At 43.4% G+C, this 1,119,406-nt stretch overlaps 3 protein-coding genes, 2 long non-coding RNA genes, 1 other non-coding gene and 1 pseudogene across 15 annotated transcripts; 4 read left to right on the forward strand and 3 right to left on the reverse strand.

Annotated features, from left to right (window-relative positions):
* Positions 1–444,708: 444,708 nt before the first annotated feature.
* On the reverse strand, positions 444,709–927,167 carry SEMA5A (semaphorin 5A). 10 transcript variants are annotated; one of them, XM_086675888.1, is made up of 25 exons: positions 926,682–927,167; positions 814,032–814,110; positions 795,109–795,178; positions 755,128–755,323; positions 707,727–707,826; positions 691,578–691,623; positions 623,687–623,749; positions 613,189–613,287; positions 611,303–611,516; positions 593,008–593,293; positions 589,847–589,982; positions 582,554–582,758; positions 551,311–551,518; positions 533,106–533,223; positions 522,180–522,361; positions 515,593–515,736; positions 505,658–505,675; positions 505,277–505,424; positions 467,575–467,800; positions 464,092–464,310; positions 456,231–456,401; positions 454,555–454,710; positions 453,085–453,132; positions 448,503–448,714; positions 444,709–445,834 (listed from the first exon to the last, which is right to left on the reverse strand). In XM_086675888.1, exons 4-25 carry the CDS (start codon positions 755,246–755,248, stop codon positions 445,715–445,717), a joined length of 3,240 nt encoding a protein of 1,079 aa, XP_086532014.1. In that variant the 5' UTR covers positions 755,249–755,323; positions 795,109–795,178; positions 814,032–814,110; positions 926,682–927,167; the 3' UTR covers positions 444,709–445,714. The 10 variants fall into 10 exon arrangements, with proteins under 10 accessions (XP_086532014.1, XP_086532037.1, XP_086532045.1 ...); XM_086675911.1 differs by lacking the exon at positions 926,682–927,167 and adding an exon at positions 926,415–926,654; XM_086675919.1 differs by lacking the exon at positions 926,682–927,167 and adding an exon at positions 907,137–907,317.
* Positions 927,168–929,744: 2,577 nt separating this feature from the next.
* Positions 929,745–940,774, forward strand: LOC147584006 (uncharacterized). Its single transcript, XR_015240440.1, has 3 exons — positions 929,745–931,179; positions 938,426–938,478; positions 938,600–940,774. It is a non-coding gene; the product is annotated as an uncharacterized LOC147584006 (long non-coding RNA).
* LOC112861898 (small nucleolar RNA SNORD123) lies at positions 930,046–930,116 on the forward strand. The gene has a single exon (XR_003223772.1). It is a non-coding gene; the product is annotated as a small nucleolar RNA SNORD123 (small nucleolar RNA).
* Positions 940,775–941,728: 954 nt separating the features above from the next.
* Positions 941,729–941,831, reverse strand: LOC147584007 (signal recognition particle RNA; annotated as a pseudogene).
* Positions 941,832–955,944: 14,113 nt separating this feature from the next.
* Positions 955,945–976,084, forward strand: LOC147584008 (uncharacterized; the record flags this gene model as incomplete). Its single annotated transcript, XM_086715754.1, has 5 exons — positions 955,945–956,197; positions 972,581–972,793; positions 973,622–973,752; positions 974,155–974,265; positions 975,974–976,084. Coding segments are annotated over 5 exons (819 nt in total), but the record flags the coding sequence as incomplete, so codon positions are not given.
* A 14,499-nt stretch (positions 976,085–990,583) lies between these two features.
* LOC147584009 (uncharacterized) lies at positions 990,584–1,001,792 on the forward strand. The gene is made up of 3 exons (XR_015255085.1): positions 990,584–990,673; positions 999,823–999,888; positions 1,000,878–1,001,792. It is a non-coding gene; the product is annotated as an uncharacterized LOC147584009 (long non-coding RNA).
* Positions 1,001,793–1,004,773: 2,981 nt separating this feature from the next.
* TAS2R1 (taste 2 receptor member 1) lies at positions 1,004,774–1,005,670 on the reverse strand. The gene has a single exon (XM_025925002.2). It carries the CDS (start codon positions 1,005,668–1,005,670, stop codon positions 1,004,774–1,004,776), a length of 897 nt encoding a protein of 298 aa, XP_025780787.2.
* Positions 1,005,671–1,119,406: the final 113,736 nt, after the last annotated feature.

The following is a 1,119,406-nucleotide window of genomic DNA, read 5'->3' on the forward strand; positions in this document are numbered from 1 at the left end:
ATTTGCGCTCCCCTGGCAACCCCAGGGCCCTTCCTAGGCAATATCTGATGGTCAACCCCACCGGACAGTGAAGTCCCATCCTGACCATTTGAACCAGCTGGGGGGCTTTTAATATTGCATCGAAAGCAAGAGAGAAAAAGTAAAAGTTTTTTTTTTTTTTTTCCTTTTTTTGAGAATGATGTTCCGGGAACAGAAATACAGCAATTTGGGGAGACCAGTTAGCAAATGAACCTCAAGCTCTACCATTGATCATTTCTGACCTGTAGAATCAAGTCTTTGTTAGAAAGCTGGCAGATGGAGTTCTTGAATTATGATTTACTTAAGCTAAGACCTAAAAGAAATTTTTAAAGGCATGGAAGCTAATAGCTCATGTATTGACCTATAGGGTACTGGATCGATGGAATTCACAGCAAATTCACACTGAGCTTGCAAAAGCACATTGTACTAAACAAGATTCATCCATCTCAATGTCTTGTTTTAAAATTTTTCATCTCAGGGCTCCTGGGCAGCTCAATTGGTTAAACGTCCGACTCTTGGTTTCAGCTCAGGTCCTGGTCTCCCGATTGCATGAGTTCGAACCCCACATAGGGCTCTTTGCAGACAGCGCAGATCCTGCTTGGGATTCTCTCTCTGTCTCCCTCTCTCGGTCCCTTCCCCACTCATACTGTCTCTGTCTCTCTCTCAAATAAATAAACTTAAAAATTTTTTTTTAAATAAAAAAATAAAATGTTTCATCTCTTGGGGTGGCGCCTGGGTGGCTCACCTGGTTAAGTGTCCAGTTCTTGATTCTGACTCAGGTCCCAGGGTCATGGGATCAAGCCCTGTGTTGGGCTCAGTGTGGAGCATGGTGAAGCATGCTTGGAATTCTCTCTCTCTCTCCCCCTCTCCCCAGCTCGTGGCCTCTCTCTCTCCAAAAATATTTTTTTCATCTCTCATCATTCAGGTGGCCTTTAATGAATAGCCTGAAATGACTTGGAGGCATAGAGATTGTAAATAATTAAAAAATATAAAAATAAAAAAAACCTAGCTCTTTCCAAAGCTTTATTATAACTACTTATTTCTGACTGTTTAAAATAGATCATCTTGGTCATGCTAACTCTGAGTAAATTCATTAATTCATTTCAAGAATAAAAAAAAGTCTAGGAGCACCTGGGTGGCTCAGTCGGTTGAGCGTCCGACTTTGGCTCAGGTCATGACCTCGAGGTCCATGAGTTCGAGCCCCACGTCAGGCTCCGTGCTGACAGCTCGGAGCCTGGAGCCTGCTTTGGATCCTGTGTCTCCCTCTCTCTCTGCCCCTCCCCCACTCGTGCTCTGTCTCTCTCTCCTTCAAAAATAAATAAACATTAACAAAAATTTTTAAAAAAGAACAAAAAAAAATCTGGAAGACAGTATCACTGCTACTGAGCAGATTGCTTATCATGCTTTTTAAAGATGGAAGAACACCGGACTAATAAATAACCAGCCACTAATACATTTCATGTTGTTTTGTTAAAAATTCGATTTTATTTGAGTAACTATTTGAAATCAGGAGATAACCAGCCACTGATAACATTTCGTGTTGTTTTGTTAAAAATTCGATTTTATTTGAGTAACTATTTGAAATCAAGAGATAACCAGCCAGTGATACATTTCGTGTTGTTTTGTTAAAAATTCGATTTTATTTGAGTAACTATTTGAAATCAAAGGTAAGAAGAGGATTTTGATGGAGATATTGGAAATTAAAGCATAATACTCATTTATTATTTCTATAAATGATCTCCCTTTTTCTTTGAAGTAATGGTGAAGAAGGACACAGTCATTGACAATCCTTTACAGTTTCAATAATCCTTTACAACCTCCAGAGGCTATTTAGGAGGGCCAGTTCAGATTTAAGTGTGTAAACAATACATTTTTAATAGTCTTCGATTGGGACTGTGACAATTAGGATGCAGTCAACGGCAGGCAACACGAACCCCAACAAACGGTGGCTGAATCCTAAGGATATGTTGTTTATCTCTCCAAAAGCTAAAGACAGATGGTCCCTATGGTATTAACTCTTCCACAGTGGTAGGACTGTCACTGGTGGTCAGCATCTCCATGATTCTTTGGTTCTCCCTGTCATGATTCCAAGATGGCTGCCATGAAGCTAAGCATGATTTCTCATGTGGACATGTGTGGCAGGAAGCAGCATGGTTGGGTGCTAAGAGATTCTGCTGGTGACTAGGATGGAACGTGAGGCTCCCTGGCCTCTGTGGTTCTTGGCCAGCCAGCCAGGAAGGCATGGGAAAACATGGTGTCCACCATTCCTACAATGTGTGCATATGGAGACTTCTGCAAGGAAGCGTGGTCTGGAAAACATTGAGCACACCACTATAGTGTGAATGGAATCAGCAAGTAGATCCCCAGGACTGTTAAAATAAACATGTTTCATGATTCCCTCTTTCTTCTCTGCTCTGCCTCCTGTTGGTAGGTCCTACTCCATCACCCTCAGAGTATACAATCCTTTTGAAGGATGTTTGATGAATTTTTTCTGTCTCCAATATTTCCTGCTTTTAATGCTTGTTGCAGAAGCTTGGATATTACATGGATGAGGTCTCCCGTCACAGAGGCTGCATTTCCACCCACCTACTCAGGTCAGGGGAGGCCACTAGAGGCGTGGCTCTGGGTGTGCAAAGGCCAGGTGGCAGGATTAACCAGCCCTGAATTGGGACAACAGATTAGATGCATCATTTGGGAGGAGAAAATGCTAAAGTTCCTCTTGACTGAGGAAATTGATTTTCAGTGCTCCACAACCCTTTTTTAGGACTTCATTACCTCTTTCCAAGATAATTGTCACAGACTCTTCACCAGTCAGTCTCACCCATCCTTCCTGCCTTCACAGGATATTGCAAACATCTACTGAAATAACATAAGACCGATGATTATCAGATACCTTAAATGTCCTCCCATGTCTACAAGATTAAATCGAACCTCCTTTTCTGGCAGCGATATGCTTTTCCACTCTCTGGCTCCAACATGCGATTTCAGCCTTAGCTCCCATCACACTCCAGACCAGCTGGTCTCACCATCCCCTTCCTGTCACCTGTCATTGTCCATCTGTTCCTCCGTCCTGGTTCCTGGAATGACAGCCACCGTGGCCGGATGGAAAAAATCCTTCCCGTCACATCGCAAGTGGGAAACTTCCCTTTTTTCTAGGTCCAACATGCATTTTCATTTTCAGAGAATAGAATCCTAATTCTGGTTTGGGAAATGCTCAACCCCATCCCTCTACCATTTGGATCATGATTGATCGTGGTGAAGCCATTACCCTGCCAACAGGCAGTGTGGGGCCCAAGGCGGACTTGGGGACTCTCCCAAGGGTCTGTTCAGCAGGTGACACCAGGGACAAACTGTGCTCCCCCACGGAGGTGAATCGCCCCAGTGGCAGGCACCCCAATGTGACTGTTGATTTTCCTTTCACTGCGGCTGAGCCCAGCCCCTGGCCGCCTCCAGGCTCACCACCTTTCTGGGCTGGCGGTTTATTCTGTGAGCTGCCTCCCCCTCCACCCGTACAGCAGCTTGTCTTTGTCACATTTATTAGCCAGAGTGGCTTTTCGTTTCATGTAAGCGAAGGCTCTGATCCCCTGTCTCCAGGCGAGTTCTCGGGGAACTTTCTTTACTGTTCTGGACAGACATGCCTTCCCACTCTGCATGATTTGTGTGTGGCTCCTTCCACTTCCTCATTGTGGCCCTCATTTGTGCACTTTATTCTCGTTTTCTGGCAAGGATGTGATCGGTGTGCGTCTGTCAGAGACGGAAGCCACATCTCAGTCACTTCTGATCCACAGCAGCTGGTCACCACCATCGCTGCTCCGGAGCTCCCGGCAGAGGGATGAACACGGACAGCTTTTGCCAAGACTCGTGCTTTGATACATTTCCTCACGAGCTCATTTATTTCCTGAAAGCGCGGTGCCTTCACGAAGTACACACGTCAGTACGTCCATGGCTGCTGCGATGGATTACCACAAACTTTGTGGCTTAGAACAACACACAATAGAGCGCTGAGGTCACGAGTCAGAAATCAGCCTCACTGGGCTAAAAGAAATGTGCCAGGAAGGCTGGTGTCTTCTAGAAGCTCGAGGGGAAAATCATTTCCCTGAATCCTCAGCTTCCGTGGCTGTATTCTCTGTTGCCCGACCCCTTCTTCACCTCACTCCAACCTCTTGCTCGGTCACTAAGTCTCCTTCTTTCTATTCTGACCTATTAGTCTATTAGTCTCCCTTTGACAAGGAGCCTTGTGGTTGTGTTGGACCCACCCGACAATCCGAACTAATCTCCATATCTCAAGATCTTTCACTTCATCCAACCTGCCAGGCTCCTTTTAACATGCAAGTTCATCTTCACAAGTTCAGAGATGAACAGGACCTAGTGATCTTTGGGGACCAACATTCAGCTACCCCATGTGGAGGAGTAGGGCCAGAGGGATTCAGGGGAGGAGACGGAGTCTGGGATCCAGGGAAACACAGACAGAAACAAAAATCAGGCCCCTAGAGCCTGCCACACACACTTCCACTTGCACTCCTTTGACAATAGCTTGGTATCATTGTCATGGCATCCCCATAAAGTGAGTGCTGTCACTATTATTATTTTACAGATGTCAAAACTCAGTCCCGAAGAGTGTAAGTTGCCTGAGACCGTGGAGCCAGCACTCCACATGGCTTCAATCTCTGAAGACTTCTTCTCTGAAGAGTTTTCAGTACTTGTCCTGCTGTTCTGCAAATTATCAAATTTTCTGTCAACAAGGTGAGGCCCCTTGTGAGCAGAGAGCCTGTTATTTATTTTGTAATCCTGTTTCCTAACCCACGTGTACCCATTCATATTGTAAGAAGCGGTTTTCATGTTACTGGCAGGAAGACCACCCATTCTGTCCCCAACAATGGGTTCCCAACCACCCCGTTGTGCAGAAGTCAGATATTAAGGCTGGGGTTATTGCCACCATCTTGGACCATGAGGCTTAGAACCAAACCCTTGGGCTACAAGGCATCAAACATGAAAGAACATGATGGCAAAGTGCTCTACCAGCCCGGGATCACCTGTTGTAGGGCATTTATATGTGAGAGAAATTGCTGTCTTTTTAAAACCATTTAATTTGGGTTCTGTCTCCCCAGAGGAGGAGCCTTATCCTCACTGTAATGGAGGATAGGTTAAAAGAGGTGGGTGGGTGATTGAAGGAAATAGGAACTAAGCTGCGAGGTGTTTTTTCGTCATCTGGGAGAGTTCTTATTTTAATGGACTACCGATAATATTTTCACGATGGGCTCAGAATCAGAGCTTGATGAGATGATTCAGGGACGAAGACTTTGGGACCACTTTAGAAGAGGGGTGGTCACATTGGTCACGGAACTGAGGTGCTGGTGCCATAGTACAAGTGAGAGACATGAGGACCGGGGCCCCCACGGCGTTCATGTGGAGAGAGGACACGGTCCAGAACCCAGTAATTTCTGAGGTAGAAACCCAGGACTGAGAGAGGTAAAGGAGAAAGGACAGTCAGCTGTGAAGATGATGTTCACACTGTGGTCAGGAGCCGCCTAGGGTTCCGCAGTGTAGGGATGAGTGACAGGCGTTGGGCAGGCTCTTTTTCTCTCTGTGGGGGCTGTTTGACTGAACCGTGTCCCCTCAAATCCTTCTGTTGAATACCTCAGAATGTGACTCGATTTGGAGATGGAAGCTTTCAAGAGGCCATTGAGGTAAAAAGAGGTCACTAGAGTAGACCCAGACTCAATTTGGCGTCCTCGTAAGAGGACATTAGGAGGCAGACACACAAAGAAAGACGAGCATGAGAGGACTCATTTAACTGCAGGTGGAGGAGAGAGGCTTCAGAAGAAGCCAGCCTTGCCCACACCGGGATCTCGCTCAGATTTCCTGCAACCAGACTGTTGAGGATATAAATGCCTGTTGTTTGAGCCACCCTGTCTCCGATCCTCTGTTACGACAGCCCTAGAGCTACACATTGAATGTTTGTGTCCTCCCCCAAAATTCGTATGTTGAAACCAAATATCCACTGTACTGTTATTTGGAGGTGAGGCCTTTGGGAGGTGATCAGACCATGAATAGGATTAATGCCCTTATAAACAGACCCCAGAGAGCACCCTTGCCTGTCTGCCATGGCAGGACACAGTGAAAAGATAAGCCATCCCTGAACCAGGAGTCAAGTCTTCACCAGACACCGAATCTGCGGACCCCTTGACCTTGGACTTCCAGGCTCCAGAACTGTAACAAGTAAATGTCTGTTGTTTACGAGCCACTAGTCTATGGCATTTTGGTACAGCAGCCCAGGCAGATTAAGGGGCCCAACTAATGAATGCAGGGGCATAGTGTGTCCTTTAGAGAAACTCAGTCAAACCCCAATCGTCCCATTGGCCGAACTGGATGACATTGCAGAGACAGTTTGGGGAAGGTCACTGAAAAGACACAAACTCTGATGGATCTGTGAGCTGGCCCCGGGCACTGGGAGGCTCTTCGTCCCCCGCCCCTAGCTCTGGAATGTGGGTTCCGCTTGCCTTTCCTGCGCCCGGAGGCTGCTCCAAGTTCACAGCCCTGAGATAATGATGTGGCCTTGAGAACACCTCCCTGCACAGCATACGTGACTGAATCCAGTTAAGATCTCTTCATAAATGTTTGGAGCTTGGGGCTGCCCAAGATAAGCCTCAAATATCAGTTCCCTTTGCTTATTAAACTGTTGCCTGCCATCCTGGAGGGTCTGTTTCTGTCTTATGTGTCTCCCTGCCCTTTGAGTACAGGGTCCAACTTCAGATTACACCTGGGAAGCCCCCAAGGAACTTGGAAACCAACAGATGAAGACAGACAACATAGCTCAGTGGTCACTGAGACACAAGGATTTCCCCCGGGTCATGACAAGTGTCCCTGGTTCAGGAACCCAAGGATTTCCAAAACCTTGGTCAGGGCCGGTTCACATTTGGTTTGGGCTTGGCCTGCAGGTAAAATTCCCATAGCTTGTGGGTCTGTACAGGCTTGATGACCAGCAAGTATAAAATACTTTTGTGTGTGTCTTCGTGTATCTCGAAAATAATAATAATCGACAATGCTTGTGATGGAACACAAGTGAAAGAGGCATTGCTCAAAACTGCAATCTATATGAAGTGAGCTTTTAAAATTCATTTTTTAAATGAATTTTTAAGATGTGTGTGCATAACTGTATAAGACTGTATTTTAAGTTCTCTGCAATGTAGTCCGATTAAGTGGTCTCATGTTACAAGGTCATGAAGGATGTTGTCACATATGTGCATAGCCAAGTTATCTTGAGGTTTTTGTTCTTTTTTTTTTTCCCTTTCTTTTTTTTTTTTTCTCTCCTTAGGGAGGAGACTCCATAACAATCCTTTGCTCCTTTCATGAGTTCATATGAAAGGATGTAAAGCCATGCTTCCTTAGGCACCATTCTTCCAACAAGGTGGTTGGGGACAGTGTGAATAAGCATGCATTCCAAGTGGTGAGTTACAGTTAGCACGTCCAGGGACAGGCACTTCTCTCCTGTTTCATTGACTATTGGGTAGGAAGCACCAGGAAGGAGCAGGGTCTGAATGTGTGTCCTGATCCCAGAAACATCTAGAGGGACTTATTAGGCCTGAGTCCCTTAAGGTTTCCATTTATAGCAATGCAATACAAAGAAATACCCATTCTCTTGACGATAATACTGACAAACATAAAATAGGCAACCTCTCAAGTTCTCCCTGGAGTAGCAGAGCACGTCTCCAGACCTTGCTTGTAGGGTGTCTTGTGGTAAGTGACTTAGGCAAATACGCCCAACATCTGGTCCCTTTCTTCCCATTATAGCCTCACGTCTGTCTGTGAAAACCAGTGTCATAAGCTTGCCAGACATTGGTGGATAAAACAATGGGGAATAAAGCAAAGGGTTCTGCAAAATATCAGCTATAAAGTTTTCAGTGCGGACCCTGTGTCAGACAGCATTCCGGGCACTCTCCATGTGCATTATTTTCATCAGCCAAGTGAGTATGAGTAGATCCATTTTACAGATGGAGACATGATGACATAATTGGCAAAGGCACATTCTAAGTCAATATGCGCCCCCCCATATGTCACAGCATCTAAGTGAGAATGGGGTGTTGGGGAATTAAGTGGCTAGTAGATATTGGGCCATCATGATCGAATCATATGTGAATATGTATTTAATCTTCTCTCTACCAGACTTGGGTCCCATTTTGAATGACAATTTACCACTTCCCTCTGCACACGTGGTAGGAGCTCAAGGGACCCAGAGAAGGCCAAGCCATATTTAAGGATGAATGATTGTGTGAGTTTTCAATTCTCCTAACACCTCTCCTGAGAAGATTGCCTTATACAGCAACATCTACCATGGAATGAGTCAAAATCTCTTTGCTCTTCTGTCTTGCACTGATTTACTCTTGTTTTCTTGACTCCCGTCCACAGTTGGCTGCTCTGTCTCCTTTATTCCAAGGCACCTGCCTTCCCGTCCTGACTTAACACTTGTGATAGTATTTGGGAAAGAGGGTGTCCCCTGTGTACTTTCAAGCCCGAAAGTTGTCTGCAGAATCTTGGGCATCTGTTCCATGACCAGTCTCAACCCTCTTTGAAAGATGGCCAACACCATCTTTGTGACACAGGTCATGCAATCTTCAGAGCTCAGTCTCCCTTGTGTGATGTGATCTCTTGAAATCAGACATGGACGCTCCCTGACCTTCCAGGGGGGCACACATCAGGCCCCACGGAACTCTTTTTGCTTGTAAGAGTAGCAGGTATGACCCATTTGGGGCCCGTGTCCAGAGGGTCATTGGGTGGTAAAACAGAAATGTTTTGGGGCGCCTGGGTGGCGCAGTCGGTTAAGCGTCCGGCTTCAGCCAGGTCACGATCTCGCGGTCCGGGAGTTCGAGCCCCGCGTCGGGCTCTGGGCTGATGGCTCGGAGCCTGGAGCCTGTTTCCGATTCTGTGTCTCCCTCTCTCTCTGCCCCTCCCCCGTTCATGCTCTGTCTCTCTCTGTCCCAAAAATAAAAAAATAAAAAAAAAAAAAAAAAACGTTGAAAAAAAAAAAAAAAAAACCAGAAATGTTTTCTATGGGCAAGAGAACTCACCATGGCGAAACGAAACAAAACAAAACAGAGCCTCTCCCCAAGAGTCCCATGATGGCCCACCCGCCCAAGATGAGGACTTGTCAGTAGACAAAGCAGTGTCTTCTTCCTTCACTTCCAGATCCTACCCCATGGACCTTCTGGACACAAACCAGCAGCAGCAGCCCCTGAAAAAGTAGCATGTGTCTGTCACAAGGAGCAATGCTAACCTTAGAAACTAAAATCGAGTGGTGTCCGTTCAAGATTCAGCATTAAGCTTGCTTACTGCCAACTTACTGATCTTCCGATGAAGAGGGTGTGTTTCTACCAACCATCTTTGCCAAATGTTACTGGAAAATACAGAACGTTGTCAGGCTAAAGAGACTAAATAATGCCAAGAGGTGATAATAACTTACCTTTTAGACACAAAAGACTGAAATCAACCCAAGTGCTAATTAGGGATGGATTTTCCTGAGTTCTGTTATATACAAGCAGGTGAATTATGTACACACTGTATCATCGTGGAAGCCACTTGCTGGAGGAGCCCACAGGGGGTGGAGGGGTGGTCACACAGTTACCCTAGAGAAGCCTGATGACTGAATCACATAGCTAGAACATTTGCAGGGGTAGAATCTCTTCCCGTTTGTGAAATATGTTATTTGTCACAGTCGTGCAGCTTTTCCTTTCAATGCACTTCAGGGATCACATTTGTTCTTTGGAATGTCCAGCTCATTTAGAGGCCCCTTGCCTCCTGTGCATGTAGCCTCAAAGGGCTGTGTCCCTGTGGCTTGGTTCAGTCCAAATGCTATTAGCCATCCTTTTTTTAATTCCTTATTTCCCCTGCCCCTTTTCTTAAGTGCTCCTACAGTTTAGCATCCTTAAGCAACCAGGTTAATGAGGCACTTTGCTCCTGCAGATTACTTGGGTTGTAAGGAGAAGTTCTCTCACCTCCATGGGGTTAATACCCCCCGTCGGCTTTCATATTAGGGTAGGAAATGTAGGGTTGAGGGCGGAGATCTGCCTCTGCTAGATCTAGAGGGAGCACTAAAGCAACTGGCGAGGACTTCTTTGTTTTGGTTCTGTGTTTCTTCAAAGGAGATCTGGCCCATGCCTGTGTGAGCTCCCAAGCTCCCTTAAATCCTGCTGGGGCATCCTGGGGTCAGGGCAGGCCTCAGGAGCCATGACCTTAGCAGTGCACAGGGCCCCACAGATTCTGTAGCTGGCTCTGCCTGCAGTCCAGATCTAGGCAACCTCCCGAACCTTAGAGTGAGTCCTAATCATTTCTTCCACCCTGACTTTGTACGAATCTTCGAGTTTCTCAGTGGCTTTCCCTCTGGAACTCATTTCTTGCTTTCTCAGGATTTCCATTTCCTTTGGGTGGCATGAGCTGGGAAGTTTGTACTCAGAATAATCTCAATTTTTTTTTATTTTATTTTTTTTTTTTACGTTTGTTCATTTTTGAGAGACAGAGAGAGACAGAGTGCAAGCAGGGAAGGGGCAGAGAGAGGGAGACGCAGAATCTGAAACAGGCTCCAGGCTCTGAGCCGCTAGCACAGAGCCCGATGCAGGGCCTGAACTCATGAACCGTGAGATCATGACCTGAGCTGAAGTCGGATGCCCAACCGACTGAGCCACCCAGGCGCCCCTCATTGTCTACTTCACTAGTCTACTTCAGCTCCAGTAATGGGTCCTTCATTTATAGTGATTAATTTTTAATGCTGAAGATTAATATAAGAACCTGTTTAAACACTTGCCAGGAGCTAAGAAAAATAATTTAAAATAATTGATCCAAAAGCCTGCAGAGACACACACATCAGAGCCAGATCAGGCAGACATTCAGCCACTGATCTGAGGTGTGGCTCCGTCCTGAACACGTGGGGTGGATCATCACCGTGAGACGTGCTTCAAAGGGCAATAAAATACTGCGCCCAGAAGTCTGTTACATTCGGATGCTGCGGAGGTCACTGGTGTCTTACCTTAAAATTTCCAGTTACCTGGTTAACTATGTTTTACCTGTGCAGAGTACATTTTTTTTTTTTTTTTTTTTGAAGAGTGAGATAGAACTACATGGCCAAGATACAGGACTATTTTATTTTATTTTATTTTCTAATGTTTTTATTTATTTTAGAGAGACAGAGAGAGACAGAGACACAGAATCTGAAGGAGCTTCAGGCTCCGAGCTGTCAGCACAGAGCCCGATGCGGGGCTCGAACTCATGAACTGTGAGATCGTGACTTGACCCGAAGTCGGACGCTTAACTGACTGAGCCACCCAGGCGCCCCCAGGACTATTTTAGAAAAGAACAAGGCAGAAGTGTGTGGAGTTTGATTTTATGTTTGTAACAATTTTGAAAAGAAAAAAAGTCACATAGATTTGTAGTGGCAGGAAATATTGTTCTGAATGGAGACATTAGAAACCCAAGTGGTGGTTAGTTTTATGAAGAGATTTAATTTGGAGTTTTTATTCATTATAGTTTTTTGAGCTATTTGGACTTGCAATTGTCAGCACAGATAACATTTTTATTAACATCAATATGGCTACTTAATGTATGCATCCAGGTCAAGGTTATGCTGATATAGCCCCGACATTTCCAGGGCTTCATATCACAGAAGTATACTTCTCAATCCCAGAACATATTCCCTGTGGGTTGGCAAGCGGTCTCGGCCCTCATCACGGAAATCCCACTATGCAGACCATGTGACCCTGTCAGCCTGGTGGCAGAAGGAGAAAGCAGAGACTGGGATCAAGACGGACTCTTTGCTACGTAGCCAGGAAGAAGTGAGGAAGCACGACCCTCCTGCTCAACTTTCATTGGCCAGTGCTCCTTCCAAGACCCTACCCAATGCAAGGAGGCCTGAGAATTATAAATGTCCTTGAAATAACCTCCACCTTTAAAGACATCGCTATGTCAGATACATAGATATTGTCTCTGAGACTACAACAGATGGCATAAAAATGTTTCCTAGGAGGGGTGCCTGGGTGGCTCAGTCAGTTAAGCATCTGACTTCAGCTCAGGTCACGACCTTATGGTTTATGGGTTCGAGCCCCACATAGGGCTCTGTACTGACAGCTCGGAGCCTGGAGCCTGCTTCGGATTCTGTGTCTCTCTCTCTCTCTGCCCCTCCCCTGCTAGTGCTCTGTCTCTCTCAAAAATAAATAAAAACATTTAAAAAATTCCTTAAAAATGTTTCCCAGGAGCGCCTCTGAGAGCTGGCCTTTGCTGCTTATGGCTATGCAAGTGTTTCAGGTTCTATGTCCTGTTTACCTATTTCAGTGAGGATATCTCCATCTCATGTATGACTCCTCATGGCTACAAAACAGCTGCCACCTCTCTTGGGATCACATTCTTACGCTACGACATTAAAAGGTAGGATGAAAAGATATTTACTTACAATTCCCTACCTGCATATTAATAGAGGTTAGGTTCAACTGTATGCATCTAAAAACTAAATTTCATACTGGCTTAATACACAGGAAAGAATTTATCAGGTTGTTGGGAGCAGGGATGTTCTTACAGTTGTATGATTCTACCAAAGTCTAAGATTTCTTCCATTATTATGCTCTGTTAGCCCTAAGGGGTTGCCCTCGATTGCACAGTCCATATGCTGGTTACTTGAGTAGTTACATTGCCTTTCATACAAGCAGGGAGAAGAAAAGAGACTGATAAGAAAGAACCTGGTCTGTATGTGCTGTCTTTTGAGGGAGATTCCCAGGAGTTTCAACCATCTTCTTTGTTTATTTAGCATTTTCCAGAACCCTGTGATATCATCCTATCTAGCTGGAAATACATTTATAGAACTACATACTACCATAATGTTTATGCAAGCTGCTTAAAAGTATTATTTCTATTTCCAATTGTCAAACATTAACCTGGCCTTTAACTAGACAATTGTTGTGATATTTAGTGAAGCTGATTTCAGAATTGTACCTCTGTGTTTCTGTAGGACTTATTTTTTTTAATTTTTTTTAATGTTTATTTTTAAGAGAGAGAGACAGAGGGCAAGCAGGGGAGGGGCAGAAAGAGAGGGAGACACAGAATCCGAACCAGGCTCCAGGCTCTAACCTGTCAGCACGGAGCATGATGTGGGGCTCGAACTCACAAACCATGAGATCATGACCTGAACCGAAGTCGGTTGCTCAACCGACTGAGCCACCTGGGCACCGAATGTTCCTGCAGGACTTCCAATACTAACACTTACCAACAAGTACAGCTTTCAAAATAGAAATTCTCAAGATTTTCTGTCTTTACTCAACGGAAGACCATGGGGGAGGGGAAGGGGGAAAAAAGTTACAGAGAGAGAGGGAGGCAAACCATAAGAGACTCTTAAGGACCAAGAACAAACTGAGGGTTGATGGGGAGTGGGGGAGAGGGGAAAGTGGGTGATGGGCACTGAGGAGGGCACTTGTTGGGATGAGCACTGGGTGTTGTATGGAAACCAATTTGACAATAATTACATTTAAAAAATTCTCAAGATTTTAAATGATGAAGAATATACAAATTAACTTAGTTTTTTTTTTTTTTGTTTTTGTTTGTTTGTTTTTTTTTGGCCAACAAAGGTCTATCTATATCTAAAGCTCTGCCAGATGCTGCAAACAGAAGAAAATCTTAATGCCACGTAGAGTGATTTCACTGAAGGTCACATTATGTCCTTTGTGTATCGAGTCCTACATGCTGCTCTCAGTATCATATTAAATGGTAATAATGAGATACTAGCTCATAATGTACTCAATAATAACAGTAGTCTTCACAGAAGATGAAGTGGGTTAAATAAATGGCTCTGGTAATGTTTAAAGAAATCCTATATACAGCCAAAGCAGTTAAGTCTGGAAATTTCTGATAATCAAATCGCAGTCATATCAACCAAACGTTTACTGAGTATTCTGAAGACAGCATCCATATACAGATAACAAATGCCAACGGTATAAAAGCTCCAGCTCATTGACTTCATGTCTCCAGTAACCTCTATTTTTTTTTTTTTTTAAGCTTCCAATGTCAAGGGAGTTGGAATCAGCCTTCCAAGATATGTCGAAGATACTTGCTTTTCTCCCGGACTTTTCACCTGATTCCACTGAGGAGCAAAGGAGGTAGAGAAATGAAACCCTGACAGATGTCTGACGTTATGTGCGCACTCATTTTTAAAAATTTGAGCCGAATTACATCTAGTGATTGATTGGCCCAGGGGTCCTGGATCATAATGATTTTCCAGCCATGCATTTCTAACAGGATCAGGACAATTTTTTTTCATGTTCGCTTTCAGAACAAAATGACACATAACAGAGAATGACTTAACCTATGGAGTGAAAGTGTCCCCATTAGGTTTTATTTTCAATCATGAAAAAAAAAATTGAAATTTAATGTAGCTCACTCACCCCAGATGTTTCTTTTCCAGCGGTTTGCACTGAATAGAATTTAGACACTTTAGAGGGCAGTTGAATGTGAGGATGCTCATGAGCTCAACTTGAAAAACTAATGATATATTTTTTTAAGTTTACTTAGTTATTTTGAGAGAAAGGGTGAGTGGGGGGAGGGGCAGAGACAGGGAGAAAGAAAGAGAGAACCTCACGCAGGCTTCACGCTGTCAGTGCAGAGCCCGATGAGGGGCTCGATCTCACCAACCCGCGAGATCATGACCTGAGCCAAAATCAAGAGTCGGACGCTTAAGGGACTGAGCCACCCAGGCGCCCCGAGAAACTAATGATTATCAGTTGGAGTAAGAGACGCTTATCAGCAGACTTCAGTGGCTGATACCCACGGGACTGGGCTCCATGAGCACAGGAGGATGCTGCAAGCAGAAAGCCGTCATTCTGAAAGTCCCACGAAAGCAGCAGTAAGCAGCAGTGGGCCGCTGACGGCCATCGGTAGCGGCTCATCGGTTGTTCTCCATTGGTAGCTACGCCGTTGGTCGTCTGTGCAGTGGACGTCCCAGACAGGACCACTGCATGCTAATTAATTGTAGTATCCCCGAAGTGGGACAAAGAGAACTCATCTGTCTCCTCGTAATGACGTGGCTCAGAAGCACTAATGGGACAGAAGTTTGGGGCCATCACTGCCCGGACCCCGTGGACTGAACGCAGGAAGGGGTGTCTCGCACAGCATGCATATGCCAGAGTAGGGACCCTCAGCTCAGGTCTCTCTGAGAGCGCGTGTTATTGGGCATGGCCGTGTGTCAAGGCCACACGGCCGTGATGTAGATGGTGAAAATAACCGGGGCCCCAGACGGGCATAGTCACAGCCAACTTACTATGAATCATGAGAAAATGCAAATGATAAAGTCCTGCAATTGAACTTTATAGATAATAAAACTTTATGCATCAAAAGACTGTCATTTTTTTTTTAATTTCAGAGAGAGAGAGAACACAAGCAGGGGAGGGGCAGAGAGAGGGAGAGACAGAGAGAGAGAGAGAGAGAGAGAGAGAGGAGAGCAGGCCCAGCACAGAGCGTGAGGTGGGGCTCAGTCCCATCACGTTGGGATCATGACCTGAGCAGATATCAAGAATCCAGAGCTCAACTGACTGAGCCACCCAGGCCCCTGCCCCGCAAAAAGCTGTAATTTAAAAATATGTCTATTTGGGGCACCTGGGTGGCTCATGTGGTTTGGCAACTGACTTTCGCTCAGGCCGTGATCTCACGGTTCATGGGTTCAAGCCCTGCGTCCTGCTCTGTGCTGACAGCTCGGAGCCCGGAGCCTGCTTCCGATTCTGTGTCTCCTCCTCTGTCTGCCCCTCCCCCGCTCATGCTCTGTCTCTCTCTGTCTCTCAAAAATAAATAAACATTAAAAAAATTTAATAAAATATGGCTATTTTACATTGAAGCCAGTTAAGGGACAGAAAAAGAGAATGAGCAAAGATTCTTAGTGTTGCCAGGGACTGGGTGTCCCTTGGATTCCTTCAATGGAAGAAGGTTAGGCTATGCGGTGGGGGGTTAGCGGTGGTGGTGATCCTAAGAACATAGGAGGAACCAGGAAACCTTGATGTCATGCCCAGACCCTTCAGAAAGCCTCCACAACGGTGCACCAACAGCTTCCCCGCGACACTGGCCAGTTGTGCAGACAGAACGCAGAGCACTGAGGAACGTGGTTCGTGTATCACCGCGGCCTCAGTCCCTTCTTACAATCCAGCAGGGGCTCCCTTCTACCTGGAACAGAAGACACAGGACCTGCGTGATCTCAGTCGCCTGGAATCCTCTTCATGCCCTGGGCATGCACACTTTCTCCACCTGGCCACCCCACCACCTTCCAGCGAAGTTCCCTGCGCTGGAAACGTCCTCCCGAGTCAGCCCGAGGCCCCACCCTCGGTCCCCGGTTCGCGGATCTCCTCCTCCGGGATCCTGGCTACTCTGCGAAACCCTCCTTTCCCCGCGTTGTCACCATCCACGGTTCATGCCTAGCACACCTCTCGTCTTAGAATCTAGAATCTCGTCCTAGAGTTACCAGTAAGATTTTTCTTTTCCGTGAACCCGACCCTGTGTAATGCGACAGTGCGGGCACAACGTGAAGGAAAACACCAAACAAAACAAAGACGAGAGCCGCGGGGGAAGGAGCAGGACGGCAGGCGGGTGTCATGCTGTCGGTGATACAGCAGGACGGCAGGACTCTGCAGAAGGATGTGCCTTTAGCTGATGGGAGGGAATGAGGCTCGTTCGGGGCCTAACAGCTGCTTCTGGTGAGTGGCATCTGGGTAGATCGCTAAAGTGCAAAGCATAAAGTGAACGATGTTATCAGAAGTAATAGTTCTGCAGTAATTAAGAGGGAAAGGCCGTAACAGCCTTTCCGTCCCACGAAGCCTAGATTTAATAAAAACCTGCGTGCGCACAGTAACCGTCAGGCTTTACGGTTATGCATTTATAGCCACTGAAAACATTATCGAGTAATTTCCCACAGAAAACAACTTTGTTTCTATGGGCCTGAAATGCTCTTCAAACCCCTTTCAAGCCACTGTTTTTATCATTTTATTTGTGTAACTTTTTCTTCCGCCGTCATTTCACATTTACGGAAACATTTCAAGATTAGTGCAGGGAACTTGTGTAAACTCTACTCAGCATGCAGAAATTGTTTCCTTTGCCCCATTTGCTTTCCCTCTCTCTTATCGTCTCTCTCGCATATATACACACATACATCTAGGTCTTTTGGAACCCTTTGGGAGTGATGTGGGGACATTCTATATTCCCTTCTTGAACACCTCTGCTCGTCCTGATTCCCGGCCTGGCAGAGTCATCCAGACCTGATTCCTGAAGGGCCCTGGCCATGCACAGTACCCCCTGGCTGGACCCCCTGGTCCTTCCATGGACCTTTGTCACAGTCCGTGAGAGTACTAATCAATACCCGAGATGATCAGCAGTCCAGACAGCCTCCTCCCTCCCTCCTCATGTGGTAGGGACCCACCTTCTGCTTCACAGCCAGGACATGCCCCAGAGAGCACGGTGCGACTCCCTCTCTGCCACATGATTCAGAGGCAAGGGAGTCTCAAAGTGCCCAAGAAACAGACTCAACCCCAGCTCAATGGGCTTTTTCTTTTTAATGTTTATTTATTTATTTTTTTGACAGAGAGAGAGCGAGCATGAGCAAGGGAAGGGCAGAGGAAGAGGGAGACACAGAATCCGAAGCAGGTTCCAGGCTCTGAGCTGTCAGCACAGAGTCCCATGCGGGGCTCGAATCAACAAACCATGAGATCATGACCTGAGTCGAAGTGGGCACTTAACCAACTGAGTCACCCAGGTGTCCCTCAATGGACTTGTATTTTACGTCCCCTGGTGAAATCAATTATTCCCTTTGGACTTAAGACCTCTAGACCAGCAGAACCTCAAATGCTAGCAAATGAGGCAGATAAGCCAACAGGGACTTCAGAGTAAGGAGCACCCGTTTCTATATAAGGTAGAATAACAAATGTCAGGATGTGCTGGTGCATGACGGCAATGAAACGCTCAGAGCACTGGACCCAAGAGAAAGGCACAGCTCTGAGTCGCAAAAGCCCCATGTCAAGCAGTGATTAAAATGAGTGGCTGCCCTTTCTAGACAGAGGGATCAATACTAATGAGTGTAAGACTTGCCTTCCAGGGGGGAAACAAATGCAGCAGACGGCTTCCAGACGACTACGCGGAACTGCGAAGGGCCCACGTGTGGGGTCGGCTGCATTCGTTGTCATGCTTACACCCCGGAGGCCATCTTTAGAGCCGCACGTGAACAAAGTCAATCTGGAAACCCAGTGAATAGACCACAGGGAAGTTTAAAAGATTAGAGTTCTGTCGTTTCTAATTTTTAATCCCTCCGTTCACTTTCTACTTAGGCAGAGTGGCCAAAAATGATCAAAAGTTCAGTAACAACGGTACTTTCTGAATTAAAAATGAGTAGAGCTTTATTGTCTTACAAAGACAAAGTATCGGGGAGCGTAATAGCGTGAACCAGTAGGCCTGAGAAAGAGGTGTGGAAATGTATGTGATGTAGGCCATACGCCCAGGGGTCTTGAGAATTGCTACTTTTTTCATTGAATTTTTATGTATATAATTGTAGATTTGCATATGGTTGACAGAAGCAATACATAAATATCCCGGGAACCCTTGGCTTAGTTCCTCCCACTGGAGGAAACTGTCACAACCAAGATACTAAAAAAAATAATTTTTTAAGGTTTATTTATTTTTGAGAGAGAGACAGAGTGTGAATGGGGGAAAGGAAAAGAGAGACAGCGACATAGAGTCTGAAGCTGGCTCCAAGCCTGACGCAGGACCCGAACTCACGGACTGTGAGATCGTGACCTGAGCCGACGTTGGACGCTTAACCGACTGAGCCACCCAGGAGCCCCATCAACACTGATATAAATCACTGTTCTTATTTGGATCTCCTCAATTTTATATGTACTCGTGTGTGTGTGCGTGTTCATTTTATTTCTATACAATTTAATCACGTGTGTAATTTGTACTTCATTCTGAACGGTTCCATCATCCTGAGGACCTCTCAGGTTGTCCTTAGCAACCCCCGCTCTGCCATCCCTCACCTGTGGCAATCACTGATCTATTTTCTGCTTCTAGAAGTTTGCCAGTTCAAAAATTGAACCTTGAGGGCAGCATGTTAAGTGAAATAAGCCAGTCAGAGAAAGACAAATACTGTCTGATTCCACTTCTGTGAGGTCTCTGCAGTAGTCAGGTTCACAGAAACAGAAAACAAAATGGTGGTTGGCAGAAGCTGAGGCAGGGGAAATTCACAGCCATTGTTTAATGGGTATAAAATTTCAGTTTTGCAAGATGAAAATGTTCTGGAGGCTGGGTGCACGATAGCTTGAGTGTCCTCAACATTACACTTAGAAATGGTTAACATGGTAAGTTTATGTTATGTGGATTTTTTTTTTTACCATGATTTAAAAAAAAAAAATAAAGAAGAAAATGATCAGTTAGCATACTTGTGTGGGTCTATTCCTGTGTTGTCTATGCAGCTCCGTTGACCTACGGGTCTTCCCCCCCCACCAGGGACATACTGGTGATCACTATCTATGCAATAAGTCTTCAAATCATGGAGATTGATTCATCCCACTTTATTCTTTGTTGAGATGGTTTCAAGTATTCCATCGTTTGAAATTGGGAAAAATAGAGACACAGGTCTTTACTTTTTATAGTCACACGACAGCCACACTGTTTTCCTTTGATTGCTCTGTGTGCATTAGCAGAACCTCACGTGCATGAGACATTCAGGAAATACCGTGTACATTTTTCTCATGCTTCACATCCTCTGCGGGGAGCACGTCGTACTCACTGAGCTGTCCCGGTGGGGAGGACCCTCAATGTTTGCTTTCTGTGGAGGGCAACGGTCGCTGCAGAGGCGAAGCTATGTGTTTGACCTCTGTCTCCACACAACGGCCAGTTGACAAGTTAGGCTTGACTATTTCCAAGTGATCTCTCCCGTCTTAGGGCAAAGATAACAGCTCTACTCACAATGGCCAAGATACGGAAGCCACTGAAGTGTCTCAAATGGTGGATGGGTCAAGACAATGTGGAATGTAGGTAATGAGATAATAGTCAGCCTCAAAAACGAAGAAAATCCTGCCATTTGTGACAACGTGGACAGACCCGGAGGTCTGGCACAACGTGCTGAGTGAGGTAAGCCAGACTAAAAAAGAAATTCTGCAAGGTGTCACTCGTATGTGGAATCTAAGGCAAAGTCTAACACATAGAAACAGAGACTATAAAAGTGGTCGCTAGAAGGTGTGGCTGGGGGAATTAGGGAGACGTTGGCAAAAGAGCATATGTATTTTCAGTTTTCAGATGCATAAGATCAGAAAATCTAAGGCAAAACTTGGGGCCTGTAGTTGATGCCGCTGTATTATATAACCGAAATTTCCTAAAGAACGTAAATGTTCTCACACACTGCACGGTAAATATGCGAGGTGACGAGGGTGTCAATGAACTTGGGCGGGATTCTTGCACGATGTATACGTATATATAATCATCATGTGTGCACTTTAAATATCTTGCAATTTTATTTGGCAATTATGCCACAATAAAGTCGAAAAGAGAAACCCAGAAATGGGAATTACACCAGAGGGCAATTGTAAATTAGTCCCTATGCTGGTGGAGGGGTGAGGCTTTCTATTTTCTTTTAATGTTTGTTTATTTATTTATTTTTATTTGGAGTGAGAGAGAGAGAGAGAGAGACAGATCAACAGACAAAGGGCAAGTGGGGGAAGGGCAGAGAGCGAGGGAGACATAGAATACAAAACAGGCTTCAGGCTCTGAGCTGTCAACACAGAGCCCGACGCGGGGCTCAGACTCACAAATCATGAGATCATGACCTGAGCCAAAGTTAGACACTGGGCCAAATGAGCCACCCAGGTGCCCCTAGGCTTTCTATTTTGTAAAAGTTACATTTAGGGGCACCTGGGTGGCTTAGTTGGTTAAGTGTCTGACCCTTGATTTTGGTTCAGGTCATGATCTCACGGTTCATGAGATCCAGCCCCCGTGTCCGGCTCTGACCTGACAGTGTGGAGCCTGCTTGGGATTCTCTCTGTCCCTTCCCTGCTCGCTCGCTCTCAAAATAAATAAATAAACGTTAAAAAAAATAAATAACAGTTACATTCAGACATAGGCGTGAAAATTGCCTGGGTGGGGACACGAGTAAGTTACTTTTAAAGTAACCTTATTCTGGGGCGCCTGGGTGGCGCAGTCGGTTAAGCGTCCGACTTCAGCCAGGTCACGATCTCGCACTCCGTGAGTTCGAGCCCCGCGTCGGGCTCTGGGCTGATGGCTCGGAGCCTGGAGCCTGTTTCCGATTCTGTGTCTCCCTCTCTCTCTGCCCCTTCCCCGTTCATGCTCTGTCTCTCTCTGTCCCAAAAATAAATAACGTTGAAAAAAAAATTAAAAAAAAAAAAATAAATAAAAAAAAATAAAGTAACCTTATTCTCTGACTGAAGCCATCCCCTCGCTGCTTCCTGAAACTTGGAGGGTAGGTGACCCCATCTCCATTTTAGGAATTCCTTGCCCTCCAGGATTTTCACCCTGTTTTGTTTTTTTTTTCCCTCCAAAGTAAATAAATAAAAGCTAACACTTACCTTGGGTTTTCATATCAGTGTCCTGTCTTGTTTCCATCTGGGTCCCGCCCAGCGGCTGATACGGAAAGATGGCCAACAAATCCAATGACTGAGTGAACAGGAACCGAACAAATCCAAGATGAGAAACAGGAAAAAAAGATAAGGGTTCAGAATATATGTTTTCTGAGATTTCAGACTTTTCAAAAAAGAGAGCAGAGCAGTAATCTGTGCTGATTGGTAAAAGCAGTCCTCAGTTTTCACTGAAACCTTGGAGCGACCACAACCTTCCCCATACTCACTGTCCTCATCAAAAAACACAAACAGCTTATCGTTTGGTCTAAGGGAAATACAGATCTATATTTTTACATGGAAAGTATAAAAAGCTCACTCTCATATTACTACTATTAATTGAAAGGTTCCTAAGCTTGAGACTGAGACCACTAACGTCTCTTTCGTGAGTAAAATATACACTTATTTCATTAGTAACTGAGCATATTTTATGTTCTAGGCACTGTTTCCGGCCCTAGACATAGAGCAGTAACCAAACAGATAAAAATTCCTGCAAGCACGACACTTGCCTTGCCAGGTTATGTGCAGGAGTTAAAACCAAAGAGAGATATAAACATGAAATACCTTGTATTGGGGGTTGTAGCTATAAAGAGGAAAATTAAATTGGGAAAGGGATAGGATTGCGTGTGTTTGGGTCGGAGGATAAAACCCAAAGAACAGGCCAGGAAGGTATGACTTGAGAAGTCGGCACTGGAGCAAAGACTTGAAGGAGGAGAGGGAATGATGTGTAAGTGTCAGGAGGAAGATTCTTCCAGAGGCAGGGAGCGGCCAGGGCCAGGACCATGAATTGGAAGTGCATCCAGCTCAGTGAAGCGATGTCGCTGAGGGCTCCAAGGTGAAGTGGTCCTCAGATGCCATTGTCAGGCCTTATTTTTATTCAGATCGAGGTAGAGACCATTGGTGGGTCTTAGTTTTGGGGAATAGACCACAGGGAGGAGGAACCGAAGAAGAGACACCAATCAGCCCAAAAAGGTGTGGCAATAATCCAATGACAGATGCTGGTGGCTTGGGCCAGGATGGAAGCAGTGGAGACAGCGGTAGGTGGTCAGGTTCTCAATCCATTTGGAAGCTAGGGCTGGCAGGAGTGGATAACAGTTTGGGTGCTACAGCTGAGAAAAATCTGAGTGTTTAGGATGGCACCAAGTGTTCGGGATGCTCGAGCCCCTGGAAGAGTGGCATTCACAGGTATGGGAGGGCTAGAGCGAGGCAGGTTGTCTGAGGAAGACTGAGACTTCCATTTTGAACGTTTTATGCCTCAGCCATCCAGGAGAGGAGCCAAGCAAGTGGGTAGACTTGCAAATCTGGGGCTAAGGGGAGAGATCCCAGTTGGATATATGACCTTGGGAATCCTCAGAACATGCTGTAGGTGATACAGACTGTATTTTCCATGACTTTATTACAAGGCTGCCATGAATGATGACATAGGCCTCCGTAAAGAGAGGGTAGCAAGTTAGAAAGAAATATGATGTGTGTGGGAGATATATTACATCTTCCCGGATCGCCTTGACTCCAACTCAGAATTTGATTCCGTACCATGTAACATCCACACAATTCACTTTATGAGCCTTTGCGATGGAAATACATTTCTTTGAGGTGGATGTCGTGTGTGAAAGGCGAAGTGTGCCTCTGTATCATTTGGGCCAGAATATACTCCCCAGTAAGACTTAAAAGTCCCAGACTTCTGCTTCCACGTTTCCAAACTTCTCCGCCAAACTGCCCCTTTCCTTCCATCCATCGGGATACACGTGGATAGGAGGAAAAGACAAGGAAGAGTCAGTTGGATAACTTGCCCACCACTTCCGGATGAAGACCAAACACGGAACTGCACAACCATCCATCAAGCACCATATTTCCTGTGAGAGGAGTGGAGGTAAGTTAATAAACGTGGGATGGACCTTCTCTCTCCTTTCCCATCCTCTCCCCTGTAACACCTCTTTCATCTGCTCAGTGAGTCCTAAAGTCACTCGGCAGATCATCCAAGGACTTGAGCTGAAATTCGTGTCAGATAAGGTAGTGCTAGCTGTGGTAACAGGTAGTCCCCACACTTCAGCCATCAAATGATAAATAGTCTTTGAAGTTGGAGGTGGGAGTTTATGGATGCAGGCTGATTGAGGCTCTGAGTCTTAATTATGTGGTTTCTAAGACCCCACTGGACACTGTCATCCAACTAGGGGTTGAGAAAGAGAACACAGAGAGAACAGGCTGCTTTCAAACATCTCAGCCTGAACAGGATATATTCCCTTGATGAGAACTTTTGACATAGTTCTTCCAACAGCAGAGAGCATCCAAAGGTGGGGAGTAAGGGATGCTGAAGACATGGGGGGTAAAAGGACAGAACCCACCAGTGTACTGAGATGAAGAAGGTGGACAGGAGGTGAGCCAGCCAGGCCGCCATCTTGTCTGGGCGTTCTTATTCCAGGCATAGGATTTGTAAACTGTCATTCATTCCTTCACTGTGATCCCATTCACAAGGAAGTAGAGTATGTTTCCTGCATTTGAGGGTTTGGAGAAAGTACAGGGCAAGCGTCACAACTCAATGAAATAAATGTTGGCGTGGGGGTGGCTGGAAGGTTTGGCTGTGAAGCTGACTTTTCCACAGAACTTCCAAGTCTGTTTTCTGACTGCAAAGCATACTCAGAAGAAAAAGAGAGGTACAAATAAGAACGTGTTCTTTCTTCTATCTGTATAACTGGAAAATTGTTCCTATATTATCAAATTAGATTTCATTCCCCAAGCGACTAAGGGTTGGTCACAAGCAGACATTGAGGGCAACATTGAGCCTGGAAATGATTTTGAAAAGGCAACCAGAAGGTGCATGTGGATGAAATTCTGGTGATTAAAAGCAGTTGTTTCTTTTAGATTTTTATATTTGTTTTCCTTGGATTTTCCATTTCCAATTAGCTTTATTGCATTTGATGGAATTATTAAATATTGTCTGATTCTTCTGATGTCCCAGCTTTCTTCCTTCTGGACTGTACAGACTGTTGTTTGTTTGTTTTTTAATGTGTATTTATTTTTTAGAGAGAGACAGAGACAGAGACAGATAATGCAAGAGAGGGAGGGGCAGAGAGAAAGGGAGACAGAATCAGAAGGAGGATCCAGGCTCTAAGCTGTCAGCACAGAGCCCGATGCAGGGCTTGAACTCACGAGCCATGAGATCATGACCCGAGCCGAAGTCAGGTGCTCAACCGACTGAGCCACCCAGGTGTCCCTGGACCATACAGTCTTTTAAAGAGAATGAAGTGGGATATCTTCATGTTTTCTTATTACTACAATCCATGGGAAGTTTGTTGTATGCAGAAATTGTTTTATAGATATGATGAATTTTACTGTTTTGGTAGGGTTTTTTTCTGTCTATTTAGAAAAAGGAGAGCTACTTTTATTTGATTTTAAAACCAATTTAATGAGACAGAGAGGTTGCCTTTAAACCAGCATTGGAAATATCTAAAGTTCGTGATAAACAGGCGAACTTCTCACCCCAAACCTTTAGAATCAAATAATCAGGGCTTAGAGTCCCAGCATCTATAGTTTAAAAGAATGTTTTCACCAGGTTTCCAGGAATTTCAAGCACACAGTGAAGTTGAAAACTACTCGAAACCCATGGGAATGACTGCAATTTTTAAAGTTCAGGGCACGTTTTCAGGAAATCTGAGAAGCAAGTGTGTTATCTTTGCTAGCATAAGGAACTGCATATGGCACTCATAAGTAGTAGGATTCACCACACAAGAACCTGCACCAGGATGTTACCAAGAGCTTAGTTCATTATTGTCCCAAGAGCCAAGATGTCTTTTAGCAGTTGAATGAATAAGCTAGTATATCTGTACAAGGGGATGTTATCCAGCACCAAAGAGAAATAAGCCAGTAAGCCATGAGGAACATGGGGGGAATGCATATCACTAACTCAAAGAAGCCAGTATGAAAAGGCTACATATCACATGATTCCAGCTATATGGCATTCTGGAAAAGGCAAAACCATGGAGACAGTAAAAATGCCAGTGGTTTGCCAGAGGTTGGGGGTGGGGACTAGGGATGAATAGTCATACCCAAGAGGATTCTGAGGCCAGTGAAGCTACTCCATCTGCTATCATAATGATGGGGATGTGCCATTATACATTTGTCCAAACCCATGGAATGTACGAGAGTGGATTCTAATAAACCATGGACTCTGGGTGATTATGATGTGTCGATGTAGGTTCATCAGTTGTAACAAATGTACCCACTCTGGTGTGGGCTGCTGGTAATGGGGGTTGCTGTGCATGTGTGAGGGCAGTGGGCATGTGGGAAATTTCTGCGCCTTCCTCTCAATTTTGCTGTGAACCTAAATGATCCAGTAATCGCACTACTGGGTACTTACCCCCAAAATACAAAAACATGAATTCAAAGGGATACATGCATCGTTATGTTATAGCAGCATTATTTACAATAGCCAAATCTTGGAAGCAGCCCACGTGCCCATTGACAGATGAGTGGATAGAAGAATGCAACCTAGTTAAGGTGTACAGAAGGCTTGCCCTTCACTGGGTGTTCTTCTCTGGCCGCCCAGCAGGGAGCAGACTTCGGTCTCATTTCCACATCCCTGTCTTGCTCACGGAGCCTTCTCAGACCCTAATGATCACAACCATCCAAGATCTTTCATTGGCATCCAACTACTATTGGCCTGATATAAATGGGGATGACTGTGTATTTGCAGGCAGTCGGCGGTTTATGCAGAAGTGGATACTGTACACACATTTATAAGGTGCTATTATCTCCTCGAGCACCAGGAGCAGCCTCCCCCAAACGCCTAGATAAATCCGCAAGCATTCATTTCCACAGCTGAAGTTGAACATGTTCCAGGCTATGCTCTGGGACTAAATAAAGACTCCTGTCTGCCTGTGGAAAAGGCCTGGTGAGTTGGATAAAGCAGCTCAGAGCAAATAAAATTGGGGGGGGAAAGCACTACTCTGTAAAGAGAACAGATTCACAAATTGAACACTTAAAAAGGAACCCAGAATGCTGCCCTGCTGGGCATTATAGAGGAAGAATTTTAGGAAGACTAAACCATTCTCTTAAGAAAATAGCAATACTTAGATGCTGTAGGTTAAGCCCTTACAGTTTTTGGGTTTTTTTGGTTTGGTTTTTCTTTTCTTTTTAGGATGCCAGTGCCTGACTTAAGCTTTGTTGCCTAATGCAACCATTTCAAAGAAGGCTGTCCCCAATAAACACACCGCCAGCCACACGCTAGATAGAGAGCCAGGCTGCCTCTGCCACTGGGGTGACGGTTTTAGAGATTTTAGATGATTTTAATAACTGACCATTTGGACTGCTTGCTTTTTTCTCTTCCTGCACATTACATCCCCGCCCTTATATTTTCTTTAAAAAAATTTTTTTAATGTTTTATTTTGTATTTGAGAGAAAGAGAGACAGAGGACAAGCAGGGGAGGGGCAGAGAGATGTAGACAGAATCCGAAGCAGGCTCCAGGCTCTGAGCTGTCAGCACAGAGCCCCACGGGGCTCCAACTCATGAACCATGAGATCGTGACCTGAGCCGAAGTCAGACACTTAACTGACTGAGCCCCCCAGGCTCCCCTCCGCTCTTATGCTCTCAATTCACGAATAAAGATTGAGCCTGTGAGAGCCTTGGCCCCAACTCTAGACCCTAATATTAAGCAGAACCCCAGACCCACCCTCCTTTCTACCTGTGACCTCACTATGTGGCCCCAAGGATACCAGATAATTTCCAGGTCTGGTAAGTGATAAACGTTTATTTTTTGCAAAGTTTCCTGCTGGTCGTTGCCGAGGGCAACTTGCAATCATAACGGGAACCACGGGGGCTGGTCCAACCACAACACTGCTTACTGATAGGCTGAGACCAGCACACAACCAATGGTTGCAGAAAAAACTAAAAAGCATAGAAAAAATGAGACTCGATTTCTCCCTCTTCGGTAATTGTAACAGAATAAGAATAATGTGACCTCCAAATGGTGATTTAGCAGTTACACTGAAAGATAAAGATGAAAAAAGTCCAAAATAGCAGTGAGACAGGGCTCCCTAAATGCTACATTCTTCCTAGCTGCTGTCCAGATTAGCAAGCAAACGGTACCCTTATCGTTAGGGATGCTTTCGTAATCTCTGTGAACTCTGAACTGATGAAACAACTCTACAGAACGAAGCATAGTCCTGTCCTTATTTAATGAATAGCGTGCTCTCTTTCTCCTTATCTCTTCAAGGGAATCGTGTATAATTTTATACCTCTCCGTTCACACACGGAGATTCCAGTGTGCAGTCCCCAGATCAACGTCACTACGCGGGAACTTGTCCCAAAGGCAAACTCTGTGCCTTTGCCCCAGGCCATTTGAATGAGAAGCTCAGGAGAGTCTCTCAGCCATCTGTGTTCATAAGCCCCTGGGTGTTGCGGATACCTGCTCAAGGCCAAGAAGCATGGCCCTGCATCATGTCCATTTTCCGCTTTCAAGTCTTTCTGAAGATTATGTAAGAAGAGAGATAATCATAGAACAGGACTGGATGCATTATAATTCACACTTCTAAGGATTGTTTGTTTGTTTGTTTGTTTGTTTTGCTAATTTGTCTGGAATTATAAAGCCCTGGGCCACATTGACGCCTTCTTCACTCCAGGAATATTAGTACTTGCACAGTCATGCCCTGGGAATCTCAAGGCAAAAAGAAACCATGTACGAAGAGCAAGGCGGAGTAGTTCATTGACAATCGTCACGTTGCCACGAAATGAGATGATTTTAGAGGGCTTTTCTCTGGGGATCACGTCTCCACTGAGAAGTAGGGCACAAGAGAGATCATGTTTAATACAACACAGGATAAAGGATGAACTCACAGATCGGAGCCCTCTGTTTGGCCGGACTAGGATTGGAGAGTGGCTGGTGGACTAATGTTTCTCATGGTGACATTATATATATGTATATTCACTACACTCTTCCTTGTTTAGTAACTTTAATTATTTCCCCCTTAATTTCCTACCTGTCAAGGGTCTGATATTTCTAGGGATTTTCCTCCCTTCTCCCCTCCCCCCATCATGTTTCAGTTTATTTCAAAATGTATAAAATATATAAAAATATATTTCAGTTTATTTAAGAATTTTTCAAAAGGACGTTTTTTGCACGTTGTGAGAGCAGTTCAGTTGAACGTCCTTTTAGAACGGAGATGTGGTTCATGTATCGCAAAGTTGCCCTTCCAGTGCGTACCATTCGGTGCCAGCGTCACCACCACGTAACTGCAGAATGGATTTCCTTCTCGTTCTTTCCTGAGAATCAGGAGGCTCTTCTTTAGAGTCCTCGTGGGAGAGCCTCAGAGAGTCAAGTGAAGCCGGGTCCACCCCCAAAGCACGTGGGTGTCGCTTCACTGGAAGCAGTGAGTTAATGTGAAAAGCACAGTAGAATCGCTTAGATAATAACCCGAGTTATACTTGGCCTCTTGTTTCCTGTACTTGAGTGTAGAAATTCCAGGAACGTTTTGTCAACTGCTCGGCATGATGTTTCGGTCTTCTTTTGGTACAGAGCTTCGGAGAGTCAGAGAAATGCTAAACTCAGCTTCGCGGAAACAAGAGGAAAGATGAAGAGACCCCCCCACGCTTGCCACCTTCTTCCAGATGTTGGTTATTAACTAGCTCTTATCAGACAAGAAGGCCACCAAGAAGGCACGTGGGGAAGGGAACTACCCTGAGGCCACAAGATCTGAGTCTGCAGCAGGGGAAGGGAGACAGATTGCATCTCTCCACTTCCTGACCCCCTCCCCCCCACCCTGCACGGCCCACATCCTTCTGGAACACAGAGCTGCAGATCCCTGTGAACCCCGGCTTCCCTCTCTTGGAGTTAAGACCCTGCCAAGTCTCATCTGACCAAATGGCTGTGAGCTTTGATCCTGCTTAATTGATTCGGGACCTCTTCTCTGAATCCAGATGAGGCAACGTCTCGGGGGAGCCCTACACCCAAAGTCCAGACTTCTGAAAGTTCCCCCAGTCCTCCTGGAGGCCGGGCGGCCAGACTCTGTCCGAGGCGTCCACCTGAGAAACTGAAGCAGGGGGGAGATCCGTTTTGATAAAACACAGAGCGAGGGGGTGTGGATGTCAGTATAAACGAATATAGAGAGATACAAACCATGGCCGGCCTCACCATCTGGTCTCAGAGGATAAGTAAGAGTAATTGCTTCAAGCTGTGTGATCAATCCACCAAGCTGCAAGGTCACCCCGGACATCAAAGAGGGCCAGGGCTTCTGAGGGAAGGCCAGGACATTCCGCATCCAAACCCTTTTTCCAAAACCACACGGAGTGCCTGACTGCTGCTGCCTTAGAGACATCCGAACCACGGGATCATGTCCTGTGCTTCTCTCGTGAGGGAACAGCAGACTGGGCTTGCTAATCTGCACAGCTCAGAGACCCCAAGGCCACCCCTGGGTCCCTAGTCCTTCTACACACACACACACACACACACACACACACACACACACACACAGAGTAACTATGTGAGGAGGTAGATATATTAATGAGTTTAACTGTAGTGTGTTTCACTGTGTATATGTGTACCAAACTATCATGCTGTACCTCTTAAATATACATAATTCTGATTTTAAAATTTTATTACACATTTATAAACACATTATATATATTTAAATATATGCAATTTTTAATAGATTTAAAATGAGTCCAAAATGATGATCTCTTTGGCATCCCAAGTGACTTCAGAATATTTTTATTGGAACAAAGTAGCTTTTCCATAGGGCTGGTCTCATTTAATGTGTGTGCTATGAGCATTGTAAAATAATTTATTTTGGAATATTTTTCTCTGTCCTGTGCCGTTTTGAATTTGCCACCTCAGGGGCTTTCAATCTGATTTGTTTCTTAAGTTTTAAAATCCACTAAAATTGAGGAAATAACAAAACCTTTTTGCGGAGGAAGATTATTGACAAATTAATCTCAGAGACTCCATTGAAGGCCTCTATTAAAAGCTTGAGGGCACTGGAGAAATTCACTCATATACTGAACATCAGAAATACCCCAGCAGGTCGGACTGATGGTCCAGCCAGCCAGGAGTGTGCCCATGTTGGACACCAGGATGGAAAGTCTGCGTCCCTATGCAACATATTACGGGGACGTCATGGCATTTCAACGCAATTCCCGAAAATGTTATTTTGATTTTCTGCTGAAGTTTAATTAATTGAACTGACAATAACTATATTACAAAAGAAAGGAGTTCTTTGGAAAACTGAAATTTTAATGGGGAATTTTATTAAATACATCATCTTGATTTGCAACCTTATTATGAAATTTTAAAAATTCATATTCTACATTTGGATTGTCCATATGTTTCTTTAATAAGCTGCAATAAAAATAGAATTTAAAAGGAATGCAGCATCCCATCACTTTTATCTTTTACTTAATTAAACTTTCCTGGCTTGTTAAATCATATAATTCCAATCATACTGATCCCGGCGTGGGTGGTTTTTAAATTTTTTTTTTCATTTGTTGAGCCCCGTTGTCTTTTTAATACATTTTTTTTTTTGTTAATTGTTGAAAACTATTTAAGTGCTGCGTTTCATTCTAGTTTTATTTTATATACTTTCTTATTGTTTTATGACCAGCAGAAAGCTTAATTTATTGATATTGGTAGGGAAGTTTTATACCGGCAAAATAGAAGAGTGTAATTTAAATTGAAGGCAAAATATAAACATAACCATTCTAGACATCTAAGTGAGGAGGCACTATAATTACACCAATCTTTGGTCAATCTTGACCACCAGTGGGTGAAGTCAAGGAGATAAAGCCATCATCACAATTCAGAAAACCTGACTCCTATCCATGGACATAACCCCCACCCAGAACAGAAGTAGGTAACCCTTTCCTGGAATTTATACTTGCCAGTAATATTCCCTGGATAAACAATGGAATTACTCTAGGTGGTTCTACTTTTCAGAATTTTTTCAGAACTTTAACTTCTATTCTTGGTTATGGTGTGGGTGTGTGTGCGTGGGTACATGCAGGGATGAAATTCTTTGGGTTTAGGAAATGCACTTTCTTATGTAGGTATATACAGAGATTTGCCTGGCTCTATGTTTATGAACTGCAGAGGCTGAGGTTAAGTGGCTGCTTATAAATACTGTCCTAGTTGTCTTTAACCTGAACTGGAAATTCAAAAAGCTTATAAAAACACCAAGGTGACGAAGTGTCCCCAGAGTGAACGCCCCTTGCTTAGATTTCAGCAAAACTGCAATATGCCTCTTCCAAGTTGAATTTGTGCTTTAAGAAAAAGAACAACAGTAGTGCTGAGAAATTCTACTCGGCCCAGGAGGCTAGTGATGGGATACAGATCGCACCTCTCCAAGGCATCAGTTTGATTCAATCCAGAGTGGCAGTTTCTCGGGACATCTGCTGTCTGATTGCCTTTTGTGGCCAGCAAATGAGGGAACCCAGATGTCCTTAGTTGAATAGAGATCCCTCATTTAAAAAGCCCCTAGTGCTTGGATGTCCCTCTATTCCCAAAATTCAGGTGCAAACGGACTGCAGATTGACTGCGAATCGCTGAGAACCCTGTCTCCCCCCAGAAACAACGTGTCCGGTGGTGGACGTGCTGGCCTAGAGGCTCCTCACGTGACTGGGTGGGAGACACGCCTCACCTGTGAATGGCCCATGTCCTGGCTCGGTGGAGGTGAAGCGCATCATTCCTGCCCTGCTGGAGAGCAGATGAGTAGGAATCTGGGGGAAAACCGTCTCCGTTTTTATTTACTGTAGCTCTGTCAATCCAGACACACACGAGTGTTCTTTGGTGTTCTTCCAAAGAAATGCTTTCTCCTGAAACTGTCTTCAGTGGTCTCATCCAGTGAAGGAGATTACTTTGTGTTCACCTGTGTCAAGGCTATCAAGTCCCTCTTCCTAACAAAATGGGGTTCAGATGCCAAGACCAATGATGCTATCCATATGCACTAGAAGGTTATGCCAGGACTTAGGACTCACAGTTACTGATGCTTTCCCGGGAGGGCAGCACAGGCTCTCAGGCAGGTCTGGAGTAGGGTGAGGAAGCAGGAAAGGTAGTGGCCTTGGGGTGAACAGTGGTTATGGGGTGGGACAGGGCAGCTGAGTCTCGTGTGTTTGAACTTCCTGGCCAGCCCAGCGTGGGTGTCATGGGTTTCTCGTCCGTTTACCGACGATTTGGCGCAAGAGGGAAAGCAAGAGGGTGGAGCTTGAAAGCTTTCAGCAAACAACTGAGTCAGAAGTTTAGGATGATGGATATTAAAAGGCATCTAGTCTAGTTCTACTTTTTCTTTCCTAAAAAGTAGATTTTAGGGGTGCCTGGGTGGCTCATTCAGTTAAGCACCTCACTCTTGATTTTGTCTCAGGTCACGATCTCACAGTGTGTGGATCGAGCCCCGCGGCTGGGCTTTGTGTGGCAGGTGCAGAGCCTGCTTGGGAATCTGTCCCTCCCTCTCCCTCTCTCTCTCTGCCCCTCCCCTGCTCTTTCTCTCTCTAAATAAATACAAACACAATTTTGTTAAAAAGTAGATTTTACCACCATCATCTTGGAAAGCAATGACTCAGTCATAGCCACCCATATCGACATCCCCAGCAAGTAGTCTAGAACCTATAAATATGAGGAATGTTATTGATTGGGGCTGGGCTGGCAAACATAACTATTCTGATAGGAATAGTAATGTGAAAAATTCCAAGAACTTCAATCCGTAAAAGCCTATATTCTTATCCCTGCAATGCAGGTGCAAGGGCCCTGAGGGACGTTCTGGAAAAGGTCCCAAGAAAGGACGGACCTTCTGGGTGCCTGTGGTTATCAACTAAGTATAGAAGGGGATATTTAACACTGATATTACTTTGACATTTTGGCTACATATAGTATACTCGATTTATAAAGGTAATAGAGGCTTGTTCACAGGAATGCGTAAGTAGTTTGCGGACATTTTTCATACATTTTCATATTAAAGTTTGGGTGAAGAAATCCCTGGTTTTTTTAAAAAAGGGGGTGTTTGGGGCACCCAGATAGCTTGGTCGGTTAAGAGTCCAACTCTTTTTTAAAAAAAAATTGTTAACGTTTATTCATTTTTTGAGAGACAGAGACAGGGGGGGGGGAGGGGCAGTGAGAGGGAGACACGGAATCCGAAGCAGGCTCCAGGCTCTGACCTGTCAGCACAGAGACGGACACGGGGCTCGAACTCACTGATTGTGAGATCACGACCTGAGCTGAAGTCGGATACTTAACTGACTGAGCCACCCAGATGCCCCAAGAGTCCAATAATTCTTACAAAGTTGATTGGTAACTTTGTAAACATTGGGAACTCCCCACCACAATGTACCCCCTAAACCCTTCTCCCCCAAATCATGTATATTCAACAATTTTAGCTGTTATTTGTTAGTTTTTTTTGTTTTGTTTTGTTTTGGTGTTTATTTCCAGGTCACTAAGAATTATGCTTATATCCTTGCTCTATTTATCCTTTGGTTTTCAACCCAATCTGCCGACGCACCCTGTGACAGAAGCGATGGGCTCTCCTGCACACATCCTCACGCTGACCTTGCCTTTCCTACATATACATATTCTCCTTGCTTTAATCTTTCAAATACGTTCGTGTCATAATTTTGCTTAGGTCGATATTTATTAGTACTTCCGTCACATTAGATGCCTGCTCTTCATTGGTTTTTGTATAGTACATTTCAATTATTTTTTTCTTCTTGCATATGATTTCATTTTCATCTCTCCCTTATGTGTTTATCACTTTTCTACCCCAGACTCTTCTTCCCTTGTATAAATCTGTGTTGCTATGTTCCAAGCCACTATCAACTTCATGCTCCGAGCCCTCTGACCGGCTCCCGATCATCTGGACTGCTTCCTCTCTAGGTGTGCTGCCCAGGCCCCCGTCCTGGGACCCCCTTCCCCTCCCCCTAATGATGGACACCCTATTCCCTGAACTTCCTTGTCCATTCTTCCTATTTTCTTGGATTTTGTAGAGCATGTTTTCTAGTAGCTTCCTGGGACAAGGTGCAAGGGGCATGAAACCTTTGAGAACCTGCCTGTCTGAAGTGTCTCGATTCCTCTCTTGCACTTGACACACAGTTTCCCTTGCTGCAGAAATCGAAGATGCTAAGACTGTTTCCTCAGAACCTGGAAAGCATTCTTTTCTGTACCTTTTAAGGGGTTTTCGCTTAATTCTTTACAAAACCAAAGCAAAACAATGCTGTTTTCCTCTTTGTTGAAGCTTGTTGAGCTTCTCTTCGTTCTATCCCAGTTCTGAAAATTCACAATGTCATCCCTGGTATGGTTCTATTTTCGGCTATTGTGCTTTGCAAGCCATAGTGCGTTGAAATTGAGAAACTCTCATCTTTCAAGTCTGCACAGTTTTTTCTTAGTCGTCTTACTGATAGTTCTCGCCTGTTTTCTCTGTTCCTTCAGCCATCTTTAACTGAAAATCTAAAATTCTGTTTCACTCCTGATAATGTCTTTAGATCTAATTTGGGGATACCTTTAGAACTGGCCAGTGTATCTTAACTATGGTATAATATTGCACTGCATAAATATGTCTTATTTAATAATACATTAACAGACATTCAGACTGTTTCTCTTGTGAGTTTTTGGAAGCAGTGCTGCGGTGAATATTTTTGTGAGTCTGCTCTTGGGCTCATGTGCGGTTTCTGGAGTGTAGACCACCGCTGGGGTACAGAAAACACACATTTAAACGAGACGCCATGACTGTTTGGCTCCATGGCAGCTCCAATTTATAGCCCTACTTGCATTTCCTGACACCTCATCAATGCCAGATATTGTCGAACCTCTGAAATGTTGCCAAAATGATGGGTGAGACATTGTTTCTCAACTGAATTTGTGTGTATTCAATACCCTTCAAAGTTGGAGATCTTTCTATCCATCAGACATGCAAGTTTCCTCATGTATGAATTGCCTATCCATTTGCCCATGAGCTCTCAATGAAATTAAATTTCTGGATATGACAAAACGCATACCTCAAAATATGAAAACAGAACCAAATCTGAACTGCACAGGAAACACATGATTTGTGCATGATGGCATTTTGCAATTAACCGGAAATATCTGGATTCCAGTGATACGCTTAAATAAAATGTGTTCATAAAAATTTCTATGTCACTTAATTATTTCAAAGAGAGAATGCTTTCCTGTTTTAAAATTAAAATGGCAGGGGCGCCTGGGTGGCGCAGTCGGTTAAGCGTCCGACTTCAGCCAGGTCACGATCTCGCGGTCCGGGAGTTTGAGCCCCGCGTCAGGCTCTGGGCTGATGGCTCAGAGCCTGGAGCCTGTTTCCGATTCTGTGTCTCCCTTTCTCTCTGCCCCTCCCCCGTTCATGCTCTGTCTCTCTCTGTCCCAAAAATAAATAAATGTTGAAAAAAAAAATTTTTTTTAAATAAATAAATAAATAAAATTAAAATGGCAAATGAGTCATCACATTGATTTACTTTTTACATGTTCATCTATTGACCATGTCTCCATCCTGCATGGGATATTGTTAACGAGTCTTGTTAGCAAGCTAATTTATTTTGAAAGTTATAAGCATAAATATATATGAAAAATTTTCTATCTTCAAAGGAGAAAAGAAAAATTCATAATAATCTCCCACCTAGGAAAATCAGTATTAATGTTTCATAGATATTTTCGTTACTCTTTAGGTAAATATAAGCATCTTATGTTTTAAATATGAATATTTGTACAGACCAGCGTGCCACAGTTTCCGCTCAATATAACAGGATGAAAACTTTTTCTACCCTGTCAAACATTATTTTGCAACAGCAATTTAAATGGCTGTAGAGTGTTCCATTATGTGGATGTGGGGCAATTTCTTTAAATAGTCCCTCACTTTGTTGTACACGTGTCTCACATTTGGATCACCACTCTCAGAAGCATGAAATAAAGACAGAAGTCATATCCTCATTCCTTACTGGAAAAACTACAGAACAATGGTAAAAGTCCCTCATGAGTGCCTAGTCTAGAATATTTTTTCATTCTTACTTTCTTCTATAATAGTCTCTGAATACCATTTTTATTTCCCATTCTCAAATTATTACAAAACTTTTATGCCTTATTTTTCAAGGATGACACATACATGCACACACACACACACACACACACACACACACACACACATTTTCCTGGTCCTTTGGCTGAAGGATTAATATCCTAGTCAATGGGATCAAGTTTGGTGTCACAAGATGCTCAAGACCTCTGGATGCTTTGTTTGGCCAATTTTGTGATCAATCAAGAACATGTTAATCTAGCTTGGTTTCCTTGCATAGTGATTTCAAAAAAAAAATTAATATCAATACTAATGTTCAATTGCATGAGATGGTGTCTTCATGAGTAATCCTTTGAACTTATCACCCCATCACGGGGATTTCATATTGGCCCCTGGCTTACATGATTCAAGCGTCACATAGAGGGGGTAAGGAAATTAAACGTCGTTTCACAGTGAGGTGTCGAGATTATCACTGTAAACCCCCAGTGTCATAGTTTGCTGAATCTAAAATGAGTATTTTCTCACATTTAACATTGCAAAATTAAGGTGATCCTACAACCAATTGTATCTTAATATGGTTATTGGCAATTTTGCTTTCTTGGTGCTACATAAAATAACAGCATATCTCGTACTTTATGGCTTCTTACATTCTTTGACTAACAGTCTATAGATAATGCAGTAAGTACCCTTTGGCATGGTTCCCAATGATCCCCACCTCCTGGTAGCCATACACCATGTAGCCCAGTGCCCTTGAGCCGGGGCTGGACTGAGTATATATAACACCGCCGAAGCTATTGGATCTCACTTCCAAAATTAGGTTATAAGGATTATGAACTTTGTCTTGCTGGCACTCTGGTTGCTCGTGCATGGTCGTGTTGATGGAGAGGACAGCCTGAAGAAGACCTGAGTGGCCTCTGGCCTGAATACATCAACAGCCTGAAGACAGTAGTAGCTTTGGAGGATGGCTGCATCTCTCAAATTAGAAATATCTAAATACCCACCAATGGTTGAATGGCTATAAAAATTTTGATGTTATATACAACAGCATACCCCACATCAATGGAAATGATAGAATTAATTCCATGGAAGACAACATGGGTGCATCTCACAGATGTGATGCCGAGTGAAAAAAAGCCAGATATGAAAGAGCACACATGGACTGTTGAAGCAAGTTGGCAAAGCAAATCCATGGTGTTAGAAGCTGGGATAATCATTAACTCAGAGAGTCGAAAGGGGTTAAGAATGGAAATTTGCATAAAGAGTTTGTTCTGATGCTGGCAATATCATATTTCTTGATCTGCCTGGCAGTTTTAGGGTTGTGTTTATTTTGTGATAATTCAGAAACCTGAACATTTATTATTTGTGTAAATTTTTCTACATTTTTTTTTTCCCTTTGTGTCTTTCTTATCACTGTGGAAAAAAAGAGAGAGCTGAATGTCATGCACCAATTCTTACATATTTTGGACCAAAACAGACAAAGTTCTATAGGGTCCATTGACCAGAACTTGTCTCAAGTCCCCATCTAATTGCATGAGGCTAAGGATTTTGGCCTTGAGTGTGCTCCACATAGAAAGAACTGGAAGTCATCAAACTGTAGTAATGTCTCCTCTATTAAGCTACTTTCTAAGGTCACGTGTCTGTTAAATGGCAGAGCCAGCATTTAAACCCAGGCATTTGGACTCTGGAATTTGGGAACCTAACATGCGGTGGACCACCTAAGAGGAAAAGTAGCTTGTTAAAAACTTATGTCACAGACACAGTACTCAAATCCAGGTGTCCCCATTCCATTCTAGTGCCCCTTCTACCTAGACTTTTTTTTTTCTGACTTTTATTAATCAATTCATGTAATACACATAAACACTTTTTTAGGAAACTGTTGTCTAGCAGATACTGTGTACCAGTCTTGGAGATTCACAATGTTTAGGAAAAGTCCCTCCCTGAAGGATTCTATGGCTGAGAAGGACACATGGATACTAAAAGGAATTAAATTAAATGTGACACACATTTACTTGGGCCAACAGCTCCTAGAAACTGGACTAAAAAGTAGGGATTCAGCTATGGACAAGACATGAAGTATGTCCTCAAGAATCACCATTTTATGGAAGAGATAGAAAATGGAAAATAGAGGAAGAAGAAGAAGAAGAAGAAGAAGAAGAAGAAGAAGAAGAAGACAGTAGAGAAAGGGAAGAAGGAGAAGGAGAGAAGGAAAAGAAAAGAGAAGAAGAGAGAAGAGAAGAGAAGAGAAAAGGAAAGGAAAGAAAAAAGAAAAGAAAAGAAAAGAAAAGAAAAGAAAAGAAAAGAAAAGAAAAGAAAAGAAAAGAAAAAAGAAAAAAGAAAAAGGCAAGCTGGGCTCATTGCAATATAATATTAAACATGTAAATTGCAAAACGCTGGGTGAACCAAGCTGGCCAACTAGGGCTTCAGAGAGAAGCTAAGACTTTTTTTCTGGACTGATAAATATGAAAAAAAAAATTGTAGGGAAGATAGGGGCACAAATGCCAAGAAGAAAATGCCATCTGTGAAAAATGCATGATGTGATCGAGACTGCTTGGCTCGGCGTGAAGTGCAGGGGTGGCCAGTGCGAGGGGATCTCAGCATGAAGGACATAAGGTTTTACAAACTAGAGGGCAGTCAGTAGTTAGGGGTAAGTGGAATTATCATGGACTTAGATTATGGTCAAGAGATAATTCAGAAACACAGTCTATTGTTGGAGTGAAAGAGGGAGGGACTCAGGGATCATGGCTGTGGAGCCTGTTTTGGACTTAGTCTAAGTGGCCTGTGGAACATTTCAGAGGAGAGTCCATTATGACTCAGCTGTGGAGTAGTTTGTATATTTCTTGCATCCTTCTCTCTCTGTATTATCAAATTCTCTTCACTCTTTAATTTGTATCTACATAGAAGAGAAATTCAAGCAGAGATGTTTTTACAATACCCCCAAACTAAACAACCACTAAACAGACCTTATTGATGCTGAATGCTGCCCCTGAGACATTACTGTGAAATTAATTTGTAGAGGTTGAAAGGGAACTTGCCATTTTATTAAATTTCTTTCATATCTATCTTCAAATACAGGGTGAGACTTTTTTCTTGTTTGGTGTGGTCATTTGTCAACATTAAAACCTGTAAAACAGGACCACCAAATTGATTTACCAGCTTTTCTGTTTGTTTTTACCTTTGTGTTTTAACAGCATAATTGAGATATAATTTACATGTGCTATACAATTCACTCGTTTAAAATATACAATGAAATGTTTCAATGCATTCACAGTGTTGTGTAACCATCACTAACATCTAACTTTAGAATATTTCAATAACCTGAAAGAAGCCTTGTACTCATTAGCAGTCTACCAGGTTCTCTTAATATTTCATTCAAATTGTACTCATTACTGTAATCACTTGTCCCATTATTAAAACATGTATTTTAAGAACAATGAAATAAGATATCATTCATTAATTCTATTAGTATAGGTTCTAGATTCACTAGTAAAAACTCATTAAAAATCAATGATCCAAACAAATAATAAAATGAAAGACATAAATGCTAGCATACTGATAATTACATTAAAAGTAAATTATCTAGGGGCACCTGGATGGCTCAGTCACTTAAGTGTCTGACTCTTGATTTCAGCTCAGGTCACAATCTCATGGTTCCTGAGTTTGAGCCCCACATCAGGCTCTGCGCTTGCAGTGCGGGCTCTGTTTGGGATTCTCTGTCTGCCCCTCTCTATGCCCTCTGCTCTTTCTCTCTCTTTCTCTCAAAACCAAATAAACTTTTTAAAGTAAATTATCTATACACACAGAAATTGTCAGAATGAATTGAACAAATGACCCAATTGTATGATTTCTATAAGAAGCTCACTTCAAATAGAAAGATCCATGTAAGAAAAAGAGAAAAAGATTTTTTTAAATGTTATACAAAAACAGATCAAACAAAAGCTGAAGTTCAGACTCATTAGACTTTAGAGAAAAAATATTCCAAGAAGGAAAGGACATTCCATGACAATGAAAGTGCTCTTCATTGAGAAGATCTAACCATACTAAAGGGTATGCACCAAACAACAGAGATATAAAACACACAAAGGAAAAACTAACAGAAATGAAAGAAGAAATAGATGAACTCACAATTATGTTTGTGCACATGAATAACTCTCCTCTCTGTAACTGATGTATGTAACTATCATACTGAATATCAGAAAGTATACAGAAGAACTAACACCAGCACCAACAAATGGGATAAAACTGATATTTATAGAACCCTCCAATTAACATAAGCAGAACACATATCTCTTCCATGTGCCCAAGGGATAGTCACCAAGATATGCTTTATTTTGGGTCATAAAACAAATCTAAATGGGTTTTAATATTAGAAAACATAAAAATATGTTCTCTAACCATAATGAGATTCTCTAACCATAATGTGTACCAGAAAGATGAGAGGAAAACCAGCAGATGCTCGAAAAGTAAACAACATGCATCTAATTATCTCTGTGCCAAAGAGGAGGTCTCCAAGAAAATTTGAAAAGCATATTGAACTGAATGAAGATGAAAATACAAAATATCCCAATATGTGTAAAACAAATTTAGTTGTGCTAAATGGGAAAACTAATGCCCGTGGACATGGAGAGGTGTCTGAAGTTGGTGACCTATCTTACTAGAAAAAAAGATTGTGAACAAAATAAGCCAAAAGTAAGACGGAAGTGAGTAAAAAATAAGAACAGAAATCAATGAAAGTGAAAACAGAGAAATGGAGAGAAATCAGTGAACCAAAACCAGACCTTTCAAAGGATCAGTAAAACTGATAACATGGCTAGCAGAACTGACAAGGAAAGAGAGAGAGCACCTAAGTTACAAACACTTGGAATGAAGAGGGACTATCACTCCTAATCTCACAGACTTTAAAAAGATACCAAGATAATACTATAAACAGCTCTATGTGCACGAATTAGATAACTGAAACAAGATGGACCAATCCCACGAGCAGCACAAACTACCCAAGCTCACCCAAAAGAGAACAGATTATCTGAATAGTCCTCTGTTAATATAACAAAAATTTAATTAGTGGTTAAAAACCTTTTTTAAAAAAAGAAGAAATTATCAGGTTAGATGATTTCACTGGTAGAGCCTACCAAACTTTAGGGAAGGAATAACACTTCTATGTAATCTTTTCCTGAAAATAGAAACACACACACACACACACACACACACACACACACACACGCACATTTCCAAAATTATTTTTTGAGTAAAGTATTTTCCTGATACCAAAACCAGGAAAAGACATTACTTTATTAAAAAGAAGTAAAATTATAGACAATATACCTCAAGAACATACACATAAAAATCTTCAACAAAATATTAGCAAACAAAATCTAAATCTATTGTCTATCTATCTATCTATCTAATCTAAAACTTGTTGGCACCAAGTAGGGGTTTATTCCTGAGACAAAGGTTAGGCCAATATTTACAAAAATACTCAATATAATTTACCATATTAATAGTCTAAAAGAGAAATACCACATGACCATATGAGTTGATGGAGAAAAAGTATTTGGCAAACTACAATATCTATTCATGATAAAAAAAAAAAATCTCAGCAACAATCTAGAAGCGAAAGAGAATTTGCTCACCCTGATAAAGAGCATCCACAAAAAACTGGCAGCTTATATCACATGCATGTTTTAGGGTGTAGGTGACAAGGAAAAAGCTCTGGATGGTCAACACTGGATACATTTGGCAGAAAGGAAGAAAGAAAGAAAGAAGCAAAGAAAGAAAGAAAGAAAGAAAGAAAGAAAGAGAAAGAAACTTCAAATTGTAACCCCAAGTACAAAATAAATATTCATGAGTCCATACTAATATGAATAATTGAATAAATAAGTTAGAGACAAGAGACCGATTTTATGTGCAGAAGAATGCCAAATAATTTATATAGATTCTCCACCCTCAAGAAGAGAGAACATAAACTCCATTCCTTACATATGGGCTGTGTTCAGTGACTTCCTGCCAAAGAGTACATTATGGGAAGTGAAGAGTAGAGTTACTTTACCGAGGAGAAACCTAAAAACATGATCTCCAACAGTGATCAAGGTCAAAATCAACAGTGATAAGTCATATTGGTAATATGCGCCCATGTTGATATGATGGCATAAAAATGACACTCAGCCTCTATGGTTTTCCTCCCCCAAATCCATAACCCCAGTTTAATCGTTAGAAGAACACCAGAAACATTCAATCACAGGGACATTCTATAAAATACTTCACCAATACTCTTCGAAGTGGTCAAAGTCATCAAAATCAAGGAAAATCTGAGAAACTTTTATAGCCAAGCAAAGCCTTAGGAGAAGCAGCAACTAAGTGTACTGTCCGGGGTGGGATTCAAGAACAAAGTAGAAGGGCATTAGGTTAAAAACTAAAAAAATCTAAATAAAAGATAGGCTTTAACTAAAAATAAAATATCAATATTGATTAATTAATCACAACAAACGGTACTTATTTAAGGTATTAATAATAGGGGAACTGGAACTGGCTGCAGGATATATGGGAGCTCTCTGTAATAGCTTCTCAAACTTCCGGTAAACAGAAAGCTGTTCCCCAAACTAAAGCTGACTTAAAAATCAATTAATGCATTTTATGAGAATAAAATATCTTGTATGCTTAAAAATAATTTGACAAAATCCAACACCCATTTATGATAAAACCTCTCAGCAAAATTGGAACAGAAGAGAACTTTCTCAACCTGATAAAGGGCATATATAAAAAACCCTACAACTACCATTACATTTAGTAATCAAATATTGAATGCCTTCTCACCACCACGACCAGCCACAAGACAAAATAGAGTTCTCCTATTACACATAAACAACAACAACAAAAAATGGACCAGAGATTTGAATAGACATTTCACAAAATAATCCATATGGATGGTCAATAAACACATTAAAAAATTATCAACTCCATTTGTCATCAGGGAAGCCTAAACTAAATCCATAATTTGATATAATCTCACACCCCAAAATGGCCACCAAGAAAGCTAACCTTTAAAAGACTTCCGACACCAAATGTTGGTGAGGATTTGGGACGGCTGGGATTCTCATGCAATGCCGGGAAAAATGCAATGTGGTGCCATCACTCTGAAGTGTTCTGACATAGAACACATTCTGACAGTTTCTTTAAAAGCCAAACACATACCTTTTCTATGACCCAGAGTTCTACTCCTATTTATTTATTCAAGATAAATAAAAAACAGGTTCACAAAAAGACTTGTCCGAGAATGCCCAGAGCAGCTTAATTTATAATAGCTGAAAACTGGAAAACATCCCTGGCGTCCTTCAGTAGATGAATGGTCAAACAAACGTGGGCATATTCATTCGTACAGTGAAACACCACTCTACAATAAACAGGAACAAATGTGTGAGACATGCAAAACAAGGATGAGTCACAAAAACACTCTGGGCACAAAGCCTAACACACAATAGAATATATAGTTTCATTCCATTTACATGAAATTATACACAAGCCAGACCAATCTTGGTAAACAAATTCGAACAACGGTTGCCAAACTGAGTGAAGGAGGACTGAATATTCTCTGGGGTGGAGGAAGGGTTGGGGAACTTACCCTGGTAAGATTAATACTTCATATTTTGATAGGGGTTGGGATTACAAGTGTATACAGTTGGGAAAACTCATCAATTGTACACTTCTTATCTGTGCCTTTCATGGTGTATATAATTTGCATAGATCCTGTAAACGTTTCAATCGGATTAATGGCTACATACGTAAGCATTTAAAAGATTGTGTGCTGATGTCTGCAACTTACTTTGAGGTGCTTCAGAAAACAGATTAAGTGATGAATATACAGAGACGGGTTTGTGGACATGTGAGAAAGCAAGTAGAATAAAATGTTAATGGTAAAATCTAGGTGGTGGCTACTTGGGTATTCATCGTAAATGTCTTTCAGTTTTCTGCGTTTTGAAAAAATTCTTAATAAACTCCTGAGAAAATTACAATTCTTTACACAATGTCATTTTCCCACCCAAACAGAAAATAGGCTGATGCAGAAGTCACTTTAAATCAGCTCACTCCATCTTAATAAGGTCACCGAGCTCATTGTTTGTCATTTTATAATTCTGTATTTTAGATTCATAACTTTCCTTATTTCTCCACACTGCCACAAGCCAACAATGAAACGTGTGCTCTTAACGATTCTGATATCCCAAGACACTTCAGGCTAGTAAACTGAATTGTCTAGAAGGCACCTGAGTGGCTCTGTCGGTTAAGCATCTGACTTCAGCTCAGGTCATGATGTCACGGTTCCAGCCCTGCATCAGGCTCTGTGCTGACAGCTCAGACCCTGGAGCCTGCTTCACATTCTATGTCTCCCTCTCTTTCTCCTCCCCTCCCCCACTCATTCTCATCCTCTCTCTCTGTCAACAATAAACACTCAAAAAATTATATATATAAAAAAAGAAGGCTCTTTTCATTGACTGACCTGTCTTTGTGTGCAATGTGCATATGGGATTAGAACACACACACATCAATAATCTACCACGAGGAGATACATTTGATCATGGCCGCAAGGGGAGCAAAGATGTTTACAAGGTCTGCTCCCAGCATGTTCCTCATTCACTGTAGGGTCTAGTAACAGGGGTCTCCCTCTCAGGGTCATGTTAACCCTGGCCCCACACAGACGCTCTAACCTGACAGGGTTAGCGGAATTAATCCGCATTTCTGATTTTCTGAGCACGGCCTCAGGAGGCGCATTTGCGTGGGCCCCGAGTAGCTGGGTTTTGGCTTATTTCTAGGAAATGCAATGCTGTGGACAATAGCACCATTTGCCACTCAGCTGTGTGTCCGTCGACCTAACAACTGCTGTGAAGCGGTCTCAGTCCTGCCGAGAGCAGTGAGGCTGTAAGGAAAAAGAAATCAATTTAAAGCAATCAAAAAAGTCTACGCTTTTCCCAACGTTGTTATAACAGAGTATTGGCGACCGAATGGTTTCAACCACAGAAATTTATTTTCCCAACGTTCTGGAGGCTGGAAGGCCGCGATCGAGGTGTTTGTGGGTTGGTTTCTTCTGAGGCCTCTCTCCTTGGCTGTCTCCTCCTTGTGTGTGCGCATCGTCTTTCCTCTGTGCGTGTCTGTGTCCAAATCCTCTCTTCTTATGAAATCACCAATCACAGTGGATTAGGGCCAGTCCTCATGACCTCACTTGAACGTAATCATCTCTTTAAAGACACGATCTCCAGGGGCGCCTGGGTGGCGCAGTCGGTTGGGCGTCCGACTTCAGCCAGGTCACGATCTCGCGGTCCGTGAGTTCGAGCCCCGCGTCGGGCTCTGGGCTGATGGCTCAGAGCCTGGAGCCTGTTTCCGATTCTGTGTCTCCCTCTCTCTCTGCCCCTCTCCCGTTCACGCTCTGTCTCTCTCTGTCCCAAAAATAAATAAAACGTTGAAAAAAAAAATAAAGACACGATCTCCAAGAGCAGTTGCGTTCTCAGGTCCCAGCGATTAAGACTTCAATACCTGAATGGGGTGGGGGGTAGAGAGACACAGATCCACCCATAAAAAACAAAGTCCCTTTTCTCAAAATACTTGAAACTTTTGAGACAAGAATGTGTCACTTTGATGAACAGTACAGTGCCCGGGAAGCGGTCTCGCCGGCCATAGGTTATGCTCCCCCAGGAACACAGACGACTGCCCCAGGGCCCTTGCTGGTTGCATAGCTTGTTGGTTTCGGATCTATTTTTCTCTTGCCCTACGTGTCACAGGGCGCCAACAACAGGTTCTGTTGCCCGGGTTGCCTTGTCGTCTGGCTTCCCTTTCAGTTTGACCGATGGAAGGCACTGCCGGGAGACTGAAGAAGAGAAGAAATGGAGACCCCAGAGTATTTCTGTCCTCCCCCAACCCCGTTTTTGCCCCAGGTCATGCTTCCAGTCCTGGCCGCATCCGCCTTACTGCTCTAGATCCTACTGGAAGCCCTTAGCACCATGGTTCCGAATTCGGCTGGGCTGCTCAACTCTAGTGTTCCAGCTCATCAAGGTGTCCCTTGCTTTGGGTTACTGCCAACGCTACCTCTTCCCGTGGCCTCAATTTAATGGCAGTTAAATTGCCACACGTAAATATATGCCTGTGGACCTTTCCATCACCTAAGCGACGAATCCTGTTTTAAAACTCCCTGAATTTAGAATAACCGGAGTGTTTCTTGCTCAACAGCCTGGGCAGTGGCTCGAACACTCTATCAAACACTCACTCACTAATCAGGTGGAGGTCAGGGTCAGTGGAATTTGGGGACTTAGTGTGCAGGGAGCCGTAGGGTATACGAGAGCCGGGTTTGATTATCTCTTGCTATTAGAACATCCCGTTAAAACTCAATGGCTTAAAATACGATCACGTACAGATGGTTCTGCAGTGTGGGCGGGGCTTAGAGGGGAGAACCGTTCTCTGGTTTTCATGGTGTCACCTGGGTGGTTCGACTGGTCTCTAGTATTTACTCCCAAGAGGGTCTTATTCACGTGGCCAGCAAGTTGGTTCTGGCTTTTGGCTTCTGATACTGGTGGGGACTTGTTTTTCCTCTGTGTGCCTCTCTCTCCCTACTGAACACAGTATGGCCATCCTGGGGAAAGCGGAAGTCTGACCTGGTAGCTGGCTTGCCCAGGAGCAGGAGAGTGAAAGTTGCGAGACACTCTTAATGCCTACGCGTGCAAGTCCCAAAACCTCACTCTGCCGTGTTCTGTTGTTGAGAGCCCTCAACAACAGGGCAGGGCAGGTTCCCAGGGAAGGGAAAAAACTCCCACCCTTTGAGGAGACGAGAAACTTGCAAAAGAACATATAGGAGGGGAGACAGCATTGTGGCCCCTTTAATGCCATCTGCCACGTCGGGGAAGTCAGGCTTTAATACATTAATATATTTGCCATGCTCGGGTCGCCTGGGTGGCTCAGTCAGTTAGACATCTGACTCTTGATTTCAGCTCAGGTCATGAGCTCACCATTCATGAGTTTGGGGCTCTGAGCTGGCAGCATGGAGGCTGCTTCGAATTCTCTCTCTGTCTCTCTCTGTCTCTCTGCCCCTCCCCTGCTTGCACTCTCTCAAGATAAATAAATAAACATAGAAATATATATATGTAATATATTATATATATAATATAAATGTAATATATATAATATAAACATACAGAGCTGCAGACAAGCTGGTTAAACCAGGATACCAACAATTATTCTCCGGCTATAATTCTCCCGAGGCACATGAGCCTTCTTCTCACCTCCCCTCTCCTCCAACACCCCACTTGCTGGGCTCAGCAACACTTGGTCTCCACCTTTAAAAGTAGACATAGTTGCATCTTTGTTTCACCTTAACTTGTAAATGTCATGGTAACTAGGACGTCTCAGCCCCGGGCTTTCTGTCTTCCCTCATCCTTCCATTACATTCTCTACTAGTTTTTGCTGCAGGCCGACAATATTGCCCTTTGGTGACTCATGCCTCAGCCGTCTTTCTAATCAGGAGGGGTTATGTCTTCCTAATATGTAACCGCTCATTGAATCCTAGGTCAGGCCAGGGGGCGGCGGGGGGAAGTGGTGTCCGAGTTCCCGAAAGGACACGGGTTATGTGGCATCACGTGCATTCTAGAGGGCATTGAGCCTCTAATGGTGAAGAGCGAGTGGCCCGCCCCACCACCAGCTCCTGAGCACCTGCCCCCCCCCCCCCACACCGAAGCAATAAAGACGTCAACCACCAAATGAGAGAGGGAGAGAGGGAGATGGTTATTCAATTAGAATAGCCTTGCAAATTGGCCCCGAATTTCCCCAGGCTTCTAAACTTCCAAGAAGCTCAACTATACTCTTAAGATCATTATCAACACCATTTATTTCTCCTCTTTCACTTGGTAAAGGGAAGAAGCAGTGCCTGCCAACGGCTGAACTCCCTACAATATTCCCCACAATTCACCTCGGGCTTGTTACACATGTGAAATCGTGAAATCGTGTGCAAATGAAAAGAGTCAAGATTTCTTGTGTCTCTTAAGAAAGACCACCCACAATGGGTGGAAGGTTTTAGAAATGGTGAACACGCACCATGGAGACAACACTTTTTCTTATTCTATAGTTTTCGCTTCTTCTTTGTAGCCAGTCTTTGCCCCATCGTGAAACTGGTGATCTGGTGTTTTCACTTTGCCTGCCTTCTCATTGTTAAAGGAAAAAGAAGTGAGAGGAAAGAGGACCTGGAAAGCAATCTTTATTACGTTGGCGAGCCAATCTGGCTACTTTACACATGCACACAAATGCACACACAAAGACACACAAGCATATATGCATGCATCTGTTTTCCTTTGCTCTCCTCTTTCAAAGAGTATTATTTTTTTTTAATGTTTGTTCGTTTTTGAGACAGAAAGAGACAGAGCATGAGCAGGGGAGGGCAGAGAAAGAGGGAGCCACAGAATCCAGAGCAGGCTCCAGGCTCTGCGCTGTCAGCACAGAGTCCGATGCGGTGCTCGAACCCACCAACCATGAGATCATGACCTGAGCCGAAGTTGGACGCTTAACCAACTGAGCCACCCAGGTGCCTTCCCTGCTTCTTTCAAAGTTTAAATACCTTTGGTTATCCAATTTGTGTGCCTGGAGCCTCAGGTACATACACTGGGATGGGAGGAAGGGAGACTGGGGTTCACACACTTGACAGTGTGCATTAGGCAGAATCGCTGATCACCCTGGGGAAGAGAGACTGAGAATAGCGTGGCTTAAGCAGCGGGACACAGACCGCTAGCATTTCAGAAGGGAAGGCAGGGAATTGGGCTAACGGACTGAGCTTCCCCTGGAGACAAAGCAGCAAAGTGGGGTGACCCCTAACTCCCCCTCTGAGAGGATGAGAATCCAGCGTTCACTTTGGGGGCCCTTGAACGGAGGCATGCAGAGATGGTTCCCCCAAATCCACAGTGCCTGGAAGAGAAGAGAAGGGAGAGAGTGACAGTTAGCGGAGCAAAGAACCTGGGCAGCTCAGTGGGTTGAGTGCCCTAACTGGCCTCAGGTCATGATCTCGAGGTTTGTTAGTTTGAGCCCCACATCGGGCTCACTGCTGCCAGAGCCCGCTGTGGATCCTCTGTCCCCCTCTCTCTGCCTCTCCCCACCTTGTACTCTCCCAGAAAGAAATATATATATTTTTTACATATAAATATATACAATATAATAAATATATAAATAATATATATTATATATAATATAAATATAATAATACCAAAATAAATAATATAATAAAATAATATAAATATATATATATTTTTAAGAAGCAAGAACAGACAAGATACTGCAGGTGCCTATGAGGTGGCAGAGGTGAGGCTGCGGGACAGCAGGGGTCCCCAGGGAGGGGCAGGGCTGGGGCTTGTGGGGGGGGGGGGGTGCTGCCTGCAGCATCCACACAAAAGGATCAACTCTGCAGCCTGAGACAGAAACTGCTGGGGCTTGGGCAGCAGAGGTTGTAAATAATTACAAAATAGCAGCCTTCGTAGAGACATTGTGATAAAACATATCAGGGAGTGCTTACAAATCCTCAGAGTTGGTATCTGTTGTTTTGGAAATTGCTGCAAAAGTGCAAAGGGAATACACACAGGCTTACAAAGAGAAATGAAATTTGAATATCGTCACATTTTATGGTAAAAAAAACATTACATTCATATGAAGCTTTACATTAATCTATTATTAATGAGGAAGATCATTTTAAAATTAATTGCCATGTTATCTGATACAGTAATTGACCACCAAAACGGCTGTTTTGTAATGTGTACAAATCATGGATCCACTTTTGAGCTCTTGTATTATATCCACAGGTTATAGGAAATGCAAGAGGGGACATTAAAACAGCGTCATGAACATTTACCTTTAAAACTACATCAGTCAACACAAGAACTTGTACACGGATGTTTATGGCAGCTTTATTCACAACTGCCAAGACTTAGAAGTAACCAAGAGGTCCTTCAGCAGGAGAATCGATAAATGAGCTGCGGTTCATCCAGATGGTAGAATGTAGACGCTAAAAAGAAATGAGCTATCAACCCCTGAACAACATGGAGGAGACTTAAACGCATACTACTAAGAGGAGCCTTGAATGCATATTCCAGTGTGAAAAGGCCTCTCATTGTATGATTTCAGCTATATGACATTCTGGGAAAGGAAAAACTATAGTTACAGTAAGAAGGTCAGTGGTTTCCAGGGGTTTGGGGGAGAAACAGGTAAACAGTTGGAGCACAGAAAATGTGGGACAGCGAAACAATTCTGTATGATACTGTCATGGCGGATACATGTCATTATACATTTGTCCAGACCCATAGAAAATACAATAATGAGCCCTATTGTTACGTATGGACTTTGAGTGATTATGATGTGTCAGTGCAGGTTCACTGATGGTGATAAATGCACCCCTCTGGTGGGTGACGTTGGGGGCAGGGAAGCTGTGCACGTGCGGGGTCTGGGGGTATACGGGAACATCCTGCTGAATTTTACTGTGAACCTAAAACTGATACAATATATAATGTCTATTTAAAGAAATACATATCAAAACAATTACATTCAAGCATGCAGCTCATCTATATGAGGAATTAAATATTTTTAGAAACATTATAAGAATCGACACCTTTACATGTAGGAAAATGTATACTTCAACAAAATTTAGCAGAAATGTATCCCAGTGTTGCCACAGCGTATACATCGTGCTCTTCATTACAAAGGGTAAAGATTCTACTCAAAATTAAAATGTATCAGAAATTACTTGTGATCTTACTCTTGCCAAGAGCAAGTGATGTGGCTTTTGATCTCATCAATAGAAGATGAAGTTGCCGTGGGCTCACGTTTCAGTGATTTAGGATGTGAATTTTCAGACAAGTGAGTCATAGAAATCCTATGCTCAATCAAGATATCACATTAATGAGGTATTATTATTACTTATTATATAAAATTATTACACTGGGAGAGTTTTTGCGATTTATGAGTTTGGGTCGTTACTCATGTATAAAATTACCCATATTGTATTCCACTAATAATGTAATATTTCTAAATAAAAAGGGTCTATTTCTTAGTACTTTTAACTTGACTTCTTTATCTGCTTCCTGAACAGTGGCCCACATTTTCATTTTCGCGTGAGCCCCACAAACTATGTAGCTGGTTCTGTTTATAGGGGTCCTAAATCCACAGAATATATGTATTTGCTTATCTCAAATGTATTTTATTTTCCTTTAGGAGGCACTTTTAAGCTTCTCAGCTTTCCTCACATTACTAATAACTTCTAATATTCTCTTTCAGATTAATTACTCAGCATCGATTGCAGAAGCTTGTAGAATAAACACGCCTAATGATTTGTAAACTTCCCCCAGCCTTCTGTGTGCTTTACTGTCTCTAATGGAAACTGTCACCATTTAATTTACTGGTTCATGTTTGTGACCATTTCTCTCTCGCGGTGAATACAAGAGCTCGAAGCCCATCACCCTGACGTGAGGGTGGCCTAATTCCCAGTTTAAAGGTGAACTTGTAGAGGGGTGGTGCTGGGTCATCCCTAGGACTGGCTCTTGGGCTCCCCAATTGGGTTTTCCTCTGGAGTCTGTGGGCCCAAAACCTGAGAATTTCTCTAAATGCCACTTTGATGTTAGCTCTTCTCTGGCCTGCAACGGATGCTAGTTAGGTGCCTTCTAATTCACAGCAGGCCTCCGCCATTTTTAGAACACGCCATTGTCCCTTCTGATTGTGAGAGACCCCGCCACAGGCTGGTTCAGCAACATGGCTCTTTTAGGGGACTCAGGAAGAAAGCATATGGATAGGGTTCCACAACCAACCTTCCCGGGTGTGGGTTAATACAAAGTCTGATTAATTGCGGTTGTTATTATTTTAAGAGAAGGGAATAGATGCTTTGCTATACGGTTTAGGGATTTCTTGAATGAGTGGCCATCTTGGAATCTAAAGTGCACTCTTGGGGGAGGAAGAGGGGTGGTACTAAGAGTGGCTTGAGGGGGACACCTGGGCATCTCAGTCGGTGGGGCGTCGAACTCTTGATTTCAGCTCAGGTCATGATCTCAAGGTTTGTGGGTTCGAGCCCCACATCAGACTCTGCAGGGCAGGGCCTGCTGGGGATTCTCTCTCTCTCTCTCCCTGCCCCTCCTGTGCTTTCTCGTGAGGGATCTGAGTGTCTCCATAATCTCTCACTCATTCCCAACCACGGTCCTGAAAAAATAAACCTGCAATAGAAGGCACAGGATGTTTTCAGATGAGCATCCCTGGCCCATGCAGTAGTCCTTCCATGCAGACTACTGTCCTAAGCCCCTTGTATACAGAAATTCTAGAACAGTCCTGGGGAAGAGGACTGGCAGGAAGGTTGGGGGCAGATGGTGTTATTCCGCACAAGTATGGCTCCCTGGTGTTCTGTGATGTGGAAGGTTCTGGGGCCAGGCCTGGGGGGAGCAGACTGGCACCTCCTCCACCGTCCAACAGAGACGGAGGTCTCGACAGGATCATGCAATGTTTGCTCAGCATGAGGCTGGTCTTCCTCCCAGACATGATTTGGCAATCGGCTCACAGTTTTCTGTATTTTCCAAAGACATAACTGCCACTCTTTTCTTTGCACTGGATGATTAACTTCAGATATTTAGCTAAGAAGTGCCAATGCCTTTCCTTTGACTACACACCGTGCATAATTTATTTGTAACAAATCTCTCATATCATCTCTTATTATCTTGCTTGGCTTTGATTTATGACATAAGATGTACAACGGTATCTTCTACTCAACTCTCTAAGCTGATGACAGTCTCCCCATTTAGTAATAATGTTAAGTCTTGGTTTCTTAAGAGAAAGTTTATTAAATGTGATCTAAACAAACGGGGATTGCTGGGCGATCCATTTTCTTCCTGTCGAGAGAGCGGAACAACCGTTTCTTCAGCATTCTGCCTCCAGGTAAAGGAGTTACGCCTCTGATTGGTCAGTTTGGGAGAGTAACTGCGCATGCTCAACCTCTCCTCCCCACCCCTTCTTTGTCTTGAGAACAGGCCAGCGGGGCTCACCCAGCCCGATGCTGATAATAGATGGCAACATCTGTTTAATTCTGGAATTTAGCAAGCGCTCACATAAGCAATGTCCTCCGATTCAGCCCCTATTGATAATGCAGCTTATAATTTACCCACTATGTTGAACTTCTAAATAATAAAAAAAATTCTCAACTTGTTCATGTAGGGGAGACACGTAGAGGGATGCTATTTGTGGGCCAGCCCAACGAGGGTTTTTTGGCTAATGAAGGCAGTCAAACCCCACCCCCCATTGCTGCTGAACTCTATAATTATCTCTTGAGTCAAGATTAATTTGACCTCCAATTGCTTAGTGTTCCTCAGGATTGTTTACATGGGAAATATGATTTACCTATATCTCGAGAAATCCCTGAGGATGCTTCTAAGGCTAGTTAAATTTCTAGGCAATTCTGGGCAATTCAGTTGTGATGAATGTGCTCGTGTTGGCTGTGCAGCCTCTGGGTCTTTCCCGCCGTCGGGGTTTCCGGCAGAAATTTACGATGAAGACCGCTATTTGTGGACTGGTGATTTCTGGGTTCAAGTGTGTGTGGTGACCCATACATCACCCCTACAGGGACACGCTCTGCTACTTGGAGATTGCCATTATCGTATTCTGTTCATCCCAGGATTTCAGAATTAATCCGTGCCTCATCTAAATGCAAAATAGGAGATAGGACTGCAAATGAGCAGGAAGCCAAGAGGGAAAAAAAAAAAAAAAAAACCAAAAACCCACAGCGACCCTAAGAAAGGATGGGTTATGGAGATAAGCTTTTGATAAATTGTAGAGCAGTCTCAGCAGTAACGTCACGATTAATGAATCACTTGCTGCCGTCCTGTTACTTTGTTTTTACTCTGAAAATGCGGTCCATACATTGCCAGTGAGACAGATCCTAAAGTTGGCATGGATGGAGCATTCAGAAGGTGCTCTTAGATTTTGGGGACTCGTGGGTGTAGAAAAACTCACCTCTGGAACTGACGCAAATAGAGATGGACACTTGAGGGAGCTCAGCAAGCGATAGGCAGAAGAAATTTCCCAGAGGCGATTTTCACTTCTGCTGATGAAACTAGGGTGTCTTTTAATCCAGCCAGGAGCACAAGGCGGTTTTTAAAATCTATGGCATTCTTGCATTCATTCCCCAATGACGTGTCACTGACTACCACAACGTTACCATGACTTATCCGGACCCTCTGGTCAGCGTCTCCCCGGATGAGGATGAAGATGCCTGTTTGCCTGCACTCTTATCTGGAGGCCTGACCCGGGAAGAGTCCTTGCCCGTCTCGTTCAGGTCAGAAGGGTGCATCTCCGTGGACCGTATGAGTGAGGACTCTGGCTTCCTAAGTTGAAGGGAGGCTGCCCCAGTTTCTTTTCCACAGGGCCCTTTCCATGGGGAGTCAAGACACCGCAGTTTGCACCTTTAACAACGGAAAGATGGTTTCTATTTCCTCACACGATCTCCAGTCCTTTTTTCAAGCACATTCATCAGATTAAGTCAGAATCACTCAAGGTCATCTCCCTTTGGCTTACCTCAAAAAATCAGCTAATCTGTGATCTTAATCATCCGCAAAATCCCACCACTTCTGCCCTAAGGTGTGACTTACACAAGCGACTTAAATCTATTTGTTTTGCCAAATCGCACAGTCTAATCAAAGAAGAGACATCCATCACGTTCGTCATATTCTGTTGGTCAAAACCATGCCACTGTTTCTGCCACACTCAAGGGAAGGGAATTATCCAAGGGCATGAATCCTTGAGTGTCACCTAAGAATATATCTGCCGCAATTCTTTTTTTTTTTTAAGTTTATTTATTTATTTTGGGAAAGAAAGAGAGAGAGAGAGCAAGAACAGGGGAGGGGCAGAGAGATAGAGGGAGAAATAGAATCCTAAACAGGCTCCAAGCTGTCAGAAGAGCCTGATGAGGGGCTCAGACTCATGAATCATGAGATCATGACTTATGCTAAACCAAGAGTCGGATCCTTAACTGACTGAACCGCCGTATCTGTCACAGTTCTCGATAGTTTACCGTATTTGTTATCTAGTGAATTCAATACATTTTAGAAAAAGAAAATTATGGTCTTCTCAGATGTACCCCGTCAATTCCAGAGAAATGGGGATTTGACTACAGGACACTTTTACTGATTATCTGGACAAATAAATACTGCTGAAGTTTTCCTGGATTAGTGGACATATATCCCTCCAGAGAGTTATTTTCTTCCAACCTGTTTCTGCTCACCAAATAACCTTGGAATTTATATTTTTGGCCTCCTGAATCAATGTCCCTAGCAAAGGGAGGTGTTCTGAGAAAACTAATAATACTACTGGCCTTAATCCTGTTGTAAATGACTAAAGCGACACTGGTTTCTCTCCATCTTGAAAGTTTGTTGGGATACTCACTCCCTCCTTCTTGGTCAGCTGGGGTAAGCCAACATTTTTTTTTTTTTTCCCACGGAAACCTTATGAGGTGGGTTTGTTGTGTGGCCCTGCCTGGAGTGGCCCATGGGCTCTCCTCTTCAGCATCTCTCTGTCCCCACTACTCCCTCGTGCATTAACACTACCTTTGTTTTTTTCTGTCAACACAGATGCTAAATCCATATTCTTCCGTTAGGGTAAGGGTCTCCCAACATGGCCTTTTAGCAACGGAAACATCTCCTGTCGTAGAACTGTTTCTAGGCTTTGATAAAGGAGATCAATCAGCATAAAGGCAGACACCCCCAAAGGAGGAGGAAAGTGACTGGGTCTGGCTTGAGAGCTACATATTATTAAGACACCAGTGGACTAATTTCTTCCACCCGGCTCTGTTGTTCCCCTAAGAACAAGGGTGCCCGCCCCACCCCAGAGTTGCCACCCTTGTGAGTCATGGTAGCCTTTACTTGTGAGGTTTGGAAATGCTCCAAATGCTTCTCCGTTCATTCCATGGAGAAGCTCCTTCTAGAATTCATGACAATTTCAGGTTTGGTGGAAAGGGCTCAGTCTCTACATCCTGCACAGGGCACTGGTTGACTAGCAAGAGCCTGGTTCCAGCTTTTTTGACCCAGAAGTCTTGGTTCCTGCCCCACCTACCCACATCTTTCTCTGGCCTAAGATTTGTGAGTGAGAAATGGAAATCATTTTAATGCCAATTCACCAGCTCCATTTCACCTTGGCCTCTGAGAGCCCAGCCCCAGCAACTTCATCAGTAGTAAACTACATAACTTTCCTATCCAGTCCTATCTCCATTCCTCAGGGTGGGAAAAGCTCTGGAAACCAGGCCTGCCTGATATGTCAGATAGGACCTTTCCTTCTCCAATCCATGGGCTTCAGTCTGCGGGTAAAATTTCTGTCATCCTTTCCCCTCTCATCTTCTCCTTTTAGTCATACTAATTAAATTTCCCTTGTGTTGAAGATAAATCTCTCTAGCCATAGTTCTCGTTTAGGATTTCTTCCTTCCCTCATCGAGGGAAATACTTCCGATGGTACCCAATGCAGGAGGAACAGGCATTAAGCAGGATTCTTTCAAAAGTTTTTTTTTTTTTAAAGACTTTAAGAATATCATGAAGGTGTTCACTGACTTTTGCACTTCATCGATGTTGCTAAGATATCGTATTAAAATATCAAACATCCTGCAATATGCCATACCGACAATTGATGTCTTTCTGAATGCATAGGATTCTTAACATCTATGTTCATTTACAATGAAAAAAGAAATTTCATTTTCTAAGACTAGATGAGATAAACAGTCAAAACCAAAACACCAGGAACAAATTTCTATAAAGCTAGGATTTTCTAAGAGTTTTGAGATAAAACTAAGATCTCCCCACGACAGAATGCCCAACTCAAATAATGCAATATTGATTTCAATCAAGATAACTGTTTGAAGGTCAAAGGGAAAAGTAGGCACAGAGCTACCTCTGGAAAGTATTATTTTCTCATTTTATTAAATGACATGAGAGAATGTCTTAGCCCATCCATCACAAAAAATTTGGAAATTCTCCCTCTGCACTCAATCACAGTTAAATGAAAACTACACGAAACAAAGGGAAGAGCCAAATTCAATGACTGCTTATATTGAAATATTCACTTCCATAATATTCCCTTCCAGAATACTCACTTCTGGATGCTTACAAAAGAAAGAAAGAAAGAAAGAAAGAAAGAAAGAAAGAAAGAAAGAAAGAAGAAAGAAAGAAAAGGAAGGAAGAAAGAAAGATGGAAAGAAAGACAGAAAGAGAGAAAGCACGATTGGCCCAAGTTCAGGAGACTTCCAGGAAAACACCATCACGCACTCTCACTGCGCAGGAGCTCTTCAGCGACTCTTGGGACACTAATCCTGAGGCACTAGTTCCCCAAATAGGTTGTGTTTGGGTGTAGTTTTAATTTACTCTCACCTCACTTAGCATGAGAATTGAAATGCCACATATCTCTAAGTAATCATCTGAATTCAGGCTTTATTTTATGCTTTGGAATCTGACGGTTAAAGCATTCTCTGGTGCAGAAGATTCTGTGATTGCTGTCGTCTGGCAGAGGAGTCCATAATCAACCAAGTAATGTGCCATGTTCAAGGAAGCATGAATGCCAGCTCAGAACAGAAGAATTTATTATATGGAGCAAAGAGTGAGCCTCTGTCTGCCAGAAGCTTCTGGTGAATTTTGTCCTTCAGACTCTGTTTTTGACAATTAATTTTTGACAATAAATATGTATTGGGCTCCCATTATTAAATGTCTGCTACATTTCTACTGTGTTAATGGCTCCAAAGGGAATATAAGATACATTGATAAGACATACATAATGGTAATTGCAAAAATAATCCCAGAGATGGTGTAATAATGGCCACCTCTCTTCATTACTTTCCTTCTAGGTGTTAGGAACTCTTCTGGGTTCTTTCCAAATTATTGGGGAAACTGCAAGTTGGGTAATACCAGCCTTCTTTTAAAAATAAGAAAAGCAAGGCTCAGAGGAAACTTACCCAAATCTTCATGCATGATGTATGAACAAGAACGCATTTCATTGTATTAATTACTATGATGATATTATCGACAGGTAGTTGGTATGAGTTATTAAGGCAAGTGGGATTATCTGATAATGAGAAGAGAATTTGGTGAGTCAGAATCAGAATGGAAAGATAGATTTGAATAAACTGGTTCATTTATTTATTTATTTTTTTTTCAGGCTGAAATGGAATAGTGTCATTCTTGGGAGAATGTTTATCTGGCCATGGTCTTGGTAGGGAACATAGGTTACTTCTATCTGCTAGACAAACTGCTTTCCACTGAACCGGATAAGAATGGACAATTTTTATGTCTGTGAGTATGTTTTTTTTCTTTGTTTTAGGACACTTTCACTTTTTGGAATTAATGATTAAAAAGAAAAAAAAAAAAAAAAAAACGAAGATACAACCAACGGCAGAGCTCACTGTAGGTCATTTGCCAAAAGTCTAAGAGTGAACAAGGGAGTCATACTCCTTACACGTGACTTTCCTCAACTATAGAGAAGGGAAAATAATAGCTAATATATAATATGGGAAAATGAATAAGGTAATAAATGTACAGTACCACTGAGGTATATAGAAAGATAGATTTAGTAAATATTACCTTTAGAAGGGAAAATAAGTCTCTGGCTAATTGCCTTCAAATTCAGTCATCAAAATAAAAGTCCTTGGGTAGTTTCTTAATTCATCTTCCTGGCAAGAACCGTATCTAAAATAATTCCACCAATACCTCTAAGATTGGTCACACTTTGTAGCCAGCTTTTCATCCTGTTCAAGTTTCAGCAAATACAGACTTCTCTAGAAATGTCTAGTATTGAAGAGTTTTGCTCTCAGTGGTGCTGTTTATCATCAACAAGTTTAATATTATTCACTCTTAGGAGTTCCTGGCAAGTAATACATCACACACACACAGTTAAAACATGAAAAAGAACGAAGGCTTTTTAAGAGTTTTAGGGACCCAAGCAAAATGTAAACCTGTTTCCTACTGGAGTCTTTTCAGATTAGAAATAATTATCGGTGCCTTTTGGAAAAAAGCAGAATAAGGTTGCAGCATTCTGGTATCTCTTTCTACTCTTGCCTTCAAGGTGAAAGTGACGAGCGCTGTAAATAAAACTTTGGATCTTGGTTAATGGTTCTGGGAAAGAAAGCTTTGGTGCTGATCCAGACAGTTCTCAGTCAAATTTCTTTCTCATTAGGCAGGCACAATATCCCACTTGAATAGAATTAAATTCAGAGAGAAATTGGTCTTTCAGTTTTGCAGAGGAACAAACTCCAACTTAATGCCATGATGTTGATAATTTACAAGATGACATTTTTGTGGAAGCTTTTATTAACAACTTTTTAACGACAGCTTTGGCAAACAATCCTTAAATCCAGCAGAGCCCTCTAACTGATGGATTAGAATATTTTGTTACTTTGCAAAAAAAAAAAAAAAAAAAAAAAAAAGAAAACAACTTTAATAGCTGTTGGAATATTCTGTACCAATTCCATTGAAACTAGGAAGTACCATGCCCCCTACCCCATCACACCTCCCCCCATCTCACCAAGAAAACAGAAACAGAGTAGTCATTCTCAACTTCAAACTTGCATATGCCATATGATTGGGGAACTTTTCTGTATGTTTGTTTTCTTCCATGAAGAATCCAAAATGTTAAGAATTGGGTAAAGAAAACCCATAAAGAAAGGACGTATTATAACTGATAGGATTGAAAAGTGTAGACGAGTTCTGCTTCTAGATGATTCTGGATTTTTCTGAGCTCCTAAAGATTTAGCTACCAGCTTATACAGCCCAGAATCTTATCACATGTACATGTTAGGATTATGCTCTGAAACCAAACAGAGCAAAATCTCAAAGAGTGGACAAAAAGATTCCTAGAAGAATATTGTTGACTCTTGGTTTAGATCAGTAGTCAAGCTATTGAAAAACCAGCCTCTTCACTGTGTACTAGAATCCAGGAGGTATGAAGTCCTGGTCTCAACACACCTAATTTTTATTTTATAAAATGAGACCAGCCTCAAAGATGCTTTGTACTTTTATAGCATCACAGTGGAAAAATGTGCATGACTCTAGTGAGCTATTCAATCCAACACATGCTTGTTCAACATCTGCTACATAAAAGGCTGGACAACATAAGATGAAAACATTTCTGCTGCCTTCTAAAGCTTGTAGCACAGTGGACTCTGTTGCAAACTGTCATTGGAAACCTTAGTCATTTTCTCAACTGCTACTCTTAGAATACATTAGCGTTTCAGCTTATCACTACGTTAAAATAAATTACTTTCTCAACTTTCTTTCCGTGTATGTTACATTAACAAGCGAACTTTAAGAGGGTTGTTAACGTAAATTAACCAGATATCATAGCCAGGTTAGACATTATATATATGTGATTGAAAATTTAGGATTTATCACATCCCTCCACTGTTGGGGGGCTACTAAATAACCAAAATACTAAATAATTTGCATCTAGGAGACCACATGCTAGAGCAGGCAAATAAGAAAGATAATAAAACTATAAGCCTATAGATAAAGATCCCTGCACAATATGACTTCACAAAGGTAATCTGCTCTCTGATGGGAGGTGAGGACACCAATTATACAAGTCAAACCTACACCTCGGAGAAGAACCTGGAATCTGAGAAGCAGACCCAGAGTGTGTCTGCAATATTCTTGCAAGAAGGAATGAATCTCTTTTCCCTTCGTCCGTGGGCTATTCCAGAAATGTCACAGTTAATGCACATGAGTGGAGGTCAGCTCTTGTCCAACCAGATGAGCTCTGTTCCCTGTGCTACTGTAAGAGGGTGCTGCCCTCCTGCCCACATGAAGCTTGGAGAGCAGCTGGAGAAAGGAAGAAGTATGCGAAACCTCTAAGATATAAATGACTATAAGGATAATTTTGTTTCTTAAAAAAGAAAGACCAGTAATACAACATTACATTTTTTTTTTAAGAAATATGTCTAGGCATTGTGTTGGTTGTCAATGACTTAATAAAATGGGAATGGAATAAAGTCCCTTCCAATGCTGACATTCTGCAGCTTGAAGATGAACTGGGTGCATTCAAACACAAATGTTTATAAACCGACACTTGTAGAAGTCATTGGTTCCGTGTCTTCCCTTCTGCAAAATTTCTCTCTCTGTCCAGTTCCTCGGAGAGACTGGGAAATCAGAACTCATCTGTCTCCAGAGGAGGACGTTTTCTCTACATTCTGTAAAGCTGCTGAACCACAACGGACTCCCAACTGGGTGAATAGTCGATAATCAATAAATCGATAATCAAATGGATGCTCTGGATGGTTAAATGACTGACATGATTCGTGGCAGTTTTAAAGCGGGCTGACTTCACCAGGTGTTCCTCCAATATATGCAATATTTTTGTAATTGTAAGATCATAGAAAAGGTCCAGTAAGAGCCTCTATACTGTGTACTGCTTTCTCCAGGCAGGTGAAACTCGGGAGGCAGCCTTCCCTGCCGCTCTCCTGAGGTTCCTTGCAGCATTCCACCTTAAGAGTTTGCAGAGAGCAGACATTCCAGGAATCCATGCGAATGCTGATGGAAGAAAAAGAAGCTTCAGTCCTTAGCTCCTTAAGCAATGTAATTTGGAAGTTGATAAGATCAAAATGGAGGTTAAGAGTAAGCCAGATATGGAAAGGCACAGTTATATGCAGTCTGGAAACTGTCCACAACTTTCGTTTTTTTGTTTTGTTTTGTTTTGTTTCTGAACGTTTCTTTGTTCTAATTAAAGTCATCAGTTTGGGGGCACCTGGGTGGCTCAGTGGGTTGAGCGTCGGACTTCAGCTCAGGTCATGATCTCATGGTTCTTGAATTTGGATCTGTGCTGAGAGCTCAGAGCCTGGAGCCTGCTTCAGATTCTGTGTCTCCTTCTCTCTCTGCCCCTCCCCTGCTCATTCTCTCTCTCTCTTTCTCTCTCTCTCAAAAATAAATAAACATTTTTTAAAAAGTCTATTTGAATTGCTGAATAGAAATAATCTAATTCTTTTTCCTTATATAATTTTATTTATTTATTTATTTATTTATTTGAGAGAGAGAGGGGAGGGGAGAGCAAAGAGAGGGAGAGAGAGAATCCCAAGCATGCTCCACAATGTCAATGCAAAGCCCTATGAGGGTCTCGAACTCACAAACCATGAGATCATGACCTGAGCGGAAATCAAGAGTCGAACGCTTAACTGACTGAGCCATTCAGCCGCCCTGAAATAGTCTAATTCTAAACCTATTTTTTAAAATAAAATTTTATTTTATTTTTATTTTTTTACCGTTTATTTATTTTTGAGATACAGAGCGTGAGTGGGGGAGGGACAGAGAGAGAGGGAGACACAGAATCCGAAGCAGGTTCCAGGCTCCGAGCTGTCAGCACAGAGCCCGATGCAGGGCTCAAACCCACAAACCACGAGATCATGACCCGAGCTGAAGTCGGACGCTTCACCGACTGCGCCACCCAGGCGCCCCGAAATAAGTTTGTACTTTAAAATAGAATTCGAGGGGCGCCTGGGTGGCGCAGTCGGTGAAGCGTCCGACTTCAGCCAGGTCACGATCTCGCGGTCTAGGAGTTCGAGCCCCGCGTCGGGCTCTGGGCTGATGGCTCAGAGGCTGGAGCCTGTTTCCGATTCTGTGTCTCCCTCTCTCTCTGCCCCTCCCCCGTTCATGCTCTGTCTCTCTCTGTCCCAAAAATAAATAAACGTTGAAAAAAAAAAATTGAAAAAAATAAAATAGAATTCGATTTACAGAAAATTTGTGGAGATAGCGGAGTTCCCATATACACCATACCCAGTTTCTCCTGTTAATATCTTACATTAGTAATGTACGCTTATCACCATTAATCAGTATTGATCATTTTATATGAGCTAAAGTCCATTTTGACCTAATGTCCTTTTTTCTGGTCCAGGATACCACAGTACATTTGTTTGTCCTTTCTCTTCAGGCTCTTCTTGGCTGTGACAATGCCTCAGTCATTTCTATCAAGTCATATCTACGGGGCATACTGATAACTTTACTATGTACTACCACTGTAGATGTGAATCCTGATCGCCTCCCTGAAGTCGTGTTTGTTAGTTCTATATGGTAAAGTTACTCCTCTCCCATTTCCACACTATACTCTTTGAAAGGAGGTCACTATACGCAATCCTCACTCTGGAAGTGGGGAGTTAGGCCATTACCTCCTTGAGCGGCGACATAAATTACTTGACATTTTTCTGAAAGGAAATTTATCTATTATCCGAATATTTTTTTCTTATACGTTGATTTGTATCAGTATGGCCTCATGGATATTTAGTTTACATTTTGGGTTACAATGTAATACTTCTTAATGAATTGTGTTGCTTGAATCTTTCCATTTTTACCAGTTGGGAGTCATGTCGGCTGCCTCCTGTGTCTCTGATACGTTCTCATCACTGGGGGCTTTTTCAAGGACTTCCTTCCTTACTGGCATTATCACATGCTCCAGGGTTATCCAGAATCAGAAAGTTTTCAAGTATCCCTTATTCTTTTTACTGAAGAATGATAGTGGAAAGCAAGATCTGGTTGATCAACCAGTAGATATGGTAATGGTGTCACATTTTGTAACCTGTAGGGACAGTATTTACATGCCTGACTCCACTAATTCCCAACATGATGAAGGGCATCGCCGCTTCATCCCACCTATCAGGGAGATTGTATCACACATTTGTACACAATGGATACTTTTGTCACTGTCTACATTCTCTCCTGGATCTCCTGACCTCCTAAGGGAGTTTTTATAATTTTTTTAATGTTTATTTATTACTGAGAGGCAGAGAGAGACAGAGCATGAGCAGGGGAGGGGCAGAGAGAGGGGGAGACACAGAATGGGAAGCAGGCTCCAGGCTCTGAGCTGTCCGCACAGAGCCCGATGTGGGGCTCGAACTCACAAACGCGAGATCATGACCTGAGCTGAAGTCGGACGCTTAACCGACTGAGCCACCCAGGCGCGCCTTCTAAGGGACTTTTTAAAAACTGATGTACATTAAGGTTACTCTGTGCTAGAACATTCTGACTTTTGACAAATGCAGAGTGTCATGTATCCACCATTAAAATATAACAGGAGAACTGTTCACAGTACTAAAGTCCCTTGGGCTTCACCTAATCAACCCTTCCCCAGCCCCAAACTCCTGGCAACCACCGATCCATTTACCATATGATCTAGAACGTCATATAATAGAATGATATAGTATATAGCTATTTCAAAAGAGCCGTTTTTTTTTTTGTTTGCAATATGCATAAGACACACCACAGCATTGCATGGAGTGGAAGCTCATTCTTTTAAATCACTGGATACTATTCCATTGGTTTTTTTTGTACCACATTCTGTTTATCCATTTATCTGATGAAGGACATCTTGGTTTCTTCCATTTGGGGGCACTTATGAATAAAGCTACTATGAATATTAATGTGCCTGTTTCGTGAGGACATAAACTTTCAAAAAATTTAGGTAAATACCTGACAGATCATATGACATGATTATGCTTAGTTTTGTAAGAAACTAGCAAACTGTCTCCCAAAATGGCAGCACCGTGTTGCCTTCTAACCAGAAATTGATGAGATTTCCTGTTTCTCTTTATTCTTGCCAATAATTGGTATTGTGGGTTTTTTTTTTTAACTTCAGCCATTATAATAGGTATATAGCACTATCTCACTATTGTTTTAGCTTGCATTTCCCTAATGACAAATGATGTTAGCATCTTTTCATATGATTATTAAGATCTGTTTACTTCTTTTTTTTTAATTGTTTTTAACGTTTATTTATTTTTGAGACAGAGAGAGACAGAGCATGAACGGGGGGAGGGGCAGAGAGAGAGGGAGACACAGAATCCGAAGCAGGCTCCAGGCCATCAGCCCAGAGCCAGACGCGGGGCCGGGGCTCGAACTCACGGACCGCAAGATCATGACCTGAGTTGAAGTCGGACGCTTAACCGACTGAGCCACCCAGGCGCCCCAAGATCAGTTTACTTCTTTGGTAAGGTGTCTGTTCATGGTTTTGCTATATTTGGTTGGGTTAGTTGTTCTCTTGTTGAATTTTAGGAGTTCTTTATATATTTGAGGTGCAAATCTTTTTCTCATGTATGATTGTTATGAATATGTTTTTCACAGTCTCTAGATTGTTGTTTTATTCCTAACAGTGATTTTCCGAGAGAAATTTTGAACTCTAGTACTTTCAACATATCAAATTCATCTTTCATAGTTGGTGTTTTAGTGTCGTATCTAAAAATTCATCACCAAAACCAAGGTGGACCTAGAATTTCTCCTATATTTTCTTCTAGAAGTTTTATAGCTTTGTATTTTACTTTTTGGTCTTTGGTCCACCATGAGCTAATTTTTGTGTAAAGGGTAGTTTGTTTGCTTGTTTGTTGCATGTGTTAGTTGAAAAGATGATCTTTTCCCCCATTAAATTGCTTTTATGCCTTTGTCAAAAAGCAATTGACTATTTTTGTGGGATCTATTTCTGGGCCTTAATTTATTCCTTTGATCTACGTCTATTCTTTTTTTTTTTTTTTTTTTTTTTTTTTAAATTTTTTTTTTTCAACGTTTATTTATTTTTTTTGGGACAGAGAGAGACAGAGCATGAACGGGGGAGGGGCAGAGAGAGAGGGAGACACAGAATCGGAAACAGGCTCCAGGCTCTGAGCCATCAGCCCAGAGCCTGACGCGGGGCTCGAACTCCCAGACCGCGAGATCGTGACCTGGCTGAAGTCGGACGCTTAACCGACTGCGCCACCCAGGCGCCCCTACGTCTATTCTTTATACTACTGTGCTATCTTGACTACTGTAGGTTTACAATACGTCTTAAAATAGGATAGTGTGTGGCCTCCAGTATTTTGCTTTCAATATCTTTTTGGCTATTCTAGGTCTTTTACCCTTCCTTATAAAGTTTTAGAAGTAGCCAATATATACAATATATACAAAACAGCTTTCTGGGAGTTCATCTGGCATTACATTGAATCTATAGCTTAGGCTGGAAACAATTGCCATCTTCACAATATCAAATATTTTCACCTGTGAAGATAATATATATCTCCATTTATTTAGATCTTCTTTCATTTATTTTATTGGTGTTTCCTAGATTTTAGTGTACAGATTATGTACATATTTTGTTAGAATTATGTCTAAGTAGAGACATGTGGGTAGCTCAGTTGGTTAAGCATCTGACTCTTGTTTTTGGCTCGGGTAATTATCTCGTGGCTCCATGAGTTTGAGCCCCAGGTCAGACTCTGCACTGGCAGCACGGATCCGGCTTGGGATTCTCCCTCTCCCTCTCTTCCCCTCCCCCGTTTGTGCTGTCTCTGTCTCTCTCAAAATAAATAAACCTAAAAAAATTTTTTTAAAGAATTATGTCTAAGTATTTGTTTTCTTGGAAACTTACAAGTGCTACTACTTTTTTAAAATTTCAGATTCTAGTTATTAATTGCTGGAAATCAATCGGCTTTTGTATATTGGATTTATATCCTGTGACCTTGCTACACTCACTTTTTAGTTCCAGGTTTCTTTTTCTTTCTTTTCTTTTTTCTTTTTTTGGTAGATTTTTTTCGGATCTCATTGCCAGTCTTAGAGGGATATATCCAGTTTCTCATAATTAAGTATGATATTGTCCATTTTTTAAGTTATTCTTTATCTAGTTGAAGACATTCCTCTTTAGTCTAAATTTGCTGATGGTTGCTATAACAAGTGAGTATTGTTCTTTATTATTTGCTGAATAAAATTTGTTAATACTTTTGAGGACCATTTTATCCATATTCATGAGAGATATTATTTGGCAGTTTTCTTTTTTCATAATGTCTTTTTTCATAATGTCTTTTTTCATAATGTCTTCATCCAATTTCGTTATTAGAGTAACGCTGTACTTAGTGAGCTAGAAAGTGTTCTGCCTGCTTCTATTTTTTTTTTTTTTTTGGAAGAAATTGCGCAGGATTGGTATTATTTTGCCAATTCTAAAGCCAAAAGCACTTGTCTGAGCTACTTTACTAGAAACCGTTGATGAGATGTATTAGATTTGTTTTCAGTGATACCGGATTCATAATGTATAAGAGTCACTCTAGGTTCTCATTTTCTGAAAGGATTTGAGGTTATTAAGAGGAGAAAAGCAACTTCACATTCTCCCCTGGATTTTAGGAATGTGTTTATTTCAGGGAAAACTTACAGGGATTAGTCTACTCCACATTCTGTAGTTCGGCACAGGAAGCAGGAAGTGAGGATAAGTGCTTAGCTAATACGTACTTCATACCTGAAAGGCAACAGTGAGCAGGTAGGTGTGTCACAGTCTCTTGGGTCAAAACGGAGTGGCCTTTCATCCTGACGTACCCAGTACGGGCTTATTTTGCCTAATGTCCAACTTGTCCAATTTTGGCTTTGCCTTGGATTTTTCTTCTCTCTCTTTTTTTTTAAAGTGTTGTTAGTAGTTCTATGACAGTAAGTTGGGGTGTTTGAACCAGACTTCCACAATGTACATCCAGAGCATCCTTTGGCCATCATCCAAACGCCTCAATAAACTTATTTGTCCTACAGTGACACTAAACATTTTTAAGACACAAGTCCTATAGGTGTTCCTTGTTTTTATTAAAACCTAATGAGAGGGGTGCCTGGGTGGCTCAGTCAGTTAAGCCCCTGACTGCAGCTCAGGTCATGATCTCACGGTTTGTGGGTTCAAGCCCCATCTCAGAGCCTGGAGTCTGCCTCAGATTCTGTGTCTCCCTCTCTCTCTCTGCCCCTCCCCCACTCATGCTCTCTCTCTCAAAAATAAATAAATATTAAAAAAAAATTTTAAACCTAATTGGAAATATTTGATCAACTATTCAATTAAATAGTGGATCCAAAAAGAACCATAAACTTTTATTTTTTTTTTATTTTCTTTTAAGTTTTTATTTAAGTTTCAGTTAACATACAGTCTTATGTTAGTTTCAAGTGTACGATATAGTGATTCAACAACTCATCCATCACTCAGTGCTCATCACATGTGCCCTCCTTCATCCCCGTCACCTATGTCACCCACCCCTCCCCCAACCTCCCCTCTGATAACCATCAGTGTGTTCTCTATAGTTGAGAGTCTGTTTCTTGGTTTGTCTCTCTCTTTTCTTCCCCTATGATATTTTGAAAAAAAAACATAAGCTTTTAAAGCTGTGAGTGAGTTCCAGTTGGGCGGGGGCGGGGGGGGGGTGGAGGCAGCTTGCATTCAGAAAACATTTATCCCCACAAAAATAAGAGAAAAGCTAAAACATACAATAGGAATTCAAGTGTCCATAGCTTAATGTTTATGTTCTTAATCACACCTTGGAATATCTCACCTTGTGGGAAGAATCTTTTGGTGGTGTTCCCATTTTTAATTTGATATATTTATCCTTTGTGTCACAACGGCACAATATTAAAATACCAGTGAATTTTCAGTGTCAAGACTTGACAAAACTTTCCAAAGAATCATAAAGACTAAACCTAGAACTCTGGAGAACTGAAGAAGCTATCAGTACATGGAAAATATTTACACATTTCACCTTAAAATATCTTAGTGTTGGGAATATTCTCCATTTAATGGACTAGGCTTTCAGATGAACAGGTATGATAACACTTAGAGAAATCATATTTTCTCTATTATAAGCTTTATGGTCTATAGAAAAGAGTCAATTAAAGTCGTCAACGATTTCAAAATTATTAACCACAATGTGGAATTGCAATTTCCAAGTTTCAATTTGGAAAATTAAAACTGATATGATTATGTTGATAAAACGTGCTTTCTCTTCCTCTCATATTCTAATTAAGTGCTCTTGCTATTGTCAGCAACAAACAAGTAATCTCATCAAATGGATCAGTTCTTCTCCTATTTCTCCGAAGCGACTTCTTCAGAAAATAAAACCCCAAATCACTGACATTATCTAATTGGCCCTGTTAATGACATCTATCTACTGCTTCGTCTCCTACCACTTATTTGCTCACTTTGCCCCACGTGTATTTTCTATTTCCTGAAATCCAACATGGCCTCCCATGTCCCGGTGCCTTCACACCTGCCCCCTACCCGATTGCTCCTCTGCCCTGCTCCACCCAGCTAACTCCCACTCGTCCTTCGTGAGTCAACTAATGTCGCTTTCCTCATTTCCCCGCATCTGAATTCCTTCAGACCATTATTGATTCTGATAAATTTTTCTAGTTTTAGTTCACAAAATTTATTCCCATCTTAGTTAATACATCGTGTGACTACGTGTTTCACATATTTTGCTTTTAGATCGAAAGTTCTACCGCGGCGCAAGAAGGAGTGAGAGGAGAGGCCACGCCAGCCTTGTTGACTGAATGCTTGAGAAGACCTGGATGGGATTGCAGTCTCAGCAGTGTTCCCTGGGAAAGGAAACTCTTTTTGGCGCTGTTAGAAGCACCGGCTCGTCAAAACCATGGGGAGGCTTCTACTTTCTGTTGGTTTCATCACTTCCTCTAAGGCCTTTCATCAGCCCCTCCAGAAGCTGATAGAATCCCGAATCTAAATTGGGAAAGTGTGACTGTTGACTGAACACCTAACCTACCTTCCAGACAATACGGATTGTATTCTCAATTTTGCTTTTAATTTCCTCTGTGGTCCTGAGCAAAGCAGTAGGTATTTCCAAATGCAAGTTCGTGTCTTTGGCAAACTGCTGCCTTAGCTCCCTGGGGAAATAAAATATTATAATGTGTCTCAGATTTTTTAAAATGGTATTGAAAGGCTGAGCAATTACTTTCTAATGATGTAATATTGATCATAATGTGGCTACCTTATTGACCCAATGACATATCAATTATTGATGGAAATTGTCTGTAAAATTCCGATTCAATTAAACATAGCCGTCATCCCCTCATGGGAAGGTTGCGTTCATCCTCAGGACTGTTCCCTGCTAACCAGTTTGAATATCCTGCCCCGTGCTGCTCGGTGAGTAGGTTGCTTTATAACTGAAAACCAGCCAGAGGATGATAGGCTTGATTCTAGCAGAAAGTAAACCACCCACTCTGATGCCTCACCAGATCTTTCCTAGGATGTGACAGGCACTGTAAAACATCGAACGCTTAAGTGACTTCTTCCAACTACTTCGAAGAAAAACAAAAACTTGGCTGAAGATACACCTTGTGTTTCCCCAAGCTCCTGTAGGCACACAGTTCTTCTAGAATTGATAGAATATCGTGACCTAGCAAAATTGTATGCTAAGGACATTCAAATTGGATAAAGCAGGGTACCTGATTTTATTTGTATTGTCTCATGGATTCAAGTTTGTTAACAGAAAATACAATGCCAGAAAACCATTGGTGTAATAAAAGAAAACAGGAAAGTTAAAGATATTATGGGTGTATAACCAAATTCATGGTAAAAAAAAATATAATGTTCTCTTGACAGGAACTCTCTCATGCACCATGCAATTGACTTATTTCAATGTACAGAAAAGTCATATATTTTCCTCAAATCATGTTAAACACCGGCTGGCAGACTTCTTGAAGGTAATCAGGCTTTGCTAACAGTCTCTTCAAAGCGGTTTCAGAGTTCATTAACACTCTTCCCAATGTTCTTTCTGCTTTTACTCCCTGCTGGCCACACTGCCACCCCCACTTGTTGGGAGAACTTGCCTTTTCACAGCACTTCCTTTGTTTGTACCCACATCTGTACCAGTGACCCACTTTTGTGTCACAAACCGCCCCAAATTCTCATCATTCATAATCTTGTCGTCTCTGGTGGTCAGGAATTCAGGGGCAACTTGGTAGGGAACTTCTCCGCCTTGAAGTCTCTTGCGAGGCCCCAGCCAGGTGCCAGCTGGGGGTTGAAGTTGTCTGAAGGTGTGACTGGGGCCGGAGATCCATCTCTTTCGAGATGTGTCCCTTACACCGCTATGAAATAGCTGTGCGCTACTGGCCAGGGACCTCCTTGGCTTGAGTGTCCTTCCAGAACACCATCTGGTTTCCCCCAGAGCGAGTGCTTTAAGATGGCAAGCAGTGTAAAAGGCTTCACTGCCTCCATAGAGCTTACGGATCACTCGGGGATGGCTGTGAGGCCCGCTGGGCATGGGCCGTGGGAAGGCATGAGGACCACACGAAAGGCCTGAAGAACACGTGTGATTTTCTTTGGCTGCAGGTTGTGCTTCTAGAAGTTCAGAAGAGTTCCGCCCAAGAAGGAGCAGGTGGTGGGAACAAACCTGCATGGGGCGGGGCAGGGGGGGATGGGGGCTCTGTCGCTCAGAGGAGTGTGGTCAGATCTGCAGTTTGTGGGTGACTGACTCTGCTGTGGAAACAAGGGGTGATCCACCGTCACGTGACTGGGTTGAGATGGGTGTTTTCGTGCACCTGTGTTTCTTAGTTTTGTTTGTTTGTCTGTTTGTTTTTTAATGTGAAATCTGAACTTCTTAGAAAATCAGATTTGTACTTCGGAATCATTTCAAATTTATAGAAAAGTTATAAAGACCATACAGAGTGCCAGTATAAGTTTCACCCCATCTTCCCTAACGTTAACATCCTATACAATCGGGGCACATTCGCCACAACTAAAGAATTAACTAGCAGGGTGCATTACTATTCATTACTAGTCGGACTTTATTTGGATCTCACCAATTTTTTCACTCATGTCTTTTTCCTGTTCCAGGATTTAATCCAGAAAACCGCATTATATACCACATTATATACGGATAGTCTAGTTTTGTTTTGTTTTTTTTTTAATGTTTCTGTTTTTTTTTAACGTTTATTTATTTTTGAGACAGAGAGAGACAGAGCATGAACGGGGGAGGGTCAGAGAGAGAGGGAGACACAGAATCCGAAACAGGCTCCAGGCTCTGAGCCGTCAGCACAGAGCCCGACGCGGGGCTCGAACTCACATACCGCGAGATCGTGACCTGAGCCGAAGTCAGACGCTGAACCGACTGAGCCACCCAGGCGCCCCTGTTTATTTATGTTTGAAAGAGAGAAAGACAGAGCGTGATCGGGGAAGGGGCAGAGAGAGAGGGAGACCCAAAATCCGATGCAAGCTCCAGGCTCCGAGCTGTCAGCACAGAGCCCGACGCCGGGCTCGAACTCATGAAACGTGAGATCATGACCCAAGCCCGAGTCAGAGGCTTAACAGACTTAGCCACGCAGGAGCCCCAGAGACCGTATACGGTTTTGAAGTGTAGTATCCAAACCTGCCTGGAGGAGACCCGAATTGTCACTCTTACTCACGTGTAGGCGGAGGAGAAGGGTAATGACTGATCAGAAATCGCTCCAGATGTAAGCACTCCGAGGTCTGAAACAGCCCTCATAGATTCTTCCCAAGTTCTCGTTCTTTCTCTCTCTCACTTCCTTTGTTAACACCTTCCTAATCCATTCCTGAGGAAATTTGGTAGAGATGAAAGGAAGAGCTTTGTGCTGTTGTTGTTGTTGTTGTTGTTTAATAAAAACGCAAACGAAGAAAAGTAAAGCCAGGGTTAAGCCCTGGTATAAAGTTAACACACAAACACAGTTGGTGAAAGGTGGGTTGAGAATATTATTCTTAGCAGCTTAAACAGAGCAGGAAATGGGAGCTGTTTTATAAAGGCCCTAAACTAAGAAAGAAAGATAGTTTACATAACAGAAACATGTCTCCTTCTGGTACGTAAGGTTCCTGCGACCCTTTTCTCCCAAGGGCTCCAAGTAGTGACTAAAGTGCTCAGGGAGATCTCCGCAGGTAATCCTGTTGAGTGCCCGTCTCAGCCTGTCTCTAGCCACTGTAGAGGCTATACAGGCCCTTCTGGTTCTTACGACCGCAAGAGGACGAAGGTTTATTACTTTCAAGTCCTGGAAATTGCACAACACACCTGGGGCCCCATGCAGTGAGCTCATGGCAGGGGTGGGGGGGTGGGGGGGAGGAGGGCCTGGGGTTCTGCTTTTCTGGAGGGTTGCGGGTGGGGGCCTAGGGTTTCGTGGGCTTGCTCTTCATTAGCGAATTTAAAACTTAATGGGGAGTTCAAAGTGGAGGGAAGACAAAGGATGAGTGGCCCACAGGGTCATTTGTCAAAATTAACCACGATGCCTGAGACAAAGGAGCCTGATATGGGAGGCCTGGCTCTTTATCCAGGCCTGCAGCTGGCGGTGTTTATTCCAGACAGCCCTCTTTGAAGTGGGTGTCTTGACAGTCAAAAGTTTAAGTCAAGCCCTTGAGTTGCTTTACCTAAAAGGAAACTCCAGCGGTCAGGATTTACACTACAAACAGCTGACACGATTCCTCTGACTCTTTCTTCCGTACCCTTTCTTCCAGGATAAAGGCACAGGGCAGTTCCGTGTATGGGGCACAGACAAGGGTCTAGTCAATGCGTTAGAGACTCAAAGCTCTGGTTGTCTGAGAGAACCGGGGTTCCCCCTCAGATCTCTTCAGACGAGAGGTGTGCCAGCCCCTGGGACAAGCTGCACAGGCCACTTCATATCTCTGAGTCTCGGTCCACTCATCTGTTGAGGGTAACAGTAGCTACCTTCCGGGGTGGCTCAGCAAGTTTGCATCCCATGCGTGCTGTGTTCTGTATTTCTCTGTGGCAGCCCTTGTCGGCGAGGCGGTGGCGGGGAGGGTCTTCACGGTCATGATGATGAGGGGTATCTCCGTTTTGTAGACTCGCGCGGGGCAATGAGGTCAAGGTGATTTTCTCCGGTACCCAGTGGAGAGCAGATAGTCGATGTTGTCCTTTTAATTTCGGGCCTCTTTATAGTTACTTGAGCTTGAAATGGCCTGGGCATCTTCTTTGGGAAGTGAGGAAGCCCAGGCAGGGGAGGTGCCCATCCTCCGTGGTGGACAGGCAGGGACACGCCCATGCGTCCAAAATCTCAGGGAGCCACTGTCCTGCTGGAAGTCAATAGCTGCCCCTACTTATCTTCACTCTTAGGGTGCTATTAAATTACGATCAAGTTTCAGGTATTTCCTTAAGCCTCAAAAATAAGTTAGCCATTGTATTAATCATTTTTATTTGCCCATGTGAAACATGCTCAAAATTTCAACAGTTTACAAGGGTCATGGGTCTGCAGGTAAGCTGTGGTTACACCGATCTGGGCTCGGTTCGGCTGTGTCGTGTGCTCCCAACTTCCAGAACGTTTCGGGTATGCTTTCCCTGTCTCCATTCTGCAACACAGGTGGAATGGGGCAGGGGCTGCCGTAGCAGACACAGGTGGACAAAAGCCAAGTCAAACTTCTCGGGTGTGTTCAAAGCCTCATCCAGTCAGATTCACTAATGCCTCCTTGGCTTCTGTAAGCCACATTGGCCAAGCCTACCATCGGTTGGGTGGAGAAGTACACTCCACCACAGAGAAAGGCACGGCTGTGTTACCTCCGCAAATAATTCTACTGTGATGGGACAGTAGAGAATAGAGACACCAGGGAATCTGCCACGTCAGAGTATGGTTACGAGGTTGGATTCTGAATGACCGCTGTGATCAATGAGCAGTGAGCAGGAATCTGGGATTCTTTGTCTATAAGCTCCAAACTCATCTGAAGCATTCTCTCTTTTATCAGTTAGACGGGGGTCCTCCAGCATATGTACTGTGCCTGGTTTCCTCAAATCATCAACCATTTCACAGTAGTGTTACCCTTTTCAGTGTATTGGATTTCATCTTTTCAATTTAATTTTCTGTGGCTTGTTTCTGATGTGGCCTGTACGTGTCTGGGTGTACAAGTATACACACGTATTGGGGGGTTGGTGAGATGGTGTTGGGCAGCTACCTGACCTTCTGCTGAAGTAGGTACTAATAACATGATTCTCACATTTTAAGGACCCGCTCAGTTTAAACCATCGGCAACCCACGGGTAGTGAAAAATCACCAGTGGATTTTGAAGCACCACCAAAACACAGATTAATGACCCAACCCTGTTCTCATGACCTGGAGCAAAGATGTACTACAGAACAATTATCAGGGGTAAAAAATGGAGAAGAAATGACCACTTGACTCGGTTCTAAAACACATCAGATGCTAGTAAGCATAGAGTTGTCCCTATAATATAATCTATGATAGTCTCTAGGTTAAAGGAATGAATACATTTCCTCCATATCTACTTCTCCATATTATATTTTAGATTATATTTTACCCAATAGACTGGCTTTCTAAATCCATTTACAGGAGTTTCCATTTACAACCTATTTCCCCACCTCAGTTCTATAAAAAGCCCTACTTTACCAGGGCATCCATAGGCATGATCACTCCTTAAAAATGTTACACATATTTGGGAAATCACTAAAACAAATTATTTGTTGTGAGTTTAGTCAGAAGATTCCATCAACTTCTGAAGGGCAGTCACCTATATTCTCCGGACCCAAGACTCTTTTCTTTGGGATGCACCTTGGGAGATAGTTTTCTGTAGAGTAACAAGGGAAAGGCTTCTTTGAGGTACATGACTTTACCCCCCCCCCACCCCCACTCATATACAGCTGAGGTGGTGACTAATCTCTAGTGAGGCTTCCTGTTGGGAAAGCAATGGATGCCCGGGCCTCGCGCGACTGACAGGGTCCACCCCACTTGCATGAGTATCTTATGGACGGAACTTCATTAGTGAGCAACAGTGTAGGGGAGAGGGAAGGAGCCTAGAACAGGATCCTCAACCACGGCCCATAGCCAGCAGGCGTGGTTCAGGTGGGTTCCCCAGGGGAAGGTTTACCCCTTCACCTGCATTGCATTTGCTTCTGCTCCCAACAGACCTTGAAAGCCTCGTCGCTGAGCCTTACCTTTCTAGATTCGGCCACTGCCTCTTATAAACACAGTTACTTTGCAGACAGAATAGAAGCCCATGTTCCCCTCTGTACTTAAATTCTCCTTTCTGCTGTGTGCTTGAGCCCAAACAGTGAAAGATCTCATGGTGCAATTGTCTCAAAGTCAGACAACCAGGTAGAGTGAGGACGATTCTCTTGATCTCTACGAAATGAGCTATCACCATAGATGAAAGCCACAGGAAATGCTTAATTGAACAAGATGAAGGTAGGTTAGGTAGAACATTCTACGCAGGAAACAGGGGTCGCACAGGTAGCTGGCGGACAAGGAAGGACAGCAAACAACCCGTTCCCCAGCAGGCGGTACCGTGCTTGGCCCAGCCTCAGTGGTCTGTTTTTACATAAACGATAAATACAAAACACTGAAAATTTTCCAGCAGAAGCCTCAGGCTTAGTCTGATGAATTTCATGGGTAGTGAAAGAATTCTGAGTAAAATTTCTAGGCCAAGTGTGAGGTGGTTTGCTAAAGAGTGCTATTGAGGGGCGCCTGGGTGGCGCAGTCGGTTAAGTGTCCGACTTCAGCCAGGTCACAATCTCGCGGTCCGTGGGTTCGAGCCCCACGTCGGGCTCTGGGCTGATGGCTCGGAGCCTGGAGCCTGTTTCCGATTCTGTGTCTCCCTCTCTCTCTGCCCTTCCCCCGTTCATGCTCTGTCTCTCTCTGTCCCAAAAATAAATAAAAAACGTTGAAAAAAAAATTTATAAAGAAAAAAAAAAAAAAAAAGAGTGCTATTGATCTTGATAAACTGTAATGTTCTAAAAAGGCAGGAAGGTATGGACAACAAGATCATGTCCCAGGTAATCAAGGCATGCAGAGACTGTCACAAAACTGGCAAATCGTGACACTTGGATGTGGATATGAAAACCCAGGCAATCTTCTGACTTTAGTAATCATAAACTGACAAGCAGTTAAAGTAAGAGAAAACTTGACTCAATTAGGATTTTGACATGACTCAGAAACGTTCAAAAGCAACAGTTGCAAAAATAGCTGCACAAGAAATCACAGCCTTGGAAAAACAAGCCAATGTTTAAAACATACGTGTAGTACATTGAAATTCAAACCATAATTCGGAATCTTAATGGAAAAGTATTTGTACGTGTGTTTCACCATCTGGAGAGTCATCCTGATCCCAATGGCCCCCATCACGCCCTCTGCTGGTAACCACTTTATACAGCGTCCGCTGTCTTGATTCTTCAGATCGCTGTCATTATAATGGTAATCGCCATAAAATAATGTATGCTCTATGCTGATATATTTATATATTCTTATGTATTTATATCACATTCTCTACCTCTAACATAAACAGTTTCTCACATGGGATGAGGAAGAGAGAGAGAGATACAAAATGTGTGTATAATTTACAGCATTTTGAACATCCCCTCAGTGCACTTGAATACACACACCAAATAAATTATGAATTACACTTCAGATTGACTCTAATCTTTCTCAAATTGGGAATTTTACATGGAGCAAAACAAGTATCATTACTGTTCTGAGACGAGTATCAAGTTACACAAAAGCTGCAGCCTTCCTGCTTGATGAAAATTAAAAAAATAAATACATATAAATACATATATATGTATATGTATATATATATAATACATATATATAACAAATATATATAATATGTACATATTATAATATGTACATATAATACACAATATGTATTATAATATGTACATATATATTATAATATGTACATTATATTATATGTACAAATATATATGTAATATGTACATATTATATAATACACATATATAACAAATATATATATGTACATATAATATGTACATATATATATATATATATATATATATATATATATAACAAATCTAGGTTAGGGAATCTAAACACACAAATTCAATATGAAATTCAAATTCAAATTTAAGTACCCCACATGATCATGTGTGTTTTTTTCTTCTTCTTCTCTTGAACTGCTGTGATGCATTTTGCAGAAATTCAGGGTTGCTGGTACCTCCATAAAAATAGTTGCCAACAATTATACCCCCACCAGCCAACACTATCGTGGAGTAATGAAAATGTCAGACAGGAACTTCCAACACGTTCTGGGTGAAAGCACACGGAATCCATTTGTTGCTTGGTCCCACTTCCTGTCTCAGAGGTAGAGGTGATGGAACTGGTGTCTGTGCTTCTGTGCATGTCACACTTCTGTGTCGGGGTTGGCCTCCTGCCCAGCAGCCGCCTTGTGGGTGTGATCCCAGCCCCGGCAGGCTGTGACACCCTCCTGCCAGTCTCTTGTTTTACCATTGTGTGAATCCTTACTGTTTCGGCTCTGTAATCTTATAATTTATAAAAGGCCATTGTGGTGTGGATTATTTCCAACGGTTAGGGTAGGACCCGAGACTTTTTAACAAATTTCACTGTGGTTGGGTATTCTCCATCCCTCTGAATGATGTTTTTAATAAATAAGACCAGTGTTAGAGAACAGCCAGACCCTTCCCTGAGGGCATGGCGGGGGGTGGGGGTCAGGGAAGAAAGAAGGGACACGTGAAATTACCAGGACACAATTTTTCCCCTTTGGAAGTCTATCTAGAAGCTAGCTCTACGCAGTCTCTTGAACGTTATGAGGAAAAACAGATGAATTCAGTTCATAAATTGGTCTAAAAGGCCATCTTCTAACCAGACTGAAAAAGGAGTTGGGCTTCCTTCTTGGTCTTACAATTGTGGAAAGTGGAACCATGCTTTTGGTCAGCATGTCCACTTGGGAGACACTTCTATTTAAAAAAAATGTATTTATTTATTTATTGAGAGAGAGAGAGAGAGCTGCGGAGAGGGAGAGAGAGAGAGGGAGACACAGAATCTGAAGCAGGCTCCACACCGTTTGCGCAGAGCCCGATGCGGGGCTCGAACTCACAAACTGTGAGATCCTGACCTGAACTGAAACCAAGAGTCATATGCTTAACCAGTTGAGCCACCCAGGTGCCCCTCCTCTTGGCAGATACTTCTTATGGTCACACATTTTTTTTTTTGATGAGGTCACCGGCCATTTGGGACTGACTGCTCTGTTGCTCCCGCCCTGCCAACAGGGCTGTGAATCAGAAGGACCGGAGGTTTCTTTGGATAATTTGGACTTTAACACAATTGGGAAAATGGCCTCTTCATTTGGTTGTATTGTCCTCTGATGCTGCTAACACTAACACTTGATATAATTCTTAATGAGAACATTTGGTACAGCAATTATTAACAATCTTTGGTCAGAGTTGACATTGAGATCAAGTAAGAGGAAACAGAGAACCAATAGTAATTAGGGTCCATGTCAAATGCCACTAATCCAAAAGGAACAAACAATGAATTAAGTAAGAGATTTTAATCTAAGAAGGTGCAAAAGACCTGTCCCAAACTGTAGAATTTAAAAAAAAAAAAAAAAAAAAAAAAAAAAAAAAAAAGGAAGAAGGAAGGAAGGAAGGCAGGAAAGAGGGGGAAAAGACCCTTTATAAGCCTTAGAGACCATCAGGTCACAAGGTTTATAGGTTTATTGTACAACCATGAACTCCTGACTTCAGTTATTTGGAGATTTTGTAAAAACTTAACTGTACTTTAATCTTTCCTAAGCAGAATATTTCCTATCTGTTTTCATTTCAACACAAAGCAATATTGTCTCTGTTGCCATAGTATTTAATTTGAGTGGGTGGTTTCATAAATCCATTAAGATTACAGGGGAAGGGAATCAATTTGGTTATTTTCTTCTTTGGGAAATTATAGCACACTGCAGTCATAATGAGATGCTCAGCCTTGAGTGGTCCTTACTCTCTATCCTGAGGGGCCAGCATTTTTTGAGAACTGTTTGCTTTATCTCACCATCCAGAAAAGGCTACCCTTAAATGACTCCCAGAGGGAGAAGGCATTAGTTCTAAGGAAAGGAAGTGTAACTTGTTCAGGGAAGGGAGATTTCAATTTGTAGGTGTGTTAGGATATAGTGGGAAATCAGTGGGCATGCTATTGACATTTTGGGAGGTACATTCTTCACGGCAGATTACTGTCACTCATGTTGTAGGACTTTTAGTAAACCTATCCCCCTTTCTAAAATTGCACATTGTGTCCCATTCAGGCATTATAACAACCAAAATACTTCTGCATATTTCCATATATCCCACAGAGGACCAGTATGAACCGTGCTTGGGATTAAGCTTCTTGGTAGGACCAGGCCATGTAGATCTTTTGACCATGTTGGTTTAGAACCTCTGGGAGAGGCATCTGAAGCCATGGGCTACATGATGTTTTATTTCAAATGGTCTCTCCAGGTTCTTGCTCAATGTGTTTGGGTCAGCACAGGCCGTAATAAAGGTGTGGGGCCAACCATAGACTACTCATTCTCAGTGAGGCCAAAATGGCACTTGGGAATATCTTGAGGGTGTCCATAAACAATGGTGAGAATGCCTAACTTTAATGGTTGTCACCTAACTTTGAACTTCAAGGGAAAAACATTGTCCCATGGGGAACCTGAATAGACTCTGGTTGGCCCCAGAGGGCTTAGTAAGCAGGTGCACCTAAGACAAGGCCTTTTGGTTGAAATGCTTAAGGAGATAATCCCTTCTTCCCCAACTCACACCATGGGGGAGCTCAGCAATGCTCGTGACTGGGTGGGAAATTCTGCCTAATTCAGGAGTTCAGTATTAGAAGGCCCATTTTGCCATCCCAGCGAAGACATATTCTCCAGCAGCTCCTAACCCTGCCCTGTCCAGCAGCACGCTGACTGCATAGATAGTTGTACACAATTACTGTTAGTCCATAAACTAACTGGGCTCAGTCTCCACCCCTGCAAGAGTCCTCTTTGGTGGGAAAGGCTGCAGGGTTGGGGCGTGATCTCAAAGCTCCACCGGTCTCTGTGCTTATTATAGATTCACATTCTCTAATCCACGTGAACAATCGCGTATACTGTGTCATTCAATTAACCTAAAATGTACTCCAAAACTCTTGGGTTTTGAGGGCTAGCAAAACTCCTAGAAATGTTCCGGGGAACATTGCAGCTTCACAGAGGAAGGAATTAAACTAATGTCATTACGTAGGAAAGCATGAGAGTTTGCACAGAGAATGCCAATGGTTTCATATTAAATTGTTTCCTTATAAAAGTGATTTCAAAGACTACAGATAACATCTGACATGAGACATAAAAGACAGTTACAATGTGAGTTAAATATAAAAAGTCATGAGTTTATATTGCTTTATTTGTGTCCTTATATACCAGGTACACGGAAGGACCAAATCACGTTTTGGGAGAATAGCTGTGGAATTTGGTAATAAAGAGTTTTGTTTCACTGAATTGTTTGAAGCTATTCTGAGACAACTTTGGCTATAGTATTATCAACTTTACCTGTGATCCAGCTAAGAAGAATGACGCCCCATTTGATGGCAGGATATGTATTTTCTGGAAGGCGGTCACACAGCTGGACAGTTGGTTTGGTCTGGGGCTGCTAGAGGGATAGGGATTAGTGTATGCCTAAATTGGCCTTGGAACAGATGTAAGGGACACTTTCAATCAATTGTCACCAATTTCCCACTTGCCCATATTGTCTTGGCCATATTAACAATAAGAGTATAAATATTCACAGGGGTTCTTGGCTGGCTCAGTTGGGAGAGTATGTGGCTCTTGATCTTACGGTCCTGAGTCTAAGTTCCATGTTGGGTGTAGAGATTACGATAAATGAATCTACATGTATGTATATACAGAGATTCATAGTATTAGCTTTCATAATCAGTCAGCATACAGTATTTCCTCTTCCTACTGATATTAGTAGTTACTATTATAGACTAGCAATTGTGAAACACAATTCAAAGGGTTTGCTTTCTAATCTACAGAAGAATAGTTTAAAAAAAGAATCCAGAGTAAAATTTCCAAGCCTCAGTTACAGCAATGTTTATAGCAGCATTATTGACAATAGCCAAATTATGGCAGCTCCTAATGAGAGCTTAAATGTCCATCAACCAATGGATAAAGAAGAGATGGCCAGTGGAATATTAGTCGGTGGTGAAAAAGGATGGAATTCTGCCATTTGCATCCATATGGATGGAACTGGAGTGTATTATGCTAAGCAAAATAAGTCAGAGAAAGACAAATATATGATTTCACTCATATGAGGAATTTAAAAAACACAACAGATGAACCTAGAGGAAGGGAAGGAATAATAAGATAAACAAGAGAGGGAGGCAAACTATAAGCGACTCTTAAATACAGAGAACAAACTGAAGGTTGCTGGAGGGGTGTTGGGAGGGGGGATGGGTAAATGGGTGATGGACATTATGGAGGGCACTTGTTGGGATGAGCACTGGGTATTATATGTAAGTGATGAATCAGTAAATTCTACTTGGGAAACCATTATTACACTATATATTAACTAACTTGACTTTAAATAAAATTTTAAAAATGTTTTCTCATGTTGTCTCATAGCCTAATCCTCCAGAATCCCACCAAGGATGGGATCTAGTGATCACTCTACACGACTGCTCTGAAACTTACACTTCCTGTTGATCAAAGTCACCCAGATCTAAGAGGCATCATCTTCCCTGGCATGGAAAGACAAACCCCAAGTGGTCCGTGTAGACTTCTAGGTTCTGGGCCAAGACAAGGGCCCTGAGGGTTTAGTGCCATTGGAGTTTTGAGATGATGAGAGTGTGTTCCCAAAACAAAGACCTTTTTCTCACCATCCTCCAGGTGGTGCATTCTTTAACCTTTGCCTTGGAAAAAAAATGAAAGCATGGTATTTCCGGTCTTCACAAAGAACAAGCTTCATGGGGCTCAGGGTGGGTGAGCCATCCCGAGGGGAAGCTTATGAAAATCCCTTTAAGACAAGAAAATGCTAGTGAGGATTGCTCATTTCAGATGTGCACAAATCCTTTATGAAATGGAAAAGACACAGAGAGTTTTTGCTAATGTATACAAATTAACACAAGGAGAAAATCATTTTGGATGTATGCCCCATTTAATCATGGTGCCTTGTCTTAGTCTGCTCAGGGTAACCATAACAGAATCCCACAGACTGGGAAGTTTAGACAACAGAAATTCATTTTCTTTCAATTCTGGAGTCTGGAATTCCAGGATCTAGGTGCCAGCAGGCCTGGTTTGCCTAGTTTTCTCTTCTTGCCATGTCCTCATGTGGCCCTTCCTCTGTGAGCACACACTCCTGGTGTCTCTTCCTTCTCTTATAATGACATTAGTCCTTACTGGCCTGGCCCTTAGTTCCTATTTAGCCTTAATGACACCTCTAATGGCTCTATTTCCAAATACAGTCAGGTTGGGGATTGGGTTTCAACCTATGAATTTAGGGGGGGGGCACAATTCAGTCCATAATACCCCTCATGCCAAGGCCTTTCTGCTTGTGCGATATGATGGGCTCACACTGAGCTGTGTCAGGCTGTGGGATTCACTCTCATTCATGCTCATGTAGGAACATTATGCCAAGTAGCAGATTAACAAGCTTGTATTTTTCTATCAGCCTCAGATGATCTGAGTTGTATAGGGGTTGACAGGAAATGTAATAAAACAAGATAGAGAAATAAATTCCAAGAATAATTCTGAGCAAGTTAGTCATGTCATAGCACGTGGGTCAGAGCCTGGTATTAACAGGGCTCTGAAATTGGAATCGCATATGGATCAATGAACTTCTCAGAGATGCCAATTCTGGTGCATGTGTCCAGAAGGCAGCACAGATGGAAGCCGTCCTTCTCAGAAACACCTCTCAGAGCAACTGAGTTAGTGGAAGCTGATCCGTCACACTACCTTAATAAAAACCAGAGGTATACGCCCTTGAAATGATAGATTAGTAACATCATATCTTTCTTCGGTTGAAAATTCCACTGGATCGTTCACAATGGAACAAATCTGTCAGATAGACAAACATGGTATCCAGCTGTCTCTTTGTCTCTAGTTCTGAGTTCCAGTGGGACTTCGGGGTCAACCTGGCATCTCTCAGGGCTTAGTTCTACGCTGGATACGAGACAGGTTGCACGTAATATGGTAGACTGTCCACATGCTCCGTTACTCCCCATCACCTCGTCCTTTACCATCACGGAGGGTTCAGGCCCTCGGGTCCCTCTACCCTTCTCTGCAAGCCCTTGCTGGATTCATTTCCTTCCCCCTGGCTCTTGTCCTTTGGCGGTGTCCACCTGACAAACTCCAACCTTGGAGGAGCCCCTTTCTCTCTTGGCACATGGACTGCTGAGCACTCTGAGAAACGGATTGATCTATATGGGATCCCGATTTCAGAGCCTCCTTAGTCCCAGGATCTGACCCGTGGAGCTAAATGTGCCCATGACTTAAACTTGTTTCGACATACACTTGCAATTTTCTTCCTCATCTCAGGCTATTACCTTCCTAGTCAGTCCTTGTACAACTCAGGTGATCTGAGACCAATAGACAAATACAAGCTTGTTAACCTACTGCTCCTCATAATGTTCCTCCAGAAGCACAAATTAGACAGAATCCTACAGCCTGGTCCAGGCTTCCCCTCACTTCCAGTGTGGGAACATCATATTGCACAGTCAGAAAGACTTGGCAGGATGGGCCGCCATTAAATGAACTCACATTAAAAATGATGCCTACTGTTTTGTCTGTAGAAATGAATAAAAGTCCTCTGATTTTTTTTTCAATCTCACAAAGGATTTGTACACATGCAAAACAAGCAATTCAGCTTCAAGTTGTCTTTCTTTAAAAAAAATAATTAATGTTTATTTATTTTTGAGAGAGAGAGAAAGCATGAGCAGGAGAGAGACAGAGCGAGAAGGAGACACAGAATCCAAAGCAGGCTCCAGGCTCCGAGCTGGCAACACAGAGCCTGATGCAGGGCTCGAACCCACGAACTGTGAGATCATGACCTGAGCCGACATCCAAGGCTTAACTGCCTGAGCCACCCAGGGGCCCCTGAGTTATCTTTCTTTAAAGAGGTGTTCCATAAGGAAACCCCTAACCCCTGAGATGCCCCCCACTATGCTTACTCACCAACTCCATCACCACCACTGCATATAACCTACTCTGCATAGCTGTTCAGTTTCTCTCTTCTCCTTCACAGGGAATCTATGCCCAAACATTTCCAATATCATCAAATCCTTGACGCCTCTGTTCCCCTCACTCTCGGCCCACAGAGAAAGCAGAAACCATCCAAAGTGAACACGTGCAGTTGCCCTTTCCCCAACCTTGCCTGTGTGTCTCCCTTCAGTTACATAGATCATGCGTGTCTCCTGCCCTCTACAACCAATCCCTCCTTTGGGACTAGAGCCCATAATTGGTCCAGACTTATTTAACTTTAAAACTTCCTAATAATGCTATTAGAGTAAATGATTAGTACTTGAACAGCAGGATGAGAGATGCATACTTTTTGAGAATTTGGGTATGTTTTGGCAAATGGCGTACAGGTAATTCAGTTTAGCCCACACTGGCTGTGTCCTTATATGCTCCCTAATTCACTACGCGTGTTGCAATTACAAAAAAAAATTGCCTACTCAATAAGGAGGAACTGATCTCTCATTGTTTAGAATTTGTAACAGTTTACCAGGGGTTCACTTTTTCCAAGGACTTATTGACCTTCATTGACTTTTTCTCTTCTGCCTTTTACAATCTTTGCCTCCTCTCCTCTCCTAGAACACTTTCTTAAAGTTCCACACTGGCAACGATAAGAGGTTGAAGCATATTAGAAACCAGACATTAACAATTATTCTGCGTTAATTATGTTCCAGGCATTGTGCTTAGTGTTTTTATTCTATTATCTTATCAATATCGTAATAACGAGCATAGCTGAAATTTTTCCTCTTATCAGGTTTCCCCAGTGTGCGTATAATGGCCCCCATACTGACCACTACTTGCTTTTCCAAGTTAATTTATACTAAATCTCCTTTTGTCTCGTGAATGAACAAGTCAATGTTAAGAATGGTACCGACGTTCACGTGTCACGGCCAGCCAGCATCTATTTTCTTGTCATCCTTGGTATGACTCATCTCACTGGCCAAATTAAAAATCTCCATGCGATTTCTGTGAACGTTATAGTCATTCAATACAACTTCTTCTTCTTCTTCTTCTTCTTCTTCTTCTTCTTCTTCTTTTTTTTGATGGGACCAAATAGGCAATGTGGTGTCTAAGGTTTACATAAATGTATCTATAGAACAGACCAGGCTGCCCTGTTGTGGAATCTTAGTGTTGCTCCAGAAACTGTGCCCCCTTGGGGAACACTGGGGTATGGCACTTTCCTAAAACCCAGCAGATGCTCTGCTCTGGGCGGTCTGCTGGTAGGCGTGGACACAGACCTCCAGCTCTGAGTACAACCAGAACTTTCTTTATTGGTTTGCAATACTCTGGGCCTTGGGGCGCCTGCGTGGCTCAGTCGCTTAAGTGCCTGACTCCTGACTTCGGCTCAGGTCGTGATCTCCCGCTTGGTGGGATAGAGCTCTGCCTCAGGGAGTGCGCTGACAGCATGGAGCCTGCTTGGGATTCTCTCTCTCCCTCTGCCTCTCTCTCTCCCTCCCTCTCTCTCAAAATAAATAAACATTTTTAAGAGATACACTGGGCCCTGACTGGCTAATAGGAGAGCAGACATACCAAAGGGTGACCGAAATCTTTGTAGATAGCATGAGTTTTGCCGCTTGCAGAGTTAACAGTCAAGATCCCGTCACCTGGGCAGTTCCTTCTTTCCCGGGGCCGGGTGTGGCCTTGGAGAAGGCCAGTCTCCTTCTGCCTTGGCTGTGGCTGCAGCACCTCGCCTTGCAAATGTGTCCCCAGAACTGGGGTGGGAAGGGAATTAGCAGGGATCTCAGCTGTGGGAATGGCTGTCCAGGCCCTGAGTTTTAGTAACAGGGAGAAAGTCGCCCAGGGTGGGACATGTGTCTTGACTCCCGTGGTTCAGTCCCTGAGTCCGTCTGAACCCACTTCTCTGGACCCTGAGGTGCCCACAGCCTCCAAGGACCCTGGCCTACACTGTCCCCAGCCCGCAGTGTCCCCGGCCTGTAGTGTCCCAGTCCCCAGCCCTTCTGGTTCTCAGCCCGTCAGCCCTGCAGGGGGAGCTCCCTCCTTGAAGGTAGAAGCTTTGGGAAAAGGTCAAGAGCTCAGCCAGGCCCTGCGCCACCTCAGGCTCTCAGGGCTTTGTCTCTGCTGTGTCCTTTCAAAGAGCACACACTTCACCTAATTAATTTTTAATATTGCAACCTTACCTACTGCCATTTCAATAAAGGAACATGGCCAAACAACCTTTACAGGTAATAACTTTATCAGATAAAGTTGACTCATTTTCCTGTAAAGTTCAATTGTCAAATTCTATTGCAGCTCAAGGTTTTAAAATAGATTTTTTAATGGCCTCCTAGTTGTTTTTCCCTCTTACCTTGTGGAAAACTGCCTTGCGTGGAAAGGAAAGTTCCAGAAGAACTTCCCCACGTGAGGTGATTACACAGCAGCAAGGGTCTGACCCTTCCATGTGCCAGGCCTGGCGCTAACCCCTGAGCCTCTGAATGGAAGAACGTGAAAGTGGAAGGTGTTAACCTCACACCGAGATAACCATCACCGTCTGGAAATTGTGTATTAGAAATTACAATGACTGGTGCTTATGGTGTTCATTTCTATAACCATATAAAAGGAGGAAACCCTCCAGTCCCAACCAATGTTGTTTATTCAGACCTAATACACCGAAACACTTCAAATTTGGAAATAATTGCATCGATGTAATCATTCTGTAAATATTTTTTTGAACACCTGCCTTGTGTAGTGGCACATCTTTGGGCAGTAGGGTAGTTTATCCTTGACCCACAGGATCACAGGTTCCAAAACATTCTTGGCCCCAGTGGGAACCAGCTCAGCCCTACAAGACTAATGGCAAGACCCTCACCCCCTCCTTACATCATGTGTCTGAAGTCAAACTCAGGTGCTCCTACCAGCCCCCATCTGCCAATTGTGTCGTCATTTCCTCTCTCAGTGTTAGGATTTCACATATGACCAGGATTTTCCTTCATGGGAGATCAACTGTTCAGCTTTTCCCTCCACTCCTGCTCTCTATATCTAGAGAATTCTTCATGTTCTCTCTTCCTTCTGTAATTTCGGCCCCTCCCATCACTCCAACACTTACCCTGCTACCAGGGTCATTGCAGGGACCCTTTAACTAGCCCCACCTCATCCTTATTCCTCCAGCTCTCCACCCTGCCCACGCCCACCCCTCTCCCCTTACTTCTTAATTCAGTCCATCCAACGTGCTGCAGTCCACTCGATCCCCTTTGATCATCAGGTTTAACGTCAACAGATTTAGGACCATTTACAACATGGCACCAGCACTTATTTTTATCTTCCTTCCCTCACTCTTCCTTCCACCAAACCTCTGCTTCAGGCTCATTGATGAATCTGTGGCCCTTACAATATGCCAGGTGTTTCAGTCTGTTCTCTAGACTTTGGTGCCTTTCTCCTCCCATTATTTTTACACTTAATCTTGTTCACACTTCAGAAGTTTGTCCATCTTGAATAACCTTTATTTTCCAGCCCTCCATTGTCGTCCTCTTCTAACCTCTACATGATTGTCTGCCTCATTAACGGGCCTTTTCAGTCATGCCCCTGTGTTTTTGTAGCTTCTGTAGAACTGCAGAGGAGATTCCTGCATCACTGTGTGGTCTCAGACTGTCCTGTTTCCATCCAGGGCTGTGAAACTTAGTCTCCTCTCATCATCATCACTGATTTATGCTGCTTCATTAGCTTAGCATACATTTATTAGGCATTTATTGTGGGATAGTCACTCTGCTAGGTACTGGAGTTAAGAGTAAACACAGCAGATGCCCTGGTCCCAGGACACTCACAATGTAGTAACGACCACTCATATAAAAATAGGGTACAACTCAGTGAGGAAACAATTTAGCCAGGTGCTGTGGGTCTGGCTTGGGTCTGATACATCTACGTTTAAATCTCTGAGCAGAGATCATTTATTATTTCTACCTCACTTAGTATCTGTGCGCCGGTCCTTCCTCTGTAAGGTGAAATTAACAATACCTCTATTATAGGAAGGTTGTGAGGACGAATGTGATAATCTTAGCCCAGCACCTGGCATTGTGTACAAACACAACAGCCGGTCCAGATTGTTACTATAACTCAGCCCGGGCACCAGGGAAACTGTCTGGGAGGGAGGCAGGGGATGTTTCCCACATGACGATGGAGCCATTAGGGCAACAGGGTAAGATTTGAAGAATTAAGTACGCAGCTTTTCTCCATTGCAATTCTGAAAAAAAAATGTTGCTTGATGGAAGGATTTGATATAAAATATAAGAAAGAAAAACTGATGAATCAAAATTCAATTTCCGAACATTCATTATGCTGGGGCATCTGGGTGGCTCAGTTGGTTGAGTGTCTGACTCTTGATTTTGGCTCAGGTCATGATCTTAGTTTCGTGAGAGCTCTGACAGCGCAGAGCCTGCTTGGGATTCTCTCTCTCTCTCTCTCTCTCTCTCTCTCTGCCCTCCTCCACTTGCACTCTCTCTGTCTCTCTCAAAATAAATAAATAAACTTAAAAAAAAAAGAAGGGAATTTTCCAAATCTCTGTGAAACTCCCCTTAGAAATATTAAGGAGTAAACTTGGATAATCCAATATACAGAACTTCCCTCTAGTTTGAAAACATACTGTTCTTCCCTCTTATGAGAGTAGAAGTCAAAGAGAAGTCTATGGTTCTCTGGTCAAGGAGTTGTAGAAAAGAGAGGGAGAGAAAGGGGTATCAATTCTGTTTCTCTCACACCTGGAAAGACCAGGCAGGGAAGCCCCTCCTCCAGTGCTACATAATATGTGCGTCGAATATCCTGTATCCTAGATCCTGGACTTCTGTAAGACAGAGAAATGGCAGGGCCGGGGGGGGGGGGGGGGGGCGGGCAGCCCTCAGAGAATGAGCACTTTCTGTCTGAACTAATTAATGAACTAATTAAGTTGTTGATAAGATGAAGATTTAAGCCTTTTGGTCACAGATTAAGTCTTTTGGGTATGAGGCTTAACGGGACCACAGAGTACGCTATGGACAAAGAAAAATTAACATTTTTTGGCACATATTTTTCTTACCGGAATTTGTACCGTCACTCCACGGGCAGACAGAGGTGAAAAATAGCATGATGCGTATGGGAAAACCATCAAGCGCAGGAGTGAGGCTGGTTGCATCATCTCACACGGTCAAGTCAAATGTGTAAATCCTTAAGCGGCGACAAGAAGAGATTTACTGAGAATATGTGCTTTGGGCACCCGAATGCTGTGCTGAGTTGTATTTATGTTTATTTTACAACTTCTGTTGGCAATCCTAAAGTAAGAAAATAGGTTCCCGTGTCATCCTATCATGATTTGTCTCTTTTCTAATATTTTGCTTGATATTTTGTTTCTAGCCTGATGTATTTGAAGGCCAAGAGCACACTCATGCACCATTTGAGGGGAACACAAGTTATAAGAAGGAAAGAGATAATTGTTCCCAAAGTTGAAGCCCTACCTCACACCACACATAAAATGAATCAAAGACCTAAATGGAAAATCTAAAACTATAAAACCCCTAGCAAAAGTATAACAGTAAATAGTTGTGACCTTACACCAGGCAGTCTTAGATATTACATCAAACCCACAAGAAACAAGAGAAAAAAAATAGCTAAGTTAGACTTCATCAAAATTAAAAAACTTTGTGCTACAAATGACACCATTAAGAAAGTGAACAAACAATACGAAGAATGGGAGAATTAATTGCAAAACATATATCTATCTAATAAGGACTTGTACACAGAATATATAAAGAGCTCTTACAACTCAATAAAAGAGGCAAATGACTCATGTATACATAGGCAAATGATCTACATAGTTATTTCTTCAAGGAATTTATACAAATGGCCAATAAGCACATGAAAAAATGTTCGATGTTATTGGTCAACCAAGAAATATGACCAAAATCACAATTAAGTATTCTATCACTCCCACTTGGATGCAGCAACACAAAACAAAACAACACAGATAATATCGAGTATTGATGAGGATGTGGAAAAACTGGGATTTTCCTACAAGGCTGGTGGAAATGTAAAATGTTGAAGCTACTCAGGGATATAGTCTGGAAGTTCCTCAAAAACATAAATAGAGTTACCATATGACCCAAAGTTTCACTTCTAAATACATACCCAAGAGAAATAAAATATATGTTCACACAAAAATTTGTACGTGTAAGTTAACAGCAGGATTATTTAGAAGTGCCAAGAAATGGAAGAAACCCAAATGCCCATCAAGTGCTAAGTGTAAAACTCAAATGTGGTAAATTCATAGAAAAGAATATCTTTCTGCAATAAAAAGAAATGAAGTCCTATGTATCTTCCAGCATGGATGAACTTTGAAAACATGCGAAGTGAAAAAATCCATAAGGCACAAGACACAATGCTCACCCTATGATTTTCATGCCTGTAGCATGATGACCATTTCAGCCACAATCGATGATCAAATGGCATTATCGGTTTAGTTTTTACTTAACTGTGAGAACAAAGTACTACAGCAGACAAGATAAAGACTGCATTTGAATGCAGAGTGTGCAGATGGAAATAAAGAGGCAATGAAAGAAAGTCAAATTTTTCTCAGGACAATTGATCCTTTCTTAATTTAATTTAAAACAATGCCTACAGCTATGCTGATTTCTTATTATTCTGAATTTGAAACTCTCTCTTCCTCTAAATTTATCTTTGTGGATAAAACCTATAATTACTGGTTTTAATCCAAAAGCAATTGGGTCATACATTTTCATGAAAATCAAAGCAGAGTAAAATGACCACATTACAAAAATCTCTAATAGACAGGCGCAAGCTATCTTTTCTAAACTTTAGATATGAAGAAAAGGAACTTAGTGCAGGCATAAATGTTCATATTTCCATGGACACCAGTCCACAAAACCTATTTGTCTAAATCAAATTGAATGATGGGCATGAGAGGTGTTCTTAATAAGCAGGCACAGAGTGAATTGAATTATCTATTCTGGATTTCCCATGAATATTTCTCATGGTATGTGGTCATGTCACCTTTATAGAGGTTAATAAAAAATTAAAGGGCTGGCCTCTGAAGCGTGAATCAGAGCAAAAGTCAGGTGCAGCAAGAAAATAATTCTGGGCAACTCAGGACACAGCAACTCCAAAGAAACGTTACTGGATTCTCAAGAGTGCATTCGCGTGGTGCACGTTTTATATTTGGCTTTCCCTAGCGTGAGCCCTTGGAAAGATACAAGCCACTCCGTCAACCTAGTGTCTCAGGTCCCCACGTTGAACAGTGGGCACAACTTCCCCAAGAGAACGTTCTCCAGCTCCTGGGACTGTCGGCATCCATTACCATGTCTTGGTGCCACACTTAGAAGGGGAAAGAAGGTGGCTGACATTGGCCTCCTTAAAATACCTGAAAAATGGGGCGCCTGGGTGGCTCAGTCAGTTAAGCGTCCGACTTCAGCTCAGGTCACAATCTCACGGTCCGTGAGTTCGAGCCACGCGACCGGCTCTGGGCTGATGCCTCGGAGCCTGGAGCCTGCTTCCGGTTCTGTGTCTTCCTCTCTCTCTGCCCCTCCCCCATTCATGCTCTGTCTCTCTCTGTCTCAAAAATAAATAAACGTTAAAAAAAATTTTTTTTAAATAAATAAATAATACCTGAAAAGTAACCACTTTTTGGGCTCATTTTGTAATTAAAGTCCCCCCACTTCTACCAAATTTACCCCAAATGGCAAATACATAAACTCCGTTTCTTTCTGCTTCTTCATTACAAACATTATTTTTTAAAAATGTTTCTTTCAAAACCTCAACAATCTTTTCTCTAGTTTTCTGCAATCTTGCATCCATAATAAGTAGTTACTCCGTGTTCCACTCTTACACATTTTCTTGGGTCTGAATCATCCCTCCCTATGCCCTTGAAATGACTTCCTTTCTTTCATTTTTCCTCTTTTATTTCCCAGGTCTTAAGTTGCCTTTACCTTCTGATTCTTAACTCTGAACGGCCTCAATGGGAACCATATTGTGACAGTTAATGTGTTGACCTGGCGGGGCCCTGGTGCCCAGATTTTTGGCCCAACAGTAAGTATTGTGGATGTTTCTGTGAAGTTTTTTGTTTTTGTTTTTGTTTCGTGATACTAACATTTGAATCACTGGACTTTGAGTAGAGTAGGTTACTCTCAGTGAAGTGGTGGGCTTTGTCAAATCAGTTGAACAATTTAAGAGAACAAAGACTAACTTTCCCAGCCAAGAAGGAATTCTATTAATATAAGGCCTTTGGAATGGACCTGAAACTTTTTTCGGAGTCTCCGACCTGCAGGCTTGCCAAATATATTTTGGACTCTCCATGACAGAGTGAGCCAATTCCTAGAATAAATCTATCTACTATCTATCTATCTATCTATCTATCTATCATCTAACTATCTATTCATCTATCTATCTACCCATCCTGTTTCTCTGGGAAATCCTGACGAATACACGTATGTATTGTGTTTTCCTCCCTGTTTATCCTGTCTCTACCTCCTTCAACATCTCTGAGCCTTTAATGCCTCACTTTCTCTCGGAGCCTGGGAAATGCCGTCTCCCTGGGAGGCTGCAGAAACCAGGCCACACGTTCACTATTCCTGCCCAGGAACCTGCTTCTCCCTGCTGTTTTTCATGACACCTGCCCATCTCTAGCTTGACTCCTTCTCCTGCGCTTCCCTCTCCACTTCTGCCCCCTGGGATCTATGTTCTTTATCTATTCCACTCCCCAGGTACTGTCCCTGGTGCGGGGCACATGGAGTTCAGTTCATTCTGGTCGGTACTAATTTAGGTCCACCTGAAACCAGCCCAGGTAGGTATTTGCTGTGAGCTCTTCCACTTTGCTTGCGTCCTGCTTGCTTAGGGGTTAGTGCCAGCTACCTCCTGCTTCATAAGTCACTCATTGGGTCCTCATGCTCCTCCCGCATGACACTGTTCTGAAAAAGTCACGCTGCACGAGTGCTTTCCCAACCTGTTTCTCCAGCGTGTCCTTGGTGGTGGGCTGTGAGGGCCCTGGTGCTCCTCTGTTTCCACGTGGAAGCGTATAAAATGACACTTCCGTGCTCTGCTTTGCAGCAAGTTATATTTTACACACTTCCCAGCCAAATCCCACGGTGATCCTGGACCTGCTCATTCTTCCCGGCCTGAGCCTTTTCTACAGCCACGATCTCAGCACTGGGGCGGGTGAGGCTTTCAGGCATCGATAACGGAACCCCCACTGACATTTCCCCAGTTTGGGATCCTAATTATCCCCGAAGCCTCCCCCCTAGTATTGGTTTCTTTGCAGACACACAAATCTCAGCTCAGATACCTTGTGCCCAGGAATAAGATTCATGGTAATTAGGTTCTTAGGGATTAATTAATCCAACTGATAATTCTTGGAAGCTGGCCTCGTGTTTGTCTGCAAACTCCCCAGCCCGTGCCAGGAAACGTTTCCCTGCTGCTTCCCAGCCCTTCCTGTTTCCTGCACGTTTGGGAGACAATCCGACGCACAAAGGGCAGCGTCCACTTTCTTCTCTGTTTGCTCTCCGTGCTCCGTGTTTTACCGTCCGGCATCGACGCTTCTTCCTGGCACCCTCACCATTCCCTGCTCCAGTTGGCATAGCCATCCCCGTGGTCGATGCTGGGGAGAGGGTCTCTCGGTGTGTGGCTCCAAATGTCACAGCCGTGTTCTCTATGTCGTCACCAGCTCCGCAGAGCCTCCCAGCAGCCTCCACGGCACACAATCACCTGGCAGCTGGGGACCGCAAGGGACCGAAGCGACAGCATCTGAAGGATATTTCAAAACGAAGACGCCAAAACATGATTCTGAGGGGGAGCCTTCTCTCTCTGAGCGAGAGGCTGTTGTCCTGGGGGGCAGCGGTGGGCCGGGGCTGACCAATGACAGCTCAGCGCTGATTGTTCAATATCCAAGAGGTTGGCAAGCTGGCTGTGACGTCACAGACCTCAGGTCCTATCCACCCAAGCCTTAGATGGGGTCATCAGCTGTAGCAACCGCCCCCACCCAAACACACACTGTTGTGATCACATGGTCTGAAAGCCCGTTTACTGGCGTAGCTGCCTTAGCTGAGTGACTGTGACCACCCCGGGGGCAGAAATCCCATTTTCTTTGCCTTTAAATGTGCACAGCCTTACTCTATGTCTGCATCTCACACACCCTCATTAAGTGTTTCATCAAAAGCAGGGCGCCTGGGTGGCTCGGTTGGTTGAGCATCCGACTCTTGGTTTCGGCTCAGGTCACAATCTCACGGTTCGTGGGTTTGAGCCCCGTGTCGGGCTCTGTGCTGACAGCGTGGAGCCTGCTCGGGATTCTCTCTCTCCCTCTCTCTCTCTGCCCCCACCTCTCTCAGAATAAATAAATTAAAAAAAAATCTCATCGATGAAGAAGCATATAAAAACATAAAAGAGAAAAAAGAGAGGGGCAACGGAGCCCCTCATGCTGGGAAACAAGGAAAGACTGAGGAAATTCCAAGGGCACCTGTGAGCCCCAGCAACCCTAATGCAGGGAGAGCAATGGCTACTTCATCAGGAAAGAGGAGGAGAAACCTCCTGCAGGTTGGAAGAACCCAGCCCGTCTCTGCAACCAGGGAGGGCCAGACTTCACCCAGTTTCAAGCTTCTCGCAGGAGAAGAAATTGTGGGCTAAGTGAGGTTCATCTTAATCTGTCTGAAGTTGCTTTTATATCAGTTACACATGTTTAATTTAAGTGAGTCGGCCACCTTAAATTTCTTAACATCTGCAAGCAAAATGTATCATCAACAGGCCCATTTTGTTAAATGTAACCGGTTGCAAATTGATCGCAACTTTCAACTGTCTGGCCACGTGCTCCTAGGTATTGACCACATCTTGTTGGGCAGGTCTACCTGTGCCATTACGTGTAGCCTGAGTGCACGATGGCCGGGGCTGGCCCGGGGTAGAGTGGTATCCTATCTGTGTAACTCTTTATCCCCCAGAAGTTTCCTAGTTTTGTCTACGACCGCATCCTCCTTGGCTTACCACCTCTTGCCCTATCTGTACACCTGCTGTGCTGGGCTCCATTCCCTCTACAGGCTCTTAACTTTCATGGCCTGCCTCCCCCCTCCGCCCCCCCACCGCACACATGCTCCGACTGGCTTGCTGATAGCTGGTATTCAGATGATCAATGCAAATTCTAGAAAAATTGGCACAACTATCTCCATTCAGTAGATGATAAAACTGAGGGAAAGACTCACCTCACTACCTATAGCTAGTCAGCGACAAAACCGGAAATGTTACTTTTAATCCTTCTACTCTGACACCTGTTTGTCGCCAGGTGCCTGCACGTCTCTCCATCCGGGCTACTAAACTCGAACCTTGCAGGACAAAGTCCCTCTCTCTCGACGCCGAGTGGATGGCAAGAGAATCATTACTTCTTCAAAGTGACGCAAAACCCGTATGCCTACATTGCTCAAGACCAGCCTTTGAAATAAATGAATTATAATTGTCTCTGTCTTTCTGGTCTGGAATGGCCAAAGACCATGAGACGATTTTGTGAGAATATTTTTAAAAATCAGATATATCGGTATTTGTTATTCATCTTATGAAGGATTCCCTGTGGCTTCTCTCCAGCTCTTACAGCTGTCTTTAACTGGATTGTGTATTTGGAACTAAATTATCATTGAGCAACGAGTTAGACTGATTATGATTTTTCACAACTGCATCTGAACAAAAATCAATTTGTACTCCACTGACTATGGATGCGTACAAATGAATGGAGTCCAACCAGGGCCAGCCTAAGGCTGGGACCTCCTATTGGCAGAGTCCCACCTGCTTTTTGGGGTTGTATATTTTCTGCAAAGACCAAGGGATTTGGAGGTATAATCTGTGGTTCAAAACAAAAATTTACATTAATGCATAGATTTGGGGATAGAAGATCTAAATCTTCTTTTTTTTTTAAATTTTTTTTTAACATTTATTTATTTTTGAGACAGAGAGAGACAGAGCGTGAACGGGGGAGGGGCAGAGAGAGAGGGAGACACAGAATCGGAAACAGGCTCCGGGTTCCGAGCCATCAGCCCAGAGTCTGACGCGGGGCTGGAACTCACGGACCGCGAGATCGTGACCTGGCTGAAGTCGGACGCTCAACCGACTGCACCACCCAGGCGCCCCGAAGATCTAAATCTTCTAAATAAATGGTAAACTCAAATAGGCACACACATACAGTCTCGTGTACATAAACTTCAGGCGCACAGCCTCCCCCCGCCACCCCGCCCCGACACACACACAGCCTCTCAGCTGGGTGCTTACACACGTATTCACATGCATAAACCCCATGCTGTTACACTGTGAAGGAACACTAAATTACAGTTATTATGAGAAACTAAAAAGAATACTAACGGCAATCCTCAAGTAGGACAACAATACTAAAACAGGCCAAAACTGAGTTCAGTGGGACCTCTCTGCCCTGGCTTTAATCCTAGTGGACATGAACTTGGCAGGCCCAAGTTCATCTGGGAAGCTCTCACATTTATCTATAAGCCCCTCTGAAGACAAAACATAAATATGCCCTTTCCCTGCTTGTCCCTTTACCACAAATCTACATTTCACGTTAGAAAATAATCTGCCTTAATGGCTTCTCATGGGAGATATCTCTAGATTTATGCATTTATTGAGAGAGTAGGTCAAATGGAAATTTAATCTAATACACATTTAAGTGGAAAGAATAAGAACAGGCACATTCATTATTTCTATTTATCTCCAAACCAGCTAGGCTGATGTTATTTTGAGATCTCTACAACTGAAGGTTTTTAAAAATATGAGTATGAAGTAAAATGGGGCTTGCATCATAATTTAATGTTCCTGCTAATGTGCTCCTTGATTCTAATCTACTATAAATTCATTGCAATTAAGTGGTGGAATTATGTAATGTGATTTTGCCTGTCTCAATCCATTATCATTTGTCCACAAGAAGCTGTCTGGCAAATACCAAGAATGTATATCACTGACGGGCAAATAGATTTCCTTTCTCAGCGAAGTGTAATATGTCATTTAAATTCATTATCTGGGAATGTAAGATCACATTAAATATATAGAAAATAGTCTTCCTGGTCAGAAGCAGCTGAATTTTCCCTCTCAAAATATGTCGAATCCCTACCACAATAACACTTTCTTTATCTTGAAAAGCAGAAAAAAGGTTCCAGTTTTATCAGATTCACCCCCTTGTATTGGTTAGACCCTAGTGTGTGTCCTCCATTTGTCCACAAATCTCTAGAATTGAAACCAAGAAAGCAGACCACGCTGTTCCCTCTTTGTATCACATCAGGCTGGACTTTGGGCCCCTTTCTCCTGCCCCTCTCTTTGCCATGAGCACCAACATCCCAGAGACCATTAAACCCCAATACCTTACCAGTACTGAAAGCAGGTAAGTCAGCTCTTCAACATACCAGACTTCCATTCAGGCTACTTCTCTTCAGTTCTAGAATGCTCACGTGGAAAGAGACTTTTACAAAATCTGTCCACGGTCTTATTTACCACAGAAGAACACGAGACCAAGAATCGGTAAAAGACTCGCTCCTGTGTGGAAACACAGCAGTGTTGAGAATTTAGCATAATTTTCTTTCTTGGGCCTCCTCTTTATGGCTTAACTGACCAGCACATTCTACCTGTCCTTTGCCATTGTCCCTGCTGAATAGATAATCAGCGCAAACCTTTCCACCTGAGGGCTGCCTACCTTGGGGAAGACCTCTGTGATCTCAGAGCATGGTGACCAGTGGCACAGGGGACCTCTCGGCAGCCAGGGCTTGGGGCTGACCTTCCCCACGACGCCCCGGACTCAGCTCGCTCTGTCGTCTGCCCACCTGGAGCGGTTCCCATGCCTTGTTGGCCAGTCACCGTCCCCAGTGACACCCCCAAAGGGACACTCACACAAGCGTCTTGCTGAGGCCCCTGCTCACAACTGCAGGCTTACATCCATCTTTTGCAAACCAAGGCTTCTCAAAGGAACCCCTTCAAAACTCTCCACAACTAAACAAATGAGAGACACAGGCACAACAGGCTCTCATTCCATTTCTTCACTCAGAGAATAATTATTGAGCAACTGCTGTATGCCGGGACTGGATTAGGCTCTGGGGATGGGCATGGTGGTGAACGGGGCAGACAACAGTCCTGCTGTCATAGGGCATGGAGGCAGCAGGTCACAAACTAGTCATTAAATAACAAAGAGTATAATTGCAGGGGTTGTACGTTTCTGGAGGAAACCGTCAAGGTGAGGAAGAAAGACTCACGGAGAAGACCCTGCATTTGGTGGAAATTTCTCCAACTCCAGCCACTCTCACTTTTGCTGATGAATCTCCTACCACAGTGGCCTCCATTGAGAACCTCAAATCCCCAAGGTCACGGCTGCCGGAGGGCTTTTGCTCTGTTTCTCATTTCCACAGTGCTCCCCAGAAATCTCAAGGTCAGTTCTTCCTAATTTGGTTCTCAGGTTCCACGTGATCTCCTCAGAGAGCTGGGCCTCTGCTTCTCCACCCAAGTGCCCCTTGAGATTGAATCTTGATAGCTTCTACTCCCAGCTTCTGTCAAGATGTTTTAAAAAATTAACTACTATTTGGGGCACCTGGTGGCTCAGTCTGTTGTGCAGCAGACTCTCGATTTCAGCTCAGGTCATGATCTCTTGGTTGGTGAGAGAGAGAGAGCCCCATGTGGGGCTCTGTGCTGACAGTGTGAAACCTGCTTGCGATTCTCTCTCTCCCTCTCTCTCTCTGCTCCTCCCCATCTCTCTCTCTCTCAAAATAAATAAATAAACATTAAAAAATGAACTTTTATCTATTTCCAGTTTAAACTAGGATTTCAGCTAAGTTTGGATTAAAGATACTGAGATCTTATAATTTATTTTTGGACCACTAAGAACCATTAAAGAAACAGGGTGATGTTGTTATCCGGTCACATTGAAGGGGAGCAGAGCCTACAACCCAGCCACTCTCCTAAGTAGATACCCTGGCAGACTTTGTACCCATGCACAGGACTCACGCACAAGTTCATATGGGCACTGGGGAGGCAAAACCAAACAAAAATGGCAAATGACCTAAATTATCAGTCAAGTAGAAAAAAAACTTAGCATTTATTTCTTCATGTACAAAATTCTGTAGAGGAGTTGGTTAAGGGTAGCTATACACATCAACGTGAATAATGTCACAAATGCAGTACAGAACGAATAAAGCAAATCCCAAAAGAATATGTGTGTAAAATTCAAAAACCTTCAAAACATTGTATTTAGCTATATAAACCTACACAGATACATATTTTATGTGACTACCATGTACTGAAAATTAAACAGCAACAAAAAGACACACACACACACACACACACACACACACACACACGCACACACATAAAATTCAGGATGATGGCTCCCTCTGGAGGCAGGAAGCTGGATAAGATTGGGGAGGTATACAGAGAGGGCACATGTTCCATATTGTGTCGTGCGGATGGTATGTGAGCCTGTGCTGTGTTATTGCATTATTTGCATATGTAATTTATAGAAATTATTTTTATTTAGGAAATATTTCACAATGAAAATGGGAACTGGAAAAAGAGAAACCGGTATAAGAGCTTTGAGAATACAAAATGCTGAGTTAACCCTTAAATTTGTGTAGCTAGATAAGGATCTACAGAGACTGCATGTATCAGCTCTCATAACAAAATACATTAAATCTCTAGCTTCTCTATATCTGGTCTTTGGTTCATGTTGTTAATTAATTAATTTTTAAAAACTTATTTTATTATTTTTTTTAAATCCTGTTTTTATTGTAACTTTTCGGTGTAAAAGCAATATTTTCTTTTAAATTGGGGTATCTTTGACATAGAATACTTTATTAGCTTCAGGGGTAGAACATGATTCATTATTTGTACACATTGTGATCTGATCACCTCAGTAGGTCTAATTAACATCTGTCACCACAGAGAGTTAAACATTTTTTTCTTGTGTTGAGACCTTGTAAGATTTACTCCCATAGCAACTTTGAAATATGCAATAGAGTATAATCAACTCTAGTCACCATACTGTACATTATACTGCCATGACTTAGTTATAACTGGAAGTTTGTACCTTCACCCACTTCACCCACCCTGTTACCCCCTTGCCTCTGGAAACCACCTTGTTTGCTGTATCTCTGATTCTTTATTAGAATTTTTAAGTTTTAGATCATATGATAGTTATCATTCTTTGTCTTATTTCACATAGCATAATGTCCTCAAGGCCCATCCATGTTGTTATAAATGGCAAATTCCATTAGCTTATGGCTGAATAACATTCCATTAAATATATACACTATATTTTCTTTATCCTTCATCCATGTATCTTCTTATTAATGTTGAAATTCTTTCTATATCTATTACCAAAAAGGTGAAGAAATTGCCTGTAATATTGTAGTGTTAGTTTTAGTATTTTTTAAAAGTTTACTGATTTATTTTTAGAGAGGAGAGAAAGCAGGGGAGGGGTAGAGACAGAGAGAGAGAGAGAGAGAGAGAGAGAGAGAGAGAGAGAGAGAGAGAATCCAAAGCAGGCTCTGCACTGTGGACACAGATCCCAATGTGGGGCTCCAACCCCTGAATTGGGAGATCCAGACTGAGCCAAAAGCAAGAGTAGGAGGCTTAACTGACTGAGCCATCCAGGCACCCCTTGTTTCAGTATTTCTAAAAACTGTTGTGAAGACTAGAACCGTTGACTTGTAACATCAAGGTTATGGTGCAATTTTGCAAAAACCTTTATCACAGAAAAGTGTACTTGTTCTCTTAAATGTATAAACTGCTTTGCTTTTGAGTTCATTTTGATCACCAACCTTCTAATTAAGTGGAGAGAATGGTTTCTCCACTCTAGTTAAAATGAATTCAATTAGCATATTAACAGGCTTTCATATCTTTCAAAAATTTAGTTTTCAGAAATAAATAACTGGCTATATCAGATTACCTGCAAAGTGAGTGCTAACTCTTGATCCTCTAGAGCTCATATCCAATATTTTCATGTTTATGTACTAGATTAGTTTCTTCTTGCCACCCCTCATTGGATGTAGGCATCACAAGAGGAAGCTTCTCCTACAACAAACTCTTCAAATAGCATCTAGCACCTGATAAACACCAGAATGAAAATCTCTTCAGTGATTTTCTAGGCACTGGGAATATCTCAAGGGAGTCAAGTAAAACCCAAGTCTGTGCTTGTCAAACACAGAGATTTAAAAAAAAAACATTATCGATGCTGAAGTTTCAATGAATTCCCTGGTTCCTCTTGACCTTCCCCCTATGAGTAAAGGATGACGTTTCTGATATTCTTCATCTGAAGAACTGTAATTTTTCTATTAACTTCTTTTTTTTTAGTTTATTTATTTATTTATTTTGAGAGAGAAAGACAGAGACAGAGAGAGAGAGGGCGAAAGAGACTTCCAAGCAGACCCAACACTATCAGCAAGGAGCCCTACACGGGGCTTGGACTCATGAACTGTGAGATCATGACCTGAGCAGAAACCAAGAGTCAGCTTCCCAACTGACAGAGCCACCCACACACCCCAATAACCACTAACTTTCTAAAGGGTCAATGACCATTATCACTGAGGCCAAATATCAAGCAGTATATTTTTATAGATGTTGCTACAGTGAGCCTACCCTCCTCACAAGTTATCTTATCAATATTTTCCCATACATTTCTACTGATTTTCCTTGTGTGAATGCTTTCTGATTCTTTGTTACCAGGTTTAGAGGGGTCAGCACTAGCTCTTGAGTCACACCCGCGCTTGGAAGGTCTACCTTGCTTAGCCCCCAGTTCAGACGCTAACCCAATGAATGACCCGTGAGAGCTTTGAGAGAAAGAAGCAGAAGCTACCAGGGGTAAGAGAAATCACAAAGGACTCCCACAAAGGACATTAAAATAAATCAAAATAGACATTCCAAAATGATTTTGGCAGACAAAATGGAAGGAGTTGCCATGGCTGAGCACAGCAGCTGGCCCTGGGGCTTTGAAGTCACTGAACAGGTAAACGAGCAGAAGGCAGATGGAAATTGTCACTACAGAAAGGGCTGAGCTATTAAAATGGCAAGTTTAGAAGGGTCCGGGATAAGAAAGCAGATATTGGATAGACAGTCATAAAACTGGCTAATGTCTACAATATGATAAGTTTGGACACATGTGTACACCATTACCACAATCAAGGTAATAAATGTATCATGGGTCTATGCATGTGTCCAATCTCTCCAAAATGTCTACATTAACTACGTGCACATTTTTTTTGTATTCAACTGTATACCCCAAAGAAGCTGTGCAAAAGAGATTTGGATAAAAAGAAACTTCTTTACAATGAAAAAGACTCTACATTAATTATCATCCTCTTTTCCCATTCATCAAGAATGAAGGCAGGTTCGTCAAGAGTGACAGCATAGAGAGAAGGGAAGACTATGAGAGTCTTAATAACAAAGAGCTGAATTGAATATACTAATTGTTAAAGGTTAAATCGTTTCCCCTTAAATTTATATTTTGAAGTCTTAAACTTTAGTACCTCAGAATGTGATCTTATTTGGTATAGCATCTTTCCAGAATCAAGTTAAAATGAAGTCATTAGGACAGGCCCTAATCTAGAAATTGTTCCTTAGAAGAAGGGGAAAGTTGGGGCACCTGGGTGGCTCAGTCCGTTAAGAGCTAGACATCAGCTCAGGTCATGATCTTGTTGTGCCTGGGTTCGAGCCTCACATCAGGCTCTGTGCTGATAGCTCAGAGCCTGGAGCTTTCTTTGGATTCTGTGTCTCCCTCTCCCTCTGCCCCTCCCCTGCTTGTGCTCTGTCTCTCTCTCTCTCTCAAAAATAAAAATAGACATTAAACATTTTTTTTTAAAAAGAAGAAGGGGAAAGTTGATACAGGGAGAACCCCAGGTGAACAAGACAATGAACATCTGCTAGCCAGGGAGAGAGAGGCCTGGAATAGATCCCTCACTTGCAACCCTCAGAAGGAATCTCTTCTGCCCAAATCTTACATTTAGACCTCTAGTCTCCAAAACTGTGAGACAAGAAAATTATATTGTTTAAATCACTCGGTTGACAGTAGTACCTCAAAAACTAATACACCAGTAATATTTTTTGCAGAAAGAACTTTGCTTCATAAAATTACACTTGTATAGGTTGTGATTTAAAGGGGCTATAATGAATTTTGAAGTACTTACCAAGTTCACATTGTGATCATTCTCTAAATACTCACACCTAGCAAATTAGGAGGCTTGCAATTTTGAACTGGTATTTCAAATTTTTTTTTTCTGGATTATGTTGTTACAATCCCCCCAAATGAAATACTTTGGTATAGACCTAACAAAATATGTATAAGATCTCTGTGAGGAAAACTACAAAACTCCGAGGCAAGAAATCAAAGGAGAGTTAAATAAATGCAGAGATAGTCCATGTTAATGGATAGAGCTCATGCTCACGCTCAGTATTGTCAAGATATGACGACTTGATCTATAGATTCAGGGTAATACCAATCCAAATATTGGCAACAAATGGGTATTCTTGACAAATGGATTCTAAGGTTTATATGGAGAGGCAAAAGACTCAGAATAGATAATATAATGTTGAAGGAGAAGAACAGATTTGGAGAATTGACACTACTCAATTTGGAGAATTGACACTACTCAATTTCAAGACTTACTATAGAGCTACAATAATCAAGACACGTGATATTGGTGAAAGAATAGACAGATAGATTCCTGGAACAGAATAGAGAACCGAGAAATAGACCCAGGCAAATGTTGTCAGCTTGTCTTTGACAAAGGAAAACTAACTCAAAAGAGATCACAGTCTTAAATGTGATGCAAAAGAATAAAACTCCCAGAAGAGCACATAGGGTATGACATAGATTACCTTGAGTATGGCAAAGACTTTATAGGTACAACACCAAAGGCACGAGCCATGAAAAACTTACTTGGTAATCTGGACTTCATTAAAATTAAAAATAACGTCAAGAAAATGAGAAGATAAGCCACATTTAGGAAAAAAAAACCACTGGCAAAAGACGTATCTGATAAAAGGCTGCTGTCCAAAATATACAAAGAACTCCTAAAACTCCATAATAAGAAAAAAAATCAATGAAAAAATGGGCCAAAGATCTTAACAAACACTTCACCAAAGAAACAGAAGGCAAATAAGCATTTGAAAAACTGCTCCACCTTCTATGTCATCAGTGAAGTGAAAAATAAAACAAAAAGATGCTACCACACACCTATTAGAATGGCCCAAATCCAGGGGCGCCTGGGCGGCTCAGTAGGTTGAGCGTCTGACTTTGGCTCAGGTCATGATCTCACAGCTTGTGAGTTCGAGCCCCACGTCAGGCTCTGCGCTGACAGCTTGGAGCCTGGAGCCTGCTTCAGATTCTGTGCCTCCCCCTCTCTCTGCCCCAACCCACTCGCATTCTGTCTCTGTCTCTGTCAAAAATAAATAAACATTAGAAAAAAAAAGAATGGCCCAAATCCAGAACACTGACGGCACCAAATGCTGGTGAGGATGTGGAACAACAGGAACTCTCATTCGCTATTGGTGGACATGCAAAATGGTACCGTAACTTTGGAAAACATTTTGAAAGTTTCTTAAAAAAACCACACATACTCTTATATGATTCAGAAATCACGCTTCTTGGTATTTACCCAAAGGACTTGAAAACTTGTGTCCACACACACATACCTATACTTGGATGTTTATAGTAGCTTTATTCGTAATTGCCCAATTCGGAAGTAACCAAGATGTCCTTCAGTAGGTGAGTGGATAAATACACTGTAACTCGTCCAAACAATGGAATATAAGTCAGCGCTAAAAAGAAATGGGTCATGAAAAGACAGAAAGAAACCTGAAATGCATGGTATTATGTGAGAGAAGGCAATCAGAAAAGGCTACTTCGTGTATGATTCCAACTATATGACATTCTGGAAAAGTTAAAACTATGGTGACAGGAAAGATATCAGTGGTTGCCAGGAGTTGGAGGGGGTGGGAAGGACGTATAAGGAGAGCACAGAGGATTTTCAGGACAGTGAAAATGCTCTGTGTGTTACCATCACAGTAGATACATGTCACTATACATTTGTCCAAACTCATGAAAACACGACACCAGGAGTGAACCACAACGTAAACTATGGGCTTTGATTGACTATGATGTATTAGTGTAAATTCATCAATTTATAACAAATGCACTTCTCTGGGGGAGAATGAGGGGGTTTATGCATTTGTGAGAGGGAAGGGCATAGGGGAAATCTGCACATATTCTCCCCACTTTTTCTGTGAAACTTACGCTGATCCAAAAGAGTAAATTCTTAACAAAAAAATGCACTGAGAGGCTTGCTAAATTGTTTGTCAATAAGAGTAAAACTGAATGGAATCACAGAAATTGTTTCCGAGTTGTGTTTTCAGTTCTTGTGACATTTGAAAAATACCATATTTCATATTTTGCCCTTTGTAACTTGCAATATTATGGTCAGTACGGAGGTTATTCATGGTCATGGCCATCAAATTGGATGTCTATGAGAATTCCCTTATTTTACAGCTGGCATCTGTTTCTTCCATCTCTACAGTCTTGTTTGACAGAAATCTCTAATAGCGTTGGTTTCATCCATCTCTTGAACGCTTACTTGTGCAAAAGGTTTTGTATACTTCCGTTGCTAATTTCTGCTTCACTCTTGCCATTTCAATGTCTAGGGAAAGCAGTTTGAACTCCTGCTTTTCAGGATGAAATGTAAAACCTGAATCTGCCAGAATCCCCACAGGTCCTCTGACAACAACCCAGTATACTTCTGTTTTGTGCAACTTTTATGTCTGACATATGTCGCCCACGCGTTAAAATACATAATGTAGGTATAGCAGCGGTCCTGAACCTGATATGTGGATTTTCATGCTGTGTTACTGCTACCCTTTGTGTGTTTCAAAATCTATAACACACAAGCCTAATTTTATTTGTCAGTAGCTACTAATTGTTTGCATTCTACTGTCTATGCCTATAATTAATTATTTGTTTCAATAAAGCATAAATATCCTAAAGGTAGTCACTTATATACAGAGACATTCTACATATTATTCAATCACTTTAGCACTGGGAATGGCTATTAATACATTGAAGTGACTAAATGGAAATATACTTTTATAGTAATTGGGGTTAATGTAAGATAGCATTAGATGCAAAGAACAAACATGCTTAATGTAGTCCTACTTAAACAAATATGTGTGAATTTGCCTAGAAATATATTAATAGAGTGAATCTATTGGAAATGGAATTGGGGTGGTCTTTTCTACCTCTTTATGGTGTTCTGAATTAAGGAAGACATACCAAATCTACCATATACTATTTAGGGAACTCAACACCTAGAAGTTTTGCAGGGAAATCAGCCCAAGAGAACAATCTCTGTTCTGCTAGGTTTTGAGAATTGTGATCTTTAGGATTCTTGCAACAGCTTCCTGGGGTTATATAGTGTTCCTAGGTTTCTTTTTCTAGACATAAATGGTCTTCTTCAAAGAGATTTTTAGCTCAAGCATTTCAATAAATTTACTACAGCCATTTGAAAGCAAGTAAAACTCTTGAAAAGAGATCAACCTGCTGGAGTAGAGATGCCAGCCACAGAAGTCTAAACAGCGTTAGAACCTGCTCTTAACTACCACTACTTGTGAATTGTATTCCCTCACCTAGCACAGAGCAGCTCTCAGCGTAGATCCACACGTTTTATTTTATATTTGAGTCACGTGAGTGTTCTATAAACTTCGTATCCTACTTAACACCGTGCTGTCCGGTCGGCTGGAGCTATCCAACAGCACTGCGCTTTGGCTCAGGGTCTCCAGCTCTGCAGAACACTCTCCTTGCTCTGCTCTTACTTTGTGGTCACACCTGCCGGGAGGTAACAACCTGATTCTAGCCCCAGGGCCTCCTGAAAATCCTTTTATTATTCTGAGCCTCAGTGTCTATATTTGCACGATAGCACAACTATTGGATGGTAGTACAGCTACGCCTTCCTAACACAACTGTATTCATTAGATGCGTAATTCCCCTTTAAAGGTGAACATCTAAAGCCCTGAATGGAAATCTGCCTGATTCACTTGCAGAGCTGGGACTGAAGCCTCGCCCTCCTTCTCCTAACCAAGGGGGTTTTGTAGCCTGCCATCTTGGCCCCTGACTTCTTGTGGAATATTTGGTACACAGCATAGTTGGTATTCCTTAAGGTGTTACGGAACCAGGCTGGAATGCTGGCGGAAAAACCAAGCGGCACTGGGAGATCTTGGTGGATCGGAGATTTATTTAACACCGGCAGGCTCAGAGGAGACCATTTCTCCAAAGATCTGAGCCCCGAATGGGGGGGGGGGGTAATTTATAATTGCCAGTTTCCATATCTATGAGGGGTTTCACGCTCATGGCAAACAGGACGAGAAGAACCCGAAGAGGGGTCTCCAACCTAGAGACCAGAGCTTGTTTTAGTCCCGCTGGCCATCTTATGGTGTAAAACTTTATTCATTTTCCCAGCAAGGGTTCTATTCATGTTTTATAAAATGTTGGCGACAGATTTGATTGAGTCTCCTTAAGAGCAGGTATAAGAATCGGACGATGAATCCTACTCAGACAGACTGCCCCCTTCCCCATGACACAATGAGCCAGACACTTGGATAGAGTTTTCTCCCGTTCTGTCTACATGTAAGCAGAGCAATTTTTACTGAAAGAAAACAGTGGCCACTTAGAACACAAGACGCGCTAGCTGCGACTTTCCGACAGTGTGAATAAATAAATGCCTCCTACTTTCATGGCAGTGATGATGTTATAGGTCATTTCAGTAATCCATGCATTTATGAATCTTCCATTCTTTATACTAATGAAATTCATGACTTTGCTTGATTTGCGTGGCCTTGCAGATGTTCCCACGCGCATTGGCTCTTGATTATCCTAAATTTCTTTGGCTTTTGCTATCAGTCGCAAAACGCAGTGCGTTATCTTGTATTATTCTATCATTGATATGCATGGTTTGCCAGTTGACTTCTGTCTGAGTCTTGTCACTGAAACGACACCAAAAATCTCTTCAGAAGCTTAAAGAGTCTAGAAGAACATTACTGTCTTCCACTGGTAAAAGCTTCTAAGCAAACCATCACCAATCTCACCATCTCACCTCGGTCACCCTTGAGGAGGATCGGGAAAAGCAGCCTGAATTTTCTTTATTGTAGTTCTTGTTCAGAAAATTCTTGGATTGATGCTAATAGAAGGCAACGAGCTCTTAGCAGGAGAAAATAAAGGATTGTTTCAGATCAGGTCACATAATATTCTGGGATAGGCTGAAACTATAATTAAGCCTAGATTTGCTGTTGGGCGGTGGGGGTGGAAATCGGCCCAATTTGGGCTTGTTTTGTTTTGTTTTCCTTTATCAATACCGGTGACCAAGATTGACTTCCTTTTTCTTTCAGCTTGACCCAAGTTAGGTGTGATTTTTCCTGATTCCAGGTCTGACTTCCGTTTTCCTAAAGCATTTACATTCAAAGACTTGCAGTTGCGAATTATTTCTCTGATTCTTTGAGATGTAAACCTTTTTTTAAAGTCTTCTGCCAGTTTTGCAATGCAGGAAAGCCTTTCTCAAGGACCTGGGACTGAAAGGGCGGGCCTACGCCAGCCGACTCCATCTTGTTCTGTGTCCTTCACCTTGACCACACCTCCTCCCCTTGAGTAACCCCCCCTCACCTGCCTAACAGGACTCGGACCCTTCCCCAGGACCCTTCCCCAGCCAATCGGCTGAGGCCATAGCCATTACCTCACCAACTGCCCCCAGGCCCCAATAAAACCTTTGTCCTTTTGAAACTCGCTCTTTCCCTGGTATCTCACCGCTGCGTCGGTGCAGGTAGGGGATTGAGCTCGAGCTAGCTCGAATAAAGGCTCTTTGCTTTTGCATCGGACTCGGCTCCCTAGTGGTCTTTGGGGATCACGAATTCTGGGCATAACAGGACCAGATCCTTGAAACATAGTTCTGAAGGATCATGCCCCAGACCCCTGTCTCACAGCCTCTGTGAGAGGGGAGGAGCCTAATTTAGGCAGGCTCCTAGTCCCAAGTTGTCAAATTACCTCCTCTAGAAGATAGAAGGAAGTCTCCATTTTGTTGGGTGCTTTGGAACATTTCCCAGTTTCCCCCTCTCCCACCCTTCCCAGAGACAACAGCCCTCATGAACCCGGGCACTGTTTCCGGTGTCACTGGGAAAGAGGAGAAAGAGAGGCAGTCTGCAGACCAAGGTGACAGGGATGGGTCCTGAGCAATGTCCACACCCTGCTGGGTCAGAAGAGAGGGACCCACTGCCCTGGCAGAGGGCAGGCTCCAAGGTGGTGCCTCCCCCGCTGGCGTCCCTCTCTTGTCTGCTGTTCTCCAAGGACCCTTTGAGTTGAGAGATGCATTGGGAGGCTGTCCTTGCTGGAACAGCACCACCTAAAAACCTGCCCTGAGTCTGGGGCCTCGGGGTCCCCGTAGGGTCTAAGCAACCCCAATTCTTTACAGGGGAGCCCAGTGTCTCTGAAACAAACAAACGAACAAACAACAACAACAACAACAACAAAACAGCTCCTGTGAAGGTGTAGCTGGCTTCCTGTTGATTTGAATTTGGGCCAGTTGATTAATTAGGGACCAATGTTGAGATATTGTTCCTGGATTGACATCCAGTCGGGGATACTCTGCCTTTTAGAATGGATCTGAGGATGGGCCCAGATCCACAAAGTTCAGTTTAATATGTATCCTTATGTCCACCTTTGGATAATTCAAAACAATGGACAGTCTGCACTTTGCCTGGAGGCAGAACCCTAGGGGAGGCCAAGTGCCATCCCACATTTGTCCCACGGGGTGAGTTCTGGGAGGACCAGGCCGGGACCAGTTCCCCTTATGATCCCGGGCTGTACTTCCTGCCCCTAGGCCTCTGTTCATCAGTCCCAAGGGTCATCCTGGAGTCCTGGCCCGAGGGAGACAGCTCCTGTGTTGACAACACTGTGGCTTCCTCCTTCACTGATCTATTTCCAAGGCCTTAACATTCATCTATCAAGTCCTTTGAAGTTCATCCACCGCAGGCATTGGTGTGAGTCACAAGACACAACAGAAACACTTGAACAAAATTCTGTGTTTACAGCAGGATTTCCTGTTCTGTCCTCGGGATAAGCAGGGAAAGAAAAGAACTCTCACTTCCTCCGCTTTGTTGCCTCCACCGACCCCACAGTGGGCATCTCTCACTTGTCTCCCCTCAACTCCATGGGACAATCTCTGCCCCAGTGAGAGTTTTCTGGTGTCAGTTGATGAGGTTTTTGGGGTGACAGTGGGGTTCGAAGGGCCTAGAGCTGACAGCCAAGAAAGAATTCTAGAAGACATCTTTGGTGCAAAAAGGTGATTTTATTGAAGCAAGGGAACAGGACCTATGGGCAGGAAGAGCTGCCCCGGGACCATGAGGAGAGACTGGTTTTATAATATGGAGCTGGGGGGAGGTAAAGTCCAGGGGAAGTTTCCAGTGAGATTTTCATATGCTAAGGAAGACTCCCAGGATACTGGAGGCCTAGCTATTGTCAAATTTGGGTTGTTTGCCCTCTAGCAAAGCATTAGCATTAAGACATAGGGAGTTCCTGGAGAAATGTTTTACTCTGCCGGCCTCAAGTATCTACCAATGGGTTGCAGGTTATAAGGAAATTTCCTTTTATCTGCCATTTCCTTCTGCCTTTGTTCCCATATCACTATGGAGGGGTAATGGAGACTTAGGTCCTACAGGTCTATGATCTCAATCAGTTAACCATTTGTTTTTCCCCTTTCCTTTGCTTTGGGGCAGCCAGGAGTGCAGAGGAATATCACATACATCCCACCTGGGGGTGGGGAGTGAGTGTTTGCAGCCTGTCAGCTTGCCTTATGCTCCCTCGTCACCAGTGCTGTGCTCCCACTCAGGTTAACTCACGCAAAGGGGAAATTTGTTATGACTCAGGGTGGCTGTGTAATCAGTTTTCAGAAGGTCCAGAGCCAGAGAACACAGGCATCCTGGGAAATGAGACACATGGACAATACCTTCGGGGTGCAGAGTTTCCAATATTTTATCCTTGATTCTCTCTCCCAGCCAAGATTCAAGTTACAAAAGAGAGAGATTCTGATGGGCGTAGTGTGGGTCACATGCTAGTTCCCTTGATGGGGCCAGGAGTCAGGGAGAAGGCAGTTCGATAGATATTCTCATTGTATATGGTTTGGGGGAAGTGGGGTTATCAGTTCTTCCCGATTTGTCTTAAAATTATCTCCTTTTATTCCTAAAAGCCCTATATCCTAAGAAAGCTTTCAGTTTCATGAAAAGTGGAGAAAGTCGTCCACCCTAAGGAGGGCTTAGGAAGACTGAGGCATTATTACAGAAGGCAGGGTGAACGTGCACTGCCATGGCAGAATAAATTAGGTGTTTTTATTAGACATATGGACAACCTTGGGCAAACCAAAAATGGCGAGTATTGACATCAACCCTTTTCAGTTTCAGTTTGAGTTTCTAGATTCTACTGGGCCACTAGAGTAGGAAATATGGGAGAGAATGAAAGCTCTAATATGAGGATTTGGTTTTCCGTCCTTGTCTAGGAAGCCTGGAGTCCTTTTAAAGGAAGGGATTCATTAATTACATGGGAATGTCACGGCACTGTTATGGCCTCTTCCCTGGGATCTTTCACTATGATGTTTTTTCTGATTCCAAAACCAATGTTCTTCTGAAGCATGGGTTTGGGAAGGCAGGATGTACAAGTGGCATGTTGACCACATTATTCTGCCAGTGAATTCTAGCTATACAAGTTCTAGTTGAGCATTTATTCAATATAAAATTTTAAATAATTTTAAGTATTTTTTAAATAAGTTGACTTTTAAAATAAATCACTTTTCAGTCCGGATATTCCCATGCCTCTGCACAGATGGCCGAGCTCTAGACCTCACCTCTGGGGGTGTGTGGTTGAGTGGCCCAGGTCACGGAAGCAATGTCTCCTGGGGTCAGTTAACTTTGCTTCTCTCCGCAGCCACGGCCTGCACCTCCCACTCCCCGCAAACCTCCCTCCACTAAGTCTCCAGGAGTCCAGAGGAAAGAGTTTCCACGGGTCGCTGAAAATCTGCCACCTCTCCTGGGGACTTTATAGAACTCTCATTCTCCTTAGCGTAGTCTGTGAATGTGGACCGCTCCATACGTCCGTTGCATAATTAAGTGTATTTCTACACCATGATTGATAGGTGACCAATGTTGAACGCTTCATCGACTCCACGTTTCATCCGAGCCCATTTCACGTGTATCTCCTATTTCATTAGAAATTTATATTCTAATAGGTACAATTGCAATAGCCACATTGGGGATACTTAAATACCTGAGCGCTGTTTTCATGAAGCCACATTTTTAAAAGCCACCTCTATGGTTTGTTTTTTTTTTTCCTTTTTCAAGTTTTAACTTAAATTCCAGTTAGTTAGCATATGGTGTAATATTAGTTTCAAATGTGAAATTTAGTGATTCGTCCCTTACGTACAACAGCAAGGGCTCATCATAACAAGTGCATTCCCTAACACCCACCACCCATCTAGCCCATCCCCCACCCACTTCTCTCCATCAACCTTCAGTTTGTTCTCTATCTTTAAGAGTCTGTTTTCTGGTTCGCCCCTCTCTTTTCTCTTCCCCTTTTGTTCACCTGTTTTGTTTCTTAAATTCCACATGGGAACGAAATCATATGGTGTTTGTCTTTCTCTGACTGACTTATTTCACCTAGCATAGTACCCTCCAGGTCCATCCACGTATATAAATTATGTATAGTATATATATCCACGTATCATAATTATATAAATTATCTTGCTCCAGGAAGATTTTGGAACGTAAGAACGGAAACATCCTTAGCGATTCCTTTTAGGCTTACGGGAATTCATTCATTTTTAGCTGAGTTCAGATGCTTCTTCGTTGTTGATGAAAATATTTACATTTTTCAATCCTAAAGACAGGCACATTCCACATTTGTAGGGGATGTCCCACTTTATATCATCTTCTGCATCAACAAAATTAACCAGCGGTTCCCATCATTCAGCATTCGAGGCGCATCTCATGGACAACCTCTTGCAATAGAAATGGTTGAAGTTGGGGTTTTCGGAGACGATTGTCCCAACTTTTGTCTTGGGAGAAAACGATGGTCTTCTCTATGTGTCTTCCCAAGGAACTGAGGCAGAAGCTACAGCCATCGCTCTGCCCGAACGGCAAGTGGGTAGAGCCGGCCTGATGATGAGCTGTAGCACGGAGGACGTACTCTTTTCTTTGCATTTTAGCGAACAAAGATTCATAACACAGTAAGAGTGTACAGATCCAGCAATTAGCCAGCACGTTTCTGGGAGGCAGGTAGGTGCTCACGATATTACTTGGTACCAGGGAGATACAACAAACATGTGGGACACGGTGCTTCGTGTTATGGGAGGAATGTTGTCCACCCCAAAAGAAATCGAAGCCCTGAACCCCAGAACCTTATTTGGAATGTGACCTTATTTGGAAGCCGGATCCTTTCCATTGTAATCACGATGAGGTTTTTAGGGTGGGCCCTAATACAATACGACTGGTGTCCTTATAAGCAGAGGGAAACTCACTCACACACACACACACACACACACACACACACACACACACCTGGGATGACAGGTGGCAGGGATTAGGTCTGATAAAGCTACAAGCTAAGGACATTAGCAGTACCCACCAGCACCTAAAAGAAGTCAAGGAAAGATTCTTCCCTACAGGTTTCAGAGGGAGTGTGGTCCTGCTGACATCTCGATTTTGGATGTCTAGCTTCAAGAACTGTAAGACAATAAGCTTCTCTCATTTAGGGCATTCGGCAGCCCTAGGAATCTAATACACCTCCTCCTCAAAAACCACCATTACGCAGAGATTTGTCGGCCACCAGCTCCTTACTAGACACCGGGCTTATTTCCAGGGATGCAAACGCAAACACAATGTGGCAGATTTCTTGGAGAAGAGTGTATATGCTAACTATGTGGGTGTTTTGGCACAGCTAAATGATATGATAGCAGATGGAACCCCTAAAAGGCAGCCTTGATTTCCTGCGGTGGTAGTACACTGTAAAATAACGACTGAATCGTAAACCTCTTCAGACTGCAGGATATTTCAAAAAGATGCAGATTGATAACGATAAGTCCTAACAATGGAATGTTATGCAAACCGTAGTTTCAGCTCCCATATTTATTAAGGAACCATTTCTGGAGGCGGGTAAATTGAGGGTGGGGATCCTAAATCATTGCTTCTGTCCCTGCTCCCCTGTAATCTCCTGTAGGTCTCCAAAGGAGAGAAATCTTCTGTGAACTTTACTGCTGTCTGGTCTCAAGTCTATATTTCTTGGTGGTAATTGTTCTTGAGTTTTGCATAGCAGCTTTGTGAAATGACTCCTTTTTTAGTCAAAAGTGCAATGTGTTTGATCTTAGGAAGGCATTAGTGGTAACTGGTAAATCAGGATGTCTGCATTTAAAATTATGTTAAAGACAAGAGCATTTCCTATTCTCTGAGGCTTTTTAAAATTCCAACTATCAGTATGTTTAATTGGAAAGAGAATCTGAGGATAAATCAAACAGCGTAAAGCTTAAGAGATTCTGGCACTATTAAGAGTACAGCTTGAAAATTATTGCATGGATTCTTTTGTTTTTTTTAAATTTCCCAGTGATGCTATGATACGTAGTTCACAATGAATCAGTCTTTGTACCATATGCTCTCATTACTTAATATTAACATCTGCCCTGGGGTCCTGTAAACTAACCATAAAATTTCCTTAAGGAATAAGAAAGGTTAGCCAGTTTTTCTTACCTCATTTTATGCAAATGAATTAAATGAAAAATGCTGAAAAAAATTAGGAAGGATATCTAATCAACTTCTATGTCATTCACTGAGCAAATTAAAATTTAAAAATTAGAGATACTCTGTAACTACAGGGCACTGAACTACCTTCTTTCCTTCGTTCCTTCCTTCCTTCCTTCGTTCCCTCCTTCATTTTTCCCTTCCTTTCTTCCTCTCTCTGTCTCCTGCATTCTTTCTTTCACAGTCAGATCTAGAAAAGCTCAAAGAAGGAATGAGATATTATCCTCTTACACTCCTCTATTATAAAAGAGAAATATCAGGCCCAGAATAAAGTGACTTTTTATGATTATAAAAACAGTATATATATTTAAACTGACAGTGTCATTTTTAAATACGCTCTGAGATTTATTTGGGGTCACCCATGACATGCAGTATACTCAAATTTAAGAATGTGACATATAATTTTCTAGAGACCTATAATAGAAGAAAATGTATTCTGAGAATTCTGCAGGAAAACTAAATTGCGGCTAAATGCATACTTTCATGTTTATAGTTAAAGCTATACTTTAAAAAAAAAACAACAAATTGTGAGGCACCTGGGTGGCTCAGTCAGTTGAGTGTCCGACTTCAGCTCAGGTCATGATCTCACAGCTCAAGATTTCTAGCCTCGTGATTTTGGGCCCCGCCTCGGGCTCTGTGCTGATGGCTCAGAGCCTGGAGCCTGTTTCCGATTCTGTGTCTCCCTCTCTCTTTGCCCCTTCCCCGCTCACGCTCTCTCTCTGTCTCTGTCCCTGTCTTTCAAAACTAAATAAACATTAAAAAATAAAAATAAATAAATAATAAATAAATAAGTAAAAATGCAAATTGTATTTAATGTTGACCAGATAGTGTCAAATCAGTGGCATCATTATAGCCAACTCCTACACAAAATCCTGGGGAGTTTATGATGTCTGCACAAGGCAGAGCTCCCCAGTGGGCAGGGGGAAGCTGTCAAGCTACATTTACCAAAAAAGGGTGATAACATTGCCCTGCCCCATAACTCCATTGTCAAACACCATCTGACCCAAGCACAAGGACTGGTTCCATTAAATTCTGGTTCCCTGTGGCATCTGACGATGGTGGCCTTCTCAGGGACTGATGTCACAGGAGTCATTTAAATTCTCACTTTTTCAATATGTGATGAGGGTACAATATCAATTTGTTACCAACTTCTATCAGAGCATATGCAGAACTCAGCAGCTTCTGCTTGTTTGTTCCTAGTCCCGAACATGACTTTTCAAGCTCAGAGCAAGTTTCACATTTTGCAGAAACACAGAGGAGGGGCCACGACCCTTAACCTTCTAGGTCTACTGTTCAGCATGACTCCTGGCAACATTATTGGATCATTACATGCTCCTTTGGAGTAACTACAAAATCAATTTAAAAGGTTTCAGCAGCATTTAACTTATGTAAAATATTTTTTGGTATCGCTAATATATAACATTGACATGTATCAAATGTTATAGATGTTTTGAAGCATTCTTCTTGGCTTTGAGTTGTTTTATCTGTTTGATAAACCACCGAACTAAATGAGATACATATCAGATGTGAAAAGAAGACAAGAAAGAAGAATTGGGATCCTAGACAAAACAAAAGCATTTAACTTCATAAAAAATATACAATATGCTTACCTAGTAATTGGAAATGAACATCAGAGCAGTGTTTAAATAATGTATTTGCTAGTTTACCACAATAATGTAGAGGTCAATAATTATTTTGGAGGATTTCTGTTATTAATATGATCCCTTAAAACCTCTTGCTAGGAAACAATAGTGTTCGTTATGAAATTAAATAACTATGTAATTGTTGCTGGCTAAAACCAGTCTGAATTCATTGCACCTATAATTAAAGGAAATATTTCTTTTTTGGTTTGTTTGCAGCTTTTATTTAAGTGATAGTTAACATACAGTGTAATATTCGTTTTTAGGATTAGAATTTAGGGATTCATCAATTACATACAACACCAAGTGCTCATCCCTAAATGTGCCCTCCTGAATGCCCATCACCCATTTAGCCCATCCTCCCCACCCGCTCCCCCTCCAGCAGCCCTCAGTTTGTTCTCTGTATCTAAAAGTCTCTTATGGTTTGCCTCCCCCTCTCTTTTCTTTTTCGTTCCCCTGGGTTCATCTGTTTTGTTTCTTAGATTCCACATATGAGTGAAATCATATGGTATTTGTTTTTCTCTGACTGATTTAATTTTGCTTAGCATAATACACTCGAACTCCATCCAAACTGTTGTAAATGGCAAGATTTCATTCTTTTTATAGCAGAGTAATATTCCATTATATATGGAATATATATATACACGCATATATACATATACATGCGCATGTATATATATATATATGTATATATATATATATGTGTGTATATATATATATATATGAGAGAGAGAGAAAGAGAGATACAGATGATGTGGTATACATATAAACCACATCATCTTTATCCATTCATCAGTCTATGGACATTTGGGCTCTTTCCCTAATTTGGCTATTGTGGACAATGCTGCTGTAAATATCGGGTGCATGTGCCCCTTCAAATCAATATTTTTGTACCTTTGGGTAAATACCTAGTAGTGCAATTGCTGGGTCATAAAGGGAAATATTTCTAAGGAGATTCTGATTCATTAGTGTTAATTTTTATCTTAAACTATAGTCTTAAATAGATTGGCATGAATGAATATAGACAGTATTAATGAACATATGTTAAAGTGTACTCTCCAGTAAGTTACCTAACATCTATTAATATGTAAAATGGGGGTGAATAACTGTGAGGGGTAAATGAGTCAATATGCTGGAGCAGTACTGGTTAGTATTGCTACTGACCAAAGTGTGTGTGTGTGTGTGTGTGTGTGTGTGTGTGCGCGCGCGCGCAGGTGTTCCATAAATAGGTCTGCACGCTAATTTTCACTTATTAACATACCATATGCATTTCCTCATCACTGCTACCTATGACCCTTCTGTTAATATCTTTGCGCAGAAATATTTTAAATTTGTCCAAAGCGGATTCTTAGATTTAGCTTCCCAAACAAAATTACTGGACCAAAAAACATATATATATGAAAAAAAATTAGGCACCTAACCATGTTGCCCCATCACATTAAAATTTTTTGTAACCATATATATGCATTTCTCCTCTCCTTCACTGTGGTGAATATTATCTTAATTTTAACATTTCCTCTGTTTCTAAGTAGAACTCTCATTTTAATTTTCAGACGTTGAGTATTTTCTCATCCATTTCGTAATTGCTGTATTATTTAGATGAATTTAATTCGGTCTTGGAAACATTGTGCTTTCTCAGCGTTGAGACAAAGGAAAATAATGAGTTGATCATGGAGGCACAGCTAATACACCTTCTAGGTCTGGATGTGGCTTAGGTCGAGTGTGCAGCGATTGGCCAATGTGGGTGAAGGGGCTGACCTGAGGGCACCTGCTCTCTCACGTCCCCTCCATCAGTGCATCCACACTGGGGTCAATGCCACTGACAGCTCTTTGATTGGGTGGTGGCCCACAGCTCTTTGATTGGCCCACAGTTTCTCTAGGGAGATAGCTACCTCATATTTACCTTAATTGAGTCTGTCTGGTGCCCATTCAAGTCCCAAGAAGTTGGACAAGAGGACAGACAAGCTTAAATGGACAAGACATGTGTGTGGCCGGAGGTGGTCATCAGGTTACAAAATGACTGGACTTTGGCGGGTTCTCCTGAATGAAGCAGGAGTTCTGGGAAGCCACCGAATAGAGTTGTGGGAATAAAGACCACCTAATGAGAAGAAACAAGGGGTCCTTATTCAGAGCTCCCTGGAGCAAGGGAGTCCTCACCCTCATTTGTATTTGGCAGGGATGTTTTGTTGTTGCTGTTTGTTTGTTTGTTTTTATATAAATTGGACTTCATTGAAGTTAAACACTTCTGTGCATCAAAGGATATAATCAACAGAGTGAAATGGCAATCCACAGATTTTGGAGAAAACGTTTACAAATTATATACACACTCGACAACAACAAAATGACCCAGATTTAAAAAAGGGCAAAGCACTTAAATAGATGTTTCTCCAAAGAAGATCTACAAATAACCACTCAACACATGATTTTATACGGCAAATAGGCAAGGTTGCCTGGATTGGAGGCTGAAGCTGGAGAAGGGCTAACCAGAAGCTGGTCATCCTGTGTGATTGGTGCTGGGTACGCGTTTGGCTTCCTGTGGTTGGTCCAAAGTTGGAAGTGGGACAAAAATCAGGGAGGCCGTCCTCTATTCATCAAGTCCTGGCCACTTGGAATCTAATATTGCAGGGGTTATTATTTGTCTTCCGGGATAATTACTAGCAATGGTGGGCTGGCTTCCTGGGCTGGTTCCACACGTAATGGGTGGGTTTCCTGGGTCGGTTACAAGAGTTTATGGCTCAGAGTTCTATCTCTATACATGGTCTGGCTACACAGCCATTCAGTCTCATTCAGTGCCTTCAGTCCCTGAGCATGAAGTCAGTGGAGACTCCACAAGGCACAGGATTGGGGTCGAGCACGTATGTCAGACCCTGCGGGTGTCATCACTTTGTCTCCTGTTTGAAATGACTTCTCCACACAATGTTTTGGGTTCATCACACTGATAAGCTGAGATCCCAGAGCTTCTCTCTCTCTCTAGCTTGGAAACCCGGCCCTGGAGAAGTAAATATGTCTCTGAGGAGAGATCTGTTTATTCAAATGCTGAATCTATTGACAGATTGAAAGGAAGGCACACAAATATTCTCTCCTTCCTTTGAGGAGTTTACTGATCATGTTTTCATTCACAACAACAAAATCTCAGTTCTCAGCGGAGCAGGCTCACCTCATTTCTAGCAAAATGAAATGAGTTGGTTTGTTAGTGCCGATTTACATTCCCCCACATCACCTGAGTTCTTAATCCCATTACATATGTGATTAAGTGATTTTCCTCCAGACTGCGGAAAGAGTAGATCATGGCTCATCTCGTGGGTTCTCGTACCAATGTGCTTTGTCTCTATCACGGATGCTGAAGCCGACAAGTGTGGCATTCTGACAAAATGTTTGACCCCATTCTTGACGGTGCTCATTACTGGCTTGTTTTGTCTGGGTTTCTGTGAGCTGTGCCTGGACAGAAGGCATTGAAACGCGGCTGAAGTTTGTGAGCCTGTGCAGTGCAATCTGGCAGTGACCTAACGTTGACACCTCTGGGCCGGGATCCTGCTTTCAGGAATGTGATCAAAAAGAACATGCCAGCTGCGTGCATTCCAGACTCCTATCAAACACTACGTATGCGTTGCTGAATAATTTTCACAGTCTCGACTCAACTGCATGATGGTTTGGAGTCTACACTGCCATCCTCCCTAGGACACAGTGTCTGTAAGTGTAACATCCACATGCCAGTTTGTGTAATTTGTGTGCAATGTGTGTTTTCTGAGGCTCAAGGCAATAGTCACGGTATTTGGGATGTGGCTAAATGAGATGTATTGATATCTTCCTCTGGGAAACCATCCAAAGTCACATTTCACATTTTCCCCTTAGATATATTGTTGGAAATTCATTGATCTGCGATATGTATGCCAATTTTCAGTCTCTTTCCAAGGACTTTTCCCTGATCAGAATATTAATCTATTGAATAACTTCAGCAAGGAACCGGCTCCAAGAGGTGACATGAGAGGTGAAGCAAGAGGGCAAGAAACCTCATGGAAGAGACTCACATGGGGCAGGACCCAGTCTACATGCTTGGGGACCAGAGTGAGCAAAAGAAAAGGCATGAAATGAGTGCAAAGGTATTCTATAAAAATCAACGGGCAGGGGCGCCTGGGTGGCGCAGTCGGTTAAGCGTCCGACTTCAGCCAGGTCACGATCTCGCGGTCCATGAGTTCGAGCCCTGCGTCGGGCTCTGGGCTGATGGCTCAGAGCCTGGAGCCTGTTTCTGATTCTGTGTCTCCCTCTCTCTCTGCCCCTCGCCCGTTCATGCTCTGTCTCTCTCTGTCCTAAAAATAAATAAACGTTGAGAAAAAAAAAAGTAAAAAAAAAAAAAAATCAACGGGCAGATAGAAATTTTCTGTGATGAAATCAATCATCAGGGCAAATGAGCAGAACTGAGTATTCCATTCATGTGATTCATTCAGACGTCAAATATCACCCATGTGTTGGGCACATCTGGGCACTGTGAGGGATACACAGAAAAGACACACTAGCTGATTACAAAGAAAGTGCAAAGTTTTAAGGGGGGGAAGGAGAAACTTGGGTCCAAACCTTCTCTAAAAGCCAAGTTAAAAAAGTTGGAGAATGGGTCGCAAGGCTTGTTTTAGGAGTCACCGAGTCAAGAATCCTACAAGGTCCTGGGAGAGGTGACATTTGAGACAGATCTTGAAGATGAGGTGAATTTCAGTGGACAGGATAGGAGGAAGGGAACAGCCAGCATTCGAAAGACAAGGAATGGAATGAGCAGACACCGAGTCAGAAAAGTGAAAGCTGGTGGAGATCGCCACGTTGTAGGTTATACGTAGGGTGCGGGTACAGGAAGATTCTCACCTGTCAAACATTTAGGTGGCACCAAAATTAGAATATTCCCACAGGACAGCTTTCATACCGCAACTGAAGCCATGCTATTTTTTTTTTTTTATCCCAATCCTTACTATTTGACCTTTATATTTTACACTCTTTTTGTAGTGGTCAAAACTTTGTACGTCGAAATGCACATCTTAACTTCGCAGATTGGTAAATGCATCTGCCCTGATACAGAACATTTCTGTCTTCTTAGAACTCTCCCTCCTGTTCTCTCTCAGTCAACCCCACCAGGGGCAACCACCATTCTTACTTTTTCATCTTAGATTAGTTCTGTATGACTGTAATCATATAGTGTGGACATTTCGTGACTTGCATGTTTCACTCAACATTTGTCTGTGAGATACGTGTGCGTGTGGTTTTGTGTACCAGAAGTGTTGTTTTCAAGGACTCAGTAACAATTCATTGAATTACTAAGCCCTCCTGCTGATGGGTGTTAGCGTTGTTCTCAGTTTGGGGGGGTATTATAAGTAATGCTGACGGGTATTCCTATACAAGGCACTCTGCAGAATATTCTCCAAATATTAGTATAAAGAGTGCGAGATTCGTTCATGTTTTTGTGTGTATCTGTATCAGTTCATTTTTATCGATGAGTAGTGTGGAATTGTATAGAACACTACAACATTTTTAAATAAATTAATTTATTAATTTATTTTTGAGCGCGCGCACACGAGAGAGAGAGAGAGAGAGAGAGAGAGAGAGAGAGAATGCATCAGTGGGGGAAGGGGAGAGAGAGGGAGAGAGACACCCCAATCTGGCTCCGCACTGTCGTCACAGAACCCGATGCGGGGCTCGATCTCACGAAACATGAGACCATGACCTGAGCCGAAATCAAGAGTCAGACGCTTAACTGACTGAGCCACCCAGGTGCCCCAATATACCACAGCTTTTTAATCCCCTTATCAGTTGATGGACATTAGAGTTATTTCTGGTTGTTGTCTATAAAGATTGCAAATGTACATATACACATGTAATGCGGCTACCTGCTTTCATTTCTCCCAGGTAAATGTTGAAGAGCAAAGTGTTTGGATCTCACACACATGTTTAACTTTGTAAGAAACTTCCAAACGGTTCGCCACACTGGCCATGTCACTGGGCATTGCCACCAGCAATGCCCAAGAGTTCTAGTTGTTCCTTATCTTCACCAACACATGGAGTAGATCAATTCTAATTGTTCTTATTCTAATATTAGAGGTGGATTGTGCTACCTTATCGTGGTTTTAGTTTCTGTTTTCCCACAACTAATGATGCTGAGCACCTTTCAATATGCTTGTTGGCCATTCTCATCTCAAATATCTCGCCTGTTTTGTAGCAATTGAGTTGGTTGTTTATCTTCTGATATATTTTTTAAGTTTTTTTTAATGTTTATTTATTTTTTAGAGACAGAGAGAGACAGACCATGAGCAGGGGAGGGGCAGAGAGAGAAGGAGACACAGAGTCCGAAGCAGGCTCCAGGCTGTGAGCTGTCAGCACAGAGCCCGACATGGGGTTCGAACCCACGAACCGTGAGACCATGTCCTGAGCTGAAGTCAGACCCTTAACCGACTGAGCCACCCAGGCGCCCCTCTTCTGATTTTTGAGTAATGAAAATTCCTTCAGTGTATTCCTTCTGGATACAAGTTTTTTACCTCTTATGTGCTTCACGTATTTTCCTCCTAAACTCTGGCTGGTCTTTCTTTACGTAAAAGTAACTTACCAAGTGCAGAAGGGATTAGTTTTGACCAACGACAGTTTGTCTTCTAAAAAATGTTTATAATTGGTGCTTTTTGTAGACTTTCTAAGAAACTTTTGCCTAGTCCCGTGTGGCAAAGACATTCTTTTATGTTCTCTTTAAAATGTTTTTACTTTTTGGGGCGCCGGGGTGGCTCAGTCGGTTAAGCGTCTGACTTCAGCCAGGTCACAATCTCGCGGTCCGGGAGTTCGAGCCCCGCGTCAGGCTCTGGGCTGATGGCTCGGAGCCTGGAGCCTGTTTCCGATTCTGTGTCTCCCTCTCTCTCCGCCCCTCCCCCGTTCATGCTCTGTCTCTCTCTGTCTCAAAAATAAATAAACGTTAAAAAAAAATTTTTTTTTAATAAAATGTTTTTACTTTTTAGCTCTTACGTTTAAGTATCTGATCCATCTTGAGTTAGTTTTCATACATATATCATGTGAGGTAAATTTTGTCCGTATAGATACAGCAGTGCCTCCTTTATTTGTGGGGGATGTGTTTCAGGACCCCCAGTGAATGCCTGAAACCATGGTTAGTACTAAATGCTAGATAGATAGATGATAGATCGATAGGTCGATCGATCGATAGAATGTTTTCTTCCTTATATATAATATCAATGACAAAGTTTAATTTACACATTAGGCACACTAAGAGATAATCAACAATATCTAAAAATAGAACAGTTATAACAAATATAATAAACGTCTTGTGGATGCAGCCTCTCTCTCTCTCTCTCTCTCTCTCTCTCTCTCTGAAAAAATCTTACCATGCTGTCCTCCCTTCTTTTGGTGATGATGTGAGATGATCAAGTGCCCATGTGATGAGATGTAGCGGGGCGAGTGACACAGGCGCGGTGACGTGGCGTCAGGCTACTGGTGACCTTCTGACGGTACATCAGAAGTAGCTGCATCTGTCCCCGGGAGGCGGTTGACTGCAGGGACTTGAAGCAGCAGAAAGCGAAATTCTGAACAAGGCAGGATTCCCTAGGCCACTTTTTTCATACCGCTTGTTAAGAAAACTTACCTTTTCCCCTTGAATATCTTTGAAACCTTTGGTCACAAACGACTGTCATACCAAGTGTGGATCTAGTTGCAGACGCTCGGTTTCTTCAACCTTTTTTATGATCCTTTCGCCTCCATAGGATTTTCACTGTTTCCTTCATCAGAGCCGCTCAGAATATGTCTCTTTCAATGATGAACGCTTTAAAACCTTTGCTCGGTGTCTCCGTTCATTTATGATTGACTTCTCGGGTTCTCGATTTCTCTAAACGAACATATTCAGGTGGAATACAGACCTAAGTCGGTAGCCCTGAAGTTAACTTTTATAGATAATAGAATTTATTAATTATTTATCTGCCACTTTGAACGGTGTGAGAGCGTATTATCTCTTGAGTTTGCTTTTTCTAAAATTAAGGAGTTCTTTGGCTCAGCATTTCTTACTGTTTTCTCAGGCCGTTCATCGGTTTTAGTGTATAAACTCCAGAAAAAGTGCCCGGTGGCCCGGCCAGTACGTTGGAGTCAGGGACAAAATAGTGCTTGGGGCCGTGAGGAGGAGGGCGGTGTCATTGCAGATAACCTAAAAAGCCTATCTGAGATCTGGATTGACCTCTGGTGGAAAACATTTTAGAACGAGACACGAGTGCTCAGGAAGAGACCTTGAGAAGGTCATCAACAGAGAGAGGCATCTTTTTGATGGTTAAGTTTATGTGTCCATTTGGAGAGTGTTTTGGGATGAGATCACCATATAAATAGGTGAACTTTGGAGAAAGAAGATTGTTCTCCATAACCTAATAATCTCAGGTCTTTCTCACTCAGCTGCAGGCCTGACTAGGACAAAAAAAGCAAGCTCCAGACTTTAACTGCACCATGGGCTCTCCTGGGTGTCTAGTCTGCCAACCTACACTTCAGATTGTGTGTGTGTGTGTGTGCGCGCGCGTGCGTGAGTCCTAGAGTAAATATGGTTGTCTGGAGAACCCTGACTAATATATAACTTCCTAGATCTCCCTTCAAAGAAGGGTTTGCTGCCTCGCTGCAAAGACTGGACGTGGCAGAATGAGCTAGAGTCAGATCCTTCAGAACCCACCTCGGCTACAGGCAGCAACCTCACTCTGTGTCTGTCTTTGTGGGTAGTATCCCTGGAGAGACTGAACGGGGCAGGCGTATACTGGCCCACCATCTTGGCCTGACGCACACTACTTGTGCCAGAACTCCTCACCAGGTTGACCGAGGCTTTGTTGATCCCTTTGTACCCAATCCCGCTACTTCTCCATTCCGGTCGTCGGTGTCAACCTGTAATTCTGATTTATAACTGAAACCTCAACCAAGCTCCTCATTCTGAAGAAATCAAACTAAGACAGAAACATAAATGTGCCGCATGGAGTTTTCAAGTGGGACATTCAGTGAAATCCCCTTACTTCATTCATCTGTAACAACTTCACCACCAGCTCTTGCCACTAGTGCTTTGGGCAAATGACCTGTTCTTTTGAGGGAGGGGGCAGCTGCATCCTGTCTTTGACACGGGAATATGAATTGTATCTGTGGGCTTTAAGCCACCTTCCATGCTATTAGCTTTGACTCACTGACCAGCCAGGCTGCCAGACAGCCTCTCTGGGGCTGTGTCGTAAACTGTGCTGTAGATGTGGATTTCATTTGGAGTCATCATGGCCCTTTCACCACTTTGACTTAAAATGCATGTTTTCTGGGACGCCTGGGTGGCACAGTCGGTTAAGCGTCTGACTTCAGCCAGGTCACGATCTCGCGGTCCGGGAGTTCGAGCCCCACATAGGGCTCTGGGCTGATGGCTCAGAGCCTGGAGCCTGAATCCGATTCTGTGTCTCCCTCTCTCTCTGCCCCTCCCCTGTTCATGCTCTGTCTCTCTCTGTCCCAAAAATAAATAAACGTTGAAAAAAAATTTTTTTTAAAAATGCATGTTTTCTAAGATTGTCTAAGTGTCTAAGAACAAACGAACCAATGAGAGACAAGGCATCAGTTTTCCTGTCAATGATTCACTGAATGATGGCAAAATGGCTCTTGGATCATGATGCTGGATAGTTACCTTCTTTGTAATACACCCTTGTATCAGCCTGAACATGGACCATAGTGGAGAGGGAAAAAAAGTCACGAGTAAGGCCAGCTTTGCTTGTGAAGATAGACCCAAGGTGTCATCGTCTTGTGAGGTGCACATCTCTCCCCATGTTGCAATGATTTCATCACCATCTGCCCATCTGATTTCCCTGCCCCCCTCCCCCTAACACTTGAGTTCGACAGGTACTTGATGGGCCCCATTCTGGGAAACACCATTTCAAGTGGTGCTCCCACACCCCTCACCCTATACTCCCCATCAAAGGGGAGGGGAGGCCAATGATAAGTCATGGTTGACAAAGGAATCAGAAACTTAAGGCTCCTATATGAGCATAGCAAGTTTCAAAAACACATTCTATGACAACTTTAACAAAGGAAATTTAATGCCAACTAGAGAATTAGTCCCAACCTTGAAGAACTTCCTCCTAGGTTTGTTTTTATATTATATTGTTTTATTTTAATTCCCAAACCATTGATTGGGCAGCTCAAAAGAATTTCATTTTTGCTATTTTGGTGATGGGCTCTGAACAAAAGTTTGGATTAATTTCTGAAGGCATCTCTTTTGGAGTGCTATGAGAGGAAGATCATAAAGAAATCACTTATCTTTGGATACAATGGGAATTCAAGGAGCATCATTGCCCAATACACTGGGCATCATTGGAGAGTATTTATTCGAGGCCCAGACTATAAACTCAAACGTCTGATTTGGGGGATCCAATAATTACGTTTCATTAGTTATTGAAAGGGCTAAGCCTCAGTGACAACCTGGATGTAAATAAAATATAAACAGGAGACATGAGGGACCCATTTTCCTGAACCCAATCCACTGCCCAAGACGTCCATTTTTTTGAAAAACAACAGAGGTTACATTTTTAAAGATTTAAGGCGGCAAGAAAAATGAAGAATAAATCACAATTTTGTGGCTCGGGAACTGTGAGGGGATAAAGCATTCTTGGATTTATAATTACAACCACATTCTCATATTTATTTCCATAGGTTAACGCTGGGTCCTGGAAATCATGACTTTTCACTCTCTTTTTAGTACTGCAGGGTGTGTGCTAACATCTTTCACATTTTCACAGCTACTAATGACCTGCAGCGTATCTAATGTTTAGAGCAAATATATTTAATGATGCTGTAATGCACAGTGAGCCCCTGGTCTTCTTGTTTATAAATATTCATTTCCTCTCATTGTTCTTCAGGTTTGCTACCACAGGGCCAGAATACAGACAGTTGGTTTTCCAGTAATGAGGGGGCCATCGATGCCTTTAGCCTGTGCCTGTGGGGGAACGGAAATTGAAGGGTGGGAGCTATCCTTTCCTTTCACGGAAAATCTTTCTCATCTAAAGTTATGATGCATGAAGAAATGGGTCTGGTGTTCTACATGATGAGGACGCTCATGATGAGGTAACAGGCAGCCCTGACACTCCTACTAAACTGTATTACCTACTAGAAGGTATGTGTCATTTTCAAATCAGCACTAACATTTGTATAAGGCTCTGCATCTGTGGTAGATAATTATGTGTCATTTTGACGGGGCTTAGGGATGCCCAGATAGCTAGTGAAATATTCTTTCTGGGGCGTGTCTGTGAGGGGGTTTCAGGAGGAGATCAGCATTTGAATCAGCAGGCTGAGTACAGATCACCCTCACCAATGTGGGTGGGCATCTTCCGATCCGTTGAGAGCCTGATGGAAAAAATGGTGGGCAGAACAGTGACTCCACTCTCTCTGTTGAGCTAGGAAGGCCATCTTCTCCTGCCCCCGGACATCAGTGTTCTTGGTTCTTCAGCCTTCGACCTCTGATCAGGACTTACGTCATCCGCCCCCCTGATTCTCAGGCCTACGGGCTCTGATTGAATGTCACGTTGTTGGTTCCCCTGGTGCTCGGGCCTTTGGACTTGAACTGAATGACACTACCAGCTTCTTGCTCATTCTCCAGCTTACACATGGCACAGGGTGGGACTTCTCAGCCTCTATGACCATGTTAACCATTCCTATAATAAAGTGCCTCCCATATGTGTGCATGTAAATATATATATATTTTAATATGTATGTTAATATATACTTATATATGTAATTTGTTTTGTTTCTGTGGAATCCTTAACACAGTGTCTCACACCTTTTCTTACGTACCTGGCCTCCTTTGACTCCAGGGGCCGACACGGAGCGGTCTCATTATTATCCCAACATTTAGGGGAGGAAATAGATCAGAGAACTTGGGAGCCTGTCCAAAGGAACGCAGGACCTCTGACTTCATGTGTGAAAACGCCCTCAACAGGCTTGGGAAAAGTTCCTTCTCCCACTGCTGTGACCAGCCCAGGCCAATAGCAAGCCATTGCTACCTTCCTCAGGGCAACGTTGTGGGGATGCAGGGTTTCTGCACCAGGACCTCCAGCATCAGCCCTCAGGGTCTAGATAGAAGAGATGGTGACTCAGAAAGATAGGGTTTTAAGGAAATCACTACAGTTATTCACAATGAATTAACGCCCTTGTTTTTCACTGCAAAGTTTTTATTTTGTTTATCACGGTTTCATTTTTATAAGGATATCAGTGGATGATTAGCATGTGTTTCCTTTCCCTACTGAAATAAATACCACTGTTTGAAATTTTATTTTGTAATGAATAGTAACACATGAACTTGGATTTTTGCTATTACTTGTTAGAGCCTAATTTTCTTGTGATATCAAGGAAGATTTGAAAACCTCAGTAGAACTAATTTTGACTGGCTGTACTTGTCTATGGAAACTTCCTGGCTTATCTGTTCCTGCTCTGTTTACTCACCATCCCTATTGTATTATTTTTCCTGGAGAATACTATTTGCCATGTAACCTGATACTTCGTCCTGTGCCTGAAGGGTAACACCAGATCTCACACAGAGAGAAAGACAGAGACAGAGACAGAGACAGAGTTGAAATTGTTCTGTATGCCACGGACCCACATCTCCATTTCACCATGTATCAATTTTATTCCCATCTGCCCGGGTTTTGAGCCACCCCACCCAGTGTACCAAAGTTCAATAACTTCATGTAATCCATTTCTTTCCAGACCTTATTTGCTTCTTGAATATATATATATATATATATATATATATATATATATCTTATTTATTTTGAGAGAGAGAGAGCATGAGTGAGGGAGGAGAGAGAGAGAGAGAGAGAGAGAGAGAGAAAGAGAGAGAGAGGAAGAGAATCCCAAGCAGGCACCACACCCTCAGCACAGAGCCCTATGCGGGGCTCTATCCCAAGAACCGTGAGATCAGGACCTGAGCCAAAATAAAAAGTTGGACACTTAACTGACTAAGTCACCCAGGGGCCCCTGCCTCTTGGATATATCTAGTCCTTATGATAGTCATTGACTAACATACTTCTTTTTAATTAAAAATGAGTGAGGTAGGTAGAATGAAGCCCCCCTCCGCCTTAAAGATCTCCATGTCAAAATGTCCAGAATTGGTGAGTATGTTATGTTACCTGGCAAAAGAAAATTAAGGTCACAAGTGAAATAATGTTGCTAATAAGCTGATCTTAAAATAGGGCAATTCTCCTGGATCATCTTAGTGGATGCAGTGTAATCACACAGGCCTTTGAAAGCGGAAGAAGAAGGCAGAACATGCATTGGAGACGTGGGACAGTGGAAGGGAGGTGGGGAAAGCGACAGGACATGCCATCGCCGGCTTTGGAGGTGGAGGAAAGGAGCTCCAAGACTAGGATGCGAACAGCCTGGAAAAGCCTGGAAGAGCCTGGAAGAATGACGAAGTGGGTTCTCTCTTGGAACCTCCAGGAAGAAACCATCCCAACTGACACCTTGATGTTCATTCAGTGAAACCCGCTGCAAACCTTTGACCTCCAAAATAGTAAGAAAATACATTTAACTTGTTTTCTGCTCCCCGGTCTGTGGTCATTTACTGGAGGAGCCATAGGAAACTAACCCAACGAGGAAGCTAAAAGCACACGGAGATGGGGCCATTCATGTTTCAACCAGAGCTTTCCAGTCCTGGGTTGGCATTGCTGCCTGTGAGTCTGTCCCGGGGAGACAGCAAGGGTACCGAGTCCGTGGGCACATGGGTTTGGGCACAGGTGCGCGTCATGGGAACATGTGAGCAAAAGCCTTCAAATTAACCTGATCTTTTCTTAAAATGATATATAGTCCTTCTGTCTGTGTGTTTGTATGTGTTTGTGCATGGGTGCATGTTCTGAAATTTCGTTTTGGCATCCGTGTATGTTTATAATAAACCAGGAGCCTAAAAGCCGAGAGTGCAGATGCTCTGAGATACCTTGTCTGGGCATTCCTGAGTGGCTCCCTCTTTGCCGGGCCAGCCCATCAATTCACAGTGGATTTATCAGGCACATGAGGACAAAATCTGTAGTGTACTTTCTTCTTAGCTTTAAGGAATTGTTTTGTTTTGGGTTTTGGGGTGTGTGTGTGTGTGTGTGTGTGTGTGTGTTTTTGGTTTCTGTTTTTTCCTGTATAACCACACACAGAGCTACAGACACAACTTCAGGCTCCTTTTCTGTGTTTCCCTCTTCATAAACAACAACAACAACAAACCCACATATTTAAATAGAAAGCCTGAAGAAATTTACCAAGTCAATGTAATCATCTTTGCAACATAAAATATGTGATAAATCAACTGTTTCTTCAAGCGATAAACGCATATGATTACGTAGAGAGAGCGGTAATTCCCTGACTTTTAAATCATTATGTTGAATTAAACCAGTGGGAAATATCTCCTGCCATATCTCCTGCCATAGTGCACTCTGTTTATAGTTTCACAGAAATTTAGCATTTTTTTATGTTTGTTTAAAATAATTATTCTTGAAGTGCTCCATACGCGTTCCATGTTCTGGAAACACTGCCTGTGTTTGTGTTGTTTTTAGTGAGCACGACAAGGACAGCATGCTGCTGTTGCCTACCTTGTATCCTTTATTTATTTTTTTTAAGTTTATTTATTTTGAGAGAGAGAGAGAGAGAGAGAGAGAGAGACAAAGGCAGAGAGAGGGAGAGAGAGAATCCCAAGCAGACTCTGCACTGGCAGCTCAGAGCCCGACATGGGGCTTGAACTGACCAACCATAAGATCATGATCTGAGTAGAAACCAAGATTTGGGCACTTGATCAACTGAACCACCCAGCTACCCAACACAGTATCCTTTATTGAGCTAAGAAAGTGTGAATGAGTCATATGATACTATACTTATGAATATTAATGAAAAGACAACACGATTGGTGACACCAATTTTTTTGAAATCTTTCAGAAACAAGTTTCGTCCTTAAACACTTGCTAGTATTCTTATGAAAATTAGTGAGAAACGTGTATAACCCCTTCACAGCAGATCGTAGTTCTGTGTGGACATTTTTTATAATAGTAACTTACTGGGATGTTGAGTTTTATTTTTATCATATACAAATGAGTGAATTCATTTTTCAGATATCCATACGATCAGTGACATAAAGGAAATAAATGTATTGAGGATTTTAGAAATTTGTATGTTGTGGGGAATAAGCTTAGGAATTCCCTGAGCTTGCACTAATGGGGGTTAACAAGGCATAAAGAAATAGAAAGCCACAGGATGTACTCATCCAAGATTAGGTAAAACAGATTAGGTAAATGGGGAAAAGGCCCCCAGTATAAGACAAAGGTATAGGAATAGGAAATCTCAGAATGGAAGCATCCAAGATGAGGTAAACAAGATTAGGTATTCAGGGCAGAAGTGCCCCCCAACTTAGTACAATAGCAGAAAGTTGCTTTCACAGGAAGGAAGGACCAAAATAGGTAAACGGGAAAACAGGGCTATAGGCTGCAGCAGCGTGAAGTTGCCCCAAAAGCAGCTAATTAGCAAAAGAATGGTGCCTTGTTGACCCTGAGGTAGCATGCTCTATCTTTCTTGTCCCCTAGAGCAGTTCAGGTAAATAGAGGTGGTGCCTCATGTTTGCTGTAAACAGCCTTCCACCCAGCACCAGAACCTTATTTTGTATTGACCCAAGCCCCTAACACCGCATGTCCCCCAAACCCCCTTTTCCCTGTGCCCATGAGTTAATGTTCATGGTTTCATTGTCTCTGTGCATGCCCAGCATGCTTGTAAGCCTTCTGATCCTAATAAAAACGGAGCAAGGACCCTTACTCGGGGCCCTCGTCTCCACCTGGACATTAGCCTCCCTCGCATTTCAATCCTGCATCCCACTCTCTTGCTGGACAAGAGAGAACTCCAGACCCAGAGTCTACAACAATATGTTACTAGACTTTATGGACTGAGTTGTGTCCCCACCTCCACTGCACCCCATGTGTTGAAGTCATAACTCCTTCAATCCTCAGACCGTTTGGGGGATTAGGGGCTTTAAAGAGACAATTGGGTTAGGTGAGGCCATGAGGGTGGGTCCTAACCCGATATGAATCTCTTCTTAAAAAAGAGATTAGGACACAGCCACTCACAGAGGAAGACAACACGAGGAGGGAGAAGGTGGTCATCTACGTGCCTCCTGGAGAGGCCTCAGAGGAAAGAACTCTGTGGACACCTCCATCTCAGAGTGCCAGCCTCTGTAATTCCGAGAAAACACAGTTCTGTCGTTCAGATCTCCCAGTCTGTAGTGCTTTGCGAGGGCAGCCCTGGGACACTAACTCACTGGATCTGGCCCTCAAACACCAGCACCTGAGCTTCTCCAAAGGAAGCAGAGGATGAAATTTACAGTCTCAATAACTACCGTTTCTTCCAAGCAGTTTGCTAAGAACATTGGCAGCATAGACAATGATTTTGCAACCTGCATATTAAATTGTATCCCAAAACATTTTTAGAATTTTTAACTTACCTGTTCATATTTCGATTAATAGACCCTTGAAATGGAGTCCCTGGGTGGCTCCAGCTGTTTAAGCATCCAACTCTTGATCTCTGCTCAGGTTATGATATCATGGTTTGTGAGTTTGAGCCCCGCATTGGCCTCTGTGCTGACAGCACGGAGCCTGCTTGGGATTCTCTCTCTCTCTCTTTCTGCCCCTCTTCCACTTGTATGAGCATGCACATTCTTGCTTCTCTCTCTCAAAATAAATAAATAAACTTTATATATATTATACATATATGTCATATATATAATATATATAATTATGTATATATGTATTTATATATAATATAATATGTTATATTATATTAATATAATATGTTATATTATATAAATATAATATGTTATATTAATATAATATGTTATATTATATTAATATAATATGTTATATTATATAAATATAATATGTTATATTAATATAATATGTTATATTATATTAATATAATATGTATTATATAATAATATATGTCATATATAATATATAAATATAATATATAAATATAATATATTTATATAATATATACTATATTATTATATAATAAAATATAGTTATAGTTATTAATATAAAATATATTATATAATAATAATTATTACATAATATAGTATATTATATTATAATTATATAATAATATAATATATATAAATAAAATATATAAAAATGTTACTTTATATATATGTGTGTGTATATATATATCCTTGAAATACATTCAGAATTAATTAGAACTTATAGATGTATATATTTGTCATGAATGTAGCTTACGACTGTTTTCCTTTACATTGCCTTTCCTGTATTACATTTTCTCAATTTGGTTGATCGCTTCTTTATTTTTTAGATTTCAAGTTGACATTTTTGTCCAACCTTTGGATTTCAGAAATGCTTCAGCAAGAATAATCTGGGGAAACCACAATCACAATTAGCTGTATCGTTGCAATTGTTACATACCTGTTTATGGAGTTCTCATTCAAAGCAGCAGAGATGAGGGGCGCCTGGGTGGCTCAGCCGGTTAAGCGTCTGACTTCAGGGCAGGTCATGATGTCACGGTTTGTGGGTTTGAGCCCTGCGTCAGGCCACAAAGCCCGGAGCCTACTTCAGATTCTGTGTCTCCCTCTCTCTGCCCCTCCCCTGTTTGTGTTCTCTCTCTTTCTCTCTCTCTCTCAAAAACGAATGAACACTAAAAAAAACTTAAAGTAACATAGATGAGGAGAGTTCCCACACTTATTTTTTCTTCAACTATGTTTTCTACATTTTCTAAATATAGATAATAAGATTTGCCACAGGATGCTAGAAATCACTGGAAAATTAAATGAGAGAAAGTAATAAATTGGAAAATGGCAGGAGTTGAGGGAAGTACATGTACTTTGGCATATGCACTTCAAAACTAAGCCAATAACGGACAATAACTCTCAAAAGCTGCTTTCTTATTGTCGGTTGGAGGAGTATCAGCCTAGAATCTTCTATTTCTTCATTCTTTTCAAAATTCCCAGAATATTTTGGTCGTGTAGCTATTTTTACACATTGGGAAAGATTCTCTAAACAGTTGTTCATTGTCTCAAAAACAACCGGTTTTTAAATCATACAGATGTTTTTAGGGGGAAAAACACAATAAATAGAGGCAAGACTGAATGTTAAATAACATATGCTACAAACACTGAAAACACGTTTCACTGACTGTTGGCTTCTATTTTGTTGATCGTTTATCTGCTTGTTTTGGGCCATGGGAGAGAGAGTAGTGTTAGTGTGCGATCGATTGCCTCCTTCAGGTAGGTTGTTAAATTTAGTCACGTCTGAGTTATACTCTTTTTCTGACCTTTCGAGTAATTTATAATCAATAGCTACCTAGAAGTTTTAAAAATCCTGAATATTTAGTGTATAACAACTTCAGTGTTCAGTCAATTAACCATTTTACCCTGACCCGTGGATAAATGAATTGTTAAAAAAAATACACACACACACACACACACACACACACACACACACACACACACGGGTCTGGGTCACCTGGGTGTCTCAGTCGGTTAAGCGTCTGACTTCAGCTCAGGTCATGATCTCACAGGTCACAAGTTTGAGCCCCGTGTTGGGCTCTGTGCTAGCAGCTCAGAGCCTGGGGCCTGCTTCCGATTCTGTGTCTCCCTCTCTCTCTGCTCCTCTCCCACTCATGCTCTGTTTCTCCCTGTCTCAAACATAAATAAACATAATTTTTTTAAAATTGTTACTCTGGTTTGGTCATCAGGCCTGTGAATGTGAGTTGTTTTCCCTTTAATGTGTTTCCATGAATTTCTAAAATGAGAAGGCTGCCATGTGCCATTTCTTTCCCAGTAGTTTTTTTTGACAAACAAAAATCCATTCTGTATTTTCTTTGGTATTATGAAGGGCTGCTGTTACCATAGACTATGGCATTGGAAAAGTGGGCAATCCTGACGAAAATAATACATTTGTAGGTGAATATGTGAAATGAAATAAAGGATTTTTATTTAGTTTTAGTTTTCCGATGAACAAAAAGAAAACCGATGTCTATAACTCTGAAGGATGATGTAGGATGCTTGGAAAGTTCTGTTTGTCTTTAAATGTTGTCTTTTGCAATTCTGAGTTGCAATTTTGCTCTCAACGTGTATTCGTTCATTCAATTATTTGTTTTGAACACCTGCTATAGTCTTCTAAGTTCTCATAGTTTCCTTAAAAATGTACCAGTTCCCAATGGGAACAATTTAAACTCAAGTAAGAGGAGCATCTGATCATCTTCCTAAACTTATTAGACTCTCTAAGTTGTCCTGATGGATTTGCTGACGTCCCAGCCAATTTGCCTCTTTTCATGTCCGACAGAGTCATGGAAAAGCTCCAATACTGATGATAGATTAATATCTTAGATTACACGAAGGGACTCTAATTCAGTAAGGATATGGCGAAGTGTCTCAATCAGTATCTAATGTGAAGTGTTTGTTTGTTTGTTTGTTTGTTTGTTTGTTTGTTTTAGCATACCACCAAGACTTAGGGAATGAAAGAGATGTTTTAGACCCAAATGCATGTGAACTCTTCAGGGACTGGAAAATAACAACCAGACAACAGTATTAGAGAGACAGATTTTATTTCCAAAGAGAAAAGTATATAATTAGATCAGGAAAAGTTGGGCAGAGAAAGCGGAGCTGGAAATCGAGATTAGTTCTGTGTTTAGAGTAAAGATATGATTTAATTGCTGATGTTTATTTTTTTTTTTCCTCTGTTGACATTTCTGGCCATAACCTAGCATGCATGTGGAATTAGCAAGATAGACTCGGTGTCTGCACTTAAATAAAGGATCCCATTGGAGAATCCAAGGAGGAAGAAAATAAATGTGGTCCAAACATTTGTTTACAACATTTTTTTTCACTTAAATCTTCATTTTGTTAAAAAAAAACCACATTATATTTATTTCTATATCATTGTTTGCCATATATTATTGTTGTCAGTAATTAAAAAGGAGAAAAGAAATGAAATAAAATAAATAGAGACATTCTTAAGACATCTTCACATTCAGGGTTGACTTCCAAATCACTTTTTTAAAAGCCACACTTTATTTTACTTTTTATTTTATTTTATTGTGGTAAGAACACAGAACTGGCAGTCTTCCCTCTTAACAAAGTTTCAAGCGCATATTATGGTATTGATGGCTGTAAGACACAAGGCTGTTTTGCAGGTCTCTGCAATACTTTCAACTCGCTTTAATTGAAATTCTATGTTCATTGATTACCAGCTGCCCTTTTCCCCTTTCCTCCCGTCTCTGGAAGCTGCTATTCCACTCTTTGATTGTATGAATTTGACTATTTTAGATACCTGATGTAAGTGGAATCATGCCTTATTTGTCTTTCTATAACTGGTTTATTCCACTTAGCAGAATGTCCTCAAGGTTCGTCCATGTTATCACATAATGCAGGATTTCTTTTTGTAAAGGCTGAATACGATTCCGTTGTGTGTTGTATTAGAAAAAAACTACATTCTCTCCATCTAAGAGGGAAAAATCCAGTTCTTTCCTCTTGTCTTCCCCTTCTGTGTGTCTCCTTTACTGCTCACACAAGATACTTCACTTCTGGATACCAAATATGTTTAGGTTTTTCCCAGACCAGGTAATTCTCTGTGACACCAGCTGGTTGTCATACAATGTAACTCAATTCTAACACTATCTATGTCGAGATAGTGTCAGATCCCATAGGTTAAGAGTCGATCCCTCGAGGCTGCCCTCATTGTCCTTCAGATGTGCTAGAAGCGGGTCCCCAGGTTACCCACAATTTCTGTACAATTTGGTTACAAATAGGAGGTTCCCATGACCCCCTCCTCAAGTTTAATTAATCTGCTAGAGCCATTCACCGAATTAAAGGAATTCACTTACTTTCTCTTACCTGTTTATTAAAGGATACAGATGAACACCCAGAGGAAGGGATATATAGGGAGAGTCTAGGAGACTATCAGTTACAGGAACTTCTGACCCCATGGAATTGGGGTGCATCACTCTCCCAATGTGGATGTGTTCACCAATCTGGAAATTAGCCCCTCTGTCCTCTTTAAAGAAGCAGGGGGTGAGACTGAAAATTCCAAGCTTCTAATCATGGCTTAATCTTTCTGACGACCAACCCCAATATAGGAGCCATCCCAGAGCTCACCCAGAGTTACCTCATTGAACCAAAAGATGCTTTTTGTAATCTGATCACTTAAGAACTCACAGGGGTTTTAGGACCTCTGTGCCAGGGAACTGGGGGCAGAGACCTATACATGTATTTTTTATTATCCCACATATGCATACACTGGATTTTCTTTATCTTTTCATCTATGGAAAGCCATTTAGGCTGTTTCCATTCTTGGATAGTATGAGTAGTGCTGTAATGAACATGGGAGTGCTGATATCTTTATGAGATTCTGATTTTAATTCTTTTGGAAAAATACTTTGATGTAGGGTTGCGGGATCATGTGGTAGTTCTCTTTCCAACTTTTCGAGGAACCTCCACACTATTTTCCAAAATGGCTGCACCATTTGCATTCCCACCAACAGTGTACAAGGATCCCAATTTCTTTATGTCCTTGCCAACATTCATGTCTTTTGGGTTTTTTTATTTTTGTTTTTGTTTTTGTTTTATAATAGCCATCCTAACTTATGTGAGGTGATATCTCATTGTGATTTTGGACATTCAAGACCTGAAACCAAAACTCCTGATTAAAAAGGGGGGGGGGATTTTCATGACATTGGTCTCAGTAATGGTTTCCTGAATAAGACACCAAAACACAGGCAACAAAAGCAAAAATAGACAACTGGGACTAGATCAGATTACAAAGCTTCTGCACACTGAAGGAAACAATCGACATTTAAAAAAAATGTAGGTAGACTTTTCTTTCATCTCCAAAATATAGTTAATCCCCCTAAGGGAAATGTTGAGATGTATTTTCCTATATCTAAGTGACTGCTTTATTTTTTTTTTAATTTTTATTACATTTATTTATTTTTGAGAGACAGAGACAGGCAGAGCACAAGTGGGGGAAGGGCAGAGAGAGAGAGAGGGAAACACAAAATTCCAAGCAGGCTCCGAGTTGCCAGCACAGAGATCTATGCGGGGCTCCATGCGGGGCTCCACGCGGGGCTCGAACTCACAGATTGCGAGATCATGACCTGAGCTAGAGTCAGACACTGACTGAGCCACCCAGGCACCCCACTAAGTGACTGCTTTAGATGAAGGTATGTGATCATGGAGAAGAAAGAATAGTCAAAAACAGAAGAACTCAAGACATGTTTTGGGAGCCAAGAGTAGTTCTGTTGGTCTTAAGACTAAGTAAAATTAGGTATCCCTGGAGAAGGCTTGCCTGTAAAGGGGGCTGCAAGACAAATTGGGGAAGGTTTTTCATGTTAAGTCCATGAGTTTTTGTCAGTTATGGAAGCACTGAAAGTTTTTGTTGGGAGACCTTCATTCATCCATCCACTCATTCCTTCATTTGACAACTATTTGCTACACACTGGAACAAAGGGGAGAAAGTCATAGTTTCCGCCTGCTTGAAACTGAGTCATGCGGAGACAGGAAGGTGAATAAATAATCAAAGTTCTGTGAGTTAGGTATTTAATAAAGGACATGAATAGGAAGCCCAAGTTCTGGGATGGGCTCATCCTGCAAGACTAAGTAAGTGCCCCGTGCATTGTGTGGGTTACCCTGTCTCCCCTGCTCCGTGTCCAATCACAAGTTCAATGTGAACATAGGCCCTGAAACAAATACCCTTGCTGTCCTCAGCTTACAGGTGAGGAAACATCACAACGAAGTCAGACGTGCTGCCCAGGTTCAGGTAGCCCATCAACAGTGCAGACGGAACATGACACATGAATGTACATGGTCGACCTCAGAGTCTACTGTGTTCATTCTTTCCTTGGATAGTAAATTTCAGGTAAACTACAGAAGTTTAATGTTTATATGGAGGTTTTTGAACAATGAAGTTCGCAAGGTGCTGATAAAGCTATTGGACCATTTTATGGCCATATATCCTAGAGCAGAGGTCAATGCCAATTCTTGGAGGAAGATGTTTAAAAAAAGTTATCAGAATAGGTGATGAATTTTTTACCCAATATTCAATACCTCTTTTGTTTCTCGTGTTTTGTTTTAGACAAATTGAAATTCAATACTATTGGAAAGATGAAAATTGCTTTTAACTAAATTATCTTTTTATTTCTGTCTGAAATACCTACAGTTTCTTAAGGGGTACATACGTTTCTGGTGGAAGAAAGAGACATGTCTGTCAGGAAGAGGTCAGAGGGCTGCTAAAACTGTTGAGACCTGAAATTGGTCCAGAGTGTGGGTGCTGAGTCAGAGGGGCGAACATGGGACCTGATGGTCCCGGGGGAGAAGTTTTGGGTTTACAAAGAGCTGCTCATGAGTTATCCTGTTTATTCCTCATGATAACCCCACAATGTATGGGGGTTGGTCATCTCTTTGTGACTGATGTGGACTGAAGAATTCTGAAGAACACAACCAGGCTTCTTGGCCAGGGAAGTGTGGCTCAGGAAGGGACATGGCAATTGGAGGCAGGGCTGTGGGGAAGGGCTTTTGGAAGGACACCACTGGAAGGAACATGCTGATGGCCAACGCTGCCTCACTGATGCAGGCTATACTGGACCTTCCCTGCATGCCCAAGAGCTTCTGGTTGGAAAAACACTTGCATTTTTTGTTACCAGTTAGATGGTCTAATTAGGAGAGTTTCGACATTCTTTTTTGCAAAACAAACAAACAAACAAACAAAAAAACATGGATTACCACTATTTTGATCTCATAATCTGTTGTGTCCCCAATCCCACTGGTGGCCTATTCTGAACTACAGGGTTAAAGAGTTTCCTCCATCAACCACACCATAGAACGTGTTTTCTTGTTTGGGCCATACATTGGATGTAAACTCAATGTTTAAAGGCCAATATATATTTTAATAAGTCCGTAAATATAAACTCTGCCCAATACAGTGTCATATTGGCTTTAAGGAAAACAGTAGCATTCAATCAGTTTGGGATATGTTCTTTTTAAACATTGCTCTCCGTGGTGATGTGGTGACCATTTGCATCAACCTGGCCAAGTTTTCATTTGCACTGGGATATTTCTCTCAGGAACTGGACACCTGTGTATTTCTTGGTTAAGCAAAGTCAAGATCAAAATAGGCTAAACGATATTGCGGGCGATTATGAGGACATTTCTGTACCTACTTACCCACGTCTCAATCACGTCTCATGCAGATTTTAGTAATCAAAGTAAAAGCTAGAAGAGAACATCCGCTCTGTGGAGCTCGGCTAGAGGTCACGTTGGTGGGAAGACACATCTGTGAGCCCCCCTTTGACTGGATTTCCAGGTGTCCTTTGATTTGATGGGAGTCGGAGGTGGGGAAATGCAACTATGAAGAATCTTTTGAAAGTGGAGTTTTCTGTATTAAGATAAAGAACCAGCAAATCTTTTGTTTCATTAAACGGAATATTATCATGAGTCAAATAGTTGCTAAATCGGAGTTTGAATTCCTGCTGAAGACCCGGGACACGTGAAGGCCATCCTTGGTTTTCTCCACGTTAGGGACATCTGGGGATATCCTGAGATTTGTAAACACTGCTGCAGACACATTGTCACGAGGAGGGGACAGGAGTTCGTCACCTGCTCCCCTTAGAAGGCAGCCTGTGCCCCAAGGGCCAGTGGGGCAGAACGGCACAACTCTGTGGTGTTTTGTCTTCACAGGGGGCTCTCAGGTATGGTAGGTCAGTGGACACATAGCCTATCTTTTGTTAATCTTCCCTAACTGTATACAGAACAGGGATCACCAGTACCTTTTAAGAAGGCAAATACAAATTATGCTTGGATTAGTTTGAGCCACAGCTGAGAACAACAGGATTATTTGGTGGGAGATGGAGAAGGTGCCTCCATCTGTCAGTGTCAGATCATGGGAGGGCTTCAACTGTCATTGCATCTTCTTACCTTCTAGAAAGTTCTTTCTTCCATTTCATCCCAGATTGTATTTTTAAAATTTTTTTTAACGTTTATTCATTTTTTGATAGAGACAGAGCGTGAGTGGGGGAGGGGCAGAGAGAGAGGGAGTCACAGAATCCGAAGCAGGCTCCAGGGTCAGGACTGACAGCACAGAGCCCGAAGCCGGGCTCGAACTCACGGAGTATGAGATCATGACCTGAGCCGAAGTCAGACGCCCAGCCGACTGAGCCACCCAGGTGCCTCTCATCCCAGATTTTAAAAAAGCATCTGTTAGGTACCAATGGTTCCCCTTGTGTTTAAATCAGTCTTTCTGGAGTCTTTTTTCTTGTAGGGCTGAGTCACTGTTCTTCCAAAGACTGGAAAGCCACACGTGTACTGGAGAATTCTCTGTCTTTAGCAATAATACTTCCCTCTTCTTTTTCACCTACACTTTCCCTGCGAGACCTGTTCACAGAGCTGCTCCTTTGTCTTAGTAAAGTTTGCCCTTCCTGAAGACAAAGATCTGTCATCCCTGTCATGGTGTGGCAGGCCAGAGAGAGCTGTGATTTAGCACAGAGACACTGGCTGGTTGGGGCCAGAGAGCAGGCAGGGGGACCTCAGGAGCAAGCGGTGGGGTGACACTGCTCAGGAGTTGGAGGGAGGTGCCTGCGGCAAAGGAGAGAAAGTGTCTCAACGTGCACTTTTTTCTGCATATAGGAAAGTGTTATTTTATGCGACCTTGACTCAGGAAGAAGGCAGGAGACTCCTCGATTCAGACAAAAGGTGATGTCAATGACATCGGGCACCATGTTCTCTCTCTTCCTCAAACCACCTATATTATCAGATCTCCCCATCCCTATCCTGCTCATACAAACCTTCCTTCTGGAATATTCTCTCCTACTTTACCAACTACTAACCTCTCTGTGATCTATCAGTGTTTGTCGAAGAGGGCACTATGATTTGCGTATTCAGAGCTAAGTGCTCACCTCTCATAAATCATGCAGAGGAGACAGAGGTTCCGAGTTAAGACGACTATAGCAAAAATAACACCAAGTTATGGGTGAGTTAGAGCTTTACTTCTTTCAGTGGGAATAGCGAAGATACAACACTGGCATTTTGTTACACATGAAGTGTCAAAACACAGCAGTTTGGGACAGCTCATGGGACCAGCGGCGTGGCAAACTGCGGTTGATATGATGTGACCTGACACGTGTTCAGCATGAGAGACATTGCCAGCATCTCTTCTCCCCCGGGGAAGTGTGCCGACCCTCCCATCTGCCAACCAAAAAAAGGTATTGCATTAAGAGCAGGTGACCTTCCCCCACCTTCCAAGCTCTCCTGGGGTTGCAGACTCCCCTGCTCCCAGAAGTGCCTGCACCAAGTAGAAAACAGGACGTCCTGCCTCTCAACCCCCTCCGCAATGGAGACCTACGAACAGGACAGCCGATGTTGAAGTCAGGATGCGTCAGCACGCATGGCCACACAGCCAGCGGAAGCTGCACTGTGCGCAATCTGGTTTACTTTCAAAGGCTTCCTCCCGGAGGCCAAGGCACTTTCCTCCCTCGTGCCCACTGGCCTTCAGTCTCTTCTGGGCATTTCTCCCCCAGCCAGATCGTCTTTCCTCTCCAAAGAAGACCGAAGAAACGGACAAGCAAAAACAAAGACTGAAACATCTCGCTCCCACTCATTTTCATGGTATCAGTGGCCGAGAAGGTGCCCCATCTGAGGTCCTGCTCTTTGGAGAGTTCCTTCACAGCCGCTGTGACAGATATATAAATAAGAAATAGCAGATGTTCTAGCGTGCTCTGCAGAGTCAGTTAAAATAACAAACATCAATGTATTTAACGTTTTTGTGTTTCAGAGCCTTGGAGGCAAGCCCTTTGAACTTCCTGGAAAAAGAAAATATACTAAGTTCCCAGCCAGGAACATGCATGAACTACACTTTGCCTTAGAAGGGATTGCACCCTTTCCTGTAAATTTGGGTGGGAAAACAGGAATCGTGTGCACTTATTTATTTTTTATTTATTTATTTTTTTTATGTATTTTTGGGACAGAGAGAGACAGAGCATGAACGGGGGAGGGGCAGAGAGAGAGGGAGACACAGAATCGGAAACAGGCTCCAGGCTCCGAGCCATCAGCCCAGAGCCCGACGCGGGGCTCGAACTCACGGACCGCGAGATCGTGACCTGGCTGAAGTCGGACGCTTAACCGACTGCGCCACCCAGGCGCCCCACGTGTGCACTTATTTAGATGAAGGTATAAAATACCCCTTACTCCCCCAACCTCCCCACCACCAACTGACTGACATTCTTTGGGTTGATCAGTAAATGAGGTGAGATAAAACCAAGTTTTAACTTTAGATTCAATTCTGTAATTAGCTGAATTTTTTCCAAGCTGACTTGAGTGTTGATCTGACAGTCCTATCATCATTATTTCTGAAAGAGCTTTACTCACAAAGAATTGTCATACGTTACATGGGAAAAAAAAATAAACAGATACCTATAATTTTGATCGAACGCAAATATATAAAGCATTCTAAACAAAGTTTATGTTTCGTAGTACAAAGAGCATCTCTATTCCGTTTCTAACTGCCGAACTTGAAAGAATAATGGCTCGTGTGATTTAAAAATTTGCCCAGGGGCGCCTGGGTGGCGCAGCCGGTTAAGCGTCCGACTTCAGCCAGGTCACGATCTCGCGAGGTCTCGCGTGATCTCGCGTGAGTTCGAGCCCCGCGTCAGGCTCTGGGCTGATGGCTGGGAGCCTGGAGCCTGTTTCTGATTCTGTGTCTCCGTCTCTCTCTGCCCCTCCCCCGTTCATGCTCTGTCTCTCTCTGTCCCAAAAATAAATAAACGTTGAAAAAAAAAAAATTAAAAATTTGCCCAACGAGAATGCAGCTATGTTTCTGTAGATATAAAGGCTCCTTCTACTTTCTATAAATTTTATACACATATTACAGGCCACCTTCCTTTCTCCAGAATTCAGACGTTTTACAGTATTTTTGACAGAATTCTTTTCACCGACAAGGAGAAAAGAAAACGCATTGGAGCAGTGATTACAAGAGCTTTTATTTTGTCAGAGAGAACCAAAGAAGACCATTGAGCTGTATGCTTTTGCAAATCTCCAAGTCCCCCTACAAGTGCCGGCCATAGATTTGTCCCCTGCTGCTGTTCGGAAGGTAAACATTATGTACAGTTGTACAGCGATGATTCTTCTTCTTTCCTCTTCATCTGTATTTGATTTCTCTTGGGCTGGAGATCCATAAGGAAGGTAGTATTCAAATGTTCTCATGCATCCCACGTTTTAAAAAAAAAATTTTTTTTAACATTTATTTATTTTTGAGAAACAGAGAGAGAGACAGAGTGTGAGCAGGGGAGGGGCAGAGAGAGAGGGAGACACAGAATCCAAAACAGGCTCCAGGCTCCGAGCTGTCAGCACAGAGCCCGACGCGGGGCTCGAACTCACGAACCACAAGATCATGACCTGAGCCGAAGGTGGACGCTCAACTGACTGAGCCACCCAGACGCCCCTTTGTATCCCACATTTTAAAAATCTGTCGTAAGATCCACTTCTGTAATGGTGATTCAGTGACTCTCCAAAATCTGCTCCTTCGTGTAAGCAGCCAAAGCACTAACAATAATTGCCCAAACCCACATTTTCAAAACCCTAAAGGTTAAGCAAACTCTTTTAAAATCGAAGAGGCTTTATTCTAGAAAATAGCTGGATATTGGTATCGACAGTGATATTCCTAATGATCTAACTCACTGAGTTCTTCTCACCCTCGTCTTAGGTTCACGAAACTTCAGGATCGCCTTAAAAACCAACGCCCCAGGGGTGCCTGGGTGGCGCAGTCGGTTAAGCGTCCGACTTCAGCCAGGTCACGATCTCGCGGTCCGTGAGTTCGAGCCCCACGTCAGGCTCTGGGCTGATGGCTCAGAGCCTGGAGCCTGTTTCCGATTCTGTGTCTCCCTCTCTCTCTGCCCCTCCCCCGTTCATGCTCTGTCTCTCTCTGTCCCAAAAATAAATAAACGTTGAAAAAAAAATTTAAAAACAAAAAAAAAAAAACCAACGCCCCGGGAAGCACAGTAGCAACAATATTCTGGAAGCCACTCAAAGGGGCAGATCGAGTTTGGAGTTCCCCCAAACCCTATGCCATACAACTGTGACTATTTGACCTGTCTTTTCCCTGGATCCTTCCAACTTACAGACCCACTCCTGACAGAGAGTTCCGTTAGTATAAACAGTTTTTCCCCTGGGATTTTTTGACAATAGTTGTTAAACATTGCCACTGCCTAAGTTGGAGCAAACAAGAAATTGTTAGCCAAAAATTTAAAGGGAAAAATTGCAGAACGAGATGTCCATAGGGACCCCGTAAAGGCCTCACATATTTCTGGGGAACTAGAAGTCACGTACATGGGAACAGCTGTCTGCATGTGTAGGGAAGACCCGAGAAGGCTCCGATCTCATATCTGTAACTTCTCTTGAGGCCCTGCACAAGTAGGAATTAAAGGACAGGACAGAGCTGGGAACTGCCTGCTGGAGCGATTGAAGGTGCATGCCCCAACGGGTGCACAGAGCTTTGCAGCAAAGGTGGGAGACTCACTGTTTCCAAGCATGTATGGAAATTTCTACTGGATAATTGGATGACCACAAAGCTTACTAAGTAGAGACTTAAGTTGTTACGCACAATAAAGAATAGGGACCTTCCTGAATTAGTTTAGGAAAGTCAGTAAACAAACAAAATAGCAGTAACAACAGCACCAAGAAACTCTTGGGAAAGGGAAGGATCTGATTTTCAGAGTTGCAAGATTATATTATTTAAAATATCCAATTTTCAACAATAGATTATGAGGTATGAAAAGAAATTAGAAATTGTCCCTGAGGATGCCCAGATGTTGGACTTACTAGACCAAGACTTTTATTGCCATTTCGTGTTCAGAGAACCAGATGAAACTATGTCGAAAGAACTGAAGGAAGGTAGGAGCAAATGAAAATAATAGAAATCGGGGGGAGGGGTGGTAGTTGGAGAACCAAATAGAATTCTGGAGAAGAAAGTATATAAAGTAAAGCTCAAAAAAAGGAAATTGAAGTAAATACAAATAATGCAATAATAAAGCTAAAAAATAGAAAGGAACTAGAGAATGGAAAACGGGAAAAAATCAATGTAAGCAGAAGTTCATTTTTTGCAAAGATCAACAAAATGGATAAACCTCTTGCTAGCTTGATGAAGGAAAAAAAAAGACCCAAATTTCCAAATTCAAGAGTAAAAGAAGAGACTTTGCTCATGACCATTCAATAATTTTTAAAAAGATTATAAAGTACTTTGAATAACTGTATTCCAACAATGCTTAAGTTGCATTTAAGTTAATTATCTCTATGAACCTTAAGTTCCATTACAAATATCTTTATAAGAGAGAGGCACGCACACACACACACACACACACAAAGAGAGAAGGTCATGTGAAGACAGAGGCAGGAGTGATGTGGACACAAGCCAGAGCATGCCAATAGCCACCAGAAATTTAGAAAACCATCAGGCAGTTCCACCAAAAGTTATACATACAGTTAGCATGCGACTGAGAAATACCATTCTTAGTTACATATGCAAGATAATTGAATGCACAGGTCCACGCAGGTGCACAAATGTTTGTAGCAACAGTATTCATAATAGCTTAAAATGGGAACAACCCCAATGCCCATCAGTTGATAAATGGAGGTGGTTTATACAAGCAATGAAATATTCAGCCATACAAAGCAGTGAAATTCTGACATATGCTACGACATGGATGAACCTTTAAAACGTTATGCTAAACCGAAGAGGCTAGATCCAACAAATTACATACTGTCTGATTCCAGTTATATGGAATGTCCAGAAAATGCAACCCTGTTAAGAGACAATAGCAGGTTACTGGGGGAGGGGCAACCAGGGACTGACTGCAAATAGGCTTGGGGTGACTTTAAGAGGAGATAAAAATGTTTAAGAAGTATCGACTCATTGGACTTTATTGGAATAGCGTAAGATAGGGTTTTCCTGTCCCAAAACTTACTTTGGGGTGTGTACAACAGATGTGCTGGGAAGGGCTGGAGAGGTTTCTGGCATCCGGCGGACGTTACCTCCCACCAACATCTGTTGAAGTCCTACTCAAGCAAAACAGTAAAACAAAAACAAGAATGAAACTCAAGCTTACAAATTGTATTTTGGAAACTCCCAGATGAACATAAACAGAAGTCTAGTGTAGTCTCTAAATAATGTCATAGAGTACTGAGATGTGTGCGTGGTGTCAGAGAGAGAGAGAGAGAGAGAGAGAGAGAGAGAGAGAGAGAGAGGTACATGTGGGGAAAAGGAATTTTCCCCTGAAGACTCTCAGACTTTGAGACTGGGAACTCCAAGCTGCCTGTGACATTGGGAATCTTTCTTGAGTTGTCCTTCATGATTTTTTCTTGTTGGACAAGAGGAAAGCGAGAGCTAAGCCGCCAGAGAAGACAGAGGAAAGGGGGAGGGTGGAGGACACACTTAGAAGGGGGAGGAGGGTGGTGGGCTCCTGGCCTTGGAGCAGTTAGAGATGGATGAGCCCCTTCTCCTGCTTCCCACCTGCACACACCCCCAGGTAGACATGGCCTAAGCTGGGACCCTTTCCTTTCCTTTCTTCCTTCCTCCCTTTCTTTCTTTCTTTCTTTCTTTCTTTCTTCTTCTTTTCTCTTTTTCTTTCTTTCTTTCTTTCTTTCTTTCTTTCTTTCTTTCTTTCTTTCTTTCTTTTTCTTCCTTTCTTCCTTCCTTCCTTCTTTTCTTTCTTTCTTTCTTTCTTTCTTTCAAGTTTATTAACTTACTTTGAGACAGAGAGAGAGAGAGAGAGAGAGAGAAAGGTGACTGGGGGAGGGGCAGAGGAGAGAGGGCAGATTGAGAATCCCAAGCAGGCTTCCCACTGGCCAACCCAGGGGCTCAAAGGCACTAATTATTGACATCATGACCTGAGCCAAAGTAGCTTAACCTATTGAGCCACCCAGGCACCCCCGGGACATTTTGCATTACTGATCAAGATTATATTTTCACCTTCCAAGTTGGAGGCCTGGCCTCAGGAGTCCCACTCAGGACAGAACAGCCAGGAAGCCCCCAACGATGGTCCCTTGGAGATGTGCAGGATGGGCCCCGGGCTCCTGGCCCTGAACTGATGGTCCCTGAGTGGCTGCTACCCCTGCGTCGGGTGGTCGCAGTCTGGGCACCACTGGTCCACAGCCCCAGCCCAGGCCCCCCAACCCCTGTGGGGTCCAGGACCTGGAGCCCCAGGCTTGGAGGGAGCCTCCTCTCAAACATGAACACCCTCACCAGAGCCACCCTCTTTGCAAGAAGAAGGGATACGTCGGGCACCAGAGTCTCAGGACACCTGAGCTTCATTTGAGATCAGGGAGAGGGGAGGGCTGCATGTGGGGAGCTGTTTATTCTACTGGGCCTGGGTCCCTTCTTTGAAGTCACCTGCCCTGCCCCCTGTCCTTGGCTGCGGCATCCCACTCTGGCTCCCATCTCTGTGCTCCCTACTCCGACAGGACCTCTGACCTCTCCCTCATCAACCTGCGTCCCGAGGCCCCCGACCAGGACGCCCGATTTCTGCACCCAGCCCTCCCACTACGGGTTTGCTCCTGCAGACGTTTGGTCTTCCCGGGGGTGGCCCAGCAGAGCTGAGGCTCTGGGACGGGTGTCCTGGCTGTGCCGTGGGAGCTGGGGGGACCCCTAGGAAGGCGGAGGTGCCCCGAGCCTCAGACCCCAAGTCTCCCAAGTCCTGGGCTCTTGAGTATCAGACAACATCGAAGCGTGGTCTCGTGCACACCGCCCGGACACCCTTTCCACGTCCTGGGGTCCTGAGCAATTCTGTGCACATAGAGCCGGTGAAGCTCTTACAAAATCAGTCATTAAAGTCCAAAATGAACAAACAAAACAAACTAACAACAAAGAGCTGCCTCTCTCACCTCACCTCCTGGGTCACGGATTTCAACTCCTGGGTTCCCGGCTGTCCACCGTAAAATGACAAAGTCCTTTATTCAGTGAGAGGAGGACATTGTTTAGATCCAAGATGACTGCTTACCTCCGGATCTGCTGCGCGTGTGTGTGTATGTTGCTCATTGCAGGGGGGAAACTTGTTTTTTCTTTATTTTTTTCCGATTGACAACGGTACCTCCATTTTCTACAATATGAAACAGCAGAACCTCCTGTAGCTTATCGTCAATGAATCGGCGGAGGTTTAGTTAACAAGATCCCCGGTGTCTCTCCAGGCCTCAGTATGTGGCTGCACAGACCCCCAGGAAGATCTGGAACGTAATTACACTGCCATTATTTAAAACATATGGTACTGTTAAAAGATACCTAAATATTTACCATGAATAAGCCATCAGGTGACTTGAGTGTTTTCTAAATTTCATTTTATGATAAGCATAGACATGTTCTCAGCTGGTTTTGTGGCCAGAGAATTGTAGATGACTTGGAAATGGTTGCCGAAACCCAATGTCTAATTCATGAAATGTACAAAGAAGGAGAAAAGGCCCTAGTAATTAAATCCCCTCTGAATCCTATGAATGGAGGCAGTAAACATTATCTTCAGCCTTATCAGCAGCCCAGCTGCCTGCTGTGGCCGACACATCTGTCACTCCTCTGTGACACAGAGCTTCTCCTGCCCCTGGGTCTTTAATTGAAGAAAACCAACACTCAGAGCACCTATTGTTCATTAGAGGCTGGGAGCTGTCAGTCACCCCTTTTGGATTGTTTGGGTTCCTTCTAACCTCGTGCGTGTCCACGATTAGCTCACTTTTTACGCGTGTCAGCGTTTCTCTTTAAATTTTCCCTTTGGTATTTGGAATTTGATTTCCTTAAATGGCAGAAAACAGGGAAATCCACTCATTCAAAATTTAATGACGGCAGACTAGTTTAGTGCAGTAGCTGGATGGATGGGCCCCACGAGAGACTGGCTTCAAAATATGACCTGGACTTCCTAGCTGTGCAACCTTGAGAAAGTTACTTAATGTCTCTGTGACCGAAGGTTAATTTTAGGCTTCACCTTGGCTGGGCTGTGATGCCAAGTTGTATGGTTAGACACCATTCTAGATATTGTTGTGAAGGTCATTTTAAGATGTGATTGACATTTAAGTCACTACACTGAATAGTGTCGATGACCGTCCCCAATGTGGATGGGCCTCGTCCAATCAGTTGAAGTCCTTAAAAGCAAAGGCTGATGTGTCCTGAGGAAGAGGGGATTCCACCTCAAGACTGCAACATAGAAACCCTACCTGATTTTCCTCCTAGTGCCCTGCAGCCTAGTAGCCTCCGATTTCAAACTCGTTAGCCCCAAAATAACAGGAACAATTCCTGAAAATCTCTTTTCCCCTCTTCTTCTCCTCCTCTTCCCCCTCCTCCTCTTCCTCCTCCTCCTTCTCTTTTTCTTCTTCTCCTTCCTCTCTCTCCCTCTCTCTCTGTCTTGCAAAGGCATACAAAAGAGTTGAAATAATTTGCTTCCATTTTAAATTAAGGAATAAATTGGGAAGACCATACCAAGAGTTTGAGCTGCTATGTTTAAGGACACCTGGACACTGCTCTCTCCACCAAATGGAGCTATTATTTGGTAACTCGAGGGGCTCCCCACGTTTGCAGACCTCTTAAATGATGTGCATGGGTGTTTTGCATAAGCTCCCCAGTGGGGATGGACACCCCGAATAAAGGCACCCTTGCTGTGGCAACAACAGGACTTCCCAGATGTCACCAAACCCTCCCTGCTCCCACACTGTCCCTCCTGAGCTCACCTCCATCAGGACCTCCATGGCCAAGGAAAGATGCCCTGAAATGTTGGGGGGGGGGTTCCTCTACACAGCCACCTCACTCCTGGCGACATTCCTTATTCTTTGCTAAGTGAAAAGCATACGGTAAATTCACTGGGAAGATGGGAGGGAATGTCTCCTACCCTCACTTGTCCCCTCACCTCAAACCCCATTATTCCTTCCCAGAAGCAATGTAATGATATGCTGCCCTCATTTTAAAAACGGTCTTCTCTTATTCTTTTAGGTGTTTATTTATTTACTTTGAGAGAGAGAGTGACAGTGAGCTGGAGAGGGGCAGAGAGAGAGTGAGAGAGAGAATCCCAGACGGGCTCCACACTCCCAGCATGGAGCCCAATGGGAAGCTTGAACTCACAAATCACAAGGTCATGACCTGAGCTGAAGTCTAGAGTCAGTCGCTTAACTGACTGAGCCACCCAGGTGCCCTAAAAAACTGTCTTTGTTTATGCACGAAAACAAACATTTATGGGACACAGGATACAGATATTCAAGATCTGATGAAACAAGAATGACCATAATCCTAACTTGAGACCTTGACATAGACAAGGGTTAATGATTTCATCCAGGCTATTGTGTATCCCCCTTTGCTCTCCCATTGCCTGCAGGTAAGTTGAGCTTTCTTCATAACTGAATTGATGAACACAGAAAATACAAATACGGAGTCTTCAGCATGCAGGTGGGACCAGAAGACAGAGTGAGAGGGGATGGGAAATGGAGTCTAGCACTTGAAGGGCTCCCAAGTGAAAAGAGCAGAAACCAAGGAGATACGGGGAAGATACTGATCAGATCAAGGGAAAGGTTGTCACGTGTCACCAGAATTAAAACCTGAAATGTGCTTTCAGTTCTCACAATAAACCGACACAACACAAATGGAGGGACACACGCAAGGGGAAAGAAATCGTATGAAATGTTCTGTGGCCGCCATCATAACAAAGATATGAGGTGAACAGGCTGATGTCATTGCCAGGACCCTTCAGAGAATCCAAGGCTGTTTGTGCAAGACCAGGAACAAAGGATGAAGTGATGTAGAAATCTCACAACTCACTAGTCTCTTCATTTTGCTGGTCTTGGCGTAGCTGTCTCGTGCAGAAAGACGTAAGTATAAGAACGCTTCACCCAGATACAATAGCAGAACCAACTCTGACGTGTTTCATTATTTTAATATGTGCTTTGGCAAAAATAAAGGCTGTTTTCTGCAGGAAGTGGTCAGAATGGTAGTCCACACTGAAGTTGTAAAAATTAAAATATGTTCCAGCTATCTTTAAAAAGTGACAGTGTTACCCTACAAGCCACAACTTTATTGACGCCTGACATTTTTTTCAAGATACTTCAGCGATATTCATAATAACGTGGTCATGCGTTCAAAAATTTAGCGTGTTGCATTGAATTCCCCTAGCAATTTTGAGGCTAAGTATGAACACAAATATTACAAACTTTCTCAAAGAAACCCAGTACAGAGTTTTCTACCAAATATAATATTTGTGGACTTCTTGTTGATATTTTCAACAAGTAAATGTGATTCAGATGGCAAATTCAAGATCTCTGTGTTACTATGTTTAAATCCAAGAATAAATAGCAATACAATTCAAACAAGGAATTTCTACTTAAGGATTAAAACAGGAAAAAATAGAATATTCAAAAAATTTTTGTAATGTTTATTTATTTTAGAGAGAGAGAGAGACAGACAGACAGAGCATGAGCAGGGGAGGGGCAGAGAGAGAGGGAGACAGAGAATCCAAAGCAGGCTCCAGGCTCTGAGCTGTCAGCACAGAGCCCCACGCGGGGCTCGAACTCACAGACCGTGAGACCATGACCTGAGCCTATGTCGGACGCTCAACCGACTGAGCCACCCGGGTACCCCAGGAAAAAAATAGAGTATTTTAAAACTTGGGCTGACTATTTAAAATACTGAGCACTAAGAACCAAATATTTTAAAAATAATTTTAAGTATTTTTTATTAGGAAGTCTGAAAATCTCTAACATTGAGGATAACTTGCTGTAATGTAATCTATATTTGATAGCTATTGTGACTTTGGTAAAAAGAAGTTTAAAATGTATTTTAAATAAATTTTGGCAATATTCTGTAAGGTTGAAATTTTCATACCCTATGGCCCAGTGATTACATACATATATAAAATTTAGCTGATCTTACCAGGAGTTAAGAATATTCAAGAGGTTGTTCATAACAGGAAATAATCCAGACGGCAACGGGGTCATGGATTTACAGCACAGAATATTAAACAGTGCTGAAAAGGAATTTACTGTAGCTGTAAGCCATAGTGTGAATTAAATTTTGTAACAAGATCAAGGAACGAGAAAAGCAAGGATAAGAAGACCACATATGGTATGTTAGCTTTGTAACGATATTACACTAAATGATAACACAACTAAGTGATGTTCCTTTAGGCAGACACACACGTGTGGCCAGAAAACAGAGTTTTTGAAGTTTACTCTTGGAAGAAGAGAAGCGTCTTTAGTGCCCCAGTTGTACCCCCTCAGTCCAGCTTTAGTTGTAGCCAGATCTGTGTGAACACAGCCCCCTGTCTTTTAGGAGGACAACAGAAGAAGCCTTCTGTATGCTTCTCTGTAGGTCCTAGTATAATCAAGTCCCTGCAACGTATAGCTGTGAGTTTCATAATCGACCCCTAAGACTCAATTTGGGTTGGTTGGCATGGGTTAGGAGTGGAACGGAAGGCGTGATCTTGTAAAGGAATAACCATTTACATAGTGTAAGAAGAAGAAAACAGTTCTGCAAGCAATAACTATCAAAAAAAGTTTACAAAATTTCTAAAAGGAATCCCAGCTGAGCATGCTGAGAGCTTTTTTTTAAAAATATATATTAAACTATGGAAAATCTGTCTATTCCCTGAATATATGGAGAGGTGTGTAATCTTCCCATTTGGGCAGACTCAAGAGTCAAAGAGCAATCCTGTACTAATTATAATATAAAATCACCAAATTTTGATAAAAACTTTCCCAGAAGCACTTTTATTTATCTTGATAATCTAATTATAAATTCATCTGGAAAAAAATCTCCAAGAATAATCAAAGACATGTAAGACAATAAGGGAATGTGCCTTACCAAGTATCAAGGTGCAGGATAAATCCAGGGTAATTAGAGCATTTTAATATTGATGTAAAAATACATAAGCCAATCACTGAGACACAATAGATAATATTAAGAGATCATATAGATATGAAACAATTTCTCATAAAGGTGATATTCAAATCAGTGGTGGATAAAGGAATCACAAAAATAAATTTCAGAAACAATCAAGTGATAAACACAAAACAAACTTGTAAATGTATTATAGGAAAAATTTTTTAAATATATATTTTTTTAACATTGGTATAGGAAATAACCTTGCCAACAAATCACAAAATGAGAGTTTTTCCCTTTATGGCAAAAAGCATCATGGAAAAAGGGTAGATAGACACCAGAAAAATATGCTTAAATGTGACAAAGTCATTGTAGAATTAAAATGTAAGCGTGGGGCGCCTGGGTGGCGCAGTCGGTTAAGCGTCCGACTTCAGCCAGGTCACGATCTCACGGTCCGTGAGTTCGAGCCCCGCATCGGGCTCTGGACTGATGGCTCAGAGCCTGGAGCCTGTTTCCGATTCTGTGTCTCCCTCTCTCTCTGCCCCTCCCCCGTTCATGCTCTGTCTCTCTCTGTCCCAAAAATAAATAAATGTTGAAAAAAAATTTTAAAAAAAATAAATAAATAAATAAATAAATAAATAAATAAATAAATAAATAAAATGTAAGCTTAACACTTAAGAAGCATTTGCTGCATGCACAACAATAAAGGATTAATATTTAGATTATACTTAAAAATCTATAAACACTCAAAAAACATAAAAACCCAATTGACCAGGGCACCAAGGTTAGACGTAGAGAATTTAGAGAAGAGAAAATCCTAAGGATGTGTGAAAATCACATTGGGCTATGATTTTTCTCCCACAAGATTTTCAAGATTGAAAAATAAAAGAATGACACCATCTAATTTTGTTGACAATGTAGGGCAACAGTTACTGTCTTTTCACTGGGGGATGGAAAGGTCCAGTCTTCAAAGGACAGCTTGTCAGTATTTCCTGACATCCTCAATGTGCTTCACTCCTGACACATCGTTACTTCTCAGGATCAAATCCTTTTTAATTTTTTTAAGTTTATTTATTCATTTTGAGAGAGAGAGAGAGAGAGCGAGCAGGGAAGGGGCAGAGAAAGAGGGAGAGAGAGAATCCCATGCAGGCTCCACGCTGTCAGCACAGAACTCAACTCAGGGCTCGAACTCACAATCTGTGACATCATGACCTGAGCCAACACCAAGAGTCAGATGCTTAACCGACTGAGCCACCCTCAGGATCAAATCTTAAAACATACTCACATGGGAAAAAGGAACAAGGTCACAAACCTTTTCTTGTGTACCTTTTCACTTATTAAAACACGGGATGGGGTAGGGGCAGGAGCACCCCGACATTGGTCCTCTGGGGAATGGTTACCCTGCCCTGCATCACATGGCGAAGCTTCACTTAGCACATTGTCCTCATGGGGCAGCCCGACTCCAGTGCCAGACCCCTCAAAGGCAACCCTGCTCAAGTGTGGTTTCTGTCTTTGAACTTTGCCAGTTTTTTCTTTGGCAATTATATATACATATGCATATATACAAATTTATATGTGTCCACATAAGTGTATGCATGTAATCATTTATGTATATACAAAGGATTATATATACATAATAATTTTGCGTTGTATATGGTTTTCGAAACACAAGACATGTTGCTAACTATATAGTCTAATAATTTGTATTTTTAGTCATTAATAGGTTGTGGAGATATTTTCTTAATAACCCATACCATTTTTTCTTATTTGTATTAATCTTGGTTTGAAAACTACTAATTGACCTTAAGGAGACTAACGGACTGCAGGAGAATGATGTTGTGTGTACATGCGTATGAGTGTGTGTGTGCCAATTCACATGGATACACGCGCGTGTGTGTGCTTGCGTGCGTGTAGACAATTTTTCAAATGATAAACCGAACTTGAATTCCCCAGACGAACCCAAATTGGTCATGTGCATTTTACTTTTTGTTCTTTTTTTATATCAAATAGAATTTACTGTCAAATTGGTTTCTTTTTAACTCACTGACTTAGTTGGTTGATATTCTGTGCAGAAGTTTTGTAATCACCTTCAAGAGAGAGAGTGGCCCGTGGGTTTCTTTTCTAGCACTGTTCTTTCTAGCATTAGCAGCCATATTGTAAAAGCCACCTTTTTGTATTTTCTTCATGATATAACAGAGGCTTATGCTCATTTACTATTCCATTTATTTGCCTGTTGCTTATTTGTGGCATAGTACTATTAGTATATATCATCATTAGATTTTACCTATACTAATATTAGTGTTAAGATTGATATTGGCCCTGGAATTCTTAGTTTGTGGAGGTAAGGTTATTTATGTTGCTTTAACCCTGAGCACAAAATCTTTGCTCTTGTGAGTTCCTTCCTTCTGTGTGGATTTAATGAGCTCTGTGTTACTGTCACAGCCAAAACATCACACGCTGCTTTGAACAATGGGGGCAAAGGTGGAAAATAATTACTATCTATTTTAAGCCTAGAGGTCTTTGGGTGACAATCGGAAGAGGAAAAGGCAAAATAGGGTAATGAGGGAAGGACTTTGCTCAGCAGGACTCTGGCTTAATTGATTTACCCCAGATTAACCTGGAAAGAGTTGAAACGGACTCAAAATGCTTATGTTCACGCACACGTATGTTTAGTTGCTAAGCTCCTCATTGGAAATTTTGCTTTACCTCTGTAAATAACAAATCTAGTTATTTTATGATGATATTTTAATGATTTTTTTTTTTTTATTTTTAGGAGAGAGAGAGAGAGAGAGCACGCGTGCACGTGCATGCACACAAGTGGGGGCGGGGGCAGAGAGGGAGACAGAGGATCCAAAGCTGGTTCTGTGCTGACAGCAGAGAACAATGCGGGGCTTCAACTCAGGAACCGCTAGCTCATGACCTGAGCTGAAGTCAGAAGCTTAACCAACTGAGCCACCCAGGTGCCCCTCAAATATAGTTATTTTTAATGAAGATGTTCTATAAACTTGCAGCCAAAGAAGAAAACATACTTATTTACTCATTTTAATCTATTTACTCTTTTATTTTACCAGATGATAAATATTGACAATCAAGATATAAAGAAAGAAATAAAACGGAGGCGAGATAATTCTACATTGGCATTGTGCCAGCAGTGATAATGTCACTTTCTTCTCCCTGCTTGGCCAAGATGCCTCATATGTGATTTTCAGTTATGCTTATTTTTTAAGTAGTATCTTTGTGACTGTTTCCGTTAGGACCCTGGGGAAGCAGTCAGTTTTAAAATGCCACGTATGTTTCCAAGATCCCTGAGTGATCAGGAGAAATATGAAGAGTGCTTTAGTAATTCCAAGGAAGGGAAAAATATTTAAACAACATATGAGCCCTGCAGAGAGATTTGTCATTGGGTTCGTGGATTTTTTTCTAGGAAACAACCTCCTGAATAGTTTACAACCCAAGACAGCATCAGAGTGAAGAGGGAAAGGAGTTACCATGATGGCTCAATGGGAGAGGCTCTGGGAAATCCAAGAGTGGGAAATCTCCAGGTCTCTTTCCATCTCTATCCCTGACCTGGACAACTTCTCTGCAGCACCTTCTTGTGTGCAGACCTCTTCACTGAACACACGCGCACAGCACACACTTCAAGGAACACATACAGGGCTGTGTGATGGGCCCTCTGATGGTAGAAGAAGAAGGGAAACGACAGATGAGACGCACAGGTAATCCCAGAGTCGCCTTTCCCACAGTGTCCCTTCATGAAGCCCTTGGAACTTTCCTAGCGTTGTTCTCTCCACGATGGGCAGGAATGATTAGTCTCACTGAATAGGATGTTTAGTCAAAATGACCTTATCTTAGAGAAGGTTGCACACTGTGATAATGTAATTTTTTTAAGTTTATTTATTTATTTTGAGAGAGAGAGAGAGAGCGCGCGCGCGCGCACGCACAAGTGGGGGAGGGGCAGGAAGAGAGGGAGAGAGAGAGAAGCCGAAGCAGGCACCACATTATTAGCGCAGAGCCCGATGTGTGGTTCGAACCCACAAACCTCGAGAACATGACCTGAGCAGACGACGTTGGGCACTTAAGCAACTGAGCCACCCAGGCACACAATAATATGAAGTTTAACTAGAATACACCAAATACACCTAAATTCACATCTCAAGTTGATGCTCTGATGTGTGGCTCCCAACCATTTCTTCTGAAGAACAGGTATTGGATCTTAAACTGTGCATAAATCCAGGGATCCACAAGCGCGCCTGGGGCTTCCTATGGGTTGGGGGTATGTTTGGGAAGGGGAGCGTGCTGATCCTAAACCAGAAAAAAAGATATCTCTACTTTCCTTCAACTACTGAGATGATTGTGGATTCATGCGCATGGGCTGCTGTAACAAAAAAGCATGGACCAGGTGGCTTAAACAATAAACAATTATTCTCACAGTTCTGGACTCTGAGAAGTCCAATAACAAGGTGCTGGCAGGTCCAGAATTTGGTAAAGGCTCTCTTCCTGGTCCATAGACGGCCATCTTCTCACTGTGACCTCATGTGGCGACAGAAGGAGAGAGGGCGTGAGACTGATCTTGGTTTATGGTAGAGATATTTGGCCTATCTTCTTTATTTTCTTTACAACTCCTGGACAGTGATAGCTGCTCTCTAACTCTTTTGACATATGAGTCCCAGATTTTGTAAAGACTACTCTACGCATAGCATCACTTCTGGGCCAGGATGTGGCCATCTGCCTTCCTAAATGCCCTTAAATGACATCTAAGCTGCTGACAACCGTCACTCCTCACCATCCCCACCCCTGCAGAGAAGCACCTGTTTCCATGCTACACGCGAAGCCCGATCCTCAATGCCCACTGGGCTGACCCAGGAGCAACTTATGTGCCAACTCCTGCAGGCCCGCATGGACCATGCTGGGAGCTGTCTTTGGATGGCAATTATTCTTGGCTGCAGCCATGGCCCCATTAAAGACAGGACTCCGGAGATGAAAAGTCCCAGATCCCATTATCAGTCCTTACTTCAAACATGAACTCTGGGTCTTGAAGGCTCTTCATGTGGCTTCCACAGCTTAATGACACCATTAGCATCTCCTACCTGAAGGCAGCACTAATTAAGGCACTCAGATGCACAGCCATATATTAGTTAATGGAGTTCATTTGCTGCTTTGCAAGGAAACGCAATTAATAAAATAAGTTGTGCGTGTCACGTTTTTTTGGCGGGTCAGCTTTGAAGCGGTATCTGACTGATTTACTCTGAGTAAAATGAGAAAAAAATAGTTCATGCTGAACTATTCATAGGCAGAGGTGACGAACATATGTTTCTAATTCTGAGCTAAGAGAAAAGCAAAAATACACAAATTTAGCAAATCTTAGTTCTTGACAACCACTCACAGGGTATTTCAGCTAAGAAATGAGCATGTGGCTCAGGGAATAAAAAAAAAAACTAGCTGGCGTGATGTGGAAATGAAGCTTCTTGGCTCAGTTTCGTGACCGCCATGAGCGCATTCTTTCTGAGATGGGGGATTGGGTGGGGAATGTTTTCTGTGGCTTCTCCCATCAGTAAACAAATGCTTCTTATCCATGCAGGTGGGTTGCGTGGGGGGAGAATGGGCACCTCATTACCTTACATCGCACTTCATGGCGGATGATTTTCACCAGGACAGGATTAGGTCTCTTCGGACCTGCTGCATCTGGAAGTGATCAGGTAATAGAGTCGTTTCGGGTAAGTGCGATGGCAGAGGGCTGTGGATGACCTTCTGCCCTGTATGGAAGTGTCAGCTCAAAGTAGAGAAGGAGTTTGGCCACCATGCCTCTTGTTCAGCGGAAATTGTTTTATTATAGTTAGACAATGGGCAATTCATTTCATTTTTGGCACATCTGTGCCATCTGTGTGGCACATTTTTGGCACTAGCTGATACTGTTTTTATTCCTAAGCCTGAGCGCACACTAGTGGCTTTGCATTGTCATTTACAGATAGCACACGTTCTGAGCGTTTCTCTGATGACAGAGTCAGACTCTGAGTTGCATGAGATCCTCAGCTGACCCCTGTTCACATTCAAGTTGGGGCATTGCTGGCCACGGGGAGGAGTCATAGTAACAGCCCTGGTGTTCCCACTGTCATCTCTTAAAGGGAAGCTGAGAGGGAGGGCTGGAGCAGAGATCACGCAGAGGAGTTGGGGACCCACAGGGGTCATGACGCTTTGGCCTCAGCCTCTTGCTTGGTGACTCATCCTGTTGGTGCTACCTTAAGTATTGCCCTAGGGCTTGTCAGCCTCCACAGATCACAGTTCATCAAGCTACACACCCTTTCCTTCCAAGTAGCATCTTTTAAATGCCACCTGTCATCCCAATGGTGAGGGGCAGGTATGTTCTTTTTTTTCTTTTCTAACATGCTAGCCCTTCTGAGACCCTGGGGAACTTTTATGAAGCTGTTTTATGCGCCTCTGGAGCTGCAAGGGAACTCTTGTCGGAAGCTTATCTTCTTCCCTGGACCACTCATTGGAATGTATGCCACGGGTTGGACACCGCTTTAAAGCAGTTTCTATAGAGTCTTTGCAGGTGGATGGAGCTAGGCAATAAATCCCCAAAGGCCCTTTTGATCTGGCACTTACCTTTTCCAAAGTTTTCTGTGTCTCTGCAATTTGTCAGTTGAAAAATGTTTTACTGGAATCTGCCGTTCCATCCAGGCAGGAGCAGTCCCATTTTGTCTGCCTGGATGCCCTCTCAGGTCCTTCTGTCCTGGCCTGTGCAGACACTAACTTTAACTGAATTCCCTCCTGATCCGGAAGTCAACTGCCGCCTCTGTCTCTCACCTGCATCAAGATGATCATAGGGAAGAAGAAACAAATATGTGGGTTCTTTTTTTTTTCTTTTTTGTGGGGATGTTATTGTTTCAAATTGGTTCCGCCCGTGAAGATTGGACTAGCTGATATGAGCGATTCTACCATCGACAAGGTTAACTCTGCCAGCCATGTTGTGTAGACTTTCCCCTGACAGCTTGGCATATTTTGAGTTTTAAAGAAGCGCTCCTAGATGTGGGATGTGTAGGAGGCGAGAGGAAAGACAGAGCCTAGACCAGAGGGCCTGTGGCTTTCTCCAAGGGCCGAGTCTGGATCTTTCCCAGGTCCAACATAAGTACACTGCCTACGTGAGAGGCGGCTGGTTAGTATGTGTGAGGGTAACCTCATTCCAACTGTCCACTGGATTACTTGGTTTGGAATGACTTTTGAGCTGGGGGGTTACTTGGTAGAGAGGTTGCAGCTTAAATGATACTTGATTTTCTATTGTTTGCCGTTCTCGAAGTGAGTAGTGGTCTCCCCTCAGGCTTGCAGGACAGGCTTCTTCCTGACGATGGTCAGCGCACCTGCTGACTGGGGGTGCAGGCTGATTGTGCCCGTGAGGGAGTGCCTGGCTCCCTAGGGGAGGCTGGTGTGCTTCGACTCCAAGGCAGACATGCAGATCCCCACTCATGGTTCATGCAAGAGTTGAGACCTCCCTCATAGGCAACAGTAGCCTCCTACTTCCCGGGAGCAGGGAGGCGAACTTTCTAGCTCCCCACAAGGCAGGAAGGATTCCCTTTTCCTCAGACCTCCAATTACACAAATTCACCATAAGATGTGTCAGGCTTTATCTCAACTAATCCTAGGACTGAGCTTTCCAGATAAAACAAAAAAGGTGTGAAATTTGACCTATGTAGCTTTTCATAAACACATTCTCTCGAATAAAACAGCCTGCCATCTGACTTCTGCTCACTGGTGTGAGGGGCCTTGTCTCACAAGTAGAACCGGAGTAGTTTGTGCTCCACAATGGACCTCAGGCTGTGTTACAGGAGGTTTTTGCTGAAGACCCCGTCACCCCACCCCCACCCCATGTGCTCCATGTGCTCTGTAGATCTTTCCTCGTCTGCCCAGAGCACTCTTCACCTCTTCCCGCCTGGGCCACGAATCCCCTTTGTGCGAGACAGCTGAACTGCTGACACAGTTTGCTGAGGAAAGTCCCCAGAAACCAAATTGGCGAGAATGATCTTCCCATCCATCAGCCTGGCCCTGCAGATCATCCACGCTAAATGGCCTGGACAAACTTTGTTGGAATCGCTCACCAGCCCAAGGCACGCACCTTGAAAAACGAGCAAGAGAGAGGACTTCTACAGGCAATTGGTATTTCAAGGGGATTAGAGGCATGGCTGTGTTTCTCGTCCCCGTCCCCGCCAATAAAACTGACTCGCGATCTGTCACCTCTGTTTCATAGACAGGAGACTGGTGTCCGTAGTGGTAAACTTAAGTGCCCAGAGGTTCATGAGAGTATAAAATGCTTATTGGTCTCTAAACAGGCTACTGCGGAAATGAACTGGCACTCTTGAACGTGGCAAGAGTTGATGGCTAACCCGCGGCCTTGAAGTACTCATCCTCATCCCAGGGAAACCAATCATGGCATAATTGAGCCATGGAGGTTGCTTTTAGGTCATCGAAAAAGTTGTCCCCTCTTCCCACACAGCAAGACCAAATCTCGTAGGAAAACACCTCTGCTTACAAAAATTCCCGTAGATTCTAGATGTAAAAATCAACTTCTGCTCTGCCTGTTGTATTTCAAAAGTATATACCTTGAAACAAGTCATCCTTCTGTAAGGATAGATACCTTGCCACATAAGCTATCTAAGTAGAAAAGTGACTTAATATCTGCTTCTCTATCTCTTCTATTGAAGATAGGTGAAATTCTGAAGAATAATTCCTGATAAAGGAATTATTAGAAGGTCTTCATGTGTCAGTAAATCTGGGGGATAGCTAAAGGCTCTTCCTTTAAGGATGTCTTGATTTCATCTCTTTTATGAGGTGTTTTTAAGGTTGTTAAAGTTGTGTTTGTGGGATATTGTCTCAAGGTTGCACCCTTAAATCACCTTTATATCAAAATAGTTCCCTGGTCATTTTTTAGAATGATCATATGAATAGCTTCATAGTGTGATAGTCTCACTAGGACGCGATAATGGAGAGGTAGAAATAAACTTCAATGCATACATCTGATGAAGTTTATGTAAATGATGATAACAGCAGGTCTGTGAAGGATCAGGGGAAAATACTAGGTTTATTAGCAGTACTAAGTCAATTAATTTAGCACTTTATTCAATGAAATGTAGTTGGGTTCAAGTATGTTGTGTTCACTGCTGGGTATAAAAATATGGAGACCACGATCTGTGCCCAGAAGGAGCTCTTAGTTCAGCATTATTCAAACTCACCACTGGTGATATTTGGGACCAGGTAATTCTCTGCTGTGGTGGGGTGTGTCCTGTGCACTGTAGGATGTTCAACATCATCCCTAGCCTCCACCCCCTGGAGGCCAGTAGAATCTTCTCTCACAGTTGTGACAGCCAAACTCTTCAGAGTATGCCAAATATCCCCTGGGAGGTCAAATCGTGGTTAAGAAGCACCGTCTGGTAGGAGAGAGAACTCGTTAAGGTCCATGAGATATGATAAATGCTGGGTGAGCACAAGGTATCTACTAGTCACTGTGGACTGACCCCACACAAGGTCAAGGAGTCCAGAGTGGACTTGATGGCTTGTTTTGACGTTAGTTCATTCAGTAGGAATAGGCTAATTTTTTTTTTTACTTAATCTGGTAGAAAATATGATACCTTTAAAGCTTTATTCTCAGTGAAGTGACAAGATAAATAACATTTTTACTATCAGCCAATTTCTCTATGTTCTGAGATTTGTAACTTGTTTATGACTTTCAGATGGGGAAAGATTTTTTAAAATATCGTCCTATATTTTTTCACAAGTATTCCACAGCTTTGCCGTTTATATTCATTCAACATATTCTATCTGAAGGGTTTTCTAACAGCTTTAGATTGAAGGATTAATCTAATTTTATTTTCTTCATACAATGAGCAAGTTTTCCCAACCTGGTGATCTCAATTCATGGTGTATAGGCTCTAGACAGCCGTGGGTCACAATCCAGGTCCAATTCTCCTCGCCTTTCATATTGGCCTATTTACCTATATCTTTGGGAGTGCCAGCCCCTGGCTTTGTAATATCTTTTACATAGAAGGATATGTCTTCTTCTTTTTCAGGATTGGTCTATGAATACAGAGAGATCTGTTCTGTCATAAGTTTTAAAAGCTGCTCATTCCCCCATCCCCAAATGTGACTCATCCAGAGTCATGTTAAATTTTCTTGTTTAGTTTGGGAAGGATTGATATCTGAATGTTTGCCCTTGCCCCTTTTATTTCCTCTTTTATTTCACTAATTGATTTAAAATATATTCTCTGGGGAGCCAGTATACCACGGGTAATTTCTGGCCATGTGATAATCTAATGTTTGTGCAACTAGTATCTTTTTTGTGTTTTTTAAAATTTTTTTTTTTAACATTTATTTTTTTTTAATTTTTTTTTAACTTTTTTTTTTTTCAACATTTATTTATTTTTTGGGACAGAGAGAGACAGAGCATGAGTGGGGGAGGGGCAGAGAGAGAGGGAGACACAGAATCGGAAACAGGCTCCAGGCTCTGAGCCATCAGCCCAGAGCCTGACGCGGGGCTCGAACTCACGGACCGTGAGATCGTGACCTGGCTGAAGTCGGACGCTTAACCGACTGCGCCACCCAGGCGCCCCAACATTTATTTATTTTTGAGACAGAGAGAGACAGAGCATGAATGGGGGAGGGTCACAGAGAGAGCTGTCAGCACAGAGCCTGAAGCGGGGCTCAAACTCGCGGACCACGAGATCATGACCTGAGCCGAAGTCAGATGCTCAACCAACTGAGCCCCCCAGGTGCCCCACTTTTTCGTGTTTTCTAATTACATTTTCTTCATCTTCTTAGATTTTTGATCTTCACAGTCACCTTGTACTCATATTTTATCATGAACCTTTCCATTGATTCTTCTCAGTTTTATATGCATATTTCAGTATCTCCTGCAAAGAATGACACAATATTTGCCTTTTTTTGTTCTCATCCTTATGTTGTATGTTACTCACTAATGGTATTAAGTATAAATATCTACAAAATGGAAACCTTTATAGATTCAGCTACATGATAACTGAAAACTAACAGTATAATTAAAGACAAAAGGAGGCAAGTGATCAACCAGGGATTTATATGTGTTATACAACTGACAAATAACTGTTATATAAAATGTCTTAGTACCTCCTAAAATCAACAGGGATAGAGCAACATGACCCAGTCGATAAACTGTCAGTGAATCTGAAAAGATAACATGACACATGTTTTGAAAAATCTGATTTACTTGGTAAGTATGCTTATGTGCTTATTAATGAGAAGATAAATATAGCCCGTTAGGTCTCCCATTGCTGAAGTCTTAAAAAGTTAGACACATTGGCAATGAGAAAGAATGAAATATGGCCTTTGGTAGCCACGTGGCTGGAACTGGAGAGTGTTATGCTAAGTGAAATAAGTCATCCAGAGAAAGACAGATACCATATGCTTTCACTCTTATGTGGATCCTGAGAAACTTAACAGAAGACCGTGGGGGAGGGGAAGGGAAAAAAAAGTTAGGGAGGGAGTCAAACCATAAGAGACTCTTAAAAACTGAGAATAAACTAAGGGTTGATGAGGGGTGGGAGGGAGGGGTGGGTGGGTGATGGGCATGGAGGAGGGCACCTGTTGGGACGAGCACTGGGTGTTGTATGGAAACCAATTTGACAAAACATTTCATATTAGGGGCGCCTGGGTGGCGCAGTCGGTTAAGCGTCCGACTTCAGCCAGGTCACGATCTCGCGGTCTGTGAGTTCAAGCCCCGCGTCGGGCTCTGGGCTGATGGCTCAGAGCCTGGAGCCTGTTTCCAATTCTGTGTCTCCCTCTCTCTCTGCCCCTCCCCCGTTCATGTTCTGTCTCTCTCTGTCCCAAAAATAAATAAACGTTGAAAAAAAATTAAAAAAAAAAATTTCATATTAAAAAATTTAAAAACAAAGACAATTCTAAAACCAAAAAGAAAAAAAAGTTAGATACAAACTTTACTGGCAACATGGAAAACAAAGTTTTAGCAGGGGCCTAAAGTAATGCAGCAATCTTGAAGAAAAGTTCAAGCATGTAATCAACGGGGGGTATGTTTAACTCAGAGCCCAGTGGTTCTACCACCAAGGTGTATATTCAAGAGGAGCTCTCAGTGAATAATTCATGAACAGAGTGGAATGAAAAGGAGTGATAAAGAATATCTGATCTATAGCAGTGTGACTCCCCCAGTCAAAGCTGGGCACCTACCTGTTCACCTTCCCAGTGGAAATCTTACACAAGTTCAAAAGGACTTCTAAAGAATGCTAATTTCATCATTGTGTCTAATAATGAAAAACAAAAAAGTCTAGATCTATCAAAGTAATGAACAAATAAATTGTGGTATAGAAGTATCTTGAGAGATCATAGAATAGTCCAAAATGGTATGTTATCTACAATATAGCTTTTACCTCAGAAGCAAATTTAGAATGAAAAATTCTATGAGATTCTACATTTATATAATATCCATGAACAACAGCACATTTTGCTCATTACTTACATATACATTAGTATCTTAGTCTGCTTGGGTTGACCTAACAAAATACCATAGATGGGGTGGCTCTAAACCACAGACATTTATTTTCTTGCTGTTCTGAAGGCTGCAAGTCTGAGATCAGGGTGCCCGCAAGGTCAGGTTCTGATGAGAGCTCTCTTCCTAGTTTGTGGATGGCCGTCGCCTTGCTGTGTGCTCGAATGGCCTTTCTTCCACGGATGAGTGTGAAGAAGGAAAGATCTCTCTTCCTCTTCCTAGAAGGCCAACCCTCTATGGTTAGGACCCCACTATTATGACTTCATTTCACCTTGATTGCTTCAGGAAAACCAATGATCACATTGAGAGTTGAGGCTAAGCAGGAATTTGGGTGGGGGGACAAAATTCCATCCATAGAATGTAGTAAATTAGATTTATATTCATTTATTTTTCTTTTATGAAGACTTCTTATATAAACCTTTTATAGGAATGCTGGTTGTTTATATATAAGTACATAGTAAATGGGAAGTAGATTCGGATTAAATATACTCGATTTGCTGTCCCTGTAGAAAGGAAAATAAAATTAAGATGCAGGGGTGCCTGCGTGGCTCAGTCAGTTGAGTGTCCGACTCTTGATTCTCTCAAGTCATGATCCTGGGATCATGGGATTGAGCCCCTGCTGACAGTGATAACAACACGGAGCCGGCTTCAGATTCTTCCCCCCCCCCCCCCCCCGCCTCTCCCCTGCACTCTCTCTCTCAAAATAAATAAATAAGCTTCAAAAAATTAGGGTGCGGATGAAGGGACATAAAATAAGGCTATCCATGGATGGACTGATAGGCGACAGTGTATCTTATCCTGAGGTTTATAATCGATAGCATACATTCAATTCTATACCGATGAGGACAAGCAGGTTACATACATGCAAGATTTGGGCCCATTTAGATGAGGACAAATCCAGTAATACTTGTGACATTTGTAGCAGTTAATGACTTGATGAAGATAAAATGTAGGTAAAATGAGAATGGCAATTCAGGCATTGCCACATGTGATGTGACAGAGGCACACGCTTTCTTCCGTCCAGGACCGTCCTTATCAGCATTTCAAATGACCTCCATATTTTCACATTCAATGGCTTCTTCTCTGTCTTCATCTTCAGTGTTTTGTTTTGTTTTGGGGGGGGTTGTTTTGTTTGTTTGTTTGTTTATTTGTTGACATGGCAGACCTCCTTCCCAAAATATTTTCTTCTCTTGCATTTCTGCCACATAACGTTTTCCTGGTATGTGTGTGTGGTCCAACCCCACGTCCGTATCGTGTCCTCCCAGTCTCACCTGCTGGCTGTGTCCCTCTTCCAAACCTGCCTGGGGCCCCTGTTCTCTCTTCTGTCTTCGCTTCTCTGTTTGCTTTCTCAGTGCCATGGTTTAAATCCTTCTTATGCCCGTGACTCACAAATCAGTATCTACAGCCGCAACTTTATCTGGATCCCCGGTGTTTCACAGACAACTGCGTACCTGATAGCTCTCCTCCGATGTCAGATAAGACCATCATATTTAACATTTCCCATACACAGCTCTTGCTACATCCATCTAAACTACTAGAATCGGGGGAATTTCTCAGACTCCAAGCTTGGTTCCTCTTTCCTGACTCCACTTCTAACCCATGGGCAGCCTGTCTCATCCATTACATCCTGAATCATCCATCTTTCTGCCTTCTCCCCGGCTGTCTCTCTGGTCAGTTCTCTCCAACCCAGACTCCTGACTCATAGTCAGGCTTCCACACCTGCCTCCTCTGTGATCTCCCCTTCATGCAGCGCCCAGAATGACCTTCAAAAATGATCATCAGATTATATCATTCTCCAGTTTCGAAGCCCACCGGGGCTTCCAATCACATTTAGAAGGATCGACAAAGTCTCTACCATGAAAGTTATGGGTCTGTATCAGTTGGCCACTGTCTGATGTTCTGACCTTTGTTCATTTAGGTCTCCGCTGATGTTGGTTCTGGGCACACATGGCCCATCAGTGCACTGTTGGGTGGTGTTCACTCCTCTAATTATTGCTGCCTGAGAGCATTTACCCTTCCAGCTCTACACAGGGGACTCTGGCCATCATTCAGTTCTCCGGCTGATCATTGCCTTGAAGAGAGGTCTTCTAAATAATCCAGTTGAGGGCAGGACCCTTACAGCCACGTTTCTACATCCAAGTTGCTGTTGCATTGCCTGAATTTTTTTTATGTTTTTCTTTTCTTTTCTTTTCTTTTCTTTTATTTCTTTCTTTCTTTCTTTCCTTCTTCTCCTTCTCCTTCTTCTTCTCCTTCTCCTCTTTCTTTCTTCTTCTTCTTCTTCTTCTTCTCCTTCTCCTTCTCCTCTTTCTTCTTCTTCTTCTTCTTCTTCTCCTTCTCCTTCTCCTTCTCCTTCTCCTTCTCCTTCTCCTTCTCCTTCTCCTTCTCCTTCTCCTTCTTCTTCTTCTTCTTCTTCTCCTTTTTTTCCAATCACAGTCATATTGTTTACTTTGAAAAATTATTTGTGGTCTAGGGGTGCCTGGGTGGCTCTAGACCCAGGGTGGCCACTTAAGTGTCCAACTTAAGTTAAGTGGCCAGTTAAGTGTCCAACTTCAGCTCAGGTCATGATCTCACAGTTTGTGGGTTCGAGCCCCGTGTTGGGCTCTGTGCTGACAGCTCAGAGCCTAGAGCCTGCTTTGGATTCTGTGTCTCCCTCTCTCTCTGCCTCTCCCCTACTTGTGCTCTGTCTCTCTCTCTCTCTCTCTCTCTCTCTCTCAAAAATAAATAAAATGTAAAAAAAAATAAAAGAAAAGAACGTAAGAAGAAATTATTTGTGGTCTCTCTAATCCACTGAAATTAAATTTCACGGAGACAAGGACTGTGTTTTTGTTAATAGAACCCCATTGCTCACAATGGGTCCTGTCACATGCGGACACACGGAAAAGTGGATACATTTGAATATTACTATGAACCAGACATGGATCAGAGTGTTACATTAAACCACCTACAGAGGAGAGAGCTAAGAGCAGACATGTCCACTGGCTTGCTGTGGATATTGTACTACTAATAACAGGCAGGACTGGAATTTGAACCCAGTACATCTACACCCAGGGCCCACAGTCTTCATAGTACGCTGTTACTGTTCCTAAGTGTAATGACCTATGTTGAGTGAAAGAACAAGTAGAAAACTTATTCATATTGTTGTATTGTGTTATTTTAAGACTCAGCTCAGATTACCAAGTACCCTCAATGTTAAATGTTGGAGATTCTCCACCCAACGGAGTTGGGAATGGTACACATTTTATAATCAGCTCAAACCACAAAATCCATTGATAAAGTACTATGTATAGTAATTTTCCCATGAAAAATTAGAAACATTGAGTCCAGTGGGTTTATACCCACTGTCTCTCAATTTATCAGCCAAGATCCCAGAGACCTGAGATCCCTCTGCCTACGTGTTTTAGGAATATTGTCCAGAGCATAGATTTTCTTTGGACATGATTATGTTGTCTCATGAAAGTCTTCAAAGCTTCAAGTGGTGACAGTGTCTTAGTTGGGTGGTGAGCCAAGGCATAACTTAACCTCTTCCTTTCGTAAGATCAGCTCAGAACCCAAAATGGGGCATGTGTTTATGTTTCTCATGGTCACCAGCAACGTATCTTTCATGGTTACCGGTCATTACAAACAATCCCGACAGGCGGATGTGTGAATATAAACTTGCACCTTGTAGTTCATGATTTATGCCTTGCATATTAAGATGCATATCGTGTGGATCCCCTGTGGCCTTTCTGCTCTGCTTCATGGGTTTTCCTTCCTACGTGCATAATGGTGTGGAAGTCAGACAAAATGGCATTCCTGCTGACTCCTGAACTGTAACAAAATCCCTGTACAGCTGCTTATATTGGCATAAGTTTCCATTCTTTTTAGCCACCAGTTAATAACACGTATCATCACAATAAGACACTCCAGGTTTACAGAACCTATTTGAGACTGAGGCATAAGACTTCACCTTTACTGAAATAGCAATTTTCATCTTAAAGAATATTGGGAATATTGAAGTTTGAAAGCTCTCTTCAATGAGTTTTCATGATTGTATAAAAAGGGGATTCTATTAGGCATAAATCTATCTCTGCAGACGCGTTTGCTTTTACTGAGCCTTGCCTTATTTCCGAGTATGTATTATTAATCCTTAAGACGAGGTTTATGGTTCCTTCTCTGTGTTGGGCTATTTCTGAAGGATGTCTCTGAAGTGAGATAAGGTTAATGAGAAAAAAAATTATCACCTGCAGCAGCTGAACGAGAGAAGGGACATAACCTCATGTCGATGATAATAACTTTTTTAAAGTATGACTAAGGAAAGGAAAACATTCTGGTGAGGTGCAGATAATACAACACGGGTGTGTCCCATTTGTACCACGGACCTGTACTGTGAGTTTATTAATCCCTGCAGGGCTCACCAATAACTCAGACTTGGGAATAATCAAATTGAAGGTTTGTGATTAACCTTTTCCTGTTCTGGGGAGGAAATGGGTGAAATTGAGGAAAGTGGACAAGGCGGCTCTCCTCTGTCTGATTTGAGACTCCAAGGCTCCATGGTGAATTGGGAAATGATCTGAAATATCAAGGTATGACCCATGGACACATACACATTCGGTCACAAACACAGCATAATGTATGGTGATGACCCGAATCTAGGATATGTAACAAACTCATGACCAAGGCCGGGGGATCTAAGAGAAGAGGAGACCATCACAGTGGGCTCCCTCATCTCCAGTACCCCAGTATCTCCCCAGGCTACATACACATGTGCTGTAGGATGGGAAGAGTCGTGAAGTCAGCACAACACCTCAAGAGAACCATTAGGATTGGGTCTGCCCAGTTTCAATCATCATGAACAGGATAGACTGCTGAAATTGCAAATAGAGGGCACTAGAAAATGGACATCATGGAGAATAGGAGGGAACCACTTAGAAGGAAACTGAACTCAGACTTGGAAGGCAAACGCTCGTAATCGTTTCCAAATATGAAATTCAGTAAAATCATTTATATTAAAAGGAGCTTAAATAAGATAATAGCAAAATGAAATGCAAAGGGAGATTTCCAAAGGGAAAAATAAAATTAGATTTCAAACACCGGGATGATAGGCTGAATAATGAATGAGATCAAGGAACAGGACAATCTTATGAAATATAAAATTATTAACCTAGAGGAAAGATTTGTGATAATATAGGAACATATTTCCTATAAACATATAGGAAAACAAACTCAGAATGTGAATAATAAGGAAGATCTAAGGTATTTGTTATTTCTAAATTATGAATCCCAGAAAATGAAACAGAGCTATACTTAAAGATACATTAATTTTCTCTAGAAAGTCTGAAATACTGAATCAATAGGCCAGTTAATACCATCATGGTTTCTTGATGTAACACACTGAACACTGGCACATATTCAAGTTAAGCGATTAAAGTTCAAGGAAAAAATTATTGATGCATCGAGGGAGACCATTAGGCTGGTCTCATTGTCTAGATTTCAACATTGGTCTAGGGGCCAAATCTATAAAGTCCTGAGTGTGTGTGACTTGAGGACACTTTGTATGGCCAAGCCTGTAATAGCTCAGGAAGCGTTATTCTAGAAACCCTTGGAAAGGCAACACTAACTTAACAATGAAATCCATTCAGTTAGGGATAAAGCACAATAAATGTTTCAGAGATGGAGGAATCACAAAAGGATGAATTATAAATTCATTTCAAGATGGCATTAGAATATATTCACATGATACGGGCACCTGGGTGGCTCACTTGGTTAAGCGTCCAACTTTGGCTCAGGGCATGAACTCACAGTTCGTGAGTTTTCAAGCCCCATGTCGGGCTCCGTGCTGACAGCTCAGAGCCTGGAGCCTGCTTCAGATTCGTGTCTCCCTCTCTGTCTATTCCTCCCCAGTTCCCACTCTGTCCCTGTCTCTCTCTCTCTCTCAAAAATAAAGATTAAAATTTTTTTTGAAAAGAATATATTCACATGATATCTTAAAAAACAAAGAAAATAAAATTAACATTAACACTAAATTATATAGCATTTACGAAGCTAGAGACATTATCGCTATGGAATGAGATTGTTCAACAGTGATCACAGATCACTTCAATAATTGATTATATTAAACAAAGGAAAATGGAAGCCAACATGCCAAAAATATTCTAGATGTTGGGAATATAAGTCTTTATGCTCACCTATTTAACTTCTAAAAGAGAAATAGAGATTTAGTTAGTTTCAGGAGGTCACTTAGCTTTATAAAAACTGATGTTAATATATAGATTTCTTAGAACAGGAGGGAGGGAATAGTCAGTGACAATTTCACAGCAATTGGAAATCACAAATAGCCAGGTTATAGGAATAAATGACCTTAAATATAGGCTTGGTCATGCGTATATGAATGACACGTGTCTGTGTAGAATGTAGAGGTGAAAGCTACTTTTTCTCAACTTTGCAACCAACCAGTTAAATTTGCCTGATTAGCTTGGGGGTGAGCCTTGCATCCTATGTCGTTACACAGTTTCTATTGATTTCTTTTGTGTTCCTTGTCAGGGTTGTTACGATGCTTTGGGGGATATGAAAATAACACATAGGGACCTGAGTTTTCCAAAATAACTGTATCCTGTAGCCAAATATTGCCACTATTAGGACCACTCATGGTCTGGTGAGTAAGAAAGAGAACAATATTTCCAGAAGTCCACAGTAAACTAACACTTTTTTTATGTATTACCCACATATTTACCAGAATCCATTATTTTGTTAATAGCAACCTATTTCTGAACCTGTTGAAATACTGAACTTGTTTTAAAACTTGGGTACCTCATGGGGCACCTGGGTGGCTCAGTCAGTTAAGCGTCCGACTTCAGCTCAGGTCATGATCTCACGGTCCATGAGTTCGAGCCCCGCATTGGACTCTGGGCTGACAGCTCAGAGCCTGGAGCCTGCTTCGGATTCTGTGTCTCCCTTTCTCTCTGACCCTCCCCTGCTCTTGCTCTGTCTCTCTCTGTCTCAAAAACAAATAAAAATATTTAATAAAAATAATAAATAAATAAATAAATAAATAAATAAATAAATAAATAAGAAAGACTTGGGTACCTCTGTAGGATTGCCTCAAAACCAAATTAAGGGGCCATTAGTTACATTGGCTTCCATCAAGAGCTAGCATCTGGATCTAAAACCATCACTGCCCAGCCCAGTGGATGGAAGGCTGGTGTTCTTTCCAGTACTAGCCTCAAAACTACTGCTCTCTTTAAGTTTCCACTGAATTTGTTTGAATCACCTTGGATCTATTGAGGTATAAATATTTTGCAAAAACTCAGTTTTCTGTTACAAAAAAAAAAGACCGTGTTTTGCTTTCCCTTCCTAAATCCATTCTGGGAAATGAGTGAATCAGAGATCAACTTAAGGAATTTTGCTTCCCACCAGTTAAAAAGAACTTTTACACAAAGTTGCCTACCTTCAAGTATTACTGGGAGGGCTCAGTAGAGCTACACCAAGTAGGCACCGACCTCCGGCAGCTTTATTTTCCCGTCCTCCCCTCTTTTTCCGGCTCTCTCCAGCGACCCTGCATCCAGTCTCCAAGCTCAGGTTGGGGTTGCTTCTTGGCCTTAGCTGCCGCCCATGGTACGCCGACCCAGTCACCTGAAAATGGGCTCCCGACATTCTTGGCGAGTTAAAGCAAATATTACACACTGAAGATTCTCCCCCTTTTGAAAGGCCTTTCGTTTCATCCCGTCTTAGTCCTTTCCGTTTTGCAAATTTCTGGAGCATGGAGTTGCCCTAGTGCCTCCCGCTTCTAGGTCACATGCTGCTTTCCATTTCCTGCTGCTTCCGGTGGCTTCTGTGTTAGCGGCGAGGCCACACCTAGCAGAGGGGAGGACCGGGGACCGTGTGCTTCCTGGTTACCCGTACCCCTGAGCACTGCTGGGGCCGTCTGGGTACTAGGCAGTCTTCACATCGGCAGGACTTCAAGCTAACAGCTGCCACCCCGCTGAGACTCTAACAAGGCTCTCATCAAAATGCAGGAGATAAAATGTTAGCACGCAACTGTAGACGTTTGTTTTAGGTAACATGTGATCGGCTGTAGTCCTTGTTCACAAATTTGCAGCGCAAAAGAATTACCCAACAGTCTTGAATCAAGAAACCGTTCTCCTTTGGGAGGTGTCCTATTACATCTTGGAGGCAGGTGCATCACGTCCCCTTTAGAATCTGGTACTCAGCAAGGATGCAATTTTATATTTGTTTGTTTATAGATTCTGAGCATGGTTTATGAAGGAAGGGAGGGAAGGTGTCACAAAATATGAACAATCCCCCCCCCCCCCGACAGGAAAAGGAAACAAAACAACCCCGGGGGGGGGGGGGGGTAAGCCATGTGTATCACCGTAATGTCAGGTGTCTATAGTCTACAGTAAAAATGTTAAAATTCGCAACGTTTGTAAATGATGAGTCTTTTCACTTATTAGTCTCGGTTTTCCTCCCTCAGGGAAATTTAATCTCACAGATTTCAATGGGAAACACACTTGGAAATAAAAAAAGACACCACTTTATCTTTCTCAGAAAAGCTGTCACTTGATTCTCTGCAGGAGGAAAAAAAAAACTTGCATTAGTGCAGACTTGAGTTTGCAGGTGGCAAATGTTACCTTTTTAAAAAAGAAACGATTTTCAATTTTTAAATGGTATTCTAGAATTTTCTTAGGAAGACATTTTAAGTTTTTGAAAATAGCTTAGAAATTACAGCCGCCTAAAATCTTTAGAGGTTTTATTTCTGTGTTTTTCACCCGTTTCTAAGGAAACAATAGGATTTGATCAACAGCAGTGATTTGTTAAGTGCCTACTGTGTGCCGAGTGATACGCTGCATGCTAGTGAACACTATCTGTCATCTTCCTGGGTGACAGACAACGAAACCTGCAGTCACTCGAACACGCCATCCGTCCTGTCATAACAGGAGAGGCACAGGGAAATGACAAATGCAAGGAGAGCCTACTCAGCCTGGTCTGGGGTCAGAGGAGGGGACCCTTACACAGGGACATTTAAGCTGAGACCTGAAGCAGGGGTGAAGGATGCAAGTGGGGAAAATTGTTCCAGGTGGAGGATGGGGCAAAGGTGAGAGAGAGAACATGGCGCCTTTGGGACATTTGCTTTGGGACAAATGAAGAGGTGAGCAAGTTAGAACCCTGGAGAGGAAGACTAAGGGTTATGAGGGGGAGGACGGGCCAGATCTGGACAACTTGAGAGCCAGGTGGGTTTTTGTTTGCTTGTTTGTTTGTTTGTATCTATTTTTTAATGTCTATTTTTGAGAGAGAGGAAGAGAGAGAGACAGCGAGAAAGAGAGAGAGAGAGAGAGGGAGGAAGGAAGGAAGGGAGGGAGAGGGAGGGGCAGAGAGAGATGGAGACACAGAATCCAAACTGGGCTCCAGGCTCTGACCTGTCAGCACAGAGTCCCACTGGGAGCTCGAACCCACGGACTGTGAGACTATGACCTGCGCCAAAGTTGGATGCTTGACCGACTGAGGCACCCAGCCACTCTTAGAGCCAGGTGGTTTGTACATAATCTGCAGTGATGAGAGGCCATTAAAGGGCTTATATACCATACTCACGCCCGCCCATAAAGTCCCTGTGGCTGTAGATTTTAGAGAGGCAGACCACAAGATAAGTCAGAGCTGGATCCATAGCCAGGAAAAAGAGGATTATAGGTCCTCCTAGGAGTTGGATGGGGAAGATGGATAGACACAAGAGATATTCCAGAAGTGGAGCCAACTATATTTGGTGATTGTCTGAGCTTTGACAGTGAGAGAGAAGGAGAATACCAGCATACCCTGTATCACTGTGCGGGTTGTGTATTGAGAAACTCGGGGGTGTCACTGCTATCTCATCTATAAGAAAGGCTCTTAGGGCACCTTGGGTAGCTCAGTTGATTGAGCTTCCAACTCTTTTTTTTTTTTTTAATGTTTATTTATTTTTGAGAGAGAGAGAGAGAGAGAGAGAGAGAGAAAGAGCACAAGCAGGGAAGGGGCAGAGAAAGAGGAAGACACAGAATCAGAAACAGGATCAGGCTCCGAGCTGTCAGCACAGAACCTGATGCAGGCCTCCAACTCATGGACTGCCGAGATCATGACCTGAGCCGAAGTCTGTCGCTTAACCAACTGAGCCACCCAGGTGCCCCAAGCGTCCGACTCTTTATTTGGGCTCAGGTCATGATCTCAGGGTCATGGGATCAAGTCCCACCTCGGGCTCTGCGTGGAGTGTGGAGCCTGCTCGAGATTCTCTCTCTCTTCCTCTGCCCCTGTCCTCCACTAGTGCTCTCTCTCTCCCTCTTGCTCTCTCAAATTGAAAAGGAAAAAGAAAAAGAAAAAAAAAAAAGGCTCTTGACGAAGTTGTGCAATACGGTAGAATGTGAGAACCCAGTAATGAAAGAGTGTCTTGATCTCTACTCTGGTGCCATTTATTATGACGTAGGAGGAAAACCAGAGTTTATGATAGGCAAGTGGGTCACGGTGGCAGTGATGAGGGGACATGAGGAGTCGAATGTGAGCAGTTCACCTTTGACTGAATGGATGTCACTCACACTTGTGTGTCTGCTCCTCAGGACAATGGCGTGACAAGGTGTGCTTGAGAACTCCTGCGTTCGGGTGGATTATGAAAGCAAGAGAGTTTGCTGAGATTTGAGAGTGTGTTGTACGGACGGTCTAAAGAATCTGTGGGCTTTAACATTTATTGTTAAGGGAGAAGCAAAGAATGAAGAGTTGGGGGTACGACCTGAGAGACCACGAAGACTAGCGACACAGGGTCCGTGGAAGAGAGGAAGGAAAGGGCAAAGTAGTGGCCTCATTGGGAAGAGGGGCAGAATCCAGGCCACAATGCCTTGAAGGTGGAGTGAAAAACACCCAAGTAGAGACAGGAAGTGTAGACCACTCTTTCCTGTGGTTTTGTTGAGGACATTAGGGCCACGAGGACAGCAGCAGAGGGAAAGTTAAGAGTAAAGGGCAGTTTTGAAAATGCGAGGCAGGAGTGCTATTCTTTCAGGAGGTTAAGCAAGCGAAATGGAAGCAATTAGCTTCCCGTCGAAGCAGAGGTAGGCCGTTCTGCGTCATAAGAGCGTGTTCTCGCACATACTACACACTTCTGTTTTGCTTGAGCTAGCTCAAGTCAACAGGATGTGAGCTGATACAGAAAGATATTCAGGGAAGAAAATTTTCAGGAAACATTTGGAAAATTTATATGTTCCCTAATGCTATTACTTTTTTGTCACTTTCTAGAGAAAGTTCTCTTTCCCTTTTCAATTTACCTGTTTGGTGGCTCATAAAATTTTAATGTTAGTGGTAACAGGAAAATCAAATAGTGATACATACATAAAGTAGGAAAGGAATATGAATCCTGCGCCAAATTAGTTATAGAAATCTTGAAGCTGAATTTCAAAGCAGTAGCTGGATTCATAAAAGAAAGCCTTCCTGCTATCCACCCCTGGCCTGGCAGCCAGAAGTCCATGTTGAAAATATTTAGGAGAGAATTGTCAAAATCCAAGTTTACAGCTCACTCTAAAATCTCTTAAATGCTACAAAAAATCTGAGATTGATAACCTGTATTTTTCAGGTTCATTGCTTTAACAAACTTGCAACACATCCTTCACAGGTAAATTAACCTTTCTGTTGTCTTAATTATTCAGGGTCTTGAAAATCTAATGTAGTCTCACTGAGGGTTATGTGTTTCGCACATTTACGCTTGAACTAAGGTGCACATATTAGGTATTCCCTGTTATGTTATTCTTTACAAGCTATTCTAGATTCGCGTGAATGTATCATTATTACTGATTTAAGTGTTTAAATATTTTTTTAAAATTACTGCTGTGGACTGAGTGGTATCCCTCTACTACTCCCAATTCATACGTTTAATTTTGCGATGGTATCTAGAGATGGGGCTTTGGGGGAGTAATCAGGTGTGGATGAGGCCATCGGGGCCATATTAGTGCCCCTATATAGGAAGAGACACTGGAGAGCTTACTCTCCTTTGCTAGAAGACACCATCTGGAAGAGTTCCCACCAGAAACCAGCCACGTTGGCACCCTGATATGGGGCTTCTGGCTCCCAGAACTATGGGAGATAATCCTCTGTTGAAGCCACCCGGTCTATGGTATTTTGTTATGAGAGCTTGAACAGAGTGATACGATTGTGAATCGTGTAGATAATCTGAACCCTAAATTAGGCTATAGGGATTTTTTATGTCACTCCAGGTTGGGGGTTTGGGCACTATTGGCATTTTGGGTCAATACGTCTCTGTTAGGGGGCTACATTGCAGAGTATTTCACTATCCCTGGCTTCTACCCAGTAGATGAGAGTAGTATCCCCTTACCCCCAGTGGTGACAACCTAAAGTATTTCTGGACTTTGTTAAAGATTCCCTGGAAGGGAACGTCCTCCTGTCTCCTACACGAAGATGCACCTTCACCCCTGGCAAGGATGACTGCACTGTGTAATGTTTAAAGCAAAGATATTCATTTAGCTTAGTCTTAAATAATATTCTCTTCTCCCATCCACAAGCCCTGGTTAGTTCTAAACAACGAACACATTATTGTAGCTCAAGGAACTGTTATGAAATGCAAAAACATGAAACTTAGACATACTTATCAAAGCCAACGCAAACTTTTATTAACAACTTTATTAAAAACTCTTTAAAAAGTAAACGTAGAAATACAAATATATTTGTATGTGTTAAGCGCCAGCCAAAAAAGGATAGCTTCCTATGTTGTTCTTTTATCACGAAACGGGCTTAAATTTGAGAATCAATTTCTTTGTCTTCATGGTTGTTTTTGCTGCTTGGATTTTACAATTGTAACTATCCCCCTTCTCTCTGTATTGTGCATTGAGAAGATCTAGATTGGTCTATTAATCTCTGTTCAGTTTCACTCAGTGTATAAACCTCTTCTCTAAAGATTTTGAGAATTAAGAGTATCTTTTGAGGAAATAAAAAAATGCAAAGTGTTTATAACAAGCATGTCAGCCTAAAAATCTCCTTAGAAAAATTCCAGTTATATAATATGGGGATTCTCAACCTTGGGTCCATGGGAAACTGAAAGGTGTTCATGAATGGACATATAGGGGTCTAAGTCCAATTCCACCCAAAGCCACGGGTGTGTAGGCACTTTCCACTGAAGAGGAATGGTTTTAATCAAATTCTCAAAAGCGTCCAACATAAAAATTAAAAACAAAACAAAAAATAGCAACTGAGTTTAACAGTAATAAGAGTTTAGACACTAAATTTATCTTACAGTATTCTAGTCACATAAGCTTTTTCTCCTGTTTAATAGGAACTATTTCTGGGACACCTGGGTGGCTCAGTTAGTTAAGCATCTGACTCTTGATTTTGGCTAAGGTCATGGTCTCACAGTTCATGAGCTTGAGCCCCATTGTGTTTCTCTCTCTCTCTCTCTCTCTCTCTCTCAAAAACAAACAAACAAATAAATAAATAAACTCTTAAAAAGTAGAAACCGTTCCTACTTATCATAAGGCATAACTAAAAGCATCATATTCTTGAGGAAATGAGATCTTAACATATTTATTCTTTCATCCTCTCAACATTGGCTGGAACTCAACTGAAACCATGATGATCAGGATGGGTTCTCCTCATTCAGGAATAACAGATGGTTAATGTGTGAACACTTGGCAAATATCACCACTCACACAGTCTTCCCAGGCCAGGAGGGTGCTGGGTATTCTTCACCACGGTGAGCTTTGTCAGGGAGGATGAAACCTACCCACCTGCATCAGGAAGGAGAGATACACCTACTTGATGTCCCTCCAGACTATTCTCCACGGACTATCAGAGACCCTAACATGCAAAGTTGATGATGATGGTGACCTGCTTAAACGGTTTCCATGATTCTCAACCATATTGTCTCTATCTGCGTGTGCTCTAGGCAAGGGCTGATTTCCCTAAATGCACGTCATCCTTTGTATACAATTCTCTTCTATGAAATCAAGACCTGGTTCCTTCTCGCTATAAGTTTATGAGCACTTAAAAACAGATGTCAACGTTTCAGGGAAATGGGAATGTTGAACCACATAAATACTGAGGCAGTAACTCGGATGCATAGCAAGGTAGTTTGCCAAGAGGAAAAAAAAAATCCACTATCAATGGTTCATATGCTGTGTGATTCTATTGATGTATCACTTTAAAAAATGACAAAATTGGGGCACCTGGGTGGCGCAGTCGGTTAAGCGTCCGACTTCAGCCAGTTCACGATCTCGCGGTCCGTGAGTTCAAGCCCCGCGTCAGGCTCTGGGCTGATGGCTCAGAGCCTGGAGCCTGTTTCCGATTCTGTGTCTCCCTCTCTCTCTGCCCCTCCCCCGTTCATGCTCTGTCTCTCTCTGTCCCAAAAATAAATAAACGTTGAAAAAAAAAATTTAAAAAAAAATGACAAAATTACAGAGATGGATGACAGGAGAGTGGCTGTCAGGGGGTTGGAGTTTTAGGAAGCATATTGTTGTTAAAAGATAATACAGGGAAGTTTCTTTGAGGTGATGCACTAGGTCTCTTTCTCTCTCTTGATTCTGGTGACCACTATTCAAATACATATGTATGCTAAAATCTAGGAGCTATATATCTTTACCTTTTCCTTCCCGCCTCACCTCCCGCTGAACCTGAGTGCATGTTAAAAACAAAACAAAACAAAACAACAACAACAAAAACTGGTAAAATCTCAGTAACGTCCGCACAGGTTTTGATAGTATCATACCAAACTCATCATTGTGGTTTTGACAATGCACTGTGGTTATATAAGAGATACTGTTGTGGAAATCTGGGTGAGGGTATGCAGGAACTCTCTGTACTCTTTTGGAAAACTTGTATGAGTCTTAAACTATTGCAAAACAAAGTTTTTAAAAAGATTGTTCCAAGAGGATCTCTTTTGCATTGCTGGTGGGAATGCAAACTGGTGCAGCCACTCTGGAAAAGAGTATGAAGCTTCCTCAAAAAATTAAAAATAGAACTACCCTACGACCCTGCAATTGTACTACTAGGTATTTATCCAAGGGATATAGGTGTGCTGTTTCGAAGGGACACATGCACCCCAATGTTTATAGCAGCACTATCAACAATAGCCAAAGTATGGAAAGAGCCCAAATTTCCACCAATGGATGAATGGATAAAGAAGACGTGAGATACATAGAGAGTATTACTTGGCAATCAAAAAGGATGAAATCTTGTCATTCATAACTACGTGGATGGAACTAGAGGGTATTATGCTAAGTGAAATTAGTCAGAGAAAGACTAATTGATTTCAAAAGACATGATTTCACTCATATGAGTACTTTAAGAGACAAAACAGATGAACTTAAGGGAAGGGAAGCATAATAATATAAAAACAGGGAGGGGGACAAAACATAAGAGACTCTTAAATATGGAGAACAAACAGAGGGTCCCTGGAGGGGTGGTGGGAGGGGGAATGGGCTAAATGGGTAAGGGGCATTAAGGAATCTACTCCTGAAATCATTACTGCACTATATGCTAACTAATTTGGATGTAAATTAAAAAATAAAATAAAATAAAATAAAATAAAATAAAATAAAATAAAATAAGATTGTTCCAGAGCTAAATAATGTCATTGGGATTTTATGACATTTAGTTAGTGATTTTAGTTACTGAAATTCTTACAATATTTCAGGAAACAGCAAAAATGAGTTAAAAATAGAAATCAAACAATTTTATGATTAGAAACTACTATTAGAATATTTTCAATAGTTAATTAAAGGAAGGGAGATTAGAAATATTGTATTTATCCTCTCAAGGAATTAGCCAGGGAAAGAGTGTTTCCAATGAAAAGTAGTTGGGAAAGCTTTACAGATTATTTTATGACAACAGTGTATACAAAACTTTTGAAAAAAAGTAATTTTGAATAACCTGTGATTTCTCCTGTGAGATAATTTACAAGGAATTTCCACATCAGAATTGATGAAACTGTATCTAATTTGTTATTGATCACAGGTCCCAAAGCAGTAATTCTGTATAATTAAACACTGTGAGATTACATATTTGTTTTTTCAAGCCATTTTTCTTTTTCCGGAAGATTTTGCAATAACTCCTGCTCTCTCAAATGTATGCCTTCATCATTTATCACAAAGCTGCTGTATTCAACCAGCCCAGGGAACTTGAGGGTCTTCCATATGGTTCATTTTCAGTGTCTGTGTTGGTACATCCACCTGAGGGTCCATTAGCTGGGAAGCATCCAACATGTCTGCCTTTGGCATTTCAGTCACCTGAAGCACCACCTGTCATGCTAATGTGCTGGCATCCTTTCCTATCACGATCCGGTCACAAAGTCTTACTCTTCATTAGTGTGAAGAGATACAAACTTCTCTTAAGATACGAAATTTCTTCAGTTGATGTTAAAGACGCTTACAAAAAGCACCTTAGTATGTGACGGATGGAATAATAGAATCCGAGATTTCCTTCCAAGCCCTCAGAGACGCCATATTGTCCAGTAAATTATTTTTATTTCATAGAAATTGGCCCATTCTGTTCTTTATTTTTCTCCTGCAGTGCCTATGAAATTTTGTTTTGATACGTGAGGTGGCCAAGTTTGAAAGAAGTGAGACTATTTAATGCTAGTGCATAAGAAAACTCATTGTAAATAATTAATGGATAAGGTGATGCATTTGTTATTGCCTAATTATTGGGAAAATTGCTCATTCCTTATTTTTACATTCTGGCTTTCTTATGCATTTTTTTGCAGGGCTACTCTCCAACTCCAGGAAATGTCAGCATCATTACTGTGAAATTTTGCATATGAATGCAAAGCCTTTTTCTCTTGGCCCTCATCACCTGACAGAGTCTGTTCATGGCTCTACAACCCATAATAATTGCTTCTAATTGACAGGAAACAGTAGGATTTTCTCTCCTCCTAAAATTGAATCTAAGGTAATTTTTCATTCCCTGTGTTAGAAGTGTTTGATATTCTCAACAAAATCTACTCACATTTAAGTAACAGAATCAAGGAAGCAAGATGTTTCTGTATGTACCATATATGACATAATATATATGCTACCTTTGCATACATATGATCCTAGATTTTTTTCCTTAAATTAAGCATGAAATACAATGTATAAAAGCCTCCTGAAGCATACTAATCAATGTCAGTCAAAGGCACATTATTCCTGCAGAGTGTCTCTCAGTTGAGAGGGACATATTCATTCTCGCAGTGTTTCGTACCATCTGGACGTCTTCACGAATCCAAATGTCTGCATTTGTTCTCCAAATGCAAGTACTCCCACAGTCGACAGAAAGGCAAGGCTGGTTTTGGGGGTAGGATGACAATCACTGGCCCCATTCGCCTCTTTTACTAAAAGGGGGCTCTTACCAGCCCCTCCTCTGCATTCGCTCACATTAAGGCAGGACTTTTGGTGAAGGCTGAGCCTTAGGGAGAATGCACATGCTGGTCCCACTAAAACTAATGTTCACATTTCTGTGATGTTATCACCCGAGACTTGGGTGGGAGGGAACTAAGGGAGCAGAGGGACACTGTCTTCTCAAAAGCCCGAAGGGGATTTCACGTGACTCACCAGAGTGCAGCATGAGGAGGATCCAGGGTATCAGAAGGGATGGCAGGAAGCAGGCACTCACTGAAGGAGGAGGTGCCGAGGACAAGTAGGAACAGATTTTGCTGTGATCATTAACACGGAACCTCTAGGCTTAGCACCGTCAAGTCTCACCCCTGGTCGGAACAACTCCCCAGGGCATTTGTTGGCCCAATGATGCAGGCATTCTCCATCTTGTGATGCCAATACCTCAACATATGGCTTTGAAGGAAGACAGAGTGTCCCTCAGCAGGTGTTATGTGTTCAGGCTCAGAAGGCACATGGGTCGTTGCCGCTCATATCAGATTGACCAGAATTAGTTGCATGCCCTTTCGTTTTATTTATTTATTTATTTATTTATTTATTTATTTATTTATTATTTTGAAAGAGGGAGAGAGAGAGCATGCAAGCAGGGGAGGGACACAGAGAGAGGGAGACACAGAAGCTGCAGCAGGCTCCAGGCTCCGAGCTGTCAGTGCAGAGCCCAACGTGGGGCTCGAACTCCCAAACTGTGCAATCATGACCTGAGCCCAAGTCGGTCACTCAACAAACTGAGCCACCCAGGTGCCCCCTTCGTGTCCTTTTCATGTACAACTTTTTAAAAATTACTTACTGTTTGTGACCTAGAAACACCCAGATTATCAGTTTCAAGACTTCAAAACCACGTGTTGGCATTGGATGATTCTGTCTGGTTGCTCTTGTATGGTTCCTTCTGGACTATTCTCCGATCTTCAGCGATATTTTCTACTCATTGTCATCTGCCTATTTTTTACCTTTCAACAAAGTATACCCTCTTTACCAACAAGTATACATGATTGGGCACAGAGATGGACATAAGGCCAAATGATTTCATGACTTGTGTGCTTTTCTTAGCAATGATGGTATGAGCAATGGCAGATATGATCTTAAATGACTCCTCTTGGAACAAGACCTGGCCACCTTGCATCACAATTTTTAGTTGCTGATGCTGCCCGTTCAGGAAGTGAGATTTGAAGGGAACTTTGGCCTTAACACATTGCCTGAATGAACAGGAAGCATTCCCTTATGAGTCCCACATGGCTTTCCAGGTTGGGGCTGCTTCTCACTGGTCACACTCCTTTCTTCCTCCATTTCAAAGCAAGGGTCCAGCTAATTGGAACAGGATTTGATTCCCCTCTCCTTCTTCTCTAATTCTGCTTATCATATCAGTGCTGTGGTGGGATGGGGGAAGATCGGGGAATGAGCTGGTGACGAGCCTTGTGCCTGATGCGTAGAGATATCACATGTGTATCATGGACTCCACGGCTTTGTCTAATTTATGGAGATAATTTAGGCAATGTTGTGGATTTTCTTCTGTGTAAGACTGGTTTTAGGATCCACCATTAATTTAATCAACCCTTGGCTGGGAGAAGAAATATACTACAAACAATATATCAATTATAAGGTACCATCCTAAATGAAAAAAATATATTGAGTACTTTTTGAAAGTGTGTATTAGAATAAAGAATGTGCAATAATGAAATGAGGACTCATTTTGATTCAAGATATCTATATATATATATATCTTGAGTGTATATATATATATATATATCTTGCATATATATATATATCTTGCATATATATATCTTGAATATATATATATATCTTGAATATATATGCGTGTGTGTGTATATATACACACACGCATATATATTCAATACCTATCCTCTATCTGAGTTCTGGCATTTCAGAAAAAAGGTATAAAAACATATCTAGGCACGGCTGGCTACATAATTTGTAGGACCTAGTATGAGATAAAAAAGCAGGCTTCTTATTCAAGAAGCAGGGAAAAATATGTAAAGCACTAAAATGTCGTTTTTTTTAGTGCAATGTCATTCTAAGTAATGAAAATAAATTTTTAAATTGTTAGGAATTTTACTATTCATTTTCATATTATGTAATACTCGTGTTTAATGTAAATACAAAAGCATTTAATTCGTTTGTAAAGTCACCAACTTTATAGAATTCACACTACATGGCTCGTACACACATGTGTGTTTTGATCTTACAGAAGACGAGAGACCCTGCACAACATCAAATCACCTGCCTTTTGCTTTTGTTTTTACTTCCTGTGTGTACATTTTACCACCATTCTCTACTTTTGGTTCATTAAAGAATAAGGAAGGACTGAAAGGAAAAGCAACTATGCATTATTCTATTTTTCTCTTTCTTTGTCATCACTGTTAGCTTAAGTGGCTGACATGAGAAAGTAACATGGGTTAAAAAAAATCTTGGGGCGCCCGGGAAGCTCAGTGGGTTAAGCGTCCCACTTGGGCTCAGGTCATGATCTTGTGGTTTGTGAGTTAGAGCCCCGTGTCAGGCTCTCTGCTGACAGCCAGGAGCCTGGAACCTGCTTGGGATTCTGTGTCTCCCTCTCTCTCCCCCTCACTGCTTGTGCTCTGTCTCTCTCTCTGTCTCTCAAAAATAATTAAACATTTTTTAAAAAATCTTTATTTTACCTCCTATGTTTCTATTTTCGGAGACAATAATTGCTTGCTTCCCTGACTCTTTCCATCCTCAAAATAACTCTGTAGATTAGTCTAATTAGTTTTTCTCCCCCACAGATTGGAGAGGAGCAGAGTGAAAGAGAGAGGGGGGATCTTAAGCAGGCTCCACGCTCAGTGCAGCGCCCGATGCAGGGCTTGATCCCACAACCCTGGGATCATGACCTGAGCTGAAATCAAGAGTTGGATGCTCAACTGAATGAGCCACCCAGGCGCCCTAGGTTGGTCTAATTCTTAAATGTAGTCCATTTCGGTCTTTGCTCCTCCTTTCCTGTGATCTCAGCTTGGTCCTAATTTTCCCCCTGCTGTGGTTGTAAGAATCTGCATCTGCGACCATCTGGCTCTAGTCTTATGCCTAATAAGTTCTTCACATTTTTTCTAAAATAATCCTTAGAAGACACAAATATAATCATGGAGTCTCCCCCACCGAGCCTACTGGAAGCTCCCTGAAGGACAGTCTTCCGACATGTCTCAGGAGGCCCCTTTTCTCTAACCTTATTGCTTACGGAGTCTGAGCCCATCCCTGTGACTCACCCACAGGTACCAGTCCTGTCAAACTTCTCCGTGTTCCCTGGATATGCCGGACAGTTTAATTGCTTCCTGTCTCCCCATGGGTCTTCCCCATGCAGCAGCAGCTGAATTTCTAAAGCTCCGAGAGCTTCTTCCTCTAAGGGGACTTCCTAGGGTCTCATTATCCTCGGGAAGGATTGACCGCTTTTGGTGTGCCATACATCCACTGCTGGTGCTAGACCTGTGTGTGTGTGCACGGGCATGCACACATACAGCCTTTGTCCTAAGTAGACCAGATGCCCCAGATCTTGCTCATCCTGAGCCACTCATGCCAGTCTGGCTGCTGTCCGCAAGTAGGCACATAGCATCACTGAAGACTGGATAATTATCCGAGCCCTCTTTATCATAAACATTCATTACTACTCAGGAAAAAGAAACATGCCAGCTATTTTCAGCGGAAATTAAAGACAAAATAACTGTGAAATAAAACATGTGTAGACAAGATGTTGTTTTAATTCCTTAATTTTTTTTTTTATTTTTTAATGTTTTATTTTTGAGAAAGAGAGAGAGAGAGAGCATGAATGGGGGGCTGGAGGCAGAGGGGGAGACACAGAGTCCGAAGCAGGCTCCAGGCTCTGAGCCATCAGCACAGAGCCCCACGCGGGGCTCGAATTCACAAACCGCGAGGTCATGACCTGAGCCGAAGTCGGACGTTTAACCAACTGGGCCACCCAGGCGCCCCTCCTTTTTTGATATAGATATATCCAGAAAAATATTGTGGGGCTATTTTCACTAGTCAGATAAATAAAGTAAAATGATTTGTATTTGTTTCAGATGAAGCCATCTATAATGTTTTTATTTTTTTCATTGTTCAGAGCTGGATGCTAAAATAAATACAATAATTTATTTCTGCGTTTGAATTGGAATACATCTACAGTATATGGAGAGTGATAAAAAATATAAGGGCATGAATGAGCTTATGTTTTCACTTGTGTGACCTCATACACATTTCATAAGGTAAAGTAATATATTTTTAATTTAAAAAGAATAAGAAGGTACACTTTTGGATGGAGATAGATAGATAGATAGATAGATAGATAGATAGATAGATATACACACCAGAAAAGACAAAGAGGAGCTTTAGCCACAAAGATATGAAACATAGAAATAAGAAAAGAATGAAAAAATTTAGAATTTTGTTAAGTAAACATAAAAGGCTGAAACTTATATTCAGTCTCCAGGCAAAACTGAACCTAATGTATGTGATTAGGCAGCATGTGAGGTGTCCTCACTGAGTTCCCTATAGGTAAATGCAGGTAAATATGAGGGCTTACAAAAGCCTTGAGTTCATAAAGTAAGCATCTGAAAGAAGGTTTCACGTTTTGAAAATACAGTAAAATCTGACAGTTGTTGGTGTTCAGGAATGTGATGATATTCAAAAAACAGTACAATCCACAGGCCCCACGCAATCTTCTTTAACACATACAGAGCCCTTGTGTTCCGATTATTGAATTAAATTGCAGTCTGTGATCGGTGTTAGCAAAGTAGCCTGACTCCATAGATTTCAGCTAAAGCACTGGAATGAGGCCTACCAACCAGTTTCTCCAGAACACTCTTGATCCCATTGGGTTGGCTGGGTTGTCCTGTTTGTGGTTGAGTAGGATTCTGTGGTTACTTTCAGGATCAGAATGGGATTAACTTAACACTTAGAAAGGAGGATGTGGAAGGGGCTGGAAACCGCTAAGAACTAAGTATTTGCCATCTGTGTTCTAGGTCATTTCTAGTGTTATTTTTATGTATTAGTCCAAAACTATGTATTTTTTTAAAAAACTGCCTTATGAAACATGTATGAGATCACATAGTATCAAGTATAGTGTATGAAACAAGGATTTGAACAGCAGACATCTGCAGAATGATGAATAAAATATTTTTAAAAATCAAAACTGAAGTAAGAGGGATTTTTCTGGCTGTGTATAAGATCTCTCATAACCATTAAAGAAACTGGAGCTTACTGAACAAGGGATTATAGCCAACTCATAATTCTACCATAAAGCTTTGACCAGGAAAACCTGAGTATTTTGATCTCAATATCTTAGATTGCCATATATTTCGAAGGGTACAAAAAAAAAAAATAGGCAAGTCATTCTATAACAAATCAAGAAAACAAGAATGTAAATTAGGTTTAGTTTTCTTTATTTAATTGACATTTAACCTACAAGCGTGATCTATTTAATAGATATTTAAAGTGAAACCATCATATGATAATAGTTGGTAATATTCAGAATCGCTATCATTTCTTAAAGTGAGCATATAGGTACAGATATGAAAAAACTGGAAAAATGAGGTTAGAAAATACTGAACACAGGTCAATTAAATAGTATCTTGTAGCTAGGAAGTTTGCTTTTAATATAAGCAAAACTCAAAGACATCTGGAAGGTTTTGAACAGAGGACTTGCATGATGTCATTAGGTCCCTGGAAGATCACTCTAGCTACTGAGTTGCCAGGAGGCTCCGGCAGTTGGAAACAAAGACCATTATTATTGTTACATGAGCCATTTCAGTAATTCACGTATGTAGTAATCGTGGCTTGACCTTGAATGATAGCAAGGAATGTGCTGAGAAGTGGTCATATTGTGGATGTGTTTTGAAGATAGATTTGCCAAGGAATATTTCCTGAAAGATCGGATGTGGAGTGCTAGAGAAAGAGAGGGGCCAAGATGAATATCAGACTTGTTTTCTTGATCGAGTGGATGGCGTTACCACCAACAGAAATTGGGAAGGCAGAGAAGACATGGGGTATGATGGAGTTCCATTTTATACACTTAATGTTAAAATGTATAGAAGATGTTCCAATGGAAATGTTGAGCACAGAGTCAGTGATATGACCCTGGGAGTTGAGAGGGATGTGATCTAGTACACAGATGGTTTTTAAAGTCAGGAGAGTAGAGAAAATGTAGGGAGGGTCTATTGATAGAAAAGCAAAGAGAACCAAAGACTTGGAACCTGGAGTTGCTCCAAATTAAACATCAAGGAGAGGGGCACCTGGGTGGCTCAGTCGGTTGGGCGTCCAACTTTGGCTTGGGTCATGATCTTGTGGTTCACGAGTTCGAGCCCCGTGTCGGGCTCTGTGCTGACCACTCGGAACCTGGAGCCTGCCTCAGATTCTGTGTCTCCCCCTCTCTCTCTGCACCTCCCCTATTCATATCTGTCTCTCTCCCAAAAATAAACAAAACATTAAAAAAAATCAAGGAGAAAGGATAAAGCATTAAGAGATACTGAATGAGAAAACTAAGGATGTGATGCCCTTAACATGATGCATTAAGGATGAAGGAATTATCAGCTAAGTCAAAAGTTGCCGAACAGTGTGAGGACTGAGAATTGATCCTTGGAGTTCACAATATAGAGCTTATGGCTGATTTTGGAGAACAGTTCCGGTGGAGTGGTCAGGCAAAGCTTACTTGGAGGTCATTAAAAAGACAATAAGAGCATGAGAATCCAAGGCAGCATGTATGGAAAATTCTTTGGAGGAATTTTGTTATCACGAGGAGCAAGGAAAGGGGCAAATGTTGGTGGGGAAGTAGAGTAGAGAGAACATTTATTAAGATGGGAGACAGGACACCATGTTTGTGTAATAATGTGAATGATCCAGTAGAAAGAGAAACTTTGATGTGATAAAGGGGGCGAGGGGCACCTGGGTGGCTCAGTAAGTTAAGTGTTCCAACTCTTGATTTCAGCCAGGTCATGCTCTCATGGTTCATGGGAGCTAAATAGGAGCTGTATGGTTTATATCTGTCATAGGAGGCTGGGGTATGTGGGTGCAGACGATGGTTGATGTGGGTGCAATTGCCATGGGTGTCTGTGAAGTTTCTCTTTCTATCAGCAAAGAGTCATGGTCATCTGCTGAGTCAATGTGGGAAAGAAGTGGGGCATTGGGCATAAGGCATGAAATGGTCACATGAGCGTGGGAAAGTAAGCAGAAAAGGACGTGTAATCTGATCACCAGATAGCTCTGAGGACCCAGCTGATGTTGACGATCATGAATGAGAGAGAACACCAGCCAGGGCGTTCTTGCCTTTTTATCCAGCCCTGATCAATTGCATGGGTGCCGTTGCAGAGCAGAGCAGGGAGGAAGTTGCCAACAGAGCACCGAGCAAAGCAAGAAAGGAGCAAGAATGAACAAGATGCATGATGCATTAAGAATAGAATTCTACTGTCCTAGTTTACGATTATATGTTTAATATCATCCGCTGTTTTATTTCTTTCCCTTCAATCTTTTGGTCCTTTCAGAGTGGCATACTGTTCTTTTAGAGATGCCAAGAAGCTCTAGGAAAGAGACTGTCCTCTCTGAGAGTTTATTTTTGAAGATTTTATTTTTGTGTTAGTCTTCTCGATTTTCTCAGTAAATTGTTTTTCCTCATTTTCTTCAGCTAACTTAAAATAAGGCATGATGTCTCTGACCAAACTTGGTAGGTATTATCACAATGCACCTTGGATCTGTCCTGATACATGGTTGGTAGCTAGATTCTCTTCAATCCACAGCTACAGAGAGCCAGGTGCATAATCATGGCTCCCCATTCTTATTACCATTTTTTTTTCACATACTGTGTCTAAGAGTCACTGGGTCCTTTTGATATTGCTTTTAAATTACTGTCCGTGTTTCCAAGGGTAAGAAGCACCAGTCAGAGGCGTTAAACCACCCTGTTACCTGTCATAAAGCTCCTGTATGACAGAGGAGAGATTTTCTTTTTGCTCTGTTGATAATCACACTCTCTCTACAACCATTCTATAATATTTTTTGTCTATAATTAGATTCACAATACCAAACCTTTAAGTTGGTACCACCCGCTGTGGTCTGTGCTGACCACAGATCGCTGCTTTGGGGCCAACTTCTCAGCTCTTGGCCAGAGATAATGTGCTTGGCAGATGTCCTCTTGCTGCGTTCATAGTCAGAAGTACTCTTGAACCCTCTTTTATTCTGACTTTCACTGAGTAAGCATATGCTCATTTATCATTCTTTCCCAAATACTGAATAATGTCTTCCTATTATGTGGGATGCCGCTTTTATTTTTCAAATTATGAATCATTATTTTCAACCTTATTGCCTTGAGTGAGAATATTTATTCTATTTTTTTGTTGTTGCTCTTGCCACATCAATGAGTCTCAGAATATAATGATAGCAATTATTTCTTCCCAAGTCTTCTGGACATCTGATCATTTGGCTGGAGTGTGCATGGTGTTTCATTGTGTAACATAATTTTGCGGTAAAATGAGGATGTTTTGGCAAGATCACTATGGAAAAGCCAACAGGATTTTGAGCCTGTGTAGGTACCACTTGGTTTAAATTCTTGTCTAGTAATTTTAAATTTTGAGACTGAATGTTTAATTGGTGCATTATATCCAGACACAATGAACATAATGAAGCTATAATTAAAACTTAATTATAATTAAACCTCATTACAATTAAAAGAGGAAAACAGTCTGCACATTTATTTCAATGTTCTGTTGCATAAAATTTTAAATTCTTTTTAGTTTTCACTTGAAGAATAGACTTTCCAAATGATGAGTAAACTTGAAGATCATACTGGACTTGAACTTTTTTAAAAGGAATTTCACATGTGTTTGTTTTTTGCTAGTGTTGCTGCCTGTTTCTTAGCTCCTGCTTTGAAAAAAAGTTTCCCCTGCTTCGTTGTTCCTCTCAGTCTCTGGGTTTATAACTTTGAAGTCAGGGTCTCTGACTCCCTTGAGCATGAGCATCTGAAGTGAATACTAAACACGACCAAGACCTCGATACGCGAGAATCTCAAGAAGCTAACGTCAAAGATTTAATCTTCGTAAGTTCAAGTTAAGACCACACAAATGAACATGAAACAAAATGATATGTACTGTTCAAAATCACATCTGATCCCTCATGACTACCAAAACTAAATAAGAAACATGCCTGCATTACAATGGTGTGATCATGTCCTTCTAGCCGGTTTCTCCAGGTTTTTTTGATGATAAAAATTAGGTGCAATTAGATTTACTTGTTCTTCTCATTCTTTCCTGTTTAACAAATTTCTCCGAATGTTGTTGCACAAAAATGCTCCTTTGTTATTCTCAGGGATTCCATTGCCCAGAGATTCAGGAAGTCCACAGTAGGGAGGACAGTCTCTGTGCTGAATATCTGTGGGCTGGGGGCACAGCTGAGAAGACCCTCGTGGCTGGGAGATGGGACACCTGGAGAGGGAGCTCACTTGCAGGATGGCCTCTACACCCACAGTTGTGACACCTGGGACTAGCATGACCTGAACGAAGGCCGGCACAACTGGGGACGTTTGTCTGAGTATACAATTGCGGCCTCTCCAGAGCACCTGTCTGGCTCAGTTGGTAGAACATGGGACTCTTGATTTCAGGGTCATGAGTTCAAGCCCCACATTGGGGATAGAGTTCCCTTAAAAACAAAAACAAAAAACAAACAAATGCAGCCTTTCCTCATGATGTGGGCTTCTCCCAACATAATAACTGGACTCTGGACTCTGGGAAAGAGCATGATGAGGTGGGGCCTCAGGAAAGAGCTTCCCAGTGGCACCAAGTAGAGGTTCCATGACTTTTTCTGACCTAGACTCAGAATTCACAGGCTCGATTCCATCCATCACACTCTAATGGTCACAGCAGACAGAAGCCCACTCCATATTCAAGGGAAGCAGATGTAACTCCACCTCTTGCTGCGAAAAGCGACAAGGTCACCAGGTACAAGAGGATGTGGGAAGGGCAATAATGTTGCAGCCACTCGGAAAATACCATCTACAACACTCGAACATTCTTACCATTTGCTTTCACCTCCCGGTGTCTGTGGTCACATGTATACAGAACACGCTGTGTGGTCACACATATACAGAACACGCTGAAACACCACGTATCAAACCATGCCTATGAATATAGCACAAGTGTGCTGCTCTCTGCCGTGATCCCTCTGAGGCTGCTACATGCTACTTGGCATATGCTTGGCATATCTTCTGAAGTATTTATAAGAAGATCCATAATGAGTTATGCCCTGACAACACCTTTCTTGAGCAGGTCAACAACACATTTAGAGCAAAGTTGTAGCACTGGAGATGAAATTCATGGCCAAGGATCTTAGTTCCAGACAAAAAGTGGTGAGATAGCTTTTAAAGTGAAATGAAACTAGCATGCTAGAATTTATAAATATATATATTTTATATATTTATAAATGTATAAATAAATGGTGTGATCACCATTTATAAATATATAAATATATAAAAATATAAATATATAAAAATATTTATAAATATATAAATATATATGAATATATTTATAAATATAAAATATATATTTATAAATATAAATATATAAATATATATTTATAAATTTAACATATATTTATAAATATATGAAATATATATTTATAAATATTTATAAATAAATATAAGTATGCAAGTATATACTTATAAATATAAATATATATTTATATATGCTAGAATATATATGTAATATGTATATGATATATATATACACATATATATCATATATATGTCATTATATATTAAGATACAAATCTCATGTAAATATGTAATTCTATTATTAAGAGGGAACTTATATTATTAAGATATGTGATATTTTGTAATATTTTTTATAGTCTCTGAATTGATGATATGTCAAAAATCTATTATAAGAAAAATATTCACCATCCTGTTACAACATGTGTTTGCCAACTTCCATGTCCATATGCATGAAGAATTTGAGTACACAGGGGTGTCTGCTGAGAGCAATTTGCTTTGCTTAGCTTGTACTTTTTAGTGTATGACATAGAATTTTAAAAATATGTAACACACATTGGATCTCTGGAAACATACAGAATCCTACCATGCTATCTAGTTTTTGCCAAATAAAACTCCCTTCCCCTTTTGGAAAAATTTTGTAGATCAAGTGAAGATATGCATGCAATTAACTTTATTGCCAAAATCTGATTTATCTGATAAAATAGATGACAAAAATATATTTATTGAGATTAAATTGCCCTTTAGGGTACCGAATAAAATAGTAGGATTGTACCTGCATTTGGCTTATTAAAATGTAAAGGGTAATAAGTAAACAACAGCAACAACAAAACTATTATAATTAGGTACACTGATTACATCTAAGCCTAACTGAAAGCAGTAAAATATTTTTTTTATTTAAAAAAAAAATTTTAAGTTTATTTATTATTGAGAGAGAGAGACAGAGACAGAGTGCGAGCAGGGGAGGGGCAGAGAAAGAGGGAGACACAGAATCCGAAGCAGGCTCCACGCTCTGAGCTGTCAGCGCAGAGCCCGACACGGGGCTTGAACTCACGAAGTGCGAGACCATGATCTGAGTCGAAGTCAGATGCTTAACCGACTGAGCTACCCAGGTGCTCCAATAAAATATTTTTTATGAAGGAAAAATTTATCACTTCTGGTATGACATCTTTACTGGAGATCAAAATTCATGTGGACATCGGCAGTGTCTAAAGACCACCTATCTTTTCGAAACTAATTATCCAAATAAAACTCCGACGTAGCACTGCTTCGTTTCAACTGGGTGGAGTCAAAAGTTACCTGGGCTGATCTCTCTTCATCTCTATTTTATTACTGTGTATACCATATGCCATGACATGTTATTACAGTTCATATACGTGTTACTGCCCTTGATTATTCATTGAGGTTAGGTTCATTCCTTGAAGATCTTTCCATCTCCAGTGTTTACCACCATGAATAACAATTTTCTATCAACAGGAACATTCACTCAAATATAATATTTGGTTGAATGAATGCACATTAACTCACTTCTGAATCTGCCACAAAAACTACTCTGTTTTCTAAAAGTTTTTGTCTAGTGAAATTCACCTTATTAAATAAATTCGCATCGTCCAGTTAGATAACTCAATAAAAGCCATGTTTCAGGCATTTTGTAACGTAGGCTTGGAAATTCAGTGAGAATGGCTTTATTGAATCACAATGCTTCAAGGCTTTCAAAATGATGCGGTCCTTACCTTTCATTAATAAGTGAGACAGCTGAAAATGTATCTATGTTTGCATTTTCCTACATGGACTCTTTGTTCACCTTGCTCTTTTGCACTAAGTACACACAGACGATTACACCACAAGACGGACAGTTGTTTTCAGTCATTGTCATGCCTTCCGAGTTCTCCACTGGAAGAATATACTGTTGTTCATGTCACACACGCACCTCCTTCTCATAGTTTTTGCTATCATGAATAGTGCTGCAATAAACAGCTTTATGTATACATCTTTCATTTTCTGTAAGCTTATCTTCAACATAGATTCTCAAAGAGAGGATTGATCGTGTTCTAAATTGTGCTCTGTGTTTCAAACTCCTTTTCGTGGATAAAGACTCAGAAGTGGGATTGCCGGATAGTGCAGGTGCTGTATTTTTAGGTTTTTGAGGACTCTTCATACTGTGTTCTATACTGGCCGCACGGCCTAGCTTTCCCACCAATAGCCTGTCAACGTTCCAGTGTCTCCACATCCTCATCAACATTTTTCCTTTCTTTTTATAAGAGCCATTCCTCACAGGAGATAGTATGTGCCTTGTGACAATTGGCTGTTTTGTTGTATAACCCAAGTGCCTGATCGCGAAGGCGACCACTTCAGAGAGGCCATCTTGAATAAACACCGCCAGCCACCAGCAAGATAGAGAGCCAGGCCACCCCCCAACTCTGAGGTTCCTTTGGTTTAGAGATCTTGGTTAACTCTGATAACTGACCATTTGTGCCATTTGTTTTTTCTCTTCCTGCACTTTGATTCCTGCCCTTCTGCTTTAAATTCACCAATAAATAGTGAGCCTGCAAAACCCTAGGCCCCTACCCTTGACCGGGTGAAAACAGAACCCAAGGTCTATGCTCTCTCTCCCTGTCTGGGGGCTCTCCTTGTGTGGCCCCAGGTGGGCTGAGTAATTTCCATACCTGAAAAATAAGGCATATTACTTATTTTCCCCCAAAGTTTCTTGATGATCATTGTTGAGGGCATTTTGTTGTTCTAAGAACCACAAAGGACGGCCCATCGACTACGTGAGTTAGCGATAGTCTAGGACTAGCACAAAATATGGGTGTGAGATGTTGTCTCATTGTGGTCTGGGGTTGCATTTCCCTGATAATCAGTGCAATGCATATTTTCCCTTGATAAAACTGCTAAACTAGAAACATATACAAGGTACAAGCTGTATTGCCAAATTTTCGAAAGTACAGAACTTTGGAAGGATTAAAGGCGTGAACGAAACTGGTGGACAGAGCTAGGTGTTAACTGGGTCACCACCTGAGTTTCTTTGGTAGTGTCTGGGCCAAACAGCCAGAGCATTCGCCATGGAGGCAATGTTATCAAGGGGTGTTCAGAGTCTACTGTGTGTTATAAAAAAAAAAGCTCAGTTCCCATTTTTGACCTTAGGTAGGGATTACGATATTTTCCTTTTCTAATCTGTAAACAAAATTTCAACATGCGTGTCTTGCCACAGAAACCCTTCATGGAGTTCTCTATTCTCGAATTTATTTAGAACTCTATTCGTGGATGCATCTGCAGTCTCAGAGCTGAAAGGGAAGTTATTAGTCAAGAAGTATGACCACTGTCCTTCCAAATGAGAACCTGTAAGTCTAGATGTTTGATTGCTTACGGTGATCAGAGGCTACGGGTTTATGGGCTAGAAACACACTGCAGTTCAATATTTAAGTGAAACAGTGAGAGGTGGCTTCGTGAAAGGGCACTTAAGAGGCAGTAAGAGCCTGTATGACATAAGTCCTAACGACGGGGAGAACACAGAAGTAAGAAATAATTCCACCGATCAAAGGAGGGATGTGGAGACTTGGAACACAGTGAAGGGAGGCTTTAACCAACATTCTCGCAAGAGCAGGTGTCTGGTGGACAGACACACTCCGGGAAGTTACAGCAGACAATTTACCTCCTATTGTGCAAGCCCCTCCCCTGATTCCCCATTGGCTGAGAACTACAGAGCTTACAGCCTTGCCCAGAAGTCGCCTATGCCCAGCGGAGGCAAAAAGTAGTCTGACTGCACACTCCTTGAGGTGACGCAGACTCAGTTCTTTGGCGCATGCTCATTGCAAAGCCCGCAAAAAATAAGCCCGGGAAATCAAGAGGGGAAGAAGAACCAGGAAGTGAAGTGTCTTAAGGGTTTGGGATTCCATCGTGGGGGAGGGCAGTCGTACCTAGTGCCAATAGGTTGGTTGTACACCTATTGTTAACTAGACAGCACAGCTTTTATTTGGTATTTCTGAAAATGAATCCTGTCACTTACTTCTCATAACAGGCAAAAGGGAAATGTGGATACAATTACATGTCCTTATAACCTGCAGCCCATCGCCAAATACTTGATGTTGGCAGAGTATAACATTCCTCCAGGAACTCCCAACTGTCTTCAGGTTAACGCGTTGCTAGAAGGAAAACCAACCTTAGCTTGACAATAACTAGGCCTCCAGGATCCTGAGAGTCTTTTTTAGCATATGATATTCCTTTTGGAAACTTCCCCTTGCCTTTACCTCCCCCAACTCCCAAGTATATGATCAGTCACTGTTCACAGTCCCAGGGCAGCTCTTTCTGCCCATGGGTTCTGTCCTCCTGCTTTAATAAAACCACCTTTTTGCACCGAAGATGTCTCAAGAATTGTTTTTCTGCCATCAGCTTTGAACCCCAACATTTTCCACATGACTAGCAACAACGACCCATGAGCGATAACCAAGATTGGGCTCTGCATGTTTTCAATTGCCCGATCAATCCAGTTAGTGGCATTGCCTATCAGAGAAGAAGTTTATTAAATCCATTTATGGGATAACAGGAACCTTGTATTTGAGCAGGTCTTTTGCAGGAAATAAACCAATGGGCTTCTCCATGCTTGAAACACAGCTCTGACGCTGCTGTTTCCCATGATTTGTTTAACCCTTATTCACTTTGTTAGTCCTCATTTTCTCTGGAAATATATAAATAGATATAATTTATTGCACATGCTACTGTTGTGCTTTTTGTTCCAATGTTCAGAGAAAGCTAAACTATCATCATGTTATCAGTTAAAATCATAAATACCACTTTTTACTTTACTGGATATGTAGATACTTCTATGACTTCATTTTCTAGAACTGATTTTATTCTGCCTGCCTACAGCTCTTGGACTTTTTGTACCCCCCCAACCCCCCCCAAAAAAAAACACATGTAAGAAGTAAGCCTGTTGGAATTAATTTCAGCTTATGATTAGTCATATATATATATATATATATATATATATATATATCTATCATATTATTTCACCATTCGAAATAGTTTAATTTTTATTCATTATCTGAACATTGGATTTTTTCCTACAGTAGGTATATAAAGTCAATATCCACCATATTAACAGCTCTGAATTAGCTAGCCTTACATTTGTATCAGTTATGGCTGCGTAGTATTTGTTCTCACAGTTAATAAAGCCATTACTTCCGGGGGGGGGGGGGTTCTTGGGTGGCTCAGTCAGTTAAGCATCTTACTGTTGATCTCAGCTCAGGTCTTGATCTCAGGGTCCTGAGTTCAATTTCTGTGCTGGGGATGGAGCCTACTTAACACAAGAAGGAAAAAAAAATTACTGTTACTTATAGACATTAATGACATATTACCTTTTCTTTTTATGGTGTTCGTCTTTGTTGTTGTTGTTCTGTGGTTGTGGTTATGGTTTCTATCACTATTTTCCAGGTCATTGTGCCATTATGATCTATGAACACTGGCTAAACCATGAACATTCTTTTTCATTCCATGAGTTAATGGCTTTCATTTTTAATTTTACCTCCTTTGGAATTGGAGAGTTTTTTTTGGTATTAGAAAGAAATGACCTTTCCATTAGAACAACTCAAAGGGAGGGGCGCCTAGGTGGCACAGTCGGTTGAGCGTCCGACTTCAGCCAGGTCACGATCTCGCGGTCCGTGAGTTCGAGCCCCGCGTCAGGCTCTGGGCTGATGGCTCAGAGCCTGGAGCCTGTTTCCGATTCTGTGTCTCCCTCTCTCTGCCCCTCCCCCGTTCATGCTCCGTCTCTCTCTGTCCCAAAAAAAATAAATAAACGTTGAAAAAAAAATTTTTTAAAAAAGAACAACTCAAAGGGAAGCATACTAAAATCAACACTATAACTAAGTTTCTTTAATTAGTACATTAGTCTCTTTCCATGCTGATAAGTGAAGTAAAATTGCATTTTTCTGACCTTTAACAAAGGCATAGGAGAAACCTTCTTGCTTCGTTAGAATTAAATACTTTGGTATGCACCAATATATTCAGTGGCTATTCAGAAAATTATGAAATTTTTATGACAACGTTAATTGTATCTGAAAAAATTCTACCCTGCACTGATGTGTCAGTATTCAACTGCAGAAACAGAAGAGACCGGAGACGCTAGATCGTTACCCCTGTTGCCATCATCATTACGAGATTCTTGTTTAGAATATCTTTAGTATCCAAATTAGTCTTTCCCAGCAGCAATAGTTTGAATATGCAACACCTGGTGCTTTCTTGCCGGTCACCTTGCTCATTGTCCTTTGTCCCGGGAAGGCTCCCGTCTTAGAATTCCAGAAGTTCTTTTACTGTGATAGCTTTAAGCATGGCTGTGAAGTCTTTGGAGCTCCTTCCATCAACAGCAGAGTCTAACTTCTCTTTCCTTGAATGTGGACACTTGTAATGAAAACAATGGAGCAAAATTAAAATTGCGTTACTTCTAAAGATAGGTGAGAAAAAATAATACTGCTTTTGCAAGGCACTCTCTCCCTCTTCAGATATGTGCTTAATTAGGCCAATATGGAAGCGCTCGGCCTGCCCTAATGCCACCATGCATGAGAGGCCACACAAGGAGGACATGTACAAGAGATGCCCCAAGTTCATCAGTGCCTTGCTGATCGTCTGAGTATCAACCGACTTTAGCTCCTTCCAGCCCCGGGATTCAAGGATGCCGTAATTACTGCAACTTTAGCAGAGATGACACTATCCTCTCTTCCCTGTCCAAATTCCTGACCTACAGAATCTGTAAGCATAAGAGATGATCATTATATGCCAGTAAGTGTTAATTTGTTTTGCAGTTGTAGAAATGGAAATTCCTCTAACATAGGTTCTTAGAAACCTTACCAGTCCAAGGATACCACAGGTGCCTTTGCCCACTCTTTCTCCCATATCTTATTTTAAATCAATTTGCTGGCCCCTGGGTAGCTTAGTTGGTCAAATGCCCGAATCTTGGTTTTGGCCCAGGTCATGATCTCACGGTTCCTGGGTTCAGGCCCGCATTGGGCTCCATGCTGATCGTGTGAAGCCTGTTTGGGATTCTGTCTCTCTACCCCTTCTCTCTCTCTCTCTCTCTCTTCTCAAAATAAATAAATAAACTTTAAAAAAGGAAAATAAATCAATTTTCTAATCAATAATGGCATATTAAAGCACATATGTGAACATTAAAATTACTTCTATTTTAGAAGCTAAGTATGAAGGTGTGGATTTTTTCCTATGCTTTGAACATGTTTAATTCCAATAAAATGTAACTTTTGCTTACATTTTAAAAATAATTATTTCCTTTTCCTTTTTAGTCAATGATTGTGATGGGATAAAGTCCTCAAGTGTCATATGAGACAAATTTTATAAGCAAATCCTTCTTTCGAAGTTTATCCTTCACTCATTACCCAGATAGGTGAATGCTCAGCGATGAGTACCAAGTGCTGTTGGATGTTTCCAAAGATGAGGAATGGCAGAGACTGCAGACCATTTGACATGGCCGGTGGTAGCCTTGGTGAGGCACCCTTAAATGGAATTTCCAGAGAACCAGTGGATTGAAGGATTAATAAGATAGGGAAAATTAAGGGAGGGAGCAGAGCTACATCAAGATTTTAGCTGTGAAGCTGAGAGGTAAAACCACAATTTTAAGCAAACAGGGAACCAAAAGAAAGCATTGATTTTTCATTTTGCTCTTTCTTAAGATGACGGGTCCTTGAGGATATTTACATTTTTTATTGTAGGACTCAGTAGAGACAGGGGTTGGCAATATAGGACGTAGTAAAGACAGAAAAGAGATCAAGGTCCCTTGACTAAGGGTAAATGAACTTCCTATTGAAGGGTTTGGTCTAGACACCAGAAAGGGCATCCCTTTCATTATAATAGGAAATGAGTGCAAATGTTATTAAATATCAAATAGAACATTAAACCTAACTTGCCAAAAATGTGAATCTTAAAGTATTGACAAAATGAAAGGAAATAGGGGCGCCTGGGTGGCGCAGTTGGTTAAGCGTCCGACTTCAGCCAGGTCATGATCTCGCGGTCCGTGAGTTCGAGCCCCGCGTCAGGCTCTGGGCTGATGGCTCGGAGCCTGGAGCCTGTTTCCGATTCTGTGTCTCCCTCTCTCTCTGCCCCTCGCCCGTTCATGCTCTGTCTCTCTCTGTCCCAAAAATAAATAAACGTTGAAAAAAAAAATTAAAAAAAAAAAAAAAAAAAAGAAAGGAAATAAAGGACAATGTAGAGAATGTCTACCAAATTGCAGGACCTGCACTAGAAAAGTAAGGAATAAGATGGGAACAATTCCTATCTCCTGCTCTTCCAAGGGAAGACAAAAGAAATACAAATATGTAGGAAGCACAGCCTCCATGGCTCACCAGGAGGCCTTGCTGCAGAAAGGTCCATCAGATGTCCTTCTTTCTCTTCTCCCGAAGAAAGAAGCAAAAGGATGTTGGCATACCTTTAATGAATTCAAAGCCCCTCTATTCCAAGAATATAGTCCTACCTTGTCGGCACGCCTCATACTTCTTTGACACAATGCAAATAGATAAATCTTCTTAATGCAGTCACATTTGCCACTAACTTTTTGTCAGGGCACATATAAAGATCGTCCACCTTACATCATCCATTTTATAGCTACGTAATGTACATTCTGTGTGTGAACCCACAAATCTATGAGTAAAAGTAAAACATAAATGTAATATTTTCACTTGCATTCAATTGCTTTGACAAGTAAAGCTAATGGGTTAGTTTAACGTTCCAAGAGAGTCTGTGGGGAGTGAACAAGTACAATAATAGAGTGACCTTTCAAAGCTGTTTCTACGGTGCATACAAATTCCTGCAGTATCTATTTTCCAACTGGGTTTACCTCATCTCAAAAATATGATGGAAGACATGAGGTTCAAAACGTCTTTTTATTGTCTTCGTTCTGTGTTAAATTATTACCAGAGTTGATTAAAAGCTCCAACACTAACAGAGAAGCCAAATCATGAAAATTTCACACTTGAGACTATCAGCATTTATGAGGCTCTGGTCTGGAAATATTCAGTTTTCCCAGCTTGCATTGTGCCATAGAAATAACTGTCCACCTCCACCAAATATCATTTGGACATTAGTGTCTAAAGAAGTATTTGTTATCTAGATAGTCATTATTTTTCAAGCATAAAGTAAATAACGTTAGTAATTTTTTTTTCTGGTGGTCTTTATTAATATTACATTTTATTTCTTTTTTTGTTTGTTTTGGTTATTTATTTATTTATTTATTTATTAAATTTACATCCAAGTTGGGGCGCCTGGGTGGCTCAGTCAGCTAAGCGTCTGATTTCAGCCCAGGTCATGATCTCACAATTCATGAGTTTGAGCCCCACGTCAGGCTCTGTGCTGGCAGCTTAGAGCCTGGAGCCTGCTTCGGATTCTGTGTCTCCCTCTCTCTCTCTGCCCCTCCCCCAGCTCATGCTCATACTCTGTCTCTGTCAAAAATAAATAAACTTAAAAAAATTAAATTTACATCCAAATTAGTTAGCATATAGTGCAACAATGATTTCAGGAGTAGACTCTTTAGTGCCCCTTACCCATTTAGCCCATCCCCCCTCCCACCACCCCTCCAGGAACCCTCTGTTTGTTCTCCATATTTATGCATCTCTTCTGTTTTGTCCTCCTCCCTGTTTTTGTATTATTTTTGTTTCCCTTCCCTTAAGTTCATCTGTTTTGTCTCTTAAAGTCCTCATATGAGTGAAATCATATGATACTTGTCTTTCTCTGACTAATTTCACTTAGCATAATACCCTCCAGTTCCATCTACGTAGCTGCAAATGGCAAGATTTCATTCTTTTTGATTGCCGAGTAATAATCCATTGTATATATATACACCACATCTTCTTTATCCATTCATCCCTCGATGGACATTTGGGCTCTTTCCATACTTTGGCTATTGTTGATAGTGCTGCTATAAACATGGGGGTGCGTGTGTCCCTTCGAAACAGCACACCTGCATCCTGTGGATAAATGCCTAGTAGTGCAATTGCTGGGTCGTCGGGTAGTTCTATTTTTAGTTTTGTGAGGAACCTCCATACTGTTTTCCAGAGTGGCTGCACCGGCTTGCATTCCCATACATTTTATTTCTTAATGTTATTCTGCATGAGTGACAGGAGTCTACTGAAGATCTAGGCCATGGTCCATACCAAAATTCCCAAGTATAAGTACTTTGTGAAGTAGAACTGTAGTTATCAGCATTTATCCGTACTCCCCCCATGTTACCCCCGACACACACACACACAATATTCAAGGAATAAAACAAAGATAAGGTGTAGAAAACTGTCAAAAAATGAACTCAAGTAAAAGGATGAAGTAATATCAGAAATTCAAGAGTCCCATGGATGCGCATGGTCTCGTAAAGGCAAGGTGGAAAAACATCAGAACAGGTGTAGTGGCTATTATTTGAGAGGTAAGGACTATTACCTGTGTGTGCAAAGGTAGCCAATCCATCTACAGGGTGCAGGATAGATAAGGCTCACCTACCATTAGAAGGTGGCACCATTGGAAGAGCCATTGGCTTTTCAAATAATTTGTTGTTACAATCAGCAATTCACTCAACTCTTTGAAGCTTAGTTTCTTTATCTACAGAATGCCAGGGATTGATTAGATATTTTAGAAGCTTCTAATATATATAAACCCAGTTACATGTATATATATATTTGACTTACTAAAATTTTTAGAATATTTGCCTCTGTTTATAAGGGATATTGGTCAGTGGATTTCTTTGCACGAAATTTCTTTTTCTGGTTTGGATATCAGAAGATTTAGCATCATAGAATGAGTTGAGAAGCACTCCCTCCTTTCCAATTTTCTAGGATAGTTTGCATGGATTTAGTATTACATCTTCCTTCGGTGTTTCTTAGAATTTGCATTGAAGCCATCTGGACCTGGTGCTTATGGGAAGGATTTTAACCACGAATTCAACTCCTTTGATATATAAAGTTCCACTCAATTTTTTATTTCTTCTCATATATGTTTGGTTATTTATTTAAGTAATTGTTCAATTTTATCTAAGCTAAAAAATTTATTGTTGCAAAATTAGTTGTATTATTTCCTTAAAATTCTTTTGATACTTAAAGATTTTATAGTGATATCCCGTGTTTGAGTGAGTATTTTGATAATTCTTATCTTCTCTTTTCTTCCTACACTGTCTAGCTGGAAGTTTATCAATTTTATTGATATTCTTAAAGGACCAGATTGTTCAGGGGCGCCTGGGTGGCTCAGTCGGTTAAGCGGCCGGCTTCAGCTCAGGTCATGATCTCGCGGTTCGTGAGTTCGAGCCCCGCATCCGGCTCTGTGCTGACAGCTCAGAGCCTGGAGCCTGTTTCAAATTCTGTGTCTCCCTCTCTCTGACCCTCCCCGTTCATGCTCTGTCTCTCTCTGTCTCAAAAATAAATAAACGTTAAAAAAAAATTAAAAAAAAAAGGACCAGATTGTTTATTTCATAGATGATTTCTTTTGTTTCCTGTTACCCAATTCATTACTTTTGCTTTTTATCTTTATTATTTTTTCTACTTAGTTAAGTTTGGTTTGTTTGATGTGATGTTTTCCTAGTTTCTTAAGGTAAAAGCTGAAGTCACAGATTTTAAGCCTTTCTCTTTTTCAATCAAGAATTTGTTAGTGTAAAATTCCCTATATATACTGCTGTAGCTGTGTTTTTATTTTCTTTCAGTACAAAATAATCTTTAATTTCCCTTTTGGTTCCTTTTTGCCTGGTGGGTTTTTCAGAAATATATTTAGGTTCCAAATGTTTGGTGATATTTTTTCTGATGCTTTTCTGTTAGAATTTTACAATTTATTTTCATTTGAGTTCTAAAGCATACTTTGTATCATTGAAATCCTTACAAATTTATTGATGCTTGATATTGGCTTACCACATGATTTATATTGGTAAGTATTCTGTGTTCACTAAGACTGTATTCTAATGTATATAATGTTCTAGAAATGTCAGTCAGTTAAAATTTGCTGCAAGTTTGGTGCTTGATTTTCGGCCTCCCTGGTCTATCAATTACTGGGGGATGGGTGTTGAAGTCTTTACTATAATTGTGTATGTGTTTCTCTCCTTTCTATGGCCCTGAAATTGGGTGTATGGATGTATAAATTATTGAGTCATCTTGATGATTAGACATCTGAAGGTAATCAGAAAAAGTGAACAGAAAGCTATTATCTCAGTTGCCCTTGACTGAAGTTCAGCATATTTAAAAAGAAGGTGTTCTCTCTTGTTTTTTGTTTGTTTGTTTGTTTGTTGTTGTTGTTGTTTTTCCTGTTGAATACCTTGAGTTCATAGAAACAAATTGATGATTATGGAGAAGCAATTTAAGTTTCTGGGGGAAGTCCTGAGGGCAGGTGGAGGGGTCAGCATAATGGGGGGGGGGGGCTCTCCTGAGAGTTGGGATGAAGAGGTTGTCCAGTGGCAGGGTGGCCAAAATGGGACCTTGCAGAGCCGAAATATCAAAGATGGAACTGGTATTATCTGTGGATGTATGGCATAAATATTTCCCATATTGACTCCTCAAATCTACATTAAAGTCTGCTTTTATGTCAGTGCTCCCTGTTCAAATAGCATCTTTTTGCTCAGTTCAGAAAAGTTTTCAGTTTCAAGTCTGAGTCACCATGGTGATGCTGAGACGAGGCCTGCGTGCAAGAACGTGGTCAGTGTTGGCCATCACAATGGGGGTGCCTGAGAGTTTAAGATAATTTAGGAAGCTTTGGACTTTCCCAAACCATGGAATTTAGGTCTGGTGGCATTCACATCTGTCCCAGGTGGGAGACAGAATTTCAGCAAAGACAAAGATTTTTCATCATTAAACATGTTCGATTTGCCTTTTTCCGGAAGTGAGTACTATGAGAAAGAAATTTAATTTACCTTTTTTTAATTTAAAATAAAATTCCTACAAAATGGACTGCTTTCTATGCTCACTATAGGAAATCCCAAAGGTAAGGCATACCATTGGTGACATTGAATAATTTGCCATTTGTCTGGTCAGATGTTTTCTGTTTATAGTTTCGAGAACCACAATATATAGGTTTATACATTTATTACGCTAAGATTTCCACACATATGCCTACAATGATTCATAGGGTCATTTGAAGGAAATTTACATTTAGCCGAAGGAAGCCCTTAGAGCCTTTACTTACATGGTTTGAGTTTTCTTTACAGCTTTCCATATGCCCGGACTTTAACAATCTGTCACACGGATTAAAAAAAAAAATCATTTGCAATTGCCCAAATTTGCTTCAGCATGGAGAAAATCTACCCGGAAATGTTTGGAGAGAATTAAAATGCAAACCAGCATGTTAGGGCACACACACTGAGTATGAATTAAAGTATACTACCTTCTTGACATGGGAATTTTCTGAGGAACAGTGGGGCTCTTTTCTAAAGTCAGTAGTATTCACTGAGCTACAGGATCCTGGAGTCATTCAGGGCAACATGTGGGGAGTTTCCAGGGGAAAATGGGAATGGGTGTGTTGCCAGCAGTGAAATGCCCCCTGAGATGGAATAGCCTCAGAATAAAGGGTGAATTAAGTAAGAGCTACTAGTAACTTAGAGAAATCTTGAAAAACTCTTCACATTCCAAACCCATCATCCATTTAACCTGGGGAATTGGGACTAGTTATGGACAATACAACTTTCTTGAATCTGAAATTTACAAATGAAGTTTAGACACCGGCCAGACAAGGGGCGTCTGGGTGGCTAAGTCGGTTATGTGTCTAACTCTTGATCTCCTCTCAGGTCCTGATTTCCATGGGTTGTGGCACTGAGTCCACGTGGGGCTCTGTGCTAATTGCACAGAACCCGCTTAGAATTCTCTCTCCCTCTCTCTGCTCCTCCGCTGCTCAAGCTCTCTCTCTCTCTCTCTCTCTCTTGCTCTCAAAATAAATAAATACACTTTAAAAAAAAAGGAAGACAAAAATTCCCAATTTCCAGAAACCGATATATGGGAAAGGTTAAGGCACTGGATTCATGCCTGCGGTAATACAGTTTCACTATTAGGCCCATTATTTCACTTCTCTGAGCATCGGTCCTTCATCTAGGAGACAGAGATAATGATGGTGCCTCCTGATGAGGTTGCCATAAGACTAATGAAACAAAATACGAGTGTAAAAATACGCAGAACTAATCACTGCTCAAAGTCAATGTTCAATAAATGTTTGCTCTTATGACGAGCCAATTCCTGATCAAAGGAAGAACCTTCAATACCTTCTCAACTGGCTATGTGTGTGTAAATGTATCCCTTCTTGCCAGTCCACGTAGAGCGGGGATCGTTTAACAGTGCCTGGTCAGTGGACTTCATGGCTCAGATGGAGCGTGCTTTTCTCTGGACGAAGTACATGATAAACTATCACTGTCACGTGATGGCGAATTGTCAGTAAAATCTAAGGTTCATTTAATTCAGCTCTCGATTGATAGTCACATTTCAAAGTTCCCTAGTTTTCAGAAAGGCACCAGAAGCCACCCACCCCTGCACTTCCTGGAAGGGTGACCCTGGTCTCAGTGGGGTAGAAAAGTGCTCGATGACTACACCGGGGTTGACATCTTGGTGGTGGTCCTTGCCCTCTGCCAGCCCAGGTGACCTCCTCCTGGGCTTGGCCTTAGGACTTCCTGGGAGCCAAGGACAACTTGGGGTGAAAAGTCTGATTCCCAACTCTCTCATTTGTCTACACAGCACAGACGCTTTACAGGAGAGCTGAGTGCCAGCCTGCACCTAGAAACGCTGTCCACATTCACAGGGGACGTGTTTTTCACACCCTGCTCTTCTCAGGATGCCATTTTTATCATTCATATTTCTCCACCTATATACAGGAAAGAAATACAAAATAATCGGAAGAGAAATATTATTTGCATCATTTGGGATTTCCAAACAAATCATTGAAGGAAGGAAGGAATAAATGAATTTGTCTCTGATCCACTGACACATTTCTGGCATTGAGGACAGTGCCTGGCACAAAAAAAAAAAAAAAAAAAAAAAAAAAAAAAAAAAAAACGAGCTCAAAACCACCACGTGCCTGAATCATTGGATAAGTGATGTGGTCTGAGCACAAGCCTAAGGGTAAGTGTAATGCCGGCCATTTCCCCACGATGACAGTGCTTTGAGGATCCAAAGGTGATTAAGACACGATCCCTGCCATCAAGCAATTAATTCTCCTGAATTATACTGTCCAAGCTGTGGTTTTAAATCACTGTCTTAAGTTGTCGTTTACATACCAAAATTCCACCCACTGAAAATGTACCATTCAGTGCGTTTTAGAAAATTGAGGGAGTCACGCAATCTTTATAGCACAACTCAGTTTTAGATTTCTTGTGTCTGTTTTTCAGCTAATCCCGATTGCTAACCAAACCCTTCGCCCAGATAACCACGAATTTGGTGGCTGTCTCTATAATTGTGCTGTTTCTAGACATTTCATATTAGTAGAATTCTACAGTGGACAGTCTTTGTGACTGGCTTCTTTCCCTTAGCATAGTCTGGTGGAGGCACTTCTGTGTTGTTGCACATATCACTAGTTTGTTCTGTTTTATTAATGAGTAATATTGCAATATGTGGCTATACTTCATATTGCTTCTCTATTTACTGATGGATGCACGTGATTTTGACTGTCATGAATAATGCCACTGTCAGATTCCACCTGCAAGTCTCTGTGTGAACATAGGTTTTCATTTCTTGTGGGTTAGACTCGGGATGGAATCGTTGGGCCACTTGATAAGTGTATGTTTAATACTGTAAAAAGCTGCCAAACTGTCTTCCAAAGTGCCATTCTACATTCTTAACAGCAATAAACAACAGGTCTAGTTGTGTTTTTTTTTTTTTTTTGTAATATAAGTCCTTGTTAGCACTTCGTAAACTCCTTTATTATTATTATTATTATTATAGCCTCCCTAGTGTGTATATAGGAGTATTTCATTGTGACTTCAACTTGCATTTCCCAAGTGACTAATGATGGTGTACGTATTTTCATGTGCTTATTAGCTATTCTCATATCGTCCTTTGTGAAATTATTTTCAAATATTTTACTTATTTTTTAACTTGACAAATTTTTTGAATTACAGTTATTGAATTGTAACAGGTCTTTACATATTCTGGCTATGCATTCTTTACCAGATGAATGAGTTGCAAATATTTTCTTCTAATTTGATGAAGCGCAGTTATCAGTATTATTTTATAGATAACGACTTATAGGGCCACATCTAAAAGTCCTTGCCTGTTCTGGATACAATCAATTTCCTCCTGTTTTATTGTAGAAGCCAGGAAGTTTTAATCAGTTACAGTCCTGTAGCCATCAGTCACCCCTTAAACTTTTGTCTTTTCTCTCATCTACCACTTTTTCTTTGACAATTCTTTCTCAGATTTTTGTAACCCAAGAATGATTGGGATCCCTGTCTTTATTTTATTTATTTATTTATTTATTTATTTATTTATTTATTCCCTGTCTTTATTTTAAATAGAGCGACTATTGCTGGAGACCAGCTCCAACAACAAGGGGTTCCCGAAGGAAGAACGGCGTCGGTGAAAATAAAACAAAACTGAAATAAAAAACTAGAAAATAAAAAACTAAAGTAAAAAACTAAAACTCAAATAAAAAACTAAAATAAAAACAAAAAATAAAAATGGACACAGACAACCGCAGTGGGTTGAACTGGCCGATTTATTGTAGCAAACGTGGCATTATATTTGCTAGTGATTTCCTTGCGGCATACGTCATCTATGTTTTTCTAACATTACCTGATTTTGACAATGTTCCTATGTGTAAACAACTTTTAAGAAATAACATGGTGATTTTCCCCTAACTTTCCCTCATACCCTTTGATTATAGATTAATTTCTTACATTATTCCATTATGCATCTGCACTTATCTATAGTTATTAGTCTATAAAGCATTTGCTTTGCTGTTCTTGTGAAAGGCCCTCCATTTCTCAACACCTCAAGTGGAACAGTTACAGGGACACGACCTCCTAACCACATGAGGCCAGAAGAACAATGTGTCTGCCTCGGTCCGAGGTGCCAGAAAGGGGCCGAAAAGGCCTTAGAAACCCATGCCTCATACATTCTCAGAGAGACAATGCACCTAGGAACCAATGAACCATTCTGTAGCTTAACCGACTAGGTTCAGTCATCATCTGGAATGCCCCCGGGGGGCCAGGTGGGCCTTGGGGTTGAAGTCACCTGTGCCCAGAGATACACTCCTTAGTTGCCGGAGTGGGGCTTTCAAATCCATATGTCTCTCCTTTACAGGCCCTCTTTGCTTGCAAAGGTGTGAGGCTATCCTTCCTGTAAGTAGAGGAGTCTCCATAGAGGATGGCGAGGGCTAAACGTAAGGCCGCACAATCTCTTGCGGAACCTTATTTTCTTCCCTAACGGTTCTTTTCCCAGGGGGCCTGCCGAGGGCAGTTCCCCGACAGACAGACAATATCCCAGGTACTTTTAAGGCCAAATTACCTAAAAGCAGGAGGACAAGAAGCTTCACTGTTGGCGGCCTCCCTGCAGTCACCAATCTATCCACAGCCCGGGCCCTGCCACTCAGGCTGGGATAGCTCGGCTTCCAGCGAACTATCTTTTGTTTTTGTTTGCTTCCTGTCTCTGTCATAGCGAGAAATTTCCTTGATGCAGTGGCAGTCCCCACCACGTATGACAGCCAGGCTCCCCCCGGGGACCATACACCGCAAAGGCACGTCTCTATTAATCTAGAAGAAACACATGTGGTGTAAGCATTTATATATTATGGTGAGAACACTGAAGATGTACTCCTTTAGGAAATTTCAAATGTACAATACAGTATTAACTATAGTCAGTCCCCACGCAGTGCCTATAATCTCTATAATTTACTCCTCCCTCGTAACCAAACTATTGTATTCTTTGGCCAACATCTCCCCATTTTCCCCACCCTCAACTTCTGGCAACCATAATTTTATCTCTGCTTTGATGAATTAAACTTTTTTATATTCCACACGTAAGTGGAATCCTGCAATATTTGTCTTTCTGTGTCTGGCTTATTTCACTCAGCCGAATGTCCTCCAGGTTCCGATGTGGAAACAAGGGGCCGTTGATGGATAAATGATACACACATGATCTGTGGTTTGAATTTAAAATATGCAGCAAGAAGCAAGAGGAAAGAGAAGCAAAGGGAAAGAGAGGGGGAGGCAGGCATGGTGTCAGTCGTTCGGCTGAGCTGAGAGAGAGAGAACCAAGCTGTCAGGTGTGGGAGTGGCTGATTCCAGCAGGAAGCCCAAAATGAGCAAGGCAAGCCTCCATTTCCCTGATGCAAATGCACATCAGTCCCTATTCAGGTGCGTCAGTGACACCTGGGGTCATTTTACTTCTGAAAAATCCCAAACAAAAGGCTCCAGAAACTTCACGGGCCCTGAGGCAGGGAAGGGCTCCGAGTAGAACAGTACTAGGCACTGAGTCAGAGTGGAGATGTGTCTTCTGGGTTTTCTGTTCATTCTCCCCACGAGGAGACCTCAACAGGGTCGGAACCCTGACTCCTCACATGAGGCATGCGATGTTCTTGGGTTTTCTCTTTCCTTCTGGCGCTTCTACCTTTGCTGATGATGTCCTCGTTGATCAAAGTGACTCAGCAGAAGGAAGGTGTCTGTAACCAGCACTCCGTGCTCTACCCCAGAGATGCACAGGCAAAATAGCCCAGGCTCACCGATAACTACACGAACCACAGCTTTTATCTGAGCGTCTCAGGCAGCTGACACGTGGAGCCAGATGGATTTTACTGGAGGGTGACCAGCTTAAGAATGACACAGCTTTCAGTCTGGAGGTGATAAGATCAGTGCCTTATGCAGAGACACGGTTTACTTGGTTCATCCATTCTTCCCCGTGGAAATCTAGCACAGATCTGGCATACCTTACAAGCTACTTCTACATTTTAGCAAAATGGAATATTCCATCATTTCAAGATCTTGGAAGAAAACCCACTGTTGCCCTCATCTATGAATAATCCTCACAAGATTTTGTCAAATTACTCTGACGGTAGTTAAGAAGCACATCAGAATAAGCTTGGATTCTTAACACTGTAAAATTAAAATTAAAACTCTAAAAAGGTATGAGTAGACATCTGTCTACATAAGCAATTCAAGGAGATTGGAAATATGGAATGAAGAGAAAAATTTTAAAACTGCCTTCATGTGCACCTGCTAAGTTGAAATTTTGCTTTGTTAAACAAAAACAAAATGACATATGGTTTTTTATTCAGGTAGAGAGAAGAACGTAGCAATGAGAAATAAAAAGGAATTACTGAAATAAATGTCCAAAGGCAGTGGGAACATGTGGTATCTTCTGATAGCCTGCAGTCGCTTCAAAGTAAATCTTAAGTTTTTGTAGAAGGAAGGGGAAATTAACATGCATATGGCAGGACTGGAACACGTGATTTCTTTGGGCAGGTACCGACGTTAGTCTTGCTTCCACAGGAGAGCTAAGACAAAGTCTACATAAGACCTTCAGAACTGGCACCTCTTTCTTCAAACTTGAATGTCTTTCTCAGACTTTCTGATGTACTTTCGAATACACATATAATAAATGACTTTCCCCAAAGTATTACAGCCCTGGGTATGGTAATTAGAGGGAAACAAATTGTAGTGGTCATTTAGTAAAATGATGAATTGGTCAGAACCAATGAGAGGCAGAAAACTCAACACTAAGACTGTGATGAATGGCTAAACGATGTAAAGCTTTTCTCTGAGATGCAGCTCGAGAAGAACTCGACTTCCAGCCACAACCAATAAACTCTTCAAGGTGGAACTGGGGATACACACGAGAGGTAGGGAGAGGTCTTTGTAAATTTTAATATATCATGTCAAGTACTTCATTCTATGGCAAAAAGAACATCGTTATTTCCTCAACAAATCGCACATATGTTTTTAAAAATGTATCCTTGGGGCGCCTGGATGGCTCAGTCAGTTAATCCTCTCTTAATCTCGGTTCAGGTCATGATCTCACAGTTTGTGAGTTCGAGCCCCTCATGGGGCTCTGCACTGATGGCAAGAAGCCTGCTTGGGATTATGTCTCTCTGTCTTTCTGCCCCTCCCCTTCTCTCTCTCTCAAAATAGATAAATAAACAACAACAAAGATTCTTAATTGTATTCTTTTTCTTGTTTTTTTTTTTTCTGGGAAATTACTTTTGACTTTTATTTTTTAAACACAATATCTTGTTTTAGGCTATATTCAATTGATATTGCACATTAATATATCCATTAAATATATAGGAATATTAAATATAAATAAAATATATTTATTAACATTGAATGCTTTAGAATTTTATCATAACTTTACTTACTTATATTTACTTATATTTAACTAACTTATTTATATTTAACAAATATATCTTACTTATATTTACTTACTTATATTTAACTTACTTATATTTACTTACTTATATTTAACTTACTTATATTTAACAAATATATTTACTTACTTATATTTAACAAATATATCTAACTTACTTATATTTAACAAATATATCTTTATACCTTCCTTTATCTTCTAATTTTATGCCTTATTTTACTAAATGAATCACTTCTAATCAGTGAAAAGTTGAATTCTTAAAAATTCAATCTGTCTCTTTATTCCTTTTTTTAAAGTTTTTGTTTAAATTCCAGTTAGTTAACATACAATATAATATTAGTTGTAGGTGTACAATATAACGACTCAACACCTCCATACAAAACCCAGTGCTCGTCATGACAAGTGTGCCCCTTCATTCCATCACTTATTTCACCCACCCCTCCCCCACCTCCCCTCTGGACACCATCAGTTTGTTCTCTACAGTGAAGAGTCTGTTTTCTGGTTTGCCTCCTTCTCTTTTTTTCCCCCATGTTCACCTTTTATTTCTTAAATTCCATATATGAGTGAAATCATATAGTATTTGTCTTTTCTGACTTATTTTGCTTAGCATAGTACACTCTAGTTGCATCCATGTCCTTGCAAACTGCAAGATTTAATTGTTTTTTTTTCTTTTTTTTCTTTTTCTTTTTTTTTTTCATCATTTATTTATTTTTGGGACAGAGAGAGACAGAGCATGAATGGGGGAGGGGCAGAGAGAGAGGGAGACACAGAATCCGAAACAGGCTCCAGGCTCCGAGCCATCAGCCCAGAGCCCGACGCGGGGCTCGAACTCACGGACCGCGAGATCATGACCTGGCTGAAGTCGGACGCTCAACCGACTGCGCCACCCAGGCGCCCCAAGATTTAATTGTTTTTAATGACTGGAGTGATATCCCATTATATATATATTAAATATATACATATATATAATGTGTGTTTATACTCCATTATATATATTCCATTATATATATATACTCCATTATATATATATATGTATATGTGTGTGTACATATATATATATATATATATTCCATCATATATGTTTATATAAATCGCACATCTTATTTATCCATTCATCAGATGATGGATACTTCAGCTTTTTCCAGAATTTGGCCAATGTTGACACTGCTGCTATAAACGTTGGGGTGCATGTACTTCTTTGGATTAGTGTTTTTGTATTCTTTGGGAAAATACCTAGTTCCTCAAAAAGTTAAAAATGGAACTACTCTACTTTTTTATTTTAAAGCAAAATGCCGTTCCTTGAGTTCTTATTCTCTTCCCTACTTCTTTAAAGTTTTAAAATGCATTAAATTCCTCCACATCCCAACACACAACTTTGGTGACTTTGCACCACGAAATCACTTTTAATCTTATCCAATGGAAACCACCTTAAGATTATTAAAGAAAATAAGCTGACGGCACAAATTTCAAACATATTGTGAATCTAAAAGAGTTGGGTAATAAATGCGATTGTAAGAAGGGCAAAAATGCTATTTTTAGAGTATTAGTTAAAATCTCAATTTTTTGTTCGATATTGACTCATATGCTGTCGTTAAATGCATCAGAAAACTCAGATGATTATTCCCAAAAGCCTAAGTAACAATTTAGAACTTGGCCTGGAAAAAAATCAGAGGCTTTAAAATTTTGACATATCCTGTTTTTCTGTATTTTTATCTTCATTTACTCTCTCTTACTAGCTCTAGCTAGATCAGCTCATTTCTGATTGTCTATCATAGTTTCTCCACCATATACCGTAAACCATATACCATAAAGCTCATGACTTAGTGATCAACTAACTTCTACGCACATGCGTGTGGTAGTAAGTCAGAAATATCTACTGACCTTCTAACATGTGCGACACAAAGACTAAGCACTCCCTCCCCCTCACCCTCACTTTGAAATGGTAGCAGTGGTGGTAGTAATAGATAGCAATGTTATAATTCAATGACAGTCTATGGCTGGGTTTGCCCAACTTCTTCTGAAAAGAGCTATGTAGTAATTATTTTCGACCCTGGGAGTCACATACAGTGTCATAGCAGCATGATGGCCCCTTCAGACAATGTAGAAATGGAGGGGTGTGGCTAGATTTGGCCCATGGGCCATGGTGTGCCTACCCCCAGTCTGAGGCAATAACACAAAATTTGATGATACGTGGATGGTAACTTAATGTGTTCTGTAGCCGAAATGTGATAAAAAAAAAAAAAAAAAAACAAAACAAAAAAAAAACAGGGGCGCCTGGGTGGCGCAGTCGGTTAAGCGTCTGACTTCAGCCAGGTCACGATCTTGCGGTCCGTGAGTTCGAGCCCCGCGTCGGGCTCTGGGCTGATGGCTCAGAGCCTGGAGCCTGTTTCCGATTCTGTGTCTCCCTCTCTCTCTGCCCCTCGCCCGTTCATGCTCTGTCTCTCTCTGTCCCAAAAATAAATAAACGTTGAAAAAAAAAAAATTAAAAAAAAAAAAAAAATAAATAAAAAATAAAAAAAAAAACAAAAAAAACAAAAAAAAACAGATAAGATCTCTGTCAAGATGATTTCTGGAGGCTTCTTAAAAAAAATAAAATAGTGTTACAATTGCTGCCTTAGAGCAACTGCTAATTGGAGAAAATATAGGTATTCCAGGTAAGAAGGCTCACTTGTTTACCAAATATGTTCTGGGCCTAGACTGAGCCAGATAAAGAGTCAGGGGCTAATAAACAAAGGTAATGTCTATCTGTGCTCTTGGGTGGATAACCAATACAAAGGAGTAGAAGGATCCAGCATGATCTCCCATCAACAAGGCCAATTGGACAAAGACACTGTTGCAACGGATACTAGAAAGACTGAGAAGCTAATATACCAAGACTATAATAAAAGCAAGAGCTGCCGTTCATTAATTTCTGCAAGGATTATGAGCTTTTCCCCAAGCCTGATGGCCCTGCGAGTTCTGAAGTTCATAATTTCTTTTGAACTGAGTGTAAGAGCTACGTCTCACATAGCAATGCAACTATTAGGCCAAAGTATGATAGGATGTTTACATTTAAACAAATGTAATCATTGCCATACTGCTGATCATAGGCTGGCCTTTCACAACATCAGACCTCTGTAATTAGAAGAATTTATCAACACCTTTATTTCTTTTATATTTATCTTTCACCGTATGTAGAAATATCACCTTACACAGAACGTTAGTATATGCATAAGCACATTATGGATACCATCACTGCTCACCTGCTTTTATCTATCTATTATTTTGTAAGCATACAGAATTCTCATCCTGTTAGGACTTTTCTGCAACCTAAATCCTCTCTTTCTTCTCACTAGTGGCGGGTATTTCTAAGTCCTGCTTTATGAGAGAAAAAAAAAAAAGATGATCCTTTGCCCAGATTTCCATTCCTTTTGTTTCTTTGTTTTGTGTTTGATGAGTACAGTCATGGACTAGTAAACAAGCAGAGACATTGAAACAAGTTATTCTTTCCCTTCAAGTCATTTGAACTGATGCACGAACAGCTTGGAATTATCTTAATTTACTAGTACAGTATCTTTGGTGTTGCTCATAATTCTCCTACGAAAAGATGACATAGGCCAATAGACTGGACTGAACTATTTTAGACACAAATGTACCTGTATCCTTTCGAATAAGCATCATCATCCATCACCAATAGTACCTTCTGGGACTGAGAAGAGATTCAAGCTGATTCGAATCAATCTCTTTCATTTGTATCTATTTTAAACTGTAAACCTATGTGTGGGTAAAATTATCCACAGAAGCGACAGAGTAATAAAGACTAATATTTGAAAGTACATAGGAATTTAACTATTTGTACTCATTATTGAAGTAACTGAAAGTAAATTGCATCAGCTGTCTGTCACTTACAAAAACGTTCACGTCCCCACCTCCCCCAGGGTTACTGCGAAAAAAGCCATAGACATGCAGTGAATGTCAGCTCAAGCTCTGTGATTGAATAAAATATTATCAAAATTAATCTTCATTTAAAAGTAGAAATGTAGAGCCAATTTCCATGTCTCTTACTCATTTTTGTTTCATGCTTATATGAAGAAAATGAAATTTTCTTAGCTTATTCAGGTAATTAATTATATCTAAATACGGATACCTTTAGATAAGTCCCCCAGAGATATTAAAAATGTTACCATACGCCACTATTTCTCATAGCTTTCTCTACTATGGCTATTATAACAAATGATCAAAAAGTAATTCAATGATTAATTTTAAACTTTTGAATCATGGCTCACAAATGAGATACTGGCTGGTGACTCATGCAGCCTTGTTGATGAATGTTTAGGGTTTTGGGTGCCGTAGTCTACATTTAAACTTTCCTTATCACATATTCTTCTATAACATATTAAAAGCAACTCTGAAAAAATAAGAAACATGTGAACATCACACACAAGATAAAAGGGGCCGATGGGGCGCCTCGTGGCTCGGTCAGTTGAGCGTCTGACTTCAGCTCGGATGGTGATCTCCCGGTTTGTGAGTTTGAGCCTCGCATTGGGCTTGCTGCTGTCGGCACAGAGCCTGCTTCGGGATCTTCTGTCCCCCTATCTCTCTGTCCTCCCCTCACTCCCCACCCCCGCTCATGCTCTCTCTCTCAAAAATAAATAAACATTAAAAAAAAAAAAAAAGATAAAAAGGGGCCTAGACAACAAGGTAAAGGCCCTGATAAGCTATCAGCATTCTGATTTCACTACTTTTCTATGAACAAGAGTGAATAGTTCATTAAAACTCTGTTTTCAAGCAAAGTTGCCAGAGGATAGAGTTTCGGTTCTGCTCTGGATAATCTTTAGGAACTTGCTTTATTTGGCATTTTATTTGGTCACTTTCCTGTCTTCAAGTCTAATCAATGAAAGGCTTAAATATCTGTAAGTTAAAAAAAAATTGATATCCTTGGCCTCCTGAAATTAAAGGACCCAGGGAATTGGGAATTTTCAGAACTGACCATGGACCTATGAATGCTGACTCTACCCATAAGGATTTGTTCGGGCCTTCCGGTTATGCCGTAGGACTTTTAGGCAATGTGATCCTAGGAAGGGAGCCCCAGCTGGATGACACGTGAATTCAACTTCATCCCGAGGCACCTCCCCTGGCAGGTGAACACTCTGTGGCTGGGAACGAGAAGGTGCAGGATGCAGATGGTCGGGGAGGTCTTCAAGTCCTGAATCCTGTCATTTTCTCTTCCTGGCAACTTGCAGAAGGTGTGGAGAGTGGCAGACCCACAGAGGACGCTTGTCATACCAGTCCGTTACTCCCCGGCACCATAGCATCGTCCAGGGCCAGCCCCTCAGAACTGGAACTCTAGATGTTATATTTCCCAGGGCTGGGCGCGCCCAGAGCTGAGCTTCTCCCAGCACACCTTTCCATCCTGACCTGCCCCTGAGTCCAGGGTCTTCCTGACCACTCTGACGATGCGGCAGAATCAGTCGGGAAATGAGCCCCGTCATCCAGAGCAAGCGGGAAGGACCCAGAGCATGCTGACCCTTCCTGATGAAGTTAACGGTGGTGACTATGCCTGCCAAGCTCTGGCGTTGGGCAAGTCTAGATTTCATCTCTGTACACTCAGAAAGGTCACTTTCTTATTGGGTATGATCTTGGAAAGCAAATAAATAAGGAGCACAGTACGAAGCAGGAAGGAAAATGAAACACTGAATGCCCCCTATGTTACATTGTAAGACCAAATTCCAGTCAAGAGAACCAGAGACACATGAACCCACTGAGTGAAATCAAATTATGTGATTTACCCTTTGCATGTTAATCTTGATCTGGGGAGCAATTGCCTATGAGAAACTGGGAGCACTAATTCCTAATCAAACTTAGAATGAGGCTAAATGCACAGTATCACTCTTACACTTCTGACTTTGCTAGAAAGATTGTATTTAGAACGCCCTATTAATTTGGAGCGCTGCCCCATGGTGGTCAGCTGGGGTAAATAAATAAACCAGGTAAGCAGAATAATGGTTCTAAACGCTTCTCACCGGTGATTCTGTTTCACTGCCGAGAGAAATTTTCTAGTGAAAAACAGAGTTAATGAGATACTGGGCTCATCTTGATACTCTCAATTCTCTTGAATAAGCTGAGAGGAAGGTAGTCAACCAGGCGGATTATCCCAATTTTACTGCCTCACTAATACTCAGTTGCCTGTTCCTGTCATGAGTCCTGGGCACCCCCTTTTTTTGCTTCATCCCTTCAACATTTTCACAGCTGGCACTCCTAGGCATGCCACTGAGCTCCCATCCTGTGTAGGAAAGAAACACACAACCACTTAAGATGGTGTTAAAGCAGACAGCTCATCAAATTGTTTATCTTCCAGTTTTGGTCATTCCTCTTCCGACTCTCTGTCCCCTGGCCTCATCACGGTTGATGTGGGGCTTGTGTTTCCTCACACCAGCCCCAGCCGTGCCCCCTGTTGTCCTCATTAGCCACCACTCCCCCTCCACCTTTGCCCAACTGTGAAAATTGTTGATATGATGATCACGGTCTACTTTTTCTTACAGATGTAGGGGCCGGTCCAGTCACTCTTGGTGTGGCTTTGGACAAAGTAGTTAATCAAACTGTGCCTGAAGGAGATGATAATACCAGTGTGTTGAGGTGGCTGAAAAGATGAAATGAGTCTGTACGTGCAAAGAACTGACTTCTACCTCTATGTTGTTGCCTATCATTGAGTGCTCCCTATCCCTCCCCCCACCCAACAATGTGTTTTGCTCCTGCCTTTTCTGGGCGTCCTTAACAACCTCATGCTTCAATTTTATGCCTCCCTTCTATCTTGCAGGCTTTCTTTGAAATCTCAACTCCCACTGGCCTCTCATTTCCTTGAACTTCTACAAAGATGATGGCTTCTAACTTTACAGCTGATTCTATTCTTCCCATAGTCCTCAATCTGTGTTGGCTTCATTCAGGGATGTCTCTAGGCAAAACCAGATTATATGATGTGGTTTTCATTGGGCTGAGTAGGTGCTGGGTATGCACCTTAGTCCCTTAGTGCCCTCTTCTGTTGGTAGGCTCTCCTCCTCTTGGGCAAGAACACATGTTTTAACCTCCCTTGCTTATTAAAAATCTACCTGTAGTGGGAATCATTGGTTCATCTAGATTTCCTAGGTGAATGTTACCAAGCAGACAAGATGAAATTTGTTCTAGTAGATAACTCATGCTGAAGCATCAAAAGCAAGTGAAATTTCAGGAAAGATCAATATAATAAACTTTATTATAACCACTTGGGTAACTGGCATCTAATCAGAATTATATCCTTTTAAGTATGTTAGATATTCCAAATTATGGTATTTGATTACAGCTAGCCTATGTATTATGTCCCTTCTTATAATATTTTTTTCTTTCAATTAGAATTATATCTTGGAGTGTCTGGGTGGCTCAGTTGGTTAAGCATCCGACATTGGCTCAGGTGATAATCTCGTGTTTCGTGGGTTCGAGCGCCACATTGGGCTCTGTGTTGACAGGCAGCCTGCTTTAGATTCTCTGTCCCCCTCTCGCTCTCTCTGCCCCTCCCCCTCTTGTGTGTGCATGTGCTCTCTCTCTCTCTCTTTCAGAAATAATAAATGAATAAACTCGAAAAAAAATAATTATATCTTATTGTCATGAGTTCTTCTAACTAATGTAGGAGGAGTCACCCTTCAGGAATAAACTAAAAAATACATAAATGATTACCAGTTTTAAAAGTGTTTTCTACTATTATCTGTATAAATATGTCACTAATGACATTAGTTGCTACATTAGGGCCAAAAAGTAACTATATTTGAAATTTTTCAGAAATACAGTCTCTCCAGACATAAGCAACTTCTAAAAGCCAAATAATTACTATTGTACAAAAGGTCTTTGATCACTTTTCTGCCCTTGCACAAAGGGCTATAAATAATCTTATTCAACAGTCACAACACCCTAAGAATTATGAACACCTTCCACCATCACTTAGAGGCAGTGAAGCAACACTCAGGCTGAGACAGCTGGCTGGTCCAGCTGCCATTTGTATTTTGCAGGGATGTAAAAGTACACATTGGAAAAGTACACATGGAAAAGAGAAGGCAACATTGCCTTTTACTTTATCACAGAGACATATTTTATATGAACACACATCTTATTTTATAGATTGTGTGTATATCTTATAAGGTGTATTCCTACTTATCTGCTTTTGTTGGCTTTGAAAATAGATTCTATTATTTCATTGTATTTATGAACTGTTTCTACTTGGGAAAGTCACTAATTTTGGCACATTAATTCAAAATCCAGAATTTTATTATTTAGTCAACAGTTTTTATGGGAATTTTTTTGTTATCTCGTCTATAGTTTTATCTTTCATAGGCACTTATTTGCAAATGATTCATTGTCTGTTATTTTTCAATAGGCAGGTAGCATAGGCCCCTTTGCTTTTGGACAACCATTGTTTTTTTATAAACTCACTGGATTCTGGTTCTGTCTATTATTTTTGCCACGTCAATTAAAAATGTGATTTGAGAAAATCTCATTGAGAGTTCCTCTTCACTCTTTCCAAGTTCTTTTTTTACTTCAAAGGAGTATTCTGTGAATTTGTAAGGTAATTCTCTTAAAATAATTAAGACTGTTCAAGAAAGAGATTTCACCCAAGTATTAGGATATAGCATAGTGCTTTACCTTATAAACCTTCAAAACTAAGACAGGCTAAAATAAGAACGATAAGTGGGCTTGTGTGTGCAAAGAATTTACACGTGCGTGAGTTAAAGTTTCGGGCTATGAACCATTGAAATTAGGAGAAGTTGTTTAAGCACATAGCTTAGAGAACTATTCAAATCCAAATATGTATTGGTCTTGAATAAAGGACACAGTTAAAAGTCAGCAGATGTGCTGGATATTAGGAGGATGAACATTTTTATTTTACTTCGAAAACTGCTTTGAAATTTTCTAAAAACATTGTGTTGTCTTTTAATTAGGTTAATGCTACAGGGGATAACCGATGCACCTAAAATGTTAGCAGCTTTCCATAGAAGTTGTTCGTGCATTTTAGGGACCGATCTGGATAATGGAGGCCACGCTATGCATTTTGGGTAGAAGAGGTTTAGTGTAAGAACTGGCATCTCACAGGACTTCTGAAGACCAGGGAAGCCACCTGGTCTCAGGCAGCCTGATGCCCCCAAGTGGGTGCTTCTCAGACTCACCCGGAAGCTGCAGAAGTTCTCAGGAATCTCCGAGAAGCTCTTGTCGACCGTCCCGTTCGGTCACAGTGAGGAGGGGCTCTCCGGAAGCTCCCCAGGGAGTCGCAATGAACCCTGCATCTGCCCAGAGTCTGACTGCAGCCAGCTCTGGGGGTCACTGCTTCTCCTCCAATACTGTCTTCCCAAATCGTGTGCATGTTGTTTTGATGGCAAACTCTATCCTGGACCCAGGCAAGGAAGGGAATGCTGTACCTCAGCAACACATAAATGGATGACAGGCAACAGACAAGAATGCAAACCCACCTTACAGCGCAAGGGGGGTGTGAGCCGTCCTGGTGGGTGTGTGGTTTTGTCCTTGGGAGAATGGAGATGACGCTCCCGGCCGCCTCCCCATTCACGTTCCATTGACGGGGACAGGTCACATGGCCCACCCGGAGGCAACAGAAGCTGCCTCTCCGCGGCCCCCCCGTTATGCAAGGAAGAACATTAATATGGAGGAAAAGTCAGCCTCACAAATAAATTAGTCACAGGAAAGATGCAATTAACCTTCACAACTGAAAAAAAAATAATGTTGGATCCGGAATGTAACACGAAATCAGAGTTTATCAACATAAGGCATGGTGTTGACAGCTTAGATCTTATTTGTTTATTTATTTTTATTTTATTCAAAAAAATTTTTTTAATGTTTATTCATTTTTGAGAGAGAGACAGACAGACAGAGCATGAGCAGAGGAGGGGCAGAGAGAGAAGGAGATACAGAGTCCGAAGCGAGCTCCAGGCTCCGAGCTGTCAGTACAGAGCCCGACGTGGGGCTCGAACCCACAAACCGTGAGATCGTGACCTGAGCCGAAGTCAGATACTTAACCGACTGAGCTGCCCAGGTGCCCCATGAAATCATAGCTTATCAACATAAGGTGTAGTGCTGACAACTTAGATTTTCTTATTTACTGAGTGATTCCTTGTCAATACCTTTGAAGCATGCTAGGTTTTTCCTAGGATACAAATATCAGTGGTAAAATAATTCCTAATTTTATTGTATGAAAGCACTGAACTAATGTATTAACTTTTCTCTACTGATGGTCACACTGATCCTTGTCCTGAAGTAAATAGTCACATCACTGGGAATTGGCAGAAAATCTGCATCTACTAAAACATGATGAGGGATCCGAAGTTTTCTGGGAGAGTAATTTTTATATGAACATAGAGAAGACGCTTTTGAGTTTTACTCAATCACACATAGCATGCTTATGTAGTTTTACAAATATATGCATTTTATAACCTTGTTTGGGCTAAAAAATAGTCTTGGTTTGGGGTGCCTGGTGGTGCAGTCAGTGAAACCTCCAACTCTTGACTTCGGCTCAGGTCATGATCTCAGGGTTTGTGAGTTCAAGCCCCAAGTCTGGGTCCACGCCGATGGCTGAGAGCCTGCTTGGTATTCTCTCTCTCTCTCTCTCTCTCTGCCCCTCCCCTGCTGGCGCGCTCTCTCCCTCAAAATAAATAAATAAACAAAAAAAAAAATAGCCTTGCACTCATGATTGTGAAAAAAAAAAAAAAAAAAACAAAAACTAGAGGTTACCTGAATCTCTACAGGAAACTTGTAATATGCAACAAGAAAACAAATACATTTATGTTTTCTGAAGCACTTTGTATTAAGTTCAGTCTGGAAGGTGATTTGAGGAATTCCTTAAAGTAGGGGCACATTATACGTTTTACTCATCTAAATAAATCTCTCTGAATAACCTCTGAGTGAACGCATGAAGTGAATTATTTATGCCACGTGTTTACCTCTCTTACTCAACACCAGGCTCTTAAAATCAGCTATTTTCACTACAGGCACCTAACAGTATCTGCCACATTCATTTTTGTGAATGAGTAAAAGTGGAAATTGCTGTCACGTGTGCTTGATCAGCCCTTTTCTTCCAAAATAAAAATGCTAATTCTCTGTGCAGAAGGATCTTAATTGGGCATGCATATCATAGCAATTCTCTTCCCTTGCACCCTAGTCCCCTTACGCTATTGAAGCGCTAATGAAATTCACACCCTGTAAATTACCCAGTCCCCTACTCTCTCTTCTGTTGGCAACATCACATGCATTTTTGCTACAGAAAAAGAAAGTTACAAAGATAGAAATGCTGTATTTCCCCCATAGAGGCATTGCTGTTTTAAAGGCATACGAAGAGTTTCACTGTGAATATCGCCAGGTCAGCTGAGTTCTCACCCAAATAGATTTAACCATTGTTAGCTGCCTGGATTATGGTTTCTTCAGGGGTTATCTGCAATTTGTTTAAAATTTGAGAACAATTAACAGAAACACCATGCTATTCTAGGCAATAGTTATGGCTCTGACAAAGATCTTTTACAGATCATGTATTTTCAATCACTTTTCGTGCTCTAAAATAAGCTTAGCACAAAAGGTCTCACCTTGTAGATGCATCACCTAAAAATTGTAGGCAAAGTGTGTTTAAAAGTAAATGAAACCGCAAGAGAATAAAAGGCGTATTTCGGTATAATCTAAGGTTTAGAGTGGCCTTTTAATTTGGGCAAAGCAACTTTTCATGCATGAGGTTTTCAAGTATAATGCAGTTTGCAATGGCCAGTGGAAGAGGCAGGTGCCGAATTTGTGAATACTCCTGTCAAGGACTATCTTCGCTTATAGGAAATTGGGAAGCACTGGGCACTGACACGTGGTTTTTGTGTAGGAAACCGGCAATGAAAGATAAGATAGAAATTGAGCAGAATTCAAAGGAGCATGAGATGTGTGTTGTGTATAGACTTTGAGAGCAGGTGCCCTCTTCAGCCTTCTCAGAATCGTGCTGCTGTTAGAATAGATTCCCAGGGCTCCTGGGTGGCTCAGTCGGTGAAGCATCTGACTCTGATTTTGGCTCAGGGCATGACCTCACAGTCTGCGAGTTCAAGCCCCGCATCAGGCGCTGTGCTGACAGTGCAGAGCCTGCTTGGGGTTCTCTCTCTCTCTCCCTCTCTCTCTCTGGCCCTCCTCTGCTCTCTCCCCCTTTCTCTGTCCCTCCCTCTCTCAAAATAAATACAATAAACTTAAAAAATTATTTTAAAAAAAGGAATGAAAGTAGTTTTTTAAAAAAGAAGAAGAAGAAGAATAGGGATGCCTGAGTGGCTCAGTGGGTTGAGCGTCCAACTTCAGCTCGGGTCATGATCTCGTGGTTCGTGGGTTCGAGCCGCACAACAGGCTCTGTGCTGACATCTTCGGATTCTGTGTCTCCCTCTCTCTGCTCCTCCCCGCTCATGCTCTGTCTGTCTGTCTGTCTATCTCTCTCAAGAATTAATAAACATTAAAAAAAAAACCAGAATGGATTCCGTAGGGCACTTTCCATTGAGACTTGCAGGTACAGAGGCACTTTCTCAGCATAAGTGGTAGCATCTTTGGCGTGACTGAAAATGGTGCTAATCAGCTCTTTTTATAACAGCTGCATTCGTTTTGGTCAAGGAACAAATTCCGCATCTTAAAATCAGTACCACATACGAAGTAAACTATATATATATATATATATATATATATATATATATATATATATATATAATTGAGTGGGATTAATGTTGTTATTTTAATCTAAAATCTAGCTGATAATGTTTTCTGTCACTGGCACACATGTTAATTTGGCACTAGGTCTCCATGACAAGGGAGGAGGTCAGTTCCCTGCTATGTGAGATATCTACACTTTTTCTCTAATTAACTACGGCAGAAAAAATTGTTATGCAAGGTATGCAGGAATAATTAAGTCTTGTCATTTTATCTCACAGAGGACTAAACATTTTGAAGACTCAATTACATATTAATGAAGAAAATACAGATATTATTGAAAGGTATGCTACACCAGATCGTTGTACCTGTTAATCAAACACAGGAATTTGGTATTTGTCCACCAGGGAAATACCTTGCTTTATGCAGCCATGGAACATCACACAGAAAACAATAATGGCTTGATGAATCAATGAAAGTTGATGTTTTTATACTTCAAATCGCTGGCCTACTTTTTATTTACATTTGATGATATTTAAAACATCAATGACAGTTACGCTTCATTGTTATTATGCAAAACATAGTAGGCCAACTTTCTGTTCTTTGGTAGATTTTTAGACTAATGAAATAATAGCGTAGCATTTATTATAGTCCTACATTTCCTACAGCAGTAAAACAAACTGGTGAAGTTTGTTACTTCAAAAGCCTCCAATGCAGGGGCACCCGGGTGGCTCAGTTGGTTGAGCATCTGACTTTGGCTCAGGTCATGATCTCATGGTTCCTGGGTTTGAGCCCCGTGTTGGGCTCTGTGCTGACAGCTCGGAGGCTGGAGCCCGCTTTGGATTCTGTGTCTCCCTCTCTCTCTCCCCCGTCCCCGACTTGTGCTCTGTCTCTCTCTCTCACTCAAAAATAAGTAAACATTAAAAAAAATTTTTTTAAAGCCATCAATTCAAATGACTGAAAGTCAACAGAAAAATCTAGATAGAATGTGCAACTTGGATTGTAAGTACTCCAGCAGACTCAATATCGGTATCATTTCCAGTCTGCATCAAAGCACTACTAACTAAACTTGACAAAAACCTCATCTGCAAATAGATGAGCTATTCAGTGTTTAATTCCTCCCTTTGTGTGCATTTTACTTTCCAAAGTATATGGTTGTCAGTTCCTTAGTGTATTTGCATAAGAACACTTTTTTTTTTCATGAATTAAGGCAAATGTAAAATTCCTCAGGGACATTATGTTAAAAAATATCAGAGCAGCGTTAATACCTGCCAATAGAAGGGTTCAACCTGCGGGAACAATGGAGATTTCAGACAACTCTCCAATTTTGCCTGATGCTAAAATTTTTATTGATACTGGTGGGAGTTAACTTTCAAAACCACTATTTGTGTTTCTTTGCATTGCAAATGTTCGCGTTTTACCTATTAATTCTATATGTTTTTGTCAGTTGACGATGTCATGTACTTACGGATGGCAGAATTTACATTCTTTTATACAAAGAAGGGACCCACACTGACTTGGGATCGAGACCCATCTTCATTAGCACACCACTGGTAGAGCCAAAGGCAGGGATGCTGGGTAAGAGAACGAGAGAGAACTCAGAGACATAAGGAGCCAGGAGACGACACGGCGGCATTGTGCCTTCACTTTTATTAATTTGGATGACAACCATCCCTTCTGGAGAGCACTCTGTCCATGTTCTGATTGCTGCTTGCTTTTAAAACGTCTAGAAATGTGGTTTTTCTCTTCCAACACCTGCATTAAATGACAGGGTTGGTGGTTGTTTTCTTTTTCCTCCAGAAAGTTAACTGTTTTCTTGTACTACCCAATTAGATTATTATTCCGACCCTTTAGAAGTGTTATTTTTGTGAGACAAGTTTTGCCTCTTAGAGACATTTGAAACAATATCTCCCAAATGGCTCTTATCTAAAGGGATTCCTATTCCATATTATTTGCTAACAGAGCTAAAATTTAGTTCTATTTTCAAAATCATCTCTTCAGAGACCAGTCTTGCCATTGTAACAGTAAAATAAATGTATTTACTGAACCACCTTGAAGATGCTTAAATTCAAACCCAAACACACTGGGGAATTAGGCCATTATTTTCTATTTGTTTTCCTTATCAACAAATACACTGAAATGTTTGCTATGTTTCACGTGTTTTTGGAATTGTAGGTTTTTCAATATTTTCTCCTAAATCAGCCATATTATTTAACAATTATTTAAAATGGAATTTAGCAAACAGTTGATATAGAAGGATCAGTCGAGAAGAAAAAACAGCTAAATTTCATACTGCCCCGATGTAAATTTCATGCTGACCCAGGTTTTTATGTTCAGATAAAGATGTGTCCTTTCATAAAATTCTCTTACATTTTGTCCTTTCTTCATTTTGTCAAACAGCTTTTATTTATTTTTTATTTTTTTTAAATTTTTTTTTTTTCAACGTTTATTTATTTTGGGGACAGAGAGAGACAGAGCATGAACGGGGGAGGGGCAGAGAGAGAGGGAGACACAGAATCGGAAACAGGCTCCAGGCTCTGAGCCATCAGCCCAGAGCCCGACGCCGGGCTCGAACTCACAGAGCGCGAGATCGTGACCTGGCTGAAGTCGGACGCTTAACCAACTGCGCCACCCAGGCGCCCCTGTCAAACAGCTTTTAAAAAAAAGTCTCTGTGAATAGTGTTGTTTGGGGGCCGTTAGCTATAAACTGCTTCAAATTATTTAAGTAAAAGTGATAGAAATATACAAAAGTGACTGACATTGGAATAAATGGTTGGAATATAAATTTTTCAATTGGTGTCTCATTAGCGGCATTTTGTACTTTAACCTTCCATCTCCAAGTGGAGCTGGGGGTTGTTACATGACATGCATGATATTTCATGCTCTATGTGCTGTCATGAGAGTTTGCTCTTTCTTTCTTTTTTCTTTCGTGTTTATTTATTTTTGAGAGAGAAAGAGAGACAGAGCATGAGACGGGGAAGGGCAGAGAGAGGGGGAGACACAGGATCCAAAGCAGGCTCCAGGCTCCGAGCTGTCAGCACAGAGCCCGACACGGGGCTTGGGCCCATGACCCGTGAGATCATGACCCGAGCCGAAGTCGGACATTTAACCGACTGAGCCACCCAGGTGCCCCTTGTTTGTTCTTTCTTTTAACTACCCTCCCTGCCCCCGACACCTTAGTGGCAAAATGAGAGAGGCATAAATAATTTGTCTCTCTCGGACCCGAAGGAAACACTTTCTTTGGTCTACATACTTTTGAAATCTGGGACAATGTCAAAACACGGCTTGCCTCACTGATTCGTTTTTCAAGGCACACGTGAGGACAACCTCTCTTCCACACTGGGATGTTGTTTAGGGTCTCAAGAGGAGTGGTAATTAGATATATGTTCGGGTAAGAAGATAAACATCCAATACAGTTGGTGTTTTCAAATGATTATTAATGTGTAAGTCTCTCACTATCCATTTTTCTCAGGAGTAATATTTTAAGTTCTTGCTAGTAAATAATGATGCTTTTTTAGACAGGTATTTTATAGTTTTCCAAAATAAGGTCAGGAAACCTTCTAACTGCCAAATACATTATACAATCATTACGCTCTATAAATTCAGAGTAAAGATGATTTTTAGGAAAACTTATTTATGATTTTCTGGTCATGACGTGTTATGTTCCACAAGGTAATATTTTACTGTGATGAGTTCAGAGATATGAAGTCACATTTGCTAGTGACTTACAAAGACTTACTTGGTTAGCTTCCAATTTTTCTCTTTTTCCTGGATAAAGATATTTTTAAATCATCTCAGTTACAATTGCAGTTTATATATAGTCTACATGCAGTGCTCTGACCTTTCTACATCAGGTTTTGCATCCACTCCTAGTAACAAAACCTGACTTCAGAGGCCTGTACTTGTGAGGATTTATTCTCTCGCAATAAAGGGACATGAAGTCAGGTGTCCGGGGCTCAGAGAACAGCTCCACAAAGCTGAACAGGCTCCAAGGTACTTGAATCTTCCTTCTGTACTTCCGCCTGTAGCACGAAGTCCTAGAACACCTCACGTACCAAAACGGCAGCCAGAACAGCAGCCATCTTGCCCTCACATCAACATTCCTGGCAGGAAGAACTCTGTCGTCAGCATATTCCTCCATGTGGACACCAAGGTGAATTAGATAAAGACAAATATTTATAGTGAAAATGAACATAATGTTGAAAACAGATTTCATCCGCTAAGGTTCTTAAAGGCATAATTAGATCAAAGGTAGATTTGAAGAATGTTGAGGTTCCTGAAAAAATAATTTCACTTTATTAGAGGCAGATAGCTTTCCAGATTTAACCTGGTATAGAGAATAGTGGTTTGTAAACCTGGTATAGAGAATAGTGGTTTAACAAACCATCCTTGTGGTATTTTGAACACCCCCCCCTTTTTTTTTATGAAAGGTCAGACCTCCTATGTCAGTACTACCAAAAATGATAATGAACTAAGGATGGCCTACGGCACCGATGCGTATGCGCACTCTTTTGTTAACGATCTATTGATTCCATTCAGCAATAAGAAAGTTCACCATTACTGATTGATGGTACATTTGCACCATTAAGAGCAGAGCATACCTACAGCCCTAGCAAACTGATTTATTCCTAAAGTTACATATTTATTCATAAGATTTATTAAGAACTTTACACCCATCTATATGCAGGGTATAAAGCTTATAGTGATTGGACTATTAAATTGTTATAAAGCGTCAACAACTCATAGAAATTAATTGTCTTTAATGGCCGTTGATTTCCCAATAAAGGCTTATGATGCACTTCAGCGTCTTGGTGAAATATGTAACTGTTAGAATGGATATTTTTGTAGTAGAGGTAATGATGTTCTCAGCAGCAGCGTTGTAAATTACTTGTGATTTGTAAGCATGTTTCTCCCCACATGCTTCTGCCACAAATACTTTATTAATGCATTAAATCTGCTATTAAAATAAAGTGACTAAATCACCCCAAACAGTACGATCCCTTCAGTTATTCATCCCACTGACTATTTTGTACCAAGAGGAAAGTTAAATTAACACTCTGAAACTCATGGAAACCATGCCCCCAATGGTTTTTCATGTATTATAGTAAAAACGCCATGATATAAAGTGTGTGTTTTATGTATGGTGTAAATCTTGGATTCTCTGAAGGTTTGAGCTGCCAATGGCTTCGTTGAGCCATTGGAAATCCACAACCCTTCTCAATATTTCTTTCATGAATTAACTGAAAAAAGATCTGGGAATTGCCTTCTTAATGTAGCTTGAGATTTTACTGCTTTGAAAAGGGACCGTAGTGAACTGTCAAGTCCAAAGAATTCTGCTCTTGGGTTGTCTTGCCTATAAGCAAATTCTATTTCATAAGATGCATGCTTAAATGCTTTTAATGTTAATTGGGCCATGCAGTCAGTCAGTTAACATGTATTGACTTGATATCTGCCTCATGAGAGGGACAACATCCGCACCTACACGGCATCTTCAGTATTGGTCAGAATTGTCATAAGCCCCACATCCAGGCCGATCTAAACATTTACTCCCTAATGACTTACACACACCTCTAGGTCACCGTTGGGGTATCCCTCACCCAGAAACCTCCATACCTCGCAACATACCCATCCAGAAACTGCCATGATGCCACAGTTGTCTTAAATTACTCTGAAGCACGTTTATCCAACTATATATTACATTTGCTATCATGAGGGCATAAATTCGTATGTGAAGTTTGAAGTTCTGAAAATTATTATAATAGTTTATAAAATGGATTGTATTCCTTAATTCACAGGGTTTTCAGAGTCTTCGTATAACATAATATTACACAGAAACTGATGCTTGTCATGTCTGTGCTTTAGATGTTTCTACTCACCAAAGACCAAGACTTCCGACAAGCCCAGTATGCTCTTGTGTAGAGGGAGGAGAAAACAGATTTTAAGTGCTGGACCATAACTTGCCATTTTCCCTGACTTCTCACCCAACTTTGCCTTTGGCACTTGTCGTGTTGAATGAAGACACTTGACATTAATTATACTTTTGTGATCTGTAACTCCTCTCGTTGGAAACAGCCAAGCACTTCAGCAGGTGAAATGGCACTAAGAAAATCCATGAGATCAGTTCATCTTTCTAGTGCTGCCCATTCAAATTCTAGTTCCTTTAGGAAATTGTTAAAAGGGACTTCATTGTCATTTCAGCACAAGGGTGCTGAAACATCGCTCATTTCACAGAAAATAGAAGAAACAAAATTACATGTTTTCTTCAAGCCATTTTTAACAATGTCCTCCACGAGACCTTCCTGGTCCCTCTGTGCTTTCTTGGGATCCTTACCAGACCCCCGGTGGGGTATCCTGCTAAGGGATTATCTTGTTTGTCATCTGTCTCCCAACCAGGGTTATCGTGTTATTTTTTGAGGGATTATTATATATTCATATTTACCTCTCCAAAATTTAGCATCATATTTGGAGTACAAAAAAGCAACCCACCCATACAGAACAAATCAAGACAAAGTTACTACCACACGGTATATTTATACGCCTGATTTTAACTGATTGGCCAGTTGTCATTCCTAATTTAGTTTAGGTAAATTACTGTTTTTTTATTAATGCAGGACCGATGCAGATTTGTGCCTTTCTATTCATACTTGGTGTGCAGTTCAATTCCGGTAGTGGCTGAGAATAGATAACTAACAGGTTTCTGCTCTAGCCCGGCTCTGTGTACCTGAGCTTCTAATCTGTGTCTAAAGGTCTTCAAAGAGGAGAGGCAGGCTAGATAGGTTTCAGCGTGGCAGCCTTATTTCCTTCGGATCCTTGGCTTTAGCGAGAAAGGTTGTTTTCTTTTACTGTGTGTCACGTACAAGGATGGGCGTGGAGTTTGCAATGTAAACTGAACTGTTGCCTCCCATTAATGACTTTATTAACACGGGATCCTGCGTGCTTCTGAAATTAACGTCACTCTGTCATTACACACCACCCTTTTAATATCTTCCTGGACTCCGTTTTAAAGGTTTTTAAGGATCCTTGTGTTTATATTCATAAACGGCTCTAGAGCATGCCTTCCCATGATACAAGTTCAGATTTTAATGCAGGCTTATGTTAGTCTGGATAAGCCAGACTATGTTGAAGTAACAAATAAACCCCTGTCTCAGTAGCTTAACCGAAGAGGGGTGGGTTTTTAGCTGGAGGTACATCTGTAGAGCTGTTCAGCTGGGGGGGGTCTGCTCCACAAAATCACTGGGGGACCCGAAGGGTCACTCATATTCACCATCTTCCGGCCATGTTGCCCAGAACGTGAGACCTTTGCCATCACCCAGGCAGAGAGAAAGCATGGAGATCTTCCCCTAGCTCAAGCCGTGCCAGGCAAGGCAGCCAAAGGTCATGTCTTGTAGCTCGTTGGCCAAGACTAGGTACGTGGCTCAGCAAGAGGCTGTTGTGGGTCACCTTTCTCGTGCCTCAATGCGGAATTGCATAAGAATACACTGTAGTAACATCTAATGCATGTCTGTATTTGTTGTGCTCTGGTAGAGCCATGATACAGCAGGGGGGCCCACTTGTGGGATTTCTGTGAGGATCAAATAAGTTAATACGGGCAAAGCAAATAGGGTTGGACACACGGTGAGCACTATGACCGGTGTGCTTTTATCATTATTACACGAATTTAGTAGTACTCATAGTGGTGGTGAGAGTGGTTGAGATAGTTGCAATAGTCACCTCTGCAACAGTAGGTCACAGCGTCGGCGACAACAGCAATCGTTGTAGTAACAGCACTCGGGGCGGGGAGGGGGGGGGACAAATAGCAGCAGTGGCAAGAGCCATGTGGTAGCATTGGAGATAGTGGGGATAGTAGTCTCAGGAGTGCGATTTCATTCCAGGCTGGCTCTGAGCTGACTCAAACTCGGGTTGCAATTCTGAAGCCCCTGCCTACCACCCCCTCCCCCCCACCCGATTCTCCCCTGCAGCCACTGCACAGCCTCCGAATGCCGAGCTTGGAGGCCACGATGTTGCCAGAGTTCCAGACGCATCTCAGGCACGCGGCTCCAATTGCCATCTCCTCCATGCTGGAAACCTACCGAAAGCGACTCCTGAATGTTCGGCTTTAGAGCTCCTCACACACCCCACCTGTGTGGGGTAAGAATTTTGCAGGTGCTTAGTGGGGTGGGGGTGGGGGCACATCAAGCAAAGTGCAAGCTTATCACTCCACACGTTTTTCTCTAGGGTTCTGTCCTCTCGAACCTAAATTGTCTACCATTTTGGTTCTCATGATGCCTTTGGCATAAAATCCTGAGAGAGCAATTGGTGAGGAGAAAGCCTTCACGCTAATGAAACTTTGACACAGGTTGCCAAACTGCCCTTCACAAAGATTGAATCCATTCACTCTCCTACCAGAGGGTACGACATAAAGTGCATTTACTTGGGAAGTGATTATTTACTAGAGTGTCTTGCATCAAGATAGGCAATAAAGGAAGACAAGCAAAATTGAAGAAGTGGTTTTATCTGTAAGAGAATTCTTCCATAAGTAGGAGGGGAACTGTAGTGGCAGAGAATTCTCTTGAGCTTAACGAGAGAAAATAAACTAATGGCTCTTCCTTGGTGAACTCTGAGCATTTTATACAGATGACTATAAATTTCCATGAGATGGCATATCAGAGATTAATGTCACAGAGAATTGATAACTTCACTCAACGGTGAGAAGAGATAAGTCTTTGCCTTTCTTTCTCCCAATTTGTGGGTACTTTTCTATTAAGGCGTAGATACTAGTTTATGCATCTTAATAGACTCGAAGTGAGTTGAGGTATGGGACTCTACCACTCTGCTTGCTGTTTACATGTAACGTCACTGGATTCACTGTGGTTACTTAACGAAAGTGTGTTGAATGCGTATTTCCTGAAGTTTGGAGCAACATCCCCCCGAAAAAAATCTTTAACGTCAACTATGACTCCATGTCTTTGGAGAGGAGCAAATAGGAGCCTCTTCTGTTGTCAAAACAATTCCTCTGTGCCTCTAAGGCACCGGGGTGCCTGGACCAGTCAACACAGGTCAACCCTGATTAAAGAAAGCCCTGCAATTCATTATCTCAAAGATCTTGTTAAATACACTCTCTTCTATATTTCAGTTTCAGAATATCCTGCTAGTGCACCTAATATCCAAAAAAGGAGGAATTGTTATTTTTACAATATTACATCTCAGACTCAGAAGCTCTGGCACTCTCATGATTTATGCCGTGGTGTTACCGGGATCTACAAAGTGTAGACACAAGGACGCAGACCATGCATGCCCCCTGCGGTGGAGTCTGGTGGTGTGAAGAAGTAGTTATAAGTACGTTCTACAGAGCAACGGAGCTCAAAGTATGCAGGAAACTATTCATCAAAATGACATCCCTTGAAACTTTCAAGTTACTGCATTTAATATTCTTGTGACCGTCATAATTTTAAAGGGCTTCGACTTCCCTTTTTTTATCAAACCAAAACTCTTTAAAATTCTCAACGACTGAATGTTCCAAGGGATAAAGAGTCTCCTGAAATATAGGCATTTTGCAGATGATCAAACAGTGGCCAGCCTTAAGGGATGATCCCTTGCAAATAACTAACGTAACCATGTTGGGGGCCGATGGTTTCTGCCTCAATGACTCGGTCACTGTTTACACCTTTGCTAAACCAGGTAAAATTTAGTTACCGCTGCAAAGCACCACACCAGGTTAAAGAGTAAAATGGGGCACCTTTAGCAAAAATATTTTTGGAACTTGTTAAATGCCAAGCTGTGAGCTGTACACAGTATACAGAATAAAAAGAAGTAAAAGAAATCGGGACATTGTAGTGTATAAAAAATGTCACTGAGAATATTGATGTATTTTCTGAGAAGCTGAGCATGGCTGTCCAAATGACTGAAATCTGTTACTTTTATATGAGTAGATAACATTTTCTTTGATTAATTTCAGTTACGTACGATATACACACCTTACTATATAAATAATTTTTAGTAGGAAGTGTCAGTGCATCAGTAATCATGGATAACTAGAATTGATCTATAAAGAACATTTCATTCATTTTTCATGTTACTTCATCTATTACTAATATATTTATACTGTTGTGTGTCTTTTACTTTTATGAACCATTTGAAAATATTTTTAATATCGTGTCCTTCTCTCTGATTACTTCAGTGTGTGTTTTCTAAGAACATAATGTTCTCATCCATAACCACAGTATAGTTATCAACTTCAAAAAAGGTCATATTGACTTAATTTCATCTACTCTACATTCCATGTTCTAATTCCTTAATTTGCCCCCAAAGCATCATTTTTAGGATTCTGTTTTTCTCTGGGAAAGATCCAGTCTAGGATTATAAATTGCTTTTTGTCATCTCTCTTTCGACTCTTTTCATTTTTCAGATTCTTATTGTCTCTTGACTGATATTTGGAATACAGGCCAGATAATTTATAAATTTTTTTCTCAATTTGAGGGGGGACCTGAGTGGTCCCATCAGTTAAGCGTCCAACTTTTGCTCAGGTCCTGATCTCACAGTTTGTGGGTTCAAGCCCCGCATCGGGCTCTATGCTTATAGTACGAATCCTGCTTGGGATTCTCTCTCCCTCCCTGTCTCTCAGGCCCTCCCCCACTCACACTTTCTCTTTCTCTCAAAGTAAATATACAAAAAAATTCTCAATTTGAGTTTGTCTGATATGTCTTTGTGACTTGTATGACCAGCTGGATCAGATGTGATGATATGCCCACGTTCGCACTGGTATTCCAAATTTTGTCCATCTGGCTGAGATCTTCTTTTTGTTCTCCAGTGTATATTTACTATTTTCCCCTCACTATTTCCACAGCAAGAAGCCTGGATTGTAATAACTCTTTCACATTTGCTCATTTACTCAATTCCACAATATACACAAAATAATTACAGAATCATTGTATCTGTCCAACCACAAAAAGAACCCTACTAATAAGAGGCGAGATTTGTTCGCACATGATTCAGGTGATGAGAAATATTGGTTAATTTATGTTGGGTCACATTTTAATTATTTTATGTTTTTTTATTTATTTTTTTTAAATTTTTTTTAATGTTTATTTTTGAGAGACAGAGACAGAGACAGAGCATGAGAGTGAGCAGGAGAGGTGCAGAGAGAGAGGGAGACACAGAATCTGAAGCAGGCTCCAGGCTCCAAGCTGTCAGCACAGAGCCCAACGTGGGACTCAAAATCACAGACCATGAGATCATGACCTGAGCCAAAGTCGGACGCTCAACCGACTGAGCCACCCAGGCGCCCCTATTTTATGTTTTTTTTAAAGTTCACTTGTTTATTTTGAGAGAGAGAGCTTGTGTGCACACAAGCAATCTAGGAGCAGAGAGACAAAGAGACAGAGAGACAGAGAGACAGAGACTCCCAAGCAGGCTCCACACTGTCAGCATGAAGCCCCATGCAGGGCTCAAACTCATGAACCATGAGATCGTGACCTGCGCTGAAGTCAGAAGCTTAACTGACCAAGTCACTTGGGCGCCTCTGTTGGGTCACATTTTAAAGTAATTCTGATCATCTCTCCTCATTAGAAAACTGACACAAACTTTAATTTTACAGATTCTATGTACTGGTTTTCTTTACTGTTCATCTCTACTACTTATTTTTAAAGTATTTAATCTCATTGCACCACATGTATCTTTGTAAACTGATAAGCCAACTGACTACCTGTGTGTAACAAACCACACACACACACACACACACACACACACACACACACGTCATAAGAACCACTTAAAACAAGAACCATCGTTGGTTTGGCTCATGATTCTGTGAGTGAGCAATTTAGACCTGGCTCATTCTAATAACTCTGCTGGTCTTGGCTGGACTGGCTCACACACATCTGTGTTGAGCTACAGAGGTGGTCAGGTACGGGCCGGGCCAGAGGATCTCATTTGTACGCTTGGGAGTTAGCTGTCAGCTGACCAATAAGAGGTGACTGGGGCAAGTATTCTTATGATCCAGCCGTGTAGTCAGAGGCTGATTAGGTGGAAGGGGCAATTTCCAAGAGAGTGAGCACAGTGTACAAGATCTCTTGAGGGCTGGGTTTGGAACCAGCTCACCTTCATTGTACCCAATCCTGTTAGCCGAAGTATGCCATGAGACCAGGGCAGATTTGAGGGGTAGAGCAGTACAGTCCACCTCTTGAAGAAGGGGGTGTGGAAAGCTACATGGCGGAGGGCACGAATGCAGAGAGACATGAAGAATTCTGGCCAATTTCACAATCTGCCACAGCCTCCTTAAGTCTTTTTAGGAAAGGATATGTCTTAAAACAAAACCAGACATAAAGAAGCAAAAAGGGCATTTTGTATACTAGTGCAAATACATTGGTGGTTAAGAAAATGGATCTAAAAATCCACATGTGAATGAATTATGTTATTTTGGTTTTTTGATGTTTCCCTTGTCACTGTTTTTTATTGTTTCGGTTATGTAACACAAATACCAAAGAGGCTCATATCACCTAGGAGGGTCTATTTGAGGAGTGAGAGCCCCAGGAAAAGATTAAGTTTCAACTCTGATATTGTCCGTATGTAAATTACTAAAAGAAAATGTCATCATTTTATCTGTGGGGGCATTGAAAAGATCTTTTAGTGATGATTGCATGAGATAGTTCTAAGATTTTTTTTTCTTCACTTAAGATCTGTTTATATTCCTCTGTGATGTCCTTCACCTTCTGTTGTCGTCTCTCTCTCTCTCTCTCTCTCTAGCAGTTGATAGGTAAGGTAGATAAACAATGCCAAACACTGAGAGGGGACAGAGTTTTCAAGTGTTTATTTCAAATATTTGATAAAGTAGCTGGGAAACTGTGAAGCACTCAATTTTTCCCTCCACCTTTATTGATATATATCTGACGTATAACATTATATAAGTTTAAACTACACAGTGTGATGATTTGACACATATACATAATGCAAAGTGATTACCATTATATGGCCGGTTAACACCTCTGTCACATTACAGAATTGCCATTTTTGCCTGCAGTGAGAACATTTAAGATCCACTTTCTTAGCAACTTTCAGGTACAAAGAACCGTTGCCTGTAGGCACCATAATGTACATTAGATCCCCAGAACTTATCCATCTTACAACTGGAAGTTTGTACTGTTTGACCAATGGCTCCCCATTTCCCCAACCCTTCACCCTGGCAAATACCATTCTAGTCTCTGTTTCTACCCATTCTGCATTTTTAGATTCCATATAAAATCAGATTATATAGTATTTATTTTTCTCCATCTGGCTTATTTTGCTTAGCAGAATGCCCTCAAGGTCCGTCTAAGTTGTTGCAAATGGCAAGATTTCCTTTTTTTATGGCCGAATAATATTACTTCCAAAATAATAATACACACACACACACACCCCACATTTTCTTTATCAGTTCATCTATCCATAGGCAATTAGGTTATCTCCACGTCTAGGCTTTATGAATAATGTTGCAAGGAACATAGGAGTACAGACATTTTTCCAAGATAGTGATTTCATTTCCTTCAGATATAGAATCCTTCATAGGGAATTGTAGGATCATATGCTAATTCTATTTTTAATTTTTTGAGGAAGTGTATAGAATATTTTTGAAATCTGAATATATCTCTCATATATACATTAGATGTTTACATGGTTCCTGGTCTTATTCCATATTTTCTCCACTGGTATATAAGATATTCTTAAATCCTTCTAAATATAAAATGTTTTCTCTACTTCAATTGGTAAGTGTTCATTTGGTTCTTCCAGTTAAGAACTCATTAAACATGGTGATAAACACAAACAGAAGAAAGTAATCCTTTGCTTGGTTAAGTCAGTGGATACATATGGTCTATGTAAGTTTGTTGTTTTTTTTTAAACCCGGATACTTCCTTCTTCTAATTTCCTGTGCTGAGGCTTTATAAGTCACCAGCTGAAAATTACACATCAAAAGTATTCCTTTGTTTAATATACCCGTGGCAGCCAGTTTCCTATTATGAAACTTGTTTATAAAATTAAAAAGACAAAGTACTTTCAAAAGGATATTTTCTTGGAAATCTTCCATATTTAGAAGCAGTGGCATCTATAACAAAACTACAAAGAATGAGAAGTCAAGAATGAGGGGTTTTTGAATTTTCTGCTGGGTTTCAGTGTCACATTTTAAGCAGGTGACTTACGATCTTAAATCAAATATGACAATAACATGTATTTTGAAGATAGATACTTTATGTTAAAGTTCTGGGAGCTTTTTAAAGATGCTCTCCCATTATTATAGACTGCAGAGGTGCTATTTTAACGTTACTGTTTGGTGATACACATGTTTTCAGACATCCAACTTAACTGCTATCCCAATGGAGATTCACTGAAGTTAAAAAGTTTTCCTGATGAACGCTAATGTCCTTACATTGTCTGTATTTCATAAAAGTTATCCAGCCTACTTGAGACAATGTTAACTATTTTTAAGATAAAATGTCTTTCTGGGGCTATTTGGAGTGTCTCTACATGTGGTTGTCAGTAGAATAAAAATAACAACTTTGACACAAAAATATCGATAAATGAGTCGATTCTCTGCTCTGCTTATACTTCCAATTAAAAAAATCCTGTTTTTTAAATCAAATGTAGTCAATGAATGTCGCTTCACAATCTAATTTATAAAATTAGGTCCTTGCCTGAAATCCCCATGTTAGATACAACCCTCCTTCACTCCAAGTGTACGATGTCTCAGGCATTGTCATCAAAGGGATGGTAGTCCTTGCTGGGGTAACGTGCCTGCATAGAAGGACAGGTACATGGGCATCCCAAGCAAGAGGGGGAACAGCTCATTTGTCTTTCGCTGACAGTGAGAGGCAGTAATGCTAGGTTCATTCACATTACAGCCACCGACTCTGGGCCATCCAGGAAGTCCAAGTGACCAGATGAGTCACTGCCGCTCAGTTGTCAGACTGCAGAGACACTTTGTAATGAGACCGCATTTCCCATCGTGTTTCTTTGTGTGATGTCAATGATTTGGGTTCTTGGGGGTCCATGTGCCACTAACCAAGTCTAGATTCCTCTTCTTTGCTAGAACTGACACCTGGTGTCCCGAGGCTTGTAACACCCTCAGCCACCTATTGTGTTTCTGACTAGTGTAGAATGGGCAGTGGGTGTTTATGCATCTATATCATAGGACTATTTTATAGATTTCATGGTGACAGGTGCAGGCATTCAAAAGTGAAATGCTATTGCTTTGTGCTCTTTGAAGCCACTGCTACATCTAAGTGCTTGGAGAACATTTGAGGGCTCAATGTAATGTTTATACCCCCCATGTGTTCACCCCCCAAAATGTGCATTAACTGATCCTATCAAAAGCTACATTCAAATATCTCACTATAAACTTTCTCCTTAATATTTACTTAGGTTTGCTTTTGGGCAGCTAATGAAACTACATTAGTTTGTCACTTTTCTGTCACCATATCCCAGGAAATCAAAAAGGGAGACAGTGAGAGAGGAATGGTAGAGAAACCCAGTCCGACCTCCAAAAGGATGATTTATTAAGGAACACATTTAGAAAGATATCTGTTCTTTCTAGCTGGTGGGGAAGACAATCTGACTCAATTTCTAATAAAGTTTTCGTGATTAATAAATCTGTTGCTAAATGAAAGTCGGTCAAAAGCAGGAATGTTTGCATTATCTTGATTTTTATACACTAAGATGCGCTAGATAATTTTAAATATAGTGAAAACATACCCTCTTTGCATTACCAGTGTCAAAAACATTGCCAGATTAATTGCTTAAATTAAACAGAGCAAACATAATTCTCCCCTTCCTTAATGACTTGAAGATGTTGCTATGGAACTTAGGTTTGGCGACGTCCTGAGAGCTGTAGGCCTTTCAAATATGCCCCAGTTCTCATTAGCCTGTATTTACCTCTGCTCTTGAGCTACCTCAGCCCATATTCTCAACCTCCCCACCACCAAATTGAATCATCTAGTTATTGTGGACTTGCTTCCCACATCATCCCACTGGGCATGACCTTATCAAATGTAAGTTGATATAATCAATCTCAGTGGTATAATTATACAGCAGCGTATGTTTGTTTTATTCTGATATCATGTGACTGCTGCCTGTGGCCATTCCAGATGTCAGGAGGACATTACAGTGGAGACATCAGGGGGCAGTTTGATGCTTTGGTCCAGGACTGACAGAAGAGGTCAAGGCTGGAGAAGTTACCAATAGGGAGACAGTATTTGATGCCCACACAGAAAGCAGTCAAGTCATTGGAGAGCGTCTTAGTTCAGGCTACTGTAACAGAATACCATGGAATGAATGGCTGAAACAACAAGCATTTGTTTCTCACAGTTCTGGAGGCTGGAAGGCCGTGCTGGCCTGGAGCTGGTAATGGCCCCCTCCTGGTTCACAGACAGCTGACTTCTCATTCTATCTTCCCTTGGATAAGGAGAGCAGAAAAAGAGCAGACTGTCATGTCTTCTCTTAAATGGATACTAATCCCACCATGGGGACTCCACCCTCATAACACAATCACCTCCCCAGAGACCCGCTTCCTAATAATAGCATCACATTGGGAATTAGGATTTCAACACACGGATTCCAGAAGGACACATCCAGTCCAGAATGTGATTTCTTATGAGAGAAGAAGGCCAAGTCTGAACCCCAGGTGACGCAACCACGTAGAGGTTTTCTGAGGGGTTGGAGTAAGCAGAAAAACCTCTTAGCATCTGGCCAGTGAAAACAGGGAAAACCAAGAGAAGAGGTCTCAGGCAAGCCAAAAGAAGAAGTGGTTCAGGAGAGAAAATGAAGTCAAATGTTGAAGAAACTGACCATTGGGTTTGGTAAGATGGTGATCAATGGAGACCTTGAAAGGGAGGAAGAAAATCCACTTGGGATTTGCTGACGAGCTAATGAGAAGTGGGGGGTTTAGATAGCTCAGAATAGCAAGGTAGACAGGCCTACTTCATGTTGGCGATGGCTGACAGCACAGAAAAAGAACAGTGGCTGCAGGATGTCATTGTGGCGAGGAATGTGCTATGGACTGAATATGTCCCCTGAAAATCTGTATTCTGAAGACTTAATCTCCAATGTGACGGTATTAGGAGGTGGAGCCTCTGGGAGGGAATTAGTGAAGTAATTATGTGAAGTCATGAAGGTGGAGTCCCCATGATGTGATTAGTGCCCTTATAAGAAGAAAAAGATATGCCAAAACTCTTCTCTCCCCCGTGTGGAGATATAGTGATAGGGTGGCCATCTGGAGGCCAGGAGGGACCCTCACCCAGAACTGAATCAGCTGGCATCTTAACCCTAGACTTTCCAGGCTCCAGAACTGTGAGCATAAGTATCTAGCGCTAAAGCCACCCCGTCTATGGTGTTTTGTTATTGCAGCCAGAGTTGACTAAGACAGTGTTTATGGGCTTATGTTGAAGATGATATTTATACGAGGTGTTAGAGAGAGAAATATTGAGAATGTGGTAGAGAGGAAAAAATATAGAAAGCAAGTCTGGGTAGAAGAGGGAATCAGATCCACAAGACAGCAGAGGCTTCTAGAAAACCTCCATTCTAACAGGTTTGGGGCGCCATGTGTGAGAATTGGTGCTGGTAGTTTTATACAGAGGAGAGTGGGGAAAGGAGGTGGTTCTTACCTGGCCATATCTTCATGATCCATAAAGCAGGAAGCACAGCCATCTGCCAGGACTGGAGGGAGGGAGACAGTGCCAGAGGTGTGAAAGGAGTAAAGGACATAGGACACAGGACACAAGAAAGTCCCTTCACAAGGAAAGCGTTGAACCGGCGGGCTATGTGGATGGTGCCTTTGAGATGTGTGGTTTTACATGTAAAGTGAAATCAGTCAGTGGGATTTTGTGACTTTTCTCCTTCTATTCACACGCATCTGCTGAGAAGGTAGATGGCTTGGTCCAATCCACACTGGTGATTACTGAGAATTTGCTACGTGACTATGACAGAATGAGAAAAATGAGAAGTTGCCGCAGACATTTGTGAAGTGCTCATTGTGGCACCACACCAGACCATCTGGGTTGGCCAAGGAGGAGCTTGGGATACGAGGGGGTGCCAGACAGCGACCACGATGGTAATGCCTGTGCAGTTTGAGGCAGCAGCTCTTGGGTATGTGAGCTGGGAGGACAGGAAGTAGGTGACAAAGTGTCATCATGGTGCAGTTTCTAATGAGGACAATGGTTACAAATTTGCTGAGATGGAAACATTGGGAAAGAAGGTTGGATTTGAGAAGAGGAAGAAAGACATTGGGGTTTTGGAGGCCTCCCAAACCTTCCCACATCATGGCACACCTAGAAGAAAGACACTTCTGTGCACAGCACGCTGGGTAAGCGGGTGCCATCCTGAAGCCTGAGGAGGTCACCCGCTTGGCACGCCTGTGACATTCCAGTGCACCAAGGGACCCCTTTTAGAAGCTCATCTAGCTGGATGTTTACGTTGCCAACAATAAAGGTGACGTGCTAGGAGGTAGAAGATGACACGAAGGCAATTGGTGCCTCACCATACGATCCTCCTCCCAGTTAGAGAAAGAAGGCGAACATAAGAAATGGGAGGAAAGGTAGTGCTTATGGCTTTGCCACCTGCTTTTTCTTATCAACATGCTGCCTCTGAGAAGGTCTACTCTGGGGCGCCTGGGTGGCTCAGACGGTTAAGCGTCTGACTCTTGGTTTCGGCTCAGGTCATGATTCCATGGTTTGTGAGGTTGGGCTCTGGGCTGACAGTGAAGAGCCTGCTTGGGATTGTCTCTCTCTCCCTCTGCCCCTCCCCCACATGCTTGCTCTCTCAAATCATGTTTTAAAAATGTTGTTTAATGTTTATTTTTGGGAGAAAGAGAGAGAGAGAGAGAGAGACAGGAGTGAGGGAGGGAGGGTCAGAGAGAGAGGGAGACACAGAATCTGAGGAAGGATCCAGGCTGTGAGCTGTCAGCACAGAGCTGGATGTGGGGCTCAAACTCAAGAACTTTGAGATCATGGCCTGAGCTGAAGTCGGATGCTTAACCAACTGAGCCACCCATGTGCCCCTATAAATATTAAAAAAAAAAAAAAAAAAAAAAAAAAAAAAGGTCTACTCTGGTGTGCCTGGGTAGTTCACTCGGTTGAGCATCCGACTTTGGCTCAGGTTATGATCTCATGGTTCATGGCTTCAAGCCCCACATCCGGCTCTGTGCTGACAGCTCGGAGCCTGGAGCCTGTTTCAGATTCTGTGTCTCCCTCTCTCTCTGTCCCTCCCCTCCCTGTGCTCTGTCTCTCTCTCTCAAAAATAAATAAGCATTTAAAAAAGTTTTTTAAAAGGCCTACTGTGCTCTAAATGGAATTGTGCCTTCTTAAAAAAAATGTTTATTTATTTATTTATTTATTTTGAGAGAGAGAAGGATTGAGAATCCCAAACAGGCTCCACATTGTCAGCACAGAGCCCAACATGGGGCTCATCTCAGAACCATGAGACCGTGACCAGAGACGAAACCAAGAGTTGGACACCCAACCAACTGAGCCACCCAGGTGCCCCGACATTGTGCCTTTGATGTTTGAGGAAAAGCAGCCAATTGCGTTCACTTCTACACCTCTCATCTATCTGGTGACTGACCCTGTCTTAAGTTAACCGGTGTCCTTCAAGAGCTTCCCTTGGTTCCTGCCGGGCTCCCACAAAGCCCTCCGCCTTGTGCTCTATAGTGTGGACAGTGGCCCTGCTTCTCACACTGCTCTGCTGTCCTCTCTCCATTCCACACAGCCTCTCCCCGTTGAGGTCTGCTCACCTTTGTGGGGGGTCCTGCTGGGAGGGACTAAAGAGGGTTTTAAGCCAGAAAAAGTGAAATCATTCTCCTGTAGGCATTGGTATTCTGTGTGACTGTAGACACACACAATGAAAATACCTACTATTATATTATAAAATATAGTATACTCTTCTTCTCATAAATTTACATGATTATAAACCTATCCCTCAGACGTATTTTCAGAAAATGTTAGTTGTAAGTTTTCCTAATATATTTCAGAGGCTAGAGGCCAAGTCTGGAAAGTATTTATTGTTGTCCACACCATCTCAGCGCCATCAGGCTGTGTGAAAAAGAGCCCGCGTTGACACGCAGTCAGGTGACATTCAACAAAAGCCAAAGAAAGAGTGTAAATGATCATTGGGATGGATGCAGGTGGCATAATGGGACAAGGGAAGAGATGAGACTCACTTGGTCGTTCACTGATTGCATCGAGGGGCTTGGGTTGCATCCCCACGGTGTGAGACAGGAGGAACGTCCTTGGATGTCAGTCATAGATCAGGTTCTCCGTCTACTTGATCTCCTCTGGGCCACCTGACACGTGCCAGGCTGCTCTCTTGTCCTGTTCTCTTGCCTGTAAAATAGGGGAAACTACATCTGCCTGAAGTGTTTGAATGTGGACTAAAGCAGATATTTTGGGGACAGGTCTAAAAGGGCGTTCAGTTAGGGGCGCCTGGGTGGCCCAGTCGTTTAAGCATCTGACTTTGACTCAGGTCCATGATCCCATGGTTCCTGGGTTTGAGTCCCGTGTCGGGCTCTGTGCTGACAGCTCGGAGCCTGGAGCCTGTTTCCGATTCTGCGTCTCCCTCTCTCTCTGCCCCTCCCCCACTCACGCTCTGTCTGTCTCTCCAAAATAAATAAATATTAAAAAAAAAAGTAAAAGAGCATTCAGTTATCGCTCAATAAACATCCCTGTCCCAACACATGTTTCCAAGTTACTAGAATAATAACTACACTGGTATGTTTCTAGATAAGTCAGTATAGTACATTCCTCTGACCAGATCCACCCTTCCTCATAATCTCCTATAACCTTGTCAAATATTTATGGAAAGTAGTTTGCCTCTTTGTCTCCTCTCTTCTCTACACTATGTCTTAGTTTCTGTACCCTCCAACTCTCAATATTTTAGTTTAGCATTTATATTTCTGTGCTTATACAAATTGATTGAACAGGATGCACCCAACTCTGGGATGACAGATACTATGATAAATGCAGCCCTCCTTTCCAGGAATGCTTAAACTTCTCTGACTTCCCCCAAATAATTAAAACATGGGAATAAACTGACTGCCTCAGAGTAACAACACCATTTCTTAGGTTTATTTATTTATTTTGAGAGACAGCGAGAGAGCACAAGTGTGGGGGGGGGGGAGGAGGAGGGGGCAGAGAGAGAGAGAGAGAGAGAGAGAGAGAGAATACCAAACAGACTCCAAGCTGTCAGCACAGAGCCTGATGTGGGGCTCGAACTCATGAACCGTGAGATCATGACTCGAGCCCAAGTTGGATGCTTAACTGACTGAGCCCCTCAGGAGCCCCAACAACACACTTATTTATTGAACACTTTCAGTTTGTCACAAACTGGCTTCCTTAACCTATGCTGTGGACCCTCTTCTGTTACACCCATCCCACAAATAAAGAAACTTAAGTTACAGAGGATGAGGATATGGGTCATAAGTACATGCTTAGAGTGAAGACAGAAATTTAAGTTCATTCCAACCTTAGGCTCTGGTCACCGGGTGTAGATTCCAGAAAACATGAAGACTACATTAAGTTAGCCAAAAGACAAAAAAGCAAACAAACCAAAAACCAAAACAAAAACCAAAAACAAAAAGTTCTTGTACCCCTCATTTTATTTTCCCCTAATAGTGTGCATTTAGGGGTGTTTAAGATATCACATCTGCAATTTAGATCTGAGCACCCTGATAACATTGAGAAAAATTAGGAGGAAAACTGGGAAGAGCTGCATAAACGTTCACATTAACTTGAAGTTATTCTTAGAAATTTGTCAAAGAGGTATATACTCACAGACAAGGATCACAGAGAGTTTTCTTGTGCAGCACCTAGACTTAATTTTTTTTTTACCAGTTAATATGATCCATTTCAGACATAGGAAAAGTTATCTTGGTTAATACTAATTTGACACTCTTACGAATGAGTTTTTGTTGTGTGGCCCCTGGGTAGCTCGGTCGGTTCAGCCTCAGACTTCAGCTCAGGTCATGATCTCATGGTTTGTGGGTTCGAGCCCCGTGTCAGGCTCTGTGCCTGCTTCGGATTCTGTGTCTCCCTCTCTCTGCACCTCCCCCTCCTGCTCACACTCCGTTTCTCTCTCTCAAAAATAAATTAAAAACATTATTTTTTTTTTAATTTAACAAAAAATAATGAGTTTTTGTTGTTATATCTTCTGTCATTTCACAGCCAAAATCCACTTGGGTAATTTTATTATTATCATTTTTTTTGGCATTTATTTATTTCTGAGAGAGAGAGAGAGTGAGAGAGAGGGAGGGAGGTGCACAGACAGAGAGGGAGACACAGAGTCCCAAGCAGGCTCCAGCTGTCAGCACAGAGTCCAACACGGGGCTTGAACTCACAGACCGCGAGATCATGACCTGAGCCGAAGTCGGACACTCAACTGACTGAGCCACCCAGGGGCCCCTATTTGGGTTATATTTTTAATGTGAGACCCTAAATAGGGGGCTAAATTAGTTTTACAACAGTGTGCCCCATAATTGTCTGAGTTTTTTTAAAGCCTTGTCTTCATTTAAAATCTCACTTTAATTTCATTATAAGAGATTGGATTCCAAAGTCACTTTTCATGAATGGAAGAAACAATTCTACTTTCCAGGTGTGTGGGATGTTTGTACTTTGACATTTAACTGACCAAAAAATAAACATTACCATAGGTAAGGTGCCAATCACCCTCGTCCATTTGCGTCCATTTGCATGGAAGATTTGGCTCAATCTGCCTACTCTGAAAAACGCTTTGTTGTCCATAGCGTATTGTTAGAGTGCCTTCTCAAAGTCAGAACTAATGCTGTGATATGCTTTTGCTCTGATTGAATGTATTATAATTTCCACCCAGCTCACTTTTAGCTTTGCAATGATTATCATTATATCGTAAAGCCAAATAGCATAGACCATCTTCATCCACACAGTTTATAATCAAAGAGGAGTAATCATCCTTGATGGGAAAGGATGTCCCATTTCTCATCTCAATTTTAACCTTAGATAATCAGCCATGTTTCCTAGTTCATATTTGGATGGTACTGTCATCTATGTGTCTGAAGTTAAGAATGGATGGATGGGGGCGCCTGGGTGGCGCAGTCGGTTAAGCGTCCGACTTCAGCCAGGTCACGATCTCGCGGTCCGGGAGTTCGAGCCCCGCGTCAGGCTCTGGGCTGATGGCTCAGAGCCTGGAGCCTGTTTCAGATTCTGTGTCTCCCTCTCTCTCTGCCCCTCCCCCGTTCATGCTCTGTCTCTCTCTGTCCCAAAAATAAATAAACGTTGAAAAAAAAAAAATTAAAAAAAAAAAAATATTAAAAAAAAAAAAAAAGAATGGATGGATGGATGAATGGATGGATGGATGGATGGATGGAATAAAAGATAAGGAAGCAATGCCTACCTCAGTTGTCCACCATAGAAGTATCATGCAATCATGATGTGTTTTCTACCTGATAACACAGCGTAATTCTAGATGTGCACATACATGTACAAACGTACAGGAACCCTAGAGGATGTTATTCTTGCATATATATGGGTGTATGTAATCATTTCGTAGGTACTATTTTCTATTTCTCCATCAAATATTTCATTCATCTTTAAGTTTTCTTATAACTGTTTATGTTCCATTGAAACTGCAAATGCCATCTCTACACAGTTCATCTTGGGCCCCTTGGCCACGTCTGCCATGTTGGGGAAACTACCAGGAAGGTAAGTGGTGTTATAGTCTCCCTGGTCTCTTCTGCTCAACAGCCGCATTATCCCCCAGTTCACAGTGTATTTAATCTAATACGCAGACTCATGGGCCCTACTTTCGAAGGACACGTTTCTTTTAATCACCTTCCTCTTGGACACAAGACTCAGATTATATTCCTAACTTACAGATGTTTTGTCCTTTGGTTACTCAGAGTGAGAGTGATCAGGGAGGAAGGCCCACACGAATAGAAATACTAAAAATTTGCAAATCTTATTTCTGTTCTTGGGTAACAGCTTTGCAAAGGATAATTCGCTTTTGATGCTAATCATAGAAACAATTTATTTCCTTAATGAGTATTGTCATTGACTTCTGGTTGTAATGATTGTTATTAAAGGTGTAGCTCCTATTTTGTGTGCCTCGAGAGGTCCAGTTTTGTTTAAAATTTTCTTTAATGTTTATTTATTTTTGAGACAGAGAAAGAGCATGAGCAGAGGAGGGGAGAGAGAGAGAGGGAGACACAGAATCCGAAGCAGGCTTCAGGCTCTGAGCTGTCAGCACAGAGCCTGACATGGGGCTCGAACTTACAAGCTGTGAGATCATGACCTGAGCCTAAGTCAGATTCCCAACCGACTGAGCCACCCAGGCACCCCACAAGAGGTCCAGTTTCGTAAAAACTATTGGTGTTTTTCACTGGGAAATCTGTGCTTTATTATTCACTAGTGCGTGGACTTCTTTGCTTCATGATTAAGAATATATGTCATGTAAATCTAAGGCCTCTCCTCTGTCTTCTTCCCTCTCTGTGACTATGTTTCTCCACCCCTGTCTCTGTCCTCTTTCTCTACTTATTCTGACCTTCCAAATGCTTCTCCAACCAGTGCTCTTAACCATAGCACTGCTCTTGGGCATGAAACGTTCCCAGGTTAGGAATAAGGGAATAAATCCACTCCAAAGGACAAAAGACAGAAGGTTCTCTGAGAGGACAGAGAAAAGAGCAAGTTGGGCAATAGGGTACAGAAAAGAACGATGCCCTGCCTGTGAGCCTAGTCAGATTTGGCAGTCCCTTATCTCTCTGCAGAATGGTGAACACCAGTCTACCCCAAGGTTAGAAACAAAAGTAGTCACCCTACACTGTCTTCAGGCAACAAGATCCCCAAAAGATAAAGCACAACTTTTTAACTTCCCCCAAGGTTAAAACATAGATCAAAGAAAGTGAGTCAATTTATTCAGGAAGAAGAGTCAAAAGCAATTATTTTCTTTATTAATATAAAAATGTTTATTTATCATACTATTTCTTGACTATTATGCACGAATCATGTTATTATTTTGGGGGGGGATACGAATGGGGGAGGGGCAGAGGGAGAGATAGAAAGAGAGATACAGAGAGAGAGAGAGAGAGAGAGAATCCTAAGCACGTTCCATGCTCGGCGCAGAGCCCAACACAGGGCTCAATTCCACGACCCTGGGATCATGACCCGAGCCCAGATCAAGAGTCTGGCACCCCACCAACTGAGCCTCCCGGGTTCCCCACATTAATCACATCATCAACCTAAGAATCCTTGTGCTTACGGTATAAAAGTCTTGTATAATATGCACAAAATGAAGCATAGTGAGTTTATAAACCTATGTTTATGAGTTTGATATTTAACATTTTATAAATAAGGGTATGTGATATTTGCATAAGCACATAATTTTTTTGTAAATTACAGAATACATATTATAGGCTGCAACTGATATATTTACAATGCGTCACATCCAGTTCCCATTTACATTTCTCTCATCATCCTAGGACTTTGCTTTATGTAGCATGTTTTTTAAATTTTTTTTTAATCTTTATTTATTTTTGAGGGAGAGACAGAGTGTGAGCAGGGGAGGAGCAGAGAGAGAGGGAGACACAGAATCTGAAGCAGGCTTCAGGCTCTGATCTCTCAGCACAGAGCCCAACGCAGGGCTTGAACTCATGAACTATGAGATGTTTAACTCATACAGAGAGACCTTGAGAATGGTGAACACTACTCAGTCTTCAAGGACATTGAGCTTGGCTTGAGCATGCTGGGGTCTCATATCTGATATCACCATCAGTTAATGGTTAATTTGAAAAAGTGTGTCTTAAGATGTAAGTACACATTGGAACTTGTGTTATACTTGTACCCAATGACGATTATGTGTAAAATGGCTCAGCCTTCAGGCATTTTCATATTATCTGGTAGGAATTTTTAACTCTGGCATTCACATTCAACAAGCTATTTGTTTTCTACTTCTATTGATGTCTTTGTTTTGGCTATGAAGTTTATGCTTCTACTGATTGATTTTTGTTTTGTTTTTATTCAAGTATAATTGCCATACGGCGTTGTATTTGTATCCGATGTACAATATAATGATTCACCAATTCTATACATTTCTCGGTGCTCATCAAGATAAGCGTACTGTTTGGGCGTCTGGATGGCTCAGTCAGTTCAGTGTCTGGCTCTTGATTTGGGGTCAGGTGTTCGTGATCTCACCGTTTGTGAGTCTGAGCCCATATCAGGCTCCGTGCTGACAGTGCAGAGCCTGCTTGGGATTCTTTCTCTCCCTCTCTCTCTCTGCCCCTCTCCCCCGTCAAAATAAATAAACAAATTTGAAAAAAAAGGTAAGAGTATTGTTAATCTCCACCACTTATTTCGCTGATTCCCGCCACCTTCCTCCCCTCTGACAACTACCAGTTCATAGTCTGCATTTAAGAGTCTGTTTTTGTCTCTTTTTTCCATTGTTTGTTCATTTGTTTTGTTTCTTAAATCCCACATAGGAATGAAATCATACGGTATTTGCCTTTCTCTGGCTTATTTCACTTAGCATTATGCCCTCTGAGTCCATTCATGTTGTTGCAAATGGCAAGATTTCGTTCTTTTTTATGACTGAGTAATATTCCATTATATCTATCACATATTCTTTATCCATTCATCTATCTGTAAACACTTGGGTTGCTCCCATATCCTGGCTATTGCAAATAATTCTTCAATAAATATACAGGTGCACATCTTTTTGAAATCGTGTCTCCATTTTCTTTGAATAAATACCCAGTAGTAGAATTACTGGATCATATATAATTCTACTTTTAGTTTTTTTGAGGAAACTCTGCACTGTTTTCCACAGTGGATGTACTAGTTTGCATTCCCATTAAGAGTGCAGGAGGGTTCCTTTTTCTCTGCATCCTTGCCAACCTTCCTTCTCTGCATCCTTGTTATTTCTTATCTTTTTGATTTTAGCCATTCTGACAGGTGTAAGCGATATCTCATTGTGGTTTTAACTTGCATTTCTCTGGTGGCTGGCGATCTTGAACATCTTTTCATGTGTCTATTGGATATCTGTAGGCTTTGGATTCAATATGCTGTTAACATAAGGAATATTATTTTTCTCAAAAACAAAATTACTTTTCCACTTAAGATTTCTAATTGTACCTTTCAAAAGTTTTTAATAGTTTTCTAAAGCTTATTTATTTATTTTGAGAGAGGGAGAGAGAGAGCATGACTTGGGGAGAGGCAGAAAGAGAAGGAGAGAAAGAAACCCAAGCAGGCTCCATGCTGTCAGTCCAGAGCCCTATTCAAGGCTCGATCTTACAAACCATGAGATCATGACCTGAGCCAATGTCAAGAATTGGAGACTCAACCAACTGAGCCACCCAGGTACTCCCCCTCCTTTTTTATGTAAATGATTGCATGTATGAATGCATTCTTAGTAGAATTGGTCAAACACTCTAGCCTTTGAAAGCTCAAGGATGTCAAGACACATGTCAAATATTGAATGGTTCCACAATGCAAAAACAGTCTCAGGGGCTATTGGTCCCATGCTGAAGCATGCCATATGATGATGCTCCTTGAGTTATTACATTTGCTTTTTAGTTTTTCTTCTCCTCCCCATCCCCCTCCTCTTCCTCCTCCTTCTTCTCTCCACTGACATTTCCTGATGTCAAGCATATTTGCCTGTTAAGGGATCTCTCAATGGTATACCAGTTCTGTTCTGGGAAGCCACATGAGCAAACTAAAAGTACAGGAAGGAAGGAAGTTAGATCTAGCCTATCAGAAGAGGGCTGAGAGTACAATGTATTTCCAGAAAGTAAGAAGGTGCTCAAAAGTGAAACAACAACAACAACAACAAAACTCATTGCCAAAGGAACATAGGAACCAATGAAAAGAGCTCCTAATGGCCAAAGCTGGAATAATTTGAGCAAGAAAAGAAGAAAGTAATGGAACATAACCCAAAGTATAAAATAAATATCCACAAATATGCTTTAAGGTAAATAAATGATTGAGTAAATAACTAAATGAGAGAAAAGAGACAAGTCTCCCATGTAGAAAAATGTGTTGATCCTCTGCCTAAATAAATTATGTTGATCGTCTGCCCTATTTGAGATGGCACATAACTCTTGACTCCTTAGGTGAGGGTTTCACATAGTGACTTCCTTCCAAAGAGTACAGTCTAGAAAGAGGCGGTGCAACAGTTACTTAACAGTAGAGAATCTGACAAACTCTATCAGTTGAATTAGGCCAAACAACCATAAGTAATTTTGATATTATATACCCTTGATATGATGGGATTAAGACGGTACTTCACCTCTGTGGTCTTTGTTCTAATAATTCATAACTCCTGTATAACCATGAGGAAAATATCAGACAAACCCACACTGAGGCTTATTGTGCAAATTACCTGACCAGTACTCCTTAAAACTATCAAGGTCATCAAAAAACAAAGAAAGCCTGAGAGACTGTCACAGACCAAGAAAAAAGTCTAAAGAGTCATGACAGCTAAATATGGGATCGTAGATAGGGCCTTGGGAGAGAAAAAGACATTGGATGCAAAATAAGGAACATTTTAAACAATTGTAAAATCTGCATGAAATCACTTCAGTGAGGAAGAATCTATTAATGCTGGTTCATCAGTGGTGATGGATTAATAGAAGGTATTAGCAATAGGCAAAACGAGGTTGGAATATACAGAAGCCCTCGATACTATCCTTGCCCCTTTTGGTTAGTCTAAAACTATCTTAAAATAAAAAGTTTGTTATAAAAAAATAAACAGTTTATTTCATAATTGAGTATGTTAAATCCCCTTATAATTTATTGGAGGTGTTATATGATCTGTCTCTTTAAATCAGTGGTTCCCAAACTCTAATCTGTGTAAAAGTCACCTACGTCTATTAGATTCTTACAAAAAGTTGAGAATCTTGCTGTATGTTGGCTTTCCCTCCAATACCACCTATACCTGGATCCCTCACTGAGAGTTTCTAATTTATTTGCTCTGCTGTGCTGCTGGACAACAGGATTTTTAAACACTCCCCGGTGATTTCAATTGTGTGTCCAAAGTTGGGAAACCTTTTTGTTTAATATTTAATATGGCAGATGTTAGCTCTGTTTCCCCCCTCAAAATGCAAATAGCTGACCAATTATATCAGCATCTCGAGAGAAGCTTGTTAAACATACAGCTTCCTGGTTTCTACTCCAGCAGTTGGGATAATGATCGTAAGATCTGGGGTCAAGAAATTCAAATTTAGCAGCAAATAACTCAGCCGCATGCAAATTTCAAATGGCTAGTAGTGTCTCATTATAAAAAGAGACGCAGGGAGGGAGATAATGATTCTGGCCAGGATGAAAGTGGACGGGGGCCAATGGGGAGCTTGAAGGAGTGAAGATAAGTTTTAAAGAGTGAGACAGAGAGGAAGAAGATGAGGGGAAAAAGCAAAGAAAACAAAATAAATGCTCCGTCACCAGCTTTGTGATTACCCACCGGCCATGCATATTTTCAATATACTTTTTTATTAAATTCTCACAAAACCCCCTCTAGGTTGGTATTGTTTTACAGATGAGGGAGGAGACCCAGGGAGGGTTGGTAACTTGCCCTGAGAGAGTGTGAATACCCCAGAGCAGAGCAAGCAGGGGGCAGGGGCAGGAGGGAGACATGTGAGGCCAGGGTTGCCTGCTCCCCAGGAGAGGACAGCAGTGCAGATGATGCAGCTGCACAACTTGTATCACCGAAACCATAAAGCCACGGCAGACCCAGGGCATTTTCTGAGTCTGAGTCAGTGTTTCTATGGAGAGCTGCTCTTCTAAAGTCAACATACCCACTCAATAGTGCATTTTAATATCGAAATAGCATGCGTTTGTCTTGACCTTTCATTGGTGTCTTCCCTATGTTGTTGAGTATTTGCTCTCTGAAATAATGTTCTATGTGCTTTCAACCTGTTGCTATACCCTCCATTTTTCCAGGAGTTTCTACTGGAGGACCCGTCGAGAAGTGGGGTAATGGGGATCTGTACCTGGAAGAGGCCATAACCCAGTTTGAGGCCCCTAACACCTGGGACTGCCCATACATGATGTCGGCATAGGTCTGCGTGGGTATGCATGTTTCAGGCTCCAGTGCCAAACTCCGAGAAGCAGTTAGGAAATAATGTTGCTGAAAAGGCCACGCTATCAAATGGGAATACTGAGTGAGGCTGTAGGATATGTAGCCACGAGTTGCAGATGCAGAACATCAGAGAAAACACCTAATACCATTTGGGAATGTTACTGTGGTGGCACATGGTTTATGGAGGACGAGAGCTGTAGTCCCAGGTAGTTTATCTGTACAGAAAACAGGAACAGGAACTCATGCTCTGAATCAGGCAGTATCCTTGGATAAAGAGGAGGAGCCCCAGACGTTGAGGGGCAACGCTGTCTCATCAATGGCTATTCTTGTACCTGCTGTTTGAAGATGAGATGAGGGTCTTGACGCAGAAGGCAGAAGGGAGATTAATGGGCTGGCTGCCTGAATGACTTCAGAAGAGACTCTGTCACAAGGCACCAGAGAGTGAAAACCCTACGGTAGACATTAAGGTTTAATTCACTACATTCTGTGAAGTTGCTAATTGTTCACGTAGAAAGAAGTGAGTCTCCAAATGAAAAAAAAAAAAAAAAGCAAATCAGCGGATTAGGGAGCAAGGCAGGAAAAGAGAAATGAAAATAAAACTTCACAGAAATAGGAAATAGGAAATTTATATCTGTGGACATGTTTTCCAAAAACAATGGATGCTGGAGTGATTTCAGTTAGTTTTCTTTTTTCTTTTTCTTTTCTTTTCTTTTCTTTTCTTTTCTTTTCTTTTCTTTTCTTTTCTTTTCTTTTCTTTTCTTTTCTTTCTTCTTCTTCTTCTTCTTCTTCTTCTTCTTCTTCTTCTTCTTCTTCTTCTTTTTTTGTTATTGTTTCCTACTAGTTGCAAAACTGGTATGTTTCAGTTCACTCCTTTGAATATAGCAGTGTGTGACCTTGATTTTGAATTAGAGTTCTGGGAGTATATGACAATGATTGACAGCCATTTCCAGACTGCAGACCTGTGAACTGTTCCTTCATTAATAGTGTCAAAACAGGGGCGCCTGGGTGGCTCAGTCGGTTAAGCATCCGACTTCGGCTCAGGTCATAATCTCGCGGTCCGTGAGTTTGAGCCCCGCGTCGGGCTATGTGCTGACAGCTCAGAGCCTAGAGCCTGTTTCAGATTCTGTGTCTCCCTCTCTCTGACCCTCCCCCATTCATGCTCTGTCTCTCTCTGTCTCAAAAATAAATAAACATAAAAAAAAAAACAGTGTCAAAACAGTAAGAGTTTTCTCCAGCTGATCTGGATGCCATGGCAGAAATGGACAGGGGACATAACTTTGGGCACGCCCCCATTTAGAGGTCTAGTGTCATGGTATGTGCGTACCCTCTGCTGGGCCACTGGGGACAGCTTGCCCTGTGCCCACTGATAGACAAGCCTTGGGACTATCTTCCAAACCCAAATGACGAGATTCTTTTGTGCATGTGTGTGTGTGTGTGTGTGTGTGTAAGAAAGATAGGGAGGGAGAGAGAGATTGACTCTAATTATCAGCTAATATCAAATGGATTTCTTCAAATTATCAGCCTCCATTTGACTCCCATTTTATACTGCCTTCAGTTGGTGACCTAGCAGTTCCTGGTTCCTGACATAAGACAGCATTAACTAAGTCACTATGACAATTTGTTTAATATACTCAACAATTGGTTGAAATGACAGAAGTAATACCACTCACTAATCTAGTGATCTGCCAGCATTACCAGTAATGTGCTGTGGCTTGTCCATTTCTCTTGGTGTATAAAAATATTTGAGAAAATAATATGAAATAATCACTTAGAAAATGCCACAAGCTATTTAATATTAGAATTTGTTCAGGTAACATTTTGACCGTATGGTTAAAACTGATTTGGACCAAAGGGCCTCCAAGCCAATAGAATTACATTTGATTTGTTAAAGTGGGACCCTTTATTGTAAGTATTCATATTTAACATGCTCCATGGAATTTTGAACTTAAATTAGGTAATGTTAAACCCTAAATCATTTTAGAGGTCAACCTTGTGTTTTTGTATTTTATATTCTGAGAGGTCATTTTTTCATAATTAACTTTGCTGGGGTATAATTAATATACAAGAAACTGCACATATTTAAGGTATACAACCCAGTTAACCCAACATACATATGCATCTCCAAAATGAACCATAACCAGGCAGTAAACATATCCACCACCTCCAAAATTTTCCTCCTGCTCCTTTGTGTTTGTTTTCATTTTGCTTTCTGATTTATTTTTTGTGGTAAGAACAGATAACATGAGATCTACTCTTTCAACAAAATCTTAAGTGCATAATACAGTATTGTTAACCACAGGCACAACATTGTACATCAGATCTTTAGACTTTATTTACCTTACACGCTAGAAACTTTGCTCCCATGAGTAGAATCCCCCATTCACCTTCCCCTTAGCCCCTGGCAACCACCATTTCATTCTTTGTTTCTATGAACTTGGATGTCCCAGGTACCTCATACAGGTGCAATCATGAAGGATTGGTCTGTGACTGGTTTACTTCACTTAGCATAATGCCGTCCAGGGTCACCCTTGTTGTCATATATGGCAGGCGCTCCTTTTTTTAAAGGCTGAATAATATTTCATTGTATGTACATACCATGTCTCTTTATATCTTAACCCACAGATATCCATTTAGGTTGATTTCTTAAATACGACACCAAAGGCACAGGTGACAAAAACAAAACAAACAAATGGGACTGTGTCAAACTAAAAAGGTTCCATGCAGCAAAGAGAACAATGATTGGATTGAAAAGGCCACCTATGGAATGGGAGAAAATATTTGCAATCCATCTGTATGATAAGGGAGTAATATCCAAAATATACAAGGAACTACTACAACTCAAGGGAAAAAAATAATAACAAAACAAAACAAAAACAATCAATTAACCCAATCAAAAAATGGGCAAAGGAGTTTAGTAGACATTTCTCCAAAGAAGACATACAGTTGGCCAACAGGTATAGGAAAAGGTTCTCACCATCACTAATTATCAAGGAGATGGAAATCAAAACCACAATGTAATATTGCTTCACACCTGTTAGAATGGCTATAATAAAAAAAAGTTAAGTGTTGGTAAAAATGTAGAGAAATTAAAGTCCTTGTATGCTATTGGTGTGAATGTAAAATGGTGCAGTCAGTATGGAAAATAGTGTGGAGGTCCCTAAAAATTTGAACTACCACCATGATCCAGAATCCCACTTCCAGGGATATCCCTAAAATAATTCAAATCAGGATTGCAAAGAGATCATCTGAACTTTCATGTTCATTGCAGCATCAATCACAACAGTCAGGTCTCCAGAAGATCTTGCCATCACATGAGTTCAACATACTTAAATCCGAACTCACAAGTTCATGACCAAACCAGCTCCTAGACCAACCTCCTATTGATCACAAATCTCCTGCCTGAATACCTCTCAGGTTCTCTCTTTCTCTCTCATCTGTCCCCTCCCCACTGCCCATTTGGACCCTGTTGGAGCAGGTAAGGATTCAGCCCAGATGCCAGCACCCGTAAGAGCTGGTCATAGTTGACAGGCAGAGAAGGACTGATGGTTATAGTCCTAGGGTGGTAACAAACTTGCTAGAAGGTCAGCACTATTGTGTATGCTACAGGCGTATCTTTCATAGTCTTGGAGCAAGCATACTTAGGAGTCCATACTACAGAGTCTGTTTCTTGGTCTCTAGATCTCTCTCTCTCTCTCTTTCCCTTTGCTCATTTGAATTGTTTCTTAAGTTCCACACATGAGTGAAATCATATGGCACTTGTCTTTCTCTGTCTGACTTATTTTGCTTAGTGTTACACTCTCTAGCTCCATCCATGTCATTGTAAATGGCAAGATTTCATTCTTTTTATGGATGAATAATGATCCATATATGCATACAACACCTTCTTAATCCATTCATGTCCATCAATTGATGGACACTTGAGCTGCTTCCATATCTTTCTAATGCAAACAATGCTACCATCAATATCAAGGTGTGTGTATCTCTTTGCATTCATGTTCTTGTATTCTTCAGGTAAATACCTAGTAGTGCAATTGCTGGATCATAGAGTATTTCTATTTTCAACTTTTTGAGGAACCTCCATACTGTTTTCCAGAGTGGCTGCACCAGTCTGCATTCCCACCAACAAGGCAAGAAGTTTCCCCTTTCTCCACATCCTTGCCAGCATCTGTTGTTTCTTGTGTTGTTGGTTTTAGTCATTCGGACAAGTGTGAGGTAATAGCTCATTGTTGTTTTGATTTGTATTTTCCTGATAGTACGTGATAATGAGCACCTTTTCATTTATCTGTTAGCCAACTGTATGCCTTTGGAGAAATGTCTGTTCATGATTTCTTCCCATTTTTAATTGAATTATTTCCTTTTTGGATATTGAGCTTGATAAGTTCCTTACAGATTTTGAATACTAATCCCTTATTGAATTCAACTGAACTTGAATTTATCTACGTATCTAGAAATCTATTCTATACCTATCTAGATATATCTAGAAAAATGTTGCTATGGCTGATGTCAAAGAAGTTACTGTCTGTGTTCTTCTCTTACACTTAGGTATTTAATACATTTTGAATTTATTTTTCTGTATAATGTAAGAACGTGGTTCCCATTCTTTCTTTTGCATGTTGCTGCCCAGTTTTCCCAGCACCATTTGTTGAAGAGACTGTCCTTTTCCCATTGGATAATCTTTCTTGTTTTGTTGAAGATTAATTGACCATATGGCTGTGGGTTTATTTCTGGATTTTCTATTCTGTTCCATTGATCTTTGTGTCTATTTCTGTGCCGGTTTTGAATACCACAGCTTTGTAATATGACTTGAAGTCTGGAATTGTGATGCCTCCAGCTTTGCTTCCCCCCCCCCCCCAAGATTACTTTGGCTATTTCAGGCCTTTTGTGATTACATACAAATTTAGCATTGCTTTTTCTAGTTCTGTGAAAAATGCTGTTGGTATTCTGATAGGGATTGCATTCAATGTGTAGATTGTTTGGGTAGTATAGACATTTTAACAGTGTTTGTAAAGCACAGACTTTTTAGGAACAAGGAATAGAAACAAACCCAATCTGGCTCTAGGAAACTGGTTATAATCACGAGGAATAAAGTTCTATATCGCACGGCGGAACTCATTATGTAAAGTAAATCTCTCAGAAAATTTTTCATAACATGAATGACATCATAAATCATTTTTACAAATTCAAAACTGTAACATTTTACTCTCGTAAAACCAATGATCATGAAACTCTCTGTTTCACATATACTGAGAATCACCTCCCTGTCCATTTGTGATTGTGACTTAACCCAGATCATTCTTCATTGACAATACCAGGGCATTATCTTCATAGTTATTATCGCCTGCCTTGGGTGAAGAGAATGAAAGATGGCTCTAACCTCACCTAGCGGATTTAATGCCACAGTTATTGACATAAGCTCACCACATTAGCCAGAGATTCTTTATCCAAACAAGAGCCAGGGTTGGAATCCTCTGAAAATGTGCTGAAGGACGGTAAGAGTTGCCATAATCTATGCAATAAATGGAACTTCTACACCCCTCCCAAGAAGGGCTGCCTCTGAATTGGTATTTGGGCGTTTGTTGGATTATGTACAGTGTCACTGTGGAATAAAGAGTGCCCAAAGTATAAGAGAGGGGAGTCAGAGAAAAGAGGGTCAAGACACTTGTGGGGTGGAGGGTGTTGGACTCATTGGTCCTGGGACTCCTTCGGTAATTTGTTCTACCGGTTAGTTATTTAGGGGAAAGTGGAGAAATCTTTACTTCAATAGTTGCATTTCTTTTTAAATATGACTCAGTGATGAAAATAAATCAAGTAAAATAACGTATTTTGTTTAAAATAGGTAAAATGTGGGGCGCCTGGGTGGCGCAGTCGGTTAAGCGTCCGACTTCAGCCAGGTCACGATCTCGCGGTCCGTGAGTTCGAGCCCCGCGTCGGGCTCTGGGCTGATGGCTCAGAGCCTGGAGCCTGTTTCCGATTCTGTGTCTCCCTCTCTCTCTGCCCCTCCCCCGTTCATGCTCTGTCTCTCTCTGTCCCAAAAATAAATAAACGTTGAAAAAAAAAAAATTAAAAAAAAAATAAAATAGGTAAAATGTAATGTTCTCTCCCAGAATGATCCAAATATCTGTATACTGATATACTTATCTTGAGTGAAATGCCAGCTGACCTCATATAAATATAGGCTATACAGCCAATGACTCATGAAAGATTCTGAGTGATTACAGGTCTCCTTGTTTGTTTTACTCACACGGTAAAAGCTCACTAAATGCTGAATAATTGGCAGAACCTGTGGACGGGGACCTTGAACTAAAAATCAATTCCACAGGTAATATTTTCTTTTTGCCGGAAGATTCCTCCACACTCCAGGTCCTGAATTGAGAGGAAGCTCTCGGAGGGAGATGTCAGTGTCCTCCAGAGGATTATTTACATTTCCAATATAGACGGGGTTAAAAGGCCCTCAAAGAAAAACAGCATGTAATAACCTGGGCCCCAGGGGGCCCCATGGGAGGATGCCTGCCAGAGTTAGTTATTTGAAGAATGTAAGGCAAATACCACCCTGTCAATAATGCCCGAGCTCTTTCAGAAGATGAGTTGTGGGAGAATAAATCATAAATAGGTTTTCAGGTGTCAGTCAGGAAATAAGCTATTACTTCGTCCAAAGTGAAGCAGCTGGGGACAACAGACCAGAATATTGCAGGTCTGGATGCTTCTGTGAGCTCCACAAACCATGACAACCGGGCCAGGGTGGGAGGAAGAATCATTCCTGAGGGTAAATGGATCACAACAGGTTTTCCTCCTGAGCTCAGAATGCAGAGGCTGAGGTAGAAATGGATCATCCACTTCCCTAACTCCATGCGTGACACCCCGGAGAATGTGACCACTATTGAACGGAGGCTATTGAGCAGGTCCAGGGGTAGGGGGGCGCCGAGGGAGACCCTAATTCAAGCAGTGTCTTTTCCTGCTCTCGCTGTGCGAAACCTGGCAAATCACACGCTGTATAAAAAGCACCGATGAGAAGCTCTACCAAATGCTGCCGGGAAGCAAAAATTAAGAAACCGAAGTCCAGATATTTGAAAATAAAACACCTTCGGATTAACTCTCACATAGAAGGTGCGTTATTTACTATCATAATAGGAGAGATATTTTTGAAATTCTAAAAGCTTTCATGATTTACCCATCATGTGATCTTAGGAACAAAAGGATGTGTGTGACAGAAGGTTTTTCCCTTCTGTCAGTTCTTTGGTTCTTATTTTCAAGTGGTATAAACACATAATAAAAAAAATTAAAAAAAAGAAAAACTCCGGGGGCGCCTGGGTGCTCAGTCGGTTAAGTGTCTGACTTGACTTTGGCTCGGGTCATGGTCTTGCAGTTCATGAGATCGAGTCCCAAGCAGGCTCTGCACTGTCAGCACAGAGCCCGACTCGGGGCCCTCTCTCTCTCTACCTCTCTCTGCCCCTCCCCCTCTTGCACTCTCTCTCAAAATAAATAAATAAACACAAAAAAACCCCTCAGATCTGGACGTGTGTAAACACAAGTGGCCACGATCAGAATAAACCACATGGGGATTAAAACTCCACTGTGCTCTGCGACCTTCCTTCTATTACAATTTCTCTACTTTTCTATTACAATTGCCACCAAAGTGGCAATCTGCCTGTTGAAGGTTACATGAACCAGTTTTAGGCGGGGTCAGGATTACTTCACAGTCCCTTAAAAAAATGCTTTTGGAATTCTTTTTTCTAGACCTTCTCAAACTGTGGCTACGATTCTGCACACCGTTCTGAAATGTGGGGTTTTCCCCACACATTGAGAAATTCTTGGACTACCTGGGGGTCCTGCAATTCAACTCACTTCTGACACTATCTGCCTGTAGCTGGCACCAGATTCTACATGTCTTATGCCCCTCCCCCCTCCTTTTCAGATGCCAGTCCCTCATCCAGGTCGTCACCTGTGCTCTGACCTACTAACTATAGATTGGAAGTTCCAATGCCCCCCTCTATGGATTCCGTTAATTTGCTAGAGTGGCTCACATGACTCAGAGAAACACCTTACTTACTTGATTACCGGCTTCTTTTTTTCAAATGTTTATTTATTTTTGAGAGAGAGAGAGAGACCACAAGCAGGGAGGAGTGGGAGGGGGCTCAGAATCCAAAGCAGGCTCCAGGCTCTGAGCTGTCAGCATACAGCCTGGCTTGGGGCTCGAAATCATGATTAGTGAGATCATGAGCCACCCAGGCGCCTCCAAGATTACTGGCTTATTATGAAAGAACTCAGGAACAATCAGATGCAAGAGAGGCATAGAACAGGGGATGGTGAAAGGCCGTGGAGCTTCCGTGCGCCTTGAACATGCAACTGTCTCCAAATCACAGGTTGGACAACCCAGAAGCTTTCTGAAACCTGTTCTTTTTGGGTTTATGGAGGCTTTGTTACCTAAGCACGATTAATTAAATCATGGACCCCTGGTGGTTGAGCTCAATCTCCAGCCCTTCCCCACTTGCCAGAGATCAGTGGGTAAGACCGAGCGCTCCTACCTCTCCAGTCACATGGTTAATTCTCCTAGCCACCAGACCCCCACCCCTAGGTGCTTTCAAAAGTCACCTCATTAACATAAATTCAGGTGTGGTTGAAAGGCATTCATTATGAGTATAAAGTCCAAGGGTTTTAGGAGTTTTGTGCCTGGAATGGGGACAAAGACCAATGCATATTTTTTTTTTTATTGTAAATCACAACATCACCATGGCTTATATGTTTCTGTTGGTGCATCACATATTCTCAGGTACCAGAATTCCATCAAATCCTTCTTTATCAGGTTGTGTTTTTAGCTCATTGAGAGTCTTCCCCCCACCCCGACCCCTGTATATAAAGAAAAAAAAAACTGTTCTTTTTAAATTGGTAATATGTATTGAAAGATCTTTTTGTAAAATAGGCCCTTAGATTCTTCGGTTAGTCTCTTGCAAAGTGAGATTATATGGCCTTGCTATTTTATTTTACCTTTAAAGGAAATATTCCTCAAGTTTGGGGAATTCTGTACACATCTATGTCACCCCTTGTTCCCAGAACTTTGGCATATAACTCAGTAACACTAAGCAGCTTGCCTAGTAATGTTAGCCAGTATATTTCTAGGAGTTCAATATAACAGTCTTTCATTTGGCCATACTCCTAAATACTAAAATCAACAGTTGCTAAAATTTAGTCACAAAAGACTAAAACTAAAATCTAACAGTAAAATCTGACTACTGTTGGGTAAGTGTCAATCTTTATGTGTATAAATGCAAAGAGAAACAGTATTTCTGATTTTCACTTTCAGTGTTCATCAGTATGAACAGAGAAAAAAGGATACGACTAAAGCAAAACAAAGCCATTAGGAGGTGAATGAATAAATAGATGTCTGTTGATTAGTTGGAAACCCGTTTCAGCATTAGAATTAAATCGAAGCATTGGGAGACTATTTTCCACGTGTTTCTCAAGTTTCTGCAAGTCTGTGAACAGAAACAATAAATTACTTCATTCTGGACTATCTTTCCAAGACTGTTTGTGTAGCAAACAACTTGGGAAGATAGTGGAAGTTACCTACCAACTACAAAAATAAAGCGAGCATCTTCCTACAAACAGAGGCATGTTCACTGCCTATTATAAAAGACTCAGGTTCCCTGAGTCCGGGATTCCTCTCCTTTGATGCAACCCATGAGTGTGAAGACACCATCTGACCCTCCTTACATCTTCCCGTTGCAAGTGAAAAATACACGCTTGAGGTTATTTCATATTAAAAAAAAAAAGGAACTGGAAAAATTTTAAGAGTATATAGCTAAGGAACTCAGCTAATGCAATTATACTGTGATTCCCAAGATAAGCAACTAAAGAGACTTTCAGGAAGGTCATGGTTTTTAGAAATTTTGAGTTGACTGGCATTGAATTTCCTACTTCTTGAGGAGATATGCCTTCCGGTCTTTAAGCAGAGGCTACGTGAACATGTGAAAGGATGGGATCTCTGCCTCTGGTGGCATTGGGTCAACGAGTCCCAAGAGGCCTCCTTATACTCCTTTATTCTGTGGTTGGACGACCAGGCTATTAAGAATTTGAGAGTCTAAAGTCTCAGCGCTCAGACCAGTCTGCTCTGCATATCCCATATTAAAGCACATTCAGCCACTGAAAGCACTACAAGGACTCGCCGTTTTAAGGATGCTAGTAATGTGCCTGTGTTCCTTTCATGTCACCTTTCACAAAATCATCACTAATAATCTTTCTTTCCCTTCCTTCTAGATATATAATCGGAAACATATTTGTATTGAGAGGAAGGTCACTCAATGAAATGTGTCATATGCCATTGATCTGTGATTCTCTATCGGGGATTGTCCTTGTGGTTGTACAACTCAATGCATTTGTCAGAAATATATGAGAAAAGTAAATTTTACTATATGTTAATTAACACATAAAATGTTTAAAGGCTGCCTTCTAAAATTTCTCCCAGTTATTTTTTTTAATACTTACTCATTTTTGAGAGAGAGAGAGAGAGGAAGGGAGACACAGAATCCAAAGCAGGCTCCAGGCTCCAAGCTGTCAGCACAGAGCCTGATGCAAGGCCTGAACTCACAAACCGTGAGATCATGACATGAGCTGAAGTCTGGCACTTAACCACTGAGCCACCCAGTCACCCCCAAAATTTCTCCCAGTTCTAATAATCTTTATTTAAAGGAAGAGTTTTCACTTCCCAGAAATTCCAACATTTTAATGGAAAATGCCTTTAAGGGTTTGTCTTTGGTATGAGCCCAACCTATACAGGAGATCTTATTAATATTGAGAGAAGTCTGTGCCATATTATCGTGAGCTAAGGGTTTCAAATCCCAAATAGTTATGAAATTGGCTTTTAAAGGAATGATGTCACTTATTGAGTTGAAACATCTTCCCTAGGAGTTTGTAGAACTATGGCATCTTTACTCGATCCAGAACAACACCTTTATTTCCAGGAATCATTGTAAAGAGAAATTATGAAAATGTGACATTAAATAAGTCTTGGTATTTACCAGGCACCATGCAAAATGCCTCATGTGTATCGGGACTCGTAATCTTCATAAGAAACTTAATACTGAATACTATGTTATTTTCACCTTTTTTTTTTTTAAACAGAGGAATACAATAAATTTGTTATGTGCACGAGCATTTAACCAACTAATGGGCATGAGTGAGGTTTGAACACTGGGCATCTCAAAAGCTCACCTTCTCAACCAGGTGCAGTTTGTCACACGTGTCTCCACTTTCCTCAGCTCCATTTAAATCGACTCTGAAACTCACTCAGATGCAGGATAAATTTCACAACCTTTGTGGAAACCAACAAGAGTCCACTCCTCTGTCAAGCATAGTATTCTACCAATGGGGTCTGGAAATACCACTATCTGTGACTCAAATCAGTGTTTAATTCCACGATTGTAGCTGCCCATTGGAAATAAGAAAACAAAGCACTATTTGGGAATGTGAGTATTCTCATCTTGTGTCTTTTGTGTGAGGTCTGGTGTCTCTGTGATTCTCCTAAAGGCAGATGTGCCGAGAGGCTTTTGACAGGTTCTAGGGCTGGGATGAGAAGTCTGAAGAGGTGAAAGGCCATGGAGATTTCTAGCTCTCATCCTCAGTGACTTTGAAGTTCGTATGTTCTGATGCCATCATCTAGACAGTGGCTGCCCCTCGATTTTCCTGGTAGGGTGATTGACAGCAGCAGGAGGTGACCCAATAGGCTGCCACAAGTTTCAGCCAGAGTTTTACTCCTACACATTAAATTTAATCAGAAGTCACTCTCCTTCTGTATCTATCATATTAAATTATCTTAGATTTGAATAACTTATTCCTGGAAAAGTTGGCTATGAGTGGGTTGTGAACATCATTTTTTTTTTTTTTTTTCTGATCTATAGGCAAAGAAGTTCTGTTAATGATTCAGTGCGAGTGGGATGGGCTCTGACTTTGACTGTGAGCCCTCCAGGTGGTGATGCTGTGCAGTGATGGAAAATGAAATTACTGACCTTGGGAATGAATCTGTGTTGCTATTAAGTCACTTGCATGCTATTGCTTTAGGAAGGTTCCAAAAAGTCTTCTTTGTGCATTTTCTATAGATTCTGTTCCTACCGTCATAGTCCATTTTCCCTATAAAATCAGTATCCATGTTGCTAGTCTTTAGGAAAATTAATCAAATACAGGTAAAGCTTTATTATCATTTTGTTTTCTTTTATAACAATCTGGCTTGTGTCTGCGTGTCTTGTGGCCCTTCGATCAGACACTATCTAGAAACCAGACTCCACTCCAGAAAATGCGTTGCGTTTACTTTGGGGGTGGGGAGACTTCCCCGTGCTTAATTTGGAAATGCTGCACGCTACAGAGGTTCGGAACAGAACATGAAAATCCGAGGGCTGTGAAGCGTGAGCTCCTCTCCCTCACTTATCACTGATTCTCGTCGCCATCGTTCTCTGACATTGAGCATCTGTTCAGGAGATCGTGGGTCCCAATGCGCCGCCCCCAGAGCTTTCCTGGAGGGACAGCTACAGGCCTGCATGGAGAGCGGCCTCAGTGAAGTCCTGGGGGTTTTCCTTCTTTTAGCAGCTGCTGCCTGAGCTACCGTTGGCCCAACAACTTAGAAATAGAAAAAGTACAAAGTGATAATGCCACAAAACACAACTGTTAGCTGAGTCTCCTAAGACCCACAGTTTCACAACTTCGGTGGAGAACATTAACAGGGAGTTAATTAGCCATTGTTGTGACTGATAGTTAAGTTCACGATTTTTCTCTCTATGGGACTGATGTGCTATCTGGGCTAATCTGCAGAAGTTTAATGAGCAGAGGTTTCACGACAGCGTGAAAAATAAATCATATGTGATGAAAACCTATTACAAACATCCCCAGTAATCATTCTGCAAACTGCCAGAGCCCAAACCACTAGAAGCCATCAACAGATAATAACCCTCCCCCCCCCCCAAAAAAAAGGATCCTTTGAGAGCTTCAGCTAAAATTCTGTATTTTAAAAAAGGGGGCAACTGTCACATTCCGACTGGGGAATCTTAGAAACACAAGGCAGGTGCAGGCACGAAGGGCAAGCGGGGCTCACTGTCCCCAGGCTGAGGGGCGGGGGCGGGAGGAGGGTCCCCGGGCGGCCCCGCCCACACAGGGACCCAGGACGCAGCTACACCCCCTCCAGGCACCTGCCGGATCCCTGAGCCAAGGCCTTGGTTTCTCCCACCTGCAGAGAGTCGCAAGGATCGCGGCGGCGCTGACAACCTGCAGCGTCCCTCACACGCACCAGCACGAGCCTCGGGGCACTCTTTGCGCTGGGTCTGCGCACTGACCAGCGGCGAGGGCCTGACAACCAGGCCTGGACTCCAGCCTCCCGTGACCTAAGGTCAGCCCCGGCCACTGGGATCCACCCGAGGATCGTGGAAAGAGGCGGTGCAGGGTCGGAGCTGACCGGGCCACAGTCTCCACACTGCCCCCGGGGTCCCCGTGTCAGGGGTCTGCCTTCCCAAGGGAGCCACCCTGGCTTTCTGCACCGCAGTTGTGACAGCTGCACCCTGACTGCGGACCCGTCGGCCAGCCTCCCGCAGTTCCTGCTCTGCACAAGCCAGGCGACGGGTCTGCCCCGCAGGAAAGAAAAGAGAGTTAGCGTTACCTTAGTTCTACCAGGTTCCAGAAAGTGAAAGACACTGGGTATGATTCCGCCTCTACCCCCCACTGCCGACCTGAGACCTGAACTTTATTATCTGCCTCTGACCATAAAGGAAACGAGGTTCTTGGACCAGCTTGTCCAAGGCCATTCAGCTCAGAGCCCACAGCCGGAGGGAACCCCATCGAGATGCATCTGATCCCAAAGTCCGAGCCCTTCTACTGCCTCGTGTCGCCATCTGGAAAACCCTGTTGAAGGTCTGGTTCCCCCCCCCCCCCCCCCACTGAGACTTTTCCCCATTTCTCTAGAAGCAGACACTCTCCACCTGTAGACAACCTCACTCAATCCGTTCCCATCCAACGCACCAGATGGCCACGTTACCGAGAAAAAATAGAATAAAGCACCGTCAGGGAGGGGGTGACGACATTGTCTGTGAGGGACAGAACCTACGTTAAAATACTCAGTTCGTCAACCCAAGGTTAAAGAAAATCAGAAAACTATGTTTTGCAAGTTAAGCACCAGACTTTAACTTGACTGCTTTAACCAGGCTTTAATTTGACCACTCTGAACCCCTGGTCTTCTGAAGTATCTGTCCTTGGACTATTACTCTAGAAGAAGAGACAAGCTACGCATTAGAGGCATCTAGGATGATTCTGAGTAAATCCCTTATAATCATTCAAGAGCTACTGTCTGTATTGCGATTCTACAACGTTCTCGTGGGAAAGTTAATAGAGGCAGCTCCCTGGTCGAGCGAAGAATAGGAGTCCCAAAGATGCACTCACTTCAGCAACCAAAATTATGTAGTGGCACAGGGAAACGTTTCCGCAGGGCGATTCAGCAAACCCATGAGAAAGCGGGGCGCTTGAGCCGCGACATGAATCATGAGAGAAGTCACCACTGTGGATATTTGGGGCATACTTGGAGGAAAAGCATTTGTTTGCAAGGAACGGCGAGTGCAAAAGCCCCTAGACGGGAAGGAATTTGGCATGATTTAAGGCAGAAAGGAAGCCGGCAGCACTGGCCGGTGAAGGCAGGGTGGCATCCAAAGCATCAGGAAGGGAGACGGAGGCAAGCCCTCGTGAGTCCTGTTAGACGGTGCAAAAAAGTCTGCCTCCTGTTCAACTGGCAGGGTGGGATCATCGCGGTGCGTCGGTTTCCATTTGCAGTTTAGGGAGGTAGTGCTTCCTTCTGGACTGACAGTGGGTCTCAGGGAGGCAAGAATGGAGTTGCACGGAGACTTTAGGATGCTGGAAGAGACCCAGGCCCCACAGGCTGCTGGCCTGGACCAAGTCATGAGCATTTGCAGTGTGACAAGTGGATGCCTGATGGACACATTCCAAATGCAGAGCCAACTACAGGTGCCCCCGAAGCAGGTGTGATGGGGCGCCGGAAAGAACCAAGGACGGCTGGGGTGTCAGGCCAGAGCAACTGGACGTTTGGTGTTCGCAGCTGAGATGGGAAGGTCTGTGGGGAGCACGCTTGAATGTGTGCCAGGTGGGGCTGGGGGAGGAGGGAAAAGAAAGCTGAAGTGCTGTAGGAAAGCAGGAGGGAAGGTAGCTTCCTTCCCTATTCACGGCCTGGATTCCTCCACGAGGACGGCTGATGGACACCACCTCCGACACACCCCCTGGACCCTGCCACACTCCCCCCCTTCGGCAGCCACTTCCCACATAGCCATCGTCTTCCCCCCGGCCCGAGCATCCACTCTGGGCCTCCTGTTCCGCATCCCATGTTTCACGCAGCAGCGGGATCTTTTGAAAAGGCAAATCGGATCCTATCGTGTTGCCCCTTAAAACCCTCCACCGAATATCGAGCCCAGTTTGGGTAAATGCCACTCCCTGGCTTATCAAGGACCCGCACGTCTGGTTCTGCGCTCCATCTGTGGCCCTAGCACTCGCCCCTCTCCCACGGCCATCGGCCACAGGAACCTTCTTTTTCTTCTCAAAGAGCCCATTCTTAGGGCTTCGGAAATAACTGTTGTCTCTGCCTGATCTCTACATAGCTGGCCCCTTCCTGTTACTCACGTCCCAATTGAAATATTATTCTTCAGAGAAATTTTCTCTGTCCACACACTGTAAAGGGGCCACGGCGTCATCTAACCTGATGGGAATTCTCATTCTTTCATCATTACTGGCATGATTATTGAGAATTTGCTACTTCTGGGCCACCTCTCCCAAGTGGAATTAGAGTACGTGAAAAATGGCTCCGTTCTCTTTGATGGAGTTGGACAGTGTCTGACGTCCAGAAACTCAAAACATATTTGAAGGAATTAATTGCTCTTTCCACCAATACCTTGCAGTTGTCCTTGGCGTAAAGCAGATGTTCAGTGAAGGTTTTGAAGGCTTGGGGGTTATTTTGTAATAAATGAAGGCAGGAAGCAAGAGACCAAATGGGACTCCAGAATCATCCAAGTGTCTCATGTCTCTTCACTGTATCGCTTGCATAGGCAGTAACAAGTAATTTTCTTAATCTTTCAATCAAAATACCGCTGTGATGACTGTCGGCTGGGTACTCGGATATACCTAATGTTTTCCTTAAGTTTTGAATTCAGAGGCATTATCTCAGGGTTTTCAAACCCGATTTGTCACGTATTGTTAAAAATAGTCGCTAAGTGTATCATTCCCCACGAATCAAAACCATTTGTCCCGTTTGCCTCCGAATGGAGTCGAGTGCACCTGTCATCATCACAAGAAGCTTATGACTTCTCATCTACCGGAGGCATTTCCTTCTCTGCCGGGGAACGTTTCACGCTAAAAGATGGAGTCTCATTAAAAAGATAGTAGCCTTTTTATAGATGGGCCGCAATATCAATTCACTTCAGAATAAGTACGTAAACGACGTGGGTAACCTTCTTTTACCTCCCCAAGAAGACAAAATGGTAGTTTGGTCTGAATTACAGAACCGGTTCTCACTAAACCAACCCTTTCTCCAATTGACTCTGTTGCACTCATGCCCCAGTTGGTCCACATACAATCAGCCTGACTTTAATATGTTGCCACAGTTTGGGGGCTGATGGAGGAGAAAGGAAACGGTGCTGAAAATGTCATCACCCAACTGGGGCATCTGAGTCCAAGAGTGCAGTGAGGTGGCCAGCAGGCTCGGGGTAAGCATGGTTTATTATGCTGGAGCACTGATGGCTCTCAAAGTTTTGGATAAAATGTTAGGCACTTGGGGTGCCTGGGTGGCTCAGTCAGTTGGGCGACCGACTTCGGCTCAGGTCATGATCTCATGGTCTGTGAGTTTGAGCCCCGCGTTGGGCTCTGTGCTGATGGCTCAGAGCCTGGAGCCTGCTTTGGATTCTGTGTCTCCCCCTCTCTCTGCCCCTCCCCTGCTCGTGCTCAGTGTCTCTCTATCTTTCAATAATGAATAAACATTTTTTAAAAAGTTAGGCAATTAAACTTACAAGCATTAAGAGCATCATCTTTTAAAATTAAAATGATACCAGGATGCTAACAAGCAGAAGGCATGTGTACACGAACTGCTGTGATAAAAGATGGAACTGGAAAGAGAGATCACTTAGGCATGAGGACAGCTTAGGTTATATCGTCAGAACCTTGGAGTGTCCCCACTGCCATTCAGGTGCCACTGCTATCAGGGATTTGGGCAGAAAATTTTGAGAAGACCCAGGATGAATAAGACCACCTTCCTAGTGTCCCCACCCAAGTCCCAATACACATGATCCACTTTCCAGGCTGTTCTTTCTTCCCTATCATGGCAAGACGCAAGTGACTCCTCCGTGGCCTGCTGAAAAACACTCCTTCAGGGAAATCTTCCCAGATGGCACCTATGTAAGGTGTCTGTCCCCTGTGTTATGAGCTTCTGAGACTTGTCTATCCCACTAACCTTCAGGATCCACTCTTCTAGCAGACTGTGAGCTCCTTGATGACCAGTTAGTAATTACTCACCTTTTTCTCCCTTCTCTCATGTTGCAGACTGTTCCTGCCCCCATATGATGTAAATTTCCTGCCCATCTTCCTTTCATTGACCCCATTTCCTCAGCCAAAGGTCTATTGTATCTTTGCCTTGCACTGTCCCTTACTTCCTGCTTACTGGCTTTTAAGCCAGGTACATAATACAAAACCCAAACAGTGCTCCCCTTCTGGTTTGGGGCTTTTGTCCCAAACCATGTCTCTTCTATTAACATCTCATTCTTTATGTGGATTTAGCGGTGATATTTTTTACAAAGGTGTGCTCCGTAGAAGTGAACAAGTCAGAGGGCTTTTACCGTGATTCTGCGAGAGTTACTGTTTTCATCGGTCCAGGACCGGTTTTTATGGTACTGTCTCAGGCTGATTCTTGACCCACGCAGGCAATGCAAATTCAGACTCTACAGCTCTGTATGGCAAGGGCTCGAAAGAGAGTTTTTCAGAATTCAACTATTTACTGAGCACCTACGATGTGCGAGACACTGCTTTAGGTGCTGGATACAGCAATGGAACAGAGTCAACAACCCTGTTCTCAGGATGTTTAAATTTCCAGAAGGGAGTGGGTTGCTTATCGTGGAGATACAGGAAGAGAGCAAGCTCTTTTGGGGAGGTGGTTTTCGCTGTACAATTAGATGGATAGCATTGAAAGATCCCAGATGTATGCCAGTGAGTCAGCTTTCGTTCCCCTTCTTGGGTGGACTCAAGCCCACAAAACCTGTTTCCCCCCATGAGATTTAGGATCTTATCCTTGGTGTGCCTGTATCCAGTTCCTACACCACCTTGCCTGAGTTCCCTAACGCTTCCTGACCGTGGTATTTCCCTTGCTTTTAAGCGAGCTAATGTATTAAGGTCATTTTTGTTATGGTTTATTTAGTGCATCTCAGGGTGTCCATAAAGTCTGGAACTATAGATAATTTTTCATATTGACGATGTCCTAGATGATGTGTCTATATTAATCTATGTTTTCAGGCTTTAAGGACACATCTGTCTTCAGAAAGCAAGTTGTGATTCCACTCAGTCCACCCATCTACTGAGGACGCGTGCAAAATGCCTGCCATCTTCACATATGGGTAATGCCTCCACCTTCCCACGTGTCACTGTAATCAATTGTTACTGTGGATTAATAGATAGACAAGGAAATGAGTCCCAGACCCTGTCCCGATGAAGCTCTACTGCTCTACACAAGGTAAGGAGCTGATATTTTCTCTTTCAAGGTTTGTGTCCTCTGAGCTCCCCCATTGTACGTTCTCTATTTTTTTGTGGTGTTTGTTCGGTCTCTGCCGCCTAAGCATCGGTGTGGTGCGAGACCTGATCTGCTTTGCACTCCACTGAGTGCTTAACAGTGGGGTGCGCCCAGCATCTCCTCCCTCCATCTTTGATGAAGAGCATGATGAAGTTCCACAAAAGGAACGCCCTTCTTCCCCCTCTGTGGTTGCTGGTGGGACTGTTAACATGGGTGCTCTGCCCTCCATGACAACGGGAGGGGACACTTGAGCCAGCCTGGACCATCATACGGCAACGCGGTGGATGCTATTTCAGGTACCGCTTCTGTGCAACAGCCGAAGCTTAGAGCCTTAAAACTACCTCACTTTATATTCAGTCTGTTCTGTGGGCTCGTAGGCCAGTCTTCTCCTCTAAGTGGTGTGGGCTGGTGCCAACAGGTGTTCCCCCCGAGACCTCTTAGTCTCCTCACCTCTCAGTTCCTACCTCCTCAAGGCGATTTACATCCCTCAGGAACTCTCATGGCACCAGACTCCTTCCATCTTGCTGCCATTCATCTTCTCCCACCCAAATGTTGGGCCACACTGTGGCCATGGTGATATCTCTACTGCACAGATTTGATCGTGTCCCTGGCAGTACAGACTCCCGCAAGGTCTCCCCTTAGACCTCAGAGTCAAGTCCAATATGGTGGCGTAGCACGGAAGAACCTACCTTCTGCTCATGCCTGTGGTCTCTTCCAATCTCACTCCCGACCACAGCTTCCCTCGCTTCCCCTGATCTTCGCCCACTCTGAAATTGCCCCAATTATCTAAGTGTAGGACACTTTCTTTAGACACAGAGTTTTGGGACTTCTGATCGATTCCTTTTTTGTCATTTCATCCGACCCCACTGAGATCACTGTAAGGCTGGTGCCCGGGATGGGAGGGCGGTTGGTAAGGTTGAGGGGGGAGATGGGAAGGAAACTGAAAGGGGAAGAGTCATCCAAGGTAAAAATGCATTCACACTTGGACTCAAAAATTGAACTTCTAGTCACTTAATAGTAGCTCCAAAATGATTTCACTGCAACATATTCCCTCACAGCAAAAATTGGAAATAACCTAAATATCTTTCCAGAAAAGACTGATTAAAAAATATTTTGTACACTTATGCAATGAAAGATAATCCTAGGCCCCTGCTAGGTCCATATGTAATGACAGCACTAAGAGAAAAATTATCTTATTGAAGATCATGAAGACAGAGGGAGTCTAAGCACCTGGGAACATGGCTTACAAGAGACTGTTACTTTATCTGCGTTGATTGGCATTTTATTTTTTGTCATCAGAAATACATATAAATACCATATAATTACATTTACATAATTTATAATTTATAAGATTGTATAAATATGTAATTTCTGGAACAAAGAGGTAGACCTCCGTTTAGATGTATCAGCAAATAAATTTAACTTCTGGGTTTGAGTGAGAAAACTTTCATCTTATAATAAAAATTCTCCATTTTCTCCCTTAGAGTGCTTTGTAGTTTCATTTTCTGCCTGCTTTCTGTTGCTAAGGTGCATGAAAAGTCTATGAAATACAATTAGCTATGTCTGAGGAGTTACTTTTATACTAAACTCTTGTTCTTACCCCCTTATAACTTCGTGGGGGAAAAATAGCCGTCGGCCTAAAATTTCTCTGTTTTCAAGCCAACAATGAATTTTATTTGGAAAGCTTAAGGGGGGAAACACTCAGCTCCTTTCAATTATTAATATTTAAAGCAATGTAATTCTTAATGCACTGAGAGAGAAAAAGAACATTCAAACACTTTTTGTTTATGGGTAATCTTTAAAGGTTTCCATTGAATTGCCCTCAAGTTGGCATGGCTGCCGTTGGAATTTTTTTTTTTTTTAACATTTTCTCTATTCGTACCCACATCCAGGTGACTAAAGTGAGTAGCTGCCTTTGCATAGGGGCCTCGTGCCTTTGTGGCCTTTCTGTATAAACATCAAATTCCACGTGGATCCACACAGTCTCCTCATGGAACCAATTTCAAGAGGAAAAGTGAATGCTGCCCAACTGAAGAAAGAGAGAAGGGGGCAGGGGGAAAGAGAGACAGGAAAGGGGGGAGGGGAGAGAGAAGGAAGGTGAGAAGGAAGGAGAGAGGGAGGGAGAGAAGGAGAACATTATATGAAAATACAGGAACTGCCTCACTGGTCTGCTGCCATAATTAAAGACAAACATAAAGGGGCGTCTGGGTGGCTCAGTCGGTTAAGTGTCTGACTTCGGCTCAGGTCATGATCTCGCGGTCTGTGAGTTCGAGCCCCGCGTCAGGCTCTGTGCTGACAGCTCAGAGCCTGGACCCTGCTTTGGATTCTGTGTTTCCCTCTCTCTCTGTCCCTCCCTGCTCATGCTCATGCTCTGTCACTCTCTCTCAAAAATAAATAAATATTAAAAGAAATTTAAGAAAAAATAATTAAGAGCAAACATAAAAAAATGACTTTTCATAAGGAAAGACTTCTATTGAAGTCAATCAGTTAAACGTTCTGACTCTTGATTTCTGCTCAGGTCATGACCCCAGCGTCGTGGGACAGAGCTCCATGTGGGGCTTAGGGCTGAGTATGGAGCCTGCTTGAGATTCTCTTTCTCTCTCTCTCTCTCTCTGTCTCTCCGTCCCTCGGCCTCTCAACACCCCCCCATTCTCTCTCTCTAAAATAAATAAATAAATAAATAAATACATAAATAAATACATAAATACATAAATGCATACGTATATAAAGATAAATAAAACTACTTCTAGTAGTGATTTCTGGAAGGAGCTGATTTAATTCTGGAGTGTAAACCCAGACAGTCAGGTTTTTCTCTAATGAAATGTTAGTGCCTGACTGAAGCTTTGATTGCCAGGCATCGACTTCAGAGAGGGCTGTCTGGAACAAACACACTGCCAGGCACAGGACTAGATAAAGATCAGGGCAGTCCCCCTCCCCACCACCTTGATCCCCCAGGCTCCTCTGTTTTAGACATCTTGGCTGATTTCCATAACTGAAATTTTGGCCACTTGTTTTTTTGTCTTCCCATGCTTTAATTTTCTCTCTTATGATTTAAATTCACCAATAAACATGAGTCTGGGGGCACCTGGGTGGCTCAGTCGGTTAAGCATCCGATTTCGGCTCAGGTCATGATCTCGCAGTTTGTGAGCTCAAGCTCTGTGACGGGCTCTGTGCTGACAGCTCGGAGCCTGGACCCTGCTTCTGATTCTGTGTTTCCCCCGCTATCTGCCCCTCCCCTGCTTATGCTGTCTCTCTCAAAAATAAACAAACATTACGGGGCACCTGGGTGGCTCAGTCGGTTAAGCATCTGACTTCAGCTCAGGTCACGATCTCACGGTCCGTGAGTTCGAGCCCGCGTAGGGCTCTGGGCTGATGGCTCAGAGCCTGGAGCCTGCTTCCGATTCTGTGCCTCCCTCTCTCTCTCTGACCATCCCTTGTTCATGCTCTGTCTCTCTCTGTCTCAAAAATAAATAAAATTTTTTTAAAAATTTAATAAATAAATAAATAAATAAACATTAAAAATTTAAAAAACAACAACAACACGAGTCTGCAGAAACCCTAGACTTCCACCTTCCACACTGATCAAAGCAAACCCCCAGACCTACACTCTGTCTCTCTCCTACTCTCTACCCTCCCCCTCACTGTGTTGCCCCAGGTGTGTTGTGTAATTTCTGGGCCCCGTGAGTATTAAACTATTTCTTCCCCCAGCATCTCCTGATGGTTGTTGCTGAGGGCATCTCACCATGGTAAAAACCACAAGGACTGTCCAGCCACAACCATGGTTGTCGATAGGCTGAGATCAGCACCCAAGTTCTAAGAGCTTGAATTCCATCTTCCAATTTATCCTTGAAGCTGTATATAATCTTTAAGATGAGTGCAAAGTAACTCCTTTGCAAGTAGCTCTGAAAGACTGAAACGAGCAAAGAACATCTAACTATGACTGCCACAGGTTATTCTTATTATTTTAGGTGGAAAACAAATTAAATTCTACAGAACTGTACACAATACACAGAACAGTATTTACTATAATAACAAACAAAACATATCCCAGAGCAGCAGTTCCTATGATATCGGAAAGGTTAAATGAAAAAAATCACTTAATCTCTTACATTATAAGATGCATAGTTAAAGCAAACCTATAAAATGAAAATAGAAACTAAAAGAGAATTATTTAAGGCCTGTGCATGGGGAAGATAATCATTGGTAACTTCCTAGCTCCCAGGTACTTGTTTTAAACCATGAACTAGAAGAACATCTGAAGTGACTTTTATAATCCATTTTTTATTATCCAATTCAAGTGCTCCTCGAAGTACAATTAGAAAATTATGAGAATGGAGTCAGACACCATTATAGAATAAAGCTGATACCAAACTTCTAATTTACAGACTTTCAGACTTCTAACCTTCTGCCCTTTTTATTGATCAAAATTTTTATTCTTCACTAATCCGTATGGACAAGCCATTGAGCTGCGATTTGTCATTGCTAAATACATCTGCAAATCCTTCTACCAGTTTCTTGTTGATGCACAGATGTAAGCCATGTGAATAACATCCGCTTTGAAACGTTCTGAATTAAATGTATCTCTTGATAACTAATCGGTGTCTATACCTATATCTGCATCTGTATTTAGCGATTTCCCTGGACTTCTGCTTCCAGAAATATGGCACACCAACCATAACACAATTAGGTCTTGGATAAATTGAAATAAATACCCAATTTGAATGTATTCTGGAGCTCCTAGACGCAAGGCAAATATATTTAAAGAGCAAGAAGATATTTGAAATTTTAGGAAAACACATTCAGGCTGGGTTTGCCCTGAAAATATGTTGACCCCAGGTCTGGTTTTAGGAAATCAAGCCAGTACCTGTGAAAGGTCTAGAACTAAACCTCATACTCTTTCTGTCAGACACAGCGGCACACTGTGGCCCCTCGGTGCTTCTGTGACTTAAGTTTAATCAACAGCGGGAAATTTTTATACCACCAACTGCAAAAAGAAACAAGCCGCCAGCGAGCCATAGTCAGTAGGGAACATTCCAAAATGAATAAACTCTATTTAAAGCCTTCAGATATCAAAATTACAACCATAATGTAAAGTGCTATGTGTAAAATATCTAAAAACTAAAATATGACATCAAATATTAAGCAACGGATCAGCATGCCACGGAGCTGCTCAAGGTGTCGAAAGACAAATGTGCTCTCAAGTATCAAGAAAATGGTGGGAACACAAATCCATGCCAAGAGGAAGAGAGAGGAAGCCATGAGGAAAGCGGCAACCAAGAAGGACTGAGCCCCCTCCCCTCTGTAATAAAGCCTTCTTGGAACTTGAAAATAAAAGAGGATAGAAGGATCACCTAACAAAACAATGCAAAGAATGACACCTTGAGTGCAAAAACAGAAGCCAAAAAACAGAGAATTATGTCACCAAAGTGCGGAGAGAAAGTAAACCTCATCCTGGAACTCTCTATGCAATTAACACTGCCTTTTATTAATGAAAGTGAAATATATTTCAGATTATCAAAGCCTGAAAAAATCACCACTTGCCAATCTTGATAAAGAGGTTTAAAGGAATTTTTTCCGTAAATTTTCAGCTTTATTAAGGTATAGTTGACCCAAAGGAATTACACGCATTCAAGGCATACAACTTGATGTGTTGGTATATGTATACACTGTGAAGTGATCGACACAATCAAGCTAATCAAGCTCATGAACATACCCATCACCTAAGTCAGTCACCATTTTCTTTCTCTGGTTCTCTTTATCAATTGATTTTCACCATCCCTTACTCTATTTATAAAAAGTCTTCATTTGGACTCAGTTATATTATGATTTATTTGTTCATTAAGACTTTTTTTTTTAGAGTGGTATAAAATGCAAAGCAAAATTGAAGGGAGGGAATAGAGCTTTCCCGTATGCACCTTGCCCTCACACCTATGGAGCCCCTCCCATTATTAATATCCCCGACCAGAATGCTGTATTTGTTACAATGGATTAATCCATGGTGACACATCATTATCACCCAAAGTCCATATTTGATTTTACAGTTCCCTCTCAGTGTTTTGCATTCTCTGGGTATAGACAAGTGTAAAATGACATTATCCATCATCATAGTATCATACATGGTATTTCTGCCACCCTAAAAATGCTCTGCATTCTGTATATTCATCCCTCATCCCCAACCTCTAGCCTCTAAAACACACTGATCTTCCTACCATCTCCATAGTTTTGACTTTCCCAGAATTTTATATAAAGCATACACGATGTAGCATTTTCAGACTCGTTTCTTTACTGGCAAGTGCTGTTAAGATTCCGCCATGTCTTTTCATGCCTTGGTGGTCATTTCTTTTTAGTGCTAAATAATCTTCCCTTATCCAGATGTACAACCATTTCTTTTATCCATGCACCTACTGAAGGATGCCTTGGTAGCTTCCAAGTTTTACCAATTATGAAAAAGGCAGCTATAAACATCTGTGTCCGGGTTTTTGTGTGCATATAAATTTGGAACAAATTTGGGTAGGTACCCAGGAGCGCAATTTCTGGATTGTATGGTAAGAGTATGTTTCGTTTTGGAAGAAACCACCCAGCTGTCTCCCAAGTGGTTGTACCATTTTGCGTTTCCACCACCAGTGAATGAGTGTTCTGTTGCCCTCCATCTCTGCCAGCATTTGGTGTTGTCAGGGTTCTGGTTTTGGCCACTTACTAGGCGTATAGTGGTTCTCATTGTTTTAATATTAATTTTCCTAGTGAACTATTACGTGGAGCATCTTTTCATATGCTTATTTTCTATCCCTATATCTCATTGGATGAGATGCCTGTTAAGGTCCCTGGCTCACTTTTAAATTGCATTGTTTGCTTACTTACTGTTGGGTTCTAAAAGAGTCTCTTTTTTTTTGTATATTTTAGATAATAGCCCTTTATCAGATGTGTCTTTTGTAAATATTTTCCTCCAAGTCTGTGGTTTGTCTTCTCATTGTCTTAACAGTATCTTTCACAGGCCAGAAGTTTTTCATTTTCATGAAGACCAGCTTATCAGTTACGTCTTTCATTTGGCTAAATGAAATGCTGTTGGTGCCGTGTCTAAAAGGTCATCACCCCGGAGCACCTGGGTGGCTCAGTCAGTTAAGAGTCTGACTCTTGGTTTCTGCTCAGGTCATGACCTCGCGGTTAGTGAGTTCAAGTCCCACATCAGGCTCCGTGCTGACAGTGCAGAGCCTCCTTGGGATTCTCTCTATCTCCCTCTCTCTCTGCCCCTCCCCTGCTCATGCTCTCTCTCTCCTCTCAAAAATAAATTTAAACATTTTTAAAAGTTAAAAAATAAATAAATAAAAAGGCCATCACCCTACCCAAGGTCATCAAGTTTTCTTTTATGTTATATTCTAGTTTTATAGATTTGCATTTTACATTTAAGTCTGTGACTCATTTTGAGTTCGTTTTTGTGAAGGGTGTAAGGTCTGGGTCCAGATTCATTTTTTTGCCTGTGGATGTCCACTTGTTCCATTTGTTGTCCATTTTGTGTCCATTGTGTTGTCTTTGCTCCTTTGTCAAAGATTAGTTGACTGTGTTTATGAGGGTCTATTTCTAGGCTCTCTGTTCTGTGCCACTGATCTATTTGTCAATTCTTGATTTGTTTCTTTGTCTATTTCTCTATCTGACCTATTGGTCTTTATCTTGATTATTGTTACTTTATAGTAAGTCTTGAAGTCAGGTGTCATCAGTCTTCCAAATATGTTCTTCTCTTTTAGTATTGCCTGGGCTATTCCGGGTCTTTTGCCTCTCCATATAAACTTAGAATCAGTTGGTCAGTACTCACAAAATAATATGGCTGGGAGTTTGGTTGGAATAACATGGAATCTAGAGGCCAGGTTGGGAAGCACCGGCCGATGGAGCCACATAAGACCTGCCTCTACCTCTTGCAGGGAGAGCCCTTTGGAACCAACAGACTGGGGACTAGAGCAAAGGTGAGGACTGGGGCAAAGGTAGAGGGCTGCCTTAGGCTCTGGGGTGGTGGAAACAATGCCGGCAGGGAACGCCCTTGACCCTGGGGGCCTATGGCAGTCATGATCCTGGAAACCTCAGCGTTCCCTTGCTCAACATGACACCGTGCGTGGGCTTTTCTTCTCCCTATGTGCTCACTGTGAAGCTGAAGGTCCAGGCAGTGTGAGAGGGAGGTGCTAAGCCCACTCATGCATTTGTCTATTGGCTGGGCTCCCGGTCAAGCCTGTGATTCGACCTCTGGTCTCACACTCAGAGCCGGGTGGGCACATAATGGGTGGGGATGAGGGGCAGCGGAGTGGCCCTTCTGCATTGGGCAGAGTCACAGTACTATTCCCAGGTGATGAGGTTTGGGGGAGAGACTGCAGGATTCGTGGAGTCTGGAGCCGATGACCAAGAAAGAATTCTTGAAGACGTCTTTGGTGCAAAAAGGTGATTTTATTAAAGCCCAGAGACAGGACGCTTGAGCACAAAGAGCTGCCCAGGGACCATGAGAAACTGGTATTATACTATGGAGTTGGGGGAGGTCAAGTCCAGGGGAAGTGTCCAGTGAGATTTTCATATGCTAGTGGAGGCCTAGCTATTGTCAAGCTAAGGTGGTTTTCCCTCTAACAAAGCATTAACATTAAGACAGTAGGGATTCCTGGAGAAAAGTTTTACTCTGCAGGCCTCAAGTATTTGTCAGGTTGCAGGGCTGACAGGTTATAAGGACATTTACTTCTACCTGCCATTTCCTTCTGCCTTTGTTTCCCCCCAAATCCTGCCTTTTGTTTGTCCAAAAAAGGAGACTTTTAGGCCTTCAGGACTTTGATCTCAATCAGTTAGCCATTTGTTTTTCCCCTTTCTTTTGTTCTTGGGCAGCCAGGAGTGCCCGAGGAATATCACACATATCCCACCTGGGGCAGGGGGTGTTTGAGGCCTGTAAGCTTGTCTTCTACTCCCTCATCAATAGGTGCCTGGACTAGGATGTTGGGAGGAGGGGGTGGCAGGCGTTTGGCTCTGAGGATGCTGAAACCACCCCATGTATCTGGGTTGCTGACCTCGGGAAACAACTGTGAGACAAAATCTGGAAGAGCTTACAAAGTGGCCACCATCTCTGTTTTGAGGTGTGGGAAACACAATTCTAGAAAACATCCTACAACATAGGAGCAGACAACACCAATCATTCTTTTCACGGTGCTTGTGTCAATATGTAAATGAAACCCAGAATGAATCGCCTGTTGAAAAGCCGCTTCATTCTCCAGGGTTAATTCAACTGTCAGTATATGGATAACACAGCAAGACTGGTTCTATCTTCACCTTTCCCCCTTTGGAGTTTTTTGTTGTTACCACGGCAACTTAGCCCACAAATTTGATGATAATTAAAAACTAATCAGGAAAGCATCTTCACCTACTGGAATTGGGAGATAAATCCTGAAAAGTCCAAAGGAAAGAAAAGTAGATACCAAGCCAGCAGCCAAAAGAAATAAAAACAGTCGGGCAACTTGCCGCATTAGGGAAACATATTAATAAGACTTAGTTGTTCAAGGACTCACTAAGTTAATGCCGCAAAAATAAATGCTTGTCAACCACAACATGAATTAATAAAATGTTTTTACTCGACTCAAAAATATTGTCTGAGGTTCGGGATGTGGCACATTTTTTATTTACAAAAGTAAGAGGTCAGTATGCCATTAATTTATCTCTTGAAAGATATAGACATGGGAAGCTGGGTGGCTCAGTTGGTTAAGCATCTGACTCTCGATTTCAGCTCACTGGTTCGTGAGTTCGAGCCCCGTGTTGAGCTCCATGCTGATAGTACGGAACTTGCTTGGGATTCTCTCTCTCTCTGCCCCGTCCCCACTCATGCTCTCTCTACAAACAAACAAATAAACAAACAAACTTAAAAAACAAAAGAAAGATATAGATGAGTAGGTTGTAACCAAGGAAAAGTCCACATTCACTCTTGTTACTGTTTTTTTTTAATTTTTTTCAGTGTTTATTTATTTTTGAGAGACACAGCGTGAGTAGGAAAGGGAAGAGGGAGAGGGAGACACAGAAATTCAAAGCAAGCTCCAGGCTCTGAGCTGTCAGCACAGAGCCTGACGCGGGGCTCGAACCCACGCGGGGTGAGATCATGACCTGAGCAGAAGTCAGAGGCCCAACCGACTGAGCCACCCTGGCGCCCCCTGGTTACTCTTAATATCCAACTACTGTAGTGACTCAAGCCCCTTGTCTAAGAAAAAAAAAAACAAAACAAATAAACCAAAACCCACACTTAACAATTTCTGGTGTGTGTGTGTGTGTGTGTGTGTGTGTGTGTGTGTGTGCGTGTTGCATATAAATATACATCAGGACTTCACAACCTCACGCTGTCGATATTTGGGGCTGGATCATTCTTTGCTCTGGACTGCTGTCCTGTGGGATGTTTGGCAACACCATGGCCTCTACCCTGGAGACAGTAGCAGCATGCTCCTTCTAGAGCTGTGCCGACCCAACTGCCTGCAGATCTCATACACTGAGACTACAGCCCTAGAACAATCTCCTTGACCTCATTTGGCTCGTCCTCCACTCACACTTCAGTGGTGATGGGTTCCCTGCAAAAAGGTGTGGGTTTCCCCTCACGGCTGAGATGGTCACAGGCCAGGGAAAACGTCCCAAGACCGTGCCACAGGGGGCATCACGTCTCATAACGGCATATTTAAGAATTTTAAAACTCACCTGAAAGTTGGGGCTGTGTAGCCTCACACCATGTCTTGTATGTACCACGGGAGCTGGAAGTTGTCCTCACTGGACCGAGTTGGCTGTGATCTGCTGGGAATGAAGACTAACAGAGATTCTTGCTATGGAGAACCAGAGCTTACTTTTCGAAATTCAGCCAGCCTCTAGGAGACTGCTGATGAGAATATGAATTGGTACAACTTCTCTGAAGGGTAATTTGGAAATACATGTGTCACAACTGCAAGTGCGTAAGCCCTTCGATCTACCAATTCCATAGAGCATTCTCTTAATATTCTTGCACACATGTAAAACAATGTATGTACGAAGGTTCTCAATAAAGCATTGATTTGCCTGTGACAGCACAATGTGAGAGCCAACCTACATAGTCTCAGCAGGACTGCTTAAGTAAACAGATTATATCCATAAAACATAAAGGTAACAAAATCACAGTTCAATGTATATCCGTTTATACTGTATGAATTTTAACATAAAGCAAATTCATCACCTGTATCGCTTTTTCGCTTTCATTTTTGTTTCTCTTGTTTTGTTATGTCTGTTTTATTTGTTTGCTGCAATTGGGGAGTTCTTTCCATATTCTGTTACCAGTCGTTGATCAGGAATACATTTTGGAAATATTTTCTCCCAGTCCGTGGCCCTTTGTGCTTTTATTTCATAAAACTCAGAGACCAGGTGTGTTTAGTTGGTTGAACCAATGTTGTTCCTTTAATGGCTCATCTATATTGTGTTCCTGAGAAGAAATCTTTAACCCAAAGTCATCAAAATTCTTTAAAAAAATTTTTTAATGTTTATTTATTTTTGAGACAGACCCCAAGTCAGAGAGTGAGGCACAGAATCCGAAGCAGACTCCAGGCTCTGAGCTGTGGGGCTCAAGTCCGTGAACCGTGAGATCATGACCTGAGCTAAAGTCAGACGCTTAACCGACTGAGCCACCCAGGCGCCTCAAGTCCTCAAAATTCGATTCCATATTTTAATAAATTTTATAATTTCAGGTTTTACATTGAGGCCCCTGATCCAATTTTAGTTCATTTTTATGTAGTGTGAGGCATGAATACCCACTGATTCTTTACCCATACTGTTTGCATCATATTTTGCAGTGATTGATTTTGGGATTGCAATATGCATCCTTGATTCTTCGAAGACTACTTAGAGTCCTACTCAAAGGACCCTCACAAATAATACCTTCACTTTTTGTAAATATAATAATCTGGGAACAATAGACTTCCATTTTACCATGCCTGAATTTTTATGCTTCAGTTGCCACATACATTACCTGTTCATATCAGATAAACTTCAAATACAATGTCATAGTTGTTGCTTTTATAGTTACGTGTTTTAAGGAAGTAGAGTGAAAAATTGATAATTTTACATGTATCATGTTCCCATGTTCATTGTTATTTATGTTTTCTGGAACATTCAGGTTTTTATCTGGTTTTGCTTTTCTTTAGCCTGATGAAATGCCCTTTAGCATTTCTTAGAATGTGGTTCTCCTGTTCATCATTTTGAATGAGATATAAGCCGCTCTTCGTATCTTTACTCCTCTGCATGGTATGTATAATTTTTTTCTGTCTACTTTCTATAGTTTACTTTGATCTTCATCAGTTTACCTATTTTGCCTCCAAGGTGATTAGTTTCCTTTTATTTATTCTGCTTGGGGACTGCTTTGTGTCTTGAAAGTATAAATTTTGTATTTCACAAAAATAAGTTATTACTTCCCCGATTTTATTTTCTACTTCAGTTTTTCTTCTCTTTCTGGAGCTGCAATGTTATCTACCTTGGACTGCCTGCCATTGTCACATGGATCACTGTGGCTTTATTTATCTATTTTTGTTCAAACTTTTATCCATCTTTCTGTCTTCAAGTTGAATGATTTCTATTGATCCATCTCAAAGTTAATGGACTTTTTATTAATTCTTCTCCCAATCTGTTGTTAAGCCCATCTAGTGACTTTACTTCAGTTTTTGGTATTATTTGCTTCTCGAATTTCATTAGATTTTTCACGCTTTATCTTTCCCTACTGAAATTTCATATTTGTCTCCTTATCGAGAGTATATTTTTCTTCAATTCTTTGAATATTTTCCTTTAATTCTTTGAACACAATGGAAATAACCATAATAAACTTTCAGTGTCTCCACATTGATTTCCTATATGTTCATTCATTAAAACACATTTTCTTTATGTCCTTGAGTGTAGTTATAATATATGTCTTAAAATTTGTATTCGTTGAGGGGCCCCTGGGTGGCTCAGTCGGTTAAGCATCCAACTCTTAATTTCAGTTCATGTCATGATCTCTCTCTCTCTTTCTCTCTCTCTCCCCAAAAATAAATAAATCTAAAATTTTTTTAAAAATTGAATTCATCGATTTCAATGTCTGGGCCATGTCTAGTTTATTCTCCATCAACTGGCTTTTCTCTTTCCTATGAATTACTTTTTTCTTTTATTATTTGTGTATTAGTTTTGAATCAGACCCCAGATAATGTGAATGATAGCTTGGGGAGATTGGATTCTGTTATATTCCTCTGAAGATTACTGATTTTATTTTCTCCTTAACAAGATTTTACCTCAGCTGGACTCAAACTCACTTCTGTATCCCCTATAATTGTCAGAAACTAATATCTACTAAGTTCCTTTAGCATTTTCTGGGTTACTTGGAGTCTATTCTATACAAGTTCAGTTAAGGGGACAACCAATGATTTGGTCAGATATTAGACAGAATTTGTTATTAACCCCCTCTTTGGCTAGCTTCTGTGTAGAATTTATCTTCTCACTTTCCAAATGTTGTGGTCTCCTCTTACTCTGTGATCTGATTTCTCAACCAGTAAAACTGTATGTAGGTTTTTACTAGGACTTTAACACTCCACATGGGAACCACTCTGGTCTTCCTTCAGGCAATACGCTACAAACTGGAAACTTATCCAGTGTTATTATCTTCTTTGAAATGTCAGCTTCCTTCCTACTTGCTTTAGATTGTTCTTCCTTTAGATTTTTTCATTTTTTTCACTAAGAGTTTATCATTTTGTTTGAGGGTGAGTTAGTCAAATATCAGCTACTCTGTTATTATCTGAGACAAAAATCTTTATGGCATTTTATTTTTTATGGAAGAATATTCTACTACCAAGTGTATTAAAATAGTTTGTTTCAAAAAAGATAGTAAAGGAAGAGAAAATTGATTATTTCCCAGGGACAAATAATGTAGCAGTAGATTGCAATGATAATTTTGTAAACAGAATCCACTTTTTGTTCATCTAAATTTACTTCTGTGAAACATGACTCATGAATATTCCAAGTGTGTTTTGGGGGTTTTTTTGGGGGTGTTGGAAAATGGGTCTATACTTCTTAAAAGTATATAGAGTGAGGGGCTAATGCTGGGAAATGATACAGCAACTGGAATAGGAATGAAGGTAAGTTCTTCAATAAATTCAAGAAAAGAGAATTAAAGAAAACAATTTTATTTATTTCAGCCCTCCATTGAATTTCTCATTTTGCATAAGCAATCACATAGAAAATTAATTTAATACATGATTAAAATTTTGAAATGTTTCTAATTGTTTTGTTCTTCACTGACTCCTTAAGTGCTTTACGATAATAAAATTCATGGTTATAACTATCATTACTATGCATAAGATGAAAATAGGTGGTTTTTTTTTTGTGCTATCCAGAAATTGCATACTGTATTCCTAATCCACCTAAGGCAGTTATTAGAAATATGCCTGTACATTGTCAAAGTGTGTCTGCCTTGATATGACAGTAATTATTCTTCTCTCCTGTGACATAAGTTTTAAGTTTAGTCAATGGAATTTAAATGTAATAACTTCTAGATTCCCCCTATTCGATTAATACTTGGAAATATTTAAATTTATAAAGCAGAAAAAATTACCATTTCTTTTGGGAGGATGACAAATTCTTTTGACTTACCAAAATATAAAATCATGGTTAGGGCATACATTTTATCTCAGAGAAATAATATATGTGGCATATTGTAGTCAATTTCTATTTATATAAAATTCTTTTTTAAAAAAATCAGGGGATACATCATGGCATTTTGTATTCACAATGATGTTTGTAAGGCCCTGCAAAACCTTGACTCTTGGGTAAATCAGTGTTTCTCAACCTGCCAGTTCCCTCAGGGTCTCAATTAAATAAGATCTACTGAAAATGGGGCTCAGACATAAATATTTTTACATTTTTCCATGAGGGTGATATGCAGACAAGACTGATAATTACCGAAAAAGTTCAACAAATAGAGATGTGTATTATACCTTGATTGTTAAGGTGTTTTTCTCATAATCTTCATATGATGTACATAGCAACTATTCATCAGAAATGTAATCCCAACTCATTCTGAAAAAGTTTGTATTTGAAACTTATTTGTTTGACAGAATTAAGAAAATAACATTCAAAATTCAAGATTTAATATAGAATAATGGGGTAAAACTAGAATTCTTGAAGATATACAAGGGAATAAATGTAATCTCATTGAATCCTTCCAATAACATTATGAAGTGAATGACATTATTATTGCCATTTCACAGGTGAGAAAACCAAGGCACCAAGTAGTAAAGTAAGTTGCCCAAAGCCACAGGATAAGAAGGAGCTGAAAATGAACACATACAGCCTGGCTTCAGAATCCCTGCTCCTACACTTAGATCTATACTTTTCTATACTTATAGCAACATTTTTCAGTGAAAAATAATCTTCCTGGAACATCCATTCCAAAGACACCTCTCTTCTCTCGGAGCCTCATGACTCCTGAGTTGTTTTCTATCCCTACCTTTTAAGGAAACCAAGAGGAAAAGTTTTTACTTTTTTTCCTCAAAGACAGTGTCCCTAAAGTCATGGTTCTTCTCATTTCTATATTATAGTCTTTACCTATTTACCACGTGCACACGGTTCACCAAGAGCTCCTTGAAACACTTTCTACTCTTGGCCAACATGAATGTAGTAAATGCTTCAGGTCCCCATCTATGTTCCCTCAGTCCCCCCAGAACATACCAACAGCTTTGGAAGAGTATTTGGAGTTTCTAAATACACCTCTGGTGTCATTCCTCATGGACCCATATCTTCTGCCTAAGGGCATTCCATGGGCACAGGAGCATCTAGATGTGCGTAAAAGATGGGTGAGAAGTGACAGGTAGCATATGTTCCATAAAGCAATTCCCTGCCATCAAGTGATGGAGAAAAGTAGATGAGGACCCCAATGTCCTTGCTCCTCAGTGGGATAGTTTGGGTTGTGTGTTATAGGCTCTCTCAGATATTGCCCAATGATATCCCATCTGTTCTGTGGCCAGTAGTCAGCAGCCACTCATTAACTCCCCCCTTACTGGCTAACCTCCCTTTCCAGCATACTTTCCCTATCCCCTTTTGTGTTTCCTTGGATCACCTTCAGATAAATTGCATGCACCAAATTCTTGATTCAGGGTCATCTCTTGGGAAAACTCAAACCAAGAGGATGATAGAGCATTCTTCAACCTCTCTCCTCAGGCTCCTTTTTGTTTTTTTCTCCACCTCCTAAGGAAGATCCACGTCCTCTGCTCATCACTTAGAGAATGGTATTCTCAGGATGCTGCATGGATCCTACTCTCATCTCACTTCCAGAGGATCTCATCTTTTCCAGATCTTTTTTGAAAATATTTTTATTTATTTTTGAGAGACAGAGAGAGACAAAGCATGAGCAGGGAGGGTCAGAGAGAAAGGAAACACAGAATCCAAAGCAGGTTCCAGGCCCCAAGCTATCAGCACAGAGCCCTATGCGGGGCTCAAACTCACAAACTGTGAGATCATGACCTGAGCCAAAGTTGGAAGTCGGATGCTTAACCAACTGAACCACCCAGGCGCCCCATCGTCTTTTCCAGATCTTAAATTGCCATCTTTATATTGATTGTTCCAAAGTCATTAACTGTAGCTCACATACTTCTGTCATATTCTATATACTGTTTTTATTCCACAGTATTTATCACACATCTACTCTTCTGCTAGCACCATTTCAGGCCATGAGTATAAGCTCTTCAAACACAGATCCTACTCAAGGAGCTCACATCCTGGTTGGGAGAGATAAAACACGGACAGACAAAGTGTAACTGACACGATTAGTGAGCATAATGGAAATAAAATGGAAGTTGTGTTAGAGATTCATGAAGACGAAGGAGAGCTTTAGCAAAGTTGGCCTGGGAAGGCCTTCTGCATACTGAACCCTAGAGATGAAACCTGAGTTCACACCTCCCCACTGAACTCCCTCATCAGGTGTCAGATTGCCTTCTTGAGAGCTCTGTGTCTGTCTGATTTGGAGGCTGCATTTTACCCCATTGACCTCACTTCTCTGAGGAATCTAAGAAGAGTTGTTAATCTTTCAGATTGGTCAGCTTCTCACTTATTGTTAAGGAGTAGTGACTTTCAATTGCATTGCATACCAGACTAGAGACCAAAAATCTCCTATTCAGCTTTGACTTGTATGCTACGTCATAGACTCATCTTTGTGTAAGTAAAGGAAGGCAATTTATTATATGGACTCATTGTGTTTTTGAATATTGTTATCAAAGAGCCATGAGATACATATACAGGTTTCTTGGTTGTTTTTATTTTATTTTCTAGTATCCTGTATATGATTTAAAAAACTATGCAATTTAGTATTTATCAGTCTTGGTATTGAATATATGTTCTGTTGAGCCCTGTATTATGCTTATAGCTGACACTGAAGAGTAACTCATAGGACTGTATCCAGTATCATATTATAAAAAATATATAAATTACCTTTATCTTTTTTACAGTCTTTATATACCTAGAGTCCGATAGCAGAAATGGAAGGTATAAAATCAGGGTCCCTTGGGGCAACTGGGTGGCTCGGTTGTTTGAGTGTCAGACTTCGGCTCAGGTCATGATCTCACAGTTCGTGAGTTCGAGCCCTGCGTCAGGCTCTATGCTGACAGCTCAGAGCCTGGAGCCTGCTTCAGATTCTGTGTCCCCCTCTCTCTCCGCCCCACCCCTGCTTGTGCTCTGTCTCTCTCTGTCTTTCAAAAATGAATAAACATAAAAAAAATTGTTAAATCTGGGTCCATTTTGAAACTTGATTCTCTTTAAAATGCAGACTTTCCTCAAATTAGGCACCAAGTTAATAATCAGATATACTGATGAATAACTCTATGTTAATTTTAGAAAGAGGCTTAGAAAAGGAGGGCATTTCTTTAGGGAAATATTATATCTTTATGGATAGTGCCACGGTAGAGCCCGGTGTCCAAGAAAAGGGGAGAATTTTCTATACCGGGCCACTCTCAACTGTGGATTGAATTCAAGTCAAAAGAACTTCTCTGAAAAGGAAGTTCCCAATTGTATTGTCTCTTTAAAAGTTTTTGTCACATTTAACCACAACCTGAATTGAAGTAATGTATCCAAAACACAAATGGTTTAAAAAATTAAAAAAGAGAACCTTCGGTACAATATATAAAGAAATCAGAATAATGATTTATTTAGAGCCTCTTAAAAGTGATGGCCATATGTGGGTACATAATTGTTGACCTCCCCTAAAACATCTTTGTACTTAAAAGACAAGATGCAAATCAATGTTCTCATTTTCAACCACCTCACTTTGCTATCTCTTTTCTTTGATTTTCTCCTTCTCTCTCTCTCTCTCTCTCTCTCTCACACACACACACACACTAGAAAATCTAATCAAATTCATCTCCTTGTACGTCTTATATTAATTGTTCAAAAGTGGTAAAAAAAAGTTTATGTGGTGATCACTGAGTTATTTAGATAAAAATAAACATTTTCTAATTATATTGTGTTAAATTTAATCAAATTTATTTAATAATCTGATTTAATTATTTTGTGTCACTGTGTAATTGACTATACAAGATGAATGCAATGCATTGATCACCTGAAGTCCTTAATTTGATCCTTCAAATGGTGAATACATATGAAATATGACTTTTAAAATATTTAGGCTTGCATCATCCAAAAAAATTCAGACATTTTAAAATTTTTAATGCTTTAATTTTTAATAAAAATGTTGAAATATCTGCGACTATAGGAAGTTTAGGGTGAAATTCTTTATATTTATTAAAATTACAAAATTTTATATCACACAAATATTTCACTAAAATATATTAAAGGATAAAATTATCTTTCTGGTTGATGCTACCCTTTAATGAATATGCCACAAACTCTGTAAATGCAATTTAATATGCAAAACAAAAAATAGAATATCTGTTCACTTACATGTATCAACATTTTTATCTCAGACTATTTTTTGTATTTAGCTATATTTTGATTTCATTTTGGGCTATAAAGTCAGTTGTAATACCACTTAAAAAGAAACACACCATAAAATAACAATTGTTAGAGCATGAGCATTTAATAACTAAGAAAAGTTTCTGTGGAAATTCATATATTACTAAACCGAATACTTCTTTAGGTTCATGATGTGGACTTGTTGGTGAGTTATTATTTATCACTGGGGAACACATCCAGAAAATTTCTCCTTAGTGACTTTTTCCTCACTAATTAATTACAGAGCTAAATGCTGATGCAGTTGGAATATTTCCTGCTTCCATATTTTTCCCCAAGGGTAGCTTACCGATACTTACAGTGTAATCATTCATTTAAACAGCTCGTATCACAAAATTCAAATTCAGACAGGACACATTGAGCTGCTCATCGTTGATAGCTTGGTTGATTGATTGACACACAAAGTATGTGTCTTCAGAAAGGCTTTGAGGAAGTTCACACAAGATACACAGTGTAGTAAGGTTAAAGTATGATTGAGGGGCACCTGGGTGGCTTAGTCAGTTGAGCGTCTGACTCTTGATTTTGGCTCAGGTCAAGATCCCAAGGTCAGGGGATTGAGCTCCTCTTGGGGCTCCGCACTGAGTGTAGAGTCTGTTTGGGATTCTCTCTCTCTCCTTCTGCCCCTCCTCCCCACTCACATGTGTGCCCTCTATAATAAATAAATAAATAAATAAATAAATAAATAAATAAATAAACTTAAAAAAAAAAGAAAAAAACTCAGCTGGATCTAGGCAGAGGGTTAGTCTATCACTTGTGTGTCCTTATGAGTCCCTCAGTCACACAGTATTAAACACCCATACTCTTTGAGGATTAAAAAAAAAAAAAAAAAGATTTATTGACGTGAACCCAATCATCCAATCTATCTAGCTACATCGTGCTGAATGTTCTGGAATTTCAACTGTGGGCATTATGACCACCTGTGAGTCTGCACTGGGGGCAGCTTTGCATCTAGCAGACGTTTCACATGAGACCTCCTAACCATTCTTTTGGTATAACTCTTTATAGACTGTGGCGTTGCTTTTGAAAGTGAAGATGCTGTCTTCCTCATCACAAGCTCACAGAGAAGACAAAAGAAATGCCATCTGTGATACTATTATTGTGGGGGCTTGAAAAATGCCATCAGACATGCTTAAAAACTCTCTGGTGTCAGCCAAGCACATGCTGGGCCTCCAAGATGAGTGCCCATAAACACTGTAAACAACACAGGAGAAAGCCCACAGCTTGGGGCCAGCCCACCAGATTATTCACTCTCTCACAGAGATTCAAATGGGGCTTAATCTAGGGTAATTTATGGATACATACAACTCCTTGATTTGTCCTATTTGATAGCATAGAATCAATGAAATTATAATCAGAGATTGTGTGTGTGTGTGTGTGTGTGTGTGTGTGTGTTTTAAATAAAAGTTTCTGTTACTTCGGCAAACTTGCTTCCTAAGTGTGTAGTTTTATGCCAGATCTCAAAAGAGACACAATGAAACTCTTCACAGGCTACACATTGTCCATCTTGACAAATCAGTGGCTGCCCTTTCCTTTTTCCAAAGCTGATAACATGAGTAGAACCCAGAATCCTTCCTTAGACCTTTGGGTTTTCCCCACATTCTGTTCTGTTACTTCATGCTTGTAGACCCACCAGTCAATGGTTACCAGGTGCTTAGAATGTGCTAAACCAGTGCTGCCCCCTAAGCCATAAAACCTACCAGTACCCAACCCGAAGTAGGTGCTCATGGACCTCCAGGTCCATCAGGGATAAACTGTCTAAACAAGGAAGTAAATAAATAAATAGGGAAATAGTTAGAAACTATGATGTGTGTCATAAAAGCAGTAAACAGCTCTGAGACAGAGAATACAAGAGTGGGAGCCGTGGTGTGGAGTGAGCCACACAAGCCCCTTGCAGGTTGGGCTCCAGGCTGGGCTGGGTGTTCCCCAAAAGAGAAGGAAGCCAGAGGATGATCTCAAGGGTTCAAGAAAGAAAAGTGACTTCTATGATTCTGGGCTGGCAGCCTCTGACTCCTTCCCTCACACTGTGGCTATAAAACCTGGGATCCCGAGCAGTAGGAGTGAACAAATATCAACAGTCAGTTACCTCCCTTTTATCTGCATTTACAGTGCACTTGTTACCTCCACGCATGCTCCAACCTGCTGTTTGTCTCTATTCTGGAAGAATTCACGGAGTCTGACCCAGGACCCATTTTACCTTTTAAGTCTTTTCTAATGTGATGCCTCAGAGAACCCCATTCATGAGTTCACCTAATGCAGGAGATATGCTGAAAAGACTTCAGTCCAACCTCCCCCTAAGTCAATGACACAGGAGCATCACGAGCTGGACTATGAAGGGAAGCAGTCCAAAGACCATTGTCATGTCCAATGCTAGTATAACAAACCAGTGCATGGCCTGGGGCTATTCCGGAGATACTGCTCTATGGATGAAGATATATCGTTGGTAACTGAGGATAAACCACAGTGTGGCTTCGAATCACAGGTGATCTAGGGTCATCAGTTCTGCTGTTACTCATACCTTGTCCTGAAATTTTAAGTGTGATATACACTCACCCCCACCACTGGTGGTGGTTATATTTTTACCATGAGTTTGTGTTATAGGAGGCATAATGGCCCTCAAAGATGTCCATGTCCTGATGCCTGGATCCTGAGAATGTCCCCTTACGTGGCAAACTGGGGACCTAGCAGATGTGATTATGTTAAGGACCTTGAGATGGGGATATAATCCTGGATTTCCCAACTGGACCCCATCTAATCCAATGAGTCCGTGAAAACAGAGAGCCTTTCATGGCTGTGGTTGGAGAAATATGTGACCACAGGAAACAGGTCATGAAGATACGGTGTTATAGGCTTTGAAGATGGAGAGATGGCATTTTGTATTTTTTTCATGAGGCAGTCAGTCAGGTCCCCAAAAGAGGGGACACGGGAAGATGCAGGGAAACAAAGTTTGTTCCACTCACAGATCCTGGAGAGACAGAGTCACTGAGCTCTGTTAGGGGCCACGTGCAGGGAGTCCCAAGGGAACAGACTCAGCCCAACTGGTGGGGATCCCAGAGTGAGGACCCTTAGGCAAGTGCCTTCAGCGTGGCCAGCGTGAAGTACGCCAAGCATGAGAGGGTTTCCTGGTGTCTGGGAACGGTCACCAGGTCACAGGAGAAGGCAAAAGAGAATTTGAGGCAGGAGCCACTCTTACCACCTGGGAGCGCTGGTCACCTGGGAGGAGCATTCATAGTCTGTTTGTGGGGATACTGAGGCAGCAAGAAAATATGGAATTTTACAAATTATAATACAATGGACCTTGTGCGGCCACCATACCAATGATGCTGGTTAAGATGAGTAACACTTGTCACCTGGGTTGTGGAGATGTTAAAGGTGATGGGGACAGCGTGACTCAGTCCCTGAAAGGCAAACTTTATTGAAGGTGACAGGTAGGAAGAGTCCTCTCAGGCACATGATGAGGGTTTGAACCTACTTTACACTTTGTGGGAAAAAGCCCTAAGAAGAGGTCAGGCTCCTCTGGATTAAGAGAATCTGTGGAAGATTTGGTTCGTCATGAAAGACCTTTACCTGTTGGCCTATTCCTCGTTGTTAGGTCCGCACCTGCCCAGAGCTGTTAATGTATATGCAGCAGGAGGTGCCCTGAATGATACAAAACTCTCCTTCCCTCACTAGTAAGTAGTCAAGAGCCAGTCTGTTACCCATGACTGGATGGCTCCTGGGGACCCTGGCAAGGGTGGAAGCCATTTATAGAACCTCTCTGGGCCTTACCTTTGTCAGTTCTAAGGTGGGCATAATAGGCAGTGTCTCCCTTCTATTTTTACCATAAGAATTAAACCAGCTGATATTAGAATAGTATCAGAATAATAATGGGCATAGAGTTAGGACCAGTCGACCAGTGTTGCCATTTCTGTTTTTCTCCTGGAAATTATAGCTCCCGGCAAGTATCTCGAAGGGAAAACTTTGGAAGAAAAACATAAGCAGCCAATTAAAAGGCATTGATTTAGATACACACCACTTAGGGACAGAAAGAGCCTTGGGTACTATGTGATCCAAATTCCTCATTTTCTGAAACAAGGAGAAAAGTACTTGTTTTGTACTGAATGCCCTCAGTGAGTTAGCAGCACGGCCTGGCTAAAGTCAAGAATGGAACGGAGTGCTGGATCAATGCGCTTTCTATGGCAATGTGACCTCTCTGTGTAGACTCTTCTGTCAGAATCCAAGTGGCGAATTTATTTGAAAACCATCAAAGAAAGTCAAGAGAATAGACCAAGTTGGCAAAATGTACATTCTAGAAGGATACTTTTGCTTATTTTTCTCTCCTGTAACTCACTTCTTTTTTATTTTTAGTTTTCTGCCTGTGTTGGAAAGCAGGAAGAATTACTTATTATCAACTGTTGCACATTGTAAAGAGGCACTAACTTGTTTATAAAAATCTCATAAATCTCAGCCTAGATACAGAAGGATCATCTAAGTTAGTTATCATCAAAATTTTTACCCTCCATGGCATTCCCACTTGTGAAAGGTCTGTAAATGCCATGGGACAGAGACTCTCTTGTCACACATTGGGTTCAATGGATCTTTGAACTCTTCAGATAAGAAAGGCTTTTTTAAAAAAATCTCTCAGACACGAGGACGCACACAAAGACAATTATGCTGAGAACACAGTTAGAATTGGACGGTCTGGTTCTCATGCTGGCCACTTACCAAGAGTGTTCTAAATAGAAGGGGCAAGTAGTTACATGATGAGGATTCAGAGATGTATCAGAATTGCCCTTTAAAAGCCAGAGATTTCCTTTTGCCTTTAAGGACATAAAAGTTTACTTCCTGGGTACCTAGAAGCAGAGGACAGGAGGGGAGGGAGGGCGTGTGTGCAGAGATGGCTTTCCTGAGTAGGATTACCCTGGTAAGCTGGGGTTGAATGAAAATGTATCTCTTACCCCAGACACACAAATCCCCAATGTTAAATTCCATCATTTCCAGGGCACAATACTTCTGTCCTTCCCAGGCCCTTGCTAAGGTGTTAAATGGCATCCGTGCACACATTGTCCTGTCTGTCTGTTCCTCTCTCCTCAGCCAAACTTGGCTCAACCCCTTTTTGTTTGGTTGGCTTGGTTCATTCCTACTTGTTTCCTAACATCAAGTTCAACTATACGACCTGCAAGACACCTCTGCTGACCCTTACTGGAGCGGGTTAGGGAGCCTCCTGTGTGAGACCCTGCTCAAGTGCTATCACAGCAACTGTTAGGTTGTGTCTTCATTGTCTTCTTATTCTTCTCTGCCTCCGAGCGGTGAGCTCCTAGAACACAGAAGCTGAGACTTCCATTTTTATCTCCCTGGCACAGAACACATATCCTGGAGCAAAATGGATCTCCAATTGATGTTTGGAGAAGCCTTTAATCAATGAAACTCCAGCCCTCCCTGTTCTCTGCCACCATCAGGGCATATGCTGGCTTCCATAGCAACCTTTTATTATCCACTCAGGAGAAAATATCAGAATTGGAGTGAGGGAGTGTCACGTTCTAAGGATCACACTCAATACACTGCAATGTATAATAAACAAAGGGGTGTTACTGGATGATTCTAACTAGTAGCAAGTGGCCTAGAAAGCATCTCTTGCCAGATTATAATTTACAAGTATTGTCCCAATCTGGAGTTGATTAACCGGCACCCATGGGTCAGGAGGAAGAAAGTTCTGTAGAAAAGATATGTCCTCAAAACACATGAAGACAGGAACATGACCTGGGCTCACGTGAATGACTAACAGCTACATCTGTATCACTGAAACCCGATGTTTCCCAACATTGTCCATGTTGAACACAGGGATAGCTAGAAGGGGTGAGAGAAGAAACCCAAGTTAAATGTTACAGTAAGGCAAGAGCATCCGACTAAAGCAAATATATGCAGACCCCCTTCAAGGGAGGCTAAGTATCAGAAAGGGAAAAGGTAGGGGCGCCTGGGTGGCACAGTCGGTTAAGCGTCCGACTTCAGCCAGGTCACGATCTCGCGGTCCGTGAGTTCGAGCCCCGCGTCAGGCTCTGGGCTGATGGCTCGGAGCCTGGAGCCTGTTTCCGATTCTGTGTCTCCCTCTCTCTCTGCCCCTCCCCTGTTCATGCTCTGTCTCTCTCTGTCCCAAAAATAAATAAACGTTGAAAAAACAAAAAAAAAAAAAATTTAAAAAAAAAAAAAAAAAAAGAAAGGGAAAAGGTATAGTAAATTAAAGAACCACTTACTGCTTCCATCAAAAAAGTGTCCGAATTATTTGAGAGCCACATCTGCCCTGTTTTCTTGCTGAATTAGAAAGCTAACACTCTTGGGGCGCCTGGGTGGCGCAGTCGGTTAAGCGTCCGACTTCAGCCAGGTCACGATCTCACGGTCCGTGAGTTCGAGCCCCGCGTCGGGCTCTGGGCTGATGGCTCGGAGCCTGGGGCCTGTTTCCGATTCTGTGTCTCCCTCTCTCTCTGCCCCTCCCCCGTTCATGCTCTGTCTCTCTCTGTCCCAAAAATAAATAAACGTTGAAAAAAAAAAATTAAAAAAAAAAAAAAAAAAGAAAGCTAGCACTCTTTACTTACATTGTAAACACAGATTACAGTCCTAGTTCACAGAGCTACAGTAGAAGCTGAGTAAAATAACATGAAGAATTAACATCAAGAGAAATTTTACAAGATTAAATCCAAGTTAAAAAGAAACATCGGGGTGCCTGGGTGGCTCAGTCAGTTGAGCATCTGACTTTGGCTCAGGTCATGATCTTGCAGTTCATGTGTTCGAGCCCCGCGTCGGGCTCTGTGCTGACAGCTCAGAGCCTGGAGCCTGCTTCAGATTCTGTATCTCCTCCTCTCTCTGCCCCTCCCAACCTCATGCTCTGTCTCTCTCTGTCTCAAAAATAAACATTAAAATTTTTTTAATAAACAAATAAAAATTAAAAGAAGCAACATTACATCTTTGTACCATGGTTATTCAAGTGAAATTTTTACATTTTCCTTTGAGTGCACCAAATGAACACACATGTGCAAGGATCCATCCTGTGCCGAGTTGTCTCCTGGGTGTTGAGTGTGTACAAAGAGCACCAACTGGAAGATGTTGACATCCTAAGAAAAAGCCAGATCCCAATGCAGGGGGTTAGAAGCAATGCTGGCAAAGAGAGAGAGAGATGATGCCTTTTGAAACAAAATGCTTTATGTTGTGATAGATTTTTTTAAGTTTATTTGTTTATTGTGTGTGTGTGAGAGAGAGAGAGAGAGAGCAGGGGAGGGGCAGAGAGAGAGAGAGAGGGAGAGAGAGAGAATCCCAAGCAGGCTTCGCATTGTCAGCATACAGCCCAATGTGGGACCTGAACTAATGAACCATGAGATCAAGACCTGAGCCAAAACCAAGAGTCAGATGCTTAACCAACTGAGCCACCCAGACACCCCCTTGTGATGGATTTTTAAATATGGACTTTTTCATGGAGGTCAGTACTGATGGCATCCCCCATAATAACTCAGTCTTGTAAAACCTGAGTACTTAACACACAATTCTCTTGTGGTGCATGTGCTCATCACCCTCTATAAGAGTGTGGTATGTAAGCTGGCCCCACATTTTACAGCAGAATCTGGGGAAAGGGGTTCAGGCAGGTCTGCACTGAATACAATGCAGTGATGGTGAGAAAGAGTGAGGTATCCTGGTCCAGAGATCCACCTGAGAAAGACATCTGCAGGAAGCCCCTAGCGTGTTTGAACCAAGGCTGGTATGAGAAATGGCCATTGAACTGCTTCTCGGCCTTTTGACTAAGATCAAGTGGAGAAATGGACATTGAGAGGCATCTGGGTGGCTCAGTCAGTTAAGCATCCCACTCTTGATTTTGGCTCAGGATATGATCTCACAGTTTGTGAGACCAAGCCCCATGCCAGTCTCTGGGCTGACAGTGTGGAGCCCTCTCTCTGCCCCTCCCTTGCTTGCATTCTCTCTGTCTCTGTCTCTGTCTCTCTCTAAAAATAAACAAACAAACATTAGAAAAAAGAAATGGACATTGACAAGGGGTAAAGGATGATTAAAAGTGTCAAATATAACAACCAGGGCGCAGTTGCACCTGTATTGTTGCACAACTGTTCCTGCAGTAAAATCTGTGAGCAGGAAGTCTACACCTTATGGCTTTACGAGACTCACAGGAGGGAAGCCAGGTCACTCATAGTTGCATCGTCTCCCGACATATCCAGGACTTGCTTTCATTTGTTTCCAGGTGAGGTGAATCGTAAGACCATCCCTTTTCTGCATTGATGTCCCCATGGACCCTTGTCCAAAACGATGTGAGCAAAGATTTAATATCAGAGCAGTGACAAGCCTTCCATGAATGTGAGTGGCTAGCTCATGGACAATGGCTGGGAATACTATTGACTTGCACATCTATTTTTCAGGGTTTTTTTTTATGTAAAAGTCATAAAACATCACATAAAAGGCATCTAATTGAGCATAGTTCGTACTAACAGAAGACATTGTTCTACATGTAACAAAACTTGTGCCGGCCCATCAATAGAGCCCTTGTGAGAATAGAGCCCATCAATAAAAGCCCATAATTTTACTCTGAAATTACTGGGTAGAAAACAAAGTAAACATGAGAGAAAAAGGGGAGAGATGAGAGAATACAATAATGTTTAGATTTTTGATTTATACATAATTATTTTTGTATGATGTTAGGTAGATATTTTTCCATTGGAATATGGAATTGGTCCAATATTTTTATTGAATAATAGATACATTATGAGATCTTCATAATGTATGTATTAAATAATTTTTTTATCTTATAAGCACTAAAAAAATTCATTGAAATATTTTATTAGAAGAGAGACCTGATTAAATTTACTCCTAAACCTACAATACTATCCCCCAGGGAGTACAGAAAGTGGATTAGAGGGTCAAGAATGCATATGTTATTGCATGAGACCATTTCATGTTTCTCTTTGGCATTAAATATTCTATCTTAATATTAATTCTAATGTGAGAGTCTCAGTCTTTTTTTCTTCTACATTAGTCACATGAAGTTGACCAAAAGTTACATTATGTGAAAACCCTTCAAAGAGTGGTATTAAATTTTCCAAAGATACAAGGAACAGCTCTGAGTTGGTAAGATATCAGAAATTCCAGGAGACCAACAACAAATTCAATCAGGGTGTATTCAACAAATTCTGCATCCAACAGGGTATTTTTATTCTGTTTTGAATGTCTTTCAGGATGCCGAGATTTCCAGAAAGTTTATGGAACAATTGCAATGACTATATTGTATTGTAGTCACCTTAGGAACTCCATGACCAGGTGATCTATAGAGGTCATTTGCCAAAAGTAAGAATTTTAGTAAAGGTCATTTATTAAAAAGAATGAGTTTATTAAGCCATGTATTAAAAAGAGCGGATGAACAAAGTTACTACTTTCACTGGACCAAACTCAAGGTGAGTGTGTTAATCCTCAGATGTACATTCCTCTCGGTCAATCAATTATGATGTGGTGTTCTGGTTATTTACTGCCATGTAACAAATCATCCCCAAACTTACAGAATTAAAACAACGTATTCACGTCTCTCGTGGTTCTGGCACTTGATGGTTCATCTGGTCATCTCCTTCTTGGTGTCTCCATCACTTGAGGCAGGTCAAGGCTGAGACTTGGAGACAGCTGGAGCCCTCTTCACTCACATGCCTGGCATCAGATCTGGACCTGGGATGGCTGGAAAAGCTGGGGTAGACCAGCCCCCCCCCCTCGTCTCCATGTGACAAAACACCTTGGCTTAGTAGTCTCAAGGTAAACAGATTTCTTACCTGGCACCTGGATTTCCCTAAAGCAAGTGGTCTGAGAAATCATAGTCAAAGTTCAAGAGTGTCATTTATGTTCCTTATACATAAGTCTCAAAAATCACACAGAATCATGAATCTCATATTCTCCTGGTTACACACGCCAGCCAGATTCAGTGTGGGAGGGGGCTACCTGAGGGTGTGCATACCAGGAGGTAGGGTTCATGGGGACAGCTGGGAGACTAGTTACCAGGAGGTTACATTCAGATACTGGGGGTAGTAATGGAGAGACGAGTATGTGACAATAAGGGACTTTAGGATTTTCAGCCCAATTCCTTTGAATAAGAGGGCTGTGTGTTACACAGCAGATCAGTGCTGTGATGGCTCATTGAGCAGACACTATACAGGAAGCCAACTTAATTAAGGACAGGATTCACATATTATCATTATTTGTTGACTTTTGGAGAGGAAGCAGGACAGAGAGGAGCATGGGCAGTGAGCATTGTTATTTCTTGCCCCCAGAAAAAGATTCAATGACTGAAATGTCTCTTGGAGTCAGTAGGTTAAATTTACTAGATAGAAATTTCAGGAAGTTATTTATTGCCAGGAAATGAAGGACCAGACCAGTGCTTAGGACCTATTAGACCTCTGCATAGTCCCAGAAATCAGGGAAACTACTGACTGATTTATTTGGAAACCAGAAATATCACTTTGCCTCCATCACAGATAAGAAAGGTGTCTATTTGAGAAATCGTAAAATGTGCTGCCTGATATAAATTATCCATAATGAACAGACCTGTTTCTTCCCTTTGACCTTGTTCTTGATACAACTGGACGCAGGAATTGCTCCAGCAACTTCAAAAGCCCCGTGGCCTTGTACTAAATCGCAAGGGCATCTAAACCCTTATGATTATGAAGCTGAATGCCAAGAGCAAAAGAATGATTCTGAAAATGGTCTAAAAGCGCCTCCCTGTTAACTTGGCTGCGGGACAAACCAGTTCGTGTCCAGCAGAAGCTTTTCAGGGCAGTGTGGCCGCTGCTGAGGGGCCCAGAGTGTCCCCAGGCCAGTTTTAACCAGGTAAGAAAAAGGTCCTTGTGAAGGAATCACAGGCAGGAGAACCTCGTGGGCAGCAGGAACAGTGTCAGACCCTGGGGAAGGGCCAAGGAGCCCAGAGGCCCCGAGAGGAGCAGGAGGCCCCCTGCTGGAGGCCCCGAGAGGAACAGGGGTTAGAGGCCCCGGGGGGAGCTCGGCCCTGGAGGCCCCCTCCCCACCACCGTCTGGGCCCTGGAGGGGACGCAGGTGTCGCCTGTCCCCTGAGGCCCCTGGGAGGCGGCATAAGCACCGGGACCGGGGCAGTGTGACAAGTGTCGCAGCAGGTAAAACCACCCGAGGTGCCCTCCCGGGTGAGCGGGCTTCAGGGACAAGACGGGGCCTCAGGACCCGGTTGCAGACTCTTGGCGGCTGAGTAGTCGTGGGGGGGTGGGGGCTCCGTCCGCGTGGCTGCATCGTCCGCAGAGCAAAGCGCGGGGTTCGGGCGTCCGCGACCTTCCGTGCATTTGGCTGAGACCGCGGTCGATCGCGCAGCGTCACCAGACGAGTGTCCGCTTCGTTCACTCCCCGTTCCCTTAGGCCACGCCGGGTGACAGAGGTGACAGGGTGCAGCCCGGGGCCTCGAGCCGCCCCCACCACGCGAGGAAACAGGTGCGCGACCACCTTGCATGACGTGACCCGGTAAGGGCGGCCGAGGCTCGCCGTTCACCGGAAAACACAACCAGCGCGGACGCGACAGTCACGGAGCCACATCGCCGGGTTCCCGGGGCTCAGCGTCCACACCCACAGCCCCGTCGCGACGGGAGGCCGTCAATCAGCTCCCCCGCCGGGCGGCCAGGCTCGCGTGTCACCTCCTCCGCCCGCCGCGCACCGGCCCCGGGGTCCCCGGCCAGACGCCGAGACGTCCGCGGGGCGCCCCCAGACGGAGACTTGCACACAAGCACGGCAGACGCCCCAAGCGACACGCAGCACGTCCCCAGACACTGCCTCGCGCGGCCCTGCACTCGGTCACCTGCTGGATGTGTGCGGTGCGCAGAGGAGGACAGCGGAGGTTCCCGGGGTTCAGCTCATCGTCTCCGATTTTCTCAGCTGGTCAGCGGCGCCCGTGAATGTCCTGTCCCGACTGTCGAGACAAAGGATGCCGACCCCTCCGTGGGCTTTACTCAGCGAGTGATGACACGGGAGCTCGGGGACTGGCGCTGGGAGGGACATGGCTGGCGTGTCTGAAGCGCTTTCCCAGGAAAGCAGGGGCGCTGGCCCTCCGCCACCCCGTCCCTGCACACGCGTGTCTTGCCGACCCGTCACAGCGCCCCGCGAGCGGGAACAGTTACACGCAGCCCTGGCCCTTCAAAACGGACGACACGATCCCCTGTGAACACAGCGTGCCCATCATCTATCCTGCCCTTGCCCTTCAGCGCCTTCATCTGGGCGGCCGCTCTGCCTACCGCGTGGGTTTGCCGCCTCAGGGGCGGGACGGTCAGCCAGAGACCTTTGTGCAGGTAGATCTCTCCTCCCTGTCACTTCTTTCTTCAGCCCATCCTTAGCCCCCCTCCCCGACTTTCGGAACACGTGAGGCTGATCACTCCAGGCCAATAACTTTCCAAGAGACATGATTTGGAAAAAGTCTGTTGGCTAATTTTAGATCTGCTTCCATACACCTGTTAAAGCAACTTACATAACAGAATCAGCGGAAGAGCCCAGAAGGATTTCTGAATTTGCCGTTCCTGCTTTGCCCTGAAGGAACCTCCGTAATTGGGCGCTGAGAGCTGGTTTGAAAGTCCTAACCAGGCAGCCCAGCTGTACCATTTTCCCTGGCAGGCAGAACATTCCTCCTCCGCAGGGGAAGGTCTGCCTTGCACGGGGCACTTGGAAGGGCCGCCGTGGAGCAGGGGAGGACAGCCGTCAGAGCCCTATTCTGCCAAATCTCTAGAGAAAATGAGCGATGTCAGCTCACGGGTCCCAAGTCAGTTTCTTCCAACAGGAGAAGTAGGCATTCGCTCACCGAGAGAAGCCAACCATGCCGTGACAAGGAAAGAGGACAGATGGCTGGACCATTCCATGGATGAGAAGCTGGGGCAGGGAGTCAAGATCCAAGTCTTTGTCTTCAGGCTCTCGGCTCCAAATGTTCATGTTAAAAAATAAGGAAATCCCGTATAGATACATGCAAGAATTATTTGAGAAGATTGTCTTATTCCATGAGCATCAACGATGACATTGGGAAGCTTGTTTTCTACCCACTTGAGACCCAGACTAAGAGCTGTCCGTGGTAACACCTCAGGCGCATGAGCTCCCGGGACAGGGATGTCGAGCTACAGCCCCAGGCAAACGGGGATGGAGACCTTGTCTCTGGTCCTTTCTGCAGCTCCATGCGGTGGCCCTGCTGCCATGGTGTTGGGGGATAACCCTACAAAGAGAAGAGACAGAACCAAATCAAGGGTCTTACCAGTTCCAGAAGCTGTGACCCCACACTCTTACTACAGGGCGTTGGCTGCACTTTCTTTCCTGAAAAATGCAAGTAATGCCTTTTATTCATACCAGTACATGTGTCCTATCTATTGATATGGTTGATCCAACTGGAAGAATATTCCTCCTGATTTGTTTTCTCTTGTGGATTTTCATTTATGTGACCTGCATGGTTTTAAGAGTAAACACAAAGCAAAGGGAAAACACCTGGTAATAGTGTAAAAGATATTTCGCTGTCATTTCTAACACTTTAAGAAGCCAAGACATTTTCATTTCCAAGAACAGCCCCTGCGGCGGGGACTCCTGCCTGTGAGATTTTCCTACTGACTTAAAATAGAGACCTGGCAGGATTTTACCACCGCTTGATTGAAGAATGTGGGGGGAGAGTGCAGCTCCCCATATTAATGACACCTCCGGACAATTATCTGGGTCACCGTGGAGGGCCTGTGTCAGTCTTTGTACAGGAACACCATGGACAGAAACCGGTTTTCTCTGCATCAGAGAAGCAACCCGATAATCTTCTCTGCTCGGCATGTGCCACAAAGAATTGAGAAGGAAAGAAGGAAGACAGAAGCAAGATTCCACATGGAACATTATAGTATTTTTAATTATTAGGTCAATAGAGTCACATGGTGAAAATTCCTATATTTCTTAATGATGATCAGCCTTTGATCAAGTCCAATGAGAAATGCATCTCCTTCAATGAGTCTGAATCAAAGTGTTTCCGTGCAAGCTGCTTTGATTTATTACTCATTGAAGAGAAACCAAGTTGCCAGTTCTGAGAAAATGCTGATATTGATCAATCAATGTCAAGTTTAGATTAAAAAAAAAAAAAAAGTCAGACTTCCAAAATGGTGTATTTAGGATTCACAGAATCTAGAGAAAGCAAAGGGCTTTTGGCGAAAACTAGGGCCAAATTTAAAAGTGTGCATCCTGACTCGGTTGAAAAGATCTTATTTGGGGGGAAAGGGGGTAGATGGAAAAATGTAAGCACAGCATTATGTCAGCATACTAACACAGGGGCCGGAAAAATGAGGAAAAAGAGGAAAGATCGCTTTCAGATTGAAACATTAGGAGAGAAGACACATGAAGTGAAACAAAAACACCTAACTGCCAGCTAATTAGCCATAAATTAAACTCCCATGTAAACAGAAGCACGCTTTTTAGGTAGAACAAAAAATAATATTTCTTGTGGGGCACCCGGGTGGCTCAGTCGGTTAAGATCTGACTTCCGCTCAGGTCATGATCTCAAGGTCTGTGGGTTGGAGCCCCATGTCGGGCTCTGCACTGACAGCTCGGAGCCTGGAGCCTGCTTCGGATTCTGTGTCTCCTTCTCTCTCTACCCCTCCCTGCTTGCACACTGTCCCACTCTTTCTCAAAAATAAACAAATATTTAAAAAAAGAATATTTCTTTTATTACTCTGAATTACGGCAACCGTTTTAGTTTTTTGTTCTCTGCCTCCTTATTATTTTGGATGACTTAATACTGGCTCTCTGTATTCTGAAACAAGTAGCTGAACTTAAAACCCGTGGTTGCATACCGCGTCCTTCCTACACTCAGAAAAGTGCCGCCATGGCGAATTCACTACTCCCAAACACACCTTCATGCTGCTGCACTTTTTAGCCACGAATCGAAGATTGCTCGGTGGAAGATGGACCACACTGCTTAGATATTTCTATCGGTTTGGGATAAATGAAAAATAAAAACAATATGGGTATTGTATTCACTTTAGTGTTGCTGCCATGACAGATTACCACAGATTTAGAGGCTTAAAACAGAAAATGTATTGTCTCACAATTCTGACCAGAAATTTCTGGTCAGAAACCCACATGGTTTGGCTGATTCCTTTGCTCCTGTCCTCACAAGTCAAGATGCCAGCACAGCTGTTCCTGCTGGAGGCCGAAAAGCATCCACTTTGGGACTCATGCTGGTTGATGGCAGAGTTCGGTTCCAGGTGGATGTGGCATTGTGGTCCCCATTTGCTCGTTAGCTTCTGGCCAGAGGCTCTAGAAGATACTTGAATTCCCTGGCTCATGACCACCTTCATTTTCAAAGCCAAAGTCAAGTTCCTCCCGGGCTTGAAATCTCTCTAGCATTCCCGTCTACCTCAGCTGGAGAAAGTTCTCTGATTTTCAGGGCTCATATGATATGATTGGGCCTAACTGGATGACCCAGGGTAACCACCCCATCTCAAGGTCCATAAATTTAAGTACATCTGGTAAATCATTTTTGGGGGGGAAAAGTGCATTTCTTCATTTAAAAAAAAAAAACGGAGAAGCTACGTCTTTACATAGGAATTATACACATTAACAAAGCATTTCTTATGGTTTTCTAAAACTTATTATAACACGCTGCTATCTATCAATTAAATAGATTAGAATTTTTAAAGTTAAAATGAAATCTCTGAAACTACTGGATATGCTAGACTTTTCCAAAAATAAATGAACCGAGAATATGAATATGGTTTGCGTTCACTAAGTTTATTGTTAGCTTTGTTGCTAGGAGTCCTTAGGATACAGCTTTATTGTGCCTTTGTGATCATGATACATTTCTTTAAAAACTGGTCAAGTTTTCCATATATATAGTTTTACATGATAGATTACAGTGCAATACTATTCTTGTTGCATAATTATAGGGATATTACAGAGCCCAAGAGGACAGGGTAAGCAAAACAAATATAATCCTGAGCCATCTGAACAAGACGTGATATAACAAATTTACAGGTTTCAGAGATTGGGGCATAGACTTCTTCATGGGGTCAATACTCTTTTTATTTCAGGAAGTTTTCAAATAATACAGAAAGTTTAAGAGTTGTCATAATATAAGTATCAGCCATTTGAGAACTCAATATTAGAATTTTGAGCTTAAATTATTTGGAGTTAGTTGATACTGAATTACATTGTTTGAATATTTTGGGGGGCGCCTGGGTGGCGCAGTCGGTTAAGCGTCCGACTTCAGCCAGGTCACGATCTCGCGGTCCGTGAGTTCGAGCCCCGCGTCGGGCTCTGGGCTGATGGCTCGGAGCCTGGAGCCTGTTTCCGATTCTGTGTCTCCCTCTCTCTCTGCCCCTCCCCCGTTCATGCTCTGTCTCTCTCTGTCCCAAAAATAAATAAACATTGAAAAAATAAAAAAAATAAAAAATAAATAAATAAATAAATATTTTGGTCACAATATATGTCCCATATTGGTTCATTTGCTTATGCTTTTTACTCTATGCATATGCATATTTTTACGTCTGCATTACATATAAAATACTATATATATATATATATATATATGGTGTGTGAATAGATTAATGTATGCATTTTAAAGGTATGAAATGCATTTCTCTTACCTGTATTGATTATTTCAATTTTTGGTGATTCGTTACTTTCTTCTTTCTACTGCTCTTGGATGTTTCTTTGCTGTTTTTTGTTTTAATGATTGGCAGTTATTATCTAAGTCACTAGTAAAACTTTTAAAGGCAGCTTCACTGGGGGAAGAATAATTTGCTCAATAAATATAAAGCAGATCTGACTCTCTTACTCTATATATTTCCCCCTATAATATAGTGAACGATTTGAGGGCTTTTCCAAAATGTAATGTCGTACATCTCAACCCCAACACTACAATTATGAATAGGGGAAATTAAAGTTACTAGCAGAAACTAAAATGATTATGGTTTGCATTTCATTTATCTTTACAGCGAATCACCTCATTTTTAAGGGCATTAACCTTTTGCATTCATATTTACCAGAATCAAATATTTAACTTTCAATTTGCAAACTAGGTTGATTTCTAAGAAACATGTTCTGATACGGTCCCTTGAGGATAGGTGGTTGTAAAACCCAGACCAGGTGCGAATCCACAGTGCTTCAGAAAGCTTCATTCCAAATCAATAACTAAGAGAGTAAGCACTTTTCTCAGGCAACAGAGAAAATATACCCAACCTCTCAAACTCTGAAGTGGTTTTCATTCCTCTAATAATTCGTCATGGTTAACATCAGAGAGGAGAAAACTTTGCTCACATTAGTCCTCGTTTCTTTTTGCTTTTTAAGTTTATTTAATAGGGACAGCACGAGTGCGGAAGGGACAGAGAGAGGGAGAGAGAGAATCCCAAGCAGGCTCCACGCCACCATCACAGAGCCCTATTTGGGGCTCAAACCCATGAACCTTGAGATCATGACCTGAGCCAAAACCAAGAGTCAGACGCTTAACCAACTGAACCACCCAGGTGACCCTAGTCCTCGTTTCGAAGCAGTGAAATTCAGGTCACCACATTACCAATACTGATTATGTTCCTTTCTTCTTTTATAAAAAGTAACCTTGTTTTTAAACAACAGCTTGCAATTTCTTTTCAAAATAAAAGGCTGACTTTAACTAATTTGCCAAGGAATGTTTCTAGTGTAAGATAAATTTAGAACAAAATAAATTTATTTTATTTCTTCCAACACATGGCTTAGCAAAGATGAAGACCTAAAAAGAGAAAATTACAGCACAAAATGTTATGTGAAAAAGAACCATGAAAAGAATCTGAGAAGAAATATTAAACATGAGAAAACCTGCCCTGAGCAAATACTGTACCTTGATGTCTTGATTTTTTAGCATTTCAATATCATTTGTAAAGATGTTCTACAAATTGCCTTTAATATTTTCAAAGGAATTCAATAGATTGAGGCAAAGTTGAGAGACCACCCACCAGTAGAAGCCATGGCACTCGGTGCTGGCACCAGAATCCACATCATGGCCTCAGGTTCTGAGTCTCTGCCCGGCCAAGGGTCCTCTCCGAGGACACACGCATGGAGATGACATTAGCAAGCTGCAGCCACAGGCAAGTGACGTCACTCAGGGCAGGGTGAGGGCGGGGCTTGGGCTTCAACCTAGCTCCCAGAACCGAGGGCACACAAATCAGTGTGGTCGTGGTCCACACTGTTCTATCTCACCGTGACAGGCAGTGGGGTGATGGGGAGACCCAGGGGTTGGCGTCAGATGGGGCCCGAGCACACTGCACCTGTTCCCCTGCCTGGGCTCTGCACCAACTGAGGAGTAATGGGCAGATGCCTGATCCAATCGTCACACCCATTCCTGACAAAGGATGAGTGGGGGGCATTGGCTTCTAGGAAAGAAACCAGCAACTCTCCCTCTGTGGCCCAGGACAAGGACAAGACCTGCGGGACAGACACACTGGGACAGACAGATGCTCCCAAAGGGGACAGAGAACAGGATGGCACTGAGCCACTGAGATCATTCTTCCTAGAGTTTACACCCAGCTCTTTCCTGGGCACAGTGAGGAGAGTGAAGAGAAGCCAGTAGTCACACAAAGGGAGCTCCTTTCCCAGGATGGAAGAATCCCAGTTGGCCAAGGCTCTGCCCCAAGGACAAGGTTTTAGAGTGGGACACCTCTGGCCTTGACTCTGGCCCCCAGACTTACCAGCCATATATGGTGGCTAATTCTCATGTTGTGCTGTTCCTCATACACAAATGTAGATGCAGTTAAGTATGTGTATTATGTAAGATGAGATCAATACCTGACAGATTCTCAAGTAACAGAAACTAATATAAATATTGTCATTCTGAGCCAAATGTGTATTTGGTCAGTCATGTTTCATTGATAGTTATTCATATATTAACATTGACTGATTAGAGTTATAGCACACAGCCGGTCCACTCCCTCTGTCTGTAGTTATTCTGAACGAAATCAAAACATCCTGGACAAGAATAGTGGAATATATTTGATCAGATGTGAGCAAGGTGAAACCAGGATATAGCCAGATGCAAAGACCAGATGTTTTCCCACCCCCAAATTCATATGTCGACATCAGATTCCTAATGGAAAGGTATTAGGAGGTGGGGTGTTCGGGAAGTGATTAGGTCCTGAGGGTGGGGCCCCTTGAATGGGATTAATACCATCATAAAAGAGACCCCAGGGAGCCCCCTCACTCCTCTCCCAAGGTGAAGACACAGCGAAAAGATGGCCATCTCTGAACCAGGAAGTGGTCTCCACCAGTGTCTTCATCTTGGACTTCAGACCTTCACACTGTGAGAAATGAATTTCTGTTGTTTATAGTCTACTCAGTTTATGGTATTTTTGTTACAACAGCCTACGTGGACTAAGATACCAGATTAAAAAAAAATCCTTCTGTCAACTTCACTGTCTTCATATGGCTCAGACTTGTTTACCTCGTTCCATTTTCCCACATACAATGTTGGTGCAGGCACTTCTCAACTGTCCTCTGAAATAAGCTCCTGGTCACTGATCTATTTCCTTTAATTTCTACCCCAGCTAATTGAGAGCAGTTCTTCTAAAAATGCACATCAGTTCAAGGACTCCCTTTTGCCTCAATACAAAATCCAGGCTCTGCTTTGGATTGCAACTTTGTCAAACATAGTCACCTCCTGGAATCCTGGGCTCCAACTATCCTTGCCTTTAGGCTGGGTGGGTTTTCCCACTGTGCCCACCCTCTGGACCTTTGCAGTCTCTCATCTACACACTACACTCGTCTTCCGGCCTGACTTTTACTAGTTTTTCACATAAGTGAGTATCATCAGTCCTCAGATTAGACGTGACCTTCCCAGGAAAGCCTTCTTTGATCTCCCAAGTCTAGAATAAGCACCATTCAGGCCATAACCTCAGATTTCACATAATGTTATAACTCAATTTTTAGCTGCCTCTCCTACTGGACTGGATACTCCTCCAGAACACAGAGCAAATTACTTCTTGAGTATTCTCACTGCGAGGCCCAAGGCATTTATTGTGTCTCAAATAAACATTTCTCCAATTGACTCAATGAATGAATGAATGAATGAATGAATGAGATGAGATGAAAGTACATGACATTGTGTCGGCGACTCTCCTCTGCTCATATTCAGTATTCCTATCATCCCAATCCCTGCCTTTCCCATCCCCCAGATGAGCCACTACAATCCTTTACATTCATTCCACACCTCCTTTTAATTAGTGGCACTCACTTCTTTATCTGGAATGACCAGGATAACACTCAAAATCAAGGTCACCATGAGACACGATGGTGCAATTAGTAGATTCTCAGCGTAAAGACTAAAACTTGTAGAATCCACTTGGGGAGTCCCTTTGAGAACCTTTTTTCTTAGGGTTTCTTCTTCTTTGATTCTTTTCTTTGCGATCTTATGTTTGTTCTCATTCCTTATGACATCATACTCACCCCTCTCTTTTGGCCCTGCTAACTTCAACATCCCCTTGGCTCTTCTATATTGAGTTCTCGGGTAAAGCTGGCTCCCTCTGCACAAAACCGACATCTGGAACTCTAGAAGGGACAGGCAGAATCCAGAGGAAAAAAGGAAACAAATCTAAGGCTTTGACCAGCATCTCACTCCCATGAGAAATTTGTTTTCCTTCTCCCCACTAAAGTGAGAAAAATATGGAGGACAGAAAGAACAGGTGTGCCTATGTGTGTGAAAGAAGGGAAAGATGAGTGGTTTTCATTCATGGAGCATTCTGTCCAGTTGACAACATTTGTGCACCTCACATCCAGTCCAGACTAGCCCATCAGGCCCAAGCCATCCATGCTGGGCTTCTTTATCTGAGACAAATGCCATACATTAATTAACTATTTGTTCCATCTTCTCTGCTGGTTTCCTTCAGATCCTTGTAGAAGTTGGAGGCAGACAACTAGCAGATATTTTAAGAATCTCACACCCCACCATTTTTTTCATATAGTTCCAGGTAGACAATAGCATTGCTTCCGGACCAAGGCCAATCCCTCTCTGGTACGTGTGCCTTTATCTTACCTTACACCAGTAAGCATGACTTCAATTGCTTGTGTCTTCTTTCTCCTGCTTGAAGGCAAGCTCAATCCACCATCATCTCTGAAAGAAATCTGTCCAAATATTCCCATCAATTATCCCTCTCATGTAGTTGACTTATCCCTGCTCTTCCCTTTACTTCCAAATGCCTGTATAGAGCCATCTAGAGCCGCTCAATCTAATTCCTTACCTCCCATTCATTGGCCAAGTTGCCAAGTCACCAAATTGGTTTCTTTGTTATTTTCCAGAAATTGCATTTGCTAAGCTAACAGTGGCCTGTAATTTGCCGTATCCAATGAAACTGTTTTCCTTCCAAGAGACATTTTAAAGCCAGCTGTTAAAGTATGTTTTGGGAGCCCCTTGCCCTTTCACAATTATCACCAAGTCTCTGACACCTTTTCCTGGTAACACTTCTTCACAATTCAGCTCTCCATAGTCTATATCTTCTTCTCCTCCCCACTCTCTCCCATTATTTGCTGTTAACTCAAAAGTCTGACAAGAGGCCCAATTTCTCAGTCCCCACGTTGTCTGCAGACACTACTATTCGCTCCTGTGTCTTTAGCTGCCAATGACAACTTTTAAATGTCCTTCAATGCTTTGACTTTTTTCTGGGACTTACATCCACATTTCCAAACTATATACAGGACAATTTCATGAAAACATCCTAAGGCGATTGAAATTTAAACTTCTAAAACCTGATCTCATTATCTATCTCTAAACACACTCATCCTGTATCCTTTATGGGACCAAGATGGTCTGGGTAAGGATGATTTATTAATTATTTAAATCCACTACCATTTTCTATAGAGAAGATACTATAACGGGGGAGTTCTCATTGATCTACAAAATACTTTAGATGGACGTGAAGCTCAGTTTACCAATGAAAGCTGAGGTGACTTAAATGCTTGGCATAACAAGATTGCAAGTCTCCAGGTCCTATCCCAGAGCAAGAGAGTGAGGCATGAATGCAGGAGTGAGGAGGGAGAGAAAAGAGCAGGTAGAACAATGAAGTAGGGTCTACACTGGTGAAAATAAGTTAGTAAAAGATTGTGAGCGTCAGGGGAGCTAAAAGGAGACACAGGGCATCATAAGTTCTATCGCATACAGTGGGCAAGGTGAGCTCACCCAGCTCTCCAGTAAAGCATCTTCTACCCACATTTATCAATAGCGTTAGATGGGTGAATAAAGCGTAAGCAATTGTTTCTCGGGTCTGGAATGATACGAGGACAATGATAGAAGGACCATCTTAAAATATAAAAGACAATCGAATTCACAGAAGTAATAATATATTGACAACAAACATGGGGCGAATGTAGTCCCTGAGGTAAGTTTGGAGAGATATGGGAAGTCAGAATCACACAGTTGTTGGAAAGAGGGTTGGAATCATTTTTTTTCCTCTTCTGATTAGGAGGTCAGGAAAATTCCTCTAACAGTGAATTTCCTCAACTGCGTTAATAACTTGAGCATGACCAGCCGTCTGAACCACATTAGACTCTGGGATAATCATCATGAATTTCTCCCTCTCCCTCACCTTGGATTGCTCCTGGACTTGTTGGTTCTCATCCATTCTTCCCCTTCCTGCCCCCTACTCTCCATCATAGGGTCCCCCTGAAAGATGTATTTCCCATTATCCCATGACAGCTTTGTTCTGGCAGGATCTTGACAGTAGGAGCTCCAACAAGATATGGGAGGGTAATGGAAAGGGAGAAACCAGAAAGTGTCTTGCCCTCCCTCAATCTTTGATGGATCCTTTGGCAGTAGCTGTATCTCATCTGTGTATCCAGACAGAATTGTGTGCTTTCCTCTGCCTTCGGGTGACTCCAACCCTGTCCCTGAGCCTCCAACCTGGGCAAGAGTAGCATCCTGTGTGGTTCATCTCTGGACGGCTTTACCAACTCCTTTGGGTTCTCAATGTTTCCAAAATATGTTAAGCAGCATCGTTTTAATGGTGTCTGCTTTAAACATACAAAATAGTTTTCATTTTGTTGTTGTTGTTTTTTATTAGACCCTCACTGATAAATTACATGAGAACATGTGGCCAAACATCCCCAATGAGCCCTAATGAGAAATATACACTAGGGTTTCATTTTGGATGTTGTATTTCATTCAGCTGATAACATTCCTTGATTTTAATATTAGAAGGACATCTAAAATATTAAGTACATAATCAATTCTAAACAAGGGTACACCAAGGATAAAATAGCTATAGAATATAAAACGGCTTGTTAACACTTTGAACAAACCAGGGAAAGGCAAAAAAAAAATCATTCATCCATTCATTTCTGCACGTACCCATTCGTTTGACAGACATTCACTGGCATGTTCCCTGAATCAGATGTTCTCTTTTTTTTCTATAGAGGAGGAATTAGAAGTGAGTGGATGGGGATAGAAAGCCATAAGCAACAAACCTGGCTTCTGCCTCTGAGGAGCTCAGATTCAATTGCAGGAGAAGAGGGTAAACAAATAATTACTGTAACTCCAACCAGCTTCTACAACGCCATATACATCTATGTCAGCTGAAGAAGGAAGGACCCCACAGTCATGTCTCATTAAAAACACAGAAATGTTATTTTTGAATAAATCCTTATCTCCTATGAGTTTATTCTTAACTGAAAATCTGTTTTATCCTTCTTCTGTTTGACTTTTCGTTAGCTTGCTCGATGCTGGGTTTGATGCAAGCCTTGCCTTCTCACAGCTACTGGGGGACTGGCAGCCATGTTTTTGTGTTAATTTGATTGATTGTACAGGAAATAAAAACGTACTCTGCCAAAAATAGCAGAGCAGCAAGACAGCAAGACCTGTTTTAAAATTGACTACATTATATGTTTCTTCTTTCCAATTCACTGCATATTTCCCAAAGCAGAGATACATTTAAATTTGATATTCCATAGACTTACCCATGTACTACCCCAAACAATACTTCATTTAATTTAAAAGCCAACTGCCGTCTACGTTGTAACCCACATCTTTTATGAAATGTTACGGGGTAAGGCAAACCTTAACGAATCGCAGATTGTGAGTGATGTCGTGTGGATCACCTCAGCATCTGGAGTGTCACTGGAGAGCCAGAGAAATCTCCATGATCCGCAGCTCTGAGCAGAATTTAAAAGAAGGGGCACAGAAACATTTTTAGAAATCAATTATGTGGAAGATTGGATATACAAATGGACAATTCTAGACCATATAGGAAAATGGAACTCTGACCCACAATCTGCAGCAACCAGCCAGCAAATCAACTCATCTACAGAACCAGGCCAGGAAGCCAGCCTGCTCTCTATGAGTCAGGCTTGTAAGAAGCCAGACCACTATCTCCAGGGACTGGTCCCCCAAACCAATCAATAACCCCTGCAACGATTGGCCAAATGGGGCCGGAACTTACTTAATACCTGGCAGCTTCCCTGATTTTTGTTCCTGCTTCTAACTTAAGACCAACAAGATAAAGCCAAATAGGTACCCTGACCAATCATAGAGGATGCCTGTGTCTGCTTAGCCCACCTCCAGGTTCCTCACGCCAGCAGCCTCCATTCAGGGCACAACTGGAGTCACCCCTTTTTCCCCACTGCACAATTGCCCACTCCTCTGCCTGCTAAAAGACAAGTGATAGTGGCCGACTCCTTTGCTACAGTAAGCACTGAAGAGACAGCCTTTGCTTTTCTCATTAGGTTGATCTTTATCTCCACCTATAATTACTCTGCTTTTATTCCACGTGCATTTATTCCACGTGTTTATTCCACGTGCATTCAGTTGGCTACGTGAAGCATCACTGTGACGAACAATGCACTCGGGTTTCTAGGACCAGACTAATCGTTGGAGCTTCACCAAGCCACTTCTGAGCCAGGTTCGGAAACTGCGTGTCAAGAGTTTTAATTCTAAACCTCAGTGCATCCAAGAAATCCATAAAACCGCTGTAAGAGAGTCCCTACCAAGGTCGATGCCATTTGGGCTAAGCAGAAAGGTAGGTTCTGATGGGGACAAAAGCTATGAGCTAAAATCCGTGTGCCTGGAGGACCACTATGTCATAGAAAAGAGAATCGTGAACAACTATAATTCCTCGGGAAGGTGGGCAGGACATCACCTGGGGATTGGGTCAGGAAGTTCCAGTTACAAGAGATGGTCAACTCGTAGCAGAGATCTAATACGAATTTTATAGCCTATAGCATGCACTTAAAAGAATGCGTGGCTTGAAGGGCAGGGTGGTCTGTTTTAGGATGCTCTGGAATACAAACATTGGCCCTTGAGTGTCGATGGAGAAAAAAATATACCTTTAACATTTAATGTATTAATATATTCAAAATATTTTAAATGCATGATTTAGGGTTGGTGTTAGACTGGATGATTTCTGGTCTTAAATGTCTCTAAAATTTTATGATTCTGCTCAGCTATAATTACTATAGTGAGATAATAAAGTAACCAGATATTTGCGCTGCAAATCTCCCGACTAGCGTTTTCCCAAAACAAAGCCAGGGCAGTGTTTGGAATTCAGGGAAGAAGGTTGTCTCTCAACACTAAAAAGAACTGCTTATTTTTAAAAAGCATGATGAATAAATCTAATGTTTTATCCTAGATGAGATCCTGAAACAGAAAGGACATTATGAAAAAAGTAAGAAAATCAAATAAAGTATGAATTTAAATTAACAATATATCATATTGGTTCCTTAGTTGGGATAAATATTCCACAGAATGCAACATGTTAACAATAGTGGATAGAGTGTAAGTATTCAGGAATTCTCCAAACTAACACTGTAACATTTTGTTAAATCTAAAATTATTGTAAAATTAGTGTTTATTTAAAAAAATTAATGCTCTTTAAAAATGCAAATGGCTGAAAGAATGTAAGTTTTCATTTTTTTCTCCTTCCCTGGGAATATTCAGGCAAGAACATAGGCAAAGGTATACCAGATCAGATATAGTATATCACATTCAAATCTAAATCTGTGAGTTGGGAAATACAAATAAAGTGAGCTTAGTTCATGCTATACAGACAATTAATTCACAGTAGTCTTCAATATATTTAAGATAGAGTTAGGAATTGGAGCGCCTGGGTGGCCCAGTTGGTTAAGCATCAGACTTCAGCTCAGGTCATAATCTCATGGTTTGTGGGTTCGATCCCTGTGTCAGGCTCTGTGCTGACAGTTCAGACCCTGGATCCTGCTTCAGATTCTGTGTCCCCCCCCTTCCCCTCCCCTGCTCGCTTTCTCTCTCTCTCTCAAAAATAAATAAACATTAAAAATTTTTTAAAAAAGAAAGTTTTAAGAATCAGTCGTTATCATGCTTTCAATCCCCAAATCATTTTCATTTACTGGGTTTTCCATTGTTCATGACCAATGTTAAGGTATGGGAGTAGAAATATTTGTCACGGAATGTATGAAATATTACAAAATGGCAGGTTCTTTCATGGAATTTCACGTATGGATTTGGATTTCCTTTCTAAATAGGGTGGGAATTTAAGCTTTGAGTCACCACTAAACAAGCCGTTGTAACCAAAGACTCTAGATAAAGGCTTGTTCTTTAATAAATAACCGCTAACAATATGCAATTATCAAGGGTGATGACAAAGCAAAGTGTAACATCTGCAGACTCCACTGGATTAAACATCATGTTTTGCTCAGCAGGATACTACTTTGAACAATTAGTTACCCATTATAAATTAAGCCTAATTAAAGGTTAAACACTAGAGAGAAAGGGGAAAACCAACAAAAACATTTGCAAGCAACTCAAGCATTGATGCTCCAACTATGGGTTGGATTAGGAACTTATCACAGAGACATTTTGATATACCAAAATTAAATTACAGTAAACAATTAAATAAAGATGACTTATTTATGCATTATGAACTATATATGTTTTTTTAAATGTTATTGAGGTATAACTGATATACCATAGACCACATATATCGAAACTGAAACAGGTGCATAAACATAAAACTATCACCACAATCAAGAGAGTGTAGATATACACCAACGTTTAACAGTCCTCATGCCCTTCTGTAACTCCTTCCTCCCTTCAGCACTCTGATAACCAGGCAAACACTGACGTAGGTTTTGAATTTTCTGAAATTATATGTAGATAGATAGTGATGGATGGATGGATGGATGGATGGATTGATAGACAGATAGACACACACACAGAGGACACACTTCTTTCACTCAGCGTATTTTATTACTTATCAATGTTGTGTGTATCAATACAGTAGTTCATTCTTTTTGACCGTGGAGCAAATTTTTCATGATATGGATATTCCAAAGTTTGTTTATCCGTTCACCTGTTCATCCAAACATCTGGATTGTTTCCAGTTTTTAACTATTGAAAATAAAGCTTTGATGAGCATAGCATAGAAGTCTCTGCCTGAACGTAAGCTTTCGCTTATGTTGTCTAAATACTTAGGAGTGCAATGGCTAGGTCCTGTGACAGGGGAGTGTTTAACAGGTAAGACATTGCTAAACTGTCCTCGAAAGTGATTGTGGCATTTTATGTGCTCCTCGGGAGTGCATGGGAGTTCCAGTTACTCTGCATCATCAACTACATTTTTGATAGGGCGTCTTTTTACTTTTAGCCATTCAAATGGGTGTGTAGTGTATTTCACTATGGTTTTAATTTTCATTTCCCTAATCACTAATGAGGTTGAGAATTTTTCAAGTGCATACTGGCTATCCATTTATCTATCTTCCTTTGTGACGTATCTTTTGAATTCCTTTGCCCATTTCATTGGTTGTTTGTTTCCTTACTATTGAGTTTCGAGAGTTCTTTATATATTCTGGATACAAGCACTGTATCAAATATGTGTCTTGCAAATACTTCTTTTCAATCTGCAGTGTCTGTCTTCATTCTTTTAATATTGCCTTTCAAAAACCAAAAGTTCTTAAATTGGATGAAGTAATCTTTATCCTTTTATATACATATGAAAGAATAAATATATATACGTACAAACATACATATATATGTGTATATATATAGTTGTTGTTTATTTGATTTTACCTGACATCTTCCTCAGTCTCCAGGAATGCTTAAGATCGCAAAAGACCAATCTCCTCTTCTCGAGGAGGTGGAGTGTATTTTTGCATGCATTTTTAAAAATTTTTTAAATATTTATTTTTGAGAGAGAGAGAGAGAAGAGGGAGAGCACGAACAGGGGAGGGGCAGAGAGAGAGAAGGAGATACAGAATTGAAAGCAGGCTCCAGGCTCCGTCTGAGCTGTCAGCACAGAGCCCAAAGCGGGGCTCAAACTCATGAACCATGAGATCGTGACCTGAGCCAAAGTCAAGAGTCAGAGGCTTGACTGACTGAGCCAACCACGCACCCCAGAAGACAAACTCTACTGTATGCAGTGCTTTATTTATTTATTTTTTTGAGAGGGAGAGAGACAGAGCATGAGCAGGGGAGGGGCAGAGAGACAGAGGGCAGCACAGAATCTGAAGCAGGCTCCAGGCTCTGCACGGTCAGCACAGAGCCTACGCCAGGCTCGAATTCACGAGCTGTGAGATCAGGACCTGAGCCGAAATCAGACACTTAACCGACTGAGCCACCCAGGCACCTCCCATGCTTTCACTGTGGGCTGCATGTAGCGTCTGCCTTCTTCAGAGTACAATTTTGAAAAAGGAAAAAAGAGTAACTTCAGAGTGTAGAGAGCTAACAAGCACTACCCCGGCCAGTCGATCAAAATTCACACCAATAGTGATTAGTCACGGTGATAGTCTACACCTGTGATAGGATGTGATGAAAATGGCACTTTGTCTCTTAATTGCAACAAATGCACCACGCTAATGTAAGAAGTTAATGACAAGGGAAATGGTGTGAGGCATATTGGAGCTCTGTGTCCAATCTTCCACATTGTGCCTTCGATCTAAAGAGGTTCCATTTCCAAAACTATCCTTAGAAAAAAAAAAATGTCTAAGGACTTGGATTTACGTAATACATTTAAGCTCTTCTTTGGATATAGATATTATAAATTGAAGGATCGTTTTCTATTTTTATTATAATATAAATTGGTCACCTTCTGCCATAAAACTGCTGATTATATATTTATAAGAGAGCAAATGTTCCCTTTACTGCTCCTTTGGTCCAAATGAGTTATTGTGAGAAGTCACTGAATACGATTTACAAAAGTAGATAAATATTTCACATCAAAGTCTTCCATGGCTTATAGAATTTTCTGTGCTTGAGTGGTTTCTAAGGATGAAATTCAAGTTGGAACAGATATTATAGTGAAATCTGAGTGAATTTTGAAGCGTTCCGAAGGATTGAAAACGGTTAGTGAAACAGAAGAAAAATGCCCCAGGAAATGCTAATGGCAGACATTTGGGCTGAAGGAAGGACGGGAGGCCCGTTGGCAGGTTGGATGTAGAGGCAGCCGTGAGGAGCGCCATGAATGGGAAATGATTAACTGTAAAAGAAGGTGTGCTCTTTCTTCTAGCATTTAATTAAAAATTACTAGTTTGTATTTCCTTGGATAATGAATGCTGTGTAAAATATAACCAAATACTATACTAAATGCCTTTAATGGCATTCAATATTTTGACAGTTCTATGCTCATCACATGAACAGGATGTGAGGATTTAATTCTACAATTGCTATAAATTACACATTTGTTCTAAATCATTGCTGACAGAGTGGTGATAACAGGAAGAGATAGTACAAGGTGGCAGGTCAGATTCTGGTCTTGAGTCTACTTACTTGCTGTGGGATTTTAGGTGAGCCATTTAATCCTTGAGGTGCATTGTTCTGTTCTTCTGCAACTGAGGGGTAATCCAGTATCCACCTCATAGGACCCTTCACCTATAAATGTCTGAAAACCTACTTTCTAGTGTTATTTATTCTTTTAAAAGTCAGATTTTTTTAGTTAAATCCAAGAAGAAAGGGCACACCTTTTACAGTTAATCATCATTCCCCATTTGTGGCGCTCCTCACAGCTGTCTCTAGATGCATCCTTCCAACTGGCCTCCGGTCCTGCAGCCCAGTGTCCGCCATTAGCATTTCCTGGGGCAGAGCTGCTGGAAGCAAATTGTTCCCCCCTTTGTTAACCTGAACAGATCTTGATTTATTCCTCATTTTCAGAGGATATTTTTGGCAGACAAACTTAGTTTTTAACGTCTAGTACTAAAAAAAGTGTATTTCTGTTATCATCTGTGAAATCAGCAGTTATTTTTATCCTTGCACTCCTGTGCATAATGTGGCTTTTCTTCTCTGGCAGCACTCAAGGTCTTTCTTTGTTTTTTTTTGTTTTTTTGTTTTGTTTTGTTTTGTTTTGTTTTGTTTTGTTTTTTCTTTACCTTTGGTTTAAAGCATTTGGGTTATGGTGCATCTCGGTCCAGTCCTTCTGATATTTATTTTGCTTGAGTCTCACTGAGATTCTTGCCCACATAAGTAAATTTTTTCATCAAATCTTGAAAGGTTTTAACTATGATTTCTTCAAATATTTTTTGTGTTCCAATTTTATGCTCTTCTGAGGGACAATTATATGGATAGCATCTACAACTTCCTGAGGATCTGATCACTCTTTTTCAATCTACTTCTTTTTTCTTCAAACTGGAAAATGTCTGTATTTAAATTTATATTTTAATATTTTATATCTAAAAGTTTATTTACTTCAATGTATTAAATATTATAACAAATATTTAACATAAAAAATCGCATATCACATATATAAATATTATATATATATTACTTTATATACATTATTTATATATTATATATACAGGTGACCCTTGAGCAATAGGAGTTTTAACTGTATAGATCCACTTATACATGGATTTTTAAAATAAATACAGTACAATACTATAAATGTATTTTCTTTGATTTTCTCAATCATTTCTTTCTAGCCTTTCTAGCCTTTATTGTAAGAATACAATACATAATACATGTAACCTACGAAATATGTGTTAACAGACTGCTTACATTATCAGTAGAGCCTTCAGTCAACAGTAGGCTATTAATAGTTAAGTTTTTAGGGAACCAAAAGGTATACATGTATTTTCTGCTGCACAGGGGTTGGCATCCCTGACCCCTGCATCATTCAAGAGCCAACTATATGCTACATAGATACTATAATATGTAATAAATATATATTATATTGCATATATAAATATAAAATATATAAATAATATGTCATATTTTATATATTCAATTACTTTTAAAATATGTAAGTGTATAGACAATACATATTTATAGATGCAGTGTATAATATATGGTGTATACATATAAATTAATATAATATATATACCATGTATTATATATTATAACATATACTTGTTATGTGTTGTACATAATGTGTACATTATTGTATTGTATTGTACATAGTTACATTGTACATAGGTACATTGTACATAGGTACATAGGTACATTGTATTGTACATAGTTGATGTGACACATAAGATACGTATTAGAAATAAAACATGAATGTATGATATCTATATATCTTATATATTTAATATTTTCTATATTTGATGTATATAATTATTTATATTTATTTTATACCTATATAAATATAGATGTTGTTAGGGAACAGTATGCATGCACGTATTTCTGGGATATTTTGCTTTTTTCTTTAACTGAGGGTCAGAAGCTGACTCTTTTTTTGAGTTTACTTATTTATATTGAGAGAGGGAGAGAGAGAGAGTGTATGCGAACAGGGAAGGGGCAGAGAGAGGGGGAGAGAGAATCCCAAGCAGGCTCCACGCTCATCATGGAGCTCCTTGCAGGGCTCAAACCCACAAACCGTGAGATCATGACCTGAGCCGCAATCAAGAGTCGGTCACTTAACTGCCTCAGCCACCCAGGTGACTCAATTTTTGCTTAAATATCATAAATTGATCTATATTTTTCTATCTAGAAGACTTAGTTCCTCTATCGTTTGGCAGAATAAAACAGTTGTCACTGTCCTCCCTCAGTAGAATTTTATTTCCCCGATTTCCTGAACTCACACACGGCAACCTGACTGTCTTTGGCCAATGAAATGTGAAAGCGACAAGTTACACTTCCAGGCATCGCTCTATGAGGCGATGCATCCTTCATCATGTGCTCTGTTCTCTCTCTGCCTTGACGTCCATCAGTGTTCCAGAAAGCACAAGTGTCATCAGGCTGAGTTTGGCATGAAAATGACAACCATGAGAAGCAAAGATCTATGAGGATCTGAGGGAAGATAAACATTTGATATTTCAATCAATGAGGTGTGGGTGTCACTCGTTACTGTCGCAAAATTGGTTTATCCCGACCGATACCACAGCTAGTATATGTATGTATGCATTACAATTTTAGAATAGTCCCTTTTAACGATATTCTCTTAGATTTGGGGGGAAATTGTATTAATCATATGATATCATTCAGAGCGATAGACATATTCAGATTGTTGAAGTGTCCTTTTCAAGAGCATAATGTGTCTTTCTATTTATGTAAATCTTCTTATGTCACCAAAGAGGCATTTCAGTGTCTACTATAGCATAATTAATGTCAACCTTGTTCTAATGAAGAGTAACCTATTTTATCTTTAATCTATTAATAGTAGTATAATGAAATATTTTGCATAAATATTTGACATGACTTAATTAATCCCACATCACAAATGCATAAAGTAGGACTAGTAAATTGAAGATAATAATGGTCTTTAAATTCTTAATTACTGTCAAATAATATCTTAGAACAATTACAGGAATTTACTCTCCCACTAGCAATATATTTATAATGGTAATGTAATGCAATCCTGCCACTAATACATTTTATTTTTTCTTCAGTAAAACATTCAGATGGATGACAGATAGACAGATAACATACATGCATTGTGAATGTTGGTGAAGACACCCACAAATAAATTAAAAAATGCCTGCATATATACATATGTACACACACACATAGTTACACACATATATTTTAACCAAAAGAGTGAAATACACAGACATGCACTCATACATATATTCACATACACATATGCATGCACACACATACAGGTTTTGACTATTCCTGAGCTAGAAATTATTATTTAGACCCTCTTGTTTTATCAGTACCCTCTAACTTGCCATACTCTGTAGTCTTTTGGAGTATTTTAATAAAAAACCCCAAACATGATACCATTTTACCCTTAAATTCTCCGCAGTGGACTCTCTAACAGAAAAGAATGCATATCGTTATTGCCATCGACAAAATTATAATACTTCCTTAATGGAATTAAGGCAATTAGCATGCCTGTGCATAAATCCTTGTAGGTGTATGATGTAGTTTATCTTCATTCTCCAGATAAAAGTGGAATTGTGGGGCCATGGAACAAATGCATCCTCTCCTTTTATTTCATGTATTTTTGATGGTGCTACATAATTCTCCAAGGTGTTTATACGTATTTATCAAACTGCTAATAGGAAATGATCATTCTTATTTCTTATTGAGATACATCCTAAAATTTAGCTATAATGCTGATTCTGCTTTTTCTAATTATTAATGCAACTGAGAATCATCTCATGTGTTTATTAATGTTTTTGTGCTCTGCTTCGATTGTTTAGATCCTTTGCCACTGTTTTCTAAGAAGATTTGTTTTCTTTTATTAATGTGTAAGGTACCTCTATATATTCTGAATACAAATCCTTTGCAATAAGTATTACAAATATTTTTTCTAATCTTTGTTTGACTTTTGCTAAAGTTTAATATCATATAGAAGTCATTTTCCACATTTTAATGCAATTTTTTCCTTTATGGTTCATGCCTTTTGTTTCCTGTACAAAAAATATTCCATATTACAAGGTCATAAAGATAGTTTATGTATATTTTTAGCATTTTAAAATGTTGCTTTCACATTTAAGTCTTTAGCCTGTCTAAAATGCATTTAGAATATTTCCCCACCTGGATAGTCACTTTTCTCAAAATCACTTTTATTTTTCCCTAGGAACTTATTAAATTTATATATTATGTCAGATAAAATCAATGTCTTATTTGGATTATTCCCACATCTCTCCATTGCATTACTCTTCTTTCGTTTTTTAAAAAATAACATTTCACAATTTTCTCCAGATGTTATTTCTACCTTTTTAAATTTTCTTATTCCTCAGTGACTGCGATAGACATTTCTACTTCTTACCCATACTCTCATTTTCTTCTCCAGACACGTGGAAGGATTAAACTACCCCGCCTGGAAGGTAGCTGTGGATATATGTCTTGATTGGATCACTGAGGTGTAAGCGAAAGTGATGTGTGTCATTTCCAGATGGCAGCATTTAAGAACCAGTATCTCTTTTCCCAGGACCCTACAACAAACTCACAGCAACTGAGGATGTCTCATGTTACACATGGCAGCTACTGGGAGTGCATTCTCCATTCTCCAGCTTGGAATGAAAAAGGGGTATCTAGGGTAGTTGACCTGGAGACAAAATCAGACTTAACAATGGACACTGAATCAGCACAAAAGAAGCCTTCTGGTATTAAAGTTCTGAGAATTGAGCATTCTGCGCCCTAATTTATTCTAAGCTGATTGATCCAGTACCTTCCTAGTAGATTGTCGATGTACACTATCATATCTATAGTAAAATTTTGTTTCTTTTTTTGCAACCCCTGTAAGACTTATACTCCCCCCCCCCATCTCCTTGTATTAAAAAGAGCCTCTTGTGCATTACCGCATATGCACTGAACATCCACTGGATAATGAGGGGATAGCAGGTGTCTTGGCTTGCTTCTCTGCTCAATGGAACGGCGAGTAAAGTATCTCCACACAGTACTACGTTTGCTGTAGGTCTTTAATAGCTGAATTTGTCAAGCAATAGAATTTCATTTTTATTTCTACCTTATTTGCTAAGATTTTTAAATCAAGAATGAGGCTAAATTTCATCAAACATCCCTTACAGCTGTATCATAAGGCTTGGAATCTGGTGGTTCTTATTCAAGGTGGTTTTGTCTTCTAGATCCTTTGCATTTCCACGGAAAATTTAGAACGGACTTGAGAGTTTCAACAACAAAAACAGCAGCAGCAACATCGACCATTCCCACTGTGATTTTGAGTCCATAGATCTATGTGGGGGGAATCAATGGTAATGAATAACAATTCGGGATGTTTGGTGAATTCACTAGACAGAAGACAGTGGACGCTAGGATTTGTGTGTTCTGTTTTGGTTTTGCTTTGTCCCCAGAGAAGATTATTCCTCTCCTATTAGGCAGCTATGATGAGGGGCTGACCTCAGTTCAGTCAAGACCTGAAGTTGGTCTGAGCCAGTAGTAGCTTTAGAAATACTCAGTCCTTGTCTGGTTTCTACTATCCCTATACCATGAGCTCTGCTCTCACGTTTGCTGCAGGAGCCTCCCTCTGGAGGGACTTTGTCTCCTGGTCCTGGAAACAATACAGCCCTTCCCCCTACCTTCCCTCGCCAGCCCAACGCTCAGCACACGCTCCCTGGAGCAAAGCAGCCTCCTCGCAGACCCCAGCAGCCCGCACAGCCTTGCCGACTCTGCCGGTTTCTTTTTCTCGCAGAATCCTGTGCTCTGAGCCAAGCGCCATGATGAATCCCTCCAAAAATTGTCAAATGCCCCCAGGAAGATAATGTCCAGTATCTCAGTCCACTAAGTGGGGGCGGGGGGGGGGTCTTCTCCATAGAGAATGTTAGTTTAACTACTCTTCTCTCTGAACCTCTTTCATCTTAAAAAATTTGACTTTTCTCTGGTTTAGGCAGTTGGGAGGGGGAGGTTGTCACCATTTACTACATACCATTTAGAAGAGAAGGTTCTCACTACATTTTTTAATGAATTCTTTGGCAATTTTCAGGAATTCTTTTATGAGCGCTGGTATTTTAAGGTCTTCCATTTCTTGAGCCAAATACGGTAATATTTTTATCCAAGAGACGTCTATTTATACTGTTACCCATTTATCCATTGAATCTCTTAATTCTATCAGCATAGAAATCTACATAGCTATTTCCTATGATATCATCTTGTTACAGATTTAATCCATACTTTAATTTTTGTTATCTCAAATTAACCAGTGATTTATTTGTTCAAAAATATTAATCTCTGTCAATCTTATTCTCAATTCACACTTCGTTTTCAGTTTTTATTTCATTTCTTTGTTTTAACGTCTTTGATATCATTTTCTACCTTTTAAAATATCCCTATCAGTACAATATAGAGTGACAACTTCCTTCTTTTTTTTTTTAATAAATGCTTATTTATTTATTTTGAGAGAGAGAGAGAGTGCGCACGAGTGGGGAAAGGGCAGAAAGAGAGGGAGAGAGAGAGAATCCCACTCAGTGATGTGGGCTCAATCTCACAACCTTGGGATCATGGTCTGAGCTGAAATCAGAGGTCAGAGGTTTACCCAACTGAGCCACCCCTAGAGTGACAATTTCTGCCCCAAATAACGTTTTAAACATTAAATGAGATACTAAGGTAAAGCCCTGAGCACAGGGCTTAGCCAATGTAATATCGCAGATTATAATAAGCCCGTCTTTGACCTGTTCTTTATTTTGATACATGTCATCCTCATTAGTCTTATCATTTTATAAGTGATAATTCAATCCTTAGCCCATTTCTGAAACTAAAAAAATGTATAAACTATTTCTCTAAACTGCGTAATTTATATTACATGCATATGCATAAAGAACAGAAAAGTTACAAGTAAGAGAAGCTTATGTTTGATTGTTCCTCTTGCAGGATCTCCCTGTGAACATCCTTCAGTGGCTCCTCCCTTCAGACCTCCGCTGTCTTCAGCTGGACTGAAGTTGCCTTTCCTCGCTCCTTGGCCCACCGTGTCCCAGCACCGTGTCCCAGCCTCTCTAAGGGGCTACCCCTCGTGCCCCACAGCCGGCTTTCTATTCATTATGATTTCCGGAGCTTGCTCACTTGTGTCCTTTCCTTACTTTTACCTTAGCAGGAGGACGTATTCCCTGTTTTACTTACACCACATGAAATGGCTATTTGGATTATAAAACTTTATGAAAATTGTAGGTGTTCTTTTTCAAGCCATAACGAAATGCTGAAGTTGATTTATGTCCCCTCGTGCAGGAGGTCTTCGGAAATGGAGGTCTTCACTCTTTATCAAGCCCCCAATCCCTAACCACGTGCAAAATGTCCCTTCCTACTTTCATTGCCCTGGAAACCACCACTCTTACGCCCTCTTCCTCTGGGAAGATGGGAACGTCCTGAGCCTCTATGATAGACTAACCCTAGTGGTAAGCAGCTAGCTGAGCACACCATGCTGTCAGCTTACTCAACCTTCTCTGAGCTGTGTGCTTTCTCTTCTGGTCCCCTCACGTCCTTTTCCTACTCAGGATGCAGTTCTCCCTTCTTCGGGACTCCCGGAAATACCATCTTATCAGGTTCAGAAATATCAGCTGTTGGAAGCCCTTCCCCACCGCAGCCAACCAGTCCCCACTCCTTCATGCGAACGCCTCTGACGATCACACCTCTCCAGGGGATGCCAGCCACCTGGAAGAGAATCAGGATTTATGAATTCCCACTCTGCTCTTCTCCCAGGGGCTGAGGCCCCAGGTCACAGTCAGTCCTTGCTTCCCTACAACTTTCACTGCAGGGCTGCTGTGGGGGAGGACGGTGAAGACAGCCCTGTAACCTCAAGTCTGGTTTTCCCAGCATTCCCCCACGCTTCCCAGCACCCAGGCAGCACAGAAGGAACCCCCCCACCCTTGTGGATGCCACCCTTCCCTCCTACACATCACAGCCGTGCAGACTCCTGGGGGCTACTGACCTCTGAATTTGCAACCCAAAGTCATCAGGGGGCACAGAGACCATTGCGTCCTTATTGGCAAAATGCTGTGTTCAAGGTGGAGTCTATATTCCCTTCAGCCAGTATTGGGCCAGGAATGGATGCTCCGTCCTAAGTAGAGAAAAATCCATGCCTTCCTTTTCTCTTATCATGAGGCAACCATGTTCTCATGGAGCCAGCTTCCTGAAGGGTCAGACAATCAGGCAGAATATTACAGGTTGAAGAAAAGAAAAAGAATTCAGGGGCCAAAGATGATTCAGAGCTAGAGTGTAAACCCACCACCCTTCAGGACCTCATTGCCCAAATCCCTTCTCAGGACAAGGGTGCCCTTTTATCAGCTGGGACGGCAGCACGGGCATCTCAAGGACCCCACACATGAGCTGCGGACGAGGGGTGAGGGATAAAGGTAACCGGTGCGCTCAGGCTGGAATGTTGCAATAAAGCAGCTGCAGGAAGGTCGGCCAAACATTCAGACCTTCTGTTTCCTCCCAGTACATCTTCCAGAAGGCCCGATAAGAGCAGCAACATACAGGAGAGGGAAACTTTCTTCTTCTGACCCAGGTGAATTTATGGCTCACCTGGGCATTTGCTGAAGACACCGCAAGAAGTGAACTAGCGTTCTCCTGCTTTCTGGTTTTAGCCACTGGTTGTTATTTAAGACATCTCAGCTCCACTTTGAACAGATACAATGGACGACTTTCCAAGCTGCCATCATTAATCAAGACTTCTCCTTTGCACACCTGTTTCCCTGCAGCAGGATTATCGTTAGAGTGTATTAGCCATAAGGAGACATCTTGCGCCCTAAACTAGAATGCTTCTGGAGAGCAGTCCTTCATGTCTTTGAGGGTTTGGAAAAACGAAATCTTTCCCTCCTTGGCATCTCCCCCTTCATGACCTTTCCAGAGTGAGGTGACTCTTGCGTATTTCCCTGTTCCCCTGGAGAGCACAGTTGACTGTTGACCATACGGAGGGACCGCAGTATAGCCCAGAGTCTCAACTTTCATCCCATCTATTAAAAAATAAGCATTTACCCTGTGTCTAGTCAGTTTGTTCAAGATATCAATTTCTTCATCTTAAGTAATGCTTTTCAAAAGCTTCCAGACCCTAATCTCAGGGCAGAGAGAGGTACCGGGGTAAATATTGGGAATATCAGAGACACTGAAATTCCTAGTTGAACCCTCACGCTTCACTTGTAAATGTCTTGTGAATTTTGTACCATGTGCCGTTATATACTCGTTTTGTGTAACCCTCTTCAAGCAAAGTTAATTCTACTTGAAAATTCACGATCTTCATAGCTTCCTGTTCTCCCTGACATATGTGGGTCCTGTTCTTAAAATTAAAAGTTCATGGTCTTAGTTTTTCTTTCTTGGGAATACCCCTTACTTGGAAGATCATGGCATGGGTTATCAGTCACTTACAGCTTAGTGTAAATGAGTTTGATAGATCTTTCCTAGGAGAGTGTTAGCAGACGAGAAAGGACAGTGCAGTTTTGAGGATGTGTCACACGGAATGAAGACAATGATATGAAGCCAACAGGAGAACCACCAAACGAACATGAAACAACACGTGTTCAATTGCTGTTTTAGGAATTAGTACTCAGGATGGAGATCTGGGCTTCCTGTCAAAGTAAGGCAATTTTAACAACGTCAACAGCAATAGTTCTTGTAATCATACAGATCACATTCCTAAGCACAACTGGCAATAAAAAGAACACTTTCCCTACCTAAAACAAGAAGTGATCTAATAGGAACCTGATAGGAATGACTGAGGCAAACACAAGGTCACCTGAGTATATTTCACAAGGTTGATACTAAGAACCCTATTCAAAAGTTCAGGGACGCCCAGGTGGCTCAGTCGGCTAAGGGTCTGACTTCAGCTCAGGTCACGATCTCACAGTCCGTGGGTTCGAGCCCCGCGTCGGGCTCTGTGCTGACAGCTCGGAGCCTGGAGCCTGCTTCGGATTCTGTGTCTCCCTCTCTCTCTGCCCCTCCCCTGCTCATGCTCTGTCTCTCTCTGTCTCAAAAATAATAAAAACATTAAAAATTAAAAAAAAAGTCAGCCTGGAACTTCATGAAGAAGGGAACACGGAGCTTCTTTAAAGGATGTGGATATGTTTAGTAGCCACGTGTGGACGGTAACAGCATAATAGATGGATAGGGCTAGACAATATAAAGTTGTAGTGGAAGAAAGCTCATGGCACATTTGGGAAAACAGCAATTTTTTAATAGACTTTATTTCTTAGAACAGTTTTAAGTCCATAGCAAACTGAGGCAGAAAGTACAGAGTTCTATAGATTCCTGTCCTCCCACACAAACAGCCTTGCCCATCAACACCCCCAACCAGGGTAGCCACTTTTTCTAGAGCTGATGAACCTACACGGATACATCTTAATCTTCCAGAATCCATAGGTTACATTAGGATTTACTTTTGGTGTTGTACATTCTAAAGGTTTTAACAAATGTATACTAACAGGTGTCCATCATTATAGTGTCATACAGAATAATTCCACTGCCCTAAAGGCCCTCTGTATTCTGCTTATTCATTTCTCCCCCAACCCAATCCCTGACGACCACTGATCTTTTTACTATCTTCACTAAATCTTCTTTTTTTAATGTTTATTTATTTGTTCAGAGAGAGAAAGATAGAGAAAGGGGGAGAGAGAGGGAGAGAGGGAGAGCATGAGCAGAGGAGGGGCAGAGAGAGAGGGAGAGGGAGAGAATCCCAAGCAGGCTCCATGCTGTCAACACAGAGCTCAGTGTGGGGCTTGATCTCATGAACCATGAGATCATGACCTGAGCCAAAATCAAGAGTCAGATGCTTAACGGACTGAGTCACCCAGGTGCCCCATTCACCGATCTTTTTATTGCCTTTTCTAGAGTGTCATATGGTTGTCATCAGACAGTGTGTAGCTTTTTCACTGAGTAATATGCATTTAGGTTTTCTCTGTGTTTTTTCATGGCTTGATAGCTCATTTCTTTAAAGTGCTGAATAAAATTCCAGTGTCTGGACGTCGAGGACTCTATCCATTCACCTATTCAAGGGCTGGGTTTTTGGCCTTATATATAAAGCTGCTATAAACATCTGTGTGTGGGTTTTTGTACGTACATGGGATTTCAACACAGGATTTCACCTGGGTAAATACCGAGGATGATACTGCCTGATCATAAAGTAAAAGTATGTTTAGTTTTGTAAGGAACCACCAAGCTGTCTTTCAAAGTGGCCGTGCCATGTTCATTCTCACCATCTGTGGATGAAGGTTTCAGTGGCTTCACATCCTCGATAGCTTTTGGTGTGGTCTGTGTTCGGGATTTTCATCATTATAACACAAATCACCCGTTCTTAACTCAGCTGGAAATGCGTAGGAGAGTCGTGGGGGCTAAATACACAAATTGAACCCAGACCGTAAATGGTCTTAACAGCCTTTCTAGAAAGACCCACTGTTCAATAGACACAAGATCTACCTGTTCTACTCTCCTTTTTTCAGAAGTCCATATTTCCAGGTCATAAATGGAAAGAGGACAGTGTTTATCTCACAGCCCACCAGTATGGGGCTCTGGGCTTGCTTTCAGGCCCACTTGCTCTCTCTCTGCACCTCCCAACCTGTCCCTACCCCTCACTTTTCCCACCCAGCCTCTCTCCGCCCATTCCCTCCCCACCAGATCCCTTTCTGGCCCCTTGCTAAGCTTCTCACTGTTCCCAGCCTGATCTCATCCCACCTCTGTATGACCTCCCTGCACCTGCCGATCTGTCCCTATACTTCCCCGCCCCCTCAACTGCAACTTGCCCACAAGGATAGAGGTGGTGCAGGAGGCTACTCCCCTGCATGTGTAAAGGGAGGGGCCCTCACCTGTCTTGACTTCTCTCCCTTTATGCGCTAAAACAGGACCCTACCAAAGGCTCCCAGGGGGGTCAGGGTACACCCCAATTCCTAACCGTGAATTTCTTCCTCTCCACATACCCATGGCTCTTGGAGAAAGGGCACTGCCTCAAGTCTGTGGGGAATGGTCTTTACCCACCTTTCCAAAAATGGAACTCAAAACTCCCAGTTGTGGATCTGCCCAATAATCCATCCCCACTCCCAGAAGTCCACATCAAAGTCTGACTCTAGAATGCCCTTTGCCGGGGCGCCTGGGTGGTTCAGTCGGTTAAGCATCCAACTTCGGCTCAAGTCATGATCTCGTGGTTCATGAGTTCGAGCCTTGCGTCGGGCTCTGTGCTGACAGTTTGGAGCCTGGAGCCTGCTTCGGATTCTGTGTCTCCCTCTCTCTTTGGCCCTTCCCCTCTTGAGCTCTCTCTCTCTCTCTCTCAAAAAAAAAGTAAAAAAAAAAAACAAATTAGAATGCCCTTTGCCATCCCAGGGGCCAAGAATGTTCCAGGAAGAGTTTTGTTGCTTCCACTACAGAAAAAGTTCGCAAAGCTGCCAGGGATAACAACTGTCCACACTTCTCGGGTGCCACATTCCCTTATCTCTGCTCATAACCAAGTGTGAGCTACAGCATGTGTGTCCCTGTACGCCCCCAAGAGCTCAGAGGGTGAGAGATGAATTAGATTCCCAGGCACACACACACACACACACGCACCCACGCAGATGCGCACAGACGGGTGCATTTTTGACACACACCTGTCAAAAATGATTTTCAAAAGAACAGAAACTGTTCTCTCACTTCTATAATCTTCCTGGCTATGACTCTGATGGTGGATCGTCTTTCAAATTATTAAGTTACAAATTTATTTTCTTCATCCTATGCTATCACATTGCGCCTTCCTGTCTGGCCAGGGATAAGAAGCAGGGCCATTTATGCATTATGGGTCCCTCTCTTACCTGCAAGGGATGGGTGACTGCTCACCAACACTCACGCACCCTTGGCCTCTGCGGTGTTAGAGGAAGCGGGGAGCCAATGCACGTCTCTGATCCGGGAAGTGAAGTTACCACGCTGGCATCAAACAGAAGGCCGTGCCAGTTGAAATGTGCACTGGGGCTGCCGGGAGGGGGTCTAGAATGCCCTGTGACACAGGTCAGAACTAGCAGGAGAACCAGGGGCCCCGTGTGAGGTTGGGAAGGCTCCCTGTGGTTACAGGTGTTGGTGCTGGGGGGACATGTTACAAGCACTGCCCCAGCTTGCTGTGGGGCATAGGACACCTGTGTGTGGCGATTTGTCCCCGGAGCAGACATTGGCTGCTGACGGCCAGTTCATCTGCATTTTCCCCTGCTGCCTGAGGGCCACCGGTTCCGGTCTGGGCAATGGCTGTGAACCCCACTTCCATCTGGTGCGAAAGGTCCCCATCCCAGTGACACTGGTGTCCAGATGCTGATCCCTTCCTGGCGTTTCTAGCCACGGCCATTTCGTGACACCCAGTACATCTGTTGATAGATGTGAAAGCAAACGTTGGTGTGCCTGCTCTGGTCTGCCTGGATCCAGGCCCCTACCCATTTTTTAGAGATCATGGCATGGCTGGACAATAATTGAGGTCAGCAAGCCTCGCTGGCCAGTCATGCCGCGACAGTGGCTCTGACTTACATTTTCTCATATAGACTTTAGCCTGCAAGAGGTCACGACAGTGTCTGATCTGTCTGAAAAAAAAACAAAAAATCTCCCATGTTTTGCTTTTGCTTTTGAGGGTCTCTTTTACATGTGATCCCTGGGAACCATCCGTATTCTCAGGGACCTCCTTTAGAGGATCCCCATCTATTTGAATAGTTCAAGCCTTTTGCTTGCAAGAGGCTAAATTACATTCTAGGAAAAACACGTTTTTGAAAATCAACGCTTTCTCATTAGGTGGTCAACGGAGGAAGGTAGCGAGTCTGTTCTGGGCTGGAAGGCACAGGAGCCAAGAACACAAATCCATTCAACCCCTGAAGTCACAGAGCTTGAGGCTCCGTTACCATGGAGACCGTCCACTTCTCTCCAGTGGTGCACCTGTGACAATTAAGATTAACTATTGCTATTGTACTTTTGGTCCTTGAATAGACATCACAGAGAATTTGTGTGAGGGAATTTACACAGTTCAAATACATAGTGGGCTGCGGTATTCCCACATCCGGGCCCCACCCCAGAAATTTCGGTTTACTTGTTCTGTGATCAGCCTGGACATCGGGATGCTAGAAGCGAAGTCAGGATTATATACCCCTGATCATCAGGCAAGGTGGGTGTTGAGCGTCAGGTAGTCGTTCCCAACGTTCTTTCTCTCTTCTGGGACTTGGTTTGAAGACTGATTTTAAAAATAGTAAGGCGGGGCGCCTGGGTGGCGCAGTCGGTTGAGCCTCCGACTTCAGCCAGGTCACGATCTCGCGGTCCGTGAGTTCAAGCCCCGCGTCAGGCTCTGGGCTGATGGCTCGGAGCCTGGAGCCTGTTTCCGATGCTGTGTCTCCCTCTCTCTCTGCCCCTCCCCCGTTCATGCTCTGTTTCTCTCTGTCCCAAAAATAAATAAAAAACGTTGAAAAAAAAATTTAAAAATAGTAAGGCAATTCTGTTCACACGTACTCTCCCGGTGTCCAATTAGCTTTGGATAAACGCAAAGTTCTCTGGGTGCAGCGGGATGCTGTTTTGAGTCCTAGCACCTTTCTTTTGCCCAGGAACGCCCTTACTCCTTGCCAAGAAATGGGACCCTGAGGAAAGCCACCAACCCTGAGAAGTGAATGATGTCTCCAGGAGCCGTGAGGCCATCTGAGGCCTGGCCACAGAGCTGTGTTGTCCAGCGCTCGTGGTTTCTCAACTTGGAAACTCAACCTGTAAACTGCACCCCCATGAAGTTCCTTCCCAATCTGCGTTTCTGCCAACAGTCTAACGATGTCATAGTCATTCCAGATATTGCCTTGCCCGCCTTCTCCCAGCACATTTCACATCTGAATTTCCTTAAAGGGGGCTGGCAAGGAGCTCGGTCTGGCCACTGGCATACCAATGGAAGCGAAATAACAAGACTGCGGGGTGGAAGCTGTAAGAACCACTGTGTGAACACGTCCCAGCACACCTGCTGTAGAATCGTGATAACCTGTGCTGAGGTGAGTCTTCAGTTGGTGCGAACATCAGAGGATTACTCTGGGCACAGGGTCCTTGCCAGTTCACACTGCTTAAGCCACAAAGAAACCTTAACTGTTTCCGACCACTGAGGTTTTGGATTTATTTCTTGTCAGAGCACTGCATAGCTTTTCTGACTGAAACAATAGATCCTAACTTCTGAAAACTCCATGAGGGCTTTTTGGTTTTATTTTTTTAGTGTTTTCTTTATTTTTAAGAGAGAGAGAGAGAGACAGAGTGTGAGTAGGGGAGGGGCAGAGAGAGAGGGAGACCAGAATCCGAAGCAGGATCCAGGCTCCCAGCTGTCGGCACAGAGCCCGACGTGGGGCCTGAACTCGTGAACCGCGAGATCGTGACCTCAGCAGAAGTCAGACGCTTAACCGACTGACCCCTCCAGGCCCCCTTCCATGAGGGCTTTTTAAATGCTTTGTGATCTATTGAGAATGACTTAGTCAAGTGTGTGACCATCCTGTTCCTGATGCAGCAGCCTGTTTGACTTACAAAAATGAAGATTGTCTTTCACGCCTGACAACTACAGAACATGTTTATTATTTCATTTGGCAATTTCTGGGATTTGGCCAGTGTGATCTACAGAGGCTAATGTGATCCAGAGATTTCTGATTCTGAAGCTAAATTTACAATGATGACCTTTACGGATTTTGATCCAAGTGACAGCTGTTAAGGATACAGCGTGAGCTCCCTCTGCAATTTAGTGGCCAACGATTTGGACATCCGAGACCACAGACCTTGTATGAGCAGCTTCAGAGGAAGTTAATTTCTCCCTCTGAGATTTAATGTTAATAGGTTTCACTGAATTCCATACCTGAGATTTGTTATTAGCTTATATTTGTGGCAATGAACTGGGTAGATGGCATTCAGCTGAGATCATATGCACAGAATTACATGAAAAATCGGAATATCAAGGTTCATTTAGCACAGCTGCTTGCTAATGAAGACACATTACTAATGAAGAAATTTATTCTCTAACAGGAACTTCCACCTGAACCTGCAAAAATCCAGAAAAGATGAGTCAACTCAAACAGAAACGGGAGGAACTTCCCCCAATTAAACATCAGTGAGGCATTTGCTGAACCCCAGATACCGCATGGCAAGTTCAAAGGTTGAAGAGGGGAACTGAGCCCCCCTGCCCCCGGCTGATACCATTCTGGACTAACTTGAATTTGAAATTGCCAGTGTACTTTGCCCAGTGTTTCTGTCATTTTAAAATGTGTTTCCTTCTGTCTCTCCTCTTTGTTGATGCATTCCAAAATAGGGCATCAAAATGCCAAATAGTGCTCAAACTTCAGAAAAACAGCTGGGACGGCAGTGAACACATTCAGCAAAACTGTTCTCTTTCTTGTGCTGAAGATGCTAAAATACTGTCACCTGCCCGACTGGAAGCAGAGCCTATAACTTGTCTGGTGGCTGAACGTGCGTCTTTTTACTTTCAACACACTCAGTGGGATGGAGCTGTGTTATAGAAATACGGAGAAAAATAGAGGAGAAAAACAATAATCTATTTTTGATATCCCAAGGGACCTTTCAAGAATAAGTACAACATAAAAAAGTAACAAAAATGGCAATCACTGGGCTGTTATATTTGAGGCAGAAATACAAACCACAGACAGGCCACCTGAGCCAATGCGGAGACACTGGTCCTGTAGGGAAGGCACAAGTGTCAGGAATTATGCTCAGCCCAAGGACAGCCGATTGTGGACTCACACACCTTTACAGGGTGGTCTGATGCCACTCACACACTGGGCTGTTATTCAAACAGGAATTGGTTGGAACTTCCTGAAAGTTTCCGTCAAAGGTTTTTTTTCTACACCTCAAACATCGGCTCATTTGTTGTTGTGTGTGCAGAGTTCTACCATCCGCCCCAGCCGAAGGTCAATGCCATTTTGGGTACGGATGTTCGCCCAGTTCATCATGGGCATTCGCTGTGTGCCTATGTGCTAGAACTGAGGCTAAAAAGTAAACAAGGTCAAGGTCTTTTTTTTTTTTTTTTAAGAGATAAATCTGGGTGGACCTTGAGCCTTCTGTTCTCCTTGCTTTGGGAGCCCAGCATTGAGATAACATAGCTGGACCGGGTTATTTGGACTGAACAGACGGAAGCCAGCCACTGTTCACCCTTCCTGACAAGGCAGCTTGTTGAACCCCGGGAACGTCTGCTGGTGATGTCACACGCAGGTGTCCCCTGCTCCCTGACCCTATGAACACAGGGAGCATCGGAGGAACTGACACTGTGCACCAGGAGATTGGGCCGGGGGAGACTAGGGCGTGGCAGGGACAATTCAGTTGTGGGTGTTCTTGTTCTGGGCACCTAAGGTCTCCCTGCAAACCTCAAGTTCCACCTGCACCACGTGCCCGTGCTGTGGGAAAGCAACCCCCACCTCAGCAAGGCCCAGGAGGGGCACAGAAGTAAACCACCACCCCAGGCAGCATTCTGTCGCTCTGCAGGGAAAAGAGCGCTAACTTCCCCTGCGGCCTCCGGACGGCTTCACGGAGGGCGTGGTGGTTCGCGGGGGCCCCGAAGGCCGAGCAGGATTTGCACAGATCCGGGAGAAGGCGTCCGTCCGGGACCAAGGCGGGGGGCGCCCGGAGAGGGCGGGGTGCCTGGGTGCCGAGAAGCCCCGCAGGGTTTGGAGGTCGGTGCGCTCAACGGGTCACATCTGCCCAGATGGCGAAGGGCTCCCGGAGTGAAGGACACCTGAATCAGGTGATGCCACGGCCCTCCCGGGAATGCCCACGGCGGGAGGACAGTGGTCACTAGGCGGTCCCAGAACGTGGAGCCGAGGTGGACAAAGACCCGTTGGGATAGGACTTTGGCTTCGGGGTGGTTTTCCACCTCTCCCCCAACACTCCGCTTCCTCTAAAGGGGACAGTGTTCAGCTCCTACGTACAGCACCCTTACAAACAGTATTAAGCACTCGTCTATTTTTGCTTAATTATTTTTTAATGTGTATTTCTTTATTTTTGAGCAAGAGAGAAAGAAGGATCAGGGGAGGGGCAGAGAGAGAAGGAGACAGAGAATCCCAAGCCGGCTTTGTGCTGCCAGTGCAGAGCCCAATGTGGGGCTCAAACTCACGAGCCATGAGATCCTGACCTGAGAGGAAACCCGGAGTCCAACGCATAAGCCACAGAGCCACCCAGGCGCCCCAAGCATTCATTTCTTTTAAAAGACCACATTTGACGAAACATTTCTCATAAATTTTGGTTGGCCTTTGATGTTAATGGCTGGGTGTCCCTTCTTCTCCTGCACCACATGGTTTTGTGCTTTTTCTTCTGGAAGTTACGGAGTTTGCAGAGAACAGGTTCAAAGTTGCCAGTGCCAAGGAAGAAAAGATGAGTTCTCTTTAAATTTTCTAAGAAAATTTAAACGCCAGCTATATGTGTTCAAATGCCAACTATATAATAATAATAATGTGACATTCTGCAAAGAATTGTCATGTTCTAGTAAGGCTTACTAATATCACTTCAGCAGAATAAATTCTGGGGGGAAAAAAACTAGAAAGGTCACCCAACTGCTTCTGTATATATTCTGCTCAAAAACGTACAATACCATTGAGTTAGGTAGAATTTTTAATTTAACTAAAAATCTCTTTGGACTGTTGAGCAAAGGTTTTAAAGGTTTGAGGTTAGGTGAACATTATAAACTTAATAATGCAACTCAACTCAAAATGCCCTAGCTTCTGCTGAGGGGGACATGAATTGGTAAAAAGGGCAGTTTTCACATCGAATTAAACGTGGAGTTAATGCTTATTATCTATCCTCTATCCAACTGCTTTCTTTTCTTGACACACAGTTCCCATTGACTTTCTCAAAAAACTGTTCCCAGCAGCTGGACGAGGTTCCGGGGAACATGACACAGTGGGTCTACAAAGCATAGGGAGGGGGTGCCCACCAGAAGTCCCCATCCAGCTACATAGCCATCCGGAAGGCAAAATGAAGACATGGTTAGTCAAACAAGAACAGACAAGTTTTTGCAAACACATCTTCTCTACAAGATATGTTAAAGAAATTCCTTCAAGTAGAGGGGAAATCATGCCACATGGAAACTTGTCTACATAAAGGAATGTAGAGCTTTAGAAATAGTAAACATATGAGAAAATTAAGAGATTTATTTTAATGTATTTAAAATACAATTAACAGTTAAAAAACAATTCTGAAAAACTTATGTCTCAGGACACCTTTACCGTCTCAAAAATTACTAAGAATTGTTAATGTGGATTATATCCACCAAATTTGCCATAATAGAAATCCCAACGGACATGCATGTTAATACACGCTAATGAAAATGTTTATTAATTTGTTTTAAAGTACTGACGATAAACCTGTGCTATGTTAACAAAAATAATATCTTTTTTAATAAAAATAACTGCATCTTCCAAAAAATAAAAAAATATAGTGAGCAGGGTGGCTTTGTTTTATATTTTTGCAAATCTTTTCAATGCCTCACTTAACGAAAGGCAGCTAAAGTATCAGAAGTGCTTTCACATTCATTCTGTTGCAATGCAACATAACACAGCCTCTGGAAAATTCTCCTTATGAAAATATGAAAGTGAAAACAGCGAGCGCTGATTTATAGCTAGGAAAATAGTTTCAATCTGGTGGATATCCTAACAGGACCTGGTGGACCGCAGGGGACCCCAGGCTGCACTTTTGGAACCACTTGGTTAAACGAAACCTTGTAACAGCCAGCTGGAAGGTTATAACATGTAGAAGGGGAACGCCCGAAAGCACTGGCAGGTTCACTGGAAGCAGGAAGCGCAGGTCAATGCATGGCTCACACACTACATTTGAGATGGTCAAATATAATTAAGAACTAGCCCGTGACAATGAAAGTACATACAGCACAACCACTAGAGCTATTATGAAAAGTAAGTACATGAAATGGATTTAGCAAATTGTCCAAAAGTGGAGAAAAAAAAAAAATAGATTACCTCTGACTCGCTTATTCTCAAAGGAGACAGGAGAAAAAGGAAGAAGGAAGCATGGACACGCGGCACGAATGGACGCCACATAGTAAGAAGACACACGTAAGCCCAACAACATCAGAGTGTATTACATGTAGAAGGTTCACGGTCAGTAATAAGAGCTTCCATCTTGAGAAGCTAGAAAAAAGCAAGTGTGGCCAAAATAAGTATGCTGAAGGACACAATAAAGAGTACAAACAATGAGGCAGAGACAGTAGAGAAAAATAAAGAAACCAGAAGCTGGCTCTTAGAATATATGAATATAATGTATAAAACTCTCACTATACTAGAGAAGGAAGAAAGAGAGCAAACACAAGGCTGAGTGCTGTCTTCTTCTGCTCAGGCCGCCATCACAAAACGACACAGGCAGAGGGATTAACTGACAGAAACGTATTTCCTCCCAGTTCTGGAGGCTAGAAGTTGAGGGTCAGGGTCGCATCAGGTTGGGTTTCTGGCAAGACCTCCTTTCCTGACCCGCAGGCAGCCACCTCCTCTCTGGGTGCTCACGGGACCTTTCCTCTGTGGGTGTGCAGACAGTGACCTCTCTGATGTCTCCTCCTCTCCTTATAAGGACAACAGTTCTATGGGATTCAGGTCCCACACCTATGACTTTGTTTCATTGTGTACATATAGGCCCCATTTCCAACTATAGTCACACTGGGGCTATGGTTTCAACAGGAATTTTGGAAATACACAATTCAGTCGATAGCAATCACCATGAAAAATAAAAGAAGCTCTCAGAGACCCTGCAGACAGTAGGAAGATACAAGGTAATACTATGAACAGATTTACTTATTTTTTTTAATTTTTTCTTTTTTTTTTTTTACATTTATTTATTTTTGAGAGACAGAGAGAGACAGAGCACAAGTCAGGGAAGGGCAGAGAGAGGAGACAGAGAATCCCAAGCAGCATCCAGGCTCTGAGCTGTCAGCACAGAGCCTGACGCGGGGCTCAAACTCACAAATCATGAGATCATGACCTGATCCAAAGTCAGATGCCTAACAGACTGAGCCACCCAGGTGCCCCCAGATTTACTTATTTAAATAGACCATCTAAATAGGTAGGTATGTTCCTCAAAAGATAAAAATAAGATTGACCCAAAAAAAGAACATTTGAATTGCCCTGTATCTATTAAATACATTGAATTTGTAACTAAGAACATTTTTACAAAGACACAGCAGTCCCAGATGGCCTTACTGGTGAATCCCTCCAAACAGTTTACAAAAAACAATACCAATCTTACTCAATATTAAAAAAAAATAAACTAACAAAACATCTACAAATCCTCTTATAAGACTGGTGTTATTACCCAAACCAGATAATATAAATAGAATAGATCAATATAAATAAAGCTACCATTCTTAAGAACACAAACTCCCTTTACAAAATATTATTGTACGGTGAAACAAATACAGAAATACAGAAAAAACTTAATACCTCATGGCCAAATGAAGTTATCCCTAGGAATGTGAAGTTGATTTACCAATCAAAAATCAACTAATTAAATTCTCTGTATGAGGGGTATATAGAAGGAAAACTATATGATCATGTTTACAATTTTAAAAATCCCTCCAAAAACTGGAACTGGAGGTGAACTATCTCACCTTAATAAAGGTCACTTACAAAAAACAAAAAGCAAACACACACACACACACACACACACACGCACACAAACACATTATACCTAACATAATACAGAATTGTGGAAAAAGAAATACTTCCTCTCTAAGTTTGGGAATAAGTCAATTGGGACTGCTCTCACCAGGCTTATTACACATTATATTGAAGACCTCAACCATTGAAATAATGCAGGGAGAAGACCTTTTTAAAATATAGAATGCAAAAGAAGTAAAGTTGCCCTTATTCAGAAATGACATGAACTCTTCACCTAGAACAGCCTAAAGACTCACTTAAAAGCCGGCAGAACTCATGGGTGATGTTCGCACAGTCACAGGATCCAGTCAACACACACAATAATGATATTATACACAAAAATACATTGTATATAGAGAGACACAAGAAAATGTTTGAAAAAAGAAAGAAGTCATTCAGAATTACGTGAGAAACATGAAACAAGGACACCTATAATGGAAGTATTAAAGATCTATACACTGATCACTATAAATCATTGGTGAGAGAAATTAAAGAACTATGTAAATGAAAAGATAATATTTTCTCACTGGATTGGAACGCTCAATATAGTCAAAATATCGATGCACCATGAAGTGATCCATGGAGTCAAGGTAATTCCAAGTCAAATTCTGACAGGTTGCTAAGGATATTTGATAAACTATTTCTTTGTTTAAGTTCATCTGTTTGTTTCTTTATAGAGAAAGCATGGGGAGGGGCAGAGAGGAGGGGAGAGAGAATCCCAAGCAGACTCCCTTGCTTTCAGTGCACAGCCCAATGATTAAAACTGGGAATAAGATTTTGTGAAGGTGTATATAGTCAAGATTCTGTTTCCAAGCAGTCATTTTATTTGGCCTCAAATGGTATGCTACTGTATTTTATCGACCTGTAAGCATATTCCAGTCTTTCTAAGCATTAAATGGGCAATTCATATGTTCTCACACAGAAGGTAGATAAAAATCTTAACCTTGTTTGACTTTATTTTTTAAAAATGTTTATCTACATATTTTTGAGGGGGGAGAGGGACAGAGACACGGTCTTGAACTCATGAACCGTGAGATCATGACCTGAGCCAAAACCAAGATTCAGATGCTTAAGTGACTGAGCCACTCAGGTGCCCCAGATAAGCCATTTCTAAATGTATGTGGAAATGCATATAAATTACAATAGCCCAAACAATTTTTCAAAAAGGACTACCAAGCTGGACAACTTGCACGACTTTGTTTCGAGACTTATGATAGACCTAAAAGGCACTGGCGAGGGATCAGGAACAAGGCGGGTGAACCCACATGAAGCTGCATGTTAGCGATGAGGCAGCAGAAATTATGAACGTTGAAAATCAGGATTCTAGAATTCAGGATGCAGCCAACGATAGACTGGGAATCATAACAGATTGACGTGATGGCTGTGGCTCACCTGTGCTCACTGGGCTCCAGGCCGCGCCAAGTATGGTCGGGGGTGGAAACGCAGAGGCCCTGGCAGCCGGACACCCGTGGGCTTTCATGCAGCTAAACGTCCTTACTAATCTCTCATACCTCCCCTTTGGGGTCTTCCCAAAATTTTCTGACTTCTAAAGAGTTTCCTTTAAAAATTGCAGAGGCATGTTTTCTGCATATAAAACAAACAAACAAACAAACAACAAACAAAAAACCCATAAAGGAAGAAAGTAGGATTTGGTTACTGAATAATAAGAACAAATTCCGTAATATTCTTCCAAAACCATGAGTAGAGATATATGCACATGGGAGACAAATGTTCGATGACTATTTAGAAACCGGTTTGGACTTAGCTGTAGCGATCAAAGTCAAAATAGTAGTTGCCTTCAGGAAGGTACTGAGCAGGAGGGAGCACCCAGGAGCCTCCAGGGTGATAGGCATGTTCTCAGGGCACAAGTCTGTGAATACATAGAGTTTGCTGAGTTGCATCTTGACGATTAGTGTACTTCACCCTACGCATGTCTGCCTCAATAAGAGAGCGAAAGCAAACGCTTGGTGGCATTTATCTTGCTGGGTATGTGGGTTGAGAGGAAATACAAAATTAAATTTGGAAATGTTTTCTTTTCCTGGAGGAATCTTTCCTCTCTTAAATAGATCTAAACCTGGGGTAAGGAGCAGTCAGGCTTTGGATCATCACACTGCTCGGTGGTCATGCAGGATCCGATTTAATGAGAAGAGAAATAAAGTCATCCCTCATCAATGAAAGCTCCCCCCCCCCCACCCAGGCCTGGAGCTCGGCTGAAAGGCAGCAGTGTGCCCAATGAGCATGCTGTGTCTGTCTTTATTTATGACAGCTACCCACTATCTTAACACAGGCATCCCACGTGCAGGTTGTATGCGCCGGCAGATTTTTAATCGCCAGGATCACTATGGATCATTGGATGCCAGTTCTGTCTCTGAGAATCAGTCTTTCACCTTTAACTGACGCTGCGTTCGAAAGAAATACTCAAAGCAGCAGCAAATTAAGGAAGACCAAAATCCACATCACTGCGAGGCTCTCTCCACACAGATAGGTTTGTCTGTTCTCCTGTATTACGAAGCCAATGAACAATAGAGCTAGTGAATTTGGCAGATCCGAATGGGACTGTGGATTATGATGACCGACTCAGGGAGAGCCCGCCTCGCTGGTATACCCTAGAGTAGGGAGATCCTGAGCTGTGGGAACCAGTGGTCCTACAAGGACATGTGGTTAACAGTGCGGAGTGAGCAATAAACTGCTATTTCAAGAGAAGCAAAATCCTTAGAGGAAGAACAGAGGAAACTGACATGTCAGTGACTCAGCATAATAGGAAGTCGTTGCTTGCTCCCGTAGAGTACAATGGATGCGTTCAACCTCTTGCGGTCATTCAGAGGCCCATGCCATTGGAAGCTCTGCCACGCGCAAGCGTCCCCGGGTCACACTGCAGTGGCGACCTCCCGGCTGACGGAGAAAGAGAAGGAGTGGACCGCCCGTCCGAGACCTTTTAAGGGTCAGACCTGGAGGAAGCATAAATTACATCCGCCCACCTTCAGTTTGCTAGAAGTCAGCGTCCCCGTTTGAAAAAAGGGGCCAGCAAAAATAGCTACGTCATGGACGAGGTGCATGAGTGGCGGCCAGAGAGCCGTCCCCACCAGAGAACTTCAAGTACTGTGTGAAATTCTTCACAAGACTCGCAATGCAGCTGAAGACCTTTCAGGGATCCGAACCAGAAAATGCTCGCGCTGAACATCAAAAAAAATCCAGTCATCATTAGATCAGACTGCGCAAAACAATCTGCCAGAGGGAGTCGTTTGGGGGATAAGATACTCTCCACTTTTAGGGAAGGGAAATAAGTGAAATGTAATAGGATGTGAATAGAGACAGAAAGGAGGGAGCAGATGCCAATGTTTCCTAATCACGGAGACTTCTGAGTTCAGATGTGGTTAACGAATTTCTTTATTAGGATGTCTGAGCAGAAATTCTAAAATATGTACAAAATTTACTTTCAAGTGGCTGTTTTATTGAAATGTAATGTACAGAAACTACGCAAATCATAAGGGTGCACATCAATGGATTTTCACAACAGGAAGCCCCCCCGCAACCAGCACCCATCAAGATAAAGCACATGGCCAGTGCCCCCCTCCCGCAGCCTAAGCCCTCTTCTGCCCCACACAAAATCACAGTGCCAAATAAAGTTAATGGCTCTCTTGGCTCTACCTGCTACGTGCCCCAGGCCGCTCTGCAGTTAGGTGTGGCCATATAACTGGGTGTCAGCCAATGGCATGTGTGTCTTAGGTCTGAATGTATAGTTTCCCATAGGAACCTCTCCCATTTGATCCTTGGGGCCCTTTCCCCCCTTCACTAAGCAGGTGGATCTCGGAAATCGCACGTTCGAGACGGCAGAAGCACAAGATAAAAGGAGGCTAAGGTTTCTGAACCACCTGTTGAAGGAGAGCCTTCTGCCAATCGGGAATACCAGGCATGGGATTCACATGAATGAGAAGTAGCTTTTTAATTCATGCTTGAGCTATATCTGTGTGCTTTCATTTGCTCCAGCAGTGAGGGTCACCTTAAAGAGCACACCCGCCACCCCCTGACATCTCCCCTGTAGGTTTCAAAGGCTCCTCAAGCTTGGCAGGTCCAGAATTGAACCTGTTTCTCCTTCCTCACCTTAATCTATTTCAGTTTACTCTGTATCAAATCCACCCACACACCTGGAAGTCAGCCCGGAGCCACCAGCCCCCCGGGGTTAGCCACTCCCCATTCTTGTGGATTCTTACCCCCGAGTATCTCTTGTGCCCATCTCCTTCTCTTGCCCCTCGTCCCCATTGCCTAGTGTGAGTCCTTAACATCTCTCATCTGAACCTCCTTGGTATTTCTGCTCTCTGATTGCTCGCTGTATCAGTCAGGGTCCTCCAGAGAAATAGAGCCAATGGGATATATATGGACACATAAGAGGATATTTATTTATGAGAACTGGCTTCTGTGATTATGGAGACTAAGATATGCCACCCGCATAGCCAGAGAATCAGGAAAGCCGGTGGTATAATTTAGGCTGAGAGCGAAGGAAGGAAGAGGGATCCCTGGTGCAGGACCCAAAGTCTGAAGTTCTAAGATCCAGGAGCCCTGATTCTGAGAGCAAGAGAAAATGGACGTGCCAGCTCAAGAAAGAGAGAATTGTCCCTTCGTCAGCCATTTTATTCTATCTGGGCTCCCAACAGATCAAATGAGATCCACCCACAATAGTGAGGACACATCTTCACTGGGTCTACTGATTCAAATGCCAATCTCTTTCTGAATCATCCTCACAGCCACACCCACGAAGAAGGTTCTACCAGCTGACTGGACATCCCTTAGCCCAGTCATTTGACACGTAAAATTAACCGTCACACTGTCTATCAGAATATTCTTCCTATAATCAGAAACACAAATCAAGACAAACTTCAGAGTCCCTCAGTGGCCCTCAATTTCCAAAACAAAGGCCGAGTATACAGGGCTTTTTATGATCTATGATTATTCTCCAAGGTTGTCTGTTTACACTTTTCACCCACCTTCCCCCATGCCTAACCCCCTACCACATCCTGTGACTCCTCAGGGCTAATGGACTTTGTCGGATGCCTCATGATGTGCATTTCCTGGAGGTTTTCCTTATTCTGTGTTCTCTGCTGGGCACAGTAGGCATCATGTTGTGAACTTCTGGGTAATCTACTCAGAGCTACCCATTACCATGATCTCCTTTCCTTAGAAGGAAGTCAGTGGTATTCAAATCATCTGCTTCCTACCTTATTTTTAATTTTTTTTGCTTCCTATTTTATTGCTTTAAGTTGATTTCTTTTGAGAGAGGGCAAGGGAGGGACAGAGAGAAAGGGAGAGAGAGAATCCCAAGCAGGCTCCGCACTGAGAGCATGGAACCCAACGTGGGGCTCGAACCCACAAACCGTGAGATTATGACATGAGCCGAAACGAAGACTTAGGTGCTTAACTGACTGAGCCACCCGGGTGCCCCTGCTTCTTATTTTTAAAGGATCTCTCTCTTCCTCCCTTCTTCCCTCCCTCCCTCCCTCCCTCCCTCTCTCTCTCTTCCTTCGTACTCTTTTCCTTGGCATGTCCCCTTTTCCCAGCATTTCTGATCCTGGAGTCCCATCCAGCTTCACTTTGCTTTGGATTCACACCCAAGCTATTTAAGCCACCATCCCAAATATGAGGTTCCGTCTTTCTTCATTAATAATTCAGTTCACAGCAACCTGGCTTCCCTGTCTCTTTCATGCCCAAACATTTCCTTTGATTTCCTAACATAAACATTTTTTTACACTGCCTGTAGTCCTCACCATACATCATCTCTTTCATCCATGTCATGGAAGACTTCAATTCACAACGACTGAGCCTTCTCTGCGTCGGCTCGGGACGCTTGCTGAGGCTTCGCTCCGGTGGCTGGCCCCCAACAAAGACTCTTTCTCATGCCCTGTCCCTGACTCTCTAGGTGTCATGTCTGTGGGTCAAACAGCACCTGGGTCATAGGAAAATGGGCACTGCAGCCCTCCTCTGGGCTCCAGCCACCACCTGCATTTGCCCAGGTGCCGAAACTCATCAGATCTCAAATGAAACCCACTTTGTCTACCTGCCAATGTCCTCCACCTTCCACTCAGCTTTTCAAGCCCTAACACTTAAGCCTTCGACCTTCTTCCTCCTCCCCTCCCCCACATTCCTCTATGTCTCACATCGCTCTTGTCCTTCCGCCTCTGCCTCCATTCTTCACCACATGAGTCTCTGCCCAGATCACCTGTCTCCCAGACTACTACTTTTGTTTCCCTTCAACTCCCAAATGGCTGCCAGAAACATCTTTCTGATTTGAAGCTGGGGACTTCACCATTCTGTCTACAGTGTTCTGTTGGCTCTCTATTGAATGCAGGGTAAATATGGCGAGTCTTAGAGTAGTTTGGGGGCGTCCAACTAAGTAACAATACCAGTATTTGAGCCCTGTATTTGAATGTTTCCCCGCTCTGCTCACCTTGTGTGTTCTACCCCAGAGGCCGTCACAGTATTTTACCTTCATCTGAGCACACCATGAGCATTCTCATATACCCTGCTGTCTAAAACCCTCCAAAAAATGTCTCTGGTGTTCCTTTTAAGTCTCCAAAAAATTTTTTTTAATGTTTACTTATTTTTGAGAGAGAGAGAAAGAGAGACAGAGCATGAACATGGGAGGAGCAGAGAGAGAGGGGGACACAGAATCCGAATCAGGATCCAGGCTCTGAGCTGTCAGCAGAGAGCCCGACACGGTTCTCAAACTCACGAGCTGCACGATCATGACCCGAGCTGAAGTCAGACGCTTAACTGACTAAACCGACCAGGCACCGCTAAATCTCAAGAAATTTTTAAAGATGCAACTCAGATATCACCTGTGATGCCTTTTTATCTATCATTTTTTGTAGAACTGTAGCACTTTATTAACATCCTTACTGTAAGCAATGACACATATACATATCTGTTTCACCTTCTAGAATATGATCTCTTCAAAATTAAGGACACCATATTATTTACCATTGTATTCTCAGTGCTTAGAATAATGAAAAGAATATTATAAATTCTTTGTATACATTTGGCACTTACTTCTATTTTGTGTTAAATTTTCATATTGGAATTTAAGATGCTTCTAAAGCAAAGCCAAGAAAATTTGTATGATGTCATTATTAACTTGAAGAAAATGTTCTTTATTTGCATTATTTTTTTAGGGTCCCTTTTTCCTCATAAAGGCTGTAAGGTAACAATCCGCACAAGATGCCTGACTACTGTGAACTCTGAGCTAATGGTTTCTGAATGAGATTTTAGGACATTAAAGTACTTTCTACCCTGAAACAAGATGACTGACGTATCAAAAGCACACACACAGCATTTGAAATTGAAAATTCAAGTCAAGTGAATCGCTTGAAATAAGCAGTAACTTAATCTATAGATAAATAATGGCATTGGTAATGGCAGTGTTAAATATAATTTTGTGTACTTTAAGTCCTTAGCTATCCACTTCATCAAGATGGAGAAACCTATGACAAGTACAATGAAATCCAGTGAAGAGAAAACAGTAATAAAAAGAACAAAAGCAATGATAGTCAATTAAATCAGGTTCATGAGAAAACCATCTGAATATTCTTGCTAAGACTGATGGAGGAATGTATATAAGGAACAACCAATACCTGGGTACATCCCAGGCAATCTACAAAAGCAGAGACTCAACCCCAGGAGAATTTAGATGTAGTTTGTACACCAACAAGGAGAGAAAGAAAACCAGGGTGAGTCACAAGACCTTGAAATCTTATCCAAGTAGGATGTGAACGTTCCTTGCCTGGAAACCATCAGAACACATAAAACTAGAATTTTGCCAAGAATTCAAGTCTTGAGCTATAGATACCAAGCATTCAGCCTCTCGGTAGCCTATGTTATGAAGGATAGAGCTTGATCATATCACCTTGTTTCTTCAACAAAAATGTAGTGCTCTGAAAAGAAGTACAGAGAAAAATTATTCATCCTGAGCAACTGTACATTCTGTCTCCCTGCATAGTGTTGTTTTCCACTACTATTTCAACTAAGTCACATTTTCTTCCTAATCCTATGCTTGGACACTCATCCGCCAGGATGACATCTTTGCCAACACCTGTTGTTTCTTTTGCTGTTAATTTTAGCCATCCTGACAGGTGTGAGGTGGTATCTCATTGTGGTTTTGATTTGTATTTCCCTGATGATGAGTGACGTTAACCATCTTTTCATGTGTCTATTAGCCATCTGGATGTCTTCTTTGGAAAAATGTCTATTCATGCTTTCTGCCCATTTCTTCACTGGATTATCTGGTTTTTGAGTGTTAAGTTTCATAAGAGCTTTATAAATTTTGGATACTAATCCTTTATCAGAGATGTCATTTGCAAATGTTTTCTTCCATTCTATAGGCTGCCTTTTAGCTTTGTTAATTGTTCCCTTCACTGTGCAGAAGTTTTTTATATTGACAAGTCCCAATAGTTCATTTTTTTCTTTTGTTTCCCTTGCCTTTGGAGTCATGTGTAGTAGAAATTGCTATGGCCAGTGTCAGAGAGATTGATGCCTATGTTCTCCTCTAGGATTTTGATGGTTTCCTGTCTCGTATTTAGATCTTTCATCCATTTTGAATTTATTTTTGTGTATGATGTAAGAAAGTGGTCCAGTTTCATTCTTCTGCATATCACTGTCTAGTTTTCCCAACACCATTTGTTGGAGAGACTGTCTTTTTCCCATTGGATACTCTTCCCTGCTTTGCTGAAGATTAATTGACCATATAGTTGCAGGTCCATTTCTGGGTTTTCTATTCTGTTCCATTGATCGATGTGTCTGTTTTTGTATAATAACCAGTATTATATAATTGAAAAGGTGTGCGTTTCTTTTCTTCTATTAATAAGTATGATATTTTTCATCTTAGTAATTGAGTTTTTTGGGTAATTAGTTTTCAAAGAAAAGAACTGGTTTTGTTTACACTATTTTAACTTGATTTTTAATTGACCTGAAGATTCTTCATTTGTTCCTTTTTAAGACTGCAGACTAATCTGCATCATTTTCTTAAATGAATCGCTATGATTTTCTGTAAGAAATCTTTACAATAATTTTGTCCCGTAAGCAAATGGCTCAGAATCCTCCATTATTAACTCTGTTGACTTGCTTCTTTTCCTTCAATTCATTCTTACAGCTTCCTGGAGAATTTCTTACAACCAGTGGATGGATAAAGTGAAGACTCAAGCCTGGTTTACAAAGGGAGCTGCACAGTATTGTAACTGATAACACTTGGAAATCAAAGCTTCAGTATTACAGTCCCACTTGGAGAATTTTCTTCTACCACTGTCTTTCAAGGTCACCTTTAAGTTTTGTGGGAGGCCCCCTCTCACTCTCACCTCTGCCCAGCAACAACCTACCTAGATATCCAGCAGCTTTGAGAACTTCTGTGTGTTTTCTTATGAACTGAAGCAGGAGGAGAGTCCTTGGGGCGCTGTGCAGTCAGTGTTCTAGTCAGTGGAAACCTTCTCAGAGAGAAGGACACATAGGGCATCCCCGAAGAACTTCCAGAAATAACTGGGGACACCTGGGAGGAAGGACTGCTACTCAATCATTAACACAGAAGGGATTTATTAATGCAAAGGCGACTGACTATACCCTTATTTCACACAACCATGTCACTGTTCCAAGAGTGGTTCCTGTGATCTAGGTTGAGATGGTTAGCACCATTCATACAGCTGGGCTTCACTTTCTCCTCACTTGGAGAAAGGGTGGAAACACAAATTGGCATAACCTTTCTAAAAAGCAATTTAAAAATGCAATCAAAAGCCTCAAATAAGTGACTGGGTTCGAACCCATAACTCCACTCATAGGAAATGTCTTAAGACATACTTTCACAGCTATTAATCTCAGCCTTGTTTGTACTAATGACACTGGGAAACCACCTCACTTCCCACAAGCAAGGATTTCACATTCTTGGCATGAATGTGACATGAATGAGGCCCCTTGACATGATGGGGAAGAATACCTAACAACTTATTGCGTGAAACATTTTCACAGAGTGTTAAGAGATGAAAAGCAGGTTAAAGAGCTCCCTATTTATAAAATGTGGATATATCTCCAATAATATACACATTCCTCACTGGAACAGACACATTCTAGATATGAATTTACCTTGACCGTACCACCAACCATAGACTAATTTATCATCATGATGTTCTGCACAGTGACACATCCAATCAGGAACTCACTTCACTGCAGTAAGTACAGCAATGGGCTCACATCCATGGAATGAACTGGCCTTGTCCTATATCCCAGGACTTGGGAGCAATTGGACTAATTCAATGGTGGAGCGGTTAGCTGGGGCTCCTGTTATGGCAGCAATTTGAACACAATACACTAAGAGAACTGTGTCTGTCTTACAGGACGCAGTATTTTCTTTGAATCAGAGACCACTACCTGATACTTTCTCCCCCACAGTCAGAATACATGAGTCTGGGAAGCCAGGGGTAGATTATGCCTCCTGCCAATGTTATTCCTAATAACTCACAAAAGTTTTACTTTCTGTCCCAGAGACATTGAGTTCTGCTAGTTTTGATGTCTTATTTCCCAAAGGACACTGGTTACACCAAGAGAAACAACAATGGTTCATTGAATTGGAAAATGAGCCTGCCATCTGGACATTTTAGTCCTTTTATGCCATTGAACCAACAGAGATAAAAGGAGTTACTCTACTGGGTGAAATAATTGATTCTCATTATCCCTGCTACACAATGGCAGACCGGGAAGACTGTGTCTAGAACCCATAGGGATTCTCTGGGTTAACATCTAATACCACCATACTCAACTGTAAAAATTAATAGAAAACTGCATTAATCAATATGGTCGAACTTTTCAGTATCAGTACTATACAGGGATGAAAGTTCAAGATGCCTGAATAGCTCAGTTGGGTAAGCAGCATCCGACTCCTGATCTCATGGTCTGTGAATTCGAGCCATTTATCGGGCTCCACGCTGACAATGTGGAGCCTGCTTGAGATTCCCTCCCTCTCTCTCTCTCTCTCTCTCTCTCTCTCTCTCTCCTTCTGGCCCCTCCCCCATCAAAATAAATAAATAATTTTTTTTTTTTTTTTAAAAAGGAAGTTTGGACCACTTCCCTAGATAGGGAACCCGGACAAGCTCTGATTATAGCTGAGGGCAAGAGAAATGTAAAATTATCAATGGAAGGAAAAAGCCAGAGATAATCAACAACAGCTTCATGATCAATTTTAAAAATTAGGATTATCATATATTTCTATATTTTATCATACTATATGTGTTTGCTTTTTCTTTCTTCTTTCCATTTTTGTCCATTTTTATTTTTTATTTTTATGGATCAGTTCTTGGAGGTAACTTTACTGTCTTTAGTTGTCATCCTGAAAGAGGAGATAATTGGCCACAGATATACTCAAAGTTTCAGTCTTAGCCTTGGGGGTGGGGCGCTGAGGGTCTTCCAAGTTCCTTCCTTCCCTCAGCCCCAGAGTTAGTGGTTGCAATTCACATCTCTTATTCTTATATGGCTTAAGGTTCTCTTTACCACTCTTAGAAGTCAATCCAGGGGCACCTGGGTGGCTCAGTCGGTTGAGCGTCTGACTTCGGCTCGGGTCATGATCTCGCAGTTTGTGAGTTCAAGCCCCACATCGGGCTCTGTGCTGACAGCTCAGAGCCTGAAGCCAGCTTCAAATTCTGTGTTTGCCTCTCTCTCTGCCCCTCCCCTGCTCATACTCTGCCTCTCTCTGTCTCTCAAAAATAAATAAATGTTAAAAAAATTTTAGAAGTCAATCCAATTTCACCATTCCTCGTGGACGGATACAAGAGCACAGCATGCACAAAGAGATAGAGACATAAAAGCAGCATTAGGGTTATGTCAGCAAAAATGCCACAGTAAGGACTTCCAAAAGTTTTCCTTTCTAGAAAAGCAGTGAAAAATCCAGAAAAATGTGCCAAAATCAACTATTTCAAGAGTCTGAAATTAACTAACAGCTTGCAGTAACCCTGTGAGTGTTTGGGCCAGAAAAACAGCCAAATCTCAGGAAGAACAGTGCACTTTGTGGCACTTCAACGTACCTGCTCCCATCCCCTGCTGCCCAGATCCACAACAGCCTTGGAAGATAAAATCCCAGCTCCCAGTACCAGAGGGAGCAGAGTGGGGCTGGGAATCTTTCCGAGCCTCACTCAAAATGGGCACCATTACCTGATCTGAGTGGCGTTGCACTGGAAGAACCAGAGGTCCCAGGCAATTATGGGAATCTTTTTGCAATCCTTAGCTGACCGCTGAGATAATGGAATGAAGACTTGAGGAAAGATACAGACTTTACAGAAATAGATTTGAAAGTCAATAAACAAACAATGCCACCACAAACAGCAACACCAACAAACCTTGAAAAGGAGTGACAAACTGATTTCCAGAGTTGCCAAATTATATTATTTGAAATGTTCTATTTTAAACAAAAATGACATGGACAGAAACAAGAAAGTATTGCCCACAAACAAGAAAAACAATAGACACCATCCCTGCGCAAGCCCAGGTATTGGCCTTTCTTGACAAACACTTTCAAGTAGCCATTGTAAACATTTTTTAAACGACTTAAAGAAATTGTGTCTAAAGAAATAAAGGAAAGAATGGGGATATGTCTTGCCAAATACAGAAGGTCAATAATGAGATGGAAAATTCAAATGGAAATTCTTGAGCTGAAATTCAACAAGAACTGAGATTTTAAAAAGTCACTAGAAGGGCCGAACAGAAGATGTGAGCAGGCAGAAGAAAGAATTGGCACGTTTGAGGATAGTTAACTTGAGGAACAGAAATTTAAAAAAAAAATAATTGAAATAAATAGAACTTTAGACGCCATCAAACTTCACACACCTATGGGACATCATCAAGCAGAGCAACATACGCATAATAGGAGCTGCAGAAGGGGCAGGAGAAAGGGGTGGAGAGGATATTGGAACAAATGATGGCCAACGGTCAGAAGACAAGTGTTGAGAGTGCACCTACCTAATCACTGAACACCTGCCTTTCTCTCTTTCCAGTGCCTGGGTATCAGTCTGTTAGACCAAGAACAAAATTAATCCCATGTGCATGTTGCCTTGCAAAACATGCAGTGACAGAAAAGTCACATTTCTCTATTTCACTTAAATCTGCTCAGCCCTTCACCTGCTGGTTATTGAGAAGTTCAGCCAATTCACTATTCATGTTCTTTGCCCCGATCCCTCCCTGTACAGGTTCTACAGAAACCCTGGTATGTGTTACCATAAGCTTGCTGACAGATTCTAAATCCACCATCGTTTCTTGAAGATATGGACACAGACGGAGTCTGTTCCATTACAATCAAGAACTTCACTCCTCTGCATCAACTATCGGCTTTTTTCACAGCCCCTGAGTATGTGAACTCCTCCCACACATCACAGCACCTGTCACCTCAGTGCACACCAGCACACTCAGTTCATGTCCCAAGTTCAGGATGGCCACGTTCCGCATCCCGAATCAGGGCCACTTCTGCTGCCTCAACGCTAAGCATGCATCTTGCTTCTAGAAAAATCCAGGATGGCCTTTAATGGACCTGAACCACCGAAGCTGTTCTCCACTGCGCCCCCCTCCACACCTCAGACCTTTAGAACCAAATGGAAGCCTTTAAATCATAAGACACGAGTCAGGGATAGTACTGCTTTATTATTCCCAGGAAAAGCCCCAGCTCTCCTGATACCACCACCACCAATGATTAAATAGCGCTAGTTGGTGTTCTTTCTTTTTGATACTTCACTCAGTCACATGCATATAGAGATGGCTACATGTAGACGCATTTCATTTACCTCATGCCCAGCATCTATTTCTTCAGCTAGTCCTCGTTACCAGAATGTTACTTTTATTCAGGCAGTCATTATGTTCAGGTGATTTATCAAAATGTGATTCTATCCATCGCCTATTCATTCATCACCCACTCCTTTAACAACTCTTTCCATAGTCCTGACTAAGCCAAGTCAAGCAGGTTCAGCCCATCCCCATTGTCACTGCTTGGAGCTGGAGTGGAAACATGGCCGCCCTGGACCAGTGAAGCGCAAGGAATGTTTGCTGCTTGCTTCAGAGGCGACTCCTGTTTCTCTCCTAGGGAATTCCCAGAAAGAGCTCTTTCCATTCACAGGTTCACAGGTATGAATGAGGAACCCTGGGTCCTCGGGTCCTAATGATTCTACCTTCAGGGAACCAACGCTGGCAGGAGCTGGACTGTGGTCCAGGGACTGGAGAGACAGAAGACCTGGCCTTCCCAGGAGTGAGCCTGGGGGCTTCCTGATTTCCTTGCTAAGCAGTTAGAGGTGGCTTTCTCCTAATGGTTGATACCCACCCACCCCACTTGTGTCACAGGCCTCTGAGCTGAGAGAATCAGGGTGTTCTAATTAAAGGGACAATGTACTTTGATAAACAGAAGGGCCCAATGGACTAAGTCTAGGAAGTTTGCTCTAAATAGGAGACCTGCTTCCTGAGACCAGCTTGCCTTTTCATTACAGGCAAATTCATTATTTCCCTTGTCTGTGCTTTGACCCTTCCTCAGTGTTCACATTCATAGGGAAGAAAAATTCCACGGTCTTGGTGAACGTGCAAATGAATGTCAATACCGCCACAAAGTCAATTATAATTAAATTTATCATGCTTGGTCTGATTCATTATGGTAAGTTTTTACACAACTCTGAATTAATTCTAGAATAGAATTTTAGTTTCCAGCTCCTTCCCTTAAAGCACTAGTAACAGCGAGCCAGTGGCTGAGATTTAAAATGCATTTCATTGGGAAGCCAGCTAGAGGAGCTCCCCGACAGGAGCAAGAGGAAATGAAATAACTTGGCATTTTCATAGGTCTCTTTCACATTGTATATCAGCAACATCTCTCTCTCTCTCTCTCTTTCTCTTTTTTTTAATGTGTCTAAAACTCAGCTTCCCAATTGGTTGATCCTTGTCTGGTCATGTTTCTGACAAATTTCTTGAACTGGCACATGTCTTCCCAAATTCATGGAGGAAACCTCTCAACCTTCAGCAGAAAAACGTCAGGTCACCATGCAGCTCAAAATACACAGCTCTTACTGGTTGGCAAGAGCCAGGGGCAAGCTAATGATCATCCTTCAGGCTCACGTGCCTCTACCCTATAATGGGAAAAAATGATCAGGTTCAAGATTCACGGGATCATATTTATAATACAGGCACCATGGCTGTCTCACAGTAGCTCTGCGATTGCTATGTGCGTTCACCTTCTCTGCTACTCACAAACTTCCAAAACTAGCATCTACTCAGTCTAGTACCCAAGTAGGTCCTCAGCTTGGCTCCAGTGCAGGCCTTTAACTTCACCTTCAACTTTTCTCCTGCTAAGTCTCCGCTGTCTCCAGAACCAACTCTGTACCATTTTCCGCTCCTTTTCCACCTCCAGCCAAGCTTCTGTTCTCCCCATTCTCCCTCGCTGGCAAGCCCTCCCTCCTCTCAGGCTCATGGACCTTGACAAACCAGTTACCAGCCTGCTTCTTCATGAAGGCTCTTCCCTCCTATGCAGCAGTCCATTGGGCCTTTCTTCATTGTTGATCACTCGCTGTGCGTCCTTCCTCCTTGGCTGTCAGCACTCCTTCCTGTGGTCCCACCCTGTGGCTCAACTTTGGAGGTCTGTTTTCTCAATGACTACACACTAGGTTTCTTCACAGCAGGAAAGAACAATGTAATATTCTCTCTCTCACAGTTACCACAGGACCTTACGGTGTTTCTCTCTACTCATTGTTTTCATTCCTCAGCTATTCCCCAATAGGACACCAGACAAAGTAATTCATTCCCTCTCTCGCTCTCTCTCTCCCTCTCTCTGCTTTATTAATTGAGCAGGACATTCTTTATTAAACCTGGCAGAATTGAAGAAGACAACACTTTTCTTAACTTGGACCTCTATATTTAAGAACCACAAAATAAATTTCTAAGATCAAAATTGATAATTGGCTTCAGAATATATAGTTTCATTTCGAAACTATTTTCAAAATGATAAAAGAAACTGAGTTTTTTGTGATCCCTGGTATTTTGTGGGCATAATCATTTCACTGTGATGGCAAGCCCGGGTAAATGGGGTAAACAGGGTAGGCTGGGGATCTAGAGCATCTGGTTTTAAACTAAGCTCTAATTGTGTGATTTGGGCAAGTTCCTTAGTTAATGCTGATGAGTCTCATGCCCTTAGCTCCAAACTGTGGTGATTATAATATGTATCTCCTGGGTTTGCTGTGGGCAAGAATCAAATGAGTGAACCCACCTGAAACCCTCAGAAACAGCCCTGCAGGCAGCAGGTGCTCAGTGATGTCAGCGCCCAACGCTGTGCAATGACACGGAACCTCCACTAGGGGCCAAGTGACAGATGGCCTACCCCAAGGCTCTCAAGGAAACAGGATGGAAAGATCTGAAAGTGGGCACCTCCTGATATACGCAAAATACCGCAGCTATCCACCAACGACAGCAAATAGGTTTCTAGAACAATGCAGATGGAAAATAATAAAATAATAAAACAACGTTGCATTACCTTCAGGTGTATGACCTAGTGACTCCCACATCTATACATCATGCTCTGTCCACCACAAGTGCAGCTACCTCATGCAACACTGTTACTCTATTATTGACTATACTTCCTATGCTGTTCCTCTGTTCCCGTGATGTATTCATTCCATAACCGGAAGCCTGTACCTCCCACTCCCCTTCACTCATTTTGCCCACCACCCCCAGCAACCATCACTTTGTTCTCTGTACTTATGGGTCTGTTTCCAGTTTTTGTTTGTTATGTTTTGTGTGTGGCTTGGATGGACTTAAAGGGTAAGTGAAATAAGTCAAGGAAAACCAAATACCACATGGTTTCATTTGCATGTGGAATCTAGAAAAATCAGTATATATTTTTTATTAGCAACATTATTCCTCCAGAAAACTCAGAAACTTACAATGAATGAAAAAACAAACTGCCGACTTTTCCTGTTAATTGTATTATCTAGTCTATACAACATAGTTTAGTAGGAAAATATTAACCTGGACTCTGAATCTACCTTGAAAAATTACTGAACACACGACCTTAAAAAAGTAATTTCCCTTCAAGAAGCTCATTGTCTTTATTGAACACAACACAAATTAAGCAGGTGCCTTTACCACCCCCGTGTATTTATTGAGAGTTTGGATTGGAATACTTTACATGAAAGATGTGTGAGAACTTTGAACTACAATAGGTCTATCAGGAAGCTGAATTTATAGCAATGCATTTAAATTAAAATGTTCCTGGCAACAGATTTTCACTAGGTCAACTGCTCAAAGTTTTAAACAGAGCAAAGTGTTATTACTTTAGTCCAGTTATGATGATGGCTTTTTGGAATTCACATTCAAATCAAACCAGATAGTAGGATGAAATATGGTTTTTCCCTTTCAAGTATCCTTAAGTTGGTTATTAATGAATCAGTTTTGATTTGGGTGGTTTTCTGTACAAATAAGACGCACAGCCATATATGTGCATGTCATGGCTCTCCTGAAAATCCATGGGAAAAAAAATGACATATGCTTCTTTGAAAGCACAAGAAGAGTGATCCAACAATTGTTTAAAAAGCAAAAAAAAAAAAAAAGAATGCACACGATTCGGGATCTTCCACTCTTCTTACTGTTTCCAGCTTCCCATGCCCAGCAGGGTTTCCCTTCACAGCACACCAGAGTAGCCAGTGTTATGGTGGTGTAGTTGGTTCTCCTTACCTGCTGTGAGCAGGGGCCAAGAGGCAGGAGGTGACAAGAACCCAAAGAGAAGTGGTGTTGGTCTGTGTCTTTCTGCACAGAGCTCATGCTCTGTCCGTGTTGGCAGAAGTCGAGAAGAGTCACCATGCTGATGGAGAGCTGTTTAGCAATCCTGACCTCTGTTGCCTCATCTATGACATGGGCATGATGGGACCATCCTTCACAGCACTGCCGTAAGGACTAAGGGAGAATACACGGTGTCATGGGAATCCCATGTCTGGGTTCTCTTTCCTCTGCACCTCCCTGGACATGCACTGTCTGACTGCAGGTACTTGGTCTAGACAGGATGCCCGGATAGGAGGCACCAGAAGGTGCATCCGCCATGAAAAAAACGTGCTGTCTGTATCTGTGTTTTCCATCAGGGCTTCTTTCTTTTAAGTATTGCAGAGCATGTAAAGCACCAGGCAGAAGTGCCTTCCTGGGGTTTTGTCCAGAGTAAAACAGAACAGGGAGCAGTTCCATCTGTCCCCACAGCAGGAGATAGAGAGTACAGGAGAGAATCAAGAGGGAAATGGAAAGAATTGTAATCCCCAGACACTTCCTTCTTCCATTAAAACCTCCCCAACAGTCACTCCAAGTGGGATTATGGTTCCTCCTGGAAAGAAGAAATTGGAATGGATAAATGACTTTCCCAGAGTCACATAGACAGTATATGCTACCCCTGGTTGGCTGGCCTCAGACTAGATCTTTTGGAAGAACTTGCATCTCCCTGGAGAAAGAGGGGACCGGCCCACCTCCAGGCACCCGGTCACATGGGTGAGACGAAGGTGGGCGTGGGGGGCTGGTTACTCTGTGGAGCACAAAGTTTTGGCTTGGGGAGACTGTCTCCTTTGTTGGCATGTGCAAAGGATGTCTGTCTTCCTTTCTTCCTGTCAAGGTCTTTATCATTGTCATCAGTAGCTTGGAGCCAACAGAAGGTTGCCCAGCCCGTGTAGCTCAGAATGAATTGACAGGTGGCGCATTGGAGGGAAGGGTTTTGATGAAATGTGTCTCAGTCAGACCACTCACCTGGTAAAATGTTGCCTCCTTCACCATATGTCAGGCCTCAGTTTGCCAAAACATCTCTTGGCCAAAACAAGAGCATGCCTTTACATGAGAGATTCTTCCTCATTGTTGGAAAAGAATGAAAGAAATATTCATTTAGTGAATTTGAAACTACAGAAAATGGGGCAGAAAATTGGCCAATTTAATCAAATTTACTTGCACATTTATCACAGAACAACTAAATTTATTCTGGATATTGCAAGAGGATACTATTATAGGAACATTTATTTTCTAGTTGAAACTACCTTCTACATAGAATGCATTTGTTGGCCGCAATGAAAGTCTTTCAAACCAAGAATATAATGATTTGTAACTTCGCCAAATTCCGAAGTCCTGCTTTAGTGAGATGCAATCAGTCTCGATGTGGTTAGAAACTGAGCCTCAGAATGGTTTACAAATCAAACTGACAAGCGATTGTCTCATCCATATATTATTACTATTAAACATTTATAATTGAATTCTTGATTTAAATGCCTTTCAGTTACATGCATTGAGGAACACTTCTCGTAAATGGAGAAAAACACTAGACAATTTGGATCTTATGGCATACATGTTTTAATAGGTTTTTGGAACACTGTGAATTTGCAGAGGTGACATTTATAGCTTGGCATAAATTCTGAGTGTAATAAAATAAGACGTATGGCTTCGGAGTTTGTATACTTAAATATTAATCTAAGTTGCGTGATACCAAGTAAACAGGAAGAGCAGATACCTGATATGTCCAGGGCTGCAAAGCCATGATACACAAAACATTAGACCCCTTCCGTAGAAGCCACAGGGAGACTGTGCTGACTACCTGGAGAGATGAGAGCAACAGTCTTTGTATTTTCACGAAAAAGAGGCAATAATGGCACGTAAAAATTACATGCGGAGCATATGCCCGGCACGGCGCTGAGGCATGTTGCATTTAATCTTCAGGATTTCTCAGTGAAACAAAGGCAGACATCAGCAACAGTAGGAGAAGGCAACCAGAGACTTGGCTTAGTGAAATGGTATCAGACATGATTCCCTGCCATCCATGAAGAAAAGAAAGAGTGTCTCGCTGGACAGTGTATCTATGTGCCAAAGAGTTTCAGTTATTCTGAGCAACCTGCGAATTAGTGAGGCATGGGCATAATGAATAAACAGGAAAAGCACTCAGGAGGAGAGAGAATTCAATAACACTGGATCGTAAAACAAAGTTGAGGACTCCCTTGACTACACCCCAGCAAATGTCAAGTGTAGATCAAACACATGAAATTCTATCTCGTTGTGGCGTCATATGTTCGGTTGGGTCAATGGTTAATTGGAGCCGAAGCTGAGGATATGTATTTTTTTAACTTTATTTATTTTGAGAGACAGCACGAGTGGAGGAGGGACAGAGAGGGAGAGAGAGAGAGAATCCCAAGCAGGCTCCATGCTGTCAGCGCAGAGCCCAATATGAGGCTCAAACTCGCAAAACTGTGAGATCGTGGCCTCAGCTGAAACCAAGAGTCAGACGCTTTAGTGACCGAGCCACTCAGGCACCCCCAGCCCCGTACCTGTATTTTAAGTTTCGGTCATCCGACGTTTGGGTGCGTGGCAGATGGAGGTTGTTTGGGGAGACAGGTAAACCGAACGTAGGTCTTCGTGCATGCCTAAGGAGAGTCTGTACTGCGGGATTCCGGGGTATGTGAATTCTCAACATGAAATTTACATAGTGCTAAAATATTCAAAGTATCGGATGACTTTTTTAATCTCATAGCTTATCCCAGGAAAAAATGTGTTGGGATTTTCACCGAGGATATGACGCACTGATGTATAAGACCCCTGGCACACGCATCACACAGTACTAGCAGGTGCTGCATTTCTCCCTGCTGCCTGCTCCCACGGGATGCGAAAAGTTACACTTACGAGTGTCCTAAAAATTATGAATATTACCAAATCTTGACCCTTTAGAATATATATATCCTCTAAAAAAATATTTTGGGTGTTAAAATGAGAAGTGTAATGGCTTACCCAAGAAAAATCACTTGTGTGATTATGTGAGTTACAAAGTAAATCACATAGCAGCTATTTTTTTCCACAGCACCTTTTGCACATGGAAAAATAACTGACAGACCAACCGTGGTTATTCAAACATAGATATTTGGCAGTTACTTTCTTCAACATAAAGTGAGACATTAGCTTCAAGGGAAACAGCTGACAATACTTGTTTCCCAGGATAGGAATTGAGCTTTCAAGTGAATATTCGAATTTTGGAAAAATTGTGTCTGCCATGGTAAGCTTGATAATTTCCCAATGTTTAAAACGTGTTCTTAGGGGCGCCTGGGTGGCGCAGTCGGTTAAGTGTCCGACTTCAGCCAGGTCACGATCTCGCGGTCCGTGAGTTCGAGCCCTGCGTCGGGCTCTGGGCTGATGGCTCAGAGCCTGGAGCCTGTTTCCGATTCTGTGTCTCCCTCTCTCTCTGCCCCTCCCCCGTTCATGCTCTGTCTCTCTCTGTCCCAAAAATAAATAAATGTTGAAAAAAAAATTAAAAAAAAAACGTGTTCTTAGGAGATGGATAGTCGTATTAACAAACGTGATTGTTTGTGCTGTGTTCGTAACATGGCAACTATCAATGGATATCACACTCATTAACAAAAGCTGTTTGAGAAGATTTGTTAACTTGTTAGGAGCACGAAGAGGTCCTGAAATCCAAACATTGGAAAATTTGGGTAGTACACTCTCACAGGAAAACAGAAGAGGGTCCCTGGAAACTAAGCTTTGATCAGACCAACCAGAAGAGCAACAATTTTCTGAATTCAGTTTGGCTAAGGGTTTTCATCAGCACTGTAGTGAGGAAGAACTAGAAAGGCATATCATCACCAACAGTATCTTTTTCATATGGAGCCATTTTTTATATGAATACTATTGAATCAGTGTTACCTGTGCCCGAGGGAAGGCGTCCTCAGCGGGTGACATGGGCTCAGTCTGGTCTGGGGGAGCCACACTGACCAGGGGCGTAGGTGACCTGGCAAACGGAAGCACAAATGTCAGGATAGGAGGTACCGATGCTGGCGTCCTGACTCTGCCGATAGCCGTTCTGTGACTTAGACGAGCTGTGCCAACACCAGTTTTCTGCCTTTATTATAGGATAATATCCGTACTTAATTCCTGGGGTTGTGGGACAATGAAATGCAATGCTCTGACAAGAGTACCTGAAATAGAGCGAAACACCATCAATGCTCTCTGTTGGCAGCATTTTAGTGGCCGGAGTGAACCGAAGCAGAATCCATCTTCCTTACAGTGTGGTTGTCAAACTTGAATGTTTTGGCACCCTCAACAGGACACACCAGGCACCTCATAATCTGGTGCCCAGCTCTCTTTGAGCCTTCACTCCCACCATACTATGCTATAAACAGACTTGGCGAATCCTCTGTCTGGCTGTTCCCACTTCCCGGCTCATGCCCTTCCCCTCCTCCCCGGTTCCCTCCAGTTAAAATGGAGCAGCTGTATTAGTTCATCAGGAGCCTCACTTACAGCCAGAATCAGTGCCCCGTCTTATGATCCATCACTGCCCCCTGCGATTCCTTGGTTACATAATTGTTATTACGTGTGCCATTATTATACCCGAACATGGCCGACATGGTACTTGACACACACATGACATTCTAGAACTATCCTCTCACCGCATTGAGAACGTTTTCTCAATAAAGTGGTATATTATCAGAGAAGAGAGAAACAAGATCATGTCTTGATAACAGTGTCATTGCTATTTAAAGGTGCCATGCCAAGCCACAAAACATTGCAACAAACTGTATTGCTTTTTTTGATTAATACAGGAAAATATTTGAATGCAGAGACATTTCACTCTTTTGACGCAAGTCCCATGTAATGATGGAAGAAACAAGGAACAAATAGACTCTTAAAACATTAAATGAGCCTGGGCGCCAGGGTGGCTGGGTCGGTTAAGCGTCCGACTTCGGCTCAGGTCATGATCTCGCGGTCCGTGAGTTCGAGCCCCGTGTCGGGCTCTGTGCTGACAGCTCAGAGCCTGGAGCCTGTTTCAGATTCTGTGTCTCCCTCTCTCTGACCCTCCCCCGTTCATGCTTTGTCTCTCTCTGTCTCAAAAATAAATAAACGTTAAAAAAATAAAATAAAATAAAAATTTTAAAAAAACATTAAATGAGCCTGGGTTCAGTCGGTTGAGGGTCTGACTCTTGATTTCAGCTCAGGTCATGATTCCAAAGTCATGGGATCGAGCCTTGTGTCGGGCTCTACACTGAGCATGTAGCCTGCTTGAGATTCTCTCTCTCCCTCCCTCTGTTCCTCTCCCCTACTCACTCTCTTTCTCTCTCTCTCTCAAATTAAAAAACAAACACACACACGTTAAATGAGCAATAATATTTATGTTTATGTACACTTTCAAAAAGCATTTTCTGAATTTTGGTAACTTACAAAACTATTGCATTATGTCCAGTCCCTGAAATACCAGCCGTTCTTTGGAGGCCAGGTTTTGTATGTATAAAAAGATAAAAACAAGTCAACCGAAGATGTGATGTGGTTGCCTTAATTCAACCTTGTTTTACTTCACATCGAAACCAATCATTCTTGGGGCGCCTGGGTGGCTCGATGGGTTAAGCATTCAATTCGGCTCAGGTCATGATCTCACTGTTGGTGAGTTTGAGCCCCGTGTCGGGCTCTGTGCTGACAGCTCAGAGCCTGGAGCCTGCTTTGGATTCTGTGTCTCCCTCTCTCTCTGTCCCTCCCCTGCTCTCTTTATAAATAATAAAACATTAAAAAAAACAATCATTCTCAATCAAGTAAAATATGATTTATCTTAATATGCAGGTAAACCAGTAGACGCTGCTGAAAAATCCAGGGGCATATCTAGGGGACATGTAGAAATCAAGTGTTTTATGGGATCATTCTCTGATTCACCGTAAATGCATTTGGTTCAGCGGAACGATTCAGACACATGAAAGCTTATTCTCACAGGCCTGACATTATGTTGCTTATGACAATTTAGAAATTTGTATGGATTCTTTTGCACAACAGACCACACTGTCCTAGAAGGAAGTTACTACCCCTACGTGGCTTTTGAACCCTTGACATGTCCCGGTCCAAACCGAAACGTGCTTATAAGCACAAAAGACACATGAGATTTAAAGACCAAATATGAAAAAAAGAGTGTATGATATCCCATATACTTTTTATACTGAACACATGTTGAAATGATTATCTTTGGATATATTGGGTTAAATAAATATAAATAAATAAATAAGTAAAATACAACATTAAATTTTTTTAAAAGGAGTAAATATGGGCTTTGGATGAAGTCACGGACACCTGTCTTCACATTCTAACCCTAACATGTACAACCACTCGCAATTCCAGTCATTCCTCTGACTTGGTTTTCCTCATCTCTAACTGGACATGCTTACTTCTTGCCTTGTTGAGGGAACTAAACGTGATATTATATTCAAAGGGCCCAGCAGAGCACTCATTGCTTTTTATTCTTTGTTTTTTTCTGGTTTTTGAATGTCACGGACTTGTAGGATCTCAGACATTGTAGAGCCCGAATGGGTGATCCCACTTCCCTCTTTATTGATACATTTAGAATATGGTGCTGACATTGGAGGCAAAGGATGAATCAAAGAATGACCAGTATTTACTCATTTGCAGTCATTGCTGTAAAGAAAACTACTGGGCATGCACACAAATAAGCTGCATTTGGGACTTCTGTAAAATGGGTGTAATTGCCCATTTTTTCTTCACGGATATTTGGAAGACGCGAGAAGCAAAGGCACTTTTAAATACACACACACACACATACGTATGCACATGAAAGATATTGATTTTATTCTAAAAATCAAAGACAAATTATATTATAATGTAAACAAAAACTATGCAACAAACTATAAAAATAACTTTTCATAATTTTCTATGGGTTCTCTTGAGGAGTCTAGAACATCATTATTGAGCGCTCATATCACGCATTCCATCAACCAACTATTTAGCCCACTCTACACTGGACTCAGTGAGAGGCAAGATATCCACCATTACTCTGCCTTCAGAGACAGGCAGAAAAGGGAAGTTAACCAAAGAAGAGAAACATTTTTCGCAGTACGTTGTGGTAAGTCTTATAAACAGGCAGTTATGAAAAGTAATACCTGGTGTCGGGGCCCTGATTTTAGACGGGGGTCAGGAGTGTTTCAGCCAGGACCATATTCACACTGAGCCGGACAGGATGGATGGGAGGGAAGCAGGTGGGGGAAGGGGTGATATAAGGAGGAGGAACAGAGGAAGAGGGGGTGTCAAGATGTGGGGGCAGTGAGAGGGCTGGGCTCAGCCGTGCATGGCCTTGAAGGGCACATGAGGGATTATTTATTTTAGCACACTTGCAGTTGGAATCCATGAAGGGTTCACAGTAGGGGACTGGCAGGATCCAGCCACGGGTTGACAAGGTCACTCTGGCTGCTTTGCCCAGAGCACACAGGAGGGGAGCAGGTGGTTGAAGGTGAAATCGGCAAAGATGGCTTCCCGAATACCAGGTTTGAGAGAAGAAGGACAGCATCTCACTGCTGGGAGGGGCGGGGGGAGGATGTCATTCTGGCTACTGGGATGGGAGGAGGGAAGACCAGACCCAGAGGGAGGGAAGGAAGTAGGTGGAATGCGGATATATTTTGCAGGTAGAATGGGCAGGTTGGTTTGCTTAAACGGTAACAAACAGGCAGCACGGGTCACCTTCCTATATGGAGAAAGAAATGGTGTAAACAAGAGGAAATAACAAGAATCTTTGCAAAGAAAAGGTCTTGCTGGACTAATGCCTTTGAAAATTGTTTGCAAATATGTTTTGAAATGATTGGGTAACTCTCCATTTTCCTCATAGGAAAAAATAACAAAATTCTAGCAATTTTTCAAAAACAAATATCAGCAGAGTATTGGGCGATGCTAAGAGAGGCTATTGGTAATTATTGTACTCAATATTATCATTTCATTTATTCTACACTGAATTACAATCATCATAACTCTATCATAATCATTTTTATTGTATCAGGTTTTGTGATTATGCTTCAGCTGCATTATCATATGTTTTCATTTGCTACTTATACTTTTCTTTCCAATTTCCCTACATATATTTTATAGAGGTTTTTATATGAAGTATCCCGTAGTCATATGATCCACACTTCTGTTTGTGGTTTTTATCTTATTTTCTTCTTTTTTTTTTATTTGCTTTCAGGGAAACACATTACAAGAGATGGCAGGTTTTTATAACCGTTTTAAAATAGGTGTTTGTAGGACAATGTTTCAATGTAATTTTGATAAAACAGTAATAGATCTATGACTAGTTTGCCAAGGAAGGGAGTGAGGAAAGAGTACTTTCCACTATAGATACATAAATCTTATGCATAAATCACGCAGGATTTTAAAGTAAATTGACCAGCTAACAGCGTCTGCGATAAACGTCTTCAGGTTTTAGTCGTCACTGCATTTAAGCTTGTTATCTCCTCTGCATTATTAACATAAACCCAATTTTCTCTCCTCCAGGTTTATCTCTGTGCATGGTACTCCCTTTTGGGGAGCTGGACAGGGAGGAACGATGCCTAGTCTCTCATATGAGGTGCTTAAACTACCCATAATTCCTCGTTCTCTTGGCGATTTTCTCCCAGTAAATGTTTCCATATACTCCTTCCTTTTCAACTCATCCTGCGGTTGATTCTTTCTGGAATGTATCTTTCATTCACCCAGGCACACATAAAAATAGTTGACAGTTTAGTCTATGGCATCAATAATAGGACCACTGCTTCTATTTGGTGCCACAGAAGACACTTCGTGTCACCCGATTCGCATGAAATGCATTGATAATAGCAGTAGAACTAGACAGGTTTTATATCCGTTTCATGTGTCTTTTTTTTTTTTTTTTTTCAACGTTTATTTTATTTTTGGGACAGAGAGAGACATAGCATGAACGGGGGAGGGGCAGAGAGAGAGGGAGACACAGAATCGGAAACAGGCTCCAGGCTCTGAGCCATCAGCCCAGAGCCCGACGCGGGGCTCGAACTCACAGACCGCGAGATCGTGACCTGGCTGAAGTCGGACGCTTAACCGACTGCGCCACCCAGGCGCCCCTGGTTTCATGTGTCTTAAGATCTTGAATTGTGGCCAGAACAGCAAATAATTAAGGATCACTTAACTCTGTGGAGATCAGTGGTTTCCTTTTTACCAAGAATTTCATGAACCCCCCTTAAGGTGCCAGCAATAAGTCTTCCCGATTCCCAAGAGCTTTAGTCCCTGACTTTGTTGGCACACTCAGTCCTCCCTGAGGGGCACTCTTGAGGAAGGAAGAACCAGAGAATGAATTATCTTGGTCTCTCTTTGATGTTTTCAGGCTGGTCAGAACCAAGCAAGCCTTAAGCCACTCTGCTTAGGATCAGGGACATCAAATGCGTTTATCTTCCCTCTGAGCCCTTTAAATTCATGTAACTTCAAATACTGGGGGTAAAATAGAGCACGTAGGGTAGCCTTGGCTCTATAGATAATATAAAATTACCACCCCAAATAAAGATTTGCTTCTTCTCATTCTTTTATTCTCTCTGCAGAACAACACAAGTGTAAGGAGACACTGTATGTAGTTTGTCTTCCACTAAAGACAAAATTCTACTCAAGATACAAATTAAAAGTACAAACACTCTCTGCATAATTCTAGAAAGGTGGTCTAGACCTTATCAGTCTCTCATTTTTATTTTATCCACCTAGCAGTGCTGTGAGGAAGGTCGATTGGTTGCTGGCTCTATTCCACAGATGAGAAAGATCAGACAGGAAAGTTGTGTGGTCTCCTAAAGAGCTGGAAGCTCGGAAGAGGCAGAGACGGATTCATATCTCAATGTCTGACTCCCAGTTATGCTCTCTTTCCACAGAAACTTGAGCCTCCTCACAACCCCTTACTCCCCATTGGTTCCCAGTGCTTTGGGGCAGGGGACTCACATAAATTCTGTTGGATTAAGGGATAAAGGTACATGACAATCACAAATTTATTTAAATGATATTAGTGCCTATATTCATTATCCAACTTTGTGCTGACTTGGCTAGGTTTCCAAGTTACCAGTGGATTTTCACTCTTCTGATAATTGTGGATGAACTTGTTGCAATGCACCCCTCCCACTGAGAACAACTAGACACAAGGAGATATGTGTTTGAAGGCTTCCAGAACTACCAAGACAACAGAAGCCAAAACCAGAAACAAAGTACAAATAATTACATTCACCATGAAGCATTATTTTCACCTGGTTCAGCAGCCAATCAGGTCACCAAAGCTGAGAGGTGAAGAAGTTGAACAAAGCTTCCAGAAGTCTCCTTGCATTACGAGACTAAAAATGGAGTTCATGTCTCAGCAGAGAAAAGAATGCCTGGCAGTTAACCAGGAGTTCAGTGGAAATCCTTGAAAGGCTACATACATGAGGAAGAACAAACTGAAATGGACCAAATATCAGGATAATAAAGGTCAGCTTCTAATCTGTTAATCCCTCATCAGATTTCATTTTTGACTGGCTTCTGAACTACTAGGCTCTAAATTTTTAATTCACAAATGTCTCTAGGGGGAAAATGGTGCTTAATGATGATTTATCAGAAGTAAAAATAGAACCTCTTTAAGGGTGTGAGCAAATTATCTTTATAACATTTTAAAATATATATGGCATTAAATTAAAAATTACTTCAGAAACCAGAAGATAAGACCAAATGACAGAAAACAAAGAGAAGAAAAAAGAAAACAGAGACTCTTGAGAAATTCAAATATTGATATTAAAACTATCAGACACAAACTTTATATACATACACATACTAATATTATCAAGAAATTAGCTGGCAAAAATGGAGATTATCAACAGAGAAATTGAAGCCATAAAAATTAATCAAGGGGAAAAGAGAAAATTAAAAATACTATAAATATGGCACACCTGGGTGGCTCAGTCGGTTAAACATCCACCTTTGGCTCAGGTCATGAACTCACAGTTAGTGAGTTCAAGCCCCACATCAGGCTCTGTGCTGACAGCACAGAGCCTGGAGCCTGCCTCAGATTCTATGTCTCCCTTTCTTTCTGCCCCACCCCTGCTTAGACTCTGTCTCTCAAAAGTAAATAAACATTTAAAAAAAGTTAAATCCTATAAACATAATTGAGAACATCATAGATTGATTTGACAACAGGATATTGAGAGCTGAAAAGAGGGTTATTAAACTGGAAGACAGATAAAAAAATAGCTTTAAAAATGGGGAAAACAAAGTTAGGGGTGTAATAGTCCCTTATAAAAACAAAACAAAACCAAAACAAACAAACAAACAAACAAACAAACAAAACCCTAATACATGTTCCATTAGAGTCCCAGGAAGTAATGAAGAAGAATAATGGAGAAAACCAATAATAGGAAGAAATAAATGACAGGAACTTTCAAAATCTGAGAGGCACTATCAAACTCCAGATTCATGCCATAAAATACATACCAAGTGGGGTGCCTGGGTGGCTCAGTCAGTTAAGCAACTGACTTTGGCTTAAGTCATGATCTCATGGTTTGTGAGTTTGAGCCCTATGTCAAGCTCTGTGCGGACAGCTCAGAGCCCGGAGCCTGCCTCGGATTCTGTGTCTCTCTCTCCCTCTCTCTGCCCCTCCCCCTGCTCACACTCTGTCTCTTTCTCTTTCAAAAATAAATAAACATTTAAATAAATAAATAAATAAATAAATAAATAAATAAAATGCCTACCAAGAAAACAATTACGAAGAAAAACACACATCAGCATAAACGTTTTTAAAATTTAAGACAAATAGGAAATTGTAAGAGCCGCCAGTGGAGGGGTGGGGGGCATAAAACCTTCAACGAGGACAAAAATTTTCACAGAAGACTTCCCAACTGAAACAATGCAAGCCAGACAACTCGATAATAAGATCTTCAACTTGTTGAAATTAAATAAATGCCAAACTAGAATTCCGCATCCATCTAAAATGCCATTCATTTTTAAAAGGCAAAATAAAGAGACAAACAAAACTAATGGAATTTGTAAGCTTCATAGTGAATAAAATTGCCCAGAAAATCTATATTTCACAGAGATACCAGTAAGAATAGAGCAACAGAAAGAATAAATATGTGGGGAAAAAATGCTAAATGAACATTAATTTTCTAAAACAATGATAACGTTTTGAGTTTTAAGTATCTAAAGTATTAAAATATATAGCAACAATAGTACAAAATATAAAAGGAAAGTAAATGGAAGTAAAATATTCTGAGTTCCTTGATGTATAGAAGCTGAAATCACAAATTCACGTTGCAACCTCTATAGTTGTTCTCAACCAGGGATGATTTTTGCCTCTCAGAACATATAAATAGCTGTAGGCGTCTTTGGTTCACACAGCTGGAAGGAAGGTGGTTGCTTCTGGTATCTATCTACTGGGTAGAAGCCAAGGAGACTGCAAAACATTCTACATTGCAAATAACAGCCCCCTAAAACAAAAAGTTTTCAGCCCAAAATGTCGATAGTGCTGAGGCGGAGAGACCTGCTCTCTCTAGAGTTTCCACTAAAGATCGATTAGAAAAAACCTGATCATATGCATGTGCTATCACCTGGCCAAGTTTATACCTAGATTTATACCCAGCAGTAATGTGTGCCTATGTGCACCAAGAGATGCATATAGGAGTGTTTTAGCAACATTATATGTGAAAGGGAAAAAAAAACCCTGAAAATAACCCAAGTGGCCATCAGCAGTAGAATGTCTACACAAAGTAAGTATGGTTTATTTATTCACACGGCAGAAAATTACACAGCGATGAGAATGGACAGAAAACAACAGGTATGAGTCTGATTAACACACAAGCAAAGCACAAGAGAGTACATCCTTCACTATTTTTTAATAAAGATTTCAAAAACCGTCAAAGCTTAGCTACGACATGAGAAGTGAAGCTAGTGTTTTCCACCTCTGGGAACAGAAAAGGCACAGCGCCAGGGAAGGGCAGAGGGCAGTTTCTACTTTGCTGCTGCAAATGCTCTATTTCTGAATATGGGTGACACTTACACGGATGTGTTCACCTTACGACAATTCATTACATGGAATACCTGTGGTTTCTGCACTTTTCTGTACAGATGGTATACTCCAATTAAAAACACAAGTAAAGATGTCTTTGAAAACTAGCAAGGAATGAAAATCTGAGGCCCCCGATTCCCAGAGTAGAACCTGTTGTCCTTTTCCAAAAGGCACAGCATTTGTACCATGCTGGGAATCCTGCTGCACCTGCTGGAAAGTTTGGCTGTGTTTTCCCCCATAATGATACGTTATCTTTCCTGTGGTGCTGAGGGAAGAAGGAAGGGAAAGGCGGAATGAAAAGAGATACGTCTGGGATTGCCTGGAGTGTGAAACGTGTAGTGGAAAGCTCCCACATGACTGGCTTAGCCCTGTGCTTATAAGGCAGTTAATTAGAATACTTTGGTGTATATTAAAGTGCTTCAGAATTCAACTTATAAATTAGAACAGTATTGGGGCACCTGGGTGGCTCAGTAGGTTGAGCGTCGGACTCTTGATATTGGCTCAGGTTGCGATCTCAAGGTTGTGGAATTGAGCCCCACGTCAGGCTCCTTGTTGAGTGTAGAGCCTGCTTGAGATTCTCTCTCTCCCTCTCTCCCTCCCCTACCCCACTCACATGCTTGTGTGTGCACGCAAGCACTCTGTCTCTCTCAAAATAAATAAACATTAAAAAAATAAAATAAATTAGAATAATATTATTGATACTTAAAACAATATTGGTATTACTCACATAAATTTACTTCCCTGGGAACAACATCCACAGTGCAAAAGTCAGTGGAAATGACTTTACAACTCATTAGCAACTGAATTAAATGATGAGAAATCAACCACTGAGATTTTTCTAGAAGATAGAAAATAGAAAATACATACAGGTTCCAATACTTCTCACCAGGATATTATGAGTAATACTTTTATAAAGTTAGTTTTTTCCTTAACCTTTTAAACATCCTTCTCTCTGCCCTTTTTAAATGTGGGATCAAAATAACTGAAGCTGTTCCTCCAAATGAAAAGTAAAGATTGAACTACATTATTGTGAGTTTGTTCTTTTGCGTCCTTTTTTTTCTTTTTTTTTTTTTTTTTTTTTTTTTTTTTTGTCTCTTATGTATTTGTCCTATGAAACCCCTGGGCTTTATGAGTCAGGATAGAAATCAAACTCTACCGGTTTCTAACAAAAATAGTACATGGGAAAATATACAACCGGTCGACACAGAAGCCATATCATATTCAGAGGACAGTTTCTTTGTATATTCATTCAAAATCATTACTAAAATTGTGAATTTAAATAAACGGTGTCTTTTACAGTAAAGACGGCAAATATTTAGCAGAAGACGCCTCTTAGATTAAAATACGCATCCTAGAATAAAATGAAATTTTATTCCCTTCTAGGCCATGTGAGTCTCTGAACTGTAACAGACTCATTTTTCCATCCTCTGGATTATTTTCAGTATTTTTCCTTCCGCTAAAACTCTACCTCCATTTCTCCAGAAGCTCTTCTTTCTACCGTCACTGGGAATTTAGCCATTATTGGATCTATGTTAGATTTTTATCAGCAGTCCATTACAGAATTGCTTTCATTTGTTTTCGCCATTTTCTTCTTCTCTCCTATTGATTGGGAGCAGGTGCTCCTGGCTTAAGCTAAACTCCTCCCCATCCTGCAGACCCATCTACACTGACACGCCCTCTGTTCTTGACAGCCTTGATGTAGCAATTATCTTCTTTCTGCCCTATCTTTAATCTCACCCTCTGTGTCCCTTCATCAGCATTAAAATGTCAATACTGCCCAATGCAATCCCAGTCAAAACTGCACCAGCATTCTTCTCAGAGCTAGAACAAAGAATCCTAAAATTTGGATGGAACCACAAGAGACCCCAAATAGCCAAAGTAATGTTGAAAAAAGAAAACCAAAGCGGGAGGCATCGCAGTCCCGGACTTCAGCCTCTACCACAAAGCTGTAATCATCAAGACAGTATGGTATTGTCACAAAAACAGACACATAGACGAATGGAATAGAATAGAGAACCCAGAACTGGGCCCACAAATATATGGCAACTAATTTTTGGTGAAGCAGGAAAGAGTATCCAGTGGGGGGGGGGGGTGGGGGGAGGAACAGTCTCTTTAGCAAATGGTGCTGGGAGTACTGGACAGAGACATGCAGAAGAATGAACCTGGACCACTTTCTTACACCAGACACAAAAATAAACTCAAAATGGATGAAAGACCTAAATGTGAGACAGGAAGCCATCAAAACCGTAGAGAAGAAAACAGGCAACAACCTCTTTAACCTCAGTTGCAGCAACTTCTTACTCGACATGTCTCCAAAGGCAAGGGAAATAAAAGCAAAACTGAACTATTGGGACCTCATCAAGATAAAAATGTTCTGCACTGCAAAGGAAACAATCAACAAAACTAAACGGCAACCGAGGGAATGGGAAAATATATTTGCAAATGACATATCAGAGAAAGGGTTAGTATCCAAAATCTGTAAAGGGTTAGTATCCAAAATTTACGAAGCTCAACATCCAAAAAACAAATAATTTGGTGAAGAAATGGGCAAAAGACATGAACATACACTTTTCCAAAGAAGACATCCAGGTGGCCAACAGGCACATGAAAAGATGCTCAACATCGTTCAGCATCAGGGAAATACAAATCAAAATCACATGAAGATACCACCTCACACCAGTCAGAGTGGCTAAAATGAACACCTGAGGAAACAACAGATGTTGGCGAGGGTGTGGAGAAACGGCAACCCTCTTGTACTGTTGGTGAGAATGCAAACTGGTACAGCCGCTCCAGAAAACAGTGTGAAGGTTCTTCAAAAAATTAAAGATAGAACTACTCGAAGACCAGCAATAGCACTACGAGGAATTTATCCAAAGGATACAGGAATGCTGATTCATAGGGGCACATGTACCCCAAGGTTTATAGCAGTGCTTTCAACAATAGCCAAAATTATGGAAAGAGCCCAAATGTCCATCAACTGATGGGGGGATAAAGAAGATGTGGTTTATATATACAATGGAATACTACTTGCCAACGAGAAAGAATGAAATCTTGCCATTTGCAACAACGTGGATGGAACTGGAGGGTGTTATGCTAAGTGAAATAAATCAGGCAGAGAAAGACAGATATCACATGTTTTCACTCATATGTGGAATTTGCAAAACTTAACAGAAGACCATGAGGGAGGGGAAGGGGAAAAATAGTTGCAAACAGAGAGGGAGAGAGGCAAACCATAAGAGACTCTTAAATACAGAGAACAAACTGAGGGTTGGAGCGGTGGGGGTGGGGGCAGAGGAGATGGGCATTGAGGAGGGCACTTGTTGGGATGCGCACTGGGTGTTGTGTGTAAGCGATGAATCATGGGATTCTACTCCTGAAACCAAAAGCACATTGTATACACTATGTTAGCTAACTTGACAATAAACGTTATTATAAATAAATAAATAAATAAATATGCTTAGGAATCTCCTATCCTTAAAAAAAATGCCCTTGGTCCTATATATTCCTCCAGTTACCCACATGCTTCTCACTTCCTACCAAAAACATGGCAGTGTTGATCCCCTTCATTGCTTCAGCATTACTCCCAAATCACTCATACCTGTCTTTTCCCTCAACACACAGTTCACCCTACCATACGTAAGGCCCTGGTGACTCTATGGAGCCCCAGTGAATGGGTCACATTACCTCCCACCCCGAACTTGATCCTTCTTTCCCAGCTTCACCAGGTTCTACCCAGCTGCTGAAGCCAGAAACCTAGCAAGGAGTGCCACTGAGATGGGAGTAATTATCATCTCCCTCTTTGAGTGCCTGCTCCTCATGGAATTCTGCTATGGGGTAAATGCCAAGCACATTTTTAAGGTTTTTAAAATACTTTGCCAGTTATCTCTGAAAATGTTGTGTCAGTTTATCGTTCTCCTAGAAGTGTACAAAAGGGCTAAATTTGACATCAGGATATTTTAATTCTGTTTTGTCCTGATCAACATGGTGTGTGAGAAATGGTTTTCTTTGTTGTCTTTTCTTTTCTTTTTCTCTTCTCTTTTTTTTTTTTTTTCTGTTTTTGAATCACAGTATGACATGTTTCTTTTTCGACATAGCTATTGGCCCTTTGTATGTTTGGGTGTTTGCATTTTTACCCTTGGTTGCTTCATTATGCTGTCAATTTCGTACTGTTTTGTAAACACTCTGAAATTGATATGAATCTTTTGAAGGTTTTGTTTACCAATGTAATATAACCAAATTATACACTGTTTTAAGTATATATATATATATATACACACACATACATAAAACTATATAAATATATATTTATATTTATATAAATAAATATATAACTATATAAATATATATTTTATATATACACATATAGATAAATATATACATATGCATATACATATATATATATACACATAAAATTAGCTCAGTGTATACTAGAACTTCATAATATTGTCCTTAAAAAATATTAGCATTACCTTAATCCCAGCTTTTGGGCTGGGTAGGCAGAAGTAGGGCCATAAATTATGGTCTTTCTCAGACTGTTTTACCGGTTCATTCTAGGACACTCTATTGCTTCTCAGTGAAGCTCAGAGTTATTGGTTATTGACTTCAGTCAGTCTTCGAGGCAAGGAGATTGTGGTCTCACTTTACAGTGAACTGGGAGGTGCTTCCAATCTCTCCCACTTGGGTGGACCTGTCCCTTTGATGAGTGTCCCTCTGTGCCTCCTGCTGGTCTCAGGTGGGGACAATATTGGATGGTGGGGGGCAGGCTGCAGAAATGAACAGCAGGGCCGTCTCATCAGCCCCCGGTGCCCAGGACCGTCTAACATTTACGCTTCCTTTACGGTTATGTAATCTAAGTGCTAAAAAGCAATGATACGCAGAAATCTGCACTAAACAAGGGATAGTTTTCAGCTCTTGTCAGGTGGCTGCCCTCACCCCAGCTCCCTCCACCTGCTGTCTAGAAGAGGCCTCTGACCTCCAGCCTCCCTGCCTCCTCCCAGCCTTCCTGCCTCCACACTCCCTCCCAGTCCCCTACAAAGTCACCTGGGAAGTCTTCCCAAACCCTGACTTTGGTGCTATCACTCTTTATACCCCAAAGAACAAGAAGGATCGGTGTAGGAAACGTAGTGCCATGGTTGTGGTTATTCCACAAAGAAAGTACTAGCCCCTTTCCCAAACTTTTAACGATAATAATTCCATGAACCCTCTCTTTCACACATGGGTTTTGAAGCATCTCAGGCCCCCATTAAAAGGCCTTCCGTCACCAGAGATATGATTGCCTCCCTTTCGCAGACATGGCCCCCGGTCCCCACCCACCCACCACTCCTAAAGAACCTCGCTGGCTCTGTCTTCACCATTTCCAGGGGTCCTGGTGCCTGACCAGGGCCTCACGCCTCAAGCCAGGAAGATCCTGTGTGTCCTTCCTCACACGCCCAATGCTGTTTTTCCTCCAGCACCCCCGTCCCCAATGACCCCACACACCCAGCACAGCTGTGACCCCGGACCCCAAATCAGAATCTAGCAATGTCCCCCAGCCACTCTCCATGTGTGACAGAACACTTGTCCGTGTTTTATTAACTACTTGCCAGAAGGGCAGCTCTTGGCAGGCCCCCTCTTTTCCTATGTTCCTGGGTGCTCCAGGTCTGGGCAGCAGTCACAGATGCAAAACTAGGTCCCCAACCCTGTCCCTCAGCCTCACGGATGACAGGTCACACAGCTGCCTCCTCGTCTCACCTGGAGTTTGGTCACCTAGGTGACCACCCCCTACTTGGATTCCCTCACGTCCCTCCTGGGTCCCCAGGTGGGATACCATCTTCCTACATAGTCTGGCTTAGTCTGGACTCAGCCGTTTGTGGCCCTGACCTACCCAAGAACCCACCCTGGAGCTCATGGCTTTCCAGGTGATGAGTAAACACAAGCTTTATCTAGGTCACCCCCGCTGAGGCAGGGACCCTAGCCACAGGGTTTCTGAGAGCCCTAGAGCGGAAGGGGTTTGGTGGGGCCGCCTGCCTTCACTGAGCACCTCCTGTGTGTGGAAGAAGACAGTAGCTTGAAGAAGCTGAAATCATAGGGGCATCCTTTCTCTGAGGCTCCTTCCTCTACACGACAATACAATTAGAAAACACAATCTGAGGAACGCCTGGATGGCTCAGTCGGTTAACGTTAAGCGTGTCTGACTTCAGCTCAAGTCTCACAGCTCATGCATTCGAGTCCCACATCAGGCACTGGGCTCTGTGCTGATAGCTTGCAGCCTGGAGCCTGCTTTGGGTTCTTTGTCTCCCTCTCTATCTTCCCCTCCTCCAGTTGCATTCTCTCTCTCTCTCTCTCTCTCTCTGTCTCTCAAAAATAAAAACTTTGAAAAAAATTTTTTTAAGAATAATAAGAAAGAAAGAACAATTTGAGCAACTGGAAAATCTAAGCTTTTATTTAGGGTTATGATCCACCAAAAATGGCTTATTTCAGTGAGACAATACCACTTTCCTGAGTAGGGGTGTGCAAAAGCAAGCTGTCATTGCTATAAGTTCTAAATATCCCCAAGATTGGTGTGAACACTGTAGGCTTTCCTCGTCCTCAAATAAGAAGTCCAGGGGTGCAGTCTGGTTGCTCAGCGACCAAGGGTCCTTCTGTCTGTCCATTCCAGCATGTGGCTTCCAGCGTAGGGGGACAGGACAGCCAGTTCACATTCTGGGCAAGGAAAAGTGCAAACAGATAGTTTTCTTCCCCTGAACTTTGGAGGCTCACTTTGGGCATTGTGCCTGACTGTCCGGATATGTGTCTCTGGCTCACACAGGTAAGATGGATGAGTATTTTAGCTGGGAACATGTTACACACACCCCTCACTCTGGAAAAGAGGGTTTTGTTAATAACAAAGATGGGAATAATGAATACCAGGTAGGCAAAAGCAGTGATTGCCACAATGGGCTCACTTTCTTCCACCAAGTTGACAAAAATGGAACTCGTGCTGTTGTAAAATTTTATATTGCCTATGACACTATATTAAAAATATAAATACTGTTACATTGTTTGTGTGTGTCTGTGTCTGTGTCAGATAATTTGGCAAACCTCCAAGTTTATATTTAGTCAATGGACACCATGTAAAGAACGATATTCTTAGTTTTAGACCCTTCACACATGTAACATTCCCAAGGTAAGACATGTATTTCATTTTTGTTGTTCACTAGCTCTTTGTCTTTTTCAACCCTTAAACTTCTTATTTTGCTCATGTGTTTCTCATGAACAGATGTGGAATTGTGATTCCAAGAAAAAAAGGAGAAACAAAATTCCCACTTTGCTACTCTACATCCTACGTCTTGAAGCCACACACGTGATTCTTAGCAAAGAGGAGGTGGGTATGAGTACAAAGGAAAAAGCAAATGGCAGAGTTATCCAATGTCTGATTCACGTTGTTTTGAGCATGGTGAAAATTGCTTAACTCATTCAGATACAGAAGGTGCTCTGATTAATTCTTATACAATTTTAGCACATGGAACACTAGTACAATATGTGGTTTATGAGTTAAGATATCACACATTTATAACAGTTTATATACGTACAGATCAATTCGTAGTGACTTCTTCTGAAGGCTGATTAGATCAAATTGAGGAAGAAATTCTGTAATCATGCAGTTACTGTCAAAGAGGGTAATTGCCGAAATGGATAATTTAGGTAAAGATGGCCTCCATTTCAGGCCTCAGTTATCAATGTTCACTGGTCTTTATAATTTGTGTTTAAGAGGACAAAACAGAAAATGATTCAGTCGAAGCACTTGACAATAAAGACAACTGCTAAGAATTTGAGTTCTTTCTGATTTGGGCATGTCTTACAATCGTAATAACCAGTGAGACTATTGAGACTATTATATCAAGAGAAGATAAGATGGGTGTGTGTGCGTGTGTGTGTGTGTGTGTGTGTTATAAAAAGTTAAATGCAACCAGAGGGAGTTTAAAGAAAAATTGAGTAGATAGCAAATACCCTACATCTATCTAGCTCTATGTTTCCTCCCTGACTTAGCTTCTAAGAAGTACCTATGGTCACATTTGGTTGCCTTCTTTCACGATGATTATTAAGATGTCCAGAATCTACTTTTCCTCAGATTATTTTTTACGTTTTATCAGTGTTACCTTCCACTGCAAGTAATATAAATTGAATGAAGTGATTCAACCAATTACGTATTCTCCACAGGCAACAGAAGGGTAGAGGTATATACTCTGGATAGAAAGAGTATCTCCAAACTGAACTAGGGAACCATGTTCCTCCTACGTTTCTGATCCGTGATCCTTAATGTTTGACTTTCATCCTCATGCTCACAGAATGGCTGCTGTGCTTCTAGGCATCACATCTGTATTTCAAGCAGCAAAAAGGAAAGGGAGAAAGGGCCCAAAGAGTGTGATAGCTAAGTCTGACCCTTTCTATGAAAGAAAATAATGGCTTTCCCAGAAGTCCCACCACCCCCCAAAAATAGTCTGATTATTTCTTATTGGAGAAACTACATCACATGGTCACCACTAGGAAGAAGGGAGTCTGGAAAATTGAGATTATTAGCTGAACACAAGTCTGCTCAAGTAGCATAGGAGTTTCTTTAGCACTGGAAGAATGGTAATAAATATTGGGTAAACCAATCAGTGTCTTCCACAGTTTCCTTTGTGGTTAGGGTATAGTTCTATATTCATTGTTTACTTAAATAATTGATACTGGACATGAATTAATAACACATAACCGGGGCACCTGGGTGGCTCAGTGGGTTAAGTGGCTGACTCTTGATTTTGGCTCAGATCGTGATCCCAAGATCATGAGATCAAGCCCTACATCAGGCTCCGTACTGAGTGTGGAGCCTGCTTGGGATCCTCTCTCTCTCTCTCTCTCTCTCTCTCTCTGTCCCCCTTTGCCCTTCTCCCCCACCTGTGCTCTCTCTATTATATATATATGTGTATATATATATATATATATATATATACACACACACAGTACAGTATATGGAGATGTACAGTATATGGGTGTGTATATATATATAAATTCTTCAGGGTGCCTGGGTGGCTCAGTCAGTTAAACGTCTGACTCTTGGTTTTGGCTCAGGTCACAATCCCAGGGTCGTGGGACCGAGCCCCATGTCGGGCTCCCGCACTAAGAATGGAGCCTGCTTAAGATCATCTCTCTCCCTCTCTCTGTTCCTCCCCCACTTGCACATGCACATGCACTCTTCCTCTCTCTCCAAATAAATAAACGTTAAAAGAATGAATCACTAATTAACTTCAGAGTGAAAGCTAAGATTCACAACATTTAGGGTATTGTGAAGGGGGAGCTGTGATCTGGAAGGGAACTCTCAAACAGGGACTGACTAGTCAGCAGGTGGGCCCCGGGAAAGGCCTCCATTCTCCGTCTGGGCTGTGATGACCGTGTTCCTTAGGTACTGTGGCACAAGAGTGGGTGGGAAGATGGCAGGAAGGTGGCAGGGGCGAACTGAGAAAGAAGATGCGTGAGAGTTGCCAGCTGGAGGGGAGAGATGTACAGTATATGGGTGTATATATCCACCCAGGAAGCAGGGCAGGGGGAGATGGGGAGACAGAGGTACCCACTGAAAATGCCAGAACCCCTGATTTTCGTGATGCCCGATGCTATTTCTGCTCTGGGAGCCACTGAACTCTCACTTCCCAGGTTAAACTGCGTTCAGCAGCTACCTCTTCTCCCCCAGTTGCAAAATGGACAGCCAGCCGTGCACATTTCCCTTTGAGGGATCCTTCTTTCGGCATACACGGCCCACCCCCAAAGGAGGGAAAAAGAACAAGTCAAGAGCAGCTCACACAAAAAATAAATGTGCACCGATTCACTAACACAGTTCTCAGCCATCAGAGAACTATCCCTGCAGGTGTCTGCGTAGCTAATTTTGAAGTCATGATTTGGAAAAATGGATTCATTCTCTTTGCATCTGGAAAATGTGCTCACTTTCCTTTTATTGGACCTACTCATTTCGGTTGTTCTTTGTCAACGGAAGACGAATTAGGATTCTTCGGATAGTTGATATTGTCAGATCACAATTAAATAAGTTTGCATCAGGAAAATTAGCGGAGCTTCAATCTCCGGTAAAACACAAGATCTTTCCTTCCCACAGCGGTCCTGATACGAACAGGTCACACGGCAGCTGTTGTCTAGGCCGGCACCACAACACAGATGACATCTTGAAAGAAACTCATTCTCTCCCACCTGGCTTGCTGTGAAGTCTTCTCCTCATTTTCCATCCCCCTTTGAGAAAGAACTCAGCTTTCTCACTATGTCCTTACATGTAGTCACTTCAAATATAACCAACGTAGTCTATGTTTAAAACATCATTTTAAAAGCTTTTATAATTTTTGGAATTCGTTGGTCATGTTTCACGCTGACGAGAAAAGCGCCTGATTATATGACATATATATATATATTCCATATTCCATACATAAATTGCCAGTCTTATTCTTCAGAAAGTAATTTAGGAGCATCAGTTAAGGACAAGCACATTTATACATCTAGAAATAAATGTTGAATTCTCTTACGCCTTGAGTAATTTTCCAAAATTATTTTCCTTGTGTCTCAGGACTTTAAATCTGATGGAATGAGCCCCCTATGCCCTTCTTCCCGCACCTGTATCTACCAGGGAAAGTTTAAATTTCTGTTAATCGTCTCAAATGTATCACTACCTCCTGGAGCATTTATTTCCGACCAGAACATTATACGCTCTCACCAAACTTCCCTCTCTGTTGGCACTTAGCACCCCTCGGATCTGAAAGCAACAGCTAATTTACAGGCCATATTGCTTCTGCTTCTAACTAGTTCTAGCACCAGATTTTAAGAACCACTTAACTAAATTACTGTTGAAAATCGTCAACCTTAAACTGACACTATTGGAACCAATTATTAAAACCACAGTCGGCGATTTGTCTTATTTTCTTTGGGGCTTCAAGAGGTAGAAAGGTTTGTGTGTTGATTAGATAATCAAATCATTCTCTGATCTTCTTTCCCACCGTGTGAAGGTCATATAGCTAGTCGGAGGTCATCTACATTGTTTCTGAGCTGGGACATCACTCTGATACAGGTGAAGACAGCCATATTCAGAGTGGAAACGTCCTACTTGGGGAATCATCTGGAATGTGTGTATCAAGGTCTCGTTTGCGTGATGCTTGAGAAATCTGTGAGCTCCAAGTGAACTTTTATTTGGGAGTCTGCCAAGAATGTGGCTATAAAGACATAGTTGTGGGGTTTCCAGCAATTATCTTTGGAAAATCTTTGGAAAAACAAGTAGGATCCAAGAGATTGGTAAAGCATAGAAAAATACACATTTTTTTTATAAAAGGAAAAAATGGCTAGAAGGAAAATCTTCAAAAAATCTACACATAGATATTCAAATTCACACGTAAAAATACTGGAATGAATTCTCAAAGACTCAATTTATTCATACTTTCAATATCATAGGGGACTCAGTTCAGAAATCCATGGAACTTTGTGACGAATGTGTCCAAGAAGCCCAAACCAATTTATTCCAACACACTGGACAAATATGGGAAAGTTTGTCCAGAAGAAACAGCAGACAGGACCCAGACACGTAGGAAAGTCATGGTTTCCTCTTATGGCTCCCTGTCCTGCTGAAAGTTACAAAGTTTGACCTTTAAGACTTAGAAAAGAAACACAAACCTACTGTAAAAGTAACCAATACTGCAAGCCAATAAGTTGAGAATGTAAACTCGATATAATTCCCATCCACTATTTACTAGGAAAATCAACATTTGTCAAAATACAACTAATTTAAGAAGAGTTTCTCAATAATGTCTGCAATGAAATCAAGCAAAAACACACCCCATAAACTGTACTGTATTAATATAACTCTATTGGGACATATTCTGGGATTTTAATGACTTAGTCAACTTGGGGCACCTGGGTGGCTCAGTTGGCTAAGGGTCCAACTTCAGCTCAGGTCATGATCTCGCAGTTCATGTGTTCAAGCCCCCCATCGGGCTCTGTGCTGACAGCTCAGAGCCTGGAGCCTGCTTTGAATTCTGTGTCTCCCTCTCTCTCTTCCCCTCCCCCACTTGTACTCTGTCTCTCTCTCTCTTTCTCAAAAATAAATAAGCATTTAAAAATATGTTGAAACAATGACTTAGTCATCTTCATTCATCTTATGTTTTAGTCAATAATTCAATAACTTTGTCATTTTTATTATTATCAATAATATTGAAGCAATATTACTATCTGCCATTTCACATACAACTTAATCACAGTAATGATGCTGCCACAATTTCTGATTTTACAGATGAAGGATCCAAGACTTCATTAGTTCCTGTAAAATGTCCAAAATGTACATGGTGGGTGGTGGCAGGGATCAGAGTCAGGTGGTCTGACCCCAATCCAGGCTCTGCACACCTGTCTGTCCCTGCCTCCCAAGTCCCCATTGCCTATTTCCTGGGATTCAAGCACTGGGTAGTGTCTTGAAAGCAAGTTCTTTAACTCTACCCTTGTTGGGTATTGGACCTGCATAGTTGTAGAAAATCTGCCCTCTGAGAGTGTCCCCCTCTTAAGATGTGTGAATCAACTTTTATAGCAGGGATTCAAACTAAACGTCCACAGTGTCAGATGGGTAACCAGCATGTGTGAGTTCCCCGGACCTAAGAAGATACAAGAGTGGAGAGGTCAGTATCCAAACACACACACACACACACACACACACACACACACACACACTGCCTAAGCATTCAAACACACTTCGATATCACTACTGCAATCAAAGAGAAGCCTTCTGAAATCCAGGTTGTTCTTGTGGGCAGGGACTTGTGACCCTAGATCTGATGTCTGCAGTAAAATCAATTGGTAAAACGGCTCAGTTAAAATTTTGCTCAAAGCACAGATAAGGAAGAAGATTCAGACTTTGAGGTATGTTTGTGAATGTTCCAAATAAGTACAATGTGAATAGATAATCTTGTACAAGATTGAAAAGGAAAAGTATTAGAATGGAAGAATAAAACTGGGCCATAACACTGATGGGTAATGAACTAAAAATTGGGTCATATGAATATTCTAATCAGATGAATTTTTTTAATACTGTCACTGCTCCAGAATTCTAAGTTTTCAGAGGTTAAGATCCTTTGTTCTTACCTGATGAGAATGACCTACAATTGTTAGAAATGAAAAACTAGTTGTGCCAAAATGGAATACCCCAACTCATGCAAACCCCTTGAGCATTTGACTCTATTCTGTGGCATGTTTACTGAGGACAACAAGATTGTTCACTTCCATAATTCATCTTCGTTTAAATTGTACAATAACCTGGTGATGTGTCAAAGATGATGAGGGATTATATTTACCATCATTGGACAATATTGAGGTGCAGTGCAAGTGTAGACCTGCAATTGGGATGTACCATCATGATCTCCCCCAGTCATTGTTTTGGAAGGAATAGCATTTGAAATCTGGACTTCTGCCTTTTCTTCTTGTCTATACCTTACCTCAGGAAAACATTATATTGGCTACTTGAATCCATACCAGTTTTCTACTGCAAATGGAAAAAGGAGACATAAAAAGAGGTAGGATTGTATCAGAGGTTGTCCAAATGCAGACAGAGACATGGGGGAGAACGCCATGTGAATTTAGGGATTGGAGTGATGTATTTATTCCAATGTATTTACTCAAAGAATGAGTATTATTGTCAGAAAAGCACCCAAAGTAGCAAGGAGCAAAGGAGGGTTCCCTTACAGTTTTTGGAGGGAGTATGGCCATGCCAACACCTTGATTTCAGACTTTTACCTTCCAGAACTGTAAGACAATACATTTCTGTCATGTTAAGCCACCCAGGATGTGGTGCTTTGTTGTGGCATCCTGGGAAACTAAAGCAGTGGGGAAGTACAAATGAACCTAATCCATACAATTGCCCAAAACATCGCATTTGACATTGGCTGTCTTGATACGATCTTTACTAACATTCCTTAACTCTCAAAAGTGACCCAACTTGGATGAAAGCATTAGAGACTCATTCAATGCTTTGCATCTAGCCAGCTTCAATTAATCTTGAATTTAAGTGCCCCCCTTCTTAAATGTGTGTGAGTGATGTGTAAGGAGAGTTAAGACATCAAGTGAACATCATCTTGGTATGAAGGGTTAAGTTTTTTAAATCTCTGTGGTAGAAGACAGGTATAGACCACGAACACTTAGTTGAAGTGTAGGAAGACTGGTTGCTTCAATTCTTAGTTCAGTTCACCTGCTTGTGAGTGGCCGAGCTCTCTAGAGACCCAGTAACCGTGAGTTAAAACTCAGATGAAGGGAAGAAGACTGGTTGAGTTCCCATTTTTGACAGCTTATAGGTGAGGGCAGGCTTCTGCCAGGGCCATGCTGGGCATCTAAAACTCAGAGAAAAACACAAGGTCTTGTGAGCTTGAGAAATGAGAAGACAAAGCAAGTCCAAAGCAAACATGGCAACAGAAAAGAGAGGAAGGAAATCCTGAGAAACCACAGTGGAGGTGCCACATTTCTGTGCATCAACTCTGCCCACATCCCTGGTTGATGCCTGACCTCCTCACGTGTAGCTCTACGTGTAGACTGAGTCAGCTCAGCTAAGAATAAAAGAACAGACCAGAGATTTCAAATGCTGCCTATTTCTGGGGAGACAGGAGGGAATTTGAATTTAGTCAAAACAAAGAAAATTAAATTAACAGTTTTGTGAGAAACATATGAAAATTCATAGTTGTTATGATGTCTCAGTCATAATATCCAGTACGCAATCCAGAATTTCCAGATGTACAGAGAAACCCATGCTCAAGGGAAAAGGCAACCCACGGGGACGTTATTGCTTTCAGCAAAGAAAGTGGCCGGAAGCAAAGCCTCAGCTAAAACCCTGGAACTCTCTGCCATGGAGCAGGTCAGTAGGGCCCTCAGGCTCCGAGTGCCCGGGACATCCTGCTTTCTCTTTGGGAGGGCCATGGTTCAAAGGCCCTTAAGTACCCCTGGTCACTTAACACATCATGCTTTGCCATTGCAGTTAAAGACAAGGACAGCCCTTGTGGGGAAGAGTGGGGAGGAGGAGGGCAAAACCTTTCTTCTACCTGGTACATTTGTCTTCACCTTCTTGGGTCGGAGGACACAGCCCATGTGTGGGAGCTGCCAGTGGTCAGCTTCTGAGCTGTGGTAACTCTGAGCTCATCTCCTGGACCCCTGCGGGACCGAGCAGAGGAGGCTACTCTGTGCCCAGCAATGACTGAGCATTGCTCCATTCCCCTCTGGGCCACATTATTTAGATGCTTCATTAACTTCACTTTGTAAGAGCTAAAGGGCCCTGGGGATCATCTAATCTCTGCTCATCTTGTAAAAATTAGTCCCAGAAGGTTCAATATGTTCCCAAGTTTAGACAGCCAGGTAGTGTCAGTACTGGGGCTACGGCACCACCTCTTGATTCCCAGTACCATGTTCTCTGCCCGTTGACCTCTCCCACCAACCAATCACTTGCTTAATATATTGAATGTAATGTTTATCACATGCCTACTAGGAACCAAGAACTGTCCTGGCGGATAGAGGTGCATTCATGATTGTGATAGAGGAGGTCTGTCCTCAATCTACATTTGCCCCTGTCTTAGAAGCTATACGTATGCCGACTTGGAAGCTGTCTGTCTCATTTAATCAGTGAATAAATACAGTATTATAATTTTCCCCTCCTAGAAAGGAATTCCATTTGTTGGTATGCCTAATGTGTTATTCTGCTGCCTCTGTTTATCTAAAAGAAGTTAAATAAGGGGCATCTGGGTGGCTCAGTCCGTTAAGCATCGGACTTGTGATGTTGATTCAGGTCATGATCTCACACTTTGTGAGTTCAAGCCCCATGTCGGGCTCTGCACTGACAGTGCAAGATTCTCTCTCTCTCCCTCTCTCTCTGCCCCTCCACGGCCTGCCATCTCTCTCTTGCTCAAAAAATAAACACATAAACATAAAAGAATACGAGAGGAAAGGAAAGAAAAGAAAAGAAAGAAAAGAAGTTAAATAAAACCAAACATTGCAAAGAAAGGTCCCTGTTAAACTTTAGCTGTAACTGGGCCTGCTTCTAGGCATTACTCCATTTATGCTGTACCTGTGAGTCACTTATTCATGGGACGTCTGACCCATAGGGGCAATATGAGTGAATTAATCCTCAAATGACTCTAGCCTTTGGGCTTCCCATATGAGGACCTGGATATCATGGAGAAGAGATCAGTTGTCCCCAGTGTTCGCTGTTTAAATTCCAGACCCACAGAATATATCATCATAATAAATGTTTGCTTTACGCTGCTGAGTTCCAGAGTACTTGTTCCAAAATTTTAGTGACGATTCACAATTTCATGTCTTTATAATTTGCCTAATGTTGATTATTTTGGCCTTCACAACTCAGGACAAGAATATGAATTGCTACTTTTCTCCCAACATTTTCTTTTCTTTTTTTTAAGGTTACTTACTTATTTTGAGAGAAAGAGATGGGGCAGGGCAGAGAGAGAGAGAGAGAGAGAGAGAGAGAGAGAGAGAATCCCAAGAAGGCTCCACGCTGTCAGTGCAGAGCCCAACACGGAGCTCGAAGATCTCCAAACCAGGAGATCATGACCTGGGCTGAAATCAAGAGTCAGATGTTTAACAGACTGCGCCACCCAGGTGCCCCCACTTTCTTTTCATTAGACAATCATGCAAAGCAGATATACACATATTTGCTACTTAACTTTGGATAAGTAAATTACAGGCATGTTTTCGTAGTCAGGGTGTTCAGAATATTTTTTCCCTAAGATATATTATATGTATAAAATACAGGTGAGACAGAGAGAATGTTTTTCTCACACCTGCTCCGTCTTCCCCACAAGTCCAAGGTTTAATTGGACTCTGGTGTCTGTATAAGCACACGGAAATGTGCCCTCACTGCACTGATGTTTTGCCTCCATCCACGCATAAACTCTTGTCTTCAAAAGAAACAGAGTTCTAAGACTGAATCTAAGTAATTTCCATATCAACCAGAAATCATAAGGTATGTGGAAAGTGAATTCAAGTCGGAATACATAATCTTTTTTTTAATTTATTTGAAAGTGGGTTTTTCTATGAATTCTAGAGTCATATAAAGACATCGCAGACTGCTTTTTGGATAGTCTTATTTCTATGAATAAATTAATATTTTTGGAGTCCTTTGGCATTTTTGTCATAATGCCCTTTATTCTGAAGGCAATTCAGTCACCCGAATGGCATCCCAAAGTGCATGACGGTGGTTACTTGTCAGCTGCTGTTCCTGGCTGTATCTTTTTCATATTTTCATTAGACTCAGATTTCTCTCTAATTCACTGACTTCACATAATGTCCGTTTGATTTCCTCACTTGAGTTGTCAAGTACGCATTTCTGTAGATGAGAACATGAGACACAGACTCTTTCAGAATAGACTTCAGGGGGTCGATTTTAGTGCTGTGCTAAAATCATGGTTCTTATGGGTTCTGCTGAGACCGATTTCGCTTTACTGGCATCATACTTTACAAGAAACAGTGATATAAAATGAGATCTGGTTGAACACCTGGGGTGTCTAATCAGGGTGATAAAGATGGAATGAGTCAACTTGCCCTTGGTGTTAACGAAGCCTGGACGTTTAATTCATCAGTTCGGGTGATGAACTTCTTTCTCTAAGGCCTAATAGTATCTCTCCTGTTGTGACTGGTTATGCCATTGTCTTCGTTGTGGGGAAAAAACATCCATTTTCCCTGCAAGTCGCCCATGTCAGTGTTGTGTCTCTCTTGAAAAGGGTTCTAAATTGAGGCGCCTGGGTGGCGCAGTCGGTTAAGCGTCCGACTTCAGCCAGGTCACGAACTCGCGGTCCGTGAGTTCAAGCCCCGCGTCAGGCTCTGGGCTGATGGCTCAGAGCCTGGAGCCTGTTTCTGATTCTGTGTCTCCCTCTCTCTCTGCCCCTCCCCCGTTCATGCTCTGTCTCTCTCTGTCCCAAAAATAAATAAATGTTGAAAAAAAAAATTTAAAAAAAAAAATTAAAAAAAAAAAAAAAGAAAAGGGTTCTAAATTGTCTCCAACCTTCTGTGTATTCCTACCTGTTTTCTACTCCCATATTTCCTTTGCGTCAATTAAAAACAATTTGGAGACTTCAAACAACATGACCATATGCCATCTTATCTACGAAGAGGCAGGACACCGCCCACCATCAGGTAATACCCCTGACGACTCCACGGGGCGCATCTACAATGAGCTGGGTAAGGCCAGTTGTAGCAAACTGTCAACTTGCAAGGCGAGTATAACTCAAGCTGTGTGTTGCCAGGGACTCTTATAATATGATTCCAAAGCATTGAATGGTAGATCACTAAAAGTGGAATCCTACTCTATTTATTCTATTTTCTTTTTAATTTTTTAAATGTTTATTTATTTTTGAGAGAGAGGGGGGCGGGGATACAGAATCTGAGGCAGGCTCCAGGCTCTGAACTGTCAGCACAGAGCCCGATGCGGGGCTTGAACCCATGAACCGTGAGATCATGACCTGAGCCAAAGTTGGACGCTTAACTGACTGAGCCACCCAGGCGCCCCAGTTTATTTCATTTTTAATCTAGCTTTCTGGGAAGACCTGTTGTGTCTTGTATTAGACACATTAGATGTGAAGGAAATAAAAATAAGATAAAATCTTTTCATACAAACAGGGTCTAAGAGAGCAAAAAGTAGATGTTAACTAAAGAGTTAATAATGTACAGGTCAAAGCTCCCTTATATCACCCCCGTTCTTCAGACAGCTCTTTCATTTGCCTAAATTCTGTAGCAGTGTTGGTCTTGCATCTGAAGTGATGGGCATCTGTAATGGAAATGGGATGGAGGTCATCACAGGAGCTTGGGAAAAGGATTATCACTGGAGATAAAAGAAGCCAAACCAAAGGCATTGTATTAAAACCCAATTTAATATCTTAACATTAAGTCTATTCAAATATGCTCCCTTATTTTTAAGCATTCAATGTGTATTTCCCTCAAAGTGTTCTAATTCACCATCTGCTCCAAGACATCCATTGAGATGGTCATTTCCAGGTGAGGAGGGACTATTCATGTGATGACTTTCTGGAACTGTGGGGAGCATCCGTGTTGGATACTGGAACACACAGGTGAAACTCTCTTCCTTACATGAAGTCTCAGGAAAGCTCATGGTGTGGTTAGTCTCTTCTGACCAATTTTGCTGAAATCAGGAGATGTGAGGGAATGGTCTTCTCTCTCCTTCTACATGGCCCAGTGGGAAGTCAGCTGGCTGCCTCTCCTCTGCATCAAGCTAGCACTTTTTGCCATTCTCTCGGAACGTGTCAATGTCTCTCTTGCATTCTTACATAAGCACATAACGAATCGTGGCTGCTGGAGAGCAGAGTCTGTGCTCATCTCGGATCCCAAACAACCCCTGTATGAAGGTATCAATGCTTTGTCCGCAGTTGACTCCCCGCGGTGGCTTCTTGAATGTGAAAGGATTAGTTCCAGGATCCTCACAGATGCTTTTAATCCCCATCTCTACCCTCACCAGAGCAATAGCAGCCTAGGAACGGTTCCCTCGTATTTAATAAAATCTTTCCAAAACATGAAAAAAAAAATTTTTTTTACTTGTTATAATACCCGATTGTGCAGTAAAGCTCTGCTCTCTGCTCTGTTGATAAAATATACTTTACCCAATCTACCAGCTTGTATTGGTGGCACGCTCTCTATTTCAGCACTCCTGGTTCTCTAGGATACTGCAAACCCACGTCAGGTGCAGCAGAGCCCCATGAACTTGTGACGGCCCCAGAAGACAGGTGTATTGCTACATCTCCATAATACAGCCAGAAGATAAGCCTCGTCTACAGGCAACTAGGGTCAGAATAAAGACAGGGCTGAGTACAGGGCATCGGTATCTGTGGCTTCATGTGGTTTGGGCATGTCATGCCCTTTGTCTGGCTGAACAGAGAGGGGACCTTCTTAGGGACCTGGATGTCACCAGTAAGGGACAGCTGCATGGATCCTCACACGTGCTAGGACAAAGACACACTCAGAAGACCTCATCCCAGGATACTGAATGTAAGAAGGTGGGGTCCCAGCCCTGACTCTGCCCCAGTGAGGTCTGTGACCTGGAAAGTCACTTTGCCACTCCTGCCTCAGTTTCCCCAAGAGTGGAATGAGTGGGCTGTATCTAGATTAGCCCTAAAGGCAATGCCAGCTTTGGTACTTTGCTCATTCAAACATTAGGGACAAACAAAGGTCATCTTAAATCCGAGAGGTTTAGGACTGGAGAAGATGTCCCTCTGCGTAGGAAAAGAGCCACCTCAAGATGTGTGTGGCCACGGCTGCCAGTTTCTTGTGACCGAGAAGCTCGTAGATGAAAGTAAAGGGTCACGTGACAGTGAGGAAGCAAAAGGCATAATGTCCCAGGATTTCTATTTTCCTCCAAAGATTTTAACAGAAGCCAAGGCCCATAGCTTTTATTCTCAAATCAGACAAAAGAGAGGGATGTTTCCCAAAGCAGCACAATCTGCTCTATCAAGTAGTTATTGAAATAAAGTTGGGAGTTTAATTTAGGGGAAGCTTCTTTTTTTTTTTATGAGATGAAAGGATTCTAGTTCACTTAAATGGCATCACCTCAAAATCCAAGGAAAAGTTCCAAGGTGACAGAAATCAAAGAAGCATTATCAAAATATATTTATTGTATGTTTGGTCATTTTAAAGCATAGAAAGAGTTAACATTGATTTTGCTACAGATGTCACTCTTCCTAATGATTATGAAATTTTATAGCCTACAATGTGCAATTCAGTTTTCTTTAAAAATATAAATCCCTTGGAGCGCCTGGGTGGCGCAGTCGGTTAAGCGTCCGACTTCAGCCAGGTCACGATCTCACGGTCCGTGAGTTCGAGCCCCGCGTCGGGCTCTGGGCTGATGGCTCAGAGCCTGGAGCCTGCTTCTGATTCTGTATCTCCCTCTCTCTCTGCCCCTCCCCCGTTCATGCTCTGTCTCTCTCTGTCTCAAAAATAAATAAACGTTAAAAAAAATATATATATATATGTATATATATATATGTATGTAAATCCCTAACACACACTATGTGTAAAATATAAGTGCTATTAAGCATATGATGCAGCTATTTTTTTTTGTAATATTCTTCTATGATTCAATTATGGATACAGTAGATTCTTACAAGGCACTTTGATGTTCAAGACACTGCTCAATGAGGTGATTTAAGGATGCTTGTTGCCACCTCGGTCTTTCTTCTGAATTATTAAAATCTGTGAGAGATATCGCACACATATAACCACACATCTAGCCACAAAACAGGGCAGTGAGAGAAGACTGCAGATCATGGTGTTTCCTGGTCTACATCGTTTATTATTAAACATTAACTTTATGAATCTCTCTACAAATCTGTAGACGACAAAAGAGTGGATGATAGTGTTCCAAATTTACCAATGAAGATGTAAACTCTAGTCACCCGAGGGCAGAGTCATCAACTAAGAAATGCAGGGTTTTACTTGCTCCCAGGACACCAAGCCATACTTACAGCTCCGAAGTGAGGATGGTTATTATATGCCCTGTCAAGATTATAGTAATCAGAGAAAGCTTTTGGTTTGAGTCAGAAGGAAGAGTTGTGAGTTATCTTAATAGAGGGGAGGGTATGGAACATTCCAGATGGAGGAAGAAGCATGAGCAAAAGGACACAGACGATCAAGTTTAAGGGGCTCCTCAGGTTATTTACAAGAAAACCACTGACCAATGTGTGAGGTACCTGTGAGGTACCTGGCGAGGAACAGTGGCAAAGAAGTATGGACAGGAAGGTAGCATGTGTTGGATCTGGAATGTTAGGTGGAATTGGAGATGCAGATTTATTCCATGGAGATTGAGAATCACTGGAAACATTTCAGCGAGTGAGCAATCAAATGAGTGATCTGGGAGGCTTAACCTGTAGAAGCGTAACTTGCGTCTTGTAGATTCACCTTGAAATAATCTAGCTGGTGGAGACAGGGGGAGTGAATTGGGAATTAATAGGCATGTAGGGTAAGAAACTCAACTGAGATCAAGTAGCAACCCAACACGAGCTCCACTTTTACATCTAGATGTCCACCAAGTCTTAACCACTCCAGAGGTAAAGTTGGCCAGTCCCAGTTGGAGAAACTGGGTTTATCAAACATTTGCCTTTCCTGCTTAAACAAATAAGAAACTCATTTTTACATGTATTTTTAGATGTTGGACAAATATTCGATTTTACCTCTTCCTCTGACAGCTGAGGGTTCCACCAGAATTCTTCAAAGAGCTTTATTTGGTGTCATTTCAAGAATCCTGAAGTCGTGGGAGATATAAGAGGGCTTTCTCGATCCCCAAACTTTGACAGGCCTCAAAGTACTCATAATTTTCTAAACAATGGTATCAGATAAGATCTGACTTTTTCATTGTGCTGGCATTGCTGAATCTATTTTGTTATTCTGTGATTTCTTTAAAAAATAGGTCTTTGAAAGGAGGAATCTGACCTTTTTTTGGGGGGGTGCAATATTTGGTAAATATTTTCACTATCAATCTTTGTATTTCCCTAGCACTTGCTTCATTTTCACTTATTGTTCCTCTGTACCAAGTCTTGTCTTGCATTTCCATTTTGTTCTATATTAGGTCTGTTGAGCATATAAGGGAATGATCCATACATAGAGATAGAGGTGTTGGCCAAATAAGCCTCTATTCAAGTGCATCCCATGGACTGATGGTTGGAGGTCTGCAAGAATGGCAGCAAATTTGTGCAAAGGTGATCAGTCAGTAATGTTTGGGTCCCTCTGTCCCCATCCCCACCACCAACCAAATATATGTGAGGACATTCCTTGTCTTATCAAATCGTGAAAGACAACTTTGCTAACTGCATATTCTGAGGTCAGTTTGCCAGCTCGCCTATCCTATGGCTTCTACCTAGCCTGTATTCTTTGAAGAACTAAGACAGCATCCATCAGACCTTTGACACAGTATAGCTTCATTTGTGTTCGTCATGTATTTGCCCACATCCAAGCCACAGCAGAACTCCTATTTCCCATATGACTTCTCAAAATAATCCTGGTGACTTACTACCCTGATAACTGGCAGTGGTTCACCAAGGAAGACTTACACTTATCATCGCCCTTGGGGAGGTATTTTGATATACAAAGGGTACATTTAAAAGGAACTCTGGAAAAAAGACAAAATGTGAAACAGCATGGCAAGCTCTCTCTGATTAGATGCTGAAGGCTCAAAAGAACTAAAGACGCCAGGAGAGTCTCCCTCAAAGATTCTGTAGGGGGAAAAAAAAAACCAAGAGAAATAGTTCACTGCTATTCAAGCCCTCTGAAATTACCCTCCATATCCAGCTGTGTCTTCACCACCTACTCACAGCATCTCGGTCCCTCCTGCTCATCCTCTTGACCTTCTTGAAGTCTACATTCCCCTTCAGGATTCTGTGTGTGTTTGTACTTCTGAACAGGAAAAATCACATTGAATAATTTCCCCTTAACCTTTCTAGATCTATAGAAGGTGAACTCAAACCCTAGTTGAGAGAGGAGTTGTGGGCTTTAAAAAGTGTTTTCCTAACTTTAAAAAGTAACTCTGCCTGTGTCATGAAGACAGACGAATCAGTGACAGAATTCAGGATTTTGTTAGGTAACTATTGTTCTCGATTGTCATTATTGCACCAACTAGCTCCTCTCATCTTAGGCCCCAAGATAGGGAAAATGGTTAGAAGCAGCACAGTGGGACATGCCAGGAGAGAATTTAATCTGGATGTGCATACATCTAAAAATGGCACTAAAAAAGAAATGTATTGTGTAAGGCCATTTCTGAAGTCTTTCCCTTAAGTTCAGATTGGGCAAAGACACAAAATTATAAACCAAATAATGATGAATATCTTTTAAGATGGACTTCAGAAATATTTCAAACAATATTCTGGGGGTACAGAAAGAACTGAAGTAAAGACAGATGCGTTCCTTTTTAAAAGTGTTCAAATATTGATAAGGCTTAAAAATAGAATTTGACATTGCCAACCTAGAAGACTTGGAACACTTGGATGAATATTTTCAAAAAGTCTTAGCAATTATTAGCAAATCATTGTCTGATAACACATTAGTATTCAAAATATATAAAAACTCCTAAAACTCAGCAATGAAGTGACAAACAACCCAAATCACAAATGGGCCGGGGACTTTAATAGACATTTCTCCAAAGAAAACATACAAATAGCTTATAAGGACATGGGAAGTTATTCTGCATCACTATGCGGGAAATAGAAATCAAGCTGCAGTAAGATACCACCCCACACTTATCGGGATAGCCATTATCCAAAATACAGAAATTAAGTATTGGTGTAGATACGGAGAAATCGGGACGCTGACGGCGTACTGCTAGAAATATAAAATGGGGAGGTCACTGTGGAAGACAGCATGGCATCTTCTCGAAAAAAGTAAACAGCATTATCACATGATCCAGCAATAATTCTTCTAGCCACACGTCCAAAAGAATTGAAACCAGAGACTCAAGCAGAATGTTGTGCCCCAGTGTTCACCAGTATTATTTGCAATGATGAAAAGGTAGAAACAACCAAATGTCCGTTGACAGGTGAATGGATAAGCAAAATGTATATACGTAAAATAGAACATTATTCAATCTCAAAAAGGAATGGAGTTATGACGTATGGCACAAAATAGATAGAACCTGAAAACATCAGTGAAATAAGCCAGACACAGAAGGATGAATATTATACGACTTGACTTATATTAGGTATCTAGAATAGTCAAATTTATAGAAACAGAAAATAGAACAGTGGACACCAATGTGAGATCGTTGAGCTCAAGGGTCAAGAAAGAATTCTTGAGATGTTTTACAGTGCAAAAAGGTGCTTTTATTATAGCTTGGAGACAGGACCTGTGGGCCAAAAAAGCTGCATTGTGATTGTGAGGAATGACTGATTATACGGGGTTTTCTCTCTTATGGAAGTGAAGGTGATGTTAGGGCTCCAGGAAATTGAGTCTATAGGTTCCTGGAGGTCTGACTATTATTGAAATTGTGTTTTTCTTGTAAATCTTTAAGATGGTTACAAACCGTAGTGGAGTTTCATGTTCTGCATGCCTGCGATCTTTATCAATTGACCATTTGTTTCTCCCCTGTCTTAGTTCTTACAATCATGTGAATGTACCTAATGACACCGAATTGAACACTCAAAAGGGATTAACTGGGTAAATTTTATGTCGTGTATACTTTACCACAATCTCTTAAAAAAGACTTTTTTAAAACAGCCCTAGAAAATAAGCAAGCTAGGAAACAAAACAAATATAAAGCTTTATGTTTGTTTTCTTTTCTAGGTTGATATATATACATAATATATGTTATGTATATAAACATTATATATATGTTATATATATAAACCTGGAGGCCAAAATAAAAACAAGACCAGAAGGTCCTCTGCTCTTTAAGAATTAGGAGGCTGTGAATCAGGGTACTCATGGATATGATCATCACAAGGACTACAGGAAGGACTCGTGTCCCACATTGTCTAAGAAAGAGAGGACACAAAGATTCTATGCCAAAGAAAACATCGGCACCCCCAGATTCCATGTCTATAATCCCAAAACCTCATGTTGAATTGTTTATAAACATAAGTGTAAAATAACATGACTTTCTGTTGGCATGAGTGCCTCTATATCTACCATCTATCTTGATCGGTGATGACTTAAAGCATCACTGATTTGTGCCTAGTCCTTAATTTATAAAAATGGCTTAATGAGGATACGCAGAGGTCAAAGCCATTGAGAGAAAAGTTTAATGTTACCCACAGTTCCCCTAGAAGGGAGAAGTGTGCTTGCCATGCAGGGCCACCATGGGAAGTACCCGGAGACAGAAGAGAGGGGAAGGAAGCATAGACCAGAGCCTCTATTGGAGTTTCCATGGGAAGGGCAAGGCAGAGAAGAGTAAACAGTTTAGGATTTGCTAATCTTAGTGATTGCAACTGGCTGTAGATCATAGGGGCTGTCTTTAGTTGTTTAGTATCGGCACTGGGTCGATTCAGGGCAGGGAAAATACTGGCTTGGTGTATGAGTGTCCCATATGGGAGGTGGTTGGGGGTGTGGACTTGGAAATGGGGGGTCCACATATGAAAGGCAGGCTTACTTCCATGTTGTTTGCTGTCTCTAGGAATTAGGTAGCCCTGGGGGGGCAGGCAGCGACTCTCCACCCAGATGGCCCCCCAGAGATTTCAAAACATCATATCATATAGAAAACAAGACACATGATTAGCACAATCAGATTCCTTAGAATTCTAAAATCATTCGAGTAGTGGAAATATCTAACAGTCCTGTCTTTCTTCTTGACACAAACTGTAACTGTTATTTTGGGCTCATTATAAAATGAACACAGGGTCTCCTGAAGTACAGTCTCTATAAAATTTAATGAGTAGAGATCTACTCTGCAAAGGAAACAACCAACAAAATGTACCGCAGAAGGACTAATTTTAGAATGTGCCAGAAAGCTCTCCTACACCTGGTCAAATTATAGCCAATCTAGATATCAATATAATGACATTATATATGATTCAAAATATAAACAAAGAATAAGTGATAGTCCCAGAAACCCTATAAGCAAGACTTCTCAGAACTAGGCAGAATGATTTCTAAAAGTCCTTAGAACACCAGACTGATTTTTTCCCAGATAATCATGACCATTCTCACTGCATAGCACATGAAATATTATACTCTGCTCTAGGGGTGTGAACTCAACAACACGGAAATCTCATAATTGTTATTATGGTTCTGAAATCTGATACATGCCCACTCCCATAACAGATACATGGGATACTTCCATACAAAATTCTAACTTAATATTGGTTGTGTATTTTAAAATGAAAAGAGATAATATCAGACTTATTCTGCAATAACACTCCCAATTCCCTTGTGGAATCAGGCCTTTATGAGATTACAGATCATCTCAAATGGCTGAGCCTATGGCCTTCTCTGGGGTGTATTAAATTGTTAAGAATAAAAACGGTAAATATATACACATAGTCTATGTGCTTTGGGAATAGTCCATGGCTTCAGAATCCTGCAGAAACAGTGTTCTTAACTTCCTTAGGCACCCCAGTGAAAACGGCCCAAAAAAGTAAGAATTAATTGATGTTTCAATAATAGCCCCAAAACTTATGCTCATAAACTAGACGTCCACAATTTGGAAAAAAAAAAAAAAAAAAGGGAAGAGGAAATAATTTAGCAGACCTCCATGCCAAACATGCCCTTTGGACTAAAAAGCTTTTTATAGAAAAGAAAGAGACATTCATGGAAAAACTGTAAAAGTGAGACACTGTCTATAATCATAATTTAAGGGATCATCTCAGCAAATACTTCCAAATGGATTTCATAACAATTGCCTCCTTCCATGGGCTGTGGATACAGACCAGTCATAATATATTTATTTTCTTAGATAGGTTGAAACAAACTCCTGTTAAAAAAAAAAAAAAAAAAAAAAAGCCCTAGCACTCACAGTCGTTTAAAAATGATAATATATGGTGTCTTCTATTTAGGGAGTCTAGGTGCCTGGGCGGCTCAGTCTGTTGAGCATCCAACTCTTGGTTTCAGCTCAGGTCATGATCTTGTGGCTCATGAGACTGAGCCCCACATTGGGGCTCTGTGCTGTTACCTTGGGATTCTCTCTCTCCCTCTGTCTTTGTCCCTCCCCCACTCACGTGTGTGTTCTCTCTCTCTCTCTCTCTCTCTCTCTCTCAATCAATCAATCAATAAAATTTTAAAAAGAAAAAAAAAATTTATACTATCACCATACAGTGATAGACCGAAACATTTTCTAGGAAACTGATCTGTGATTTAGTCAAGGCTTCCTCCACTTATCAGAAAATCCCTTGCCCTTATAACCCGAGAGCCTCTGCAAAAGTGGAATGAGCAAATAGATTCTTGAAACTAAAATTACTTAAACTCTCAGGCACCTTTGAAATCTCATTACCCAAAATACTACCCTTAGCTTTCATGGCCCTGCATCATTCCCCCTCAGGAATTTATATAGTTTCCCTCTTTGAACTGATCATTGGCAGGCCCACGCCTAAAAAACACCTCCCCTGACACTCCGTTCCTATATTTCACCGCTGATGTAACTGAATGCTGCAAAGGAACACCCTGTATATTGAGTCTTCTTGTGGACTTTCACCGCGTGTTTTTCTTCACCAATCATTTAATTAGCCTCTAGGCGATCTAAAAGTAGATGATTTGGTGTTCTGAAAAAGACATCAGAGAAGGGCTATCTTCTGACCCCACTGGTAAGGACCACACCCTGTAATCATGCCTAGCATAATAGTAATTAAATTTGCAAGGAATTAATCTTTCAATGCACATTTCCCAATTAAAACAACATCGCCCATTCTCAAATGACAAAAGTGAGAAGATTACAGCAATTAGAGATCTTGAACTGAGGTTCTCCAAGAAATGCTGGAAGCAGATGGTCCATGGGGGTTTAATGATGACATAGGATCTTCAGAACAAGCAGACAACTGTATGAAGTCCACAATTTCTGCCTAAGACTATCAGAGCAGATCCTCTCACATTCCTAGAGCCACTGTCACCTTCTCCTTTGTGTACTTCCTTTGGACATAAACTTGAAACCGTTTATGTTACACACGTTTGACTTAAATGACAGCAACTTACCGAAGGCTGTGTTTTACTACAAACAATCACTACCCTAACTCTGAAATCCCGATTTCACAAGTTATTGCTAGCACACTCTTAAGAATTGTCAGCCACATCATTCCTTGCCAATTCTTAGGAAAATTCACATAACGGCCATAGTTTCAGGAAAGGCTATTAGAGTACATATTCAACAAGGATATTCTAATGATTAATTATTCTTAACAAATGGTAGACTGATTAACACTCAGAACAGGGTGGCTATAATTTTACTTATATAAAAACCATAACTCAACCTGATTGTGCAATTTTACCTATTCCTTACCATACTTTGATGGTTATTCATGGTGCTTTTCTTGTAATAAAATTACAAACCAAACTCCCAAAAGACTCCAACATTTGCAGCCACGTCTTTTGCTATAAAATGACAGAAATATAACAATGTATTCAGGCCTATGGGAAACTAGAGAATGACATAAAAATGTGTCTGCCACACCAAATGATCCAGTAATGATTCAAAGGCAAATGCAGGGTGAAATGTTGGCCCACAAAGTATAAATCAGACATGTAGAAATGAAACCTTAACGCTGAGGACAATCAGCACCTCTGGTTATAATTTAGGACAAGAGATGACCTAAAAGGCAGATTCTGAATGAAAATCCTCTTGTCCTGGGGAAAACATGGAGTATCCTGCAACCATGATGACAAGTAATCACCAGAGAAGTTTTAATTTTTTTAGTTTTTTTTTTTTAAGTTTATGCATTTATTTTGAGAGAGACAGAGAGATAGCATAGGGGAGGGAGAGAGCGAGAGAATCCCAAGCACCTTCCATGCTCAGTGCAGAGCCCAACACGGGGCTCCATCCCTCAAACCATGAAATCGTGACCTGAGCCGAAATCAGTCGCTTAACTGACTGAGCCACCCAATTGCCCCCACCAGAACCAGTTTCACATGCATCTCAGGGTCAGTGCCAACTCAGGGTCATGACGTCACTTTTTAAAGCCAGTCAACCAGGCACAGGACACATTTCTGAAAGTCCACCAACTGGCAGCACAAATCGGTCAGGAGCCACCCTCGTGAAAGACCTTTGTCAGCACCATATACACACCACTAAGTAACACGAATTACCGGGATCACAAAACCAAATAAATGGCTTTGGGCTCCACCTTTCAAAGGCTACCAATCTCTTAACTGACACTCTTCTCAGAATCCTATAGGAGATTAATTCCTTGTTCTACCTGGAGTGATTGTTCCCACAAGCGTAGTTTTCTTTGACTTCAGAATGTAAAAGTTTGACTTCATTGAATGTGGCCCTCTTTCTTTGTCAATCTCATTTAAAGATCTCATAGATTGATTTAGCTTTTTATACTGAGGATGTTGCGCTCCTGCCTTCTTTTAAATGTGTAGACAGTTAATGCGAGACAAGGAATGGTAGAGAACATGTCTACAAACTGGTGGATAGATCCCTTGAATGTTTCAAATTTCCCCAAGGAAAAACCATTCTCTTATTTAAGGGAAGGGGGAAAAAGCAATAAAAAGGTAATGATTTTATTATAGAAGGTTCAGAAGTTCAGAAGCACTTGCCTGGATTTCTGTTAAGAGAAACAAGAAAGCAGACATTTCTCAGAACAGCCCTACCTTTAGGGTATTTCAGGTTAACATGCTGACCACCCTTAGTCCTTTTTGAGGTCTTCTCTTACACTGCTTTCTACACCTGAGCTTTGTGAGCTCAGAGTTTATCTGTCTTCCTTTACAGCTTGGCCTGAGTTTACATGAGGGAAAGGCAAATAGTAAACCTTAACATGCAAGAAGATGATTATATATTATATGATATCATATGTCCCAGATATTTTTTCCTAGAATACCCACTGCTTTTTAGATCTGAGAACACACAACACCTTGCCTTCCCCTCCATTTTCCCAACACGCAAATTATAGACAGGTAACTCATTCAAACTCTTACAGAACAGAAAAAAACATATGGCATTTAGACTCCTTTTGAAGGAAGGGTATCAAGGGAGCAACAGAGGATCATCTAGTAACTTGTGTTCAATACTCCTGGACCTTAATCCATTTGTTGTTTATAGACTCATACCTGCTTCTATAAAATGTGAAACACCAAAAGCAAAAGAAGAGATGATCTTGTAATAACAAAGTACAAAACACTTGATTCTTTCCATGGTGGGGTAAGAATGGAGAATCATTCACATGATGCCCAAATGAAGACCCATTAATATGCTATTTCTTGTAAGTTAGAAGTAATATAGTCATAAAACATTTCCTTAAATGTTATTCAAATGTAATTTAAGTTTTAATACCGGCCACTTTCCCCTGATCTCTAAGTGATTCATAATTACTGATTATGTGATATGGGAACCAATGAGTCGGCTCCCTCTGTATTGGCATAATTTAAGAGATAGTAAATACATTTAATAATTTCAAAGGTTTCCTTAAATCCTGGTTAACATTCTTCCTTTTAAATTGCATTACTCCTTAGAGAATATGCTTCAGTATAGTTTTTCCCTCCAAACTCTATCATAACAGTTTGCTCAATTAAAACTAGAGCATAAGCTATTCCTAAAACTGTAGATGGAATAGGAAATATGCAGCTTGAATGGAAATACAAAGATACTACATATTCCTTGTTTATTGCAGGTTGGCCTTCTTTGAGACCCCAAGTCCTGGTTGGCATTGAGTACAAGACTATGCATGATAGAGCCTTTAAAATTGATAGAAACAGAGGACACATCTTTCTGAGGAAATAAACAAATTACCATTGTGTGTAAGTTGTGTATTTCAGAAAGATGGTGTGTACTTTCTGTATCAGTTGGTGTCCTGAGATGAATCAGATATCACAATGAGATGGGATATTTATAATGATGTGTGCAAGGTTAAGTAAAGCCAAAAGAGATGCTTTAGCACCCTGAGTTTAACAACTGCAAGGACCTAAGACCAGACATAGATATTAGCCATGGGGAGAAAGCTTCTTCCAGAACTTAAAGAGGGACACCTAAATGAAGCAGTGACCTTCGGTGAAGGATCAAAGTCACTGTCTCCACAGGGACTGGCAGGTAGGGAACCCTAGGAGCAAACATTCAAATCTTCTCCCAGATTATCATTTGCTCCATTGCACAAGTTCAGTTGGGAGCTTGAGGACAAGGGAGCCCATTGAAATAGTCCATAAACGTCAGCCCAAGAAGACAAAGCACAGTGGGGAAACCAGGTTTGGGGGAGCATATGGGGGATTCCCAGCACACTAGCTTTGCTACTCTTAAAGGGACAGCAAGAAAGCCGCCTTTCCACTGACGCTGTCTTCTCTGAAAGACCAGCTGCTCTCCCAGCCTTTGTACTGACCACACTGTGTTGTTTCTCTCTTGCTCAGTGTCAGTTACCATGCACAGAACACTATCTCATTATCTGTGTCTTCCTAACATCTGGCAGAATACCTGGTGTCAAGGGTGTACAATGAATATTTGTGGATTGAACAAATGTATACTCTATTGGCATAACCATTTTTTGGTTGTTTTTTGGGTTTGTTAGTTTTTTGTTATTGTTGTTGTTGTTGTTTAGGTAGGCTCCACGCTTAGTGTGGGACTTGAACTCACAACCCTGAGACCAAGAGCTGCATGCTCCACCAACTGAGACCCTGGCATAATCATAGTTTTCAATATTAATTTTATAAAAGAATTTCTCATTAAGTGGGAAAAAAATGCACATCGTGGAACTTGGTTCTTCCAGATATGTGACTAGCGCTGTGTTTACTTCAGGTGACAATCACAGCTTTTTCCTAAGATCCATTTCACAGGGCTTTCAGGATATTGTGTTTCCCTGTCATCCATTACTATTACACATCCTCAATCAGAGAGAATATCCTCATAAAATTTATCCATGATGAAGAAGCTCCAAGATTCCTATTTTCTCCTAAGTCCCGTCCAAGACCCTGTTTGTCCTTTGATCCTGGTCTGGTGCTGTGCCCCCCCCCCCCCGACTCATCACTAAACACAGAGTATACTCCTTCAATGGTCATCAGATTCATTTTTGACCAGTCTCTTCGAATCAAACTAACATTAAGGGAATTTTCAAGCAAATGCCCTAAGTGAACGATTGAAGGATACAAATCCATTGTCTGCACACTCAACTCTAGTCGTTTTTCCAGCTAAGCTGGGATCTCCTACTCCTGGGCCTCAGGGCTCCTCTGTTCCTTCGTGGGTTTCTTCCAGAGAATTCTGAAGCCCTCTCTCTTTTATTCCCCTACCCGAGCATGTTTCCAGAGTGCCACCGGCTACTTGAAGTGGCTTTTTTATCAACATATTTCTTCCAAACAGACATAGCATGAAGCTCAGTCTGATGTAACTGCCAATGGTTATTTAATTTGCAGATGAAATAATAGCTTACATTTATCTAGAGCCAGCTTTTTTCCAATTAACTCATCTAATGCTCATCAGCCACCCTATCCAATAGATGCAACTATTAATTCCATTTTTTGAGATGAGAAACTGCACATAATCAGTGAATTCCATCGCAATGACCCACATTGGCTTGGCCCAGCCTGAATCAATACCCAGCAAGAGGAATGAATGGGTGACCATGAACGTTGGTCCTAATCAGGACCCACTCCAGCTGCCTGGTCAGGAAACCCACTCTGCAACTGGGTAGGAGTGCAATGTAATTAATGCTGAGGAACGAACAAAAACATCTCACTTACAAGGATCAGAGTGCCGTGACTAGGAACCGACTGTGGGGCAGGTCTGCCTGGGTACCGATCCTGGTCGCCTCACTTACTAACCATGTGACTTCAGGAAAGTTATTTAACGTCTTGGAGCTTCAATGTTTTTCATCTGAAAGTGAGGATTGTAATGAGACATACCTCAGTAAGCGTGATGTAAGAATTAAAGTAGCATATGTGAGTTAATATTGACAAACAACGTATTGCCTGGTACTGTGTAATTCCCAATTCCATTTTATTTACCATGCACATATATAACATTTATTGTCTCCATTTGTTAAATCCTAAAGTGGAGATATAGCTTCAGGCTAGCAATAAAGCTTCTCAAACTTTCACATTTTAAGAGTCTCTAGTATTTCTCACAGAAAGGAAAAAAAAAAATCACAAATGAGGGTCTTTGTCAGCCAAGTGGAAGATAGGTCAGGAGAGTACATTTTCATGCTACAAACAAACTTGAAAGTCTTTAGCAAATGCTCTCCTGTTACGTAACCTCATTTCCTACTCTTACAAGCCAGGAACTAGAAATGATTCCCATTTTAAAGATAAGAAAACTGGGGCTCCTGGGTGGCTCAACTGGTTAAGCATCGGACTCTTGGCTGCGGCTCAGGTCATGATGTCATGGCCTCATGGGTGCGAGTCCTGCACAGGGCTCTGTGCTGGCAGCACAGAACCTGCTTGGGATTCTCTCTCTTCTCTCTCTCTCTCTGAGCCTCCCCTACTCATGCTATCTCTGTCTCAAAATAAATTTAAAAAAAAATCTTTGTTTAAAATAAATAAATACATACATACATACATACATACATACATACATAAAAAAGTAACAGTTCCAAAGGATCAGAAACTTCAAGTACTAGATACAGGACAAGACGGGAGTAACATCTGGTGTATTGGTTTCCTTGGGTCCAACTCTAGGCCAGAGACTGAAAACTAGTGTCCCACCAGCCATTTCAGCACTGAAGACATGTAGAGATGTTCTCTTTCCCGTGAGTGATTTTTACCTTTTTTTTTTTTTCAAAATTTTAAATCAGTTCATACTGAAAAATCAGGAATCCCAGGCTCTTTGCAAATAAACGTCATGTGATAGTTGTCTGGCGACACTGGTCTGTTTTCCTGCAAGATGACAACATGCAGAAGCAAAGAGCAGTGCCCCTAGGTGATGGGAAAATCCTACTCAGCTTTTGTTCTGCTCCTTTTATACCCAGCCCACTTAACGGCCAAGGTAGGTAGATGTTCACCCCTGGGCTAATCCACCTTATTCTGGGCTAATATCCCAAAACAGTCCAAAGAGAGGGGGCTCCATCCACAGCCTCCCTATAGAAGGGAGGAAGGAGGTAAAAAGAGGGGAGCAAGCCTGGGTGCAGCTTGTAGGCAACTGTTGAAGAAACAGTGGGGATTGTCCACCTGGGTTTGGAAGGACACAGGGACCTTAGGAGAGGAAAGTTTGGGGACCCAGTGTGAGAAGGTCTGAGGCATGTGCTAAATGAGCCAGGAAACAGAGGGGCTAGAAAGATTGGGGTTTTACTGGGTTTTTTTCCAATAACGAATCAGCTAAAAATAATAACTTCTAATAGCAACTGAGCATTTCTAGGTGTCAAACTCTTCTTGGAGGTTTACAGGCATTAGCTCATTGAATCCTCCCAAAAGATGTTATGATGCAGCTTATAGTTTTATCCCTTTCAATAAGGAAAATTTGAAAAAATTTAGGTGTTAGGAAAATTTGTCAAAATTATAGAGGTGGTAAAAAGAGGAAGGAAAGAAGGGAAGGAAGGAAGGAAGGAAGGAAGGAAGGAAGGAAGGAAGGAAAGGAAGGAAGGAAGGAAAGGATAAAGGAAGGAAGGGAGGAAAGAAGGAAAGAAGGAAGGAAGCAAGGAAGGGAAGGAAGGAAGGAAGGAGAGAAGGAAGGAAGGAGAGAAGGAAGGAAGGAAAGGAGAAAAAGAGGAAAAAAAGAAAGAAAAAGTAAAAGAGGGCAGCTCCATCTTCTAACGGTTCTGCTGCACTGTGTGCCTCACCGTGGCTCCCTGCTACGCAGTGGCCTTTCTTATACCTCCAGGTAGCTCCAAAGTGAAAGGACAACACTAGTCACGTCTCTTCTTTCATTTAAAACCTACTCCATTTATCGTGGGTTCACCATAGTTTACTTTGCTCCTTTGCCAGGCGAATCCTGGGAGAGAGCACTTGCCGAGGGCATCTGAGGAATTTGCAGAGGCAGAAGAGAAATCAGGCTGCGGGCAGCTACGCATGAGAGTGCACTTGGCTCCAGGTGTTCTCGAGCATCAGTGGCCCGCGCAAGCCCTCAGTAGGATCCTTTCTTTTCCATTTGCATTCATGGTGCTCGATGCGGAAAAATAGGAGGTGGGGGGAGGTTCTGACGAGGGAGAAATAAAATGGGAAGAGAACTCTGAGGAGTGAGGGACATCTGCTCACCCTGGGGTCTCCTCTGCTGGTTTAAGCCTACAAACAAGAGAGCTTCAGATGCTCCAGATCGCTGACGTGTCTGAAGGATTTTCTTACTCGGGCTGCCGAGCAGCTAACCTTCTGCCCAGAGTTGCAGAGTGAAGCGCCAGGACAGAAGAGGCCCCTCGCCCCTCCCAGCCCCTGCCCTGCCGCAGACTGCAGCCTGGAGCTCCTACAGCTCTGAGACCTGCTGGGAATCTTCAGTGTTCTCATGAGATGGAGACAGACCGCAAGGACAGTCCTCCGGGGGCTTTGCAGGAAGAGAGCATAGGACAGCAGGGGGTTGTCCTGAGAGGAGGACAAAGGGATAGGCTCATTTATTTGGGGGGACACGTGGAAGTCCTTGGAGGACTTCCAGAAATCACCGGGATGGGAAGGGTCTTTGGAGCAAAGGAGTGATGCACCATCACTAATATAGCAGGGATTCTGCAATTCAAAGCCTGCCAACTAGATAAATATTCCATCTGCTTGCACTGCCCCACGAGCGGTGCCTGTAATCTCTCAATCGAGATGGTTTACACCAGTCATGCATTGGGCCTCAGCTTCTCCCATTTAAGTATCTGTTTCTTTTTAGAGGCCCCCACAATTTTAGAAGGATTTCACCAAGGAGATTTGCTTTAAATGATCCCCCCACCCCAGCACTAGTGAAGGTACTTGGAAACAGGATGGAAATATAAATCAGGGTAACTTTTCTACAGGGCAATTTAGCGGGGCGCCTGGGTGGCTCGGTCGGTTGAGCGTCCCACTTCGGCTCAGGTCATGATCTCGCGGTCTGTGAGTTCGAGCCCCGCATCGGGCTCTGTGCTGACCGCTCAGAGCCTGGAGCCTGTTTCGGATTCTGTGTCTCCCTCTCTCTCTGCCCCTCCCCCGCTCATGCTCTGTCTGTCTGTCTCTCTCTCTGTCAAAAATAAATAAACATTAAAAAAAAATTTAAAGGGCAATTTAGCAAGCAAATCAGAAGCCTTCAATACGTGCCTAACTCTGACCCCGTAACTTCATTTACAAGAAATATCCTCAGCCATACTTACAAAGATACTCATCACAGCCTGGTTTCTAACAACACTTGGACACCGCCTAAATTCCCCCAAACAGAGATCCTACACTTCTGACAGGGGAACTGGAAGCCAATTACCGTGATGGAGACGCAAACAGCTTGCTGCCTGGGCCATATTCACGCTCAATATTCAGAGAAGAAAAGTGGATGTGAAAAGTACTCGTATCCATATTTACAAAAATATTTGTTGACTCCTAATAAAATGAGCATTACATGTTAGCAATCACCTCTGGATGGCAGGTTTATTCCCCCAAAGAATCCTTCCTTTGTTTGGAATTGCAAGGTGCCAGGTAGAGACATTCTCCAACCTCTCTCGCACCTGGACGTTTCGCCACAGGGGACAACGAGGCAGTGCGGCGGTGGTTCATCCTCACCCCCTCACCGCTTCCTGTCTGGAGTAGAGACAGCACTTGAGTTGCAGGAGGGAAAAGACCACTTGCCAAGAAGAGCAGAAACATTTCAGACGCCAGTGCTGCAAACATTCGTGCACAGGTACTTGTGTGCGCATCGACCTTCATTTCTCTGGGAATGCGGTCTCTGGCTCAAGTGGAAAATGTACACGTAATGAGAAATTATAAGAAAATGATAAATCATTCTCCCCAGAAGCTGTACCATTTTGCCTTCCCATACCGCACCCGTTGATGAAGGACTGGGGCTGAATCTTTTGGTGGCTCGTCCAAAGATCTTTCTTCAAAATGACCCTCTCCCACATTTACTTTTCAGGATATTCGTATGTCCTGTAATCCAACATCTTCACATAACTCTACTGCGTGAATGCCATAAAATGACCGACGTTTGCTGTTATTTTAGTATATTTCCACGTGGAGGCACCCGCACCTTCTCATCTCCTACATCAGTGACTCAACATCATTTCTATCTTGTCCACGTTGGAGACATGCAGTGAGACAAGCAGGTGGGTGCCATGGCGGCTTTGCAGTCGGTGGCAAGCAGAAACGTGGCGAGATCTAGCAGCTTCTGTGAGAGTTGGTAATTAATGTTCCTAAAACCTCAACTCACGGCTTCAATCTTTAGAAGATTTTTCTCCTTTGGGCTCCTGGGTGGCTCAGTCAGTTGAGCTCCCAAGTCTTCATTTCGGTTCAGGTCATGATCTCACAGGTTCGTGGGTTCGAGCCCCACATCGGGTTCTGCTCTGCTGGGGCAGCCTGCTTGGGATTCTCTCTTTCTTCCTCTCTGTATTCCCCTCTCCACGCAAGCTCGCTCGCTCGCTCTCTCTCTCTCTCTCTCAAAAATAAATAAACATTAAAAAATATATTTTTTCTCCTAAAAGTCCTTAAAGTATCTTCTTAGTAGATGCTGAAATTCCTCTGTGACCTTGGGCATTTCAAAACCATAACGTAAAATCTCAGTGCCTTCAAGAAAATAACAACTTTTTTCTTTTTCTAATAAGGTACTCTGATTACTTTGGGCAAACATTTGGAAAAACATACAATGCACAAGATCAAGTTCTGTTTCTGAATAGGAGCCATTTTCCCCCTCATTTATCCCTGTTGATACAGCAGGCAGAACTTACTGAGCAAACAACAGCCTTGAAAAAGGCTACAATTATCTTCTAAGAAGTTCAAAGGGGTAAGTTCCTAATAGAGAAACCATGCTTCTTTTTTTTAAAAAACATGTTTCTATAGAACTATAGAAACATTAAATGATGCTTTGGTCACATTTAGGATAAGCTGATTTGTTTAACAAATAGACCTCACACTGCACGATGGTTCAAACACCACGAAAGTTTAGTTGTTGTGCACATATACCCTTCCAGGTAAACACGCGGGTGTTGGGCTGCGGGGGTGGGAAAGGAACCGTTGATATGTCAACAACACGAATGACCCTCAAACTGGTCATGCTGGGTCTTTTAGGGCTCCTGGTGGCAACACCAATGCCTCAGCCAACATGTGACCTTCTAAGGACTCACAGCGTACCTTCAACTGGTACATGAGCGAGGCTGGGAGAGACTCATAGCAGTAGTGACACATATCATTTTCTTTTCTTTTTAGAATTTTTTAATGTTTATTTACTTTCGAGAGAGAGAGAAATGAAGTACGAGCAGGGGAGGGGCAGACAGAGAGGGAGACACAGAATCCGAAGCAGGTTTTAGGCTCCGAGCTGTCAGCACGGAGCCCGACATCGGGCTCAAACCCACAAACTGTGAGATCATGACCTGAGCCGAAGTGGGACGCTCACCCGACTGAGCCACCCAGGCGCCCAACAACTACCATTTTCCACTGTTCACGTTCCTGGCCATTTAAAGGCGCTAGGATAGGGAAATAAGGCCCCTCCCTGGGTAGCCACTGTCTGGGGATGACTATGGTTGGGGAATGGCAGTCTTTGATGGACAGACAGTAATCCCTGTTTGACAAATTACTGTTCGAAGAATTTGTCATTTGTTTGGTTGATTTCTAGAATATACGGGGACATTAAGACAGGTCTTGGATTTTTTGCCCCTAAATCTTTTCTTCTCTATTTTTTCCAAACGTCTAATGGTTTCATTTTTATTAACCATAAGCAATCTAGGCAAGATAGTATAAGCTGGTACCCGACAGTGTTTTTAGATCTCGCTAAAAGAGATCTCTGTCTTTCTCTATTCCCATCTTCAGCCTTAGGTGAACATTAAATCCTCTCTATCCTCATGTGATGACTCTTAACTCTCATTAACTCTGGTTCTGTTTGCTGTATGTCCTCAGTTCTATCCTCTAATTACAGACTTCCTGCCAGTAATATCCAATTTACCATTTACCCTTTGAGATTTTTTCTCCCCAAATTACAGATTTTTTTAATTTGATGATTTCTCTGAATTTCCCTCTTCTTTGTGCATCATGCCCCATTCTTGACTTACAGATTCTACCCTATCTATTAACTTTTCGAGTATATTAAGTATACTTATTTTTAAATCCTTCCTTGAGATTTAAAATAGCTGCAAACTAGAAATAACCCAAATGTTCACCAACCGAAGGCCACATTCCTCATGGAGGGATGTCCTCTGTGTGCTTATGTTCTTTCTTTACCTTATGGGTTGGGGGGGAGCTGTTTCAGGGAGATAACACTTCGTCTCTAGTTGTGGAAACCTTGTAGTGAGAAAGTTTTACATTTATCTCTGCCTGGCTCACAACATTTTATCAGTTCTGGACTAATATTTTTTTCCCAGCAGCAATACTGAGATATATAAATAATACAAAATGAACTTCAAGGGTAAACTTTGATAATCTTTGACAAATAGATACATTAATGTAACCATAAAAGTCATTTCTATTACCCCTGAAATTTTCCTTGGAGATGATGTGCTCCCTACCCCAACCCCAGGCCCCCGGCAGCCCCAAATCTGCTTTTTGTCACTATTATTTTGCCTTTTCTAGAATTTCATGTAAAGGGAATAATAGACCGTGTAAAGTCCCTGTGTGTGTCTTGTTTGTTTCACTTAGTATAATGCTCTTGAAATTCATTTAATTTTTTTTTTCAACGTTTATTTATTTTTGGGACAGAGAGAGACAGAGCATGAACGGGGGAGGGGCAGAGAGAGAGGGAGACACAGAATCGGAAACAGGCTCCAGGCTCTGAGCCATCAGCCCAGAGCCCGACGCGGGGCTCGAACTCACGGACCGCGAGATCGTGACCTGGCTGAAGTCGGATGCTTAACTGACTGCGCCACCCAGGCGCCCCTTGAAATTCATTTAATGTAGTTGTACGTATCCGTAGTTTCTATTCCTGAGCCATGTTTCATTGTATAGATATACCACAATTTGTTTAACATTTGCTAGTTAGACGCTGGACATTTGGGCTGTTTTCACTGATTTGCTACTATGAACAAATGCCCACAAATCTTTGTATCGACAGATGTTCTCATTTCTTCTTGAGTAAATATCTAGGATGGATTTTGGGGCTTCATAATAAACATATGTTTAGTTGCATAAAAAATAACTGCCAAACTATTTTCCAATATGGCTATTCCATTTTGCGTTTGCACCAGTTATGAAACAGTTCTCCTTGCTCCGCATTCCAACCAATACATATTGCCAGTGTTTTATTTATTTTTTTTTAATTTTTTTTTCAGCATTTATTTTTATTTTTGGGACAGAGAGAGACAGAGCATGAACGGGGGAGAGGCAGAGAGAGAGGGAGACACAGAATCGGAAGCAGGCTCCAGGCTCTGAGCCATTAGCCCAGAGCCTGACGCGGGGCTCGAACTCACGGGCCGCGAGATCATGACCTGGCTGAAGTCGGACGCTTAACCGACTGCGCCACCCAGGCGCCCCTCCAGTGTTTTAAATTTTAGACATGGCAGTGACTGTGCAGCAGGATCTCGGTGTGGTCTTAACTTGCATGTCCTGGTCACTAAGAGGTCGACTATTTTTCCACTATTTTTGTGAAAAAATGTCTCTTGTGAAGTGCATGTGCAAATTCTGTGACCTATTTGCTGTTGTATCTTGGCTTTAAATATTCTAGACACAAGTGACTCTTTAGATTTTTTTTAGCCCATCTTTTCTTCCACAATATGGCTTGCCTCTTTCATTTCATTGACCGTCTTTTAAACAGCAAGTTTTAAATTTTGACAAAGTGTCATTTATTACAGTTTTCTTTCACAGGCTCTGCTTTTTAATCCCAGAAATCTTTTGCCTAATTCAATGCCACAAAAAATTTTAGCCTAGAAGGTCTGTACTTTTAGCTTTTGCCTTTAGATCTGATATGTTTTGAGTCGGTTTATGTATAAAGTATAATTAAGTATTGTGACTTATTTTTCTATACGGATATATCCAATTGTCCCTCAGTCATTTTTTGGAAAGGACTATACAAGTTTGTTTCCTAGAAGACCTTAACTAGGAGTCTAATTCTGGACCTAAATAATACATTTCCATGTCCCCTCTTTCCTTCCACTCTGCTGCCCCACGCACTGTATACTATTTCTACACATGTAATCAACATGTAACACATTGTTCCTATTTTTACTTTAAACGGTCGTTTATCTTTTAGAGAAATAACCAATACGAAAAATCTCTTTCCTATTACCCATACATTAATCATTTCCAGCCCTCAACATTGCTTTGTTTAGAACCATTTCCCCCAGCTGGTATCCTCCTTTCTTCTTTTTGAGGAACTCTCTTTAACATTTCCTGTAGTGAAGGTTTATTGGCAAGGGATTTCCTCATCTTTCACTTGCATGAAAAAGTGGTTTTTTGCCCGTTTTTAAAACATATTTTCCCCATGCTAGAATTTTCAGTTGACGAAATTTCTTACCAGTAGTTCAGATGGGCCACTCCATTCCCCTTGTTCGTATAGTTTCTGTCCAGAAGTCTGCTGTTCTCTTAGTTTGCTTCCTCTATCGAATGTCTTGTTTTTCTCTAGGTGCTTTTAAGGTGTTGTCTTTATTCGTGGGTTTCAGAAATTTGGTTATGATGCTCCTTGTCATTTTCTTCAACTTTCTACTTCAAGAGGTTTGTTGATCTTCCCGACTATGTGGGTTTGTAATTTCCCTCAAAGGTGGTACATTTTTGGTCATTATTTCTCCCCCTTCTTTTCTTCTATTCTTTTCAGACAATGATTATGTATAAGTGAGACTATTTGATATGATGCACAAGCCACTGATGCTTTGTTTATTTTTCTAGTCTTGTTTCTCTCTTTTCCTCATTCTGGGTGCCTTCTATTCACTAATCTTTTCTTCTGACACATTTTTTGTTCCAGGTATTGTATTTTTCATATCTAGAAGTTTCATTTCTATCTTTTTCATATGCTTATAATTATAGCTTGCATTACTTTCCTCATCAAGTATGTGCTTCCCTTTATATTCTTGAGCATCAAGGGTTATTTGTAGCTGCTGCTTTACTTTTCTATCTGCTAATTTTATTGCCTATCTCTGTAATTTGCAGGGTGATTGTTAATTAATGTATCATTCTCCTTGCTCTAAGTCATGCTGTCTTGCTTTTTTGCATGCTTGGCATTTTGCTAATGGGTGTTGAAATTTGTGAATCCGTGTTGTCTAATTTTGAATTTTATTTTGGTCCTGTATAGAGTAGTGGGACTGGTCCTGGTCAATTGTATTATTTTAGATTGGCTTAATCATTTTAGAGTTTGCTTTTAAAATGTTGTGAGGGTGCGTACAGAGAAGATCTTCTCATTACAGGCTGGCTCTAGGCATTTAGTTCTGCATTAGACCTCACAGGGAATGGGTTCTTCTTTCTCATGGACAACCCCACACAGGCATGAGGTTCCTATGTGTGAGCACAGGCTGTTCCTCTTTACGTCGTGGATAAGACTGCCTTCCCAGCTCTTGACTCTGTACAAGAGGTTCATTTCCAGTTGCTTCCAACACAAAAATACAGTCCTTGCAGAAACCCCGTCTTGTTCCGAGTGTGCCCCTCCACCTCTCCCCAAGGACATCTATCCCCTCAATTAGAGCATGCACAATCTTCCATTTTAACAAAACACTTAATTTAAGGGACATTAGGGATTTGGGTAGCACTTTCTGGATGGTAAAGTCTTAAGTATGACAACCTCTTCTGTAAATTCATTGAATTTCTTCAGAAATACTCTTTGAGTATGTCCAGAGTGGGCAGCATGAAAATGGGGGATTTGGGACATACAGGTCACGCTATTCAGGTATTGTAAGAGCAACACAGAACAGCTTTTTCCAATGTAATGTAACAAACATGATAATTATCATTTCAAAGAAGACTGAATATTGGCAATATGCCCTGTAATGAATCATTTGTGAGTTTCCTGTGTTAACCTGCTAAGGCTGTCAAAATTTTGCAAATAACAATGCCCAGTTATTGAAGTATGGATGTAGGAGTGAGACATACCTGGATTCCCCCCTAAATCCCTTCCTCTCCATTGTTTCCAAGCATCTAATCCTTTTCTGTTCATTACCACATTGAACTTGGCAAGGTGGTGAGCTGTCACCCCTCAGGGTACGAGAAACAGATTCAAAGGGCGTTGTCTCATTGTCTCACCACGAGTAACCTTTACAAGCCCCAGAAACTTTTTATACAGTCCAACAATAGGAATTAGTGTTACCTAGGCCCCCTTTTATATTTTACTGCACTGTTGAAACTTGTTTTCTGAAGACCTTCCAGAAAATAGCCTGACTGCATTGGGAGGCTAAAGTGATGGGTTGGAAGATACACAAGACAGTTGGCTACGTTCTAGGCACTGAGCTCACCCCACATCCGGCTCTCCAGGTTATCACGGGGACAGAGGCTGACTGCCAGGGATGGGGGCCCCTCCTTAGGGAATGCCCCAGCCCTGCCCAGGCCCTTCATTCCCTCCCCACCTCCCCTCTCTCCTTCTCTCTCTCTCTCTCTCTCTCTCTCTCTCTCTCTCGGTCTGAAATTGCAAATCCTCTTAACTCCGGCGGCGCCCCGGGGTCTGCGATGCACCACCCTTCCCAGCAGGGCCTCCCAGTGTGCGGGGTCCTCCCAGAGCTGACCAGCAACAGCAGGTGTCCCCGCGCCTCAGCCACACCCGCCCCTTCACTGCCCTGCACCCGTGGTTGTTTTAGCTTAAAAAGAATGAGCTGCACAGCTGACAAGGGATGAAGCCGCTGGTCCACGGGGTGTAAGAGTCGTTTTTGTGATTTGACAGAGCTGCTTCCCCCCCCCACTGCCCCCTTAGGGGCTCCTCCTGATCTGACTCCTCCTGGCTCCTCGCCCCCTCCCCACACACTCGCTGCTCCCTCAGACCCCCCCCCACACACACACACACACCCGGCCCCCAGCCTCACTGCACCGCCTGGGGCCCCAGGCGCCCTGCTTCCTCCCACCCACCTGCTCCTGCTTTGCCAGAAAAGTCCAACCACTGGTTTGTAGCCCCACCCCCACCCCCCCGCCCTTCATCTGCACCATCGCCGACTTTTCAGGTCAGCAGCCCATTCCCATCTCGGGGATCCCCCTGTGCCCTGACCACCCCCCCCCCCCCGCCCTCGCGGTCCCCGGGGCCAGCACAGCGGCCTCCTACCAGGGCTCCCCCTCAGCCCCCTGAGCACACGCGGCAGGTGGATGCGACCAGTAACGAATGCCCAACCCGCAGCTGACTCCGGCCTCGCAGCCTCGGTTCCACGTACCTTTCGGGAAAGACGCGGATTTTCAGAAAGGCGTCTTCCTAGGGGACTGCCCCCACCACACAGGAGATCGGGGTGTAGACCCGGCTGCTGCGAAAACGTCGGTTTGCGCTAAATTCTGTTGGTTCAGGTGGGCGCAGGTGGCTCCTCGGAGCGGGGGCAGCTGGACGAGGTCGGTGGCCGATGCAGCGAGTGGCCCCCAGTGTGTGAAGACGCGAACACGGGGCGGAACACGGAGCAGGAGCAGCTCTGCCCTCCGGTGCTCCGTGACGCGCGGGGGCCCCATCTCCGCACAGACGGCGCCAAACCCGGGGACAGGGGTGTCGTGCCGGCCTCACCCACCCGTCACTTCCAGGAAGGGGCTCTCGGGACCCCCCACCCCCACCCCGTGCAGTGATGGGTCGTCCGCTTCCGGACAGACCCTCCGATTCCTCGACTGCACCTGGCGAGCAGGTGCAGTTCTCCCGTGACTCCGGGGTTCACGCGCGTTCACACTCACGTGCGGCTGACAGGTGCACGTTCTCTGACCCGGGCCCTTCCGCAGGGAGGTCGGCAGCAGGTGGGCGGGAGTGGGTGCGCGTGCAGCTGAGGGCCACCCGTGGGTTCACCATTCACACCCCGCCCGCTCGAAAGATGCTGCCGGGTGCTCCCGGGGTGCTCCACAGGTGCTGCACACGTGCTCCATGGGTGCTCCTACGATGTGCAAGGGGCTCCTCGGGTGCTCCGCAGGTACGCGGGGTGCTCCCGGGGTGCTCCGGTGTGCTCCCCCGATCTGCACAGGTGCTCCGTGGGTGCTCCCCAGGGCTGCACGGGGCCTGCCCAGGCGCTCCCGCCCCGCTGCCACGTGTCGCCCAGGACAGCCGGAGCCCCGGGGGCCGTGTTCACGGGCGGAGCCAACCCGCAGCCACATCACAGGAAGGGCCCCTTCTCCTCACCCGGGCCCGCCTCCCTCCCTCAATCCAGTAACTTCTGCCCCTCCACCTGCCGGGAGTTGGGCCGCCGCACACACCCCTCTGGGAAACCCAGCGGTGTCACCGAGGGTGCTGACGCTTGTTCCCTGGGCCCCAGGGCTCGGCGGACGGAGAGCTCTGGGTCCCACATACAAGCGGAGACAGCTTTCTGCGCCACTCGTGTCACTCCGCACTGCGACAGCGAGCCTGCGCTGAATTTCCGCTGAGGCTCACACAGCTCTCACGGAGAAGGGCTCCTTGAAGCAGCACCCCAGCGGGGGTCTGGTTCCAGGACTGGGGAAAGGCCACATGTACCCTGGGTCCCGTCTCCCTGCTTCCCACCCTCTCCTGCCAGCATCCCCATCCAGCCTCCCTGACACATGGCCAAGACTCCAATGCACCGCCACGTTTTCCTTAAAATATTCAAAAAAATGTTTAAAGCCGCACAGGGAACAGTTATACACAAGAGCCATGCGTTTATCTGCGGCGGAGGCCTCTGATCTCGTGGAGGTTCAAGGTCAACATTCCATCCAACCCGCTGTCTACCTGGCCACCCCTACCTGGATCCCTCCCACCTGCACAGCCCCTTGGACTCTGTCCTGGCTTGTCTTGTGCCGTCTCGGGGCCACCTGGTTTCTCACCACAGTGGGCCCAGGTCCCTGGGGCCTCCACCACTTTCCACAGCAGGAGCCAGTGGTGGGGGGGGCCTCTGTGGCCCTGGACAGACTGGACACGGGAAGGACTTGGCCTCCTCTGGCCTCTCCCTGCTTGCACGTGGCTGTGAGCCCTTAGTTCAAAGGGCACAGGTGACAAGGGGGGGAGGGGAACTGCCACAGAATACCTGGAAGAGAAAATTGGAAACTAAATCATTGCAGAAGTATTATCCAGGTTCCACTGTCCCTTTCAGAGAAGTCACTGGACCCCTTTCTAGACCCAGGATTCGGGGTCTTACCCACATTCCCACACTTTACCCCACAACTGCTCTCATTCTCCTAAAAAAAAACCCCTCATCTCCCAGGTTCCAGAAACTTGCCAAAGGCTGAGTGGCATCGGCCGTGCAGCTCGAAGCCAATGCCGCTAACCGTCTTCAGGCTGGTTCTGGATCCGGTCCCGTCCCCGGGGGCAGAATGGCCTCAGCGCGGTGAGGGTCCACATGCTTCCGTCTTGGCTGGCCACAGGTATCCAGACTTTTGATTCTCCTGTTGGTGCCTCTCCTTTGGACTGTATCACCACAACTAAAAACGCATGCTTACGTTTACTTTTAGTTTCTGGGAAATTCTCTTTTTCCGCTGCCCTTGAACACCAGCATTTGGCGAAGGCTCCTTCACGCGTATGCCAGCGTGTGCAAGGAGAATCCCGCCGATGCTCTGGTCCGGCTGTGGGTGAGACTGCTGCTTTCCTGTGCAGCTGACTTTGCGTTTTCACATCTTGTCTCTTACTCGCGGCCCCCTTCATCCCAGTGACACCCTTCCGGTAGATGCCACGACCCGTGCGGTCTGAATCTGGGAATACTTTGCAAATTTTCCCAATCGTGGTTACCGGAAAACTTGGGAACATACGAAACGGTGAAAACGCAGAGTAAAAAGGTCAAGTGAGAATTCGTCTATCCTGACTGTAAAATATGGTTTCAGTGGCGGATTTTCGTCTCCTTTTTCGGAGCAGTTAGGTGAAGTGATGAGGACCTTAGTCCCCGTGTTCTGAAGGGAAGTTAGGAGGCTGGATTTTAGGCTTTTTTTTTCACCCCGAGGGACTTTCCATCGCCATTTCTCTTGACGATAGAAAAGGAGAATAGAAATGAACACTCAAACCACCTGTCTTCAAAAAAAACCTTCTTTCTCTGGTTATCTCAAGGGCTGACAGCCCAAGATAATTAGCAACCTTAGCTTCTGACCACAGAAACTCTATCTGTTCTGTAATTTTTGAACAAGTTAAAGTATCACACTCTTTGTTGAAACAATTCATGCTAAAAGAGAATGTTACCTTAGGTACAAAGAAAGCCTTCCTTCCTAAGAGCTATAAGAATGGTACGTGTTTGAACAGGTCTTTCTGTCACAATGCGAAGCCAGGGGACGGCTTTCTTCGAACAGGTTATTCTCTATTCCACAGAACAATCGAGAGTCTAAACGTTTCCCTTCCCACGGGCACCTCTATACTAGATAATCATAACTTATTTACGTGTTGTGGAACTCTTAAACAGTCCCCCAAATATGCATCTGACCAAACTGGTTCACTATTTCCCCATCATGGATGCGGACAAAAGCACATTTCCCCTCTTCCACTGCCATGGGATTAAAAAAAAATTTTTTTTTTAACTGTGCTGTACAATTTCACTGTAACCGGGGTGCCTGGGTGGCTCAGTTGGTTAAGTGTCACCTTGTGGTTCGTGAGTTCGAGCCCGGCGTCCGGCTCTCCACTGACAGCATGGAGCCTGCTTGGGATTCTCTCTCTCTCCCTCTCTCTGTCCTCCCCCGCTCAGGCTCTCCTTCTCTCTCTCTCCTTCAAAATAAATAAATAAACAAAAATATTAACCGTACAACAGCCCCAGGTGCCAGAGTGTTCCGTGAAATTCTTTATGTATTATCCACATGATCCTCTCACTCATGATAAAAACAACGATAGCAATGACATATTTGTTGAGCAATTTGTATGTGTCCAGGCCTTATGCTACATGCTTTCCTTGCACTTGCTCAATGAATCGTCACGGGAACCTTATGTCGTAGGTGCTCTTATCATCTCCATTTACAGGTGAGAACTCGAGGCACGGAGAAGTCAACAGCTCCGAGGTCACCAGCCAGTAAAGGGCAGAGCTTCTGGGGGAACCCAGCCCAACATCACCTCCCTGCCATCAGGGGTCCAGGTCTCCTGGGAGAGAACTGCATGTACATTTAGTTGTCCTCACCAACTCTGACTTCTCAATATCCAGCCCGGACCTCACACCTAGGGGCGTACAAGCGGGGGCCCCCGGACCCTCACCTGCACGCGGCCGTGTGGTCTTCTAAAATGTGGTCAACGATTCCACTGCCGTGGAGATCCCTCCCCCATTCCGTTCTGGTTCCCTCTCTCTCCATCACATGTCTGCTTGTATCAGGAGGTGCTGAAGTGACTGGTGGCATTTCTGGAGGGGGGGTTCTATCGGGCGACTGAGATTGGGATACATTCAGCTTGGGCGTGGAGACACGTGTGCACGAGGCTGGCGGTCACCTCCGTGTCACCTCCCTCTCTCGTGTCCTCCACGTGCCTGATGCAGAGGTGAGGGGTGAGAGGGCTGTCCTGGGCACAGCCCCTGAAGTCTGCCAGTAATGGAGGAGAAAGATCCGGTCTGTGTAAGTAATCATCTGCTGCCTCAGCTCGCACAGAAATGAAAGTGGACAGAAGTGTTCCAAATTTGGAACCCTTGAGAAATTTTAGAAATGTTAGAAAATTTTAGAAATCAAATCCTCAAATTTCACCTGTGATTCCACATAACACACGTTACTGATAAAGATAAATCAACTTGGCTTAACAATTATTTTCTATTCTCACGATGGAGAAAGACATTACAAGCGTTATTGTATGCTGGGTCCAAGGGCATGCAAGCAAGACATATGGGAAATTATTCTAGAATGGGTTGCCAGGTGATTAACACAAGCGCTCTGTTGTTTTTCTTGACTTGATCAGATAAGCAGTTTCTATCATTTTTTTTTAATTTGAAATTTGTCGCACTTTCTAAAATCTAAATAAATACTTTTTTTCACGTTTGATTTTGCACTGGGAATTTTGTCCTCCTTTCCTTTCAAAAGTCCCCTTTAAGTTATATAAGCTTCAGATGCTCTAAACGTGGGATCTGGGCTTAGGTATGTGCTTAAAAATGTTGTATTTTAAGGGCGCCTGGGTGGCTCAGTCGGTTAAGCATCCGACTTCGGTCAGGTCACGATCTCGCGGTCCGTGAGTTCGAGCCCCGCGTCGGGCTCTGGGCTGATGGCTCAGAGCCTGGAGCCTGCTTCCGATTCTGTGTCTCCCTCTCTCTCTGCCCCTCCCCCGTTCATGCTCTGTCCCTCTCTGTCTCAAAAATAAATAAAAAGTTAAAAAAAATTAAAAAAAATGTTGTATTTTACGGTGAGTTAAGCTTAAGTGACTACAAGTCCATGAAATATGTTTCTCCAAATTCACAGAGGAGCCCTTCTCTCTGTCATGCTTACGCGAGCGTGTGTTCCCTTTGTCCCTTCAGGAAACAGGAGCACGTTCTAGATTCAGAACAGAGACTTTCCAGCTGTCATGCATATCTGCGGGTGTGTGTAAACACCCACTAGTCTTCTCTCCTCAACCCGTCTACCCAGAAGACATCGCCTGGGCACCTTCTAGTGCTGGTGTGCAGCGGGCCACCAGGTAGAAACAAGAAAAAGGTAGGTGGTAGCCCCGTGGGGGCTCCTGGTGTAGAGGGGCCATGAATTTCAGGATCACACAGAGAAAGCTATGGCAGCCACGAGGATCCTGGGGAAGGGAGGAGCCAGTGCTGAGGGGACCTGCCCCTTCCTCTTTGTTCCCGTGCACTCCCACACTGCCTTTCTCTCTTGTTCTGGAGGAAGTTTCTAATTCCTGGAGCCCAGACTGTCTGATTCGCCATCAGTCTGTCTGTCTATCAGGCACTGTCTCTCTCTCTCTGTCTCCCACTGTCTCTCTTTTTACTGTCTCCCACTACCTCTTCTTGTTTTCTTCCTCTCAGGCTGACCTTTGAAAGCACTTCACATGTTTTTAAACACCAGGCTTGTTTAGGGTTCAAGTGCTCAGACAGTTGTAGGAAAGTTTTGATCTAGCCATGGGCAGCCTTGGCTTTGCTGTGTGACCTTAGGAATGTCACCAAATAATCTTCACTCCTAAAGGGACAATCACACCTCCTTCCATGAACCATACTCTGAAGATTCCATTCCTTAAAAGATATGCGTATGCACTTTGAAAGATTTAAAAATCTGTCATCTATCTATTTATCGTCTATCCATCCATCCATCCATCCATCCATCTACTTAACATATAGCTATAATTATTATATTTAGTGTTATCAAGGACATGCAAATAATTTTTCATTTTTTTCTTCTCAAAGAATTTAAACAAAGGATGGTAAACTAGTTTGAGAAAATTAATATGTTTCACAAAAGTTTGGAAAAAATGTTTCAGAACACACGAACTTAATACTCTCAAGCTATTAAAATGTGAAGTATTCCAAAGGCCTGAACTCACGTCAAAGAACAAACTGTTGAGGAGATTAACCATAGGCGTTGGGCAACCCCATCGCTCCTGACCTGAGCTTCCCACAGCGGTGTGATTTTAGCCATGTTGTATTATGTTTCATGCACAGAGTCCCTCTCTCCCCTTGCATCGTGAACTTTCGGAGGGCAGAAAACTGAATGTTTTTCCCTATGTTTCATCACTGTTACTCCTGAACTAATAAAAGTCTGCATATTTGAATGGACTCAGTGGCCTCTCTTAACATACCTCAAGCTGGGAGCTTTCCAGCATCTTTTTCCAGTCTGGTCAATTATCTTGCTCTGGCTGCCATAACAAAATAGCATAGGCTGGGTGGAGGCCAGAAGTCCAAGATCAAGGTGCCAGCAAATTTGGTTTCTGGTGAAGACTCTCTTCCTGGCTGCCTGGCCACCTCGTCACTGTGTCCTCTCATGGCCTTGCCTCAGTGAATGTGCAGACAGCGAGAGAGTTCTCTGGTGTCTCTTCTAATAGGAACACTAATTCTGTGGGATCAGAGCCCCACAGTTATGAACTCATTAATTATTTCCTTCCAGGAACCATCTCCTGATACAGTCTCACTGGAGGTTATGGCTTCAATAAATGAATTTGGGTGGGGGAGAAAGAAGCCTTCGGTCCATAACAGCTAAGTTGGCAGAATCAGACACAAGGTTGTATTCTCACATCAGGCTGAGACTTGCGATGTGTCTCCACCTCTACCGCTCCCGGGACTTCGCTGGTACAAGTTGTTTTTCAAATTCCCCCAGTTTTATTCAGGGCCAAAAACCACTCAGAGGCAGAGCCAGACATGGACCTCATCATGAATGGGGGTGGTCTGGCTCCCAACATTTGACATTTTTTCTATATCATTCTTTTCCAGTACAACCCTAGTCCTCTTCCTGTCTCTAACCACAGACACACATTCCGAGGTGCCACCATATGTCAGCCTCGGTGAGGTTGAAGCCGACAGCTTCTTCCGGGAGGTTGAACTGATGGGAGACTCCCCAGCCTGGCACACAGCTTAGAAGATGCCTTCCAAGAGCAATAACACATATGGTTATTTTGCAATCGCCTACGGGTTCCCTGGATTATGACCTACCGGGTTTCAGGGAGCCATTTTCTTCTTCTCCCTTGGTCCTTTCAGGCTTAAACACTTGGTGCCTTCAGCAGGTTTGACCACCTGAAACCTGTCCCCTCTCTCAGGTCATGGGAGAATGCAATGATACTGCCTGTCATGCTGACACCAGTGACCTGTCACTGTTAACTATGTGCTCTAGGAACTGGCCATCCAGTCAGACATGGTTTCTCCCTCACAGACCTGTTTAAAATAAACAGTTTTCTTGTCTATCACTATGTGGATTGCATCTTCCTCAGTCTCTTGTGAGGGAGTTCACAAAAGTCTTTCAAATCTAGAAAATGGTGTGTGCCCAAAAACATGCTGTCTCCTGAGCTTCCCTCAGCCACAACGTCAGCGTCAGAAGTTCAGTGATGTATTAGTCTTAGAAAAATCAGCGTTCTCCATGTTTCCACTTTATTGAATCTGTGTTGGCTAAGATTTTACTTGGTTTTCTTTCTTGTTAGTTTTCTCTTGCTCCCCCTGGCGTTAGAGGTCAAAACTAACCCGTCCACTGGACTCACGCTCATTTCAGACTCTCTTTTCTTCCAGTGTTCCATTCCTCGCTGAATTGGCGATTCTCAAACAAACAGCAACACCTTTGGATGCCCGTTTTCGAGATTTGTAGAACAACTACCAGGGCACGCATGTTGGTCTTTAGAGTTTGTCCATCAAAGATCGTGTACGCTAGATGGACATCTGGTCACCCAACATACACAGAGCTGGTATGTAACAACCCTGCTGTTAAGCTGGGTCATGGTCATAATGATGGGACCTTGTCCTGGAGTGAAGCTAAAGAAGGCCCTTTTGATTTCTTGCCCAAGACATGACATTCCCATTTCACTCTGGAAACTGAAGGATTAGAGGCTGTGAAATTGGGAAACATCCATAAGCAAGGCTCCAATTACTTTCTCTGTGGTCCATGTGTCTTGAAGATGTATCCAGTAGACCGGAATTCCCATGTGGAGCTGCCTTAGGACAGCTGTGGGATCATGCAGTACCATCCCTCACGGCGATGTCATTCTCTGTCACACTATGCCAGCACAATTGGAGGAGACTGAGGACCATACATACAGCATGCCGGACTGCTCAAGAAGGAGCTGCTGCCCACACCGCCTGAGCTGACAGCATTTGGACACAGGTCTCACAAGTTCTGAGGGGTAAAGGTGAATCCTCAGTCGGGCCCGCTCCTCCCCTCCTCCCAGGTTGGATTTCTGCTTTTGACCTTGCCAACAAAAGCACTGGCACCAGGCCCCGAGTGATGGTCGCAGCTTAGGGCTGACCAGGAAAGCACATCGAGGAGAGACAGAAGGAAGCTGATCTGCTTGGAAGGTTTCTGAGGGAGGGCACCCCAGAGAGGACGAGGCCTAATTTAGACTGTATCTCATGACCCCGGCAAACTGGAGAACCTTCTGGTGAAGGTGATGCCGCCTCACTGTCATCCCAGATCTTATGATCGATCATAACACAGCTCCCTGACCGAACCGACCTACTACAAGAACATTTGTTTATTTCAACGTGGGGGAATACAGAGGTGAGGGGGAAGGAAAGGGGAGGAAGCCAGAGAGGAGGAGGGTGAGGATGGGGGACAAGAGAGGGAAGGACTGTGAGGTTTAAGGAGTGGACAATCCCTCAATGATCACTGGGGAATCCTGAGGAGTGGCAATACACTCAGTGATATCTGGGAGCCTCAGTTCTGGGCATTCATCCAACATTTCTTTTATTCCTATCAGCTTATGCCTGTTGATAGGTCCTTCCCTGTGCAGCTCAGATATCTTGGCCCGTCCCTTCCGTTGCCTACAAGGATCAGCACTATCCTGCCTTAGTGCCCTTCCTTCTCAACTGATCAAAACTCCAAGGGAGATAAACAGCAAGCTTTCTTAAATTCTAAAGAACATAATCTTCAATGGGGGGGGGGGAAGAAAAAAACAGGGCGCCTGGGTGGCTCAGTTGGTTAAAGGTCCGACTTCAGCTCAGGTCACAATCCTGCAGTTTGTGAGTTCAAGCCCCATGTCAAGTTCTGTGCTGACAGCTCAGAGTCTGGGGCCTGCTTCGGATTCTGTGTCTCTGTCTCTCTCTGCCCCTCCCCCACTCGTGCTCTGTCTCTGTGTCTCAGAAATAAATGTTAAAAAAATTTTTTAAAGCCTAGAAGGTATATAAATGACTTAGAACTACTGTTTCTATAATGGGAAAAGACCAATATCTATTTTCACGTTTTTCTGGAACTGACAGACTAAATTTCTTTAGCAATTTTCTATGATGAATTGATGGTATTTGAAATGTTAGATAAAAGTAGTGAATTGTGTTTTCCACAGTTTGATTTGATGACCAAAGTGGAAATCAAGATGAGAGGTACTTAGATTCTGAACTATGGGCTGTGTTTTTGGACTTAGCTAATCAATTGGTGATAAATGTACAGCATCATCTAATTTCTGAATTCTGATTTTTTTAACAAGTATGAAAATCAGCAGAGTTCATATCATCTGTATGATTTAGAAATTTGTGCTCAGAGTCTTTAAACACAACAACCTCCTTTAAAAGCAAAATAACTACAGACCCTACAGAAATCCATCATGCCAGCCTGCACCGGATAGTACTTTATCTTGTTGTCAGCCCTTCGTGTATTTTGAGGAAAATAGACCTAAATAATCTCAACCCCCCCCCCCTTTTTTATTATCATTAAGGTGTAATAACTCAACACTTTAAAAACCTTTAGAAAAATTACATAAAAGATGTAGAATTCTTACTTTGGGAACACAGGTACAATCTCCATTGTTCATTTCCATGTTTTGGTTTATAACTGAAACTGGTTACATTAGACTGGTTACAGTCAAATGGTTTGTACCATTGACATAAATTAGAAAAACAAAACAATTTATTGGTTTCTCGAAAAGCATTCAGAAGCAGGTATTACATTTTCCAGAAAGAAAAGCAGAGCAACTAAAAGTCTGTATGCACCGAATGAGATGAAAGAGTGATCCTTGGGCTGGTTTCTGTCCTTTGTTTGTTCCCTACCTGCCTACCTTAGGAGGAAAAACAAACAAAAGATTCAGTTAGAATCTTCACAGTCACCTTTTCCAATTTTCTCCTCTATCCAGGTTACCTCCTTTCCGAGTATACCAGATGTTCCAGCAAAATATTTGTAATTTATCCTTACTTTTCAATCTTTGTTAAGTGTCTGATTTAACGACTATTTCCAAGAATTATGGCTTAATTAGTTGCAGGTATGGGCAACAGCACGCCTTACAAAAAGAGGAGAATGATAAGCCCAAATTGTATCACTTTTACACAAATCTTATTAGTTACTCAGCACAGTAATGTTCAGTTGTGGTGGGATGGTTCCCCATCAGTAGGCTAACCATTGCTAAAAAGAGGCTGCTTGGCTGTCTTCAAGCAGAATGAGCATTTTCCCTATTTATGGGACTCCCTGGCTTAAAACACCAGGTCTCATTTATCCAAACTCAGAAGGGATGGAACATGTGTCAATTAATTATGTTGTTGAATTATAACTGCCAAGATTTGTGGGAGGACACCTTCTTTTTCTTCTGAGAAAGGCCCACCAAGCCTGGACCTCATAATGTATTCTGGTCTCAGCAAAGGGACGAACCAGAAACAGATTGTTATTTCCTTGGGGGCAGGTTGAAGATCTAGGAAGCTGGGTGAGGAGAAGGAAGATAGGAAGCAAAGCCTATATGCGTGTCTCCCCCTCCTCCATTTTCTAAGCAGATTTGGGGCCACCAAATCTTCAACACAAGGTGATGATGACCTCTTTGAAAGGGTGTATGTGCTGTGTCCTCCCTGACCTCGTGCATTTACCTCCTTATACTTCTGTCTCCACAGAAGACACAAGGCACTTGAGGGAATGGATCTTGACATGTACACCATCCGTCATTTCATCCCCCTCTTTGGGCCCAATGGTGGAGTATCGTGTGATTTCCAATTGTGTGCAAACTTGCTAATGTCTTGTTCTGTCTTGTTTATCTTTAGATTATGTCTAGATTCTAGAATAAGAATGGGAAGGCCCCCTACATGCAGAATCAGGACACTGCTCGAGCAGAGGGAGTTGGATAAATGTACACCACGAAACATTCTCTTAAAGAGCTTGTAGTTGTTAAAGGTGATGACTGAGATTCTCAGCAGGAGTAAGAAATTCGCTTAGTTTTTTCCAGGTGAAGGGAAGTCTGAAGAGATTGAGGCTGGGGTGGAAAGCACTCTTGGTGGGGAGTTGCCAAGCCAGGTTTGAACCTGTGTCTCTGCTGCACCTGCTGGGGTCCTCAGGGCATCCTTTCCTCTCTGTCAAATGAGGGGACTTCACCACTTTCTCCTAAAGTTAACTTCACACTCAAAAACTCCACTCTTTCACAAAACTTAGATTCTTGGAACTTCTAGCGAGGAAAGAAACAGAGGAAGGGGGATAAAATTATCGAGGAAGTCACAAAGGAGAATGGTGTGTTTTGAGGTGCTGGGTGAAGGGGTCCTGTGAGCTGTAGGGTTGCCTTGAATCCACTTTCTGAAGGGCTGTTTGGGCATCACCGCCTGGATATCTTCCTGACAGGATTTTCCTCGTGACTTGATGTGGCCACCACCTTCCTTCTCTCAGGGAACGGCGAGGCATGTTGACCAGGGGACACATGATCTCAGAGGGGCACACAGATCCTGTAAGGAGCATCTATTAGCAGGAAACAGGGAGTGACAGCAATTGTGCGGTGAAGGTGTGGGAGGAAATTGAAGGGGAAGAGAACTGTGGTTGGGCATTTACTGTCCTCACCACTCCTAACTGTTCTGAGGAAAGATGGCCTCTGAAACCACTACCGTGATGAACAATTGACTCTTCCACAATCCCAAATTCAGCCCATATCCATCACGATTGGAAAACAGTAATTCAGCAAAGCCTTCCCTGTCTCTACAGTGAGGCTCATTTTCAAAACATTAATAGAAGCTTTTCAAACTAGAGATGACCACTTATAATTCTGTGTATTGTGTGAGGAATGATTTTACAAGGGTGACTTTTGGACTTTACTTATTCTGTTATGCCTTTGGTGGCTGGCCTTATGAACTCTGAACCAACCAAAACACACAATTGTTTATCAAATGCCATCTTGTTTCGGTTCTGGCTCTGTGATTGCAGGGGTGAGGTGAGAGCTTCAAATGCTTCCTAAGAAAACTTATGCCAAGCTGATTAATGAGAGAATAGCCATGTTAGCTATTCATTTTATAAACAAAATCATACCTGCTGTAAAGATAAACCAAGTGTAATTCCAGGAAAATAATACTATTATGGGTATTGTTTAAAAGATAATTTCCTCGGGGCGCCTGGGTGGCGCAGTCGGTTAAGCGTCCGACTTCAGCCAGGTCACGATCTCGCGGTCCGTGAGTTTGAGCCCCGCGTCAGGCTCTGGGCTGATGGCTCAGAGCCTGGAGCCTGTTTCCGATTCTGTGTCTCCCTCTCTCTCTGCCCCTCCCCCGTTCATGCTCTGTCTCTCTCTGTCCCAAAAATAAAAATAAACGTTGAAAAAAAAAAATTTAAAAAAAAAAGATAATTTCCTCTTACATTAAATAGCTATAGTCGTGTAGTCAGGAAGTTCAATCATTTCTGCTTATTCTTGACAAGCTGGGTGCCAGGAGACGCTTTAAATGGAAATTTACATTATATATTTCAAATGGATCCAAAAGAGTACTTTAAATCGTGTTTCAATCTTATTTTGTTAAGAATGAAGTAGACCCTGAAAAGAAAAGCTGGACACATAAGCACGTGTGAGATGGTGTAGAATGGATCTCTATAAACACGAAGATTCTAGAAAACAATCACAAGAAAGAAAATTGTGGCACAGCACTTGTTTATTTCCCTCGCTTTCTAAACTGACCACCAAATGTAGGTTCTTTAAGGGATGCTTTAAAATTTTAATATTTCATAGAATAGAGATGCTTAGAATCCAACTGAATTGGTCGGGGATGGAGTCTGGGTGATATTTATTAAAAACAAAAACAAAGCCCAAAACAAAAAACTCCCCAGATAACGTGCAGCCAGAGCTTATAACCACTTTGACTGTCAACGAGCTCAATGGGGGGAGAACAGACCTCCCAGAGAAGCTTTAAGAAATTCTTCTTCTGGGACTCTTTTAGCACTAACAGGTGTCCAACCTTGCAATAGGAGTGAGGTCTTTTAAGCGTGCGGGCAGCCTGAGTGATCAGGGCAAATACAGATTTAAAAAACTTAAACAGTAATTATTTCATTACCTGTGGTTAAGAACAGCTTAATCATTATATGCTTCACTATATATTTTTATTATGTTAATTTTGGCCTCCATATTAAATGGGCTTTTTCAGCGTTTTAGTCATTTAAAAATTATACATACATATGAAATTATGCATATTTTGTCTATACGTGTGTGTATATTATGTATGTACATGCATATATATACACGCATACAAACAGTTGGCTGTTGAACAATGTATGCATGATTTGTATTTTTTATTAATATGGAAAAGGACTGTAAATGTAAATTTTCTCTTATGGTTTTCTTAATAACACTTTCTTATCTCGAGCTTACTTTATTATAAGAATAAAGTATATAATGCATACAACATAAAAAATACGTGTTAGTCGACTTTCTGCTATTGGTAAGGTCAACAGTAAGCTATTAGTTGTTTTTTTTTGGGGGGGGGGGAGGAGGGTCAAAAGTTACATGCGGATTTTCAACTGCTGATGTCAGTGCCCCTGACCCCTGTGTTATTCAACTGTGTATTGAAAAGTTGAGAAAGAAAGAGGTAACAGGATCATGAATACTGAAATATGAAATGTGGCTTTCACTCAACAGAGTGGGCTTCCTGGGCCATGCATCTTCTGTGCTCATGCTGACAGTCAGCAGTTCATTCTAGAAAAGTCTTGTTTTATGCAAGAAATAACGGAATATGGTGTGCTGGAGAGATGAATATAACTTAATACATTAACCTTCCACAGGATCTGACACCAACTCCTAATAAATTAAAACCCTGATTGGCTTTCCTTGTCCCATATGTCCCATATGTCCCATTACCCATAGAAACATTGCTAACGCTTCTTGACTGTATCACAGAATCATCGTGAGGCTGGTGGGGCCAGTGTTGGCCACCACTCAAGATGCCTGAGGATCTGCAGAACAAACAGGAGCTTGATAGGGGATTTGTGCAGAAGGCTGTCCAGTCTCACTCTGATGGAACCCTCCAAGGAGCTGTCACGCCTAAGCACATCCAGGAGCACGGAGACTTTGCGGCTATGCGAAGAAGAATTGCACTAAACTGTTTCCTAAATGGTAGGATTTATTTCAATGCTCACATACAATTGCATGAGACAAACTATTTACATAAAACATAAGTACAAAAACTATAATACAATTTATACTGTACATAATCGGGATTCTCTTATTTCGTCCCCCAAAGTGTTGGCAAGTAGAGATGGGAGGGAGGGGATGCTATGGAAGGAAAGATGGCACTCTGAGCAACACTCAGGGTCATTCTTCCTGAATTTGTTTGAAAAAATAAAATGAATTGGGTTGGATCATAGAAACTGGCAATTCACCGAGAGCAGTGAGTGAGCACGGCATTCTCCCTTCTGGAATAACAGCTCATTTTCTTATAAATATGTTTGCTTTCCTCAGCGTTGGGACTTGGAGGAGGTGTGAGTTGGTTTCTGCTGATTGGTGGGTAACACCTGCCCCCCCCCCCCCCCCCGACTGCCCCTTCTCAACATTTTCCATAGTTGACCCAAATGCAGCAACGGATGAGCTCCCGGCCTGGGGTGCCACAATCGGTGTCTCAAACGGACTCTTGAACGCAATGCACCTGTCAGGTGTCATTAAACAACATTCTTGGATACAGCGCCGGACAGCTCTCTCCAGTGAGCATTTAAGACCAACAAACTGATGAACAGAAAACATAAAAGTGAAGACTATTGGAAATTTGTATTACATATTTCTAACGACAAGGTTTCAAAAGAAACCTTGAAAAACCAAATGTAAGGACTAAAAAAAAGGGGGGAGGTGGCACCCAAGAAAGTGAAGACAGATCTGCAATCCATGAGGATTCCAACTAGGCAATCAAAACTCCGTTTTCTCATTCAAGGGAAGGGAAAGGCAACACTGTCTCATCTACAAAGCTCCATTATGATTCATACATATGGTCTTTTAAAAACTAATTTTAAGGTCAGTAACTATCTGCAAGTTTACCAAGGGCTGAAGTTGGCTTTGGTTGGAGAAGGTTCAGTGAAAAAAAAGCAAAACAATCCCAAGGAAGTTTATTTTGTATCACAAAACAGCAACAGCAAATTCACACAGAATGAAGCATTTAACATTTCATAACGTCTTCAAAAGTCACATCAAGGGGCGTAACACGCAAGCTTCGTTATACGCTTTTGAAGAATCCTACAAGGGAGCAAGTTTGTGCATTTTCTTTGCAGATGATGTAGAGTTTCAGTGGTGACTGTAGGTGCCTGGGTTGAAGGTTCACACTGTGCTTTCCTTCAAAGTGCAGAAGTTAAAGTTTGATTTTGGCCAACAGTCATGGTATAAGAGAAAACACCTTCAGCAGAGAAAACACTGTTAACTTTCTTAACCCAAATTAAGGGTGACAACTTTGTGAACTTGTGAAGCAGTTTTGAAATTGCCTTAAAACACACACACACAATGTTCTAGGTGGTTCTCACTCCACTCACGGTATCTGTGCCAGCTGCCACGAGCCTGATTTTCCTGTACCTTGGACTTGCCTGAAAGGGGTCAGTAACAAAAACTCTAACTTCTATAGACACCACATCGGCATCCCCACTACAGACCAAACACTAAGGTGTTTCCACGGAAGATGTAAAATTAAGGTGATGTCAGTTTCTGGAAGGCTGAGACCAGATTAACCTGAACTCTGAGCACACTTCTGCACCTGTTCCAGTGCTACATGCCCTACCCAGTGGGGGCAGACATGACACCCGACTAGGATGTGCTCCTTGGTCATTTTCTATTCCTGAGTTCAAAGAGACAGGTAAGAATGATTTTCTTCAGAGTGTAGCCAGTCAGTCCTCTGCTTTGAATTGGAACCAACAATATCCAGATGGGAGGACAAATCACCATCTTAAACAAGGCACTGGCAACTTTGTATAGAGAAAATGAAACTCTCTGCACTTACGGAGGATGGCTAACAACGCTCTCTTCTTAGTGACATGACAGAAGGACTGTTTGGGTTTTCCAGAATCCAGATTGGGCTCCCAGCCTGTGTTTGTCTAGCATTTGAACTGTTTTAAACTACCGTTTGAACCACCGTTCACCTAACATTTGGGCCACTTGGCCTTTCAACCAAAGCTAAAAAATAATAGGGTTGTGGTCAAACTACTGGCCTCAGATTTCTTACTGAATATGAAGAGATGGAGTGGATGGTATTGCCAGCCCAACATGGTGGTTTAAGAAACGCCACAGCGTGGTTTTCCACCTCTCCTTTGCTCCTTTCAGGTTTTTAAATGTCCTTGACTAGTTATCCTCATCATGTCAATACAGTAAAACCTGTTTGCTTGAACAAAAATGGATTCTGACTCTGGTCATGGGTAATAAGCTTGATTGCTTTCTGTGGCAGAACTAATACGATCTTTTGCAAATACTATGAGACAGCTTACGCTAGGAAATGAACATGCTGTCAGGCTCCGCTTTGGGTTTTGATGATGTTCTAAGTCCCTGTGCGGCATAAGCTATATTTTCAAGAGAAAACAATCCCTGTTCCTGATGCTTTTGTAATATAGACCAAATTTTTGATAATGTGACATATGACATATGAAAAAACTTTGATTCATCTACTTCCCAAAACATGTATAACACACCCTTAATATAGTCCATAAAAAAGGAGTATAGAATAGTCATTACAGAAATTCCTGCCAATAATTCAACAATGCATCTTGTTCATTACTTGTCAGTTTCCAAAAGAGAAAAGCAAGGATTCCAACAACGTATTTCCCTGTGTTTTATCAGGCTATCAAAACAGATAACATGAATACCTCGAGTCGGCATTTGTAGAGTTACAGAGCATCTTTAAATCAGTCATTAATGACCTCAATAGGGGAGAGCAGCCGAAATAAATTCCACCATGGCTCCTGGCCTCCAAATCTTTTCTCTCACACGGGGATACACCGTGCAATGACTGGCATTTCTTTTTGTGCATTTCTCAGGCCAAAGTGACTGTTACTTTATGTTCTTCCATTTCATTCCCATTGAGAGAAGCAAGGGCTCAGAATGGCTTTCTAGTTTCTGATAATCGTAGGTAGTCAAACTTGCAATATTGTGTCAACGTATTATCACCAGGTCAACAAGAATTATCATGACATAATGGAGACATTAGAAGGGATGGATGCATGGGGTAAGCCAACGAGGTCTGAGAATTCCACTTTGCCCCATCCTATCCTGGAAAGCACAGCAGAGAGTTTGCATATGAGTTGATTCAAGGTAATCATTTTAGTCCCCACCTTCATGAACATTGATTATTGGAGCTGGAGGCTTAGGGACAATCCTGTTCTGTGGAGCATGGCTGCTTTGAGGCAGAAGCAGTTCACTGGATCCACCGCTGGTAACTGCTGCCCCTGGGGAGGTGCCCCAGAGCCCTCTTTTGAGACAGAAACGCGAAATTTGGAGTTGCCCCCAAATGCCACACAAGAAAACCCCACTGGAGTGTAAAAGACTTCCTGCCGGAGGTGGTGTGACAGTGCTGGGGAAATGTTCGCGGTTTATTCGGAGAGCAAGTAATTATAAGGAAGCATAAAGATACGTGTGAATTCAAGCACTAGCAAGGAAAGCTGCACTTTGTGCATCAAACAGGTATTTGGACAACATGACTAGCTGAGTGCAGACTCCTACAGACTTCAAATAAAGTCTCCTCTGATCTTCAGTTTCACCCCGTGTACCCCAGCAGGTGGCCGGCCCTGGGGACGCGGCATCCCCCGTTGGGGCATCTGTCACAGCTTGGAAGGCTCTGCCCCGCCAGTGCCACCGCAGCCTGGGGTGCAAACGTGCACCCTCGTGGGCCGGGGGCCCCCACGGCCTCACCCTTGTGCGGACAGAGCAGGACACGAGGGCGCCCGGGGCAGAACCTCCTGCGGTCTGCGCAGTGGATCCCCCCAGGGTCCTGGCTTCAGACCCACAGAGCCGTAGGGTCCGGGCTCCCCACCCGGACCGTCCCTCCCACTCGGCCCGGAGCCGCTGCCTTCCCATCTTCCCACACCCCCCTACTTCCCACCCTTTCCCACCTCCTCTTCTCTTTGGCATCGGCCCTCGAGGCAGTGGGGCCAGACCCCGGTCCCCCCGGGCACGCGGGCGGCCCCTTCCCGGGGACCGGGCTCCCCCTGGGGCAGGGACACCCCGCTGCCCCCGCCCCCCGCCCCTGCACCTGCCCTGCACACGAGGCAGCGCCGGGGGTGAGCAGGCTCGGGCGTCCCCAGAGGAGGGGGCTCAGGGGCCCCCACGGAAACGGGTCCCCGGCGAGGGGGGCAAACGTGCGGGGCAGCGCCCAGTCCGGTGACCGCGGGGCCTCCGTGGGACAGAGCCCACCCGGCCCCAGACTCCTCTGAAGTCCCAGTCCTGTGGCTCAGGGTGACACAGGCCCGGGGCTCCTCACCTCCACCGCCCCCCCGCCATCCCCCCCCCCCTCCCGCGAGGCCTGGGGAAGGGCCCTGCTGTGCGGTCCTTCCTGCGGGAGGATGCAGCCCCCGGATAACAGTCCCCTCTGGAGAAAGGACCCTGAGCAGCACCGCCCCTGGGACTCCCTTCCAAAGAATTTGAATGTGAGACTAAAAGCCAGTGTCCTAACGAAAACCAGCCAAGCTTCAACCCTATCCAGAAATAATCCTAGAGATTAAACTGGGATTAGTGTCATTTGAGGTTAGGTTCAGAGGGGGTGCAGCTTTAAAATATTAGTCTCTGTCTGTGCTGCTTGGAAGGAAAGAAGGAAGGAAGGAAGGAAGGAAGGAAGGAAGGAAGGAAGGAAGGAAGGAGAAGAAAAAGACAGAAGGAAACGGTCATTCAGAAACTTACAACAGGACCCACAGAGAGGCAATCCCACACTCAGCCCCCAGGGAGGCTCCTTAGGGAGGAGGTCCCAGGGGAAGTGGTAAACACCACTGTAAACACCCACCTGGGCTCACGCAACACAGGAGGTGTGAGGGGAGGCACAGACACATGAAAGCTAGAAAAGCAAGTTACTCCATAGCTGATGACAATACTTCGACTATATTTGAAATTATTCTAAACCAATTGAAACTCTGTGAAATAAGGAGAATGCGAGAGAGACAGAGGAGAGAGACAGAGAGAAAGAGAAGCCAGAATAATCTGTCTTTGAGGGGAGTGTCCGGGAACAAAAATGAGGGCCTTTCTTTGCAGTGATAAATCCAGGATGTAGGCAATCGCCAACATGACAGTTCGGTGTGGAAGGTGGATGCTGTCACGGGCCACAGCATGACGCTGACTGAAGTCCAGCCTCGACAGCATTTAGAAAGCATTTCCAATCAGGTCCACTGAGGCTTTCTTGAAATTAGTATCCTCTTTCCTTAGGGAAATAAAATGACCTTTTAAGCTTAGAAAACACTCGGGGGAGGGATTCAAAAAACAACTATTAACATGCTTCATGGTGAAGGCGTTTTTCTTATAGAAAAGTGATAACACCAGTTGAAAATCTAGCTCTGGAACAAAGAGGAAACCATCAGACTGAATTTCACCTCCTGAGTGTGGACTTTGGCTCTGTGCGTCCAGACAGAGTCGTCTCAAACAGCAGACAACAATGCAGGAGAGGCCACATGAACTCCCCACCAGAAAGACCCAGAACACCATTCGCTTGCAATCTACCAGGCCTCTCTGAGACCACCTGCCATTTAAAATTGAATTTTAGTACAGTAGCTTCTGGAAGCCTGGGTACATGGGAGTATTTTCAATGCAACAATATTCATTAGTAAACATGGGATTTTTTTTTCCCCCAACACTTTCTGAGATTGTTTCTTTACGTGGGGTAGGATAAAAACATGTGTGCTAATAAGTCTGTGCTCCTCAATGCCCGTGCTATGTATCTTCGGAAACCGGAAGGTTCACTGAGCAAGAAGAACACATTTTACTGACCACTTAGGCATCAGATGAACAGTTTCAATCTTGTTCTTACTTTCGAAGACTAGTCAGCCAACTGCCATGTATTATTTATCAGTTGCTTATGAGTAATTTATCTCGCTTTTTTTTTTTTTTTTCCTTTCTGGAGACCTCTATGAATAGTATTATAACACTCTGGAATGCTTAGCAGTGATCAATGCTCAGAACCACAGGGATCATTAAAAACCTCACATCCCTGCTTTCTCAAGGTACATCTTGAAATGCCGTTGCCTCCATGCAGGGAGAAGCGGGAGGAGGCAGGTAGGAAGGCAGCACTGAGACAGAACCCAAAGGCACCAGAACTGGACGTCTCCTCCTCACCTGACCCGGAGGCAGCAAATGACAGCTTGGGGGGCACTTTGCTATTTACAGCGCGGGGGTGAAGAAAGCCAGCTTTACACATCAGTAATGCTCTGGGAAGGGGATGATGGCCATACACTAGTTCTATCGGGAGATAGAAATTAGAAAGTTGCCTTTCATTAAAGGTCAGTTCTTTCAATCCTTTCCATAACATGGAAGATAAAAAAAAAATAAAATAAAAAATAAAAAAGTCGGTTCCCATTACATTCCAGTATTTTTAATGCTTTCCCCCATTGGTGTCATGAATGTTTAAGATTTTTTCTTTGCGGGGACACAGAAGGTGTGGCGTCTATCCAAATGTTGAGCAAGTGCTGGTTTTACGGGTCGTCTCTTCAAGATGCTACTATGGACTGGACAGGGGCGGGGCTTCCAGACCAACCGCATGGCAAGGAGCTCCCTGGAATGCTGTGAAATCCAGGAGGGAGACTATGGCTAGCCTCGTAGCATCGCACGGAACGCTGGACCCTTCCTTGTGTCTGTGGCTCTGGTCTGTGAGTGTGCCTCCACCAGGGATAACACAGTAACTGCATTAAGACCGGGGAAAGCGTGTGTCATACCTCACGCCATCACCACCGCAGATACAAGCCGGGGTGAATCCCTGCCCTTCCCCCAGGCAAGAACCGTTCCAAGTCCAAACACACAAGTCGCTTCCACGGATTCCACAGAATTATTCAGGTTGGGAAGACAGGGGATCCAGGGTGCAGAACTCTATGGCCACATTCGTATTCTTCATTTCATCAAATACTTACAGACCTAACACGCCTTATGGAGAACGGGGACTCTCAGCTGAAGTGTCTCTTTTGTTGGATTAAAACATCATAAAGATTTATGCCCCAGAGCAGGAAGACATTCCTATTTCTAAAGACTCCTTCCCATGTGGGTGGTACATTTAGTAAAAAGCTCAAGAAAACAAGTGACTTGTTAGGAAAAAAATGGACTGAACACAGTAAAACAAAACAAAACAAAGCCTCACACCATGGCTCACTCAACAATGATCAAGCATTGAGACCAGATTTTCACGACATCATATTTAGATCTGTGTTGCTTTTAAGGATGTCTGTTTTTGGTAGCAATGGGAAACTCATGGCTTGAAATGCACTTGAAACGTATCCAAACTTCAACTCTGAAGTCTTGGAAACATGGGCAGTCATGGAGCACAGGCCTTGAGGAACTGGGGAATTACAAGAAGCCAAAAATATAACAACTATTAGTACTCGTCGTAATTGTTGAGATCTGTAAAGTAGGCATTAGAATAGGTTTTCCCAGTGAGATGCGGGTTGAAGTATTTGTTTCTTTCCTCTAGGATCAAGTTGTTTTTGTTAAATGCCTGTAAAAAGGAAAATGATTAAGGAAAAGGTTTAAGAATACTCCATGGGCAGTATTTCAGAAAAAAAAAAAAAAGAATATAATGAGGGCATGACTATGCTGAATATGAACTCCCTGCTAAGGTTCCATTGTCTTAAAAGGTGTTTTCTCACTTATTTGCTTCCTCACGTTATTTGCCTTCCTGAAGACCTGCCTCGTAACTACAATGAAGTTGGTGGTTTTTGATAAATAGATTTGGAGTATTCCAAACCTTCAAAAAACCTTAAACTCTAGTGACTTCAAATCGACACTTTGAATGTTGTGTAACTCTTTAAGCAGCATTCTAATTATCATGGATACGTAGGTGGAAAAGAGATTTTGAAGTAAATGCATGAAATTTCAAATGACTTCGTTGCTCGTCATTCTCTACACTTGTTGAGCATGAGACGAGGAAACAGCCATTCTGAGTCACCCTCTGGGCATTTGCCAGCACGACAACCCTGCTCAGACCCAGCCAGTGTGTGCACGCCTACAAGAGGACCAGAGCTCCTGCCATAAGTTCCTGCTTTGAGCTGAGCCTGCAAAAAGTCAGTGACGCCTGCCCCAACCACCTTGTGAGTAACAGGTGCCTGCTACCCTCTCTCTGTCTCCTGCTCACTGCTGACCTGGGACGGGGGACTGCCCTTCCCCAGGCTCCTGGGATGTGTAAGTAATAAACCATGGGACTTGACTTCTTTTGGGCGAGTGTATTGAAACTGTGCCTTCAGTCAAAACAAGCCTGGGGTTTCCACTTCCCCAAAGTGGGAGCTCGGCTGCAGAGGGAGCTGCCTGCCGATCCCATGGGGGTGGCCCGTGCCTCCTCACTCCACAGGTCAGAGTACGCATATTCTTAGTTTGACACACCAGCTATGGGCCCCCCTAACACAGGCTCCTGTAGCCACTTCTGACACAGATGCCCTTCCTTATTAAGTCATTAAAGGCACCTATACTTCCAAAATGCTAAACTATGCCAGGTGGAGTGCAAATATTGAAAAAACTGAAATAAAGATGCAGGATGGTCGGCAGAGGCCAACGGTCCTGGACTGGTCTGGGCAAGGTATCAGAAGAAAGTTCCAGAAGGATCCTCAGCGCTACCCTGCTGCCCTCGTAGAAATGAAATTTCTTATTATCTCGAGTGGCTACCGGATCTTAAGTGAGAACAGAAGACCAGCTAAGTTATCTTGAGACACTGGGAGTGACACACAAGTTGATAGGTTGGAATCACATTTAGAGGAGCCCCTTTCTTGGGTTCTGAAGGCTTGTTTGGAAGGTTCTTGCTCATAAAAGGAGCTCATGTTCCTTCTCATACTCCGGGATCTCCACTCTGAGACATTGTGAGGGGCGTGTTATCAGTGCCTGGTGCTTCATTCCCCAGCCCTAGCACGTGATTACTATAAGGTGCTGAAGGGTTCTGGATCCTGGGGGTAAGCAAGGCCCATGGGTAAAAGTCAGCTGGCTCTGTCTCCGTCCAAGTGCTAGAGAAGGGGGCCTCGTGGTGGGAAGGAAGTAAGAGAGGGCACTGTGGATCCCAGGACACAAGCCCTTTCAATCACCTGAAGTTGTAAGTGCTAAAGATGTTCCATATTCCCACATGGGAAGGAAATCAAAGGAATTTCAAAGGAGATCATAGCAGAGAAAGAGTCTCCACGTGCTCCCTAAAAATGCCCAGGGGAACCACCAACTTAACAGGAATATCAAAATGAGAATTCCGTTCCTTCACATGGGTGGTAGGGCACACTGGGTGAAGTAGACAAGAGTCCTTGATGTCCTTCCAGTTATGCCCCCGACCTCCTGTATGTTATCTCATTTAAACCGTGCAACAAAGATATGACAGTACATATTGCTATACCCATTTTAAAGACGAAGAAACTGAGGTTCAAAGAAGTAACTAACTTGTATTCCAAAACCTGATGCACAATGCCTCAAATAAAGACCACATTTATTTTGTCAGGCACTAGTCAAGACATAGGAGAAAATGGAGGCTCGGTGACTGTGAATGACTAGCATTAAGTTTACTCAGTTGGTGACTCATGAACTCAGCTCTTTCTGGTCCAAAGCAGATACCCTTTCCACTCTTTCTTCGTTCCTTAGAACTGGCCTCTATTTCTGGGTGGATCACTGAATTAATCACCCGCTGGGAAAATCTAACAGAACACTTCACCCCACACCAGCCACATAGCACTTTTGCAGCATGCAAAGCTGAAGAGACTTCATTATGCATACAAATTATTTGAAGATAATTTTTATAATAATGTGACAGTTTTTCTCAGGATCCCATCGGGGTGATTCCAGCAATGAACCTGTACATCGGATTACCCAACCCCGGTCCTCAGTACCACTGTCTGGCAAGTACAGGTCCTCGGCCTGGAGCTCTTCTCTTTGACAAGACCTCTCTTTGAACATGGAAGGCACCGTGGAGGCAGAACTGGACAGTGGCCAATGACTCCGTATTTTCCAGCATTTTATTTGTTGCCGCTTCTGTGTCCTGTTTCTAACCCACTTCCCCATATAAGATGCCACCTTTTTTTTCAGGCAAAGGAAAGCTGAAAAGGCAGCTCATCATAAAGCACACCTATTACCTTACCCCCCCTCCTTCACTCAAGCCACCGCCCCCAGGGTGCTGCTTGGCCATCTGTCTGCCGATCCCTTACCTTGATGGCTTCCACTGAGTCGTACTTGTCCAGTTTGTTAATATGGTTAGTTATGCTGGTGTTGAGAGGGGCAGGAGCGACAGGGTGGATGACGGTGGCGTCGTGGGACTGCTGCTGGTACCTCTGGCAGTAGGTGTAGACGAGTAGTGTAAGGAGGCAGCCCAAGATGGAGCTGCTCAGCCCCACGGCAATCATGTGGAACATGTTGAACTCTGGGAAGACAGCATCAGAAGTGACGCTACTTTGGAAAAGAACACGCTACTCAACAGCTCAATGCACTCGGATGAGGACAGAAAAGCAAAATGAAAGGCCCCTGACCAATTCCAAACTTCAAGCAATCACAGGAGCTTCCTTTGAAATGTCACGGCCACCAGGACACTTCCCCCCCAGGAAGTACAGCTTATTTTGCGTTAATGCTCTTACGGATTACAATCGGGTTTTTGGACATCACCTGAATGCACTAGCAGAAGCATTTTTTTTTTTTTAAAGGCTTGTACAAGTCTGCTTGTCTGTTTCAAGTGTGGCATGATTTCTGGTCTATGGGGTTACTTGAGAACATGTTTTCCATGCTCCTTAACCAGTGGAGGATCCCTGCCTACAGCCTGGCTGTGCCCCATGAACAAAGTGAGGACGCATTTACTGCTTCCAATTACTGCTCAAAATTACTGTATTTCGGAGACCTTGTAAAGAAAATGGTTTAACCAAAGAAATAAAGGATTTGTGCCAAAGGAATAAAATATGATCTTTTGATGGTCATGAAATAGCCCTCTTTTACATATTTTTGTTTGTGCTAAGTAGCATCTTTGGGCTATTTTCCTTGAGTTATAAATACAAGATGTAGAAAAAATGAGTGGACGTGGATTTCTGTCTCTAATATGTGATTGGCTCGAGGGACATCAAGGTAACATAATTAAGACCTTTGTAATGTCTGAGAAACAACCAAAAGAAATTACAGATGTTCATCATGTCTTGGTAAAACGTGGTACAAAAAAAGTTTCCAGACTTTCAGGGAATAAAGACATTTGAGTAATGCTCATGAAGCTGGACTTAGTGAAAATCTGGTGAAGGACAACACAACCTTAGTTTTTCTATGCTGTGTTGGCTCTATGTGGCCAACCTGTTGCCTGTGGGTTATTGGTCTCTGTCACCTGCACAGGGCACATCCTGAGGACTGCCTTTCAGCCACGGTGTCCCCTCCATCCACCACCAGGGGGCGCAGTGTCACCCACGCTCTTCCCAGATCTGTCCATCCTGCACCCAAATAGAACCATGAGAATGCCTGCTAGGCACACTGCAGACACCAGGTGAGTCCCAGGGTGATAGCAAGAGGTCCCCAGGCTCTCAGGGAGAGAAGACCTGCAAGTTTGTCCCCTGCACCCAGGCCCTGGGGTGTATGTCCCTCAACTACCCTGGCTCCTCCCTGAGGACTTTCAGAGTCACATTCACCTCAGCTGGGTCCACTCACTGAGGTGCCCTCACTGTCCCCACATCCTGACGTCTCCCTCAAGGCTGTGCCCTTTGCTGGTCCCAGATGCTGCGTTCTGGGGACCCCTGAGAGAGGGAGCTGCCTGCCCAAGTGAGCACAGAGCCTGGGTTCGCTGCGAGCCACAACCCACTCGCTCCTACCTGAATCCTAATGCAGGTGTCCAGTGTCTTCAGCACCAGGACCTGGATAATCCAGGCGGAAGTTACTAGAATATTCTACAAGTCATCTATTCCCCAACACCCAACTGTTTTTCACTTTTTGGTTCTTTGGTCAGTGGTTTAACAAAATGGAAGCAATTCATAAACCTCTGGCCTTTCCCGATTTTGTCTGGAGCCTCTAGAACTGGAGACCCCCAACCTGGGAAGGGTGGACAGAGCATCGGGGAGCTTTCCACCAGCAACCGCCCGAAATGTCTACTATAACATTGAGGCTGTGCCCAAGGTAAGCAAGAGCAGATCTCACATATGTTGCCATTGTTTTATACTTTAGCCAATTGGACTCCCCAGGGTCAATGCCACCTACCGATAAAAGTACTGTCTGCTGCACTGATAACGGTTTATTGTAACATATGAAAGATGTATGATGCTTTCCATATGCAGATGCTTTGTCATCAGTCCAATGAATCGTGCTTGCAGGTGCCTGGGGAGGGCTGGGGCCAGCTGACATCTTTATGAGGATTATATAGTCTTTGTGTCTCGTGCAACTAAAAATAGCTAAATTGAAAATTTTCAATAGGCCTATGCTTTTCCGCATTGGGAAAAATAGTGCCTATTAAATCTCTTTTGAATTTGCTTAGCGTGGCTCTTTCCTTTGAATATGTTTTTTCTGTTGTTTTTGGTCAGTAGTGTTGGAATAGAAACCCACTATCCAGTTGGCTCAACTGGCTGTTTTTCTGTACAAAATTTGATGGGTTTTCCTTCAAATGGAAAAAAGACATCTATGTTGCCTCCTGAAACATCCCAAAACATTTTGCTAAGTAATTCCTTTTACCTCTCAGCCCTACACTCAGATCCATACAACCTCTTACTTGCCTAACCTGGTGGGTCAATGTTAGCAGCCTAAAGATCTAAAAACTCAGTTCTGAATATTATAAGATCTCTGTGACTTAATCAACCGCATGTCAAGGTTTGATCTTGGGTTGGGGAGCCAGTTAGCCCAGCTGACCCAGACACACAGAAGCAGCATTTTAGGATTGGGAGTGGGCTTTGCATCATGTTCTCCCAAGTGCTCAAGGCCCTTGAAGGTCTCCTGTATCCTAACCCAGAGAGGGCTGGCCAGGGAAAATGGTTTCTAAACCTGTGGCAGGCGTGGAAGGCCTGTCAACTCTGCAGAGGCAACTGCTGGTTGACTCCAGGTTCTGCCTTGGCCTTCCCAGAGGACAAGAATAGTCCTTAAGAATTCTGGTTCACGGAATCTTGACCTACGCTGCCTCTGAGGGCAGCAGGTGCCTCCAGGCCCCGGGTCCAGAGTGTCCAAGAGTATTTGGAGCTGCTGTGGCTCCAGCCCCTGGACACAATCCTCCCAGACACTCACTGCCAGGATACTCTTCCTGTGGCGCTCTGGCCTTAAAGCTCACACTCAGATCCCACTGCCTGGGTCCACACTCTGGCTCCGTTGCTGACTTCCTGGTGACCTTCACCCGTGGCCTCCTCTCTCTGACTCTCAGCAACCCTAATGCAGACGACAGTGCCTAGCTGCTATCCCTTTCCTAGAATTTGCAAAACCCAAATCTCTGGGACCTGATTTTTCCTCGCTCAGCTGGCAGCAAAGCATGACTTGACCTGACCCAGTCTGCTGCACAACGGACTAGAGCTGCAGGGGGAGTGTTAGCATTTTCACTTTGCGCGCATCTCACAACAGCATCGTTAAAGAGACTGGTTACAGAATGTGGCCCCGGGCACTGCAGCGTGTTATGTAACAGACATTGCATGCCCTGTATTACCCATCTGAAATCTGGTGAAGGCTGGATTCTGAAACCCTTTCCTATCTGTGAAGGTTTACATTAAGGAACTGTGGGCTGTGGCACCTCCACGAACACTCTCTGTGAGGATCAAATGGGACGCTTCTTGCCACTTAATTCAGTGACATATAGTGACTGATCTTACAGCTATGATTATTTTTATGGGAGCTGGTATATATTTATCTTCCAGCTGGATCCCAAGAGAGTAACTGTCAGTCTGTGAACCCACTGAACTCGTGTAGGTCAGACACCAGACCCTGCATTTCTCAGGCACTGGGGTCTTTTATGATGCGACTGTTGGTTCCAGAAGGGCTGGGGCTATTTGTGTCTCCATGATAAACTCAATGTCCCTCACAAAACTCCAAGAGTGGGTGGTCAGCTAAGATTATTGAATGAACAGATCGACAGCTACCTAAACAGAAAAACTGTGATGGTGGGCTCTTAATTAACGTAGCTAATCACAGTAAGTACATTCCTAAAACACACCCACGAAGCTCTTGATTCCATATGAACACAGAGACAAAAGCCTGTGGCTGAGCTGTCTGGGACTCCCCTGATGGAATGGATTCTGGAAGGAATGGGTATTTGTAGGTCACCAGCCACATGTATGAATATGCCATCTCGGTGTGGATATCGGGTCGGTTTAGCAAAGGTGGACGGACAGGGGGTGGGCTTTGATCAATGGACCGTCAACCCATCCTGCTCAGACAAGATAAACATAGACAGTAAAGTCTAAATTTATCATGAACTGGAACCAGAGATTGTGATTTATATCATTTGGGTCTGCAGAAAGTTTAAAAAATTCCTCTAGAGGTGTAGGTATAACCTTACACCCCATTATAATTTTGTCGCTCCAGCGGCCTGGAGGTTTGAAGCTGGCTGCCATGGATTTGTGATGATCCCAGTCTAGCTACTGCACCTGAGAACCACTGATCCAGATGTCAAATATTGACTATTTGTAGTTACACTACCAAAGTGGAAGGGGTTTGGATCAAGAGTTTCTCCAGTCAGTTTTTCTTGGCCCAAACATCGTATGAAACATATGGGAAGAGAAATGATTAGAAAATAATGGAAATCAACGAAACACTAGTTTAAGAAAAAAAGTTAAAAAACATTAGTTAAAAAGAGGAACTTACCCCCACACCTTTTCTCTTCTACACTACTGGATCTCGCCACAGATACTTCTGGAAAAAATTAAATCATGACGTTGGGTGTTGGGAAGGAAGCAAACATCAATGGTTCATTTACAAAATATCTAATGATTTCGAGTTTTATGTGAGTCCAAGTTCCAAAAGCTTGACTAATTGTTAAAAAAAACAAATCACATGTGTTTCTTTGTTCTAACCAACCTGAGCTGTACTTGGTCAAGGTCATCTAGATGGGGAACGAGTGAGATTCATTACCACAGAAAGAAAAGGCTATGGTCCTTTGGCTCGAAACCAAGGCACTAACTTCGAAAGAAAGCCAAGTATGTGCTGGTTTTCCGCTATCATATATTCTGCCAGCTGTGAACCCCACAGCGTCTGCCTCGGTCTTCCCACCTCCGATCTCTGGTTGCATCAAAGCCAGCGTTGTCAAATTCCCTGCAGAGGGGGGGACTGATCCACTGGAGCTCGAAGAAAATTGCCACAACAAATAAAGTCCCCATTCAGAGCTCACTCATGCTCTTTGCCATGACACACACAAATACACAAATATGATGCCAATGAGGGAACAGATCCCGAAAACGTTTTAACCCACAAGGATCAAGGATCAAACACCATGTCGGAAGACCGGAGACGTGATTCTTTCCTGTAACGAGAATTTTTCTCTGCGTAACAAGAATTAGCAACGTGTCTCTGGTTAAGAAGGAAAATGACACAAGGCTTGCAGTTCTATACCATACATGATGGAAGTGCCATACAAGACTAACGCTACTAATTTTCGGTAACATACGATTACCTTTTTCCGTAAGTGGAAGAAAACAAGGTAGTTACCTATAATTATCTTGAAACAGGTTGCTCTCTGCTTTGGTCTACATCAGTCCTAAGGCCCACAGTGGACATGTACAAAATGACTTACAAGTATGTAACACTGTGCTTACAGTGAACATGTGACAGATGATTTGTTACCATCGATAAGTAAACATCAATTTCACATGGAAAAGCCTATTGGCAAAGGGCCAGCTAATCCCTTCTCCAAGATGAGCCCCCTGGTACATTTCTATTTTCCCAACTATATCAAAGTTGCAAAAGAATTGTCCCCTTTCCTCTGTACAAACACCTGCACACAACATTACAGAAGCATGTAACCTGTTAAAATACAAACTAATCTATTTGAATTTTTTTGAGCAGAATCTTCTCGCTGTGTTATAGTCAGTAAATTGTAAAAGACACTGTGCTAAAAAAAAAAAAAAAAAAAACACGTAAAACTCACGGCCTAAATGCAACCCACAGTTATCTGTAAATCTATCGTCTAATTACCTTGAAACCACAAGAATTGATAAGATCATCTCTGTTTCACCAAAAGTGACCTCCAAGGACAGCTAACACTCCCACCTATGACTCATCTCCTCTCTAAACAATGGAAATGATTTTGTTCCCCCCGATAAGCATCTCTGCTCTTACCTGGGATGAAATTGGAATCAAACACACACGGCCGGCTCTCCGTGGTGTTTCCAGAACACTGGCTGCCCACAGGGAACAGAAGGATGCACTGGCGGGCACGGATCTGGACTCCAGACACGTCACACTCAGACCAGTCTGACCACTCTGACCAGCTCTCTGCAATGACCAGAAGGGGACGGGACAACACTGCCCACTGAGATCGATCGACCTGGAAGCACCACAGGTCACATACGTTACATTAAATTTTCATACTACAATTTTAACGGGTCTGTGTATAAATAAGATGGACAGGTAGCCTCTGACCGCTCCAGTAAATAAATTACACACGGGCATGGATAGAAGAGCTGGTATGCCTTTGATCAAAAATCAAATGTGCTTAAAACACATTTTCTAGAACCTATGTTATTTTACTGCTTTCAACTCATTGTACTAGACACTCAATAAGCTAATTCGTGAGGTCCAGCAGTGTAGACATGGGCAGTGGTCGGGGGAGAGAAATCAGCAGTGAGGACACCATTTTCCACCTGGCAATGCTCCCCAATGAAGGCCAGCCCTCAAAGGTTTTCCCGCAAAATTCCTACAGGCCTCAGAGCTCGAGCAAGAGAAATGACAATGTGTGAATGAGAAAGCCCTGGTTGCTGAAAGGGGTGTCGAATGCTTTCGCTTCTGTTACAAAAACAATTGTGCAGAGTCAATATACCAAAGTCAGGCTGTAGTTGAGGAAGAATTTATTTTATCCTGTGTTTACTGTTGCCTATGTGCGTAAGATCGGTGCACGAGTCTTGAGTTAAGGCCCCGAGCTGAGTGATAAAAGGTCACTTCACCCCGAAGTGGAAAATTTGCTAGGATTTGTTAAATTCGCCCAGGCTTACGGATGTGTGAAAAGAGAGAGCAACCCTTATATTTTAAGTAAGGGGTTTAAAAAATATAAATACAAAAGAACTCTCTGTATTTTTTGAAAATATTAAACACATTAAAAAGACATGTTTCTATGTGGTTTGCTTTTTTCCTCTTTTTAGATTTAAGCATCATCTTTGCATTACAGGGGAAGTTTGGAAATCAGACGTGTGCCTTGACTCACTGTAAAGACATGACATTTTTCCTCAAAAATGTGTCAAGTGCCAGGTTTGAGGATGACTGAGAATCTGGTTTCTAGGCACTGTTCTGTATAAATGGAACCTTCCAGAAAGATCTGCAGGAGCAAGTTAAAAACAAAAAAGGATGAGCATTTCAATGTCAAAGTTAGACTCAGAAGAGGGCGCCTCATTCATTCCTAGTGGGCCCTGTTGGGTGGGGAGGCTGTTACAGTGCACCCACTGGGCACCTGTGCTAGCCAGCCTCGGAGCTTGCCCACCCCCGTCCCCCAGACCTGAGGCCGAGTCCTTCCAAGGGCTCTCCTTGCTCCCCACTCTGATTTTCAGATCCCACTACCAGGTTAAACCTTCTAATGAGACATTGTGATAACGAGTTTCTGTTACTAGTTGTGACACTGTTGACATGCTGGCAGCTATTTTAATGCAGAACAGTGGGATATGGTCAAGGATAACTGTGAGGGATGAGGTGCTCCTCTCTTTCAGGATTTGCTGTCATGGGCTACCATCAATTTCTCCGTTTCTACATCAATCAAGGGAAGAGGCGAGTCTGCCCAGAATCCCGCAAGCCTCCTGGCTGCTCACCGGGGCAGGGCTGTGTGTTGCAGAGAGCTTCCTCCGTATGTAGCCCCAGGCAGATGTCTCCTCCGTAGGCTGGGGCCGGGTTTGTGCACGAGCGGGTCCTCATGTAGTGTCCACCGCCACAGGTCGCCGAGCATTTTGACCAGGGAGACCAGCAAGACCACACGCCATCCACTAGGAAGGGACACAAAGGCATATGACTTCTGAACTCCTAATGAGACCAGCCTGATGCGGCCACAGATAGAACGTGCATCGTGGGAGGCCATCTGCACACGCCCCTGACCGCTCCCAGGGCTGTCTGGCCTCTTCCTCCTGGTGACCAAACCAGTTTTGTGTATTTCTCCCTCTGCTTTCTCGGTTCCTCTTACTTGCTCTTTCAGGAAATGTTTCCAAGCATATAACAAGCAAGCACGCAGATAGCCGAGGAATGCTATGTACGCGTAACAGAGTCCCAGTTCTGGGAAGGACCATTAACCACATTCCGTGGTCATTACTGGGAAGGCCAGGGAGCTCTCACCTTTGCTAACCACAGAGTGGACCTGCAGCCAAGGATCAGCAGTTGTGGACACAGGCTTCCTTACTAATTGCATTACGATGTGCTCCACGAGAGCGGGATAGAAAAGAGCCAACGGGTCCTGGCAGGAACCGTGAAGGATGCTTCTAGATGGGGGCATCAAACAACCCGACTAAGCATAAACCACACTGCCTTGGAAGTGCACTGACAGCAGAGCAAAGACAGGAATCCCCAAGATCTGCGGCCAGACTTCAGGATGATAATGCAGGTGAGTTTCACACGAAGGGCGTGAGGCATAACTGGTTCCATGACTGCTGGTGACCCAGAGCATGACTTCCGTTCTCCCCAGGCCGGGCTCCTGATACCTGCCCACGGGCCTCCTGAACGCTGGGATCAGCGGCCCGCCTGGCTCTGGGACCTCAGGGTTTGCCTCGCGTTAGGTGAAGTTGCTAAAACAGACACCTCATCTGGCTTCGGTCTCTGCTACTGTCATATCTGACCCGAGACACAGAATCCGAAGGAGGCTCCAGGCTCAGAGCTGTCGGCACAGAGCCCGACGTGGGGGGGCTTGAACCCACAGACCGTGAGATCATGACCTGAGCTGCAGCGGGATGCTTAACCCACTGAGCCACCCAGGCCCCCCCTCATTGTTACAATGAAAAAAAAAAAAACAAAAAACAGAAAAACAAAACCATTTCAAACCAATTTTAAGAAGAGTCTGTGACCTAACTGGGAACTTTGTGACTCAAAAGTTTATACATTTTACTTAATAGGCAACAAGGTAGATTAGAGCCTAAGGGGGAACCCGTCAGATATATGCCACAGGCTGTGACACCAGCAAAAGGAGGCAGTCAGGTGTTTGCCTAGAATTGTGTAAGTTTCAAAAATCCTCTCCCACATCCAATCTTACTGGGAGGATGCTTGCTGGTTGTTTTTCCCAGAGCTGAAGTTTGGTCTCTAGCACATATACTTGCACACCCCCAAAAAGGGTGCCCCTAAGTTGTAGTGCCTTAGAATGACAGGTGTCAAAGGTGTCAGAGTATACACGGGAAAGTCTGGAGCTCAGAAGGGTCTACTGACTTGTTCTAGATGGTTCCAGAGCCCAATTTAGAACCAACCACGTGATCTGAGGATTCTTCACTTAAAAAAAAAAAATTAATGTTTATTTATTTTTGAAAGAAAGAAAGAGGCATTGGGGGGAGGGGTGGGGGAGAAGGGCAGAGAGAGAGACCTAGAATCCGAAGAAGGTTCCAGGCTCTGAGCTGTCAGCACAGAGCCCGACATGGGGCTCGAACTCATGGACCGTGAGATCATGACCTGAGTCAAAGTCGGACGCTTAACCGACTGAGCCACCCAGGCGCCCCTTGTGGCTAATGGTAGACCTGCTGACCAATGGCCAACAGGTATATGAAACAATGCTCAACATCACTCATTATCGGGGAAGTGCCAATTCAAAACCACCCTAAGACATCCCCCCACCCCTGCCAGGATGGAGATTATAAAAAGAATGACAGACAGATGATAACGTTGGTGAGGATGTGGCGAAATTGGAACCCTTGCACACTGCCGGTGCAAATGAAACCTGGGGCGGCCGCTGGGGAAAGTACTATGGCGGTTCCTCAAAAAATGAAAACCAGAGCTACTGTGTGATCCAGCAGTCCCGCTTCTGGGTATAGATATCTGAAAGAACTGAAATCAAGATTTCTAAAAGATACCTCCATTCCTATGCCCACTGCACCATTGTTCACAGAAGCCAACACTATGCGCCTGTGTGGCATCGCGTCTGTAGTTAACGGTACCGTCTGGTGTTGTCCGAACAGTACAACTGTTCAACAGTATCGTCTTTTAATAAAGGTTTGTTAAGTCTTTGTTATCTCACGTGGGTGGCTCTCATGTTAAATATTCTTACTCAAACACAAAAAAAGGGTAAACACTAAAAACAAACCAAACATCGAGTGCTTTCCTTCACAATCATTTTATGATCACGCAGGATCTAACGGTCACACACAGCAGGGAGCCAATAAGCTCCTATGTACAACCCACCTTGCGGTCTTTCAAACAGTGTTCACTCCTATCCACATTTTCAACCAGTACGCTAAGTATCCTCTCATCTCGTCTAATAAAGGCTGCCCACCCCCGCCCCTCACACCGACTGTCCAGTGGGGATCGTGAAAAACATCCCCCGGCCCAGGACTGTTGGTTGTTTGACAGAGAGAGTGTCATTCTCGCTCAAAATGTGAGCAGTGTGGGGGCACATTTGTAACCGAACCCAGTTGCAAAAACGTTCCCACTTGTCAGTTTAAACCACAAGATCACATCATACCTCTACCAATTGCCACGGCAATTGCTTTGCTCCAAGGGATATCGAAGAGTTGGGGAAATAGATGCTCCCTGTACAAAAGGAAATCAAAGGACAATTCCAGCCACTTCATTCCATCAGGTAGTCGCCCTGGTCTGTAATTATCCGATGCCCCCAGACCGATTCTACCCTGCTCGTCGCCCCCCACCACGTCATCCTCGTGCTTACGTTTCAAATCTCAACCTTCCTCTGGGGGCAGTGACACTGGGGAGAAGGGGGATGGTGCTTTATTCCGGGTGAAAAATGACATTGAGTATGGAAATGCCATTTCACATTAGGAAGGCTAACGTGTTTCCAAAACAGAAATAACAGCCTATTAAAAAGCTCCATGACGTAGCCTTCACTGCCAGGGAGCATGCAGAACCTGGTCGGAAAACAGGAACTTGGAAGCCAAGAAAACCATACAAATGTAGACTCCATGCTAGCCATGCACACCAGGGGAACCGAGCTGGGCTGAGCACATGAAATCTTCCTTTTCCGCTACATAAACTAGGCTGGACTAACAAAATAACTACACGAGTGGAAATAATAACTCGCTCAGTATTGCCCCCCCCCCCCGTCCTCACCGCCAGCCTTGGTGGGGGGGTTGTATTCTAGAAATGTGGGACTGAAATGCAGAAGGGTTAGGGCGCAGAGGGAACGCGTGGGGAGCAGGCCTGGCAGGCTGAGCCCAGGACTCGGCACAGTGTAGGGTTTCACGTAACTTCTGTCCCGTCGCTAAAACTCCTGCGGGAATCTCCTCCTGGCCAAGAAAGACCAGCTCGTAGGAAGATATACGTAGATATACGTAGATATACGTAGGACAAATATACAAAAGCTCAGATTCCAGGTTTTTTGCAAGGAGCAAAGCAATCAATTGTAGGGAATTATTTTTGAGCCAATGGAATGTATGGATTAGGTCAACTTCATAGAAGAAGATGCCAATTCGTGTTGGCATCTACCTACTACAATCACATAAGAACGGTGGCCACGGGAAGTACAGTTACTAGTGATCTAAGGAGCAAAGCAAAATGGAATGATTAACGTCTGAGTGTCAGGCATCCTGTGTGCTGTCGGAGATACAAAGCCCAACATTTACAGTTCTCCAGGACGTGGGCGTGTTTGACATGGATTCCCCAGCGTCCGGAGGCCTGGGCCACACAGGTCGTCACTGTAGGACAGCTGTGCTCTAGACTCCTCCAAGGACCCCTGGGCAGAAGTTTCCTGCAACAGCTGCCCCTACTCCAATCCTCAGTGCTCCTTCTGGGCAGAAGCTATGTCTCATGAGCCACTTTTGTCGCCTGTGGTTTACAGAACAAAGCGTGGACTCAAGGAACTCACGAAGAAAAAGGCAGAGTGTTCTAAGCTCATCACAGGTGTCTAACATGTTATCTATAGAACACACATCTGCCCCAACTCATCACTTTGATTCATAGTGTGTCGTTCCCACTCAGGATCCTCCTCCCTCAAAGTTAAGGTTTTCATAAATATACACAGACTCTTATTTGAATTTGAATAGTACTTAGTAACAAGGAACTACCTGTTGATTCTACCTTTGTAGGCCAAGATCTGGAATCCTCAGTTCTGAAATAAACGTGGATTGACAAAGGGAGTGAAGAAAGACCAAGCTACTGCTCAGTGTTGGAGGAAAATTACATAGGTGAAGTTACTACCAGACCAACCCACGGGAGGGGAGAAAGGATCGTTTCAACATGATCACGACCTTACAACCTTATTGCGGTTTAGTATACAAATTGGAATTGGAGATCAAATTTTTCATTGACTGATTTAAAGGATTTTCCATTCATCTAGCCTTTGATTTTCAAATTTGATCATAATGAACAAACTTGCTTTTAAATAAGATACAGTGTCCATTTGTGGCTGTTCTTTATGGGCCCAATAGGACTAAGGATGAGTAAATTCACAGGGAGGAGAGTATCCTAAATGGGGTAAAAAAATAGCCCTATTGCTGGATTTGCAGCTTGGCACCCACATCCCTGATCGCTTCCAATCCCCCCTTGCCAAGTTACATCCCGTCGTGTGTTCAGGAATTTTCTAAAAGGTGGGAGAGAGGATAGACATTTACCCAACTCAGTCGCCTGAACTTGCTCATTCCCAAGTGGAAAGTGACGGGGACCCGTCTGAATATTTCCACAACCCTCTGGAATGTTGGCTTTCAGAAAGAAAATGAGGACGGAGCTATTTCAAGACATTAGGGTTATGTGCACATGATACTGGCTTGGCCATCAAATCAACTGAAATACAAATAGCCCCCGAGTCATGTTAAGGGATGTGTCTGAGATGGGCCTGAGCCTTACATGGAAGGACCAGAGCGGCATCCAAATATTTGGAGGAGACTTGAAGCTTGTTGACAGTGATGAGGACTCATGTCTAGATCCTGGGGAGGCGTGGGTGGATGGAGGGATCCTGACATTCCCCTGTCGCCCTCCCTGTTCAGTTTATAACACGTATCCTAATCTGATGATGTCACCAACAAACTGTCTCCCAGCTCCAGGGAGGAATCTTACTCTCCGTGCTGGGGCTGTGGGAAAGAACTGGCTTTGTGACCTTTCCCACCCCCTCAACATCACTTGGTTGGGAGAACTGAGTGGCTGAAGGGAAAAGTCCCCTGCGGCTGGAGAAATACAGGGAGAGACAGCCTAAAAGGGGCTGAGCAGCCCTAGGAACAAGGGCATTATTGGGATTCTCAGCTACAAAGCTGAGAGCTATGTTATTTTCAGTTTAATGTACATTTATTCATCCAGCCATCCAACTATTTATTCATCTACCAATCCACCCATCACCCATTCATCCCCCACCTATCCATCCATCCCTCATCTACCCATTATTCATCTGTCCATCCATCCACTTATCTATCCATCCACCAATTCACTCACCACCCATCCACCAGTTCACCCAGCACCCATCCATCATCTATCCATCCATCTATTCGTCCACCACCCATCCATCTATTATCCATTCACCCATCTATTCATCTACCAATCCACCCATCATCCATTTATCCCCACCTATCCATCCATCCATCAAATATCCAATTCATCTATCCATCCACCAATTCACCCAGCACCCATCCATCATCTATCCATCCACCTTTCGTCCATTCACCCATCCAACAAATGTTCACTGAGGACTGCTGCAAGAGAGTTCCTTGCTTAAGGAACTAAGAAACTTATTTGTACCCACTGAAAAAGATGCTATGCTTGCAGGCTTCTGTATCTTTAAAATCACTGTACCTGGTGTTTGGAATAACCCTCCCTCACTCACCATCCCTGCTTGTCTGTTTGGTCAACTCCTGTCTGTCCCTCAGGACCCAGTTCAGGGGCCACCTGATCGGGGTAGCTGCCATAATTCCAGCTCAATGGGTCCTTGGCTGATATAGTCACTACATCTGGTCATCAGCCCAATAGCCAGTGACCATACTGGGTTGACATCATTCCCAGGATGCCTCTTCACCGAACTCTAGGTTCTTTTCTGCCCGGGACCATATCACCATGCCCACGTATTCCCTGTGAATGGTGCACAGTGGGCTATCCAGAAATGTTTGCTGACAGAATTGAAGCAAAGAAGAAGGGAGGGAGGTCAAGTAACCACGGGCTTGTGTTCTCATCATTCCGTGAACGATCACTGAGAGCTCTTTCGTGGGTGCCAGGCTGATGCTGGGAGCCGGGGACACTGCAGGGAGTGCAGGGAATTCCGTCACAGAATTCCCGGCTGTCCTGGAGCCTTCACTTGACAGAGCCAAAGACAACACGCACAGCCGTCAACAGGGTTCGGGTGGCCATGCGGCATCGATGACAGACTCTGACCACGGGAGCATCAGGTGGAAGCGAGTCAGGTGCCAGAGCCACATCCAGAGCTGTGGCAGCAGGGACACAGAGAGACTGGAGCGCTGACTAGGACAGACGGTGCACAGAGCGTCCTGTCCTGGAGGAAGGAGGCTCTTCAGGCTCATTTATTAACCCTGTGATTTTCTGGGAGTTCGTCGAATGAGACGCCAGGTCTCAGGACACAGACAACACAGCTTCTGTCAGCCTCCAGGGGAGAAGAGTGTGTGTTTAGAGGACTGAACTCAGCACAGAGTGGAGGCCTGCTGACTGACTGATTTGGCTGGTTTGGCTGGCACCTGGTGGGTCATTCTCGATACCTGTCATTCTGGAAGAGGAGCCTGTGGTATGGGGGGGAGGGCGGTCCCGGGACGGCTGGGCCTATCAGTTTGGGAGGAGGTCAACCTCCAGCTTCAAGGACACAACACATCTCTCCAGGCCATGACGGCAGGGCCGACTTCTCCATCAGGCATGATGCCTAGGGCCCAGGATTTTTATAGGGATTCACAAGAATGTTGTAGTTGCTTTTAAATCAGGAGACTGGGGCGCCTGGGTGGCGCAGTCGGTTAAGCGTCCGATTTCAGCCAGGTCACGATCTCGCGGTCCGTGAGTTCGAGCCCCGCGTCGGGCTCTGGGCTGATGGCTCAGAGCCTGGAGCCTGTTTCCGATTCTGTGTCTCCCTCTCTCTCTGCCCCTCCCCCGTTCATGCTCTGTCTCTCTCTGTCCCAAAAATAAATAAACGTTGAAAAAAAAAATTAAAAAAAAAAAATAAATCAGGAGACATAGGGGCACCTGGGTGGCTCAGTTAAGCATCCAACTTTTGGTTTCGGCTCAGGTCATGATCTCATGGTCAGCTCTGCACTGACAGCTCGGGGCCTGCTTAGGATTCCCTCTTCCTCTCTCTCTGCCCCTCCCACACTCATTCTTTCTCTCCCTCTCTCAAAACAAATAAACATTTAAAAATATCAGGAGAAATAAATGAATATAATCCAGCCTAGGTTATATGTGTCTTTACACCAACGCAGTTAGGAAATATAGTCTGTGAGTCTTTACATACATATAATCTCAAGCCTAAGGCTGGGGAAGCTAAACGAGCCTCCCTAAATTAGAAGGTCTTCTAAGGCCCTTGATTTTTCAGAAGTTTTCCAGATTACTCAATCCACTCACCTGGGCAGGGCAGAATGTTGCATTCCTGGTATTCCAGGGAGGGGCCCAGGCAAGGCAAGCCCCCATACTTGGGCTCGGGGTTGTTGCAAACCCGCTTCCGGTTCCGGATGCCCCTGCTGCAGTCGCGGCTGCACTGTGACCACGACGTCCAGGCCGACCACGCCCCGTTGACGGTGTGGGCGGAGTATCTCCCGGCACGCAGGAAATCGCCAGAAAGGCCTGCCAAGGAAATGGCCCAAGTGTGATTCTATTAGAAGTCCTTAGAGGAAGCACAGTGGAAACCTTCACTCTGCCTCGGCTGCCTGCTTCGTTTCTAGAACTACACTCTCAACATCGGTTGAATACTTCTGATGCTTCAAAAACCAAACAACTGGCGGCGAATGATCATCTCCAATCGCCGAAGCTTCTTTCTCTGCGGTTGCTATTGCATAGGATGCAGCTGAGAACTAGATTTGTAAATGTGGTAACTTCCTTATACAAGGAATAGGTCTTGGGTTTGTAGGTCACTTATTTTCCTGGGATGCTCCTTACAAAGAAAACACAACTTTCTCCCTTCCCTTGGGAATCCTGCAACAAAACCGGGCTGTCCAGGACCAGGCCATGCTCACCATTGGGGACATCCGTCTGGACAAACGGAAGCATGATTCAGACGTTTTTCTAAACCCGTTCCTCTATCCGTGAGCCTTTCCAAAGTGAATTAATGCTAGTGAAAGTCTTGGAAATAATTCAGAGTTAACTGCTTCAGAATCACAGGCCGGGGCGACAGGTGTCTGTTCAAGAACCAGGCAAGGGGTGGAGCTCCTGACCCGGAACTGAACACCCCTGTGAATGAACTTGCCCAGTGGCACCCGCTCCCAAGCAGTTCACAGCACACTTACCAGCAGGTGTGTTTCCCCAGGTACACATGTGGCGTAAGAGCACAGCAGCGAGGAAATGTCTTGTTAAGAACAGGCTCTGCCTATGTACTGGGGTCTGGTCTGCTCTGAGCATTCTACACTTGGGAAGCCATTTAATTAGCCGCAGTCAAAATTCCTGCTTGCTTTGGTGAAAATGGCTGCTCACTTACAATATTACAAATATTCAGTAATTCTCTCAAATGCTGGCGATGTGATGCGGGTTTCAACAAAAAAAACTCTGAGGATGCCACGCAGTTCCCGGGAGGTGTGACAAGGCAAATATACTCACAGCCCTGTTGCTAAGCTCCTCTGTTGTTAAAAACTCTGGCTCAGAAACCTAGGAAGGATGCTCTTTTGAGAAAATGGATTAGAAATGTCTGTCTGTAATGAACCGGTACTCTGTGCTTAATCAATACAGAAACAACTATGCACAGGCAAACCTCATTTTGGGCAATCAGAGGCAAAGAAGCCCGATTCTGTATTTTCAAGATGTCCATACCAAAATGTGTGGATGGTCATTAGAACCAGAAGCCCCTAAGACACAAGGCAGAGGAAGTACATTTTAAGGCTTGCTCAAGATATACTTTTGGAGGAAATATGGGATATTTTTTATAAATGTGTATCAAACTTGTTCTTAGTTTATATTACTATCATTGAAAACAAATATCAGCTACGGTTTTATATGCATCTGAGAACGAAAGGGTTAAAAAAATGTATGTTCAGAAAAGATAATGACATTCCTGTAGGGACACACTGCTATTCACTGTCTCTGTTTTACTTAGATGACATAAGAAATAAGAAAATTCACTGCCTGCTCTGAAATGAGAAAATAAGTGGATGACTCAGAGACAGCGTTGCCAGATTTTGCAAATAAAACAGAAGAAGCCCTGTTAAATCCAAGTTTCAGATGAATTTGGATATTCAAATTTTAGCAATATTTTAGGGTAAATATGTCCCAAATATTGCATGGGTCATACTTATCCAGAAAAGATTCATGGGGCATACTCATGTTTTTAAAAATTCTGAAAAATATCTGAAATTCATCTTTAACTGGGGATTTTGTATTTTATGTCACAATGCTAACATGACATCACAGGATGATCCCTTGTGGAATGCAGATCTTTCAAATGGGTCCTCAGTTTTCTCTTGATATTCTATCATATATCTTTTCTTCTTACAGCAGGGTTTTACAGAATTAATAAGAGTGAATATCATTTTGCTTGATTTTCTACATGTATGGGTGTTTGCTTTATGTAAATTGTAGACTTATTCACACAACATTTTTCACTAAAGCAGACTTTTTTTTTTTCAAGAAACAATGAACAGGCTTATATTTAGTTGGTGAACTACAGTGAGCAGGATGGTTTGAGGTCAGGAAATAGTTAATGTCAGAACGTACAATTAGGTGTGGCTCTCGATGGCAACCGCCAAGCCTCCAGTCATGAAGGCTGGCAGATCCAAGATGCCCCTGCTGTTCAGAGGCTCCCGGAGGAGACAGGGACATTTGTGGCCAGTGTGCCACCAGTGGTCCTCACGTGGAGCCACTCCAGAGCCATTTCCCTCTGGCAATGAAGGAGGACGTTTATCACACCCCCGTGAATTTATCCCATCCATGTCAGTCCAACATGGCGACTGCCTCCGTGGTTCATCAAGGCCACCCACCCTGGGTCTAAGGATCCTTCTCTAAAAGTGTCACTGACGGTGACTATGCTTTCTATGTCACATTCATGTTGGGAGAATGAGGTGGACTCATAAACACAAAAGTGCTGAGAAATGTTCCAGGTGCACGACATTACTATCACCGTCCTCATCACATCATGTTCTGAGAACCATCTGTGAACACCTATTTCCTTTCCAGAATTGGACAAATTTTGTGAAAGTAGATGCGAAAGACAGAAGTGATGAATAAGGAAGCGGAAATGAAGCTCTTTGGGAAGGCCAGGCTCACCCCCCTTCCTGCAGTGGAGACAGCTGAGCTCCAGGGGGAGCAAGTGAGTTGTCAGAGGACAGTAGCCCACTGGGCAGCGGGGCCAGGCCGAGGGTGCATCTTGTGGTCTCTCTTAGAGCTTTCCCTTCCGCTATTAATATGGTATTGAAGGGATTAAAAGGGCAGAGCAATTTCAGAGACTATTAAAGGATCCCCGCAGGCTGAGCTTTTTCGCAGAAAGATCCTTCTATAGACAGTAACACAGAGATGGTCTTTCTTTGTCTCTGTCCAGTTTGGGGATAATCAAAGGAAAAGCTTATCTGCAGCTTACATTTTAGTGCCAGAAGTTTCATGGAAGACGACTGAGCCTTCCTTGATATATTTTCTGATATTAAATAAATCCCCTCCCCAAACTCTTCTGGATGTATTAAGAAGGCAGTGTTATTTTGAGGGCTGAGTTCACAGGACCACCTCAGTATAGTACTCTTTCCCATCAGTTTGCTACAAAAGGCATTTGTGCACTTGTGGGATCACTGTCGTAGATTGCTAAGGGAAAAATAATCTAAAGGAAAAGAGCCCCTTGCTCGCCTGTGACCTGAGAGATGGGGTCGCACGCGGGTCTGTGCAAGTTGGGTCGGTCCTGGGGGGTTGGCTGCTCACCGTCTGTAGAGCAGCCGCTGGTTCCATCACTAGAACAGTATCGCATCTCGATTCTCTGTCTTCCCACTTCCAGCAGATTTGGATCAGGCAGGCGGGCTTTGCACGTGTAGCGAAATCGCTGCTCATAGTGGCCCCCGTTGTCCGAGATGTTGACGGGCGTCCAGGGCGTCCAGGGTGTGGTCTTCTTCAGCTCGGGGCACGGGTTGATATTGCAAGGCTGGTACTCCTGGGAGAGAAAGGGTGCGGCAGGTGCTTATCGTAGGGCATAAACTGGGTCCAGGGCTTCCTTCCCTTACTGAGAGACAGGGCTCTCTAAAACGTCACATCCTGACACCCACCGGCTACTCTACAAAGTGGAAAACACATTTTTGTTAAATTGGACATTTAAGAGGATGATCAGTGTTCAGGTCAACCACAGAAGGAATCTGCACAGGGGCGCCTGGGTGGCTCAGTCGGTTAAGCGTCCCACTCTTGATCTCGGCTTAGGTCACAATCTCAGATTGCCTAATGGAGTCCCACACCCGGCTCTGCGCTAACAGCACGGAGCCTTCTTGTGTTCTCTCTCTCTCTCTGCTCCTCCTCTGCTCATGTTCTCTCTCTCTCTCTCAAAATAAATAAACTTTAAAACAAGAGAAGGAATCTGCACAGTTTATCCTGTGTCAACAAGGAGAATGAGACAGTAAGTGTAACTGTATGTGAATAAGAATGGTGATCCCATAAAAACCATCTTCCATCTTTCACCTGATAAATAACCAAAAGTGCTGACTATTCCATTGTTAAGCTTAGCTTTAAAAAAAAAAAAAAAAAAAAGCTTGAAGTTCAAATGATGGAACCAAAACTTTTCGTTTTTGGACAACATAATGCTCAATGAGATTTAATGAGTATTTTAAGCTCTGGGATCACAGATTCTAAGCATAAGAGTAGTGGAGTATTTATTTATCCAAATAAAATACACAATACATAATACCTTCTTTGCAAAAATATGTTATTTATTTATTTACTTACTTATTGAGAGAGAGCACAAGTGGCGGAGGGGCAGAGACAGAGGGGGACAGAGGATCTTAAGCAGGCTCTGCAATGACAGCACAGAGCCCTACGAGGGGCTCCAACTCATGAACTGTGAGATCAGGACCTGGGCAACAGTTGGACACTTAACCGACTGAGCCACCCAGGCGCCCCTGTAATAACTTCCACTGTGTAAGTTTCACAGCATTTCCCTCGTTGATACAGCCATGGTATTTCTGTTTCTCCTCCCTTCCCTCACTACCAGACATCTCCCTTGTAAGCACAGGCGGGGCGTCCCGGTCACTGAGTAGGGCACAGATGAAGGTCTGGCAAATGGGGGCATGGGGTGGGGTGGTGGGGGGTGGAATTCAGGACTCCGATTATTAAAATTCTTAAAGATTTATTTGTCAAGAATTCTAAACAGAAGAAGTGCCACATAGGAGGGGTACAGGGTTTGACCTTGGACACAATACTTACTACCTTAATGTTCTTCCATTTCACAATAAAGCAAGTTTCATTTAACAATACTTAATGCACCCAGTTATGACCATACTTTAAAAATCATTTTTATCAATGTTAAACATATACATAAAATAAGTGTTAAATAGCCCTCGAAGCTTTCTTATGAAAAAGAGAACCACTCTACCTTTTCCCTGTATCTTTTTTTTTAATGTTTGTTTATTTTTTTTATTTAAAAAAAAATTTTTTTTAATGTTTATTTTAGGGACAGAGAGAGACAGAGCATGAATGGGGGAGGGGCAGAGAGAGAGGGAGACACAGAATCAGAAGCAGGCTCCAGGCTCCGAGCCATCAGCCCAGAGCCTGACGCGGGGCTCAAACTCACGGACCGCGAGATCGTGACCTGAGCTGAAGTTGGACGCTTAACCGACTGAGCCACCCAGGCGCCCCATGTTTGTTTATTTTTGAGAGAAAGAGTAGGGGTGGGGCAGAGAGAGAGGGAGACAGAATCTGAAGCAGGCTCCGGGCTCCGAGATGTCAGCACTGAGCCTGACGCAGGGTTCGAAATCATGAACCGAGAGATCGTGACCTGAGCCGAAGTCGGACACTTAACCAACTGAGCCACCCAGGTGCCCCTCCCCCATACCTTTTAGTTGAATATTTGCATATTTATCCCACAGATCTGACAACTAGAATATTCCAGGATTAGGCATTATCCATTCACTGTGCGCTACTGAAAAAAGAGGCTCTGGCCCTTTACTCCCTACCCACCCTTGGGCCTGGAACATCCCCGTCTCCTGTTACCTGAACGCAGCTAGGCTGTAATTTTGGTTAGATCAAAATCCAGTGTCTTCACTTCCAACTAGGTGAATACCACCCACAACCGAGGGAGGTGGTACACTGATGGGTTGTTGCTTCTCATCCAGGTCCCTCACACACCAAGTGTGTTGGGGGCGGTTGTTTAGCTTCTAGGAATCCACCATTAATTCATCCCCCCTCCAATCAGGGATTCAGGCCCAGGAAGACCTGTCTTTGTTGCTTCAGGCTTTGAAAGAATACTCCTTTAATACGACATTAGAGAGTTTCCGACAGGAGAGAGACTGGCCACGTGTGTCCACAAGGCCAGCTCGCTCTGGAAGCCTATTAAAACACCTATTTTGTCATGACTCGAATTGTTCTCACTGCTTTTCTTTACTCATAACCCATTTTTAAAAGAAGTTTAGAAGTGATACTCAGGAGTTCTTCGTGTCTGTGACATCATAGGCCTTCAGCAGAGAATCTGGAAAGTGCTTCTCTGATTTAATACCTTCTGGCCTTCCCCCTGCCCCGCCCCCCCCAATGCTGGTCCTTCTCATCTCCACACCAACACACCAGAAGACGGATGACTTCATTTCCCTTTGTTTATAGCATCTTTTATTACGGTATTATTTGGATGCTGCTCCAAAATGAAAAAATAGCCCCAACGAATGCCATCAACCCAGTCATGTGAGAGAGTAGACGGGACATGCATGAGCCCTCTCGTTTTCTCTCGAAATGGAGGCCATAGGAGAGGAATACAATAAACCCTTGTCTGGGGTCTTCCAGGCTGACAGTGTGAGAGCACTGCCATCCCCAAATTGAAAATGCCACATGCCACCATCGTCCCCTTCATCACTCTGTGCCAGCCTGGCTGGGCAAGTGTCCGGGGCTCCTTGCTGAAACGGACTCAGCACATATGTAGTTTATGGACCCCTGCTTAAAAAAATGCAAGTCTTTAAGCCTTAGTAAGTTCGACGTCACCTATAAAACAGTAAGATCCCGGGGCGCCTGGGTGGCTCAGTCGGTTAAGTGGCCGACTTCGGCCCAGGTCATGATCTCGCGGTCCGTGAGTTTGAGCCCCACGTCGGGCTCTGTGCTAACAGCTCAGAGCCTGGAGCCTGTTTCGGATTCTGTGTCTCCCTCTCTCTGACCCTCCCCCGTTCATGCTTTGTCTCTCTCTGTCTCAAAAATAAATAAATGCTAAAAAAAAAAAAAAAAAAAAAAAAAAGTAAGATCCCACATCTTAATAAACAAATATACAGGACGCTCCCAATAACTCTTAACTTCTGTACACTAGATATTTCACATTTCCTATGGAGGTGAAATTTCCTTTTTGAAATATGTGACTAGCAAATATATTCAAAAGCTGGCCCAAGTAGCTGAGTTGGTCTCTGTGTGCTGGTGACATATTGAGCAGGGCAGGGGGTCACGTGCCCCAGGGGTGGCCCCAGCTCCAGAATAAAGATCAATTCGAGCTTCTTAGACCTGATCTCTGATAACCAAGTTTGTTCTTCTGGTCGTTGTCTCTTCATCGTACACAGTCTACCATGAGACTCGGAACTTCTCTTTCCACCTGCTTTTTGAGGTTTGATTATGATGCATTCATTTAACATATAGAATTATGACGTGCCAAGAAATAGTATGACCAATCAGTTTTATATTAATGGCCAAAATTATAAAGTGATTGGATTCAAGGGGGTGTAGTTCTATGGTTCGGCTGAATATGCACACTATGATTGGCCGAGGAACCCCGACAGTAACTACCTGACCCTGAACGGGATGTGAACAGCCTTACATTTGATGCTAAAAATAGAAATTGTTTTCCAAGACGTTTCAGGGAGCTAATGACTACCACTTGCCACATAGGATTCTTGATATTCTGGTGGAAATCATCAGGTAAGAATGGTTACTAAAATCAATCCCGCTTCTGGGTATATATCCGAAGAAACTGAAATCAGGGTCTTAGAGTGATGTCTACACTCCCATGTTTATTGCAGCATTACTCAAAGTAGCCAAGATATGGAGACAAACTAAGTGTGCAGCACAGATGGATGGATACGTAAGATGTGGTATGCTGGGTGAATAGAATATGTAATATACAATACAATGGATAATACACAATATATACTATAATATATACTATTATTCAGCCATAAAAAGGAAGGGACTCTCCCCACATAGCCAGGCTTTTATGCCTCAGGTTAGATTATTTGGGTCTTATGAGGCTCTCAAGGCTTATGGCCAGTGATAAAAGTTATCACTGGATAGACTTCATTCTAGAACATTCTATGGCCTTCATTAAGAACAAAGGAGGAACACAATTACTAGGTTGTCAGCCATCCTATATTTAAATCTAATTCTTCTAGAGCCATACACAGGCAGTGTCATGATACTCCAGGCAACATGTGAAGGAACATAGATCTGAAGCTTGAAGGTCTTCCCCACGTTCGCCCATGACAAACCTTTCATGTGTATGTCACAAGGTGGTCATGAGGGTCAACTGAAACCATTACACAAACGCCCTGTAAACCATGGGAAGCTATACGAATGTAAGATATTGTTATTACTCTATGGGGAAGCCAAAGTCTAATATGGATATTCTGTCCCATTTCACTTTTCTTGACTCCAAGCCACTGAGAAAGTCCTCAAGCAAAGAACTGATCCAAAACCTGAATGTTGCTTTCTCTTTATCTCACCAAATGGTTTGGCCCAATATTACCACTTAGAATGGAGATCTCTTATTTGGTCCCTGAAAACTCCCTGCAATAAGGCTAAAGAAAGAGTAAATGATATTTTCTGTACAAAGAGAAGAAAGAGCAAAGGGGAATATTCAGAGGGGACTCTCTCTTGCCACCGTTTAGCTTAGGCCCTCAGAAAATATTTGTTGATGTAGCTCCTTCAATTCCACTACCGTCGGCTAGTGTTCACAGCGATACCATAAACTTTAAGGGCGGTAATGTCAGCAAAGCCTCATTGAATTACAGCAAGTATGTTTGGGGAGAAAGTTGCTCTACCCAGCACCAAGCTTTCGGCACTTCTGAGAGAAGAAGCCAGAGAGAGCAAGCTGGACCGCAGAACAAGCTGGACCACAGAAGCAAATGGTCGGTCGTGACTGAATCGATATTCTGAAGCCTTGTGGAGAAGGAAAGAGTGCATAAGAGCCTTGTTTGGAGTCAAAACTCCTGTGCAACAATGATCTTCTGAAAACAAAATCCACTATTTTCTTTTTTCTTTTTTAATGTTTCTTTATTTTTGAGACAGAGAGAGACAGAGCATGAACGGGGGAGAGTTAGAGAGAGAGGGAGACACAGAATCCAAAGCAGGCTCCAGGCTCTGAACTGTCAGCACAGAGCCTGACGCAGGGTTTGAACTCATGGACTGTGAGATCATGACCTGAGCTGAAGTCAGACGCTTAACCGACTGAGCCACCCAGGCGCCCCAAAATCCACCATTTTCAACAACTTGGATGGACCTTGAGGACATTATACTAAGTGAAATGAGTTGTACAGAGAAAGACAAATTCTGCATGATATCACTTCTATGTTGAATCTAAAAAGTACAGACTCAGGGTGCCTGGGTGACTCAGACAGTTAAGTGTCTGACTCTTGATTTCGGCTCAGGTCAGGATCTCACAGTTTCGTGGGTTGGAGCCCCACATCGGGCTCTGCGCTGACCCTGCAGAGTCTGCTTGGGATTCTCTCTCTCTCTCTCTCCCTCTCTCTCTCTCTCTGCCCCTCCCCTGTTCATGCTCTCTCTGTCTCTCTCAAAATAAATACATTATTTTTAAAAATTATTAAAAAAATACAAAAATACAAAAGAGCAACATAGATATTGTGGTGATTGGAGAGATGGATAAAATGGGGAGATACGAAAGGGTGCCGACTTCCGGTTATGAGGTTAACAAGTCTGGGGATCTATGGATAACATGGCGATTACAGCTAATCACATTGTATCACATAACTGAAGGTGGCTCAGAAAGTAGATCTTGGATGTTCTCACCTCAAGACAGAAGTGGTAGCTATGTGATGGGGTGGAGGCGGTAGTTCAATAGTATTATTTTTCAATAATAAACGTATCACATCAACATGAGGTGCCCGTTAAACTTATACAAAGTTATGTTAGTTACTTCTGAAAAAAAAAAAAATAAAGCTGGAAAAACATAAAAATCAATAAAGGAAACAGTTGATGCAAGGAAAAAACGTAAATAAATGGTCGAGCACAACTAAGAAAAATAAATCAAGAATGCTTACTAAAGCAATATTACACAATTTTCTAGATATGTTCCCCCACGCACTCTCTATCCCAGTCAACACTGAAAGAACCATTCACTTAATGTCTAGGAGGCACCCACAGAAATGGGCCCTCCCACCTGAATCGGCTTTTTGGTCATTCAGGCCACCGTCACCTCAGCCTTGGTTCAAAGAATCAAAGCATGAATGTCATGGAAGTTTGTCTATTTCTATGCCTGCTTCCACCAACACACAGGAAGTTTGTCGTGTTTACTTTATACTACCGATCTTACTTATTTATTTATTTTTCGGTGAGTGAATACATCATATTGATCAATTCACAAATAAGTCCATTCTGAGGGACTATGCATAAGTTTGGGGAACACCTTTCGGTGGTTAAGAGGGGCTCTGTGTATTGCTGTTCATTTTTCTTTTGAAAAACACTACAATATCTGTATTCCATAGGTTGAAGGCAAAATAAATGGTGACAATTCAAGCAAAATTTTGATAGCATATGCTCAGCCCAAAGTAAGAAAATTACCCTTAAAGTCATTTTATGAATAGCTGAAGATATGAACTAAATGTATTCTCATCTGGAATATGCACGGTTTTCGTATGCATTTATCAAGTTCTCTTCCAGCAACGAAGGGTGTCTTGCTGAGACAGAAAGCCATTCTGCACAAAACAAATAAGGAAGAAATGCAGTCTGGCCTGCAAAGGGCCAAAGCACTCAAGCTTGTGCACAGCAGGAGGTTTGTGATCCCCGACCTCTGGGGCAAAGAGAACACAGATTGACGGGAAGTCCTGGAAATGAGCTCTATGGGACCCAGTAAGGAAGAGAAGTAAAAACGAGATGATGGAGTCAAAAGTCTGTGGCCACAGGATGACTTCTGCTTCTAACCAAGATGGAGTAACAGAAGTGGGATTAACCTTCTCACCAAAAAATAACTGAAAAATGTATGAAACAACAGTGCTTAAAACACTGGACACCAGGTAGTGAAGGACAGTGATTGCCAAGTGACGGGAAACATGAGGGAAGCCCCCCTACTGGCCCAGCCTACAACCTTGATGAGGTCTCCAGGCCGTGGTGGAGGAAGGAGAAGCCCAGGCACACAGATGAGGGATTGAGGCGACAAAGCTGAGAGCTGGAGTAAGCCAAAAGGCTGGGGTTCTCAGAAGGAGAGAGATGCACAATGAAAACTCCAGTATTATGCAGAGATCCCACCTCAAGTACTCAGGTGGGTACAAATTAGTGAACGCATGTGAGGAAACCACACGGGTGGGGAAAGACCCACCTGCAAGGATCAAAGGGAACAGAGTACATCACTCACACAGGGCCAGACATAGTGTTCGCTCCTCGGAGCAAGAGTGGACAACCTTACGATTCCCTGGGCATCCGTTAGAGTAGCAAGCAGGGTCTTGCCTCCACAGTGGGAAAAATCACCCCAAACTCTGTTCTGATCTCAACAAACGAAGCCAAGAAAAAGCCAAATGATCATATTGGTTTCAAGTAACTTGATCATGTCCTAGGGGAGAGCATAATTTCAGGAACACAGAAGTGTCCCATACACAACAAGGAAAAAAAAAAATCACAATGCCTTGCACCTAATTTATAATGATCAGATACACAAGGAAGCTGCTGAAAAACACAAGCTATTATGAGGCGAAAGATCGGTCAATGGACATTGGCACAGAAATGACACAGATGACAGAATTTGTAGTCAAGAACATTAAAACAGTTAGATAACTGTATTTCATGTGTTCAAGAAGCTAGAAGTAAGACTGAACATGTGAAGCAGAGACACAGAATATAAAAAGAAGAAATAAACTCAACTACACACACCATTTCCAGGAACATGAAAAGGAGGGATCACATCTCAAGTCATTCTCAGGTTGACTTTAATCTGATATCGGAACCAGACAAAGACATTACAAGAAATGAGAACTACATGTGAATATGTCACATGAACTTAGATGCAAAAATTTTTGATGATATTTTAATAAAAAAAACTCTAAACTGCATAAAAAGGTTATTTCTCAGGATTAAGTGGTAATGATGTCAGGCATGCAAGGTTGCATTAACATTTGACATGTGATCACTGTAATTCACCATTTATTAACAGTCTAGAAAGTAAACCTATAAGATCATGTCAAAAGACGCAAATATATCACTTAATAAGATCCAACATTCATGCCATATAGGAACTCTCCAACAACTATGAAAGTAAATAAATTTCCCACATCTGATAAAGGACATGTATTAAAAATATACAAAAGTGACATCTTACTTAATGGTTAAAGCCTGCATGCTTTCTTACTAAGATCAGAAACAAGGCAAGGATATTTGCCTCTACCACTTCTAGTCAATTTTATACTGACAATTCTACTTTGTACAGCTAGGAAACAAAAAGAATTACACTTCATCTCTAACGGAAAAAAAGAAGTAACTTTCTCTTTGTACACAAACATTGTGATTGTGTATGTAAAAAATACTACAGAATCTACCATGAAGCTACTAGAAGTAACATTAATTTATCAAGGCTTCAGAATACAGGATCAATATAAAATATTAATTTCATTCCTATGTACTAGCAATGGGCAATCAGAAATTAAAAGAACGCCATTTACAGGTGCACTGGGTGGTTCGGTTGGTTAAACGTCAGACTTCGACTCAGGTCATGATCTTACGGTTCGTGGGTTCCAGCCCCACGTCAGGCTCTGTGCTGACAGCTCAGAGCCTGGAACCTGCTTCAGATTCTGTGTCTCCTTTTCTCTCTGCTCCTCCCCCACTCACTCTCTCTCTCTCTCTCTCTCTCTCAAAAATAAACATTAAAGAAATTTTAAAAAAAGAATGCCATTTACAGTAGCATCAAAAACATGAAACACTTAGAATACAGCTCACAAATTATGTCCATGGCTTGTACACTAAAGGAAACCAAATCCCCTAAGTGATGTACCAAATCAATGCAATCTTAATCACAATTCTAGAAGACTTTTGGGGTGGGGGGAGGTAAAAATTGACAAGCTGGTTCTAAAATTCATACAGAAATAAAAAGTATCTAGAATACTGAAAACACTTTGGGAAGGAAGAACAAAGCTGGAGGACTTCAACTTGACTTGAAGCCTCATAGAACTACAATAATCAACATGCCATGATGTAAGGATCAAGATAGAACAATAAGCAAAGGAATTCGGCACTGGAAAGTCCAGAAATAGACTTGCATGTGTATAAATTATTCAGTTTTGATAAGGGAGCAAAAGCAATTAAACCTCCATATGTGAAAAGAAGACCTTTAACCAATAACTTCCTCCCCCTTTGATAATAAAGTCCAATGGCTCATAGACCAATCATCTAAGACCATAAAACTTCTACAAGAAAACCTAGAAGAATCCCTCTGTGGGCTTCGGTTAAGCAAAGATTTCCTAGCTACAATGCCAAAAACATCACTCCTGTAAGAAAAACAATGACAATTTGAATTATTCAAAATCAAGAACTTCTGTTCTGGAAGAGACACCGTGAAGAGAAAGAGACGCGAGCCACACAACAAGAGAGAATATTTGCAAATCAAATCAAAGATTCATACCCGTTACATATTTAAAAAATGAAAATTCAACATTAAAAAAAAGTTAATATAAAAATTGCCAAGTGATAGAAATAGACATTTCACAAGATTAGATAGATAGATGACCAAAAGAGCATATATAAAGATGCTCAACACCATTTGTTGGAAAAAAGGAAAATTAAAACCATAAGGAAACCACCACACACCATTAGAATGGCTAAATTAATCACAAACCCCAAACCTGACATCAACGCTGGTGAGCTCACAGAGCACCAGGACCCCCTCTCTTACCCCGCTGCTAGAAATGTAAAATGGCACCATCCCTTTGAAATCATCTGACGCCTTCCTAAAAAATTAAACATACACTTACCATATGACCTTGCCATCTTCTTCCCAGACATTTACCCAAGAGAAAAGAAAGTAGATGTCCACACAAATGCTGGTACACAAATATTCTTAAAAGCCTTCTTGGTGATAGCCCAAAAGAGAAACAACCCACATGTCTGTCAGCAGGTGACTATCGAAACAGATCGTCTTCTATCCAGACAATGGACTGTTCCTCAGCAGTAAGAAGAAACGAACTGTTGACGTATATGGCATAGAGGGATCTGAAAATAGTGCCCAGTGACAGAAGCCAGCAGGATGAGTGACACTGTATAATTGCATTCACGTAAAATGATGGAAAATGAAAACTGTGGAGTCAGAAAGACCGGTGGTTACCTGGGATGGGCGACGTGTAGGAAGGCAGGGATGCAGAAAGGGAAGGCGGAAACTTGGAGGTTGACAGACATGTTAATTATCTTGCCAGTGTCAATGGTTTCACGGATGTGCACAGTTACCAAAACTTGTCAAATTTTATACTCAAACGTGCAGTGTATCATATGCCAACCGTGCCTCAAGAAAACAATTAAAAATGATATGTCCATGGAAAAACAAATCTCTTTCTAATAAATGGTGGTTACCTTGCCGGTTAGAAGAGATATTCAAAACCCATTGCGCTTAGACATACTTGCACACATTAAAATTACAGCTCTATTTTTTTCATAACATTCATGCTGGAGCACTGGCGACTGAAATGCTTTATAAATGCAGAATGTGCACTATTCAGCCCCAATTGCCCATCATATATGCCTGCGAAATGCTACTTTCTATCCATAGCCAATGTGGCCACTACCTGTTAAAGCCTATATATGCACATGTATCAACTGCATGTTATTATCACCTTATTTTCCTTATAATAAGTTTCTTTAACTGCAGTGCATTTTCATGCTGGTATGGGCTTTTGAACATGAAGGAGTTCAAGTCATCTTCCATGGCATTTAGAGAAGTTTTTGAATCACAGGATGGCTTGGTGGAAGACGAACTCAGCCCCAAGGTCAGCTTCTTATTGTCCAACCTTCCACAAATCTGTAAACACTTGGAAAATGTCTTAGTGCATTCGGGCTGTTATAACAAAACACCACAGACTGGTTCAACAGAAATGTATTTCCCCCAGTTCTAGAGCCTGGGAACCTAATGTTAGAGGGTTAGCATGGTTGGGCGAGGGCCTTCTTCTGGGTCACAAACTTCTCTTTGTGTTCTCACATGGCAGAAGGGGTGAGCTCACTGGGTACAATTTTATAAGGACACTAATCCCATCCATGAGGGTTCCACCTTCATGACCTAATCACCCCCAATGGCCTCACCTCCTAATACCATCACTTGGGTATTAGGTTTTCAACGCACGAATTCGGAGGGAGGTGGGGGTGTGGGACCCAAACAGTCAACCTGTAAAACATATCCCAATGAGCACCAAATCAGGGGTTACCAAGATGATCTCAAAATCCTAAACACATTTTGGAATCCATCGTCTTGCTTTGGATTAGTTCACTGACCCAAAATAATATTCAGCACATACACCTAAATCTGTTTCACAGAAGGTGACAAGATTTGATACTCAAGGCTACATGTCTACACCAGCTACTCTGAAAAGGCTGAGGAATTAGAGATGTGTATGAACATTCCTGATTTCTTTCCATTATCATTACTAGTCATTACAGGCTCATTGAAATAAAATGGAAACTTTTTTTAAATGTGAAAGTGACATGATAATGTGAGTATTTTAAAGTAGGAAATTTCACTGTTCCAAGTACCTGCTTGCCTGTCAGTGGGCTTCCTCTGAGTTAGCCACAGTTCTGTAAACCTTTACTGTACCAGCTGTTGGCATGGGGTCTCCCCAGCCCGTACGTTTCTCAAGGGTAAAGCCTGGGGTTGATGTAACTTTCACCCTCACTGGGTGACTGGCACCATCATTGGCTCTAACGGGGGAGAGGACTGGACTGAACATCTCAGGGGCTTTCAAATGGGTGCATTCGCTTTCAACAAATGGTCATCCCAAGTGTTTTTTTTTTTTTTTTTTCTTTTCTTCCCTTTTCTTTTTTTAAGCACAGAAAAGCAAGCAAATATTCCTCTGCTGTCTTACTAAAAAAGATAAGTGTGTGCGTGTTAGATTATATATGTGTGTACATATATAAAAATGGAGCTGGCTTTCCCCCTTACGCATTATTTTAGGCATTCTTTTTTATAACACAGTAGAAAGCCCAAGAGAATAAGAAAACCAGCGCTGTCGTTGGAAATCTTTATTATAGAGGCTGTGATTTGTGGGCACTCTATAAACTTACATCTCAAATGAGAAGATCCATTTATTTATTTTATTCTCTCACTAGAATGCCTTTAAATTCGTAGTCTCTGAGAGTGAACATCAAAAATTCAGACAGCTTTTTTTTTGGCAAATACTGTGCAATGAGAGGAAAAACTACTTTTAGCTAGAAGTGAAAACCTATCATCGGGGGAAATGTTTCCTTCCCAACTCGACAACTGAAATGGGTCACCTTGAGCAAAGGAGCCCACCCTTTCCTTCCATCCCTCCGCTGTTGCTGTAACACCTGCTATCTGCTTATTCACTTGGCAAAAATTCCTAAAGATATCTTACAAAGATCCTGAGCACTCAGTTCTCCTGTGCATTTCTTCAGATGTGTAGGATTGTATCTTCGGGCCCCTGAGGAGAGTTGTCCTACTTGGAAGGCTTAGGAACAGTTGGTCTGTTTTCCATTAGTCACCTGTACCCTGACACCTTGATTATGGTACAGCTATGATCTTAAGAGTACTGTGACAGCAAGCACCCCAAATTCCCATCACCTGGGTGTCATGCCCTGTGCAATGCCCTCCCCATGAACGTGGCTGGGTCTTGGGAAGATGATAGTTTTGTGGCTCTCTTGATGAGATTCCTCCTAATCTAAGACTTCCTTGTAGGGGACAATAGAGAGATTGTCCTGCTGGCTTTGAAGAAGGTAGCTGCCATGCTGTGAGGGGGAATGTGGCTGGGACTTAACAATGTCCTCCAGCCAATAGCCAGAACGAAAATGAGGATCTCAGTCTCCAAACTGCAAGGAACTAAATTCTACAAACAACCAGAGAGTCTGAAAGAGGCCCCCGAGCCTTGAAAATGTTTGCAGCTCTTGATTTCAACCTGCAACTCTGAGCAGTGGAGCTGGTTAAACTGGGCCCAGACTGCCCTCCCAAGGAACTGTGGCATAATTAATTGTGCTGATTTAAGCCACTGAATTGGTGCTCATTTGTTACACAGCAACAGAAAACTAACACACACTTATGTAGTTATATGTTTGTTATTTGTACATAAGAGGGAATCTATTCCATGACCTGCCTTTTTTCTAATATTCCAAGGATTCAATGTAATTGACGTTGACTTTTCTTATCTCCAGCCTCTTAATCTGGTCTCCCTTGGGCAAAAAGATGAAAGGATTGGATTCCTTCATGGAAAACTCATTATCTTCCTCCCATGATCTTCCAATTCTTTCTAATGAGAAAGTTTTGGCTAAAAATTTAAAAAAAGTGACCATTACTTATTATTAATAACACCTAGGAAAGTCAAGGTATTAATGAGAGACCTACAGATTATCTACCAAGGTTGAGGTTGGTTGTTACAATTCATGTCTTATTAAAGATGCCAAGACCATCCAGAGTCAATTTTTAAAATTTAGTTTTACAGAATAGTGACAATATACACGTGTTGACAATCGAATTGTACTTCAACTTCACCAGTTTCACTAAAGCTGTAGATTTAATGGAAATCCACTATGCTTGACTGAAATATATCGGGTTAATGCCTTTTTCTTTAAGGACACAAGCAGAATTTAAAATGGCGTTGTATTCATTCCACAAACGAGCTTTCCCTCGAGTGTGTCTCAGTGGGATGCAGACAGGTGCCACCGAGACAGGCATCTGTTGTCAGGGAAGAGAGAAGCCATGGGTTCAACAAAGTTAAATGGGGTTTCTTCAAACGAGGAGTGATCAGAGCTCGTTTTAGGGAACTGAACGAGACAGCACATTGGCAAACGCTGTCGGGGAGGAAGCTAGCTGGAATCACAAAAGTTCTCAAAGGTGAGAGCAATTTCCTTGTTTATGACTGATTTTACAATCGACATCACTCATTCAAAACTGAAAATACGTGTATCATACGACTTATACGAGTCACCCCTCTCCTGCCAAACCTAACGAGGATTGGAAAGATTGAGGATGGAGTCTTATGTTCATAAAACCTTTAGCCCATTTGACTCCATGTTTGAATAGGGAAAGCCATCTAAAATATCCCCTTCCTTCAAGACTATTGGTGGGTGGCTTTCCAGTGAGCTTATGATGTAGAGGGAGCTGGCACGTCAGTAGTCATGCTTCTCAAGCAATTTCTTTGCTGAGTTTATTCATACGTGGGCTGGTCAGTTCTTACCAGGAAAGTCTCTTCACTTCCAAGTTTCCTGTGTGATAATCAGGAGAGGCCACCAGCTCCATCCAGTGGGCCTATTCCCTTCAGTCCCTTAAACTAGCACTTCAGCTAGAAACATATTGTCATGATTTGGGAATGTTAATGAGGTAATATGTTTACAGCGGTTATCAGTGAGCCTGGCATGGGGGGCATCTTTAGTCTGCACAGAGACCTGGGAATGAAGACGGAAAGCAGAACATGAAAATAGCAGGGGATCTCCAGGGGCGCCTGGGTGGCTCAGTTGGTTAAGCACCGGGCTCTTGATTTCGGGTCAGGTCACGATCTCACGGTATGTGAGATGGTGCCCGGCCTCAGGCTCCGTTGGTCAGAATACGGAACATGAAAATATTAGAGGCGCTCCAAAGTTGGTCACTAGCCATCTTGAGAAATCATCCTTTCTCAGTGCAGATGGCCACAATAACCCATAACTCTCCCAGCCAAGTCACGCTCAGGGGAATGGATTTCTCTAACTGGTAAAACAAGTTTAAATCTAACTTCCATCCAACTTTCCATGCATATGTATCATTTGACTCCCTCTGTAATGTGATCATCTAGTGGAAAAGTTTCTTCCAAATTTGCTCTTATCTGCGTTTACATAAAGCTGGCTTTTAATCAGTTCATGTTCCTTAAATAATCAGCTAAGATTTCATGCTCTAAAAACTAGTAATAAGAACATTCGTTTAATCTAAAACCCTCACATCATGAATGATATATTTGGAACATTCACTGCTATGGCCAAAGCCCTTCTGTCATTTCACCTCACCAGTATGGGAACAGTTAGAACTCTTGGGTGTTGCGGCTTTCCAACCTGGGATCCCATCATTAATGGGTCCGGGAAACAGAAAACATGTTTTATCAGCATCTTTTGCTGATAATTTAAATCACAAGGGACTGCATTTTTTTTTTCTCTTCTTTTGGCCAATGTACTGTGGGAGAATAATTAATTCCTCAAATAAAGATCCTTAAATGACTTTCATTTTATAATTCAGATGGTTTAATTAGATTCCTGTTACCTCCTGACTATTTCCTGCCAGAACTTATGGTTAATGACCTAAATATCTTAAACCAAACATTTATAACATTTATACTTTTGAAATGAAGGGTCACAGTAATATTGCCCAAATGACATTTTCAACTAAGAACATAGTTATGAAAATAGAAGTATCATGTTATTCATCCATCCATCCATCCGCTCATCCATTCATCCATCTCTCAAAAATCACTGTCGGGGCAGTTAGTTACACCACATGCTAAGCTACGTCTTCAGGATTTCAGATGTTAGCAGTGAAAATAAACAGAGGAGGTCCAAAGGAGACATGTAGGATTATACACCCACACCAACTACGGGTCACGGGAGTTTACATGCAGCAGGAACTAACCAGAAATCACACAAGCATCTAGTAACTAAAGGCAGTGTGGTCAGTCCCATGGGCCACTCAGCGTGAGATTCTGCGTGGGATTCTGCGTCAGACCGACTAGTCTCATCCTAAGGGTGCCGGCCTCGCAACCACAGCACCAGATGAGGGATGCACTCAATGCTCTAGTTGCCTTGAGCAACCAATTCTGGCTAAATTACCCATGCCTTCATGCTATAATGTCACTACTGATACAAAACAAAATGAAAACTCGAATGCAATCTTAGCTACTCGAAGAAAAGTTTCAAGTCTTGATCAGAGAAAATAAAAAGATCCACTAGTTGAAAAAGTTGTCAAAATATTGGGTATTTGTCCTTATTTTTTTTCGTAATACGGTTAAAAGTTTTTGTGCCCCAGTTTTACAAATGTTCAAAATATATGCACAGGGTCCCTACAGTAATCCTAATGAAAAGAGTAAAGTGCTAGGAGGGCCTGTCCAGGACATGTGGCCACAATTGATGGCTGCTTTCATACCAAGACCCAAGGCCTGGGTGGGTTCTCTGTCCTCCATCATTGTTCTATTGCTTTTCCTCTCAAAGCTGGAAGCGGTATTAACAAGAAGCCTCCCAGTGTCCCAGCGAAAGAGATGCGTTTCCAACCTGAGGATAAAAGCCTTGTCCTTTCCTACTAGAATCACCATCCTAGTTCAGTAATATAAATATACAGTGGCTTTAATATGATCTTTCCCAACTAAACTATCACAAAAGTGAATATTCTGTCTAAATGAAGCGACAACATCGTAAGACAATCATTTGTCTATGGCCGCTGTTTGATAGATTCATTTCTAAGATTTATAACTTTGTCTCTCAGATCTTAATTTAATGACTTAGTGATTTCTTAGGGGCTATAATTAAATCTACTTATTACTGACAATACCACTGATGGAGTACATTTTCTCTCTCTCTCTCTCTCTCTCTCTCTCTTTCTTTCTTTTTAACCACAGCCAAAAAACATTTCTTGCATCTACTTTTTTGTTGGTGTTATTGTCTATAACCTAAGTTTTCGGCCACAATTCTGCTACTTTATGCCCCACTTCTCATGAGTTTCTCTCTAATTCCATCTCTGTGACAGTGTGGACAAGAGAAGATCAAGCCTATTTGAGTAGGGATCAAGAGAATATTAACGCTTTGTTGGGGCGCCTGGGCGGTTCAGTCAATTAAGTGACCATCTCTTGGTTTCGGCTCAGGTCATGATCTCACAGCGTGTGACTTCGAGCCCCACATCGGGCTGTATGCTGACAGTGTGGAGCCTGCTTCGGATTCTCTCTCTCTCCCTGCCCGTCCCCCACTCACTCTCTCTGTCTCTTTCAAAATAAATAAATTGATTTAAAAAATTAAAAAAAAAAAAAAGACATTCCAAGGACAGAGTCTTTGCCACAAGGCTGGACAGCAAAATCCCTGTGTTTCTCCTGCTTCCTAAACCTGGCCTTGATCTTGGCCACTAGGTCTAATGTGGCTATTTTCCCACAAACGAGGACTTCAGTGGGATTAAATATTCAAGATGTTGAAACCAAACTTACAAGGTAAACTTAAACATTTCTAGACTCGAATATACTTAACACATGGCAATGATATAAAACTGTTTATTAATCTGGAAGTTTCCTATAAAAAATAACTGTCCAAATCAATGTTTGAAGACTAAACAGCACTGTGGATTTTCATCTATTTAAATATGATGAGAAAATTATTCTGCTGTAAATTCCTAAAATATAAAATGCTGATTGGATCGTGGAGTGGGTAAACTCCCAAATCCATATTTCTAACCACAAGTATTTCTAACCACAAGTATCCTAATGCATGCCGCATATCCATTTCCTAGTTTTTAGCCATACAAACCTTTCCCCTTTTTTGACACTATATAAAATATAAAGACTTTTACGGGGCATAAATATATTTTATATGAAAATATAAAAACTCATGATGGGAGGTCACTTATTTAGAAGCTACTTGAAAGTTATCTGAACCAACAAATGCAGTTACAACTGTCTCATTCTAGAAGGTTGCTTCTTTAATAATGAGTGTTTCTTATTCAAAGCCATCTTTCATGCCTACGGAGAATGCCCCAGTTAAAATATTTAGAATTCTGTACTGTGGATAACTTTAAAATTCATTTTTCTATTCTAGGAGACATTGCAAAATTTAAGCAAGAATATTGACTTCTCTGTGCTTCAATTTCTATTCATTTAGGCAAAAAATTCTATAGGTTGGCAGAATAGAAATGTCTGCTCTCCCTAAACATGACTAAAGTATCTCTAAGTTGCTGAATTTTCTTACAAATATAAGTACACAGAAAAAGAAAATAAGTGATCCGTTAGGGTAAATGTAGACATCTGAGTTTTCTCTTTTACTGCGACAGGAATAACTTTAGTTTTCTTCTTTTTGAGCATTCCTCAGTATTAAAGGTTAGTTGGCTTTACTGCTCGATGAAATGTCCTGATCCACGTTTCGACAGAACATGTGAGGCAGGGGAGAGAGATGTGAGGCTTGTCCACACACATGGACAGGCAAGAATGACATCAGCAGGTGGAAGCCGAAATATTATCATAATTAAGATAGAGCTACAGATATAATACCTATAATTCCATAAAACTGCAACCAAATTAGTATGCAAGGCGATTCTAGTGTAAGAGATTTTATCCAGTGATTGGAACTGCCCCCCCAGGACACGGAATCATCAGTGTTAATTGCATTTCTGTGGTTCCACGTTACCCAAAGTTAAAAGCCAAAGTCCCCAGCTTACCAGGTATTCAGAAACTCAGGCCAACTGCCTTGTCCCAACCCCTCGGCCCTGTGATCTGTCTTGAGGACCCAGCAGCATACACTGTGGCTTCAGGACCCCACGCCTTTGCTGCTGCCGCCTTCCCTGTAAGATGCTATTCTCCTAAATTTACCTGAAAATACTACTCTCTCCTTGGTGCAACCACTACACCCTACCTTGGAAAGTGACGGACAAAGGACGCAGAACACAATGACCTGTGTGTCAGCACAGGGGGCTCTCTAGTAGACTGTGAGATTTGTGAAGAGGGGGCTACCTATTTCTCGTTTTCCCCTTCCTCGCCCCGCAAGGACACCTGTCATTTGTCACACAGTGGGTGCTCAGCCAGCATCGGACCTCCCAGCACCCCCTCAGTCAAACATGGCACTAACGGGCTCTACACATCAGGAAACAGGACAGTACCTGGGATTCTTTTTGATAACTTTTCCTCACTGGTGTCCAAAATCTTTAGAAATACTGGCGAACCTTCCAACCAATCAATAACATACAGACAGGTAATGATCAAGTGGCTATGGTTCCAGTGAGACAGGGGCCAGGAGCCCACCCAGCCAAGCACCCCTACCCCATTGCCACCTGCTGGGGCTCAGTATGGTGCCATTTACCAAACACAGCAATGAGTGACTGTCACCCTCCATCTAATGACCAGTCATTAACTCATAGTGTCTGACCTTCGAGACACAAGTAAGAGAGCCGGCAAGAATACTTGGGATTAATTATTTCTATCCCTGACCTTACAACTTTTAATCTTTTTGCCTTGTTACACCGAATTGCCTGTGATCTCCAGTAGAATAGTGAATGCTGGCAGGGCTGACAGGAGTTCTTAGCTTTTTCTTGACTTTAATGGAAAAGCTTCTAATCTCTCACCACATAGTATGATGATATTTGCTATAACATTTTAATAGGTATTCTTCAGGTTATGGTTCTCCTGGAAGGTTAAAGCAGCTCTCATCCACGCTGTGTTGACTTTTATTTTAACTATTATGAGTGAATGCTGGATTTCATCAAACATTTCTTCTGCATCTAGAGAAATGGTTGTTACATTGTCCGTTAATCTTCATAACATAAAATGTCTTATTTACTAGATTCCCCACTTGATCACTGTCATATCCTGAAGACGCACATATGCGTATAAGTGAAATGTAAATATTTACACAGGTATAATTTATATTTATACTTAAGGCCTGACGAACTGACATTGGGCAAGAAGGTACAGTAGGCAGGTCACACAAAGGAAGATCCTGGCCGAGGGGGTGGGTGAGGGCTGAAATTCCACCCACATCCTCTCCTAAGCCATGAGCTTTGGCCCAGAGCCATCTATACTTAGAGGAAGAGGCATGGTTCTTTCCATAAAAACGTACTGGCTGCCGGCCAAAACCTAGGCTGTGGCACCATGACCCCCAGAAGGGGAAACATGCTCAGATTCACACAAAGCCACCTTCCAAGTGAGCGGCGATCCTGGCTCTCAACCATTTCGTTCTTTTTTTTCCTTTTCTTAACATTTACTCGTTTTTGAGACACAGAGAGACACAGAGCGTGGGTGGGGGAAGGGCAGAGAGACAGGGAAACACAGGATCCGAAGCAGGCTCCAGGCTCCGAGCCGCCAGCACACAGCCCGACACGGGGCTCGAACTCAGGGACCGCGAGATCATGACCTGACCTGAGGTCGGATGCTTAACTGACTCAGCCACCCAGGCTCTCAACCATTTCTAATCCTCAGAGCCGACACCATTTACCAAGCAGATCAACCACTGGACGGGTCAGCCTGAGAGAAGTCGGGACAGAAGTCCTTGCTTTGAAATGGCCATGCGTCTCTGTCTACGCTCAGTCTCCCCGCTATGTGCGAGCTGGCACTACTAGCTATGTAACCTCCAATGCCTCCTCTCAGAGCGGGGGCCTTGAGAAAGGGTGCCCAAATGTTTAAGTGAGGGTAAGAGACACGAATAAGATATTTAAGAAATGACTCTTCTCTGCATGCACACCAACGAATATGAGGACAGTTTCGGGCCTCTTGAGAGATCGCATCGTCTCTGCTTACTGGTACAAAACGTAATGGCTCTCCCTTGACCTGAAGGCTGCCAATGCATTTCACATCATTCACTGAGCAGCTACTCTGCACCGGGCACTGAGAAGGTGCTGAGGATACAGCGGAGAGCCACAGAGACGGGCCATCTGCAAGCGGGAGCCTGAAGTCTCGCAGTGCCCTCCACAATGCAGCCCCGTGTCAGCTGGTGGACAGACCCCAGTCAACAAGCATCAGTCTGCTCTTCTTTACCTGCAGGCTCGCCAGTGATTTCGTCCTGAGATCCTTACAGGACGTGACTTACAATTAAAAGCCATGCCCAGCCACCTGTTGGGATGAGCACTGGGTGCTCAATGTGACAATACATTTCATATATACATACATATACACACACACACACACACACACACACACACACACACGCCAAGCAAATATCTCTCCTCCCCTGAAATGCAAATAAAATGCCAGCAAAGTGCCAGGATTCTAAAACTTTCTTTTGTAACACTAGGTCTTGCTATAAATATTTATGCGGAAAGCTTGTCTTTTTTAACGTGAGTACTTATGCTGGAGATTAATTCAGATTCCTTGCAAACAAATGAGGCAAATGCAGTACATTTACAGTAAACTCGCAGCTGTACTTGGTGGGGCCTCCCTATGCAAATGTCAGCATAAAAGCAACAAACAGGGGGGTTACGTATTTTGCTAAGGAACAAGCAGAAATGTCTGCTGGGAAAAAAGTTATAACTTCCATTAGTTACCTTTTTTTTTTTTTTTTTTTTTTTTGCAAAGACTCAGGGAATAGGTACAAGTAAAATGGCAGAATTTTAAAAAATTAACAATTTGTATCAAGATGAAATAGGTTTCACTTGACCAGGCTCCTCTCATTATGCAGTGGCTTATGGGGCACATCTAAGAACAATGTGATCTATGAGTGCCTAGGGTGGCAAGACAGTGGGAGCCCAGAAGCCTGAGAAGATAATATAAAATATGTGCACCCAAGTAAAAGCCTGCCAAACTCCTTCACGAAGGCACACACATGGAATCAACATCTCCGGAACATCCTCAGAAACTGTGGTTTAGATCACACTCAGATATCACCTCACGCCAGTCAGAGTGGCCAAAATGAACAAATCAGGAGACTAGAAATGCTGGAGAGGATGTGGAGAAACGGGAACCCTCTTGCACTGTTGGTGGGAATGCAAACTGGTGCAGCTGCTCTGGAAAACAGTGTGGAGGTTCCTCAGAAAATTAAAAATAGACTTACCCTATGACCCAGCAATAGCACTGCTAGGAATTGACCCAAGGGATACAGGAGTACTGATGCATAGGGGCACTTGTACCCCAATGTTTATAGCAGCACTCTCAACAATAGCCAAATTATGGAAAGAGCCTAAATGTCCATCAACTGATGAATGGATAGAGAAATTGTGGTTTATATACACAATGGAGTACTACGTGGCAATGAGAAAGAACGAAATATGGCCTTTTGTAGCAACGTGGATGGAACTGGAGAGTGTGATGCTAAGTGAAATAAGCCATACAGAGAAAGACAGATACCATATGTGTTCACTCTTATGTGGATCCTGAGAAACTTAACAGAAACCCATGGGGGAGGGGAAGGAAAAAAAAAAGAGGTTAGAGGGGAAGAGAGCCAAAGCATAAGAGACTCTTAAAAACTGAGAACAAACTGAGGATTGATGGGGGGGTGGGAGGGAGGGGAGGGTGGGTGATGGGTAATGAGGAGGGCACCTTTTGGGATGAGCACTGGGTGTTGTATGGAAACCAATTTGACAATAAATTTCATATATTGAAAAAAAAAAGAAATTGTGGTTTAGAAAATATAAGATCAAGCCCCATGGGCCAGAAATATTTCCACTGGCAGCTTACTGGATGGAAGGCGAAATGAGTCATCTGTTTCCATGAGATTCAAGTGGCAAAGCTGTTGGGTCCACAGGCAAATCTCTATCCTGTAGTGTAAACCCTGAGGGCTCCTCAGTGGACATGGTGGGGGGCACTCTCCTAGTCCTCTGGACCAGAGGCAAGCCACCCTCATATCACCCCCTAGCGCCCCCCTTCCCCCGAAAACACCAGATGCTCAGCCAATGCAGAGCCAGATTCTCTTGTTGGAGGAAACCGCTGGGGACACTATTTGTACTCAAAGTCCCCTTGAACCCCGGTCGTCCTAAGTCTTAGGAACACTCAAATGACTTCTGCTAAAACAGTGATGTGGGCTTTTCCCAGAGAAAGCATCCCATATACAGAAGACTTAATGGTTCCTTCCATTCTCTGGACACCTGTAGCTTGGATTCATCTCTGGCACGTTCTACCTGAAGTCAATGCCATTTGGTTGCTAGCCTCTTTCTCCTCCCAGGCTGAGAGCTCTTGGGTTCCAGGACAGCAACGTACCCAGATTCACACTTCACCCAGCTCACATCCCAAGTGCTGGCTCAAACCCACAGTCACGTGAGACTTGTTTGTTAAGGGGACAGAGCTGGACCAGACTTGGGTTGGTGTGTATGAAGTGCACCAAGGGAAATCAGACAACATCTGATTAGCGGGAAGGTTGATGGTCTGGAAAGGACCTAGGGTCACTACTACATTGAATTCCTATTTACAGAAGGGAGCTCAAATATTGGAATCTGTGCCACTTTAGGAAATTCAGATTTTCTTTTCTAATTAGTTGCTCTGCATTAGTTATATGTACTCACGTCTTGCCTGTGGGGATCTGATAAGGTCTTGGAAGGTCACTGCCAAGTATAATCTAATATCAAAACCAATTTTAATGAACTTCATACACTATTACTGCAGGCAAACTGGTTTTCAGTGCTCAACTTTACTCATTTAGAGCAGCCTTGTAAAGCTAATTAGAAAGAATTTGAAATAATTTAAGAATAAGAACAAGAAGTAAAATGTTCATAAGCAAACATCATGGGAGGAAAAATTAAATGTGAAATAAAGGCAGTCCCACTGAGCTGTGAAGAATCTCTATGAAAGACAAGACCAGCCACAAAATATGTTCTGCTGTAAACGACCGAGGGGAAACCACAGAGCAGACAAGGGCGATCAGATCCACAAGAATAATCACTTCATTTGAAAAGACGTTGACAATATTTCCCCAAGTTGCCACCACCTTAAAAAAAATTAATACACGAATTTAATAACTAGCTTTGTCTACCCCCTTATCCTACACTCTGCTAGATACTGAGGATACAATCATGAATAAAACACGTATCGTGCCTGACTTTAAAATCTTAAGATATCCTCTTTTTTGGTGTTAGTTCGTTTAAAAACAAATTAGTTCATCTCATATTAGTGGGATGGGACTTTCCTCTTCGAAATAAGACTAAACCCAAGTTTATATAACATATTTTGGGGCAATGCTGACCTTAAATTTAAACTTTTAGGTTGAGGAACAAGCATCTACTAAGGTTGAACCAATGGCTGTGGGACAAGAATGTACTTCAGGATAAGGACCACACACGAAGGTGCCCTCACATATTTGCATCCATAACATTATGTATGCATTACAATTAGACAGCTTCTATCTTTCAGATAGTAAAACCAACATGACTTTCTTTTTCACTGCAAGGAAACATAATTGGAAACGTGATGTAGCTGAAATGTCTGAGGTCACTGATGGAGTTGTGCTGTGGAAATACCAACCCACGAAAGTCAGTCCATCTCCAAGCTAAGCTCCCACTCCATGTCAACCTGGCCAGATCCTGGCCACCCCTTGTGGGGCCCTTGAACCATCCTCTTGCCTCCTCTTGACCCTTTGGTTCTTCGTCATTGTTCCATTGGCATGTCTGACTTGGTCCTTATGTTCCAGCCATGGGATTTATATTCTTCTTCCTGGGCTAGGAAGTCAGGTCTTGGAGGTTAGGAATTTTATTGCACATATCTGCGTATCTTCCCTAGTACCTAACGCGCTTCTTCACACACGGTAGGTAATCTTTTTTGCCAGTCCGATCTACAGATGAAAAGCTCTGAAAGTTCTACAAAGGATAGGATGGCGGACATGAATTGGTGACTGAAGTCGCTGAGAGTCTTCTTTTCTGCCACGTGTAAAACTATTTAGAAATTAACAATATCACAGCAGATTACACCAAGCATTAGAGAAATTAATTATCAAAGGAGACTCATGGAACAGGCACAGATGGCAAGGCCTTATCACTAAAAGCCATGAGCAGTTTCGAGATAAGAGAGAGAAATCAATTAAAGAAGCCTCATAACGGAAACTGCCTGGCAAACATCAGAGGGTTCCTCTTGATGTCTGGATCCCATCTGCCTGCCCTGCTATTTTTGTCTCTTCCTCCTTTGAGAGACTATGGTTTCACAGACGCAGAGCTTGGATAATTTCATAAGGTAGATCCCCCAGCTTCCTTCTCTCCGCCATTGCCATTTCGTCCTCCCATACCATGACCCTGGAGTTCCTTCGAAGACTACTTCCGAATAGTCTCAAACGGGGCCAATTTCCCGGGACCAGGATAGAGTGGGAACAGATGTGGGAAATGTTTCACATCATGACAGAAGCAAGACGCCAAATGGCAGTGTGTGGGATGTTACTTTCTCACGCAGCACGGCTTAGAAAATAATGCAAGAATGCGACACGGTACAAGCCAGTTCTATCAGAGCAAAACATTTAAGCTTCCCCCCCCCGCCCGACAACTTAAAAACCTTTTTTTAAATTTTATTTTAGAGCAAGAGAGTGCACAAGTGGGGGAGGGAGGCAGAGGGCCGGAGAGAGAATCCCATGCAAGCTCCAGGCTGAGCCTGGAGCCTCACCTGGGGCTCGATCCCACGACCCAGGCATCATAACCTGAGCCAGCATCAAGAGTCAGATGCTCAGCTGACTGAGTTACCCAGGCGTCCCTTTCCTGACAACTTCTGAAGGCTCCCACACATGTCCTGGTATTTCTATTTAAAATTGTTCAAGAAAAAATTTAAAAGTTCACAGGAGCCCCTGACAGTCTTCCTTGTAGTCACATACAAGGGTTCTGACGTGGGATCTAGTCCTTCAACATTTTAGGATGGCCAAAGGGACAACACTTGGGGAGGAAGGATCCCATGGCATCTGTGAAAAAGTCAATGCTTTCAAACCATTTTTTCATGTTCCAATGCCTGTTGCTTCCTTCCCTCACTTACTTAATTACAAGTCGCTTTGAAAATTATTATGTATGTGAATTGTTTTAACAGCCAAAATTACACATTTAATAATTCCATTGAGGGCGCTCAGATACAAGTGATACAAAAGTGGGAAATGCAAATCTGAGGCAAAACACAAATTAAAACATATTGTTGATATAATTAAACACGCACGTTACTTCTCCAAAAGGAAGGGCTGCCTGCTGTGAGCCAGACCAAACGACAAGGCCAGTGTGATCAAAACTCGGTTTAAAATCCTCTGGCTGCGTTTGTGGGCCTCTGATTTACTCCTGCAACACACCCCCTCCCTGCTAGTGGAAACGGGAATCAAAGTACACTGTGAACAACTGCGTCCACAAACAAGAATAAGGCAACGAGCAAACTGGTACGGAGACCATTTGGGGTTAAGCTTCACAAGTGAAGCCTTATTCCTAAGCTTTGACCAGGGACGGTGATTCCCTTATTCACCCTGCTATCCCCAGAAGCCATCACTGGGTAGAAGTTTAATATTCATTAAATCCCAGTGGAACGAAAATGGGTAGGGGTGTCTGGGTGGGTCAGTCAGTTAAGCATCTGACTCTTGATTTCAGCTCAGGCCATGATCTCACGGTTTCTGAGTTGGGGCCCCGTGTTAGGCTCTGTGCTGACAGCGTGGAGTCTGCTTGGGATTCTCTCCCTCTCTCTCCCCCGCCCCCTCAAAATAAATAAATAAACTGGAAAAAAAAAAGAAAAGAAAATGGGTAAAAAACTCAAGCTGCTTACATTCTAATTACATCAGTGTGAGTTGGAGAAAACATCTATTAAGACTGTGACGTATGTGGGTCTTGTCAACCTGAGTAAACCCAAAGAAGAACGCACGGCAAGAGACACAATCAATTAAGTAAATGGTGAAAGCCTTTGAGCAAAGGAATTTCTCCCCAGGTTTTTGTTAGCTTGTTCATGAACTTGATTTTAGAGCCTTTTACAAATGAGTCAGCTGAGGCAGTATGTCCACCTGTAAAGTGGAACCTGCAATGGGCCGGATCCCTGCTTCTCTCCAGTTCTTCCGTAAGTCAGCTGAGTAGACCCACAGGCTCAGATTGGGATGGTGGGGTGGACAGAATGTTCTACTCGTGCAGCCACAGAAACACAGCCCCGGAAACACAGCCCCGGCCTGTGCAGTAAGGTCTGCACTGAAATACAAACTTTCCAAAGTGGAGGCAGACGGAAGTATCCAAAGATGCAAATAAATGCAAGAGTCCATCCCCAATGCTACCAAATCTGCACCCGCCCCCCCCCACCCCGCCCACACTGGCCAGGAAGCCCTCAGCTCCCAATCAGAGGGACAGCATCAGAGCACATCGTTTAGAGGCCAACTTGGCTGGACAATGCAGTTAGTTGCTTTTTAAAAACCACGAACAAGCAATGCTTGCTCATATTCCAAGAGAACATTCTCTTCAATTGCAGGACAAACGCTTAATGCAAGTAGACGCAGACAAGGTGAGCTACAGAAATTGACCGCACGGAAGGACACCACACTGACTCATCGACCCCGGAAGCTTTCTCTCTGGATAATCCATGATTAGCCCGAAAGCATCAGCAGGGCTATAGTCAAAGACTGGAGATGCATTTGGAAAGGATGCATCAAACAGCTCGCTGTTTTAGAGGAACTTCTATTAAGACTTTATGTTATATAGTCACATCTAAATTTTTTTTTAATGCCTATTTGTTTTTGAGAGCGAGAGACAGAGAGAGAGACAGACAGACAGACAGACAGAGCTCGAGTGGGGGAGGGCCAGAGACAGAGGGAGACACAGAATCCAAAGAAGGCTCCAGGCTCTGAGCTGTCAGCACAGAGCCCGACACGGGGTTCCGACCCATGAACTGAGAGATCGTGACCTGAGCTGAAGTCAGACATTTAACCCACTGAGCGACCCAGGCGTCTCTACAGTCACATTTAATTACTCGTTTGGTAGCAGTTACAAATCTGGCATCATTTACAACGGAGACCTGGGTTTCCTATAGCTAAGAATTGCTACGCCTTTTAATGTCTGTTTGTTCTGGATGGAGAGCGTATTCACACAGACCTACAAAAGACCTTTGGACCCCATGGCCATTTAATGGAAATTCTTAGGACTGGGACCAGGACGTTGTTTCCATATGTAAACTAAGTATCTTAATGTCAGGCATTGGAAAATCTTTATCATGGAATTCACTGGCAAACTGTAAAGAAAAAAAAAATATGTATGTGTGTGTCTCCTTTATCTAAATCCCTTCTACAGCAGAAAATCTCTATTCCTAAAGCTTCTCCTTCCAATTAACTTTGCAATCACTGCATTTGAATTATTATAGGCAGAGACAAACCCGATTTTTTTTGGAAAGTCAAAGAAATCTGTGCAACAGACTCTCCCAACACTATAAATAAAACATTTTTGTAAAATACTCCAGATCTCCATACCAATTGCCATTTCCAGGGGTTGTAGATGATAATTTATACGTCCTAGAAACAGATTTGATGGATTAATTCCTATAATCCATCATTTTTCTTTTCTCCCCATCTGCATCATGCACCATTCTTAAACTCGATCACTGAACTTTCAGCGCTAAATTTCAGAAAACTTACTCTTCTGTGGCCACCCGCCAAACCACCTGATTTTGTGTACTGATACTAACTTCGTCAAAATGCTCAACTCTCTTGGAACAAAATATGGCATTTTTGCTCTGACAATCTTTCATATTTGCAAGCCTTTCACGGAGCTATCTCATAACAAAAGAAAGCAATTTTTGCATTCCCATGCTAATGAAGGTGTAATATCAAATTTCAGCTAGGGAGATCAATCATTTCTCTGGGGAAGGATGTTTGGAAATACAAGTGAATGCATTTTAGGAGCACAGTGCAATACAAGATTTCATGCTGTGACCTTCTTCATGAAGAAGGTCAAGGTCCTTTGTTGAGCCTTTGTGGATCACATGAACATTTTAGATTTTTGAGAGAGAGAGAGAAAGAGAGAGAGAGAGAGAGGGAGAGCACGAGTGGGGGAGAGGCAGAGAGAGGGAGACACAGAATCAAAAGCAGGTTCCAGGTTCTGATCTGTCAGCACAGAGCCCGATGTGGGGCTTGAACTCACGAACCGTGAGATCATGACCTGAGCTGAAGTCGGACACTGAACTGACTGAGCCACCCAGGCACTCTGAGCATGCCTGTTAATATTGTGAAGTGGTCTTAAGAACAGGATAAGAAGGAGGAAGCCTCCCTCCCTCTCCATCCTTGAGGATCTGGGATTTGAGGGGCTTCCCAGGAGGAGGAGGAGGAGAGGCGGGAAGCAGGCACACCAGTTAAGATGATTTTGACTCAAACCAGCTAAAGTCATGGGGCACTTGGATCTCACGTATCAGACAGCCCCCAGCAAGGGGGTGGCGGGGGGGGGGGGGCAAGGCAGACGGGCACACTGGTGCCCCCAGCTCTGCCTCTCTGCCACGCTACTGCAGTCCCTCTGCTCCGACCTGGTGACCCCCCTCTGGCTGCCAGCAACTGGGGAGAAACCTTCCACCTCCTCCCCCACGAGTCTCCAGAGGAGGAAAGGAGCCTCCCTTCCTTCATCTTGTATTGACGGAATACAGAGACCTTTCCCAGGACCCCCTACCAGCTTTCCCCAAGGGAAGAACTGGTCCACATGATGGGAACCACTGAGCTAGATAAAAAACACCTGCTGGGAAACAAAGTGGAATCTGCCCCATCAGTAGCATCCACAGCCCTCTGAGGTCTGGAAAGTTCCAGAGTCCACAGGACCCTGGAAGGCAGGGCTGAACCCCAATTAGTGGGCAGCCACATCCGAATTCCCGTGCCCGCTATGCTCAGGATTTGGTTTCACAAAGTCAGCCGTAGCGGGTACTTTTGGGGCCCACATTGTAGCCCCCACTCCATGATCCCAGCTGCAGGCATGGTGGCGGCATCCACCGAGGGCGCGGCCTCACTTCCCGTGACTTTCTTTCCCCATTAAGGTCTTCTCGGAGGTCTCCGGGGACTACCGGGCTTGGGGGTGTGCAGCCCGGATCATCTCTCTGCCGAGGGGAGCTCAGGAGCCCTGCCGCTTCTGAGAGCCATTGTGCAGTCTTCTCAGCCATCCTGGAGGGACTCCGCCCCGCTCTTCTCAGCAGCGACCTTGAAAACAAACCCTCGTACGGCTTTTCTCTTCTTCCCTCTAAGCCCCCCTCCTTCATCTCATGTGTTGCTGTAGACTCATCTCCAGCATAAACTATGTGATCGAGCTCTATTTTAAACAGAGCTCAGGCTTGCTCCCCTCAGCTCCCACCTCCATGGTGCGGAACACAAAGTGACGGGTGGCAGTCACCCTACGTATTTCAGAGGCTTTGAAGAACTTTGTCGTTTTCATGCACTCAGGTCAGGGCTCGGGGTGCCCTGCAGTCCCACATTTGGCACCCAGGCTTTGCACTGTCCTTCTACAGGGGCACTACTCACATTTTTAGATAATCTTTAACACCCCCTTAAAATTATGCAGTATACAACCTGCACAACTGTATACAGTGGTTTTGGAGGGTAGGTATTGGAGTGTGCACCTCCCCCAAGCATCTGGATATCTAGTCCTCCCCTAAGAATCTAGTCCCTCTGGACTATATGCACTCTCAAGAAGCCACCAAGGGTCATCTGTTGTTTTCAGTAAGTGATAGAGGAGGGCTTCTTTGAGCTTTAGTTTGAATGATTCACTTTATCAAATTCAGTCGGGCAAAACAGATTTCTTTTTTTTTTTTTTTAATTTTTTTTTTCAACGTTTATTTATTTTTGGGACAGAGAGAGACAGAGCATGAACGGGGGAGGGGCAGAGAGAGAGGGAGACACAGAATCGGAAACAGGCTCCAGGCTCTGAGCCATCAGCCCAGAGCCCGACGCGGGGCTCGAACTCACAGACCGCGAGATCGTGACCTGGCTGAAGTCGGACGCTTAACCGACTGCGCCACCCAGGCGCCCCATGGGCAAAACAGATTTCTATAAGCACATGGGTGTTTATGGTAACATCAGGAAACCTGCTTTTAAACTTTACCCTTCCAGATTATTTTTCAAATATCAGATAAGGCTACAGAATGCCGCTGGGACACATGCGGGTCATTGATACGAAAGCCTGGCCGGGAATCTGGCCTCCCCTCGTAGGAGCTGGGCCATCACATCCCTTGGTGTCTGTCATATCTCCATACCTATAAAATGGTTATTCTAACAATCATGCCACATCTCTGGTTCACTGGCAGGAGTAAATAATAAAATCCCTAAGAAGTTGTTCAAACAATGCCTGGCCTGTAGAAATGATCACGAGGATGACGAGGATAGGAAATACCGTTTTTCTTTATGGAAGTTCTATATGCTTTCCGTTGAGCTGAAATCAACTATTTTACTTAATTTTATCGATTAAATTTTATATAAGAAAATTGGTTTTTTTTAGAATTATAAAATGGCATTTTCATAAACAGTGGGCAAAACTAGGTGTATGTGCACGAGTTGTATATAGTTGTATATAAAACCGGTTGATATAACTAGCTAAAACTCGTGGTATCCCTTAGACGGGCCAACGGGCTTGGGGAAGGAAGCAAAGATTCCAGACTCCTCGATAAGCAGCCCACGCAGGGAGCCCAGGCGTGAGGTTGTAGGATACAGTCAGCATCAGCAAATAAACGTGCGGGAATGGATCTTGGCCCAGAGTGAAGGAACCCCTTAACACACACAAAACTGTAAACTGGCAATGTCCGAACACCTGCAGACTCGTCCACACGGGGAGTACACAGCACACAGGGGCCAAAACCAAGGAAAAATGACGGAACGAGGGGAAAACCTCTCATGCACCTCCTCATAAAAACGTGCCTGTCTTCCACGGCAGAATCCGCATAACCACCGTTCAGAAATGGGGACACACTAAACACGAGCCCAAAGGACACTAACAGGCACCAACCAACAAGAAGAAACTTAAAACTACTCGTGCCTGTTCACAAGTTAGTTTCCTCTGCTTCATGTTTCTTGTCAGTTGTAGGCAGAGAGGACATGCGAGCAGTCCATTCGAACAGAAGCAGGTGCCCTTGCAAGGAGGTGCTGATTCTCGTGAAGATGTTCTAGCACTAAAAAATAAACAGGGCACTAGAGGGAATTTTATTAATTTAGGAGGAAAGGAGAGGAGTCTTTCCAACAAGTCTGTTTCAATCTACCTCGTTTTCTGGGTCGGGGGGTGAAATAAGCTTCTGCCAATTAATCTCACAGTTCTTGACCCAGGGTGTTCTGAGGAGGCCACAGCAACCGGACCTTTCCAGGACCTTAGTGCTGAGTCGACCTGGACTGGGGTCTTTGCTTGGCCAAAGGCAGGGCTTCTGGTACGTAAATCGCTTTATCGGGGCCCCATGTTCTCATTTGGAAAATCACCAAAGTGTGAGATGACAGTTTTCAAAACAGTTTCCTAACTCCTGTGTGCCACACAAAACTGAGGTATTACTGCCGTTATTTTCCTAGATCGCAACCTATTTAAACTTCCAATTGCCAGGTTTCACCTGCTCCTTAATTTATCTATAGTGCCATTATTTGGCACAAACATTTCCAATATGTTCTATCAACTTTGATTAACCTTCACAGAATCCCTTTGACAGGGTGTATTGATCTTCATGCCTCTCTTCTTGACCTTCAGGGTCCTCCTTCGGCCGGCTCTTTTGTATCTAGGAAATACATGCTCTCCTCTGCTCCCTGCGGAGAGCATAAATCACAGCTTTTGGTCCATTGTTTTACACTTTCTATGATATTTCGGTAATAAATACAGCGCTGGCAGGAGCTAAGTCTGCTCCCGTCTTTGAATTATCTTTGTTGCACCTGACCCCGTCTTCAGCTCTAATCTTTCACACCTCTGCTAAAACCTTTGAGGAAATTTTGAGTTACATTAACTTGAGAAGCAATTCTATTCATAGGACATAACGTCGCATGTCTTTCTTCCTTCCGTGTGTTGTAATCTTCGGCCCCAGCATAGAATTAAGACGTGCGTTAGATGTTTAGCTTCAGGTAATGGCCATGGCCATCGGAACCTCCCACGGATGCTCTCACGGTTGGGTGAGAGAACCTGATCACGGCTGATCAACAGAGACGGATACAACAGACACGTAAGGACAAAAGGTCCTCTTTCTTTGAAGACAGGCTTTGTACTAAATAAAAGTAAAGAAAAACAAGGTCCTATCATTTATCGTCTAACATCCGGCAAAGAAATCAGGCACACGGAGTCCTGTCGTTCTGTGTGTGTCAGCGGGCCCGTTCTCAAATGCTGCTACCGGAACCCACCAGCCACGCACTACTGGACAAGTTCACTCATCTTTCTCAAGTTGAGTCACCCACCTCCAAGTGAGGTAATAACGAAAACTGCCCCGCAGGAATACAGGGAGAATACACACATTTTCATCGCTCTTAGTGTCGTTTATGGCACGCAGTAGGCGTTCAACAAGAGTTCCTTATTTTATTATGTAACACAGGACGTCAGCTGATCACAACATACCTAAATAACAACTCCGCTATGCTCGCTCATACTGTCATTTCAGTACTTTATTTGACATGACGAAGTTAGCATTCGTTTTTAAATATTTACGTATTTATTTTAGAGAGAGCTGAAGCGGGGAGGGGCAGAGAGAGAGAGGGAGACACAGAATCCGAAGCAGGCTCCAGGCTCGGAGCTGTCGGCACAGAGACCGACGCGGGGCTCGCACCCATGAACCGTGAGATCATGACCCGAGCTGAAGTAGGACGCTTCACCGACTGAGCCACGCAGGCGCCCCTGAAATTAGGATTTATGAGGACTCGATCTAACGATTATCACAGTTCCTAGTTACTATCCAAACAAAGGCGAAAAATGAAATGAAAATAGGCCAAAGATAATTAACCCCAAAATGGGTACTCTAAAGTGGTCTGGCTAACTATTTTCAATTAAATAATTACAACTCTGAATTGTCAGGGCACTGACGTGATGTAGGCTTAAATCCTGGCGGTATAACTGCCCAGACACTGTCACCCCTCAGCCTACTTCTCACGGGTGGGATGGGAGAAGCCACCATAAAGGTGACAATTTCTCCTGGGGTCCCCGCCTCTCTGTAGACAGGCTCAGTACCCTCGGGCAGGTCCCCTACCTATGTAGTCTCAAGTCCCTCGCCCACAAACATGACTATGGTAAAGTCACATCGGCAGGGCTATCGTCACAGAACCAGAGACAAACAGAAAGCACCTGGCTGTCAGCGGGTATGCAATAAATATCACTGTTTCTCCTTTCTCTGCACCACCATCCAGGGTTCCTGTGAGCATTTTACAAGATTTCAGTCTACGATAACATGCCTAAATAATAACTCCAGTGTGTTTAATTATAGCTTCCTGTCAATAATTCACTTGAAGTTAACTGGTAAGTTAAAATTTGTAAGACTTGATATAATAATTACCATTATGGTTACTAGATAGTATCCAAACAGGTTAGAAATAAAAGATAGCCATGCCAGATATAATTAGTATAAGATAATAACATTATAGGGATTAAGTGTCTGACTCCTTAAAACATTTTTTTAATGTTTTTATCTATTTTTGATAGAGAGAGACAAAGAGCAGGAGCATGGGAGGGGCAGAGAGAGAGGGAGACACAGAATCCGAAGCAGGCTCCAGGCTCTGAGCTGTCAGCACAGAGCCCAATGCGGGGCTCGAACTCATGAAGTGTGAGATCATGACCTGAGCTGAAGTCAGACGCTTAACCAACTAAGCCACCCAGGTGCCCCCCTTTTTTAAATTCTCTTTTTAAAGCGTCTGACTCTTGATTTTGGGTCAAGTCATGATCTTACGGCTCGTGGGTTTGAGCTTGGGATACTCTCTCTCTCTCTCTCTCTCTCTCTCCCTATCCCTGCCCCTCCCCTGCATGCTCTCGCTCTCTCTCTCTCTCTCAAAATACATAAATAAACTATAAAAAAGAAAACGATACCTGTGCTTAACTGCTATTATTCTATGAAAGACCTCCATAAAAAATGAACATACTCTGTGGCTCAAGATTTGTAAACTATACCAAGAATAAGATCAACATGTTACTTTCAGTGACCATCACTTTTAAATAAATTTCTTGGCGATCTCGCTGATGGGATGCATTTTCTAAGCAATCCCACAAAACCCAGCCCCTCCTCCATGCTGCCTGTTTCTCAGGTGGCCATGGACTGCCATTACTGCCTTCGAAGAGTCAAGAACCAGAATAAGTGGGAAAAGCCACATGAAAAGAAAAATAAATGGTGTGCTTCTATCATAAAAGAGCAGACTGAACCACTGTGCCACAATGACCCTCTCCTGGAAGGACATGCCAAGAAGAAAAAACAAACAGAAAAAAAACAACCCAAAACTCAAAATACATAAGAACTGACGTTAGGCTCACTGGAGACACTCATGCCATTTTTCTGGATTTGAAAACTGATGTTATATTTGCTTCATAAACCTTAATTCTGTAAATTTGGACGCATAGCAATAAACACATGAACACTTGAGGAAGACATTCAGTTTTTACATTTATAATCAGACGTATCACACACACACACACACACACACACACACACACACACACACACACACACATTCCAGTGACTCCATAAGAAGTTTGCTACACTTTCCTTAATATAATTATTTCTTTCCTTAAACTCTTTATAATTTTTTCTTTAGTGTTTATTTATTTTTTGAGAGAGAGAGAGACAGAGCGTGAGCGGGGGAGGGGCAGAGAGAGAGGGAGACACAGAATCCAAAGCAGGCTCCAGGCTCCAAGCTGTCAGCACAGAGCCCGATGCGGGGCTCGAACCCATGAACCGTGAGATCATGGCCTGAGCCGAAGTCGGATGCTCAACCTACTGAGCCACCCAGGCACCCCGCTTAAGCTCTTTATAAATGTGATTACTGAAGTCAATTTGCAATATGATAATGAATTGAAATGTTTACTGAGCTCATTATATTGAAAAGTTTTGGAATGTAAAGAGCCAAGATGGACTCCAGGCCATCCCTCCCTGTGGTTTCCCAGCTGATAAGATAAACCTTGATTTGTGAGCAGAGATCCCGGCCTCAGAAACTGAGGCAGCAGAAACAGGAAATGATGTATTTCAGCAAAGAATAAAGCTACCTCATTTAAATTGTTTTCCTAAAACGAGGGAGTGTCCACAGATTTTCCTTTGACACATTTTAACACATAATTTTTTAAGTTCCAGCGTTTGAAATATCAATAAATGCATCCTTTTAAACTGGCACTAAGATTCTTCCTGGCCAATATTTAGTTCAGGCCAACCTGGAAAGAAGTGCTTCTCTAATCAGTAACCGCTCCTATCAAAGTTACTGCAATATTTGCCAGTGTGAAGGGGAAGGCGTCTAACCGCAAATCCCAGTAACGGAAATCTCCCTGGGTTGGGCATATCTGAGAAGATGCTCATACCCTCTTCCTCTCCCTGAATTTTCCAAGGCTATCTGCAGGGTGTGGATTTTGCATGGCACAAAACAAGTTGTACCCGCAGCACAAAATAACGTCCCTCAGCCTCACGAACCAAGGTTCGGAAAGCAATGCAAAGAACGACTGGAAAGATCAGCCAAACAGGACCTTCTGGGGCCGAACTTTTCCCCCAGAACATCCCCACCCACCACGTGCCCTCCGTGGTGCCAGCACCAGGGGAGGGCAAACGAGGTGGAAAACCAGCAGCCCTGAGCACTCAGTCATTCTTACACATGGCGCAAGAAAAGCAACGATGGGTCTTTGGAAAGGTGCCCGCGCGAGTGGAATTTTATTAGAGAATGTAGAGTGCTAAAGGAAATATGAGCTGCTAAGGCCGAAGAAAATCAAAACCATAGGTTGTCTTGTATTCCCTCTGAATCGGCACCATTGTGCTCTGACAACAGCTGCACAAAGTTTCCCAGCCCTCAGAGTGCCTCAGGTTGATCCTGCATCCTATACGTCGGTGTGGAGACCTTATGCCATTTTCCCCAACGAAATATCATGGGCAGAGTCAAGCAGAGTGAAGCTTTTGTCATAACTCAGAAATCAGAACTGAAAACACCCCAGGGCAGTTCATCCCATAAGTGAAGCTTTAATTCAAGAAGCCTCCCAGCTGCTATGACTTTCCAGTATTTCCTCCAAACATTAACCAGAGAAACTTAACACCATTCACAGCACCTAGTACGTGCAGAGTATCTACTGCCTGGGCACGTCGTGTTCGCAGAGCGTTTCCTGTTTGCAGAACTTCTAGTGTCTGTTGAAAATCGACTGTTTGCAGACTATCTGGTATGTGAGAGCATGTTATACCTGTGGAACATGTAATGTGTGCAAGCCATCCAGTGCCTAGACATGAGGTTTACAGAGCATGTGGTTTGCAGAACACCTAATGTTTGCAGCGCTTCGAGTGTGCGCAGAGCACCTAGCGGGTGCTGGCTCTGGACTCCCAGCGCTACGTCAGGGGCTGGGAATGAGGGGGACCGTACTCACCACATTGCAGCCCGCGCAGTCAGGTCCGTTCTCGCAGGTCCTGCGGCGAGCTTGAATGCCTCCTCCACACTGGGCTGTGCACCGTTCCCAAGGACCCCAGCCTGTCCAGAACACGTGTGGGGGGCACAGCAAATGCTCATTGCAGTATCTGTGGGGGGAAACCAAGAGGAGAAGGAAACCGTTCAGTACAACCGGAAGCCACGGGTCTCTCCGCTGTCTGTCCCTGCACCGGGGTGTCGGACACATGGGCATGCTCCGCGTGGGGGGGTTTCTGTGTGCGGAGTGGTCGCACGATAAAGGGGGCAGATGTGGTGCTGGCCATGCTGTGTGCACACAGACGATGGGATGCACGGGAGACAATGAAGAAGATGCTAAACTCACAATGCAGGATGGATCTTCCTGTGCAGGCAATTAAAGGAAAAACAAACAAAACAAAACCCTTCAAATAGACACCCAAAAAATGAGAACACATAGAAAATATCTAGGTAGGGCATTTATCTTCTACGCACAAATACGGAAAGATAAAGTAGGCTATGGATACAAAGTCAGCAACACTGTGTTTGGAATTCAGTTCTCATTCTGGAATCAAATAAGGTTCCTAATCCTATTAATATAAGTAAAAGAAAAGTTAAAGCCTGATTTTAGTATGAAGCTTCATGCCCTCCATGCCTTAGGTCATTGTACTTTTTTTTTTTTTTTTTTTCAACGTTTATTTATTTTTGGGACAGAGAGAGACAGAGCATGAATGGGGGAGGGGCAGAGAGAGAGGGAGACACAGAATCGGAAACAGGCTCCAGGCTCCGAGCCATCAGCCCAGAGCCCGACGCGGGGCTCGAACTCACGGACCGCGACATCGTGACCTGGCTGAAGTCGGACGCTTAACCGACTGCGCCACCCAGGCGCCCCAGGTCATTGTACTTTTAAATTTATTTGTAGACTCTCAAAATGATGTCAGACGACCTTATTTAAAAAACCACCAGTTATCCCAGGATAATTGAATTATTGTTTACAAATCCTGTTTATATATTCCCTACTTCACATACACATTCGTATTGTCAGTTATCAGCCAATTGTACAAGGCCTTCTTTAGCCTTGGATGAGTCAGATTTCTCCTAAATCCTCAATTCTGCAAGTGAAATGAAGCAAAGCGAGGGAAAGAAATGAACAAATGAACAACAAGAAGGTAACGGCCTGGCATTCTACAGGTTACGGCCTCCAGGGTGGAAGGGATTGCTTTAAACATGGTCAAACTTGTGACACACGCATATCTGGCAATTTAAAAGACTATTTCCATTCAGTACTCCGTCTATGGAGCAGAAATTTAGCTTCTAGAGGACAGTAGCGTGCACGTCCTCTTCTGACCTCCCTCTCCCCACCCCATCTGGATTCAGACACAAGGCACAGACTCCCACCTGCGAGGCTAAGTCAGTCACCTGTGATGCCATCGTTATGAATAAATGCTTAATCCTGCAGGACACCACGCAGAGGGCATTACAAAGAGCGTTTCCACATGACAGGTGTTTACAACCTAAGATGAATACAGGGAAATGGACACAAGGCCACAACAGAAAATACGGTCTTCGTGAGTAGGAAATAAAGACAAGTTGTAGCTGGTTTCCAGAAACCAGGAAGAGTCATTTGGGGAGTGTAGTTTCCCGACAGCAGATGCTGACGATATTCAACTGGTTTCCCACCAAAACCAGGAGAACTCTATGGAGAACGTAAAGGCTTCAGAAGCAGGTACAGACGAAAGGTAAATGCCAGGCCAAGCGGACGGGAGTCCACAGGATGAGGCAAAGTGAGCAATGGCTGACATCCTGGGAAAGAACGGAATATAGAAATGGGAAGAGTTAAGTAGGAAGGTCACTGGGGAGAAGACAACAGAAGAAGGTGACAGGACGTAGCAGCACCTACCTTCATGGGTGGGGAGGAAGAACTTGAAAATTTACTTACAAGGAATCAAAAAAGTTCCACAGAGCTTGAGAGACAAAACAGCACCGTCAGAGTTAGAGGGTGAAGACTGGTCTCCAGGGGTCGGTGTCTCATCCCATTGGTGGCCTGGAGCTCCCTGAGATTTAAGGAGCTTTCCATGCGTGAGTGTGGGGTCTCATCTCCAAGGAGCCCACCAGCAGGAAGAGCAGTGGGAGCAAATGCCAACCAGGAGAGTCTGGATTGCAACAGCGCAAGGGAGACATGTTCCAAGCCGGACAAACAAGATGGTGGTGGAAACAGAAAGGGATGGGGCACGCTTGGGCTTGATATAGTGGGGTGAAGGTGTGGCAGCTGTGTGAGCACAGAGAGAAACAGACAAACAGCACGGTCACGTGTCAGCCTCTCATTTGTGGGAACATGGAGGCATGCTTACTTCCGGCCAGAGAGAGCTGGTAAGTCGTGGCAGGAGAAGCCTCTGGAGGCAAGAACCAATGAGGTACATGCTTTAGCTTCTCTAAAGAGAAACTCTTCACATAGAAGAGTAGTCAGTGGAACTAAACAGTCCTCACTCTTTCTCATCTTCTCAGTTTTCGTTAGGTTTCCCTCTTCCGAATTCATGGACCCTCTTATGTGTAGGGGAGAAAGGAAAGGAATCTTCTAAGTAAGAGAGTGGGACCTCTAGGTAGGAGCACCAAAACAAAATTGAGGGCGCAACAGATTAAAAGATACAACAGATGAGAAGAATCTGGCCTCAGGAGGCATGTGGAAACAAACACACAGCCTTGCAGTAAGTAAAGCATCACGGCTACTCAGTGATCATTAACATAAGTGTTGGTACCTGGAATGTTCCAAGAGTGGGGAGCCATTCAAGAACACGTCTGGAAGAAAAGAAAACTCACAACCTCAGAACCCTCAGCCCTGGATTCAAAACAGCCACGAGTACCTTCTCGCACTGTGCACAGATTGAGACGAAGAATTCCACCTCCCATTTCCAAGCCAATTCACCGGTCTTTAAAAGGTATGGACTACCTGGGCTCCTTACCTTCCTTTTTGCTTTCAAACACAAAACAAGCAATAAACAGATAGGGAGAGCAAAGGGAAAACTTGCTAAATATGCTTATAAAACACTTGACTTTTCATAAGAAGAACAGCAAGGGAGTTACCATCTCCCCATGGCGAAATCCATCAGCATGCACAAATACTTTCTCATATTTGCCTAGAGCGGGCCACCTCTGAAAACACTCAGCATGTTAGCAGAGCTGAAGATGTACCGCAGGAGAGCCAGAAAACTCCATGTAGCATAGAACTTCTGACTGGTGTCAACACATGATGTATTTGGCCGCATTTTAAAGTGGTCTACCAGGAGCCTTCCTTTTTTCTCTCTTGTTACGGCAGTCCTGAATAGCTATACCGGGATAGGTGACCGTGTCACCCACTGCAAGGGAGGTCAGAAGGGAAATAGAGATTGCTAAGCTATCCAGCTCTGTCCCTTTTTGTCTGGGTTTTCACTCACAGATCCACCCGAAGGGAGTCTGCTCAGAGGCAAAGCCCTTACAAGCCCCAAGCACTGGATTCTCTGCGACATCAAAGAAGTAAGGTCCCTCTGACCCCAACTAAGATGTGCTCCGGACAGAAGTGACTCTTCTTAAACCACCCACTGGGTTTCCAGTGTCTTTCCTGCTCACAAACAGCAACGGGGATCAGAAGTTAGTTGCTTTGATGACTCTGCTTGTTCAAAAAATTTTATTAATTTATGGATAAAATATCTCACAACGGACCAGCCCGTGGTTCCTAATTTCTCTAGTCCCCTACACACAGCTAGCTTTTGCCAAATAACAGCTGAACATTTTTGAGGTTTTACTGGCTCCCTGGATCTCTAGTATCATAAAGCGCTGAAAGTCACAGATGCATTTCATGATGCATTAAAAATTAAGACTTTAATTTTTCCCATGACTGCTCATTCTCATCTTGCATTTAAAACTAAATTAATAACCCGGCAATATTTCTCTATAAATCATCAATTTTTCCACAGACCTAAGTCTCTGTGAAAAGAATTGCCTTTCATAGCCCCACATAGACTAGATTCTCAACACTGTATTGTTTCTTGTCATATCTTTTCATGGTACAAGTGCATTCTGTTCTGGTTTGGTCTGTAGTAGTTTCTCACTGCAACCTCTCACAGCCTGAACCAGTCAGAACCCTGTTACAACCGTGTTCTCCCCACTTTGCTCTAAGTGAGCATCCCTTTGCTGGGCCATACTGGAATAATCCAATCTCCTGGCACAAGAGAAACTGCACATATACTGGGTCCCCCCCCCCCAATACTATTAACTTTTACTCCAGGAGAGAGCCAAGAGAACCCATTAGGGGAGGGGAATGACTTTCACAGGTGCAGTACTTTGGCTCATCACAGGACTAAGCAAACACACCCACGGAGATGAAGACAAATGTGATAAATAAAAATCTTACGGTAAAAAATAATAATAAAAACCATATAATAAGCTCCCATTGGTTCCTGGGATTCTTAATTTTGATAATGCAGTGGGCAGAGTCTACTGTGGTCCCCATGGTCTCACCTCCTGGAAATCACAGCTTGTGTGATCCACTCCCACTCAGTGTGTGTGTGTGTGTGTGTGGGTGTGTGTGTGTGTGTGTGCGCCTGTGCGTGTACGTTGCGGGGGGGGGGGGGATCTGTGACTTGCTCCTAACCAACAGAATATGGCAAAAATGACAGGATATGACTTCCATGATTGAGCAACATAAGCCTGCAATGTCCCTGTTTTCAAGAAAACTCCCCCACCCTGCTTTGAGGAATTAAGCGGTTGGGCCTGAATGGCTTAGATGGCGAGGGATTCAGGGAGCTTCTGGCTCATGGCCTCGGCTGACAGCATCCAAGGAACTGAATGCTGCCAACAACCATGGGATTTGGGAAGCACATCTTCTCCAGTCAAGCCTCAGATGAGACCACAGCCACGGTCCACAGCACATTGCAGCCTTGTGAGATCCTGAAGCGAAGGACGCATGTCAACGTTGTCCAGGCTACAAACCCAGAAACTGTGAGACAATAAACACAGAGTGCTTCGGGCGCTGAGTGAGTGCTAACACTGTTACGTAATGACCCCTAAGCAGATGTTCATACCCAGACATGCAATGCTACTGTTGAAAACACCTGAAAAATATGAACGTGGCTTTGGGACCAGGGAATGGGTAGAAGCAAGGAGAATTTTAAAGAGCACGGTAGAGAGACTTTGAGGATGCTACCAGTGAGGCTTTAGAAGGAAAACAGGACAGGGGCGCCTGGGTGGCTCAGTCGGTTAAGCGGCCAACTTCGGCTCAGGTCACGATCTCACAGTCCGCGAGTTCGAGCCCCGCGTCGGGCTCTGTGCTGACAGCTCAGAGCCTGGAGCCTGTTTCAGATTCTGTGTCTCCCTCTCTCTCTGACCCTCCCCAGTTCATGCTCTGTCTCTCTCTGTCTCAAAAATAAATAAACGTCTAAAAAATTTTTTAAAAAAAAGAAGGAAAACAGGACATAGAACTAAAACGCAGCAACAAAACCAACCCAATTAGCAAATGGACAAAGAACTTGAAGAGACATTTCCAAAAGAGTAGACAAATGGCCAATAAGCACAGGAGAAGATGGTCAACGTCATAGTCCTTAGGGAAATGCAAATCAAAAGCACAAGGAGGTAATAATTACTTCATACCTACCAGGACGGCCATCACGAAAGAAAAAGAAAGAAAAAAGAAAGTAACAAGTGCTGACGATGATGTGGAGAACCTGGAACCCTCACACTCTGCTGGTGGGGATGTACGTGGTGAAGCCACTATGGAAAACAGCTCCTTAAAAAACTAGACAGAAGTACCGTATGACCCCAAAACTCCACTTCCAGGTTATACACAAAAGAACTGAAACAGAGATTTGAACAGATACCCACACGCCAGCGTTCACTGCAGCATTACTCACAGTAGCCAAAAGGTGGAAATGACCCACCTGGTAATTGATGGGTAAAGAGATAAACACATTAGGATACAGCCATACGGTCGAGTGTTACTCAGCTTGCCGAGGGGAATGAAGGTCTGACACACGGTCCAGCATGCCTGAACCTTGAAAACATGATGCTAAGTGAAATCAGCCAGACACGAGGGTGCAAATAGGAGAGGATTCTACTTACACGAAATATCTCAAAGAGGCAAATTCATAGCGAAAGAACATAGATTCGAGGTTACCGGGGGCTGAGAGGAGGGGAAAAGGGGGAGTCACTGCTTAAAGGTTCCAGTATTAGGAAGACGAAAACGTTTTGGAAATAGCGTTTTAGTCACACGTTACGGTAAATGCAATTAATGCCACTGAATCGAACACGTTAAAAAGGGCTAAATGGCAAATTTCATGTTAACTATATTTCACCACGACCAAAGTTGGAAAGAAAATAGGAGCCCGTGGTTGCAAAGCGGGGGGAGGGAGGACCTTGTGAGGCAAGGCAGAGAGCTACCCAGGCTGTCGCTGCGGTTTCTATGGAAAGCGGAACACGTCAGCGTGAAGTGAGTTAGACAGCCAAAGAAATGTCCAGGCAAAGTGTTGGGGGTGCTGCCTGGTTTCTTCTTGTTGCTTATGGCAAAATGTATGAGGAATGAAAAAAAAAAAAAAAATGAGGGAAGGAATAACAAACAAGAAGGGCCAGGGCAGAATAACTTTGGAAACTCTGAGCCTCTCCCGATGACAACCAATGCTAAAATTAAGAAATAGCTTCTGAGCACTGTCAGGAATGGTTGGCAGAGAGGGAAAATCCGAACGTGTGACGGTACAACCTTCTGCTAAAACCTCAGAAAGGCCAAAGGATCAGAGTGGTTTCAGTTACGCGGGCGATGCTCCGAGGCGGTCAGGAGCAAGGGTGTGCCTCACAGATGGTCTCGATCATAAGCAGGCCCCAGGGTGTGGTCCCTCAGCCATTAGGAGGATCCCCAGCTGGAGAAGGGCTATCTCAAAACGATCTGTGGGTGTAGATTTGTTTACGAGAGTAAACCTCAAAAAAATCCACGGAAGACCCATAAGGGATATTTCCGCAGAAATACCAGCTTGCGCTGAAACGTACAGAGAAAAGTCCAAATGAAATGAATACTGGAATCCAGAATTCTACTGGCAGGAAACAGGTTGATAAAACTCCCCAGCTGCAAGCACATGCTAACCTTCATGAAAACGAAAAGATGATTCAGGAAGCAGCAACGAGAGCCCAGAAGGCAAAGCCAAGAACCGTGCAGAATTATGCACAGGCCTTGAAACTTAATCGAGCAACTCCCAACACTTGTTTGGCTAGATTTCAGAATTTCTATGGAGCAGTGATGCTTCTGCACTTTCATTCTCCCTCCCTTTTGAACAGAAATGTCTATAGCTGCTACCTTTCACTTGTCCCCCCATCACACGTTGGGTGGGCTGGTGGCGCAGATATCTCGTCTCTGAGTTTAGAGGAACAACTGCCAGGGCGCCTCATTCATATTTGAGGCTGACTTAAACGATAAGGTTCTGGAATATTCGGAGATGATTTAATGGTATAAAACTTTTAGGGACCTTGGGAATTGGTGAAATACATTTTGCATATGGAAGGGCCACGATGACTGAGGGGCATATAAGTGACTGTGGCAGATACTCCAAGGTGACCCCAACGATCCTTGCCTCCTGGTATTCATGCCCTGTGTAATGTCCCCTCTTGAGTATAGACAAGGTCTATGACTTACTTCTAACCAACGGAATATGGCAAGATGATGGCATGTCACTTTGCAATCGCACTTTGTAAGACCATCCTGTTCATCCTGCCAGGAGACTTTCTTCCTTGCTGGATTTGAGGAAGACAGCGGCTGTGTTGGGAAAACTCGTTTGGCAAGGAACAGGGTCTCCATTTGACAGTCCACACAGGGCTAAATGCTGACAACCAAGCCCATGAGCGTACAAGTAGCTCTTTCCCCAGTCGGGGCCCAGATGAGACCACAGCTCTGGCTAAGCAGAGAACCCAGGTAAGTTATACTGAAACTCCTGACCCAGTAAGACTGTGCAAGAATAAATGTGTGTTGTTTTAAGCCACGCTCGGTTTTTGGAACTATGGTTACCCGGGAAGAGGAAACTAATACAGAAAAAGACACCCGCATTTTGATAGTATTTACGTAGAGGTCCACTGCTTCATCCTTGTTGGTGCTTTCCACTTGGTTCTTGGTACTCAAGAACATCATTTTCCAGTAAATTTTAGAAAAGAGAAACAGTGTCCACACCTTCCAAGGTACATGTAAAAGATAGGGTCGATTATTTTCTTTACCCAGTACTTCAGAAAAACTGATGTGAATATTTGAGATTTATGTTGCCATAAAGCTTCCATCCACATCCTAGACATTCTGATCCAATGAAGTCATTAACTCTAATCCTGGCCTTAACTTAGGGACTTTTCTGGGGGAATCAATATATTCACTCGAGGCCACCCAGGGGTTCTTTAGGGTCGATGGTGTTGAGAGCAGAAGGGTGCAACGGTATAACCCAGTACATGCCTAGTCGTGTGTCTTCCATGGAGACCAGAGTCTCCCCAAGTTTTGAGTTTAGTTCTCAAATGTGTGTAAGGGATGGTGTTCTCACAGGTGGAGAGGCCTCCCACCTAAGACAACAACCAAAAAATCTCAGAGCTGTTTGCTGGTGAAAACCAAGAAACAGACATCGTATGTACTCGTTTTTCTAGATTTCATTAGCCTCTTGATGGCTTGATTAGCCCCTAAGAAGGGCTGTTCAACAGGGAAGCTTCAATTTTACAGAGTCCTTGTTCTCACCATCCACATACTGACCAGGCAAATTCAAATAATCTTCCATGAACCAAATATGTCTTTTGCCCAAATGAGCAGGTTATTTTTTTTTTTCGTAAAAAAGGGAACATTTTAAGCAGCAGTCCCCCAAACACAGGCTTCCCTGAAAACATAGCTTTACCAACAATCACGAAACGCATACAGAACACACATACATGTTAGCCACAGAGTTAAATGGCAGCTTCCTTCCTGTGCGCTCAGCCTAGGAAAGGTGCCAACGGGAATAAGATTTGCAGGGGTGCTACGACTGGGGGGCAGCTTCACACTGATACAGGTGACATTGCCTGGAAGGGCTGTATTATGTGATGGTGTATGGCATTTTAAAACTCCCAACCAGTTTTAAATCTTGAGAGGTTAGAGATAGCAGGGAGACAACGCGCCCATAATCGGTCCCCCCGCTTATCAACTGGTGCTGGATGGGAAAAGGTAGGTTTGTATAAGACTATCTCGGGACTACTTCAGAAACAACCAACCTCGCTTTGTGAAAATCATCTTTCCTTTTCCTCTGGGTCAAAAGGGATGAAAACTTAATTGGTGATTTCGGCACACAGCGACGAAAGAAAGGAACGATTCTCCCAGGTTGTTTTGAGGTGGTAATAAACGCCTCGCAGGGAACTATCTGTACAAGCAAACCTGTTGGTTTTGTCTACATAAATATCGATTGCATAGCAAATAACTGCATGCAGTATTTTTATAAAGGCTCACAGCGAACCCATATCGCCAGATACAGTCCTCACTGCATTAAAGGTATCGCAAGCCATTTTGTTTCACAGGGGTCAATGCCACACCCTTCTGTTAGTGCGGCAGAATAGGAATCCCGACTGACGTGAAATCCACCTGCTTGGATTTTCCCCAACAATCATGAACTAGAACGTACATTAAATATGCAAGAAAGAGCCAACCATCACAACTGTAGATTATATGAAGCCAAAGCCAAATGTCTGTTGCTACGAAAAGCTCCCCGAGGAGCTGAGGCTTAGAGTCCACCCTGGAAAAGGATGCCGCTCTGGGCTATAGAGCCGCCTCCCTGAGAGGATCGGTTAATAGAGGGGCATGAGGTTATAAATGTACCCAGATCCTGAAGACGTCCTCACCCCGCTCCGGCTGCTTGACTTAGTTCTGATGCAAAACCCTACTGCATCTGACCACTGCCATCCGGACCTGGGGCCGTCTTAGGTCCTACCTGGAACTGCGGGTTTGGAGACCGGGTCTAGTTGGATTTTAACAAGAACGGATTTTCCCCAGCAGACTCTCTTTCTGAGTCCCCAGGGAGACCAGCACCGAGGTGCCCGCTGTCCCCACACCTCCGCTCCCTTGGGGACTGCTCGGCCAGGCAACTGTGCAGGCACCAGGGTGGTAGTGAGGCGGTCGACACGGGGCTTTGATCAAAAGTAAACGACGTCGGGAAAGGAACAGGACGATCGGGCTCAACAGGAAGGGATGCCACATACAAGCTGAGCTACGTCCCCGACTAAAGCCGAGGGGAGTTGGGCCACACTGGAATGGCAGGCAGCGTGAGGATGGCGGTGTGGGGGCAGAGCGGTGCCTACCTCTCCTCGCGGTTCTGTCCCACGCACACCCGGCCCCCGTGCCGGGGGGTGGGGTTGCTGCAGGATCGCTGGCGCACCTGGAAGCCGATCCCACAGGTGGTGCTGCAGGGAGACCACGAGGTCCAGGGGGTCCAGCCTCCGTTCCTGGGGAGAGGAAGCAGCAGCGGGGTCACAGGGTCGAACTGGCGCAGTCCAGCCCTGCGTGCACCCACCTCCAACTAACTTCCCGTGTCCGCACCCCCTCGCCCCCACCGTGGACTGCTGGGTTGCGGCCGGGAAGGGAAAGGGAACGGGAGCCATAGGACCCAACTGGGTGGGCTGGGGCCCGGGAAATCTGGGTCCCTGGGAGACCTTCTCCTTGGTATCTGATTTCAGGGTCAAGGTTTGGTTTTCTTTTTTTTTTGAGAGTGAAGCTTAAAGTGTGCTATAAATAATTTAAAATGGGCTGTATTAGAAACTACTAATAAAGTTTTAGTTAGGAAGACGTTAAACTAATGAAAAATAAGTTTATTTTATTGAAAAGCAATTAGAGATGAATTCCTGAACCTCTAGGTTTTATACTTCTTTGACTTATACTATACAATTTATAATCTGCAACAAGTGCACATTTGAACAAAATATCATCTAAAACTACCTATCATGCCTACTTTTAAAATCTATTAATAACGAAAATCAGTAATTCTCTTGATAGCATTCGCATTGATAAAGAACCCTGTAATATCCAAAGCTTTAAAACAAACCTTATTAAAAATGAAGGAAGCCAGGAACATCTGAGTGGCTCGGTCGATTAAGTGTCTGACTCTTGATTTTGGTTCAGGTCATGATCTCACGGTTCATGACATCGAGCCCCATGTCGAGTTCTGCACTGACAGTGCATAGAGCCCGCTTGGGATTCTCTCTCTTTCTCCCTCTCTCTCTGCCTCTCTCCTGCTTGCACACACACACACTCTCTCTCCCTCAAAATAAATAAATAAACATAACAATTTTTTTTTTTAATCCTGAAGGAAGTGTACTTTAAATTCATATTCTTGGCTATTTTCTTACAATTTGACAAACATATAGAGAGTAGAAACAAGGAGTGCAAATTGCACATAACTGTATTTATGTTATTACATATATAATATGATAGGCATATAAAATATAAAATTAAAAGAAAAGAAACAGCTTGTATAAAAGCGGTTTATAAAGTTAATTGCCACTGACAGCTAGAGGAATTTTTCTTTTTTGTTTAATATTGTACTTTTCCTTTGAAATGCCTGTACTCAGCATGTTTGTAATTTAAATATCTCCCTTAGTAGTTAGTCCCTACTATTAAAGAACAAATTGTAGGCAATTTTAAGGATTTATTAAAACATTTTTAAGGATTTATTAAATCCTCAAATATTTGTTAAAATGTCTGTTAAATCCAGAATCCAAACTCCCATGTGAATATTCTACTGCATGTGGAATATGTTTCTCTAATCACATATGCTTTCTCTAGATATGTTATCCTCATCAGACTTTCACTTCCACTGAAAAAAATCGACTGACATTAATTGTTATTTTTACTTTATACATTCTTTTAAAAACATGCGGGTCCACCCCTGGGCCACTGAAGCTCAAGATATAAACGATAATGTGAATATATAATTTCTAAAATAATTTCAAGTGACAATTCCTCTGAGAAAACCCTTGGTATATTTCATAGTTCTCTATTTTCTGCAACGTCTGCATGATAGAAATAAAATAGACAGTTATGCTTTACTGTATGATATTATAACAAATTGGCTTTATGATAACGTAACCAAGTAATCACAAAAAAAGACAGATCCTTCCAGGTTGCTCATAAAGATAATTAGAATCTCATACCCTGTTACCTACACAATTTTTTTTTTAAATCCAAATAATTCATTGGATTCTATACAAAAATGGCCACTTTAACATAAATAAAAGGATTTTTTTACTTCCAAAGTTTCTTCATACGTTAGCATAGTGAAGGAAACATTTCTTCCGAAATTGTTTGGAAATTCTCCATTTCCTAAACCTGTTAACAAACATGACATTTTGGGATATATTCTACTTACGATACAGGGGGCGTGTGGTATACAGAGAAGTGGGTAAATGGAAGTGGATATAAATAACAGAAATACAGTGAGTCAGGAAATAAATGAGAGCAACCGTCTACGTGCACCGGGCTTTGCAGTCCTGGTCAGTGTTGCTCTGAAGCACACGTTGTGGTACACAGCCCCTAACCAGCACCAAGTAAGCATGGATCAGCTGATGAGCCATTTCGAGGGTGAAATCAGTCCAAAACGACCCACTCGTGCACTGAAAGCGCCACTAAGATGGGTTCCGTTCTTCAATTACTAAGCTGAAAATCACCGCTAATTACATCACAGGTCTGTTTAGAGGATGAATGTCGACTGCAACCAATGCCAAAGAGGTAGCCACAAACAAGCTGCGGTCATGCACTTGATGGTCCTTTCCTTCCCACTGAACGGTGTAAAAAAGAATGTCCATCACTGATCATCATCTTCGAACAGTAACAGCTCTGCAACTTTTATACAGCATCTGCCATGCCTCCACGGAAACCACCTGAGTTTGGTGGAAAAAGCGCCCCGGGTAATGCCTTGTGGACACGCCTCTGTTTTCCGTAACAACACAAATAATCTCATCTGTGCAGCCCTGCAGTCTCCTACCAACCTTGTGGAGTGACCTGGGCCGCCCGAGAAGGGGAGCGGAGGGCAGAACGCACCCTTGCACCTCTCCCTTCCTCCCCCAACAGCTTCTCCTCTTGGGCAGGAAGCGCCCTCGCGCTCTGGGCTCTCCTAGTCAGCGATCGCACATATGCAGTGTCAGGGACGGCGTAGAGGACTTGCCCAGAGGTTTCCGCGTTCCACATAGCCTCGTGGAAACAACAGAATACTTCTTAGAAATACCGTAAATTAACAAGCAAGTGAGGAGGGAGCTTGGAGACTGATTTGAGAGGCCTTCCTGATGTCTGTTTTAAAACATAAGATGCTGCTGTGGTCATGGCACTGAAGGTGCAGGGGAAGGGAGCAAACTGACTACAGTGAAATAAACAATCTGGCAACAACAAATTAATAGGCAGGGGAAAGAGGAAATCAACCCAGTGAATCACTGATGAAATCGTTCTCCTGGTCATTTGGTACTGGGATGTTAACTGAGTTGGGGTGTTCTGGGCTCAGGTCGACTAGAGAGCAGAACAGAGCTGTCTGGCAAGGACTTGGCTTCTTCCATCCCCCAGCTACTGTCAAAGCTGCCCCCCCCCCCCCCGCCACCGGACTGCGGCCCTAGCCTCTCCAGCTGCTCAGGGTGCTAGGGGCTCAGAACTGCAGCTGAGAGGATCTAACCACCATCAAGGGCTGTCCCAGCTACGGGGCTCCCCATGCATTCAGCTGAGTCCTTTTTCAGGGCTGCAGCCCACAGCCGTCCTCCCTTGGCCCACGCTTCCTTCCTGCCTGCCCTCACAGGGGTAGGCGCTTGGGACATTCCCCAGTCTCCATCCTGCACACGCGTCTCTGTGTCCTGACCAACCCAGGTCAGGCACAGGCTGTGTTTGCTCTTAGAGAAAAAGTTCCATAAAGGAAGGTATAGGTAAGAAAAATGGAAGCCTGTAGAAACTTATTTCATTTAGATGACAAACTCCTGTCAAGGATCCAGACCTTCCCTGGACCTTCTGCCTTCCTAATGGCTAGTTTTGTTTCTCTCTCTCCTGCCTCTCTCCACGGCTCCCTCTCTGCTTCCCTAAGAATTAGAATTCAGAAGCGACATGGTGTCATGAGGATGCACATTCAAACGTTTACTTTAATTTTAAAATGAAACCCTATTTTCCAGATCCATTGTCCTTCTGACTCGGCCCTGCTTTGAAAGTCTGGCTTAGCTAATTCCTTTATATCGTGGCTTTCATTTCATACGTTGAATGACCTCAATCTGTAGCTCCGAGGTGTTAAGAAAAAAAATATTTAAATGATGTGATGTGATAACAGCGTGTAATCAAAGACATGCTTGCAAAATGTACCGAACTAGCAATATTTTGAATTTCCCAACACTTCCACTGAGAGAAACAAGGTGCCTATAAATAAAGAATAACAGGTTTAATTGGAAGCCTGTGGTCAGCCTTCTTAAAGGCTTTCTGATGCACTCTGCACACACCGAGGAAGTACCGGACAGTAGTGAGTAAGCAAAAATGGGGGTCTGCAGGTTAGGTGCTTGGCTATGTTTCGCTTTGAACAAAATTGAAGGCCAACATAAACAGGTTATCAACTGATAAAGGGCAATAACAACAATCTTTGGCATGAGATCACCATACTTTCGGCAGGTAACTTCGAAAGAATCCAGAGAACTGCGTGGAAATGCTATGATCTTATATTTCCATCTACTTACAGGAGTCATACCTGTCAGTACTTGTAGACAGAAAAATAAAAATGTAAGAATGGAATCGATGCTAAGCCCTCCCCAAATCGGGCAAGAAATTGCACTTGTGCCTAAAGAGGAAAAGTAGGTGGGAGTTTTAAAAAAATTGCCTGAAGGTAAGAATTTCCAGTGAGATCTCACATTTTAAGTGCGAAAAAAATATTTGTCAAAATGTGTAATATTCATGTATTTTAGATTCATCGTATGGCAATTTTCAAAACATATATTCAAAATATTTCATCATAAAGCCTATGGTTATCAGAAATATAAATTTTGTTTCTGAATTCCGTGCATATAATTTGTTATTCTGGTAGTTGCAGAGAAGCATGATATGGTGACCGGTGTAAGACTTTTCAACATAAAAACGTAATGTATTAGGATACGATTCTATAAGGGAAAGAGAATAAAAATAGGAAATTTAAGAAGGAAAACCGTAAATTCTCTGAATGTTAAATTAGAGCCTGTTCATCAATTTCTTAAAGGGGCAGGTGGCTATCAAATCACTAAAGCGTTTAGAGCCCATAACACATTTAAACAGGGACGTAACAGAAATCACATCTTTGCAACTACTAAAACTTTTTAAATATTTATGTATTTTGCGAGAGAAGGAGAGAGGAGCAGAGAGAGGGGAAGAATCCCAAGCAGACTCCACACTGTCAGCACAGAGCCAGATGCGGACGGGGCTCGATCTCACGAACGTGATCATGGACCTGAGCCGCAATCAAGCGTTGGATGCTCAACCGCCTGAGCCACCCAAGCGCCCCACGAGTCCTAAAACTTTTGATGAAAAACAATTAGATGCCGATCTATGAGTATTTGAGGGGCGATCTAGTGTATCAACGTTATTTGAGGGGGGCTGATGAGCGGCTGCTCATGAAGACCGCTGCTTCAGGAAACTCGAACTGTCCAAAGACATACATACACGGTGAACGTGCCATGCACACGCGTGGGCACGTGAGCTCTGGCTGCTACCCCAGATCTTCCTTTCCAGCTCCAGGAATATCGACCCCACGGGCAGCCTCCGAAACTACCAGAACCGTCCCCCTTGTGCTCACACCTCGGAGGAGGCTGCTGCAAAACAGCACATGTCGTTTCCCGCATCTGCACGAGGGGACGCTTAGTACGTGGGCTACTGGGGATAATTTGCATTTGATGCGGGAAGTGAGGTCAGGATTGGGCGAGCTGACGCTGTGTATGCACCTCTGTCCTCGCACGGCCTGGGAGCGAGGCCGGGGGCTCTCTTGCCTGTAGCTCCTGCCTTGATAGCAGAGGCTGCATTTCTCCGGCCCGACTAAACGTCGCCAGAAGCATCACATCTGCTTCATGAGAACCTCCGCGTGTGTCCATGTCAGCGTGCCTGAGGGACAGGGAGCTGCGACTCCATCATTTGCAAGGACTGGCTGTGTCACAGTTTTCTGGGTGTGGCCAAATCTGACTTCAGACTTGCTTTCATCCTCAGGAGACACCTAATGGCCAGGGCAGGGTGGAGGGCCTATGGCACTCGAGTGCCCCCAGCCACTGGGGTCCCTGATGCTGGCAAAGGAAACGGAGGCCCGAGCATAGCCGCCTGGATTAGGCCAGTTCACAACGAATGTATCGTGTTCTACCGGTAGGGGCTATTGGCCTACGTGTTCCAGAAAAGGACTTTGATTGCCATGGACGTTTCCCTCAAACAAGACAATAACATTGTGCACACTGCAAATATGTTTCCTAATCTAATGATGAACACATTAAACACGTTTAGATTTACAATCTCACTTATAGTTTAAAATCTCCTCCCAGGGGCGCTCGGGTGGATCAGTTAAGCGTTCAACCTCGGCTCAGGTCACGATCTCACGGTTCCTGGGTTCGAGCCCCGCATCGGGCTCTGTGCTGACAGCTCGGAGCCTGGAGCCTGCTTCCGATTCCGGGTCTTCCTTGCCCCTCCCCCATTCACCCTCCGTCTCTCAAAAATAAACATTAACAAAATAAAAAAGAAATAAATAAAATAAGTAAAAAAATAAAACCACACCTCCTTCAGTAGATCACGTAACTTTTAAGTTGCACGTAAGTGCACCTGTCCCTTGCCACCTCCCTCCCAAAAAAGGGAGATGCACACCAAAGACGACGTCCCCCCTGCTCTACGGTCCGCTCGCACACGGGGGAGGGCACCAGTGTCCGGAGGGACACACCTGGAGCAGTTGGCGATCTCCATGCGGGGGCCCTCGCACTCCCAGCCTCCGCACTGGGGGGCCGGGCTGTCGCAGGAGCGGGTGCGACACAGACAGGATCCCACGGCGCTGCCATCGGTGTGCGTGCAGGGCGTCCACGGAGACCACGCGCCGAAGTGCCCGTCCACGGTGAGATTCCTCGTCTAGGAAGCAGACACAAGAGAGGATGTCAGGAAGGGTTAGGGCTGTAAACAGAGAGAAAAACTGAAAGGTCTCTCACAGTACAATCGGAGCACGTTGAGAATATTTTGATGTTAAAGTTCAAGAGGGATGAACAGGGAGGGATTTCAAAGTAAGGCGGCCGAGGTCATTGGTGGGGGCCATGATGGAGAAGAAGGGAGGGGAGGAAGGGGAAGGGGGGAGGGGGCGACGGGGGAGGGGAGTGAAGGAAGCCAAGGGCTTGGCCATCAGCCGACCACAGAGTTGTCCACTAATGCGAGAAACCCAAGGAACGAACAGAACCGGAGTGAGAAATCACAGATGCACAACTCTGTTGAATTTTTATGTCCCGTAGAAGAAAGATTGGCCAATTCGTTTCATTTAAGACCTGGCCCAGCTCAAATGTCAGCGCAAACTGCCAACATTGAATTTTTGGCCTATTGAAGCAGCCAGGACTGTAGTAGCCGATAGGCATATCCCGGCCACAGCCACACCGTAACCTGTCAGCAAGGAAGGGCCTGGCAGGAACCCGCTCCCGCGGGTCGGGGCAAGGAAGGGGCTCTGAGCACTGAGAGGGGTGTGCGGGCCTAGAAGGGGCCGTCCAACCAGCACGCCCGACCTGGGAAGGCCGCTGGGGACTGTGCCCGCTGCCGCCTGGCTGGACGGGGCTCCTCATGGACACGGACGACTGGACGACCTCAGGTCACCTCTGACAATAGAGCCACAGGGTGGTCCGTGAGCCCTGGGACCGAGTCCTCAGTCACCCTGCAGGAAAAAGCAGCCTGACCCTGAACGGCCGGAAGGAGGCCTACAGTCCAAACCTCCTAACTTTAATATGGCGACGTCGGTATTTCTTAGAAAGCACGACACACGAAGAGGACGGTACGTGGCTGCGTTCTTTCACTTCCCCCTCTGCTGCTCCCAGCTGCTCCTTCCTGCCCTACCCTAGTCGTGACACGTTTGAAGCCTCATCATCCACGCAAGACAGGACTCCACGGACGAGGCAGGTCGTTCTTTCCAGGCCACGAACTGTCCCTGTACCTCCCCATTTCAGAAAAATGCCAGTGCCGTATTTTGCGCGTGAAAAGCACAGGTGAGCTTTACTTTTGTTCCGTCACTTCTCCAAGTACAGTAGGACGGAGTCCACGTGAAACGTGTCCGCGTGCGCTGACGTGGCTGGTGCGTCACCTCCAACTGCCACAGTTTCACTTTCTGCCTCCCGCTTTCTCGTCAGCACTCTAACCTTTTATGTCCACTAGGTGGACGAACATCCAGAATTCCCTACCACGCCGGCCTCTTTCCAGAAGAAGCAAAGAGGAGGGAATCGAGCTGGATTCGAGGTGACTCACTGGACCTGACCCAGACAGTGACAGTGAACACTCAAAGGCATATTTTTCCCAAGAGGAAAAAGTCCCCATTTCCAAGGTCCATGACCAGCTTCGGTCAGGATAAAAATGCAGCTCGTACTCTGACCATAAGTTTCCCTGGAGCCTTCAGTGTTTTCTCAGAGAACTGAGCCCCATAAGACAAGCTGATTGAAGCCACTAATCACTCCCACCAAAATGTTCTTAAAGCAGCAAAGGCCCTGCCACGTCCCTCCACTACCACTGACCAGCTCACCCTCTTGCCTCGGCCCCAAAGGGCTCTCATGTAGGTAGGAAGGGATCAGTCGTTGCCTTCACTGTGATTTAACATGGAATCCAAGCTAACAAATCCCCTCACGGGCCTTTAAATCCAAACAAATCCCCATGTGCCTTTTAATCCAAACCTGTAACTGTCCTCAGCCTTTCAGAGAGAGAGAGAAGAATGGGGTTATGGGGGCTGGGTGAGGCAGAGCCTGGGGAAGGGCAGCCTGACAGGGCTGCAGCCTAGGCTGGAAGACGGCAAAGAAGACATAGCCCAGTGTCTCTGCTCCTGCCCAAGTCTCCCACTATGTAAACCCAAGCCTGGGTGGGGGGGCAAGCTGGAAGTGGGGAAGGACAGGCCCATGGGGGAGAGAGTGGCGGGGGAAGGGGATGAAGGCCAGCACGGAGCACTGGCAGGAGACTGACCCTCTGTGAGCCATCTGGTCCCTTCCCTTTGCCTCTCTTCTAAACCTCTATGTTTCTAAACCTCGTCTATGTTTCGCTGTCTAACATATGACGGAAATAGGCATGGAGACTGTTAGGGTCTCTCTAGCTACAGGAGGTTTTGAGGAAACCTGGAACCCACAGAATATGGAGAAACTGAAGACTGGTGAGGCCAGGAGAAATCCACTGTGATCATGACAAAGGAATGATCGTGGAGACAGAAATCATCCAGAATGTTGAAAGAGGGCAGTTTGTGATGGAAACATATTTAGACTTCACGGTCACGAGTCAAACCCACAACCAAGGTAAACGTCATGCGAGCTAAATTCATCAGTAGGGTGATTAGAAGTGAAATCAATATAGGGCAGATACAAGCGAGACAGAAACAGGCAGGCAGACAGACAGACAGACACGGAGAGGAGGAGACAGAGTCATTGCCTGTTTCCCGACAACATCGAGGTTCCTGTCCAATTCATACGCTCTCTTGAAATTAATTTCCAATCCTGGAGGGAATCTGAGAATCTGTTTCTTCAGCCCAAAGGGCAAGAACACCAACCAGGGTGGATGGTTTTTTACGAAAGAATCACTTTGAATAAAAGGGGTTTTGCATTCATCATGGGGATCATTCCTTACCATTCCAGGGAGACAGTAGGTAACTGTGGGAGGGCTGGGTTGGCATCACCAGCCGTGCGCTTAGCAGGAGGGTCTAAGGCTGTCATGGGAACCCCATTCACCTGGGCCAGTGTTGGGCCTACGAAAGAACATGTGACCAGATTCTGGTCAAGGAGACTCCAGAGGAGAGTGAAAGAGGAGTCCAGAAATGACTTTCCTCCAGATAAAAGCAGAATATTCTCTCTCTCTCTCTGCTGCAGACACTGTTATGTGAGAATTCACTGCTTGGTGCCCCTGTGGAGAAGCAGGCCAGGAAATAAGAGAGCTGCTCACCCACAGCCCCCCTCCCCCCAAACTGGGCATCAGAATCACTCCTGAAACTGCTGCTTCCCCATCGCTGGAGGATAGAACTGGTCCTTTGTAAGACCCTGTTCACAAGGAATTTAATTCTGGTTAGGCCTACGATTTTTACAGAAAAAGCAAACGTAGATGTAAGAAATTTTTATAACCTGCCAAAGATTGCCCGACTCACAATTTGGAGGGTATAATTGGAAATACTGGTCAGCATCTTTCTGTCCATGAAACCAGGGTTGTAAAACCTCAGCACTATTGACATTTGGGCTAGAGGATTCTTTGTCGTGGGGGCTGCCCTGTGCATTCGTGATCTCCCTTGTCCACCCACTATAGATGCTAGTGGCCCCCCAGCCCTGGTTGTGACAACCAAAGTTTCTATGGACTTTGCTGGATGTCCCTGGGGGCAAAATCTCCCCCAGTTAAGAACCACTATTTCTCAAGGAGCTAAAAGTGAACTACCACATGGCCCGGCAATTCTACTTCTGGGTTTAGAGCTGAAGGAAACCAAATCCCTATGCTGAAGAGTTAGTGGCACCCCCACAGTCACTGTAGCATTACTTATGACAGCCAAGACATGGAAACGACTTATGTGTCCACTGAAGGATGAGTACGTAAAGAAAATGTGCTATATATACCACTCTTTTATCTAGTATATATAAAAATATATAGGAGGTGGGGCGCCTGGGTGGCGCAGTCGGTTAAGCGTCCGACTTCAGCCAGGTCACGATCTCGCGGTCCGTGAGTTCGAGCCCCGCGTCAGGCTCTGGGCTGATGGCTCAGAGCCTGGAGCCTGTTTCCGATTCTGTGTCTCCCTCTCTCTCTGCCCCTCCCCCGTTCATGCTCTGTCTCTCTCTGTCCCAAAAATAAATACACGTTGAAAAAAAAAATTAAAAAAAAAAAATATATATATATAGGAGGTATCTCATATACCTCATATATGTATAATATATAATTCATATATATCTCATATATATATATATCTCACATGTATATATCACACACACACACACACACACACACACATATATCATATGTATATAAAATATATGAATACTATTCAGCCATAAAAGAGAAGGAAATCTTTCCATGTGGAAAAACATAAATGGACCTTGAGGGCACTATGTTAAATTCAATAAGACAGAGAAAGATAGATACTCTACGATATCCGATACAAGTGAAACCTAAAAAGAACCCATACTCATAGAAAAAGGGGTATGATTTGTGGCTGTCAGATGCGTCGAGTGGGGGAGAGAGGAACTAGGGGAAAGAAGGAGGTCAAAAGGTACGAACTTCGGGGTGTCTGGGTGGCACAGTCAGTTAAGCATCCAGCTCTTGGTTTAGGTGCAGGTCATGATCTCATGGTTTCTGAGTTTAAGCCTGGTATTGGGCTCCGTGTTACTGGTGCAGAGCCTGCTTTGGATTCTCTCTCTCTCTCTCTCTCTCTCTCTCTCTGTCCCTCCCCACCTCTGCATATCCTCTCTCTCCAAATAAATAAATGAACTTTTTTTTAAAAAGGTACAAACTTCCAGTTTTAAGATAAATATGTCTTGGACAGGTCATGTACGACATGATGGATAGAGTTCACACCACTAGATGGGACATCTGAAAGTTGCTAAGAGAGGAGCTCCTTTTTTTCACAAGGGAAAAAAAAATTGGGGGGGGTAATCTACATGAGATGATGGGTGTTAACTAAACTTTCTGTGGCGATCATTACACAATATATGCAAGTCAAGTCACTGTGTTGAACACTTTAACCTCACACAGTGCTGTGTAAAGCTGTATCAAAGGGAAAGGGAAAGAAAGAACCCACCACACTAGACACCCTTTTGTTTCAACCCTGTTTGGGCACTGGCATAAGAGAACAGTCTTTAGGCAAAGAGGTGCCACACACATTCTCTTTCCAAATGTATGTGAGTACAAGTTGAGCTAAGACGACAGAGAAAAAGAGGAAGAATTGGACACGAGTGACAGTAAATGAAAGAATGGAGTGGAATGAGGGAGAGAAAATTAGAATAGTTATTTCAGTAAATATGCACTGGAAAGCAAAAGGAACAGCACTAGCCAGTCATTAGTAAGAGTAAATGGTGATGGCTTCGCAGGGGAAGAGTGGGGGTAGCTGCAGATGCTGAAGGGCAGATTTTCAATCCAGGACCGCTGCAGTTGGGTCTCCTAACTTCTGGAGCAAGAAGAACTTGCAACACGCAGAAAAGCACGTGGGCAGTGGGTGGCTCTCTCACCCACTTCAACCACACACTCCTTCTGACGCTCAGTACATTACTTTGAGGATCTGCCTAAGGAACAGATCCACGAATGACGGGATGGGTTCTGCTGCTTCCCTTCTCCATACGAGCACGTCTTTTTGTATTTTGTTAGTTTTCTTTAGAAATCAGAAATAAAGCTATCTAGAATATATTATCTGTGGTTGTGCTATCTCCAGGTTTCTGCCTAGCGACTTTCTCTTTGAAGTATGTGCTTCGTTTGATAAGATATTAACGGCTAAACCACAGTAAAGCATATACCACATGCAGGTACTTTAGTGGATGCCAGGCACGTGACGAGTGATTTCTATGTGTTAACTCTGGACTCTTCACAAGGTCCTTGGTATCTACATCCCATTTTACAGACAGGGGAACTGAGGTTCAGATTAGGCTCAATTTATTCAGAGTACTGGTTGTAAGGGACCCAAGAATCGGTGTAAACAAGCTAATCAAGAGCCTGCGATCTTAGCCACTTCATTCTGTGATTCTAGATCCTTCCCTGATGGGAGTCGTGTGGAAACCAGTACTTACACTTTTATCCATAACTGTATAATAGCAAATTTCCCTTTACCTAGGAAATAATGGATATCTAAGTGCTAGCTAAGGAAGATTCAATTTTTGCTAACAAGCACAACCTGTAATCCCACGTTTAAATCCCTCATGTTCAACTCATTCATTCCCAAGGAACCAAGCATGTAGATGCATTTGATGGATACAGAAATCCATGGAGTGTGCCTTTAAGGTCTTACTGTACTCCAACCATTATTCTCTTATAACTCAAGTGAACTCTTCTGTTTTCTACTGGGATGTTTTTTCAGAAGTCAAAAGATCTTCCTTCGTGCATTTCCAAAGTTTCATGCACCTTTGGTCAGAGATGGTAACAAAACAGGATATTGGATCTGCCCCTTGGAACAGACTGTCTCCATGTTACAACATCAACTTAATTTCCCTAAGTCTCTCCCCATGAGTGAATTACACGAGGGAAGGAGAGCACATTTGAAGAGGACTAAGCGGGAACGGCATGTGACCTCTTAGTCACATAGACAGATAGGGACAGTCTTTATTGCCTCGGAGCCACAGGTCTTCCACTCATGAAACGGAAGCGGTGATGCTTACCCCTGGGGTGATCATGCATATCCAATGAGATAATCCACTGAAATGGCCTAACACACCACTTAGCACATGGTATAGACACACAATTAACCTTAGCTCCCTTTTCCTTCTTTTACAGTAGATTTCACTACAAAATTCAGAAACAATGCCTTACCGGCTATCTGAGCAGAAGATGTGAGGTGACCACCGGGTCACCTGTCATTGGGTGAACCCATCAGCCACTGCTCTGGGGAGACGTTGACAGCTGGGAATGTCATTGTCTTGTAGATTGAGGATAATGTCAGAAGCACCGGATTTGAGTCCTGGTTTCTTTCCCAATGTAGTTTTAGAATCTTCTATCAACCCCTTAGACTCTGGTCCACGGTGCTGCTATGTAAACGGAAGGCTCTGGGTTCAATCCGTGCTAAAGGATCTTTTTGCTCTAAACGTGCTATTTACACACTGTCCTGGGAAGAAGCTAGTTATTGCAAGCCATCGAGGTGCTTATTTAGTACACGTATTTTGCTGGTTATTGCACGATGTATTTTGGAACGGGGACTCATTGTATGATGCATACCGGTAACGATGTACCCACAAAGAATGTGGACGGTGTTCGGGCATAAATAAAGCTCAGGGCGATTCTTAAGACTACACTATCCTCATCAAGCAACACCGCAAGTTATGCAAGACGTAAATAATATTCAAATCACTCCAGACCTGTAAATTTAGATCTTGCTCAAGCAGTTCAAATCTCTTAAACTGAGAATAATGTTTTCAATTATAATTACGTAAACCACCAGAAATTAATCGATACGTCAGTCACTATTGCCTTGTCTCCTATACAACAGAGATCCATAAATGTTTTAAAATAGGGAGCTTTCAATAGAAAATAGGTCTTTTCTGGCACTAAGTTCCTGGGGAAACCCTGGGAGGGTTTCCAGGGGTCCATCACCAAGTGGAACTCTCTAGAGAGCAGACGATCTGTCCATGTTCTGAATGCAACACTGACTGGGGAACTCAGCTCTGCTACGTCATTGGTCTGAAATCTGTGAAGACTGACTGGGTAGTTTCCCACAGAGACTGGCATTACCCTCATTGTCGTCCACATTATGTGAGCTCCCCATAAAACCGTCTCCATTTTTAGTGTTCATTTTGGGTTTTTACATTGGAATAGAAGATGCTCTGGTCTCATTTGAAAACCACTCAGCTTATAAACCTTCATTTCTTTTGGATATAGACATGTAGATAAAAAAAACTGTTTCACTGATTATAAGATTTTTTAGTATATGTGTGAGTATCTATCTATACACTATATATATATATATATACTGCTGTATATATATACATGTATCTATCCATACACTATATATATATATATATATATACTGATATATATATACATATATAAATATCTATACAAACATTTATATATAGATATTTATATACCTATAAAGAAATATAAATATAAAAATATATAAATATATAAAATATATAAAATATATAAAATATAAAGATATATAAATATCTCTGAAATCAGTTTGTATCTTGCAGTCCATGGCAACATTTATTTTCTTAATAAAAACAACCAATGGTGTATCAGAAATGATGAAATACAGATTTAGCCAATAAAATTAAACCTTTCTTCTATTTTAGTCAAAAATTTACAAACAAAATAGAAGCAAAATTACATTTTAATAGCTTTTAAAAATACCTAAGACTTCTCTGTCATAATGCTAATACTTTTCATCTAGCTCATGTCTTTTTTTAAAAATTTTTTAATGTTTGTTTATTTTTGAGGGAGACCGAGCACAAGTGAGGGATGGACAGAGAGAGAGGGAGACAGAATCCAAAGCAGGCTCTAGTCTCTGAGCTGTCAGCACAGTGCCTAACGTGGGGCTCGAACCCACAAACCGTGAGATCATGACCTGAGCCAAAGTCAGATGCTTTAACCGACTGAGCCACCCAGGAGCCCCTAGCTCATTTCTTTCTAAGAGACAGATTTTTAGAAAGAGATGTACGATGACTATAGTTGTTAAAAACCAAAACTATAGACCTAAAATGGAATTTCTCATGCTAAGCCCCATGTCACCAAACTGAGATTTGACCTAATTACATACAGTGCTGGCTCTCCCAGAAAAGGAATCTTCAACCAATCAGGAAATGCCTGAGCAGCACTAGCCAGCTCCTCTGACTGATAGACCCATGCCATCTACTAAGGAGAAGTAACTTTGCAATAAGCAACCTGCTTTTTTGCCTAGAATAACTTCCTTGTTCCCACTTATTTCTGTCTGTAAAAGTCTTTTGTTTTGTACGGCTCCTCAGAGCTCCTTTCTATCTGCTGGGTTGGATGCTGCCTGATTTGAGTTCTGTTCAACAAACTCTTAAAACTAATATGCCTCAGTTTATCTTTTCACAAGTAGTTGGGTCTACGGGAGTTCCCATTCTGTATGGTAGCCTATCTAAATCAGACAACTACATAGCTTCCTGTCCTGCCTTTTGCTCCAGGGGACATAACTTGCTGTCTGTTGTTGGAGGCTTTGCATATTCTTATCAAAAGTGTATGTATTATATATTGTATATAAACATATATGTATGTATATATAGAGAGAGACAGACAGACGGAGACAGAGAACAGGGATGGTTCTGTAAAGCAGAGATGTGAAGGGACAGCCCTCCCATCAGGGCAAGTCCATATCACCCTGTGACCTTCTTTGAATTTGAAATAGAAACTGCGCTCTCAGCAGCAGTGACAACTTTCATAACAACCCGCTGGCCACTTTTTAAATGTTAGGTCATCTCCATTTTTTTTCCTGTAGAAATAGACAACGCATGTATTTGTTGTGAACCTAGTGGGTGATTGTGTCACGATTTTCCATTACATAGTTAAGCATGTCTCAGATCTCCACGAAACCATGTGTTTTGGAGTGGAGGCCTTACCGCTTGAGAAGAACTGTTCCTGTAAGAACTGTTACTACATTCTTCTGCCCTTTTTGCCATTAAAATGCTGGCTCATACATCTATGAGAAGATGCACCAATTCTTGGGGAGTACACGCCCATAATTGAGAACGACAGTTCAGCTATCTCTGTTTTCTCCAGCTGCAAAGATTCAAGGTGAGCATCTCTGTGCTTTGAAAGTATTATTCAGAAACGAGAAAGAACTCAGCACAAACACTGGCATTTTTGTAATCGATTTCAAGAAACAGTGAGAAAATCTGAGGCTAAACAGCCCAAAGGACTAGCGGCGAATTGATCTGTAAAGCTCTGCTCAGAGCCTGGATGTGGTGATCACACACCTTTGCAGTAAAAGGCTTCTATCTCGTGCCCACATTTGGGACAGGATGCTGGTTTCACTAATCCTAGCCTTCCCCATGTCACTGCCTGGTTTTCCCCTTCCCCTGGAAGGAGAGGCTGCATGAATACGTGGTTTAGGTGATGGAAAGGGTAGGTCCCTTCATAGGAAACCGCGTCGGACATCCGCGTCGGAAAAACAGCGTAGGCTTCCTGATACCGGAATGTGCCTCTTCTCTTCTCACCTCTGCCTTGCAGAGGTGCGCCCGAACTGACAGTCAGAGAGATCAGCAGCTATGTGACAGCACAGTGACTTCATCACTGTAAATATATGGAGGCTAACAGTTCCTGCTCATATTCTCTGAGGACAGAAAAAAGAATCTGAGATCACTGCATTTAGGGTTGTAAAGACAAAGGGAAAAAAAAATTAAGCTGGTTCTTACAAGTGAGGCCTCAAAGAGATAAACTGGCAAAGAAAATTGTTTTCCTCCCTAGATTCAGAAAACCTAGCTCCAAATGGAAATGAGTTTCTCTTCCTTCTGTGGGTTCACAGCGGGAATGGCCATCGTGCTGTTTCTCCCAGACCTTCCCGGGACCCTGGGCAGGATCCAGAAGACTGTCCCGCCTGGAGTCCAATAGTAACATCCTTTACTTTATTTTTTCAAAAGCTCTACTTATCTCCGTTTCTAGAATTATAGCTCCCAAGGGAAATCGATGGGTGTGGAAGTCACTATTTTACTCATGCTAAAAAGGGCAAAATAGTCCACACCAATCTCTGGAGAGAAAATCCAAGAATGAGACAGAGATACTACATCCCATTTCCAAATCAACAGTGTTTTCTCTTCAAGTATTTCTCTGCAAAGCAGACAAAAAAAGCTTATGGCAACATCCCACATGGCTCTGGTGGAAACTAAGAGCTGAACGAGTTGAGAGAGCACTGGGTGTGCGAGAAAGGTCCCAAATGCATGGCCACCACCGACGTGTGGGTTAGGATTTAAGACAGCTGAGTGCCCACGGGTGGGGCTTTCTGAGGCCGGGGAACACGCGCACTTACGGGACAGGTGGAGGTGCTCTGCTCCCATTGTGTCATGCTTAGGCTCTCCTCCAGGCTCGTGCATTTCTTCATCACCATGTCCCAGCCACAGTAAGGGTCCTGGGCCCCAATGCAGGCACTGCAAACACACACCCAAAGGTCAGCAGAGAGGCAGCCTTACCCACAAGAGACATAAGCTTAGGTGAGTCTGGCCCTTAGGAATTGACATGGGAACTAGTTGCAAGAAACTCGATTTTAGCCTGCACACGAGAAAACAAGCCATCAACATACATCAGCAAGTATCTAGTTAAATCAAGTGATTAATTTTGGTTGAAATATGTATACTTATCCTAAGATACAGGGGAAACAACTAAATGTGCCGCTGTGAGCTTTTTGGGGTCATGAATAAAGCTAGTGAGAATTCTGCAATGTTCAAAAGTACGAGATGTTGTTACCACCGTCACCATCATCACCACCATCACCATCATTGCCATTATCATCATCATCACCACCACCATCACCATCATAATCATAATCATCACCACCACCACCACCATCATTATCATCATCACCATCATCACCACCATCATCACCACCATCACTAGCAGCACCATCACCACTACCACCACCATCATCATCACTACCATCACCATCATCATCATCACTACCACCATCACCATCATCAACATCACCATCATCATCATCACCATCACCACCACCACCATCACCACCATCATCACCATCATCACCACCACCATCACCATCATCACCACCACCATCACCATCATCATCACCATCATCATCATCACCATCACCATCATCATCCTCACCTTAGTTACAGATGTTATTTGCGGAACACTTACTATAAAATACCAAATTATATCATTTAGACATTTAACTCTAATGAGGGAGGTAGTATTATTTTTACCTATGGAGGAGAAAACTGAGGCACAGAAGATTTAAGAAATTGGCCCAAGGACAAGCAAATACACCTGAAACCCTTCAACATGGTTAGTTTGAATTTAATAAACTAGGGAAGTCTTCCTTTTGGGTACCATAGCTTAAAAATGAATTAAAAATTTTGTCAATCAATAGTTGTTCAATGTAGCTCCAACTACAATATTCAATAAGTTATATCAGAACTATTATATACATCGTGGATATTTTATTTTAGCTTTGTCTCGATGAGAGAGTTCATACAGTACCAGGTACTGGGGCATCATTAGATGAAGATTTTGGCCCATATGTTATAAATACAAGAGAGGGTGTTCAGGGGCGGAGGGAAGCAGAGCGACAGTGATAGAGCCAAAATTATACAAAAGATGACCCCAGAGGCAAGCAGGGCATCGAACGCTGGAGAATCCTGTCTCTTAAGGGACCAACACGTCAGGCGTGCAGGAAATGGAAGCAAAGAAAGGCAAGCTAGTGCAGCAGGGAAGTGTTAATATCTTCTTAGAGGTAAGGGGCCCCTTACAGCAGGAAGAATCTGTTAGAGGATTACCAATAAATCAGGAGTAGAACCAGAAATCATAGCATAACTATCAAATGTGGGCCAAGGAGGTGCTGTAAGTAATAGCAAATTGCTAATTTTAATGATACAAAAGAATCGTGATTAACGCATCAAATACATTAACCACATATGAAGCACTGCTCCAAGAACATGGCCTCTATTATCTCATTCCGACCTCAGAGGACCTTACAAATACAACACCTCAATTAGCTACCGCATTTATTTTAAATGAAATAAATGTAATCACTTTAAAAGGAGGAAACCAAAGCAGAGAAAGATGAAGCGTAAGTCCCACAGCAGGGGAAGATATCTCTAAAGACAATAAATCAAACAATAATGGTATAAAACTATTATTTATTGTTGCTATGTAATATATATTTACCACCCAAAGAAGTTCAGAGACAAGTGGTCAAAACTGGTCCTCCTCACAGCATAGGTTGCGTGGAAACGGGGCCGAAACAAGTGCCTGTTGCCATAGCCTCCTTGGAACATGATCCTAAGTGCCCGTGCCCGTGTTAAAAAGTAAACCGAGGTACGTCAAAATTGTGAATGTGACTGTACCAGGCTAGGAGGTTCCCCTGACAGGAGCTAGGGGAGAGAATCCTCTAGAGGAGACTCAGCAGCAAACCAAGGAAATCATTTGATCGGCTATAGCTTAAGTGGTGGTCTTATTTGGGAAAGCCTGGTTGACTGAGATCGTTTGTTCCGAAGACTCACTTTCTCAGATTCAAGCGCAGTTGACCCTGGCGTCGGTTTTGGTTTGCTTAGGTCAGCTGCCAAGGTTTTAAGGCGACTTCAGTCTAAGGGCCTTCTTATTTAATTACCTTAACAAGCACATAGTACTTTCATGTGAAAACTCCAACAGAACAGTTATCAAGGACAAAATGTACGCTTTCCTTCCCCAGAAATAGGCACTATTCACACTTTCATATACTTGGGGGACATTTTCTCCGCACAAATACGTATTCATGTATGGATATGTCTATATATACATATATATTTTGTTGTTTTATATGTACGATTATATGTAACACACACAAAGGGGAGTATACACACAGCCTCCTGTCTGCTTTTTACACATAAAAATACACTGTGATGGGGCGCCTGGGTGTCTCAGTTAAGCAGCCGACTCTGGAATTTAGCTCAGGTCACGATCCCAGGGCTGTAGGCTCGAGCTCTGAGTCGGGCTCCGCTCTGAGATTCTCTCTCCCCTTCTCCCTCCACCCCTCTCCCCCCATCATACTCTCTCTCTCTCTAAAATAAAAAATTAGGGGCGCCTGGGTGGCGCAGTCGGTTAAGCGTCCGACTTCAGCCAGGTCACGATCTCGCGGTCCGTGAGTTCGAGCCCCGCGTCAGGCTCTGGGCTGATGGCTCAGAGCCTGGAGCCTGTTTCCGATTCTGTGTCTCCCTCTCTCTCTGCCCCTCCCCCGTTCATGCTCTGTCTCTCTCTGTCCCAAAAATAAATAAACGTTGGAAAAAAAAATTTAAAAAAATAAAATAAAAAATTAAAAATTAAAAAATATACTTTGACATTTTCTTTTGTCAGTATATATAGCTCTACCTTATTCCTTATATGGCTGTGTTACCATATGGCTTCTGTTATATGGCTTCTGTTACCCAGAGGAATGAATATTTATTTAAATCCTTTAAAAGCAAGGCTGTAATACACATCTTCATATGCATTTTTATAATTTTTTTATGTTTATTTATTTTTTGAGAGAGAGACAGACAGACAGAGTGCAAGCAGGGGAAGAGCCGAGAGAGAAAGAGACACAGAATCCGAAGCAGGCTCCAGGCTCTGAGCCATCAGCACAGAGCCCAACGTGGGGCTAGAAGCCATGAACCACGAGATGATGACCTGAGCCGAAGTCGGACGGACGTTCAACAGACTGAGCCACCCAGGTGCCCCTGTATGTATTTTCTACATGATAAGCTTCTATACGTGGAGCTATGAGATAGAAGTTATGGGTATTAATAATTTTGTACCAGTCAACAATTTGAAGGGTAACTCTTTATCCTCTCCCTATTTCATACTGGATGCTATTTTTTTTTTTTAACTTAGCCCTTTCTGACAGATCAGAACACTTTTCTACTCATCTGTTCTATTTACTCAGTTGTCAGATTAAGATTGTGTGTGTGTGTGTGTGTGTGTGTGTGTGTGTGTGCATTTATGGATTATTGTATTTCTGTTCATGTAAATTTCCCATTTGTAACCAATTTCTCCTTTATGCTTCTTTTTGATTGACTAACTGGCTTCATTATTTTTATGTAGTCATTGCAAGTAATAATTTCTATATTAGAAAATTAACCCTCTGTCCATAATGCTTCACATACTTTTCCTACTTGTCATTAGTATTTTTTTCTCAAGATACAGATGTTTTAAAATTTTATGCAGTGGGGCGCCTGGGTGGCGCAGTCGGTTAAGCGTCCGACTTCAGCCAGGTCACGATCTCGCGGTCCGTGAGTTCGAGCCCCGCGTCAGGCTCTGGGCTGATGGCTCAGAGCCTGGAGCCTGTTTCCGATTCTCTGTCTCCCTCTCTCTCTGACCCTCCCCCGTTCATGCTCTGTCTCTCTCTGTCCCAAAAATAAATAAACGTTGAAAAAAAAATTTTAAATTTTATGCAGTAAAATTTATATGAGTCTTTTTCTTCACAGCATCTGGATTTTGTGCATACTTTCAAAGAACTTCCATGCTTAAAAATCATAAAAACATTTATGCAGGATTCCTTCTGGTCCTTTCATATTTGATCAATCATTTCATTTGACTCCCTATCTGTGATCCACCAGAAATGTATTTCTGGTAAATCTCCTTTTCTCCCTCCTAAAAATCAAAACAAGTAACAATGGCAAAAAAACACATATTTTTTTAAGCTAAACTTCTCAATCTCATACCAACACAAATAGGTCCAGGGCTGAGCAGTAACAACAAGGAAGCTGGGGATGTTTTGTTTTGTTTTGTTTTCCTTTTTCTATCAAATTCAGACAACCTCTTGTTTAAACACAAGTTTACAACACTAAGTGTGAGCACCAGCTTTTCGAAATCTCTAGTTCTTGAGGTCCGGGAATATAATCTTTTAACAACTTACTTTTTAAAACTAAAAAGTCATTTCAATGATCAGTTCCATAGAGTAGAATTTGCCCTGTATATAAAGCATATCCCAAATTTCTCAATTTTAAGGATTTATTTTAAAGACACACAATTGATTTAATAACATTTTTTTCCAGGGAATAAGAAAGATGAGAATAAACCAAAGACTGTGTAAAAGACAAGAAAGTGCGGGGCGCCTGGGTGGCGCAGTCGGTTAAGCGTCCGACTTCAGCCAGGTCACGATCTCGCGGTCCGTGAGTTCGAGCCCCACGTCAGGCTCTGGGCTGATGGCTCAGAGCCTGGAGCCTGTTTCCGATTCTGTGTCTCCCTCTCTCTCTGCCCCTCCCCCGCTCACACTCTGTCTCTCTGTCTCTCAAAAATAAATAAACATTAAAAAAACAATTAAAAAAAAAAAAGACAAGAAAGTGCATTTTTGTATCTACAAGGTAAGATATTTCACATATTGTCACTAAGCTCAGTGTAAGCAAATCAACCCTCAGTAACATTGCCTGGGCAGATGTTTTGTAGGAGGTTTCTGGAAATCTGAAGACCCCTCAACTGTGAGACAGAGCTGGACACAGGTGAGAATCAAGAACCTTTCTGCTTCCTGCTGTGACCTCCTGGCTGCGAAGGCATGTTCTGACCCACAGTGTCCTAGTCTTACTGAACCAGCCATTTCCCGGAATGCCATAGTATGTATCACACATCAGAATTCTGTCTGGGCACGATCCCACTTTCACAGCGGTGAGCAAACAGGAGGGAGCTACACTTACGTAATTACTCAAAGGGCCTGAATTCCCTTTCATTTTTTTTTTTTTAATTTACTGTATATTTATTTTTGAGACGGAGAGAGACAGAGTGCAAGCAGGGGAGGGGTGGAGAGAGAGGGAGACACAGAATCCGAAGCAGGCTCCAGGCTCCGAGCCGTCAGCACGGAGCCCGACGCGGGGCTCGAACCCGCAAACCACGAGATCATGACCTGAGCCAAAGTCGGACGCTCAACCGACTAAGGCACCCAGGCGCCCCTTTCATGTTCCTTACTAAAGCAACACGACCATTAGACAAAATTCAAATTCTGAAAACAGGAAAATTCCACCAACTCCCTAACTTGGCCCTCCAGCCTCTCTTTGCAAATCTGCCTGCAGAAGTGAAACAAGGCCACAAGGTTACACAGGATATTTTAAGCTGTTTTAAATGAAAAGCCGCTTGTAAAAACATCTTTCTTCCGATAATGTTGACGGCTTGGCGCATTCTTAACATGCCACTTATCCCTTAAACTATTAAAACTTCTCTATAAGCACAAATGCCCCTTCATTAAAAATTCCATTTACATATAAATGTTTTCCTCAGTCAAAATATTTCATACCGTGGCAAAATTCTGATGAGCTCTACCTTTCCGCTAAAGTGTACTTCCAGAAAAAACAATCATCGTAACTTATTACTTTGGGAAGGTAGGTCTTTCAAAGACACCACATGCAGGATCACAGATGTCTTATTAATGTGGCCATATGAAGGTGGCTTTTCTTCACTTTGAAATGTTTTTTTTGTGTGTGTGGATGAGGAGTCTTTGTAATAACAAATTTTCCTTACTTGGTTAATAACCTTAGATTATCCTCATTTGATATATTTCCTTGGTGTTTCAAAGTCTCTGATTTCAGAACATATGTTGGTCAGAATCTTAAGGTTTAATTTAAAAACACATTTACGGGGCGCCTGGGTGGCGCAGTCGGTTGGGCGTCCGACTTCAGCCAGGTCACGATCTCGCAGTCCGTGAGTTCGAGCCCCGCGTCGGGCTCTGGGCTGATGGCTCAGAGCCTGGAGCCTGTTTCCGATTCTGTGTCTCCCTCTCTCTCTGCCCCTCCCCCGTTCATGCTCTGTCTCTCTCTGTCCCAAAAATAAATAAACGTTGAAAAAAAAAAAATTAAAAAAAAAAAATAAAAACACATTTACGGGACGAGTACGTATAGAGCTAAATGTATATTCACAGACAGGCCTTAGTTCTTGGAGAAGGATAAACTACTCTCTCTTTTCCAAGACAGTGATATTAATATTTAACTAAACTCTTCCTTTATTTATTGATTCATTCTATTATATAATTTTTTATCAAATTAGCTAACATATAGTATATACAGTGTGCTTAGCTTTGGGGGTAGATTCCCATGATTCGTCACTTACATACAACACCCAGCGCTCATCCCAACAAGTGCCCTCCTCAATGCCCATCACCCATTTTCCTCTCTCCCTCACCCCCTCCCCCATCAACCCCCAGTTTGTTCTCTGTACTTACGAGTCTCTTAAGGTTTGCCTCCCTCCCTCTCTGTAACTGTTTTTTCCCCTTCCCCTCCCCCATGGTCTTCTGTTAAGTTTCTCCAGTTCCACACATGAGTGAAAACATATGGTATCTGCCTTTCTCTGACTGACTTATTTCACTTAGCAAAATACCTTCCAGTTCTATTCACGTTGTCGCAAATGGCAAGATTTTGTTCTTTTTCATTGCTGAGTCGTATTCCAGTGTGTGTGTGTGTGTGTGTGTGTGTGTGTGTGTGTGTGTGTGTACACCACATCTTCTTTATCCATTCATCAGTTGATGAGCATTGCGGCTCTTTCCATAATTTGGCTACTGTTGATAACGCTGCTATAAACTTTGGGGTACATGTGCCCCTATGAATCAGCACTCTTGTATCCTCTGGATAAATTCCTAGTCGTGCAATTGCTGGGTCATAGGGTAATTCTATTTTTAAATTTCTGAGGAACCTCCACACTGTTTTCCAGAGCAGCTGCACCAGTTTGCATTCCCACCAACAGTGCAAGAGGGTTCCTCTTTCTCCACGTCCTTGCCAACATCTGTTGTTTCCTCTAAACTCTTCCTTTAAATTTTAAAGTGTGCAGGTATGCTATTTGCTAATTTGAGTAATAGGGAAAAGAGGTGTATTCATTAAAATCTCCTCACTGTATTTCTAGAGAGTGGGAGCGAATTACTGAGTATCATCTCTTGCATGCTAGATTATCTAAGTATCAATGACTTTATCTGACTTGTTACTGTTACACTAATTGTCATTAGATCAGCTTATTTTTGATCTTAAGAATTTTGGCCATATTAACAAAATGCATTCATAAAACATGGGCTTTTTAAAGTGTCCCAAACATTCCTTCATTTGGTACATACTTAGGAGCACCTGCCATGAGCCAGACTGAAAATGGTGGGGGTGCCAGGGTCAGCAAAGCAGACGCAGTCACTGCACCCACAGAATTTCTCATTTGGCAAAGGCAATAAACACTAATCGACTACACTGATACAACAAGAACCATCAGCAAAGTAAAATCCCAAAGGAGAAGCCCTGTTTGGATGGAGGGGTCTGGGGTCAGGAAATACTTGACTTAGGTGGCTTTTAAACTGAGACGGATAGAAGTGATCCATTTCACATAGTTTTGGGAAAACAGGACATTTGACAGCGAGGTGGATGGACACTTTGGTGGGAGGGAATTGGAGAATTTAAAGGAAGATAAATGGAGGCTAGACTTTGATTGGAGCTTGAGGAGTGGAATGGGCAGAGCCCAGAGCCCCGTTCAAGACAGCATTTCCCAGTAAGTGCTGCAAACTTTAAAATACTGGGCAAAAACCATGTGTCATTTGACCGTAGAATGGTTGACCATATTTGACCGTAGAAATAACCAGTACTTATTTCTACGATCATCATGATAGTAGTGGGATAGGTGGATTTCTCTGTTCATGAATGATCTTTACCTTAATTTCTAAAACAATCTGAAGTATCTTATTCCTAATGACCGATGTCATTATATACTTCAGAATCTGCTTTTCAAGGTTGTCATGAAAAACACTGTCTTACTAGAAATAAGACTGAAAAAAAATTCTAATTAGACAATGAACTGCTTGAGGAATGCATTGTAAGACACCGACACGTCCTTCAGTTGGTAAATCCAGCTGGAACACATCTTTTCTCCAATTAGTACCTCTGTGAAATTGGAATGATAATAATCACCTCACAGGAAATGTTTTGAGGATTAAGTTACATCACGTAGTAAATAACAAAGTTATTCTGGGGGTGGAATACATACAGTTATTCCAATTAATCCCTAGACATCATTGCATATTATATGATATCGACTTCTGGGGTGTTTGAAAACACTCTATCCCAAAAATACTAAACGTGTAAATGCCGTGAGCTCTTTATTTAACCAGGCAATGTGGCACACCACAGTGTACTGTAGTAAGTGGTACAAAGTATTATTTTATTTTATTTCACTTTATTTTATTTTTTAATGTTTATTTTTGAGAGAGACAGAAACAGAGTGTGAGCAGGGGAGCGGCGCAGAGAAAGGGAGACAGAATCCGAAGCAGGCTCCAGGCTCGGAGCTGTCAGCACAGAGCCCGACGTGGGGCTCGAACCCATACACTATGAGATCATGACCTGAGCCGAAGTCGGATGCTCGACCAACTGGGCCACCCAGGCGGCCCGGTACAAAGTATTTTAAATACACATTTGGATAGATTCACAACGATTTTTTTGACTACCTGGCATAATGCCATGTGTCGAAGACCCAAAGACCAGGAAGGAACCTGGGGTCTCGTGAGAGAGGAAGAACCGGTTCATGAACGTTGCGTAACAACATAAGGAGGGTTAACTATTAAGTTAGAAGCTCAGACGGTGGGTGCTATAGGAGTCAGAGGAGGGAGAGGTCGGGCAGGAGAGTTCTAGGGAGATGTCATGTGTAGGCTGGCTCTTGAATGGAGTTGGAATTTAGACGAGTGAGAACAGCCTCCCTGGTTATGATGGCCCCAGGAAGGATGACAGTCATGTGCATGTGGCATGATCAGGAAGATAAGCAGAGCAGCACGGCTGGGCCACGGTTTCCTTAAGGCTCCCAGAAAGTATACGGATGTGAATAAAGCGTTGGGGTTTTGCTTAGGCAAGAAAAATGTGGTTGTACTGTATAGCGTGTGTCAAGTACCAAAAAATCTACTAGAAGATTAATTTCTAATTCCCAAGAAGAACTAAGATGGAACCACACTGTAATGGCATTTTAAAATTTAGGACACATGCCAAGTAAACAAAGATATAATTACTAGTAAAAATACACGTTTATACTCATTATGTATCACTTGCTAAAGGCATTTAATAGGAATTCATGTTGCATGTTATGATTTGTAAATGAAATTAGTGGCCTAGAATTTCAATTAGTTACAAACTTCTAATACATCGAAAACCATTCCCTATTGACTTATCACTAAATGACACTGATTCAACACAAAGATGATTTTTTACATTTAAATTTGCTTTTAATATGAAATTAGAATAATCAGTATGTATTGTCAGTAATACTAAGTGGATGGTTTTTAATTAAAGTCGTATTAGGTGCATATAGCACTCAGATTTTCCTGAAAAATCTGTTTTAAAACTGAACAAGATTGGGAGCGCCTGGGTGGCTCAATCAGTTAAGTGTCTGACTTCGGCTCAGGTCATGATCTTGCAGTTCATGAGTTAGAGCCCCATAACGGGCTCTGTGCTGACAGCTCAGAGCCTGGAACCTGCTTCAGATTCTGTATCTCCCTGTCTCTCTTCTCCTCCCCTGATTGCACTCTGTCTCTTTCTCTCTGAAAAATAAAGAAACATTTTTTAAAAAATTTAAAAAACTGAATAAGATTGATACACATTTTACAGTGAAGCATTTTGGGAAAATTGACAGTAAAAAAGAAATAGTTACAAGAGTAGAGGGTATTTGAAATAAGCAAGCCAAAAGTGTTTTTGGAATCTAGCAGTTGTGATCAACTTGGGACATCAGCCGTTTAGAAACCGTGCTCCCCTGGGTTACGATAATACGATCACATTAAAATATTTGACCAAGAAAGAGAAGAAAAAAAATGTACTCGGACTCTTATGGTTGTGGAGGCAGCCCACGGCCTCTACGACCATAAAAGTATGAGTACATGTCTGCAAGATGGCGTTCACCTACGTTCTTTGCTTTCGTGGTGTACCTGAACCAAAATGTGTGTTTATATCATTGCCAAAGGTGGACCTGCCCTAAAGCCAAGGAAACTTAAACTTCTTCACTTCGTGAAATTCCCTAAGGACCTGAGATCGGTCTTAATCATTCTTCATAATTCGATATCCTTTTCCTTAGTGAGGACCACTATCAAACCATGTAAGCTTCAGACCTCACAAAACTACATTTCTCCTTGATTATTACAGAGCAAACCGTAGTATGGTTTATGTTTTGTAAATGACCAGTCAAGTTAACGTATGCTCTTGTTCTACCTAGCATATTTCAACTGTTCGTTTTCCAACCTGCCTTGGACCTGGGGGTGTTAACTTGTGATTTCACTTAAAAAAAAACAGTGTTTCGGCTCAAGCCCCTCTGACGGGGTGCTCTTCAGAATGATAATTAGATGTTGGTGAATGTACTTCATCTTTTTCAACTATTTTTTTTTTTATTTTTTTTTTTCAACGTTTATTTATTTTTGGGACAGGGAGAGACAGAGCATGAACGGGGGAGGGTCAGAGAGAGAGGGAGACAGAGAATCGGAAACAGGCTCCAGGCTCTGAGCCATCAGCCCAGAGCCTGACGCGGGGCTCGAACTCACGGACCGCAAGATCGTGACCTGGCTGAAGTCGGACGCTTAACCGACTGCGCCACCCAGGCGCCCCTATTTTTTAAAGCTATAATGAAGGCAGACACATACTGCTGTTTTGTTTCTTTCAGTTACTACCATATCACGCATATGTCTTCACAGACATCATTTAATAGCTTCAGAATAATTCACAGCGTGAGGACTCCATTGAATAAGTAGATTATAATTTGGTGATGAATTCTGTTAGTATTAGAAAGTTAGGATTGGAACACTGGTTGTAATTCAAAAATAGCTTAAAAAATAATTGGACAGGGAGGGCAGGCTTGAAGATCAGGTCTTAATATAATATAGGATCAGACTTTAACGATAAACTGATCTGGGGACAAAGTCTCAGGTAGCACTGAGGCCCTGTGGCTCAAAGCCACAACAGATCTTCGGGAGCTTTTATTTATGCCAGAGTTACTCTTTAGACTCTGACCCATGAAGACAGGGTCAGGGATACTTCTTCATCTGTCATCCCACACTTAGGGGCTTGCTTGGTGCTTGGCACCTATTGAGATCAATAAATAGACTGAACGAATTAATGAAGGAAAGCACAGTCTTTAGAAGCTAATCCAAAGTCAATGCAAACAAAAACTCAAGGCGTTGAGATTTGGAAGATACTAAATTCATTTTGAAGGGAGGATATTTACTTTCTAAAATGAGCACATGTCAAAATTCCTCCCGCTTGCTTATGTGATTCATAACTGAATGGCTAAAGTTGTCTTTCTGGAAGCCCTCAGGGGAATCCTGAAATTTCTCTCTATACATTGTATGTCTCTCACCAAGCAGACGCTGTCTGTAGAAATATTTAATTAATAAAGGTGCCAACATATTAACTCCATGTCTCGAAACTTTGCCCTTCCAAGCAATGAATGTCCTGCAGTAACCTAATCTCCATACTAATTTTCTTAATGAGTGTTAATTTCTTTAACTAAATGACATTATTACAAACTAAATGAATTAAAAATGGCTAGATACCCATTCACAAATGGAGCCAATCTCTTTCCTAATGGTTCTATCTTTCCCTCCAGTTTTACAAAGCAAAACGTCAAAGGCACCTCTCTTCTGTTTTATATGTAGACTAGGATTCTCCCGGCCTCCACCTTTTCTTTGCTCCCCAGTAAGTTCTTATAATAAAGCAAAAGTGAAACAATAAACACCTAAGGCCCAAGCGTTTCCATCCTTTAGCTGATGTCTTGCGTCACTACACCTTCCCTTAAAAGGAGTTCTAGTGTTTCACAAGAATTTAGGTTTACTTTAGAGATGACGAAGTAAAAGAGGGAGGAGGGGGAGAGGCAGTGTCCATTTGTAAATCGGGTAAGTGTTTACTGAGCCTGTGTTGGGCTGGGCACCATGCTGGAAGCTGCACAGACCCGGAAAGACAATGCCCAGCTTTTGGCACCTGGTGCCATGGGCTGAATGAAGCCTGGACTGCCATGCAGTGCTCAGACTTCTAGTCTCTGTTCTAGCCTCGACGATTCTCACGCTATTCCCTCTGTGATTCGGACCAGTCCTCATCTATAAAACGTTAACCCTACAACAGGTTGGCAAACGTCAACCCTACTTGACAGGTTTGTCTTACCCCACAATTGTGGTGGGTGTCAAATAAAAAAATAAAGAATACGTGTCTGAAGAGAAGAAAGCGCCATGTTATCCAGAAAATATTAAGGTATAGAGTTAATTCATGCAATTTAATAATTTAGTAAATTTTACAGGTAATTTTATAAACCACAGTATATGATGATTGAAGGTACATTGATTCATTCAAAAGGCATATATGAGAAAATCCGAAACCAGGAGTCAGCAAGTGATAGCCCATGGGCCAAGTCCAGCCTGGCACCTACAGTTTTCCTGAAACACAGTGCAGGGCAACGCTGTGCCCTGGCACCCTGAGGACCTAAGCACAGCTGACCTAACTTTGGCGGGACGCTGAGTGATCGCCCCCATCGTGGCACACGGGAGGATGGGGAGGAGCTGTTACAAGGCCACTGGCCTCTCACTGCCTTCTGTCAGGGAGGCCGTCATGAGACTGCTTCTCATTGTCTCCCAGGTTCTAGTGAGGGCGAAGGCCTCGTGCCCCCCACCCTCACCCCCACTGAGGTACAGGTACAGGTTCTGAAACCGCTAAGCCGTAGCACAGCTGGCTGCTTTGCAACATGGCGCCCCGCTTCGATGTTGCATGCTGATCCGTCCCTCTGCTGTGGCACCATCCAGTGGGACAAGGGGCATGGGCAGCTAACACCTCTTCTGCTCTTATTTTCCTTGTAACAAACGGCACCAAAAAGCGAACGCTTCCTTTGCCCGACGAATCTGCTAGCCTTGCTGACACACGGCCACGCTCACGCCGTATGGTCTGTGGCTGCTTCCATGCTACAAGGGCAGGGTTGAGTAGCTGCAATAGAGACTGTGCAGCCTGTGAAGCCTAAAGCATCTTCCCTCTGGTTCTTTACAGTTTGCTGCCCCACTGATCGAATTGCTGCACAATCCTTAAACTGACTTGCAAGTCTGAATCAAAGGCCTTCCCATCACAACTCGCCTTTCCTGAGGCTGAAGGGCGTCAATGAGCTGGGCCAAGTGGAAGGCCACAGTATTCCCTGGGGAAGGCTAACGGCCCAGGTCCTGTGATCACTCGTTCCTTCCTGAAGTACTGAGATGCGGACTCCCTCAGCTGTCCGCCACAGTCTGTCCCCCTTCGGGTGGCAGGTTATGACTTTACGCTCGTATTTACACGAGACTAAGGTAGTGCAGGTCTTGGCTGTTCCATCCTTTGTACTCTATAGAGACCTTTCCCGACTTCAAAGACCTCACGCTGCTTTGGGGAGACCTGACCTTGTGCCAAGTGCACATGACGTGGCCCATGGGATGGCATCGGCTTACCTACCTTCCACTGTCACCCGCAGTACCCACATCCGGGCCTGTCAAGGTCCCCACGTTCTTCAAAAGTCAGTCAGTGGTGATTCACTTTAGCAACCGCATGCATATATATGGTAAATAAATCCTGGAGTACAAAAGGCTACACAAGAAAAGGAAAAATTTCTCTTGCACTTCACATGCGCAGAGGGAACCACCCTTTCTGATAAGTTGACTGTGTCATTCACATCATTTTCTCATGCTATTCACTAAATGGTTATGCAAAAAAAAAAAAAAAAAAAAGTTAAAATCAAAATCTTTTCGGTCATTTTTTTGAGGTTGAACTTGACTAAAATGTATTTTTTAAATATTGTTCTACCAAAATAACCTTCCGAGGAAAACAGTGACATCTAGTTAAAAACACAGTGCTGTTTGTTCCAAGTTACAATGGGTGCAGAGCTTGGAACACATGGGCAAATGGGGTGCCTGCGTGGCTCGGTTGGTTGGGCGTTCGACTTCGGCTCAGGTCATGATCTCAACTGTCCGTGAGTTTGAGCCCCGCATCGGGCTCTGTGCTAACAGCTCAGAGCCTAGAGCCTGCTTCAGATTCTGTGTCTCCCTCTTTCCCTGCCCCTCCCCTGCTCATGCTCTGTCTGTCTCTCTCTCTCTCTCAGAAATAAATATTTAAAAAATTTTAAAAAAATGAAAAAGGAACACACAGGCAAGCTCTTTTTCCAGCCTCCCCTGAGGCTCTGGGATCATCTCTAGAAGTGGAGGTGGAAATTCACTGTAGAAAAAGCAAGCGGGTATCAAACTTCTGGGATGCTGGGTGTTGCCTGGTAACAAGTATAATAGAGAAGAAAGAATGGGAAGGGGCCAGGGCTAAACTGTCATCAGTGGACATGTCTGAGTTCATGCCCTTCTCATTAGCTCCAGCGCTCAGAGACACACGTGATCGGTGCCATGGCGTAACTGGTTCCCACTGAAACCTGATCCTTGAGCTGAAGTCCTCATTGTCCCAGGGCAGCACAGTGAACCCAAGAGAAAGCCTGAGCCTTGGAGGCCAAGTCCCAGCCCTGAACCTGGGCTTCATATCACACGATGTATGTGGCCTTTGGGCAGGATCCAAAAATCGGAGCCACCGTTTCCTCCACTGAGAAATGGAGATGATGGGTGACTTAAATCTCGGGGTGTAATGGCTAAGAGAAATGATGAGGAGATCTAGGACAGTGCCAACGCGTGGAAGTGTATCAATATCAATTATAAACCTTTTAGCAGACGTGAAACTGTGCACCACCTTTGAAAACTAGACATTAAAAAATTTCTTAATGTGAATATGATTTGGAAGGAGACAGGTAATTTAGTTAAGCTCCGTTTCTCTTGCCAAACACTATAAAACTCATTTATGAAATTGATTTTTCTAATAACAAATGAAATTACTTATATTCTACTATGGAAAATATATTTAACAAAGAAATACTCAATCGTTACTCCATTGGTCTCCTGTTCCTACTCAATGTACTTCTTTGGACACATGTCTAGAAAATTAAAATTGCTCGTCAAAAAACAAAACAACCTTCCCCCTAATTCACCAAAAAAGAAACTAGTCACGTAGATACTAGTGTCTGAAAAATGGACAAAAAATGGAGGTTTTCTTGTCTTTCTGTGGGAAGGGGGTGGCAAAGAACACACTGGAAAGAATCCACAGAAACGCTTGGGTTTAAGTCTTCAGATTTTCTTCTCTCAGATGGAATACTTAAGGGTCAATCACAGTCTAACCCATTCTGAGTGTGGGGACACAGAAAAGCACAATCTATCAGTTTAGGATAAAGCTCTAATCTCTCGCGGCTCTTCTCGAGAGGGTGGACAAGTACACAGCAGGAAGATTCTGCTCTGGATATAACTGTATAATCTTCTCCTCCCAGGAACATGATGAACACAGACAAGTGGCCTTGTCGAGGGAGCCGGGAACGCCCCCCGGGCTGCTGTGCGCGGTGGTGGCCAGCTCCTTTGGTTTCCTGATTGGGCTCCACAGGCAGCCACGCAGGAGACGAGGTGGGCATGATGAGGCCTCGATTCCCTGACTTGATGCAGAACTTAGCTTCCGATGTCGCGCTTATACGAGGAGCCGGGCTATTGTAATCCCCACTCGATGAGGCAAAGCACCACGGAAAGGATGCGGTGCCTCCTGCATTCCAAGCCATGAAGTCTCATTCTGGTCCCCCAAACACCCTACAGACAGCACAGGCCTGTGTCTTCCTGTGTGTTACCCTGTGTCATGCCCACGGAAGGCCATTAGAGCTCAGGGCTTCCTGGTTGGAAGATTGGCACCCTTCCAGGGGCATCCCAACTTGTGACGTGCCTGTTGGCAAGACGCCAACCCTTCCCGTCACCCACTGACCGTCGGCAACTGGGCAGAATCATTCCTGCGCCAGGTTAGTCTTGCAGGAAACACAAATCAACAAATTTCAAGCGGCCAGTGGTTAACGTTATAAAAAGATAGCTGCTAATAAATATCACTATTTGTTATTATCGCTCACCATAGCATCGTTGTTGGGTAGAAAACCCTTTAATATTATTCCTCAACACTCTGATACCAAAAGAGGCACCACGTAATATACACCGTTGTCTAGAATCTTCTAGAAAGGAATCTTGTGGTGATTTTTATCATACATAAAAACTCTCCTTCTACAAGGGGATACCCACCGTGTATGTTTATTTGTTTAAATTTAAATCCAAGATAGCTAACATACAGTGTAGCAATGGTTTCAGGAACAGAATTTAGTGACTCGTCACTCCCATGTAACACCCAGAGCTCATCCCAACAAGGGCCCTCCTTAACGCCCATCACCCAGCTAGCCCATCCCCCCATCCACCTCCCCTCCAGCAACCCTCAGTTTGTTCTCTGTATTTAAGAGTCTCTTATGGTTTGTCGCCTTCTGTTTTTATCTTATCCTTCCGTCCCTTCCCCTACGTTCATCTGTTTTGCTTCTCAAATTCCACATAGGAGTGAAATCATACGGTATTTGCCTTTCTCTGACTGACTTATTCCACCCAGAATAATACACTCCAGTTCCATCCATGTTGCCGCAAATACAAGATTCCATTCTTTTTGATCGCCGAGTAATATTCCGTTGTAATACATATGCCCAATCTTCTTTGTCCATTTTGTAAAGGGCCCTGAATTTTAAATGGTATACATTACACCGTTTAAATCTATAGCAGTTTGCCTGTGTTGAATGTGAAAGTGAGGCCTAAGATACTTTAGTGACCAGGTCAAGAAATAGCACAGGCAGCCTGCATTGTGACTCCCAGTCTCTGAGCTCCAAAGCTCATGCCACGGGGCACCTGTTGGGGAAAGAATGACCTGTGTATGGTACCTGTGAGCGATATACGCAAACAGTCCATTTCTACGCCAGATCTGCCATTACGTGCTACGTTGGGGGACGGAGTTACTGAGATCGCGGATCCCTAAGAACGTATGAGATTGTGATTTCCCCAAGGGCGATCTTTTGTTGGGGGGCAGAGCAGTTACGCAACGCTCCAACATTAAAGTGCTGGTCAAGCGTGTAGTGTGCATAGTACCTGACGGTCTCTTGAGCACTTTTCCAAACTGAGCCTCAAAGGCCACTGTGGTCCCCGTGGGCACCCCATGGCCAATGAGAGTTGAGTAGGAGCAAGGAAAGACGTGACGGCACTTGTGGTCCCCTGCGTCCCCAGGACTTCCTTCTCCTTCCCTCCTCCCAGCCTGTAGGGTCCTGGAGCCTCAGGAGAGAGCCGACACAGGGAGATGGCCCCCGGGGCGGGGTCCCACATCGCTCCTCCTCAGGGGATTAGCTCTGGGCCGACAGGATGCACTTGCTACCATGCTCTGCCCGCTCCGTACATATATTACATTACAGGTATCCCGATCAAAGCAAACTTGCACCGGCCCGATGCAGGAACACCAAAGATCTGGGTCATCACGGGGGAATTTCTCTTAACCCGGGCCGATGCCTACAGGTGTCACCAATCGGCTATCTGTCCGGAGGCACCAGGGGGTCGTTCTCATGCCCGCAAAGCGGTTTGCACCAGCACCCAGCGTCCTGGGACGGCGCGGGGCTCGCTAGGATGCGAAGGGCCGGGGCCCAGCCCGGGGCTGGCCTACCTGCGGGTTCGGTGGAACTGGCACCTCTTCAGCGGGATCTTGGCCACGTGCTCCTGCAGGCCCACGAACAGGGCGCTGTGGCTGTGGAGGAGCTGCAGGCTCCTGATGGGCTCCCCCCGCCGCTCGGGGAAGAGCTCGATCTCCTCCAGCAGGCAGCTGCCGGCAGCCGGGGCCAGGGGCGCCCGCACTTTCTTTATGGTGCCGTAATCTGTGAGGGCAACAGGGAAGGAGGCAAAGGGACAGAAGGTCAGCGGGCCTCGCCAGCCACCAAGCAGCGAAGCCGCCACGCGTCTCCAGCCCGGTCGCTCGCACGGCGTTCCAAAGCGCTGACGGGCGCGCTCGGTCTGGCCCGCGTCCGACTCCGGCTCAGGTCCTGATCTCCCGGTTCACGGGTTGGAGCCCCAGGCCGGGCGCTGTGCCAACAGCTCAGAGCCCGGAGCCCGCTGCGTGGATTCTGTGTCTCCCTCTCTTTCTGCCCCTCCCCCGCTCCTGCTCTGTCTCATTCTCTCTCTCTCTCTCTCTCTCTCTCTCTCTCTCTGTCAAAAGTAAATAAAACATTAAAACCTTTTTAAAACAATGCTGACACCCGAATCCCACCCCGGACCTCTTCAATCGCCAGTGCTGGGTGTGGGGCAGGCACACCGGCTATGCCATGGCTCTCAGCTACTGGGCAGCCAGCGGTGGCGACCGCTCGGCCCCCTCAGCCTCGTCCACGTCCAAGTCCAGACACCCAGCGTGCAGTACAGCTACCTGTGGCTCCCGGTCGCCAGCTCTGTTCCGTCCCGTGGAAACCGTCAGATGAGAGGAATCCTCAGGAGACTATCTCGGATTCCTAGTGTTGGAAAGAGGTGCTGACCTGCACCCCCTCCGCGCCCCCCCCACCACCCCTGCAGGGCAGACACAACACGCCCAGGGCAACAGCAAAGGATACCTCCTCTCCTTCCTGCCTGGGAAGTGCATCCTTCTCTGTCTCTCTTCCTCCTCTACCCGGAACACCTCCTTCCTCTTTCTGTCTAAAGCGTGCCCTTTGGGATACTCTTCTCTGTCTCGCAGTCCCAAATTCTCCTCTCCTGGACAATGGAACGTCTGTTTCTGGCCCGGTCTCTTCCCCGCCCCAGGTTTTCCGGTCACTGCGTGTTTGTGCTCACCTACACCTAAGCTTGGCTGTAAGCACTGCCTGTGAATCAGGCATCTCCCCAGACCGGCTGCAAAGAGCACAGAGAGGAGGCCTCTTAGCCAGCGAGAGTCACAGCACGGCCAATACCACATATCAGGACGCAGACCTGAAATGTGTGCTAATGTCCCCGGCGTGCTTTGGCGAAGGCCCTGGTGCCAGCCTGCAAATCAGGGGGCGAGACAGCAAACCCACTAGAAGTACTCCCTAAAAGCCATCATTAAGCTCCTCAAATCAACCCATCAGCATCCTGAGTCTCAAAACATTATAATTATCACCCTGAAAATACAGAAAATAAGGCTAAGAAGTTATTCCAAAACCAGGATTAAGTCTTCGGCTTTGAGGCTTCCTATCAATCCATGAATCTCAAGAACAATTTGGACAGGAATATTTTCAGGTTTCCATTCCTATGGAAGTGCTCAGAGACTCAGAATATTTCTTTTAAAGAGAAAAGATATGCACAGACATATGTTACCCTGAATTTATTTTTAAAAGTCTATCTGAAACATCTCCAGTGAATACTTACTGATTACGAACTGACTTCATAATAACATATGCAGCCTTAGTAAATCAGGGCTTAATTTTATTTTGAGCTATCTGGATAAATGTGTTACTTCCGATAAAGTTCAAGCATAAATGGAATTACGCTATACATTGGGAAGATGAAAAACACAGTGCCTGTCTTTGAGGGAAGAGAGAGAGAGAGAGTGAGAGAGAGAGGGCACAAGCCTACACAACAGGGCCACAGACATTCTAACGAAGGAACATCTCACAGACTTAAGTGTGCAAGAAAACTTGTACGTCTTTACTGCAAAAGTCAACCTAATTTGGACTCGGTGACCACAGTCCCCAGCTGGTGGGAAATTCAACGCCAGTGACTCTGGGGTCTTCCTGCCCCGCATACAGAAAAGCGTCAACAACCATGCACAGCACCGAGGCACGGTGGGGACAAGATGGGAGCTTCAGGGAAGGTGACTTCAGTACAGAGATGTCTCAGCCACAATACTCTGAGAGGAAGTCCTCACCAGCAGATGGAAGTGCCAGGCTTCCCGTGGAGCAGTGACAGGCACGAGCCATCCTTTGGGACGTCATGACAACAGAAGATATCGTCCGAGCCAGAGGCCAGGAGGGGGTGCCAGGGACTGCCACCCCCCAGCGGGCAGCAAGGTGGGTAGGAGGGCTTAAGTGAGAGACCCTTGGGATGGAACAAGAATAGTTTATAGCAATGGAGGGAGGGGGTGGGGGTGGGGAGGGGGCAAAGGAGATGGGAGTCCAGCAGAAAAATCACCATCTTTGGACCGTTGTCACAGTATAGTCACGGGAAATGTGGATTACAGAACAAAAATGCTATTCAACAGTTGAACAAAGGCTCCTGCTGTTTATTATTTCTGCTGTTGATAGATTGCTAGTCTGAGAAACCCACCCAAAAGAATAATAGTTCAAATGTCAACATGCTCACATGCACGCTGAGTTTTTTTTTTTAATTTTTTAAATGTTTTTATTTATTTTGAGAGAGAGAGAGTGGGGGAGGGACAGAGATAGAGAAGGGCAGAGGGTCTGAAGCCAGCTCTGTGCTGACAGCAGACAGCCCGATGCAGGGATGCGGGGCTTGAACTCACAAACCATGAGATCGTGACCTGAGCTGAAGCTGGACGCTTAACCCACGGAGCCATGCTGGCACCCCAGGAACCTCTGCTTCTGTGAAGCTCTTCCTTCCCTGGCCTGCGCCTTGTTCTCACTCCAGGCTCACACACCTGTTATCTTGGTGCAGAACGCCTTCCTAACCCAGAACACTCACCGTCCTCTCCTACGTCTGGAGGGAGCATCAGGACGCGTGTGTGTGTGCCTTGGATGCTCTGCACAAGGGGGCACCGGGGCAGTGATAGCCGTGGGCCGTGCTTGGCCTGAGCCCTCACCTCGGGCTCCCTCGCACCTCCACCTCTCTGCGCCTGAGTCACGGGGGGCACCTGGGGCTCTGGGGGCCCAGGAGCACCCCAGCCCCACACATACAGGTTCTCCGCTTAACATGGCTTCCCGGCCGGCTTCCTCTTTGTATCCTTGCTCAGAAAGCTGGGAGTCTTCTCTCTCCCCTCCACACACAGCCAGGCAGACCCCTCCTCCTGGGGTGTCTAGGAGGCCCGGGTCAGGGCGTTCTGTCACCATTCGTCTTTCTGCCCGTTTTTCTCTGCCCATCCCCCCCCCACGATCGGATCTCGTTCTTCCCATCTTCAAGGCCACGTTCTTTTCTGTTCCTTTTTTAAATGAATGGCTGAATATCATCATTGTGTGCCGAAACATTTTTATGGGGACGGAGAACACACTGTGTAAGTCTAAGTTGTACACATGCTGATTTGAGGCACTTACATAATCATGTTACGGGGCAACATGATTACCCCGTAGCACAGCGTCCGCTAACACCTCTCTCATGTCATGTGATGTCATCCCAAACAGATACGTTTCGAAATACGAAATGACCCTGGAATTCCGAGGAGTCTGTCTCTCCTTCGAGCACATTAGAACAAAGAAAAAGAAAACCTGGGTCATCCTGCACCTCACAAAAGAGAAGGGACAGGCTGAAGGAGCGACGCCTCTAAATCCCACGACACTGACGTGACCCCGCTAGTCTCAGCAGATTTAATCAGGAGCTGCCGCTGGAGTGGTAGGCGGCGAACAGACCCTCGACGCCGCCTCACGGTCCAGACGAATGTTCTCTCCCACTTACTAGACACACTGGCCGAAGCACGGGTACAAGGATGTGGCAAAGCCATTGGTCTCTTTCCGAGGCAGAAAGGCAGAGCCTGGCCCATGAGAGAGACCACTGGGCAAACAAGTATTTTGTTCAAAAAACAGGAAGACCCTGGTCGGTCCCAGAGAGCGCTTAATTTTTTGTTGCTGTTTCTGCTTTACAACATTTATTACGGTGTACTGACTCATCTCCTTGTTTTGTGGGTTTGTACGCTTGACCTTGAGCACCACGGGGAGAAGATACTATGTCAGTTCTGTCCTCTGACGTGTGCAAAGTGGCCATTGATATGGCCTGTGCACAAGAGTAAACACACACCGGGCGAGAGGCCCACTGATGGGTGAGGGACAGAATGGGAGAAAGAAGGAATGAGAATGTCATCATCTGTGCATCTGCTGGAAAAAATCCTGATTAATATTTTTCCCATTGTGGCCGTTAATGAGAGTTATGTTATCAGTCAGGGTGAAGGGCAAACAAGAAACATTATTTCCCCAACAGGCATAGATTTTAGCTGAAAGTGTCATAAACTAAATGGGAACGAAGAAAACCATTTTAATTGGTTTCATCTGATAAAATATTAACTCTGAAGATTTGCCATTAAAACTAAAACCATATATACCTTCGACACACTGAAAATTCAATACGCTACTCAAAGTGAGTTACGGGGGCGAGGGGGGGGGACAAAAATAAACACACAAACAAAACAGATGCCAGTGTCAAAAGTTCAGAAATAACAGAAGTAAAACCAATGACTCACCGAAGTAGAAATTAGTAAAAATTTACTGTGCACACACCAAAAGGACAGTGTGCAAACCAGGGCACTCGGACCATTACACGGTCTTGTTATAAAGCAGCTTATGTAGTGGGAAGGTAGTGACTTTCTTCTTCACAGTGATTGGTTATTACATTAGAATTTTCTTAAATAATAAGCCATTGGTTAGCAGTCACCTTATATCAACCTCGGGAAACAGTTCAAGTCTCCTTAGGATTTTCAGAGGCGTAAGCAAGAAGTGACCCAGGTCAAGTTAGCCTTGCAAAACAAGCAAATTAAGTTTTGTTTGTATGACTGAACTGGTTTTGTCTGCTTGGGGACTTTTCAAGATTAGTTGCCATTTGTCTTTTATTTTAACACAAGAAATACATACAACTTTCTCGATCGTTCTTGGAAATTCGACAATCAGCAAGAAAAGAAAAATCTGGCACTTTCAGCCAGCTGTGGCTCAGGTCCCCAGGGAGCTAATAGCACACACGCACACACACACACACACACACACACACACACACACACACACACAGGACTGGCACTGCCTTGCCACAAACTCTCCTAATAGCTGCTTCTTCTGGAAAGTGTCAGCTACTCATTCTGTCATGGACCCCAATTTGAAAGTCACAGTTTTGTAGTTTACTCTCAAATGGAAAACTGTGCACACGGTGAGAGACAGAGCTCCTGCAGGATTTTGAAGGTCGGATCAAAGCTGATAGTATGGCTGTTATTTGCAAGACATGAATAGCCGTAATCACATGAAAATTTCATTAAACATGGCACCAAGTAACTTACATTTGCCTCCTTTCAGCACAACAGACAGCATGCGTATACCCTAGGGGGTTACCAGATTAAATAAAGGATGCCCACTTAAATTTAAATTTTAGATAAACCGTGAATAAATTTTTTTCGCATTGGTATGTCCTCTTCAATAGTATTCATACTTGACCTGAAATTGAAATTTAAGTGAGCATCCTGTGTTTTCATTTGCTAACTCTGGCAACCCTGTTATACCCACATTTCATCTGATCATCTCAGCAAGCTAGTTAAGATGTAGCTGATACACGTGACTCCTGAATAGCACAGGTTTGAACTGATTAGGTTTACTTGCGTGTGGATTTCTTCCAGTAACTAACAGTACAATGAATATAATAAATATCATATTTTCTCTTCCTTATGATATTTTTTAAAGTTTATTTTGAGAGAGAGAGAGAGAGACAGAGAGAGAGAGGGAAAGCAATAGCATGTGGGAGAAGCAGAGAAGGAGAGAGAGAGAATCCCAAGCAGGCTCCACACTGTCCACATGGAGCCCGATGCGGGGCTTAAACTCACAGACTGCGAGATCATGACCAGAGCCGAAATCAAGAGTTCGACACTTAACCGACTGACGCCCCCAGGGACCGCCCTTATGATTTTTCATAGTAACATGTTCTTTCCTCTGGCTTCCCGTATTGTAAGAATAAAACATACATTACACATAACATACAGAATATGTGTTAAGGACTGTTTATGTCATCGGTAAGGTTTCCAGTCAGTGGCAGGTGGGGAGTAGTTAACTTTTTGGGAAGTCAAGGTCACACGTAGGCTTTTGGATGTGCAGGGTGTGGGTGCCCCCAGCCCCCTGTTATTCAAGGATCCAGCATATACGCGTGATTATTCTTACTTTCTAGATGAGAGAAGGGGAGAGAAAAGTAGAAGAATTAGTACGTATTTTCTCTAGATGAGAAAAGTAGAAGAATTAGTACGTATTTTTGATAAGCTGTATTTTCCAAGTCCTCTAAGGGATTCAGACATGAAGTAAGCTTTCACTTCAATGCTGATGAATGAGATCAAAGATTGTAACAAATAATTCCAAAGTAAACATTAATTTAAAAAGCTACTGCTAAAGAAGCAGTGTCATGCAGAAGAAGATGGCCATTGAGGAGGGCACTTGTTGGGATGAGCACTGGGTGTAGTATGTAAGCAATGAATCACAGGACTCTATCCCCAAAACCAAGGGCATGCTGTATACGCTGTATATGAGCCAACAATAAATCATATTAAAAGAAGAAGAAGAAGAAGAAGAAGGAGGAGGAGGAGGAGGAGGAGGAGAAGGTAGTTTTACGTAGATTGTCTGCCTTCTCTTTTTATTCCATGACCTTGTCTGCAAGTCATAGGAACCTGACCAGTTGGGAGGTAACAAGAAGAGAGTCAACATTCTGATCCCATGGGAGCTGCTGCCTGATGCCCACTGGGGGGACACGCACAGGTGGCAGCTGCTTCAGAAGGCACGCGTTCCCCTGGGCACCAGGACCACCACGCCAACCTCCCATACGCACATACTGACGTGGGCGCAGCGGAGCAAACACAATGACTGACATGCCCAATCCTTTTTGCGCCATCTGTCTAGGGAGGCACGCGGAGCCAAATTCAAGTACGTGCCTACAGATGAGCAGAAGCTGTAGATACACTTAAAAGGTGGTATTTCTGGCAACACGAGAAAGCGAAAAGTACCCCAAGAAACAAGGACCACGCAAGGTACTGTCACCAGACCAGACCTTGCACAAACAAAGGGCTTCACTAACACGCTTGCCAGAGGTAACGGTAACGCTCCAGGGCATAAATCATCAGAATGTGCATCCAAACAATCCCTAATATTGATTCTTGCCGGTGACTAATGAAGCCACGGAAGACCAGAAGTGAGTCTGATGGCGGGTAGAAAATGCAGGGGTGAAATTGGATTACTGTAATAACAGAGATATTCATTTCGACCTCCATATTCTGGGCCATTAGGAAAATGACCAAAGGAAAAAGCAAAGATTGTAAATAAAATGGCTTACTGAGGTAAAGTTGGAACATCATCACAGGAAGGAATAATAAACTCAATTTTTTTTTTCAACGTTTATTTATTTTGGGGACAGAGAGAGACAGGGCATGAACGGGGGAGGGGCAGAGAGAGAGGGAGACACAGAACTGGAAACAGGCTCCAGGCTCCGAGCCATCAGCCCAGAGCCCGACGCGGGGCTCGAACTCCTCAGACCGCGAGATCGTGACCTGGCTGAAGTCGGACGCTTAACCGACTGCACCACCCAGGTGCCCCAATAAATTCAATTTTAAAATGAATGAGGGATTGCTGGGAGAAAATATTTATGCAATACTTATCAAAAAACAGGAGTGTAACTTGAAAAAGATATAAAGAAACTGCCCCAAAGAATAACAGGCACAAGAGATGATCCATGAGGGGCATCTGGGTGGCTCCGTCGGTTAAGCACCCGGCTCTGGATTTCGGCTCAGGTCATGATCTCATGGTTAGTGAGTTCGAGTCCCATGTCAGGCTCTGTGCTGAGAGCCCAGAAGCTGCTTGGGATTCTCTCTCCCTCTCTCTCTAGCCCTGCCCCACTCTCATGCATGCTCTCTCTCTCTCTTTCTCTGTCTCTCTCCTTCCCTATCTCTCTCAAACTAAATAAATAAACTTAAAAAAAAAAAAAAAAGAAATGATCCATGAAAAGCCCGAATCTCGCTCCCTCAGCCTTCACCCCACAGGAACTGGGGTGTGTGCTCTACAGCAAACCAGCTATGGAGCAGTCCACAGGAAACGTAAATGAAACAAGAACAAAAACAAACAAAAATAAATGTGTGTGTGTGTGTGTGTGTGTGTGTGTGTGTGTGTGTGTTTTACACAGGAAATAAACAAGTATTTTGGTTTCAAAGGAAAAAAAAATATATCCTTAGAGTGGAGTGTGGCAGTAAAGAAAGTTTCCAGGACAAATTCCTAGCGCATTTCCTGGGGACAAGATGACCTATTCATGGGACCTGGGAAGGCAGCCGAAATGATTTCAATCCGCAAAATCTTCCAACGCTGACGCCTGCGAGTGGGAGCTGACAGAGTTTGTCTGGACCAACGCCATCCAATGGCAATATATTACAGTCCACACAAGTACTTTGAAGTTTTTCTGGTATCTACCTTAAACAAGGAAAACCGACAGGAAAACAGATGAATTAATTTTTTATTACTTATTTGTATTTATCCCAATGTATCCAAAGCATGATAGTATGTAAAATTATAATATGTAATTAATATATTATTGAGGTATTTTGCATTTGAAACTTTTTTTAATGTTTATTTTTGAGAGAGAGAGAGAGAAAGAGAGTACGAGTGAGGCAGGTGCGGGGGGGGGGGGGTGCTGGTGCAGAGGGAGAGGGAGACACAGAGTCCGAAGCAGGCTCCAGCCCCTGAGCCGTCAGCACAGAGCCCGATACGGGGCTCGAACTCGTGAACTGTGATTATCATGACCTGAGCTGAAGTCGGATGCCCAACCAACTGAGCCACCCCGGCGCCCTATTTTGCATTTTTTTATACTAAGTCTTCAAAATCCAAGTTCAACTGGGACCAGTCACCTTTCAGGTGCCCAGTAGCTATTTGGTGCTGTAGCTATAGCCTTGGGCAGCCTGGGGATGCACCAGGCTCTCCTGGTGCTGTCCTGGAGAGCCAGGTGTCTACCTCCCCCCCCAAGATAGTCAGTAAGTTCATGAGGGTTCACTTCATCCACAGTATGACAAGCTCTGTTGGGCTGCATTATACACTTTGAATCTTGCCATATGATTTCCCTTGAATAAAGGGCTCCCATCCACAAATGTCTAAAAAAATCCCAGCACTGGAGCAATCGTTTCCTATTGTGGTAAGATAACCCAGGTCCCTAAAGGTTAACTAATGGCTCTGGGACTAAACCTGGCCCTTAACTCCTCATCTCCCCATTTGGCATCGCTCAGCTGACAACTTACCACAGGCAAGTGACAGATGTCCTGTGAGAGAGTATGCAATCACTGTCGGGTCAGGTCGGAAACCTATGGATTGCCACAAAGCAATCAAACCATTAGGGAAGGTTCTCCCTGCTCTTCGTTTGCTTGGTAGGGTTTTCCTTTCAACTAGGGGTCAAGCTAGTCCCTGTTCTTCTTTGGAGTGTAGTTTCTGTATCACTCTTCTGAGAAAATGAAGGACCCTGAGGACCTTCCAAACAGAAAGAGTGTGGGTGACATCATCTTTTAGGATCCGCAGTTCGAATAATCAATGTTACAGCTAATGCACAGAGGAAAAAAAGAAACTAACCAAAATTAAAGTAGCAAGGAATGAGAAGCACAATGTGTAAATAGGGAAATACTGGCCACCTTCACTTTCCTAATTCGGTCCATTTTCTGAATCCACGTGGATTCAGACAAGTCCATGTGGGAGAACGTGAGAGACCCCATTGATAGGGCCACCTCTCATTGCAATTGGCCTTCTACCATTATGTTTTCCGAATTAAAATTCCAAATGGTCACAGGATGTTAGAGATGGAAGGAACCTACAACAATACTGCGAATTTTGCAGGCGAGGAAATCAAAGCCCAGACAGGCTAAGTGAGTGCCAAAGTTCACTCTTGGGCCAGAATTTAGAGCCTCTTCATACCAATCAAGTGCTGGTTAGTTTTGTCCTAAAAGTATGGAAGGGATAATATGCAATGGCTGTAATGGTGCATCAGTATCAGCATGGCTGATGAGCTCCTAAAAGATCAGGGGGGCTGATTAGCGGTGTGTGAAGCGAGAGCAGTTAATCAAGACAAAGATTTAGAGGTCTGTGCTTATCTTATCCTAGAATTCAGTCCACAGTAACTGATGTATAAGTGGTGCCAAGCCCGGAACTGATCTGACTTCTCCATCAGGCTTTGGGCTCTCACTTCCAAGAGCTTAGGACACAAACAAGAGAATAATCTGATGAAAAGGGTTATCTTAAAAAAAGGTGGGATTTGGGGCGCCTGGGTGGCTCAGTCGGTTAAGCGTCCAACTTCAGCTCAGGTCACGATCTTGTGGTCCGCGAGTTCGAGCCCCGCGTCGGGCTCTGGGCTGATGGCTCAGAGCCTGGAGCTTGCTTCCGATTCTGTGTCTCCCTCTCTCTCTGCCCCTCCCCCGTTCACGCTGTGTCTCTCTCTGTCTCAAAAATAAATAAACGTTAAAAAAAAAAGGGGGGGATTTAAGGTGACAAAAGACATTTAAGCCAAAAGAATCTCACAGTAAAAATAAGACCCTGAAATCACTGTTTGCTGTAGGTCACGTTCGCTCTGTGCAGTGTAAGCCCTACTACACATCACTCAGCTATGCTGGTTGAGAATTGGTCATATTTTTAACTTAGGGGGAAAATAACGGATGTTTTTGTAATTGTCAATGTTCACTTTTCTCACTAATAAGGACTGAATAGTTTTAATGAGATTCAATTTTGCGTCTTGATAGAGATGGAAAAGCATAACCATCTCTCCTTTGCTATGAAAATGGGTCTTATAAGAAGATAGGGAGTATTATGGGCTAAATTGTGTCCCCTCAACGTTCATGGTGAAGTCCTAATTCCTAACACCTCAGAATGTGACAATATTTGGAGACAGGGACCTTAAAAAGGTAATTAACACACAACAGGTTGTATAGAGGGAGGTCCCTTCTCCAGGATGACTGGTATCCTTGCAAGAAGAGAAAAATTAGGATGCAGACATGTGCATCCACATGTGAGGACGAATCAGAAAGATGGCCGTCTGCATCCCAAGGAGAGGAGTCTCCGAATAAAACAACTTTGTCAACACCTTGACCTTGGACTTCCACCTCCAGAAATAAGTGGGCAGGGCGGGGGCGGGGGGGGGCACCTGGGTGGCTCAGTCAGTTAAGCATCCGACTTTGGCTCAGGTCACGATCTCACGGTCCGTGGGTTCGAGCCCCGCATCGGGCTCTGTGCTGACAGCTTGGAGCCTGAAGCCTGTTTCAGAATCTGTGTCTCCCTCTCTCTCTGCCCCTCCCCTGCTCACGCTCTCTCTTTTTTTTTTTTTTCAACGTTTATTTATTTTTGGGACAGAGAGAGACAGAGCATGAACGGGGGTGGGGCAGAGAGAGAGGGAGACACAGAATCGGAAACAGGCTCCAGGCTCTGAGCCGTCAGCCCAGAGCCCGACGCGGGGCTTGAACTCACGGACCACGAGATCGTGACCTGGCTGAAGTCGGACGCTCAACCGACTGCGCCACCCAGGTGCCCCCCTCTCTCTCTCTCTCTCTTAAAGACAAAAATAAACATTAAGAAAGAAAGAAAGAAAGAAAGAAAGAAAGAAAGAAAGAAAGAAAGAAAGAAAGAAAGAAAGAAAGAAAGAAAGGAAGAAGTGGGAAAGAAGTTTCTGTTTGTTTAGTCTACCCAATCTGCGGAACTTGTTATCTTCGTTATGATGCAAGCTGGCACAGGGACTCCATGTCAAGAGTAGGATATACAAAAATAAAAAATAACAAAAAAACCAGACTTTCGCCCTTCAGATAATTTGCTTAAAGCAATTTCAAAACTAGACCATGAGTTATTTTTCCACATTCCCTTAAAAGGTCATGATTGAAATTGAAATGCAAAGGCACTATAAATTATAGGTTTGACTTGTATGATCACAATGTAAGATTCATATTAGTTACAGCCTAGTATTTTCAAATACTGCCATTTATTTCACTTAATCCCCTATACGTTTGATCCCGGGCTAGTAAAGCAGCAAGAGAATGATATAGGACATGGAACATTGTGAAAAATGGATGCATTTTGATAAGCATTATAAAATAATTCATACAGACGGTGCTGTTACTCACGACCTTTATGCTAAAGGCTCTCCTGCTCTTTGGGGGAACATCAGAGAGAAGGGAATGAGCACTCAAGAATGAACTTTCAGGTACCTGAGGAAAAGGGCGCTGATTATAATGAATTTCTTTTTGAAGGATTTCTAGAACTTTAGTCTCACCAAAATTTCAAAAGTTTATGAAAACACACCTTTTTTTTTTTTTTTTTTAGGAAAGAAGGCAGGAAGGACGAAGGGAGGGAGAGAGGGAAGGAAAAGAAAAACGTGGTCAGCTCAGAACAGTTACGACTGCTGTAAATAAAAATGATCATTTTTGAGTTTTCATGCTTGCATATGACCAGACAACCTTCTGCAATTCACTAGAGCCTGAACAATGAAACAACTAAGCTTAAAGTAAAATGCCTTATGCTCTACGTGTAGAGTGGCTTTAATTCGATGAATTTGAGAACACTGAACATTGAAAAAAGTGTCAGAGAAATGGATTCTTAAGAACAGCAGCCTGGAGGCACCACCCAGGCTCAGTCAGTTAAGCGCCCGGTTCGGCTCAGGTCATGATCTCACGGTTCTTGAGTTCGAGCCCCGCATCGGGCTCTGTGCTGACAGCTCGGAGCCCGGAGCCTGCTTCGGATGCTGTGTCTCCCTCTCTCTCTGACCTTCCCGACTCGTGTTCCGCCTCTCTCTCTCTCTCTCTCTCTCTCTCAAAAATAAACATTCAAAAACAATTAAAAAAAAAAAAGAACAGCAGTCTGAAGCACTTCCAAAACACACAATAAATATATATTTCCTCTAAGGTACAAAAAAACTTAAAGAGTGGAGTTATACATAACTTTGTGTTTTGTAAAAAAAAAAAAAAGTCATAAAAAGCAAAGAAAGGGCTGGTTCAGAAAAATGTGGAATAAAGATGCAGAGATTATTTATTGCAAACCATTGGATGGTTAAATGTAAGCCTGACTCCATTCTCCTCTTGTGTCATCTCAACGTGTTACTGTATTTTAAGGGAGTGTTCATTAGTGAGCTTGCTGTGTGCTGAATCCAGTACAGAAAAGAAACCCACTAAATGGACACAGGGCACTTCTGACAATGGTTACCTGCGACTGGGTTGGAGATTCACTGTGGACACTAAGACCACGAACCTGGAAAGCTAAATTACTGTCTTTCCAATTGTGCATTTGACTCTATTTGATTCTCTGCCACTGTTTCCAAGAGACATTTTATTGTTTTGTCTCATCGACCCAGAGTTGCCGTGGAGTAAAAGAAAACCTTTTGTATTTGCATCCATTACTGTTCCAACCATTATCAGTGAAGTAATGATGAAATGCCCTCTTCCGCTCACTGGGCAGCATGTTGCCATAGCAACAGATCATTACATAAAGTTCATCAATTCAGCTGCTCATTATCCCAAAGTAGCAGAGAGCTAATACGTTATGAAAGTTCTTTCTTTTAACTTGTAATTGGGCAAATGAATTAAACTGGTTTTGGCAGTGGGAGCTCAGCATTGCATTTCTATAGTACAAGGGAATTTAAAGAGGAAAACAGGGCTTCGTGGCTACTATACGAAATGGAGCTTTTGATTAACTCATTTTATCAGATTCAACTAATGGATTATTTTCTTTTTCCCAAGAAGAATACGCTAGCCAGTTGAAGCCTCTTAGTCATAAATTGTATGCGACATTCTTCTACCCCTAAGTATTATTTTAAACCATATTCCCACATCTCGCCCTGGGTTGAGAAGTTCCAGGGACGGTGGTCCTGGAGGATGTAGCTAGTCTTCGTCACTGTGATCTCGCTGGCATCTGCAACGGTGCCTGGCACACAGTAGGTGTTCGAGCAGAGCACAGGGTTCAGAGTGTGGACCCTGGGGCCCCACGGCCCAGGTTAGACTCCCGACTCCAACACTTACAGGCCACCTGGCCAAGAGCAGGCCAGTCACCCTCTGCGTCTCCTTCACCCTGGCGTCCAGCTCACAGGTTGGGGGCCACGCGGTGAGCTTCTCTGTGCAGAGGGCTTGAACGGTGCCTGGCACGTGGGGCACATTATGTAAGAATCCGCTAGAATTATTGTCTTGCCACTTCCAACTCGTGGATTATAAGCCCTACTCAAGTGTCGTCTAAACCGAACAGGCTCCTGCCTCTGTCCGTCCTCACCACACCCAAAGCTGGAGGGGAGATCCTGCCTCTGAGCCAACAGCATCTACCGCCTTACAGAAAACCACACCAGACCACACACTCCTTTAAAGTATGCAAAATCATAGGCCGATGCTTATAGGAAGTTTATCACTGGAGTTTCTCGTGAATAAAAACAGTATTACATTTAAAATGAGAGCGATCAATCCAGCCCTCTGGGTGTCCTCTCAAAACTCCCCTCTGACCACACCACTTAAATCTAACTCTCATCTTCCTGCTAAGGAGGCAATTCAAGTTTCCAGAAGGAAATTACTCGCCTTAGATTTATTGTATCTAAATTACAAAACAGCCACCCGGCTGGCAGTGGCGGCCGCCCTTCTCTGACAGTCACCAGGCAGGAACACAGAGTCTAAATCACCCTGTCACCCCAGTGGTGAAATTTACACTGCGTCTGGTCCCATTAGTGTGAGCCGGGATGGTTGAGAAAAATCTATGCTAAGCACTTTTGTACTTTTGCAACATTAATTTAAAAGGGGGAAAAAAAGAGAGCTCACTACTCAATGGAATAAAAATTGTCATTTTTCTGAACTGCTACATTATACTAATTATGAACTAGTAGCTGATGCGTCAAGCTATTTGGTAGCTACAATTTTCATGCACTTTCTTCAGGCATGACCTTATCCATTCCTATGGCTTCAGAGCTGAGCTGAGGTCTCTATTACTGACCCAAACTTTTCTCTTTCGCTTCAAAAAAAAGGATTTCCAACTACCAGACCGCCCCCATGCAACTGGAACTCACCATGTTCGAAACCCCGTCATGTCTCTTCCCCTTAGGCTCAAATCTGTTCATGCATCTGAAATCCTGAATTCATTTGTTAGGATAAGAATTTCAATGTGGCACATCCTATCTTTCAGCTTTATCTCCTGTCTCTCCACCCACAACTCCAGCGAATTTAAATTTCTCACCTTTCAAATGCCCCCATATCTTTCTATAGCTTTCAGTTTTCCATATTCTGTGCCTTCTCTTAGTATGACCCACCCATCCTTCCCCACCAGGCAGCCATCTTATCTTTCGAGATGCGCTGACAGCTCGAGAAACATATTCCACCTGAGCATAGACGGGACTCTGTGAATGGAAGAGCAGGGATTTCTTAACAGAAGTTATGGGGACAAGTGTGGACCTCCAAAAGCATGAAACAGGGATGTGAGATAAGGAACCAAATATCCGAGGGGCAGGAAAGCCTTAGCTGGATCCAACGGGCAGGTGTGACATGTATTCTCAAATGTCCCCGTGTAGGGCAATGGGCTCTCCCTGTGACACTTCTGAGATCATAGGCCCCACACTGATGGGCAGATTCCAGGCCCCTTCAGCCTTCTGGCTTCCACGCTGACTTTCCAGTGTGGCTCTCCGAATCTTCCATGGGTTTAGTTTGTGATCTACGTGGCATCCCAGCCCAGTTCTCAATCACAAAGAAGGCAAATTATGAGTCCTAACAAAATACACTGTTTTTCCATAACTAAGACTTGACTCTTCGAGAGACAGTCAAAGCCTAAAACCAGTTATACATTGAAGGCCATGGTGAGGGTCCCAATCAGACAGCAGGAAACATGGGGCCAGGGGCAAGGGACAACAGGTTCTTGTCTGGAGATGGGGCAGGGTCATCCTCAGGGTCCACGAGCAGTCCCCTGATTCCTGGGAGGGCCATGTGTCAGAGGACACAGGACAAAACCCAGACACTGGAGAAAAGACTGGATCACCACTCGGGAGAGAAGATGTCCAAGGCTCTGTCACTAAAACCAGGGGAGAGTTCAGAGCACAGCCAGGGTGAGATGAGCCGGCACTGAGCCTGCGTCTTCTTGCTCCCAGCATGCTCTGTGCCCAAGGCCCGGAAGGAATCTGAGGAACCCGGAGGTGCGGGTTAAAGGACCCACCTTCAAAAGTTAGAGATTCCTGAAGACAAACTGCCAGGCGGATCACCACAGGACAGCAATTCAGGAAACACCAAGACAACTGGCTCTTATCTAGTCTACGCAGAAATAAACTAATGCTGAACACCAGTATTTAAAAAAATACCAACACTGTGCAATCTATAAAATTTCTAAAGGAAAGGAAAAAATGATTGTTTAACTCAAGGAGCAGCAATTCATTGTGAAGATTGCCTTTAAAGACCCAATTTATCAAGGACGAGTCAGGACCACTATTTTTCACATTGAACCAGTGATCTTTTGCTGAAGCCAAGATCAGATTTTAAAAATTAATTAAGTGATCATATCAATGAGGACCATATCAATGAGGCTTCTACCTTGATAATTAATCTCTTTCAATACTAACGGTGAATTTTTAAATTATTTTTCGAAAATCCCATAAATGTATTTGAGTATTCAGACAATTAATTAGTGGAATATTTACTTTTTGGTACATATAGGTGGAAACTGAGGCCTCTAAAACCTCCTATCTGTTCTGAGAGTGTGAAAACCAACTTCTACTGGCCTTAGGTCAGGGTCATTCTAAGGGACTCTTACTGACTGCAGACAACTCTTCAGTATTTTAGCCTCACATGGTAACAATGCTTCTTGCATACTTTCTAGTTGAAGAAACAAATTTTCCTTGAGCAAATTCTCCTTTCCTTTTTTCCAACTCAAGTTTCATTCCTCAAATAAAAAAGATCATATATTCAATCAGTTTCATTATACCCAGTTGGGAGCACAACAGTTAGACTAAAAACACGTGGTGCCTGTGTGGCTCAGTTGGTTAAGTGTCTGACTCTTGATTTTGGCTCATGTCATGATCTCACGATCCATGGGATTGAGCCCCACACTGGGCTCTGTGCTGACAGTGTGGAGCCTGCTTGGGGTTCTCTCTCTCCCTCTCACTCTGCCCCTCTCCCGCTCACTCTTCCTCTCAAAATAAATAAACATTTTTAAAAAAAGAGTTAGACTAAACACAGATGACAAGAACCGCCCTCCTGGACATTGTTTTAATCTCAAAATGCTTTAAAAGTTTCAAACTGAAGGGGCGCCTGGGGGGCTCAGTTGGCTAAACATCTGACTTCGGCTTGGGTCAGGTCATGATCTCACAGTTTGTGGGTTTGAGCCCCATGTCAGCTCTGTGCTGACAGTTCAGAGCTGGGAGCCTGCTTCAGATTATGCGTGTGTGTCTCTCCCTGCCCCTCCCCTGCTTGCGCGTGCTCTCTGCTCTCTCTCAAAAATAAACATTAATTTTCTTTTTATTTATTTATTTATTTATTTTAATTTTTTTTAAAAAAAAATTTTTTTTTCAACGTTTTTTATTTATTTTTGGGACAGAGAGAGACAGAGCATGAAAGGGGGAGGGGCAGAGAGAGAGGGAGACACAGAATCGGAAACAGGCCCCAGGCTCTGAACTGTCAGCCCAGAGCCTGATGCGGGGCTCGAACTCACGGACCGCGAGATCGTGACCTGGCTGAAGTCGGACGCTTAACCGACTGCGCCACCCAGGCGCCCCTAATTTTTCTTTTTTAATTTCACACTGAGTTAAGCTTCTGTAGTCTTTAGAAATCCACAAAGTGATTGGTCAGAAATTTAACTAATTTGCATTGAATGCTCTTAAAGAGTGACACAAAACCAAAAGAAGAGGTTGTTTTTTGTTTGTTTTTTTTTTCATATTTGGGGTAAAGTCATGACAGTGGGGGGGGGGCTGGGTGATGAGAAGGATGGCTAGATGGACAGATGGACAGTTTCCCACTATCCACCTACCTGCACATTTGGCAATTATTTAGCATTTCCTAAGGCCATCCAAGGCAAAACAAGGGAAGGAACTTTTATTCCACATTGATTTTTCTTTGGTCTAGATGTGTAACTGCCTATGTAATTATCATTTCAGGTTTTCTCGACTTAGGGTTGGGTCGGTTCAGCTGTCTCCATTCTTCCTACAAGGTTCCATTAGTAACAGTCACATCCTCAGCTTCTCTGAGCAAATACTTACTTTTTTTAAGTTTTATTTTTTTTTATTTTTTATATTAAATATAATTTATTGTCAACTTAGTTTCCCTAAAACACCCAGTGCTCATCCCAGCAGGCGCCCACCTCAATGCCCATCACCCACTTTCCCCCTCTCCCCCCATAAACCCTCAGTTCATTCTCAGTATTTAAGAGTCTCTTATGGTTTGCCTTCCTCCCTCTCTATAACTTTTTTCCCCCCTTCCTCTCTCCCATACTTATTTATTGAACGGGTAAGTCAAGTCGGGGAAGCACTGGCCCCTAAGGACATCAGCTTGGAACACCACCCCCTCCTTAACACCATGAGAATTATATGGTTCCTTGATAAGAACGCTGCAACATCTTTTTGTACGGGCAATTCTATTTAAAGACCGTAAAAGACCTTATTTCAAAAGCAACAGTGTGCCCATCTCTTGTGTTTCAAAAGGAAAGAGGGATGAAAATTCTATAAGCCAACCAATAAGTGAACAGATTTTTCATCTCACTGTGAAACTATGCTATTTCTTGGAGGACAAAAATTAAAAGAAATTCTTCTGTTGACATCTCTGCAAATGACAAATACTGTTTCCTTCCATCCACCACAGGTTTGTTTGCAGACACGTGCACTGTCAGTAACTGCACCACCGTATCAGGCTGTTTACTCAAATCACAGTTTGCTGCAGACTTCCTGGTGGAAGGGAGTACGCTGCGTTAATCCGCCATGATGATCTGGCGACAGCCCACTTTTTCTAATGGCTTCCAGCGGGGACACTAATAGGTATGCCTGGCTCCCTCTACCTGGGCGTTCTCTCACTCCTGGGTCTGTCAGATCCCTTTCACACCAAGGGATTCTTCTATCCACATTTCCTCTCCGGAAGGCTAACGTGCGAAGAAACAATGGGGTGTTTTTTCTTCCGGTCACTCTGCTGTGTGACTGCTTCTGAATGAAAGCCTGTATATAATGTCACTGTTAATGACATTTTATCATGCAGTGGAGACTGTACCTAGTCCTTCCTAGTCCTTCTGAGGACCTGCTATCTGCTTCTAGAATTTAATGACCTAGAGGCCAAGGCTTAAATCTGCTCAGCAGCAGCTGGCCATCGCTGCCGGGCAAACATTGACTCTACAGGTTAGCAAGGAGATGCTTGCGCAAAGACTGAAAAAGGGAGATTTTTAAAACCAAGGCGTAAACAACCCTACAAGTAATCTGACGGCCTGATCAGATGGGCCTCCGCTGTGGCCCACACGACCTGCCGCCTCTGCAAAGCCCCCGTTACCACGGCCATTGTGTTAGATGAAATCATTACAGAAAGATTTACTCTGAAGACAACATTCCTTTCAAGGGACAAAAGACGACCGACGGCACCCTGGCCATCTGAGTGGAACCCAAGTTTTCCTAGCACACAGATTCAATTTGCTAACGTAACAGAAGCCAACCATTCCAGATTTTATAGTACTGACGACAATTTATTTTTTCTGATTGAACAGCGGGGACAATGGCCGTGTTAGGCCCGTTGACAGCAATTTCACATATTACTCTAATGCCCGCCTGCAGCGTGGATGCACACCGGCATTCTAAAATTCTGTCCCTTGCCTTCTCAAAGGAAACACAAAACCTCATCCTGATCCTCTATGCTCAGAGGTCCGCGTCAATTGCTTCTGGAGGGACTCCTGAAGGCTCGCCAGGGGTCTGGAACAACCGAGTCAGAGGTGGCACCCCCTGGGGGAGAGACGCAGCCACCTCACCGCCTGTAGGGTGGCTGGAGGATTCTCCTGACATGTTGTGTGTTTGTCCCTCATGTCAGGAAAACAACATGCATCTAGGTCACGGTACAAAGAAAGGAAGCAGGAAAGAGGGAAGAGATACGGTACGTTGTTGATATCATCGCCTCGCAAAGTCTCCAGGGAGAAAGGGTTCCTCTGTTCCTCTGCAGCAGTGGAGATGTGGGGCATTGGTAAAACCTCTTTGGGGTTTGACATCCTCTCCCACAGAAACGATCTAGGCATACTACCTAGATATCTGTAGAAACAGGAGGACGGTAGGTCTGGGAATGGGAGGCTACTGTACTTCAACTCTAGTAATGACCACGAAACCTTAACGAGATATGTCAAATGTGAGCATCAGATGGGATTTATGTGAAGAGATGGGGTGAAGAGAAATGGTGTGTATTTCTTCCGCCCACAGACCACAGCACTTGACTACTTGAGGCAACTTTCAATCAATGCTGATCATGTGCAACAAGCAAGAGGAAGAGTAGAAGACTCAGCAGGGTCTCTGACACGACAGGTGGGGGGAGAGAAGGCAGAGAAGAAAAGACCAGGAAAACGGGCCACTCCATAGACGCCGGGGCGGACTGCATCACATTTAGAGGAAACCGGGACAGCCACTAAGTGGTAGCATTGAACTTATTATTTTGTGGGTGGGGAGCTGGGCGTAAGCAACTAAAATTATTCGGAAAACATGTTTAAAAACAACACGTCTTAAAATACAAGAACGAATGCTCCTGTGTTTAGTAAAGCAAAACAATTAGTTGTTCTTATGCCATTTTAAGTGGCTTGGCATTTTTAAATTGTTTTCAACAGTACACTTTCCATTTTAATTGGGCTTCACATAAACTAATACAAAAATGCAAATTTTGTTCATTGAGTTCTGGTCATTGAGAAATGTCAGCGGAACAGGAGAAGGCCAGGCTACACACTTGAAGTTTGGCTGCAAGGTCAGATGCAAAGTGGCCAAGTACCCTCAGGTGGATTAGTGTCCTGGGGCTGCTGAGATAGAATACCACATTCTGGATGGCTTAAGGTACAGAAACGTATTGACTCGCAGTCCTGAAGGCTAGAAGTCTGTACTCCCTGAGATTCTGGGCAAAATCCTTCCTTGTCTCTTCCCAGCTTCTGGTGGTGGCTGTCCATCATTGGTGTTCCTTGGCTTGTGGCTGTTCATTCTGGTCTCTGTCTGTGTGGTCACATCATTCTCCCTATGTGGGTCTTCCTCTTCCTCTTATAGGGATACCAGGCATATCTGATAAAGGGTCCACCTGACTCCTATGGGGCTTAATCTTAACTACTTGCACCTGCAAAGACCCTATTTCCCAGTAAGCTCACAGTCTGAGATAATGGTGGGTTGGGTGGGTTGGGACTTCACCATGTCTTTTGGGAGGACACAATTTAACCCATAACACCGGGTGGTTGGGATTTTCCTACACGGCTATTATTCCCTGCAATTATTTTATCATTAAACTCAAAATCTGTTAAATTCTATCTAAGGAACACTCAAACTACATAATGCTTCCTTCTAGCCTATGGGAACACCTTACACAAACAGACACACATGAGCATGTTCAGATTCAGTTTGGATTTTTGATGTCCAGCGAGAAGGACAGAATTAGGGGTGACTGTTGCAAAATCTTCCCAACAAAAGATGCGCACAACTTCTTGCTTACTCGTGACACCGATTGTAAATATTGAAGGAAGACAGTGGTTAATAATGGCCACAGAAATGAATCATTTAATTTTTAGTGCCCACAGGGATCTCCCTAGAGCCTCTCAAGTCTTGTGTACCTCAGTCCTAGGGACTGTTGGGGCCTGTCCTTCACTCAGCAGCGTCATGTTCCTCTCTACAAAAGGGGAACTGCAGGGCTTAAGAGAAGGTACTGGAAGGAACTGTACCCAGGGAGATAACGTCTGGAATGGGATTTTTGCATTTGCTAATAAGCTAGTCCCCAATCGTTACTCTTACAGGAGAAATTTCTAGAGTACACAGAACATTGTTTCTTTCTCTGTTTTTTCTACAAGCTCAATTGGGGTTTTCCTACACTGCTATTAGTCCCTGCAATTATTTTATCATTACTGATTTCTGAATTTTAATAATGGTTGGTAGCAAGTAACAATAAATACATATTCTATATTCTATTCTATATTGAAAATATATTTGAAAGAGAAGAAAGGGAGGGTAGGATACAGCCACTCACTGGCTATATTTTCTCCACGGTACTCATGGAAAAGCCACAGGAAGCATGAGTGCTGGGGTCCCATCTGCATTGAGGCGTCTCCTTTCTCTTCCCTGGGGTTATTATCTGACCCCCAACCTCTGGCGGCCCTCGGAATGTCACCCATTCAGTGACCCTTTCTCCTGCACAGTGGGCCGTCTCAGTGAGATGATTCCCATCAGTAGCTGCAAACTTTCTAAAGTCAGATTCATGGAGTCTAATCTCTACCGAAAAGACTCAAGATGGCACTTTCTAACACACGAAAGTCCTTGGAAGTGGAATTCTAGTCTCTACCTCCTACTTCCTAAAAACCATTAAACACAATGGATCCCACTTGTTTCCCTTACAAATGACTTGTTAACGCTGAAACCTGGCCTCCCTACTTCCTTCGTTGTGCTGTACTTTTCCCCCAACCGACATTTAACCTAACCGTTTTGTGGTTTGTACCTCTCTCTGAAATACGAGCTTCTTCATGGCTGGGAGTCTACTGTGTTCACAGTTGAACCCTCTCCAGGGAATCGGGGCCCCACATTTCCAGTTCTCCCTTCTTAGAAAAGGTTGTCAGCAATCACTCCCCTGCCCACAGCAAACAAATCAGGAGTTACTAGTGATCTTATCCATTTCATCCTTACATACTTCCAGAACATATACTAAATCTGTTAACTTTTCTCCACAAAAATCCCCAAGAACAGTGTTTCTCAAATGTTTTTTCCTTTATCTCTCTGACAAGGAGACTCTTCACAGTTTTGGGTTTTTTTTTTTTCCGTACTTGTCCTCCAGCACAGGAAATTTTAATACTAAAGACTATATATACACTATATGTATTATATACAATATATATATAGACTATATATACACTATATATATAGACTATATATACACTATATGTATATATATATTATATAAATATAAAATTAATATAAATATAAATATATAAATATAAAATAAATATATAAATATATAAATATAACATAATATATAAATATAAATATATATTTATTAATTTGACATATATACATCAAATATATATATTATATATTATATATTATATATTTATATATAATATATTGTATATTAATATACAATATATTATATATAATTAATCTGTAATTAATTATATATAATATATAAAAATATAAATATCAAATAAAATATAAATATAAAATAAAACATAAATATATAGTTATATATATATGTTTTTGCTTATGCAGTGCGTGCATATCTGTGCTTTGTGGATAAAGGTAAGATATTTTTGTCATTCAGGAATCAATGTCTGCCTCCTTAGGGGCAATATCGCCCCGGTTACGAGTGCATGCCTCAGTCTACCCCACCGCTGCCAGTCTGTTAGCCACTCCCGCCACACCCATCTCCTCCTGGACGTGGATTTTGAATTAGGTAGCCTTGAGCACAGACTAGTCTTCAATACACAACTGCAGTGAAATGACATGTCCTTATAACGATTGCTTTCGCATAACTGGCAAATCTTGCAACAAAATTATACTGATGCTTTAGACCCAAATTCTCCCATTTCTATCCTCGGGGCTACCCTCCAATTCATTCTCCAGGAATTATGGACAGTGATAGCTGGAAATACTGATTGCTTCATGTTACTTCCTTTCTTTACAAAACGTTCAGTGTTAGGGGTGCCTGAATGGCTCAGTCGGTTAAGCGTCCGACTTCAGCTCAGGTCAGGATCTCACAGTTCGTGAGTTCGAGCTCCGCGTCGGGCTCTGTACTGACAGCCCGGAGCCTGGAGCCTGCTTCGGATTCTGTGTCTCCCTCTCTCTCTGCCCCTCCCCTGCTCATACTCTGTCTGTCTCTCTCTCTCTTTCAAAAAATAAATAAACATTAAAAAAATTAAACAACAAAAACAAAATGTTCAGTTTTATTATTCTCGAGTGATTATAGGTTGAACATGGTCTATAGAGCATATCTCTTCTTCTCTGTCTGCCTATGTTTGTAGCCATGCAGCTCTACGGGGCTGAGTGAAGTCTCCCTGACTCTGGTTGCCTAGAAAACAGAGTGTGAAGCAGGCTTAGGAGCTAATGCATGATTAGGGGGACAACCCCAGGGCTGCGTGTGTGAAGGAAGAAAAGAAGAGTATATTGTACACCAGTAACTAATATTAAAAAAAAAAAAAAAAAAGGAAGCAGGAAGGAATGGGAAGGAATGCCATGTGAGGTGTCACCCTGGGGCCACTCCCTTACGTCAAGCTACAAAGAGACATGTGCTTGGCTACTTGCCTCGGACAGCCCACTGGAGGGGAAAAGAGAAGCGAAATTCATCAGCTCGTTTCTTCCCATGCCCCGCATCTCACCGGGTGAAGCTCACCTCACAGGGAGTTGAGCTCCCTGCCTTTCTGAGGGCATCTCCCCGTCCCTTTTGCACCTGCGTGAGAAGCGGGACCCCATGCGAGTGGCACGATGTCTCATCCAGGTCCGGAGGTGGCAGGAGGCGCCTGGCCACCAGCCAGTAGGCATCACTTGGAAGAATCCCACGGTCCTGCCGGGAATCCATCAGCCATGGTGGTGGCTGAGACAGCGAATGGCTGAAGGCCCAGGATAAAGTAAGGCAAGAGAAGCTGAGCACATGCTCCGAGGGATGTCCAATTCACAGGCCTTCTCTCAGCTGTCCCAGCATGCTGTGCTCCACCAACTCTCACAGCCCTTGCTTACCCTTACCATCAGGTCCTATAGGGCATCTTCATTTCTCTTTATCCGAAGTTAAAATGGATTCTCATCCCAACACCCATCCTTTCCCCATGACTTCTTTCCTGAGGTTTCTGTTCTGATGTTTCTTCCTTTGGCTAGAAATCAAGGTTTTCTGTTTTTAAGGTAGGAATCACAGACGCTGGATACCGTGAATCCTCCTTTACTTTTGAAGGAGAGATTATCCTAGAATTAAACCCTCGAGTCACATTTAATTTTCCTCCAGTTATTGTATACATTGCTGTGCTTGCAATCTGGTCTTAAGACTTCCACTGCTTTGTTTTGCTTTCCATTATTTCTCAAAGCTGCTCTATCAACTGGTGGAATCTAAGCAGGAACGGGTCTTGTCTGGGGCTTGTAAAAGAGACCCCTGGCACTCTACTTCGTGAGGTTTTCTTGTTTGCAAAAGTGTCTGCCTATTCTCTATTTCTGGTTGAGCGTGATATTCGCGATTCACATTTTCTTTTTCTCAGAATATCTTGGACCGTGTTTCACAGATTTACGCAGCTGGAGCGCATTCTGGGACCGCCTAACTTTTGTTTCTTCTTTTCCATTTGCAGTTATTTTTTCTCCTCAATAATTCTTTCTTTATCTTTGGAATTTAAAAATTAACCTGGCTCTATCCAGTGCTCATTTATTCTGAATCAATATTGCTCAAACTGTTGTGCTTTGAAATTTTCAGACCCAATCTTCCTTTTTTTTTTTTTTTTGGAGAAATCGTTCCTTGTAACTTTGCCGGCCCCTTGTCTAGACCACCAAGTTCTATTACAGATGATTTCTGACTTTTTTTCTTTTTTTTTTTTTTTGCCTGATAATGTTAATCGTTCTGTACTAGCTGGCTGCATCTTCAACATTTTCTGTCAAAGCAAATACCAGATGTTCTCAGACGAGTTAGCAAATCCTAACAGTAGGTACTGAAAGGAACAGTGAACGTAACCATTAGGCTCATGTTGGGGAACAGATTTTATATCTGCATCACAAACAATTAGAAACCAGTCACAGTGATGTCAGTGCCTAACCACAGACAGAGGTGAGGTACGTCTGTTATAGAGAGATTCCAGGTCAAAATTATTATTTCATCCAGAACTGCACGGCTTGAATACGGTCCAGAAATGGACAGCGTTAAGTTCACCTGGGAGCCTGTTAGAAATCCCAGCTTTCTGCATAATGTAGAAACTTGTGGAATCCCTATGTTGTATACCTGAAACTAATGTAATATTGTGTGTTAACTGTACTTGAATAAAATATAATAAAAATAAAATTTTAAAAGTGAAATAAAATTTGTAATTTGATGTTAGTTCTCTTATCGGTCCAAATAATCCCAGCTCGCTATACTAAATCAGAATCAAGGTCTTACCCATTCTCAAAGGGAACAAACACTGATTTAAAATAGTACTCTAGGGGCACCTGGGTGGCTCAGTCGGTTAAGCAGCCAACTCTTGCTTTCGGCTCAGGTCATGATTTCACGGTTCATGGGTTCAAGATCCACGTGAGGATTGTCTCTCTCTGCTCCCCCACCCCCCCAAAGTAAACAAACAACAACAAAAATACAGTTCTCTAGAAATAACAAGGGTCTGAATTAAGGGGATAAGTTTTGGAAAGGTACAACGGATGGTTCCCAGGGGTGGCAGAGGGTTTGAAACTCCAGGATGTGCTGCCTGAACAAGAACGAGACAGAATATACAGGAACAGAAGCAGATCTGGGCAATAAAGATACACATTCAACTACAGACACACTGGAACTGAGGCAAAGTCAAAACGCAAGGAATGTACTTCGTCCTGGAAGGGATGGTAGAACCCCTGACACTGAATGGTATTTGCAGGGAGGCAGCACAGACCAGAACCACCGTGACAATGGGCAGGGCCTGAGTCACAGCCACCCATGAGGGGCAAGCAGGAAAGATGGAACCCAGCAAAGGAATGTCACGCAGGCAGAAGTGCCAGAAACGATGGCATTCGCGGATCAAGTAAGGAGGAGAGCCGCGGAACACATGAGTGGTCAACGGGGCTCTGATTTTATCTTTGCAGAGAGAAAGTGAGCAGCTGTGTGCACGTGAGACTCAGTCACGTAGCAAGTCCGGGCGTACAATTTCTAAAGGAGTTGCCATATGCCAACTTGCCTCTTGCTCCGAGAAGCCCTTCAAAGAGGTCACTTATAAAACAGCAGCACAGTCATGGCCCAGATAATGCGCCTAGCCCTGCCTAGCTGGATCTTCAACAAGACAGAGACGCGAGCTGTAGCTAAGAGACCAGGGCTTGTCTGGAAAAGGCCGGTGGACTCAGGGGGGTGGCGGGCGGCAGGGATGAGACATTCAAGCTGCGAGAAGTACCAGGAACCACCGCGTGGCCAAGGTCTATTTCGCGTCGATTTTTAGACAATGCTGACAAATAAAATAAACCAACTTTCAAGTGGCCACTGGCGGGTTGTCTCCAATGCCTGTTAATTCAGGTAAAATCAAGGAGGGGCAGGGGGAGAAAATACACTTAGCACCAGACCTGGATTCCCAAACCCAAGATATCAAATTGACTTGAGTAGCAAGTTAGGAAGCACTCTGCTTCATGTTCGCTAGTTGTCAATGCTACCCTCCTCCTCTACCAGGTGAGCATTTATGAATTCCCGGGTAAAGATCCAGAAGGTGCTGCAATGGGCCTAGAAGGGCCCCAGCCACGTGTGCTCAGTATTAGCTTTAATATCAAAAAGGAGGAATGTTCCTGGTTTGCCTTGATGGGACTCTACTGGGAAGACATAAATAAAAGACCACATCAACATCAGCCTTTAGAATTTTAAGCCAAAATCTCTAATCTTTATCATCCCTACCTGTCAGGAACTGCTCGGCTCTTAGCAGGCTTAGTAAAAACAGACTGGCATTTTGGAATATTTTGTCTAATATTCCACTTTTACATTTCAATTCCTTGGGAAAACAAAAGAAACCTGTATGTTGGATCATTAAAAATAATACCATTTAAAACTAAATTTTATTCTAAATTAAAACGTACAAAAGAAGGGATTAGTCAGTGCTGTAAGAGATGTATGAAAAGATCCAGAACTTGGCTGAGACATGAAATTTGTAATCGGTATTAGTCCTACGGTTAGAATTATCAAGCTAGTCTAAACAAACTTAAATACCATCTATGCATCTAGCCACCACTGGAACTCTCCGAGCATCCGCTCCAAATCCCTGCACACGGTTTGAGGACTGCTCATGTTAGGACCCCACGTAGCCATGGTTATTTCTCTGTTCGAGGGGACCTTCACCCCCTGGAAATTCCTCTTCTTTTGAGATTAACAAAACCCGGACTAGTGAGACGTGGAGGCTGTAGGACAGTTCTGTGGTGTGGCTTCTTCCCCCGTAACCTCAGCCTGTGGTTCTCGTTAGCGACATCTTGATGGATGCCATGACTGAATTTGTAAATTATAGATTAAAATCTGAATCAGGTGTGTAGAACAACAACAACAAAAAGGAACCTCTGTAAGACACATGCGCTGAATGGCACATGGTGCATTGTAAACGAGCATCAGATTTGCAAACCTGGAGAGGAGACAACCTGGGGTAGCTAGCAACTGAGTCCAGAGCTAATCCCCTAGCTGCCTTGTGGGAGGGGGTGGGAGGGGGTTCAGGGGAGAGCAGGAGCCCAATCATGAGGTCATTCAAAACAGATAGAGGCAAGCAAGTTTCTAGAAAGATACACTCTTTAAAAAGCCATGGATGTTGACCATAATTTCATCTTAAATTCACAATTTACCCAAATTGATCTGTTGTGATTGGATTTAGATTCTGCGCAAGCTTATTGTCTGCAATAAAGATCTTCAAGGAGCACCTGGGTGGCTCAGTCAGTCCAGTGTCCGGCCCTTGATTTCGGCTCAGGTCCACGCCCCACCCCATCGGGCTCTGTGTGCTGATAGGGCTAAGCCTGCCTGGGATTCTCTCTTTCTCTCTCTCTCTCTCTCTCTCTCTCTCTGTGCCTCCTCCACTCAGACTCTTCTGTCTCTCTCTCAAAATAAATAAGTAAACTTACAAAAATTTAAAAAATATCTTCAAGTATTTTATTCCTGTGGGCAAGTTTTAAAAAGTGGTAGAAAAAGTTGCTCATTGCTAATGACTGAATGTGTGCGTCCTCCCAAAATTCATACTGAAGCCCTGATCTTCAAAGCAATGATATTTCGAGGCGGGGCTTTTGGGAGGTCATTAGGCCGTGAGGGTGGAGCCTCCATAAATGGGATTAGTGCTCTTTTAAAGAGACACAACAGAGATGATCTGTTTCCAGCGTGTGAGGACACAGCAAGGAGTTGGTCATCTACGGAGAATGAATGAGGACGAGGACACTCACCAGAAAACAAATTGGCTAGCACCTTGATCTTGAACTTCCAGCCTCCAGAAGGGTGAGAAATAGATTTGTAGATTAAGCCCTCCACCCCCACCCCACCTATGGTATTTTCTCATGGCAGCCTGAACTAAGACACCAGACACAATTAAAGGACAACAAGAGTGCCATCAGAAACCCTCAGAAGCTCGCTACAAATCATTATAAACACAAGGAAGCAAACCCCACCTTGTTAGGGCCTTGGTTGTGGGAAGGTCAGAATGCTCAGGCTGAGGCCCCTGCTCTGTACCGACCAGCCTCATCTCCCTTCGCCACCTCCACCCCCAGGTACGGATGAGGGACTCAACAGCCGCCTGGAGTTCCAAGATGACTCTATTCTCCGTGGCAGAGTCAACCAGAACACTTATGAAGAAAAACTAGGGAAACTTCTGGAAAGGTCCAGTTCACTCATTCCTCACCTTGCTACACATCCAGCCCTCTGTGGGGCATTAAGGATAAAAATGGCAGAAACCAAGACCTGATTTCTTCTTATGCTCTAACGAGCAAGACACACACTGCAATGGTACTTCTGTCTTCTCTTAAAAAACACCACAAACTTGAACTCCCAATCCCTTAGGATACCATATCAATCCTCTCTCTTCCAAGCCTTATTCATCATGGATGTTCCACCTAACTTCCTTCCTGCTCCTGACCATAGAGGCACTCATGGCCTCCTTTGTCAATCCCACAGTGACATCCCTGTCCTTACCTGACAACACAGGGGCACTGCCCCCAGGTGACCACTCCTGTACCTTCGCTGTTTCCCTCGTCCTGAAAGGCCAGGTCTTTCTCCTTAGTCAGCTATCAGCTTAAATGTCACCTCCTGGGAGAGACCAACCCTCAACAGCCAAGGATGGGAGCCCCCCGCCTCTTGCTAGCCCGTGGCTCTATTCATATTCACAGCATAAGCCAATCACTCTCTCGGTCCTTCCCCTCAGCGGCTGGCTGATGTTATGTTGTCCCCAGGAGAGCAGGATGTTGCCAGTCTGTTCACCATCTGACTCATCAGTGCTCATACGAACCACAAAATAGTAAAAATTCAATAAATGTTGGTGACTTCCCGAATAAAATCAACCAGTAGTGGGTATGAGATATTATAAACAACAAAAACAATAAAAACTGTGTTCTGTGAGAAAGGGGTCATTGGACAGGGCACTGGACAGAGGATGTAAGGATGGGGGCAGGCTCCGTGGTGAGGGGACTCTGCACGGGAGGACCTGAAGGCAAGGAAAAGCTGAACAGGTGTGCAGACTGAGACACAGTCACTGAGGCTGGTCTCAAGCACCCTTTCTGTGCCAGACGCCTGCCTCCAGTACCCAGTTACCTTGGAAACTGGACATGTCTAGCTGTCATCTATAATCTGAGAAATAGTGTTGCCGGTTTCTCTTCAAAGTATTTTGTTGTTTATGCCTCCAAACATATTCTTCAAAATTCTTCTATCTACATCCTACACCAGGAATATCTTGCGAGCACTGTTTGAATCCACTGAAAATCATTATGACAATCCCAGGATAATATTGCACCCAACAATGCCCTCCGATTGCATTGTCTTAAACTATACAAAGGAAAATGGTCTTGCCAAGAAAAGCCTTATTTTATGAGCACTTAAGAAACGACAGTTAAGAAACCAGGCGCTGTCTTCCCAACTAAAATTATGGCCAAGGTAATGTAAAAAGAGTGAAATTAAGTTCCCTACGAGAAACACAGAGGATGACGAAGACAAGGTTGGTTCGTGGGTTTTGCTGGGTGACAAAGAAGACCGACTTGCGGCTGGACATAGAAATCTCATGCTTAGGAAACTCTTCAGGGGAGGCGCCAACTCCTACCTGTGGCCAGATAGATGATGTGGACGAGCATGTCCCTGCCCTGCACCACGTCGACGGCCACGTGGGAAAAGCGGCTGTTGTCCTCCATGAAAGAGGGCACCGAGGTCACAGGCTGGACCACCTCGTGCATCAGGATGAACTTCTGAGCATCCTGCAGATTCCTTTCGGTCAGGTTCATGTACAGGCCCTGGTCCACCGTGCCACACTGCAAGGGAAAACAGGCCGTTACGGGGACCGGCCACCTGGACACGCACAGCTGATCCTGGCCACCCCGGCGGGAGGGGGACTCGGAAGGTTAAGATTGTCAGTGTGCAAACATGTGTGCTTCTCTGCTCTCTCCAAGGTCCCCCCTCCCTTGGGCCCCTCCCATTCTAGATTTAAACTCATCACATCTGGGGAGTCTCTCAACTCCATTACAGAAATATATGATCAGATGTTAAAAATTAATCCGGTAGAAATCAGTGCTGACTTTAATCTGAACGCATAGGAATGAAAACTCCCCATCACGTGTTGAAGTTACATAGAAGCTGTCTGGCCAAGTGCACACTACTATATCTGCCTGTAAATCAGGTGCCAAAATTGAAAATGCAGCAGTCGAGAACATCATATAGCTCTATTACTATCCCTACTGGAACGGTGGGTCTATAAGCAAGATATGGATTCCACGGAGATAGAATTAGGCCATTTTAATCTGTCAATTAAGTAATATTATTCCAGTAAATTTCACATGGGTACAAGGTACTGGTGGCTTTATTGCCTTGTGCTCATTCTCTAAGCCAGAGGGAGGGAGGAAGGGAGAAGTGGAAAGAGGAGGATAAAGGAAGAAACCAGGAAGAAGAAGGGAAGGAAAGAGATGTTGAGACAGAGGAGCCACCATGAACATGAATCTGGTATATAAAAGGGGGGGAAAAATCAGGCCCGGCAATGCTGAGAAGGGAATCCAGAGCTGGGCTGTGGAGAGACGGGCAGGTACCTGTGCAGGATGGTTTGGGGCAAAGATAAAGCAGACAGCAGGATGGGAAAGGGAGAAAAGCTTTCCTGGGGCAGAGCACACAATCAGAGAATCCCCACCGATCTTTCTCAACTCTTTCCGAAGCTTGAATCCTGGGGCCAACAAAGACTAACCCCCAGCAGAACTTCCCATAAGCAAGTTTGATGGAAACAGATTTCCCTGTCCATACCATCTGAGATTGCCGTTGATAACACGTCATTTCTAATACTTGGTTTTATCACAGGTTACAGGGGGAAAGTGTAAGATGGAAACTGCTTTTTAAAAATAGATGAGGGGCGCCTGGGTGGCTCAGTCGGTTGTGTCCGACTTCAGCTCAGGTCATGATCTCCTGGCCCGTGGGTTCGCACCCCGCGTCGGGCTCTGCGCTGACAGCTCAGCGCCTGGAGCCTGCTTCCGATTCTGTGTCTGCCTCTCTCTGCTCCTCCCCCACCCATGCTCTGTCTTAAGAAAGAAAAAGAAAAAATAAAATAAAAATAGGTGATAGTTTTTTGTAGCACTTGATAAAAATGCCCTACATGCTGTAAAATGATAAGCCGGTTGTAAAATTAGAGAGTGTCCGAAATGGATCCCGAGTCTTGTCCAATGTGCAATGTCCCATTTCCTTGCAGGGACAGTCCCTATGCCAGGCGATGGGTCCACAGGTGATGGGATCACGGCCAGGTGAAGGGCTCCGTGCTGCTGCCCCAGGAGCCATGCGGTCTCAAGTAAGATGCTGCTTCTCAGCTTCTGTCTCTACCTATAAAGTAGCTAGAAAAACACTTGCTCTATTCACTTCCCAGGGCAGTTGTGAGGCCAGCTGAGATCATCAGTGGAAGGCATTTGTAAATTAATTGAAAGTGCCTGTAGATGCCAAGGAACAAAACAGTGTGCCTGGCACAGAGAAGCCATTCAACCAATGGCAAATCTGTCTTGTAGCAGGACAGCAATTCTATGGTGCACTGGGCTTCAGTGGCCAGAGGGAAATGCATGAATAAGTAAAGGAAGGAATCAATGGGTGAATACACAGGCAGCTGCTCATGGGACAGGGGGCTGTGCTAGGAGATTTCACATCGTCATCATATTTAACAGTAGCACTTAAGGGACAGGGACGTTGCCTGTTAACAAATGTGTTACCAAATGAAAGTACTCTCCCAGACTCCGTCTGAGGTCTACCCAGGTGAGCTCTGGCTCTGAGAGTGACTTTGTGTTTGCCAGATTGCTCTTCCTGAAACCGATGACGGTGCTTAAGCATAGGTGGCACTTAGTTACCTACTTGTTGGGTGAAGTTTAACACACAGGTTTTGTGTCTTAGGCACAGTGTGTGGTTTTTGTTATTGTTGTTGTTGTTTAATGCATCGCAGAAATCAGGAGTCATAACACAAAACTGAGGACCTTGTGCTGCTCTCGAGGAATCTGGGGGTCTGCAAGAGCCTGGGGGCCTCCTTGGACTAGAGCTGGGTAGTAGGACCACTGACCTCCCCTTATCATTTTTTTTTTTTTTACCCTGGACCCCATATCTTAAGTCATCAACCTGAACTGCCATTGTGATATTGTGACTCGTAAGAAATACATATTTGGTTTTTGTCCTCTTTCTGACACACAGCTCCTAAAACCATGGGAATTTTTTAAGTGTCAAGAGCAGTAAAGGTGCCTTTTGTCATGTTAACGAGGCACCTCTGGGCCAGTTGGCTAGAGACCCAATCACATAATTAGAAGATAGGGAACTTTCAGCCCACCCCTGACCTCCAGGGAGGGGAGAGGGGATGGAGACGGAGTTCAATCACCAATAACCAATGATTCAATCAATCTTGCCTATGTAAGGAAGCCTCCGTAAAACCCCAAAAGACACAGGGTTCAGATGGTCTCTGGGTTGGTGAACATGTGGAGATTTAGGGCTCAGAGAGGGCACGGAGTAGCTCTGCGCCTTTCCCCAGACCTGGCCTGGTGTATCGCCTCCAGAGTTAGGTCATTTCATAACAAACCAGTAATCTAGTCAATAAAATGTTTCTCTGAGTTCTGTGAGCCCCACTAGCAAAGTAATTGAACCCAGGGCAGCGATCATTGGAATTTTCCATTGGTAACCAGAGGTTCCGAAGCACAGGTGAGGAACTGGACTTCAGATCAGCACCTGAAGTGGCAAGAGGTGGGGCAGAAGGCTTGTAGAGCTGACCCTTGTACCTGTGAGATCCGATGCTCTCTCCTGGTAAATAGTGTCCGAATTGAGTTGAATGGTAGGACACCCAGACGGTGCTGGGAAATTACTTCACGGTACGGGAAAAACTACCACACATCGGAACTGGGTAACAACATCGTTGGCCAGGAACTAATTTTGAACTCTGCTCTACAACGTCTTGGTTTATTTTTCCAGCCTATAATAAATATCTCACCCAAGGATTCTTTCTCATATTTTGAAAGCTATTTAGATTTACAGTATATATTTATTGGGTCGTAAGTAACCCATCTAGCTCTCTAATGCGCTGCAAATTCTCTAGCTGTGCCTCACACACTGGGTTCCCGCAGGTGTCTCTGTGACACCTTGGGGACTCCGTGCAAGAGGGTAACAAGACAAATGTCACGGTCCTCAAGTGGGTTACAAACCACAATGGTTGTCTTGCTACCACTTCTGAAAGTAAAAAAGACAGTCATTCGACTAATTTTTTTAATGCTATAATACTTGCATTTTTGTTTGTTGCAGAGACAATAGATGCCATCCTCTTTCCAGTTTGCTGGAGTTTTGTGCAGCTCCACAATCACCCGGCCTTGTGCTCAGAGTGCCCGATCTGATTGGCTCTCTTCTTCCCATCTTACTGCAAACGTGCGCTGTGTATCACAGGGTCCCGAGGACCTGGTCAACCCCTTCATTTGGCCCAAGAATGACCTCCTCATCTGTCTGACCATTTAAGGGTCTGTTTTCCATTCTGGCTCCATCATTTCTGATTGGTGGTTGTCAAAAACGCACAGAAAATTGCGGAGTCTGTCCACTGGGTCTGGATGGTGTTTCCTGTTACCGACCAATGCTGTTTTCCTAGTGAAGTTCAGGGCCAAGATGACTTGGACCGCAGGCTCTAACGGGGTAGGTTTCCATAGAACTACTTACGGTGGTTTCTAGATTGCAACTATAAAAACGCTATCTTTTGCTGTTTTGTTATTGTTCTCAATTGAGGTTTACATCTTGCAAAATGAGGCACTGTCCTTCCCGACCCATTCTTCTTCCTGAACCTGAATCACATTTCTGTTCCTCCAACTAACTTGCTAGTTCTTATTATAAATGCTGCATAAAATTCCAAATGTCACTAGGCAAACAAGAATGGAAAAAATTGAACCACTTCTCACTGGTGGTTACTGCAAACATAACGACTAGTGGAAGGATCCTTAATTCAAAATGTATTCCCACCCTGTGCCAGCTACATCGTCTCATGAATATCAGTAAGGATGCTAATGCTATCATGGTTATCAAATACGATAAACCAAAAGAAAACCATTGGTACATTTTTGTACCAGAAAATATACAAGGAATTGTCGTCATCTAAAATTTGAGTTCCCCTGGGGCGCCTGGGTGGCTCAGTCGGTTGAGCGTCTGACTTCGGCTCAGGTCACGATCTCACGGTTGACGAGTTCGAGCCCCGCGTCGGGCTCTGTGCTGACAGCTCGGAGCCTGGAGTCTGTTTCGGATTCTGTGTCTCCCTCTCTCTCTGACCCTCCCCCGTTCATGCTCTGTCTCTCTCTGTCTCAAAAATAAATAAACATTAAAAAAAAAATTTTAAATTTTAGTTCCCTGTAAATCTTAAATTCTACCCTAACAAGTTAAGCCCAGCTAAGCAAGCTTCCTGCCTGAAATGCATGTCACATTTGCGCAAGCTTCATTTGTTATATGGCATGAACCTACTCCCATCTCATAAACGTGAGTAAGCCTCTCCGTGTGACACTGGCATTATAAAACCAGAGGCCTGTGGCCTTAGGAAACGAGAGATTTTGCTGTGTGCTACAAATATGTTCAGACAAAAGGGCTAAAAGTTATCCACTGCCTGGAGGTGGTAAGGCATCAGGGGTTTATTAAGTCACTGTTCATTATGAAGACTTTTGCAATAGAAACATCAAGGCATTAAGAGTACACTGTAAATAAAGGGAGCATCTTCGTTAATTGTTTTTCACCTTCAGGACTTTACAAAGCACCTTCTTAAGAGCAATGATATATTCCACCTTCAGGATTTTACGGAGGGCCTTCTTAAACAGTTACGCTGTACCCCATCATCTGAGGACAGGGAGAAATTCAGATGGAGACTCAACAAAGGGGCAAAGCATCAATGTTCAGTTAATAATGACATAAACTGTCTATGCCATAGGAGCCGTGGTCACTTCAGGTTTGGTTCCCACTAAGCTGTTAGCCGCTTGACCTGTGATATGAATCTCTTTGTACTGAACCAGTACTGAATTTTCTGAGTAGCAGGGCTAGGGTAATACATATAAATTGGTTACTCGGTTTCCTGACTTCTAAAGCATGGATGACGATGCCTACCTTACAGAGCTGGGGAGAGGAGACAGCAGGGCAGGTATATAAAGCATTGACACAATGTGGGACCCCAGAAGGCACCCAGTGAATGGTCCCTAAGAGTCACCTTCTCCAACTACATTCTACAGTCAGCAAGACACATTAATCAATATTACCAAAGTTTATTCCTAAAATATTCCTGTGCCTTCGTATCCCACTTTCCTCATCTTATTGATGAGAACAAGAGACAGAAGATGCTAACAGAATGCCCCAGTAAAGCAGCAAAATGGGAAAGAGGTTGTAAAAACCACCCATCTGTCCCCAATCCCATGCTCTTAAATTACCAAAAATTTGATTAAAAAAAATTCTTTCAAAACAGTTACAATTGAACAGTCCCTGCCAAAGTCCAAGGAAGGTATAAAATAATTGAACCCTTTCTGTACTCCTAGTTTTCTCAAAAGCCAAAAGTTTTAGGTGTTGGGATGATCAACCAACCAGAACGTGGATGCCTGGGTACAGAACCCAGTTCTAACTTGGATTAGTTACCATAACTAACTAACGGTCTTTTAGCCAGAAGAGGGTGGGGCTTTGCATCTGAGGACTGGCGTTGAGATCTCAGCTCAGCAACTGATCAGCCAGTGTCCTTGGCCTGACTGAATCTCTGCCCGGAGGCTTGGCACCCCTCTCTGTCTGCAGGAGAATTTGTTACTGATCCCAACACCGTTGCCAGTGGGCAACATGATGAGCACAGAGTCTTGAACGTGGCGGTACTAAAAATTACACGCACGATGACGACGACAATGATCGTATGAGCATCCGTGTCAGAAGGGAGGCCCTAGAGGGAAGCCTGCTGCTGCGGTCTGAATGTTTGTGTCTCCCCCAAATGCATATGTTGAACCCCCAACCCTCAAGGTGGCTGTCTTTGGAGATGGGGCCTGGAAGGGAGTAATTAAGGTTCAGTGGGTTCACAAGGGTGGGGCCTTGATCCCACAGGATTAGGGTCTCTCCCCAGTCACTGAGGAAAGGCTACGTGAGGACACAGTCAGAAGGTGGCCATTTTTAAGAGAGGAAGCGATTCACCAGAAACTGAATCAGCCAGAACCTTGATCTTGGACTTCCAGCCTCCAGAACTGTGACGAAACATACGTCTGTCATTCACACCGCCCAGTCGGTGGTATTTTGTGATGGCCACCTGAGCAGACTAATACACTTGCTGATGGACCAGACATGAGGAAATCACATTTCTTTTGGTCCCAGCTTCTTCTGAACATCGGAAGATGAGAGAAAATGACGTGGAGCCCCTTATAGCTCAAACATCCTGCAATTTTGTGATTCGTGAGCTAATGGCCACCACCTGCTCTGCTTCCCCCAGCTGCACCATCACGTCCCACTCACCCCGACAGGAAATCTCCCCACGTTCACCAATTAGTGCTCTAATTCTGTTTGCGCGTCTCCACTGCTCTGTGCCCTGGGCTCCATTCACTACGGCGTCATTCATTAGGGATCAGAGCTTCTGGGGACACAGGGTCCGCCATCATTAGCACTAATTGAAGCTTGGCTTCCCACCCTGCTGCTTTATTCTGGCCTTTTTCAGCTCAGTCTCGGCGTCCCAGCTGACAAAAGGCCCCTTTTCGGCCCGGGGCACCTCAGCGGACAAAAGGCCTCGGCCATATTCCATGAGCCAGGCTGAGCGTGGGCACGTCCGTGAGGGTCAGGGGAGACCCCAGCTGCGTTGTGCATGTACCCAGCTTTACACTGTCCCAGGCTGTCTACACAAGAGGAATGAGTGCCTTCCCCACCCCCCTGAAATTACCTGGAAGTTGGGGTTGGGGTTGGGATACGGCAGCCAGGCGGAGCGCGAGTTCTCCTGGTACTTGAAGGGCCCGTTGAAGGCCTGGGAGACGGCACTCAGGTTGAAGACACACACGGCCGACGCAGCGATGCTGTTCCTGGGGGGAGGGGGAGGGAAGAGAGAGGAAAGGGGGCAGGTCAGAGTCCTGCGGGGACCCCTAGCGCAGGCACCTTCCGGAGAACCTCAGGATCACAGTGTCCTAAGTCCCCCCCAACAGGGATGAAGCCAAAGCAGTGACTGATGTCACTCTGTGGTCTCCTTGTGGGAGAACAAACACTTGGGTGCAGAAACAAGACTATTTAGCAGTTATGACACTTCTAATCCTGCCGGATGGGATTAATTCACTCAGCCGCAACAAGAGGACAGAGGGTTGTGAAGAGCCGTATGTCAGGCCTTTTAAAAACAGGAGGAAAAAGACGTTCTCCTCCGGGGGCTGGAGCCTCTCAACGGTCCGGGTGGCTCTTGTCCCAACTGTTCATCTGGTTCTTTCAGATGGCGGCGGGCAAACTGTGGCTGCTGCTTCTTTTTGTTAGATCCCCAGAGAGTGGTGTCTGTTTGCAAGCCTTTCAAAAATAATCAACCGAAAGCATTTTGCAAAAAGTCCCTGTCAGAGACCCTTCATTTATGTACATTTTTTTAATTCGAAAAGCATTTTAAGTCCGAAGGGTCAGAGAGAAAAATTTGACATGGCACTGACATAGGAAATCTCGAAACCTTAAATCAGAGTTCAGGCTCTGCCGAGACAGCTGTAAATGAGAGGCTCTCAGGAGTCCGGCGCCCTTTTGCTAACTGTGGAAACAGCAAAATATGGTCTGGTAAAAGAAATCTGCTTTTTTCGAGCACGGCTCGGGTTTTTGCTGTCTGTGAGCCACCGTTTTTAGACACCCGGGAACACAATGGTAAAACCTTCAGCGACTCCACGCGGTAGTAAGTAGGCCATTTCCTGCAGCCCAGCTCATGGCCAGGGGGTGAGAAAACCACCCAGTCCTAGGGCAGAATGAGCGAGGGGAGCGACCTTCATCCCCACTCCCCAGTGCTAAGAGACCTTGATGAATATACAGAGGCAAAGCAAACGATGAGCAGCAACACCAGAGAGCTGAGCCACAGCATGATGTACTCATCCACTGCTGGCTGCCTCCCATCATCATTTTCTTTGGTTTGGAGCAAGTCTTGTCAAGAATGTGGTCATCTGTCCAGAAGGTAAGACCAAGGCTGAGACATGAGAAGGAAGAGAGGTGGGGCGTATGGTGGAACTAGAAATGGATGGATCCGAAAGTTCTTCCCAAGACCTGGTGAGAGTAAGTGTTCGAGACAGAAAGGAAAGATCTAGTGATTCTATCTCTAATATAGATAAATGATAGATAGGTAGATAGACACATAGATGATAGATAGATTGATTGATAGATAGTAGATGATAGATGATAGATAGATAGATAGATAGATAGATAGATAGATAGACAGATATAGATAGATAGATAGATAGATAGATAGATAGATAGACAGATATAGATAGATGCTATATACTGGGTGATGTCCAATATGATGGACACTTGCAACACTAAACAAATCGTCTGGAATAGTCTGAAACTTATTTTTGCGAGTGTCTAAATTGACCATTGAATAGTCCAGACGCAGTATTTCCATAACTTTTTAAATTGTCTTTGCCCAGAGCCAGGGGAATGAACAGCTAAGTAAGCCCAGCTCCCATTGTGTGTAAAATTGATGTCAAGTCAGCAACTGAACATTCATCTTGCGCAGCCGACGCGATTTCTTAAACCGGGTTTTGGAAAGCAAATCAGCTTCAGAAACTATAAATTGATTTTTTAAAAGAAACGTATCAAGGAGGGAAAATAAGCTCTGGGGTTGAAAACCAGATTTACAATGAAGGTGGTCATGGTGGGGTGGGGGTGGGTGGGGCGCCATCCATTTCAGGCTTCTTCTAACTTCATGTCAGAAAGAAGACTCTTCACGGAGTAAATGTTATTATCGAGTGACTGTTAACACTTAAGCTCAGCAGGGGAGAGGACAGAGGGAAAGAGTAACATGGAAGGAAGGAGGAGATCAAGTGGTTCTACAGCAATTGCTGGGTAGGCATCCTCGATTCTCCCAGGACCCCGGGGTTTCCCTGGGATGCAGGACTCGTCTAGATGCTGAAGCTGGGACGATCCCAGACAAGCCAGGATGGCTGGTCATCCCACACTCTTTATCAGCACTTTTAAACTGCCTTGATTCCATTTTTTCTGCATTGTTAAGTTGCCAGAATAGAGACTCAAAGATGGTCCGAAGCAGAGTCCACACTGCGGACCACGGTTACCACTGAAAGGGGGCCCAGAGTCTGAGTATGAAAAGGGGATCTGTCACCCCTGGGGGCGGGATGTGATCCTGTTGAATCTTTCACTGCACACCAGCAAAGAATGGGAAATAGATGTGGGTCACGCTACAACTCCACCAGAGTAAGAGTGAACGAAAGATCAGGAAACTTCACATGCTTTCCCTTATCCAAAATTTAGCAGTTCTGGAGCTAGGAGTATCACCTCCCACAAGAAAAACAAAAAGATGTTATCTTTTTTTCAAGGATATTTTTAAAGTACAGTCATCATTTTAGAAAAGCCTGCCCAGGTTAGCCGTCTCCTAGAACAATGGTTGAAAATGTAGCTACGGGAAAGTGACAATGTGCATTTCACTTACGACCGGAGGTGTGGGCACGAAATATACTACTCAAAGATCAGACTCAGAAAACACTGCCTTCATTGTGCCCAAACGCGTAACTGCATATGGAAAAAAAATGCGTCTAATATGTACCAGCATTTCAGACAGTGCCCAGAACACATTGGTGAATCAGGAAGGAGAAAATTACAGTCCGGTAACTTGATGCTACAATTACCTAAGGACAGATTGAAACTTTTTTTGCTTCACTTTATTTCCCGAATACCAAGTCTCAGAAATCACACTGTATTTGCATAATATTTAATTCATACTCAAACATTTCTTTGGCCGTTGGCCCAGTAAAATAAGAAAGATTTCCTTTAAAGCAACTTTCCAACTTCTCAAAGGTCAAAGAACAGCAGACGCATGCACCATGGACAGAGGAGCAGGGAAAGAATTTTCTTCCAGTTACTTACACGTTGGTGGTAAAGATGCCATAGATCAGATCCAGCTCGGGCAGGAAGAAAGTGCTCTGCAGTTCGTTGTAGTAAAAGGGGACCTCCCCAGGCCGGGAGCAGTTCAGGCGAGCCTTCATGAACGTGGTCCAGGTGTCCTCCAGTAGGAACCGCCCCCCGATGTCATTCTTGCAGACCCGGGCAGCTCTGGAGAACACGGTTTTCCCACAGTCGTGCTCCACGGCGTTTTCTCGGAAAAAGAAGTAGGTGAAATTTCCGATGTCGTAAGATGACACGAAGTTTGGTTCTGGAGACAAGAGGGAAGAAGAAAAGTGTGAACATTCATATGGTATCTCTGTATGTCTTACCTCCTCAGTGTTTTTTCCAAGGACACATGCTTTTGTGCAGACAATGCCTGGCTCCTAAGGGACGAACGAGAGCCCCATGAGCAGCTCGGTGACCTGTGCTAAGGACAGAACACTGTACACAAGTCCTAAGTGGCAAGGAATCGCCCACACGATTCCACACATAAGCATCCTGAGTTAACACAGCACCCAGTCACAGGACGCTAATGCCATCAAAACTGGGCAGCAACTTTTGCAATAGACTTTTAAAGCAACATATACTAGTTTATTTGTATATCGTGACATGCTCTTCAGAAAGAGTGGGACGGGGGCGCCTGGGTGGCTCAGTAGGTTGAGCGTCTGTCTGACTTTGGCTCAGGTTATGATCTCACAGTTCCTGGCTTTTTGTCCCATGTCGGGCTCTGCACTGACAACCTCAAAGGTCAAAGAACAGTAGACTCAGAGCCTGGAGCCTGCTTTGGACTCTGTGTCTCCCTCTGTCTCTCTGCCCCTCCCCTGCTTGTGCACTTTCTCTCTTTCTCTCAAAAATAAATAAATGTACAAAAAACGAAAGAGTGGGAGAAAATGAGATGAAAAATATGCAATGCGATTCAGAACATAGGAGCACCATGGTACCCTGTTTGTGTACAAGACAACAAAATTCTTTGATCTTACTCGTACACGGGAGTATGACCGACATAATTTATGTGCTTTTTTAGCGAGAACTTTAAGATGGTTTTCATTTGTGAAAACTGAAATAAAAACTGAAACTATCAGCTTAGTGTCCTGAATTAGCTTTAGCAATTCCAGTTACTATGGTGACCATGTAACTGTGAGAATCGACTCTGATTTTCTCATTTCTGGGTTGCTGGAGAATCCATATAGAAGAGCGGAGTGTGTTGAGATGGGGTCACTGCCTTCCAGCTTCCTGGTCTCATAATTAGCTTAAAAATAGGGATTCAGAAAGGACAAAATTATGGCAAAACCTTTACTCAATCGCCAAGCTCATGAAGAGTTTAAGAGTCCTATAGTTTGTCAACCGAATTTCATATCTACCCTTCACAGTGTTATGTTCATAGCTTCTTGTTTGAGCCCATTGATGATAGAAATGATATCCTTTCAGACACGGACACACCTTAACATTTATCTTTATACAAATTCTAATAATCAAGTTTGATTCTTACCCTTTTTTTTTCAATATATGAAATTTATTGTCAAATTGGTTTCCATACAACACCCAGTGCTCATCCCAAAAGGTGCCCTCCTCAGTTCTTACTCTTTCCTCTATTGCTAGGAGCTTACTATTCAATTAGCCAGTGTCTCAATTTTATAGGGCCATTAAGATAATATGGCGATAAACCTTTGCGTTCAAAATAAATGGAAAGATACACACAACAACTGTATCCACAGGGACATATTTCAGGGACAGTTAGTTTGGGGAGGGGGCAATTCAACTGGCCTTGGACTTTGCCAGATCCAATTAGATTGTTCCAGCAGACATGTTACCGGCACGACGACTGAAGTATGTTTGGCCACAAGCCAACCCATTACTAGTAACAGTAAGACACACAGCAGGCCCACCTCCAATGTGCAATGCGGACACTGATTGAGAGGTGGCATTGACTACACTACCATCCTGTCCAGAAAGCTGTCGCCAGTTTTCAAGTAACACATATATTGGATATCACCCCCGAAGGTCTCACTTTAATTCAACTTTCCATTGTAGAGCTGTCACAATATTCTTTAAGTTGTATAAGTTGTACACGCAACGTGCCCTCCTCCCCAGTCCATGATATTGTTAAGTCATTTAAGCACATGAAGTAATAAAGAACTCAAAAAGAACTGATTTTCATTTATAAACTGCCAAACACACTATTATGTTACAGCTGCTTTAACCTGAAATGGATAGAAAGAAAACTGGACTGCATTGCAATGTGGGAGATGGAACTCAGTTACATCGTCTGTGCGGTATGCTTTAATACCGGAGAGAGATGCTCACAAAGCAGGAGGATACACATCTCTGACCGGTGTTCTGGGAACACACAGCCAAATATTGGGGAGCTTTTTGAATCTGTGTTCACCGAGGCTCCAAAAGAGAATTACTCATTGAAGGAGACCCCAAAAGCAAAGATATGGAACAAGTGCCAAACTGTATTTGGTTTCTTTTTTTTTTTTTTTAATTTTTTTTTCAATGTTTATTTATTTTTGGGACAGAGAGAGACAGAGCATGAACGGGGGAGGGGCAGAGAGAGAGGGAGACACAGAATCGGAAACAGGCTCCAGGCTCTGAGCCATCAGCCCAGAGCCTGACGCGGGGCTCGAACTCACGGACCGCGAGATCGTGACCTGGCTGAAGTCGGACGCTTAACCGACTGCGCCACCCAGGCGCCCCTGTATTTGGTTTCTGAAGAAAACATTCACCCATATGTTTAATTCGAAAGGGAAGACTCAATCGTTTCAGAACGCGTCCTGCACCCAGGCACTCCAACCAGGTGGTACGGTTTGATCGTTGTACTAAAAACAAAACAAAAAAAAGCATCGTCCCGATCATCATCGTCAACAACAAGGACCACAAAGCTTACCTAAAATGGAGAAAACAGGGGCGCCTCGGTGGCTCAGTCAGTTAAGCGTCTGACTCTTGGTTTCGGCTCAGGTCATGATCTCACGGCTCATGAGTTCAAGCCCTGCCTCGGGCTTTGCGCTGACGGTACGGAGCCTGCTTGGGATTCTCTCTCTCCCTCTCTCTCTGCCTCTTCCCTGCTCATGCTTCCCCTCTCTCTCTCTCTCTCTCTTTCTCAAAATAAATAAATAAATAAAAGATAAATAAAATGGAGAAAACAAAGAAAGAAGGTGGAGGACTGGATGTGTCCAGTCTAGGGCCACAGTTACTAACACATGTGGATGAGGTTGGGCAAAGTCCACAGGATTTATGAAAACACCCTCACGGAGACCTACTCCTGCTACTGGGCAAAACAGAATGGAAACCAGAGTAAATGTCCCTAGAAGACCTGAGCAAGAAAATGAGAAGAGACAAAGGTAAAAGTGACCTTTCATGGTTTCTTCCAGTCAAGGTTGAGTCTATTAATCTTAAAAAACAGCTACAGAATGCTAAGGCTCCCATGCCAGGCTCTGTGCTTGGTTCTTCATATTCCTCTGCTCATTCAACTCACAAAAACCATAGAGGTAGGTGCTGTGTTATTACGCATTGGTAATCTGTCCAAGCTCACACAACTAGCAACGGGCATGGGGTGGGGGGTTATGTCCTGGATCTGGACAGTCTGACCACAGAGCGTAGGCACTTACCATTACACTACACTGAAACAAACAAACAAACAAACAAAAACAATGGGCTACGAGGGAATAATTGACTCTGCATTAACCGTATTCAAGAATAAAAGTTAGTGTTCTGGAAAATGCTTTAGAAACCAAAGCGGGGAGCAGGTTTTCTCAGAAAGACAAATGCCCAGATGAAACTTACCCTGCAGCTATCAGGGACATCAGGAATGACACAGGGAAGGAAAAGCAGGAGGAAGGAGGCAACAATCCAAGGGCTTATTAAGCAAGAATCCTGCTGGGAAGCGTTTGTCCGGCTCCAGAGATGCTATTTCAGATGGCGCCACCACCGCCCCAGAGAGCCCGCGAGTGCCTGTTGGGGCATCGAGGCCACGTTCATAGTCTGCCCCACCGGACCACGTCACTCAGATGTCTGCTCGAAGGGGGAAGACTGGGTAACACCATGCAGACTGGCCCACAGCCTCCTCTTCCCACAGAGAACCTCCACCATCTCTCCAAACCACCCTGAAACAATTCTGCGATAGGATGACAGAGCGCATTTTAGACAGAAATGCTCGAACGCATTATTTCCCGCCGAGAAACTGGGGAAGAACTTGTGTTCAATGTGTAGCAGACGCTGTTCTCTAACCCAGCACAGGCTGCGGGTCAATTTAGTCAGGGAGCTAAGCGACCCTTGGAGACGCACCCTGCCGTCCTGCAGTGGTCCTTCAGGATGGGGATGGGTCCCTGACTGTGTGAACTGCCGTCAGATCAGGAAGCCCTGTCTCCTGGAAAGCAGAGCCCTTTGAAACTCGGCCAGCATCCTGCTCCTTCTCCAAAGACAATACAAAAGCAGGAATCGTTGTTAGACAGACAGCCACGTCTCTCTCCCATTTGCAGATATCAATCTGGAGGCAGGGGATGTTTGAATCTCACCAGGCGCTACAACAAGATGCACATTGTTTCCCTCCCATTATTTAAGTTCTGTCTCTTGTTAAAATGCAATTCACCACAAACCAGTGATCTGTCGCTCCTGAGTGAACTGAACAAGTCATAAATCAGGCCCTGCCTTCTTGTCTACAATGAATGTGAGTGCGTGAAAGAGAGATCTGAGCGGTCCTTTATTCTTTACTGTCATTAGAGCTCTACACGAATAGTAGGTATGCTGCTAATTCAGAAAAAAACCGACATGAGTATATGTCAGCTTACCATAAATCTATGCATGGAGAAGCTGGTTTTTTTCTCATGCTTAGAAAACATACTGAGTTACGGATTACAGAGCATGTTACAAAATCTGTCACGTCACAAGAGGAGATATGGTTCGTGATACCGGGACTTTTATTTTCTACATTTACTCATTAGTGGCCATGCAGATAGGGGTAAGAGAAGAGATTCATAATAGAATAAACATGAGTAATGAGAAGAACAAAAGCTTCAACATTTTCAAGAAGATCTGGACCATGTAAAATCAGATGCTGAACGTCAATATGGATCCTTCCTTTCTATATTCTTTCTATTGCAACACCTACTGCATCAGGCTGGAGGTGCCTCATGTTCAGGAGTGACCAGATCATTAGCAGTTTCTTCATGTAGAAATATTTTTTGGGGCACCTGGGTGGCTCATTCAGTTAAGCGTCCGACTTCGGCTCAGGTCAAGATCTTGTGTTTTGTGAGTTCAAGCCCCGTGTCAAGCTCTGTACCGACAGCTGCTTCAGATTCTGTGTCTCCTTCTCTCTCTGCCCCTCCCCCCACTCATGCCCTATCTCTGTCTCTCAAAAAAAAAAAAAAAAAAAAAAAAAGAAATATTTGTCCACATTGACAAGAATGGATGTGGAAGACAGGAATTCTGATTTTCCAACTCTACAAAAATGTTACTAGAATCACAATCTATCATAAATCCTTTCTCAATCAAAGGCCACCTTGCAATACACTTGCCCAAGGCAGACTAGAAAATGCCTGGGCATGGGGCCCATGTGCGTTGTGGCTCTACCCATCCCAGATTGAAACCCTGGGCTGGATCAAAGACATCTGGAATGCTCTTTCATCCTAGATGACAATTCAGGGCCCAAAAGACCTACTTCGCCATAAGGATTAAAGAGACTGGTATGTGGTAAGATCCCAATAAACGATGCCTACATCATTTCATCACCTTTGATGTCCCTCTTAATAACTTATATTTAGTAGAACCTCACATAATGATAATGAATTATCAAACATGCAAATGCTAAGCTTACAGGTGATCAAAATGTAGGAAACATAAAGCCATGTCGAGTTTTTAAAATAGCAAGCTATTCCACAAAAAGAAAAGGAGTTAGTGGAAACAATCTTTAGACGTGACATAGTGAGCCAGATATTTTTAATTCCCTGATTTTGGGGGGTCAGTCACGACCCAAACCATTTTCATATATGTATTCCTAAATTCCATACACTCTCTTACTAGGCACCTCTCCCTTTGTTACAGCTACATGAAAATGTGCTGCAGAGTGTTCCAGAGTAAACTAATTTCATCTAGGTATTTAGTAAGCATGGATAATTAAACTAAAATTAAATGAAATTAAGCACAGTGTGGTTTAAAAGCCACTGAGGTGCTAAAGCTTTCCCTAAGATTTCCAGTAAAAGACAGACATACAGATGGGCAGATAATACATGTCTGTCTGTGTATGTACGTGTGTATGTTATCATGTACATGTATATACATATAGTATTGAGGCATATGTATATATGGCTCAACACTTCCACCTACTGGCTGTGTGAACTTAGCCAAGTTATTTAACAGCACCCTGTTCCCTCCCTTTTAGAAAGGTGGTTAACGATGCCCAATATGTATCACTGGGGGAACCAAAGGCAATGCATGCCCACTGCCTAGCGCCGAATGGCTAATCATCAAAATACAGATCACCATTTGCATCTGTAAATAAAAAATATAATAAATATACATGTACATACAAAATACATAAATTAATATTAACACACATATTGGTAAACATTATCGCCAGTATTTATTGAACAAGCTCAATCACAAGCTTTGCATTCTGTAAAATCAGGGTCTTTGTTCCCATCAGCAGATTTGGCACGAAATGCCGAGGTGCTGTAGACAGAGCCTTGAATGCCAGCACTCCTCCATCACCAGGCACGTACCACCTACTGGGGGGACCGTGCCGGGCACTGGGTGCATAGACGTGGTAAAGTGACAGATACAGCCCATGCCCTGGGGGACAGAATGAAGAAACAAACAACACAGACCGACAAGTCATCACAAGGACGACAAGAACAATGGGGGTGAATTCAAGGGTCAGAAAGGAGAGGACCAGGGAAAAGGCAGAAGTCAGGCTGCGAGGGGACACCAGGCCAAGAGCTGGAGAGACAGCCACTGAGAGAGGACCCTCAGAGCAGCCAGGAACAGGATGGACCAGTGTTGGGATGAAGGAATCAGGAGACAGAAGAAGGGTCAGGACAGCAACCCAGCAAACCCAAACCCAGTTTGCATTTCAACTGCCACTGGAGAGGCACCGAGGGGTTTGAAAGAGAAGTTCATGACCCACTCTCCCGTGTGTGTCCCGTGGTGGCAGCGTGTCCTTGGTGGTCACTGAGAGCAAAGTGAGCCCCGGATCCCCAGCTCCTTCAGTCACTGAGCACCTGGCAGGAGGAAAAGCATTGCCTAAAACTAGAAACGTGGTTCCAGCAAACTTGATTCCTTCTTTCTTCAAGGGGAACATGACCTGCTGCAAATGCGTTATTTCTGTGGGTTTGTGGAGTCACACAAGAGCAGCTAATAGCACGGGGACCTGGGCCGTCTCTCCCCAAAGATCTGCTCCCTCCCCGTGAGCACGCAGCCCGCCAGCCCAGGACTCTCGAGGAACTCTCCCCGGACATCTGCACCCAGGATGCTCTTGGAACCCCCTCCCCGGTCAGCTGCACCCAGGACTCTCCCGGAACTCTCCCTGGACACCTGCAGGGGCTTCCTTAACTGGCTCTGGTCTCCATGCTCTCGCTCCAAGGGACACAGACACCCTTGAGTGTTCTTCACTCCGTTCTAAGCACCAAGCCTCCACAGCCCTTCTCCTTGAAGCATCTGCCACATCACACGCTCCTAGGCTCGATTCGTTCAGACTGACTGTGCGAATATGGATTTCTGAACACTTTCCAAGCAGCAAGTTTCAATCTACCAAGTTCATTTTCTCCTGATTATAGTCAAAGCGGCGGTCCGCTTCTCTTAGGAATGGATCCTTTCACCTGAAGAATCGTGAATGAAAACTTCGGAATTTTTAAAAACTGGAATATTAACTTGAATTTAAAGATCTTTGGGGCGCCTGGGTGGCTCAGTCGGTTAAGTGCCCGACTTCGGCTCAGGTCAAGATCTCATGGTTCATGAGTTCGAGCCCCGCATTGGGCTCTGTGTGGACAGCTGGGAGCCTGGAGCCTGCTTCGGATTCTGTGTCTCCCTCTGTCTCTGCCCTTCCCCCACTCACACTGTCTCGCTCTCTCTGCCCCTCCCCAGCTCTCTCTCTCTCTCTCAAAAATAAACATTAAATAAAAAACAAAGATCTTAGAAATATTTTAATGCTTAATTGTAATGCTTAATGAAATAGTTTTAAAGAGAAAAACCGGTGAGAGCTCCCTGAAGGAAGATACCGGGCTGTAACAGCGTGCAGTTAGAACGCGTATACTTGAATGACGGCGTGGTCTTTGTCTCCTGAGCTGACACGGGCCAGGGCAGGGCAGAAACCCAGAGCACAGAGTCAACCATCCAATATGTAGCAGTGGATTATAAAAAGGTGAGAAGCCACTGAGTGCATACAAAGAGTTTAACAGAATAATATGGAGGCAGATTTGCCGAAATACACAGACCTGGGGATCTTATAAACAGGATGACAATATGACTTATGAGCCAAACGGGAGCACTTTTGAGAGGGACAGGAAGTGATGTTATAATCACGCCAGGAGTGATCCGCGACTGTTGCAAGGAAACTGCTCGTGATCTGTAGACAATACAGTGAACCCCCTTCCCGCCTGGTTACATAAGCACTAGCATTTTCTGTACAATACATTGTATTCTCTATAATGGGACGGAATTCCTCTGTGTGGATTTGTGTTTCGTTTATTGCAGGTCTCCATATGACTTAGTGTATACAGTTGGTGCCTTTGGCCAAAACATACCTTGGCAGGGGAGAGAAGGGTTCGTTCATCCATTCTCTTCTGAAATGTGTACATTGGAAAGTCCAAATGACTGACTGGCAAATACAGAGCTGTCCCCACAAGACGGAAGGGAGCCGGTGCTCCCCTACTTTCCGGCATTCAGCACAGAGACCCATCAGCGCACGACACTGCTTTCAAAGAGCCGCAGAAGAACAGATTCCTTCATGTCACTTAAACTTTTGTGCCCATAAAAGACTGTTTGAAAACACGTCACAGACTCTTCTGCTTGAGTTTAATAATCCCCGTTCACCTCATCTCCTTTCTTAAGTTTTGGCAATCAGGAACCCCTCCCAACCTTCCTTGGGTCCTCCTATCCCTCTTGTGTGCATAAAAATGTGGACATTGGGAGAGACGCGGAGGCAGGTTATGACGTTGGTGTTTCCTAGGGTGTGGATTAAATGTGGAGGGCAGAGGATGCCAGCTCTGGTGTGGGTCTGTTTTCAAATCCTGGCTCGTGGACACATCAACAGCGTGGCTCTGGTTCGGGGGGGCTGGTCCCTCTGACCCCCACTTGCTCCTCTGTAAAATACCAACAACGTCGTCTCCCTGCTACCTGACAAGTTACAGCCGCCGTAACCCCATGAAGATAATCAACCCTTTGTGTTCACCACACTATTTCCAATATACCCGCACCCCACACGAGATGGGCAATCGACCTGACGTCTCACCAGTTAGAAAAGGCGGCTCATCGCGCTGGGTCACATGTCACCTCACGGCTTGCGAGCTCTAATTGCGCTGGCTCACTTGTCACCCTACTGCCCGTGTGCTCTAAGCCCACTACTCATCGTCCTCTAGCAGCTGCAACGTCACACGTTAGGTGACAGGCTTTAGCCAGATGCTTGCGTAATATGTGGGTAGACTCTTGACTATACAATTGTGATTTCTGTTCTGGCTTTACTAAGCTTCTTTTCCTTGATAAAGACTTTACTGGGACGCCCGGGGGGCTCAGTCGGTTAAGCGTCCAACTTGGGCTCGGGTCATGATCTCGCGGTTCGTGAGTTCGAGCCCCGCGTCGGGGTCTGTGCTGACAGCTCGGAGCCTGGAGCCTGCCTCTGATTCTGTGTCTCCTTCTCTCTGCCCCTCCCCCGCTTGCGCTCTGTCTCCGTCTCTCAAAGATGAATAAACATTAAAAAAATAATTTAAAAAAAGACTTTACTTTTCCTACACAACTGTATTTCATCCCTAGGCTCCACTTGTCTTCTTTGGGCTTGTTCTGTGAACGCTGCTTCCGTTTATGAGTTTCCTGCTCAAGCAAATGTTGTCCATCCAGGGAGCCCCTAGAGCAGATGATTCACACCCTCAGGGACTCTGCTGTGGAGACACTGCCAAAAGCAAACTCACTGTCCCCAGGACGAGCCCAAAAGAGTCACTCTGACCTGGCCATGCCTGGCTCTCGGAGACGCGGCATCTGGTCCCAGAGTAAAGCGCTGAGGTCCTCTACAGGCACCTGTCTTCACGGTTAGGAGAAACAATTTCTCCTCGAGTTCGGCACAGAGGGGATTTTCTCCCTCCAAGTAGATTATCCTTCATCATTAGGAGGTTAATCATTGTATTTTAAGGACCTCAAACAGTCTATTTAATGGGTGAAGAACATCATTAAAGGACAATTTCGAACCAGGAAAAGTTGAAGCTGTTACAAAAAGTGTTTTGTTGGCTAGAAAACATAAAACCTCCTATGAAATGACATTGTTAAGATGGGAAGTCCTGTGATGTCAGGCCCGTCTGCTTCCACATGAGGTCATGGTTGGAATCCACAGAAATAGAAGGAGCTGCGGATCTCATCCGGGCAACCCCACAGACAGGCAAGCACCTCCCCCCAGAGAAGGACAACGCGAGGTCACCGAGTGCTAATAAGATATGTCCACGTAGGTGTCCATGCTGAGTTATTGAGGCTTATTTATTTGTTTGTTTGCTTTTGAGAGAGAGAGAGAGGGAGTGGGGGAGGGGCAGAGAGAGAGGGAGAGAGAGAAAATTCCAAGCAGGCGCCCCACTGTTAGTGCAGAGCCCAACTTGGGGCTTGATCCCAATACCCTGTGATCATGACTTGAGACGAACTCAAGAGTCTCATGTTCAGCCTACTGAGTCACCCAGGTGCTCCAAAGCTCATTTAGGAATTAGTTTTTCCAAGTTCTTACCAAGGTTTTTGGTTTTTTTTCTATATGAAAGCACATAGTTCCCTTGGAACCCACAAACTCAATTGGCATGCTATTAATTTGAAGATTTCATTTTCCCCCTTTTCATACGTTCACTGTTTCCCCAATTTCATTGCCAATTTCTTAAAGGCAAGTTTTACAGCTTCTCTATTTTAGTCATTGACCATTAAACATTTACCATCCTTCCTTACAGTAATCATTTAATAAGCGTTATTAACGATTAGTATTTTAATGCATCAAAGCTGTTAAGGTCTTTCTCTAAACACATAAATTTGTTCTAAGAGAGATTTGGGCACGAGGGGATAAATCTGATGTTGAAACTTACATTCATTACCACACACATAACTCAATGCTTCAAATTCCTCCAGAACACCATCCAATCGATCGCATTGCCTCTGACAACTGACTGAATAAATAATGGTTGAAAATGAGTGTCTAAATGAGAGACAAAGGAAGAGTTTTTTCAAATGTTTGGGACTGAATCAGTTTCAAACATACAAATCTATTTTTTTTTTAAATTCTGGGTTACAAGTCGTACGGCATGTTCCCATGGGGTAACAACATCATTCCTATTTCTACTATTTTGAAACGCGCTTCTCTCCCAATCATTCAACAAATACTAACAGGGCATCAACTGTGTTTCAAGCACAAAGTGAGATAACCCAGGGCACAAAGATGGCCCACATATCATTCCTGCGCTTGAGCAATTCAGAAACTTGGGGGTGAGGGGTGGACACAGAAGCCAATGACTCATCCAATAATTCATTCATTTAAAAAATATTTATGGGGGCGCCTGGGTGGCGCAGTCGGTTGAGCGTCTGTCCGACTTCAGCCAGGTCACGATCTCACGGTCCGTGAGTTCGAGCCCCGCGTCGGGCTCTGGGCTGATGGCTCAGAGCCTGGAGCCTGTTTCTGATTCTGTGTCTCCCTCTCTCTCTGCCCCTCCCCCGCTCATGCTCTGTCTCTCTCTGTCCCAAAAATAAATAAACGTTGAAAAAAAAAATTAAAAAAAATATTAAAAAAAAAATATTTATGGGTGTCGGGGCACCCAGGTGGCTCAGTCAGTTGAGGCTCTTGATTTTGGCTCAGGTCATGATCTCACAGTCGTGGGTCGTGAGATCAAGCCAGCGTCAGGCTCTGTGCTGAAGCCTGCTTAAGAGTTTCTTTCCCCCTCTGCCCCTTCCTTGCTCTCTCGCTCTCAAATAAGGAAAAAAAGTTACGGTGTTTACTATGTGCCAAGCACTGTTGAAAGCATGCAGGACACATCAGTGAACAAAACACATTAGCCCAGCCAATGGGGAACCTCCATTCTAGGGGAGGAAGGAGACAAGCACTAAACGGCATACGAGTTAAGGATAGAAGCTGAGCGTGGTAAGGGGGACAAAGCGGGCAAGATGGGAGAGAGCATCACTTCAAATAAAGTGATCGGGGGACGTCCCATAGAGAAGCCCCATCTGAGCAAAGACTGGAAGGAGCTAAGCCAGTTGGCCAGCTGGATCTTGGGGGGTAAAGAGCTTTCTAGATAGAACAGGAGCCAGCAAGCTAGTCTTCCGGCCAATCCTACCCGCTAACTATAAATAAAGTATTATGAGCACGCAGCCACCTGTGATCAGGTAAGCACTGGCAATGGCTGCGATGAGGACAGAACTGAAAAGCTCCAATGGGGACAAGGTTGACTGCAAAGCTTGAGATGTTTATTCCCTGGCTCTTCGCGGATCTCTGGGAAAGAGCAGAGAGCCAGCGGCACGTTGCAACATTTAAGAGGCCAAAACAGAGGGAGCAAGGGGGGGAAGGAGTGAGGACACAGGAAACAGGAGGCCACGGGTCGGGCTTCGGCCTTCTCTGCAGGTGGAATGGGACTCTGTGGGTTTCCGGCAGGAGAATGTCCGAGAGCTCCAACACAGTCCTGCGTCGTGCCAAGAAGGGATGGGAGGTCCAACCGAAACTCTAACTAGAGCTAAGAGGGGCCAGGATCTGGGGGGAGGCAAGGGAAGTGAGGACTGCATGGGTAGCGTGTGCGAAGGAACGTGGTGAGGAAGGCACGCCCTTCACACTTGCCCCTCGAGGACACCAACCGTGCACGTGGAGGAAGAAGGAGGAGTCGGGGCAGAAAGAGCAGGTGCAGCCGGACCGCACAGGCCGCGAAAGAGAGAAGAGGCAAACCGGGTGAAAGTGTCCGAAGCCAGCCAGCTCCCCTGCTCCACGCCAGCCCTTGCTGAGAGAACGTCTCACCAGCCGGGACTTGTTGCACAGGTGCAGGGGTGCAGCTAAGACACCCCTTCCTTGGGGTACACTCACAGTGTTGGGGGTGTAATAAGAAACCGTATCTGGAAAGCTGGTATTTGATCCAAGGGGCTTAACTTGCTCAAGGAAAATTGCTGGAACTATAGCAGGTGCTTGTGCTAGGTCCTTGGGGACATTCGAGGCTTGGTGGGTCCTTGTATCCTGGCAGGAAGTGAGCCTGGACAGCCCAATGTCACCATCTGGCTGAAGATAAACCCTGAAGCACAGAGGTTCCTGAGAGGCCGGGTGGCCAAAGGTCCCTGGCCTGTTGTGCTCTGTCTACATGTCCTGAAATCCTAAAGAACATCCTTTGTGCCTGTGTGCTTAGACCGGAGCGTCAGTGCACTTGTTTCTGTTAAGACTTCACTACAGTCCTTAGAGGGAATAGTTCCGACTCAGAATAAGCGAGATCCAATCCATTTCAGTATGCTGCCTAGGAGGGGGCACTCCTGCCCCAGAGATCATGGGATGGAGGAGAGAGGCACCGTGGACAGAGAAGGTGTAAGTGGACGCAAGGAAGAGACAGATGACAAATAGCTGTCCCTTCGGTAAAGCGAAGATAGCACTGTGTGCTTAGTCAAGGAGACTAAGGAGTGGGCAGAGGATGTACCCACCCCTAGCACAGACGGAGAGGTAGGACTCCCATCAGAAATAAGGTGCAGGAGCTTAAGATGTCAACATTTGAGCATTTCCTGATCAGGGCACCGTTAGAGCTTGAATAGGATCCGCCCCTCCCCCCAAAAAAGAAATGTTGGAAGTCTTCACCTTCAGTACCTGTAAATGCGATCTTACTTGGAAACAGGGTCATGATAGATAGGATTAGTTGAGATGAGGTCACACTGGAGTATGGGGGGCCCCTAATCCAGTACGACCGGTTCTTACATGAAGGCGGCCAAGTGAAGACGCAAAGATACACAGAGACAAGACCATGTGAACCCAGAGGCAAAGACTGGAGTGATGTGGTCCTAAGCCGAGGGATACCTGGGGCCACCAGAGCTGGAAGAGGCAAGGAAGGGTCCCCTCCCCGAGTCTTCGAAGACCACCAAGTTTTCCCGATATAAAGTAACTAGCTGAACTATGGAAAGGGCCCCGTCTGTGTGTGGGCAAGTGGTCCTGGGCACAAATTGATCCCCAGCACCGAATCTGAACACAAAAATTGTGCCGATCCTAGTTAATAGGTACTATCTATCTTCCACACCTCGCCTGCTGAGACCCTTCTCTCTCTCCAAGCAAAAATGTTGGCCCAAACCAAAGAATCTCTAAAACAAAGAAGCGAGCTCTGGTTATCATCATATGTGAGTAGCTGTTAGTGGAGTGACCGTCTGAGATGTGTAAGTCATAAGCCCTGTTGCTTTACTTCTGTGAGTGAGCATCACGAAACCGCATCTTCAGTCAAAAGGCCCCGGGATTCCCACGCCCCAAAGTGGGAGCCTGGATGTGGAGGGAGCTGCCTGCCGACCCCGCATGAGAGGCTTGTGCCTCCTCAGCGGGCAGGTCGTGGTCTGTACATTCTCCACCGAGCACACCAGCTCTGGGTTTCCCAGCACACCCGCTCACCACTCGTGCAAGTAAATCCAAACCTCTGATCTCCATTTGTCCCCTCCGTGCCTTGATTCTCAATCAGCTGAAAACTCTGGAGAGGAATGTAAGAGCCTCACTGAACGGGTCCCTAAAATCACAACCGGAAATAGGACCCCTTCTTGATACGGCAGCACTAACTCTGTTTTCAGCTTGTTTGATAAAAAGATGGAAGTCCTCCCTCGAGAGGAAGAAATCTAAGGCCATAGCAAAAACAAAAAACAAGAAAACAACAACGAAAAAAGGAAGGGATAACAGGTACAGCAACGATCTCAAATGAAGAAGGAAAATCACTCTGGAACACAGCGGAAAAGAACTGAGACAAGGGTGTCTGGTCAAGAAGGAAGGAGAAGACGGGATGTAAAGTATGGATTCCAGGCAGGCCAGTGAGGACAGATGTCCCTGAATCCAGGCAGGCCAGTGAGGACAGATGTCCCTGCATCCAGGCAGGCCAGTGAGGACAGATGTCCCTATATCCAGGCTCAGTGTGGGGACAGACGCAGAACTGTGTGCGGTTAAGGGCCAGAATCTATCCTGGATGAAAGGTCAGTCGGAGCAGAAAACCAGGGTCAACCAGGAGTAGAAACAACATCTTGGGGTTCAGTAGAAGGCGGCAGTGCCCCAACAGGACACAGGAGATGGAAGCAACACTCAACACACAGGAACTCTCTGCTCTCCGCCCCGAGAGGGGGGGCCTTCCTTGGCGGGTGGGTGGGGGTGGGTGGAGCTGAGGGCAGCAGACCATTCGGTGTCCCGGGGACGAAGATGAGAAGGTGGGCTGAGGGACAGTTCTACCATGTTTACCTCGGACTTATTTTCCATCGCTGCAGTTGTTGGATTAGATCACATATAAATAGCAGCACATTTGAGGAACCCAAAACATTACTCAGTATGTTTGACAAATAATGACAGCGTGCCCACAGTGACTATGGTAAGCAGTTAGGTCCCCCGCTGCCCTTCTCAGGTCACCTGACGTTCAGACAGCAAGGGTTCCGCCCCAACATTGACAGAATCGGACCATCTGATCAGCCAGTGGGTATCTGAGTCACGTGCAAAGGAACAGCCAATGTTTGTAGCTCGTGCCGTGACCTGAATTATGTTTCCAGGATACTCTTCAGGGGGTCACTTTTGGGGGGAAAAAAAGAGAGACGGTACATGGTCTTCCTGATTGCTTTTTACTTTGTTTTGAACGAACTCTAATTACAGTGCCTTTGGTTGGGGGCAGGTAATTTTGATTTTTCACTGGAAACTTTGCTTGGCCAGAAAAATCAACAAATGACTAGAAAGAGGAACTTTAAGCTCCACAGATGAAAGCTTCAGGGCCTGAAGGGGACTGAAACCAGTTCAACAAAAATAATGTTAATGAAGAAAAGCTAGTTACGGCTTCAGTTTAGGAAAACAACTCATGTTGCCCTCCAGAAGCACATTACTGGAAGCACATTCAAACTACTGGAGAAAGCTGATGAGGACGTTCTCTTTTCTACAAGGGGGTTCTTTAAAGGCAAATTGATGGTTGGTTTGACTACATTATTTGGCAAAATGCTTGCGTCCTGTTTGTATACACATGTACACATAAATACACATAAATGATGAGCCTAAGCCGGTGATTCTCAACCACAGGCACCACCCCGCCAAGAGAGATTTGGAAAGTTCTGGAACTTTTTTTATTGGCACAATGAGGTGGGGGGAGGGAATGCTATTGCATCTAGTGGGTACCAGCCAGAGATACTGAGAACCACCTTCTGATAACGAGGACGGCCTCCCACCACACACATCAAAGAATTATCTGTTCCATGGGGCGCCTGGGTGGCACAGTCGGTTAAGCGTCCGACTTCAGCCAGGTCACGATCTCGCGGTCCGTGAGTTCGAGCCCCACGTCAGGCTCTGGGCTGATGGCTCAAAGCCTGGAGCCTGTTTCCGATTCTGTGTCTCCCTCTCTCTCTGCCCCTCCCCCATTCATGCTCTGTCTCTCTCTGTCCCAAAAATAAATAAACGTTGAAAAAAAAAATTAAAAAAAAAAAAAAAAGAATTATCTGTTCCAAAATTCCAAGATTATCTGTTCCAAAACGTCAATAGTGCGGAGGTTGGGAAATTCTGGTCCCCATAATTTGCTTGTACTTGACAAAAGGCCAGTAAATCTTCATAGAACCCGAAAGCTCAAAATAAGAAAAAGTATAATGGTAAGCTCAAAACTTTGTCTTCGTACAAATTGTCAGAGGGATGACAGGTGGTACATGGATCTATCCATTTAACACTGTGTGTGTGTGTGTGTGTGTGTGTGTGTGTGTGTGTGTGTGTGGTCACATTGACACATGAACATACACACATACAGAGGGATGAATTTCAGCTGGCACACATGAGGATATCGTATGAGGTCAACCTCTATTCAGATGGTTGGTAGCACCTTCTCTCTACTTAGTGAGGAGGTGACCAACTTCTTCTAGTCCAGGATTGAAAGGACGTCTTCTAGGGTCTTCTAGGGGTTTCTGGTTTTGAAGAAAAGAAAAGAAAAGAAAAAAGGAAAGGAAAGGAAAGGAAAGGAAAGGAAAGGAAAGGAAAGGAAAGGAAAGGAAAGGACAAGACACAAGGAATACGGCCTCTTCTCCTATTGGATATCGTCATATCTGGATGCAGTGCCTGAAAATGGAGTGCTGACTACCCATCCACCCCCAGCGGAGCCAGCCCGAGGACCACACGGAACACTGGACGGCAGGGACACATCAGTGACGAGGCTGGGGTGCTAACTGACTCTCGAGCCACTGAGGGAAGGAACTCTGAAGACACCTACTCCAAAGTTCTATTTGTGTGACTTGACAGCCTTTTTTCTGACATTGATCAAGCTCTTTGGAGCACGTGTGGCCAAACACATTCTCTTACACGGTGTCTGAAAATTCCATAAAATGCTTGTAACTCCCCTTTTTTACATTTATGGTAAGTTAAGAAAGAATGTATATGGATGTACAGATATCTCTGATACAACATCAAATTTCCTGAACTTCAAACAATAGCATAAAAAGCAGCCTAAGGTCCATGAATAGTCAGGTCACCATTAGCCCCATTATTCTGGTCCACAGTGTTGACCATCTCTCTTCCCTCCTCCTACTACAGAGCCACATACAATGCCCTTCCACACAGATGTACAAAACAAGTTATATTTGGTTTCTTTAGAAAATGAAGAAACTGGCGCCTGGGTGGTACAGCTGAGCAACTGACTCCTGATTTTGGCTCCGGTCATGATCTCACAGTTCATGAGATCGAGCCTCACGTCGCGCTCTGTGCTGACAGCGCATGGAGGCTGTCGGGATTCATTCTCCCTCTCCCTCGCTCTCTGACTTTCTCTCTTTCTCTCTCTCAAAATAAATAAACGTTTAAAAAAGAAAATGAAGAAATTGTTTGTCTTCAGAAGCTGTGAGTTTGCTTGCAAAGCATGAAGTAACCGGGCATTACAGAAGAAGGAGGTGGGGAATCAGCCGTGCCGGTAACACTCACCATTAAGCCATTTGGAGTTGTACTGTGCCGTGCGGAGAGGAGGTAAGATGCCCAGACTTCGGTAAATGGCAGGATCCCGTCCGGGAAAATCCATGGCTGTTGCAGCGTAGAGCTCCCCGCCGGCCGTGAGAAGAGCCGTGGAATTGTGCTGGGGACTGTAGGGACAGCGGGCCATGCCACTGATCTGATCATGGATCTCGGTCAGGTTGCTCAACTACGGGCAAGGGCAAGACAGAGGAAACCAATTATCGCTCGTGAAAGCCCTTTAATTGTGTTAATGGATTAGGTCCTCCTGAACTGCAAATAAGGCATGGTGCAACAAACTCTGGGGCTCAGGGTAAGACACGACAAATGTTCACACTCCCGTGCTGATGGCAACATCCGGCAGAGGACGTGGACAGAGAATCCACCCGTCATCTCTCTCACTGTCCCCTCAGACTGGCTGGACAGGGTGCCACTGAATTCACAAATACCAAGTTAAGACTTCTGTGTGTGGGTTCTGTTTATAAGGCATGGGCACTGCAGATCTTTCCACTTTAATGAAGCTAATTTCAGTATTTATATAAATAGAAACCACAATAAAGATTAAGCACAAATGTATCACTGTAAGTGAATTCAAACGTTATGAATAGCCCCGAACTGTGCTCACAGGTAAGGGTGCGTGCTATTTTGTACCCCATAGCCCCAATTTCCAAGACTCTACTATGTCAGTTTTCGGACAGACAACTCTGTGTCTTGCAGGCCATTGGCTGTGAACCCAGCTTCTCAGATGTTGGATTCCCAACCAATCATTGAACGAGAAAAGTTCCTAGGACAACAGAGACCAAAGGGTAACCACCACATGGGGTAGATGTCAGGGTTCCATAACCGAGTAGGTGCAAAGCGTTTAGAACGGGGTGTGATACTGGGGGCTCCCTCTGTGATCCTCCTTGTCATCCTCCCTATATTTCCAATAACTGAATGCTAGCTTGGAAATATTGCAGATGAATAAATTCAGGCTTTGAGAGGAGTCGTGTGACCAGGAAATGAACATCATGGTAATTCTTCATTATGCTCCCTGTGGAACACCAGACCAATATCTCCAACTAGGAAGACTGCCCATGTGCTCTGACCTACAGGTGTAAGATACGGGTGCCAGAAATTCTTCGGTCACAGGACAGGTTGAAAGAAAAAGGAAAAGGACAGGTTGGAAGTTCACTTTGCCTAGGGCTTCATTCGTTTGTTTGCTTGTTTTAATGTTTTTTGACGTTGCTCTCATCCAACTTGTAAATTCTATTTTCTTCCTTTGAATTATGATTTTAAGGCCCTTTTATATACTTCGCAGTATCTCTATAATAAATCAAGATAAATGAAGAGCATGTTGAGGATTTGTGTTCAGGATCACTGGTGGGGATAGAGCTGATAGAAGCAGTTTAGAAACATATTTAAATTTAATTAAACAAGTTATAGTTATGTTCAGCTCTTTATATAATAGATGATGTGATTAGTAATAAATCAATACATTGAACATTGAGTTTGAAAAATATATTTTTTAATTAAAAAAATGACTCCTTAGGGAATAGACATACATGTAAAACTACAGTTTTGTTTTTGTTTTTGTTTTTTTTTATGTTTATTTTTATTTTTGGGACAGAGAGAGACAGAGCATGAACGGGGGAGGAGCAGAGAGAGAGGGAGACACAGAATCGGAAACAGGCTCCAGCCTCTGAGCCATCAGCCCAGAGCCCGACGCGGGGCTCGAACTCACGGACCGCGAGATCGTGACCTGGCTGAAGTCGGACGCTTAACCGACTGCGCCACCCAGGCGCCCCTAAAACTACAGTTTTAATAGAATGTTTGGATTTTCCCAGTATTAAATTCTGTCAACGCTCAAAATGAACACCTACCGAGCGGTTGGTGCAGACAGGCGTGAAAGCATTGGTCCCACAGGTAAATAACCGGTCGCCACCCACCAAAAGCACCCGGATGTAGTTCTGACATTCCTCCTGAGAAGAAAAAAAAAAAAAAATCACAAGAAACATGTTACCAAGTCCTGAACACGAAAGGAATGGTTAATCTGAATATATTCTGATCGGCTAACATATTAAATGATAATTAACCACTAAAGAGAAAAAGAAAACAAACAAACAAAAAACCTTTTAGATATTGACCAAAAAATGACAACAAAACTGTTAAATAATCTGACCTTCGTTACCTGCATACTACTTGTTCAATAGAAGACATTTATGAAGATAAATATACATTCAATTAAAAGCTCAAAGCATGTGTCTTGTGATGACTGTGGCTTCATTTCGAATTGTACCTGTTAACACTGCAAACCTTAAATCACCTTTGACATGTGTTAGGAGAATAAATAAAAGGAAGCTATGAGATACCGCTCATGAAACAGTGTCTTAGAAAACTTCTCCAGAACTTTGGTAAAAAAAAAAAAAAAATGTTACAAATGCTTCTCCAAAGGGAAGGGTCACATGTGAAACTCTGGATACAAATTGCAACAAGTTTTACATCAAGTTTTCAAACCGTTGTTACATACATGATGAGAATCTACAAATATTTTTGATTCTTTATGCAAAAGTAAAAATGTAACTAATAAGGAAAGGATGCCCAGCAGAAACCCCATGCTGGGTGTCGACCAGGAGTTGAATATGTTTCGTGCTTGCAGAACATGCATAGAAAATCTGGGGCACGGTCATAATAGTTCACGGACTTCTGAGCTACAAAGCCCTTCATTCATTCAGCAAGCATTTACTGATTAGATATCCTGTGGCAGACATGTGCCAGAGGTCACGATCTAAGCACTTAGCAGAAAATGAAAATACAGGGCCATAACAACTAACATAGAGCTATCCATAGAACAATATGTTACTACCTGCAGAGGGGAGGGGAAGGGAAGAAACGTAGGAAGCCTTCCCAAGGGAGGTGACATCTAATGTAAGTTTTAAAGGAAGAATAGAATTCAGTGAGGCTTCCTGGAGGAAGCGCCATCTGACACTCGGAGGATTTTGCTGACCTGAGGGGGGAAAAAAGACACTCCAGGCAGTGGGAGGGGACCGTGGCAAGGCGCCGTGGCTAGACAAAGTGTGGCACTTCCACTGCAGATGGAAGAGGTAACACACAATCTGGGGAGCCAGACACGGGCCAGTTGTGCCTCATGAATGTGAATTTTACCCGGAAGGTGAAGGGACGCCTCGTGAGCTTGCACTGCTTGCAGTCTGACCTTGACCCAATGTTTGCGGTTGAAGGACCACTCAGGAATCAATGTGGAAGCTAAACGTGAGATAGGGAGACTACCGTTCGGGAGGCAGGCCAGGAAACCGCTTCCTTAATTGGGTCCCCGGTCACTCAGTGCCTGGACCGGGCGGAAGTGTGAAGGTGCAAAGCCAGGATGCAGTGAACCAACAGGACGTGGTGAGGAACCAACCGGGTGGACAGAGCAGATGCTGCGCGATCCAGGACGGTTTGAATCACGCGCTGCCCCACGTAAGAAGCCCTGCGTTTGTTGGCACAGCAATGCCCTCTCCAATCAAATGGAACCCCAGTCTCCACGGGGTGTTGATTTGCCGTAACTCAGTCTGCTTGTTGGCCTGGTCACCATGACATTGAAAAGAGCTAAGTTTTGGGATCTCCTCTCTAAATGTAAAGTGAAATGTCAAGGGTAGGTAACTCTCCTAAGACCATTACTAGAAGTGGTAGCAAATGATCACCAGCTGCTAATCTGGACACCCCTTGAGGGGAAAAAAAATAGTGAAAGACGTAAGTTGAGTATCAGAAGAATCAAGGAGTATAAACAGGAGGCAGTAAACTGGGTAACTGAGAAAGGTATGTCAGACGGGGAAGAGGCTTGTTCTGTTCTGTTTTGTTTTTATGACTAAGGAAAGGGCAGAGAGTTCTAAAGGGAAAGAACAAAACAAGACTCCAAAGAGTCACATGGTTCTCCATTCCTAGGCTCAGGGACCACATGGAAGAGGCAGAGGAGGGGTGCAGGGGACTGCCCACATCAGACAGCACAGGGGCACGGGAGTGTGCAAAGACAAGCTTGAAAAACTGAAGCCTAAGCATGTCTGAGGGAGACTCCAAAAAAACAAACAAAAACGAAAACAAACAAACAGACAAAAATAACTTTGGAGAACATGGGCTGAGAGGGTTTGATGCCCTAGCAGATGAAACAGACGCAAACCTGACACTGTAATCAATATGAGATGGAAAATTACAAACAATGGAGACAGGTGAGGATTTTATTTGTTCTTTGCTGTGCTTTTAGAATTCTTTCAAGAAGGAGTCTGTGGCCGTTTAAAGCAAGAGACTGACACAAGGTAGAATGTGCCAGAAGCAGTCCTACAGCCGTGAACACAGCCAAGGGTACGTTATTCCAAGATCCCGACTGAAAGATGATGCCTACAGACAGGGTGGAGAGAAAGCAAGTGCCCCTAATCAATTATGGGAAGGGAAACAATCATGATAACAAATGGATGTTTATCTTTATCTTCCAAAAGAGAGACAAAGTGAAGAAAGGACTGGAGGTCATTATCATTCATGAAGGCCCATCACAGCCTTGATGAAGCAGGTTAGGGAATGGGATAACCAGCCTGCAGAAGTATGCCAGAGAGGCAGGACAAATCCAACTCCTACTTTTTGTAAATCTTAGAAAGAAGCAAATGGTGGGGGGTGGCGCCATATTATTTCAACTGGAACAGAGAATCGTAACAAGCCTGTTCCCGTAAGAATGTGAGAGGGTGCTTGGGGGCTCTACTGTCTCAGAATGGTCACGTGCCCGTGGGCTCCCCTGCTCAGTGAGGATGCAAGGCAGGAGGGAGAAAGATGTCAAGGACCAGGACGATAGGACATGGATGTCTGCACGGTCTTTTTCTCAAGGATGGAGGACAGACCCAGCCTTGCACTGTAAATGGGACCCGACGAGGGTAATGTTCTAGATGAGCTCAGGATCACGCTGGGATGCACCAGATGGAGGAGGAGAGGCGGAGGGAGGAGGAGGTTTGCATTATCACCAGCGAGGCTAGGACAAGGTCGTTTGCCCATTGCGTCCCATAAGAGGAATTTTTGGAGGCATGTGTACTTCTGTGTTTCTTCTTATGTGTCAAGAGCTGAACTCATTTGCCCAAAGTCTGGCTCAGCTCAGCTCAGCTCACAGCCTCCCTGCTTGAACTCCCTCAAAAGTCACCTCATGTTTAATTCACAGACTGATTCAGCTGATTCTAGGAGCAGGTTGGATGTGAACCCTAAACAAATAATGCATTCAAGACAATTTTTTTAAGAGAAACTGGCGTAAGTTCAGACAAAAGAGAAATGTAGAAAATACAGCAATGGAAGAAAGTAAAGGTACTTACCTTCTGAGCAGCAGATAAATTTAGGAATCAGAAAGTCAGAATTACCAAGGAAAGGAAATGGCCCGAGTGCCGGGCTCTCCATAATCAATGTCCTGCTGCAGCCAAGCCTAAGACTCAAATTCTCCTGCGGAAAATCTCCTTCCCAGTGGATCGCCTTGTGGGTCACAGGTACACACCTGGCCATTTTGTGGGTTATTTAAATGTTCTAGAAATACCACTTGTTTTAAAGTGCAGGCTTGATATAGAAGTCCTGTTGGGAGATCCTGTTACAGGTTTGTCTTGTAAATCGACTCATCTAAATTTCTTCGAGTTTCCTTTTTTCATCTAAGAATTGTTTCTTTTTATCCCATTTCTGTATTGCGGACGTGGTTTAAGGGAATTAAATGAATTCTGCTTTTCCAAGAAGCCACAGTGCTGATTTCCAAGGACGCTTGCAGCCTGCCACATGGCTTCTGTTGTTGATAAGGAGGGTCATCAATCTACACTTTGATAATAACACTTGAACATTAAGCGACTCATGTGTGCCTGTGATCCCACAGGCCGGTCAACCTGTCCTTGACTTCGAAGCAATTCTCATTTGAATTGAGAGCTGGGATGCACAGTTGCTGACTCACTGGAAGAGCTTTCAAGATGGCGGCAGGCCAATGCCCACTTGGTCTCAAGGACCTACAGCCCCGACCCCAGGACAGCAAACACACGGTTTAGGACCATTTTCTCAATGAATTAACTGGTTTTTCCTTACAGAGTTCATCATTTTTTCCCCTAGGGGTATGTTCTGCTTGAAGAAAGAACGTAACCGTGTAGAAAGATGACCTATAAACAGGGTGGATGTCTCAGAAATCCCCAGCCCACGGCCAGCCCATCGATACTAGGGGTGGAGGGTGAGGACTGGAGCCTGGCAGCATTTATGCTAATCACAGCGCTCCCACTGAAAGCAGAATGTCTCTCTTAGTGATGCATCACCTTTGCAAGCATCCAGAGTGCCAAAGAGTAATTGATAGTAACTGCACGTGCCTCTCATGTTCAATGTACATTTATTGAAAGTCACGATGACCAGTTGGATCTTGAGAAATTGCATCATCCAATCAGATGTGTGTGTGTGTGTGTGTGTGTATACATACATGTGGGTATGAGACATATATGTAAGACATATGTGTATAAGATACACATGTATTATATATGTATATAGCTGCATACAGATTATAGAAGTTTAAAAGATTATTTATTTCGAGAGAGAGAGAGAGAGAGCATGAGCAGAGGAGGGTCAGAGAGAAAGGGAGAGAGTCCCAAGCAGGCTCTGCACTGTGAGCACAGAGCCTGACATGGAGCTTGATCTCACAAGCCATGAGATCACAACCTGAGCTGAAATGAAGAGTCGGGTGCTCAACCGAATGAGCCACCCAGGTGCCCACAGAAATTTAAATAAATATATGGATGCCAACATATCTATATTTTTAAATCGAGATGTACATACCTATAAGCATACAGATATAAATAGACACATTTGTATATGGATATATATTAACATATCTATTGTATGCTACATAATACATAAGGTATTGACAAATGAAAGTGTATTTATTATGCATATATTTACATATGTGACTGTTTTCAACTGAACTAACTCCACACAAAACTTGTTGGGGACACCTCAATTTAAAAAAACCCAAACTTGCTACACAGGACCTATACAGGTTGTTAGCATCTCACCCAAAGAATCCTCAATTTTTGCAGCAATTATATGGAATAAATTCAGGTCTGTAGTGTGCTGCACGCTTTAGGTCAAGAATTCCAAATGCAGGTGCTTTGGGTGAAAAGGTCCAAGCGACCCCCACATGCCACCAGGCTCCTGAGCACGATGGTGTCATGTTTTCTTTCCAGTCCTTGCACAGCTGGACAACGTGGCTAATAGAACCACAGGGGAACCACAGGAAGAACCATACACAGAGCCCTGGACTCCAATCAAAACTCTCCCACTAAGTAATCCTAGGAACTTGGTGTTCAAAGTACTGTGATGAGATCACGAGCAAGAAAACTGAGAATTATAAACTCTGGCTTGTACACCAAGCAGCTCCTGGCGCCCTCGACAGCCCGTGCATTTCCTACAGGGCACGGCGGAAAGGGCTGCGGAGTGACCCCAGACAGACGAGGAACCCGTGTTAGGGCAGGGAGAACTGCCTGTTTGCGTTTAAAATAATATTTGTTTGAAAGACATTTAAATAATTCTCAAAGCCAGTGTCTCTACAGGCATTTGAGAAAGAAGGTAATACAACAGACTTTATTGTAAAAAATTTTAGAATACAGAAAAACGGGTTTTTCTTCCTTTCACTGCGTGAAAACGTTTGAGTTGTTGTAGGTAACATCATGCTCTTTCCCCAAAGTGAGCTGAAAAAATTTTTAAGTTTATTTGAGAGAGAGAGAGAGAGAGAGAGAGAGAGAGAGAGCACAAGCAGGGGAGGGGCAAAGGGAGAGAGGGGGAGAAAGAGAGAATCCCAAGAAGGCTCTGTGCTGTCAGCTCAGAGCCAGGTGAGGGGCTCGAACTCACGGAACCGTGAGATCATAACCTGAGCAGAAGTCAGATGCCTACCTGACGGAGCCACCCAGGCTCCCTGAAAATTTTCCAAGTACAACTGGACTCAAACCTCACAGAGAACTGGTGGCCTCAGTGCCTGCTTTCTCTTCTAAATGGGCCTGAATCAAAGATTTGGTGACATTTTCTTGACCTCCGTCCATGAACGGTCAGTTGAACGGACTACATGTGAAATGGTGCCCGTGTGGGTCCCAGCAATACCGGGAGGCGGGGAAATGGGTCACCTTTCTTCTCCCCTGCCCTGTAGCCAGCTGAGGAATGTTCCCACCGCCCCGCAGCTCAGCCCCCCTCCTCCGCGCCTGGCATGCCGGCTGTATATACACCATGCTGCACAGACCACTGTTAGGGGAGAGAGAAAACAAACATGCATTCACTCCAAATGGCTGGCATTTTTCTCATTTTCTAGATGTCACATTTTGCATTATTCTTTTCATTTTGGGAAGAAGGGAAACTTTGTAATTCTGCGTGAGTTGTCATAACACCGTGCACAAACAAAAAATACGAAATCGCTGAATTCTCATTTCTAAACTCAGGGCTATTAAGAAAAGCCTGAATTCCACTCCTCCAAATAGATGTGACAACAGGCCTCCTTCATCCATGAGGACACTTACCAAGAACCCCCAGTGGATGCCTGAAATCACGGTTAGTACCAAGCCCTGTCTATATATAGTATGAGTTTTCCTATACGGTCACAGCTGTGATAGAGTTTCATCTGGAAGCTAGGCACAGTGACAGGTTACAGCAACAAATAACAAAACAATTATAATAACACACCATAGTACAAGTTTTGTGAATGTGGGCTCTCGCTCTCTCTCCCTCAAAATATCTTACTGTGTTACAACCTCCCTTCTTCTGTGGATGGTGAGATGCCTACGTGATGAAAAGAAGGGAGGGGAGGGGCGCCTGGGTGGCTCAGCCGGTTCAGCGTCCAACCTCAACCCAGGTCACGATCTCACAGCTCGTGGGTTCGAGCCCTAGTCGGGCTCTGTGCTGACAGCTCAGAGCCTGGAGCCTGCTTCCAATTCTCTGTCTCCCTCTCTCTCTGCCCCTCCCCCACTCTCTGTCTCTCTCAAAAATAATAAACATTAAAAAACCTTAAACAGAAAAAGAAGAAGGCAGGTGAACGCCACAGGTGCTGTGACGGGGCGTGAGGCCACTACTGACCTTCTGATAGATCACAAGGAGGACCCTTTGCTTCGGGACAATTGGCTGTGGGAAATGGAAACTGTCACAAGCAAAACTGTGGACAAGGGGACAGCTGTGGCTGAAGTGACTCTGTGAAAATGTTTTCTGATCTGGCCTCTTGAACTGTCAGAACAGGCACAGAAGTTTCGAGATGCCTGGGTGGCCCAGTTAGTTGAGCTGCTGACTCTCGATTTCGGCTCAGGTTGTGATCTCACGGTTCATGGGTTCCAGCCCTAGAGCTGGAACAGCTCGGAGCCTGCCTGGGATTCTCTCTCTCCCTCTCTCTGCCCTTCTCCCACGTGTGCATGCTCTAAATAATTAAGTAAATAAATAAATAAATGTTTTCAAAAAAGAGGCGGTCTCTCTTGGAAGAAAAAAAGAACAGAGAAATTTGGGTTGTCTGAGTTGTGAATTCAGGGACGAGCCTGGCTGCTCCTTTGCATAGGAAGTGTCCTACTTCCTTCTCTTCTGTGTCCAGCAGCTGGGCTCGGGGCTCTCACCCAATGGCTGCTGTGTCAGGTGCCACTTTAAGAAAGTACCAGACGGCTCCCATGTGGCCCAGTTTGGTTACCAGAGGGGCGCCCGGGTGGCTCCGCCAGCTAAGTGTCTGACTTTGACTCAAATCTCAGGATCTCACAGTTGGTGGGTTCGAGCCCTGCGTCGGGCTCTGTGTTGACAGCTCAGAGCCTGGAGCCTGCTTCCGATTCTGTGTCTCCCTCCCTCTCTGCCCCTCCCCCGCTCTCTCTCTCTCTTTCTCAGAAATAAACATTAAAAAAAAAAAGTACGAGTACTGCTAAATGAGAAAAATGAACAAGTAAAGGAGGACGGAAAGGCTGGATGTCCCTCCTTCTGCTCTCCCCATCCAAAGATCCCCCCTCCAGGGCTGCTTAGGCTGATGCCTCGACACGCCCATCATGTTATTTTTCGCACGTGAACTTTTACTGCACACGGGTCGGCTACACAACCGAATTCCATTCCAGCTGAGCACAGGTTGTGCACAAGTGTGTTCGGGCCCATTAATACACTTAGTACAACGCACGAGAGCGTGCAATCTCCCCTCGAGTCCTGGCAGATGAAACTCATCTTCATCTGTGTTAAGACAGTCTTAAAAAATGCCATCCACAAATGTCGTTTCAATCAATTTACAACTACTGAGAGGTGCCATTGTTTTTAACCTATTAAAACCAGAAAACATATGGAGCTTGAAGGTCTGGTTTTATTTGACAATGTTCCCTTCACTCACTTGTCTTCTGTGTTTCAGAAAACTCAGCCGAGGGTAGGAATGATTGATCCTTCATGTCAATCAAGTGCCCATCACCTAATGGAAGGAAAGATGGCCTTTCCCCTCTGTTTCTGATTTGCCTCATTTCCAACCTCATGACCAAACAACCAAGTGGTCATAGCTTAAGGCAAAACATGGGTCAGTTTTGACTCAGCAGAAGCAGTTTTTCACTCTGCGTAGTAATGACCTGCTAGGAAAAGGCTACCACATTGATTCTTATAAAATTATTGACACATAGACTATAAGCAGAAAGAAACGTTGGCTACATTAATAATCCTTAAACACATAAGGAACACAAGGAGACTTATGGCCAAAGAAGGGAAGGACACTTATTTTTTTTTTAATTTTTTAATGTTTATTTATTTTTCAGACAGAAAAAGACAGAGCATGAGCAGGGGAGGGGCAGAAAGAGACAGACAAACAGACAGACAGACAGACAGAATCCAAAGCAGGCTCCAGGCTCTGAGCTGTCAGCACAGAGCCCGATGCAGGGCTTGAATCCATGGACCGTGCGATCATGACCTGAGTGGAAGTCGGATGCGTAACTTAGCGAGCCCCCCAGGTGCCCCTGGAAATTTCTGCCTTCTTTCTCTTTCTTCGTCTCCAAGCATTTCCCTGGCTAAGATTGCATTGTCTTCCTTCCCCTCTTCCTTCTTCCTGGTTATTCAAGTTTTGGAAAACCCAATGATTAAGTTCCTTAAGACTGCCCTCCATGTCTGACTCTCAAAACCGTTAACTTGAAAGACAGAGAAATGGGCAATGCAAATGGGTAAAATAAAGTGCATAACAGTCTTATCCAAGTACAGACAGTGTGACGATCTTTTACCAGTGCTCACTCCATTCGCCACATTTTCCCCAAGCTCTTGGCTCTGGGATCACATTGGCACAGGGAACCTTTCTTGCTGTTCTTTGTGTATCTGTTCTTCTCTCTAACACAGAGTGTGATTCACATTGGAAAGGACCGTACTCCCATAAAGTAAGACCATCACTGTCAGAACGAGACATAATGAGCCCATGTACCAGCTGCAAGAGAATTTCCTCGAGATGATGCGGTGTAACTTTCTCAGAAACAGATTTCCTTGGATGAAGGAACTCTGCTTTTATTGAGCCCACCAACTGTGTGGAAGCAGGTCTACCCCGTGCACAGTTGCTCAAGAAACGCACTTCCAACCTTGCCTATAAACTGCTCTTTCCAGGGGCACCTGGATGGCTTAGTCAAGTAAGCATCGGACTCCTGATTTTGGCTCAGGTCATGATCTCCCGGTTCATGGGTTTGAGCCCTGCACTGGGGCTCCGCACTAACAGTGGGGAGCCTGCTTGGGATTCTCTCTCTGCCCCTCCCCTGCTTGTGTTCTCTCTCAAAATAAATAAATAAATAAATAAATAAATAAATAAATAAATAAATAAACAAACAAAAAAAACAAGCATTGTGTGTGTGTGTGTGTGTGTGTGTGTGTGTGATATTCAACTGCTCTTTCCTTAGAAACTTGGGGATGCAAATTTTCATATGGAAAGAGAAGGGGTGGGTAGCAGACAGAGAGAGAGAAGGAGTTTATTTTATACATAGGTTAAGATGAATTTATAAAGAAACCTCATAATTTCTGATGTAATAATTTTATTTATCAAATGGTCACTTTATGGGATTAGCTCTAAGATATGATGGGAGGGGAATCAAAATGTTACTTCAAACATTCAGGCCCATATTTTTCTGAATGATATTATGGCCACTTGATTTCATGTCACAGCCTAATGATTAATTGTGCAAATCAGATCGGATCTTATAGTCCCAATCCTTTTTGGAAACCGTGGTTAATCCTAATTTAAATATTAAAGCTTTGAGAATCCGCTGTACCTATATTTTGCATCTTGCTTGTTTCCAATTTCCATGGCACTATCATCAGGAATGGCCTTCATATTAAAATGCCCCACATATATTCCTTCCAACAGGTGGCCACACCCTTCCTTAGGCACACGCTCCTTACCTTTGATTTGCCCTTACTGTAACAGGCCTTCTTGGTGACTTCGTCACAGCCCCACTCCACAGCCTGTAGGAAACACCAAAATGACAGCACTTGGTATGGTTTTGACTGAATAAACAGGAAAAAATAATAAGCCACCGGTACTCAGATAAGGAAATGTGGGCATACCGTGGAGCCAGTAAGAATTTACATTAAATCCACGAAATTCACGCATAGGGGCTTATACCTAGCTTTGAAATCAAAGCCTTTGAAAGGACTGGTCCCCTAAGCTTTTGCATGTAAGCAGTAACAGTGTGATAGTTAGACCCATCACTGTAAGCAGGCAAGGAGCGGGTGTCACTTGAGTGAAACTGTCACTTGAGTGAAATCACAGGACAGATCTGCAGCATGCGGAAAAGCCAAGCCTCGAAACAAAATGATCCGAATACTCATTTGGACATTTGTGTTTTCTCTTAATAGTATGTCATTTATCAATATTCAAAGATAACGGAGCAAGGATGATTTTGCATATCCTTAGTCCCAAGATCCATATATAAATGATGAATAGTCAATAAAACAAACAGCTCAGGCAAAGAACCACTTCACCTGATGCCAGTAATTTTCATACTGTTATCAGCTCTAACTAAACACTTAGAGCTGCAGCCCATGGGCATTTTTTTCCAAACTTTCCAAATCGAACTCACAGTGATCAGATTGATACGCCTACTTTCACACGGCTGCCGACTCACAAAGGGAACCCTGTGATTAGTTGAGATAGTATACAGTGTTGATTTCACTGGAAGAAATGAAGCCTGCACACGTTAACCGTCTACATGCTGAGACTGTGAATCATTTCTTTGAACAGACTGAAGCATCTGAGTTGTTCATCTTTTGTCTTCCTGTCGGTTTGTGTTTCATCCTACTACGAGAGCTGGAATTTCCAGAGAATTTAGGATTTCTGAAGAACCAGTTAAATCATTATCAGGGAAAAAAATTTACGCGAGGGACAATTTTTTGTTAGTTTGAACCAATGTGAGACAATATAGTAAACAAAGCCAAAAATAAGCTACTGTCCAATATTAGGAAGGAGAATAATGGCTTCAGTCTTCCTTCTAGAAAGGAGACATTTTTCAATTCTCCTAAACCTAGGAGAATAACAGAGTAATGGTAGCAGCATCATCTAGTATCGACTGTCCTCCAAAGAATGTTACATAACAGAGACTAAAGCACAAAACACTGCAACTTGTATAATTTATCTTTCTTGGCAAATATGAGTCCATAAGAAAAGTATTCTAAAGAGAACCCCCTCAGTGTCTTTCAAACAGAAACAATACTATAACTGTTTCCTCTTGTGTGGACTTAGAGATTTTTGTGGGTGTCAGCATCTGATAAGAGAATTCGTTAATTCTTTCCGTGATTTCTTCCTGTTCATAATGGTTAAAGGCAGCAATAAAGTCACAGCTAGTCAGCATCTGATGCGAACAAATGACTTGAATTCCCTGCTAGGATGACAAATACTTCCGTGAAAAGAGAGGACACCTCCCGAGAAGAGATAAGGGTTTCAGGAGCACGTGCAGATCTAGTGTCCCCACGAGGCTCACCTAAAATAAGTGATTACTATTACTCTGAGTGGACCTTTCTCAGATCTCTTTACAAAACTGACTTTGTTGTTTGTACTGAAATAAAGATACCCATATGTCTGCCCTTTGGTCAACTCAAAACAGAATCAACACACTACAACATGCTCTTCAACAAAGCTGACCTTACTGCAACTTTGCCTTCTTATCACCAAGGGGATTTAGTTATACAGTTACCAGGACAACCACACAATAAAAAGCTTTAGATAAAGAGGCACTCCTAGGGGCTCTTGTTATCTAGTGATTTTGTTGAAAGTTAAATAGTAATTTCCTTTTCAGTAAACCTAAGACCTATGAGGAGCATGGTTAGTCCAAGGGTTGCAAGGATATTTATCAAATGCCATCAAAATTGTTCCAATCCTTCTGCCGAAATGGCAAACAAATAGTTTCCCCAGTCTGCCTAGTGCCCGAGTAGCCTTTGCGTTTTCAAGATAAATACTGGCCAAGGACTGGAAGGGGAAAGTAATAGAAAAAAGAATGAGAGTTTTCAAAAATATGTCATGACTTTATCCAGTTTAGCAAGAAAGCGTACCTGCACCCACAAGCTGATTAGACCACTAGAAAATAGGATGAGTCTTACAGATTTTTCTGAAGACAGTTATTAAAAGTAGCAAAGTTACTTCCAAGTCATTTTCATTACAGTTATAACCAGTTTTCCAATAATATTCAAATCCAGAATTAATTGAAGACCATGACTGTATAGCTTTTCTGTTGATTCGCTTCCTACCTGAACAGAGGACAGGAGAGAGAGACAGGATTTATGTTAGGAATGGACTGAGCTACCTCTTGTGAAGCTGGATAAGTATTACCAGATGTCACAGGACTTATCAAAGAATACAGTGGGAAAACATGTCTTTTCCGGATTGGTCTAAAATCGAATGTTCCCGATTAATCCCAAGTGTCTTTCTATCCCCTCAGTGAACTAGAGATTACCCATTTGACCACTTCACAGCTGGGGAGCAGGGGGGGGGGGGGGAGAGGGCAGGCAACAAAAACAAACAACCAAAAAAACCCACCACTTTAATTAGAAAGAAATACAAGTATCAGTAGAATCCTCCTGGACCAGAGTGTACTTCTCGGAGTTACTCATTCTGTTTGAAATTAAATCATGTTTGAACCAAGTCATAACTTTCTTTCGTCCACAAGACTTGTTCTAATCAATTAAATTCCTTTTAATCAAGCCTTCTCACTCTATCCTCAAAGAAGATTCTTTGTTATTCTTTCACGCATCATCATTTTGCAACAAACCCCACTGCTGATTTGTGAAGCCATCTTTCCAGCTGACTTCCTTTTAAGACACTTTCCCCATCCACACGAACCTATCTTTATGGCAGTCAAAACAACTGTGAAGGCATTTAACATCCTATGTTTCAGATCTCTGTACAACACTCATGATCTTCTTTCTTGAGTCTGGGTTTTTTTTTTTTTTTTTTTTTTTGTCTTCTTAAATCTAATTTTTATCATCTCTTGTCTTTTTCTATTGCACAATAGCCTCATAGAGAAAAAAACGTTAATTCTCTTTTCTGTTCTGCATTTAATCTTCATTATATTTTCTGGCAGCAGACAAGTACAGTAATATTGTGGTTACACGGATATCCATAGGCTATAGAGACCAGGCAAAGAGTGTGAGACATCCACATCTTAAAAGACACGAAGATTCATGTTTGTGGAATGTTTTTTTGTTGTGTGTTGTTTTGTCTGTAAATACACACCGATAACATCTGTGCCATTCAGCCACTTACAGATTTGCTTTATGGGCACACGTTCAATGTCTCTTTCATGTGATATGTGGTTAGTGAGCTCCGATGGAAGAGAAACAGACATATACAGGATATTTGCACACACCAGGTATTAGTTTATGATAAAATATAAGTGTCTTCCATCATCTGGACAGCACTTGCCAAATGTGAGAACTCCACAGTGGTCATTTCCATTGTAACAACAGCCATGTTCATCTCAGGCCCAGGGATACCCTGGAGCTCTCAATATCATCAACTTTCAGGAAAGCCACAGTGCTACAGGCAGATGGAAAAGGAAATAGAATAGGTTTACAGAAAATCATTTAATATCTGCAGAAATCCTGGGGATGTAAGGAAACGCGACACGGCGCATACCTCACCATGATGCACACACACACGCTCAAGCTATGATTAAACGGAGCTAGGATCTCAGGAGTAGATCCGATGTGGGAAAGAGAAAAGATTGGCTCTATGTACGTGTTACATACATATAAGTCCACAGTTCTCAGAAGTATATAAACAAAGCTGTGTATTATCACATTCCGCAGCGAGAGAAGTTAATTAGACAGGGACCAGCAAAGGCAGATACTTTTCATAAAAATGAAGAGAACAACATTCTAGGCAGATGGGCCACTACTCTTTCAGCAGATGGCTTTGCTAATTAGATACTGGCAAAAGATAACATTAAAAAAAACTAATTTAATTACACAGTGCCAAAAATTAACAACCACCTGAGGGCTTTACATATATATATATGTATATATATACACATACATATATATATATATATGTACATATACACAATTGCATTCATATTCTTATGTCATGGATTTCTGTGAAATGCTGGAGAATGTTAAATCGTGGTGGCAGCTATAAACACATTGCCAGGGAACGTGAGACCATATCCTTGTTCAAAACAGCAGCGAAACACAAATGAGTTGGAACTTGAAATAACTGTGACTTTTACGTAACTCGAATAAAGTGTTATAATCCAGTTATCCTTAAGCGCAGACATGCTCACTAATTACCTTTAGTGGCCACACATGACAGGTTTACAAGTAGCACTAGAGATCGAATGGTGTGCCTCGAAAGACACGAGGGGTAAATAGTTTAGTCGCTCTGGAAGGATCTGCTCAACATCCCTCTGTCTTTACTTCTTAGTGTCTATGGTATGTACGTTTGCTTTTAATGCTAATTTGCGGTGCACTTGCATTTACGTCCACAGCAAGTATAAGCGAGTCTATTTCATTCTTCCTGCTGACCTCCACATCAGAGAACTCTAAGGGGACATTAGTCCTATTATCCAACTGCTGGGTTTCCATCCTCGTTACACTGACATCATCCAAAATTAGAGAAACACGTTACTTTAGAAATCCCATAAAAACGTGTTGGTACTATTTTTAAAAACCTTATATCGAAGCCCAAGATTCTCTTCCACATAAGAATACCAAATCAAACTTACTGTGGTAATTGCACAGCGGAGTTCCCAACTTGTTAAATGCTCGCTGGGCCTTCTGATTTTCGCTGGATCTTTCTAAACTGAGGGCTGTTTTGTAATTGAGGAGACAGTATATTAGATTCCTAGGGCTTTTATAACAAAGCACCGTGGCCTGGGTGGCTTAGCAACAGAAACTCACTCCCTCACAGTCCCCGAGGCTAGAAGTCTAAAGTCAAAGTGACAGGAAGGGTCCTCCTTCTGGAGTCCCCAGGGGCCAGTCGGCTCCCTGCCCCTCTCATAGTCTCTGTCGGTGCCCGGTAGCCCTGGTGTTCCAGGCCTTGTGGAACCATCACGCCAGCCTCTGCCTCTGGTTGTCCAAATGCCCTCTTCCTATAAGGTGACTGTTCTTTGGTTAAGGCCCACCCCACTCTAAGAAAACCTCATTTTAGCTAATTACATCTTGCAAAGACTCTACCTCCAAATAAGGTCACCTTCTGAGAATCTGGGTGGACATGAATTCTGGAAGGATATTATTCAACCTGGCACACAGAGTGTGACATGAAAGTAAGAGTCTGAGATTGACACAAATAAGGGTCATTGATTTTCTGGAAATTAGCTGCCAAATCTTAGGCAAAATATTGATAATAATTTACAAAACTCTTGCATTGCGCTAACTATAGATCTGGGTGTTTTCATACATTTTCTAAGTCTCTACAATTTTATGTGAGAGATAACATTACTAAACATTCTGGATGAGGACGTCAGCTATATAACTTTCCAAGGCCACAAAAATGGTGAGTGGGACATCAAGATTTGAACTTGGTACCTTGGATTGAAGTCTGTGCTCTCCCATCATCGAAGTTGTTAAAGTGACCCTCATTACTGATTGTCGTGGTTCCTTTGCCCCACAATGTAGAGAAATGCACGTCTCAATCACAGAAATTTGCGCACATCTAAGTTCAGAGCTGTTGGCATTCAGTAAATATTAACTAATCATAAAAGATATTGATTCCTTTGTCATGAGGCTATGGATTTTTAAAGCTTCTGGACCTATTGATGGTCCTAGTATTGATCTTAAGTGGGCCACGATTCACTAATGAAACTCTAAGGTCAACAACTGCATGGCCAAAATAAGACATAAAAATCTTAGGTTGGTTTTGTAAAATTAAACATCTTGAATATGAGAACACAGTCTATTCTTGACGACAACAGCAATGTTGTACTTTTGAAAATGAATACTGAGGAGAGCGTGGGTGGCTCAGTCAGTTGAGCATCTGACTTTGGCTCAGGTCATGATCTCACGGTTCCTGAGTTCAAGCCCCACCTTGGGCTCTCCTCTGTCTCCCTCTCTCTATGCCCCTCCCGTACTTGTGCTCTCTCAAAAATAAAAATAAAACATTAGAAACAAATATTGAAATACTATCCTTCCTCTGCGATAGCCCTGCAAGGGTCCTTCATTCACCTAGAGTAAAAGTCAAAGCCATCTGGAACGTTCTGCCATATCCAGTCACTTATTTTCTATCTCATTTCCTAGTGCCCTCTACCCCACACTCTGCTATGGGAGACATGGGTTCCTTGGTGTGGTCCTCAGACAATGCACACATGTTCCACTTTCTGGAACACTCTTCTTCTAGATACCTACCTAGCTAATGCCTGTGACTCCTGCATATATTTGCTCAAGTACTATCATCCTACTGGGGCCTTTCTAACAATGTATTTAGTAAAACTGCAATCTGCCTCATGAATCCCCACTAGAAGGCAAGCCACATTTGGGCAAACATCTTGCCCTCTTGGTTTTGTGACCCTAGCACCTACAACAATGCCTCACATACGACAAGAACTCAACAGACACTTGCTGAATAAATCAATGCATATAGAATTCTCTGTGCCCACAGCCTTGGAAGTGGCTCTAGGGAACCTTCATAGGGCCCCCCATGTGGAATGGGCACATGAGGCTTTGGAGTCCTTGAGTTGGTTGGGCGAGCCCACAATGCACTGCACTTCTGCCGCTAAAGCCTCTCAAGGATTCCCCGCCTAAGCACTTCACTTTGCCCTGACAGCAGGAAGAGGGCTATGAAGAAGGCTGCTCTGTAATGAAAAGCAGGAAGGACCAGAGCAGGATTTCTACACTTCTTCAGCAGGAGACTCATTTCTTTAAGTAAATCCTTAACGATAATCTCACTTTAAGTAAATTCTTATGCATGATCTCATATAAAAGACAGTAAAAGTGGCCTTTACCAAATTCATGTTATAAATGCCAGGATTACAGCATTAAATCATTAGTAAAATGTAAGAACAAATGACCACTGAGAGTCACAGCACTCGATATCCAATTATGTCCATATTTTGTTTTGGTTTTCTCTTTTGAAATAATACTGATTTAGACACATTAAATAGTGATAAACAGGGCCACCTTTCAATGTCAGTTAACGTGGAGTATAACAAAAATAACAACTGTCACTTTATTCTATGTTCCCCAATAAACCAGGCAATCCAGGTAACATTATAATAAAAGTTAATTCATGGAGGGTTTCCAAAACCTTAACATTTTGTATATTATGGACACTGGTGTAAATGATTTTTAAACAATAGATTTAAAGCATAAGTCATGTAAAATCCCTGAGCACCTCTAGAATCCTGGGGTTCCAGGAAGCATATCTGACATATTTGGTTTTAAGGCACCAGGTGCCTCTGATACCCAATTTAAATGCTGGGAATGGCCCAAGGAGGGAGAAAAACAAAGTAATAGAGGACAAGCTCTAAGAATCCTACCCCTGAACTTGGATGAACCCCACTGAGATGATGTTGTGAAAAAAAGTGATTAGGAATGAGACCAATATCAAAGGACATTATAATACGTGGCATAATATTTTAAATTACAATAGTCAGACACTGAAGCATCAAACAATTATTATACTTCAAAAATGGTCCTATTAAAGTAGTACCGGAAGGTAAGCCTGGCACAAGAAGTTGCTCTGGGTTTCGAGAAAATTATTTTCACGGATCCAAGTGGGACTGGTTTGAGAAATGGCATATTGTGCAGTTTGTTAGCCTAACCATAGTGGGGAAAAAATCCAATTACCAGAGGAAGGACTATTTTTATATACAAATTTCCTAACGTATTAGTATATAAGAAACTCAATTCAAAGTCAGTCAAGCATGGGATAAGAATTGCCATTAGAGTAGACCGACTTCCCAAGGACTTGCCTAATTCAACAGCTCCCAATGTTTGTTGGGAAAAAAACTGTTGCTTCTAATGCTGTATTTTCTCTCTGTATTTTTTTAAAACATACATGATGTAGATGATGCCATTCAAGCATCACAGCATCTGTAATGTTCAACAGAAATCCTAATGTTCACTAGAAATTAGATACATCACACTCAAAACACTCAAATTAAAATTAGATGTTATATCTGAAGTAACGTTTATTCTGTGCCTGCAAAGAGGTGCCCCAAACGGAATGAGTTGATTATAGAAAGTCATGAAAACCATCAGGCCAAGCTAAGTTTGTTCAGACTAGTTGAAAACTTCTATGACAATGACATGAGGTGTTGCAAAATACAAATTAAAAATAAAATAAAATATGGGGCGCCTGGGTGGCGCAGTCGGTTAAGCGTCCGACTTCAGCTAGGTCACGATCTCGCGGTCCGTGAGTTCGAGCCCCGCGTCAGGCTCTGGGCTGATGGCTCAGAGCCTGGAGCCTGTTTCCGATTCTGTGTCTCCCTCTCTCTCTGCCCCTCCCCCGTTCATGCTCTGTCTCTCTCTGTCCCAAAAATAAATAAACGTTGAAAAAAAAAAATTTAAAAAAAAAATAAATAAAAAAATAAAATAAAATAAAATAAAATAAAATAAAATAAAATAAAATAAAATAAAAATAGAGGATGAGCAGTATATTGGCATGGGTCCTTTGTAAGATAAGGACCGACTTTAGGGACAAACTACTTGCTATAACGAAGGTTGTCCTGGAAATGTCTTTGCAAGGCTAACTTTGTAGCATGGCTTTGACCAAAGCATGCTTACACAGGGTACTTGACGATTGGCAATCATATTCTAGAGCCATTGGGAAAAGTGAAGAGAGACAATTCTAGCCCAAATACAGGAATGAGTGCCCCGGCCATGTAATGAGATTTCGTTTGGAAATATAGTCAAAGGGTTCAAAGGGTTCAAAGGGAATGAATCTCACAAGCAATGTGAAATAGATGTAGAAAAAGACTCCAGCAATCACAGCATGAACACAAATGAAGATGCAGAGACACGATAATCCATACGCCTTAAATACCATTTGTGACTTTTGCGTATTAGATTTCTCTTGCTAGAACTGTAAGGTCACCAACATCTGGGTCAGCAGCTTTGGTCCCATTATTGTATATTCTGGCTGAAACCTAATGAAGACATTCTACATAAACTATCAGCTTAACAGCCAATATAGATTTAAATAGATGAGTGTTTGGGGCGCCTGGGTGGCGCAGTCGGTTAAGCGTCCGACTTCAGCCAGGTCACGATCTCGCGGTCCGTGAGTTCGAGCCCCGCGTCGGGCTCTGGGCTGATGGCTCAGAGCCTGGAGCCTGTTTCCGATTCTGTGTCTCCCTCTCTCTCTGCCCCTCCTCCGTTCATGCTCTGTTTCTCTCTGTCCCCCAAAAATAAATAAACGTTGGAAAAAAATAAATAAATAAATAAATAAATAAATAAATAGATGAGTGTTTGTTTTTAGTTTCCTATCCATTTTTTGTCTTTTTCTTCTGAAACTGGCTTCATGAAAACAAACAACACTTCATACCTGATTACTGTCCTCTGCAGTTCTGAGTTAGATTGTGTGCACGAGATTCACTGGAGTACACAGGAGGCCCAGGTTATACATGCTTCCCGGGGAATTATTTCAGAGCCACTGATATAAACCACTCAGAATTTATTTATTATTCACATCGTAAATGCTCGTTTCCTGAGATGCAGCCTACCACTACCAAGATTGACGTTATTTCCAGGTTCACAACATATCGATCTATTCACCAAATCTCAGGGTATATTGAGAACCCTTTTTATGAGCCTTACTCAGCATTTCCATAAATTTTTGTTTGCAGCTGAAAAAAATGAACATTAAAGTTTGTTTTCCGGTGTGCATTTGGGCCGTTACTTCTCTTTCTTATTTTAAATAAAACGTGATACAGGACGATATACTTCTGTTCAAGAAACATTATTTATAATGTGACCGCAATGTTAAAGGATACTTTGATGAGCATTATTGATATATTCATTTCCTAGTTCCTATTTAACATTCTCATAACTTTATGAATATCTGCAGGAGTGTATGAAATGGAACAATTTAGAGTTAAACTGCGCTTTGTGAGTTTGCCATTTGCTTCCTCAAACATTTGTCTCTCTTCTCTAGTATCATCAGTTTACTTACCAGTGGAAAGTCCTAAAATGTCATCGTAACTATCACTAAAATCTTAGATGAGAAGGAGCTCCATCCAGTAAACAAGTCCCAAAATGTTTCAAGTATGAGAATAAGAGCATGTGGTTTTGGGGTTTTTTTGGGTTTTTTTGTTTTTTGTTTTTTGTTTTTTGTTTTTTTTTGATATATGTAATGTCTCCGATATTTTATTTGAGAATGAAAATTTGGGGGTACAACTTTACAAGAGATTGCGGTGAGCATCACTTATGCCCCCCCCCCCCGCCTCCATTTGGTCCCTTCTCAGTAGGGTTTTTGCTATCCTACTAGGCAGAGCAGGTAATTAGTTGCCACATGTTGTAACTTTACCCAACTTCCCGTGAAGGAATTGGGCTTTATGGCTCCAGGAGCATCCAGAAACACACATTTGCATGCGTTAGGAGGCGACATTGTGGTGCACTGAATGGTGGCCCCACAAAAGATAGCCACATCCTATTCCCTAGAACTTGTGAATATTGCCTTATATGGGAAAAAAAAAGGACTTTGCAGTGGGATTGCATTAAGAATCTCGAGATGGGGAAATTATCCTGGATTATTCGAAGGGCTCCTAAATGCAACAAAGTGTACCCTGCCAAAGGAGGCAGGGGAGGACCTGACGTGCCCAGAGAAGGCAATGTGACCCCGAGGTAGATCGCAGTGACACAGCCACAAGTCAAGGAAGGCCAGCAGCCACCAGAATCTAGAAGAGGCAAAGAAGAGATTCTCCCCTAGAAGCGCAGCCTACGAGACACCTTGATCTTCCAGAATAATCATTTTGGACTCCCGGCCTCTAGGACTATGACAGAATAACTTTCTGTTGCTTTAAGTCACCAAGTTTGTGTTCATTTGTCCCAGCAGTGATACAAAATGAATATAGGCATATGTATACATGAACCATACGTATGCACACATATACACACACACCCCTCCAGACAAATGATTTTAATGTCATCATATGGATAAATTCCCCTCCATGTTTCTGCCCAATATTGGAGTCGGTCCCTGTAAATATGAAAGATGTAGTCCCTGATATCAAGGAGCTGTTGAGGGGTGCATGCGGTAGTTTGGGGAGCAGTGAAGGGGAACACCTGGCCCAGATATGGGGAGGGATGAATCAAGGGAAGTTCCCAAGGCAGCAGAGCTTGAGCTGGATTGTGAAGGGACTGACCCCTGAGTGAGTAGATGGAAGAGGGGGTGTTCGGGAAAAACAGGTGAAGCAGCCAGTTCAGAGCCTGGAATGGTAAGAAAGTGTATGTGTGGGAGGAACTAAAAGTCGCTAAGGTAGGGACTGGAGAGGGATGTGGGTTTACAGGCTAGCATGCAGCTCAAGACGGGACTCCCGATCCATGCCGAGTTCAGAGATTTTCATGAGCCAGGAAAAGTCATGGGTAAGTTGGTAAGATGCCAGCATGGTGAGATGAGTAACTGAGAAGGACTTCTGGGGTGTGCTAAGGCCTGGGATGGAGAGCAGTGGGTGAACAGGAGATTGGTTAAGAGGCTGCTGCAGGCAACCGGCAGGCAGATGGTGACAGGCTGAGATAAGTAGGGACAACCGGATGACCACAGATGGAACGGGTAACCCGCTACTCAGCAGGAAGAACTCTCCTGCTGAAAAAGTAGATGCTGCGATGAGGGGAGATGCCACATACCTGACTTGACAACTGGGTGGACATCAGTGGCCCAAGTTTGTCTAATTTCTAATGGGAAACTCATTCCCACCCTTTGGGAATGGACTTTGGTTGGAAAGAGCACCATGCGTGATTCTGGAAGGCCTTCTTTCCACCCCCATAAGTAGCTCTAATCTTACAAAAATAAAACTACCTTTACAACGCTGGTTGAAGAAAAACATAACAGGATAATAAACCTATTTCCAAAATAGCAAAGTAGTTGACAAAAAAAAAAAAAAAAATCATGGAATATTTAGACCACCACATTTTTGAACCAAGTACACTTTTAGTTCATTGGCAATATCTTCTGGTTTTTCAAAAGTAACTGGAAAAAAAAAAAAAAAAACAAAAACAATCAACCAAGCAAACCATATTCATTACAGGAAAGATACTGCTAACAGTATAGGAATTCATACTAGTCTCGCACAGGAACTTCACTTTTAAAGTCGTATGAGCATGACTTATTTGCTTGGGATTCTGTGTCCTAAATCAAACAAATGAGATTAAGTAGAAGATACATGGTACAAACCGAAATGAAAAATGACGGGAAACTTATAACCCTTGACTTACAGGACATGTAGCAAAGCTAAAGAAGTTGAAATTTGTAACTGGAAAAATACTAGAAAACACAAGCATGCAAGAAAAACAGAAAACAAGAAAAATTAAGCTTTCATATCGGTTAGGCTTAGATTTTCACCTATGTGAAAAATTCAGGAAGAAGTACGCTATTAAAAGGCTAATATTGGGGCGCCTGGGTGGCGCAGTCGGTTAAGCGTCCGACTTCAGCCAGGTCACGATCTCGCGGTCCGTGAGTTCGAGCCCCGCGTCAGGCTCTGGGCTGATGGCTCAGAGCCTGGAGCCTGTTTCCGATTCTGTGTCTTCCTCTTTCTCTGCCCCTCCCCCGTTCATGCTCTGTCTCTCTCTGTCCCAAAAATAAATAAACGTTGAAAAAAAAAAAAAAAAAAAGGCTAATATTTATTCTGCCTCCAAACCAACCAAATTCCGGAATTAATGCTTGAGTTTCAGGTATACTTGGGTCTCAATTATAATTCTCAATACCCACAGAGGAAACTTAATGCCATTTTTAGGGAATGCTTTGGGTCTATGATATGTCAAGTGTTGACTCTGAATGAATTCACCACTGCCCACCTCTTGGGTCGACACAGCGAGTTCCAGGAGACTGAACAGGTAAACCTGTAATGCAGAAAGCTCTCGCTCAATCTGGAGTTGACACAATGGTCCAAGCGTAACTGATGCATAGAGGAGAAAGGGAACAGCAGAAACCAGAAATCAGAAAATGTGAGACAGTAAATACCCTAAAAGAATACCAGCAAGATACATTAGGGAAAATATCCCAGAGTTCCTGATGGGGATGATGCCCAACGCTTTTCTGCCCAACACTACATCCATTACCTTCCCAATAACTATGAGAAACAGGCACTTGAATCAGGCTGACCCTATACAGCAGGTGGCAGAGAAAAGTGACTCACCAAGTGTCACCAACCTATTAAATGGATGACACGGGATTTGAACTGGGGTCGTCTGGTTTCAGCATCCATGTGCTTTGACCCCATCTCTCAGTGAGTGGGGTGCCAGGACCTCCCAGACTCCTAATTCCTTCCTACCTCACCAGGGTCCTACTGAAAGAGTGAGTTGGCTTGCTTTGAACTTGTCAGAGGAAATAAAATACGTTGTTTTTCTTTCCAATAAATGGGAAAAGATCTTTGGTGGGGAAACGAGAAATAAAATGGTTTGTTTGGACAGATGATGTCTCTTCACTTGGTCACTACTGAGATTGTGACAAAACCATTAAGGTTTCAATGTGAATTCCATAGGTACTCATTCGCTTGGATGTGTTGGTTGGCGAACTTCTTCCACGAGCCCGAGTTCTGAAAGGGCACAGAAAACACAAAAGTAGATGTACCTGAGAATAGCCCAGGACTCTGCAAGTCTGTGTAATTACCTAAACCCACGTGAAATTATATCAAAGGCAAGACAGGTGCACCCGGGTGGCTTAGTCAGTTAAGCGTCTGACTTTTGATTGCAGCTCAAGTCATGATCTCATGGTTCATGGGTTCCAGCCCCACATTGGGCTCCATGCTAACAGTGTGGAGCCTGCTTGGGATTCTCTCTCTCTCCCTTACTCTCTGCCCCTCCCCTGTTCATGTGTGTTCTCTCTGTCTCTCTCTCAAAATAAATGAATAAACTTAAAAAAAAAAAAAAGGCAAGACTAAGAGCATGTATGAGTGGACAAGTGTGGATACAGTCCCATCTTCCAGCACATTACACTGGGGTAAAGATTATTAAACTACATACAAGTAGTTTATTAACACACTGGGTTATATTCCCAAAGTGAGTTTATATGTTGGATTTGGGAAAATGAAAAAAACACTATCCTGCGGAGATACCATAGAAGTTGATAAGCACCGAGGTCAACAGAGTCCAGTGTCCTGGATATGAGATAAAGGACCCAAGCATTATGCAGGCACAGCTAAGAAAACACACTGGAATTTCCAATCTGAGATTCTAAGACTCCCTCCCATTCAAGTGAAAGGCTAATCCTTACCTCCCCATGGGCAACGTGGAGGCCAACCCCTTCCTCTCATAGCACAGAGCAGAAGAACTCTAAGAAGGTTTGACAGACCATTGAAGGGACACTACCAGGGCCAGGGAAGACAAGGACAGGAATGATGGCACCTATAACACTCTTGAGTTCATACCCTTGTGGGGAACTAGCCCATCTTTTCTCCCAGTCTCAATTTCTCAACCCCAAACAATGTAAGGATTCCCATCGCTGTTGTCTTACTGGAGGATCCAGCCTTTGGGAGTCTCCCTAAATGGTCTCAAGGCTGAGATTATTTAGTAGTTCACTATTAAAGGGTGAAACCTAACATTCCTCCCAAAGTCATCACATAGGCTCTACAGAAGCACTGTGCTTTCACCGTAGTATTTTCTAGGACAGTCATACCCTAAGACCTCTAATACCTCTGAAATAAATCATGCTAACAGAGTTATCCTCACTTCCTAAGGCCTAGAGGTCTGGTTATGTTGAATATTAAGAGAAGTAGATTTTTCTTCTTTGTTTCTCCAAATAAGATAACTTTCCCCCATGTACATCTAGATGCGCTCTCAAGGGCAACTGATTTAATGGACTATGATGATGGATAATTAGTCTCTTAATTATTTTCTTAGGATTGTTGTAGCTGTGAAAATCAAGCCACATACACATACATCCAAATAGCAATTAAACAATATTTAATTGCTTTTTAATTTAGAAATGATTTCTGGTTTTGAGAACTATCTCTGTTCCAGTGTCTTCAATCATTTTCTTTGTATACTCAAAGACCTTATCGGTCTATTTATAACTACGTTGATTGGCTTACCTTCTATGGTATTTTGACAAATGTCATTCATAATTAGCTAGATTTGTGTTCATGCTAATACACAATCTGGGTGATTCGACCAACACATGATGCTTAATTACCCAATTTTAATTGAATCTTAAAAAATGGATGCAGCAAGTTCAAATGTGATCTACAAAATCTCAGAATCTCACCTTTTTTTAGGCACCAGACTCTGGGCATTTCCAAAAGATTTCATCCCTAGGCCATCTCTGCCAATCTTTGCTTTTCCTTTAAATAAGAAGGAGTCTCAGGGAAAAGAAACTCTTAGCTTACAGAGTAACTTCTATATTCCCTTCACACCAGGGATCAACAAAAGTGTTATTGCATAATAATCCTAAGAGGACAAAGTAAAGTTTCTCCTCTGATGCCTGAAAACACGAAGGACGGTCATTGAAGCCTGTGTTTAATACTACTAAACTCACAATATACGAAACATGGGTAGAAACCCTACGTCATCCATATGTAATTATTTTTATCGGTTCCATGCCAAGGAAACACCCAAACCCAGGCGATGTTCATTATCCAGTTGATTTCTTTGTAATCCATCTTAACTTGTAAGTATACTCAACTAATCTTTACTGAGCACCTATTATAGGACAGAATTGGAGTTACAGTACGATCCTTTCTAAAGCCTCCTGCACTTTAGAAATTCTCGGCCTGACAAAAGTGAGAGAAAAGGGAGTAATTGGAACACAACTCGGGAAGTAAACGTACATGGTGTGAGAACACCGAGAAGGGAACACACCGGGTGCAAAGATGGGGGGCCACAGAAGGACACAGCCAAGCTGCCACGTGAGCAAAGGGGCACAGAGACTGGAGATTGTCCTGGCAGCTGCAAGGGGCACGTGCTTGCTAGACACAGGTAACCGCACGGGCAAGGTCTGTTAGGAGTGAAAAGCCACCTCGTGCTCACGGATCTGGGAGAGATGTGTGTGCGGCAGCCGGCGAGGAGCGGTGGGGGTCAGAGGGCTTCGAAGCCGGAAAGGGGGACAGGGACATCGTGTCCTTTCTCTTATATGAAGAGAAGCCTCTTATATGATGTCGTTTGAAAATAGGATGTTTTGCATTTAAGCCTCTTAAGCCCTAAGATGACGTAGTACATTAAGACACAGCCACAGTTAGGGGCAGGGGAAACTGAGGCACAGGGCATTACAAACGACGGCCCGAGGTCGGCAAGCAGGTGCAGGATCGAAGACGGAACCACGATCAGATACACAGTTTGAGACGCTCCATTCAGACGGTGCTGGTGCGATGGAGAAGTATCCCACCGTCCAGGAAAGGAGCTGGGTTGGGGGTAAAGACAGCGCACGCTTTCTCGTGACACTCATATTCATCTTTGCTTGGAAACAAAGGGCGTGCAATGACCTAAGGGTGGCTCACATGTGTCGTTTTGGCTTTTGTTTTGCGCTTTTTGGGGAAGGGAATCAAACCAGAAGTCACAATAGCTCAATGATAAGCCTGCATTCCCCAAAGCTGGTTAACAGGCAGGGGCTGTGCCCAGGTGCCGGCTGTATTACAAGTATCACGAAGGGTACCCCAAACCCTTCGGTGAAACGCCCTTGTTCAGGGGGAGGCATGATTTGCTCTAACACACAGACACGTGGCTTGAGCCCCATGACACTGAGGTCAAGGAAATTCAGCAGTGAACCACAAAGTGCCATGTCCATCGTAACCCTAGAGTCAACACCTGGCCTCAAAGAGGTTTCAATATGGCAGCAAAGCCAGAGAAGGACTCCTTCACCCGGTAAGAAACAGAAAAAACCCTGCATTACCTCCTCACTGCAGCCTGTACTGAATACCTTCAAACTGCCCTATGGATGAAAGTCAGAACGCCTTTTCCTTTCAATAAGATACACGAAGCACGTACTAGCACACTGGAGAAACAGCCACAAAACTATTCTAAGGGGGCAAAGTAAAGCCCAGCACGCCCGGCAAACAGACTATATATTTCATAGACACATATGTATATATAATTTCATATACACACTCGTATATGTAATCTTTTCTCGGAGCAAATGAAATTTCACTGACAGCCCATCAAATGAAGTAACAGGTTCTGTGTTATACCTGAAAATGTCCATCAACACGGTCAGCTCCAAAACAAAACATGTGGTTTATATTAGAGACCGGGACTCCGCATGGCTCTAAAAAATTAATTATAATTTCTCCTTGCGGCACAGGAGGCCAGTGAATAGTGTTTAGGATAAACGAAGCTCTCTAGCCCCTTCCTTCCGCCACGTTACCTGTAAGGCATTCAAGCATGAGAAGCATCGGCATTGCATCCTGTGGCTGGCCATCACTTCCAGATGGTTCCCAGTGGCAACTTCAAGGGCCATGAATGGGATGTGTCAGCAAGGTTCACAAGTAGGGAATACACGAGGGTGAGCAGAGAGGGGGGCCTCTGGACAGCTCTGCACACAGCGGCAGAGGCCCCCAGGAGGCAGAGAGGTAGAGCCAATGGGCAGGGTGGTCATGGAGCCATCTCTGCGCCCAATGACCAGCTGCTGGCATTCGGAGCAAAACCGAGAGGCCTGCATTTATTGGATGCTCATTCAGGCTGAATACTGAAACATGGTTGAGGAGGAACACTGGGGAGAAGAGTTGTCAGATGTCAGGTCGCTAAAATAAAATAGAAATATTCACGCTCCTTTGGAAGGAATCTCCACAGAAGTTACAAGTCTCACCCCCTTCTCTTCAACTGGGTTCTCGAGTGCTAGCTCCAGGCAGAACTCTACACATTCATATCCGTTCTTCAATTAGAAGGCTCGGCGAAGCGAAATTCTACTCTGCGATAAAAATCTTGGCTGTTGGATTAAAAACGTACTGATCAAATGTACTGAGTCTCGGGGACGGTGCCTGGTTACCTAATGAAGACAGATAGGCAGGCAGGTAGGCTGCTGATCAAGGAGATGGGGAGACAGCGGGTCTGGCTGTCCGTCGGTCTTCTCCCCTCGCAGGCTCAAAGGCAACGTCGCAGGGTCCCTCTCTCCCGGTTCGTAAAGACAGTGCAAGTCCTGCTCCGGCCACCCTTGCGTTTACCTGGGGGCTCAGAGACCTGGGCAGAATCCTGGCTACGTGGTTTCATTGAGTCTCTCTATTTCTCTCTCCCCCATCATTCCTCGTTGCTTGATGGATATAATAAACAGCAACTACCCCAAGGGCCGTGTGAGCAACAAGGAGAATTTGTAAATGGCACCAAATATACAGTCTGCACACAGTAAGCCTGCAGAATTGTTAACCGTTTATTGATTTTAATTATTTTTTAAAACTCCCTTGTTAATCCCATCCTCGTCCTCCAGGTATGTGTGTTTAGCTTGGAAACAGGGCTACAATGGAAGGGAGACAGGCAAACAGCTACTGGGCAAAAGTTTGCTTTTAATACTCCTGGAAGGTTCATAATAACAAATGTTTCCACGTGTGTTGGCAGGATTTTTTTTTTTTTTTTTTTTTTGCTCTAAGGGAGATTTGAAAATAAAATTTCATATAAATGTCTAAGGAATTCCAAATGTTTAGAAAAGCTGAATCCATTCATTCAGGAAAAAGAAAGATACAGATGTCTGCCAAAAAAAAAAGAAAAGAAAGAAAAGAAAGGAAAGGAAAAAAAAACCTAAAAACAAAACCTACAAAATCTGTTCAGCATGTTAAGTTGCTGATTGCGATATTTGGAAAAAGCTGGAGCAAAGAGTTCTGTGCATGAAGAAACTGTTGAGAATTTGTTATCAACGTGTGATTTCCTGAGAAAACATACTTGGTCTTTGTTCCCTCCCGCACTCCCAGTTCTGGACACAGAGCCCTGAAAACTCTTGGAATTTCGGGAGTGATAGGAACACACTTCTGATAGGAACGTGCTTGGTTATTCGTAACGAGGTCCTTTCAACCACACCTAAGTTTATGCTCATGATGTGACTGCTGGCAGGGGCCCAAGGATAGCTTCAGGATGGCGGCTGCCTCTCCAGAAAAGCAATCGCCAATGGGGATCAGGGGGTTGGAACTGACAAGCCCACCCGTGAACTTCCAGGAGGGGGAAGAAGGCTGAAAATGGAGTTCACTCATCAATAACCGTGATCGGATTAATCGTGGTGATGTAATGAAACCCCCATAAACGTATTCCATGATGAGGGTCAGATAGCTTCTGGGTTGATAAACACATTGAGGTGCCAGGAGGGTAACTGGACCTACCATGCACCACAACCCGCATTACTTTGTCCCATGCATCTCTTTCACTTGGACGGCCCTGACTCACATCTTTTATAATACGCGGGCGAATTTAAGTCAAGTGTTCTCCTGGGTGATATGAGCCATTTCTAGCAAATTATCGAGCCCAAGGGGGGGGTGGAGGGCAGCCGTGATTTAGAGCAGGTTGGTCAGAAGTGCAGGTGACAATCTGGACTTGTGCCTGGCATCTGAAGCGAAGATCAGGCTTGGGGGACTGAGTTCTTAATCTGTGGGGTTTGAGGAATTCCGGGAAGCTAATGTCAGAATAAACTGAATTTTAGGACACCCAGCTGGTGTCCAGGGAGGTGGAGAATTAGTTGGTGTGGGGAAAACCCCCACAGATGTCAGAAGTGTTATAAGTAGAAACAGATCTGATGATAAAGGAATAAAACACTCCCTCCTCTTCCTATCTGTCCTGCCAGGGCCCCCAGAGCCATCAGGACATTTGAATACAGCCATTAACCTTTTTCTAGGACTTGAATTTAAGTTCTTGCAAAACAAAAGAAAACATGGTCTTTAATGGCTGTGACACATACTAGTTCTTCATCATGGGATCACCTGGTAAAAATCCAACTATTCTCATTGATCACACGGGGCTTGATAACCACCTGAGCTGCTCTAAAAGATGTCCGTCCAGGCCCACGTTGCCCCACTCACTTGGGTGTTTCTCTGCATGCCTCCTCGCAGAAAGGGGCCGCAAGTGCTAGGACTTCTCTTCTCTCACACACACCCTCGCCTCATCTCTCCCCACCTCCCCTGCACAGACTGGTGAGAAGAATTTAGCTTGTGAATCTACTCTGATTGTTGCCTTTAAACTGATTGGAAGATTAGAAACTCTCAAATGGTGGCTAGGTGCCGAGCATCTTTTTAGGAAATATGGACTCATCATGCAAGATGCAAACACACACAAGCCCAAGTCTGTTGGGGGGAATTATGTCAGAAGAATGGACAAAAACAAAACACATACCATCAAAACCGATCATTTTCGGTTTCCATCTATGTCTATTAGTTCCTATGTAAAAGTATCTCTTATTTGCCCACACGTCTATAAGCCAAGAGGGATATGGCTTGTACAGCGTGAAGACAGATGACAGATAGAAATGGGGGCAGGGAAGGAGGGGAGGAAGAAAGGGAACAAAGGCCAGGAAGGAGAGAGCAGATGGGCACACTGAAGGCAGGAGGGGAGGCAGTGATGAACAGAAGTTGGAAAACCAACCACCCAGCCTCCAAGTGAAGGACACGTTGTGTTCTAATAATGCTCCAAGCAAATCCCAGAGCAGCCAAGCATCTGAAGTTAAAATATGGCTGAACATTCAGGGAACCAGTTTCCAGGAAAATGAATTCAATTTGGGGTCAAATGAATCGGTGGAAAAGAGCACAGCCTATCGTTCTCAGCTTTGAGAGTCTAGGCTGGTCTGAAGCGTGACACCCTCGTGCTCACACTCCCTCTGAGCTCACCTGCAGGTATTGGCCGGCTGTTCCCCCAGTGGACCCTGGAGACCAAGGATGGGAAACACAACAGGAAGCGGAGCTCTAGGTTTATCATTTTGTATATCCCTGGTGGAAGACAAAGAAAGCTATCTTTCGCTTAATAATGCGGATAGCTTGTTAATGACAGTGACAGCAAAGAACAGCTCCGCGAGATGTCATGTGTGACCGGTTAGGTGGGGGGAGCTGGAGGAAGGGACGGTGGCAGGTGGCCAAGAATCAAGTATCTCCACCTACCCAGTAACTTATCCCTTATGTTGAGCCCCCCAAAAGGTGAACAAAGATGGTCTTTGATCTGAAATTCCTTCTATCTTACTCTTGGGATTTTTCGCTGCAATGTATATGCACTTTAATATTTAGGAGTAGAAACGTGGGGAAAGTATTAATATGGGAGCTGAGTGACTGAAACAATAAGCAACTGGCTCACTGGGATTACAAATGAGTGTATGTGTTTCTCTCTCTCTCTCTTTCCTCCTCTTTTTTTTTTTTTTTTTTTTCCTTTTCAGGCATGGCAGTGTAAGGTCTAAAATTAAAGCCTACGATTTTATGCTGCCTGGATACCTGGGGGACCTGGGAGGGTCTCAAATGGTCAAACTGCTGGTTCCCCTCCCTGATGTGTTACCAAGGCTAAGGCCCCCTAGACAAACGACCCTCCTTGTCACAAGACAAGGCACTGTCCCTGCTCCCCCAGCGCTGTCAGCCCCTGCAATTATTCAAGCAAGCCCAGCATGTCATGCTGTGGGGATCAGGGGACCAACCTGTTGATACTAGAAAGACTGAACCCTCTGCCCAGTTCTTTGCTCTGAACCCCGTGTGGCCCTGCACAGCGTGCAGTGTCCCCCTACACTGGGCTTTGAGACAAATGAACTGCTGTCATCCTGACTGTCCAGTGCCCAGTGCCCTGTGTCCCCACAATCCCGAGGCAGTGAGGCAGAGGACTTCCTCCCTCACCACGTAGGTGGACAGAAGGCAATTAAAATAGTCATCACCTCCTGGGTTATGTTAAACTAAATTCAAGTAAGCTGCCCCCTCAGCTTCCTTCCAGGCCCTCCCGGGACTGGTGTCTACCCACACTGAACGTCTGGGCTCCAGACACAGGAGCAGCACACGCTAGCCAGCTCCACACCCCGCACCCGCTGGGAATGTCCGGCACTCAGCTGGCATGCCGTGTTCTCGTGTCGAGGGCCTGGCATCTGAAAAATGCCGTTGGGGCGAAAGGCGGTGTTTTGCGGAGGAAGACCAAAGAGGAATTGCTAAGTGTTAACATTCCTGGCCCCACAACACCCTCTCCTTCCAAGCCTCTCCCACATCTTCGCCCACCGCCACACAAAACAAAATCCATTTATCTCACATTTCCCAACCTGCTCTGGAACAAAGAACATCAGTGCTCCTTCCACACTGCGTGCCTTCCAAACGCTGCTGACTCTGTGTCTGCCCAGAGGGTGTTTTAGGATAACCGGGATGGCATAAGTCTCTGAATACAGGTTGATGTTTCCAAGGAGAAAACATTCTTGTCCACGGTTTTGTGTTTCATTTTGATGTTTCAGATAACATGACACGTCGGTTAGCCAGGGCACGTTCAAAGCACAAGACTGTTTCTGTACTTTCCAGGTATCCCATAAATAGAATCCACTGGCAAACTTCCACTCGTAAATACTATTAATAAAGGAGATGAAGAGAAACCTGATTGGGGGGGCATCCTGTTATGTGTGACAACCTCTAGAAGGCTATGATTCCCTAAACGACTGTTTCACATTTACGGTCTCTGTCAATATAATGACGTAATGCTTGGTTAAATAAGCCGTTGTTGTTTAGTGTAATTTTTGGCTGCAGTGGAAACTTTTATCAGGTCCCTTGAGGTTACACTAGAAAAAACATATTTTATCTTTAAAACAACCTCTCCCTGTCCCTATGAGAAAGAATGGGGGAAGATTATAGCAATGGGATGATTGGAACCATTCTCTTTGGACAGGAGGACACAAGCATGGTGAAATTAAGAATATCCTGATTTCTCCAAAGTAATGAAGAGAATTTGACCTCTTCAAATATGCAAATAGCCCAGAATGTCCACCAAATTCTAGCCTCCTCTGGAAAGATCATGTACATCTCATCATCACACCCCCAGTAATACAGCTGAACAAATTAATACAAATACAACCGCATGAATACAATATTCACATGGACGTTTGGGAAGCTCTGGACATTGGAACAGTAAATTTAAATACTCCCAAGCATCCAACAGACTGCAGAATAAAGAAAAGAGACTGCAATTATGGCCCCTTATGTAATTCTCAGAAAGCTTCTTAAAAACCCCGTTTTACAGATTAGGAGCCTCGGGTGCAGACAGAAGGCGAATGCTTCATTGAGTTCTACCCAGCTAGAAAGTGGCAGAATCAGGATGGAGTCCCAAGTTGCTGGCTCAAAACACTGGGATCTGTCCCTGGACCTACATGTTTCAACTACAAATAGCGGATGAAGCTCTGATCTGGCTTTCATACTCAGAAAAGATTCGATTCTTATTTCATACAAACAAAGGGTGAACGGAGAATCCAACCACACCTCACAGGGGCTCTTTGGTTTGGAGAGACCCACGTGACACCAAATCTCACCTAAACACCCTCTATCTGCCAGAACTGTGGCTCTGTCTGCTTGATAAACCTGGTTGGTGGAAAACACCAATTTGGGGCGCCATCCATGGAGTCTTTGGCCCGCTTGAGTGTAGGAAGTTCTTTCTTAAACTGAGCTAACATCTGTCATCCCACAGCTTTTACCTGTTAGTTCTGGTTCTATGCCTTGGAGACAGCAAGATAAATCCTTTGCCTTCTTCCACATTGTTGTACCTTTCTTGGTTATGAGCCCCTAAATTGTCCCCCTGGGTCTTCCCCTCTCTAGACCAATGTATCCAAGTTCTTCATCTTGTGTCTCAGACAACATGGCATCTGATTGTTCCGACTATTCTGACCTCTTTCCTCTTCTTTATGATTGCCTGTAACTCAAAAGTACAGAATTCAACTTAAATACTGGAAGACGATATAGGACCTGTTTTCTGAGATCTCCTTCATTATCATCTGGGGCTGGGACAGGCATGGGGGAAGTGGATAAGGGAACAGAAACAAGATTTGCAAAAAGATCGGCACCTTTTTTAACCGACTGCTGAATACGTAGAGTTTTGTAGAATTTTCTTTACCCTTGTCTATATCTGCAATGTTCCACAATAAAAATTTATTTTAAAGTGTAGTTTCCAAAAACACGTATAATACTTGGGACATGATAGGGTTGATTAGAAAAAGGCTAAAGCATCACATTCGGTACCATGATATTGCACACTTATCTAATGAAAAATGATTACTTTTTTTTAGAGCCACTGAAATCTCTTGCCTTGTGTTTTCTGAAACATCTCTGCTATTTCCCATTCTTGATTACCATAGTTGGCTTTTGTTGGTTTTTATTGCTGGTGGATTTCGCTTCAATTGTAGGGCTTATTGTTTTGCCCTTGGAAATATTATATTGGTAGATTTCATCTGTATAGAACCAATAGACGCTAAAACTGTCAATCAACTTATTCACTTGGGACTACCCACAAATATTTTTAGCATATCCTTTACATCGTACCCTGAATCATCGACAAAAAAATACTGAGACAGGCTGAGATTCAAAACCTAGAGAATGAACTTGCAAAACATTTCCTGTGTGTGGAGGATGTTCACGGTCAGCAATTCAGTCTGGAAGGATGACCCACAACAAACAGTGATGAGACCACCCACCTGTTCATTGAGAAAAACCCAGAAAACGGGCTGTGGAAGCTGCTCTCAGGGGAGGAAACAGAAAGTTTATTTTTGCATGCTTTTTTTTTTTTTCTTGCAATCAAGTTTGGAATTTGCTGGTAATGTGATGACATTGATACGGATGTAAAAGAAAAAAAACTGAATGATAATGGCATTAAAAATGCCACCTTAATAAATACTATTGTCCTGGAGCAGTGCGAGTTGATGTAGAGGTAAAACATATTGAATCCAGAAGTGAGAGAAAGAGATAATTGGATGTTAATAAAGAATTTATTTTCCTTCCGCTGTGACAAATTTCATTTACGTCGCACTTTATAAATAATCACCTTCAACACTTTAACAGATTGCTGCAATTTATCATGAATTTTTAAAACGCTACCTTGCATAGAGATAATTAATCAGCACCAACTGTTTGATTTGTAATTGCTTCATAATTTGGGGATAAATTATATTTATCTCTGTTTTAAACATCCTAATTTATTTTTGAAAGAGGTGTATTTCAATTTGTTTTAGAAATGATGACAGCTTCATGAAAAATAAGGCTAGAAGGAATACAACACTTGCATCATACCGTCATCTTCCGAGACTAAGTAAAAACACATCCGCCCCCCCCCGCCCCCCCCCGGGTTGTAAGATTAGGTCTTTAGACTATAGAAACTACCAGAAGTGCATCCCTTGGAGTCATCACAGAAGGCCATATGGGGAGAAGACTGTACTGTACTGACAGAGTAACTGTTGGTTGGAAAGCCGAGAGCCTCGTGCCTCTAATCTGTTATTGCACCGAGTCACCCAAAGTCCCCACCTGCAACAAATTACTCAGACTAGAATCCCAGCCTCAATCAGAGACAGCATGGTGGCAGATGGAGGCCAGGGGGCTAGCCAAGTAGATAACATATAAACGAGGGTTTAATCCAGGGCACCTGGGTGGCTTAGTTGGTTAAATGTCCGACTTGGGCTCAGGTCACGATCTCACTGTTCGTGGGTTCGAGCCCCGCATCAGGCTCTGGGCTGACAGCTCAGAGCCTGGAGCCTATTTCGGATTCTTTGTCTCCCTCCCTCTCTCTCTCTCTCTCTCTCTGCCCCTCCCCTGCTCACGCTCTGTCTCTGTCTCAAAAATGAATAAACATTAAAAAAAAAACCACAAGAGTTTAATACTATCTGTTGTAGGCATGGAAGCAATAAAAATAGATATAAATGCCAGTAACAACCTCTTGTGTCAGAGCTGTGACTCTTACCCGACTCAGTAACAAGACACACGAGATGACTGTGGAATCCATAAAAGAACACAAATACAGTATTTGTGTTCTGGCTTTGCTGTTATTCGTTATGCAACCCTCAGCCAATCACCTAACCTGACTCAGTTTGCTCTTCTGGAAATATGGAAAAAAAAATAATGCCCTAATTACCAAAAACTGGTGACATAAAGTTCCAAAGAGATAATACCGATGAAAATACTCTTGTTGGCACTAAAATAGAATAGAAACATTTCCATTATAATTATTTGTGAAATGGTAGCAAAAAAAAAAAAAGCATAAAATATAGAATGTAAGATTTTGTATGATAAGCACTCATCTTAAGGTTTCTGTTAAAAGTGTATAGGATTTCTCAGTTACACCATTGACTTCTACTTCTACACTACAAAATTATAATGGTTAAAAAAGGAAGTATTAGTTCTAGGGGTCTTTTCTGACCCAGAAAACCAGTGTTATTAAGCCCCATCTGATAATGAGCCCCCTTTAGTGACCGCACAGAAAAGAGTCCCCATAGCAGGCCTGGGACTTAAAAGGGCCTGCTTGCAAAGTTGGCCTTGAGTTGGTATTGGGAGCTTGGATTTCAGGAGGGTTTCTACCATTCTCCGTTATGAACGGCTCGCTATGCCTAAACTACTTATGTAACAAGGAGCTTTATGCTGAAACTTGCTTTGCTTCAAGAAGTCTGGAATTTTAAAAGGTTCCAGGCAGAGGGCACCTATGTGACCTGCCCTCACTAAAAACCACGGGCACTGAGTCCAATGAATTTCCCTGGTAGAGAGCACCACACATGTGTCGTCATGATTTGTTGCTGGAGGAATGAAGTTCATCCTCTGTGACTCCCCTGCGACAAGACTCTTGGAAATTTATACCTGCCTCTGGATGTCCCCTCAGGTGCCTTTTCCTTCTGCGGATGTGGCTTCATAGGCTTCACCATAAGAAAACACAGCCACGAGCACAACCATTTGTGGAGTCTTATGAATCCCTCTGGAGAAGTATGGAACCCAGGTAGTCTTGAAGGCCACCTCCTACCAACGCCAACACAGTAACTTCACAAATGTATACGGAAGGGAAAATCTTGAGAAATCAATGGCCAGAAACCTGAGTAAGATTTTACAAGTTAATCTGAAGTAATAATATGTCTCTAGACTCCAGCCAGAACAGAGAGTGTGAGAGGTGGCCATGACAAGGTGGAAGCCGTGGCTGGTCAGATGCACGGGATTCCCTTAGGGAACACCTTCTCAGTGTGGCCCAAGGGCTGCCTGCCGTGGATCTCAGTGAGTACCTAGAGAACATCAGCCCGGACTCATTCCAGTCTGAAAGAAAGGAGATTTCTCCAAGCCAACATTAGGCAACGTTGGTCTTATCTGGAACTTCTGGTTAGAAAGAAGATACTAGGAAAAGTGAAGTTGTCTATAAATAAATAAATGAATGAAGAGCATGCGTGTCTGTGTTTATATCATTTAAAATCTCTTCGTCAACCTAACCCAGGTCTTTGCTGTTAGCTAACATGAACTGAGAGCTTCTAGGCACAATAAAAGCCACTTTGTATGTCTCATAGAAGCCTCACAATAACCTGCGAGACAGGTACCACAGTCATCCCCATTTTATAGATGAGGCAACTAATAAACTAATACAACTGAAACAAGATGGATTCTCAAATTTTAATTTCTAATGTGTCATGATTTTGGTAGACCGGTAAAGTCAACAAAACTCAAAAGAAACAGACAATTATTGTACTGAACAGATTCTGTCCAAAAAAGATTTTCCCGACCATTCTCAGTATGTGTTTACAGTCGTGACTCCAACTGGGGATGAAATGTCCTCCACCAAGGGACATTTGGCAATGTCCACAAAATTTTTGGTTTTCACACTGCCGAGGGGTGGCGGGGGGCAGGGGGTACTGCTGGCATCGGATGGGTGGAGGCTGGGGATGTTGCCCAACATCCCAGAATGAATGTATAGACCAGTCCCACAATGGAGAATTATCCAGCCCCCAATGTCTACTACAGCAAACTTGAAAAACCCTCCGTTATATGAAAAGCTAATCTTACATCCATCTTATTTTATTGACTTTATCGATTTACTGATTGACAGAGAAGAGGGATACTGAGAACTATCCGGATTCTTACAGATCACAGCCTTCCAGATCACCAAACAGATAAGGTAAATAGAAACATGAAACCTGCCTGAAAGAGACCAAGAAATACTGCTGTCCCCGACAGGACAGAGACAGCTGTTTGACATCTGTCAGGTCATGACATGTCCCAGGAATACAGGGGACTGTCAAGGAAAAGGGGAGTTGGTTGGCTCCTGTCTCATTTCCTTCCCACTGCAACACAAGGGCATCGCTGAAATTCAGGTCAAACAAGGTTCACTCTCTGGAGCAGACTGATTAATGTCGAACACATATTTCAAAAATAATGACTACAAATAAAATGATGAAGACCCAACAAACAGAGAAAAGAAAAGAAAAGGAAAGGAAAGAAGAAAAATGAGTAAGAAAAATGAAGCAAAGAGGAAGTAAAAACTGGAAAACTGAACAGACACAAGCAGTGGGGACTCTGGACATGCTGTCAGGGGGCCTCGAATCTGTCCCTCAGGTTTTCAGTAATGGAGGGGAAGAGGCCCCAGGACCTCGTGAAGGCAGTCGCTGGACAAGCAGTGACGGCTTTGTCCCAAAACTTTCCATCAAACACACATGCACAAAATGATACTCTCCTCCTCCCTGTGAAATGGATACTAAGGAAAATGAACAGGACACAGGACTTATTTATACCGAAATCCACTGAATTCGTTTAATGCCAGAAGTAGAATATAAGAAAAGGAACAGTGGAATCTTAAGTGGCATAGGGACACTGAGGCATTATCCACTTCCTGGAAGTCATATCTGACCACATAGAGAAAGGGATTTCTAACCAGACCAACTGCCATGTCATTAGAATGGCCTTGCTAAAATATACATCCCTTTGGGGTGCCTGGGTGGCTCAGTCTTTGGGCAGCCAACTCTTGCTTTAGGCTCAGACCATGACATCACGGTCGTGGGATCGAGCCCCGCACCAGGCTCTGCGCAGAGTGTGGAACTTGCTTGAGATTCTCTCCCTCGGCTTCTCTCCCCCACTTATGTTCTCTGTCTCTCTCTCTCTAAAATAAAATAATTAAAATTAAAGTTAAAAAATAAAATACACATTCTATCATGTCACCCATGTGCCTTCCTATTCCAAAGCATAAAACCTGAAATCCTAGCGGGAGGCAGAATAGAGGTATCCGTGTCCTAACCCGTGGATCCAGTGACCGCATTATGTTACCTGGCACAGGAGGAATTTAGGTGGCAGATGAAATTAAGGTTGCTAATCAGTTGACCTTGAGATGGGGAGATTACCCTGGGTTACCCCGTGAGTCTGATGTCATCTCAAGGGTCCTTATAAGTGAAAGGGGAAGGCAGGAGAGTCTGAGAAAGAAAAGGAGGTGTGATGAGGAGAGCAGAGGTCAGATGGATGAGTGATGAAATTGCTATCTTTGAAGATGGAAGGGGGCCAGGAGCCATGCAGTGCAGGTGGCCTCATGAAGCTGAAAATGGCAAGGAGACAGACTTTCCCCTAGAACCTCCAAAAGGAACACAGCCTTGCCAATACCTTCATTTTAGCCCAGTGAGACCCATTTTGAACTTGTGATATCCAGAAGGGTAAGGTAACAAATTTACAGCCAGTAAGTACACAGCAATTTGTTACAGCAGCAACAGAAAACTAACATGTACCCCCTTCGGTTTTCTACTGCATTCTAACAAGTTGCTATGAAGTTGAAGGCTTACAGCAATACCTACATGTTAGCTCACAGTTCTCTTGGGTCAGCAGTCCAGTTGTACATCAGCTGGGTCCTCTCTTAAGGAGCTCACCAGCCTGAAGTCAAGGTGTTGGCTAAGATGGAGATCTCTTTTGAGGCTCAGAATCCTCTTCCCAACTCACTGGTTGTGGCAAAATTCAGCTCTTGGTGGCTTTGGGACTGGGGCGCTCTGCTCCTAGGAGCTGCTCATCAGTCTCCGCCATGTGGCCCTCTCCACAACTTGGAAATTCGCTTCTCCAAAATCAACAGCACAGCATCTTTTCCTGCCGAGGGTCTCTTCTAAGCATCCATACGATTGGGTCAAGTCCCCTAGAATAATCTCGGGCTTTGGTGAACTTATACTCCACGCATTAGTGTTCTTAATTACACCTGCAAAGTCCCTTTACTTCTGCCCCCTAAGGTAACCTCATCGCGGAAGTGAATCCCATCTTATCACCAGTTCTGCCCACACTCAACAACAGAGGATTAGACAGGGCATGTCCACCAGGAGGCAGCATCCTGGGGACCATGTTGGTATTCTGTCTCCCACACTCCCTGGTTGGGAAAGCTAAGTGATTTTTCAGCTTGCCCTGCTAACTTATCCTTAACCAAATCCCCCAACACAGGCCAGTTAGGGAGTTGTAGGCGCTGCCCTAAGCATGCCCATTGTCCCACAGAGCACACGTTACCTCAGCCATGCCCCCTCTCTCCAGTGACTGCCCCCGTGTGGTTCCCCCAGCTCCTTCTTACTTGTCTAAAGAATGCTCAAACTTCACTTCATCTTCACGGTCATAGTACCTAACACAGAACATGGGGTGCATGGAATTAATCACTACGCACCTCAGTGCACATGATCCATGGTTTTACTAAAAATACATGTATAATCAATTTGCCTGTATCAAATATGTTTTCCTGATTGAATGCTCCAATTCCAAAGGAAAGCACATTGTAATGAATATCCAGCAATGCAATAATTTTCAGAGGACTATAAAACAGTAGCTAATACAGAATTCTGAAAGAAACGAATAGGGACATGGGGAAAGCAAAGGATCTTCATTTTCATAATGTAAACTCAAACCTAGGTTTGCTTGCCTGAAAAGTATCAACATAGACACATCCAGAATGAATTATGTAGAGAAACCGGCCATGTGGGAGTTAACAATGAGCCAGCGAATAAGGAAAAGCCGAGAATATAATTACTTCCATTCCGTTTTTATGACAGATTGGGCTGATGCAAATCCAACGCAATTTATCAATTATTTTTAACAATCACCAGCGATGGAATTTTTTTTCTTCTTTATTTTCTCCCGCAAGAACTCTTTCATAGGGTAAAATTTTGAGGGACCCGCAAATGGAAATCATGAGCTAGTGTGTGCCTAGAGTGTTTGTGCGTAAAATGAGCAACAGCTTTCTTATTTGTTCTTGCAGTTTTCAGCTGGAAGAAGCCTACCCAGCATAAGACGGATACGCTTTAATAAATAGCTCTCCTTGTGCCAACCGGCGGCACATTGCTTCAATTACAGTTCTACCCTGGCCCTGGGGGAGGGAAGGAGAGTCTTCACAGCCAGACCCCAGCCCTGGGAAAAGTGACGGTAGCACCGGAGGCGGGCACCCCCTTGGCCAGCCAGATAAACCCTGCCAGTCTGGGGCAGTGGGCCCAGCAGGACAACCCCCAAAGCCTTCTGTTCTAATAATAACACCAAAGTAGAGGAAATGAGAGAGAACATCTGTAGTGCGTGCTAAATCCCTCACGCCTCCGACACGTTTCCAGTCCCCTCTCTCCGACTGGAACCACGTACACATCACTGCAGGTGCTGCTTCCTTCCATCCACTGTCTAGGATACCTTCTACTCTAGCAAGGATATTGGACATTTCTTGTTAGAAAGTGGTCCCGCCCACGAAATGCTTGCATTTCAGGAAACTGACCTAACTCCGCGGTGTGGCGTTTCCTTCTGCAAACCCGCTTGCAGGCAACTCTGAGCATCAGCCTCTGCTCTGGGAACCAGCCAAGACTGTGTCTCTGTGAGTCAGCCTGAAAGGCCAGAAAGGGCCCGGAGCCCTTCCTCCCCAAAGGAGCCCGAGATTAACAAGGAAGTCTTGACTTAGTCTCTCGACGTACTAACATCCAAATTAAACACATCGTTTAATTCAAACTGTAGTTGCCCTGGTTAAAGTCATGAGTCATGAGACCCCAAAGCAACCGGGCTTGGTTCTTCTCTAAGCGAAACTTCCACATCAGCTCACAAGTTTCCACGACAGCTGTTTCCGGAGGCTGATCCGTCCCTCTGCCAAACAGTGGTTCAGGAGAGCAGAAGTTGGGGAAAAGCACATTCCCAGGGGGGTTCCAGAGCAACCTTCTCCCCCGTGGAGGTGGCATGCTACAATGAGTCTTGACCCCAGCGCTCTGCTGGTAGCTGCTTCATGGGGAACAGAAGAAATACCGTCAAAAAATATGGATGCTTCCAAGACATTGAGGCAAGAATTGAGGTACCTCGCCAATGGAGCTGCATGAAAAGTACCGATCGCTTTGCATAAAGCTTTCAGGAACACTAGGGTTTTGTTCCACCACTTCGACCAAATACAAATGATAAATTAAAGCCCTACAATTCCATCTGTAATGTTATAATAAAAAGAAATCGCAAGATTTCTTATGAGGCTGTATATGAAGACCTGTGAGTTACACGCAGGTGGGTCGCCGTCACCTGAGTGGGCCAACAAAGTCAAATTTTCAAATCATTACAATGTTTAAAGCACTGATTTACCAAATACATGCACTATGCAAAATGGGTTTTCCTATCATTTTATTGATAGCTATATTTCCCGTAGAATCTGGCGCTCACCCTGCCCTTCCATCCCTCAATCCAATATGTTAATAATCTCAGCAATCCTTCTGTGCTGCCTGATTCTGAATTCTTGCCAACTGCCTTGGGCGACACAGCAGACATCTGTGATCCTCTCCTCGGCTCAACATGCTCGCTGCCTGAAAAGCACCCCTCCAAGGAGTGACCCCTAAAGACATAGTCTTATTGTGGTCTGCCTCCTAGTCATAGCCAACTGGATGGACAGCTAACCCATTCCAGTCTGTTTTCATATAATCATTTATTTGTTTTTATAAAGGATTCTCCCTTCTTAATTTAAAACCAATTTTTTTTTTACATTTATTTATTTTTGAGAGACAGAGTGAGACAGAGCACAAACAGGGGAGTGGCAGGGAGAGGAGACACAGAATCTGAAGCAGGCTCCAGGCTCCAAGCAAGTGTTCAGCACAGAGCCCGATGTGGGACTTGAACCCACGAACCACGAGATCATGACCTGAGCTGAAGTCAGTCACCTAACCGACTGAGCCACCCAGGCGCCCCTTAAAGAATTTTTTAATGCAAGCTCTGTGCCCAACATGGGGCTTGAACTCACGACTCCAAGATCAAGAGTTGAGTGCTCTATCCACAGAGCCACCCAGAATCACCCACATAATCACTTATTTTATAATCACTTATATTTTACTTACATTACATATTTTATCTTTTCCTCTCTTTACACACACACACACACACACACACACACACACACACACACACACAAACAAAAAGCAGTACATTGACCTCTGCAATATCTGAAGTCGGCACAGAAAGAAACAATACGTGATAAGACACAGGAGTCCCCTAAGGTCTGTCTCTGGCCAGGGCCCTCCTTCCTCCTGGCACCAGCTGACCTTGGACACGCCCCTCTTTGAACACATTCTCCTTTTTCAGCCGCGCTCAAAACACTCACAACCAGATTCAGCCCTTTGCTTTTGCTCTTCATGAACCGCATACATGCAAGAAGACCACACATGCCCTGGCCCAGCCAGCAGGTGCAGAAGATAAGGAACTTAGGGATGGATTGATCCATGTTCCTGTTCCCTCACTCACCTTGACTGCACACAAAGACAAGCAAACATGCACACAGGCACAAACACACAGGCACACATATATACAACAACTAAGGGCATTCATTTTGGTATTAACGTAGACATCAGCATGATTTGGAAAATACCATCTGTAGCAAGAGTGGTTAGGGTCAATCAGATACCTGTTAAGTGATGCCAACATCAGAAAAAGTATCAAATACTATTCTCAGGTTTCACACAATGCACTAAATATTATTGCATTCAAAAAAACTAGACACTTAATTCTTTTGTACGTACATACTTCTTACAGCTGAGTATTTCTCTGTACACTGTAACTATTTTTTTTTTTATTTTTTAACATTTATTATTAATTTTTGAGAGAGGGAGAGAGAAAGAGCACATGCATGGGAGGAGCAGAGAGACAGGAAGACACAGAATCCGAAGCAGGCTCCAGGCTCCAACCTGTCAGCACAGAGCCTGAAGTAGGGTTCGACCTCATGAACCATGAGATCGTGACCTCCGTCAAAGTCGGATACTTAGCCAACTGAGCCACCCCGGGGCCCCTGTAGACGGCAACTATTTTTAGACGACTATAACTAGAAGGTTTCTCTAAAGATAATTTAAAAGATGATGTACATGTCGAAGATTTTATCATATCATCCATTGTAAGGATATATAATCCATCCACCTTTAAAAATTCTATACTTTTAAAAGAAATTACACCCATTTTCTTACATTGTGTTACTATCCTATGGGAATTGGCAGAGGACAACCAGCAGGCCAACCTGGCCCACCACCTATTATCATAAATGAGTTTTATTGGAACACAGCCACCTCTATTCATTTACATATTGTCTGTGGCTGGTCTGGCCCCACAAATGGCAGAGCCGAGTATTGGCACCAGAGATCACATGCCTTCAAAGCTTCAAAATTTCCTATCTGGTCCTTTGCTGATAAAAATTTGCTAACTCTTCCTCTAGTTAAATACAGCAAAGCAGTTTGAAAATCCTTTCCCTCAAACACCAACTTAAAAAAATTAAAATGCCATCATACTCAACCAAACTCAATTAAAAGATACAGATTCTGAAAACCTCTGTCTCTCTTCGAAACCATTGATGGGTAAAGAGCCTAAGAAGCAATATAAGACAAATTTAAAAGAAACACACGACACATTTATGGTGTTCTAAAATAGAATGAAAGGGGCATCTGGGTGGCTCAGTCAGTTGAGTGTCCGACTCTTGATTTGGGCTCAGGTCATGAGCTCACGGATGTGAGATTGAGCTCCATGCTGGGCGTGGAACCTGCTTGAGATTGTCTCTCTCCTTCTCTCTCTGCCTCTCTCCCCCACTTGCTCTCTCTCTCAAATGAATGAATAAATAAATAAATAAATAAATAAATAAATAAATAGAATTGAAGATCCTTCCAAAGCCTAGGAAAATAAAAAAAATAAATTTATACGATACTTTATTAAACAATGGTCCTACAGGAAATAGTGTGTAATATCATCATACAAGATAATTTCAGGAAGGCTTAATAAAAGGACGATGAACAAAGATGTGGGTGGGTGGAGGGAAACAAAAGGGCCCCAGTGCTACCTTGGGAAGTCTAGATGGACAATGGGAGAAGACTGGGACCATAAAGAGGGAGTCAGGTCACGTGCATCTCTGTAATCTCAGTCTTCGGGTGGAGCTGACCTTTGACCAAGGGCCATGACCGATCTGAGGTTACCTTATGAGTTCAAGTGAAGGGAATCATAATGCTGGTCCCTCTCTCTTCTCTCCTTCCTTCCTATGTGCCTTCTCCACTGGCCCCTTCCAACAGGACTCTTGAAGGCACAGGAACATGAAGCTGGGCCACGGGAGAAGGGGTAATTATATTAGAAGGCACAAGAGAGGATACCCAGCACAGGTACATGTTCTTTCAAGGGTAATGAAACAGGAGAAGATAAATGTGAATCCGTTCCCAATGCCGTTTATGTTTCTAGCAAGTACGGTCTCATGAATGAAATTCATTTTCTGAAAATCAAGGTTATGACTGAGGGGGATTCTTTTTCCCAACATTAAACTAAACAACCAGTTTTACTGAAAACTGGTTGCATGATGAAGTGGCTAGAATTAAAAGGTAGCCTTGGTAAGAAAACAGTTAACCTGGCAGTAGCTTAATGCACAACGACATCTAATTCTTATGGTGTGATATTGAAAAGGGTAGAAATGACAAACAACACAAGTGAAAAGCAGCAAAACATTTAATCATGTTCTCCAAATAAAGGCTTGTTCTCTAAAAAATTTTTTAAATTAGATGCCTTTTTGCTAGAAAGAGAATCTTAACTGCAGTAATATTTTATTCAATTGTTTAAGCTGACGGGAAACCAGTATCGTGGTATTCACAGAACACCTTCAATATGACTCTACCAGGATTTCTCAAAATGCTTTGCTTATATACACTTAATTGGTAAGACTTGGCATTTACTCCTATCAATGCATATTTCCTCATTTATATCTCATACACACATATAGCTGTGCATGTAGATATGTATACTTTTTATAAATTTTTAATGTTTATTTTTTAGAGAGAGAGAGAGAGAGAGGAAGAAAGGGAGAGACAGAGCACAAGTGGATGATGGGCAGAGAGACAGCGAGACAGAGAATCTGAAGCAGGCTCCAGGCTCTGAGCTATCAGCACAGAGCCCAACGCAGGGCTCGAAGCCACGAACTGCGAGATCATGACCTGAGCCAAAGTCGGACGCCCAACCGACTGAGTCACCCAGGTGCCCCAGATATGTATATTTTAATTACAGTTTTTAAAATAATGGCAGAAAAATGAGATGAAAGATATTGTAGAATAAATGTTTTATATTCTAATTGAACAAAAGGGGTTTTTTAATCCTAGCTTAATAATTTATGACATAGTGATATAGTGATTTATGATATAGTGATATGATACAGTGATACAGTGATTAGAGATTCTGTTTGTATATTCAGTTTATTTTGATTTTTAGTTTAAAAGCGTTACAACTAAAGTAGGCATCACGGATACATAAATCCAATTGCATCACTGATCGCTCTACTAAATTTTGATCTATTTTTTTTCAAACCTATCTTCCAATTATGATGGTTTTTGTTGCTGTTGTTGTTGTTGCTGTTGAAATTGGCCTATGGGGCGCCTGGGTGGCTCAGTCGGTTGAGCGTCCGACTTCAGCTCAGGTCATGATCTCACGGTTCGTGAGTTCGAGCCCCGCGTCAGGCTCAGGGCTGATGGCTCAGAGCCTGGAGCCTGCTTCTGATTCTGTGTCTCCCTCTCTCTCTCTGCCCCTCCCCCATTCATGCTCTGTCTCTCTCTGTCTCAAAAATAAATAAATATTAAAAAAAAAAAAAAAAAAGAAATTGGCCTAGCATATTTCCATAGTCACTGGTGTAAAAATCTCATGCTTTAAAACTTCTAGGAGTTTTAAAATGAACAGAAAACATGCTGAAATCGTCCAGTTGGAAGTTTTATAACCAAGTTAAAAGTGCATGTAAAAATATCATTTAAAAATTTCAAATCTGAAGTTTAGATAAGGCATTATTACAGAGACCTCTGTATTATTTTGAACAGCAAATTCATGTAAGGATGGAGATATTTTGAAGTGTCTGATTAAAAAAATTACTTTTCCATTGCAGGAGTTTTTTTGAAACACATATTCTGGGGCACCTGGGTGGCTCAGTCGGTTGAGCGTCCGACTTCGGTTCAGGTCACGATCTCGTGGTCTTTGAGTTCGAGCCCCGCGTCAGGCTCTGTGCTGACAGCTCGGAGCCTGGAGCCTGCTTCTGATTCTGTGACTCCCTCTCTCTCTGCTCCTCCCTGACTCATGCTCTGTCTCTCTCTGTCTCAGAAATAAATAAACATTAAAAAAAAAGAAAGAAACACATATTCTATCTTACTCCTTCGTGAAATGAAATGAAATGGTTACTTTTTTCCAAAAAATACCTACCATTTATCATACCTTAAAAATTACAGAAAGTTCAGCAAATGTAGATCGCTTCTCAAAAATTAAAAAAAAAAGGATGCGAAACAGACACACATTCATATGTATGTGTGTATATACATATATATACACACAGCCATATATGAAGTTTGATGAGTCCTTAATGTTAAATTAATAGGACGATTTTTAAAATATGTTGTCACTAGATACCTAGAGAATCTCTATGAAACGCAAAGTGATAGTCCCTCCCCCACTCCATTACAAAACACTATGAAGACCCTACCATATTAAATAACACAATGCAAAAATCCGATGTACTGGCACTTATATACCAAAATCTTTCCCCATGTGTCCATGACTCCCTCAAGATACCCCAGAAACTGACTCTGACTTGTGTCAGCAACTTGACATATTGAAAAAGTGAGGGCACCAGCATCGACTGCATATTAACACTAGTAAATTTTGTACTACGTTTTATATAAAAATAATAGACACGGAAATTCTAGTATTTCTTCCCACCCATTTTTGCAATCACTGAAGATTCCCAGCATCAGGCTCACCTCCAGGTGTGTGTTACAAACGAAGATTCTTCATCAAGGAGGTCAGAATCTACAGGAGGTGGAGTCACAGGACATGGGGCTTAAGCAAGGTCAGGGGAAGAGCCGACTACGCCCCTCAGATGGCACCCGTGGTACCCACCCTCCTCTGTCAGGTGACTTGCCTGTCCCCTGTCCAGAGCTGGAGTCTAGTTCATCACCCCGAACCCTTACAGGCCTGGGACCATTCTGACCGATGCAATATGCAGAAGTGACCCTGTCCCTGTTAGTTCCATGCTCAGCCCCAACTGGACTGTTAGCCTGGCCTCCTAAACTTGAAGCCAGCCACTGTGTAAGAAGGATAGCCTTCTTACACAGACCAGCAAGAGAGGCCCCGGAGGATAAAATGACAAGTGCAGAGACCAAGAGTTATATGGGAAGGGAAGGGGGGAGGAGGGGGAGAGAGAGAGAGGTTTGTAAAGATTTGTAAGGCTCACAACTATAGCAATAAAATAATAATAGTGACATTCGCGCAGTGTTTAACGATGCACCAGGCTGCATTCACAGAGCGTTATCTGCATGAACTCATTTACTCATCAGGAAAACCTGAAGGGAGACATCATGATTATTCCCAAGAGGAAACGGAGACACAGTCTGTTTAAGGACCTCGTCCAAGGCCACACACATAGGAAACGGAGGCAGTGGGAACTGGAGAGCGTTTTCCAAAACTCTAATTCACTGCCTCTAGTTATCAATACACAAGTTGTAGACAGAATGCCAAATAACTAAATTGTGCCGAATGTACAGGAAGATGAACTATTCTAGAATTCCTCGTAAGTTTAAACAATCAGTTTTCCTGGTGCCTTGTTAAACAAAAACTAGCACAGGAAATAATATTTCTCTGAAACCCCTAGAGAATAGAACGGGTTTTCAACTGTTTGTAGCGTCACGATTAATTCCGAAAGCTAAAGTTGCTGCTGGTGTAGACCCGTGGTTGCCAGGTTGTCAGGTTCTCCTTCCGGGGCACACATGGAAATGTGGGGGGACATCTTTGTTGTCATCACTGAGGGGTGGGGACACTGAATTCTAGTGGGTGGAAGCCAAGGATACTGCTAAATATCCTACAATGCACAGGCAGCACCCTTCAAAAAAAAAAAAAAAGATTATATGGCCCAAAATCAGGACGGTGTGAGAAACCCGGGTTAGGAAACGGTCAGAGCTGTGGCCTGTCTCCTTGATGGTCCCTGTCCGCGAGCATCTTCTCTCCGGGCCCTGAGCAGCTCCAGAGCCAGTTTATGTCCCACACCGGCAATTAATCACAGAGTGCCTGGGACAGCACTCTACTATCACCATGAATTTTCCAGGAGCATAAATCTTATCTTGTCAACCAGAACGGAAGCTTCCAGTGAGTTCTGAGGTCCCTTTCTTTCCTGGCAGAATGCAGTGCAAATGGTACCAGATATCTATTTGTCAATATGATTTACCTTATAATTTCCATTTCTTGAAAAATTTGAAATGAAACACTCAAAGCAATCCAGGTAATTGCTTCCTTCTGAGACAATGTCTTCCTTAAATGTCTTTTATCTCTTAAGGGTTTACGACACCTTCTTTTTCACCACCCCTTCCACAGGCCTATGAAAAACAAACTTCCTCTAATTTTAAATTGCAAGAGAAAGTTATCACAAGAGAAACACAAAATCCAATTCGTGAACACTCAGTGCCAGCATTCTAGCTGCTTTTTACCTCACCGCATGGATGATCAGTGGTTGTGGCTTTTTTGTTGTTGCAATAATAGCAAATTTAATACATGTCATTAAATTCTACACTGTTCTTGACCTTAGTTGGCCACAGTATGCATTTATATAATTTTTCTCTCATGTCTTCCTCTCTTGTACTATTCATTCATCTAATGTCTTTTCGCTTTTCTTTCTCCTCCTTCTCTAAAATTTGGGTTTATTTAGACCAGTTAGCAATCTGCCGTATGCCTAGGTTAGCCCTATGACACGCAGTGTTTGGAAATGAGAAACTGATAACCCAAATTAGCAATTAATCTTCAGGTGCAGGTGGAGAGGATATTAGTATTTTTTGAAAAAATCAATAAAGAAGTAAATAGAAAGATTAATGCTGTTGGCGTCTTATGTTAGCTCTATTCTGTTCTCTAAAGAGAAAACAAATGAAAAGCAATCAGTTCGTTTATTTGCAATTACACAATTACATCCTACATATTTCAGCCTCTCTGTCTTATCACCTGGTAGTACCTTTGCCAACAGAGATATAAGTGGTTTGAAAACATGTTGGCTTTTAATTAATCATATAATAGAAGGGAGAAGAGACACAAGAAAATGAAATGGGCAACAGAAGCTCAGATCACAGACAACAGTGGATAATCCCCAAATCTCGTCCATTTGTCTTTGAAATGTGGCCAGACAGAACCTGGGCTTCCTGCCACACACGGGTAATGAGGGACCCTCTGGCACATGATCGCCACCCGGCTCATTTCCACGGCAGACACTCAGGGTTTGAGACTTGTAAGTGTCACGACTCTTTGGAGGTGCCTCACCAGGGGTACAAGCCTGACCACGTGCACCCTGCATCCCTTTGGAAACCTGCACATACCCAGGAACTTTCTCCCTCGACATCAGCACCTTTGCCCCAAACCACGGCAATGGACTTGGGCTCAAAGGCCATAGTTCTGCCAGACATCAGGAGGTGAACACAAACTCACTTCCTTCCACTCTCTCCTGGATTCCTCCTGAGTTCCTCGCACAAGAGTTGACATTATGCCTCCTTCACATCAATACCTGTATTGGTGTCAGACTCCCTGCTTGGAATATCTGAACACCCCGTACTGTCCCCACACCTTGACAAAAAGTGCTCCAGAGATCCCCAACCAGCCTACCTGATTAACCTCTTGGAACTCCAAACCCCGCACCCGACATTGGCTTCATCCAAGGACGCTGGACTCCTAAACACTTCACCCACAGAGCAGACAACCCACTCTTCCTTTACACTGAGAGGCCGGAATGCAGGAGTGGCTTCCTAGTGAGCCCATAGTCTACCCTGTTCCCAAACCTTACTGGTTCCACATTTACTCACTCATTCATTCATTCATTCATTCATTCATTCTCTCCATCACTCTCCTGCTTGCTGTTTTCCTCCTGCCCATCTGTCCTTTTCTACCCCCACCAAAAATTTAAACTGGACAGCCACTTGGATGCCTCACCATTAATCAAGGTCCCCAGAGTCAGAGCAGAACTTCTTGTCTTCAATCTCCTCAACCCACCTAAACATCCACTCGTCAAAAAACCCCTCCCCCTGTTGCTCTCAACACATCTGTGATTAGATGCACTGATCTCACAGTCCATGCTTGGATCCTTCCCCACACAATATGACGTGTGCTCTCACCTCCCAGGGTTCATGTTCAAAGCAGAGATCCCCTCACTCAGTAAGCATAGAAAGAATCTGGGGATTTCCATCTGTAAAAGCCTATTCAAGTGAACCTGATGATCTCTTAGATGCTAGAACCGCTGTGTTTAAAAGTCAGTAAGCCTCTGGTCCAAACTCACATTTGTAATATTCATTCTACTGGAAAAGCAGTGCAGAGAAATAACTTCGCTTTGTTAGGTAAAACCAGATATCTGGTTTTTCAGAATTACGTGAACACAGGCAGAAATAAGAAACCAAGTCATTCATGGTGAATGTTTGCACTTCATAATACATTTTATGGTGGTCCAGATGGTGTATGCAAGTTCCAAGGGTGAGCGATGGGGAAGGGAATGAGGAGGAGTTGCTGTCCTCTCCCACCTGCTCTTCAGTATCTATAGTAGAAGGTTAACAGCAGGAAGGCTGCAGCCAGCGAGTCTGAGGTCCATTCCGGAGCCCACCACAGTTAGAGATGTGTAACACGGACAAAGGATAAAGAAGGTGCCTATCAGCCAGGAGCCCTCATAAGATTCAATACGTGCCCTGCATGCTCTTTGTATACAGATATGTTTATATATAATAATGTCACAATGTTGACTATGGTCACCATTACATCTCAGATTCGGGAAGATTCAACCTCCTTCCATTGATAAATATCTCCAGAGAATTACATTGCACGCATCTGAAACATGTGGCTGGAAATCAATGCACTCGTTCAAATAACACTCACTGCTTCCTTTGAATCCAAGTAGAATGAGCAGAAAATATAGTTTCTATTTGCCAAATACCAACTCTGATCAACCAGGGGAGCAAACAGATTACTAACTATCATCTAATGGATATTTTAATGTGGTGAATGATAATTAAGGACTTGAAAACCTGAAATGCTACCATGTTAATTTAAAAAGGCATGTGTAATTGGGGCAAGAAAAGGGAACTGATTCCCACATGCAGTGAGGAATGCAGTCTAAAAACATCAGTTATTTTAGAAGGTCAGGAAAAAAAGATATTAGTGTATAAAATGTAGAGTTAATATACTATCTATACATCCATTTATAGGCTTATCATGCCTTCAAGGTTGATCTATGAATTTTCAAATACATTGGCTATTTTTATTTTTATTTAATTTTGAGAGACAGAGAGAGACAGAGGGCAAGCGAGGAGGGGCAGAGAGAGAGGGAGACACACAGAATCTGAAGCAGGCTCCAGGCTACACGCTGTCAGCACTGATTAGCACAGAGCCCGATGTCGGGCTTGAACCCACGAACCGTGAGATCATGACCGGAGCTGAAGTCAGATGCTTAACCGACTGAGCCACCCAGGAGCCCCAAATATCGCCTATCTTTAAACAGCAGTGACAAAGTGAAGTTCGTCAAATGCTAGTAAAATAGTTTTCTTTTTAAAATGGCTAATTGTGGTATATTTACACAGAGCTCTCCTAGCCTCAGGTGCATGTACATCGTGTGACAAACCCTGTAACTACAAAATATGCATTTTGCATGAAAATAGAAGTCTCTGTGTTCTATTTGGGAAAAAATGTCCTTTCCCCAAATGCATTTCTTAAGAATTCATGTGTCTTTCTGGGAAAAATTCACTCCCACTCTGAACGGTATAGAGAAAAGCTAAAAATTTGGGCCCTGGATTTGACTTATGACCCATTAAAAGAATAAAAACAATTTAACTGGAATTTATAGAAAGACAACAGTGCTGCAGTAAAACGTTAAATAATTTCACCAACCATTCACTTACAGCATGCCTGCCATGTATGTGAGAGAGTTTGGTTCAAACTGAATCACCTTCTCCCCTCCTTTCCAATTTGCTTCAAGTACATACTATCTCTCCAAGTTGACTCATCTTCGGTTCACATAAACCCTTCCTGTGTCCTTGACCATGAGCAATGAGTTTGAGATTATATGTTTGCTTCAGTCATGCTTCAAAATGATAAGCCCACTTTAATTATCATTCCCTTGGAGGGAAAAATCACCCATTATTAGAACTATACTTTTATCTATACATGCAAATCTAATAAAAAAAAGCCATCAACGTGAAACCTCTATTTACTCGGGTGAATAAATTATAAGTTCTTTTCTGACTCAGGGAACACATCTACATTTATGGTTATGTGTATTTCCAATTCACACTCAGTTGCCAAAAGGCATCATATTATTATGTGCTTGGTCAGATCTTTATGATGCCTATTTTTTTAACTTTGTATTTTATAACTTTTATGCCCAAGGTTAATTTAGCTACCTGTTTTTCTCTAATTACAAAAGGAAACACGCCTTTTAGAAAGTCTTGGACCAAATATAAACATAAAACATTATACAGAGAGTAACCTGGTCCAATGGTGCTATCTCATGATTTTTAAATTCCAGGATCAGCTTATGAAATAACACTTTCTGTGATACTTTATAATGTTTAAGTTTCAGGATTATTATGGACAGTAACAACATTGGGCAGGAAGAGAGATAGAGGGAGGGAAAGGCAGAGTATTTTCTATGTGTAACACATGCTCCAAACTGCATGGGCTCAAAAAAAAAAAAAAAAAAAAAAAAAAACACACACACAAAAACAAAAAAACATAAAAGCAGTCTTCTCTCCTCAGGGACTTTACATCGAGTTATGGCAGAAGCTTCAGGATCTCCCTCTGGAAGACAACGCACCCGAAGCGACACATGATAGAAAAGAACAACGTGCAGTTAAAGTCTGGAGAAGACAACCAGTTGTCACTGATGGTCCATCAGGAGAAAAAGGAGAGCGTGGAAGAAAAAGATCACGAACAAGGTGGCACGGTGGTCACCTTAGAAGATCGAACAACAGCTGAATGTTGAAAAGTGATGAATGCAACTCAAAAAAATTAAAAAAAAAACACCACACATACTTCTTTCTAAGTTCCAGGTCATCTACTAAAATGTTCCAAAAAGAGAGGAAATATGCTTCCTTGCGGGGAAGCATACTCACACACATATAGAAGTGAAGAATCTATAGCTATGAACTTAGGTGACCAAGATGTCACCTATCATTAAAAATTATATTGATGGCAGGTGCCTGGGTGGTTCACTCAGTTGAGTGTCCAACCCTTGGTTTCTGCTCAGGTCATGATCCCAGGGTTGTGGGATGGAGCCCCACATTGGGCACTGTGCTGAGTGTGGAGCCTGCTTGGGATTCTTTCTCTCTCTCTCTCTCTCTCTCTCTCTCTCTCTCTCTCTCTCTCTCTTTCTCTCCCCACCCCATGCTCACATACACTCTTTCTCTCTAAAAAAAAAAAAAAAAAAAAAAAAAAAAAGATATTGATGGTGTTAAAAGCCGAATAGTATCCCCCCAAAAAGATATGTTGAAATCCTAACCCCCAGTACATCAAAATATGATCATACTTGGAAATAAGGTGTTTAAAGAGATGAAATAAGATGAAGTCCTTACGCTGGGTCCTAATCCAATAGGACAGGTGTCCTTATAAAAAAGAAAAAATTGGAAACTGAGACAGATGAGCACGGAGGGCGGCTGGTGTGAAGACAGCAGAGAAAAGACAGCCAGGTGGCCGGAGTGACCTATCGCTGAGTTAGGGGACACCAAGGACCACTGGCCAACACCGGAGGCTGGAAGGGCGGGAAGGACCCTCCCCCAGTGACTTCAGTGAGCGCAGGGCTCTGCCCACCTGAATTCTGATTCCTGGCCTCCAGGCCTGGGAGATAATACATTTCTGCTGCTTAAAACCACTCCGTTTTTGCTCCTCTGTCACAGCAGCCTGGTTAGAATAAAAATGTCACAGCCTCATCTTTTTCTGAAGAGTTGTTCAACAGTCTTTCCTAAACAAACATGAATGTATAAATAATGAAAATGTTTACATAGTTTAATTTTCGAGTGCTGCCCTGATTCCATTTTATAAAGAATATTAAATGTGAGATCTGTTGTCTGTTTGGAATAGAATTTTGAACAAGGGGTCTAAAGGAAAATATCTGTGATTAAGGTTATTTTTCAAGACTAGGATAGTAGCTGACAATTTGAAGTCTCAAGACTAGAGAGGGACACCTTTCGTAAAGAAGGGAGGTAATACTCAAACACTTAAAATGGCCCCACCGTTTCCAAACTATTATCATAATATTTTAGTAATGAGCTCTCCCAGCCCTCACTGCTGCCCACTGTGGAATGAAGGCCATTAGCCTAAGTAAATGCTTCTCTTATGGAGCTATTAGGAGTGTGGGATCAACCAGTTAGCCATTTGGACGGGCTTGACAAGCCAAGCCCACAGTCAACTGGCCACTAAAGGCACACAGTGAGTGAGATTTGCTGCGCCCTCAATATTAATTAAACACCGAGAGCGAGCTTAACTGTTCAGAAGACGGGGGACTCCATAGCAGTGGGACGTGCAAACCTTAGACTCTTAGAGCTGAAAGGGCCCTTGGAGATCATCTGTCCATCTGGTCTAATCCTGTTGGGATGGAAGAAAGCCAATGAGAAGAGCGGCAGGGGAGTGCGGAAGAAACGGCCTGGCAGGGAGGGGGACTATTAAAATAAAAGTGCCAGCATCTGATTTGGGGGAGTTTAGACAGACAGCAGAAGAATGAGAGCAGAAGAGACAGCAAGTGAGGACACAGGGGTCCAACGGGAGGAGCTCAAGCACGTTGGGGAACGATGAGTTAATGGCCAGCAGGTCCCAGGGGCTTTCTCAGAGCTGGCCTCGTGTTTGCATCAACTTCCCGACTGGGTGTGGACTGGCAGAGAAGCGGGGGAGGGCAGTGAGCGGGCAGGGCAGAAGAGTGTCACCGGTGACCCTCGTCACCTTGGCAGGGTTAGGCTCAGATGCCACCACCTGTAACCACCCCTGCAGGCACACCCTTAGGCGGAACCTCCTCATTTGTAAACAACTGTCACTGGAACAGGTTTGGGGAAGCAGGCCATAAATATGCAACATCTTTCTCCGCCTTCCTAGCTGAAACCATAAAAAGAGAAAGAACATTCACAAGAAAAACTTGGCAGGGACGATTACGAATGGACAAGAGCAACCCTTCCTATTTTCTTTTTCCCTTACGGGGCAGGACCACGATGTCCTCGTGCAGCTGAAATACAACAGGGAGCTTCTGAAGCCCTTCGTCAGGGGCCTGGCTCCCAGCAGAAGTGGAAGTTCCCCACGCTGTCATCGCCCTGAGTCACCACTGACAACATCCGAAATGGGAACAGAAAGAAAACTGCAGTCGCACCCTCTCACCTCCCCCTACTTCCAAAGGCGCCTGTGCTCACCTGCCCCCGGGGGTTTGGGGACACGGGTGGCACCTGCTGGCACAGCAGGGCGAGTCAGGCTGCGACCGCCTTGCGTGGCCCCCCAGGGAGGTGTGTTCCAGGAGAGCACCGAGGCGGCGTGAGGACAAATTAAGCTCTCTGACATCATTGACCTCCTCGCCCATCTAAGGTCGCGTGCACTCACGAAAGGGGCACGTGGGCAGATTACAGCTCCTTCCACGCGCCACAGCCCATTTGTTTTGTCAGAGGAAACCATTCCTTACATTTCAGATTTGTGAAAGGCAGAGTTGATACTTGTCTCTGTTTTCTCTGATCTGTTCTCTTACCTCTTTGCCTTTTGGCCAGAAAACATTCATCACCGTCATTGTGTGATGTGGGCGTAGAGCCGCGCTTCTCGACTACGGGTGATGTTGCAACCCCCCAGGGGGCGTTTGGCAATGTCTGTAGACGTCTGTGGTGTCACGACCACAGCAAGGTACTACCAGCACCCAGCGAACAGAAGTCGGGGCTGCTGCCTCGGTCCCACACTTTAGAATGCACAGGACAGCCCCCTCACCCCCGCCCCCCCAAAAATTATCTGACCTAAATGTCAATAGTGTTATGGTTAAGAAACCCTCAGGTACAGAAAAAGAGAAATAGTCTTTTCTTTTCTTTTTTTTTTTTTTTTTAAATCATGCAGTCCTAACACAAAGAAAACCCTCATGGCACCGCAAATAGGTAGAACCTCTTTGAAACAAGGATGCAAAGGAAACAATCAACAAAACTAAAAGGCAACCAACGGAATGGGCAAAGATATTTGCAAATGACATATCGGACAAAGGGCTAGTCTCCGAAATCTACAAAGAACTCACCAAACTCCACACCCGAAAAACAAATAATCCAGTGGAGAAATGGGCAGAAGACATGAATAGACACTTCTCTAAAGAAGACATCCAGATGGCCGACAGTCACATGAAAAGAGGCTCAACATCACTCCTCATGAGGGAAATACAAATCAAAACCACACTCAGATATCACCTCACGCCAGTCAGAGTGGCCAAAATGAACAAATCAGGAGACTATAGATGCTGGCGAGGATGTGGAGAAACGGGAACCCTCTTGCACTGTTGGTGGGAATGCAAACTGGTGCAGCCGCTCTGGAAGACAGTGTGGAGGTTCCTCAAAAAATTAAAAATAGATCTACCCTATGACCCAGCAATAGCACTGCTAGGAATTTACCCAAGGATACAGGAGTGCTGATGTGTAGGGGCACCTGTACCCCAATGTTTATAGCAGCACTTTCAACAATAGCCAAATTATGGAAAGAGCCTAAATGTCCATCAACTGATGAATGGATAAAGAAACTGTGGTTTATATACACAATGGAATACTACGTGGCAATGAGAAAGAATGAAATCTGGCTTTTTGTAGCAATGTGGATGGAACTGGGGAGTGTTATGCTAAGTGAAATAAGTCATCCAGAGAAAGACAGATACCATATGTTTTCACTCTTATGTGGATCCTGAGAAACTTAACAGAAGACCATGGGGGAAGGGAAGGAAAAAAAAAAGTTAGAGAGGGAGGGAGCCAAACCATAAGAGACTCTTAAAAACTGAGAATAAACTGAGGGTTGATGGAGGGGTGGGAGGGAGGGGAAAGTGGGTGATGGGCATGGAGGAGGGCACCTGTTGGGACGAGCACTGGGTGTTGTATGGAAACCAACTTGACTATAAATTTCATATTAAATAAAATAAAATAAAACAATGATGCATCCACTTGAGAAGATTTTCTTCTCAAGAGTCCCCACATACCACCTGCACTGAGTTGAATGGTGGCCTTCCAAAAGATATATCCACCCAGAACCTGTAAACGTGACCTTACTTGGAGAAAGGATCTTTTCAAATCTAATTAAGGATCTCAAGTCAAGATCATCATAGATTACCCAGCGGGTCCTCAATCCAATGACAAGTATCCTTATAAGAAACAGGCAAGGGATATTTGAGACACTCTGACAGAGAGAAGGCTATACAAGGTTGCAGCAGAGATCAGACCAAAAAGGCAAGAACTCCTGAAGCTACCAGAAGCTGGAAGAGACAAAGACATATTCTCCCCTAGAAACTCTGACAAGAGTGTGATCCTGCTGATACTTCGATTTCAGACCACTGGCCTCCAGAACTATAGGAGGATAATTTTTTATTTTTTAAGCCACCAAATTTGTAATAATTGGCATAGCAGACCCTAGGAAAACTAACACACTACTAAAAAGACAGTATGTCAGACTTGACTTGTATCCTTTCTAATGGACAAAGATACCTGGTTTAAATGTGACTTCCAAATATATTTTGTGAGATCTGTATTTACAAGCCAAACGTGTGTCTCATGACCTAAATGACTCCCTCAACCAATGATCACATTCATTTTTGAAACAGAAGAAAATCCCACTTGGGGTATGCATCAGACCCAACACTCAGGACAGCCTCTTCACCCAAAGGGTGGACAAATTTTAAGCAGCAAATTCATAAGCATCAGGAATCTCAAAATCAATATACACTGGCCTTCAAATCTGGCTTGAGAAGGTTTAACGTGAGCAGCGGACAGAAGCAAATTTATTGTAACCAAGCCCTTAGGACTGTCTTTGCAACAAATGGTAAGAACTCAACTCCAATCAGTTTAAGCTAAAGTTTTCAAATAGTTTATAACCGGAAAGCACAAGACGAGAAAACCAGATTGAAGCACAGGCTAGCCCAGAGGTTCAGAGCATGCCAGAGGTTCAAATTCAACGGTGTCCATTCCTAGTTATGATGGGCTCTGTTGGGCCTTTTTCTCGGGCTGGTACCACACACTGACAAGAAGGACATAAGTAGCCTACGGTTAACATCATCCTTCAAGCTCATGACTGCAAAGAAAAGAGATCATCCCCATTTCTCTCAGGGCATATTTCAAAGTCCCCTAAAGGCCACCAATGAGCTGCACGTGGGTTGCTTTCAGAACCCTGGGCCACGGAGATGGGACACTCTTACTAGGCTTCCGGGGTCAGCAGCCCACTGGTGAGATCAGGGAAATGGAGGCCATTGTGTATTAATCCCCCGTGGCTGCTCTAATGACTTACCATCAACCTGGTAGCTTAAATCAATAGAACTTTAATCTCTCACAGTCTTAGAGGCCAGAAGTTAGAAACTTCTGGTATTACTGGACCAAAATCAAGGTATCAGCAGAGCCACGCTCCCTGCAGAGGCTCTAGGAAAGAACCTTCCATATCTCTTCCAGCTTCTGGTGGCTGCAGCATGCCTTAGCTTGTGGACACATCACTCCCACCTTCAAGGTCAACCTCTTAAGTCTCTCTCTGCTCCACGTTCACATGGGTTTCTCCTCCGGCAGGCATGTATAAAATATCACTCTACCTCCCTCCCAAGATAACACTTGAGAATACATTTAGGACTTGCTCACATAATCCAAGATAACTTCCCCATCCCAAGATTCTTAACCACAGGTTTGCCATATAAAGCAGCATTCACAGGCTCCAGGGATTAGGACGGACATCTTTGGGGGAGCCAATTTTTAAACTACTGCACCGTGTCACCGGCAATACTGCAGGAATCGTAGAGAGTGGGGCCCTAAGAATCCCAGAAGGAAAAGAGAGAAGCCCCTTGCAGGTTAAAGCACGTCCTTGGCTCCATTAACCCTGCTGCCGATTCTGTAGATACAAGAAAGCCATCGTGTGTTTGAACCAACACGAAAGCCAAACTGAACCTCGCACCTGCTTTATCTTCACAGTGAGGCCATGCGGTGGACAGTGATGAAAATAGCACGTTTCATTTCAGGCTCATGTTCATACATGCTCATGAACCTGGCTCATTCATGGCTGTTTCTCAGAGTAGAAGTGCAGTGATCACCAAGGCATGATCCTAGGCATCAAAGAGGCATGGATATTCCCATGATATGAATATTAGCCAAGCTAGACAAAGTCAGTGTGCTTTAGATACTGAGACAGCTGCTCTAAAGCTCAGAAATCTTAAGTGCACCTGCTAGCATAGCAGGGAACTTTATGTATGAAAAAGAAGATATATACCCATTCTTTCAGTGTTTCTTTCTCCTCCTTGACTCAGACAAGGCTTAAGCAAAGAGAATGGAATGGGAATCCCTAACATACACTAATTATAATACGGAAAGAAGTTTTGAAACCAGGTTTAAATTTTTTTGGCTTTTGTTGTTTGTTTTCTTCATGAGTCTATTTAATTGATTAGTTTATGCTGTTACCAAAAAAAAAAACAAAAAACAAGAAGCGTATAAGCATATATACAGCAAACAATCTGGAAAATTATGATAAAGCACAAAAAGAAAAATCCAAACCACCCACTACAAGGATATCACCACTGCTAACTTACATATTTCAAGTAATAAATTTAATTTCTATGCTAAGAAGAAAAACAAGTTGAGATCAAGCTGAAGGAATGTCTGAACTTCCTATTTCTTTACTGAACTTATAAGCTCCAAAAAACATTCCTAAAGGTACCATTAAAAAAAAGTTTTAAACATGTAGATGATGAGGTCATCAATGTAGCTGCTTAATTTCCAACCATGTTTCTTTAAAGAGCACGTACCCATGTCCATGTAGGAAAACTCAGATTAGCAATTTAAGAAGAATCAGAAGAAACAAACAAACAATCATTTTCATGTGTCTGTTGGCCATCTGGATGTCTTCTTTGGAAAAGTATCTATTCATGTCTTCTGCCCATTACTTAACTGGATTATTCATTTGGGGGGTGTTGAGTTGTATCAGTTCTTTGTATAGTTTGGATACTAACCCTTTACCCCATATGTTATTTGCAAATATCTTCTCCCCTTCCATAGGTTGCCTTTCACTTTTGTTGATTGTTTCCTTTGTTGTGCAGAAGCTTTTTATTTTGATGAAGTCCCAATAGTTTATTTTTGCTTTTGTTTCCCTTGCCTCAGGAGACCTATCTAGAAGGAAGTTGCTACAGCTGATGTCAAACAGGTTATTGCCTGTGTTCTCTGCTAGAATTTTGATGGTTTCAGGTCCCACAGGGGAGGTGGGGGGCGGGGGCAGATGAGTAAAGCAGGTAATGGGGATAAAGCAGTGCGTGTGTTGTGATGAGCCCTGGGTGCTGTATGGAATTGTGAAATCAATATATTGTACTCCTGAAACTAATATTACACTGCATGTTAGTTAACCGGAATTTAAATAAGAACTTACCTCTCCCCACCCCCCAAAAAATCTTGAAAATTACAAAGTTTAACAAGTCCTATATAAAATATTTTGACGAGGAACAAATTTTGAACTATAAGCTTATTTTTATCATGATACTCAAAGAAACACAGAAGGGAGAAGATGAACATTTACCCAGCAAAATATCCCATTCATGAGACAAATAACTTGTTAGGGAAAAATAAAACAAACACCATTGAAAATTGATTATATTGTGAACTATAAATAAATCCTAAGAAATTACACACAAATAAAGACTGGGGCTCTTATGTTCCACCCATATTTGTTGCTTTTTCTTTTTTATATTCAAAATCATCCGGTTTGTTTTATATTTGGAGCACCATTTACTTGTATACTTATTATTTATCTTGGTTTCCCCATAGAATTTCTAATTGCATTTCTACTTTTCCTTTTGATAAAAATAATCTTCATGTAATTAACCACTTCTCAGTTGTTAACCTTGTGATTTGAATAAAAATATCTACTTTGTTCTTAAAGGCATTTTTATGGAACTCTCTAATTGCATTTTGCATAATTTGTGATGAGTTGTGTATGTGAGACATGATATTTTTATTTCTATGAATTCTTTCTTGAACTGTTTTTTCCTTCCCATGGAAGTCTTCTCACACTTTATGAATACAATATCATATTTATACTATTTTTTAACTAAAGTTGAACATGCACTTAATTTATAAAGATATCCACAGAAGCTAAAACAAAAGACTCAAGTAAGCCCTCTATGTTGTGTCCATATGCTGTTCAAAGTAGGAACATTCAACTCTTCCACAGTCTATTTTGACATTTGTCTCCAAATCTCTAAATAAAATTATTTTACTGCTGTTTCTTGATTTTTTTTCAGCTGAAAAATATCATTTACTGGCTCCTTCTTCAACCTATCCTCCTCGCATCAATACACATACCTTCTCTTGTCCCTGTTTTCTCAATATTGTTTTATCGTAATTCTGCTTGGATATTCAGCATTTACATATTTACGACTATGTCGATACTATTCACAGATGTGCCATAAAGCAAGAAATGTTTCTCAAAACAATTTTGTTTTTCTTGGAGTTAATAACAGTCTTGTCTTAAGTTTGTTCAGGCTGCTATAACAAAATACCATAAACTGGGTAGTTTATAAAGCCCAGAAACTTATTCCTCACAGTTCTGGAGGCTAGCAAGTCCAAGATCAAGGTGCTGGCAGATTCGGTGTCTGGTGGGGAACTGCTCCCTGGCTCACAGATAGTGCTTTTCTCTATAAGCTCACGGGGTAGAAGAGAGGTCTCTGGGGTCTCTTTTTTAAAGGCACTAATCTCACTCATGAGGGCTCTCTCCTCGTGACCTGTTCATCTCCCAAAGACCTCATGTTCAAACCAATCCCTTTGGAGGTTAAGTTCTTAGATCTGAATTTGGAGGGGGGGGGGGCACAAACATTGTCTATAGCAGGGCCCTGGTTTCTTCTTCTACGCACTTACTACTGATTTGTTCCCAACGCCCAACTGTAAGTTTACATTTTCTCCAAACACACACTAACACCTCAGGTATTTATTCCATGATGGTTATCTTCCTGGAAAGACACCTTCTGACACTCTTCTACCTACTCCAACCTGCTCCTACAGCCTACGGCACAACCTTTCCACAATTACCTCTCTTTGCCCTCATCAGATTTTTCTCCCTCTCTATGTCCTGTGGGAGCCTCTAGTGCAGGCCTGGCATATAAATGAGACACTGTTCAGATGGGTTCCTTCTCAGGCCCTGCTCACCTTTCTGGGAGATTTCATCAAATTTATTTTCTTGCTAACTATTGACATCATTTTTAATCATGTAGTAAAGACAATCTGTGAAAGGCCATTTTAATAGACTGAATATTTTATTGTCTTTGTTTAACGGATGCAGTATCTTCCCTGATTTCAGCAAACATTAATGGTAACTTCCTGTCTCTATTTCCTCCAAGTTTCTCATCCAATTGGTTTTATCGCCTATTTTTCATCATGAGAAATGTAAAACAAAACAAAACAAAAAGAGCTGGGTACATGAATTGCTTTGCAGGCCAGGAGTTAGCTATTTTTCCTGAGCATGAACACCACCCACAGGGGAAAGGAGCTGGGACCACACTACAGAGCCTTACACTTCGTGTCCTTTTTTTTTTTTAATTGAAGATCTAAGCTATTTCTAGGTACCCCAGTCTGATACATTTCTAGGTTTGTCACGTTCCAAACTCAAGCCTCTGTCTTCTTTCAGGGTGACACACGAGCTGTCGTGCTGAGGTACAAAGTGAGGGAAGATCTGGAAATCTAACCCCTCCCTCCACTGCCTCCTACTATTTGCAGTTTCCATTGAAAAATCAGCTGTAAATCTTACTTCTACTCCACTGAGCATTATATGTCCTTTTCTCCCCACTATGGTTCATTTTTAAGGTGTTTCTCTTTGCCATTGGTTTTCAGGCTTTCAACCATTATGTGTCTAGATGTGGCTTTATATTATTTATCATTCTTGGTGCTTGCTGAATGTCTAAATCTGATGAATGATGTCTTCAATCATTTCTGTAAAGTGTCAGCAATAATTGCTAAGAATATAGTTACTACTTTGTTTTCTCTCTTTTCCTTTTGAGACTCAAATTATAGGTGAGATCGAATTTTGAACGCAACATGTGTCTCTAACTTTTAACATTTTTTCTGCTAATTCCTCTCCACACCTCAGGCTAGATATTTTCCAGCAACTAAATTCCAGTTTACTATGCTAACTGGATCATCTGTGGGTTTCATTCCATTGCCTGAGTTTACCTAATTTATCTGTCACAGGGTTTTTGCCTTTTCACATTTCTGGAATATTTTGCTGCAAGCCAATTGCAGAGACTCTAAATGATGCTACTTCCACCAAGAAATATTCCTTCAGAGACGGTTGCTTTTTTCCTCTGTAAAGCAGATCTGGAGGGAAAGGGGGGGTGAAGGTAGGGACTAAGCTGAGTCAGGGCTGAGGTGCAATCTGGAGAGATTCAATAAACTTCTGATTCATCTTTGTTTCTAGAGCGTGGACTCTCCAAGTTTTTAGGCAGTAACCTATCGGGTATTTAGTTCCTTGGTCCTTTAAACAAGTGGGAGATTCCTTCTACTCTGTTGTAGCTTAGATCTTCAGCCATAGGACTACCACATTTCGGCAAACATCTTCAGGGGCAGATTGGCCATGTGTTTGAGGCCCATCACATCTTTAATTTGTAGCTATGCTTCTGTGTGCGAGTGAACGTCTGCTGGTTTCTCTCCTTCTGACCAGCAATCTACTGGAGGTCCAACCTTTAGCTGAACCCACACTAGATTTGCCTCCTTTCCCACTTTTCTTGCTCTTGTGAACTTGTAACATTTAAATATTGTCTCTGTTCTCAAAATAATGTGTCAGGAGAGAGCTGAGGTGATCATATTTACTGAATAGCTGTAATATTTTCCTGAATCCCACTGAATATAATATTTGGAATCTCTTTAACGTCATATTGTATTCCTTGGACAATTACCATTTCATCTGAAGTAATTAGTTTTGGTTGTTTTATCTGGCTTTTACCACCATGTTTTGGATTGTGGTATCCTCTGTTCTTAGATATTTCCAAATTTCCAAATAAAGGGTGCTTCGTATCCTTTAAAAAATGTCTTCAAATAGTTTGGTATATATAGATATCTATGTATAGATATAGACATAGATATAGATAAAGATGATAGAGATATAGATATGATTCCATTCCTGGTATTCATAGACTTTTAACCTTTACATATCTTTATTGTCATTTAAATGCTGTTTTAATGGGTGGAGTATCAGTATCACTGTGTCTCCACCTTCCTGAACCAGAAACTGATGGCTGTACTTTTCAGACTACTTTTGATTTCAACGCTCCTTTATCCAAATGATGATTAAAAATTTCCAGAAAAAAAATGTACGTATTTGGACTTCACTTCATACATACCCATACTTAATTTGTTATTAAGTAGAATGCATCTAATAGTGAATATCTGAGTGGGCAAATTACCTCAGTGCCTTCCAGAAAACACATAAACGATAACTGAGTATCCTCCAAAATTGAGAAACAGGGTTGAAAGTCAAGAATTAAACTGTACTTTAGAGTGGGAGAGAGCCAAAGCATAAGATACTCTTAAAAACTGAGAACAAACTGAGGGTGGATGGGGGGTGGCAGGGAGGGGAGGGTGGGTGATGGGTATTGAGGGCACCTTTTGGGATGAGCACTGGGTGTTGTATGGAAACCAATTTGACAATAAATTTCATGTATTGAAAAAAAAAAGAATTAAACTGTACGATCAGCCCATTTCAAATGATAACAGAGATCATATCCTGTCAGTTGAAAGAGGCAAGCCCCTAGGCCAGTAAAAACTGATGCAAACTGGTGAAACATCGTGACCTAATAAAACGGTTACATATAAACTCTAAAAGGTTAGCCATTATGGGGCACCTGGGTAGCTCAGTTGGTTGAGAATCAGATTCTTATTTTCAGCTCGGGTCATGATCCCAGGGTAGTGGGATCAAGTCCCACATCAGGCTCTGCACTGAGCATAGAACCTGCTTGGGACTCTGTCTCTCTCTGTCTCTCTCTGTCTCTCTCTCTCTCAATCTCCTTCTGCCTCTCCCCACCTTCTCTCAAATAAAAATAAAATAAAATAAAATAAAATAAAATAAAATAAAATAAAATAAAATAAAATGTTAGCTATTCAAGAACAACAAACAGAGAGTTTGATAAACATATATTAAACAGGGGCAGTGTCTATCACAGCTCTACCTACATCACTCTACTGAACTGAATCACAGTTACCGAATAAATTCAGGATGCCAAATATTTCATATGCTAAATAATCACCAAATCAGGGTATACCTGGGTGGTTTCAGTCGGTTAAGCGTCCAACTCTTGATTTCAGCTCAGGTCATGACCTCACAGTTCGTGAGTTGATCTCCACGTCAGGCTGTGTCCTAACTGTGGAGCCTGCTTGGGATTCTCTCTCCCCTCTCTCTCTCTGTCCCTCCCTGCTCGCTGGCTCACTCGCTCTCTCTCTCTCTCTCAAAAACAAACAAATAAATTTAATAAAAACCCTGTAAATTAAAAAAAAAAAAAAAAAAAAAAAAAAACAGAATGACCAAATCAGGATTTTCAGTTCAGTCACTGTAGAGAATGGTAGGCCAATGTAACTCATGCGTTTTTCATTTATATTTCTCCCTTGCCATTGATTCTCAGTAAGCCCCTAGGTCACTGGGAGATTCTGCTTCCAGAATACATAATTTCTTACACAAACAAGAAATCCTTTACTTATCTCTGAAACAAAGGGTTCTTCTGGGATGGTGGCTTATCTATTTGTGTCAGCATCTGGGGAGAGGCGCACAAATAAGGAAAAGGAAAGCAGGGCAGAGAATCTAAGCATGACCATCATTCAGCAGTCCTGTCAGGTGCTGGGGCCACTTCTGAAATAGAGGTAGAAATGCATTTTAGATAAATGAAAAGGACCCCTCCGTTTATCTAGCAGCCTACGATTGTCAGGCAGTATTTGCTGTTGGCTCACAGAAACTTCCTGACTTCATTTCGAGAAACTAAAGGATATGTACTCCTAAGAAAAATATTGATGCATCTTCAATTTCGCTTTTGAGCTGCAAGTGGAGCAGAAATTCAGAAACGCATAGGGAAAGTCGTTAAGGACAAAGCCATGCACGATACAACAGAATGCATTCAACAATCAAGCAGACATGCAAACATTTCACTTCGGTGGCAGGGGCAGGTCTTGGCAGGCCAGGTCTAGAGCATCAAGACAAGCCCAAGTAAAATACGCAAACACGCTGAGTGGCACACACACCGTAGTGGGCGCTCTCAGGGCCTCACCCGGCTCTCCTTGCACGACATTGCACCTGTCACTGGCTGCCGTCAGCTTTGGCTGGTACTGGCTCACGGATGCCCCCCTCCCTGCAAACCGCTCTTGGCTGATGAGCGCAACCTCGTTAGAAGACTCATGTGACCGGGGAGCCTGGGTGGCTCAGTCTGTTGAGATTCCGACTTCAGCTCAGGCCGTGATCTCACGGTTCATGAGTTCGAGCCCTATATCGGGCTCTCCGCTGACAGCTCAGAGCCTGCTTCAGATCCTCTGCTCCCTCCCTCTCTGCCTGCTCACGTGCTCGCGTGCGCTCTCTCTCCCTCCCAAAAATACATAAACATTTACAAAGATTTTTTGAAAAAAAGACGACTATGTGACCAACTTCCCCCAGATGCAAAAATCAGTAGCTAGTGATGGAAGGACAAGGGGGAACTGAGTATAAATCATCCCCCTTGCCTCAAAGGGGACCAACTGAGATCCTATCTAGGCTCCAGAATTCCCTTGGGATCAAGTTGACACTAGACTCCAGCTGAGAGCAAATTCCTGCCTAATTCTGTTCTCTGCTATCTTCCTCACTCCCCACCTGCTGAGAACACGCCCTCCATACAGCACAAGCCTATGAATCCCCGTCTCCGACTTCCAGGAAACCCAGTCTAACGTCCAGATAGAAGTTATAATGATAAATTAACAGTTACACTCCCTGTCTGCCAACTGTCTATACGAGTATAGTAAGCAGTAGCAATGAGCACAGTGAGGCAGCCTGTCGGCTGGGGATTAAGAGACTGTCCTCTGGAGCCCAACAGACCCAGATCCAAATCTCAGCTCGGCTACGTACCAGCTGGGCGGGGTTGGTTAAATCGCAGAAACTCTCCAAACACCAACGCCTCCTCCATAAAATATTAAAAACAGTATATAACTTCGGGGTGCCCGGGCGGCTCAGTTGGTGAAGCGTCTGACTCTTGATTTCAGCTCAGGTCACGATCTCACAGTCGTTGAGACCGGCCCTGCTTCCGGCTCCGTGCCGGGTGTGGAGCCTGCTTAAGATTCTCTCTCTCCCTTTCTCTCTGACCCTCTCCCACTCTCTCGCTCTTTCTCAAGAAAAAAAAAAAAAAAGGGAAAAGAAAAAAAATCACGTAACTTCAACCTTAGTGACGTTGAGAGGCTCCCGTTGAGACACTGCATGTGGAGGGCTAAGCACAGAGTTAGAGTGAGGGCCTGCTTTTGCCACAATGACAGAAGAGAAAGAAGTCGAAGGATGGTGCACGTGAGGATTTTAATGCTGAACGGGCCTGCAGGGACAGTCCGGTCCACTCCTCCTCCAGCTCTCCTCTCCACAAGGCACCATGGAGAAACCGAGGTCTGAGGAAGTTACGTGGTTTATTCAAAGTACCCTTGCTTTGTTTTTTACAGAGACGTTAAGAAGCATGAACAAATCTGTGTGTGTGTGACAGAGAAAATGAGAATGACGTGGGTTGGGGGTGGTGGTGGACGGAGAACAGGGAACAGCAGGGGCACCCCCAGCGTCTAGGCCCGTGTTTCCCAGCACCCTCTGGGTGAAAATGCCAACACCTGCCAAGGTCTGAACGCCCCAGTTCTCTGCCTCTTCCTGGGCATGCGAACCACGCGTTCCGCCCCCTTGCAGTTGACTGAGGCCAGGTGACTGAGTGATGGCCGCTGGCATCTGGGCAGAGGGGAGGTGTGCCACTTCTGGGCACGGCCCATAGGATCTCCTTTGCGGGATTTTCCATTCTCCGTTCCATGCCGCCCCTGGAAATGTGGGTCGGAGATGGGGGCACATAAGGCAGAAATCCTGGGCTCCGGGCTCCCGCCGCCCCTACGGTGCACTGTAGTGCAAGTGATGAGGCTCCGTGTGTGTGTCCAGCCCTAAGGACACGGGGCTGTTTGTCGACAGCAGTCAGCTCACCTTCACCGATACTCTGAAACTAGAACACCTAAATCATCCTTATGAAATATGCATAAACGACTATAAATCCTCCAGGAAGTTATGAGAAAGGGAAAGTAAATGGGTAGATAAAACAGTACTCGACAGGGAGCGTTCACCAAGAGGGTGGCTGCAGGAGTTCAGAATTTAAGGACAAAGGTGACCAAGTTCTTCGGTTTCCGACTAGGAAGACCTAGACTAGCAGACCGACTTAGGTCAAGGTCTGCTGGGACCATGAGACATTGCACGTGGACTCCAATTAGAACACATCCACCAGATACTGTCTGAAAAACTCAAAACACAAAACAGAAACAAAACTTTTCACTGCCTCGTATTGCGTTCACTCATTCATTCAGGAAATAAGACATCGAAAACTTCTTATGTACGAGGTGACAGAACAAACCCTTTCTAAAAGGGTCACTTAATAAATATTTTAGGCTTTTCAGGCAGGGCAGTCTCTGTGACAACCGGTCAACCCTGCTATGCGGCAGAAATAGACCGCATCTAAGAGACACTGGTGTGTGCGTGTTCCAATAAACTCTGTGAAGTAGAATCCCAGGTTGGCGGTATGCACGTGAACGGGCGTGGCCATGTTCCAAGGAAACGTTAACTATGAGCCACAAGGGCTGGTTTGCCCACCCCTGAAAGGTTTTAGTAACGCTGATCTCTAGGAGTCCTTCCACTTCTACAGTAGGATGATTTTAGGAACATGTTTGATAAAGAAAGGAAAAATAAAGTTTAGAAACCTGATTTCTGACGACTACAGTAGGGACTGGTTTCTAACTGTCCAATATAAATATAAAATTTGATTGAAAAAAATCAGTCAACATGAATATCTTCTTTGGATAGTTATTCTAAATTATTAAGTAATACGTCATTCTCACACAGAATCCGAAACAGGCTCCAGGCTCCTAGCTGTCAGCACAGAGCCTGACGTGGGGCTTGAACCCACAAAGTGTGAGATGATGACCTGAGCTGAAGTCAGATGCTTAACCAACTGAGCCACCCAGGAGCCCCAGTTGACCGAATTTATTTTTAAATTTAATCGCATATTGACAAAAGGAAACAATTTAAACTCCATAATTCCAGCAGCTTCTTTTAGAAATGGCCACCAAGTTTTCATACATGTGTTTGGTTAAACATATGAAGAACTCTAAAGAGAAAACTTCCTTCAGCACATCAGAGATCTTACAGATTCAATCAAGTGATCTTAACATCACAGACTAGAAAAGCAGCTTCTTCAAAGTATATGGGAGTGAGACAGCAGTTACCCAACACAGGGTTTCAACCTCGGCACCATTAGAACTCAGAGCCACCGTGGTCTTTGTGGAGTGGGGTCAGCCCACCCTACGCATTACGGGATGCTGAGCAGAATTCCTGGCTTCCACCCCACAGATGTGTCTCACCGTTCCCATCAGAGGTGAAAGCCAGAGGTTCTCAGCAGGTTCCGCAGCCCCTAGTTGAGAAACACTGGTTTAGATAACGTCAGGTTGAAAGCCAGTTCCCCAAACTTAAAGATCCAGGAAACAAAGTGAACATCTATGCTAACTTCCAACAGAAATCTCTACCAATATTGACCAGGTAGTCACACACTTAACGGTTTTTAACTAACAACTCACAGAGAGGCAGGTGGCAAATTGGAGCACAGATTTCGATTTTTCTGCTTATTCCAGCAGTTGTGAGTGAGAAACGGGCCGTGAATTCCTTTCCCTCGGTAACAAAACAATATGAAAATGGATTTGGAGCAATTCCCTCAAAGAATATTAGAAAGATGGGGAGCCTAAATGAGCTGCAGTCCTTTGTGCTCTTGGGATGCTGTTCAAGGAGTGTCCACCTCGGGCCATCCCAGGCATCACCCCGGAGGGGCAAATGTTGTCAATTAGTCTTGAGGCCAGCTGCGTTTCTGAATTTCTCAAAAACCTTCTTTGTTCTTAAAAAATAACTGCTGTGATCAAAGCAAGAAGGAAGGTGATCTGAAGAGTTGAGTCTGGCTATCGTGCGAAACACTCACAACGGTGAGCAGCCACGTCTTCGATCACCAAGCCTGACTGGCTTTCAAGATGTCATGGCTAAACTGTACACTCGGTGGCCACAGGGAAACTGATCACAGCCTCTGAGTGGAAAGATGCTTTCTAAATGATATCACATCGATGTCTGGTTCTCTCGACATTGATGAAAACCAGGTTTTCTTTCCTTAAATTAAAAGCAACTCTCGGTCTTGCACTTTAATACAGAAGGTATGCCTGTTTGAAAACGGTAACAAATATTCTGAGTACAGGCATTTTACCTCGTGGTACACCTATATGTGCATATTTCTGTGGTGATGCCAAGGCATTTTCCTCAAGCAGATAATGTTCATCCAGGGTAACAGAAAAAATGTGTCCGACCCAACCCTGGATCGAACCTTTACTGCTTTAGAAACCCCACCAGTGGTGTCTCGCCCTAACTAGAGAGGCAAAGGGAAAGACTGCTTTGAATCCGGGTTCTGTCCAGCCTCCAGACCGCTTTCAGCATCTGGCTTATCAGGCAATCTGACCTTGCTGTGAGTTTTCCCATTCTGAGGCCACCCGATCGAACTCCACTTTCCTCACCAGCGGATCTCGGCACAGTTTCACGAGCCGAGTCACAAGGCATGGCCACGTCCGGATGGACGGTGTGCGGACTCCTGTGTGTAACGCCAGCAGCCTGTTTGGTCCTCCCTTCGCTGCTCAGGGGGAAACAAGACCTGCCCCCCACTTCTCCTCTCACCAAACACCATAAATGGGGATCACCAGTCTGGAGACCACCTTGATCTGAGGAAGCGGGGACTGGGAGGGTGCACGGAGAGGTGTTCACTGTGCCCCCGTTATGGCCGGGGGCTGGGCTGGCTCCTCTGTGTACAGCAGGACGTTGAATTCAGGAATCATTTGTGGGAGACGGTCTCTAGAATTCTGTAACAACCAGCCAACAGAAGGAGAAAAAGGAATATAATCCAGCATCTTCTGTCTTGTTGCTGATCCTAAAACACGATCGAGGCAAGGAGACGAATTCGGGGCAGAGGAAGAGTACAGAGCATTACTGAGCAGACAGGTGGCTGGCGGGTCAGAAAGGAGTGGATCGGAGTCGCCAGTCACGTGTATTGTCCTAGAAGTATGCTTTGGGGTGAGAGGGCACACACGTGTGTTTCTGGATGCCTCTTTCAGCAAGCGTCTCTCATGGCTCTAGTTTCTGGGTTGTGTTCCTTTCCTTCTCTTGAACTGAGGGACGAAAATACCAAGCTTACCTCCACCCCCTAATGCAGAGTTTAAAAAAGTTAAAGAGTGAACATATTACTCGAGACCAAGGCATTAAAACAGACATTTGTCGCGCGTCTACCACCTGCGGGTAATCTAATCTGATGACCCAACACCAAGGAGACAGAAATAGAACGTTCCTCATGACACACAGAGTGAATTTGCATGTGAATCAATGGGTGCTCGTCAGAAACCGAGGCTGTGAGGCTACGAAATGAATCAGAGGGTCACCTGCCCGAAGTGGCTCAGGATGAGTCACAAAGACAGTGTGTCTACCGGGGGACTCAGGATCGGCAGTCTTGTTCTAGATTAAGAAGAGCATGGGGCGAAAGTGTTTACCAGAGAGGACGGCAAAACTAAGTGTTTGCTCAATGCTAGGAAAGAACCTCCAGGTGACAGGTTAGAAAGCTATAAGCAGCGTGACACTGACAGACAAGGTGGAGGCACCCCACGGCGATGGAGAGAGACAGGATCAACGCAGGCAGCCACCAGAGGTGGACCCTGCCGTCATGCAGAGAGGGGCAAGATCAAATGAAGCCTTGTCCGGTGTGAAATAAGGGCTCTCGATGATTCTCAATACCGATGATCTCCACTCTGTGGCAAACTGTTTTCCCCCTCGCCTCAGCTTCCCCACCTTCCATGTTGAAACAATCACTTGCTATCTTTAGTGAGAGACGGAAGGAGGCAATTATTAGCCTGAAATGTTCAAATCAATCCAGGTGATCCTAGTAGAAACTAATATTTCTACGACATAACTGAAGGCTTCCGAGTCATAAATGCCTCTGTACGCATTCTCTGCATATGGAACATCCAACGGGGTAGCACTTGCCCTGCTGCTCTTGAACTGGTGCTCTCTATGTAAAATACCCATGAGATTTTACAGATTTAATCTTAAAAATGTAATATCCCACTGATTTCTCGAAATGAGTACGTATTGAAATAATATTTTTGATAGGAGTCAAGACAAACGTATTATTAGAAATGATTCCCATTTCTTTGTACTTGTTTCAAAATGACTGACCACCAGTTTCAACAAACTACCCGTGAGGCTCACATTATGTTTCTACTGGACGGTGCTGATTATACCACCAATATAGCCCTTTCTTTAGCTGTACACCTCTCTTTTTGGTCACCCTGGGAAATAGTCATTTAAATGACAAGAAATTAGTCACAGAAATCAAGAAGACAACTTTACTGAAGACATGTAAGAAAGAACAGTCTGCCAGCTTCATCACTCTCCATACGGAGTACACAGGAGGCTACTGAGCAGCACAACCACCGCAAAATGTGCATCTTGGACTGTTTTGCACCAACGGCAGAGTGATGTCTGACAGCTGGCACCAGGGCTGTGTCATCAAAGCCACCATTCAGAAAGCCACTGACTTCTTGCCGGGTCCCATGTCAGTAAACTGTGCGCTCTCTCACCAAGGGGTCATGCTGATGGGTTTTCAACCAACAACCTCAACTTGAGTTCCACCAGAAGGCCGTCGCGATGACAGAAAACCATGATGGGAAAAGCAACTTGGTTCCCTCGCCCCCACAGCAACGTCACACACAGCGTCAATGGCAAATGCATCTGTTTATTCCAAAATAGCTAAATTTGCAAGAAAAACACACTGGGCTCTGATAAACCCTTCACCGAAATTCCTGGGTTTGCCCATTAATTATTTTATCACATTTGCTTTATCACTTTCTGCATGCATGTATTGTAATTTTTAAATGATTTCAGGAGTTAGAAAAATGATACCCTTTACTCTTCCTTATCTCAGGTTTGTCCAGAGAACGAGGTCATTCTCCTACATAATCACACTACAGTTATCAAAATCAGAAAATCACCATCAATACATTTCTGCTGCCTATTCTGAAGATGTTAAAATGTTGCCAGTTGTCCCAACGGTGCCCTTTATAGAAGCAAGAAAAAACATTTTATTCTCTTCCAAGATAGAAGTTGGATTGAGTGTTTCGTTTGACTGCATGCCATTTTTTCTCCTTGATGATGGACTAGCTCTTCATTCTTTACGTGCCCTTCATGACCTGGTGATTTTTGAAGAGTAGAGGCCAGTTTTTATAGAATGCCCCTCAGTTTTGGTTTGTGTTCTGGTTCCTCCTGATAAAACTGGTTGGAATAACGAGCATACCTTGCTGTGTCCTTCTCCACGCACTGAATCAGGACACGTTGACTAAGTTCTTCGTCCCATTACTTGGTTATGGTGAGAATGGCTGGGTTTCTTCACCATCAAGTCATAATTTTCCTCTTATAATTAATAAATATCACATAGGTAACTACTTGGAGACTTTATAAATATCTTGGCCATCATCAAAGTCTCAGCCATAAATTTTGGCAGCCGTTGATCATTTTTGCCTGAATCAATTTTTAGTGTGATGGTAACCAAATGATGTCTTAATTAAATCATGCCTTCAATATCTGGCATTTGGTATTTGACAGTAAGGAAGAATGGCCCCTCCTTCTGCCTCATTTGTTTATTCATTCATTTCTTTTCTGATGTTGGTATATTCTCGTTGATTCTTATTCACCGTGTTATAATCTGATACCATCATTATTTAACAATCCATTGTCCCAGATTTCTTCAGTGAGCCCAACGTTCAGTTAGCACCTAGGTCCTTTGGACCTGCCCTCATCATTCTCTGAATATGTCCTGAATTCTGGAAACAACAAGACCTTCTAGGCTTCTCTGAGACTTTTGCTGCCCAGACCCTGGAACCAGCTACTTCTCCAAGAAACTTTAGTTCATTTTAGTGTGTGGTTAAATTTAGAAACCAAGAACTGTATCTTAAATGTGCTCATTGCTACTACGATGACACTCCTTCCAGAACCTTCCAGCCAACAAAACTAGGAAACAAGGAAATGAGAGAGTACGTACATGTAAACAAATATGTGCACACACATCTACACGCACCACTTTTTCCCACACACACATACACAATGCAGCAGACCGTCTATTACACCATGAGAGTCAAAATGAGCATAATATATAGTTCCCACCTATTGAAAGATCTATATTTTTATAAAAGATTCTTCAAAATCAGAGTCTGAAAATGGTATTTTAGTTACACTGCTGATCATTCTGATTTCTTCTTAATACGTTCAAGATTTTCCCAACAAATCAACTCATACAAGGACTTATACACTAAAGAAAAGCAAAACAAAACAAAAGACGTATATGCTAAACTACAGTGGCAAGATCACTCATTGTCTGGTGCGATGAAATGAGTACAATACGAAGTCATCATTTAGCATCATCACTTTTAAAAACAAACACAATTAACATTTGTTGACAAATTGCTATGGCTTCTTCCTTCTGCACATTTTACTCTATTTAATTTTAGGGGCGCCTGGGTGGCGCAGTCGGTTAAGCGTCCGACTTCAGCCAGGTCACGATCTCGCGGTCTGAGGAGTTCGATCCCCGCGTCGGGCTCTGGGCTGATGGCTCGGAGCCTGGAGCCTATTTCCGATTCTGTGTCTCCCTCTCTCTCTGCCCCTCCCCCGTTCATGCTCTGTCTCTCTCTGTCCCCAAAAAAAATAATTTTAGCAGTGACAGCATGGGGAGATGGTGCCTTGTGGCCGTTTCACAGATGAGGAAACCCACAGCTGCTGGGAGGAAGGGAGCTCTATCACAAACCCAGGTCTATCGTCTTCAAAGCCCTTGCGTTTTCACCAAAATTAGCTTTGCTTGTGGGATTGGCTTATTTTGAAGCCCTGGTGAATGAAAGATAGGTCGAATATTAAACCCTAGCTGGGGTGCCTGGCTGGCTAGGTCAGTAGAGCATGCAACTTCCGATGTTGGGGTTGTGAGTTTGAGCCCCACACTGGGCGTGGAGCCTACTTAAAAAAAAAAAAAAAAAAAAACACCCTAGCTCCAAAGTTTCCTGGATGCTCACAAATCCCAGCATTATATGCAGAAGAAATTAACACAAACTCATCTCCAACTACTTCTTAGGGCTCTAGTACAGGAGGGTGACATTACAATTGAAGACCTTTTCCCAAGCTACACATGGCCCAGGAGTAGTTCTAGCACGTTCCATGGGGAGTTCCAGATAGTCGGTGAAAGAGATAGTCATGTCCTAACTCTCCCCTTGTCCAAGGAGACCATGGTTGCCAGACCCTTCTAAAAGCCTGGAGGGCAACAGTGGGCCTTCGTGATTCACATCTGCCTCTAAAATAAATACTCTACTCAGGCAGAAGGATCTGTGTCCTTCTTCAAACTGTAAAAACAGAAGCACGTAAAGTGCATTTGTATCTATCTCCACTTACTCTTTTCTATATATACTCATATTTATTTAATTATAAAAGGTAAAGAGGAAACAAAGATGTTTTCCTAAGGGAACTGACTTTTCCAAAACTATGATGGCTGAATGCAGCAAAATAAATAATCAATGGCCATTCTAACTGGGGGTGGGGGTGGAGTGGGTAAGGGCTCTCCCAGACATTGAGGGGATGTCCTCTGAATTGTCTATCATGTGGTGAAGACTAAATCAGGACGATGCCCATGATAGGAAGGGAGGATGCACAGTAGGAAAAAAGGGCCAATCGGGAATTAAGGCAGGTGACGACTCATATCAGATAGGGTCTGGCAGCCTGACTCGCTGAGGAAGCGAATCTCTGCTCTGGCATGATTAATACCTTTACACACATCTGTCTTCATTCTCTCAAACGGTAAGCTCATTGGGATGGAAAATGAAAGCTTGAGAAAGATAAATCGCACCTACCTGGATCAGAGACAAATCCTCAAGCTGTAACCTGAAGAGGTAGTTTCTACAAAACACAAAAGGAGAGGAGTTTTAATTTTAATAGATTCAAAATATTACAGGTCATCAAAATTATGAGAACAAGGCAAAACAAAGCAATGATTTGGGGCTTTCCAAGAATGCATGTAGCACAGTTGTCCTCACACCTCAGAATTCAGAGAGGCATTCAGTATGTCAGCAGGTTTGAGATTGGCACATTTGAGATTGGCAAGAGAGTTAAGGAATAAGGTGCATGTGTGTGTGTGTGTGTGTGTGTGTGTGTGTGTGTGTGTGTGTGACTACACTGAATCTCAGTTATTAATGGACTCTCTTGATCCATGTGGAATGGACCAAAGGACACAGGCAGTCGATTCTGAAATTGAGTTTAAGTAAGAGAATACAAACCCATTCTATGAGTCTTCATTCTTATGGATCACCTACATTCACCATGATTTATAGTTACAACACATCCTGCTTTGGAATTCAACCACAGTCTGAGTATTACAGTGTTCTGTCTTGCTGGATGCATTTGGTGTGTACAAGTTTAGAAGCATCAACTCGTCGGTCCACAATCAAGGGTGTGAAAGAGTCCCCTCTGGCTGCCCAAGTGTGAGGCAAGAAATCAGAGAAAAGGAAAGGATCTGTCCTGACAATGAAGGGGAAGAACAATGAAATATGCGGTGGCGATCAGCACAGCGGGGGGGCAGAACACAAACATCAGCCACTTTAGGCTTTGGACTCTACTGCTGTAGGTTTAGAAACAAATTGGCCTCCTCCTGCGAGTTGCTTTGGCCTCTGACTCAAATCATGAATGCCCCCTTAATGAGGAGCTGGTGCAGGGAGAGCCACGCTCCAGGGACTATGGAGGAGAAAGTTAGCCCCGGTGTAAACAGTAATGGCAGGAGACCTGGCACCCAACAGACAGACCCTACGAAGGCACGAGTGCAGGACGGGTCTCTAAGAAGCTATTGTTTTGGGGAGCCTGAGTGGCTCGGTCCGTTGAGCCTCTGACTTGATTTCAGCTCAAGTCATGATCCCAGGGTCCTGGGATGGAGCCCCATGTCTGGCTCGATGCTGAGCATGGTGCCTGCTTAAGATCTCCTTCTCTCTCCTCTTCCCCTCTCCCCTGCTCTCACTCTCTCTTTATTTTTATATATATATATATATATATATATATATATATATATATATATATGTATATATATATATAATTTAAAAAAGAAGCTATCATTTTACATAACGGGCTGGCCCGACCAAGGTTATTTCCATGGAACTAAGAGATTAACAGGTTTCTCAACACCAGCAAGAAACTCAAGTAGATTATTTTCACTATTTGGAGAGATGGGTAGATGTCTGAAGTGGACACATGCTGTCCTAGTGGAAGTGGCAAGTGACGGCCAAGGCAGGACAATGGGCATGACCTTGAGAGGACCAAGAAGCATCCCTACTGAGCGGCCAGACATGGGAAGACAAAGCCAATAGAGAGGCTGAGGGCTAGTAGCCTGTGCGTGCACACCGTTTGGAACAAGCAAAAGGATGAGCTCACTGGTAGAGCTGTCTCCGCGTCCCCGGCATCGCCCCTTGGTCACTCTGCCGTCTTAGAGTCTGCCCCCCACCGCCATCTTGCACGGCGCCACCGCCATCTTGCACGGCGCCACCGCCATCTTGCACGGCGTGGAAGTTGCCTCCTCCAAACCACTTAAGTGGCCTCTTCACCACACCCTTTCCAACATCCAATTTAACCTATGAAATAATGCCAGAGAAGCTCCCAGAAAACACTGCGTGGCCCAGGCCACCTCCGCCACAAGGCCATTTGGGGAACACTTGCCCTCTCTTTTATGGCAGATGGATCAGAGCCCTCCGCGCAGACCCAGATTAAGGATGACTTTGACAAGGCAGTGCGACAACAGGTCTATTTTTATTTAGTCGGGCAGCATGCGGAGGCCAGGTTTCCACCAGAAACATCTCCCTGCAGGGGGAGGAACGGGAGCCCAGCGCGCGCAGAAGAGGGCAGTTGAGCTGCCGAGGAAACACCACTGGAGGCTGCTAGCATTTGAAGATTTGCCATCCTTCACCCGATGTGACACAGAGGCCGGCGTGACTCCTCCCAGGGAAGTTAGCAATCTAGACACACGCACAGATCAGTTTTCCAGATGAGAGGCTTACAAGTGGCACCACCAGCAATTACTGGCCACTCATCGCCTTCATGGGCACGGTGGCTCCCTACCCTCACCCCCGGCTCCTAATTGGCTTCCTGCCTGCAGGATGCTGCCGGCCATCACCGCGCAGTGACCACGGGAGCCAGAAGGATACTTGTGCGAAAGCCAAAGCTGTGCCAGGACACAACCTTGTGAGGGAAGCTTAAGCACCCCATGCCTGGGTGCTCTCATCTGTAAAATGGGGCCCATACTCCTACCTATGCCCTGCGGCTGTAGCGAGGGTTACCTCCAAGGAAAGCACTGAGGATGGCTCCTGATCCATTGCAAGCAGTCGATCAATCGTGGCCACACGCAGACAGTTTATGGAAAATACTGAAATTTCCAGACCCATTGCAATTCTCAGCAGATTCCCCATTGCACAGGAAAGGAACGAGAGCCGCTCTCCAGCCATTTCCGGTTTCCGGCGGAAGCCAGCCTGACTGTGCGTTCAGGTGCGTGGGGGCATTGTCTGCAGGGACAGTACAGCACTATTGGGTTTTCAGATTTATAGCGTCGTGGTTCTGGGACCCAGTCACCACATTTTTCCACTCACTAGCTCTTTTAAGAAAGACTTTTTCTGTAAATATTTCCAGTAAAAGAAATTGTTCATATTTTTAGTCAATTAATTACCTAAGGGGTCTGATGAGGCTGAAAGGCCACCTCTCTCTCAAGCCTCTCATAAACCCACCCCCATCTTTCTCTCTCTCTCTCTCTCTCACCCACCCACACACACATACACACCCACATCTAAATCTGGGAACTTTCTAGAAAGGCACTTCTCATACACAACGAGCTGGAAGTGCCTTCACACCACTGAGGAAAGAAGATGGTGGTGTCCACATGCTCCGTAGAGCTCCGGGCAGGACAACTGGAGAGAAAAGTTCAAAGTCCTCCATTTTGGGTCGGAGGACATACAGAGAATATTCTCGGAAACCCCTCAGTGCCCTTTTCAGGTGCTGTCCACGAGGGAAGGGTTATAGCATGAATGTTTGGATCTCCCCCAAATTCTTATGTTGAAACCCTAACCCCCAAAGGGGATGGTGTTAGGAGGCAAAGCTTTGGGGAGGTGATTAGGTCATGAGGATGGCCGCCCTCGTACAAGAAGCTCCAGAAATGCTTCACCTCTTCGACCATGTGAGGGCACAGGGAGACAGTGGCCAATCTGTAACCCAGAACCCAGCCATGCTCCCTGACCTTGGACTTCCATCCTCTAGAACCAGGAGATATAAATCTCTGCTGTTTATAAGCCACCCAAGTCTGTAGAGTTCTGTTCTAGTGGCCCCAACAGACCAAGACAGGAAGACACGGACTTATGATAAGAAACATGCCACGTTCTCGGGCCACATCTCCCCAAGCAAAAACTTAACTCTGCTGAGGATCCTTTTTCTGCCTGGCACGTCCCAGTACACAAAGGTGCCCCTCCCCGCCCCACCATTGCTAGTGAATTTCAACCCTGTACTTTTACTCCCCTGAATACCTGAGAGCTGTGGTGCCCTCACAACCATTTCATCAGCGATAAATCAGGGTGCTGGAGACATTCAACAGGTGAACAGAGAGGAAGGGGACAGAGAAAGAGCCACAGTGCTCAGGCTACCCATGCCAGCACCCCAGGGAAGAGAAGAATCAAAGGAGACTGAAACGTTTCCTTTGGTATGTTCTAGGTTACAAGATGCAAACTGGTGATTTTTAAAACCATCCTCTGTTTTTTTTTTTTTAACCTAAAAAAACCCCAAAGAACAGAGGATCCAAGAATTCTAAAGCTGAGCCATCCTTAGAGTGTATCTACCTTCAATCTGTCCATGAGGAAACTTCTGCAAATAAAGAGGCGCAGGGTGATTTATTCAAGACTATTAGGATCAGATAAAGTCCCAACATTAGAATCAGAACCTCTCAGACCATGCTGTCCCTTGGCCCCTGTGCCACACAGCTTCACCAGTCAGTCATCCCATGTCACTTTCCGAGTTTCATGGGCACACCCCCCCAACACACGCACATACACAGAAACACACAGTAATAGTTCTTAGAGTACAACTATTTTATGTCTTCATTGTTCATTCGCAGGCACATTTACGTATCATTTTGAGACCATTCTGGTCTTAACACTACTAATGGCTGTCTTTTGATTCTAGGTAATTGATTCTCACCTCTGGGACTCATTTCTGACTGTGACATATGTCTCCCCATTAAGCGAACATGTCAACCCTACTGGTCTGGCTCATTAAATGGTGTCTCCTTTCTCCCTCCTTATTTCTCACAGTTTTTTTCCTGAAACTGCCTGCCCATACTTTTTTTTTTTTTAACTTTTTTAATGTTTATTCATTTTTGAGAGACAGAGCATGAGTAGGAGAGGGGCAGAGAGGGAGGGAGACACAGCATCCGAAGCAGGCTCCAGGCTCTGAGCTGTCAGCCCAGAGCCCGATGCGGGGCTCAAACCCACGAGCCATGAGATCGTGACCTGAGCTGAAGTTGGATGCTTAACCGACTGAGCCACCCAGGCACCCCTGCCCATACTTAAGAGTGCCCATGTTTCTTCATTTATAACATGAGAGAGCTAAACTATACCATCTGTCAGTATTTTTAAGTAACACAAATCCCTAAAAGACTGTAACCCTTTTCAGATATGAAATGGCCAAGGGAGTTGAATGAATTTGTGACCAATCGAATAAAAGACTTGTCGCCCTGACGTATTTCAACAAATTCCTGAGAAATACTTTTTTGAGTGTTTTTTATTTTTTTGCAACCAAGTACCATATTGCAAAATAATTTTAAATAAAAACTCAGCATGTAAAAGAGGAAGGATAGTTCTTCATTAATGAAAATTCATCCAACAAAGTACTCACACATAATATTTGTTCATCATAGTTGATTAAAGTGACTTAAAATTTTTGAAACTAGAATTACGGGAAATATGTATTGATAACCTTGTACAACCTTTGTGGCGGTTGGTCGGTTACATTTTTGTTGTTACTTTTTGTTTGATTTCGGAGACAAAGAATTGGTAAGGGCTTACAAATATTTGTTGAATGATTGTGATCTACACAAAATCCAGGTAGGCAACTTAATGCCTTCTTGGACCTTTCCATATTAGAAATATATAATATGACACATCTCAGTATTCACTTTCTCTATCATGATTTTCAACGATTTTAAAAATGTTTTTAAGAAATGAAATATAAATGAAACATTTGTGGAATTCCCCAATCACCTCCCTGGAACTTGAGAATCTGACAAAACACAGTGTGGATTCTACTATTCTCAAATGCCTTTCCTCAAACTATTCGGTTCCAAGTATAGCTTGAAGTCCATTTTTGCTACTGGACAAATTCCAACACAGCTAGCAACAAGAGGGACCCGAAATCTCCCAAGACAGCTTGATCCATCACAGTTTGGGTCAGCGACCTACGAAGCTAAAGATTACAAAAAGAAAGAAAATCTTCTAAAGGGAATAAAAAATTGATATTCCCAGATGTTGGGCCACTCACACACTAAAGCAAGATCTATGGTCCTCTGTAAGTGGCTGTTCTCCGGGGCATTCCAGAAGGGGCAACCACTTTATCTTGCACTCGTGAGCACACCGAGGAGGGAAAACAATATATGTGAGGTTCACGAGAAAGGCTACCAACCTTTCCAACATGAAGGGGTAATGATTCTGGCATCCAGCCAACAGGGAATGCTAACCAAATGTTTCATATCGGGTCAGTTTCTCTAGGAGGGCAAAGCTCTGAGCAACCCAAAGCATTTAAGTGGTTTCATTCATCATCATAACACCCTGGGAGATGTAAATAGGTAGTAATAAGGAATATCACCATTCTACAGGGACAAAGGCAGTGGTGCAACAGGTTAAGGGATTAGAATTTTTTAGAATGCATCAGTTGTACAGCTTAGGAGAACTAGTCTGTATTTCCATCCCCCCCCCCCCATTCCAGAAGTACCAAGCAAGAGTTTACCACGCTGGAAAGGTTCAGTTTTACGATGATAGTAAATGAAAGTATGCGTTTTTCTTCCCTTGGTATGGATCTCCTTTTTTTTTTTTTTTTTTTCAAATGTCTTGGAATAAAATTTGACATTGCTCATTCACATGTAATAACCGTATTACTTTGAGGAGTAATAATGTATGAGGGATACATAGATCCAACAGACTGAATAATTCAAATCACAAAGCCATTAAATTTGGCAGACACAACTTGACAGTTTCCCCACTAGACATCTGAACGCGTTTTCTCCCTCCTCACTGGAGTTGATTTCTTATTGATTGTAGGATTGCATAACCCATTCCCGCGTCCTATCATATCCCCCAGTGGCCTATTAGCAACAAATCACTAAGCACAACAACATATCCTCTGAGGGAGCAGTGCGGGCCGTAATAGACGAAGTTCATTTGTGTCTTCATGTAAAGTAATAAAATTCAGCCAGCATTAAAGAAAAGGTTGAGCCATCATGAGCATATTAACTAAATGACTCATTTTATCTAGAGACACTATAAAACTTAACTCTGACCTCCATTAATTATGAAAGACACAGGTGTTTTAAAATGACATTCTCTTAGAATAACTCAATTGGTCTCTGATGAATATAGCTATAAAATCAAAGAGGAAAACTCCAGGTTCTTATTGAACATGGAAGTTAGAGGCTTGCTCATAATGGAGGAGGAGAAGGCCAAATAATTAAGACAGACAGATACGCATTTGGCACGAAAAGAAAATGGAGACAGAACAGCAAGCTAATCTATCAAATGTGTTTTGAACAATGGGGGTAGTGACTTCTCTTTCTGTTTAACAGAAGTTCAGACCGTGGTCGATCATGAAACCATATGAACACAAAACACACGCTGTGGAGCAGCTATCACCATGTGAGTAAATCTGAGAGCTGACGTCAACTGAAAGGCCAGTCTCACCTGTACCTGGGTCAGCTTCTTCCTACCCGATTTCTCTTTGCTGCAGGACTTCCCCGTCATCAATAGGCGACTGCGCAGAGCTTGAAATAGCCACGCCCTCCATCACACCCACATTTTCCACTGCACTGACAGATTTGACTATTAAAATGTAAGTTTCTGATTTTGAAACTAAGGAAAAGTAACACCTGTATCCTTTAAGGCACAAGATGTTTCTATAAAAAATTATTTTAATGATCTGAATGTCAGTATTTAATGTATCAATCATATCAGTAACGTCAAAGCATCTGAAGATTTAATTTCATCCTGGAACCAATTCTGTAATTGCTGTTCCAGAGATTTTCATGATGCTGGTTGACTCCAAACGGATTCCAGGAGCCTTTGTTTTTTCTGCGGTTATAACCATTCCAACCATATCTCTTTCATATGTTTTATCCACAAGTTTTGGGGCATTTAATTAATTTTTTGAATTACCAAACTATTGCAAATAGATAACAACTATTTAGTTGGATCACATTTAGATCATAGTTTGTGAATAATACAGTCATGCTTATAAGCTACCTCTTCAGTCAAAATCTTTGCTACCCTCCTCTAAAATCATGACTATATGTACTTTGGGCTATGAAAATTTTAAGATAATTTTGATTTTATTATTGTTGGTATTACCATATGTGTCCAGTACAAACTCCCCCAAAATTGTATTGGCTTCTATTATCCCATTCCTTATCCCCAAAAAGTTATTTCAAACCTTTCGAAAGTCTTGGTTATTAAAAATGTTCCAAAAGAACACATCAGAACCAGGAATAAATCATTTTAATAGCACTCTTGTATGTTTAGACACCAAGATTGAAAGGCACAGAAATAGATGGAGAGCTTCTTGTTTTTTGCAAGTAAAATAAAATCACAAAGATGAATTCTGAATGGGGTACAGTGATTAAGACCAACGCTGTTAGCAAACTGCAGCGATATAAAACCAGAAAAACCTTTTCCCATAAGCACATCTAGGGTCATAGTTATTAGTCAATATTGTTAATAATCACACCGATAATTTAAATTTTACTGTGCTCTAAATATTACTTGCTTTGAGGATTACAGACCATGACTTTTGCTGCTCCAGATTTAACTCACAACTTCTGCTTTTGTGGGTCCGCTGGGTACTTGACTTGTTCCCTCCTATTTTTCAGTTAATAGAGATCATATTTCATTTGAAAAAATACCAAGTGACCTATCGTAGGATTCCTTTAACCCTGTTTCCTTAGGAATGTCCACTCCTCAAGTGATCTCCATATACAATTCTTTTTCTGGGTTAGCTTCAGAGTTAGCAAAAGCCGAGCCGTTTTGTGTTTGTTTCAGTTTTGTTTTCATGGATCTTCAAATAATCAAAGAATTGCAGCTCAGTCCCCACATGCTCAGGGCTAGCTACGGCCATCACGGCAAGCCACGCTCCCGAGTCTTGCTCCAAATCTCCCCTTTGACTCTTGCCCTCTACCTTTCCAACTGGGGTCACCATCAATCACTGTCAAACTCAGCTCTGAAATAGGTCTCAAATCTCTCCTCCCCATTTCCACCATCACTGCCTAAGTGTAAGTTCTTTCTACTGTCACCTGATCCACAGCCAAGTGCTGTTCCTATCTCCAAATTGTTCAAAATCGAGCAGACTCTGCACACAATATGGAAGAAATATCTTCTTCAATGCAAATCTGAGCATATAAATAGGCAGACTGAAAAATCTCCCAAGCTCCTAATGCCTTTAGCAGAAGCTCTCAAATTTGCCAGGCCAGGAGATCATCAGAAACTTGATTAAAGCAAAGATTCCAACGTTACTTCCATAAAGTCTAACGCTGATGAGCTGGAGAGGCCTGGGCATCTGTGCTCTTGTGAGGCCTCTTAGGCAACTCTCATGACAGCCAGATTTGGAATCACTGGTCTGGAAGATTAAGTCCACTCTGTTCCACAATCTGACCCTACCTAAAGCTCCTGCTTCACCTGCAATAACTCCCCCCCTCAGCCAACTGGTCACCAACTGGTCCAGTCAAGCTTAACTCTTCTCAGCCTCATCGGGATCTCGGACTTTCCCCGAGGTATGGTCTTTCTGGCAAGAAGACTCTTCCATCTGCCAGACTCGTAATGCGTCTCCAAGGCTCACTTGAAAAAGCACCTTCTCCATGCACCATGTTCACCCCCCAAAACCGTCATGTTTCTTTTTTCTTAGGGTTTCTACAGCCCTTTACCCAGGCTTCCCTGGGAGAATTTAATTGCTTGTGTTCCCCCCACAACTGTTAGGTCAAGAGTCAGCAAACTGGTCTTTAAGGGCCAGACAGCAAATGCTTTGCCTTCATGGATGGTCTCAGTTGATACAACTCATCTCTGTAGGTAAAGTTCAAAAGCAGCCCTAGGAAATATGCAACTGAATGGTGTGGCTGTGCCCCAGGAAAACTTTATTTACAAAAACAGGAGACCAACGACAGAGCCTCAGCTTGCCAACCGGGCACTAGGTTTGTGCCAGGCTACGAAGTCTTCGTCAGGTAGAGACTAGGCTTCGTCTTTGTTTCCCCAGTGCCTTAGATACTTCCTGGCATAAAGTAGGTTCCATAAATATTTGATGAATGAAGAGTCATGAAAGGTAACTAAGTGAACTAATAAACTCTGATGGACCCTATGTGGGACTGGCTGGGAGCAAAGCTCTCAATGCTCCAACACCGTATAGCACACCTATACACCCAAAGTAAAGAGGCTGATTAATTTTTATTACACTGCTTTGTTGACTCATTCATGCATTTTGGGAAAAAAAGGACTTTATAACTAAATAAATAACTATGCCGCTAGACTTATCTGCTCACCAGTTCCAGCAGAGAAGGAAAGTGTAGAGATTATTCTGTTTTTTACAACAGCAAAAGGAACACAGTGTGCAGAAGTCTTTCCCCCAAGAGTTTCTGTAGACCACCTGTTTGTTAAAAGCTCACACTCCTGGACCCTTTCCAACTCACTGAATCAGCAGAGCTGGGAACAGGGGACAGAGGAAACTTCACTTTGAATGAACACACCCCCGCCCCCGGGGTACTTAGGTACGCTGATGTCTGGCAAATACTGGACAAAAGGTAACAAAGCCAGCAGAAAAGGAGTGGGACTTTTTAACACAGATCAGGTTAATTAACCAAATGGACCCTATTGGAAGATTAATAGGTATGAGAAGGAGGAAGATAGGCAAAGAGAATCCTAAGAGAAACGCACATCTATAAATCGAGTGCCAACACTGAGAAGGAAAATGATAGAGAAGAGAAAATATTTAAATGATAAACTAACAGCTGAATAAAAAATTCCAGACCACGAGCAGGAATGAAAAGCACCATCCTTTTTTTTTTTTTTATCACCTGCTATTTTTCCTAAATCATAATTAATATAAATACAATGTAAACATCATTGCTACCCTGGGATTCTTTGCACTACGGGGGTCTATTGCTTTTGGATTCACTCCTAACTGCTGACTTGATTCCACTCACAGAAGTTACCTTCAATTGTGTATACTTGACTACAATGTATCCTTTGGAAAACAGAAGTTGTGGCTACTGGAAGCAGAATTGCCCATCTTATAAAAAATCTCCATTTTTCCTTTTAATCATACATTGCTTCCAAGAGATTAATTCTAAGGTAAAACTTTAAAATAAAAATAGCAATGATGAATAACCACCACCAAAAAAAAAAAAAAGAGTGAATAACATTGGTTCAATTTAAAAAAAAATGATTTTATGTGAATCTAAAATGCAGCTCTTTGTTCAGATCCAGCGACAAAATCATTTTGAAAGGAGGAACTTCTTCTAATTAAATAGAAGTCTGCCCGTGCATTCAATTGTGATCTTATGGGAACATATGCTTTGAATACTTAAAGCAAATTCCGCGCCACCATAACAAAAGCAAGTTCATCTTTCCTTTTTATCTTTATTTTTGCAGATTCAAACCAGGGGCAAAACAATGCTTGAAAATAACACACTAGGATTTTTCAAGACTAGTTTTTGTGCCTGTGATGAATGAAGGTCAAGCTATGCCTTGGAAGCCCGAAGGTCTTAGTTTTAGTTTTTGTTTTCGGTAATAAACATGCTGATTAGAAATCTATAGTACCCGTTATAGAAACACGCATACGGAAATATCTTCCCCTCTGTGGAGACAGTTCACTGACTGTAATTGCAAAGCAAAGGGCTCCGTGCAAAGCGCAAGACTCGGGGCTGGTCCCCAAGTCCGGGGCAAGAAGGCTCGTGCATTCCCATTTACCCTTCCTCTTGATATCTCCATAACGTTCCCATTTTGTAATGTAACTTCAATAGAATTAAAATTATTTTATTAAAATAAAATTTAAATTTAAATTTAAATATTCAATAGAAATAAAATTAAAATTAAAAGTGAAACCACCCAGCAAATGGCTTTACAATGCTGAGTGCTAACTCTAAGAAAACAGAAAGAAAAATTTGAAATTTCCAAGGTCATGAATTGTTGTATTTGTCATCAAATTTGATTGCTACCTGACCCAAGCGTTGAGTCTATGGGCTTCAGTCCCACCACCTTCATCACCAGCAGAGGGCTGGGCCTCCCTCACTCAAAGGCGCTCATGTGAAATTTTACGGGTGAGTGTTTTTACTAAAACATCATAGGTTATAGACTCTGCCTTTCAATTTATATACTTCTATTACACTGAAGCTGGTTAGAGAACAGTAAGGTGATCAGACATCCACTGAAAGACCAAGAAACACACAAAAAGAATGGAAGGAAACTCACATTCTCTTTGGTGAGAGACTCTTTCCGTTATGATTCTATGGCTTTATGCTTCATAAGAATATGGCTAATTTGCAGCCTGATTATTATCTGTTCATAATCGAACACTGCATTGTATGCGAACCAAGTTAGCTGCCATTGGGAATAACATTTGAATTTAGCACAGAATCACCTGTAGTCCTTCCAGTGAACCCGAAACACTAAAGACAGACAGATTGATTTGGAGAATAAAAGTATAATCATCTTCTTACATCTAGTTTTACAATCCTATCTGCCACAAAACTTACACTTGTATCAACTTTGTGAACTGTTACTAGTACCAATAAAGTACCAATATTTTTTACTTTATCTATACAAAATCTACACCAGGACATATTTCCTCACTTTGGAGTTTTTCTTCTTATATATAAAATATCATGAGAATGGCTTTTTGTAGGTTTTTAGACAAAGATGTATATAAACCATTCATAAAATATTACCCCAATCGTATAAGGAAATAGAAATCAAATAGCGTGGGGCAATAATTGAAAAGTTTAGCTGTGATTATTTCTGAAATTGTGTTTCTTTCTTTATGCTTTAACTGCATTTTCCACCTCTTCTGAAATGCAAATGCCTCAGCCTCATCTTTGAAAACACAAATATTATTTTAATTTTTAAAGAGCCTTGGGTAAAACAGGATACGAATGCCCATGCTTTCAAAATAGCATAAAAGATAACGTGCATCTTGGAAATAATAAATTCAGGGATCTTTCCAGAAGTTCCACGAACTCAAGAATGCAGGCACCTTCTGGCACCACATAACCACAAACCGCTTAAAGAGAGGTTTTCTCTTTGCAGCACAATGAACTTCCTTTTTGTGATGAGCAACAAAGAATCTTTAACTGAATTCAATTTCAGGAACATAAAGCATCACTGACATAAAGTGAAACCAGCCAGTAAATGGCTTTACAACGTTGAGTGCTAACTCTAAGAAAACAGAAAGCCTATCACTGTATTTTTTTTTTCCACCACTCATATTTATTTTTTTTTAATTTTTTTTTCAATGTTTATTTATTTTTGGGACAGAGAGAGACAGAGCATGAACGGGGGAGGGGCAGAGAGAGAGGGAGACACAGAATCGGAAACAGGCTCCAGGCTCTGAGCCATCAGCCCAGAGCCTGACGCGGGGCTCGAAGTCACGGACCGCGAGATCGTGACCTGGCTGAAGTCGGACGCTTAACCGACTGCGCCACCCAGGCGCCCCTCCACCACTCATATTTAAACCATTACAAGTGTCCTAAATATGCACCTGCTCTCTAAACTTCTTTTGCTCTGTCAAGCCCTCCCAAGCAGGAAGCTGAGGGCTGGGTTATTTTTAAAGTGGTATAGCTGGCTCACACTCCCTCTCAAGCTTTCTGAGCCTAATCCCACCACCCAAGTTTCCTAGTAAAATTCCTATTCTCCTCGCTCAGCGATGTCGGCCTGAAGCGCACACGCGCACATATGCCGAAACCCGGAGACTTCCGCGGTCACCGTCCCGCTGCATGCTTACTGCGTGCCTGGTGCTGTGACAATCGCTTTTCATGGATTATTTTACTTAAGCCTGGCAACAGCTGACAGGGGTAGGAATGATTATATCGATTCTAAACATGAGAAAATTAGATTTCTAACGCTGGCTCCAAGATCACGCAGCTGAGCAAGTCCATTCTATGTCTTTCCTTCTTTCTTGACTTGTTTATCGAATGTCTCTGGCACCCAGGGTGCTGCTCTAGAACGGAAAATACAGCCCGTGTTCCTGGGGTCGCTTATCTGAAATTCAAATTCAACTGTGCCTCCTGGACTTGGACGTGCTGAAGTCTACTGGTCCTTTTGCTCCTGGTGACCACGACGTACCGTGCGCCAGGTTGACTCGGTGGCTAGTCTGATCCCGGCATGGCTGGGCTGGGATGTGGTGACAGGAGATGACAGCAGACGTTGAGGGACCCTGGGAAGGATACCTCTAGGGACAGGCATCCCTGGGGACGATTCCCAGGCGCTGTCTCCCACCAGGGCAGGACCACGAGCTAGCTCTTCCCAATGCCAATTTGCTCGGTGGCTCCTCACATCCAGGAGGAGAACCCGTGTCATTGGCCAAAAGCCAAACGCCTGCGATGCGTGTGCCCGTGTGCCGTGCCACCCCACTCATGCGGCACCAGAAACAGTGGAGACTCTTCCCCGTCTCCTTTGCCAAAGTTCTTCAGGGTCGAATGGAGCATCCGAGACCCAGCAGTACCGACGGAGGTATTTGTACCTGGTGCCGCCTGGCAGGCATCGCCTTCCCCTCTGGCTAAGGGCGAGGGTTAGCTGTGCCACTCTCTTGTGTCCTTGGAATAAATCTGCTTTGAACCCAACCCATCTTCCCCGGAGGGTCCTCCCGGATGCAGAGGAGGACATTTATGAACCAAATCCTCAGAGCAGATATGTTCCATCCACACATGTGTTTGAGCTTCTGCCAAAGGAGAAACTGTGCCACATTCTAGGGAAGGAAAGAGAAGACAGGCACATCCTCCACCATCCGGTAAGTCAGTATTTGGTCGTGTGCCGGGGGGGGGGGGGGGGGGGGGGTGACACCTGACAAAAAGTCACGTGGTAAGGGAAGAAATGAAGGCAGATGACAGGTGTGCTAACAGGACCACGCAGCGCAGGGGCTGGAGAGGACCCTGGAGCCAGATCTCCTCACGACGCATCTGAGTTCACCAAGTAAAGTTGGGGTGGGTGGGTAGCTGATGTTCCAGAAAAGCAAAGGAGTTTGTCACCAACTCCCCGGGGCAGGAAAGAGAACATTTTACAGTTGTGGGCAATTTAAATAACTCCACATGCCTGGACCACGAGAGAATGAAAAAGAGCGGAGTCCATGAGGGATATGGGACCACAAGGCAGAGGGTGTGTTGGGCAACACCCAAGGTGCCAGCATTTACCCAATGGGGACTACTGAAGGGGGGCCTTTTAAAAAGATGATGTTGGCCAGGGTATGAAGAAAGAGGACAAAACCTGGAGGCCAGAGAGCCAATTAAAAACCCTTGTGACATACGATCCAGGCTCCCAGTGAATACGCTTGATGGAAGTCAGCATCTGAAGTCCCCCATGGATTCCCAATGTGCTGAAGGAACTAAAAGTAGACCAAATAAGCCCAACCAATCCGTATTCACTGTCCGCTCAAAAATATCAAAAGGCATGCCGGTGACATGTTCAGTGCTAGGAACTAAGCCAATCTCCGTGTCCCCATGTAAAGTTATGCCCACACATCTCAATGTCTTCAAGGGCTGGGTGGTGCACAAGGTTGCCTTCAGATCTGAGAGCAAAAGGAACGGTTCTAGAAACGGTTCAGTGTTTATCTAGAGTATAAACCAGATTTAGCTTCACTCAGGTATACATGGAAACTGCACATCCTCTCTGTTGCTATGAAAGGTATGTTTTATAATCTAGTAAATCTGATACATCACTCCAGTGCCCAAAGTGGTTTCCTTGAGTTCCAGAGAGAGTCCAAATCTACCAATGGCTTCTTTTTTCAAAGTTAATATTTTTCCTAAGAGATAGGTATGTATAGGTATGTTTTAGAAATTACCCTCAAGATACGTGGGCAGGATAAATTATTTGAATGGAAGGATTCTGTCTGTTCTCTAAAGAAGCACCGGTAAATTTGAGGGAAACAACTCAAAGATCTGTTCTGATTGTGTTCTGGTAGCCTCGTCATCAGACTGCAACGTCGAATATTGACCTGGATCCAGGAGTTTGTGCACCTGAAGAGGGGAAATGTAACGGTTTCCTTGAATCCTCAATTGACTAGAAAATGGTCTAGTCAAGGTCACATTGGAATGGACATCCAAATCTCGACTCCAGAATTTTACTGAAGAATGTACCGACAAGTTACGAACATGGTTTCTGGAGTCAAAATGCCTGGGTCTGACATCTGGGTCCAGCTTTTATTAGACATCATAAATATGACCAGACTCAATCCCCTCATCTCTAACACAGGGACGTTGACAATACCTACCTCTCAGCTTTCACAGGAAAAAAAGTAGATGAATTCATGTGAGAACAGTTCCTGGCACACGGGGAGCACCCAATAAATGCTGCCATGCAAAGCAGTCATCATCTTATTATTAGTAGCATAGTCAACAGCCCCTTATGCCGTATTTCCTTCTTAGAAGAAGCGTTACTTAGCACTCGTGAGCTACAGCAGAGAAGCTCACGTGTAACTGCACAGATGGAAAACGAAATCCAAAATTATCTGCGGTGGCAAAACGTAAGATCTCTCACCTTGCTCCTACAACAAGTTCTTTCTGTCCTGGGTCAAATGTTAACTGCGAGAAATCCACAGCATTCTTCGCTCTGAACTCCCGTAACCAGGGGCCAATTTCTAAACAGGAGAAAATAAATAAATAAAAAGATAAAAATGAATGATCTTTCCTCCGGGGACCACAAAAGGTGCACATCAGGTAGCAAACATGACATTGCAGAGAAGCTTGGAGGGCCCCCTGACGCGATCGTTCAGGGGCCACTGGTGGTTCCCATCAGAATGTGACACGGTCCACACCGAGCTTGTGTAAAACAGAGACGGCAGCCACCCAATAAAGAGCGAGCATCAGCGCTTGGGTGTGATTTATAAGCCAGATGTGCATTTCCCTTTGGGCGCTGGGCTGGGCGGAAAACCACACAGCATTCACACGCTTCACCCAGGGAAAACTGAACGCAAACAGAAGCACTTCCTGGGTGTCCTCCCTGGCAAGAACTGAAGACTTGAGGAAATCGCAAAGCCCTCCTTCGGACCCAGGACAAACCCAGGCGCACCATCTGCCTTCCTTCAAAGTGGACGCTTCGTGTCCCTGCACTTTGGGTTTCCATCCTGGCCCCACGACCAGGCATGTTAAATACATTCAGCACTTTCTAGATGTGAAATCTAGTTACTTCTAGTTCTCATTGGCATTTTTTTTCCCTAAGGGAAATCAGGAAATAGCCACTCTTTAGAGACAGGTTTTTCACAAGACTGTTAAGTCCTATGACATGGCCTCCAGCCTAGAGTCTGATTATTGTAACACGACAGCTCGACAGCTCGGAAGAGGGACAGAATGCTGCTTCACGAGCCATTTTTGCAACTTTTGTGGGCACATTTCTGACACCAAAAAAAAAAAAAAAAAAAAAAAAATGCTTAGTGAGTTGCCCTGTAGTTGTGCCTCACCTTATCATTATTCCTGACACTTAGCCACGTTATCTGTCATTTTTTCTTGGATTTACTATTCTGAGTGATATCACACTGACTAAACAGGCACATGACAGATGCCACATCAACAAAGTTACAAAACAGATATAATACGGAAATATGCCCACATCCCATAATATGTCCCATACACAGGTCTTTGTTGATGTGATTGGGATGGATTATTTTCAAGAAAAGGCTCCGCCTGATAAATACAGCAATTTTCTACTATCAGTTATTGGGGAAAAGGCCATAAACCAGAAGTTCTCCACTGCATAAAGGAAACCAGGGTTGAGTTCTAGAGAGACCTGTCTTTGGGTTTTGAAATTGTAATGTGCATCTTGATCCTTTTAAGAAGTTTATTTCAATGTATTCATTTTACAGCCAAATCATTAAAAAAAAAAATTACAGCAAAGTATGTACAAGGCCCTGGAGCTATAAAAACTTGTTACTGAACGGTCTGTTCCAGAAGCTCACAATCCAGTTAGGGGGCAAGCACTAGTATCTTCTTTAAGCAGAGTATCTATGAATGCAAGGACTTTACAGGCATTTGTAATGTTACAAGAAGTACTCACACATAGAAAGGAGTGGAGACTGGGATTCTCGGTAAAAGAAAGGAGAGATCTGACCACATATTGACGGTGCAGACACGTTCTAGAGGAGCAGAGCTACGTGGGATGCCACGGTGCCCCCAGGGCCAGAATCGGTGCTGCCCACCTGCTTGCCCATCAGTTCTCCGTTCCTGGGAGACAGAGCCGAAGGCTCTTATGTCTGCAAAGCTCACCTGGGTGCCTGCAGCACACAGTGCAGGACTCTGAATGCGTGAGGCAATGATCACTGTGTGGAATGGACGAGCAAGAATCAGTAAGTGATTTCAAGAGGAAAAGAATTAAAAATGAAAGGAAAGAGGGGAAAAAAGAGAAGAGGGAAAGGAAAAAGCAATGGTAATTCAAGAAACCACTGGGATGGTTAACTGAGAGGCATATTTAAATATAGCTCACAGGTCAGCAAGTTCGGACATGGCTTCATCTGTGATAGAGAGGCTTTGAAAAGTCCTCAGGCAAGTACTTGACACATCAAAGCAGGCATCTTAGGAATGTGAATGGGCGACTGGTGGGCAGGAAAGAGTAGAGAATGGGGGCAGGAATGTTAGCTTTTTAAAAGTACCACCAGGCACTTTAGGTAGTGGTTGTATGAATGCTGGTTATCAAAATGCAGGAGGAACAATGGTGGGGGTGTCCTAGGGGCCTGATACCTAACTGGAAGGCAACCAGCTGAAGATAACAAAATTGTTCCGACACAGAATTAAGCAGAAAACAATGTAGAGTGGCACACAGGCCTCAAGGGGTAAGGCCGGGTCTTGGAGAAAGATGATAGGTTCAGGTGAACTATGGAGAATGTCCTCTATGAAGAATGACCCGAGACATGGCGGAGCATGGCTACGACCCGGAAGTGCACGTAGAGTTGTTTTAATACAACAGCTTCATCACACAGAGAGGAACCTGATGAGGAGACCTGCCAGGACTGGAGTTCCAGGCTCTTGATTGCCCCTCCCAGGCTCTACGGACCAAAGCTCACAGCTGCCAGAGCTGAGCACATGTGTTGTACCCAAGGTGGTGACAACGAGTAGGTCGCAGGAGTCAAGAAGAGAGGGCCATGGGCTGACCTTTCTGTTAGAGGAGTGGAAATGTGAGCCACATGTAGGGAGAGAGGACATGAAAAGACATCAGAAGAAAATCACCTCCCATGCATTAATCTCACCTCCCATGAGCTCCCAAGAGCTCACCTCCCATGCACCTCCCACCCACAGGAAGGGTGTGGCCAACAGGGACCAGGGTGAAGAGACATACTTCAGGCTTTGGCTCCTATGCTGGGCAACAGGAAGGGCTACACTACTTCCTGAAATGTCCTCCAATAATAGAAGGAGGGATGCAGATATGGAAAAGTAAGCTAACAACATATAGTTCCATCAAAATTGTTCCCTTTCCTTTATTTCAATTTCCAAAGAGCTGCCCCCTTGAAACAGCACATTTTTATGGTTAACATTAGATAAAAGTTGGATAATCTGCACATTCTCTTCCTTTTTGATTTTCCTGGGCATCCCTCCAGGTCTGCCTCTCTCAACTTTGCATGTCACCTGACCTCTATCTGACACAACACCATGAACTCCTGGGGAGAAAGCTAATGCATCAACTCGTCTCTGAGAATGCACCTGTCTCAGACACCTCTCCTCCCCGCTTCGCCGTAAGATCAGAGGCTGGTGCCCTCTCCTCTGTGCCAAGATCAGTACCCCTTCCTCTGCTCATGCCAACTCTTCCCTCCTCTTTGGCCCCTTCTCTAAATCACCTCTTTTCTCCTCTAATATCTCCCGTGTTATCAGGCCCCTTCCCTTTTTGTCTGCAAGTACATGCATAGTCCCTCATTTTGAAAAATCTTTTAAGGGGCACCTGGGTGGTTCAACAGGTTGAGCATCTGAGTCTTAATTTTGGCTCAGGTCATGGTGGGATCGAGCCCCACATTGGGATCCACACTGTGTGGCGCCTACTTGGGTTTTTCCATCTCTCTCCCTCTGCCCCTCTCCCCTGCTTGCTCTCTCTCTCTTAAATTAAAAATAACAATAACATTTACAAAAATATTTTTAAAAATTGTTATTATATTCTTTTATTACGACAGTGTCAAACACTCTGACAAAACGCATAGTAAACTCCCACATACAATTTGTCATTGTAAAAAGCCTACTGCCTTTTCACATGTAAGTTTCACATGTAAGTTTCAAGAACCCCTTAAGGAACATGGAATCTCAACTTTATTGAACTTACTTCAGAGATTAGACAAAGAAGTAAAGCTTCCTAACATAGTTCCGAGGTGATTAGGATCCTGATAATCTTGCTAGTAAGGCTTCACAAAGACATGATGAGAAAGGAAAATCATGGGCCACCCTCATTTAAAAGTATGGCTGAAAACACTGCTAAGGAAAGACATGTATTAGCAAATCACACACACACGTGTATGCACATGTGTGTGTGTGCGTGCGTGCACGCGCACACACACACACACCCACACACACACTGCTTCACATGGGACGGGGTCTACTCCAGAAACCTAAGGATGGATTGACAAGTTTAATGTCAGAAGTTCTATCAGTAGAATTTGCCACCACAGTAACAGAGTTCAATACCAGCATCAAGAAATGATCAGTGCTGCTTTCTAAAGAATCAGAAAAGGAACAGTTACAGACACAGAAGTCTAAAAGAGCACAGTGTCAAGTAAGGCAGGTGAGGACAGAGTCTGAACACGGGGCAAGTGGAGGCCAACGAGCTCAGCAGATGCCAAAGAAAGATGAGGGCAAGGGAAGCGAGCAGCGAACAGCACACAGCACGTGCTAGGTTGAGAGATACAGTTGTTAACAACCTCAACTTTAATATACGCTCACTTCTCCCAAATAATGGGTTCACCTTTTCCCTCCTATTTCTCTCTCCTGATTTTGCTGAAAAGAACACATAGGAACATCAGGATGAAAAGGAACTTAAATATAGCAGCCAACAGGACCACTGTTTGGAAGTTAAGTAGTAACACAAAACCTGTAACTTCAAATTTAATACTTTGTAGATAATTTTTAATATTTGATGGTAATCATTCAAGCTAATCCTTTGATTACACAAATGTGGCTATTAAAAAATGGCCCATCAATGACCTTCTACTGCAAAATTAGCTGCAGTGACACATATTTGCCTTCTCTTACCATTGCATAAGCACCCATATGATTGTTTTATAAATATTCTAATAAAACATATGCTGATTTGATTTTAAAAGGAACCCAATATTACAGTCTCAAGAACTAACTTTCATGAACATATGTCAGCATTAATCAATTTGGTCCAAATGATGACATATATAAACTAGAGACTAGCTTACAAATTCAAGCTAGTCACCAACCCCCCCTCCCCCACCCACAACCAACCCTAGAAAATAGAAAACTTTGGAAACAAAATAAAAGTTACTATTAACACTGTAGAAGATATTGAAGGAAGTCATGGTCATAAGCCAAGAAAACCTTTTAGAGCCTGATAAGTAAGAATCACAGGAGATTCTGATGTTCAGGACTAGCCCTGGTCTGAAATCTGAAAACCAAACTGATGTCTCCTCCAAGGGCTAAAGCCTGCAGCAGTCACTTCCCAGGGACCATGCTGACTAGCAGGCAAACACTGAGCAGTGAAACCTCCCAGGTCAAATAAAAGTGGCTCTGGGTGTCCTGTTCCATTCATCACTCTAAACTTCAGTCGATTAAGAAGCCCGGTAAGCAGGATTGAGAATCTTTTGGGGGGAACTTGAAACCCACATTGGAAAAACCCTAACATGTAGCTTCCTATGCAGCATTTTTGGAAAGTAACAAGAAGGAAAAATCAACATCCTCTTCACTTTGAAAATGAATTGATTCCCACTATTATATACTGTTAAAAACCGCCACCCACTCAGTTTAATAAATAATACATTTATTGTTTCTGCTATTGTTGTTATGAATAACCATGATCCACATGTCAGTTAAGATCTACAGAAAAAACCATTCCCATGGTCACCAGTTAGGTTTTATGATCCAAGGGTCTTGGTGTAACGAAGGGAGGAGAAAATGTCAATAACCATGCACTGATCTGCTTTACTGGTGCAAAGAACAGGGGTGCATGGGTGGCTCAGTCGGTTATTAAGTGTCTGACTCGACTTCACCTCAGGCCATGATCCCAGAGTTCGTGCACTGCCAGCACAGAGCCTGCTTGGTATTCTCTGTCTCTCACTCTCTGTCCCTCCTCCACTTGCTCACATGTGCACATGCTCTCTCTCTCTCAAAAATAAATAAATTAACATTAAGAAAAAAAGAATTGCTTTATCGGAGCAAAGAACATTCTGGAATGACAAGGCAGGGATGATGCGAACAGAGTAGAATGGCAGGATTTCTCAGCAGTGTAAGCCACTCAGCTCTGGTGTGGGGGGACAGGACACTGTCCTGAAATCCCAAGGCCTGGGTCCTCCCCTCCCCCAGAAGGGCACTCCTGCCAGCTGGGCACCAGGAAAAGAAGGGCAGACGGTCCTATTGGCTGAGCATTCCGGAAGTTGTCCTTGCCAGACCTTCCCCATGTTGTGAAAGAAACCATCCTGCATCAGAGATGCCTATTTACTCTTTAAAGGTGGCATGCATCCCCCTTCCAGGGACGTCGTTTTCAGCTTCTGCCTTTACACGCACCATTCTCAGCAACGCAATCTGAGCTGAAATATGATTGGAAAACAAAGGAGCAGAATTTTTAAGAAGCCCTGAGAACGGCAAGGCAGGTCAGTGCTCTGGACCGCTACCACTGTTCTTCTTGTTCCTTTTCCTGCTTTCCTGAGGCATGTGCTTCCAACAACAGCCCGTCAGAGCAAGGTGAGCCTGCTTGACTCAGCAGCTCTCAGCACCTGGTGCTGGTTTTCAGCTACATGAGTCCTGCCTGAAATTCTTTAAGGGATCACAACAGATTTCAGTTCCAAAGCCTCATGTGTTTGTCGAATGGCAGGCTAAGGCAAAACACTTCACCAGGAAGAAAAGACTCAAATTCACAAATTCACAAACATTTATGCTTGTGGGGAAAAAATTATTATATTATATATACACACACACACACACACACACACACACACACACATATATACACACACATATATATACACATGTATATATATATATATACACGTGAGGTCAGGTGCTATATACATGTGTATATATATGTATACACACACACACACACACACACACACACACCTATATATATCTCAGAACAACCAATGTCTCTTAGTAATGCTTTTTTTTGTTGTTACTATATTATCAGTATTTACTTAATTTCTGGAATTATATTAGATACTTTTTTACATGTTAACAATTTCTTATTATATTTAATGTTTACAATCCTGTGAAGCCAGAGCTATACTCTTTCTTACAGAAATAAAACATGTAAAAATTAAAAACTCTGAGTGTTCGAAAAGTCAAACAACTTGCCAAATGTAGCATAAGTGGTAAGCAGCTAAGCTAAACCCAGGATGGGACTAAGGCCGTATTTCCATAAGGTCTGAATTAAAAATCAATTTTCCCAGGAATGTCTAAAGTGCATTAATCCTTAGCACCTAGTAATATATCAGCATGGATTAAATTATCAGAAACAGTAGCTGACACCCACCAAAAGAGAGCAAAATTCGACAGAAAGGAAGAGATGGTAATTTTCATGTGAGGACAGGAATGTTCCAACCCAAGCTGCCCATTGGGCAGGGCACAGCTGGAAGAAGGAAGGTCCCAGAGAAAAGCAGAAAGAAACCAGGGTCCACCGCAGACAATAAGGCTACCGAAGGAAGAAGATCCCAACAGTAGACATTTGTCTCCATCATTTCTTTCCAAGACAGGTCCTGGTTACATCAGCTAATGTGGAAATAGGCCAATACTCTCTGCCTTACTTTGCTTTCTAGAAAAATTGAAAAGTATCAGGCCAATTTTGTTTCTCCAAATGTACAGACCTCAATTATTCTCACTAGAACTTCTATCTAGGACTCTGTAGAATCAACATGGTGTCGGCTATCCTGAAGTCCACCCCTCTCCCCTTTCTTTACAGTGGATAAAACTAAGGGCAAAGAGGTTGTATGACTGCACAAAGTTATACGCCAATGAAGGCAAAGTGAAAATCTGAAGCCCTGTGATTTCTTTGCCCATCTATTTTCTTCTCCATCACAGCACTAGAATATCCATCCAACTGGGAATAATGGTAACATTTTAAGGGACTAAAATATCTATATCTAGATTTAGATCTCAATATATTCACCCATATATTAGGATGTGTATATATAAATACATGTGTTTATTCACACACACATACACACACACATACAGATACATAAATATGTATACTAAGTATATATTTACATGTATATTTATACCTACAGACATACACAGTTCCACATATTTATATCCAGATATAGCCATCAATATGTTCATTCATATATATGCATATATGTATACATACATATTTGCATAAAAGTACGTAAGAGATATAAATATATATATATATAATGTATATAACATATACACTTAAAGATTATCTTAAAGGGAAAAATATCTCAAAAGCTTGCTATAGGAAATCATCAAAAGGTTCAACTGATGTGACTTTTTAAAAATAAAACAAAACTATTCAATAATAACCAATTAGGAAAAGTAAAATGCTTTTAGACCAGTGTTTAGACCAGCAGAAAGTATCCAATACACCAAGAAGACATAAGGCTTCTATCATTTACATTTTTATTGATAAACGTGATACATAAAACACAGTCTTTTAAATACAAAGAGGGGTTTTTCCCATCATTTCTGTGTTTAGTTGTGTATCTGCTCAACAGAGGTCAGGTGCTACATCAAGTCTCTTCATATGTTTCCTTCCCAATGACATTTTAAACACCTAATCTTTTTTTTCCCACACGTTCACCATTGGAAAAATCCACTAACTGCAAGTTTTGCAATCTGCCTGTGCTCTAGAATTGGGTTCTTCTGAAGTTCAACACTTCATCTTGGACAGCCTGCCTGGTAGATGTCTTAAGAATCCAAAAAGCTGTGATAGTGCACTTTTTACTTGAAGCATTCGCTGATGTGGGTCTTCTTAACTCAAACATAATTTGAAGCCACAAGTGGCATTTAAGCTATGTTTTACAGCCTGGAATCCACTGCATAATATATATGCACAATTTGAACAAGCATTAAATAATAGTCACAAATCTGTTAAATTACAGGAAGGAACACACATACTATTCCAGAAAAGGCAAGAGCAAACAGCCTGCCTCGGGAAGGTGGCTTTTAGATAAAGACTGGCAGCTGGCAGGCTGAGAGCATGCTCAGCACCTCAAAGAGATTCCTGTGGGACTTTCGGACATATTGTTTCTCAAAGTTAGATTACTGCAGGGTAATATACAACTAACAAAGTTTTCGACAGTTTCTTTAAATGTTTATTTATTTTTGAGACAGAGCGCAAGCAGGGGAGGGACAGAGAGAGAGGGAGACACAGAATCCAAAGCAAGCTCCAGGCTCTGAGCTGTCAGCACAGAGCTCGACGTGGGGCTCGAACTCATGAACTGTGAGATCGTGACCTGAGCCGAAGTCACTTGCTTATTAACCAGCTGAGCCACGCAGGCGCCCCTAACAAAGTTTCTTTTATGTTTTTCCTGGATAGGTATCTTAAGAGAAATCTTTCGAGACACAATTTCAGTAGAATCGACTACCATCTCATAACCAATTGAAATGTACTCCCTTTCGAAATCAAGGGTGGGATTTGTGATTTCCACTGTTTCCCCAGGTTTTCATTTGTTTGTGTGGTTGCCTGGCTGTCTCAGGATCTTCTTATTCAATCTCAGGATCTAAATGCCAGGGTTACGTGAGGCCCATGAAATTCTCAGTCATCCGAGGGTTACCTGAGACACACCTAGCAAGGTGTAAAGAGAAGGTTCTGGGATGTTGTCAGCAAACTGGTTTCCAAATCCGCCTGGCAGGCTGGCATTGCCTTCCCTTTTGTTTATAACTTTTAAGATCATGGAAACCTAATTATTCCTGGGGGCTGCGGGTAAGAACCAAACCAATAAGAGACAGGTTTTTATTGCTGGATAACTCACACAAGAAGCAATTTCTATTCATCCATCCATCAAGACAGATTTTTTTTCTAATTTAAAAGTTTATGCAAATGCATACGTAAACCAGGCAAGACCTTCAAACCCCCAGACTGTGACCAGCTTTGTCCTCCAGGCTGTGAAGTGTGTTTTGGGGCTGCCCTGCCCCTAAACTCGGTGTGGCTTTTCCTACAGGAAACTTTCCTGGTGCAGAAGGGTCTTAATTTTGCTCTGTGACCTGGAGCATATGACTACGGGCTATAAAATCTAATTGCAAAATCTTAATGTTGTGCCAGAGGACATTAAAAAGTAATTTCCTTCAGATTTATAACTTGAGAATTACAAATGATGGTAATGTAACTAAAAATATAAAAAATGAACTGTTTCTATCCAACGAGCACTTAGATGACTCCAGAAGTGGCCACATGCTTGCTGTGTAAGTAGTGATGACCAGAAGTCTAAAGGGTACAAAAAAAGCCATTTGTGCAAGCAAGCCTCCTTGCTTGAAGACATTCTAGTAAGTCCCCAGGGGGTCTCTTTGCCAAAGTACTGATTCTACCTACAGGTAGTACAGGTAGAACGCATTCCAAGACTGACTCAGATTTTACCAGAAACTTTAGGGTGAAGCATTAAGGACATATGCATCGAGACTATTGGGGCAACACAACTACTGATTTGCGTAGTCAACGAATATTTCTTGAGTGCCTACTACATGGAAGAACCCACTTAGTACCGGCTCGGATACAAAGTTATGTAAGCCAGACCTCTGCCTTCAAGACACTGATAATTTTGCTAAAAAGGGGAGATATATGCACAAGAGAGCGAAACTGAAGGAAAGAAACACTAGCTGGTCCCAAATAAAGTGCGATGAGTGTTCTCAGGCAGTGCTATCCAATGAAAATAAGAATGTGACCTACACATACGATGTTGAATTTTCCAGTCGCTACATTTAAAAATGCTAAGAATCGGGGCGCCTGGGTGGCGCAGTCGGTTGGGCATCCGACTTCAGCCAGGTCACGATCTCGCGGTCCGGGAGTTCGAGCCCCGCGTCGGGCTCTGGGCTGATGGCTCGGAGCCTGGAGCCTGTTTCCGATTCTGTGTCTCCCTCTCTCTCTGCCCCTCCCCCGTTCATGCTCTGCCTCTCTCTGTCTCAAAAATAAATAAACGTTGAAAAAAAAAATTTAAATAAATAAATAAATAAAATTAAAATGCTAAGAAGAGGGTAAAATCAATTTTTGACAATATAGCTTATTTAACCCAGGATATCATTCCAATGTTATCAAAATAAAATTTATTGAAGTATTTTGATTTCACGTGTGCATTCTCAAACTTTGAAAACCAGTGCGAATTATAACTGATGCCCTTTTCCACTTGGACTAGCCACAATTCAAGCACTCAACAGCCGAACATGGCCCGTGGCTTCACTGCTGGACAGTGTGTATCTAATTTATCAAGAACGGGGCTTCCTTGGTCATACAGAGGCGTTGTTCTATTACTATTGAAAGACGAATTGATCCTGGGTTTCCTCAGAACCTACTGCCATTAACCCTGTAACTGAATCAGGACTGAGCCTAATCGCTAATGAAAGTGACACAGTCCTTGGAATTAAGCTGATTTGGATTTGAACCCCAGATGCAAAGCTTTTACTGGTGGAGGCTGTGAGGCTACCACCAACTGCCTCACCTGTCTGAACAAACTATGAAACAGAAGGAGAACATGAAAACGAGAGTTTGTGTTGAGAAGAATGCATAAACCAATTCCCATGAGGCATTTGGCAAAGCCTGAAGTCACGGGAGAGTCTCCAGAACCCTAGGTCCCCACCCTCACCACGATGGCAACATGGGGTGGTTTACACCTGCCTCACAAGACCACCGTGAAGAAGGCCCTACTACATCTTTGACAACATCCTGCTACAAGGTAGAATATCTGTCGTTCGTTTTAGCTTCCTCTAGAATGACATTCAATTTCGTGTAAATCACAGTCTACCTGCGAAAGGTGTAAGGGCCCTGCAACATTTAGGAAGGCTGGGCATCACTGTTCAAAACCAACTGAACAGGTAACAAGCGAGAGATTATTCAGTAACCAGTTGACTCAGCAGGTCTGTTCAAACCCTGCCTATTCCAAAGAAAAGCCTGACCCTCGACTGACTCCTGGAGATAATCTCGAAGACCTTGGAACATCATGCCTGATAAGATAAGAGTGCCTCTGTATATCTGGGGGCCTTGGGCCATGCCAGATAGTCCCTGCTAGCAATGTGTTCCATGGCAGGGACCTTTGACCGTGCTCTTGTGTCTGATACACCCGCACAATGATTTTCTCTGTCGGCAAGTTGCCATGGTCACAGCAAACTGCCATCGCCTGGCCGTCGGCCCCTCTCAAACTTACCTGCTCGTCACTTCTCTTCTGCTTTTCCCCCAACATAGACGCCTCAACTTTTCCTCAACCAGCTCCTCACCGAACTTGTTCTCACACCCCCACTTGGCTAACATGAGCCCATCCTTTCAAAATGATCCATCCTGCCCCTCTAACAACTGTAAACAGGCTGGGAGCCACTAAAGAGTTCGTTAGTATCTGTGCTCTACTACGCGTTACAATAGGCCTCAAATGAATCCGCACTGGTTATAACGTTGAACGTTCCAAGGCACAACGCGGTCCCAGAACCTACCTGCATCCTCCCTTAACTACCCGAGTGCTCTCCATCCCTCTGGTCCACCAATACTACCTGGATAATACGGACTGCTTGCCGATTGTGTTTATGTAGCAGTCATGAACCGTATTCTACCACTCTTCTAATTGTTTTACATGTGAATGAGTTTATATCCAAATATGGTTGTAAATTTATTAAAGAAAGAGAACTTTCAGATTTATGGAGTATAATTTTCAGTGTCTAGGCTCTAGAGCAGGGATTGACAAATGATGATCCATGGGCAAAATCAGACCCATGGCCTTTGTCCATAAATAAATTCTTATGGAGCACGGCACTGCCCGGGTGTCCACCTATATTCTAGAGCTGTGTTTGTACAACATTGGCAGAGTTGAATCCAGATTGTCTGACTCCCAAGGTCTAAAATATCACTATCTTGCCCTGACCTCTGCTCTAGAGCATAGGGTAAGGGCTCAATAAGCATGTATTACAGATAATTAAACACACTAAGCATAATTCTTTAGTAATAGAAAAAAATAATAACACACAGTCTCAAAGTGAGAAAGGACCTCAGGTCACACCTACTCAAATGCCTCATTTCAATAACGTGGAATCCGGAGTCCAGGAAAGCAAAGGGACCTACTGAAATTCACTCAGCCAGACATCACTGCAAATTAATCTAGAAAGAATCCCTGGTCACTCACCCTATATGATTGACCCTGTATCACATGGCATCACCAAGCGTCAGCATTTCCAGGATGTTCTATTCCATTAGTGTTATATGGCTTTTAATATCTTTCAACTAAAACGAAAAAGGCATACAGAAAACCATTACCCAACTCGTAGGCCAAAGCTGAGTGTTCCACGTAGAGCCACACAGAATCATTTGGAACCCCAGTTAATTACTATACATCCATTTCCTCCAAGAGAAAAAGCAAACCTGGAAATCCAGCAGGACCTATTACCGATTAGCTGGTGCTAGCTCCGATTCTATAAAACGTACAGCCCTCCCTCGCAGGCTCCTTTAGGTACCAATAGCCCCAAGTCACTCAAGATGATAGACTGGGAAAAAAAAGCAGGTTATAAACATGAAACCGAAACCGACATTTAGGGCCTAAAGTTTCTGTTTCCAGCAGAAATGGATTTCTTCTGCCTTGGCCCAACCTTTGCAGGAGACCTCTGCCCTCCACAGCAACCTCGACAAAGACAGGCTCACATGGGTAGACGGTCAAGAGAGACAGGAAAATAAAGGCTGGTTTTCCTTTTGTTTCACCCATCGGGGTGCACTTTGAAAACCTGTGGTGGTTGTCATTTCCAGGTACTAACCTGGTCCCGATGTGACCAGGTGGTCAAACAGCTGCTCTGTTTCTCAGCCTTCAGCAAAGCTGCCACGAGGACTAGCTGAGGGCGGCCTTTGTGAATTCCCTGAAGTGAATTCAACGTCACTGCCCTGTTTCTAATCCTGTTTTCAATTTTTCTTGACAAGTTTATACACTCACTTCCTGAGGTATCCTACACAACTTCAGAGATTCTTCCTGCCCTGAGCCCAGTTTCCACGGCCAACGCTAATCACTTGCTTGACGCCATTATGTTTCTTCACTGGACCATCTGCCACCAGGCTCATGATGGCCCTCCTTGTGCAGACGCTTATCGACTCTGTGCCTGGCCCTGTTCTCAGAACTAAAGACACGCAGGAAAATAAACGGAGAAGCTTCTCGCCCTCATTAGATGTATATTCTAGTGAGGAGGACCGGATCCATAAAGAAGAAATAAAAGTAGGAAGTTATTGCCGTGAGGTAAATAAAACAGGGGGATGTTTGAAGTATCGCTCGGAGTGACATTATAGCATTTCCAGAGACGACCACTCCGCTGAGGTGACGCTGAAGCTGAGACTTGAATGACAGCACAAAGCCACACAGATGTGGGAGAAGTGCACTGCAGGACAGAGCCCTGTCTGGAAGAGGCCTGATGGCGGGTGGCGGGGGGGAGTGAACCAGAGTCATTGAGCAGCAGAAACAAGGCAGGTGTGTGGGGAGAGACAAGGTGAGGGGAGAGCTGAGAGGGAGGTAGAAAAAATTCAGGTAGAGAGTCTGGCAGGTGAAGGTGAAAAAGTTTCGATTCTGTTCTGTGGGAGAAATTGGAAAACTCTTGCTGTAAAGGGCCACATAGTATTTTAGGCTCTGCAGGCCATATGGTGTCTGTCACAGCTACTCCACTCTGGTGCTGTTGCTCCAGACAAATATAAACTCATGAGTGTGGCTGGTTCCAACAAGACGATATTCACATTAAGTGGACACGGGCCAGACTTGGCTGTGGGCTGCCACTGTCACCAGCCTCTCTCCTGTGGCACTAAGAAGCCAAGGTGTGTGGGGGGAAGGGGGAGGACATGAGCTACTTTGCACGTTTAAAAGCTCCTCTGGCTATTCTGTGGAGGAAGTGAATATGCCTCCACAGCCTGAAGACACTGAGGGGCAAATGTAGTGTCTGCAACAAATTGGGGCTCATGGAGATGTGAGGAGTTAAGGAGGACATCCATTTTTTCCACTAGAGTCACTCAATCGATGGGGCCGTTTCTGAGATAGGAGAGACGGGAGGAAGAATAGGCTTGGGGTCTGGAGAACAATCCAGCAGTCCTTTGATGAACGCCTCAGTGGAGATCCCCAACGGAAATCCCAGTGGAGATGGGAATAGGTGGTGGCAGAGAAGCTCTGAGGTCAAACTCAAGACACAAATTTGACAGACATCAACACATTGATCGCATTTACTACACGTCTAATTGGGATATTAAAGGAAGCAGGTTAGAACAAGAAGAGAATGGTCCCCACAAGGAAAATCAGCAAAGAAGACTTGTAGGATGTCGCACAAAGGAACAAACAGATGCACGCAACAAGCAATGAAAAATTCCATTTTCTTCATCCCGAGGGCCATGCTATCCCTCTCCAATCATCTACAGCCCCTACCGTTCACCGCAGAATTTCAGAGCTAACAGTCATGATGGTACCGGTCTGACAGTGAATTTGCCTATTTAGTCCCATCCCTGAGCCCAATGAGCCATTTATCTGCATATGTGCTTTGAAGTGTCTCCCAACTGGATACTGTTTCTAGTCCCATAAATATAAATTCCAGCCCGCCCCTCTGCCTCCATTCTTTCTCTGGAAGAGACAGCCTTATAGCCCTCGTTAGGTCCCAGCCTCACTGAAGGTACCCTTCCTCTCCGTGGGCTCCCAGGAAAGACGGGGGCTCTGTTGGTGGGAATTAAACGGGTGGGTAACATCCTTTGCTAACCAGTTACTAGACAGCAGTTCTGATCTGCTTCTGCCTTCTGGTCAACCCACTGTAGGCGCAGGAGCAGGAAAAGAGGCCAGCACACGTGTGTGTGGAGAAGCTTTAGCTTTGCCTGTCTGTGCCTCGGGGTGTGGAATGTAACAGATGTTACAGTAACTACAAGTTTATGCTGTACCAAAGGATGAAGGAGGCGGAGCGGGCTGGCTCTCTGGATTCCAAATCAGACAAAAAAGAAAAAAAAAGGGGGGGGGAGAAGGTGGGGGACTTTGCACACAGTTACAAGAAAGTGCTAGCGGAAAAGAACCCCCACGGAGTTCAAAGGGACCTGTGTTTAATCAGACACAAAACAATTTTTATAGCCTCGGAAACCCACTTGATGTGCGAGGAAGCTGTCCAGTTGGACGGTATTAGGCACTGCAGTCAGCATACATTTGTATTACCCTCTTTTCATCTGCAACTAGTGTTCAAGGAAATTCACTGGGTAAAACAGATACCGAAGTGAATCAGCCCCATGAATTAACACCGTGATGAAAAGCAGATTCCTGTTATGAGCAAGATAACCAGGGGCCTATCAAACACAGGAGTCACCTGTTGACAGAGCAACTATCAAACTTTGTCCAGGGGTTCGAACGTGTGGCTTGCTTCGTCTCCTCTGATAAAGCTCTCACATACCTGATGTGCCCCCCAAGCGGCCTCCTGAACACATCAATGAGCTCGACTTCAAGAAAAAGCCCTGAAACACGAGGCGATGATGGCTGGCAGGAAGTAACATTCTGTCCTTCTGAAAAATCATCCTCCTTCCCGGGCCCACGGATTCGGGGTTCTGTCGATTCCCCACCTGAAGGTCACACGCGTGGCCAGATCTCCATCTCATTAATTATAACTGTTGGCAAGCCATTAAAAATCTCATTTCATTTTACCATTCACCCTCCTTTTAACTGACTTTTCATAATTATAATTCTATTTTTGATATACTAGACCTATTAAATTTAATGCCACACAGAGATTTGAGAACTCTGGAAGAAAAGACTAATGCTGGACAGTGTCCAGGAAAGGATGTGCAGTCCTTGCTTGGGAACGCGTAGGGGAAAATGGCAGTGTGCTCTATTTTCATGCGTAGAGAAAGGAAAGTCAAGTTAATTGCATATGGTCAGTATAATAATGCTGTCCTTCTGGAAGGGCTACAATTAGCGAGAATTGTTTTCACAAACAGGACGACCAAGCTGATGACTCCAGCCTGAGTTGGATCTTTTTTTGCTCCAACACTTATAAACATGTCTATTTTTGTTCTTCCCAAAACATAAACACGACTGTATTAGATGCCCAGGGAGAGGAGAGCCTGACAGTATCTTTATAAACTCTAAGGACGAATAGAGAACTCTTTTCAAAGAGCAAGTCTGTTAACAGGACTGGGACGCCCAGGGAGGGCGAGAGGAACCAGTACCCAAGAAACGCATGTTTAGTTGGTGATGTCAAGAGACAAAGCATCTCTATTGACTGTAGCTTGTGCTGAAGGGACACACACAGAGGAGTAATCAACTGTCCGTTGTAAAGATGAGGTGATCATTTGAACCCCTAAGGCAATTATTATTGATGAATATTTAGGGGTAAATTTCTAATCTCACTTCTTTTACTAAAGTTGTTTAATTAATGTTGTTTGGACAAGAATTATAAGAATGCCTTTGCCAGTGCTGAAATTCAGTTATAGGAGGAACTATCAGGTTTTAATCCAACTATATTGAAGACAGTGGATCCTCCTGGAATAATATACTGCAGTGATACCTCTGCCCCAACCCCCGCCACACACACACACACACACACACACACACACACACTCCCGTTCATGGAATCCTGTGACTTCTACTTCTTTGCTGCACTTCCCTCTTTCCCCTCTGCCATGACTTTGGTGGAAACCACCACTGTCTCTCACTGGCACCACTGCTTGCCTGGCTAAGCCAATAGTACTGCGCTCAGTGCCTCAGCCCTCCGCTGTCCCTTCCTCGTGACTCCGATCAGTATCCTTACATAAAACCTCAGCAAGACCATACCAAACTGTCTCCTCATCTCCAACTCCATCACTCTCTCTGCCTTCCATTGTGCATGCACTTTGGACTCTGACTGTATCAGGGACTTTGAGCCAGTAACCATCCAGAGCTCCCTTGTACCTCCTCCCTTTCCTCACCTGGCACTCTGTTGCCTGCCCTTTGGTTACCAGCTACAGTACCTCCCCAGAAAGCTTCCACGAGCCTCCACAGACAAGATGAAGGACCCAAGCCATCATGGGCATACAACGCACAAGCTTTACCCTATCAGAATCCATGATGCCTTGTTCAGTTCGCCTATTTACACATCATCCCGCTTCCTGTATTCCCAATGCCCAGTATGAAGGCTAACACAAAGCAGCTACTGCCTCAATAAAAGTGTATTTAAGGAATGAGCAGATGCTGGTTGAATGAATAACTGAAGGAATCAATGTTGGACACAAACATGAATGAATGAACATTATTCTGTAGGTGCCAACTCCACAATGAGAGCAATGAAACTGGAATGCAATCCGAAGCTATGGATGTTAAACTAAAGTTCTTTCAACTACATTTCGGGTGCCCTGCTCCTCTACAGGATAATAAATACCCCTGGAATCTAGAAAAGGAGCCTCTTATTTGAGGCACTGAGGCAATGAGATTTGTTGCCTTAAAACTTTCGGATTCAAAGAGCAAACCATTGGCTCAGAGCCCTCTTGAAAATATGGCAGACAGCAGGGCTATGGGAAACTTCTGTTAACCTAGAAGGGGGAGCATAGACGTGTTGACTAGGGTACAACATGCTTCCCTTACCACTCAGTCCCCCAGATCCGCAGCTCAGCACTCAAACCACATACGCACGCACCCCCACACGCACACGTGCACGCACACACTGAGACACGCACATGTAGCAGAAGCAGCAAGTTACGGGATGCCTGGGTGGCTCAGTCAGTTAAGCGTCCAACTTCGGCTCAGTTCGTGATCTCATAGTTCGTGAGTTCGAGCCCCACATCGGGCTCTGTGCTGACAGCTCAGAGCCTGGAGCCTGCTACAGACTCTGTGTCTCCCTCTCTCTCTCTCTCTGCCCCTTCCCCGCTCATACTCGGTCTCTCTGTCTCTCAAAAATAAAAATAAACATTAAAAAAAAGTCACAGCTATGGGCTGTAACATTTTAGAACCTGGCCTTTGCAGCCTGACATGCCAGAAGTCTCGTCCCCACTCTGTTCCTTATTCACTATGGGCTTGCAGGTGAGATATCTCACTTCATTGGGTCTATTTCCTGGGCTATATAAAAAGGCACAGACATAGCCACTTTACAGAACTTCTATAAAAAGGCAGAGACACAGCCACTTTACAGAACTTCTATAAAAAGGCAGAGACAGAGCCACTTTACAGAACTTCTATAAAAACTAAAAAACATGCTGTTTGTAAGGTACTCAGTAAATACTTGCTAGTTGTGAGGCATTATTGGAATTGAGGACTGCTCTCTTTTGCTTTTCTCATAGCCTATCATGATTATCAGTGTTGCTTTCCTCCAACAGACTCCCTCTGAAACACAGTGGCCAGAGTGGGGTACTTCCCAACACATTCAGATGGAAGCTGAATTGGTGATAAGTTGACATCCATGGAATCTAAAAGGATTCCTTTCTCTCACAGAGGACATGACATAACTTTTATGCCTACAGTAATTATTCTCTACACCCAATTCTGTCCCTCCCTTTGAAAAATTCAAAATTGTATCAATTCCAACTTAGTCTTTGTATTTGGCTTGCTCAGCAATGAGGGATCCACGTCAGCATAACTCAACCATTTTCTTGAGGACAAAGGAAAAAAAGCAAACAAGAAAAGCATGGTAAAAGGTACCCTTTGAGAGCAAAATGGCCACCCAGTTTCATTAGAACCACTGGGGTAGGGGAGGCAGAATGATCCGGAATCCAAGACTGTAATGATCTAAAAATTACTCCGTTGACAACATCTCATGATTGATTCTCCTAAGGCCATGCTAATAGATTGCAGGATTTTTGTTGTTCTCATTATATAGAAGGATAATTAGAGACTTTTTTTTATTTAGCGTTTAAATTCAAGACAAACAAGAATTTCAACTGTGCTACCATCTTCCAGCAATAGCCTGTGAGCTCTTCAGGCAGCGCAAAGAACGACTCATCAAACGAACCATCAATCAGCTTTGTAGTGGGTCATCCTATCTCACCTGTAGTTTGGACATTAATCAGAAGTTAGCATCAGGCATGGGTACACATGCTGGGAGATAATGCGTAGGGTACTTATTATCCATCAGGATGGGATTTTGATTCTGTTAGCAACCCTGATAGAGTCCAGCAAGCAAGATCTTAAGAAGCTTGACAGATTGAATATATTTCAAAAGGGACAACGCTTTAATAATCTAAAAATCAGGGGCACCTGGGTGGCGCAGTCAGTTAAGCGTCCGACTTCAGCCAGGTCACGATCTCGCGGTCCGTGAGTTTGAGCCCCGCGTCAGGCTCTGGGCTGATGGCTCCGGAGCCTGGAGCCTGTTTCCGATTCTGTGTCTCCCTCTCTCTCTGCCCCTCCCCCCGTTCATGCTCTCTCTCTCTCTCTCTCTCTCTCTGTCCCAAAAATAAATAAAAATGTTGAAAAAATAAATAATCTAAAAATCAGTAAAGGTGTTTCTCAAAATACATCTATTAATAAAATAAAGGTGACTACAATGAGAGGCTAGATTAAGTGATAGAGACCCAATAAAGAACTCTCTCAATAGTATTCCTCCGAACAAAATTTTTATTATGTCCCATACCAAGCTTTTTATAACAAGACCACAGCTACAAAAAAAAAAAAAAAAAACAAAAAAAAAAAGAAGCTTTAGCAGACGCTCTTGAGGAATTTTATCTCACATGGTAATACAAATAATAAACTGCAATGAAAATGATAACACTGTTGATGCTCTATGTATTGACTGCACACAATATTCGAAGTACTAAGCTAGGCAACAAGGCGGTTATTTTACATATACATTCCTGGATCTCTGAAAAAGCCCTGAAGGCACCTATTTTTATCCATGTATTCGTGCAGGAAAACTAGAACTCTAGGAGCCAAAAGGCAATGGAGAGAAAAAGCACAAGTGATGAACACTCTTTATTTTTAAATCTTCTCTCTCAATCTATGATTTATCTTTATTTTTTTTTTGAACGTTTATTTATTTTTGGGACAGAGAGAGACAGAGCATGAACGGGGGAGGGGCAGAGAGAGAGGGAGACACAGAATCAGAAGCAGGCTCCAGGCTCTGAGCCATCAGCCCAGAGCCCGACGCGGGGCTCGAACTCACGGACCGTGAGATCGTGACCTGAGCTGAAATCGGACGCTTAACCGACTGAGCCACCCAGGCGCCCCCTATGATTTATCTTTAAATGCTTAATTTCCGTCATCTTCATTCCTATTGGGGATAGTAAGTTCTTTGAAAGTAGCGGATTAAATAGGAAGACATTCTCTCTGCCGACGTCTCTAAAGCCCATGTTTTGGGTACAACAAGGAATAAACCAGAAAGCTCACCCTCTAGAAACACAAGGCCATGCAGGATCATATACTTGGCTCCTTCAAAATAGAAGAATATATGGTTCTTCCAACAGAGAAAGGAGGGAAAACTATCAACCTCCGTTTTTTTCTGTGCTGTAAGACTGAACCATTTATTTCTCACACGTTATGAACGCTAGATAAATACTTAAATTAATTTCTTACTCTGAATTCAAATAGGAATTAATCTAGTCTTCTCTATACACTACGTTCACACGGATTTCTTCCGATTTTTTTTTTCCCAACTCATAATACTCTTTTCGTGACATGTATTCTCCGTCTCATCTATCCTATGGCTTCTTGCTTTGGTGATACCAATTCTACTTGTGTATCTCCTATACACTTTAAAATCTGCTGAGGGCGAGGGGGGGTGGGGCATCTGGGTGGCTCAGACAGTTGATCGTCTGACTCTTGGTTTTGGCTCAGGTCATGATCCCACAGCTCCATGGGTTTGAGCCCCACATGGGGCTCTGTATTGACCGTGCAGAGCCTGCTTGGGATTCCCTCTCAGCCTCTCTCTCTTTCCCTCCCACGCTCTCTCTTTCTCTCTCTCAAAATAAATAAATAAACTTTAAAAAAATTAAAAAAACAAAATCTGTTGGGGGTTGGCCTATTATATGGATATAGGGGCTTAAATTATGCTTTCATTTTGTCTGTGGACTCCTAGGGCCACCCGTCATCTCATTGGTATGTATCTTTGACTCTGAACTCATCTTCAGCAAAAGTTATTCCTGCAAGAACCCATGACCTAGGAACCATGAGGCACTGCAAGACAGTAGAACCTGGAGGCCCTCTCAGAGTTAGAGGTTTGGTGTTTAGGAGCCCATCGTCAATTTCTTTGGGGCTCCTCTCTTGGAAGAACAGTACCTATTTCGATCCCTTATGAGAGACCATAGAGCAGGCTCGGTGTTCCAATTTCTCCTTCAAGAGTCTGTTTCCACCCATGGCCAGCCTTCCCTCTTCCGAGGGAGCTGATAAGTACTTCCCTTGGACTTCATTCCACAGGTAGGACACCTCACTGTGACTTGCAGCTTTATACAGGAAGCTGAGCTTTGGCTCTCCCAGCTCATCGGTTCCCAACACTCATGTCTCCCAACCTCAAGCATTTCCACTTGGATTCCAGACCTGGCTCCTCTTTTTGATACCTGTCCCCCTGGGCCTTTTCCTTTCTCGCTTTTGGGGCAGCTTTGTATTTTTTTTTTTTTAATTTTTTTTTTTAATTTTTTTTTTCAACGTTTATTTATTTTTGGGACAGAGAGAGACAGAGCGTGAACGGGGGAGGGGCAGAGAGAGAGGGAGACACAGAATCTGAAACAGGCTCCAGGCTCTGAGCCATCAGCCCAGAGCCTGACGTGGGGCTCGAACTCACGGACCGCGAGATCGTGACCTGGCTGAAGTCGGACGCCCAACCGACTGCGCCACCCAGGCGCCCCATGTATTTTTAATGCCATTATATGACGGCGGGGGGTTTCTCCCATCAACTCAGTCCACTCTTTTGCTGAAAATCTTTGATAAGAACTGTCTTTTTTGTTTTCATATCACTTCCTCGGTAACTAGGAATACTACCCCCAATGAACACACACAATTAGTCTGAATGCTATCCCAACATTTTCGTGTTGATAAATATTAACACTTTAAATCTTCAGGGGAGAGATATATAATTTTAAGTCCTACTTTCTACTTAACATCTGACGTGTTAAAATAGAATTTAAACGACTAAGGTCGTTTAACCATTAATTAGGTCCAAAAAGAAAGAACATAAAAACCCAAGTGAACACACAGTTGTTCTACGCGCCCCATAGCTTTGGGGTCCAGCCCACACACTACCTAATCTCGTTACTAAGGCTCCATGCTAGCAGAATACCAAATGAGAGGCAATCTCGGTGGTTTTGAGCTGAGGTTGAAACAGAAACTCTTTAGTCTCCAACTCTCATCTTAATTTTTATGTGCAAAACCATCTGTAAATGCTTACAGGAGAGATGATGAGCTGTCCAGAAAGCATTCTTCACCTCACCTGGCTCACTGGGGAGGGCTCGGCAGCTTTCTCCGTGACACCTGGTCATCTAGGCATGGTATTTGTGAATGCATCTCATTTTTTAATTTTGCACTTGTATTTATTTTAACATGGTTAGGAAACCCCACTAATGAAAGATTTAGGGACTCCATAGTACACTTCATTAGAGAAGGACTTTCCGTGAGATCTTATAATCACATTAGGTTCTTCAGGCAGCGTTTTGCGTGGTTATGTGGCCAAAGGAGTTTGGTCTCAGACTACAAAAGGCGTAAGTCCTTCTGATCTACACATGAACAAATATAGCACACGGGAAATCACTGCAAAGTGCTGATACAATCTCTTCTGTCTTACCCCTTCTGAAAATGGTTGCTGTCCCATCCATGCACAGTGGTCCGTTCATGTGCCACAGATGAAAAAAACAAACAGAGCAGTAAGGACAGATGTGGTTGCGTGCTGAATCTGCACTTAAAAATAGGGTTGCTACCCTCACCTACCACAGTAGGAGAGGGAGGTCACAATTACATGGTAGGGCAGGAAAAGGTCAAGAGCAAATTGCTGGGATGAGAGAAGTTCTAGAAGGTCACGTGGTTGGACTCGCTGGAGAGTAGCTCCAGCACCAGCAAATATTTTTGCTTGGCTTGAAGTCAGAAAAAGAGCTATTGCTGCATAATAGAATTACACATCCTTTGGGAGGTATTCTCCTCTCACTTGGAGTGCGAAATTCTTGGCAACATCAACTGAAGTTTCACACAGGTAGGGAGGCAGAGGAAACCCAGAGCATTTGAGAAGTATAAAACATAGTGCTGACGGAATATCACCCAGCTATCATACCCCCGTCTCCCACCCCCACGCCAAGAGGGGTTACCTGGTTCTGGCCAAGAGATGCAGACCTACAAAGGGTCCCTGTTTGCTTGCAACAAACACAATCTTTAGTTCGTGCAATGGGACGACTGAATCAAAAAATAACATAGAATCAAAAGGCATCTCAGGAGCCAGGAAAACTGGGGTATATAGAGGTAGTCAGGAGGTAAGGCAGAACACGGCGAGGAGAAACAGTATCTCCTTGGTTGCTTTAAAAAAAAAGTTGCTTAAAAATACTGGGTGCTTGGGGCGCCTGGGTGGCTCAGTCGGTTAAGCGTCTGACTTCAGCTTAGGTCATGATCTCACGGTTTGTGAGTTCGAGCCCCACATTGGGCTCTGTGCTGACAGCTCGGAGCCTGGAGCCTGCTTCCAATTCTGTGTCTCCGTCTCTCTCTGCCCCTCCCCCACCCATGTTCTCTCTCTGTCTCAAAAATAAATAAACATTAAAAAAAATTTTTTTTAAATACTGGGTGCTCAGGTTTGGCTCAGGGGTAAGGGAAAGTCTTAAATAAGAACAGTAATGATAAACACGTGCAAAGTTCAGTATAACCTTCCCACTTTTTCTATCACTGCTGTGCACGTTAAATTTGCTCATAGCAGGCATCTTTAACAACCAACTATGTAAATTTATTATTTCCATATGTTCTTCCCTTTTTATCCCCTAAATTCCAAACATTGCTCTCAAGAGCTTTCAAAAGCTGAATTAAATCAGACAAGACATTGAACAATTCTGTGCAGACACTTTTGAGATTGAAGAATTTGTATCTTATAAATGGTGTGAATAATACATTTGGCCCTTAATACAAACTTATTTTATAGCCTTGCATGAAATTCCTACTACATATCTATATCAGTCAGGCTTCACAGGTCTAGATGAATTTTTTTCATAAGAAACTTTCACTGCAGGAGAATTACTTATATTCACAAGAACAGCCTGATAGAATTTTAAAGCATTCCCAGTGAGAGTTGGCTTGTTTTTAATCATGCCCCTTAGGAAAAAAGGCTTAAGAGGTTTCAAATAAACAGCTTCTCAACATCAACTAGCAGTTAATCAGACCAAAGATAGAGATTAAAATTAAAGGAAGGATGAGTTCTTTTGTACCAGTTTTCATATTCCATAATGATAATTTCCACAATATTACATGAGTCCTTTGACAACATGCTTAGTCATTCTCGAAGAGTCAAATTCCCATTGTCCATTTCAAGAGACACGAGAAAACACCCAGAGATCTTTCTACTCTCCCAGCCTCTCATGAATCATGTTTACATTTCAAGCTATTCAACAATGTTTTTTTTTTTTAAATATGAGAAAATACAAAAATGAGAAATGCTCGCTCTTCTTCATGGTATCTCAGATTTGGTTGGGCACAATCTGCTCGGGGTAAGTTTTCTGTTTCTTACCAATAGACTACCGAGTTAGTTATTTAATCAAAAACGTAAGGAGTCCTCATTATTCAGAAAGATCCCCTGTGTGAATGAAGCACGAGATAGAGTATACGCTCTGTTTATCAAGCAGGGCTTTAAAATATAAAAAGAGAGACATATTCCATGAAGCATATATAAGAACATACATTTATGAATATTCATGGGGCAGACACACCAGAACCAATTACACAGCTGTGCAGACAAGGTTAGCTGCTTTATATTTCTTCCTTGCGAACAGAACCCAATTTGGTTAAACAGGAAGGGCTGGGACGCAGCGAGGTCTCACCTACAGCGTAAAATTTAAGAGGGCAGCAAAAAAAAGTTCAGTGATATAATATTTTAATCCAGTCTTTTTGGCAGTCTAAATTAATGCGAAAAAATCCGTGATGAACAAACTCTCCACATTTGAAATTATGACAATGGAGCCCCAATAGGGTTCAGGAGGAAAGTAGGAAACCCGTCTTAATTTATAATCTGGAGAGTTTGTTCATCCTAGATATTTTTTGTCATTCATGTGTATTCTTTTTAAATATTGCATTATATACATATACATAGCGTATATATACATACATGCATACTGGATTGCGAGTAACTTGTTCTGCGAGTGTTCCAGAAGACGGGCAAACGTTTCTAATAAATCTTAACTTGATAAATGAGCCATGCCTTGCAATACAAGTAGTACATGATGCCAAACGTCACACGGTCACAACTGAGCCAATGGTTCTCTCTCTCTCTCTCTCTCTCTCTCTCTCTCTCTCTCGCTCTCTCGCTCTCTCACTCTATCATTGTGGGATTGTGGGTGATCATCTCTCATCCTTGGATGCTCGGTCTCAGGCCACGGTGTTTGGCAGAAATCAGTGATTAAGAGCACTGGAAGGTGCCCACAACTGGCACTGGTGTCCTTTTTGTCACTTCAAAGCACCTACGGACAGTCCTTTGCTTTTCGATCCAAGAGTAAGCTTAGGAATGTTTTGCTTCATTCTAGGTCAGGATGTCTGCAGATGTAGACCCTTTCTTCTGCTGCCTTAATTCCAGTTATATTAAATACAGCATATGATGAGTTTTTTTTTTAATGTTTATTTATTTTTGAGAGAGAGAGAGAAAGAGAGAGAGACAGACAGACAGAACACGAACAGGGGAGGGGCAGAGAGAGATGAAGACACAAATCGAAACAGGCTCCAGGCTCCGAGCTGTCAGCACAGAGCCTGACGCGGGGCTCGAATTCAGATGCTGTGAGATCTTGACCTGAGCTGAAGTTGGAAACTTAACCGACCGAGCCACCCAGGTGCCCCAACAAGGGTTTTTTAATACTCCACTGCAGTCAACAGCCATGCAAGTGTATACAACGGCCCCCACGCAGAAAAAAATTCCACTGAGCCAATAGATAGCAGTGATTCTGTTAGTGATAGTGAAAGTCGTCCTACACAATAACCCTCTCTCTCTTGTCCCCCTCACATGAGCCATGAAAATTTTCAAAAGTTCAGGTAATTTCTTTATTTTTCTTCATATTTTGTATTTTCTTTATTATTCTGTATTATATTCCAGTATTGTAACCATTTTCATACGAATATTTTTGGGTTGTAGAACAAATCATCTGAGTTTCCATTATGTTTTGTGGGGAAATTCGCTCTGATATGCAAGTGCTTTGGATTACAAGCATAGTTCCGAATGAAAATCATGTTTGCAAACCAAGGTTTTACTGTGTGTGTACATATACTCACACACACACACACACACACACACACACACACACACACACCCCTACCTCTTATTTTTTATCTTCATTACTGACTTTTTATACCTCTTAAAATTGCATCCACGGTGAGTTCCTCGCCTCACCCCTGTTACCACACCTAATGGACTCAGGGATTAAATCATGATTTTTCCCATTGTCATTTGCAGGACACTTCCTTTCCCCTTGTGCCTGGGGCAGGCATGTGACACAGCTCTGACCACTTACATGTAAACAATTCTGCACAAGGTTTCCAGGGGAGATCTTACTTTTGTAGATTTCGGATATGAAACACATGAGCAAAGAGGTTGGCTATCCTGCCTGACTCCCACTGCTGCCTAATGTTTTAAAAATATTTATTTATTTATTTATTTACTTATTGAGAGAGAGAGAGAGAGAGAGAGAGAGAGAGAGAGCAAGCATGCAGGAGCGAGTGGAGGAGGAGCAGAGAGGGCGGGAGAGCCAGAATCTGAAGCAGGCTCCACACTGTCAGTGCAGAGCCCAACGGGAGGCTTGATCTCATGAACCGTGAGACCATGACCTGAGCCAAAATCTAGTCAGACACTTAAACAACTGAGCCACCCAGGTGCCCGTGCTGCCTGACTCTGAGTGCTTCCAGCTGCATAAAAACAATGGGGCACCTGGGTGGCTCAGTAGGTTGAGCCACCGGCTTCCGCCCAGGTCATGATCTCACGGCTAGTGAGTCTGAGCCCCGCGTCGGGCTCTGGGCTGACGGCTCAGAGCCTGGAGCCCGCTTCGGATTCTGTGTCTCCCTCTCTCTCTGCCCCTCCCCGGCTCATGCTCTGTCTCTCTCTGTCTCAGAAATAAATAAACATGAAAAAAAATTAAAAAAAAAAAAAAAAAAAAAAGCAAAAGCCAACTCCAGGAGATTGACGGAGGAAAATGATGGAGCCCAGGTCTTTGCTGACACTGGGGAGCTTCTGAGCCAGCCTGGACTGCCTGCTTCTGTACTTCCTGTTGGGCAACAATAAACAGCCTTGCAGTTTAAACCACTATTAGGTCGGTTATCTGTTGCTTGCAGCCAAGATATTTCTAATTGATGTTGTAAGCTTAATACACAGCTTTCAGAGTAAGAGTTTCTAAACTTCACTGCATTGATGACTTAAAATGTATATTAACATTTCACCTCTGAATTATTTGCTTCTAGGTAGCAAAAAAACCTGCTAAATCTAGTGGAATATGAATCTAACCTTTTTATGTATCAATTAATTGTGGAAATGTATGAAAATGAAAGGTCAAACCATTCCTCACATAAAATTTATTAATGTTTCCCGCTACACGTTCGTGATAAAAATGCTCTCAATGTCAACAATGCCAATAGAAATCTCAATTTCTATTTAGTTCTTGCAATACAGAATTCTACTGTGTTATGGTTTGAGGATTAAGACAGGTGGGAGTTTTCTTGAAGAGATAAACCATGTCCCAAAGGCCCCTTGGCCTCCCCTATTATCCTAGTTTAAAGAGTTACGAGTGTGGCAATGTCTTTGATGTAATAGCCCAATACACTCATTTTTCACTTAAAGAAATTGAGACCAAAAATGAAAGACAACAGGAGATTCCTTTTACATCAGAGAAGTAGCTGATAGCAGAAGTATAACAACTATACAGTTTTCCTCTTCTCGGTCCAGTTTTCTTTTTTTTAAAAAAAATTTTTTTTTCAACGTTTTTTTTTATTTATTTTTGGGACAGAGAGAGACAGAGCATGAACGGGGGAGGGGCAGAGAGAGAGGGAGACACAGAATCGGAAACAGGCTCCAGGCTCCGGGCCATCAGCCCAGAGCCTGACGCGGGGCTCGAACTCCCGGACCGCGAGATCGTGACCTGGCTGAAGTCGGACGCTTAACCGACTGCGCCACCCAGGCGCCCCGTCGGTCCAGTTTTCTTAAAACACGAACCATGACCCTTTCCAAACAACTGACTCAGATAGGATGTCAAGATACAAGAGCCTTTGAATAAACACAGATCAACAGCCTACACCTACAGTTATTATACAGTACTAAAGGCCAAAGGTCCAAACATCACTATCTGACATGGTAGTCACCACCAACAAATGACTATTTGTATTTTAATTTTAACTAATTAAGTAAATTTAAATTTAAATTGGGTGAAATTAAAAACCCATCACTTCAGTTACACTAGTAACATTTCAGTCCTCAACAGCTCCACAGATGGCTAACGGCTACCATATTTGCCAGCCCAGAATAGAAGCATTTCTGTCATCACAGAAAATTCTATTGCACAGAGCTGCTTTATATTAGTGGGTCCTCTTATTACCCCATTTATTATTGTAGAAGTGGGAAAAAGCAAATGACCGTGTATAGAAAATCAGCCTTCAAAAGGAAAATGAAGAGCTGCAGGCTTGATTTACAACCCAAAGTACTAAATGTATGCCTCTCTTGTTTCTTCTCTATATGGTTTTAATGGCCGCCAATCCCAAGAAGTGTTCTATCTCTTAAATTAAGACGTTACCTACAAATCAGCAATTTCCAGATACGATGGCATCTTCTCAAAGCACACACGAGTCAAAAATATTTTCCTCCAAAGATTACCATTGAGTGAAATACTATTTGAAAAAGAAGCTTTCTATGTGTATTACTCGTCTTCTATCAGGTTGACCTGGACTGTAGGGCTCTTATCTCTTAATATAACTTTGGTGAAACAAACTTTACTGATTAAACAGTTTATGTAGTCAGTTTTTCATTAAAGACATGAATACCTTGGCTTGAATTTTAAGTACCTTTGCTGATGCATAGACACATATACATACATACATTTTATTAAATGTTGCATAATATATCATTCATAATTATCTTTCTCATTGTAAAGTTGTCACATAAAGTTTGGCCTTCGTGCTAAGCACCGTTTTGACAAACTCAAGCTATTTCTTAAGCAGTTGGATTACGAAACCCTACATTCTTGACGCGTCTGTGCTTCTCCATTAGAGTTGGAACTTGTTTTTTTTTTAAATCAGCTTCACTGAGGTATAATTGAGACACAATAAATTTACTCACTCAAACTCAACGACTTTAAACAAATGTATGAACTCTGTAGCCATCATAGAAAATACCTGCACCAGCTCACAGGTTTTCTCAGAAACGCTTGCAGTGAATTCTTTCGCCTGCCTTGTGCCAGGCACCCATTAGTAAATATTCTGTTACTTTAGTTTCATCTTCCATAGAATGTCATGTACCGAGCTAATACAGAATATGTAGTTTTTGGATCTGGCATCTTTCACTTAGCATAATACTTCCGAGATTCATCCATGGTCTCTACCAGTATTTTGTTTCTTTTTATTGCCCAGTAGTATCTATTTCACATAACCATTTTGTCCACTCCCACAGATAGACTTTTGGGTGATTTTCAGGTCGTGGCTGGTAAGAATGGAGCAGTTACGAAGCTTTGCGTCCAAATCTTTCTGTAGACATTATTCAGCTCTTCATTCCTTTGGGCAAATATCTACAGGCAGGTTTGCTGGGATTCATGGTAAGTGTATGTTGAACTTTTGAAGAAACTCTGTTTTCCAAAGTGGCTTCACCCTCTTGTATTATCAACAGCAAAGTAGAAGAGGTCAGGCTCTACCAAATCTTCGCCAATGCTTGGCACTATCAGTCTTTGAGTTGCAGCCGCTCTGTTGCGTGCGTAGAGGTACCACACCATGGCTGTCGTTAGTATTTTTCGAATTGTCTAAATCTCTAGGCCGTTTTTTAAATTTTGGATTATTTTCCTACTAGATTGGAAGTTTCCTTATATGTGCTGGACACAAGACCATTACTGGATACACGTTTGGTAAATATTTCCACATGACATCTGGCTTGCTTTACCGTATTCTCAAGTGTATCTCTGAAGAGCAAGTATTTTTAAATTTGATGTGGTCTAATTTATTTTTTTTAAACATACGTGCTTTTTGTCCTTTTTCTATCCTAATAAACCCTTGCCTAATTCAAGGTCTTAGAATTTTTTTTTCTTTAGAAAAAAAATCCCCTATATCCCTTTAGAGGGATATAGAGAACGTGTGTGCACATGCATGTGAGAGAGGGGAAGGGGCTGAGTGTGTGTGAGGAGACAGAGAGAGAGAGAGAGAGAGAGAGAGAGAGAGAGAGAGAGAGAATGTTCAGCAGGCTCCACACTCAGCTTGGAGCCCAACGCAGTGCTTGATCCCATGACCCTGGGATCATGACCCGAGCCAAAATCAACAGTGGGACATTCAACCAACTAAGCCACCCAGGTGTCCCTCAGAAATTTTTCTTCATAAATTTCCTTCTAGAAATTTTATAATTATAGCTCTGAATTTTAGGTCAATGATCCATTTCAGCTAATCTTTGCATATGAGATATCTAATTTTTTCCAGCAACATTTGTTGAAAGGACTATCATTTCATCATTAAATTACCATAGCTACTTTGTTGAGAATTAACTGACAATATATATGTGTATCTATTTCTGGTCTTTGCCTTCTGTTATGTTGATGTATTTGTTTATCCTTGTGCAAACACCACACTGTCTTGAATTTAGGTATTGTCAGCCTTCCAACATTGTTATTTTTTTTCTCAAAACTGTTTCAGCTTCTCTAAATTCTTTGTTTCCATCTAAGTTTTAAACTATTTTTTGATTTACACAATAAAAGAACAATTAAGATTTTGATTAAATTTGCATGAACCTATAGATTGCAATGCATATGGCATAGCTGAATTGATATCTTAACAACACTGAATTTCTGAATTATGAATATTTATCTCCATTTGTTTAGGCCTTTTTAATTTTCTCATTAATGTTCTGTAGCTTTCAATTTTGCCTCCTGCATATATTTAGTTAAATGCATCCTTATTTCATATTTAAGATGCTACTATAAATGACAAAACTTAATTTCAATTTCTAATTATTAGTTGATAGTGTATCACAATGCAATTGAAAATTTTTTAAATCACTATATATCTTAAAATCATGAATTCACTTATTTGTTCTAATAGTTCTTTTTAAAATTTTAATTAGGATGTTCCACATAGATAATCTAATTTGCCAAAAAGAAAAAGAAAAAAAGAAATCAACTTAAATTCTTCCTTTCTAATCTGTATGTCATTTGTTTACATTACTTTTATTGTAATATAGTATTTATCTATTATTACCTTCCACAGTGGTTAGTACAGTGGTAACTAAAAGCACTAAAACTGAAAAGAGTAAACATCCTTGTGGAGAAAGCATTCAGCCTTTTGCCGTTAAGTATCATGTTATATTTACATATTTTTTAAGCTGCCTTTTGTCAGGTTATAGCAATACCTTTTACTCTGGGTTTTTACCATGAACATGTATGATTCTTCTACATCTATTGAGATAGTTTTTTTTTTAACTTAGTCAATATATTGATTTACACTGATTTTCAAGTGTTAAACCTTAGAAATCCCACTTAATCTTGCATTTAGGGGATAAAACCCACTTGGATATGCTATATTATCCTTTTTACAAACTACCAGATTCAACTGCTAAAATGTTATTAAGGATTTTTGCGCCTATATTTGTGAGAGATATTAACCTGTAGTTTTATATTTTGTAATGTCTTGTCTGGTTTTGGTAAAAGAGTAATGATGACTTCTTTAAAAAGCTGAAAAGCATATCATCCTGTGAGTGTCTTTTCTTCTTTCCCTTGAATATTTGTCAAAATTCACTACTGAAGCCACCTGGGTTTGAAGTTTTCTTTGTTGTAAGATTTTTAACTATAAATTTAATTCCTTTAATGGATATTGAATTATTCAGGTTATCTGTTTCTTCTAGAGTGAACTTGGAAAGACTGAATCTTCAAAGTATTTGCCCATTTCATCTAAGTTATCAAGTTTACTGGCATAAACTTGTTCACTGTTTTCTATTACTATCCTCTTTTATTTCTGTAGGCTCTGTAGAGCTGTCTCCTCATTCATTCCTAACACTGACAAATATGTCTTCTCTCTTGTTCCTAACCAATCTGGTTAGAGATTTATTGATTTTGTCGATCTTTTAAAGTATTAGCTTTTAGTTTAACTGATCTTCATTATAATTTTCCACTTAACTGATTTATGCTCTTATCTTCATTTTCTTCTTCCTCCCGTTTACCATAGATTTATATTTGTACTTCCCTAAGATCTCAAAATCATTGATAACAGATCTTCCTCTGTCTCTAATATAAGCAAACAATGTATAAATCCCCCCTAAGCTCTGTTTTAGCTGCACTCCACAAATTTAGATAAGGTGTGCTTTTGTCATCACTCAGATGAAAATATTTTAGAATTTCCCTCTTGATTTATTCTTTGATCTTTGAGTCAAAGACTTAGAGACTTAGAATTATATTGCTTAAATCCAACATAATTTTCATTCTGTTATTGATTTTTAGTTTGATTCTTATGTGCTCAAAATCACATAGGCATGATTTCAATTGCTTTAAATGTACTGAGACACGATTTACGCTGATCTATATTTTGATTCCCCACCACAGCACTTTGCCTTGGAAACTACTTACAGTAAGCTGAGGCTATCACGGGACTCATCTGTTTCCTTTGTCTAAGTAATTACAATCTCGCTCTGCCCTCTGCCTATTGTCCATTGTCTGAAAAAAATGTAGTTCCTAATATTTTGTCTGGTTTTCTTGCTGAATGCAAGAGGGTAAACCAAATCCCATATTTCCATCATGGCTAATTGATAAAATCCCAAATATCATTTTTCATCTAAAAATAAAAATCGTCTGTTTATCAAATCTTGGTCAAACAAGAAATATATATTACAGAAGCTCTCTGACAATCTGTGTACAATTTCTAAAGTTAGTATTAGATGTTATGGTTAAATACTCTAACATGAAAGAAGAAGTCACACATTCATATATGTTGCTCTGGTTTGCATTTTTAGTCCCCAAACTAATTAATCTGGATTTCAGATTTATACATTGATTCATGAGTTTGTCATCTAGTCTTTTGTTTCCCCACTATGAAATGGAGGGCTTATGCCGTGCTGGGGCTTTATCTTTGTAGATACACTTTTTAAAAGTAGGGCTGACCCTTTGAAATTAAGAAATAAAAGCATGCAAATAAGTTCTAAATTTTACTGAATTGTACTTATATTATTCTAGTCCATTTTTTAGAAATTCAGAATATGTTTAAATCTGACTTGAACCATTCATGTAATGATTTGAAATGTTCCCTTTGACTCCCAAATGAGAAGTTGTCAGCATACCTTTGCATTATCCAGTGAATAACATTAAAACCCAGAAAAAAAAAATCACAAAGACCAAATATTCAGATTTCATGTTCACTTCATCACTGCTAGTTCCTCAAATTCCTGTGCCTCAGAGTTTTCAAACTTGCTCATAGTTAGGAGTGCTAAATGACTCCATGTAAGCTCAAAGACAGGTAAGTTTAATGTCAGATATAATGACAGCTGACATCACAGGTCTTTGTAATTTCATATGCACCCAAACACACACACAGACTCTCATTTCTTTCCCCTGCTCAATAATCCTACAAAGGTAGCATTGTCACCCCCCTATTTTCAAGTGCTAATGGAGGCACAGAATTACTAACTTACCCAAAATCATACCATTACTAAGTTACAGGACACAAACCCAAAATCTGGTCTCCTGACGATACTGTTCTTTCTATTCAACAGCTGGCTAATACTGACCTCAACTAAGAGGGCCAGACTGACTTCTGAGATTTCTCCTTTTATATGTAGCAACCTCACACAATACTGTCTCTTAAATGTCACTAGGGCAATTCTTTCTTTGGCCACTATTCAAGGGATATTCGTATTCAAATTATGTGGCTTGCCCCACAGTCATCTAGAGTATCTGCCAGATATCCATCTGACAAGTAGTTCTGCTTAGGTAGACCCCAGTCTAGGCTTAGAGATTCTAGGGCCCTTCGGCACCTGAGGACTCCCCTCCTGACAATGTTAATATTGGCTTCCTGCTTTCTGACGTTCAGAGCCAAATCTCTAGTTTTTAGCCTGCTAGGCCACTGTGAAAGGAACTTTATGTTCACTTGACTCCTAGGGCATTTCTGAATGTTCCTTCTCCATCCTATTTGTTGTCTCATCTCTCCAAACTCTGTGTACTGAATTACTCCACGGCTCGCCCATTACACCTGTTCTTTTCTATGTATACTCTTTCCCTTAGAGACCTCAGCCAGACTTACAGATTTAAATGATATCTATATGTTAATAACTCCCAAATGTCTACCTCCAGTCAAGACTGCTCCCCAGGACCCCAGACCTGTGGACGCAACTATTTGACATTTCCACCTGAATGCCAAAGAAGCATCTCAAACTTAGCGTGCCCCAAACTGAGCTGCATTACTACTTCCAAAGGTGACTGTCTTATACTTTTTCTCATCTCCCTCACTCTTCCACCCTTTCAGTTGCTCAAGTCAAAACGCTTAGAGTCCCTCTTGCCTTTCACTTTCTCTTAACAGCACATAGACAATCTGAAAGGAAATACTTGGACTTGACTTCCAAAACAAGCTGTATCCAGAACACAACCACTGCTCCTTGTGTCTGCTGCGACCACCCTTGTCCAAGCCACCATGACCTCCAGCCTAGATTATTCACCAGCCCCAAAACCGGTCTCCCAATCCTACATCCCACCCATCCACCTGCAGTGGCAGCCAGCATGATTCTTCGAAGCCCTGTTAGATCACATCAATCCTCTACAACAAATCTCCCGGTGGCTTCCCATCTTACTCGAAACAAAGGCCCTACAGGATCTGGTCCCTGTTATCCTTCTGACCTCACCTCCATTACTCTCCTCCAAGATTCACTCCATGGGTCATTCTAGCCTCCCTGCTGTTACTCAAACCTGCCGAGCACGATCCCACTTCAGGGCCTTTGCACTTGTTCTTGTCTCTACTTAGAACACTGTTTCCTCAGTTATCCCCATGGTTTGCCCCTCACCTCCTTTAAGCCTAGACTCGGTGCCTTTTTTCATATGCATCATAATCCTTCCAGGAAAACAGAAACCACTCTAGGTAGCTCAAATACAGAAAATTCAACACAGGTGAATTAGTATAAAGATAATGTGAGACCTGGGAATCTGGGTGGTTCAGTCAGTTGAGTATCTGACTCTTGATTTCGGCTCAGTCATGATCCCAAGATCACAGGATCAAGCCCCGCATCAGGCTCTGAGCTGAGCTGAGCCTGGCGTCTGCTTGCGATTCTCACTCTCTCTCCCTCTGCCCTCTCCCCAACTCTCTCTCTCTAAAACAATAAATTTAAAAATGATTTTAAGAAAAGATAGTGAGAGACCTGAAAAAGCCCAAGGATGAAGGATCGGGCCCTGGGAAAGCCAAAAGGGAAGAACACGGGACCCACAGAGATGAGCAGCTCTAAGGAGTTGGGCCGGAGCCCATAAGCCTGTATCTGCTGCTGCATCCTTGTCCAGCAGCTCTGACTCAAGTGGAAATTGCCAAAAAGCACTTCCTGCTACCAGGGTGGACTCACCTGACCCCTCCGCTGCATTCGGCTGCTGGGGGCATGAACGTGACCTTCCCCGTTGCTCTCCAGCCTCTGCTGCCTCCTCCCATTCACACATCCCAACAGACGCCCAGCTGGCATGGGAGCCCGAGAGAGGTTTCTGACTCCCTGACCAGTCACACAGAGCAGAATATAAAGGGGGCAAGGGTGTATCTGAGAGATGACAGGTGACCGTCAGGCACACCCGGCTACCTTTGATGAAATGGCAAGACCCCTCCCATATTTAGCTCACTCCCTGCTATTTTTCCTCAGCCCTTATCATTACATAACTCACTCCACGTTCTATCATCTTATTCCTGTCTGTCTCCCCTAAGAAAATGTAAACTCAGTGCCCACCAAGATTCCTACCTGTTGTGTTTCTTGGGGTAACCCCCACGACTGAAACCAGCCCATAAGAGGTACTCAGTAAATACAGATTAAATTATTGACGGGCTGGACCCCCGCTTTTATCTTCAAACAAACAGAAGCAAAACCGCTCTGTGTGCTAGCGCCAGGGAATTCAGGGGCAGAAAAACCAAAAATACAAAGGAGAATGACAATCATCGATCGTTAGTCTGGGAGCTACCATGAGCACCCACTGCCAGCCTGGCGTTGGGGTCCCACCTCATCGATTTTACTTAATAGGGTTTGTGGTCTTTCTGATGTGCAGCCAGAGGTGCCTTCAAGGGGGCGATGATCAAACAGCTTTACCACAACTTTGCTGCACAGATTAGAGGAGTGTCTTCATTTCGACACGCACACAACGTCGCTACGCTCTTGATTGTGAGGGAGACTGAGTCCTGCCTGGTGCAACACATGTGACGAGGCTGAGTCCACCCCTGAACCACAGGTCGGGGATGGGAAAGGAAAGGAGAAATGAAGGAATAACTCTTCCTAAAGCTAGGGTCTATTCATGGACCTTCTTTATTCAACACGAAGAAAGCTCCAGGAAATAGAAGGTTAATGTGATGTTTTAAATGAGTAAACAAACTAAATTTAGAAACCTGGATGTTGTCTTTTCCTTGTCATGTGAGCAACAGAAAAATTCAGCACTGCTATCTGCTGGCGTAGGCCTAATGCTTCGTCTCTCCAGTGTGACCATGGTTGCTGACCTGGCCTTGATGTCAGAGTAAGACAGGAGAACGAATCCAAGAAAACTTGCACCTAATCCAAACTGTATTCACTCCACATTTACTCTTCAACTCCTCCTTCACACTTAAAATAAGGATAAGATTTTGGGGCACCTGGGTGGCTCAGTCCATTCAGCATCAGACTCTTGATTTCAGCTCAGGTCATGATCTCATGGTTCATGAGTTCAAGCTCATGTGTCTGCCCCTCTCCACCACTCTCAGAAATAAACATTAAAAAATAAAATAAAATAAAATAAAATAAAATAAAATAGAGGCGCCTGGGTGGCTCAGTCAGTTGAGCGTCTGACTTCGGCTCAGGTCATGATCTCACGGTTCATGAGTTCAAGTCCCGCCTCGGGCTCTGTGCTGACAGCTTGGAGCCTGGAGCCTGCTTCAGATTCTATGTCTCCCTCTCTCTCTTCCCCTCCCCTGCTCATGCTTTGTCTCTGTCTCTTTCTGTCTCAAAAATAAACATCGAAAAAAAAATTTTTAATAAAATAAAATAATGATAAGATTTTTATCTACCTTCAGTGTGAGGACACATGAATTGTCCATTTAATGCTTAAAAAGACTAGAATATGCTTACAGATCAATAAAATACAGTAGCGTACCATTTGAGGCCAAATAAAATGACTGCTTGACTATGATCAGTCAGAATCCTGACTATGCCTTTACAAAATCTTATTCCTAGTTTTAATGCTATCACATTGACCTCCACTTATAGAGTATTCCATCCGAAGCTTTAAAATAATAAAAAACTATTTCCCCACCTCGACAAATCAATCCAAAAGCTTGAAATCTTATCTTGAGATACAATATAAATGTTCCGTTTTATAGATTATTTCATTAGTGGCCCTAGAACACAAAAATAATATGGAAGTTATTAGCAATTCTGAAAACTCAATAAATCATTTGCATCAGAGTCTAATCATTCTTTTTAAAAATAATACATACAACAGAGACCATCGCCAGTCTCGTCAGTCAAAGCTGAATAATGACGTAAAAGTACGATGTAGGCACTGGAACAAATTCACCCACTGAGTGACGCATAGTGGTTTTACGCAGCATTTTCTTCTAACACGTATGTGCGCTCATGAACGATGGTGATATACCTACATTAGAGAGTTGGCAAGTTGTGTATTTTTTAAATATTCCATCTTTCAGATGGCACAACCGGCAACAGAGTTTCAAATAAAAACTGGATTCCCAAATGCAGCTTTTAATGCACAAAACAAGCAATGCGCCTGTACCACTGCTGTTTCATTTGCAAATAGGTTGGAATATTTTGCCCGTGTGATTGTGACAGTACATTATATGAACCATTCAGTCACACGCATGAGAACAAAAGTCAAATTATTTATGGAACAAAGAACGTTTAAGGATCCGTAACAACACTTTTCCTCCGCAAATAAACTCACAGGGGGATCACTCATATCCCGTTTGGAAACCAAAAAGAATCACACTTGGTTTATGTAAATTTTACATTTTACAAAGAGGATTGAATTCGAGACAGATTTCAACAGTTAGCAGAGACTAGCTGTACCTAAGCTTTAATCAGATATTCATATGAAAATATTAAAAGGAAATATTAAAATGAATTTCACACAACCTATTTTTCATGAAAATCAATTCTCCTAATTCTTCCTCGGAGAAAGTAGGCCACTGTCATACAATCACACACACTGATGATTTATAAAGGTCAAATGGCAGATCTGAGACTAGATCAACAGGGAGAAATACTAGAGGCGGCTTCAATCAAGATTTATATACTCAAAAGACTCTGAAATCTCTAAAATCTTCTGGGAAACAGAAATCATCCACTATAGCCCTTCTGGTGGTGATGAGGGTCCTAAGTCCTAGAGAAGAGGTGCAATCCAGCCAGGGCCGTAACAACCACATGACTGTCCAGGGTTTAGACCCCAGAATGTCAAAACCCGGGGAAAAAATGGAGCACCGTTGGACAACGAGGAGTGAGGGGACATGTACGGAGCCATGGGATGTGCTTGGGGCCATAGGATACGTGGAGCCATGGCACATAAACGATCCCTTGGCTCCCTTCTGGCATCCCCATCCTTGTGCCTTGGAGGGTAACTGAGGCTGCCCAGGTTATGCCATCCCCAGCCCCAAGGGAGCATGTGGCACACCAAGCAATGCAGAGGTCTCAGGAAATGTGAGGAAGCCACGGAGAGGGAAGTAACTGGCAAGACGACAGGTAGGAATGGCAGCTAATGGGGCAACAGGAAATGTGTACATGGCCACCTTACAGACTGGTAGAAAGACAGCCTCTCAGAGGTAGGAAGTGGCCGGGATTCTCAGTACGTTAAACATGAAGAAGAAGACAGTTACAAAGCATGTCTTTTTTATTGCCAGCAACAAGTCAATGCTTCTAACACACACACAAATTCAATGACATGCGTTTATACGATTCAAAAGAACAACACAGGATAGGTGAAAAGTATTCATTCTGTGGTATGAGAACAGAACCCAAGTTCAAAATCCTATGTTGTACCCTTTCAATCACGGTCCCTTCAATCACCTAAGACTACATGTGGAGATAAAGACAGTTGTTTAAACTCAAAGGCCAACGCCACACCCAGCCCTGTCCCGGGGCTGGCCAAAGCTGGAACCCCCATTTCAATTGCCTCAGATGCCCTTCCAAAGACCTGGGGCCAAACATTGCTAATCCAGTATCAAGCATTCATACAACGCTCTCGTAAGTTCCAAAACAAATCTCCAGCCAATCGGTGAATCCGTAAGTAGGAGGGCACTCAACGGGAACACCAAGGAGTCAGAGATGAAGATCTGAGGGGCCCGAGAGTGGAATTAACAATGCCTTGCCTGATTCGGCAGGCAGGAAGAATCTTAGTAATCACTAACGCTGAGCACTACCAGCTAAGGCACTGAAGAAAGGCTTCCAGATTAGTCATGATATTAAGGCTCCAAGGCAAAGAAAGCCTAAGTGCGGCATGACTCGCCCCACTGGTGGTCTTCCTCTGTGCATACTGTGAAATCGTTCCCCATAAACCAATTCCTATAAATGGAGCACACTCTAAATAGCAAGCGTGCTGGGTAAACTTTAATCAATAAACAAACAAAGGCAGAATATGGCACTATTGCCTTAAGTGGACATTAAACATTTAAAACTCATTTCAGAGATGGTTATGAGGCTCAGTAAGCATGCTGAGAAACATGCTGTCTTGAAGGGTCACTATTTTTTCCCTCTTTATTGGAACAGACATTTAAGCAAATGACAAGGACATAAGTGTAAATGGTGTGTCTGCGAGGGGTCAGAGTGTTTTAGCAGCCCCTGAACAATCAAGGATAAATATTCCAGAACATGCAGTCAAGGGAGTAACCTTGCAAACACAGCAAGCTGTTAGAGCGTGTTGAGCAATGAACTCTGCCAAACAAGAGAAGCCCATGGTGGCAAATATTTCACCTAGGATGGGGAAAAACGAGATCCTGCCAGCATCTTCTGCCTACCCAGGTAAATCGAATCAAGGCTTCAATAAAACTTGCTTAGTTGAATTAAGACGTTACTGTAGCATCTGGTCTACTTCATGAGTAGCCTCTTGTGCAGAGCGCCTCTGACGTAGAACATTAAATCATGAAATTTTAGGTGTACACAGAAATTGAGATTTTCAAAGTCCGCATCATCCAGTCCTTCGTGTATTTCTGCGGTATCAGTGCTGCATCCGCTTTCTTAAATGCTCTAGCAGAGTCGCACCTTACACAAGAGTGCTCATGGAGCCCAGCAGTGGCCACCTGCTAGGCTGTAACATGAGCCAGTTCAAGGACTGGCGGGGCTCCTAACATCCCCCAGGGAATCTCTGGTGTATGTTTTGGTCAACAATCTGGCCCCTTCTTCAGAGAAGCACTTCCTTCCTGAAGCGCCCATGCTCTTGGCACATGGCCTGCTCACTCCTTCTCAGCCGAGATGGAGGTCCTCAGACACCCCCTCCCCTCCACCCCCCGACTCTCCTGCATCCTGGGTGCCCTAGACTCCCTCCCTCCAGACTCACTAGAGGTAGGGTCGGCTTCCTGTAAGCTAATCCCCCACCTGTGCCCCGTATCCTATCTCCTCCCACAGCCCTGGGGACTCTGTCTAATCAATTCTCTCCCCCTCTCTCTTCAGCCTCTTCCTTCACCTGGCTTTTCCCCATCAGCACTTAAGGATGATTAAGCGATGCTCTCTTAAAAGCTGTCCCCTGCTCTCACATCCCTGGCGGCTGAGTCAATAACTGTCTTCTTTTATATCCACTGCTTCACCTCACATTTGTTTCTCTGCCCATCACCATTTAGTCTACTCCCCCAGCACGGTCCTGAAACCGCTCTGATAAATGCCATTTATTACAGGTTGAATTGCGCTCCCCAAAAAGATACGTGGAAGTCCTAACCTTAGTACCTGCGAACGTGACCTTATTTGGACATAGGGTCTTTTCAGGTATAACTTATAAAGACGAGATCATGCTGGGTGAGGGTAAGCCCTAAATCCCATGTGACTAGTGTCTTGGTAAAAAGAGCAGTAGGCGAAATGACAGAGCCCCATGAAGAGAAGGCCACGGGGGTAGAGACTCAGAGACTCGAGTGATGCGTCCACAGGCCTAGGAACACCAAGGATCGTGGACAACTCCCAGAAGTTGAGAAGAGGCAAAGAAGGATTCTTGCCTAGAGCCCTCAGAGAAAGCATGGCCTACTGACACCTTAGGATTTTTTACTTCTAGCCTCCAGAACCGTAAGAGAAGGTATTTCTGTTGTTTGAAGCGACCCGGCTTGTGGTATTTTGTTACAGGAGCCCTGGGAAGCCGAGACATAGATCATACTTTCAGTGCTACACCCAGGAAGGTTCTGGGCAAACAAGGAGGACTTCGTCACTCTTCCCTCTGGCCCACATCTGCCTTGAACTCTTCATCATCAGATAGTCGGATGGCCTCCTCCCTCTTGAAAAGCTCTCCTTTCTTGGATCCATTAATGCCCTGCTCTCAACTAGACAACCCATTTGACGGCAGTAGGAACTCAGTTTTCTCAATCTAAAATCATCATTTTAGGGGCACCGGGGTGGCTCAGTGGGTTAAGTGTCGGACTCTGGCTCAGGTCATGATCTCATGGTTCGTGGGTTTGAGCCCTGCTTCAGGCTCTGTGCTGATAGCGTGGAGCATGCTTGGGATCCACTCCCTCTCTCTCTCTCTCTCTGCCCCCCCCCACCTCTCTCTCTCTCTCTCTCTCTCTCTCTCTCTCTCTCTCCAAATACATAAACCCTAAATAAGTAAATAAATAAATAAATAAACAAATAAAAATAAAATCATCATTTTAAATTCCTGTTCTTCATTACATATGGAATCAACAGCCAAGAACTTGTAAATCATACTCAGTACCTCCTTCTCCTTCCTGTCCCACATCCATTAAATCATCAACACATTGTTCACATTTCTAGAATTCACCTAATTCTTCTTTTTTTTAACGTCTTATTTATTCTTGAGAGGCACAGAGAGACAAAGCTCAAGTGGGGTAGAGGCAGAGAGAGAGGGAGACACAGAATGTGAAGCAGGCTCCAGGCTCTGAGCTGTCAGCACAAAGCCCGACACAGGGCTCGAACTCATGAACCACGAGATCGTGACCTGAGCCAAAGTCGGATGCTTAACCAACTGAGCCACCCAGGTGCCCCTGGAATTCACCTAATTCTCTACATTTCTGCTACCACTCCCTGAGCTTACGTCCTCATGACCGCTCCCTCTGATCACGGCCACAGCCTCAGGATGGGCTCTCCCTGCCGCGTTTTGCCATCCTGAACAGGGAGCCGATCCAGATAAGGGGAATTTCTTAAGGGGCCTTCAGATGCCCGACAACATGGAAACCCTCCAACTACTAGCCTCATCTCCCTCCACCTCCTTTCCATAACCTCAACTAAGATTTCATGGCTTCCTGTACAGAACGCCGGCCAGGACCCGCTAGGTTTCCCTTCCTCATTTGAGGGCTTCTGCACCTGCTGTTTTCCTCTTCCTGAGACACCTCTCCATTCATCAGATTCATAAACACCTTCTAACAATCATTTGGGACTCAGCTCTGCTGTTGAGTCAACCCGGAAATCTTTAAGCACTCTCCCAAAGCCCGGGCTATCTGGTTCAGATGCCCCTCTCCTGGGCTCCCACAGCACCCACCAAAGATACCCATTAAGACCCTTAATAGATTATAATGCAATGTTCCTTTTGCTTTATACTCTTAGAGATATTCTCAACCCTTGAAGGGAACTGTATTTTTTGCTCTATATCCTCAATATATAGCACAGACAATGCCTCGTGACAGGCACCTGTTAAATGTTTATTGAATATTTGCTCCAAGTTAAAAATTTTTGCACAGAAATTAAAATTAGGTCGAGATGTCACTTACAAACTATGGGATTAGTCCTAATCGCAAAGCCTGACAGTGTGCTCCACTGGAAAGGCTGGTGGGAAATAGATCCTCGTATCCAGGGCAATGAGAACACAATATGGCGTGATATTCACGAAAGGGAGTTGGGCAATATCTAGCAAAAACACAGGTGCATTCACCCTTTAACCTAGCAATGTCAATGCTAGGAATCTCTTCCGATGATACCCTTGCAAGGGATTAAGAGATGTTAGCAGGAGGCGTTACTCATTGTAACACCATCCACGACCACAAAGGACAGAAAATAACCTACACATCTCTCAGTAGGGAGTTGTTGAATACACTATGGTTCATCACACAGTGGACAGGTATGTGCCTGTGAAAATAAAAGACATAAAGTGCACGACTAAGGAAGGGACCCCAGGATATACTGCTATGTCAAAAAATGCTAGGCAGAGAACAGAAGCATGGACCATAGAGTAAAAGGTGAGCCAAATGCAGAGAGAGGGAACAGGGCGGAGAAAACACAAGTGAGGCCAGTTTCTCTAAATATTCACTGCCTCATTAATGAAACTTTGAAATACTACCTAATAATGTAAATTCTTAAAATTTCCAAAACTCAAAAGAGAAATTAAACACAGGACATCAACTGGGTGTTGAGTTGGGAACACAACCACGCAAGAGGAAATTATTTCAAGTGATCTCCCAGGAGCCACATTGCTTTAATTTCCCAATGAAACCTGTAGCCCGAGAACTACAAGAAGAGAGGCGGATGATCTCACAGCGTTTTCAGGAGTCAGACACGACTAGCGCTGCTTGAAAGTTGCTCTGAAAGCATGCAGTGTGTGTTTCAGGAAGAGGCAAGGGAACGATCACGTGGGCTGCAGAGACTCGGGATTCCGTGCACGGGAGCGAAAGACACAGACATAAGGTAGAAGGGGTTCAGAAAAAGCCCTCTAGTCCTGCAGATGGGCTGGAGGTATCCAGAGGAAATTACGGTGCATTCTCAAAAAGTTTTCCTTAGCTCTGTACATAGGAAAGACCTAACACTAGGGACAGCCATGCTTAAAGGAGCCCAAAATGGCCGGTGCACAGGTCTACAGAAGGAAATGGCAGAGGGGGGGAAGCAACATCTCCTTGTCCCAGAGTCAGCAACCTTGGGTTGCTTTCAAAAGCGACCTTGGGTTGTGTCAGAGGAACTCAGGAGCCAACTTTAAGAGGTTTCCATGGGCTTCAAATGAGATGATTTCACCACCCATAAGCATAAAAACTACAATTGCTTGAAATATTTCAAATGTTAAAATCCATGTATTAACAATGATTCTAATAACCAAAATAAGAAAAAAAAAAAAGTAAACATATTTGTTCCCTTTAGATAAAATGAGGGAACCAACTAACTAGGCTTTAAAAACAAAAACAAAAACAAAAAAACAAAAAAAAAAAACTAGGAAAGGAAAGGAAAAAAAACATTAATTCTGCCTTTCCTATATGAGTGTGTCCTCAGGATATTCAAGTAGTCGATAAGGGAAAGTTACTTTATACAGAAGTATTCTTGCTGTTAAATGAAGAAAGAATCATAAAATTAGGAAATCCCAGCTTCACACCCATGAACGAATTGGTAGATTTAGGCCGTGATCATCAGTGACTACTAATTTCACATTACCTGCCTCCCAAGAGAAGGACACCGCAGCATCCGTGACACGGGAGAGACAGAAAGAGTCGACCCTGAATCTAAGCCGCCTCTGGATCCTACTCTGAATTTACACAAATATTTGGGACAGAACATTTCAACACCAATGGGATGCACTTGGCCAAATCCAGACTGTGGGAAACTCTGCAGGATAAAGAGCTCCGATTTCTTTTGTAATTAATTTGCACGGGAAACAAAACCACCACAGCAAAACAGTGCACAATTAGAAGAGTCTTAAGAGCCATACCAACCAATCGCTATGGATCGACTCCATTTAAACCCTGAGTCAATCCAACTGTTAACAAAAAAATGCATCAGCATTCATGAGACCATCAGGGATCTAGATCTCACGATACTCACTGGATATCAGATGACTTTATGGAATTGAGGTTTTTTTTGCATTTTTTTTTCTCCGATGTGATAATGGTGCTGAGAATTCCCTTTGTTTGACAGTTAAGAACTAAAATATTATAGATACAATTATACGATCTCTTGGATTTGCTTCAAAATAATTTGGCAGGTGTGAGGTAGAACGTGTGTGGGGATTGGGAGAAAAATGGTGGGCCCGGAATTAATAAATGTTGGGTTACGTACGGGGCACCTGGGTAGCTCAGTCAGATAAGCGTATGACTTCAGCTTAGGTCATGATCTTGCGGTCCATGAGTTTGAGCCCCATGGTGGGCTGTGTGCTGACAGCTCGGAGACTGAAGCTTACTTCGGATTCTATGTCTCCCTCTCTCTTTGTCCCTCCCCCACTTATACTCTGTCTCTCTCTCTCTCTCTCTCTCTCTCTCTCTCTCTGTCTCTCAAAAATGAATAAACATTAAAAACATTTTTTAATAAATAAAAATAAATGTTGGGTTAGTATTCCTTAGACTATTCTTTCTATTTTTGCATATATTTGACATTTTTTCACGATATAAAGTTTAAAACATAACAAACATAAAACTATTTATTGCATGAATTATTAAAATACAATGTCTCATTAATTATAGTTGGCTTCATGATACAATTGGAAGTTCCTTGAGGACAGGGACAAACACTAACCTACTTTTCATCCTGACTGTTTAGAGTGCCCAGAGTATAGAGAGCCTTAAATAAATTTTGATAAATAAAAGAACAAATGACTGAATTTACACACTAATTAATTAATCCTACAGACCCATGGAGATACTTGAGACATGAAATCAATTCTGTCTGCCATGCAATGCCAGATAGAGACCACGGTGTAAGTTTTGTGTTAAAACTAAGGTTTTGTAGGGAAATGCTGAAGCGAAGAATTCTTTGCTTCAGATCACATTTTTATCCCCCGGTTTAAATGCCTAGGAGGCTCACAGCACCGTTAAGAAAAGGTGGCCTCAACCATGACCGTGATAACTCCAATGCTGAATTCTTCCTGAAAGAGACAGTAGTGATCAGTTTCGGGACAGGAAATTCCTGCAGTGGGAGATTTTGTATTTTCGTTCGTATTTTAAACAATGTCTGGAACAAGAGTCACGGAGCGACAGAGCAAGACCCGCTGCTATTCCCGATCACTGAACACGGGATGTGCATTTAAGGAGTGCCCTTGCAGTCCGAGCGTGCCTGTCCCTCACCTTTATAGGAAATGACCGGGTGTTCTGCTCGCTGGCACTGAGATGCATCCGTTTCTGGCTGGGCGAGTCTCCACCACCCCAGGCTTGAGAACAGCCATGCAATGACACAGGTCCCCTTCATGGTGGGCAGAGGCGTGGGCTCCAGGTAGTTGTCTCCTAACCAGAAGTTCGTCCTCCCGTCATGTGGGGGAAGTGCCTAAAACACAAAAGAGAACAATCCGATGAACGTGAGTTTGCGTTTTCTGGTGCGGGGATCTTGTAGGAAAGCCTCATCACTACTTTTAAAAAAGGAGAGACTGTGTGGCTCAGTCTGTTAAGCGGTGGACTCTTGATTTCAGTTCAGGTAATCATCTCACGGTTCATGGGATCAAGCCCCACATCGGGCTCCACACTGACAGTGTTTGGAGCCTGCTTGGGATTCTCTCTCTCTCCCTCTCTCTCTGATCCTTCCCCACTCTTGCTGGCTCTCTCTCAAAATAAATAAAATTAAAAAGAATTTTTAAAAAAGGGGGAGAGCCTTCGAGTGCTTGGACAAACTGCCCTTTTCAGCTCATGAGTTCGAGCTCTGTGCTGACAGCTCGGAGCCTGGAGCCTGGAGCCTGCTTCAGATTCTGTGTCTCCCTCTCCTCTGCCCTTAACCCCCTGGCATCCTGTCTCTGTCTCTCTCAAAAATAAATAAGCATTAAAAAAAAATTTTTTTTTAAATGCAGCTTAATGTTTGTGATCGCTGAAGGTTTTGCCCTTCCTCATCCCCTCGCGCTAGCAGGGATCTATGCGGGGAAACCCTAAGGAACTCTACCTTTTCCTTTTTGACATCCAAAGCCCTTGTTTCATAAGGCCATGACCACTGTCTTTTACCAACAACCCGACTAATATTTTGCCACCCAACTCTTACAAACTGCCCATATTTGGTGAATTTATCCTTTGAAATTTATACACGGCCTGCCTGCAGAGTTTCTGGCTGGAAATCAAGCGTGAATCAAATAAAAAAATCCATAGTGAGCACCTACTGGGTGAAATGCAATTGCTACGCTGGCAGCTACGAGACTTTAAAGAATAGGCATAATTTTAAAGATTAATAAGCTTTAAAACAAGATAGGCTTGCAAAAATAACTGTAAGCTCAGCTGTTAGAAAACCGTCGAAAGGAGCAGGGGTGCCATGGGACCTTGGAGGGAATGCCACTGCCATTTAGAGGACCCAAGGGTGGGTCCCGTGAAGAGTTTGTGTTTGAGCTTAATACTAAAGGATATGGAGGATTTCAACACATGCAGGTTTCTGGAAGTGCATTCCATGCCAAGGGAACAGGGGTGCAGGGGTGCCCTCGAGGGGCAAGAGGAAGGAGGAGGTAATAACAGTTTGGGGAATGGTTTCCTGTAATTGAGCCAGACCCTGGGAGATCTAAAAAGACTAGTGGGAAGCAGTTTAGACAGAAGGAGGTTGAGTTAAGATTTGGAAGGCACACTATACCAAGGTCTGAGGTCTCTATTTTTACTCAACAAGCTACCACGAGATAACAGCACAAGAAATACTTAAAACATTGTTCTTACAATAGTGTATGCAGGAAATTGGATAAAGAAGACCATGGAGGTAGAGAAGTTCATTTGAAACTATGGCAACTATTCGGAAGAGAAATAAATGAAGCTGTGACTTTGCGTGGTGAGCAAACACTCAGGGTGATGGGTAAGGGAAGTATGGCAAATTAAACGTGGCCATGGCCCCTCCAACCTTCCTCCCATGAAAGCTAGGTTTATGCCCGTTCTCTTGAATCTGGATCGGCTCCGTGACTGTTTTGTTCACAAATTTAACTGAAGTGATGGCATGTTCATTTCCAAGCCCAGACCCGAAGAGACTGGCAATTTCTACTTCCTCTCTCTTAGAACACCTTCTCTGGGGTACTGAGAAAACAGATCAGAAGCCCATTTACCGGGAGACAGCCAGATTACAGAGACCACTTATAGGGACTCCTAGTAACATTTCCCACTGAGGCCAGCTTCCCAGCCATCCCCACCTGATATGTGAGTACAGCTGAAAGTGAGTAACTTCAGTATCACAAGAGCAAAAGAATCACCCAACTGAGCCCTACCCAAATTCCTAATGCCCAAAGTACAGAATATAACAAAATGGCGGATGTTCTAATCTGCTACACTTGAGGGAAAAGAAAGCAAAGAGACACAAATAGACTCAAGATAGAGAATACAGGCACCCCTCAGAGTGGCAATGCCCCTCATTTCAATAATAATCTCTAGAGAACTAACTTTGTTCAGATGAGAATGCGATCATTTAGTTTTGTATGTGTTGGGTATAGGATGCTGAGAGAATATTTCAGGCAATGGAGAAGATGGCTGAAAATCCAGGTCGGGTGCTCAGAAAGCAAAACAGGGATTCAGAGATAGCATACAATGTATGGAATGCTTTCTCTGACTGACGTTATGGGTATGGCTAAGATTCACCAGGGGAAAGCATGGAAGGAAAAGAAAAGGCTACAGAGAACTGTCTGCTGAGAATCGGTAATTTAACAAGTGACCCCACAAAGATACAAGAAGGAAAATAAAGATGGAGTACTGAGGGCACAGGGCCACATGGAAGTCCAGTTAGACTGGCGTATAGAAATTACACATTTTAAAAGGGGCTTGGTCAACTGTAACCTGAGGAGGCAGAGCAAAGACCATTGGCTTTATTTTTTCTTCAAGTTTTTATTTAAATTCTAGGTAGTTAACATACAGTGTAATAATAGTCCCAGGAGTAGAATTAGGAATTCATCACTTACAAAGAACACCCAGTGCGCTCATCACAATACGTGCCCTCCTTAGTACCCATCACCCATTTAGCCCATCCCCCACCCATCTCCCTCCATTGATTCTCAGTTTGTTCTCTATCATTAAGAGTTTCTTATAGTTTGTTTCCTCTCTTCTATTACCCCCCCCTTCCCTTATGTTCATCTGTTTTGTTCCTTACGTTCCACATATGAGTGAAGGCATGTGATATTTGTCTTTCTTTGACTGACTTATTTCACTTCACAGAGTATACTCTAGCTCTATCCACATCATTGCAAATGGCAAGATTTCATTCTTTTTGATGGCTGAATCATAAAGACCATTCATCAGCTTTAGGAATGGATGCAGCAAAAATGGGACAGAACATACATGGCCACCTCAAAGGCCAGGTACCAAAAAAAAAGAATCAATGAAATCACTAAGCACTGAAAGATCAAAGTTAAGAAAAGTCCAAGGTCAAGAAGACAGCCAAATATGGCTTCTTTTCCGGTAAGTGGTAGTAGGGAAGAAATTGAGCTCTTAGGATAGAAGAAGATCCAGAAAATACTAAGGCAGCAAACTATTAGAATCCTAGTAAAGAAACTGGTTTTGAATGGAAAAAAAGGACCCTGGTCCTAAAAGCGTGCACATGAATATATGGTGTGATGCCAAGATAGAGAAAACATAAAGTTGATGGCACATGAAATTCACAGTCTCTTATCTTGAGTCCCATTCATTCAATGCTCCCACTGACAAAAATAGTCAAGCTGGGCAGAGAAAACAAGAGCTGGGACTCCAAATCATGATGAGGCAAGAGTATGCCTTCTTCAGGAGGGAGAAACCCTGAACGTGAAGGCTCAGGAAGGAGTGGAGAAGTAAACGAGGAGCCAAGGGCACACCTGTCCAATGGGTCCATCATCCCTGCCCAGGCACAGCACATGGTAATGGACAATGAGTCACAGGTGTTATTTTTTTCCTGGGTTATAAAACCAAAAGCACGATTAATTGCATTCTTGGCAAAGGGGCATGGTCCACACAGTTGGAGGCTGCTGTAGAACTTCAGTCTAGACGTAAACACATGGACCAGTCCATTGTTTCTTACCCTTTGGACCTGAGACTAGGAAGGAAATTTCACCAAATGAAGTATGTTAACATAGAAGAACACCCATCAGAGGTGTGTTTTAGACCTAATTTTGTTCTCTTCAGAACAAGGGGATCCAAAGCACTGGCACCAGCCCACTCAGGGAAGGCTACAGGTCCATTATCACTGCTCCGTGTCAAAGCAAATTGGCAGCCGAGGTGCTCGAGCGGCTCAGTCGGTGAAGCAACCAACTCTTGATTGCGACTCAGGTCATGATCTCAGTTCGTGAGTTTGAGCCCTGAGTCAGGCTCTGTGCTGACAGTGTGGGGCCTGCTTGCGATTCTCTCTTTCTCCCTCTCTCTCTGCCCCTCCCTCCCCCCCCCTCAAAACACATAAACTTAAAAAAAACTAGCAATGATAAAAATACCATGGGAAGCACAATGAACTTGCATGAGGTGCTAGCTCTGGGGCAGGTATGATGCCAAGCTCTTACACCCATGCCTGGTGCCCAACAGGCACAGGAAGTGGTAGCTGTGACCCCTGTTCTCCCTCAGCAACACTCCATCACAGAGAGGGATTAGGGCACCACTCTGCCTCGACCTCCGAGACCAAGCTCAGGCCAGCTAGGACCTAAGAGCAAATGCTTCCCTGGCACATAGTTTGTCAGTGTGTCAGGCCCAAGCCAACACACAATCCCTTTCTGTTAACTGTGAAACACGGTCCAGCAGACCCACGGCCAACCGGAACCGGCCTACGTCGAAGGCAGTCATCCCTCGCATCTCCAGGCTAACACGGTCACCTCCTGAAGGAAAGGCAGAGAGAAATAACACAGTGCCTGGCACGTGTCTTCCCGGGGATTTGGAAAGTGACAATTAGGGAAGAGGGACACGTCCTTTCAAGCGCGAGAGCAGCTAAAAGGGGACGCGCAGCCCCACGGTAATGAGATGAAATTATATGTTTGCTACGGTAACCTAAGGAAAGCACATTTAATGAGAACGAGGTGATTTTTAGAAGTTTGTAATTTTCAGACTATAAAATGTTACCTTTTTTCTCAAAATAAAGATACAGCCGTCCCGGTAAGACGCCAGGGAAGGGCATTCACAGTCTGCACTAAGACGGGGCTTCTCTGAGCAGGTCACCCTGCGAGGCTAATTCCTTGAATAGTCTTTTACTCCAAACAGGCTTAGATCTCAACAGCAGGTCCCTCCATCCTGGATTCTGCAATTTTAACAACTTCTGAATATAATAACGCTGTTGCCTCTTGGGGGGGGGGGCAGCATATTTATATCAGGGATTTTAGTGTTGCATCTCAGCACGACTGACAGTTACAGGCAGATAGTTATTTGTTCTGGTGGCTGCTCTGTGCACTTAGCAGCATCCCTGGCCTCCACCCACTCGATGTCGGGAGCGCCCCCCGACTCCACGTGCACCGTCCGAAATTGTCTCCATTGCCAAATCGCCCCCGGTTGAGAACTTCTGGTTTATGTGGATCATAATCCCTCTCCTCTTTAGAAATTAAGCAAGCTGTCATCACCTGAAAGTTTATTTTAAAAATACACTTACATAAATCACCCAACTGACTTTGTATTGACTCCTTTCAGCAAAACTCCAAGAAAAATGAAAGCCATGTTAATTACACCTACTTGCTACATTGGGGAAATACATTAGGAGGGAATTTTCAGAGGATCAATTTCAATAAAAGTTGTTCTGATTTCATCCTAGCACCTCTGGAAAGTTAAAAATATATTAGGTGATTGAATGCTAAACAAATGATTTTGCTAACCGGAAGAAGATTTAGCACAACAGGCTGATTTGGGCTTCAAAATAAAAACATTTTTGTTGCTTCTACTTCCAAAGTCCCTGAAGCCTTCCTTTCAGTTTCCTGATGTGGGCGGAACTCTCTATAAGCTCGATCTAAATAAGCAAAACTCTGTATATAAGTGTTTGGGCAATAAATAACATTTCCCATTCACACCCACACTGCAAATGAAAAGGCTCCAGCGAACAAAAAACTAACTGTTCCTTTTAGTTTAAAAAAAAAAAAATGCTGTCAGATAAAAAAGAAATCAAAAGAATGAAAGCTTACACAAAAAGTTTTGCTTAGGGAACAAAGTCTAAACAGTTATTAATAAAAACAGACTCAAAATAAGCTTAATGTACTTCTGTGCAGGGGAAACTGGGTTTCTTCTGGGTTTCAGACCTGCTGGAATATTTAGAAGGGGCCGGATCCACTGGCCCAATTCAGAATCCACAGAAACTCTCTGGCTTGGCTCCTTCCTGATGGCTTTCAGGACTTCCTTCGGAGACAGGACGAAGGAGGCAGGTAGGAACAAAGCCGGGGAGCTGATGGGGAGACTCAGGTAGCCAGGCCCACGCCTGCCTGCCTACAGTGCAACAGTCCGTATCAGAGGGCTGAGGCCAGTGTCAAGCATGTGCCTCTTAATTGTAAGAAGTCGGTCTACTGTGACATCTAAAACAGGGGCGCCTGAGTAGCTCACTCGGTTGGGTGCCCGACTTTCAGCTCAGGTTATGTTCTGGCAGTTTGCGAGTTTGAGCTCCATGTGGGACTCTGCTGACAGCTTGGAGCCTGGAGCCTGCTTCGGATTCTGTGTCTCCCCCTTTCTCTGCCTTTCTCTCTCTCACTCTCTCTCTCTCTCAAAAATAATTAAAAAAAAAAAAAAAACCACAAACAGCACAACTGTAGGAGGGGATGGACAGACATCTCTTCTGCAAGGTCTGTGTGCCTCGATCTTTCCACCTCTTGGCCCAATTCCATCGCATCAGAAGAACTGCTCCCCCAGAGACTAAAGGCCCAGCCCAAACTGAAGGCAACATCCCACCATCCTGCACACTTCGGCACCACCAAACACGGCGTCCTTTGCACAACTGTCAGCTGCTGCTGGGTAAACAGCCCTGCCCTGTTCAAAACCCCTGGTCTCGAACCACCACCTGGAACATAGTTTTGTCTCTGGCAAATCACAAGGGATGAACCGTTGGCGTGGAAATAGCCAGGGTCTTAGGGGGTGTCATCATTAACCCAGCCAGCCACACTGAAGGATGTCACCTGTGGTCAAGAGACGCACCCCCCCCCCCCAGCACAGGAGGGCCAAGATGATGAGGACAAGGTCCAGGACTCCTTCAATGCTTTCGAGAGAAAGTAGAGTGCCCTTTCACCAACAGGCTGTCGGCCAAATACACGTCCACTCCTCCCACTGCAGAGGCTTCCCGTCGGCCTCTCTGGTCTAACCAGCATCCTCAGAGTAAGCGTTGCACACGCATTAGTACCTTTGCTGATGCCATGGGCCCCATGCCTGCTACCACACGGTTTTTCCAGTACCAAGGTTCAGGCTGGCTTTCCCTTTCCGCAGGCACACATGGGGGCCGCCCACACCAGCCCACGTGGCGGCCCCTTTCGGGGAACCGTGGGGTGCCAGTTACAGTACAGGCATCCTCATCACATGCTGCGTGTATGGCCACATAGCCTGTCCTCTTTCCGAGTTTGATCTATTCTGTGATAAGCAAGCTACGGTTACGGTCCCAAGTGCATGCGTCCCAACATGCCAAATCAGCTGTCTGCGTCAATCAGGAATCACACAGCCAACATACTCTTTGGCATTTAGAATTCACCCATCCCTTGCCCTGAGCAAACAACACTGTGAGGTGGTTTGTGCAGTCCCTTGGCACAAGAGACAGGAAATGAGTCAAGAACCCACTGCATTTGAGGAGGAAGGGGTGGGGAGGGGTGAAATCACGGCAGCTGAGAAGGCCAAGGCTCAGCCAGGGTCAAGGATCCCACAAGCGAATGTTAAGACCAGCTGAGTGAGTGGTGGCCTGGCTCCTACAGGGCGCACTCGGTCTTCCTGCTCACACTGGTTTTACACTTGGGGCCACAAGTCCAAACGGCCTGAACCACCCCCAGGAACATAGTTTTGCTTCCAGCAAATCACAAAGGATGAACCATTAGCGGGGAAATAGCCAGGGTCTTAGGAGGTATCATCATTAACCCAGCCCGCCCCACTGAAGGATGTCACCTGTGGTCAAGAGACAGCCCTCCAACACAGCAGGGCAAAGAGGACGATGACACAGTCCAGGCACTTCCAGGTCATAGGTAAGAATGAGTTAAGCAAGTGAAGGTCTATCTCTAGATAATTATCAAACGGAAGGAAGAGCAAAGTCTTAGGAAACACAGGAGGAGCACTTCCCTCTGAATGGAGGGAGAAGACAGAAGCTACGGCTTCCGCAGGGGTTCAAATTACAGTGTTCAGAAAAGCAGGAATGAACGATCCAGGAATTCAAAGTGCAGGCCACGTTCAGGGCTGGAAGGAACGTATCTTGAATGAATCTGTGGTATTTCTTTACCATAGTATCAGATATTCAAGGCACTGAACAGGAAATGGGATTAAATGAAGAATCAATAAAACAATAACCTTACGTTAATGCACAGTGTTCGAGTAAATAGATGCTCCTAACCTTTTTCAAAACCAATAACTGAACATTTTATTCTTCAGGAAATGAAGTGAAATTAAAGCTTTCTTGTTATTGTGTTGAGTCTATAAGGAGAATCAGGATGTTCCCCAAACATAATGCATCTTCAATTATTACATACATTTTTTTTGTAAAAGTTGCGTCCTCTTTATATTATTTTAACCCACGTAACTTTGCCAACTTTCATTCAAAAAAAGATTTAACACAAATGAATTAGAGAAACATTGTGGGAACGTGTTGATGAAAACACTGACTGCCCTTACATACAGAGGGACCACTGGCTGCCACCTTCAGGTAACTGAATATGAAGTTGGCTCTGTTACTCACAGATTTTTATCATATCTGAACTAAGATGGAATTTTATGACTATATAAAATGACCTCATGATATACATTGGGAAAAACCAAACATTAAATGATTTTATACATTTCAGTAATGGTTCGGCTCCAGTGACCTTGTTTCATATCTCTCTTCAAAGGGAATTGTTATTACAGTTTTGCCTTTTCCCCCTTGTTTAGCTCCAGATCGCCTGGAGGAACCATAGAAATAAATGAAGTCCATTAGATAAAATTATTATTTACACAAAGGCAATATTAATTTTATCTGTCAGCAGGTTTTAAAACTAAGTGAAAGTTCACTCAATCTACTTTTGTGCTAGGTAGAGCAACCAGAGGCAAGAAGGAAAGGAAAGGGAAAGGAAAGGGAAAGGGAAAGGGAAAGGAAAGGGAAGGGAAGGGAAGGGGAGGGGAGGGGAGGGGAGGGGAGGGGAGGGGAGGGGAGGGGAGGGGAGGATAGGAAAGGAAAGGAAAGGAAAGGAAAGGAAAGGAAAGGGAAGGGAAGGGAAGGGAAGGGAAGGGGAGGATAGGAAAGGAAAGGAAAGGAAAGGAAAGGAAAGGAAAGGAAAGGAAAGGAAAGGAGAGGAGAGGAGAGGAGAGGAGAGGAGAGGAGAGGAGAGGGGAGGGGAGGGGAGGGGAGGGGAGGGGAGGGGAGGATAGGAAAGGGAAGGGAAGGGAAGGGAAGGGAAGGGAAGGGAAGGGAAGGGAAGGGAAGGGAAGGGAAGGGAAGGGAAGGAAGGAAGGAAGGAAGGAAGGAAGGAAGGAAGGAAGGAAGGAAGGAAGGAAGGAGGAGGGAGGGAGGCAAGGGGGTAAAGAAGAAAAAATAATGGGCCCTTCAAGGCAGCACAACTACATCAACAATTTCTAAAAGATTTATCCAGAGATATGTCCTCAAGGCAGGAAATTCTTATGGACACAATAAGAAATCAAGTGATAAATGGCCCACAGTGGATCAACTATTCTTCACAGCTCCCATTGGTTTTTAGTTCAGCTAAGCAGGACTCGGGGCACCACTTTCTTCCTTGTTAACCAGAAGGCGCAACAGCCAAGGCGACATGCAAAAGTACAACAGAGTACACAACACACACACACACACACCCATGCAATAGTACACAACCATAGCAGGAGAGAGGGATCCGCCCTTGTGTTTTCATGACTGATCGTCACTCATCACCTCCTGACTGCCACCCTGGTGAATTCATGCAGCTGGGTGTCTCCAGGGCATTCGTGCCCACTGACTTTTCCCTTCAAGATCTCCCCAAGCCCCCACTTCCTTGGTTGCCTTAACACTCCAAACTCCCTATGTCCCTGTACATCCACAGTTCTGACTTCTCGTTCTTCCCTTTAAATGAAGGTGCATCCCAATCTCTGCTGAACGTTCATTTCTTCTCACCCTGCACATTCTCAGTGGCCTGTGTTGTCAAACCCACACAACTTTACACACCTTCTATAACCTGGGGACTTCCAAATCCAGAGCTCTTTGAGACCTCTGTACATAATAAGGACACAAATCAAAATTCACATTGATAGGGCAGAGGTATCTCATCAAAAGGTGACCTGATTATCTGTCTTTACCAACTGTCTCCTTCATGTCTATTTCCTCTCATGGCTAACTACACCATTTTCTCAGATCCCCAGCCCATCATGAGGACTCACCTGCCATTTCTCCCTCCATCATCTTCCCAAAGCCCCCTGACATTTTGTCACCACGTCCTGACAACCCTTCCCTATCCGGAGTCATGCCCCTCCACCCCACCGTAACCAACCCCCTCTATTTCTCACCTCTGAGACGTCAGATGTATCTTGACGGGTTCCCCTTCCTCCCGCTTCATCTCCAAGTTCACGTTCCCCACCTGGCCCCACTGTACGTCAACACTCATTTCTCTTATAGCCTTTATCACTGGAAGCCTCAGTTGTCTGTGTCTCTGCCTCGTTCGAAACCAGGCTGTAGAAAATCTCAACCTCTGGACAACACAGGACGGAGTACGGACAAACAATCACTGCCTGGGAAATGACTTAATGGGAAGAAACGATGCGAATCCACACACACCCCTCTACCTTCCTTACAATATTTATGCCCCTATCAACATGCTGTTCACGTTCTCTTTTTGTCTGTGACTCCACTCTTCGTTGTCACAGATGTTTTATTCCTCTATTAAAATTCTCTTAACATCTGGTCCAAATACAAGGATTCCCATGGTTTTGAGAAATGTCCTTTCTAAATGTCATAATTTTCCAATTAATGGTCAAAGGGATGAAGGGATTACTAGAGGCAGACCAGCTGAGAGGGGAAGTCTCCCGGGCCTAAAAGCACGAAAGCACATGGAAGATATAACCAAAGCGTGTGAGCCCTGAGGGGTTCGACTGAATTCCTCTGGAACGCCAGAATTCCTTGGAAGCACTTGAAAAGTCAAAGGACAGGAAAAGGAGGATGTTATCATTTATAGAAGAAATGAATTCATCAAATTCATTTTCCTAGGGTGAAAAACCAACTGCTTTGAAATATTATCAGATATATTTACAGATAATGGGCTGCCGGTACACTTGGAAAAAATGAGCATTATTTTATGCAAAGGCTCCTGATTTGTTGCTTTCAGATTTTAGTTGGGAACGACCCTTGTGTATGATATCCACCAACAACTATCGGGCCCAATCGATCAGACATGTCGTAGTTGACACATCTGAGTTTATTCAAAGCTGTCACCGTCTTCAGTATTAAAAAAAACAAAAGCAAAAACGAACACACAGAAACAACAGCAGGACTTGAGAGCTCTGCAATAATACCTCCCCTTATCCATGGTTCCACTTTCCACAATTCCAGCTACCCATGGTCAGAAGCAAATGATCTTCCTTCTTACATGTCAGAAGGTCAAGAGCAGCCTAACACTACATCACTGTGCCTATGTCATTCACATCACTGCATCTCATCACATGGGCATTTCACCACCTCACACTATCACAAGAAGGCTGAGTACAGTACAAGGTATTTTGAGAGAGACCACGTTCACATAACTTTTATTACAGTATGTTATTAGAATCATTCTTACTATTAGCTACTGTTGTTAATCTCTTACTATGCCTAATTTATAAACTGAATTTGCCATAGAAGTGGATTATAAAAACACAGGATATATAGAGTTCACTACCGTTTGTGGTTTCAGGCATCGACTGGGGCCTTCGAACATATCTGCAGAAGGAAGGGGGCACTACTCTAAACGCCATTTTGAGGGTCAGTTGATTAAACACAAGAAAAAGAAATCATCGCTAAAAGTCAAAAATACTGAGACATATATCAAAATCAAGGATTCCAGCGGCGCCTGGATGGCTCAGTTTAAGTGTCCGACTCTTGGTTTCGGCTCAGCTCATGATCTCATGGGTTTGTGAGTTCAAGCCCCGAGTCAGGCTTCATGCTGCCAGCACAAAGCCTGCCTGGGATTCATTCTCTCTCTCTCTCTCTCTCTCTCTCTCTCTCTCTCTCTCTCTCTCTCAAAAAAAAAAAATAATAATAATAAGTAATAATAAAAAAAAAGATTCCACCAATCAGGGGAGCCAGGTGGCTCAGTCAGTTAAGCATCCGACTCCTGATCTCAGTTCAGGTCATGATCTCAAGGTTTGTGAGATCCAGCCCTTAGTCAAGCTCTTTGCTGACAGTGTAGAGCCCGCTTAGGATTCTCTCCCTCTCTCTCTGCCCCTACCCCCACTCGTGCACACACTATCTCTCTCCTCTCTTTCAAGATAAATAAATAAACATTTAAATATATATATATTTATATAAATCTATATATATTTATATAAAAATAAACATTTAAATATATTTATATAAATACATGCATATATATATATATGAAAAGATATATGGAAAGAGAGAGAGAGAGAGAGAGAGAGAGAGAGAGGGAGAGGGAGAGGGAGAGGGAGAGGGAGAGGGAGAGGGAGAGGGAGAGGGAGAGGGAGAGGCACCTGGGTGGCTCAGTCAGCTAATAAGCATACTACCTCAGCTTAGGTCATGATCTCACCATTCAGGAGTTCAAGCCCAGCGTCAAGCTCTGTGCTGACAGCTCAGAGCCTGAAGCCTGTTTCAGATTCTGTGTGTGTGTGTCTCTCTCTCTGCCCCTTCCCACTCACATTCTGTCTCTGTCTCTCAAAAATGAATAAATGTTAAAAAAAAAAATTTAAACATATATACATGCAAAGATTGTACCAATCAGAGAATAATAAAATTTAAGAGAAAGTTCTATGTTTATGTAGAGTATTAGTCTTTTTTCCCTGAAATAAACCTGTAAAATACGTATTATCAGTCTCTCCTATTCCACAGAGATGGAGACTCAAGGCGGTCCCACCGACAAATGGGAGAGCTAAAACTTTTCACAGGTGAGTCCCTGGCCTCAAAGCCCAGGGTCACCTTGCTGTGCCAAAGATACCATCCCTGTCTTTCCCGTATTTCTGCACTGACTGCTTATTGACTAGGGATTGGGAGCCGTGGGAAACCCGGCTGAAGAGATCAGAAAACGCTCTCTTTTCTACCAGCTGACTTTGTGCGGGGCATTGAGTACGTGTTTCCTTGGGGACAGAAATTGCACGAAGTAACTGCCAGCAACATCGCTCACCGATCCTAGAGTCACGGACCTCACTGAGCAAGATTTAGCCCAGCCAACGATGAAAGCACCAGCCTCTGGACAACTGGGATAGCCTTCCCGGGGTCTTGTGTCATCCTCTGGCCGCCACCCTGCCCCCTCCCGGGGGGCTCACCCACCAGCTGGCGCGTCTCCGAGGCTCCTCCACCTGTCCCCCAAACTGCGACCTCCGTCTGCTTTGCACTTCTGCTTGAGTGACAGAGAATTACCTGCAACCAAACGTGGACCAAAAGGAACACTGATTCTCGCCTTCCCCACATCTGCTTCCTGAATTCCCCGTCACTGCCAGAGGCATTTTGTTTTCTTTGATTTCCCCATAGAAGGCTGTGAGCCATCAGTGAACCCCGCGAATGGACCACACACCTGTCTTCCTCTCTCGCCTCCACGGCTGAAGTCCCAGGTTAAGCGACTTCATCTCTCACCTGGACTCAGCGGGAGCCTTCTCTAGTCGGTCTTGGGGCTTTTCACTCTTGCCAGCTCGAAAGTCCATACTCTATGTTGTAACCGGAGTGATCTTTGTAAAGAATCCAAAAACGTCTTAGAAGCAGAGAGCACGAGGGTGGTAGCCAGGGACCAGGGGTGGCGGGAGAAATAGGGAGATGTTGACCAAGGGGTACAAAGTTTCAGGGGCGCCTCGTGGCTCAGTGGGCTGAGCATCTGACTCTTGATTTCAGCTCAGGTCATAATCCCAGGGTCATGGGATCGAGCCCCACGTCGGGCTCTGCGCTGAGCCGGGGGCCTCCTCAATATTCTCTGTTTTTCCCTCTGCCCCCTCCCCTGTTCTCTTTCTCTCTCTCCCTCACTAAAAAATTAAATTAAATTAAATTAAATTAAATTATTAAATTAAATTAAATAATTTTTTAAAAGGGGTACAAAGTTTCAGTTAGGCAAAATGAATGCACTGGGAGATCTCATGTACAAATGGTGGCTGTGTTAATAATACTGTATTGTATACTTGAAATTTGCTAGGAGAATAGATCTTAAATGTCCTCACCACACACACACACACACACACACACACACACACACACACACACTAAGGTAGCTATGTAAGGTGATGGATGTGTCACTTAGCTTGATTGTGACAATCACTTCACAATATGTACATATATCTAAACATCACATTGAACATCACAAAAATATACAATTTCTGTCATTAGACCTCAAAAAAGCTGGAAATAATAACTATAATAAAATATTTATGTATTCTTAAAGGAAAGTATGTAGCTGCCATAAAACTACATAAAAAGGAAAGAGTTAATCCGATTAGGTATTTTTTCCGTTTACAGCCCTGAAATACCTCCCTTCACAACCTCTCGAAAACGCACACCCTGGACACGAACCAAAAAGCAGCCATTTATGGCCGGCCCCACCCACTCCCCCCCACTCCAGCACCTTCCTCACACTCCTGTGCCCCGTGCTCAGGCCACACACGTGTACACAAACACACACACACACACTCACACGCACGACCTCCTTTTACGCACCAAGCTCATGGCCTTTCAGACAACATCCGCTGGCATGTGAGCCCCGAGGCCCTTTCTCTAGGTCCTTCCCAACTGCCTCCTTCTCACTCAGATGTCACCCACTCAGAAAGGAGTCCCCCACCAGGCCAGCTAGAGCATCTGTGTCTTACTCTCTACCAGATTCTGGGATTTGTCTCTCCATGTCATCTAAAACTACTTGAAATCACTCCACTGACATATTTGCTTATGGCCTATTTAACCCACAAGGATATAAGCCTTGAGCCAAGCCTTAGTCTTGCTCATCTGATGTCCCCAGGGCCTAGAAGAGAGTATGACATAGAATATTACTGACTGACTGACTAGGTACTAGAGGTACAAAGACTAGAGGTAAAAAGAGGTACTAGGTACTAGGTACAAAGACTAAGACAGTCTTTGTCCAAGTGATGGAAGACGTTGTTTAGACCCACCTACTCTCTGCCAGTGCCACTGAATGGCGCTTACAGCAAGTTTCAGGAGAATTTCTGCAGAAAACTACAAGTTCACCGGCAGGAAATCAGCCTATTAGGGGAGATTTCACAATCACAAGTCAATAAAGACCCTGAATCCGCTGCCACAAAAGCATCGAATGATTAGCACATAATGTGACACTATGAAATTCAGACATGCTGGGAACATATGGTTATTTTATTCTTCAGTTCATTAGCCTGAAATATGGAAAGGTCCTTCGGGACGTGACAGGAAAGGTCTCCATGGTTGAAAAATAATCCCTAATTGTTTTGAATTCCTGTATTTCAAAATATCAAAAGCCAGGCGATGGTGGATAGATGTTCAGGAAAACACAAAAGGAACAATTTGGAAGTGTGAGTCCAGAAAAAGGACCATCAGACTGCATCAGTTTGGCAAATCCCTCCCCAACAGGGAGGGGGGTTGGACAGGACTGCAGGAGGTCTGACTGCCGGCTTCTGCCCTGCAAAAGGTTAAGGACTCTTCCTGCAGTGCTCCTCTGCCTAACATACCCCATCCCTGCCCTACGCACCCGTGTAGGGAGGCACATTGCGGAGAGCTTGGCACAAACCCAGAGCGCCTGGGTCCCAACTAGCTCCAACGTGAGCCTCAAGTTCCATCATCTGTAACATGGAGATAAAAACCATGGCTTAAGATTACATGAGTTAATTTGAAATGATGTAGAGTTGTCCCTAGCTATTAGGAAACACTAAAAAAGACTAAAAAAGTCTTAATAAATATGAACAAATAAGAACTATTAAAAAAAAGAAAAAGAAAAATTGGGGCCTGGGTGGCTTGGTCAGTGGAGTATCGGACTCTTGATTTCGGCTCAGGTCATGATCCCAGAGGCCAAGCTCAGGGTGGAGATTCTCTCTCTCTCTCTCTCCCGCTGCCCTCTCCCCTGCTCATGCTCTCTCTATATTTAAAAAATTAAAACTTAATTAAAAAAAAAAGATGAACGTTCTTTAAGTCTTATAAAAGCAGAAGAGTGGGCTCAGTCAGAAGAGCAGGTGACTGTGGCTCTCGGGGTCATGAGTTTGAGCCCCACGTTGAGTAGAGAGATTACTAAAACGAGTTTAAGATAAAAACTTTAAAAAGTAAAATAGAATAAAATAATAATGAAAGAAAATAAAATGTACAATAAATAAAATCGCATGATTTCTATTTACATGTTTGCAGGGACAAAGAAACCAGCAGTCGTTCCGAAACAGTGGAGGTATTTTATACGTAGCTTGAAAACCCAACAAGCATTTATTTATTTTTTTTTAATTTATTTACTTATTTACTTATTTTATATAATTTAAAGTCAAAAATATCCAGGTTTAAAATAAATGAGCAAGGTGAGATTAGCTTTATGGATTGACTCACGAGACTGGAGCCCTGAGGTGCACCCTTGGATTCTGACTGGCTGGATGCAGGGGGAGGACACCACGGGGAGAAGGGTAGCTGCAGGGCAGGGGCAGGGCGGGTTTAAAGGAAGGAGGGTTAGAAGGTAGAAACTTCCCAGAAGTATTCTCCACGCAGCCAGGAAACTCCCAGTGTCATCTCAAGCCCAGTGAGGAAGAGCCAGGCACGCAGGCATGAACCGTGAGTCAGTAACAGACATTTCTAAGACTCGGACCGCCCACTCCTCCCCTTTTGAGATTCCTCTCGCCCGGGGAAAAAACCAAATTCACCCCTGCCTAAGGAAATGAAATTGGTTTTATCAGCCTTCCACCGATAAACCGTATTATGCCAAGCTCTCCGCTCACACTGCAGAGAAGCGCTCGGGAACGCGGGCCCTGACCAATGCTCGCCGACCCCACACGGCCAGCCTGGCCTCCAGCCTCCAAGCTGCCACTTTAGCCTGGTGAATAACACGCCCCTGGCAATTCATCAGAGCACAGTTAACACGCGTGTTTGTTTTGTCGATAAGCGATGGATCGTGTTTCCGGTCGAGCGCGTAGAGGGAAGTGAAGTGCTTTCTCTAACATCCCAGGTGGGAGGCAAATCCGATGCTTAATCTCACTGTCCCGGAAAATTCCTGCGGTTCTCTCCGGTTATGACCACAGCCCCACAAAGAGCAGCTCGTTAGCGGCGGAAAGGAGGCTGCAGGTGGCAGGGCTGTGCTTTTATGCAAAAACACTTCATTCTGGAAAATCAGACGTTCCGGGGCACAGAACTCCCGGTCTGAAGAAACCTTGTCGCCGGGGAGCACGGACAGATCTACCTAGGTTGGTAACTAATCTCACAGATCACGACGAATTGGCAAGTTGTGGAACAAAGCTGCTTACTTGAGAAGTCTGAAAAGAGTTGGTTCCTACCTGGTAGAATCCAGGGTTGCTTTGACTGCCATTTTTTTTTTTTTTAATTTTTTTTTTCAACGTTTTTATTTATTTATGGGACAGACAGAGACAGAGCATGAAAGGGAGAGGGGCAGAGAGAGAGGGAGACACAGAATCGGAAACAGGCTCCAGGCTCCGAGCCATCAGCCCAGAGCCTGACGCGGGGCTCGAACTCACGGACCGTGAGATCGTGACCTGGCTGAAGTCGGACGCTTAACCGACTGCGCCACCCAGGCGCCCCCTGACTGCCATTTTTAAAACACAAGCAGGAGGCAGTTGGTGGGAAATTTTAAGGGGCCTAAAAGTATTCATACACGGGCGCCTGGGTGGCTCAGTCGGTTAAGCACCCACGGTTCGTGAGTTCGAGTCCCGTGTCGAGCTCTGTGCTGACAGCTCAGAGCCTGGAGCCTGCTTCGGATTCTGTGTCTCCCTCTCTCTCTGCTCCTTCCCCACTCGTGCTCTGTCCCTGTCTTTCAAAAATAAATACACGTTAAAAAAAACTTTTCTCTTTAAAAAAAGCATTCATACGCTTTACCAGACATTCTCCAAAGGAATTCATCTTTTATGTCAATGAAGATTTACATTGAAATATGTTCCTCCTAGTCTGAGTGTTATGTGTTACAATCATGATTTGGAAGCTTAGAGAGAAGGAAATGGTTCTATACAAATTAACTACATCAGGAAGACAGGATATTATTTTTTAAAATTTTCTTTATTCATTTTTGAGAGAGAAAGAAGGAGACACAGAATCCCAAGCAAGCTCCAGGCTCCGAGCTGTCAGCAAAGAACCCGATGCGGGGCTCGAACCCATAAACCCTGAGACTGACCTGAGCCAAAGTCGGACGCTTCACTGACGGAGCCACTCAGGTGCCCCAGACAGGGTATTATTTTTAAGAGAAAATTTAAGGCCATGAGAAATATTCAAGGTATAATATTAAGTATATTGGCAGAAAAATCAACTCAGGTATGGCATGTAAATAAATGCACACACACACACACACACACGGAAGAAGGGTGCACCCACAATGCATGCTCACATGCTTGCACACACACACAAACATACTCTCGGAGTGAAACAGAAACATATAGACACTAAAAGCCTGGTCTCCGTGTCTGACTGTACATTGGACACAAATCCCAACTCTGCCTCTTGCTGGCTGTGTGTCCTCTATTTCCATCTTCAGGTGGGCATAACCTTTGTGCCTTTCTCATAAGGTTTGTGAAGATGTACTGTTCTCATTGATGTGAAACACTTTGAACAATGTCAGGCCCACAGTCAGTGCTCAATAATTATGAGATATGACAATGTGGATCTTCATTGTTACGATCAGCATCTGGAAGAAAATACACCCAATCGTTAGAACGTTCCGAGGTATGCAGCTTTGCGTAATTGTTTAATACTTTGGGGGATTGTTTTTGCAAGTTTGCTGCAAAGGGGAACGTGTGATTATTATCATCAGAAGAAAATTATACGTATTATTTGCTAAGAAAATGCTACAGAGAAGAGTCAAGAGGAATTGAGGATGTGAGCCCCTTCGCTGATTCATTTCCATCCCCCCGGGGCAGAAGAAGCTCTCTACCTATTAAGACCAGTCTTGACACTCTTGTTACACATAGTCATGCTTGAAAACACCAGCAAGAACAGGAGAGATGGGGTCAAAGACAGCCTCTAATTACTTTTAAAAGGCCCAGAATTCTTTTATCTGATCAGAGCTCGGGGGCCCTCAGGTTCAGGAACACCCTGTAGGATACGGGTGGTCCTATTCTAAGGGGAGAGCTGATCAGTGCTATAATCCCCAGAGAAAAATCAAATAGAACAAGATGCTATGCCCAGCTTCTCTAGAGCTGACTCCACATAGCCAATGACTTCACTCACAACAGGAAACCAGAATTTAAATTTCAATTTTTCACCTAAGCTACACACTGACTGAAGACGCTTTGACCAAAGCAAGCACAGAATCAAACAAATCAAGAAAAACAAAATGATGCTCCGAAACTTAGAAAAAAATACGACATCAAAGGCCAGATCAAATGATGGGTGTCGGTGGGGGTCATCCATAACTTTCTTTTTATTTTTAATTTTTTTTAATGTTTATATATTTTTGAGAGAGAGACAGCACGAGCGGGCGGGGGAGGAGCAGAGAGAGAGGGAGACACAGAACCTGAAGCAGGTTCCAGGCTCTGAGCTGACAGCACAGAGACTGACGCGGGGCTCGAACTCACAGACCGTGAGATCATGACCTGAGCCAAAGACGGACACTTAGCTGGCTGAGCCACCCAGGCACCCCTATAACTTTCTAAGTGGAACTCAGAGCTAAGGTGTGCAGAAGTGACATCTCCAGACTCTTCATTAATCTCATGAGTTTCCTCTACATGCCATAGTCAACATAAAACACGATGAGCTCATGACCCTTCCAAAGCTTAGTTTATCGTCTGACATTTTTCTCTGGTCGTTAATGGTGATTCTCACAGACCAGAACAGGAGAGGTTATGGAAAGAGGCCAGAGTGCAGACACATTGAGGAAACTGTTTCCTCACAGGTGAGAGTCACGGTAGAGCAGAATCCAGCATGGCCTAGAATACCAAAGAACTCCAACTCAGGTGTGCCAGAGACCAACCCCTTAGCCTCCAGGTTCGAAGTCTCCCCAGTTTACCAAATTACTCACACAAATGTTACCATTTTTGCATGCAGTGACATGAAAACCTTTTGAAAAACTATGACAGCTTGAGAATCACAGACGTGGGTTCAATCCAGACAAGAAATGATGATTCAGAGAACTTAACCTTCTACCCCACAGTTACTGTCAGTCTAGAAATCACTGCCAGAACTTGAATTCACTTGGGTTTGACTCAAAAACCACTGTGCAATCCCATGTCCCCAGTGCTTTAGGTTGACTGACAATTTTGCAACTATATTATACCAACACCAACAGAGAAAGCCCTACATTTTTTTAATGTTTATTTTTGAGAGAGAGAAAGAGAGGAGGGGAGGGGCAGAGAGAGAAGGAGACACAGAATCTGAAGCAGGCTCCAGGCTCTGAGCCGTCAGCACAGAGCCCGACGTGGGGCTCGAACTCACGGACTGTGAGATCACGACCTGAGCCGAAGACGGACGCTTAATTGACTGAGCCACCCAGGCGCCCCAGAAAGCACCACAGTTTTAAACTTCATAAAGTGTAAGCTACATTTCAAATGTATGCTGCTACTAAAGATTCGTCTCTCTGTAAAAATTCCAGTGACACAGCAGTTCCAGTCCTAGGTATAAACCGAAGAAAAATAAAAATAGATGTCCACGTAAAACCTTGTACACAAATGGTAATAACAACACTATTCGTGATGGTCAAAAAAATCCGAAACGATCCAAATGCCCATCAATTAACAAGTGGTGAATGAATAAAGAAGTGTGCTATACCCTACAACGTAATATTATTGAGCTAGAGAAAGGAACAAAGTACTGTCACATGTCACAACATGGATGAACCCTGAAAACATGAGGCTGAGGGAAAGAAACCAGCCACCAAAGGCCACATATCATGCAACTGCATTGGTACGAAATGTTTCCAAGAGACAAATCCATAGAGACGGAATCTAGATCAGTGGTTGCGTGGGGGTTAAGGAGAGAAGGGATGGGGAGGTTTGCTGACAGGTAGGGGTTTTATTTGGGGGGTGATGAAAATATTCTAAAATTAGATGGTGGCGGCTACACAACTCTGAGAATATGTGAAAAGCGCAGTAAACCTTAAAAGGGTGAATTTTATTGTATGTGAATTATATATCAAGTAAAGCTGCTATAAAAAGCTAATTCCAAATCCCAACTCAGGCTACCAGGTTCTTGGGATGATCGTTCCAGCAGCAGAAGCCAGAGGTCAAGAACGAAGTTGGAATGCAGCCCATTCCGAAAGGGGACTTGGGTGGATCTTTTCAAGGAAAAAGGGTGTCAGCAGGGGCATTTGGTGATAGCAGCGACTGGGGGAGCCGGTGAGGAGAGAGCTCTTCATATACCAAGGTTTTCATTGGACAGGTTCCCATTGGCCTGATATGGATGAAGGAGCAGGTGTGGATGAGCTACGGGTATACGTAAAAAGTAAAAGGGCCATCAAGAAACCAATGTGAAACTGACGTTCTTATTCAATGGCAGAGCGCAAAGCTAATTTTGGATTAAGTTTGTATTTTAATTCCAGGGTACTTAACATACAGTCTTATGTTAGTTTCAGGTGTACGATATAGTGATTCAACAACTCATCCATCACTCAGTGCTCATCACATGTGCCCTCCTTCATCCCCATCACCTATGTCACCCACCCCTCCCCTCACCTCCCCTCTGGTAACCATTAGTGTGTTCTCTGAAAAGAGTCTGTTTCTTGGTTTGTCTCTCTCTCTCTCTTTTTTTTTCCTCTTGTTTTATTTTTTAAATTCCATATGTGAGTGAAATCATATGGTAATTGTCTTTCTCTGACTGATTTATTTTGCTTACTATTCTACTCTCTAGCTCCATCCATGTTATTGCAAATGGCAAGATTTCATTCTTTATGGCTGAATAATATTCCATTGTACATATATACCACATTTTCTTTATCCAGTCAACACGATCAAGTGGGATTTATTCCCAGGACACTAGGGTGTTTCAATATTCACAAATAGATCAATGTGATATATCACATCAATAAGAGAAAGGTCATGGTAATAGATGGCAGAAAAAGCATCTGACAAAGTACAACATGCACTCATGATAAAAACCCTCAACAAACTAGGTTTAGAGGGAACTTACATCAGCATAACAAAGGCCTTATATGAAAAACACACAGCAAACATCATACATAATGGGGGAAAATTGAGAGCTTTTCCTCTGCTTTTCTCCTACGGTCAGGAACACCACAGGGATGTCCACTCTCACCACTGGAAGAGTGGCAGCGGAAGTCTGAGCCACACAAGCCAGACAACAAAATGAAATAAAAGGCATCCAGGTTGGTAAGGAAGAAGTAAAACTTTCACTATACACAGGAAACCCAAAAGACTCATTTAAAAACTACCAGAGCTGATAAATGAATTCAGTAAAGTCTCAGGATGCAAAATCAACATATAGAAATCTGTTGCATCTTTATACGCTAATAATGAAGCAGCAGAAAGAGAAATTAAGAAAACAATCCCATTTCCAATTGCACCAAAAGTAATAATGTACCTAAGAATAAACTTCACCGAAGAGGTCAAACACCTGTACTCTGAAAGCGATAAAACACGGATGAAAGAAATTGAAGATGATATAAAGAAACAGAAAGATATTTTATGCTCATGGATGGGAAGAAAAAAATATTGTTAAAGTGTCTACACTACCCAAAGCAATCCACAAGTTTAATGCAATCCCTATCAAAATACCAACAGCATGTGTGACAGAACTAGAAAAAACAATCCTAAAATTTGTATGGAGTCACAAAAAAGTCCCAAATAACCCAAAGCAATTTTGTAAAAGAAAAACAAAACTGGGGGCACCACAATTCAAGACTTCAAGTTATATTACAAAGATGTAGCAAGCAAAACAGTATGGTTCTGGCCAAAATTAGACACATGGATCAATAGAACAAAATAGAAAACCCAGAAATGAGTCTAAAGCAATTTCTGTTTTAAATGGACTAGTTACCCACATAGCTTGTTGCCACATATATATTCATGAAGTATCTGATTCCATAATAACTTTAAATATCTTACACTACTTATAACGATTAATTACTATATAATTTATATGAGTTGTCATTATAAATTGCCTCAGAGTCTAAAGTATCTATAATCTACCTAATAATTTAAAATTTAAAAAATTAGGGGGCACCTCAATGGCTCAGTCAGTTAAGTATCCAACTCTTGGTTTAGGCTCAGGTCATGATCTCGTGGTTCATGGGTTCGAGCTCTGCGTCGGGCTCTACGCCAACAACACGGAGCCTTCTTGGGATTCTCTCTCTCTCGCTGTCTCTCTGCCCCTTCCCCACTCGCAGTCTCTCTCTCTCCAAATAAATAAATAAACATTTTTTTTTTCATTTAAAATAATTTTAAAACTCACATTCACTTAAGAATTGGTGGAGGTCTCCCCAAGCCCAAGAGCTCAATGTCATCTCCAACTTACACTCCGTGCATCAACCCTTCAACAGTCCCTAGGGACTCTGCACCTGCTTCTTCATTTAAACATATTGGGTAGAAATTTCCATTCCTTCCTGGTGTTTTTCCAGCGACAAGGCAATTAAATCAGAGAGCTAAAGGAAAGTCTTTCCAGTATTGGTCGTTCTCCAATAGAACAAGATGGAGGAGCCAGTGGGCAAGAGGTGGATGGATGATAATCCATCAAAGCTGTGCCCAAATGCTTGGACACAGCGCTTCAATTACATATAAATGACAAATGCTCTGATATGTTTGTTTGTTTGTTTGTTTGTTTGTGCAAAGCACTAAGTTCCATTCAAGACCCAGGATCCAGTGCCATACGTCAGCCAAAGTGAATGTTTTCCACCATGTCCACCCTCGATTATTTCTGGAATCTCAGAGCTCTCCCAGAGGTCACAGGTCCACCTCCTGATGAACCCTCTGTTGCACACCACCTGTGTAATGACCCGACGTCAGGGGTCCCTCAGGGTCCTCTGCCCTAACCCATACAGGAGGACCCCCAAAACACTCACATATTCATTCAATTAATAAATGAGGTGATTTTGCACATGGCCAAGGACTAGTTAGTTCTACTGCAAACATATAACCACGGAGCCAAAAACCACTGACAGCTAATCCCCTCCATCAACATTTCTCTCTAGGCTTTCTAGAAGTGGCACGCCTCAACCTCACCCCCAATTTCAGAAGAGACAATATGACTTTATCTCCAATTCCACCACGCAAAAAGGGGGTCGTTCCACAGGTCCTTGGAGAGATTTCCGGAGTCAGACAAAGGCGAGTTTGAATTCTGTCCTATTTTCTAGCTCGGTGACTCTGGAGAAGTATACTAACCTTTGCCAACTCTCTTTCCTCACCTAAAAATAGTAGTACCATCTACCTGTCCTTGTGAGGTCCTTATGAGGACCACATAAGCTCACTCTTTTAATGTCCCCAACACAGGCATGTATTAAGAGGCCACAAAATGGTACCTGTCGAATGTCTTTCTCTCCCTGCCCCGACCCGTGTCCTAGTTGAATATCCCTCGCTCTGTTCTCTCTTTTTTCCATCTATCTTCAACATGGCTTAACTGCTTCTGTCTGGACCCTCTGAACTCGATCCTGTGGACAGTCCCTGAGCATGGCCTGCAAGATGCAACACAATCTCAGGCATGATTTGGCATTTTGGCATCTATACACCCTTTTGCTCTTTATGCTCAGAATGCCTTCTCCAAAGCACAACTTTCCATCTCCCTCGTATCCTGTGAAGGTCCACCTCAAATGTATCTACAAAAGCTTTGTTATTTACCCATTCTCATCCCTCATGAGAACTAACTCTTCCTTCAACCTTGTACTCAAAACTCATGGTCTATACCCTTCAGCATTCCATTCACAAAGTGATATAATTACTTATGCACTTCCTTCCCTCAACACCACGCAAACCCATGGGCAGAGACACTCTTACTGGCACACCTTTTCATCACAATATAGAGCGTAGATCTTAAACATTACGAAGACCCAGCCAATGTTTGAGGACTAAAGAGGAGATGCAGGAGGGGGTGAAGAAATCCAGCTCCTCCGTCAGGCTTTCTGAATTTAAGTCTCCGCATCAGCCCCTGCTGGCTGGGTGACTTCTGGAAAGTTACTGGACTGCTCTACAGCTCAGCTGCCTCATTACAAAACCAAGATATTAATTGCACTTTCCCCGTGGGTTGCTGTGAATTTTAGAATATTGAATCCTTACGTGCATCATCTCACTGACTAGCATGCAATGATTAACACATACCTGCTGTCACATTGTAATGAAAATTGGAACCTTTAATTTTAAGCCATCTCACACTCTGTTGAAAAATGGGCCCATCTTATTTGCCGAGTATTCCTTGTCAGTGTTCACAGGTTTAAGCCTTGGACACAAACAACTTAATAAAATAAAAAAAGAGAACAAGAGAAAAGAGAAACAGAAACTGTATACACATAGTTCTCCTCTTCTGCCACTGGATCTGGTCAGAAGCACAGCAAAGGGATGGTTATAAAACTCCATGGTGTCTGTATCCAAGTTCTAAGCCAGGCTCAGTGTCCTACTGGGAATCGTTTTTAGAAGACATCCGTGTGATTCCTATGTTAGTTTCCCCATCTGTGAAACCACAACTGTCTATTTCCCCAAACACTGGTGATGCATGCTTTTATTAGCCTGTCTGTCATGAGGTTAAGAAGAACACAGTAATGATTTGTTTCTAATCAAAGTCCTAGAGCCAAGTGGTTTCAACACAGAGTCTCCACTATGGTGTGTGTATGTGCGTGTGTCTGTGTGTGTGCGTGTGTCTGTTTATCTGTATTTATATAAATATGGAAGGAGAAAAACAAGACTCAAATTACTGCTTGCGTGCCATAACTTTTTTTAATGTTTATTTATTTTGGGAAAGAGAGAGAGAGAGGAGTCTGCACGGTGGGAGAGATGCAAAGAGAAAGGGAGAGAGAGACAGAATCCCAAGCAGGCTCTGAACTGTCAGCGCAGAGCCCAAACCAGGCTCAGTCTCACAAACCATTCAGATCGTGACCTGAGCCAAAACCAAGAGTCAGACGCTTAACCAAACTGAGCCACACAGGGACCCCCATAGCTTTCTAATCTCAGCAATAAATCTTTAGGCCAAGTCTAAACCATTTATAAGACATGCTACCAGCTCCAAGTCTCTAAGGCTATAACACTACATTCATATTTTATCAAATTACTTTGAAATATATTCGCAATGAGGGACGATCAGAAGGATCATTCCAGTGTCCCAGTGACACATAGTCTGAAGACAAATAATTTCCCCTTGTTGGGTAAGAAATCCTGATTTGACCAACCTCTGATAGCCAGTTCTTGAGGTCAGAGGAAGTAGCCAGGAATGAATGAACAAACACGAGGATCTTTCCAGGTGGACTGTCTCAGACAACCGCCAGAGGTTAAGTCATAAAGGCGCATCCTGGAATTGTGACCGTAAGCCAACAAGCAATGAGCTGTTTTGCTGTCTCTTTCTTTGTGAACAGGTGCTAGATTCCAAAACAGCTTCTCCAGTTGCCCAAAGAAAGGGTGAAGATAAGATACCCAGCTCTCTGAGCGTGTTCTCGCCCAGTTTAATGAGAAACCACACGGTTTGAAAGCAACTTCAGAGTTACAGAATGTTAAGCAAGATATTCAGTATTTTCTCCCGCCATAAAACAACAGGCCCAAACAGCCAACTCTGGAAACGTCCCCTGAGACTGTGTTTGCACATGTCAGGAAGCAAAACAGGGTGTTCAAAACACCCTGCTTGTTACAGTATTTCTGTCCCTTCTGAGAATCCGAGTAACACAGAAATAATTTCACTGAAAAATGGGCCCACCCCACCTACCCCCCTCCCGGGGGGTTCCAAAATTCCACAGGAATCCCACAGTTGGGGACCCTCCCTACATGCTCTCATGAAAGTCTCCCCTGCCATCCAGTAGCCACGAATTCTAATTCAGAGCCTGCCAAACTTAAGGCAGCACGTTTCTCAGTTTTAAGGAATAGCTAAAGTCAAGTTTTCAGAAGGCCCAGGAGAGTGATCCTGACGGGCCTGGGTCACCTTCATTCGCCCACACTGAACCGGAGGACTTCTAATAAAAGCCAGGGGGACGCCGGCAGAGAGATGGGAGCTGGGGAGACCTCAGGCCACTGTGGAAATGAAAACTTTGGCCAAATTACTTGAGCTCGGTGAGGTGCCGTTTCTCCGTGGGTGAAATTAGGATATTCGCCACCCCCCCCCACCCCTTGCTGGGTGATTTCAAGGAGAGAAAGAGCGGATACCTGCAGAAGGTCATCCAGGCGCCCAGTGCACAGCAGACGGCCAATATTCATGAGGTCGTTTGCGCGGCATTGTAAAGGGGGGCCTTCAACTGCGCTAGGTTCCCTCCCATATCCCTGTGACTCCTATCGCTGAACGGACCACACGAAAGGCACGTGTCCCAGAAGAAAGGACACCAACTCAGCTGCCATCGGCACAGCACCACCTGTATGTCCTGAACTCCCATGAAAGGCCGGCCAGAGAAATGACCAAAAAATGGTGAAGAGCTGGGACTTGTCTTTACCTACCAAAAAAAAAAAAAAAAAGAACTCTGGGTTTCAATTCCCCATAATGATGCTAACACACGTCTCCTGCCTTACCTAGTCAAAGACATGGACACGGGACAACCTGATGGACAGACATCAAATAAACAGAACACGTTTCAAATGACACCACCAAATTACCTGTCTCCAAGGGCCCCACATGCCTGATGGCAAAATTTGTCCAAATGGAAATATTTTCCTAACGGCAGTTGTTCAGGCACCATTAAGTTTACCAAAGTCGTAAATATCTATTTATAATAGCATTAAGGGGTGCCTGGGTGGCTCAGTTGGTTAAGTGTCCTATTTGAGCTCAGGTCATGATCTCACAGTTCGTGGGTTCAAGCCCCACGTCGGGCTCTGTGCCGACAGCTGGGAGCCCGGAGCCTGCTTCGGATTCTGCGTCTCCCTCTCTCTCTGCCCTTCCCCTGCTCACTCTCTGTCTCTCTCTCTCTCTCTCTCAAATATAAAATAAGACGTTAAAAAAAAATACAATAAGCTTAGAAAAATAAAAAGCTAGAAATAGTTTCTCAGACAAGAAACAAACTGTTTTGAGGTCAGTATTCAAAACCAGTGAGATTTAAATATGTTTCTGCTTTAGGAAAATAAAAGAGGAAACACTGCCTTTTCCCTTCAGTGAAAGGAATGATGAATATCAAGAAAATAATGTTTGATTTATACAAATGCATCAACGATCAAATTTGAACGTTCAGTATTTACTGGATGTGTCAAGCGTGGATAGCACTAAACTACATTTTTAACATAATTCAAAGCAATTTCACACAGCATTAAGGAGCTTAAAGCCAAATTTAGGGAGAAGAAACATACATAGAAGTTGCTGTGTAAGAAGTAATAAAAATACCATGTTGAGAAACACAGGATGTCTTGAGGGTTAAACCGGAAATATTTGCATCAGGAGAATGCACAGAAAAGATGCAAAAAGGAATTCCCCCGACGCAAGTAGGTTTCTTGTAGTGCGCGGATTTCAAACAGGTCTTTGAGTCAATGTTCGACGGTGTGGTCATGGAACTCGGGAAACGGAAAGGAAGATTCCAGAATGAGGAGCGTATATTCGACAAAGGTTCTCATGGAACAAACACCGTACACCCAGAGTTCCTCACTCTCACCATTACTGGCGTTGGGACGTCCATTCATCCAAGTGACGAACAAGTGATCTGTTGTTCTGGGAGCTGTCTGAGCACCAGAGGGTCCGAGCAGTACTGCTTACCTCTACTTAGGAGATCCCGGGAACACAAGACAATAGGTTTGCCAATGAAATGTCTCTAGATGTTTTTTCAGTTTATTTATTTATTTTGAGACAGAGAGAGTTCAAGCGGGTGAGGCACAGAGAGAGACGTTAGAATCCCAAGCAGGCTCCACCCTGTCAGCGCAGAGCCCAATGCAGGGCTCGATCCCACGAACCGTGAAATCACGACCTGAGCTGAAATCAAGAGTCAGGCACTTAACTGACTGAGCCACCCAGGCGCCCCCATGAAAATGCCTCTAGATATCAACAAATGTCCTGGGGTGGGGGAAGGGGGGAGCAGGTCACCCTCCCTCATATTGAGAATGACTGCTACATACAAAGTTACCTGTCAAAGAAATATTGAGATACGACATAACAGAAGGACTGTGTGTAAAAAGGGAATGTCTGATTTCTTCTTCCATACTTCAGTGCTCTTGTCCACTTACTAAGTCAATATGATCCTACAGGCTGGGGCCCCCGGGGGCTCAGTCGGTTAAGCGTCCGACTTCGGCTCAGGTCACGATCTCGCGGTCCGTGAGTTCGAGCCCCGCGTCGGGCTCTGTGCCGACGGCTCGGAGCCCAGAGCCCGCTTCGGCTTCTGTGTCTCCCTCTCTCTCCGCCCCTCCCCTGCTCGCACTTGGTCTCTCTCAAAAATAAGTAAAAACATTAAAAAAAAAATTTAAAAATACGATCCTACAGATAGAAAGTGCTACACGTACCCGTCAAAACCGTATCCCGAATCACCACCACACGCAACTTCACCACAATGAAATGTGGGTTTTACGAATGACGTACATCGTGGACACCAGATTAGGGGTGCCGCCGTTACCGCAGTAGCAAGGACAGCACGGTTTGGTAAATGAAACGAGCACTGCCAGCGTTTGTAGGCAGAACCTCCAAAGACCTGAACAGGAACCCCAAATGTCTCATGCAAGTATACTTCGATCCCCTAGCGATCGGCGGCTTTTGTTCTGCCTGGAGAGGATGATGGACTGCCACGCCAGGTATGCACCCGCGGGCGAGGCTGTCTGATCTTCACGGGAGACAGCCACGAGGGACAGAGGGAAAGAAGGCTTCTTCAGTCCCTGCCTGCCTCCCGCTCCTCTTCCCGCCTTGCTGCTACGTGGATTCCTTTCGCTCAATTCCAAGAATGAACTGAGCCGCCTCTTATCAATCAGCAAAGCAGTCTATCAGATACCCTTGAGCTCCGGGTAAGGAACCTCCAGCACAAAATTCAACAAGGGGAGAAGGGAGAGTCTCCTGTCCTGCCCGCCATCACCACCATCTCCACCATCAACCACCTCCTCCACCATCATCACCACCATTAACTGGAAGTCTCAATCCCACAGGGATGAGGGGATCCCCCCAACCCTGCACTGGGCTCCAGCATAATCTAACCCCTGCTCGGACAACTTTCTCAGCACCCAATTCCTCCCTACGCTGGAATTTTCCACTTCTAGAACGTCTACATTTCTCAAATTTGCTCAAATTGTTCTCTTGGCCTGAAACACCCACTGTACACAAATGTTTGGGTTACCGTCTTATTGAGACAAGCTGGAAACACATTGGACGTGAAGAAAACGAATACTGAAATTGCTTCCAAATTGTAGAGATTGCTGCATGTTGCAAAACAAGTTTTCCAATGGATGAGCATCCACTTAGTACTTAAGTCTTTTAAATATGCTTAATAGGTGTCAAGTGGGTGTTCTAAATATTTTACGATTATGAACTATCTTGCCTTTATAACAACCCAGTGAAACAGTTACTATTATTATCCTGGGTTTTTTTTTTGTACTAATAGACTTTATTTTCAAAGCAGCTTCGTGTTTTCGTCAAAATCGAGGGGAAGGTACAGAAATTTCCTACAATGCCATCTGCCCACACACAAATGTATAATCTCCCCGTCATCAACTTCCCCACCAGAGTGGCATGTTTGTTACAATCAATAAACCTACACCGACAACCATTATTACCCAAAGTTATTGTCCTCTTTTCACAGATAAGGAAACTGAGGCACAGGGACGTGAAGAAACGTGCCCAAGTACCCAGCATCACGTAAGTGGCAGAGCGGAGACTCGACCCGGGCAGCCAGGTCTCTGGGTCTTTGAACCCTTCTACTCTGCAGCTGCTCTACACTGAAAACGGTTCCAAGGCAAATTTTACCTTTAAGTTGCATTTTTTTAAACAAATATCAGAGTCAAACAGAGCTCCAGGAACATCCGGCTGCAGATTTTCAGTCTTTTTCTAACAACAGACCACGGTTTTCAAAAGCCTTGATTCCAGCCCCCCCTTCTCTCTCAGAGAACTCTTGGGAAAACCCAGGGCCATCTTAAACACTGTTTTGAACACCACCCATTTTTTTTTTTTTTTTTACATTTATTTATTTTTGGGAAACAGAGTGAGACAAAGCGTGAGCGGGGGAGGGGCAGAGAGAGAAGGAGACACAGAATCCGAAGCAGGCTGCGGGCTCCGAGCTGTCAGCCCGGAGCCCGACGCGGGGCTCGAACCCACGAACTGTGAGCTCATGACCTGAGCCGAAGTCGGATGCTCCACCGACTGAGCCCCCCGAGGCGCCCCATCAACCCCGCCCATCTTACGTCCACCTTCTCTTTTCACAGACTTAAAAGCTGAGGCCCCAGGAGGAAAAGTGGTCTGCCCCAGACCCCCCAGAGCCGAAACCAGGATTCAAGAGTCTCCATACCAAACCAGCCACTCTTCAGTTAGACCTCGACACCTGGCTAATCACCAAATAAGCATGCTACACGAAAGTGCGGTTTAATGCCTACCAGTTTAGAAACGTGGCTGCAAACACAGGAAACTAATTCCCCAGGAAAGCCAAATGCTAATCATTCACCGAGACGTGCCTGCCTCTCAACTTGCATCCTTAGTGTGGAATCTGGGATCTGGGCTGCAGATCTGCGGCTCTCAAAGCCCTTTTCGGGCAAACCTGGGCAGCCAAGTTACTGGCCCAAATGGCAAAGGACAGAACAGCGTAACGAAAACACTGATGATCTGAGTTCATGGCCCGGCAAGAAGGAAACCCCCACGTCCCTCTGTCCAGCTGTCCAGCAGTCCAGCTGTGGCCTGTGCATGCACCCGGACCCTCCTTCTAGGCCCACAGCTGGGAAGGGACCTTTACCTGCGCGCAGAGACACAGAGACTCTTCAGCAGCAGCTCCGGAAGTGATTTATGGGCTGACCTGCAGATCTTCACATCATAAGCCTTTCCATGACTAAGTTTCTCCCTGTGGAAAAGTGCACTTCCCTCCCCGAAGAGGTGTTGAGAAATTACTAAATGCACCTGGCCACGTGGGGAAAGTGCCAGGGAAGACAGGACAGGGGGCGGCTGGGTCATTACCAGATGGCTTCTGCTGACAGTTCGTGTAGCTGCTTGAGCCCAAGTCTCCAGGGAGAGACAAACTCAAGGAAAAACTGGTTTCAACATAGGAGTAAGACCCCCGCCCCCCCCCCCCGCTCCCTGATTTCATATTGAGATAAAGTAGGACACTGTAGCCTTTACTTAGGGTTTTTTTTTTCTTTCCTATATCCAGGCATCATGTAATCCTCATAAAAAATTTTATGAATCTCCCTATGAAAATAATAATTCAATAAGAAAAAGCTCTTCCGGCTTTTGTTTTATCATGAGAATTTTTTAGCAGCCATTAATTAAAAGCTAATGCTAGAAGTTGTATTTTCCAGTATCTTTCATTTGTTTTTATTAAATTGAAAATTGTGTAAATAACAGATAAGCACCTACATCTATAAGAGGACAAGAGAAATCACACGATGTTGTAAGTCTATCATTAAGTAAAATAATAATAATAATAAGGAAAGCCAGAGAGACACTAATACCTTATTTAAAATATCGTTAAGTATAACTAATACATTTTATTTGACATGACGTGAGCTCCAAAGAGACAGGACTTTTCTTTATTCACTTTTTCAGAGCGTTTTGTTCCATTTTCCTAGCGTTGTTTTAATGTCTGATTTCCCTGAGAAGTCAGCCGTCAATCTCCCCGGGATTGGGATTTCCATTTCATTGGTCTTCAATTTTGCAAAGCATCCAGGCTATTCTTTTGAAAGATTATGAATAAGGAAACAAAACAGGCTACAAGTAAAGAAGAAACACATACAAGCTGCCTACATTTCCACAACAGAGCGTTCTGTACCTACCCACTATATTTATTCCTGAATTATAGCAAATGACAATTTCCACCTGGACTTTTGTTTTCTTCATAGAGGCATTTCTCATTTCATCCTGTGATAATGTAAAAAACTAAGTACACTGTGTAACCATAAATAAAATAGCTTACAGCACCACTCCAAACATTATTCTCAGCCTTCGTGCATACTAAGCTGCTTGCTCCAGTCCAGGCCAGAGAAACCGGGTCAGACAGCTGCACAACAGAAAAGAAGGAATAACACGGCATGTCTCTCACGTGTTCCCTGTTATGCTGCTGATTATCTTGCGGGGCTCCGGAGTTTCATAAATCTTCTTAATTGGAGACGTCACTTAGCCTTGGGCTACAGCAGACAAATGAAAGACGAGTCTTTGTTGTGGACGTGGACTCTGTGCCTTATCTATTCTGTGGGTGTCCTCTGAGTTCAGCCACTTCGGGAGGGATGCGCCTCCAGCCCACATCCAAGCAACATCAGGTGGAAACAACAGTGCGTCCCCAGCGGCACACCGATAAAAGCGCACCTGAGTCACACGTGTATCATTTCCAGCTAGAACAGGCCTGGGGCACTTCTCTTATGCGACCCACGGACTGACAGTCAAGTCATGTCGCCACACCTTCCCCCACTGCTAGAAGGAAAGCTTATCCCCAGCCCAAAGAATTAAACTGTGCTGATGAATTACCCACAAGGAAGGAACAGAAGAAGGGAGAAATAAAATTAATCTTCTGCCCACCCAACAGAAAAACCTGACGTTAAATATGTGATTGTGATTAGAAAATATTATAACTTAGAGGAGGATAAGCAGAGGTTAATTGAGGCCAAATAATACTGTGACAATCGGTACTAGAGCTTTCTCTTAGAATGAAATAGAAGATCTTAGCTAAACCCACATAAGGCGTTCTGTAAAATGAAAGACTCCATCTCCTGCAAGAAGAAAGGGGCTTGTCCCAGTAAACGATGGGCAGAAAATCAATCCTGTCCTGGGGGCGCCCGGGTGGCTCAGTCGGTTGAGCCTCCGACTTCGGCTCAGGTCACGATCTCACAGTCCGTGAGTTCGAGCCCCACGTCGGGCCCTGTGCTGACAGCTCGGAGTCTGGAGGCTGCTTCGGATTCTGTGTCTCCCTCCCTCTCTGCCCCTCCCCCGCTGATGCTCTGTCTCTCTCCCTCTCAAATATGAATAAATGTTAAAAAGAATTTTTTTTAAAAATCCATCCTGTCCTGGATTCCAGGTGCCCTTTCCTTTACCCATCCCCTCTGCTTGTTCTAATTAAGCCCCACAGAATTCATTATATGAAAAGAAAATGCAGTCTACCACTTCCCAGATTACTCTATATTTAAATGACTCACCTTTGGAATAGCTACCTTGACTGACTAGTAGTATTCTTTACACTTTATACCAAGAATGTCATATAAAAAAAAAAAACCACTATGCACTGCTTTTATTGTAATCCCTCCATCGCTTTACCATTGTTTTCTACACCGAACAGTCCTCCTCGTTATTATTTTCTTGTATTCAAAAACATCGTGACCGAAACACAGCATGTATACATCCATCCATCAGCAATCTCTGGTGTTTCACCAACAACGTCCACCATTCCGTGCAACCCACCACATAAAATGTGTGTAGAATGATTGGTGGCAGGAGGCAAAACAGAATCTGCACTCCCAGCCAGCCACCACAAGGTCAGGCACTTAGTACTGGGTTCCTGGGAGTCAGCGTGAAGGGGACTTTGGGAATGATGGGCATGTCCCCAGGATAACGGGAAATAAATTATCCAGAGACAGAAGAATGGGCAAAGCTCTTCCCAAACCATCAGGGGAGTACTCTGGAGAAAGAGAAAGGGCATTAGTCAAACATATATCATCTATGAATCTACAAAAGCAAGTGTGAAAGTATACACTAGACCTAGATGGGACTAACCAGACATAAGGAAGTTGGCTTAAGAGGAAGAAGGAGTTCAACTGGCTTCTGAAACCTCAGACAGGACTTGGGAGGTTCAGGCAAAGAATATCCAAGATTTAAATGGCATGCCTATAGTCGTGGGCAGAGTGGAGCTAGGACTCATACAAACGGGCTGGTACATGTTGATCTATTGGTGAAAAACCTTCAGTGGGACTTCATAATGAAAGAAGCATAAGCCTTAAAGCATTAAGAACTGGAAAGAGTGACAAGACATGTTACAGTGTGTGGCTGAAGGGGACAGAAAAGGGAAGTTAGAACAGAGGGCAACATGAATTCACAAAATCACCGTATACACTGGAGAAACTAAATTGCTACGTATTGTCAGCCTGTTCAGTTTACGTAGTGACCTGGGAAGGGAAATGATAGCAGATAACCATTCCACGACGTTTTTGTTCTATGTGGACAGAAGCTTCACATGCTCAATAAAAGTCAAATGACACAACTATGTTTCTGAAACATTCCTGTACTCAGTTTCCCCAACAGTCTAGCATTAACACAGTTTATCAATCTTTCTTTAAATGAATTTCCCCGCATGCAAGCACGATGCGTACTGAAATAAGGATGTAAAATCTCTAAAGTAAAACTCATCTGAAAAAAGGAGAGAACGTTTCCTAACTTTTTTCTTTTTTGTAAATAAATTTTTTTAAGTTTATTTATTCATTTTGGGAGACAGAAACAGCGTGAATGCGGGAGGGGCACAGAGAGAGGGAGAGAGAGAGAGAATCACAAGCAGGCTCCCAGCACTGTCAGCACAGGGCCCAACCCGGGGCTCGAACTCACAAAACCGTGAGATCATGACCTGAGCCAAAACCAAGAGTTAGACCCTTAACCGACTGAGCCACCCAGGCACCCCCTAACATTTTTTTTCATCTAGTAGGACCTGATTCAAAATTATCATCTACTGTCTTTCTTTTTTAACTGTGTGAGAGCTAAAAGGATACCCAACTCTCTTGTCACAGTGAAATGAAAATTTATTATGTAATTAGTTTAGGAAAACACATATTACATGCATAAATAGACATCATTATAATCATCATATTTCACTGTAATAATATTTGAGACTTTAAGGGATATCATCAAATAAAATTAATTTCATTTACAATAAATGAAGCATAAGATACGGAAAACTTTACTCAGCTGCATTCAAGATCTAGCAATTCACTGTGAGTAAAAAAAAAAAATTACTTTCATCAAAGATAATAGTTTTTCTCTAGCTCTTTTGCTGACGCCTACCCAATATATTCTCTCTAAATGGGCATAAAATTTTAAAATGTCCCTCTGATTCGATTTTATAACACAGATCTCCATTCAGTGTTTGAAATATCATGGATCTTGCATAAATATTAAGATGGAAATATGTCCATTTTCAAATGTTTATAAGTCATTGGCTTGATAAATGCTTTTACCGTCTACTAACCATAACATAAGACCTTGGTAACATTCTTTACTACAAATCTACACGCAAATGCACCAAGAAACTCATCCAAAAACCTCAGCAAAACCAATGATCTGTTCATTAGAAAAATATATATATATATGTATAAATATATAAATATGTGTACATATATATCATTACATATATGCATATGTATACATACATGTATATGTATACATGTGTGTGTGTGTGTGTGTGTGTGTGTGTATATATATATATATATATATATATATATATATACACTATATATATATACACACACCAGCCACAGGTAATCATTCACAACAAAGAGAAGAATTTTTCTATAAATCGGGGAGGGGTTTTGAGTTAGCAGATCCTGAAATTAATCCCAGCTTTGTGATTGTACCTTGGGAAAGTTACATGACTTCTGTTTCTCAATTTTATCTATTAAATGGGACTAAAACCTTGCAGGGTCTCCATCATGACCAACACAAGATTCAAAAACCACCTAGTACAGTGCCTGACACAAAGAAAGACTACTCTAAATAGTACACCACTTCACAGGTGGCTGTTCGATAAATATGACACTGCTTCATAGATGGGTCTCAATCTTGGGTAACTCTTTACCACCCAAAGCTCAGTCCACTTGATAAAAACAGAGGAGAGCTGATCACAAGACAGGATGGACCTTTAAGCAGGTAGACATCGGACCCAAATGAATCTGTGACTTGTATTTTTCAAATGATAAATCAACCACCACTTGATTTATCCAATAAGTGCTTCCCGTAAGTGACTACTTTTAAGAAGCAGCTTTCAGAAAATGCCTTCTTTACACAGGATTTCATTACTGAATAACAAAAGCCTTTGAAAAGTACAGAGGAAGCTGTACCAACCATAAGAACTGGATTTCTCAGTGTCTAGGGTTCCTCACTTATTAGATGGGAGTGCTACATAATCCAGCGACAATGGTCACTGAACACAGACACCTTACGGCTTCAGGGATGTCAAACGATGGAAGGAAAGGAATCCACACACTTTGTGACACACACAAAAAACAAATAAGGATCAAAAAAGTAATAATAAACCTAGAAGAGCTTAATTTAATGCAATGCATGTGTTGGAAGATGAAAAAAATAGCATCTCGTTAACATTAATTGCATTAAATTCAGCATTTTTATAATACTTTTGTCCTCTTTTTTTCTTCCAGTTGGCAAGGTGTCAAAAGGGAATAAAAAGGACTTCCAGATGGTTGGTCTAAGCAAATTGGGTGGAATTTCCCTTTAAGTAAAATGGAAAATATATGCATTAGAAGCCCTGCAGAGCACCTATCGAATCAAAACGACTACTGTCTGCATCGTTCTAATTCACTCACTGGTTTATGGCCTCGCTCTATTTCAGGGAGTTTCTCAAATACACATTACATTCTTCAGTGCTAGAGCTGGGATCAGATCTCCAAGTTAGTTCAGAGATATACACTGTGAAATCTTCCCCCGCTAGGCAACTGTCTTCTTTGGATCACAGCTGAGAAAGTACAGTAGCAAAATTATAGTAATAATAATAATAATAATAATAATGATTTTTTAATTGCATTCTTTCAAGGGCAACTCTAAGGTATGCTCACTCAGCTCAATAAACAATGTGGGTTGGGGCGCCTGGGTGGCTCCATCGGTGGAGTGTCCGACTTTGGTTCAGATCATGATCTCACAGTTCATGGGTCCAAGCCCCACGTCAGGCTCTGTGCTGACAGCTCGGAGCCTGGAGCCTGCTTCGGATTCTGTGCCTCCTTCTCTCTCTACCCCTCCCCCACTCCCACTCTGTCTCACTCTGTCTCTCAAAAATAAATAAATGTTAAAAAAAAATTTTTTTTTAATCAATGTGGGTTTCAGGGATAACACCATAAAGATTCTCACTTTGTCCTTCCAAGCGTACATTTTACTCTAATCCTTGTGTTGTTTGGGAGAGCTACCAGTAAAAATTAGGGAGACAGATGTAATGATGGCCGAGGGTCATCATATCGTAAATCAATTCTCAAAGCTCTTCTCTTGCCTGTAGTTGGGGGATTGGATTTTATTTGTCCCAGTCTTTCACCCTAAAATCCAGGAGCACATATGGAGCACCTGGATGGTTTGGTCGGTTGAGTCTCCAACTCTTGATTTTGGCTCCAGTCGGGATCTCACAGTTCATGAGTTTGAGCCCCGCAGTGGGCTGTTCACTGATGGCACAGAGTCTGCTTGGGATTCTCTCTTCTTCTCTCTCTCTCTGGTCCTACCCCACCTGCATGCTCTCTCTCTCTCTCTCTCTCTCTCAAAATAAATAAACATTTAAAAAATAAAAATAAAATCCAGGAGCACATAAATGAGGGGTAAAAGCTTGAATTGGAAATACAGGGGGTCAGGGAAGACAGAGATGGCAGCCGTGGCCATCCACTCCAACCCTTTTCTGATTACTGCTAACTACAGGATAAACCTCAAAGTCATTACTCATCAAAGGCAGGCCCCACACTTCCCAGCACTTAGATCCAGGTGGAGGCGAGCCTCCAGCAGCCTCCACGCAAGAGAGAGCAAACGCCACTGTGGCATCCTGCTTGCCAGCCTCCACTCAGGGCTATCTCCCTGGATGGAAGCTACTGGCATGAGGTCAGGAATCCTGTCAAAGGCAACATGGAAATAGCACTGCATCAAGTCCAAGGCCTGGCGTTCACAGATACGTGCTAACACAAGTACATACAGTGTTTTCGAGACTTGTATTTGTCCTGTTTCTAATTTAGTAGAGTGTGTTTCGACCAATAGTTCAAAATCAACGGCGATGTTATTCCCTCTGCCTGGGAACATTTAGCAACGTCTGGAGACAATTTTGGCTGTCACAACTGGGGGACACTACTGACATCTAGCGAGTAGAGATTGGGGATCCTGATAAACATCCTGTAACACACAGGAAAGCCCCCCCACCCATCCCGCTAAAAAGAAAGAAACTATCCAACCCAAAACGTCAGTAGTGCTGAGAATGAGAAACTCCGCTTTAGACGGATTTTTTTTTTTTAAGATGCAATTAAATAGCTTATGCATTGTAAAGAGGAAAAGAATGGCTAAGACCATTGCCGGATGTAATCATCGGCCCCCTCTCGAGATTCCAATCAAAGTCCCGCCACTTACTGGAAATTCCTGCTATGCAATAGGAAATGTCCTTTATCATCCACAGGTGACATCTGCTCTCCTGAGTCCACAAATACTGAGAGCGCACTAAACGGTAAGCCGCTTACCACTGAAACTTTTCTTAGCTCCTAAAACAGGAAGCCTGGTATAGTCATTGCACAACTTCCTAATTACTTTGTAAATACTGTACAGATTCACTCTTTCTTCTGCCACGTGAAATATAAGGGAGGCAATTTACATACCGCATTTCAACTCTCCGCTGTATTATTTTAAGATGCTGCTGCTTTTATTCTTTACCCGTAAGAAGTCACACTAGAATAAATAAAAACAGTTGGACACAATTCACAGACAAGTTTTTCAAAGAGCGCATTCTTAACATCATACGACTTCTAATTAAATATGCTATCCTACTGGATTGTGTATGCAGAACGTATTTCCCACTTCCACTTATGCACATCATCTGCTTTGTTAAAACTTTTTTTTTTTAATTTCGCACATAAATCTGTATTGATTCAAGTCTTAAGTGGGATCCCATTTTGTACATTGTTCTCCACTGATTCTGGTTATTCTTCAGCACTACCTGTAATTTGCAAAATAGCAATGGACCCTCGCTTCTTGTACCTTTCAAACGTAAGGGGAGTAAGGATGACCAGTGAAGGTTCAGTTCACCTGACTACATAACTGCATTCCTCCCTCTTGAGGCATCTTCCTTCACTCTTACACTATTTCTTAATCACCACCGATCCTGGGATCCACACATCCTGTGCCTACTAACCATTCTGATTGATAATCTCATTTTTAAATTTATTGAAGTTCTCCTATCTTGGCTCAGGCTTATGTCATAAGTTATCATTGACTGTGGGGGGGGGGGGGTGCTTAAACAACAAACATTTATTCTCACAGTTCTGGAGGCTAGGAAGTCCAAGACCAAAGGTGTGAACACATTTGGTGTCTGGTGAGGGTCTGTTTCTTGGTTCCCAGACTGCCGTCTTCACTCGGGGTTGTCCCACGGCAGACGGGGAAGAGAGGTGGTGAAGGAGAAAGCCATTTGTCTTGTGTTTCTTTTATAAGAACACTAATTCCATTTATGAGGGCTTGGCCATCATCTCCCCAAATCACCTCCTCCCAACACCATCACACTGGGGGTTAGAAATTCAACATACGAACTTCACAAGGACACAAACGTTCAGTCCATTACACCTCCCATATGCAAGATAGAGAAAATAAGGGCACACTTTCCATCATCCATGTTCCTTGCCTCTGTAACAATGTTATTTGGTTCCAGTGGGTAATTACCAGAACCCTTCCTATGACTGCAATCAATTTGCTTGCCATTTGCTAATAATTCCTGCCACCCAACAGGGGTGTTCTTTCTCCTTATCACACAACAACTGCCCCTCTAGATGACATACACTGAGGCACACTAAGCTGTAATTTCCCTAGGAATGGGAACCCTTATATCTATGTCTTCATACACCAAAGAATACTAAACTAGCAGTAAACACAACTCCCGATGTCAAAGAGAACATGTAATGGGGTAGAAAGTCCCAGAGACTACCATTGGTGCTAAGAGAGACTCAGAGAGGTAACAAGCATCTTAACCATTCGGGATAAAGTAAGGACAAAGAGAATATTTAGCCTGGACGGCTCAGTCAGTTAAGCATCTGACTCTTGATTTCGGCTCAGGTCCCGATCTCAAGACTCATGAGTTCGAGACCCATGTCGGGCTCTGCACTGACAGTGTGGAGCCTGCTTGAGATTCCCTCTCTCCCCCTCTCCCTTTGCCCCTCCCCCTCTCGTGCTCTCTCTCTCTCTCTCTCTCTCTCAAAATAAACAAACTTAAAAAATAAAAAGGAACGTCTAGCCAGACTCTGTCTCACCTGGTAAGTAAGGACAGAGGCAGAGAAAGGACAGTGCAAAGTCCTCTGCACAGTTGTGCTAAGAGAGGAAAAAATACACCTCTGAGCTGAGGATCAAAGGGGCCAAGACAAGGCCAGTCTTCAGATGATGACTCTCCAGCTGCCCCGATCCCTAAGCACAACTGGGCAACCTCGTCCGTCACCGTGCCGGCCCACGGGGTCACAGCAGACCACACGCCAGCCTGCCGGTGCCCTGACAGCAAGGACCCCTGTTCCCGGGGCCCACATGCACGTGACACGCACGGGAGATTTACACCCAAATGACTTCTGTTTGTTCACCTCGGGAGCCTTCCACGTCCTCAAGAATCCGTGTACGACAAGATATGGAAAAGCGCAACGAGACCTATACAGAACTGGCCAAATCAAATCAAGCTTTCAGAAGACAAAATCAGGAACAACTTTTGTGAGTCTGCAGCGTCACAGGGAGAAAAGCCAAGACTAGAATAGGCGCTTTCTGATGTGCCTTCCCCAAAGCCCTATTCATACACCCGCAGCCAAACCACTGGCCCCGGACACCACCCTGATTCCAGATGAGTTCTAATAAGGGAGGGCGTTCGCTCCGGGCAACACCATCCCCTTTCTCCTCAGTGCTAGGTGCTGGTGCACATGCACGCGTTCCCTTGGGAACCACAGGCAAAGCACAGGAGCCCTTCAAGCGGCGGAACTCATGGAAACTCATGGAAACCCTCACCTTTGCCACTGGCTCATGGGTATGACCCCATGCAAGTTATTCCTGCTCCGTTCAGCACCCCACCAATTTTCCTCGTTAGAGGTAACCGCGGTGGCCTTCGCCAGCACAGGGGTGCTGGGAGGCCGTATTATACTCAGTCCCTCTGTTTATACAACACCTCTTAAATCAAAACATAGGCATTTACCAGTATAATTTACCTTAATTATAGTATTTGCCATCACCCATAATGCACAAGACAACTATGGAATTTGCACACATGGAAAAGGAAACGGGAACAGAGGCAGCATTTTTTTTTTTTCACTTGTCCAGGGTTACTCCCATGCTGGAAAGAAGGGGAAATATTAAATATATCAACTCCCGAAGGGCAGACTTAAGGATTTCTAATCCACTGCTAGTGAATGTTTATCTCCTAAGAAGAGGAAATTTAAAAGGAGAATGAATGTTATCAGAAGACAGTCAGAAAGGATTCCTCACATCAGGAAGCAATGGTCGGGGGAGTAGAGGGGTCTATGTCCCTTGCATGAGTCACTTTAAGCCCTTGAAAGAAATTCAAAGGCTCTCTGAGAATCTTACTTGTAACCAGTCCTCTGCTAAGTCCAGAACAGTCAGGTTGGAATTCATGCCCCCAAATACCCACACTTTTGCAAGCTTAGTACCAATCAGGACCATTTTTTTTTTAACTTGTGTATTTTGAGAAAGACAGAGAGAGCGTGAGCAGGAGCAGAGAGAGAAGGAGAGAATCCCAAACAGGTTCTGCAGTGTCAGCACCGAGCCTGACGCGGGGCTTGAACTCACAAATTTCCAGATCATGCCCTGAGCCAAAACCGAGAGTCGAAACCAAGAATCGGTTGCTCAACCAACTTAGCCACCCAGGCGCCCCTCACAGGACCATATTCTAGAAGCTGCTTCTCTTCTGCCTACATAACCATTGTTAACAATCTAATAGACACGCTTCTAGATCTTTCTCCATTGTTCATCTCATCACAAACACATGTATATAGACTTGGAAGAGGGTCTTCCTGCTTTATAAAATAGGGCCTACTTTTCTCACTGAGTATTATAAAAATCTCTTCAACTTCACCAGATTTAAATGAATCTTTAAATGGATGCACCATATCTGAGGCATTCTTATAATCTAATCGATACACAGCCTTTAATTCTTGATACATACTCAACATGCAAGTTGTTTTTTGAGTGTGTTTTGTGTTTTGGTTTTGATTTTGGAGTTTTTTGTTGTTGTTGTTTTGTGTTTTTTTTGTTTTTTTGTTTTTTTACAGGGGTCACTGAAAACAATGCTACTATATAAACCCCCAATACACAGACCCTTCTCTATGTGTGCTGGCGTTTTTACTTTTGTAATCTGTATTCCCAGAAGTGGTACTACGGGGTCAAAGGGTTTGTGTATTTATCGTAGGAACTGTCAGACTGCTTTCCCCAAAAAACGTAAACAATTCACATTTCTGTCAGGAATGGGTGTGAGTCCCCTTTATCAGCATCTCTACGAGAAGTGTTTTTATTTTTCCTTTCTCTCTCTCTCTTTTTTTTTTTTTTTTTTTTTTTTGCCTGTCAGAAAAATGGCATTTCACTATCCTAACAGTCATGGATGGATCATCATTTCATGTACTTACTGGACATCAGAATTCGCTCATGTTTGGGCGCCTGTGTGGCTCAGTCAGTTAGGCGTCTGACTTCAGCTCAAGTCATGATCACCTGGTCTGTGAGTTCAAGGCTCGGGCTGGGCTCTGTGCTGACAGCTCTGAGTCTGGAGCCTACTTCAGATTCTGCTTCTCCCTCTCTCTCTCTGCCCCTCCCCTACTCATGCTCTCCCTCTCAAATAAATAAACTTATAAAAAAATTTTTTTAAATTAACTCATATTCGATTCCCTATTCACATCTTTGCCCATTCATTTGAAGGTTGTTCGAACCTGTATAGATTAGAGATATATCTATCACATGTGTTGCAGAATACTGTCTCTAGGTAATATTTGACTTGTTAGATTGTTTCTATTATCTTTTGGCATAGATTTTTCTTAATGACAACCAAATCACATTCTAGCTTTTCTGTTGCCAAAGAAGAGGAAGAAATAAGCAGAAAATTCCCAGTCTGCAGCTGCTAAAATTAATACTAGAGATCCAGTGAAATGTAAACTTGAAAAGAATCCAGTATAAATAAAATGACATGTCTAGAAATGCCTTCCTTCTTCACCATCAGCTCAAAGGCTGTCCCTACCCTTCCCTGGCCGACAGGAACTCCATGGCACAGAAAGTCACTAACGTGGCTGGTCTGATGCCACGCAGTGGATGCCACGAATGGGCCACTCTGTAATTCCAAAATGTGGGCAAGGCATTGCCCAGAGAGCTTTCAGCTTCCAGTCCTACTCTGCGCTGACCGAAGGAGGACTCCTCGAACAGAACACACAGGGATCCCATAGGATACGTTTCGCCCAGAACCCGTCTCCAGCGTGGGGAGAATCCGGCACCCTGAGAGGGGAGCAGTGTGCTTGTGCCTATGAGACGGGGTGAATCTGGAGGGAGGACGGACTCTCTGTTCCTTTAAAAATGGCACATGGAATCTTTTTCTCCACTTTAGAGATGAAGCAAAAAGAAAGCTAACAATGGGGTGTGCCCACCAAAGAATGGGGTTCTTTCATTTTCGTTAAGAGTTTTTGTTACCCGCTTCTGCCATCTCCCAGCATTTTGCGAGTGATCATGTCATGAGCTTTTCTGCTAGGTGGTAACGATCATTCCACCTGGCCCTATCCGGCATCTTTCAGGGTCGCTGGCTTTTTGTATCCTGTTGAATTTTTATCAGACTAGGATGGCTATCGACAATAACAGGAGATGTTTTATGGTGTTTCTAATCTCAAAAGTGGCGGAATAAAATTAGTCTTAAAACCAACAAGGGAACCCCCTTTCACCTCCCTGACCCCATCCCAAAGCCTGGGTCAGCTATAAACCTTGTTATAACCTCAGGTGAGGTGTTCTTGGGCCTCACAGACAGCTGCGAGCAGGCATCAAAAGCCCTGATCAGTTGTAGTAAGTTACACCTTGATCTTCTGCTGCCCTCCGTGAGCTCTGCCTCCCCCGTTTGAGAAGAGGCATCAGCACGACATGTACACCTGAGATGTGGACACCACGGTGCAGCAGAGAAGGGAAACCACACATGAGAATTCAGGCTGACCGTGATGTAAGGTGCTGCGGGTTTGCTTCCGACCCCCAACCGACCTGTTCCAAACGGCACTCCTGAGAGGCGACTCTCCATCTCCAAATATAGCACTCATTTTAAAACTCGGATCTAGTATAGACCACAGTGCCTACAGCTGAAATGGCAGTGCTGTACTGTAGACTTCAATTGGCTATGAGGGTAGATCCTAGGTTAAATATTCAGAAAAAAATTCAACAATAATAATAAAGGGGCCAGGAGGGTATTCGGGGAGGTCATGGGTATGTTGACGTCCCTAACGCTTGCAATGGCTTCACAAAGCCATCAACGTAAGTACATATACATTAGATACAGTCTTTTTATTGGCTTTTTGTCAGCCCATCGCACCTCAACAAAGTGAGATCTTGGGACACCTGGGTGGCTCAGTCGGTTGAGCGTCCGACTTCAGCTCCGGTCATGATCTCACGGTTCACGAGTTCAAGCCCCTCATCGGGCTCGCTGCTCTCAGAGCAGAGCCCGCTTCGGATCCTCTGTCCCCCTCTCTCTCTGCCCCTGTCCCACTTGTGCTCTCTCTCTCAAAAATAAACACTGAAAAATACATGAACATAAAAATGAGATCTCTTAGGTTATGTATATGCTACTTTCTATACATTGGCATTTGACCTGCGAAATGGCAAAAATAACTTACTCTTCAGTTGAGCTTATCTATTTTAACCATGGCTGGGTCACCGTGCCTTACAAGTTCGGTGTGTCCTTTCCACAGATCTCTCAGTGCAGATGCTGGATGCTGACACCCATTCCTTCTCAACGTCCAGCCCTGTATCCTGGTTTACGGGAGAAGACAGGTGCCTGAGGGAATCTTAATGGCCAGTGTCAATCTTATTTTCACTAACCACGAGAAGGGTGAGCTTTCAACTGTGCATTAATAAGCCAGATGCATTTCTCTCTGATAGAAAATCAAAGTTCTAAGCCACTGATAAAACTCTGATGACACCCTGGGCTTCCCTGCTTTGATCCTCTAACGAAAGGTGTGAACGATGCAAGCGGGGTTCACTAAACTCCTCAACTGAAATCCAACACTGAGTGGCTCTCTGGCCTGCATCACTATTCCCTGTGTTGTTATTAAGACCACGTCTGGTCTCCTACCCAGCACATTGTGAATGTTCACAGAGATTGATTCAGTCAACAGGTGTGCTGCCAGGAGCCAGAACTGAGGCCAAGAACATGAAATATGGCAGCGAAAATACTCGAAGGGCCTCTTAAATACTGACCTTTCACTAACCCAAGGTCCCCAGGAAAAAAAGATATAATAATTAAAAGAGCAGGAGGAGAAAACAGTAGGGCAGATTTTTATGTCAGAAGGTAGCATTTTGGTAACAAGGAACACTGGCTAGATCGTTAAAACCTGTGTCTTGCCTGGCCCCGAGCCTCCCAAGACTCAACTGGGGAAGAGATCGCATTTACGAAAAACAGCCTGAACAGCTAATTGGAAGAAAAAAAGCAAACTAAAAGCTGACAAGAACTCCCATGGCAGACTTCACTGTAAGAACCCGACCTTATATTCTCTAGAACCAAAATGGCATTTGATGTTACAACCATGGAGAATTCTGCTGCTAAGATGTGAAAAGAAATCTCTCTCAAGGGGAGAACTACCTTTGGGACTTTTTGTCACTTTTAAGATTACCCCCGAAGTATCAAAGCACTACACTATCCAGTGAAATACTATGAAGGGCTCTCCAAAGATCTTAGGACCCTCCCCACAGTCCTGTCTGCGGCACCCTCCGGGGTCCTAGGGGAGAGCCCTGGACTTTAATACTGTGGGTATGCCGATGATTCCCAACTATTATCTCTTGTTCCAATCATTCCCAGATAGTCCGGACTCACATAGCTATCTGCCCATTCTCTCCAACTGGATGACCAATGACACCTGTCAACCTAAAATTAACATGGCCCTAGGAGAATTCTTGTTTTTCCCTCTAAAACCTGTGCCTGCCCCCACCCCAGGACTTCTGTCTCAGTAAATGGCCCACCATCCACTGAATTTCTCATGTCCAAAATCCACATTCATTCTTAATTTTTCTTCCTCTCTCCCCCAACGCCCAAGCCATCAGAGTACCATTGACTCTGCTTCTAAAAACATGCCAAACCCATCTAGTATTCTCCGTCTCCACCAATAACCCCCTGATCTGTGCCACCATCACGCCTCACTCAGTCACGTACAGTGACCTTCCAGCTGGTCTTCCAATGGTAACTACAACAATTTTGAATGACAATTTAAAAACGCAAACAAGGGGCGCCTGGGTGGCGCAGTCGGTTAAGCGTCCGACTTCAGCCAGGTCACGATCTCACCGTCTGTGAGTTCGAGCCCCGCGTCGGGCTCTGGGCTGATGGCTCAGAGCCTGGAGCCTGTTTCTGATTCTGTGTCTCCCTCTCTCTCTGCCCCTCCCCCGTTCATGCTCTGTCTCTCTCTGTCCCAAAAATAAATAAACGTTGAAAAAAAAAAAAATTTAAAAAAAAAAAAAAAAAAACGCAAACAAGGGGTGCCTGGGTGCCTCAGTCAGTTCAGCGTCCGACTCTTGATCTCAGCATGGTTCATGATCTCACGGTTCACGAGTTCAAGCGCCTCGTTGGGCTCTGCACTGCAGTGTGGAGCCTGCTTGGGAGTCTCTCTCTCTCCCCCTCTCCCTCCGCCCCTCCCCTGCTCTCTCTTTCTCAAAAATAAATAAATACACTTGACAACAAATGTTTAAAAAAATGCAAACAAAATCAGGACCCTCCACAGTTTCTACCAAGGCCTCTCAATGCCCATAATGAACATCCATTGTGTGTCCTGCCCTATAAAGCCCTACACGCTCTAACTCTTGCCCACCGCTGCGATCAACCACAACACTCTCGCCTTCTCACTACACTCAGGCCACTCCAAAGCTGTCCCCTACTCACTATCACATGAACCCATCTGAGTTCTCTGCACAGCACTTACCACTGCATGCCAGCCTTCTTATTTATTGTGATATAATTTTTGGTTATCGTCGAACTGTCCCACCTAAAATGTATATGCTCCATGACAACTGGGAGCCTGTCTTCTTTACCGGTGTACTTCCAATGCCTGAAACAGTCTTATCCGCTGTATGTGCTCAGTAAATGTCTGTTTGGTGATGAAGAGGTGGGACGGATATAGGTTATTTCACCTTGCCACTTTCCTTGCCATTTTCAAGAAAAGGGGTTGGTGTTTTACGTCAATAATAGAAACGTAATTTCCAATCAGACATTAATCGGGATGCCCGTGAGTCCTTGATGACCCCCACATTCAGGAAAAGATGCTTCAGGGACATTTGTTTATACAGATGTTTATCCATGAGGGATCTGTGTTTGAGATTAACCACCAATCATGTGTTTTCTGCAAGAAAATTACACAGTGAGAGTGGGTTCCAACCCTCAAAATATCCGCTAGCTCAGTGAAATAAAACCAAGACACTATTTGCAGAAACCTATGGTGGCTTTAGTTTGCACTGTTGAAAATAGGCGGGTTCTACTGCTTTACAATTCTTTTCCACAATATTCTGCAACGGGAGCTACCTCGGTGACCCTCACAAAATAAAGGGGGTGAAACTCACACTGAATGAGGAAGTGATATGTTATCCACCGGCTCTGCCACCCGGGTAACCTCGGCATGACCTCGACAAGTTTCTTAACCTCTCTATGCCTCAGTTTTCTCATCTCTAAACCGGGGATAACATCAGAACCGGTTCTTGAATGGCTGTTGAGAAGATGAAATGATGGAAGTAGGGCAGTTATGCCAGTGTCTGGGATACAGGGGACACTCTAGTGATTGGAGCCGTATTATGAATTATTACCAGTGGTTTATATAATGTTTCATATTATGAAGTGTTGGAGAAGCTTAGTTCAACTTGTATTGTCTTTGCTGCATTATGAAGGACTGTTGAATGGCTGCACTTGTGAACTCGTCCAAGCCTTCCTTCAGACCCAAACATGGCTGAGTACCAATGAAAGGGAGAGGTGTTCTAGGAATATTTACATTGTGCACTTTCTACATGCAGGGAACTGGCCTGGGCTCAGGCAAAGGAGAAGCAGCTACTCTAAACCAATCAAGTCTCCACAAACCATGCACTTGTGGGTAATGTTACTTGTACGTGTATCTATCCGACCAGGTACGATTTAAGAAAACAAAAATCACTTTGTAAATGCTCTGCCAAGAGACAGTCTGTGAATAAGAAAACAAGAGGTGCTTGGGTGGCTCAGTCAGCTAAGCGTACAACTCTTGGTTTCAGCTCAGGTCACGATATCATGGTTCATGGGTTCAAGTCCCACATCAGGCTGCATGCTGAGAACAGGTGCCTGCTTGAGATTCTCTCTCTCCCTCTCTCTCTCTGTCCTTCCCTGTCTCATTCTCGTTCTCTCTCTCTCTCTTTCTAAATAAACAAATACAGAGTCAAAGCTAGAATATATACAAGACACTGATGCTCGGTTCACTTTAGATACTTTAGAATGAGCACTAATCAAGGAAGTATGTGGTCATTCACAAGCTTCACTCGTTCCTTCTTGTTTGGCGCCTACTGTATGCCTGGCCTGTGGATACATCCTATCTGATGCTCCCAGCTGTAAACACAACGGCAGCATGTTCAGGGATGGTTGATAAAAAAAGGTCGGTGACTGTCCACACTGTCCAGTGAAAAATGTGTGTGTGTGTGTGTGTGTGTGTGTGTGTGTGTGTGTGTGTGTGTACATGTGAGTGCCCACATCCACATGTGCTTGTAGGACCGAATTAGGAAAGATCATTTATTCAAAAGAAGCTGAGTAGCTATGGTTTTCCTCTATTTGGTGGATACTTCAGTAGCTCTCAATTACTTTACCAAAAATTCATAACTAAGCCATAAGGTTAGGCTACAGCACACTGTTTTAGACATTTATTTCATGGATGGCAACCGTGACTTAGTGGCCTTTGTAAGTCGTAATAATAGTGTGATCTCTGTCTACATCTATATCTATAAACCTATATACCTATATATCTACACGTATATATCTGTGTCTATATCTGTATCTGTGCCCGTCTATATCTATACCTCTATGTCCATACACTTACCTCTGTCTACCTACATCTTTCTAGATCTACGGCTTTATCTACGTCTATCTATAAATACATTTATATATACACACATACATACATTCAGCTAACACAGATTTGTGCTCCCAGCATGGCAGGGACTCCATAAAAGACACATCAATGCTGTTTTCTGAACCTGCACATTTCGATAACTAATTTACAGGAAACACGACTTCAGGGTTCTAAGCTTGGCTCAGCTCCATGACCTTACAGTCATGCCATGCTGTGCTATTTTTACATTTAAGAATATGTACTCCTTGAAGATGATCCTGATGAAATTCTCTGTGATACTGACAGGAGGTCCAAATGCTGAGTGTAAGAAATGTAAATGCCAGGAAGGAACTGACATCCGATCCTACCATGTGGGGCGGGGCAGGGGGAGCCACTGGTCTCGGTGCTATTTAACTACAGTCACCTTCTTTATATGGCATCTTCACACGTTATAGACAGCCATTAAGGAGAAGGAGACTTTGGAGGGACCACACACTCTTTCCTCCCTAAGATACGGTATGAATAATGTTCACTTATATTGGAAGATGTCAAAGACTACTCCGAAGGCAGTAGACCAGACTATTCAGGCTGGACAATTTTGGGACAGGCTAGAATGGCTTCAGCAAATCTAATTATTTAATTATTGTAAATTCATGAAACAAACATCTTCAACGTAGCACATTTTTATTGCACTCTTAAGGACCATTAGAGTTAAGTTATGTTTTACAAAAAAATTCAGTCTAAAATCACTTCATTAAATACCACACACGTAATGAGCGGTTATTGCGTGCCACGGTGTTAACTACCCGGGAAGATAAACACAATAAAGCCAAGGGCTTCACAGTCTGAAGAGAAGACTATACATATACAAAAATAACAGTGAATCTGACTTTAAACTGCCCTTGTGGGGACATGCCCAAAAGTGCACGGACACAGAGGAAGTGCAACCTAATTCATTTGATCATGGAGAGGGAACAGAGGTTCCAGAGAGGTAACAGGTGAACTGAAAAATAGTGAACTCGCAAATATTGATCCACCTGATGATACTGGGAAAATTATACCAAACATAGCAAACTCTATTTGGAAGTAGAGGGGAAATAATCCGATCCCTTCGTTGTGCAGACAAGCTCATAGACTTCCACCTCTGTGCCCAAATTAAAAAGAGAGTTTTTCTCACCCAGTTTGAAAAATCCCAAGAGATCTATCCATCTATCCACCCATCACCCATCCTCACCTCTACAAATCCATCCATTCAACAAATAATTATTGACAGGTTTTTACCTCCTGGGCTTTTCTCCATGCCTGGAGATGGACCAGTGGTCAAAATAAGCAAAAATCAGGGGTGCCTGGGTGGATCAGTCGGTTAAGCATCCAACTTCGGCTCAGGTCACGATCTCGCGGTCCGTGAGTCCGAGCCCTGCATCGGGCTCTGTGCTGACAGCTCAGGGCCTGAAGCCTGCTTCAGAATCTGACCCCCTCTCTCTCTGTCCCCTCCCCAGCTCATGCTCTGTCTCTCAAAAAATAAACGTTAAAATTTTTTTTTAAAATAAGCAAAAATCTCTGCCCTCATGGAGCTTACATTGGGGGGAGGGCAGAAATTATGCAAATGGGAAGGATGGTGAGAAAGAGGTGAGGCCAAAGCACTGAGCCCAGGACTCCTGTGGTTGGAGGGCAAGGGGATGAGAGTGGAGGAAAGAGGAAATGGCCAGAGATGTTTAGGGATCGCACCAGAGAAACGTGGTACCCGGAAACCAGATGAGCAAAATGCTTCAAGGAGGTGGGAGGGAATGCAGCTGACTGGCTGACGGCCAAGTGTGATGCTGTGCAAGTCTTGACCCTTAGGGTCAGCAACATGGTTGTAACTGGTGACCTGAAGAGGCAGTAGCAATGGAAGACTGAGCAGTCAACGTGGGTTCAAGAGGAACTGCAAACACAGGAATTAAGGACAAGAAATACAGGCAAGTGCTTTTAAGGAGTTTTTCTGTTAAAACAAAGAAAGGAACAGGAAAAGGAGAGAGAAAAGAGACAAGAGAGAAGAAAAGAAAAGAAAAGAAAAGAAAAGAAAAGAAAAGAAAAGAAAAGAAAAGAAAAGAAAAGAAAAGAAAAGAAAAGAAAAGAAAAAAGAAAAGAGACGTGGGTTGTAGCTGAGGAGAAATTAAGGTCACGGCTCATTTTTTTTTAAGGTGGTAGATGTGCCCATTCTTACTGGAAAGATCCAGCAGAAAGGGGAAAATAAACACTTATGATGCCGGAAAGAAAGGGAAGAATAACTTAAGTGTTATCTTGGAGTGGGAGAGAAGGAATGGAGTATTGGTGCCCCAGCTGGGGGCATGGCCTCAACTAGAATTAAGTCAGGGTGGCCACCAGGTGAGACGGGTGCTTGGCCAGCTTGAGAAGGTACCTTTCTTTCAGGCAGGAGGTGGCTTTCTATAGAGGAAGGAGGAGCATTTCTCAAAAGGAGGAGAAGGGCCTCTGAGCTATGAGCAAAGCAGTCACCTCCCACAAAAAAAAAAAAAAAAAAAAAAAAATATCTGAGCTTGATAAAAACTTAGCTGTGCCCACCTAATTTGTGAATGCTGGAAATATAAAACTGGATGACTATTCTTAGATCCTGTCATATAAAAATACAGTGGTATTTACTTCCCAGAATCTCCTGACCATCTTTCCAACCTTTGCTTTTTCTGCTTCGGTTTAACCAATAATGGGTACTGTCCAAGCTTTAAGCAAAAGCAAATGAAGCAAAATGACTCTGATCCCTTTGTGGCCTGGAAGGCTAAAAAAGACACAAACACACATGAAAACCACATGAAAAGCTCCAGTGGATAAAACATGAACTGATTAGGTTTGCAGCCCCGAAGCTATAGAAGCCTCTCCAGTACGCTGGTCTGGAGGCTGCAACGCAGGAAAACCCCAAGTCCCATGAAATTTAAAAATCCAAACACAGGGTCATATTTAGACCCTTAGGAAAGTTCTGCCAAAAAAGATCTTACGCACAGTTTAATCAAGGGGGCAGTATCCTTACATGCACATGTAAATCTTCAAATCCAAGCAATTAACCCCAGACACATCTGCCCCTCTACTGGGTGTGTGAGAATGAACAGCACACGCAGGCCATCCCCATCCTGCCTCAAACACGAAGCAAAGGGAAAAAAATGGATCCTGAACTTGACCACACATCTGTGATTCACAAATATTTATAGTGGTCATAAAACCAGAACAAAACATACTTGGCAGGCACTCACCTACACAAACCAGGAAAAGGGCCAAAATCCCATACGAGAGAGAAAGCAAGGTTTCCCCTGCACCATAATGGGAATTCCGATGCGTTCTAATGTGGAGAGTGGAGGCAGAAAACTGACCCATCAGTGAACTTGGGACACTGCATGTGACCAAGCAAATCAGACCTGCACAAGCCTCTCCACATCACCTCCTGGAGATTTCTCCATCAGGCTGACAAGGCAACAGGACAGGAATAATAAGGAATGGAGTCCACAGCTTTAATATTTCTGATATTATTAAGAATGACAGGCTTAATCTCTCTCCTAAAATACAACCACTCAGCAGGTCTAAGCAAGTGATGCACCTGTGTAGGTGCATAGCAATGCACCACAAATAACACAAAATAAAATCCCAATCAGCATGATGGCCCCAACTGAAACACTGAGAGCAGCTCAGTGAGCACGTTTGTTTTCCTATTTAGTCTTTTTCTCTCCAAGAACTCAGTCCAGTGTCTCAATGCCTGTTCCCACTCTCAAATGCTGTCCTTTCACTTTATTTTACAGCCAAGAAATCTAGAACACCAGGAAAAGGAAAGCTAGAGACCTGAGTTGTCTCTGGATCTGTCTTTGGATCTGTCCAAAGCCAGGTTAGTCTCCATCACAAAAAGAGAAACCTAGCTAATTCTCTATCTTCTGGAACACACAAACCATGAAACCACTGTTGCAGGCACATGAATTCACAATTAAGTTCCTATTTTAGGTGAGTGCTCTAAACTCAACAAGTGAGGACACCATCCAATACGTACGTGATTCGACCAGCGCTGTCTGTCTTGCACTCAAAACACATAACATTTAATGCAAACCCCAGAAGTTAGGCACAAACAAGAAACAAGAGGAAAAGCACTGTGATGATGTCTTAATCATATCCAGCCTAATGCGTTAAGTTCTATTATACAAAAAGTACTGATACGGAGTTATTAAAAATATAGGTAAAAGCTGTATAACATCTCAAAATGCAAAACTAAACCTTTCCCTAACCAAAAGAGGATTAATAAAAGAAAGTATTTCAGACGTCTGACTGTAAACCTGATTTCTGTTTGCAGGATGAAGCAATGTATAGCTGAGACCCCCTGCTTCATACAAAGATTTTAATTGAACATTTTCATTAGGGTAAAATTGGAGGTTGATTTTCGTCAGTGAGGAAAAAGAAAGGCAGGCTATAACTATGAGATAAATTACAAAGTGCAGGATCTATTTTTAAATAACTGAACCGTTCTATGAATTCCAGGGATGGATATTTGTAGTAATAGCATGAGAAAGGAAAGGAAAAACCTTACTAAATCCCTAAGCACTGGATGGTGTCATTATGAGAAAATATATATATCTGGCAACACTGAAATAAACTTCTTTAAATTTAAAACGATAAAGTCAACAAGCTAGTGAAGTGGAGAAAAACTAATGACAAAGAGTTAGTATTCTTAAAAACAAATTCTGTTAAAATCTGTAAGAAAAGTGCTGAATTTCAACAGCTAAACAAGCATAAAGACAAACAGTTCTCTCACATATGAATGTTCCCTCTCTCCTTCTTTCTCAAAGTAATGGTTAATTATCACACAGTTAAAAAATGATCAGCCAAATAACATAATCAGGAAATAACGAATCACAGAAAAAGAAAGGAATACTATCGAATCGACACAAAAAAACTGATGATGACGCTCAGTGATAGAGAGGTTTTAGCAAAACAAACTCTCTCACATATTACTGGGGAAGTATTAGTATCTACAACACTTTGCAAAGCCAATTGGCGATCTTATTAAAACTGCTTGGTTTTGGAACAGCCAACAGCAGCTATTCTGACCTAATGAATGATTGAACCTGCAGTTAAAAGAAAGCTTGACAAGAGTGGCTACTATTATTCATGAAGCATATACTTTATGTGCCCAACGTCTCGTCTTCACAATGTAGCTCAGAGTGTGAGCTACACGCAGCTGGAAAGCAGGGTTAGAATCCAGGTGTATGTGTACTACCCCCCTTGGCCTGATTGTCTCGGCACTGTCCGTGGGTTTGTTAACCTAAAGTAATATATATGTCCAGCAAGAAAAGAAGCAGTAAATTGCATTATAGTGTCTCTACATGACAGAATATTGTAATGCATTAAAATGAGATTTATTAACAATTTTTGGTAATATGATACATCATCATATGCATATGATAGGAAAAGTGTATAACAAGTGAAAAAGCAATCATGAAAAATTTTATGTTTACTGTTATTTCAACTCTGTACATTCTTTATCAAAAACCTACTGGGGCGCCTGGGTGGCTCAGTTGGTTAAGCATCTGACTTCAGCTCAGTTCATGATCTCGCAGTTCAAGAGTTCGAGTCCCACGTCAGGCTCTGGGCTGACAGCTCAGATCCTGGAGCCTGCTTCAGATTCTGTATCTCCCTCTCTCTCTGCCCCTCCCCCTGTCGTGCTCGCTCTCTCTCTCTCTCTCTCTCTCTCTCTCTGTCTCTCTCAAAAATAAATATAAAAAACTTTTATAGTATATATATAAAGTATATATATATATATATATATATATATATATATATATATATATATATATATATAAAGACTGCATGAAATGACAATGGTGTTTGTCTTTGTCAAAGTCATTATGGGTGAAATTTTCCCCTTCTTTTACATAATTTCTTTTTTTAATGTGTATTTATTTTTGAGAGAGAGACACAGCACAAGTGGAAAAGGAACAGGGAGAGAGGGAGACACAGAAACCGAAGCAGGCTCCAGGCTCCGAGCTGTCAGCACAGAGCCCAAAGCGAGGCTCAAACCCACAAAGTGTGAGATCATGACCTGAGCCAAAGTCGGACACTGAAGAGCCGCCCAGACGCCCCCCTTTTTACATAATTTTTATGACGAGCATTCACTTCTTCCTTTCTTTTTCATTTTTTATTTTTTTAGATTGTGAAAGTATAATACTCCTGAATAATTTTGAGAGTGAATGTGTGACTCAAAAAAAGGCAAGCATCCTCAAACCTAGAGATAATCCATTTAGAGTTTGATACATATTGATACATGTTCTAGTAGACTCTATAACACACATGTATTTATGTGCACAGATTGTGTGTGTGTGTGTGTGTGTGTGTGTGTGTGTGTGTGTGTGTGTGTAAGAGGAATGGAATTTTATTAAATATATTATTTTGCAACCTGATTTTTTCCAGTTAATAAGGTACCATTATATAGCTTTCTGTTACTATTATAATCTAAATGTACCTTTTTATATTATTGCTATTAAACTATTTGGTTCTCCCTTGCCCATGTTTTTTGATGATAACCAGTCCAATCATCAGATAGGCCTTCAGGTGTCAGAAGTATCCTTCTGTAAGAAAAAGTTAGGTACGCAAAACACAGAACCATCTCGTGTGATGCGTGTGGCAAAGGAGATCGCCATGTTACCCCGCGATTTAACTATGTCAACTTTGTTCCAACTTGACTCTTACTAACATCCGGTTTTGCTCATAATAAAGGAGAAAGATTTGGTACCGGAGCACTTTTGAGCAACACAATTATCAGACAGCCCAAAATCATTGCATGTTTGCCCTAATAAGTATAAGCAAGAGTATGTTTAAGGGTACAAAATAAAAATGTCACATTGAGAAACAGTACAGACACCAAAAGAGGAAATGCTATCTGAATCTATTTCGTAAAAGAGCTATACGTTCTAGACTAACAAAATACACTGAAGGAACAATGTTTGTCAAGGCTGCTTTGAGCAAAGCTGTCGTCTAGGGGCTGGAATCGCATTAATACACTTGGGTGGAGCACTGGATACTAAATGCACTTACTCTAAGGGGTAGGTTTTGCAGTTACAGTAGACTTCATTAAAAGTCACTTATTAAATCTGAGCATCCAAGGGGCGCCTGGGTGGCGCAGTCGGTTAAGCGTCCGACTTCAGCCAGGTCGCGATCTCGCGGTCCGTGGGTTCGAGCCCCGCGTCAGGCTCTGGGCTGATGGCTCGGAGCCTGGAGTCTGTTTCCGATTCTGTGTCTCCCTCTCTCTCTGCCCCTCCCCCGTTCATGCTCTGTCTCTCTCTGTCCCAAAAATAAATAAAAAAAAAAACGTTGAAAAAAAAATTAAAAAAAAAAAAAAAATCTGAGCATCCAAGCTAAATTCTGTTAAAGAACTCATACCTACTGGCCACTGAAACACACTCATTCTCCCCAGTGGTGTGAGATCTTTGAGCATTGTAAGTGTGCAGATCAGGGCTCAGGAAGCTACAGCCTGAGGGCCAAATCCAGCTCAGTGGTCTTTGTAAATAAGGTTTTACTAGAACAGAGCCCCACAGCCACATTTGCTCATTTACGTCTCGTCTGCAAATCCTAAAATATTCACTACGCCACCCTTTTAAGAAAAAGTTTGCCCTCTCCTGATTTAGATTGCTGTTTGAAAAACAAACTTCTTAATATTTATTGTGAGCTTTTCTTTTTTTTTTTTTTATGATTGTGACCTTCTCCTTAAGGACATGAGTATTTCTAGTGAGGGAAAAAATTAAAAAGCGTGTCTGCCTTATTCTCAGAAGGCATTGCTAGTTCTGTGAGGCAGTACTCTGTTAGGGTTAAGAACGTGGCTTCAGGGGCGCCTGGGTGGCTCATTTGGTTAAGCCTCTAACTTCAGCTCAGGTCATGATCTCACGGTTTGTGGGTTCAAGTCACGTTGGGTTCTGCACTGACAGCACAGGGCCTGCTTTGGATTCTCTCTCTCCTTCTCTCTCTCTCTCTGCCCCGCCTTCTCTCTCTCTCTCTCACTCTCTCTCTCAAAAATAAATAAACATCTTTTAAAAAGAAAAAAAAAAGAACATGGGTTCCAATTCCATCTCTACCTCTGACTACCTGTGAAATCTTGAGCAGATTACTTAACCTCTCCATGTCTCGGTTCCTTTCTGAAAGCCTGCTCGTTCACTGCCATTTTTACCAGCAGAGGCGAGTGTTGCTATGTCATAAACTATCACACTCTCCATCTATACAACCATCGGTTTCCTCGTTTCCCACTGAGGTGTCTGACTTACCAAGGAGGGAAGGGGTGGAGCGTTTCCTCGATCATGTATCACACTAGGGATCCACAGCACCTGCACTCACACACCAGCACTGCAAAAAAGAAGAGAAAAAAAATAGATCCTATGAGTCCATGTTACAGGAGGCTGTGGTCACTGTTTACCAATTCTAGAAAGTTCCATCAACACCTTGCACAACCAGCGCAAGCTGCTTTAGCAGTGAAGACTGAAAGCAAAGCGACCCAGGACAGCTTGGAAATCACAACACCATGATCCTAGTCTAATATCCCACGCACCAATGGGTCTCTCTCTTCAGAAAATTAGAAATAAAAATTCAAATGCGGTCAACATATGCAAACAAGTCCCATGAAACGACCAAAAGGACCATCATTTCAAACCCGTGTGAATTACGTTAAGCATTGTGAACATCAGATTCAGATTGGTTGTGTGAATTTACCCACTTTACGGTGGCTCTTTCATCCCATTTTGGAGACTATATTGTACTTAAGTAATGCATTTGAAAAATAAGAGATAAAGGCAGAAGGTATAGAATAAACTATACCAAAAATCTGAGCTTCTATTTTTATTTACACGTTAATATATATGACGCACAATGTGAGACCTTATAAGGAAAAGAACTGTAAACCATAAAATCAAGTAATCTCATTCGACCAAGTAATCTCTACCCAAGCTCCTCGGTTTCATATTAAAATCCTAAAAATTTGAACTATGATGTGACAGACTAATGCAAGACACCAGCCTCCCTAGAACAATGTATGCCAGAAGTCGAAGAAATAGGTTACTTTCAGTTTCTGATTCATAAAGAAATACGTCCGTGTGTACCAAAGGATGCCCGTTACTTCAAATACTGCCCCTCATGGCCCCACGCTTACTCTGTTGTCCTAGTTCGTGTGGTTTCTTTCTACTCTCCCAGCTCATCAGCTCCTGGCTGCCATAAGCCTGGAACACACTGATGCTGCCTATCCCAATACATACCCTTGGGTAGCAGCTGAGAATAATTATGAGAAAAAAAAGACAAGAACTTCCTGGAACATTCTGGAACATTCTGGCTATTCCTCTATGCAACGATTCCCACACTGTCTACTTCAGTAATTACCTAAAGACCATCTGCCTGCAGAAAATCAAATGAATTACAGCATCTGGAAGTCTGTAAAATTTTATATCTGGTGAAATCAGCCTTTTGGAAGTCCTGAGGTTCAGAGGCCAGAGGGTAGCCGGTGGCTAAGTGACACTGTCTCTCCATGAGGCTCCTTGCCTCCATGAGGTGCTTTCGGTTCGTTCACAGGAAGCAAAGGGGGCAAATCCAAGGCGACACATTCAGAATTGCCCAGAAACGCGCGCACAGCACAGGTGCGCTCCCACACTGCAGCACAGCCAAGCCCAGTGTGGTCCCGGCTGAGTGCTTGAAAGCCCATGACATCATCCTTTGGAAAAGAGGAGGTACAGATGCGAATCCTTGAGGCCAAAAGAGGAGTAAGGGAGCTCTCCCCAAGGTGAGAAGGCATGCTCAGCCCAGGAAAAACTCCTAGGACTGGCCAATTCCTTTCTCCCACCCCAGTAACATCTCCTTTGGGTGTGGCAACAGACACGTTAGTTGGAACTTCTTTATAAAATGGCGTGTTTCAATACACCAACCTCTCTTCCGGCGCCCTAAAATCTGCTTTAAAATGAGCACCAACGTTTCTTTGTTTATGTCTTCATCAAGATTTAAGTGACAGGGTTGGACACAGCCACCCGTTAGTGCCAGGAATTCCTGGCAATTTCTATAGACCCGCGTGTGTCAGAATTAAACTTAAAACAGGGCTGATAATTAGGTCTGGAGGCTGAGTTCTCCTATCCTCCCTCAGTGAGGGCACAAATTAGCTGATGTGGTCCCTCAGCTAGGACATCCAAGGGCCACGCCTGTGGAGGATGGCCAGCCTCTTAAGTGGCGAAAGACATGAAGGCCAAAAAGGACACCGTAAAAATTCAGAATCGACACCACCAGATAAACAGTGCAGGGAGAGGACGTCCCTGCTCAATCCAGGCAGGGACAGCCACAGCATGGACGGCCGGAGACTCTAGCTCCAACTTTCTGGCTTCAAAATCCAGTCCCTTCCTTGTGAAAAGGCCACACTCAAGTGGCCAAACCCCCCACCGAGTTCACAGGGCTTGGTGTAAACACACCTCCCTTTGGAATCTGCGGCTTAAACTGGAAACCAGTTCCCGCAGCAGGATTTGGGGGCACACGCCCTGAAAGGGTCTTCCTATGCCCATGTTTCCGTCAATAGTGAAAACGACATTTTCCCACCTTGGTGCCTGCCGGTCAGGTGAACAGCATGAGGACCTTCTACTCTGGAAGGTGAACCCTTGCCTGGGTGACTGCTTCTCCCTCTAAAGGCATACACCACATTGAGCACGGCACCCACACGTGCCGAGGAGTGTGGGCTCCGGAGAAGCCACGGAAACGAGGTAGTGCGAGCTTACAAAGACCTAAGTTAAAGTCACGGACGATGGCTCGGTGGGTAAAGTAGGCTCCACAGCTAACGTGGGGCTCGAACTCACAACCCTGAGATCAAGAGGCGCGTGCTCCTTGGACTGAGCCAGCCAGGTGCCCCTCTCCCAGGAAGGTCACAAATTAACTGATGTATAAACCGGAAATCACTGACATATTTTCTAGAAAACTGCGAAGAAAGTCAAAAGGTAAAGAAACTACGATGCCCCAGAGGGTTGCCTCGGGCTAGAGGTCGGAATATTTTAAAGTGGATCTTTAACTGCCCATTAAACAAGAAATGGCTTATGTTTTATTAAAATATAAATGTCCCCATTTGACTCGATCCCATGTTATTCTTATTCTTTTGTCTTTTAGCTTAGGATCAACTTCAGTCAAAACGGCGTCCTGAGTCCTCTGCATCAGAGTTCTCAGCCTCACTCCAGAAACACCACCGCGTCACACACTTGTGCGAGAACCAGCCGTGCAGCAGCCCGTGGTGATTCACAAACAACAAACCCCCTTCCTAGAAGTTGCACCCTGTAGCCACCTTCACAGGCTCTTAAAACGCTCTCTTCACTGAAATGCATAAATAAAACTTAAACATCAATTATAACTCACTAAGTGCCCATCAGCACATGGCTTTCTGCAAAAATATGCAACCTCCCCAGCCCGACCTAATCAGAATGAGGAAAAATGTAGATTTAAACATTCTTCTAGAAACCAAAGGTCAGCTGAGCGGTGGCCTTTCTTCTACAGATACGTGAGAGAAATGAAAATTTCAGGCCAGTCTTAAGAGCTCAATTTAACAATTGCGCCACAGTAAAATCACAAGACCTAAAAGGAAAATGGATGAGACCACCCGGCATCATAAAGATATTTAATGGAGTCATGGAAAGAAAGCCCACCGGGTGCTCAGGAAACCCATAAACTGTTGGACCAGGGTTTCCCAACTTGCTAGAATTTTCCCAGTGGCCATAGGGCTCAACTAAGGAACATCTTGTATTCAGTCAATTAGTTAACTTCCATGTACAGCACAGCCCCATGGTAGTCAATGTATAGTAACAACTCTCAAGACCCGATTTAATTGGGGTTTTTTTAGGTGGTAAAAAGACAAAGCAAGAACCAATTACGCACTCGGGAGCTCATCCTTGCCACGTGATGCTGTGACACTCTGAAATTGGAGGACAGGAAGTTGCTTCCAGGCAGAAGAGCAAGGAGAGCTTCCTGGAAGAAGAGATACGTGATCTGGGAAATAAGGGATATTCAAGGAGACGATGACGTAGTTGGAGTGGGGGGTGCATTACAGGTGAAGCAGGCAGTAGATGAGACAGGGATCCCCACGCATCCTCATATGGAACAAAGAACCACGTGGCCAGAGCCATGCTGGGTTGAAGTGCCAATGTCTAGTACCACCAATGGGGCAGGGTGTGTGGATGGAAACCCCAACCATGGGGCCAGCACATGAGAGTTTGCAACAGTGCTGACTGAACGGGGTCGGGGGAACAAAGCAAGTCAGCTAAGGTGGAGAAACAGGACTAGAGCTGCGAGGACCACGGACAGAAAGCCGTCCTGTCCTCAGGTTTGTGGAGGAAAACCGGAAAGCCAGCAGGAGAATGGGTTCCAAGTGGGACCCAAGGCGGAAGGGCAGGAAGGGAGAGCATCAGCAGGCATGTGTGCAAGGCCACTCCCAAGCATGGCCGAGTTGGAGGAAGATTTGAAGGAACCACTCCAAGGAACTCACAGAGTAGCAATGAAGCCAGTTAGGGAACGTCACCATGAGAAAAAGATAAGATTTCATCCAAAGGGAGGGCGTCACCGAAAGCTCAGTGAAGTACCAGAAGGAGAGTGGTAATTAGGAAGATCGATACGGCAGCTCCGTGGAGGGACACACCAGAAGAGGAGAAAGCGGAGGCCAGAAGCAGCCGTCGCTGAGAATTCCACGTGTTAAAATACTAACTTAAAAAAAAAAAAAAAACCCACACAATTATAAATCACAGACCATTTTCACAAAATATTACTCGTGTAGAGACAGTCTAGAAACTGCGTGGCAAATGAGGAATGAATGTCTTTGAATGTTAAGACGGTAATGTCATCAATGAGAATCTGTGAATCGATGAATTACAATACAAATTAAGTAAAGGATATTACTGTTGTTTGCTCACTGGTCCAATGCCACTGGTTTCATTGGGAAGAACACTCTGGGGAATCCACAGGCAGACGGGGATGGGGGCAGGAGGGAATCAAGGACTCTCTCCGTGCACACGGTGCCCCTTTCTGACACTGTCCCTAACTTTGCTGTTCCCGCACAAACTCACCTCTGACCATCTCCACTGTTCGCCTCAAATACACGTGCCCCGCTGGCCAGTGCGCGGAGAAATCATCAGTGAACATTTAATGGGTAAAGAAAAATGCTGCCCGAAGCGAAGTCAGGCTCCTGCAGGCTGAGGGTTTGTCAGAAAGCCCCAGCCAATAAGGAAAGAAAAGGAGGTACCAGCAGCAGGAACAGAGAAAAGAATTGAGGGAAACATGGCAGAGAGTAGGGACAGGGGACAGGGGAAGGAAGGACACATAGGAAAAGGAGAGGGGTCGGGGACGAACACACAAGAGGCAGCCGACAGACACCCGGCCGCTCTGACAAGGTGCAGACACTGAAGGACATAAGCCACTGCAGGCAGCCTGGCCCCTGGCAGGAGGGAGGAGGACGGACCTCTGCTCCCAGCTGCAGCCACTAGATTCCTAAGCAAAACTTCGAGCATTCAGGAAACCCATGGGAAGAGGAAAAGCAAAGGCCCATACAGCAGGAGGTGATGAAGAATGCATGTGGGGACAGTGGTGGCCTGTCCAGTCCCATCCCAAGTGCGTCTGAGGGACAGCCCCCGTCCTTGGGCTCCAGGCTGATGCCAGCTGGTGTTAGGGTCTGGCCAGTGGAGTGGGTTCATTTCGATCTCCCCAAATGTAAGACTGTTGACTGCTTTACATTCAAGACAAGGTCAGGGCTCAAATTTTTATTTTATTTTTTTTTTAATTTTTTTTAACGTTTATTTATTTTTGAGACAGAGAGAGACAGAGCATGAACGGGGGAGGGTCAGAGAGAGGGAGACACAGAATCTGAAACAGGCTCCGGGCTCTGAGCTGTCAGCACAGAGCCCGACGCGGGGCTCGAACTCACGTACAGTGAGATCATGACCTGAGCTGAAGTCGGCCGCTTAACCGAGTGAGCCACCCAGGCGCCCTAGGGCTCAAATTTTTAAAGTTAGTTGTTTTGCTTTCTTTTAAAGATAGGTCTGCTGCTCAGTTGACTATCACCACCTAAACTTTGAACGTTGTTTGCCATTACGATTTGTAAATGCTGAGAGCAGCATTAAAAAGTGTCCCAACTCAGGATTTTTCTCTTATTTTTATTTTTTTTAATGTTTTTAATTTATTTCTGCAAGACAGAGACAGGGGGAGCAGCTGAGAGAGAGAGGGAGACACAGAATCTTAAGCAGGCTCCAGGCTCTGAGCTGTCAGCACAGAGCCCAACGCAGGGCTCGAACTCACGAACCGCGAGATCATGGCCTGAGCCGAAGTCAGTTGCTTAACCGACTGAGCCACCCGGGCGCCCCAGGATTCTCCCCTTTTTTGAAAGATCTTCCTTCGGCCACAGGCTTGCGTGCACTGGCCAGCGGATAGAATCTGTGCGGCCCCCCCAGCCAAATTCTGCAGTTGCCAACAGCACCTGAATTAAGCAGTGTTTTCATTAGCACGGCACCAGGGCAAACAGCCGTGGCTTTTGAAAGCCAGAGATCTTACACGTGAGTGTGCGACACAAACAATGTACAGAGAGGGGGGAAAACAAAAAACATTTAAATCAGGTGTTGAAAGCTGTAACTATACAGTGACACTTTACCCAAAAAGGAAACGGTTTTGCCTTCCTTTCCTTATCGGTATATATGGTCAACCAGACATTCTCCTACATCACAGCTGAGCACAGGATGTGCGGAAGAATGGCAAGCATCAAGACAGAGTCGCGCGGAAGGGTTCTGGGGCTCCAGCAATTCACCCTTTGGAGGGACTTTTCCCGAATCAGACATGATCTCTTTAGTCACCAGGTGATTATTTTCTGTACAAATAATGCCACATATTGATCCATACCGGCTACTAAAGAATCACTTTGAGGGTTATCTCAGGAGCATTTTTTTTTTTTTATAATCTTGGGCAAGTCATTTACTGTTCCAGTCTCAATTTTATCATCCTTTTTTTTAAATATAATGTATTGACACCTTGGTTGCCATACATGAGCATTTTTTTTTTAATTTTTTTTTTCAACGTTTTTTATTTATTTTTGGGACAGAGAGAGACAGAGCATGAACAGGGAAGGGGCAGAGAGAGAGGGAGACACAGAATGGGAAGCAGGCTCCAGGCTCCGAGCCATCAGCCCAGAGCCCAACGCGGGGCTCGAACTCACGGACCGCAAGATCGTGACCTGGCTGAAGTCGGACACTTAACCGACTGCGCCACCCAGGCGCCCCCATACATGAGCATTTTTAAAAGACAAGTGCCCGGGGACACTTGGGTGGCTCATTCGGTTAAGCTTCTGACTTCGGCTCGGGTCATGATCTCACGGTTCGTGAGTTTGGGCCCTGCGTCAGGCTGTGTGCTGACAGCTCAGAGCCTAGAGCCTGCTTCGGATTCTGTATCTCTCTCTCTCTCTCTCTTTATCCATCCTCCTCTCTCTCTCTTAAAAATAAATAAACATTAAAAAAAATTAAAAGACCAGTGCCAGATGTCACAATTTCCCTTTCATAAACCCCTGGCTGTCTTAGGGCCAATGTTTAGGAACACCTGGAGAGCAGCCCCAGCCACGGCTGGGGCTCCATGGACAGTGCATCGTCCCATGGAGACACCGGGCCTCACATTTGGGTCACTTCATGATGCAGTCACCTGGCTCTCAGACCAGCAGAGGAAAATCCTACCTTACCAAACAGAGGAGCAGGCACTTCCGAAAGTTGAGCCCAAAGACAAAGAGAAAACACTTCCATTTGGAGCTTTCACACCCAGACCCACAGAGACGGCTCCCTCCATCAGACAGGTGACAGTCACTGTGAAATGTGGCGGCCTGCAAACATTAAACACAGCTGAGGCCTGCAGAAAACGGACGGCAGAAGCTGAGATTTCATTTCTCAAAGCGTTGACTCATCTTAGCATCTGGGAAGAGAGCAACCCAATTGTCTTTCATTTGGTCTTTGTGCACAGTCATCCTTGGCTGAGTACTGAAAGCCGGTAGGAGCTGCTGACCCTGGAAGAGACAGATCGCGCCTCAGGGGCTGGAGTAAAGCTCGAGCGAAACACCTCCTATCCCCTAACTCCCACATCAGATGATGAGATGTATTCTGAGCCGCCAAGACACATGGGAACAGAGGGAGAGAAAGAGAGGGGGCAGAAACGACTTCTTATATTAAAGCAAATAAGTTGCCAAGAACTAAGGAACCGCTCGAAATGAGCAATTTCTAAAATCGGCTCTCTAAGGACACCACCATCTCTGAAGAGTGACTACTTTCTTCTTTCTGCCACCATGTGCCTAATTTCCAAAGGGCAGGCTCGCTTTTCGTGCAGGCAATTTTGAAGGGCTTGCACAAGTGGATAATTTGCATGGGCAATTGGCCTCTCAGCTTTCATTTTGACGGCTAAATTGATCCATCCTTTGTAGACGAAAATCTCGCTACCCAGAAGGAGAAGGGGTGTCTGAGGCTTTTTGAAAAATGTGGTCTCTCAATTCCTACTTATTCAGAACAACGTACCCAATAAGACCTACCCTGTAAACAGTAGCTTGCCCACACAAAAGCCAGCCAAGATTCGACTCTAAATCTAAACTCAAGATTTAATTCTTAGATCAAAATTTAACTTTAAAAAAAGTATTTAGCTACTATTGTTACTTAACTTCTATTAAAGCAGATAGGAAGGGCTTGGGTTCTTAGATCAGCCCTTCAGTCGCTCCATAGGAAGAGGGAAATGTCTGCCCCAGATTAAGCCCACGACTAACTGACGCTAAAACCTTCCCAGAACAAAGCTGAACGGAGTCAAAGGTCTACAGGAAAAGCATGGAGAAATGAGGGCTGTATCTTTCCCTGGAAAGATGGCTGACCACAGAATTCACAAAGAACGGTTAGTGAAGTGGTAATGGGTTAAATCACTCAGAAAAATATTTTCCTAAAAAATAAGAGCAGATATGGGGCGCCTGGGTGGCGCAGTCGGTTAAGCGTCCGACTTCAGCCAGCTCACGATCTCGCGGTGCGTGAGTTCGAGCCCCGCGTCAGGCTCTGGGCTGATGGCTCAGAGCCTGGAGCCTGTTTCCAATTCTGTGTCTCCCTCTCTCTCTGCCCCTCCCCCGTTCATGCTCTGTCTCTCTCTGTCCCAAAAATAAATAAACGTTCAAAAAAAAAAAAAATAAGAGCAGATGGCAGGATTTTGGAAATTTCTAGCCATAAAAGACACTCTCTCTCCAACTCAGTACACAGCAATGAAAAGATGTTCTCCTTCAGTTCAGGAAGGGCAATCAGATTACTACATGGGGCGCGTGGGTGGCTCAGTTGGTTGAACATCAGTTGGTTTCAGCTCGGGTCATGATCTCACGGTTTCATGGGATCAAGCCCCATGTAGGGCTCTGCACTGACAGTGCAGAGCCTGCTTGGGATTCTCTGTCTCTCTTCTCTCTCTCTCATAATAAACAAATAAACTTAAAAAAAAAAAAAAGATTACTACAAACCCACGCAAGGCAATCCAACATGCACGTTGGTCTGTATCAGTTCTCGGTTTTCCATGACTTCATGCATTGTATGTACCTTGAGCCCAGGGCTGCTGTTCTACATGGCACAGGGTGATCCAGGCCAAGCACATTGTGTTTGGACTTGGAAGTCAGACAACGGTGTTGTTTTCTGGTTTCAACCCAGCAAATACTCTGAGTCACTTCAATACCTTCATCCCTCCAAAGACACGAAGAATACGAGACTTCTAAATCCTGCTGAACTTAGTCCCAATTACCTGTTGGGTCTTCCATTGTCAAAAGTGCTGACCGAGGCCTGCACAAGGAAAACACGGCCCGTTTTGCATCGGCCAAGGTGCTCAGGGATGGGACTCATCCCACCTAAGGGTGTCTTTCATGTTTCTGAGACAACAGAGGGCTTAACAATCCTTGGGCGTGTTGCGTAACTAAAAATTTCATCCTGTTCTATGTGTCATCCTCTCAGTATAAATTAGTGACAAAAATAAGAAATAGGCTACTACGCAGCGAACCAGATGGTGCCTTACCTTCCTCTGAACACTGTTGTGTTTAGAGGGTTTACACATGCGGGGGAATAAAAAGATCTTCTTTTTTTACATTTGGCAATGAGTCATGTTGTCCATTTCAGCACAAACAGTACTGAAACGTCCTCCCCATGAAGAAGAGCCCAGCTCCCCTTATGTTTAAAAACAACTATGTCAGCTGCCTTAGATTAGTCATGAAGTGCCCTGCCCATCCTGCAGCTCCATCAAGGACACAATCTGAACAGATCGGACCCACTAAATGGTACCAGGAGGCCAGGCGCGCCCCGACGTGTAAGCCTGCCTCCTCTCTAAGAGGCAAGAAGCTTCTTTCGCTCTCTTTGCAAACACGCCCTTAAAATGCTCAGCCCCGGAGGCTGACTTAACGGTGGCCCCTCATTCCCTGCATCCGTCTCCAGATCCTTGTTGAGCGACTTACTACGGTATCAAACCTGGGGCTGCGGTGCTGAATAATCCTGGGAAGTTTCTGAGCTTACAGATTATGAAAGGAGCCGCAGTTAATCCCTCACCACCCCATTCGATAAAAGTTCATTCCATGGAAGCAACTGGAAGGGAGGCAAGACCATTTTGGAACGCGGACCACGTTTTACACAGAACGATGTCTCATCATTTTCCACGGACGCGCTCTGCCAGAAAATGTGCCAACGCAGGCGAGGTGCGCGGGACCAGGCCTGAGAGTGTCCGTCCTGCCCCCCACGGCGGGGCTGGGTTTGTGTTTCCTCTTCATAAACCGTCAGGAAAACAACCCCCTCCTCTGTTCAAAGAATGGCATGAAACTGACCACTGGTGTTGGTTTGTTTAGTTCTTTCAATCTGACAAGCTGCTGGGGGCAGTAAGTGCCCTCCTTGCGATTTGTATGCAGCTGATCTGAATCCAGAACTCTGTATTTCTTGCCCGTCGGACTGAATCTGACTGGTTTCCCCTCATCACTCGAGCCAGAGTTGTTCCCACATCCCTGCTGGCCCCCTGAAATCTACATGTGTCCTCGGTGTCCCCGTGTGATGTGACTGCCTCTTCTTCGTGAACGGGACACCCAGACTTGCCTCTGTTTACCTCCTACCACCCTCTGTTGTCTACCTGCTGGCCTCCCCGTGTCAAGGGCAGCCATTATGTCCTACTCAACTATTCAACTTCGAATCCCCGTGGCCAGGCCCACATCAATGAGCACGTTCCAGAAGGCCATCTGATGACGATTCCCTCTTTTTACTTCAGGGTGTGTGTAAATGTTAACAGACCAGGGGGATGACCTAAAGTCAGCTTCTAGAGACAGCCTTCCTGTTTGACATCACCATTCCATCAATATCGCCCAGAGCAAGCTAAACCCGGACAGAACCGAGATGCTGCCTCCTCCCCACCCAGGTCTAGGGCACGCCAGGCACTCAGCAGGTGCCCGGGGAGGAGTGCGTGGATGGGGGCTGTGCAGGACAGGAAGTCTTGAGGAGTCAAAATCCCACTCCCTGGCCCAGAGACACCCGGCTTGCCTCGATCCCATCTTCACTGAAAATAAACTTCTTTTTTTTGCGTCTCTTTAGAAGGTTTTCAAGTCTCAGAAGCAGCTTCCAGATGCTATTCTCACAGGTTCTGGGCCCCCGTTCGTACTCTTGTAAAACCCAAGTCGATTACTCTGCTGTGCAAACCGGCCGATGTCTCCCCTCTTCTGGCTTTATTAAGCCAGCCGGCATACACAAGGATCCTTCACAGGCTCCCTGGGGGAAGCCTCTTCCACCCCGAGAGGCTCTCCCCATGCTCACAGGTGTCCCCACGGACAGACGGCTGCTCCAGTGAACAGTCACAGCAGGAGAGCAAGGCCAACCCAGTGGCCACCAGTGAGCACCCAGGAAAAGACCTGACCCGGTAACATAAACATCACCTTCGTGACTCTCAGGCAATTCCCTGAGTAAATCCATTTTTCATAAATACCAGGAGAATCACTAAGTAAAAGTCACTCCCATTTTTGAATGAATGATGTTCAGTTAAACTGAGTGTTTCCTCTGTCGCAATTCTGTCGTCACCGATTTGACAAAATCCAGTCTTGCATCCTGGGCTTCTGCTCTCTATAATCAGGGGCTTCGGGCACCTTCACAAGTGCAGCGTCTTGAAAGCTCCTGACCCTTGGCTGACTGCCTCACCCCTCCCCACCCACTCCTGTGTCCCTTCCCCCCAGGCAGCTGCCGAGAAGAAAAACATTTAAAGGGGCTCCCTCCTCACCATCCAGCTTCCTACATCACACGTGGCTACGGAAAACGTGTACGTGCTCTGGCCAAAATGAACATGAAGTGATGATGTAATTCACCAATTAAAAACTTAAAAGTGCTTTAGGTAACTAAGCACCAGATAATCAATGCGTTCTTGGGAGCACGTTATGCTTGACTCCCAAATGCCCGTTTTAATCTCAACATTACGTCTTTTGACTATTAGTTTATGGTTACAATTCTGATTTACCACTTTTTACGCCTATGGAGGCGATGCTACTCCGTGAGAGTAATAAGCCTAACACCTGAATCCGGAGCTCTGAGTCAAGATTCTGTAACTGTAGCCTAGAAGACAAGACAATTATGCAGAAAATAAAGCCCAGCGACAGCTGTACACAGACCTGCCCTTGCTTTGGGTTTTTTTCTTGTTTCAAACTATATAGACTCAAGGGTTGGACTAAGACACCCTTGTCCAGTCAGGTTCTCGTCCACGTCCGCTCCCCCGGACCAGCAGACATCCAGCATCTCAGCTGAGACCCTCCTTTGTCGCATCAGAGACATTACTACCCAACCAGGGACTGCCCTATCTGTGCACGCTCACTGTAGACATCAGGGAAATTAAGCCATAAACAAAACCCCTCATTCGAATGGAAAGCTGAATGCATTATGGGGGAGGGAGGAGGCGATTTAAGACTTGTTGCTGTACTAGGAACAAAACGTCTTGTCCTGTTGGCCATTTCCTCCCTCGCGTGTTTCCGCGTGCCCTCGGAAGAAGGGGCATGGCTGGCTGTTCATTATCTACTGACAATTTCTCAAGTCGTGTGCCATTTCCAAAGATTACAGAAGAGCTGTAAATCAGAAACAGGACATGAGATTCTGGTGACAGCTGCTTTTCTCAATGCCTCCTAAGAGAAAACACCAAGCCATCATCTGATAAAATAGCACAATATTAGTGCCATTCCTTGATAGACAGACATCCCTCACCCCCTTCAGATTAGGTCTCTTCTCTTTTCCTATTCTGCGGTACACGGAGGTCTTTCCACAGAAGCTAAAAGGACACAAACCGGTTATAACCACCCTAAGATGAGAAAGGAGAGGGTCAGGAAGGGCTCAGATTTCATGACTTCCCTCTGCTGCGAACCTTGGGAAGTGCCAACTTCCAGACCATCTTTCTTCGCTCAGCCAAGGTGTATCCAGCTGACCAGCAGGTAGGGACCATGGCTCTATCTGAACCATTCAGTAAAGGGGAAGAAAGTAACAGTCATGATGGAAATCCAAGTCACTTAATGGTTTTCCCACTACGCCTAATCCATCGGGCTTCAAACCCTTACAGAAAGGACGCACGTAAGCTTTCCTCCCGCAGGACAGTCACGGAAACCGTCACTGCTCAGCCGATCTCTTCGTCGCGGCTGAAAGCACCAGAGGGAGCCCCCTTCTCCTCAATTCCAATTTGCCTTGACAGACACATGGCTGCCGAGGAGCCGCAGGCATCCTTGAACCAGACGCTGGGCAGGAATTCCCAAGCCGACCTTGGCCGGCCAACGGAAGTCAGCAGCTTGGGGAGCAACAGCTGTGAACCTCAGCCAGCGTGCACCAGCACCTGACCACACACAGTCTCGCAAGCAGAACGCGGGCCACCCCAGCTCCTCCTGACCCTGCGCCCAACAGCCCCCACCAGGGCCCGGAGGCCGGCGCAGTGTTGCCGGCAGAAGGTTTGACAACGATGCTAGAAGCAAAGTCATGGTGGGTGGGCTCCCTCAAATCAGGCCACGTCCTTGACCCCCGACCACATGAAACTCTCCTTCAGCTTCCAGCCATGCTCTCCTAAAGCAACTTTAAAGAGAAAACAGGAAGTAAAAGGTGAAACTGTAAGCTAACCATCGACAGTACGTGCTGTTCACACCTTGCTGGGCAGATGGGTAGATGTGCCTCTCGCCTCGCCCAGCTGGTTATTCAAGGTGCCATTTTTTACAAAAGCTTCAAAATCACTCCTCTCCTCCCTGTTCAACGAGGAAGTGCTGAAGTCTAGATATAATGATGCCAGACGGACAGGCAGGAAAGCTTCCAAAGGGACCTAATTCATCACCCAGAAAGACGGAACATCCTGAGAGCAGCTCCAGAGGCCATGGCATTTTCCATCACTTTCGCTGCAACCACCAAAAACAGGGCAGCAGAAAATCCTGCTTCATCACCACAAGCTTAAAGATCGACTTTTGCACCCGCAAGATTCAGAGTACAAAAGAAGTCAGGTAACTCCAGGCGTGACTTCTTTCTTGTGGTAACGGATATTTGTGAAAAAAAAAAAAAAAAAAAAAGAATTCCTCCTCTCCTCATTATTCACAGATTCGATTTTTGTGAATTCACCCATCTGCTAAAATTTATTTGTAACCCCGAAATGTGTGGTGCCGCTGTCTGTGAGTTCAAAGCTAATGAATTAACTTAGGTGTCTTTAAACAGAAACACGCATAAAACAAGGTACTTTAGGGGCGCCTGGGTGGCTCAGTTGGTTAAGCCTCCAACTCTTGGTTTCAGCTCAGGTCATGATCTCATGATTTGTGGGTTCCAGCCCCATGTCGGGCTCCACACTGACAGTGTGGAGCCTGCTTGGGATTTTCTCTCTCTCTCTCTCTCTCTCTCTCTCTCTCTCTCTCTCTCTCTTTCAAAATGAACAAACTTTAAAAAAACAAAAAACAAAAAGCAAGGTTCTTTAGTGGCAGGTTGATGGGGCCAATGTGACCAGAAGTTATCAGAGCCTAACCTTGATTGGCCCCTAGGAGTGACGGGTCGGTCTTGGCTGATTCAGTGTTCATGATGAACTTACAGAGCAGAGCACCATGAATGAGAAGGATGGACTGTAAACGAAGGACACGAGCAAAAACACCACCACAGTGTCCCCAGCTCTACCCGGGAATGTCAGGAGCTGATTGGAGTAAAGGTGGGCTGTGGGATTGTGTGCGTGGAGTGCGGATCACTTCGTGGAGAGAGATTAGGTCCAGGCAACAGGAACTTGAAAGACACGAGCTATCTGATCGTTCCTGAAAAGCAAAATGTTGCCCTCCTGCTCCCGAGGAGCACAGAGCACATGACTCACCACGCTAGCTGCGAGCCGTGCAACCTGGTGCCTGGCTGTCTGGCACCACCGTGGGCAGAGACCTTCCTGCAGTCATTCTGGAGTGAAAATTAGACCCCTCAGAAACCGAAATCTGGACAATTACCGGCCATCAGGGATGACAAGCTGGTGTCCAAGGTCACTTGCCGAATGAAGGCTCTGGCTTTGGATGGCAGGACTCTTTAGAGCTCCCGCTATGTAATATGAACCAGATCCCCATCTTCTGCAGCAGATAATGATCCTTGCTCCGGAGATTTAAGGGATGATTACAGTCTAAAGAGTTGATTGTGTCTCATTACACTTGTGACAATATATTCCCGACAACTGAGGCTATTAACTTGGACTTCCCAATCCCAGCACACGTCACACGTGGCCCCCTCTGACATACTCCCATCCGTCATCCGTCAAATGTGAGGAAAGTGCGTCCTCACTGCACAGCACATAAAGGAGAAAGTTAAACTGGTACAGAAGAGTGAATACTGTTCTTTTCCAGTCCAGGAAGTCTTAATCGAACTGAGTCCCTTTTAGTACACTGGAATCTTTAACAACAAAAGCAAAACGTGCAGTGAAATCCATATATGGCCGAGAATGAAAAGGGTCCAAAGCCCTTCCTTTCTTGTGTCCTGATGGCCTTCCAGCTCTTCGCTAGCAACTCCTCCCCTTTCATTATAATCTTAGGAACTACCACCTTCTGGAATTGTCTTCCTTTTAAACGACTTTCCTTCTTTCGTCAGGAAAAAGTGATGGGAACATGGCTCTCCCCTTCCACCTCTACACGGTCGGTCATCATAGAAAGTGAGCAAAAAATGACAGAAATGGTTCACATGTGTCTCCAGACTAAGAAAAGAAACTGATAAAGCATACTGTTTTCCAAGTTCCAGCAGAGGAGTTTCTATCACGATCTCACAAAGATAAGTTGGCCAGCTCCACGAAGGCATTCTCAAAGACAAACAGAATAGTCTGGAAGAGCGATAAACCAAACCCGAGAGTTATGGATATGAGTCAGGCACCAACATTTTTATCCCACTAGCACCAGACGGGGCTTTCTCTTGCCTACGCCCCGAGGCTGTGAATACTGCAAACTAACCACACTTCTCACGGGGTTTCCTGGTTGGTTAGCGTACCGCTGGCTGATTTCTAGAGTAAGCACCAAGACGAGACGGGACGGCGATGTGCCAACGGGAACAGGCCAGAACAGGAAAAGGGTTTCAAACTGCGATCAAGCAATCCTGTAATAAGAAATTGTGAGAATTTTTTTTTTCAAATGACTATTCCATCTGGGTTTTCAGCCAAATCTGGCTCTAAAAATTCCCTGATCTCTTGGAATACTAGATGCTAAAAATAAGGATGTGTGTGTATATAAGTTAACTGGGAGCTTTCAAGAGATCCCGTGGCAACACGAAAGGGGGGCTTAGCGCTTTGGACCGAAAAGCAGAGAAACGGTCGGCATTTGACTAAAACGTACAGAAGACCCTTCTGGGAAGGGAGAGCAGGTCAGCAGGGGCCACATTATCTGGAGAGCCTGAAACGCATAAAGCACTTAAGGAAGAACATGATCAAAAGAGTCTGGTGACTATGCAGAGAAGGTGCTTACAAAGAATCAAGCCTCTGTCTGCCAATTACAGCGGGAGCCGGCTCTTTGTTTCCAAGAAGCCAACAGTTACAGGACTTAGATTGGGGCATAAATTCTAATTAAAGTACATCTTTCTGGGTTCCCTGCAGAATTTCCACTCACCATCTTCATCTTTCAGCGGGACTGGAGTGCCTTACGACCCAGCCTGACAAAGAGCTGCTCTGTCCTTCGCCCAGCCTGGGAAGGAAGGTACACATCACGTGGCCCTCCTGCCTTTCTGGGAACTTTAATCTCTCTTCTGCAACTGGCTGCAAATAATTGCTTCTGTAAAGGCGAGCGTCAGGCTCCGGGTGCAGGTGAGAAGCAGGATTTGGCTGGGGAAAGGGACAGGGGTAATTGGAAGCAGACAACAAAACATAACAAAAGGAGAAAATTAAAAACCCTGACTTTCAGGGAATTCAAGGAGCACATGGGGCGGAGAGAGGAAAAGGGGGAGAGAGGAACATTTCTGGGGAGCCGGCGGAGCATAACTGAGGACACCTGCAGCCTCGGGAGCTGACAAAAAGCGCATGTGTCCCAGGTCTTGGCCCCCCACCCCCAGTCCCTCCAGCCTGGTCCTAAAGCTGCTGGACTTTACCCCAAACCACAAAAGGACAGGACGGGGGGCGAGAAGGAAGGTCTAAGCCGATCCAGCTGCAATAACAAATACGGAAGGGCCCGGCCACTAAAGCTTCGAAAAATAAACGTTGTGATTCAAAGTGAGGGCAAACCCAGTGCTGGGAAAACTTCAAGAAGCACCAGACCTCACCAGACATCATTTTGAAAACTGTTCGGAAACCGCCCTTCAATGAGGTGTTTAAATGACAACAGAGGACAGCCTCCCTGAAAAAGAACAGGATCAAAGAGAGGAATCCTCACAAGGACCCTGCTCCTCAAAGAGACTAAACTGGACTTTTATCTCCCCATGAAAACTTCCTTAGTCCTGAGTTCCCCTCTAAGCCCCTAGGACACTGAAAGCTTCTAGAGTCTTAATACTGTTACCCCTTCATTTGTCTAAACCAGTCCTAGCAAATTAGCCCAACTGTGGACCGATTTCAGGGCTTTTGCAAAAGAAGTGGTCTCCCTGTTTGTGCTCACACCTGCTGCTTGTGAGTTCAATTCCCAGAAGTGCAACCTGTGGCCCGGAAGTTCCCAAGTCACTTAAAAGACACAGAACTTGTCCTCCATCCGGAACTGTTCCATATGAGTAAATCTACAAGGGACTCCCTCTTTTTTTTTTTTTTTAATTTAACATTTATTCATTTTTTGAGAGACAGAGAGAGACAGTACGAGCAGGGGAAGGACAGAGAGGCTCCAAAGCAGACTCTAGGCTCTGAGCTGTCAGCACAGAGCCCGACGCGGGGCTTGAACTCACAAACAGTGAGACCATGACCTGAGCCGAGGTCGGACGCTTAACCGACTGAGCCACCCAGGCACCCCATGACTCCCTCTTTTTTAAGAAAGCTCCGAAAAAGGCTCCCCAAAGGGAAAGGGAGGGCACTGTGAGGTCAAGACATGTCACTACTTTCTATCCGTGTAGCACGGACTTTTTCTTTAATAAACTCTCCTGAGTTTCTTCTGCGATAGAAGCGTGATAATAACAGGAACAAGTTTCCAGGAAAGTTGAGTTTTGAAAACAATGTGTTCCAAGTCCCTGGCTCCAAGGTGGTCCTCCACATGATTATCACTGTAACAAATGGAATGGTTTCTTACCCCAAAGGGGTCCTGACGGCCAAGGGTGAAGTTCATCTACTCTATGAGCCTACGTCTGCAACTTCACCTTCCTGGGCCTCCTGACTTAATTTATAAAATGAAGTCCATATGTCACATTATTTTCTTAAAATTTTTTTCAAGTTTATTTATTTTGAGAGAGAGAGAGAAGAGAGGGAGAGAGAGGATGAGTGGTGGAGGAGCAGAGAGAGAGAAAGAGGGAATCCCAAGCAGGCTCCCCAATGTGGGTCTCCAACTCTGGAACCGCGAGATCATGACCTGAGCCGAAATCAAGTCAGACACTTAACCGACTGAGCCACCCAGGCGCCCCCAAATTATTTTCTTCAATGCCCATTTTGGGGGCAGAAAACCTACTTGTCTGGAAATCTGGTTTCTTCCTCTGTACTCTGCAACTGCAAAAGCTCATTCTATGCCTATCATGACATCTTTGTCTTCCTAGCAACTTTTCCAGAAAAAAAAAAAAAAAAAAAAAAAAAAACCACTAAAAAACATCATCTTGATGCCCTCTGTAGTGTGTAAGGGCCACATGTCTTAAAAGAGTCACAGGACATGTTTTTCATATAAAGTACAAAGGAAATTTATTCTTTAAAAATCAGCATGCCCGGGGTGCCTGGGTGGCTCAGCTGGTTAAGCATCACACTCTTGGTATCGGCTCAGGTCATGATCTCAAGGTTCGTGAGTTCGAGTCCCATGTCACTCAGTGCGGGTGGTGCAGAGCCTGCTTGGGATTCTCTCTCTGTCCCTCTCTTTCTGCCCCTCTGCTGCTCGTGCTCTCTCTCTCTCTCTCTCTTTCTCTCTCTCTGACCTTCTCTCTCCCCTTTCTCTCAAAATAAATAAGTAAACTTTTAATTTTTTTTTTAACGTTTATTTATTTTTGAGACAGAGAGAGACAGAGCATGAATGGGGGAGGGGCAGAGAGAGAGGGAGACACAGAATCGGAAGCAGGCTCCAGGCTCTGAGCCATCAGCCCAGAGCCCGACGCGGGGCTTGAACTCACGGACTGCGAGATCGTGACCTGAGCTGAAGTCGGACGCTTAACTGACTGAGCCACCCAGGCGCCCCTAAATAAACTTTAAAAAAATAAATAAAGTAAAACTCAGCATGTCCCCTCTTTATTCGAGAACGTTTTGCTAAATGTAAGGATCCAAAGACCTATTGGCAGACGGGTCCCCTTGCTTTCCCCTAGTGATGGTAGTTTTGTCCTAAATCTTCAAGTCTGCTACCTCTTAAAAATTGATCTGACCGCTTTTGCAGTCGTTCTCAAAATTTCAGAAGAATACAGAAAGTCTAAGCCTGAGGTAACTGCCTGAAACTCAGCGAGAAGGGGCCAACGACGCACAGGCCTCAAATTTTAAACTGGCCCGCTGTGTGAACACATCAATCATAAGTCGGTTTGTGAGCCACAGGTGGCGGGCACACATCTACGCATGGTCAGCAAGCAAATTCGGGCAGCTTCTGGTCAGGCTGCCCATGAAACCACTCACCCGGGCCCGTATGACGAGTCCATAAGCTGAAGCTCCGGGACGGATGAGTAAAGTCTCCGAAAAGGGCCAGATCTGTCCGTTCAAAGCCAAATCTGCAGGATGCGAGGGAGGCCCTGAGCTGCCGTAGAGAGCAGAGCCGACTCCACAGAGCATCCACGAGCACCAATATTTGGGGGACCCAATGACCGCTAAGGGACAGGTGGAAGATCCCGTGAGGCTGGGGCAGGGAGTCCCAGAGACGCACACATTTTACAATCAAATCTGTGCCCACAGTGACGTCCTTTACAGCCTCAGAGGCCACTGTTGCCTGCACTTAAGAGAAGATAAGCTACGTTTGATGAAAACTGGCTCAGGGAATCTTTGCAAACTCAGCCCTTGATTTGATCTCTTTTTACAAGATAAAATATGGACCACGAAGATTTGTATCAATACCAGTGGCAATAAACAGAGCATAAGGCTACTCTCTAATATCCAATCTTATTCTTTAAATCTACCCATAATTACATGGTTTTCTTTAAAAAATTAGAAATGGGGCACCTGGGTGGCTCAATCGGTTAGGCATCCATCCGACTTTGGCTCAGGTAGTGATCTCAGGGTTCATGAGTTCAAGCCCCGCATCAGGCTCGCTGCTGTCTGTACGGAGCCTGCTTCAGATCCTCTGTCCCCGCCCTCTCTGCCCCTCCCCTGTACTTTCTCTCTCTCTCTCCTCCCCTCTCCCTTTCTCAAAAACAAATAAAACCATATTTTTTTTTTTTTTAATTAGCAATGTCTCCCAGAAAGCTATTGATGGGCCCTGTTTCAGAGAGAATGGAAGGTAGTCCCCAGGATACCGGCCTCCACATGTTCATGTCCTTGCATGATGCCTCTCCCTAAAGGTAAGTGGGACCTGTGACTTGGTTCTATCAATGGAATACAGCAAAAGTGACAAGATATGAGTGATTACACAATTATATTATACAAGGTTTCAATACCCGCCTTCTGGAGATTCCTCCTCCCCAGCTGGCTTTGAAAAAGCCAACAGCCATGCTGGAGAAGTCCACACGAGAAGGAGGTGCAGGAAACCTCCAGCAAGAAAATAAAGCCCTCGGTCCTGCAACTACAAGGAAATGAATTCTGCCAACAACCCAAGTGAACCCAGAGGCATATCTTTACCCAGTCAAGCCTTCAGATGAAACCCCAACCCCAGGCAATTGCCCTTGATTGCAGCAGTACAGAGAACCCAGCTAACCCATATCCAGACCCCATACCCACAGACCCAGTGACATAATAATAAATGTGTGCTCTCTTAAAGTCACGAAGTTTGTTGTAATCTTTCAATATATTAATAGATAAGTCATACAGATCATTAAAACTCAAGCTGTTTATATAATGACACAAGTAATTTAATTTAAAATAAGCTTAGAGGCACCTGGGTGGGTCAGTTGGTTAAGCAACCGACTTTGGCTCAGGTCAGGTCGTGATCTCATGGTCTGTGAGTTTGAGCCCCACGTCGGACTCTGTGCTGACAGCTCGGAGCCTGGAACCTGCTTCAGATTGTGTCTCCCTCTCTCTCTGCCCCTCCCTGACTTGCACTCTTTCTCTCTCAAAAATAAAATTAAAATATTAACAAAAATTTTAATAAGCTTATATAATAGTTTATTCAATGGAACTTGTGTATCATAAACTATACACACACACACACACACACACACATATATATATTAAATGCCCGACTTTAATAAGACTATTTTTTTTTAAGTTTTTTAATGTTTATTTATTTTTGACAGAGAGAGAGAGAGAGAGACAGAGCATGAGCGGGGGAGGGGCAGAGAGAGAAGGAGACACAGAATCCAAAGCAGGCTCCAGGCTCTGAACTGTCAGCACAGAGCTCGACGCGGGGCTCAAACTCACAGACCGTGAGATCATGACCTGAGCCAAAGTCGGACACTCAACCGACTGAGCCACCCAGGCGCCCCTAATAAGACTATTTTTAACTACAATATAAAATGAAGCATTACAGATGGCTCATTCGCATTTTCTGTTCACTATTCTGTGGTTCTCCAGATAGCAAGGCTTTAATCAAGTAAGAGGAAGAAAGTTGCCTAAGATCAAAATATCAACATTTGGTCATTAGTTACTAACCACGGATAGTTCAGTCGTTAATTGACCTATAATTATTATAACGTGACCCACCAAATACTGTCAAAACTTATTTTCAAAATTCTGATACATCCTATAAATCATCCCTAGAACATGTACGAGGAGGTTGAGATTTTGATGTCAGCAATAGTGTTAACTGAAGCATCTGGGTGTTTGAACAGGCAGGAGCAAGGTATTGCTAAATTGTGTTATGTTAGCAGCTCAGGGTTAGAAAAACTATCAACAAATTCACAAGACTACAGTTATAAAACCACGAATCCAGTTATTTGTATTTTACACAGAACAAAGCCATTTATATTCAAGCAAACATCTCCCAATTTCAGCATATCCTACGGATTAAATATACTCCCAAACACGAAACATTATGTAAAGGCAATAGTTAATTAGCGCCCCATAAGAAAGTACCACAGATCGGGAGGCTTAAACAACAGGAATTTTTTTCTCACTGTTAAGGAGGCTAGGATTCCAAGATCAATTAAGGTCCCTGGTGAGAATGCTCTTCCTGACTTACAGAGGAGGCCACCTTCTTGCTCTCTGGTGTCTCTTCTTACAAAGCCACTAACCCACCATGAAGGGATCTTACCCCAATCACCTCCCAAAAGCCCCACCTTCAGATATCATCACATTGGGAGTTAGGGCTTCAACGTATAATTTGGGGAGGACACAAATCAATCCCTAGCAATACATATCAAACTATTTTTTAAAAGCATAATTATGAGTTACTTTAAGCATGATTGGTATGTTTACATAAATGAATTCTGTCTTCCATCAAAAATTCTAAAAATGCATGCAATATAGTATGTTACACATCCAAGTAGGAATATTTTGCTACGTATACAGAGCAAAATGTTTTCAATCACATCTCCATTTTGGGGGCAGGGGGGGAAATGTTTTCCTCATCTTGACATGTTTATCAATTTGAAACAGAACCAAATGTTCCAAGTTTATATTTTCTGGCTCCTAGAAATGATAGAGTTCTTTGTTTCATAAAATTCATTCTGCTTTTGTCACTGAAAGTACACAACATAAGCAAATGAAAATAAATATAGTTAAGCCTTAAACAACACGGGGACTGGAGTGCCAACCCTGCCCCACCCCCAACAGCACAGCTGAAAATCCATATATAGCTTTCGATTCCCAAAAACTTAGCCACCAATAACCTCTGTTGACCAGAAACCTTACTGATAATATGAGCAATGAACATATTTTGTATGTTACATGTATCAGATACTTTAATCTTACATTAAAGAAAGCTAGAGAAAAGAAAATATTCCTAAGAAAATCACAAGGAAGGGAAAAGACGTGTAAAGGTCTGCACGTTAAGTGGACCCTCACAATTCAAACCCACACTGTTCAAGGACCAACCACCCTATATTCAAGCCTTATATTCCTCTACTGATAAGAAACCAATAAGCCTTTGTAATAATGTTTAGAAAAATTTTAGCTTATTTATTGCTTTAAGACTTAAATTTGATTGCTTTCTACTATCTATTTTGCTATTCTCATAAAGAGTACGCTACAAATTACTCCTTCTATTTGCTGTCTTATATTTCCTTGAACTTTACTAAACAAGTAGCATTATGGCTTCTCTTTGGATCACACCCCAAAGATGACTACATCATTTATTAACAGCATTTAGGAAAATGTTTATGTCTTTAGTCATGGGCATCTCCCATCTATGCCATGCATTTAACATAGAAATTTCCTAGCACAGAAATGATATTTTAAAACTCTTAAGGGAGGGGTGCTCGGGTGGCTCAGTCGGTTGAGTGTCTAACTCTTGGTTTCAGCTCAGGTCATGATCCCAGGGTTGTGGGATGGAGTCCTGCATCGGGTTCCAGGGTGTGCATGGAGCCTGCTTAAGGCTCTTGGGGTGCCTGGGTGACTCAGTCTGGCTCAAGTCACAATCTCATGGCTCATGAGTTCAAGCCCCGCATTGGGGCTATCTGCTGTCAGCACAGAGCCTGCTTGGGATCCTCTGTCTCTGTCTCTCTCTGCCCCTCCCCTGCTTGCTCCCTCTCTCTCTCTCTCTCTCTCTCTAATCAAATTAATTAATTAATTAAACCCCTTATGGATGGGAGAATCAGGTTATGGAACTATCTGGGTGAATCAGGAAGAGCTCAACTAATGATGGGAAGGCTAAATCCTAAATGTTATTTCAAACTACCATTCTCCTTAAGGCTCATACAGAGAATGCTCACTCAGTATTCCAGAGTGTCCCAGCGGCATGGAAGAAACAAAGGTTATCACTTAGACAAAGCAAAGGTAAGGACCCCGGGCCAGCTTAGCAGACACAGAATGGGATCACCTACAACAGTTGCACTCGGCCACATGAAAACCTCAGCTTAGCCCCGTTACGACAAAGCACCCCAGGAAAGCGAGATCTGTAATTGGAAATTGAAAAAGCAATTCTTAGCTGCCAGCTAATGGTGGACCCAACAGTACAAAGGCACAGAGAATAACGCTCTTCCAAGTAAACATCCATAATCACCTGGTTTTCACAGTAGAGTCAACGGCAGATCATCAATACCAGCTCAGAAACGCCACCACAATATCATTCTATCCCACCCTGCTACAGCCCTGCCTTGAAAGATACACCTGTACAAAGTGGTGTTAGTTACAGACACTTAACTGCATGACTATACGTGGGGGATACCGTGGTGGTGCAGACTTTCATGGACTGCCTTTTTTTTTAATTTACGAAAAGATAAGTGCAGTCCCAATAGCTGAGTGTGCTTACATGTGCACACACATACACACCTGCATGTGATACTCAAATGCTTGGCATCTGCCACTCTATGTGCTAGAAAGTGACTTCCCTTCCATCCTATGATCTCCAAATTAGACTAACCAGGAAACCAAAGACCAAAAAACAAAACAAAACAAAACAAAACAACATACTGGGACTACAACACCATTTAAAATCACACACACACAAATGTTTTTATCATTCCTTTACAGATTCCCATTGTTATGATGGTTGCATTGCTACATATAATCTTGGTTTAAAGACTAGAGGCTGCTGGGGCGCCTGGGTGGCTCAGTTGGTGAAGGGTCTGATTTTGGCTCAGGTCATTATCTCACTGCTCGTGAGTTCAAGCCCCACATCAGGCTCTGTACTGACAGCTTGGAGCCAGGAGCCTGCTTCAGATTCTGTGTCTCCCTCTCTCTCTGCCCTTCCCCTGCTCACGCTCTCTCTCTCTCTCTCTCCAAAATAAATCAACATTAAAGCTAAATATATTTAAAAAAAAAAAAAAAAAAAAGACTAGAAGCTGCTGTGACCAGCTTCACCTGCCTGACATTCCCCTACTCTAGTGCCGGGAGCATCTGTGCCCCAAGTCTCACAACTAATGTACGGTAAATTGTCCGAGTAACAATAAGGATGCACCTTACATCTGAGCTCTCACAAAGACTCATATTGTGAGGAACTCTCCTAATTTATTTTAAACAAGACAGTCTTATCCGGGAAAGACGTGGCCTGAAAAAAAAGCAGAGAAAGGATCTCAAAGACGAAGCAAGGCTTCTGATAAAACCAATATTAAAAGCTCATTGAAACAACCAAAGGAAAGAGGGAGATTTGAGGATATACTGCTTTGGAAAGATTTGCTTTATTTAGATACAGAAGAAAACAAAACCACACATAAACTTATGTTATTGCCTAAATACTAAAGGTTGTCAACAGCCCCTTGGGGAAAGGGCAAGAGAGCAGGACAATATGATTAATAATAAAGCATGACTTTCCTAGCAAGTTAGGCTGGGTTTTGTTTTGCTTTGTTTTTTCTAAATTTAGCCCATTGCAATCATTCTGTAAAGAAAGATCGTTTATCCTGGGCATGAAGTAAACACAGTAGACCTGCTATGAAAATAAAGCCACCAGAATCCAAACCATAAAAAAAAAAAGGAAAAAAAAAATAAAAACTCTGGGGCTAAAAACGGATACTCTCATTTTGCCTTCGAAATTATACGTTCAGCAGGTGCTCTGAGCCACCAAGGCCTCAGCTGCCAGTGCGGCCCTCCTCTGTCCCAAAGCGTCTTGCTCTCCTTCACCGGAGCCGCGCCATAGGAAATGGCAACATATACTTAATGCACAGGTAGTAGATGCTGAGACCACCAAGGTCATTCCAAACCAACAGATGTAACCATCAAACCCACACTGAGACACGTTCCCCACACAGCTGGGTTTGGAAAAGCGGTGCCCTCACCCCCCTCCCCTCTCCCCAGAACAAGTTTTCACTGAGTGCATCCTGTGACTTTGTTTTATGTTGTTGTTACTGGTTGATTAGCGATGCTACAGCAGGTTTTATCAACACTGGCAGCACCGACCTTTGGGGCCCGCTAATCTTCTGTTGTGGGGGCTGCCTGGGCACCGCAGGATGATTAGCGGAGTCGCTGGCCCAAGTCTGAGAGCCTGTGACACCCAGCACTGCCCCCCAACCTGTGAAAACAAAAATGTCTTTAGACACGGTCAAATGTCCCCTGGGAAGCAAGACTGCCCCTGGTTGAGTCACTAGCCTGGATCCACGCAGTGGTATAACTTTCAAAATGGAAGCACTGGAAAGTATAGGGTAAACCCACATGCTACCCTTGAACTCTCTCGGAGATCAAGAGTTACATGAAAAGAAGCAGGGGCCCGACCAGTATCTAAGCCCCCCTCTCTTCTAAAGAGTATATTCCCAACTGCTCCGAAAATCTCTGGAAAGGAACAGAAGCCCCAGTTCATCGTGCTTGCCTCAGAAGAGGGATTATCATTTATACTTTTCTACTGTTTGCGTTGTTTGCTACATGCATGAACGCCTTTTCAATCACTTTTGAAATCATTTTAATAACTTCAATATGCTTAAAAGTCTAGCATTCAATAGGTTCTGCCCCCTCAAAAAAAAAAAAAAAAAAAAAAAAAAAAACCTAGGATTGTTCTTTCCCTTGCTTTATTCCATAGTCAATTTGGAGTTTAAATGGGGCTCTCCAAACCATTCGAACCTCCAAAGCCTCCACTGGGGGAGTTGGACCCAAGAACTCAATGGCATCGGGCCACCAGCAGCCTCAGTCTGGTGGAAATCAGGAGAAAATACGGAGCACTGCTATAAGCCCCCAGGAATGATGGCTCATGTGTGGTCATTTTAGCCCTGAAACAAGATCGTCCGGACTAATGCACTCAGGCCTCATTTCAAACGGATGCTGCTGGCAAGTCCTACCCGTTGTTCTGCAGTCACCCGTGACCAGAGGTTTGCCGTGTCTTGTCTGCGTACAACAGTCTGGGGGGCAGGGGGGTCCACACTGCATGTGTTTCCTAATATTCTCCAAAAAACTGCCACTGCATTCTTAGTCTCAGAACTACCAGGCCCACCATCTCTAAAGCTTTATGACCTGAGGTCATTTGGTTCTGCCTCCTGGCTCCCCATCCGAATCGCTATGGAAACGTCAAAATGTCCAGGAAACATCAAAGGGTCCCGGGTCCCTCTGGACCCGCTGAATGAGAATCCCCAGGTTGGGGCTTCAGAGTCTCGGGTTTCACAAGTTGCCAGGTGATTACCATGAAACTTTCTGCTTATTGGTGAATTTCTTTGATTTGGGGGTTAAAATCAGAATCTTATATAAAATACAAGGCCTTTCCCAGGGGCTAAAATCTGATAATTTTCCCAAAAGTCTCCAAGTATCAATCTTGAAACAGGTGGGAGAAATTTACTCATCAAAAAAGGGGTGTTTCAGGGCACCCGGGTGGCTCAGTTGGCTTAGCGTCCGACTCTGGATTTCGGCCCACATCATGATCTCTCAGTTCATGGGATGGAGCTCCATGTCGGGCTCTGTGCTGACAGCACAAAGCCTGCTTGAGATTCTCTGTCCTCTCTCTCTGCCCCTCCCCTGCTCAATCTCTCTCAAAATAAATAAATAAACTTCAAAAAGGGGTGGGGTGTTTCAACTACCCATTATGTGCCAAGGTATACTCTATATACTCAATTATAATCCGTGAAGCTGACTGCTATGGAGATATTTAATTACTTTATCCCATTTGGGGTCCTTGGGCAGAAGAACTAGTCATTGCCTGAAGTGCTAAGGTGAAAGGTTCCGGAAGCGTGAAGAAGAGCATTGAAGACAGTGGAGTGGGAACAAGAACCTGCAACAGCTTCCGTGAGAAGCTCAGTGTGGCTTCAATGCCCAGGACCCTAGAGGGTCAAAGATGAAGCGACAAGTTACAGTGGCTCCAGGCCATTGATCAAGAAGTCTTTACCTTTCCTCTTGGATTTACCACACTGTGGGCCTATTTCTTCCTTATCCAGGCACTTTCCTTAGAGCATTTACTTTAGAAAACTTACCATTGTGAATTCCTTCTCTGACACTTTGAGATACAAGTCTTTTCCCAGCGTCTTGCCAGTTTTATAACCCAGGGTGGGTTTTCTCAAGGACCTGGGAGCCACCCCTTGAAAATGTAATCAAGGAAGATAGGGCTCCTGTCTCCTAGTCTCTGTGGGAGGAGGGAGCCCTTCTCTGATAAGCACCAATTAGCAAACACAGATGGCCCAATCCCACTGACCAGCCCCCTCCGCCAACACCCTGCAGTATTTTCCCACTAGCTCACCCCAGCGCTTCAAACACTTCCTACTGTTTTGTCGGAGCGGAAGTGAATTCAATCTCTCTCTTGACCCCTATTGCAATAGTCTTGACCCCTAAAGTCTTACTTAACTCTTGAGCTTCTCCAGGCCAGTCGTCCCTTGACATTGTTGAAAGGACTTGCACCTAAGAAAAGTCTGTTTCTTACTTTATCTCAAGGGCAATGGGAAAGCAGTGAGATCTGAGAGCTCAGGATGAGTGGCTGTGTACAGACAGAACCTGGCTACCAGAGTGGAGATCACCTGGAAATTAAAACCAGGATTAAGGGGCGCCTGGGTGGCGCAGTCAGTTAAGCGTCCGACTTCAGCCAGGTCGCGATCTCGCGGTCCGGGAGTTTGAGCCCCGCATCAGGCTCTGGGCTGATGGCTCAGAGCCTGGAGCCTGTTTCCGATTCTGTGTCTCCCTCTCTCTCTGCCCCTCCCCCGTTCATGCTCTGTCTCTCTCTGTTCCAAAAATAAATAAACGTTGAAAAAAAAAATTTAAAAATATAAAAAATAAAAAAAATAAAACCAGGATTAAACCAGTAAGAGAAGTCATGGGGCCAGTGAAAAAATTGTGCCTCAGGTTATCAATGTGTTTAAAGAGCATGGCTAGAATATTTGGAGTTGGGTGGGGGGGCGGTATTTATGAGACAGAATTTGGCAGCTAACTATCAGAAAAGTACGTGAAAGAAAGGGGAGCATTTAGAATGATTCCGAGAGTGGGGCGCCTGGGTGGCGCAGTCGGTTAAGCCTCCGACTTCAGCCAGGTCACGATCTCACGGTCAGTGGGTTCGAGCCCCGCGTCAGGCTCTGGGCTGATGGCTCAGAGCCTGGAGCCTGTTTCCAATTCTGTGTCTCCCTCTCTCTCTGCTCCTCCCCCGTTCATGCTCTGTCTCTCTCTGTCCCTAAAATAAATAAATGTTGAAAAAAAAAAAAAATTTAGAATGATTCCGAGATTTCTAGCTTGGGAAAGTAGGTGAAAGTATTTATAGACAGAGATAAGGAAATCCAATTACCAAAGAGTCATTAAATGAATACAATCTGTTCTTATGTTACGATAAAGTGCTTATTTTCAATATTTATCATAAATATTTCAGAGTTAATGATCTGGGATTGGTCTCACCTGGGTAGATGGCTGATTCTTCTCATTCCTCCTCTTCCCACTCAGCATTAAATAAATTGGCATCCACCCCCGACAAGCATTTCTAAAGTACTCTTCAAAGTCACTGCCAAGAGGGAGACTGTGTTTTCAGATCGCTGTGTCTCAGATTTATCACACGAGTGGGCAGATGTGAGGAGAAAGGAGAATGAGGTTTGGCAGACCCAGTGCAGAGGTGTGTTTCACTGTTCTCAGTGAGCACCAAAGACAACAGGCAAAGGCATCCTCATCGGCGACGGTCCGCACCCAGCCCCTCCGCAGACGCCGAGTCTCATACTTTCCATCTCATGAGCCACATGCACAAGAGGACCCCGACGCCACCAACGGGGAAATGCGGCGCGCGGACCGTCCTGCGACCACACGAGCATTCGCCCGTTCCCGGAGGATGACTCTGGGCACTTTCCACTTCCACGGGTGGGAGCTTTAGACCGCTGGCTGAGCGAGGCCAAGGTTCTATTCGGCCACGCAACTTGACAGAACTTCACAAGGAGCAGAGCGGGCACGTGTGGGAAAAGCGTGTTTCCCGGCACAGACTGGGGGACTGTGAGCCTGGGTGGCTTTCCTCCTTGACCGAACTGGGTAAATATAAGCCAGCAGCCTCTGAGCCAGAATCAAGCCAAGGCAGGTAGCGGCCGATCCGTGCCTGGGGGTGGGAGCCAAGGTGGGCGGAGAGGTCCAGGCAGGTCTGAGCCCGACCGGCACAGCGTGGGTCTGGCGTCGTGCCTGCGGGAGGCTGGATCCTTGTACCGAATTACTAAATGCTACAAATAGGGGAACAGTGCCGAGGAAGGTTTTAAGGGTTTATTAGCAGCAACACCAGTCAGGGCACTAAAACTTCAAAGTCCTTTTACTAATGGAGTCCAACTAATCCTAACAACACCCTAGTGAGCTAGGTAAGCAAGCATTATGACCCGCATTTTATGGTTAGCAGAGAGGTAAGAAGCTTTTTTGCTCCCAGCTACGGGAAGTTCAGGGTTACTCACATCTCTGGAACCACCGAGTCCAGATTCGAAACAGCAGGCTGGCCCTCGATCCACTGACTCATGCTATTGCTTAAAACCCAGGGAGGGTCAGCAAAGGAGTCTTTCATTACTCGGAGTGAAACGTGTCATTAGATTTTATTTAAAATAAAGGAGCAGACATTGTTTTCTGCTGTAGCTTTAATAACAGTAAATGACAGTAATTCGGCCAAATTAGAAACGTCTGACTTGGGATGCTGGCTGGCCCTTGCACTCTTGGGATGAAGACTATCATTTTGCCAAACATCATCCAGCGTTGGGTCTCCTACCTGACATTCTCCCGCTTTCCATGGCAACCTGAAAAGTTTAGCTACGGAAACTGAACACTCTTTCGTGCGTTTTTAAAATCCTCCTTTAAATAAATTACAATATTTTTCAGAATATGTACCATAACAAATTCTGGAAAATGCAAGAAAGTAAAAAGAAAATAAGAATAGTGATTTCTCAGTGGTGGATGTAAATGATTCCCGGTAACCTTTGGAAGTACGTGCTACCTGTGAATTTTCATGCATATAAATAGGTTTCTATGACACAAATGTGGGGTTACTCTACCTACTTTCACCCAATTCCATCACATCCACCCATCACACCCCTAAATCTACATGAAAGTTGATGTGGGTGCTTGAGGATGAACCAGTTATGGGATGGAAGAACAACTGGGATGATTTCTTTTTGTTGTTGTTGTTAATGTTTATTTTATTTTTCTGAGAGAGAGAGACAGAGAGACACAGTGCAAGTCAGGGAGGGGCAGAGAGAGAGGGAGATACAGAATCCTAAGCCAGGCTCCAGGCTCCGAGCTGTCAGCACAGAGCCCGACACGGGGCTTGAACCCACAGACCCCAAGATCATGACCTGCAAAGTTGGCTGTTTAACCGACTGAGCCATCCAGGGGCCCCTGGGATTATTCCTCGATTCCTTCACGACTGCATTTGTGGCTTTCCCTGGAGAAATGCCCGGCTGGACACCTGGAGGGAAATCTAAAGTCTAGCCAGGGGAAGATGCACAGAGACAGAACAGATTTCCTCAGGCTCCATGTGCACAGCTACCCTCTCAAGGTTTCTATATCACTGAGGGAGGGAAAGAGGGAGAAGACAGTGTGGCCTCTTCCCCCCCAAGTCCATAACCACCAGAAAGATTGGCAATGCTTCAGTCTCAAACTAAGTAACAATCGGAACGCTTGATTTAGAACTAGCTATGACTTTAGAAAATTCAAAACGACTGTTGACAAAGTAACAGATCTCTGGGTCATTAGAGTAACAAGCAAGAGGGAGCCTGGGTGGCTCAGTTGGTTAAGCATCTGACCTCGACTCAGGTCATGATCTCACGGTCTGTGGGTTCGAGCCCCGCATCGGGCTTTGTGCTGACAGCTCAGAGCCTGCAGCCTGCTTCAGGTTCTGTGTCTCCCTCTCTCTCTGCCCTTCCCCTGCTCATGCTCTGTCTCTCTCTGTCTCAAAAAGAAATAAACGTTAAAAAAATTTTTTTAGAGAATAATAAGCAAGAGAGATTTTTTTTGTAAATGTCCAAAACATGCACCATAACTAAATTTTGTTAGTCATGTGTATAACACGGAATAACCATTGCCATTAACCGTTTTCTCAACCAGAAAATCTATATGTATTTACTAAGAGTAATGAAATATTTACCTGAGTGTTATAGTCACAAGCAAACTCAGTTACTCAAAATTAAATGTTCTGTGGTACATTTTCACTTCCAATTTTGCTTGAAGGAAAAATGCAGAAAATTGGAAAAAAGTAACAACCTGCTAGGCTGTGGAGCTCTTTACAGTATAAGACGCATAATGAAATTGTTAAGAGTAGAGCTATACATGTTTAATTTTTTTTTTTAATTTTTTTTTCAACGTTTATTTATTTTTGGGACAGGGAGAGACAGAGCATGAACGGGCGAGGGGCAGAGAGAGAGGGAGACACAGAATCGGAAACAGGCTCCAGGCTCTGAGCCATCAGCCCAGAGCCTGACGCGGGGCTCGAACTCACGGACCGCGAGATCGTGACCTGGCTGAAGTCGGATGCTTAACCGACTGCGCCACCCAGGCGCCCCTAATTTTTTTTTTTTTTTTAAGCAATCAACTCACTGACTTTGTCTCTCAAAATACATACAGCATGTCATATGTTTTCTAAAGGCATCTGTCCTTTGGGAAATTTTCCTCTTGCTTTTTCTCTAAAAGCTTGGCAGTGTTTGGTTTTGTTTTTGCTTTTTGTTTTTCTTCTATCTGCCTCTTGACACCTTTGAGCACAGAAAAGACAACACAGAGTGCTCTGGAAGAGTTTTTTTTTTGTTTTCATTTCTGTTCTTCTATGGCACCCCGACAGCATGACGTGACTTTGGAAATCAATTCTGTGCTGTGCGAACAGGTATGAAATGAAAAGTTCCTGCCCTGTGTTCAGAAAACTGTGTTAGTTCTATTGCAGCTGTCTCGCATTCTCCCCTGCGTCACTGTTCAGGCACAGAAATAATCCCCAGCACGGTCTGGGGCAACAGCCAAAGGGAATTGTCCAAAACAGCAGATCCCTGGTGGGGAAGAGGCTTGGGAGGTGAGGAGGAAAGCAGCAATCAATCAATAAAATATAAAAGCCTGCACAGGAATTCTTGCTTACTTACAGACACATACTTAATGTATGTTTCCATAGGTCTTTTTGTCTTCCTTATATAATCTGCTCATGCCCACTGCAGAAAATTTATAAAAATATGCAAAAGAAAAAAAAAATCATTCATAATCTGATTCCCAAGAGATGATCACCATAATCATTTTCACACATTTCGTTCTGGCCTCTTAACCTATTCACAGTTATTTTTTAGAAATATATACAAGAGGGGCGCCTGGGTGGCGCAGTCGGTTAAGCGTCCGACTTCAGCCAGGTCACGATCTCGCGGTCCGTGAGTTCGAGCCCCGCGTCGGGCTCTGGGCTGATGGCTCAGAGCCTGGAGCCTGTTTCCGATTCTGTGTCTCCCTCTCTCTCTGCCCCTCGCCCGTTCATGCTCTGTCTCTCTCTGTCCCAAAAATAAATAAACGTTGAAAAAAAATAAATAAAATTAAAAAATAAAAAAATAAAAAAAAAAGAAATATATACAAGATACATATAAAATACACGAATTTACACAGAACGGTTGCTTACTAAAGAAGATATATATATAAGACACAATTCCATACATAGAGTAAAATCTGTGAATAGCAGGGTTTTTAGCAACTGCATAATGGCTCGTGTTTTTTATGCGATATTATTCATTCGTTTCCTTAAAGCTAACCAGTTCTTTGCTCCATATTTTAAATTGTTCACTTTTTATGTTTTTTTTTTTTTTTTCCCTGTCCATTCCCATAATTAGCAAGCATGATAAAAGTCAGCAGGGAATAGAACTACCAGGTCACCTAGTCATGAATGATTTAAAGTAATAATAAACAGAACCTCAAAACACTAACAATTTTGCCAGCGAACTATACAGCTTTAATTAATACAACTCAGTGGCTGAATATGGAAATCAGCACTAAGAATGAAGAACGCTCATGGACCAGTAGGCCCAGTGAGGACCAGTAAAACATCAGGGGGCCCCGTCCCGGCTTTTGACTCTCGGGGGACAGACACTAGAGGACCAGACTGCCAAGATCAAATAGCCAGGTCAAGAAAGCGAGCAGACAAGTCATTAAGATTTGACCCTGAAACTGGGGCCAAACTTACAGTGCAGTATACAAACCGGGGAGAGAGGGTAAGAGGGTGAGAACAGAGAAGAAGACAGAAAATACCAGAAGGGGAAGGAGGGAGAGGGTGTGGGGAAAGCACGAAAGCAGGAGTGGGTGAAGCCAGCCACGGGGGGTGAGCTGGGGCACGCGGTAAGTACGGGACGTGCTGGGCCGGCCTGGGACACCCACAGACACCCGCGCCTGGACAGCTGGCAAGATACAAGGTCATGAGCATCTGCCTACGGGTCCCCAGGACTCGACAGCCAGGGAGTGGAGAAGTGATACATTCTCATAGCCTGAGACTAGGAGGTCAGGTTAGATGGCAGGAGTCCAGATGCTGGAAGCTGGAACAGCACGGCCAGGAATCGGGGATCAAACGACAGAGGGACAAACCCATCAGTGACACCAAGGAGTCCACAGGTGCTGGTGAAAAGCAGAGTCATTTTCCATAAACAGGCGATTGTTGATTAGGCAGCATGCAACATATATACCACGGACATCTGCCCTCAAAAAAAAAAAAAAAATAGTAATAATACGCCAAAGAGCTTAAACACTAGAAAACCAGTGAGGGTGATAAAGCAGGTGCTAATAAAAAGCTGTGGACGTTGAGAGAAAGAAGGCATCTCTCCCAAGTGAAGAGTCCGGCCCCTCGGGGCTGACTCCCATGGATCAGATGCCGTGAGCGGAAGTGACTTTCCACGGAGTCAGAGCAGCTCAGGGAAGGCCACTCTTGCACGCCGGGCTGAGGCCAAGTTTGGAAGCGGTGCCCACAGCAGGGCTGGGCCTGAGGGCAAGGTTAAACTAAAGCGTCTGTTGGCAAGGGGTTCAGGGGCACAAGCCAGACAAACGAGGCCACCAGCTGTGACAGACACGAATCAAAGGCAAGGACGGACCTTCCCACCAGGAAACAGGAGTCTGATGATGGAGTATTAGGCCAACTCTGAGAAGAACAGTCACTTTTTTTTTTTTTAAAGGTTCTGGTATTTCCTCTGAAAGTATCTATGTGTGTTTAAAAGATGTATCTACTGGGATGCCTGGGTAGCCCAGTCAGTTGAGACTCACTCTCTTGATTTCGGTCCAGATCATGAGCCCCGGGTTGTGGGATCAAGCCCCGTGTCAGGTTCTGTGCGGAGTACGGAGCCTGCTTGAGATTCTTTCTTTCTCTCTCTCTCTCTCTCTCTCTCTCTCTGTCTCCCTCTGCTGCTCTCCCCTGCTTGCACCTGCTCGAGTTCTCTCTCCCTCTCTCCCTCTGTCTCTCTAAAAAATAAACTTAAGGGCACCTGGGTGGCTCAACCAGTTAAGCGCCAGACTTCAGTTCAGGTCATGATCTCACGGTTCATGGGTTCAAGTCCCGTGTTGGGCTCTGTGCTGACAGCTCAGAGACTGGAGCCTGCTTCAGATTCTGTGTCTCCCTCTCTCTCTGTCCCTCACCCCGCTCACACTCTGTCTCTCTCTCAAAAATAATAAACATTAAAAAAAAGTTTTAATAAAATTAAAAAATTGAAAAATAGCACCTGGGTGGTTCAATCAGTTAAGCATCCAACCTCAGCTCAAGACATGATCTCGAGGTTCATGAGTTTGAGCCATGCTTTGGGCTCTGCGCTGACAGTGTGGAATCAGCTTGGGATTCTCTCTCTCTCCCTGTCTCTCTGCCCCTCCTCCACTTGCACTTTCTCTCTCAAAATAACAAATAAACTTAAAATTTTCAATTTAATTGCATTTAAAATTTAAGAAAAGATGTGTCTACCTGCTAAGTAATTAGGAAAGGAATATCCACCACGTGCAAGGAGAGGAATTAATCCTCTCCTACCTCACCTCCAAGTTAACTGGGATTAATAACCCTTAACTCAGGACCATTTCCATTATCGGGAGAGAAATGCCTACTCCCCTCGGCGCCCTTTAATGCCATCCAGCCCTGCCTTCCTGCCCCTCCTCCATTCTGGCCACCTCTCCCAGGCCACTGGATTCTGAAACACTGCCAAGCCTTGTCCTCTCTCTGGGATCTCACATACTGGCACACTCCCTCCTTCTTGTCCGGTTCGTCCTTTTTTATTCTTCGAGGCCACTTGAAAAGTCATCTCGGGGGGCGCCTGGGTGGCGCAGTCGGTTAAGCGTCCGACTTCAGCCAGGTCACGATCTCGCGGTCCGTGAGTTCGAGCCCCGCGTCAGGCTCTGGGCTGATGGCTCGGAGCCTGGAGCCTGTTTCCGATTCTGTGTCTCCCTCTCTCTCTGCCCCTCCCCCATTCATGCTCTGTCTCTCTCTGTCCCAAAAATAAATAAAAACGTTGAAAAAAAAAATTAAAAAAAAAAAAAAGAAAAGTCATCTCGGTTTTAAGATTATTCAAGTCTTTGTTACCTTCTCTGTTTTCTGTTTCCTCAACGAGTCTTTAAAAAAGAAAGGCCACATCGTTCTTACTTATCAAGATATCCCCAGTGCCTGTCTCAGAGCAGACCCCTTGTGAACACGTTCTCCATGACGGCATCTCACACACGGAGAATGCATTTTGATGAAAAATGCAGCTTCTAAAATGACATTTCTTTTTCATAACACTCGAAACCATCGTCTTAGAACTATGCAAAAAGTAATACTCCTGCACAGTATCAAATGACTTTGTTCATATTTTAACCTGTCCTGAGCAACAAAGTAACTCAAGTCCCCAAAATGGGGTTAATCTGGCCAATGCTAGAGTGTTGTTATTGTTGGTTTAAGTTTATCTGGAAGCTACTCTGTAGCAAGAAAAATGTCTCATTCATATTTGTGTTATTCGTGCCAAGGAAGGCACCTGGCAATTCATAGGTGCTCAGTTAATGTGTTTTCCATTAAGAGTTTTTTCATTTTAAATTAACATATGGTAGTTGTCGCTCAAAGTATAGGCTTACAGAAAGTGAGAAAACTTCCCTTCCATCCTCCAATACAATTCATCTCACAGAGGCAGCCGATGAGGACAGGTTGATGTATATTCTTTGATTTTCCACGCGCTTACGACCGAACATGCATATACACAAAGGGACTAGAGGCACTGTTTCCTAACTTACTCAATATACTGTAGATAAATTTGCGTATTTGCAAACATGGCTATGCTCCATGATTTTATGTAATCAGGTCCCTTCTTGTGGACATTTAGGTTTTTTCCACCATTAAAATTCAGGAAGCAATGAACATCTACCATTGCACCGTTAGGTGGGCATAAATACAGGATCAATTCCTAGAGGTGGGATCACCAAGCCAATTACTATTAGATACGTCTTAAGCCACCAAATGGCTGTTATATACGTGATCCCTTGCACACCTTGGGGGTATCTATTTTTTTTTAATCTTTGCCAATCTGATAGGTGAAAACCAGTTGATGGTTTAAACCACCTTCACAACAACTGAGGCTAAAACGGCTTTTCATACCATCAGCCGCCTTTTGTGTTTCTAAGTTAAGAAGACTCTCTGAGGCATCCATGCCAAGCAAGAGGCTAAGTACCTGAGAGGAGATCTGAAGATCCCTGCTCGGGAGGCTGTCCGTGCGAAGTCCCAACCACCATCTTGAGTTGAACTGGCCTAACTCATCCCTAACCCGACCCAGGCTACTGGACAATACACTTCATTATTTAGTGCATGTTCATCATTTCCGCTGACATAACCCTCCATTATTGCTTGCCATGACCTTTAATAAGACCAGGGGCACCTGCGTGGCTCAGTCGGTTAAGTGTCTGACTCTTGATTTCAGCTCAGGTCATGATCTCACGGTTTGTGAGTTCGAGCCCCGCATGGCACTCCGTGCAGACAGCACAGAGCCTGATGGGGATTGTCTCTCGCCCTCTCTCTTTGCCCTTCCTGCTCTCTCTCTCAAAAAAAAATAAATAAATAAATAAATTTAAACTTTTTTTTTTTTAAAGGCCAAATAAAAATACCAGTTGTCATTAGGAAGTAACATAGCTACTCCCCCCAGGGGTGCAAAGGGAGGACACAGAGCAGAGGTGCTAAGCCAGGCTCTAGAAGGGGCTGGGCCCCTCTGCTGCTCATTCACTGGGAACGCGGGACACGCGGCTTCCCGTTCCTGAGCCTCGGCCTCCTCATCTGTAGTAACATTGACCCTGCAGAAATGCCACGCGGGTAGGGATAATGTAAGCGCGGCCCTCGCGCCTTCTCGCACATACAGCGCAAAAATGGAAATGGTTATTACTGCTGGCATGAGGCAGGGCGTCCACGCGAAGCTGTGAACACCCCTCTGCAGGCAGCATTTCTCACTTCACAGCAGGAATCCAGAAGGAGTGGAATATCCGCTCCCTGTCCCCACCATGAATCACGACTACTATATCTAGCCATCTCAAGTGGCACTTCAGGTTGGGTGTCATCCTGGGGACGGCCGGTCCCCCACTGGCGCTACGTGCCCAGACCTGGACGGAACGTTCACGCTCACGTACCTCATCATCCCCAGTGCCTGCCCCGCACAGAGTACGGCCTGTCTCACAAAACACCTCCTAAGCGAAAGAATGAATGGCGTGCCCACAGGGAAGCTCTCCCACCATGGCTCTCTTCCTTCCTCCTTCAGAATCTGTTTAAACCAAGGGTTCCCGCTGGGACGAGCACTGGGTGTTGTACGGAAACCAATTTGACAATGAATCTCATGTTAAAAAAAATAATAATAATAAATAAATAAACTAAGGGTTCCCAAGCAGAGCACCATAGACGTTTGCAGTCTGAGAATTCTCAGAGGCTGCCTCTGTGAGATGAATTGTATTGGAGGATGGAAGGGAAGTTTTCTCACTTTCTGTAAGCCTATACTTTGAGCGACAACTACCATATGTTAATTTAAAATGAAAAAACTCTTAATGGAAAACACATTAACTGAGCACCTATGAATCGCCAGGTGCCTTCCTTGGCACAAATAACACAAATATGAATGAGACATTTTTCTTGCTACAGAGTAGCTTCCAGATAAACTTAAAAATTCCTTTAGAATCTGTTTAAATGAAGGGTTCCCGTTGGGACGAGCACTGGGTGTTGTACGGAAACCAATTTGACAATAAATCTCATATTAAAAAAAATAATAATAATAAATAAATAAACTAAGGGTTCCCAAGCAGAGCACCATAGACGTTTGCAGTCTGAGAATTCTCAGAGGCTGCCTCTGTGAGATGAATTGTATTGGCGGATGGAAGGGAAGTTTTCTCACTTTCTGTAAGCCTATACTTTGAGCGACAACTACCATATGTTAATTTAAAATGAAAAAACTCTTAATGGAAAACACATTAACTGAGCACCTATGAATCGCCAGGTGCCTTCCTTGGCACAAATAACACAAATATGAATGAGACATTTTTCTTGCTACAGAGTAGCTTCCAGATAAACTTAAAGATTCCTTTAGAATCTGTTTAAATGAAGGGTTCCCGTTGGGACGAGCACTGGGTGTTGTATGGAAACCAATTTGACAATGAATCTCATATTAAAAAATAATAATAATAATAAATAAATAAACTAAGGGTTCCCAACCAGAGCACCATAGACATTTGGAGTCTGAGAATTCTCTGTTAGACGGAGTTCAGCATCCTTGTCCTCTAACCACTACACCCCACTATTACACACCTTCCCACCAAGCTGTGATAACTACATCAGGATCCAGACGTTACCGAAAACCAAAACAAAACAAAAAAATCACCCCCAGTTACAAACAGCTGGTTTCGACTATAAGAAAACAGCCAAGTGTATTTTTGGAATCTACTTACTCCGTTCCTGATTCCAAAACCGTTGTGAAAGCTGAGCGAATACAGGGCGCCTGGGTGGCGCAGTCGGTTAAGCCACCGACTTCAGCCAGGTCACGATCTCGCGGTGCGTGAGTTCGAGCCCCGCGTCGGGCTCTGGGCTGATGGCTCAGAGCCTGGAGCCTGTTTCCGATTCTGTGTCTCCCTCTCTCTCTGCCCCTCCCCCGTTCATGCTCTGTCTCTCTCTGTCCCAAAAAAAATAAATAAACGTTGAAAAAAAAAAAAATTTAAAAAAAAAAAAAAAAAAGAAAGCTGAGCGAATAATATAAGCCGTGAGTTAGCAAAGTAAGTCATCAGGGATCTTTACAACTGATCGGAGAATATTAACTGCCTGGAGCAAATCCGTCATTAGCTGCTGCTGATCCGGAGGGGGACACCGCATTAATAATTCAATAAAGGAAAAGGCTGCAGGCAATAAAACCTTAGGGTTATTTATTTAGCCAATTAGATTCGTTTTCGGTGGCAACACTGCTTTTGTGAGTGTGAATAAACCATGTGTATTCTTCAGTTCATCAGGAAAACTATACATCACAAATCTGCTCCTCTGCCCCTCAGCCGCAAGGTGTGAGAGAGGAGTGGTCCTCCAGCCCGTGGAGGAGGGAAGAACCATCTCACGAGTGCGCAGGCTCATAACTTACCTACCCACCTCGTGTGAAACAGACAGATGCACGACAAGTGTGTAAATTCACGTATTCAGCCCTCCGCTCCTTTCTAGCCTTCTATCCTCAATCCACGGCCAGACAGGGATGAATCACACCAGGTAAAATTTAGATCCACTGGCTGGTAGACAGGCACAGTTCATTACCGTTTAGCGATGAGCAATCCTAACCATGAAGAGACTGAAAAATGCCGTAGGAAACACACATCCATATAGAATAAATGCAAGACCGTTCCTGTTTATGCTTTGCTCACAGTTTAGGGTAAGTTTATGTTTTGCTCACAGATCCTTGAAGGGGACCTTTTTTGGGGGGAGGGGGGTATTTTGGCTTAGGTCACAATGTGAAATGTGTCCCTGTCACTCTCTGGTTGTCAATCCAGAATTATCTCTGAGCCCGACAGACCATGATGGGCAAATTGAAAATATCACTATGAAAAAGACTATCTATTTACGCCTACATAGTTCTGTTCATTGGGACAAACCACTGGAAATTCTGCAGATGTCTGCTTCAACTATTGGAGATTTAGAGATTTTTCTTTTTTTTTTTTTTTTTTGTCACTTACAACCTTAGCTTTTCCATTTCTAATCTATATTTCACTTCCTTTTCCCTTTCTCTCTCTCCTGACCTCTTTTTTGATTCCACTCATTTGTTTAGAGGCCAGATTTAATAATAACAGAGGTGTGCATGCTCTAAGGTCCCAGAAGGCCAGATGTTTACAGAAACCGGCGGCTCACTGAAAGGCCACAGACCAGGCTCCAATGAGGAGACGTCTTTGATCGCTGACTGGTGCTCCCATCTGAACAAAGAGCATGGCCCTGCACAACCCCCACCCCACCCTGGTGAAGGATTCCTAATGCAGACATATCCATTTCAGCCTCCCTGGGGACGAGGGTCAGTCAAATGCCCCTGATAAAGGCGCAACATGGAAAACCTATCTGCAAGCCATTTTGTTTCACTGAAATTGAACTGATGCTTCAGTAAGCAAAACATAGAGCCTCTGCCCCTCCTGAAATTTCACTGACCCCCCCCAAGATTACCTTTGTCAACCCAAACATCCTTTGCCATCGCCCTTTAACATGCTACGGTTGTGACGGCCACGGCCAGCGGCACACAGGCAGGTGCACATGACAAGTGCTGAACAGAGGCGGATGCTCCCTCCACTGCGGTCATGGATACCCCCGTCCACGGAAGGTCCGGACCAGCTTGCCACGTTATGACACGTGGCACCTGGGAACAACGTCTTAGCAACTCGACGCAATCACAGGGCCTCACGCCAGGGGAACTGGAGGTCCTCTAAGGCTCACAAGGAAAGAACTCAGGGCACAGACATTTTGGTGTCGGAAAGAGAACGATCAAGAGCACAAGACGCTACCTGAAGTGGGGATCCCTAGAGGTTAGCGTCCTGGATGAGAGGGAGGGAAGAGGAGAAAGAGCCCATCACGGCCGTCCGGTAATAAGCGACACGGACACTGGTCACCGGAAGGCCATGGGGGCATCCAGTGGCGCGCCAGCCAGTGTTTAATGACCGGATTTCAGGAGAGCCGATGTCCACAATGCGCCCACCATAGCCTGCTTCATTCAGGCCACCAGAGGATGTCACTGAACACAGAAATGGAAAGAGACACACACAGTGGGCAGGGGCCCTGAGACCCACTTCCCTTGTTTGGCGATTTGCTCCATAAGGGGCTTCGCCTGGGCTTCAATGGGCTTATGATGATCATTTATTCTAGGGAATTAAATGGAGCCTCTTTCCTTTATCTCTCTCCATTTACCTCTGTAAAATTCTTAGGAATTTAAAAATTCATGAAGAGCACACATTCGCTTAAATCCCAGCTTCAAAGGACTGTTCATTATTTTTCCTGTTGTGACCCTATTGTATTAAACATTGCATGAAATTATCATGCCACTAATTTGGGTTCAGAAGCACTTTAGTTAACGGCATTTATTGACAAAAGGCGGTTCACCTTCTTATTCGGAGACTCCTAGGGTTCCCTCCACCTCCCCCTCCACCCTCTCTTCTCTCTCAGGTCCTCCTCCCCAACTCTGGTCCCCCCACCCCCTCCCTTTCTCCCTTTCCCTGGCCCCCCACCCCCTATCCCTCTCACACTCTTCTCTCAATATCTCAGGAAGGCAAACACCACCTACAACAAAAGCCTGAACAAAGCTCTGAGTGCAAAACAAACTTTGCAGGACCCTTGGAGACTTCACAGTTTGTGCCAAAAACGAGTATTGCGGCACAAAAGGGTTACACAGGCGAGTAAATTAGCAGCCACTTAAATAAAGGCAGCTGACAAATTGTGGGAAAAGCCTAAATGTCCATCAACTGATGAATGGATAAAGCAATTGTGATTTATATACACAATGGAGTACTACGTGGTAATGAGAAAGAATGAAATCTGGCCGTTTGTAGCAACATGGATGGAACTGGAGAGTGTGATGCTAAGTGAAATAAGCCATACAGAGAAAGATAGATACCATATGTTTTCACTCTTATGTGGATCCTGAGAAACTTAATAGAAACCCATGGGGGAGGGGAAGGAAAAAAGAAAAAAAAGAGGTTAGAGTGGGAGAGAGCCAAAGCATAAGAGACTCTTAAAAACTGAGAACAAACTGAGGGTTGATGGGGGGTGGGAGGGAGGGGAGGGTGGGTGATGGGTATTGAGGGCACCTTTTGGGATGAGCACTGGGTGTTGTATGGAAACCCATTTGACAATAAATTTCATATATTAAAAAAAATTAAATATTTATAAAAAATAGATTTTCAAGTGAATGTGGTATTAAATCATTCAAAATGCATATTGAACAAAATAAAGAAATGACTTGTTTTCCTAAAAATAAATAAATAAATAAACAAACAAACAAACAAACAAAGGCAGCTAAAAATGCTGCAGTAAGAATTCTGTGTCATTTCTCCCCTACCTCCTAGTTTCCCCTCATCTTGGTGAGCACTAGCCAAGCCCTTACATTACATTCTTCTATATTAAAAGGTTCAGAAGAGAAAAGCAAATCAGACCCAATGACTCAAAATCTTCAAGTGCAAAACGAGTGTCGTTTAAAGGAAAAAAAAAAAAAGCAGCTGCGAAGGGAACAGACAGGAAAAAAATATGAAAGATACAATGATGTCAAGGGCGATTATGGCTTTTGGCTAATACAGACCAAGGTGCCCACATGTGCATACATGGATACGAAGTTAACGGGACTCTAAATCTGACAACTCCTGGAAGAAAACTCTTTATTCACAAAATCATATTCAGCAAGACAGGGGTCCTACAAGTACTGAATCAAAATTCTGTCACTTAAGAGTAATAAGGAAAAGAGAGACTCAAATTGTTCAACTGAAGAACTGAAAATCTGAAATTGTTGATATTCCCAGATTTTTCACAGGAAAAAGGAACAGATTCACAACTTGAAACCATTCAAATGCAGGCAATTTTATAGGAAATTTTTTTTCAAGGATTAAGGCAAAGTATTTACTCCATGTCCCTCTCCCCAATAAAAATGAAAGCCAGGGGCACCTGGATGGTTCAGACAGTTGATCATCTGACTCTTGATCTGGGCTCAGGTCAGGATCTCACGGTTTGTGAGATGGAGCCCACATCAGGCTCTGCAATGACAGGACAGACCTGCTTGGGATTCTCCCTCTCTCTCTCTCTCTCTCTCTGCCCCTCCCCTGCTTGCACTCTCTCTCAAAATAAATAAATAAACACTGAAAAGTAAATAAATAAAATAAAAATAAAAGTGATGGCTATGTTTATAGTTTTTATAGTCATTTGACAAATATGTCAACAAGAATTAGCCCCTAACATCATTTCTTTGGCCTCCCACAGTCAGGAAAATATACAAGATTCTGTATGCGATCTCTGTGTTAACACACTGCTTCTTATGTAGCGTATCATCAGGAGGCTATAAGCAAACGGCTGACACAGTCAATACTCAGTATCTTTGAAGTTAATAATATTAAACAGAAACACTAAAAGAACTGTCATCAAAGAGCATGATTTAATAATATTGCCGAAGAATTATTTTTAAATCCCAAGCAGAGCACTAGAAGTAAGTCAGCAGACTTTATGGTATCCCATTTGAACTGATCGCGTTTATGTCCATACGCCGGTATGTTTATTGTTAGAAATTCATTTGTTCCCAGTTAGGTGTTATCTGGATCATTCATTCAGTTAATTATTGCTCTGGCAGGAACGCGTGCGTGCCCTCCTCCTCAGATTCATTTGTGGAAGCCTAACCCCCAGGGTGATGGTTCCAGGAGGCAGGGCCTTTTGAGGTGATCAGGTCCCGAGGTGGAGCCCTCAGGAATGGACTCAGGCCATATAAGAGAGGTTCCCATGAGATCGCTCACCCTCTCTCTGCCATTTGAGAAAACCAGTAAGGGCTGTCTATGAAGCAGAACTCAGGCCCTTGCCAGACACCAAATCGGCCGGCACCTCGAGCCTGGACTTCCCAGCCTCCGGAGCTGTTGAGAAATTTCTGTTGTTTGTAAGCCACCCAGTATGGTATGGCATTTTGCTGCGGCAACACGAATGAACTAAGGTAATGAGGAAGTTGGCATTCTTGGTACTATGTGAGTGAATTCCAATTCCAGGTCAACTACTACCGTTACATTTGATCCGGTTCTCAAGGTGGATGGTATCTGGTGCATTGGGAGCACGGGGCTCTAGGGAGCCCATGCTTCTGGGTCTGTAAAGTATGGGTCGTTCTCTCCTCTGCCCCCACCCTCCACCATACATCCACCTCCACAGACAGTGTGGCTTCTGTTCACCAGACATCGTGCGTCGGGCTGCCAGGTTTAAATACAAGATGTGCACTGAATTTGAAGGGCAGACGAGCAGCAGCACAGAGCTTTTAAGGTCAAATGTAAATTTCAGACAAACAGTGGATACTGTTGGGAGGGGTAAGTGCAGGACAGATGTCCACTGACACAAGTATGCACTGTTTACTTGAAGTGCAAATTCAAATGGGCATCCTGTATTTTTTCTGGCAACCCTAGGCTGAAGAGCCTGTGTGAACCCTCGTATCATCCAGGGTCCTGATCCTGGCTGGGACACAAGATGGGCATCTGAGAACATGAACCTGCCCCCCCCCCCTTCGCATCCTTGGACCCTGGAAATGATAAAGGGTGTGTGCATTTAAAAGAAATTATTGTGGGTCATCCGGGTGGCTCAGTTGGTAAAGGGTCCGACTCTTGATTTCGGCTCACAGTTCGTGAGTTCGAGCCCCGCATGGGGCTCTGTGCTGACAGCATGGAACCCGCTTGGGATTCTCCCTCTCTCCCTTTCTCTCTGCCCCTACCCTATTGCAAGCTCACTCTCTCTCAAAATAAATAAGTAAACTCTAAAAAAAAGAAAAAAGAAAAGGAAAAGAAAAGAAAATGTTTCATGGAAGTGCTTGGAAGACACAGAGAAACTACAACGTGGATGGGAAATCCTGAGGAATCCCTGAAAGAAAGATCCCTGTCTAGCTCCCCTAGACAGAAGAAATCCCAGCTTCAGATATAAATGAAAAAGATGGCTGGGAAACCCCATTCAGAACTGCTAAATGATGGTGCCTGCTACCCCCATCCTGGGTCAGGCAGCAGGAGCATCTGCTCCCCGGATGGATCCAGCAGGGTGAGCACCGGGGCAGAAGCACCAGGGGTGCCCTGAATGACCGTGACACTCAGGAGGCACCAGGGACCTGCTGTGTGCCCACCCCACCCACCCCATCCTCCTCAGTCAATGAACTCCAACCATGAAAAGCACACATGCAGCCACGGGTAAAACACTGCAGCCTCTCAAGGTGACCTCATGACCAAGAGTAAACCAAAGTCAAGATCAGGAGACACCGTGGGGTCTCTGGGTGGCTCAGTCAGTTCAGCATCTGACTCTTGATTTCGGCTCAGGTCATAATCTCACGGTTCATGGGTTCGAGCTCCACATTGGGCTCTGTGTGGACAGCGCAGAGCCTTCTCAGGATTCTCTCTCTCCCTTTCTCTTAGTCTCTCTCTCTGAAAATAAATCAGTGAACATTAAAAAAATCATTAAAAGGTAAGAAGGAACCAAAGAGCTACACGGCCCCTACACATTAATTCTTAGATATTTTCTATTTTTGCTGCCATCACGGGTAAAATCACATCATGTTGTTGTATATTAACCAGTTATTGCCGGGAAATAGAAAATTGTTGACTCTTGCATATTTACTTTGCAACTTGGGACCTGACTAATTTCTCATTTCTTCTAACACATAGAACTGATTAACTTGTGGTTAGGGGTCAAAGACAAGGATTGATTTTACATTTTCCTATTTTCTTATCTTCCTTTTTTATCCAAAAAACTTCCAGTCCGGCACGGAAACAGCCAGCTTCCTTGTCTTTTTCCCACTGGTATTGGAAAGAAACTGGCCACCGCCCACATTTCACGCGTGGCCTAGGGTGGTTCTGTTCTGCCTCAGTGATGCAGGAATGCACCATCAAATGCTCTCCTGGGAGGCTGCCTTCTGCCCACTTGGGCTTGAATCGCCCGCTCTTACATGCTTCCTTTGACAGGCTAAACCAGCCCAGAAGGGCATCTGCACATGAACGGAAATCGAGCTGAAACAACCGCACCCCTCGACCACACTGCCAGGGATTTTACATCCTGCGTGGGATGTGAGTGGTACTTAGACAATCACCCCAGATGCAGAATACGCTGCCTTTCCCAGGTAAGTCTGTTGCGAAAGACTATTTTGGCCTATCATCTTTTTTTTTTTAATTTTTTTAATGTTCATTTCTTTTTGAAAAAGAGAGAGACAACGTGAGCAGGGGAAGGGCAGAGAGAGAGACACACACAGAACTCGAAGATGAACTGTCAGCACAGAGCCCAACGCGGAGCTCGAACCGTCGAACTATGAAATCATGACCTGAGCCGACGTTGGACACTCAACCAACTGAGCCACCCGGGCGTCCCTGGCCTATCATCTTCTGATGTGACTATACTCTGCTCTGTCCACAAAATGACTGCCCTCAGGTCCAGAAAAATCCATGACTGATCTCACCCCTGGGTCTGCTGCCATTGTCCATGTAGGGCATATGTCGGCACACATCTGCATTCGATGTCCCCTAGTGACTCAATTCCTAAACTGCCCTGGTCTATGCTCCCCACCGTGTTGTCTGTGTGTCCCTGATCACCAGTATTTATTTACAACACTTACTTGTTATATGCTGCGAACAAAATTTGCCCATCTCGGGGTGTTTTCTGCAAACCGAGAGATATTTAGGTCTATTCGAAATCCACCATTTGTTTAAATGTTAGAAATCTATAAAATTCCTTCCCAACTGAGTACGTTTTAGTATGAACTCTCCTCTTGGGTTCTTTGGCATTTTAACTCAACAGAGCCTTATTCGCAAAAAGCGTCTTTTGAAATATTCACTGGTTGGTTAGTTGTTTTGATCGGTTTGGTTTCTGGTTGTTATTTTGTGTTCAGCTCCAGCGAGAAGTCACTTAATATTTTCATGATGATTAGCCCACGCTGAACAACGTGAAATTTGGGGGCAGGGCTCACACGCCGTCTTCCCACAGGCTTTCCCAAGGTCCAGACAGGGAGGAGACACATACAGACATAACATCCAAACGGTGTCTGTCCATCAGAGGCTTCGACCCGGCTAGAAAAAACGAGATTTGAATGCAGAATTATGCGAACAACAATGGGTTTGCAGTGTCAGCTGCGACCGTAAGCTTTGATTGCCCAGGCATCCAACCTCAAAGAGAACTATCTCGGATAAACACGCTGCCAGCCACACAACAGGATTAAGAGTCAGGCCACCTCCTGATGGCAGCTCCTTTGTTTGAAAGAGATCAGGGTCAATTTTGATCACTATTTGTATCACTTATCATTTCTCTTCCTGTACTTTAAATTCCCCCTCTTTCATTTCAAATCCACCAATAAAAAGTGAGCCCGTGAGCCCCAAGGCTCCCACCCACCCTCAACCCCAATAAAAGCAGGCCCCCAGGCCTGTGTGCTCTCTGACCTGTGACCTCGCTGTGTGGCCCCGATTTCCGCTCGTAAGATATAAACCTCTATTTTTCAAAAGTTTCCTGATGGTTGATGCTGAAGGGTATCTTGCAATCATAATGGGAGCCACAGGGCTGGTCTAGTCTTGGTTTGGAAAGGGGGAAATGTCTGCGGGAAGCTCCCAGGGCTAGGGGGGAGGATCAGGTAAGTGTCCCCCAGTATTTCTAGCTGATGGCATTCCTATGGAGAGGCTGAGACAGGCACAAAACAGGTTTCCGTTACTTCTAAGGGAAATTGTTGGAAATTTAAAAAAAAAAAAAGCCAAAATGTTAGTTTTTTCATAAGACTTGTCTGGAGATGCCATTACACCAAATGGTAGGTGTTATGCTCAGCCCAGAATACAAGAGTTTCTTTAGTTTTAATTAAAACTAAAATTAAGTTTAATTAAGTGCAGGGGCATCTGGGCAGCTCAGTCGGTTAACGTCCGACTCTTGATTTTGGCTCAGGTCATGAGCTCACGGTTGATGGGATCAAGCCCGGAGTTGGGCTCTAAGCTGACTGTGGGGAGTCTGCTTGGGATTTTCTCTCTCCCTCTCTCTCTGCCCCTCCCCTGCTCATTCTCTCTCTCTCTCTCAAAATAAAGACACCAATTTTTTTTAAAAACCTGTGCAAAAAGGAGCAAAACCCCAGCCTTTCATAAAACACATACCTGTGCTGGCCCTTCTAGGAGCCAGGCCAGGACCTAGGTCAGGGGAGACAGAAGGTAATCGAGAAGATGCCACTGGGGAGAGAACCAGGGGGATCCGTGGAGATGCTGGTGACCATATTTTGCCACCATGAGACAGAACGGGCTAGATATTGTGAATATGTCTGGTCCATCATACCTAATTTGAGTACCAGAAATTTTGAGGAAAACCACTCTTCAAATAACATGTCCAAAATCATTCAAACAGAATAAAAAAGTGAAGTAGGTATTTACCACTTAAGAAATGAAAGTGCCCTTGGAGCAGAGCCGGAAGGAGGGCAGATGCAGCTCCAAATGGGAAAAGCTGTGACTACCGCACGCTATCGACGAAAACGTTATTCCTAACACTATCACCTATTACAACTCAAAGCACAGATTTCTTTCTATCTAATAGCGTGACCTAAGTGATTATTTGCTTTACATCCCCTGCCTCCAAGTCCCACTCAAGATTTCCAATTTTTAGCCACGGAATGTTGAATTTCAGCTACCAACACCTTACCCTCACACGCTGTCATGGGCACTTTCTTTCTCGCCGCATGATTGTGGAAAAGCTAAACAAGTGAGCCGTTGGCAGAGCCTATTTGAAATACATTTATGAGGAATCTGTAATTAACGGAGGGAATGATCCTCACCGGCTCCCCAGACGAATTGAATTCTTTGGTTGGGACGATGTCCGTAGAATAATCCAACATATGTAAAATGTCTGAACGGATTTCTTCAAAGTAAGTGCACTTTACACAACTGTCAACTTTCTTCTGCTCGTTTGATAAAAAAGGAGCCATGTTTGCCATTTGAGAACATTAAATGAGGCCCAGTTTGAATTCCTTCAAGGGCCCACACAGCAGAGAAGAGAAACAAGGCAAGTATAATAAGGCTTATTTAAACTGATGCCAGATTTGTCCGGCACAACCCCATCCTTCCACTGGAGCTCTGGGAGACTAGAAGCTAGATTTTTAGAAGCAAGTCAGATAAGAAAGTAGATCATTGGGGCGCCTGGGTGGCTCAGTTAAACGTCCGACTTCGGCTCAGGTCATGATCTCGCAGTCCGTGAGTTTAAGCCCCACGTCGGGCTCTGTGCTGACAGCTCGGAGCCTGGAGCCTGTTTCAGATTCCATGTCTCCCTCTTTCTCTCTCCTCCCCTGCTCATGCTCGGTCTCTCTCTTCTCAAAAATAAATAAACGTTAAAAAAAATTTAAAAAAAAAAGAAAGTAGATCATTTTCTTCTTTCATGTGATCCATCATTAATTTCTCTGAATTACAGGGGAAAAAACACCCAGTTAAACTAATTTCACAGTAAAGTTGGGCTTGAGCATCAGTAGCTTTTATCTCAAAAGCGTTCATGAAAACAGATGTATTGGGGTTCAGCAGGTGAGCATCCGACCCTTGATTTTGGGTCAAGTCATGATCCCAGCATCATGGGATCCAGTCCTGTGCTGGGCTTGGAGCCTGCTTAAGATTCATTCTCTCTCTCTCTCTCTCTCTCTCTCTCTCTCTGCCCCTCCCCCACTCATGCAAGAGTTCTCGCTCACTCTCTAAAAATAAACATAAAAATGGGGCACCTGGGTGGCTCAGTCGGTTGACCGTCTGACTTCGGCTCGGGTCATGATCGCACGGCTCTGTGAGTTCGAGCCCCACATCGGGCTCTGTGCTGACGGCTTGGAGCCTGGAGCCCACTTTGGATTCTGTGTCTCCCTCTCTCGGCCCCTAACTCACTCGCATTCTGTCTCTGTCTCTCTCAAAAATAAATAAACGTTAAAAACAAACATAAAAATAAATAAAGTAGATATCTGAGACACAAATAACTTCTTTCCTCTTACAGGGCAGTATCCAGGCACTGTGCTCACGTGGGCCGGCGTGGCACAGAACGGCATAACGTGGAGCTCCAAAAACAACCAGCTCGCGGGGACCTGCCACGGACACCAGATCCCACCACTGGCCACGGGGAGAATGTGGCCGGCTGTCCCACGGCTCCTCGGGGAGAACCTGCCCAGAGAGGGCTGCGGTGGCCTGTGGGTGCCATACCCCCTGGCGGACGGTGTCCTTGACCATCACCTCCCCTGTCACCCCAGCCTTAGACCCTGACGTTCTTCAGCTCCCCTCCCAGAACCGGTAAGCGGCAGTCGGCCTGCCACCAAAACTCTCCTTGCCTGCTGTCGCCCACTCCTGCCTGTCCTTCTGTCCTCTTCCAGGTAAAGAGAGTGGAGCCAAGGCTCCGTCCCTTCTTCCTCAGCCTCGTGGGGTGGCTTGGATGACTGCGGTGTCAGAACCTAGTGGCAGATAACAGGAGAGAAACCTAGGAGTCTTCTGTCCCCAGCCACTGCCACGCCGTCGTCCTTGGGGCTCTGCCACACGTGGCCGTGTGGAAGCTTCCAGTTCAGCTTCGGTCAGAGGGGCTGCACTGGTATGACCCACTGCTATGCCTCCGTTTCCCCCACCTGAGAAGCCCATCGCAGTATTCTGTCCACAGCAGACGTTCCACCTACATCAGGGCCTCTGAAGATCTTTCATATCTATATACCTAGATTGTACGTGCAATTCAAAGTCACGAACGGATACAAACACGGGTAATTGTGAAAGAAAGCAAAAGTTGACGAACAGACAATAAGCATTGTCAAAACTGTCTGATAGAATTGAGGTTGAGGGGCCAGGGGCACCTGGGTGGCTCCCCCGGTTGAGGGTCCAACTCTGGATTTCAGCTCAGGTCATGATCTCATGGCTCACGAGTTTGAGCCCCACATCAGTCAGCACAGAGCCCACTTGGGATTCTCTCTCTCTTCTCTATCTCTGCCCCTACCCCACTTGCTCTCTCTCTCAAAATAAATAAATAAACTTAAAAATATTGTTTTAGAAAGTCAGGTTCAGATTTCTACCATCAACTTTCATGTTTTATTTTAATCGGCCCACCTTTAAATCGTCACTGCAAAAATAATGTTCACATTTAAAAAATAAACACAAAAAGAATTTTAAAAGGGAAGAAAAAAACTTATTGCCACTGTCATTTCACCCATCCGAAAAGGGCACACGGTGTCCTAAATTCTTATGGCTAAATTCGATGGTTCTGCAATCATGAGTAAAGAGCCTAATTCAGTGTATTTATTGAGAGAAGGAACCACAGTAAAATTAACTGATTGGCTATTAGTGGTCCTCGACTTCTAGAAAAACACTTGCCACGCTCTTCATTGGCAAATCCGTTACCAGTCTTCCTGGGATACAGACAAAAGGCACATAGAAGCGTCTATCAAACCCATCAGTTCATTTGGAAAGTTCATACATCCATTCTACAGCTTTTTATTAAGAGTATCAGACACCTCTCAAGATACTGAGGACCCATTGGTAACAAGTCAGGTAAATATATCCACTCTCAAGGAGCTTATGTTTTGGTAAGGGAAAAAAGAATAAACAAGATAATAACTGAATGTCGTAATAAGTTCGAAAGTGGTAAGTTCGATGGAGAACAGTAATTGCCTGTTGACCACTTTCTCTACGCAAGGCTTTGTGAACACATTACCAAGGAGGCGTTATTGACACCTTTTCTGGAAGAGAAAATTGAGGCGCAGGATGACGAAAAACATGCTTAACTTCACACAAATGGGAAGTGCTGAAGCAGGGATTCCAAGTCACATCTACAAAACATCACACAGTGTTTGTCTAATCATTCTTCTACGGGACTCTTGGGCAATCCTGAAAGAGACCTCATCAACTATCTGAGTGGGGACGCCAGGCTTCACGCTCACTGCAATCTGGGGAAGAAGTTAACACATGGGAGTTGGACACCACATGGCCCCATGTCCACCGAACTCCCAAGACTCAAGCTCTCCTCACCGTCTCCTTATGTCTGCAACAGCCTAATTCCCTCTGCTTTGCATTTTTACAGAAATCCTTATTCAGGGGCACCTGGGTGGCGCAGTCGGTTAAGCGTCCGACTTCAGCCAGGTCACGATCTCGCCGTCCGTGAGTTCGAGCCCCGCGTCAGGCTCTGGGCTGATGGCTCAGAGCCCGGAGCCTGTTTCCGATTCTGTGTCTCCCTCTATCTCTGCCCCTCCCCCGTTCATGCTCTGTCTCTCTCTGTCCCAAAAATAAATAAATGTTGAAAAAAAAATTTTTTAAAAAAGAAATCCTTATTCATAAGAAAATCACATTAAAGAGACTTCTGAAGGCATACCGTCATTCACAATGTCTAAACCGCGAGGTTAAAAAGATGCTCTTCAATAGATGAATGGGGAAAGAAACTGTGGTCCATCCAGACAGAGGCACATTATTCAGCACAAGAAGAAAATGAGCCGTCAAGACGAAGAGACTCGAAGAAACCCTAAATGCACGTTACTAGGTGAAAGAATCCAATCTTCAAAGGCTACATGCTGTATGATCTAACTATAGTTGACGACACTCTAGAAATGACAAAACTATAGAGATGATGAAAAGATTAGTGCTTCCCGGAGGTTAGGGGGGTATGGAAGAACAAATACGTGTAGCACAGAGGATGTTTTAGTGCAGCAAAATGATGCGCATAAAACTAAAATGACAGACGCGTCATCACACATTTGTCAAAACCTAGCGAATGTGCAACACCAAAAGTGAGCCCCAATGTAGACAATAGACTTGGGGTGTTAATGCGATGTCAACATAAGTTCTTGCATTGTACCAAATGTATCCCTCCTATGTGGGATCCTGATGGTAGGGGAGCCACTGGGGATGTAGGGGGGCAAGGGGTAAGAGGGAATTCTGGACTTTGTGTGCAATTTTGCTGTGCACCTAAAAAACAGTCTCTCAATTAATAAGTATATATAAACAAGCATTAAAAAGCATATTGTCATCACCTCTACTAGTGTTTATTCAGAAATTTACAAAATCACGGCCACCTGGATGGCTCAGTCAGTTGAGCGTCCGACTCTCGATGTAGACGCCAATCATGATCTCACAGTTGTGGGACTGAGCCTTGCATCAGGCTCTGTGCTGGGTGTGCAGCCTGCTTGGGATTCTCTCTCTCCCTCTCCTATGACCAGCCCCCTCCACACACTCTCTCTGTCTACAGAAACAATAAATGAATAAAATAAAAAGAGAAAGAAAGTCTCACATATTTTTTCAAGATGGCTTCCTCTCTACTTCCTCTCTACCTTCCTCTCGATCACATGCCTAGTTTGATTACTGCAAGAGTCCCCAAGAATGATGCCCTGGTAGCATTAATAATTAATTATTAACCTATTTATTTCTATGGGGAGAATGTCAGTAGAGTCTATTTATAAAACAGAACTAACTAAAAGCCATGGAGACAAGGGAACAAGGAGAGAAAAATCTCATTAGGGCCTGACAGGCCTCGATAATGGGATTAAAGTTATTTTCCTCCAGACTACAAATATGCGAAGTCAAGTCGCTTTTGCTGTGTTCTCTCTTCTTAGAAATGTGGGCTATGTCCTTGCGTGGAACTTTCCCCATGCTACACTGTCTGTGGCTCACGGGAAACAACCGTGGAAAATGCTTTGACTCAGTGCCAGCATGAGGCCAGCACCCCGCGAAAGGACACACACGCCAGAAGTGGCTCAGAACTGACCTTTATAGAGATGGAAATGTTTGAAAGAACGTTTTCTAGCAGTGAGCCAACAAATTATCCATTTGATTTCGTCTCCCACTGTGCCCAGGTTCAATGCAACAGATGCAGGGTTATCACACCTTTAACAAGTACAATCTATGGCTGGCATGTGCCAAATATTGGGCCTATTTTTAGTTAACTTTTTAACGTTTATTTATTTTTGAGAGAGATAAACAGCCAGCGCGCGCGAGGGAGAGGGGCAGAGAGAGAGGGAGACACAGAACCTGAAGGAGGCTCCAGGCTCTGAGCTGTCGGCACAGCGCCCAACGCGGAGGGAGGGGCAGAGAAAGGGGGGGACAGAGTATCTGAAGCGGGCTCTGCACTGACAGAAGAAAGCCCAGGGAGGGGCTCGAACTCCTGAACCATGAGATCATGACCTGAGCCGAGGTCGGAAGCTCAACCAACTGAGCCACCCAGGTGCTCCTAGTTAATTTTTTAATAAATACATGTTTAAAAAAATGAGTTGGCCACGTTCATATCTGGATCTGTACTTCCAAATGTTCTCCATGAAGACTGAGAGTAATTATCCCCTATTAATACAGTGCAGAACCTGCTTGGGATTCTCTATCCCTCTATCTGCCTCTCTCTCTCTCTCTCTCTCTCTCTCCCTCTCCCCTCTCTGCCCCTTCCCCACTCACACTCTCTCTCTCTCTTAAAAATAAATAAAACATTAAAAAAATATTACCTCTCTCCCTCTGCCCCTCTCCCCCACTCACATTCCCAATCTCTCTAAAATAAAAATAAATAAAAATAAAAACGGACAGTAATATAGATAAGTGACAAATCAATCTATTTGAAGTTATTCTCAAGTCTCCCAGTTTAGCAATTTGTACTTCTTACCCAAACTCTACTTATAAGAGCTACGAAATAAATTTTGAATGCAACTTTCTTAGTTTGTACTTCTGATTATATCTCTGCTAATGTGTAGAAGACACGTGACTTGGGGCACCTGGGTGCCTCAGGCGGTTAAGTGTCCGACTTCGGCTCAGGTCATGATCTCACGGTTCATGAGTCTCTCTGCTATCAGCACAGAGCCTGCTTCGGATCCTCTGTCCCCCTCTCTTTCTGCCCCTCCCCTGCACTCGCTCACTCTCTCTCTCTCTCTCTCTCTCAAAAATAAACATTTTTTTTAAATAGAAGATAAGTGACTTGTTATTTGATCACTAAAATGTAGTAATTATTTCTTACTAAGAACTTCCACCTTGCCAGTTCAAAAGCTACAGTATAAATACAAGTTGCAGAGATTCTTCTGAGTATTTACTGGTGGTTTTCGCGGAGAATTTACGCCCAGGGTAAAATTAAGAAATGAACATCAACGGTAAAGTGCAGAAGAAGGTCACACAAGAAATTAGAAGAAAGTACTTAGCCACCATCCTGCTGGCGTCTGGACCTTGGCTACGGAATGGACTGTGGAAGTTAGTGTCAGAGGTGCTTGCCTTGCACAGTGTGGGATAAGCTCATCCGTCTTAAATAGTTCCTGATGGCATCTCACACCCTCCCATCAGCACCGCAGATTAGAAGGCCAGCAGTCTCAGGGTACACAATTATCCTTAAGGTGGGCAGGACGGTGTGACATCACCAATATGGGACCAATATGGGAGCAAAACCTAGCCATTTCGCAAAACTTCCCAAGTCCAGCTAAGGTTTGTAGTTGAGATATGCTTGCGAGCGTTTCAGAATCATTTTCTAAGAATACTCCTGGTTTTCTTCTACTTATCATTTGAATCAACAGCATAATTAAACAGTAGATATTCCGAGTTTTTCTTTTTGCTACCAAGAATCTAGAATGCATTTATTCATCAATTCATTCAACAGACATTTATTTGCATGAACCTTCTAAGGAGCAAACATGGCAGTAGACGACTGGAGATGAACATCCTCTGGATGTTCAAGGCCTAATAAGAAAATCAGAAAATATATATCCATTCGTATGAATAAAAAGGAAATACATAATATGATGCAGTATTAGGACAAGCAGAAAAGGGTGAGCTGTGTGAGGAGAACAAAGAAAGAAGTTAATTTTTCAAGGTGAGGAGTAATTCGTTGCAAGAGGAGAAAAATGGACAAGGCCACAAACCTTTAAGATTCCGAGAACAGTCAATGGATGTATGCAAATGTATGTAAGTGTTGGTAAATAATCCACCATGGATATCTCAGGCTTCTAAACATTTTAAGAGCAGAGACACTGATAACTTTTGTTCTGAACCATCTCTCCGAGGATGTTGGTATAACAACAGCCTTGGAAGACAGAGATCGTGTCAGATTTGATCACTGTCCCATGTAATAAAAGCTAATGTCTCTTTCTGGGGCACACACTGGTTGGGTTTGCATGCCCTCATTATATAAGATTTGGGTTTCTCAGCCATGACATATATCCACTGCATGTACTAATTCACCTGGGCCCTCCAAGCCTATCCCATGGGGTCTGTAGGGCAGCAACAGGAGTCACCGCAAACACGATATTCAGGCCGCTTACTGTGCTAATAGAAACGAAGTCTTTTGTCTCTGAACCAAGAGTCTCGTGGCTTCTGCCAGCATCCATGAAATTGTGGCAGATTAACCATTCACTTGCAAGTAGGGTCAAACCCCAGACCCTTCACGGTTTTTGACAGAAAGCAAGTGACTGCACCCCACGTCCACCAATTTCTTTATAGAAACTAAGAAAAAGACTGGCACTGGGGCTTCCTATCCACACGGGTGGCCCAACCGGCAAGAGAATCAGATTCTAACGCAAAACAGTTCTCCACGCACTAGACTTTCCAACTCGTTTGAGAATGCAGTGTCTGCTATGGTGTCTTCATCTGTTGAGGTTTCTGTAACAAAATACCATAGATCAGGTGGCTTAGAAACAACAGGAATATTTTTCACCCACAACAGTGGGGTGAGAACCCTCTTCCGGGTTACAGATTTCTCCCTGTATCCTTACATGGTAGAAGAGGCCCGGGACCTTTGCCAGATCCCTTTTATAAAAGCACTAATGGGGGCGCCTGGGTGGCGCAGTCGGTTAAGCATCCGACTTCAGCCAGGTCACGATCTCGCGGTCCGTGAGTTCGAGCCCCGCGTCAGGCTCTGGGCTGATGGCTCGGAGCCTGGAGCCTGTTTCCGATTCTGTGTCTCCCTCTCTCTCTGCCCCTCCCCCGTTCATGCTCTGTCTCTCTCTGTCCCAAAAATAAAACAAAAAAAAAACGTTGAAAAAAATAAAAGCACTAATGACTTAGTGCTTCACAAGGGCTCCAGCCTCACGAGCTAATTACATCCCAAAGATCCCGCCTATCATCACCCTTATCACCCTTAGGGGTTAGGATTTCAACATACGAATCCTGGGGGGGGGGGGGGGGGGGGTACGAACATTCAGACCACGGCCTAAGGGATATAAAATTATTGAAAAGAGAAAAGAAATTGAGGATGAAAAAAACAGTATTTCCTTTCTTCCGGGCACAGGAATACCTCATATGGACAGAGAGAAATCACGTTGATAAAATGAGGAAGTGCTGGTACACAAAAACGTGGGCTTTATTCCGGACGGTGTTCACTTGGAACTCAATACATTCCTGTCGATACTTAAAAATGAAATGATGTGGGTGTTCACAAACATTCTTGGTTTTCAAACCAAAATGCCAGAGCTGCCAATCTAGTTTTAAATGCATTTGCTACACATGTGCCCCAGAGTCTATCTACAAAAGCATCGTTTTTTATACCAAAGGAAGCCATCCAGTTTGAAGGAAGACAGCTCACGGAAAAATCCGAGAGGCCATTTAACAGATTCGCATCCTATGACCGTCTTCACAGCCACCTGGGGCTTTCTAAGAGATTCTGGTGGCTAAGTGGTTTCAACAGAGAGCTTTACAAGGGAGTGTCCCAGGCCTTCCTCTCTAGTGTCTCCTTTCGTAGCAAAAATAATGCTGATCCACACAGGTCCTCTAAGAATCACATCAATAGGAGTGTCTTCAAAAGAGAAGCAGGAGGAGGTATGAGGAGGTGTTCTGCTCCCACCCAGCACAGGAGCCCCCCAAACCACTCACCGCACAGTGTAGTTACAAGGACACAGATGAGCAGACCCTGCCCAATGCATGACCCCAAGTGGGAGGGGCTAGCCTGAGCCGAACTGCCAAGTGCATTACTTCTCAAGTCATCTAATCAACATCCGGTCAAAATTCAGATTTTCCGCAACTCTGAAACCATGCCAAGTTTGGAAGAGGAAAGTCTTGAGGGAGCAATACGTAAACAAGACTTGGGAGATTATTCCCAAGATAGCTGTGCCTAATGAAAACGAATCTACCGCTGTGTCAAAAGTAAACTATGTGTGAAGACCACACCAGCTCCACCATCGTATCTTTTTCACGATTTTAAAGGCAGAAGAAAGAATTCTGACGCCAAACTTGCTTAGCGGCCCCCAATTCTTGCCCTGATAAACCCCACAGAGGTAAACATAAAATTTGGTTACTCTCAACTGACACAACGCAAATACTTTATTTGTTCACCAAAACATAGCAACAATTCATTCAATTAAACCATCTATGTCCATGTTCCTCTCAGTGAGAGAGGACAGTCAGGAAGAGAAAGACCGGATTTTCCCAGATACCATCAGTGCTGGCAAAGGGAGAAGAAAGAATGAAAAAGGCTGAATTTAGCCTCCTGAACTTTTCTTGACAGAATTTGTTTTCTCCTGAAATGCCGATTATTCATTTGTTTCCTCGTGGACGACGTGCTCCCTTCCCTCATCTACACACACCGGAATGGAAGCTTTGGGAAGAAGGTCGGCCATGGTATCCCCAGCATGCCCTAACATGGGGGGCACTAAATATCTCTCGAAAGAACATTTGAGCAAAAGTAAAGTCCGTTAACAAAGAATGTATAATTGCATGCTTTGATAAAATGCATTTTAGAAGAGGCTTAAGGGTAATATCATTATAGAAGTTTAGTCCATAAGGAAGCACCAGAAACGTCTACCTAGACTATCTACCAAGGCCATGACCCTGTTTTGAAGCAGCTATGCCTCTCACACTGACGGTGCAGTGAATATAGCCAAGATAAATATTATTATATGCATTTTTCACATCGGACAACATGTCCCATTCAGCCCAGCTAGTAAGTGGCAGGGTCAAACTTGAAATTCAGAGACGTTAAAATCCGAAGCATAGGTTCTGTCCATTCAACACGCCAGCCTGCCCGCTAGAAGCCACGCCAAAACCATTGTCCTGGAGTATTCGTTAAGTTACCTGAGGAAGGCTGGGTCTTGCACGAACTGCTTGGATCCTTCACTTTTTATTGTTAAGTATCCATTTCCATAATTTACAGATCAGTCCATGAGGGTATCTGTAAAGCCCATAAAACCACACACAGTCTGCAACCAGCTACCAGCAAGGACAATATTCCAAGCAGCCTATTTGAGATAATCACTGCTCATTTGTGTTTTAATATGCATGAATAAAAAGGCCTTAAAATAGCCTTGCATACCAATCCAATATTTGTCTTTTAAATTAGTTAATCTGGTACGGTCTCCTAAATGCACTGCCTTATTAGAGAGTATCATATGGTACCATTTTGCTTTCCCCCTTTAGGTTAGCGTATTAGAGACTTATAGGGACATGATATTTCTCTCTGAAACACTTAGGAGCTAGCGAAGCCCGAATGATATAGAAACAATCAGCTTTCACACATGACGGAGAATGACGAGCTCCTAACGGTAACCAGCCTATATATATTTAACCAGCCTATATATGTGTGTATGTGTGTGTGTGTGTATGTATATATACGTGTGTGTATATATATACGTATATATACGTGTGTGTGTATGTGTGTGTATATATACGTATATATACGTGTGTGTATATATATACGTATATATACGTGTGTGTGTATGTATGTGTGTGTATATATATATACATACATATATATATGTGTGTATATATATGTATGTATATATATATATATGTATACATATATATGTATATACATACGTATATATACATATATATAGTGGTTTTGCGAGAAAGGCATCACCATTGTTCATACCGCCTCAAAAATCATTATGCTCAAGTATCTTTTTATTTAAAACAGAAAGAGCCGTATGTATTTTGATGCCTGCTGCCTTCCAAGGATATTTTCAGACAGAGCCCACAATGTTTGGACACCCTCACTTGGGAGTGGAGTCTGCCATAGCAGCAAGGACGGAGGAAGCAGCCAGAACGCAGACATCTCAGTAACTGGGCGGACCTCACGATGTTTGAGACTTCGGGTCAAGGGGCCCAGGATACTCCGGTGACATGTGAAGGAAGGTTCATAACGTAGACTGTGTTTGCTAGTTTTCACCAGCGCTTTGAGACACCAGGCAAGCAAGCATGTTACAGGTGGTGACCCCATCTTCAAGAGACCCCAAAAGGATGCGCCGTTATCGTCTTCATTGTACAGAAGAGGAGCAGGGGCCACAAAAGTCCGTACCTTGCCCGGGGTCACACAGCTAAAAAGTGAGGAGGACTGATTCAGCCATGAGCCTCTCTCTTCCAAGCTGCGGCTGCTCTCAACCACCAGGCTGATTTGCCTTCGTTAATTTCTCACTAAAACCACAGGAGGTAGATGTTGGACCCTCTTTCCTCATCTGACAGTGGCCAGCTTGACTCTTGGCTGGCGCCCAAAGGCAGATGCACTCTACTGTATTCTAACTTGATAAATTACACGCTAATTGTTGGGATCACCAAGCAGGCAAAGCTGGAAACAGGAATGAATACAAAGAGGCCATCCGAAGTTAACTGCAGGGAGACTGAGGGACAACATACCCACTGAGGTCCCGTTAAGTCACCGTAGTACCTTGAACTCCAAATGGGAGCCACCAGTAATGTTGACTGATCTGTCCCTTTGGCCACCTCAACAGAAAGAGAACAGCTGACTTTTAAATTATTGAGTCATTCTGCACCTTTAATGTCTCTATTGCTCAGACACATTTTTCTATTGACATCATAAAAAACCTGATGTGTAACTTACATACCTGGAGAGAACCACTGCCTACCATTCTACTTTCCCCGGTATTCATGATCGCCTTATACGTGCAGTGGACTGCCCTGGATCCCTCAGCCCTGACCCCTCACTCAGGAATGAGCAGACACTGAACAGGTGAGGGATGCTCGCTCAGGACGCCCAAGGCTCCTCCCAGCCATCCTTCCTTCCTCATGTGCGAGACAGTGCTCAAGTTCAAAGGCGTTTTTAGACAGTTGTGTTCCGGGAAATAGATGCCTCACTGTGTTCTACGAGAGTGCTTCTTTCCCATTAGGTCAGAGAGGTAAAGAGATGGGAAAGGAGGGAAAACAGGGGCAGGCGTCCATCTGGGTGAGGAGTGGGCTCTCGGGTTCTCTCACCCCGGTCGGGAACCAAGATGAGCACCAGCAGCCTGCCTGAATTCCGACAGCCCGAGAAGCCAAGTGTCAGCCCTTAAACCAGAGAAGTCCTGGGCGCCGGGGAGCTGCTGGCCTGTCCTCGGCACTCCCGTAACTGCTTCTTGAATGTAGGCTGGCGTGATCTTTTTCTTGGGTTGGCCTTTCCTCTACAGTGAAGAGGTCAGGTCAAGATTCAGACAGGTTTGCAGGGAAATGGGGAAAGAAGAAGGCTTGGCCTGCTTTGGGATCTAGTCTCTAATCTAGCAACTTCAGAAGAAGTTGAGGACGGAAGAAGAAGTAGAGGGGAATGAGGACTGGCGGGTAGAGGCTAAGTTGGGATTGGAGCAAAGGCCCAGCAAAGTGTTCCTGTACCTGGCCTTGGCTTTGGCTTCTATATTTCCTTCCAGATCCTGGCAGATGGTGGATTCTCAGAAATAAGTGTCAAGCGTTCCTAAGCTTCTTGCTATCAACCAACACATTTTACAACGCTTATACAACATTAACCCTGATGAAATATCCATTCATTCAGAATTGAGAAACCACTTCCTGAAACTGGATGCAATTATTGCCCACAGAGAACAAATCCTGGGCCCACACTCAAAGATGTATTTGCTACCTTTATACCAAAGAGTTTCTGGAACAACAACAAAATTACAATGATACATTTGAGAGCATCATTATCATAAATACACATGAAGATTCTAAAACACGGCAATGCCACCCTAGAGGAACATGACTTTCATTCACAATCCATCCATTTATTTTAAGAAAATTACAACAAACCCTGCCATATTTTATTTCAGTTCAGAAATAAATGTCAGAAACCTTAGTACACTTTTCTGGAAGTTAAGACTTTTTTTTTTTTTAAAGACAGAGTGGTTGTTATGCTTCAACTCTTTCCGGACTACTCTGTGGATTCTCACGGAGTCACAGCCAGGATGCAGATGTGGGACTCAAAGGGTCTATTTCTCAGACAGCAATATCACACCAGGGAGAACAGTCTGGAACAGTAGATGAGCGTATATTCTCTGGAGCTGCTCATTTCTTATGGGTATGTCATACAAGTACTATAATAACCAACTCTGACCCAAAATACGTCTCAGGCCTGGGGCCATTATGACCTAAGCCTGGATGTTGGAGATAGACTTGAACCATGAACATGAAAGGCAATGGTTTAGCATGCTTTTGGCTGGGCTGGATTCAGCAGCATTATCATATGTTTTTGTTTTGTATTTTGTTTTTGTTTTGTATATATGATTAACAATTACAGAACCCACTCTATCAACAGATGAGTTACTGCAAGCTAAAGAAATGTAACGAAAATGTATGCATGCTGCAATTATGATAATGCTACATCAAATGAGTAAATGCAAAACAGTGGGTGTAAACATAAGCACAGGAAAAGGTCCCAGACCTTCCCTTGGGTAGGAAGGATGCTCACGCTTTCGTGATGCCATCTGGTGGGGAGCAAAGGAGCCGGAAGCAGTTGGTCACAAAAATGGATGAGTGTCCCACCAACAAATACCACCAGGAGACTTCCCAGGAATCCAAAGTGTCACTGTTGGGGCACTTTGGCTCAGTTGGTTGAGCCTCTGGCTTCGGCTCGGGTCATGATCTCAAGGTTTGTGGGTTCTAGCCCCGCATCGGGCTCTGTGCTGACAGCTCAGAGCCTGCAGCCTGCTTCAGATTCTGTGTCTCCCTTTCTCTCTGCCCCCTTCCCTGTTCACTGTCTCTATCTCTCAAAAATAAATAAACGTTAAAAAAATTTTTTTAGAAAGTGTCACTGCTCTTAAGATTTCACAAACCATTATGGGGCAACTGAAAAACAATTAGTGAAAACATCAATATTTTTATGTTGGCCCTTTATTCTCTTTCTATCCCCACCCAAGTCAACTTTCCATTACTAAAAAAAAGTCTCTTGTTAGTCATGCCCATTACTGAAAAACTGCCAAATAAAGAAAAAATGCAAGCAATGGATAGAAATGATGGGTGTATTTGGTAACGAATGCACCACAAAATCACAGAAATTGTACTATTAATAATGGCACAAAGAAGACTTGCCCCCCTACGGAACATGAAGAATGGCTCATTGATCTAATTATCTGGATATGTTCCCTTCTTTCCCCATTAAACTGCAACCTATTTGAAATCAGAGAAAGACCTCCTGTATTTCTGAATGTCAGTCAATGCCTTATGCACGGTAGGCCCTACGAATAAGCTCATGTAGGAGCATGAAGTTTGACCCCTGACATCTTTTCTCATGGTCCAGAATGGACACCTTGATTCATTAGTTTTGTTTTTTTTTTTTTATTACTAGGAACAAAGAAACTACAGCCATGGCAAATAAGCAACAAAACCACAATCATCGGTACACAACTACTGTCATTATCTTGCAAGCGTTTCGACCTAGTTACGTATCATTAACTTCCATCCACCAAATTCCAAGTGGATTCTGGAGCAGGGAAACTTCTATCACACAGTAAGGCAACAAGAAGAAATTGAGATAAGAAATGTAGAAAGAGCAAAAAGGCCAAAGCTGGTGGTGTCTGGAAAAAGGAAAGTTATATTTTACGGAAATAGGTATACGAATAAATGGAAAACAGTAACGAGAGAATGTATGGAATGTGGAGCTCATTAGCAAGCATCCATCTGTTACTCACGTTTTAATATCTTCTGTATCACCCTACAGCACCACACATGCAATTAAGAAGAAATTGCGATTTTTTTAATAAGTTATTGTCAACAAGCCGACCACACAGAGCCAGTTGCAAATCACTAAGTTAATTTAGCACCAGTTTATAAAGTTTTGATTAATCCTCAACTCATTTTGTGTTATTAACAATACATTATTAAATGCGACACATGGTTCAGGCTCGATCATTTGTAAATTCCCCACAAATTGATCGTGACAGTGGGGCGGACGCCATCCCCATGAGGCTTCCGAAGCGAATTCTTTCCAAATGGTAAGGCAACTTTTGCTCCTAAGACACGTGTGAAGTGCCTTCTGGAAAAACACCAACTATCCCAAAGGTTTAATCACGGTAGCTCTTAATATACGCATCTCTCATCACTGTGCGCCTCGTCACACAACCAAAAATACTCATTTTCTCTCGGCTGATCCAGGCATCACCACTCTACCACCAACGAACGACTACACTGAGCTAATCCAGGCCAAGCCAGCACAGTGCCCCACACAGATGTGCCCTGAGCAGAGGGCGCTAGACAAAATCCAAGGCCCCCAGTTGAATTTGCGTATCAGATAAACAATGAACAATGTCTTAGCATAACTATATTCCTGCAACATTTGGGACGTACTTATACTAAAGTATTTGCTCTCTCTGGCAACCCTATGCACAAGCTTTGGGCTGTGGCTGGGGCCTGGCTCTACCCAGACTGCATTCATTTCAGAAAAGGAAAATGTTTCTGGTCTAGGGTCAAGTACACTTTCTCCCATCCCTTCTAAGCTGGATCTTTACTCCATAAGAATCTTTCATCGATGTCTTCAGAAGCTAAATTGTTCATTAGACATCACACCAAATCCCTAGTAAGAGAATTGCCTATCCTTACCTTCATGAAAAAAACCCCAGACACTGTTCTAACGGCCACTGTGTGAAGCTAGAATTTCTTACACTGATTTTCTTGAGATTTATGATGATATAATACAGAGTACGGAAAAAATTAATTAGCAACCTTCTATATAAGACAGGGTTTTTCCAATTAAAACACGTTTGATTCACAAAATATATTAGCAGCTTCATATAACTGTTGAAATGTTTGCTAACGCAACTTAAGCTCTAACCTTTTATTAGAATTTTAATAACAAACCCTAGAAAAATAAAATCCAGGGGCGCCTGGGTGGCTCAGTCGGTTAAGCGTCTGACTTTGGCTCAGGTCATGATCTTGCGGTTTGTGAGTTGGAGCTCTGCTTCTGGCTCTGCTCTGACAGCTCACAGCCTGGAACCAGCTTCCGATTCTGTTGTCTCCCTCTCTCTCTCTGCCCCTCCCCCACTCACACTCTGTCTTTCTCTTTCCCTCTCAAAAATAAATACACATTAAAAAAAGAAAGAGAAAGAAAATCCATGGATATTCACATTTTAAAATGTAGGAGGCTGAGATAAGAGAACTTAAATTTCTGATAAGTTATCTTTTACTCTAAAGATAAATATGGAAATACGCATATGTGTGTCTGAATGAGAAAGTGTGTGTATATAAAATACTCTATTATAAAGTATATATACCCAGACACAGACACATACTCTTCTGGGTGTTCCTCTATGTGAAGAATAAGAAAAGAAATACTAAGTGGGCAAAGGAAAGCATCCAAAAGCCAAGCCGGGAATCGGGAGAGTTTGCCAACAGGAACAGACACACACTGAGGCTGCCTCCCCCTTCCTGCTGGGACACAGGCCTCAGCTGCAGGAGAGGGGACACGGGAGTGGGCTTCCTGCACCCTTCAGAGGCCAAGCAGGCATAAAGACAAAAGCCACACACCGAAGATGGCTGAGAGAACGCGAGAAGGAACCTGGGTCCCAACAGTCGCCCAAGGGCACCCCACCGGCCCTGGACACACAGCATGCTACATGACAGTAACACAGATCTTACTTGGCTGATCTGCCATGAATTGGGATTTCCAGTAGATGCAACTAAACATTTTCCAAACTGTTGCAAAAGGAAAACCTAAAGCTTCCTGTTAATCCACTGATAGAAAGCGTAACGTGTACAATTTTTGGACTATTCAACCAGAATTACTGAACATGTAATGGAATTCAAGTACCTGCATTTTTTTTCAGGGCATCGGAACAGTACTTAAAATATTCCAAGCCACTACAGAAACCAAAGTAGACACATATCTAATCATGAGGCCTCTGAGTCAACTCTCACTCTCTGGCCCTAAATACCTTTTTTACATAAAATGACAATGTTGTGGAAGCATCTGAAGGGTCTGCGTTTAGGACTGAAGAAAAGGCATAACCCCCCCTGCACGCCACATGGACCATTTTCCCTGGAGAATAGAGTTACTGCTCGGTAGCAGATACGATACGGGACAGGAACCATGTGCACACACTCTTAGCATCTGATAAATAAAAGCAGAAGCAACCGCCTATGTGCAGCATAGACCAAGTTGTCCTTCTATTTGAGAATCATCCCCATTGAAATATGTGCGCGTCAGAAGAACCATTTGGCCCAAGGTAAGAATGCCTGGCTGTGCCAGCCGCGTTCCCGAGCGCACGGGATCTGAAGTTACAGAGACACGCACAGCGTGGTGAGCCTGCCAGGGCTGACGGCATCCCAGGAAAACCTCACGCCAGAAATAGCAGGGAGCCGGCCTGGCCTCCCTCACGGCCGTGAGTCCCTCTAAACACGCTGCCTCCTGGGCTTACAGAGTTTCCACGGCTTCCTCGAGGGTCAGCCGGCCTGCTCCTGCAAACGCGTGCTGGGCTTGGCACTTGGCGCCCTCCCAGCGAAACCGGAGCGCGCGGCCCTGGTGGGGGGCCCTGCCCCTCAGCCCTCAACTGCAAAGTCACGTCTTTGAAATCGACCAGAGACCAGCGGCCGGAGGACACAGAGGCCACTCTATCATGAAACGCCCCTCCCAAAGGGTTCAAACTGGGGGCAGACGGGAGGAAGAAGAAGGGGAGAGGAAAGAAGCAAAGATGAGAGGGGGTAGGAAAGGGGAGGTGTCAGGGACCAGCAGGTCTCGTTCAGGTCTTTGATTCCCCGCATGGTTTTCCGAAGGGACACTAGAACACTAAACCCCAACTCTATTCTCCAGGGCAGCAAAGTTTTCCTCCAGAGAAGGCATTTTTCTTGATCACTCTGCACTGTGCTTTGCATATGGTGCGTTCCCCAAATAGCGATGACATAGGAGATACGTGAGTCACCGGGATAGAGCTGTCAGTGAAAGGAAATAGCACATGTGGCCTTTCCAGTATTTATGAATCACTTTTTCTTAATGTTTATTTGTCTTAGGGAGAGAGAGAGAACATAAGCCAGGAAGGGGCAGAGACAGAGGGAGAGAGAATCCCAAGCAGGCTCTGCAATGCCAGTGCAGAGCCCGACATGGGGCTTGAACTCACAAACCATGAGATCATGACCTGAGCCGAAATCAAGAGTCAGGGAACCGACTGAGCCACCGGGGCGCCCCCCCCCCCCCGCCACCTTCCCAGTAGTTAAAGAAACACAGAAGGTGAGCAAGAGAGAGAGAATTCAAAGCATTTTGAATGTTCTCACCCATTTGCAGGACTCACTGTGGGCAAGAGGGACACTCCCGGTCTCCACACCTCACAAAGAAGAGACTTTCCTGACACGGTGGCTGTGGTGCCAGTCTGCGGGAGAGAAGCCCTCCCCGACAGGCACCCCAAGATGGAGCTGGGGCAGAAGGGAGGGCTCCACACAGTAGGGAACACGGAAGGAGCCAGGTGCCCAGACACAGGTTATTCTTGGACGCTCACAGCACTCTGTTCTGCTCCTGAGAGCTGGTGTCCTCAGAGACTAGGTATTCCCAGGCAAAGCTCCCAGCAGGTGGATTGCAGAGCAAACACAGGAGCCAGGCACCCCAACACCGATGTTCCCCCCACTACCATATGCCTCTCAGCAGATTCCTCCACATCCCGGGGCTAACCTTGAATGCTGGGACATTCACATGAGGCCATCCCCATGCTTTTTAAGTATCATCCTAAAACTGTGTATATTTAAAACATATAATAACCAAACACATCCAACACTGGACACCAAGTAATGGATGAAAGTAAGCACAAGGGTCCCACTCTTAAAATGACATCATTCTTGCCTCAAGATAGAAAAGTTCGTTGCCCGGACACCAGGGGTATTGTGAAACTGCTTGTTGTCATAGGACATAGATTAATTTCAAGTCACAGGTTTCTTCAAACCCCAACACTTGGTACCATTTAAGACAGCAGGTGTCCAGAGTTCCACCATGCACGGAGAAAGTGGCCAATCAATGACAGCTCATGCTAACTAGTAAGGATATTAAGTGGGTACACATTGTAAGTTGCAATCTTCCCCATGTTAATGTTATTAAACCACACACACACACACACATACATGCTTATTTTTCACAAATACACAGTTTCCACAAAAGGTGTTCATTTTAACAAACACCATACCCAACTGAGATATGCTAGAGCCTCTACTGTTTTCCAGAAACTTCTGCCAGCTCCAGAGATGCAATAGCAGCAGGCCAAAGTCCTCATTCTCACGGAGGACGGATGCAGGAGAGGAAACAGAGAATAAACCAATAAATACACAGATACCTAATGTAACAGTGGGTGGTAACAAGCAGGAAGAACAGAGGACAGGGAGGAGACAGAGTGACCTCAGACAGAGCAGTCAGCAGAATGTTCCTGAGCTGGTGATGTTGGGGCAGAAGCTTCCTGAAGGGAAGGCAAAAGCCATGGGCACCACCTGGCAGTTGAAGGAAGAGCATGTTGTCAAGCATGGCTGGAGGATGAAGCAAGGGAGAAAGTGGTCAATGAGGACAAAGAGGACCAAGGGCCAAGCCAGGTGACACTCTGTCATTGGTGGGTCCTGAGCAGAGACGCCATATTGCTACTGATACCATCAATAGATCACATTAAAGTGTCAACTGAATGATGAGGGGCATTTTGTTGGATTTTTTTTATCCTATCTTCAGTTTTCAACCTATGACCTCCTCCAAAGACTTAAGACTTTCCTCCCTGTGTTCCTAACCCCCTATGCTTGGTGTAACAGCCTGATGCCCAAACATCTTCAGCATTCCTATACCCATACTGTCGATGGAAGTCAAAATCCATCACCTGGTAATTTCTCCTGAACAAAAAACTGCAACAAAGTTCATAAGGCTGAAAAACTAAAAGCCTGAGTTAGCTTCACTCTTCCTCTTCTATTTGCGCAGAAAAATACAACAGCTTGGGGAGTGGGGAAGTGTTCTGGAAACATCTAATATCACTACAATAATGACTAAACAGCTCACATGGCAGGCAGACAAAGGATGGGATGCCCACTTCCCTCTTCCTCTCCCAGGTCCAGCTCTCATTTTATGGTTCCCAAAGGACCAAATCATCTCGCTTTCAACAGAGAGCTCATTGGCTGTGGCTCACCCAATGAAGAAATCCATGTGGTGCAGGGGTGTTTTAATTACACTTCACATTTCTGTGACTCAAACTTTCAAATTACAACCTCACTCCATCAGTGATTTTCACTAATTACCAGGGGCAGAGCCCAGATACAGCCTCACTGTTTGGGGGAACAGGAAATAGTCTGCCAGATGGATCCCTGCCTCGTCTCCCCCTTGGGGAGAGGCATCAGGTTGTCAGAACTCTTTCTGATTACACAGTGAGGCTGTTAAACCTCCTCCAGTCCACCAACTTCCCCGAAGCCCTTGGAGGAGAGTTACTTAATCGTCCTCTTCAGGAAGGCAGAGCAACCATCATGCCGGTGCCCACACACACAAAGAGCCCCAGCACCTTGAGCCTGAGGACCCCAGAGAGGGAGAGTCTTGGCATTTGGCACCCAAAATACCTCTGCAGCAGACTTTCCCGACAGGAAGACCAGATTCCTAAAGCTAAGACAGCGGTCTATTTTCTAATTGCCGCAAGGAGATACAGCGCAAGCTCATGGATGGTTAGCGTGGTTTTTCTTCCACGCTGTCTTTGACTTCCTACTTTATAATCTCAGTGATCAATGATAAGGAGAGTCTCAAAGTGAGCAGTCAGAAATTTGTCCTGGTAGATTAACTGTCACCCCAGCAGCTATTCTCTACATTCCTCAAGGACAGAGCCAGATGAAACATGCCAAAAATAACACCAAAAAGTATAAGTAGATATCAAGAGAAATGGGACCGTGGACAAGGGAAGGGGCTCTCAACCTCATGAGAAAATTTCGATGAAATTAACACATCTAACCAGAATAATTTACATGATGGCTACAGACAGAGGAAAGAATGTAAGGGACCAGATAATTCAGGCTTCCTTTTAGAATCATTTGAAGATGGAACTAGCACTAGACAGGGTCAATTTCGTTGTAAAAATTTAATTTTCTATTAGCCGTGATGAGGAGACTCTTTTAGCAGACCACATGAATTGTTTTAACTTTAAACCACTGGTTAGAAGGTGCACAAATTATCTGACTTCTCGGTTTGTTAGTGTCTACATTTAACTGCTATAAAATGTATTAATACGTAAAGTTCTAACAGTTGTGTTTTTTTTTTTTTTTTTTAAATGAAACATCCATATGAAGGGTCTCCTTTTGAAAACTTTGGTTTGGGCCGCAAATAACTATCATGGGACATTTTACGTGGTCCAATTTTTAGAGAGACCACTGTCAAGAGTCCCATTTAAGGAGGGGCCGGATTTAATGTACAACAAAGTGTACCCTCATGGGGCAGGGTTGAAAGTAAAGGCCCTGCCTCTCTTGCAGCATCAAAATAAGGGATGAGAGGCTACAGGGGTGGGAAATCTCTGGGCGTGTTTGTTGTGCCCCTACTGATTGGGGCCAAATATGGCAAGCAGCCAGGCTGAGAAGGGGATGAGGTCCGTTAAAGCAAAGGCTTTACAAGCCAAAGCCTATGGCAAGCTTCAGCACAGCAGGTCCCACGTATGAGATCCTAGAACATAATCAGCCTCAATACCCATGAGTGCGCCATCACAATGAAGTCGTGCCCCCCATTCCACACGCTGTCCCAGGATCATCATGGTTCCTACAGAAAGCCCCTCTCTGGGACTACACTGAAGCATGGGCTTGTGCCAAGAGATCATTTAAAATTAAATAATTACCGGGTATTTGCTAAAAGCTGATCTTACTTTGAGTTTGCTACCACCGATGAGGAAATGGGTGTCAATTCCTCACGGAACGATCAATGCCTACTCCTGTTAGAAACGGGATGAAGTTAGTGAGGTAGCATAGGTGCTACTTTACTAGAAATAAAATAATTGTAATGGCTTATGTGGGCACGTTCCACCACAATTAGCTCGAATTATGTTTTATCGCTGTAATAAAAGAGCCTGTGCTCTCTTTGATCAGCGAGCAATGGCGCCTTCACCATTGCCCTGGAGTCACGGCTTTGTATCTCCATTATCTTCGAGTCACTTTCAAGTCAAAGCCATCCCAGAATAGTTGGTGCAGATTTACATGTAAACTAGTTCTAGAGAAAGAGCGCAAGCAGTCTTAGAAAGCAATGCCATCTGGCGCAGTATGACTTCTCGTTAACGGTTTATCTGAATGCCATCATCTTGTGTTGCCTACACGTGCCTTATTCACCTTCTTCAGGAACACATCCGCTCTCTTGTGAGACGTGCTTTTCCGTGACTTCTACACAATACGGCTACAGATGCTTATTACTTTTTGCAGGATGCACTCCTGAGGTCTTTCCTCATTTCTTGGCTTCCATATTTGATGCAATGCATGAAAATACTAAGTTCTCAGTAGGTCTGAGACAGAAGGAAACGGACCCCGGCAACCGCCATATGGTGACCCCGGCAGGATTCAGGTTCTATCCTAGATGTGTCCACCACGGAAAGTTGTTCTTGCAGCACAAAGGGAAACGTTAGAAAGGCAATGTGGAGAAGCACTTCCAGAACAGGAGTATAAAGCCACGGTAACAAACGTGGAGAGATGAGCCACTGGGAGTGGGTCAAGTCTTAAAATCCAAAGATTTAAATTCAACCCCCTACCCCCAACACCGGCAACAATGAATACCCCTTCTCCAGTTTCTCACCTGGAACGGAGCATCACTTCTTCTAAAGATGAAGAAAGAAACCAGTGTCATATCCCTCATCATGAAGCCCCCTCCTTTTGCCACATCCACCAGTCACCACATCCTGTACACTGAGCCTCCTGAATTGCTGTTAAATGGACCTGCTTCCCTCTCTGCTGCCTCTACTAAAAGCCGCCATTGTATCAGGCTTGGATTTTTGAAGAGGTTCCCAAACTGGTCTGTCTGCATTCAATCTTGCCTTCCTCCAATCTACTCTCCAGGCTGCAAAAAGGGGTTTGTAAAACTCCCACAGATGCATGCGGCCTACACTAGCTAGAAAGAGAGTATCGAGTTCTTCACTGCCCCAAGCCTTCTTCCACCCTGGCCTTCCAACACACAGCTCTCTCCACTTGGAACATCCTCTTCCACCACCTCACCCAGGCCATCGCTTTCCCCAGGTGTGCATATAACAGCCTTCCTCTGTAAGGCCTTTCCTGAACGCCCCCGATTACCACCTCCCCTAGCTATATAGCCTAGAACCTTCTGGACTTTTCGTAGCCTCTTCCACTTCACTGAAGCCACTTTTATGACTTCCCATCTCCGCTGGCACAATGGAAGCTCAGTGAGATTCTATAGCCGTGTCACCATGTTCTTGGTACATATTACAGAGTAAGAACTTAAGGATATGTGACAAATGGAAAGTGAATCACAATGAAGAACAAAGGTTCAAGATACAGTCTCACTGGCAACCCTAGAGGATGCCCATAACTCTAGGGGGACCAACAGTGAACAGAATGGCAATGAAATCGGTGCCTCAAAAAGAAAAGGGAAGCCTAGTAACCTGCAACCATGTATCAATTCTGGCCAAGCAGAGGGTATCAGGTGGGTTCAAGGAGAGGCCCACTATCACTCTCCAGAGGTGCAAAAGCAGGTGACCATGTAACTGAGGACATGAGAAATCGGATGGGACTTGAGAAGTCCACTTTTAGATCTCTTCCATGATCCACTAACATCCATTGCCTAGTGCTTAGTAGGCATTCAACAGACAATTGTTGAATGAATGACTATTGGTTCTAGAGCCCTAGGATCCCTGCAGCACCACAAAGTCAGTCCATTCACTTGGGCCCAAGGCCTTCTCATTCTAATATTCTATATTCTGCAAGAAGTCTCCGAATTTCACCTTAACACTTAGTTTCTGGGTAAGAGTATAAGCAAATCACCAAACAGACTCTCTTAAGGACTGAGAACAAACTAAGGGTACATGCGGGTGGGGAAGAGGGGAAAGTGAGTGATGGGCAGGGAAGAGGGCACTTGTTGGGATGAGCACTGGGTGTTGTATGGAAACCAATTTGACAACAAATTATATTTAAATAAATAAATAAATAAATAAATAAGGAAAAAAGACTATAAGCAAATCAGCAGATCTCCCTAGATGGTTTCTTTCCACGTGATTCATTTCTTCATTCATTTAAGAAATGAATACACTATTACATAAGACAAGGTGCTTCCCATCATGGACCTCAGCGGAGAAGACAAAAAACAAATAACATGTAAACTAGAAAGAATATTATTTCAAATAGTGATAGGAGGGAGGAAAGAACAAAAGGGAGAGTTAGAAACAGCAGATTTCTCACTGGCATGGCAATGGGATCTTTACAATAGGACATCCACGAAAAGACTCTCCGGGGAGGCAACAACCACAGGACCAGGATGATTAAGAAGAAAATTAATTCCACGGAATCTGGAAAGAACTTTAAAAGAAGCCTTTCGAGGGGCGCCTGGGTGGCTTGGTTGGTTAAGCGGCCGACTTCGGCTCAGGTCATCATCTCACGGTCCGTGAGTTCGAGCCCCGTGTCAGGCTCTGTGCTGACAGCTCAGAGCCTGGAGCCTGTTTCCGATTCTGTGTCTCCCTCTCTCTCTGCCCCTCCCCTGTTCATTCTCTGTCTCTCTGTGTCTCAAAAATAAATAAATGTTAAAAAAATTAAAAAAAAAAAAAAAAAAAAAAAGAAGCCTTTCGATTAGACTCCATACTATTTTACCCCCTTGGCCTCCGGCACAATGCCCAGCCCAAAACTCACATTCATTCACTCACTCGATCTTCTATTCATTTACTGTCTCATTCATTCCTTCCACAAAGGGTCATTGAGGATTTACAGGATGCCAAGCACTGTAGCTGAGGATAATAACATAATAAATGTCTGTTGCTTGATTTGGAAGCATTATGTGAACTTGAACACTTAAGTTCCCCAATACTGGACAGATTTTGCCCTACGAAATGGTGATTGCACGATTCATACATGGTGTTTTAATTCTGGATCGGTAAGCACAAACTATTGGGAGATAAATACCATGTTCTAGAAACTTGCTTTTTCAAGCCCTCTGCAACTGCTCATTTACACATGGTTACAAGATACTAGTATTTTCAGCTGCAAAGGGGTCTCATTTCTGGGTTATGGGCTGTTTTTAAGGAAATCTTTGTTATCCTTGCTCCATTGCAGCTAATGGTTGAATTAAATAAAATTGCACGTTCTTAAATGAATACTTCAGACCCTTCTTCCAACTTAATGCAAAATGTACAATATTTTACAGGTGTTGGTATACATTAGAAGCCCTTCCAAGTTAGGATTATCTTTCCAATCCCTCAGGAGACAAATGCTGTAAAACAGAATTTCAGGTATCGGTTCAGGGAACCCAGTTATCCAAGCCTGAAACGTATTTCTGGTGGCAATAATTACACACAAACACACAAAACTGCCAAGTAAACAGAATCGTAACCCATTCGGCCTACATGCCAATTCCAACAAACAAACGATCAGAAGTTGTTGTAGTCTTTTTTTTTTTTTTTTAATTTTTTTTTTCAACGTTTATTTATTTTTGGGACAGAGAGAGACAGAGCATGAACGGGGGAGGGGCAGAGAGAGAGGGAGACACAGATTCGGAAACAGGCTCCAGGCTCTGAGCCATCAGCCCAGAGCCCGACGAGGGGCTCGAACTCACGAACCGCGAGATCGTGACCTGGCTGAAGTCGGACGCTTAACCGACTGCGCCACACAGGCGCCCCAAAGTTGTTGTAGTCTTTAACCAATCAAACATCAGTCCACACTCTGTAGCCATGAGTATCACATACTATCTTTCCTCATATCAATATTAAAATCTGGAAATATTCTGTGTTCTCTCAGTAGCCACTGGTGCCCCTTTAATTCATGAATTCATCCAAGCCTTTATGGAATTCATATACAGGAAATAATTATAATAGATTCCTTGACCCTTGGGGTGATGAACGCTATAGTTGTATTTCCCACTGTGCAACACACTCCTACGGATGGCCGAAAGTGTGTCACATTCGAGAGACTTCTGGTGTGGTAATAATGATTCATTCCTCTATGCCTCCATTACTCATTGTGATATATAATTGGAATAGGTCTTGTTTTGTTCTGTTCACACTAAATCAAGGAGATACCTTCTTTGAACAACAGAACTAACTTTTTTATCTGGCAGATTCAGGGGCCAATGTCAAGGGTGAAAACTATCTGACCCTGCAATGACTTGTGCAATATCATTTCTCCCTCTTCAGAATCTAAGGGAAATTAGCTTTGATGCACTGGAGACAACAGCCTGATGAAAGAACCGGGAAAGACCTAGCTTGGTAACCTGAAAATACTCTAGTCCTGTACCTGTGTCCCAAACCTAATCTAAAGACCAAGCTAAATCATCCTTCCAAGAACCAGGATCCACCAATTTGGGGGGACAAATATGACAAACAGTACGCAGCACAAACGCATACAATACCATCCTGTGTCACAATGTGGTTTCTCTTCCCATTTGCTCTTTTTTGCACAGACACCTTGTTCTCTCTTAGGCAGAGATGAAAGTTGGAAGAATCTGGAAACACGCTTCGTCGTATGGAGATGGATGAAGGCTAAGGGATATTCCTCAGTCTTAGATCTCTGGCATCAGAATCGGGGGAAGTCACAACTGTGGTTCCTAGAAGAAACAGGAGCTGAAACAGCCCCCATCCGTCTCCCTAGTTTCACAGCTCAAGAACAGAACCGATTCCTGTCAACACCACCCAAGAAATAAACAAGTGTGGGAAAAGTTTACTTTTATCTGACTTCAGCAAGATCAAAACACCTTCCTAATTACACATTTCTTTTTCTATAAAATGATGCTTTAGGAACCGTTTCCGCATACCAAGTCTTTAAATCCTCCAAAGAATCCTGAGTGGAAGAAAGCAGACATTGCTACTTTGCGAATGAAGAAACGCAAGCTCAGTGCATCGAGGGGACTCGTCTCAAGTCATGCTGGTAGGAAGTGATGAATCCTGATGAATCCAAAAGTAGAAAGCCTGGTCTTCTAATTCATAATCCAATGCTGCTTTTCTTTCTTTCTTTCTTTTTTCCTTTTTTTTCTTATTAGGCGTTCATAGTAACTGAGCAGTCTCAACGCACACACACAGAATGAATTTGAAAGTCAACAACATTCACGTTCAGTCCTGCTGCACTGGGTACAGTGTTCTGGAAAGACTTCAAGAAGAGCCTGGTCCCATGCCAGCAGGAGCAGTGTGATGCATTCTGCTTCTCCTTTTAAGGCAGGTGCAAATTGAAGGAAGCCTTAGACACCATCTCTGTCCGTTCCACTCAAACCAAATCCTCTCACGGAAAGCACCAATTTGGTGTAGCTACAGATTATTTTAATCTATTTTTGCAAGTCATATAAACCAAACCTGAACAAATATGTTCCCCTGCATGCTCTTCCTGAATTTCAGTCAAAGTTTTTCAGTAATTAAACATTTTTCCTAGAGTGTTGTGAATCAAATAGTGTTCTATGCCAACGCAAGAAAAGCATTAACGAAAACAAAGAATAAAATGAAGCCAAGTTCAAGTAGTAAAAATGTTCTTATTTCATCAAAATGAGATGCAAAAGAAAAATATGCAAAATGAGGATTAAAGGGAGTCCGATGTTGTCAATGTGACAATGTGACGTCTCCCACTAAAATCTTTTCGGAAAATAAATCTCTCATCTTGAGAACTTGGAAGGAAGGAAGGAAGGGAGGGGAGGAAGGAAATGAAAGAAGAAGAAGAAGAAGAAGAAGAAGAAGGGAAGGAGGAGGGGGAGGAGGAGGGGGAGGAGGAGGGGGAGAAGAGTGAGGGAGGAAGGGGAAAAGGAAGGAAGGAAGGAAGGAAATGAAAGAAGAAGAAGGAGGAGGGGGGGAAAGGGAGGAAGGGGGAAAGGAAGGAAGGAATGAAGGAAGGAAAAGAAAGAAAGAAAAAGAGAAAGAAAAAGAACAAGAAAAGGAAAAAATCACAGTCCCCTGGGTTAAAGGTGTGTTTTAGTAAACTTAAGGACTTTAACAATACACTCTTAACAATATTATTAAGCTAGAGAACTTCACTATCTTTACAGTAAAAAATAAATAAATAAGCCAGAGAGGATTTTAGCACTCCATTTCATCCAAGAAGTTGTCAAGTCCTCGACATTGCATCAAATTTCTTTAAAAATAAACTGTTTCCCCCCTAAGATATCTTAATCAAGTCAAATCAAAACCATGCACATCCTATAGAGTTGTCTTGCAGAAAACGTTAGCCACCGAGAACACCTGCCTGTGTCTGGAAGGAAGAGAGGGAGCCAGGACGGAAAGGCTGGGAAGGACATCACGCCCTCAGCGAAACTTACAACGTACAGCGAAGCGGCTATCCTCGCACAAAGCAGACGGTAGTGCACACAGCGGGGTCACAAAATGCCGAGACAGTAAAGAATCACCAGATCCATGCGTTCCCACAGCTTTTCTAAACAATCTATCCTCCAGGGTCAACCTCTAAATTTTTCGCATCTTAATTCTGCCTTTATTGAATCCACTAAAGCTACTCCGGTTCCATGTAAGCCTATCCTACTTTTGCATGTTAACTTCACTCGCAAAACCCACAGGCACTTAGGCCGAAACTCACTAGTTGCCGAGTGGCACGTCCATGTCCTATAGAACAAATTCCTGCTGTAACAGACGACCAGAAACTCGGTGGCTTAAAACAACTCAGATTTCTTCCCTCACACTTCTGGAGGTCAGAAATCTGAAAAGGGTTTCTCTGCCGTGACCCCGAGACCTTCACAGGGCCGCGCTCCTTCTGAAGGTTCTAGAAGAGAATCTTTTTCCTTGCCTCTCCGGCTTCCACAGCTGTGCTCTCGCGTCTTCCAGGCCAGCAGAACAGCATCTTCAAATCTCTCTGCCTCACCTCTCCTTCTCCTCTCTGTCGGTAGCAACTTTCACAGCCTCCCTCTTATCATTTATAAGGCCTCTTGTGATTGGACCCAGAAGCCACGTGGGCAATCCAGGACAAACTCCCGTCTCAAGACTCTTCACTTCATCACATCCACAGAGTACCATGCACGGGTTCCAGGGACTAGGACAGGACGGCTCTGAGGGCCACCATTCTGCCCACACAGCAGTGGATGTTTACTGGGCGACACCTATCACTCCAAACTACTCCCGGATCACCTTCACAAACGGATGTATGCTTTCTAAGAATCCTTCATAACTAACAACCGGCTTCTTGAAGTCTCTGGTTAGTTTAAACTCCACTCAAACTTAAACCTTTCCCCTGTGTATTATGAAACTCTTGGAGAAAAGTTACAGGATGGGATCCCGTGATCCCTTCATTCTTGCAACAGAGATGTTAAAAAGTTTAAAATCAGATTCCTCAAGATGTTTCTCTCTCCCGGTCTCCATTTCATATTTGGGTAACAAAATATGAAACAAAACCCTACAAGAAATTGGTCATATTAAGTAATTTCTATACATCCACTTTAGAAAAATAAAAGTTTACTAATTTAACATTAGCCTGTGCTGTCGAGCAACTGATTAACCCACTGTCCAAAGACATTACAGGCACGGGATGTAAGAGTTAAACATAATCATCTGAACGTGATCATGGGGTATTTGGGGTATAAAATAAGCCACTGGACATTTGAGCTCAGACCCCTGGCTATCTTCCAGGTACTGCTGAGCTGATTAACATACTTGTAATTAATAGGTCAGCAAAAACAAATTTTCCCAGTTTTAAGTTATTTCAGCAAAGTTCACACCCTGGGAAGACACAGAAGGTCTGGAGCCGGTCCCCCCACAGCCCAGGCTGATGGCTGAGCCTGTCCCGCCCCCCAGCTCCTGAGGAGTGTCTGAAGGCCTGTGCCCGGCACACAGACTCTGTCCTCTTTCTCCACCCACCACCCCCCAGGACGCCCTTCTAGTTGAATTTATTCTGTTATCACAAATGCCCCTGCCCCTCCGATTGCTCTGACTGTCCTCGGTGACATGCTGTCCTGTAGCTGTGGTCCTCAGTTGTTTCTGCAATAAGCACTTCAGCTTTTCAACTCTGCTGAAAAGAGGCCAGAGGCCAGAAGATACACATTCTTCTACTCACAGCACCCATAGTTTCCTGCAGTTCTTGGAACAAAGGTGTCAGAGACAGAATCCAACTCAAGCTTCCGGCTCTTACCTGGACACCGAGTTATCAAATAATTGTCATCAGGTTAGGGGACAACTAACTGAAAGTATAAACAAAGTATATACAGGGGCGCCTGGGTGGTTCAGTCGGTTAAGTGTCCAACTTCGGCTCAGGCCATGATCTCGCGGTTCACGGGTCTGAGCTCCGCATCAGGCTCTCTGGTGTCAGCACGGAGCACGAAGCCTGCTTCAGATCCTCTGTCCCCCTCTCTTTCTGCCCCTCCCCCGCTCTTGCTCTCTCAAAAATAAACAAACATTTAAAAATAAGTAAATGAAGTATACGTTACAGTGATCAGAATAGAATTCCTTCCCAGCTGGCTGCATACGTAGGGACCCAGCCAGAGGGATGACGGCCACAAGGTTGCTGGCTGCCCATCCTTCTCCCACACACCCCACAAAACGGGCTCTTTCCTTCCTGCCCCCAACTTCCAAAGGATGGGCACCTGAAACTTAATGTTATCAGGAGATGTGCATCGCGCATCATACACGTGAGGATACAATTTCAAAACCCATGAGTCCATCATGCAACTGAGCAGAAACTCCTTTAAAAGTCGACACAGGGCAGCCTTCGTGAAAGTACCAGTGTGTGCACGCTTTCCTTGAGGTCCTTAAGGTAAGTGTGAAAATTCGTGCCTGACACCGTTACAGCAACGGGAGGCCCAGCAGACAAGCTGGGAAGGCGCGCGACGTTCCCAATCACTCCCAGATCATCTAGGAACGACACGCACAAAAGCGCTTTCAGCCGCCACCAAAATGGGCCAGGCGGGTTTGATGACGGCCCTGGGCAGCCCAGGGGGCAGCACAGCTGACCAGAGAAGAACCCAGAAATAGTAGCCATCAGGAAGGCGCTGCGGCTTTTCAGCTCGGATTCCTGAGCAGCAACCGATACGACAGACGCGGAAAAGAAAATATGTTAATGACTGTATGAAATCTGAAAATAAATGAATCACAGGAATGTCATTTCTTAGCCTGCGAAAAGAAAAGGCTGCTAAGAACCCAGCTGTGTCCCCTGGCACAGCGGCCCACAGTAAACCCCACTGTCCTCCCCCCAGTGCCATCAGGGTGCCCCGCAGAACCGGTGACAGGGGTTCCGTTCTCTCATTAACTCACGTGCTCCTTTCTTAGCTGCAGTTATTTGAGACTTGTCAAGTCGTTATAAAAACAATCTTTTTGTTCCCCTCAAACACAGGACTCATACATTCGGTTCAATTAACTGAACAAATCTACTAAACATCTACTCTGGGTAAAACACCATGCACGACTCTGCAGATGGACGGCCTGGCTTCAGCCCGGCCTTCAAGATGGTGCACACACATAAACACACACACACACACACACACACACACCACCTCACGTACACTTACCAGACACACATACCACATATACATACATACGTAACCAAATGCTAATAGGAAAACGAATTCTGTGACATCTGTTGGTAAGTATCATGTTTTTTTCTAAATAAACAACAGCGAGATTCAGTGGAAACTTTGCCCAGCCTGCTTAACTAAATATCTGCGCGGGAGAAAAAAGGAAATTTCTCCAAGGTGTTGAATGGCTCTGGAGTTTCGTGCAGCAGATTCCTGGCCACTCAAAGTGGGGTCCCCAGACCCCTGCATCGGCATCATCTGGGAGCTCTTAGAGATGCAGACTCTCAGGTGTTGCCCCGGACTCGTGGATCAGGATCCACATCTTTACAGAACCCTCGGGTGTTCTCGTGGACCTTCAGGGAGGAGAAGCCGTGGGATAAAACCTGGCGTGCAACCGTGACCAAGAACAGTCACTTATTGTGGTTCACTTTTTCAAACTATTGACGAAAATCAATTTCTACAACAAATGAGGCTAGCCCACCAATGGCTGGGAATCCTTTGGCTAATAGAAGGGATATAATAAAACCAATCAGTGAAACGGTCAGTTTTTGTGCATCAGTAAACCTCTCAAGTTTACAGAGCCTACTTTCCCAGGTCATTACAAAGAAAATAATGTCACAAGAGTCTAGGGGCTGCACCTTACCAATGAGCTGACTCCCTCCAATCTAGTGTCCTGTAACCATAGCAACTCAAATTTGCAGACTGAGCACACACACGCGCGAAAAAGCAAGCAAACTAACACAAAGGAGTTTTTCCCCTTCTGGTCATGGTTTGTGGTAGCCACAGGTGAGCAAGGTCAAGAAAGGCAAGGATTTGCATCATCACAGAAAAAAGAAACATACGCAGTAACTGTGGAAACCGGACACAAACTTCAGAAATGACCTGCAATTGGCAAAGGCGAAACCACTCTGTTTCAGTCACAGAAACATTAACTATGGGCAAATTCCCCAAAATAGCTGAATTTGTGGAAGACGGTAACACAAATGTTTTACCCAAGCACCATCACACGTTGTGTGGTTTGCAGTGGAATGGTTAAATTACATGTTGTAACAACTGGGTTATTTACATGTGCTCAGTCTAGATTTTCACGTACTCTGAGGATATACTGGCCCTGACTTGAGTCAGCTAATTCCTTAGGTGAAAGTCCCCATCAATTCCTGAAGGTCAGCAGGATGGCATCTCACCAAGTGTCAAGACTGAAGAAATTCAGGTTAACTTCTCAAATATCCAACTGACACCTAAGGAAGATGAAGGATTGCAATGATCCTGCCCATTTTATGTTTCCTAAGCCAGTCCTCTGTAGATTTCCTACTTAAAGATCAATATACATTTCCATGGTATTTACACAGAGAAAACAAAGCGGGAAAGCTTAAACCACTAACGACGTCCACCCAGGTCCACAGCCATAGATGGCCTCCTCCCTTGGATATTTCCATAGAGTTTCCTGTTTATCCGTTGGTCTCCGTCTCTCTCGCTTTCAGATCAGATATTGCCTACTCTTTTTTCAGGACAGTTTACACACTGCCTGAAGTTTAATGGATGCCCAAAAGGAGAAAATGACCACTCTGCTAAAAAGAGAGAGAGAGAGAGAGAGAGAGAGAGAGAGAGAGATACTGAATCACAGCAGGAGGTAAAAACAATTTTAAATATGAGTCTCCATGATGTTTTTATAGCCCAGAATGACATGTTTATCTTTCACCTACTTTTTTTCATTCCACACGAGAGTAGAAAATATTTTTTGAGCTTGATAAATGAAAGCTCATTTGGGGGCAGCTGCTACTTGAATTACTACTCTCAGGGTTAAATTAATAACTATGGCATATTATAAGCACATAAATATAAAGTTGAATTCCATTCTTCCTAGTGTATTTATGTGACTTTTTGCCTCACTTTGTGAGTTGGTCCTGGGTTTCCCTCCTTTCTCTGTAAAACATGTCACTGCTAATTATCACCGTGTTATTAGGCACTGACAGAGTGTGCAAATAAAAGCTGACATTGTCTGCACAGCCATTCCTGGCCGTGGCTTTTTGTAAAGCAACCATCTGACTTTCAACTCAAACCTAAAACGAACGCCAAGATGTTTCAAAGTCAAATGTTTGCATTCTACTTTGAGCATCGCACGTTGTTGATGGGACTATCAACCAAAAAACTTGAAGTTTCAAGCTACTGTTTTACGTGACATTAGGGAAGAATAACAGTCCTGAACTTCCCAGTGTTCGACTCTGGGTCTGCAAAGTGAGAACAAGTTTCCCGTCACCAGAACGCAAGAAGAGCCTGAGCCAGCGGCTTGACCAAGCCAGTGTCGTTTTAGTTTGGTGCTAATTCCCTAATTTGCTCTTTTATTTTCTCTAGCCACATAGTTAATGCTGAAACAAAGCCTTTTAGGGGTTTGCCACTGAGCACTCTATGTCTTAGGAGAAGGAAAAAGTCTTTAGATACGTATCCAATGGCCATACATGCGCTGAAGGCAAGGACTAGCAAGCTGGAACTACAAACTACCGCCAAACCCACACAATTAAGCTCTGCAACCATCAGGGGCTAAGACAGCGCAGACCACACTAAAACCGTACTAAGATCATAGTAAGAGCGCGAAGGCCACACACACGGAGACCGTGCAAAGCCTGCTAAGACAGCTAGGGTCATGCGAAGACCAGCACAGGCTGGTTTTTCAGGCCTACGAATCTGAAGGCGTTTCGGTGCCTTCTATCAGATCATCACGGCATTTTAATCCATCATTCATTACCTCGACTATGTGACACCTTTCCTTCTACTCTAATGGTACGTTTCTGATGGATTCTGATGTGTTTCCCTGCTCGAAACCCGTTTTAACCCTCAGAGACAAGGTGCCTCTGCAAATACAGTCACAACGCATACAGGAACCGAGAGTTCAGACCTTTATGAAGGAAAGTGCTGGAGATAAATGGGGTGTCTGAAAAACACCACGGCTGTAAAAACATAATCCCGTGAGATGGGGCACCTGGGTGGCTCTGTCGGTTAAGCAGCCAACTTAGGCTCAGGTCATGATCTCGCAGTTCATGAGTTCGAGCCCCGCGTCGGGCTCTGTGCTGACAGCTCAGAGCCTGGAGCCTGTTTCAGATTCTGTGTCTCCCTCTCTCTGACCTTCCCCCATTCATGCTCTGTCTCTCTCTGTCTCAAAAATAAATAAACGTTAAAAAAAAAATTAAAATTAGAAATAAATAAATAAATAAAAACATAATCCCATGAGAAAAGATGGCAGAAAAAAACCAAGTGCTATGGGTGCCCATGAATGGTCCCCCAGGAAGGCCCATCACCATGGCTTGGCACTGGTCTTCGTTCACCCCGAAATCGTAACCTCTGATGGTAGAGGACCATGGTCTAAATGCCGTGCCTTTTCTTTCTGCAAATCATTCATTCATTTGCTTTCCATTCACTGCTTCCTGAGCACCTACTATGTGCCAGTCAGGTTTGAAAGGGCTGAGCATACAGGGGAGAAAGCAAGCTCCCTACCCTCTTGGGGCCCACCCTCCAGGGAAGGAGACAGCCAGCAAACCCACAAACCTATGCAGGATGCCCGTGTGGATGAGCCCAAGGGGACACCGCAGGGCAAAGGGCAGCACAAGTGGGGTGGGGACGAGGCAAAGCAGGCACTGAGGTGGCCTGTGGACGCAGGGGACTCTGGACCCAGCACAGGGGGAAGGAGAGCCAGAGGGACTCGGGAAGGGGAGGGGAGAGAGAGAGGCCAGAGCAGGGTGGGGCCCACTTAGGACCTGTGGTGCCTCCAGTCTTTGGATTTACTGGTTATGCCACATTTACCCGACCTCGGCCAGGTGAATGAAGCCATTAAGTGGTGTTGATGGCAGGTCCCAACAAGGTGCCTTGGGAACGGCCCTTCGCCTGTGGGCTTCCTCCCCAAACCCATAAACTACAGTCTAGTCAGGGGAAAGACACGAGACAAACCCAAACCGAGCGACATTCCGCCAGCTCCCTGACCAGCACTCAACTGTCAAGGACGCCAAAACCAAGGACAAGACTGAGGAAGTGCACAGCCACGAGGAACCCAAGACAAGACAACAAAACGTCACGGGAGGATTCTAGACGGAATCCTGGAACGGAGAAAGGACGTGGAAAAGGCGGAACCTGAGGAAACGCACATACAGTCCAGCCCCTGGTCGATAACAGAGCATCGATGCCGGCTTCTCACTGTGCCCCACGGACCACGCGGACGTAAGACATGAACAGGGCAGGAGCACACACAGCACACAGGGACCCTCTGCTGTGTCTCAGCAACTTTTCTGTAAATCTAAAAGTATCCCAAGGTTTTTTTTTAATTTATTTTCTTTAAAAATATACAAAGGTCCTCTGGCTAGGAATAATGGCTCTGGAATATAAAGTACAACAAAAATTGATGATAAATATGCAACAACACCAGAGGCTAATTATTCAGGATTTAACGCCTCTCTGCATATTCCTGCCAAGTGGTTTATCAATCCCATTAGAGGCCTCAAAGCCAGCCCATTCCATCTCTTTATAAGTCTACATGATTAAGGTTTATTTCTCTCACTGATCCTGGCTCTTCCCCTCGGGGCCACAAGTGACCAGAAAATCTCCCTGTTCCACGTCAACAATCCATCCAGTCTCGGGTGAGAAAGCTCTTCAACTCAAGTGTTCCTTTGCCTTGGCTGAGTTCTGAACTTCCCTGCACCAACAATGTGCGTCGCCGCTGTGTCCCTGACGTGTCCGTGGTTGTCACCTCTCCAAGGAGGGGGCCTGGCATCCTCCAGGGAGGAGGTGACAGGTGAGTCTGCCTGCATGATGACCCTGTCGGGTCGCAGATGTCTGAGGAGACGCTCAGGTAGCTGCAGCCACACCTGTCCCCGGGACTTCCTTCACCTTCCCTGGAAGTACAGAGGACCCTGAGGGCTCCACCTGTTCCCTGAGGACCAAGACTGCCTAGAGCCCCAGAACGCAGGCTCGGGCAGGCTCCCATCCTAAGAGGCCCCATCCCCATGGACAGAATCTCCCCTCAGACCTCACTTCTTACCCCCCGCGGCACCTTCCCAGACTCACACAGGATCTCCATGCACAGATTACTCCATGAAGGGTGCTGACAACTTCCGGGGAGAAAGGCAAGACCGGGCTGCCATAGTAAATGACCTCAGGCCGCTGGAGCATCCAGGTTGTAGGTCCAAAAGAGAAAATGGGGCAAAGACAATGGGCAGGCAGCAAATAAAGGGAGGTGGGTCTCAACCTCATTCTCCCAAACGGCTTTAATTCTCGGATTTCCCAAATGAACAACTTTAAAACTTTTTTTTTTAATGTTTGTTTATTTCTGAGACAGAGAGAGACAGAGCATGAGTGGGGGAGGGGCAGAGAGAGAGAGGAAGACCCAGAATCCGAAGCAGGCTCCCGGCTCTGAGCTGTCAGCACAGAGTCTGACTCGGGGCTCGAACTCAACAAACCGTGAGATCATGACCTGACCCGAAGTCGGTCGCTCGACCCACTAAGCCACCCAGGTGCCCCCTCCAAATGAACAACTTCAACCTGGAAAGTTAAACCACACCTTGGTGGTTCATCGTAACTACGTAATTAATGATATTTGGCCACAGTGGAATCTAAATTTGGTCTCTAGTAACTCGTCTTAACATAATTCAGCTTCTCCCTTTTATGTTTTGGTTGTAGAGATTCTACACAGTTCTTGAAGGAACAGGTCTTCAGCTGAAATCGAATTTACACAGCCTTCTGTGTAGTTTGGACGGATGCAGTGCCTAACACTATTTAAACGGCGGCTTCTTGGAGGTAATTTTTTTCTTTTCCAAGCTATTATGCACACGCATATTTTGAGCTGAAGTAAGATAAAGATACAAACAGTTTTACAAGATAAAGCAATTAGTAAGCAATAAAGGTGATTTGATTTATACAGCTAATACAAGAATGTTTAAAATCTATTATAAGCTGAAGAAATCTGTTCTTTATTTAGATAAAATGGGAATTAACTCTCCCACTCAAGAGGAAAATGAAATTGAAAAATGAAACATACGTAAGGGAACTGTGTAATCGCCAAACTGAGTCCCCACAAAGGACAACTACGATTTGAGTAGAAGAAGTAAATGTATTTTAAATGTCTAAATGTCACCTCCTTTTGCAGAACCTTATCTTGTCACAGTCCCGTCAGAGATAGAGGCTCCCTTACTATCAGCTCTCGTAAAAGAAGGTGGTTTCAATTTCTAAAATGACCAACTTAATCATGCTCACGAATCCCATAAAAATGCAGGAACTGTACACGTTTCTAGAGGGAGAAACCATCAGAGCATATTTTTCAAATCTTAGCTCTGAGTGGAAGCATTCTGTACCATGTAAAATTGTTTACAAAACCTCAGAAATCAAAGCCATTAAGCACAATCTAAGTGCCTAAATTATTACACAAATGTATAAAAGGATACAAGGAGGGCCCAAAGGGAAGGCGGCATAGCTCTGTTCCTGCGGGGAGTTATCACTGATCTGTCATCATTTCTGCATCGAACCACCTGCTGGTGGACCCTCCTGTTGATCTGGAAGAAGCGGCTGCCGGGCAAACTGAAATCAGAAATGATTATTAAGCACTCAAAAGCTTAACTCTCCATTCTCGGTCCAAAGTGAGTAACTCAGGACCATCCTTAGGGGCAGAATAGCTCCCTGCAGACTGTGCGGGCTTCTATCCGGATGCCAGCGAGGTGCCAACTTTGTATCACTGCCTTACAGACGCTGCGCTGGGCTGACTAGTGGAATGGTGCCCCCCCCCCAAAAATTCGTGTCTACCCGCAACTTCAGAACGTTACATTATTTGGAAATAAGGTTTTTGTAGATGTCATTATTAGTTAAATTAAGATGAGGTCATTCCAGATTAGAGTGAACTCTAAGCCACCTACAATATCCTTCTAAAAAGAGACACAGAGATGATGCCACATGGTGAGACTAAGGTGGAGCCTGCAGTGATGCGTCTACAAAACAAGAACACCAAGACGGGGGGCAACCACCGGAAGCTGGGAAGCTCCACGGAACAGATTCTCCCTCAGAGCCTCCAGAAGGAAGCAATCCTGCCCACACCCTGATTTCAGACCGTTGTGGGAGCCCTAGGAAACAAATACAGATGGCAACAACAGCCACAACAATAATAATGAGCATCCCCTTGGCCACAGTATAAGGACTTAGCAAATCTCAACCGCTATTAATGTAATTACAAATATATACGTAAACACTTTTCAGGGTAACCAAGGGAATATTTAATAAACCATGAGTTTTGAGGGCACCTGGGTGACTCGGTGGAGCGGCCAACTTCAGCTCAGGTCATGACCTCACGGTTCTTGTGCTCTCTCAAAAATAAATAAACCATTTAAAAAATAAATAAATAAACTATGAATTTTCTTTCAGCGAAGGGATTTTGAGTTTAGAGTTCTGCACTTGAAGTACTTACTAAATACGTATCTATTGCATGCCCAAAATATTTCAGGGTTTGACCTGGACCCCATGGAAGGATACCAAACACACAGAGAGGGAGAATAAGATAGATGTAGATGTGTTTGGAGTAGAAATGAGACATTCAGATGATAATGAGATTCACAACAAGGCATACAATATATTACCTTGAATCACATGAAACGGGCAATAGTTGACCATCTTAGAAAGACAAAAGTAGCTATTTCGTATGGTTTAGGCCAAGGGTCAAAAACGATGGCCTGTGGGCCAAATCTGGCCCCCTGCTTATTTGTGTAAATAAAGTTTTATCGGAACACAGCCATGCCACCCCTCTGCACGATGCCCATGGCTATTTTCACACTACGACAGCACAACTGAGTAGTCGTGACACAGACATGTAGACCTCAAAGCCTAACATATTTGCCGTTTGACCATTTACAAGAAACCTTTGTGAACCCTTGATTTCACCTAACTTTTTTTTTTTTTTTTAATTTTTTTTTCAACGTTTTTTATTTATTTTGGGGACAGAGAGAGACAGAGCATGAACGGGGGAGGGGCAGAGAGAGAGGGAGACACAGAATCAGAAACAGGCTCCAGGCTCTGAGCCATCAGCCCAGAGCCTGACGCGGGGCTCGAACTCCCGGACCGCGAGATCGTGACCTGGCTGAAGTCGGACGCTTAACCGACTGCGCCACCCAGGCGCCCCGATTTCACCTAACTTTTACATGAAATGACTGGCAGTGACAGCAAAGGCAAGAGAATTTCAGGAGCAGGGAAAATCGGTACAAGGCATTCCCCAGGAGCCCAGGTTTGAATTGGGACTTGACAAGGAGCTGGATTCTGAACCAGAAGGTACCGGGACTTTTTTTTTTTTTTTTAACGTTTGTTTTTGAGAGAGAGAAAGCAAGCAGGGGGAGGGCAGAGAGAGGATCCAATGCGTACTCTGCACTGACAGCAGCGAGCCTGATGTGAGGCTCAAACTCATGAACTGTGAGATCACGACCTGAGCTGAAATCTCACGTTCAACCAACTGAGCCACCCAGGCGCCCCCAGAAGGTACCAGGACTCTTCAAGCGAGGGCAACAGATAATAATGCTTGTGCTGGCTCTCGGGCCCCAAAGGCCAGGAGCACCCCCAGGCACTGAGACAACCCAAAATGCCCCCCCCCCTTGTGTCCAGGCACTCTCTCTGCTGAGACTCATCAGGGAAGAGGAATGAGAAGGAGAAAAGTTTGATAAGGTTTTCAGAGAGGCTGCAATTCCATGTACAGCAGACTGAGAAAGGGCAGGGCGACCGTATGACAGAAGCATTATACCAGGAAGATGGAGGTCTAGACATGTGAAATAATTGAATCTAGAGCAAAAAAAAAAAAAAAAAAAAAAGATCGTACTGTTTGGAATATCTGTCCTGGTAGTCCTTTTTTTTTTTTTTTTTTTTTTAATTTTTTTTTTTTTAATTTTTTTTTTCAACGTTTATTTATTTTTGGGACAGAGAGAGACAGAGCATGAACGGGGGAGGGGCAGAGAGAGAGGGAGACACAGAATCGGAAACAGGCTCCAGGCTCCGAGCCATCAGCCCAGAGCCCGACGCGGGGCTCGAACTCACGCGAGATCACGCGAGACCTCGCGAGACGTCGCGAGATCGTGACCTGGCTGAAGTCGGACGCTTCACCGACTGCGCCACCCAGGCGCCCCTGTCCTGGTAGTCCTTTATAGGGCCACATTGTGAAGAAAATAATTATTCCAATGATTGCAGGAATTATAATTTTAAAAGTTATGCAGAGTTCCAGAAAGTTGGGAACCCCCGCGGGGTTATTAATAGCCAGAAAAACAAGCAAAAGGAGCACTTCTTTGTTGTTAAAAGCCACACACTTCATCCAAACCATGACCTCCTATAAAACTTGTATGTTGAGTTGCAAAGCTCTTGCTACCAAATGCTTCCCAAGGTCATATAAATACTGAAAGGAAGGGGGAATTTGCCTGGGTCAGGACAGTTCTCCTCTTCTCCACACACGCCAATTAACTAAGAACACAAACATTTAAGTTCAGGATTAAGCTAAAAAGCCACGTGGGATGCATGTGTATAAAACAATACGTAAACAGATATTTATGTGTTTGCATATCCGAGATTAAGGATGCCTTAGACCCCATTTATGAGGGCCGTCCCAGAATAATACAGTTTACTGATCTTATCAAAACTAATTCATAGCATATACAAGTGTATTTAATTACATAAACCAGCATTCTGCGACCCTGTGAAGATGTCAGCTTGCACGATAAGAATTATCCAGTTTAAAGAGACTGACCCAGAACGCAGTTGCTCCCGAGTTTCTAAAGGAAATACTGTCCGCCCTCTGTTAAGCTCCAAAGCCATTTCTTCCCTAAGAGTCATCAATCTGGAAGCCCTGGAGTGGCTTGACTTCAAGTTAGAAGTTCTCGTCCCTGGTCCCTCCTCCCTCCACGCTGGTGGTCATCGATCAGGTGGCCAGGATTCTGGTCCTGTTTCAGCATATGATCATATATCCGGCCACACGATCTGCGTCACCCCTGCTTAGCTTTATGTGACTGTGTAACTACTCCAATAAGGGACGCCAACCTACCACACCGGGCTGGGAGTGACTACAGCTAGACAAGGCTCAAAAGCTCTTCACAGGCATTAGAAAAGATCATGGAGTTTTTAACTTCTCACATTCTTCCCCGTGCTGGCAGGAGCCGCTGTCACAAAACCAACTGAAAATGGATGTCAATGCTATCGTTCTGGGGCTGGGATAGCCAGGGTTCAGAGGGACCCAGGCCACGCTGAGCCTGAGCCAGCTCAATCACCACCTCTCAGCCTCCAGGGCTGGACGGAGGGAGCATTTTCCAGTTCTGAGAGCCGGGAGGGGCTCCATCGAGGGCGCCTGGGTGGAGGCAGGGGCGGGGGGCACCGAGGCCTTAGAAGGATGCAGCCAGCCGTGCACCCTCCTCAGGACGCAAGCCTTCCTTCAGCCCCTCCAGGCCACCCATGGGAGGAAGCCAGCCTGGAGGAGAAGGCCAGCAAGCCTGGGATGCAGTCCACGCAGCTGGACCTCCCGAGCCTGGAGAAGGCTCCAGAGAGGATCTACCGAGGAAAGCGGAAGATACCCAGCATCCACCGAGGAGAAATCACTAGCCTTTCTGTTCGTTTACTTTTTCCTAACATCAAGGGATATTTGCTTTTTTGGCAAAGTCAAGCAACAATTCCCAGCCCTGTTTTTATTTTGGGCCAATTTCCTTTTTCTTCCCACCTCCCTCCTACCGCTCCGTGTGGGCATTCGTGGGCAGGTGACCTGCCGGAGGAGCGGATCCAAGGGCCTTGCGCAATGTGCTCTGAAGTAGAGGAAGATGTTAACCCACACCTGGGCTTGGCAGGAGACTTTCTATTCACAACACAAACACTTGCTATCACTGGAAAGTGCTCACTGTGGAGCGGGCGATTCACATGCATCCCCGGTCTCTAATCTTCAGAGAACCGCCTACCAGGCAGGAAGGGCTCTTACCGTTTTAGAACTGAGAAGAGCGTGGCGCAGAGAGATTGAGACGCCCCTCAAATTCTCCTAGAACTGAGCTACAAAGCCAGCCACTCCGATCCCAAATCTACTCTGGTAACCGCGACATTCATGCTGCCTCATCATCATCCTGGAAAGAGCTACAGGACTTTGATATTTAAGGATATCCTGCAATGTTCATCGTGGAGCAAAAAAAAAAAAAAAAAAATGCATTTTGATGAAAAAAGAAAGATTGTTCATTCTGTACTTTGTAAGTTTGACATCCGCATGTTGTATCTGCTGAAGTATCCATGTGTTCGCCTCCAAATCCTGTCGTTACAGAAACGACATCAAGTACGATTGACCTTAGCAAGTGATTACACATGTCTTTTGCTGGTTCCCATACACTGCACACGAGGAATGACGCGGCAGATGGGACTTTTCCACAGATGGCCTCCACACAATCTCCCATCCCACATGTTCTGCTGCGTGCCTTGGCACTTGCCCGTCACTACGCACTCGATGTCTCCTACCCGGGGATCTGGGCGAGCCCGAGGGCTGTCGTGACCGCTGCAGCTCAGCGGAAGTAGCCGGTGCCAGCTCTGGGCACGGCCTTAAACGGCCTGGAGTGTGTTTCCTGCCTGTGGAAGCCCATGCCTTCGGGTAAGAGGAGGGAAGGCACACGGAAGGACCCCCTGGCGCCAGACCTGTGAGTGAGCCAGCTCTGGGAAGCCTCTGATGATGCCAGCCTACCTCCTGCTGTCATGTGATGTGACGGCCACCTCATGAGAGACCCGGGGAGAACCACCCAGCTGAGCCCAGCCTCGTGAAGGACTGAGAGAGAGAGTAACAACTTAATGTCCTCGGCCATTAAGTTAGGGGATGATGCATCGCGTAGCCACAGATCATGGAAACAAACAAATGTATCCATGTGCAATGATACGCACTGCATCACCTACAGGTGAGGTGACCCTTGAACAACAACAGGTTTGAACAGCTTCTTTGGTTGACAACTACAGCACGGTTCTGTAAATATAGATTTCCCTTCCTTAGGATTTTCACGATAACCTTTCTCCTCTAGCTTACTTCATTGTAAGAATACGGTATGTAATATATATACATATGGAACGTATTAGTCAACTGTTCATGTTCTTGGTAAGGCTTCTGATCAACGGAAGGCTATCAGTAGTCAAGTTTGGGGGAATCAAAAGTTTTTAGCACATTTTTGACTGTGTGGGGGGCAGGGGTCACTGTCCCCATCCCCACCCCATGTTTTCCGAAGGTTTATTGTATTTACTTCTGAGAAGATAAGAGGGACCTCGAAATAAGTCTACATGATTTGCCTCTGTTCCCAGGTATTATATCAATTTCACAGGGGAGCCAGGCATCTATAGATTTCAGGAGGACCCAGTTCCAGAGGTCTGAAAAGCCTTTGTGATCAGGTAGCTCTCAGGACACGGTGATTCTATTTGCAAGACTTGGCACTTCTGGAAGTCCCCAGAAAGAGGCAGAAGGGCAGCTTTTCCGAGTTCTGAGCCTGCCGTAGCACTGTATCCAGATGGTTGTGGCTATGGCAAGTCCTCCCCTCCCCCCCCCCCCCCCCCCCCCCCCCCCCCAGTTCTGAGAGCACCAGCAGCCACCAGCCATCTCGCAGTCTGGGGACCCCCCCTAAGGATGGCAGCCAGGCCCTGGGTGGGGAAAACTGCTTGCCTCAGTCTGCCATCCCGCTCTCACTGCTTCCGCCCCATGTTACTGAAACAAAGTCCCCACAGCCTTCTCGCTGGCAGCCAGGCTTCTCAGCACCTTCCCCAGAGGTGAGGATGCCCCTTGGACGGCCCCAGGGGGCAGCTGGGGGCTCGCTCTCCCCCTGGCTGTTCCCCCACCTGCTGAACGGCTCCTTCCCAACAGCTTCAGGATATAGGACGGTGGCCTTTATTTCATGCTAAGTGACTGAACCGAAATTACCACTAATAAACTGCAATTAAAACGAAATAAAACACGCAAGCTCTGTGTGCCAGGAATATTTCAGAAACTGACCTCTAGGCCTCTGCCAATAGTGTTAAGCCATCTACTGAACCGGTGCCAGAATTTTTTTTTTTTTTTCAAATTATAAACTAATGACATGCTTTCAAATACTGGCCTCCTCCTCCGCCTATCTCAATCCTTATAAAATTCCATTGGTATATTTGGAAGTAAGTAGGAAGTTAGCCTTCAATTATTCATTCGTCCTGTTTAAAACTCTTCACAAGAAGGGGAGGTGGGGACTGTGAACTGAAAGGTCTTTTGGGTTCCATCCTCTTTCTACTATTTCCGTACCCAGATCCTCACTGCTTTTACACTCTCTTGGGTCATGTGGAACAGAAGCCTTCAGAATAGTTATCCGGAACTTAAGCACCATGAAATGCAGAGGGTGTCATGTTCAAACAGACTCAGTAGAGCATCCATAACCTCTAAGGAGAAGGAAAGAGCTGGGAGGACAGACAGGTGCTAAAGGGCACGGACGAACAGAAGGCAGACTCTTCACTCCCCTTGCTGCTCTTGACCTCTGCGTTCTCCAGCTTTGTCAGGTGCAACAGTTTGCAAACATGTGTATCCCAAGCACAGCTGGCAATTCGTTGCTGCACTGGGTTATACCCAGAAGGGACAGACCATCACAGCCCATGTGTTTAAAGAAAGAAAGGGGGGCGGGAGGGAGAGAGAGGGAGAGAGGGAGAGAGAGAGAGAGAGAGGAAGGAGAGGGGAGGGGAGGAGAGAAGAGAGGAGAGGAGAGGAAAAGGAAGGAAAGAAAGGGAAAGGGAGGAGAAGAAAAGAGAAGAAAACAAAGTCATGTGCACACAGGGCTGCAGGTGGTGACAGGAGAGTCCATACTCAGGAGCCACATTTTTTAACAGGTAGAGGATTTCACAGCTGCACATAAGGTGATATATAATTAAAACATAAACACATCTGTCCCAGTTAAACACCCAAAGGGAAACAACACACATAACTCGCAAATTCGTCATACCTGAAACACCACCCTGGCAAAAACAAACAAACAAAAACTTCCTTGGTAGTAATCTCTTGCTCCAAAGCCACTTGCCAAAATTTGTGTCCTGACAAGTTGCCGCTGGTTCAGGTTTACATAAAGGGACAAAACGGACGGAAACAGAATGGAAGGGCGTTCATCCTTCCGGTTCACAGACACACATGCAACGAGACGGCGGGTGGGCCCCGTTCGCACACCACTTGAGACACGTGGGCAGAGTGTGGCATCCAACGTTACGTTAACCGTGGACCCATCACGCGCCACACACAAGCAGCATTTGGGACACGGAGGGCAGTTTGTGAAAGAGAAATGGCCCTCCTCCAGAAGCCCAGAGTCTGGGAATGTTGACCGACGCGCTGGAACCCCTGTAACAAGAAGCTTCTGCACATCGCAGGCGCTGCTCAGGGCGGGGGGGGGGGGGGGGGGGGGGGGGGGGGGGGGTGGCTGGGCGTCTGAGCACACAGTAGGCGAGCGGAGTAGATGAGCACACAGTAGGCGAGCGGCGTAGGTGATGGCGCAGTAGGCAAGCGGCACCAGGCGGGCAGGCTCCCCAGGGGCGCTCTCCGGCAGCCTTGTGACCGGACTGTTGCTCCAGCACCAATTCTCCTGTTCGCATCCCGGGGCTCTTCCATTTCGGGAAAGGCTTATTTCCCTTTCGTGACTGCAAAGCGCATTAACCACGGGAAAAGGCAGCCCGGCAGCCAGGGCAGATGCTGCGAGTTTGTCCCTGCGAACACCGGGAAGCACACCGCACGTTGGCGGCCTTAGGAGGCACGGCGATGAGCTTGTCCAACAGGGGTCCGGGCATCCAAGTTCCCTGACAGTCCCACGGGGGTGACCGTAAACTTCTCAAAGGAAGTCCATGAACACCTGGATCCTTACTCACCTGGAAGCTCCTGATTTTCAGGCCCTCTCTACTCACACAGAACCTAGAGAACCTAGAGAACGAGTCTGAGGACACCACCGCCTCGCTGCAGGTGCTCTGAGAGAGCGGCTGTGCATCCTGGGCAGATGGGACCGAATGCAGGTCCGGGCCGCCTGGGTGTGCACCTTCCAAACCTCCACTGCTCCCTTAGTCCCAGGAAGTGAGGCAGCACAGCCAGGGCACAGACAAGCGCACTGTCCCCACTGTGCCCAGCCCCACTCCTCCACCTGCTACCACAGCCCTCCCGGATCAGGGTTCTGGACAATCCTCAGTGTCTGAATGAACCCGAAGCCTCATTAAAGTTCTTGAAAATACACACCAACAGAGCAGAAACCTCTGTCCTGTACACACCGTATTCCCAGGGCAGGGCTTGGGCTCTGGCACAAAGGAAGCTTCTGGTAATCATTTTTTAGGTAACTACACGAGCTACCTTTCATCTGTCCAGCTCCTCTGGACTACACTAAAAAGAAATGGTCCACGTTATAATGGAACCCCTGTGTAAGCCCTTAAGAACATGATACGGGGGCGCCTGGGTGGCTCAGTCCGCTACTCGTCTGACTCTTGGTTTCGACTCAGGTCATGATCTCATGGTTCGTGGGATCCAGGCATGGAGCCTGCTTGGGATTCTCCGTCTCCCTCTCTTTCTGCCTCTCTCTCTCTTCTCTCTCTCTGCTTCTGTCTCACTCAAAAATAAATACATAAACATTAAAGAAAAAGAAGAACATAATAAGTCACCATCTCTCTATGAAGGTTTAGAAAAATCCCTGCCTGGAGACTAACACTGGACAGCCTCCCCATCTTCCAAATTCTGGAAGTCTATGGAATGGTATTATCAGTTAGGAGGCCCTCCACATTCAACAGATAAGATGCTAGCATTCAACCAAATGCACTGCCCTTCCTTTGAATCAAGTCAACCTCCTGCCTGCCATGTCAGTTTGAACTAAGACGACAGAAAGGCTTGTCAGAATAAAACTGTTCAAAAGTAGATCATCCTCTTGTAAACTATGGATTACTTTACAAACAAACAAACAAACAAACAAGCAAACAAACAAAAAAAAAAAAACCCTTGGGGAAAAACGGTAATCAACCATCACTGCCGAGGACAACTGTAGGCTACATATATATTGAATAATGAAGTGTTTCTCTAGACATAAGGAAGTGGAAATAGAATTCTTTCAAAGCAAACTGGTCATTTGACTCTGGCATGATTGGGGGCAACATGTGTAAGAGATCTTTTCAGGAGGGTAACTGTATCTCTTCTTTTTACTACAGATGAAAGGTTAGTGTGATAAGCAAGACTTTCAGCCTGAAAGGGTCCTCCTTTGACCTTCTGTTCATGTAAACAAAACAGGAGGGGGGAAGGAGGACCTCGGCTGTTCACCTCTGTACCCCTACCAATAACATAAACATATAAACATACCCGTCGGGTTTTTAACTGTCCTCATCATCAAGGCACTGTCATCTTCCAACAGGCTGAACCACTGCCAATTTGATCCGCGCCCACTCCGCCCAGCCCCGAATTCCGTAGCTTCTGACCCCTTTGTTCACAGTGAGAGGTGATTCTTTTGTTATCTCCACACAATGATGTATTGTTTGACCAAAGCAATCAATCCTAACGTCACATTCAGGTCGGCAATGCAAAGATGTGGAACAGGCACGTTGTCTGAGCCCTTGACACTGTGCTGTCCAAGATCCCGTGACTAATTTTGGATCCTTGGAAATTGGCCACCACAGGATACATTTGAATTTGCTAAAAATAGCCCCATTGCCCCTCCAAACGTTCCAAATACTGTGGCAGCAAGAGAACCGTGCTCAAAGCTGGCTTACTCCCCTGGAGTGCAGTAAAGGGACAGAATTTCATGATGTGGGATTTTTTGAGATCATCCATAAGATATTTTAAATAGACTTTTCACTTTAGAACTTACAGTTAAATAACTTAAAGCGAAAGATGATGAATATACAACCGAATGTCTTTGCTCTAAGTAGAAGCAAGCCATGTTGTATGCCGTAGATCAATAGAAAACAATTGATACTATTTTCAGAATACGCCCTGGGCCTCCACTCCACTTAAATGTGGAGCATTTAATTAAGTAAATCCAATTAATCATCTGGAAGCCAATGTGAGAAAAGGAAACAGCTAACAACCTCCCAATTGTTCAGAAAGGCAAAGCATTTCAAACATGTACATTTTACCGTTCCTTATGTACTCTAATTATGTCTTTATAAGAATTCCTTTAGCTTTCTACCAATTCCTAAAAACCTAAGGCCAAACTCTTTTACAGAAATACACCTACAAAATCCTCTCCTTCCTACACATTGGAAGGTACAAGAGACGGACGTGGTTGGCACTGTTGCTTGGCAGATGGACCTCCACACGGGAACTTTGTCAACAGCTGACATAAGCTATAACATGTTCGCAACATACATATATTCATAAACTGTAACATGATCGGGCAAAATGGCTACTTGGCAGAAGTCAAAGTCGACCCCAAGAGCTAGATTTAAAACGACACAGTAGCCCTTCCCTGACCAGCAACAAAGATAAACATGAGCATCCCACACACTTTGAAATGAGCAGCCTTCCCAGAGGTGTTTCTCATTTGTTTTCCTAAATACCCCTGCAGGCTTAACTAAACCAGGTGTTCAGTCAAAAGTGCAATTAAAGAAGAACCCCCAAAGGCCACTTGGGCCCCCCATATCAGTCCCCTAGCTGAGCCACTCACTGACTGCACTCTTTGTCCAGGCGTCTTGACTAAGATTTTACCAAGCCTCCAATCGTGGTCCTTTTCTCCCCACTTAGCACTTCCTCCAACAACCCCAAGGCAGGAAATCTGGGCCCCAAAGCCAGCTCTCGGGGGAACATACACTTTTAATTTAAACACAAAAACTTAAAAGCCCATCAAAAAACACTTAGTGGCAAATCCTAAACTGCATTCAGGCCCATGAGCCACACACCAATGGGCTCTTCTGCAAATCACAAGCTCCCTGACAATGGGGAGGATCAGAGCTTTTGCGGCCTCAGACACAGGAGGAGGACAGAACAAGCCAGTGTGGCCTTTATTAAATCGAAAAGAAAAGTGGAACCAACATTCTCTGGAGCTCAGAGGGGTCTCCATTACCCAGGATGATCCTTTCCTTTCTGTGCCCCTCCTTCATGTTGACCCCAAACTGACCCACCAATGGAGCCAGGCGTTCCAAAACGGGAGAAGTAGGCAGGGTGACACTTTGGAGCATTCTGGAAGCCCATCTGCACCTTACTGTGCTGTTCTAACCTACAATCCCTGGCTGAGAAGTCATGATGATTCTTTTCCCTCTGAAGAGAGAAGATCAAAGTAATCGGTCACTAAATTAAGAAACCTAGGATTTTCTGAGAGATTATCAAGAAACTCAGGGTCACAAATACGAAATGAAAAATGTTGATCTGGTCTTCTTCCCCAATTCACACCAAAGCCTACACTACTCCCTTCTAGCAACCAAAGCAAACAAATAAAATACACTTTCAAATTGTGTCTGAATCTGCAGTGTGTGATTTTTGCTTATAACTTGCATTATAATAACAAAAAAGTCTCAGGGTGCTGGGGTGGCTCAGTCAGTTAAGCATCCCACTCTTGATTTCGGCTCAGGTCATGATCTCTCGGTTTGTTGAGTTCAAGCCCCATGTGGGGCTCTGCACTGACAGTGGCAGAGCCTGTTTGGGATTTTCTCTCTCTCCCTCCCTCTCCCTCTCTTCCCCTCCCCTGCTCTCTCTGTCTCTTCCTCTTTGTTTGCCCCTCCCCCACTCATGTTGTCTCTCTCTCTCTCTCTCTCTCTCTCTCTCTCAAAATAAACTTTAAAAAAGAAAAAAGTCCCTTTAAATTCTATGTAGACCTAGGAAAATGCCCTTCTTCTCAAACAAAAACTTAGAGTATGCTACTCTCAGTAACCCCTTCCCCATGCCTGTCAAGTTCATCTTCTCTCTGGTCATGGTCCAAGTTCAAAGCATTCAATTTCTTGAGCCTACCTCAATAAACAATTAATGTGTCAATAGATACTCTTTTAAAAACGGTCTTCAAGGTATTTTAATTGACAGGGTATCTGATCTCTATGAAGACTGATGTTCCCCTCTATTGTTCTGCGGTTTATAACTTTAGCAATGAAAGTCCCAACCTTTACACTTACTCCACGAAGTTCTGCAGAAGAGAACCTACTGCACAGATGCCCGGGTCCGGGATGCAACACGTGTGGGACCTCCGGGAGGCCCCTCAGCTGATGTCATCCCCAGGACACATGCCATCAGGTCCCCACTGTGAATCCTTCCCAGGCTTTCCTCTGCACCAAGAGAAACCTCAAGGAGATGGAAACCCAGCAGGTGGGCCTGGAGAAATTGTTCAAAGTTAAATAACATTTGCAGGCGTAAGCTTTCGAGTGAATGAATCTTTGCAATTCTTACTTGCCAGCTTGCAGTTTCCTGAATGATTTCTTTTCACGAGCTGGTGATAGGACCTAGGAGTTTCCATCACTGCTGGCAGACGGAGAGTAAATTTGGCTCCAGGCCTGACTCTGGAGTCGGCTCGGAAAGCGGAGACAGCCACGGTGCACTGGCTGGCCTTGCAGAGCTCTGCAAAGGGCTCCCCTCCCCACCCTCCCCCAGCCCCACGCCCCTGAACACTGCACAGTTCACATCCAAGGGCGGTATTTCTACATATAGAAAGTTGTGGGAAAACACTGGTTTAAGACGCGCATTGTAAAAGAAAGCGACGGGCTGGATAGGAAGAGTGGGAAATGTTTCCAACCCGAGCACGTGGGTTTAGGTATCCCCACCTGCTGAGCACCACCTTTAAGGTATGACTGGGAGCCAAGGAAGTCAGAGAGAGATCCAAAGAGGCTTCAGGTCCCTTCCATCATGACGTGACTCGGGAATGGAGGCATTCCTACTGTCCTGGAGCAAATGCTTCGAGCTGCATGTTTTTCCCATCTTGCGAACACCATCCAACGTGCAGCAAATGTCGGGGTGTGACTTAACAGCCATCACATTCCTGTCACACTCTTAACCGACCTAGATGAGGTCCGACCTGTATAAGCCAACGCGAAGCACCACACGAACGAGACTCTGGGTGAGAGAACATGTCTCGCACGGTCATGGCACATCAACAGTAACTCTGAAGCCCCTCGGCAAAGAGCCAGGTGCTGGAGACGCCAAACAGTATCAGACAGGACAAAACCTGGCAAACCCCTTTCACGTGGTGGGATGGACACTGCAACAGAGAAGGGAAGGCAAAGAGAGTGAGCCGGATCTTATTAGAAACGATACGGTCAATTAGAAGATGTCACGAACTCAGCTTGGCTCAACGCTTTTCTGGTAAAGGAGGAACACAATAATTAAAAGGCTGCTGGATTAGTAAGAGAAAACTGAAAAAGCCATCAAAGGATATCTGAGGAACAGCCCTGTTGGAACAGAAAAGAAACCAGAGTCCAGCATTCTCCTTCTCACACTGGGCATCTGCGCCTCTTACCCTGGACAGAGTTCAACATCTGGGCACTGGACCCTTGCTCTGAAAACATCATCTTCCTTTTCTACTTACAGCCTGGCAATATTAAACTTAAATCATGAAAATGCCTACCTTTACCTCCTAGCTCAAACTTTATAGGAGTTTTCCTTTGCTGACAGGTTGGCAAACTTCCTCCGATTTTAAACTTCAGAAAAAGGACAGGAAGTAAGGTAAGGAGGTATCTGCACATTAGCCTTACACAGCCCAGGGCTGGGAAGTGAACATTCCAGGCTGTTTCCTGGTTCCAAACTGCCAGAGTAAAGTTAGGATCCTATACGTCTTAGTGTTTAAAATCAATATTTGATGTTAACATCTGGATGCTTTCCAGAAAAGGAAATGGTTAGGAAAAAGTAAAAAATCATCAAAAGTAATAGTCTAGGGGCGCCTGGGTGGCGCAGTCGGTTAAGCGTCCGACTTCAGCCAGGTCACAATCTCACGGTCCGTTAGTTCGAGCCCCGCGTCAGGCTCTGGGCTGATGGCTCGGAGCCTGGAGCCTGTTTCCGATTCTGTGTCTCCCTCTCTCTCTGCCCCTCCCCCGTTCATGCTCTGTCTCTCTCTGTCCCAAAAATAAATAAAAACGTTGGAAAAAAAAAAAAAGTAATAGTCTAATGCATTTTCTCCACTGAGGACAATGTCTTCACGTAGTTCCCGACGTAACACTCCCCCTTATTTCATTATGATCAATTCTAGCTATCAGAGCCGATACAAATCAACAATTCTCTAAAGGAGGTCTTAAAGCAAGAGAACATCACATTGCTTCTTACTCCTGAGGTTTCAAAACTAAGTATCAGTCCTAGCGACATGGAAATTTCTCTAATCATGTAACCAATCTGTTTAACAGAATGCCTAACTAGTTATCCTTGAAATCCGGGGAATATTAGCTCATTGAAAATGAAAGAAAACCACCACTAAAAAATACCCACGTAACCAGTGTGTTATTGACCAATTTAAACCATCAAAAGTGACATCAAAAATAAAAACGTCACCCACCCCTTTGCCCTCTAATAAGCAAAAGGAAATACTAATGTAATCTCAAAAATAATTCCTTACCACTCACCAAAGATGAGTAATAATTTAGGATTGGTAATAGAAAAACATAGTCATTTTATAACTATTACTCTTAATTTGCATCTAGGCTGCAAGTTTGGGAGCGGGCAAATGTGAGATAAGCCAATCAGAAATAACATTGGGAAGAAGTCAATAAAGCTATCGCACTAGGATTTGAAATTTGGTCAATCTCAGTTGTTGCCTGCAACTACAAAGACTGAAGAAATTAAGCGTTGTTAGAAAATGCTTGTCGGAAACATCACAGGGCTGGATAAAAATACTTTATTGCTAACGGAGAGACGCGCATGAGCTCTGAGGCCTGCAAGTTGCAGCCAGCTCTCGAGAAGCCATCCTGGGTGTATCTGGAGCTCGGACAGTCTGTGCCAAAGTAAACACTCCCATGGAAAGTCACCATGTGGAAACCAACTGGTGTGGAGAGAGTAAGGTGCCCGAGAGAGAGCCGAGAAAGCCCGTGGCAGGAGGCAGAGAGGATTTTAATGCCCTCAACAGATGGAAGTTGCAATAAACAAGAGGGAACAGCTAAAGACACACCCCCACCCAGAGACAACAGTCCAAGAGCAAGGAAATTACAGGCAATTCATATGTAGCTCTCCCCATAACCTAATTTCAGCCTGCGCTTTAACCGCAAAACTCGTCAAAGCAGAACAGAAAGAGCTAGAAGTGATGCTACGGCGACTCTTCTCCTCTAAAAGGAGAAAAACAAAACAAAACAAAACACTCTGCTTTAAGTACTCAGGCTCTGGGCATTTAAAAAATCTGCACCCTGCCACTGGATCTGGCTGTTAGAAGTTGCCTGCCTCACCAGCCGCAGGAAAAGCCGTGCTAAGCACAGGTACCAGGACCCAGAAGCAGGCATCGTTGAGGCTTTGCCCACCACAGGAAAGCAGCACTGTTTGTGAGCAGAGCAGTTCTCCAGAGTTCCAGACCCTGCAGCTCTGACCAGGAGATGCTGTGTTTCCAAAGACTGCCTCCCCTCCACCCCCATCTATGCCACATAATAAAACCGGACAGAAGAACAATCCAGTCTAACGCATGACTGGGAACAGAGGGCACCAAACACACCCACGAGCTAGACTGGCTGGTTAGTTGAATTGAGTGATTTAATTCGGTTCTGTGGTCTCATCCAAAAGCAACCTGGGTTTGCTCATTTGCATAAAAGAGGTCACAATGCGGACACACTTCCCAGGAAGAGCCTCAGCATCAAAGAAATGCCCATCACCTCAGCATCCTCCAGCCTCGGCACCAGACTTTGTGAAACTCAGGGAAACACAGAATAGGACTGCACCTAAACGGCAGGATTTGTTTGGGCCGATGGCAGTTTAATTTTTTTTGTAATGTTTATTTTATTTTTGAGACAGAGACAGAGCATGAGCGGGGGAGGGGCAGAGAGAGAGAGAGAGAGGGAGACACAGAACCCCAAGCAGGCTCCAGGCTCTGAGCTGTCAGCACAGAGCCCAACGTGGGGCTCGAACTCACAGACCACGAGGTCACGACCTGAGCCGAAGTCGGATGCTCAGCCAACTGAGCCACCCAAGGCGCCCTGGGCCAATCGCAGTTTAAGGCACTCAAATAGTAGAGATTATGTCACAGTTCCTTTTTTTCTTTTTAAACAACTTTTATTGAGATATAAGTTACATACTACAAAATTTACTCCTTGTAAGTGTACAATTCAATGGGTTTTAGTAAATGTACAGGGTAGGGTTGTAGGACTCTCCACAGTCCCGTTTTAGAACATTTCCATCATCCCCAAAAGACCGGCCTGCCCATGGTCAGACCCTCCCAAATCCCCATTCCCGGCCCCAGGCAACCACTAATCTGCATTCGGTCTTTATAGGCTTGCATTTTCTAGACATTTCATACAAACTGAATCATAGGATATGTGGTCTTCTGTGACTGGCCTCTTTCACTAAGCATAATGTTTTGAAGTTCACACACAGTACAGCATATATCAAGAATCCATTCATGTTATTGCTGAATAGTAGTCCATTGGATGGCTATACCACATTTCGTTTACCCACTCATTTGTTTTGGCTTATTAAATCTATAAATCCAACTAAGTGACCAGGCTTATTGGCCTATTCTCAGAAATAAGAAAGCCTGCCATATTTCTAAACTTAGTCTAGAATTCCTGAACTCTCTATAATGCATGAAGATATGTAACGAGGATTCCATGTTTCCTGGAATTTTTTGGGGGGGAGGGGGGTGCTATTTTTTTTTTTATTGTTTATTTATTTTTGAGAGAGACAGACAGAACACAAGCAGGGGTGGGGCAGAGACAGACAGAAACACAGAATCTGAAGGAGGCTCCAGGCTCTGAGCTGTCAGCACAGAGCCCAATGCAGGACTCGAACTCACGAACCGTGAAATCATGACCTGAGCCAAAGTCCAAAATGCTTAACAGAATGAGCCACTGAGGCGCCCCAGGAGTGCTATTTTAAATAAGTAAACAACATCTTTGAATTTCCATTTCTTATGTTTTAATACAGATGTCTTCAAACACATAAAGTGTCTTCATGCTAATTGCCAAGTCAAACTTCTCAGTCCCAGGTGCCCATCTCTCCTCCAGCTGAGACCATTCAGTGCCCCCTCAGGTCCCGGGTCCAAGGACCCCATCCTGCACTTCAGCAGCCACAGTCTGACCAACCCTGGACCCACACTCAGCAGGCAGGAGCCCAGCTTTCTTGGTTCTACCACTGCAAGCAAATTCAAGGACTTGTTCCCTTGACCTGTCCTTTGAGTCATAACTTAGTTCTAGTGTGTTTCGTGTTACCATTCCTGAGGCTCCACCTTGGTTACCAAACACCCTCACCACGCCTGCAGAGATGCCCAAGCACGCTTCCGGTCTCCTCCTCCCCTTCATCTTCTGGAGCACCTGTTTCTGTAAGGCTCCGAGGACACGACCCAGATGTGGGATTCTGACCCAGACCCAGCACAGAGGCTTGGCCATCTCCAAGTCCCTCCACGTACTCCACTGGCCACCTCTGCACAGGGACCTCAACAGAGCCTCCATCACCATCCGGGTCAGACAGGGACGATTTCACCACCGTCAACTGCTGCTGTCCACACCACCCCCTCCAGCTGCCCGCTCTGGCCGGGAACCCAGGGGCACCACCGCAGACCCGTCTCCAGCACCAGCAGGCGGGCCTGTCCCCTTGGGACTCCTCCAGTGCCAGCGAGTGCTCCCTCTAAGGCTGACGCCTCTCCCAACTGCCCTGCCCGATTAGGCAAGCAGCTCTATTAAACCGTAGGCTTCTAGTAATTATTCTCCCCAGCTGCCCTAGAACTTTCTTAAAGTCAGGTCCACAGTTACAACACACAGGAATTTACACGGCAGACAGCTCAGAAGCAAATCCGTTATTTAGCTCATGCTGTATGTCAACGGACGTTAACAATGGCTTAACTACCACATCTGCTGGCCCAAGGGCGTTTAATATCCAGAGCAATTATCTTTGCTTTCTACCACCAGTTACAAACACTGTTGTCAGCTTTATAATCGGTCGAGTTTTACAGCCGGTCTAAATCTCGGTCCCGTAAAAGGAATCCCAGAACCCAGTTGCGATTCTAAAATCCATGTGGTTGCAGGACGTCCAACCCCCCCTTGGTCCCTGGCATCCGATGCGTTCTTTCAGCAGAATGCTAGTGCGGTCCTGGCAGCCAGCAGCTGCATCCTTGGTGGCTTCGGAAGCCCTCTCCCAGATGTGCCCCATCTCCAGTTTTGTTACAGAAAGGGAAGTTCTTTGTGAGGAACTTTATCTAGAGTCAGTCTGGGAGGAATGCATTGCTTCCAGGAAGTTTAAGCCAAGCAGTAGCCATTTGATGATTATGCACACAACTCAACAGAAACCATGTAGCAGGATTTCTCTTACTGCTTTTTTTGACTCTGCTTTTCTTTGCATAGGCACATCATAAATCGTTGTCAAATGTTGGGTGAATTTGAACTGATTGAAAGAGGCTCTGTTTCCCGTGAACAATTTGTCCTTGCTCAGTCCTGATTGTCACTTGCCTAGAACTTATTTAATTTCACATCTCAGCAAATACAGTATCATTGCTCCAGGAGAGCTGGCTTCTGATACCGTCATTCTCCTGGTTATTTATCATACATATCTGTAATTGAATTACCCATTGCAGTAATGTGATCTACTCACAAATGTACATAAAAATGCAACATAACATACAACTGTTCCAACAGATACTTTCTCATCATCCCACAGAAGCACAGGATGGCCAATCCTAGAGATACAGTGACTAGTAAGGAATGAAAGACGGGAAGATAAAAGATTAGTGGGTCCACGGCCTTCCAGAAATAAAAGATATTCACCCCCAGAAAAATCTATCCTCTTTCAGAATACGGTGCTTTTCTTTTTTTTTTTTTTTTTTTTTTTTTAACATTTATTTTATTTTTGGGAGAGAGAGAGACAGAGCATGAACAGGGGAGGGGCAGAGAGAGAGGGAGACACAGAATCGGAAACAGGCTCCAGGCTCTGAGCTGTCAGCCCAGAGCCCCATGCGGGGCTCGAACTCACGGACCGTGAGATCGCGACCTGAGCTGATGTCGGAAGCCCAACCGACTGAGCCACCCAGGCGCCCCTGAATACGGTGCTTTTCAATATTCATCAGGAAACCAATTCTAGCACACGTGGGGGAGAAAAGAGAGCAAACAGGGGAATGACTTTACTTTTTCCAAATGTAACAGTACTCTGCCAATATATTTTAAAACTCAGGAGAGAGACGTAAAGTATGTCCATCTTTGCTCTTACCAGGCAACCATTTATCTTGAACAAAAAAAAAAAAAAAAAAAAAAGAAAGAAAAGAAAGAAAGAAAACAACAACAACAGAGGGAAAAGAAAAAGAAAGCAGCAATTCCTTTCAAAAAAAAAAAATTGTTTTCTTGAGCCCACTGTTGGGTTAATCCTATTGTAAATGTCATGCCCCAGGTGAAATACAACTTGTCTTTGAAGCCGCCTGGATTCAAAACACTGAAATCCAGAGACAGGTTTCCTTAGCTCCACAACCTGTAGATGGCAAAGATCAATCGTGTGGATACTAGTACATTACAGTAAATTACTTATGCTCCATCTTCTCTTGGATCAAATTTTCGCTTGCTCTACTCCGTTTGCCTTAAATTCCAAATCAAAACAAATTTTAGGTAGGCTCGTTGAAAGTGAAAAGTTTACTTGTGTATATGCTAGCTCACTTTAATTTTTTTTTTCTTCGTCTTGCTGTTAGGATTCGATTTCATATATCCAGATAACCAATACCTAGCAAATTCATCAAAGAAATAATATCGATATATTTATCAAGCATACCAAAAGCTGCTTCTTCAAACTGCTTCCCTACGAGCTATTCCTCACCTGTCGAATTTACCATGATGATGCTACCACTTGGTGCAGGGATTAGAGACAGCAGATTGCCCCCTATCTACAGCAGATCATTTCTACAAGGCAGCAAGCAGGGTGATAAAAATGTAATTTTCGACAAAGCTTCTGCGTCTCAGTTTTAAAAGGTTGCTGGAAAACATATGTGAAAGTGTCTGTGTTGTCAACAACAATACACGAAGTAGGACAAACAACTCAAAGCACTTACATATACTCATCTCAGGACTCAAGAAAATAGTTCACTTTCTCTGCATAAATTTGCAATTAGATGCAGGTGGGCAGAAATGTACAAGGTTCCACACCACACACTTTGCACTTGGGCAGAACTCAATTTGTTAGATGCTGTAATTTACATTTTAAAAATTATTTAACACTAAACATAAAAATTTGTCACCTTGGTGTTATAATTATACCCTAAGCAATTTGTCTAAGTAACTATAGCAACAATTTCAGAAGCATTTTTTTTTAATTTTTTTTTTTAATTTTTTTTTTCAACGTTTATTTATTTTTGGGACAGAGAGAGACAGAGCATGAACGGGGGAGGGGCAGAGAGAGAGGGAGACACAGAATCGGAAACAGGCTCCAGGCTCTGAGCCATCAGCCCAGAGCCTGACGCGGGGCTCGAACTCACGGACCGCGAGATCATGACCTGGCTGAAGTCGGACGCTTAACCGACTGCGCCATCCAGGCGCCCCTCAGAAGCATTTTTAATACAACTTTGGTATAATTTTAGAATCAAGAATTACAGAGGATTTACTGCAGGATGCAGGACTACTTTTCTCAAACATTTGTACATAAATTCTACTACAGAAGTGCCTTCCTAGACTCAGACATATTCTAAACTAATTTGTTCTATCTTGCACACTGTATGATTGGCAATGCAAACCTTCTGAGATTATGTTCTTATCTCAGTTATTTCTAGAGTTCATAATTACTTGCTTAGGTGACGGACTGCCTTTTATACCTTTGGCTGGCCATTTAGCAAAGTTCTTTTTCACCCACTCCCACTTTCCTGTATGTTTATCACAACCAAAGCCTTCATCTCAATGATCTTGTAACCCAAAAGAAAGACCAACGTTGGAGTCATTCAAAATACTTATCAAGCTAATAAAAATTATGCAACGATTCAGTTAAGCAGCTCTCTCCAACACCAAGAGCATTCAACATAGTCCCAAGGAGCTAGCGTACAACAAAGAAAAGTTTTTCAGTTTTAACATCTGTCCCTGAATTAAGAGTCTCCAGTGACTTTCAAGCAAGAGGTCTTACTGCAAAACCACGGATGGGTCTTCAGGTTTGTGAACCCTCTAAAACGTAAGCGAAAGCTTACTCTGATGTGCATATATTCATTATGGCCCCAGAGCTGACAACTTTAACAGCCTTTGCACTGTATGTTTCTATGTTCCGTTCTATCCAGACAAGCTGAAGAAACAATTTTAAAAGGAAACGGCAGTGAAGAATGCAGGTTTATTTTTACCAAATTCTGAACATCTCAGAAACTGCTTTTGGACAGAGACAAGCTTTACCACCCAAGAGACCAAAGTCTTTGCTCCCAGCAGGGATCTCGCAGCTGTTTGCCATTAAAACAACCAAATAAGTTAGTGTAATTCCTAAAAGGCACAAAATGATTAGTACCATCCATCTTCTCCCTATTAAGGAAAGTATGCATAGACTAAAAGCATGTAAAAGCAGGTACCAGTTCATCATGTAAAAGCACCCACCAGTTCATGTGGGTTCCATGAGCGCACAAATGATTAGTGTGAACTTTCAACACCGTGGATGGGCTTCTATTTTGTGGTAAGGTTTTTACAAGAAAGAAACTCAAGGAAAAAGAAATCTGTCTTCCAAGTGGCCCAAACAATTACATTTCAGACTGCTTTTTCTTTAAAAACAAAATGAAAAATGGTTGGGATAAAAAAAAAAAAAAAATTCCCTGTTTCCTCTGATACAAACACAGGCATAGACCAGAAAAGTTATTTGGGTGATACACAATTCCAGGTATTACCTCCCTGAACTGAAACTGGGAACTGGTCACTCAAAGGGGTGTATGATAAACATTAACCCCTCTTCAACTATAAAATTGGCACAATTAGCAATTAACTTAATCCTAATTACATGTGACAAGTCTTGCCTAGTAAAGAATGTTCTTTTCTTTCTGTGTCTACTTAGGAAAGACTAACTGTGGAATGAATAAACATATCTGCTGTTTCCAAACTTGGCCTTTATGACAGAGCTCTTCTCTATAAGCTAACTGTGACATACGATTGCTTTTCTTGAAAGCAAGATGCCACAACCATGCATAACTCCTGGCATTTTAACTAACATTCTCCAGAGGAATAGAACCTTGTCAGTACTAAACATACTGACAACACATTATTATTATTATTATTTACTTATTTATTTTTCTTTGAGTAAATAATCCCAAGGACGAAGACAGACGCATAGACAGAAGAGTTTGCAGGGATATGTTTGTCTCTGGAAGCAACCTTTCTCTAGACTTGTGTTTGGCAACCACCTTTCCTGTCGCTTCTCTTGCAAGGCTGACAGCTCCCTCGGTTGAAGGATCAGCTCCCCCCACCGCCCCCCACTCCCAAGATGTCCCAAGATGAGTCCCCTTGTTTGTTGACTAGGACCCCCACCCACTCGCCCAGAGTACCTGCTCTCAGCATCCTGTCTCCCTCTTCCAGTGCTCGCTCTCAGCGCCCCCTGCCGGCAATCCCCGGGACGCCGCAGGCGCAGGAAAGTTAAATCCCAACTCTGAGCCGCCGCATCCAGGTACAAAGCAAGGAAAAAGGGCGAGGAGGTAGACGCGCTTCCCGCCAAAGCCCGGGAATCCGGATCTGACCGCGCTAGGCCGGGCACTGGGCGCCGCGGGGAGGGAGCCCTGTCCACTCCTTGGCGACGGTTCCCCTGCACATCTCTGGAGGACCAGTTCCCTCCGGGGCCCAGATGTACCTCCGGCTCCGAAATCCTGAGCCAGGGGATGCGAAACCGTGGAGCCGCGAAGAAATGCCCGTGGAAAGGGACTCGCCTGGCGCTGCAAACCATCCGGCACTCCCGGGCCCCGGCAGCCCCAGCCTCATTCTCCCTCATTAAGCAAAGCGCTTGGCGGAGTTGAGCCCAAGTCCCACGGCCTCCCGGTCTCTCACACGCGCCGCAAAGCCCCCGTAACTCGAACGGGAAAATCTGCCCCAGCCGGCGGGGCTGCGAAGCCCAAGCCCCCGGGACCCCAGCGCATCGCCCCCGACTACCCGAGCCCGGACGCGCGCCGGGTGCGCGCTCAGCCCCCCACTGCGCACCTTCCCTAGGTGGTGGGTAGGGGTCCCGCCTCGCCAACGCCAGATCGCCCGCCGCGTCGCTTCCGCTCCTTACCTCAACGCGCTCCGACCTCGGCAAAGACAGGGACACAAACTTCCAGCCCGTGCACTAGCCCAAGTGTGGGTGCCCCGCACGGAGGGTCGTCCTAATCCCGTGCGCACGGCCACCGGCTCTCCCCCGCCCAGCGCCTGCCAGACCGACCCCACCTGAGATCCACACGACCCACCCGCCGACCACTGCCGCCCCCGGGTCGCGGCCAGCAACGCTGCACGGGCGGGGCTGCGGCCACGGCCACGCGGGGACGGGGCGGGGGTCGCTCACCAGGTGCGAGGCGCGTTCCTCCTGCCAGTCATCCGGCGCCTGGGGCCCCGAGCAGCTCTGAGGGTCCTCTTCGGTGCCCGGCGAGGGAAGTCGAGGCAGCGGCCGCCTCAGCCCCGTTACCACTTGCCCAAACCCACCCGCCGCTCGCTGCGCTCCGGGCTGGGGGCGTCGGTTTGAGCGCCGGGCGCGCAGCCGGGCCGGGGGTGAGCAGGTTCGTGCTCAGCGGGGGCGACGGACCGGGAAAGGCAAAGTTGGGTGCCGGAGCCAGCTCTGCCAGGCAGCCACGGGTCGGAGAGGGGAGCCCCCCGGGAAGGGCCACACGGGCCGGGCCGCGCCTGCGGAGGGTGGGAGCCGCCGCCAGGCGAGGGCCGCGGCCGGCAGGGGGCTGCGGAGCCCACCCGCGGCGGGAGGACGCTGCGCGGGAGCGGGCTCAGCGAGAGCAGCCGCCGCCGGCGCCGCCTTCCCGGCGAGTAGAGAGGCGCGGGGCGCGCGGGCGGGGAGCTCGGGGCGGGAGCTCGGGGCCGCCTCGCCCCGCCCCCCGCCCCGCCCCGGCCCCGCCCCCGCCGCCGCGCCTCCTCCTCCTCCTCCCCTCCCCGCGCGGGTGAAACCCGAGCGCCCCACCCCGCGCCTGACCTCCCCGGGCCCCGCCCCCGCCGCTGCCCTTCCCGGGACGGGACCCCCTCCTCGCCCGCTTGCCCCCTGCACCCCAGCGGCCCCACTCCTTCCTCCCTGGTGCGAGTGCGCCCGAGCGTTGACTTTTCGGTGACTCCCTTTCCCCCGCCTCGCAGAGACCTTCTGTGGCTCCCCGCCCCCCCATCCGGCCTCTCAGACGTGGCTCCTGGAGGCAGGGGGTGGGGTGGGGGGGGAGGAGGTATAAAGGGCGGGAGACCTCGCGAGCCGAGACCCGAGACGTGGCGCGCCCACCCGGCCTCATCTCCAGGTACGTGCGCGTCCCCCGGCCGAATCTGGCCATGTGGGGGGGTTGGGCAGGGGCGGCCTGGGCCTCCGGAACTCCGAGTTTGTGATTTTGTTCGTTTTGTGTGACATCCACATGTGTGCTCTGAGCTGGAAACTCCTAAAAGACCGAGGGTTGCTTCGGGTTCTTGGAGGAGCTATTTTAGGGTGCACCTCCCGGCTAGTTCGGCTGAACTTCAGTGGAATGAAGTTAGAGAAATGAACAAATCCGACCAACCAAGGGAGGCAAGTCAGGGGGGTCCCCAGGGAGCCACGCGGAAAAGAAAGCCTCGGATGGATAAAGTCAACTTGTCCAATTCTGGACCAAATGTTACTTGTTGCACTTTTGTCGGATCTTCGGCCTGTGGAGCAAGTGTAAAAGTGAAAAGATTCATGACTGGAAAGCATAGTACTTTCCAAAACGCCTAGAATTTGATACTTTGTTGCAAAACTTCCGTTTGGAACCCAGAGGGGTCGGGGGTCACTCTTTCCTCTGGATGGGGGTGGGGAACGGTATCTCTGGGCCCTGTTTATCCAGATCTCGGCCTCAGATGCCTCAGAAGGTGGCTTGGAAGTTTCCCTTGCATAAGGAAGTGCATGAATGCTCCCACCGCTGTCCCCTCTGCAGTGACATAGGATGCCCCTATGGCCCACATTCACACAACCGCTACAGGGTCTGGTTCTTGGGATTTGTCTGACGCGGAAGGACCCGGTGTGCCCTAACTGTGCCAGTGAGCTCATCTCTAAAACAAAGAACACATCCCTGGCTGTGAGGTGTCGTGGCTCACGCAGTAGCCACGCAGATCCAAGAGGAGGACAATAGAAATAAATACAAAGTGACATTGATTTGTCTTTATCGTCTGGAAATATTTTTTATATAAAAGATAATTCTGAATTGCTTTTCATAAAAGCAGTTCTGAAGGTTTCCGTGGAAGCTCAACCCAGCCCCAAATCTCCAGTTTCTCTCTCTCACTGTGGGTACTCAAGGGCTCACTCGGATTTCCTGTAAGACATCCAGAGGAAATGTCAGTGTTGGAGGGCCTCTTTGAAGAAGGATTGTTTCCTGAGTTGTGCTGGGGGCACTCCGCCTGGTGCAGGGCAGCTGCCTGGCTCCTGGAGACTTAATGGAAAGCTTAGCACTTCCTTCTGGGCTTGGAACGAAGGACACTTGCTCCTTCCTAACATTCCCATTGATTCTTCTGCCTACGTGGCACAAGGGCCTTGAAGCCCTCCCTGGGAGGAGGCTGGGCAAGGTCTAGCCTGGCTGTTCTGCTCCTGGGGAGTTGGTGGAAGCGGAGGGAGGACACTACCTTACGCCTGACCTTGCAGCCTTTGAGTGAGTGAGGGGACCTGTAGAGCCCCAGCCATCAGGAAAAAGGGAGGCAGAAATGAGGACCCATGTGTTTAGCTAATCCTTGTCAGTGCGCCTCAACATCATTACAGTTAAAGGCCTGCACACTTTAAAAAAAAGTGCTTGGCATATAGAGAGTTAAGCACTGGGAAGAAAATACCTTTCTACACCATACCCCAGGAGGGATCATAGCATCATGTTTAATATGTAACTTTATGTGTATGTGGGGCGGGAGTCGATTTTATATGCAATGTACGGGCTATAAGGAAGCAGTTAGAATATGTATATTTCATGATAACGAATTGCAAGCAAATTAATAATAAGAATGAGATAGTGCATCCTTAGTTTAAAGTGAAATGGACCCACACTGCTGGTGATTTCACCTTGTTACCTGGGGAAAGCTCCTTTACTTCTCTGAGCTAGTCTTTTCATCTGGAGCTTAAACCAACCTGCTGGTAAGTGTGTCCTCTGTTGGCATGAAGGAGATAGGAGGCGATGAAAGTGAGACCCTCGCCGGGGGCCCAGCACAGAGGTAGGCTCTTTTTTTTTTTTTTTTTTAAGTTTATTTTGAGACAGAGCAGAGGAGGGGAAGAGAGAGAGGGAGAGAGGAAGAATTCCAAGCAGGCTCCACACTCATGAACTCATGAACTCCAAACTCATGAACTCCAAACTCATGAACTCCAAACTCATGAACGGTGAGATCATGACCAGGGCAGAAACCAAGAGCCGGATGCTCAACCGACTGAGCCACCCAGGCGCTCCAGAAGTAGGCTCTTCACAAAGAAAATTATTTTAAAGAATCCACAGATGTTTCCTTTTTCCAAATGAAATTTCTGAGTTTTTTTTTTTCTTTCTTTGAGAAGTCATTCCTCATTGAAGAACTACCTACATGAAGCTGCTTCTCATCGCACCATAAAGCTAGAGGTGATAATTTCAAAACAAAACTGTTTAGTTCTCTCCTTTTCAGGATAAAATGATAGCTCTCCTTGGACTGATTTTGATGAGCCATGCACATAATGCAAAAAAAAAAAAAAAAATGAGAAACCTAGCCCAACACTTGGTGAAAATGATGAACCGTGGGGCGCTGATTTCATGTGACTTGAAAAACGCCATCCATTTCCTGATTCACCTTAATTTCTGTGTGGAGATGTGGGGGATCTCTTACGTCTCTGAAATAAGTAACCAGTGTTGTCTCCTCTTTGTGTCTCTCCCTCCCGACTGAATTCCAGCCACGTCGCTGCCCTGCCTCCTCTGTGGAGCGGAGCCCAGATCGCCACCCAGAAGAGGCGAAGATGTGGTCGTAGGTCAGGAACGCCCTCAAAGGGAAACCTGGATATTTGTGAGCTTTACGCCGCGAGGAGATAGTATGAATGTCATGAAAAACCTCCGTCCAGAAATCGTGGTCTCCAGGCATCTGCATCGTCACTAGCCTTTCCTACAGAGGAGCCAGGGACAACATATCACAGTCCTCAACCACAGTGTTCTTGCACCCCGGTCTTCTTTCTTTTAGATCCATGGCTTTTAAGGATTGATTGAACTGCTGGATCATCTGATCAACCCCATCAGTGTTTCTTTGTTTGCAGATGGCCACATTTTGGTGAAAAGATAGGCCATTTTATGCCACGCTAGGATTGCCTAGTGCTCTTTGTTGTTCATGTATGTAAAGACCCATGATTATGGCTACAGGTGATGCAGACTTAAGTTTTGAGAGATGAGGCATCTCCAGGTCGGCAGAGCTTAGGGTGCCCTCAGCCCCTACTCAAGTCCCTGGAGCTTCACCAGAAACTCTTTAGGGTTCTTTTACCCAAGAAAGGCTCACCACCGCCCTTTATGTAGCAGCCCGCTCCCCTGTAAGCAGACCAGTTTTATTCAAGAACAGCAGCCCGGAAACCAGGACGCAATAGAAAGAAAATATGTCTGGCACATGTGAGAAGGAGCATATGTGGGCACCGTACAAGGGGCAGGTGCCCGGACCTTACATAGAAGGACTGGATCCTCTCTGCGGGCACCTGCTCTCAGCCCTCTGCCAGTCTGCACCCTGGACACTCATCCTCTCCATTTCTCTAAGTTTCCACCCAAGTCCATCCAGAGCCTGCCTCGAGCTTCCCTTGTCTGGTCAGAGAAACATGCTTTGCCCCTGGCACCTGGGCAGTGGAGGTTGACCCAGCACAGCTTGACCTTCACACGACCCAGGTGAGTTCTTATCTGGGAACGCCCTGGAATTAATTCCACAGGTGAAAAACGCCTCATGGCTACATTCAGGGAGGCAGCCTACTTAAAGCCCGCCTGCTAAGAGCCACTGCAAAAACTGAAGGATACAACAGCCCGAGGCTACATTCAAGGAGAAGTGCTCACTTAGTTTTCACTCAGAAAAGTTTAGTAATTCATCTTGCTTCCAGGAAGGGCCTGGTAACAAAAGACACTGCATATTACTTTAGTAAAACTTGTGCTTTTACTTCTGTGTATCCAGAGGACCAAAGTAGATTAGAGATCTGCAAGTATTTTTGCCTTTTCTTTATGGTTGAATTTCTACCAACCCAATTTCCGTAAAAAAAAAAAAAAAAAAAAGAAAGAAAAAAAGAAAAGAAAAAGTAAAAAATATCCATGCTCAAAACACCTGAAGTCATTTTTTTTTTTAATAAGTATAGTATGGGGAGAAGGAAGAAGCTAGGTTTAAAAGATTCTTGGAATCCCTAGAGGAAATACAGATGGTTTATAGCATGGAAATAAGCATCCGTATGGTTTCCTAAGTGGTATTTTCTGACATTGGGCCTTGTATGTATCTCGTATCTACAAGCAAATAATTGCTATGCTGGAATCCATGTTCTTTTTATTCCTCTGTCTTTGGAAATGGAGCTTTGGGGAGAACTAAGTCCCTTTGGAAATATATTTTCAAAAATAATGTTAGTCCTACATAGATTTAGGAATAAAATACAAATTGGTCTGCCTCTTTATTCCATCATTCAACGAGGAGATTAACTCATAATGACCTTGAGTTCAATGAAAAGAGTATCTACTAAGTGAAATTGAACCAATGGGCAAAGTGTCTCCTGAATCCTGCAGCAAATCAGTGGGGAGACGAGCTGTCAAGGGTCCTGTTGTCCATCTGTCAACTCTCATTACAGACCCTTCCTTTCATTCCTGTTGCTGTCGCCTTAATTCAGAATGTCAACTTCTCTCACCCCGAATCCCACCACCTCATACTGGTCTCCCTGCAGCTCTCAGTCTATAATGCACACCTCAGTGACCATCTTCAAACAGCAATCCAAATGGTCCTTAATAACACAGACTTCCTTGATTTTATTTGAATTGCAATCTGCCCAGCTTAAAAAAAAAAATTCCTAAAGCTAGGTGAGACCATGGAACTTAGCTGTGACAAATAAGACGTAAGTGGGTGCAGCTCCAAGTACAGCTTCATAAAAGGGGCCAACGATGAACACCATGATTTTTCGTGCCTTTCCCTCTCCATGGGGATTTCTGCCTGGAACTTGATTGTGGTAGCTGAAGTTCCAGCCACCATCCTGGACTGTAAGGTAACCTTAATGATACAAACCATGAGACAAAGATAGTAGAGCTAAAAAATAGAGCCTAAATGCCTGGTGACCCTATGGAACCCCCATGTCAGCCTAGAATAGCCTAGCTCCAAACCATAACATGAGAAAGAAATAACATTCCCTTTTGTCTATCCAGCATTGTTTCTGTTCTGGATTTATCAGGTCCCTGCTGTCTTCCCTCCTCCCCTCCCTCATTCTTTGCTTTCCCTCTTTCAACCAGGATTGTTGCATAGCATGTGCCCAGCATATGGCCGCACATTAGGAACAGAATAGAGAGAAACTGAGAAGATCCCTGTCCTTTCAGGACAAGCATCATCAACAAAATGGCATTTGAGCTGACATTTAAAGGATGATTAGTGACTTAATGAGAAACGGGGTCATTCAGGGGAAGAGAGTGAGGTCCAGGGAAGAGTGGAAATATTAACTTTAGAATTTAACTCAAACACACTTGTTAAAATGCCAGGGAGAGTAATAGTAATTGCAGAAGAACAGCAATGGGTACAATCTTATTAAACAGTAGAGAGGAAAAAATATGAAATAAGGGAATTTGATCAATCCAGTAAAAGGCTGGAAAGAGAACGAAGACAGAAATGGAAAAAAAATTGCAGAGTGGAAAGAACTAGTAGAAATTGGTAACCTCATAACATTGCATTATAGCAGAATGCAGAGAAATACGATGGGAAAAGATACATCAGGCAAATATCAGTCACAATAAAACTAGTTTACAAATCCCAGTATCAGAAAACTGGATTCTAAAACAAAATTCTTTTTCAGTAAAAATATTCACCATCGAAAAAAAATTCAGCTCATTAGGAAATACAAATATATATGCAACTAACAAAATGGCTTCAAAATATAAAAGGTAGGGACACCTGGGTAGCTCAGTCAGTTAAGCACCTGACTCTATTTCAGCTCATGTCATGATCTCCCAGGTTTATGAGATCGAGCCCACATAAGGTCTGTGCTGACAGTGCAGAGCCTGCTTGGGATTCTCGCCCTTTCTCTCTCCCTCTCTGTCTGTCTCTCTCAGAATAAATAAACTTTAACAAAAACAAAAGGATAAAACAATAAAACACATATACATACACACACACACACACACACACACACACACACACATATATATATATACACACATATATGATGAAGCACATTCCTGCCACTAATTGATAAATCCAAGGGGAAAAATAGTATGAATTTAGATATCCTGAAAAAAGCAATTAGCAAAATTATTCTAATAGAAGTACTAAATACTCAGGCAAGATTTACAAAACTTAAGTCTGGGGCCACAAAGCAAGCCTCGGTGAATTTTGAATAATCTGCATCATGCGATTAGGTTACAAATTAATAATTTAAAAATAATTGAGAAAACTTACATTTGTCAGTTGTAAGCCACATTGCCAGTAGCATGTGTGACAAAGAAATGGTAATGGAAGTCAGGAAAATTCGTATGTTGTATGAAAATGGAACATTTAAAACTTACATAATGTAGCTAAAGTAGTATTTACAGAGAAATTTAGCCTTGAGCACTTGTATTAGGAAAGAGGCGCTGAAATTAACAAGACAAATGCCCAACTCATTAGGAACAAAGCAAGGGAAAGAACATAGTTATTAATATCACATATTAATAAGATAAACTACAAAGTTACAAGACAGCAAAACTAAGCTGTTTAAAAAATAATAAAATACCAATAAAATAAGCAAACATCTGGCAAGGTATATAATTCACTAGAAATTTAGCTTTAGGAAACTAAAAAAGTGAAAATCCAAATACATTTATCACCAGTAAAGAAACTGAGTCAGTAAGCAAACAACAAGTAAAATAAACAAGATGGATGATTTTCTAGGAAGATTCTACCAAATATTCAAGGCACAATTAATCCCTAGTTTATAAAAGTTATTCCAGTGCATGGAAAAATGATAGGCCAAACTCCCCCCAATTCAAGGATGTCTTATCATTAGAAAATATATCAATATAAATCACCTCTTCAGAATTAAGAAGAAAAACCATATGATCATTTCAATAGCTACTTAATGTACTTCTATGAAATTCAATGTACATTTGTCATTTAAGAAATACTTCTTGGCTTTTGGATTAGTAATACGAAGGAAGCTGCCCAATTTGATAGACTATCTTTCAAAAACAGAATCCACAAAAAACTTGACATTTAATCATGAGAAGTTGGAGACATTCAGTTGAAAAGAAATCCAAGACAAGCAAGCACATTTCTATCCTTCCATGTGACACTGAAACCATGATTGTAAAGGAAGAAACAAACTTAATCTCAAACAATAGAATTGTCTCCAGCAAAGCCACTTAAGAACATCTACAGATAAGTAATTAGAATAGAGAGAAAGTCTGCAAATTTGCTACAAAAAAATCTCAATATATAAATCCATTTGGCTCCCATAAACCAGAAGCCAAGATAATAAAATATAATATAGAAAAATTAACATTAACAAAAAAAAAATCGGTATGTTACCTAAGTAATTTTGGCAAGAGGTATGTTGGACCTCTGTGGAAAACCTATAAAACTAAGTTTAAATATCTTAAAGAAAAAAATAAGATCTTCAAAAGTATCAAAATAAATTGATGCTATCCCATATCTGTGTGGAGTGATTCAGTATTTATAATGTCTTGAATATGAACTATTCACTCAGAAATATCCATGCTCCCCAAATTCATCCATAAATACAATGGAGATCCAATCAAAATTTCAACTAGCTACATGGAACTTAAGTAGACCCTAACAGTGGTAAGCAGAGCAAAGGCAAATGTGTAAGAGTGATTAAAGAATTTCTGCAGGGGTGCCAGGGTGGCTCAATCAGTTAAGTGTCCAACTCTTGATATCAGCTCAGGTCATGATCTCATGGTTCGTGAGTTCTAGCCCCACATCGGGCTTTGCCCTGGCAGCACAGAGTCTGCTTGGGATTCTCTCTCTCCCTCTCTCTCTGCCCCTTCCCCTCTCATATGTGTTCTCTCTCTCCCTCTCCCTCTCTTCTCTCCCTCTCTCTCTCTCTCCCTCTCTTTCTCTCTCAAAATAAATTTTAAAATAAATAAACTTAAAAAAATAATTTCTGCAGAAAATGAACAAGGAAGGTAATCAATATTGTTCATAAAGCTACAGAAATTGAGGCATTGAGATATTGGCATGGGGACAAAGTGAGCAATGTAACAGAGGGCCCATGAACAGACCCACCTATATGCTATCTTTGATATGTTACAAAGGGGCCCACTGGGGAGAGGTGCAACTCAATAAATGAGTCTAAGACAGTTGAGGACCGTGATGTAAAAACACCGAATCAGATACCCACCTTAAGCCATTTACAGAAATAACTTCAAAGTAGATTAAAGCCAACACGAGAAACAAAACATTAAAACATTTAGGAAAATGTATAAGAAGCTATCTGTATGACCTCTGGGTGGGGAAGCAGTTCTCAAAATAAGATACAAAGAACAGCCACGCAGAAACGAAAAAAAATCAATATAGCAAACAACATTAAAGTTTAGAACTTCCATGTGATGAAATACAACTTAAGCGCAAGCCATAGCTGGCAGAAATTTCCGTGCATACAAATGACAAAAAATGGCAGACAGAATATGTTTTCAAAGTCCTACCAATCCACTGGAGAAGGAGGAAATGAGAGGAAACTGTGCAAACGAAGCAGGAAGCTTCCTCGATGGCCAATAAACAGAAGAATAGAATAAAACCTCCCGAATCGTGCTAGAAATGTAATTAAAAGAAGGTGGTGGCATGTCATACCAATCAGACTGACAGCAGTGAAAAAGTCTGGCAATACCAGCTGTCATCACGTACTGGTCAGGGAAGCTATGGAGGTAGAAAATGGTACGATCACTTGGGAAGGCATTTTGGCCGCTCTTGTAACGTTGAAAATGGACACTCCATATAGCCCAGTTAGCAAAGTTGCAGAGGATATGTAGTACACTGCCAGTGTGTATAAAGTATTAAAACTAAAATAAATCATATCTATGTAATGTCTGGATACATACACAGCAGTGAAATAGCACACAGAACTGATGGACACTAAATTCAGGTTGTTTATTCCTGGGCAGATGGGAGGGAGATCATGGGAAGATAAGGGTTGCCAACTTTATCTGTGCTTCTGTTTTCCATGAAAAAAGAAATAAGGTACGAAGCAAATATTGAACAATGTTAAGGTTGGATAGAGTCGGTTCAGTGGGTGTTCATTAGATTATTATCCTTTCCCGTATGCTCATAAGATTTCATAATTCAATAAAAAAGTTTAATGGGAAGTAAGAAAGTAGAGACAGTAGGCAAAAGAAAGCTCATTAGAGCAGTTTTGTCCCGAAGAAGAACAAAGAAACTGGTAGCAGCTGGAGGGACATGAGCACACAGGGCTATTTTTAAAAGTGGGTCATTTCAAGCATATTTATACATTGACTGAAATACCTTCATGGACAAAGAAATTGACGGTGTACTAGGGAAAGAAGGTGATTGTAGGAACAAAGGCCTCGGAAAGATAAGAGGCAGTAGAATTTGTGTTTGGAGAGAATAGGGGTTGTCTCAGCATTGTCCTGGGAGAGAGGACCACATAGAGATGGAAGTTTTGTTCGTGCAGAGGAAGGCCTGTCCCTCTAAGAACTTTTGTTTTCCGAATGATGTATAAGGTCAGATTCACATGAGGAGTAGGGAGAGGGCGTCAGCGTTGAGAAGAGAAGCGAAGGGAAGCTATGAAGCCAACGTCTTGGAAATCGAGAAAACAAACTTATTGGAATCTCCATGCTACATTGAATGACCAGCTGAGTCCTGTGGTCATCATCCTCGAATGAGCTCCATCCACATGCTGGGATTTTCTCCAGCAAAGTTCAGCAGCTCAGGCGCTGGTGCAGAGAAGGCCAAAGATTGGGTCGCACCAGGAGATGGTTTCCCCAGGCAACGGAAAAAGAGAGAAGCAGGAAGGCTGAGGATGTTCGCAAAGAAGTGACTTTAAGGGTAGTCATACAGTGTAAGCTAAGTAAAAGGACATGGGGACAAAAATAAAGATGGTGTCAGTGGACTGGAGAATAAGATGAGGTCAAGGAATCATTGCACTGGGAGCCTGGAGAAGGATCCCCAGAAGTTGTTATGGGGGAGGGTAGGTTAAGGAGGTGCAGTGGTCCAAGATTTGTCCATGACAATGGGACCAGAGCTGGAGAAGTTTATGGTTGTTGCAGGTTATCGTAGGAGGGCAGGTGGGTCAGGGAAGAAAGCCAGCCTCTTGGATGTGTGATGGATATAGAGATCAAAGTCACTAAGAGGAATCTTTAGTGAATGAGGTAGAGTGACACAGGAAGTTCGGGAGACAACTGTGGGGAAAAGGGGGCACTGCTGTGTTCATTTCACAGTTTGAAAATGCGGTTCAGAGAGAACGTGTCTCTAGGAAGCAGCTTGCAAACTAATAACCAGAGGAACCCAGAAGTGTCTGACTCCAAACTCCATATGCTCTTTCCCGTACCAATCTCCTTGTGCAAGTTTCGACACAGTAAACTTGAATAACTATACGATGGAATTTGATGTTAATCTTCCAGTACCTTCTCTGGACAGAGCTGGTCATCACGACCCTTAACTGATGTGACTAATCAGGAATATTTGGGGAGTTTTCTCACATACACAAGCCCAGGCTGACCCTGCACCTAGTGATCAGTCTCTAGGGGATGTGTGCAAACCTAGGATTTTGAAAAAGCTCCCGAGATGAGTCTGAAATGTTCTCTTTCCCACTGAGTAGCACCAAGAAAGACCGTTTTGACCACTGTTTACTTCCCTTCTATCCTTTCTTCCACGAGCTCAACCAGCACAGACATGATTATTTAATTATGCCAGTATGAGAGCTACAATATTTATTTCACCTTTCCCTGCCCCCAGGAGATGATGTCATTCCAACTCGCCCCAGGAAAACATGTCAGGATCTTGGGCAGGTGAGGAAATGGCGTGCGGTTTTACCTAGTTCCTAAAAAATTGTGCCGCACCTTCCAACTTCCACCCAGTTCAATCATGGTACATGGAGTAGGCTGGATTGTCTTCTGTTTCATTCCCTAGCTCCTTGTGCAGTGCACAGGACATGATTCATCCAAATGTGATGACTGCATCAGTGAAGTCACAGACATCTGAGGCTCAGGCAGTCCTCAGTGAAGTGGACTCCCAACGTGCCATTCACGTCCTGCTAGAAGGCGTAGGTGGCATTCAGACAGCACTGCTGGGGGTATTGGAGGCTGGATCCTCACCACCTGCACTACTAGGCCAGGAATTGCAAACTTTGCCTATGAAGGCCAGGTAGGAAATATTTAGGCTCTGCGTAAACATGCGATCTCTGTTGCAATTCAAATACATAGACCAGTTGGGTTTCGATAACACTTCATTTACAGAAGCGGGGGTAGGGGGGGTGGGGACATCGCCTCCCGCCCTGGGTTGGTCATTGAGACCTGCTCGAGACCGACGGTGGTAAACTTGAGGTTGCCTCAGAATCATCAGAAGGGCTCATCAGAACCAAGCTGGTGGCCAACACCCTCTTGAATTTTCTGATTCAGTAGGTCTTGAGTGAGGCCCAAGGCTTTCCGTCGTCAGTCTGTCTCCAGGTGATTCTGGTACGCAGGGTTGGGGACCACGCATTAAGAACCACTGCCCAGAGGAATATTAATACACATAGCCTGCACGTCACCTCTTGAAAGCAAATCAGAATTAATAGAACATCTTGCCTTTCCTATGACTAAGTCCCTATCCTGTTCTTCTCCCTGCAGTCTTTATTCAGGAATTTTTGTTTTCTGGAACATCAGCTCTTTCAGACAGGGATTCTGAAGAATCCTGTCTGGTCATTCACAGTGCCTGGCATAGTGGCTTAGGTGCTCAAACATGTTTGCTTGGAGAATGAAAATAAAATGAATGGCTGTATTGCTGGGTTAGATTAGTTCCAACAATTTTAAAAATGTGATAAAAATACTAAGGATTTGGGTATATTGCTCTGACTCAGAGAATAACATTAACCCGTGGGGAAAAATCGTTTGTATTGAACAGTAGCTCATTTTTTCCAGTTCACACATTTAAGGAAAATCTACATTTTGAAGATGGTCCTGAGTTTTGTCCCAGTCATATTAAATGTAGCCTGCGTTGAGTCTCCATCAGAAGAAACTCTTGCCTGTCAAGAGATTGTTCCTTCGAGATCTGGGACGAAAGGAGATTCAGGCTATAGGTTTCACAAAAGGCAGTACCAACCTAGGCAATAAATGATCTTACGGTGGAAAGATTGGGATCAGCCTGACTGGACACGTCCAGAAATAGCTAGAGCAGAGGACCGCCTGCCCGGACTGATTTCCCCCTCGGGGTAAATAGCCAGGTGTCAGGCGAGGACCAAGGCACGTACGAATCTCAATGCTTTGGTGGAACCATAGAGGCATCAGGGCCCCGTGGTTCCCTTGATTTAGAAAACCGGCTGGGAAATTAAAATGTCCTCCAAACGATTTGAATTGGGAAGAAGACAACCTCATTTAGTTTCAGAGCATGACTTTTCTCCCCGCCACACCCCCAATTCTGAGAGAACCCGACCACAGTAGCCGAATGTAAAGGCCACTTGCTGTCTGCAGTAGGCATGCATCAGGGCTTTCCTGCGTCCAAATGTTCATTTCAACTGACAAAACACTCTCGGCACTTTAATTTTATTTCATAACGAACAGGCAAACTTAACTTCTAAGCATTTTTATTCCGAGTTTAATGGCTCACACTCCCGAGGTCGGCAAGCAGATGGAGTTGAAGACGAGAATGTATAATTGCAGATCATGAAACTGCAAAATTAATATTACTTTGTTAATGTCAAGATAAGATTTGAGAGCCAGAAGGGATTTTCAAGATCATTGATCTTAAACCTCATCACACACAGGAAGACAGTGAGGCGGAGGGATGGCGTGTCCTTCCCAGACTCACAGAGCCAGCAAGGGACAGAACTACGTGTGATGCCGCCTCCCGGCACCCAAGCCAGTCCTCCGGCTCCTGGGCTCCACTCTCCCCATTGACTCCTTTACAAGAAAGGGGCTCTCGTTTTTCCTCTGCTGCTTTACCTTCCAGTGTACATGTATGGGAGAAAGAGCGAGAGAACGTGTGCACAACTGCGATGGTTATTTGGCTATAAATTTTAATTTAGTGCGCCGTTTTGTGATATTTCAGAATTTACTTTGATGTGTTAACAGAACATCAAACAAAATCCCCGATGGCATGAATCAAGAATGACTTGGGGCGCCTGGGTGGCGCAGTCGGTTAAGCGTCCGACTTCAGCCAGGTCACGATCTCGCGGTCTGTGAGTTCGAGCCCCGCGTCAGGCTCTGGGCTGATGGCTCAGAGCCTGGAGCCTGTTTCCGATTCTGTGTCTCCCTCTCTCTCTGCCCCTCCCCCGTTCATGCTCTGTCTCTCTCTGTCCCAAAAATAAATAAACGTTGAAAAAAAAAAAAATTAAAAAAAAAAAAAAAGAATGACTTACCCCCACTACGTGTAGTAGTAATGAGGATCTGATTGGGCCGTATATGACAGAGACCCAAAATAACAGGCACCAAAACCCTGGAGGTTTCCAGGTGTAGGAAAAAGCCAGAGAGCTGTCATGATGATAATACCTCACACATACGTCAGGGGCCTGGTTCCTGCTCTCCATAGCTCTGCAATTCTTAGAGGGCTTCCCATGTGTTCATGGGTTAGCATGGTTAACTACCACCCTAGAAATTCTAGCCAGGAGGGAAGGGAGAGGAGAAAGGAGAAAGGGGGTGCACAATCCTTCCCTTGTGCCCATGCCCGAGAAGCTGCACCCGCGTTTCCCTGATTGGAACTTAGTTAAGGGGTCAGACTTAGGTTCTGGGTAGCCACATGCCCAGCTAAACATAGTTTATAGCATTACATACTACAGAAGAAACAGTGGTTACTGCTTTCTGCCATAGTTGGCCACTCTGGCCATCCACATATCTGTGCCTACCCATCTTGTCACGTGAAGAACCCAGTACCCAAAGCAGGCAATCCCTAAGTCTCATATTGTGAGTTTATGGCACCTACATGACATGGTCCCCCACAGGGTTGGTCCCCTCAGGTTAGCTATAAACTAAAAGATAAGTTTCCTGCCCATTCATCACATCTAATATGTAATGGTGGAGCAGGAGCAGAAGACCTCAATGGAAAAAACGTCTCCCACTACTGATCAGCACGGGACTTTTGACCTGCTCCATTTCCGAGCTGGGCCGGTTCACCCCTCCTTAGGCAACCTGGTGGTCCCCAGCTCCCAGGAGTTCACCATATTGATGCCTAAATGTCCATCAACTGATGAATGGATAAAGAAATTGTGGTTGATATACACAATGGAATACTACTTGGCAATGAGAAAGAATGAAATCTGGCCTTTTGTAGCAACGTGGATGGAACTGGAGAGTGTTATGCTAAGAGAAATATGTCATCCAGAGAAGCACAGATACCATATGTTTTCACTCTTATGTGGATCCTGAGAAACTTAACAGAAGATCGTGGGGGAGGGGAAGGAAAAAAAAAAGTTAGAGAGGGAGGGAGCCAAACCATAAGAGACTCTTAAAACCTGAGAACAATCTGAGGGTTGACGGGGGCGGGTGGGAGGGAGGGGAGGGTGGGTGAGGGGCACTGAGGAGGGCACCTTTAGGGATGAGCACTGGGTGTTGTATGGAAACCAATTGGACAATAAATTTCATATTTACAAAAAAAAGAAAAGTCTCCCAAAGAAAGACAAATAACAGCGACAGGGACTTACTAGTTTATAAATCCTTCTGAAGAGCCTCTGCCCACGAGTGGCGTCACTTCCTTGGTCACCCTCCGGCAGACCTCTCTGGAAGAGCGTCCTTGTCCATGGTCTCCCCTGGCCCCTGGCTTTGTCTGCTGAGAGCGCCCCGCTGGTCTCTCTGTGGTCCAGCTGGGATGTGTGCAACTTTCCACAGCGGGAGGCGGTGGGTCACCAGTCACATACTTATGTAGCCTTGCCTGGTGGCTTCGTTGGCAACAAAGTTTCTCAAAAACTTAGCGGGGACTGCCACTTAAACCTTTAAAATTCAGCATTTTTATTTCTTTGCCTCTGTGCTCTGCCAAAATCCCTTTCAAGTTCATGGGGACTAACTCAAGAGCGTCTGGAACAATAGCCTTGATGGGAAGGAAATTTCCTTCTGATGTCCCATTGTCTGACAGGAAGATTCTTGTCTGGGGAACTCGAGAACAATCTCTGATTACCCTGCTCTGCCTCCTGCCTTGCGGTCCCAATGCGCCGCCTCCTGTCACTGGTTCAGTCTGGGGTAGAGTTTGGATTTATCAACCCTACAAAGTCCCAAGAGGACACTCCCTCCACTCGGTTGACGATATGGAAGTGAGTCTGTACCTCCTGAAGGAACGTGACTTAGCAGAGCTATGTTCCTTCCGTTTTTGTTTACCGTCTGGCTGACTTCGTTTTAATTCACCTCTTACGGATCAGGTAGCAACCTGAATGCACCAACCTTCTGGATTTTCTGACCCTTTCCCCGTTGGTGATAGAATGTGTTCTGCCTCCCAAGGTATTGTAGATGACCACACCCCTGAATGTTTGGTCCACCCAGAACCAGGATCACCCGCTTCCCAGTCACTAAGATCTGTGTCTTCACCACCCACTATCAAAATGTTTCCTCTAGGGCTGCTTGGGTGGCTCAGTTGGTTAAGCATCAGACTCTTGATTTAGGCTCGGGTCATGATCCCAGGATCGTAGGATCGAGCCCCGCGCTGGGCTCCACGCTCAGCTTGGAGCCTGCTTAATATTCTCCCTCTCTCTCTTTCTCTCTCTCTCTCTCTCCCTCTGCCCCTCTCCCCAACTCACACTCTCCCTTTCTCTCTCTCTCAAAAAAAAAAAAAAAGTTTCCTCTAAGCCAATGACATCCATTTTAGGTCCTCGCAAAGCCAACATTGTACCTCTAGTCTGGTCTATAGATTTCAGAGTGGGAGAGAGCATCCCAAGTGATGGTGACATAAGCCCAGAAGGAGTTTAGCTCCTTCTCACATAAGATCTGAACTGCTCCACAAGGCTCTGCTCCACAAGGCTCGTCAGGCACCCAGGCTCCTTCTTTTTTGTCGCTCTGCCATGCCTTGGCGATTGTCTTGCCTTCATGGTCCAACCTTTATTACCACTATATCCACCAGTAATGTGGGAGAAAGAGGGACAATATGCCTTTGTTTGTTACGGCACAGCTGGGAGATTTCACCCATCCTTTCTGTTCAATCCCATTATTCAGAATTTAACCTTGAGAATAAACTCACTTTTCGGTATGGCTTGGTGCCCAGACAAAACTCCGGGTTTTTATTGCTATAGAAGGAGGGGAAGTCAGTATTGTGGAGCTTGAGTAGTCTCTGCCACATGGTAGAATCTGTTTAAGGTTAAGCATAAATATCCAGGAAATAACCTATAATTAGTTTATAGATGTAATCGCAGTGTGACTATGCTAAATCTCCCCTATCTGAAATATTGCTGGTATTACCACCGAGAACATTATGGGAAATTCCTTATCCAAACCTTTAGGATGACCTGATCCTTTACTGTCATTTGAGTTTCCCTTTATTCCCAAACAGAGGGGATCCATGCTGGCTTCCATCAGACCAGGCTCTCATATCTGAAATGATACTGAATGAATAAACGTTTAGGTAACTGTTCAAAGTTCATATTTTGGATACATCCAGTTGAACTCATTTTTATTTTCAATGGATATAATTTTCATTGCTAGAATGTACATGATCTTTTTTATGAAAACAGTGAGCTTGTTTTCTGTTTTCCTCTGGGGCATCAGTCCACTGGAGTATGCTAATTTTATTATCAGTGCCCTATTATTCTAGTGTAGTCTGAAGCTACTGTTTGTGTTTTTTGCTGGCTCATGCACATGGTATATTGTTCCTTTTGTGATTCTTGAGTTTAGATTGTGAGTTTGTGCTCAGTGGGGTTTTATCTGTGAAAATCCTGAGTGCCTCAGATTAAAATGTGTCCCTTGGAAAGGGTGTTGGACATCCTAGGATTGAAACCAGACTGGGACTCCTTTGTTGTTGTTAAGTTCTTCCATTGGGGATCCCAAACTTCAGGCAAAATCTGCATGAAAAAAATCTCATGGTTGTAATTTTTAAGCAAGGGGAGAGTTCATCTCACCATGAACCCAGGAGGAGACAGCTTTATTATCTCTTTGCTAGGGAGTGGATGTTTTACATACTCTTTCAAGGAGAATGTAGACAATCCATAGGGCTGGTTTTCAGTGTGGAGGTGGGAGGAACAATTTTATCACATCGCCTTGCATGTCTCCAGGCCTTATTTTCTTTTTTATTTATTTATTTTTTTATTATATGAAATTTATTGTCAAATTAGTTTCCATACAACACCCAGCGCTCATCCCAAAAGATGCCCTCTTCAATGCCCATCACCCACCCACCCCTCCCTCCCACCCCCCATCAACCCTCAGTTTGTTCTCAGTTTTATTTAAGAGTCTTTTATGCTTTCGCTCTCTCTCCCACTCTAACTTCTTTTTTTTTCTTTTTTTTCCTTATTTTCTGTGACGTCAAAATCTGAACCCTTGATCATTGGTTCCCAAGATAGGGACGCCTCACTGTTCCCTTCCCCAATTCACACAGTTAAACCAACAGAGTTTCTACTGCCTTTATTTTTAGTGCTTGGGAGTTTCCTTACTTTCTTGAGAGCTTGCCTGTGCAGTTTAGAGAACTTTATTTGTATCCAGAGTTTTCAGTATCTATTGGGGGGGGGGGGAAGCTTTAGACTACCTACTAGAGCATGTTTCCATAGGGAGAAGTCATGTCCTTATTTCAATCATGTAGAAGCAAACTAAGTTACATAGTGTCACCGAATAAACTGTAATGGAAGCAACTGACTAAAAAGAAAATATTTGCAACATTTGTCACGGGCAAAGGCTTAGTGTGCTTGTATAACCGGGGACATTTGGCTATTTTAACTGGATCCCACCGGGACATTTGGTTATTGTAACTGGATCCCAGCTGCCCCTAGGTAGAGACACTGGCTGTACACGCCACCCCACCCCCACCCGTTTCTCCCCCCATCTCTGAACCTCAGCCAATTCTTGCATCCTAAGGATGGGCATCCACAGAGTTTACAGAATTGGCACTACTCTCTTCCTACCATAGAGAAGACAGGTTTTCTGTTAAGTCCCAAGAGTATTCCTGACCACTGGTAGCAGCAGTGTGACTTTCTAGTATGGTGTCCTGTTGGCAGGCGGGCGGGTCACCTGATGGGCAGGTGGGAGCCAGAGCACGCTGGACAGAGAAAGTGAGAGAGCAGGCAGTGATCGCAGTTTGCCAGCTGGGATTATTGGCATGTGGGTCTCCCGGAAGTAACGGGGACGAGATTCTTTGCAGCGAGCTGGTGCCTGGCAATCAGCCTAGTGGTGACTGAACTGCCACCATTGATTGATTGGGTCCCCAAAGCTAAGGTGACTATAAACTGTCAAGACATGGATTATCTGGGTGTTGCTCAACATATAGAGCACTTTAAGAACAAGACAGTCCCAAATAAAAGATGAATGAATGATGATTCCTAAAAGGAACAATAAAACAGATATCAAACATAACAATTAGTTTTGCCAAAAATTTAAAAAATAAAATAACAATGAGATATCACTTTCATCTGCCAAATTGACAAAGATTATCAAATGCGTATTTTGCCCTCCTACGTGTCGGACAGATGGGCATGTACGTTTCTATTAATTTTACGAAGGCAAATACTTAGGGAGAGCTTTGGAAATGAAAATACCACTTCATTCTAAATTAGGTTAAAGAAGTGATAAGAGAGATGTATAAAAGTTGGGGACACAGACTGTCGCTGTGGCACTCTTATACACAGTAAAGAAATAAGAGCATCATACGTCTCTCACAATAGAAGAATAATCAAATACGTTTGATTCCATCCATTACACAGCTATGATGGAGCCATCCAGATCTCACTTCCTTCTCAAAGCCTATTTCACGACACAGAAAACTGTTCACGACGGAACTGTGACAGGCGAAAAGCATAGGTTGCAAACAACGAATATCAAGGGCACAGTCTTAATTTTGTGTGTTCATACAAGTGCACATGAAAACTAACTGTCGATATGTGCACAGGTGAGTGATTATCACTTTCTCCTGTGTGAATTCCTCTATTTTCTAAAACTTTCACAATGAACACAGGTTATCTTTATGTTCACCTGAAAAGGCAGTAAGTCCTCTTGTTATGATTATGTGGTCTTTATCGGTTGGGTTTCTCTAGAGTTTTTTTTGTTTTTGTTTTTTTTAATTTTTTTTTCAACGTTTTTATTTATTTTTGGGACAGAGAGAGACAGAGCACGAACGGGGGAGGGGCAGAGAGAGAGGGAGACACAGAATCGGAAACAGGCTCCAGGCTCCGAGCCGTCAGCCCAGAGCCCGACGCGGGGCTCGAACTCACGCGAGATCACGCGAGACCTCGCGAGATCGTGACCTGGCTGAAGTCGGACGCTTAACCGACTGCGCCACCCAGGCGCCCCCCCCTCGAGTTTTGACTCCCATTTTCCCTGAAGCACACGTCTGGAGAGGTGCTCGAGGGGAGGGCGGCCGCCACCGAGGAGCGTCCTTGGAAACCATGCTGGCTCTGGCTTTGAAGGAGCCCCCACTCATGGTTGGGGTGTTGCCTGCATTGTCTTATGTCTCATCCTTGTTTTGTTTATTTTGCTTTTCTTTGCCTTCGTTCGGAGTTGTTCTGCTGGTTAGCAATTTCATCATGTGGCGTTTCCTATATATACGAGATTAAACCAGATGAGAGTGCCGACATTTAACAATTTTTCACTTCCACAGAAAGCACTTTCAACTGGTCTACCCACCTCAATTATATCTGTTCCCCATTTAGTGGAAAAATCGTTTTCCTGACTGATTAGAAATTCTAGGTAACTGGTTGCCCCATGTAGGCAGTGGTGCTGAGCAGAGAGAGCTACGTGGGCTTTGAGCAAGGCTTTCACATGAGCACAGATTAGTTGAATTACACTCAGTGATAGTTTCCCACTAATCTAAACCATCAATTTAGAAGGTCCAGTTGGAGTACTGACATTGAAATAGGTTTCATATATGTAAAAAGGAACCGCTTGGTCTGGCCTTTAATTTAGAAGAATAAGCCGAAAGAGAAGAAAAAGACAGCTTTTGCAGTATTTTATGAACTGATTCGATTTGCAAGGCATTTCAAAATAAATTTTAAATCAAATGTTAAAAGCTACAGATGACTGTAAACAACATAAAAACAGAAAATGTTAGCAGTTGTTGGGCAACGATCAGCAAAATGGGTCAAGAAATTACTGCTTAATGTGATCTCCATCCTTTTAATAATGTCGTGCCACCTTTAATCTTGGTTTATGAAATGAAATTCTCAGGACGCCTGGGTGGCTCAGTCAGTTGGGTGTCCAACTTGGGCTCAGGTCATGACCTCACTGTTCAGAGTTCTAGCCTCATGTTGGGCTCTGTGCTGAGAGCTCAGAATCTGGAGCCTGTTTCGGATTCTGTCTGTCTGTCTCTCTCTCTCTCTCTCAAAAATAAATAAACATTAAAAAAAAAGGAATGAAATTCTCTGGGAACAAGGTGATGATACAATGTATTCCTCTGGAAGGGGCTGGGATGTACAAGTCTGAAATTCACAAAGGGAGTTGGGGAGGGTTCAGTTCCAAGATGCTTGGAAGGGATGAGAACTGGGTGGGGAAGAGCCAGTGCAGAGTGATCCCTGGGGCTCAGAAAGGTGGGGGGTGGGGCGGTGGAGTGGTGGGGAGGAGGCGTGGGGAGAAGTCAAAACCGGATGCAGGAGTGCCCAATGAGATAGGAGGAAAATCAGGATTTCTCAGTGTCCTGGAAGCCTGGAGAAGGAAGCAGGTCCAGGGAGAGACAGAAATCAGGTCCGCTGATAACTGCCAAGAGGTCAGCTAAATGACAGTCGCCTGCTGGGTTTGCCCTTTTGTGTAGATGGCCGCAGCTTCACAGCAGAGGGGCAAGTGTCTGAGAGGAGGAGAGAGGAGAAATGGAAGGGTGTAGAGTATTTTTGAAAGTTTTCGGGCAGAGGGTCCCGGTCATGGCTGGAATCCTAACATTTGCAGACACAACGAACAGAACCCACAGGCCCCCTTGAGTAAATATTTAAAATATAAATGCAACTAACAAGCTGTTAAGGAAAATATGCTCTTTCCTCACATCTTGAAAAAAAAAAAGATATTTTTGATGCAAAATGTTACCGTTAGAAGAAACAAAAGAAAGCCTATCCTGGGAATCTGTCTGAAGATTTTTCCTACAACACATGTGACCCTACAGTTTTCCCAGAATGAATCTCAAAAGTTGTCATTACAATGATCTCGCAAGTTAAAAAGTGCTGCTTTTGTTAACAACCTGCAAGGCCAGGTTTGTGTTTGATGCTAGACTCTGGGAGGAAGGGCAAGCTAGATGAATGGCAGGACCCATTGCAAATGAAACTGTGGGGCCCCATGTTCAAAAATGATTCAAAATTCCCAGATGTCGGGAGCAGGGCATTATGGCAAGTGCGGAGACAGTCTGAGTGCACGGCTGTGTGAATGGGGGTGGCACAGCCCGTTCCAGGGGGGCTCAGGGCTCGTGTGGTGCACCTGCCCCTGGCACCACAGTCCCACCCACACGTGGGGCAGAAGGGAAAGAAACTGAGGAGGTAAGGCTTGGAAGCTTCCAGCAAATCCCAGCAAACATCAAATATGGAGTCAGATTTTTCATTCTAGTCTCTCGCCTCCTTCAAGCCCGATGGTTCCCTTTTAAAATCTCACCCCCTCTCCCCACACATCAAGTCAGCCAACTGTGCTCCACCTTCCCCCCCCCCACCCCCGGACACCTATCTCCTTATAACAAACTATATATTTTACTTTTATTAGTAAAATAATGCTTTCACTAGAAAGTAAGCTCCCTAAGGGCACGTGTGTTTATGTGTTTTGTCCTAAAAACAGTGCCTAGCTCGTATTCAGTGCTCAGTAATCTTTGGTTGTGGATGGATGGATAAAGCAGAATGTAACAGATCAGTCTTGATATGAGGGCTCCCTGGAAAAAAAATCCCCAACTGCAGAATATCTCATCTCCTCTTGAGCGTGAGCCTTAAATCCACGCGGGGAACGCGGCTCTCTCTGCGGTCCCCTTTAAAATGCAAACATTACAAGGGCTGAACAGTATTTAACACTGAGGTTATGTCAGCATTTTACTGCTTTTGGCCCCAGACGGTAGAAAGATTCACAGAGCAAGCACTGGTAAAAATGTCGCCTTGACAGTCGACAGCGGAAAAACAGCACACGTTAGGGGGTGGCTGAGCTGAAGAAAAGGCTACATCGTAAGGTTAGTTTCACCGAGGGGGTCAATCAGACTCCGGGGCAGAGTGTGAGCTCTGGATGCTCAGCGAGTTCTCACTCTGACGGCTCGAGGGCGGGGGGAGGGTGGTCTCTAGGAAGGTCTGCTTCTCCAGGGACGCTGAGGTTCATGGGCTGTCCGGAGGGACCAGGATGCTTGCAAAGTGATGAGGGCTGGGGGCAGGTGGTGGTGGGAAAGAAGATGGCCGTTTAAGGGGGAAATGCCCGGGACCAGAAAGGAGGAGACAGTGAAAGAGGACTTCGGCTGCCTCCACTTGGACCTTGAACTTCCTGGTTGGGCTCTCCTTTCCAGCTGGTCTCCAGGCTCAGGCACAAGACCCTGAGGGCAAGGCATCCCCTGCTGGGAACCAAAACCACTGGATCCAACAAGGAGCCAGCAAGGCCCTGCCAGTGATGGACTCCAACACAATGAAGGGTTTGACCTTCACTGCCCACCTGCAGGTACCCACCCACCTTTGCCCCATGTGTTCCTTATACAAACCTGCAAGTGTCTTCAGCACTTGGGAGATGGTCTTTGAGACCCTGTCTTCCCAGTGTTGGTGTCAGCCTCTCAGAAGTAAATTCCTTTCATGTTCCACCACCTCCCGTGTCTCTGCCCTTGGATTTCGTCAGCAACAAGTGGCCGAAGCGGGTCTATTTGTGAGCCCCGGAGTCGGGTGCCCTTGCACCCCGGTGCCCTGCCTACAACAGAGAAGCTCGAAACAGGTCTTTTCATTTCCGCTGAGTCATCTGAGCCTAATTAGGAGGCATGGACTTTGCAACTCACTTCAAGTTCATGGATAAAATCAGCCTTGTGTCAATGCATCTTCTGTGTTTATTAAGCGTCAGAAATAGGGGGAAAGCCAGATGAAGAGCTCCTTCCCCGATACCCACATTCTGTGGTTATCTCTGACCTTACGATCTACCAGAGTTGAGTTCTACCTACAGCTTTCATGGAATGGGGAACTCGTGTTTCTTTAGGGTTTGAATTCTAAGCCAAGGTTATGTCTGACTTAGGGGTCTTCTCATAGCTGCCTGCCGGGGGAAGATAAAAGAGTGCATAATTGGAAAAGAGAAAAGAGAAAATAATATAAGTTAATCTACACTGTCCAGCACTCCAAGTTAAGAGTCGGTCTCTGTGTTTGACAGTCCTGATTCTGGAACCTGGAATTGCCTGAACTGGGATAAAAGCCTCAGTCTTTCACCCTCTGCTCTGGATTCCGTTCGTGCCTGCCAGCCTTCTCCATGGTTTAGGGACATGGCTGTTCCCCAGTCTGGATACGAAATGGAAAGAGAGGGACTCCAGGGAGTTATCATTTCTACTTCTGAGCCTGGAACATATTAAGACAAAAAGCAAAAATCATTCATCATTGCCTGGAAATGATCGCAAAATTTCCCCTTAGACATTCAAGGTTACATAATTGGACAATTGTGCCATGCAGAATATGTCAGTCTTCTGTATCATCATAACATTAGCAGGAGGAGAGAATCTTCGGCAGACCATACCCAGCCACAACTGGGGAAACATTCCAAGGTCAGACTAAGGAGTTCTAAAAGATAACTGTAGCACTTGCTAAGAACCCTTCTGCATTTCGACAGCACTGGGGAGAGAAATAAAGTTCCAACACTGTGTAAATATTCACAACTCTTGTAAAGTATTAAAGAAATGCAGTGGCCCACCTCAGGGTGGGAAGAGGGCAAATTTTGCCCAGCGGTCCTGAATAGGACTTCACCTTTAGAAATGCAAATAGTTCCTGTAGCATTTTTCCTCCAGGATAACTCACTGTTTGTTGTTGTTGTTGTTGTAGTTCATAGGTAACCAGATCAAGGAGAGTCGGATACAGATCTGATGGAGAGACTACATGAAATCCTGGAGTCAGAGTGAACGGGACTTGGGGGGTAATTTCCTCTGCAAGAGGATGACGCATATTTTGTGCAGAGGGGGGTAAATGAATATATGTGACCAAGAGAGTGCACTGATAGCTGGTATTTTTGTTGGCAGCTATTGGCTCCTTTGTACTGTGGGAGTCCTCTGCCAGCTGCCTGTGTGAGCTGTAGGATGTAGGCTACATCTTCGCAGAAGCTTTAAGAGCCGTTGGATGTCTGCCTCACCTCCCTTGTTATTTCCCTTTGGCCATGACAATGGCATGTCCCAAGGGAGGCTACTCCTCCAGCTTTGGTCCTAGAATGAAGATACACGAAGCTGACCCAGCAATGGCATCGAACGTGAGCGAGAGATAAACGAGAGATTTGGGGGGCGTTTCCGCAACAATCTATAGTGAAAATTGATGGATAGATTCTGTAATTATCCAATCTTTGCATAGCCGATTATTCACATAAGGAGAGAACAGCCTGTGAAGCATCAGGTCAATACGGTCAAAGCTTTACATCAATTCAAGTTTTTAAAAAATCTGAAAGATGAAAGTTTGGCAGCATGTAAACAAAACATTTGGATTACAGACTGAAATTTGGGCTGAGTTGATGATGTTGTCTTGCCCCTCCTTAAGATTGTTTGACTGTAATCATCATGTTAGGAGAATTCTTAATGGTTTCGAATTTAGGAGTATGTGAGTAATTAGAACTTGCTTTCACTCTGCCTAACTCTCATGTATGTTGCATGTGATTTTCTCAGAGAGTAATCAACACTGACTTCTTCAAAGGTGAAGCAAACTTCAGAAGGGTTGTTAACTGAACATCTGCACCCTGGGAGTGGGCTGTCCAACCAAACCCGATTCAAATGCTATTTGATTTCTTTCCTGTTTAGTACAAGGTAGTTTTAGAAAGGAAAGATTGGTGTTCTTTTTTCTACTCCTCTTTTTTCCCCAAATAAAAGTATGAAGACTTCAACAAGCTCCTCTTTTTTTTTTTTTTTTAAATCAGCGTTAAAACTAACATATTCAAAGTCATTTGTATACATTGTGGGGAAGGTTGCTGACTTCGTGTGATCAGTGGGCTCTGAACAGAAGTTTGATAAAGGCTCTCAGTGCGCCTGTAACAGCATCAATAACCTTGGCCTTGGGGAAGGAAGGCTGGATGAGGACGGATTGGTGGTGGCTCCGGCCAGTCAGGCTCCCCCACTGCCAGTCTCGGAGGCTGATGTGTCTGCCCGAGGCAACACCGCCCCTGTGCAATTAACAGACGCCACAACGAGAACAACTGTTCCTCGCCTCATTCAACACCATCATTCTGACCTTGCTGCTAACTCTTAATCACTTCAGTAACGCCACATGCTGCCGTCTGGACTTTTTTTGGAGACATGCTGGAATGACAACATTTTCCAAATAATTATTCAAGATGTGATAAAATCCATAGTTTCGTTTTGCAAGTTTCAACATTTTTAATTGCAGGTGTTTGAAAAGTCAACATATACGAACGGAGTCCTGATAGTAAACAGGCATGTTTGAATCCCCTAAAGTCGATAGGAAAAATGTCAGCACACAGATACCTTATGGTCCCTTGAATATAGACATTGTATATTCTCTTAAGTATAAAACAGAAACCCACCATGCATTAATTTACTGAAGTGGGTTTTGATCTGTGTATGTATATTACCAATCTATTTGTCTGTTTTATTAGGGCAATGCTAGCTGCTGTAACAAAGAAACCCAACATTTTGGTCGTTTAATATGATGGGATTTCTTTCTTGTTCATGTAATAATCTGATGAAAAATTCCTGGTCAGTAGGTAGTTTTTTTCTAGCTTGTGATTCAGAGACCTTAATACTTTCCATCTCGTGGGGCCACGAACCCTGGGAGCTCTGATAGTTCAAAGTATTGTTTCTAACCAGCAAAAGGGCAAGAAGACAGTTCAGAGGGCTCATGTGCCTCTAAGGACCCAGCTAAGAAGTGACACACATCACTTCCCTTCATATCTCAATCAGGAGAACTGGTTCATGGCCAGACCTGGGTATGAAGTTGATCTGGAAAACATTCTAAGTTGGGCAACCACCTACCAAAAAAATCTCCAAATTAAATTGTGGAAGAAGGAGCACCATTTGGGGTTCATAGCTAGTTTTTGCTTCCACAGTCACCTTGTGGGAGAATATGTTTTTAAAGTTTCTTTCTCGTATATTTAAGAACATTGGTCTTTTTATGTCAATGTTATGTCTATTCTGTTTCAAAATTCAAGGGGCAACTTCTATTGAATTATTAATAATCTGACTCCATCTTCCTATACACAAAATTTGTATTTTGTATTGTTGTATACAAAAGCATTGTTGTATAACACTTGCTAATTAAAATTCATCTACTATCACTGGGCCCACTTAGAGAGTTTCAGGCTACATTCATGATTTGGGGTTGAAGGTATCATGAAAATCACAAACTCCTTCTTTCAGATACCATAAAAATATTAAATCTGATGACTTCAGAAACTTATTCCCCCAGAAAGAATCTAGATAATTTCCAACGATCCCATTCATTCAGAAACATTTATCCTTCTACTACTAGACGCCAGGCATGAAGACTCATTTTGTGTTTCTGCTAGTGTAAAATATTTAATTTAGTTACCTGCGACTTTCGATGTAAATTTGTTAAGAATTTTCCAAAAGAAACTAAACTGCATTCGCTGATTCTGTATCCCTCCCTCCAACATACTGACCTGGTTTTCCTTTTCCTCCAAACACCCTGGGCTTGTTGGTCAACCAGGGAGCTATTCTCCTGGAAGTGCTCTACTTAATAAAGTGTAAATATTAAGCTGATTTTCCTGGTGTGGGGCAGAGACTCATAGACTCAGAGAGCACGCTCCTTACCCCCCTCCTCCCAACTCCTTGTGACTTCCACTCCCCCAAAAGATCTGGTTCGTCAGCCATTGAGGGAAGGAAAAGCTGTGTTACTGAACAAAGGCCTCCTGTCATCATTCCTTGATCTTCCCATGGTGCCTGTCTCAGAGAGGGACACTTTGAGAAATGGAGCAAGACGTCCATACTAATGACTTGGTAATAAGTCAAATTGATTTCCACCTTTTTTGTTGTTGTTGTTTTCAGCCAAATTGCAGAAGAACTTAATTAAGTTGTCAGCTGATAAAACATTAAAAGTAATTTTTGATGATAGATTATAGTATGATTTCTGGAGGGTAGCTTTGAAGAATTCAAAGAATGGAGTGACATCGTTACAACAGTTTTCTTCCATTTCCGTCTATTTGTGTGGATGAATTCTCTAAGCATTTGGACTTATAAAACAGAAAAATAGGAACAGAATTGAGACTGAATCTTTTTTTTTTTTTTTGAGCCATAAGTGATTTTTTTCCTCCAGAGACATATAAACAAAAAGAAAAAATGGAAGAAAAAGAAAAAGAAAAAGAAGAAAAAATTACCCATCTCACTAAAGATCCATTTTTCCATAAAATGTTATGTTCTTTCTTATAATTATCAAAATTTGTGAGACATTTTCATTTTTGTTCCTTTATGCAATGGTAATTATTGTAATGATAACTAAATCCAGAAGTAATTATTCAAACTGCAGAGTAGGGTATTTAAAATATCACATGATATTTTAGAAAATTAAGTTTAAATACATGCCCATATTTATATTGTAGAGAAGTATAATGGAAATGCAAATTTAATGAGCAAAAGAAATGATATGAAACTTCTGTAAGAGAAGAGTTTGTTCATGTAGTTTAAAAATAGCTGATGGTGGATATTAAATCATTTTGGAATTTGGATTGCACTGGATATATTTAAAAGAGAAAATATTAAGGTTTTGCTTTTAATTTCCAATATTTACAGGACGTTTGAAACTATAGCCTTGATGGGGCACCTGGGTGGCTCAGTCGGTTGAGCATCTGACTTCGGCTCAGGTCATGATCTCACAGTTCGTGGGTTCGAGCCCCGCTCCCGGGCTCTGTGCTGACAGCTCGGAGCCTGGAGCTGCTTCGGATTCTGTGTCTCCCTCTCTCTCTGCCCCTCCCCCGTTCATGCTCTGTCTCTCTCTGTCTCAAAAATAAATAAAAACATTTTTAAAAAATTAGAAAAAAAACTATAGCCTTGTAATTACTTAAATTTATATTAAGACATTTGGATATTAACATAAACAAGTGTCAAGAGAAACATTCACGCGTTCATCATTCTTTCAGGAGAAACAGTTGAAGGTACCGGCCATGGTGCTGGTGTATTTCCACGTGCACATGGGACTAAAAGCACCCAGTGGGGTGACATACGGATCCTCTAGCTCTTACTCAAAACTTCTGGGGCTGGAGATGCAGCTTATGTTACAAAGGGAAGATGGTACCTGTTCCGTGGAATATGTAATATCCTGTGATGGGTTAACAATGGCCAAGACCCTTTGCCATTTCTCCCATTGAGAGATAGAGTCGGTTTCCCTCGTCCTCCAGTCTGGGCTGGTAGGTGACTGGTTTGGGCCACTAGAAGACATTGTGAGTGGCACTGTAGACTCTGAGCCTGTTCCCTAGGGAAGTTTCAGCTTTCCTTCAATCTTCTGGAGTTCAGCCTCTCAAAATCCCACTATCATGTTGAAGGAGCCCGAAGGAGTCACATGGAGAAGGTTGTGGTGGAGACCTGATTCATCTCAGTGAGAGGCCCAGCTCAGGCTTGGCTGCCAGCCATGTGAGTGAGTCATCTCAGAAGTCCCAGCCCAGGGGAGCCTCCAGACGGCCACAACTCACCAGGTGCACCAGGCGGGGCAAAAGAACCACCCAAGTGAATCCATCAACCCTTTGTCTCATGGTGAGAGAGAGATCGTGAATGGTGGTTGTTGCCATCAGTTTAGGGGGCTCTCATTGCATAGCAAGAACTAACTGGTCTATGCCACCAGTGGGGTCTAGGGCAGCACCCTGTGACCAAACACATTAATATTTCTGAAGAAAAGTCTAGAAATAGTCACAATGTGGGATAATAGAGATTGTAAGTAGCCTCACGTCAGTTCATGTCAAGTGTTCGCTAAAAAGTTCATTAGGTCATTTTGGTGTTGTTGTTGTTAGCCACATGAGTTATGAACAGAGTGGGTTTTGGAGAATCTTGGATTCTAGGATTGTAGATGTATTCAACTCACATTGTGAATTTAAATCTGTTACTTTAAAACCCAGCCTAGAATGCTCTGTTCTCCAGAAAGCTGTCGCTAAAACACCTCTCACACTTTCCCTGCAACTTTGCAGCCATAGTGCACACTCAGAGGCACCTTGGCTTTTCATTTTTGTACCTGTTCTTGTTGCCGCACTGATCATGAGCTGCCTCAAGGCAAGGAAATCGTCTTCACCTCCTCTGTCCTTTTGGGAGTCCCAAACATCAGGCTTTGCACCCAAACACACCTACCAGGTAGAACTTGTCATTCTGAACTGTCCCAATGTCTCATCTTTACCATATTGTACATATCTATAATTACCCCCTGTTTGTAGGTGAAGAAACTGAGGTTCAGAAAGGTTAAATGAGTTTCCTGAAGTCACACAACTAACAGATAACAATGCCTGGCTTGAAACCCAGGCAGGTGAGTTTTGCAGCAATAAAAATGTGGTCTGCATTTTGGGTTTACTTTTTTAAGCTCACTGATCTATTTTTTGTCATTTCTACACCCAACATGGGTCTCGAACTCACAACCCTGAGATCAAGAGTTGCAGGCTTACGGACTGAGCCAACCAGGTGCCCACGGTCTGCACTCTGGGTAGCCATGATCTGAGCTGCCTATGCCAACAGGTAGTCATTTCTCAAGTCAGAGGAGGTTATATATGAACTTGTGCTTTTCCCTACAAAATTGGCTACATTTCACAAATCTTTATAAAGCAGCAAAATACCGTGTCAGTTACTCAAGGTGATACAAAAACAATTGCGTATTCAGGAAAATCACTCAGAAGTCAAACACACAGATATAAAAATACATATTGCTCAATTAATTTTGTTGAATCATTGAATGAACAAACTGCCAGTTTGATTTCCCTGGCTCATCTCTGAAGGAGCTCACAATTCCCTCTATTAAGAAAATAAAACATGTATTTATTAAAGTGGGTGCTCTTATAAAAGCAGGACAGCCCGATGAGAGCACAAGGCAAAAGAATATAAGCTTTAACAACAATCAAAGTATACCCAAATAATGCTTATCAGATGTGTTTGACCAAAATATATTTTGTATACTTAGGTATCACGTTTCCTCTTTTCTCGGACACTCCAGACCTTCTTTTTCTCTCGATTCCAAGCCCCTTTCAATGCCAGGTTCCCTCCAAGGTTTCTCCTGCCCCTCTTCTTTCTGCTGGTTGTGTGTTTGTACCACCGACTCTTCAACCTGAACTGGTGACTGACCCTTTGTCCTCTTCTTCGAAACTTACTGGTTCAGAAATCTTCCCTCCTGGTGGGCAGTTTTCCATTTTATAACACTGCCTTCTACAGAATCCAGATTCTTTTTCTTGCAGCGCACTGCTATTACGACACAGCGCGTGGACGTTTCCAAAGTCCGTCGATGTACCTACAACGAATAATTGGGCTCCTTATTTGGGGAACAAACTCTTGCAAAGACATCCTGCATTCCACTTGCTAAATCACGTAAAACAAGGTGATGCATCCGAATGATTAGTAATAATCACTCTGATGTAAACATCAGGCAGCTTGATCATTGAATTGGAGCAACATTCCCTTAGTATTTACATAGAAGTTATTAAAGCCTAAGGTTTTAAGCTTATGGTTTTACATTAATAAGGCTCAAATGCAGAAATAAGGTTAATGTTTGTATTTAAAAAATTTTTTTTAAACATTTATTTATTTTTGAGACAGGGAGAGATGGAGCATGAACAGGGGAGGGGCAGAGAGAGAGGGAGACACAGAATCCGAAACAGGCTCCAGGCTCCGAGCTGTCAGCTCAGAGCCCAACGCGGGGCTCAAACTCCTGGACCGCGAGATCATGACCGGAGCCGAAGTTGGACTGAGCCACCCCGGCGCCCCGATATTCGTATTTTCACATAGCTTCACTGTCAGTGCACGCTTCCCCACTTAAATGGTTAACACCGCGAGCATTGTCTTTAACGCACACTTAGGCCTGCCGAGGTCATATATTTAAATAGTATTGGTGATAAAATATGTTTTGCCTTCAAAGACTTATTTTTGAAATAAGAGAAGTTTTCAAATTTCAAAAAATATGCCCATTTGCTGCTCACTTTTATTGTACTAAAAAAAAACACCTGAAGGGTTGCTTGCTTCTAGATGGTCTCCTATTAAAGATGAGTTGTGTTGACAATAAAAATCACCCTGTGATTTGCAGCGGATCAGGATTTTCGCGGCTCGTCTGTGCCAGTGCTGTGAGCTGCTGGTGTGAGGGCTTCGCTCAGCGAGCACCCAGAAAGGTGAATAATAATTTCCACTTGGGGACGGTCACCTCCACCTCTATCCAGAGGTCGGGTCACAGCTGGGCCTCACTTTTCCCTTCTGCTTTCAGACAGCATGAGGCAGTCTCCCTGGTAAAGTTGCTCAGAAAATTCAGGTCCGTTTGTAGCTTGTTATCTGAGAAAAATAATGATTTCCTTAAGGCGGTCGGTTCCTAAAGGCTAAAGGGACCATAACCAGTTAACGGAACTAATTAACCAGCCCTGGGCCCCCTCCGGCTCTGTTTGGGGATGTGGGCTGGGCCTCAGGGACCATGCTGAGCACACAAGAAGTGCATCAGGACTCACAGGATGTCACCCGCTGCATTAGATGGCCCGTCATTCTGTGGTTGCTCTCTACTCGAGCTCAGCAAGGGTCATAAATTAATTGTACCAAGGTGCCGGGGGACAAAGGACAAGATTGCTTCACAGGCTGGAGATTGCACCTTGATGAAGTAGCTGACTGTGCTCACACTTCTTGGACAGCTAGTTTATTAGGAGCATGTCTTCGTCCTCAAAGGCCGTTTGCTTTCTGCAGAGAGGGCTGAAAACTCCTCTTACCCAGTCCCTGAATAAATGACCACGGGGAGGCTTGGGTGAATGTCACATGGACTCCAGGCGCTGTTTGTCATGTGGATGGAGAGGAATACGGGGTGCAAAAGACTAGAGAGATGATTTCCTTCTTAGGCCTGGAAGTTTAGATTTTAAGGGAATGATCCAATCAATAATGACACTACCATTTTAGATGTTGCTTCCACTAAGATTAGGTCCCACTGCCTGTACCGGGAGATCAAACTGGCAGTGGTTTACATGAGATAGAAATGTTACTCGTCTCACCTATAAAAGCAGTCAGAGATGGGCAGTAAGGGCACACCTGGGACTGTTCTCCCAAATCTCTAAGACCCAGGATTTGTCTGGCCCACATCTCTGCTATCCGTAGAGCATGTCCCATAACCTCAGCATCCTGCTGAATGCCACAGCTCCAGCCATCACAGCCACAGTCCAGGGAGGAAGATCACCTTCCTCCATTTAGAGATACTTCCCGGAAATTGCACAAACATTCGACTTACATTTCCTTGGCCAAAATGCACGGCCACGTTTAGTGTTGATGGACTTGGCCAGTCACTTGGCTTGGTGGCAAAGTGACGAAAATGTTGGGGTTCTTATTAGTAGAGACATGGGGAAGTGGATGCTGAGAGGCATCTAGGAATTTCCTGCTGCATGTCATTATATCGCCTTTCCATGTAAACCACTTTTACTAGGACCTGCTTTTGGAGAACACTGTTCTTTTTTAAAGCAATCATATTATATAACCTTAGAAACAAAATAAATGAAGAACATTTGCCTATTCATTATGATGATATATAGAGTCACATCTTGGCTAGAAATTCTTTGAAATCCTATAAAATGCACTAATTATATATTGAATCATCAAGCTTATAAAAGAAACTTGACTCCTATAAAGATAACCATGGAATGAAAATAAGATTCTCACTAAGCTATGTGGAGATACTTCCCATTATTGAAATTTATTTTGTAAAAAGAAATAGCAAAAAAATCTAGGAGAGAAAATTATATTTACCCATCTGGAAGTTCTAAAACTCAAATCGCTAAAGCCTTTTGTAGTACCAGTAAGAATCATGTCATGGAAGAAAATTTAACTTTATTTATTTGAAGGGGGGGTTACCTTTATTTCTCCAGTGCCCCCCACACCCCATTTACACACAAAATAAAAGTTTATATTTTGAATCTTAAATCTTTTTGCTAGGACAATTCCAACTACAGGACTCCATTTCCCCGGGTCATGCTGGTTCCATTTGTTTTTAAAGGGAAGTGTGTATTTTAGCCCCGGGGAGACAGGGATGATGGATAGTCTCAGACTAGAGGTCAGAAGACTGGTTTCTATTCTCAGCTTCCAGCATTGATTTGTGTGGCCACAGGCTACTTACTTAAAGTCTTTGGTTTTGTATCCATTTTCTACAAAGCTGGGCTACCTCTTTTTGATATCTACTCTTCACAGATGATGAGTATTGGGGAATTCACTACGAAAGCCCTTGAGATCTTTGCATTCTGAAAGCTGTCCATCCCAACGTTTCTTCTGTCGGTAATTCCTGTACATCACACAATCAGGTGCATCTGGAATGTTCTTTCTTGGCATGCCTTCCTCGGCCCGGACATCTGAAGTACAGTCTCAGCAGCTTCAGGACTTCAAGGAATTGTCTGGATACAGGTCCACTCGAATTTTAAGAAACCCGTTTTCACGCATTGGCCGCCAAAGCCTGGGGAGGCAGAGTTCTATGGACACTTTCTGTGGAGTTAGACAAGACCGAGAGAGTTCGACCAGAGCTCTGGGAAGTTCGATTCCAAATCTCAAACCTGGGTGGAGATGTGGAGGAGAAGCACCTGGGACTTTCCCCTGCTGGCACAGAGCAAGCATGAGCTCTTTCTTCTCATGTGGAACGGATCGCCTGCCCAGTTAAGCGTATGGTGGGATTGTCAATGGCCCTGTTGTCATAAAGATTGAAGATAAGACTAGTCATGTCAAAATAAACCGGCCTGCTAAGAACATTTCGGTTCTCCTGAAATGTTAAGACTTTCTATATTTCCTTGATTGGAAAACCAATCCTTTAAAATATTTTAAAAGTTCTGTAAAAAATGGGAACGTATGGAAGGCCGGCATGATAACTAACCTGCAGAGAACCTACAGTTGCTTGTGAAACAGACCATCGACTGTGCACAGGGCTCCTGGGAGTCTAAGTCCTGAGAACTATCATATTTGAGACCAGAATCAACCTCACTGTACATCGACCTGAGAGCCAGACAGACCTAGAGTAAGTCTTACCCTCACCTTTTACCATTTGTGTGATTGTCAGCAAAAGGAAAGAAAGAAAAAGGGGGAAAAAAAATCTCTGTGAGCCTCAGTTTCCTCATCTGTAAAATGGAAATAATGTCCGTCTTCCAGGGTTGTGAGGATTAAGGACTTAATGGGCAAGAATGCAGCAAGGCTTGAACATAACAAATCCTCCAAATGGGTATTTTCTTCGTGTTCAGAAGTTGTCTCAGCAGAAGCAGGAGGCGCCTTCTAAGCAGGTGGCACGACTTTATGCTCTTACCTGAACAACGTCGACTCCCTCCTTCCAATTTCTGTAAAACACACATGTAGCACAATAAAAGCCCCAGATCTATCATCAGCACAAACCTCATCAAGCCCAGACTGAGCCCAGACTTTGTCTGTTTCTTTGCTTTTTCTTTCTGCGTATTTGGAGTAACATCCTTATCTCATGGATGTTTAAAGAAAATGTTAAGGCAACCGTGGCTGGTGCTGAGGACACAGGACTCTATAAAAGAGGGAGAAGAAACTACAGATGGGCCTGTGGCTTAGTTCTGCCACCTTGAGAAACCCGGGTCAAGGATCCCTGCAGTCTCGGTCCCTTCAGGACTGCCCGCAGGACTCAGAAGGGCCCCTGACTTTGTGCCCTCCGAGCACCCTGCAGCTTTGTCCTAGTTCACTCACAAATGTCAACGTCAGCTCTAAGGAAGCTGGAGGCTGAGCTGTCCGGCTGACAACCGGAGCCCCTGAGTTGCTTCCTTTCCCCTCCTTGACATGCTGGCGGAGCCCAAGGATTTAAGAGTTAACGAACGTGCTTCGGAAAGCTACATCATCCCGTAGAAAAGCCCCTTGACATCCGCTCCAAGAACAGGAGTGGATTTCCCTGTATTGTTCTTCCCAGATCCAGAAACCATGTTTTCCATGTTCTTCAGCTACGCATCATACTCTTCTTCTAAACGTGGAAATAGTTTCGCTGGGGAAAATACACAAATTCGTGGCAATTGTATAATCAAGCAGCTGGAAAGAGGGCACACGCCTCTGCTGATCTTCTACCCACTTCCATTCTCTGCCTTCGCACAGCTCAGCTCAGAACAAGGCACATATGTCAGAGGCTGCGGAAGGAGCCGGAGCCTCCTTGTGCCAAAATTCCTTTTAGAATATTGGCAAAGATCTCAAATGTCAGTGGGTAGGAGAGCGACAGGGAGAGGTTTGTGGGTGCGTGTGTGTGAGAGAGGAATATGCCTGTTAGAGGAAGAACCGGTCCTCGGGCTCCTTTCGAGCCTGTTTCCGGGGTGGGGAATAAGCCCCAACCCCCAAGGTGGCTCGCTGGCCCTCCCCCTGTGAACGCGGCCTGTTGAGAATTCCCTCCGGGGTCAACCGACCTTGAGTTCACTTCTTCTAGAAGCTTTTGCGACTCCTGTGCTCCTCGAATAGCTGCCTCTCTACATGTTCTCAATTTCCCCTGCAAATTGGCTCCCCAGATGTCTTTCTCTTCACCTCCACGTGACAGATGCCTGTTTAATCACCAGCACATTTTCTGAATGTGTGCTGAACTCGTGCTCTTAGGCCACTAGCCCCTGTGGAATGCGTGTCCATGAGAAAAGGGGTCATTATCATTATTCTTTCCTGGCTGGAGGTGGGTGGGGGATAAAATAAGGCTCCCCTAGTTTGTAAGGAGCCTCGCGGATTGTCCCTCCTCCTGAGAAAGGTACAGGGATCAGAGAAGAACAGGAGGCAATGGAACATCTAGAGAAGGCATTTAAGAATTAAAGAGCTGTGGGGGCGCCTGGGTGGCTCTGTCGGTAAAGCGTCCGACTCTTGATTTCAGCTCAGGTGATGATCTCACGGTTAGTGGGATCGAGCCCCACGCCAAGCTCTGGGCTGACAGTTCAGAGCCTGCCTGGGAGTCTCTCTCTCTCCCTGTCTCTCTCCACCCCTCCCCCGCTTGTGCTCTCTCTCGAAGTAAATGAATAAATAAACATTAAAAAAAAGAATTCAAGAATTGCAATTTAATACAATAGTACAGTGGAGAAAAGTGCCCTGGAGGGAGACAGATGATGCCTCTCTGAGGCTTACCCCCTGGGCAGCTGTGACTGAGTCAGGGAACTGTCCAGACCTCGGTTCCCTAACATGGAAAAAGGGGAACATAAAGTTCAGCGTGCAGATCTGTTGAAAGAATCACTAACTTCACGCCTTGGCACATAGTGGCCTAAATGGTGGCTGTCAATATCATTGCTGGAGGGTGCATTTGGTGCAATTTTCTTTTAACATTAGCACTAAAAGTGGACAAAATTGAGGCAGACAAGTAAAATAATAATTATATACATCATCAGGGGATGTGTAATCTTTTGAAAGCACTTGAACGTATTTGCTAAGAGCTCCCAAAATAGGATCCATGCCATTTGAACCATGGCATCTTTTCCTGTGAATTTGTGTTAAGAAAATAATTTTAAAATGCAGTATGCTTCAGGGTGCCTGGGTGACTCAGTCGGTTGAGTGTCCGACTCTTGGTTTCAGCTCGGATCATGATCTCACGGTCCATGGGATCGAGTCCGCTGACAGCTTGGGATTCTCTCTCTCTCCCATTCTCTCTCTGCTCCTCCTCTGCTCTCTCTCTGTCTCTCTCTGTCTCTCAAAATATATAAATAGACTTAAAAAATGCAATATGTATCATGACTTTAATTTATGACGGTTAACCCGGTGCATGGTTAGATGAATAAATCAGTGCATCAGAATATAGTCTAGACATGAGACCCACACTTCTGCAGTCACCTGGTATGTGCCCAAAAGTGACACTGCTATGCAGGAGAAAAAGATAACCTTTTTGATTGCTGGCACTGGGCCAACTGGATATCCATAGGGGAAAAATGATTCTCTAGCCTGATGTCACTCACACTACACACAAAAATCAATTACAGATGGAGTACAAGATAACAAATGCAAATAATAAAATAATAAATCTTTCCAAAGATACTACAGGAAAACGTATTCATGACTGTGGAGGAGGCTTAGATTTTTAATACGTACGATATGCTAATCATAAAGAAAAAATGATAAATCAGCACTACATTAAAATGAAGAGCTTTGTGGGGCGCCTGGGTGGCGCAGTCGGTTAAGCGTCCGACTTCAGCCAGATCACGATCTCACGGTCCGTGAGTTCGAGCCCCACGTCAGGCTCTCGGCTGATGGCTCAGAGCCTGGAGCCTGTTTCCAATTCTGTGTCTCCCTCTCTCTCTGCCCCTCCCCCGTTCATGCCCTGTCTCTCTCTGTCCCAAAAATAAATAAATGTTAAAAAAAAAAAAAAAAATGAAGAGCTTTGTATATCAAGACACCATTAACAGATTGCAAGGGAAACCCATCTATGGAATGACAGAACATTTACAGAACACACATCAAAAAAAAAAAAAAAAAAAAGACTTGTATCCACAATACGTAAAGAATTTCTCCAAATCATCAAGAAAGCAGACAGGCAACCCAAAGGGCGAATGGGCAAGAGACCTGAACAGGCACTTTACAAGGTTACTCCCAACGACAAGTAAACATATGACAAGACACACAAGAGACAACAGGGAAATGTGCGTGAAAATCACAATAAGGCATCACCCAAATCGTGATTCGTGATCTCAAACCTCAAATTCATGAGGACAAAAATCCCAAGGGCTAGAAAGGATATGGAACAAGTGAGGGCCTTGTAAATACCGCTGGTGGAAGCGTAACTACTTTGGAAAGTGTCTGGACGTACCATATACCCTGTGATCCAGCCACTCCACGGCAAGGCTGCGCACACCGTAGGATTGAACTTGTACGTTCATCGGTAGACATGTACAAAAGTGTCCACAGCAGCTGTGTTTGCAACTGCCCCGCGTGGAAACTACCCAACTGTGTGTCATTCTCCAGAGGAACGGATACATAAATTGCAGTATTATGTGTGCACACGCAATGCTAGGAGGCTATGTGATGAACCATTACGCCCACATGAACGTCTCAAACACAACATGGAGAAAAAGAAGCAGACACAGCAGGTAGAGGTAATCTTCTTTAAAAGTTAGGCAAGTGGGGCGCCTGGGTGACTCAGTCAGTTAAGTGTCTTGATCTCGGCTCAGGTCACGATCTCACAGTTAGTGAGTTCGAGCCCCTCGTTGGGCTCTGCACTGACAGTGAGGAGCCTGCTTGGGATTCTCTGTCTCCCCCTCTCTCTCGGCCCCTCCCTTGCTCATGCTGTCTCTCAAAAATAAATAAATGAACTTAAAAGAAAAGAAATTCAGGAAAAGTAACTACTCTTTTTCTTTTTTTTTAATTTTTTTTTCAATGTTTATTTTTGGGACAGAGAGAGACAGAGCATGAACGGGGGAGGGGCAGAGAGAGAGGGAGACAGAAACGGAAACAGGCTCCAGGCTCTGAGCCATCAGCCCAGAGCCCGACGCGGGGCTCGAACTCACGGACCGCGAGATCGTGACCTGGTGAAGTCGGACGCTTAACCGACTGCGCCACCCAGGCACCCCGGAAAGTAACTACTCTTGAGTAAAGAAAAGAGACCTGAGAGACCCTCTCTGTGCTGGTACTACTGTGTTTCTTCTGAGTATTGCTTACATGGTGTGTTCACTTTGGGAAAATTCGCTGATCTCTATCCTCATGATTTGAGTGCATTTCTGGGTGTGTGTTGTGCCTCAATAAAAAGTTTAGCCCCCCAACTGTAGTATGTGTGAAAACATATGTGCACATATCCCCACCCAATTTCATTAATACTAGACTTGGGAAATAGCCCTCATGTCCTGTGATGGTTGTTATATGTCAATTTGGCTGGTTACGGGGCACCCAGATATTATTATTTTTAATATTTATTTATTTTGAGCGCGCGCGCGCGAGAGAGAGGGAGGGAGGGAGGTAGAGAGATAGAGAGTAGGGCGGGGCAGGGGGCGGGGGGAAGAAAGAGAGAAAGAATCCCAAGCAAGCTCTACACTCAGCACAGAGCCAGACATGGGGTTCGATCCCATGAACTGTGAGATCGTGACCTGAGCCGAAATCAAGAGTCAGATACCCAGCAAACTGAGCCACCCAAGCACCCCTGGTTCAACATGATTTCTGGGTGTGTCTATGAGGATGTTTCTGCCTTAGATTAGCATTTGATTTGGGAAATGAGTGGGCATCATCCAATCCACTGAGGGACTGAGCAGAATAACAAGGCAAATGAAGAGACAATTCTCTCTCTCCGCCTGATGTTTGGAGCTGGGACACAATCTTCTGCCCTCAGACTGGGACTTCCATCATTAGCACCCTAGAAGTTTCTCTGGCCCTCAGACTCAGACTGGAGCCACACCACCAGCTTTCCCAAGTCACCAGCTTGCAGACCGCAGGACCGCTGAGCCTCCATAATCACATGAGCAAATTCCGTACAAAAAAATCTCCGTCCGTATCCGTATTGTCTTTATCAACTATTGGCTCCGTTTCTCTGGAGATTCCTGACTATTACATTCCCACATTAAATTTCCATGAGGTCTAGAATAGCAACCCTGCCCTAAAATTTCTCGCAGCCATTCTAGCTGCTACCCCACGTAAGACTTCGTTTTGCAACTTGTCTATTGTCTCATCAAACAAGAAATCGACTAAACCCTATCTGCACTGCTGCTCTGTGGTAGATTGCCATCTGAACTGATGTCAGATGTCTCAGTCCCTCGTTCAGTCAAATCACAACCAGGTGTTGCCACCAGGAAAGCTGGGTGGCTCAGTCGGTTAAGCATCTGACTCCTGATTTTAGCTGTGGTCATGAGCTCACCGTTCGTGAGTTCAAGTCCCTTGTCAGGCTCTGCACTGACAACACAGAGCCTGCTTGGGATTTTGTCTCCCTCTCTCTCTCTGCCCTTGATACCAGTGTAACTTGCAAGTTGCTGATGGTCATTATTCTTCCATGGGAATCCAAAGAGACCAACACAACTCATCAATATTTCCAGTTGTGACTGGTGAGGCAAAAGACAGGATGGATTGGGTAATGTTGTAGAAACAGCCTGAAAACTCTCAGTGGCTAACTGACGAAGGTTATTCCTTGTCCATACTGCCCACTGTAGGCTCTGCTCGTTTGAATTCCTCAGGGATTCCATGCGTTCCCTGCTTCCATCATCACAGATGAGGAAAAAAGGGACCAGGTGCTGGCTTTTAAAGCTTCCATCCAGAACACTTACATTTCATTGGCAAAGGCGAGTCACGCGGGTCTCCTCAAGGACGTTCTGTCCTTCACAGGAGGGGCGCTGTATAAGCATGGTGCAAACTGTGACAAGGGGGCAGATGGAGGGAATAGGGGAACGTAAGAGACTGACAACAATCACATCTATTTTTCCCCAGGGATAGTTTGAGAAGGGAGTACCCAAGTAACGAGGGAGAGGACGCACACCCAGTCAGCCAGGTCAGCCGAATCAACCCTGGTCCTCAACGGGTGACTGTTCTCACCCTGGATAATAGCGCAGCCAGATAACAGTATTTGAATGAACTCTGCAAGTTCCAAGGGGCTTCTGGGGTGATCAACCATAACTTAGTTCCATTTTCTTCTGTTTGTCCAATGGAGTTCCTCAAAGAACACCTAGAGAAGAAATGACCTAATCACAATGGTGGGAAATGATCTCTTGGTGGAGATGTGAGGGGTTTTGTGTATATCTCAGCTTAAAGATAAGAACAGTCAACGGCCATTAAGTAGGCGACTTGGTAATCTGTAAATAGTTTTCCTCTTCTGGGAGACAGAAAGAAATTATTTCTTTAATGGCAGAGCCACCTTAGGTTAAACCTTAGAAAAGGCTGACTTTGCATTTCGTTGTGTAAGGAGGTTGTGAGGTGTTAAGGTCCCGATAAATGTAGTATCCTTGAGTCAATTGCGGGATTCTCCCCACCCCACCGCCAGCCAAATTGGGGAACATGTAGGAGGCTTTGCTCATTAGGTAACAGTCAACCTCTTCCTTACACGGGGACTCCCCCGAGCGTCTGCGCGGCCTCTGCAGACCCATAAAGTTTAAAAGAAAACAAAAGAAAAATGAATTTTATCCTGCAGATGGTGTCTCAATATAAGCTGTTAATTTTATCGGGTGAATTATTTTACCATAAACGTAAGTGTTTGCGTTTTCTAGAAACCCTCATTTTGCCTGGGGATCTGATCGAGCTGCTGCTCAACGCTCACCCCGCTCAGCTTGCGAAGGGAGAGAAATGACTGTAAATAGCTTGGCGTCTCCTCAAACCGGGCCCTTTCAGACTGTGAGGCCGAGCCTCTAATGAAAGGGGGGGGGGGGGGGTGCGGGCCCCAAACTCCAGGCGCAGAGTCGTTTCTGGTAAGATTAAAAGGATGTTTTCTCTACCAGGTACCATGCGCCCTGAACGTACTGTTTCCTAAACAAAGCGATTACGTGCCAAACGGTGCGATTTATCTCGTGGGAGCCCGGATACTTGCCTGTAGTTCCTGTTGTAATGATCAGCCCTGGATTTTTCTCGGTAGTCTTTGCCTCTTTGTTTTCATCCCCATTTCAATATTCTTGCATCAGAAAGACTCAGAGGCTATGGCCCTGCTCAGGAATTAGCTTCCATTGTGAGTTCGTTGTCGTTTTTTTTTTTTTTTAATCAAATCATACTACAATACAGACCTGTTAGCAAACTGTTTCAAATTCGGTGAAATTTTTGTTTCATTCCTCCCATTGATTTAAAACCAAGATATTATTATATTGGTGCCTAATTATTGCTACAACAGGTTTCAGAATAAAATTGACCAAGTAAAATTTTTTACGGTACTAAAATAAAGATAGTACAGAATTGACCATTTTGACCCTTTTTAAATACACAGTTCAGTGGCATAAAAGAAATTCATCACGGTCTGCCAACTGTCACCTCTGTTTAGTTCCAGAATTTTACTAACTAAACTTGGACGTGTCTAACAGTTCCAAGAAATCTCATTTCCCAGGGAAAATGAATGTCTGAGGCCAAATCTTCTCAAACGGTGTTCTGTTGTTGTTGTTGTTGTTGCTGTTGTTGTTTGTTTTATGAGATTAACTTCTGGAGCATAAGGATAGGAAATCGGAGGGATTTTTCCTTTGGAAATCCCACGCACCACCCGAGTTCTACCACATGCTCCACTGAGGTGGTCTCTGGGATGACACCATCCCATTCGCCATGGAACTGCTACCTTGGCCCCGGGGGGACAGCCCAGAGCATTCTGTCCCATGCACAGAGTTAGAGCTAAAGAAACGACCTGCATTAATGGACTGTTCTGTGGCTCCCTTTCCGGCTGCACCACTGGCCACCCCATTCGTCACGAGGACGTGGAGTCATGAGGTGGCATCTCCCACAGCATGGAGAAGCTTGAGATTTTTTGATAAGAGCAGTTGCGAGAGTAAGAACTGAGTTTCACTCCTTTATTTAACCCGAAGGTTGTCCTAATTCCCCGCCAAAGAGTGCCACGAATTCTGCCTTCTGACACTCAACTGGGCTAAGACATCTGGATTTCCTTTCAGAGGGAAAAGGAACAAGACAATGAAACAAGCATCTTCCCAAATGTAACCTTTAGGTTCCTGAAATGATGTGGTCCTATTCCCCATCCCCCGCTCCCTGCAAACCACTAATCAGATCACAGACCCACCCGGCCTGCTTTCGAATATAAATGAAAACTTTTCATCTATACCAAAAAGTTAGACTTCTCTAATGTTCCAAACGACAGCTTTAAACCCTCAATCAATCTTCTTAATGGACGTGAAAGCCAAAGAAACCTATGGTTAAATAATCTTTCTTTGTTTTTGGGTTTTTTTTTTTAAGTTTATTTATTTGAGAGAGAGAGAGTGGGCGAGGGGCAGAGAGACAAGGAGAAAGAGAAACCCAAGCAGACTCTGTTCTGTTAGCACGGAACCTGACTTGGGGCTCGAGCTCATGAACCTTGAGATCATGACCTGAACCCAAATCAAAAGCCAGACTCTTAACTGACTGAGCCACCCAGGCGCCCCTCTGGAGTTTATATTTTTAAAAAGTATTATTGGGGCACACCTGGTTAGGAGTCCTGCTTTTGATTTTGGCTCAGGTCATGATCTCAAGTTTCGTGAGACTGACTCCTGCATTGGGCTCTGCACTGACAGAGTTGAGTCTGCTTGTGATTCTCTCTCTCCCTCTCTTTGCCCCTCAACCCCCGTGCTCTCTGTTTCTCTTTCTGAAAAATAAGTAAATAAACATATATATATACACACACACACACACATATATATACCAAAAATATATATATATGTGTATATGAACTCCAGAATTTTCTGGTAAAATGAACCCGTGTTTCCCCGTGATCAAAGCAGCATCTCCAGCCTCTCACTGCACAAGACCGTGAGCCTCACTGATTTCCCCCGGCACCTTGAGAACCACTGGGCAAAGAATAGTCTTCCCACGCATATCTGCAGGGTGAATAACTCTCTATGAAAGTCAGTGTGGCAGGGACACCTGGGTGGCTTAGTCGTCGGTTGAGTGTCCGACTTCGGCTCGGGTCACGATCTCACAGCTCATCAGTTCGAGCCCCGCATCGGGCTTTGTGCTGACAGCTCAGAGCCTGGAGCCCCCTTTGGATTCTGTGTCTCCCTCTCTCTGCCCCTAACCCACTTGCATTCTGTCTCTGTCTCTCTCAAAAATAAACATTAAAAAAAAAATTAAAAAAAAAAAAGTCAGTGTGGCAGTTGTTAATGACAACAACGTACCCCAAGGATGGTGGTCGGGAGCAGGGGCACCTCAAGTACAGCTCCCACTAGCCTCTATGTCTGGTCTTATGCTCACTCTCCTCTACTCACAACCCTCTGCCCTCTCGCAGCGGCCGGCTTCTCTACATCGAGTCTCTTCTCCTTTCTCCCATCATTCTGTACCTGTCTCCAGACTGAACGTGTCCTTCCAGAACTCATGTGTTGAAACCTCACCCCAGTACGATGATGGTTGGAGGTAGGGTCTTCCTGGATGTGATTTAGGTCAGGAGAGTGGAGCCCTCGTGAAAGGGGTTAGGTCCTTATAAGAGAGACCTCAGAGAGGTCCCTTGTCCCATCTGCCATGCGAGGACACAGCAAGAAGACAACCATCTGTGAATCAGGAATTGGGCCTTTACCAGACACCGAATCTGCCAACACCTTGACCTTGGACTTCCAGCCTCCGGACCTGTGAGACGTAAAGGTCTGTTGTTAGAGCCGCCCAGGGCATGGTGTTTTGTTACGGCAGCCTGAATGGACTGAGACGTGCTTTTTTCTGTTCTCCCTCTTTTTACCCCCTCACTCATCCCCTTTGAGCTTTCTCTTCCTCTTCCTCTCATTTTCGATTTGCCTCTTCTCCCCCGCCCATCTTCTCCCTTCTTGGCCAAATCCATGGAACTAAGCTTTATTTTAAAGCGGGCTTCTGATTTATTAAGTACCAGTCTCTCAGTTCTTAATTTTTCTCACGGAGCATTGGAATCTTACGGGCATTTGCACCGCAACAAAGGACAGATTAATTTTTTTTAGTTGTGTGTGGCAAAAAAAAAAAAAGAATAAACATTCTCTGTGATGACAGGTGGCTCTTGAGAAGGTGAGGAGTGCCTGGCAGACTCCCCCGGACGCCCCGCTGCTTCGGCACGCCGGAATAGCCTGGCAGTTTCTCTCTCTCACCTGAGCAGTAGCATCCAGAAATCTGGCCAGTTCCCAAGTGATGGAAGCAAGTTACCCTACTGCCCACAGCTCCTACTTGATGAAGAAAAACAAAGGATCTGCGGGTGGTGTCTGACTTTATGTAGGGAATTAGGTAAGTGCCTTACGAGGAATGAATCCTGTTATCCACTGCCTGCCTTTCCAACTCCAGTTTTCTGTCCAGTTATTGTTGGGGCAACACGCATTAACTAGAGGGTATCAGTGTGTTCAGCAGAGTGCAATTCCTGAATTACTAGGTGAGGAGAAATCCCAAATTTATTTCTCAAATTAACAAAAATGAGTGTGATCTTTATTTCTGGTGTTTTCGATGGGACAGTCAATACTTACCTTTCTCCTTAATTTGAGTAACTGACAAAAGTTCATCAACAATGTCAGCATGGCTCTGTCATGACTGTCCTGTTGTGAGTTCATTGAAAGGAAAATTGTGTAGGGGCGCCTGGGTGGCGCAGTCGGTTAAGCGTCCGACTTCAGCCAGGTCACGATCTCGCGGTCCGTGAGTTCGAGCCCCGCGTCGGGCTCTGGGCTGATGGCTCGGAGCCTGGAGCCTGTTTCCGATTCTGTGTCTCCCTCTCTCTCTGCCTCTCCCCCGTTCATGCTCTGTCTCTCTCTGTCCCAAAAATAAATAAACGTTGAAAAAAAAAATTTTAAGAAAGGAAAATTGCGTAATGATGGAAAAGAACTGGAAAAGAATAACAGTCCATCATTCCTACTTTCGAACCCTCGAGTCTTCAACTTCTCCAGATAAGTTAATTGAAGCAGATTCTTAGACAGAATATGAGGAAAATCATTTTGTGCTACCACCATAGACCTCCGTGCTCTTTCTTTTTAAAATTTGTAGAAGCGGAAGTTGTTAGCTTGTTTTCTTGGTCAACAGATTAATCTGCCTCCCCTGTGGGTCTCTGCTGTTTTTCCATTCACTCAGCTCATACGTTCCTTGGCACAGTGCTTTCCCCCTTCTGGATGCTCAAGAAATATGATTTGATGATAAGCCTGCCTGTGATTTCCAGATGCCTTTGTTTCCCTCCTGTTGATTCCTCAGTCTTGCCAGGGAAGGTAAGCTACTGTGTCATTAGGCAAAGACTCTTCTTCAATAAGTGTAGGTGGGTGAGTGAAGGTTGAATACCAAGAGAACAAAGTGGAAAGGAAATAGAGTACTTTGCCACTTGTACAACCTTTACTAACAATTTTCTTTTGAAGCCATACATTTATTACTTTCAAATAAAAAGCTTTGTTGAATAAAAATCTTCTTAAAATTGCCCTTAAGTGCGCCATTTTGTTCAAGACGAACCCATTAAACGTTTTCTTTAGTATAATGAAACCCCATACGCAGCGACTGGAAACATTTGTCCAAATGCTAAAAATTAGCCGTCAGCTTAGCGTGGACGAGCAAGCCAAAGAGTGGATGTATATTTACTAGGCTCTAAAGAGCTTATTTTTGTTTTGTTTTGATGCTAGGGAAAGGCAGGTGGCTCCAACCCAGGACAGTCCCTTTGTCTCCTCTGTATAAGCCTATTCAGCCTGGCTTTGTTCACATCCACAACAGCGATCCTGGCCGGACCAGCGACTGTGGGGATTCCTAGAACCAGACGACAACCTGCAGAGGAGAGTGGAAGAGCAGGGAAAGGTCAAGGACGGCATGAGTGGGGCACCCCAACAGCCATGGACCCGGCTAATGGGCCGTCATGTAAGGAAAGCTGGTCATGAGGCCTCCCAGCTCCAGCCATGAGAATCAGGCTGTAGTTTTCAATTATATGGCTCAGGAGTTAGATGTTTATCTGCATTGTCGTCTGTGGGGTGCTGTAGCTTGTGACTTATTAAGGCAACAAAAGGATTGGCTGATGATGACCGAACCTTCGTATAGAACGAAAACTACCTACAGCTTACTAAGCGATCGACCCAAGTCTAACCATATTTCCAACAGGCTGAGTAACGTGGAAGGACAGGATAACCTGATGGAGGACATTAATTCTTCTTCTCCAGTTATGAGAGGAAAAGAAGTTTATTTCCTTTTATCAAATGGCAAAGGGACTCCTGGAGGGAAAGAGTTGGATTCGTGCAGAAGTAGAGGGGTAAGGAAGGGGGGGCATGAGGAGACGGGACCTACCCACAAGGCACGGGCGTCTCTGGGGCTGGGCAGGGGAGGTAGGAGCGAGTTCTGCTGGGAGACCTGGACCCCAGGGAGCACCCCATCTGGGGGTCACCTACAAAGGGAGTCTGTGGTGGCTTGAGGACTCACCCCTAAGACCTGTGCCCTTTGAGGCTGCATAAAAGGTCCCAGTCACCAAATTCGTCGCAGGGAGTGGACGTTGCGAGGGGCAGTTTGCCTGCCTCTGGGTGGCCTATGGGGGCTGGCTGGCCATATGTGGCCCCAGCCTGTTTTTGTAAACTGAGTGTTGTTGGCACGTAGCCCGTCCTCTTGTTTGCACATTACCTACGACAGATTTCACGCTGCAAGAGCAGAGAACAGACAGAGATGGCGAGGTCTAGAATATTTACTATGTGGCTCTTTACTGAAAAAAAAAAAAAAAAACAACAAAAAAAGAATGTGCTGACCCCGGAATTGTTAGCGTGGACGACGGGTTTAGACAGTGAGAGCACAGCCATTCGCATCCCAGACTGAAGCTGGGGGATCCTGGGTAAATTCTCAGGATCACTTAGTCCAGAACAAGGGAGGGATCAGCGATGGCAACAGTACACAGTTCTTCGTCATCCCTCTTCTTGCCAGTTAGTTCTAATTTAAATATGAGATGAGATTTTATATTTCTAATACGATACACACTTCAGAAATTAAATAATGTGACGTTTCTTGGGCTAATGCTCCGGACACACTTTCATATCTGCCACATGCTACATTTGTTTCCCACGGAGGCCATCGCAAATGACCCCAGACTTGGTGATTTCCAACAGTAGAAATCCATGATCTCGCAGTTTGGAGGTCGGAGGCGCCAAACCCGTCTCGCCAGGCCCCAGTCGACGTGCTGGGAGGGCCGTGTTTCTTTGGAGGCAGAATCTGTTCTTTGCCTTCTAAAGGCCACCCACATTTCTTAGCTTGGGGCTTCTTCTTCGGCCTTCGCAGTCAGCCGGACCGCGTCTTCTCTCCTCTCTGGGTTCTGCTTCTATCGTCACAGCATCTTTGCCTCTGACCACCACCACCACCCCCGGCTTCCCTCGGAAGGATCCTGTGATTACGTTGAAGCCACTCAGATATTCCAGGATAACCTCCCCATTTCAAATTTTTTAAACTTAGTCACATCTGCAAAGTCCCTTTCACCAGGCAGAGGAGCAGAAAGAACAGAGATTGGGAGTGGGCATCTCTGGGGCTCATATTCAGCCCAACGCCCACCACGCAGAACCCCAAGCATTTGACCGACCTTCCCCTCAGTAAGGAATTGCGGAAAAGCCACGGAAGCTACAGGAAATGGGGCCGTGCTGGTCCCATCCCGTCTCTTCTTTTTCCTGAACTCATGTTCAGGAACGGGGTGAGTTGGGGTGGCACAGGCGGTCACTGGTGGGTGGCCTGAACCACCTGCCGAGCGACAGCAGCTCTGTCCTGCAGGAGGGTGAGGTCTCGGACAGCCTTGTTGTACAACTTTGAAGGGCCTGTCTGTCCTCTTTCTCCATGACTCCCTTTGTGCTCCTGGTGGGAGGCTTCCTTTTCCGTGTCCTGCTCCTCCCTGATCACATCTTTGGTGGCCCTGGAGAAGGATGCCTCTTTCTGGGGAAGCAGGTATAGTTTTAGAAGCGAAATTCTCATGGTTGCAGGTTTAGAGACCAGGAAGTTGCTCTGGTGGGTTGGGGGGATGGGGAGGTCAAATACTCAGAGGATGTTAATGACCAGACTCCAAATAGCTTTAGAACGTTTCCTTTAAAAAAAAAAAAAAGTGTCTGGCCTGTTATGATCTAAATTGTGTTCCCTCCTCTCATGTGTTAAAATCCTAACTCCCAGGACCTCAGAATGTGACCGCATTTGGGGTTGGGGCCTTTGAAGAGATGATTAAAGTCAAATGAAGCCGTATGGGCGGGCCCTCATTCAACGTGACTGTTGTTCCCGCAAGAAGGGGAGATTAGGACACAGACAGGTACAGAGGGAAGACGGAGCAGAGGCACAGGAGGGAGGCGGCCATCCGCAAGCCAAGAAGGCCTCGGGAAACCGATCCTGCCGACACCTTGGTCTTGGATTCCCAGCCTGTAGGACTGGAGGGAAATAAGTTTCTGTTGTTTGAGTCATGGGTCTGTGGTACTTTGCTGTGGCTGCTGTAGGAGCCAGTGCGGGCTCCAGGCGGCAGAAGCCGTGGGAAGTGAGGGGGCATCGGCGGATCATTAGCAACCAAAGCTCACACGGCCCCGGGGCACCGGCCCAGGAAAGGCATCTGGACCACCAGAGCAGCACCGACCACAGAAGACAAGTGCCGGTCCTAGAAGCGGGGTGCGGGTGCCGCACGGTCACAAAGAAGAAGAGGATGCCACTGCCTTGAGCTGTGAAACAGAACAGGTACACCACCAGGAACTTTGAAAGTTGGAGCCTGAAGCCTCTTTGTAGGCAGAGTATCTCTGCCTTAAAAATAGCACCCAACGGGGGCCCCTCAGTGGCTAGTCAGTTAGGCATCCAACTCTTGATTTTGGCTCAGGTCACGATCTCATGGTTTGTGGGATCGAGCCCCGCATTGGGATCCACACTGAGAAGGTGGAACTTGCTTGGGATTCTCTCTCTCTCTCTCTCTCTCTCTGTCCCTTCCCCACTTCCATGGACTCTCCCTGTCTCACTCTCAAAATAAATAAACATTAAAAACAACAACAGCACCCAACAATAAGACTGAGCAACACCTATGTCTACTTGGCTTTGTCATGATGGACAACGGATTTCCCCCTGGGGTTATATAGGTTTCATCTTTCCTCCACCCAGTGCGTGTCCTGGAAAAGTCGTGCAATTCTGACAATATGGAGAAAATAGGTCGTGTTTCCTTCCCCCTCTACCTAGACACTTGTAAGAGCAGAAGCTGTCTAGTTACAAACGATATTTCCTTTGTGCCTTAATCCTCTCACATCCTGGTTGCAGTCCCTGTCCTGCTATTACTCCGTCCCAGATCCATGTTTGTCCGCGGTGCTCTATTTTCCACCCTGGTGCTCCTGTCCCTGGCAGGGCTAACAGAGAGCACCGTCCTCTTCTTTAAAGGTCTATCTCGTGGAAATATTTCTCTTCAATTGCTCTAGTACAAACCACGTCATCCAGCCCTACTCATGATTTCCCCGACCACAGATTCTTTGTGGCAAACTTTTATTTTTTTTTCATTTCTCCTGTGATGTTCCACCCGGCTTCAAGCATGGGATGGATAATGGAAACAATGTTCACCTTTATTTTCCTCGCGCGACAGAACCGTAGTGGCTTGTAGCAATTGGCATCAAAAGGTGAAGGTACAATCAGACATTTGATTTTTTTAAATTTTTTTTTTTTTCAACGTTTATTTATTTTTGGGACAGAGAGAGACAGAGCATGAACGGGGGAGGGGCAGAGAGAGAGGGAGACACAGAATCGGAACCAGGCTCCAGGCTCTGAGCCATCAGCCCAGAGCCTGACGCGGGGCTCGAACTCACGGACCGCGAGATCGTGACCTGAGGCGAAGTCGGACGCTTAACCGACTGCGCCACCCAGGCGCCCCTAGACATTTGATTTAATCGTCGAAGAGGTGGCTGAAACAAGATGCAAGGCCAACTTTTGAACTAATATTGACACAGTGGTATAATCCAACAGTGATTCAGGGTACGGTTTTAAGCAGCCAGACAAGGAAATACTAACATTTGGGTTTTTGGTTTGTTTGTTTGTTTCGATCAAAGCTGGAAAAGTTTGGAGTGTTTTCTTAGCCAAGAGTCTTGGTGTGGTCAATGTATCACAATGATTGATTTGCGAATGTTGAACCAGCCTTGCAGTCGCTCCTCATCAGGGAAATACAAATCAAAACCACACTCAGATACCACCTCAACGCCAGTCAGAGTGGCTAAAATGAACAAATCAGGAGACTATAGATGCTGGAGAGGCTGTGGAGAAACGGGAACCCTCTTGCACTGTTGGTGGGAATGCAAACTGGTGCAGCCGCTCTAGAAAACAGTGTGGAGGTTCCTCAAAAAATTAAAAATAGATCTACCCTATGACCCAGCAATAGCACTGCTAGGAATTTACCCAAGGATACAGGAGTGCTGATGCATAGGGGCATTTGTACCCCAGTGTTTATAGCAGCACTTTCAACAATAGCCAAATTATGGAAAGAGCCTAAATGTCCATCAACTGACGAATGGATAAAGAAATTGTGGTTTATGTACACAATGGAATACTACGTGGCAATGAGAAAGAATGAAATATGGCCCTTTGTAGCAACATGGATGGAACTGGAGAGTGTGATGCTAAGTGAAATAAGTCATACAGAGAAAGACAGAAACCATATGTTTTCACTCTTATGTGGATCCTGAGAAACTTAACAGAAGACCATGGGGGAGGAGAAGGAGAAAGAAAGAAAGAAAGAAAGAAAGAAAGAAAGAAAGAAAGAAAGGTTAGAGAGGGAGGGAGCCAAAACACAAGAGACTCTTAGAAACTGAGAAACTGAGAAGGGTTGATGGGGGGTGGGAGGGAGGGGAGGGTGGGTGATGGGCATTGAGGACGGCACCTGTTGGGATGAGCACTGGGTGTTGTATGGAAACCAACTTGACAATAAATTTCATATTAAAAAAAAAAAACAAAAAGAAAGAGGTCTGCAAGCCCATGAGCGATTTCTCTGTAGGAACACTGTATGACATTGACATTGCACTTCCTTCTAGCAACAGCTGTGCTTTTGGATATTGAAGGTGTATAAACTGCCTGGACTTCATGTATAGGCTTCAACTGGTTAAGAAAAAAGAAGAAGAAGAAGAAGAAGAAGAAGAAGAAGAAGAAGAAGAAGAAGGGGGAGGAGGAGGAGGAATGCATTCTGGACATTTCTTTGTTGCTGATCTGAGGACTAGACATCTGCAAGTAGCTGCTCTGGAAAATGTAGAGCAAAGAGCAGAGCCCACTTAAGAACTATTAGGAGCGATTGGAAGAGTGTAGGTGGATAATGTGCCCCTGAGTAGGCAGATGAAGAGTTTTGAATCACTGATGATGCTATTCAAAGATGCCCAAAGACACCTAGGACAGATCTGCTCAGCTGGTTGTCCTAAGCTGGTTCATTAGTAGCGTGAGGACATTGGAGACCAGGAACTGAATGAAGAGGCAGGTATGGAGAAAAGGGCCAGTGTAGTCACAGGACCAATAACGAAATCAGCTTCCTTTCATGTTTGGGTGACAGTAGTTCACCAGGAGCTGGATTCCGTGGGAAAGGAGCTTGCAGAGAACTACAGAGGTAGCAAGTCTATTCAATACCGCACTCCGGCTGGTGGTCTTACAAACTAATGCCATGCATCATCCCTGCAATCCCTACTTACTGAAGGTCTCTGGGTTGATGTTGCCAGTGAATTAGACAACGTCTCTCCCTTGTCCAGGCTGCTGTGACAAACTATGGCAGACTGGGTGGCTTATCAATAATAGAAATGTGTATTTCACAGTTCTGGAGGCTGGGAAGTCCAAGATCAAGGTGCCAGGTGCGAGTATAGTCAAGTTCTAGTTTGAGTCCTTTTCCCGGTTCACAGCTCGCAACTTCTCGCTGTGTCCCCACGTGATGGAAGGAGCGAGGGATCTCTGTGGAGCCTCTTCGATAAGGGCACTAATCCCATACATGAGGGCTCCACCTTCACGATCACCCTTAACTGCATCCCAAAGCCCCACCTCCAAATACTATCACGTGGGGGCGTTAGGATGTCAGCATATGAATTCGGGGTGGACACATACATTCAGACCAGTAGTACCTTTCCTTGTGGAGCTAACATTCTGGGAGGAGAGCAGGTGACCCTGCTGTGAAGCCGGTGGGGGGGCTGGAGGACTGGTAAGGGGCAGAAGGAGGTAGAGTTTTCCATGAGTCCCACTTCCCCAAGGCAGAACAGAGAGGACCTGGGGTCCCAGGTCCCGGCAGCGGAATCTCTCCATCAAGCTGGTCCTCACACACAGGCTCTGCTTTGCAGGGGAGAAGCCTAAGGAAGGAGGCTCCGATGACATCCACTTCAGTAGTAGCATCTGGCTCGTGGGACAAGAGCGTTTGCCTGGCTGGTTCCTGGAACAGAAGTGACGTGGGACCCGGGGCAGCAGCAGGGGCGGTTGAGCCTTGTGGCAGTGCAAACTGTAATGTGCCCGACTCAGTGGCGGCAAAGGTCCTGCTGCAGACCTGTTCCTGTGTGTGGTTTAGGGCACAGACCCTGGAGGCAGCGAGCTGATTTCTGCAGATGACTCAAGGATACTGCGTGTTCCTCGGTCTCTTTTCTGCTAGATCCACCGTAATTAACTACTATTCCTGGCAACTAATAACCTGGTCTGATCCTGGCTAACTATCTTTATTAAAACATGTCCCCAGAGTCTATACACACACAAGCAATGATACATTTTTATGTTTAAGAATGGGACTCCGGTATATACACACCGGGTAGCTTAGACCCACTCTTTCCCGTTAACCACTCTGCAAGAGTCCGTGGAATTGTATGTTTCACCATAATTTGCTAACCAAACCCCCTGCTGATTTACACTTAAGAGATTTTCCTCTTTTCATTCTCGTATGCAAGGTAGCAGTGAAAACCCTGACACATTTATTTTTACCAGTTCACGCTGTGATTTTTGTATAGATTCCTAGCAATAAAATTTCTGGATTATCACATATACATATCAACCATGTTAACATGTGAAACAAAATGATATTCTATTTTATTTATTTTTTACAGTTTTACTTGAGTGAGAGAGAGGGCACATGAGCAGGACGGAGGGGCAGAGGGAGACAGACTCTTATAGTGCAGAGCCGGACGCAGGGCTCGATCATATGACCCTGGGATCATGACCGGAGCTGAACTCAAGAGTTGGATACTCAACCAACTGAGGTACCCAGGCGCCCCTACGGAGGTATATTTTAAAAGGTTATACTAACTCTACATATGCGTGAAGATGCCAATTTTTCCCATTGTCTCTAGCACTTAATGTGGATAGTCTTTTTAGATGTTGCCATTTTGAAAGGCAAACCGCGCCTCATTTTAATTTATATTTTATTTTTTTTATTTTTTTACTTTTTTAAATTTTTTTTTTTCAATGTTTATTTATTTTTGGGACAGAGAGAGACAGAGCATGAACGGGGGAGGGGCAGAGAGAGAGGGAGACACAGAATCGGAAACAGGCTCCAGGCTCCGAGCCATCAGCCCAGAGCCCGAGATCTCGCGAGACCTCGCGAGATCGTGACCTGGCTGAAGTCGGACGCCTAACCGACTGCGCCACCCAGGCGCCCCTAATTTATATTTTAAAGATTATTGGTGAGATTGAATATGTTTTCTCATGTTTACTGGTCATTTGTATTTTTCATCTGTGTTTTGCATATTCAGAGCCTTTGTCTATTTTCTACTTTTTTATTTAAAAAATTGTTTTGGGGCGCCTGGGTGGCGCAGTCGGTTAAGCGTCCGACTTCAGCCAGGTCACGATCTCGCGGTCCGGGAGTTCGAGCCCCGCGTTGGGCTCTGGGCTGATGGCTCGGAGCCTGGAGCCTGTTTCCGATTCTGTGTCTCCCTCTCTCTCTGCCCCTCCCCCGTTCATGCTCTGTCTCTCTCTGTCCCAAAAATAAATAAAAAACGTTGAAAAAAATTTTTTTAAAAATTGTTTTAATGTTGATTCATTTTTGAGAGACAGAGAGACACAGAGCGTGAGTGGGGGAGGGTCAAGGAGAGTGGGAGACACAGAATCCGAATTCTCAGGCTCCAGGCTCTGAGCTGACAGCACAGACCACTATGCAGGGCTCAAACCCATGAACGATAAGATCACGACCTGAGCCGAAGCCAGATGCTTAACTGACTGAGCCACCCACGCGCCCCATACTTTTTTATTATTCAGTAAAAATCACCTATATTCTATATTGCATATACGTATATAACATGTATGTTATACAGTATGCAATTTGTATGCATTTCTCTTGTAAATAAAATTACCTTTTACTACACCCACTATACAAAAATTTTATTCTGCATTGGATGAAATGATTCAATGTTAGGGAATTTAACAGTGTATTGAATTATATTAATAAATAATTTGAGTAAAGAATCATCTGATCCTGAAAAAAATTTTTTGATCTAATTGAGAAGAAAATGTTGTGATTAAAGACTTCAGGTAAAACACAATTTCTGATTAAATACTTCTGATAAAAATAAAAACTCCCTAAAATGAGTTTTAAATGATAACCAGAGATCACCGTAAAACATGGTATGAAATTGTAAAATCTGAAAGGCATGCCTATGGCAGCTGGAGACAAGACAAGCCACAGGGTACCTTCTGCTAAAATTCAGTCTGGTTTGGGAGGGTTCAGCTAATGCGAGAAGACAGAAGCAAGTGAATGGTGTAAATTTTGGAAAAGAGGTGAAAGCACTTCCACTTTTGGCCGAGAATATGATTTTATACCTAGAAAACTCAGGAGGCTTAACTAAAAAGAAAATCTCTTCAAACTCATTTTTTAAAAAAACCCAAGCACATGAAGATGTCACTGGGTAAGATAAATATTTGAAAGCCTCAACAGCTTTCCTCACCACTAGCACAACATTTAGAAATTGAAATGGTAAAAGATTCCATTCATGACAGCTACTAAAACTACAGAATGACTAAAAATAAATTTATCAAGGAAGTCATAGGGCTAGAATACATCTTTCAATATTAATATTTTACAGAAGACATAAAGGAAGGCTTTAGTAAATGAAGACGTGTCACATCCCTGAATGGGAAGACTGAACATTGTAAATGCTTCTCAAACAAGTGCATATATTTCGTGCAACGCTAGTCAGAATTACAATGGTTGCATATGAACATCGTTTTGGAATCGGACAAATTAATTGTACATTTTATATGGAAGGATAAGCTTGATAATTTCTGAGAATGTTTTGGAAGAGACTATTAAAAGGAGTTTATCTTCTAGATACTTAAATGTGTGTTAAAGCTACTCTAATCAAAACAATATGGCATGGGAATAGACAAATTGGGCAAAACAGAACCTAGGATCCAGAAACCAAATGAAAAATACTTGGGTTTTGATATATGATAGATGATACTTGGACAAAGGGCTGACAATGTAAACAAGAAAAAAGGTATATATGTGCATTTATGCAAAAGTTTTCAATGATTTCAGGATGGATTAAAGATCTAGATGAAAGATAAAATCCATTTAATGACATAATAAGATACAGGAATTACGCTTTTGTGTGTTCTTTTTAAGTTTATTTATTTATTTTGAGGTGAGGGTGCAGAGAAAGAGGAAGGGAGAGAATCCCAAGCAGTGTCCACACTCATTGCAGAGCCCAATGTGGGGTTTGATCTCACGACCACGGGATCATGACCTGAGCCAAAATCAAGAATCAGAAGCTTAACCGACTGACCCACTCAGGCACCCCTGCCTTTGTTTTTTAACCATTGAGTGGGGAAGGTGCTTCTAAGCAAGGTTGATAATTCAGATGCCACACAAAAACAAAACAAAACCAACCCCACGGTCTCTTCCATATTAATCCCATCACTTTACAGATTTGGATATAAAGCTTGTATGTGACAGTAAGTAATTCATCCAATTTCACTCAACTCAGTAGAGGTAGAGAATAAAGGCCTTCTCAGGCGATCAGAATGTTTAACTGGTGTAAAATATATCTTTTTCTTTTTTCTGGTGGTTGCTAAACTTTAATGAACATAAAAGTTACCCGAAGCACGTAACAAAACAGTTGCTTGGGCCCCCCAGTTTCCGGTTTAAAATAGGTTCGGTTAGGGCCCGAGAGGGTGCATCTCTAAGAAACGCACAGGTGATGTTCATGCTGCTGGCTGCAACTTTGTGGGAATAAAATCCTTCACGATAAAACTTCTTTATGTGAACAATAAGGGCGCCAATGTATATATTAGCTTGGATGCCTCACTAAGCATCCATTTTACTGCAACTTATTTTAGGGATATATATGTGATGGGGCAGTGAAAACTTAGGCCTAGAGATGAGTAGGTAAGTACTAAGAATCAGAAACAGAGCTGTGAGGTCAGGCCGAGGCTATGGAAAAGCAGCATAATTAAGATATTTCATGTATGAAAAGAAAGCTAAATGACATCAACGACAATTCTCTTTGCCAGAAATTCTCTTCTCCATAAAATCAATGAGAAACGTGGCAAAAATGGTCAGAATTGACTTTTCCAGAACCCTGGAGATTAACCAAAGGTGTGGAGTCACCTGAGGAGCTTATCAGAAAATCAGTGGCTACGTCCCAGGTCAGGGAGCTTGGTGGCATTTAGGTTGCCTTACTCCCTCCTCTGTTCTCCAGATCTATAACAACCATGTAAAGTGAAAGCCTGTGTTCCCAGGGCAACCAGCAGCCGCTGGAGGTAACAAACCAGAGCTGAGGCTTTTTGCAAACCCCAGTTCCAAAGAATTGTCACTATTTGACCGCTCCCATGGTTCCATGAAAGATCTTACTTGCAAGGCTATCTGTATTTGACCTTAGAGCTCGCCCTGTGCAAAAAGCCTTCTCCCCAAGGGGTATTTGTTGAAGACCATGATAGGGACATGTTTAACTTTTAATTGCCTGAGGTGGTGGATGCAGTGAGGACACACTATAGACTAAGCAAACCTAAGAGGGAAAGGTGGGAAAAAGAGTTCACAGGGTCTTGGAAAAGCTCTGAGGTGTTCCTGGGAGTTTAGACGGCCATGCGTCTGTTAGAGCTGTGTACGTGCCCTGGGTTGTGGCAAGCTTGGATAAAAACTGGAGTGGGTCCTAAGTTCTCGCCTTTGGCTCATCTTGAAGCTTTGCACAGGCAGAAAGGGAAGGTAAAGGTAGTATTGTCAACTGCCTGAGTGTTGAAGGATTGCCCCCAAACACATACAGAGCCCTCGTCAGATGCTGGGGGACTTCCTGGCTCCAGGAATTTGAGGAAATCTCTGTCCAATCATTAGCTGACCACTAAGCTGAGTAGAGACTTCAGAAAAAGAACACGATTTGGGGGGCTGGGGGTGGTAGAATGACTACAGAAAAGTCACCAAACAAACAAACAGTAACTACAACAAACAACAATAACAATAACAACACGCCAGGATGAAGGCAGAAAAAGACCCTGTTTTCAGAGTTGCTACATTATATTATTTTCAATGCCCGATTTTCAACAAAAAAGATTGCGGGACCTGCAAAGAAACAAAAAAGCTCGGTCCATACACAGGGCAGGGGGAGGAGGAAGTAATCAATAGCTACCGTGTCTGAGGAGGATCAGACATTGGACTTCATCGTCAAAGACTTTACACATACTGTGTAAATACATCCAAAGAGCCAAAGAAGGCCACGTGTAAAGGACTGAAAGAAAGCAGGATGCCTCACCACATAGAGAATATCAATAAAGAAGTAGAAATAATTTTAAAAATCAAATAGAGATTTTGCAGTTCAACAGTCAAATAATTAGAAGGAGAAATTCACTAGATGGCTCAACAGCAGATCTGAGCAGACAGAAGAAAGAAGAAATGAACTTGATGCTAACCAATTGAGATTATCCAGTCTGAGAAACATGGAGGGGGGAAATGAAGAAAAATGAACAGAGTCTCAGAAACCTGTGGAAGCCGGTCACGATTCTCCACACATGAATAAAGGGAATCTCAAAAGGAGTGGAAAGGGAGGAAGAGACAGAAGGGATGTTTGATGAAGTAATAATGGCTGAAAACTCCCAAATTTTGATGAAAACCATTGGTCTCCACATCCAAGCAGCTCCATGAATTCCAAGTAGGATACACTCAAGAGATCTACGCATACACATCATCTTCAAACTGTCAAAAGTACAGACCAAGAGAGAATTTTGAAAGCAGCCAGAGAGAAGTGACTGATTTTGTACAAGCGATCCTAATTTATATTGACAGCCGATTTCTGGCCAGAAACCATGAATGGCAGATATTGGTGGTATGACATATTCAAAGCCCTGAGAGACATATACTGTCAACAATGAATTCTATATCTGGTGGGGGTCAGTTGGTTGAGTGTCCAACTCTTGATTTCAGCCCAGGTTGTGATTTCAGGGTTTGTGAGTTCAAGCCCCGAGTCATCAGCTCGGTGCTGACGGTATAGAGCCTGCTTGGGATTCTCTGTATCCTGTCTCCTTCTCTCTCTGCCCCTCCCCTGCTCGCACACTCTCTCTCTCTCTCTCAAAAATAAATTAAAGAAGCATTTTTTAACAAAAGAATTCTACATCTGGGAAAACTATCAGAAACACAGGAGAAAATAATATATTCTCATATTTTATTTTATTTTATTTTATGTTTAATGTTTTCATTTATTTATTCATTTTGGTGGGGAGAAAAGGGAGAGAGAGGACAAGCCGGGGAGGAGCAGAGAAACAAGGGGACAGAAGATCCGAGGTGGGCTCTGTGTTGACAGGGTGACAGCAGTGAGCCCGATCAGGGGCTCAAACTTACCAACGGTGAGATCATGACCTGAGCTGAAGTCAGACACTCAACCAACTGAACCAGCGAGACACTCCTATTCTCATATTTAAAAATCAGAGACAATTCGTCTCTAATAGACCTCCCACAAGAAATACTAAATAGAGTCTTTGAGGCTGAAATTAAGGGCCACTAGGCAGCACTGTGAATCTACACAAAGAAATAAAGAGCACCGATAAAAGTAACAACATAGGTAAATAAACGACAGTGTAAAGGTATGTTTACTTTATGCCTTTTTCTCCTATCTAATTTAAGTGACACTAGCATAAAGAAATAATTATAAATGTGTGTTGATGGACACACAGTATATAGTCATGCCTGTTTTATTGCACTTGGATATGATGGTGGTTTTTTTTTTAATGTTTATTTATTTTTGAGGGAGAGAGAGAGACAGAGACAAGTGCAAGTGAGAGAGGGAGATACAGAACCCGAAGCAGGCTCCAGGCACTGACCTGTCAGCACAGAGCCTGATGTGGGGCTCGAACCCATGCGCCGTGAGATCATGACTTGAGCCAAAGTCAGACATTTCACGGACTGAGCCACCCAGGCGCCCCATGCGTTTTTTATAAATTGAAAGTTTGTGGCAACCCCGAGTTGAGAAATTTCATCATACTTTTTTTCCCGTAGCATTTGCTCATTTCAGGTCTCTGTCACATTTGGTAGCCCTCACAATATTTCAAATTTTCTTCTTCTTCTTATTTTTGTTAGGTGACCTGTGACCAATGATTACAACTCACCGAAAGCTCAGGTAATGGTTAGTATTTTTTAGCAATAAGTATTTTTTCAAAATTTTAATGTCTATTTTTAAGAGACAGAGAGAGAGAGAGAGAGAGAGAGAGAGGCATGAGCGGGAAGGGGCAGAGAGAAGGAGACACAGAATCTGAAGCAGGCTCCAGGCTCCGAGCTGTCAGCCCAGAGCCCGACGCGGGGCTCGAACTCACGGACCGCGAGATCGTGACCTGAGCTGAAGTCGGACGCTTAACCGACTGGGGCACCACCCAGGTGCCCCAATAAAGTATTTTTTAAATTAAGGTCTGTACATTTTTAAGGACATAATGCCATTGCACACTTAATAGACTATAGTATAGGGTAATCATGACTTTTATATACACTGGGAAACCAAAAAATTCATGTGACTCATTTTATTGCAATTTTTGTTTTGCTTTTTTTTTGTGGCAGTCTGGAACCAAACCCACGGTATCTCTGAGGTCTGTCTGTACACAGATGTGATTTGTGATAATAACACCGCAGAGGACAGGGAGGGAAAGGGACTGTAGGAGAACAAGATCTTTGCGTGCTACGGAAAGTAAATCGGTATTAATCTGAGCTAGCTTCTTATGTGTTAAGAGGTAAATTGTATTTCCAGAACAACCACAATGAAAATAACCAAGGCATATATAGGTGAATGAATGGAAAGAGAATCCTAATGGTACCCTTAAGTATGTATATTTAACATCAAAGAAGGCAGTACTAGGGGAACAGACGAACAAAAAAAAAAGGCATCAAACATAAAAAACAAACAAGAAGATGGCAGATGCAAAAACAAAGTGAACCTTCTTGCCATGGTACAAGCAGTGAGAAGGGTTGATGCTGACCATGGACGGCCAGTCCCAGGACACCTGCTGTGGTGAGGAGGGATGGGGGAAGGACACACATGGGACACACCCAGAAGCACGACCACGGCGGTAAAGCCCTGTACCAACAAGCAGTCCAACTTGCTCCTTGTGCGGGGTCCTGAGCTGTCCCTACCTGCTCCAAGCTTGGCTCCCACTCAGAGGTGGGCTGGCCGTGAGGAGAATAAAGCTTACACTGGCTGCGTCCTGCTCCCGGGATGCAGGGAGGATTCACATGCGTGACCCACATGCATGAAGCAGTGCTCCAGCCTGGGGGGGTCATGTGTACACCCCGCTGGTGGGGGGATGTAGGAAAGGCCTGGGGGTGGGGTGGACAGCTGGACGTGCCTACCAGGCAGTGGCTGTGTGAGGCCACATCCAGGGAGATTGGGGGACGAAGGCTCCCAGGGCTTGGCTTGATCCTGCGCCCTTGCCGGTCCCCGGAAAGACCCAGGGTCTCTGACCGCTTCCCTGGTCTCTGCACACCTCCCTAGTCCCACTGGGAGGACCCACGGAGCAAGACACTGTGCGGAAAGCCAGTGGCTTTACCCCTCATCAGAGGTGGTGGAGAGAAGCGTTTCTCAACCGTCAATAATAAAAAACAAATTTCTGTCGACCTTGCTAGAGGAAAGATAGAATTAGTTTCCTATTCTCTCTGCAGAAAATGATATGACCAAATTATTTTCATAGGAGCAGGGCAGTAACAGAGACGAAAAACCCGCAGAAATGAGCCCTGCAGAGGTGCATCAGGCAGCCAAGTACTGCGACTACGACTAATAACAATTCCATGTTATTTTTCTGGACTTTACGTTGTCTGTAACATTTGCCAGCTTTTTAGTCTGTACCTCTGTGCGGTTCTTTCTCTCATGTCATAAATGCTGGAGAAGCCGCCACCCCAGCTCAGCTGGTCTCTGCTGTGCCCAGTGCTTGCAGAGGCCATCGGGGTAGCTGCGGGACCGAGCAGGGCCCCCACCTCAGCAGAATCTTCCAGTCCATTGTCATGAAGTTGGTCAGGGAAGTCTCTCACAATTTTTAAAACTCGTCCCCTGTGGGCCTTGCCTCCTCTGTCACCAACAGAATTTGTATCGCCCTCTTTTGATTTAATCAGTCTTGTCAGTAGACTTGTTTATTTTAGGATATTTTCTAAAATAAATATATGTGTGTGTGTGTGTGTGTGTGTGTATGTATACACACACGTTTATATATATTTATATATGTTTAATATATATATTATTTATATGTGTTTAATATATTTTACATATTAAATATATATTTATATATATTAAGCATATATAAATATACAATATATATTTGCATATATAAATATACAATATATATTTACATATAGAAATATACAATATATATTAATATATATTTCTATATGTTTAATATATATATTATTTATGTGTTTACTATATATTTATATATTAAATATATATATTAAACATATATAAATATACAATATATATTTACATATATAAATATACAATATATATATAGATATATATTATTTATATGTTTAATATAAATATATATAATATATTATATATATTAAACATATATAAACATATTATTTATATATGTTTATATTAAACATATATAAATAAACAAACAATATATATTGTTCCTGTTGATTTTGTTTTTTATCTTCTAGTTTCTTCATTTCTACCACCGTTCCCTCTCTTCTTTCCCCCAATACATAGGAACCAGATATCCTTTCAGGAACCATGGAGGCAGCAAAGAACAAGCTGAAGTCTCCCCCTCATGGAGCTTTTGTTCTGTTGGGAAAAGGTAATAAACACATGAATGAGTGAATGTATAAGTTATGGTATACGGTATACAGTGACTGAGGTGCTAGGGGGGAAATAACGCCGAATTATAGGACACAGAAGGATGGGGGAAGTTCCTGTTCTATGTGGGATGATCAGAAGAGCCTTCTTCACAGAGGTGACATTTGAGCAGAGACCTGAATAAGCAAGGGAGAGAGCCAGACTGCATTTTCTGGGCCAAGAGAAGCACGTGCAAAGGCCCTGGGGTGGCCATGACCTTGGCATGTTAACTAGAGACAGCATGGAGGCCAGTGCCCTCCATGTAGACGAAGCAAAGAAAAGAGAGAGAGGGAAAGAATTCAGAGAGAATTCAGAGAAGGCTTACATTCCACGGGACCTTATAAACTACAGAGAAAGTATGGATTTTATTCTGAATATGAAAGCAAGACAATGGAGGGATTTGCACAGGAGAGTGAGAAACCAGAGGTACATATTTTAAAACAGCCGTGGGTGCACGATAGGCCTCTTTAGCTTTCAAGTCTCCTTCAGGGAACTTGTTTTTGGGGTGGAACCAGAAGCCTGAAGGACCTGGATCCCACGGGAACAGCTGGGCAGGAGTGAACGTGGCATGTGTGTGGGATGAAAACGAGAGAGAGAGAGAGAGAGAGAGAGTCCCATGGGAGCCAGGGGAATTCAGACCAAGGCCCAGCTTTGAACAAGGTAAGGCAGAAAGTCAGAAAGAGACCCATGAATAAATAAATCATCACACATATATTGCCTTACTATCAACGTTTTGGATTTAATGTCTTACAAACACGTAGGTCAACGTAAATGCTTTTAATACGAGCAGGAGTATCGCATTTAGGGTTTTCCACATGTTTGCTTCCATAAAAAACATCCCTGTCGCGTGGTTGGCGTGTATCACGATAGCCCCCGCCACCCCTGAGAGGGCTGGTCACCCAGCACCGAATGTCCACGAAAAGAGGCTCGTCGGGGACGCCAATCTCATTATCTGCTGCCACTGAGTTCTCAGCGCTGGGACCTTTAGGTCGGAGCCTCCGCGCTGACAATCTCTAAGCACATCGCCAGCCACTGCCCGAAACGCTGTCACAGCCCCGCCGCCACGGCCACCCGCCTTGCTCACCACCGCGGGCCGCCACACCCTTCCATTTTGATTCACCTGCCAGCCAAGCTTCGGTGCCACCCAACTGCTGTCCGCGTTTGCCTTTCGGTGGTGACTTTTTCCTGGACTTTCTGGCTTTTTAATTTTTCTTTCGAGTCACCTACTTCACGCCTTTCACCTCCTGCGCTGAGCGCACCTGTCTTTTTCTCGTCGCTTTCCAAGGTTCTGACTCTGCTGATCTTCATTCCGCTGTTATGTATGTCGGGATCGTTTCCTAATAGTCTGATGATTATCATGGAGGCGTTTTCTGCAGAGAGAGTGTAAATTTTCATGTCATCGGGTCTGTGGATTTTTTTCCTTCTGTTTACTTTCACGTTCTGCTCAGAGAGACCTCCCCTCCACCCCAAATTCCACCAACATGCAGTTTATCCTTCTCTTGGTGAAAGACTTACATTTACATCTTAACCCAGCTGGCTGTCGTAGTCCCAGTCGTGTTCTGGGGCGGAGAAACAAAATGTAAGACATCGTCACGCTACCCGCGGGCTCTCCTGGTCACACTGACGACGTTCCTCGGCACACTCGCCCTCCTCGTGGGGTCCGAGTCCCCAGAGCAGTCACCCGGCGGCTCTGTTCGCAGGGCCAGCTCCACGGCGCCCATCAGATAAGGCTCTGTCCCTAAGCGCTTTTCTGTGCGCCCTCCTCAGGCGGTGGGGCTGTCCCCAGGCCTGGAGTGGCCACAGAAAGCCTCTCAGGGAGGGGACGGACGACAGCCCCGCCTGCCTGGCTTGACCTCTCCCTCCACGTGTCTAAAGAAATGATGGATGGCGGGGCTGGAGACACCCTTAACTCTTGGCAGGAGCCTGCCGGCACCCTTGGTGAACCTAGATGCAGACACGCAGACTCTGGAAGACGAGCTGAGAGTCTTCCCGCTCTGAGGTCACCCCCATTGGGACCCTGCCCCCTAGAACCACTCAGATCGTCAGATAGTGTGGTCAGAGATTTAAGAACAGCATTCTCCTTAGGCAACTGGAAGGAAAGAGTTATTCATCCATGGACATTTTATTTTTAATTTTATTTTATTTGAGAGAGAGAGAGAGAGAGAGAATCTAGAGCAACCTCCACACTCAGCACAGAGCCCCACGGGGGGCTCGACCCCATGACCCTGGGATCCTGACCTGTGCTGAAATCAGGAGTCGGATGCTAAACCGACTGAACCGCCCAGGTGCCCTTCATCCGTAGACTTCTTAATCCATGTGGAAAATTGCCCTTCTCTTGTGATTTGTCCCAACAGCACTGAGGTTTGTACCCACCAATTTATTAAATCCTACAGCACCTCCGGATGCAGGGATGTACCCAGTGATGTGAGAAACAAAGGCAAAAGGAAAAACAATAAAATCTCCTTACATCTTACAGCCCGTGGACAAGTCCTTGAAACAGGCACAGTGACATTCCTCTAGGAGCTCAGCTGTCTTGATGATGACACTTTGCTCAGGGCAAAAGGCAATCGTAGCTTAACATTATCCCGACCCCCCAGGATCCTGTTAAGTCTACTTTAACATATAAAAATTCCTTTGGAAACTTCCTTTATCTCTACACCCCCCACCGCAAGACATATGCTGGCAATCATACTCCAAGCTTATGGCCCCCTAATATACATCTCAAGGGTCTCATGACTCAGGTTTTACTAAATACACAGTAATAAATAACCTTTTCCTAACAGCAGCTAGCCCCTCAAGGTCCTGGAAACCTTGTTTCCAAAATACCTTAAAGACTTCCACTGTCCCTGACCCCCTCCCAACTTGAAGGTATGTAATCAGTCGCCTGTGGCGACCCCAGTGCAGCTCTTTCTGCCCACGGCTGCTGTCCCCGTGCCTTCATAAAACCACCTTTTTGCACCAAAGACGTCTCAAGAATTCTTTCTTGGCTGGCGGCTCCGAGCCCCAGCATTTACGACGTCACCCAGAACCACTGAGATGCCCCCACTTTGGGGGTCCCGCAGCTGCTGTTTAGAGACAACACACAGTGGTTTGGAACCGGAAGCGGGAGAGGACACGTCCTGGGGTTATTTTCTGCTGCAAGAAAGACCAAAACGGGGTGAGTTTCAATCCGGTTCGAATGACACAATTCACAGTCTTATCTGGAAGGTAATATTCACAGAAACTCAGTCAACGCTCTATTATTCAATCGAGCAGCGCCACGGCACGGATCACTTTTAAGCTACTAACTTGTTAATCCACGCACTTATCTGTCCATTTCCCCCTGCGGAGCAGCTCTGCAGGCCCCTGTAGCGTAGCTGTTCTCACCCAGGGGTGACCTTGTCCCCAGGGACAAGGGGGCAGCGTCTGCAGACATCTTATGGGCCTGGCTGGAGATGTTGCCAGACGTCCCACAGTGCACAGGTGTCGCCCCTACAGGTGGGCCGGCTTGTGTGGATGGTGTTGAGAGACCCGGTCTAGAACAATGAGGAGAAGGCACCCTCCACGTCCCCTTTCAGATTTTCTCCCAGTTTAATCCAAGACCGAAAAGGTTGACCTGAACTGAGAAAAGCCGAGTGGTGGAGGCAAACAATGTGTGAGGCAGCGGGGGCCGGGGGGGTGGGGGGGGAGGGTGTCCTGGAAAATCAACTGTTATGAGGGCCGAGCAGCCCCCCGCCTGGGTCTTGTCATCCGTCCACACAGGTGCAACTCCAGGGGGGACTTTTCAGCCTGTGGGTTGGGGTGCCGGGCGTCTCCTGGGCGCTAGAGGGCGCCAGCTCCCTGCCCCACTGGAGCAAAGGGGCGCACAGGTGGCTCCCTCTTCTCCCCTCCGCCTCCTTCCTCAGCTCCCATCTCTGGTCTTCTGCGAAGCAAACGTTCCCTGCACCCGACCTCCATTTCCACCTTCTCGCGCCGGTGGGCTCGGCCGCGCCTCGGTCATCATCCAGGAGTCTGTGCCGCACCGAGCACCGAGCACTGAGCACTTAGCCCTCAGCACCCCCAGGGGTCAGTGTTGCCGCCCAGCCCGTTGTTCAGGGAGCGAGAAGCTCTGGCTTCAGACCGCGCCTGTGCCAGTCTCTCAGTCTCTGAGCCTCAGTTTCCTCATTTGTAGTGGGACCCATAACACCGGCCTTGGGTCCCAGTTTTCAAAATACTAGGATCAGGGCGCCTGGGTGTCTCAGTCCGTTGGACGTCTGACTCGCTTGCAGCTCAGATCATGATTTCACCGTGGTGAGATCAGCTGACAGCGAGGCGCCCACTTGGGGTTCTTTCTCCCTCTCTCTCTGCCCCCCCCCCCCCACTCAACCCCACCTGGGCTCTCCCTTGCTCTCTCGCAAATAAATATTCGTTGATTTAAAAAATACAATAATAAAAAATAACAAGATATTAGGATCCAGCCAGGCAGTGTGCATCATCATCATCATCCATGGGTATTTTAATATGAATTTCTAAAAAAAAAAAAAACCTATTAGAAGACAAGGTGTAATCATGGAATGTATTTATGCTGTCCCTCTGTTATTCCAGTAAAAACTTTGAAGCCCAGGTCTTCCTGTGCCTCGGCACCCCAAGGACGGTCCTCTGAGCGGGGGCTTTGGAATCTGATCTCCTGATCCTGGATCCCGACGGCTCAGGGGCAGTGGGCAAATCACGTTTCCCGGGGCCCCGTTTCCACATTTTGCAACGTAGGATGAAAATCAGGCAGCCTTTCACACTGCTGGGACAACGCAATAAAGTAACCTTTGGGACATGTGAGGCATAGAGCCCCGCCCGTGTTCAGCGTGAGGTGCCCTGAGCCCTTCCCGGGCTCCAGGGAGGATAATCCGGAAGAACCACCTAGTGCCGGCCCCACCCGAGAGCCTTGTCTGCCGGCTGCCCTGAAGCTTCAGCCTCCGCTCCACCCCTCGGAGCATTTCTGTCACCTCGCAGCCAGCAGGCCCCGACAGGCTCTGTGCTCAAAGTGGTTCAGGAGAGTCCCGGGCCTGACACCTGTCCTGTTTGCACGACAGAGAGATGCCCCACCAGCTCCCTTGGAAGGTGTCTAACCACTGACGGGGTTGATTGACCAACATTCAAAGCTGGTTAGGTTCTGTGTCAGGGTCACAGGAAAAGGCTTATAAAACGAAGATGAAAAGCTAAAGTTATTCCATTATTACTTTATTTTATTTTAATTTTTTAAAGTCTATTTATTTTTGAGAGAGAGAGAGAGAAAGACTGAGTGGGGGAAGAGCAGAGAGAGAGAGGGAGACTGAGAATCCGAAGCAGACTCCAGGCTCTGAGCTGTCAGCACAGAGCCCCATGTGGGGCTCGAACCCACAAACTGTAAGGTCATGACTGAGCTGTAGTCGGATTCTCAACCAACTGAGCCACCCAGATGCCCCTATAATTATTTTGGAAGAGAGAGCTTTTCAACTTGAAGTCTTTCTATACCTATTAAATTAGTAAACATTAAAGAAAAGATCTTAAATAGCAGTGCTGGTCAAGATATGTAAAAACCAGCAGATTTGTGTATTGCTAAGTGCAGCAAATCCATACAATCTCCTTAAAAAGCAATTTGCTAATGCATTTCATAGCTGCCGACCTAGGACTCCTACTTCTGAGAACTTTCCCTATGAAATTATGCAAAAAGTAGGATAGACAAGAATCACAAAGATACCTATTAAACATTATTTATAATAGTAGAAATGAAATCACATTCAATGCTTCCCCAAATAAGGGCATAGAGAAGTAAAGTATATTAATTCATCTTTTAAACAAATATTTACCAAAAGCCTTTATTTCTGGGCCCTGTGCTATATATCAGCTCAACAGTTATTAAAATGATAACTACAGAATAACAAGAAAATGCTTAACATCTTAAGGGAAATGAAATTTATTAAAATATCTCTTTGCCATGATTATAATGATATAAAATTAAATATTTTTATTCACAACATTTGAATGGGAACATGGGCAAATCAAAATTGCTGATTTATTAAGAGGCTGAGTTTTGGTTGACTTTCTTCTTCCTTATTTGTTATTCGATACTACATTTTTTTTTTCCCAATAAGCAAGAAATCCAATTAGAAATGTAAAAATCCCCATTCCTGCAGCCCAGCAAAAGAATCACTAGGTTTCTCCGTAGCTCACACTCTAGGTCTTTGGAAGGCTTAGCCCCATGGGCCTGAGGATCCTTCCCCCTAAAATCCTTGCTGGCTTGTCTGCACTGTTCTGCTTTTTTTTTTTTTTTTTAATTTTTGCTCTCTTAGATATGATTTAAAACCCCAAAGAGAACTCGCTTGGAGAGTGATTTCACAAGAGGTCCATTCATTCTGTTTCTGGAAAAACGGGGAGACATGTTGCTATTCATCCTTGGGATCCTGCTGGGAACTCTTTGTGGGGCCTGGCACTCAGCCTGCACCAGATAAGAGCACCTGAGGGCACATCCAGGAGATCTGGGTGTGACCCCTGTGACTTGCAGGGGTGTTTTGCGACACAAAACACAGAGCACAGAAAAAACAGAGTAGTAAGTTTTCAGGTGAAATTGCCCAGCTGAGCTAGCCGAACTAAACTCTGGTCACATTCCTACTTGGGGGCAGAGGGGACGGCTGTCCCCCACAGCATGCTCCTGGAAGGGGCTCACCTGCACAGACACTGGTCCCATCCAGGAAGGCATTTTTATTTTTTAACATTCTGGAAGCATACCAGTCGTAATCAGCTTGTTCCCTCTGAATTAGCCACCAGTGATTGAATCGGTCTTCAAAATTCTCAACTACAGGCAATCAAGCACAACTTTGATGCCCTGAGGGGTTAGAATTTCTAGTCTCTGACAATTTTCCCCAAGCACCGTCTGCCCTTTAAGAAAGAAAGAAAGAAAACTGGAAAGGAAAGGAAAGGAAAGGAAGGAAAAGAAAGAAAGAAGAAAGAAAGAAAGAAAGAAAGAAAGAAAGAAAGAAAGAAAGAAAGAAAGAAAGAAAGAAAAAATAGAAAGAAAGGAAAGGAAGGAAGGAAGGAAAAGAAAGAAAGAGAGAAGAAAGAAAGAGAAAAAAGAAAGAAAAAGAGAGAGGGAGGAAGAAGAAAGTGAAATCTACTTTTGAGGTTTATTTGTGTTCGACCTTAGAATTCCACTGCATAGTGTTACATTCAATGGCCTGTAAATTTGAATGGCAATGGTCTATTTAGATTCTAAAGGTATCTAGATTCATAATGTTTGTCTATTAGCCCGAACGCAAGCTGATTCTAATAAGGAGGGCTGATTTAGAATTTAACAGTGAGTGAATCCCGATGGAGACTGTCACCGTGTTTACCCACGGATGGCACCAGAACATAACTGTGGTAGTACCCCCAACCTCTGCCTCTTTCTTTTTATGATAGATTTTAAAAATCGTGGTAATATACATAACATTTACCATTCTAACCATTTTAAGCGTACAATCAGTGGGACTGAGTACGTTCCCAGTGTTGTCTAACCATCACTGCTATTTCTAGAACTTTTTAATCATCCCAAACAGATTCTGTATCCATGAACTCCCCAGCCCAGGCATCCACTGTTCCACTTTCCATCTCTATAAATTTTGCCTTCTCTGCTGCCTCATCTAATCGGACTCACGTAGTATTGACCCTTTTGTGTCGGTCATCTTTCCCTTACAGTGTTTTCAGGGTTCACCCATTTTGAAGCATGTATCAGAACTCCATTCCTTTTCAGGTCTGAACAACACTGTGTTGTAGGGATATTTTCATAAACCACATTTCGTTTACCTGTTTATCTCTTCTTTTAAAGTTTATTTATTTACATTGGGAGAGAGAGAGAGAGCTCGCACAAGCAAGGGAAGAGCAGAGAGAGAGGGAGAGAGAGAATCCCAAGCAGGCTCTGCACTGTCAGTGCAGAGACTGACTCAGGGCTCGATTTCATGAACGATGAGATCATGACCTGAGCCGAAATCAGAAGTCAGTTGTTTGGACAGCCTGAGCCGTCCAGGTGCCCCTCGTTTACCGGTTCATCTGCTGATTGACACTTGGGTTTTTTCTACTCTTTAGCTATTGTGAGTAATGCCACTATGAATATTGCTATACAGGTGTCTGCTTAAGCTTCTGTGTTCAATCTCTTGGGGATATTCCTAGGAATGGAATTGTTGGGCCATATGAAAATTCTATGTTTATCTTTTTGGGGAACCACCCAACTGTTTTGCACAGTGGAGTCCCCACTTGACCCACCCGTTTGGTAGAATTGCTTTTATTCCCAGATAGTTGCTGCCTGCCTCTCTGAGGGCATCTCCTGTCTCTCCCTCTTTCTATGGGTGTGGCCACTCGGCCATGGGGGTGGATATGGCGGAACTTCAGAAGAACCACGGTGCGACTCGTGGCAACAGGGCTGCTGTAAGCGGGCGGCCATCACGGATCATACGTGAGAAGACACTTCCTCCAAACCCTGCGACTGATTGTTTGATCGATGACTAGCATGAAACATAAAACTGCCATTTCTGTGGGTCGAAAATGGTCACATTTCAGCCCTTGGATACGACTTAACAACTGAAAACACTAGCAGCGACAAGGCATTGATCCCACTGGCTCACTGACTCCTCTCCTCAAGTTTGGAATTATTCTCACCCCCACTTCTAAGAGGGGGAAACATGATGTTCAAGTTTTTCAAGACTAGATTTTAGCTATGACCCTCTGTTGTTCAACAGGTTCCTTCCCAGTGCACTCCCCATCTGTCCCAAGGTGCTGCTGGAGATTCCTTGGGATAGAACGGATCTCAGTCCCCGTTGCTTGGGAGTTACGTCGTTAGAGCTCACAGTTATGAACCTGGAACTCGGTTCAGTATGTGGTCTCCATTCTTAATATCCCTATTTCACAGATCAAGGAACAGAGGATCAGCTCATTACTGTGCCTACTGCATCGCACAGAAGCTACTTAAACGACCAGAAGAGCAGGTGCAGTTTTAGCCAGAACAGAGGAAGCCAGCTTGTCAGTCTTGAAATGCAATGGTTTGGCTTGTGCATGGACTAATTCGCTATCTTTCCATGGTATTATACAAATCCACTTAGGCTCCCAATCTAAAATATTGTGCTCAAGGTTTCCTCTCTCCTTCCATAGAGCCTGTTTTCTGGATCTAGCATCAACCAGTGCCATTAAGAACATCATGCTTCCATGATCAAAAGCGTAAGTCTGTATTTCAAGAATTCCAAGTATTAGAGCAGAAAGCTGTGGGAATGTGCTGGAGAATTTTATCATGAAACTGAGCTTCCTGACCGTATCTGGTCAGTGTTCTCTGGAAGCCAATTGCCTGGGTCTTAAATGAAAAATAAAACATTAATTTATACTCACAAGCACAACATCTGCTTTCTAAATGAGTGGGTTTACAGCCAGAGGGCAACCCATACATTTAGTAGTATAATATCCTATCCCACTGTTAGCCACTTATTTATTTTCCAAATCCTTTTCCACCTGCCTGTCTTCAGAAGAATCTGGCTTCCCCAGTGGTTCTGGAATTTAGGTCATTCAGACCATGCTCACCAAGCGCTGAGCCCAATTTAGCTACAGGACCTCACATATCCCCAAATTCAAATTCTACCCATTCATACATCAGCATGGACTTGCGTTACTTACACAAATCTAGAAGAAGAGAGTTGAGTTACAAGAAGCTGAAGAATTCACCTAGGACCATGCATTTCAACCTCAAAAATAGAGCGTCACAATGTATCTTTTTCCTTAACAATGCTGAGTTTTAAACAAAATGAATTCTCAGCGCTCATTTTAAAAACGGACATATTTTCAGACATTTAAGTCTATATTTTATTTAATATTATTTATGCTGATGATCTTGTGGAAAACTGTTTAAAATAAAAACTAATAGGGGCGCCTGGGTGGCTCAGTCGGTTAAGCGTCCGACTTCGGCTCAGGTCATGATCTCGCAGTTCGAGAGTTCGAGCCCCGCATCGGGCTCTGTCCTGACAGCTCACAGCCTGGAGCCTCCTTCGGATTCTGTGTCTCCTCCTCTCTCTGCCCCTCCCCTGCTCATGCTCTGTCTCTCTCTGTCTCTTAATAAGAAATAAACATTTAAAAAACAAAATAAAATAAAAACCAATAAAACACCAAAAAGAAAAAAGGAAACCCACAGTTCATTGGTTTGAGTATGTTTTAAATCACAGGAAACAATCACCAACTCCTGAACCACAGCCAGAATGATGAAGTAGATCCAGATGTCACAGATCTGAAGCCAAATGTTTACGTCACATCTTAAAAACAATCGGTATTGAGTCCCATGAAGCTATGGAGCCATACATCAGGTACTTTCGTGTATCAAGGAAACAGAGGGTGATGCTGGCTTTATATAGAAAGGTAATGAAATAAATGTCCACAACGTAACTGAATTTATGTTGACTCTCTCCCAAAGCCTAACGTTTTCACTCCATTGAGGCCGATTTTTCCAGAACCTACCCTCTCCCCTGGCATAAAGGTTTCAGTTGAATCTGCAATGATTGAGTGGCAAAATAATATTTGTTTTAAAAAAAGAATATACCACTGAAACTAAGTTTGTGTTAATACAATCTCTAATCTGATTTCCAATCTCATACCCTAGTAAGACACTTTTTAAAACATGTGGGTCTCCCTGTCCCTGTTGTTTGGAGTTTTCTCCACTATGGGTGCCATCTGTCTGTAACATCTGTTGTCCCATGGATTGCCAAAGTCGATTTGGATGATCTGCCTGGTTTCTTTCTCTTTTGGATATTTCTGACTACCTGTCCGTCTTGTTACCGAAGAGATGTCGGTCTATACGGACAAAAGTTGTTGTAACCATATTTCTAAAGCCTAAGATTTGAATATTCACAGTCTGATGAGTATGACTAATACCTAAGCATCCAACAGGGTGTTAAGGTCTATCTGCATGGGGCTCCTGGGTGGCTCAGTCAGTTGAGCATCTGACTGTGGCTCAGATCACAATCTGGCAGTTTGTGAGTTTGAGCCCCGCATCGGGCTCTGTGCTGATAGCTCAGAGCCTGGAGCCTGCTTCAGATTCTGTGTCTCCCTCTCTCTCTGCCCCTCCCCTGCTGATGCTTTCTCTCTCTCTCAAAAATAAATAAACATTAAAAAATTTTTTTATAAAAGATCTGTCTGGAATGGGTGGTCATCAGTTTGAAGACCGGTAGACATTAAATGCTAATGTGATCCTAGCACTTCCAGGTCCAGATTATTCTGTCTTCAACAGTTATTATATTTGAATGAGTGACTGAGAATTCGAAAGGCATTTGTGGGGTATTTGGGTGACTCATTCAGTTGGGCATCCGACTTCGGCTCAGGTCATAACCTCGCAGTTCATGGGCTCGAGCCCTGCGTTGGGCTCTGTGCTGACAGCTCAGCCTGGAGCCTGCTTTGGATTCTCTGTCTCCCTCTCTCTCTGCTTCTCCCCTCCTTGTGCTCTGTCTCTCTCTCCCCCAAATAAATAAACATTAAAAAAAAGGCATTAGTAATTTGTGAGACTTTTTAAATTGTTGCATTTATTTTAATTTTTTTTATTTCAAAGAGAGAAGGCATGAGCAGGGGAGAGGGGCAGAGAGCAAGATAGAATCTTAAGCAGGCTGCACACTCAATGAGGAACTTGACGTGGGGCTCAATCCCATGACCCTGAGATCACGGCCTAAGCCAAAATCAAGAATGGGGCACTCAGGCAACTGAGCCACCCAGGCGCCCCTGTGTTTCAATATTCAAATTGTTACGGTATCTATACTTACAAAAAGTATTTACATCAGCACCTTTTCAGTCAGTTACCATGTTTAGTCACTGGAAACCATAGAGAATCCTTGACCAAAGGAGTCAGTGTCAGCATGGGGAGTGGGACACGAGGGGGCAATCCTGGCATTCTGGTTTGGGGCCGCTTACCGAACCCCTATCTGAAATGGGATGAGGTACTATGCTGGTTCCCTTTTCAGTAAGAGCCTGCCTGGTAGCCGATCCTCCTTTGCTCTTGACTGAGCAGGGCCGCTGGATCTACTCTGGCGGGGAGGGGTGGGGGACCACGGGCAGGGGATGAAGGGCACATAGCACTGTGCCCTGTAGTTAACAGCCTTCTGGCCTGACCCATGGGCATGTGACCCCCCCAGCCAAGGCTCCCAGGGGCCACAATGGCCAGCCCACGCCTATAGATGCAGGGGTAGGGTAGAGGAAGAGTCGGTACCTGTACAGAGGCTAACCCCATGCTACCCAAGCTAGATGCCAGGACAGAACCAATTTGTCCAGGCTAAAGATTCCAGCCAAGGGCTGCTACAGAGGGATCAAAGGCTGAGTCTGTTTTGCTTCTACAATGGAGCAATTCGCGTTCTACACAATATCCATCGACGTTGCTGGAAGAAATAGTTCTAGGAGAGTAGATTGCGAAAATGTTTCTACAGAAAAGAGTATGCATCCTCTTTTCTAGAACTCCTTGGTAACGTTTAAGTATCAAACAGTCTGACCTTAATATTCATCTCATTTACTAGCCTTCTGAAGGCAGAAGTTGCATGTAATGGAATCAGGATTTGGCATCAGAGGAAAAAAAAAATCACAAGAGAGTTTGTATATTTACATATTTCTCCCCGAATGTTTGAAACCGCCCCCACTCTCTCTCCATCCACCTGCCGGTGTACACACCGTGATTCAAAGAGCCGGCATCCGCCCTTGAGACGCACAGAAAATAAAAGTAACTCTTCACTGTCCCTTCTCAAAGCGGGAGAAATAATCACCCGCAGGACACAACTGCTGTTCCCAGAGCTGGCTGCCTGGGTGCACGATTAGTCATAAACCTTCCCACCTACTGGGACGAAGGAAAATAAAATAGCAGGAAGATGGAGACGGTTAATTTGCTCCTTGGTGGGGGGAAGCCTGAGATGCATACCCAAGTTCCCACACCCAAGAAGATAAGTACTTTCCTGCACTCTTCCGAAGCAAAGACTTCTGTTATTTTAGTACAACCAAGCGTGCATGTCTTGGGCGAGGAAACCATCCTCTGAATCTCCATTCCTGGCAATTGGCCAACCTAAACCTCAACAGGCTTTTCCATCATCACACATGAGCTACAAGCTGTAGCCAAACTGGGGAGCGTCTTTCGTTTCACAGGAAGCAAAAGGGTTCCGAAGCTGTTTTAGAAAGACCTATATGTCTGAGTATCTAAAAACCATCAGTCACATAGCAGATGCATCTGTGACGCGAGGCGGACGGAGAAGCCCCCAGCCCACCCACCTACTGGTGTTGCTTCATTGGGGAGACATGCGGTGTGGTAGGAGTTCTAATTTGGTACCATCGGTTGAAAAGGTCCCAAAGCCGAGCACACAAATGCAAGATGAAACAGCTTTGCAAACTATTTTCTGGTCTGTGGGCCCAGTTAGGGGAAATGGAAAATTCAGGCCCGGGTTCCTCTTTCCTCCTCCATCTGCCTGCTCCTTTGGGCAGTTGATGGGACATGTCAACATGGCGTCTAGCATCTCAGCAGTGTGGCGTCGGTGAGCAAGCTTACCAGGACAGAGATGGCCAGCCTGTCCTCGGCTCTCTCTCAGATCGGACGACTCTAACAAACAGAGCAAAAGTAATCTGCAAGTTAGACCCAAAAGGAGCAACCGGTCCTTTCAAGATCCATCATCTAGATGAGGCATCGGGCGCACGGGGACCCCACGGCATTCACACACCCTTCTGACATCACGAGTTCAAACGTCCTTTTCTTTGTCTCTAAACTTTTTGAGACAATTGCTGATTCACGTGCAGCTGTGAGAAATAATACAGATCGATCCCCTTACCACTTACCCAGTCTTTCCCAATCAGGTAACACCTTGCGCCCTGATAGTACAGTATCGCAATGAGGATATTGACATTGATGCGATCCGCCAGTGTGCGTTGGGCTCTGAAAATCAATATAACCCTTTGAAAAAGGGGCAAATCCATAAAAATGCCTCAGGTTAGACAAGCAGTCCAAGCTTTGTGTAATTGTGAGCAGACTGCTTTGTTTGACTCAAGAAGGTATGGCAGGCATCGTCAGCTCATGGAACTGCCAGTTCTTCGAATGGACCAAAGTTCTCTCTCACTGGCAGCACTGCCCATGGAGGAGGAACTTCTTTGCATTTTGTTTCAGTTTAGGATTTCCCGAAATTAAGATAATAGAGTGTCCCGAAGGGTAGGACCCGAACACCAAGATACAGAACAGAAACATGAAGCTTCTGAGCTCAAAAATGTGAGAAGAGAGCAAAGCAGCTGTCATGTAGTGGGAGAGATAGAGGACCAAGAAGGACAGAATGGACAGAAGCGCACTCACGTGGACACCTGTGCTACTGTCCCTGGTGCCGGTCGCTGTGTTTCTCATCTGCCAGGTATGTCTCCCCAGAGAAAACACCAGGAGCAGAGTAGAAATGAGGAAGATAACGAACGGCGGTGAAAACCTAGCAAGAAAAACAATCTGTAAAGCAGATGTTTCTTCGATTTGAGTCGTTGCATTTGGGGAGAAAAGTCTCAACAAGACTTCTTGGGAAAGAACCCACGTATGCTGGCTGTAGAAAACCAAAGGGATGGAGGCAAAAAGCAGAGACCCAATGATCAGCCATGGCACCAACTTGGATATCCTCATCTTCAACCAGAAGAAGAGTGGGTGAGCGATGGGGGAGATCTTGGCGCAGTAGAAAACGCCGAGCCATGTGGCCAGCCAAAGTCCCGTTTCATTTACAAACATGAAAACCGCAAAATTCTTAACAAGCGGAAGGAAGTCGATCAAGGAGAGAGTAACCAGATTAATGTAGAAGATAAATGACTGCAGACAAATCCTGGAAATCGCCAGGCAGGAAAGAAGGAGATCCAACGGAACCATCTTTCTCTGCTTGATCAACTCAATGCCATTCACAATCACAATGATGCCATTTGCTAAAACTCCGATGAGACATTGTATCACTGGAAGAAGAAAATGGATAATGAGGTAAAAGTCTAGCATTCTGAGAAGAAAAAAATCGGTTACTTTAAAAACTGATGTATTTATAGATTTTTGGACAGTGTAGATTATTCTAGTTTTCTGTTTTTCTTCAACTAGACTAGAAACCCTTTGGGGAATATGACTGACAAAAAAGGCAATGGGACAGGAAGGTGGCATACATTTGTTTATATCACCGTTTTCTCAATTTGGTTCCGAGCCAGTCAAATAAGAAAGAGATACTCCAGCAATAATTTGCTTCTCGGCGATAGCTTTTGCATTTTCCAGATCTACTTAGCTTCGGACGTCGTCACAAGCAAATAGTGGAATCAGACACCTTCAGGGCTGGGAGAAGGGCTCCCCTACCACATAATCAGTGGAAACTCCTCAATCCTTCACCTCCACCATGAATATTGAATTGTGCCTGCAGGTGTAATTCTGCTTCGTGTTAGCGGGGCATTCTTTAAAAAGACATGACTCTGAGATGCTCACTTCTGCTACAATGGTGCGGAATGGTCAGCACATAGGACTCCTGAGTAGTAGTTATCCAATATGCAATGGCTCAATGATTCAGGACCACCGGAAATGTAAAGCAGTTATATAATAAAATATATGGGATAAACAGAAAGCGTCAAAAAACATAGAGACAAAGGAATTAGGCTTACCCATATGTGTATACAATCAGTCAAAAGCCTAAAGGAAGGCAATGTACCACTGAGAGAACCACTTAGAACCATTCGTACCCGTATCCATCTGCAGGATAACATAGGGTTGGAAACCTTTTCCCTGTTTTTTTTTTATCCCAAACTATGAGGTTTTTATGACGTGATCTGGTTCTTCCAGGGGAAAAGTCATTTAGGAAAAGAGTACCCGATTCAGTTTGCTGTTCTAATTGTCGAACAGACTATTTTTGGAGAAATTAAATCAGCATTTATTAACATGCATCCCGTACCAGGTGTCACACTAAGGCAGGTTCTCTCAATCTCCACACTATTGACATTGCGGGTTGGATAGTTCTTTGCTGGTGAGGGGGATAGCCCATGTGCTGTAAGATGCGTCCACCAGCCAGACGCCAGTAGCACGCCCCGCTCTCTAGGCAACCAGCGGCATTTCCAGACATTGCCAAATGCTCCCTGGGCAGGAAGACATTTTCCAGTGGAACGCCACGGTCCTAGATATCGAGGGGACGAAAGGGAATGGGACACGGTTTTCCTCCTTAAGACGCTCAGAGACTGAGGGCAGAGCCCACCCCATGGACGGTGTGATCTAAAACAAAGTTATGTGTTTGGATAATTCAGCAATTCCGTAGCGGAGCATAAAGTGGGGAACAATTTATTGAAGCTTTTCCGACTCGGCGCTTGACCGTACAGTTCCCAGCAGACGTCCTAATGACGCAGGTCTTTGTGGATACATTTCCCTTTGTCCAAAGGTGCCGTAAAGGATACTTAGCATGAACCTTGCCGGTAGAAAACATTAGTGGTGGGGATAAATCTCCCGGTTACTTTATCATTCTTCCCTGAATATGCAATGTCTGTGCAGCGTAGGACTCTTCTCTGTTCTTGTCACGGCTTCAGTGAGATAAAGGAAACAAGCAGGAACATCATCAAAGGGGGCATCGAGGGAGCCAGATCCTGAGTGAATTCTGTGAAAATGGATCCGGATTCAAGCGTGACAATCAAGATGAATCTTGTTCCTCTCCATCAGGTGGGAAGAAAAATGTACTTAAAAAACACTTTCTGTTTGTACGTTCTGAGGGCTCGAAAAGCAAAAACAGAAGGTCCTCCAGCTACGAAACGATGAAGCCGAAAACTCTCAAAAAAGCAGCAACCCCTATTTCCCTGGTTCTCAGTCAAACCTCCGTGCTTCTGCCCTGTCACTTCGTGGCCTGTGAGACTCGGCTCTTTGAGGGCATATCTGGGCTTTCTCCTCACCCCCTACCCCACTCATTCCTTTGGTATTTGGCGCATGGTACTTTTGTGACGTAGAACCGGAGTCGGTTATATAAGGCTTTTCATAACAAAGGAAAAGAGAACTAAATGTTGTAAAGTCGTCTCGAGAGTTTCTGTTTTCTGCCGGTTCCTAGAGCCATCGGGTCATAGAACCCCCGTCTAACTCTTCCCTGTTGCCCCAATGTGATGGCGACATTTACATACTGAGCCCTTCAGCATGGTTTGGGCACCTCGATATTGCAAAAACAGTCACGGTGACACAAGGGAAAGGGTGGACAAAAGTTGATTCTGAGTCTAAAACAACAGCCCGGTCTTCCAGCACTGACCGCAAACTAGCAGGTGCAGCTGAGGTGACGCACGGTCCACCAAAGATTTAAAGGGAATAGCTCTGTCTAATTGTGTTTATTGGCTGCTGCTTGTCTGGTGGATTGAAGCTTCTCGAGGGGATATTCGGTCCTCAAATATTCTCTTACAATTTTTGTTAGAACCAGCTTGGGGGCTAGAGGCAATCCTTCAACAGAGAGCTTCGGTTCTTGTAGGTCTTCTGACGTGGAAATCCCATGGAGTAAAAAATAAAGATTCATGAGGCTTAAGCTACGTTTTTTTCATCAAATAATTTCCATCACCCATGTCTTCAGTGACCACGCACAAAGGCTGCTGACAAGGGCTGCCACCTCGCCCGAGACTGGCACTTCCTACATGGAGGGAAGGCAGAATAAAAGACGTCTATGCCTGGGAGCACAGCATTTGTGTGGCTGCTAAGCCGATGCCCCATTCAACCCCAGGAGGCGGCTGCTGTCAGTGCTGATGCGAAGCCCTCCGAGGTGGTGTTACCCAGCTTTCCCCCTAGATTCCACCACGTCCGTCAAGATAACCGTGGCCTTGGTCATGCTCTTGTGCTAAGAGAGACTGAGCTAAGTATTTTAATGAGGAACCCAACAAACCCACGAAAGGAAAAAAAAAAAGGTCCTAAATAGAGACCCCTCTATGTCTTTTAAGCTGTTTGTTTCGGTGAGAAGGACACGTCAGAGAGTTTCTGAGTCTGAGGTGAAACACGTACGTGTCTGGCCTCACCTGTCAGTCACTGGCGCGAGATGGTGACAGTTTTACATGGACAAATGGCTCGGAACAGATGGAACAAGTCCCGATGTGGAGAAATTCACATGATGATTACCCCGTATTACCCTGATTAAATCCGCTCACTCGCACTCATCTGTAATGAGCAATCATTAAAAGAGACAACACTAAATATTCTCGAGGTAACTGACAGGCGGAAAGAGTTGCTTATTTATATTCAAATCACTCAGCTCCTCAAAAGAAAGTGCGATTTTTTTTCACACGCAGTTAGATTGACAGCGGTGAGCTTTTCACCAGGTAGAAGGCTATAATGATCATCTTTCTGCCTTCCAGTGGCTCACGGACATTTGCTCTGAGATTAGAGTCATCATGAAAGTGAGTGATGGTTTTAATACCTTTCCCAAGTGGGTGTTCCCACTTCATTACCAAGGGAACAATTCCTGCTCTAAGGAGCATGTGCACGTATTAACATTATTGTATATTTAATAAGATCGTTCAAATAAGAAAGAAATAGACCCGGGGCAAACCGGCGCAGACCTCCTTGCTGAATCTTCCCGGGAGCAGAGCTCAGTCCTTGTGAAGCCGATGTGGAATTTACTGCATCTGAAATTCACAGCATTTTGGTCAGAAAGCTCCCGACTCTTTCAGACTACTCATTCTTTAAATCTATTCATTTGTTTCTCTCCCCTTAAATTTGCAGTTGATCTCCGGGACTAAAATTTTTGTGTTTAATATTCAGGTCACTCCCATTTACTTGTCCTTTCCCTTCCTCTGCATATCCTGGTCATATATTTCCATGCTTTTCCTTTACTCTTCTCAATATGCCGAAATTGATTTGCATGGCAGCAAATAGAATCATGGCGCGATGTAACAATACATTGAATTCAGGTCCTACATGTAACGAACGTTACAGACAAGAACCCCTTGTTAGTTACAACGTGGAAAGGGAAGCCAGAGATGCTTGCACATGCGTCCCTGGAATAATCTTGAGTCCTCACAATTTTGTCTGCAGCTGGAAAGTGAGCTGTGGAACTTCCAGTTCTTCCCTCCCTTCTTCTTCCCCTGTTGTCTCCCCTACCTTCCTCTCTTTCTCCCTCTCCCTTCCTCCCTTTCTCCATATGTCAACACGCATTTACTGTATGTGTTATGAAATGAGGCACTATTCCGGCATGGAACATGTAGTAATGCACAAGACAGTTAAAGTCTCTGTCATCTTGGAAATTACCTTTTGGTAATCTGCTGGGGAGGAGAAGAATTAAGCGAGGAGAGAAAGAAATACTTCCGGTTAACATAGGGAGAGGTGCTATTTTAGAGAGCGTGCTCAGAGGAGGTAAACTTTCCCAGAGAGGAGGTGATGATCATTGGAAAGAGAACCAAATGAGAAAGGTTTGTCTCTGGATGTCTGGGAGATGAACAGAGGGCAGGAGATGGTGATGCCCTCTTGAGTCAAAAAGAGAGAGAGAGAGAGAGAGAGAGCGCTTGAAGTGTTCTGGAAAAACAAAGGACTGAACTTTGCAGTTGCTGGAGAAGCATGAGCAAGGAGAAGAACCCAAAGTGAGGAGAGCAGAAGGGCAGAAATGGCCAGATTGTGGAGGACTGTGGGTCACAGTAAGAGCTAGATTGCATCTTCAGTGTGACAGGAAGCCATCATAAGGTTTGTGTGCATGTGTGTGTTAGTGGGAGGATTTGTCATAATCAGATCTATGTCCAAAACATTTACTCGGGCTGTCGTAAAACCCCAGAGCAACACCATTTACTCTGGATGACAGACTTGGGGGTCAGGAAAAGGCAAGAGCAGAGACAGGAAAACCAATCCGAAGGCTATTGCAGACCAGGCAAGGGATATTGTTGGCTTAAATAAGATTGGTGGCACAGAGTAGAAAGAGGTGTCTGGATTGGTAATATATTTTGAAGGTAGAACCAACAGGGATTTCAGATGGCTTTGATGGGGAAAGAGAAAAATAAGAATTACTCTTGGGTCATTGGCATGATCCACTGGTGAGTGATGGTGCCATTTTTCGAGAAGGGAGAGGTTGGACGAAGTTTCACATCAAGAGCTCTGTTGTGGACGTGTTCTGTCCGAGATGCCTGTTATATAGGTTGGGGGATTATTAAGCAGTGGGTGAGAGATCTGGAATCTGGGGAGTTACAAAGCCTGGAAATACACATTTGGAATTCACCTGCGTATAGATGATGCTTAAAGTCGTGAGACTGGTTAAGATTACGTAGGAAAGAGATTGCCAATGGGAAGGTCTGAGCACTACAAATAAGAAACAGAACAGTTTGCGCATTCGTGTCACCCTTACTGTCCTGCCTGATGCCGTCTCTTTGTGGAAGGAAGCCTGACGAAAGCAGAATGTGTGAGCCATCACTTCCTTCCCTGAAGTCTACACTACTAGTTGTGGTTTCCTAATCTCTTTATATACGGCTGATTCTATTTGCTGTTTCGTTTAGAAATTTCACTTCTTTATTTATAACACAGACGGGTCTATTTGATAAATTTGATTATACATGTTATGCTGGGTTTATCAAGAAATCGTTAAGCTTTTCTTATTTTCTATGCACCGGAAAATTGAAATAACATGGGAATTATCTGTTCCTTGGGGGATGGAAAGTATTCACAGTGAAAGCATCTGAGGCCGGGGGCTTTTGGGAAGGGGCAAAATACTTACCATTTCTTTAGCCCTTAAACTGCTAAACAATTGGCAGACCTTGTCTCTGTTTGCCCTGTTGACAACTCTATGAAATCAATGTTCTCTCCACTTTAGAGATTATTAAATTGAGGTGCACGGGGGATTGGAAATTGCCCTCAGGCATGCAAGTAAAAAGTAGCGTTTCCAAGATGTGGACCACAAGCTGACTTCAAATCCTATGTGTGTCCGTAACCATTCAGCACCACTGATCCCCTGTTAACACTCGTAATAATGGCGAAGATTCCTTTCCGTGGTTTCACGTGAAGATTGGACAACTGCTTTTTTTGCCTGCCCAGCACACATCCCACCTGCCCCCCCGCCCCCCACACCGCTGCCTTTACCCTGGTTTTCTTTGGAAGAACCACCTCTCTTCCATTCTTGTTTATGTGCCTTATTTGGGACTCCCCATCTCCAAATCCAGAAATAGGCACATGAGCTAGGTGTGACAGCTAACATTTCCATTCACCTGACCAGGGATGATCCATTCAGGAAAGAGCATGAGGCCCAAATTTGTCAAGTCAGAGGTAATCCCAGAACTTTTGCTTGGGCAGGCTGGGAAAAATGTCCCTCTCCCTCGAAGAGAGGATGTCTTTCTGGTGCTGTTGGCAGCCATTCTGTCACCATGAGAGGCAGACTTGAACCTGTCTAAGAACGGATACTGCGCGGAGAGCAGCCATGCTGAAAGAAGACAGAGCAAGACCAGGGCTCAGAACACTTCAGCCCCCCCAACCCAGCCTTCACTTCCTGTTGGCCTTGACATTGAAATGAACCCGTAAGTTTCCAGCTTTTGCCGAAGTGAGCTTTGGTCACTTTGGGCGTCTTAGAATATAACAGCCGCGTGTTGTAGAGAAAGGCAGAGATGTTCTTTCCACTTTTCACATTGAGGCATTGGAGCCAGAGAAGTGATGTGCTCAAAGCCAGTCATTTTTTTTTTTTTAATTTTTTTCAACGTTTTTTTATTTATTTTTGGGACAGAGGGAGACAGAGCATGAACAGGGGAGGGGCAGAGAGAGAGAGAGACACAGAATCAGAAACAGGCTCCAGGCTCTGAGCCATCAGCCCAGAGCCTGACGCGGGGCTCGAACTCACGGACCGCGAGATCGTGACCTGGCTGAAGTCGGACGCCTAACCGACTGCGCCACCCAGGCGCCCCAAAGCCAGTCATTTAACAATGTACCCAGGGCTTGAACCTGTGATCTCTAAATTAAAGTTGACTGCTCCCTTCACGGAACTCATGGTTGTCTCAGACATATTTGTAGAACTTTTTAGAAAAAAATTACGGATTTCTTTTCTGGGGTTTCCCTTATACATTTAATTATTTCTTTCCCCTCACATACTCACTCTGAAAGCTCAGATTTTTATTGTGCTGTAAGAAGGGTTTGCAAAGCATAAGGTTACCATATGGGCATGAGAAGTTTCATTCATTCTGAACTGCACAGAATTTCCCTGGCACTCTATGCTGACTGGCTACACTCCATCCAGAAGATGTGCGGTCCAGTAGATTCTAATATGCATCCACATATATGCTGGTTGCAACTACTGGATTGGAGACACGGATGAAGAAGAGGCATATCTGGTTTTGAAATCCATCGTGTGCCATTTCTGCCCTGGTCCAATCTTGAATGGTTCTCTCTCATCCTAGGAGCCCAAATCTCCTTTGCTAAGACTGAGCATTCCAGGTTTTCATGAATAAAGTCTGTCTAGGACCTTGTTTCTCACCTCCTTGAGCCAACTTTCTCCAGATGTGATTTTCCAATTCCTAGAAGACCCAGATTGTTTTTCCTTGCTTTGTTTCCCCAGAAGCTGGGACCAGGCTTCATGGTTTAGGGATGTTGGCCCCATTCCCTGCATTCAGGAATAGATACATATGTATGGATCTATATGGGGATGCCCTATAAGCATTGCTGACTGAGTAGCAACAAAAAAAATGAATATAGCTTCTCATCTTTAGAAAGATGTTGTTATGCAAAATTTACCATTACATAAACTTTACAACATTTTTTCCTACAGCAGAAAATATTATTCCATTTACCCACCATCAACTAATATTATTTTGTGGACATTTGTGGAACAAATGAGTAGGATGAAGAATAAGGTCTGTGACCAGGAAATAAAATGAATCTCACTAATTCAGAGGATGTGAAAAAAACATGAACTTGGCTTTTGAAATTGAATACGGCAAATTTAATATAGAACCACATCATGTCAGATCTGCAAAGGATATTGGGGATTACTTGTGCCGACTCTTTATTGGATGAAAAACGAGAGAGTAGAATTTCAGAAAGGATGCATGATGCCCTATGCCTTGTTCCAGAGAATATTCAGATGCTGTGCATTTTAGAAGGAAAATTGTGGATTTACTTCCCCTGGGGGTGACTTCCATGAGAGTGCACCTTCCATGAGAGCATAAAATATGGTCTATTGATGGGACAGTGGTGCCTACAGGTCCTCCCAAGACATGTCTAATGGCCATGCTTTTGGGAAAAGCTGTGTAAATTCCACATACATGCATCTCCATCCCACTGCTGTTGATTGCAAAGGATATACACAGGAATTTGCAATCCTTCCTCGAAATGTGAGAAAAGGAAAGAATATCCAGCAATGGTACCTAAGGCTTTCTAGGTATTTGTGTATATATATAATTTTAGAGACAGAGAGCATGAGCAGGGGAGAGAGGCAGAGAGAGAGAGAAACAGAGAGAATCTTAAGCAGGCTTCATGCCCAGCACAGAGCCCAATGTGGGGTTCAAACCCATGAACCATGAGATCATGACAGGAGCAGAAATCAAGAGTCAGACACTCAACCAACTGAGCCACCCAGGCATGCTTAGTCCAAAGTATTTTAAATTGCAATCACAATACATTAGAAAGGAAAACATAAAGGAAACCTTTTTTTTTTTTGAATTGTTAAATGTTTATTTATTTTTGAGAGAGAGAGAGAGAGAGAACACCAGCGGGGAACGGGCAGAGAGAGAGAGGGAGACACAGAACCCAAAGCAGGCTCCAGGCTCTGAGCTGTCAGTCTGGAGCCCGATGCAGGGCTTGAACTCTCAAACTGTGAGATCATGACTGGAGCCAAAGTCAGATGCTTAACCGACTGAATCACCCAGGAGCCCCATAAAGGAAATCTTTAATTCCAATTTTCTGACATCACTAAGACTTATCTTTGTACACTTAAGGCTCCCTACATACATATTAAGTGTTAATATAGAAGTGTCATTTTATCAAATATTATCCTTCCTCAATTATCCACTAATCTGAAGGTTGTCTTGTTGTAATTAAATAGATAATACTGATTTAAAAAAAACTATCCTTTCTGCCTGGTATGAAACACAATTTAGATAATCACAGATTCTACTATAGCAGAGGAAATTTGGATGATGTTAACAATTAAGCAATCAGGAGTAAGGTTTTTTCCTAGGTTCAGTGGACTCTCTTTTTTCTAGTTGTGACTTAACACGGTGATTTACACAACGTACTTCCTTCTCAGAATTCACACGATCACGAAATAGAAGCAATTTTGGCTATAGAAACAAGATGAGAGCAAATATATTCCAAGAGTAATTGTTCTCAGATACACTCAAAGTGCATCATGCTTTGATCTACAACAGAGAAAGTAAATATGACAGTGGAAACATGATGGTGTGGAGTGGGGGAGGAGGAGTGAACTGTCCAACGTGCTCTTAATTATATGGACTGATAATTAGTGCAGCTCAAATCTCTCACGTTGACCCAGATTGCTGGGGACAGGCACTGAGGCCTCGTTTGAGTTTCCAACCGCTTTAAAAACTGATTTACAAAAACTATTCTCCTGCCTTTCTTTCTCCCAAATAATCTGTCGGATCCACATTAAGGTTGAACCGCCTTGTGGCATCATTTCGGCTGAGCTGAAGTTTGACAGGAAGAGGCCATAATCACGCCCCCTGTAAGGTTAGATGAAGTTCCCAATGCACTGAGCCTTGAGGGACACGAGGTGGTTACCTCAAGCAGAAGGGATACCTCAGCTAAGTTTCCACCAGCCCCTCGCTCCTAATATCGAGGGAGGAATGACACGTTGTTTACAAGGCAGGGTCCTGCCAAAGTGAAAACCTCAATTTCTTATGGTGCCCTTTTCTCTTAAGGGCCTGTATCATCATTTAGGAAGAATCGATACTAACCCTCTATGCCCCGGGACACCTGGCAAACATTTGGATCTCAAACCAAATTCAGCCCCAGCAAGGCCACGCGCTCACGTGGCACCGGCACCCAGGCATTCCTGAAGGATCTCTTCAAGCCTTTCTCCTCCAGAAATCCCCTTTTCCACCAGCTCACTCCCCAGTGATGTAAAACTCCTTCACCTCGTGTTCGGATAGGGAGTTAGATGTGAGGTCGGCGATTCCCGGCTGTTGAAAGAAAGCTCGAAATACTTGCTTCACTCGGAGACTCATCGTCACCAAAGCACCTGACCCAAGCAGCGTAGAAGCAACTTTACAATTCAAAGCCATCTTGAAGTCCCACGAGTTCATTTAGCAGACGTATCACGTATCTCGGAGCACCCAGATCTTTGGCATTGCTGTTGTGTATCTGCCCACTGAATGAATACTTACCGGGCACCTAGTAGGCCATCCTTTTATTCATATGCATCACTGGTAATGCGTGGAAGCCGCAGAATGTTAAGAATGTTAATATGTCCACTGGAAGAACTATTCACAATAGCATTTGAAACACGTTAACTGCCACGATTTTTTTTTTTTTTTTTTTTGCCACAGTTGGCAAATATTCTATGGACAGGTATAATGGTTAGCAAGAGTTGGAAGTATTTGTGAAAGATTTGTGGAGAATTTTGCTGACTCTAATTTTATGACCTCAGTCTCAAGGAGACTCCAGCTCCAGCTTCCCAAATACTCCTTGGTAATGGCTTCTCCATCACCTCTCTGGAATGTAACTTTATCAGCTTCTATTTTCTCAGTTTCCTGTAACTCAATCAAAAGGCAGCAGTAACATGTCCTAGGGCGAGCTCTGTCTCAAATATGATTTTTAATGAAACACGAATATGCACACGCATGTTCCAGCAAGCTCTTCTGCACTATGCCAAAGTGTATTAAAAGTGAAACCACATTTACATTTGTTTTGCATTTGTTATTTAAGAGGTCAAAATATGCAAACCGCATCCACTCTTGTCAATACCTTCAAGCAAAAGAAAATTGTATTGAAGTTAGATTCATGACCAATAGAACAGCTAATATTCCTCATTTGGGGGGAAAAGGCCACATTTTTAAACATAGTAGGCATTTATTTCTTGTCTAAAACTGAGAAGACTTAACCAATGTGCATTTTGAACCAGGTATAATGACCTGCACATAAATATGCAATTAAAAAAGGCAAACTTAATTATAAGCAGTTTATAGCTTAAATGGAAATGGTTATACAGCCTGCACTTGGTCCTGGAAATTTTTATATGAAAAATAAAATTAGTAATAGAGGAATAGAAGACATTTAGTGATTTCCAAGAAAGAGTTTTAGAGACAGCCAATTCTTACCCAAGATACACAAATAAAGAGGATAGCTCTAGAAAAATTTGTATTTTCTGAGCTAGATAATAGAAAGAAAATCTTCTCTAACATAGCTTAAGAATTACCATCTTATTATATAGATGCTAAACTCATTAATGGCTACCTTCACCAAAAGAAACGTTTTTTTCCAAATCAAAGAAGTTGGGTTTTTGCCAAATCAGCACCCGTGTTTGCCCTGGAAAACACTGGGCAAAATGGTATGGGGAAAAAAATAGCAAAATAAAAATTCAATGTGTGTGACATACTTCCTGTGCACTACTGGCCATGTAGGGTGGATGGATCCACCCCGACGTTTCTAGGTCCTCTGTGGAGCTCCGATATATTACACTGGTGATTACATGCACGGGGTTTGCTGGGTATGGTACACCGAGTCGCGGGGTGGACCCTCTGATGTACACAGGTGGCCCTCTCTGAAGCGTGAGATTCAGCATGCTTGGAGCACTCTTCCAGACCCACGATTCGTGATTTGTGCCCTCTCCTAATTCAGATCAAGTATCACCTCACCGAAAAGGCCTTACCTGATTCCTCCACCCATGCCACCGTCATTTCTTACCCCCTCCCCCTGCTTCATCTCCCTCCACCTTTTTTTTTTTTTTTTGCTAACACTTTATCACTATTAGACATACTAATTTTCATTATCTGTTCTTCTTCTTAGAATCTGAAAATCCATTAGAACGGGGGCCGTTTTCGTCCATTGATGCATCCCCAGTAACCAGATGGTGCTTGGTACATATAGGTGCTCAATAACTTTTGTTGAATGAATGCATAAGTAAATGATGAAAATAAAAACTATATCCGTTCATCAGTGACATTGTGGAAAGGTCCAATAGAGAGTGCAGCTTGCAGATTGGCTGGGAAACAATTCCTGTAATGGCTATTGTTTTGAACACTTAGGAAATATCAAGACTTCCGTGAGCTTCTGACAGACTCATAGTATGAGAAGTGTCAAAAATTGTGTTGTTTGGTGGTGTGGAGACCAGACAAAAAAACTAAACATACTCCATCATCAGAACTGTCAGACTGGTGTTCTCAAGATCGTCAACTGGGCAGCCAGAAGGAGGGACAATGTTAGCAGTTTCATATATACATCATTGAATTGATCTTCAATGGAGCTATTGAATTTAATTAACATAAATCTGGGCAGAGACTTCTGTTTTATTTTATTTTTTTAATGTGTATTTATTTTTGAGAGAAAGAGAGAGAGCACAGCGCGAGCAGGGGAGGAGCAGGAAGAGAGGGAGACACAGAATCCCAAGCAGGCTTCAGGCTCTAAGCTGCCGCCACAGAGCCCGACATGGGGCTCAAACTCACGAACCATAAGATCATGACCTGAGCCGAAGTCAGGCGCTTAACTGACTAAGCCACCCAGGCACCCCAAGAGTTCTGTTTTAAACAGTGGAGCCAATCATTATCCCAATAGGTGCTGGTATGGGAGGAGATAAGGACTTGGGTTGGAGAAGGATGGACAAGCCAGGAACAGGCGATGAAAGAATTTTCAGTGGAAAAATGTGAAATAATTCAATAGCATGCATGTTGCTTAAAATCACCCAACATGCTAAATTCTGATCTGACAAACAAAATACATTGGGAAGTGATACACATTCATGAAGATTTTTCATGTCAACGTAGGCACATTTAAGAGAGAAATCTGTAACAAATCTTAAAGCCTCATTTTAAAAAGATTATAACCCAAACCCAAAGTTTGATGAATATATGAATAATGTCAGTACAGGCGAATTTGCAGCTCAATCCATTTGAGTAAGTGCAGCACCGACTCTGGGTAGTTGTGCAATGGCATCACATCTATAAAAGACAATGTACATACTTTCATTAAAAAATTGCTAGGGCGTTTGAGTGGCTCAGTCAGTTGAGCGACGGACTTCGGCTCAGGTCATGATCTCACAGCTCGTGAGTTCGAGCCCCGTGTCAGGCTCTGTTCTGACAGCTCGGAGCCTGGAGCCCGCTTCGGATTCTGTGTCTCCCTCTCTCTGGCCCTAACCCACTCGCATTCTGTCTCAGTCTCTCTCAAAAAATAAATTAACATTAAAAAAAATTTTTTTTTAATTGCTAAAAAATGTTAACTGTATCTGAACTTTCAGCCAGTCCTAATCATGGATCAAAGATCACCGTAACAAATATAATAATGGGGAAAAAGTTAGAAATATGGTAAGAAATGCTAAGATGTTCCACGAAAGCATGAAGTGAGCAAATGCTGTTGGAAAATTGGCCCAGGTAGATTTGCCAGATATAGGGTGCCACGAACATCCCATTTACAAAAATGTGGTATCTGTGAAGTACAATAAAGTGAAGTGTAATAAAGTGAAGTATGCCTGTGTAGGTTGTTTTTTGTTTTTTGTTTTTTTTTTACTTATTTTGAGAGAGGGAGTGCAAGCACGAACGGGGAAGGGGCAGAGAGAGAAAGAGAATCCCAAGCAGGCTCTGCGCTGTCAGCATAGAACCTGACGTGGGGCTCAATCTCACGAACTGTGAGCCGAAATCAAGTCAGACGCTCAACCAGCTGAGCCACCCAGGCGTCCCTGTATAGGCCTCTCTTCACTAACACGGGTGAAGGTTTGAGGATGGAGAAGACTCCAGGGACCAGAAGCCAATTTATGACTCACTGAAGCTGGGGCTGGGGCTCAGCAGCCCTCTTCACCCCCTCTATCCACTGCCATTCACCTCAGTACTAGAGCATCTAGGATAGGAAAGTGGTCTAGCCACTGGAAATGAGCCCCTAGGGGTTGGGCTTTCATATTCCCAGCTGAGCAGTGGTGAAGATCAGCTTTCCATCCCATCCCATCTCTGAACTCAGCAGTCATTACTGACCGTCACCATAAAAGTCAATCTTCCCCTGAATGTCAGGAGAAAATTTAGAGGTCTTTTATTAACGATGCAATCGATCTCCAGAACAAAACGTGGGTTAATTGATATAATTATATGTATATTCACATGACTATATATTATCATGCTAAGGACATGGTGGGACCAATCATGTAGGCATCATACCTCTCTGCTCCCCATACAAAATATCTTTCCTACAGGATTGTGACTAGGAGTATGGCAGATCTTACTTCCACAAGACGCTTATCAAATATGCCCTTGTAGTGGGACTCACCTGTAGCAGAGATCCCCAGTTCTCACAAATATCTAAGACCCCCTCCTCCTCTGGACACACAGCTGAACTACATTTCCCAGTGTCCCTTGCATTGTGTGTGTCACCGTGACAGAGTTCCCCCCAGTAGAATGTAACCAGGACTGATGAGTGCCACTCTGAGGCCTGCCCGTAAAAACTACCCTATGCACTGTCTTCACTCTCTTCTTCTTCTCCCCAATGGATACAGAGCGCTCCAAAATGCTAGAGGAGAGTGGAGGGTGGGGCCACAAGATGGAAGGGTGTGGTTCCTTGACTAATTGTAGGAAGCAGATACCCCACCCACTGACCTGCCCTCACCAAGTTCACAGTGGATTGAAACATGAGTGAGAAATAAACTGTCGTTGCACGGAGCCACCTCCGTTTTGGGATTGCTTGTTTCACAGTTAACGTACCTTGACAAACATAACAACCTTTGAATGGTTTCTCAGAATCTGAATTTCCTGGGATCTTTTTTGTTTCATTTACTTTTTAAAAACGAATTTTAGGGGCACCTGGGTGGCTCAGTCGGTTAAGCATCCGACTTCAGGTCAGGTCATGATCTCACAACTCATGAGATCGAGCCCCGCGTCGGGCTCGGCGCTGATAGCTCAGAGCCTGGAGCCTGTTTCAGACGCTGCGTCTCCCTCTCTCTCTGCCCCTAATCCACTCGCGTCCTGTCTCTGTCTCTCTCAAAAATAATAAACTTTAAGAAAAAAAAAAAAAACGAATTTTAATTGTGCTAAGATATACATAACTTAAAAGTTGACATTTTAACCACTTTTAAGGGTGCAGTTCAGTGGCATTAATTACACTCACGTTATTGTGCAGTCGTTCATCTCCAGAGCTTTTTACATCTTGCAAAGCTGAACCTCTGTCCCCGTTAAACACTATCGCCCCATCCGCACCACACCCTTGCCTCTGGCATGTATCATTCTCTTTTCTGTCTCTCTGGAGGAGAGATCATGGGCGAGTAGACTTATACAGTATTTAACCTTTATGACTGTGGTTGAAGTAAAAACGAACAAACCTTTTAGAATCTCTAAAAGTATGAAACAGGGTTTTATTCAAGACCGAGGTAAGACAGCTGCCTGAGAAACATGCTCTTCACAGAGAAGAAAGTGCTCCGGAGGATGAACGGTTTTTATAGGGTTATATATTTTTTATATCTGTAAGACCTCAAAAGATTACAGATTACCATATAGGCAGGAATCACAGGTTTTGCTGTAAAGGAGTGCAGGGAGAAGGAGCATTGATCGATGTCTCAGGGACAAGGTGGTTTTCCTTTAGACTAGTCCTTCACAAAGCAGAGGCACCATGCTTGGGTGAAGGGCCATAAATCAGGCTTTCAGTTTGCATAAAGTTTCTCCACGGTCATGCTGACTTAGGAAGAGAGGTCAAATGGCTTCCCTTGTATGTCAGGCCTGTAGAGAGTCTTTCACTTGGCATATTTTCCGGGTTCATCCATGTCATTAGCATGTGTCAGAATTTTCTAACTTTTTGAGGTTGAATGATATTTTGTATGTAGAGACCACATTTTGCTACTATATTTATAATGCTGCTGCAAGTGTGGGTGCACAGACGGCTCTTGGAGAAACTACTTTCAGTCCTTTTAGGTATATATCCAGAAGTGGAATTGCTGGCTCAGACGATAGTTCTATTTTTAAGTTTTTGAGGAGCGGCCATATTGTTTTTTGCAGCAGCTGCGCCATTTTACACTCCCGCCAACATGGCACAAAAATTCCAATGTCTCTACAGTCCCACCCCTATTATTTTCTATTTGAATCTCTTGGGATCTTAACCTCCAGCACAAGTCAGGAAAAGAAACCTCAGGATATTGCATCAATTACTATCTGAAATTTTAATCACTATCCCTGAAAATTAGTCCAAAACTAAGAACGATTCCCAAATATTCAAAGTCCACTGTTCTTTCCCCGATGTGAACCACGATCACCTTTGCTCCTAAAATCCTGCTCATGGTTATGTAGTGATTTCTGAACGTGAAGGTGAGGTTACAGTTGGCTTTGTGGTTAGAAAATGATCTTCTGGTCACCCACCAGCTCTAGGCTGAGTCAGACAGATCAGCGAGGTCACTTCAGTGGCGAGCCTTGAGAGCATTGAAACCATATCTGGAGCAGATTAACAAGAAATGTAAATTCCCCTCCAAAAATAGATCCTAAGAAGTTGAGAATGTTTAAAATTACTTTCCGTAAGAATTTCCATGCCTGAAGCTCTAATTGAAAGGACTCTTGAACTTCAGCTAGGTATGGAATTAGAAAAAAAAAAAAAACAACACCTGTCTTGCATTTGCTGTGTAGGAATAATACCTAATGCCTTTAAGAGAAAACATGGGGGCGCATGGGTGGCGCAGTCGGTTGAGCGTCCGACTTCAGCCAGGTCACGATCTTGCAGTCCGTGAGTTCGAGCCCCGCGTCGGGCTCTGGGCTGATGGCTGGGAGCCTGGAGCCTTTTCAGATTCTGTGTCTCCCTCTCTCTCTGCCCCTCCCCCGTTCATGCTGTCTCTCTCTGTCCCAAAAATAAATAAACATTGAAAAAAAAAAAAGAAAACACGATTTGGGGTTGTTATTTTCTTGGGTAAAAATTTACAGAAGAATGGAACTATCTCGGTCTTATTCTCTATCCCCCTCATTATTCCTTGACTTATAAAAATCATATTTTGAAGACAACAATCCTGAATTTCAAGCAGGATTAAATGTATAAGAGTAGCCAGATATCTTTTAGAACACCAACAATAAAAGTAAACAGGATGGACTTTCGCTATCAGCTATTGAAATATATTAGGAAGCAATCATCTAAAACTGAGTGATGCTGGCTTCAGAAAAACCAGGGGCTAAATGGATAGTCCATACAAAGAAAAAAGTCTATAAATACATTCTGCCATTTAAGGCAACGGAGAGAGTATAGACAATTTCCTAGATGTCGTTAAGTGGCTCACTGCTCCAGGTAAAATGAAGTTAGATTCGTATTATTTTAGAATTTACATAGAAATTAATTAAAGATGAAAGGAGTGTTGGTAAAAATGCAGAGCACCTGGAACCCTCCTATTTGGGTGGCAGGAGAGAAAATGATAGGGTTTCTCTAGACGAGTGTGTCAGCTTATTGTAAAGTTAAACATACGCATAGTCCGTGATCCAACAGTTTAATTCCTATTTCCCCAGGAGAAATAAAGCACACGCCCACAAAAAGACATATACAAAGAATGTGCATACCAGCTCTATTCATAATAGCCATAAACATAAAAGAAACCAAACGTCCACCAAGAGACATTTGGTTAAACGGATCACTACACTGAAGTGGAGCCATGCAAGGGATTATCATTCAAAATTCAAAGGAACAGGCTAAGGCCACATGCAACAACATGGATAAGTATCAAAACCATTACGTTGAGCGGAAAGAGCTAACATAGAGTGCCTAATGTATGATTGCGTTTATATGAAGTTCTAGAATAAGCGAAATAAGTCTGTGGTGCTAGAAATTGGAACAGCGGTGGTCTGTGGTCAGGGCATGGGGTGTGGCTAGACTTGACTAGAACAGGACATGAGGGTAGTTTCTGGGTTGAGGGAAATATTTTACCTCTAGATCGTAGTGGTGGTTACATGCATGGATGTGTCAAAACTCATCAAACTAGAAACCTTATATGACAATTACTTCTTCGTAAAATTGCTAAATAGAGAAGGATTTAATATTTCAAGGAGAGACTGACAAGTATGATTACTTAATTTAAACTTCTGGTAGGATCAAAAAATTACAAACAATAATTCAAAGGTGAGTAATGACCAGAAAGAAATCATTATGGGGGTGCCTGGATGGCTCACTCAGTTGAGCATCCAACCGTTTTTTTTTTTAATTTTAAAAATATTTATTCATTTTTGAGAGAGAGAAACAGAGTGCTAGCAGGGGAGGGACAGAGAGAGAGGGAGACACAGAATCCGAAGCAGGCTCCAGGCTCTAAGCTGTCAGCACAGAGCCCCAGCCGGGACTCGAACCCACAAACCACGAGATCATGACTGAGCCAAAGTCGCATGCTTAGCCGACTGAGCCGCCCAAGTGCCCCAAGGAGAAAACAACTCCATGCTTCTTCTTCACTTTGCCCTGCATTCTCCTTCCACTGGGGTTTCCATTCTTTCTCCAGAGCCGCTATTTCCCAACCTGATGTCTGGGTAAGTCCCACAAGTCCTCAAGATCTCAACTCAGATGCCACAGCTTTGGTCGTTTCTCCTGACTCCCGTTCTGACGAGGAAGCCCTGCCTGCAATGTTGTGCCGTCCGTGATTTCTAGCAGAACACGCATCCTGCTGCGGAACGTGCAATTTTCTTCCAACGACCACCATGGTAAGTTCTGCAAGGACGCTGCTACAGGCCGAGTGCCCAGCACACTGCCTGGGGCATGCAAGTAAATATTTCACGAATGTTTGAGACAGAGTGAGACCACATTTTTAAATTGGGAAAGATTAAAATGAAGAAAAATATCCAGTGTTGGCAAAGTTTAAACCTGTGGCATTTTTATGTACTTCTGGTAGACGCATAAACAGATAGAAACTTTTCTGGAAGGTGATTTGGCAACATTTAATAGAAGCCATTAAAATGCTTTACCATCTTGATCTAGTAATTCAGCCTTTAAGAATGTGTCCTAGGGGCGCCTGGGTGGCTCAGTCGGTTAAGCGTCTGACTTTAGCTCAGGTCATGATCTCACAGCTCGTGAGTTTGAGCCCGTGTTGGGCTCTGTGCTGACAGCTCGGAGCCTGGAGCCTGCTTCGGATTCTGTGTCTCCCTGTCTCTCTGCCCCTAACCCACTCACATTCTGTCTCTGTCTCTCTCAAAAATAAATAAACATTAAAAAAAATTTAAAAAAAAGAATGTGTTCTAAGGAAATTATCAGATAACTATCTATGAATATTTGTGTAGATCTCATTGTTTATGGGTTATAGGATGAAAACATATTTTTTAAATACTTTAAGGAGTAATTAAATAAATCATAAATTATATCGAAATACAATTCAATAATTAACAGTGATATATGATACCCTACAATTATTGATATTAAAAACTCGTTCACAATATGTTAGGTTTTTGAAGCCAGTTAAAAAGAAAGTATAGTGCAATCCAAATTTAATTTAAAATATATACACAGAAAAGCCTGTAGAAACATACATCTAAGAAATTAATTGCTGTTTTCTCAGGGCCACAGAATTATGGGTGATTTTTTTTTCCTTTTGCTAATCTGGTGCTTTCCAGTTTTTATTTCAGTTAATGTGACTCATTTGTATAATTTTAAAGAATGAAAAACGTTAACTATGTGCTTTGGAAGCTCTGTTATCGTAAATAGCTGGGCTTCACCTTGAAGTTCCAGTGAACTTTGGATTGCAATCAACAGCAGTTGGCTGAAGACCACTCTTTTTGTAAAAAGTTCCATTTCCTTCTATCACAAATACGCCTGCTCAGATTGATCTCAACACTGATTGGCCTACACTTTTCCTCCTGATGTCGCTTTAGCAGGGCGAGAGACTGGGCTGATGTTCAGGCGTAGAGTTTCAAAGACAAAAGCGATCTGAAACACCAACCTGTTTGCCGTCGTGAAGAGACCAGAGACAGATGAAGTCAGTCATCCGGTCAAGGCCGTGGAACAGAGGAGCGGCCAGGACGCCAGCCTAGTCTTCCTGGTGCTGTGCCCTGGCCTCCTCTGTCTTCCTCCCGCACCGTGCAGGTGCTGAGCTCTCAGGAAATCAGAGCCAGTAGCAAAGACACTTCTACCTTCTCAAACAAAAGCCAAAACGACAGCAAACATTTAGAACGTGCTTCCTGCACAGGCGCCGTTCAAACACACGTTACGTGCGTTGAGTCCGTGGACCCTCACAACAGCCCTGCCAAGGAGGAATCATAACTAGGTCCATTTTACAGATGGGAAGCCCGAGTCTCGGGGAGGTTAGGCAATTTTCCCAAGGATGTCCAGCCTGCAGTGGAATGGCCAAAATACGAAACCCAGGCAATCTGGCCGTCCAATCCGTGCTCTTAACTCTTAGAGCCGCAGCTCTCACACTTTCATGCACGGAAGGGTCACCCAAGAGCTTCCTTAGAATCACATCCCGGACTGTGTCCTCAGGGAGTCTGATTCAGTAGATCGTGAGTGAGTACATCTGTCACGTTCACAGGCGGTGCCGATGGTGCCGGTCTGGGGCCCGCACGTGAGCCGCGCCGCGCACATTCTACGTGTTGCCATGAACTGCCACCAGTTCCTCCCTGGAATTAAATCTAGTAAACAATCAATAATGCATGAGTTACTCGCGGATCAAATTAATTTACCCCAAATGGCTTGCCATTGATATAGAAGTAATTGGTAGCAAAGTTGGCTGATAATCCAATTTAAAAATTGTTACTTATTCAACTCTATCGCCGCAAGTATGAGGCAACGCGTTCCCGTGACAAGCCTGCTGGGAGTCCGGGGCAATGGAAAACCGAGGAGTATCATTTACTGTAAAACCACCACAACAGCACAACACGGTCTTCTAATCACTAAAGCTTCATTTCCAGAAGTCACGAAAGACATGGTGTGAATATAGCATCCCACAGAACCTCACCCTCCCTGCGCTCTCCGTGTACATCTGCTTTTCCAGGAGAGGTTGCCTTGGATACAAGTATCCTTATGCCTGCAAAGTCTATCCCCTGTGGCAAATTAGCAAATCGGCATTCAGATTTAATAAATCTGTCTGTTATTAATTTTCCTGCATGGCTCAAACCCCCGAAGCTTGATTAACCTCCATGAAAACTGATAAAACCAGTTCTTGGACTCTCCAAGTGGACAACTGAGTCCAGAGTCCCTGAACTCCTGCCCCAGGAAATGGAGAGGATCCCTCATTAACGACATGGGACCGCGGGGAAGGAGGTTGGTTTTGGAAAGGCCACGTCCGCATCCCTGATGGTGACTCAAGGCCCAAGACCTAGACCAGCTGCCCTTTGGGAGGGGTGACACCACCACAGTTAATAACAGATTGCAGGCCGAAGCTTCCTTCACTTGGAACAGTTGGCCCACAGCAGTAGCATTGGGGCCGTTTCCTCTGGTCTTCTATCTGTATGAGCGCCCTAAAGAACTACCATGCTGTTGGCCAGTAGACGCAATCACATGACACAACTTGGCTCCCCAGCAGGTCTATCTGCTGCATGAGAAATTGGAGAATGGGGACATACCTAGTGATGGTCTCATAGTGCAACCATCCAAAGCTATTAGAAGGGAAAACACATGACATGAGCATTTTTGTTAGGTCCTAATGGGTCAGGCCCAATAGAAGATTTTTGCTTCACTACTGGATTTCCTTTGATATCACCCTGCCTCCAGATGAGATCCAAACAAGAGCCCCAAATGAACCCCCTTGCTGTGAACATCCTCCAATCCCCTATGCTCACCGTGAAAGAGGAGAATGTCTCTGGGTCAGGACCATTCCCCCACAGAGTCAGAAAAGGGAGCTGTGACATCCTTTGGGCTGTCCCACTCTGTGAGGGGTAGGGGGGAGCCCAACTTCAAAACACAGATATACCCCGAGCCCCGGATTCACCAGTGAGTTTCTCGAGACTGGGACACGAACAGTGAACATTCATCTATGAAGGAGACCCTAAACAGCCGAAAGTGGTTAAAAATACTTTTTAAGAACAACTAAAAGTTATTATGGTAAAGTCTGAAATATTTCTAAGTCAACTGATTAAATAGAAGGCCTAAATAGGAACCTCATTTGTCCTCACACAGAATATACCCTAGCAATCACTGAGGTACATCGATTCTCTAATGTAGATTCACACCCCAGACTTCCCAGCCTGGGAAGGGAAACCCAGTGGTCTCGAGACGCTCAAACATGCATGTGTAGTGACCTTACTGTGCCTCTCTGTAGGCTGTGGGGAGCAAATGATGGCTCTCAATATGTCCACATCCTGATCCCTGGAACCCACGAATATGTCACCTTATGTGGCAAAAGGGGCTTGACAGATACGATTAAGGTAACATATCTTGTGATGGGAATATTATCCGGAATATCTGAATAGGTCCAAACTAATTACATGAGTTTGTAAAGTTGGAAGAAGGTGGCTGGGAGGTGAATCAGAGATGGCAATAAAAGAAGGATTGAGAAGCAGGGACAATGTCCAAGCATCTGAGAGAATCCTCTGGGAAGTCAAGATGGCTCCCAGTTGATGGCCAGCAAGGCAATGGGGTTCTGGGTTTCACAGCCACAATGACCTGAATTATGTCAACGCCTAAACGAGCAAGGGGATGGGTTCTCTTCGGTGCCTCCAAAGAGGAACTCAACCTTTGACACCCATACTGCAGCCCACCGAGATCCACAAGTACATCTGAGCCCCAGAAATGGAGGATAGTGAATTTGTATAGTTTATTCTGCTGAGTTAATGGTCATTTGTTATGGCCACAATAGAATACATAGTTTTCAAGCAAATTTCCTTTTTGTTTTTAGTGTTTTTAATTTTTATTTTGAGAGGGAAAGAGAGAGCAAATGGGTGAGGGGCAGAGAGAGGGAGAGAGAGGATCCCAAGTGGACTCCATGCTCAGTGTGGAGTCTGATGCAGGGCTCATTCTCACAACCATGAGATCATGACCTGAGTTGACATCAAGAGTCAGATGTTTAACCAACTGAGCCACCCAGGCGCCCCCACGGAAATTTCCTTTTTAATTGAAACTTTTCCACTTTAGACCTGGGTGGCTCAGCTGGTTAGGCGTCGAACTCTTGACATCAGTTCAGGTCTTGATCTCAGGGTCTTGAGTTCAAGACTTGCATTGGGCTCTGTGCCCAGCATGGAGCCTGTTTTAAAAAAACAGACCAACCAACCAACAAACAAAAAAACAATGAAAAAATACTTTTCCACTTTAGCCGATCCTATTCTCTTTAGCCACAGACTCTGATCAGCCTGAACTCTGGTCCCTTCTTGTAAAGCAACCCTCTTCCTCAGATGAAATAATTCAGAACTCTGGTCCCTTCTTGTAAAGCAACCCTCTTCCTCAGATGAAATAATTCAGAAAGTTTCTACCAAACTTGCTGTATTAAAAACATCAGTGGATTTCCATGCTCTATTTTAGCCCAAATGATTCCAGCTTGGCTAATCATAGCACTGTCAGTTAGGAGTGATGTAATCCTAACCTCCAAAAGGTGAATGAATGCTCTTTTCTGACCCTGAAGGTGTCTCAATCATGTCTGGCAATGACTGCGTAGAATATTCTGGAATGCATCAAGGACAAAGAGGGAAAAACAAAGATACTGATCTTCGAACCTCACAATCTGGTTTTAATATCATTTGTCTACAGAAGAATCAGCTATCAGACAATGATCTCCTCAAGCCCATTTTTAAAGACCACTTTAATCTAGCCATCTGCTAAAATTGTCTTGATAGAAATAAGGAAAATTTCAGTGAACATCTGAATTTCTTTGTTTACAAAATAAAAACCGGATCACATTCTTGACCCAGGTTGCTGGTAAAATTAGTCTGATATATTCACATATCCGTGTGTGTTTATATGTATATAATGCATGCACGGATTTATAGTATACATGCATGTATAAATGCATGCATTGATGCATATGTCTGTGTATTTTTATTAACCACATGTGAACAACTGCGCACACACCGATGTTTACACACATATACGCGTTAATCAGGATAAGCTAGTGTATGCTGCACCTGTTATCCATTGCCACATACAAACCACACAAACTTTTAGTGACTCCAAACAACAAAACTTTATTCTCTGACTGTCCAACAGTTTTGGGGCCAAGCTGGCAGTTCTTCTGTGGGTTTCGCCTGAGGTCATTCACGCAGTGCAGTCATCTGGGACCCAGTGGCCCAAGGCAGGCCTGTTCCCATGCATGGAGGTGATGGTGGCCACCAGCCGGTCTCTCCCTGCACGTGGTCTTTCCCCAGGGACACTGGCCTCAAAGGTGGTCTGAAGGCGGCACAGGGTTGAGCAAGAGGCCTTTGCTCACAGCGCTCTCAGTGACACTGCTTAGTCTGCCCCCCTCAGTCTACTGATCAAAGCTAGTCAGACGTTCGGGGCGCCTGGGTGGCTCAGTCGGTTAAGTGTCCGACTCTCGGTTTCAGCTCAGGTCATGATCTCACAGTTCGTGGTTGAGCCTCCCATCGGGCTCTGTGCTGACAGTGTGGAGCCTACTTGGGATTCTCTCTCCCTCCCTCTCTGCCCCTCCCCTGCTTGCTTTCTCTCTCCCTCTCTCAAAAAAAGTGCTAGTCGGACGTCCAGCCCAGTTTCAGTGGGTAGAGGAGCAAAGTCTAGCCCTTGACGGGAAGAAGCAACAAGTCACATTGCAAAAGTGCTGGAGGAATTTGTGGCGACTCTCATAATCTCACAAAACCCCAAAAGGCAAAGTTTTGTTTTTCTTCAAGCTGCATGTCTGTCACGGTCTGCCGGGGGCTCTACACCACAGTGCTCCTCATTCAGAAATGCAGGTGGATGGATTTATTCCTCCACGCAGAGCATGCTGGGGTGGTTATCACAGCTGAGGTTATCCTAGCAGTGACGTGTTTTGTAGACAACGAAATGCTTCTCTCCAGGATTGGCATATGCCAACTCCCAACCAGCTCACTGTCCCAAGTGAGTTATATGGCCACACCTGACTTCGGGGCAGTGGGAGGTGAAGTCTTATCATGTGCCCAGAAAGAGGGGAATTCAAATCCTGAGCTATTTGTTACCAAACAGCACGGCATATATGCGCCCTCTCCCGCACACACACATACACACACACCATCAATCTGTTAGTTCAACAGACACCTCAGATATTGGCTGCTACTCTCAGTGTTCTGAATATTGTATTCTCCAACTATACATCAGTAAAGAGAGAACAACTAGATAGGTTGTATTTTTGTCATTTCTATAAGAAATTTTCAGAGGAGGGCTAATTCCTTCTTGTTTGTTTCAGAGATAATCATTCAAATTGAATTTCCTTGCCAATATCAGATTAGCTTTGATTAGACCCAGAAGGGTTTTATCCACATCCTGAATCAAAAAAATATATTGCCACTTTGTAGTTAGAACATTACTATTTCTTTGGACGTAGAGCTTGGATTCCAAGGCTGTTCTCAGACACTCTGGCTCTTTCTCCTTCTGAGCCACAGCTACTCCTCACCTACTGAAAATTAAACGTTGTCAGGTGATTTGCTTTAGCCAAGGAAATTCCATTTTACATCTGCATACCATCCTACATTATAAAGCACCGTTATATAGATTAACTCATAACCAAGTTATAAAGACAATAATTGGAAATTAGCTTACTCTCATGTAAACGTTGCTAAATAAAGGTGACTCTGAAAACAATATCTGTGCTTATAAAAAAGAGGGTTTGGGGGAAGGTCAAACAAATAATCCTGAACTATTCAACTGCCAGTTGGAATTTTTGGATCCAACTAACAGCAATATTTTTTAAAAACTAAAATAAAGATAGAAAAATAGTTTATATTTTTAAATTGTACTGTTCTTCTTAAAATTTTCTTATTTTTCATGTTGGAATCTTTGTAAGTCTGTAACGGAGAAGGAGGAGAGGTTTATAAATTCCAGTTGCCTATAATGGCTCAACTTTCTGCAAAGATTTAAACTTTTCTGTTTTTGCTTCTAAGAACAAGATTTCTGTTCATGTAGACTATTATGCTAATATTTACCTGACACCCAAATTAGAAAAACTTTTTTAACTGAAAATGCTACCCACAGAAATAAGCCACACTGGGCTTCCTGTCTTATTTTCTCTTGTCATTCCACGTTTATAAAGGTAGATGCTGTTTCTCCATAGCTTTTAGGTAATGGTCCCCACAATGAGCTGAATGGTGACCCACAGAAAAGGCGTTTCCAAGTCCTCACCTCCTCGGGACCTGTGAATGTGACCTTATTTGGATAAAGAGTCTTTGCAAACATAATTAAGTTGAGCATTTTTGTGATGAGATCATCTTGGATTACCCAGCTGGGTCTTAAATCCAATGGCCAGTGTCCTGATGAAAGAGAAGAGGACGAGGCCGTGTGAGAACAGAGGCAAAGCCTGGAGTCATGGATCTACGAGCCACGGAGCAAGAAGGATCTCCAGCAGCCACCAGATGCTGGGAGATGGTGGGGTCTGGATCTCCCTCAGAGCCTCCAGCAGGAACCAAGCATGCCAACACCTCAATTTCCAATTTCTCACTGCCACAACCGTGAGAGAATAAATGTATGTGGTCTTAGGCCTGCCAATTTGGGATAATCTGTTGTGACAACCCTGGGAAATGAATACATTCCCTCCCATGTCACTGCTGATCATCTCCCTCCCCCCCACTTTTGTATTGGCATTTCCCAAAAAAACAGCAGAACTGTAATCTCTGAATTAACACCACTTAAAATTTTTTTTAAATGATTATTCATTTTTGAAAGAGAGAGAGAGAGCATACATGAGTGGGGGAGGAGCAGAGAGAGGGAGAGAGAGAGAGAGAGAGAGAGAGAGAGAATCCCAAGCAGATTCCACACCATCAGTGCAGAGCCCTATGTGGTGCTCGAACTTATATAATTGTGAGACCATAACCTGAATGGAAATCAAGAGTTGGACACTTACTGACTGAGCCACCCAGGTGCCCCTGAATTAACATTATTTAAAATCTCAGTGGTTTTGTTTCACAGGCTGGCTCCCTCTAAGTTCTGTAGAAAAGCAGATGTTACAGAATCCCATGCATGGATGTGAATCATGAACGTGAATGTGTGGCCCCCGCTGCCTTCAGATGCACTGATGTGCTTCACCCAGAGATATTTCAGCTATAGGTGGCACCTACAAAGTAGATGCCACAGGGCTGAAATAAAAATGGGCCCAGTGTCAGTCCTGCCCCTGCCAGTCAGCTATATGAACATACGGGCTCTAAACCACTGTATACATTCTATACTGCTTTCCTTTTTTTTTTTTTTTTGGCTCCTGTTTTATTTTTCAAGATTGCGAGTTGCCTCTGGAAGCTGCCACAGTCTGAGATGAGTTAATTTTCTTCTGCCTATTAAAATGCAAATTCATATTTCAATGCAAGGCGTGATGGATTTGTGTAAACCGTGGGGCTTTCTCCTCTCAAGTTTTTACTGGTTTAATTTTAATCTGGGCTGTCTATCAAAAATTTACCTGTCCCTCAAAGTGCAGTTTAAAATGCCACTTCTCCTGTTCAGAGTTTCCGGGTTTTGCTCTTGACTCTGACAATGAATTATGTGCACCTATGAAATGTGCCCACATTACTGAACTTCTATCATGTTCCGTGCACCACGTCAGAAGATCGTATCATGACTTAATTTAATCTTCAGGGAACACATCTAGGCTTAGCTCCTCTCCACGGATGAGGACACTGACTCGACAGAGTTCAGGAACTTGTCGGTCGTTGTACTAGGAAGCTGTCGCTGTGTAACAAAATTCCGCACGTAGCGTCCTAAACCACTCATCTGTGGTCTAACGGTTCTTTGGTCCGAAGGCCGACATGGTGCGACTGGTTACTCTACTTAGGGTCTTACAAGGTTAAAATCAAGGTGTCGACTGGGCTCTGCTCCTTTCTGCAGGGCTGTGTGGAAGATTCTGTGTCCAAGCTCATCTTTGTTGTTGGCAGACGTAGGACTGAGGGACCTGTTTCCTTGACAATGGCCTCCTCCATCTCCAAGCCAGCAACAGCACCTTGCATACCTCATGCTCTGACTCTCTTTGGCTTCCTCTTCTGCTTCTGCTTCCTGTGATTACTTTGGTTCCTCCCAGATAATCCTTGATAATCTCCCTGTTTTGAGGCCAACCAATGAGTAATCCTAAGCACATCTCAAAGTCTTTTTTGCCCTGTAAGGTAACATATTCACAGGTTAATCCATACCCCATAAGAAACAACTTTATCACCTATTGTACAAGCTTTTCATACAGTTTCTTTTGCTTTTAGTTTTACAGATTCTGCTCATTTCCAGAGTTACTTAAGTCAGCACCTTTCCCCTCATTCCTTTTAATGAGGTTATTTCATTCATTTGTAATGTGTTCAGATTCTCTAGGCTCATCTTCTTTTCTTATGGGGCTCCCCCAACCTCTCAAATGATTTTTTTTTTAATTTGTGTATATCAAAGTTCATTCTTTGTCTTGTAAAATTCTATGAATTTTGACAAATGCCTACCGTTATGTATTCACCATCACAGGATTATACAGAATAGTTTCATTGCCCTAAACCTCCTGTACCACATCCATGCATTCTTCCCTTCTTCTCATGTTGATATTATATACCCTTAATATTACATGATTGAAGTGGCACTTTACATCTGTGGTCTTTGTCCCAATTAGCCCTAATTCCAGTCTTATCAGGAAAATCCCAGTAGAGCAGTACTGCATAAAATTGTCAAGCTTGGGGCGCCTGGGTGGCGCAGTCGGTTAAGCGTCCGACTTCAGCCAGGTCACAATCTCGCGGTCCGTGAGTTCGAGCCCCGCGTCGGGGTCTGGGCTGATGGCTCAGAGCCTGGAGCCTGTTTCCGATTCTGTGTCTCCCTCTCTCTCTGCCCCTCCCCTGTTCATGCTCTGTCTCTCTCTGTCCCAAAAATAAATAAACGTTGAAAAAAAAAATTAAAAAAAAAATTGTCAAGCTCATAAAAAATAAGGCAAGTCTCAGAAACTGTCAGGGCCAAGAGGAACCGAAGAAGACAAGACAATAAATCTAGTATATCCTGGAGTAGAAGAAGGGCATTAGATACAAATGAAGGAAATATGACTAAGGTATGGATTTTATTAAATAATAGAGTATCAACATCATTGCATAAATCGTAACAAGTGGACTATACTAATGTAAAATGTTAATAATAGGGGAAAGGGAGTGTAGGATAAATGGGAATCCATTTATCTTCTTAATTTTTCTGTAAATCTAAAATTGTCCAAAAATGAAGGTCTATTAAAAATTAAAATTAGATGCTGGAAATTCCCTTTCAGGTCTTAAATGGTCTCAGTTACTGACAGGATAAAATCAAAACTCCACCCTTAGCACTGAATACCAGCTCTTATTTTCTCCTCCTTCCAACTGCTGCTCCATTTCATGCTTGTGGGGGCTTCTCATGGCTCCTCAAACAGTTACAACAAAGCGTCATGCCTGTCCGGAATTCTTCACCTTTCGACGTTCCATTACCTCGGATCTTTCTTACAAATGGCTCATCTCTGAAGATTCAACTTAGTTGTCCCCTCCACAGAGAAGTCTTCCCCGGCCTTTCCAAAGTAGACTGACCGGGAGCCTCTTTTCTATGCAATATGGCGGCCTGCAAGTGCATACAGTCTAGTCCATTGCTTTGCCCCCAGCTACTCAGTGTGGTCCAGGGACCAAGGGCATAGGTGTCGCCTGGGAGCTCATTAGAAATGCAGACCCTCACCTCACTCAAACCTGCAGAGTCAGAATCTGCATTTTAACAAGGTATCCAGTTGATTTGTAACCATATTACATTTGGAAATGTTTGAGCACCGGGATTTAGTTCTCCCCAAGCCCTTAGCATTTAGTTCTCTGATATTTTTTAATTGTCTGTGTCCTTGCCAAGTTATGAAGTCACTGAACACAGGGACCACGTTTCACTTGTTTGTTTGTTTTTTTTTTTTTTCCTTTATCTGCAGTCTTTTCACAGTATCTGGGACATTCATGGGAACAAGACTGAATGGACTCACGAAATGAGAGGCTGTGCTGGAAAGTTATATAAATTTTATAGGCTAATACCTAACACTCCATTTTCCTTGCCAGAATTCAGAAATAACCAAGAGACAGGCAATGGTCAGGCAGATGATGTACAAAGCATCCCATTTATTGCTGATAAAGCTGATTTGGGAGAGCATGGCTTTGCTGTAAAGCTAAACAGCTGCTTTATACTTTGCCCAGAATTGGGCAGACATAAAGCTTATCTAGGCTTCCCTTTGGGGAGTGGGAATCTGCTCTTGTAAAACTTAAGTCATGGAGGAAGAACAGACCTGTGTGGTGCTCTCTCTAGGCAGAGTCCAAAGAGAGCAGATACAGATCTCTGCACCATCAACTTGCTCAGGGTCTGCTCCCAAATTCTCAGGCAGCCCTCCTCCATCCTTCCTGTGGTGTATAGGTTACCCTGATAAAATGAATTCCTCCACTGATAGCAGGAAATTCAGGGGGGGAAAGGAACAGGAACTAAGGGAGAAAAGAGCAATACAAAACTTGAACTGTGATCTCAAAGAACTAAAATCTCAGGCGAAGAGGTCGGATACTGAAGACAGGGCTTGACTTGGCTGAATCTTACCTACTTTGGACGAGACCCTCAGACCTGCCCCACTGAACCAAACTCGATCTGACCCGTCTTCCGCGGTTTCCAGGGGAGCTAGGCGTGGTCTAAAATGCCGAGCTCAGCCTCCAGTCCCAATCAGCCATCAGGCCAGACCATACTGAATGGTATGGGGACTATCATTGTTTCAGCTCTTCTATGGGCTTGCTTTCCAGCATCTCTGCCTCTGTTGACCAGGAAATGACATAAAATGAAATATAATGGCACCTTTAATCCATTTAATAAGGATGAACTCTAAGAGACCAGAAATAATAAGCGGGATTTTTGAGGGGACCAGGAACATGAAAAGACCCTTTAATGTAGACTCACACAAAACTACCAGAACTCAAATCCACATCATTTGAAGTATTACTTATTTTTTCAAGTATTACTTCTTACCACTGAATGAACAAAATTTGTTTTTCTCCCAATTCTTGGGCCATATGTGTTATAGTATAATACATATTATTAAAAATATATGTGTATAATGTATATAACATAATAATAAATCATAACAATTCATATCATTAACTCATGTCATTATGATCCTTAATCAGACAGAATACCACTCTCTACAAGTCACCGAGTCTCCTGGAAATCCATTTAACACACACGATTTAAGACCCATGTGTATATTATCCTAAGAAATTAAGGTGATGATACTCAGTGATCACACGCATTTAAAAAAGACACAGACTAGGGGCCCCTGGGTGGCTCAGTCGGTTAAGCATCCAACTTCAGCTCAGGTCATGATCTCACGGTTCGTGGGTTCAAGCCCCACGTCGGGCTCTGTGCTGACAGCTCAGAGCCTGGAGCCTGCTTCGGATTCTGTGTCTCCCTCTCTCTCTGCCCCTCCCCCACTCACATTCTGTCTCTCTCTGTCTCTGAAAAATGAACAAACGTTAAAAAAAAAAAAGACACAGCATAGTTTATGAACAGCCACAATTTTGGAAAGTTTGTTGATATAATAACCCAAGGGGAGCAGAACCTTCCTGAGTGAGACACAGGTGGCTTTTAACACAAGCCTAGCAGCAGTCCGATGTTCAGGAGGCATCCAGGGATGGTTTCCTTCGGTTCTTTAAGAAAGAAACCTGTGTTAGCAATATAGGGTGTAAATGCTTAGCATTCATGACCGTGTACCTTTAGCTACTGCCTGTGGCAGACATTACTAATTGATCACAGCAATCTTTTGCCTCCCCCTAGATGTAGCCTTCTCAACCCAGAGCTCTGGGCAGCCACAATTAATTGATTGGAGTTTGCGCACAAAATGAAAACTACCTGACATCCCAGAGCTGGGCCCTCTGTCTCTCACCCCCCTTTCCCCGCACACAGCTGTGCGCATCTGCCTCAGCAGACTCCATCGCCACTGTCATCTTTCCGAATGTCTGCTCAAGGTCTGTGTCCTTTACTGTCATGTTGCCAGCATCTAGCCAAGTGGGTGCACATTTTGTTATAAAAATGGAAGAAGGGGGGAAGGGTGGTGCTAAAAACTGAAGTGGGGATTAGAGGAGGAGAGCACGTCTGGGCAAAGCCCGGAATAAGTTCAGGTTTGGACTGAGTGAGTCTGAGGTATTGGCACATCATTTCCCTCCATCCTCGTCTATTGCAGTCTAGACCCCGGAGGACAGAGGCTTTGCGTAGTTCAGAACAGGCTTTGCAGGTCCTGGTTCCAGCCCAGTTCTCCTCGGAGAAAAGAGTGGACTTTGCTCTTTGAAATGGATTAATTGGGGCGCCTGGGTGGCGCAGTCGGTTAAGCGTCTGACTTCAGCCAGGTCACGATCTCGCGGTCCGGGATCAAGCCCCGCGTCAGGCTCTGGGCTGATGGCTCAGAGCCTGGAGCCTGTTTCCGATTCTGTGTCTCCCTCTCTCTCTGCCCCTCCCCCGTTCATGCTCTGTCTCTCTCTGTCCCCAAAATAAATAAACGTTGAAAAAAAAATTTTTTTAAAAAAAGAAATGGATTAATTGGCCACGTTATACAACACTGCAGAAGCATAGAAAACATCCCATCTAGACGATCATATGTCTTGGGAGAACACTTTTGGAGAGCTATAGATACATTAATTTATATTTATATATACAGTATTTATAATATAGTTACACACATAATAATATGTAGCACAATAACGCATTATAATGTATTGTAGTGTATCATAAATGTGTTTATAACAGTAAAATTGGACAAAACATCCTTTGGATGCAAGTACCCTAGAATCACCAGCCCACAGTGATGATTTACATATTTAATAATCGTGTCAAAGTCCTCTTGGATTCGTGATGTGGTTACACATTAACGACCGATCTTGAAGACTTTGTGTAGTGCCTGTGGAAACTACCCAGCCAGAGCTGATGGCTGTTGATAAAATGACATATTCCCGTATAATTCATACTCCACAGTGCCAAGGAAGAAGCCTAGTTATTTCTAAAATTATTTTTACAAAAAACATAGTGCATCGTGTTATGTACACAATTAAATATTGTTAAGTAATGTAAGCAAAGGCAGATAAAACCATTTTGTGTCTTTTAAACTACAGTTGAATAAATCTATTTTGTAAGGTCTTCAATCCTTAGATTTATTTATTAGCATCTCAAAAACAGCTAACTGTCCTAAATGCCAGAGTGTCATCAACATGACAAAGCTGTTGCCCCTGGGAAAATCTAACTTTGAAAAATATATTATTCTTGAGGAAGGAAAAAAAAAAATGTTGATCTAGCAGGAAGGATGTTATCCTTCGGCATTTTCCAGAGACTTGGTCACCAGATGGGAGGTCCGGCCCAGGGTGAACTCTTTCCTAGTGACCATTAATTCCGAGAAATTCCTTGGGACATTCTTTGTCATGTAATTAATCACACACAAGGCCTGTAATCTGATGTTCAGTGTAGCTTTATTTACGAGGGGGAGAGAGAGAGACGGAGAGAGAGAGAGACAGAGAGAGAGAGAGAGAAGAAAGAAAAAAGAAGAAAATTGAGGGGAGAAAATAAATCAAAAGAAAGGGTCCAACATAGGAGGAAATGGACAAATTATATTTTATCCATGGAGTAGAAATGACATGCTTGCTAAAATTTGCTTTTCAAAACCTTAATACTATGGAGGAATTCTCCTAATGAAATGTTAGCTTTTAAAATTAAAATGTATTTTTATTGCAATATAATTGGCATATAACATTACATAAATTTAAGGTATAAAATGGTATTGATTTATAGATTTATATATTGTAATATAATTACCAACATATTGTTAAATAACACCTGTATCATGTCACATTCTTACTTCTTTTTTGTGCTGGGAACAATTAGAGCTAGTCTCTTAGCAACTTTGAAGTTTATAATACAGAAGTGCTGACTGCTGTGCATTAGATTTTCAGAACTTAATTATCTACAAGTTAGAGTGTTAATTTTTTAAAAAATGGTACATATCAAATAATCCCAATTTTATTAAAAATTTTTTTAAATTTACATTTATTTATTTATTTATTTTTGAGAGACAGAGGGAGACAGAGCACAAGCAGGGGAGGGGCAGAGAGAGAGGAGACGCAGAATCCGAAGCAGACTCCAGGCTCTGAGTTATCATCACAGAGCCTGACGTGGGGCTCGAACTCACATACCGTGAGATCATGTCCTGAGCTGAAGTCAGACGCTTAACCGACGGAGCCACCCAGGCGCCCCAGTCCCAATTTTATTTTAAAATACTGATTACTGTAAATATGACTCTAAATATTAATAGTAACTATATCTTAGAAATAATACTTGTGGATTATCTTTATTTCCTCCTATGTGTTTTCTTGTGTTTGTTATTATACTATATTCCCCTTCAAATTAACATGTCTTACTTTAAAGGTTTTATTTATTTACTTGAGAGAGAGAGAGAATGCAGGCAAGTCGGGGAGGGGCAGAGAGGGTCCCAAGCAGACTCCACACTCAACACAGAGCTCAAAGCAGGGCTTGAATTCACAACCATGAAATCATGACCTGAGCCAAAATCAAGAGTTGGACATTTAACTGGCTGAGCTACCCAGGCACCCCAATAGGTATTACTTTAAAAGTAAAATAACATATGTTGTTATTTTCAAAACATCTAGTTACTTTTGCATGAGTTTTAAACACATGTGAAATATTCAATTAAAATTAAAAATTGTGATTATTTTGATAGATGACAGAAAGATAGCTTGAGTTATTAATTCAAGTGTAGATCCTAATATGTGATATATTCTAATTAAGAGTCATTAACATATGATATATTTTACACAGGAACCACAGAACAAATGAAACTTGTCCAATCATCTAGCATGTCCCATCATCTCTCTGAAGCTAACACGTTATAGTAACAGTCCATCACTAAAAATGAGCCTTAAAAACATAAATATCGACTGGTTCCCCTAAATTCTACCCATGACTTTATTACTTCTGCTAAATTATTGCCAGATATAACAAAAGCCGCCAGTGAAAAGGGGAACATGATGCTTTCACCCTGCTCGGGAGATGTTTTAGACTTTTTGGTACTGCTGGTGTTTACCATGCAGTTTTATCCCGTGATCCCCCTGTGAGTGAACCAGCCCCATGAGCAACCCCATGGTCAGTAAGCCTGATTGATGGTCGTGGTGAATAGAAGGGCCAGGCAAAGCATGCTGTGTGCTCAGATGAAGATTTAAGGATCCACTGGCCTTTTCTTTTTCAACGTTTATTTATTTTTGGGACAGAGAGAGACAGAGCATGAATGGGCGAGGGGCAGAGAGAGAGGGAGACACAGAATTGGAAACAGGCTCCAGGCTCTGAGCCATCAGCCCAGAGCCCGACGCGGGGCTCGAACTCACGGACCGTGAGATCGTGACCCGGTTGAAGTCGGACGCTTAACCAACTGCGCCACCCAGGCGCCCCTGGCCTTTTCTTTTTACTCCCTGTCGTCCTATTCCTTCTGCCCACCGAAGAGTCAAAGACACCTGCACCCGTTCCCCAGGCATCTTCAAGGGCCATGCACAGAACAAGACAGAAATGCTTATCTCATGGCAATAAGTTCTCCAGCGTCCTCGGCTTCATCGGGAGTCCTTCTATCAACGGGAATCCACGGTAACTTCATGGGTAACTTGGGGCTGCACGTGCCAAGGTCCAATCCAAGAAGAGGCACCATGGGAAGATCCCTGGAGTCATTGACTTAATAGAATGGACTCTTGCATAGAGGAGAAAAGTACCGAAGGCTGTAAGGTGGCAAATTGGGTATGCTATGCCTAGGAGATCTCAGTACCAGAAACCTTGGAATAAAGATGGAAGTTTTGATTCTATGGCGAGATAACTATGTTAAGTGATATTAATTAGCAATCAGTAGAAATCTAGGAACCCTTTAAACCACTGATGGGGTGACCTTTATGGAGCCTCGAAATTCCTGCCATGGGCACAGAGTTGACTGGTCCCTTCGGCAGGTTAGATGAAGACCTCTGTGGTTATAGGAAAATATTTTTTTTTCAGAAACAGAGGAATTCTTGAAGTCTACCGAATATTAAGAGTCACTTGTTGGGCTCGTTGATATAAATAGAGATTCTCAATTATCCCTCAGAGATTCTGATTAAATAGATCTGGAACAAGGTTGGGATTTGCATTTTTGACAAGTACCATCGGTGGGTTAGATTCAGGTATTTCCAATGTATGTTGAGGAAGGCAGACAGAGGAAAGACTGACGGACACTGGTGTCAAATAGATGTCCACCTCCGCACACTCCTGTGAGCAACAGTGAGTCCCCAGGGTTCTGGATGGCTTCGTGTCCGCATCGTTACGATGGGGAAAACATGAACCGCCGTGGAGTTTGGGAATGTAAAGATCCTTGCCTAGTGGATGCTGCGTGGGTCCTCCTTCCATCCAGTTCCCGAAGCCCATTTGCATCATCCCCTTTGCAAAGACCGTGGTTGTAGCAAAGCAAATCGGGGCAAGCACGAAGAAGTTGCGGCCTCTCCCACGTCAGTGGCTTCGTGTCTGGGGACTGGCTGCTTTGGTATTGGACACAAATGGTTTGAACTGAGCACTGGGAAAAAGTGGTCAGCAAAGATGGCCCTGACCATCAGCGCATCAGCACCACCTGCCTCTGCTAACACAGGACCCTTGAAAGCTTGATCTAACAAAGGAGCCCCGAGCAGTGGCTCCGGGACTTCTCTGAATAGACGACTTTGTTTCTTGCCCATTAATTGACTTTTATCAACTCTATGGCTCTGCTCTGTTCTCTCTCTCTCTCTCTGTCTCTTGTCTATCTACCATCTATCCGCTTATCCTGTGACCTTTAATGCTTTTCTCTCTCTCTCTCTGTCTCTTGTCTCTCTCTCTCTCTCTCTCTCTCTCTCTCTGTCTCTTGTCTATCTACCATCGATCCGCTTATCCTGTGACCTTTAATGCTCTTTTCCATGTACCCAGCTAATCACTCCTGTAAAGATTTCCAGTGGGCTCCAAATGCCTGAGCAGTCCTTCCCCAAGCGAGATCCCCAGACCAGCAGCATCAGAATTACCCAGACACGATGGAAATGCAAATTTGCCGGTTCCACCCAGACCTGCTGAATTCAAAACTCTGAAAGAGTTCCATAAGCCATCCATATGATTCGGATGTGGTTTCAAGACTGAAAACTATTGCCACAGGGAGTTAACATCTACCATAATCTATTTAAATTTATATATATATAAGCTTTTTTTTTCCACAGCTGGAACATTTATTTCATTCTTTTTGCTTCTTGGGCTTTCCTCTCACAGTTTTTGTTTTTATCATAATGTAATACTTGTTCTATCGTAATGTAATTCATATTTTTGGCTTGAGAATCTTTTATTGGTTACGAGAGAGAGAGAGAGAATGGGAGAAAGAGAGAGAGAGGGAGAGACAGAGAGACTCCCAGCTATTCCTCAGAGTTTTAAATAGATCTGGGAGGTCAAGGTTGAGATTTGCATTTTCTTTTTTTTTTTTTTTTTAAATTTTTTTTTTTCAACGTTTATTTATTTTTGGGACAGAGAGAGACAGAGCCTGAACGGGGGAGGGGCAGAGAGAGAGGGAGACACAGAATTGGAAACAGGCTCCAGGCTCTGAGCCATCAGCCCAGAGCCCGACGCGGGGCTCGAACTCACGGACCGCGAGATCGTGACCTGGCTGAAGTCGGACGCTTAACCGACTGCGCCACCCAGGCGCCCCGAGATTTGCATTTTCAACAAGTACGATGAGTGACTTAGATGTAAGTATTTCCAATGTATACTGAAAAATGTGTGTATATATGTATATAATTATAATGCATAATATTATATGTAATATATCATATATATAGTATTGTTTGAAAATTTCTTCTGTTTCTAAATATTACACATTTCTTCTAGCAAAGTTATTACAACTTCATTGTCACAATAAATAGCTGATAAAAGCAACATGATACAAATTTTGATGTTTTTCAACAAAACCAAAATATTATTACTAATTTATTAATGAGCTGAATGAGCCTTTTTATTTTCACATGTCCTTTAATGAAGTAATCGTCAAGCTTACAAGAATGAGCTAGGAGTCGTGTTAAATGTTGAAAAGTATCTTTGTACAAATAAATAAATGGGAATAGGAGTTTTGTTAAAACGTTTTCACTCAATTCATCAAAATTTGTCTAAATTATGTGATCAAAGTTATATAGTAATATAACATCGAAATTATTTTTAGTAACTTAAAAACATGATTAGACTTTCTTTAACTTTGCAAAAGGCAAAAAAATAGAATCCATCTAACTGGTAAAAGAATGTGTTACCATTATTAAAAACATTTTTGTAATTTCTGGAATATATACTCTAAAAATTTTTTACTAAGAATTAAAATATGACTTCCCCGTGGAAGCACTTTGTTTTATTTGATATACTAATAAACATTTGGGAAAATAAGATTTTGTGAGTTATATTGTAGTTTAATAGTTTTAAAATAAAATGTCTAGATCTAGGTATATGATTGCACAGGTTGTGCACTGTGCAATTTAAGGGGGTGACATTAGCAGAAGCTCTAATATAAATGGCAGCCCTTGGATATACACAATGTGGTGGACCTCAAATGCTTAGGTCTTCTCAGATGCTATAAATATATTCTTATGAAAATTAAAGACGTAACTCAGTTTGTAGAAATAGTCTTTGTATTATCTAGTCATCGAAATGATTTCTTGTCAATCCAAGGAAGACAGGCTTCATTTCTGTCAGGGGAAAAAATGTCTGTCTTCATCTTCAGTCACAAGTGTTGCCATGCATCCCTTGACCAGCCCTCTACTTTTGAATTGTGAATTGGAGACAGAGAGATAAATCAGGCAGAGACATCTGCTGAGGTTGTCAACCGCATGGAATAAGTTACAATTTACTTCGCTTCCAATGCCTTTGCCCCCGTCATCCCGGGTTCATCCCTTGGAGCAACCCATCCTTTTCCAACAAACAAGGGTTGGAAGGGAAGTCACGAAAAACAAATGACTCTTCTCACCACCCACTCTAGTACGCGTCTGAATCCATATCATCCAAACCCAGGCCAAAGCCCCTCCCTCTAGCACCACGGCTCACTGTTTATAGAAGGATGTGTGACCCAGGCAGATAACCCACTCCTGTGGGGGTTGGTGCACAGCAGAGAGTTGAGTGATGGCCCCCCCAGAAAGACACAGCCACGTCCTAGTCTCTGGGGCCTGGGAGTGTGACCTCGTTTGGAAAACAGGGTCTTTGCAGATGTAATGAAGCTAAGGATCTCAAGAAGAGATCATCCTGGAATATGCTGGTGGCCCCCAGATCCCGTCACAGCGTCTGTATAAGACACAAAGGGAGACAGATACGCAAGAGGCCAAGGAGAAAGGCCACATGAAGGATCGCCTGGGGCCACCAAAGCTGGAAGAGGCCAGGAAGGATTCTCCACTAGAGACTTTGGAGGGAGTGTGGCCATACTGACACCTTGCATCAGACTTCTGGTCTCCAGAGCTGTGAGAGAATACATTTCTGTCGCTGTAAGCCACCCCGGTGTGGTTCCAACAGCCACTGGAAATGGATGCATGCTCCTGGACTTGAGCGAGGCTTGCCTGGGCCACTCACCCTAACTGTAGAGTGCTTGCTACCTCCGAGCATCTTGGAAGATTCCAGAGGGGTGAACGTGTGCCTTCGGTTTATATCATAGGACAGGGGTAATTATGGTAGGAGAATCAGGATTGTGACACTGGCATGGCTCCTGAGGAGGTAGAGTGGGAGCCAGTGCTGGAGATGACTGGGCTGGGCCAGCGATCCGGGGGACGAACAGCTAGGACAGGTGACATGTTAAAATGTCACGCGGTGAAACGGGATGGGGTATGTGGTGCTTTATCTGAGTCTTAGTTTCTGATCCAGTGAGTAAGAACTGACTCAATTTAAACTTAAATGTCTGTAGAGTCTCCATCCCTTAAATAAGGAAGCTGAGAACCAGGTCGAGGCAGATCAGATGATGCTTTCCAGGGGGACGGACAGGGGCGAGGTGCAGCCTCCCCCCAACCCCACCCTGGATTCCAACGACCCCGCAGCCCCTCTTTTCTTTGTGGTTTCGTTCAGGGGATCCGTTCTTGGCAAGTCTTGGCTCTGTTCTCGGTTATTCTCATGAAGGGGAACCGTGGCCTTGGCTCTGGGCTGGTCTGTGTGGCCCCTTCGTTTACATGTCCCACTAAGCCCCACTTTGGTGATAAGCAAAGCTTGTGTTTCTTCTTCTGCTGCTGCCACGGAGCATGTGTGTCTAGTGCCTGTCAGAGCACCCCTGGAAACTACTACCGGCCACGGGTGAACAACAGGTCAACTCAGAGGGAAAGTACGAACATAGGACTGCCTGGGAGCAGCACACCGCCCTTCCTCCAGATTGATGGTTCTTCAAAACTGGGGTCACATACTGAGCTCGATGAAGTTATGGGTCCTCGATGATGCATTACACAGGCACATTTTGGCATACCATTTTATAGAGTTCACAGACAATTCCCCCCGATGGAAGTCCATTCTTGTAAAACCCAGTGGTTCTAAATATTTTTATTCTATTAAAAATTTTTTAATGTTTATTTATTTTTAATAATGAGAGAGACAGAGCGTGAGCAGGGGAGGGGCAGAGAGAGAGGGAGACACAGAATCCGAAGCAGGCTCCAGGCTCCGAGCGGGTACCACAGGTCCCAACGCGGGGCTCGATCTCAGGAACTGCGAGATCATGACCTGAGCTGAAGTCAGCGCTTAACTGACTGAGCCCCCCAGGCGCTCCTAAATATTTTTATTCTTAAATTAAGCCAGACCATCAAAGATCCTGGTCACATACCTTAGTTGCCTGTTAAGATGCTCACACCAAACCTCTCTGAGGTGTTATGCCATCTGCTTCCAGTAACGAATCTGGAACAAAAGTGCTCTGTAATTTCTGGCTGAATTTGTGGTCGAACTGTCATGGATTCTGTTCATGACACCACAAGGCTCGGTCCTCACGAAACAATGAGAAGACTTTCTCTCAGGTCTGCGTACCGGAACGAGCTATGCCTCCCTGGACTAAGTGTTTATGCTGTATGGACACCAAGAATTACATGACAAAACGTGTCCTCCTCCCCGAGGGTCACGGAACAGGCTTGCTTTGCAGCTCACCCCCTGTGGAGAAGCCTCATCCTGTCCCCTCTTATATTTTCCTTCATCCTGATTTTCTCCCTTGTTTGTTAAAAACCTTATCAAGAAAGATGTTCACTGAGGACTTGTGAACATAGTGAAGGAAGATTCATTTCTCCTGCCTGCAGGGACTCCTCTTGAATTCAGAAGCCCTTTCTCTCCCCTTGTTTCTACACACCCTGTTCTCCACTCGCTCACCACACCCGCCCCAACCACTTCCACGGGACAAGCGTTCAAGGACTGTCCCCCATGGGTGCAGGCCCCTCTGGAAATGAGCAAAGCACTCACAGAAGGTTTACAGAGAAGCAGAGGTGGCTGTCTGCCCTCAGCCTACCAAATGAAAAATAAACATGCCTCAATATCAGACACATACATCGTGGATGACTGTTTAAGGCATTTGGCTTTTTACAGGCACTTTTAAATCTTCCTCAAAACTTTTTTTTTAATACAGAACCACAATAAAGAGGCAAGTACATTTCTTATATTTCTTCTTTAACTACTTTTCTTACCCAATTATGGCACGACCTCTGGTATGATGCCTTCTGTTCCCAAACTGAGTTTGCTAGCTACATTGCCTTTTAAAAAAAAGGTTTTATTACACAGTCAGCAGTTAGCCAATGCTTGGCTCCATTTGGAGACCGGTTCGTGTAGAGCGTTCGCTCTTAACACAGCAGTTCAAATAACGTGGCCAGTTGTTAACGTTCGGCACCAATTTGGAATGTAATACATTTCACTAGAATTAAAGTCACTATTATAACTCAATAACCCTCACCTCCAAGAATCAGCCATAGTTTATCTTCAAATAAATTACCGGCTTTTTAATTTTTTCCCCTGAGAGGCATCCAATTTTAACAAAGCTGTTCCGGGTCTAGTGGGACTACCCAAGGGAAACCGCTGCTCAGTAATTCATGAGGGAAGAGTTCTAACTAATTAGGTTCCTTTGCCAAAATTAAGACACAAACGAATCACAAAATTGACCCTTTTAAGTGTAGCATCTAAGATGTCTGCAGCTGTTGACAAGAAGAAAGCCGGTGATAAATTATAACAATTGGAGCAAACAAAATCAAACAAGGTTTTAATTCATAAAAATATGGAAGAAATTAAATCAGATCAAAGGGAATTTCAGTAGTCGCGAATCAAACGAGAGAACCACAAAGCAACTTCTTGTCGTTAGCTTCAGGGCAGCCGAACCAGGGTCTTGGAAACAACATTTGTTTTCCCCAAATAAAGGTAAAAGAATTTAAAAAAAATGATTCTGTTACTCTACTTGAAAAACAAAGGTTTTCTTCATTTTGGCTGCCAACATTTTAATAGGTGTCATCCTGTGTTTGAAGTATATTGCCTCCTCCTGACACCCATGAATTGGTAAAAAGAAAATGTTAAAGGCCAATTTCTTTGTAATAGGTTTCTCTTGTTTGATGTCCATTTGCAATCTCTTTTATTCTCTCATCTTCAATCCAGTTTTGCAGGGGTGCCTGGGTGGTGCAGCCGGCTAAACATCTGGCTCTTGGTTTCGGCTCAGGTCATGACCTCACTGTTCCTGAGTTCGAGCCTCAGGTCAGGCTCTGTGCTGACAGTGCGGAGCCTGCTTGGGGTTCTGTCTCTGCCCCCCCCCCCGCCATGAATAAATAAACTTAAAACATTAATAAAATAAAATAAATTAATCCAGTTTTGTAGGTCATGATGTTTGGTGAGAATGTCCCATCAATTATAACATAAGTGTTCAAGAGGACAGTGTAAGAAAACGGACTTGAAAATCTGTAAAACAATTATTCCTTAACTCACTCACATATATTGATTACTGAGGTTTATGTCAACCACTAATATCCCACGGAGGTCATTCCAGGAGTTTTCCCTCTTTTTCCTCACTTTTCTCTAGAATTCACTGTATTGTCGATGTTCCATCATTTTATTTCACTTGTTCACCATTAAAGATCTTTTCTCAAATCCATGATATTGTTCAGAGTGTTAATTCTGGAATTCTAGAAGTAGACTAAGTACTTTGTAAAATACTCTCTAGCTCCAGTACACGACTAGCAGTGTTGATTCTGGAGTGAAACTGGCTGGGGGATTCGCAGCACCCCTGTGCACCTGCTGTATGACTTAGGGAGGCCACTTCATATTTCCTTAGACACTTTCCTCATCTGGAAAGAGGAGGGAATCATATTGTCCATCACACCGAGTGCATTCAAGAAAGCAATTCAGTAATTCATGCCTAGTGCTTAATACTCGAAAGCTCTTCACAAAATCGCTGCTTTGGGTGCCATTAAAACTATAACCAGTGGTAACATTATGATTGTTTCTTCGGTTGCCATCTTGCCATAGCCTGGAGAATGCCTCAAACCTTTCTCAGTAAAACAACTTGGAGGGTACAGGGGAGCATGAAATCCCATAAACTAGGTCCAGGTCTGACCGAGCTGCACTTCTGTTTCTGGCATTGGGAAGACATTTGCACCAACTTCAAGGCAGGTAGAACTGGATTGAGATCCATTCAGGCCTAAGGAAAAAGTGGATGGACTTTCATATTCTCTGCAGAATTAACAAAGGAGGGTTGGGGCAAGAGTGGCCTAGATGCTGGGTATTGAAACTCTGAAGGTCCAAAAATCTGGAGCACCCAAGGGGATGGCGGGTAAGGCCGTGTGGTGTACAGAGACTCAAACTGAGGGAATGGCAGGTCTTCATGACCGTTGGAAGCAAAGACCCTCATGTGCAGCAGGACCTGGGAGAAAGCCCTCAGGGCGAGCAGGGGGAACACCATCTTGAAGACACAGGAGGGGACATACCTCAGTCAAATATTTACCACAACCGTTAAAGCATAATTCAGGAAATGGAGTGGGAGGCAGGTAAGATAGGTAAGAAGCTAGAGAAGGTCATCTCTGAGGCACGACGAAGAAAGAAGTGTGAAGAGAAAGTCTTCAGGGAAAGGGACAGTGGATGAAATGAAGACACATTACATGAAAACAATTTGAAGTGAGGTAAGTTAAAGCACACACTAGAGAAAGTAATAACTCACATTAACAGGTGGAAAGTAAAGTCATTTTATGGTGGATGAACCTAAGGGGGCTACTGACAGTGCAGAAGAAAATATATGCAAGATTGAAAATAATAATTTAATGACAATAATGTGGTTTGAAAGTCTTGGAATGTATTACTAAAGGCAGAGAGAGAGAGAGAGTAAAACATTTGCATTTTTTCCCTATTACCTAGTGCAGTAAAGGTAAAGAAGAAATTTTAGTATTACTTTTGAAAATAAAACAACTTTTCCAAACACTTCAAAATTATAAAATATTCTATATAATCATTGGTTAAATATAGAGTCAAAAGCTTCAGCTACAAATACAATAACAAAATGAGAATAAAACATATAAAACACCAAAGCACAGAGCCAAGTATATAATCAGAGAAAAATTCACCACTTTAAATGTTTCCATTATGAACGAGATAAAACAAAGGTAAGTGAACTGAGCCGTCAACCAAAGAAGCTCAAAAAGAGAAATAACCTGAAAAAGAAGAAAACAAAGAAGGGAAAGATGACAGGAAAGAGGGGGGGAAAATACAGCTGCAATGGAAATACTTGAAATCGAATTAAATCTAAAAGCTGTCTGTAAGAAAACAAGACAATCTCTTGGAAGACAAACAAATACTCAGGAAAGTGAAAAGAGCAAATTGTCCCCCAAGACAAGGAAGATTTTCTTCAAGTTAAAATAATACTAGACTTGGGGGCACTCAGGTGGCTCAGTCATACATCCGACTCTTCATTTTGGCTCGGGTCATGATCTCACAGGTTGTGGGATCAAGCTCCATGTTGGGCTCTGTGCTGACAATATGGAGCCTGCTTGGGATTCGCTCTCTCCCTCTCTCTCTGCTCCTTCCCCGCTCACTCTCTCTTTATCTCTATCTCTAAAAATAAATAAAATAAACATTAAAAAAATAATACTAGACATTGATGGAAAAATTGAAGAAGAAACCAACAAATGGAAAAATATCTCATGTTTACTTACTGGAAGAATTAACATTGTGAGAACATCTGTATCACCCAAATGCAATCCCTATCAAAATTCCAATGTCATTTTTCACAGAAATTGAAAAAAACTCCTAAAATTCATATGGAACCACAAAAGATCCCATATAGTGAAGGCAATCTTGAGAAAGAAGAACAAAGCAGGAAGTATCTCACTTCCTGATTACACACTGTACTTCAAAACTATAATGGGACACCTGGGTAGCTCAGTCGGTTGAGCGTCCAACTCATGATTTTAGCTCAGGTCATGATCCCAGGGTCATGGGATCAAGCCCTGAGTTGGGCTCTGTGCTGAGCATGGAGCTTGCTTAAGATTCTCTCTCTCTCATAAAATAAGGTTGATCCCTCTAGTGCAAAGCAGGCCTAGTACTAGAAAATCTGTTAATATAATTTTGTACGTTAGGAAAACCAATATGAAAAACTAAGGATCCTACTATTTGCCAAAAACGTTCATTGAATTTTATTAAACATAAACTCAGTAAACTACAAATTGAATACTTTCTTAGTATGATTTTTTTTACTATTTTATTTATTTTTTTAATTTACATCCAAGTTAGCATATAGTTAGTTAGCAACAATGATTTCAGTAGATTTCTTAATGTCCCTTACCCATTTAGCCCATCCCCTCTCCCACAACCCCTCCTGTAACCCTCTGTTTCTTCTCCATATTTAAGAGTCTCTTATGTTTCATCCTCCTCCCTGTTTTTATATTATTTTTGCTTCCCTTCCCTTATGTTCATCTGTTTTGTATCTTAAAGTCCTCTTATAAGTGAAGTCATATGATATTTGTCTTTCCCTGACTGACTAATTTCGCTTAGCATAACACCCTTCAGTTCCACATAGTTGCAGATGGCAAGATTTCTTTCTTTTTGATGGCCGAGTAATACTCCATTGTGTGTGTGTATATGTATATATACATACCACATCTTCTTTATCCATCCATCCATCAATGGACATTTGGGCTCTTTCCATACTTTGGCTCTTGTTGAGAGTGCTGCTGCAAACGTTGGGGTGCATATGTCCCTTCGAAACAGCATACCTGTATCCCTTGGATAACTACCTGGTATTGCAATTGCTGGGTCATAGGGTAGTTCTATTTTTAATTTTTTGAGGAACCTCCATACTGTTTTCCAGAGTGCCTGCACCAGTTTGCATTCCCACCAGCAGTGCAAAAGAGATCTTCTCTCTCCACATCTTTGCCAACATCTGTTGTTGCCTGAGTTGAAATGTTAGCCATTCTGACAGGTGTGAGGTGATATCTCATTGAGGATTTGATTTGTATTTCCCTGATGATGAGTGATGTGGAGCATTTTTTCACATGTCGGTTGGCCATCTGGATGTCTTCTTGGGAGAAATGTCTATTCATGTCTTTTGCCCATTTCTTCACTGGATTATTTGATTTTGGGGTGTTGAGTTTGTTAAGTTCTTTATAGATTTTGGATACTAACCCTTTATCTGATATGTCGTTTGCAAATATCTTCTCCCATTCTGTCAGTTGCCTTTTAGTTTTGCTGATTGTTTCCTTCACTGTGCACAAGCTTTTTATTTTGATGAGGTCCCAATAGTTCATTTTTGCTTTTGTTTCCCTTGCCTCCGGACATGTGCTGAGTAAAAAGTTGCTGCGTCCAAGGTCAAAGAGGTTTTGGCCTGCTTTCTCCTCGAGGATTTTGGTGACTTCTTGTCTTACATTGAGGTCTTTCATCCATTTTGAGTTTCTTTTTGTGGATGGTGTAAGAAAGTGGTCCAGGTTCATTCTTCTGCATGTCGCTGTCCAGTTTTCCCAGCACCACTTGCTGAAGAGACTGTCTTTATTCCACTGGATATTCTTTCCTGCTTTCTCAAAGATTAGCTGGTCATACCTTTGTGGGTCCATTTCTGGGTTCTCTATTCTGTTCCATTGATGTGAGTGTCTGTTTTTGTGCCAGTATCATACTGTCTTGATGATTACAGTTTTGTAATACAGCTTGAAGTCCGGGATTGTGATGCCTCCTGCTTTGGTATTCTTTTTCAAGATTGCTTTGGCTATTCGGGGTCTTTTCTGGTTCCATACAAATTTTAAGATTGTTCTAGCTCTGTGAAGAATGCTGGTGTTATTTTGATAGGGATTGCATTGAATATGTAGATTGCTTTGGGTAGTATCGACATTTTAACAATATTTGTTCTTCCTATCCAGGAGCATGGAATCTTTTTCCATTTTTTTGTGTCTTCTTCAATTTCTTTCATAAGCTTTCTATAATTTTCAGTGTATAGATTTTTCACCTCTTTGGTTGGATTTATTTTTAAGTATTTTCTGATTTTTGGTGCTATTGTAAATGTGATCGATTCCTTGACTTCTCTTTCTGTTGCTTCATTGTTGGTGTATAGGAATGCAACCGATTTCTGTACATTGATTTTATATCCTGCAACTTTGCAATTCATGGATCAGTTCTAGCATGATTTTTAAAAAGTTTCAAACCAATAGCTACCACACTTAATTTAATTTAATTAAAAAAAATTTTTTTTTTTTTGAGAGAGAGAGAGAGCACAAGCAGGAGAGGGACAGAGAAAGAGGGAGAGAAAGAATCTCAAGCAAGCTCCCCCCTGTCAGCAAAGAGCCCGATGCAGGGCTCAATTTCATGAACCATGAAATCATGACCTCAGCCAAAATCAAGAGTTGGATGTTAATGATTTTAAAATGCTACACATGTTCTGGTTAAAATCAGGAACATGATAATCATCACTGTTGTTATTTTATATAATTCTTAAAGTTCTGATTTATGCAATAAAATGTGGAACAAAAATAAAAATATAACCATTAAGAAGGATAAGGCAAAAGTTATTAAAAATTGCAAAAAAAAAGATTTAAAAATCCAAAAAAAAAATCAATGAGTAAAAAATGTCAGAGAATAAGAAAATTCAGTAAAGTTGAACCCTTAATTCTAACTCATGCCCCAGAAACATAAAAATCTAAATAGGTACATATCTTGTTCTCAGCACATTCATAACACTAAGCATCAAGGAATAACCTCGTTAGGGAAAGATAATTCTATTGTGAAAAACAAAATATTTTTTAAAAACTAAAGGAGCACCATGCTATATTCATAGATAAGAACATGATGAATATTTTAATATATGCATTTTCTTCAGTGAATATATAGTTCCAATGGAATTCTAATCAAAATCTGAATAGATTTTTTTCTTGGGACTTGAAAATATGATTCAAAACCTCCTGAAAATAAGCTTGTACAAACATCTTAGGTATATTCTATGTTAGTAGTTTTCTTTTTTTTTTTTTTTTTAATTTTTTTTTTTTCAACGTTTATTTTATTTTTGGGACAGAGAGAGACAGAGCATGAATGGGGGAGGGGCAGAGAGAGAGGGAGACACAGAATCGGAAACAGGCTCCAGGCTCTGAGCCATCAGCCCAGAGCCCGATGCGGGGCTCGAACTCACGGACCGCGAGATCGTGACCTGGCTGAAGTCGGACGCTTAACCGACTGCGCCACCCAGGCGCCCCTATGTTAGTAGTTTTCAAATGAATTATTTACCTTTGATTGCTATAGCAATATCATAAAATAATATGCATACCATCCCCAAAGGTTTTCAATATTATGTAAAAATTGGAATCTTTTAAATGTTTGTATAAAAAAGCACCTTTCTGTAAAAGTGCAGTATTCAATTTTGTTATTAGTAAATTTGAGACAGATTTGTTCATTGACAGTTTAAAAATGTGCTGTCACAGGAAAACATAAAAAGGGGGAAGTAGGTACCTTTACAATATATATAAACACACCTGACAAGTCAGCAAATTTTGTTTTAACAGCCACAACAACACATTTTTTAGTAATAACACCCTATGAAGGCAGAGAATATTCTGGAAATGCCGTGTGCTTGCAGATACGGCCAGACTTCACAGACTTCATGGAAAAATACGATTTAAAAACTTTTTTCAAATGAAAAATTAAAAGAAAAATTTGTATTTGTTCTTTGTCTTTGTGTCCCAAATTTATTTATCCTATCCCACGATATTTTAGTACATATAGTGAAAATGAAGTGACATCTGACTCTTTTTGCAGGCAAGGAGTTTTACAATACAAAAGACTTGACCACTTAAGACCTAAGCTGAAAGAAGGTTCTGGCTTACTTCAGTGTGCATAGCACTAAACTATAGGAATGTCAAGAAAAATGTCAGATGGTACAGTACAAAAGAGTAGATCAAAGTCAGGATCTTGAAGAGTATCTGCACTCCCATGTTAGTGCAGTATTATTCACAATAGGCAAGGTGCAGAAACAATCCAAGTGTTCCTCATGAAGGAGTGGATAAAGAAAATATACTTGCAATGGAATACTACTCAACATTAAAAAAAGGAAATTGTGCCATATGAAACAACATGGATGGACCTGGAGAACATCGTGCTAAGTGAAATAAGACAGACACAGAAAAATACTGCATGATTCCACTTATATGAGGAAACTAAAATAAACTCTTAGAAGCAGAGAGTAGATTGGTAGTTGCCAGAGGCTCGGGGAAGGGGAGAATAGGGAATTGTTCAATGGGTATAAACTTTCAGCTACACAAATAAGTTCTAGAGATCCGCTGTATAAAATAGTTCCTGTAGGGGGCGCGAGGGTGGCTCAGCCAGTTGAGCATCCAATTCTTGACTTCTGCTCAGGTCATGATCTCAGGGTTCATGAGTTTAAACCCCACATTGGGCTCTGCACTGGTGGCGAGGAGCCTGCTTCAGATTCTCTCTCTCTCTCTCTCTCTCTCCCTCTCTCTCTCTCTGCCCCTCATCCATTCACATGCATTCGGTCTCTCTCTCTCTCTCTCTCTGTCTCTCAAAATAAATAAATAGAAACATAAAAAACTAGTGCCCGTAGTTAACGATGCTGTATTACATGCTTAAAATATTTGTATAAAGGGTAGATCTCATGAGAAGTGTTCCTACCACCAAAAAAAGAGGGAGTGGTCATCAAGAAACTTTTGGAGGTGACAGATATGTTTATTACCTTGACTGTGCTGAGGCTTTCATGGGTGTGTGCATATGTCCAAGCTCATCCAATTGTATACATTAAATATGTGAAATTTTTGTATATTGATTATAGTTCAACAAAGCTCCTTTCAAAAAAATAACGCAGGTAAACTGTAGAGCCAAGGCATATGAAAAAAGACCAAGTCATATGAAAAAAAATTTTTGTTCTCACGGTTACCCACAAACTATAGAATAAACACAATGAATAGAAGCACCAAGTTCATGTAAATATCCTAAATGACCTAACGTATCCATCCAATCAGAGGTGCGATTAACTCTATGGACCCAAATCAAAGTGATGAGGCTGAGAACCCATGGAATGAGCCAGTTCCCTTCCATGCTTTCATGCTCCCTTTAATATGCAGCTGATACAGCTTCCTGACTTTTAAGGATGGTTTACTTCTCTGGTGAAGATTTATATGAGTTGAATTGATACAATTCTGTTTTATTACTTGTGCCTAATGAATGCCCTTGAACCACTACTCAAAAACAGAGGCTCATACCAAATGCCAAAGTCAGATTCTATCACCAAAACTCACATGGTCTCAAGGATTCTGTTATTTTTTTCCCCTGGCATCTAAAAGTCTATATCCACTCCCCCTGTGGACCTCAATTACTTGTGGGAAAAACAAGTGCTGGGATGTTCAGCCATATTTGTGGGCAGTTGTGATAGGAAATTTGATGTAAGCTGACTGCCCATTGGCCACCTTGCCTTTCTTCCCTCTACAAGCCTGTATTCTTTTTTTTTTTAATTTTTTTAACGTTTATTTATTTTTGACACAGAGAGAGACAGAGCATGAATGGGGGAGGGTCAGAGAGAGGGAGACACAGAATCTGAAACAGACTTGAGGCTCTGAGCTGTCAGCACAGAGCCTGACGTGGGGCTTGAACTCACGGACCGCGAGATCATGACCTGAGCCGAAGTCGGCCGCTTAACCGACTGAGCCACCCAGGCGCCCCAAGCCTGTATTCTTTTAATTGCAGCATGCTGTTTCTGGTTCTTGACAGTGCCCTCTACAAAGACATTGTTAGCTAAAGGCCGGTAGCATCTTTGAAGAAATAATTCACTTTTTTCTTATATCGACAAAAGTTTATAAGGGTCTCTGGGGCATCATCAGCCCAAAGAGGAAACACAACTCTGCACCCTTGACAGAAAGAATCAGATAATTGTTTCAAAGTTCTTCAGAGAAAGAGGTCCCATTATTTCTCAGGTAACCTATTTCCGTGTCTTCTAAACTCTGAAAAAATTCTGGTGTTTAACCCAATCCCAATGTGTGAAAAAACAGAGCTTCACTCTGCCTTAAACCAAAAAATGAATCCATAAAGTTCTGAGCACAATGAGATTTCCCCCCAACTTTTTTTTCTTCTTCTTCTCCTTCCCCCCCTCCCCCTCCTCCTCCTCCTCCTTCTTCTTTGAGAGAGAGAGAGAGAGAGTGCAGGGGAAGGGAAGAGAGAGAGAATCTCAAGGAAGCTCCATAATGTCAGCACAGATCCCAACATGGGTCTTGATCTCACAAACTGTGAGATCATGACCTGAGCCGAAATCAAGAGTCTAATGGTCAACCGACTGGGTCACCCAGGTGCCCCTGCATCATTGTCTTTTTCTTGAGATTCTAGGGATGGTGACATAGTTTGTTCCTGACTGTGTTTCCGCGCCCCCCCCCCCCACACACACACAAACAACTAACAATTCTTTAAGAATATGAAACTACTGAGAGAATCCTAGAACACAAGGGTGAGGCCAAAGTAACCACTGCCTGCACCACAGAGACCAAGCCAGACTATTAGAAGGCAGGAGAAATGCCTACATACTGATCACCTTGCCCCTCCCCCCAGTCAGCACACCACCGGGCAGAGAGGACTCCCCTGAGCCTTCAGTTCTTCTAGGGGGACAAAAGGAACCCCGGCGTGGGGACAACCTGTTTCCCTTACCTGCATTGTGGATCTCTTTCCAGAAGCCCCTACTCTGATCTCCCACCACTGGGGTTGCAGGGGAAGCTGTAGGACTCAGCCACTGGGAACCTGAGTGTGACAGGGAAAGGGAGAGGAGCTCACAACAACCAGCACAATGGCACACAATCACAATTGAGCCAATGGTTCTTTCTCTGTCTCTGTCTCTGTTTGTCTCTCTCTCTTTCACTGCAAGATGGTGGATGATCGTCTCCCATGCTCAGATGCTTGGTCTCGGGCTGTGGTGTTTGACACAAATCAGTGATTTTTCAGAACTTGGAAGGTGCCCACCACTGGCAATGGTGTATTTTTTGTCACTTCAGAACACCTATGGACAGTCTTTTCCTTTTCCATCCAAGAGTAAGCTTAGGAATGCGTTGCTTCGTTCTAGGTCAGTGGATAGGTTCCTCGTTAAAGTTCGCGAAAAGAAAAAGATTCCATTGAGCCAATGGACAGCAGTGATTCCGTTAGTGATGATGAAAGTCGTCCTACACAATAACCCGCCTCTCTCTTGTCTCCCTCAGGCCAGCCACGAAGGTTTTCAAAGGTAAGTGCAAGTTAATTTGTTTATTTTTCTTTATATTTTGTATTTCCTTTATCATTTTGTGTTATATTACAGTATTGTAATCACTTTTAGATGAATATTCTTGGGTTGTGGAGTGAATCATCCAAGTTTCCATTATTTCTTATGGGGAAATCCACTTTGATACACAAGTGCTTTGGATTCGAAGCATGTTTCTGGACCGAATTATGCTCACAAACCAAGTTTTTACTGTATATCCAATGGATTTTATCCAGTCATTTAAAAAAAAAAATTCAACCATTTGCAATAACATGGATGGAACTTGAAGGGATTATGCTAAGTGAAATAAGTCAGACAGAGAAAGACAAATACTGTGTGTTCTCACTTACATGTGGAATCCGAAGAAATAAATAAGCAAACCAAAGAAAAAGAGATCAGACTGTACGTAGTTACCAAAGGTAAAGGGTGTGCGGAGGGAGAGTTGGAGGAAGGGGGTCAAAGGTAAAAATTCAGGTAAATGATAAATCAGTAGTAGGGATGTACTGGGGATGTACAAAATCATACAACATGATGACTGCAGTTAACAGTGCCATGTGATTTATCAAAAAGTTGTTAAACAAGTAAATCCTAGGAGTTCTAATCACAAGAAGAAAATTTGTTCTCTTCTTTTCATTGTATCTATAGGAGACGGTATGTTAGCTGAATTTATTGTGTGATTCTTTCATAATATCTATAAATAAAACAATTGTTCTGTATGCCTTAAACTTATGTATGTATATGTGTGTGTGTGTGTGTGTGTATAGGTTTAAATATATATATATAGATAGATAGATAGATAGATAGATAGATATAGATATATAGTCATATGTCATTATTCTCAACAAAACTGAGGGGGGAGGACCCAAATTTCAATCATCTTGTTCTTAAACAAGCAAGTAGTATGAGAATGTCACTAGAATCCATAATTCTAGACTCACTTCAACTCTTCTTGGGTTATCTCTTGTGGGTTTCTTGAAGAGCATTGCATGAAATTATACAAATGTCTAAAAAGGCACTGAGGAATTTTTTTCCTCTTCCAAATTTTAAATTTTAGACAGATACTTGGAAGAAGAAATAAATCTTGGTATCTTTCATTTCCTGTCTCTGCCTATTTTTCTCTGAAAAAAAAAAAAAGGTGGTTTGACCACCATTCTTATTCTACAATTTATTTCTATTTATAGAAAATTGAGGCTTTTAACATCACCAGTCACACTGTCTGCTTCTGAAGAACCGTCGTGGCACCTCCCGCATGACAGATGAAGTGAGCCGTGGTGGTGGAACATCTTTTTAAAAAATTCTTGCAATGATTTGAGCTTTTCCCACAAATTGGGTAATAAAGTTAAAAAAAAAAAAACAAACCAAGATTCTAAGTGAGTTCATTGTAAAAATGACCCTGATTCAGTATCTAGCTTATGTTTTCTACCATTGAAATGGAATCATTCATCGCGTTCACAATTTTGAAATAATGAGGTTTCTGGACCAAAAACTATGTGTCCATTCCAGTACCCTTGTAGGTCCAATTTAACAAATGAAAATTGTGATCTAGGGGCGCCTGGGTGGCGCAGTCGGTTAAGCGTCCGACTTCAGCCAGGTCACGATCTCGCGGTCCGTGAGTTTGAGCCCCGCGTCAGGCTCTGGGCTGATGGCTCGGAGCCTGGAGCCTGTTTCCGATTCTGTGTCTCCCTCTCTCTCTGCCTCTCCCTCGTTCATGCTCTGTCTCTCTCTGTCCCAAAAATAAATAAATAAAAAAAAAAAAAAAGAAAGAAAATTGTGATCTCAGGCAAATGTAGAATCCAGCTACAGACCAGCCATAGCTATAAGGATATTGCTATATATGCCTCCTTGGTGATGTCCTTCATTATCTTTGTTCTTATTTTCAATTTGTGTACTTGGCCAGGAAGCAGTAGAAAAGACTGGGAGGGACATTCTAAGAAATTCGAATCTATACCATACAACTGCACAACAGACTTGGAATATAGCTTAGGAGTGGGCCTGAGCTGCCGTCATAAAGTACCACAGACTCAATGGTTTCAACAACAGAAATTCATATTCTCTCAATTCCAGGGGTGAGAAGTCCATGAGCAAGGAAGTGGCTTCAATGGTCTCTTCTGAGGCCTCCACTTTTCTTGCAGATGGCCATCTTCTCCCTGTATCTTCTCGTGCCCTTCCCTCTGTACATGTCTGTGTATCGAATCTCCTCTTCTTATAAGGACATGAGTCACACTGGATTAGGACCCACCCAAATGATCTCATTTTTAACTTAGTTTTCTCTGTAAAGATCTTACTTCCAAATACTGTCACATTCTGGGGTGCTGGGGTTAGGGCTTCCACATATGAATTTGGGGCGCGTGCATAATTCAGTCCATAGAATATAGGAAGCATCAGCATTACAACATTTTTCAGAGGAATGATGAGGCTGCTCAATACTTCTCATATAGGTGAACATCACTGACCGATTAGTCTCTAAAAAGTAGAAATGGGAAAAACGAATTGCATTTCCTCACATGCATGGGTGGCGAGCAATTCTTGCTGAAAGGGGTTACTATTTCATTGGCAATATGGCGGACATATCACATAGGGAGTCCCGTAATGATATTCATCTGTTTCTTCCCTGAACTTTTCTTTGACTGAAATCCTTCTCTTTATATGTCTGGCAACAAGACGAATGGCAGATTTTCTGGGACTAGGTTGAATAACTTTGAGTTACTGCATGGAATAAACTACTTTTCTGGCAAGAAAAATGAAATGTGGCGGAGTGACACTGGGTGTTCCAAAAGTCCTCCTCAATGCCTTATTCATGTTGCATATGAGCACAACCTGGTACAACGACGAGGAAAAAAAGATGCCTGTTTCTCTGAGGAGCAAGAAAACAATGATGATTGGCCACACACGAATGAAAGGAAATTGAAATGCTAGAAATTAGAATCAATGGTGCTTTGACAAATACTAATTTTGAAGCCTATCTGTATGTATATCAACTCCTAATACTTTTGTAAAGTTATGTCTTCCTATATTGGAAAAAATTCTTCCCCAATTTATATTATAATGCGTTTGATCGGTCCCATGTGTTTTGAAAGAGCGGGAGACCTTTCCCAAATAAAACTTACACATCATAGTTGTATTTCCTCTTCTTTCCTGCCATCATATTGCTGCTCTTCATGATGAAACATTTCAGAAAACTTAAAGTTTTTTATAGAATGGACTACTTCCTTATTATAATTAAAGTCTCTTTTAGAGAGAGATGAATGTGACTTGCAGAGGGCAAAAGTGGCCAAAGGGTTACTTTACGTAGACAACAAAATGAAACGTAGATATCCCGTCTCAAGAAAAACGCAGAAGCACAGAATTTACTGTTTGAGCTGTATGTTTTTGGGTGGTCTCATTTCTCCACGCTAGACACATGCAAGGCTATTTCCTTCCTCTTTCCTTTAAACCTTGAAATACTCGCCTGGTAAGAACCTACTTACTAAAGGTCCAAGAAGTGTCAAAAGCTTCTAAAAGTTTTGCATCTGTAAGAGTAATAAAATGCATTCGTTCATTAAATATACATTTGGCTCTCGCTCTTCTGGGTATTGTGCTAGATTAGTGCTTCTCAACCAGGGGCAGTGCTCTCACCCCCATACCAAGGGACATTTTGCCATGTCCGGAGACAGTTTGGGCTGTCACACTGAGGAGGAGGGTTTTCTACCAGCACCTAACAGGTACACGTCGGAGATGTTGCCAAACATCCTACAATACACAGGACAGCCCTTCCAACAAAGAGTTATCTGGTCTAAACCTCCAATAGTGTCACAGGTGAACAACCTTGGAAATAAAAGGAAACTCATGATGAGTAGAAATTTATAAGTGCACATAAACTCACCCAGCTCAGTCCAGCCTAAATGGCCAATCAGAAGAACAATGAGTTACATAGTTATTATTTCAAGCCACTAAATTTGGGGGGTGATTTGTTATGCAGAAATAGCTAACTGATACAAATCAGTCATTTAAAATCACCCAGAGGACAGCGCCCAGAATGACCTTGGGAAGCTACAAGAGAGGACGGTGGAAGAAAAGAGTGCCGGAGGAAGGCAGTTTTAAGAGGTAGTGGAAAGACAGACAGAGCAGGCAAAAGTGACTGATCCATCGGACAGAGGAAAAGAAATCAAGGGAGAACAAGCTGGGGGGAGGTCAACAGAGGAGAGAAAGAGAAGGGAAAGGGAAAGGAAAGTTTCAGGAAAGGAGGGAAAAAATAATCCAATGCAAGAGGGAGGTCAGTAAGGAAGTGAAAGGGTCTACGGAGTACCTCCTTTAACGTTGTCACCTTAATGCAGAAACAAAGCTAGACTCTAGGACTTGGGCTTCAGCCGCATGGACCTGAAGACTTGGTTGGCCTCCTGAGAGAAGGTGTCGGTAGAGACTTGGGCCTCTAGTCAATCAGTACCCATGATACCAGAATGAAGGGCATCCCTTCTGCCAGCAGTTAGAGGGCAGTTCCTTTGGGACTGGGAGACATCGAAAGGAGGAAATGGTACTGGCATTCTATCAGGCGCTATGGCTTATCTGTGGCACAGAGCTTTGTGATATGATACTGTTAGATAGAGTCATCGACTCTGGGACTTCCAAAACCAACATCCTCCAAAGAGAAGGCTGGGAAAAAATGAATGAACAAGTCTACAACAGTGATGAGTGCTTTAGAAATGGAGCTCATCACACTGGTGAGATTGTGCCACCAATAGCACAGTCACTTTGGGGGGCCCTCATTTCATACAGCAAGCATTTGGGGGAAGCAACAAGGGCCCCATGGAGACAAGAAGGGAACAACCAGGCAGAAGGGATCCAACCACGTATCACAAAGGGTCACCCGACTCAGCCGAAGAAAGCAGACCAATCCTTGGACAGCGAGGATGGCCAGTCAGTGAGTAGAACTAACATGGCCACCAAGAAACCTTCCTTGGAACATGAAAGAACAAGGTCTTTGGGGAAACTTGGCATTAGTGTCATTCCCCAGGTGAAGGCTCAGAACCTTGCTGACACTGCGTCTGTGCCCCTAACTGCCCTACTTCAGGTTTGAGTGGATGAGGGAGCACGGCTGACCATTAGATTTTGTTCATATTTTTCAAAGATGACGTGTCTTCGCCACTGGATGAAATCCTTGCTCTGAGAACAACTGATATCCCATAAGACCAAGAATTAAGGGCCGGGAGATTCAACTTCACGTTAATGGAAATTGATTGCAAAGTGGTCAAAGTTACAAAGCTGATCTGTAGGAAAATCACACAAATACTTATTTTCCCTGAATTCCTAGCCTAGAAATTTTTTGACCGCACTATGCTCCATTTAGATTAAGTAGAAAATATTAATCGACACTGATGGGTGAGGAAATTAAGAGACAAAACAAATGCCACGATTTCCCTAAACCTTCAAAAATCTGGGGGCTGAAAGTTGAATTCAGATCATAAGTGTTGAAGCCCTTGGGCTTAAGAGTGCTTTAGCTTTTTAGGTTATACTTACACCAATTCTTGCTATTGCCGTTTCTTCCCTCAAAAACTTACCCCTCCCCAGAGTTATCTCCTTTTTTTTAAGACGACCCTTGCTCTTTATCTACTTCCTGCAGCAACAGCTCCACTGAGAAAAAAATAATTTAGATACTACAAATCTAATTTGGTAATGTGAAAGAGTTCCCATGAGCTGTAGGCTGGCTGTTCATGAACTGCACTGAGATTTAAATATTTAAATGTAAATGGTTAATACCCTGAAGGAGCAACAGAAGGCAATTCATGAGGAAGAAACCAAATACAATCAACTTAAAACTATAGACTTCTAAAGACGCAGAAGCATGCAGATTTCAAAAACGGAAGGGGAAACGTGGACAGAGGACAGGAAAAACTAGTCCACACGCACAAATATTGGACAGGTGTCCAACTGACACATAACTGAGGTTCGACCCAGTCTATAACTGAAATAATGCAAATGAAATTGCAGTTTGTTGGGGCACCTGGGTGGCTCAGTCAGCTGAGTGTCTGACTCTTGATTTTGGCTCAGGCCATGATGTTATAGTCATGAGATCTAGCCCCACGTCGTCTCTGCACTGGGTGTGGAGCCTGCTTAAGATTCTCTCCCTCCCTCTCCCTCTGTCCCTCTCCCTCACTCCTGCTCACGCTCTCTCTCAAAAAAAAGCTGTAGTTTGTTTTTTGCCATCAGATCGCCAAAGGTCGAGACGTTTGATAAACCCAGAGATGACGAGCAAGTTTGAAAGTAGACGTTCTCCCACACTGTGAAGGGGACTGCGACTTGGTGCCATGGATTGGCACACACCCCTTAGCTGTCGGGAGTGTAAACCACACATATCCTGTCGTACGACCTTTCCTCTTACAGCCATGTATCCAACAGGCACGCGTGCACAAATGTGCTTCGAGTTTACTCATCCCAGATCGTTCGTGATCGCAGGAAACCAAGCACAAGCTAAATGTCCCCGAGGAGCCAACCGGATGTTGGTTTTTGGTGGGAAGAAAACTATACAGTCAGGTTTTAAAACCTAAATAAACGTATAGGTGCTCTTACCGGTGAAACTTCAAAACAGAGTTGCTGCAAAAAAAAAGGGAAATTTTAATGCACGCACACCTGTGCATGGAGACACATCTGTATACATTGAATATTTGTACACTAACACTGGGAAACCACTGAAAGTGGCTGTCCCTGGCTAGAAGATATAAAACAGGGAAGGTTGGGAACAGAGGCTGATTTCTAACTTTTACAGGTACTACCTGTTCTGTCCTGTTTAAGTGACTTCCTGTGGGCATGCATACATCGCCTTCCTAATAACCATTTAATGAAGAGAAGCCATACTGATTCAGAAATGTAAACTAAAAATGGCATTTGATTCCAACTGGTAGTATCTAAAAGCCCCCCAAACCCTCCTAAACATCACTCTGATCAACTTACTCTTGTGCCCGGGGCAGTCTAGGGGTCTAAGGTGACCAACTGCCCCCTCCCCCGTATGCTGGGACCAAGGGGTTTCCAGGGTACTGGGCTTCCCATGCTAGAAAAGGACAGTCTGGAGGCATGAAGTCCACCCCACTGGGCCCAGTGAGATGCAGGGATGTAGGTGAGTTTCCTTTGGTGAGCTCTGGGGCCACATCCGAGTTGGAGGGAAGGAGTTGGTGAGCCCCTTGGCTCATTCTTAAGCCACGTTCTTCCCAAATCGACTCTGTTAGAAACACGTGTAGCATTTTGATCTGTATCAGAACTCAGAGCTAGAAGGGGCGCCTGGGTGCCTCAGTCACTTAAGTGTCTGATGCTTCATTTCGGCTCAAGTCGCGACCTCACCGTTCGTGGGTGCGAGCCCCTCTGTGCTGATGGCACACAGCCTGCTTGGGATTCTCTCTCTTTCTCTCTCTCTGCCCCTCCTCCATTCATGCTTGCTCTCTCTCTCTCCCCACCTGTCTATTAAATAAATACCAAAAAAACCCACCCCAACTTAGGCCCCGAAGATGAATGTTTGTCTTTACGTCTTCCCTGAACCACCCGCCCCACCCCCCACCCCCCCACCGCCAGCCAAATAATTCTGGGCCTTTCTGCTACAAACCTGCACCTTTTTCCACGTTAACAGTTCGAATGTGGTTACCCCAGCCTGACAGGATGCCAAGATGACCCAGGGCCAGAGGGGATAAGGAAGCTGAGCTGTGCTCATACTGGACAACAGGAGAATTGGTGTGGCCTTCAAGACAAGCAACCTAAAACCCTGGAGCCCAGGTCAGGCTCCACTGGGCCAAGTCATGCCCAAAAAGGAACCGTCAGGTAGATCTATGGGGGTGCTAAGAAACTCGTGGAGTCACAGATGGCTGGTTCATGGTTCCAAGGGCCATGGTTCTCATTGGCTTTGTTATATTCTGAGCAAAAGCCCAAGCACTGGTGGGGACCAGGCCAGTGACCCTTAGATGTGACGGCCATGTTCCGTGCAACCAGGCAAGGCTTCAGGGAGAGCCCCTTTTCTCATCAGAGACACGTCTTTGGAAGCAAAGTATTAGTTGAGCCATACAGCCGTGCATATCCAGTGCATCTGAGGTTAGAACAGGGCAGCAGGGTGAAGGCAGGTGGGAAAGAAGACCTTGGGGCCGTGTGGGTGCTCTGGACTCACCATGCACCCAGAGGAGAACAGGAAGGCCAGTCCCGAGCCCTGGCTATGGTGGGGGGGGGGGGCTGCAGTCCTGGCAAGACCTGGCTCGAGGACAGCTGACCCTTCCATTAGCGGCATATTTTGAGATATTAAACAACGCTGTGTTTCTTGCCTGCCGGTATTTTCTTCACTCAGTTCCCCTCTTTGCCAAGGGTCTCCCCAGGCAAGCAGGTATTTACGAATCACTCTGCCTCGGGGGTGGGACGTGAGAGAGCGAAGGGCAGAACGACCCTAAGACTGTAAAAGTTTCCTACCCTCAACAGGAATAGCTGCTCCAAAGCCATGAGAAGAATCCAGAGACAAAATATCCAAGACCTCGAGAGGAGAATGATTTCCTCAAGACTAGGGAAGGATTCCCTCCGGCTGGTGGCGGAGTTGGGAGCAGGAGTGAGGACACAGGAGCACAAGGAGAACAGAGGGACTTCCCCCCATCCAAGTGCACCCCAGATCCCAAGCTGAGCTTCCAGACACTGAGAAGAAACCATGACGGGGCATGTCTGGTCCCGCCATGCAGGATCCTAGACAGCCTCAAACATTCCCGTGCCCCAGGCAGGCTAAGGAGACCAGAGAGCCTGCTCACCTGGAGGAACCATGTAGGCCTAAGCGGTGCCGCACAGCCCCCGTGGAGCTCTTGGCCCAGCCCCCCGCCCCCTGAGCTTTTGCACTGTATAACGTTCTGGAACCAGGGCTGACTGTGGAGGGAAGCAATTGCAAACCGACTCAGATCAGCAGCAAAGACCCTGTCTAGACCCCATGGAACTTGCCGGTGCAAACCTATTTGCTCCCAGCCAAACACCACAGGACGCCGCTGTCTGCCTGGGGCTGCCGGATGAGCTCCCTCGGTGGCGTCTCCCTCTGAAACCCTATTTCTGGTGTCTGCTGACAATGAGGGACACAAAAGACTCAACCATAAATATTCCGTCTTTGCAGTGTGGGCCTCTGCTAGGGCGTATTATCATTTGAAGGCAGCCCAGAAGACGGAAATAAACTTCAAAGTCCAAAGGGGAAGAAAGAAGGACCCAGGGGGGGACTCTTCAAATGAAAATAACTGGCCGACAGGCGCTCCGAGGCTTGAGGGCCACTTGGCTTCAAAGAACGAGCAGGCAGTATGGACGGCAGGTGCTGCACGGCTACAGACGGGCCCTTTCCTCTGGTTCTCAGGTGAGAATCCTTAACATCCCATGCCATGTGGCAGGTTCTATTTTGCTCCCTTGATTTTCTTCTCTCCGACATCGTCTTCCTCGGCAAAAATGTAGACAGCGATGTCTTCAAAAGCGATGCACCATACAAAGTAATGTGTACATGGAGGGGAAATGCCCTCATAAAGTGGCGTATGTCTCCCTTTCTGTACCGTTGAACTTCTTTTTTCCAGTCTAGCTTCTGAGTACGTTGATTACATGCTTTACCAGGATCTGTGACACGCGGTCTACATTGTGGCTCTATCCCCCTACACAGACAACTGGTCTTTTTTTCTTAGAGCCGTGACGGCTGCCTCTGTGCAGGCCTCATCGTTCCCCCCACCAATCACTTGTTTACTTCCTCGGCACACATTTGTTCGTGGCCTAACGTGTGCTAAGCGTGATGCCAGCGATGTTGGCCTCCTGCCCACAGCCTTGTGAGTAAGGCTGGGTCCTCCCGCCCCAGTCAAGCCCTTGGCTAACACCTTAACCCACACCAATAAGAAATCCCGAGCCAGAACCGCCCACCCAGGCTGCTCCCCAATTTCCCGATCCATAGACACTGGTAATAAATGTGTGTTGTTTTGAGCCACAAGACTTGGGGAATCATTTGCGATGCAGTGACGGATACCGAATTCACTTTGCATGAAAGGGTGCCATCTACAACCTGTAAATGGTCCCCACCACTTGGAGCAGAGGAGCTGGCATGGCAAGCAGATGAGTTTTGGCTACAGAGTCCTTGCAGGTATTTCAAACTGATGTTCCAAAATTGGGAGATGTCACATAAACATCAGAACATCTGGCCACACTAGTTTCACGTGTCTGTAGAGCACCATGAGCTGGGCCAGTGGCTTGGCTGCCCCCTTTACAAAACAGGCACCGTCTGGGGAGCCTGGGTGGCCCAGTTGGCTCAATGTTTGACTTTGGCTCAGGTCGTGATCTCACGGTTCGTGAGTTCGAGCCCTGCGTTGGGCTCTCCACTTTCAGGGCAGACCCTGCTTCAGATCTTCTGTCTCCCTCTCTCTCTGCCCTGACCCTGCTTATGTGTGCACTCTCTCTCCCTCTCTCGAAAATAAATATGGTACTCTCCAATGTATCAGGTTTCCTCCTCAACAGTAATAAGGGCATGCGATAGTTGCCATTTTTATCCTTGCCCGCACCATTATTTGGTCATAACAGAGATATATTCTTGTGTATTCATGTCCCTATCAAAAGTGGGGGGAAAATAGACCAAAAGGGCTCTATTAAAAAAGAAGTCGGGAAAACATCTTTCTTTATTAAAAAAAAAACAACATTCTCATGTGTTTGATATGTGTACAAAGTGTATAAGAAACATAAGCAGGTCTCAGTTCGCTCATTTGTCTCACCTGCCTGGCCCCTTTAGACATGTGTCCTTATGATTCCAGATCTATAGGGCAGTGGTGGTTCATTGGCACAGTCTGGCTTTTCTGGAATCCAGCCCCAGACCATTAATTTCTCATGCTCACCCCTCCTTGACTCATCCCACTCAACCCACCAGGACGGTTTCATGTGTCAACTTGGCTGGGCTTCGGTGTCCAATTGTTCAGTCAAACACTAATCTAGATGTTGCCGTGAAGGCATTTTTTAGATTTTAGACTAACATTTAAATTGGTGGGCTTTGGGGGCGCCTGGGTGACCCAGTCAGTTAAGCATCCGACTTCGACTCAGGTCATGATCTCACAGTTCGTGGGTTCAAGCCTTCCATCAGGCTCTGTGCGACAGCTCAGAGCCTGGAAGCTGCTTCACATTCCGTGTCTCCCTCTCTCTGCCCCCCCCCCCCCATTCGCACTCTGTCTTTCTCTCAAAAATAAATAAACTTTTAAAATTTTAAATTGGTGGGCTTTGAGTAATACAGATTGTTCTCCATAATGTGGATGGGCCTCATCCAATCAGTTGCGGGCCTAAAAAAGCAAAGATTGAGGCTTTCTGAATAAGAAGGAATTTGGTCTTAAGACCCCAACCTGGAAACCTTGCCTGAGTTTCCAGCCCACCTGGGCAGTCATGTAGAATTCAGATGCAACACTGTAACCTCAGCCCATATCAGCATTTCCTGCCTGCTGGCTTGTCCAATCAATTCATTTTCCAACCCCTACATTGTGTGAATCAATTCTTTCTCTGTCTCTTTCAATCTCTCTGTCTCTCTGTCTCTCTCTCTATATATATTCTATTTCAACACTATTTCACACTACTATCAACTGCATTTTGTCCTGCCAAATTCATATGCTAAAATCTCATGCCCCATTCTGATGGTATTTGGAGATGGATCCTCTGTGAGGTAACTGGGGTTAGGTTATGTCATGAAGATGGGGCCTTCATGATGGGATCAGTGTCCTTATTAAAAGAGGAAGAGACAGAGTGTAGAGATCTCTCTCTCCCCATAGGAGCACAGAAGAAAGGCCACGTGAGGGCATAATGAGAGGGTGGCCATCTGAAACCCAAGGAGAGGGGCCTCACCAGACACTGATCCTGCTGGCACCTTGATCTTGGACTTCCAGTCTGCAGAACTGTGAAAACACATATTTCCGTTGTGTAAGCCACCCAGGTTGTGGCATTTGGTCATGGTAGTCCAAGCCAACTAACATACCCACTCGCCACGTTCCTTATACTTTCGATTCTGTCTTCTGTGTCCTTGGCCATGCCCTCAGTCCTTGGTCATGCCATTCCCTTACACCCAGGACATCTTGTCCCATCTCACCCTCAACAATGCCAGCGCCTCCTCTAGGACTCGGCCGAGGCATCGCCTCGTCCGGGAGGCTTCTCATGACCATGCAGACTGGGATAGGTGGTCTTCCCCGACGATGCTTGCTCCGCAGCCCCTCTCGATCCACGTGTTAAACTGCAGTATAATGGCCTCCTTTTATGTGGCCCACCAGAGCAGGACTATCTCTTATTCTGTCCAGTGAATGAATGAATAAGCAGATGAATTCGAACATGTTATTACTGAGGAGGACAAACAGACAGAATAATTTTAGACCAAGTAGTTTTATGGAATTATCATGTAAATCACTGCAGAATAGAATAAATGCTTTGCAATTTAGGGGGAAACAGAAGGATTTTCTGGGCTTCTGGCAAAGCTTTTTCCTAACTCAATCATTTCATGCACGGCTTTTGCGAGCCCATCTTCTGCTGGTCATAATTATGCATCTCCCACCCCCCCCACTGTTTTGAATTACTTTGTGCTAACACCAAAATTGTTCCACAGAGAGTCGGATTTATTTGCTGAAATGTGATGAGAAGTGGGATAAGAGACATACTTCACATGCGGCGTCCGTTGCTGGCACAGCTGTATTTCTGAGAAATATATTTCAGTCCTTTTGCTCCATTTCTCTTGTAATTTAATAACTGAAGTACAAAGCTCATGAAAGCTGGGAATGTGCTGGAAGGTCAGTGAGGAAAAATGTGCGTGGTACAGTTAGGAGAGACAAGGGAGTTAAAATAACGGGGGAAATTGATCACTTAGGATCTTTCTGGCCAATGGTTTATGGCTAAATGTCTGTTTCGGCTGAAGACCAGGCACTGGCTTGTATCCACCGAAGGGTGGAACAGATAACACATTCAGGATCTGAATTCCTTTTGTGCCTCTATGGGCAATATAATTACTTGTTTAAAAATTGTTTCATTTAAGACCAGTAGAGGGATGTCTGCACGCCCACATATCAAAGCAATGGTGGTGGCTGCTTCTGCTCCTTGAACGACGGGCCGCCACATTCAGTTTTCTCACCGAGCACAGAGCCTTTTATGTAGCACATGCCTAATGCCTCTGACAATGTCTTCCTCGTGCGCACAAATAGCTCTGTGTCAAAAATCGACATTCACGGAGGCGCCAGAAACGCAAACAGGTCCCTGGTGGTGGATGGGCTGATTTCCCTCCCGGAGGAGCAGTACCCTGCAATCTTTACTTGGTATCGCGTCTATAAACGGGATGTAAATAGTAGCTCCGCGGTTTCCAAGGAATCTACTGTTATCCACACCAGCGTTCATGACAGCAAACACAACATCACGACTGAACTTTGTAATCCGCACTTTCAGGAGAAGGAGGCCTGGTTTAGTTTAACAGATGCCCCTGATGCCTGCCTAATCCTCTGATACTGGGATGCGGCACAGAACACGGGTTTCACAAGCAGACAGCGCTCCAGCCCTGTCGGGGTTTGGCCTCACCAGATGTGCGACCTTGGGCACGATGGTCTGCTTCTCTGAACCCCAGGACCCTGCTCTGTCAAAAGGAGCAGATAAAAAATGCCCTTGGAGGAAGAGTATGCGATGAGTTCAAGCATTTAGAATAGGAATTGGCATATAAGACATGATCACAAATGGTAGAAAGTGTTTGTAACTGACTAGGGTTGACACCACGGCCCCTGATTCAGGATTCTGGCTAAGACTTCCAACAAACAAGGAGAAGTCCCCTCCTGTTCCAGAATAAAGTTCGAAACAATTCCTTCAGGTCTTATTAAAAGACTGAAAAGCCAGGGGCCCCTGGGTGGCTCAGGCAGTGAAGCACCCAACTTAGGCACAGGTCATGATCTCACGGTCCGTGGGTTCAAGCCCCGCGTCGGGATCTGTGCCGACAGCTCAGAGCCTGGAGCCCGCTTTGGATTCTGTGTCTCCCTCTCTCTCTGCCCCTCCCCCACTCACACTCTGTCTCTATCTCTCAAAAATAAACATTAAAAAATTAAAAAAAATAAAAACTGAAAAGCCAACCTAACAACGAAATTGTGTATCTAGCACAATCTATGCAATTTGTGTGCAAATCCAACTTATATATCTCTATATATGTATATAATGCAATATCACATAATTATTATAACATAGAATATAATGCACATTATAGTATAAAATATTTATATACACAGATGCAGGTGCATGAAGAAATGAGTTTATTAAAGGGAATGGGCCAAAACAAGACTTGCCAACCAGAGGCAGATTACTGTAGATTCTCCATCACAAGAAGGAAGTAGGGTGCTTGGCCACCCTCTCCAACTAAGGAAAAGGAGGCTTCAGCGGAGATAACAGAAAAAACTACACACACTTCAAGGGCAGGAGATTGGCGTCGTCCAGCCAACGCACCACATGCTGAGCAAAAATGAAGGGGCGTCCTGGGAGAGCTAAATGTGTGTTCTTGGGGTCTGAGGGTGTTGCCTGCTTCTCTCTTGAGACCTCTGAAAATGAGAGCTGACTGGAGCAGTGCCCTTTTGGAGTGAGGGAGAAGCAACCCACTTGGGATCCCTGTGTGGGACCCCCTTGAGCCCCAAGCATGTAGAGAAGATGGCGAAGCCAAGCAGTTTGGAAGCACCCACCTGGTAGGGCAGCGTATGGGGGTGGGGGGTCCCGTCACCAGGAGGCGGTAGGTATGCCATCAGAACGAAAGCAATGAGATGATTGCAAACTCCTCTAGAGTCCAGAGATACGTTTGCAGAGATCTCTGTGGGGCTGCCAGACCACCACGGAGGCACCTCCCAAGGGAGCGCCAGCTTTGGGAGACACGATGACGCAGACAGGACAGGTGGATCACAACGGTGCCCAGGATGGAAGACGTGGGCTGTTGCCTCCAGTTTGCCCCTCCCCTGTCCTGATGTCGCCAGGAGAGGCAACCAGCCCTGGGGCTGGGAGCAGCTTTGCACCAGATGGGAGACTGAAGCTTTCAGCCTCACCAGACTTTTATTACCTTGCAGGAAACCTTCTCCCCCACATGAGCTGAGGCATTGAGAAATCTGTATGGATCTGCCTGAGATGTCTTCAATGGGTAGGGAAGCGAAGCCCCACAGAGCGATGTTAAAAATAGAAGTAGGAGAAAAATAAAGCCATTTTCTGCTTCCATACTTTGAGTTCAGAGGCCACAATAAACCGGCCTCCAAATATGCATTATTATCATGGCAGCTCCCAAGTAGGGACAGGCACACCCAATGTCAAAGCTCAGAGACTTCTTTTGTTGCCAACAGCCAAGGCATGGTGGGGGGTGGGGGTGAGGGTTCTCTCTGGTACTTCTGTACCATCTATTTGTAACTATCACGTTAAGTTAGACACAACTTAACTTAGGATGCCTGATTATTACTAGATAGATTAGATATATATTTTATTTAGATATATACTATCTAAAAATATTAGAGTGAAACAAAACTCCAGGGACTGCAATCAAATTAAGTCAAATCCTGATTTCTACCCAGTCTATGTTTTATCGCTTTTGCTTACACTTCCTTCCAAAACTCTTTTCCTCTTAATCACCGGAATGTGGGTTCCCTGATTTCTGCCCTCAAAATTTCCCCAGACAAACCTCTTTCTTTTAGGGGCACAGAACTTCTTCATCAGTTGAAATTGTACTCCTCTTTATTCCACAGTCTCTGAGCATACTCAGGTCTTTCTATGACAGCTTCTGATGTGAGTTCTACCTCTAGATTTGCCTAGACAACAAGCTTGTTAAAACACAACCTTCAGGGTTGGGCGAACAATGGCGGTCTGCTTGGGAACCTTGGCCTCCCTCCCAAAATAACCATGAAATCAATCAGGAAAACAAATGAAACTCAAAGGGACTCATGCCTTCAGCGCTACCAGGAGAGAGAGAAAACAGCAAGCTTTGGGTTACCTCGGGGTAGAGGGGAAAAGCACCAGATTCCCACACAGCTCCCATGCTTACTCGCTGCTACTAAGAACCTCTGAATGCAGAAGAGCAGAGAGGGGAGGCTGGAAGGATTAGTAAAAAGAGCAGAGAGAACAGAGGGCTTAGGAGAACTACAGACAAAACCGCCCCCCAGAAGGAGGAAGAGAAACCATCAACACAAAATGACTGAACACCGGTCAGGAGCTGGAGATTCCTAGCCCTGCTGTGGAAAAGACACTTGCAAGTGGGTGGGACCAGAGATGGGGGCCTGGAAGAAGCCTTACTTGTGGGGGAGACACCGATATGTAGAAAAAACATGGTACCCCTTGGAGATGAGGCAGTGAAAGGAAAGAAGCAAATGAGTCTCCTGCAAAATAACTGAACAAACGGAACAACATCTCTTATTCATCGGTGAGAAGCCTCGATGTTATCCAGATGTCAGTTCTCCCTGAGTTAGTTTATAAATGTAATGCAATTCCAATAAAAATTCTAAGGAGCTTTTTGATGGAGCTGGGCAAGTTAGAAAAATAAACACACAAGAATAGCCAGGAAAACACTGAGAAGGAAGAACTCAGTGGGTGGGGCAGGGAGGGAGGAGGAATAATTCCTACCACAGAGTAAAACATAATACAAATCCTATACAATTGAAACAGTGTGGTACTGGCACATGAACAGACAGAACAGTGGAGCAGAATACAAAACAAAGAAAAAGATGCAAAACAGGCATCTCAAATCACTGACACAACCATAATCTCTTCGATAAATGATGTTGGGACAACTGGTTAGTCATTTGGAAGAAGATAAAATTAGATCCATTCCTCAAACCATACATACAAATAAACTCCAAATAGATCAGGGATCTAAATGTGTACACATCTGTGTGTGTGTGTGTGTGTGTGTGTGTGTGTGTGTATAAAACATATATATATATATATATATATATATATATATATATATATATATTAGAAGCAAACAGGGGTAAATTCTCCCATAATGTGGGTATAGTAGAAAGGCTTGCAAATTATGACTTGAAATTAAATGCAACCAAAGATTGACACATTTAACTACACAAAAATAAAATAAAATAAAAATTTGGGATGGCATAAATACAACATAAGCAAAGTCAAAAAATGACAAACGGAAAGAAAATATTTACAACATACATAGAAGATAAAGGATTCGTGTAACTAGTTTATTAAAAAACATGTGAAGGTGTAAAGTCCTCTGTAGATTCAATGCAATCTCTATCAAAATCCTAATGGGAGTTGCTACAGAAATAGAAAAAACAATCCTAAAATTTATACGAAAAAACAAAAGACCTTGAGTAGCCAAATCAGTTTTGAGGAAAAAGAACAAAGCTGGAGGTATCACACTTCCTGATTTCAAAATATATTACAAGTCAACTCAAATGGATTCGGTTTAAACAAAAGACCTGAATTTATCAATTTTCTAGAAGAAAACACAAGGGAAAAATTTTTTGACATTGGCCTTGGCAATGATTTTTTGGATATGACACCAAGGCGCCAACCACAAAAGCAAAAATAAACAAGTGGGACTACATAAAAAGTTTTTGTTCAGCAAAGGAAATAATCGACAAATGGAAAGGTAACCTACAGAATGGGAGAAAATGTTTGTAAAGCGTATATCTAATAAAGCTTTAATATGCAAAATATATAAGGAACCCTACAACTCAATAGCAAAAAAAACCAAGTAACTAAAATTTAAAATCGGGAAAGAAACTAAGTAGACATTTCTCCAAAGGAGACATATCAATGGCCAACACATATGTGCTCAACATCACTAATAGGGAAATGCAAATCAAAACCACAAGGAGATATTACCTCACGCTTGTCAGAATGGCTAGTATGACAGAGACAAGGGGTCTAAGAAGTGTTGGCGGGGATGTGGAGGAAAGAGGATATACACTGTTGGTGGGGATGTAAATTCACGCAGTTGTTACGGGAAATAGTATGGAGAGTCCTCAAAAAATGAAAACTAGAGCCACAGTATGATCTTGCAATCCCACTTCTAGCTATATATCCAGAGGAATTGACATCATAATCCCCTATGCTCATGGCAGCGTTGTCCACAATAATCAAGACATGAAGGCAACCTAAATGTCTTCAGTGGAAGAATGAATTAAAAATGTATTATGGACGGAGCGCCCGGGTGGCTCAGTCAGTTAAACATCCAACTTGCTCAGGTCATGATCTCATGGTTCCTGAGTTTGAGCCCCGCGTAGGGCTTTCTGCTGTCAGCACAGAGTCTGCTTCAGATCTTCTGTCCTCCTCTCTCTCTGCTCCTCCCCACCTTGCACACACTTGCTGTCTCTCAAAAATAAATAAAACGTTCAAAATAAATTAATACAATGTATTATGGACATATAGTGGAATATTACTCAGGGTGTAAAAAGAAGAAAACCCTGTCATTTGTGACAACATCAATAAACGTGGAAGACATTATGCTAAGAGGGCCGGACACAAGAGGGCAGTAGGTTTATTACAGCAGTATAAAAAAAAGCAATTCTGAAGTAGTTTAGATACATTATAAGACTGAGCGGGGCGCCTGGGTGGCGCAGTCGGTTAAGCGTCCGACTTCAGCCAGGTCACGATCTCGCGGTCCGTGAGTTCGAGCCCCGCGTCGGGCTCTGGGCTGATGGCTCAGAGCCTGGAGCCTGTTTCCGATTCTGTGTCTCCCTCTCTCTCTGCCCCTCCCCCGTTCATGCTCTGTCTCTCTCTGTCCGAAAAATAAATAAAAAACGTTGAAAAAAAAAATTTAAAAAAATAAAAAAATAAAAAAAAAATAAATAAAAAAAAAGACTGAGCAACTTAGGGGCGCCTGGGTCGCTCAGTCGGTTAAGTGTCCCACTTCAGCTCCGGTCATGATCTCAAGGTTTATGAGTTCGAGCCCCGTGTCGGGCTCTGTGCTGACGGCTCAGAGCCTGGAGCCTGCTTCGGATTCTGTGTGTGTGTGTCTCTCTCTCTGCCCTTCCTCCACTCACACTCTATCTCTCTCTTAAAAGTAAACAGACATTAAAAAAGAAAAAAAAATTTTAAAAGACTGAGCAAGTTAGTAAATATGTTACTATTTTGGGGAGCCAGAATCCTCATTATGGAAGAAGTGACAGGTATATGAAGGAAATGGAGAAGGCAAGAAAGAACCTTATGGGGATGGATTGGAATTGGCAGTTTTAGAGTGGACTGGGAACTCATATTTCAAAACTGCGTGTGTGTATGCGTATATACGTGCTTATAGGTGCTTCAATATATGTATACATATGTATGTGTGTGGGTACATTTATCAAAGAGCACATCGAGGGCCCAGAGGTTGGTCTCTAATACCATTTCCCACTAAAAGCAACCAGGACACCTTGGAGAAATGGCTAATTTCAGGTCTGTGGCAGGGTAGGTACAAGATAAGCCCAGAGCATTCTGTTTGTCCAGAAACTAAGGAAGTTAAAAAAAAAAAAAAAAAGATGGGACCTGTCACAAGGACAGAGGAGCCAATTGAAAGAGCTCCCACTGGCCTAATATGGAGTGTCTGAGCACTAAAATGATTAAGTACGGTAATGAATTATAAACCATTAAAAAGCCAGAAAATCATAGCATAATACATACATGAATAAATAAGTGAATGAATAAATGAATGAATACGGGAGAACAGAGGTCTCTTGCCGATGTTAGGGTGCTATGGGCTGCCAGTAAAGGGCATGCTGGGCCAGGGAAATCTGCAACCAACATGGTAAATATCTGATTGGACAACAGTCACCGATGGCTGTCTAGTCATCAATGGTACTTACTCTAGGAGAAATTTTGTTGAGGAACAAGATAGTTTGGATAGAGTGTCTCCCCACAGACTGGTTATTTGTTGCAAGGGAGAAAGTAGCAGTTTTACAGTGGAAAAATTAGGCAACACCTTGAGCAGGTGACCAACGTTGACATCACCTGTGTGGAACAGACGGGCATACCATGTGCTTTGAGGTGTGATGTCTTAGCAGGACATTTTACCTGCTAAGAAGGTGGCTGAGAAGGCACCTCAGCCTAACCCAAGGACACATCAGGCAAGCATAAAATATGGAACATTCTGTTTAAAAAGTGAAGGGGAGGCCTGTATTCTTAAAAAAATTCAATACCATAGAAGGCGAAGAACCGTGGGACTGTTCCAGAATGCAGAAGGCTAAAGAGCCATGACAACTAAATGCAACACCTGATCCTGAATTGGACCCTGTGCTGGAGAGGGAAAATGTTATCAAGGACGTTAGTATTAGGTCAACCAACAAATACAGGCATTTGGGATACAGGCATTAGATCAGTTAAAAGTATGACATCATTGTAAATCAATACTATAGAATCAATGATGTCCTGTGGTTATATAAAAAACAATTCCCTATTCTTAGGAAATACACACTGAAGTATTTAGTAGCAAAGGACCACTATATATATATATATATATATATACACATTCTTCAAATGGCTCAGAAAAAAATTATGCGTGTGTATGTGTATATATATGGTGAAAGATAGTGTAAATGAATAAAAAAAAAGTGAATCTGGGTTAAGAGTATGATTTTTGTTTTTGTAACCTTTGCGAATGTGAAATTATTTGCAAAGAACGTCATGGAAACGATGCTGTTCACTCTTCACTACCTCGGATTCCTCACCTCGGATCCACCCTGCAATTCATTGTCACTGACCCTTTGTCTTTACTTCACTGAAATCGATTCTGGTGAAACGTCCCTGTGCATCCCTGAACAGAAAATCCAGCGGGAGTTCTTCAAATCTTTGTCTAGCTTGGTTGTCTGTAGAATTTGCCTCTTCTGGTCCCTTGCTTCTTAAAAATCAATACCTCCTTAACCTCCAGCCACTGTTTCTTCTCATCTTTATGACCATCTGCTTTAGCCTTCCTTTCTTTCCTTTTCCTCCTCTGCTCCTCCCGAGAATGTGTTTCCCAAGATTCTTTACTTGAGTCTCTCTCTCCTCAACATGTTCTCCCTGGGGATATTCTTCTATGTTCATGGCTCCAAATACTGCAAACTGGACAAACGGTTAAATGGCTGATCGTTAAACACCGGTGAACCTGAGTGTATCACTTAGCTCTTGCTGAAGAAAAAATAACTACACAATCTCCGTAGCGTTCAACTTAAAGCCTTTCCGCTCATAGGTCTGTGTGTTGGCAGAGTTTGGCTCATCTCCATGGAGATTTACCCGACTTGGCCCTAAGCTGTGGGTTAGGTCCAGGTCAGCTCTGTGTGTGGCTCATCTTCCATGGAACAGCGAGGTAGCTGGACCTTTCCTACGGCAAAGGCAGAAGACAAGAGAGCAAATGGAATTGTGTCATGTCTCCAGAGGCCCGGGCCCCAAACTGGCTCATTGGCATGTCTACTCACATCCCATTTGCCAAAGAAAATCAGCTGGTCAAACTCCGAGTCCAGGGGCAGAGAAGGATGCTCTGTGTCCAGTGGGGAGAACTGCAAAGGCTCTCGGGAAAGAGTGGCTACAGGGAAGGGGTGACCCTGGAACCCTCTGGAGTTAAAATGTATGAACTCATTTGGAAAGTCTTTCAAACGGCTCTTGCCCCGGGTACATCACCCCTGAAATGATGCGGGCATGCTGGGCAGGAGCTGCTGGGGACCAGGGTTCCTCACGGCAGGGGGTGGGGAGAACCGGTGAGCACAGGTGTCAGGAAGGGAACAGAGAGACGTTCCACCTGGAAGAGACATTAAGGGAGGCTTTTAAAAGAGGCTTTCCTGCTTCGGGACCAACAGCCAGAACCTCTGCATCTCTAAGGTTTTCAGATTTCTTCCCTCATCCAAATATTTCTGGGGAGCTTCCTGAGTGTCACATTACACGTGGGGGGCTGCTGTGCCCACCTCTCCCGACGCTGTCATTCCATGTTCCCTTGGGCAGGGGCAGTTACTGCTGTGATGCCCTGGGACCTGTGGTTGCTCAGCTGGGACCTCTGCGCACCCCTCCTGCCTGCCATAGTTGGTAGGTGGGAACCAGGCGTATGTGAGGTTTTTCTTACCAATGAATCATCTGCTTATTTATATAACGAATTAAGCCTTTTTTTTTTTTTTTTTTTTTTTTTTTGCAAGAATTCTCTGACAGGCTAGGAGCAGAGTCTATGCCAGCAAAGAGCAAAGGAGCTTTTCATAACGTGACTCTTTGGAGGTTCTCGTGGAAACAGCATGTCTGACACCAGGGCTCCATACGTTTTTTTTGTTTTGTTTTGTTTTTTGTTTTTTGTTTTTTTGTTTTTGTTTTTGTTTTTATTTTTACTTTTGAGACAGAGAGAGACAGAGCATGAACAGGGGAGGGGCAGAGAGAGAGGGAGACACAGAATCTGAAACAGGCTCCAGGCTCTGAGCCGTCAGCACAGAGCCTGACGCGGGGCTGGAACTCACGGACCGTGAGATCATGACCTGAGCCGAAGTCGGACGCTTAACCGACCGAGCCACCCAGGCGCCCCTCCATACGTTTTTAAGTGCATTTGTTTTTTGAAATGGTCCAGAGGCAAACTGTAGATGAAATTGTACACAAAAGTGGGTTCCAAAACCAGAAGTGTGGAGGGGCTGTAAAGTACAGTGACTCTGAAGTTAGGCTGGGCTACGACGCCTGTGACGCTGCTTACCTTTGTCATCCTAATTCTCCTGAGACTGCATTCTTTCATCTAGAAAATAAGACCCTTCCCAAGTTTGCAGAGTTCTAGAAGGGTGAAACCGAAGACTGTTAAAAGCTCCTACTGTCCGGACTAACCAGTATGCACTGAATAAATAAAATCTTTCAAAAAGTCAAACAAAAGGTACCATCATCGGGGCGCCTGGATGGCTCAGTCGGTTAGGCGGCCGACTTCGGCTCAGGTCATGATTTCACGGTCCGTGAGTTCAAGCCCCGCATCGGGCTCTGTGCTGACAGCTCCGAGCCTGGAGCCTGTTTCAGATTCTGTCTCCCTCTCTCTGACCCTCCCCCGTTCATGCTCTGTCTCTCTCTGTCTCAAAAATAAACGTTAAAAAAAAAATTTAAAAAAAGATACCATCATCATTATGTTTTGAGTGTTGCTGGATTTTTTCCCCCTTTCTTGCTTATCTTCTACAGATGTGTTACTCAACTTTGACAAATTTAGTTTTGAATATTTTTAGCTCACCCCTACAAAGGATAGTGAATGTTTCTAATTAATGGAGAATTTACACTCACTGGTTAAAGGCCTTCTCTTGCCCTGGGTAATTAGGGAATAGGGAATTGAAGGAGAAAGAAACAGGACATAATTGAAGATTTATCTAATAGGTCCCCAAAAAATGACTTCACAAAAGCTTTATGTATTTTTCAAGGAAAAAAAACCACAAACATTTCTACTGCTCTGCTATGCTGTTTTCAGCATATACGAAATAGTACCTGGTAAGGAACTGTAATAATCACAGTCAAAGATTGACCAGCTTCTGTGCTAGGAAGCCTCTAAAATGGCTCCCAAGGTCCCCACCTCTCTGCACACTCTTTTCCCCTTGTGGGTGGGCTGGGCAATCACTGGCTTTTAAAAAAAATTAATTTTGGGGCGCCTGGGTGGCGCAGTCGGTTAAGCGTCCGACTTCAGCCAGGTCACGATCTCGCGGTCCGTGAGTTCGAGCCCCGCGTCGGGCTCTGGGCTGGTGGCTCGGAGCCTGGAGCCTGTTTCCGATTCTGTGTCTCCCCCTCTCTCTGCCCCTCCCCCGTTCATGCTCTGTCTCTCTCTGTCCCAAAAATAAATAAAAACGTTGAAAAAAAAATTTTTTTTTAAATAAAAAAATAAAAAAAATTAATTTATTAATTTTGAGAGAGAGAGAGAAAGCAAGGGAGGGGCAGAGAGATGGAGAAAGAGAGAATCCCGAGCAGGCTCCGCACTATCAGCACAGAACCCAACGCAGGGCTCAAACTCAGGAACCACGAAATATGACCTGAGCCAAGATCAAGAGTCAGATGCTCATGGACTGAGCCATCTAGATTTCTTAGATCTTGGGAAGAGTTTCAACGGTTCTCCGTTGTTGCCACAAAGATTGCGCGGATTGTCAAACAACAGCTGAGCTATAGCTCCGAGGCTCTAAGATTTCACCACCTAATCATCATGGGCCTCTAGTCTTTTCCCAAGGGGAAAAGTACATTGGTCATCGCAGGCCTTCAGAGGACAAAATCTTATTACCCATCTTCCCATCGTGTCACATAGGCCAAGAGTACATTTTTATGAACATAGAGCAATCAAACTGAAGAGGTAAGACCGGCCTGAACCCCAGCCATTCTTGTCCCGTATGGTCCAGCCACAGATGATTTCTCACACTAACATCACCACCACCACCAAGAGCAACAACAGAATGACCACCACGAAAACCACGAAAATCAACAAGAAAACCACCACCACTCTCACCACCACCACCAACACTAACTACTGCCACCAAAACTCAGCACAAAACCATCACCACGGTCTTCATCAGCAACAACAAAGCCACCATGGCCTCTATCAGCAACCCACAGCCACAACAACAACTCAATCACCATCGTAACCACCCCAACAGAACGATCACCGTCCAACAACAACAAACCACCACTGACAATGAAACCGTCACATTTATTAGGTACCTTCTGGGTCAGGTGCCGTGCTAAGTGTGGAAGTGTTGTACATGGATTGTCGCCCTTACTCCCTACTTCCCGGGATCCTCTGAATGGCCCATCCTCTCAAGTTGTTAGGTGTTTGCACATTTCTGGCCTTTGCTAGAATCCCGTAACTCTACCTTTCACCAACCATGCTACTCACTTTGATTCTCGGGCAAACTCTACTCATCCTTTAAAACTTGACTCAAGCATTTTCTGAAATTCAACTTGGTGGCTGATTTCATTTGCATCTTTTGTTGGCCTCATGGTTAGAACCAAACTTGTGGTCTACCTCCCACCATGCATAAGACTGTAGGGTCCACCCGGTGACGCTCCCTCTGGCTCTATTTTCATTTCAGACCCTGATCCTTTATTTGGCTTTCTAAAAATGCCTCTTAGATATACCTAAATCTTTTATTATGCTGAAATATTACATTTTATTTTTTTAAATTTTTTGATGTTTATTTTTGACAGAGAGAGAGAGAGAGAGAGAGAGCACGCATGCGCAAACGCACGCGCACATGAGTGGGGGAGGGGCAGAGAGAGAAGGAGACACAGAATCTGAAGCAGCTCCAGGTTCTGAGCTGTCAGCACAGAGCCTGACACGGGGCTCAAACCCACAAACGGGGAGATCATGACCTGAGCCGAAGTCAGACGCCCAACTGACTGAGCCACCCAGGTGCCCCCAAATATTACATCTTGTTAAGGCTTCTTCCTTTGCAATGAGACAGACCATGAATAAATGACTCAATGTGCAAAAAGAGATTTTTTCCAAATCGTTATTTCCAAAGGAAAAAATCGATTTTAAACTCTGCCCCATCATGTATGAACTAAAAATGTAGTATCAGCAACATCTAGCGCTTTCTAGCGAGCCACTGAGGCAAATTCTATCCTTGTGCCAAATACAGGTAGTAACTGACAAGTCCCTGATACCACAGGGTCTGGATGAGTACAAGAATGACCTCATTTCTTCAACACAAATGACTTTTCCTCGAGAGAGTTTTACAAGCAAGTATTTTCTGTTAGTATGGCTTCAGGGCCAAATCCTAAGGGCATACCATGTGCAGCCACCTGGCTAGATGTTGGGGGAAAAAATTGGAAAACAGTTACTGAGAAACTTCTCCCAAAGGACTTTCCACTGATTGCAATGTAATTCTTCCAGAAGCAGTGATAAAAACCAATACGTTCAGAATTACGGGATCCTGCGAAGGTATATATGAAGCCCTGGGATTAGAGGAAGCTTTCTGTTGGACAGTCCATTTTGCACACGACGTGGTGCTTATGTGATTTGCTAGCGGGCAAGATCACGGGTCACCTGAGTCACCGAGCTGTCTAAACACGTGGCATCCATAGTGATGGGGGGGGACCCCTTAGCAAAGGGGTAAACTAAGTGATGGAACCCGAAAATCTACTGGGAGATTTTCAATTTTAAAACTAGATCTAAACACAGAAGATCAACACTAAGGATTCATCAGGCAAGTTTTCTTTGATAAGAAAGTGTTAATCTGCACAACGCATTCAAGACCTGTTTTCAGGCTGGTGTACCTACTTAAGGGCAAAGTTTTTCATGCAAACCGTGAGCAGCTGAGGGACACATTTGCAATGTTTAAAACGGGATCTGCAAATTGCGTTGTTCCATCGCTTCGGGAAGTATGACCCAATTGCCTCGCATCAGTGGTAAAAGCAGTAATTTCAAATTCTGGACACAGCAATTCCTGAGCACCAAATGATACTCAAGAAACAGTGCAGACGCTTGGATAGCACGCTGGTGGCCTCACCTGCCTACCAGAGTGCCTTGTTTACACCCTATTATCAAGCTTGTCTCACCCAGGAGGCTCTTTTTCTTTTTTTCATCTTGAATTGCTAGCCTTAAAGAGAGGAGATATTGTGTTATATTCACCTTTGTTTTCTAAGACCTTAGCACATTTCCATCAGAAAGTGGACATCAATAAAGGGTCATTTAATAGAGCTAATAAAAAAGAGAAACTATCTGTCTCAGATAATACTATTCAGCACTGACATCATCCCTCAACATTTGCTTGGACCCTTCGAGAACCATGGAGACCAGACTGTGTGAGCTCAGATAAGTAATGTTATGGCAGAAAGCAGTGAGGTGCTTTGGGGTTTTACAAGTTGAGGTTCCAAGTAAAAAAGCCTGTCTACCCTCGCCACCCAGGAAAGACAAGTTTCCTCAGGATCGAGGGAGAAGAGCAGTCAGTGAAAGCCACTGGAACTACAATGCAGGAAGACCTGAGCAAAGGCTGGCATCGTCCTCTCCACAGACTGAGCCTCAGGGGTGCCTACAAAAATCCCTGAATGGGTGGGTGGGGGGGGGTTGAAACTGGATCCAGGTAGGGGCTAAGGAAGCAGCAAGACCCAGGGTAGAAATCCTCACGTCCTGCTGGAAGGCCTAAAGCACCTTGTTGAATTCCCGGGGTTCTGGTGCAGAAACAGGAGAAGGCTCTGTGCACCCAAGCAAGGCACAGAAGTCACCTCCCACAGCCCCAGGGGCATGCCGCTGCCTAATGTGTGCAGGAAGCGGCAGAAGGCATCCTGGGCACTGATGTAGGGTAGTCATTAGATCTACAGATGAGTCATGCAAAAATGGTGGACCGTGTACGGTGGGAGGGGCTGGAATGCAGGGACCAGAGACACAACAGGAGATCTTGAGAACCGGATAGGTTCTCCCCTGTCTTCTCTCGCAGTCCCCCTAGAGCTCAACTACAACTGCAGAAATGTTGGGGTAACCTCAAGCTGTGACACATTTCTACCACCTCAAAGGAAAGGAGTCACAAAGTTAAATTATAAAGGGTAAAAAACAAAGAAATATTATTTCTTGCACACTGAGACAGTGCCGAGTGAAATATACCCATATGGTGATAACGACTGTGTTGTCTGAAATATACAGATGAAATATACAAATGACGTAAATACAAGTACACATCGAATCTGATCTGAGTGCAGCTTTCCTCGGTCTCCTAAGGGAGACGTTTAAAAACTAAGGGGGGAAATGAACAGAGTTCCAATATAGCATTCTGTTTACATAGTACTTCCATTACCTGAAAGCCAAGTACTTGTAGACAAAATAGTCCCACTTCGCCTAGACAGTCACTGCCAAGGAACGCCATCATGTGTGTTCAAATATTCAAGGGAGAAAAAAGATCGGAACTCTTTAAGAAGTCTGGTGGAAATCAAGTGCGCACACAACTAATTGACTCGGATTTACAGAAGCTTGTGCTACCGGCCCAGCCCAGTAGTGAAGGCGGGGTGGGGGCTGCTGGGAGGCAGGGGGTGAGGAACAGAGAAGCCCCTTCCCAGGAAGTGGAATCAGCACGGAGGTGGCCCATCAGAAAACCCTCTTGTACCCTTCCCAGCCCTGAGTGGTGAGACCTGAGGGGCCTTGTGATCTGCTCCCCTCTATAGTGAGGAGAGCTCCCCGAACGTGGGCAGGAGACAGAGCAGTGCTGACCAACAAGACCAGACCAGGGCTCCCTCCTGGTCAAGGAGGAGGAAACCAAGCATCCACCTGTATGCCACAGGTCTCACCACCTTGCTTTCCCTCTGACCCTCGCCGTTTTATCCCGTCTTAACAAAAAGTCACACGAAGGAAGCCAGGATGGACCCAGGTATGACTGACCCCCAGGCGAGGCTCGCCATGCACGTGTGCCTTTGTCCGGCAGGGACAGCCATTGGACACGGCAACAGGAGCGCCAAGAAAGAGGAACTCATCCCCTTGCCCGAGGGATAGCCTCACCCCGAGAGGCCCACGGTCTCCGACATCAGAGTGGTCACTCAACACTGAGGGTCTGTCCCAGGGGGGGTGCTGGCAGGCGGGGCAGCCTGGCCACTGACCTCTGACCACACACCATGGTGGAGGAGGTGATGCCCACGGCCAGGTTTTTCTGCCTTTCTGATCATTTGTGACACCGCTTTGCCCTTAACGGGCCCCCTATTTATACCTGGGCACGCCCCCTGGTGACACACTACCGCTGTCCTCCTTGCTGAGACTGTTCGGGAAGCTGTGAAGAAGTGTCTAGAAACCCAAACTCAGCAAAAGGCCCTTTCTTCCCTGGGACGGAGACCAGTAGGTTAGTGTGAGTAAAGCCAGGGATGGTTTGTGGCAAGTAGGTACACTGGCTGTCTCCAGTGTTGTTTTAAAGTCTAGCTTAACTACCAGTTCTTTTTAAAAGTTAGTGACAGGGGTGCCTGGGTGGCTCAGTTGGTTGGGCGTCTGACTTCGGCTCAGGTCACGATCTCGTGCTCCGTGAGTTCGAGCCCCGCGTCGGGCTCTGGGCTGATGGCTCAGAGCCTGGAGCCTGTTTCCGATTCTGTGTCTCCCTCTCTCTCTGCCCCTCCCCCGTTCATGCTCTGTCTCTCTCTGTCTCAAAAGTAAAAATGTCTCAAAATGAATAAACGTTAAAAAAATTTTTTTAAAATAAATAAATAAAAGTTAGTGACAGTTGTCTGTTGTTTGAGAGCAAGACTGACCCTTCCATCCCGAACTGGACGGAAAGAGCAAGATTATCTGCCAACGTGGGGCTGACTCAGTGACCCCTCTGCTGAAAAGTGACAAGTGTGTCATGTTTTGAGTCACAGCTTATGGAGCAGAGTTAAGCTTCTGGGTTCACCCCTTTTCTCACCTTTCGTGGTGATACCCGGGGACACTGTCTTACAATTTTGTGTCATGAAATCGTGCCAAGCGTTCTCACGGTAGGCTGGTAGATCAAGGAGGCGGGAATTCAGAAGAGGAAATTCTAGGACAGGAAATTTGGAGGGTAAACATGTAAATACCAACTCCTTATTTTTCTTTTCTAAGAAAGGCATACTGGGCACTACACCCCTAGTTTATAATACAAAACCATAGTTTATAGTGGTAATGATTGCAATTCTTCTACGTGCGTCTTTAGATAGTAATTTTGCAAAAGACGTAAGGATGATTTCAGTGCATACGAATTCCAAATGTCCTGGTAACACGAAGACGAGGCTCAGGCAGAACCCAGAGAAAAATGAGAACTTGCGTTCTTTCATCCAAGGTTTCGTTGCTCTACTCTCTGACTCTCGTAGTGAGTTTGGCAAGTAGACCCAGGGAAGATATTTATATCTTGGCTTTGCATAAAGGGAAATTAAGACAAAAGGTCCATCTTCAGCAAGATGACCTTTTGAAAATAAAGCACAAGCCTGGTGTCAGATGGGTTCTCCCCATAGCTACAGAGCAGCAGAGGCAGGCAGGTGCACTGCACCTGTGCTGATAAACAGATGTGATACAGACCACAGAGGGGGCTGGGAATAGGGCGGGGCCAGCAGCGAGGTGAAGGTGGGAAGGAAATACGCAAAGACAGGAGGCTGGCGTACCTTTGAGGATGCTGGTTTCAATAACTTGGGCGCAGTTGTACCATTTACTGAGATGGAAAAGATTGTTAAAAGAATGGATGGGTGGCTGGACGAATAAATACATATGTAAAGATAGTAACAGTAAAGGAGAATAAGTCTTCAGGGTAAGAAATAATTCATTAGGCATATTTCTTCTATATCAGGCGGGGTTCTCTGGAGAAACAAATCAATAAGAGATATATCTGAGAATTCGCTTACATGACTATGGAGGCTGACAAGTTTGACATCTCTAGGGCAGGCCAGCAGGCTAGAAACCCAGGCAGAGATTGCCATCTCGAGGCAAAATTCTTCTTCCGAGAGCGTCCTTGGGGTTTTTTTGTTTTTCTTCTTAAAATCTTCAACTGATTGGATGAGGCTCACCTACATTACTGAAAGTAATCACCTTTTGCTAACAACCGGCGGATCGTAGATGTTAATCACATCAAACATACAAAATGGCCTTCGCAGCATAACTTAATTAGGGTTTAATGAAATAATGGTATGTTAGCCTAGCCAAAGTGACCCATAACAAAAACCACCACAGCTGCTAAAGGAAAATCCAATAGGACATTGGTTCCTCATGTATTGTTATTATAAATTTTCTATCAAATGTAAAATTAGACAATCTAAACCAATCTCAGGTACCATGTTTCCTTGTCAATTGGACTTCAGAGAAAAAGATGTATCATTTTCCAAGCTTCCTACCATTTCCGTTATAGCACATTCCCCCCAATGATGAGCCCCAGCAACAAGGAACCTGATGGCACCAGGACAGACGAGCCACTCTGGCACCGAGGGACTTAACGAATAAAGTTGATCATCAAGCTTTCCTCAAAAGATTCTTGATCAAAAGAGGGAAATGATAAAGGAAATTTTCCACTTTTTGTATTTGTGGGCCCTGCTCCTGGGCTCCCAGGGAAGCTTCAACATTTCCCAAGGTCAGAATCACTTACCTGAACTTCAAAGCATGGGCTCTATTTCTGCCCCGAGCATACATTGTACATCTGCTTCATTACCACATAGCCTAAATGAAACATTTCAAACTAAAGATAAGAGTAAAAATCTCCCTAGGTTCTGTTCCCATACGTCTGGAAGCCAGCCACCTTGCACATACTAGAAGCATAAGGTAAAGTTTGTAATTTTCTGGCAAAGTCCTTCATCATGATGATTTGTAATTCTGGATGTAACAAAATACTTATATAACCTGGTATTAAGCATTCCTTCTCTGGAGCACTCTTTTCTTTGTGAAGATTGTGTATCCCGGGTAGCTGTCCTCGTTGGACTCGAATAAAACTCTCTCTTTTTTTTTTTTTTTTTTTTTTTTTTTTTAGAAATTCAAAAAGGTTCGTTCATTTTGCATGGACACAGCTCCAAGGCATTGTTTGAAAAAAAAACCCATTACCCTTTACCGATGGTATAACTCAAGGGTCAGCAAACTACAGTCACTGGGCCAAATTCTGACCACAGCCTATTGCTGTCAGTGAGGTTTTCTGGAACACAGCCACACCCCTTCATTTGGGCGTTGTCTAGGTGACTTTTTTTTTCAATAAATTTTTTTAATGTTTACTTATTTTTGAGAGAGAGAGACAGACAGAGTGTGAGCAGGAGAGGGGCAGAGAGAGAGGGAGACACAGAATCCAAAGCAGGTTCCAGGCTCTGAGCTGTCAGCCCACAGTCCAACTCGGGGCTCAAACCCACTAGCTGTGAGATCATGACCTGAGCCGAAGTCAGATGCTTAACCAACTGGGCCTCCCAGGTGCCCCATACGGTGACTTTTGTGTGGCAACTGCAGAATCAAGTACTTGGGAAAGAGACCAAATGAGGCTCAGAGAGCAAAAATATTTACTATCTGGCCCTTTTCAGAAAATGTTTGTGGACTTATTCAAGCAAGGCAACTGTGCGACACAGTGGAAAAGATTCAGGATTCAAGACAGTTGGTTAGTGGGTCTGAACCCAGTGAAGAGCTGGGAAGATTTTAAAAAGAATAGTCTAACAGGATGTTTGAGAGAAGCCCAAAACATCCGCATGTGGCTTCAAAGCAGCTTTACCTTCGGCAACTGCTAGCTTGCTGCTCAAAAACTGAAGCTTGGGGCCTCTGGCACAGAAAACTGCCCCCTAATAAATCTCACATGAAGGATGCCGAGATTTGCATGGACAAGAAAATGGCGCCTGGAAGGCAAACCATAGCCAAGTTGCTCAGTCTTGCGAATAGCGACGGGGCTCAGGTTTTCACCTCATTTTTAAGCAGCTTATCATCACCTCCAAAAAGGGAAAAACATAACCTTGAAAAAATTGCATTGCTAAATAAAATTTTTTTTTAAAAATTGCGTTGCTTTTTTTTCCTGTTGAGAGCATATAAATGAAGATTTAAACTTTAACAAAGTAGTTTTCCCACATACCTATTCCTAAGTTTCATCTACCACTCGATCGCTTGAAATATTTTGTCATACCAATGGATACGCCCCCCCCCCCCCACATCTCTCTTTCTCGGGGATAAATTTCGCTGAAATGAACTGACGTAACATCTCAATTCATTACCTTGTATGTGAAACCCAAATAGGGTTTGAGAACCGCTGTTAAGTATCAACTGAAAGGAATATTTGTGAGATGTTTTTTCTCACCGAGGTGTAGGAAAAACATGATAACGCAGACACGCGATACATTAGAATTCATTTTTATAAAATTTTTTTAAATTAATTTTTTTTAGAATAAATTAATTTTTATAAAAGATAAAATTAAGATAAATTTTAAAAGATATCTTTTAAAAAAGATAAAATTTGGCCACAGTGCGTGGCCAAATAAAGTTGACTTTGGTCATTTATCTACCACGTGTCGTAACCTTAGTATCTAACAGGTGCTATGCTGTGTATCCAGCATGCAAAATTCCTGATGCTCCCTGCCAGATTCCCCAGAGGGGCCTGCGGTTTTATTTCTGGCATGTTCACTGGGTTCAAAACCACTAACTAACCTAACCAGGCAACTGGGACCAAAAGCCTGGCCTGCCTACCCCACCCAGTATGCAAAGCCCAGGACGGCGCAGAGAAGATCATGCCCAGTGCGATCGTAACCCCTAACTTCCCACCAGATGGCTGACCCACGTCGCCCCAGCTGCCCTCATTCTTGTGAGTTAAAGAACATGGGGCATTCCACAACTCTGCCTTTTTCCTCCTTTCTATCTCCCTCTCCTCCTGCAAGACTTAAGTTTTTTTCTCTTCAGTGTCTGATTTGAGCAGTATAGTGTTTTGCTTCCCAGGAAGTGACTGCTTTTTCCAGAGTTACCACCATCCCATTTTCAGAGTTTGTAAGTCCAAGGGTGAGAAGCCCATCCACGCAGGGCCGGGCAGGAACTACAGCTGAGAACGAGAAACTGGTCTCTGTGTGCCCCTGGCTGGGGCAGGTTGATCTTCGTCCCTGGTAGCTGCCTTATTTCCTGATAAATGAACCAGAGAAGCAGAGGGAGCATATGGGAAAGAGGAGGTCAAATAAAAGGACGTCCCCCGTCGTTCAAGTCCCTGGCTCCAAGCTCTCCTGAGGCCAACGTATATTTCTTAATTTGGGTCCCCAAATGGAACCTACTATTATTTTAATAATATCACATTTGTTTAGTCTAAAAAGAGAACGACTTCTGTCACTTGCCCACCTAGCAAAGGTTATTATATTATTCAAACTTACCATCCATTTCTATTTCTTCAAGGACACCAGCGAGGGTACAATTCATGCCAAGGCAGCGATATGGAATCACAGTTACAGTATTACCCCTTGTGGTACCATTCTTGCCTTAAACTCTGATGTCCTGATTCAAAGGAATGACTGATAAACCGAGTGTTAGCTGCAGTAGGCCCTCAGAGAACTAGTTTCAACGCAGATGGGTCTCTAGACCCTCAAATATCGCATTAGGCATCGCACTCCCTCTGAGCACATATGCCAAGGCTTGAGTTTAACTTTCTTTTCCCCTCGTGACATAGACAGAAGTTCCACCAGTAATTTCCACGCCAAGCTTCTGGAGAAAGCCAGTCTAATGTCATCATATTTTTCTAGCTATTTTAACTCAGTTAAAAAAAAACACCAATTTTTTAAACCCCTATTTCTAGAAAAAGCTAGAAATGAGAAACACAGGAGACTGCCTTTAGCTCCTTCAGTAATGAAGCTTGATCGCTTTGCTCCCATATTCTTCTTTCCCAGAGATCAACTGATATTCCCTTATTTGTAGAACACATGCCCCATCGTCCTTCAGAGTTCAAATCCAGTTGCCTTTCCTCTGGTGCTTTTTTTTTTATTTTTATTTTTTATTTATTTATTTATTTATTTTTTCAACGTTTATTTATTTTTGGGACAGAGAGAGACAGAGCATGAACGGGGGAGGGGCAGAGAGAGAGGGAGACACAGAATCAGAAACAGGCTCCAGGCTCCGAGCCATCAGCCCAGAGCCCGACGCGGGGCTCGAACTCCTGGACCGCGAGATCGTGGCCTGGCTGAAGTCAGACGCTTAACCGACTGCGCCACCCAGGCGCCCCATGGTGCTTTTTTTTTAAACATTTTATTTATTTTTGAAAGAGAGCATGAGTGGGGGAGGAGGGACAGCAAAAGGGAGAATCCCAGGCAGGCTCTGTACCACCAGCATAGAGCCTGACACGGGGCTCAAACTCATCAACCGTAAGACCATGACCTGAACCAACGTCAGACGCTCAACTGACTGAGCCAGCCAGGTGCCTCTCCCCTCGTGCTTTTTCCCAGTAAAGTGGTGGCTCTTACAGAGAACAGTGAGTGGCCTCCTGGCTCATCTGATCCCAGGTGACTTCTTCTGCAGGTTGGGTGGTTAGCATTTCCCTGAAGGGCATTACCTAACCTGCCCCAGGAGGGACTATTTATTGGACAGTGGGGAACCCAAACCAGATTCCAGATTCCTCATAATGAACACAACTAAGGATTAATAAATATCAATACTTTTTAAGTAGATACAATTTTAATGAGCCACATAAACCCATACCAGCGTCCAAAGAACCCCTGGAATTCATTCTGTCATCCTTGGTGATACACGACCTTGTTACCTCTTAGTGGCTTCATCCATAAAAGGCCAGAAAGATGCCCAGTGATTCCTTAGTTATGGCGAAATTGATTCATGCAAAAATTTGGTGTAGGTGATACGAGCATAAAGGTCTTTCGGTGCTTGAATCCCCTCCAGTGCCCCCCGCGTGCTCCTCCTTTTCCAGGTCTGGTGGCAAAAGCTTTCCTGACTCCGAATCCATGAGCACTACTTGAATTCGGGGACTTTAGGATATCTCTAAATCAGGATGAGTCTCATAACCGAAGCCATGTCACAGTTTAACTAGGAGCATTTTTTTTTCTTAGAAGTACATAAAATAATGGTGCCTTTTATAACCAGTGGCAGTTTAGATTCTATGAAATACAGCAACTTAATGAGTCCTTCCCGAATTCAAGGTCTTTCTTAAAGCAGGTTAACTTTGCTATTGGCTTTAATTCCTATCTCAGTAGCTTTTCTCAAAATATGCAGGAAATTGCACCTTGTGGACCTACCCATGGTGTTGAGAGGGATTGGAGAGGTCACCCAGCCTATGGTCCTCAGAGAGACCCCCCTTGTTTACTAAGTTTGGGGAATGTTGTATCAAAGTTTTCTCAGTCACTTGATACGCTGAAATACAGTATGGGTTTGTCAATAAGGTGTTCTCATGTTTGGGATTTCCCTACCACCACTTTTTCCTAGGACTAATCTGAAGGGGAATAGAAATACTGAGAAGATGAAGGCCAAGAGATTACGCAATTTGGCCCAAAGACCCAGATAACGAGTAACAAAGCCCACAGGTGCAGCTGGGGTCTACCAATTACAGTCCCAGTGTTCTTACCACGCACACTATTTCATGCATCACTTTTCCATGAAACTAGTAAGGCACCATGGCATAGATACCTCTCTCCTAATGCACTTTAATAAGAATTTCAAAACTAACAACTTAATGGATCTTAAAGACACATTTACACCGGAGATCAGCAACCACTCAAGTTGTGGAAGTTTTGGGTGCACGCGGTATCCGTGGAATGGGTCGCCCAACTGCTGTCCAAGACCCAAGAGCAACTTTTGGAGCATCCGTGCATTTCGGAGTAGGGGGAGATTAAGGGGCAGAAGCTAAGAGACAGTCAGAGACACCTCCCGTTACTACAGATCCCTAGTGCCTTGAATCTGGCAAAACTTTTGAGGCGTTGCTACCCACCAGCGGGTTACTGCCGCCGGCTCTGCGACTCCTTCACTTCTGATTATGAAAATATCCTTATTACACTGCACTGCACCATAACCATTAGCATTTTTATTGTTTTCACTCAAAAGCTCCTAAGTTATTTAGATAAGCACCATTAAACAAAAATCTGAGTAATTAGTTCTTTTGATGCACCTTGTGGCAGCAGAGGAACTCAAAGACATTTATTAACAATACACTCAGTCCCAGGTGGGACTTATTATAAACAGAGCTTAGCCCCAAAGCAACCTGTCATTAAATCCTGAACAGGAATTAGGTACTTCTCTCTTCCCATGCCAGTCTTCATCAACCAGCCTCTGCCACTTGGGTAGCGTCATTATATCTCTCCCTCCACTGAAATACCACAAGTCACTGCTAATGCGGAGTCCCAGAGGGTGGCCAGAGACAACCGCACGCGCTCTCAGAACTCACAGAACTTGAAAATCAGAAGGAAATCTCGGGGATCGCCTCCCTTCGTCTCCTCATTTTACTCATTGGAGACAGAAATCCAAGTAAATTAAGAAGTTCCCCAAAAGCCCACAGATGGTCCGCGCGACCCACATCTTCCCTCTCTTGTCCCAGTGAATTCTGCAGCCCACAACCCTTCGAAGTGTCTCACTGAAACCAGTGCCTGGAAGCTGTCCACGGATTCCGGCCACTCTAAGTTACTGATCTACAACAAAACACCCACTCTTCCCCCGGAATGACAAATGTTGTGAATGTCGTATGCTGGCATCAGCATGCATTAAAATGAGGATATTTGGGGGTGCCTGGGTGGCTCAGTTGATAGAGTGTCCGACTTCAGCTCAGGTCATGATCTCATGGTTCCTGAGTTTGAGCCCCGCATCGGGCTCTATGCTGACAGCTCAGAGCCTGGAGACTGCTTGGGATTGTGTGTCTCCCTCTGTCTCTGCTCCTCCCCTGCTCATGCGCGGCTCTCTCTCTCTCTCTCCCTCTCAAATAAACATTAAAAAAAACAATGAAATGAGGATATTTGTGGGATCTTAGAAAATCACCAAAAGGAAGATTTACATGAAAAAAATAGCGATTTTTCTTTGTGTATGTCGGAAAACAGAACTAGGAGTTGATTGGCATCTAGGGCCAACAGGAGACCTTTGCTGTCATCTGTCCTTGCCAGCTCTAGGATCCCCAGAGAATGCCACACCTGTCGGGGTCTCTGTCCCACATCTGTGAAACAAGCCGACCAGTTTCTGACTTGAATGCAGTGGGGGAGGGCAGAAGCCAGCCAACCGACCCCTAACAGCTCCTCTGGCTCCAGATGCTTCTTTTGTCTTCAGATGCCCTCCCTCCGGTAGACGGGATTTCTCTACAGAGCAAATGTCATCGTTAATGAGGCTTTCTCCCCTGTGTCATGTAACATATGGAAGCACAAACAAGATTTCAAAGAAAAGATTTCCTGTTAATTTCTCAGTGTTTTGCTCACATATGATGTCTGATGACTAGGCGTGGAACGAGGGGGGTCGCCTGCCTCACTCACTGGCTGAGAATCACCCTCCTGAAATTCTAGCCAGGTGCCACAGAGATAAACTCCTACCTGCCTGCCTCCTCCTGAAGCATCATGCAAATCACAGGCCTTGAGTCCTTTGCAAAACAGCTCTACTCCCCGGGAAATATTCCTTCACTTAATCTCAGTCGCCCTAACGGAACATTTGCCTGTTCGGCCAACCACATGCTAACACAGAAAAAACACCAAGTTCTGTGGGGCTGGTATTTCAGAAGGGCCAAACACCTTTGAATTTGACCCTAAGTTCCTAGGTTTTTTTCCACTTCTATAGCTAGGAAAAACAACGTAAGGTTTCATGTAGATTAACAACAACAATAAAACTACGTGGGTTGTTTTATTTTCCATAGATGGACTTTATATTCTAATTCAAATTCCTGCTCTGCCAAGACTTGAAAAGGAAACTTTCATCCGTCTGGGGAGGCTTGGCTGATTCTCACCGGATGCCATTCACAGAAGAGGCTAAAAATGCTTTATCTGCCTGAAGCCCCAAATGGCAGGGGAGGAGAAAGCCCAAAAGATAAATGAAAGATACGTGTCTAGATGAGACCTGAAAAGGAGAAGTCGGTGAGGTAGAGTCAGAGGGACGGAGAGCATTGCCTGGGCCACGTGATTCGCAAAACCAGGATCCCGGCAGGGACCGCTCCGAAGCGAAAACCCGCATTTGCTGATGCATGAAGGCAACAGGTAATACAGGAGAACACCCGAGCTCATTTCTTTTCCATTTTCTCCAACCAGACAATCCACACAAGAGACTGTACCTGCAAAAAGTTCCAGATTAACTTTTACCAACTGTGTTGTTCGTCTTGACTGTTAATTAGTGCCAGAGGCAATTCCCCCTTTTTCCTCTTCTCTCTCTCCCCGGATTTCCCCTCTGGATGGTAATGAAGTAAGAGATTTTAAGTTCCACAGTCTCCACTGAGACTTCTCTATTGGCAATAAGGAAAAAAACAAATTAACGTGAAGGATTTCTTGAGGGGAACAGTTTACAGTCAAACACCCACTGTTGACAAAACCATCACACCTGTCACTTCACGCCTCTCTGCCAACTGCATAATTATTGTCATTACCAGTAAGTCATGGAAAGATAAATGAGGGTGGATTATACAACACAAAATTGCATAAATATGAATATTTTACGAGACCTGAGCAGTGCCACAAATTAGACACGACATGGAATTGTCACTTGCTTCTAGAGGCTCTTAGGATCTCTCCCCCGGTTTAGGGGAAATCTAGAAAGATGTCCCAGGTGGATGTTACTAGAAGACGAGTGAGGACGAGAATATTCTCTTTGGAACTGATTTTAAAATACATTAAATTGCTAGTGTCTTTTTATGTTTAGGACATGCCGTTTCATTTTTACATTTTCCTAAGTGGAATATAATTTCTAAAGAAAGCATTTTTGAGCCAACAGGGTTTAAAGCCAAACGCATCTAATTTGTTATCACCTACTATTCTGGATCATTCACATTTGAATACGTTGCCAAAAATGTTAGACCAGACCGCTCTGCCCCCCAATTGCCTGTAATTTCTCCACTCTTGGTGACCTTCCTTCTTCTTGTGCGCCCAAGGCCAGCTCAAGCCTGCACTGCTTTCTCCCACTTTTGAACTTCTTAAGCCGGGATCCTGGAAAATACACACTTCTGACACTTTTCAGGTTCTATAAGATAGGACTATCAGACTCTTCCTGTCTGTATTAATTGTACATTTGCAATTTCCAAACTTCCACGGACGGTCTCCTTCTCAGTGTCCAAAACTGGGCTCAGAAGTCAGAGGCACTCCTTCAGTATGTGTAAGGAAAATTATTAAATTAAATCCCATGTTCCTTAGTGTCTATAGAGAATAAAATGGGAATAGAAGAATATTAGATAAAGCCCAGGTATTCCCTTCAGCAGGGTGGGATCACAACCCTGGAAACCAGACACATTCATACACACAAAAAAATAGTGTGTTCATTGAGACTTGCCAGCAGGGACTGGGAATTACCTTCCTAATCAAGGGGATTATTGATTACAAGCTTGGGCGTATATTAAGAAACAGCTGAATCTCACATGGTATCACTTGACTATCAGTTCCATGAGGGAAGAAAGTTTTGTCTGATTGTTCATAGTTATGTAGGCAGAATAATGATGTCCAAAGATGTCCACGTTCTAATCCCTGAAGTCTGGGACTATGTTAGGTTACATGCCAGGGAAAAAGGAAGCCTGGACACAATTTTTACCCCTAATTTCAAAATTCTGTGCTTATCGTGTTTAAATTCTCTATTTTTGACTCAGTTATCATGCCTTTTAAATACTTGTACAATGTCATGGTAAACTTTCAGAGAAACTTCAAAATCTGTGAGTATACTAGATAAAGGATAAATCCGCTTGTTTAAAGTTCAAAACTTTAAATTTCCATTCTTTCTAGGTTTCCATTCAAGAGATGAGACCAGAATGATAGAAGTTGCAAACATCACCTTACAAGGAATGTTATCATACAAGGTTTGACGTGACACCAAATAATGGGCACGATAACATTTGTGTTAATGGAAACTCATTCCAGGTATAGACTAGAGAATGACTTGGTTGAAAAGGGCCATGGGAAGACACTGTAGGAACTCTAGTGAGAGAGGCAGTGGCCTGGCGTTGGATAGTGCAGTGGGGTTGGAGAAAAGTGGATGAATCCTAGGAAAGAGTAGGTGTTATTGACAAGAATTGGTAACTAGAGCAGGGAGAGAAACAGTCAGTGGGGATCACAATGGCTTTGGACAACAGGATGGATGATAAGCATTCAGTAAAGTGCAGAGTGTGAGATATTGTGGCTGAGCATGAGATATGTAATCTCATATAAAATGAGTCCCGATTTGGACATGTTGTGTTTGCAATAGGGAAGGGATACTAAGTGACTGTTGGAGATAGTAATGATTGGATGTATTGGTCTGCATCTCAAGGGGGAGATTTTGTTAGCAACACAGATTTGGAAATCATCATCAATATATGAATGCAGATGGAGGTCGCTGAGTCTGACAACACCCACGGTAAGTGTATAGATTGAAAATTTAAGGACAAACTCCAAGAAAGATGATTTTTAAGGAGCAGGACAGCAGAAGAATATACACAGGAGACTAAGTCCATAGCCAGAGAGAAAGAAGACCAGGCAAATTCAGTGTTATGAGAGCTAACAGAGAAGATTTCAAGATGGCGGGTATAATCCAAGGTGCCAAATGCTGCTGAGAGGTGGAGCAAGGTGGAAGTGTGAGCGTTGGATTTTGCAAAACAGATACCATCAGGGACCTTAATGAGAGTATTTTTAGTGGACTGGTGGGGGCAGAGATCAGCCTAAAGTGTATTAAGGAAGGGTGAGGACAGGGTGAGGAAGTAGGGGAAACAAGTAAGACATCTCTCTTAAGAAGTTGGACTAAAAAAAGAGAAGCAAGAAATGGAGTGGTAGAGAATTGTAAGAAAATTTGTTTTAAACAGAAGAAAATGTTGATCCGAAGACACCAGCGGAGAGGACAAAGCAGACGATTCGGATCATCAAGGAGGTAACTGGTGTCATGAGGTCCTTAAGGACTGGGATGAATCCAGAACAGGGTGGAGGGATGTGCTGTGGATGGCGGTATGAGACATGTCTTCCACCGTAACGGGAGGAAGGGAGGAAAGGAAGGATGCAGGCCGTTGCAGGTGAGTTTCTAGGTTGATGGAGGAAAACTGAAGCAGTTGCTCTTCCGCTGGCTTTTTATTCTTCTGTGAAGTAGATGATGAAGTTATCTAAATGCTTAATTTTGAAAAGAGAGGTGTTCTAGCACATAAACCAAGTTTTTTAAAACAAGTCAATCCAAGGATCTCAGGTGATACCACCTCAGCGTTGGTTTGAAGTTGCAAAACCATAATCCAGCGATTTGAAGTAGTTTCAAAGGGGTTTCCAAACATATGTGGCGCCCAACATTATGGAAGAACTCAGCCATAATACTCAGAAAAAACTCTCAAACCCCTCCACTCCTCCACACATCTCCCACATCCACAGCTTCTCCAGAGCTTCTCAAATATCAGATGCTAAAAATGCGCCCCCATCCCCAGCCTGGCCCCACTATCCTTATATCCTCCTCCCATATCCTGTTGTTCAGTTTTGTATGAAGGTAAACTGAAGCTCTTGAATGAAATCTTTTCTCTCTCTCCCTACTTCCCAAGCTTTCTTCTCTCAATCCATTCTCCAGATTCAAAGATCTGCATCCCAAAAGATGAAGGAACAGGTCTGACAGACATAGAATTTTTCTTGGAAGACTGGTGTAGGAATGTAAAAAGAATGAACCAGGAGAAAGAACTCACAGGCTATTAAGTAGTGGCCACCATCTCGTCAATACAAGAGCTGCTTTTGAAAAACGTGATGTCAACGTTGGAGAACGACCCGGCACAGTAATCCCCACTGGAGTGTAGACCCCTGTGCTGAAGGCTGCTTCCAAAGAAGGCCAGGGGTTAAGTGGATAAAAGGGTGATCAATAACTCTGAAAAATTGATCGTGGCACAGTGCTGTGGCTGACACTGGGCAAAGTTCGAATTATTGATCACGTACGGCATATGCACGTTTTATGCATTAAATCCCCACGTACTGAAAGATTCCAAAAGGAATGAAGAAGATTATTGACCACACGACTCATTGAAGACTTGTGGTTACATTGAGCCAGTAACAAAATCGCCTTGTGGGCTAATAAAGCTTAGCAAATCCACAGAGAAACAAGGAGATGCATTTCACTTCTCCATCCAGCCGTTGGAGGAATTATTGTCTCCGCACATTAACAGGAAGAATATCAAAAGGCCTCCCCAGCAAGTTCAGAGAGGTTGTCTTATCAGTCAAGTGCAAACAACAATAAAATCTCACTGGCTTAACACAACGGGAGCATTTCTTGTTCATGCAGAGTTATTGGTGGATCCAGCGACCCTTTGGGATCCCTGTCCTCCACGTGGGGGCTCTGCCTTCCAACTGCTGTGAGCCTGAGTCTCCATAATGGCTGCTGCAGGGGAAGACCACACAAAGGGCTTCTGGGCTGGACACTGCTGCTTGCCCTTCCAGAGCCCTTCACCAGCATTCTCCAGCGTGTTCTGGAGTGGTGGAAGTCTGACCGATGTGATCTTGTCCTCGTTGCACTTGACCAATGGAGAACACCCGCAGGAGGTCTAAGGGCAGAACTGGAGTGGCTTCAGGTGTTACGCCTGCACTCAGTCTCCATGTTATTCCTGTTGTATCCCTCTTCTGAGGACCCAGGCTTGCTCTCTCTTTCCCTCTCTCTGTAGGTTCTGGTAACCGTCCTTCTCTTGTCTTTTATTTTATTATTTTTTTAATGTTTATTTATTTTGAGAGAGAGTGCACGCATGAGAAGGAGAGGGGCAGAGAGAGAGAGAGGGAGAGAGACAATCTCAAGCAGGCTCCACACCATCAGCACAGAGCCTGACTTGGGGCTCAGTGCCACGAACTGTGAGATCATGACCTGAGCCAAAATCAAGAGTCAGACGCCTCACCGACTAAGCCACCCAGGCGCCATTCTTCTCTTGCCTTTTAAAGCCTAGATGTCCTAACACCTCCCCAGTGTCACCAATCCTAGAGTGTACCACCATCCCCTGTTGATTTCTTAAAACCCAGCCCACCCCATTATTAAACTCTTTTCCATTACCCAGATTTTAAATGCTTTTTTTCTTCACGTGTATTTATTTTTGAGAGAGACAGAGCATGAGGGGGGAGGGGCAGAGAGAGGTGGCAGACACAGTATATCCCAAGCAGGCTCCAGAATTTAAGCTGCCAGCACAGAGCCTGAAGCAGGGCTCGAATTCACAAGCCATGAGATCAGGACCTGAGCCGAAGTGGGACACTTAACCAACTGAGCCACCCAGGCGCCCCTCCATTACCCAGATTTTAAATGCTTGGGCCTGAAAATGGCCCTCGTCGTGTCCACTTGAAATCATTGACCAGACAGGTCCCGCTTAACTCCTACGAGACTGGGAAGTTTAATCCACCCACTCACCCAAGAGAAAAAAGAACCCAATATTGGTGAAGACCAGAAGCCTCCATCACAAAGACCCAGCAATAGATGTAACACGATTTAGGTGATAATTAGTGAGAAAATGGTCACTTTGCCACTTTCATCATTGGAACCAGCACATAACTCATCTCAATTCCTTTTCGGTGTGATTGCAGAGAGCTGGAGTACTTCCAAAAGCAGTGATCAAATAAAAAATTACCAAATTAACCCCCCCAATTGGCAATCAGATTGAGATAGCCGTTTCCTCTAGGTTAGAGAAGATTGCCCATTAGCTCTTTAGAAGAATAAGCAGGGCAGGTCACAGCCTGACGCGATATTGATTGGATGTGTCCTTACATACAAAATGCCATAGAGTAGCTTTCAGTGAGCTGTTATACAACTGTCACAGAGGGGCAGGAATACAATGCTATCTTTAAAATACGTTGTCTGCTGATTGATTAAAGCAACCCGACAGAGGTGAGCGAAACACCCAACTCTGAACAGTCCAGAAACGCTGAGGGTGTGCAGGGTGGCAAGACTTGAGCTGGACTCAGAATCGCCGTCCACACTCTCCAGTAATTGTCTCAGTGCCCCAGGCCACGTCAAGTCTGGTTTCTTACATATAGGTTGAGGCAACTGAATTAAGTCCTTTTTAACCTGAGATATATGGATTACCTCATGAGTTCTGGTAAAATTTGGTAAACTTTGAAATATGTTTGCATATGTATTTTTTTTTTTTTACAGAAAGCATTCACAGGTTTCATGAGACACCAAAGCATCCTTTACCTAGCTCTCCTCTCAAGAAAAAGTTCACAAAGTTGGCTAGATGATGTCTAGTGATCCTTCCAGATCCAGCATTTGGTGATCCTATGGTGATTTCTGGTCAATCTATTGTTTTGATGAGAATATATAATATATTTTCATAGCACAACGGAATTGTCTTCATATGGAGACTCAGCATACCATTGGTGCTCAATACAGGTGTGTAAATCTGAATTTACATCTTGTTTATCCTAATGTTTAAATATGCCCTTTTTGAAGGATACAGAAACATCTGATACAAATGATCTTTTCTGAGTCCCTCACTCACTCTACATGCCACATTTCCATTTGACCCCCAGGGACTCTATACAGAATAGGACATTCATAATAATCTCCTCCACAGGAAGGTAGAGAGCACATTTTAGTTAAGCAGCTCAACTTTGAGCCAAGATCCTAAAATGCCTATTTTAATTTTCTTTTTTAGAGAGAGAAAGAGAGAGCATGGGTGGGGGAGAGGGGCTGAGGGAGAGAGAAAGAGAGAGAGAGGAGACCTCTCGAGCAGGCTCCCCACTCAGTGCAGAGTCCAATGTGGGGCTCTATCCCACGAACCTGGGATCATGACCTGAGCCAAAATCAAGGGTCAGACACTCAACTGACTGAGTCACCCAGGCGCCCCTAAAATGCCTATTTTAATAACTAGTAATTGTTCTGCACAAACTCTTGTCCAAAGAACCAACTTTAAAATGGTTATGAGCAACTCTTAATGGACCAAACTTCCTAATGTCAATGTCCTAAGGTACCTAAACTGCCCGCTCTCAGCGTCACTGTCCAGTTGTTTTAATTAACCATAGGTTTAGTTTTACTTGCACACTAATTGGGTCCTTGACTAATTGTGCATTAAAGACGTGGCGGTACACTGCGGATGATCTTACAATGCCCTCATTTCTCCCAGCTTCAACCTGGGAAAGCTTAAGGTGTCAGAATATTACGGTTGGTAGTTTCCCGTGGAAACAAAGCAAAGAGAATTCGGTTTAAAATGACTCCAACACAGGATCAGGACCCACAGGCACACATTCGAGATTGGAAATCTTTTTTCAAACACTCTGTGGCATTAGGTTAGGAACGCTTTCTATTCTGGCATTTTCAGAGTGTATTTGACATGAGGGTGAATACGTCTTCAGTCTTGAGGGAGGGGTTGAATGTGCCGACTCTCACAACAGCTGGGGAGTCTGTGTCCCTGTCATTCGGTGTCCCGTCAGCCAAGGTTAGCTTTGGCAATGGCAGAAAATCAGTCCAGAGTGCACATAGCTCTACAGGCCACTTGCTTTTCTTTCACACCCTCTTCTCTCTGGCCTGGTTTTCTTCTCTGTTTTCCTACATCGGCCTTCGTGTTACAGCCTCAAGCCTTTCACTTAACACACACTGTTTCTTTAAAGAAAAAAAAAAGTTTATTTATTTTGAGAGACAGCAAGTGGGGGAGGGGCAGAGAGAGAGAGAAAGAGCGAGAGAGAGAGAGAATCCCAAGCAGGATCCACACTCAGCACAGAGCCCAACATAGGGCTGGGGCTCACAACCGCATGATCACGACCTGAGCTGTTACCAAGAGTCGGACACTTGGACCATTGAGCCACCTGGGAGCCCCCATTTTTTTTTTCTTGAACACAGAACTCCCACTGGGGAATTTTTAGCTAAGATGTATATAAAATCTTGTTCAGTATTATCTTCCTGTAATTTCCACCTTGGGTTGTTTTGATGAGCAAAGGGATTGGTCAGGTGGGTTAATTTCAAAGTTTATGATTCCTTACCCCGATCCTGAATGCCTCAAAAGCAGAATTATTGAAAAGGTGCTCCAGACATGGACTAACTAGCAAGTTCAGTGAGCTGCTCGGCATTGAATGAGTGATACGAACCAGACAGAATCACCCGATTATGACTTAGGACACCAGAGTGCTCCGGTCTGGCCGCTTATTCCCTGTACTACCAGCCCATTACCCTGAAGCCCTTGTTTCCTTACAAAGGGTTAAAGGGCCATATTTCAAAAGGATCACTTTCAAATTCACAAATCATGACTGCTGTACAAATATTAAATGCACGTATTTAACTCAATCAAAGAAGAACGTGAAAAACAGATCTCTCTAAAACATCAAAAATACCGAAATGAGGGGCGCCTGGGTGGCACAGTCGGTTAAGCGTCCGACTTCGGCCAGGTCACGATCTCGCGGTCCGTGAGTTCGAGCCCCGCGTCGGGCTCTGGCCTGGTGGCTCGGAGCCTGGAGCCTGTTTCCGATTCTGTGTCTCCCTCTCTCTCTGCCCCTCCCCCGTTCACGCTCTGTCTCTCTCTGTCCCAAAAATAAATAAAAACGTTGAAAAACAAAATTAAAAAAAAAAAAAAAAAGTACCGAAATGAATTTCTAATAGATGCAAAACTAGGCACAATATGTAATCTTTGTAATGAGGCTTGGATCATTTCGTTTTGCAGCGTAGAAATCAATTGTATCGCCACCGGACAAAATTAGTTTGCATTTCTGCTAGTTTTCCACAATTTACAGAGCTGCAGTATAGTCTAGTCAAAGACAATCAAAGGCACAGCCCCTGTGGAATGAGCTAAACCTGAAGGATCCGCTAATTTCCAAAATTCTGTTAAAACGACAAATCTGTAATCTGCTGCCCATTTTCTTTCAAAAATTTTTCCCAAGAAGCTTGCCCTGGAGATCATAAACACCATCCCCTAGAATTACGCCTGATCACAAAAATGCTGGTCTCTTTGGGTTTGGTCTGCTTATTTCTGCGAGTGTTGCAGGAATGCTAATTAACCATATATTTGCTTTGTAAATTGAGAACCACGCCATTCCGACTTACTACCGAGGCCACGGAATTAAATTCTGTATGGACGTTTTCATAAGGAGATGGAATTTTATCTTTTAAAGCCTCTGTCATTTGCTACCCTCAAGCTAGGAAACCACTTCCAAGAAACTGTCCACCAGATGTGACAGCACCTGCAAACACCGGTGAATTCCACCCTTCAAGGGCTTTCAAACTTCCTAGGGTTCATGGTCTGCCAGGAAATGACCTCCTCACCATCTGCAAGGCCTGGACCCTAAGCCAAGTTAACCCTAAAAGATAACCTTTTTTCTTTAAAATTGGTTGTTATTCCTGATTAAACAGGAATTCTTTCCTTTCTTTTTTCTTTTTTTTTTTTAATGTTTATTTATTTATTTTGAGAGAGAGAGAGAGAGAAAGCAGGGGAGGGGCAGAGAGAGAGGGAGAGAGAGAATCCCAAGCAGGCTCCATGCGGACAGTGCAGAGCTCAACGTAGGGCTTGATCTCACGAACCGTGAGATCATGACCTGAGCCCAAATCAAGAGTCAGATGCTTAACTTGCTGAGCTACCCAGGTGCCCCTAAACAAGAATTCTTTTCAAACATGACAATCCTTCAACGGCCTTGGTTACACAGTTGAATTATATTCTGGCCAAAAGGTGGCTAGATTTATATTAAACCTAGGTAAATAACTATTTTGCCATGAGAAGTAAAGGGACTTGTTAAGAGTTGGTAAATTTGGGGGGGGGGGGATCAGCGAGAATCAGATATAATTTAAAAATGTTTCACTTCCTTTTACAAAAGCAGAGTCTACTTAACTAAATGTTCTTAGGAATGATTCAGAAAAAAAGACAAAGTGCTTCTTAACATATACATAAAAAAATAGAGCATTAACAAAACATCAAGAAAATTCCAAACAGCTAATCACAAAAAAATTTCTGTCCTGGTTCCTTCGGTCTCTTGTTCTGCTGGATCATAGGTTACCAGCCTGCTTTTGGAAGCCATCTGCTTCCAGACCATGAAGAAACCAGGGGACCCTGTCTCAAATTGGTGGCACAGTTAGATAGTATCTACAGTATCTCCTCAGACACCTGTCCCCAAGTGTCTATACTTAGAAGCATCTGCTATAGTCCTTTCTATGAGGATCTAAGACTAAAGGCAAAACTGTTGGCCTGTACCTTATGAGAAGGCCTCGGGCAAGCACTGGAACAAAACAAAAATTATCTGCAGATGACGAACACTTAATGATTGTGGTTAATTTACTGCTGTCATCAATAATATCAGAATGCAGCAGGATAAACTCCTTGTTGGAGTATAATGCATAATTATTTCATAAGGGTTTGATCAATGTGGCCCCTGAGAGTAAAACCAACCCCCAGAGTCTTCTCATAGGGCATAGACTTTCTGAAATATTTATATTAATAACTCTGCACCTCAACAAATGCAAGCGAAGGCTAAACATCTCTTCTAATTTGATGAGTTTCCCCCTGTAGCTCTTGCAATAGTGTTGAACTAATTTAAGAGATACCTAACACATTAAACAAACTTAATTATTTTGTATTTCTCTTTTTATATGGTAAAAAGTAAATCTTTGTGATTGCTCTGGGCCTTTGGGAAATTTCCAAGACAGTTTTAGGTGTAAAAGATATCCCGAAATTTTTCTTCTATTTTTTTCTAAATATAGGATCCAGTCTTGGTAAGGCAAAGTGAAAAGAGTTGTCAGAGGAGAGCTGGGACACTTGATTTTGGTTGGATCACAGGTGCTTGAGAACCAACTGCACGGTGACCTATTTAATCAAAGTGACAACAAAATATTTTGAAATACACATAAAAGGTAATAGACTCATAAAGAACCTTAGCTCTTTCACAAGTAAGAGAGCTTTGTTCTTTGGATTTTTCTTTTAAACAATCAAGGACATAATAAAGTCAACATAAAGCACAGAAAATTGTTCTGGTGGGCCCAGGTTCTCTGCTATGTAGACAGATTTTACAGAAAGTACACATTTTCATCTTGTAAATAATGGTATTAATCTGCAAAGCAGTGAAATAAACCCAACAAAAATGAGCAAACTTAGCTAAAATTTTAACTTACTTTAAGCCTTCTTTTCAGATTCAGCTGTTGTAAATCAAGGCAAATAAAATTTATTTTCCAGGTCTTGTCTTTTATGAAGCTCTTTTGCATTCTAGAACAAATGGACACTTATATTAGAACAAAATATTCTTTTTCCTTATAAAACAAAGCCACATATTCATTTGCATTTCTCTATCATTATTGTTTGTAGTATGGTCTCAACCACGTGTAGTTTTTTCTTTTTTTCTTTTAATTTTTTGTTTTAGAGAGTGAGAGAGCATGTGAGTGGGGGAGAGGGGCAGAGGGAGGAAGAGAGAGACAGAGAGAGAGAATCTCAAGAAGGCTCCGCATGCAGCGCTGAGCCCAATGTGAGGCTCGATCCCGACCCTGGGATTATGACCTGAGCCAAAATCAAGAGTCAGACACTCAACCGACTGAGCCACCCAGGTGCCCCTCAACCATGTATATTAATTATAACATGGACCAATATGAAAATCTCCTACTTCACAGAGAAAACTAGAGGGTATGTGATTGAGAACTGCCCATCATTTTGCAATGTTTAGGCAGAATAACATAACTTATGTGGCACCTGGGTGGGTAAGTCAGTTAAGTGAGAGACTCTTGATTTTGGCTCAGGTCATATCTCACGACCATGAGATCGAGCACTGTGTTAGGCTCCACACTGAATGTGGAGCCTGCTTGGGACTCTCTCTCTCTCTCTCTCTCTCTCTCTGTCTCTCCCCACTTGTGTCTTCTCTTTATTTCAAAATAAATAAATAAAATTAAAAAAGAAAAGAATAACATAGCTTGTGAGTATGTTTTACACATATTCTACAGCCACACCCATCCCCTTCATACTTTTCTAAAGTGGCAAAAGTAAACCCATTCACTAACATGACCCGAAGATATAGACTCCTACAGCATATAGAAACATGAACCTTAAAATTACGCTTACATACTAATATTTCAGGATTCCATATTACACAGAAAATATCGAGGTATCCAAGAATTATTGTTAATTAGCTCAATTTAATATTAGTTTAAGTCTTTAGGTTACCTGAAGACCTCGCAAATTATGTTTGAGCTGACACACTACAAAACATAATTACTATTGATATTAAAAGTTTGTTAGAATAATGACTCAATTTAGTTGAGCACAAATTACTTTTTGTAATCTTTAACAGTGTGTAGAAGTATTGTTAACTTATTTGATCATAAAACCTTCATAATTTTAGGAAGATCAGACTGACTATTCTCACGAATAAGAAAAAAAATCAACCAAGTAAAATAACGTGTGTACTGACACACCAGAAAAAAACACAGATTAATTGACAAAAAAATATATTTGTTTATCTATTTATTTATTTTTATTTTTTATTTTTTTAAATTTACACCCAAATTAGTTAGCATCTAGTGCAACAATGATTCCAGGAGTAGATTCCTTACTGCCCCTTACCCACTTAGCCCATCCCCCCTCCCTCAACCCTTCCAGTAACCCTTAGTTTGGTCTCCATATTTATGAGTCTCTTCTGTTTTGTGCCCCTCCCTATTTTTATATGATTTTTGTTTCCCTTCCCTTATGTTCATCTGTTTTGTCTCTTAAAGTCCTCATATGAGTGAAGTCATATGATTTTTGTCTTTCTCTAATTTCACTTAGCATAATACCCTCCAGTTCCATCCACATAGTTGCAAATGGCAAGATTTCATTCTTTTTGATTGCTGAGGAATACTCCATTCTATATATATACCACATCTTCTTTATTCATTCATCCCTCGATGGACATCTGGGCTCTTTCCATACTTTGGCCATTGTTGATAGTGCTGCTATAAACATGGGGGTGCATGTGTCCCTTTGAAGTAGCACACCTGTATCCCGTGGATAAATGCCTGGTAGTGCAATTGCTGGGTCATAGGGTAGTTGTATTTTTAGTTTCTTGAGGAACCTCCATACTGTTTTCCAGAGTGCCCGCCCACCAACAATGCAAAAGAGATCCTCTTTCTCTGCATTCTTGCCAACATCTGTTATTGCCTGAGTTGTTAATGTTAGCCATTGTGACAAGTGTAAAGTTACGGTATCTCATTGTGATTTTGATTTGTATTTCCCTGATGATGAGTGATGTTGAGCATTTTTTCATGTGTCGATTGGCCATGTGGATGTCTTCTTTGGAGAAGTGTCTGTTCATGTCTTTTGCCCGTTTCTTCACTGGATTATTTGTTTTTTGGGTGTTGAGATGGATAAGTTCTTTATAGATTTTGGATACTAACCCTTTATCTGATATGTCGTTTGCAAATATCTTCTCCCATTCTATCAGTTGCCTTTTAGTTTTGCTGATTGTTTCCTTCGCTGTGCAGAAACTTTTTATTTTGATGAGGTCCTAGTAGTTCATTTTTGCTTTTGTTTCCCTTGCCTCCGGAGACGTGTTGAGTAAGAAGTTGCTGCGGGCAAGATCAAAGAGGTTTTGCCTGATTTCTCCTCGAGGATTTTGATGGCTTCCTGTCTTACATTGAGGTCTTTCATCCATTTTGAGTTTCTTTTTGTGGATGGTGTAAGAAAGTGGTCCAGGTTCATTCTTCTGCATGTCGCTGTCCAGTTTTCCCAGCACCACTTGCTGAAGGAACTGTCTTTATTCCTTCGGATATTCTTTCCTGCTTTGTCAAAGATTAGTTGGCCATATGTTTGTGGGTCCATTTCTGGGTTCTCTATTCTGTTCCATTGATCTGAGTGTCTGTTCTTGTGCCAGTACCATACTGTCTTGATGCTTACAACTTTGTAGTATAGCTTGAAGTCTGGGATTGTGATGTCTCCTGCTTTGGTTTTCTTTTTCAAGATCGCTTTGGCTATTCGGGGTCTTTTCTGGTTCCATACAAATTTTAGGATTATTTGTTCTAGCTCTGTGAAGAATGCTGGTGTTATTTTGATAGGGATTGCATTGAGTATGTAGATTGCTTTGGGTAGTATCGACATTTTAACAATATTTGTTCTTCCTATCCAGAAGCATGGAATCTTTTTCCATTTTTTTGTGTCTTCAATTTCTTTCATAAGCTTTCTATAGTTTTCAGTGTATAGATTTTTCACCTCTTTGGTTAGATTTATTCCTAGGCATTTTATCATTTTGTGTGCAACTGTAAATGGGATCGATTCCTTGATTTCTCTTTCTGTCACATCATTGTTGGTGTATAGGAATGCAACCGATTTCTGTGCATTGATTTTATATCCTGCAACTTTGCTGAATTTATGAATCAATTCTAGAAGTTTTTTGGTGGAATCTTTTGGGTTTTCCATATAGAGTATCATGTCATCTGTGCAGAGTGAAAGTTTGACCTCCTCCTGGACAATTTGGATGCCTTTTATTTCTCTGTGTTGTCTGATTGCTGAGGCTAAGACTTCCAATACTATGTTGAATGACAGTGGTGAGAGTGGACATCCCTGTCTTGTTCCTGACCTGAGGGGGAAAGCTCTCAGTTTTTCCCCATTGAGGATGATGTTAGTGTTGGGTCGTTCATATATATGGCTTTTATGATCTCAAGGTATGCTCCTTCTATCCCTATTTTCTTCAGGGTTTTTATCAAGAAAGGATGCTGTATTTTGTCAAATGATTTCTCTGCATCTATTGAGAGGATCATATGGTTCTTGTCCTTTCTTTTATTGATGTGATGAATCACGTTAATTGTTTTTGCAGATATTGAACCAGCCCTGCATCCCAGGTATAAATGCCACTTGGTTATGGTGAATAATGTTTTTAATGTATTGTTGGAGCCGGTTGGCTAATATCTTGTTGAGGATTTTTGCATCCATGTTCATCGGGGAAATTGGTTTATAGTTCTCCTTTTTTAGTGGGGTCTCTGTCTGGTTTTGGAATCAAGGTAGTGCTGGCTTCATAGAAAGAGTTTGGAAGTTTTCCTTCCATTTCTATTTTTTGGAACACCTTCAAGAGAATAGACTTATTTTTGAAAATCACAATGATTAAACCAGTCCTATTCAACAAAGCTTTATCTTCATTGTGTAAACTTGGGTTCTTTTTTTTTTTTTTTAATTTTTTTTTGCAACGTTTTTATTTATTTTTGGGACAGAGAGAGACAGAGCATGAATGGGGGAGGGGCAGAGAGAGAGGGAGACACAGAATCGGAAACAGGCTCCAGGCTCTGAGCCATCAGCCCAGAGCCCGACGCGGGGCTCGAACTCACGGACCGCGAGATCGTGACCTGGCTGAAGTCGGACGCTTAACCGACTGCGCCACCCAGGCGCCCCTAAACTTGGATTCTTAAAATGTTTCTGACCCAGCAGAATAATCATTTTAGCTGTAACTCTCTTAAATTATTAGAAATTCAATTTCATTACAAATCAAAACCACAATGAGATACCACCTTACACCTGTCAGAATGCCTAACATTAACAACTCAGGCGACAACAGATGTTGGCGAGGATACAGAGAAAGAGGATCTCTTTTGCACTGGTGGTGGGAATGCAAACTGGTGCAGGCACTCTGGAAAACAGTATGGAGGTTCCTCAAAAAATAAAAAATAGAACTATCCTATGACCCAGTAAATGCACTACTAAGTATTTATCCAAGAGACACAGGTATGCTGTTTCAAAGGGGCACAGGCACCCCAAAGTTTATAGCAGCACTATCAACAATAGCCAAAGTATGGAAAGAGCCCAAATGTCCATCGATGGGTGGATGGATAAAGAAGATGCGGTATGTGTGTGTCCATATACGTGTATATATATACATATATATATATACATATATATATATACACATATATATAAACACACACACATGATGGAGTATTACTCGGCCATCAAAAAGAAAGAAATCTTGCCATTTGCAACTACGTGGATGGAACTGAAGGGTATTATGCTAAGTGAAATTAGTCAGGGAAAGACAAATATCATATGACTTCACTTATATGAGGACTTTAAGATACAAAACAGATGAACATAAGGGAAGGGAACCAAAAATAATATAAAAACAGGGAGGGGGACGAAACATAAGAGACTCTTAAATATGGAGAACAATCTGAGGGTTACTAGAGGGGTTGTGGGAGGGGGGGAGGAGCTAAATGGATAAGGGACATTAAGGCATCTACTCCTGAAATCATTGTTGCACTATATGCTAACTGACTTGGGTGTAAATTAAAAAAATAAAATAAAATAAATTTAAAAAAAAGAAATTCAATTTCATTACTTTGGGCGAAGATTCAGAAATGTTTTATTTATGTAAATTTATATTTATCTCAGTAAATGGTTAGAAGAGAGCTCTTTTACTATAAGACACATGATAACCTAATTTGTTAATATCCTCTGGAGATGGGGGTGGGGGGAATCCTACTAATACCAGAGGAAAAAGCCTTTCTCAATTACATACACAGACACAAGGACATGAAGACACGTAGAGAATGTATAGCTTCAGTTCTACAATATCAGCCTCAGTTCTAAAGTAAATAGAGACACACAAACCTCTGTGGCCTTGGTCTCAAAGAGTTGTTCTCCTTCCCCGAAGTTTTTCCTTGATTCGAGCTTAGAATAGACAAACACAAAGGGTGAAAAAAAAATTTCCTGTTGTCTGTCACCCAACAGAGAATAGTTCAATATACTCCACCTGTAGAAATCAACAAACCATAGATGGTAGAACCAAATTTCCAATCATTGCTGTCTCCAGTGGAGAGTAAATTAGCACCCACATGAACCATCTGTGTGAACCAGAAACAAAAAACACACAATCAGGGGAAAAGAATAAAAGAAATGAAACAATAAATAAATAAACAATAAACAATAAATAAATATATATATAAACAATAAAATAAAAGTTAAAAATGTGAAAGTTTAAGTCACTTTGAACTCAGATGGGAAACTATGATAAAACCCATACAGGCTTGAACAGTCCATAATGTGTACCTCTCTGGCAAGTTTGTTAGGTAAATCTTCATATCTAACTGGCACCTCCAAACTAGTAAAGAATAATCCAAATGGGAAAATCATGACCCACATACAAATATAAACAGGTGTGAAAGATTTTGTTTTTCTCATCAGCTAATGAGGGAACTCTGATAATTAAGTCCCTATGCCTAGAATGTTCAGCTAGATTGGTGAACCATCAAATTCTGCACAGCTTTGTCTCATTATAGCTATTGGGAATGAAGACGTCAAAGCAGACAGTGGTGACCCCATTCCATTATTCTACTTATGAAACATCATATCTATCACATGCTCTTTGCAAATTCAAAAGTAATTAAACACATTCATTGTATAAAATTTGATTTTTTTAAATTTTTACTAACATTTATTTATTTTTGAGACAGAGAGAGACAGAGCATGAACGGGGGAAGGTCAGAGAGAGAGGGAGACACAGAATCTGAAACAGGCTCCAGGCTCTGAACTGTCAGCACAGAGCCCGACGCGGGGCTCGAACTCATGGACCGCGAGATCATGACCTGAGCCGAAGTCGGACGCTAACCGACTGAGCCACCCAGGAGCCCCTAAAATTTGATTTTTATAATTGTCAAAATACATTCAACGTTTAATTGACTAAGTAAATTGGATGATCAAGCCGAACACTCATCACCAATGTTCTGTAGTAATGCATCACTCTACTGGGAGGCTGAAATTGTGGACTCAGTTCCCAGCACCAACACTGACCAACTATTCACAGCCTATTCTAGGGGTCCGGTATCTCATTCATAAAATGAATGGTCAGGATGGAATGACCTCTGAGGGTCTTTCTCACTCCAAGGTCAATGGCAACGGTAAATCTTCATATCTACACAGCTTTTTGTCAACAAACGGTCATCAGGCAACTGTATTATATTTGCCTGTGTGTTTATAAAATTAATAAATTTCTGGCCCCCTCGACAGATATACCAAACAGAATTTGGGTGGGATCCAGGAATCTACATTTTAAATAAGTTCCACATTATTGTTATACAAACTGAAGTTTGAAAATCTTTACTGTATGGATTTTTTTCCTGGAAAGAAAACAGTTATGACCAAAAAACAGTTATTGAATTGTTCTGGTAAATGGTACACTACTCAGTGCCTTCAAAGCAAAGGTCATCTAGCGGTGCCTGGGTGGCTCAGTCAGGTAAGCATCCAACTTCTGCTCAGGTCATGATCTCATGGCTGGTGGGTTCAAACCCTGCATCGGGCTCTGTGCTGACAGCTCAGAGCCTGGAGCCTGCTTCGGGTTCTGTATCTTCCTCTCTCTCTCTCACTGCCCCTTTCCCACTCGTGCTCTGTCTCTCTTTCTCTCAAAAAATAAGAATAAACATTAAAAAAAAAGACAGTTGTGAATAAATGTGCATTTTCCTTTACTCATCTGCATTGCCTTTTACTTCTTTCTTTCTTATAAATGGTTTGAAGAAAATCAACAAAAACAAATTCTGTTTCTTTGAAAAGACCAATAAATATGATAAACCCCTCACCAACACAAAAAAAGAGAAGACACAGATTTTCTATACCAAAAATGAAAGAGGGGTCATCACTACTGATCTCATGGACATGAAAAGGCTAGTAAAATAATACTATGAATAATTTATGCCCACAAATTTTGTAACTTAAATGAAATGGAGCAGTTCCTTGAAAAACACAAACTACCAAGACTTATATGAGAAGTAGTTCAGATAAACATATATTTGTTCTTAAAAGCTAAAGTAATAATTCATAACCTTGCAAAACAGAAATCACCAGACTTTGATAGGTTCAGTGGTGAATTATACCAAGAACTTAAGAAAGAAATTATACTAATTCTCTAAAAAGTCTACCAGAAGAGAGAAATAGAGTGAATACTTCCTAACTCATGCTATGAGGCCAGCATTACCATAATAGCAAAGCCAGACAAAGACATTACAAGAAAAAAATACTGCAGATCAATATCTCTCATAAACCTGGACTTAAAAATCTTCAGCAAAATAATAGCAAATAAAATCGAAAATCATATAAAAAGAATTTTACTCTGCAACCAAGTGGAAAACAGTTCAGGTATGCAAAGATGTTTCAAAATTAAATAAATCAATCATTGTATGAGTACCTGGGTGGCTCAGTCAGTTGAGCATCCCATCTTAATTTTGGCTCAGGTCATGATCCCAGGGTCATGGGATCAAGCCCTGGGTCACTCTCCATGCTGAGTGTGGAGTCTGCTTGAGATTCTCTCTCTCTCCCTCTCTCTCTGTCTCTCTCTCTTCCTCTTTCTCTCTCCCCCTCTGTCCCTCTCCCCCACTTGCTCTCTCTCTCTAAAAAAAAATAAATTAAAAATATTTTAAATCAATCATTGTAATCCACCACATCAACAGATTAAAAAAGAAAAATCATGTCAGTTGAAACAGAAAAAGCATTTGACAAAATTAACATCCAGTCATGATAAAAAAACTCTCAGCACACTGAAAAGAGAGAGAAACTTCCTCAACTTTATTTTAAAACATTTCCAAAACAAAATGACAACAACAACAAAAAAAACCAGTAGCTAACATCACACTTAATGGTGAGAGCCTGGATGCTTTTCCTTTAATATCAGGGAAAAGATAAGATGTTCTTTCACACCATTCATATTCAACACCAAACTAGAAATACTAACTAGTGCAATAAGACAAGAAAAAGGAATAAGTTATATTTAATGTGAAGAAAGAAATAAAACTGTCTCTATTGACAGATGATATGATCCTCTATGTAGAAAATTCCAAAGAATCGACAAAATAACTCTTATAACTATTAAGAAAAAATAATAAGGTCATAGGATAGAAGATTAATACACAAAAGGCAATTGCTTTCTTTTAATTTTTTAAATGTTTAATTACTTTTGAGAGAGACAGAGAGAGAGAAAGAGAGAGAGAGAGAGAGAGAGTACGAGCTGGGGAGGGGCAGAGAGAAAGGGAGATACAGAATCTGAGGTAGGCTCCATCCAGGCTCTGAGCTGTCAGAACAGAGTCCGACACCGGGCTTGAACTCACAAACCATGAGATCATGACCTGAGCTGAAGCTGGACACTTAACCAACTGAACCACCCAGGTGTCCTGTCAATTGCTTTCTTTTAAATGCTTTCTCTTTGATTGTGGGAAAATGCTAATCCAAATAAAAGGGCATTGCCACTCTGAGAAGGTTGTGGCCAAATTGAGGAGAAAATATACCTTTTCCTGACAAATTAATAAACCTTTAAAAGGAGTAGTGCAACATATGCTCTTTCTTTTTATATTCCTCATTTTAGATTTTTTTTTTTTTTTTGGAGTTGGATGAGACAAAAGATGCTGGTTCAGAGTCAGGTAGCAAAGGGAAAATGGCCTAACTAAAAGTGATGGTCTTGATAGTTATACTTTAGTATCAGAAAAAAAAAAAAAAAAACCTTTACAGTTTCATGACGGAAAATAGGAATTTATACTTCCTTTATACAAATGGAAGACTTAAATCTCTATGCTACTTTAAAATTTCAGAGTAGAGAAAAAGTGTTAATACCTTTGCAAACTAATTTTGATAATTTTCCTCTTGCTTATGTATTCACTTTAATGAAGAACTATTTGCTATTTTCTCTAAACTCCCTCAGCCCTCTGAAATATTTTTACATAGGCTTTCACTGCCCTTTTTCTGTTATCTAGTGGACTGTGATTCTCTGTGCCTGCACTCTGATTGTGTGTGTGCGTCATCAAGCACGAGGGTTGCAAGTGTTGCAATAGTCATCACTACCCTGTTACTGAACAGCCAGTAATTGTTGCAATAAAACTAGGCATAAATGATAGACCACATCTTATTCTGGCTCCATACAGTTTATGTTCATGAAAGCCACTTCACCTAGCTTTTTGTGGAGCTCCACTGAATAGTCTTCTGGAACCCTGAAATCTGACAAGGTTTCCAAATCCTGGGAAATCTCTCCTCTGGAGAGATATAACAGTGGAAACTGGATGACTGTTTTTTTAATTATTTTTTTTTTAGTGTTTATTTTTGAGAGGGAGAAAGAGAGAGAGAGAGAGAGAGAGAGAGAATCCAAAGCAGGCTCCAGGCTCTGAGCTGTCAGCACAGAACCCGACGTGGGGCTTGAATCCATGAACCTGGAGATCGTGACCTGAGCTGAAGTTGGACGCTCAACCAACTGAGCCACCCAGGTGCCCCAGAACCTGGATGATTTTAAGTGATGCTGCCTTTGGGCTGATTCATGTGGGTCCCCAAGAGCCTTGCACCATCTACCATCATGTCCCTGAATGCTCAGAGTCCTTGACAAGTGAAAAATATACAGCACAGTGCCGCATCCTACTCTTCCATTATGAGAACATGAAGACCCTGTCTCCAGCCCCACTTTGGTAACTACAGAAGAGTATCTTATCCAAACTCCTTCCTCCCTTACAGAGCAGGCTGAACCTGCCAACAGTGGATCTTCAGCCTCCAACACTCTGTTCTCCCACTGTTCTCCCACTGTTCTCCCACCCACCTACACAGCCCCCCCAGACAAAAGAACCTTAAGAAACAAAATACCTATTCAACGGAATTTCTGCATATAAAGTCACAAAACAGGATATTGTACCTTTTATATCTTTCGGGAGAGTCAAAGGACCCCAATCTTGGATTATTAAAATTACTAAAACCTGGTTTACATCACCACGTTCACAGGGGAAAAAATACTAGATTTCACAGCATTTCAAAGTAAAATATATTGCTGGTGATGCATCATTTCCCAACCAGAACAAAGACACCATTCGTGTGACTATGTGGGTGAGATCTGAGTACATCACAACATAGAGCTGGTAAGTTGTCCTGAAAACCTTCATTTTTCCCAAATGGGTTTCTATGTGAAAGGTTTGCAATGATCTGAATCTTTTCCTTTCGTTCCGCATTTTTAAAAGAGCACAAAAGCTGCTCACAAATGTAGGCTTGACACCTACTTGCTGGAATCCAGAGAAGAGAGGGTGACAAACTTCACACCCCATGGGGAGAGGATCTCTTTCCAAAAACACCCTTCTGGGAATGGAGAATGATTTGTAATTTGTGAGAGTTCCTTGTTCCTAACCTTACTGCGGAAATAGTTCCTCGGGGATGAGAAGCTTTGTCTGAATTGGAAACGGAAAGAATTCTCTTCGGGGATTTCCTATCCAAAAGAAAGAAAGAAAAAAAACATGTCCTATTGTCTTGTCTCAATGGAATATTCTTGTACAAATGTACACCAAGATAACAAAAGATAATATTCTGGGAAGCTTTTTTATACATAGTCAAATCATAGAAAAAAATACATGAACATGTAAAAACAGAAGGTAGTCACTGACATGGAAGTCTGAATTCACTTTGCTCTCCTTAAATAACACCTATATCAGAACCTTGCTTAAGCTTAACCTTTGGAGAATGTGTTTTGTAGGATTTAAAAATAAACTGAAGAACTAGAATGAAGAAAGTCACAAAAAAGTGGTGTGAGAAATATTATATATAGATGAGGGAAAACAGCAACGCTAGCATTCATTCTATGACTCCATGAATCCCAACAAAAACCTAGAAGAGGAAACAAGCAATCGGAAGTTATTGTCTATAAATGGACCAGATGTGCTGCAACATCTGAAAACCTGCTCTCTGCCAAGGGGCAGAGCGGGAAGAGAAGCGAAGGCAAGAATCAGAACA

This window comes from Puma concolor, chromosome A1, assembly GCF_028749965.1.
Source record: "Puma concolor isolate L17-30 chromosome A1, mPumCon1.1.hap2, whole genome shotgun sequence".
Classification (NCBI taxonomy): domain Eukaryota; kingdom Metazoa; phylum Chordata; class Mammalia; order Carnivora; family Felidae; genus Puma; species Puma concolor.

What these genes read in the sequence shown, in the direction of transcription:
- SEMA5A (XM_086675940.1), bottom strand. Translation starts at nt 755,248, where the DNA reads ATGAAGGGGACCTGTGTCATTGCATGGCTGTTCTCAAGCCTGGGGTGG. An exon ending in ACCCCAACCCCAACTTCCAG is followed by an intron (nt 582,759 to 589,846) that starts GTAATTTCAGGG and finishes TTTCCCTTGCAG; the next exon opens with TGTGGCACGGTGGACCAGGG. An exon ending in CAACATTCTGCCCTGCCCAG is followed by an intron (nt 456,402 to 464,091) that starts GTGAGTGGATTG and finishes GTCCCTTCCTAG; the next exon opens with TGGATGGCGTGTGGTCTTGC.
- TAS2R1 (XM_025925002.2), bottom strand. Translation starts at nt 1,005,670, where the DNA reads ATGCTAGACTTTTACCTCATTATCCATTTTCTTCTTCCAGTGATACAA.